Genomic DNA, 1,153,433 nt, shown 5'->3' with positions numbered 1-1,153,433 from the left:
ATAGGGAATTTATGGGTGCGTGCACACAGTTGGGGTGCCATTCGCAATTAGGGGTGTGCGGACGCAGAGTAGCAGGGTGCAGCATACTTAACCACCAGACCAAGTCAAATTGCGATGCACAACAAAAGTGAAGTGTACTCCTACCTTAAATGATGCTCCTGGACTGACTTCATTTGCTCCAACAGGTATTTTATTTCTTACAGGAAATCTTTCTTATATCTGCCATTATGAAAAGACAGCTAAATTGTATTGAGTCCTAGTGGAGAACGCTAGAGAATCCGAAGCATGTCCTCTTCTCTCCATGTCCTCAGTCATTGCATGCTTCCATTGCATGCCGTCATCTTGATATGCGCAACACGCCTGCCGAAAGTGGTGACGGAGTGCGAGAGCGTCTTCTGCTCGCATAAACCTCCTTGGCTACAATAAAGAATATAATAAAGTTCATAGTCAACTTCACTGGTGCTTTTCTGCTCCTTTGAGATCTTCTGTTATCACCACTTTCTTCTACTTGGTTTCCTCTGCCTTTTCACTGTGAGCCTCGAATACCTGCATCGATCGCTGATGCTCAGTGATGTTTTTGTTGGGTAGTTCTTCCTCTAGTTCCTTTGCTGTATGTCCTCATTCACAATCCAGCTGACTATCCCTTTCACTGTTTATTTCTCCCTTATCTTCTTGTGAATACTGCTACTCTTTCGACGTTCCACCGCTTTCCATCTTCTGTGATTACATGGTGAGTGCCCACTTTCTTTATACACAGTCATGCTAAATTTGTAGTGTCCGCTTGTTTTTGGCATTCGACTTGATTGTCAACACATCTCCAGGCTGCATGGATGGTGCGACAGTGGCATTGCGGGGTCATACCTGCTGGTATCTTGTTTGCTCTGTAACTGACCTTCTGGTACAGTCCATGTGGCCTGTGGCTGACATCAGAGAGCAATTTGCCCCTAGTCCATAGTTCATTCTTTTTTCTCTCATTATCTCGACGGGAGACACCACTGTGCTGGAATTAGGGATGCTTCCATGTTCAGCTACAGCTTCCATTAATGTCTTTTTTCCATCCATTCCAGAGGCATCTGTTAGCTACATGCTCTACTTGAAAAATCTGTTCACCCTCTCCACTTGTCCATTACTTCGGTGGTGGTAAAATGCTGCCTATATTGCCTGAAGCTGTTGGCTTTGCCTTTCATCCGGCTCCCGTGGGGTCAAAAAGCTTTTGATCATTTCCATATCCAGATCTTCTTCATCATGATGCATCCACGTGCTCTTACTTGTGTGTGTCCCACTCTTCCCTTAGGTCCTGAAGAGATACCAATATGCATTTGTCATTTAAGAACTCCATTTTGCTTTATGTGGTTGCTACAAGAAGTCACAACATGCAGTCTCCCAGCTTATTTTTCTAACCTGGGATTTATTCCACATCAAAGGAGAGTTCTTGCATTTTGGAGCCAGCCTGGCTAATCTCGGGGTTGGTGGCTTGTGACCACCGGGTTGCAATATGCTTATTGAAGGCTTGTGGTCTTCGAGTCATCAAAATTTCCTTCCCGACAGGTAGGATCTGAAATACTGCGCCACCCACAATTTGGCTAGCATATCCTTCTCAACGAAGGGGAATTGTACTCTGACTCTGGGAGTGATTCCGATGTGTAGGCCATGATGTGTTCTTCTAGGCCCTTCCTCTGGGTTAGATTCGCTCCAGTGCCATATTAGCTGGTGTCCTTGGTGACATCAGTTTTCAGGTCCTTGTCAAATGGCTTGATGCATGGAATGTTTATTATTTCTTCCTTGATTTGTTCGAACAAGTGCTGGCATTCCTCAGACTATTGGAATGGCGCCTCTTTCGTTAGCAATTGCCTCAACGGTTCATCATTCAGGACACATGTTTGTCAAACTTGGAATAGTACTCAGACATACTGGTGTATTTCTTTAGTTGGTCCTTGTCTTTTGGAGCTGGTGACTACCTAATTGCTAATGCAAGGTCTTCTTTCGGTCTGATACCCTTGCTCGAAATGGTGTACACTGTTGATACTCTGAAGTAGCACTTTTCACCAACAGACACACATCGGCTCTGTTTAGTTTGTTCAGAACCTAACATAGTGTTTGGTTGTACTCTTTTATATTGTCTCCAAACAGAAGGACATGTGGCCTCATTCCGAGTTTGGAGGTAGCCATGGCGCTATTAGCTATTAGCGCCATGGCTGCCTCCAAAATCGGCCCGACTCCGGTCTGGTTAAGGGAGTAATTACTGGTCCAGTCCGAGGTCGGCAGGACCGGTAATTCCCCATTCACCAGAGCCATTCCCCATTCCCATTTGAGCCCCCATAGGGCTCAATGGGAAGGTGGCAATAACGGTACTGCAAATTGCGGTACCGTTATTGACCCCGGTATCCCTATGCGGGTCCCATTCATAACACCTGGTAAAACCAGGCGTTAAGGGAGGGACCTGCAAATGGACCTCGGAATAAGGCGCAAAGGGATTACCAGTACCGGTGTCATTACCGGTGCCCGGTATCCCTTTGCGCCCAGGTCGTAATGACGTCCATAATCCTGGAAGTAGACTACTTTCCTGACTTTTTTGAGTATATGGTCTATGATGCACTGAAATACTGATGCCATTGATGATCGTCCAAAGGGTGCACAGTACATTGCCCACTGACCTTATAACTGCTGTGAGGTCCTTGCAGTCCTCAGTGCAATTTTGTGAATACTGTTGCATTTCCTACCGGATGTATGAGGTCTAATATATCAGGGAGCAGGTAATTGTTTTTCCTTTTGTTTTTGTTCAGGATTCTTGGGTCAACACAGAAGCAGAGCTTCCCAGTCTCTTTTTTCATGAGTACCACTGCGCTGAGCCAGCTCTCGAATTCATTCCTGGATATGACCACAACTGGTTGTACCTAGTTTTTAACTGGTATTGCTCCCTATTTGAGCATTATCCTATGGGTGTAGTGTTTCACCCGCCCTAGTCCTTTTTTCAAATATTTCTTCGCACTCCTGTAGAATTTCCATCATGGTTCTAGAAGTCACTGAGTGTACTTAATCTTTCCTGCACAGATTACATTTTACCTTTAAGCTCCCTTGTTCATACCACCCAAATATGAGGTTGCCCACTTCTGTGGCATACACCCTCCTCCTCGTGCGTCACCTTTTGACACTCATGTTACATCTGGTGTATCCTGTGAGTGTGGTCCTGTTCCCCTCATATGCCGCAGGCTCGATTTTGGAGAGCTTGAGATGCAGTTCTTCTGAGCCTAGGCTAGTTATGAGTAGAATGAGAGGCAATATATTGAGGTCAGAACCTTAGTCTGCTAACATGGAAACCATGGTCTTGTTGTCTATGATGTTACAGTATGGAGCTAGATTTCTTATTCTTGTTGTTCCTGGACCATGGGGATCTCTGAGTCCTCCTCCTCTCTGTCACTTGGAGGCTGCAACCATGTTGACTTACCGTCTTTTTCTGAAGGTGCAGCATTTTGTGAAGTGACCAATCTTTTTATAACTCGTGCAGTGTTCACAGGGCACTTGGAGGCATTTGACAAGGGTCAGCCAACACCACATCTATAGCATTTGATGGCCTTGTCTTTTTTGGCTTCTGTCATATCCTGTTTCCTGGCACCCTTGAGTTCCTTATACTGGCTGTACTTGTTCTTCTTTGTCACCATCTTAAGTTCTGCTTGTTCCACTTTCTTAAAGCGTTTGCATCTAACCAACATCTTCTCTGCCGCCTGATCTATCTTTATTGCTTCTCCAATGTAGAGTTTTGGTATTACTAATTTTTCTTGCATTCTGAGATCTCTGCAATAGGTCACTAGCATGTCCCTGATTCTGTCATCACCTGTGTTCCCGAAGCTGCAAGCCATTGCCAATTCCCTTAGGACATCTGCAGTGTCTTTGATGGATTCTGTCACCTATTGCCTCCTTGCCTCCTTGTGCAGAACCTAGTTCTGTGCATTCTGATGTTTGGCGCCAAAAATGTCTGCATGCATAACCTAAATTAAAAAGGGGGGTCATGGGAGTCCCTCTGCCAGACATTAGTCCTGGTTACGAGAGACTTACCCAGAGTCTTTAGCTCCTTATCTTTCACAGAGAAGAAATATCCCAAACATATCAGACTGGAATATTTCTTCTCTGTGAAAGATAGTAAGCTAAATACTCTGGGTAAGTCTCTTGTAACCAGGACTAATGTCTGGCAGAGGGACTCCCAGGACCCCCCTTGTTAATTTGCATATTTAAGTAGCTTTGGGTCTCACCCTAAGTTACTAGAGGAATCCAGACGTGGACCCCTTGCTCACTATTCTTAGAGAGGCACAGATCCACCCTACTGATGAGGTACAACCAGACTGCAACACGTGTCTGGGGTTTCTGTTGGTACTCTTGTTCAGAGGAGAATTGCCTAGCATTTCGGTGCTGGACTGCCCCAGGGCAGGACAAAGACTGATATGTTTGGGATATTTCTTCTCTGTGAAAGATAGTGAGCTAAAGACTCTGGGTAAGTCTCTTGTAACCAGGACTAATGTCTGGCAGAGGGACTCCCAGGACCCCCCTTGTTAATTTGCATATGTAAGTAGCTTTGGGTCTCACCCTAAGTTACTAAGGGAATCCAGACGTGGACCCCTTGCTCACTATTCTTAGAGAGGCACAGATCCACCCTACTGATGAGGTACAACCAGACCGAAACACGTGTCTGGGGTTTCTGTTGGTACTCTTGTTCAGAGGAGAATTGCCTAGCATTTCGGTGCTGGACTGCCCCAGGGCAGCACAAAGACTGATATGTTTGGGATATTTCTTCTCTGTGAAAGATAGTGAGCTAAAGACTCTGGGTAAGTCTCTTGTAACCAGGACTAATGTCTGGCAGAGGGACTCCCAGGACCCCCCTTGTTAATTTGCATATTTAAGTAGCTTTGGGTCTTAACCTAAGTTACTAGGGGAATACAGACGTGGACCCCTTGCTCACTATTCTTAGAGAGGCACAGATCCACCCTACTGATGAGGTACAACCAGACCGAAACACGTGTCTGGGGTTTCTGTTGGTACTCTTGTTCAAAGAAGAATTGCCTAGCATTTCGGAGCTGGACTGCCCCAGGGCAGGACAAAGACTGATATGTTTGGGATATTTCTTCTCTGTGAAAGATAGTGAGCTAAAGACTCTGGGTAAGTCTCTTGTAACCAGGACTAATGTCTGGCAGAGGGACTCCCAGGACCTCCCTTGTTAATTTGCACATTTAAGTAGCTTTGGGTCTCACCCTAAGTTACTAGGGGAATCCAGACGTGGACCCCTTGCTCACTATTCTTAGAGAGGCACAGATCCACCCTACTGATGAGGTACAACCAGACCGAAACACGTGTCTGGGGTTTCTGTTGGTACTCTTGTTCAGAGGAGAATTGCCTAGCATTTCGGTGCTGGACTGCCCCAGGGCAGGACAAAGACTGATATGTTTGGGATATTTCTTCTCTGTGAAAGATAGTGAGCTAAAGAGTCTGGGTAAGTCTCTTGTAACCAGTACTAATGTCTGGCAGAGGGACTCCCAGGACCCCCCTTGTTAATATGCATGCATAACCTGCCTACGGTGAACCAGATGACAATCGCTTGGAGGAGGTGCCTGAAGGATTATGAAAATGAGAGAAAGAGAAATTGGTGACAACAAAAGAGATGCGTGTGACACATTGAGAAGACTGGCTGACAAAGAGAATGCATGGACCTTATAGAAACTGATGTTGAAGTAAAGAATCAAGCAAACATTTGTATGCGAAAAGAGGATTGCATGTGTGAAGAGCACTGCAGAAAATGCAGCTCATTCGATAACTGTACAGATGTTGAAATGCAAGTAGACTAAGTGATCATAGAAGCTGGCTATACGTACTGAATAGACTGCAGGTGAAGCCACCATCATATAGAAGCTGGACATTGATGTTACAACTTTAGTATGTTCAAACCTAGGGAAAGAAGGGCTGAGGGCTGTGTTGTAGCAGAAAAGCAGCTGGGAGCATGGAAGGAACGAGAAGGGCTGTCTTGCCTGATGTCAAGACTGGAGCAGCCAAGAAATGGTTATCCTTGAAGAACAGAAACTGTGGATGCTGAATCATACCTTGTAAAGGTGCAAAGAAAGAATACCATGAGTGCCAAGCTTATTAATTCAAGACAATTAATTGCTGCAAAATGGGCAGAATTGCAGTCTCCTATCACGTGATTCCAGGATGGAAATAGAAGTTGGCATGAAGGCCAGAACTATGATAAGTGTGTGCCCGTACTGCCTTATATTCCCAGAGACGACAATACATTGCAAGGCCAAGTTCAAAGGCAATCTTCATGGCAGAAGGCATGGGTCTTGAGAGATATTGGGCTAATATTGTGGGGAGGTACAGTCCAGTCCACCTCCTGGCACCTGGCATATGAGCTTACGTGCTGCTAGTGAATCAAACGTTCCAGAAGGGCACGAGAGTGCCAAGCAATTGTAGAAGGCCACATCACGAATACCCTTATAGTTTAAGAGTGAATGATATACCGTGTTTCTAATACCTGTTGATGATGACTTGCACTAGGGGTGGCCATGAGTTGTCCACCTGACATTAGAAGTCCAACCACAACCTGACCCCTTATAGAAAGTATATTTAGATGTTCCCGTTGAGCCAACCACAATCCCCCGTAGGTTTTCACTTATTTGCCACGTAGTCTGACATCACGTATGATGAGTTTTTGCTATAAAAATGTTTTTTTTATTGAAATGCTTTGAGAGAATGCTGTGCGACAGCGTTGATGTCCGTTGTAACTCCCTGTTTTAGACAATTGATAACAAAACAGTAAAATAACATTTGCCATCTTCCTGGGTGGTTTGATTATTTGGTGTAAAGAGATAGTCTGCATTACATTCAACTGTATTACACGCTACCCGCTTAAAGGGGCATAAGCTCATGTGGTAGAGTGTGAGGATGGTTCTCAATCTGATAGTGCCAGAGTTTTGGACGACCAGATATCCTCCACCATCTAGCCGGAAGATCAGGGAGTTTCCTGTGGAGAGCGGCCATTAGAAATCTTGCAAGAAAATCGAGATGGTGGGCAGGCTCCCTCCTTGGCAAAATCCCTACCTGGTTTCCACAGGCGCTTTGCAGACAGAAGGTGAAAGTGGTCAGTTCGAGGAGGAGACGACGCAGAAAGCCTTGAATCAAAGAACAACCGCATGGTGAGTAGACTGAGGGAAATGGCAAATTAATGGGACGGGATTGTGGTAATTTAAAGGTAATGGGAAATATTGTGTGGAGAGAGATAAGAAGCGCCTATAAGCCTGACCGAAGGGATCTAGAAGAGATTGTCTCACACTCCAGTCGGAGCCAGTAGGCTATGTATGAACAGGTTCATATAAGGAGACAATTAAAATCCTGTGACAGGATATTGATTAGGGGCGAGGAGAAAAAAAGGTGATCATGGAGTATGTTTACTGTGTCAATGTGTTAAGTTAAGGTGTCGAAGAGTGACACGAATTGCAAAAGAATTGGAACGAAGTTAAGGAGCTAAAAAGCCTATCTGGGGAAGTGGTTAGTACCAATCCGGAGATAGGCAGAGTTAATTGAAAAAGGTAGAGGCTTGAGCAGCGATAGTTGGCGTGTGGTCATATTTGTTGTTTTAAGAATGTAAAGAAGTGGCGGACGTGAATCTGCACCGCTCCGCGAGCCGCCACATAATCCTGAAACATCCTGCCTGATTTCGACAAGATGGACCAAAAATAAGCAAACGTACGGAATGCGGAGGATCTACTCTATATCCTGGTAAATTTTGGGGGCAAAACGCATACACGAGGAAGAGAAACATCGACTCTGGTTTGAGGCCACGTTTTGAAACGCTGCTACAAACAAAATGGCCGCTGCGAATCTCCTAGGCCGTGGCCGGGCCACACAGTGAGCTGCAACCACCCCCCCGCGGGGTATGAGAGGACGGCACTGAAACCGGTGACTCGTACCTGAATGCAATTTGACTTTCCGCCCCTCCGCATGCATCGTCAAGCGTGGGGTTGCGCGTATCGACAGCCAGTGGCCGCATCCCGGGACCGCGAGCCAGCACAGCCCGCTGTGCGGACGAGGGAGACTCACCACAGCATACCGCTGGAGACGCCACTGGAAGATAAAGAACCTGGGAGAATACAGTACGTACCTGAGGTGGAAGCGGTGTGGCAACGGAGCGGACTGCGGCCCCAGCCATAATACGTTCACAGCGGCACTATCTACAGGACCGTGATTCCCCCGAGCCCAGTGCATGGCGCACCCGTAACGCGGAGCCTAATAACTATAAATTACCGTCTCATCCGCCGCTACCTTGTCAGTGCTGCAGGCGGTAGAATCAGTCTCCCAAACGACGAAACTGAGCAGGCGTGGGGCCATACCCCAGTCCGAACATTGCCCACACCAACAGCCTGCCAACAGAAGCAAAGAGGGGGAGAAGAGATCAGCATAAGACTGCCCCGGTTAGCCAGGCAAAACAACCCTGCGCAGCCCGCAAAAACACAGGCACCGAGCGATCATCCTGTGAAGCTGTCGAACCGCCTGGGAGCATCTGTACCCTGGCGCAATTGTGCGACCTAATGAAGTGTGTGCGGCCACAACGCACCTCACTAAACTACTGCAGTGGCCCTGGGACACATCGGAGAAAATGGGGAAAGATAAAGCTAAGAAACTCCCGACACAACAATGGAACAATATACAATCCCTTCGACACAGGTCCCCGACTACCATCCGGTCACCCTGGAAGAAGGACAACCGGATAACGCAATCTCCCTGAGGGACATCATGGCCGCCATTGCAGACTCCCGCACGTCAATGGAGCAAAAAATGGATGGGATAAGCCTGGACGTGTCCCTCCTCAGATACGATCTCCAAAACCTGACGGCGCGAACTGGCGAAGTCGAACAGCGCATCTCGACTACAGAAGTTGGAGTACGTGACATGCAACACCAGCTCAGAAGCGTCACTTCGAAACTCAAATTGCTGGAAAGCCGAGTTGAAGACGGTGAGGGCCGCTCAAGGCGCAATAACGTGCGCATAATTGGCATACCTGAGAAAGCTGAAGGCCCCTGCAAGGAGCTCTTCCTTGAACAATGGCTAACAGACCTATATGACCTGAGCTCCTTCTCCAAGTTTTTCTCTATAGAACGAGCACACAGAGTACCCACGGATAGACCAACACCTGGAGCGCCACCACGCACAGTAATTGCGAGATTCTTAAATTACAGGGACCGAGACGCCCTACTGAAACTGGCACGGACCAAAGGCCCAATCACCTTTAACGGCTCAAGGATCGCCTTCTTTCCGGACTACACGAGAGAGGTGCAGAAAGCGAGGCAGTCTTTCCACCAACTTAAAAAGCACCTGCAAACATTGGGGGTCAAATATGGCCTATTTTTCCCAGCACAGCTTAAGATTTACCATAAAGGCACATCAATCCATTTCAGTGATCCGAAGGAAGCATGGCACTGGGTGGAACAACATATAGAGGGGGACTGGTCAACTCCCCAAACCAGCAGGGGAAGAAATAACAGACCGCCCCCCGACCAACAACATGCACCCCGACCTCCCCCGGAACAAGACCTACCAGTGGACAGCGATGGATGACCCCTGTCACCACTCCTGGCGACGCCCAGCGGTATACCAGTGAGTACACAATACACTACCATAACACAATCCACAAACCGTACCTGCTGACACGAATCAATACACTTCCTAAAATTGCGGCCGCGGGGTCGACTCGCAGCCACACGCTGGAGGGGCCCCCCACCCTCTAAGAGACACATCAGAGAATAGCCCCAGCGGTGCTAGCCCCTGATCGCACACCGCCAGAGACTAACATACGTACACAAGTTGAGTTTATAGCATGTAAGGTGTCCAGTTGACACCTGTGGTTTTCTAGGTTCGGGCGACCGATGCTTCTAGTTGGGAGGAGTATGGGGTGGGGGGTAATGGGTTTGTTAAGTTTCATTACACACGGGACACGTCAGACACAAAACATATCAGGACCAATCAGTACGATCACAACTTATAGGCACAAGCTCGCGAGACGCGACGCATCGTCATCGGCAGCACATGTATCCCCTCCCATAAGCAGACATGGCATCACATAACAACACTGCTCATGCCCTCAGAACACTCCGGCTCATGACGTGGAATGTCAATGGCCTCGGCAACGCTATCAAACGGCGCCTGGTTAGGCAATTCCTTAATAGACGGGCACCAGACATAGTGCTTCTGACTGAGACCCATCTTGCGGGCACGGAATGCACCCTGTTCAAACGCACAAACTACAAGCTGACACTCCACTCAGGCTTTACAATGGGATCAAGGGGAGTCATGGTCCTGATACACAAAAACCTCCCTTTCCAACTCACCACAGTGCGCCTGGACACTGGCGGCAGATACCTATATGCGACGGGCACGTTGTGGGATCAATCCATCGCACTGTTAGCCACCTACGCACCACCAACCCAACTAGGCCCACTGCTCACAGATATTGCCCCGCTGATCACGAACGACACTTCCAACCTGCTGGTTTTGGGTGGAGAGTTCAACGAAGTCATGAACGTAACTTTAGACCGCTCACACTTACGCAACAGGAACCCCAACGCAACTACCCGACCCGCCACATTGGGTCTATGCGACACGTGGAGAGAACTCCACCCAGACACTAGGGAATACTCCTTCAATTCAGGGGCACATGCCTCCTTATCTAGGCTGGACTATTTTTTCGTCCCGGCCTCTGATTTACACAAGGTACAGGAAACAGACCTGCTTCCTAGAGGCATATCTGACCACTCCCCGCTTGAACTGAAAATCACAACATCCAGGCCGATTCCCCCGCCGAGCTGTTGACTAAATAACTACTACTTGGGGGACCCCGAGCTAGTGGATAAACTCCAGGAGAGCACAAACACATACTTTGAGCTTAATACACAGGTTGCCTCTAACCCTGAGACACTGTGGGAGGCCTACAAGTCAGTGCTAAGGGGCGAGCTAATATCATGGACAGGAGACAAAGCTGGGAAGATGCTGGCATTGCTGGAAAGGAAAGAGCAAGGGCGCAGCCATGTCTGGCAGCTGGAGACAGGAGAGCAAAACACTTGTGTAACGGACCAGGACATAACACAAGGCTTCGCAGAGTATTACGCAGAACTCTATGGGGCACCCAGGACTCGAATGGATGCCTCGATCATGGAGGAAATAGCCATCCCTACCTTATATGCGGCGCAGCAGGAACTACTGGAGAGAGACGTCACGGAGGACAAGATTCAAAGCGCCATATCCAGCCTCCAAACCGGCAAATCCCCAGGTCCCAACGGCTTCCCGATCGAGCTATGGCGGAAGGTGGGGACCAATGTGATCGCTCCGCACCTGTTACGGATGTACCAGTATGCACGTGAAAAGGGCATTCTTTCACCCGACCTACGTGAAGCAACGATAATAGCAATACCCAAACCGGACAAACCCCCCGAAACCTGCAGTTCTTACAGGCCTATCTCACTTATCAACAGCGAAACAAAGATACTGGCCAAAATACTAGCAGACCGCCTCCAACAGGTCATTCCCTCTCTGATACACCCGGACCAGTGTGGCTTCATGCCACAGAGATCAACACGCATGAACCTTTACAGAATATATTCAGCCCTGGAAAGAGCCCACAGCATACAAGGCCCCTTGGCCTTACTTGCAATTGACTTTCAAAAGGCCTTCGACTCAGTGAGATGGGAGGCCATCTGGGTCATAATGCACCATATGGGCTTTGGCGAGAACTTTATGAGCTGGGTACGCCTACTGTACAACTGTCCAACCGCCAGAACCAGGATCAATGGATGGCAATCAGATTCCTTTGGATTGGGGAGAGGAACGAGGCAGGGCTGTCCACTGTCAGCCATGATCTTTGCGATCGCAATAGAACCCCTGGCAATTCTCCTGAGAAACACACCTGCCTGGGAAGGCTTCCGCTGGTCAGCAACCTGGGAGGACAGAGTATCACTCTATGCTGATGACCTGCTCATCTACCTGAAGGACCCAGCCAAGTCCTGTCCCAGAGTTACAAGCATACTGGAGCAATATGGGGCATTCAGTGGCTTACGAGTGAACTGGGCCAAATCCATCCTATTCCCTATAGGGGATGCGCCTGCAACCAGTGCAATGAACGGCCCCTACCAGATCGAAATGGAGCAGTTCAAATATCTTGGGATACGCATCACGCAGCAACTTGCAGACTATACATCCCTGAACCTTGGCCCACTCGCAACAAGATTCGCAGAAGACACCCGCAACTGGATCTCATTGCCATTGACATTGTTGGGTAGAGCTGCACTATTCAAAATGATTGCCCTCCCCAAATTCTTGTACATCCTGCAAAATGCCCCTATATATATCCCGCAGCAAGAATTCCATAAGCTCGACTGCATCCTCAGAAAACTGCTATGGGGGGGCGCATCCGCGGATCGCTCTCTCCACGCTCCAAAGGTCCGTATGGGAAGGAGGGATTGGACTACCCAGGCTGCAATCATACTACTGGGCCGGCCAGCTGACGGTGGTCAATGACATGTTGCATGGAGATGGGACACTTCCGCACATCAAGGCAATTAACCCCCACAACACAACAGCACCACTAGAACATCTCTACGGAAGCCTGGGTCGCCCACCGAAACTAGATATGGCGACACACATTGTGAGAATATGGAAAGAGGTACACTGACACCTAGGATGGGATGGGAAACTGACACTGGCCCAACCCCTATGGAACAATTGCTATCTTCCTGAAATACAAAAGCTACCTAGACGGCCCGAATGGGTCCAACGAGGAATCACCACCGCCGGGGCTGTGCTGCGGGAGGACAAACTTGCACCATTTGAAACATTGCAAGAGGAATTTTCCCTCCCAGCCACAGAAAGATACCACCACACGCAATTGCAACATGCCTGGAGCACCCACCAACAAAATATACAGAACATCCCGGAAAGCTCCCCCCTTGAATGCAATATGGTGTCGGACCAGGTGAAACGGAAAGTCACCTCCACCATGTACAATGTGATTACATCCTTTGCGACACCAGAACTGACCAGCCTGAAGACCAAATGGGAACGGGACGTGGGACCGCTCCAGCCGGAAGACTGGGTGGAGGCCCTAATGTACCCACGCGAGGTAACCATTTCTTCAAGACTCAGGCTGGTCCAACTAAAGATCCTGCACCGCGTCTACTACCCAAGAGTTGCCCTTTTCCGCTGGGGGAAGACGACAGACGCACGCTGCCTGCGATGCAAGCGTGAGGAAGGCACATTCTTCCATATCCTATGGGAATGCAATAATATCCAACAACTCTGGCAGAAATGCTGTGACAAACTATCCAGCGTTATAGGCAAGACAATAGAAAGATGCCCAAAACATCTCCTTCTGGGGATCTCTAATGAAACCGACCTGTCCCGGTATGAAAAGATACTCTGCTCCACTGCAACGGCCGTGCTCAGGCGGAATATAGCACAATTGTGGGGCGCAGAACGCACTCCGGACTACGACCAATGGGTCGTGGATGTGGACATCTGCGCTGACATGGAACATCGGGTATATGCTGCAAGGGGCTGCCCGCAAAAAGCGAACAAAATATGGAGCCGCTGGGAAGACGCCAGCTAGAAGGCATGTGTGACACGGCAGACGCTAAGAATGGACAGGGCCGCATGATGCTGAATGAAGCGAGCCAGAAACATACTGATTGTGCCACGAGTAACTCCTGCTTTGGCAAAGTCTGACGGACCACTAGACGGCAGTCCCAGTTACCAAGTTTTTTTTTTCTCTCTTCTTTCCTCTCTTTTGTTGTTTTTAGTTTTTTACCTGCTTCTCTCTCCTCTCCTGACCACCCTCCTGAAAATGTTGATTGTATGATTGCTCCCTTGCTCCCAGCCCTGATACGCAGAGAGATGCATGTACTGTTAAGTCGTTTTCCTATGTTTAAAATCAATAAAGTCTTTGATCAAAAAAAAAAAGAATGTAGAGAAGTGGTGACAGTATTTTATACAAATTGGTAAGTATTGACAATCAATTGAGACTCATCACAATGGGAGATATCACTCCTCTGATGCATTTATAGAGGACCAAAGCACATGCCCAAGCTCAAACAGTATAGTGCGGAATGGGTGAAAGGCACTGCAGATAGGATGTTCATGCTGTGGCCACACAGGGATCACTGTCATGACCATTGCCCCTGGCCCTCACTGGCAAGTCAGCCTTCCAGTTAGGGCCAGGTCAAAGGCCTTAAAACCTCATCCAAGACCCTCTTGGAGTCAGTCCTGGAGCCTTTGGCGCCAAGCTCATAACCATCATGGAGACCAACATTAGAATGGGACTATTTACTTGGAACTATTTAACTTGGGTGGGGTTCAGCCAACATGGAGGCACACACATAGCTCAGTTACAAGGAACTGAGCTACGCAATCTAGTCTTTTGGGTGTGGCAGGCCTGTGACTACTTTACCTGGACTACTTTGGGTGTGACAGACCTGGACTACTTTACCTGAGACTATTTAAACCGTACCCAAACAGCAGAACATGCTTTGCGTTATTCTGCTGTGGGCAGTGTAATGCTCACCGTGTCCAGTTCTTTGATGCCAGTTTACCTGGAACCGAGGACCTGCAGAGAGAGAAAGAACACTACGACACTTACCTGGAACAGTATCCTGTCTTCAATCCATTGCTGTCTTCAGTTCCACTCACCTGAAGGTACGAACTCCATCATCCGGCACCGCATGCATCCTGGAATGCCATAACCTGGAAAGAGGAGAAAGAAAGACAGCATCAGTAAGCGTTTACTCATGTTTCCTCCCGAATGAAGAAAGCCACACAATTCTTACCTGGGTAGTCATTTCCTGGTCAGTATCATTGCTGGAACATTACGGCGCTCTGCGAGGAACATCGCAACCTGCAAGGAGAGAAAAGAAACAGGTTGGCAATATAAAATGCGAAACAGCGCCGCGCATCGCGCATTACTCACCAGACAGCATCGCGCACATTGCGCTTTCGCATACCGGCCCATGCTCACCTTCAAAGTGCATGACAACACCAAAATACCCTTTTATATCTAAAAGGAAAGAAGCAAGACATTATTATTCAAACTAAGAGGAACATAAGAACTGCATTTAAAGACTGTAAAACAGTAAACCTATGGAGTCACAGCAGGCCTGTATTCCCACAGGGGGGCTTGCACCAGTGAAGTAACTTGGTCGCTGCTCACCCCCCACATCTACGCACCCCTGCCACGAGGAGCAGGACGGAGATTCCACCTTTTACAATATTAAGGTGAGGAAAAGGCCCAATGGGGAGGAAGGAGTTGAGGCCAAGGGAGGTGGGAAAACATAAAGACAATCTGGTATTGAATCCAGCTCTCCTATATTGCAGACCCATCTTTAACAAGAGGCCTTACCAAGGGACCAGGAGAGGGTTTGCAAGTGCAAATCATCCAACCAGGGCTGAATGGCATCTCTGTGGATACCAGGTGAGCGTAACAGAACGCAAGCTTCAATAATATTATCCACCTGCGCGTCATGGAGACTTCAGAGACTGACGAGTTAGTTCATTTGTTGGGACAATTACGCGCTAAAGTACATTCAGCCAGGTAAGAAACCAACGCACTTAGGAGGGATTTGATTGTTACTAAGGATCGTACCGACAAATAAGTAGACAATTGCTTCAATCACAGGCAGAACAGACCCCATTGCCTGGTAACATTCCGCCAGCACCTGTACCAACTTCTTCCACCAATCCAGTACTAATAGCCCTTTCTGGGGCAGTTCCTTTAGCTCCACCTGAACGATGTACAGGGGGCCCCAAGAAGTATGCAACGTTCATGAACCAGTGTCGTCTTCATTTCCTTTGCAGACCTGGGGCTTTTCCTAACGACCATGCACAGGTTGCTTTTGTCTTGTCATATCTGAGTGGGAGTGCTGCATATTGGTCGGTACCATTGGTAAGTCAGGATAACCCGTTGTTACATGACTTTGGGGGTTTCCAGATGGAAATGGAAAAACTCTTTGCTCGTCATACCCAGGGCCAATCATTGGACAACAAACTTTTGTCACTCCGTCAAGGAAGTCAAGACTTGCTTACATATATAGCAACATTTAACAGACTAGCCATTGAAGCTGGGTGGTCAGAGGAAAAAAGGACCACACTATTTTATTGGGGTCTGCGAGGGGAACTAAAGGATGTCCTTGCTCAAGTGGTTAACCCACCTAAAGACTGTGGAGAATTCATCAACCTTGTGGTGCAATTAGATCACAGATTACAAGACCGAAAAGCGGATCAGATAAGGTTAGACACTCGAGCTGTGTATGTCCGGTCAACGGATAATGTTCCACGTACATTGGAAAACACAGTAGAACCTATGCAAATCAGAGGTGTACGGCCCCCTTTAACTAAAACTGAAAGAGACAAGAGAAGGCAACAACAATTATGCTTATATTGCGGAAAATCAGGCCACTTCCTCAAAGAATGTCCAGTGAAATCACCAAGGAGAACTCTTGGAGCCACAGAGAAGGAAGATTATAACAAGGAGTCAGAAAACTACAAAGCCCGGCAAGCGTAGAGGTACGCTTGTCGAGCGAGAAGGATGAGCCACAGACCTCACACTTTGCATTACCAGTAATTTTGATCAATCACCAACAACCGTCTCGGATGCATGCTGATGAAGCATACGTAGACAGCAGAGCAGTTGGGAATTATGTAGACCAAGATCTGGCAACAGAGATGGGGCTTCCCCTATGCTCTAAGTTGACTACTGAAAACGTTACCATTGTTGATGGGACAGAAATAGCTTCTGGACCAGTAACCCAATTTACAGCAGCACTAACCCTACTGTGCCAGGATGGACACCGAGAATCTATTGCATTCAACCTCATCAAAGCTCCTCATTTTCGATTAAACATAGGGATGCCATTGTTGGTAGCTCACAACCCTCTAATAGATTGGCATGCCAAGAAGTTGGCCTTTTCCGATGATTGTGCTCGCACCTGTTATTACCAACAAAAGGGGAAAACAGACTTATGTACATCTGCTTCTCCTAGTATGGCGGCGATTATACTAGGTGTGACTAGTACTCTACCAAATGAATACCAAGATTTTCAAGACGTGTTCCAGAAAGAACAAGCCAATACTCTACCACCGCACAGGCCCTACGATTGTCAGATCGACCTCATACTTGGTGCACAAATACCTTGTGGTCGAATGTATGCACTTTCTGAACCAGAAAACCTCCATTTGAAATCTTATCTTGATCAGTACTTGGCTAATGGATTTATCCGCCCATCTAAATCACCGGCAGCCAGTCCCTTATTCTTCGTACCAAAGAAGGAAGGAGATTTGAAGACTTGCATCGACTATCGCGCATTAAACCAGATCACAGCAAAAAAACGTTATCCACTGCTCCTTATTCCCGAATTATTGGATCAAGTCAAAGACGCCCAAATCTATACCAAACTGGACCTTAGGGGGGGCGTACCATCTTGTTCAAGTGAAGAAACGAGACGAATGGAAAACCGCCTTTCGTACCAAATACGGCTTGTATGAATACCAGGTAATGCCTTTTGGACTTTGCAACGCTCCTGCTGCATTCCAGAACTTTATGAATGATGTTTTGCAGGAGTTAATCGACGTTTGCACCCTGGTTTACATTGATGACATCTTAGTGTATTCTGCTACAAAAGAAGACCATGTCAGGCATGTCCACTCCGTCCTTACTAAACTCTGCCAACATAAACTGTATGCTAAACTCCAAAAATGCTCTTTTCATGTCACTATAGTGGAGTTCCTCCATTTTATCCTCGCACCAAAAGGTATCAGAATGGATAGGCACAAGGTAAATGCCATTCTTAACTGGCCGTCACCAACTTCATTTAAAGGAATCCAGATTATGTTGGGCTTCGCAAACTTTTACCGCCGATTCATCCCAGAATTTTCCCAAATAGTGCATCCAATTACATCACTATTGAGAAAAAACAATAAAAAGTTCCATTGGACCGAAGAAGCAGAGAAGGCCTTTCAAGAACTTAAGAAAAAAATCACTTCTGCTCCAGTTCTTCGGCATCTTCGCCCAGACCTCCCTTATACAGTTGAAACAGATGCCTCTAGCATGGCTATGGGAGCTGTTCTCTCACAAAGGGATCCAGGAACTAGCCAGTTACACCATGTGGCCTTCTGGTCACGAAAATTCTCACCTCCCGAACTCAACTATGCTATCACAGACAAAGAACTCTTGGCTATAAAATCAGCTTTCAAGGCATGGTGACACTATCTCCTTGGTGCTAGACATACTGTCACAGTCATAACTGATCATCGAAACCTGCAATACCTAAAAACAGCAAAGGCTCAATCATCCCGTCAACTGCGGTGGGCTCTTTTCTTCGCTGAATATGACTATGTGATCACCTACCGGCCAGGAGTCCGAAACGGAAAGGCTTACGCCTTGTCCCGCATGGGTGTTGATGAAAAGGTATACATAACTCCAGATCCAGTAGCCATCATTCCAGAAGAACAAACTCCTGGGTTTTATGACAACATTGACACAAGGTGAACTCCAAAACAAGATCCAACTCTTAATGGATCCCACTTTCTCACAAGAGTGGTGTACTTGAGTAGAACATTACACCATTAAAGACCAGTTACCATATTTTAGGAACTGTCTATACTTGCCAAGTAAAGATTTACAAGAGCAGGTTATTTCAGGTTACCACGACTCCCTGATTGAAGGTCATCCTGGAATTGCCAAAACTCTAGCTAAAGAAAAAAACAAAACTATTGGTGGCCCACATGGCGTAAAGACATCATACAATTTATCCAATCTTGTGGTGTGTGTGCACAAAACAAGTCCCAAAAGCAGAAACCAGCTGGTCTTCTCCAACTATTGGAAATTGCTCCCGCACCATGGCACACACTGTCCCTTGATTTCATTACAGATCTACCTCCCAGTCAAGGATTCAACACCATTTTAGTAGTTTTAGACTTGTTCTCTAAAATGGCACATTTTATTCCTTTTAAGGGTATGACAAATGCATCCAATTTAGCAAAAGTATTCCTGGAGTAAATCGTACGGCTACATGGCTTTCCATCGGTCTTTATCTCAGATCGAGGTAGTCAGTTCATATCCAACTTCTGAAGGAAATGCTGTTCAATGGCCCAAATTGACATTCGACTATCCACAAGTCACCATCCTCAAACAGATGGCCAAACAGAAAGAAGAAACCAAACCCTCGAGCAATACTTACGTTGCATGTTACATCAAGTGGAAAGAAATTGGAAGGACTTGTTATGGATAGCTGAATATGCCTATAATAATTAATTACACACCAGCACTGGACAAACCGCTTTCTACACTATATATGGTAGACATCCACGTACTTCAAAATTGGATCTCCCAACCCCTTTGGAAATGCCAGCGGTTAAAACCCTACATACAACTATTTCTCAGGCCTTCAAAGAAGCAGCAGCACATTTACTCCAAGCCAAGAACAGACAAAAGAAATTCGCTGACCAACATCGTAGTAAAGCCCCCGACTATCAAATTGGAGACAAGGTCTGGTTAGCATCAAAGAATGTGCCCATAAAAGGGACTCTGACCTTTCGCCCCCCTTTTTTTTGGCACCTTATTCTATTGAATCCATAATAAATCCAGTGGCAGTTAAATTAGCCCTACTAGCCACTATGCATCACTCCTGAAACCGGTACAACCCGGTACTCGGGTTACAACACCACCAAAACAAACCAGTATTAGTTGATGGAGAACCAGAGTTTGAAGTAAAGGATGTCCTAGACTCAAAAAACACCAGATCCAAACTATACTACTTAGTTGATTGGAAGGGTTTGGCCCTCAAGACAGATCATGGGAACCTAGTGAATACATCCATGCACCTCGCTTAATTAAAAAGTTCCATCAGAATTACTCAGCCAAACCAGGACCAGGCAGAAGTGCCACTGTGAGAGGGGCCTTGGGGGGGAGTGCTTTCATGACCCTTGCCCCTCGCCCTCACTGACAAGTCAGCCTTTCAGTTACGGCCAGGTCAAAAGCCTTAAAACCTCATCCAAGACTCCCTTGGAGTCAATCCTGGCGCCTTTGGCGCCAGGCTCATAACCATCATGAAGACCAACATTAGAATGGGACTATTTACTTGGACCTATTTAACTTGGGGGGGTTCAGCCAACATGGAGGCACACACATAGCTCAGTCACAAGGAACTGAGCTATGCGGTCTAGTCTTTGGGGTGTGGCAGGCCTGGGACTACTTTACCTGGACTACTTTGGGTGTGGCAGGCCTGGGACTGTTTTACCTGGACTACTTTACCTGAGACTATTTAAACCGCACCCAAACAGCAGAACATGCTTTGCATTATTATGCTGTGGGCAGCGTAACGCTCACTGTGTCCAGTTCTTTGATGCCATTTACCTGACACCAAGGACCTGCAGAGAGAGAAAGAACACTACAACACTTACCTGGAACAGCATCCTGTCTTCAATCCATCGCTGACTTCAGTTCCACTCACCTGAAGGTACAAACTCCATCATCCGGCACCACATGCATCCTGGAATGCCATAACCTGGAAAGAGGAGAAAGAAAGACAGCATTAGTGAGTGTTAACTCACGTTTCCTCCCGAATGAAGAAAGCCACACAATTCTTACCTGGGTAGTCATCTCCAGGTCAGTATCATTGCTGGAACATTACAGCGCTTGGCGAGGAACATCACAACCCGGCAAGGAGAGAAAAGACACAGGTTAGCAATATAAAATGTGAAACAGCTCCGCGCATCACGCATTATTCACCGGATAGCATCGCGCACACCGCGCTTTCGCCTACCGGCCCATGCTCATCTTCAAACTGCATGACAACACCAAAATACCTTACCATATCTAACGGGAAAGAAGCAAGACATTATTATTCGAACTAAGACGAACATAGAAACTGCTTATAAAGACTGTAAAGCAGCAAGCCTATGGAGTCGCAGCAGGCCTGGAGTCCCACAAGAGGGCTTGCACCAGTTTAGTAACTTGGTCGCTGCTCGCCCCACACATCTACGCGCCCCTGCCACGAGGAGCAGGATGGAGAATCCACCTTTTACAATATTAAGGTGAGGAGAAGGCCCAAGGGGGAGGAAGGAGTTGAGGCCAAGGAAGGTGGGAAAACATAAAGACAATCTGATATCGAATCCAGCTCTCCTACATTGCAGACCAATCTTTAACCAGAGGCCTTACCAAGAGACCGGGAGAGGGTTCGAGAGTGCAAATCATCCAACCAGGGCTGGGTGGCGTTCCCGTGGATACCAGGTGAGCATAACAATCACTGTCAAAAGTGGTATTGCAACAAATGACCACATACTTGCACACTACTTACAAGGGGAATACATTCGAGAAAAGGTTAGCTATTCTAGAGATTTGGAAGATGTACCAGGAAGAAAAGGAAGATCTGCCACCTGAGGAATGAATGCTTAGTCAGTGTAAGGAGGAAGGTGTTGAGCCTTCTGCTCCCCTTACCTCGGCCAAAGTAAAAGGCGCAAGTGCGGAAGAAGTAGGATTGTATCCATTACTACCATCTGCACCTCCTCAGAGGTATTCTTCCTTTCCTCTCCTTCCCCCAGAAGCTCACTGTCTCCAGAGATTTGGTTCTCTCTAGGCTGGACTATTGCAACAGCCTCTTTCTAAATCTGCCTGTTTCTACTCCCCGCCATCTGCAACTCATCCAGCACACGACTGCGAGACTTGTCCTTGGCCTCAAGCCCAGGACTGAAATCTCTGCACTGGCTGTCATGCATGCTTGACGTGGTCCTATCTCCTACGCTCGTAGAACAGCTAGTCCGTTCTATTCCAAATGGCGGTTGTTCGATACGTTGCCGGGAAAACGACGTTTGCACTTTTCACGTCGCTAACTTCACGTGTATTCTGCTTCGTCACGTGAACTACGGCATTACGTATTTAAGCAGCGTGGAAACTTCACTCGCTGCTTCTGATCGAATCATTTGGCGTTGTGTAGCTGAACCTCCGGTCTGCATCCTTGCAGGTTACTACAGCTACTTTTTGGGCCTTCTATAGCGTGTTTTCCGTCACACGCTGATTCCTGGAGCTGTTTGGTTGCGTGTAAATCCACACGCGCACGCTATCTTCAAGCGCTGCTGGCCTGGGCTGCGTGAATCCTGATCGCGTGTAAATCCAGACGCGCACGCTATCTTCAAGCGCTGCTGGCCTGGACTGCGTGAATCCTGTTCGCGTGTAAATCCACACGCGCACGCTATCTTCAAGCGCTGCTGGACTGGACTGCGTGAATCCTGCTCGCGTGTAAATCCACACGCGCACGCTATCTTCAAGCGCTGCTGGTCTGGACTGCGTGAATCCTGCTCGCGTGTAAATCCACACGCGCACGCTATCTTCAAGCGCTGCTGGACTGGACTGCGTGAATCCTGCTCGCGTGAAATCCACACGCGCACGCTATCTTCAAGCGCTGCTGGTCTGGACTGCGTGAATCCTGCTCGCGTGTAAATCCACACGCATATATTGTCTTCGAGCGCTGCTGGCCTGGACTGCGTGAATCCTAATCACGTGTAAATCCACACGCACACGCTCTTTTCTTCGCGGCTGTACAGAACCGCGTGAACTTTGTTTATACCTTAAAAGGAGCGCTATTTCCAACTCCTGCACCTGTGATATTAACAGGGGGATTGATTCATTTCTATACTTTACTCTACGTGGGAAGGAAGCTTTTCAAGGATAATTGGAAGGTGACAGTGAACAGTACTTTGGACGCTATCCTGTGGTGCATCAACCTGGTATCTAGCGTGAGCCTCGTTCCGTTCGGGATAAGTCTCCCTTACTAATCTTCCCTTCCTTGTCGTTTGTTCTACCTTGGATTCCTCAAGAGACTCTGCTGGATTCGTCTGCCCTAGACTCAAGGTCAGTGTGTGCATTCATGACATTTTCTATTCCATCATATCCAGGTTGGGGCAGTTATTCATGATACTTTATTTTGTTCTAGGCTGACTTCCTATACCTTACCCACGCCCTTTCCAGTGATCCATCGCTCTGCCTGTTTTACCGGTCAGAGAGTTGTATCATTTGGAAGGTCTTAACTTGACTTCACAACTATCAAAACGCGTGAACAGGGATCCGGAAGACCCTACCACCTGTATCCTTTTGAGTACCGTATCCTTTTCAGTTAATACCTTGGTGCTTTCTGACAGAATCAGAAGCCATGGAGGGTACGGATCCTTTAGCTGTTTTGACTCAGTTGATCAGCGATTTGAGAAATGAAATGGTTACGGCACAGGATATGTTACGGCACCGTATGGACGTCATGCAAGACGCCATGCACGGTAGTCCTCAGGGAGCACAGGTTCCAATGGCCACTGCATCTGGATCGGGGACTATGACACCCCCACAGGAAACTATTAATGTGGTTATGCCCACTCAGTTTCCCTTGGCCCCTCCGGAACGGTTCACTGGTGATCCCAAAACCTATAGAACCTTCGTTAATCAGTGCCGACTCCATTTTCTTTGCCGTCCTACATCTTTTCCTGACCTAACCACAAAAGCAGCATTCGTACTTTCCCATTTAGGGGGCACAGCTGCTGCTTGGGCTAACCCTTTGTTGGAAACAAATAGCCCTTTGCTGTACGACTGTGACGATCTCTTGGCTGCTATGAGTAAAGTCTTTGACATGCGTTATGCTACTCAAGCCATGGATCTGGAGTTACTTAATCTACAACAAGGCAATCAGCCTCTTTTGCCTTACATTGCCCGGTTCAATCAACTAACAGCCGAAACTCAATGGCCTGACGGCAAGAAAACGGCTGTTTTCTACAAGGGTCTTTCAGAAGAACTGAAAGATGCCTTATCTACAGTTCCGGTGGTTCCAACGGGATTCACAGAGTTGCTCGATTTGGTTTTACAAATTGATGCCCGAAGGAATGCTCGGAAAGGAGAGAAAAAGCCTTTCATGCAAGCCTCGGGGCGTTCAGAGACACCGTCAGTCCTCTCTAACGACCCCGAACCCATGCAGATTGGCATTGTGAGAGGCCGGTTGTCCAATACAGAATGAGAGAACCGAAGAAAGAACCATTTATGTATGTATTGCGGTTCATCTGAGCATTTATTGGCGACATGTCCTAAAAAACCCATCAAGCGTTCGGGAAACGCCAAAACTCGACAATAGCAGGAGTCCCTATGTCGAGTGTTTCATCGGACTCCAGTACCATTCCTAAACACGCACCCGTAATTGTTGAGGTGACGTTACGTTGTGGTGAACGAGAATTGGTTTCCAAGGCCATGGTTGATTCCGGAGCCACCAACAATTACATAGACATCACATATGCCAAGAATTGTTCCATACCCCTTGTAAACAAGAACAAACCTGAAACGGTTAATACCGTGGACGGATCTGTTTTGACTTCTGGTATGGTAACCCAGGAGACGGTATCTGTTCAGATGACATTATCGAATAACCATTCGGAAGAAATCATCTTCGATGTCATAGCTGCTCCGCAGTACGAGATCATACTTGGTCTTGCATGGTTAACTCTTCATAATCCCGCCGTTGACTGGGTTTCGGGATTGCTCCAGTATCCTTCGATTCATTGCAATGAACATTGCTTTACCAGTCAGGAGGTGTCAAACAAGCAACACATATTAGCCTCTATGGTGGGAGCTTCAACTATCAGCGTGGTTCATCAAAGCGACACTACCATACCATGCGAATACTCTGAGTATGCTGATGTCTTTGACAAGGGCCAGGCAGAACAATTGCCTCCCCATCGACAGTACGACTGTCCTATTGAATTGATTCCTGGTGCCAAAATCCCTACAGGTCGTTTATATTCACTGACCCCAAAAGAAGACGTTGTGTTGAAAGAATACATTGACAAAGCTTTAGCGATGGGTTTCATAAGGCCATCACAATCACCTGCTGCGTCTCCTCTATTCTTTGTTCCGAAGAAAGAGGGAGATCTAAGGCCTTGTATTGATTACAGGGCACTTAACGACATCACCATAAAAAACCAATATCCTTTACCACTGATAAACGTTCTATTGGATCAATTAGGTACTTCCAGTTACTTCACCAAATTGTACTTGCGAGGAGCATACAATTTAGTTCGCATTCGTGAAGGCGATGAATGGAAGACCACTTTCAAGACACGGTATGGTCTTTACGAGTATTTGGTGATGCCTTTTGGTCTGTGCAACGCTCCCGCCACTTTTCAATTCTTCATGAATGATATATTCAGGGACATAATGGACCAGTTTGTGGTGATTTATCTGGATGACATTCTGATCTATTCGTCTTCTTTTTCGGAACACGTCAAACACGTTTCTACAGTCCTACAAAGACTCAGGGAGAACCTTCTTTATGTGAAAGCCGAGAAATGCGTCTTTCATTCACAGGAAGTGGAATTCCTGGGCTATGACATTACCAATCTAGGGGCTCGAATGAGCCGTTCCAAGGTGAAGGCCATATTGAATTGGCCGGTTCCGCACAATGTCAAGTCATTACAGTCTTTCTTAGGCTTTGCGAATTTTTATCGCAGATTTATTCATTCCTTCTCCAAAACAGTAGCTCCTTTGACGGCCTTAACTAGTTCTAAAGTTCCTTTCTGTTGGAACCCTAATGCCCAAGCATCATTCGAAAAATTGAAAGAAGCATTTACCACTGCACCCGTGCTTCAACATCCAGATCCAGATCGCCAGTTTATCGTTGAAGCGGATGCATCCAGTGTCGCTACTGGAGGGTTACTCTCACAAGTTTGCACAGAAACCAAGGAAGAGCACCCAGTGGCTTTCTTCTCTCGCAAACTTACCCCATATGAACGAAACTACACCGTCACTGAGCGGGAACTGCTGGCTATCAAGGATGCCTTCCGAGAATGGCGTCATCATCTTCTTGGGGCCAAGCATCAGGTGTTAGTGTACTCTGACCATAGAAATCTTCAAGCATTCAAATCCATGAAATGCCTTACGGCCCGACAGGCCAGATGGCATGTCTTTTTTGCCCAATACGATTTCCAGGTCACATATCGTCCTGCCCGAGAACACGTTAAGTCGGACGCGTTATCCCGTATGAGTGAAGAGGCGAAGGAAGAAGCACAAGTACAGAATCAGTTGTTGGCAGATCATGTAATATGTAGTTGTTCTGTTCAACCATCCTTAAAAACCGAAGTACAAGAGTGGATAAAAGATCATCCACAAGTTATCCAGGACATGAATCTGGACGTACATAAAGGTTTACCATTCACACAAGGAGTGCTCTACCTACCGACGTCTTCAACGCGGAATAAAGCCCTCAAGTGGAATCATGATTCCTTGATCGCAGCCCATCCTGGACGGAAGAAAACACTAGAACTACTCAAAAGATGGTGCTGGTGGCCGTCCATGTCAAAAGATGTCATAGATCACGTATCAACTTGTTCTGTATGCATCCAATGTAAAAGCACTCCTGGTAAACCAGTGGGCTTACTCCAGTCCCTACCTGTCCCTAACAAACCATGGGACATGATATCTATGGACTTTGTGGTAGAACTCCCACCAAACCAGGAATACGATACCATATGGGTTGTAGTGGATTATTTCACTAAATTGGCTCTTTATATTCCCTGTATTGGTTTACCAACCGCTGCTGTTCTGGCTGACCTATTCATCCGACATGTATTTCGTTTCTTTGGTCTACCGTCAGTAATCATTACGGACAGGGGCTCACAGTTTGCGTCACGCTTTTGGAGAGCACTAACCTCTGCATTACTGATTGATGATAGAATGTTCAGTGCTTATCACCCTCAAACTGATGGACAGACCGAAAGAGTCAACTGCACTATGGAACAATATCTGCGGTGTCTGTGTCTGCAGTACCAATGGGATTGGCTCACGGTCCTGCCGGCAGCTGAATTCGCCTATAACAACTCCTATCATAGTGCCATAGGCACTTCACCGTTCTATGCGCTTTATGGACAGCACCCCCGATCAATACCTTTGGATTCCAGCTTGTCTTTGGATACTCCTGCCGCAGGCCGTACCTTTTGTGATCTGAAGATATTACAGAGGAAAGTGAGGCAGCAATTAGAGCAGGCTAAAAAACGCGACAAGTTCTATGCCGATGCTCATAGAATACCCGCACCCGTCTACAAGGCTGGTATGAAAGTGTGGCTGTCCACTAAGAACTTGAGAATTCCAGGCAAAAAGAAATTATTGCCTAAATACATTGGTCCATATGTAGTGCTCCAAGTAATTAATCCGGCTGCTGTCCGTCTGGCTTTGCCACAACGATGGCGAGTGCATCCCGTATTCCACGTGTCACTCATTAAGCCATGTTCTGAAGCTACTCGATTGCCTGTCCGGCCTGTTGCTATTTCTGTGCGGGGTTCGGATGAATACGAAGTACAGGACATACTGGATATGAGGCTACGTTCTGGTAGGCCGTTTTATCTGGTGGACTGGAAGGGCTATGGTCCCGAAGATAGGTCCTGGGAACCTCTTTCTAATATTCATGCTCCTGCTATTTTGAAGCGTTTTCACACGAGAAGGGGAGAGGTTGCCCCTTTGGGGGATGGCACTGTCATGCATGCTGGACGTGGTCCTATCTCCTACGCTCGTAGAACAGCTAGACCGTTCTATTCCAAATGGCGGTTGTTCGATACGTTGCCGGGAAAACGACGTTTGCACTTTTCACGTCGCTAACTTCACGTGTATTCTGCTTCGTCACGTGAACTACGGCATTACGTATTTAAGCAGCGTGAAAACTTCACTCGCTGCTTCTGATCGAATCATTTGGCGTTGTGTAGCTGAACCTCCGGTCTGCATCCTTGCAGGTTACTACAGCTACTTTTTGGGCCTTCTATAGCGTGTTTTCCGTTACACGCTGATTCCTGGAGCTGTTTGGTTGCGTGTAAATCCACACGCGTACGCTATCTTCAAGCGCTGCTGGCCTGGGCTGCGTGAATCCTGTTCGCGTGTAAATCCACACGCGCACGCTATCTTCAAGCGCTGCTGGCCTGGACTGCGTGAATCCTGTTCGCGTGTAAATCCACACGCGCACGCTATCTTCAAGCGCTGCTGGCCTGGACTGCGTGAATCCTGTTCGCGTGTAAATCCACACGTGCACGCTATCTTCAAGCGCTGCTGGCCTGGACTGCGTGAATCCTGCTCGCGTGTAAATCCACACGCGCACGCTATCTTCAAGCGCTGCTGGACTGGACTGCGTGAATCCTGCTCTCGTGAAATCCACACGCGCACGCTATCTTCAAGCGCTGCTGGTCTGGACTGCGTGAATCCTGCTCGCGTGTAAATCCACACGCATATATTATCTTCGAGCGCTGCTGGCCTGGACTGCGTGAATCCTAATCGCGTGTAAATCCACACGCACACGCTCTTTTCTTCGCGGCTGTACAGAACCGCGTGAACTTTGTTTATACCTTAAAAGGAGCGCTATTTCCAACTCCTGCACCTGTGATATTAACAGGGGGATTGATTCATTTCTATACTTTACTCTACGTGGGAAGGAAGCTTTTCAAGGATAATTGGAAGGTGACAGTGAACAGTACTTTGGACGCTATCCTGTGGTGCATCAACCCGGTATCTAGCGTGAGCCTCGTTCCGTTCGGGATAAGTCTCCCTTACTAATCTTCCCTTCCTTGTCGTTTGTTCTACCTTGGATTCCCCAAGAGACTCTGCTGGATTCGTCTGCCCTAGACTCAAGGTCAGTGTGTGCATTCATGACATTTTCTATTCCATCATATCCAGGTTGGGGCAGTTATTCATGATACTTTATTTTGTTCTAGGCTGACTTCCTATACCTTACCCACGCCCTTTCCAGTGATCCATCGCTCTGCCTGTTTCACGGGTCAGAGAGTTGTATCATTTGGAAGGTCTTAACTTGACTTCACAACTATCAAAACGCGTGAACAGGGATCCGGAAGACCCTACCACCTGTATCCTTTTGAGTACCGTATCCTTTTCAGTTAATACCTTGGTGCTTTCTGACACTGGCTCCCAGTGGCTGCAAGGATTAAGTCCATTGTCCACATGGCCTTCTGGGGCTTGGGGCCTCAATACCTTCAACTCTCTCTTCCTAAATACCTTCTTTCTCAAGCTCTTCACTCATCCGCCTCCAACTCCCTCAGGGCCATTCGCTTCTCCAAGCAACGAGTTGGTGGTAGATCTCTGTCTTCACCTGGGGCCTCCCTCTGGAACAGCCTCCCTGCCTCCCTGAAACTTGAGGAGAACCATCTCCGGATTCGGAAGCACCTCAAAACCTTTCTCTTTGCTTCTGCCTTTTCTCCTCCACTCCCCTGCTGACTTCCTGGCTGAAACTGCACCCTCTGATCTCAGGCCCTGGTCCACTCCCCCACCAGTCGCACACCAGCACTACCTTCCTGAAAACCCCTGCACTTGGGGACTGTTTCCAGTATCCCTACAGCCCCATTACCAGCACTTGACTCCTGATGCCTGCACTTACCCTTGCACTTGCCACCTGCTGGCCTTACTTTTACTTATTGTTATTTATTCTATTATCCCATGTACTGCACTGTCCCCTCCCCTTCTCCCCGCACTTTCTCCTTTCCCTCTTCCCATGCACTTTCACAATCTGAATGACACCTGTCCTAGTAGGATCCTGGCCTAGTAGGATTGCTGTCTGTCTTCCCTCTTTTCCCCCTCCCTTGCCTCGTCATGCCTTCAAACACTTGTGTATAGGTGCGCTATAAATTCCATATCATATCATATCATATCATTAAAGGAACTAAAAGAAGCGACGGGGTATAGTAACCCGATATATGAACCATCCGCTTATAGCAGTGACGATGGTCCAGAGGAGAGTAAGTGAAAGAGGAGATCTTTAAGATCATACAGAACAAGAAAGCGAAGAGTGAGCGATCAAACTTATCAACAGAAACTGAAAGAGAGATTAAGAGATGGAAAAGGGAGAAGGATAAAGCTGACGAGGTGTCGCTTGTACAGAATGAATGGATGGGAGGACAAATATTACTCAAGCTGGATGGGAAAAACATCGAAGAAGTATGACAAAGAGAAGATAAGGATGAACAGGATAGAAAAGACAGCGAACGAGAAAAGAGATTGAAGGAAGATGAGCATAGATGAAAGATCAGGGTGCAGCAAAAACAGATGTATCAGGAGGAGCAAGAGAAAAAAGAGGAACGAGCAGAGGAGCAAAGAATATATGACAATAGGCAGAGAGCAATAAAAGAGATAGAAAAGAAAGGAAAATAGAGGAGGAAGAAGCACAGAAATTAAGGGACAAAAGAATACAGCGACGAAGAGAAGAGGAAGAAAGGAGAGCAGGAGTGAGGAGAGAAGATATAAGACAATTGAATCAGAAGGGAGGCGAGAAAGTAAAGAGAAGTAGATGAGGAGTTAGAACGAAGGAGACTGCAGGACTTTGAGATAAGACTTGTTCATGAGGAACCAGTAGACCCAAGCTCAGCAATACGATGGGATTGAATGGAAGAGTTCCTCCCATTAAAGGGAGCAATGTCAGCGGCATCTAGAGTAATGTTAGAAAAAGACTTTGATATAGGAAGTATCGGAGACAGGATTGATAAGGCCTATCAAGAATTAAAGGAAGGTAGTAAATTTGAAAGCCGAGGCAAGGGAGATCAGTCCCTAGTATTTCAATCACAAAGCGAAGAGGAAAATCCATTTAACCTTGAGCACACATCCTTATCCTTAAGCAGACTGACCTTAGATAAGGGTGAAGCGGATGAGATTCACACTAATTTGGGACTAGATATGCCAGATGAGGAAAGAAAATCCTTCCATGGGGGAAGAGGGAGGGAGCGTGTGTGCCCCCGAGGAAAGCATGCAGACAGACAAGGAAATAAGATGGTCCGATCTAGATCAACCTAAGGATAGGACGCCAGATCCCATAGCGCATGCAAAATGTCCCCGAGGATGATTGTAAAGTGAGAAGGGATTATCACTGCAATATGTGAGCATGTTAAGATTGCTGCCAGGGAGAAGACGGTTAGGGACAATTGGCCCTGCCATGGATAGGCAGACAATGGGAGCTGACTGCGGGTTAGGGTTTACACAGTTTCCCTTACTGGAAAAAGGGGGAGCAAGACCAAAGTATATTCCATGGCTGCAGATGGATAAAGATAATTTTACGGTGCAAGCTCCCGAGCTTGACATCGGGCGATGGGAAATGGATATACAAATTGAAAAAAATGGCAGGAGAAAACGTGCTGGCATAGGGGACATTAAGGGTCTCTTGGCAGCTATTCTTGGGGAGAGAGCTGATAACAAATAGAGGAGAGCAAGCTATTCAAGTGTGACAGCATAAAACACAGCCCACAGCAGAGCTCCTTTCAATAATTGCATAGCAGATGTTTGGAGAGCTTTTAGGGTGCAGTATCCTGACACATCATATATGGGTGCAATTATGACACCTAAGATGAATGAAGATGAAGACCCTCTTTCTTACATTCAGGATATTCAAGAGCATTGGCAACTTGAAGTGAGGGAGCCCTGGAGGAAAACAGTGGCATTATTTTACCACATTTCATGTCAGGGGTTGCCTGAGCCAGTACATAAGCAGTTGAAGAAACATGTGGAAATGGAAGCAAAACTGTGGGCTGAAATACAGTTAATGATAGTGTATCACTGTTGGCTATTACAGAAGAAAAACAAGAAGAAAGATAAGGTTAGTGAACTGACATGTCCAGCCCCTTTGATGGCCAGCAATTACCTATGAGATGGATGGGGATGCAGATCTTAGTCATACACCAAATAATAGAGCTGACTCAGTAATTTGAAAAAAGGTAAACTGTTTTAATATCAAGTATCTAAAACAAGAAGCATAACAAACAAAAGAAAAAATGTATTTTTATAAGCAAAATGTGTCATTACTGACGTATATCCAACGTGTTACCAACTTCATCCTATGTGGCAAACTACAGAAACCTAACAGAGGGTATGATTGGGTCTGCGGGAACATCTAAGTATATGATCCATGCTAGTCTAAATAATTGTAACTATGTGATTGGGTATTTAACATCATGTGAACAACTAAGCCCTCCTCTAAAAATGATCACTACGAACATCACTAAATACACAACATTCTATTGGTTTTCACACTATAGGACCCCTAAATACGCAGATCCTCTACAATTGGTTGGCACTCTGTCTATTTTCAGTATTTTTCCACCTATGTTAGCAGGATGCAGGCTGGCCGTCCAGATGCTGGTGAAGTTGCCTTAACTTTAGCTTCCCACCAAACAGTATATCAATCCATCATCACCTCAGTGGTCCACTGTCAATTAGGCCTTTGAACTTCGTCCTTGAGAGTGTTCTTAGCTCTGAGAAAATTAGGGAGTGAGCAGCACAGTCTACCTCCATGAGTAGGTGCGATCATCTTTCTCTTCTACTTCATGCTTCCATGTGACTATAGACCATAAAATAAAGCCTTTTTCATGCATTTAATATTTTATTCCAATAGTCCTCTGATGTCTTCTTTGTTATGTTCACTCTTCTGAACAGGAGGTTTGTTCTTTCACATGATTTATTATCCAAAAGTCAGTTTACTCCAGTTTGATAAGACCTTGGCTTCCTGGGGCTCATCCAACCTCGCCTTTCTGAGTTCTGCTTCTGTAATTCAATGTCTGCTTTTAAAACTGCGACACACTGAACTGAGGCCTTTTTACCAATTTCCAACCTGCGTTAATACGTTTAGTGGAAACATCCATACTCTTCTCATTCCTATGTATGTATACGTTGGCGCTTGCCGCAATCTACTTTACTAGAAGCTTAGAGCTAGCTTCATGATTTCTTTGCTTATTGCATTTCTTCTGCATCTGTACACATGTAAAATGATTTAATATCTTCATCTGTTTCTGTGGCATAAGTTTCCACACCTTGAGCCCAAGATGTCACTTTTCCTTATTGCTTTCTTGATGCCTTATAGAATATCTGCGTTCTCTAATTACTGCATCTTGTTACATACTTCATCTTCATCTTCATATAACATATATTTTGGCAGTGGCTGGCACCCCTACCATTCATCCTTGCCGTTTATTGGTTCTGCTTCTTCAGGGATTTCGTTCACCTGACCATCATATTTCTTTGTATGTAAATATGGTTTTCTCAATGAGTAGTTTGGCTCCTAGATTCTCTTAGGTACTGGTCCTTTCACTGGACTGGACTGAGTCCATATTCTGCTCCTTGTCTATTCAGCTGTTCTGTATATGTTTCATACTTTGGTTTCCAGCATACAGGTAAAAGGGACGGGTCCATTGAGGTGGGGGTACTTGGCTCCGTCTCTACACTCCCCCATCTCGGCGATTCATCAACCATTTGCACATCATCCTTCACATCCAGGCAGCTTGGCCTGAAGAACTGCTTCTTTGGGACTTATATCTTGATGACTCCCTTCAAGCTTCCTGCTGTCTTCACATGTTTATCCTTATTCCATGTCATGAGTTGGCATTGTCCACTTGGACTGCAGTAGATCCATCTTCCCACATATTTCTTATGAATCTTTGGATACAGGAACTTTGTTCCCTCAGGTGCATGGATACTAGCATTCACAATGTCTCTGATCTCTTCATCCATCAGATCTTTGGGCTTCCATCCTGATTCAACATCAAACATAATCTTCATTCCTATGGCTTTCTTTGTTGTCTTCTTGTATTGTGAGATTATTATCTTGATTACACAAAATCCAAGCAATATTATCACTATCAGTGCTCCACGGAACTTGAAGATGTCTGCCATCCATTGTGGGACCCAAGAGAAGAGTGATCTAAACCAACTATCATCAGTAATCTGTCCTACTTCCTCTATCATCTGGCCATGCCGTTTTGTCAGCATATCTATGGCCTCTGTGAGTGTTCCATACTCGTCATCATGAGAAGGTATAAATGTGCAACATGATTCTCCAATTCTGGCACCAACGCCCCCATCCATCACTGTGATCATGTCCAAGACATTACTATTCTGAAGAGTAATCAATCTTATGGCTCTCAGCTCTTCTGTTATTGCATTGAATCATTTTATTGTAGAGTTAATTGTCTGCAGCAATTACCACCTTGTTATCTGTAACCACTTAATGTTTGCTCCAACCTGAACAGCAGGCAGGAAGATCAATGAAAACACAGATGTGGTCTGGCTAAACAGTCTGTGCTTATATGGTATAGCATCAAAGTCTTATATTGATTTAGTTGAAAAGTAGTTCTCTCTCTTCATTTTTTTGATTAGCTCCTCAGACCTTTTCTTCCTCAGGTGAGCATCTATTTTTGGAAAACTTTCAATGTGCACATCACCTTTTGGGATTACTAATGCTGGAACATGGACATTCACCAGTGTGCATATTCCTGCCCAGTCTGCAGGCAATTTGATATAGGCTCTGGCTGCACAAGCTCAATAATGATCCATGATCACTGCTGTACCGTGTACCATTCCTGGAGCATTAAACATTCGACCACAGTTCTTATTCTCTCTAACCTTTCTTGTGCCATTATTTCTGAAGCACATTTTTGAACTTTCCAAGGGTTCAGTCTGCAGAGGTCCTCCTCTGTCTTCAACCCAAGTCAGCTATTTAGCAAGTCTTGGCCACAATGGTTTACAGCCATTCTGCACAATGTCGATAACTGGTTTGTAGCATCCAATGATCACCCAAGCTCTACAAATGACCACTCCTTCTTCGCAGCCATCAGGCGATAACAGATAACCCCAGATCGGCATTTGACCTCTATTCCATCTTTGAGCATCTTTTGCTGATTTTCCTGCAGCCTCCAATTTCTTGTTTACTTCTGTAGTGGGAAGGAAGATGCATTTTCATGGGTGCATTAGCCTGCTGAGCTAACTATATTACATATTAGGCCCTTAGATGGCTGCATTAACAGCTAAGATTAACAGCTTATTTGAAGTGTGTACTAAATGCTGAAACAGACTTATATAGATGGATTAGTAATGATTTAGTAGCACCTACATACTAAGCACAGTGAGCTATATTGAATGTGCAGGCATCAAAGGGGTGGAAGGATACATTCATAGCTTGTAAAGGCAGGGCAGAAGCCCATGTTTAGTAGCTAACAGAGACCTGTATTAGAGTGCTTAAAGCACTATAGCACTTAGATAGTCAGTCTTGTAGTATCAGGACACTAGCTAGCAGAGTGCAGGCCTGGTAAAGCTTGCTCACTAGGGGTTAACTGCAATGCATATTATTTTAGCTTCCCCTGGAATATTCTTTCTTTGCAACCGTGGCACTGCCAGCCTCCCTAATCAGGCCCTCGTTCTCATGAGAAGAAATGGCACGACCTTGCACGCACTGTTAAGAGACATTCCTCAATTTGCAGATGGGCTCTGAGGGGGAGGAAGGAGCGCCTTGGAGAGTTAGCGAGCTGAGGTTTTTTCCATCAGTAAACATGTTTTGCACTGAGAAAGTTCTAGAATATTGCGTCACACTGGCTGACAGCACGAAGGTACAAGAATGCATGAACACATGACCCGGGGGGATTCTCCCGTGGACTTGCATCGAGCAAGTGCCCGGAGCTTGATGTGCCCCTTTGGCTCATTGTGGTGCTGTCATTTAAAGGGCTGGCTGAAGAATAACACAGAAGGGTGATGGGCAGCAGTTCGTTTAAGAGGATCAGGGTCCTCCAGCTCTAATATACAAGGAACGTGAGGCTGTGCTCAAATTATTTATGATTGTTTTAACTTGAATTTTTATTCCCATTTGCTGCTTAAGTTATTGTGTCTTTTTATATTTTGCCTTTCTGTCAAATAAATGCTTAGATTATGCTGAAAGTATCATCTCTCCATTTGTGAGTTCATGGTTGTCGCACAGAGTCGAACCTGTTAGTGGGAGGTGGGAGGTGTGCTATAGTGTGTGGGCCGGTCCCAAAATGGTGCTTGCACCCCTTTTCACTACAACTTCCCATCTAATTCCAGCTCCTTTTACTCCAGGCTTCTCATATCTGATCACATGATTCTTGGTATGAGCTCTGTTTCTTGTTTTAGTATTTTGCATGCAATCATCTTCATCATGATCTGTCCATTCAGTTGCCCATTTGAGGTACGCATCTCGACCCATAAACTGTCCTCTGGTTCTGCAAAGTGCTATGTGCGAAAGACAATGAGCTTTCTGAACATCTATTTTGATAGCTATGAAGATTTTGGACTTCCCCATACTATATGGCATGAGTGCACACACAAAGCACTCTTCTGGATAGATCATAGGTACATCTGCCAACGGACGATGCATACATGTTGATGTTCCCTTGGTGGGAGAAAGTTCAGAAGATTTCCTTTGCTCAGCTGCCCATTTAGGCCTAAAAAGGTTGTACATAAACTCCAGATACATCTGTCTTCTTGGAGTTATCTTGGGGTTCTTTACCAAAGGATCAGATGTATTGGCTTTTATCATTTGTTCAGACACCTTGTCTGGCAACTTTTCATCTCACCCAATTTGCCATATCTGCTTCTTGTGTCCAAACAGAATTTCTACAACCTTTCTTGTATTTGAATGACTGCTAATGGTGTCTATCTCAGACTCAGATAATGGGTCATCTTTCTTTGGAACAGGAATAATTACATAGGGCTTTGGGTGTTTTGGAGTTGCCACAACTGCTACTTCCTTTTGGTCAGGAAGATTCATTGGAGTCTTAGCTCCATGTATATCAAGGTAGAAGGATGTGCGGACTGTGAATGAGAGTAGTATGATTATAAACAGAACACATCCATATATAAGGCAAAGGTACATGGATGTACAACACTTCTTTTGTGGACAATGTGAATGTCTTTCTGTATCCGGGATCACAAAGTTGCTACTAGAACTGCCCATTTTTATAGCCTAAGGATGGAAAAAGCAATTTCTTAAGACACTGGCATTATACACTCTTTCTTGAAGTAGCTGTCTTGCCTCGGCACCTTCGTTCTGGATCCACCAGTCTGCTTGCTGAATAACAGAAATGACCTCTTGATCTGTATTTTCCTGGAATCAGTTCTTAACCATGCGAAATAGAAAGGTCTCCAGCAAGAAGGAAAGCTGCTCTCAATATGTCTAGATTAGTTCCACAATATAGATCAATTTACAGTCCACTGCTCGAACTTGCTTCAACCCAGGTGACATGATGACCTTGTTTCGGCATGAAACAAAATGTCTGTCTTTGTCAGCAACTTTGTCGATCTGTCCCTTGAAGGAAAGTTTCACACCACCGTCCTGTGAGTTCTCTCAGAGTACAGGCTGACCTGTATTATGATTCCTTCCAAGATCACAGTTAAAGTTTCAGTATTTCTGGGGACTCTTAGGAACATGAGTACATCCGTGTCTCTGCCAACAAGTTGTGGATATTCCTCAATTAGCTGAAAAATATCACATTGACAAGTCTGTATGCAGCCTCAGATGACGGGCATTTGTGCTAGCCACACTATACTCATGTAACTGCAACACTTGTTTGATAATTGCTGCAAGTAGCTTCCTTACTATTGGACCATTCTAAGGATCATTCAGAAATGTATGAATATTAGACGTTCTCCCCACAATCACTGGATATGAGCACAGCACATAGAGAAAAACATCAAATATGATCCTTGGAAAATTGTCATTGGATAATACCATGGGCAGACCCGATCAAGAACTCAGTGTAGAATGAATCAGGATACTGCACTCTCTTCCAGTTATCAAAGCCACGATCAGAGTCTGGCATTTCTCTTCTTATCAAGGCTTTAGGATGCCTCAGTCGGTGTCCGCTCAAATGGTCGAAAATAAATGGTTGAATGACCATTTGATCGAATCAAAATGGTCGGAAAAAAAGGTCAATTTTATTTATTTATTTATTTATTTATTTATTTATTTATTTATTTATTTATTGTAAGTTTTGGTTGCTTAAAAAATATTTTTAATAAAGAAAAAGAGGGGTTGGGGGGTACCCCCCCCATAAAATAATAAAAAAATGACTGGTAACCGCCTCAGAGCATAAGTCAATAAGCTCCTCTGTGGCTTTAAAACAAATACTTTTCTTTTTTACTCTGATTTCTCAGCACAGAGTGTTTTGCATCAGCTTCCTTTGACTCTTTCAAAGATGGCTTGAAAGAGTACCTGAGTCAAGCCACAGTCCAACAAAAAGTCTTTATTTCTTTATTTATCAGCTTATGTGTCCTTCTTCCTTGTCATAGATCTTGTCTGCACATGCTGTGGTTCTTCCCTGATGCTTGTACTTGCTTCTCAGTGGGGTGCGGAGGGCAGAGATGTTGTTCCTGAAAAGATATTTGATGATGCCTAGGGCTGAAGGGAGTTGTAGTCCAAAACATGTCATACACAGGATTCTTCACAATGGCTATTTCCAGTATTGCATGGCAGGAGATCCACAACTTCATACAGACACCACATCAAATGTCATCTCCAGAAGTCATTGCTTGAGTCAGTAGAAGGCAGGTCCATTGGCTTTCCATCAAAGAGAGACTCATCTTTAAAATCCTCTCTCTCACGCATAAATGCCTCCATGACTTGGCACCCCCATACCTGGCCGAAACAATAGCTAAGCCAACATCCTCCAGGCCCTCAAGAATGGCCTACACTAACTTGATCTCCATGCCTAAGACCCGGAGAGTGCGTGCAGGCGGTACTAGCTTCCCAGCCATGGCAGCAACACATTGGAATGCTCAACCCACGCACCTCAGGGGGGTTGACTCTCACTCAGCCTTCCGTAAAGACGTTTAAACAAAGCTATTTGTATGACATGTACGACTCCGAAATGTATACTATGTAACACTCCTAGAGTATCATCTGCCACTAAGCAAGATTTTAAATGTCTTCTCGCCACTGTTGTAACTTCATCACTGCTTCTAACTGCATCTGTAACCAAGTACCTCCTATCTGTAACCAAGAAACCTTACATGTTGCCACCACCTTGTAACCATGAATCATGCTACGTAAACCTCCATGTAACAGCGCCTCGATGCCTTCGGGCTGTAGTGCGCTCTACAAATGTAAAAATAAATTAAAATAAATAAATAAATCTTTACATCACCAAGAAAGATCCAAGCACGCCTGCCCTGTACTTTGACAGCAGATAGCGTGACGTCTTCAACCACGAATGGTCCGTTGAACCTAGGTTCGTCCCACCTTTTTCTCGTGTGGTTCCAAATTAGCACCTCATCTCTGGCAAATAATTGGGGAAGTTGTAATTCCTTAGATTGACCTGCTGAAGCATCTCCTTCTGTGTTCTTTACTGCCCTGCACCCTTGTCGCTGCAGCTGTCCTGCAATGATAGAAATACTGGAAGTCATACAGTTCAAATATTCATGCATTTCTTTTCCAAACGCATCTGCAGTTGACTGAGCATCACTTCTAACTCAGGATGGAGGCATTAAGGGTGTTCCCACCCGCCTTCCAGTCACGATTTCGTGAGGCATGAGATGGTGGTCAGAACCTTGTTGGTTCCTTAATGTATATAATGCCAGTGGTAGGCAATGCAACCACCCTTTTTTCAGAGTAAGCTTCAACTTGGATATCCTTTCTTTAAACAAGCCGTTGTGCCTGTCACAAATCTCATTTCCTTGCAGATGATAAGCCGAAGAAAACTAGTGCTTTATACCAAGCAGCAAGCTGATTTGCTCAAATGTTTGGTTCACAAAGTGTGGACTGTTGTCAGACCTTATAACTTCACATACTCCCCATCTAGAAAACACTTCTCGCACCAAAAATGTTGCTACAGAGCTGAAATCTGGATGTGTACAGGGATCTGCCTCAATCCACCTTGAGATGGGACAGACCACAACGATCATGTATCTGTACCCATTATATATTTGTATCATATCAACATAGTCGATATATAAATGTTGGAAGGGACCAATGGGTCTTGGAATGACTCCTCTAACTGTGTGCAGTGTATGCCCAGCCGTGAATTTCTGACAAATTATAAAGTTCATCATAAAGAAGGCAATGTGCTGTAGCAGATTTGGTACAAACCAATCTTCAGCGATCATTGCCGCAAGGTTCTCCCTAGTTGTGTGCGCTTGGTAGTGCAGCTGTTCCAGCGCCACCCTCAATAAGGCTACAGGCATCAACAGTTTACCAGTGCTGTCCTGCCACAACAATGCTTCAGAGGGGTTCAAAGAACACCCTCTTCGTGTCCATAAATCTTTCTCTTCTTGCAGTGCTTCACCCTGAACCTCACTAAGCTGTGTTTTTTCGATAAATCACCATACTTCTCACCCACATTCATTAACACAACAATTTTTTCTTTTACATCAGGTGCTTCAAAGGACATTATATTTTCTGAGCATGCAGGGATTTTTGCTTAATCGTCTGCTCCCTGGTTTCTGAGTGAGATAAAGTCTGTCTTTTTAGTGTGAGCTGCGCATCTAAAGACTGTGATGGCCAATGGGAGTTGTAGTGCCTTAATAAGCCTGTCCAATAAGGCTGTGTGCTGCACTGGCGTGCCACCCATTCAGAGGCAGCCCCTCCTTTTCCAACGTGCTAACCCTGTGTGCACCGTTGACGTCACATAGGTGGAGTCGCTGTACACTGTTACTTCCTGGTCTGCATGGTTCACAAGTGCGACGATCAGAGCCACTAATTCTGCAGCTTGTGCTGAATACTGAGACGGGAGTCGTGCACTTACCAATGTCTGAAACTCTCCTTTGGCTGTGTATTTTACCACAATGGCACCTCTATATCTTTGTCCATCATTTTGATAGGTTCTTGAAGAACCATCAATAAAAACGATTTCTCCACCTGGCAAGGCACTTTTCTTTTACTCTTGGGATTTCATCATAGAACTCTTCATAGTTTGCACAGTCATGTGCATGCTCATTCTCTACCAATGGCTCAGCTACAAACATGGAAGGATTCACTACTCTGCATCAAACTATTTTGATCGCTGGATTTGATATAACTACCTCATAGGCAGACGCCCGTTGAGAAGTCAATGTGCCTTTAGGTTTCTCTAGGATAGCAAATAGTGCATGCTCCACAAATAGTGTCATGGAACTGTTCACGAGGAGAGGAATTCACTGACGGGCCCATTGGTCAGCACTCACCATCTGGAGCTTGTAAGACAAGATAGCTGCACCATGTGAGGACAGGGGTTGCAGGATTCACTTACTCCGACACAACTCAATAACGAGGACTCAGTAGTTTGGCAAAGGGAAGTCCGTTTAATGATACATACATCAAACAGGGAAACAAATGGGAATCAGCTGTAGTGCGATCACTGGTTTCGCTACGACTTCCTCGAACTTCAATTGAACAGAGATTCTTACAGGCAATGTTCGTCATCATTGACGTCTAACTTTACAAAACTCGACATGCAATATAATTGGTAAGGAAAGGTAACTTAAGTATAGGTGTTATATCTGTATATGATAATAGGGCATGCGGATTGGATAACTCTTTTGTGGTGAGTGTCTATGGCCATCCCTCTACATCACGCGTGATAGACGTCACTACAACTACAACGTCCTATTGGTTGCAAGGGGCCTCATTACGACCCGGGCAGTAAGGGATTACAGGTACCGGTAAGGGCACTGGTGCCGGTAATCCCTTACCACCCAATTACGAGGTCCCTTTGCGGGTGGTTTTACCAGCCGTTAAGGAAGGGACCCGCAAAGGGACCTTGGTGGTAATTACTGATCCGCAATTTGCGGTGCTGTAATGACCGCCTTCCCCATTCCCATTGAGCCTGTGGGGGCAAGAATGGGAATGGGGAAGGGCCAATGGTGAATGGGGAATTACCGCCATGCCAACCTTGGAATGGGGTGGTAATTCCGCCATTCGCCATGGCGGAATCCGGCGTCAACCATATCGCTAATAGTGCGATGGTTAACGCCTGGGTCGTAATGAGGCCCAATATCTATAGGACTCCAGATAACTTGGTCCATTGTGATTGGGAAAGTTACACCCCTAAACATAAATTTCCACTTTTAATTAGCAGCATGCAGAATGGACACCCCTGTGCCTGGTGTCCCAAGTTTCACCCTACCTCCCTTCCATCGTTTTAGGGTGACGTGTCAATTAGTTGGCTAAGGATGGCCTCGAAACTGTAGTCTCTTATCGGTTATGGCATCCTCAGGTCCTGGATGACATCAGGCGATGGTACTTCTTCGCGCTTGGCTAGTCACGTGTTACTTCACCAGGAATCTGCTTCAGTTTCCAGCTTTCAGTGCATTTAATTCTGTGTCGGCCTAGCCACCTGCATGGGCCCCCCTTATCTTGACCTTCATGAGGCAGGCTGGTATGCTCTAAAGTTGGAGACTTGTGAGCTGACGCTCTCCTCCCCTTCTCAGGTTGACCTCGATTACCTAGGCATGAGCCTCTCTTTGTTGAGTTTCGATTCCGCCCCTTTTCTTGCCTTTGGCTGGGTTTCGAAACTTGGCCTGTCAGGCCTCTGGCCGCCTGGGTACCTTTCTGCTTTTACAAAATGGAGTCACACTTGTATAATGTGCCTTATTGAGGTAGATATATGATTGGCGCTTGCCGCCCTATCTCCTACTAATCGTTGCAAGCATTCTCGATTTCTTAGCATCTTGCGTTTCAAGCCCATTTGCACACGTTTAACAGGACGGTTGCTTCCATCTTGTCTCGCAGCACCGTTTCCTCATGTTTTAACATTATCTCTTCTCTGTGTCCATTACATTTAATTTCGTAGTTACTCGCACTGGCGTGTTATCTCCGATGTTCATTCTCGGATCTGTTCATGCCCTTGTGTCATTTCTACTGGCCTTCCGTTAAGGCTTCTGGGGTATCTCTGTGGACCGTGTGTAGGTACTCCTCATTTCGTATCAGCGGATGGTATGGCTGTCTGATAGGGTACCGTGCTGCCCAGGGTTGTCTGGTTATGGGTGCTTCAACGAGTATGGATCTGCTGATGTATACTGGGCAGAGTCCCAGTGCAGCTCTTTGTAGGTTAATTTGCTCTTCATATGTCAAATACCTTGGCAAGCGCATTCCTGGTACCTCGAAATGAGGGAAAGGGTGCAGGCCATGTCTGGGACCTCCTCTACACTCCCCACTCTGGTCGGTTCATCGACCACTTGTGCAATCTCCTTTGCATTAATTTCTTTTGCTTCTTCAGTGTCATGCTCATCGTCCTCTGCATTGGTACATGATGGTGTGAATGTATGAGCCTTTGGAGTCCATATTTTTATCACTCCCTTCAAACTCCCTGCTGTCTTCACACGTTTGTCTTTTTTCCACGTCATTACCTTACATTGTCCATTTGGGCTGCAGAAGATCCATTTTCCTTCATACCTTCTTCGTTTCTTAGGGTATGTGACCTTTGTTCCCTCTGGTGCAAATATGCTGGCTTTCACAAAGTCTCTTATTTCTTCATCAGTCAGTTCTCTGGGCTTCCATCCTGGTTCGACATCAATCATTATTTTCATCCCTATGGCTTTCTTTTCAGTTTTCTGGCACTGTGTCATGATTATCTTGATAACACAGAATCCTAGCAATACCATTGCTAGTAGAGCTCCCAGAAACTTGAATATATCTGCCATCCATTGTGAGACCCATGAGAATTGGTCTCCAAACCAGCTGTCATCGTCTACCTCGTCACTTTCATAAATCATCTGGTTTTTCAGGCTTGTCAGCATGTTTATGGCCTCTGTAAGGGTTCCGTTTTCTTCATCGTGTGATGGTACAAATGTGCAACATGATTCTCCGATTTTTTCACAAACACCTCCATCCATTGCTGTGATCATGTCAAGCACATATCTGTTTTGGAGGGTCATCAGTCTGATTGCTCTCAGCTCTTCTTTGATCGCGTTGAATCCTTTTATAGTGGTATTGATGTTCTGCAACAACTCCCATCTGGTTATCTGCAACGATTTAGCATTCACTCCAACTTGGATGTGGGGCAAGAGTAGTGTTGTGAAAACTGTTGAGGTGAGGCTGAACATCCTGTGTTTGTACGGGATTGCATACAATGCCTCTTCTGCTTTGGGAGAAAAGTAATTTTCCCTCTTCATCCTGGATACCAATTCCACAGATCGTCTTCTTCTTAAATGGGCATCTGCTTTTGGGAAACTGTCAAATTTTAGGTCATTCTTAGGAATCACTAGTGCGGGAACGTGGACGTTCACTAGTGTGCACATGCCTCCCCAGTTTTTCGGCAGCCTTATGTATGCCTTGGATCCACACGCCCAGTAATGGTCCATAATAACTGAGGTTCCTTGTGTCATTCCTGGAGCTTCAAAGATTTGTCCGCAGTTTTTATTCTCTCCCATCTTCCTTGTGCCATTGTTTCTGAAGCATAGTTTTGGGCTCTCCAGTGGCACTATCTGCAGGGGTCCCCCTCTATCTTCGACCCATGTTAGTAACTTTACTAGCATTGGCCACAGAGGTTTGCATAACCTCTGTGAATTCTCTATTGCTTCCTTGCAGGCTCCAAGGCCCATCCACGCTCGGCAGATTACTACTCTGTCTTCCCATCCATCTGGGGGGACCACTGACCCCCACATCTGCATTTGGCCTCTGTTCTTCCAGACTTGAGCCTCTTCTGCAGTCTTCCCTCGAACGTTCAGTCTCGGATTGACTTCCCATCTTATCCCTGATCCTTTGACGCCAGGGTTCTCGTACCTGATCACATGATTTCTGGTGTGTGCTCGGTTTCTTGTTTTAATGCCCTGGACATAGCCATCTTCATCCAGGTAATCCTTTTCGTTGGCCCATATCAATGAGGCGTCTCTTCCCATAAATTGGCCTCTGGTGTTGCACATTGCTACATGTGACATACAGTGTGCTGAAGGGACATCAATTTCTACAGCCACAAATATCTTGGATTTTCCCATGCTGTATGGTAGGAGTGCACAGATGAAGCATTCTCCTTCTGACTGCCTTCGTCCTACTTCCTTCATGTGTTGGTACCATATGTTGTTTCCGAGATGGGCTATGCTGTCCAGGTGATCATTAAGTTCATTGTTATCTTCATGCGGGCTTCTCTTGATTCTCAGCGCTCTTCTGTAGTTTGCTATGACTACGTCTCTGAATGCATCTGTGCTGCTTTTCCACTTCGGGTATCTCGATGGAGCAGGCTGCCTCGACTGCATCGCTGTGGTAGGAGGAGGATTTGTGCTTCCTTTCCTTCCCTTTTGCAGTCTGCCATAAACTTCCCGTAACCACCATTGTTTCATCAACCTCCCAACTTGTGGCTGTGTTGTAGGCCTGCGGCTTGTTCCTTGCATTGGATCAGGTGTGCTTGCAGTTATAGTTTCTATAGTTCTGTTTTTCAGCTCCTCGTGTAGTTTCTTTGCTTGGACTATGAATAGGAACAAATACTCTATTAACATGTGTGTCTTCTCTGTGAGTTCTTTCGTGGCCACTTCTGTTCTTTTGAGGGATCTTGCTATTCCCTCCTTCTTTGGCATTCCACTTGGTATTTGTTGGTCACTTCCACTATTCTCTGGACTTGGATGTTCGGTAGGCAGTTTTCCCTTCTCTGCTGCTTTATGTGGAGGCCCTGTAGCCATTGACACTTGCCCTTGTCTATGTGTATCCTGTGTGTGGGTGCATGCAGTGGCCATTGCTACATTTTCATTCATTCCGTGCTGACCCTGTCTCCAGCTTTTCTCTTCATTTATTACCACAGATGTGTTTAAATCATTGCTTATTACATTTAAAATTAGTTTGCTGCTTTTATCATTAGGTTTTCTTGGGACCGGGATGACTATATAGGGTCTGGTGCATTCGTAGGCCCCAGACGTTTGTTATCCAGTGGGTGTACTGATAGGGGGACACTTTGTGCACCAATAAAGAAAGCAGTTCTGATTGTTAATAATAGAAAAACAATTATGATCACTGTACATATGCACATAATCGTTCTGAGTGAAAGTATGCAGCATTTTCTTCCAGGAAAGCGGGGGCGCCCTTCTGTTGGGGGTAAAACCAAGTTACTGTTCTGGGCCCCCATTTCGAATGAGTTCATAGTCAGTTATTTATTCCTTCTTTTACTCTGGTTTCATATTTCGAGAGTTTGTTACTATCAGGGACGAGTGCTTCTCCAATGTCTCCCCTCACGTGAGTGACGTGGGTAGTCACTGGGTCCTTAGTACATTTCCTGTGCTAGACTAAGGAAAAGGGTTAGGCTAGCAGCTCTGATACATCACATTTATTATGCATATCTATAGTTGGTAAGGTCCCAGTGCACTCTTCAAATTTGTTTTGGTCCTGAGGACATGCGTGAACCTGTTTAATGCGAAGGAATGAAAAGATGGAACTGCTAAAAATCACACAAAAATAAAATGTTGTAAAAATAAAAGTAAAAATAAAAACAAAAGCGAACATGAAAAATAAAAATAAAAAATAAAATACAAATAAAAAAAATTTAAAAAATTAAATAAAAATGAATGTGTGGCAAAAATAGGAAAGAATGAGCTAATAGTACAAAAATAAAGTTGTCAAAATAGGAACAAAAATAAAAATAAAAATGAACATGTGGAAAAAATAGAAACCAAGTCAAAATCGCAAACTAAGATGTTGTTCAACAGGAACAAAAATAAAAGCAGAAGTCAATTTATGAAAAAATAGAAAAAAAATTAGAAGGATGCAGAACTGGAAAAATACGATGGCGAAGTTCTTGTGTCTGCTCCTTTCGTTTGGTCTCTCGGCGACAAGTGAGGAACAGTGTCTCTTTTCTCTATCTGCTCCACAGTGAAACAATGATGACAAAGTTCTATTTTGGAGTTTCTCCTTCTAAGCCTCTCCACAGCAGTGGATGTCCATAATTGCTTCTTATTTGCGCTACGATAGCCCTCAGTAGCCTATTTAATTGCGTGTTTTTTGTTGGATCTCGGAGGAATGCGGGTATGTCAGCATTGCTGGGTCTACCCACTAGTTCTGGAAAGTTTTCAATGAGGTGAAAGAAAACACGGTATGCATATTGGCTGTCTTCTGGCGTTAATGACATTTGCTCTGATTTTCTAGCCTCTAGATAACAGGCCTTTCTTGCAGCATGAACAGTCTTTGTCTTCTCGATCTGTCCCTCGGCTAAAGGTCTCACTGGAATCTCCTTAGGAATTCTCGCTGGAAGTTGGACAGCTCCACCTGGAGCATTATTACTTGGAGGAGTGTGCCCATGTGTGGGGTGTTGGCCGGATCTCTAAGGAAGGTGATGACGTCAACATCTGCAGGTCTTCCTACCATTTCTGGATAATCTGTAACTAATCTAAACAGGACATTGTGTGCCAGCCGGGAGTCTCGGGTGATAGGGACATTTGCCCTGTTTGGTTGTGTCCTGATCACAAACTTTTCTTTTGATTCACACAGTTTTTACACTTTCCTGCTGCGTCGATTGCAACCACGTAATTTAATTTGTAACACACTTCGTTATGGAGTTCGTTGTTTCTTGGATCTCTGATGAAGGTTAGGATATCTGTGGTTCTCCTGATGAGTCCTGGGCATTCCTCAATGATGCGGAAAACCAGGGTATATGTAAGTTCATAAATGATCACTTGAGGTGGGAGCATTTGTGTCTCTCTCACTTTGCTCGGGTAACTCTGCGAAGACCTCTGCGATGATGGTTAGCAGTTGCCTGATTACTCTTTTGTTGGCTGGATCTTGAATAAAGTCTGTGACACTGGCTCCTCTCCCTATGAGTGATGGGTATGATAACACCACGAGTTGAAAGTAGGTTAGCACATCCCACTTGAGATTTCTGCTGGAATGTACCATACATTCTGTGATCAAAGTCTCGATACTGGTTGCTTCAGGATACTGTGTTACAGTCGCAAAAATATTTAGTTTGTAGTCTATCAGAGTATTGATTCTTTGTATTACTTGGGCATGACGTGCTTTCAAAAGTTTGTTTAATCAATGTTGTTGTGGCCTTGGATGCGCTTCTCTTTACCCTGCAACTGGGATGCACGGAGTGTTCGTTATGTCCTTATCCCCTTTGCTTGGGGAACCTGTCCAGTTTTATGCCACACTTGCAGTCGGGTTCTTTGTCTTGGTTTTCTGTTCATGAGTCCTTCTTCCTCGCCATGGATCTTGTCTGCACGTGCTGAGGTTCTTCCCTGTTGTCTGTTGCTTCTTTGCAGTTGGATGCAGCAGGAGGGCTCTCTCCTATATAGGGTTTAATGTCATTTAGGAAGATCCATGCCCTTCTGCCCTGATGGCGGAGGGGGTGCAGTCTTCTACAATGAAAGGGCCTTAAATCTTGGCTCGTCCCACCTTTTCCTGGTAAAGTTTTTCACCAAAACGCTGTCACCAGGGAAGATGAGGTGCGCATGTACACCTTGTTCTGTGTCTGCTTCAGCACCTCCTGCTGCGCCCTGTGCTGCGCTGCTCCCTTTTCGCCGCCGCTGCAGTTGGCCTGAAATGACAGAGATACTGGATGTCAAACAGTTCAGGTACTTTTGCATCTCTGTTCCCAGAATCTCCCTAGTCGGCTGGGCATCACAACTAGTTCTATCTCTGGGGGTTAGAGGGGTCCTCATCCTTCTGCCTGTAACTATCTCATGCAGCGTGAGGTGATGGTCGGAGCCTGGTTGGTTCTGAAGTGCATGTAATGCCAGTGGTAGGCAGTGCAGCCATCCCTTTTTTAATGTGAGCTTTAACTTGGCTATCCTCTCTTTAAACAAGCCATTGATCCGTTCACATATCCCATTCCCCTCTGGATGATACGCCGACAAGAACTTGTGCTTTATACCAAGCAATGAACTAATCTGCTCGAACACTGAATTTACAAAGTGGGCCCCATTATCTTATCTCATTACCTCGCACACACCCCATCTAGGGAACACCTCCCTCACCAGGAACTTAGCAGCACAGGCAACGTTGGGGTGTGTACAAGGGCCTGCTTCTTTCCATCTAGAGAAGTGACACACCACCACAATTAAATACCTGTACCCATTGCACACTTGAATCATGTCGACGTAGTCGATATGTAAGTGCTGGAATGGTCCATTTGGTCTGAAAATGATTCCTCTCACTACTTTTAATGTGTGCCCAGCGGTGAATTGCTGGCAGATAATGCAGTTCACCATGAAAAATGCCACATGCTCCCCTAAATTCGACGTGAACCAGTCTTCTGCGAGCATTGCAGCAAGATTTTCTTTTGTCATGTGGATGGGGTAGTGCAGTTGTTCTAATGCTACCTTTAGAAGGGCAACAGGCTATACTGGTTTACCAGTGCTGTCTTGCCTCCACAGCCCGTCAGAGGGGTTTAAAGAACACCCATGACGCTTCCATAAATTCTTCTCCTCTTGTGGTGCCTCCCCCTGCAGCTCCATTAGCTGAGTCTGCCCCATATTGCTATAGGCCTTTGGTATGGCTCGCGCTACCATCATTCGTTCATGGGTACGTGCCACCTCCACGTCCATGATTATTTTAGTTTTGGATGCCATGCGCTTGGCTTCCATGTCCGCTTCATGATTTCTGCGTGACACAAAATCTGTCCCCTTGGTATGAGTGGCGCATTTCATGACCGCTATGCCCACTGGGAGCTGTAGTGCTTTTACCAGTCTGTCCAATAAGGTTGCATGTTGCACTGGTGTGCCATCTGCTCGGGGGTAGCCCCTCCTTTTCCAGCGCGCTAAGCCTGCGTGCACTGTGGATGTCACATAGGCAGAGTCACTGTATACCGTCACTTCCTGGTCTGCATGATTCTCAATGCCAACAGCTCTGCACCTTGTGCCGAATAATGAGATGGTATTCGTGCACTAACGAGTACTTGAAACTCCCCATTCGCTAGGTGTTTTATCACGGCAACGCCTGTATACCTTTGTGCATCTTCTTGATCGCTTCTTGAAGACCCGTCAATAAAGACGATCTCTCCACTCGCCAGGGCATTCTCTTTTACCCTGGGGATCTCATCATAGAATTCCTCATAGTTCGCACAGTCGTGTATAGGTTCTCCCTCTGTGACTGGCTCAGCTATGAATGTAGCAGGGTTCACAGTTTTACATCGCACTATTTTGATCGATGAGTTGGAGATAATCACCTCATAGGCGGATGCTCTTTGAGATGTCAGTGTGCCCTTTGGCTTCTCTAGTATGGTAAACAGTGAGTGCTCAACATACAATGTCATGGAGCACCCCATCACAATAGCGAATGCGGCAGCAGCTAGGTTTTGTTCGCATGGGAAGTGGTCCTTCATGACTGGGTCCAGATTCCCACTGTAATATGCTAGGGGCTTGTACCCCAGCGAGGTTCGCTGCACAAGCACTGCTGTCATAAAATTACCATTGGAGTGTGAGAACAGGTAGAATTCCTCTGCATAATTAGGAATCCCAAGGACTGGGGCTTTACAAATTGCCCCCTTGATTTCTGTAAACCCCTTTTCCATTGCCTAAGTCCATTCAGTCCATTCGATACCTTCCCTCGTTATCTGGGCCTTTTTTTAGGCCTGAAGCAAGGGCTTGGTGTATGAGCTGTAGTCAAAGACCCACGCTTTGACATAATTGCACAGGCCTAAAAAGTTTTGCATCTGTTTTATTGTGCGTGGTTTGGCCGTGTTCATGATGGCTTCAGCCCTTTCTGGGGTTACCTTTTTCCCTTCATGAGAGATCAGTTGGCAATTGTATAACACTTCTGGCTGCAACTTCTCCTTATCAACCTTGTATACCTTCTCAGCCAGTATAGTCAATAGCTGCACAGAGACATGCCTGTATTGCTGTTCAGTGGTGCTGCAGATCAGAATGTCATCTACATACTGCAAAACAACACTGTCCACTGCAATATTGCTTAGGTCCATCTGCAGGACTCTGTTGAAAATGGATGGAGACTCACAGTACCCCTGTGGCAACCTCATACTTTTCAGGCGCATTTGTCTGAGAGTAAATGACGTCAGGTCTTGAGAGTCACGGTGCAACGGGATTGAGAAGAATGCATTTTTCAAATCGATCACTGTGAAATATTTTGCCTCAGTGGGTATGTTGCACAGAATTGTGGATGGATTAGGGACTAGAGGGAATTTGGCTTCAACTTTATCGTTTAATGCTCGTAAATCTTGGATTAAATTCCAAGACCCTCCTTTTGATTTTTTGACAGGGTAAATCACTGTGTTGCAAGGTGATTCTGACGTCACTAGGATACCCTGCTCCATTATGGCGGAGATTGTCTTCGCTATTCCTTCATCTGCCTCTCTGGACAAGGGATATTGTCACACTCATGGTAAAATTGCTCCTGTTTTCAGTTTGATTTTCACTTCACCCGCCCCTTTCAGGAGATCTACATAATAGGGCCCTATAGTCCATACCGTGGCAGGCACTCAGGCCATGTCACCCTCAAAGTATTCTGGGCGTACCAGTGCCAACATAATTCTCTGTGGCACCTCTCGTTTGATAATTTTGACCCAAAATATGAGACTCACTTCCACCTTTGTCTCTTCTAGGTCAGGGTGTTCTTCGAACAGATCGTGATCAGTGACGTCAGTCACTCGATATCCTTCTTCAATGGCAATAATCGCACACCATTGTCTGCCTTCATCGTCATATCCTTCAACCAATACCACTTTTCCTCGCACTGCGGCAGATTGTATTACCAAGGGAAATACTTGGCCCTCCTCTTCGTGCATGGGTATTCTTGGCCTAAATAGAAACTCATCAGGTGTCCTCATAGATTTATCTGCAAGGCCTGGCAGTCCCACCATAAGCACCCGCACGCCATATGCAAAGACATCTGGCTCTAACGGTACAGCTCTCATGGCTGTACGTCCTGAGTATGCTCTGATCATTTCTCACACGTTTGAATAATGCATTCCTGGGGTGGAGCATACTATACCATCCTCGGTAAACGAGATGGTCATGTTTAATTTAGTCATCATGTCCCGACCCAGAATATTTACTGGGGTCTGGCGTGAATATAATAGAGGTACATTCATTCCGCGCTCTCCCACTGAGACTGGGAGTGCATCTGTAAAGGGAACTCCACTATGAGCACCAGTGAAACTCTGGGTATCTATCGCCTCGCCGGACAAAGAAAATTTGCCTTCTCGTATGCACAAACACGTTGCACCCGTGTCAACTAGGAAGGAATATTCTTTACCTCCTATGGTGATATTCACCCTAGGTTCCCTATTAGGGTCTGGCGTCACTGATAGGATAGAACACATCAGGGTCTCCAGTGAGCTGTCCTATTTTATATATAGGTTCGGTCCACTGTACACTTGTGGGTTCCCCCATTTCCAGGGTTAATTCCCCCTCTGGGATTATTGCCCTGAGCCATCTGCGGCGGTGCCTGCTAGGGTTTTCCTGTGGCATATTCCCCATGTTCGGTGGTTGAACCACTTGCTGTGCACCTTGCTGCAAGCCTGCCGCCTGCTGCTGCACTGTGTAATTTTGGGCACCGCCCTGTTGAAGGATGGCAGGTTGATTCGCCATGCCTGCCCCCATCCCTTGGTTATTTTGTCACATGCCATGACTTCTGCACATGCGCGCCACGTGTCCAGTCATTCCACACAGCCAACATACTGGCGGTGGTCGGGCTATCTGTCCATCTGGCATAGTTGGATTGCCCATCTGTGTGTTCTGGAAGCCATCTTGAACATTCTGAAACCCTCCTTGGTTACCTCGAAACCCTCCCTGATTACTCTGCCATCCTCTATTTCCAAAACCTCTTCCCCTCGGGTAAAATCCTGTGCTACCTTGATTATTCTGCGATGGGTTAATCGCTTGCTGTATGCTTGGTTCGGCTGGGCTGGTGAGCATTGCTCCCTCGAGAGCATACTTTGAGAGCTTCCTTTGCACCAGCTTTGCCTCCTCCCCCTCACGCGTTGTCTCCTTTTTCCGATTCTTTTCCTGTAGCAATCTACAATAGTGCTCGATTGTCAATTGGATTTAGGCCCATGGTTTAGCTTCTATTCCTACCAATTTCTTGAGCTGTTTTTGCACCGGTTCTGCTAACCCTTGGCACAATGTTGGTAGAATACAGAGATATATTTCATCCAAGACTCACTCGTTTCGAGTACCCACGCGTCTTGAAATTTTGGATATAAATCAACGGATCCTCAGATTCCTTCATTTTCCGAGTCATTATAGCTCCCATATCAGATGTGCCTGGATATAGTATATGCAGCGCTTTCCACACTGCTGCCCTACAGTTATTAAATGGCGCTCCATCATGGGAGGTGTCAGTTATGGTTACCCTAGGGTAGCCCGCCCTTTTCCACACGTCGTCTGCTCTTTCACCCAGTATAGCAATTAGGAGCCCCTTAATGTCCCCTATGGCTAGGGTGACACCCCCCGTCATTTTCTCGAACTCATATATCCACTTTTCTGCTCCCGATGTCAGCATTGGAAGTTTATTTTTAAGATTTTCTCAGTCCATGTGTGGCCATGGAATATATTGTGGTCTTGCTCCCCCCTTTTCTATTAACGGGAATTGGAATGCACAGTCCACTTTCTCTTTCTGCATAGTTCTCGGGTCTATCGCCGGGGTTGCGTTCCCCCCTTGCCGTCTACCTGGCAATGCCCTTAACCTGTCCACATAGGCAGGCGCCGACGCCCCCCTCTGACCGTGGGGTGTTTCTACATGTAAGCTGGATTGTCCAGCGGACTTCGGTGCCCTACTTGTGGACCCTCTAGCATCCGACCATCATACCTCTCGATCCCTTGGGAGCCATTTTCTGCATCGTCTCCCTTCATCATGTGCCACTTCCTCCGTTTCCTCACCGGAGTCAGACTCTAAATACTCCCTGTTTACACAACTTCTTGCATCTTCTTCGTTCTGCCCAATCTCTAGCCTGTCTAGGGACAGTCCCCTGCTCCCACTAGTTCGGGTGACATCCTCAGTGTCATATAGCTGAGTGCTCTCTAAGCGCTCATCCTTCCTTCCCCCTTGGGAAATTAGTTCCAGCCCCATCTCATCATAGATTTTATCAATCATTTCCCCAATGATTCTGGTGTCGAAGTCATCTTCAATATTACTCCCGCTTGTACCTGGTACCGCATCGCTTGCAGGAAAGAATTCTTCTATGTCTTCCCATTCTACAACAGGACTGTAAATATTCTAGATCTCGTACCCTCTGTCTGTACTTACTTTCTGCTTCCTCATCTATTTCCTTTCGCTTCTTTGCTTCCTCTCTAGCCTTATCTACTTTCCTCACCCTTTTCATTTCCACATTCCTTTGCCCGTCTACTTTCCTCTTCTTCTCGCTTCTTTACTTTCCTTTCTTGCACTCTCCTTTCTTCCTCTATCTTTAGCATGTTCTGCCTGTACTTCTCATAGGCTGCGCATTGTGTGCGACTGAGTGGTATTCCTTGCTCTTCGCGATATAGTGGTTCTCGCCTCAACCTATTCTTCTTTCTTATCCTCTTGTCTCTCATATCCTTTTCTTTCTCTTTTTCCTTTCTCAGCACCTCATCAGACCATTCTCTCGGTCTTATGTCCACGCTCCCTTTACCATCAAGTTTTAGTAATATCTGACCTCCCATCCACTCATCCTTTGCGAAGGCTAACTCGCTACTTCCTTTCTGCTTCTTTCCCTCTCTCTCAAGAGATGCACTACTCTGTGCCTGATCCTTTTCTCTATCACCGCGTCTCTCCTTGTCCCTCGGGACTACGGAGGCAAGATTACTTTCCTGCTCTTTTTCTTTGATGTCGTGACCACTGCATGCAGGCGACTGTCATGATGCCTACCCCCGGGCATCCGGACCAGGCCCATCAGTCCCGGGAGCAGGCATCCAGATGCTTAGAAAAAGCCCAGCAGCCCCAGCTAGGCGCCAGACTCATATGCTTACACTTACCTCATGCAGACCATGCTGCTAAGAATCCAAGCCAACGTGAAGCCTGAAGGGAACTACTTTACTTCAGGGACAATTTTCTTACTCGGGTGTGGTCTTGGGGGAACTTCTTAACTGGGACTACTTTGAAGGCTATTTAAACCACGCCTGAAGAGCAGCACACGCTTCGCGTTATTCTGCATCCAGCAGCGTAACGCTCACCGTGCCTGCAAGTCAGCATCCAGCCTTCTGCCACACCCGACTCGAGTCTGGAGCTCTTAGAAAGAAGGAGGAAAGATTAGAACAAGAACATTACTTCTATTTCTCACCTGATTCCGGATCCATTGCGCCTTCAAACAAGGAAAGAGATGTTAATTCTATACACGTCGCATCGCCCGCTGTAGCTCCGCGCTATTCTCACCAGCCTTCGCAGCACCTCCACGATCCGCCGCAGTCTCCATCACATCTTCGCCAAACTCCAGCACCTAAGGGGGACAAAAGAACAGCAAGGTGAGCCGAGAGAATAAACAAAGGCAATCTCTGTTACCACCATAGACTTACCTGATTTTACCGCCGGAGGCATTTTTCATCTCCACGGTCCGGCGCAGTCTCCATCTCATCTTCGCCGAACTCCGGCACCTAAGGGGATCAAAAGAACAGCAAGGTGAGCCGAGAGAATAAACAAAGACAATCTTTTTACCACCATAGACTTACCTGATTTTACCGCCGAAGGCATTATTCATCAAGACGTCATAATTTCTCACGCCGCACCTGTAAAAGGAGGGAAAGAAACAGATTAAACACAGGTATCATTTACCGGACAGTGTTGGGTAATACAGACTCTTACCTGAATGCTACCAGCTGCCACGAGGCAATCTTCTCTTGGGTCAAGCTGCAAGATAAAAGGAATCGGACAAGATTGAATATCAGACATTTTTGAACTCTTACGAACTATATACTTACGGTTCCTCGCCAGGGACCTCAGAGTCAATATTGGTCTGGAACTCTCCCAACTCCTTCGGACCAGTGAAGTAACTGGTTATCTACGCGCCCCTGCATTCCACGCAGGATGGAGAGCTCATCTTTTATAAACATAAGGTGAGACTATGAAAGGAGATATCGGAGGTGATTAGTGGGAAGAACAGTGGGGTGTTATCACTCAAATCCACGAGTGGCTAATTCCCTTTCTCCACTTTCATGAAAATACTTCTACGGATAAAGCAGACGAAATTAGGCGGGGCAGTTCAATCTGTCATCTCTGCACTACTCGTCACGTTGGTGGAGACCGCTGCTGTCCAGTTCCGATCAACGCTCCTGTGGGAGCCAGGTGAGCGTAACAGAACGCAAAACCTCCCTACAAATTCCCACCCGGGCGTTATGGAGACCTCTGAAACTGACCAACTGGCCCAATTATTAGGGGAACTTAGGGCTGAAGTACATTCCACCCGCCAAGAAACTAATGCCCTCAGTAGAGAACTGATTGTATCAAAGGAGCGCACTGATGACCTTGCTAGACAACTACTGCAAAGCTAGGCTGGGCAAACACCCCTACCTGGACTCAGGGGAAACCCAACTCCTGTTTCATCAAGCAACCCTGTGCAAGTAATTCTACCAGGAACTATTCCTTTAGCTCCACCCGAACGCTTTGCTGGGGACCCCAAAAGGTTCGCCGTGTTTATTAACCAATGCCGCCTGCACTTTTTATGCAGACCTGGAGCCTTTCCAAACGACCAAGCCAAAGTAGCCTTTGTACTATCATACCTCAGTGGCAGCGCAGCTGATTGGTCAATCTCACTAGTCAACCAGGATGAGCCTCTTCTTCGGGATTTTCAGGGTTTTCAAATGAGCATGGAAAGACTATTCGCCCGACATTCACAGGGACCGGCCCTGGATAACAAACTCTTGTCCCTGCGACAGGGTAACCAGGATCTGCCAACCTATATCACTACCTTCAATAGGTTGGTAGTGGAAACTGGATGGCCCGAGGTAAAACGAATTACATTATTCCATCGTGGGCTGCGAGGAGAACTCAAAGATGTTTTGGCTCAAGTTGTGAACCCACCTCAGGATTGCGCTGAATATATAGACTTAGTGGTCCAGATAGATCACCGACTTCAGAATAGAAAGGCTGATCGAGAATCGAGTGTTGGTTAAACCCAACGTTACCCCCAAAAGAACAGATGCACCAGAACTCATGCAGATCGGGGGGGTTAAAGGACCTTTAAATCAGAAGGAAAGAGAAAAAAGACGGCAATTGCACTTGTGTCTGTACTGTGGAACCTCGGGGCATTTTCTACAGGATTGCCTGGTAAAACCACCCAAAAAGGTGGTAGGAGTTGCGGACAAAAGCCATACAGAGTCTGAATCGGGAAACAACCACGCCCGACAATCGTAGAGGTCCGCTTGCCAAGCTTAAAGAAGGACACTCGGATCTCGCCTCTTATCATACCAATGGTCCTTATAGATCCAAGGCAGCCATCACGTATGCACGCAGTAAGAGCATACATTGATAGTGGGGCCATAGGAAACTACATGGACCACGAACTGGCTTCAAGGATGAACCTATCTCTTTGCAAAAGGACCACTACAGACGTCATCACTACCGTTGATGGAACTGAAATTACCTCTGGGCCATTAACTCATTCCACACAGAGATGACACTGTTGGCTCAAGATGGGCATCAAGGAAGTATTGTGTTTGACGTAATCAAGGCTCCGCAATTCCAAATAATTCTGGGAATGCCATGGTAGGAAACACATAATCCTTGTATCGAATGGCGAGAGAAGAGAGTGACCTTCCCAGATTGTGCACACACCTGTTTTCCGGAAAAAACCTTGAACCAAGGCCTGGCCACTGTCCCTAATCCAGTCGTGCAGTTACCTGAGGAATATGAAGAATTCCAGGATGTTTTTCAGAAAGGACAGGCAAACACCTTACCACCTCACAGATCTTACGATTGTCAAATCGATCTCTTACCCTGTGCACAACCCCCCTGCAGCAGGATCTACGCCCTTACAGAGCCCGAAAAACTTCACCTACGGCAATACTTGGACCAATACCTTGCTAATGGCTTCATTCGCCCATCCAAGTCTCCTACATCCTCAGCTCTATTCTTCTTGCCTAAAAAGGATGGTGACCTTAGAACAGAGGTCGCCAAACAGTCGTTCGCGGGTGACTAGTAGCTCGCCTGAGCCTTTTCAGTCGCCCGCGCTGAAGATACCAAAAAATAAACATTTAATCTAAGTTATATTATTTAATAGTGCTTTTTGCAGCCATGTTCCTGTTCAGGATCCGAACCCTAGTCAGCCCAATTGCAGGCAGAGAGCTTGGCTACTGTGCTACTTGGAACTGCTTGTAAATCCACTGACAAATGTCAGTATCACGTTATGCTTCTGCAGGCCGCCTTTAGTACCACAGTTGGCCTTGTGCGCCCCCACGACAGTCTTTCTTAAGCAAGCTGCTCTTGTTTGCCAGAGATGTTGGAGGGGCTGGGGCAGTATCAGGATCATTGTGACCATGCACTGAAAATATCACAGTAGCACTGCCGCTCGCCTGGAAATGTTCAAAATAATATTTAAAAAATGGTGCAATTTCTTTCAGGTGGTTTCTTTCCAAATTCCACACCGTACATTTCCACTTTAAATCACTTCCATGACACAAGTACACCCACTTTTAGTACATTAAGCAATCCATAGACACGCTGTACAGTAGAAGCCTACCAGGGTAGTTCAGCAGGTTGACAGACCGATGCTGAGATGTTATATATTCAAAACTACAGGTTGTTAATCAAATGACTTTTTGCAATGCATTATAAAAGAAGTGCAATACAATGTGTTTGGCCAGGGTATGGGTTGGGCTGGTTGCTTGCTTATATTCAGGGCGGAGGTGGGGATATTTCTGCCCCTGTGAAAATCAAAAGTTGGCACCCATGAACCCACAGTTTAATTTCCTAAAAACTGCTGTCAGCATAACAGAAGCATTTATTTGTGTTTAACCAGTTTGACAAGCATATAACATCTTTATAAATATAACTTGTGCTAAAACTCAGAGGGGCACACAAATAATGATAATGATGTGTTCTTTATATAGCGCCTTAATCCAAAGCGCTTTACAGAGCACATATTTACATGCAATATCACCCAACTGAAATTGGTACTCATGTATCGACCTCAGAGGGATGAAAGGCTGAGTTGGCATTGCCGGGATTTTAACCTGCGACCTGCAGATCACGCTCAGATCGCAGCAGCGAGCGCTCAACCCGCTGAGCTATCTTACTGGCAAATAACAGAGTATGTGTGGTGTCTGACAAAAAAAAAACATTTGAAAGAAAACTTGTGAACGCAAGCAACATTTTTCAATTTGGAAATTACTTTTTTTTTAATGTAAGTGTGAAATGCACATTTGGAAAACAATAGTGTAACTAGCATGTAGAAAACCCTCATAAAACGCAAAGGAAGGGGCACACAAATTACAGGATATTTGTGTGGTAGTCCAACAAATATATGTCTTTTTGATACAGCTAGTAATAAATAAATAATGCAACAAAGAGGTTTCGCCAAACTCCAGCACCTAAGGGGGACAAAAGAACAGCAAGGTGAGCCGAGAGAATAAACAAAGGCAATCTCTGTTACCACCATAGACTTACCTGATTTTACCGCCGGAGGCATTTTTCATCTCCACGGTCCGGCGCAGTCTCCATCTCATCTTCGCCGAACTCCGGCACCTAAGGGGATCAAAAGAACAGCAAGGTGAGCCGAGAGAATAAACAAAGACAATCTTTTTACCACCATAGACTTACCTGATTTTACCGCCGAAGGCATTATTCATCAAGACGTCATAATTTCTCACGCCGCACCTGTAAAAGGAGGGAAAGAAACAGATTAAACACAGGTATCATTTACCGGACAGTGTTGGGTAATACAGACTCTTACCTGAATGCTACCAGCTGCCACGAGGCAATCTTCTCTTGGGTCAAGCTGCAAGATAAAAGGAATCGGACAAGATTGAATATCAGACATTTTTGAACTCTTACGAACTATATACTTACGGTTCCTCGCCAGGGACCTCAGAGTCAATATTGGTCTGGAACTCTCCCAACTCCTTCGGACCAGTGAAGTAACTGGTTATCTACGCGCCCCTGCATTCCACGCAGGATGGAGAGCTCATCTTTTATAAACATAAGGTGAGACTATGAAAGGAGATATCGGAGGTGATTAGTGGGAAGAACAGTGGGGTGTTATCACTCAAATCCACGAGTGGCTAATTCCCTTTCTCCACTTTCATGAAAATACTTCTACGGATAAAGCAGACGAAATTAGGCGGGGCAGTTCAATCTGTCATCTCTGCACTACTCGTCACGTTGGTGGAGACCGCTGCTGTCCAGTTCCGATCAACGCTCCTGTGGGAGCCAGGTGAGCGTAACAGAACGCAAAACCTCCCTACAAATTCCCACCCGGGCGTTATGGAGACCTCTGAAACTGACCAACTGGCCCAATTATTAGGGGAACTTAGGGCTGAAGTACATTCCACCCGCCAAGAAACTAATGCCCTCAGTAGAGAACTGATTGTATCAAAGGAGCGCACTGATGACCTTGCTAGACAACTACTGCAAAGCTAGGCTGGGCAAACACCCCTACCTGGACTCAGGGGAAACCCAACTCCTGTTTCATCAAGCAACCCTGTGCAAGTAATTCTACCAGGAACTATTCCTTTAGCTCCACCCGAACGCTTTGCTGGGGACCCCAAAAGGTTCGCCGTGTTTATTAACCAATGCCGCCTGCACTTTTTATGCAGACCTGGAGCCTTTCCAAACGACCAAGCCAAAGTAGCCTTTGTACTATCATACCTCAGTGGCAGCGCAGCTGATTGGTCAATCTCACTAGTCAACCAGGATGAGCCTCTTCTTCGGGATTTTCAGGGTTTTCAAATGAGCATGGAAAGACTATTCGCCCGACATTCACAGGGACCGGCCCTGGATAACAAACTCTTGTCCCTGCGACAGGGTAACCAGGATCTGCCAACCTATATCACTACCTTCAATAGGTTGGTAGTGGAAACTGGATGGCCCGAGGTAAAACGAATTACATTATTCCATCGTGGGCTGCGAGGAGAACTCAAAGATGTTTTGGCTCAAGTTGTGAACCCACCTCAGGATTGCGCTGAATATATAGACTTAGTGGTCCAGATAGATCACCGACTTCAGAATAGAAAGGCTGATCGAGAATCGAGTGTTGGTTAAACCCAACGTTACCCCCAAAAGAACAGATGCACCAGAACTCATGCAGATCGGGGGGGTTAAAGGACCTTTAAATCAGAAGGAAAGAGAAAAAAGACGGCAATTGCACTAGTGTCTGTACTGTGGAACCTCGGGGCATTTTCTACAGGATTGCCTGGTAAAACCACCCAAAAAGGTGGTAGGAGTTGCGGACAAAAGCCATACAGAGTCTGAATCGGGAAACAACCACGCCCGACAATCGTAGAGGTCCGCTTGCCAAGCTTAAAGAAGGACACTCGGATCTCGCCTCTTATCATACCAATGGTCCTTATAGATCCAAGGCAGCCATCACGTATGCACGCAGTAAGAGCATACATTGATAGTGGGGCCATAGGAAACTACATGGACCACGAACTGGCTTCAAGGATGAACCTATCTCTTTGCAAAAGGACCACTACAGACGTCATCACTACCGTTGATGGAACTGAAATTACCTCTGGGCCATTAACTCATTCCACACAGAGATGACACTGTTGGCTCAAGATGGGCATCAAGGAAGTATTGTGTTTGACGTAATCAAGGCTCCGCAATTCCAAATAATTCTGGGAATGCCATGGTAGGAAACACATAATCCTTGTATCGAATGGCGAGAGAAGAGAGTGACCTTCCCAGATTGTGCACACACCTGTTTTCCGGAAAAAACCTTGAACCAAGGCCTGGCCACTGTCCCTAATCCAGTCGTGCAGTTACCTGAGGAATATGAAGAATTCCAGGATGTTTTTCAGAAAGGACAGGCAAACACCTTACCACCTCACAGATCTTACGATTGTCAAATCGATCTCTTACCCTGTGCACAACCCCCCTGCAGCAGGATCTACGCCCTTACAGAGCCCGAAAAACTTCACCTACGGCAATACTTGGACCAATACCTTGCTAATGGCTTCATTCGCCCATCCAAGTCTCCTACATCCTCAGCTCTATTCTTCTTGCCTAAAAAGGATGGTGACCTTAGAACTGAGGTCGCCAAACAGTCGTTCGCGGGTGACTAGTAGCTCGCCTGAGCCTTTTCAGTCGCCCGCGCTGAAGATACCAAAAAATAAACATTTAATCTAAGTTATATTATTTAATAGTGCTTTTTGCAGCCATGTTCCTGTTCAGGATCCGAACCCTAGTCAGCCCAATTGCAGGCAGAGAGCTTGGCTACTGTGCTACTTGGAACTGCTTGTAAATCCACTGACAAATGTCAGTATCACGTTATGCTTCTGCAGGCCGCCTTTAGTACCACAGTTGGCCTTGCGCGCCCCCACGACAGTCTTTCTTAAGCAAGCTGCTCTTGTTTGCCAGAGATGTTGGAGGGGCTGGGGCAGTATCAGGATCATTGTGACCATGCACTGAAAATATCACAGTAGCACTGCCGCTCGCCTGGAAATGTTCAAAATAATATTTAAAAAATGGTGCAATTTCTTTCAGGTGGTTTCTTTCCAAATTCCACACCGTACATTTCCACTTTAAATCACTTCCATGACACAAGTACACCCACTTTTAGTACATTAAGCAATCCATAGACACGCTGTACAGTAGAAGCCTACCAGGGTAGTTCAGCAGGTTGACAGACCGATGCTGAGATGTTATATATTCAAAACTACAGGTTGTTAATCAAATGACTTTTTGCAATGCATTATAAAAGAAGTGCAATACAATGTGTTTGGCCAGGGTATGGGTTGGGCTGGTTGCTTGCTTATATTCAGGGCGGAGGTGGGGATATTTCTGCCCCTGTGAAAATCAAAAGTTGGCACCCATGAACCCACAGTTTAATTTCCTAAAAACTGCTGTCAGCATAACAGAAGCATTTATTTGTGTTTAACCAGTTTGACAAGCATATAACATCTTTATAAATATAACTTGTGCTAAAACTCAGAGGGGCACACAAATAATGATAATGATGTGTTCTTTATATAGCGCCTTAATCCAAAGCGCTTTACAGAGCACATATTTACATGCAATATCACCCAACTGAAATTGGTACTCATGTATCGACCTCAGAGGGATGAAAGGCTGAGTTGGCATTGCCGGGATTTTAACCTGCGACCTGCAGATCACGCTCAGATCGCAGCAGCGAGCGCTCAACCCGCTGAGCTATCTTACTGGCAAATAACAGAGTATGTGTGGTGTCTGACAAAAAAAAAACATTTGAAAGAAAACTTGTGAACGCAAGCAACATTTTTCAATTTGGAAATTACTTTTTTTTTAATGTAAGTGTGAAATGCACATTTGGAAAACAATAGTGTAACTAGCATGTAGAAAACCCTCATAAAACGCAAAGGAAGGGGCACACAAATTACAGGATATTTGTGTGGTAGTCCAACAAATATATGTCTTTTTGATACAGCTAGTAATAAATAAATAATGCAACAAAGAGGTTTTTGAAGTTCTTAATATATTTGTGAAGGCATATATTATTCCATCTTTTTATAGAGGGGGAAATAATCGAGCCAAAAAAATATTGGTAAAAATTCCGAGGTTTATAAATATCCCCACCCCGATATTGCCCGCTAGTAGCTCTCCACTGTTGGCCTCCACTACAAGTAGCTCTAGCTAACATAAAGGTTGGAGACCCCTGCCTTAGAACGTGTATGGACTACCGCGCATTAAACCAAACTACGGTAAAAAAACGATACCCATTGCCTCTGATCCCCGAATTACTGGACCAAGTTAAGGATGCTTGTATCTACACTAAGTTAGATCTCCAAGGGGCATATCATCTTCTACGTGTGAAGAAAGGCGATGAATGGAAGACTGCCTTTCGCACCAAGTACGGATTATTCGAATATCAGGTGATGCCTTTCGGGTTGTGCAATGCACCTGCAGCCTTCCAGTATTTTATGAACAATGTCTTTCGTGAACTCATTGACTTCTGTGTTGTCGTATACATAGACGATATTCTGGTGTACTCCTCCTCAAAATCAGACCATGTTAAGCACGTTCGTGAAGTCCTTGAGAAATTACGCCAGCACGCACAAGTTATAGGCAAAATTGGAAAAATGTGTCTTTCACTCTACAGAAGTCAAATTTCTTGGATTTATCCTGACCCCAAAAGGAGTCCGAATGGACTCTCGGAAGGTGGACGTCATTCTCAAATGGCCATCACCCAGTTCAGTCAACGGAGTACAAAGCATGCTTGGCTTCGCTAATTTCTACCGAAGATTTATCCCTGAATTCTCACATATTGTACATCCCATCACAGCACTCTTGCAAAAGAACAAGCGCTTCTTGTGGACTGAAGAAGCTGAAAGAGCCTTCCAAGATCTAAAATTGAAATTCACGACTGCACCTGTCTTAAAGCACCCACGCCCCGAGCTTCCATACGTAGTTGAAACGGATGCATCCAGTTTAGCCTTGGGAGCTGTCCTGTCTCAGAAGGATCCTGAAACCGGCCGACTTCATCCAGTAGCATTCTGGTCCAGAAAATTCTCGCCGCCCGAATTAAACTATGCAGTTAATGATAAAGAGTAATTGGCCATCAAATCTGCCTTCAAGATTTGGTGGCATTATCTTCTCGGCGCCAGGCATACCAATACTGTAATCACCAATCACAGGAATTTGCAATATTTGAAGACAGCCAAGGCCCAATCATCACGTCAACTTAGGTGGGCATTATTCTTTGCAGAATTCGATTTTGTGAACACTTATCGACCAGGTTGTAAAAATGGCAAGGCAGATGCCTTATCCCGAATAGGAATGGGAGAAGCATACTCGAACCCAGAACCGGTACCTATCATTTCAGAAGAAAGAATTCTTGGCATAACTACTCTACAGACTCTAGAAGATATTCATCTAAAAAACAAGCAACTTTTCGATCCAAGGACTAGGTAAAGAAAGGCCGAGATTATTCAGTCACCAATAACCTACCTTGCTATCAAGGTCGTCTATTCATACCACACAAGGAACTACAAGAATTGGTTATCTCCAATCATCACGATGCGCTGATTAAAGGACATCCAGGAGTCGCAAAAACTGAAGCCAAAATTACGAGAGGATTTTGGTGATCCACCTGGCGAAAAGATGTAAAGTCATTTGTGCTATCTTGTGGGATCTGTGCCCAAAACAAAAGCCTGAAGAAAAGACCAGCCGGTATTTTACAACCTTTGGATATTCAACCTACACCATGGCACACTTTGTCCCTAGACTTCATTACTGATCTGCCTCCATGTAGTGGATTTAACACCATTCTAGTTGTAGTGGATCTTTTTTCCAAGATGGCCCACTTTATTCCTTTGAAGGGATTACCTTCCGCTTCGATTTTGGCCAACGAATTTCTTGAAAATATTGTTCGACTACATGTATTGGTCTCCGACCGAGATAGTCAATTCATTTCGCAATTTTGGAGGAAATGCTGTCAATTAGCGCAAATCGACATGAGGTTATCCACCAGTCACCATCCCCAGACCGATGGTTAGATGGAGAGAACCAACCAGACTCTTGAGCAATACCTACGTTGCATGCTACACCAAACCGAAGGCAATTTGAAGGATATTTTGTGGATTTTCCGAATACTCATACAACAACTCTGTACATTCAGGAACCGGACAAAGCCCCTTTTATACCATATATGGGCATCATCCTCGAACTTCAGAACTCGATTCGCCCCAACACCTAGAAATGCCTGTGGTGAATCATCTGCACGCTACTATTACACAAGCCTTCAAGGAGGCAACAGAACATTTAAGACAAGCAAAAGAAAAATACAAAAAAAAGCTGACCATCATAGGAGTGATGCTCCACAATACCAGATTGGGGATCAAGTTTGGCTGGCTACAAAACACATACCCCTAAAAGGAACTCGGACCTTTAACCCTATATATTTGGGACCTTACACTATTAAGGCCATTATCAACCCGGTGGCGGTCAAATTGGAATTACCTTCTAACATGTGAATCCATCCCGTCTTTCACGTTTCACTTCTGAAACCAGTTCAACCCGGATCAAGATTAACCAAACCACCTGAATCCCTCCTAATAGATGGGGAACTCGAATTTTAAGTTAAAAATATCTTGGACTCTAAGATGGACCCTAGTGACCACGTTCATGCACCGCGATTGGTGAAAAGATTCCATCGGAACTTCACAGACAAACTAGGGCCAAGAGGAAGAACGACCTTAGGAGGGGCCTTGGGGGGGAGTGCTGTCATGATGCCTACCCCCAGGCATCTGAACCAGGCCCATCAGTCCCGGGAGCAGGCATCCAAATGCTTAGAAACAGCCCAGCAGCCCCGGCTCGGGGCTATCTGGGTACAGTCCTGGGGCCGTAGGCACCAGGCTCATAGAAGGGGTCAGTCCTGGAGGCATAAGCGCCAGGCTCATATGCTTACACTTACCTCATGCAGACCATGCTGCTAAGAATCCAAGCCAACGTGAAGCCTGAAGGGAACTACTTTACTTCAGGGACTATTTTCTTACTTGGGTGTGGTCTTGGGGGAACTTCTTACCTGGGACTACTTTGAAGGCTATTTAAACCATGCCCGAAGAGCAGCACATGCTTCGCGTTATTCTGCATCCAGCAGCGTAACGCTCACCGTGCCTGCAAGTCAGCATCCAGCCTTCTGCCACGCCCGCCTCAAGTCTGGAGCTCCTAGAAAGAAGGAGGAAAGATTAGAACAAGAACATTACTTCTATTTCTCACCTGATTCCGGATCCATCGCGCCTTCAAACAAGGAAAGAAACGTTAATTCTATACTCGTCGCATCGCCCGCTGTAGCGCCGCGCTATTCTCACCAGCCTTCGCAGCACCTCCATGATCCGCCGCAGTCTCCATCACATCTTCGCCAAACTCCGGCACCTAAGGGGGACAAAAGAACAGCAAGGTGAGCCGAGAGAATAAACAAAGGCAATCTATGATACCACCATAGACTTACCTGATTTTACTGCCGTAGGCATTTTTCATCTCCACGGTCCGGCGCAGTCTCCATCTCATCTTCGCCAAACTCCAGCACCTAAGGGGAACAAAAGAACAGCAAGGTGAGCCGAGAGAATAAACAAAGACCATCTGTTTACCACCATAGACTTACCTGATTTTACCGCCGGAGGCATTATTCATCAAGACATCATCATTTCTCACGCCGCACCTGTAAAAGGAGGGAAAGCAACAGATTAAACACAGGTATCATTTACCGGACAGTGTTGGTTAACACAGACTCTTACCTGAACGCTACCAGCTGCCACAAGGCAATCTTCTCTTGGGGCAAGCTGCAAGATAAAAGGAATCGGACAAGAGTGAATAGCAGACATTTTTGAACTCTTACGAACTATCTACTTACGGTTCCTCGCCAGGGACCTCAGAGTCAATATTGGTCTGGAACTCTCCCAACTCCTTCGGACCAGTGAAGTAACTGGTTATCTACGCGCCCCTGCATTCCACGCAGGATGGAGAGCTCATCTTTTATAAACATAAGGTGAGACTATGAAAGGAGATATCGGAGGTGATTAGTGGGAAGAACAGTGGGGTGTTATCACTCAAATCCACAGGTGGCTAATTCCCTTTCTCCACTTTCAGGAAAATACTTCTTTGGATCAAGCAGACGAAATTAGGCGGGCCAGTCCAATCTGTCATCTCTGCACTACACGTCACGTTGGTGGAGACCGCAGCTGTCCAGTTCTGATCAACGCCCCTGTGGGAGCCAGGTGAGCGTAACAGCGACTCATATACTGGGTTGCTGTACCCCGTGGCTGTCTTAAGTTCTCTTAGCGGGTTAAGACCCTCTGACTTACTCCCTTCGATTACTGGTTCAGGTGGGGCAGGTGGCGCAGTAGGCGTCTCACCCCCCTCTGTACATACATTTAATATCCAATCTGCGGGTGGTTCTTCCACCTTCGTTTCTTCAAACATTTTCCACAGTTCCAGCACAGCAAGACGTTTCTCTAGCTTTTTGCCGGTATATGTGGCATGTTGGAAGGTGGTCATGTGCTATAAAACAGCCTTAGAGAGTGACCCGTTCTGGGGCCATGGCATAAACATCTTAATTGCTGTGCCCTTAACCCACTCCTGGCTATATTTCTTCAGCTATGTGCATGCTTGGGCAGTTGCTTGCATAAATGTGCAAGCGGGGTAACTTCCTCCATTCTTAATTTCGTCACCAACAATAATTATACAGTTCTTTTACTCTTTTACTAGTATGAGCGAGCACCAAATACACAAGCTCCAATCCAATCTCTTCCCGCCAAATTTTATATCAACAATTTACTCAAAACTTCATCAATTCAGTGGCGATTCCCTCTCAGTTACAGAATCGAGTAAATCCAAAATGCATTTTAAACAATCACCAATACAATTATTTTGCATTCGACATATAACAGAACACATATGACAGACGTTTGACAGACTAGACAGACACCAGCTGGTCATACATATCCCTGACTTCTAATTAATACCCCGGCATGGGATGTGAACAATCCCCCTTTATGACGTCTTTAAATATCATTGTAGCCTTAATTGTCCCCCCACTGTGGGCTCTGGGTTCACGTTCCTTCTGACCACTCTTTAAAGCGCAGGAACAAGGGAAATCTTTATGTTTTTTGCTCAGGTGCCCCCCTGGTATTCCTTACGTTTTGTTCTTCTTGGGTGACCCCCCGGTATTCCTTACGTTTTTACTTCAGGTGCACCCCTGATATTCTTTACGTTTTTATTTCAGGTGCCCTCCTGATATTCTTTACGTTTTTACTTCAGGTGCCCCCCTGATATTCTTTACGTTTTTACTTCAGGTACCCCCCTGATATTCTTTATGTTTTATTTATTATGCTCGAGTCATTACCCCATATATAAATATACAGTCTTCTCTAGTTCTAACTATTTTGTTGTTTCTCCACCACCCTCCGTTACCTTTCCCTTACTGGCTCTAATGCAGACACAACATTTGCCAAAGTATTGAGTTTTATTGCTTTACTCACCGATCGCATTGTTTCCTCTCTGGAACTTCGGGATCACCACCCCTTCCTCTTGCTGCTTTTAAGGTTTTTGTCCGATCCACTGCCCGTGGGAATTAGAAGGGTTATGCTTGGGAAGACGGGTTCCTTCAGACCCACTGCAGATTTTTTGGCAATTTTTACTCTATCATTGTCCAAGGGAAGCTTCACAGTCTACTCAGCCGGAATGGCGAAAGGACTCGTGATCTTACAGAAGGCCCAGAGTTACTTCGTGCCTTCGGTCTAAGGGTGTCTTACACTATATCAATTGATAATCTATAAATCGATGGCCGGAACCATCCTCACGCTACCAAGTGTTCACGAGGAGAGGAATTAGCTGACGGGCCCATTGGTCTGCACTCACCCTCTAGAACTTGTAAGACAAGATAGCTGCACCATATGAGGACAGGGGGTGCACAATTCACTTACTCCGACACAACTCAATAACGAGGACTCAGTAGTTTGGCAAAGGGAAGTCTGTTTAATGATACATACATCAAACAGGGAAACAAATGGGAATCAGCTGTAGTGCTATCACCGGTCTTGCTCCGACTTCCTCGAACTTCAATTGAACAGAGATTCTTATAGGCAATGTTCGTCATCATTGACGTCTAACTTTACAAAACTCGACATGCAATATAATTGGTTAGGAAAGGTAACTTAAGTATAGGTGTTATATCTGCATATGATAATAGGGCATGCGGATTGGATAGCTCTTATTGGGTGGGTGTCTATGCCCATCCCTCTACATCATGCGTGATAGACGTCACTACAACTACGGTGTCCGATTGGTTACAATATCTATAGGACTCCAGATAACTTGGTCCATTGTGATTGGGCAGGTTACACCCCTAGACATAAATTTCCACTTTTAATTAGCAGCATGCAGAATGGACACCCCTGTGCCTGGTGTCCCAAGTTTCACCCTGCCTCCCTTCCATCAATCAGTGTTTTAGGGCGACGTGTCAATTAGTTGGCTAAGGATGGCCTCGAAACTGTAGTCTCTTATCTGGAAAAGTTATGGCATCCTCAGGTCCTGGATGACATCAGGCGATGGTACTTCTTCACGCCTGGCTGGTCACGTGTTAGTTCACCATGAATCTGCTTCAGTTTCCAGCTTTCAGTGCATTTAATTCTGTGTCGGCCTAGCCACCTGCATGGGCCCCCCTCATCTTGACCTTCATGAGGGAGGCTGGTATGCTCTGAAGTTGGAGTCTTGCGAGCTGATGCTCTCCTCCCCTTCTCAGGTTGACCTCGATTTCCTAGGCATGAGCCACTCTTTGTTGAGTTTCAATTCAGCTCCTTTTCTTGCCTTTGGCTGGGTTTCGAAACTTGGCCTCTCAGGCCTCTGGCCGCCTGGGTATCTTTCTGCTTTTACAAAATGGAGTCGCACTTGTATAATGTGCCTTATTGAGGTAGATATATGGTTGGCACTTGCCGCCCTATCTTCTACTAAGCGTTGCAAGCACTCTTGATTTCTTAGCATCTTGCGTTTCATGCCCATTTGCACACGTTTAACAGGACGGTTGCTTCCATCTTGTCTCGCAGCACCGTTTCCTCATGTTTTTATCTCTTCTCTGTGTCCATTACATTTAATTTCGTAGTTCCTTGCACTGGCGTGTTATCTCCGATAGCTGCTCTTGTTCATTCTCGGATCTGTTCAGGCCCTTGTGTCATTTCTACTGGCCTTCCATTAAGGCTTCTGGGGTCTCTTCGTGGACCGTGTGTAGGTACTCCTCATTTCGTATCAGCGTCTGGTATGGCTGTCTGATAGGTTACCGTGCTGCCCAGGGTTGTCTGGTTATCGGTGCTTCAACCGGTATGGATCTTCTGATGTGTACTGGGCAGAGTCCCAAAGCAGCCCTTTGTAGTTTCATTTGCTCTTCATACGTCACATACCATGGCTAGCGCATTCCTGGTACCTCGAAATGAGGGGAAGGGGGCAGGCCATGTCTGGGACCTCCTCTACAGAACATCCCATCACTATGCTCGCAACTTTCTGTATCGCGAACGTGGGGGCAGCCAAAGACTGTTCGCATGGGAAGTGACCTCTCATCAGTGGGTCTAGAATCCCACTGTAATATGCAAGGGGCTTGTACCCCAACGTGGTTCTCTGTGTGAGGACTGCTGTCATAACAGTGCCATCTGTGTGTGAGAATAGAAAAAAAATCCTCAGCATAATTGGGAATCCCTAAAACTGGAGCTGTGCAAATTGATTTCTTCAGCTCTTCAAATCCTTCCTCCATTTTCTCAGATTGGTTCCTGTGTTGCCTGTGCTTTCTTTAAAGCCTGTATAAAGGACCTATGTATGAACTGTAATCAAAGACCCATGCTCATAATTGCATAGTCCCAAAAACCTCTGCATGTGCTTTATCGTGTATGGTTTTGCAGTTTTCAAAATAGCCTCAGCCCTCTCTAGAGTAACCTTCTTTCCTTCATGTGAAATCAACTGACCAATATAAAACACTTCTTGTTGACAATACTGTAGCTTTTGTTTGTCAACCTTATATCCTTCATCATCAAGTATTATCATCAGCTGGACAGAATTGCATCTGAATTGTTCCTCTTTGGTACTGCAAACTAATAGATCATCTACGTATTGCAGAACAACATTTTTCAAATTGATATTGCCATCTGTAGGACTGTATTAAAAATTGATGGGGATTCATAGTACCCCTGAGGCAAGCAAGTGCTTTTTAATTTTGTTTGTCTAAAGGTAAACAATGTCAGATCCTGCAAGTCTTTGTGCAATGAGATTGAGAAAAACACATTTTTCAAATAATCATAGTGAATTATTGTGCTCCAAAATGTATATTACATATAATCGTAGACGTGTTCGGGATTAGAGGGAACTCATCCTCTACAATTTGGTTTCTCGGCCTAAGAACTTGTATTAGTCTCCAAGACCCCCCCTTACATTTCTTGATAGAATAAACTGACGTATTACATGGTGACTCTAACGTCACTAAGATGCCATGTTCCATCATGGAGGAAATTGTTTTGAAAATACCTTCACCTGCCTCTCGAGACATGGGATATTGTCGTGCTCGAGGTAAAATTGCTCCTGGTTTCAGTTTATTCTTCATTTCTCCAACCCCCTTCAATAGGCCTACGTCATAGGGGCCTGTGGTACATAATGAAGCTGGCACTTTTGTCATATCTTCCTCAAAATATTCGGGATGTTGCTGTGCTATCATAATTTTCTGAGGTACCTCTCGTTTGATTGCTCTCACCCAATAAGTAATACTCATTTCAAATACTACTTCGTCATCAGATAGGTGATCGTCAAATATGTCCTTATCGGTGATGTCAGTTAATCTATAACCCTCTCCGATGGCGATCACTGTACACCATTATATGCCTTTGTCATCATTCCCTTCAAGCAAATCCATTTCACCTCGCACTATGGCTGCTCATAGTTTCAAAGGAAATACTTGTCCTTCCTATTTGCGCATAGATATATTTGGTCTAAACAGAAATTCATCAGGTATCCTCATTGCCCTAACAGCTAGGCCAGGCAAATATGTCAGTAGGACACGCACTCCATAATAAATGACTTCTCGTTCCAAGGGTATCGCTCTCATGGTTACCTGTCCTGCAAATGCTCTAACAATCTCGCAAAGGTTTAAATAATGCATTCCTGGAGTTGAGCAAACTATGCCTTCATCGGTAAAAGAGATCATATTATTGAGCTTCGTCATCAAATCCCAACCAAATATATTGGGCCTCATTACGACCCAGGCGCTAAGTGAAAAACGATGGCGGTAAATGGTTACCGCCATCGTTTTCCGCCAGGTCCGATCATGACCCGTGACCGTTAACTACGATGCCATTAGCGGCATCGTAGTTAACGCTGCCGCTAACTGCGCTAAGGGTGCGCGCACGCGACCGGCCACACCGTACTTAGCGCCATGGCAGAAAGGTACGCAAATGCCGACCCAAGCGGACATGCACCTAACGCCATCACCCAGCCCGTTAAGTACCTTACCGCCATGGTGCTAATTACGCCATTGCGAACCAACCGTAAAGGGCCATGTAAAGTGAATGCAGCTGCCACAGGTGCACAGAAACAGCACAGGTGAAGGCAATACAGACTCAGGAAGTACAAAAAGAGCACACCCCACCCCTTCCCACACCCAGTCACACTCCACAATGATACCAATACGACTAGCAATGTTGGGGCTGGAGGACCTGATAGCAATGCATGTGCTACAACAGCAACAACAACAACAGGCAGCACAGAGGAGACGCAGGAGGAGAAGGAGGGCAAGGCATGCCCAGCAAGCCCCACCAGCACAGCCAGTGCCACCACGCAGGCAGCCCCCAATCCCACGCATCAGAGCCAATCCATTCAACCTCACTGCTGAGCAGATCCACACCCTGTACCGTTTGGACCGGGACACCATCACCGCCATCGTAGACATGATACACAACGACATCGTCAGCATGATAGAAACTCCAACCGCCACCCCCCCCTACTGAAGGGGCACTTGCATGGCCACAGGCACCTACCAGCACACAGTGGGGCACTTGCATGGCATTTCACAACCATTATTCTCACGAACACTCATCCAAGTGCTCGATGCCCTCCTCAAGCACACAGACGACCACATCTCATTACCACGGACTGCCCAGGACATTGCAAACACCAAAGTGGGTTTCCATGCACTAGCCGGCATACCCGGTTGCATTGGTGCCATCGACTGCACCCATGTGGAATTGGTGGTTCCACGTGCCATGGAGGTACCGTACCGCAACCGGAAACAGTTCCACTCAATCAACGTGCAAATGGTCTGTGACTCCAACAAGATCATCACACATTGTTGTGCCCGATTCACCGGATCAACCCATGATTCTATGGTCCTGAGGAACTCCACAATACCACGCTACATGGAGCGACATGCAGGCCCAAGATCCTGGCTACTCGGTGAGTCCAATGTCATGGAAGTGGGCAGGTGAATGACGTACCGATGCATACTCCACCTGGCTGAAAGGGGGGGAATGATGCATACTCCTCCTGACTGATAGGGGGGGGAATGATGCATACTCCACCTGGCTGAAAGGGGGGGGGAATGATGCATACTCCACCTGGCTGAAAGGGGGGGGGATGATGCATACTCCACCTGTCTGATAGGGGGGGGGGAATGATGCATACTCCACCTGGCTGAAAGGGGGGGGGGGAATGATGCATACTCCACCTGGCTGAAAGGGGGGGGAATGATGCATACTCCACCTGGCTGTGAGTAACACAGAGAACGGAGACAGAGGATGGGCACTCACAATGCACTCAACCCCTCTGCATACATTGGGTGATGGCATGCAAAACAGGCCATGGGAGCCATGAGCATATACTGGTTGCATTGTGTGAATCAATTAGTGCATGTAGAGCAAGTAACAGTTGGATGCAAGCCATGTTGGCACATCATGTTCTTGATCAGACGACATGACTGACACATACATTCTCGCCTACATACAGGTGATGCAGGCTATCCCCTGAAGAGGTGGCTCCTTACACCAGTCCGTAACCCGCAGAACCAGCATGAGGAGGACTTCAACCGTGCACATACACGTACTCGTGTGGTCATAGAGCAGACATTCGGCCTATTGAAGGCACGGTTCCGAAGCCTCAGCAGGTCTGGTGGGGCACTCCTGTACCACCATGAGAAGGTGGCAAAGATCGTCATGGCATGTGTCATGCTACACAATATGTGCGTCAGACGGAATGTGCCCCTGCCCCCTGACGCAGAACTACAACCACCTGACGATGAGGATGAGGAGGGTACAGATGGGGCGGCACCCCATGGAGGAGGCGACGCACAGGAGGGGCGTGCAATGCGCAAAAGTATCAACGACCACTGCTTCTAGCACACACGGCTGGTGTGAATCACATGGAGACTGCACTTGGGGCACTGTGTGTCTCTGGGACATGCACACTGTGGACTGTACACCAATAAAGCACACATACGCAATGAAAATGTCCACACATTTCATTTTGGGAATGAAAAAAGTGTATTTAAACTATGAAACGTCGTGACACCTCCCTTCCCCCCTCCCCCCTGCACACCCCAACACACGCCCTCCCCCTCCCCCCTGCACACCCCAACACACCCCATTTAGGTGTCAACAGATGCCTGTGACAGTGGGCACAGCCTGTTACAAGCCCCCTCTCCCGGCCCCCGGGGCACCCCTGGCTGTGGAGCGCAGGTTACGTCCGGAACATCGGACGGGGCTGCTCTGTGCAGAACTGGCAGTGGAGGATGTCCCTGCCTGCCCCCGTGCATGCCCGTCCTGTAGGGTGTGGGTGAGCTCAGTGAGCGCACGACGCAAGCCGGCAAGTTCAGCACAGATGTCCCTGGACATGGCCTGCATGGCATCCCTCAGGGTGGCAGTGCTCTGCGCAACTTCGGCCTTTAGGGTCTCCGTGGCCTTTTCAATGGTTGCCCTAGCCCCCACACATTCCGCGGCATGCTCAGACAGCATCGTGGACAGTTGTTGCTGCCGTTCTGTGATGGTCTCGAGGGACTGCTGCCCCTGCTGGCCCATGGCCAGTGCTGGTGGTGTGATGGAGGGGCTGCTCCCCTCCTGTGGACTGAGGACTGGGCATGGGGTAGAAGGCCACTCCTCTACCTCTGTGTGCCCTTGTGTGTGATCCTCAAGGGGGCTGGCGTCTGACAAACAGGGGGAATGTAGTAGGTCAGTGGGGCTTCGGACTTCGTGCTCCTCAATGTCTGAGTCTAAACATGCAGCTATTGCAGCTGTCTCACCCATGTTGCTGCTGGCCGCTGACCCGGTGCCTTCTGTGGCAGGCAATTTTGGTAGAGGTGGAGCAGCTGCTGCTGGCCTGCTGACTACAGGGGTGCTTGCCGGTGGGACGTCCGGTATGCTTGCAGTGGGTCCTACTTGTTGTGGGGTCTGCCTCACTGCAGCTGAGGTCGAGGGTGCGGGGACGGTATAATTGGCCTTCTTGGCTCTCTTCGTCGCAGGGGTGTCCTGGTCCTCGGGGTGTGAATCTGTGCCTGTGGTGGAGCAAAGGAGGGAGGGCGTTATTGATGGGTCTGCGGACTTTGGAATGACAATGATAGACATTATTCTGGTCAGTAGATGAGGCAGATTTCAGGCAGGGCCATGCAGGTTGTCTCCTTTTAGTGTGGAATGTGGATGCAGGTATGCGGGTGCCAGCAGTGTATACAGGGTGGTGCTCGCATGTGGCTATGGGCAGTGTGGAAATGTGTTGCATTTACACTCTAGGGCAACCTTGTGCTACACATGAATGGACTGCAGTGACTATGGCATGTCTTGTTTGAGGCACTCATCGCCTGATGTCGGAGCTCCCCTTTCCATCCCTCCGACGCCTTCAATGGCTTCCATGCCAATCGTGGTTGCACAAATCTCCTCCCACGGTTGGAGTTTTAGTGGGGATTCCGACCCTCCACCGGTACCCATTGCAAGGTTGCGGTTCGCAGAGATGACCGCTCTGACCCGTATGCGGAGGTCGTCCCAGCGCTTCCTGCACTGCTGTGGGGTGCGGGGTACGGTCCCCACCGCGCTGACGCGCTCGGCCACCAGGGCCCAGATGGCCTTCTTTTTCCCTATCGCTGTCCTGGTCATTTCAGGGGAGAAAACGACAGCTGCGTTGTCTTGCAGGGTCTCCGCAAGCATGCAGAGTTCCTCCCGGCTGACTCTTTCCTGGCGCTGGCGGTCACATGCCTTCTTAACAGCTTTAGGCATTTTTGGGTAGTTGGATGGGTGGGTGATTGGTTGGGACAGGTGTCAGGGTTGGATCTGGTGTTGTTCGGTAGGATGACAATGGATTGTGTTTTTAAAGAAGGCCGACGTGCTGTTTCCCGTTCCGGCGCGATGACGCTATTTCCGGGCCTGCTTTTTACGGCCACCGCAAATTACGGTGGCCGCTAATTACGGTGGCTGCTAATTACGGTGGCCGCTACTTACAGTGGCGGAAGTGCACCTTGCTCGCTTTACGATGCCGGTAGGGGCCTTTTCCGCCATGGCGTTAATTGCATTACCGCCATGGCGTAATGCTCGTGCGCGATGGGTCGTAATGTGGCGCTCCTTACGCCATCGGCCCACGGCGTAAACGCTCATTACGCCATGGCGGTAATGACGGAAGATTACCGCCTGGGTCGTAATGAGGCCCATTGACAGGTGTCTGCCTGGTATATAGCAGAGGCACCTTCATACCGCATTCCCCTATGGAACCTGGTAAAAGGAACTTGACTTGTAGCTCCTGAAAAGCCCTGAGTATTCATGCCGGTGCCAGACATTAAAAAATGTCCCTCACCTATACATGAGCGTGTTGCACCCATGTCTACTAGAATTGAACATTTTTTGCCCCCAGTAGTGACATCAACCCTTGGTTCCTCATGAGGATTTGGCATCATGGATAGGACTGAACACATCAAGTCTCCCAGTGAGCTGTCCTATTGCGGGTACAGACTCATCCCATTGCCTGAAAATGGATTCCCTCCACTAACTGTGACACTCCCTATCCTAGGCGTAGTTAACTGTCCTGTACTTGTACTCTCCTGAATTTGCATGGGTGCATGCTGCGACTGCCCTTGTGGTGGAGCCACTGCTGTCTGTTGTGTCTGTAAGACTTGCTGCACTCTCAGCACTTGCTGCTGTTGCACCGTTTGATTCTGTGCAAACCCATCTTTATACTTCTGCAAATATGTAGGAAGGCTTGACATCCCCGCTCTTGAGAATTGATCCTTCTGCATGAACCCTTGACTTCTACACATGCAAGCAAAATGCCCTTCATCCCGCATGTCCAGCATAGGGGTGGCCTCCTAACCTGCCCATCCTGTATATTCTGACCATCACTCTGCATGTATTGAAACCCTCCTTGGTTTTTCTGAAAACCTCCGCGATTATTCTGGCAATTTCCTTGATTATTCTGCAAACCTCTTCCTCGAAATCCGCCCCCTCCCCACGTTGTAAAGCCATTATTACTCTGGTCAAACTGCCTCTGGTTATTCACCTGTGATGCGCTTGCATTCTGCTGTGGATTTGTTCCATCTACATCCATCAGAATTGCCCCTTCAATGGCATATTTAGACAGTTTTTTCTGCACTAACTTTGCCTCCTCGCCTTTCCGGGCATTATATTTTTTGCGATTCTTCTCCTGCAGGAGCCTACAATAGTGCGCAATGGTCAGCTGAATCTCGGACCATGGTTTGGCTTCAACACCCACTAATTTCTTTAGCTGCTTTTGTACAGGTTCCGGTAACCCTTGACATAATATATGATAGAATACTGGTATAGACTTTGCCCAAGATTTGCGCGTTTCCAAAGCCCAAGATTACTGAACATTTTGAATGTAAAGCAATGGATCATCTTCGTCCTTCATCTTTTTTGTCATTATAGCTCCCACATCGGACGTGTCCAGATATAGTACTCGTAGCACTTTCCAAACTGCCGCCCTACAGATATTGAATGGTGCTCCATCATGAGCAGTATTAACCATAGTTACACCAGGGTACCCTGCCCTCCTCCATACATCATCGGCTCTCTCACCAAGTATGGCGATAAGGAGACCTTTAATGTCCCCTATGGCTAACGTGTTTCCTCCTGTCATTTTCTCTAAATCATGTATCCATTTCCCAGCGCCCAAAGTTAACATGGGGAGTTTACATCTTAAGTCATCTTTGTCCATCTGGGGCCATGGTATATATTGTGGTCAGGCCTCTCCTTTTTCCAATAAGGGAAACTGCAATGGCCCAAACTCATTCTCATCTCTCATCATTTGTCTGTCCAATGCAGGAACGACATTACCACATTGCCTTCTACCAGGTAGCAATCTTAATCTGTTCACATAAGGCGGCGATTCTCCCCTTTCTCTGTGGACATGCCCCTTGGGTTGGTCTGACTGCGTCAGCGACTCTGGTGCACTCTTTACAGGTGCGTTTAAATCTGACCATCTGACTTCTTTCGCCACTGAAAAACATCCCTCAGGGCCACATACGTTCCTTCTTCCTTCCAACTGGGAGATGTCTCTGTCCTCATGTGACATTTCCTGTGCCCAACTTGTGTGACCTCTCTCATCATCCTCCCTGCTCAGAGTCAGTCTATCTAGAGACAGCTCCTTTGGCCTTGCACTACATGAGGCTCCCTCCGTATCATATAACTGAGTACTCTCGAGTCATTTGTTTTTTCCTTTCCCCCTTAACTCTTTCTGGGTCTTCATTTCATGATACACTTTATCGATCACTTCTCCAATGCTCCTTGAGTCAAACTCGTCTTCTAGATTTACTCTAGATGGGCCTGGTAATGACTCTAATTCTGGAAAAAATGTTCCTCTATATCGTCCCATGCTACTTCTGGCTTGGGATCTCTTATTTCTTTCTCTAGGCACTCGAGGTTGCGTGCTCTCTGTCTTCTCTTTCATTCCAAATCATCATCAAATTCTCTTCATTTCCTTGCTTCCTCTCTTACTCTGTCTTTCTCTCTTTTCTTCATATCCCTTCTCTCATTTGCCCTATGTATTTCTTCATCCTTTCGCCTTTGCATTCTTTTATCCCTTAATTTCTGTTCCTCTGCTTCTATTCTTCTTTGTTCTAGCTTTTCCTGCTCATCAATCACTCTCTGTTTATTATCGCGTTTTCTTTGCTCTTCTGCTCTCTCCTGTTTTCTCGACTATTCTTCTTGATATAACTGCTCTCGTCTTTGCCTATCCTTTCTTTCCGCCCCTTCGTCTTTTAAATGTTCTTCGCTTTCCTTATCTCTTTTGTCTTCTTTGTCTTGATCTTCCTCTTGTCTTACATCCTCAATGCTCTTACCATTGAGTTTAAATAAAATCTGACCACCCATCCATTCATTTTGTAAAAGCGGTATCTCATCAGACTTATCTCTTTCTCCTTTCCATCATTTTATTTCTCTTCCTATATCTAGAGATGTACTTGCTCTAACTCTTCATTCCTTATCACTATCTTCTTGTCCCTTGGGACCTTAGAGATTACACCTTTCTCAGTATTTTTCTCTGCACTTTCGCCACTACTTTGCACAGGTGACTCATATGCCGGGTTACTATATCCTGTTGCTGCTTTAAGCTCTCTCAATGAATATAATCCATCGTTTTTCTGGCTTTTGTCTCCTGTTTCAGCCGATGCAGTGGAGCAGAAGGCTCCTCACCCTCCGCTTTGAATATATTAAGTATCAAATCTATAGGGGTTTCTTCCTCCCTTTCTTGTTGGTACATTTTCCAAAGTTCTAAACTAGCTAATCGCTTTTCCAGCTCTTTCCTGTATATGCCGCATGCAGGTATGTCGTAACATGCTGCAAGACAGACTTCGATAGCGAGCCTCCCTGTGGCCACGGCATAAACATTTTATCAGCAGTTCCTTTAACCCATTCTGCACTGTACTGTTTCAGCTTAGGTGCATGTTTTGGTAGCTGCTTACAAATATGCGTAAATGGAGAAATATCCTCCATCTTTAACTCGTTTACCCTTAACTTTTGTGTGGCATTTCGTTTTACTTTTGAATCACAGATTTTTAAAAACGTTTAAAAAAAATAACATAATATGAGCGAGCTCCAATCATTGCAAGCTCCAATTCAACTAATCATAGTTATTTTACTTTAATCCTACTAAAAATACCCACCAGGTTCAATTCTAGTCAAACAATATTTTCCGCCTATGACTTCATCGCTACTTAAAACCACACAAAACAAGCAGACAGACTCAACCTGTTACATGGATGTCTTCTAATTCTCCTCTTAATACTTATTAGCTCTCTAAAAACACTCTGATTGGAGTTCAAGTTACCCCTTTGGTCCCGTCTTAAACGGGGACTGTATCCTATGATTTCACTATGGAACTTTGGGTTCAAACTTCCTCAGTTACGTCATAAAAACGCAGGCCAGAGTGTATTCTCTTATCGTGACCACTCTCATGATCTATCTCATTGCTCGGCCACACTTGAGTCATCATCTCGTTCCCCACATATATTATACACTTACTCTCACGTTATATTTTATCCCGCCTCCCTCCGTTACTCTCTTTTTTCTTCATGACCACTCATGATTTATCTCATTGCTCGGCCACATTCGAGTCATCATCTCGTTCCCCACATATATTATACACTTACTCTCATGTTATATTTAATCCCGCCTCCCTCTGTTACTCTCTTTTTCCTTCACTCTTCACCCGTGCTTTTGTCAGCTTTCTCAGTTTATTTTTTACTCACCAATATCATCTTTTCCGCTTCCGAACCTCGGGATCGTCCACCTTTTTTACTGCCTTTTCAACCTTCCGATCAATGAGCTTCGCATAGACGTGGGAGAGGATTCTATCTTAAAATAGGGGACCAGTCACACCTAGTCTTGCAAACCACTTATTTGGTTTTATTCTAGCCACTATCTACGGGGTGCTTCGCATTCTTTCAGCCGAATGGCAAAGGTCATTCGATATTTCCAGGACTGGAGATGGATGGGGATGCAGATCTTACTCATACACCAAGTAATAGAGCCAACTCAGGAAGTTGACAAAAGGCAAACTGTTTTAATTTCAAGTATCTAAAACAGGGCGCATATCGACCATCAATGCAAACGCTCAATCTTTAAATCTCAACATTTTTAAGAAAAAACTATTTTTATAAGCAACATGTGTCATTGCTGAGGTATATCCTATGTGTTACCAACATCATCCTACGTGGCAAACTACAGAAACCTAATGGAGGGGATGATTGGGTCTGCGGGAACATCTAAGTATATGATCCATACTAGTCTAAAAAAAGTGTATCTATGTGATTGGGTATTTAACATCATGTGGACAACTAAGACCTCCTCTTAAAATGACCACTATGAATGTCACTAAATACACAATGTTCTATTGGTTTTCACACTATAGGACCCCTAAATACGCAGGTGCTCTACAATTGGTTGGCTCTCTGTCTATCTTGAGAATTTTTCCACCTACGTTAGCAGCTTGCAGGCTGGCCGTCCAGATGCTGGTGAAGTTTCCTTAACTTTAGCTTCCCACCCATTAGTATATCAATCCATCATCACCTCAGCGGTCCACTGTCAATTAGGCCTTTGAACTTCATCCTTGAGACTGTTCTTAGCTCTGAGAAAATGAGGGAGTGAGCAGCTTAGGTTTCCAGCATACAGGTAAAAGGGACGGGTAGATTGAAGTGGGGATACTTGTCCCCTTCTCTACACTAAGAAACTTGAGGAAACCACGTTAGTTCAGAAGAAATTGTCAACATTTGCAATAGAAGGGGCTGTATTGACAAGCAGAGAAGGACTGGGGATGGTATCTAGTAATAGCATCGAATGCATTGCAAAAGCATCTAATGCAGTTTTTTTAAGGTAAAGGGTTTATTTTAATTGTATTGGGTTTTTAAAGGTTAAAAAATGGGGGTTGGGAGGGACCCCCATTAAAAAAGATTTTTAAAAAAATGCATGAAATGCTTTTTTTAATGCTTTGTTTTAGATGATAAAGCATTCAACGATTTGGCATTCGCTGCAATGACTATAAACCACTGGGGATGCTGCAAGCAGCGGGTGCATTACAGGCGAATAATCAACGCCCGATGGACCAAGGCGGGAATGGGTTCATGCAACGAGGCAGAAGTATGGGCTTTAGAGAAAGAAGAGGTGGATTTCAAAAGAATCAAGGTGGGTTTCAAAATGCAAAGAATGAGAATGCACAAGGAGGATTCAATCAAGGGGGACTAGTAAGGCAGCCTCCCCCTGTGTGTTGGACACGTGGGATGACAGGGCACATTGCACGAACATGTGGGAGCAAACGGAATGTACAGCATGGCCAATTCTCAAGAGGGGGACAGCTTATCCACCATCATATAGCTCAAGCTAGGGAAGGGTTTGCCCAAGCTCAGTGCATCAGAGACAAGCGCCGCAAATGCAAAAGGCACAGCAACCAGAGCAAGTGCAAATGAATCCGCCACAAGGGCAGTCGCAACATGCACCCATGCAGACACAACAGTATGCAAACACGGGACAATTACTGACACCTAACATAGGAGATGTCAGTGTAGTGGGAGGGAATCCCTTCACAGGTACAGGGGTATGCATGTACCCACAATAGGACAGCTCACAGGACGACTTGCTGCATTCAGTACTATCTGTGACACCAGAACCCTAAGAGGAACCAAGGGTCGATGTGACAATAGGAGGCAAATCTTTTTTGTTTTTAGTAGACAGTGGAGCTACTCACTCATGTGTACAAAAGGAAAACATCCAATGTCGGGAAATGCAATGAATGCTCAAGGGTTCTCTGGAGCTACAAGTCGAGTTCCTTTTACTGATGAATTACCAGTCTCTATAGGAGAGTGTGACATGTCTGTTCCATTGTTGTCTTCTCAGCAGACACCAGTTAACATTTTGGGAAGAGATTTAATGACACAACTTAACATGACAATTTCATTTACTGATGGAGGAATAGTGTGTTCCACTCCTGGAATGCATTATATGAATGTGGACGAATTTATACTCGAGTTCACAGGACAAGTGGCTCTGCAAGGCATTCCAATAGAGACAGGGGTTTTTCTTTATGGGGTGAGAATACTATTAACATGGCTACCTGGCTTAGTGGGAAGAACTATGAGAATACTATACCACAGATGCCTATGGACAAAGAAGGGGCACAGACAATCCCTATAGAATTAGAAGCAGCCAAAGCAAAAACAAAGATGTGATGGCTGGAAGGTTTAGAATAAATCTTAACCACTGGCATTGCTCTGGGCAACCCTCCAGACCACCGTTCTTCGCCTGCCAAGCCATTACAGAAGAGGAAAGACCATATGGAAATCAGGCTTGGCCCCACCCCAAAAGGGGCAGTCCAGCCCGAACTGCTAGGTCACATCCCTTCTGCACGAGACCACAAGCATCCCCAAACATGGTTCGCCCTTGTTGGGGCTCATCAGTGAGGAGTAGCTTGGGTCTCTAGGCCCAGCAATGCTCGAAGGAATGGATGTATGTATGTATGTATGTATATATTTTTATAAAGCGCTGGTAGCCCAAGGTCATCAGGGCGCTTGAACATTACAACATAGAAGAGAAGAAGGCAGGCATAAAGAGACGCAAACCAGTTGGCATGGAAGACCTGACAGCCACTAGCGCTAGAGATCTTATCTGAAGAGGAGTGTCTTCATCCGTTTCCTAAATACAAGGTGGTTTGCTTCTGACCTCAGTGAATCGGGAAGGCTGTTCCACAATTTAGGTGCCAGTACCAGAAAAGATCTACCCAACCCCGATTTCAACTTGAAATTGGGTACGACCAGGAGGCACTTTCCTTCCGATCGTAGTCTTCTCCTGGGTGTGTAGAGGTCTAGGCTGTTTTTCAAATACTCTGGTGCTTTACCATAGAGGCACTTGTGGACCAAAGAAAGAGCCTTAAACTTTATACGTTCCTCTACTCTTAGCCAATGAAGGGAAATCCTATCCGGGCTGACATGATCTTACTTCTTCAGATTTTTTACTAGCCTAACCGCACTGTTCTGGATCACCTGACATCTCGCTAAGTCCTTAGACGAGGCCCCTAACAGCAGTGCATTGCCATAGTCGAGCCGTGATAAAATAATAGCTCTGGCAATGGTCGCCAGGTTACATTAATTTAGGAAGGGCTTGATATATCTCATTAGCCTGAGATAATAAGCCGTGTTTTTTTGGAGATAGCTAGTCTGGGCATGAGAATCTACCGCAGAGTTAACCATCATGCCCAAGGTTTTCACTTTAGGGGCCACCGAAATGATGGCTTTCTTAATTTGGAAGGATTTGTACTCTGCCCCTAGATTAGCCAACTGACGACTGGAACCAAACAGCATCAGTTCGGTTTTTGAATCATTCAGGCACATCCAGTTAGCCTGCATCCAATCGTCTATTGTCTTATAAACCCTTGCAATCACTTCGCTGTCAGCGGCGTGCTGGCTTCCCCCCAGTTCCAAAATAAGTTGAGTGTCATCTGCGTAATTCGTAAACGACACGCCTGCATTCACCAGTATGCTGCACAAAGTACACATGTATATGTTGAACAGCATTGGTGACAAACTGGCCCCTTGGGGCACTCCGAAGAGGATATCGCAGGGATCAGAAAAGTTGCTGCCCCAGTGGACTCTGGCTTGGCGGTTCGATAGAAATGACAATAACCAGTCAATAGCTCCTTCGGAGCAGCCCACGTTCTCAATGAGGGTAGACCATGGAGGACATTGATAGCTATTGAAGAAGGATGTAGATTGACTGACATCACTGAAAATGACATGTTTAGAGATGACTCAACAGATGATGAAGCAGTGTTCTTTATGAGCATCACATACTGGATTAGAATAGAGAAAAGGGAAGTCCCACAGCGAATGGCAATAATGCAGCAGAGTCCATCATTATTTAGGAAGATTTGGACAAGGTGCCACGCGTCCTATGGACTACAGGCCCTTATGACATAGGACTGCTAAAGGGAATAGAGGAAGTCAAAATAAATCTGAAACCAGGAGCGATTTTACCTCGAGCAAAGCAGTACCCCATGTCTCGTGAAGCAGATGACTGTATTTTTAAGACTATTTTAGCACTAATTGAACAAGGTTTTCTGGTGGAGTCAGAATCCTCGTGCAACACCGCAGTGTACCCTACCAAAAAATCAAAGGGAGGGTTGTGGAGATTTATGCAAGATATGAGACCAATTAACCAGATTGTAGATGCAGAGTTTCCTCTAGTTCCTAATCCGGCAACGATACTAGGTAGTATCCCAGTAGAAGAGTGATATTTCAAGGTGATTGATTTGAAAAATGCATTTTTCTCAATCATGTTGCACAAGGACTCACAAGACTTGACTTAATTTACGTTATACCAGGCTTGTCCGAAGCATACTAGGCTTCCCCAAGGGTATTCTGAGTCCCCATCGATCTTTAATAGAGTCCTCCAGATGGACCTAGGCAATGCTGATTTGAAAAGTGCGGTAATACAGTACGTAGGTGACATTTTAATATGTAGCACAACAGAAGATGAGTGCAGACAGGATTCGGTTCAGCTGATGACTGTCCTAACAGACAAAGCATACAAGGTAGACAACTGTAAACTGCAGTATTGTCTGGAGGCGGTGTTATACATAGGACAGTTGATTTCACATGAGGGAAAAAAGGTGACACTTGAAAGAGCTGAGGTGATTATGACAACTGCAAAATCGTACACGGTAAAACAGATGCAACTGTTTTTTTTGGGATTATGCAACCGTTTTTTTTGGGATTATGCAATTATGTTAGAGCCTGAGTGTTTGATTATAGTTCATACACAAGATCCCTTTTGCAGGCTTTAAAGAAAGCACAGGTGAATAAGGTTAAAATAGAATGGACTGAGCAAATGGCGGAAGGGTTTGAAGGATTGAAGAAAGCTATTTGCACAGCTCCTGCTATAGGAATTCCCAATTATGCAGAGGAGTTTTTCTTATTTTCGCACACAAATGGGACAGTCATGACAGCAGTGCTTACACAGAGGAGCATATCGGGGTACAAACCTCTAGCGTATTACAGTGAGATGTTAGACCCAGTTATGAAAGGACACTTTCCTTGCAAACAGTCATTGGTAGCCGCAGCGTTCGCAATTGACAAATCTACAAGCATTGTGATGGGCTGCTCCATGACTCTCTTCATTGAGCATGTCTTTTTTGCCATTTTAGAGAAACCTGAAGGCCCATTGACATCTCAGAGAGCTTCTGCCTATGAATGAAGGTTTTTGAACCGACCGATCACAATTGTCAGATGTAAAATAGTGAATCCTGCCACTTTATAGCCGAGCCAATAATAGAGGGTGACCAAGTGCATGATTGTGTGAATTACATTGAATTTCATGATGATATACCTTGCATAAAGGAAAATGCTTTGCCAGGAGGGGACATTTTCTTTATTGATGGATCTTAAAAAATGTATCAGAATAGTGGGGAAAGGAATTCTGGCGCAGCTGTAATAGACATAGAGTAAATGGCTAGTTTGAGATTGTAGCAAGTGCCAGACTACTGTCTCACTTTACCGCACAAGCAGCAGAATTGGTAGTGCTCATTGTCGCACTCGAGAAACACAAAGGGCAGGAAGTGAGGGTGTAGTGTAGAGAAGGAGCCAAGTACCCCCCCAGCATCTCGCACATATTACCTATATGTTGGGAACCAGAGTGTGAAACACGTGCAGTGCCAGTAAAAATACTGATACAAAGGAGAATCCTGGAAGCAAGGTTCCCATTGAGAAAGCTATACCTGCATACACGACAGTATGATGGCCATTTGAATTAAATCCCAGAAGAAGTATGAAAAGAGAGCAAATGAGCGGTGACATCATGCAAAGTAATATTGACTCAACTAGAAGAGATGCAGGGACAAGAGAATGTAGATATTCTATAAGGCATAAGGAAAGTATCAAAGATTAGTGACATCTCGAGCTCGATATGAAGAGGCTTATGCTACAAGAACGATGAAGATATCAAGGTCATTTTTGTACGTGTACAGATGCAAAGAAATGCAAGCAGACAAAGTATTCTTTAGGCTAGCTATGTAGTGAATAGATTGCGGCTTGTGCCAACGTTTACATATACAGCAGTAAGTAAAGAATGGATGATTCCACTACGTGTTATAGCAGAGCTGGACCAGGAAAGGAAGGCCTTTTTCAGTGTGTCACAGTTGAAAAGCAATTGAATTACAGAAGTGAATCTCAGAGGGCGAGGCTGGACCAGCCCCAAGGAGCCAAGGTCGTGTTAGGCTGAATGATCAAACAGTAGTTACAATCATGTGAAAGAACGCAACTCCTGCTCAGAAGACATCTATGAAAACAAGGAAGATGTCAGAGGTTCATTAACTAATTGTATTTTAAAATGCACCCGAGCTCAAATGTGTGGTCTTAAGTCACGTGGAGTGATGAAACTGGACAAACATGATGAACCACACATACGCAAGGAGACAGAGAGTGCCTGCACTCCCTCATATTCTCCAGAGCAAGGAACATTTCCAAGGCCAAGTTCACAGCCTTAATTGTCGTGCAGACCACTGAGGTGATGAGAGATGATATGCTAATTGGTGGGAAGCTATGATTATGACCAGCTCACCAGCACCTGGAAATCCAGCCTGCGTGCTGCTAACATAGGTGGAAAAGTACTGACGGATGTAAGAGTGCCAACCAATTATAGGGGTCTGTGTAATTAAGGGCCCTATAGTTTGTGTAACCAATGGGACATCGTGTATTTAGTGGCGTTCATAGTGACCTGTTTGGGGGGGCTTAGTTGCTCCTACCTGACATTAAAGACCCTATCACTTTCTTAGGCTAGAATGGAACGTATACCTAGATGTTCCCTCTAAGCCTATCACATTTGCCACTAGGTTTTTGTAGTTTGCCATGTAGGTTGACGTCAGCAATGATGAGTTTTTACTATATAACTCATGCTTTTATGAAATGTTTGAGATCATGCTGTGTGACGTCCGTTGAAGTCCGTTGTACTGCCTCTTATAGATAATTGACATTAAAACAGTCAACTTTGCCAACTTTCTGAGTCATTTTGATTATTGATGTTTGAGTATCTTCTGCATCCCCATTCATCTGAAAGTATTGCTACCTCATCTTAAAAGGCTGGGTCGGCTGTCCCGCTACACATGGTAAAAACAAAGATGTGATGGTTGGAAGGTTTAGAATGAATTTTAACCACTGGCATTGGTCTGGGCAACCCTCCAGACCACCGTTCTTTGCCTGCCAAGCCATTACAGAAGGGGAAAGACCATATGCAAATCAGGCTTGGCCCCACCCCAAAAGGGGCAGACCAGCCCGAACTGCTACGCCACATCCCTTCTGCACGAGACCACAAGCATCCCTAAACATGTTTTTCCCTTGCTGGGGCTCATCAGTGAGGAGTAGTTTGGGTCTCTGGGCCCAGCAGGCACAGGACCCACGTCTGGGCATACCCGTCCCACTTGGGGTGACAAAGCAAAAACAAAGATGTGATGGCTGGAAGGTTTAGAATGAATCTTAACCACTGGCATTGCTCTGGGCAACCCTTCAGACCACCGTTCTTCACCTGCCAAGCCATTACAGAAGGGAAAGACCATATGAAAATCAGGCTTGGCCCCACCCCAAAAGGGACAGTCCAGCCCGAACTGCTAGGCCATATCCCTTATCCCTTCTGCACGAGACCACAAGCATCCCCAAACATGTTTCGCCCTTGTTGGGGCTCATCAGTGAGGTGTAGCTTGGGTCTCTAGGCCCAGCAGGCACGGGACCCACGTCTGGGCATACCCATCCCACTCGGGGTGACAAAGCAAAAACAAAGACGTGATGGCTGGAAGGTTTAGAATGAATCTTAACCACTGGCATTGCTCTGGGCAACCCTCCAGACCACCGTTCTTCGCCTGCCAAGCCATTACAGAAGGGGAAAGACCATATGCAAATCAGGCTTGGCCCTGCCCCAAAAGGGGCAGTCCAGCCCGAACTGCTAGGTCACATCCCTTCTGCACGAGACCACAAGCATCCCCAAACATGGTTCGCCCTTGTTGGGGCTCATCAGTGAGGAGTAGCTTGGGTCTCTAGGCCCAGCAGGCACAGGACCCACGTCTGGGCATACCCGTCCCACTCGGGGTGACAAAGCAAAAGCAAAGATGTGATGGCTGGAAGGTTTAGAATGAATCTTAACCACTGGCATTGCTCTGGGCAACCCTCCAGACCACCATTCTTTGCCTGCCAAGCCATTACAGAAGGGGAAAGACCATATGCAAATCAGGCTTGGTGTAATGAACCGCCGTCTGCGTCCCTTCTGGACTTCGTGGTCCCTAACACATAGGGGATTGAACTCAGTAATTCTTCCAACATGGCCGCTTGATGCGGAACGCTGCTTACCAGTCTTTGCGTTACACGCTCTACGTTCTACAAAACAGCCACCGCGGCTCTGCACGTCTCAACGCTACTGCTCGCCGTAGCTGGATGTGTGCTGCCGGAGTTCGCTCGGGGCTGTTTTCCTGATCTCTATTCCTGGTTCCTTGTTTTCCTCCTCCTTTTCCTTTCATCCCACAACTTACCCAAAACTTTCCTGGTTTTTCGCCCGCGCTCGAGCCACGGGTTCCGTGCCTCCGCGCGTGGACCTTGTTCCTTCCTGGACAATCTGAACGAAGCACGCTGGAATCCAAAAAGACCCGCGCACAGGCTCATACAAATCCTGGACCGTGCGGAAGAAGTCACAAAAGAAGGTCTCAAGCAAACAGGAAAGACAGGTGAGAAGGGGAGAGACTTGTGACAGATTGAGACGCCAACAAAATCGATACGGATACAGGGATGGAAGCCGCGGTTCAAGACTTCATGCGAGGTATGCAGGAACTCACCACAGAAGTTCAAAACCTTAAGGCTGAGAACGCTGCCTTAAAGCAGCTGGTATTGTCTTGTGATTCTGTTACCAAGGAAAGTGTTTTAATGGGAGGAGTGGTGGACAAATATGATGGCTCTCCAAAGACCCTTCGTGCCTTCCTTGACTCTTGCTTGGTGCATTTCACCTTCAAGCCCTACTACTTTTACACCCCTAGAGCAAAGGTGGGTTTTATGATATCACACCTCACTGGCAACGCATTAACGTGGGCAATCCCCTGGGTCAATTTGGGCAACGCCCTCCTGGATGATTACAATGGATTTGTGGAAGCCCTAAAGGCCATGCTTGATCGTCCTGAGCAGGTTTACAGCGCTTAGGAACGTTTATTTGATTTTCGACAAGGATCCCAGGATATGCTTACCTATGTCACCCGTTTCAAACAACTTATGAAGGAAGCTGATTGGTCCCAAGAAGCTAGCTTCACTCTCTTTCGCAGAGGCTTGAATGAAGAAATAATGGACGAGCTAGCCAGGGTAATTCCTTCCAGGCCCTCTTGGACCTTTCCTTGAAAATAGATTTTTGAATCCAGGAAAGAAAGGCAGAGAAAAAGAAGTCGAAATCATCATTCCAAAAAAGCTGTCACAGATCATCCTTCTAGCCCAGAACCCACAGTTTCTCCGACCTCAGATCCAGAACCCATGCAACTGGGGGCATTCCGTGGACCCATTACCCCACAAGAAAGGATGCGCCGTATTCACACTGGACTCTGCATGTATTGCGCATCCTATAAACATCTTGTGAGAGAGTGCCCTATTGCTCCTCCACGGCGTTCGGGAAACGCCAGCTCCCGATCCTAGATGGGGCACAGTTTCGGGAGAATGATGTCTGCTCCACATCAATTCCTTCCTTGAACTCTCATGGACCAAACAAGCTTGTGATTCTTCAGGCATTTCTATCGCCATCCAAGAAAGAATCTTACCCCATTCTGGTATTAGTGGATTGCGGAGCCATGGGTTTATTCATAGATCATGATTGGGTCACTACTCACAACATTCCACATGAAACTCGAGAGACAATGCAACCAGTAGAGGCAATTGATGGAAGACCCCTATCTTCAGGACCCATAACCCTTCAAACCAAAGAGATCCTACTCTCTATAAATCACCATTGAGAGAGGATCAAATTTGACATCATAAGATCTGCCCACTATCCAATGGTTCTAGGCATGCCCTGGTTACAGAAGCATAACCCTTATATCAATTGGGCAGCAGGCTCCTTATTTCTCAGTTCTGAACACTGTATGTCCCACTGCTTATTCCTAGATTCCATACCAAAGTCCTCTGAAAACTTGCAAGAAATCCAACAGAGTTCAGTCACTGTCTCTAACATCATCCAAATTCCCAGGGCCTATCTGGCTTACACAGATGTATTTTCGACTGCCATAGTTCAAGCTCTTCCTCCTCACAGACATGAGGATTGTGCCATCGATACTGAGCCTTCAGCAGTGATCCCTTTCAGAAGAATGTTTATTTGATCAGTACCTGAAAAAAGGGCCCTCTGGGAATACCTGGATACTAACTTGGAAAATGGCACCATATGACCATCCATGTCCCTGGCGGGCGCTTCATTATTTTTCGTTCCCAAGAAAGATACCAAGGAGCTTAGACCATGGCTAGATTACCGTGGTCTTAACCAGTGTACTCTCAAGGATCGCTACCCATTTCCTCTCATTTCGGATATCCTGGAAGCAGTAAGAGGTGCAGTAGTATTCACAAAATTAGATCTCAGGGGTGCCTACCATCTAATTCATATAAAGGAAGGCGACGAATGGAAAACGGCCTTTAGAACACCTTTTGGCCATTTTGAATACCTGGTTATGCCCTTCGGACTTGCTAATGCCCCAGCAGGCTTCCAACGTTTTATGGACCGGGTGTTTTCTGACATGCTGTTCCTCTTTGTCATTGTATATCTCGACGACATACTGATTTACTCCAAGGACCATCTGAAACATGAAGAACACGTAAAAGCAGTTTTACAACGTCTACATGAACATAAGCTCCTGGTCAAACCTGAGAAGTGTCTTTTCCATGAATCAGCTGTTCACTATCTCGGATTCGTTCTTAGCCCTAAGGGGATTGGAATGGAACCCTCAAAGGTAGATTCCATTCTATCCTGGCCTGTTCCAACCACTGTAAAACAAATTCAGTCCTTCCTGGGGCTTGCTAACTTCTATCGGAAATTTATACCAACCTTTTCGGAGATTGTACATCCTATTTTTACATTGCTAAAGAAGGATACCCCCTTTCAGTGGACTTCAGCCCAAGATACGGCTTTCCAATGCTTGAAGTCGGAGTTTACACAAGCTCCCATTTTAGCTCAACCCGACATTGATCGCCCTTTTCTTGTGGAAACTGATGCCTCCAACTACGCCATCGGGGCAGTCTTAAAACAGGAACTTGATGATACATTAGAACACCCCATCGCCTATCTTTCTCGCACTTTGACTCCCAGTGGAACTCATTATTCCGTCCTGGAAAAGGAACTGCTAGCCATCCGCCAGGCTTTCACTGATTGACGTCATCTTCTCCTGGGAGCCAAACACCCGGTACAGGTCTGCACAGACCATCAAAATCTTCAAGTCCTGCAATCCCTAGAATGTAGAAACAGTCGTCAAGCCCGTTGGGCCTTCTTTTTTGCTCAATATCAGTTTCAAATCCTTCATGTCCCTGGAACACACAACATAATAGCCGATGCCTTATCCAGACGTCCTGATTACGAAACCCTTGAAGATCAGACTTTTCCTAAGATGTTTCCGCACACAATATTTGTTGCCCAAGCAATCACACTCCTGGAGGATATTCAAATTCAAACTCAGTCCTCTGAAAACTGGAACGAGTTCAAGAGAAACAATCGATGGAAACTCAAGACAAGGGACGGATATCTGTTCAAGGACAATCGCTTGGTCATCCCCACTCCTGGACTGCGGCAAAAGATCACAAGCCTATGTCATGATACTTTTCATTCAGGACACTGTGGCATCACCAACACCCTCTGTTCAATACAAAGACAAATTTGGTGGCCGAGGATGAAAGAGGATGTCTGGATTCATATCCAGGCATGTGCAGTCTGCAATCAGAACAAACATGATAATAAGAAACCGGCAGGTCTACTGCTTCAACCAGCAATACCAACAAGACCTTGGGAATTCATTGCCACAGATTTTATCGTGGAGCTACCATATTCCAGGGGATACACAACTATCATGGTTACCATTGATTTGTTCACTCATATGGCTCATTTTACACCTTTATGCAAACTGCCATCCTCATCTGAACTCGCCGGAATCTTCCTGGAACACATATTCCGGCTTCATGGGCTACCTTCCAAGATCATTTCTGACCAAGGACCCAATCCATATCCCAGTTCTGGAAACAATTATGTCGTATAATGGGAATCCAACGTGCCTTGTCCTCAGGTTATCACCCACAGACCAATGGAGCCACTGAATGTGTAAACTAAACTCTGGAACAATATCTTCGTTGCTTCGCCACCAAGGTACAGGATGATTGGTCACTCTTAATACCTGTGGCAGAATTTGCCTACAACAATTCGGATCATTCAGCTATCAACACCAGTCCCTTCTTCTGTAGTCAAGGATTTCATCCGTCAGTTCTACCTTGCATTCTCCCACACCCTACCCCAGTTCCTACGGTTGATTCCTGGATTGAAACCTTTATTAATGTACACAAAGAAGCAAAGGAACACTTAGAGTAGGCCCGAAATGACGTTAAACATCATGCCAACTCCAAAAGAAGACCTGGGCCTTCTTACTCAGTAGGCGATAAAGTCTGGTTATCCTCGAAACTCCTTCCTCGACATTTACGACCAAATAAACTGGATCCCAGGTATTACGGCCCCTTTTCTATAAAAAGAAATTATCAACCCAGTGGCCTTTAGACTTCGGATACCAGAATCATGGAAAAGAATCCATCCTGTCTTCAACACCTCTCTATTGAAACTATATGTTCAACCCTCTCGAACTGCTCCAAGATCAAACCCAGTGATTATCAATGACCAACTTGAATATGAAGTTTCCAGAATCTGTGACTCTAGATACCGACGTGGTCAACTACAATATTTGGTCGAATGGAAAGGGTATTCTCCCAGTGAGCGCACCTGGGAACCCGTGTCAAACATGAATGCTCCCAGGCTGATTCGAAAATACCATTTTATACATCCGGGCAAACCCGGGGGAGCTGGACTTCAGAGGAGGCATACTGTCATGAACCGCTGTCTGTGTCCCTTCTGGACTTCATAATCCCTGACACATAGGGGATTGAATTTAGTAATCCTTCCAACATGGTGGCTTGATGCGGAACGCTGCTTACCAGTCGTTGCGTTACACGCTCTACGTTCTACAAAACAGCCACGCCCCCGCGGTTCTGCGCGTCTCAATGCTACTGCTCGCCGTAGCTGGACGTGTGCTGCCGGAGTTCGCTCGGGCTGTTTTCCTGATCTCTATTCCCGGTTCCTTGTTTTCCTCCTCCTTTCATCCCACAACTTACCCAAAACTTTCCTGGATTTTCGCCCACGATCGAGCCACGGGTTCTGTGCCTCCGCGTGCAGACATTGTTCCTTCCTGGTTCCTTCCTGGACAATCTGAACGAAGCACGCTGGAATCCGAAGACCTGCGTGCAGGCTTATACAAATCCCGGACCGTGCGGAAGAAGTCACAAAAGAAGGTTGCAAGCAAACAGGAAAGACAGGTGAGAAGGGGAGAGACTTGTGATACTTGGCCCCACCCCAAAGGGGCAGTCCAGCCTGAACTGCTAGGCCACATCCCTTCTGCACGAGACCACAAGCATCCCTAAACATGTTTTGCCCTTGTTGGGGCTCATCAGTGAGGAGTAGCTTGGGTCTCTAGACCAAGCAGGCACGGGACCCACGTCTGGGCATACCCGTCCCACTCGGGGTGACAAAGCAAAAACAAAGATGTGAAGGGGAAAGACCATATGCAAATGGTAGCAGAGGATGGTTAAAGAACCGTCGGCATAGTAAGCTTTGGGGTCCAGGCAATATCGTCTGAAAGGACTTGAATCTCCCTGTAGATATCGGAAATTAGTTTAAAAAATAAGGCTTGCAAGCGTAGGTGAGACGGTTCCCCTGTTTTCAGGCAGAATCCGCTCCCGATTTCTTCAGGAAGCTGAGCGGACGGAAGGTTTAAGAGGCTGGTAGAAGAGGCGTCAATCCTGAGAGTGAAAAGTTGAAAAAGCAAATGGTGAGTAAAAACTGAGTGAGGTGGCAAACTTGTGAATGGCGAGTGAGTGGAGAGAGTGATAAGAGGAAATAAGTAACAAAGGGAGGTTGGGGTAAAACAACTCAAGATGATGAGCGTCAAGCTATTAAGTAATTGACTTGAGAAAATGTGAGACGAAGAACGTCACAGTAGAGTGAGTCCAGTGTCCTGCATCATAGCACGTATCAGAAGGAGTCATATCCAGAGTCCCAACAGCAGATGACGTAGCCCACGAACACGTTTAAAGACTGTTCAAATGGAATGGGGCATCACGAAGATCGTGAATGAAGATATATTCTCGAGGAACATAGACTGAGATATACGTGGGCCGGCCGAGTTTGTCAGTTGGTCCGTTTGTTTTATGTGTTATATAATATATATGTGGTGAAGAAAAAGTGAATAAGTTAAGAGACGTGAAAAGGAAAAACACGAGACTTGGAAGTTAATTATTTGTTTACTTAATTTAACTAATGGTGTTTAGTGAACAAGTAGATTGAAATTAAACGTGATATAAAAGCCTTGGAGCTGCGACAACTGGTGCATGGTCATATTGTGTTGTTTTTCTGAAACATACTTTTAAAGTGTAACGTGTAAAGGTGAGTACTGACAGTCAAGTGTGACGTGTCAAAATGGAGGATATTACTCCACTTATACATTTATGCAAGCAGCTACCAAAACATGCACCCATGCCTAAACAGTACAGTGCAGAATGGGTTAAAGGCATGGCAGATAAGATCTTCATGCCATGGTCACAAGAGGGATCACTATCAAATGCAGTTTTGCAACACATGACAACATACTTGCACACAGCATACACATGAAAAAAGTTAGATAAAAGGCTAGCAAGCTTAGCACTCTGGAAAAAGTACCAGGAGGAAAGAGAAGAGTCGCCTCCTGAGGACTGTGTACTTAACATATGCAAAGAGGGGGCTGAGGAGCCTTCTGTTCTCCCCGCAGTACCTGAAGTAAACGGTGATAGTATGAAAGATGACGGAGTGTACCCATTAAGAGAACTTAAGGCAGCAACAGGGTACAGCAACCCAGCATATGAGTCGCCTGCTTATAGCAGTGACGAGGGTCCAGAGAAAATTCCTGAAAGAGAGGTAATCTCTAAAGTCCTTATGGACAAAGGGAGAAGGGACAAGGAGAGAAGTGACCGACCGAGTACATCCTTAGAAATAGGACAGGAAATAAAGAGATCAAATGGAGAGAAAGATAAGGCTGATGAGGTAGCGCTCATACAGAACGAATGGATGGGAGTCAAACTTGATGGAAAGAGCATTGAGGAAGTGAGGCAAAGAGAGGATTGAGACAGACAAGTTAAAAATATATAGAGAAAGAGAGGAACAATAGGAAGAAGATGAGGTGAAAATAAAGGAAAGACAAAGTCGGGAACAGATGTATCAAGATGAAGAACTAAAAAAGCAGGAAAGGGCAGAGTAGCAAATAAAATATGACAACAGGCAAAAGCAATCGAAGAACAAGAAAGGCTAGAAAGAAAAAGAAATGAAGAGAAAGAACAGAAATTAAGGGATAAAAGAATGCAAATACATAGAGAAGAAGAAATACATATGTGAAATGAGAGAAGAGAAATGAAAAGAAAGGAAGAAGAAAGGGTGAGAGAAGAAGCAAGGAAGCGAAGAGAGCTTGATGATGAAATAGAACGTAAAAGAAGGCAGAGAGCACAAGACATTATTTCCTGTAGAAAAATAATTAATGGAGTCTAATCAAGTAGTAGCATGGGAGGATATAGAAGAATTCTTCCTGACACAAGAACCAAAGCTAGGTCCGTCTAGAGCAAATCTAGAGGACGAGTCTGACTCTAGAAGCATTGGGGACTCAATGGATAAAGTCTATCATGATATGAGGACTAAGAAAGAACTTAAGGGAAAGGGTAAAAATTATTGACTAGAGTGTACGCAGTTGTACGACAGAGAGAGATGCTCGTGTAGTTTTGGGCCTGAAGAGTTGTCTTTAGATAGACTAACTCTGAATAGAGACAAAGAGGAGGGAGCCACACAAGTTGAGGACAGGAAATGTTAGATGAAGACAGAGAAACCTTCCATGGGGAGGAGGGAGATAACGCATGTGGTCCTGAAGGATGTTCTCTGATGGACAGAGAAGTGCGATGGTTAGATCTAGATCTACCCAATTCATGGGCATCAGAATCACTGGCACAACTAGATCGACCCAGAGGGCTATCCCATAGTGAGAGGGGGGACTAAACACCTTATGTGAGCAGGCTAATATTGCTACCAGGAAGAAGGTGGTGTGGAACAATTGTCCCTGCTATGAACAGACAGACGATGGGGGATGAATGTGAATTTGGGAATTTGCAGTTTCCCTTGTTAGAGAAAGGAGGGGCCAGACCACAGTATATACCTTGGCCACAGATGGAGAAGGATAATTTAAGGTGTAAACTTCAGAGTTTAATTTCCGATGCTGGGAAATGGATACATGAGTTAGAGAAAATGACAGGAGGAAACACGTTAGCTATAGGAGACATTAAAGGTATTTTAGTTGCTATTCTTGTGGAGAGAGCAGACAACATTTGGTCGAGAGCAGGATACTTGAGTGTCACTGCACAGAATATTGCTCATGATGGAGCATTGTTTAATAACTGCAGAGCGGCGGGCTGTAAAGCGCTGCGAGTACAGTATCCAGACATGTCAGTTATGGGAGCTATAATGGCATGAAAGATGCAGGAAGGGAAGGATCCTCTTGTTTACATTCAAAATGTCCAAGAGCAGTGGTCTTTGGAAACTCGTGAGCCGTGGGGGAAATCTATATCTGTATTTTACCATATACTATGCCAAGGGCTGCCAGTCCCAGTGCAGAAGCAGCTCAGGCATGGAAGCAAAACCGTGGTCAGAAATACAACTGACTATTGTGCATTATTGTTGAATACTGCAGAAGAAGAATCGAAAGAAAGATGATGATAGGAAAGGTGAGGAAGTGAAATTAGTGCAGAAAACATTGTCAAAATATGCCATAGAAGGGGCAATGTTGACTAGTGGAGAAGGGTCAGGTTCGTAGCAACCAGCAGGCATGCCACAGGTGAATAACCACATGTAGTTTGATCAAGGTAATAATGGACTTGTACCACGAGCTAGGTGACATTTCAGAGTCAGAGGCTTCCAGAATGATCAAGGAAATGTCCAGAATAACCAGCGTGGGTTTCAAAGCACGCAGATAGTCAAGGCATGCAGGGAGGGCAAGTTAGGAGACCTCCTATATGTTGGACATGCGGGATGACAGGGCACAGTGCACCTATGTGGGACCAATTATCCGCCTGCATACACTCAGCAAAGTGGAGAGGGGTTTGCCCAAAATCAGTTAGTGCAGCAAACAAAAGCGCAGAGAATGCAGCAAGATTTGCAAACACAGCGAATGACAATGAATCTGCCGCAAGGGCAGTCACAGCATTCACCCATGCTGATACAGCAGGGTACAAACACGAGACAGTTAATGACTCCTAGGATAGGGGGTGTCACTGTCAAGGAGGGAATACTTTCACAAGTACAGAGATAAGCATGTACCCACAATAGGACAGCTCACTGGGAGACTTGATGTGTGCAGTGCTATCAGTGACTCCCAATCCTCAATAGGAACCGAGGGTTGACGTTACTATAAGGGGCAAATCTTTTTCTTTTTTAGTAGAAACGGATGCAACACGTGTCATGATCTCTGCTTCCAAAAGATCAGGACTTGCCCGACTCCCTTGGAAGCAGGCCCATAACCCCGGTTGCGAGTGCCAGCCAGTCCCAATTGGGACCTTTTGGACCCTGTCCTGGCGCCAGTGGCACCAGGCTCATAAAGATGCCCAGTCCCAGCGCTGGAAGCGCCGGGCTCATAATGCTTGGGTGGACTTACCTGCAGCAGACCATGCTGCTTACTTACCTGCCAGTTGAACCCCTGATCCTCTTCTGTTTGGGACTACTTTTCCTGTTGGGTGGGGCAGGAGCCACTCCCTAGGTTCAGAACACTGGAACTCTTCTGGAAAGCAGGAACTCTTTTCTTACCTAGGCGTGGCTGTGGAAGGAGACACCTAAGCACTACAGGAGGCTATTTAAACCACACCCGATGGATGAATCTACTTTGTGTTATTCTGCATTCTCTGCAGCAGAACGCTCATCGTGTCTTCTGCTTCTGATCCTGGGCCTAAGGGAACAAAGGCTTACCATCCTGGAATCCAGTCTTCAGCAGCACCTGTAAAGACAAAGAAAGAACAGGTTAGCACTACGGTCTTCAGTGGCAGCTCATCTCTTACCTGGTCCATCGGCTGTCACCAACGCCTCGCGCTGCATTCTGGCATCTGAAAGACAAAGGCTTACCTACTCTTCGCATGCTCCGGAGGTCTTCGCACTGCATTCCGGCATCTGAAAGACAAAAGCTTACCAGCTCTTCGCACGCTCCGGAGGCCTTCGGCGCTGCATCCCGCATCTGAAAGACAAAAGAAGGTGCGTTTAAAGACATTGGGCAACTTTATTACTCACGTGCCATTACTCCTTCCCACGCCGAATCCAGTGGGTATTCCAGCACCCTTCAGCTTCTCTAAAGCTCCGAACTTGTACCTGCAAGATAAAAGGGACAGTTAGTGCGCATCGTGAAGCAGGCTACAAGAGCTTACTTACGTGCTTCCAGGCGCTTCTATTCCTCACGCGGGTTCGATCCTCAACTCTCATCAGCCCGCCATCCGCCATCGCCGGAACCCTGCAAAACAAGAGATATCATTACAAAAGACTTTTAAGACATTTGAAGTGCCCAGAACTTACCGTTCGTGCAGTTAACGACGGACAGCAGTCCTCTGAGGTCAAGAGGCCTGCACCCTTATCCAGTGAAGAAACTGGTTACGGCACCCTGCCCCGAGGCAGATGGAGAGCTCGGCGTTCACTTACCTAAGGTGAGGGCGTTAACCTTTGGGGTTCTACAGGAGAAGAGAAAGGGAAGAGGAGAGAGGCACCCAATAACCCCAGTTCATTAATCCCATATTTCCTATCTGCAGACATCTTACTCTTCGAGTCAGACATACAGTGCACAGAGGTCCAGCCCAAAGAGCCAACCGTGTGTTACACATCACCTTTGAAGATACGGCATTCACCCAGTCAAGACCGGCGCCTCTGCGGGAATCAGGTGAGCGTTACAACACGCTCATGTAAATGAGAGGGGAAATTTACATGATCTGGGAATGCCATGAATGCTCAATGTTTGACAGGAGCTACAAGTAGAGTTCCTTTTACTGAAACATTGCCAGTCTCTATAGGAGAATGCAACATGACATTATTATATTCAAGCCAGACACCTGTTAATATATTAGGTCGAGATTTAATGACAAAGTTGAATATGACAATTTAGTTCACTGATGAAGGCTTAGTGTGTTCAATGCCAGAAATGCATTATTTAAAAGTGAGTTTATTTATTATGGCATTTACAGGCCAAATGGCCATATGAGGAGTACCGTTAGAACGAGAAGTTTTTCTCTATGGGTACGCATTTTGTTAACATGGCTACCAGATTTAATGGGTAAACCGGTGAGAATACCCGATACATTTTTATTCAGGCCAAGTATACCTATGGATGAAGTGGGGGGAACAAGTTTTTCCCTTAGAAATACAAGCAGCTATAGTGCAAGGAGAATTAGCTATGCTTGATGGAGTTGATTGCGAAGGCAACCTATGGTGTACAGTGAGTGCCATTGGGGAAGGTTACAGATTGACTGATGTCACTGACAAGGATATGTTTAGAGACCGTCCGTCAGATGACGAAGTAGTATTTAAAAGTAGTATTACTTATTGGGTAGAGCAATTAAACGTGAGGTTCCTCAGAAAATGATGTTAGCACGGAAGCGTCAATATTTTTTTGATGACGACATGGCAAAAGTACCAGTTTCATTATGGACAACAGGCCCATATGACGTAGGCCTATTGAAGGGGGCTGGAGAAGTTAAGATTAAATTGAACAATTATTATAAATGAGATAGAGCTAGGTGTAACAGGTTGTACTTTCTAAGGTGGCAAATAGCAGCAATCCTTCATAAAAGAACAATTTTATTACATTTCAACAATAGGTAAAAAAATGTTTTAAATCACTGTACATTCAATTGCACATGTGTGCTAATAACAATTTAAATGATATTCTATAGGAATACATCAAAATCAATGAAAGAATTTTGTTTCAAAACAAAGTGGATACTGCAGAATAGACTATCCATGCATACACTTGTCAAATCAGATTCCTATATCAACAAGTCCAACTGGAGTGGAAGTTAAAACAAGTACAATCTGTAGGGTTAAAAGAGAAATAGAGATAGAGTAAGCTATGAATAGCTTAGAGTCTCAATAAAAGTTCAGCAATAGATCTCGGAACCTGGTACCATAGGTTAATTTACCTTAGTAGGTTCTTGTGGGGGAGAACAACTTCCTTATTCAGTTGTAGGAGGGCTTAATAGTAGTCCTACATTGGCAACTGCAAGAAAAACATACAATAGGCCTTTCAATCACATGTATAGTGCTATCGCACTCTATCAGTTAGTAGTAAGAGAAACATAAATCAATGTTTAGAAACAGGAGGAGAACCCACCTGTATAGCTCAGTGTGTAGGGCTTCTCAGTTCGAAGTAGTGTATAGTCTCAATTGAGAATGTTATAGTAAAGCCTCAGGCAAGGTTGAAGAGCACAATCAGGGGCAAGGAGCCTTAATTTCAATCATCTGGTCGTCCAGTTAACTCAAAAGCTGGGTTGCGTATGAAACGAAGAAGCATATAACAATAATATGCATGTGGCCATTTTTTGTCTGAGATGAATTTATGGGGTCACTAATAAAACATATTCTCGAGGAAAAACATAAAGGAAAAGCAGCTTTTACCTCTAGGTTCATAGCGGAAAGAACTGAATTCTTATAGATTGAGTTAATGTCCTTGTGGCTGACTAGTATGTTGGATTCTACTGATGCTGATACCGTGGCGTCAGTGCTGCAAGAAGAGACATCAGAGAGAGCTCTAAGCAAGCGTTCGCTCAGTGTGCCTGACAGTAATACAGTGATCGCACTGTGTGAAAGAAAGGATTTCAATTACCTTCAATGTCATAAACGAGTCATCTCGGGCACGGCGGCGAGTGTAATCCACTAGCAATTCCTTTCATAATTCACAGAGCGAGCCATCCAGGTTGCGTTGGTATGCTGTGGCTAACAGCCTTCTGGTTCCCATGGAGATGTCAGGTGCTAGTCCTTTTTCGATTGTGGTGGCTCATGCCAGTGGCGCCATCTTGGAAGGGAATGTGAACTGGAATGATCCATAGTTCAAAACACAATCTGATCCGGTCGGAAGGTGTTTCCTAAAAAACAGGACTTAGAAAAATATATTTCTATGGCAATTGTAGAATTAGACTTCAGGTGGAGCAGCCCGGAAGTGTGCATACCGAACAAATATATCTAAATATAGAAGATAATATCAGAGCCATCTTGGCAATGAAGAAGGAGAGGTATCCAAAAGCAATGAGAGGTAGCCAGAAACAATGATGGGAGGCAAGTGGGTAAAATAAAAAATTCTGCTAGGGTAAAAAATAATAATTTAGGAGGACAGAATAGAGCAGATAGCCAGGTGGAGGCCAGGATTCAATTAGAATATAATTCTTCATTTTTAATTGTATGCCATTCGATTGATTTGTGATACCATTAACATCACTTTTCATCCTGTATATCATTTCTTGCTCCTTTTTAAACAGTCTGTTTTCCTGTGTATTGACATTGCCTCCCTTAAAGACTTGTAAGACCGTCTACGTAAATTCTTCGTGGCCATGGTTCATAGTGATGAAATGTTTGACCACAGGGGCTTTCTCTGTCTTGTTTCTCAGGCAGCTCTGGTGTTCCATGATGTGTGTTTTAACTTTTCTATCAGTCTTTCCCACCTAGGGAAGACCACAGGGACATCTAATTAGATAAGTAACATGATCAGTGTTACAGTTGGACATCCTCTTCTGTTGCCAGAGTTTTTCAGTGCCGATATCGATTTCTTTTGTCTTTTTAGTGAGTTTACAAACCCCACAGTTTCCGCATGGGTAATGACCAGAGGGGGGTTCCATTTCCCACAAGGTGGTGATGCTGGGCATAGGTACATTCATAGATTTTAACTTGCTGCTACTAACCCTATTGCCTATTGACATACTTTTTTATAGGCAAAAATAGGGGCAGGGATAGGGTTTTTGGCTGTTTTGAAAGTTTTCCAATGCTTATTGATGATGCTTTCAATACTCAGACTTTGATTTGTGAAAGTATTCACACATACTAGTCTATCATCCACTGGTTTTACAGGTCTGTTTTCCAACAAAGCTTCCCTGTTATTATTGAAAGCACGTTTGGCTGCTCGCTTGACAATTTTTTTAGGATATTCCTTTGTCTTAACGTGGTAGTTAACATTTGAGCTTCTGCTTCACAGGTTGCATTGTCTGAAGTATTCTGTTTCAGATGTAAAAATTGTACGACGGGTCAATTATCCCATAGATGTTTAATATGGTGGCTCTTGTAGTCCAGTTGGGAATTTTTGTTGGTAGGTTTGTGATAGGGTTTAACTTTTAGGGTACCATTATGATGAAATATGGCCAAGTCAAGAAAATTGGTGGTTAAGTTGCTGAGGGTCAGAGTGAACTGGAGATGGGGGCTGAGAGTATTGATCCAAGTAAAGAACTTGTTCACACTGTCCATAGAACCTTCCCAGATGACAAGAATGTCATCTATGTATCATGTCCATTTTATGAAGTTCTGTATTAGGGGATTGTCATGGTCATCGGACCAAGAGTGCAAAAATTAAAGGGCCACATACACAGGGGGCCCCGATGGACACAGTCCTGGCAGGCCCATGAATAATAGTAAGCAAGAACATTGACTTGGGTCAAGACTGCTTTTATCATGGACATGGCACCTCATTTTGGGTGCAAATTTAATTTAACATGGGAACTTCCATTCACTAGAGCAGCCCAACGTGTACTCTAGGGTGTGGCTGCTGCTATTGGGTTGCCTTGCACGTGCTGACTCTCTAGGGGTGGCAGGGTGTGGCAGGCAAGCAGGCCTAGGGGGCGGGACCACAATCGAAGGTATATAAGCGTTATTCTGCACTTCCATGCAGCGTAACGCTCACCGCCGCTTGGGATTAGACTTACATTGGAAATCCTGCTTCCTGCCATCATACTTACCATCTGGGGAATCTGCTCTCACCCGTGCGCATCTTCGTTGCTCCTGGCATTCTTCTTCAAATCTTCCGGCACAGTGAAATTTTCATTTTGGCACCACAGCTCATCTTCAAATCTTCCGCCACGCTGAAATCTTCATCTTGGCACCGCAGCTCATCTTCAAATCTTCCGGTACCCTGAAATCTTCATCTTTGCACAGCAACTCATCTTCACATCTTCCGGAACACTGAAATCTTCATCTTGGCACCGCAGCACGATGCACTCCATCCACGACAGCAGCACCTGCAAGTAAAAACAAAAAGCAAGGTTAGACACTTAAAAGACATTCAGTTTAAGGTCGCGCTACGACCGAACCACGCGCTTTTCCTTAAACCATCACTTACCTGCTGTCAGACATTGCGGTTTCACTCATCTTCCACCAGCCGTGTTCTGGGCCCCCACAGCTGCTTTTGGGCCACATTCCGACCTATTGGGAAGAAATCAGAAGAGATACATTATTCAGGAATTAACAACAATATTGAGAGCAATAATATGAAGACATAAAACCAGAAGAGGCAAAGGGAAAACAGAAAGGGAAAGAGAAAAAAAGAGACATTGAGAGACACTTACTACCAACCAGGAGAAGCATAGTCGCAGCTGGACTGGACTATTACTTTCTGGGGATCAGTGAAGGAAATAGACCCCATTGACAAGCGCCCCTGCAAGAAGCAGCAGGATGGAGAGCTTATCATCAATAATTAACAGGTGAGCCTTATGGGCCGGTACATGCCCACAGAAATCACACCTTGGGTAGAAGGGTTGGAGAGGTACAATAGTCAAAGATCAGCACACTCACATTCTTTCATATCCAGCCAGGAGCAGTGTCACCATTTGCCGCCGCTCACAGCTTACCCGGAGAGGGAGAGACTTGACCGGGGTGATCTAACTCCTGGGAGGGCTGCAACCGTGCCCCAACGCCTCCGCAGAGACCAGGTGAGCGTAACAGAACGTGAAGACTATACGACTCTCTGCCTGGGTGTTATGGAAACTTCAGAGACCGACCAACTGGCCCAATTACCCGGGGAATTACGGGCTGAAGTACATGCTTCAAGGCATGAAACCAGTGCATTAAGGAGAGATCTTATTGTAACTCGAGAAAGAACTGTGGACTTGGCAAGGCAGATGCTACAGGCACAAGCAGGACAGGTTCCATTGCCTGGGGTAGCCCATTCTTCCATGCCACAGCAATCATCAACGGTTCAGGTGATTCTTCCAGGGGCCGTGCCTCCAGCTACGCCTGAACGCTTCTTCGGCGACTCAAACAAGTTTGCCATATTCATGAACCAATGTCGCCTTCATTTCTTATGCAGACAAGGAGCCTTTCCTAACGATCAAGCCAAAGTTGCATTCGTACTCTCATATCTAGGGGGCAATGCGGCAGACTGGTCAATACCATTGGTAACTCAAGAAGATCCTTTGCTTCAGAACTTTGGGGATTTTACAGCATGAGATGGAGAAATTGCTTGCCCGACATACTCAAGGACAAGCTCTGGACAACAAATTGTTGTCACTCAGACAGGGGAATGAAGATCTATTAACCTACATTGCAACCTTCAATCACCTCATAGTCCAGACCAACTGACCAGAAGAAAAGGGAGGGTTACATGGAGAACTTAAGGATGTCTTGGCTCAAGTTGTGAACCCTTCTGAGGGGTGTGCGGAATACATAGACCTGACAGTGCAACTCGATCCTAGGTTGCAGAATAGGAAAATGGATCGAGCCAGAACAGAGGGACGGTCAGTTTATGCGCGACCCCGTGAGAGCCAGACCAAACCACATGAACAGTTGCAACCAATGAAAATTGGTGGATTATGAAGTCCTCTTACCAAGGCAGAAAGAGAGAAAAGAAGACAGCAACAGCTCTGCTTATATAGTGGCAAAGCAGGTCACTTCCTCAGTGAATGCCTAGTAAAACCACCCAAGAAAATAGTTGCAGCAACGGACAAAAACTTCAAAGAAGAAGAAGTACAGGACTTGGGAAACTCCAATGCCCGGCAAGCGTAGGGGTCCACTTGTCGAGTGAGAAGAAGTAATTCCTGCAGACATCACATCTAGTCCTTCCTGTACTTTTGGTGAATTACAAGCAACCGTCAAAGATACATTCCTTGGAGGCGTACATTGACAGTGGAGCTGTGGGAAACTACATTGACCAAGATCTGGCTTTCCGAATAGGCCTTTCTCTCCAATAGAAGCATAAATCGGAAAATGTTACTGCAGTGGATGATTCTCCGCTATCATCTGGCCCGGTGACACAATACACAGAGAAAGTCAAGCTTCTGTTGCAGGACGGGCATCAAGAGGACATTACCTTCAATCTCATCGGCGTTCCTCAGTTCCAAATGATTTTGGGAATGCCTTGGCTGGACACCCATTTTCGTCAACCTGAAACCTAAGAAAGGAATCGCGCTGGGCCTCACTGGCTCTTTACCACTTGAATACCTGGATTACCAGGATGTCTTCCAGAAAGAGCAAGCCAACGTTTTGACCCCACACAGACCCTACGATTGCCAAATAGATCTCGTGCCCGGAGACAAATTCCCTGTAGCCGGATTTACGCTTTAACAGAGCAGGAAAACTAACATCTTAGAACTTACCTGGATCAGTATTTGGCAAACAGTTTCATCCGTCCATCCAAGTCCCCTGCTTCTTCGCCCCTCTTCTTCGTGCCTAAAAATGATGGGGATTTAAGAACCTGTAGTGACTATGGAGCAATTAATCAGAGCACAGTAAAAAAAACGATACCCCTTACCACTTATACCAGAGCTCCTGGATCAGGTGAAACACGCTCAGATTTACACAAAGCTGGATTTACGAGGGGCCTATCATCTTGTGAGAGTTAAACAAGGAGACAAGTAGAAGACGGTTTACTGCACGAAGTATGGCCTCTTCGAATACCAGGTCATGCCCTTCGGATTATATAACGCCCCCACAGTGTTCCAATTCTTTATGAATGACATGCTCCGTGAACTATTGGACATTTGCGCACTTGTCTACATAAATGACATTCTCATCTACTCAAATTCCAAGGAAGAACATGTCGGTCATGTCCGGGCAGTCTTAGAAAAGCTTCGACAACACCAGTTATATGCCAAGCTGGAAAAATATTTCTTCCATGTGACCAAGGTCGAATTTCTTGGTTTCATGCTCACACCACAGGGCATACATATGGACACACGAAAGGTGGACGCAACCCCCCAATGGCCCTCACCAACATCCACCAAAGGAGTACAAAGTGTGCTCGGATTTGCTAATTTCTATCATCGATTTATACCTGGGTTCTCACAAATCGCACATCCAATTACCTCCTTGCTAAGAAAGAACAAGAAATTCCATTGGTCCACAGAAGCTGAAGAAGCCTTTCGGAAGCTGAAACTAGCATTTACCACAGCACCAGTTCTTTGACACCCTCGACAAGACCTGCCATACGTGGTTGAAACAGATGCTTCAAACGTAGCAATGGGAGCAGTATTGTCCCAACGGGACCCAGAAACAGGACAGTTACATCCCGTCGCATTCTGGTTCCGCAAATTTTCTGCTCCCAAATTGAACTACGCGATCACAGATAAGGAATTACTGGAGATCAAAGCAGCATTCAAGGCATGGAGTCATTATCTTCTTGCGGCAAGACACACAGTCACCGTCATCACGGACCACCGCAACTTACAATACTTGAAGACCTCCAAAGCACTATCCTCACGTCAACTTTGTTGGGCTTTCTTTTTTGCAGAATGCAACTTTATTATCACCTATAGACCTGGAGTATGGAATGGAAAGGCAGACGCACTACCACGCATGAGTGAAGAAAAAGAGGCTTTTACAACATCCGATCCCATGGCCATCATTCCCGAAGAACTAATCCAAACCAAGATCGCCACCACCACACCACGTGTGTAGATGATTTAAAAACCAGTCTGCAATCCCAGATGAATCAGTCAACACAGCAGGAATGGCTTTTAAAGGGAACCCGATACACCATCGAAAACAATCTACCATATTTTCAAGGACGCTTATATATCCAGGACAAAAAAACTGCAAAATCAAATCATCACAAACTATCATGATCCGTTAGTGGAAGGACATCCAGGAATAGCCAAAACTCAGGCTTAGATAAAGCAAAAGTACTGGTGGCCAACTTGGAGAAAATATATTGCCCAGTTTATTGCAACCACTGGTGTCTGCGCACAACACAAATCTCAGAAGCAAAACGCTGCTGGCTTATTATGCCCCTTGATGGTACCACCAACACCTTGACATACTCTGTCAATGGACTTTATCATGGATCTTCCTCCCTGCAATGGTTACAACACCATCTTAGTCATTGTGGATTTATTCTCCAAAATGGCCCATTTCATCCCTCTGAAGGGACTCCCAACTGGTTTGACTCTCGCTACTGTGTTTTTAGAACAAATTGTCCGGTTGCATGGATTTCCATCAATATTAATATCTGATCGTGGAACTCAATTTGTTCGTGCCTTTTGGAGAAGGTGTTGTACTATTGTCAAAATCGACCTCCGGTTGTCCCCAAGCCATCATCCCCAAACTGATGGGCAAAACGAACACACTAATCAGACGTTAGAGCAGTATTTAAGGAGTATGTTACAACACTCTGAGGACTCCTGGAAAGACATACTTTGGGTAGCCGAGTATGCATACAACAACTCTTTTCACACGAGTACTGTGCAAACTCCATTCTGTACTGTGCACGGAAGACATCTGCGGACATCAGTGTTTGATCCACTCGAGCCTTTGGAAATGCCAGCAATAAAAAGCTTGCATAAAAGCATCACTCAGGTTCTTGAGGAAGCAACCAAACATCTGACTGAGGCCAAAAAAAGACAAAAACTGTTTGCTGATCAGCACCGAAAAGAAGCTCCCGATTACAAGATTGGAGATATAGTTTGGTTAGCATCCGGATACATACCATTGAAAGGACCAAGGGCCTTCCGCCCCAGATACTTGGGCCACCATACTATCAAGGTAATAATCCATCCTGCCGCCATGAAATTGGACTTACCATCTCACATGAAGATTCACCCAGTATTTCATGTCTCTCTTCTCAAGCCAATGAAACCTAATACACGAATTAGCCCTCCACCAGAGCCCAAATTACTAGATGGGGAACCAGAGTATGAAGTCAAATCCAATCTGGACTCCAAGGTGGTTCTGTCCAAACTGTATTACCTTATAGACGGGAAAGGTAACGGACCTCAAGACCGAACATGGGAACCCAGTGAAAACGTCCATGCTCTACGTTTAATCAGGCAGTTCCATCGCAACAATCCCACCAAACTAGGACCGGGAGGAGGACCACCCTTGAGAGGTGCCTTGAGGGGCTGTGCTGTCATGGTCATCGGGCCAAGCGCACAAACATTAAATGGCCACATATACAAGGGGGCTTTGGCGCCCGGCTCATGAAGAACAATAAGCAAGAACATTTACTTGGGTCAAGAATGCTTTTATTATGGATGTGGCACCTCATTTTGGTTGCAAAGTGCATTTAACATGGGAAATTCCATTCACTAAAGCAGCTCCACATGTACTCTTGGGTTTGGCTGCTGCTATTGGGTTGCCTTGCATGTGCTGACTCTCTAGGAGGGGCAGGGTGTGGCAGGCAAGCCAGGCCTAATGGGCATGCCCACGATCGCAGGTATATAAGCTGCTCCGATCCCCAGGGTAGACGCTTCACGTTATTCTGCACTTCCATGCAGTGTAACGCTCACAGCCGCCTGGGATTAGACTTACATTGGAAATCCTGCTTCCTGTCATCATACTTACCATCTGGGGAATATGCTCTCAACCATGTGCATCTTCGTTGCTCCTGGCATTCTTCTTCAAATCTTCCGGCACGCTGAAATCTTCATCTTGGCACTGCAGCTCATCTTCAAATCTTCCGGTACGCTGAAATCTTCATCTTGGCACCGCAGCTCATCTTCAAATCTTCAAGCACGCTGAAATCTTCATCTTGGCACCTCAGCTCATCTTCACATCTCCTGGAACACTGAAATCTTCATCTTGGCACAGGAGCACGATGCACTCCGTCCGTGACAGCAACAACTGCAAGTAAAAACGAAAAGTAAGGTTAGACACGTAAAAGAAATTCAGTTTAAGGTCGCGCTACCACCGAACCTTGCGCTTTTCGTTAATCCATCACTTACCGGCTGTCAGCCATTGCGGTTTCATTCATCTTCCACCCAGACACATTCCGCGCCCCCACAGCTGCTTTTGGGCCGCATTTCAACCTATTGGGAAGAAAACAGAAGAGAAACATTATTCAGGAATTAACAACAATATTGAGAGCAATAAAACAAAGACATAAAACCAGAAGAGGCAAAGGGAAAACAGAAAGGGAAAGAGACAAGAGACATTGAGAGACACTTACTGCCAACCAGGAGAAGCATAGTCGCAGCTGGACTGGACTATCACTTACCGGGGATCAGTGAAGGAACTATATCCCATCGACAAGCGCCCCTGCCAGAAGTAGCAGGACAGGGAGCTTATCAACAATAATTAACAGGTGAGCCTTATGGGCCGGTACATGCCCACAGAAATCACACCTTGGGTAGAAGGGTTTGAGAGGTACAATAGTCACAAAGCAGCGCACTCACGTTCTCTCATATCCACACAGGAGCAGTGTCACCAGTTGCCGCTGCTCACAGCTTATCCACAGAGGAAGAGACTTGACGGGGGTGATCTAACTCCTGGGAGGGCTGCAACCGTGCCCCAACGCCTCCGCAGAGACCAGGTGAGCGTAACAGGGTTGTTATCACTGTAGATATGGGTTGTTTCAAAAGTCTCTACGTAGAGGTTTGCCAGGCTGTGCGCCATGGTAGCACCCAAGGCAGTGCCTTCTATCTGTTGGTAAAAATGTCCATTGAATTCGAAGTAGTTCTCAACCCCCATCTCCAGTTTGCTCTGACCCTGAGCAACTTACCCACCAATTGTCTTGACTTGACAATTTTTCAGCAGAATGGTACCCTAAAAGTTAAACCCTATCACAAACCTACCGACAAAAACTCCCTACTGGACTACAAGAGCCACCATATTAAACATCTACGGAATAATTTACCCTTTGGACAATTTTTACATCTGAAACAGAATAGTTTAGACAATGCAACCTATGAAGCAGAAGCTCAAATATTAACTACCAAGTTAAGACAAAGGGGATATCCTAAAACAATTATCAAGTGAGCGGCCAAACGTGCTTTCAATAACAACAGGGAAGCTTTGTTGGAAAACAGACGTGAAAAACTGGTGGATGATAGACTAGTATGTGTGAATACTTTCACCAATCATACTCTGAGGATTAAACGCATCATCAATAAACATTGGAAAACTTTAAAAACAGCAAAAAAAGATATCCCTGCCCCTATTTTTGCCTCTAAAAAAGTATGTCAATGGGCAATAGGGTTAGTAGCAGCAAGTTAAGATCAATGAATGTACCTACACCCACCATCACCACCTTGTGGGGAATAACACCCCCCACTGGTCATGACACATGAGGAAACTGTGGGGTTTGTAAACTCACTAAAAAAATGAAAGAAATCGATATTGGCACTGAAAGACTAGACTGGCAAGAGAAGCGCATGTCCAACTGTAACACTGACCATGTTATTTATCTAATTAGATGTCCCTGTGGTATTCCATATATGGGAAAGACTAATAGAAAAGTTAAAACAAGTATCCTGGAACACCAGAGCTGCCTGAGAAACAAGACAGAGAAAGCCCCTGTGGTCAAACATTTCACCACTATGAACCATGGCCAAGAAGATTTTACGTGGACGCTCTTACAAGGGAGGCAATGGCAATACACAGGAGAACAGACTGCTTAAAAAGGAGCAAGAAAAGATATGCAGGATGAAAAGAGATGTTATTGTTCTCAACAAATCAATCAAATGGCATAACATTAAAAATTAAGAATTATATTCTAATTGAATACTGGCCTCTACCTGGCTATCTGCTCTGTTCTGTCCTTCTAAATTGGATTGTGTATTATTTTTTACCCTAAGCAGAATTTTTTCTTTTATCCACTTGCCTCCAATCATTGTTTCTGGATACCTCTCATTGCTTTTGGATACCTCTTCTTCTTTAGTGTCAAGATGGCTATGACATTATCCTCTATATTTAAATATATTTGTTTGGTATGCACACTTCCAGGCCGCTCCACCTCATGTCTAATTCTCCAATTGCCATAGAAATATATTTTTCTAATTCCTTTTTTTTTTAGGAAACACCTTCTGACCGGATCAGATTGTATTTTAAACTATGGATCATTCTAGTATACACTCCCCTCCAAGATGGTGCCACTGGCACAAGCCACCACAATTGAAAAAGGACTAGAACCCGATGTCTCCATGGGAACGAGAAGGCTGTTAGCCACATTATAACAACGCAACCCAGACAGCTCGCACTGTGAATTATGAAAGGAATCGCGAGCGGATTCCACTAGTCGCCGCGCCCGAGATGACTCGTTTATGACATTGAAGGTAATTGAAATCCTTCCTTTCGCCTGATGTGATCGCCGTATTACTGTCAGGCGCATTCAGCGAATACATGCTGAGAGCTGCCACTGATATCTCTTCTTACAGCACTGACTCCGATGAATCAGCATCAGTAGACTTCAACATACTAGTCAGCCACAAGGACATTAACTCAATCTATAAGAATTCAGTTCTCTCTGCTACAAACCTAGAGGTAAATGCTGCTTTTCCTTTATGCTTTCCCTCAAGAATATGTTTTCTTAGTGACTCTATAAATTCATCTCAGACAAATAATGGCCACATGCATATTATTGTTATATGCTTCTTTGTTTCATACTTTACCTGGCTTTTGAGTTAACTGGATGACTGGATGATTGAAATTAAGGCTCCTTGCCCCTGATCGCGCTCTTCAACCTCGCCTGAGGCTTTACTATCACATTCTCAATTGAGACTATACACTACTTCGAACTGAGAAGCCCTACAAACTGAGCTATACAGGTGGGTTCTCCTCCTGTTTCTAAACATTGATTTATGTTTCTCTTACTACTAACTGATAGAGTGCGATAGCACTATACATGCAATTGAAATGCCTATTGTATGCTTTTCTTGCAGTTGGTAACGTAGGACTACTATTAAGCCCTCCTACAACTGAATAAGGAAGTTGTTCGCCCTCACAAGAACCTACTAAGGCAAATTAACCTATGGTACCAGGTTCCGAGTTCTATTGCTGAACTGTTATTGAGACCCTAAGCTATTCATAGCGTACTCTATCTCTATTTCTCTTTTAACCCCAAAGGTTGTACTTGTTTTAACTTCTACTCCAGTTGGACTTGTTGATATAGGAATCTGATTTACACACCTCTCCTGAAGAATGTTCAGTACTTAACTCCTTAGAACAGAAACATGTTGAGGCTTTAATCCTCTGGATTTCAACAGAGACTCAAATTAACAATAAATGTCAACGAATGACAAATGTATGCATGGATAGTATATTCTGCACTATCCGCTTTGTTTTGAAACAAAATTCATTAATTGATTTTGACGTATTCCTATAGAATTTCTTTTAACTTGTTACGCATGTGCAATTGAATGTACAGTGATTTAATACTTTTTATTTATTGTTTAAATTTGATGAAATAGTTGTTCTTTTATAAAGGATTGTTGCTATTTGCCACCTTAGAAAGTATAACCTGTTACACCTAGCTCTATCTCATTTATAATAATTGTCTACTCCTTCGCAGAACTAGATAGATTTTACACTTCAAACTGATGCTTGTTTAGTGTTCACCGGGATTCATCTGATATCATTAGTAAGATGTAATTGAAGCCAGGAGCAATTTGGCCTCGAACAATACAATATCCCATATCTCGAGAGGTAGACAAAGGTATTTTCAAGATGATATCCGCCATGATGGAACAAGGTATCTTAGTGACTTCAGAGTCACTGTGTAATATGTTAGTGCATCCTGTGAAAAAAAGTAAAGGGGGTTGTGGCGTTTAGTGCAAGTTTTATGCCCAATTGATAAGATTGTAGAGGCTGAGTTCCCTCTAGTTCCTAATCCAGCGACAATCTTATGAAGTTTCCCTGTTGAGGGGCGATATTTCACAGTGATTGACTAGTAGAATGCGTTTTTCTCAATCCCATTGCATAAAGATTCTCAAGATCTGAGGTCATTTACATTGAGACAGACTAAGTTAAAAAGCACGATTTTCAATAGAGTCCTGAAGATGGACTTAAGCAATATTGATTTGAAAAGCATTGTGTTGCAATATGTAGATGACATATTAGTCTGTAGCACCTCAAAGGGTGCAGATGTAATTCAGTTCAGCTAATGATTATTCTCGCAGAAAAAGGATATAAAGTAGACAAGGAAAAATTGCAGTATTGTCAAGAGGAAGTGTTGTACATAGGACAATTAATTTTGCATAAAGGAAAGAAAGTTACTCCTGAGAGAGCTGAGGCTATTTTCAAAACAGCAAAGCCACACACCATAAAGCACATTGAAAGATTTTTGGGACTATGCAATTATGTAAGAGCATGGGTGTTCAATAACAGTTCATATATAAGGCCCTTGTTGCAGGCTTTGAAAAAAGCACAAGCAACTCAGGAACACATTGTCTGGACTGAGGACATGGAGGAAGGGTTTGATGAGTTGAAATAGGCAATTTGCACAGCTCCATTTTTAGGGATTCCCAATTATGCTGAGGAATTCTTCTTATTTTTGCATACGAATGGCACAGTCATGACAGCAGTACTCACGCAGAGAACCACTTAGGGGTTCAAGCCTCTAGCATATTACAGTAGGATTCTGGACCCAGTAATGAGGGGCCACTTTTCTTGCGAACAATCTTTAGCAGCCACCACGTTTGCCATTGAGAAGGCTGCCAGCAGAGTAATGGGGTGCTCCTTGACTTTATTTGTTGAACATGCTTTGTTTGCCATTTTGGAAAAACCTAAAGGTACGTTGACTTCTCAAAAGGCTTCTGCTTACAAGCTGGTCATATTGAATTGAGCGATTAAAATAGTTTGATGCAGAATAGTGAACCCTGCCATGTTTATAGCAGAACCACTGGCAAATGCGGAGTATGCCCATGACTGCTTGAACTATGAGGAATTCTATGAAGAGATCCCGAGGGTGAAAGAAAATGCTTTGGCAGCTGGGGAGATTCTCTTTATTGACAGTTCTTCTAGAATCAATCAAAATGATGGGCAGAGATATGCAGGTGCTGCTCTGTTGAAGCAAATGGCCAATGGGGAGTTTGAAGTATTGATAAGTGCACGACTACGTCTCACTTTTCAGCACAGGCTGCAGAATTAGTGGCACTGATTGTCACACTCGAGAAAAATGCAGACCAGGAAGTAACCATGTAAAGTGACTCTACCTGCGTGACTTCGACGGTACATGCAGGGCTAGCACGTTGGAAAAGGAGGGGCTATTTCCGTGCTGACGGCACTCCAGTGCAACATGCCACCTTATTGGACAAACTTATTATAGCACTACAACTCCCAATAGCCATCGCAGTAGTTAAATGCTTAGCTCACACTAAAGGGCAGACTTTATCTCACACGGAAACCAAGCTGCAGATGAGGAAGCGAAATGTATTGCATGTTAAGAAATCATTATGAAATTTGATACGCCCGATGTGAATGAAAGTATAATGGTGATGATGAGTGTGCATGAAAGCTTTAATAGCTTGTCTCAGTTGATGGAAATTCAAGGGGAAGCATCGCAGGATGAGAAGGGGTGTTCTTTAACTCCTTCGGAAGCATTATGGTGACAGGAAAGGACTGATAAACCGGTGATGCCTGTAGCCTTATTAAGGGTGCCGTTGGAACAGCTACACTACACTCTGCACATTTCACTAGAGAAAGCCTTGCAGCAGCTATTGCGGAGGACTGGCTCGTACTGAACTTGCTAGAACACATTGCATTTTATGTAGTGAACTGCATTGTATGTCAAATGTGTACTGCTGGGCACACACGGGTGCACAGTTAGAGGAGTTATCCTTAGACCTAATGGTCCTTTTCAGCATGTAAACATTGACTATGTCGATATACTGCGGGTCTGTAATGGATTTAAGTATATGATAGTAGTGGTATGTCGCTTTTAAAGGTGGATTGAAGCTGGTCCGTGTACATTACCACATTCCACCTGTGCAGTGAAATTTTTAGTACGAGAAGTGTTTCCTAGATGGGGAATATGTGATGTATTAAGATCAGATAATGGCCCTCATTTTGTTAATTAAGTCTTTGAGCAAATAAGCTTGTTGTTCAGTATAGAGCACAGGTTTTGATCGGCTTATCACCCCAAGTGAATGGCGTCTGTGGGAGAGTCAACAGCCTGCTTAAAGAGAGGATAGCCAAATTGAAGCTTACATTGAAAAAAGGATGGTTGCATTGCCTAAGACTGCCATTGTTTGCATTGAGAAATCAACCAGGTTCCAACCACCATCTTACGCCCCATGAAATAGTGAATGGGAGGCCAATGAGGACACCCCACACTCCTCCATCTAGAACTAGAAGTGATGCCCAGATGACAGCAGAATTGTTAGGAAAGGAGTTACATGCTTACTTAACATGTATGACTACAAGTATCTCTGTCATGTCAGATCAGCTCAGGCGGAAGGGGTGCAGGGCTCAGAACACAGATGAAGACCATAATACAACCAGATTTGAAGAACTACGTCTTCCCAAACTTTTCCCGGGTGATGAGATCCTGATTAGAAATTTCACGAGGAAGTGGCACGAGCCTTTATTCAACAGACCATTTGTTATGCAAGACGTAATGCCGTCAGCAGTGAAAGTGCTAGGAAGTCGTCCGTGGATATTTCATGGAGACGTTAAGATCTATGCTGGAGAACCTGCTGCCCCCACCCCAGTCGGAAGGAAGCATCGGGGAAGAACCTCATCATATGCAGACTAGGTCAATTATGAAGAAGAAGGACGCAGAGACTGTCCAATAAGACAGACAAAGAGTACACTGGGCTGTGGTTCTTTTGGGACACTCTTTTTAATTGCTAAAACAGGAGTGAAATAAGGTTATTTGTTGTTGAGCCACAGGAGCGTGTTAACATTGGACTGAGACACATTTAAGTCTTGATCGAGAAGGAAATATACCAGATCTGGAGTTCCTTTTCGATGACTGGAAGATGGAACAGTACCCCGATTCCTTTCTCACTGAGTTTCTTTTTGGAGGCACACATGGTAGTGTCTAATGGCCAAATTTGCCGGATCGTTCTTACAGTTTTTCTCTTTATTCTTCGTTCATACCCTGCACTTGTGGGGAGAACTACTAGCTTTCATCTGTTCCTGCAAGATCCTAAGAATGGTCTCATCATGTGGAGATTGCTCGCAGCCATAATAGAGCAAGTACTCCAGCTTCAGAGGTACAGTTCAGACAGTACACATGCCCCTGTCTGATGAAAATGCTCATAGACTAGGTGGAATGGTCTTCTACTATTTTATTGAGGAATGCTCACATCTTGTTGGAAGACAAACTGAAGGTCACACTTTTTTGAGAGATCCGAGGAATACAGTGGCACTTAACAAATTGCTACGTGACATCATTTAACAAGTCAACCTATATTCTGAGAGAACACTGATAACATCCTGAATGAGACTTTCAAGGGAAGAGATCCAGAGTCTACTGTCTGTAGTCTTCTATTTCTTGCTGGATACACACCCGCATATTGTCTGACGAAAGGACAACTCTTTTGTATACATCACGAAGACTGTTAGTCATCCTGAAATCAGCCAGCTGCTTGGAGAGCTTGTGGCACAGATCCAGATACTACCAGAGTATTTTACGATGTTACTCAAATAAAGATTGCTTTTTTCTTCCTTAAAAAAGAATGGGTAACATAGACAGCAACAATAATGTTGCTAACAACAAGAGGGCACCACGACGAGCAAGGAGCTACTGCTGCATTAACTGGGCCTATCTATATGTTATCTATACATGTGTCTTGTTTATTGTGATCCTCATTTCACTTACAGCACATACTGCTTACTATTTGGATCCACATAAAGCAAGTATCCCTGTGTATCTTCCTATGCAGAAGGAGGGTACAGATGTGGCAACTACCAGACAGCCGAGACCTTATGTAATTGTCCCAACATCGGAGCAAGGGTTTATATAATTGAACCTGTTACGATTGCTGCTCAAGAATTTAGCATCAATTAAGTCATATTGATTTGAGAATCAACTAAATATTGCAATTATGATTATGTTCATGTTAATGATGAAATGTTACATTGCACCTGATCTATCCAAAAATTGTGATTTTTTATTGTGACGTAAATATTTTTGTGTTTGAAAATTGTTAAGCTGTTTTATATTTTACTAAATACCTGTAATTTTTCTTTCTGTATATTTGAAAGGATGATTTTATTATCCTTATCAAATAAAAAAAAATAAAAAAAAGTCGCAACTCCAGTAGTCCGTGTAGGAGTGCCTGGTTCTGTGACAAATGTCACTAGACATTCTTACTCAGGAAAGAGTGTTATAAAGATTTTTCTTGAGCACCTGATACAGGTTTGTAAGGAAAGCGACCTTTTGTGAATAAACCTACACAAGTAGCACATATAAAAACACTGAGTTCACTGACAAATGTTTCGATGATTGGCCCAGTAAAAAGGAATTATGCTGAGATACTTCATGAAATGATTATAGAAACGCATAAGAAAAGAATGAGACCTAAGAGAAGTACTAGGGAGGATGATCATGAGTTGAATGATTACCTGGACAGTACAACACACTTGGGGAATAACATATGGTATCAGCATATGAAAGAAGTGGGAAGGAGGACCTCGGAGAAGGAATGCTTTGTATGTGCACTCATGTCTTATAGCATGTGGAAGTCTAAGATCTTCATAGCTATTGAAATAGACGTCCAGACAGCACATTGTCTATCACACATAGCACTCTGCCATACAAGAGGTCAGTTCATGGCCTGAACAGCCTATCTCAAATGGGCAACTGAATGGACAGATCCAGAGGAAGATGATTTTGTTCAAGACACAAAGACAAGGCTAAGGATGCATACTAAGAATCACATGATCAGATACGAAAAAACTGGACTAAAAGGAGCTGGAATCAGATGGGACGTAAATAGAAGACTTAAGAGTCCAAGAAAATCTGCAGAAGAAATTCATAGATGGAAGAATAGAGATCAGATGCAGAATTGGAGATCAGTGCTTTCGCCAGATGGATGGGAAGAAGGAGTGGTCATTTGCAGAGCATGGATGGTAATTATTCATCCTGAATTGACTATTGGCATTGTGGAACATGGATTCAAGCCTCTATGGCTGAAACCTGCTAAGCTACTGACATGGGTCGAGGATAAAGGAGGACCTTTGCAGATAATGCTGTGCTTCAGCACCAATGTCACAGAGAATCAGAACTGTGGTTGAATCTTTGATGCACCAGGGATGGATCTTGGCACAGTAGTGATCATTGATCACTACTGGGCTTGTGGCTCCAAAGCATATATGAAGCTGTCCAAGGATTGGGGAGGACAATGTTCCATATTAAATGTTCATGTTCTAGCGTTGGTGATTCCTAAGGGTGACTTGAACATTGGAAGATTTCCTAAAGCAGATGCTCACCTAAGGAAGAAGAGATCTGTGGAGCTGATACGTAGAATGAAGAGAGAGAATTATTTCTCAGCCAAGTCAATAGAAGCTTTTGACTCTCTTCCATACACAGACTGTTCAGCCAGACTTTGTCGATATTCATGATGATCTTTATGCCAAGGATCCAGACTGCAGCAAATACTAAATGGCTGCACATTACCAGATGGGAGTTGTTACAGACAATCAACACTACCATAAAAGAATTCAATGCTATCAGGGAAGAGCTGAGAGCCATACGACTGATGACTCATCACATCTATGGATGGAGGTGTTTGCACCAAAATCGGAGAATCATGTTGTAAGTTCATACCTTCTCATGATGAAGAGAATGGTACCTTGACAGAAGCCATAGAGATGCATATGTTGCTGTACGTCCAGATGATAGACGAAGTTGAAGACATTGCTGATGATAGCTGGTTTGGAATGCTTTTTTCGTGGGTTCCACAATGGATGGCAGATATGTTCAAGTTCCTTGGAGCCCTGTTGGTGATGATCATGCTTGGATTTTGTATAATCAAGATAATAATCTCACAATGCAAGAGGACTGCAAAGAAAGCCATAGAGATGAAGATCATGATTGATGTTGAATCAGGATGGAAAACTAAAGAGTTGACAGATGAAGAAATCAGAGATTTCATGAAAGCCAGCATCCATGCACCTGAGGGAACGAAGTTCCTGTACCCAAAGAACCATAAGAAGTATGTGGGAAAATGGATCTATTGCAGTCCAAGTGGACAGTGCATGCTCATGACTTGGAACAAGGATGAACATGTGAAATCAGCTGTCTGCCTGAAAGGAGTCATAAAGATATGGGTCCTAAAAAATCATTTCTTCAGACAAGGATGTCTAGACATGAGGAATGATGGGAGAGTGGTCAATGAATCGCCCAGATGGGGGAGTCTAGAGAAGTAGCCAAGTACCCCCCTCAAGTATCTCACCCATATTGCCTATATGTTGGGAATCAGAGTGTGAAACACATGCAGTACCAGTAAAAATACTGATACCAAGGAGAATACTGGAAGCAAGGTTCCCGTTGAGAAAGCAATACCTGCATACATGACAGTATGATGGCCATTTGAATGAAATCCCAGAAGAAGTATGAAAAGAGAGCAAATGAGCACATTGGTGACATCATGCAAAGTAATATTGACGCACCTAGAAGACATGCAGAGACAAGAGGATTTAGCTATTCTATAAGGCATCAAGAAAGTATCAAAGACAAGTGACATCTCGGGCTCGAGATGAAGAGGCTTATGCTACAAGAACGATGAAGATATCAAGTTATTTTATATGTGTACAGATGCAAAGAAACACAAGCAAATTATTCTTGAGGCTAGCTATGTAGTGAATAGATTGTGGCATGCGCCAACGTATACATATATAGGAGTAAGTAAAGAATGGATGATTCCACTACGTGTTATAGCAGAGCTGGACCAGGAAAGGAAGGCCTTTTTCAGTGGGTCGCAGTTGAAAAGCAATTGAATTACAGAAGTGAATCTCAGAAGGGCGAGGCTGGACCAGCCCCAAGAAGCCAAGGTCATGTTAGGTTAGAATGATCAGATAGTAGTTACAATTGTGTGAAAGAACGAAACTCCAGCTCAGAAGACCTGTACGAAAACAAGGAAGATATCAGAGGTTCATTAAATAATGGTATTTTAAAATGCACCAGAGCTCAGATTTGTGGACTCTAGTCACATGAAGGGATTACACTGGTCAAACATGATGAACCACACCTATGCAAGGAGACAGAGCGTGCCTACATTCCCTCGTATTCTCCAGTGCAAGGAACATTTCCAAGGCCAAGTTCAAAGCCTTAATTGACGTGCAGACCACTTAGGTGATGATAGATGATATGCTAATTGGTGGGAAGCTATGGTTATCACCAGCTCACCAGCACCTGGAAGTCCAGCCTGCATGCTGCTAACGTAGGTGGAAAAGTACTGACGGATGTAAGAGTGCCAACCAATTACAGGGAGCTGCGTATGTAAGGGCCCTTTAGTTTGTGTAACCAATGGGATGTCATGAATTTAATGACGTTCATAGAGACCTGTTTGAGGGGAGGCTTAGTTGCCCCACCTGTCGTTAAAGACCCAATCACTTTCTCAGACTAGTATGGCATGTATACCTGTTCCCAATAAGCCTATCACATTTGCCACTAGGTTTTTGTAGTTTGACACGTAAGTTGACGTCAGCAATGATGAGTTTTTACTATATAACTCATGTATTTTATGAAATGTTTGCGATCATGCTGTAAGACCTCCTTTGATGTCCGTTGTACTCCCCGATTTAGATCATTGACATTAAAATAGTCAACTTTGCCAAATTCCTGAGTCGTTTTGATTATTGATGTTTGAGTATCTTGTGCATCCCCATTCATCTCAAAGTATTGCTATCTCATCTTAAAGGGCTGCGTCGGCTGTCCCAGTTCTGTACAGTGACTCCACCTACGTGACATCAATCGTACAAGCATGGCTAGTATGTTGAAAAAGGAGGGGCTACCTCCATACGGAAGGCACTCAAGTGCAGCACGCATCCTTATTGGACAGGCTTATTACAGCACTACAACTCCCAGTAGCCATAGCGGTTGTTAAATGCGCCACTCACACTAAGTGAACAGACTATATTTGTTGCGGAAATGAGGCCGCAGATGCAGAAGCTAAAAAGGTTGCCTATTCCCCAGATATGTCAAGTTTTGATACACCGAATGTCAACGAGAAAGTAGTTACAGTTATGGTGATGCAAGAAGGATTTAAAAAATTACAGATGACCCAATTAATGGAGATTCAGGGAAGTGCACAGCAAGAAGAACAGGAATTATGCAAGTGAAGGGGGTGTTCTTTATCCCCTACAGAAGCATTATGGTGACAGGATAGCACTGGAATGCCAGTCATGCCAGTAGCATTGTTAAAGTTAGCACTTGAACAGCTGCACTACCCTGCACATGTAACTAGAGAAAGTCTTGCTGCAATGATTGTGGAAGACTGGTTTATTCCAAATCTGTTAGAACACGTTGCATTTTATGTAGTAAACTGCATTGTATGCCAAAGGTTTACTGCTGGGCATACACTGCAAATGATTATAGGAGTAATTCCTCAACCAAATGGTTCTTTTCAGCATTTACATATTCACTATGTTGATATGCTGCAGGTGTGTAGTGGATAAAGGTGTCTAATAGTGGTGGTGTGTCCCTTCTCTAGGTGGATTGAGGCAGGTCTGCGTACACACCCTGATGCCACTTGCACAGTGAAGTTTCTAATACTTGAAGTTTTTCCGAGATGGGGTGTGTGTGAAGTGCTGATAATGGGCCACATTTTGTCAATGAAGTATTTGAACAGATAGGACTATTATTGAATGTTAAGCACAAGTTTTCTTCTTCTTATCACCTGCAAGCAAACAAATTATGTGAGAGACTCAACGGCCTCCTTAAAGAAAGGATTGCCAAACTTAAAGAATCAACCTGGTTCACACCAGCACCTCACACCCCATGAACTAGTGACTGGAAGATGAATGAGAACGCCTCTTACACCTCCATCGAGAAGTAGAAGTGATGCCCAGAGTACAGCAAAAATGTTAGGAAATGAGTCACGTGAATATTTGACATGTATGACCTCTATCATCTTTCTAATTTCAGATCAACTCAAGCACCAGGTGGTTCGGTCTAAGAACACTGATGAAAACCATTCAGCAACTGGTTTGCTTGAACTATTATCAGCAACCAAATTATTTGCTGGTGATTGTATGCTAATTAGAAATTTGACCCGTAAGTGGCACCAGCCACGTTTTAATGGCCCATTCTTTGTTATAAATATCTCTCCCTCAGCATTAAAAGTCTAAGACAGATGAGCTTGGATTCATTTAAATGATGTTAAGTTATACACCAGTGAGACCGCACCACCCCGACTGTCGATCCAGAAGCAAGACAAGAAGAAGAATTTCCACATGTCCAGACTCGATCAATGACAAAGAAGAAGGACGATAAATCAACTAGCTGATTAAAAATGCAGATTTCATTTGGACTGTGACTCCCCTTGGACCCTCCTTATAGATATTATAGCAGGCATGCAAATCGTTGCCAAGAGTCACAGGAATCTTTTGAAAATGAACTTTAGAAAAACATTGATGTATCACGAATATGCCTAATCTAGATTTCGAGTCGATAATTGGAATCAAGAGCAGTACCCCGACTTGTTTCTCACTGCATTCCTGTTTGGTTGAATCTATGGTCCCAACAGATGGGGATGCCCATAGACTTATAATGGTTGTTTTTATATTTATCCTTGGAGCTTATTCTGCTCTTGTTAGAAGAGACGTTGATATTCACATTTTCTTTCAGGATCCTAAGAATGGCCCTATGATCAGAAGATTGCTTATAGCAATTATAGAGGAGGTGATGCAACTGCAGGAGTAAAAGTGTTCTCCTTCCTTAAATGATTACAGTAGAAATGAGGAATGTTGAAGCTAGCATGATTTTAAGGAATGAGCAAGCCCAACCATCTCCAGAATGCCACAAATGGTGGGGATTAATACATTGGTTCGTAATATATGTATGTGCAACTATGCTCTGTGTCTTTCTGTTTCTCCTGGTTACCATTCCCTATTATATTGAGGTTCGTAGTAAGCCAGAGACTACCTTGATCCTCCCCACTCCAGGAGCTGCTGTTAATTCGCCCATTACTAGTGAGCCAAAACCCACTGTGTTGTCTCCCCATAGTAAAGCTGCTTTGAGTTGTTTCCATGGCTGCAACCCTTCTGTTAGGGAGACAAAGGAGAAGTGCAGAGGAAGACAATGATGGCATAAACACATATATAAATAGTTCAGCACAGCTGGGTAATAACATGTGGTACTAGCATATGAAAGAGGTGGAAGAGAAAACATCTAAAGAGAGTTGTCACGTATGTGCTCCCATACCCTATGCCATGAATGCCACACAAACTTTCATCTCTAGAGAAATCCCAGAACATGATGCCAGATGTCTCGTGCATCTTGCAGCATGTACAGCCAGAGGACAGTTTCAAGGAAGTTGGGCCACTCTGCGATGGAGATCGAAATGGTAATTTCCATTATAGGATTATTATATTAAGACTACAAAGATGGAAAAGGAGCCTGCATGGAAGAGCAAGATGCTCACGTATCTGGACACATGACAAGAAGATGTAGTTGTTAAAGAAATTGAGAGACTGAACTCTCCTGATAGGACAGAAGTACCCTGGATACCTGGATGCTGGGAACGAACCCGGCTGGACAAGTGAAATCCAAGAAGGGATGGAAAGAAGTACAGAAAGTGAATGATGAATGTTTGAAGTCATGGGAAAAGCATGCCAAACTGCTAACGTGAGTCAAAGATGAATCAGGTCCAATGTTTGTGATCCCATTGGCAAATGCAATGTTATGCTTTAGAAGAGAAGGAAAGAATCATGTGGGACAAAACATAGGCTGGAAGACTACAGTTGATGTTACTAAAATAGGAGCAGGGACAGCTGTCCTGATGGATCGATGTTGGGATTGTGGGCCCGGAGCCTACATGAAGCTGCCCAAGGACTGGGGAGGGACATGTTAGTACTGATCCATGTTCCAGCATTAGTAATTCCTTGAAGTTGTAACGCTCACCTGATTCCCACGGAGGCGCAGGTCTGGCTTCAAGTGCTGATGCTTCTTCAATGGTGAAGCGCAGGACTCTGAAGATGGACAGGAAGGGCCCTCTACTCTGGCTTCTCCGGCTCACAGGAATATTCCCCTGTGCGTGAAAAGGGAGTATTACCTACTGACTGAGTTATGCTCATGCCTCCCACTCTCTTCCAACCCTCCACGATACCCTTCCACGATTCCCCGTGAAGTCTCACCATTGTCTTTTTTCAGGTGATGAATGAAGATTCCTTTGGAGACTTCTTGCAAAAAAGCGCTGATGTTGATGTCTTTTCCCCATAGGGGCCGGGGTTCGGAATGCCGGAGATATGGCGCCGACCCGAAGTGAAACGTGCAGTTCCAGTAAAGATCTGTCCTAGATGAGCGCTCAGGTAATGTTTTTGCATTCGCTCATCTAATGTCTTTGTCTTTTTTCCCCATAGGGGCCGGGGTCCTGCTTGGAAGCAGCAAGACCCGAAATGAAATGGGAATGACCCAACAGGTAAGTCTTAGAAGGAAACTGAGCTTTTCCTATTCCCTTCCTTCTCTCACCTCTTATTCTTGTCTTTTTCTCTAGGCTCTGGGAAGTGGCTGTGTATCCGGATAATCGCTGCTGAATATGGAGGAACCCAGGAAAGGTGAGTGAAATGCAGCGCTGCAGCGATCGTAACGAAATGCTTTTGAAAATGATGTCTTCCCTTTCAGGATCGTCGGTGATGTCTCCGTGGTGCAGATTAGCTGGTAGGTCTCTTGTCTCCCTTTGCAGGTGACCCAGGATGCTGACAGGCGTGGCTGAAGTCCAGATGCAGGAGCTGACACGGTGAGCGTCCAGCTGCGAGGAGCAGAACAACGCGAAGCGTGACTTGCTGATCGGGTGTGGTTTAAATAGCTTTGGAAGAAGTTCCAAGTGTGTATCCTTCCTCCGATCAGGTATGTATCCTTCCCCGACCACACCCGGGTGGAAAGTAGTCCCACAGGTAAAGTAGTTCCTATTCAGGCCTCAAGAGGGCCTGGATGTGGCAGCATGGTCTGCATCAGGTAAGTGCACATTAAAACACTTGAACACATGTCTAGTTTTATGAGCCTGGCGGCTAAGGCGCCAGGACAGAGGTCCAACATGAGCCTGACGCCTAAGGTGCCAGGACTGAGTCCAAAGGGCCCCAGCTTGGGCCCGCTGGCACTCCCCTGGGGAAATGATGCCTGCCTCTCGGGTTGCTGGGTCGGACCTGGCTCCTTGGAGGTAGGCATCATGACAGAAGTAACCTAAACATTAAAGAATTTCCAAAAGAAGATGTCCGTTTCCAAAGGAGAAGAGTACTCGAATTCCTCAATTGAACAAAGAGTGAAAACCATTTCTCAGCAAAATCAATAGAAGCATTTGATGCTATTCCATATGAGCACAGGTTGTTCAGCCAGACTTCAGCAATATTCACGACTATCTTTATGCCTGCAATCCAGACGATGGCCAATGCAAAGTGGTTGCAAATCACTCGCTGGGAACTCTTACAGACAATCAACACCAACATAAAGGGATTCAATGCAATCAGGGAAGAATTGAGGGCCATAAGACTGATGACCCCCCAGAACAGATATGTCCTTGATCTGATCACTGCAATGGAAGGAGGAGTTTGCACCAAAATCAGGCCATCATGTTGCACGTCCATACCTTCTCATGATGATGAAAATGGAACCTTGACAGAGGCCATATCGTTGCTGACAAGTTTGCACAACAAAATGGAAGATGAGATAGAAGACATCGCAGATGATGGTTGGTTTGTGCTATTTTCTCATGGGTTCCACAGTGGATGGTGAACTTCAAGTTTCTTGGAGCAATGTTGATGGCGATAATGTTTGGATTCTTTGTGATCAGGATAATAGTAAAACAGTACAAGATGACAGCAAAGAAGGCAGTAGGAATGAATATCATGATCGATGTTGAATCAGGGATGGGACCGAAGGAGTTGACAGATGAAGATATCAGAAAATATATAGAAGCCAACATCATAGAATCTGAGGGAACACAGTTCCTCCATCCAAACAATCATAAGAGGTATGTAGGATGATGGGTTTATTGCAATCCAAGTGGACAGTGCAGTTACATGACCTGGAGTGTTGCTGAACATGTAAAATCAGCAGGATCCCTGATGAGAGGAATCCAGATCTGGACTACAAAGAAGCACTTCTTCAAGAGAAGATGCCAAGATGTGAAGACTGGTGAAGGTATGGTTTATGGATCAGGGGGGAGTGTAGATGAGCAGCAAAATGCCTCTGCAGGAAGTCCCGCCCCCCTACTACCAGTATGCTGGAAACTTGAAGTTGTGTATTGCTTGACACCAGCAGTTGTGACTATTCCGCAGAGAGTCTTCATGAAAAGATATCCAATAAGAAAACCTTAACTGATGTATCCCTGAAGAGATGATAATCCCTTGGAAGAAATCCCTAAAGGAATATAAAAATGAGAGAAAGAGAAGGTGGTGACATCACAAGAGATGAGCGTGACGCACTGAGAAGATGGGCTGAGGGAAAGAATGTATGGACCTTATAGAAGCTGATGACGAAGTAAAACATTCGAGTAAACCTTCACATGCTAAATAAAGATTGCACAAGTGGGGAAGCACTGCAGAAAATGCAAGCCGTTTAATAATTGTACAGATGCAGCAATCCAAGTAGGCTAAGTGATCATAGAAGCTAGCTATACGTAGTGAATAGACCGCAGGCAAAGCTGCCATTATATAGAAGCTGGACATCGATGTCACAATTTTACTAAGCTGAAATCCATGAAAAAGAAGGCTGAAGCTGTGTCGCAGCAAGAACAATAGCGGAGAATCATGAAAGGGCCGAGAAGGGCTGCCTGGCCTGGTGTCAAAGGCTGGAGCTGCCAATAACGAGTTATCTATCCTTGAAGAACAGTGACCTTGAGATGCTGAATCATCCCTTGTTAGGTTGCGAAGAAAGAACACCATTGCTGCCAAGTTTATTAATTCAAGACAATTAAATGCTAGAAAATGAGTCGAATTGTAGTCTTCTGTCATCTGAGCCAAGGATGGAAATAGAAGTTGGGTATGCAGACCAGAACTGTGATAAGAGTGTGCCCTCACTCCCTTATATTCCCAGAGACAAGAATACAGTGCAAGGCCAAGTTCAAACGCAATCTTCTTGGCAGTAGGCATGAGTGGTGAAGGATGTAGGGCTAATTGGGAGGTGAGACATGATCAAGTGTCTCACCTGGGGTCTGAGCATACATGCTGCTAGTGAATTGAATGTTCCAGAATGGTACAAACGTGCCAACCTATTGTAGAAGGCCATATAATGAATGGTCTTATAGTCTTAGAGCCAATGGTATACTGTGTATCTAATAACTGTCGAAGATGAATGACTTGCACTAGGGTGGGCGTAAGTTGTCCGCCTGACTGTAGAGACCCAATAACAACCATGTCCCTTAAAGAAAGTATACTTAGATGTTCCCCTTAAGCCAACCACTACCCCCTGTAGGTTTCTCTTATTTGTCACCACGTAGAATGAATTTCTAAAATATAAATGTGTGTTTTATGCAAAATGTTGGAGAGCTCAAGCGAACGTCCGTTGATGTCTGTTGTAACTCCCTGTTTTAGACAACTGATACTAAAACAGGCATATTGGACTTTGCCAACTTCCTGAGTCGGTCAGATTATTTGGTGTAAGAGTTACTCTGCATCCCATCCTTTGTATGACGTGTTACTAATTAAGGACCTTGTGTTCAATTGAACAAAAAAGTTCATTTACAAAAACTATATAAATAAGGGATTAAGGGAGGCTTCAGGGGCAATGAGGGAAGGTGGTTGGGAGGAACCCCTGTTAAAAGGTACCTTATAGGTTGGTTACGTGTAGGCCTAATGTATGTTAGTTTAGGGAAATTAAAATAAACGAGCGCAGACTATTTGAAAAGATACAATTGTATTAACAAAAAATCCACTAGATGCAGTGTGAGACCAGAGATACTAAATATAAGTAGATATTAGGCTCAGTGAAAAAGGGCTTTCGCTATTAGTTTAACAGATAATTGCAGTTTCGTTATCCCAGCGATAAAATCACATGTAGGCATCTATTCGTACTTTCTGTGTCTCTTGCGCTGGTATCCACGCTAATGCTTCCCCTCTTCTTCAAGGTGTTCCACAAAGTTCGGCCCTTGATCCTTTTCTTTTATCTCTTCATACTTCTCCTCTGGGGGCTATCATTTCTTCTTTGGGTTATCTCACCATTTGTATGCCGACGATACCCAGCTCTTTTTGTCTCTTCTTTCACGTCTGTTATTCACAGTAATCTTTCGGCTTGCTCCTTCTCGGGCCCTGCAATCACAATCTCAATTTCTAGTAGTAGGTCCCTGTCTGTGCTCAATCACCTTTTCGTTTTCTTTGCTTGTTCCACTTCACTGGAATGCTCTTCCCTTTTTTCTTCCATCTATTGCTTACTATTCTTTATTTCATTATTCCTTGAAAAGTCATCTTCTTGAATCTTAATTGTGCATAGTGCTTACTTTTGTTTCCTATGGTAATATCAATTTCTAATTTTCTTCCCTTTGTTGGATTGTGTCATCCTGTATTCATAACTATTGTACTGTAAGTTGGCACATGTATAGCGCTTTGGCATAAGGCCCTATATAAATATCAAATACAATACAAAATACAAATACCTGATGGTGGAATATGGGGGATCCCCAAGAGCCCCTTCTCTGCACCCAGGCTATCCTTGATGACACCTGCCAAGGCAACTTTGCAGCCACCCTCCCAAGACCTACAACACCCCACACCATACGATCAAGACCTCAGGGCATTAGATTAGTTGTACATGGAAGTGCGTTGTGAGGTTTCCCGCGGGAAGTGTTGGGGAAAGTCATGTGACCGCCCACTCAGGCTCACCATTTGCACCTCTGGGCTGCTCATGGTTTAGAACGGCAAGAACCGCCCCATTTAGAAGAGCTCCACCAAGTCAACCAAAACTAATAGGGAATGTATGTCAAACACAGCCTCTGCAAACGAGAGCTGCTCTCGCCATTATGAGGAAGGAGGATATTGGAGCTGTGGCTGGCGAGAGGGATAGGAAAGACCTTAGCGCATGTAACTCTGTGCTTCCTCAGAAAGTCCAGCAACACCAAACATTGTGCTACCGAGCCATGCTTCAGGTACACTGCTTCCCTGAACATCAAAACAGCAGACCGGTCTTGAAATCCTTGGTCACTGCTGTGATGAATAATCATCAGGGACACCTGGGAAGCATCAGGGAACACCTAAGAAAATAGTAAGAAAATTAGGGAATAGCCAGTTATGACCAGGAAATCACAGGGTATAACCAGTCCAGACAGCTATTGAATGAACATGGCAATCAGCTCTATTTGCAATAAGCATCAGGGAGATGAGAGAATTGGGACAGCTTAGGAAGAACCCAAGTTACTAGCGCCCCCTAAGAAGGCTGACCCTGTGCTAGGCATGGAAAATCAACATTTGCCAGTACTCACCAACCAGCCCAGGAGGGCAACAACTACCATCCATGGATGTCTACAGCTAACCGCTAGTAGCTATAGCCCAAAGGGCTATAGCTACTAGCATAAGAGGGCTATGGCAACTCGCCCGCAAAGGCTACAACTACTACCCAAGGAAGGCTGCAGCAACTGGCCCAGTTACGCTCCTAAGTGATATGTGCGAGGGGTCTCCGAAACCACAATCAGGCAAACTGTTTGCTTTGCTTGTTTCTCTCCCCTTTGATACATTTTTTTAATTGATTTAATATTTATAATGCGCTTGCGGCTCATGGGCTAGGAGGCGCACAAAGAACAAACAATGACAAACAACGAACAAAATAAGTACAAAGACACGTGACAAAATAAAACAACCATAGGATCTACTTAAAGAAGTACCAGTGATGAGGCTTTACGCTAAATGTCAGTCAAATCCTGAGGCCGATCAAGTGAAGAAGGGATCTTGAGAGCCTTCTTAAAAAGTGGCAGTGTGTGCATTTGTCTTAGATCTGGTGTAAGATTATTCCAGAGACAATGGGCAATGGGGTTGACATGTGGGATGACTAACAGATTGATGTTATTAGAATCCAGTGCGTGAGGGCTGGATTTGAAGGTCAGTCCGGCTTTCAGCAAGCAGGGACCACTCCCATACAGACACTTGTGAGTAATAACAGTGACCTGGCAGGCAAGGCCCTCTCTCACTGGAAGTCAGTGGGGAGCACGGCGAGCCTCACAGATGTGGTCACTACGCTAGAGCTGGTAAATGATCCTAACCATACTATTCCGCAGTGTCGGCAGTTTAGATAAATTGCCCTGAGAAGTGGCAGGTAGGAGGCTACCACAATAGTCAATCTTTGCCCCGGCAATGGCATGCGACAGGTGGGCACATTTCTCTTTAGAGAGAAAGGTATGAATATAGCAGGACAACTTCAGATAGTATGACTTGGTAGAAACAATGTAGCTGGATTGAGTTTTCATATTTGAGGTAGCGTCAAAGTAGACCCCTAAAGTCTTAACCTTGGCTGTCCCCGGGATGACACATCGGGCAATGATTTTCCCACTTCTGGGAAAAGCCTACCTAATCTATACTGTGTGCCAACAATGAGAAGCTCTCTTTAGGCATTATTGAACGCCAGTCCATTCATTAAAAGCCATCCAACTTTGGATGATGTTATAAATCTCATTCATGTTGGCGGCATCCTGTTTATAATCCCCAGAAAGATGACACAGTACCTGTGTGCCGTTGGCTTAGCTGGTATAAAGAACACCAAGATCATTGAGAATATAAAAGAGAGGTTTAGTGAACAAGTTGTAGAGCGTAGGGGGCAGACAGGATCCCTGTGGCATGCCGAATTCCAGATTAACTGGAGCAGCTGCGGCAGATATACTGAAGTCTCTTGCAGTACGTTCAGACAAAAAGGAATGAAACCACCTTGCAGCTTCAAGTGAAAAGTTAGCTGAAGAGCAGAACCTGCCTATTAATATATTATAATCGACCGGGTCAAATACCGCAGAGAGATCCAGGAGCATGAGCAAGGCTAACCCACCCTTGTCCAGGATCTGTAGCATGCTGGACCTAAGGTCTATCAATGCAGTCTCCATGCCATGTATGGCCCTGAATCCCCACTGCCTAGAACCAAGTAAATTGTGCCATTCAAGACAAAGCTGAACCTGAAGATAAGCAACCCTATACCCTTCTTTAATAGAAAAAGTCAAATTGGTTATGGGCCGATAATTGGTAGCCAAATTGGAGTACAGAGATGTATTCAATAGCGGGGTGATTCATGTCTGTTTGGGAGATGACAGAATCGTGGGCGAGTTAAACGAGGCATTAATACATTTGGTGATAGCAGCAACCAGAGTATGGATACCTTTTTTTTACAATAGCTGCTGGACAGGGATCCCCTTTACAAACCGTGGGTTTAAGAGAATTAATAATAGATATGAATTGCTGTTCTGTAACCTTGGAGAATGTGGACAATGGAAAAACAGGGAGAAGAGAGTTCTTGCAGAGAGGAGGAGGTGACAAGTGCTTGTTTTTGAAGACTTGTCTGCTTAAGGGTGCAAATCTTATTCATGAGAGCCTCCGGCATAGAGGTACACCATGCCTCACCCTCCAGGATAGATTTGTGTGGTTTCACATCCAGAGATTCAGGTTCTCTAACGACAGAGCTAATACGTGACTCAGAATATTTTTTCTTAGTCATAATTAGCGCACTCTTATATTGTTTAGTTATCAATAAGTGACTTTCCTGTCACTAGCAGATAAAGATCTAAGACAGCTTTTGTGAGATGTGTTTTTTCTGATGGCAATTTGCGTAACTCCGGTGTAAATCAGGATTGTTTACTAGTGGTAATCAGCTGAGTTTCAAAGAATGGTGTATGGTTCAGAGGTCTACAGAGAATATAAAACTGTATGTGACACAAGGGTTAACTAATAGTTTAACCAACAAAAAGTTCGGAGCCTTCTGGAGCTTCGATAGATGCCTCGTGTATATGAAGGTTTTGTCTAAATCATAGCCACCCCTCCTCCCTCGCCAACAATCCTATCTTTAGTGACTGCAGAGTCACCATCTGGAATGGCAAGTGCAAGGCTGGGGCCAGTGGTACCTGAGAGCCAGGTCTCTGTAATGGCAATAATGTCTACATTATTATCCAAAATGTACTCGATATTTCAATCGCATGTTTAGCTAGTGACCATGTATTTACAAGTACGCATGTTAAATTATTGCCACTTACTATGGCATTAGACTGTGTCATTAGTAGATTCAGGCACTTCCAAATTGCAGTCCTTATACAAGGCTACGCTTCATGGTCCAATCGTCCAATGTAACAGTCTTATCAGTAGGCACACCATGAGGCAAGTTATTGACACAAGTTAATATGGAATCAATGTACGGTACCATTGTTACCGAACCGGCAACCTTGTAATGAGACCCATTGTCTCTAAACTTTCCACACTATCTGTGTTCTAGCTAACATTAGCCACACTCACTTTTGAAGTCATCCAGGTGACACAAAACAGTTCTTTTGTAGTAATGCGGGTGACAGGAAATGGTGCATGTCTTTTCAATAGTGTGCGCAATGACATTGTCTGTCACATTGTGGCAAATCTCTCATGATAATTACAGGAACATCATTTCCCACGGAAGTTGAGGAATGCATGCCACCTCAACACTGCGAAGCTTACATGCTTCAGCCATACGCGTACGGGTACGGCACATCAAGCTTACACGCTTCAGCCCTAGGAATTACTTTGCGAAGCACAGATACACCTTCTAGTAAAATATAACTTAAACTGGAGGTTGATCACATTGGATTCTAATCCCAATGATGTCATGCCACGATATGGGAATATGTCATTAGCATTAACCGCAATGTCAATTACTTGATAAACAGAGAACTAAGACCAAAGAATATTTTTTATTTTATTTTTGTACAGATGTTTAGTGGATGGGAAGCAAAAGGAAAGGTCTAGCTAGTGGCAAGTGCAAATGTTGCACCCTGTGCATTTGGATGTGCTGGATACGTTTTAGCACGTTACATGTTTTCTACGATGCATGTCTTTTAGATCATGAACTGCTTTGTGCCAATAAGTCATCCCGTACAGAGTGACTGTTGTTTTGACTACTTTCCTTGTGACAGCTCCCCCCTGTGGTACAGGCAAATACGTCCAAGCTTAGCTCGTGCTAGTCAGCGTCTGTGAAGGTGTAGGAAGTCCTCACGAACCCTTTACCACAGGTATGCCCCGCACACATACAAACTTGGTTGTCTCAAGGACAATGTTGCACAGATGTGCCGTAGAGTCACCTGGCTGCAGTAGTTAACTTCTTCATTGATACTCCCCTTTTCTGAGAAGTTAACGACACACAGACAGGCTGCCATAGTACTAACTTGTCTTCACCAGGTAGGCAGTAGTGGTTATATCCCTATTCAAGGACAAACACTTGAATCGTTCACGTATTTACGTTTTTCGTGAATGAATATTATTGGTGCTTGCAACTTATTGAAAGTTAATGAATGCTTCCCATTCAGCATTAATGTGCACTCTCGTCAAATGGATATTCGTCCTCGATAGCACCTGCGGAAGTGCTGGAGGGGTGCTATAAAAGAAGAGCAGGACTCCACTTAAAGGATGTGAGCACTGGAAGCACCAATGTGGAAACAGATGGCGAGCAGAGCTCTGAACGTTTCATACTAAGAGTCCTGTTTCATTTTAATACTAGTCTTACTTGCGCATTCTTTAGACAGCAACATATTTTGAAGGGTCGGAGTCATTTTTTGAGCTGAAGACCAAGCACTATGAAAAAGAAACGTGCCACTAGAAAGGAGGAGAAGTCTGGACAGGACATGTGAAAAAAGGACTGGTTGGAAGGGGGCAGACTCTGGAACTGGGAAAAGGAGATGGACTCACAGAAGAATCAAGGGGCACAGAGAAGGAAGGTTGTTGAGCATCTGTGGTAGAGAGGCGGGTTGACGGGTCACACAGTAAGAGAAAGAGGGTGGGAATGTGAGAGAAGAGGGCTGAAGGGGTACTATCCAGATGGGATCAGAAGGAAAGAAATGTGAGCATTTCTTTCTGCCTGTCAGTTGTCATGCAGCAACACAGCCATTGATATACCAGCCCAACTTTAACTTAGTCCAAATGATATGGACTGGATGAATAATTTATAGGGCCGCTACATGAAACCAATATACGTTGAGCTAAACAGAGTTAACGAGGCACTAAGCAACCAAGAGGATGCGGTCCCCTGTGCCAGGTAGTTTATGGACCCCATGAGGCCACAGCCACACCAAATGATGTGGGGCCACACAACTTTCATTTCTAACATTTTCTATAAAGTTTTAACTGTATTCACCTGTTGGATAGATGTAATACGTTTTACTCTCTTACGAAGGAGAACACAGTTTTTTAATCTCTTGAATTTGCATTTACTCTCTAATTATAAAAATAGGCAGTTAAATACTCTCACCTCAATTGTTTATGGAGCACTGAACTTTCACTATCTTGTCCCCTCCTCCCTCCTTTGTCCTTCTTGCTCCAAACCTCCTTCTGCGCCACCTCAACATCCTTTCTTTTTCCCTCTGCCTCCATACCTCTGCCTCACTTTGACACAACCATCTTCACTGTTTCATCTCTGACTCGTTTCTCCCACACTACTTCCCAGATGCGTGAGACTTTTATCAGGGATTGGCTCCTCCCACAAGTACATCTGCTTGCGAGTACTTGCTTCCGCATGTAATATGTAGCATAGCACGCAGACTGGTAGTGCGTACTTGGAAATGCGGCACTGTGTGGCTCCGTGGAACGGGACCTGATTATGCTAATCTGCTCACTTGGTTTACATACATTTAACAATGCCTCGGCTGTGTTAATCGTGTCCGCATTGGATTTCCTTGCTGGGCTTCCATAGCAACTGTGCTGTACGGATCAAAGATAGCCCGGTCCTACTCGCATTCAGAGGTTCAGTTCACAGCTACTTTTCCCAGCTCAGGTAGCCTCCACTGGCGTGGGAGACTTTCCTTTTTTCAGGTCAGTTAATTTAGCCTTTATTCGATATAGGTCTTCAGGCTTAGAAAATACAAAACAACTCATCCATACATTATCAATTAAAAAATAAGTAAAACCTTAACATGCCTGTAAAATATGTTTAGTTCAGTAATACATTTTGTTAAAATAGATAACATATACATCCTTAAAACAACTGATTTATCCAAATTGTGCAAAATGTTCTGCAGAATGCCTGCCGAAACTTAAAGAAGTTCCCTTTTGCTAGTTTAGAGGAGCAGCTCAATGCCTCTACAGGAAGTCCCGCCCCCATTCTTCCCATATGTTGGAAACCGGAAATTGCGACATGCACAACACCAGTGATGGTGCCTATATCAGAAAGAGCCTTTGAGACAAGATATCCATTAAGAAAACCCTATGTGATGTATCCCCGGAGAAAGGATGGTCTTCTGAGAGAGGACCCCATATGAAGATGTGAAAGAAAGAGGCTGGTAACGTCACAAGGCATGAGAGTCACGCACTAAGAAGGATGATCAAAGAAAAGAATGCATAAACCGTATATAATCTGATGTTGAAGTAAAGAATCGCATAGCTTCCATGCGCAGAATGAAGATTGCACACATGAAGAACGCCACAGAAAACACAAGTCGTTTTATAACTGTACAGATGCTGTAACGCAAGTAGACAAAGTAATCATAAGGCTGGCTATACTTAGTGAATAGACTTCAGGCAGTGCTGCCAATATATTTAATTCTGGACATTCGAGGTCACAATTTTAGTAAGCTTGACTCCATGAAGAAAGAGTGATTGATAGCTGTACGTGTGCCGAAGCAAAGAATAAGCTAGAATACAAAGCAAGACCAAAAAGGCTATCTGGCTCGGTGTCAAAGGCTAGAAGCAGTGAAGAATTGGTTATCAGTCCTTGAAGAACAGTGAACATGAGAAGTTGAGGTATTCCCTTTTAAGTTGCAAAGAAGGACCACCATGAGTGCAAAGTTTCTTTATTTAGGACAATTAAATTCTATAATATGGGCCGATTCACGGTCTCTAGTCACGTGAGCCAAGGATGAAAATAGACAGAGAGTATGGGCACCAGACTGAAGATAGCGTATGCTCATGCTCCCTTATTTTCCAGGAGCAAGAAGCAATTGCAAGGCTGAGTTCAAAGACAATCTGAATGGCAGACAGTATGAGTGATGAGAGATGATGGGGTGGGGAGGTACGGTAAAGTTCACCCACCAGCATCTCGGGTACCAGATTACGTGCTGCTAGAGAAATTAATGTTCCAGATGGGGACAAGTGTGTCAACTAATTGTAGAAGGCCATATAACAAAGGGCCTTATAGTTTGAGGGCCAATGATATGTCATGTATCTTATAACTATTGAACATGACTTGCACTAAAGGAGGGCGTACGTTGTCCACCTGACTATAGAGACCCAATCACAATCCAATCCCTTAAAGAAAGTATACTTATATGTTCCCCTTGAACCAACCGCAATCCTCCGTAGGTTTTCTTGGTTTGCCACGTATTATGATGTCACGCATGATGTGTTTTTGCTATAAAAGTGTTGTTTTTTATGAAATGCTTTGAGACTATGCTGTGCGACATCCGTTGATGTCCATCGTAACTCCCTGTTTTAGACAATTGAGAATAAAACAGAGACATTTTGCCAACTTCCTGAGTCAGTGTTATTATTGATGAATGAGTTAATCTGCATCCCGTCCATCGTACGATGTCTTACCTTAATTTAAAGGACCATAAGGATTCACTAGCAATAATCTTTTGCAATCACAGCCATGCCCGATGGATATATCTGACCACCCAATATACCACTTCTAAGTTGGTAGCTGATTTACAAAATTTCACGGCGGCCCATATAGTACAAATATTCCAGCAGTTGGGCATGGGTCTTAGATAAATTCTTGTAAAGGCTCTCAATTCTTCACATAGCAATAGGAAATATGGGACAGATTCCTCGAATTTGCAACAGAGTGGGCATATTCCTGTATTGTCCTCATCTCAAGACTTCACAAAAGAGGCAACCTTCAGGATACCCAGTCTGAACTCAAGATAAAAAGTTATTATAAATGGAGGTGATATTGCGTCTAAGTATGTTCATATCCAAAGTCTGATTCATTCTCTAAATAACACATGCCCTGTCATAGCCTAGAGCATAAGCCCGCCAGCTTCCTCCTAGGCACCATCAATGCAGATGGTTTTATTAATACTGGGGTGGCTCTATCAGTAGTGCATTGATTCTCCCACAAACTAGTTAAGTTTAGATCTTCTAAGCTGGTCTTCACATGGGACACCCCATGAGAGACTTTTGCCACCTCCAAGTGATAAGGGAGGCTTCAAAGCCTCTCTATGTTTTGCAAGAGCAGGTGTGCCCCAAGCCGGACCAAAAGAGTACAGGTCTTAACTTAACCTCGTCCTTAATTGGGCAAAGATCAACCTCCACGTGAAGAAGGGCATTCAGAGACCCCATGGGTAGAGATAGTACATTTTACAAAAACGTAGTTTCTGCAGCTTGGAGAGCCTTGGGGTTAATATATCTCCAGATATCTACCCTTAAAGGGCTGAGGCCTTTGCCTTATACAGTTCCAGAGCTGGGGAAATTGCACCCTTCCCGTGCTTTACAATAAATGTTCTAATGCTGCCACCATGCATCTCTAGATTGGACGTCAATTTTTCAATCTGGGAAGACCATACACCAGTATCAGAAAACGGAATGCCCAAATAGTCAAAGACCTGCACTTGTTCTAGCTCGACATCATTAGCCATAATATGCACAAGTGGCTTCTTGTGGTTCCGGGGGCAAAAGCAGAGAGTCTTCGTTTTATTTACATTTTACTCTAGGCCCAGGACTTTGCTTTTAGTCAAAAAGCACTTTAGGGTTTTCTTTAGTCCTACTGGGGTTGTAGAGAGATGAACGGCGCCATCCACATAAAATAAAGTGGGAATGCCCTCAGCACCCAGTTTAGGAGGGTCTTGGCAATGAGCTAACAAGTCCTCATTGATCTCATTAATATATATACAAAAAAGCAATGGGGCCAGGTTGCATCCCTGCCTTACACCTTTATCAACCCCAAAGGAGGATGTAACCTCACCCGCCATCCCAAAGCAGACAGCTGCTTCATTATCTTGGTAAAGGGCCTGGATCGCCCAGAGTAGGTGGCAGGGTTCATTCCTCCTCGCTAGCACTTGCCAGATTGCATCTCGAGGCACAGCATCGAATGCTGTCTTCAAATCTATGAAGACAGCATACAATTTCATCTTCCTCAGGGTTATGTACTTTTGCACGATGAGGAAGAGTCAAAACCCTTGGTCTATGGTACTTAACCCATGACTAAACCCAGCCTGGAGATTGTTAACTATACTGTTACTATCAACCCAATTCTGTAGGTGTCTCAGCAATACCTTAGCGAAAACATTCCCAGCCGCATCTAGAAGAGAAATTGCTCTGTAGTTCTCTGGATGATCCCGGTCGCCTTTTTAAAAAATGGGTAACATTTCTGCCTGGTGCCAGGACTTGGGGATCCGGTCCTGGGGCCTTCACTCTTCTGGGACATAATGGCTTCCTGGACTTGTGACAGACCTATATTAAACCCTCCATCCCTCGGCTGATTCCCAGGGTCAGCTAGCAAATTCAGCAGTGGAACAGCAGAGAACCCTCTAACAGGGCCATTAAAGAGTGGAGAAATGCTCAAGCCATCTATCACAGTTAATGCTACACTGCAGGGCGTTATGGCCATTGCATTCCTTCCGTGCAACCAACTTCCAAAACTTGATCAAATCGCTGGTGGTTACTGCGTCATTCAGCTCTGACCATCTAGCTAGTGAGTAGTTTGCTCTTTTCTGTTCTATCAGGTTTTTATAACTCCTCCTTTCAAGGCAAAGCTGGCTCCTGTCCAATAAGCCAGAATTTCGCAAACATATTGTTAACCTAGCCTTGGTAGAACTACACTCATGGTCGGGTCAGCCCTCCTTCAATACAGTTTTGTTTTTGACCTCTGACAAGGGGCATGTTACATGAGGGTTTAAAGCACACAGCAACTTGTCGAAATCGGCTAGTATCGTGAGGCAATTTTGACCTGGAGAACAGATACTCTATATAATTTAGGGCTGTATTATATAAATCAGCCTTGATGTTTTGGTCCAGTAATTTCTCCCTTTAATGTTCTTACATGCAGGTCCAACCTGGACAATTGGGACAGAGAGACCTTCATGCTGATGAGGGCTCTCTTGTAAGAAATTGATGTTAAATATTAGACTCAGTGATTTGTGGTCACTCTCCCAGCCATCAGTCACCACACAATTTACAATCAAAGGCCAATCTCTAACCTGTAGCATCACATAATCAATACAAGAAGAACAATTGACCCCCACAAATGTCTTTTTGGCCAGGTCATATTACAGCTGCATGGTTTCCAGCACTTTCCTATGGCTTCTTCTGAAGGCTTATTGGCGGCATGACTATCAATGGTAGCTACCAATGGTTTTATCCAATCACCCTCCTGGGGGCACTTAGGAGGTACTACTACACTAGAGTTTCTTCCATCAAGGTTCATATTAGTGGGGCGTCGCTCATTGTGATATTTAGGATCACTACTTATTGTGGACCATTCTCTTTCTACCTGCAATGGCTTAGCCCCACTTAGCCACCTGCCCTGATTACATCAGAGATCATAGAATCGGAGCCCCCAGCCAGTCCACCTTAGACAGCAGGGTTTGCATCAGTGCCTTTAGTATGCCAAGTTCCACACACATATTATTTAACATAGAAACATTTTGTTGGGGGTCAGTCACACTTGAACTGTCAACTTCCCTCAATTGCCAGCCCTTTGTTGTGGGTGCAAGCCCTCCCAATGCTTTCCACCCGGGGAGACCACCTCTAGCAAATGTTTTGGTTCTCTTCTTGGCGATCTTACTATGTTGGTGACCTCCATTAATCGCTTTTGCGGCGACAGAATTCTTAGTAATGTCTCTCGTGGCTTGTCATGATTGTCCTCCAAAGGGAGGAACGTGTTGGCAAGTGGAATGCTGGGGTCTATCACAATGACTTCAACTCTGGAAACCTCTGCCTCAGCTTCACACCCCATGACTCGCCTTCTCCACCCCCTCTTTCGTCTTAGCAAGTGGCCAATGGTCCTGGGTAATTGGCGATGGGGCTGCATTTGGGTGGTTAGTCGGAAACCCCAGGCCACCAGCTCTGTTCAACATGATGGCATGAAATTATATAACATTAAGTGAGTGAGAAACATTAGCACCAACAAGGTCACCCTTCAACAACTTAGATTGGACGCCCCCCACCTCCCCCCATCCAGGTCCTGATAAGGACATTTACCTCATTGATTGGTTTAAACATTTTATAGGGTCTTTTAGCCTCTTTCCCAGGGGAAATAGAAGTGTTAACCTTCCTTTTTGAAATATTCTTAATGCTTAACCAGGAGAAAAATGAGGTAGAGTAGGAAAATATTAGTATACTTCAATGCACGTCTAACTCCCTAATCAAGCACAAAGGTCGAAGCTAAATCATCATAACCTATAACATCATTTAGCAACATATAACCGCAAATAATAAAACAGACGTGCAGAATAAAAATATTTAAAATCGCTCAGTTTGCTTAAATGTACTGATATAAAGACAACGGGTACTGTTTAAGAGTATCCTGCGCAGGCAGAATGTCAACAGAAGTTAGCAATTAGTTTCCTTTTAGCCCACACTCCAGGTGCAGAACCGCAGTACACAGTCCCAAAAATCACAACCGCGTTGAGCAGTGTGCGCTGGGTGACGACTACGTGGATTGGCAAACAGAGTATGTCAGGGTAACAGTAAGGGTTCTAGTGTCCTGGGATTGCGATGATGGGTTTCTCGTGTAGCAGATTGCCTTGTATTTGTTGAGATTGTTTACTGTTACGCACAGTCACACTGCATGTGGCCAAAGCGTTCCCACTGCCTCTTTTCACCCACAGTTTACAAATGACACACTGACGGACTGAATTAATTAGTGGGAACGGCACTCTAAGGACGAGGTTCGGGGAATGCACCCATTGATTGGTTCACTTAAGAAATATGGAGAGAGACGAACAGTAATCACCACGGCTGAGAAAAAGGCCAACGGCTGAAACATGTGTCGCCAACGGACACTACTTACACGAACAATAAACTCAGGCTTACACTGGTGCAAATTGTGGTGTGTCACTTGTAAACTAAGGGTAACAATAAGTGTTGCCGATCGAGAGTTGCCACTTCAGACTATTAGTATGCAGCAAACAGGTGGCTCAGGAGGCTGGCTTAGTCTGCCCCCTCTCTGCCACTCTGCCCTACACAAAGAGTAAGCACACTGCTTAAAAGGAGCCTTCAGACAAGGCTTCCCATCAGTTATGTTTAAGCAATGTGCAATAAAACAGTATGGCACATGGGCGGCTGTTGCAGTAGTTGCAGTAGTGATACTCACACTATCAAGCCAGTTAAGCTGTTTGTTAGTTAGTGGTCCCCTTTAACGTCACCGGAACTTGGAGTCAATAGTTTCTAATGGGTATGCCTGCTCCCTGACTGTTAATGCATGGCACTAGATGTTAAGGTCAGCTGTAGACAACTCCAGCTCCTTCTCCAGGTGTTGCAATATTTCCACTCCCAACAGGCTCTCACAACAGCCTCAAGACAGCTACATCCCTTTCCCTGCAGGTCTTTCACCGCAAGGGCAGCTGGGCTAGGATTTTGTAGCCCCCCCTTCCTTCCTCGACCTGCTCCAGTTCAGGGGGATGAGGCTGCCTGCAGCACGAATCTAGAAAGCAAAAGGATAGGGACAGCCTCAAAACAGCCGCAGGCCTTTCCCTGCAGAGGAGACATTAGTCAACAGCATGACTCTTATTGGCGGCATAGGTAGGAAATACTCTTAAAGGGTGCATATGTCTGATGACAATCCCCTGTTACAGCCCTGGGGCGAAGTGGCGTGGTCCGGTGAATACTCCATGCACCTCGCCTGGGCCCAGCATTCCCGCACAGGTAGCAGGTCCTGGACTCTGCGAACACCCCAGACACAAGGAGGGAACTTCATCAAAACTCCTTTCAGAATCATGGTGTCATTTGTCACCACATACAGGTAGCATTGATGTGGTCCTTTCCTCTTAAGCAAATGCAGTTGAGAAGTGACTATCAGCAAGGGTGCTTGTGCAGCATAACAAGGAACCTCACTATCCAGAGGTTGCGCCATGCAAGAGGATTTGCTGAGGTACATTCCGCTCATGAATGTTAATTAGAGGAAAGGACCTTAGTAAACCATATCATAAGCCAGGGGAGAGAGCAGCAATGCTATGCTACCTCTCACCTCACGTTGAAGAGGAGATCCTCAGAAGCCGCCTCCCCAACGAATAGCAACAAGCAAAACTGCAATGCTTTTTTTCTTCCTCATTTTCAGTTAGATCAGTCATCAATAAATATAGGTTACTGTCTCTTTCTCTCTTTGTTGTGGGGTCCAGCTCCATGAAGCATTGATGAGGGGACCCCATCTCCCAGTGGGCTAGCATCTCCACTCCTACAGATTGCTCTAATTCTATGTGCTTTTTGATGTGTCTCATGACCTATGTGGGACTATGCTACACCCGTCCACCACAAGATGCCCCAGAGAATGTTTTCCCAAAAAGTATATACAAAAAATAATATCATGTGTTAGTGGTATTCCCCGAACCCCGAATATAGCAAATGCCGGAGAATAAAGGGTATTCTCCTCAAAGATACCAGCCAATTCTTTCCACGCCCTACATGTTACCTCTATTCACTGTATCTCCAGCCAATTCCCAGTGGCTGGACCTTACCACAGCAGTCCCCTCAGATGGTCCGGAAGCACAACCACTTTCTCCAAAGAAACATGTGGGAGATCAGCTGAGGTGGACCACCACCAGAAGGAGTACTGAAGTTGTGCTGCCAAGAAGTTTAAGTTTGAGTCTGGATATTCCACCCCCCCCCCTGTTCATAGGGTGCCGTTAGCACAACGTAGGAAATTCTTGCCTGTTTCCCAGCCCAAATCAAACATATCATTAATTTACATACCCTGGAACAAAAACTGGGCGAGGACCAGATTGGGGCATTGTTAAATATGTATAAGAATTTCGGCAGGATAACCATTTTAGCTTAAGACATTTGGGCAGCCTGTGAAATGGGGAGGAGGATACAGGTTTCCACTCTATCTTCCAGTTTTGTTAAGACTGTCAAATAGTTTTTATCAAATAGTTCTTTCGGGGATGTGGTTATATGTATAACCAGATAGCGTATGCCCAGAGTGTTCCATTTAAAATCTATACCAATATCCCCTTGACACACCACAGGGGTCAACGGCAATAGCTCCGATTCAGACCAGTTGATCCTCAGTCCTGAGATGTCCCCAAAATTGTTGGATAGCAGTAAGAACTGGTTGCAGGTTTTCCCTAGGATGTTTTATTTACAGCAACGTATTGTCTGCATACAGTGATGTAATAGAAACAAGAGAGTGGACCCTAACCCCTCGATGAATGTGGTATTCCCTAAGAAAACATGAGAGGGATACTATGGCAAGGGCAAAAAGGATAGGGGGCAAGGAGCATCCCTGTTTTGTACCCCGGGATGGAGTGATATATTCTGATAGAATTATGTTAGTATATTCCGCCACCTGAGGTGCTGTATATAGCAATCACACCCAACAGAGATAGCAAAGGCCCAAGCCAGAGCGCCTCAGGACTTCAAATAGGAAGTGCCACTCCACTAAGTCGAAAGCCTTCTCAGCGTCCAGAGCGGCAACCACTATAGGGATTTCAGGGTTCACATTATTCATGAGAGTGAATAACTGCCTCAGGTTGCTCTGTGTGGATCTACCAGGGATGAAGCCTGCTTGGTCTGGAAGTATTAGCTCGGGCATATATGGGAGGAAACAATCAGCTAAGATTTTGTCAAAAATGTTATTATCCGTATTGGCACTAAGGATAGGGGCCTATATGAAGTACACTTTACAGGGTCTTTACCCTGTTTCAACAGCCCCATCACGATGCCCTTTCTGGTGGATTCTGAGAGCCCTCCCTGGGGAAAGGCTTCATCTTACATGCAGCGCATGTGTGGAACCAGTAAATCTGCATATTCCTTGTATAGTTCTATAATGATCCTGTCTATGCCTGGGGCCTTACCGTTGGGAAGGGAAAGGATAGTTTTGCGAATTTCCGCATCCGAAGGAGGTTCATTAAACGTCTCTCCTTGTGATGGATCAAGCTATCCTAGGGCAACCTGGTCCAAATATTGAAGTATCGAGTCATGCCCCACATGTAGCTGTGATGTATAAAGTTATTTTTAATAGCTAGTAAATATCTCATTGATCTGCAAGGGGTCCCTGCTTGTGCTCCCATCAGGGTATTCAATCTATCCAATATCCTCTGGGAGGCGTTCCTGTTTAATTGTCAAGGCTAAAGTGTGGCTGGGGCGGTGCCCTTCCCCATATGTGGCTGCCCTAACAGGATCTTGCAGGAAACTCTCCTCCCATTCTATAAGAAGGTGCGATTCTTCTCGTTTGATCTTAACCGTCTCCCATGTCACTTGGGGATCCCTCGTGCCCAATTGTATCTCAAGCTCTTTTATTTGCCGCTCTTTACTAGAAATGGATCCATGGCTAGTTTTCAATACTCCACCTTCTCTAGACATGCAGCAGCCCCTAATAAACACTTTGCAGGCTTCCCACATAATCCTAGTATCAGGAACAGATCGCACTTTAGCCTAAAATAGGTATGTATATCCTGCCCAATGTTTTCCCGGAAGAGGGCATCTTCCAGTGCCCGTGCGCTGATGCTCCATTGAGTACATTTCTGGGGCTGTGAGGGACAAGTAAAAAGGACCTTCACTGGAGAGTGATCTGAAAGGGAACGAGACATAATGTGGGCGTCAGTGGCAGCGTGTAGCAAATTTGATGTGACCATGACGTAGTCGATCCTTGAAGAGCTACCATGGACCCTAGAATAAAAAGAGTATTCCCTAGAGGTGGAATATAGCACTCTCCAAACATCATACAATCTGTGGTATTCTGCAATGTCGAACCATGTGGTTGCTGCCTTGGGCAGTATATTATGTTGTGTCGTAGATCTATCTAAGCGCAGTGTTAATGCTATATTAAAATTGCCTGTCCAAATGATGTCATCATCTGGAAATCTATGCAGGTGGTGAGCCCACCTCTGAAAAAAACCTGGAGAGTCCATATTCGGGGTGCATATATTTATTATGAGAACACTAAAACCCAGAACCTCCCCCACCAAAAGCAGAAACTGACTCTCCGGTTTCCCCACATTTTCATGAATTTTAAAAGCCAGCATCCGGTGTATGTATGTTGCGAATCCTTGTGAATGTGTGGAAAAGGTAGAGCCAGATCTGTGCACACCCTACCCTGGCATATTAGGAGGCTTGCAGTCGGGTGCTAAATTTGTCTATTGAAAACACATAACATTTATACTGGGACGTTTTATGGTTCGTGAAATCCTGTATGTTCCAAGATAACAGAGAGATGCTATCTACTACTTTTGCTCCTTGTGGAGACATCAGTGCCCTTCAATTAAACAACAGGATCATTTTATGCACTACCACAGTAACACCTTGCCCCATGGTAGCCCTGGAATTGCACACTGTTTGAAGATGATACAGTAACACATTTGATGCACAATTATTGCCACCCCAAGTCCCTCCCACGCCACTCAAACATTACGGTCCAAACCCCACCAACACAGACCTAACACCACCCCCTGCCCATGCCAGAAACCAAAACACACTGGCCTCAACCCCCCACATAACTAACAAAAAACTAAGAACCTACGACACGAGCAGTAACTGCGGAAACGGGGTGCCGTTGGCATCTGTCCGGCTCCGGGCGGCTCGTGCTCATAACCAAGCCATATGACACATTCCTGAAAGGTACATGTACCTGTATCTGAGAGTGGGTACTCTTAGCTATCAAAATCTGTTGCTCCAAGGGGGTCAAGGAGAATGGGGATGAGTTACTAGGGTTTAGCAACTCCATTGTGAACTGCTCCACTGCCTCCGGAGTTGTAAAGAACATGGCTGTGCCCATTTGGAGCAAACACAGTTAGGCTGGATATATCATTGCATAGCAAACATTCTACTGCCTTAGGATTTTCTTTGCTGATTGGAAGGTTCTCCTCTGCTCCTGAACCTGAGGACTGAAATCCGAGAATAGTCCAACTGTTGCGGAACCCCAATGAAACTCACCCTCCTCCCTGGCCACTTTGAGAAGAACATCCCTGTCGTAGTAATTAAAAATGTGTGCATTAATGGGTTGCTCAGGGGCATAAGGTGGAGGTCGGGCCTCCAGGGAGCGGTAATCCCTCTCATGAGAAACATCTTGGACACGGGGGGGGGGGGTCAGCCAACATCTCCATTAGTGTTTTTTCAACAAATTGTTACATATTTATGATGGGGGGGAATCCAGTACTCCTAGGATGCACACGTTATTGTGCTGTGACCTACCCTCCAGGTCGTCAATTTTGGCAGTTATTAGTTTGACAGGTTGTTGTAGAAGGGAGACCTCCCTCTGCAAGCCCGAGACCTTGTCCTTCCCTTCACGGATTCTATTCTCCGCTACAGTAATTCGCCGACATAAATTGTCAGTTTGCACTGCACACTCTACTTTGGAGGTCAGCACATTTATTTTTGTACCAAGGGTGTCAGTACTATTTTTTAGGGACAAGAGAGTATGCTTAAGAGCTACTACATCCAGCTGGGAGGGGCCAAGAGTGGATGGCTGAGGAGGCACTGGCGTGTCCATATTGGTATATTGGTCCAACTTGGATTATCTCTTGGGGTTCACCATGGCACACCACACAGCAAGATGTCAAAGGTATTGAACGTTCAACTAAAGCATCTACTTATGTTTGCACATGTACCTCATGTTGTCTACAGTCCATGCAACATGCCACTCATGCAATGATCAGACAGCACAGCAGGGTATTAGAACTCTCCATGCTCCATCTCCACATATATCCTCAACGTGCGGAGACCCGCCAATATCTGGGGACCAGGATGACTCACCAGCGACTCCTGCACCCAGAGCAGCCACTATTCAGGGTGAAGGGGAGCAGTTTGTTCCATGCATGGCCCGCTTTAATAGCTTAAAATACAATGCTCACCAAGCCACAGCTCCCCAGTAGACCGTCAGGCACAGCGGGATGCAGGAGGCTGTGGTGTGAAAACATAGGAGTGCTTGTCCCTCAGCCGGGCGATCCACAGGCGTTATTACAGTGGGAGAGGAGAGCCTGGTTAAAGTTGTGGCTCCGTAGGACCCTCCCGTGGGGGCTGGCATTCCACAATCACAGCACACAGGCAGATCTGGTAGGGGCTCCACCCGCACAGGTGAGCCTCGCCTAGTGAACCCAGCCGCACCACGCTCCAGCAGTGCTGCAGAATAGGGGGGACCAGGGTACACCAGCGCCTGCTTGATTCCTCACAATGGCAGGGATGCTGCAGTCAGCACATGGTCATCAAGCCATCCACTCCCCACCTCCTCTGGTAGAATAAGCTTGCCACCAGTTCCAGCGATCAGGGAACCCTGCCGCGCCACATACATACAGGCCAGGCACCAGGACTCCGTTCCCCCCCAACAGCTTCACCCAAAATTGCGGGTATGTCTTTGCTTCAGAATTAGTGACCCCTCTTAGAGCACTTCACTGAATATTTAAGCGCAGGAAGGCGAGGATAGTTGAGCCCCTGCATGAGCTCATTCAGACAGCGGCCATCTTTGATGTTGCGCAACAGTGCCCCCCCAATTCCCAAAGTTAAGGGCTTCTCATAAATGTTATGCAGATGCACAATAATGCAAAACAAAAACTAGATGGTGACAAGTCTTCCTAGAAATTGACACTAAAATTGAGCTTCCTGGATGACTAAGAAACCGTCAGATCCTTTACAAGTCTCTTTGAGTTGTCTTTGTGATGTCATTGCAACGATTCCCCTTTAACAGTCAAATTATGCTCAGTCACTGGCATATAAAAAATATTTCAGAGCTCTTCACTAGATTTGACAAAATAGTAATACAAATATCAGTCAATAACTTGGCTGTTGGAATCCAGCAATGAATGAAGTCCATGTTATTGACCCGTCCAGAATATGGTTTGTAGATAAGAGTGATGAATTTCCATTAAGATTGCCATATAGGAGATCCAGAAGTGTCAAATAGTGAATGGAGCAACAGGAAAAACAGTGTAACACCAACTGCATATTCACTTTACTTTACTTTAATATATTTAGAAAGCGTGCATGGGGCCTGGAGGCATATGGGCACAGCAAAACAACACAAAGGCCAATAAAGACCCAAACGGGTGCCTACAGGGAAATTAATTAAATAGCAGTCTTCTTAAACAAATCTGGTGATTTTATTTCTCTTAGATCGGGGGGGGGGGGGGGGAGGGGGAAATGAATTCCAGGCATTAGGCATGAATGCAAAGAAGGCACACCTACTAACGTGGGTGAGTTTGCATCTAGGAATGATCAGCTGATTGGTGTTATTACATCGTAATGGTCTCACAATCGATTTTCTCTGCAAAGCCTCATCCAAATAAGCAGTGCTAGTACCTACCAAACATGTGTGGGTAATCAGGAGTATGCAATAATCATTCCTAGCCTTTATGGGTAGCCAATGTAATTCTCGCCTTGCCTCCGAGCTATGGTCTCTCTTTTTTATGCCTGCTATGACCCTCACAGCACTATTTTGTACTACTTACAGTCTAGCATAGTCACTTTTGCAAATCCCGGTTAACACACTACTGCAATAGACAATATTCAAGCCAATAATGGCCCTAGCCACGTCTCATTGTTTGCTTTCATACGATATGGGGGGTCATTCCGAGTATTGCAAATTGCGGCATGGCTACCCCCATACCGGGTACCGGGTCTGGATTCCCTGAATGGGGAAATATCGGGCCATTCCGACCTTGGAGGGTCCGGTATTTCCCCATTCAGGGAATCCAGACCCTGTGCATCCCTATTCCCATTCGAGCCCCCATTAATAACAGGCCTGTTGTTAGCATGCTGTACCGCTCGCGGGACCCGCTAAGGACGCCCGGTTTTGCCAGGCGTCCTTACCGGGTCCCGTGAGCGGACCTCGTAATGAGGTTGTAGGGGGTTAACTGGGCCGGCAGCTCTACCGGCCCTGTTAACTCCCTACCGCCATGGTTGTAATGACCCCCATGATCTTATCTTCGCTAGTAACTAGATGTAGTAGCTGGATGACAACACCAGACTATTCACATGAGTGTGCATGCTAAGGCTCTGGTTTAGATAAATCCCTAGAGGTTTTTTTACTTTAGTTGCAGTTTTGCAGCCAGCAACCTGTAGGTGCAAGTATTCTGAACCATGCTTAGATAATTTGTTGTCTGTGCCGACGACCATCAGCTGAGTTTTTTCATTGTTCAATGCTAATCCGCTTTTGAACATCCAGGCCTTTATCAGTCCATACACATTAATGTTCTTAACATCTTTCTCGTAGAATCCGGACAAGGGGATGACATATTGAGTGCCATCTGTGTAGTTTGTGAACCAAATGCCGTTATCTTCCAGCATATTAAACAGAGGGACTGTAAAAATATGATGTAGCGAGGGCGAGAGGCACGTGCCTTGTGGCACGCAGAAATGCAACGAGGCAGGCGTGGCGTCTGCCCCATCACTGCAGAACCTGATTGTTCTATTGCTGAGAAATACATCTATCTAGTCTGCTGCTTTTGTCAGAGAAGGTAGCAACTTCTTTTAACCCAGCGATTAATAGTGGGTGGTCAACCAAGTCAAAAGCTGCAGACAGATCCAACAGCATGAGCAAGGCTGTTTGACCTTTATCCAAGGCTTTCAAAAGTCTGGATTTTAAATACAGCAGCACTCTTTCTGTGCTCTGACCTTGCCTAAATCCTGACTGCCAGTTGTTCAGAATATTGTGATTCATCAAATGCTCTGATATGTGCATATATGCAACACAATCTAATATTTTTAATAAGAAAGGTGTGTTGGTGATAGGCCTATAATTAGTTAGTACCAGGGGGCTCAGGCCTGTTTTCTTTAAGAGTGGAGTAATCCAGGCACCTGGAACATGAAAAGAAGCATTTACAAATTTGGTCGAAATCCCAATCAGGCAGGAAGGACAGGCTTTAATTGTTATTGCTGGACACGTAACACCTTTGCGATGCGTCGGTTTCTGTTTATTTTATCTGCCATTTCAGATTCCAAGACAAATCTGAAGCTAAACGGATGTTCTCCGATTCACTGTGTATGTACACTAGATATGTCCTCTCCTTGACCTAACGATTTCCTCCTGATATCAATGTTCTGTTTAATCAGGTTCAATTTACCCAACATAGCCTCTTGTATCGACATGCACCATGCTTTGTCTTTTTTGAGTTCATCCTGTTTGTTGGGGCCAGTATCTTCTAACTCCTTTAAGATCTTAAATAAGTTCTTTAGAATCGTGATGAGCATTAAGTATCCTAGTGTCATACATTGTTTTTTTTAGCAGAGATGATTGCTAGTTTATAATCCTTAGAAGCACTATATGCATCTTTGTTTAGGGCCTCTGTAGAGTGTTTCCACAGGTAGAAACACTTGTTTTTCTTTGCTTTAAGCTTTTGAAGTACCAGAGAGAACCATACGTTCATTCTTTTTTGTGGCATTGGGCTTGTTTTTAAAGGTGCAACAGACTTAGTGGCTCTCGAAGTAGTCTCATGAAATACGCCACATTTTCTTGTGATAATTTTTGAGTGTTCCTGGTTGTAGTCCATATTTTTTGGGTTATCCTGGTCTTTATCCTTTTTTCACCTAGTATGTCCACTCGGACAAGAAAATGATCGACCAAGGACATGGGCCTATAGACAGATCATTAGTTGTATTACTGTGATTATGAACCCAATCCAGGGTATTCCCTTTTATTTGAATTGCATGATTAACTAGATGTGTAAAACCTTGGTTACTGAGTGAATCTTCTGACCCTTTGGCCATATGATCAATGTAATTTCCCAGCCAAAGATTAAAGTCACCAAGTAACATAACTTTGTTTGTGGGTTTGACGATGGGTAACAACATATTACATACTTGCGATTCAAAATCCGGCATAGATATGGGGGGTCTATCTACTAAAATTACATTAACTGTACATTCCGGGGGGCGTGGCTAGAGAGCCATGTAGGTGGACGTGTCCTTGCCGAGGCTCCTGCTGATCCGTACATCATCCTGGCTAAAACCGTGTGTTGACTGATGCTTTGGTCCCACACTTGAAGGATCATGCAGCGGATACTTCAGGGCACATGAAGAATCATTACCGCGGTGAACTCAAGATAGTTCCAACACTAGAAGCTTGGAAAGTTTTGTGGAATCGACCGCTGCAGGCAGAAAGATGGCCGCCGGCTGACAAACAAAGGAAAGTGACGAGCGAGGGCAGTTCGGGTGCCCGACTATAAATCTTCATCATATCTCACGGCAGTGCTTCCTGGAAAAAGGTGCGGCGTCGGCCCGCAGACACATTGCTTGCCTGATACATTCACGAAGGGTATGAGGATTATAGGGCAAGCTGAGGCAGAGACACAGTGAGCCAGGAACTGAGACGGGACCCAAACGATGAATGGAGTGGCAACGTGAGCGGTGAGGAAACGGAGCTCCGAGCCCTGAAACTGACATAGGATTTGAGTCGGCGGGCTACAATGTATCAAGTGCTCCTTGCATAGAGCGCGACCGCGGACACATTGTAAATCCAACGCTGATGCCCCTTATGACGAATGGGTACGGTGTTTAGGAAGACGCTCAACGAGGGCTGAGGTGAAAGGCCTGGAGCCGACGTGGGACGGAGGTGAAGGAAACAGCTAGCGAAATAGCTGAAGCGGCCGCCCACTGTGCGGCATGGAACGGCAAGTTGCAATTAAGGAGGTGAGCGGCAGGGGGGAGAGCGGCATAGACGGGCATACGTGCGGTATTGCCCTCACGACACTGCTGGTGCGGCGAGTTTGGGACGTTCCCCTCCTCCCCCACCTGCATACAGAAGGGGGAGATTGGCAGTATAACAATACGGGTTGCCTGACCAGGATAGAAAGGAGCAGCTGGAAGGAGGCATCGAGCAGCCCTGAATTGGGGAATAGGGGAGCAAGAACACACCTGCAGACACAGCAAAGGGAGGAAATGCGGATTGGGTGCAATCCACACCCATAGCAGTGACGGCTCAAGCGGGAAGGAAGCACTGGAAGCGCCTACGCACACGACACAAAGTAGCATCACTGAGAACCTATGCTACAGCAGTGAAATTACATGGGGATACTGCATGTCGCATGGGATACAACAAGCAGTACATTCGTACGGGACATCCCACAGAGCAGTGTTAGTAGGCAGCCCTGACAGAGTGCAAGCGAGGGCGCACACCCTCCGGATATTACGCCGGAACGCACCGCCGATTGCAGAGCAATCCACAATCATACAGAGACAACCCAGTGTAGGATGATAGTACTGGAGGAGTCGGAGTACACAGAAATTTGCAACAAGGTTGATTGCCTCAACCAAATAACTGACAATATGTAATGATAATGTACCCCTCGAGGTGCTTGGCGGGCAGCAAATCACCTGAAAAGGGTGCTTACCGTGGGACACAACAAACTAAGGCAAAGCTCACTGCAGTGAAATCCACACCTATATAGGCCTTGAAGCAGGACGAACGCTGGAGGCACCTGAGTGTATGGATCATTGCTTCAAATTAAAGAACCTGCGCCAACCAAGCAACAAGAACATACAAGACGGGTGGAATTGGGACCTCCCACAGGGTGAACACAGACACAAAGCACACAAATGCGGCCCGCCCGGAGGAGGCTGACCGCGAGTTACAGTGGTGCCGCATAGGTGGGAAAGAGTGCGGCAACTGTGACACAGAAAAGTAACTAGGTAGCGAGTGATACTGGAACTAAGGGGGTGCCGCTCACCCGGAGGTGGAGCTGAAGTGGGAATTTATGCCGGTACGTGGGAGGGCACAGTCCATTGAGGCTAACAAAGGACATCTTGGAACATCCTGAGGTGGCCTCCTTGAGCGTGAGACACCAAACGACCTGGAAAATGGTAATGCGGATGCTTTGCATGGAACCCTGATGACATTCTGCACCGCAGCGTAGCACCTCTGAGCGCAATCACTAGCGCGCTCATAATACAAAGGTGTTGACCATTGCGAGTGTCCTGGCGCTGCCCAAATAGCAGAGAAGGAGGGTGTAAGTGGACGCATAAGAGGTGGGCTGCCCCACAGCATACGGCTGCTGCGTCATGTCTAACAAGCCACCAAGACTAAAAGGGAAGCAACCTACGCTGGACGAATTCGCCAGGACACCGCCGCGCCCGGAAAGCGCTAGAAGCAAAGACAAGCCCCCCGCGGGTGGCATGGCCCCCGCAGGTACACATCAGGAGGTCCTGGCTGCGATTGCTGACTTGAAAGCGGACTTGAAAGCGGCCTGGGAGGCCAAGCTTGAAATAGTTGTGTCTGAACTGAAAACAGCGTTGGACCTTAAGGTTGGTGATGTGCGGGAAGAGGTGAATCTACTCCGACAGGACGTAAGGTCCCTGTCGGAGCGCACAGAGAGCCTTGAGAAGGAAGTGAGCTCGAATACAGCGGACTGTGCCTCACACAAATCGGAACTGCATGCCTTGGTGCAAAGAGTAGGCAACCTGGAGAATAGGGCGGAGGAAGCGGAAGGGCGCGCCCGAAGGAACAACATCCGCATTGTGGGCTTGCCAGAGGGAACTGAGGGCCAAGACCCCACGGAGTTTGTCGAAAACATGTTGCTGCAGGAGATATCTGGAGGAGTTCTATCTCAGGGATTCGCTGTGGAACGAGCGCATAGGGCTCTAACGAGGAGGCCACCGCCAGGCAACCCACCCAGGCCAGTTATCGCCAAGATCCTTAACTACCGAGACCGAGAGAGGATACTGGAACACTTCCGCAAAGGTGGAACAATCAAGCGAGGGGAGGCAAACATAACGGCCTACCCGGACTATACCCTGATGGTGCAGCGGAGCCGGATGAACTTCGGGGCTGTTAAAAGGTGACTGAGGGAAGCGGGCCATAAGTACATGCTACTTTACCCGGCGAAATTGAAAGTTTTTCATAGAAACAGAACTTTGTTTTTTGACACTCCGGAGGATGCCATGGGATGGCTTGACATGCAGGGTTGCCCTCAGGAGCCCGACATCCAGACGAGAGAAGGAGACGGACGAGATAAGTAATAAGTAATGGGAGTACTGGAAGATGGTTCGGTTTAAGACTATGGGACTTGACTATAGTCATTGATGTGGCCTGTTAGTAGATGAGACCAGATTAGAATAGATAATGTATTGTGAGCACTGTGACTGGTGCTTTACTAAGGAGCCTTGCAGAGCTAGCCTTCACACCCCCGTGTAGTATTAATAGTTAAGTAGCCATTAGGGCGACTTCACCCTACTGAGCTCTGAGCACATTGGACAGGGCTAGATGTGGGGGTGCCTGAGATCCAGGGATGGAGCTGGGCAACAGTTGGGGAGGGAGTTGTTGGGGAAGGGACGGGTGGGGGGAGGGGAGGGAGGTGGGGAGTTTGATGTGTATATAGTTTTGGGGAGTTTGAGTTTAAACACGAGCCTACATGGAATAGTCCAGGAATTGTGTCTGTATTGCGCGGGCGGGAGGGAGTGGCTGGGAGGAAGGGAGATGGGTACTAACGAGCTATGGTGGATCTTAAGATAGTGACGTGGAATGTCAGGGGACTTAACAGTTATTTAAAAAGGAATAAGGTCATGCTGTATTTGAAAAGACAAAAGATAGATATTGCATTGTTACAAGAGACGCATTTGACACGAGAAAGGTTGGAGCTGGTGGGGAGAAAATGGAAGGGTACTGTAGTGGGGTCCTTGTACTCGGCCTATGCTAGGGGAGTACTGGTCTGGGTGGCGCCGCACGTCCCGTTCCAGCTAAAACAAGAAATAGTGGAAACTGAGGGGCGTTTGGTCATAGTGAGAGGGTTGGTGGAAAATAAAGAGGTGTGCATTGTTAACACGTACGCCCCCAATCAAAACACGGCGGCGTACTTCAGGACCATGTGCACCAACCTGGGTTTGTGTGTGGGTAGCGCTGTGATCTGGAGAGGGGATTTTAATTGTGTGCTACACCCCGAGGTAGACAGATCGGATAACAAGATTGACAGGCCCGCCCCAGCAGCCAGGGAATTGCAGACGTTGCTAGATGACTTCGAATTGGTAGATGTGTGGAGAACAAAGCATCCTAACGAGAGGCAATATTCGCATTATTCAGTCCCGCAGCAGCTGCACACAAGATTTGATTATATTTTTGCCACGCCAGATGTAATGATAGAGATCGTTCACATAGAATATAAAGCGAGGGTCCTGTCAGATCACTCGCCCCTGGTCTTGGGGTGGCAATACTGCCGCCCTAGGGTGCGGATTCTGACATGGCGCCTCCGTGCGGAGGCGCTCAAAGATCCAGTATTTAGAGAGGATATAAGAGATGAAATTATTAACTACTTTGAGGTGAACACAGGCAGTGTTGACTCGGCGGGTACGCTATGGGAGGCCTTCAAGGTGGTGATGCGGGGCGTGACCATCGCTAAATCGAAAGGCCTGCAGGGCGGGGTCCTGGCTGATTTACAAAGAGTGGAAGATGAATTAGAAAGAGAACTAAAAAGTGGAAGTGTAGACACTGCGTTAGTACTAAAACTACAGCAGCAGTGTGCGGAACACTGGGCAAGGCTCTGCAACTTCAATTATAAAAAGTACGTTGAGAGACAACATGCGGGTGGGGATAAAACAGGCCCCCTCTTGACGTGGCTATACAAGAGTGAAACCCCTAGGCCCCCGATTCGGACAATAACCAGAGAAGATGGTGAGGTAGTGGACACCCAAGAGGAAGTTAATAGGGAATTTGCGGATTATTATAGGGAACTATACGAGGACAGAGGAGGAGGCAGCCAGGATGAGATACTTGAAACTTTGAAGGATATAGGATTGCCCAAGATCAGTGCAGAAGAAATAGAAGAACTAGACGCACCAATTACTTTGGAGGAGTCGGAGGAGGTTGTTAGGCAGCTGCCTACCAGTAAGACCCCAGGAGCAGATGGGTTCCCTAGTGAATTTTATAAAGCATATAGTGCAGAAGTACTCCCCCCAATGCTAGAAATGCTCAACGAGGCGTTTGAAGTGGGACTGTTGCCGGAGTCGCTCAGAGAAGCGATCATAATACCGCTCCCCAAACCTAATAAACCTGGGCACAGCTGTGGATCATACAGGCCGTTGTCGATGCTGAACCAGGACGGCAAGATATTGACGGCTGTCCTGGCGAATAGACTGCAGAAAGTAATTAGCAAATTGATACATCCAGACCAAACGGGCTATGTTCCAAACAGGAATATAACTCATAACCACAGGCGACTCCATCGAGTGATCGAATGGGGTTGCGACAATGAAGGAGAAATGGCAATCGTGTCTTTAGACGCAGTAAAATCTTTCGTCTTGGTTAGATGGCCGTGGCTGCTGGCGGCTTTGGGAGAGTATGGGATGGGGCCGGGGTACATCAGGTGGGCGGAGATGCTGTATAGTGCGCCTCTAGCCAGGGTCCTTACTGGAACAGTGATATCTGAGAGATGGCAACTTAGCAGGGGCACTAGACAGGGGTGCCCCTGGTCCCCGATGTTGTACATTCTGGCCCTGGAGCCCCTGGCACTATACCTACGGCAACAATATGACACGATAGGTATTGAGGTAGGAGAGGAACGACACCTGATATCCCTATATGCAGACGATTTGTTATTATATTTGAGATACCCGGAAGAAAATCTTCAGTATATTCTGGAGGTGATGGACAGGTATGCGGGGCTGTCCGGCATAGCGGTGAATCCCCAAAAATCTAGCATTTTCCCGTTGGGCAGTTACAAGGGAACCTCTGTTGAAAGGTTGCCAGTGTTACCGGTGCCATGGACTGTTGGTTCCTTCCGCTACCTTGGAATAGATGTGTATCATACGGCGGAAGAGGAACATAGGCATAATACCGAGATAGCCATTGGAAAAATCTGCAAATGTATGAGGTTTTGGGAGAAGTTGCCCTTAGCAATGATGGGACGAGGGGCGATGCTTAAGATGGTGGTTCTGCCTAGGCTCCTACATTATTTTAGTAACATTCCATATATGATTCCCAAGAGGTTTTTTGCTCAACTGAATGGTATGTGTAGAGATTTCCTGTGGCATGGTACCCGGAATAGAGTAGCGCTATGGAAGTTGCAGAATTTTCATAAGAAAGGGGGTATTAAACTACCTAATTTTGAGGTTTATTATGTAGCGGGTCAACTACAATATGTGGCCAAATGGCTCTCTGAAGAAGCGACCCCTGATTTTAGATTGTTTGGGCGGGACTGTACCCCGTTTTACCTGAAGGAAATTATCTGGTTGCCTGAGTCAGAAATGAAGGAGCGCCCGGGGATGATGATGCTGGGATGGAAAATGTGGCGTCGAGCATTTATGATGATGGGCAACCCGCTCCCATGTTCCCCGCAGGTACCGTTGGTTGCTTTGGCAGAAGGAGATAAGCAACTGAGGGCGATTATCAGAACCTACTGGGAGTCGGTAGGGCTGGTAACGCTAGGGGATATTTGGCAGGAGGGGACCATCAAGGATTTTGAAGGACTTGGGGAGGAGGCGGGATTACATGGGGGCCAATATGTTACGCATCACAGGTTGGTGCGGAAAATTCGAAAAACGTGGCCTGAGACAGTATTGGCGGAGGAACCAGACGCCACTATGGAGATGATGTATGACATAGCTCAAGGGGGGCATGAGATCTCTAGATTGTATGAGATGGTAATGACTAAGGTTGGGAAGGAATTGACACACTTGAGTTTGGATTGGGAAGCAGAGGTGGGAGCCCAAATGGAGGATGGGATATGGGAGCGCGCCCTGGGATACCACAAGAAGGTATCTAGGAATGCCAGACTGAAGCAAATACAGCTGTATGTAACAGCTGTACATACAGCATAGAGCGTATATGACCCCTCTGAGGATATCTAAGTTTAGAAGCGCTGGGAGACAGGCGTGCCCTAAGTGCGATGAGGAGAACGCTGATATGACACACATGTTTTGGTCATGCCCAGTAATCGAGTGTTTCTGGAGAGAAGTGGCACAAAAGCTAGCAGAGAAAGGGGTCACGCTCATCATAGACACAGCCTGGGCCTGCCTGTTGGGAGGGTTTCCCAGGCCACGAAAACTGAAGCATGTTGGGAAACTGAAAGACTTGGCATACGTGCTTGCAAAGTGGAGGATAGCTATGGGATGGAAAAAGTGTCACAAGCCACGGGTGGAGGTATAGTGGAAGGAATTACAATGGGCGGAGGCTGAAACAGTGGTATGGCAGGAGGCAAGTAGCATGACTTGGGAAGAAGAAGTGGGTATCCTGATGGCATGGAAATCATTAATATCTGGACTATTTGGAACAATATTAGATCCAGAGAAATCCGATGAAAGTGACGCCCTGCCGCGTGTAGCAGATACTGAGTGTGATGGACAAATAGGCTCGTAAAGGGAGGTGGGATTAGGGGGGCAGTGGGCAAAGACTAATTGATGTTACTGTAATGGTTGGGAATTGCACTGCGTGTTTGGTTTGTATTGTTGGTTGTGTTGAAAAATTAATAACATTCTTTAAAAAAAAAAAACTACTTTCCGCATCTGTTCCGATTTTAATATGTAATCCGAGACCTCCAGGTCCGATTTATGGATAATAGCTACTCCTCCCTTTCTCCCCTCTAATCTATCCTTACATACCAGGCTATACCCTACAGCCAAAGCCAAGGCTATAGTGGGCTCAGCAGCGTATGTAGCCGTGTTTCAGTAAGAGATCAAGGGGCCAATTCATGGAACAAATGTGCACAGAAAATCTTGGCGGAAGCTGGCGCAAGCGTGAAAAAGCAAGCGCACGCGCACACATACGATTCATGGAAGGCCCTGCACGTGTTTCCCCCGGGATGTGCGCCAAATCTGCGTGCGGCGCACATGGGCCTACACGTCATTGCAACATCCAGAACGCGATGCGCACAGCCAAAGCACACAAAGTCAGCGCACACACCAAAAAGGGGGCGGAACACGGGGTGGAACACGCGGAATGGGGAACAACGTGTGAAAAAGAAGGCATAACTGTGGAAGTACTGCAGGGAAATACACGGAGCGCCCACACGCACGCAAACTACACGTATTCATGGAATCGAATAGGGGAAACCCATGCACAGACAAAGACACGCACAGGCCTAAACACGTCCGCCACACGAAGGCAGGTGTTAGCGTCCCTGCGCATTACAAAAGTGTGCGCAAACAACAAACACGTATATACAGCTACGATGAATGTTCCATTCTGTGGCCCCCTAGGAGAAATTACGTGTCACGCAATGCTCAGGCATCCCAAAAAAGCAAGAAAAAGAGATATGTGACCCCTGGAGCCCACGTGCGTGTGAAAAAACACACGCAGTACGCTGTGGCAGCCAGGAACACAAAAAATGCGTGCATGATCAACACGCAGGGTAGTATGCCCGAAAAATTGGGGTACGCGACTAACAGGGACATCCGCAGTAGGAAAAATAGCATGTGCAACTCACCGTCTGCCTTGCATATAGAAGAAGAACACGTAGCCAACACCCATGCCAAAAGAAGAAGTACGCACTGCAGCCACTGTGAAGTAATCACGTGTGAACCCTAACATCTGGAAAACACACGCACCGCTTTCCACAAAAAGCACATACAGAGCGATGGAAACCCACATGGGACTTCAACCCGTGCCAGGGAAATGCCCGTGCGCACGTTACGTCACAGACACGCTTACGCGCTAAGGGCCTTTCCTCAAATTACACGCTGACGTGCTGTTTTTTCACGTGCCAAATCACTCCGTATCAAGCTGGCCACTTGACAACACACGGAAGACCACGCTCCTGCCCAGAAGGCCATTTTCCTGCCCCCAGGGCCCCGAGCAGACGCCCACCTGCCATCTGCTGCTGCCTGCCTGCCTGCTGGCCACATGCCCTGCCATTTGGTGCCTGCACGTCAGCCATCTGCAGGGGTCCAGTTGCTGTGACCACCCCTGCTGGAACAGAAGACTACCGACTGAAGTTCCATCACTCCACAGCCCAGCCCCAGGACCCAGTTGCCCACCCACACCTGCCTCGGGGGTTAGCATGTCGGGGGAAACACCATCAGACACCACTGGAAACCCCCATTCAGAGAGGCAGAGGGCTACCAGCTTCAGTGCCGCAGAAGTTGGTATCCTGGTGGAGCAAGTCCTGGGGCATTATGATGCCCTCTACGGAAGAAGACGCGCCGACAAGGATGGATGTGAGGGGATCTGGAAGGACATCGTGGCTGCCATCGGCGTGGAGGGGGTGGCAGTCCGTGACATACAACACGTCCGGAAGCACTGGGAGGACTTCAGGTCCAGGACCCTCAGGAAGGCCCGGTGCCTCTTGGCAGCAGCGGGTGCAGTGAGGCGCCGGGTCCACCTTACCATCGACAACATGAGGGTCCTGGAACGGATTAACCCAGCGCTTCACCGCCAGATCCTCGAGAGGCAGAGCAGTCCAGAGTTGAGCGGTAAGTGTCCATGCGTACTTATTGGACGCAGTGCATGTTGAGGTGTCCCAGGAGTGTGCAGCTTGGACATATGTCTGAAAAGGCCCATCTATGGATGTGTATGTGCAGGGACATGACTGTGCTGCATGTGAGTCCTGCCATGTGTGATGCACATCAATGGTGTATGTGTTTGAAAACATGATGTACAACTGCATGTGGAGATGCACACATGTTTGCATTTCTGTGTATGTACCATGGCATGGTTGGGGTGTGACACATGGATGCTGGTTCCACCTTCATGTACGTGCATGGCATACATGTGCATGTGTGTGTTTGACATGTGTGTGACTGTGAAACACCATTGATGCATGTGGCACAGATATGTAGGAACACAATTAGCAGATGTGACGTTTTGCTGATGATTGCACTGTGATAGGTGGTGGACATGTACAGATGCATGTCTGTCTGTTGGCGTGTGTGCTCGGCACTCCCCATGTTGCTTGTGACATCATGCCAACCTTCGGATGTTCATGCTGTTGTGTGTGTATGGATGCTGCTGCCTGCTGCACGATTCCTGTCAAATTCTGCATGTGTGTGGGTTCAAATGATATGAGTGTTGGGGAGTGTGATGGTATCTGTGAAGTTTGACACTGCCACTCATGTGCAACTTTGACATGTGTATCCGACCATTGTACAGTGCCCTGATGCCTGTGTTCTATCTCTCCCTGTCTGCAGCGTTGACTGATGAAGAGGGCAGAGATGGTGCTGTGGAGCACAGAGGCAGGGATCCCACCGCCAGCCGGTGACGCCAGGCCCAGCTCTCAACCCACGTTGTCATCTCTTCCGGGAGTGAGGAGTCTGGTGCTGCATCACTGTCCGCAGCTGCCGAGAGAAGGTCCAAGAGGCAGAGGTTGGAGGTGGGCTCCTCAGCAGCAGTAGGGGCAGCTGAGCTCCCACAGGGGCCTATGGAGGAAGATGGCACGGAGTCATCCAGAATGGTGGGGAGTTTGGTTGAGGAGGAGGCCGTGGAAGGCCCACGCACGGGACCTGGAGGGGGGCATTCCACTGGCGCTAGTGGTGCAGTCCAGGGGCAGGGACAGGAGGCAGCACAGGCTGCCACAGAGGTGCCTGTGTGTAATCCTGTCCCCGATCCTGTGACTGCATCATCCTGCACCAGCAGGGATGCCTTCGTCCAGACCCGTCTTCAGGGAGGGGATGCGCGAACAACAACTGTCCTTCCTCTCCCTGCCGACGTGGCAATCCATCACTGGGTTGAGCCTGTCCTAGCTGGGTTGGCGTTGCGTCAACGTGGTATTCGGGATGATGTGCAGGGTTCTCGTGAGGACAATGCATGTCTTTTCGAATACCTCATTGACCGCGTCAGCCTACCAGGATGGGTCACCCAGGCTGGGTTCCTCCGTGTGCTGGATCTTCTAGCGACCCCCTCCTCAACTGAAGCCCCTGTGCGCCAGTCGTCCTCCGTGACATCTTTCTGCCCAAGTATCACCTGGGCACCCTGTGGAGCTGCCCCTGAACCAGCGGCCATGCTGATGTAGGACAGATCCCTGCCACAGTCGGGAGTCGGAGGTCCAGCAGGGGTGGCCATCCCAATAACTGGACCCCAGCAAGAGGAGGACGTGCAGGCATCAACCAGCAGGGCACATGCACGGCAGCAGCAGGCTCAGGGTGGAAGCCATGATGGCTCAGGGCCTTCAACATCACAGGGGCAGGCATCGGCCGGAGGGCAGGAGGACCCTGGATTGGGAGTGTCTTCTGTGTGGCAGCGGCTGGTCCAGTGGATAGATGCGGACCGGCAGCGGGCGGACGAGGCACGGCTCACTATGGTCAGGGTGGAGAATTCCATGAGCAGGGCATTGAGGCGGGCTGAGTGCCTCGAGGCAACTCGCAGGGAGTTGGAACAGGCCATGACTGCATCCCTGCGAGACCTCGAGGCCAGGAAAGAGGCCCGCCTCCGGGACATCGACATGGAGTTAGATGATGCCCTGGCCACATCAACATGTGAGCCGTTGGACTTGCCCGACGCCATTGTACATAGTTCATTAGTGTTAGGTTTCCTTTCTTTCTTCTTTTCTTTTGGAATTCATAGACATTGCTCCACTTCGTGTATATAGTTTTTTATTCATAGAACTTTTTGTAGGTTTCCTTTTGTTTGTGGATCATGGACCATTTGGACTTCCATTGTATATAGTTGCAGACTTGTACATGCTTTCTTTTTCAATTTTCCCATGGATCAATGTTTTTCTTTTATTTGGATTATTTTTTTCTTATTGACATTGGCAATGGACCACTTTTTTATTCAACATGACGTTTATATTTGTTTCATTGGATTACCATTTTTTTGGGTTAAATCTGTCATTGTACATTGATTTTCAAGTTTCAATTCCTCTATGTTACTTCATTATGTTTTTAATACATTTTTTCTAACTTCGTGATTGGTGTTGTGTTCTATTATTGTTTTTGTGCATGTTGCGATGAACATTGCCTCAGTCATGTGTTGCCACTGTGTGGCTCTGTTGTGAATTCATGCATGGGCATGGTGGTACTTTTAAGACTGTCATGGCATGGGCAATTTGGGAGTGGGTGATGTGGATGGTTGCATGCTTGTACTGGGGGGTAAGAGGGATTTGGGTTGGCATTAGGGCCATGGGTCTGTTTTGTTAGGACATGTTGTTTGGTGGGCCATGTGTCGGGGCCTGCTGGCAGGTACCCGTCATTCCTGGGTGGGTGGGTGGTTGGGGGACATGAATTGGGGCCTGTTGGCAGGTGCCCGTCAATGGGGGTGGGTGGGGGTGCAGGGGGACATGTGTCGGGGCCTACTGGCAGGTGCCCATCAATGGGGGTGGGTGGGGGTGCAGGGGGACATGTGTCGGGCCTGCTGGCAGGTGCCCGTCACTGCTGGGTGGCTGGGTGGGTGGGGGACAGCCTGCTGGCAGGTGCCCGTCAATGGGGGTGGGTGAGGGTGCAGGGGGACATGTATCAGGGCCTGCAGGCAGGTGCCCATCAATGGGGATGGGTGAGGGTACAGCGGGACACGTGTCGGGGCCTGCTGGCAGGTGCCCATCAATGGGGGTGGGTGGGGGTGCAGGGGGATATGTGTCGGTGCTCCCGAGTGCATGGTGCCATGTGGGCTGCCCGGGGGGCATGCCCAGGGGTGTAGGCTAATCCCCTGTGGTGTGGGCTGCCTGTGGGGCATGCCCAGGGGAGTAGGCTAGTCCCCTGTGGTGTGGGCTGCCTGCGGGGCATGCCCAGGGGTGTAGCATAGTCCCCTGTGGTGTGGACTTCCTGCAGGGCATGGGTAGGGGGGAAAGGGCACACCCGGCAGGGCCCACACTGCCAAATCGCATGTAAAAGTCCATGCGCACCCCTTGGAATACGTGTACCCCGCTCGCGCTATCGAAAACGCGTGTAGAAGTCCATGCGCACCCTCGAAATATGTGTACCCGGCTCGCGCTATTGAAAACACATGTAAAAGTCCACACGCACCCCTCGGAATACGCGTACCCCTCTCACGCTATCGAAAACGTGTGTAAAAGTCAACACGCACCCCTAGAAATATGCATACCCCGCTTGCGCTATCGAAAACGCGTGTAAAAGTCCACACACACCCCTGGAATACTCGTACCCGCTCGCACATGTGGTGTGGGCTGCCTGTGGGACATGGGGAGGGTGGATTGGCTGCCTGTGGGGGATGGGGAGGGTTGATGGGCGGCCTGCATGTATTCCGGGGGTGCGTGTGGAGTTTTACATGCGTTTTTGCTAGCGCAGGTAGGGTACGTGTATTCCGGGAGTGTGCGTGGACTTTTACATGTGTTTTCGCTAGCGTAAGCTGAGTACATGTATTCCGAGGGGTGCGTGTGGACTTTTACACGCATTTCGATAGCACGAGCGGGGTATGCGTATTCCGATGGGTGCACGTGGACTCTTACATGCATTTTCGCTAGCTTGAGCGGGGTACGTGTATTCCGAGGGGTGCGCATTGACTTTTACATGCATTTTCGATAGCGCGAGCGGGGTACGCGTATTCCGAAGGGTGCACGTGGACTTTTACATGCGTTTTCACTAGCGTGAGCGGGGTACGCATATTCTGAGGGATGCGCGGGGAGTATTACATGTGTTTTCGTGGTTGGGGGGCTGTATGCTTGTCCACTGGCCTTTGCACCAGGTAGGGGATTTGTGCAATGTTTTTGGTGCATGGGGCGGGGTTGGGGGCGTTACTGGCGCTGCTGCAGGGTCGCTGCGCCGCTCTGCGCCACGGCTGGTTATGGGTGTTGAAATTCATGAATATGCTGTGCGCTGAAATGGGTTTTGATGCACGTGGCTGGCGCAGACTTCCGCACACGCACTCTGTGTGCCAGCCGTGTGCGTCACTTGTGCTCCGAATTCTATGAATTACCCCCCACATATCTACCTAATATATAGGATGCTACATCAGTGGCATGTTTCAGCAAAGAACTTGTGTTCAGGCCCTAATTTAACGGAAGTTTTATTTCCCATTTTTAAATTGTCATTAATATTAACTATGGCATCATTCCAAGGCCCTGAATGTTCCTCCTCATGCTTTATAAAACCAGGGGAAGAATGCTATTCATGCAGTCTAACAAATTTGGTACTGCACTTTGTTTTTCCTGCTCAACCTAAATTTCCATATTCAAGATTGGCTGTGGTATGCTTTCTGCAGCTATAGCCTCTGGGCTCCCCTCTAAACTGGTAGCCACTAGCACTGCTGAAAGACCAAGTCTGGAACTTTCCAGCCCAGATTCCCCAAGGCCATGATCACCTGATCATTGCGAGTAGTGAGGTCTGAACCATCCGCCATGTAGCAAGCTACAATCTTGGCTTGGCGGCGTGTAGCAGCGAGAAGTTGTTCCCTCTGACAGTTTACCTATTGATAGTTTAGCCCTAGCCATCCAAAGGGCTACTAATGGGTGCATTATAGCACAAATCAATGTAGGGAATTTACCACTTAGACAGGATGCAAGTACGGGTGTACGGGCGGCACGGACTGGCTGATGCGCATGAAAAGCAAGAAATAGCACATAAGGACTACACGAATGCTGGGAAATGTAGTTCCCACGCGTTCGGGTCCAGAGGATCAGGAACAGATCTAGCAGGCAAGTAAGTGAACTACTTGCTTCAAATCTAGGTGGTTTTAACAAAAAATCCACCAGTAAAGTGCATCCAAATGGACAACAAGCCTAAAATCAATTTAAAAAGCACATAAAACCAATCCCCCAAATAACTCAAAAAACAAACTAAAATGCAGTATAACACACAATGTTGAGGCGAGAATGCACTAAGAGACCAGGCACAGTAATAAAAGTGTGATCAACAGTCTAAATAAAAAATATAAACTAAATTCACAGTAACAGTGTAACTAAAGCAATGAGCACATCGGGGCAAAGATGGGCTTCACTTCTGGAAGACCTTCTGTAATGGAGGGGTTCTATCTGATAATAAAGATGTATCACCTCTGAAGGAACTCATGCCCTTACCCATTCCTTGGCCATTGTGCATTTAACATGATTACACAGATACCAAAGAGATGTAGGCTCAGGGTTAACAAGATCCACTACGGAATTCTCTTGGTTTGCTGATTTGGAGTGTGGGTAAACCTGAAAATCCTGCTTGCATCCATATTCCTCTCTCCTAACAGAAGTACATTGGCATGGGCGGTGCTGTGAAGGCAGGGGCGGCTTTCACGGGGATCATTAGCTTCCCTGATAGTAGATGGAAGTGGTATCACCATGCGTGTTCAGTTACTACACAATATGGCTTTGAAGATAAGAATGACTTGGCACTGAGGGCCAAATACCTTCTCTTGACACCCTTGATAGTGGAACAGCATGGATTCTCAAACTCTCTGTACCTGATAGCAGATCCACCATATCCAGCCAGCTGGTCGGTGGACTGATGAATCCACTGCATGTGTTAGTAACCTTAAGTAGCCTCAATGTCAAAGATTCAAATGGCAGAAGGTCCTCTGAGCTTCATATCATACTTGAAAGAAGAAGATATGGAGGAGGGTAATGAAACAACCACTTTTTTTACCAGTGCTTTACAACAATCATTTAGTTTCCTATGCTATATACGTATGCATAGGGGAATGAAGTGAAATGAGAACTCTAAGCCAAGGGTAAAAATTATTCGCTGGAGAGCTTTTCATAGAATTGCCTTGAACTAGTGTGAGACAAGGGTCTGGGATATTACGATAGCTGCTTTAAGACAGAGTCATCTTTATCTACGGGAGAAGTCAAAAAGAAGGACGAGATGTTCCTGCAGCTACGGGCTACCAGAGGCCTGAGTTGTATCAACTCTAGCGTGCCCCCGATCTCTGTCCCCACATGATCTCACTACTGACCTGTCTGGATGCTTATGGTTTGTTACAGCACCTAGATAAAATAGCAGCAGAAATCTTACACTGAGCAAAGACCTGGATGAGTCAAAATATTGAGGAATAGTTTATCTGACAGGGTTCTGGTGTAATATCTTGAGCTTGCGATATTGTCATTTTGGGCAGCCATCATTGTGGCCGCCTGCTCAAGATGCATTTCATGGGGAGCTGAAGGGAAATAATTTGCAGGAGGAAGTTCCTTTTTTCTTTGCATGCAGCAAACATTAAGCATCCCGCAATGAGAGGTAGAGTAGTTAATAGTTACCCATTGCCCTGTTCCAATGGCTGGAATACCGACAGACCAGCTTCCTTACTACACTTCTCAGTCTGCAGCTACATATGTCCTCCATTGCTTTCTTCCATTAGGCAGAACTAAATGTTCAGTCCCGCCATCTCCAGTGCCAGAGTAACACTACAACATCTGTTTGAAGTCTTTCAACTATGTGTTCTACACCAACAAGGTTGTGATGCTATTGCTTAGGTCTTTCTTCTAACCCTGTGTTCGCTAGCTTGTCCAATCTAACCGGTTTTGGGTTACTGCTTTTTTCAAAAGCCCACAATGCAAACAGACATGGTCCTGCCTTATTGTTTGTGAAGCTCCACCCAGGAGACTTGGCATATTGTGAAGAGACTTTCTTAGACAAAAAGGTAAAACAGTGCCTGGCTTGAGAGGTACACCTAGATTTAGCCGTGCATTCGTTTTCCAGGACAGGTCATTTCCATAAGGGAGCAGGCCTCTTTGTTCTCCTTTATACCTCAAAATATGTCCTCCTTTGCAGTCGCCATTTTGTGTGTGGGCATTTCAAGAATGAACATTTTTACTGCTCATTTTCAAAATGAATCCCATTGCTCATAAATCCACCTGGATTACTAACTCTCTGCTGTGGAAATGAAACAACCACAAGCTTTGATCTTTTAACATGGAATCAGGAAGTCCAAGGGTCATGCTACAGTAACTACGCCAAGCTAAACCTACAGCGCTGCTACAACTGCCTGGAAGGAGTCCAACCCAGTATTAAATGATGCCAGGCCCCATTAAGTGGCTTATTGAAGGGCTTGGGGAACCTAGAAGACACACTCCTGTGAGTTAGGGCATGTGCTGAATCCCCAGTTTGGTGCATTCAAAAGCATCAGCGATTTAAAAGGCAGGTGCAATCCATATTCTGGGCCCGGGGTACAGTACATGAGGCAAAGGTCGGGTGGTGGTCATAATCAGACCTTTAGCCTCGACCTATAGCATAGCACTTTGAAGCCTCAGAACTGTAACCGATTTTTCAGAGAAAATATATTTGAAATAGTAATTAGCTAAAGATAATGGAAAACAACATATCAGAAACGTGGTAACTTAGCAATGGAACTTGTGGGGTGGCACACACTTGCATCGTGTGCCTTTATTCACTGAAAATGTTTTACTTGAAGAAGCCCCTGTGCTGAACACATACTGTGATGTGCGTGCTCGAGTCATGCAACTGAGACTAGGGGCCTGATTCATGGAATGTTTAGCGTCGTGCAAATTTACTTTGCACTGCCAACAGACACCTTGATTCAGAGAGCAGAGCAAAGTGCATTTTTAGAGTGCAAAGTGACTTTTCTCTAGTGCAAAGTCAGTGCAAAGTGACTTTGCACTGCCAAAATACACTTTGCACCGCTCTGTGAATCTTGGTGTTTGTTGGCTGTGCAAAGTGATTTTGCACCAGTGCAAAGTCACTTTGCACTACGCTAAATATTCCATGAATCAGGCTGCAAGATTCATCTGCGAAACGCTAAAAATGACGAAAAGAGGAGGCTTTAAAATTTCACCTAAAAATACAAATATGTACGATTGTCTTGGCACAGTGCCAAGCTCAACCAGGCTCCTGGGGTTTTCAGAGTCAGCGTGGCGTTTTGGGTGTCAGGACGAGGTCCTTTCTGGGGCCATCAAAGACAGTGGGCCTCATTACGAGTTTGGAGGCAGCCATGGCCTTAATAAGGGCATGGCTGCCTCCAAACTCGGGTCCGGGTTCCCTGAATGGGGAAATACCAGGCCATTCCGACCTTGGAGGGCCCGGTATTTCCCCATTCAGGGAACCCGGGCTTGGACCATCCTCATTCCCATTTGAGCACCCATAGGGCTCAATGGGAATGGGGAGCATGCTCGCGGAACCCGCTAAGGACGCCTGGTCCGACGAGCAGGAATCGTGATAGGGCGATAAGGGGTTAACGGCTCCGGTGTCTTTACCAGCGCCGTTAACCCCTTACCGCCCACCTCATAATGAGGCCCAGTGTATTGCTCATTATGGAGGTAGAGCACCACAAGGGAGCCAAGGGGTGCTGCAACCAGCATTGCAGCCAGGAGTCATGGTGTCGATATACTGTTAGTCCACATGGCGATTGGGACCCTGCTTCAGGTTGCACTCATTGAGGTCTTGTTGAATGTTTCAAGATGTCTGCCGATATTGGTTATCTTTGTAAGATTGCTGTGTGTGTGAACTACAGTTCACATCATCTATTACAGCAATGCCGCTGTATGGAGCCGCCCTCCACCCGTCGTAGGCCAGTGTTTACTACGTAGGTGGCAGATAACAGCATGGAGTATTGTCTCAACTCTTTTGCTCCCCAGTGTGAAGCTGTGCTGATACCAGTCAGAATACTGCTGATCTCGCTGCTTAAATCTAGTTTGACTCCACAGATTCTCAGGTATTTATTTTACCTTGTTGGAGCTTTTAACCTGTGGCAATCCTGCCCTCTTCTGAATGCCAACCAGGGCTATTCTTTTCTTCAGAGACCCAATGAAGAGGGGAAACTGGGTGTCTAAATCCTGAAAGGCTTACCCTCTGTTTGGGGTTTACCCTGTTGAGCAAATCTTCGGCAATTGCCTGCTAATGACAAATGAGCCCCTTGAACAGGCGTGATCATCTCCTAGCTTCTAGTATGGAAAATCATCACAAATCTGGGAATAGTTTTGGGTGTGGCTTGATGGATTGCAAATTTTTTTAATGACGGATTAGAACGTTTTTATGGGTATGGGGGAGACGGCTCATGGTGTGGTTCTTCCTCTACAATAGGGTGGGTGCTGGGACACACAGTTTCAACTCTGCGGTGGAGTTTTGTGTTTTGGTTGTTATTATGTTTTGGTTTCTCTTTATTTTGGATTATTTCATTTTGGTTGGGGGGTTCTGTAGATGAGCAGCCATCTGCCTCTGCAGGAGGGCCCATCCTCCCAGGGCCCGGCCCTCCCACTGCCTGTATATAGGAATCCTGAAATAGTGCCATGTTTGACACTAGCAGTTGTGACTATTGCGCTGGACCCACTGAGAAAACCCTAATGTATTCCAGAAGAGATGCTAATCTCTTGGAGGAGATCCTGAAGGAACATGAAAAAGAGAGAAAGAGGAGTTGGTGACGTCACAAGAAATGAGCATGACGCACAGAGAAGACTGGCTGATGAAGAGAAGACATGGACATTATAGAAACTGATACGAAGTAAAGACTCAAGTAAACTTTCGTGTGCGAAATGAAGATTGCACGTGTGAAAAGCACTGAAGAAAATGCAAGCTGTTTAACAATTGTACAGATGCAGCAACACAAGTAGACTAAGTGATCATAGAAGCTGGCTATACATAGTGAATAGACTGCAGGCAAAGCCGCCATTATATAGAAGCTGGACATCTGTGTCACAATTTTAGTAAGTTCAGACCATGAAGAAAAGGACTGAAGAATGTGTTGCAGCAAAGAATTAGCTAGGAGCATGGAAGAGCAGGAAAGGCTGTTTGGCCTGGTGTCATTACTGAACGCAGCCAATACCTGGGTATCTATCCTCAAAGAACAGTGAAGGTGAGAAACTGAATTATTCCTCGTTAAGGTGCAAGGAAAGAACACCATGAATGTCAAGTTTATTAATTCAAGACAATTAAATGCTATAAACGGGCCGAATTGTGGTCTCCTGTCACGTGAGATGAGATGAGAATAGAGTTGGGCGCGCTGTCCGGAACTTTGATAAGAGTGTGCCCATACCCCCTTTTATTCCCAGAGACAAGAATACATTGCAAGGCCAAGTTCAAAGATAATCTACATGGCAGAAGGCATGGGTGATGAGAGATGATGGGCTAATTGGTTGGGGAGGTACAGTCTGACACCTGGGTCTGTGATCACATGCTGCTAAGTGAACAGAATATTCCAGAAGGGCACGAGCATGCCAACCAATTGAAGAGGGCCATATAACAAAGAGCCTTATAGTTTGACAGCCAATAGAGTACCGTGTTTCTAATAACTGATGAAGATGACTTGCACTTGGGCAGGGCATGAGTTGTCCACCTGACTGTTGAGTTCCAATCACAGTCCCAGGGCCAATCCCTATAGAAAGTATATTTATATGTTCCCCTTGGGCCAACCACAATCCCTCAAAGGTTTTTTTCTATTTGCCATGTAGCTTAACCTCATATATGATGAGTTTTACTATATAACTACTGTTTTTTATTAAATGCTTTGAGAGAGAGAACACTGTGCGACATCAGTTGATGTGCATTGTAACTCCCTGTTTTAGATAATTGATATTAAAACAGTAAAAAGACTTTGCCTTCTTCCTGAGTCGGTCTGATTATTGGAGTACAGAGTTTTTCTGTTCCCATCCACCTGCATGACACACTACCTAAATTAAGGCCCCTATGGAAGGTTCCCTTCTCCAGGTTCTTCTAGATATGTAGAGATGTCTTCAGTTTGGAAGGGTACAGATGTATGGCAATTCCTTCCACAGTGGTCAGGGATACCTTGAATGTTTTTTTTCCTGGAATGTGAATGGTATTAATGGTCCAATTAAGAAAAAACAGGTGCTGTCACATTTGTGCCATTGGGAGGCAAACATTGCTCTCCTACAGGAGACACATCTGGTCAAGGCAGAAGTGGAAAGGTGTGCAGAGGTTGGGTAGGACAAGTGTTTCATTCATCATACTCATCGAGTTAGAAGGTTGTCTTGTCTCAGTGACCTTGAGGATTCGGTTCCATGTAATAATGTCCCCACAAGAATATCGCCATGCAAAAATATCGCTGAAAAATGGCCGTTTTTATATGCAAAAATATCGCCACAACCTTTTCCCGGTGATATTATGTACGGCGACCATATATATGGGGATAATATTACCTGATACCGAGGATTCAGGATTTGATTGTATTGTTGCGCAGTATTTATGCTCCGGTCATGAATAGTAGTGCCTTTTTTGGTGATGTGGGGGCACCATCTACAAAAAGTAGGCAAGAAAAATATCTTGGTGGGAGGTGTGGTCCTGGATCTGTTCCTACATCACCTACATCATAAGGATGATTCCCCCTTCCACCACGAAAATTTATGGTGAGGAAACTGGACAGTATGATTGCATTTTTTCTTTGGGAGCTCAAGCTGCCGAGGTTAAATGAAATGAAATGAAAATGAAATGAAATGAAATTGATTTGATATTTTATTAATATCGTGCTCATGCACAAGTCTTTCAGAGCGTGAGCAAGCAAAGGGAGGGGAAAGGGGAGAACAAGAACAACAATCTTACTAGCCCCAGTGACATTTAGAATGTGAAAGAGCATGAGAGAGGGAAAAAGGGGAAAGTGCATGTAAGGGGGGAGAGGTGGAAGGTGCGGAACAGAGGAGAGAACAGAATAAATAAATAATTAAAATAAATAAATAAAGGCTATAAACAGTGGTAGTGCAGCCAGCAAGTGGCAAGTGCTAGGTTTAAGCAGAAAGGGTATATCTGATAATTGCAGAAGAGAAGTGGGTGGGGGACTGTATGGACACAGATACAGACCCTAGTGCAAGGGGTGGCCCAGAGGCAGTGCATGGGGGGTGGCAGGGTGATCAGGTACCTGGGCCTGAAGGACAGATGTTGGCCAGGTGCACAGTGCTGAGAGAGAAAGCAGATCAGCAGGGGAGAAGAGGGGCAAAGGCAGAAGCGAAGAGGGCAGTCTTTAGGTGCTTCCGGAACCGGAGATGATTCTCCTCAAAGTTAAAACTTTGGAAACTTCAGCTTCTGTGCGAAAATGGGGGATTGATTATTGCTGATTTTGCGATGCCTCGCCTGGCATTCATGACAAGACATTTTCAATTGCTGAGGCGAGTGCAGCAGGTCCACTGGAACCCTCTGCTCAACCGTCTACTAGGAATGAGGGAAGGGGTGAGAAGTCTATTCTGAATGAATTTCTGAGGTCCTGTTGGGGAGAATTAGTGAGATCTTTGAATGTGGATCCTTATCAGGCAGGTTCAGCATCGATCAGGATGAATCCTTCGATAGGACTCAACAACAAAGTACTGTTCTGGCCCAATTGGTATTTGGGTGGAGTTAGAAAGATCAGAGATATTTTTGAAAGGGTATCTTGGCTCTCCTTCCGTGACTTGATGGTTAAGTACGATCTAGTAGGATACACGTATGGAGAGTAGAGATCCCTTAAATCAGCTGTACTAGTGGGGGTCCTCTTAAAGTCTGGTTTATTGGATTCCATGGTTCATTTGGGAGATCAGGATCACATGGCCTCAGCGATGTATAAACTCCTGAGTGGTGGTACAGTGGGAAATACAAAACTCCTGGAATGCTGGTCGGCGCACCTTCCAGATGAGAGGACAATAGCAAGATGGGAGGCTATTTATAGGAATATTCCCCAGATGTCAATTAACATGGGGGATAGGGCTCGCCAGGTGAAATAATTGAATAGGGTTTTTTGGACTCTTGAACTGATGTGCAAACAAGGTTTTAGCCTTTCGGACGCCTGCTGGGGATGTGGCCGATCAGCAGGAAAGTTTGAGCATATGTTATGGAATTGCTATAGAGTGAAATCGTTCTGGAGCAAAGTGACGAATATGATGAACACAGTCCTTGGAGTGGACAGGGAGTATGGCTTTGGGGCTTTGATTTTGGCCGCGAACACAGACCTGGAGGAGCTGCCATACCAAAAGGTGAATTGGATCTTGAGGGCTTCAATGGTTTCCAAAATAATCATATCACGGCAATGGAAATCCCCAGTCTTCATAAAATAGGACATGAGGTTACAGGAAATATTGAGAGGGTTGTATTGCGACAGCAGAGGAAAGGCAAACTTTTTGACGACATATGGGAAGTTTTTCTTGATTCAGATTTGGAGTAATTTGCTGTTTGGAGAGCTCTGGTGGAACATGGAAGATAAGTAATTTGTTGATGCTTTTAGAAGGAGGGTTTTTATAATCTTTTTTTTGGTTTACCTATTTCTTCTTTTTATTGCATTGCTATGTCTGCTTATTGCCATTGTTTATGTGAAATGTTGATGTAATTGTTTATACTAAGACCACACATTGTTAATTAAAAAAATAAATTGGATTGAGCATGCTATAAACACACACAGATAGCAATGGCTGCAGCAGCATTTGAAGTATAAAGTTCCAAATAATGGTCTTCTTTTGAATATATGGGTGACGGTAAAAACATGTGATATTTTAAATAACACAAAATTACCCCATGCAGTACCTACAATATATTCAATATATTCAAGGCAGTAAATACTCCAAGTTATCCTAACACATATTTAGGTGGCACTTTAGAGTTAGCTATTTAAAATACATATTTTTTGAGGGTTTAACTATGGTAAAAAAAATGTTTTACTGTATGTTTGAAATGATCAACTTTGCAATTTCTCTTTATTTATTGTACATTTTTAAGGCAGCAATTGCAATTCGCTGATTGCTTTGCGGCACTCCAAGAAGAACACAAAGGCATGGGAGGTGGAAACAAACAGCCATTCATATTCTGGGCACATCCAGACGAGTATAAATGCACGGTTACAGGAATAGGAGAGAAGAGCTGACATGTTAGGGACTCACACGTCAGGTAAGTGCAAAAAACTAAACAAGGTCGGTAAGTGCAGAGCAGGTGAACAGTGAGGTGGCTGGAAGTGCGTCAGACTGGGAAGTTCAGTGCAACACCATTCAGCTAGCCAGGGTCCAAAAATGCTCAGACTGGTACAGAGACACAGTGAGTGTGGGGAGGGGGGCAGTGCAGGTTTCAACAGATTTCAGAAGTTACCGGGTTTGTTCTCAGTTTTGAGGTTCAGTTCCACATAGGGTTGACCGTCCAGCTAATCGAGCGCTCACCAAGTTTGCTGGAGATAGCCATCTAGCCATGCTTAACAATACATTTATTTATTGTATTTATTTGTTTGTAGCGCGCTGCAGCCCGCAGGCATCAAAGCGCGAATATAAAGACAATGGACGAACATGCGAGACAGGACAGATGATGGGCAGCCGTTCCTAGGTCAGAGTTCTGGATTGACTACGTAAAGAGTAGTGTTTTCAATTTCTTTTTGAACACCGAAAATGTGGGTTGTAGCCTGAGTGTGGCCGGGAGGTTGTTCACTTTAGGGAAGCTTTACTGGGAAAGATCGTCCCAGTCCGCGTGCTTTTTTGACACGGGTGGTCTTCATCCAGGTTCGTATAATGATATTCGCTCTTTTAAGTATGTTGGGGAGCCCCAACTAAGGCAATGGTGAACTATCGAGACTGTCCTGAAGGGAATGCGATCGTCTATAGCTAGCCAGTTTACATGCAATGAAAGAGGGAAGCGCACAGTAACATTTTGCAAATATATTACATATAATATCATGTTGTACATATCCGATTCTTACCTTTTAAAAGAGCTGTAATGATGAGTGTTATTACTGATAGTAATGGCAGTTAAGTCGTACAATTAGCTGAAGATTTAAGTGTGTACAAATCTGCGATGAGGGAGATTAAACAACAGCATTTACTATAACCTATATGAGACACGTCTGTAAAAATGTTAAGCTGGATAATGATCATGGCACAGTTAAGATAGTATTAATGAACTTTCCTGTTTCGCTTATTTGTTGACAATTCGGGCAAAGAGATAAATGTGTGCGTTCCGTTACAGTTGTGCCAGTATGTACCTTTACCTGTTCATGCCAGCCTCTTCCTGACACCTTTTGTAGTTTCTGGAGAGCCGTGCATGCACATGACCACAGCACCACTCACCTTCATCCTTCCCGGCAGGGACATCATTTAGAGGTCGCCAGAGGTCGCAACTGTGACCTCTGAGGTCTCCCTTGCGACCTCTGTGGTCTCCCTTGCAACCTCTAAAAAAAATTAAAACTTTTTTTTTGTTAAATGCAACCTCCTGGGCTGGGCTGGCCAGCACCAGGTGGCTCTTTACTTCTAGATTGGCTGGCTTTCTTGTTCAGGCCTCTTAAAAAAAAAAAAGAATAAAAATAAGAACAGGAGTGCCACAAGTCTAACACTTTCAGCACTGACCCTAAATAAGAAAAAAATAGGAATACCAAATAATGTGTCTTTCTGGAATTCTATACAATAATTGCTACACTCATTAAAGGTTTTTTCAGGGACACTTCAGCGGGTGAGTCACTGATTTAGTCTGTTCTTAAACATCTCAACTCAGCCTTTCATTCTACTGAGGTCAATAAATGAGTCAAAATATACAGAGACAGAGCTCAGTAAATCAGGTTGCACAAAAATGTGATGTTCATAAAATACTGTATATAAACTTTAATTTATAAACTTTAATTAAATACACATCAAAAATGTATGACTCAAACATCTATTATTGATCCTTCCTATACACAGTATCTGTTGTGATTAACATATAAAAAAATGAACATCTAAAAAACACAAGGATTTCCTCAATTCCAAACAAATGCTGAGTTAACATAAGTTATAAAGTACATTCAACAAATTACTAGCGATGTATCTGTTTGTAATCATTATTCGATAACACTAGTTGTTGTATTCCTGTATACATCCAGGAAGCTGTCTCGACATGTTTCTGTTCTTAGGAAGTTTACTCAGAGAACATTGATCAGGAGGGTTGTCAACATCACGAAAATCCAGTTTAAAATCATGGACTGTTTTATAAATGGAGCAATCATGCTTGAGTATCTGAAAAATAAAGCACTCCCCCAAGGTTTGACTGTCATGAACGAACCAAGACTCTTTCTCGATAACAAGAAATTTAGAGTCCAGTGGAGTTACATAGCGAATCAGTGCAGCCGAGATTGGCTCATACTGATCATAGATATTGCCAAAGAAACAGCATTAAAAATCGAGATCGAATTGTTGAAAATCGAAGATAATATTTAAAAACAACTACCACTCGAAGCCTACAAGAAAAGGCTAGAAGAGATTGAAAAAGAAATGAAAGATTTCAAAGTGAACAACACCAATGAAAGAATACAACGACTAAAAAAGGATCTGTCTCGCTTTACACATGAGAAAGCATTCCCCTATGTAAAAGCGGGATATATAAAGAAGAATTTACAACAAAATGGAACCAACAGAAACAACAGTCGAGTAAGATTTAGAAATACATCTTACAGTACCAGTAATGATAGCACTGATAAAGACGAGAGTGGGGAAGGAACATCTACCAGGAAGAAACAACAGACTAATAGAGGGCGAGCAAAACCAACAAGAGGATCGGCAATATGAATAGAAGAGACAATCAGGGCCATTTTTTATACCAGGCCCAGAACCGCAGCAACTGGGATGAAGGAGCAAAACAAACTCAGAGCGGGAATCACTTCTGATTAATCTCTCTAATTACCAACCCTCAGAGGCAGAATTAAAAGTGATGAATAAAGGACTAGGCTCCGTAATGACAAAAGAACACAATCCCTTCGAGTTCCGGATGGAATTCAATAAGCTACTTAGAAAGATTAATTTACGAGAATTCTTTGCACAAGAACCAAACATAGATAGCGATAGAATGATGAACCACACGGGACTCCGGAATCCGTCCACGTTCTGTCCACCGACCAGCAGTTTCTCACCGGAATCCCTTATTTTCGAGAAAAGAGTTATTGCCGAAGTTGCCCTTCTAGAAACTAATCATCAAATGCCTTTTCAATATCTAACGAAAGCAGAACAAGAAGCACTCAACTCACTGGCCAACAATCCCGCCATTATCATTAAAAGGGCAGATAAAGGTGGAGGCATTGTAATGCTTGACCGGACTGATTATATCACCCAGTGTGAAATTCAACTGAGTAATAGTCACTACTATAAAAAACTCAGAGAAGATCCCACCAAAGACCTTCAAAGGCTGATTACTGAAAAAGGCACGAAAGCTAAAGATCGGGAATGGATTTCCAGACAAGAGGCTGACTTCCTTATTAACACCAAACCCACCACCCCTATCTTTTATACACTTCCGAAGGTGCACAAGACCCTGATAAAACCGCTGGGAAGACTGATAGTGGCAGGGATTAATTCGGTTTTGGAACCCCTCTCCACCTTCGCTGATCATTACCTGAAAGGTTACGTTCAAAAAATGATTTCATATCTAAAAGACACCAGGGACGTGATTAAAATCTACGAAAACCTTAACTTTAACCCCGAGACCTCGCTCCTATTGGGTTTTGATATTGTGTCACTTTATACTAACATTCTGCAACAAGCTACTCTGGAGACGGTGGAAGAAATTCTGCATAACAGACAAGACCACGACCCGGTACCCACCTCTTTCATATTATGGTGTGTGGAACTTGCCCTAAAAAGAAACTATTTTGAGTTTAATGGATCATACTACCAACAAGTTGAAGGTACAGCAATGGGGGCCACAATGGCCCCTAGCCTTGCCAATCGATATGTAGAAACCTTCGAGAAGATCAATATATATAGCAGCACTAATCTGTTTACATTGAACATCCAAAAATGGAATCGCTATATAGATGACATCCTGGTAATATGGGAAGGAACAAGTGAACAAGCTATTAATTTTCTGGCATGGTCGAATAATTTGAACCCCCACCTTCAATTTACGATGACCATTGGAAGAGAAACTATCGATTTCTTAGACCTGACTATCTTTCATTCAAACGGGACTTTAAAATAAAAACCCTACCATAAACCCGCTGAGAAGAACTCATTGCTTCAATATACTAGCCATCATATTAAACATCTTAGGGACAATTTGCCGTTTGGCCAATTTTTACGTTTGAAAAGGAACAGTTCAAACAACAGTACCTACGAAACCAAAGCAGCAGTGCTGAGTAAGAAGCTGAAAGAAAGGGGTTATCCTAAAAAATTGATTACGAGATCGGCAAAGCGGGCGTTCAATAATAACAGAGACGCACTGCTAGAAGAGAAACCCAAGAAACCCAAGGATGACAGAATCGTATGTGTGAATACATTCACGGATCTAAGCCTTAAAATCAAAAACGTGATTACTAAACAATGGAAAATCTTCAAGACTTCCAAAACATCTCTACCTACACCAATGTTTGCTTATAGAAAAAGCACCACTATTGGCAACAGAATAAGTGGAAGTAGACTAAAAGCACAAATTCAGAATACCACAAACCTAACTACCCTTTGGGTCTTGCCACCCGCAAGCAGCCACTACCCCTGTGGAGCCTGTGGAGTTTGAAAACTCACCTCCAAAAGTAAAGAGATCAATGTAGGGTTGCCTAAAACATGGATGCAGAAAAGTATAACAAATTGTAATACCGACCATGCGGTATACCTAATAAAATGCAGATGTGGCCTAATGTATGTGGGAAAAACTATTTGCAAAGTTAAGATACGGATCATGGAAAACAGAAGCTGCCTTAAAAATATAACTGAGAATGCCCCATGGTTAAACACTTCATCCAGACAAAGCAGGAATGTGAAGACTTTACCTGGACCGTACTATTGACACTCACAGGGGGCAATCCACATACATTAGAAAATAGACTCCTAAGGAAGGAACAAGAATTGATTTATAGATTACAGAGCGATACAAAAGGCATGAATGACTCTGTTGAATGGCACAACATCTGCCAATAACCCGTCCTCTATCCTATTTCAGTTAAGATCAAAACACTAGCCAGCAGAGATAATTCCTCTATTTCGAGTTAATACAAGTACACAAGTACTTTCTCAGCGCATGTTAGAAAACATGTAAGGCAAAGATATGCTACAAGATCTTGAGACACTATCCATGAGAATGAGAACTTGCACCAGTTATTGAAAGTTCCTCTATTTTAATGTATGGGACAATTTATTCTAAAACATTGAATATATGCAATAGACACTCTGACAATGTTCCTTCATTATATACGAGTTAAGTGTCACAACACTATGAGAAATGTATGTGAATGCCAACGTAGTTCTAATTCATACTTTTTTGATAACTGTTTTGACCTGTCAAGAGCCATGTGCTAATTAAATAACAAAAATGTACCTCCGCTGCAACGTATAATAACTCCTTCGATATATTCCTAAGGCATAGAATATTATGAATCCCGTCTAAACTTGGAAGACGTACTAGCCTTTAAATGTAACATATTACATCATTCATAGATCCATGTGGGATCTCCCAAGCGACCTATTCTCATGGTTGGCGAGAGGTGTATATTTCACGTTCCTTATAAATGTACTAACAGGAACGACATATACGTGATATACATTAATAGATAGCCAGCTCCAACCCGTTCCAACATGGCCGAAAGATACTCCAACTACACTGAGCAACCTCCAGAGTACAGACGTATTCACGTACGATTACCATAGTAACAGCTATTCACATAGCCCAACGTGACTCGCCCCTGAACGAGATGGTGATGGAGAGAGCGAAGACATTGATTGCTTCTGTTTTTCCTAATTACGAGCGTATCCTACCAGCCGACCTTCCAACATTCGAGGTACGTGTACTATACCGGAATGTTGAAACAGTTTCGACATGACGAATTAGTCACTAATAGAAGGCCGCCAGCTGAGAAGTACCTTCACGCGTTCTGATATCTGTTTACTTACAGACAGTGAAGAGAGCTGCAGTTATAATTGGATTACCCCAGCCCGTTAGGCACCATTGCGAGATAGAAACACCACTAGATACTACCTGCCTACAAATTGGTAAGCCCCCATTTTAATAAAAACAATTTTTATACACATGGGTGCCGGCCATCTGTAAAGACATTTGCTCAAACAAACTATCCTTAAAAGCTGTATCGACCTGGTATAGTGTTCCTAAGGGCTATAACATTCTGTTTAGCTAATGGGAACCCCTGGCGAACCGAGGGTCTGAACAAGATGATACTCTGTACTCCACTACCTATGATTTTCTAGAGGTATACTTGAATTTGGCACCCACTCTAATCTAGATGCTTAAGCACTAACGTTTTCTGCTTATGCACACGATCCCGGATATTCCGCTCTACACCAGACTAATAACGTAGAAGGGAACATAGCGATTGCCCACCTGTACTGGTGAAACAAAGACTCGGGGCAATTTCTCTACATATAGAAGATAAATTATCACTGATAAGTGAGAGTCACTCACTCGCGTTGCTTTATTTCATCCCTTTCTTTCTTATAGAGAGGATATTGGCCTACCCTTTACGAATTACCAACCAATACTAGCGGCTTGCATCCAAATAGAAGAGCCACATTAAAGGACATACACCAGTTCTTCTCCTCTTCGAACTGATTACCGACTAGTTCATACTCAGGTGATCCAATACTATCTTTCCACCCATCGTATCAGGCCTCTCTGTTACTATGGAACCTCTCGAACTAAGGTTTTTGAGCTCTTTTGAAAAACACTGATACAGGTTTTTCATGTATTTATTACAGGTCAACAGCTCTTTTGTAGCTGACCACAACCAGATCTACTTAAGTTGTGAGCCCCCACGAGTACCACGAAAGGTAACTTTAAACCAATCGCCTGGTTCTCTTATTCACCCCTCGGGGAATATGACAGATGCACCTTAGCTATAAAACAAGCTTCTTATCTGTCCATTTTTCTTTTAACCTACAGGTTGCACGTGTATACTAGACTGTTCTATTTATAAAACAGTCCATGATTTTAAACTGGATTTTCGTGATTTTGACAAACCTCCTGATGAATGTTCTCTGAGTAAACTTCCTAAGAACAGAAACATGTCGAGACAACTTCCTGGATGTATACAGGAATACAACTAGTTTTATCGAATAATGATTAGAAACAGATACATTGCTAGTCATTTGTTGAATGTACTTTATAACTTATGTTAACACACCATTTGTTTGGAATTGACGAAATCCTTGTGTTATTTATATGTACATTTTTTTATATGTTAATCACAACAGATACTTTGTATAGGAATTATTAATAATAGATGTTTGAGTCATACATTTTTGATGTGTATTTAATTAAAGTTTATATACAGTATTTTATGAACCACACAATTTTGTGCAACCTGATTTACTGAGCTCTGTCTGTATATTTTGACGTGTTTTCCCCTCCCGGGTATAGACAGAGTAGTCATTTGGTTCCACTCAGAAGTGGACAAATAACTACCGGGTTGCCTCTCTTATTAATAGTGTCAATAAATGAGTACCAACACAGGTTGGGTGATATTGGGTGTATATTTTATCTATATAATGTGCTTAAGCATAAGTGCTATATAATAACACATCATTACCATTTGGTCATGGATGTCTGCTTGCATTCACAGTAATTTGGTAATATGGGCCTATACAAACTGATCTTAACGGTGCATATGGCGATCCATTCTTGTATGAAATGTACATCACATTATAGTGATATCGTAACCATATTTTTCAGAGTGTACAATGCTATGTGATGCCACTTCCTGTTTTGTCAGGGGTGAAAGGTCGTGTTCCATCGCTTCCCGCGATATCACTTCGGGGTGGGGTCAAATGTCATCACTTCCTGTAATGTCATCAGGGGTCAAGGGTCATTTGATGTCACTTCTGCTAGCCATGGCATTTTGGTGAAATGACGTCCCTGCTTCCCGCACTATATGGGGTTATTGAGGTTGTTTGAAAAACCTCACGTTACTTCAATGTGGTGTTGAGCATGCACACTTGGAACTTACGCTACCACGTGCCTCTTCTTAGATTATGCTGAACGGGCGTGACTGCCTGGCGAATTTGTAATGTATGGCATTCTGAGGTAACTTAATCAGCTTTAAATGCGAATGCAGTGCTTGCTTGACTGGACCTGTGCACTCAGGGAAAGTTACACTTCATAAAATAAGATGCAGAGTAAAATTAAAACACACTGTGGATGAAGTCATTCTCGTTTACTTTAATACAGGTGACAATAGTTCTTATGAAACAATCTCATACAAAAAGAAGTACGTATATTCGTAAATTGATCCTGTTGTCTTCATGTGAAAATTGTGCAATAGAACCCATGTTATTGATGCTGGCAGACAAGTGGGGGAACACACAGATGTAGCCATGTGGCATGTGGTGCAGCTTTAAAACAGCCCCCCCCGCACCCCCCCTTTGTTTGCTCACAGCCGGAATGTACCAGGAACAGTACAAGCACGTCTTACTTTGTTAATAGTCATACCAGGAGTGACATTTGAAATGTTACATTTTGTACACGCTTTACTAAAATGTGTGGTGATTTGCACAAACATAGGTAGCATCAACTGGATAAACAAAGTGACGTAGTAAAAATAAACATAATGCCATTGTACCATGTGATTTTTTAAGTGCTAGCATTAGCTATTACTCGTCCCTGGGGTTATTTTGGAAGAATCCAATACAGTGCGAAATGCAAAGTGGACAGTCCCTATTTATTTACAATAATGACAACTTCTAAACTCGAAGCAGGAACCTACATTATGACTCGAGTGACTCCTGTCTCACTAGATCCCTGCATACACAGATGTGAGCACGCATATACACATACACAAGACACACATATAAAGTGATGTATTGTGAAAAGGCGTGGCAATATATCACACCACCACATTTTTTACCATTTGGAATGATCTGGCATAAACAATGTGCGTATTAGATAATAGGATATCGCATTTTATGTTACTGATCTTAACGCAAAGGAGATTCATGATTCGCGTTTGGCTATGCCACTTAGGCGTCAACTATGGCCCGCGTCTCTATGCGCAGCACATTGAATGTGGTAATACACAGCAAATGGATGCATTTGCATGTGACATTGATCTCCAGATGGAAACTTTTTTCCCTACATTTTATTATGCCCCAAAAACATAACGTGCTCCTACAGCTAAGTATAATATTGTTGGGATAGAACTGTTCACTGTGTGTGCGGTTATGTATAAATAAATAAATATATGCAGTATTAACAAACTTTGAACACAGAAATCCATACGAGTAAAATAATTCTGAATTTGGTTTGTCCTTCTACACCATGAGTGGAATATGCTACTGTTCGTTTTGCCTGTGCACTAGCGCACACACACACACACACACGCACACACACACACACACACGCACACATGGACACATGCACACACATATATGGAGGTGAAGGTAAAACCAAGCAATGGAAATATCTGCTACTGACAGATATTTTATGTCATTAAACAAACAACATTTGCATAAATAATTACAAAAATATAATAACATAACTTTAAAAAATCCATGTGTAGTAAAACATAAGAAAAGATACATAAGTGTTTGGACTCTAACCCCTAGCCCCTTACGAGTAATATTATAGTTGCGTTCTTATGGTTAGACCAACTCCATTTACCTCATTGACATTTACTTTGCCTCTTGTTGGCTATATGTAAACAACATATATATATATATGGATTTCCATGTATTTCCCTGCACTTTGTAATGTGATTTTTTGTTGGTTCTGGAAGAAAGAGTGGACTGTGGTGATGGGCATACCTCTACGTTGTGCCACAGACATCAACATATATATATACATATATATATTCTAGATGCCTATTCTATTTGATAGTTAAATGTTTGGGATTGCACATGCTCTGTATGTACATTGTGGAGTGTGAGCATGTATGTGCAACAAGGTGCCTAGCAAGCCAGCATGCCTGGATCCAGAGCACCATACGTTATGCAATCCCTCTGCTTTACCCTTCCCCTATTCACCAAACTCAAGCTCATGGCACATTGTCCCTAATCTGTGGCACTACCCTACAGTGGCAACAATATAATGAATGGCATAAATACCCTGTTATGGAAATAGAAAAACCTTTGTAGCCACAGACTCAAAGCTAGTGTTTCAGAACTGTACCAAGCATGTCCACCTCCTTTTCAAATGACTTCCATTCTTTCCCTGCCCGCAGCATCCCAACTCCCTGCACTTCTTTGCACCCACCACCTGGGCCTCTTCTTAAAACCCAATCTCAGACTGTCTCCTGTCTCTGGTCTGCCTTCATGTATTGCCTTTTGCGTGAGAAGGTAAGATTTCCATGCATTTCTCTGCAGTTTGTAGTGAGATTTTTTGATTTTAGTTGGGTTGTTAAACAGGATATCATATTGTACCTCCTTTATTGTGTATATTGGCCTAAGCCCAGTCGCTCTGCGATGAAATCCCCGTTGCAAGGTTCCGACCTGAGATCGACCTAGCCGATTTTTTAGGTCCATCCGCCATTTTGATTTTCGTTTCAAAGTCACTCTGTGTTCTAAAATGGTGGACAGTGTTTCCCGCTTGTAACCAAGCCGTCCTGAGCTTCGCGCAAAGCTAATGTCTAAACTTCCCGTAGGCCAAATGTTAGGACCGTGTAATGGGACCTTGTCCTACGTTTGACCTGTAGATCGAGGATTACCTGCGCCACCAAGTCCGATCCACAGACATACATCAAATACAATGTTGTTTAACTACTAAACGTGAACACTTGTTGACCTACATTGTATAGGACGTGTACTAAGGCTTAATGTTAAATTCGAAGATACACTGTCGCCATTGTGACTTGTTGTACAAACTGGAAATAATCCACATGCATATAGTTGGATAAACTAGAGGTGAACTTGGCACAAACCCTAGACCGAGAATTATTAACCTGCAGAGGGGTTGGACATTACAATTGGAAAATGTATAAAAGATGCAAATGTTTAAACGTCCAGCACCTCTCACTTCTCACACCGAAAGGTCTGATATTCTCTGTGATGTACTAAGGGGCAGATAGCTATCTAATACTTTGTTTCTTTGTAAACTGTACAGTTGTTTGAATAAAGATCTGAGAATCTTTATAAACCCGTGTTTGGTGTATTTCCTTTTGGGGTACTCAGCCTTGATATTTTCTTTTGCTTTTACAGGGTGCGGAGGAATGAATGGACTGTAGTGCGAGGCATATCTCTCTCTCTCAAATATATATATATATATATATATATACATACATGTGTATGTGTGTTTGCGTAGAAGGTTATGGAAGGTGGGGGTGAGGAACGAGGGAGAAAGGGTGTACATGGGAGACCCCCAATTAAAAGAAAAATAAAAAGCCCCACAACCAACAAGAGACAAACCGAAAGTCAATAAGGTAAGGTAGTTGATGAAACCACATAGAATCATATATTTTGCTTCCTAAATCATCATTACATTGATTTGTAAAAATGTTTAATCTCACTAGAGAATATATATACAATACATTTTCATTGTGCACATCGACACCAAAACACCATATGCCCATGAGCAATGTCTTATGCACACAACTTTTAAAGGTCCTGTAGAGGTGATAAGTGTTCCATCCTTGAATTTTCGCACATCTACTGTGGTCAACACATTGTACAAAGGGTCTGCTCTAGCACAGGTGGAGGCCAATTTTATGTGTGTGATGTGATCCCTGGTGACAGTTCTAGCAGACCAGTGGCAAATGGTTTCAACTGTAGTCACTTATGGATGTATGCATTTTTGAACATCGCTTAAAAGGATGAGAAGAACATACCAGTTGATTCCAGTTCAATCTAGTTGGTAGTTTTATGTGAGCCATCAAATCTTCCTCATTGTTTTCATTGGACCTATGTAATTCAGGCACCCCTACGTACCACAACATATTCTAGTAGAAGCCATTTGCACTTGGTCAACTCGAATTTCCATCCAGGACAACTTTGAGCTGCGCGGCCCCATGCTCTGAATACGTTCAGTTGTCTTTGGTAGAATAACTATGGAAAAAAGCTCTGTAGCAATTTCATAAAACTAGAAAAGAAAGCAGTCACCAGATCGTTTTGGGAGCAGAAACGTGTCATGGCTGCTCTGTAATCACTTCTAACTATACAATTTGGCTCTATGCTTGGTAAGCCAATATGTTCTTCACAGTTCAGACCTTTGGCTTGTGCATTTATAGTCTTAGGGTCTGATTCACAGAAGTGTTTTATAAAGGTGAAATCCCATAGGAAAACGTTCTGTGAATCAGGCCCTTAATTGGACATTTGTAAAGCGCCAAGCAGTCAATAACAATTCACTTCAGGGCGCAATACATACAGGATGCAACCTGCGCTCACCATTTATAATAAATATGCCATTGCCTTACAGTTGCAGGTGATGAAAAAGTCATGTGCTTTGGTGCAAGCAGTATGATTCTAAAGAAGGCTGCCTGGTGTGCATCCTCACGCTCATACATAAAGTGATGATAGGAAAAGCACTTCAAGAACAAAGGTGCACGAGAACCCCTGCCTCCAGAAACCATGCAATCAAATTGCAAAGTGAGAGACCGGCACAGTCGTCAGGCACCTTGCTTATTCTACATTGTGAACATAGCCATAATCTTGCAGTGTTTGTTAACGAGAGGCAGTGTTTAAGAGTCTTTTTTTTATAACTATTAATTCAGAAAATGTGGCAGCCCCTGTTTTATCAAACGTGCTTCTTTAACAAAACACATAACTTGGGCTGGTAGTCGTAGACAGAAAGAGAAGACATTCTCTGGCAGATCTCTTGAACAAGACTATTTCTTTGTCTGGTGTGAATCATGCTGAAAATCACTGTTATTTGGGCAGCCATTTTGTAGAAGCAAAATTTAAAGTTCGGGAGCGAGTTCTTCAATGTTGCTTTTGAGAGCTTATTTTGTTCCCGTGCTTCTTTGTACACAGAAGTGTTTCCACTTTTGCTGCATTATCCTTGGGATCAATATTTGTCTTGCTAAATTCTATATCTGCCGCTGTTTGCATGGTTAAAGAATGTGGCCATGATGGATCGAGAGGCTGGTATATAAATCAGTATGATGCTCCCATTCTATCGTGACAACCCAGATCAAAAAATTCCTACAAAACATGGTGGGACTCTGGCATACAGTGAGAAGTGACAGCACTGGAACTGAACATATCCTGAAGTGAAATATGCACATTTAGTTCAATGTATCTCTCCCAACAGAAGAAAGTGCACAAGACAAATAAGCAGTTGCCAAGAGAATAGGTTTTCTTATAAGTTTGCTAGTTAAGTGTAAAAGGTAGCACCTTTTTTTAATCAAAGAATCTGTAACAGAATATGTCCTATACAGCAGAATATCAATATGAGACTTTTGAGAGTTGGCTGATGTCTTGTGGCTAAGTGTCTGAATTTACAGCCACACGAATTGGATTTGAATCCCGGCTGTGGCACAGTTTCTACAAGTGGCTGCAGCAAGGTTTTTTTTAAAAACATTTTATTCCTTGAAAGCCCTACGAGAGATGACATCCTCCAGCTTAAAAAAGTGGGCATCGCCGTCCACCCGCGTGTTACCTGGTATAATACGCATTTGCCAGGCCAAAATTGTCAGGCTTTCCAACTGCGGATAGACTTGAAAATCACAACTTTTACATTTGTATAGCTAGATCTATAGGTTTTGAAAATGCTTGTTGTAACCCAGCATTCCTTTTAGTAGCCTGTGGTGCACTGCAAAGGCTCAACCTTTTTATCTCATGCATAAAGTGTGAACACTTTTCTGAGCGGCTGCCGACTTAAGACATCCCTGTTGACGTTTTCCAAGGCACGCTGGACTGCAAAAAGAGGGCTTGATAAACTAGCTTCCGGAATTGCATGCAAATAGGAGTGTTTATCAACTTGCTATGCTCAGTAGAATCGCAGATTCAAATGACTTATTTATAGCTGCACCCCGCCCCCACCCTGCTGCCTCATACATGACAAGGGAAAGGAGGGTTGCACCTGCTCGCAATACTGGATCTGAATTTCCAATGGCATCTCGTGGTTGGATCTCTCTGCACACCCATCTAATGACAGCAACAGCTGCAAGAGTCTTAGGAATCGTGGTGTCATTTGAATTAACATAGCAATGTACTCTCTAAAAGTTAAACATATTTAAATGCAGCACAGGGCATGGAAATGCAAGAGTCCTTAGCCTAACTGTTCTGTACTCCTCACTTGCTTACCTTCCCTTCCAGCTCTCAGTGGTTTTCTACTTCATCTTGGATCATTTTTGATTTCTAATTCAAGTCAGGAATTTCCCCAAAATGTTCACAGTGTTCCTGGAAATTAATGTGGTTTATTTTGAACCTTCCTTGGGAAGGATGCAAGCTTCCACCACTTTTTGAAGTGACCAGTTTTGTCATGGTTTGCACGGAGGAATGTGCTTTAGTTGTGGGAATAGCACTTCGCAAAATGTGCAAAGGTATCCACGCAATTAGGCACTCATTAGCAATCAGACAATCCTTTTTTATTTAAACAGCCCGGATTACGAGATGCCTGTTTACACAGGAGCTTCAGGAATACTCCCTGTTGTTGATATAACAGACTATTTAACAATTATTGCATATCTGATGATTCCAGGGCACATTACTGGGAAAATAATTAAAGTGGTCAATCTACAAACAAGGCCATTGGAAATCGACTGTACGCTCTCACTGGCTGGGTGACCAATGACAAATCATGAATGGGGGAGGAGTCGCTGTCATTATCATGGCCAACGGGCAGGAGGTTTTGATGCAGTCGCTATGGATTTGTACTAATTCTGTTGTGTTTTTATGCCGGGGTGTCTTGGAAAGCTTTATTATGGATTGTCTCCTGCAGGACAATACACTTTACTTTACTTTAGTTTATTTATAATGCGCAACCATGAGCCCTTTAGCATGAGGGCACCGACAAAAACAACAAAGCAGGAAAAAAAAGGAGACTACAGCTGCGAGGTACGATGAATCTAGGAAAAGCAGGCTAAGCCCCGCGCACGAATCAGTGGAACATTAAAGGCTTCAGCTCTTTCTTAAAGATTGCTAAAGATGTCTGGCCTTGCTGAGCCAGAGGCAGCACATTCCATGTCTATGGGGCAGCCGTGAAGAAGGCTCCTGTCTGTACCTTCTTCGTTCTGCATCTAGGCAAGAACAAAACGTCCTGGTTGCTGGACCTGAGATTTCTGCAGTTAGCCTTCTCCCTAATGTGTTCTTGCAGGTAGGTAAGCATGATCCCCAATCTGCATTTAAAAGTAATGACCAGGAGTCTAAACGTAATCCGTGCCTCAACTGGGAGCTAGTGTAGGGATCGTCTGGCCTCAGAGATGTGGGCACGGTGGGACAGACCCACGACTACTCCATTTTTTCAGAAGACCACAGAGAGTTTACACATCGACACTCATATGGGTAGCCTGCTTATGCTGCCACCACAAGATCAATATACACAAAGATGACATCAATGAATGGCATTATCATATTCAATTATATAAACATTCCTCTGCTTGTTGCCGATGTCTGATGAGGCAGTATTTAATCAATCAGGCTCTAGGAGTGTAACAAGCTAAAATGGACTCTTTGAACCCACCAAATCAGGCATATCTTTGAGGTTATGATTTGTCAGAGCAGTTCCCGCGGTGACCTGCAGCTGGAAGACCCTGGCGTGGGCAAGCCCTTTGTGCACACAATGGTTTGCCAAGATTGATCTATATCATCCGACCTTTCAGCATCCCAGCTGAAATGGACCACCTTACTTTGTAAATGCTAGCCAAGAGGGTCCTTATGTTCTACTTTGAGTAATGGTTGTCAGGCTGAACCCTTTGTCTGCCTCCCAAGTGGAGCCTTTCTTGCGTAAACCGTTCAAGCAGAAATAAGGACATTGTGTTTGGGACTAGTTCACGTGGTCTTTGTTAACTGTTTCATTTCCCTCCAGCATTTCATTTCTTTTCAATACTCCTGATTTCCTGAGTCATGGCCATTAAATGTGTTCATCTCACCTCATTGTCATGCCACCAAACGTGGAATTACGCTCGCCCATTCTACGTTCCTCTATAGGTGAGTTCAGTTGCGGTATCTTTATACAGTATCTATAGTCTTTTATTTCTATTCTTGAAATCCCGCCTCCTGGACAGGTTGAGGGTGCTGCCTCACCAGTCCATACAGCCAAGGACATTCGGATTAATTTTGGGAAATTCCTTAGGATGGCAACGTCTGCTCAGACTCAGAATCCTGATAAGAGTGTAGCACAATTGAACCCCCATGAGTTCTCAAATGCTTGAAGAAAGATTGCATGTCACCAGCGGTGGACGATTGCAGTGTGCAAGACCGGTTACTGTTAGGGTTTTTCTAGGAGAAATCAACAACTGTTTGTGTCCTGGTTGTGAGTAGGGAGGAGTAAGAAATATGCCAACTCTTTGGTAAGGCACCAGTCCCTCATGGCAGTAATAAAAACTATGTACACCTTCATGCAAACACAGCCTAGTCAACAGACCCCGCCCTTTCTATGGAACTAATTGAGACAAATAGAATTATTAACATACCTGCAACCCTGAGATTAAATTCCAGGGCCATCTTTAGGGCCTACTCTACTAAAAGGCACTTGGGGGGAAAAACATTGGGCTCTGTACAGTATGTGTGCTGACTGTGATATCCGTGTGTGCTTCACCATGAAACTTGCCCTTTTGGCCACGCAGAAACGGGCCATATTCGGCTTTCTGTACCACGAGAAACCTAAGGCTAGAACATAGGGGGGTAGGGGCACTAAAACAGCGTCAGTGAGGTAAGCAAATCACTTCCGCCATAGTGCGGTCAAAGAGGTGTACCTGAAAGCCCTGCGGCATGTCTCGTACCTCTGTACGAACCCACTCAGGGACATGGGGAAATGCCCAAATCGCGCACCAATTTTTACACGACCTGCGAGCTACCGACATGATTGGTCCCTACCTGGAAAAACGTATATCCTTCGCACGACCGCCTCTTCAATAGTACAAGACAACTTAAAAACTATATACAGCACTCAGATAACATCTTTAGCTCGTGTCCTTAAAAAGAAGTGCAAGAAATACAAAAAGAACAATTAAATTAGATGCTGCAGTGGCAAAGTGTTACAGCAACCCAAACAGTGTATAGTGCTTCCGTACCACAAAAATATATTCCATAAAAAAAAAGAAAATGGGGTGCTAGTCCACATCAGAGTTCAGTTTCTCCCGACTGCTTCCTCCGTTCATCAGATTGTTCTGCTGCTCTGCCAAGGTCTGCCATTTTTGTTTATTTCTCCTACAGCCATCCAGCAAAGGAAAGCAGGCCTCAGATACTTCTGTCAGAACCTAGTGAAATAAAATGTACAAACGCAAGAAAGAAGATTAGTATGACAACACGTATTTTAAACAAGTACATTTGGGGCACAAACAGATCTTCTAGGCCGTCTCTCGCATGGTAACATGATTACTGCATTTAAACGGGTCCGTGCTCCCCTGTGAAAGGGGCAAGGTGGTCCGTAGGCATCAGGCAAGGGGTTAGAGTGGAGTTTACATGAACAAGCACTGGCCAAGCCAACAGTTTGGGCTTCAGTGTAGGTATGAGGGAGGCATTTGCCAGGCTCTGCCATAATGGTACTAGCTGTCCAGGAAGTGGCCATTGGTGGAAAGTGGTATGATGACCTCGACATAATAGCTGTGCCTGACAAATGTCTACCTAATGTACACAAGCCAAAGCTGGTGGATTTGTTAGTGCTTGTTTTTAACAAGGTGCCAGTGCAAAGAAAGTATATAAATCAAGTTGCTTAAGGCACACTTGGTTATGACATGTTTGCGGCACAAATACTGCATTTACAGCTGCAGTTGAGCCGTTAACTCTTTTGGCAGACTCCTTGGAAATAACACTGCCAGGCCGAAGTCAAACGGTACTGTTTAATAGAGCTAGCCTAGCTCGAAGAGATCCCAGGAGGATGTGATATGGGAGTGCGGGGGACAAGCACTGGGTGTGAATGGCCATAGGGATTAGTGTGGCCCTGGGCAGTCGATGGGGCGGTAAATAACCAAGCAACACCCACAAGCTGTGTGTCCCTCCTCACATGTCATCTCTCCCGTCTAACTGTACCCCAATGAAATAGTTTGCCATATAAGCACAACCTAATAAACAGAACGAAAAATATTTACAAGGTGGAGCTTTGGGAGACAAGAATTGTTTGAGGGGCAACGCCGATAATCAGCTGGCTGGAAACGCCGGTGAGACCAGCCAGCGTTCCGCCTGTGCTTTTCTCATCGCTCAAGGTCGTTCCCTAGGTGCCTCCATCTTCTTATCGGGGCACCAAGCTGCGCCCGCAAGTTTCTCGTGTCACCCGCTCGCCCCAAGTCATCCCCAACAGCAGCCCCGGGATGCATATAGATATCATCCCCTTGTTGGGTGGGCGTCCCAGGGCCGGTAATGACCTTGAGCCCTCTCTGAGCGAGCGGCTGCCTTTGCTGGTATGCCCCCTTGGTGGGGGGTAATTGCCATTGTAATGCTTTTTTCCGAGCATCCTTAGCCCCTACTGCCGATCTTTGAGACCAGAAAGCATTCCCAAAGTACTGGAGCACCGCTCTGCTACCAAGCACTATGCGAGAGAGTGGGACCCAGTTCCACTTACACCCCTCTGCTTCTAACCCTTTCAGATACTGTTAATGTGAGGATGGGGTTTGCAGGATGGCTGAATAGTTCATCCGGAATAATCCTCAACACAACCGTCTGAAGGGATGGGCGTAGAGGAGTGGCTTGTTACTGGAAATCTGAGGTAAATCGCAGCAGACCTGCAAGGCATATTTCTATGCATTGAGGCAGTCGGATGTGCGGATTCATTGGGAAAAAGAAACAAATGTGTGAGACTATTGACGAAATGTCTACTTCCCTATAGGAGTACAGGGCTGAGTAGTGGCTAAACTGCCTTCTCAGCCTTACACTAGTACTAGACCAGTGTTGATCCCAATCATAAAGGTAAAGCAGGCAAAGCCTGAAAGGTATATCTACTTTGGCTCTTTCGGTAGCCCAGGCAGAGGGCAGGCCATACCTTCAGGAGGAGAGTGAGACGATAACAGTTACAACCCAAGATACTTAAGCACAATGGTCCAAAATAAAATAATGCCCAATCACGGTTCACTAAATGGCCTTTTAATTAAATAATACAATGCAAACAAATAAGTGAAAAAAAAAACACCCCAGTAAAAGAAATACAGAGAATGTTGAACTTTATGTCAAAGGGTATTCTGGGTTGATCAGCTGGGGTGTTCAGGCAAGGATAATGGTACAGTCGGTGACATTACTTCCTGTCGGTGACATCACTTCCTGGGGCCATATTAATTCACCACAAACTCCAGCTAAGGGCCACAAGGGACTGCTCTGGGAACACCAAACAAGAAAAAATCAGTGTGAGCACCCACTGATTGACTAACCATCAGGTGATGAGAGCATGCGACTTCTTATCTGAACTTCCTAGTGGCACCCAGCCCGAGGCTTCCCCGTTAAGGGCAGAACAGTTAAGGGTGAACACCAGCGGTTGACCAGCCTCTTTGCCTCTTCGTCTATGAGCCTTTGCTTTTGCCTTCCTACCTGCTGCACATGTGAGTACCCATACCTTGATAATTACTGTACTATCTCCCCACATTGCAGTACTCGCCTAAAATACATTCGCTCCTGCTGCTTCTCCTATTCACCTCTCCATATGCTTTCACCAATCACGCTACAACTTTTGCATTCGCTAATCCTATAATAAAACTCATGTCTCAAAACTTCCACTACTATTTCTCTGTTGCAGCTTCTACTTCTAACAAACAAAACCAAGCCACACTCCCCTAACACCTATCCACCTCAACTCTCTTCCTCTGAGACTCAACTTCTCTACTCTACAACTGTACATTGCACTCTGAAATGCTCAGTCTGTATGCAACAGAACCTCCTTTTTAAGTGGTTACATTCATGCTAGCTCCCCTCCTAGATCTCCTTGCTATAACTGTAACCTCGATTTCTCCTTCTGACACTGCCACCTTGGCTGCCCTACATGAATCAATGTTATTATTAATTCACTCTCCTCATCTAAATGGCAAAGGTGGAGGCTTTGGGCATCTACTCTCTTCCTGCCTCATCGCCTCACAAATCTCCAATGTAACATCCACTCCTACCTCTTTTGAATTTACCCTCGCTATTATTGCTCAACCTCACTCGGTTCACATCATCTCCATCTATTGGCCTCCTAGTCCCACTGGACCATTACTTGATTCTCTTTCTGTCAGGAACTGGAGATTGTGGAAGCGCTGGAGGCTATGATCAGCGCGCGCTCCAGTCCTCACCCAAGATGGCCACCGTACCTTTAAGAGGCTGCCTCCTCCCACAAACCGATGCGTTGTATCTGTTAGTCAACGCTCGGTTTGTGTGGTGGAGTTTCTTCCGTGGAGCCCTCCGTGCCTACTGTGAACTTGCTAACCGCCTTGTATCCTACCTTTGATCTCTCCCTCCTTCCCACCCGTTGCCTCGTTTGTCTGTTTTTTCCGTCTTACTCTCCGCCTGATCTGTTTTTTTCCCTCTACTCACGGTGCTCGGCGCCGTCTGGTTCCGTGCCATAACCTCTTGTTAGACTTTCCTATCTCCCCTTCCTCTCGCTAACTTGAGCCCTTCCATTTTTGCACTTGTGTCACTCTGGTGTAGCATCTTTCTCTGAGCAGCCTTTCCTTTCGTATTTCGTTTTATTTGTTGGCGCCGGTATTCCATTACTTCAACCGGCGCTGCCTTGCCTTTCGCTTGCAGAGTCCCTGTTGCTCTGACTACACCCTTGGAGCCTTTTTCTCTTGCATTATTGGACTATATCTGTATTCCTTTCCATTCCCTTTCAGTCCGCCTTTCACGGTCAGCTCAGGATTATTATTTTCATCCTAACCCATTTCTTTTCCTTCTTCTGTTTTTTTTCACGTGGTGGTGCATTTTCTTCTTATTATCTTTTGCTCTTTTCCAGAATTCTATTTGGAGAACTCCTAGTGTTCTCTCCTATTTTATACTCCATAAAGGCTGGACAGCTCATTGATCCACTGAGCTGTACCTGACAGTTGTGGAATCAGACATCTATACAACAGACTTTCCTTTTTGTTGTGGAGCAAACATCGCCTTCATTGACTATTGAGAGGAACCGACTGTCCCCCTTCTGAACCCATTCGGAATCAGGGTTTTTTCTGCATTCGTGCTTTTTCCCTGGAATTAGGACTGGCCCCCTGGGGATTCCCGATGTCAGGGTTACATCTCTGCCCAGGTGGCCTCCGGAGGGGCCAGACCCTACCTACACGATAAGAAGGTCCGAACTCCAAAGGACAGAACTCCCTCAAGGAGAAGGGATCAGAAGAAGACGGAGGCCAATCCTAAAGAATCCTTCCCTGAAGAATCAGGTTAGGAGTTGGGGGAGGAAGCCGCGGTTCTTGACAGCATACAACGCCCAATAACCATCATGGCCTCACTAGAGCAGTATCAGGAGTTGGTAGCTGCTTTACAGAACCTTACTTTGGAGGTGCAGGCTTTGCGGACAGAGAACATAGCCCTCCGACAGCAGGTAGTGTTACATCGGGATGATCGTGGAGACCTGCCTACTATGCCCCTTTCCTTTGGCAAATATGATGGTCACCCGGGAGGTCTGAAGGAATATCTGGACGCCTGCAGGGTGTATTTCGCCTTCCGACCTCACGCCTATGAGACTGCCAGATACAAGGTGGGGTTCATCATAGCCAATCTCATCGGAAACACCCTCTCATGGGCCACACCCTTTGTTCATTTAAAGGGAGACAAAGTTCAAAATCAGGTACTAGAGGTGCCTTGCATTTACACTTTCAGCAAAACAATAGGAGGGACCAGATGTAATTAAAACATAGTATCAAATTTTAATAATAACGAAGAAATCGACAAGTATAAAACATCCAATTAAATAAATTGGTCCATGACAGTACATATATATAACTTCCAATGTGTAAACAACAATAGGGAATACGTAACAGGCTTATATGACCATTTTACAGAAATGTTACCAGAAAATACGACCACTGTGGGTACTCGTCTAGCACAAAGTGTGGTACCCATCCACATATGGATCAATATGTCATATAATATAATCCCTGTTTAAAGTCCAGATATGTGTCTCGACATGTTTCTGTTCCGTAGGAAAAAGTGTGGAACATTCATCAGGAGGTAAGTATTAAACAGTATAGCCTATTTTACAAATGGGGTGGTACACAAATTAATTCGAGCCTCATAGTACCTGAGAGGGATAAAAACAACAGTAGACATCCAAGAGTTAGTTAATGAATCACTATGTACTTAGGTAAGTTCAAACAATGAACTTGGCAACAAAATAGGGGAAAAAATTACCTATGGTGGTGCCAGTGGGGGCTCTCTACTTAAATTAGTAGGTGTAGGGTGGCAGCCAACGCAACCCTACAAAAAATGTAGAAGATATAGCGGTAAATGATACAAAATTCAGCCTACTAGCACATACAACATAACAGCAAATTACAAGAGTCTGACACCCAGGTGAGTATCAGTAAGTATCAGCACCTCTTAGTAGGTGAAGGGGCCGATAGCGGTGTGTTACAACTAAGTGTGGGGTAGACCGTGGGGGTGGGGATCTATAATGCACTGTTACCTATACAAGCAGATAGCCCGAACTAGAAGGATACCAGGAGGGTCCCTGGGTCTGTGTGCGGTGAGAGGTAGATCGAAAAGTGTGATTGTGCATATCCGCGGTGACTGATATCGAGAACAACAATGCAAAGCACTTTACCTACAGACTTCCTCGGGTTCGTGAGCGGGAACGGATCTTCGCAGTCCGTACTAAAAAAAGGGAACAGAAATGGAACGGACAACGTTACATAGTGCGCATTGCCTCTAGAGGACCTCGTAAAACGAAGGGAAGCGTTATATTAGGCATCTGGCGAGTGTTTTACCCTGTGCGGAGGAGTGTACGGGATGCAGGTATTCCGTGTTCGACCAGCCGAAAGGGACTAGTGATTGTGCGAAGCTGCCGATGCTGACAGGTAGTCAAGGCAACCCCAATGGTCCTATTACTAAGTCGGTGATAACAAAACTAGGTGCCTAGTACGGCAGGAGAACGGCGGCCATTTTGGAGTGAACTATCGGGTAACGTTAGTATCTGCCCTAAAGGGACTACTCAGGTGCGGGCGATCACTAGCCCTTAATACAAGCAAAGCACTAACGATGTGCAAGGGAAAACTCAAGACCTTATCCGTAGAGATATAACAAATGGAAACTCAATGTTAAACGGTTGACTCATTGAGCCCCTTCACATCATACCACATCCGTAGAAATATAGCAAATGAAAACTAAATATTATGGCAATCGATTGACTCATTGAGCCCCGTCACATCACTGTGAAGGGTGAAGATCATCTTTTGTTCCATTTTCAACAGTTTCTTTTCACGTGATGTGTTGTTCGTTCCTTTCAAGGCCAAGAGGTCCGTCCATGTGAAGTCCTCGTATTTGTGTTTCAGGAGGTTGAAGTGTTTCACAAGGGGAGCATTCTCCGTTCTGTTCTTCAAACTACTCCGATGTTCCATTATGCGTGTTTTTACTTTTCTGACAGTTTTTCCAACATAATGCAGTCCACATATACATGTAATCATATATACCACATAATCAGTATTACAATTGGTTAGATTCTTTTGGGTCCAGAGTTATGAGACTTGTGGCCACTTGGTCACAGGAAACTTTCTTCAGTGGGTTTTCTCTAGCACATATATACAGCAGATTTTTAGACCTTGCACACCACCCTCATCTCTGACATGGCCGAAGAGAGAACATTAGCTTATAGTGATGACTATGCAGCGGCCCTCATGCAAGCCATGATTAATCAAGATGACATTGCTGATATCTCACAAGATAAAGACGAATGGAATGAACTAATCCAACTAAGAAAAAGATTCACACGTACCGAACTTCATGGGGCAATAATGCTTGAATATCTCAAAAATAAAGCATTACCCCAAGGACTGACTGTCCTCAGCGAACCAAGACTCTTCCTTGACAATGAAAAATTTCGAGTACAATGGAGTTACATAGCCAATCGCTGTGGACATGATTGGCTGATCCTGATCATCGACACCGCCAAAGAAACATCTACCAAAATCGAAATTGAGTTACACAAAATTGAAGAAAATCTAAAAAACCAGTTACCTCTCGAAAAATACAAAAAAAGATTAGAAGAAATTGAAAAAGAAATGAAGGAATTTAAATCTATTAACACCAACGAACGGATCCAACGCATGAGAAAAGACCTAGCACGCTTTGCACATGAAAAAGCCTTCCCATATGTGAAAGATGATTATGTTAATAAATCATTACAAACGAATGGACCGAATAGACAGAACAGACGGGTGAGGTTCCGCAACACGTCCTATAGCACAAGCCACGACAGCAGCGACCCGGATGATGCAGGAGAAGGTACATCTTCAGGCAACAAAACTGCTAACAGAAGGGGCCGTGGTCAATCAACAAGACGACAAACCAACGCAGGCAGAAGACAAAACCAAGGTCGTTTTTTATATCAGGCCCAGAACAGAAGCAATTGGGACGACGGTTCGAAACAAACCCAGAGCGTGAATCGCTTCTGATCAATCTATCGAATTACATATCGACTGAAACGGAACAACAAGTCCTTAATAAAGGGCTGGGTTTTGTCATGACGAAGGAACATGATTTCTTTGAATTCCAAATTGAATTCAAAAAGTTGATGAGAAAAATTCACCTTAAGGAATTCTTCACTCCCTTCAATAACACCATCAATGAAGGACCTATTAACTGTACAGGTCTACGCAATCCTTCTACGTTCTACCCTCCTTCTCAGAGTTTTTCCCCAGAATCACTCGTGTTTGAAAGGAAAGTAATTTCGGATATTACCGCTATGGAAAAGAAACATCAGAGAGCATTTCACAACCTATCCAATTCGGAACGTAAAGCCCTCGATTCATTGTCCAACAATCCCACGATCATCATAAAAAAGGCGGATAAAGGGGGAGGAATTGTTATCCTGAACCGTACCGATTACATTAATGAAAGCGACAGACAACTGAGCAATACCTCATACTACCACCCGCTTACACAAGACCCTACACCAGAACTTTTACGACTTATAGCTGATAAAGTGGGTAAGGCTAAAGATCGTGAATGGATTTCAAAACAAGAAGCAGACTTTCTTGTCAACAAAAAACCGAGCATTCCTACGTTCTACACCCTTCCCAAGGTACACAAAACCCTTCAGAACCCGCCAGGACGACCCATAGTAGCGGGTATAGACTCTGTCCTCGAACCACTTTCAATTTTTGCTGACCATTACTTGAAAGTATATGTACAAAAAATGCAATCCTACCTCAAAGATTCCAGAGACGTTATTAACAGCTATGAGAATCTGCCTTTTGACCCGACGACCGATCTACTCATGGGCTTAGATGTTGTCTCATTATATACCAACATCCCCCAACAAGCCTCAGTTGACACCATAGAAGAAACACTCCTTACTCGAACAGATAATGATCCTGTACCCACCTCATTCATCCTATGGTGCGTGGAACTCGCACTAAAACGGAACTACTTCGAGTTCAACAGGAAATTTTACCAACAAATCGAGGGCACAGCCATGGGTGCCACCATGGCACCTAGTGTAGCCAATCTCTACGTCGAAACTTTTGAAAAAAGACATATTTATGACAACGGCAACCCTTTCAGCAGCAACATCACTATATGGAGTCGTTATATTGATGATATTCTGGTACTGTGGAAAGGTACACAGGATGAAGCCAATAACTTCCTCACCTGGCTTAATGGTCTCAACCCCAACCTGAAATTTACGATGACTTCCAGCAATGAGTTTACTAATTTTTTGGACCTCACCATCTACCATCAAAATGGCGTTCTGAAAGTAAAACCTTACCACAAACCCACAGACAGGAATTCCCTTCTGGATTATTCCAGCCATCACATTAAACATTTACGTGATAACCTCCCATTTGGCCAGTTTCTACGTCTTAAAAGGAATAGTTCTGATAAAGAAACTTATGAAGTTGAAGCATCCACACTCAGTAAAAAACTCAGACAAAGAGGTTACCCTAAAAAGTTAATAAAGAAATCAGCCAAAAGAGCATTCAATAATAACTGGGAAGCTCTACTTGAACCCAAGCCAACTAAACCTAAAGATGATCGTATTGTCTGTGTGACTACCTTTACGGACCGGAGTTTTGAAATCACCAACATCATAAAGAAAAACTGGAAAATTTTTAGAACTCTGACTCAACCTCTAGCTCTGCCTATCTTTGCTTATAAAAGAAGTACCACCATTGGCAATCTAGTTAGTAATAGCAGACTCAAATCGGTCAACACTCCGGAACCTAAACTCACCACCCTTTGGGGTCTCCCTGAAGCCACCGGCCACTATCCCTGTGGAACTTGTGGCGTTTGTAAATTAACCACCAGATCCAAAGAAGTTGATGTTGGTCTCTCAAAACTCTGGACCCAAAAGAATCTAACCAATTGTAATACTGATTATGTGGTGTATATGATTACATGTATATGTGGACTGCATTATGTTGGAAAAACTGTCAGAAAAGTAAAAACACGCATAATGGAACATCAGAGTTGTTTGAGGAACAGAACGGAGAATGCTCCCCTTGTGAAACACTTCAACCTCCTGAAAAACAAATACGAGGACTTCACATGGACGGTCCTCTTGGCCTTGAAAGGAACGAACAACACATCACGTGAAAAGAAACTGTTGAAAATAAAACAAAAGATGATCTTCACCCTTCACAGTGATGTGACGGGGCTCAATGAGTCAATCGATTGGCATAATATTTAGTTTTCATTTGCTATATTTCTACGGATGTGGTATGATGTGAAGGGGCTCAATGAGTCAATCGTTTAACATTGAGTTTCCATTTGTTATATCTCTACGGATAAGGTCTTGAGTTTTCCCTTGCACATCGTTAGTGCTTTGCTTGTATTAAGGGCTAGTGATCGCCCGCACCTGAGTAGTCCCTTTAGGGCAGACACTAACGTTACCCAAAAGTTCACTCCAAAATGGCCACCGTTCTCCTGCCGTACTAGGCACCTAGTTTTGTTATCACCGACATAGTAATAGGACCATTGGGGTTGCCTTGACTACCTGTCAGCATCGGCAGCTTGGCGCAATCACTAGTCCCTTTCGGCTGGTCGAACATGGAATACCTGCATCCCGTACACTCCTCCGCACAGGGTAAGACACTCACCAGACGCCTAATATAACGCTTCCCTTCGTTTTACGAGGTCCTCTAGAGGCAACGCGAACTATGTAACGTTGTCCGTTCCATTTCTGTTCCCTTTTTTTAGCACGGACTGTGGAGATCCGTTCCTGCTCACGAACCCGAGGAAGTCTGTAGGTAAAGTGCTTTGCATTGTTGTTCTCGATATCAGTCACCGCGGATATGCACAATCACACTTTTCGATCTACCTCTCACCACACACAGACCCAGGGACCCTCCTGGTATCCTTCTAGTTCGGGCTATCTGCTTGTATAGGTAACAGTGCATTATAGATCCCCGCCCCCACGGTCTACCCCACACTTAGTTGTAACACACCGCTATCGGCCCCTTCACCTACTAAGAGGTGCTTATACTTACTGATACTCACCTGGGCGTCAGACTCTTGTAATTTGCTGTTATGTTGTATGCGCAAGTAGGCTGGATTTTGTATCATTTACCGCTATATCTTCTACATTTTTTGTAGGGTTGCGTTGGCTGCCTCCCTACACCTACTAATTTAAGTAGAGAGCCCCCACTGGCACCACCATAGGTAATTTTTTCCCCTATTTTGTTGCCAAGTTCATTGTTTGAACTTACCTAAGTACATAGTGATTCATTAACTAACTCTTGGATGTCTATTGTTGTTTTTATTCCTCTCAGGTACTATGAGGCTCAAATTAATTTGTGTACCACCCCATTTGTAAAATAGGCTATACTGTTTAATACTTACCTCCTGATGAATGTTCCACACTTTCTCCTACGGAACAGAAACATGTCGAGACACATCTCTGGACTTTAAACAGGGATTATAGTATATGACATATTGATCCATATGTGGATGGGTACCACACTTTGTGCTAGACGAGTACCCACAGTGGTCGTATTTTTCTGGTAACATTTCTGTAAAATGGCCATATAAGCCTGTTACGTATTCCCTATTGTTGTTTGTACATTGGAAGTTATATATATATGTACTGTCATGGACCAATTTATTTAATTGGATGTTTTATACTTGTTGATTTCTTCGTTATTATTAAAATCTGTTACTATGTTTTAATTACATCTGGTCCCTTCTATTGTTTTGCTGAAAGTGTAAATGCAAGGCACCTCTAGTACCTGATTTTGAACTTTGTCTCCCTTTAAATTGACTATTATCCTCCCGGATATAGACAAAGCATACACTGCTAATTTAGTATTAGACAGTATTATACCGGGTTTCCTCCCTTTGTAAGTACCCCACCCTTTGTTACCAGAAACGATCCCGTTTTGAGCGACTATGATCGTTTTACAGAAGTATTCAGTGAAAGATTTGATAGACCAAAAGTGTTCTATTCTTCTCTGGAAGCTATCCTTGATGTCCAACAGGGAAACACGGATGTACAGACCTATCTCTCCCGTTTCCAGAGGCTGGCAGCCAAGGCAGATTGGCCTGATTCCGCTCAGCAAACAATCTACAGACAGGGTCTTCATGAAGAAATCAAGGACGAGCTAGCTAGAGTGGCTCGTCCGGCGTCCTTTCAGGAATTGGTGACTTTATCTCTTCAGATCGAGTTCTGTCTCCAAGAAAGAAGATCCGAAAGAAGAAGAACCAGAGGCTTCCCGCAACTGTCCAGTCAACCATCCCCTGCTCCTCCACCTCGAGCTAACCCTGGTACGGATGAACCTATGCAGATCAGGGGTGCTCGCGGTCCCTTGACGCAAGAAGAAAGAAAAAGAAGGAGAAAGGCAGGATTATGTATGTACTGTGGCTCCTCAAAGCATTTATTGAGAGACTGTCCTGAAGTCCCACCTCGACGACAGGGAAACTTTCACCCCCGATCTGTAGCAAGGGAGGTTTCGGGGGAGGTAACAAGCACCCTTGCTACTACACAAGAGCAGTGAACACCCCGGAAGACAATAGCCTAATGGTGTTTCGGGTCAACCTGTGGTTAACCGAGGATTCACCCACAGAGGTGTTCGCCATGCTAGATTGCGGAGCTGCTGGAAATTTCATTGACTCTAAGTGGGCGACAGAGCATCTAATCTCCACTATACCCAAGGCCTCCCCGATTGCAGTAGAAGGGGTCGATGGTAGGCCCCTGTCGTCTGGACCCATAACGCTGGAGACCATTCCATTAAGGATGAGGCTAGGCCAACACGAAGAGTTCTTGGTGTTTGACCAGATCCGTGCTGCTCATTTTCCGTTGGTTATAGGGATTCCTTGGTTAAGGAGACACAACCCTCACATCGATTGGACTGCCAACAGGGTCTCATTCAATTCGACCTTCTGTGAGTCCCACTGTATGAACCTGTCTCCGGCTCCCAACACCCTAGAACACAGCCGGTGGGGTGTTCAGGAACCAGTCACAGTGGCCTCGGTTCCCGTACATTACCAAGACTTCTCAGAGGTGTTTATGGACACCATTCCCAGACAACTACCGCCCCATAGAACTGAGGATTGCTGTATTGATCTAATACCAGAGGCGGTAGTACCCTTTGGAAGGATGTACCCCTTGTCGCTACCAGAGAGGAAGGCTTTAAGAGAGTACCTCGATGCTAATTTGCAGAACAGCTTAATCCAAGAGTCCAAGTCCGCCTGTGGTGCTTCCTTATTCTTCATTCCAAAGAAGGACTCGACAGAGCTTCGCCCTTGTATCGACTATAGGGGTCTTAACAAGGTTACCATCCGGGATAGATATCCCATGCCCTTGATCCGGGATATCTTGGAGGCTGTACAGGGGGCGGTGTACTTTACAAAGCTTGACCTAAGCGGTGCCTATCACCTCTTGAGAATCAGGCAAGGCGACGAGTGGAAGACGGCTTTCCGTACCCCCTTCGGACTCTTTGAATACTGTGTGATGCCCTTTGGTCTCGTAAACGCACCAGCCATCTTCCAGAGGTACATGGACAAGGTTTTTGCCGACATGTTATTTTTGTCGGTAGTAGTGTACCTGGACGACATCCTAATCTTTTCCAAGTCTTTATCTGAGCACAGATCATTGGTCAGGCTAGTTCTACAGCGTCTGCAGTCCCATCATTTGCTGGTAAAGCCAGAGAAGTGTTCATTTGAATCCACAACTGTGTCCTACTTGGGTTTCATACTGTCCAAGGAGGGTATTGAGATGGATGCTAATAAGGTAAAGGCCATCAGAGATTGGAAGGAACCTACCAACATCAAGTAACTGCAAGGTTTTCTAGGATTGGCTAACTTTTACAGGAGGTTTATTCCCAACTTCTCCAAAAAGGTACTCCCTCTGACCTCCTTATTGAAGAAGGGCGTTAAGTTCATATTCGGAGAAGAACCCCAAAGAGCTTTCAGTTTCCTAAAAGAATGCTTTTCTACAGAACCCATCCTGGTCCAACCGGATCAGGCCAAGCCTTTCATTTTGGAAACGGATGCTTCTGCAGGGGCTGTAGGGGCGGTCTTACTCCAAAGGACTGAAGACGGCTATGAACATCCCGTTGCTTACTACTCCAAGACACTGACTGGTAGTGAGTGCAACTACTCTGTAATTGAAAAGGAGCTGTTGGCCATAAAGTTGGCCTGCCAAGAATGGAGACATCTCCTGCAGGGAGCCACATATCAATTCACCATTAGAACAGACCACCGTAACTTTTGGGTCTTGCAACAGTTGGAATGTTCTAACGGTAGACACGCCAGATGGGCGTATTTTTTCCTACAATACGACTTCATGATTACCTACATACCTGGCACAGAAAACAGGAAGGCGGACGCCTTGTCCAGAAGCCTAGGAGAGACATCTAGTTCCTATAAGGAACACAAACTGGTTTTTCCGCGTCTCACAGTTCTAGCATCTACAGTTTCGTTCCTTCAAGACCTAATCCCACAGTATCAGAGTTGTTCCGAACTTCCGTTATCCGTTAACCAGGATAAGGATGGATTGTTCTATCATGAAGGAGCCCTCTACATTCCTACTAAGAAGTTGCAAAGGCTGATACTTTCTTGGTGTCATGACACCCCCCTAACCGGACATTCCGGTATTAGGAAGACCTTTGATCTTATCCAGGGAGGGTTCTGGTGGCCTACCTTAAGAAGAGATGTAGACCAGTATGTGTCTGCTTGTTCGGTATGCGCTTCCAACAAACACCGAACAGGAAGGCCTCTGGGGTTGTTACAACAACACTCCCCATCGGACCGCCCTTGGGAATATATATCCACTGATTTTATCGTGGATCTCCCTCCGTCATATGGTATGACCACAATCATGGTGACCATCGACTCTTTTAGCAAGCTAGCACATTTCTCTGCCTTCAAGCAAGTCCCTTCAGCCTCCGAGATGGCCGCAACTTTTCTCCAGGACATAGTTCGTCTACATGGTTTACCTAGACCATTGTTTCGGAAAGGGGACCCCAATTCACCTCGAAGTTTTGGTCTTCCCTCTGCCAAGTTCTCGGGATTCACAAGGCTCTTTCCTCAGGATATCATCCGCAGAGCAATGGCCAAACGGAAAGACTTAATGCCAACCTGAAACAATACCTTAGGTGTTTTTGCAGTCCACAACAGGAAGAGTGGTATCGTTTCCTCCCACAAGCGGAATTCGCTTACAACAATTCCCTTCATACCTCGATCCAGATGAGCCCTTTCTATTGTACGTACGGATACCATCCTCAACACCTACCCTGGCTCAGTCCTCCTTCTACCAAGATCCCGGCTCTAGATACGATTCTACAGGACCTACAGAAGGTGCACCAGCTCGCTAAGGAAGCACACCAAGCGAGTCAACTAGCGCAGAAGAGGTGGGCTGACAAGGGTCTTCGTGCCCATCCCAGCTGGAAGGTCGGACAATTGGTCTGGTTATCCACCAGATTTCTACCTAGATGGGTTCATAGGGGGAAGTTCTCCTCTCGTTTTCTTGGACCTTTTTCCATTTTGCAACAGATCAATCGGGTTGCATATAAGCTCCAGTTACCAGACTATCTCAGGAAGGTGCATCCGGTCTTCCACGTATCCCTTCTCAAAGAATAGAAGGAGGATCCCTTCAAGAGACCTGTGAACCGCTCACGTGCCCGAGTTCCCCCCGGCACCCGAAGAATATGAGGTGTCTCATCTGGTGGATTCCTGTTACCGCAAAGGGCGGTTATACTACTTGGTTCATTGGAAGAACTATCCGGTAGAAGAGAGGACATGGGAACCTATGAGCCATATAACGCCCCACGTCTGGTGCTGAAGTTCCATCGACTTCATCCGGGCAAACCTGGGGGTGCCCCGAGAAAGAAGGGGTATACTGTCAGGAACTGGAGATTCTGGAAGCGCTGGAGGCTATGATCAGCGCGCGCTCCAGTCCTCACCCAAGATGGCCGCCGTACCTTTAAGAGGCTGGCTCCTCCCACAAACCAATGCGTTGTATCTGTTTTATTTGTTGGCGCCGGTATTCCATTACTTCAACCGGCGCTGCCTTGCCTTTCGCTTGCATTATTGGACTATATCTGTATTCCTTTCCATTCCCTTTCAGTCCGCCTTTCACGGTCAGCTCAGGATTCTTCTTTTCATCCTAACCCATTTCTTTTCCTTCTTCTGTTTTTTTCACGTGGTGATGCATTTTCTTCTTATTATCTTTTGCTCTTTTCCAGCATTCTATTTGAAGAACTCCTAGTGTTCTCTCCTATTTTATACTCCATAAAGGCTGGACAGCTCATTGATCCTCTGAGCTGTACTGGACAGTTGTGGAATCAGACATCTATACAACAGACTTTCCTTTTTGTTGTGGAGCAAACATCGCCTTCATTGACTATTGAGAGGAACCGACTGTCCCCCTTCTGAACCCATTCGGAATCAGGGTTTTTTCTGCATTCGTGCTTTTTCCCTGGAATTAGGACTGGCCCCCTGGGGATCCCCGAGGTCAGGGTTACATCTCTGCCAAGGTGGCCTCCGGAGGGGCCAGACCCTACCTACACGATAAGAAGGTCCGAACTCCAAAGGACATAACTCCCTCAAGGAGAAGGGATCAGAAGAAGACGGAGGCCAATCCTAAAGAATCCTTCCCTGAAGAATCAGGTGAGGAGTTGGGGGAGGAAGCCTCGGTTCTTGACACTTTCCACTAAACGTAACCTCATTCTCTTAGGTGACTTTAACCTTCCCTCTCCAACCACTTCTCAGAAATCTGAACTTTGGTCTTTTCTTAGTGGCCACACTCTCCACTCTATCCAAAACCTATCAACCCACACCGGGGGTAATTCATTGAATCTCGTGTTCATTGCCTCCTCTCTCTCAGGCCCTAATACTACTATCACACCTGCCCTATATGATCACCCCATTGTTTGCACCGCCATCTATTTTCCATCCTCTGACCTCTCCTCGCCACTTGCCGAAGCTATTACAAAAAGGAAATGTAAACCTTCTGCCATTCTTCCGTTTACTTACTCTCTGACCTACAGTTTCACTCTCCTCCTTCACACCTGATGCCTCTTCCACTATCACTGCATTCTCCTGCTTCCAATCGCTACTATATGACTCATTCTCCTCTCACTTGCCACTGCTAACTTTCACCTCTAAGTCTTAGCATCATTAACCGTGGTTCACCCCATTCATACGCTGTCACAGCACAGACTTGCATCGGCTGCTGCACAAATGGAGGCAACCCACTCGCATGAGGACCTGCAACTCTACCTCTATACTCACTCAAGCCCTCTCTTGATCGAGCAAAAAAGGAATTCTACCTCGCCCTCATCGACTCTCCAGCCATCCTCGCCAGCTGCAGGACACTCTAAGCTCACGCCTTCTAAACCTATGACTATTAATTCTAGTCTCAGAGCTAATGACCCAGCTGAATACTTTGCGGCAAACATTTCCAAAATTAGAAACTATCTCTTCACAATGCCTCCTCCTACCTTTTACACTCTGCCTACTCTACCATCATCCTCTGCTTCCATCTCACACTAATACTGAGGAAGTCCTATCCCTACTGATGAAGGCTAACTCCTCTTGTGCCCCATCAGACCCTCAGCTAGTCAAACCTATTGCCTCTTTTTAGTGGTCTCTCACCTCGCTGAACTCTTTAGCCTGTCCTTTGACTTAGCTTGCTTTCCTTCTATTTTCAGAATGGTCACAATCATCTCTCTCCTAAAAAAGCAAGGGTCTGACAAAACCCGCTGGCAAACATTCACTGTGTGTCTCTCCATGTGCAATACTATAAAGTAATGGAACGGATTCTGTTCAACAATATTACCAATTTCTTCCAGCCACAACCTTTCAAACACCCTTCAATCAGGTTTCCTCTCCTGTCACTCCAATGAAAATGCTCTCAGGGATATCTCCAACTTCTTTGTCTCTGCTAAGCACTCCAACCTATCCTCTATCCTAATTCTCCTTGACCTGTCTCCTGACTTTGACACTGTCAATCACTCTGATATCCTTAATACTCTCTCTGTCTCTCTTCTTGAGATCCTACCTTGCAGCTTGGAAATTCTCTGTCTCCTGGAACAACAACACCTCTCAACTCAATCCTGTAACTGTTGGCGTTCCACAAGGCTCTGTCTTGGGTCCTCTCCTCTTTGCCCTCTACACCTCTGCTCTTGGGGCACTAATCTCCCCCTTTGGGTTGTTTTACCAACTCTACCCGGATGACACGCAAATCATCTTCTCTTTGATCTCTCTATCAAAATTTCTAACTGTTTTCTGCCATTAAATATTTGATGGCTTTGCACACTCTGATGTTAAACTCTCCCAAAAAGGAGATGCTTTTCTTCCAAGCAAATACTCTCCCTCATCTCTTCCTGCGACAATCCAGTTCCCACCTGACACTCTCCCCTACTACTATTCACCTTGGCATCATCTATGGCTCTTCTCTCACCTTCTCTACTTTCATCTCAAAAACTGCCATGGCAGCTCACCTCAACCTCCTAAATATTACCTCCTTTCTATCAACAACACCAAGCATTTCTTAACCACTCTCTTCTCTAAAATGTCCTGCTACGCCAGAATCCTCTTTGGTCTCCCCAACTATGCTTTCTGTCCTCTCAACAAGATCATTAACTTTGTTACCAGTACTCTCTTTGAACACTCTAACTTCACACCTACTTTCTCTTACCGTCACCAGGCTGGATAGCTGACAATGCAGTATAGGGCCAGATTTAAATGTCTTCTCCTGTTTCACAAATCTATCCATGGTAAGGTACCACAAAATCTATCATCCACTATCTAACTCTACATGCCTCTTAATGTCTGCTCTGCCTCCTCGACTACCTGTGTGCCACCTTGCCCTCCCTATGCTTCCTCTCACTTCTGCTCTTTCTCTCTTCTTGCTCCACTTGCATGGAATTCTCTTCCCACGGACATCTCAGAAACAGTCCATGCCGACTAGATCAAAACCAAATTGAAAGCCTACCTCCTTGCCTCCGAGTTATCCTCTTAACCTACCTCTCATGTGTCTTTGCACTAACATTTTTCCCTCGCCTCTAACCTGCCTCTCCCTGTAAGGTTATTTAGCGTGTTACAACACAGAGTACAGCACAGAGTACAGCACTACTGCACAGGATCAATGTGTAGCATGTTTTTTTATGCAGTACCACTGCATGGGTTTGGTGCATTGCTATGATGCAATTGTTTCAAGCTATGTGTTGCCAGTGTAACATGGACATATAAGTGAGGGCAGGTTATTCAGTCAAAAACGATCTTTACATATAAAATGCAAATCATTTTTTTTCACAGTTAAAAGCACACATTTGTACATTCAAAATGCGCACTATTTTTACCTGAAATTCCTTTGTTGCAGGAGACACATTTGAGGATTAATGAACTAACCTCATTAACAAAAAACTAACACGCTAACTCATTAATAACATAATGTGTTCTCCAGTGCAAAATGAATGGAAAATGACAGGCTCTGAAAGTCATTTAAATGCACATTCAGATCTTTTTTTTTTTGCTTCTATCTGCGCTCTGTCCACAGTATTTTCAGGAAGCAAAGATCTCGAATAAGCAGGAAATCAGTTTGGTTACAGTTGCAACTATATAAGCCAAGCCATTGTGTGCAGAGGGTGGTTAGGGCATGATAGAATTTTATTGGTTAGGATCCTTTGGTAGGAGGTAACCAGAGTTTTCTTGTATAATCTCGAGGAAGAAGCTGGAGAGAGACATCTTGACACAGCTCGGAGAAGGACTGAGTTGATAGCTGGGGATGCCTGATTCCTAAAACAGATTCAACTTGGTTGCAGAGACTGGGATTCCCAGTCAACAAATCCCAGTTTGAGTGACAGCAAATGCTTGTCCTTGCTGGGTGAACCCCTCCAGAAGGCGACCAGCCAAAGAAGTTACATGCTGAACAAGCCTGGTAATTATCTCGCTGAAGTGTGGGGGCTGAGTGTGTGTGAAAATATTCAGTCAGTGTAGGAAAGGAGATTCCTGTGCTTTACCCACGTGTTTAATGTTGCAAATTGAATTCTTGTTCCCCGCCACTCTCTTCTCAGTGTATCACAAATAATGCTGTTACTGTGCTATTTCATTTATTTCTGTAAAAAGAGTGAGATCGTGTTTAAATGCAACTTTTATAATACACAAAAATATCTGAAAGCAGACGGGTGGTGTGTTTTATTTTCTCTTTCCTCTGTGCATTTACCAATACAGTGCTGATGATGTGGGGAGATGTTTAGACAGTGCAATTGTCATTTTTAAGATAGCTAAAAATAAGATTTGGCTGCAGTTGTGTGCATGATTCCATTCAGTATATAAGTGGTGTTTTCTGGACAGAACATAATAAGTAACTGGGTGTGAAATAGCCTTTTGCGGAAGGTACATGAGTCAGCAAAAATAGAGACCCAGGACATAGTTCACTACCGTATATAAGTTAGTGAAAAATACCACATGCTAGCTCGCTGCCGTAGATAAGACAGCGAGAAATCGCCCATGGTGGCACACTAAAAATTAAAATGTGGTGTTCCTGAAATGCAAGCCTGAGGTCTCTCTAGTGATTACACGAAAAATCTAAACAAAAATAAGGGGTTCTGGATATTGGGGCCACAAATAAAACAAAGGAATTATGCTCACCAAAAATACCACCAACCACGCATACCAACCACGCATGTCTGTGTACTGAAATAATGCATATCCACTGTATTATTATTATTATACATAACCCAATCTGAATACAAGGAGTGATTGTTGCTAAATTATTTATGGCCCCTAATCTACACAAAATACCCAACATGCCCCTCTTATTCTCTGCCTCCACTCTTACACGTTTTCCATCATTGGCACATCCCTAACATAGCTGGCTGTACCACCTACCTGCACTTAAACATGTCTAATGTTTATTTTCCTTAATCTATGCAAGTCTTCCCATGTATTGTCCCCGGTGACTGTTGCATGTACTCCCCACTACAACCTGTTCAGAATGTCACTCAAACTCACCTCATTGTATGTAGCTCACTGCTACCCATCAAATCTGATATCATATCTATTGTATGTTTTTTTGCGATCAAAAGAGCATTATTCATCCCGGTATAAATCACCCCCCAAAAAAAAAAAAAAATCAATGTTCAAAGACTAACAGGGTCATTACATGTTTGCCAGTCTGGAATTAGCCTATACACTAAGTGAATAGGATCACACCTGTAGTTTCTATAAACTCTTAAAGACTTTTGGAGAGTAGTGGGGTGCAAGGAAGATAAATCAACCTTGACACTAGATGGTGCATACAATGAAAGAGCAGCAGTGGCCTCACTTTTGCGGAACCGTCCCGTCCCTTGAACACCTTATGTGTGTTGTAAATACAACCAAATTATTAGTAATAGTAATATTATTTCCAAAAAATACCATTAGAAATTAGATTTGTAAGAGATTGTGAATTTTACTATTTAGATACATTCCATTTCTTGTGCACAATAATAACACATGTTACTACATTTTCAAATCAATTACTTGCTCAAAAAGAAAGAAAACTTGAAAGTAAAGTTAATCAAATTCTGTTTTTTCACCAGAATCTATTGACAACTACCAATCTATTTAATCATGAATAAGTTCTAAACAATCTTTCATATTGTCAGATTCATAATGAAGGTAGTCAACTTAAGTACCCATCTTTAAGAGAACACTACGATATGGTACACAACATTGGTAAGCCTTTGTGATTTGGTTATGAGAGAGATATAATAAAGCTAATCTAGATTATAATTTAATACACTGTTATCATATGGACCCTTATTGATGCAATGTATCCTTATTTTTAGCTACATGAGAAAGAATTACACCATGAGGCATTAAGAGATGATAGTGACCAAGTGGAGGATTACTCTGCATTTAACAGCACCATACAGGAGACCCCCGCCTGACAGGTATAATTGCCCAGTTTGATCACGTTAGATTACTCGTAAATCCTGTGGAAATATTGCTCTCTTTAGACCTATTGGGATAAAGGGCCTTACATTAAGTTTTTTCTAAAAAGTGTTTTTTATAAAATGTTTGCTACTTTTAAACACATAGCCCTGACTTTGACTCACCACACTTCCCCTATTCTTAGGAGGAACTTAGCCACACCTAAGCTATCTGAACATTAGAGATTTTGAGCAGAATCTACACATGACATTATCATCCAGGTGATTATCTGATCAGGATACATGACAGATATTATTCTGCATAAATATCTTTGTTACTTGATTGATAACAAAATTGAATCTGATAGATGCTTATTATATGTTATAGAAAAGAAAGGGATTGCAAACATACAGAACAAAAAGCTCCTGATGAAGGGGATCAATCCCGAAACGTGCTGAGGAAATAGCTAAGAATTTGGAAAACGCTACCTACATTATGAAACTGACCACATGAAAAATTGTGTAGGACTTATTAATGATTAATTAGATTGGTAGTTGTGCAATAGATTCTGGTGAAAAAACTAATGTTGACACAGAATTTGATTAACTTTACTTTCAGGTTTTCTTTCTTTTTGACCAAGTAATTGATTTGAATATGTATTAATATGTGTGATTATTGTTCACAAGAAATTTAATGTATTGAAATGGTAAAATCCACAATCTTTTATAAATCTAATTTCTAATGGCATTTTTTGGAAATAATATTACTATTACTAATAAATTGGTTGTATTTACAACACACATAGGGTGTGCAAGGGACAGGAGTGTTCCGCAAAAGCCTGGGCCACTGCTGTTCTTTCATTGCCAGTCTGGAATTAACATGCCAGTTATACCAGTTATACCATTTACCAGCACTTTTTCAAACTACAAATATGCTGCTGGGGTGGCCTGATTTACATCGAGCCAAAAGCTGGAGGAAAATTAGGCACTCCACCGGCAAAAAATAGCCAGTATTACCTACACCGTTATTTCTGGTGCCGGTAATAATGGAAATCCCCCTTTTTGGAGTCTGACGGGACTATATGGATTGGGGATTTACCTACCCCTACTGGCACTCAGAATCTGCTGGTAATTCCAGCACAACGAGTGCAAGTAACAGTAATTCCGTTTGGTGGTATCCCGCCGGCTTTACTGGCAGCATACCACCAAACATGTCATGAATGCCTATGTTTTTGATGAAAAAGGTAGAAAATTGGGCCTTAAAAACAACTATGGTCCAGATAAGTGGAGAAGGGTGACAGGGCATCGTTACAGTACCTATAGGTGTTGTCTCTGGTGTTCAACAGTATTCAGCAGCATGTCAAACTGGAGTTTGGGCACTTTTAGTGCTGGGCCTGGGTGAAGTCATGGAGTGGTGACAGGTCTGAACAATGTGGTGCTGTTTGGCAGCTCCGTTAGCTTGCAGTTCAGAGACTCTGGGAATAGCCGACAGTGTCAGATCAGCAGCATTGGACCACTCGGTGACCTCAGGAACAGAGAAGGAGAGACTTGCCTTTGGTGGCGAGTGGGGCCAGCTGGCTCATCAGGGTCAGTGTACTGCAGCAGCATCAGCTGGAGGAGCTTGAGGACCAGGCAGCAGCGTTGAGTTGGGGATGCTAGAAGACTCAGAGACGCTCAGATGCAAAGACGGCAAAGATTAGTCATCAGTGTTGAGCGAACTTGGATATGCAGTGGCAGTTCAGTGTCAACATCAACACTGATTCCAGATGTTCCCTTTAAGAAGCTTGAATGGTGTCAAAAGGGCCCAAACTAGCGTTGCAGTGGTTGAGGGATGCAGGCAGTTCCAGGGGCAGCTTCCTTGGTTCTGTGGTTGCTGGTAGACCTAGTCCAGGGCTTCCAGGGACAAGGTAAGTCCTTCTCTTCTGCACTCCAACTCCAGAGAACCTATCTGGCACCTGCATGGGGATTCCTCTGCTCTGGTGAAGAATAAGGTTCTGATTTCAGTGCAGCCAGCAGAGAGGTCTTGGTCCAGCAGGAGTTCAGCCCCACTATTCCCAGGGAATTATATGGATTTCTTGTGCCTTCACCTGTTTTGCAGATGAATTTGGGACATGCTCTCCTCCCAAAAGAGGTCCAGTGCATCCAACTTGTCCTAAGATGAATGCAAGAATGTTGGAAGAGGGCTCCTCTTAAAGGCAAAGTACCACAGGGATAGGTTCAAAGTAAGCCTGCTGTTAGTGGGCCAAGCCTTGTTTTTTAAACAAGTGCCCTTTCCGTTATGACCTCACACCCAAAGACCATTGCCTGCAGGAAATGGAGGGGACAGGAAACGGAAAAGAACCCAAGATGATGTGACTCTTCTCCAGCCCTTTCTTCCTTCTATGGCTACTCTAACTCTGCCCTTTCCAATGCCTGCTGACTTTAAAAGGAGTCCAGTGGTCTGCACTGTCTTTGTTGTGTCCGTGCTGCGTTTGAAGCACTGACTCCCAGTAGATCTCCTGGTGGGAGTTCCTGTGCCCTGAGGAGAGATGTTATCCTTCCTGCAGGAGAATCAAAGGGGCAGCATACTGCAATTGTTTCACATGGTTGTAGTGGAGACAGTCAGATTAGACACTAATACTTAACAGTCCTTTCATAGCAGGGCCCTTCTCACAGAGCTGACACTAGCTTGATACCAAATTGCTGTTGCTGTATAATTACATGCTCTTAATATTCACTATGACACAACCAGGCATGACTTATATTTATAGATGTATGTGCCTGACTAAGGCATATCATTATTAAGTTTAAAAGTGGCAGAAGATTAAAAGTCACCTCTGCCTGTAGCAACGATGTGTTCCAGCAGCTGTCAGGAATGTGGATGTGACCTTTGAACCTGCTATGTGCTACTACAGGGCTGGTGCTGAGGGTGCCAGGAGCATGGCTCAGCAAAGGTACAAGGGTGCACTACAAAGTTGCCATGCAGCATTTATGAAAGGGGGTCTGATTAGCAGACATCCCTTTCAGAAATATAATTACCTGAATTATTTAATTTTAATAAAAGTCAACCTACCTTTTTACAAAGTAACTCTGATTGGGAGAACCTTGGAAGGGAGTTGATCTTATCCAAGGGGCACAGCAGATGGTTAATTTGTCCTAACAGAGGTTCTGGTAGGGTCGGATAGAATAGGATAGGATCAGTCATTCTAAAATTAAATAAAATGGGAAATGTATTTGTATCTTAAATAGTGTGAAGTCAGTTAAAGAGGTCACAAGTTACTTGGTCAATATTCTCAAGTGCCTTGTCGCTGCACATTCAAACAATGAAGGATGAATATACATAGGGCCTCATTAGGAGTTTGGCGGTACGGTAGCAACGGTGCCAGTAAGACACCGGCAGCGTTGCTACTGAATCGCCAAACTACGAGTTGTGCTCGCGGGTGCCTTCCATTCCACCAGGGCTTAACGGTGCGTTCACACCGGCAGCCGCAAATGGGCATTTACCGGTCCACCGAACTCAGAATGACCGGTAATTGCCCATTCGTGGGTGCCGGTGTCGGAATCGAGTTTGGCAGTAGCCGTGCCTTTCTTAGAGGTACGGCTACCGCCATACTCCTAATGAAGCCCATAGTCTTCAAGGGGCAGGTCACATCTAAACACGGTGCTGCAATTCTGCTACGCTCTTATTAACCGTGGTGCCTTAAGGTGATTTAGAAATTGTAGCCAAATGACAACGAAAGTAACCACATCATTCTATATATGAGTACAATACATAAATGAATACATGTGATGTATGGAGGGGTTCTGTAGGCAAGCTTTTTAAATGTCTGTTTAGGGTTTCAGTTCCCCACTCGCTGCCTTTTTTGTTCTGCAGTTCCGAGGTAAATAAACCTGCACTGTGATAATCTACACCTACACTCACACCATCCATTGCTTTATTTGCACATTATGTGGCCATCAGATGAGGGATATGGTATACACATATTCCCTAAGAAAGCATCAGTCTAAACAAAGCAAAGACTGTGCCACTTTAAATGTGGACTTGCTGGCCAAAGACAGACCACTTTAAAAGATGTTTACTCATCACAGATCTGCTTATCCTTGCTTTCAGATCTTTGGTTTGTGGCAGAGAACCTTCTCAGAGATTAATGAAATCCAAGGTGGGGCTTGTGTTATATAACCTCAAATGATAAAAGCAGGGAACTCACACATTGCAACTTAAATTAGGAAACATATTCTCTATTACAATCTATGCACCACACAACAGCCCCGCCCAACCTATGTTCCACTGGATTTATGCTTCTCATTCCTCATAATAAATTGTGTGCTCAGACTTGTACTCCAGGGATACAATTGTGCACAAACTGGAACTAGAGAGAGAGAGAGAGGAGGGATGGAGGGACAGAGAGCTGCATTGCATCGGATGTGGGGGGTGGGCAGCAAGGGGCGGGCAAAGGGACAGAGGGAAAAAGGAGGAAGTGTGTGTGAGAGAGAGAGAGAGAGAGAAAGAGAGAGAGAGAGAGAGAGAGAGAGAGAGAGAAAGAGAGAGAGAATGAGAGAGAGAGATAGAGAGAGAGAGAGAGAGAGAGAGAGAGAGAGAGAGAGAGAGGTGATGGAAATGGACACAGAGTGGATGGAAAACTATTACTTATATTTGTATGTATGTGTTTTGCTGGAGCGCATACCTTGCCCCAAGGTGTACAGAGGTCTGTACAGAGTGTTGGTGATATTTATGCAGCAACAATCGATACAGGGAATTCTTTCCTTCCCTGATCAAAAGCACCAGACCAATATTCCTTCTGCGTTCAATCTAGCCCTGTCTGTGATTCAACTAGAACCATGTAGATTTCACGCCCTTTAGCAATAGGTAAGCCAAGAACCAGACCAGCATATAGAAAGAATATATATTTATTAATGAATTGGAAATTAAGATTTGTATAACAACACAAATCATGCCACCTCACTCCGTGGTCCAAATGCTTTTTCTTTCCTAACAATCATCAGCATCAAAAAACTTTATAAGGCCATAGGGCATCAAAGTGCAGCCTAACAAAACATTTCTAAATGTTCTACATAACAATACAACAACATAGAGAAGTTAAAGTAAATTGGGGACAACAAGCGCCATATGCAAATGTAGGTACCCAAAACCCATCAGCTCCCAACCATCCTTGTCGCATAAGTGGCTGGAAGCTCAAAATAAATCTGCTGTTGACCACTGTGCCGTGGTGCCTGAGTCTTCCCAGGACATCATTAGACATTTGCTTGTTCCTAAAGAACTGTTTAACAGAGTCAGCATGCGAATCTCCCACACTGGGCATTCTAAGGCAACCCACCAAATCTTCCCTGGTCACAAAAGGACATTTCCCCACAGTACGAAGCAAGTGAAGGCATTTATTAGAGAGGGCATCGCTTGTTTCTTTCCTGCAAGGTGGCAGTTTCGGTACACTGTGCAGACAGATGGTGGTTTCTCTTTGCACCCCCTTGGTTGATGACTACGTTCACTGGGTCTCCTCCTCCTACGACTGTTTGACTTTAGTGCATGGGGTGTACAAGCCTCCATCGGGGTTGGTTTGATGCATTTGGTGTGCAGCTCTCTGGTGCCAGCGACAAGTGAGGGGCTGCTCCACCATTCTAATTCTTTGCTGTGACACAGTCTTCAGTCCTTCTCTTCGTGGTCTGAACTTACTAAAATTTTGCCACCGATGTCCAGCTTCTATATAATGGCGGCTACGCCTGCAGTCTATTCACTAGGTAAAGCCAGCCTCTATGATCATTTCTTGCTCCTTTTTAAGCAGTCTGTTCTCCTGTGTATTGCCATTGCCTCCCTTGTAAGAGCGTCCACATAAAATCTTCTTGGCCATGGTTCATAGTGGTGAATGTCTTTTCTTCATGCACAGAAAACGGGTGTTTTTAAAGGTTACAATTTCTTCACACATGATGCCTTTTTTAATATCTTGCATCGACCATCAACGTTCATCTTTGCATCCTGATATATCTTCACATTACACTGGCAATGGAGATTTGTTTTCCATGTGTTTGTTGTTCTAAGCTGCAAATGCACACCTTCCATGGTAACTGTTTCTATTTTTGCAAAGTTACCCTTTATTCTTTTCTCTCTGTGCCAGCATGGCTGCACATTAGGAATCATTAATTGAAAGTAGTTTCAGATCTTTGGCCTAGTTACTCAATGCAAGGCCCAAGTCCATGTTCGTATTTCTCTTTGGCAGTTGCAAGTGAAATACTGCCTTTTTTTCCAAACTGAAGAAGGCCCACATTTCCATGGTCTCTCTGCTTTATCCAAGGAAACAGCATTTTCTTTTTTGCAGTTTGAAAAGTAATTGCTGGCCACTTCTCTGCTAGTCCACAATGTGTTCAATGTTCTGCACTTTTAGGCTCATTGTGGCCTAGGCAGTTCACTTTTGTAAAGAAGTAAGTTCAGAAGTCAATGTAAACAATAATACCGTAGCTAAAGACATAGAGGGTGGAGAGAAAGAGGGGAAGTTCTGTATTACAAACGCATGGGGAAGACCAAGTGATTAAGTCAAATCTGAACAAAGAGAAAAAGATGACAGGAAGAACAGAAAAGAACGTAGACAGCAGTGAGGCTAGCAATGCAGAGCAAAAAAGGACAAGGACAGCGAGCTTTGGAATATCTGAGATAGAAACACATTTTTTTCATTTGTGAAATTTAGACTGAAGAAAGAGAAAGACAGGGCACCAATTAGGAATGCAGAAAAGTAGAGAGGAACGAATGCATCTGGGAATGGCTGAAGTGACAGTGCTAGCCTCAGAATGCACAGAGTAATGAAGTAATGATGGATATCGACTGGCAATACAGAGAGAGGGCAGTTATATTTATCGGCTGGGAAGTAAGTAAGAGGTGCAGAACATTAGATAAAACCATACTCGAAACAACAAAGAAAAGCAAATGGGGCAGGAGATGGCCTGATTAGATGACCATGGACAAAGAAGGTGGACCAATAGAGCAAGAAAAGGAATTTAAGTACCAGATAGATGATACATGAGTGATTGAAAATTCAGGACGTGAAAAAGACACAAGTGCAGGACAAAATGGCAATGCAGAGAGGGATTAATCCAAATGGGCATTGACAATGGCACATGTGGCTGGGTATATCATATGAGGCTATACAGGCCTAGGCTGGAGGTAGTACATCAGTTAACTCCTACTGTTGGCCATCTTAAGTGCTGAGCTAGGGTCAGAAATTCTAAAGGTATCCAACCCTCTTTCTCTATGTGCCCTGGCTTTGTTGTCCCTGGGGTGACCTTCTGAAATGGAGCATGTAGCATTCACTCTGCTCTTGCAAGGTTTTGTTTCAGTGAACCTCACATGCCATGGGCTACAGAAGAGATTCACAAGCACGCCTTTCACTACAGTGACTTACACAAGAAACAACAATTTTGGTAATTATGGAAAATTGCTTCTTAGTAATTTACCACAAGACTTGCATGCACATTGCAGTGCAAGTAGCACTGAAACATGTACTCTTTCGAGCTAGAAGGCAAGCTCCGGGGCAACTCATTTATCTTGGAAACAAGACAATGTTATGTTATGTTAATTAGACTTGTAAAGCGCACGGTCGCCCAAGGGCATTATGGCGCTGAGAAGAGAGAGCTGATCACAGAGGATGGCCTAGGAGCGAAAGAGTTAGAACAAAAAGGTCTTAAGGGCTCTTCTAAAACCGAGATGGTTAGAAGCACTTCTTAATGCCGGAGGAAGGTTGTTCCAGAGTCTAGCTGCCGTGATGGAGAAAGCTCTACCGCCAACCCTTTCACGATTGAATTTGGGAACGACAAGAAGATTGCTGGTCGAGGAGCACAGAGCCCGTGTAGGGATATAGTGAGTAAATTTTGCTTGCAGAAACTCTGTTCCTTGGCCGTGGACCGCTCGGTGTACAATACATAGAGACTTAAAGAGGACCCGCTGGCCCACCGGAAGCCAGTGCAGTTGGCAAAGTACTGGAGAGATGTGGGCACCATAAGGAGTGCCAGAGGCTAGCCTAGCCGCCAAATTTTCCATGCGTTGCAACCGCTGTATTAAACCAATTGGCTGCGACAGATACAGGGAGTTGCAATAGTCTAATCGTGAGAGCACTAGCGCAGCCACCACAGGGGGTAGAAGGCTTCCGGTATCATGGGTAAAGCCCTCTTGAGAAGCCTGATCTGATGGTGGGCGGTTTGGCATACAGCCGTCACTTGGTTGGACATGGAAAGGGTGGCAGAAAGAATAACGCCCAAGTTTCTCACTTTACTGACTGGGCTAGGAAGAGGGCCCAGAGAGGTGAGCCAGAAGGCTGAGGTCCACAGAGAGGAATCTGGAGGGCAGCCTACTACGAGTACCTCTGTTTTGTCGTCATTAAGCTTGAGCCAGTTCTGGTCCATCCAGTCCCCTACGGCTCTCAGGCAGTCGTGAAGGCACGACGACACCCCATCCTGGTCTTGATCTAAGCGGATCAGGATTTGGGTATCGTCTGCATAAGAATAGCAGTTGAGGCCGTAGGAGCGGAAGAGGCAGACCAGTGCCCAGATGTATATATTGAACAAAATGCACAGCGTTTAGAAGCTGGTCTCTGGCATTAAGTGCGCTATCGAAGATGCATTTTTTAAATCTTTAATTGAAACATTTAGAAAGAAAATGTTGCAAAATTAAGTGATTTATTTAAAAATTAAACGTTTTTCCACTTTTGAAAGTGCAGTTAAAACGGGGTTGCCAGTCTTGTGAGTGATAAAGGAAGCAGTCAGCACCGGCCTAAACATAACTCAACGAAGTACAGAACAGTTAGACAGGGGCATGATAAAGGTAGTGTTGTATGGACTCCAGTTTGAGCTCAATAGTAGGGAAGCCGTACTCTCTGGGTTTCACTCCAGCATACACAACATATCAACTGCAAAATACTACAACAAAACGACATATACAAGAAATATTTATGTTAAGGTTTCTGAACATATGCTATCAATTGAATTCTCCACAGGTCTACGCACTCACATTCTTGTTATTTTAACAATTATTGATTTGAATAAACATGTCAAGGAAAGGTTTCATGTGCAAGATTTATCCCACAATGCATTCAAGGGTGTTTATTTATATTCTCTTCAGTCCACTGTTTAGTATCTGCTTTAATTATCACTGTCTCCAGAGCCCTGGTTCTCTCTAGGCTGGACTACTGCAACAGCCTCTACCTCAACCTTCATGCTTCTGCCCTGCGCACTCTGCAACTCATCCAGAACAGAACCCCAAGACTTATCCTTGGCCTCAAGGCCAGGGACTGCATTTCTCCTACCACTGAAATCTCTTCACTGGCTCCCCGTGGCTGCAAGGACCCTCTGAATTGTCCACAAGGCTTTCTGGGGCCTGGGACCTACTTACCTTCAGCGTTCCCTTCCTAAATACTGTCCCTCTCGAGCCCTCGGCTGATCTACCTCCAACCTTCTGTGAGTGTGCCGGTTCTACAAACTGAGATTTGAAGGGAGATCCCTTTCCTCAGCAGGCGCCTCCCTCTGGAACAGCCTCCCTGCCACCTTCCACCTTGGGCCTGATATTCTCAATTTCCGGAAACTCCTCAAGACCTTCCTCTTCTCCTCTTCCTTCTCTCTCATCCTACCCTACTAACCTAGCACTCCGCTCCTCCTTCTCTCCCTCCTTTCCATACAGCTTACTGACTGGCCGTCTGGTGTACCTCAGAGTCTCACAGGACCCAGGCACCCCTGCCAGTCCTTCTGCACTTGCACCAGGGCCCTGCACCCCACCTCCTCACTGCACTTGTAATAAATCTTTCAGAGTTTCTCTCGCTGCACTTCACTTGTCTCTACCAACTGGGTGCACTTGGTCCCCTGCCCCTCACTTACCCTCCCACACTTTCACAATCTGTATACAGCCCTACCTGAAAATTGTTCTGTCTGTTCTCCCTTGTCTTCACCCCTTAATATGCGCTTGGAAAAACCGCAGAATCGCCACCAGGCCCATTTGCTGTTTCCAAACTGTTAAATGTATCATACCCACTTAATCTGCCTTTGTAGACCATTATTGTTTCCGAAATTCAAGGGCTCTGAGCGACTGTTGTTTTTTCCTCCCGTGTTCCCACCCCCCTTGAGCGCTTTGAAACTCTTGCCTGTGTATAGGCGCTTTATAAATAATCATTACCATTACCATTACCAATGCTGAAAATATCCCAAAACCTTGCCCCCGGCGATGAAAAGGTAACCCATTCAACCCATCAGTTGGTTCCAAAGTTTAGGCATCAGCACTTCACCTACCTCATACAGCTGTAAGCAGATGCCATCAATAAATCCGACCTGCATGCTGGGGATTTTATCCCTTTTCTCTCTGTTCATCAAATCCTGAAATACAACAGGATGGAGTAAATATGTGTTGACTAAACAGAAAGTGAAAAAACACAGCAGAAAATGTGGAAAATGAGGATCCGCAATGGTACTTTGCTGCAGTGTACACCACCCAGCCAACAACCTCAGAGGCGAAAATGTGCTGCAACCTAACGTGCAAAGTCAGGGCTTAATTTGTGTAAGATGTGCCAAAGCCCATCACTTTTAGTCTGGAGCGGCATTTTATCACCACGCGACAGAATGTGCAACAGTGGTCCTGAAATCTGAATTGCAGAACACTACATTTCCTTTTGGCTTGGGATCACGTGGCTCACACATAGTATGTAGTCACCTCTGCCTCCGAATCCCCTTGATGTCTCTTACTTACCTCTACTTTTTGCTGCCTCATCTTTCTCCCTATTAGTGTTGACCTACAACTTTCACTGTGTCTCCTCCTTTCACTTTGTCCCTCTGTCAATGCATCCAACCCCAAGCTTCCCTCATATCTCAGCAATTCTCGTTTTCCTCGTCAGCCTGTTCCTATTCATCAAGACTACTTCTCCCCAAACTTGCAGCTATGAGAACCTCTCATGAACCATTTAATCAATAGGATCATTTGGGACACAGCCTCATTTATCAAAGACATTCATTTTGGGGGCACTTAGGGACATGCATACATTTGAAATTTGTATTCCACTTTCGAAAAGTCTTAACAGCAACTGTAAGATACACAAATGTTTTAAACATGTTTTGTCTGTACACAGCCCAACTGAGTGTGGCTTATAGGGTAGTTTATCAGGGTACAATGCATATATGGGAGATCATCACACCAGTACAGCTGCGAGTTGTATTTTAGATGAACATAGTCCAAATCTTAGAGGAGTACATTTTTTAAGCAAATGTAAAATGAAGTAGAAAAAAAAGTACTATTATCACATTCATTTTCTTAATGTTACTTTTTGTATAGTTTGTGATTATCTCAAAAGTGGAGATGTAAAAAAATGTGTGCATTTACAAATAATGACATTGTACCTTGTGTTATGGTTGTGTGCGCACACCAATCAATCCCATACAATTACAGCCATTGGTATTCAAATTTAGGAATCAGGTTTGTCAAAGCAAGCGCCCGGGGGAGTCTATATGTTAAATGCAAGTTCATGGAACACTACCATGATCAGTTATAGCTACTACATGTCTGAGAGGCTACTCTACTGGATTGAAGTTTACGTTAGTGTGAAAAGATTTGCAGCCAACCAAATGACTAAAAACACACACAAAATACCATATGAGTGGCACACACCAGAAACATGTGGTGTATATTGCTCCTAAATAGCCAGAGCTACATGTGGGTCTGTGCAGTGCAGTTTACTTGTATCAGCACACCACGAAACACCATGCGACAGTGTAGTGGAGTGAGGGCGCCAGTGTCTCCGCTGGAATGTCTGCTAATCAGTGTAAAGCTGCCTTTTGGAAGCTTATATTTTGGTTATGGAATGATTCAGGAGATTTTCAGATATTTGTCTTTTTCAATTTTTATGACATTTTCAACAACTTCCTGATTGTCGATATACATGACATTTTGTTTGGTCTGTATAAACATGGGAGGACGGATTAAAGAAAAAGCAGTCAATTAGTGTTACATTACTTGTAAACAGACTGTAACTCCAGACCCTATTTATGCTAGCTGAGAAACCTTTTTAAAGAAAACCTTCAAAGTTCCAAGGGTATTAGAATATTAGTAACACTGGTCCTCGTGTCCTTTGGGTGTGGTCTCATCATGAAACTTTCTGGGAAGGTCTCAGTATTCCATTGTTCTGGGAAAATTAAATGGCCCATTTTAAGCCAAATCTTTCCTTAGGTGGGTTCTGCCATTTTCACATAGAATTCTAAGATGTTATAAACTTTTTTCAGCACAACAACAGCCAGAATTTGCCATTGATCAAATTTGACATTATTCTACAAGGGTTGTGGCTATGCCACAGGGCAGAGGTGGGTCCTCTAGCAATGTGAGATGACACCCTATAGGCGTTGCTTCATCTGTAGGTGGGCGACGTTTCTGCTCCTCTTTTGATCATTTACATCTGCCCTTTAACGACGGTCTGATACCAAATCTACTTCAGCGATACTTAGCTATAAATTCATATCTTGTTGATGTCCATTGGACCAACATTACAACATTCAAGACTACATGCCTTGCTTCCGTTAAGTATGGTGAAACCTTATTTACATGTTATTTGTAGAGAAGAGTGGGCAACAGAAGTTAAGACTTGGGGAACTCTCGGTTTGACTATGGCCACTCCCTCTGATAAGGGCCTTTGTATTTTCTCTCAAACCGCAGCAGTGTCAGAATGCAGCTGCCAAATTGATATCTGTTTTTCCAAGAGGCCTATATGTCATCAGCCTGAGCTTCCCCGAACTGGTTGCCGATCAAAGAATGAGTAATATTTAAAATTCTATTTTCAATACATACATACATTTGTGGTACTTCCCAAGAGTACCTTAGAGAAATAATTCAGTGGCAATAGTATTTCTGGATACTAAGAGAGTTTTCCTTGAAGAGTGTTCATCAGCAGAATAGACTATTAACTCCACAGCAGGCGCCTTATACACTCACCCTCTTCTCCTAATGTCTCACCACTATCCACACATTCGTTAGTAGGATTATGGCCATCAATGGCTGGGGTATAACCTTTTGGTTCTATCATGTAAAATGCCCAACCAAATTATTTTATGATGGACTAAGTTTGGTTAGTATCACAGATCCAGCGATATATAAAGTGCATTTATTACAGTGCTATGTACTGTTTGTAAGAGTTGAATCACGTATTTCCGTGTTAATATTTCCACTATGAATGCCTTGCAAGACACATATGTGTTACCTTTGTTGCAATTGATTATGGAAGAAAGCCCAATACTGATTATTTAGGGGTTGCACGTTGTTGTTCCTTAGGAGACACTGTTGTTTTGAAAAGAATACTTAATTTTAATTACATTTTAGACCTTATCCTCTAACGTTAAAATGCTCAAAGTAGGGATTCTGCACACAAAGCACTTAATACATGTATACATTGACACATATTGTCAAAACACAAGATATATTGTTCACGGCCTATGTTTAATAGCAGGCAGAATAATGGGCGACTTACTATCGGCTCTATGTTCAGTTCCCTTCTCTCCTTATCTCCTTGGTCATAGAACTCTGCAGCAATGAGCTCAGCTATCTGCAAGAGAAGTGTGTATTAATTCCAACAGACCAGGTACTGTGCAGCACAGGTTCCCACCACTCCATTTACAAACATGAAAGAATATTTCACTTTTCAGCTTTAATGTTAGTATTCAAGAGTGTCTTGTGTACCACATGTATATGTAGAAAGAGACAGGGGACTAATCCTCTGATCGATGAGACCAATCCCAACGGGTACTACACCCTTACCATCTGCTTCATTTTATTCTTCTGTTTTGAATGATTTGGCATAATTTTGCCACAATTTCACCATATCAATGCGGGTTGAAATGGAGCTACAAAATTATTGTTATACGATTTTGTGCTAAATAAAAAGTATGCAAAATCATGAATAAACAGAAAAGCATATGGTGACATTGTGGCAAAATTATAAAAAAAACAGAAGTGTGTAGTACCCGTTGGCACTGGTCTCATCGATAAATGGATTAGTCCACAGTCTCTTTCTACTTGTTCATCCCTAACAAGGATGTATGATTTAGACCTATACACAAGATGTCTAAAAATAGGAGTGCTTCTGTAACTCTGGTTTGATATCAAATGTATAGGGAAGGAGATCCAGCTGCGTAAGGGATTTTATTTATTTAAATGTATAAAGCGGCTAGCGGCCCATAGGCATCGTGGCAGAGGAATCTGGGAGGGTCATGAAACATCTACAAGGTCCTGACCAATGGCTGTCTCATTACTTTTTGGACACCTGTTTATACACAGGTCAATGATTTCAGGGCAGCTACAGCTTGGAATTGATTCCTTCCATTGCAGCCTGCTCAGCAGCTTATAGGGGCATGCATGGAGCATGTCAGAGGCAAATAGATCAGATCCAGAGTGCAGGTACTCCTGGCTCCAAATAGCAAATGTTCAAGAGGTACATTTGAAAGAAAGCACCCAGATTCCAGCCTGGAGAGATCAAACATTATTCATCGATTATACTGAAACCTAGGCTGAGCTAGCATTCTGTGAAGCTCATTCCTGTGTTATCACAAAGGCCTAAATCCTAAATAATGCTGATGCCATAAAGACCAAATATGAAGCTACGGAAGCGACTGAGCCACCTCAGATATTTTGAGGAAACACATCACATTCTGAGTACATTACTGGCTATCTTTCCCCCAAGCTAAGGGATTGAGTCAGTGGTATGGATGATACTTAATGACTGCAGGCTGACGCTGTATAAAGGTGGGTGGGAGTCTTTGTCCTTGTGAAAATCTCTATGGCATTATTATTTTTGCCATGTTTAATAGAGGAAAGAATTCAAGCGTCTGCTCTAGCTTGGTGGCTGTCCGTCATGACCTTATGGCTTAATCTCTAGCCCTCAATCCATGATCCTATGACCCACAGCCTAGGACTTATAGGTTCACCACAAGAAGCGGGCAGGTCTCCACACATTCCTGACATCTACATTGAACTGATGGCTTAAATCAATCAATCTTCCACTCTGGCATAGCATAATTACGCAGATGATGCCCTGTTCTTGCTGAGCAGACCACCCCAACTAACAATACCTGGTGTCTACCAGACATTGATCACCGACCAAGAACCCTCCTAATGTGAACTCAAGCAAGACTGCAGTGAAACCCATGTGCAATTGGTGGTCGAAACATATGACTCATATTACAACAGTATCCAGAGCAGTTCGTTTTGTCTGAACATTGAGATATTTGCACATTTTTGGATTTTAGTTAAAGCGTCACTTTTAGCCAGGCTTTCGTTATATGTAGACAGTTGTGCCAATGTAGTCTACTTTGACCTCTCAAAAGCTGGGCCGACTTAAGTCCAGCTGGATTTTGAGATTTTAAGTCTCTAGTTTTAAAACAAAATTTGAAAAAACAAACCTAAAATTACATCTCAAAATGGTAAGTCTTTGCACATTTTGTATACTTTGCACTGATATGCATTTATGTTAGAAAATGTTCCAACTTCTTCCCACTCCGGTACCATCTTTCCTCCTCGTGTATATTTCCTTGTCTGTGCACTCTTCCTATTATTATAGACTTGCCACCACCCGACTGTCCTACTGGACCCTGCTCCTTTTCACTGAAACCACGTGGTCTTGTGCCCTTTTTTAAAAAAAAACGTGTACCTGTTATTATTATAATGAGAGCACACCCACAGCTTCTCCCTCTTTAACTTGGTTACTTTTTAAAGTGGTTCTTAGTTGTTGCTCTGTTTTTTCTTTCAAAATTGTGCGTTGTCGAGTTTCTTTGTTCTTCTAGGGTGGCAGTGGGTGCAGATTCTGCTAGAACACCACACAAGACCACTCTGCTCAAGGTGCCCTACTCTATCTTCCCTCAACTGACTCCCTGTGGCCAAAATGGTCCAGTTTGAGACCCTCATATTGGTCCAGAAATGTTTCATGGTCAGTCATTACTTTCTCAAAAGTTTCAACTTATCTAGTCCAGTCACTGCCTGCATTCTTCAGAGGACCCTGGCACAGAACCCCCAAACTGAAGGAGCACATTCTCAGGATACTCTCAATCATACCCAGTTACGTGTTTGTTGAGCGTGTCCTCTGTCCATTAAATTTACCAGCCATACTCCTAGTTTTATAATGCAACACACCCGTTGCTTCTCTTTGCAGCCCAGTACGTCTCACAGATGCTCACAAATCGTAGCCATATCTTGTGATAAGGCCAAGCAAGCCAGCATAGTAGGTGTTAATGCTAATCATGTTAAGGAGCAGCGTTACCCCACACCTCACAGATGGTCACATTGAGATGTCCATGATACCTTTAGCTACTGGACCCCAAATGTAATTAACCCATATCACCCTGAACAACTTTTTACCTGCTCTTTGGTGAGATGGTCCAGTCAAAGGATTTACTAGCGGATGGGCAGCATTGTCGTGGCTGTCCCATGGAACCTTCCTTTTGTTTAAAGTACATGAACCATACAATTTGTATTTGAAAGGTGAATAGGAGTACTATAAAACCTGCTCAACTACACTACAAACAGGAATTCATGCATTCCCACAAGTTAAAGTGGGTTGTAGCATTATTAATAAACAGCCAGGCCATTGATTGCAAATAATCAAGACTAAAATCTCTTCGATTGCAAATAATCAAGACTAAAATCTCTTAGCAAATTGGTCAGTTTTGATTACACATTGGGAAATTGGGTTAAAACTCTATTTTCCTGGATTTCTGGGTGACCCAGGCACATGTTGCACGAGTCTAACACTTCTGTATGATCAGAATCAACAACATGCAGCTTTTGCAACATCCTGGAAAACTCTTATAGCCAATAAATAAATACCCGCTGCTGGACTGGCCAGGGCTTTGTTATTGCAGACACGTCACAGGCAGTCATCAGCATTGCTCTGTGGAAAAAGAAGCAGAACGTTAATCGGACAATTCTCTGTTCCCCCTGTACTGCTTGGAGACAAACCATATGCGGCAAATTCTAACCATGTGCAAGGCAACGATAACGCCTGCACAACTAGGGGATACAAGCCACAACTCCCCCATTAACTGACATTGCATGCACATCATGTCATTACAACTTTCTTCAGCACTCTTGCCACAAAGTGTTAACATGCAGTGAGGCAGATTTTAAAATACACTTGCCCGTCCTTCATAAAAAATCAAATTCATCCAAGAGTTAAATCAACATTATGTTTTTAGTGAAGCACCACAGATCACTTAATAAGTTGATGACCCTGGAATGGGGATGTCCTTTTGCCGGAGTGTCTGGTGGCATTTTCGTCAAGTACTCAGGCTGTGTTCAGGTGCAAGATAAGACTAGCCTTGCATCCAAGCGGGAGTCTGAGGTCAACTGTGGGCTATGGGGCTCCTAAATAGAAGATTCTAATTGGTTTCTTTGTACCCTTATTAGCCCAACTGTCCCACATAGTCCCTGTGTCGAAACTATACCTCTTGTAGGTAATAGAATGAAGGAACTAATCGATTAAAAGGCGTATAGATATAGTGTAGACTTGAAAACAAAGTCACTTTGAGGTACCTGGTTTGGTGTGGTGACGGCACATAGATTTCAGGAAAGTTGGTTGTTAAGTTATTTCTGCAGGCAAGGTGGTGTCTTTGAAACTAATATTCCCAGGGAGCAGGCTTCAAAGTCAGTCCTCAGAGTCCAAATTCTATGCCAAGAATGGAGGCGAGCTTTATACTTCAACTCCTTTAATCTTAACCCTTCAGCAGTTTCGACAATTTAACTTTGAAAAATCCAACTTCACTTGTTCCCCATTTTAGAACTACAGTCCCCAACAGTTCCTCTCCAGTCAAGAAGTTGTTTCACGACTTCCTGTCCTGGGAGCCCTCAAACTGCTTCCTGCCTGGGTCCCTTCCTCTTCTTTTTCTGATCTTCAGCCAGATACGTTCTATCTCGTCTGCAGAGGGCATTCTTAGCATTTATTTGTTAATTTTGCCTGTATATGATGTGTGATATTTACTTGGAGACAAGCATTCACATGTAGAGCATATGATAAACGTTGAGAACTATCTGTCTCAGAGCTAGGATATTTAGGTATTGGAACGAATGTACCAAATATCATTTCCGAACAGCGTGAGCACTTCGTTATACAAAGCTGGTTCGCTGAGCGCGTTAAGCACGACTCTGCATTCTGAACACCCGCCACATTGGGTTACCGAAAGCAGACACTGTGAGGGCTTCTGCCGGCTCGGAGCTCAGAGCGGGACCCATGCTCACATCGGAGCATGACCAGGGGCCCGCTCACTAGCATCTGAGGGCAGACCCGGCTCCCTCCCTTGGAGAGGCAGAGCCTAAGACCTGATCAGCGTGACATTGCACAAACTCACAGGAGAGTCACGCAGCGATTAAGAAGCCAGCACGAGCAGAAGACGGTCGCTTGGTCGAAGCGGGCAGATTTCACCTCTGTAGTACACAACAGGAATAAGCTGTGAAGAAAATCCCCACCCAGCAAATTGCCAGCAATACTATATTGCAAGGGCAATTTTCACCTGGCATAAAGTAAGCCAGATTGTTGGCAATACCTACAATGCCAGTGCCAGCCCAGTCACATGCAAGATTTGTCAAAGATACCACGGACGTGCAACTCGCCCTGGCGGTTCAGGCACAGGCACAAAGCACCAAAAATCACTCTTCTTTTGAATATTTCATCAATCATGTCTGACTGCAATTGGAGTGAAGAGGAATGTACAGAGAGCGACCTGGCACTCAGTTTTAAAAAGGTGCTGGGTAACTCATTGGTTGAAGCCATGGCAGAAGGGGTCAGACCCCTCCAAGAGAGATTATCCACCCTAGAGAGAATTCTAAGGAAGAAGACTACGGGCACACAGAGTAAATCTTTTCAGAGAACATCCACAAAGGCTACCACTGCAGTGGGTACCCTACAGGGTAGGACCAAAGGCCGTAAGACACTTGTCTACTCCCCCGGCTCAGAATCTTGGGGACCAAGCCCCAGAGGCTGCTGACACCTTTGGGAAGCTAACAGAAGCATTCCTTCAGCGATCAGCGGTGCCGAGCCTCCATACCCCCATCCCTCGGGACGATAATATGGGCAACACTGCAGAAGACGCAGACGAGCACGCCCCAGATACTGATACATCCTCCCAAGCAGAGGATGCCATTCCTAAACAGGAACGGCATCCACTGGGGGGCTCAAAAAAGCCAGGAAGAAGAAGAACATAGAGACCCCAAATGCAAAAGTCTCAGACATGTTTGACCCTGCCAATATTAGGAACCCCAGATCCTCAGATTGGCAGTCATCACCCAGAGTGGCATTGTACATGTCCCAGAGAATAAGGAAACCCCTGGACAAGGACATCAGAATGCGCATGAGTGGAATACCTTCGACTGGATGATAACGTTTATTATTAAGGCGTCAAAAGATTTAAGAAAAGAGATGGACAGGTCCTGGAAGAGCTGCCAGGAGAAACTGCTAGACCTCACAGGACCAATAGCAAACATTATGGATCTAGTGGAACGTGCCAGAGATACAGGTGAAGCAGTCAATTAGGTCACCCTAAGGCTTTATGTTCCTATGGACTATGGAACGCTAATTGTGTGATTTCTTCAGAGAGACGCAGAGGTCTACTCATAAAAATTGATTCTAAGTTGAATGACCTCACCTCGAACGAAGCAAATACAAATCCCAGTAGTATATCTGCCAGTAGCTGGAGAATGATACCATTTTTGATACAATTTTTGCTAAACTGGCATGAGCTACGCAGCAATGCATGGGTGTTACAGACAGTGCAGGGTTTCCACTTAGAGCTCATTCAAACACCTACACAAATGTTGTAGCCAGGCCCAATTCAAATGTCCCAGATAGAACAGGTGCTCCTGGAGAGGGAGTTTTCCCAGCTCAACCTCAAAGGGGTGACCAGACCGCAACCCCAAATTCGTAAGCAATATGTTCCTGGTTCAAAGAAGAAAGTCCGACCAGTCATAAACCTGAGAAACCTAAATGGGTGGGTTACCTTCAGGCTCTTCAAGATGGATGGTATTCCCCTCCTGAGAGACATTATAAGGAAGGACGACTGGTTGGCAAGTTCAGACCTCAAAGACACACACCTGACGATCCCAGTGGTGCAGGAACACCAATCCTTCATGTCTTTCAGTTGGGCGGGATGACTCTGGTGATTCAGGACACTGCCACTTGGACTCTCGGTGGCCCTGTGGGCATTTACAAAACTCATGAGACTGGTAGCAGCAGCCAACAGACAAAAGGGCATCAGGATAATAATTTAACTGGACAATATCCTGTAGCATCAACAAAGACACACTCAAGTCTCACACCCAGTGGGTGAAAGGTCTCCTGACGTTGTTAGGGTTCCACATCAATCTCGAAAAAACACATATGTCCCAGAGCAGAAGGATAGACTTCCTCGGTTTCATGCTAGACACAAAGAAGGCCGCGCTGGAGCTTCAAGGGAGGAATCAATGGAAACCTTTTCAATAGTCTCGACCGATGAAGCTGATTTACCTGTTTCATGTTTTCAAAACCAATTACCAACTGGCATATCAACTGTGCTCCTTGGGTCTGACCTCTTTGCTTTGTCTTGATCATCTCGTGGGAAGTCATTGATGCGTTAGTCATATTAACTTGGACCTAACGGAGCACTTCCTGCTTCCAAAGATTGCTGGATTGTAAGTATTCTTGTGGATGGAAGGGATTACGATTCCAGAATCTTATTCCTGCCTGAAGACTCCAACATTTAACTTAGAACACTTGGAGCAATGAGACACATTGTAATTCTGACCCATTTCTTGAGTTATCAGTTTGCCCGCTTTTATCTGAAGAACCTCAATCAACGTCTGGCTTTGATCTCCATGCTGTTGGTGGGTCCATTTGGAGACTACTTGATGCATGACACAACATTTTGTGTCATTTGATGGATACAAGCTGTCAGTGGCTGGTAAAGTCATCCAGTTAGGGGTTAGAGCGAAGTTGAGCTGGTCACCCTGTGCTGAGGAGGCACCAGGTCTAGAGCTTCATGGACAGAGTACACTTGCGCTCACTTGAAGTACATTTCATTTTCGGAGTCATGCCTTTTCAGTAGTTTCCGAAAAAGTCGATTGGTTGAGCTTTACTTTTATTTACAGGCCAGGAGCTAGTAAATAAGAACCAGGCTAGCGGGCTGATCTAGTTGGTAATGGCCAAAGTGTAGGGATTGCGCCTAACTTGGTCTTGGCAGTTCAGTTACCATCCTTATTGCCATCAGCACCTACAAGAAAAAAACTTGACTGCTAAAGCAGTTTTAAACAAATAAAAAAGTACCAGTATCTATGTGAAGTTTTCCCTCCCTGCATCCAAACGCAGGCCATCAGTCTGTTTTCAGTGCTTATTACGAAGCTATGAGCCATACTGAAAAGGAAGAACTAGAGAACCGATACAGTGAGGGAAAAGCAGACATGAAACAACATTTTTTTTCCTATAATTTTTCTTCATATGGCAATGTACCCCATTTTTACCCTCATGGGTGCTAACAGAGTTTCTGGTTGGTTGGGAGCAGGTGGTCAGAGGTAGTGGTGATGGGCACACATTCCTCAGGCTGCTGGGAATGCAGAACATTACTAGTCAATAAAGCCTGCATTCCGCACAGCCTGATTGGCTGAATACTCTTCCTCAGGTGTAACATTCATTCAAGCACTGACACTGATAAATATCTGACTTTGCGTAAATCATCTTGCCATATCCCCATCGCTATAGACGAGGTTGCTGTAGGTGTGTAGTTAGCCTCATATGACACACGCCTGGCCCTTGGCTCATACGTGTGTTAAGCATAGTGCACATGGGTTACCATCGGGGATCCAGACTGGATGCTTCTAACGTGGGTTTAGTGCATTTATGCAGCCTTATCATGAAGGCTCTTTCGTCTGCCCTGTTTTGGATCCACTATAGAGTACGCAGGAGTATTAACAAGCAAGCCGTGCAGATTGTATGGTACAATCGGTTGTTTCATCCCCAATATATTTTTCTATGTTTTTTCTTCAGAGAATGTGTCACCGTAAAACTCATCGAAAAATATAGGGGGCATTAGGGGTTTAAGGGGAAATAAGAGGTACGGGGGAATAGAGAGTAAATAATAGGGAAGAGAGTGTGCTTGGAGGGAAATCCCCCCAAATATATATATAAAAAAGTAAATTCGTTTTTTCGGTAAAAAGGTTTCACCAAAAAACTTGTTGAAAAAAAACTGGGAATGAAACAACATAGAACGGGTAAAATCTAATGTGGGCTACGATATCGACAACTTTACTAGTTGGTCTAACTGTAATAAGGGATGTCGCTCCGGGAGCACAAAGACAGGGAAATGCTTTCCATTCACTATATATGCACGTATTGGGTGAAGGAGAATCCGGCACCACCACCGAGTTTAAGTACCACATCCTGCACTATTGGCAGCCCTACTCCTTCCATTTGGAACCGGATGCCTGTACTCAATGCTCAGACCCTTTCCAAATAGAGAGCAATCTCCAAATGTCCTGCTTTCCTGGCAAAGACTCCTGATTAGCATGTTCCTGCATCCAGCGCTCATTGCAGACATAGGGCCTCATCACGAGTCTGGCGGTAACCCTTAAAGGCTGCGGTAGCTCTATTACCGCCGCATTTAAGGGTCCGCCAGATCATGGCCTTGGCGGATCTCCCCCCAGCTCTAAGTTGGGGGGAAATCCACAGCAAATTTGCTGATTTCCAGCGCTATTACCGCCGGCGGGAAATCCGCCGGTGGGAATAGTGCGAATTTTCCCCATTGGGCCCAATGGGGTATGAGGAATTCCCGAATGGGCCCAGTGGGGAATGGGCACTAACCGTTCACTAACTGATAGCGCCAGGGGTTTGGCGGTAGGGCTAATAGCGCCAGCGCTAATAGCGCCGGCGTTACCACCCAACTTGTGATGAGGCCCATAGAGTTGTTGTGCATGCACAGAACGTCTTTGATTGCGGCTCTGGCACGGGAAGGGTACTGGCTTACTTGCTTTGATGGCATATGATCATGGTGCCCAGGTCCACAACTGATTCCTTAGTTACAGGTTTTGAGGAATGTGGGCTTGATGTTCTTACATCTATGAATGTGGCAGACTGTGGCGTCTTTCTGGCTTCATGCAGACAAGGTAAGAAGGGGCTTCCTGCCCGACATCATGCAAACCTACACACTGTGAAGAACTGGGGGGGGGGGTGCTGTAAAGCTGGGTCCAAAGGAATGGCAAGAACACTGAGGTGATGTTGGTAGGGGTCCCAGATATATGACTTGATATGTTTTGCCCAGCCAGTTCCTCCCCTCAGCGTAGTATAATACTTCACAGCCATTGCCACCCATTTCCATGTTCAGAAAAGCGGACCATAGTCGCTTCTCCCAGCTCCGACAGCTGCCACCTGTCATACCCTTTCAGCTTTCACTCATAAAGTTCCAGTAATCGGTGTCAACCGTTAATTTAAATTAAGAGATCTCTTAGATGGAGTATAGAGCAAGCGCTGGAAGCTGTACCTATTATAGCGAACAACATGGTGCACTCATGCCTATTTTTGTCATTCATGTTTGCTTACATACCTGAAGCCGCCCCCTGTACCATGAGTCAAGGCTTTACCGGAGTGTGTTTTCAAGATATGCCCTTATGTTTGTGACCCTTTTTGTGGTCTTGCACCTTGTGGACCATGCTATTGCACTTTCTGTAACTAGTGCCTAGATGCCTCTGGGCTTTGTGCGCCGCTATAGATGTAAACATAAATGAATAAACAAACACATGGCACGTATTACATTCCACAGTTTCAAGAAGCTCACCCTGGTTGTCTCCTATTTAAAGTCACATCCATGATTAGAGGTGCTAAGTGTTGCCCGCTGATCCATGTTATTTTGAGAAAAGCCCAACCCCATAGTCAAGAAGCTTCAAATGTGAAGGCCAAAGAGGAGAAGTTGCTGAGACATCCAGTGTCTGCTCTTTTTAGGAGCTCAGAAACAGTCTGAATAGCCTCTCACTGAAGAGGACAAGTGACAACCCAGAAACAAGCTCGGCATTGAGTTGAATGGAGATTTCACAGAAGGAGGTGCTTAGGACAAACTATATCATTGGCCAATACCCTTCAATCCGGGTATATGCTATATTGACAAGAGTTCATTGCCACTGTGCAAGCAGGGATAATAAAAAAAAGACCAGACGCTCCAAAACCTGGACGTCTGAACTTCAGCGGACACTCTAAAGAGTACTTCCTAGTATTGGTGCGAGTAAACGAGCAGGGACCTTGTGGAGAGGCTTTTCTAACACTCTTTCAGCTGCATGACCATTATTGAAATCGTTGGCTCTTTCATAGCTGGCATCAGGGGACCGTACTCAGGTTAACCTGAGATTTTAGGAGGGAAAGTTTAAATGTAATTGATCATCCCAGATTACGATTGTGGCCAATCAATATTCACCTCTTTTCCAATGTGAACAGACATATCTTACCTTGGACATTTTGAGAATGTGATGGCTGACTCTATGCTGGATGGCAAGGAGTCATAAGAAGCATAAACTAAACAGATTATCATTTAGAAAAAGAGTCTATTTTCCAGAAAGTTATTAATGTTCTTCCACCTCCCTCTCCTCCTCTTTCTATTCTCTTTACTCCCTCAAATCTGTTGATCTCTCCTACTGCCCGTAATCTCGGTTTTTACTTTGACTCTAATCTCTCTTTCACCCATCATATCTCACTCACCTCACGTGCCTCTCGCTTTCACCTCTACAATATTTGTAAAATTCGCCCTTTTCTCACTTTGCATGCCACTAAGCTCCTGGTTTCTTCACTAGTCTTTTCTCGACGTTTCTACTGCTCTGTTCTACTTTTTGGTTTTCCTTGCTCTCGTCTAGCCCCTCTTAAATCAATCTATCACTCTTCTATTCGCTCACTTTGTTCACTTTCCCATCATGACTCAATCTCTTCTTCTCGACTCTCTTGGATGGCTTCCTTTTCATTCTCAGCTCAAATTCAACTTGCTCTGTTTAGTATGCAAATCTCTCTGTGACCTTGCCCCCAATTGCCTTGCTTCTCTTCTCTCATTCTATTCTCCTCCTAGGCCTCTCCTCTCTGCCGGACTCTTCCTACTTACTGTTCCTCGTGCCTCGTGTCCACAATCTCGCTTTCGATCATTCCAACTGCTTGCTCCTCTCCACTGGAATCTCCTTCCTCGATCTCTCCGTTCTATAACCTCCTATTCTCTGTTTTGCTCCTCCTTAAAAAGTCACTTACATCAGTAACCTGTCTGATTGTTACTGGTTGATCTTGAACACAATTGTTTACGCTGATTTTACTGTACACTTGATTGTTCTTTTGTGAAGCGCTTTGGTAAAAAGCGCTATATAAAATATAATAAAATACAAAAATATTTAAAGAGTTGTTCTCCATTACATTCCTTGTTTCTCCGACCTCAGTGGTCATTGAAAAACCGAACTCCATGCACGATTATTTACAAAATCTGCCTGAAGTTAACTTATGTATGTGTGCTGTTAAAATGTGTGCAATGTTTTACCTTCGTGCTCGATTAAAGTCACTCGCCGTGTTTTTTGTGAGCAAATCCAACGTACGCATCATCTTTAAAGCATGAACATTTAACTTGTTATTCTAAAATTCAGTCTTTAATTGGCTTTAATTCAGAAGGATGTGCGGCTTTTACACTGTTAGTTTAACTGATGTTACAAAGCGGGCACTGTAAAATATTTCAGCTTGCATCGGGCCTCATATAAGGAAAACATTACAGTGCGGGTGAATACCACAAAATGTAGATTATGGGTGGTCAAACCGCCCTGATCCTGCAAAAGACATGGCTGGCAGCCCTCGCTGGGTACACTGGACGCAATGCTGCTGTTGTCTCCCAAAACAGAGTCTGGGGCATTCGCCGAGCTTGCGGTCACATCCGAGTTACCGGATGGTTTGTGTGGCACACATGCAGGGTATACCAGGCAGTCCAAATGTGTAGTATGGCTCCACTGGGAACAAGATAAAACATACCATGGTAGGCAGGGTCGGACCGGGGCATAAAATTGTCTCGGGCACCAATGAAAAAGTGGCCCAGAGTTGCAAATGGCAATTCATTCCTTTTGTGACAATGTTTGAATAGTACCCAAGGGGGAGTTTATTGATAAATGTGATGCAAATTGTGCATTTTATGAATAAGTATTCAGCAACACTGGTGAAAAGTACTAGCCGCAAAGTGAAGTAACTCATCACACTGGCCCACACTGCCCAAAAAACCGGCCCACACCAGCATTTATTTTGGGTTCCTACATCGCCTTGTAGGCCAGTCCGAGCCTGATGGTTGCCAGTCTGTAACAGGGGTGGAGGGCGATGGAGAATCGACGTATATTCTGCGTGTCATTTAAAGGTTCATGTTGTGTACCCTTTTTTTGCACTGCTGAAAAGTGACTTTGCACTGCTGAAAAGTGACATTGCAACCAATACAAACCCTGATTCATGAAACTGTGCAAAGTGTATTTTTGCAGTGCAGAGTTCATTTTCTACTGCAAAAATGACTTTGCACTGACTTTGCACTGTACAAAATGAACTTTGCACTGCAAAAGTACACTTTGCGTAGTTCAATGAATCAGCGTTTGTGTCGGCAGTGCCAAGTCGCTTTGAACCAGTCAAAACATTCCATGAATCGGTCCCCAAGTGTTCACCTGACTTCCAGGTGGGCTGCGGGTTGGTTTCTACCTAGCAGAGCTTGAGCACAAGGGAATGCAGTTGTACAGTTAGTGAGATTAGATAGCTTTGCACAAAATACCTACACCCAAGCAATATACATTAACGTAAGAGGCCAGCTTTTGACACTTGTGTTCCGAGTCTAGCAGGATCCTTCCCTATTGACTGAAGCCCTTTCTTGCATTTGTTCAAGACAAATGCATTTCCCGTCTCCTTAAGGAGTGAAAAATCCCAGTGGCAAGGGTTTTGTGGCCCAAGTGACAAAAATATGCTTCTTGCCTCCACATGGGCTCCATGCCACGCTGCATGCCCTTCTTCTTGTAAACAGCAGCCACTGTGCAAGAAGTGCAGTACTGGGAACATACAACTACTGCAAGGCTTAGCAAACAGATCCCCTGAAATCATTCATGACCACATTGAGCAAAAGACAATGCACGGCACAGTCCAAGCTGGACCATTCAAGCAAGCGTCTGCCAAGATAACAATGAGCAACCCTGTAGCAGAATAGCATGCGCTGGCGGCCCTCAGAGCAGAAAGGGCAGGGCGGGCTAAGCAACCAAAGCCAGAGGACTGAAACAGAGCAGCAGCTTTGCTTGATTTTCCAATAAATGAGGGCTTCACACAAACAGGTCTTACTCACTGAAACAGCTCCTTGTGGCACCGATCATCCCAGCTGAACTGCTTCTTTTTCACAAGTTCAAAGAATTCCCCACGCCTCCTTAAAAACAAACAGTGTTTTTAGCAGCATTGCAAGAGCAACAAGTGTGGAAATATTTCTCAAGTCTTGGGATTTGGTCCAATAGGGGATGCAGGCTTTACTTAATCTGGTGGGGGGGATTGGAGGGGGTTGGAGCAGGGGAAAGGACTAAAGACACTTCCAGGGTCACCTTGACGCTAGTGTGTGAAGTAGCAAATATGTAGCACAGATAACATTCCTATGGCGGGGTATCCTATGCTTTGCACAACTTCTCTTTTTTTCTTTGTTGCTGTATGATAGTTTGTATACTTTTTAAAATGACTACAAGGAATCCATCAAACAAATGATCAATTTCATTAACCAATTCTTCATTATTTTTCTACTAATTGTATCTTAGTCAAAAGCAAACTCATGCCACTTAACACACATTCTCACCATCTATGGACAAATGACTGAAGACAGTATATCGCTTTCTTGACAGTACCCGGCGACTCCATATTCTACACTCTTTTCACATGAACCGTATCATGAATCCGAGTGCCAAGCCCTCAGCTGCCTCCACTCAGCATGCCCCTGTTGCCCCTGGGCACCTTTCACTGCCTTTTCTCAGGATGGCAGATCACCATAATGGTGGCACCCTCATCTACCATCTGACAGCATGGGTTGAACTTTGATGCCCACCTTAGGGCCAGTCACTACCCGCCTGTCAGGGCGCCCCTCTGGCACACACAGTAGGCACTCCTCACTTACCTTACCATCTTCTCGTTAGGTGACACCACGGTCGGTATTAGCATAATTGACCTAAAAACATTTGACTTAAATATTTGATCAAATTATTTTGACCTGTTTTTGGTCAAATCTAATTAAATATATATATGGGGTTGGGTAAGGGTGTAGATTAGGATGAAGGGAAGTGGGGGGATTTGCGGTGGTAATCCCCCTGTATTTTAGACCGAAAAAATGTTAAATTAATTCAATCAAATGTTTTAGGTCAAAGAGGCCCAAACCAAAACCACCCCCTCTTAGCCCACCCTTACCTCATGCCCACGCTGTCGCCCCCTGCACCCTTCACCTACCTACTCACCCCTTTGTTCAGTTCAGTACAGCTTTATTTCAGTTACAAATGCCATAAAAGCAACACAACAATGACATAGATAAAAACCGCTACTTGCATCCACTCCTAAGTATGAAATCATCTGAATAAAATCCAATCCATAGTTCACTGTAAAATACATGAAAATATCACCCAGGTACAAGTTCCACAGGAGAATCAATATTCAATTCAATTTACATACACAATATTATACAACTACTAAAACCATCTTGGAGCGCGGCCAATCAAGAACAATCAAATAATTGGCATCTCCATTTATAAATAGACTTGTTTAGAAGCCAGGCTCAGTATTAGGCAGGATATACTGTAAGCTTTAACGTGGCAGTGTTTATTTTCTAAACTGCCTTCTTTGCCAGGCCTGAATCCCATAATTTGAGGTGGAGCGTATGGCCAGGCTATCAGTAGAGAGGCTAGAAAGAAGCATTGCCTCCGCCCGTAGTCCTGGACCTCCTCTCTCTAAAAAGGGGTCTGAGGAGCCTCTTCGTAAGCTCCAGGTATCATGGACATATTAAAACAAAGTAGATGGCACTTTCAACTGCGACCGGTCAAAAGGGGCACGTTGCTGCAACGCTACTACTCCACTTGGTGCAAAAAAAGGTGTATTTGGGAGCGTCCCCAACCACAGCTTTATATAAAGTACCCGATTGTTTCAAGCCCCGGCATCTTATCAGATGGTTAGATCGAACTATTTTATTGAGTGCGTCTTGCTCATACTTGGCAGCAAAAGCATCCTTCCATGCCAGTTTGGTCCTCCTATTTATAATACTAGGCCTGTTGCAGTACTCGGTCAGTCCACTATCAGGTAGCGGGTTTTTATTTTATTTTTTTATTTATATATTTATAACACGCCGCAGCTCGCAAGCATCAGGGCGCGACAAGAACACGAATAGACAGAGGTCACAGGACTACGTAAAAAGAAAAGAGGAGGGCTCAGAGGAGTCCAGGCTGAAAAATTAACGAGTTACCGGACTTGTAACGTTTTCAGCTGCTTCCTGAATAAGGAGTGACTGCTTTCCAGTCTGAGGTTATCTGGAAGCTCGATCCAGAGTGCAATAGCTTTGGTGGGAAAAGCTCTCCTAAGTCCAGTAGCTTTGATTCTGGTGTGGCTAACCTTAAGTAGCCCTTTTTTGGCTGATCTTAGGCAACGGCTTGGTTCATACCAGTGAAATTCCCTTTTGAGGTAGGAAGGGGCCATGCCGAATAGACAGCGGTGGACAAGAGTCAACGATTTGAACTTAATACGCTCCTCTATGGCGAGCCAGTGGAGACCTATTCGGTCATGGGTGATGTGCTCGCGCTTGGATTTCCCGGTGATAGTTCTAACGGCGTTGTTCTGGATTATCTGGCATTGTTTGATGCAGAAGTTGCTTGAACCAAGCATCAACGCATTTCCATAATCCAGTCGGGACAAAATCGTGGCTCTAGCGATGGTGGCGCTGTTTTTGGCATTGAGATATGGCCTAATACGGCGTAGTAATCTCTAGTAGTATTGGCAGTTCTTTTTAAGGTATGAGACCTGTGCGTCTGCTCCTAGTGAGGATTGCAGATATATGCCAAGTGTTTTCACTTTACTTGAGACCACAATGTTGGAGTCCTTTATAATGAATGACAAATAGACTGGGCCTAGATTGGATAAGGCTTTTGTAGATCCAATGTCATGAGTTCTGTTTTTGAACCATTCAGACACATCCAGTGGGCCTTCATCCAGCATTCTATAGTATTATAGATTGCTGACAGCCTGTTGTTGTCTGTAGTGTGGTCTCCGCTGAGTTCTATAATCAGTTGTGTATCATCTGCGAAGTTGGTAAAGTAAATTCCCAACTGCGAGAGAAGGGCGCAGAGGCAACGAATGTATAGATTAAACAGAAGAGGGGAGAAGCTGGCGCCTTGTGGGACGCCGCAGTCCACAGGGTTCGTACTGGAGGAATAACCACCCCAGGTGATTTTAGATTTTCTGTCCTCCAAGAAGGAGGATATCCACTCGATATTCTTTATATGGTTCTTTATATGTATGAGCCAGGGGAGCGACTTACCCTCCTGCATCATGAGGTCAAGAAGAGCCTCTCTATATTTACGCAAATGTTCAATCAACCTGATTCTCACCCAATAATATGCTGGCCTAGCTTTGAAAAGTTTATCAATACATTGTAGGTTGGTCTCTGGGAACACTGGGTGGTTGGGAGTGCTGGGCGGTAAGCCAAGGATATTCTTCAGGAACTTCTTTTCAACCATTGCAAGATTTGGGCTCCCAGTGTTCTCCCAGAGGTCAGCCCCATACAGGGCTGCTTGCCTTGCTTAGGCCTTACACACTTCCCGGGATGCAGTGATTGCCCCATTCCCATGTTCCCCGGTAAAGCTTGCTAAGGCCCCAGTATACCTAGCCAGTGTTACTCCTGCTTTGGCTACTTGCCCATCCCAACTACAATTCCCCTTCAGCCTCAGATCCAGGTAATCATAGTGATCATCTTGCTCAACTGCCTCCCCAAGCCCTCTCAACTCTAGCCTCAATGTTGTCCTGGCCTTCTGGCCTGGCGTTTCCGAAAACTAAAGATCTCTTTTTGTCGAAATGTTGACAACTAGCCCTTTTCGATGACCAAATTCAGTAAAAGCATTGACCTGCTTCCTGAGCCCTAGCGGGTAAGTGAGAGAAGAAGAGCGTCATCGGCAAATATAAGTACCGGAAATCTATCTTTGCCCAACACCAGGGAGTCTGCCTGCAGACTCAGCAATTTATCAATCACGCGATTTATAAACGCGCAAAATAGTTTTGGGGCTACCATGCACCCCTGGGTACTCGCATCTCTATTTTAATCAACGTAGTACCTGCCATCTAAGCCCCATTTTACTACTGCCTCATTCCAGGTTTAGAGGCTTTGGATGGCACTCAGTTAAGGGTTGGGGTTCTTGAGGTGGAGGAGGGTATCCCAAATCCAGCATGGTGGACAGTGTCGAAGGCTGTTCGAAAATTGAAAAAGAACAACATATATCCGCATTTTCGTAAGGGTAACATATTTGTCACACAACAGCCGTAGTCTCAAACTATGGTCAAAGGTACTTATTCCCCTACGGAACTCTGCCTGGAGATTACTTAAAACCCATTGCTCCGATATTCAGGCTTCCAGATGCTTTGAAATGGCCTTTGCAAAGATTTTCCCACCTGTATCCAGTAAGAATATAGGCCAGTAGTTACTCGGAAGAACTCTCCTACCCTTCTTAAATATGAGCACAATATCCGCCTGCGTCCATGTAGGCGGTACTGTGGTATGCTCAAGCAGAACATGAAATAGCTTTGTTAGGTATGGGACCCATATCTCAGGCTTCAGGACATCGAGATCCACACTGGGACATTGCCAGGCCCTGTGCTTTACCCAATGTTTGACTCTGCAATGCAGACCTAATTTATTCTGTATCCAAAACTAACTGTGTATAATTGTGCACTTGGACTTCCTGGTCGCATTTGTGCCTAAAGTTTCTTCAGTCCCGAAGATCTCGGTATAACTCCGCAAAGTTCTCTAGCCACGTTGCTTCCGGAATACTCGCCCATTTGTAGGATTAATCTGGTTACCTACATTAGCCACTTCACACTACCTCTGTACAGGGTGATCCCACGTGCCCCCCCTGAGTGAACATGACAGACCTCCTCGCGAGTGGCCTCATACTGCCCACCTTTTGTCCCTTTCACTGATCACCTGGAATGGCGGCCTCCTCTATGCATCCTTCCAGATGCTCACTAACATCCTTGCAGTATGGCTAGAAGCGGCCCACTGTGGGCAGCCTTCACAAAACTTCTCAAAGCATGCCTTATGTGACCCTCTCAGGGAATCCGTCTCCTACGTGCACAGGCCTTTGCTGCTGACTCTTCACCTGACGCCTCGCACACACAATGCTCCTCTGCCACCCACCCCAAACTCTCATCGCTTTTCTTTTGCATGATGGTCCCCACCGCCTGCTGCCCGCCTGTCTGAGCACCTCTCACCTGCTGTCTCCCGCCGTGGCCACCTCTATCACGCAACTCAAGCCTATTGGATTTAAATGCCCAACAGCTGCACCCCACCCTGCACTGGGATGCAATGATTTATGCTCTGCCAATCACTGTGCACTGCATCAACATCTGTGACCCCCTCAGACCTAGTGATTGACAAACCAGCTGAATCATCAACCTGGACCATGCAATGGGGGTACTGTGTGAATGGGCAAATGAACGGGTGAAATCACCCTGCACTCTACTTCCTAGCTAGCTTCACTAGTGATTTGACACTGGTTCTCCTATATATATGCATTTCAGAACTTAGAGCACACACAACCTACAATGTGCAGAGTTATCGTACACTAGTGATGGTGGAACTGCTCCGGTCAATGCTCCCATAGATGTGATGACCATGAAGGGAAGCATGCCTGTTAAGTTTGCTGCTCAGGCCTTTAGATACATAGATTTATGTTTTTAGCAGTGGTAGGTTCTAACTGTATCATTATTACTATATTAATGAAGTGTGACGTGCCATCCCACCTCTCTATGATAGACAATGCTGCTGCTGCTTCAGTGAATAAAATATGTATAAAAAGATAGCAGTTCTCCAAAGTATTGACCCAAATTGGCACCATCATTGACATTGTGCAGCGCATCAAAGTGGCGGAGCATGGCAGTAATCCCCCCAGAAAACGAATGCAGAAAAACTGAGGTGTAAAACAACGAATTTATTTGGTCGAATTTTTCGGTATTTGTATAGACTAGTTTAAAATAAATAGATAGGGGCAGGCTCGGACTGGCTTATAGGGCAATGGGCCCATGGCCGAACCCAAAAGACAGAATGCTGGCATGGGACCGTTTTTTTGGTCAAAGTGGCCACTTTGTTTGACAATTGGGGCCAGTTTGATGAGTTAATTCACTCTGCAGCTAGTTGTTTTGACCAGTGTTGCAGATAAATATTCTTTAAAATGCACAATTTGCATCACACTTTATCAAAAATGTCCTAATTGGTTACTATTCAAACAGTGTCACAAAAGTATTGAATAGCCATTTGCAACTGTGGGCCACTTTTTCATTGGTGCCCGAGACAATTGTATGGCTCAGTCCGACCCTGGATAGGGGGATGGGTAAGGTTATATAAAGAGGGTGGGGGATGTAAGGAGGGCTATGGGGGTCTCCCCAGCATTGTTAAACCCCAAAGAATGCAGAAAATCAAAAAACCATGTTCGAAATTCGACCATTAAAAGTTCGTTGTTTAGGGCCTCTGTTTTATTTCTTCATTATTTTAATGTAGAACCGAGCATGGCAGTCTGTGCCAGCTTCTAGTCCATTGAAAATGCATATTTTATAAGGTGAGTTCCGTGCTGCCCACCTTCAGCCTCATTTAGTGGCATTGGAAGTAGAAAGATACAAATATGAGGTTGACTAAGGAAAGTGACCGGCAAGGTTGATTCTAGAGCGAGCACGACTTGGGGGCCACCTGGAGGCTCACCTATGTGGCTCCGCTACGGTTCCATGTCGTTTCGTCGTGGGATTTTTTTTGTGGGCTTTTTTACCACAGATTTTTTTACGAAAAAACTCATCTCATTTTTATTTTTTTATTTTTGAGGGGGTTCCCCCCAAGTCTCTTATCCCCCTTAATTTTGTATGTATCCCCGAACACCCACACCCAATATATATATTTTTCTAACGCCCCCGGAAAATTCGGCAAACAAATCACGGTAAAAACGCAGCGAAAAAACATCCCACGATGAAAGGACGTCGTACTGTCCGCTACATTGCTCTTACAAGCTAAAAATGTGCCTTTGTGATAGGGTAAGCTGCAACATAGTGCCATGCCACCTTTACTAAGGCGGCTGAAACTGCTGCACCTTGATGGGGCAGGGCTACACTGGCAGATAAGTGGATCTTGTCAGGCAGAGAGGCGGGCACAAAAGCTCTGCTACTGGAGGAACGAGCAACCAATACCAATTTCTGAAAACAATTTTCTCCAAATACTTCCCATTTCAGGGTGTGCTTTCACTTTATCCCCCACTCGATTGGAGAAGTCAACAAACATCAAACAGATGTATGCAAATAAAAGAGACTCCTACAGTTGCTTCACTCTCTCCAATAACCTAGTCCACATGTTTTAAAGATGTCCTCTGGATATGATTTATTGCCAATAAATGTTAAAACAACTGCTTGCTTATTTTCATGAATCCATAATGCACGCTTCCATTTCCTTCTTGAGTTCAGAGGGGATCCTCAGGAACTGCTCCCTCCCTAAGGTGCCAAGAGACGCGTAGCGTGGTGTCAATCGAGGCCGCTAATCAGAAGCCAAAAGATACTTGTGTTGTGAATTAATGAGCATACAGCACCACTGTATGATTTGAGGAAAACCAACATTATTTGGCAAAAGTCTTTAAAAGAGTTGCCTCCATCACTGGGTGAGGATGGAGCTGGCCACTGTTTCCCCTATTGTGCCACAGGAGTGTGTGGACGACCTTTTCTACTACATGTGTTTACTGTTAATCCCAAGGGCTGCAACCAAGATGCGACTATCTAGTCCCATATGCAACACCTCAAGAGAATACATGCCCGACCCCTGCCCCCAGATTCTGGCACAATATCTGCTCAGGATTAACCCTTTACCAGTATCAGGTAATAATGCCCCCATACATAATGTTGCCGGGAAAAGCCATTGGCGACATTGTATATGGTGACATTATGCATGGGGACAGGTTGTGGGGAAGTCCCCTGGTTCCCTTGTTAAAATAAATAATAAAATCTAAGGTTGAGGGGGTGTCCCCTGCATGTTCAATGTAATAATGTCTCTGGAAAAAACGGCGACTTTTTTGTCAGGACATATTTTTGCAGGGACATTAACCGGGGTTCTCTTGAAGAATTCTAGAGACCCTTATTTCCTCTGTCCCCCTTTTTAGCCATACATTATCTGGGGCTTTCTCATTATCCTATGCACTGAAAGTAGTGCTAGCATAGAGCATTTACACACTTCTACTTACTACTGGTGGCAGTATGGGGTTCATTTTCTAAGTCCCCGGAGTGCTAAAAGTGGTTCAAAATCCTTGCATATATGTGTTACGCTTGCACCACTTTCTTGCGCCTCATAGTCTTTTCATGGATTTCGAGGCGGAATGGGGACACAGAATGGACGTCGCATTTCTGCTGTGCATATCCAATCTGCCTTCAAAAACCACATGGTTTTACACCAGCATATTTTCACTATTAGCATCCTGTATTGCAAATGTGAAACCGGCATGCACCCCACCAATTGCCCCGGCGAACTACTCCCGTCCAAATTCATCCTGGAATATAAGGAGCTTTTTGCTCCTTTTCTTTGTAGATTCGCAAATGCCTCCTTTAGAACAGGCGTAATTCCCAAAACCATAAAAAACGTAGCAGTCTCACCTCTGCTGAAGAAAGCAGGCCTTGACCCCACGGATGCGGCCAACTTAAGGCCTATCACAAATACCCTGTTTTTTTTTAAATTTATCGATAAGATAGCTACTATCCAGCTTCAAGCCCACGTCCAGATGGCTGGCATCTTGCACCCTAAGCAATCTGGATTCAGAAGCAACCACGGCACTGAAAGTGCGCTCCTGGACTTGCAGACGCATATGCTCTCAAGACTGGATAGTAGCAAGTCAGGGCTGCTGATGTTGTTAGACCTATCGGCAGCCTTTGACTTGCTTGACCACAACATTTTACTTAACAGAATGAAGTCTGTTGGGGGCCTTTCTGAGAATGCTACCACTTGGTTGAGAGCATTTCTTGAGGGTCGTCAGTCACGGGTACATTGGGGAGACAGCTCTTCTGGGCCACAAACCATTACTTGTGGCGTGCCCCAGGGGGCTTGTCTATCTCCATTGCTGTTTAATATATACATCTTCCCTCTCTGCTACGACTTAGGTCTCTTACAGACCTTCTTTTGTAACTACGCAGATGATTTCCAACTGTTTCTTAACATCACTGGAGATTATGACTTAGATCAAGGCGCAATAAACATAGTCTACCAATCGATAAAACAATGGATGTCCACCAATTGGTTATGCCTGAACGCTATGAAGACAGAGCTTATGATTTTTGGCTCACGACAGGCACAAACTAAGCTGGGACAAGAGTACGTGGGTTTCACTATCGATGGTAGTTTTATCAATACGGTTCGGAAAGTGAAAACTTTGGGTACATATATGAATAGCGAAGTCGACTGCCAAGCCCATGTCGCAGCTATTACTATCAGTACCAATTATTACCTTAAAGTGCTTAGGCAAATCGCTCCTCTAGTCTCGGTCGAGAATCGCACGAAACTTGTGAGAGCCGTTATTTTGCCTCGCATTGATTATTGCAATGCACTCTTGGGTGGAGCAAGCAATGCAGACATCCAAGAGTTACAAAAAATCCAAAATAAGGCCATTCGCGTCATTTTTAAAATGAAGTACTCCGAACCCACATCGATAGCCAGAAAAAAATTACACTGGCTCCCGGTAAAAAATAGAATCCAATTTAAATTGATGACCACATGCCACAAATGTATCTTTGGCAGCGCTCCGGCATACCTTAAAGATATCATTGGCATTTACCAGCCGAAGAGAAATCTCAGGTCAGCAGACGCCAATCTCCTTATACAACATCGAGTGAAACGCACCCGAGGTACGGGTAGAGCCTTCCACCTCCAAGGAGCTAAAGCATGGAATGCTCTGCCAACATTCTTGCGTAAAACTTCAGACCTCCTTACTTTCCGCAAACAACTAAAAACCTATCTCTTTCTTTTAGAGTAATCCCGTGGTAGTTCTTGCTACAGTATTCTGCTCTCGGCGTCTGGATGCCTACGGGCTTTGACGCGGTACAAATATATTAACATAACATAACATAACATGCAGAGCAATATTTTGCATTGAAATACAAACTAAGGCAGTCCCCACTTCACAATGTACCCTTTTTGTAAAATGGGGCCCGATGTGTTTCTGAAATATTCTCTTCTTCAGGCCTATGTCTACACAATAACAATTCCAAAGTATACTTAAAGCTCTGTCGTTCAGAGCAGTTTACTTAGCCTGAGTAGAAAGTGCTCGATATCCACATACTCATCTACTAAAAAACACACACATTTACTGTAAACATATGTACCTCATCCTTCCCAACCTCATAGAATGATACACTAAGGTTCCCGGATGTCAGGTGTCCTTGATTGAATAGTCCCAAGCCTAGCGTCCTGTACCGCACTGAACTGCGTAGCACCGGTGACCACGTGACTAAAGTAGGTGGCGTGACACACACGCCCCCCCAAATCTCAATCGCTCAGAGCAAGCGCTGATTCCGAAGGATGCAACTTACTTGATGTACAGGGCCAAATCTGTGGCAAGGATAGCCCGCTTTATCATCTTCAGTACAACCTTGTATTCTTCCACGGATAGGCTGCTCAAGATCTGGTTTCCCTGGATCAAATATGGGAGAAAGGAAGGGCCATCATTGACACCTGCATGCCACGCCCACCACTCCCACAGCACCAGTTTGTACCTTTGAGTATGTCATAACAGCACACCCACCATGTATCCGACAGAGAGTTTGTGAAGGATGCCTGAGGAGGCAACAATGTTATTTTCATTGTCATAGCCCTAAAAACAGAGTGAACTGTCTAGCCGGATGCGAGGCTTCAAGCAAGAAAGCAGCGAGAACTTAGGTGAGCAAATCAGACCATGCTCGTGGGTAGCCGTGTAGCATGCAACCCTGTAGCCTATGCATGCCACGGTCATTCAGTATCCCTCAACATATATACAATTCTCCAAGGGTGCCTGTGAATGGGGGACTGGGCATGAGCACACGACCCATTTGCACAGACATTCTCATTCTGAGACCCAGTTCTTGCTCATCTAAAATCCTACAAGGCTTCCAAATGCAGCGAGGCCCGCCTCATATGGGAGAGGAAACATTATTTTCAACATTGTTCTGGGACCCCAATGGAGTGACTGATTTCACTGGCAATGTATCCTGCAGTTGTCCGAATCACTAAAAATGTCTCATAGTTACAGAGTTAATGTGAGTGTTGTGGACAATGAATGAGCACCTAGCCCAGTATGCATTAGCTACTTTGTGATTTAAGCATACTCTCCTTCATCACAGACATATTTGTCAAATATAAACAACTGTGGTCATTCTTATGTTCTCAATGCGCTCTTTGAATGTATGAAAAGTAGCCCTGAACCCTCATCAGTGCTATTTATCCCCTTCTGCTTTCCCATTGGCGTATTTGGAAAGAGTACAATAGGAGTGTACAAGACTTTTGATCTTGGATTGATAACCTTCTATCAGAAAGTAACGTGTATGGTTATGAAGGGTTTTGTTAATGTGCCTTACTCATTAATACAAACATAATGTTATTATTAGGATTACAATATATACTGGAAATGATCATTACAAATTAACATGTTACAATTATCAATGTTAGTATAATCAAACAATGTTGGCAGTTCCTGTAGAGCATTTCCATGCACCCTTCACTTATCCCCATATCGACAGTTCACCATCAGTGCAATGGTGACATGACTGTAGGATACACACGATGTCAAGGTATGTTGCCAAGTACCTGCCCGAGCCATAACTTGTGGAATGCCTCGGTCGCTGCTGCTCTCTTTCTACTCTAAACCATATAAAACACAGCATGCAACTGGCAACACAACACTTGTCCAGGGAGAGAGAGTGGAAGTGAGAGAAACAGGTACAGCAAGGTTCCATTTTTTTAAATCTAAAATATACCTCAGAACAAATTCATGTTAAAAATAGAAAAATTACTGCACCTAAATAACAATAACCTGTGTAGGAACATCTTGCATAAATATTACCTCATATAATTAAAAAAACACCACATGAATGTATGACAGCCTGTAAATAGAATATTGTACCTCACAGCTCACTAACTAAAACAGCACTCCCTCAAATAGTTATGGGGCATCTGTTACAATAACCTAGTCTGTGGGATTACGAATAAAGGGACGGTATGCCTACTGGGGATGCATTGATAATAAGCATACAATCATGTACTACCAAGAGTTTTGTCTGAATTTGTGGCAGAGGGCCTGTGGTACGTCATTAATCCAAGATGGGCGCTGTTTTGGATACTAATTTCGTTTTTGTGCTATAGCTGCTTTTAGGGAGGTTCTATAAAAAAATGCTAATTAGGTTTCTTTTTAAACATTATCAAAGGAATAGAACATTTCCTATAAGCACTTTATTGATATCTTTTACTGCTTCTGGGATCTAACCTCGTAAATTATTGCTACTTCATTGCAAACCTTTGACTGCTCACTAAATTAGAAAGTTTGAAACAATTTGCAACTTTCTCATTGAAATATACTCTTTATTAAAACTACAACAGCTATTTACATTTGAAGAGAGAAATTATAATTTTACAGGTTATCTTCTGAGTGCCAGATTTCATTTTCATCAGCTACAAAACCATTTTTATCACAACTCTTCATCGCCACTACGCTTAAACAGTTCTGTGCACCTTAGTGACTGAGCTCGGCATTTGCAATGTACAGCACACTGTCGTTTGACGCATGCACACTGTATCAGCTGTGTAATTTATTGTAGTACACATGGAAGCCTACACATAGTAGAATAATATTGATTATCTGCCTTCTCTCACCCGAATTGCAATGGCTGTGGGAGATTAGGGTGTTGTTGATCAGCGCGCCGCCACTCCATCACCTGGTAATGAGTCCTTAAAATGTATGGTATTAGAGAGGATCTTGCTGGCGGCAGATTATTTTGAACATCCACCAATGCAGTTGACTACTGTCTGAAATCATTGTTCCTGGTGAGTAGACTTTACAAATGATTTGCTCTATCAATCGTTCACCTTCCTTCTCAAATTCGTCTAGACATCCAAGTCTTCCCAAAGCTTCAAGGATTTCTTTTTCTGAAGTCTTGAGAACTTTCCAGAAAGGTAGTTTTCCTTTCTTTGTAAAGCACTCAGTAACATCACCCCCTGAAAGAGCATGAAGGCCTAGTAATGTCTGCACATTTGAAGGCCCTAAGCCTGAGCACACAAGTTTGAGGTCTATATTTATTAGTTCCAACTCCTGTCACAAACATGCTGTCAGATGGTAAAAACAGTGACCACCACAGTGAAAGGACAAAAACATTGGTATTAGGTAAAAAAAAAGTGGATGGTAGTAGCATGACGACGTGATACATAAAGGGATGAAGAATAATATTTGTGCCTGCATCCTCATGTGTTTTCAATGTCTCCAACATCATTTCCATCTGATGACTTGCTTCATTTCTCCAACTGGCTACCAGGCTTCTTTTTATCCTCTGTACATGCAGAATTAATTATTTAAGAGGTAAGCTGTTAACTCTTCTTTAGCTTTGGAATGCAATGGAAACATTTTCAATATTTGTAGAATCTGTGATTTTGTACTCAACAGGTGTTGCTTTTCCTGCTCTTTTCCTTTGCATGGAGTTCTTGAGTGAATGCTCTAGGTAGGGATCAAATACTAAATGAGTTTAATCATATTTAGGCGTATAATGTTCTATTTTCTCATTAAATTCAATTCCTAAGTCATGGCATGTCCTCAAATATGTCGGTTTCTGCAGTGCTTGCAATTCTGCCATTCGATCATGGACAGCTGCTGAATATGTTTGCTGTTGTACAGATGTTCTCTCAGTAACAAATGAAGAGACCTCTGTCATGTTGTAAGAAACCTCTGTATGCTGTTCCTCTATCAGTATCTTCTTCAGCTTGCTTTTGTTTGCAGCTAAAATCATTGTACCGTTTAAGTTCAACAGTGAAAGAGGTACTGCAGAGTATGTGTAATTACTCAAGCATTCCTGTAGATCAATGTCAGTTGAACTTCGTGAAGCGATCAGCAAATGTATGAACCAAGAACAATGACCGTACAATTGCACAATGGTGTCTGATACTTTTATCTTAGCATCTTTTGTGTGCACTTTTACATAACTGAAGTTCTCTTTCTTCACTGGTGCCCACAGGGTACAACTGTCAGATTAAATCCCGTCTTCTTTAAAGCTGTTGTATGTTTGGCAACCTTTTTCTGTCATTCTTGATGTGTCCCTCTGAATTTGTTCATCAAAAACTGCCTTTGTCAAGATTTTGATGCATTCTTTTCCATCATAATTCTCAGGGTTAGTCACTGTTATGATCAAGTTGTAGATCTGTTAAACATTTTCCTTTTGGCATGCTGCTTTGGATGCTTTTATGTGGTGATATTTTGACTGTTCATAATGTGTGATTCCTACAATCTTTTTACTTTTGTAGACAGCCTTGACAGCTCAGGAGAGGCTGAAAAGAATTGTGCAAGAGCCTGTTTCTTTTGAGTAATGTTAACCACACCACAAAGCACTTTCATTGTCCTGTTTTGATGTGCTAGAGCTTCATCCTACCCTAAAGTACAAAAAGGTACTCCCGTCTTGCTTACTACCCAATTGCCTTTCTGAAACTTACTCCACAAGTCCAGGTGTTTGCTTTCAAGCTGTTTCATTTCCGCTAAGTACCAAGCTATCATACTTGCGTAGTTTATCAAATCAATGGTGAAAAATAACTTAAACTCTTCAAGTGATGCAAGGTGTAAACCCCAGTTTGCAGTTTGGACAGAGCTAATCAATAAAAGCATTGTGCCCACAGTATAAATGTACTGAACAGCCACTCTGATTGTTGGTTTTTCTTGAGATTTTTTAGCCTCAAATGTTTCCATTTTTCGCATTCACATTTTCCAGAACTGTCACAACGTAAATATGGACAGATTTTGTTTCTTGGGAATCATCAACTTGAAAACATTGAAGCAACTTCTCAGCTCAGGTAACATCCTTTCCTTGATTTCAACATGCTCTTGGTACAATTCTTTGATGATGCATTTGAAAACTGCAACCCTTAGTGATGTGTGTGCTTCACTGCTCCCCTTAAGCACTTCCCTGAAAGAATCTTCTACACAACATTTGGATCATAAAGTACAGTTATGGTGGCCTCAATGCCTGTACCATCCAAGAAAGAACAAATAGCTTGAAGCATCACCATTATCATATGCAGCTCACCTGGTCTAGGCATCCAGTTCTTTGACAAGTCTTTTAGCCATAGCAAATTTTAAAATAGGCTTGTAAAGGCAATGATCAAATGTTACAATTGTTTTTGATTCTGGGTTGACAACAGATGTTATTTTCTCCAACTACTTCATGAATGTGAGCTGTGCTTGTGTGCTGGTTGGGCTGGCATCTATAAGTGGGAGTACAAAGACAGTATTTTCTTTAGTTGGAGGATCACTTATAATGGAATTGTAAACTGACCAAGTCAGAGCTGTAGTGAGAGCTTCTGGTGATGTCTCACATTAGTCAGCCATGGTTTTATCTGTGAGATTACAAGGCGCATCCAGCAACTCAACTTCCTTGAAACATTCCTCAAAATCACTCAACTGCAAGACTTCCGCCAACATGACCTCAGACAGGGACTGAGGAATCATCTGCAGTCATCAAAGTGATGATGGTCCTGATATTTCAATTGGGCTTAGGACATCTGACTCCTCCTTCTCCCGACAAACCATCATAATTGTACCATGCAGAGTTCCTTGACCATACAGGGTATCCCTGAGGAAGACAATATTGTCAGCAGCACAATAGACAAATCTGCCTCTGACCAACTTTGGGGGAACGTAAGCTCATCCATGAATTTTATTACCTCTGAGGCTATCTGTGTCTAAAACCAAAGGACTGTTGTGTAATCTATAGAAGCTCCCATGCTATGCAGAAATTGAATGATGAATTAGCTGTGTGCATTGTAAATGCAAGGGCATTTCGCGAGCGTACCGTGTGGTAGAAGTGCTCACATAGGAAGCTTGTCATGGTGATAGAATTTCATATGTGACAATTTATGAGCCATGTTCATTAAAGCGGTATTCCTCTTTTCTGAATTACTTTTCATATCCATTTATCCTTTACAGCACCACTTGTAAAAAAATAACAACTTCATTTGGAACAACATCTGCCAACTTCACTTCTTCAAAACTTGAAGTGAATTTCCATTTTTCACAGCTTAGTATGGCTCTCCATAAAATCAGAGCAGCTTCATGAAGTGTTCTCATATTTTTCTCAGTATCCTCAAATTCTTCTTCTGCATGAGATGCAACATCTACAGTTACTTTCAGTGAGACTCGTGCTTCATTTACCGTTTTGGAATTACTAAAAATAATTCCAATACATTAAACATTTGATTTGTTTACTTGTTTTCATCTAGCCTCCTTCCAAGTCATTGTTAGATGCAATTTTCCTGTAAAGCTTTTCAATGTCCCCCACTGTTGTTATGTTGCTGTAGAGGAGTCAACGAGTATGTCCCTGATACACTCCGCCCCCTCACCTCTGTCATATTGGAACAACAGTAGAAGAGCCCTATGTGTGATACCAGGTATTGGCTCAATACCACACAGCGTGTATGAGCGATGTTATGCACTCAGACAACCGTATAAAATGTGCCCTCGCACTGAGATGGTAGAAGGATGTCGCCATATAATGTTGGATATAGAAGAGCTCTAAGTGCTGACTGACAGCTGCAGAGTGACGTCATGAAGGAAAGACACAAGGACACACTGAAACAATATGCGAATACTTAAAGAATAAAGTTGTAACTGAAGTAAAAAGAGAAACATGTAATGGAATATGAAGAAATCATGCACCATAGAAATAAATGAAAAGAGAGTAAATAAATGTATATATGCAGAAACGCAAGGCAGCTGAGACGCTTGCAGCAGAAGGAAACATACTGTGACTAAAGGTGCCATGAAAAAAAAAGATGGACGCCAGACTTGTGTTGAAATCAACCAAGCTACCTCTGAGACAAGACCAGGATTGCATAGTCAGGAGATATTGGAAAAACAGCTTTGTGTGAGGAACAAAGAGGAGTCTGGTGGTCTGGGATAAAGGATGCCACATCAAGGAATAATTGCAAGGCAAGAAGGCAGTCAAGAGGATAAGCCATGTACATAAGACATATTTCTCTTAGATTAAGCAACAAAGAAAACATCTGCAAGTGCCAAGTATTGGACAATCAAGGATGAAAAAAGCATATGTAAGGTGGATTGATCAAGTCTCCAGAGGCCAAGAGGAATAATAGCACCCAGCACAATCAAATAAAATAGCAGTAAATAAAAAGTTGAAATTGACAAAATCATGGTCTCCTCACAAGTGACTCAGAAGTTGAAAACAAGGGCTATTCATTAAGCTCCAGATGAAGATAATGGTGTACCTGCACTCGCTGAAAGGTCTCAGAGCAGAGAACAGGATGCTAGGTCAACGATAAAGAAGAAGCCTTGGCTTGGGGCCTGACCGAAGAGAGATGATGGGCATGTGGGTAGGAGTCTAGCGTTGTTCTCTGCACCTGGGATTCATTTTGCTTATGTGCTACTAATGAGCCAAAAGTCAAAGGCTGGGAGATAATGCAAACCAGTCATAAGGGTCCATGTAGCAATATGCTATACAGTGTTGCACAGGCCACACCGCTGGTGTTATTCTGCTTTAATCTGTGTTATAACTACTTCGAGGTGTGCCTACCAGATAAGAAGGAAGCCAGTTATTTTACTAACACCTAAACAAAGTATAGGTAGATATGTTCCCCTAACCAATCCCTCCCTTCAATATGTTTTTAGTTTGCCACGTAGGATGACATCATAGAAAATGCACATCGATGCATAGAACCTTTGTGTAACTGAAACTTATTGTGTGGACTATGACTTGATGTTCGCCAGATTGCACTACTTTATTTGAGCTGATAATAAAGTAGTACTTTGCTAAATTGAGTCTGTCTGGTTATTTGGGTCTGAGATCATTACTGGTAATTCCATCTAGCACATGAGATGCTTCAAGGTGCTAGAGCACACTGCCTTCAAGGAGAAAATCGCTAAGTGAAGATACAAATTCAACATGTGTTGCTTCATAAGAAAGTGAATTTGGCAGCATCTTTCCACTTAGTGCAGGCTTGGCAAGTAAGACATTGGGCCTCATTACAACCCAGGCGTTAAGGGTTTAACGGCGCCGTCGGCGCCGTTAACCCTTAACGCCTGATTACCATTTTAACGCCTGCTTTTAGCAGCCGTTAAAATGTAAGGCGCTAACCCGCCTTACGGTGCCGTAATTAGCGCCTTCCCCACTCCCATTATGCCCTATGGGGCAAAAATGGGAATGGGGAAGGGTAAATGGGGAATGGGGATTTACCGCCCCACTCACCTTGGAATGGGGCGGTAATTCCGCCATCACGGAATGGGGCGGTAAATCCGCCATCCACCATGTAAACGGAGTTTACACCATGGTGGTAAAGTAGGGAACTTACCGCCTGGGTTATAATGAGGCCCATTCACTACATGTGTTCCAACATAGCTTGTGAAATGCAATTTCCCTTGCGTGAGGGTCTCCGGGATCTGTACAATCGCTAAGGCGACTCTTCAATGTGTCATTGTTAGACAATTCTACGGCTCTCTTCAAACGGATGCCTGCTGAGTCAGTTGCTATCAAACATAACTGATTTCTTCTTTTTCCTTCTGTATTGCAAAAGAAGCATTTATTACTGCCGTACATAGGTAATTTTGTTCTTGTAGTGTAGCTTTGTTATACTTCTTCCCTTTCTTCATGGCTGGAGATAAATGGCTTTGGCTCAAATAATAGCTATCCATACAATCGTTTGCTTTGATCCATGTTTTCCTTCTGAGTACATTGCTTGTAGCATTCCGAATGCCATGATGCTTATTCATTTTTCAATTCTTCAGGTGTTACGTTGCCTAATCGTAGACTTATGTTCAAGTATTTGTCATTGTTGCACTCTGCTCTTTTCTTTATGCACCCTAAGACATTTTCATAAGATTTTGGATTAACCAGGGGAGATTTCATTATTACTTGACATAAGATACACAAGGAAAAGTCTGCTATCCATTTTCTTTTTTTGGCTGATGGTGGAAGTTCTACTTCTAAATGAGAAAAAGAGGTACGGGCGCCTCTCTGTGAGAACGAACACGGCTTAATAACCTGTTCTATGGGAAGGTGCCCGCTCGAGAGTCTGTAGCCAGATTTTAGCTCACTGTACCTTTCACAAAGGAGGAATATCCCGCCTACATGAGCAGTCCAGCACTGAAATGCTAGGCCATTCCTCCTTTGAACAAGAGTACCAACAGCAACCCCAGACACATGTTTCAGCCGAGCCAGGCCTCATCAGCGTGGTGGAGCTGTGCCTCTCAGAGCACAGTGAGCAAGGGGTCCACGTCCGGATAACCCTAGGTAACATAAGTGGACCAACCCAAGTTCCTTAAACATAGAAAAAGAGGTACGGGTGCCCCTCTACGAGAATGAACACAGTCTAATGATGGTGGCGTCAGACGGGAATCATCTATCCGAAAACCTGCCAGCGGTTACTGGATGGATGGATCTGTGAGGATGCTGGGCGAGAAGAAGAGCTCCCGCGTAGCTAAACGTTCGGAACAGGTGAGGATGCGCCCCGACTCCGATGACAATGGGAATCAGGTAAGATGCGCTGCCGGCGATGGGATTGCAGGGGACAGGTAAGATGCGCATCCGGCGATGGTGTTGCTGGAGTCAGGTAGGATGCGCGTCGAGTGATGGTATTGCTGGAAGCAGGTAAGGTGCGCGCTAAAATGAAGTGTTGGAGTCAGGTAAGCTGTGCTTCAAGCGGTGGTGTGGCTGGGGTTAGGTAAGGTTCACACTGAAGATGATGTACTGGAACCTGGCGAGATGCGTGTTGAGAAGATGAGCTGGAAACAGGTAAGAGCGCTTAAGGCGGCGGTAAGCGTTATGCTGCAGAAAGCAGACTAACGCAAAGCACTTCCATGCAGGTGGGGCTGGCTTAAATAGCCTGGTCCCACCCACTCCCCTTTGGCCCTGTCTTGTGGCTCCACCTTGCCACTCCCAGAGACTGCTGCACATGCTCCCCAATGTTTCCTAATGGCAACGCCCAGCCTGGATGCACGTGTCTCAGACACACAGGTCCATTTGGACACAAAGGTCCATTTGGACCCTTTAGATGATAAAGATAGTGGCCCTTGTCCTGTGGCCATGACAGTATGGATGTCTCTAAGCTTGCTGCAGACTAGTACTGCTCTCAGAGAGGACATAGCCTAACAGGTCTTATGTTTATGTGTGTGGAGATCTTGCCAGGTGACTGGTTCACTGCTAGTTTCCTGTTTTAGTTTGGACCCTGCTCTTTACCCCTGTGGCTTTGGAAATGTATTCTGCGCCTGTGCTAGTAGCAGAGTCATGTGTTCAGCCACTACAAGTCCTGTGGGACTGCCCCTCATCTATTTCCATGAAGGGGCAGCTGGCAATATAGCAAGCCCCTGCCTCCTTGTATATAGCATGGTGAGGGTTGCCTGATCAACCTCTCCACGCCAACTTCGGGTTTAACCTCACCCGGCTTGTGGTGACACCCAGCCACCTTCGGCACACTCACTATCCACCAGTAAAATCAGCAAAGAGATTTCATCACAGCATTGCTCTCTCCCAATTTGTGTAGAAGGCTCCACTATGGAGCGCTTGGTAGAACCTTTGGAATAATTTGGGGAACTTTTGTTTAACCTTGTCAACATTACCCTTCATTAAGCTGCCATTTCACCCAAATACCTCCCAGCCCCTGTGTGGAGTCTTTTGCTGATTTGTGCTCTCTCAAATTACTTTTCTCTGAGTTCAGGCTCTGTTTGAAGTCTGCATGCCCTAAACCTGCACTCCCCTCATGGAAACAGTAACAATACCAATGTGCATGCGTCTGGTTGACTTCTGTAAAAGCACATATGGGGTGAAAAATGATGAATTCGAAGCTGCCCAGACCTTTTCCAATGGTTATCATTAATTCAAGGGTTTCTATTCATCACTTTTTTTGTCCTCTGGAGTTGAATGGAATGGGCTTGGCCTTTGTTTCTAAGGCACTCAGGCACATAAAGGACTAAATAATGGCCTTGAAACATCATAAGATTTGCTTCTGGATGTGGCAGGTTGTTTGATCAAAGAGTTGACCTCAGCAAGCCGGCCTATCAGACTGCGGTGTTGCTGGCCTGACTACAGGGCCCCTGGGCTATTCGAGTAATGCTATCAAGACATGAAAATCCATGTTAAGTTGGCTGAGCTGACAGAAACTAAGTCTGGCCCCAATGCTCGTAGAATGCACTTTGCCAACCCTTTATAAAAGTGATGTCTAAGTATGTGGGGGTGTAGAGGAGGTCCCAGACATGGCCTGCACCCCGGCCCCCCATTTTGAGGTGCCAGGAGTGCACTCGCCAAGGTATGTGACGTACGAGGAGCAAATGAACCAACAGAGAGCTGCGCTGGGACTCTGCCCAGTGTACACCAGAAGAGCCATACTTGTTGAAGCGCCCATAACGAGACAGCCATAGGCTGCACAATACCCTCTTAGACAACCATACCAGCAGCTGAGACAAAATTAAGAGTACCTACAGACAGTCCACAAAGAGACCCAAAAAGCCTTAATGGAAGGCCAGTGGAAATGACACAAGGGCCTGGACAGACTCGCGGATGAACAAAAACAGCTATCAAGGATAGCACGCCAGTGCGAGCAGCTATGAAAAATAGATGTAATGGACACTGGAAAAGAGACGATGTTGAAACGTAAGGAAACGTTGCTATGAGGCAAGATGGAAGTAGCTAACCAGTTAACGCATGTAACTATGCTTGGAACGCAAGAAGCTAAGAAAATGATACTGCCTACAATGCTTAGTAGAAGAATAGAGCGGCAAGTGCCAACCATATATCTACCGCCATAAGGCACGCTATACAAGTGCGACTACATTTTGTAAAGCAGAAATATGCCCAGGCAGCGAGAGGCCTAACAGGCCAGGTTTCATATTCCAGCCAAAGCCAGGAGAAAGAGCGGAATCGAAACTCAACAAAGGGAAGCTCATGCCTGGGAAATCGAGATCAACTAGAGAAGGGAGGAGAGCGTCAGCTAAGAAGAATCGAAACTTCAGAGCATACCAGCCTGCCCCGTGAAGGTCAAAATAAGGAGGCCCAGGCAGGTGGTGAGGCCGAAGGAGAATTAAATACACTAAAAGCTGGAAACCGAAGCAGATTGATGGTGAACCAACACGTGATCAGCCAGGTGCGAAGAGGGACCGCCACCTGATGTCATCTAGGACCCGAGGATGCCATAACTTCTCCAGATAAGAGGCTACAGTTTCGAGGCCATACCCAGCCAACTAATTGACACATAGCCCAAAAGCACTGATTGATGGAAGGGAGGCAGGGTGAATCCTGGGGCACTAGGCACCTGGGTGTCCATTCTGCATGCTGCTAATTAAAGTGGAGATTCATGTCTAGCGGTGTAACCCACCCAATCACAATGGACCATGTAATCTAGGATCCTATAGACGGTTTATAGTCATAATGTCGAAATACATAATCTCGAAAGTAAAAACGTTGAAAACATAATGCAGAAAAAAAACATTTCGAATGTCTTTTTTTCTTTTTTTTTTGTTCAAAATGGGGGGGTTCCCCCCTAACCCTCCTTTTTAAAATTTTTATTTTCTGTTTTAACCTTTTTTTTTCCCCGGAACCCCAAAAAAAATGTAAATAAAAAAATAAAGCATTCAAAAAAATTTTTTTCTGCATTAAGTTTTCGACATTTTTGTAATTCAAATTTTTTTGTTGTTGACATTATGACTGCACACCCCTATAGACACTATAACCAATAGGACGTTGTACTTGTAGTGAAGTGTATCACGCGTGTTGTAGAGGGATGGGCGTAGATGCCCACCCGATAAGAGTTATCCAATCCGCATGCTCAATTGTCATATACAGATATAGCACCTATACTTAAATTACCTTTTCCAACCAATTATATTGCATGACAAACTTGTAGAGTTAGACGTCATTGATGACGAGTTTAGACTATAACTGTTGCTCTTTGAATGAAGATCGAGGGAGTTGAAGCGAGACAGGTGATCACAACCCTGCTGATTTCCAATTGTTTCCCTGTTTGATTAAACAGACTTCTCTTTGCCAAACTACTGAGTCCTCATTATTGAGTCGTGTTGGAGTAAGTGAATCCTGCACCCCCATTCCTCACATGGTGCAGCTATCTTGTACACTTGGTAGCAGAGGATGGTTTTAGCCATCGATTATTGATTATATAATTCTAAGACACCTATAGACGATGGCACAAAGTAACTCTAGGCCTTCGGCAATATCACAAGCCCTTTCGCCATTCCGGCTGAGTAGACTGAGAAGCTTCCCGTGGACAATGATAGAATAATTTTGAAAAATGTGAGGTGGGTCTGAAGGAACCTGCTTTCCAAGCATAACCCTTCTCATTCCCACGGGCAGCTAATCGGACGAAAAGACCGCAAGAGGCTGAAGAGGAAGGGGCGGTGATCCCGGGGTTCCAGAGAGGAAAAGATGCGAGCAGTGAGTGAAACAATAAACTCGTTACTTTGGCAAATGTCTTGTAGGCATTAGAACAAGTAAGGGAAAGGTAACAGAGGGTGGCCGAGAAAAAAAATAAAATAGTCAGAAGTAGAGAAGACTGTATATATATAAGAGGTTAATGACTCAAGTATAAGAGATAAAAAGTGGTTACCGGGATAGACACCCGAGATAAAAAGTGGTTACCGGAATAGACACCCGAGATAAAAAGTAGTTACCGGGGGGACACTCGAGAGAAAACAAGTGGTTACCGGGGGGACACCCGAGAGAAAACGAGTGGTTACCATGGGGGGCACCGAGAGAAAACAAGAGGATACCAGGGGGACACCTGAGATAAAAACGAAAGGATTCGCCTTGTTCCTGCACTTTAATACAGCGGTCAGAAGAAACATGAACCCAGAGCCCACATAATGGGGGACAATTAGACTACGGTGACGTTTAAAGACGGCATCAAAGGGGTTCATTTAAACTCCATGGTGGGGTATTGATTAGAAGACAGGTATATGTATGACTAGCTGGTGTCTGTCTAGTCTGTCAAGTATCTGTCATATGTGTTCTGTTGTATGTCAAATGTAAAAAGAACTGTATCATTGATTGTTTGAAATGAAATTTGGTTTTACGGATTCTGTAACTGAGAGAGAATCGCTAATGAATTGATGTTCTTGAGTAAATTGATAGTATACAATTCTGGCGGGAAAAGATTGGGTTGGAGCTTGCGTATTTGGTGCCGAAATTGAAAATGTAGGAGGTTACCCCACTTGCACATTTGTGCAAGCAGTTACCCAAGCATGCACCTAAGCTTAAAAAGTACAGTACTGAGTGGGTTAAGGGTACCGCCCACAAGATGTTTATGCCATGGCCACAAAATGGGTCCTTATCTAAAGCCGTCTTACAACACATGGCGACTTACCTACGTGCCACATACACAGGCACAAAATTAGAGAAACGCCTCGCTGTTCTAGAACTTTGGAAGATGTTCGAACAGGCGAAGGAGGAAGAACCACCCGCAGACTGGATATTAAACTTATGCACGGAGGGGGGTGAGACGCCTACCACGCCACCAGCCCCGCCTGAGCCAGTCATCAAGGGAAGTAAGTCAGAGGGACACTACCCGCTAAGAGAACTAAAGGCAGCCAAGGGGTATAGCAAACCCGCATATGAGTCGCCTACGTACAGTAGTGACGACAATAAAGGGAAGGACCAGGAAATTGATCTGCAGTCCCGAAGGACAAGGAGGGACGCGATGATGAAAGGAAGGACCAGGCACAGAGTTGTGCATCTCTCATTAAGGAGAGAGAGGGAAAGAAATGGACGGAAAGCGAAGGTAGAACAGTTGAAATAGCATTCGCAAAAGACGAATGGATGGGAGGACAGATATTATTGAAACTCGATGGAAAAGGAAGTGATGATGTGAGACCGAGAGAGAAGTCTGATGAGACACAAAGAAGGGAGAGAGAAAAGGAGAAGGAAATGAGGGACAAAAGGATAAGAAGGAAGGATAGGCTGAAGCGAGAACAACTATATCGCGAAGAGCAAGAGAAACAGCTCAATCGCAAACATAACCAGTACAGACAGAATAAGTAAAGGTTGAAAGAAAATCAAAGAGTACGTGAGAAGAGAGTGAAGAGAAGAGGAGGAAGTTAGAAGGGCAAAGGAACGTAGAAACAAAAGGATGAGGGAAGAAGATAAGACTAGAGAAGAAGCGAGGAAGTGCAAGGAAATAGATGAGGAAATAGAACCTAAGCACAGACAGAGGGCACAGGATCTTGATTATTTGGAGCGGGAAGTTAAAAACCCCAATCCTATTGTAGAATGGGAAGACATTGAAGAATTCTTTCCTGTGAATGACTCAGTACCCGGTACAAGTGGGGCAAATATTGAGGATGACTTTGACGCCAGAAGCATCGGCGAAACGATTGATAAAATATATGAGATGGGGCTGGAACAAATTTCCCAAGGCGGAAGCCAAGACGAGCGCTTGGAGAGCACTCAGCTATATGACACTGAGGATGTCACCCGAAGTAATGGGAGCAAGGGACTGTCCATAGACAGGCTGGAGAGTGGTCAGGACGAAGAAATGCAAGGAGTTGCGTGAACTGGGAGCAATCAGCATCCGACTCTGGTGAAGAGACGGAGGATGAGGCACACGGAGACGGCGCGGAAAGCGGCTCCCAAGGGACCAAGGGGTATGATGGTCAGACGCTAGCGAGTCCGCAACTAGGAGACCGAAGTCTGCCGCTCAGTCCGGCCGACATGAGGGAACACCCCACGGTCAGAGGGGGGTATCAGCACTTGCCTATGTAGACAGATTGAGGACATTGCCAGGTAGACGGCGATGCGGGAATGCTACCCCAGTGATAGACAGGAGAGCTATGGGGAAAGAGAAGGAAGACTGTGCATTCCAATTCCCGCTGCTAGAAAAGGGGGGAGCAAGAGCACAATATATTCCATGGCCACACATGGACCGAGAGAACCTGAAAAATAAGCTTACAATGGGAGCTGGGAAGTGGATACATGAGTTAGAGAAAATGACAGGGGGTGTCACCTTAGCTATAGGGAACATTAAGGGCCTCCTGATTGCCATACTTAGTGAAAGGGCAGACGATGTATGGAAACGAGCCGGGTACCCTAGGGTAACCATAATTAACACTTCCCATGATAGAGCGCCATTTAATAATTGTAGAGCAGCAGTTTGGAAAGCGCTACGAACGCTATACCCAGACACTTCCGATATGGGAGGTGCAATGACCCGGAAAATGAAAGAGTCAGAGGATCCGTTGATTTATATCCAGAATTCAAGATGCGTGGGTGCTCGAAACGCATGAGTCTTGAACGAAATCTATCCCTGTATTCTCCCATATATTGTGCCAAGGGTTGCCTGAACCGGTGCAAAAACAGCTCAGGAAGTTGGTAGGAATAGAAGCCAAACCATGGGCCGAGATACAGTTGACAATTGCACACTACTGTAGATTGTTGTAAGAAAAGAACCGAAAAAGGAGGCAACTCGTAAGGGTGAGGAGGCGAAGCTGGTGCAAAAGAAACTCTCAAAGTATGCTCTCGAGGGAGCCATGCTGACAAGCCCAGCTGAACCAAGCGCACAACAAGCAACTAACCCATCGCAGAATAACCAGGGTAGCGTGGGATTTTACCCGAGGGGTAGCGGATTTAGAGGAAGAGGATCGTGCAGACCAGGAAGTAACGGTGTACAGTGACTCCGCCTATGTGACATCTACTGTGCACGCAGGCTTTGCACGCTGGAAAAGGAGGGGCTACCTCCGGGCGGACGGCATGCCTGTGCAACATGCAGCTTTTTTGGACAGGTTGATAAAAGCACTACAGTTCCCAGTGGGCATAGGGGTCGTGAAATGCGCCGCCCACACCAAAGGGACGGATTTCGTGTCACATGGAAATCATGAAGCGGACACGGAAGCCAAGCGTATGGCATCCAAGAGTAAAACAATCATGGACGTGGAGGTGGCACGTACCCATGAGAGGATGATGGTAGCATGAGCCACACCTGAGGCCTATAGCAGCATGGGGCAGACTCAGCTAATGGAGCTCCAAGGGGAGGCACCTCAGGAGGAGAAGAATTTGTGGAAGCGTCGAGGGTGCTACTTAAGCCCCTCTGACGGATTGTGGAGGCAAGACAGCACTGGTAAACCAGTATTGCCTGTCGTCCTACTAAAGGTAGCATTGCAGCAATTACATTACCCTACTCATATGCCAAAAGAAAGTCTTGCTGCAACGCTTGCAGAAGACTGGTTTACACCGAATTTGGCAGAGCATGTTGCATTCTTCATGGTGAAATGCATAATATGCCAGCAATTTACAGCTGCACACACATTGAAAGTAGTGAGAGGAGTTATCCCCCGGCTCAATGGGCCATTCCAGCTCTTGCATATTGATTATGTCGACATGATTCAAGTGTGCAATGGGTACAGGTATTTAATTGTGGTGGTGTGTCCATTCTCTAGCTGGATAGAAGCAGGTCGCTGTACACACTAAGACTCTACCTGTGCTGCCAAATTTCTGGTGATGGAAGTGTTCCCTAGATGGGGGGTGTGTGAGGTAATGAGGTCAGATAGTGGGGCTCACTTTGTCAACGCAGTCTTTGAACAAATCAGCTTGTTGCTTGGTATAAAGCACAAGTTCTCATTGGCGTATCATCTGGATGGAAATGGCATATGTGAGAGGCTCAATGGCTTGTTAAAGGAGAGGATACCCAAGTTGAAACTCACATTAAAAAAGGAATGGCTGCACTGTCTACCACTGGCATTGTATGCACTTCGGAACCAACCAGGCTCCGACCATCATCTCACGCTGCACGAGATAGTCACGGGCAGAAGGATGAGGACCCCTCTTACCCCCCCGAGATAGAGCTAGATGTGATGCCCAGACAACTAGAGAGGTCTTGGGGGCCGAGATACAGGAGTATTTGAACTGCATGACATCCAGCATCTCTCTCATTACAGGCCAACTGCAGCGGCGGCGAAAAGGGTGCAGCGCAGCACAAAACACAGCAGGAGGTGCTGAAACAGACCCAATTCAAAGTCTATGCGCATCTCTCGTCTTCCCTGGTGATGCTGTTATCAAAAATTATACAAGGAAAAGGTGGGACGAACCAAGATTTAATGGCCCTTTCATCGTGGAGGACTGCACTCCTTCTGCTGTCAAAGTCCAGGACAGAAGGGCATGGCTCTTCCTAAATGACATTAAACAATATATAGGAGAGAGCCCTCCGGCTGCATATACCCACGAAGAAACCACAGACAACGGGGAAGAACCTCAGCACGTGCAGACAGGATCCATGGCGAGAAGGAAGGACGCATGAGCAGCAAAATCAAGGCAAATTCACTCTGTATTAAAAGTGGGGACATTTCCGCTGGAAAAAAGAGAGAAAGGTGATAAAGGACAATAAAATGAACACTCTGTGCATCACAAGTTGCAGGGTAAAGAGAAGCGCATCTGAAGCCACAACAACGTTGATAACACAAACTTTCGAATCAAGTCACCCAAGCAGTGTGAAAAACTAAGACTCTGATAAAGTACAGACAAGACTTTTCTGAGAGCTTAACATAGTATCCTGAAGCAACCAGTGTCAAGACTTTGTTTACAGAACTTATGGTATCTCCCAGCAGAAATCTCATGTGAGATGTACTCACTTATTACCAGTTAGTGGTAATCATATCCGTCACTCGTAGGGAGAGTAACCAGTGTCACAGACTTTATTCGAGATCATGCTAACAAGAAAGTAATCTAGCAACTGCTGACTGTCATCGCGGAAGCCTTCGTCGAAGTTACCCGAGCACAATGAAAAGGAAACAAATGCTTCCACCACAGGCAGACATTGATGAACTCACCTTCACGCTGTTCTTTCGAATAATCGAGAAGTGCCTGGCGCTTGTCCGAAGAACCACAGACACACGCACTTTTATCAGAGACCCAAGAAACCTAGAACAATTGAACCAGCTGTGGACTAAGCTAAATTACCTAGTGGCAATCCACGCAACAGGAAACTGCAGAGACTGTTCGAGTCAAAAGAAAAGCTTGTGATCAGGACCCAGCAAAACGGGACAAATGTCCCTGTCACCCGAGGACACCCAGTTGGCACATAATGTCCTGTTCAGACTAGTCACAGAATATCCAGAAATGGTGGGAAGGCCTGCAGATGTTGACGTCATCACCTTCCTCAGAGATCCAGCCAATATCTCACACATGGGTACACTCCTCCATGGCATCATGCTCCAGGTAGAGCTATCTAACTTCCAGCAAGAGTACCTAAGGAGGTTCCAGTGAGACTTTCCGCCGTGGGACAGATCGAGGAGACAGACAGACAGTGCTTTATCTTTCCACCGTGGGACAGATCGAGAAGAGCGGAAACGAGAACTCCACCATCTTGTTTTTCATTTTACTTTTCTTTTTCTTCTATTTTTTCATATTTTTATTTTTATTTTTTCATGTTTACTTTTATTTTTATTTTTACAACATTTTATTTTTGTGCGATTTTTAGCAGTTCCATCTTTTCATTCCTTCGCAGTGAACAGGTTCCAGCATGTCCTCAGGACCAAAGCAAATTCGAGGAGTACACTGGGATCTTACCTATTGTAGAGATGCATAATGAATGTGACTTATCAAAGATGTTAGCCTAACCTTTTTCCATGGTCTAGCAAGGGAACCGTACTCCGTACCCAGAGACTGCCATCATCACCCACAAGAGGGGGACACTTGAGAAGCACTTGTCACTTTAGTAATTCACGAACTCTTGAGCAACGAAATCGGAGTACGAAAAATAATTAAACCCTGACAATAGACTTAGGTTCGAAATGGGGACCCAGAACAGTAACCGGTTTTACCGCCAACAGAAGGGCGCCCCCGCTTCCCTGGAAGGAAATGCTGCCAAATGTCTTATAAGTGCATAATGTGTATATGGATAGTAATTATCATTGTCTTTCTGTCATTGACTATCAGAACTGCATTTTTTATCAGTGCACGAAGGGCCCCAATTTCAGTGCACCCACCAGATAATGAACTCCTGGGTCCCACGAAAGCAGCCAGACCCTATATAGTTATCCCAGTTCCAAGAAAAGCTGATGGTAAAGCAAACAAGCTAAAATTGAATGTAATTAGCAGTGGCACATACACACTTGAAGTAATGAATGAAGAGAAAAGCTGGAGACAGGGTCAGCACAGAGTGAATGAAAATGTAGCACTGACCACTGCACGCACCACACACTGGGCCTCATTACGACCCAGGCGGTAAGTTACCGCCTGGGCCGTGACTTTACCACCATGGCGTAAACTACGTTTACGCCATGGTGGTTGGCGGACTTACCGCCCCATTCCGACCTTGGCGGGGCGGTAAGTCCCCAATCCCCATTTACCCTTCCCCACTCCCATTTTTGCCCCATAGGGCATAATGGGAGTAGGGAAGGCGTTAATTACGCCACCGTAAATTACGGTGGCGTAATTAACTCCATGGTCCCTTAGCGCCATGGATTTTAACACCTGCTAAAAGCAGGTGTTAAAAGCGCCATGGCGCTAAGGGACCTCGTACTCAGGCGGTAAGGGTCGGCGCTGTTAACGCTGCCGTAAACCCCTTACCGCCTGGGTCGTAATGAGGCCCACTGAATGTACACAAACAAGGGCAAGTGACAATGGCTACAGGGCCACAAACGAAGGCAACAGAAAAAACAGGACTGCCTACCGAACAACCAGCCCCAGAAAATAGTGGAAGTAACCAAGAAGAACCAAGTTAGAAACCAAAGAGAGAGGGCATAATAAAATCCCTCAAAAGAACAGAAGTAGCCACAAAGGAACTCACAGAGAAAACACAAATGCTGATAGATCATTTGTTCCCATTCATAATTAGAGCAAAGACACTGCACGAGGATCTGAAAAATAGAACTACAGAGACTATGGCCCTCATTAGGACCCAGGCGTTAAGGGGTTTACGGCGCCGTAAACGGCGCCGACCCTTAACGCCTGATTCCAAGGTCCCTTTGCGGGATGGTGATTTTAACGCCTGCTTTTTGCAGGCGTTAAAACCCATGCCGCAAAGGGACCTTGGTGCTAATTACGGCACCGTAATTTACGGTGCCGTAATTAGCGCCTTTCCCCATTCCCATTATGCCCTATGGGGCAAAAATGGGAATGGGGAAGGGGCCATTGGTGAATGGGGAATTACCGCCCCATTAACCTTGGAATGGGGCGGTAATTCCGCTATCCACCATGGCGGAATCCTGACCTTAGCGGCATGGACCATGGTGCTATTAGCACCATGGTCCTCTGCCAAGGTCGTAATGAGGGCCTATAGCAACAAGCACGCCAGCTCCAACGCAAGGAACAAGCACCAGGCCCACGACACAGCCATGCGTTGGGAAGTTGGTGAGCCAATGGTGGGAAGAGGATATCTATGAAAGATTACAAAAGGAAAGGAAAAGAAACATAAAACCTTCTCCTACCACACCGATACAGCCAAAGAAACCTGCTCCACCGAGACGCCCAGAGTGGGAAAGGAGCACAGATGCATTCAAGGACTAAGTTATAGCAAACTACAGAAGAACGTTGAGAATCAAGAGAAGCCCACACAAAGATAACAATGAACTCAATGATTACCTGGACAGCACAGCCCATCTTGGAAACAACATATGGTACTAACACATGAAGGAAGTAGGACAAAGGCAATCAGAAGGAGAATGCTTCGTCTGTGCACTTCTACAGTACAGCATGGGAAAATCCAAGATCTTTGTAGCTGTAGGAATTGATGTCCCTACAGCACACTGTATGTCACACGTAGCAATGTGCAATACCAGAGAACAATTTATGAGGAGAGACTCATCATTGATATGGGCCAATGAGAAGGACTTCCCAGATGAAGACGGCTACGTCCAGGACATTAAAACAAGAAACAGGGTGCATACCAGGAATCACGTGATCAGATACGAGAACTCTGAAGTTAAAGGATCAGGAACAAGATGGGAAATAAACCTGAGACTGAACGTTCAAGGAAAAACTGCAGAAGAGGCTCAAATCTGGAAGAACATAGGCCAAATGCAGATCTGGGGAACAGTAGTTTCCCCAAATGGATGGGAAGAAGGAGTAGTCATCTGCCGAGCTTGGATGGTCCTTGGAGCCTGCCAAGAAGCAATAGAGAATTCACAGAGGTTATGCAAACCTCTATGGCTGAAATTGGTAAAGCTGCTGACATGGGTCGAAGACAGAGGAGGACCCCTGCAAATAGTGCCACTGGAAAGCCCGAAACTATGCTTCAGAATTAATGGCACGAGGAAGATAGGAGAGAATGTAAACTGCGGACGAATATTTGAAGCCCCAGAAATGACATAAGGAACCACAGTCATTATGGACCATTACTGGGCGTGTGGATCCAAGGCATATATAAGACTACCGAAGAACTGGGGAGGCATATGCACACTGGTGAACGTCCACGTTCCCGCACTAGTGATCCCTAAAAATTACCTGAATTTGGACAGTTTGCCGAAAGCAGATGCTCATCTAAGAAAAAGGAGATCTGTGGATCTGGTATCCAGGATGAAGACAGAAAATTACTTTTCTGCCAAATCAGAAGAGGCATTCCATGCGATCCCGTACGAACACAGGCTGTTCAGCCTCATTTCACCACAATGCTCCTGCCTCACCTCCAAATTGGAGTGAATGCTAAATGGCTGCAGATAACCAGATGGGAGTTATTGCAGACCATCAACACCACTATAAAAGGATTTAACGTGATCAAAGAAGAACTGAGAGCGATCAGACTAATGACCCTCCAAAACAGATATGTGCTTGACATGATCACAGCGATGGATGGAGGTGTTTGTGCAAAAATCTGAGAATCGTGTTGCACATTTAGACCATCGCACAACGAAGAAAATGGAACCCTAACAGAAGCCATAAATATGTTGACAACCCTAAAGAACCAGATGATCGATGAAGGTGATGAAGTGGACGATGACAGCTGGTTTGGAGCCCTGTTCTCGTGGGTCCCACAATGGATGGGGGATATATTCAAGTTTCTGGGAGTCTTACTAGCAATGATACTGCTAGGATTCTGTGTTATCAAGATAATCATCACACAGTGCCAGAAAACTGCGAAGAAAGCCATTGGGATGAAAATCATGGTCGATGTTGAACCAGGATGGAAGCCCAGAGACCTGACTGATGAAGAAATAAGAGGCTTTGTGAAAACCAGTGAATTTGCGCCAGAAGGAACACATTTTACATATCCCAGGAAACGAAGAACGTACGAAGGAAAATTGATCTATTGCAGCCCAAATGGACAATGCCAGCTAATGGCCTGGAACAAAGACGAACATGTAAAAACAGCACACATTCACACCATTGTGTACAAACCCTGAAGATGACGAACAAGACACAGATGAACCAAAAAAGATTAATATGAAGGAGGACGGAGAAGTGGTCGATGAACTGACCAGACGGGGGAGTGTAGAGGAGGTCCCAGACATGGCCTGCATCCCTGCCCCCCATTTCGAGGTACCAGGAGCGTACTCGCCAAGGCATGTGAAGTATGAGGAGTAAATGAACCAACAGAGAGCTGCGCTGGGACGCTGCCCATTGCACATCAGAAGAGCCATACCTGTTGAAGCACCCAAAACCAGACAGCCATGGGCTGCACAATACCCTCTTAGACAACCATACCAGCAGCTGAGATGAAATGAAGAGTACCTACAGACGGTCCACATAGAGACCCAAAAAGCCTTAATGGAAGGCCAGTAGAAATGACACAAGGGCCTGGACAGACTGGCGGATGAACAAAAACAGCTATCAAGGATAGCACGCCAGTGCGAGGAGCTATGAAAAATAGATGTAATGGACACAGGAAAGGAGACGATGTTGAAACGTAAGGAAACGTTGCTATGAGGCAAGATGGAAGTAGCTAACCAGTTAACGCGTGCAAATAGGCTTGGAACGCAAGAAGCTAAGAAAACGATACTGCTTGCAATGCTTAGTAGAAGAATAGAGCGGCAAGCGCCAACCATATATCTACCTCAATAAGGCACGCTATACAAGTGCGACTCCATTTTGTAAAGCAGAATTATGCCCAGGTGGCCAGGGGCCTAACAGGCCAGGTTTCATATCCCAGCCAAAGCCAGGAGAAAGAGCGGAGTTGAAACTCAACAAAGAGCAGCTCATGCCTGGGAAATCGAGGTCAACCAGAGAAAGGGAGGAGAGCGTCAGCTAAGAAGAATTGAAACTTCAGAGCATACCAGCCTGCCCCGTGAAGGTCAAGATAAGGAGGCCCAGGCAGGTGGTGAGGCCGAAGGAGAATTAAATACACTAAAAGCTGGAAACTGAAGCAGATTCATGGTGAACCAACACATGACCAGCCAGGTGCGAAGAGGTACCACCACCTGATGTCATCCAGGACCCGAGGATGCCATAACTTCTCCAGATAAGAGGCTACAGTTTCGAGGCCATACCCAGCCAACTAATTGACACATAGCCCAAAAGCACTGATTGATTGAAGGGAGGCAGGGTGAATCCTGGGGCACTAGGCACCTGGGTGTCCATGCTGCATGCTGCTAATTAAAGTGGAGGTTTATGTCTAGGAGTGTAACCCACCCAATCACAATGGACCATGTAATCTAGGATCCTATAGACACTATAACCAATAGGACGTCGTACTTGTAGTGACGTCTATCACGTGTGTTGTAGAGGGATGGGCGTAGACGCCCACACGATAAGAGTTCTTTAATCCGCATGCTAAATTGTCATATACAGATATAGCACCTATACTTAAGTTACCTTTTCCAATTATGTTGCATGACAAACTTGTAGAGTTAGACATCATTGATCATGAGTTTAGACTATAACTGTTGCTGTTTGAATGAAGATCGAGGGAGTTGAAGCGAAACAGGTGATCGCAACGCTGCTGATCTCCAATTGTTTCCCTGTTTGATGTACTTGTCATTAAGCAGACTTCCCTTTGCCAAACTACTGAGTCCTCATTATTGAGTCGTGTTGGAGTAAGTGAATCCTGCACCCCCATTCCTCACATGGTGCAGCTATCTTGTACAGGGGGCTATACATCAACCAAGAAGGCTCAGCTGGGGTTAGAAAGGTCTTCAGCAATAGAGACAGTGTTTATGTAAAGGCAGGGTCAACCTGAAGCTGTTTCTCTGCTGATGGTGGTCAGAGGCAGGTCACACATTTGTTGGTCATCCCTATACCTCCTACAGGCCTCATTAAGCCTCAGACTTTCCCATCTCCCACCACAGTCATAAATACTAAGCTGAAAAGAGTGGGTGTCACTTGTTTAGATATGCCCCATATGGAGATCCTATCTTTGTTTAGTGAAAAGCTTTCTTCTATTCAGGTGGCACCAAGTTGGCTTTACTTGCCGCACTGTGGTCCAAAGTTACCTTAAATTAAATATATGGATGATGGCAGCAGTCAGAGAATAAAAGAGAGAAATCAGAGATCACTAGGTGGCACGGATCAAGATGGTTGCATGATCTCTAGCTCCTGTTCTCCCTGCCGAATTGTGCTTGCAGAGCAAAGCTTTTCCCCTAATGAGGTGATACCAGAGCGGTGAGAGTTTCCCAAGTACAATGTAACTGCAAAGAAGCAGTCAAGGGGAACTATCTATATGCTGCGAGTTAGCAATCCTTGGTGTGCGAAAGGACCTTTCCGGCCGAGAGCATCACCGCGGACCGCCGACACACGCTCAGCCTTGAGTCATATCCAGCGGCAGCTATGAGTCTCAAAACTCCATGCTGGGGCTCTGGGGGTTGGAAGAGAGGACCTCGAGCAACCAGAACAGGGAGCAAGAACTGGGTGAGCTGAGGGGTGCAGAGTCCCCACAGGGATGCTCAGTGGATAGGAAGAGTCTCTCTGGGCTCTAAGAAATGCCCAGGCTCCTTACCGGTGTACAGAAGTGTTTGTAGCACTGGCAGACAGAGGGTCACTGAAATATAGAGGAGGTTGGCTCCTGAGGGAGGCTGGCTGTGGCGTACTTTGGTTGAACAGGTGACGGGGTAAGGAGTGTGAATCCCTGCATGACCGCAGGATCCCTCATGCTGTGTGCGGACTGTAGGACAGAGGGGGCTATGGGAAAGGTCTGCAGTGAGGTTTTTCGTACAGAGAGAGTGTGGTGGGTCTCTGGGCATGATTAGGTGTCCAAGCAGAGTGGCTCCAGGGGGTCGGGATGGCCTGCTAAGTACTTCCACTAATTAAGGATCAAGATTGCAGGCATGCGGGTGATCGTCCACCAAGCTGGAGACATACAGAGCAGTTGGGCCTGAGCATGGAATTATTACAGAGATTTCAGAGGGAGCAAGTGATGGCAATTGGAGGTATGGAGTCATCCTTGAATGGGGTGGAAAGTGGAGAAAGAACCCACCCGGCCACAAAGGAGGCCATTGCTGGAATGCTTCAAGAGATAAAGGCGCTGCTTGGCGACATCCAGCCCTCCATAACGGACTTGCACAGAAGAGTGGACTCTCTTGAGAACAAGGTGGAAGGCATGGAGAACAATCAAGTTAATGCAGATTTATTGGAAATGAGGTATGAAGCCAGGCTGTTGGACATGGAAACCAAAGAAGCTGAAGCCCACCTGAAAATTGATGACCTGGAAAACAGGGAGAGGAGGAAGAACTCACAGGTCTTGGGCTTGAAGGAACAGCAGGTTGAAAAGCCATGTGATGTGGAGAGGAGGTTTAAAGCATTGGGCATTCCCTATTTAAAGATGATGGTGGAACAGACATTAAGATAGATAGAGCACATAAGGGTGCTCCGAGATCAGTGGTGATGAGGATTCACCATTACAGAGAGAAGGCGGAGGCACTGGCCAAGGGCAAATAACACAAAGAAGTCCAATTTGCGGATGATAAAATATGGATATACCAGGATTTGTCAAAGTTCATGCTATCTAGAAGAAGGAACTGCTGCCAACTTGCTCTCTGGTTGACAGACAGAGGGATTCAGCACCAGTGGGCCTACCTCATTGCATTGATTTGTGAGTACAAGGAGAAAGAATTCAGGATAATGACAGGGGCACAGCTGACAGAACACTGCACCACCGTTCCTGTGAGGATGAAGATAAAGGTAGCCAAGCCTCTGGGGAGGGCTTGACGAGAACATGTGACCCCCCCCCCCCCGAGAGGTCCCACACCGCGGAAAAGAGTGCCTGGCAGCAGAAAATTCAGGTGGGTCGGAACTCCTTCACTCGTGACATGAAGAGTGGTTACAAACTGGTGAGCTAATTGAGGGGTTATGGGAAGGAGGTGGTGAAAGTGAGAGGACAGCATGACATTCTAGCGCAGAGTTGAAGGGGATACAGAGTTAAATATGGAGCTTGGCGAGGAGGGACGAGTTATACCTTGTGGCCCATCTCAAAATGGGTGTCTCCTTTTGTGGGGGGTTGTTGTTTCTATTGAAACGCTTTGGTTATTTGGGAATGAGGTTGGTTTGGATTGGGATGAAGTGATTCTTACTGTTTGCACATCCTGGAAGGGATTCCAGACTCTACTGTGGCATTTATGCACAAGGGGACTGAACTAGAACTATGTTTTCAGGCTTGATGCTGGTGTGAACTAAGGGACACCTGAAAGTTGGGACGTTGAATGTTAAGGGCCTGGATTCCCCCACCAAGATGGCTCTTGTGGCTAGGGAATTTCAGAAGATGAGGTTGGGCATTTAAATGTCGCAGCAAACACGGTTTAGCACAGGGGAGGTATGCTGTATCCTGAGTGCGCACGTAGGGAAATCTCTCTGGGCATTGGGGGACTTTAAGAGGGTAGATATGGGTATTCTGTTTCATACGAGGATAAGGCTTAAGGAACCCAAAATACTCAAGCTCGGGAAGGTCATATCCTCGTGGTGTGGGGCACTATGGGGAAGTTAGGGATGGCTATGACAGCAATGTACTGTCCTAATCAGGACAGCTCATGTATGGATACATGAAACCCCAAAGACAAAGAGCTTCAACTTTTCATTCCATAGAATGTAAACACTAGAATAGATTCTTTTTTTTCTGTAAAAGGTTATGGTAGGTAGAGCAAGGTCATGTGAAATAGTCTCGATAGTTTGGATGGATCATGACTTGGTCGTTATGTTAGTTGAAATGGCTGACCTGAAGATATGCAGAAGTATTATTACCCTACCTTACTAAATTCTTTAATTTCATCCTCGATTCTGGACAGGGCCCCCTTTCGTTTAGTTAAGCATTAATATCAGTGATACACAAAGTGTGGAAGGATACCACGGCATGCACGTCTTATAGGCCAACCTCGCTCTTAAATGCTGATGCAAAGATATTCACTAGGACATTGGCCTCTAGATTCAAACAGCTCATGCCAAAGCTGGTACATTCCGACCAAGCAGGGTTTATCCCGGGGAGGTAAAACATTGAACTTGATGACAATGGCGAAGGGTCGGGCGGAACCCGGTGCTGTTGCACTGGATGCGGGACCTTTGATAGGGTTCATGGGGGTTCCTCTGTTGGAAGAAAATGTGGATTCAGTAAGAGGCTCCTGAATGGACGTTAGAGGCTCCTGAATGGAATTCGTGCAGTGTACACGGAACACCCGGCTCTTCCAACACTACCTTGATGTGACCTAGATCCTGACTATCTCGTGCACACCTGCATCCACATATTGTACGGTAATAATAATTATAATGTTTACTTGATGGCTTGTTTAATTCTTGCTAACAATATTTTGCTGTGAGCTGTACAGCGCTCTGTTGCTCCCGAGCTAGGTTTGCGCTATAATAATTCTAATCATAATAATATTACTAATAATAATATGGTGCAGATCTTGAGGACCGTGAAAGATGTTGTCCTAATTCTCTACGCATTCCAGTGGAGAATCCACAGCATACTTGCTAAACAAGAGATGGCTGAACCAACATGCAAGTCAAACTCTGGACTGAACATGAAAGCAATAATGCAGGCTTTGCAGTGAGCACCGTGGTCTCGAGCAGGCAATCAAACTACTTACAGGAGTGTTTAAGATCATCAGACACTGGTCAAAATGGTGATTCTCCATTATGGAATGGCAGTAGAGTTGAGCAAGTGGGTGTTCACTTCTGAGGACATAAAAAAAGAAAAATGGAGCTATTAATCTGAAAACTTGAACTACTACTTGCGTTTAATGCACTATCGAGCTGTACAGAGTCAGCAAATGGCCACCGGTTCCCAGCGTCAACTTTATACAGTCTTGACTTTCAGGGAATATCACTTTGCATGATGCAACTGCAAGATACACATCTATAATATTAGTGATACATTCCAGCATGCAGAGTGATGTTGACAACTGGATAAAGGTGATCCTTCTGGCAGGGTTATTGCATTCACAGAGGTTGCAGCGCTGTGGGAGCCAGCCTGGAGCCAGGTAAGTAGGAAAGGTGAGTACGTTATGCTACTTGAATCAAGATACAATGCATAGACATGGACCACCAAGACCAGCCTTCAGCCACCCTAATTTATTTACTCACGTGTCGCAGGGTACATTCTATATTCCACTGTGTGTCAGACAGAGGCTCCACGGGGGTAGGGTGCGGGGGCTAGAGCCCCAGGTCTTTTGGCTGTAGCCCCAGATAGAAGCTCAGGGGCTACAACCAACAGGCTAGCTAGCCCCGAGTCCCGACAGTCCCGACATTAGCCTAGCCCGGATCTTTTACAAACCTAGCAACGGCCCTGGTGTCAGATAGATTTCCGATACAACCCACCGGCTTCTTAATAATAACAGGGTATAATGTGCGACACAGCATACACACTTACATACAATACACATTCACTGAGGAGGAGATAGTTGCTTTCCTAACAAGATAAAAGAGCATACTCAGCACACCGTCGGAGTCTGACAGAGGATCAGACCCACTGACCTTCAGCTAGGCAAGCAAGGACACCCATGGTCATTTGACAAGTAAATTGAGGGCCATAGCTCAGCATATTCTTATGCGCTTGGTCACTACCACCACTTTTACACTTAAACTGCGCCTAGGTTGACTACACAACCGTACCACAATACACCATGTGTTATACCCTTACTGTGAAACTCACGGCATGACTAGCTGCTACATCGAAGTGACGGGAATGATATGACACAGACCTCATTGGATGCAGACACCCCCTTGGCATAACCAGAACCAGGAATTGCTTCCCTTACAGACTGCTTTACTTCACTACTGCATGGAATAATGTCATCCCCATGGAAACAACATCCATGCAACATTTAATCCATATAGGAACACCATGTAACAATACATTGCCCTTGGCATAGAATGAATTTCCCCTAAAGAAGCACCCTGCAATCCTTCTTGACACGCTCACACAGAACATGGAATTATTTTGACACACAGAAACACCATGAAGTCACGTTAGCATACTCCACACAGCACACAGAACTACTCTCTCTCCGAAACGCCATGCTTTCACACATGCACCCACACACACACACACATCCATTTGCTCTATCATAGGATTATTTTCCTCCACAGACACGCCATGCAAGTGAATTTATGAAATCCACAATGGTCCCACATTGTGGTACGTTGAAGTATGCCCCTGCTCATACCATGCACTTGGCCTCAGGCTACTATCGCCTGTATCATGCAACCGAATACATGGGCTAGGCATCTACTCATGGTCCTTATTCTGTGAAATTCCCACTAACGAGTCTCAGATAATTCTACTAACTCGAGCATCCATAACATCCCCAACCACACCACAACCTAGTGGAACTTAAGGAAGATGGTTCACATAATGCCAGCAATCATTGTGCTGACTAACATGTGCCTGGGATATGAAATGAGTAAGAACTTGTGAAAAATCGAGGAATAACTCTTAAGGAAATGGCTCAATCCTACACGGTGCCCTGGACTAAGTGGGCAACTATAGGTTTGCATGCATCTAAAGCTGGGTTTAACATACATGTAACAAGAGCACATGGCAGCACGGTGATGATGGCCATAGGCCTTGAGGGATACAAAGTGTTAACTCTGGATTATAATAATGTACTGACATTGAATTAAACCTCGCTCGAGCGCTAACCTTTCTTACTGGGCGGAGTTAAAATCTTATTCGCCAAGCATCCGTGAATTGTCTTGCTGCTGATTGGCTGCCTGCGCAGCAACTACATTAGAGCACCTTAGTTTCAATAGAAGGAGGATCTCAAGAACCCAATAAGAAAGAGCAGTAAAGAGGACACCCCCTGCGACGTCAAAGTTCTCCCTATTTCCATGTCCAGTAAAGATTTTTAAGGTTTGTCTTTCCCTCATTTTTAACGTTCTGCTCCCTGTAATTAATGCACCTTTATCGATGGGGTGTGTTCTGCAACCTTTCAAAAGAGTTGCGTCCCCCCCCCCATCTTATAGAAATAAACATGTCTTGAACAGACTGTTCTCAATACATTTCACCCCCATTTCACTGCTCCCTTTCCCTGCTAAACTCTTGCGGACTACTGTCACGGTTCAACCACAGTCTATTGTGGGGAGCTTAGGGATTTGTGACCCTGTATAGACTGATTTTTGGCCTTGTCAGGGAATGGAGTCTGCTCTCCTTGCCACACGCAGCAACATCACAAGGGCTACTGACGTAGGAGGTGTCATTTATCTTGTTATGCTTCATTTATCTGCGGCGTTGGCACCATTGACCATGGAATCCCCATTAGCAGGCTCACTCCCCGGGCATTGATGGTGCAGGGTATCTGGTAATTGCATCTAATGCCATTCCATCAAATTTTTTCCATCTAAAAAATGTGCACCGAATGCATGTTTTAGGGGGTAAAGGGTTAATTTTTATTCAGTTAAAAAACGGCAGTTAGTGGGGCTCTCCCCCCAAAAAAATAAGAAAATAATGCATTTAGATGCAATGAATTTGATGCAATGACCATAAACCATGGTTCAGTGAGTTGCTATATCTCTTCTTTTCTCTCTGGTCGATCTCATTCTGTTTCTCTGAATCCGTTTCTTCTTCTTTTCAAGATCTTACCTGTTAAGTGCCCCAGGTGTCAGCCCTCTCCCTGCTCTTGTTGAACCTTTATGTTAATCCCCTTCTTTCTCTTATTTCCTCATTTAACCTTTTATATATACGTTGATGATACCATGCTTCTTGTTCCGGTGGACAGTGACCTGGGTCCTGAATGTGTGCAATTTCAGTCCTATATGCCAAACATAAACAGGACTGATATTGTTTTTTGAATGGTCCAGCCACTTCCTGTTCCTCCTTAGTTTTGGCCTTCTGCTTTAGAGACCTGCCCTGTTCCTGAAACCTTGTTGAGAAGCCTTGGTTTTAAATGTGATGTCTCTCGCCCTCCTCTCTAAAGTTGGCCAGTTCTTTTCTTCAGGCTGGTTTTACTTGCACCTTTTGTGACAGAGCGCTCCCTTTTTGTCTGCATCTGCTCAAGCAGCTGAATGTTGAGCCTTAATTCCTTCCCGCTTTGATTACTCTGGTTTCCCTCTCACTGTGCAGGAGGGAGATAGCATATGCGGAGGAACACAGAGCGTGCAGGTACTCTTTGATATATATCCACCCATTGATTACCCATTGTCTCGGAAGGATAGCTCAGGGGCAACACGCTCATCTGGCAATCAAGACAACGCGGCGCAATACAGATTCGATCCCCGGGTCTGCGCTTAGAAACGTCTGGGTAGTAAGCGCGTTATAAATAACCAGTTATAATTATAATTATGGCCAAACAAATGGCCATGGTCATTTTGCAAAGTACATGCCCCTCCCCGCCCAGAACACATTCTCCTGGGATCTCTTTGAACTATCTTTGTCAAGCAGTAACATTACATTTTGTCCTGCTAGTATTATACCTAAGCTGTCTGCTGAGAGCTAAGGGCTTAAGTACTGGTGTATTAAAATGTCTCAACAAAGTGTGCATTAACCCCCCTGATATATATCTGTTCCTTGCACTGAAGTCCTGTTAGAAACAAGCACTGACAAAGCCAACAGTTTTATCTGATTTTCTAAGACTACTCACTTCTGACATGGGACAGTAATATGGTGTGTGATCATCTGATAGGAAGCAGATTATTGACTGTCTTTTCGCTACAAATATCTTAATCTTGCAGAAACTGCACCCATTACTAACATCACCTATTATGAACATTGTTATATGCTAAGAAGTAACAGATTTATCTACGTTGAGAGCCCTGACGAAGAGAACTTTTTCTTGAAACATGTGTTGGCTCAGTATGTATTAAATTAATGACATTTGGGCGTAACAGGCCTTGCTTTTCTAATTGATGTAATTTTAGGTGTACTAGCTATATTTTGTGACTATTAAACAGGATTTCAGTGCATTTGCAATTAATGACATTTGGGCGTATCAGGCCCTGCTTTTCTAATTGATGTACTATTTTGTGAATATTAAACAGGATTAGTGCCTGTACCATCAATACTTTTTCAGGTTCATTATTTATACTTTGTGAACATTAAACATTGACCGGGCGCATTTGAAACCTGAACTTTCAATGTGCACATTCAGATGTAGTTTGAGAATGTGGTGTATCTCACCTCTTGCCCCAACATTTATTTGAGAGTCTGCTCCACAGTGTGCAAATGTATAAAGCAGAGAAAAGAGCTGGTTCAATAAAAGGCTTGGACTATCTACAGAGCATTAGAACATATTCTCTTTGAGGCTGGTAGCCAGCTCTAGGTAACCAATGCAGAGCAGGTGGGCCCTCTACATTATGGCCAGAGCCCATAACGTGCTTCAATGGGGTGGAGACAGTGGATCTGCATGTAGGTAAAGCCAGACAAATAATATCAGTGCATTGAACGTGAGATTTCACAAGTGCAGGTAGAGCCTGGATACTCGAGAAAGAGTAGCTAATGAAAAATATTACAGAACATCTTTAGATGGAAAACCCATGCATGGACCACAGCAGACATCAGTTCTAGGGTCAGTTCAGCACCCATCAGCACGCCTGGGCTCTTGATTAGTGTAGGGCAGCTTTCTAGAGGCCTGCAGGAGGGTAGCACTCTTTTCCCCATGAATACGTGTCTGCATGTGTTCATTAGTTTAGGGCTTACACGACACCCAATGTGACACAAAGGCATGAGAGCGTAGATAGAGGGGAGATGGATATAAGGAGTGATGGGGAGCCTATATGTGTTGTTTGGAGATAGGCAAATGAGCGGCCATGTTGGAATGGGGAGCTTTCCAGACAAACCCTATGAGGCTTCTTTATTGTGAAAAATCCCACACGAAACGTTATTTGTCTTGTCATGATCTATCTAAATTATGCTATATCATCATAGCATGAGGTGCAGTTGCAACACCTATTGTTGCTTTGGTGCCAGTGTCTTTCCTATAATGCTCACATGAATGCAAGGCGTTCAAAGGCAGGAAATAGTTCCAGGCAGTGCAGCCATTTCATGCTCCCTTGGCACAGCATCCACAGAGGGTTTAGTCTGAAGGAACGGCTTCAGGAACAAGGATTGGCAAAGCCAACAGTTTGGGCTGTTCTCTAAGCATTGATTAGGCACTGACATTGTATGCCCAGGTTGGCACAGCATTTGACAGATGTTGCACATATGATTTCTATAAATGTGGTATTACAATGGTGTGAGTGCATGGACCTTTGATGGACGATACCTAGGAGCTACGTGGGCGTGGGTGTACGTGGGCAAATGAGGCCAATGCTAGCAATACCTCCCAAGTCATGTTTTAACATCTGGGCAAATCATTTCGTATCTGGATAGATTTGTACATTTCCATCTTATTTGGATAAGAGATTCTGTTTCCAAGAATGGGGCGATGAGTGCCAAATTAAAGAAAATCATACTGGTGCATGGTCTGCGTGTTTTTTAATTGGTTTTATCATGTGTGGCTCTGTTTTAATCCTTCATCTCTTTTTAGCCTTGATGTTTTTCGATTTCCAAGCAAGTGTGTCTGAAGTGCTACCTGAACAATGTCCATCTTTTTTATTGTGGTTATTTTTACTGTGATGAAGATACTTGTATGCTAATGTTTCTACTGTGGTTTAGTTTTACAATCTCGATGTATAATATTACCCTAAATGTGATCAATGTTTTGTATATCGTTTTTGTTGTAAATACAAAGCTATTCGCTGTTATAATATGCAATAAAATAAATAAATAGAATAAATGAAGGCTACATGATAATAGACCAGCTATGAAAGTATGACATGCACACATTGTAAATGGGGTATCAGTACACATGTCTAAAAGGGATCCTGATCGCTTGCTTTAACATATCAGCTGCGAAAATGATATTTCTGCAGCAATCGGGAATAGTAATGTACTAGCATCAATTTGGAACATTCTGAAGAGTAGATGGCCTTGTACCAGGTTTTAATTGGTCGATCTTGTAAGTTACACTGGGACATGTTAAAGAAGATAATCACAGAAGTCTAGGAGACAACAAGCACAGTTTGAAGTCCTTGTTTCATTAATGGTCAAAAACATATTAGTGCTGTAGGTAACTAGTCATTCTCTTTTCCCACATTGTGCAATGGATGTTGGGATATTTAAATATAACCATGGGAATTCAATTTGGAAAATGTTTTGTCACCAACGAGGGTATACTCTCTGACTGTGCCAAGACTTAAATCAGTTCCCCATGTTTTCCCCGCGACTATTTTCACTGCAGCTATTTTAAGCGTGGTGTTTTCACTGAAGCCAGTTTGGTGGATTTTATTTTTTAATGGGGGTTCCCGCCAACCCCCATCTAACCCACCAGAACCACCTCACCCTACCACCCACCACCACGAAAACTCCTGGCATTGCCCGAAAATATCGAGAAAAAAAGCTGAATGTGCATTTACTGCGCATTCGGCTTGCACAAAAAATCGAATTCCATAATGCCGAACATGGGGTTCAGGGGTGTCCCCGGACTCCCCATGTTCGGCATTATGGGCTTCGGGGGCGGGGGGGGTGTGGTGTGTCCCCCACTTCCATGCCATTGGAAGCGGGGGACAATAAATTAAAAAAAATAAAAATAAAACAGAAAAAGGGACCCTGCAGCGCGAGCTACGACCCACGTTAGTGACGTTCCATGGATAGAGGAGAGTCGGCGACACACTCCTGCGTGTGCTGCTGAAAAGGTAAGTAGGGGGAGGGGTAGGGTATGCAGGATGTTGGCAACAGTGATCTACGATATCAATCCGCAGCAGGATTTTGCAATTCAATATTTTCGGATGCGCAATTTCCCGCTGCGCGGTAATGACGTTGATTGAAATCTCCTAGCCCAAACATACAGCACATATTTATTATAAAATAAATCGGCAAAAACTGCTGCGGTGAAAGCACCACAGTCAAAACAGCCACAGTGAAAATATCCATGGTGAAAACATGGTAACCGTATAATTCATATGCTCCATTTTGCTTTCAAAATGTTTTTTCTATTTCGGCACTATATTAGAGCAGATTAGGAATTGAAATATTTCAAGTTACAAAGGGGGAACTGATTGCTTTGTTTGGAAGCTTGATGACTATAAAATGACCCTTTCTTATGCAAACATGTTAGTTCACGGATGACTTTTGGGGTCACATGTGGTTAGATTTACCACAAAAGGCGTTTTCCAGATTAAAGATCAGAGCGCCCTATTTTTAAAAAAAACAAAAAAAACAAATGCAAATATTTTTCGGCCCATAAAACAGTTTCATCCTGCAGTGCTGTGCCGGTTAAATATTAGTGTCCTGGGCAGAGTTTGTGTTGGACAGACAATAGTCAGCCGAGTTGGAAGCAAGTGAAAAGTGGGGTGCTGGAGGTCTGTATAATAACAGAAAATATTCCGCAGAAATAGCAAGATGGCATACAATGAACAAGCAGCCGTGTGGTCTTCGCTTCAGACCTATCCAGCAAAAGACAGCAAACATTTTAGTTGGAATCACTCTTGTACCCTGAGCAAAACTCACTGTGCGCCACACCTTCTAATAGGCCGCATTTTGCAATACAAAAATAAACATATGTATTAAGAGAAATACAATTTTGGTACAAAAAAACTAGGATGGTTGAATTCGTTTTTTGTGCTTTCTTTCCTAGTTATGTTGATTGCTTCCAAGGAATATTTCAACTCTAAGGGCTGGCTACCTAAGACTTCTTTCCTTCAACACAGGGGTCTGCAACTTGTGGATCCCTAGATGTTTTGGACTACAACTCCAATCAGCCCTACGCAGCATAGTCAAAGGTAAGGGATCATGGGAGTTATAGTCCAAAATATCTGCAGAGCAACAGGTCGCAGACCCCTGCTCTAACATATGTGCGCAGTACATGAGTATAGGATGGCTTGACTTGAACCTAAGCAATGATGCGTAACATACGACTCGGATCAACACTGCCTCATAATCCAACTAGCGTCATCCCGTGACCGCAGCCACGCAGAATCTCACCGCTTGCCGGAAGTTCGACTTCCATCTCCAGTCAGCCTATTGGCCAGCTTTGCTTCTTCTGGCATTAGCCGGATGAACAGGCCGAATCTGCGACTGGGGGCATCTTTGCTGGGTAATGACCAGTGCCCACGTGGGGTGGTCAATAGAATGGGAATCTGGGCAGTCTCTCGGTTCACGTGCCGCCTACCGCCCCAAACACGGAAGGCACCTTTGGCACCATTGTGCATGCACACATAGAGACTGATTCATGGAACTTTTAGTGCGGTGCAAAGTGACTTTGCACCAGTGCTAAGTGACCTTGCACTGCCAACAAACACCCTGATTTACAGAACAGTCCAAAGTGTATTTTTGCAGTGCACTGCAAAAATGCACTTTGAACTGTTCTGTAAATCACTGTGCAATGAAAAAGTACTCTTTGCTCTGGAGTAAATGGGCCCAATTTACAGTGCAAAGAGTACATTTTCAGTGCAAAGTGGTTTACAGAACAGTGCAAAGTGCATTTTTGCAGTGCACTACAAACATACACTTTGCACTGTTCTGTGAATCATGGCGCTAAACATTCCATAAGGCAGGCCCTTAGTGCAGTGATCAGTAATAGCAGCCACCATCTGCAAATATGGTGGCTACCATAAAAAGGTATGCCTATGGATCCCTCCTGCTTTTATAAGGCATAAACCAGATCTATATGGCCGCAAAAAATCAGATCTAGCAAAAAGGTGCTGCTGTTTTCTGTTGTGATGTGTTGTGAGTGTACGCAGAAGTCTGTGATGTCATGTGGAATGTTATGGTGTGGATGAGAGAATGTTGTGGTGAGGGTTCCAAGCTCAGGCAGTTAGAGAGTCCCAGTCTGGGAAATGGGTGCCAGTGTATTGTTCTATGTAACTTATATGTGTAAATGTAACGTAAGAAGATGTAAATAAACTTGAAGCAACCTACAAGAAGTCTAAGAAGGTCACTTCATTACATTTTCCCTGAATGGAGTGGGGAAGCACGGGGAGTGAGTTAGGATGCGATCAAAATGGCCCAGAGGCCTTCAAACATGTGCGCAGATCAGCTCTGCCCATGGCACTGGCTTTCGACCATTTTACATCCAGACCAAAATTAGAGGTTTGTGGACAATGGTATAAACAGACGCTGTTTCAAATGAAAAAGGTTAGCATCCGCAGTATTATGAGTAAGTCCCACCTGCAATAATTACCCCATGCCGTATATATGAAACACTTTATGTGGTGATTACTGCATGATTAAGGATTTGAAAACGTCCAGAACTTGCTAGAAAATACCTCCCAGTTTTTCCAACATTCAAAAGTTAGAGATAATTACTGGCAGGTGAAGCCAATTGAAGCAAAGGTGCACCCAATCACATTCAAAGGGTGCAGCAAAAATAGGAAAGAAATAGGTTGCAAGGGCGGGGGAGGGTATTTTGGATATGCAATATAATCTAAGCTCTGAGGCAAATCCGTAGATATTTACATGTACCAGCCTAATGAATAATAGGCCAAGTGATACGCTGGCTTATTATTTGCATTTAATATTTGCTGTTCACATCAGTAAATTACACATATACACGTATAATCCCAGAGAAGTAATAGCAGTACACTATGGTAAGTTCATACATGGACATACCATACAAAAAAATCAGAAATCTACTTTACAGAAGGAAAAAAACATTATGCACATTACATGGCCCAATGGGTACAAATCTATTGGTGATTGGGTGAAAGTAATATTCCGTACTGATAGTTTTGCGGGCCGTCCGTAGGGCATATATACATTAATCAATGGATAAACCATGCATCTCATTTTTGGATGGTTGAAAGATCAACAATGTCTTAAATTTGCTATTCACTGTGGCTGGGAGTACTGGACTCTGATATGTCACTGATATGTTTCAGATAATGGGAAACAGGGCGAGACTCATACACTTATTGGCTTATCCTATGAGCATATCTTAACTTAAACACACCTTTAGAGCCAAATGACCATTCTCACAGTGCTACATAGCAAATGACACTTGGCAAATCTGACACCCTTCTCTCCTCTAAGTATGAATAGTTCAAGCCATCCTTTTATGCAACCTAACAGCTCTCCCCACCCAGCTGGCTGTCAATTGTTCAACTTCCTTCCTTCTTGATTCCCCCGCCCATCTCTTTATAATAATTGTGCCGCACAGGCACACATCTTTGCAGTGTCTCTGCCATATTCTCCCCAGTCACCTCTTTCCACTGTGCCCAACCCTTTCATGCTTACCCTGCTCCTGGGTCAACCCCAAGGGCAGAGGAAGAAGTCAGACCCAAAAACGATGAGTCTGGAGCAGAGAGAGTGTGTGCGTGTGCATTGCTGTGTGTGACTGTGTGCGTGTGCGTTTGTGTGTGTGACACGCTACGCTTGCAGTGTTGTTTCTGCTGGGTTGCATCATTGTTTGTTTTGGATGTCTAACAAAGGCATGTTTTGCAATAGGCCTGCACTGAGTTACATTATTTATGTAATGCACAGTTTTGAAGTGCTACACTCAGCTAAGTTTGGTGTGCTACACTGTGTTATGTTATGATATGCCATGTCATGTACTAAGCTTAGAAACATGTTGTGTAATGTCTTGTCCTGTTGGGATCAATGTGTTCTTTTCCAAAAGCTAAATGTACGTTAACTACAATCTACCTGAGTGCTACTGTATGTACCCATTCACTCCTTTGGGAGAGTGGGTGGGAGAGGAGGGGGAGATATATGATGTTGGTTTCCTTTTATTCTAGCTGGATAGGTCATGTTATATCATTTTCAGGTTTCATTATAATGTTTTGCTTTAAATGTCTAATTTTCAAGCACCTTTGAAGCTGCCATAAGGCAGCTGGGAGCAACCGGCTAAACACACCACCCAAAAAAGATAGAAATAACCAGAAGGGTAGACTAGGACATCTAATCTGTTTACTAGATCATAAACCCCTGAACTCAGTTTTGGCCTACCTTTTGCATAGTGCCCTCTATTAACAGGACCCAGTAACTGCAGCCCAGGGTGATAAGGCTAGTCAAAGGCAGGGTTATGTAAATTAACTCCCATAAGTGCCCGGTTTCAACCTAAGAGAATTCCTGCCTCACACACCAATAGAACCTTTACTTTAAAGGCCTTTACCCTAGGAACCTCTAGGGACTCCGGACTGGGGCTCCTGCTCCCAAGAAGCCATGGTTGAAATCCCGCCCTCAGGTAAATGTGGCCATATTTCCTTCCAGCTTTCCTATTGATAGAACATGGCTGTTTGTGGCTCAGGGGAATAAACAGAAGGGCTTTGTATACTCTGTATTCTTGGCCATGGTTTCTACATGCCTTGGCTCACCATGGCACTGTGGAAGGCTCAGAACTCTGACCATGACTAAGCCATAGACAGCCTTGGTGTTTTTAAGCACTTTGCACACAAGCCTAGGGGTTTGGTAAACCACAAAATGTGAGGGACTTTGCTCGCTTTTCAGGGACCTGTTGCCAAATTGGCAAATTCATATTTCAGTCTTACAAACCCTGCCAAATGTTGTTGCGGTCCCTAGGGAACTAAGTATAAAGGCGTTGCCATTTGTGTTTTTTCTTAGGCATGGCTTCAACATGCCCTTGCCCACCATGCAGTGAGTAGATTCCAGACATACCCCCTGGTGCAGCGAACATCTCTTATCCAGCTATCTCTCCTTCGGCGCTGCGCCCCATAGAATACAGTTGAGTCCCATGATCAATGTGGTCCAATTGTGCACATATCTTTTCCACCTTTCGCTTTTCATGCATTCCAGAGCACCTTATCTATCCCTCACCCTCACCCTCATCCCAACTATCTACTTTATTTTGCTCCTCCCTACCACTGTTGAATTGTCCATCATACTCATCCTTTGCCTCTCTGACAGGCAAAAGTACTTTGATGCCATGAACTATGGGAGTAGGTACTGAACCCGGACAACAGGTCCTTTAAAACAAGGGAACAGTATCTTAGATGGATGAGGTTGCAGATCTTACTCAAACATCAATAATCAGACCGACTCAAGAAGTTGGCAAAAGTCAAAGCTGTTTTAATAACAAGTCTTTAAAAGCGGGAGTAAAATAGACATCAACGGATGACACACAGCTCGCTCAACGAGTTCTCGAAAATATTTAATAAAAAACACAACTTTATACAAAAAATTTGTCATAAGTGACATCATACTATGTGGAAAATAAGAAAAACATTCAGGGGGTTGAGGTTGGTGAACGGGGAATATCTACATATACTTTCTAAGGGCTACAGGAACGTGATTGGATCTCTAAGGTCAGATGGGCAGCTAAGCCTATCCCAAGTGCTAGTCATCTTCTGTGTCATGAAAATATATGACATACTATTGGCTTCTCAAACTTTGATCTTGGCCTTGCAGAGGCTCATTGCACCTGAGAATAAAAGGGAGTGAAGCATTGTCTTATCTTCTGGTCTTGGTGTAGCTCGCCCCAAAGTTTATTCATATCAGACCATGTGACTGGAGACCACATTTTCAAGCTCTTTGTTGTATTTTAATACCATTAAATGAAGGAATATTGGCACCCTCGATGGTTTTCATTACACCTCAAACAGGAGCAGAGCATACTTCTCACGTACATGGCAATGCTGTCAGCGGGCCCGATTCTTGACACTGGGTCGGGCACGCCTGTCTTGAATCTTTCTTCTCCGCCAGCTATTATTTTGCTGCGCCACACTTCCAACCCTTTCATTAACGGGGCCCAAGTTTGCTAAAATGCGTTGTGGAACATCCAGATTCTATACATTCCTATGTATATACATTGGTGCATCGCTGCAATCTAGGCACTACATAGCCAGCCTTATGATTATTTTGTCTACTGGCGTTACTGCGTCTGTACAATTGTAGAAGAATGCTTTTGCATTTTCTCTGGTGTTTCTCTGCACGTGCAATCTTCATTTTGCTCCTGAAATGTTGCATACTTCATTACTTCGTCATAAGGTTCTATACAGTCTATATTCTTACTTCACTTATATCTCTTCTGTGTGTGTCACCTCTACTTCATGTGACGTCACCAGTTCTTTCTTTATTAATTTTCCCACTTCTTCCGGGACTTCCTTTAAAAGGTCTTAATTTCTTTGTGGATACATATAGGGTTTTCTCAATGGATACCTTGCTTCAAGGACTTTTCGTGGTTTTGGCATTCCCACTGGTATTGCTCATGTCGCAATCTCCAGCTGCCAACATATAGGCAAAATAGTGGCAGAACATCTGGTAGAGGTACTTGACTCCTTCTCTACAGCACTATACAAATGGAAGATAACATAACTTAAGACCCCAGTCTAGGAACCATGCATACCATTCCTACCCCACCTAATCCAGTATCAAATTCCCTGCCTAAAAGGATCACTCAACTGTAGGACTGTCATCAAACAAGCTATTGATGATTTCAACAGTGATGTCCTAGCCAAAATGTTGTTCTCTGATAATTACACAACCACCATTCACAAACTACACCCTTGCCAGTTCATGATCCTAGTCACAACTGTGCTGTTAATAATGGTGGAGGAGTGTCTCTGGAGTTCTACTCCAGCCTCCATATGACTGCTTCTCAAGCTGGTCACTCCCGTTCCTTTAGGATATAATTTGCTGAATTCTTTCTCAATGTTAATACCTTCCTCACTTGCAGAACAAGGTGAATTTATCACTAACCTCCAAAAACCAAGCAAATGTTTATTATGGGCTACTTAAAAGTCTTCCTCGACCACTGAGAAATCAAGTTGCCTGCAGACTTTTCTCAGACGTAGACTCGGTGGTCACTAGTTCCACTCATGAGATGTGCATTGCCTGATGGTATCTTCACCTTCATTTTCTTGCTCAGGTCCACATTTCATGTTTCTGCTTCCCTGGTTTGAATCACACCTCAGGCTGAATGAATGAGGTGGGCAAACTCACGTTCCAATGCGCCAAGCTTCCAAAAACAGAATCAACATGTTCTCCATGCCTCGCAACCTCAGACCAAAATCCATCTTCCTGGAGAACCTCATAGCCCTCTTGCGCAATGACATCCCCTGCCAACGACCCCTCCCTGCTTCTGTGCAACCTTTCCATTGAGATCCCAATAATGCTCAACGGCCTCACCCCTTTCAAACTGAAGTTTGTGAAACCTTTCAATAAAAAAGGGGTGCAACGAAACCCTCAATGGCAATAGCAACAAAAAATCAGGAATGCCAGTGATGTCAGACCCAGTCACCTGATGACAAATCATGAGGCCAAATCGGCAACTGAGGTTACCATTATAAAGATAAAGTTGAGAGGAAAAAGCGCAGCAAATCCAGAACGACATCATTAATGCACAAAACAAAACAGCTGGGGTTTATTAAATGTATGCTGAACTTAGCAACCTACCTCTGATCAGTACCACCCCCATAACCCCTTCATCAAAACTGGCCTCTGCCTTTAGTGAAAAGGTTAAACAAGTGAATGTCATTTCAAGGAACACCTTTGCCTTCTCCTCCACCTCCATTTACACTCTGACAAGCAGCACCTTCTCTAGCTTCGTGCCTCCACCTGCAGCGAATATCTTCTCCATCCCTGGAAATCTCAAGGCTACATTTGAGCAGCGCTATCCCTGCCCTGGATCCCGCCTGAGAGTTCATGCACAGACTGACAGAAGCCATTGCTGTTCGCTCGCCGGGGTGTACTGCCCACTTCCTCATATGACCCACCACCATGCCACTGCTAAAAAAACATCCCCATCCTTCCTGCCCAACGTGGACAATAATCCCACTCCCCCAGCGTCCAGTCATGCACCGTTACCATGGTTGGCACCTGACTGGACCACCAGAGGTTCTTTAGCCACCGGGCTATCTAATCACATTACTCCACATCCCGAGCCCCCTGTTGGCCTCTTCCCCTCATTTGCTTGCGAATAACTACCCCATTTGGTCCTCTCCGACCCCCCCAATAAGCCGCAGAGCCCCCCTAAACTGCACTGTACAAAACTCAAGGTCCCCACACCACAACTCGACCTCCCTTTATCTCATCCCTCAAAAATGTTAAAAGATACAGCTAGACCATTGTAATCTCTAGACCCCCGGCTACGTGACATTATCATTATTTCTGGGAGGGAGTGGGGGTGTTTAGTTTCTTGAATTTCCTAGTTACTTGGATTTGTCTCCTGTCTCACGACCTTTCTCTCCTGGAGTCCTCTCTGGCAATACCCTTTGGATCTTCCTCATAGTAATTCGTCGGATCCATTAGTTCACCTGTGACCCTCCTGATATCTCTTCAGTCACCAGATTGTACTTGTATGCCTCTTAGTCAAAAGCCACCGAAAAGGGAAACCCCAAACAGTATAACACCCCTTTCCCTTTGAGCCACTGTGTAAGAGGAACGAGGAACACACAATAGGGATCTTGCCAAAGTAAACGAGGCGAGGTCTTGGACTATTGTGTTTGTCACATTGTTGTAAGTGACAGGAGCCTCCTTCCAAGTTTTCTCCAGGATTATAGCCTTCGCAGCATAGTAGTGGAAGCAGACAAGGATCGAACTTGGACCCCTGGGGCCACTACCAGCTCCTTTGCACCCTGCCAATGGTAGGCTTGTTAGTGACGACATCCCCAAACAGTAACTTGACTACATCATGAACTGCTCTAAAAATATCTCTTTCTGTTTTCATCATCTTTCTCAGGACAGCCAACAGAATCTGAGATTAATTCTCCTCTCCCTATTTTCGAAATCGTCCATTTTAGGGGCCATTTCCTCTTCATGTCACTCCAGCTCCAACAGTCTCATGTCCATTTGAGTCTCCAGGGTGCCACTGAAGTCTGATTAGCCTCCAGGTCTTCTATCCTGTCAACTATCATATCCACTCAACTGTCCAGTTTGTCTAATCTGTGGCCAAAATCTGATTGGATCAACCTGATTTCCTCAAGCAGTGCCACAATGTCTTTCTTAGTGAACATAGAGTCCTCTGCCCTTTCTGCCATTGCCGGGAGGTTATCTCTGTTCACCTGCAGGGGCACTTCCAAATATCTGAATTTCTGAAAATACCACTTCCAACTCCAATTAATTGAGGCTCAGAGTAGCCCCCTCACCTCCAGAACATATCATCTAAGCCTCTGGTCAAACCTCGTAGTCTAAATCCCCAAAGCGTTGGGCGTAGGGAGATAGAAAGAAAGTCCAGTGGGGTGTTGTAGCCAAACTACTCCTGGATGTTGGGGGAAGGATGAGGAGAAAAAGCAACCACATTGGGGGAATCTCGGGTGCGTCCGCTTCTGCGTGGTCCCCAGACCCTGTGAGGAGGAGAAGCCACTTACAGAATGCTAGTGAGTGTATGGGGAAACCCACTGCACTCTATCAGCCTACAATAGGATTTCAATTGGTACACTGTAAAATAAAGGAAAATAAATTGTTAGTCCACTGTTACTGATCAGGTGCTATTCTCTGTACTCTTGTCTTGCGTTAGCCTGTAAGCATTGGGGCTGTTTAAAAACCTGGAGCACTACTTGCGGCTCTCGTCATCTCCTAGGTTGTTCCCTTATGACGGGGGACCGCTGGTCTAGTCCACCTCTCCATTGCTCCGTGCATACCCCTCCTATAGGTGTTTGGGGCAATCACCGCTATATGCTCTCCAAACCTTCTTCAACTTCAACCATGGGGGCCTATGTACGTGTCTCAGGCTTGATCCAGCTCCCCAACCACTGCCCCAAGGTCACTTTGCCAGTGGGCACCCTTTTGAGAAGAGATGGGACGTCTTGGGACGTGTATTCCCTGCTCAAGGCGGTGTGCTCCTCACCTCCTTCAGACCATGTATGCAGGGCCAACTCATAATCCGGATCTGCAATGGCAAGTTCAGGCCCTCTTCAGGTGCCTGAACTTCCTGAGCGCCACATACAAGAACAGTGGTTTGCCCCTTGCCTGCCTTTATTGTGTGATCTGCTCTGGCTTCAGGGGGTAGGGAACCACCTGTTCTCCCTTGGGGAGTGTGTTCGGTGTTGGGGGCCCCTTTCCAATGTGGAGAACCTAGCTGAGTCTGTTCCCCCTGCAGCAGGTCTGAGGTGTATTCCCAACTGCTGGGTCCTCTCCATGTCTCATGGGGGGGCCCGTTCCCATCAGCTATAGGCAGCGAGGCTGTGGCATCAACCTGGGATGTAGCTGCTGCTCCTCCCACAAAACCTGTGTTGCCGGCACCCTTGCCTAGTCTGGCTTGGCACTCAGAGTTGTTCCCTGTCCACGGGAGGCCCGCTATGCATCAGTTTGTGGCTGTGAGAATGCCACGCTCTTGCCTGGTATCCACACTGGTTTGGCAGTGTCCGCCACACTGCTGGGAAGTCACACAGTTGTAACTTCTGCATTGCTGGCACAATCGACTCCAAAATTCACTACACCATGCAGGGGGGCTATCTGAGTGATTCAGCATCCTCTCCAACACTATCTTGGAAGCATAAGCGGGGGCCCAAGACCCTGGACTGCCCAGTGGAGCTAGAGCAACCCGGTTATGCTGCCTGTATCCTTGTGCCTCCTGGTGGCCTCCCTCCTCCATATTGTAAATGTTTTACTCTCTCACTCTGTCTCAATCCTCTACTATCACATTTTGCCATCAAGAATTGTACTACTGCATTGTGATTTGATGTAAATGTACCCCTCTGCTATTCCCTCTCCCTCCCATCTCCTCAAAGAGGTTGACCTGTAATGTTGACATTTTATAACATTTCAAATTAAAATAAATAAGATAAGATGTAAGGGATGGCCTTATCCCCACCAGGTGCAGGGGTGTTACAGACTAAGAAAGAAATAGGTTCCAGCGGGAGGCTCACAACATAAAAAGTGTCAAAATTCATGGGCTTTTATTCACTAAATGATTAAACCATGTCTTTGAACCAAGTTTTGGTAGATAGTGGAGGCACACCAGGCATCAACATGCTGGGAGTTGGAGCCAGATAGCCACATGTTTAAAAACTACTGATTATGTATAATGGAACTGGGTAGCCTGAGCCACAGTACGGGAGGAGATAGGCAGAATGGAGTATACCCACTGTAAAGAGGACCATGAATGGTCCTCAGTGAGCAACCCCTTAGTCTTCATCAGACCGAGTGAGTCACTGCCACCTTCATACTCAAGATGATAGACAGCAAGATACTTTCAATCTGGGATGATCTAAAGGTGAATGCGGAATCTGACAAATGCACAGCTCTAATACTTTTGGATCTGTCCGGAGCATTAACTGAGTCGGAGATTGGAAGAAATAGTAGAGCTAGGTTGGTGATTCCCATTGATTAAATCCTTCCTAACAAACAGAACAGAAACCGTATCGATCAAACCTTTCAAATCCACCCCAAGAGAATCCACATGCAGAGTACTGCAAGGATCATCTTTCTCGCCATTGCTCTTCAACATATAATTGCTTCTCTAATCAAGCTCATTAAAAGATATGGCCTCACATGCTATAACTACACTGACGACACACAAATAGTCTTCAAAATACAAGACACACAGGAAGAAAACACATCACTGCAGGGCTGCCTCAAAATAGAGACATCTATGACTGGATGAATGAACTCAAACAACCTCAAACTCAACCCAGGTAAAACAGAAATAATGATCATATCCAAAAATGGAGAAAACAACTACTACATCCCTTGGCCATTTGAACTTGGTAGAGCGCCAGCTTCATTGACGATAGTAAAGAACCTGGGAGTTTTGATGGACAACAAACTAACGCTAGAGCCACAAGTAAACGCTATAATCAAGAAATGGTTCTTCCTCCTACGCGCAGTAAAAAGGATCCTAACATTCCTCTCTTTCACCCACAAAACACTCACCATCATCGCTCTCATCATGTCTAGAGTAGACTACACCAACAGTCTATACCTAGGAATGCCAGTACTACTCCTAAAAAATCTGCAACACATCCAAAACACTGCGGCCAGACCCCTGCCCAAAAAACCATGAGAAGAACACATTGCACCGGCACTGAAAATGCTACACTGCCTACCAATAAAACAACTAATTCAGTTCAAATCAATGTGCATAACGCCTAGAGCAGTCCACGTACAAGGAGCAGAGTTCCTAAGGGAGAAAATAAACATCTACCACCCAACAAGACCTCTCAGATCAAGCAACGACATCTGCATAGAACCAAAATCACACAACAAAAGAACATTTGGAGGATCGCCATTCTCTCACCTGGCACAAAAAACCTGGAATGAGTTACCAAGAAACATACGTAACACAAGAGAACATTGTCAATTCAGATAACTACTCAAAACTTGTCTCTTTACCCCAGAACAAGAAGTAAATGACTAGAAAGTGCATACACACCGTGAAACAAGAACCTCAGAGAGGGAACCCATCACTCTTAACTTCCTACCTTGTCTTCCCTAACTGGAAGGCGGGGGAAGGATGATATGATATGGCATTTATAACGCGCCTATACACAAGTGTTTCAAGGTGCGACGCGGCAAGGGAGGGGAACAAAGGGAGGACAGACGGCGATCCTACTAGGCCAGGTGTCATTCAGATCGCGCAAGTGCATCGGAGGGGGGCAGGGACAGTACAGTATATGGGAATAGGTAAAACAATTAGTAAAGTAATGGCCATCATGTGGCAGTGCATGGGTAAGTGCAGACATCAGGTGTCAAGGGCTGGTAGGGGGGCTGTAGGGATACAGAAACAGTCGAAGTGCAGGGGTTGCCAGGTGTGCAGTGCAGGTGTGTGACACTGGCGGGAGAGGGACCTGGATCCGAGATCAGAGGGTGTCCAGGTAACCGGTGCAGTTCCGGTAACACCCAGGTGGTCAGCAGAGGAGAGGAGGAGAAAAAGCAGAAGCAAAGAGAAAGGTTTTGAGGTGCTTCCGGAACCGGAGATGGTTATCCTCAAGTTTAAGGGAGGCAGGGAGGCTATTCCAGAGGGAGGACCCAGCCGAAGAAAGAGATCTACCACCAACTCGTTGCTTAGAGAAGCGACTGACTCTGAGGGAGTTGGAGGCGGATGAGCAGAGAGCTCGAGAAGCAAGATATTCAGGGTGAGAGAGTTGAAGGTATTGTGGCCCCAGGCCCCAGAAGACGTTGTGGACGATGCAGAGGGTTTTGAACTTAATCCTCGCAGCCACAGGGAGCCAGTGCAGAGATTTCAGTCCTGGAGAGATACGATCCCTGGGCTTGAGGCCAAGGACAAGTCTCGCAGTCCTGTTCTGGATAAGTTGCAGAGGGTGGAGAGTAGAGGCATGCAGATTTACAAAGAGGCTGTTGCAGTAGTCCAGCCTAGAAAGAACCAGAGCTCTGGAGACATTGAGCTTCTGCGGGAAGGAGAGGAAAGGAAGAATACCTCTGTGGAGGTGCAGCTGATAGTGTGACTTCTTAGAGGGGTCAGAGATGTGAGGGGAGAAGGAGAGTGTTGAGTTGAAGATGACCCTCAGGTTTTTAGCCTTGCAGGTGGGAGCAGGAAGAGGGTCAAAAGATGTCGGCCAGAGAGCTACAGGAAAGGAGGGAGTGTGTGTTGCGATTAGGAGAATCTCAGTCTTACTGGCATTAAGGCAGAGGTCATTGGCAGCACACCACTCCTGGATAGCAGACAGACAGTCAGAGATGAGCGAAGGAGAGGAGGAGGCCATTATGCCAAAGTGGAAATGTAAGAAAACTAGGATTTCACTTCAGAACAGTCATGGAGGGACATTGAAGGCAGAGGGAGTATGGAATACCCACATACCACTAGTCTACAGTGGAATCATAGGTATGTAAGGACCACCAACACCAGAGTGGGGGAACGCGCATGCTTCATCCAGGTACACAAATTAATAAAGTAACACAAAGGAAAACTGCCTCCCCATCATACCTTCCAATGAGATGGGCAAACTACAATACCAAACTCACAGGATAATCGCAGATGTGATACAAAGAACATAAACACAATGACTACTGAGATATACATTTTATTTTAAAAATACAAACTCATCCGAAATTAGTAAAATCTCAACTTTCCCCATACACTTCTCACACCTGAAACCCACACAACCACTTCTCCTCACAGCAACCCACACGTACTTCACCACACCGCAACAACAAACACATAACCCTATCTCAACAGCACATGGGAACTCTCACAGATCCGATAACCACACTCAAGCTCATCACACAGTGAAAACCGAACTGAAGCTGCCAACAGGACATCACAGCTCTCACTATCCCAATCCAGCTACACCTTACTAACCCCTCACCTCCCTTTTCAGATCCGCTAGAAGGTCTGGGGACCACTTCAGGTGGTAACGGTGAGCGGTACAAATACCTTTAACATAACATAAATATCAGAACTGCCATGCCTTCCAGCACACAGTTGAAATGCTGCATGCCCCAACGCACATTTCTTGGTCATCTTGAGCTTGGCGTTGAAGCTCTGTAGCGCTATGCACATTGGCGCATCTCCCCCCAACATCTCCAACCTAATCCAAAGGGAATCACATTTCACTGCACTGCTGGCTTCTCTAAACATGGTAGATGCCGTGAATTGTAACCGCATCACAGTGATCACCCCTCAGGTAAGGGAGCAAGTCCTAAAGGGTTGGAATTAGCAGCTGTGTTGTGAATGGCCAGATGACCCATAATGCAAACCTCTGCATCACCATAGAATGCTTGTATCCCGACATGTATGGTGACACACATGGGCATGCTGACCTGGCTGCTATTTACATATGTGACATACCTTTCTCCATTTGTCTCAGAACACATTTGAACGCTTCTCCTCCTGCCCCAAATTCTTGGGATAGGTGAGTCACTTAACTTAATAGACATTTTCCTAAGGAAGAGATCCCTTTTTCATGAAATGCAACACCCAATATCTTTCTTTAAAAAAAAAGACACACAAGATACAATGGCCCTCATTACGACCCTTGCGGAAAGCGACTGACCGGAGCGCCACAGCGTAAATAGCGTTTCCGCCATTGCACGAAGGAGCAAAGTGCGGCCCATTCCGACCCATCGGGCACGAGCACCACGCCACGGCGGAAGTGCAAAGTCCGCGATGGCGGAAATGACCCCAAAACGGCCCACACCGCCGCCGTGCGGCGCCCTAGGTGCAATACCGCCACCCCTCTTAGCGGTCACCGCAGTGTGCGCCTACCGGAAAGTACGGTGACCGGAAATATACGGAAACGGAAGTTAAAACATGGGCCCGGAACGGGAAACATCCCGGCGTACACCTATAAAACCACTAAAACCACACAACCACCAAAATCACTACCCTGAAACACACCCCAACCCGTCACCCACCCTAGCGAAACCAAGACAAATGGGAAAAGTAGCGAAGAAAGCGTGCGACCGGAAGCGGCAGGTCCACTTCTCCCGCGAGGAACTCACCGTGCTAACAGAGACCCTCCAGGAGAATGCTGCCGTCGTCTTCTCCACGCAAATGACCAGAACGGCACTTGCAAACAAGAAGACCATATGGGCTCTGGTGGCACAGCGGGTAAGTGCGGTGGGGACCGCACCCCGCACCCCACAGCAATGCCGCAAGCGATGGGACGACCTGCGGATACGCGTCCGCAGCATACTCTCTGCCAACCGCAACATTGCCACAGCCACCGGGGGAGGTCCTGAATCACCCATCAAGTTGACCCCCTGGGAAGAAATCTGTGCCTCCACCATCGGAATGGAGAGCATAGAGGGAGTCGGAGGGATGGAGAAAGGAGTGCAGACATCCGAAGATTCAGGTAGGTGTACCAGATAAAACAATGCCAAATCCACACAGTCCATCCATGTGAAGTACCATGCGTCCACATAGTGCAACAGAAACACATGTCCAGGAGAACGGCCACACACATCGGCCTGATAGCGCACGTTAAAACCCACAATAAATACATAAATAATTAAAAACCCCTAATACACGCACTACACGTGCAGCAGGCACACCCTAACTGCAGGCTGCCAAACAACTGCACCCTCACTCCACACACAAATCAAAGCACCTCCAAGGACCCGACCCAAATCACCCTCAGGTACCACCCCAGAGCATGTGATACAATGCCATTCCAATTCCCACAGACCCATCATTAACCCTCGCCCTCCTTTACTCCACCACAGGGTCCGATCCAAACGACGAGCTACAGGACACCCCTACCAGCACACCTGCAAAGAGGGCCAAGACCAACGGCCAGAGACCCTCCACCTCAGCTGCACGCATCAAGACACGGCAGCAGCACAAATCAGGTGGCAGCACAGAGGAGGGAACATCAACAGGCACCCCAGCAGCCAGCATGCCCACAACACCACCACCACAGGTCCCCCCAATGGATGCCACAGAAGGCACTGCCTCTGGTGGCAGCAGCACCATAGGTGACACCCCATTGATGGCAGCATGCTCCGACACAGAAAACGGGGATGTCGAAGTCAGATCCATCCATGACCTGTCCCAATCCCCCTGTCTGTCCCATCCCGTACAACATGAGGATACCACGCAGGGGCACCCACAAGACAACGACTGGCCATCCCCCACAAGCCCTGTGGCAAGGCAACATGAGGACAACAGCCCCTCTGTGACACCCCCGCAAATGGGCATGGCCCAGCAGAGGCAACAGTCCCTCGACAAGTTAATCGTGCAACAGCAGCAAATGGCCACGCTCCTCAAGGACCATGCCGATGAATGTGGGGGCACTAAGGCAGACATAGAAACATCAACTGAGACACTTAGGGCAGAAATGGAGAGAGGCACAGAGACGCTAAGGGCACAAATGGAGAGAAGCACCGAGAGCCTGAGGGGGGAACTGCATGCGACGTCCAAAGACGTATGTGCCGAACTTGCCGCAGTGCGCCGTGTGCTCACTGAGCTCTCGCAAACCCTTAGGGACATGCATGGACGTGAGCAGGCAGACACATCATCCGTTGCAAGTTCCGTCCAGGGCAGCCCCCAACGTAGATCTGGAAGGAACCTGCGCTCCACAGGCAGGGGTGCCCCTGATACCCGCAGAGGGGGCTTGCAATAGCGACAGCCCACTGACAATGAGCATCTTTGGACACTGGGGTTCGGGGGGGAGGTAGGAGGGTGGAGGGGGTGTGTTGGGCTCACTTGGGTGGCGGGTCGATAGGGTGTTCAACATGACATCACATATGCCATATAAAGTGCACGATCAACCAATGAGATGTGTGGACATTGATTTTTGTGTACTAGGCCATCATAGGCGTACAGTCCATATTGTGCATGTCCCAGACACGCACAGTGCCACGAGTCCCGTGTCCATGTATCAGCCACCAGGCGTGAGTGCTAGAAGCATACATCAATGAGATGCTGACGAATGTCACGGGCCTCCGGTGCCTCGCAGACTCCATGAGGTGCTGCCACATCCCCACCCTCATCATGACCATCATCAGGTGCTTGCAGTTCTGCGTCAGGGGGCATGGGCACATTTCTACGTACGCACATGTTGTGGAGCATGACACATGCCATCACCATCTTTGCAACCTTCTCATGGCGGTACAGGAGTGCCCCGCCAGACCTGCTGAGGCAGCGGAAACGAGTCTTCAGTAGGCCGAATGCCTGTTCAATGACTACACGGGTACGTGAGTGGGCATGGTTGTAGTCCTCCTCATGCTGGTCCCGTGGGTTCCGGACTGGTGTGAGGAGCCATCTCTTCAGTGGATATCCAGCATCACCTGTATGTGGACGAGAAACCTATGATGTGGAATGCCATTGATACGTACGCACACCCCCCCCCCTTCCTGCCAGGTCATTGCCAAATCACATTCCCCACATAATCATGCATGTAATGAGACTCACCGAGTAGCCAGGATCTGTTCCCTGCGTGTCGCTCCATGTAGCGTGGTATTGTAGAGTTCCTCAAGACCATAGAATCATGGGTAGATCCAGGGAATCGGGCACAACAATGTGTAATGATCCTGTTGGAGTCACACACCATTTGTACATTCAGGGAATGAAATTGTTTTCTGTTGCGGTACTGGGCCTCCTTTGCATGTGGGACGACCAATTCCACATGGGTGCAGTCGATGGCACCAATGCAACCCGGTATGCCGGCAAGTGCATGGAATCCCACTTTTGTGTTGGTAATTTCCTGCTCCGAGCGTGGTAGAGAGATGTAGTCGTCTGCGTGCTGCAGGAGGGCATCGAGCACTTGCAATAGTGTCCGTGAGAACAGTGGCTGAGAAATGCCATGCAACTGTCCGACTGTGTGCTGGTAGGTGCCTGTGGCCAGGAAGTGGAGTACAGACACCACCTTCAGTAGGGGTGGGATGGCGGTTGGGCTATCTATCATGCTGACAAGGTCAGCCTGTGTCATGTCCACAATGGCGGCTATGGTGTCCCGGTCCAGACGGTAGAGGGTGTGGATCTGCTCATCAGTGAGGTCGAACGGATGTGCTCGGAGGCGTGGGATTGCGGGCTGCCTGCGTGGTGGTAGTGGCTGTGCTGGCGGCCCTTGCTGGCCCTGCCTTGCCCTCCTCCTCCTCCTGCGTCTCCTTCGTGCGGCCGGTTGCAGTTGGTGTTCGTCTTCTTCTTGGAGTTGGAGTAGTTGCAGTGCTATCATGTCCCCCAGGGCCAACATCGCGAGTCCTGCCGGTAGCATTTCGGTGTGGTTGTGGGAGGAGACTGGCTGTGCAATTTATGTGTTTTCAGGCTGTATGGCCTCCACCTGTGGTGATTAATTCCACCTGTGCAAGCTGCTCTCCCCTTTGGCCGAGCACGTCCCGCGCACAACGCTGCAAATCTGGGAATGGCATCTTGCTATTGCAATCATGTATTTGTACCCGATGGCCGTGTAACATTGGTTGACATGTTCATTCTGCTGTGGTCCCATTGTTGCACATACTATCTGTGCAGTCGCGAACAGACTTGTGAAGGGTCAGTGGAACGTAGTACTCGAGTAACGGTGGGCCCTCATGCATCACTTTACCGAGTTGCAATGACGGGCGGGGCGTCCCATTTGTGGGTGAAGGCAGTTGACATTTTCACACACAGCCGCACTCGATGGAATAATTAGTGATTTCAAACGGCCACAGATGCCTTTTCGGCGTGATGTTGCAAATGTGGAATTCCAAGGGCGGCGCTTTCGGTTTCCAGCTAGCGGCGAGGAGATGCCCACAGGTCTGACTGCAAATATAACGTTCTGTTGTTCAATGTCCTTGAGACAGGGCCCATGGCGAGGGAGCAATGATTGATATGAATAGTTTGGGATGCGCAATTGCTACGTGGGCGATGAGGCCGGCCGTTCCCAGATACATGTTACTTCACAACACCGGAATTACGGGCTGGGGCACTGTGGATTTTGCAGGCTGCATAACGCACAGACTCAATGGATGTTTCTAATGTTATGTGAGTAATTATTCAGGCGTTTTGAATCCGGGATGAGGGAATGATGAATGGATGCATGGGCAGGTGATTTGATACAGAGTTTGCCATGTACAGGGCTTCTTGGGATCTATCCGCCTCCCCTACGCTATGTGATGCAGGGCTGCCATGGTGGGACCATCGTCTATCTGGCCTTGTTGAGCCCTCCCTGTCTCGACACGCCCTCAGACACTTGTGTCCATGCACATTAACATTCCCATCTGATGGATTCTGTTTTGACAGACGCATGCACAGGTACACTCGTTTGTGATGGTGTTTGCACCTCGATATAGATGGTTAGGAGTCGCAAGTGGTTTTGGGGTGGTGATGATCCTTTGGAGTGGGCTAGCATGCATATGGCTGTGGATTTCGTGTGATCATTGAAGTGAGTTGTTGGAATGTAGTTCTGATGGCCATTCTGTTCTTTTTCTTTTCTTTTGGTTGACAGGTATCTCCTCCCCTTTTGCCACTGCCATCTGTATGCCACTCCTGCAGATGGGTTTTACTCCCGACACCTGCTGCTTCGTGTTAATCAGTGGAGCAGCATTACGATCTTATGGGACGATCGCCAATGGCCCACATGCCCTTACGCTGTACTGGTGGCTCGGAGCAACATTTCGGCCTTTCGGCTGGACTAGTGCCTCCCCATTGGGACGGCCCTGCGGTTCTGTGCGCTTCCATGTTGCCTTTTCGTACGTGAATGTGGCTCTGTGTACCATGAGGGAACAGGACGACACACAAGTAGTGGCTGGTCATTTCTTGCGGATGCAGCCCACAATGGTGATTGGTGTTTAGGAGTTCATGGCCTGATGGCTGTATGGGCTTGGTGACTTTGATGTGCATTAAATTTCTATTCTGATTTGGCCCGTGTAGCGTTTTTCTTTGCAAGTGATGTGGCATATGCCTATTTGGGGGGCGATGTATTGTGAGGAGATCTGCATTGGGTTCCAGCTTCGGAGTTTAGTTGCGTGGTACTGTACTGGGCGCGTTTGCCTACTAAGCCCGTGAGGTCAGGGATGGGGGCTGCCAATATGACAGTTTGAATGTTGTCATGCTCAGGGGCGGGGGATTGGGTTTTGTGTAACAGATGCCGGTCAGCCAGGTGGACTGGTGGAATGATGTGATTCTCGGAATATGACTGGTCACAGGTGCCTGTGTTTGCGTGCGTTTCTTGGTGGGGGACTGTGGTCATGTCCATTGGGATGGCTTCTGTGTTCGTGCCATCTGTGCCCTGCAGCTCCCATTGGCCCCTCTTGTGTTTCTTTTGTTCGTTGCCATGCATGGGTGACTTGTACATTTCAATGGTTGCATTGTGGCTTCATTGCACCTACGGGGAGTTGTACTTTGTGGGCAGGGAGCGGTGTACAGGCACTCAGTGGGGCCGTTTACGGTTGATTCGCGATGCCGTACTTCTCACCATGGCGGAATGGTACATTACGCCATGCCTGATGGCGTTAGGTACATGTCCGCTAGGGTCGGAATTGGCGTACCGTTGCGCCATGGTGGTGTTTGCGGTTTGGCATGGCGCGCGCGCGCGTGCTTGGTGCAGTTAGCGTTGGCGTTCACTACGGTGTCGCTAATGGCTTCGTACTTTGCGGTGACGGGTCATAGTCGCACCGAGCGCTATTCGATGGCGGTATTGCATTTCCGCCATCGTTTTCCGATTTCCGCAAGGGTCGTAATGAGGGCCAATATCATTATCCTTTTTATAATAAGTATTCATTAAATGCCTGTCATTTCTTCCACTCCCTAATCCAACAACCCAATACACTTTATCCGCCCATGTCGACATCTCCTACCCTAATCCAAGACTACCAACATACCCACACACTCACTGCACTTACACTCTCTACCCCACCCTCTCTAACAAACCACACATGTAACCCCATCCAGTAACTCTAAAACACTACTTACACCCATGCCCCCTGCCCCTCCTAGCCCAGAACACACGAAAACACACCCCACACACAAACACAACCCACATAACCATGCCCCAATCCTGTCTCTAAACCCCCATTATATCATACATGCCACAACTCAAACCTAACCCAACAGCATTAACACACGCACACACACACAATCACACAATTATCCAGTGAACCCATAACCACTTTGGTGGTGGAGGGTTCAAGGCACGCAAATGCATGTGATATAATTGAGAAGGCCTTACTGGTCTCCACAGTCAACTCCTGCACGTGCTGACTATGTAGGGTACTGGAAGCAGCCATCAGGTTCATTGCCCTGTGCAGGGCCTGGTTTCGACTCCCAGTTTTCCTCTGTAACTCCCAGGGTGGGTTTGAGAAGTTGCACATGCCATGAGAGACATGTTTCATAGCTGCCGCTTTTTGCCTAGTCTTGTCATATGTGGCAGTCTCCATAGTCTGGATTGGAGGCATAATGGCATGGTATTGGGTAGATATTGTGCCACATCACCCTAGCTAACCCTATCCCCCTTCCCCGGCCTGCCCCCTTGCGTGCCAGTGTCATCCTCTGTGACAATGCCAATATTTACATAATCAGGATCACATCATGGCGATAACCTTGTTCCAAGCCCTCAGGATCATGATTCCCAATGGGCACCTGGTGTGGAGTCCTTACTTGTCATCCCACATGAAAATCTTCTTCATGCTCGAAGAGAGCGACAATTTACCTTCTCTTGTGGCTCCAAGGGCAACTTGGGGCTGGACGTTATCCTGGGATCTAATAAGAGATGGCTGCTTGAGAGCCATGGAATGTAGGTGGCTGTGCCTTGCCTTATGGCCATCTGCAGAGGATGGTGCAGTGAAGGTGGTGGTCATTGCAGCAGTGGTGACAATGCAGGCAATGGTAGCCGATTGGGCGAATTTCTCCATCTTCTGGGTTTCTGTCATAACCATATTCCTCCACATTACCCTCAGAGGTCACAGCACTTGTGCAGGATCCAGTGAAAAGACTGTCAGTGGCTCTATAGTAGTACATAGGATGTGACATGAGCATGTCATTTGTTGAGCCCCCACTGAGCCCTGGCTATTGCTTCTCATGCCATACACAGGTGGTGTAATGTTGCCAGTGCTGGGCGACATGCAATGTAAACGTGAAGTACATTTTAACATTAAACTGGCATGTTAGTTTCTGGTCCCAATTGCTGTAAAATCAGGTGGCCACCCTTTAAGCTGTCATGCAAGACCTATGCAACAGGCATATTGTGTAATGCCATAGCCCAATGTTGGCCTGAAGCGGATAGGTTGATCTCCATGTGGCATGGGTACACTGGAGGACAAACACATTTGTCATGCATGTTCAATGTAATTTGACATGCTAATTTCACATCCTATGTACTACTATAGAGCCACTGACAATGTAATTTGCTGTAAGTATATTTTCTTCCAGCTGTGGTGCATCCTGTACCAACATCCTGGCTCTAAATGCACTCTGGGCTGTCAAGATCAAGGATTGAGGCCATCTTTTCCTCCACCACCCTAATCACCGGGGAGGCGCCCGCCCCACTTCCAGTGGCGTTGCCTGGTGCCCATGCTCTGCCAGCTAAAGCCACACTTTGTTCTTCAGGTCAGTGTACCTTATCCTAATTTCTTCTACTGTCCTGCAGTGGGCGAGACAGCAGTGCCAGATTCTGCCCATTTGGGCAAAGAGGTTTCGACTAAACTAGGCATCTCCTTTGACAACTCTTCCATGAGCACCACACACTCTTAGTTGGTGAGTTACTTATAGTGCCATCGGCAACCCTTCAAACTCCCAACTGCACCTGTCACCGTGTGTCAATGCCTACTGGGATTGGTGGATTGTGAATGGGTTGTGTTTTTGTTTTTTTATTGGCTGTCATCTTGTTTCCTGTATTGGGACACATGGTAATGGAATACCTAAATGCACTCTTTCTGGTTCACTCAATTTTCTCACTTTTTTCCTTACTTGTGGTGGAATCCTTGTAATTGTTTGATTGACCTCAGACTACCGCATGTGGTAACAGGAAACACTGTATGCGATATATATTACAGAGAAATGAAGCCAATGTCAAAATGACCCCCTTACTGTGTTATCTATCAAGTAATCATTCATTGAATTAGTAATTAAATTGAAAGAATATATTGCGTCTTCGTCAATAAAGACCAAGATCTATAGAAATGCACGTGTCAAAGTTCAATAAAAGCACCTGGCAGGGAGATACATTTCCTATCTTCTCACATTACCCACCTTACTCTCAGAAACTTCATGCCCACCAATACCATAGTGGTAGAGCAAAACTGACAGACACGCACGCACGCGCGCACACAATGCCAAGCCAGAATCTACCCTCATCTTGGAGTGTGCACGCACACACACACACACAGACACTCACTCTCTCTCTCTGCCAAGGCAGAAACTACCCTCATCTTGGAGTGCTGTGATTTTATTAGGTCTTGGGCTCTCACTTCCAGACAATGTACACCCCAGTGTCACCACCAAACCCCAAAGAACAATTCCAAGCGCTCACGACGCAGCTATTTCCAGCCTGCGCTCATCCACGCCTCAGATTTGCACCTGCCTTCCCCACTAGTCCCCTGACGATCTCTACCCTACCGGTGTCTTGCAGAGCCTCGAGCAACAAGGACAATAAAGTAGCAGAGGTGTGCCATGCAAGACCGCTTTGAAATGCATTATATACATTAAACCATGTAATAATGCTTCTCTTTCCTGCACAGAGATGTTTTCCAACGTTCTGCCAACTTTGGCATATTTAAAAAATATCTGTGGGAATTTATTTGAGAAAACACTTTGTCACCAACAAGGGCGTCCTCTTTTCCTTTGACAAGCCTTATACATCATATCCTCTGCAACGCTATCAACATATTTTTCAAATTTAACAAATGAATAGCTTCTTTCTATATCTTCTGAACTAGATTATGAATGATATTTACTATTATATTTAATAATACTATAACATTTGAAGTTAAAAATGGCAGAACGATTGCTTTCTTCAGATGCCTGATGGCTTAAAAGTGACCCTCTCCGAACACGTTGGGTTACAGTTCACGGAAGCTGTCTAGGGCCAACTGTGATAAGATCCACCTGCCAGGTGTTTCCCAGGGTAAACATGGCAGCGCCCTGTTTTTTTAAATAAATGCACATATTTTCTTGCACATGAAGGAGTATAACCCTGGAGTGCTGCGACTGTTCCATATTATTTTTCTTACTTAATGTTGACTCGGCTTGCTGTGCGCTGATTGTTCTTGGAGCTACCATTTAGCAATTCTGCTTCATTTCAGCAGCATCTTTTCGGATGCCCATTCGCTGTTTCTGTTTGGATTCTTTACCCAAAGCACACAGCAGAGTGACAGTAGCTGTCCAAATCGTGACCCACCCAATACTGTAGCAAAAAGCAACACATTCTTGCCTTTTAAGATGCTGCTCTGCTAAATGCATAGCTGCCGTGTATGGTCTTATTTTGAGTTTGTCTAATATTCAAATAAACATCTGGCCAACACGTTTTCCCTACTTAAGCAGCCCTCCAGCCTCTTTTCCTTTGCAGTTGGTGAGCAAGTGGATCTAAGTCACGTGACCCAAGCCCCACCCACCTGTCAATCAGTGTTAATCTGTTGGTGACTTCTTGTTTTGCTGCCCCTTTCCCCCTACTTAAGCAGACCTCCAACCTCTTGTCCTTTGCAGTTGGTGAGCAAATGCAAGCGGATCTATATCATGTGACTTAAGAACCACCCACATCCTTAGCCCTGCCTCTAACTTTCTGTTCGTAACTCTTAGATCAAGGATATCTCTTACCCGGGCATCCAAAGTGAAGGGCAGACAAAAAAAAGGCAATTCCTGTTTGGACCTGTTCAAAATGGGAGGACCCAGGAACATAATCCCTGCCCCTCTTAACATCAGGTGACCTCCCTTGAATATGTGTTTCACCCCTCTCTCTCGCAACAGCCCATCCCTGCTAACACCACTGCCAACCACACTGCTCACCAGCAACATCTTGAATACTGCATCGCAACAACCTCACCCATGTCACTGTACACACCATCCCTACTCCAGAATCCATCACTGCATGAAAACTGATGCTTGCCATTGTCCGCTCAGCAATTAACCATGCAGCTTACATCACTGACCTCATCACGACACATGACTTAGATGCCATTTTCATTAGAGAGACCTGGATGACATCCACTTCCACCCACATCCTAGATTTCTTCACCCCCAATGGCTACAGAACTCTTTAAGACCAGTCAAACAAGATTGGGGGAGGCTTTGCCACCATTCACAAGACATCATAGCCATGCACCCAAATCAATGCCACCACCATTGGCTCATTCGAAAAACCTATCCTGCCACTTCCTGCTCTCCTCAATGGACTCAGTCTCTTTTCACCTCATCTACAGACCAATCCAGCACAACACCTCCTTCATTGAAGACTTTGCGGACCTGGTCACCACCATGTCTCTCATGCATGACAACATCTTCCTCAAGGCCATAACATAGATGGACAACATCTTCCCTGCCTCCGTACTCAAGACCCTTCCGACTGAAGCACTCTTGCCTTACCTGACAATCATCAACTCTCACTTCTTAAGAAACAAACACTGGAGGTGTTCGGTCAAATGTTCGAATCAAAAGGATCAAAATGACCTTTTGATCGACAGTAAAAGGACCGAAAAAAAGGATTGATTTTTTAAATGTATTTATTCATTTATATATTCTTTTAGTTTAACATATATAAATAACTTTTTATAAAAGGAAAACGGGGGCTGGGGGGAACACCCCCTTAAACCCCCCCATAAAAAAAAATTCAATCCTTTTTTTCGGTCCTTTTACTGTCAAAGAATAGGCATTCGAACCTTTTGTTTTCGAACATTTGACCTATAACCAACACTGGACCCTTACAATCTCAGCAACCACCGCCACATCACCCATCTTCCTTTCCTAGGTAAGATCCTTGAGAAAGCAGTAGCCAAGCAACTCCTCCAACACATTGAAGCCAATAACCTCCTTCAGTCCCAGATGCAGCACAGAATTGGCTACCATCAACGTGACTGATAATGCCCTTCAAACCCTTGATGATTGCCATCCTTGCCATTCTCCTTGACCTCTCAGCACCATTTGACATAGCAGAACATCAGACACTCACTGACAATCTACAACGTTGCTGGTTCAAATCTTACCTTTTTAATCGCCAGCAGCTCATACAAGTGGATTTTTCCAGATCACCAACTCTACCTATCACTTGTGGAGTCCTGCAAGGATCCATCCTGTCCCCTATGATCGTCAATCTTTACATGGAACTGCTCTGAACCCTCCTCGCTCCATGCAACATACACATACCTCAATACGCAGATGACATGCATATCTACCTCAAGATATTCTCCATTGAAGACATCCAGAGGTTCATGGCCTGCATCACATTAATCCAGTCCTGGATGTTCAGTGTTTACCTGAAGCTCAACCCCTCCAAGACTGAATGCCTATTGCTGGCAAACTGCACTGAACACACTGACATCCAGACCCTGCTATAAACCTCGAGGGCTTCACACTTCAGCTAACCATCTGCGCCAATTCCATTAGTTTCAACATTAACAGACACTTCATGTACAAACAGCACATAGCAAGGAAGACACAAACGGCTTGGTACCGACTTTCTCTCCTGCGGAAAATCAAGCCCTTCATCCCAGAAAACAACTTAATATCCTCTTCTGTCCAAGCCTTGGTCCTCTCCGACCTGAATGGTGGCAGTGCCCTTTTGGAAGGCCTTTGGGTAACTACCCTGGCACCCTTTGAGATGTGTACTGCATTCAGCAGCAAGACTTAGAAAACCGCTCAGCAAATTCGACCATTTCCCCCCAACCCTCATCGAACTGCGCTGCTCCCAGCTGCAATTCCATATCATCTTCAAATCCTGTTTCATCATTTACAAGGCTGTCATGCTGATGTCCCCAAGCTACCTCACTGAGAAACTCAGCATCTCTGGAGGCCTGCGATATGCCAGAAGTAGGGAAATGTGCAAACTTGAACTCTGAAGGTGCAGGAAGGAATAGCCTTTCTCTGTCTATGCTCCAAGACTCTGGAATCTCCTCCCCATCACCATAAGACTTGCACCTTCACTGTCTACAGTTCTGGAAAGAGCTGAAGTCCTTCCTCTTGATGGAATGGCTCCCCCTAACACCATGCACTCCTCGCCCTACCTGAGACTCTGTGATCTGCTCCCTACTATCTCCTCCCCTTGTTGCATGTAGATCCCTTGCTGCCAGTTGTCCACTCTTGCCTTTCCCTGTTAGCTCCCTATTCAATTTTGCTTCCCTCACTGTGTTCTTCCCAAATATAATTGTAAAGTGCTCAGTTGCTTCCCAAAGCCAGGTACATGCTCAGTAAGTACCCTAATAATAATACATTGGTTATACAATCTAACTCTATAACCATAAGGGAGCCAGCTAAGTTTTTTAAAAAAATGGCCGAAAGCCAAGAGTGTCATCTTCAATAAGATTCTAATTGGAAACAAGAAGCAGGAGAAGGTGGCAGTGACATAGCAGGAAGGAAGGGTTGAGAGGGTCCATGGATTTTGGGGCATTAAGTGGGGGAACAGTACCTGATGTAAGGGGGCATTAACAGAAAGCCTCACAGTCCACGGTGAGGCCCAAACCACACGACACCCACCAACCAGGTGGTCCAGTGCTTTAAGAGGCTGTGATGGAGAAGCCTAAGTCACTGTGGTGGAGGTGCCTGACCGTGCCCAGCCCCGGGAATCCCTGGCAATGCTTCACACACACCATGGATATTGGACCGACAAGCCCAGAGCCCATGCCGAAGGAGAAGGTGGCCTATGGACATCCTAACCCAGGTGACAACAAAGAGAATCCACAACCAAGAGAAAATGAAGTGCTGGGGAGACTTCAACCCCTCTGATACTCATTTAGACTTGAGTAGGTGAGTCCAAGGGTAGTGAGGCACTGACTGTGGGCATCTGTCCCAAAACAAGCTGGAATTGCTCTTCTTTGATTCACACACATTTAATTGTACTGTGCATCCCAAATCCTTCCCCATTTTGTGTTGTAAAATACACTTTTTTGTACTGATCATTATGAATCTTGACTAGTCTGTTGGCACCTCCACCATGAAAGAGGGATTACTGATGTTGAAGCAAAAAGGTAAACAGTGGGGTGAGTGTAGAAGCAGCGGACTGCTTGCTCTAAATACTGTTTACTGTCTGATACTGTTAGGTTAAGCCCATGTTCCTAGCAACTTCATTGGCTGCTCACCAGATCCACGGGGCCAATGAGTAGAACTGACCACTGATGTTCTAGACTTCCCATTGGTTGCACAACATATTTCATGTAAATGATGCCACTTTGTTGAATTATACTAAATAATTTACTGGCATCGCATCATCCGAGTGAAATGTGGGATTGGGAACCACTGTTGTTTTTACAATTAGCATGGTCAAACGTGAAATATATTCTAAAAGAATGATGCTTAGCAAAGAGTATTTGCATCCAGGGAAGGGCGCTCAGACAATCAGGTGGCTTGAACAGCGAGTGAGAATACACATTAACCTCCCCCAAACCCAAGGAGGCGCCATTTTATTTTTTAAATGTGGGGAGGCAACAGGAAGCCTCTTCTTGTTGCCCCCATACGACCACCCCCCCAAAACCAGCCAAACTCCTTCCCCGCCCCCTCCCTCCTCACTCACCTGCTTGACCGAATGGATTCATTCTCCTGGTCGAGAACATGGAGTTGTGGAAAGATTGTGTGGAACCCAAAAGCCAGGGCAAGGGAACCATTCCCTCCGGCACTCTTTGTGCGAGAGAACATTTCTTTGAATACTACCCAAATATCATGAGAAGGGAGACATTATCCTGGAGAAGTAACTTTCTGTTGGAGTATTCTTCAGTTGAAGTGTAAGGGATAGAAGTAAATGGAGTTTGAGTTTGACGAAACCCCTCTTAGAAGATAGGGATATTGAAGGCCTTTTATTTTCCTAAATGCACTTTTAGAACCACCACCATGTCATTTTGTCTCTGCTTCCTTCTTCGACACACATATGGCAGTGGGGGGCGGACATAGCCTTTAATGACACTCAGCCCGAGCCTAGGCCCTCTCTTTGCTCAGGCCGACCTTGCCTCGGGCTGGGACCATTAAAGGCCATGTCTGCCCCCCACAGCGGGGGTGAAAGCTATATGATTGTAACTCTGCTTCTGCCAGAAGAGCACAAACAAAATCTTTTCTTGGTTTTGCAATGATACTTTCAAAACTTCAAGGCATGCAAAAGGAAACCTGTCTGAGAGGGTCACATGCTTGTAGGTATTGTTTAAAAAAATGAATGCAGCAAACAAGCAGAAATCATTACAATAAACTAGACAATTTAAAATGGGGTTATTCTGTGGCATAGTATAATTGTGTTGGCACTAACCGTCTTACACCATGATAATACCCTAAGAACACTGCTGACTGTACACTATAATGCAGGCCCTTACTTACTGCCCACCTTAAAAAAATGAGGGAGATCTCACTTCCCACCTCACACCGTGACAAAGACCTAGAGATCAATGCTGTTTTCACTGCTATGCAGATATTTATTACCTGCTCATCTTACAGCAGGAAGCAAACCCTCGTCTACTCTCACACCAGGATTTTAGGCCCTCATCTCACTGGGCATCTTGCACAGTGACACAGACCCTTAGTTTACTTGTCATCTTGCACTGTAATGCAGACCCTCAGCTTACTCGTCATCTTGCACATTGATGCAGACCCTCAGTTTACTCGTCATCTTTAACTTTTAGGCTGACCTTCATCTCATCTTATGCTTTGATGTAGACCCTGAGCTCACTATTCATCTTGCAACGTGAGACTGGCCTTCATCTCATCTTGCACAGTGATGCAGACCCTCAGCTCATTGCTCACCTTACACAGTGAATCAAAAACTCAGTTCATTGCTTCTCGTTTATCATCAGTAAAGCCCTGCTCATTACACACCATGGTGCAGTCCCTCTGGTCAATGCCCACTTGCACCATGATGCAGATCCCCAGCACTGATCCCATGTTGGACTGTCTTTCAGACTCTCAACTCACTGCTCACCTTACACCCATTTCACTTTTCAACTCTGCAGGCCATCTGCTCATTGTTCATCTTGCACTTTCATAAAGACCCACATTTCCATGCTAATCTTGTCCTCTGATGCATAGCCTTAGCTCAATACTTAGCTTGCACCTTGATGAAGACTCACAGCTCTCTGTTCATCTTACAGCCTGATCAATTATAATTGTTTTTTAATAGCGCGCTTAATACCAGATATTGGTCTCTAAGTGCGGGATCGGGATTCAAACCTGTGTTGTGCTGTGTTTTCTTGTTTCTAAGATGAACCTGTTGCCCCTGAGCTATCCCCCCCTCACCTCTCCCTCATGATGTATACGTTGAGATCACTGCTTATTTTGCACCAAGATGTAGGCCAACAGTTTACAGCACCTCTCACACCGTCTATGGTTAACCATTGGCTTGCTAAGTGGAGTTGTGTTGGAACTTAACTAGCAACGTGGGAAAGCAAGGGCTTGAAGAATTGTCGGCATTGCTGCACAGGGTGGGAGGGTAGGGGACGGAAAGTCAGGCTGACTCCTCCCTATGGTACTGGCCAGGCAAGAAATAATTTTACTACTTTTATTGTTTACAGACAGCTCATGTTTTTGCCAGGCAGTGGGTATACATTGGAGATAAGCCATGAATTTTGGCCAAAGGTGGTCCGATCACTGATGGTCTATCGCGCCTCTAGTCCATGGTGTCCAACTGGTGGTGCTACATACCCTAGATGCGCCTTCCAATCATTTATTTGAGTACGTGGACAGATTAGCTAACATTTGCACCAATGCTAAAAACAGAGAAAAAACACTAGCACCGATTTTGCTGCTTGGGTACTGTAAACAGCTATTTCCCCAATCCATGTTACATGAAGATTTTTTTTAACTGAGTGGAATGGATGTGCACAGTTTGTCTGGAAGGTTCAAAAGGGATAGAGCAACTAGGGTGTACTTTACATTGAGCCGGGGCCATACTACATACCATTTTTTAACCAAGGCAAGACAACTAAACACAACTGATGTTGAATTGTTTTTGTTTATTCAATGTTGCAATCCTTTTCCATTGTGAGCGATGAGACTTGGGGCAACATCTGTTTTTCATTATGGCACCCATCATAATACAACACGCAAGACTTCTAAAAGCCAATCGTTTTGGTTGATATATAAGCTGTTGATATATATGTCTCCAGGTCCTCACTCCATTCTTCAGTTCATGCCATTGTAAACTCAGAAAATACCACCATTATTCAGGTAGTGACATATGCCCAAGTTCTCTTACTCCAGGTACTGCATTGATATACCAGGCAAAGCCATCAAAGGTGTAGGTGTTCAAATTATTCCACGATTTTGGTATGAAAATCTCAACGACTCAAATTATTGAGCAGTATTGTCATAAATTCCTCATTACAAGTTTGCCGGTCCGGAAACAATGGTGCCGGTAAGCTTACTGTCACCGTTGTTTCTGGACCGGCAAACTACAAGTTCTGCGGGTGGGTGCAGTCCCGACCGCCAGGTCTGCCCTGGCGGGCGGAACTGCACCCGCTCGCAGACTTTCACTGAAACACCGGCACCGTCAATGACCCATAGAGTCCTATAGGACTCTATGGGACTCTATGGAAATGGGGAACAACATAGTTACCGGCGCCTGACTTACTTGTAAAACAAGTTTTGGTGGAATTACCACCATGGGATTACGAGTGGTAATTCCACTGATTTCTGGTGGGAAAGTGGAGGATGTACCTCCAGTATGATGCCGGAGGTGAATCCTCAACTTTCCTTAAAAAAAAAAACGGCAGAATTACCACTTGTAATTCCACCAGTGGTAATTCGGGCAAAAATCCCCAATGGAATCCTATGGACTACAGAACATGTGGATTTACACCGCCTACCACCACCTGTAATCCCGTAGTAAATGCACAGGATCAAGTGGTGGTAACTGTAAATCTGTTTGGTGGTATCTATGGGGATTTGCCTCTGAAATACCTCCAATGCCTCTGAAATACCTCCAAACTCGTAATGAGACCTACATGCATCCAATTTCGAAGTAGCCAGATTCCAATATGCCCAATTAGCATAGCAGTGTAATATTTGTTATATGAAGTTAGCTAAGAACAGTCGTGTGTTGGGCTGGTACAGTGCATATGCAATGCTAAGGACAATCCGCCTCATTACGAGTTAGGCAGTGAGTGTTCAGATTGGCGGTAACTGAGGTACCACCAATTTTACCACTATGCTAAACCATGAGTTGTGGTTTTGAGTGGAGGATTTACCTCCAGCAAAACCCTTGGGGCAAATCTTCCCAATCAATGCCGAAAAATCGGCAGAATTGGTTGAATTACCAAAGAGGTTCTGCGGCGGTAATTCCCCCAAAAATGCCCCATTTGGTCCAATGGGCCCAAAATAAATGGGTAATTACACTGCCACCACCTCTTGTAATCAGGCGGAAATTCTGCCAGACCAAGTGGCGGTAACAGTAATTCCTCAGGGCTATTTCTTGCCTCCGAATGTTCCACCTAACTCATAATGAGGCCCACGTGTGTGGAGCACGCGGAGCGGTATGTACAGTGCCGTGCAAATTTTGTTTATGTTCCGTGATGCATTTTTGTAACACAGAGACCCAAGGGTATCACAGTGTTTGGTACAGTGAATAAGCAAAACGAACAGTACATTTAGTGGCAAGCATTGGTAGTGATAGCAACAGAGAACACATCTTACTAGTATTTATCAAACAATCAGGTTTTTACTAGCTTTTTGAACGTAGTGTAGGATGGTTTGTTTTGCATGGGTGTGGGCAAAGAGTTCCAGAGAGAGGGAGCCGTGACGCAGCAACCGACACCGGCTCTTTTGTCCTTGAAGTGGGGGGGTGATCAGCAAAGTGCTGGAGCTGGATCTTGGCACACACACAGGGACATTTTGAGTAATACTGGTATTGGGGTAGAGGGACCCATCATTACAGATGCACCAATGCGCGATAGGTAACGTTTTAAAGTCCACCCGAGCTTTGACGGGGAACCAGTGATTCTCACGTCAGGTTGCTGTGTTGCAGTCCGAGCGTTTTAGTCCGAGGGCAGCACTGTGTATGCAGTGCTGAGCTGGTGTGTGTGTGTGTGTGTGTGTGTGTCTGCACACTATGTGTGTGTGTGCATAGAGCTGAGCGTAGGTCTGTATGTGTCTGTGTGTCTGTCTGCGGTGCGGGGGTGGTGTGTGTTACAGTGTGTTGCCGAAGTCAGGTTTTGTTTATGTGTGCGCTTGTGGGCATGCAGTGCTGGGGTTTTGTGCGCACGTAGAGTGGTGCCAGGGGCAGGGGCAGTATGTTGTGCAGTGCGAGGAGCAGTGTGTGTGTGCATTGCTGGAGGTTGTGTGTGAGGTGAGTGCAGTATTTTTGTCTTTTTGTGCACACAACAATGCTGTAAGCAGTGTGTGTAGGTGTGTGTGTGTATAGATGCTGTAATTTCACTTTGCATTAGGATAACTAAAGAGGGCGTTCACGGTAGCTGTGTCTTTCTATACTGGCCATAGGATACTTGAAGTTTCAGGGATAAAAAGGGATGTTCTGCAAGCAGTGGGCCTTTCCCCGCAGTCTGGCGATTTGCTGCTGCGCACATTTAGCGAGCCATGTTCGGCATGTGCACTGTGTACTGGTAACCTTGCTATGGACTTAATCCTTCCTTATCAAGGCCCTTCAGATCCCTTCTCTGCCCTTGCGGTGTGAGCGGGGAGCGAGGAGGGTGATTCTGCAGTCCTGCTAGTTTCCTTATCTTCCACTCTGGTGAGCGTTACCACATCCGTGCCAAGAGCCAACCCCCTCCCATCGTTCACTTCCTTTCCCCCTTTGTAAGCATCGGCCCTTGTGGACATCTTCCCTGTTAAGTTGCTATCCAGCTGTGCAAGGGATTTGAAAAGAAATACCCAGGCTCCGAGCTGCTTTTCAGTCCAAGCAAATGTTATGATTCCATCCTTAGGCCTGGAGCTGGACTAGCTTGAGTTCTGCTGCACGCTGAGTTCCCAGGATGTGCTTGTGGAGAGGATGACACATCTCCAGATGTTTTCATGAACATGGACTTGAAAATAAACAACACAGTTGCACGTTTCTGTTCACTTGCTGTTGGCAGGCGAGGGACATTTTGTTGGGGTTAAAGCACTCTCTTGTGTGATTTGACATTGTGCAGAAGTATTTTGTGTCGTGTTTCCGAACATATGCATTAAATAGATGTTCTGGCAAAGGACGGGCCTGCTTGGAAAGGCTGCGGCCTTAACTTATGTGCCTTCGTCCCTCTTTATATCGCCTTTGGCAGTATTGAGTAACAACACACCCACTAAAAGAGACAGATTAACTGAAATCTCGTCATCCAAAAGCAAACCTTCTCTAATGCATGCAGAGGGAACAGAACATCAGAAAGATAGCATTTGATTTCCAGCAAATTCGCTCGTTTCTCATTATCTAACGTTTCCCTGGTTTACTACCTTAGGAACAGAATATATGGTGGGAATGTGCTGTCCTGGTCAGCCAGAGAATTGGGATAGGTGATGCTGAGGATAAAATGCAATGGGAGGAAATTCCGCCAAAGGGCCTTATATTATAAGCCGGAGAGATCGCTCAATAGACTATACTTTGCCTGCATCTTTGTGAGGCTTGCAGGCCACAGGGCTCACCCTCAACTCAGCCTCTCATCCCTCGAAGGTTGGTAAAATGAGTACCATTGAGTTGGATAATAATGACACCTGGGATCAGTGCCTCGGGACAGTTCACATACTTAACCTTGTTGATATGTGGGTTGTTTCCCCACAACACATCTGCTCTAAAGTCTGTGGCTGATGCTCCTTGGCAAGGAGGAAACCTGTTGGACTGATATGTGGTCTAGGAGGTGATAAAATAACATGCACTCGGTACTGAGTGGACATACTCAGGTTTGCCGAGTACTGGACCTTGTCTGGGATATGCTGCATTGCTCAGTCTGTGTAGCATGGCGGTTTCATTGGTTCAAATGAGCATATTACTGTGGCAAAATCTTGTTCTTTTTGCCAGGAGAACTCATGTGGGGCCGCGTGTGCAGCAGAACTCTGTGCTTATTGACGGGTGTGGTAGGTATGATATGATATGATTTGGTATGTATAACGCGCCTGTACACAAGTGTTTCTAGGTAACACAAGACAAAGAAGGGGGAGCAGAGGGAAGACAGGACAAATAATCCTACTAGGCCCTGTGTCATTCGGATCGTGCAAGTGCGACAACAAAAGTGCAGGCGGAAAGAGAAGGCGACAGTGCAGTCAGGGCACCAAGGCTCTGAATAAGAATAGCCAAGGCAGCGTGGCTCTGGCTAAGTGCATGGAAGCCAGAGGGCAGTAGGAGTTACAGTTATAGCCCCTAAGTGCGCAGTAGGCCTGCCAGAGGCAATGCAGGAAAACTGGTCATGGAGTGGCCTGGTAGCCTGTGGGACAGGATAGCAGGTTAGCAAGGAAGAGGGAGAGAGAAGGCTGGAGAAAAGGAAGGTCTTGAGAAGATTCCAGAACTTCAGATGGTCCGGCTCAGGTTTGAGAGGGGCACGGTCTAGCTGGCGCATCACCCCCCCAACCATGCATGTAGATGTAGCAGCAGGGCTAGATCGCGTGAGTTGTTTTGTGAAGGTAACTAGCTGAGGTGTATATAGTGGCATGTGCTGCTGCCTACTGATGCTGCATCGACATTAGTGCTATTTCTAGCATCCAAGAGGAAAAACGAGTGTGTGCATTTAAGTAGTTTTTTCCTGTGCAGCTGAGCTGGATTGTTGTCTCACTAGGCGGAAATGACCTAATTTTGTCATTATTGTCATTAAGCACAACATACAATTCTAGTTATTTTGAAATCTGTTGCATTGTGTTGTGAATTATTTGTTGCAACACTTAAGCTCATTGGACAATGGGCAGACTTTGTTTGGAATGACAATGTTCCAAGCCATTTCTTATCATTGTATTACTTTGTATTGGTGTCTTTGTTTTTGTTTTGTTTTTTGCGCTTGCAGTGTTGTAGGACCTGGAAGTTAATTGTGTAATTCTGTTTTCTTTGGACTGTGTATTAGTGCAGGGCCATCCTAAGCACTTTTGGGAACCTGGGCACAGACATCTTTGGGGCACCTCCTCCACCAAACCAAAGAAATTGCATGATCAATAATATCTGGTCACACTCCAGGACTCCCCCCACCCCAGTCATAATCACAACACATAGGTTGATATGCTGCCTCACAGCATTCTAAATAAGCATGTGTATTCCCTTTAAGTCCCCTTACCCTCTTCATTCTTGCTCTAATAAAAATGATAAACAAGTAGCCTTTGACGGCTAACATTAGCAGTCTACGAAGATGTTACTTCTGTTCTATTATAGATACAGGGGACCTGTTATCAATAGCATCCAGGAAGGCAGAGGCGTTGCTGGGGGGGGGGCTAAGTGGGCTATAGCCCCTAGTCTTTTGGTTGTAGCCCCGGATAGAATCTCAGGAGCTACAGCCAAAAGGCTAGCTAGCCCCCAGTCCCAACAATTCCGACATTAGCGTAGCCCCGGGTCTTTTCCAGACCTAGCAACACCCCTGCAGGAAGGTCTGCATCTTGCAGTAATAATGCAGGACGTGTGTAAAAGGTATGTGTAACCCAGAATAGAGAACTCACATCACATTAGCTGCCTTGCAGAGTGCAAAAGTGCTCAAGCATGGATAGGGGAGACCAATCGGATGGAAGGAGAAAGTTATACATACCATAGCATGGAGAGTGGATGCAGATTAGAAGCTACCAGGAAGGTGTCTGTATTCAGACAGACTGAGATTTTAAGTGGGACATAGTTTTCAAATAGTGTTGCCATTAGAGACCAAAGGAATAAGTGCATCTGGTGTGCAATATATCAATGCTCATTGTTATAGTGGAAGCAACACTATAGCCAGTGAAACCCTGAGTGAGGTTTTTTCGAAGATCATACCCTGAGAAGGAAATCACCCTGAAGGGCTGAATATTTTGAAATGTTTAGGGACTGGCAATTATGAGAGCTTAGGCAATAAAAGATTACATTAAATCCCCAGGGTCACACATTGGTTAAGGGGTGAAGCTGGGATGTGTGCAAACTCTGCAATTTCTGCATTTGAACAGTTTATTTTCCAGTTTTTACTATGAACTATAATAATCTCATTTTATAATACTGACTTGTAAAGTACACAAATCGCATTACCAAACATGACCATTTTTAAAAACCAAATATGATTGCAGGTTGTTACGCAAAATGTGAATGATTCTAGCTTCATTCTCTCCATCATCAAGGAAAGTATATAAGTACGGGCATACCAATCAATGTGATTTCACAGATTGAATCTGGGTTTGTATTTTGCTTGTGAAATTGCCATTCATTAAAGTGCAGAAAAACCTTTGACTTTTACAAAAAAGCAAACCGTTTTTTTGTGTCAAACGAGAAGACCTTAAAATATGCTTGCTCGAGGCCTGCAATATTTGGTCTGCTCCATTCTGTGTACACTTCTTCCACTCAATTGGATTACATAAGAAGACAGATCAAGTCATGGGATAAACGATGCCACCAGCATGTGAGAAGACAAAAACTCACAGAAGACAGCACAGTAATGTAAGAGATATTAGATGATTTGACTGTATCGTCTGCTGGCAAAGCCCGGATACAAGCATGAATGCTTTAGTTCCACAGTCTTGAATTTGAATACTTACTCACCTCTTGGACTAACAGTTTATGCTCATCATTGGAGGCGATTGCTCAGTTTTACAACACTTCATATGTGCAAACCAATTTCAAGACCTTCACCATATGGATGAGATGTTAGTTTTTATAGCAACCCCTATCTGGTGCAGGTACATTGCTTATAACAACACCTTTTGTGCTGCAAAACAAAGAACATATGCAGGCAGGTTTATAAACTTCAGACATAGGAAAGGCTCAGCCAGCCTTGTTGGAATGTGCCATTCCAATCTTGGACGTGAATAAATATTTCTGCAATCAGTGCTTAACACACTGAGCTAAATTCCGAACCATTGTGGCACTCAATTTATCAATATGCATTTCAACTTTGGCTACTGCACATGATCAGCATAATTCCCACAGTAAGGAAAGAATGCTACAGGAGTTGTGCTGTAAGGAACACACAAACTATGTATACCACAGTGAACACAGAAAGCATTACACGATGAATAGATCATGGCAGAATGGACTTGTCAAAACAGACAGGCAATAGGTTTAGAGTCTTAGCAGCGAGTCATAAAATATCCTGACGTGTGCTATTTAAGTTTGGCAAACAATTAAATCTTACTTCTTTAGATCAGGCAGCCTTGTGGGGCCCATTTTGCCTTCCCATAAAAATGTCTCTGGATTAGTGCAACCTAGATCTGAAAGGAAGAACTGGCAAAACCGCCATATTTGCTTCTTTTTTCTGTGGTTTAAACATTTTCAGGTGATTTTTCTTTTGGCAACAGTTGAAGAACATTGTTCGGGTGAAAGCACTGAGGCTGCCTTTCTGCCTCATTGGAGGACAGAAGATTTTAGGATGTCCAGGCATTTATTTAATGAAAGCAATGGTGGGGGTTATGTTTAAATGAATTATAGGTTTGAGAGGACGTTGTTGAAATTATGGTTTCCTTTTGGGAGGAACAAACAGATGTAGTCTTTCAGTGTTAAATTAGCTAGGACTATTACATTCTAAGAAAATAATGTATGCTGACCACTTTGAACATAATGTTTCTCGACACTCAAAACAGTCATCAAGATGGAATGAGACCCAATACGAATGTCTTAAATACAAGATCTGTGAGCATCTCATACATCCATTGATGATTATTGAGAAGCTGACAGCATCGTCAGTCTGATGGAATGCATTATATAATAAAAAGCAAGGAATGGCCATGGGTGCATACTATACTCCTTTGTCTGCACATATATTTTTGGAATGGTGGGAACAAATATGGTCCCACACAGGCACTTGCAGAACTTGAGAGAGTGTGGCTTTGCTATATTGATGTTGTTCTGATTCTATGGGATGGTACAACACAACAGCTGAAGGATGATATAGGAACACTGATTCAGAATGGCATCACTGAACATTGCAAACATGAATTCAGCAACGCACCCATCATCTAACTCAGGGGGCTGCAACCTTTAGCTCTGTAAATCTGCTGGGTTACAACTACTATCACCCCTATTCGGCATAATCAATGGTGTAGGATCATGGGAGCCAGAATCCAAAACAAAATGAAGAGGCACAGGTTTCAGACTGCTGATTTACCTGGACTTAGAGATGGAAGTGGTTGGTGATCAATAGAAACACATATTTATCATAAATCTGCAATGCGTAGTTCAGTCGTAGACAGAAACAGGCACCACCTTCTACAGTTAAACATAAGAAACTGCAGTTATGAACTCTGATTTGTTAATGGAAAAGTAAAATAATATGTTTAAGATTAACAACGGATACCCAGAATGGGCTTTGGATCAAGCACTTAAGAAGGTGGATGAATGAAAAGAGATGATCTACTAAGCAGAGCTGTGCTTAAAAAAGCAAACAAAACAATAGAGAACTGACAAAGAAACAATTGATGGTGAGGTTGCTAGAGCCAGAATGGTCTACTTGTTGCAATTCTAAATACTGAGGCACCTAGCAATGGGGATCGATATCCTATTTAGCTTAGATTCAATACTGTGACAAATGTACACCTAATCTTGCTTGTATTGTTGCCATACAGTGCCCGATGAAGAAGGATGTGCAGAGTCTTTGGCCCGATGACTTCAGGTGATAAGGCCAATGTTGAAGTGAAAAAGAGTTTCTGAGACACAAACACAGTGAATGGCTTTAAACAATGTTTATTAATGTATATGTGCTTTGACTATGTTTACTGGACTTACGTGACAGTACAAAAGTTTCCCCAACACGGACAGTTGAAATATCCAGTCTGATGACAATAAGCATGACACAGAGGAGAGAAAGAGAGAAGTAACATGGCCAGACCCGGCTGGCCCAATGACTGAGGACAAGTCCTGAGCCGTGTGCCAAATCGGGTGAAATATGAGCCCCGATTTAAGGCCAGATGCACGGTGCTGCCTCAGACTTGAGGTCATGGCCTGAGTCCATAGGCTTACATGGGGACGATATTGGGTAGGCTAGAGAAGATTGAAGCCCTAACCTCATGCAGCACGGGTGAAGATGTGGCCAGCCGAAGAACAGGTGATCGGGCAACCCTGTGTGAACGGTGTGGCCTGAGAACCATACCGTCCACCCGGGGGCCAAACTGGGTAGACCGGAGAAGATCAAAGTCCAGGATGCATGCATGTGTCAATCAGGGTGAAGATAGCATAGCCTTGGGTCAGATGGGGCAAGTAGTGAAGATTCACCTACCTTGTCGGCTAGGTGGCATGTGCGTGCGATGCCCACAGTGACGAGGGGTCTGCAAGGTGTTGCCCACCCCGGGGTGAAATGCAGAGGGCCGCAAAGTGACTTACATGGAGCCTTGGCTGCTGCGTCCTATGTGGCCGAGGCCTAGCGGAGTGGTCAGACAGCTCGTATTAGGATCCGCTCATGTAGGCAGGTATCTGGGCAGAGCCAAGCAGAGGACTCGCTTGCTCTGACCTACCCATGGTGGCGGACCCAAACCTTAATGCCATGGAGGGAATCTGCGCTGCCGTAGCCCATTGCAACCGTCAAAGCACCACCACAGAGGACATCTGGGCTGCTTTAGCCCTTAATATAAATCAAGCATCACCATTGAAGAAAATAAGCTGTTTTAGCCCCAAATATAAATCAGGCACTGCCAAAGAGGAACATGAGTTTCCTGGATCAGCTATAATCTGCCCCTGAAGGGCATTTTAATTAGCCCGTGTAAGCCACACATTGCACAGTGCGGTTTTGCAGGAAGTGTAAAAGTGGATGACAGCAGCAGAAGCCATTAAAGCTACTGTACTATGAACAGTTAAAATTAGACCGGGACTAAGACTTAGACTAATACTTAGGGTAGACTGCACCTGCCTCTGTTATTTCTTATTCAAGAAAGAATGTATTGTGGGTTGAAAAATTGAATTATCGAAAGGAAGCAGGTGAGCTCAGGGGAAGGGGTGATTAGGAACCTTCCCAAGATTCATTTGGTATGGGGTAGTCTAAAATGGGTATCCAATAGTCTCATTAATAAAGTGGCAAACAGTGAGTGGGGGCAGTGAAGGGGGTGGGCTGCACTATAAAGAATGTTCTATATAATCCTGTTGTGTTTTTAAAATATAAGTGCCCGCAAAGGTTAAAACACCCCTGTGTACTGTGCCTTATTTATTTATTGGGTAGTCACAATGCACCTATAAAACAAATGGTGTTTCAAGGCGCAACAAGACAAAGAGGAGAAGGGGAACAGGGATGAAGAAAACAAAACAATCCTACTACTCCTTGCGTCATTTGGTTCGTGCAAGTGCGTTGTCTTCCGTTGTCAACCGTTAATCAGCTTTGTGGCACTTCCCCTGTCCCAATATCTTTTACGTGTATCTTCGACTCCAGCTGGTCTGGGGGAATGGAGTAGTTCCAGTGTGGTCCATCTCTGGCACGAGGAAAATGAATGCACATCCTTGCCTGGGCCCGAAATCCTACAGGCTACACCTGGTTGCAAGTTGTGGAAGGGTATGAGTATTTAATTTTATTTTATTGTGCATTTGTAAGATGCTTATACATCAAGTAAATTGTGTTTCAAAGCGCCCACAGGGCAGCAGGGCGGGAACATGGGAACGAAAGGCCAATATACTAACAATGAAGAGAAAGAAAGAGGTGTTCCTGCTTGGCCTTGTGAGCATTCAGAACGTGCATGTATTGGACGAGCGATCACAAGCAGATGTGTGTATTTTAAGAGGTGTCAATTGACCTACACTTGTTTTAGAGTCCAATTCCAGTGACCCAAATAGAATGCGTGGAAGAGTTAGCTGTGAGAGACTGCCAAGCATGTCGAAATACTGATAAAAGATAGAAAATATTTCTATGGGAATTCCCGGCAAAAGATGGGGAAAATAAGCTCTGGATATCATGTATCTTTTTAGCATACTGCGTGTTGGTCAGAGATATTTTACAATCCCTATGGACTATTGCGCCAAATGTTTTGCAGTGTGAGGTATTTCGAAATTTACAATTTTTTACGAGGCTAGTAATGTTTTTAACAGATTTAGATCATGAAGGAGTGTCATGGGCTATTTTATTATTCACATGGAGATAAATGGCTGGGCGTTTTCAATGAGCACCACTGTGGCGCATTATGCAATCCCAGTGGACAGTGTCTTTTTGAAGGTGCGATCAGATGTTTGAGTACCTGTGTGCAACTTGTAAAAGTGAAAGAGGAATAAGGATGTATAAACCAAAAGCACTGTCCGCCACTGCACAAAACCAGAATTTACCAAGAGGAAGGATCGTTCAGGGGCAATGCGTTCATCTTGGAAGTAAGACAATGCATCACAACACAGGTTCAAATGATAATCCCGTGCTTAGAAACCACTTGCTCATATTAAGCGCGTCATAAAAGAACAATTCGAATTGTAAGATAACAGGTTGCATGTTAAAGCTAGTGTACAATGCTGGGATTCTTAGATGGGAAGAACTGGAGTGATAATGCTGCATTTGTGTGGTGTTCTTCTGGGGCTAGCCCTCAAAATCTATAACTTGCGTCATGACCAGTTGGAAAAATTAAGCAATTGCAAGCAGTTGTGTAAGATAGTTTAAAAGTTCAAAATAAGAGAATTGGCAGAACACAGGATGCACGGCCTCACGCCCACACACACATCTGGTTTCACATACAACCGAAACCCTGTTGCACAACCCCCATACCATAAGAATGAAGTTACCTTCCACGAAAAAAATGTCGAACTGTAGCTACACACATAACTGTCTATCCTCTCACACACACCCTCCCACTTAGCTCCTAGTTTACCTCGTTCCACCCATCCTCATACCATTCTGACATGGGTGGCTAGCAGGGTCTTGGCCACCCTCTCATGATTTAATGTCAGACATGCACACACACACACACGCATAATAGCACATCCCAATCTTCTCATATCTGGAATTTGGTCCCTCTGAGGGCGTTCAACCAACAGCATGTTGGGACCATAATTATGGTGAATGACGAGCATGTATGAATGAATATGGCTCCTAAGGTTGTGATCAAAGTTAGTAAAGAATACATGCTGTTGGATGGTGGTGGTAGGCTGTCATGAAGCAGTTTTCCACTGTGGCCATCGCCAGTTTCATTGATAGTGTACCTGTAAGTCAAGGTTGGGTTTGTGGCACGTGGCTGTCCGATGGCAGGACAGAGCTTGCCCGCAGGCTGCAGGATCCCATGTGGGCCTGTGAGGATGCAGTGTGTGAGAGTTTTTAAAAGGAATGACCTTCTCGCATTCGCAATTTGCTATTGATTTTCAGATATTATTTGATGATTTATGTGATGGCTACGAGGCAGTCTTCGAACCAGATCACGAAACATAATTTAGGTACTTAGTTGATACATTTTTCACACTACTAATAATACTCAGAGAATAATTGGGAAAAGGAAGTCTATAAAGGGAGTACTACAGAGATTGGGTGCTCATTGCTTTTGCCCCACTGTGCTTTATCGCCTGCCATGTTCACACGCATGCATTCAGATCACCTGGGGAATGTCTACCATGCACCTTGCCACACAGGTGTAATCAGTCACTCGTCATCAGCAGCACTGCACTTTTGTCATGATCAGAGACTTCTGGGCTGCCCTATGCTGCAAGTGGAATATACAGAGTTGTAGATTGGCAGGTATCAACAAAGGAAAGATTTTCCGTCAAGTGATTATGAGTGACATCATCGAAATGAGAGCAAAGCTCAAGTTTTCCAAAATGCCATTGGAAACACTGAGATGGAAAACAAACCCTTCCTGATACCTACTAAAATTAACTTTCGTGCTGTGCACTGTGTTTCATTGTCAATAAAATGTGCTCTCCCTGCTGCTGGGCCGACAGCAGCTAGCTCTTTTAATGGGAAGCATCAACATTATTAAAGTGCAGAGAAAGTGTAGAGGTGGCGTGGTCGCTTTGATGAAGATGTGCTTTAATGAGCCACTGGATATAGCTCTTTTTCTATCACTAGCACCCACAGCAGGTGTCTGGCCCAATCAGCTTGCTCCAAATGCATACTGAAACCATTGATCACAGACTGCATGTGGTGCAAGTTGTGAGCTCCGTACTCCCACACGCCATCTTCACTGGCTCACTTCTCCCCTGCCCCAAACTCTGCTTACTCTTACCCTCCCCCCACCTGACCCCTACCCTCTCACTCCCCACTCCCATCAAAGCAAACACCCAGAAGGTCCCCTGTCCCCCCAGCATAGATACCTTCTTCCCTTGTCCACATTCCCTCATCATTCAGTAATCCGCAAAATGGCAGCAAGAGAAATAGAAAAGGGGCAACAAGTATCTCCTCCTACTTTTTTTCCCCTTCTGGCATTTTCTGTTATAGTTCTTCTTTCTAACTAGTGAAAAAGTCACAATACTATTTAATAACTTCAAAAACATGTATTATTTAATTTCCAAAATGCTAATAGCAATGATACACAGTTGTAGAAAGGCAGTATTGGGTCGTAATGGTCTTTGGCTTGTTAACCTTGAAATTGTATATTATTGTTCAATTAGCCCCCGGGGTGGGGGAGCCAGCCAATCAGGTTGCTCGGATCGTGGGCTGAATCCCACGGTCCAAGCCCACTTTCCAAGCAACCTCAAGGCTGCTCTCCCACCATGCCACCCCCCCCCCCCCCACCCTCCCCTTCTGTCCGGTCAACATTCCCTTCACACCCCAATAACACATTTACATAAATCCTTCGGCAGTGACGCAACAACGGCTGCCGCTCCGCGCCCCTGCCGGCTGCCATGGAAATAGAAGAGGGTCTCTACATGGAAGCTCTGCCTTCCATCTCCACAACGGCAATCTTAGGTAAGTATTTCATTTGAATGAAAGGGACAGTGAGAAAATGTCAGGTTTATTCACACAAAATGACATTGGTGTCAGCAGCCCTGGTTTCTAGATTGAAAACCTGGGGTGCTTCTTGCAAGCATGTAACTTGGGTCTCTGGCTGCCCCACCCAATCCAGCCCACCGACAGTTGTGCAATACTGCGACTATGACTTCACAGCACTGCACATTCCTTTGAGTGGCCACTGCTTTGTTGTCACAGTAGCGAACAGGCATGCTAAGATTTAGCTGCTGGGCCTAATAACGCTTTTGAAAGGAAGCTATACACAACACGAGGTAGACTCCGGTGGAGAAAACATTTGCTGCAGAGCTGAAATTGCAGTTCTTTACACTCGAAACCTACATCTGCGAAGGAATGCTTACCTTTGTATGTATGAGTTGTTCACACCTCTGTGGTCCAAATCGTGGCTTAGTGCGGCAATGAGCAGAGAGAGGACCTCCAGGTCAGACAATTTGCTCTGTAATGAAAGGAGGAAATGGAATATAGGTCTCATAACTTATTTACATGAATACTGAACTCTCTGAATCCAAGTCTTAAACTAGGCTTTGCCAAACCAAGATCTTTACTATGCAGAACGTAAAGGCACATTTTAGTACAATAATCACCACAAGCGTGTCAATCAGACGCTATCTAATTACTTTAGCATGAATGTCGTTTTCTTCATGCTACGCAGCAAAAAAGATCACATCTGGTTTATTTTGCATACAATTTAAGTTGGTTTTGAAGTTTCAAGGTGTTTAAAGTGCTTCCTTGTTTTTATGTAGCGGTAAACATCAAAATATTGTATATATTCTTATTTTGGAGCCTCTGTCTGGCTCAATGGCGTGCACATGTCAGAGTTTGCTTCTGCAAATAATCACGCCACCCAACATTTGATCGACTGACAGGCCATCCTCAGAACATCAAGTTCTTGCTACACTAAGTGCCTGCTTTTCCTTGCTGTCTGAAAGTGGTGCAATTCTCCAAATCTGGCGGGAGATAGCTTTACGCCTTTTTTTTTACCTGCCCTCTATTTGGTGAACTTGGAATTGTTTAATGGCGTGTCAGGACTTTATGGTATTTGAACCGTGGTGGAGGTTTCGGTCTTTGCTTACCGTCGAATTGGCAAAGACACATTCTTGCTGGCCGAAGGAATAGAAATTGTTGATAGCTTAGAAAATGTTGTGGTGTAAAAGGAGGAGTTAACAACAGATGGTTGACGTTGTTGTGTCTGTGAAGTGTACATTGTTCTTATTTTCCCTGCTTGAGGAGCTACTGCCTTATCAGGAAGTGATGTTAATGGTTGATGGACTTCCTCTGCACCGTCAGTGGACATTCCGAAGACTAAATAATAATAATTCTGGCATTTTCTATCTCCAAGTATCCTGTTTCAGAGAGCATGGCAACTTGGTAACTGATCTTACTTTTTTCCACCATTTTTAGCCATAATATGGTACTCAGTGTATGATCTGATATGATAGGTTATTTATAATGGGCTTAATACCCAGAGAATTCTAAGTGCGGACCCAGGGATCGAACCTGTGTTGCGCCGTGTCGTCTTGCTTTCAAGCTGAGCACGTTGCCCCCAAGCTATCCTCCCGAGACCTGCTGGTTTGGGGGGTGAACCCATGATGCACTGCATCGTTCCTTCCCAAGGCAAACTTGTTGCTCTTGAGAGATCCTGCCAGCTCTGAGTGAGCAGACAGGTGTGGCCGTGCAGGAATAGTTGGTCATCTCAGCAGACCAAACACTGATGTCCCCTATGAAAGCAGTTTCACATTCTGGAGGAATTCAGTAGAACAGTGCTCAGCTCCGTGCATGCACGTATCTCCATGAGAGATATTTCCATTTTAACACATATTTTGCAAAGAATGAAATCCACCCCAAACATTGCAGTTATTCCTCAACTGGTCAAATGGCATCCAATAATTTCAATGCTTCAAAATGACTTGCACTACTTGACTATGACATACATATAAAATCTTAGCAAAGAAAAAAGTTGCACGCTTTAACGTCACTACCAGTATCTAAATCAGGCCCTTAGTGGTGTCAAATAAATGTATTATAAATATTCCATTACGAATAAAAGTATGAAAATAGTATTGGTTATTGAGACGGCAGCGACTAGATTGGGAATCGGTTTTGCATTATGCCGTTTAAACTCTTTGAGGTCGTTTCAAGCAAAACACTTCATAAAAAAATGCATAAAACGTGTATGCATGTTCTTTATAAACCACATCATTTTCGACGTTTTGTTTCGTGCATTTGTTGCACGGATCCGAATGATTGGTTCCACCCCTCACACCCCATCCGCTGCTTAATACAAAATGGACAGCATCCCCACCAGCATGTGATGCTGCTGCTGACAGAGATGCTATGGATTTGTATGGAATCCGTCAGCCTTCAGCACCAGATAAAAGCTTGTTGATTCCATAGGAATCCGTGTAAATTCCAGATGACATGCACATACTTACCAGGAGGATTTTTTGGATTCGATTCTGATAAGTTGTAAAGTGACATATAAACCCAGGCCGATGGGCTACAAAAAGATGGTGTGGAAGGTTGCCCAGAGCAATACCAGTGCTTAAGATGAACACATATTCTTCCACCAATCACATTTGTTTCATTCTAGTTTATCTCCCTAAGTGAGATAGGGTATGTCCAGTCATGTGTTCCTTGCTTTCTGTGTCAAAGCTGACAAAGACAGACCAAGCTGCACCTTGCCGATGAAGCCCAAGAAGCCAGAAACAATGTCTGGGGTTGCTTGTGCTTCTGTGCCGAGGGATTTGGCCTACTGTTTTGGGTTGGATTGTTGGCAATGGTGGTAGGACAAAGGCAGATTTGCATATGGCTGGTCCCCTTTTGTAATGGGGCAGACAAGCTAAATAAAACAATGATGTGGAGTCCCTGTTTGAGATTAAGCTTCCACCCATCACATGTTCTATGATACATTTGCACCCATGTCATCTAGGGCAGACAGAGGATCCGAGAAAATGTGATTTGTTTCAGATAACCTGATCTGAGAAAAAGGAGGTCACCAGACTGTCACATATGAAGTGGGCCTGCGCTGGCAGCGACACATTTGTGCGGTTGACGTGGATGGTCTTAATTTATGACGGTTAACACCTTTCCCCTTCTCTGTGCACCATGGGAAATTGGGAACAGTAGGTGGTTGGCAGGTATTTTGGAAACTCAGAAATGTATCAAAGCACTCTCCACAGCCATGGAGGAGTGGTGCCCAAATATAGCCCGGATGCTAAGGTGGTCCTCAGGATCCGAATCAGGGATTGCATGGGTCCGAGAACCATCAGGTTGCTGTGTATGGGCTTTTGGATTGGGCTGGTGCAATCAACCACATGCTTACTTTTGAATTTGCAATCCCAGTAACATAGGGGTGGAGAGGACATTTCTATTGCACGATCTCTCCACTCAGTCCAGCTTTTCAATTAGTAATAATGATCATGAAATTCTGATTGTACATCAATAATATTCTTTCTCCTCTTTGTATGATATACAGTGGTGCTTTAAAGATGACGAATACTTCTTAACAACAAGAAAAGAACTCTTCAAACTGTCCAAAGGATACTTAGGCAAGAGAAGTCAACGGCCTTAAGACGCCAACAGCGGGACGTGCCTCGTTCCCCCTACAGCTACCAAAATGTTGCTTCAAGGGGAACTGATGGGAAAGGAGGCAGTATTTTACTTTGCCTAAAGTGGAAAGAAGCCTAACGGGGGCACAACATACACTATGCACCAACCATTGAACTTACCTGAATTTTGCCAGTTCTTAAAGCAGCAAACATACACTGGGCCGTATTGAAGGCATGTCTCCAATTGTGATATGCAATATTTTTCCGATAATTCTTTTTTACGCTTAGGATCCACCTCCAAAGAACCTTTTAAAAAGAATATAGAAAATCAATTGAGAGTTTCGAAGGACATCAATAAACAGTAGTCTCAAGTGTAAGCATTGCTTCAGCCAAACCAGACATCCTTGAATGGGTTGACCTAATGAATGAACTCTACTTGAACCTAACCAGGTGCAACCCATCTGTTAACCCCAATGAAATGATTATAGGTTATTTTTTAAATGATTTGATTGTAGGCAGAGCATGCGCATTAGAGAGACTTTGCAGAGTGGAAGCCTAATTTCAAGGAACTGAACGTTGAATGATGCACTAACCCCATTTCTTAAAATTGACAGCAGTAATGCATACAGCTCTGCGGTGGACCTTACTGCACTGCAATGATGGAGAGGGACCGGGAATTGATAACTTGCAACACTGCCCACAGCAAGGAAGCGCCACCGCAATATAGCAGAAACAAAAAGACTGTGGTTTTCAGGTGGCCTGCCGCGTTCTGCTCCTCCATTGTCACTGGCATAGGATGACTGATCTTGGACTCCACGGAACGGAGGATTGTGCGCCAACTCCAACACTGACTGAAGAGGAGGTTTTCAAGATGGGGCTTTGAAGATACATCTGGAATCTAATGTGCCCATACAAGCACTGCATTACCCAGGGACAGACTGAGCAGTGGGCCGCAGAGCCTGCCCAAGCTGATGCCCTGGCAGTATGGGCATATGCAGTCACACACACACAATACTCCAACTGTGGACATGACGTATAACAGATGCATGCACATGGCCAACACACCCATGAGCTACATGTCTCTACAACACACGGGTACAGAGATGTCTTACTTCCTGAATGCCTCAGTAACATCACATGCAGTCTTGTGACTTGAGGTTATGAAACCTTTTTGGCACCTATTAATGGAAGTCAGCAAGTTCACCCATCTGGTCGGCATCCAACCCTGTCAGTCCCACCGCCTGAGGTATCACAAAGTCACAAGTTGTGCCTCCTACTCTGCAAGGCCCACACAATTGCCAAACTGCCCACCCGTGTGTGTGTGTGTGGGGGGGTACCATTGGCAGCTAGTGCACACAGCCTCATATCCTATACAAATAAAACAGGTGTTACTGGTGGATAATCCCCACCCTTTCCCTATAACAAAGCCCACTGCCTAGCTAATACTTTGCTGACCCGACTGGCATTTTGTGTTCCATCTCCGCTTACTTTAATAGCAGACGCAACCTTTCTCTAAAGGCTTGACTATGGATAATAACACAGGAGAGGCAATTGGGACTATTCAGCATATTGTCAAGGACTATCCACTGAGTGATCCGTGCAGAGCAGCGGGGTCCATGCTACATGGATGCTGCCTGCTTCTACCAAGGCCCTCACCATGGAATGTGTCTCATACCTTTATGAGGGTCTACCCTTAAACCGGTGGGCAGACACTGCTGTGCCATTGGGGTGGACTGACATATTCTGGAGATGCTGTAGCTGTAACGATGACACATCCATTTCCGCTCTCACAGACCCTGTGACCTAGCCGATAGATAACATTTACATACTGAAGCAATCCGTATAGAACATATAGCATACATACAAGCTTGTTTTGGTCAATAGGGCGGTTCCTGCATATACTGCAGTTTACAAGGCCTCCAAATTTGTGTTACCAGGTGGAAGGAGGAATGTTCAGCGCCATGAGGTCCACCAGCTGGAGGCAACAAGTTTTCACCATGCCTCAACTTTGTAGCAATCTTTCTAAAAAGGCAGCAGGTATATGGTGGAATGCCTTCACTTCTTGAATTTCGTAGAATAATGACCCTTAAGTTCAGGAAACTGTTGAAGGCTTAGCTTTTTGGACATAGTATTTTAATATTAGTTATTCATATGTTTATGTGTCCGAGTTTTCAATGTTTTTTTTATTTTAGTCAGGTTTGCGAGGGACTGTACAGTTATTTATTTGGCTGTTTTTTAACATATCTCTTGTATTGTGATGCAAATCTTATGAAATGTGTACATATTTTGTACATCACTCTGGTGCACCTCAGTTCTTGTACGTTTTGAAAGAATCAGTTAACAAATAAACTAGACAATACTACACTGACAGAAGCCAGAGAAAGACTTAAGTAGCAGCAATCATGGATCGCTCATAAGGGGAAACACTATTGCAAGGCTGCAACAAGGCCCACACTAGGGAGACTATAGAAATGGCATTGAAATAATAGAGAGACTGCATAGGAGAAAAAATAAGGGTTACAGAAAATCCAGAACTCTATGAAGAGATCCACATTCTTAGGCAGAGTCCTTCTAATCTTGAAATATAACTACAAACTGGCAGAGTGTTTGCCTTACGGATAACTAAGAGTAAATAACAAAAATAAAATCCAAACTAATTCTACTCCTCTTTAGATTATGACATTCCTTCTCAAAGTTAGTAAGGATACATTCTAGAAGATAGATAGAATGTATTAGTATGCCTCACCCGTCCTGTTCTCTGTCCAAGATGATATGGCCAGGTTGGTTGATGCTGGCGGGGTTGGGGCCCTGATTTTATTAGATCTTTCAGCGGCGTTCAACACTGTTAAACACCCCATCCTGTTCACCAGCCTGGCTCAAGCGGGGATCTCAGGCCAGGTTCTCACTTGGTTCTCCTCGTTCCTGTCAAACAGAACCCAAACTCTCGCTCTCACCCCTTTTCTTTCTGCTCTGTTCTCTCTCTTCTGTGGTGTCTCTCCGGGATCTGCTTTGTCTCCTATTCTCTTCAATATTTACATTTGGCCTCTTGTGTGTCTCATCCGCTCCTTCGGCATCAGGTGCTATTCATATGACGACGACACTCACCTCCTGATCCATTTAATCATGAGCAGGCTGAAGTGTCGTTGTGCTTGTCTCAGTGCCTGACTGCCGTGGGGGCATGGATGAACCACAATTCACTGAAGTTGAATGGAGACAAGGCAGAGGTGCTGCTAGTGGGTTCTCCCCATGATCCTTCACTTTGGGTGTCTTCCTTTTGGCCATAATCTTTTGGCCCTCTTCCAGTTCCTATTGTTAAAGTGAAGAACCTAGGTATAGTGGTATCTGCATCACTTTCGACGGAGACACAGGTTGCGGCAGTCTGCCAGTCGGCCCACTTCCACCTTTAAATCTTAAAGAAGGTTCTTCTGTTTATTCCTTCTCATCTTTGCGCCTGGTAGTTACAGCCCAAGTATTAAGTCGTCTGGATTGTTGTAATTTTTAATTCCTGGCCCAACCTAAGGGTCTAGTCCAGCGGCTTCAGTGACTCCAGAACATGGCTGCCCTGGTGTCTAGAGGCTCCCCTTATGGAGCTCACATTTCCCCGGTTCTATGTCTGCTTCATTGGCTGCCTGTCAAACAGTGCTTTGCTTTCAAGGCACTATGCTTAGTGCATCGTGCCTTGCATGATCAAGGGGCAGAGTATTTACATGTCAAGTTTACTTGCTATCTTCCCTTGTGGCCACTAAGATCGGCGGCCGCAGGTCTACTTGTAGTCCCGCATTTCCGTAGCACTCGCATCGGAGGTCGGGCCTTTTCAGTCACAGCGGCGCAATTGTGGAATAGACTCCCACTGGCCATAAAGGCCATAAAAAACCTTCTAAATTACTGGGCTTTTAGAAAAGCGCTGAAAACATATCTGTTTGAATATTTTTCCTATTGGATTCTGCATTTCATCTCCAGCAGCGCCATGATACTTTCAGGTGACTGTGCGCTATACAAGTTCACATAAAATAACATAACTCAATCCAATTAACTGAGTATTGGCCTTCCTGCCAACCCTTAGATTGACTGAAAGTTATTGATAATTGTCTTTCCCCTAGTCCCTCCTCAATCATCAGTTGCCCAATACCAAAGGTTGAGCTCACCTGCACCCGATTTCCTGCTGTATATATACAGCTCCCTGAATATTGGGATCTAACTCCAATATCTCTCACCTTGTGAAGCTTTAACTGAAATATGTGAAGACCTTCTGACCCAAAATACTTAATCAAATCCAAGAATGCAAAGAAAAAGTACAAAAGTACAGTATACTCGACCTTTGAGTGTGTCAAGGATCTAACATGTTCCATGATTTATTTGACAACTCGAAGGGACTAGCAAGTGCTAGCACTCTCTTCCTGGCCTGGTTCCACCTCTGACCACATAGGGACAAGTAGTAGAAGACAACCCCAAGACCCTTGTCCAATTAAAGAATGAGCACTACACAACTCTAACTCTGTTTCTTCATCTTGCCACTTGATGTCTCAGTTAATACAGTCACACAAATGGTTGATAAAAGTTAAAAAGTGAAGTATTTTGTTCTCATTAAAATCAGTCTCTGTTTAAAAAATTCTCCACATCAGCAAATTCACAAATTGATATCACATACTCTTTCCAACACCAATTGGATACAATCCCACGTAACAATACATAATTGAATTATTAAAGGACTCAGTGGTCTCTGATTGGGCAGTAATCCACACTTGCATATGATATGATAGAGTAAAAAGATCCAGTTGGTGTCATGAAACATAGACTATTAGTCATCGCTTGTGATCGTGGAGAAGATATTCCGCCCTGGATATAATTATGCTGAACTGTAACCTCCACCTGTGGGTGAATGTGACAAGCAATGCACAAATGCGTATACATATTTCAATAGCATGTTAATGCACCCACACTTACATCTGTTCAAAACCGAGACCTTATGTTTACATACTCCACCGAATACGTTCATCTCAGGCTACCACTTCTACTAGGTGTGGACTACTTCTTGCTCTCACTTTACAGAATACTTCCACAAAGTAACAGGCAAAGGGATCTGTACCAACTCAGACTTATCAAATGAAGTTCCACGCCTGGCATCCACAGGACATTGTTTATCCATGCAGCTATAACAGTGATGGGCAAACTGCAGCCCTGCAGATGTTTTGGCCTACCACTCCTATCAGCCCTAGCCGGCATCATCAAAGGTAACATCTAGAGGTCAACATGTTGCTCGTCACTGAGATGTATCCACTCAATTGAACCAGTGTGGCCTTCTGGAGGCACTGCACGGAAATATAATCTAGGTCTTAGATTAAACTGAACACATTTAAACCAGAAGAAATAAATATCAACCCAGTGAACAAACAACTAACCAGCGAGGAACTGGAAAGCCCCATACCAATGGTTCACAGGTTAGAAAGAGGCTTGGGAAAACCCATGCACAAGAACAGCTAAATCCTCTACCAGATTGATATGACGGAATGCAACAACGGCTTCATGAAGGTAACAAAGCTCCTCTTATCGAGCTGTTTCAACAAGGCCTTGAACAAGTTCAGAGAAATGTTCTCAACCTATTACCAGATGGCAAATCATGTGGCCTTCGCACCACAGCTGCTTCGAACAAAGCATGCATTTATGTAGAGTACTGCGAGAATCTCCTGGACTAAAATGCCTACAATAGTGACCTGATCAGATCTTTCATTACCAATGACTACAGGCCATCTATATTGCTACGTATCACTTTTCCTATGCCACAATCACCCTCCCCATCATTTCAAACCATCAGTACTTAGCAGATCCCGGATTAAGTTCTGAAAACCTGGTCTTCCAACGGTAGGCTGACCAGCCACCATCGATATGTTTGCAACACTCGCCTCAGACACCAGTAATCTGATTGACTCACTCATGCATGGACATGAGCTCACCCTTCAGGAATGTTGCTATAGCGGCATGCCTGATAAAGACCAATGCTGAATCTGAAGTCAGATTGAGCGTCCACCTGGTTGCCAATATACTTGGCATAACTAAGATCCTGAGCATTACTTGATGAAATAAAAGGAGGATGTAAATATGTTTTCGGGATTCACACCTGCCAGATTAATAGAAGCAGCATTGGCACATACCAGGGGAGATCTTTTGGTGCCGTCTTGATGAAGAGACACCTGCAGCCCTCATCCCCCAGGCTCTGTTCATGGCCTACACTACAGACGAATACTATAATCCTCTACCGAACATCCAAAACGACAGGGATTTTAAGCACGTGAATGGAATGATCTGTATGATTTCCATCATAAGGCACAAATCAGTTTCATCTAGTGCCCCTCACAGGAAATAGGTTGTGTTGGACCCCGTGGTATCCGATTTATGGCATTGAATATTTTCCATCAAGGGTCTTTTCCATCTTAATTTTTGCATCAAAAAAATGTGCATCGAATGCATTTTTTAATTTTTTTTAAACCCCCCGTTTTTTACCTTTTAACACACACCAACAAAAATTAACCATTTACCCTTTAAAAACATGCATTCGGTGCATATTTTTTCGATGCAAATCCCTCGATGGAAGTTAATTCAATGGAAAGTCCATCAATGGATTCACCAGATACCATGGTATCCAGTCTTTTTAGCGCATTTTCTTTCACTGCAGCTCTTTTCTACAGCTGATGTGTTACCAATGTTTTTGTCGCATAAAGCGGGGGGAATGTTTGGTTAAGGAACTATGGGCCTAGGGATGGGTGGGTGTTGGTTGGGGAGAAGTGTTTGGCAGAAGGGTGGATGCGGCCGTTCCCCCACGGTAAATAAACAGTGGGAAAAATTGGTAGGAGAAAAAGCTGACATGACACAACTTGCCATAAAAAGACATAGAACCCGGAACCCATGAGTCATTCCATGCCCCTCCATTTGTTTAACATGTGCATGCACCCATTGTGGATTATGTATTTTATCCAAATTGCTTTAATAACATATTCATAATAACATCCAAGATACATGAAATTACCATGCTTTAAAAGCACCCGAGGAGGATGCACGGCTTACCATAGACTTACTAATTTACTTTTTGGAGACCAAGTAAACCTTATTTTGGCATTTTTGAAAATGGAAATAACTATTGAAGCATAACTAATTATATGGGACCAATATATGAGCTCCTGATTAAGGACACCAAACTAAATAAATCATATGCAACCGGTCATACCAAGTGGAGACCAATACTATTTACCTTTTTCTCCTGAGGAACCATTGCAACTAGCAATGGGGAAACACTTGTTGAGAATTGATTTCTGAAAATAAGATATGAGAATTGATTTCTGAGAATTGATTTCTGAAAATAAGATATGAGAATTTATTTCTGAAAACAAGATATGAGAATCCAATGAGACCAGTGTGAAGCTAACACTGAGAATTGATTTCTGCAAATCAGACATGAGAATTGAACACTATGTCAATAAACTTGATTTGACTCACTAAACGGAAACTATTTGATTAAGGAGCTGGCGCATTTGAGTAACTTTTTTCTCATATACCAATCATTTTATGCATTTAGCTTGTGTAGTAGCCACACACATCTATGGGAAAACTCATGCTGACAACTTTGCAACTTTAATATTCATCTTTATTACTTAATTTATGTCGCCAAGGTAGACCTTAGGTTGGCTACAAACCAGAGTTTTCATGCTTTCAAACTGTCACACCAAATTGAAAATATGTTGACAAAAACGTGACAGATGTTGAGGATGAAACCTGTATAATGTGCTCCCTTTCTGCACTGTGCTGAGGTGCCATGAGCCCAGATGGTCCTGTGACAGGAAGGCATAATGTGACACTGTTCATAGCAGAAAAGTGAAATGGAAGACACATGCAGTGATGTTGCTGATCATTTAAGTTAACAGTAGGAAAAAGGTAAGTGGGCGTTGCAGGTAGAAGTAGTAGAGCGTTAACTTGAGAAGTGGGGCACGAGGTGGAGTGGGGCACGAGGTGGAGTGTGGCACGAGGTGGAGTGGGGCACGAGGTGGAGTGGGAGGCTTTTTCTTTGATGTGCTACGAACCAGAAAAAAGGCCTATGTAAATTTGGAACAAAAGTATATTTCTAAGAAAAAGAAGGACGCTTGCAGGAGGAAGAAGCACACAGAAGGTTCAGTATGTTCTTGCCTGCAAGACAAAGGGTCAGGCTTCAATGCACCAAAAGACCCAAGAGTGCCATACCATGTTTGAGGCACTGGATTAAAATAGGGTTTTGTGGCACTGACCTTTCTTGCATAAAATGGATCCCCATTGCAACAGTGCAAGTGTTAGTGATATGATAAGTCATTTATAACGCGCCTGTACACAGGTGTTTCTAGGTGCGACAAGACAACGGAGGGCAGACAGAGGGAGGACAAGACAAACAATCTTACTAGGCCTTGTGTCATTCAGATCATGCAAGTGAAAGAACGAGAAGTGCAAGTGGAAATAGTGGGGGAGGGTGCAAGGGAGAGAAGAGGAGAAAACAAGACAGCAATGCTCTGAGTAAGTGCAGCCAGGGCAGCGCAGCTCTGGGTAGTGCAAGGAGAACAAGGGACTGCAGTGTTAGAGTTACAACCCCTAAGTACGTGGTGGGACCGGACGCAGTGCAAGGGTGGCTGATCAAGAAAGAGCCTGGTACACAGTGAAATGTGGTGACCACAGCATTGTTGCATTTTTCACTGGATTCGTATTTGGTGGAAGACTTATGCATAGAGCCTGTGGTGCATGCCTTCAAAATATGTTGGGTTCCCAATGCACATGGGTGACTTCTCTGTTTAGGGATGAGCCTAGATCCCATAGAAATGGGGACCACATCATCTCGAGCCTCATTCTCACCTTCTGCTGCATGAAGGTAATCTTTCTCTTTCTGAAGGGGTTGCATAAGAAGCTTTTATGGAGGGTCATTAAGAATGGAACTCTTCACTTTGGCCTGTCCCTCTGCACTTAGGGCAGCACCCAGTGCAGGAGACAAAAGTGAACAAATATAGGTATCTTGTTCAACAAATACCTCTTGTTTAGCCCCCAAGTCAGTACTGTCAATACTGTCAAAAGGGGCTTCTGTTATTATGTGAACATTATGCAGTAATCAACACATTAGTGGTGCAGTCAAGGCAAGATAGTGCCTTGTGACATCTTGCACTCATGTCTGGTTAAGAAACATCTTCAAAAACTCCACAGAGTCTGAACCTTGCAGGAAAGTTATGCCTGTGCTTAATCAAAGCAACCAGATAGCCCCAGTCTTGAGATCATCACAATGGGGTTTCTGCAACCTTCACTTAGATTTCTGGGGCGTTGGGCCAAATTGCATCCATTGCCTAGCTCCTGAAATAGACTCATGAGAAATCTCAAACCTAGTCACTCCCACATTGTCTAATAATATAGATCAAATAAGCAAAATCACTCAGAATACAAGGTCTAAAGAATTGGATCTGATGACCATGAAGGGGCTACTGAAGAATATCGAAAATAGAATGACCGAAACTGATAAAGCACAAGGTTGCTTAGTCTGACCTCTTGGTGCCTGATGCAGCTTCACACTAAGAAGGACATGACATTGTGTAGGACACAGATGGGTTTTGAACAGCTTCTCAAATATCCTAAGTTAATATTGGTGCAACACATTCCTTGGATGGCATTTCACAGCTTGGGGAAAACATGTAAGGATCATACACACAACATATGCAGAATCTTATCATAAATACATGGTCTATTGATACCATGCATTGCCTAACGAGCTAGGCAGAGTGTCTTAAACATGTCTCACCTATACATGGAAAGCCAGTGGAGGCTCCTGCATAGAGCAGGAATTATGTTGTCTCAAAGACGCAGCCAATGCAGGAGGCGAGTCGATGAGTTATGCATCCACGAAAAGCCAGTTAGCAGTAACTAACGTCAGTGGCCCAAATAAACCAAGTTGGCATTATCTAAGCTTGGGCGGACCATTTATGTGAGGCCAATAACTCTGTGGAAAATTAAGACAAGGAAATAATCTCTTCAAGATCCTGTGGTAATTAACCATTGCCTTGCAAGTAGCATTCACTTGGTACTCAAAAGAAAGATTGGTGTAGGTCGGAAAGCCCACGGTTTTCACACTGCCTGATGTTGCTGGACCTTGTCTGTGGTCAACAGGCTTGCGGGACAGACTCCAGTAGTGTATGGCATTCTGAAGTGATACTAACAGGACACACCGAGGCTGACATTGGGGGGGAAGAGGGTTAGAGAGAAGCTGTAGATAGGTAAGGGGAAATTAGGGAAACCGAAGCGAGGGTTAGGGAACTTGATTGGATAGGAAGGGGGGGTTATAGGGAAAAACAACATACAATACACACTGCGAGCCTATGGAAATTACTCAAACCTGAATCTACTTGCTAGAACACTTCACCTAACTGTCTTCATGGGCACCACTAAATGGTGACATGACCGTTAAAGGAACATGCGGCACAGGACACATATAATGATGGCATGACAGACAAACCACAGTTAGAACACTTAATGACTGCATGAACTGCTGAAAACTCAGCCAGAAACAGTAAGCACATGAGCAACAAAAACAGTAGGAACTCCTCAAAGAATCATGTTCTCTAGTGCAAGGATAACTCAGTCATAGTGACTCTAGACCTCCAGTTCCTTGCTGTTGCACAGAGAGAACACATGAGTCTTAACATACAAACATAAATTCATCAAGTTTTGCGAAGAGTGCCTCAATTCTCCTGAGTACCTGTTACCTCACAGGATTGATAATGCCCACACTCTAATTGACCTTAAATTATTCCAAACAAGCACACAGAAGACTTATCTCAGACTTAGGGTGCTTCCTTGGGTGCGTCTCTAATTGTTAGAGACTTAGGGTGCGTCTCTAATTGTTATTCTCTGTCTTACTGTCACATAGCACCCAGATGACAGCGGACTGGCTGCGCTTCTAAAAATGCCAAAATCAAATAAATAAAATAAGTCGAAAATGCAAAGCCCTATGGTACATTGCGCACGAGAGAAGAGAATGTACTGGCACTTTTGAACCTCAATTCCCTTGATGCCTAGCTGGCCAAGCGATCAGCCAGAACTGACAGGTAGACCATACCAAGTGATGCAGATATATCGAGCAAGATCAAGGCAGTAGTATTGTCCTGATCAGCAAAGATCATGCAATAATGATCTTACAGCTGAGTCAGTTCCTCTTTCTGAAACCTGCCTGGAGCTGATGTGGAACAAATGTCAGCTCAGTCTGTTGGGTTGCAATTTTGTTTTTGAAAAGTAACTATAAACGTTTTAGCATGAAAAGTACAGTGTCCTCTGTCAAGCAATGATTAATCATGTCCTTCACTGGGTTTGTGACAATCAGATTATTAGTTTCTCAAATGTGGCAGGTTAGGGTGAATACCTCAGGGGCAATGTACTTGCCCTTGGAACAAGACCTCTTAGAAGCTGGATGAGCCCGAATAAATGGGGAGCACTTGAGAGCCCATAGAAGATGGCTGAATTCTAGTGAAGATCCTGACTAAACGAGAAGGCTGGCCCATGTAGTTTTTTTTTTTTCGCTCCTCAGGATGACTGCCTGAGGGATCGAAGAGCAGTTTAACCTTCCAGGCAGCGGTGGTGTGGATCCTGGTGCAAGCGATCCCGTCAGGATTGAGATATTTGGAGGTTTGGACCGTGGATTGGCCAGCGGCCGTATCGCCTGCACAATAGGTGCGTGTCTTGCAAGTCAGTGCTTTTGGAGAGCTGAGGGATGACAGAGGCTGTGACAGATAAATACGGGACTGGGACTCGTACTTGAGGGCGCATCAGTTGCAGTAATGCACACTCGCGGCAGCGCTGGCAGATCCTGGTCTGTGGGCCTTACATTGGTTGCATTTTGCTTCCTTGATCCGTGCACGCCATATGGTGAGGCAGCAGGACAGCTGGAGATTTGCACGGGCTGCTATATAGGACACACTACACAAAACGTAGATACCTTGGGTATATACAAACTCTCATGGCATTTAACAATTGTTCTCTCTTTAGCAATCTCTTTACAATGGAACACGCCTTCAATTGTTATCACAATAATCTTTATTGTATTTATATATAGAAAAAAGAGGGAGCACAATGTATAAAAACATTAATTCATTTAAAATACATAGCTAAATCTATAGTTCTACAGTTATTTCAAATTGAACACACACAACCACCTGCAACCAAAAATGAAATGCATACGGTCAAAACCACACTCATTCCCATACCTTATTCATTCATGTAGTGCACAAAGCACAAAATAGAGAATTTATAAAGATGGTAGGTCTTAAAGATTTACCCAAAGTGCGACGTGCTGTTTTACCATTAAATGCACCATGATATGAAAATGCTGGCATGTATCAAATGTCTTGTTCTGATACAGTAATTCTCCAACTAATTCGTATGGGCTATCCAGCTTTTGTTGTCCAGTGGAGCTTGTACAAATGGTCTCTACTCGAGTTTCGGCTCGATAATCTGTGTTTCATACCCAAGCCATCTTCATGACACTTTAAATAATTTGTAATCGCATTGGTGTGTGCTACCAACTTGACATAGTAAATGTTTAGACTGGTAAATAATGATGTGACAGTCGAAGCATAAAGTCATCCATCCCTGATGTGCAGAACCGTCGCAGGGCTTAATGCGGGCAAAGTCCTTTAATTTCCCATGTGGCGTGCAGGTATCTCGGCGTCTAGATCTCAAAGGAGTCTTCCTTCCTCCATGATTCCCTTCCTAAGCAGTAGACCACTAACACACTAACGTTCCGTTCAATGAATGAAAATACTGTGCTAAGATGGCCACCATGGAAAGGGAAGGCTGGGCTCCATACAGAACCGCTGTTCCCTTTCCATAGTCGCTGGAGAAGTCGGGATGCTGCAGCAGTAGCCTGCGCCGCCGCCGCAACAAATACGTAATTGAGGTTGGGGTAAACGAAAAAATAACTAAAAAATAAGGCAACAGAGGGTGGGGAAATGATGGTGGCCAGAGGAACTAGCCGCCAGGCAGCTTAAAACACAGGCTGAAATTGTAGGTTTCAGCCTGCCTTTCTAGCCACCTGATTGGCTGGATCACAGTGCCGGCTCCTAGTTGCTGGTATTGCATCGCTGTTCCAAAGAACGGTTTAGCTTACTCACTCTGCCAACGGCCGCTACTGTTGTATGTTGGGTCCTCTTTACCCTTTACTGTCAGGCCATAAGAATCCTGCAATTCTGAGTCCACTGGCTGGTTACCTGTATGTGCTCTTCGGTCAGGCTCCCTCTTCTCGTTGCAGCTAACCCCCACTCTACACGTCATTTTGTTACCTGTAGGCCACACTTTTCTGCTGCACTGGTTTGCTGCAGAACAGTATCCTGCATGCTTGATCCCCGTCCATAGAAAGGAGACTGCACTGGCTCTTGGCACAGAGGCAGTTTATTTGACAGGCATCTTTTTCCCCCCTCAAGATTGATCACCAGCGTTCATGTTCGGACACAGTGACGTTCCTGAACATGAATAGCAGTATCGTAACAGGACAACTGAACTTGTACCTGAGTTTTAATAGCATTAAGGCTCATGTGTGAGGGGTCTAACAACAGTTAATTGCCCTTGTGCCTTGTTAACGGCCCTTGATTTCCACTGAAACATTAATTTAGGTTGTAAGCTATTAAGTGGCATTAGTGCCCACCCTCCAAGGCCCTAAGGCCCTGACAACTGGCAAATAGACCAACAGGGTCGAGAGTCATACATCATCCTCGTCATTAGGTACTTGCATGTACGAAAAAAGAGAAATGTTTGTGATTCTTCCTGGGTTAAAAACAAAAACAGGGTTTCCGTCACCCAACTGCTTCACTGTAGCTTTGACGTGAGCTAGATTACCATCTACTTTTCAAACATTATTGTCTGGAAATGAGGTGTGAGAGATTGTGGCTATCTGGGTAGATCACCATAGGTAAGGTTTTTTAAACGAATGACAATCCAGGAATAATTGTGGGGGACTCTTGGTTTTTGGAAGAAAGAGCATTTGATGGTTGCAGAGATGATATCTGCTGCAGAATAAGCAACAATCAATACCTCCCCTAGGCACCACACAATAACGGGCATCATCTGGGTGCAACATGCATTAGGTGTTTGGTGGGAAAGATTAGTAAACATACCCATCAGTCCTGTAACTGCCAAGTTTATGTAAACTGCAATGACAGCCTTGTGTACTTTACTGGAGGAGATCATCCTTTGTTTTACAATCACACTGGGGCAAAATGCCAGCACAATGCAAACATAATTGTTTATCACTAGCTGCTCCATGTTTCAATAGAGTTCACCCACGCAATACCTATGCAACACAAAACGGAGCAGGAGTCCAATGTTATTAAAACAGAGTGCAATATAAATGTTCCCCCATTTTGTTTTAATCCATTTCATTTTCCTTAGTTTTCTGGTCTTCACTATTTAAGGGAAATGTATTGCTGGCAAATTTAAACTGAGGAGCTCATTTTGCTTCGTTGAGTTATTTGGCGGCAGTGACCTGGTATGTTTGCACTCAGGCATAGCTAGGTCGCCACCACCAAATGTTCGTCATTTGCACGGCAGAGTGTACAGGTGTGTATGCTGCTATTTGCCCTGCACATTTGCACTCCGCCGTGTAAAGCGAGTAAATGCTGGCTGGCAGCGTTTTCATTACATTGTGAGCACCGCTTGCTATGTGCATTGTAAGCAGCGATCACAGTTACAAGTAAACAATGCGAGCAACATGCAAACATGTCGGGCAGCATTTATTTGTAAATGTACACACTGGTGCATAGATCCGGTGGACCCCATAGAGATGTCCAGCATTTGCTCCAGCATGAAAATCAATGGCAGTGCAAATGCTGGAGCATTCATTTACTTTACTTGCTCATCTAATTTGTGCTCCAGAGAAAATACACATAAATGTAAATATGTATTGGTGTTTTGTACTGCACTTCACTTCCACATTTACAGTTAATTGTTGGAATGTCATTCTAAGTGTGTCAGAGGGCTTTGACATCAAATAGATCCTGCAAACAAACATTGGGCCTCATTACAAGGTAGGCGGTAAGGGTTTACCGGTACCGGTAAGGGCACCGGTACCGGTAAACCCTTACCGCCTTACCACGAGTTCCCTTTGCGGGACCCGACCTTAACGGCTGGTCTTACCAGCCGTTAAAGTAGGGTGCCGCAAAGGGACCTAAGTGCTAATTACGGTACCGCAATTTGCGGTACCGTAATTACCACCTTCCCCATTCCCATTATGCCCTATGGGGGCAAACATGGGAATGGGGAAGGGCCTTGGTGAATGGGGAATTACCGGCCCTGCTCACCTTGGAGTAGGCCGGTAATTCTGCCATCTACCAAGACGGACACGTTAAAATACCGGCAGCAACCATGGCGCTAATAGCGCCATGGTTACCGCACAACGTGTAATGAGGCCTATTGTCTGTGTCTGCCTTCTAATATGAGGGGCATCTTAACCATGCATTAGCTCTAACAGATAACAGTATGAGAAGTGAATGACACTAGACTCTGATATGTGCATCATCACGTCAACACTTCAAATCTCCCTCAACGATGTACGTTGTAAACTCTCTTTCTATCCACAGACATATTTATGGCCCTACTGATCTTGCCAATGTACAAGTGGAGACACTGTAAAATAGTTTGAATATATTTGCACTTGAACAGAGTACACAGTGGGATGAGTGGCAGGTCACACCAAAGCCCCAAAAAAGGCTGATTGCAAATAAACTCGGTAAGCAGGTCAAACAGAAATGCGAGCAGAATTAGGCAAACGGACCTCTGCAGCACACAAGCATCACACATTATCATAACCAAGACCGCCAATCCAACAACATACATGATCAGTAGTGCCAAACAGTAGCAACCTCCTCCCTGCACCCATATCAAGACAACAATCACACAGACACACAGCAGATAGCTAGGCCATGCTGTGTGCACTGCATTGGGTGGAGATGATGTACCAACCCACTGCAATGCACTGCACACAAACCTATATGACAAGTGAAGTCAATACCAAATGTATTCTACTTTATTCCAAACAAGTAACCCAGGAATAAATAGAATGCATTGAAGAAAATCCTTCTTAAATTTCACCATACATATCACACATTCATGATTTCTTCCAAATAATGTTTGTATGAAAATATTCCAGAAGTTCGCAAAGTAGACCTATCATTAAAGCATACACACCGGAACGGATCATATAATGTGTAATGGATTGTGGTGAGGATGCTTATTCTGGGACATGTAGATTTGTACCGATGTTGGCGTTATGCGTAACGTAGGGGAATTCTGAGTCATCAGTCCAAGGGCTCCAGTACTACCACACAGTTTTGGAGAGAGTTCCTAGATAGGATGCACTTGTTTACAGGTGCATGCATGGAAAAGATGGATCTACTATTGTTCTTTATGTTTTTGGTGCTGTTCCGGTTACGGAGCTGGGGCAATGTGTGGGGCACGCAGAGCTCTAATTATATCAAAAGACAAGTCTCGAAGGTACAGTAACCAAGGACAAAAACTATGCTGGAGGATTCTATGATTAAGACAGCTGCCAGGTTTTGGAAAGTTATTGGACGGCTGTATCCAATGTGTGAACTATCACAATAGGACATAATTAGAGGAAGTCATATTTACCTACTCTGTTCCCCTTGTGAGCATGCACACTGTTCCCCCTCTGAGCCCGTGTGTACTACCCACATTCTGGGCCTTGACCCAGTCACCTAAGCTTCTGTGCTTCCCCCTTTGTGATTGTGTGTGATGCCCCATATGCTCATCTTGTGTGCTGCCCTGTTGAGATCCTGCACCATGCCCCCTGATCCATGCCTGCGTGTTGCCACTTTCCTAAGCATGTGTGCCGACTCATACCTGGTCGTGTGTAAAGCCCCTCTTTTGGTCCTGTGAGCTACTGCCCCCACAGACGCCAAATCACTTTGTGTGTCAGCAGGTGACAGAATCCTCCGGAGCAACATGCAAAGCTTCCTGCACCCTCCCTACTTCTCTGTATTGTGGTTGGTCCTCATCATTTGCCATCTAGAGCAGATAAGTTGTCATTAGCCTGCATGCTTAATTTATCTACTGTACGCTCCAAATCAGTGAAAGTTCTTACCACATTCTGTATTCAGCAAGGGACAAGGCAGTTCCTGACATTGACATTTTCAGCTCTTTGCTCAAATACGGCTATGCCTGCCCTTATTTTATTTAATTGTTTTGTTATAATATGCCTAATACAGTACCCGAGTTCGGTTTGTAAGCGCGGTTCCAGGATTTGAACATCTGTTGCGCTGCATGGTCTTGCATCGAAGACCAGTGCATTGCCCCTGTGCTATCCTCTGTGCTATTACATCCGGTTTATAGTGACTTTTCCGACAGTCACTATTTCGAAATACCAAAATGTCGAACCAAAAGTGCCGGGAAAATTTTATTTGAATGCCTTTTTTTTAACATTTGTTTTTTTTTGGGGGGGGGAACCCCCTGCTCAATCCCCCCCTTTTTTAAAAACATCTTTTTTTGCTAACTAAACAAAACTAAACCCTATGAAATAAAAAACAATACATTCGAAGAAATAAAATTCGGCACTTTTGGTTCGACATTTTGGTATTTCGAAAAAAAAATTCGACATATTGACTGGATACCATTACATCCCACTTGAAGGAGGATTGGCCAACCGCATTGTATTTGATTTACTTTGTGTTGTTTTTTCTTTGTGTTCCTGCTCTCCCCACTTCCTCCTTCTGTAATTGTTTGTCTGTTGCTGGGCACCAAAGGTCTCCAGTCTAAAGTGTGCATGGATAAATCTAATCTAATCTTATCGCAATATATTAGAAGATTGTGTTTAACAGGAAACAAATGAATGATAAATTGATGTTCTAGAGGTAATTTGATGACTCATACAGTGGATCTTTCTTTGTTGCGTGTAATTGGTGTGCTTTTTTCCTTTCGCCCTTCTCCTTTTGGCCCTGTCTTTTGTGTCGTTATTTTACTTTTCCCTTTGCTTCCTAGGCCGATGGTAAAGTACATGTGTCTGTTTATAAAGCACATGCATATGCTGAGTACCGTTTTGCTTTCCAATAGCCATTATGTGATACAAAACGAATCTTTTTTGGACTATTTGGCTTACTGATGCACTCTGATATCTGATGTTTATGGGAATTTAGTAAATTGGAACATGTATATTTTCTCAATACATTTTAAAAAAAAAAGAAATGTGCAAAGTGTGATACACATCTTGTGGTGGGGAGTCTGCATAAAAGGAAAGTGTGTCTTTTCACCCAACACAATTTTTGTTTCCCTGGAAAGCCAAAGATCATTAGGGCGTTTCCCACATTACTGACAAAAACAATTAGGTTTTTACAGGTACTTTGAGCAGCGATTCAATGATAACATTAGGAAGCAAATCATTGGCCAATTACATTGTAACAAGCAATGCTAACATGTTTGGGTTTTTGTCAAATTTGAAGTACAATAGTAACGCCTTTATGGAATTTCTCAAAGCCAAAGCTTCCATTGCACCTTCTGCAAGACTTGCTCCTAAATTCTATTTTAAGTATAGGATTTCATAAAGATAAAATTATTAAAACCCACTGAAACTTTATAAGTGCTGCAGTCCAACACATGCTGCGTTTACATTTTGTAAAGGAGTTAGAAGGGCATTTCACACATTCATATATTTGGGATTTAAACAAAACCTGTAGGGAGGGCTATAATTCAATTTAAATTGAAATAGTCACTTACGATTAAATTGCATGGATTTACAAGAGGTATTTGCCATACTCACAGTGCATCACTACAAGTTTTCCTACTGCAAATCAAAAGAAAAAGTGGCTTTGGGACCTCAGATTCTAGCCCCAAACCATAACCGTGCAGATGGCTTTCACAGGGACATCTTTTCACTAGCGCTATAAGAAGTGACTTCAGATGCCCAATGACATCACATGACCCTTGACTGAGATTACAATCCAGGAAATGGCATTACTGTACCTTTGGCTTTGATGATAACACAAAGTGCTTTCTTGATATGAAAAAAGGTACAATCATATTACATCATGAATACATCCAGCATAACCAGCATATACCAGAGGAACTGTCCTCTTATGCTAGTACAGCCTCACAAAACTAGTTAATTCCATGTTAGCCAGTTGTAGCCTCACAGGCCACATATTATCATGTTATGCTAGTTAGAAATGGACATATCCTGGTGCCTACATAATATGTCGGTTATAGCCTCACTTTGCAGGCACAGACATAATAACTAAAGTTCAAATGTCCATGTGCTGCATCATGTGCCTAGTGCAATCTCAAATGCCCCACTACTGCCATGTTATGCAGGTTAATGTGGCATATTATAATACAGAGCTACTGCACTTTCATATAAGGGTACTATGTTGTCGAAAATATTACAAGGACAGATGTCCTCAATACTGCATTTAGTTCCTTCACATTAGATAAACACAATATTCCACACCCAACGTAACAGCTGTTAAAGGTAATACGTCAACCCAATTAAATTCTGGTTTTGCTTGGAATGTTTCCATAAATGTACACTAGATGGAAAGAAGACAATGGGCCTCATTACAAGTATGGAGGTAGCCATACCGCTGAAAGCAGTATGGCTACCCACACACAGGGTACCAGGTCCGGGTCCCACAAAAGGGGATTTACCGGCCCATTGCGTCCTTGGAGGGCCCGGTAAATCCCTTTCGCGGGACCCGGTACATCCCCATTCCCATTTGAGCCCCGATAGGGCAAAAATGGGAATGGGGAGGATGCTAACAACAGGCTCGTTAATAACGGGTCCGTTGTTAGCATCCTGGACTGCTGCGGGTCCCGCTAAGGACGCTTGGTCTGACCAGGCGTTCCTTAGCGTGACCCGCAGCAGTCCTCGTAATAGGGCGGCCCGTAATGACATGGCCGCCAGGGTCCTAATGAGGCCCAATATTAGCAAAAAATACAGTATTGAAATGCAAAGCCCTATCCCCGCCCTAAGGTTTAACAATCTTAATACCAATCACAGGTTATAGACAAGTAATATCTAAGATTGAAGGTCATTCAGAAATACAGTAACAGGGGAAAAGGTCAGGATTAAATGATCCAAGAAATCCTGAACCGTAACAGTCCTAACAGCACTATCAATCATACTACACAGTGCATAATAGCCAATGCACTTCTTACCTTCCAGACAAAATTCGCAAGCCTGGTCACTCCAGGCATATTGTGCTGGACAATCATACCAACGCTTCATCAACATGTCTTACACTGGCCTCTTTAAATCGTGCCTTAAGCCATTTTGCTCTCAGGGCATGGCAGGCCGGCTCTCAGGGCATGGCATGCTGGCAGAATAACCAAAAATAGGCTACTGTCTCATGAATGCAGTATCCAAATAGGCATGAACATTCATGCGGCCTGATGCCAGACCATCAACCAACAAAAGCTAAGCAAGGACCAGCATCCAGTTTGAATTCAGAGTAAAGAGGCCTCACATCTCGTGTCCAATAAAAATAGGAGTGCAAGGTCTTGAAGATGGAATAAGCCTGAAGCTTGGGCTTCGTGCTGACCATCACCAGAATCTCTTTTTTTTTATCCAGCAGCAGTCCTATAACTTCTTAGTATTTTCTGTCCAAATCAGATAGAAGTGTTTTTTCCCATCCATTTTGTAACCCACCATAACATTAATGGAGTTAGCTAAACATACCCCACTACTCTAATCGATAGGAGGCTTGAATGTATCACACCGACGATCCCTAATGAGGGAGAAATTAATATATTGTTGTCTGCAGAAAAGTCTGCTTTGCGATGATAAATGTGTGTATAAAACAACACTGCCCTATAATACCAAGACAATTTTCTGGAGCACAATGCATACTTTTAAGCTAATATGCATACCCACAATGCATTGATCAGTGGCTTTGAAGTGGAGGTGTACTTCCAGGGATGCCTGCTCGGTGGCCGGTGTGGCTTCTTGGTCGACATGGCTTATTTCACTCTCACACTTCAGGTCAAATAGTTTTCCATGCATTGTTAGCCCCACCATAAAATTAAATTCACTGTCTTGCTAACCATACCCCAATGCCCCACAAAAAAGGATGTCTGAATACCCCACACTGATGATTCCTTACAAGTGTAAAATGTGTTTGTGGTTTGCCACCTTGAAAGTTGTATTGGGTTGTTAAAGTTATGTTTATATTAGCACTGCCCTATAAGACAACATTTTCTTGGAGAAAGAAGCATGCTTTTGAGGTAATATACACAGTCATAATGAATGTCTCTGTTGTTCAAAATTGAAGGTAAGCTAAACAAAAATGATTTTGTGTGGATACCATTACTACAACCAATAACTTCTGTAAAAAAAGTAGGAAATAACAGGCACTGGTAAAGCCAACACCTTTGCTATTTGTATGTGTTGACTAACACATGGTTTAGCTTCAATTGCTATGAACAATTGTTCGTGTAAAAATTCATGAAAGTACAGGCACTGACAAAGCCAATGGTTTCACTGATTGCAATTGCTCAATGACAAATGGCAATAGCTTCAATTACTATGAAAAATCACACATATAAAAACTATGAAATAACAATTTCATTTTGGGATTTTACATTGACAAACAAATGGCCACAGCTTAAATTACTATGAGCAAGCACATGTCTAAAAATATAATAAATAACAAGCATTGGCAAATCCAAAGCCAATAGTTTTGCTGATTGCAGTTGTCCATTGACAACAAACTGGTTGTACCTACAATTACTACGACCAATCACATGCATAACAGTGTACAAAATAATAAGCATTGTCAAAACCCAATAGTTTGGGAATTTGCACTTGTTCTTTGACAAATGATTGTAATTTCAATTACCTTGACCAATCACTGTCTACAAATGTACTAAATAACAAGTATTGACAAAACCACTACTTTATGACAAATCACTTTCACAAATCACGTAAAAATGTATGAAATGATCAGCATTGGCAAAGACAATTGTTCCGGTGTTGGAAGTTATTCACTGACAAAGACATGGTAATTCCTTCAACTACTGTGACCAATTACACATGTACAAATGTAAGAAATAACAAGCATTTCCCAAACCAATAGTTTTGGTGTTTGCAGTTGTTCACTGAAAAATAAACGGTTGTAGTTTCAATTTCTAGGACCAGCCATAAAAATGTATGAAATAACAAGAATTAGCAAAGAAAATAGTTTCAGAGTTTGCAATTGTTCATTGACAAACAAATGGTTGTAGCTTCACGGCTACTTATGCACGCCATGCAATACCCTCCTCAAAATATGGTAACATGAAAATCAGTGGAAAAAGATGTTCCTAAAATTTTTCAAGGTTAATATCTATACAACGTAAAGTCTACAAACATTGGCGATACCAGTATTAATGTTAATATAAACACTTAGACACTCAAGAGTCACTATGAAAGGATAGCTAACCAGGATTAACCAAAAAATATAAATACAATTGAGATTTGTTTTAAAATAAATGTAGGGTTACTAACTCAAAGTTCATATCGGCAAATGTTGGTAATATTAAGGTTAAGGTTTAACATACTGTTAAATATAAAAGCAACATTAACTGTAAACATAACATAAAATCTACATTAAAGGCAATATTGTTGGAACCATAACATCACAAATATCAACTAAAAAAGTAACATTGACACAACTATATTTCTAAACACAGAAAAAATGCATAACAAACATACCAGACATTTGAAAAATACACCACATTGTCACATAATAAATGAAAATAATGTATACGTTTTATTGAATTACCTCAAAACAGGCACCTGCAATCACACCTTAAAATAAATGAGTCAAAAATACATAGGGCCCAATTCACGGAACGTTTTCCTATGGGATTGCCCCATTATAAAACACTTCCATGAATCAGACCCATACACTTGCAATCACAACTTTTATTACTTTACTTCAACACATACACCCATGTTTACCAAACTCACGCTCAGAACAATATATAATCTTACGTCTATATTCATACCACTGTTCACACCAAACCAAATCTAACATTCACAAATGAACAAGCATACATACAATAGCAATATCCAACCAAAGCACAAAACTCTGTTACTCATAAACACCTTTACACAGTAAAACCAATTCACAAACAAAGTGAGAGTTAAGGCTCTTTTTCTTGTAGATTCTATTTTATGGTATGCATAATTGTAATTATACTTTAATGTTTAATAAAATTCTCTACATCTTAAAATACATATATTCAATGTGTATAGATTTTCCCTTTTAGTTAGATAGAAACTTTAACTTTAAAAAATAAATTATCACATATACATCCTTTGGCGAACCTGAATACTGTGTTATTTTCTTCTTTACCATGGACAGCATTCTAAACAATTGGAGTGGGGCTGATCCCTAAAGTGTGTGGAGGGGAAGCTGAGATGGTTGGGCCAGTGGGGGCAATCATTAGGAAAAACCAGGGCCTACGGTCGTGTCCCCTCAGGAATACCTTATTTTCTAAAGATGTTGATTGCAGAGGTGTGCGCCTTGAAAGGACACCCCCAACAGGAGAGAATGAATGGCAGGACTGGGTGCATGCAGTGGCAACAACAAACAGCGAGCATTTGGACAAAAACAATCTACAGTGCATCCACCTTTCAAAATAACTTATTTCAGCGTACCACACTTGATTGGGGATCACACCTCTTGGCTTCTCCTGGCCAGGTAAGACCTCAAGGCCAGTCCCTCTGGCTCTCTTCACCATCATTTAACTGGTATATTTGTGTTCATATATGTACATATCAAGAGTGTATTTTCTTTCCCACCAAGTGGCTCTCCAATATATACTATATGCACCATATATATGCATATATATATTACACAGCAAAGGTAGTGGCTGTGTAGTTATGGTTAAGTTGCTAATCCCATAGGAAGAGCACGTTTTGGGCGGCTTATAACTTCGATCCCCCTGGACGAATCCTCACCAAACTTTGCAAAAAAAGGTATATGGCCCACTTTGAATTCTTTTGCAAAGTTTGGTGAGGTTTGGTCCAGGGGGGCAAAGTTATAAGGGGGGTCCCAAAATGTCTTTTTTTCTCATAGACTGAATGGGGAAAAATCTTTGCTCACGCCTACAGCCCAAAGCGCTGGACGGATTTTCACCAAATTTGGGCAGGCGCAACGGCTTGGTCCCGAAAGCGTGCTTACGAAAATTTGGTGAAAATCCATCCAGTAATTTTTAAAAAAAAGACCAGAAAGTAGGTCACAAAAAAATTAGTGATATATATGTCCGCTCCACGGACAGGACAACAATTGGCTAATCGGCCTGCGTCATGTCCGCGGACATGTGACGTGTTCGCTGATTGGCTGGAATGAAGCGTGAGGTGCGTCATGCTGTTTTGATGCGCCCGCCATCTTGGATCCATGGACATCCGCGGACAGCGCGGCGATGACCGGGGGAGAAATACACCTTTAGCAAGTGTGTTGTGTACAGGAGTGCTTGGGGATAGTGGGGGAGTAAGAGATGGGTGAAATGTTGTATTTGTTTAGGTGGCGGGCACCCCTGGTGTGTTCGCCATGTCCGCGGACAGTGCGGTTGTCCGCGGACATTAAAAAGTGCCCATCTGGCTATTTCACTTTAGTATGATATTGGTTTTGGGTTGTTAGTACAGTGTTGATTTTAATTAATATCCTGTATAAGTAGCCCATATAGCTCAGTTAACATGTTTGATTCTATATAAGTAGCCCATATAGCAGAGTTGAAATTTTTGATTCTATGGGTGTGATATATGGGTGAGATATGCTGCGGTGGTTGGGGCCAGGGCCTAGAGTCTTGGGTGCATGGACATAGGTCACACCCATAGAATCAAACATCTATCAAATATTTGCAAATATACAGTTTGTGTTGTGTTTGATTTGTATAGTTTGTATGTGATGCTTTGGCTACGTCATGTCATTAAGATTGTAGAGTTTGGTAACAAGCACTGCATTACAACATATCTTTGGAAGTAAACATTTTGTATTGTGCTGTATGGTCAGATGTTTGCTCCAATGGTTGTGTTATGGAGCAGTATTTATGAGTTGTATTTATTACAATATACTTACTGTTGATTTTTTATGATTGGATACATTTTTTTCATGACGTGGGTAATTGGAGCAGATATTCTTTTTCAATTTCTGTGACAAAAGAAAAGATCATGTTAGTGTAGGTAGTTTATAAAGACTTATCACATTGCATAATAGACAGTTCAGCATTATTTCGACCCTCATATTTAGTAGTTTAAAAACTGGTGTACTGTGCAATTTGCTCAGTGTCTGTGTTTGTTGCTTTAATCATTGGGTCTGTGGGAAAAAGAAAATCCATGTTGGATTAAAAAAAAACTTTTCATGTTATGGTGCGGTACATTTTTTTGTTTGTTTTTAGTGTTTACTTGTTGTTTCTGGCTAATGTTCTATCTGTTGGTTGTTGCAGATTGTTAAATACGTGATATCGAATTGTAACTGATTATAGTTTTGTATTTATATTATTAACTTTGCTAATATACCTGGTGGGTTGTTGAAGATTCTTGGAGCAGTTAGATACCTATTGGCGCATTCTAACTTTTTTTTTTGTTTTGTTATATTTTAGTGGTGTTGATTTATTTGTTTGGATGTTGTAAAATCTTGGGGCAGTTAGATACCTGTTGGCATATTCTAACTGTTTATTTTTTCTTTTATTTTAGTGGTATTGATTTATCTGTTCATTTGTTGCAAAATCATGGGGCAGTTAGATACCTGTTGGCGTATTCTAACTGTGTATTTCTTTTTGGTGTTGATTTATCTGTTTGGTTGTTGCACAATTTTGAGGCATTTAGATTCCTGTTGGCCTATTGTAACTGTTTATAGTTTTCTAATTGAAGTTTTATTCATGTTTATGCACAGATTAGTTATTCATTTTTGGTTTTAAAAAATATTAAATAAAGCGTTTATAAGATTTGCTGGTAACCTTTGCTTTAGAGTAATGGTGTTATCATTACATTCAAACCATCCAGAATTCTTTTTTCTATATGCAGTGTAGTGACCTGCATTGGTTGTGGCTCCTGCATAGTAGATTATACCTACTGTTGTGAAGGTTTTCTTACCAAGTGATACTTGACCATGTGTGAATCAGGGATGTCATTTCACCAGAATGCCAGGGGTAGTGGAAGTGACAACACACAACCCTTGATCCCCTGATGACATCACATGAAGTGATGTCATTTCACCCCACCCTAAAGTGATATCGCAGGAAGCGAAGGAACACGACCTTTCACCCGTTGACAACAGGAAGTGGCATCACATAACATTGTACACTACGAAAAATATGGTTACGATATAACTATAATATGATGTATATTTCATACAAGAATGGATCACCATATGCATCGTTAAGATCAGTGCGTATAGGCCCATATTACCAACTTACTGTGCATGCAAGCAGACGTCCATGACCAAATGATAATGATGTGTTATTATATAGCACTTACGCTTAAGCGCTTTATGTACAAAAAATATACATACAATATCACTCAACCTGTGTTGGTACTCATTTGTAGACCTGTAGACCTCCGATGGATGAAAGGCTGGGGTGTTTAAGAACAGACTAAATCAGTGACTCTCCCTCTGAAATAAACTTTTAATGAGTCTGGCAATTATTGTATAGAATTCCAGAAAGACACATTATCTGGTATTTCTATTCTTTCTTATTTATTGTTAGACTTGTGACACTTCTGTTCTTTTTTGTCTTCTTTTTTTAAGGGGCCTTAACAAGGAAGCCAACCACTCAAGAAGTAAAGAGCAACATGGTGCTGGCCACAGCCCATGAGCTTGCATTACAAAAAAAAAACTAAAAAAGAAAAGTGTTTTTTCTTCTTTTTTTTAAGAGGTCGCAAGGGAGACCTCAGAGGTCGCAGTTACGACCCCTGGCGACCCCTAAGTGACGTCCCTGGTGTGAATCCAGTCAGTTTGCAGTTGTTTTTGGTACCATCTCCATTATAACATAGAAGCATTAGTATTAAGTATTTACTATGTGTTTGTATTTGTAAGGTGGAGCGATTATCTGAATTGCAGGTAGTCCATAATCTGCCATGGTTTGCATTTTGCTGAAATGGAACGGATTCACAGTTAGGTATGGATACATACAAGAAGCGTTCATTAGGGATTTGTTCCTGTGCCACATTGTTGCAGAGAGTGCATGTATGTTTCCACATGTATGAAATCTGGAAGAGTTCATTTATAGGTATATTTTTGTTTTCCAGTACTTGTAGTAAGTACATTAGAAATTCTTGTGGATCTTCTTGTGAGTTTATAGTTAATTACACCATTCCAGCAGAGTAGTCCAATTCTTGTCTTATTCCATGAACACTTTAAGTGTTGTCAGGATTGTTGGTTGTATTTCTATGAAGGACTAACATTTGCAAACACAATTGGTCAGAATTGTGTAAGTAAATGTTATTAATAATTGGTGGCAATTGTAATAGAATATTTATTGCTACATTTGTGTAGCAATTTACACCAGTTACATTTGAACATTTGAATGGACCAGATAGTTCTGTGCCCAAGTCATTTCTTCGGAGTGTGTGTTGCTTCTTTGAAGAAGTATCTGAGTTACTTTGAATAGTAGATTCTTCTTTAGTTGTAGTTATTGATGAAGTATTAGGTTTGTTTACTTTCTTTGGAATATTTGCAGTGAGATCCTGTTGCATTGCTGTTTGAAGTAGTTTTCTTTTACAACGTTTTGCTTTTTGTGGAACAGGATAGGTTTTTAGATGGGGTGTATAGTGAACGCAGTCTATTGTATTCTAAAATGCAAGGAATATCAGCGTTTACTTTACTTGCATCAAAGTTGATTAGAAATAGACTGTCAAGTGTACGTAAGCGTTATAGTGCTACGTAGCTCATGCTTCTTTAAAGACTGTGTTCCCAATATCTATCAATGCTTTATCTAGGGTAAAACCTTGTGATTTTTGAATGGTGACTGTGTATGCTAGAGTTAGAGAAAATTGCTCTCTGCGTACACACATGTCTTTGAAAAGAAGGAATCGAGCTGTTGAGCGTCCTATTCTTTTTACTTCTGATAGTTTGTCAAAGAGACTATTGACAAACTGAATGTTTTTGTTACGTGGGTATGTTTGAAAGCCAACAACTGTACCAAGTGCTCCATTAACTAGTCTTTGCTCCACGTCAACGTTACGTTTCAGCATTACTCTACAGTTTAAAGATGATTTTAATATTTTCTCCAAACCAGCTGTGTTGGAGATAGAGTTTTCTAAGGCATTGAATCTTGTTGTGGCTTGTTGACACACGGGTAGTGTCATACAATGTACGTCCAGTTTGTCTGTGGAGCAAATTTCAATTATTGGTTGCCTTTTTTTTCAACATTGTTTCATTGAACTTGGAACATCTTGCAAGAGTTGGCATCAAGGACATACAAGTGACATTTTTGTGTGCTAATTGTTCCATGACCTCAGTAGCACATGAGTCAGGCCATAAAGTGCATGGATGTGCAGGGTTTTTAATATTGCTTGTGCTTCTTCAGATAGTACACCAACTCTAATACTTTTTTAAATGTTGGCATAGGTGAGGTCTGCAGACTGTCGGATGTTTTCTGATAATTCTCTGTATTGAAAATTTTGCAAAGGTTAACATTTCCTATGCTGCCAACAGCTTAACGGCAGAGTTTGTGTCCTAAGGTTTTAAAAATAGGTTCACCTTTCACTGGTGTCAATTGAAGAAGATCTCCGAAAACAATAATATGTTTTCCTCAAAAGAGCGCTTCGTAATTTGTTTTGAGTACTTCTTGTAATCTGAGGTGAATCAAAGCCAACATTAGATTGGAGAACATGCTCACCTCATCTATTAGCAGCATTTTCATTTGTTTTAACACTCTGCATAATTCCATTGTAACTTCTGTATAAAGTTTGTTATATTCTACTTTGTATTGGTGTTCTACTGGAAGGAGTTGTAATCAGTGTAAAGTGACACCACCTATGTTGCATGCAGCTAAACCTGTGGGGGCAGTTACAACAGCTCACAGTTTGTTGTTTGTCAATTGTTGAAGGAATTTTCTGATGATTTCGATTAAGAATGTTTAGCCTGAACCAGCTTCACCACTGACATATAGTAGTATAGGTTTGTAATTTTGGCAGCTACATTCTTTATTTTCATGTTGTACACCATGTGTAATTTCTTTTGTTACTTCTTGAAAAATTGTATGCTGCTCTTTGTTTAGTTTTGATTGTAGTACAGTTAAGTCTTCTGCATCTTCTTCATAGTGACACCTGGTGTTTTCTCCTTCTGTCATAGCTAATTCTGCTTCATTTGCTATTAGTGGCTGTCCCAGTGGTTCTTGGCTTCCTGTTTCAGAAGGTTGACTACTGTCGGGAGTGTCTTTATCTAATTGAGCCTGGAGTTCTTTGTGTTGCTGTTCATTGTGTAACATTTTGTACTGTGTAAAGTTTACATCGTTATAGTGCTTTCATTTGCTTTGAAAGCATCTTCATAAGAGTCATAGATACCTAGTATCTCTTCTTCTTTTCTCCATGGTTTAAAAAGTTGTAGCAGGGATATGTAATATAGTTCTTTATGTTGAGGAGTTTTTAATGACAATTTTATATGATTAACTAAGTTTCCTTTGGTAAGTTTCACTAAGCTGCCTTTGCAATTTGTCACTCTGTATCTATCTACTGTTTTCATCGGGTTTTATATTATTTTTGTATGTGAAGTTTTGGGTTATGTGGTATAGACACATGATTTCCAAAGTGGTACTTCTGTTTGGGTTGTACGTGTCTAGTAAATTATTTTTCAAAATGCCTTTGCTGTTGGGATCATTTTTTGCTATTGTTTCTATGTCGTCATATTATTTGAGAACTCTTTTTCTAGATTTAGCAGGACCAAGACTTAGCCGTACTATATTTTCAGATTTTCCATACAAAGCAGTACAGGTTAAATGATCTGCAGCTTCATAGCAGCCACATTCTCTATGTGAAAGAATTGTAATGTCTAATCTGTACAATTTCTGAGACAGTGTTTTGTCCTATGATAGGTCATTCCAGAGGTCTTGCAGCTCTGTTTTTTCTGCTTTGGTTAAGTAGGCTGTAACATATCGTGCAAATGCAGTGGAATTGTCTGCAATGTACTGCACATCTATGTTTGCATTCCATAAGAGGGCAATGATTGCATTGTAATCATTGATATATTTTGCTTCTTCTGTTCTTTTTATGTAATATGTGTTCTTTATTTATGTGTTCTTTATGATATTGTTAGTACCTGGCCCATATATTTCTGGGTCTGGAAGAGTTAAACACCGAGTCTATATATAGTTCCTCTCTATCATTTGTCAATAGCATATCCCTGTCCCAATCTGCCTTAGTTGGCAGGTTTACATTTTTCCACTTCATGAGAATCACTCTTTTAGCTATTAACAGGTCAAGATTTAGCAATTTCCGGCAGGTCGGATTCATTTTACCAGTCGCACCCAACAAACACAATCTTGGTGACCACTCCACAGGTTGGTCCGCCATCTCATCCAGAGCTGCACAAACCTCTGTCCAGTAATCTCCCAACCTTATGCATGCCCAGAGCATATGCTATATATTGGCGCCCCTCAGTACTACACCTCGGGCACGTTCCCGATAAGGCGGGATAGATTAATTTAAGCCTAACTGGGGTGTAATGTGTCCGGTGTACTATTTTATAATGTATTATTTTGTATCTGGCGTTGCATGATATTTGTTTGGCCAATTCATAGATCTGGGACCATTCGTGGTCTTCTATTTGTTGCCCCAGATCCTGTTCCCACCTGCTCCTGGCCATGTGGTTTCCTACTGGGCGCGTTTGCATTATAACCTTATACAGTGCGGAGGCTGTTATTTTCTGTGACCCCCCTGTGAACATGTAGCCAAGCCCCATGTTTATATCAGGTTCATTAGGGAAGGTGGGACATACATTTTGTATTGCAGTTTTTACACGCATATATTGTAATTGTAGCTTATATTTGTTAGTGTCTCCCACTATATCTTTAATGTGTTCCCATTGCACAAAGAGCTTCTCAGGGAATAACTGACCCCACTGGGCAATACCTCTGGAACTCCAATGCATAGCCACCTCCCCATCTAGGTTGAACAGTGTTTGGGGGTCTCCCCAGAGCGGCATACTCGGGTGGTATAACCTGTCTGTCCCATAAATGTCTGCTATTTTGGTCCGAGCCGTGGTTATTAACTTTGTAGGGTCTATGGAGTTGTGGTGCTTGGGGCAGGTCTAGTCATCTTATGTAAGGTTATGGTTGCCTCTTGCTCCCTCATATCTGGTGGGGGGATCCCGGGACTATTGAAGATTGTGGCCCATTGGGCAGCGTAATGTGCCTGTGCCGTCAAGTAGTAAAGTTCGAAGTCAGGTACCATCAGGCCTCCCCTTGCATATGTTTTAGTCAATGTCCTCCACCTCAGTCTAGGATGCTCACCCCACACAAATGATACACATGTGCTGTTTATTTTGGCAAACAGAGCGCGACCTAGCCACACCGGGACTGTGCTGAACAGGTAGAACAGTTTTTGTAATATTATCATTTTGACTAGGGCTATCCTTCCATCATGGAGATGGGGAGAGCATTCCAGCATTTCATCTTAGTGCACAGAGTGTCAGCTAATGCGCTATAGTTTAGGGCCCAGGATAGTTGAGCTGTTCTAGCAATATATGCCCCAGGTATTGTATATGCATCGGGCACCAGATGAGACCATGTAGGTCTTGTGGTGCTACAGTATTTTTTGTGAGGGGGAAAATGTCGGACTTGTTATGGTTAAGCCTTAGGCCAGAGTATTCGCCACATTTTTTTACTTTTGCTAGTACCTTTCCCAACGTACGATCTGGATTCCGTAGATATAGGAAAAATATCATCAGCATAGAGTGTAATAATTTGTAGTCTGCCCTCAATCCATAACCCATATGAACTGTATCGTGACCTCAGGATATCGTCTAGGGGCTCTATCACTAGAGCAAATAACAGAGGTGATAATGGGCAGCCCTGCCTAGTACCTCCGAGTAACTGTAATATATCAGACAAGGTGCCGTTGACTCTTATCTTGGCATAAGGGCACGCATATAATACTTGTATCCATTTTATAATATTGGGGCGAAACCCATAATTTCTTATTACGCCAAATAGAAAGGTCCAGAAGACTGTATTGAATGTTTTTTGCATATCAAGAGATACCGGTATACCTTGGGTTTCGGGGGGTATTATAGCTTAGGTGTTACCTCCTTATGTTTGTGGCTGTGGAACTGCCCATAATAAATCTAGCTTGATCTTCATGTGCCATATGGGGCATCAGCGGCGTTAATCGAGTTGCTAGTATTTTTGCAAAGATCTTTGCATCCGTACTTATTATTAGTGACAGCAGTCTATACGAGCCGCACTCCTCTGAGGGTTTCCCCGGTTTAAGCAACAGTGTAATCACCACTTCTCTGGTTGTTTCAGGCAGTTCCCCTTTGTCTAAGGCTTCCACCCAGACGGCATGCAATATGGGTACCAAAAGGTGGCTAAATTCCTTATAGAATTCTGCCCCCATGCCGTCTGTCCCCGGGGCTTTCCCATTGGGTAAAGTTTTTATGGCCTCTGTTATCTCTGCCTCAGTTATTGGGCTTTTTTAGTGACTCTTAAGTGGCATCTGCTATTAGCGTCGTAGGTATTTGGGAGAGATATTGGTCTATGTCTTCCTCCGTGATGTGGCATTGAGGGGAGTACAGTTTCTTATAGAATTCATAGAACGTCTCTTTAACTTTATTGTTGTCAGTGTGCCATCTGCCAATTTCATACATGGTATGTTTGTAGGGCCTCTTTCTCCTCTTACTGTTCTGGCCAATATCCACCCTGGTCGCTCACTTTCCCTGTATCTACGTGCCGCCCCTGGCTTATCGAAGTATCAGATTTCTTTGTCTGCGGCTTTTTTATATTCATCTAGTTTAAGCTTAATCTCTGGGCTCAGCTGAGATGATGTGGTGTTTGCGTGTAGGGATTGTAGGGAGGATATTTGTGTTTCTAAACGCACTAGTCTACCCCGGATATCTTTCAGAACTCTACTTTCTGTGGATATTGAGCTGCCTCGTAAGCAGACTTTAAATGCCTGCCACAATATTGCCTGACTGGAAACCGAGTTCTCATTTATATCAAAATATTCCTGTATTTGTTTGGTCATTGCAGTTTTGTAAACCAGGTCTTGTAGAGCCGCAGGTTTAAATGTCCATGGTGGTCTGTTTTTCTTGGTGTCGGGGATACGCAGTGTTAGCTGTATTGGTAAGTGATCAGAGTACGTCCTGGGATAAATGTGCGCACTATCAATCCATGCCAATGCTCCGTTAGCCACCAGCCATAAATCTATTCAGAGACACTGTGGAGTAATATGTATATTACCTTTTGGAGGGATTTAGTGCTCTCCACGCATCTTTTATATTTAGATCAGCCATATGTGTGAGTATCTGTTGCGCTACCTTAGACAGTGCTCTTGGTTGTGTCGAGGTGCGGTCTAGATTAGTATCAAGGTAGTGTTAAAATCTCCTCCAATTATCAAACAGGACGTGGGGTAGGATGCCAGGTTTTCAAATAGTGTGGAATAAAACTGTGGGTCGTCAATATTTGGGCCATATACATTAAGTAGGACTATCTTCTTGTCGTAAAGGGTGCCATGGAGTAGTACATATCTACCTTCGGGGTCACATTCAGAGGTAATACAGGAGAATGGTAGGGTTTTATGAATTAGAGTCACTGCCCCTCTAGCCCGTTTGGACTACTTTGTGTAGTATTGGTGAGTCCCCCAATTCGGCAGCAGTTGCCCTTCATGGTGAGGCCCTATCTGCGTTTCTTGCAGGAAAATTATTTTAGGGCTCTGCCTGTTGATATGTGCTAGTATGCGTCTTTTCTTAACTCGGGACCCTAGGCCTCGTACGTTCCAGCTCAGAATTTTTATATTATCCGTGTCTTGTTCAGCCATTATCTATGACGTGGTTATGATCATATGCATGATGGTTTATTTCCAGTGTGTGCTCAAGAACCTTAGCGCTCAGTACCTTTGTGCTTTTTGATTTAAGTTTTCCCGTTCCATCACTAAATCCCAACAACCCCCGTCTGGTCCCTCCCCCCTACCTCATAGTTCCCCAAACTTCAACTATGGTCTTTAAGCTCCCCCCCTCCCCTCCCATCAACATTTCATGCACTTGCTACAGGGGGAACTGTGGCGAATTCAAGTGCCCATGCCATATTCACTTCTTTACAGTATTCCTAGTTCAACGTGTTGCTCTCACTAATATTAACACATACGGGGCTATGCCCAACATCATGATTTGTAGGGTAAGTCATGGTTTCCTCTTTTGCGGGCTCCTGAAGGGGACCCTGTTTTCATGTGTCTTTTCTTTATCGTGTCCGTGCTTGCTATTGTACGCCTTCGATTTTTCAAGAGTCTCTTTCACTTATAGGTTGTATGGGAGGAGCCGGGATATGCATTTCCACGAAGTTCGCCGCCTCTTCTGGTAATGTGAAAAAGTATACTTTGTTCTGATGCTGTATTTTCAGTCTCGCCGGGTAGAGCATTGCATATTGTACCTGACGTTCCCAAAGCAGTTTCTTGACTCTTGAAAATAATTTCCTTTGTTGTTGTACAGCTAATGTGAAGTCCGGAAAGATGCATATTATGTTGGCTTCCCATCTTAATTCTTGTTTTTCTCTCGCAGTTATCAAAATAAGATCTCTGTCTCTGTAGTTTATCATTCGCGCTATTATAGGTCTAGGGTATGCACCGGGTTTGGGTTTGGGGGCAAGTGACCTATGAGTCTGTTCCACTCGAACATTGTCGACCATCCAAGGTCTCCCAGGAGATTACGCAGGAGCTCTTCCATAGATCCTTTCAGTGCTTCCTCTGGAACTCCGACAAAGTAGACGTTGATACGCCGGGATGTATCCTCCAAATCTTCACATTTGGCTTTCACTGTTCCAAGCTCTATTGCCATTGTGGACACTGTATTTTTCAGAGCCTCCAGTGCATCCTCCGTGCCAGCTATTCTCGTCTCCACTTCTGCCATCCGTGATGTTGTTTTGTCCAGTTGTACTTTAATGGAGGCAACATTCGCTGTTATTCCGTCAAGCTTATCGTTGAGGGAAGAGAAGCCCTGCTGCATAGCCTGAAAGACAGCCTGAGGGTCCATCATTGGTGTTGGGGCAGCCGGCAGCCCCCGCGGTGGCGACTCCTCAGCCATTGCTAGTTCAGTTTCTTTTCTTACCACTGTTGTGAATTTTTCAATGGCTCCTTTTCCCTTCTTATGGCCGAAGCCTTTGGGCATCGTCTACTCCTTCTCCCTTCCCTGGAAGGGGGCAGGCCCTGGGGAGGTGCTCAGCAGTCTTCTTTCATGTTACCTATGCCTTGTGGGTGAGAGTGTGGATGGAGCGGTCTTGCTGGGGCTCCAATTGCTGTCTGGACTGGTATTATGCACCTTCATTTGTCTGCCGAACCCGTGGTTCGAAAATTGTATACCCACTGTGCTTTCCTGAGGGAGGCCTCTAGCTTGTGTACTGGCTTCCTGTACTTATTGTAGGGTCTTGGGGATAGGCTTATTGTTGGTAAGGTGTGTTTCCCCTGTAGTCATTGCTGGCGAGCGCCTGTGCCAATATGTTTTGGTGCTGCCTCTCATGCACCGTTTCCCCCACGACCAGCCCTCTTGCCTGCCAAGGTGAGTCAAATGCAAGTGTGATCTGCTAAATTTGGCACCTGGGGTCCCTGGGATCTCCTATTTTGGGGTTGCATGGTCAGGGGATTCTCTGTAATGCCTGCACGCTTCCCCCCAGCTTGCTATGTTCAGTATTATGGGCGGCTTTGATACTTTCCAGCTTGTGTCATAGTTGAAGTGTGCTGCATAGAATACTGATTGGGCGGAGGGCCCTGGCACAGTGCAGAAAGAAAGGGGGTGCTGCCCAGCAGGGAGGCTCCAATAGCTGGTTTCGAGGGGGGGGGTTGCAGTGTGTCCTTCCACGCTTCCCCCAATGCCACTTGCCTCCGATCATGTCCGGGGGGCCAGCCCCTGCCCCAGGGTGGAGTAAAGTCTCGCGCCCCTCCGCCTGTTGCCTTCGAGTGTCCACTGAGGAACGCCAAGTATCCGTAATGTCGGGCGCTGCCCCCCGGAGTTTACAGTGGACTGTGGTTATGGGCCTACCTTAACGGCGCACGTTTCTGTCCTCGGGGAAGCCGCTCCCCGCAGGCAACAGTGGTGGTGGCTCTGGGGGGTCCACAGGCGCTCAACAGCCTCCGGAGCACCCGCGATCCTCCCAGACGCTGCTGGGCCCCACGTCTCTCATCGGCGCTCGTGCTGGTCAGCGCCTGGCTCCTCCTCTCCGCTTGCGGTGTGACTCAAGCCTGTCTCCCTCGCAGCGTGCAGGATTTTGTATTCGCCACTGGAACAGTGTCTCGGGGGTTCCACTCCCAAACTCCGCCCGGCAGTCCTACGGGTATCACTGCAAGTTTCCAGTTGATTTTGAGCAGAACCTGAATCTGGCTACGAATATATTGGCATTACCGCCCTTGTCCTCGCCGGAGCCTACACGAGAGCGGCCATTTTCTCTCGTGCGCAACAGAGCCCCCCCCGTGTTGATATCATTTTGATATGATGGAATGTGCTTTCGCAAATAGGTCCGGAAATGCAGGCTAATGAATGTCCTTGTAGTCCTGTGTGTTTGCGCGCTGGACAGGTATCCATATTTTGTAGTAGTTTCATTTTGATTTTGTCTTTGCCTTTCACATACTGTTTAAGGAACTGGCATGAACATTTGAAAGATTTTTTAGCAATGTTACACATTGGCGTGCACGGCCATTTGTATATGGACGTTCTGGTTCAGTTGAATGGAGAGGTGATACTGAATTTTCTGGGGACATGCTTGTAAGCAGTATTTGTTGTTCCATAATGGTATTCTTAAGTTTTTCATAGCCTCTTCCACTGCTATCTATAGCAATTATGTTTGTTTGCTTTTGTTTGTATGCTTCTTCATTGTAATATGGTTCTGTGCTGGTGGTGTGACTCCATTCATCTCCACAGATATTTAAGAAGTAATTTTTGTTGACATTCCATTTATTTAGAAGTCTTTTTTGTAATTTAGTAGTTAGTTTTGTTAGTGGTTTCATTCTGTTTAACACTAAAATAAATAACTTCCTTTTAAGAAGGATTGCACTGTCTATCAAAGCTACTAAAATTAATTTTCTCCGGTAGGTTTTGAGGGTTGTGCATGATGTATCTCATGTTTTTATACGATTTTGAAGGACTCTGTGGCGGAACATTTTCTCAAATATACTTTTTTTGGTATGGTTACTTGCCACTACATCAAGATTTATAGGAGCAGTGTTACCAGTAGTGGTAGCTGAATTGTTGTAAATCACTTTTTGTTTTGTTTTACGTTTTGAAAGAGGAGGGAACGTTTTTGTACTGGAAGCTTGTTTCGTTTCGCTTAATGACTTTATTAGATCTTTTGTTTTAACTTTTTGTACACATTCTGCTACAGATGGATGCTTATTTTGGACACTTTTATTTTCATTTGCTCTACTTCTGCGTTGCCTTCTACGGACTTGGTTCTTGGTAGGCATTCTTTGTGGTCTGTTGAAAAAAAGGAGGTATGAGTTGGGCTGTTGTGCAATGTATGTGTGCTGTGGGCATGAGTGTGTCGGTATGATGGTAAAGATGTATGTTGTGGGGTGTGAGTGTGCATTGAGCAGCTATAACTAGTTTGGAAGTCTATTCTTGTACTTGTGTGTTACTATACTTGGGTTCACATGACAGTACAAAGTAAGCTAGTGGTGAGCAGAAGTACTAATACTAAATCTAACGGTATAGAATTAAAACAGTTCTTTGATCTGTAATACTAACATTCTAGGGGCTGAGTTATGTCATTTGTGCATCGAAAACTGGGGATTTGTGTGCTTTTCTGCCTGTTAATCGCTGTTTAACAAATGGGGATTTGTGGGCAGAATGGTGTACAAATCTCTGTTTTTTGGCGCACAAATTCCATGAAGCCCGCGGGGAAAGGGCGCGGGGTGTTTGCGTCCCACAGGGGGACTTTGTCTAGCCCAGGAGGGCCTTCGTTCTTTGGCCACGCCCCCCCCACCTTAAAGGCACGGACACTCAAGCCCGCCGGGTGAAGCCCGCGGGGAAAGGGCGCGGGGTGTTTGCGTCCCGCAGGGGTGTTCGCGGACCGCTGAGGGGGAGCGTTGCATTCCATGTTTGCTTGTTGAGATATTACTCCAATACTGAACAGAGGGAGGTTGGAGTTTGAAGCTGCTGCTCACCGCCGCTCATCGTATGGAAGCTGTTGCCGTCTGCTGTTTGTAAAGGAGGTAACCTAGGTGTCAATTCCTTACTGGCGCCTTTTTTGCCCTATTTCTGAATCAATTGTCTGGGCCCTTATGCCGGATCACCTTGCCCAACCCACTGGGGGGACCCCAACCCTTGCACCCCTTGTGTTTTTTGGACCTGAGCTCGGCCCGGGCCCCCCTACCGGAGCCAAGAGGAAATTCAGACAGCTAAAGAGGTCTCGGATAGCGGGTCCCTTAGCTGCCTCGATGACACATTGCGCACCAGGAACCACCCATGAGGCCACAGCACCCGCAATCCTTGGGGATACCCACTTCCTGCTCAATGAGATCCGTCATCTTCTGGATAGTCCAAGGGTAGAGCCCTCCCTCTTACCTGTACGGAATCGGGTTGTTTTACCCTCTGGGCCCCGGCTGGACTCTCCTATTTCATCTGTTTTGGCTGCGGGGGACAGACTGACATTAACTGCCCAAACTGTCCAAAGGGGCAATTCCTCCTCAAGCTCCCACAATAGCTCCCACAATAGTTCGTGGAGCGATATACTTTCATCTACTAGTCTAGGGGGTAGCTCCGCCCTTGGTGTGTCCCCTTCACGGTCGGTTGAGGTCCCCATCCAAAACAATACATTTGCTGAGAGTAACCATGAGCCCAAATTGACCTCTGACCAACCTACCGAGGAAGCGCCCTTGCAAAGGGGGTGTGGGTGTACCCAAGTACTGGTGGAATTGGCCATCATTAAGGATCTGTTATACACTTTGCTAGAGGCTCAAAAGAAGGGAGATGGAACTGTTCAAGTGGAGGAGTCCAGGATCAACACTCCAGCTGACGAAAGGCACACGCCCCCACTCCTGGAATGTCCCCCAGTTTATCTTCCTGTAGAGGTCCCCTTGGTTTTGTCCACCCCCAACGGGTCTGCCATTGACCGAATACAGGCACAGGGCTCTGCCCCCATGGTCTCCGAATGTATCGAACCCAAAGTCCAGGGTCCAAGGAAATCGGGGGCTCAATTAAAGTTGCTGGAATTAGGAAGTTCCAATCATAAAATAGTCTTTCTTCAGGGGGTGCCCAAACTGGCAGCAGACAAGCCAGAGCCAAGGGACGCCTTACTTAACAAATGCCTGTTCTGGCTAAATACCACTGGAGGCTGCCCGTTTGTACGAAGAGAGGCTTTGGCAGGGTGCAGCAGAATTACCAGCATGGGCAAAAACTCCCTGGACAGCATTAAATTGACTTTTTGGGACCATCGTATAGCATATAGGGTTTGGGGAGGTCGTGGTCGGGCTGGCAAGTTATTGAAGAGTGGGATTTCAATTAGTATGCCCCCTTTCCTCAGCCCTGTCACCCCTGTTAGATCTGCCATAGTAAAGACCGGGGTCTTCCCTAGTAACAGCTTCCTTTCAGGTGCTAATTTGACTGTCTTGGGCCCGAGGCGCTATGGGTGTTGGAGGAGGCATGGGGATGGTGGGACCTGATTTTGGCCCTAAAGATCTGCTTATGGTTTCCATTGGAGGGGGTGGATTGCTCGTACTGCCCTGTTCTTTTCTCTGTGGCTGATTCTATGCAACGCTGTATCAGAACTGCATTTTTTATTTTTTTAGTAATGTTTTTGAAGGATGTACTTTGATGGTCATTTTTCTTTGGCCGAATAAAGTTGTTTGACTTGACTTGACTTGACTTGACTTGAATTCCATGAATCAACTGCACAGTGAGTAAGAATATTATGGTAGTATTGTACTTACTTTTTTAGTTTGGAATGAGCAGGTTTCTTCTGAGTTGTTGTTTGTACTTCAGATGTTGCTGCTTTTCAGGAGAGTGGTCTTCACTGCAATTGTAAAAGAAAGAAGTTAGTAATTTTGTATGTGTATAGCACTGATGTTAATTTAGACGTTTATTTTTATGTTTTTGTAGTATTCTTGTATGATAAGTGAACATAGTGTGTGACTGCAGTTTCCTTTGACTATGTGTAGGCTTTATATTTTACTTACAATATGTTAGTTCAATATCCTTTGCAAATGAGTAGAATACTAAGTGTATGAAACTCACTTGGTTTTTTAAGGCTGTGTTATTGAATGTTAGGAGATAGAAGAAATAATGATATACTTATTTTGCAATTTGTATAAGGTAAATGGCAGAAACTGTATAGAAACACATGGAATGCATGCATTTGTGAAGGTATGGATAATAAAGCAGAAGAATGTGATTTATAGGCAGTGGTGTTATTTCAGCTGGGAGCTTTTCAATGATACTGTCTATCTGTGTGAGTGTATGAAGATGCATAATCTTATCCTGACTGTGTGTAATTTTATAATACACTACTAAGTGTTTTTCTATAATTATACTGTTATTTCTCCCATCTTTAAATATTATAATTTTTAGATAGCTGTTTGTGTAAAAAATATAGATGGCAGACAGGTTTGAAAGTGAGAGTTGATTATAGCAAATGGGAAAAATGACAGTAAGTTTTTTTTATAGGATATAAAGGTTAAGTGGCAGTTACTCTGTTTATATGCATTCATAAGAGTTGTTCATGTACTGTGCAGAAAATATTCATACCTGTAGTTTGTATTCTTGCAGGTGGATAGGCCTGTAGCTGTAAGTAGAAATCTTGGAGACTTGTACAGTAGTTTTTGTAGTAGGTGCTTTTGAATGATATGAGACTTGTACTCATAGTGATCAACAGTACAGTTGAAGTGTGGAACTCTGATGATGGGGTTAGATGTAGAGATTTTGAATGTGATTGGTGGATGGTTGTGTGACTGCTTAGCTGTATCCAATGAGGGAATGTCACAGAGAGTGAAGTGGAAAAGGTAGAAGGACTGTGTAGAGTTACGCTGTCTGCGGACACCGTGGCTGTTCGCGGACAGGGCATGCCACATCCAGAGTTTTCCTGCAAATCCAGCATGGAAAGCAGACTGTAGGGATCAGCCAATCAGATGTTGAGGTTGTGGATTTGGGTTGAAAGAGACTGTGTGTAGTGAAGATGGCAGAGGTGGAGAAAGTCAGGGTGTTGGTGCTTGGGGATATGTTTGTGCATGGTTTACAGCAGTATGCTCAATCTAGGCATGTGGCAAACAATTTTGATGTTAATGGAGTGGGGGTCTTGTGGAGCACTGTGCCTGATTGCAATGCACAGGTAATTGTACATGTTTGTGAAGATACGGGTAGGATGAACAGTCCCCATGTGGTAGTTTTGCACTATGGTGCTTTCCATTTGGGCTATGTCAGAGCCCCTACTTTGTTGGCAGATTTGGAACACTAGGTTCAAGCAGTAATGAACATCCTTCCAAATGCCAAACTAATTTTTTCTGGATTAGTACCTAGGGCAATATGGGTCAATAGTTCTGTTTTTTGTCCTCAGCAAAACATTGCTAGGTGTGCAATCGACCGAGGCATGTGTGCTTTCATGCTTAGAGCTGGTATGTCCTTCTGTAATAATGATAATATTGATTCCAGTAATGCTGTTTATTTAAAGAAGATGGTATTTCTTTATCTTTTATGGGAAATGCCATGCTGTTCTGGAATGTAAGGGTTGCTTTGGAAAAGGTAATGTGAAGATTTTGGGAGTAAAGTAAGAAAATAAAAGAAAAAAATACAAAATAACAGGTGTCTGTCAAGCATCTGCAATAAAAAACCCACCCCCCCCAAAATATGGCTCTTTTCAGAGCCAACCTCAAAGGGGAAATGGGGCACACTATTTAAATGCACCACGCTCATATTTTTCGATATGTCCGCGGACATGGTGGTATTCCGTGAACATCGCATATTACATACAGAGATTTTAGGGTGGAAAGGCATGCAAATGAGAATGAGAAAAGCAGGGGATTGGTCAGTAAAGTTTACTGGGTGTGTTGTGTAAGGAGAGTTTGTCAGAAAGTCTTTTTTCTGAGAGAAGAACAGATAGCTATGGCTGTGTGTTTCAGAAAACAGATTATATGGATTTTGGGAGACTCATGGATACATTGGTTGGATGTGCATGCAGAACACTGTGGAGTAGCGTCAGATCTTGGATTCCCTCATGTGGAAGTGCACTGGCATGGAGTGCGTGGAATGAAGTGGCTGGACTTGGTACCTCTCTGTGTTAGTTTGGAGACAGAGCATCATCCAGACATAATTATAATTCATTGTGGAGGGAACAGTTTAGGACATGTGTCTAGAATTTCTTTGCAACTTGCAATGAAAGAAGGACTTGGGAAATTCATGGACATGTTTCCAAATTCCCAAGTAATTTTTTCTCGTATTGCGCAGAGACAAATGTGGCTGCATTCTTCTTCATTTGGTCCACAAATGGAGAAAGTGAGGCACAATGTAAATAAGGCTGTTTGTGCCTTTCTAAGAGATGTTGGCATGTCCTCTTTTCACAATGAAAATGTTATGTTTCGTAGCACATACATTTTCCACAAAGATGGAGTTCATCTTACTTATGCTGGCAATCAGATTTTTCTGAGAAATGTGCATATGCATTACAACCTTTTTTGGAATTACAGCCATCCATTTTGCAGTAGATGACCATTTGAAGTTTTTCAAACATAAACACCACCAAATGGCTCTTTTCAAATCTATCACTTCCTCCCAGATAAAAGTGCAATGGTTATGATATGGGAGCACCCCAAAATTATAGATATCTGCGAACTGTCCGCAGACTTCTGAAAAATGCACAGGGCCCTGCACCATTTATTTGTCACTTCTATTTTTAGACTGTAAAAGAGCCTTTTTTATTTTTGTTTTATATTTTTTGGGTTTTTTACACACAACACACTAGGAGAGGAGGGGAAAGGAGGGTAAGGAAGGGACACCAACCACGGGGATAAGAAAGGGCAGGTGGAGAGAGGAAGATGACCGTAGTCTCGAAAGCACGCCGAAGACTCTCCCCCCTGAAGAGTACTGCGTCGCAATACATACACAATATTGTGACCCTCGAAAGGTAAGGGTCAACAGCATCGTGAATGGCCTGTGAGGCAGCTGGAGGGATCCGCTGTCCACAGGAGTGTCTCTTGTGGTGACAGGAGCGGAAACAGAGGATGTGGTAGAGGAACTCAACGTACTATGTTGATCACAAGGTACAACCTTGCAAACTGCCCCACCGTGGAACGACCTTAGGTGTTGCTTCATAGATGTCGTACCAAAGCTGTACGAACCAGGCCTCCCACGACTCAGCACCATGTGGCACTGATTGCAGGTGACCTTGTTCGCACATGCTTTTTGTACTCCACCCTGAATGGTAAACAACCACCACACACAAGACTCACGGCGGGTGCTGGTAGTAGGGACTTCCACGACCTCATCCTCTTCATCCTCTTCATCCTCCTGTACATCCTCATGCTTGTTCCCCTCTTCAGGCCCTTGGGGAGGTGGTGGTGGTGGAGGGGGTGGGGATGGTGCTGAGGCAGATGTAGCACCAGCTGGAGCAGCAAGCATAGATGCCATCAGGTCTTATCGAAAGCAGCAAGAGCAGCAAAATCTGGAAGATTACCAGCCAAAGTAGACAATGCTCAGTCAGATAGCCAGAAGCACAATGAGGATGAGCTCTGGGGTGTGGCCTTTTATAGGGGTGCAGGTGCGTGTTCTGTGGACAGCCGCGCTGCCCGCAGACAGATCGAACACGCCAAAAAGGATTAAAAAGTTCCAAAAGGTATGTAGAAAGTTAGGGTCATTGTCTGGGACATGTGCAATGGTGAATAATTACTGTAAAATACTTTGGATTGCCCAAAAAAAGTACTTTTAAAATGTTCGCAGTTCAGAACAGTGTCCACAATTCAGGACACCCAGTCAGCGTGGGTGCGGTCACATGATGACGTCGCGAACACGTCCGCGAAGGAAACCCGTTTCTGCAGGACACCAAATGCGCATGAACGGTCGTGCGCATGCGTGCGAATGTTCTACGGACAGTGTCCAGGTCCTCAAACTAATTAAAAGTTCGACACAAGTAATATGAACAGTTACGGACAGGCGCAATGTTCGTAGGACTTATGGGTGTGGTGCGCATGTGCGTAGATGTTCTAAAGACAGTACAAAAAGATATATTGTCCTAAGAATACCTCCATTTCAGTTAATTACGGACATCCCGGACACCACGCGTGTTCTAAGAACAGTTCCATCTTGCTTGCGAACAGCACAGACAGGTATAGTGTTCTTAGGACACCTCTATTTTGGATAATTACAGATATCCCGAACACTGCGTGTGTTCTAAGAACAGTTCCATCTTGCTTGCGAACAGTACGGATGGGTATAGTGTTCTTAGGACACCTCCATTTTGGTTAATTACGGACATCCCGGACACCGCATGTGCTCTAAGAACAGTTCATTCTTGCTTGCGAACACTACGGACGGGAATCGTGTTCTTAGGACACCTCCATTTTGGTTAATTACGGATATCACGAACACCGCACGTGTTCTAAGAACAGTTCCATCTTGCTTGCAGACAGTACGGACGGGTATAGTGTTCTTAGGACACCTCCATTTTGGCTAATTTCGGACATCCCGAACACTGCACGTGTTCTAAGAACAGTTCCATCTTGCCTGCGGACAGCACGGACAGGCATAGTGTTCTAAGGACACCCCCATTTTGGTTAATTATGGACATTCCGGACACCCGCGCTGTCCACGGACACCCCAACTGCCTTTTTTTTAAAAAAAAGACACAAAGGACTAAATAAAAACACACATATTATTTTTTTTATTATATACATATATAACATTTATGAAAGAGACGGGGAAGCAGAAACTGACACAAACACAGGGGAATTTGGGGTTTGGAGAGGATGGATGGGAGAGGATGAAGGGATGGATGTTTCATCAAAATGTTTTTCTTGGTGTTGAGGGTTTGGGTATAGTTGACTGGGACATGGAAAGGAGGAACAGGTGCATGTGGGACAATGATACTTATTTTTTTCTTTTATGTGGTCCTCCACAAAATGTTCAAAACATTGAAATTTTCCATAAGCATGTCCATTTTTTGTTCCATTCACTGTAGAGAATTTTCTAAAGTTGCTTTTGGTGTATTATTTTCAATGTTTGTATGGTCTGTTAAATAAAAATCTATATGTTAAGTACACATAATGTAATGGTTATTAATTTGCTTATATAGAGAAGTGTCTCCCATTAGTACACTGTCTTCAGACATTTCCTCACGTGGGACCTTTTCCTCATGCCATTCCAAAGTACTGCACATTTCTGTGTAAACGTTGTTTAGGTCTGCTGTTGCTCTTAGCTGTGCAGTTTCTGTGAGGTTGGAGGCATGTCTTTTTTGTTCTGGTATATTCCATTTTAGTACATATGGTAGTTAAATGTATGGTTGATGTGTTACATATATAGGTTCCATTTTTTATTTAATATTACATATAATGTGTTTATGTGCTGCTTTTTGAACTTTTTTAGTGTTTATATAGCATGATAGAACAATCTAAGATAGAGTTGATGTTGTCCGCGCACAGTCCGCGGACACCAAAATTATAAGCTGAGGTTCGACATGTTCTGTGTTACATGTATATAAAGTAAGGGAATCCTAGTAAACATCTATCAAATTCACACTATGTATATGTGTATTTAGGAAAAAAAACTTTGATAGAGGGAGGTTATGGTTAAGTTGCGTTTCTAAAAACCTATGAAATTCAGTAAAAAAAACTTTGTTAAAGGGACGTTATGGTTCCAAGTTAAACTGAAAAACCCCTGAAATTCGCCAGTTATGGTAAGCTATGCAACCATAACTCGCGCCACCACTGTCAATTGCTAAGACTAACACCCAGGACATCAAAGATGACATCACAAATGTCATTGATGACATCACTGATGACACCACATGAGTATTTACTTTTTATAAAAACCCTGTACAGGGGATTTTTATTATAATGTTGACAGAAAAAGTGTTAACGATCATTGGAATAGATATCTTGAGCTATGTAGTGCATTAGACAATGTATTGATATAAATAGCATTCTATTATGAAGTTCTTAAGAATATACTAAGGTATTCATGTATAAATATAAGGATTGTGGGCAGCATACATGCTGGAAGTGCAATATTCATAATTTTCCAGTGTTGAATAGTGAAATAATAAATGCTTTCTTATTAAAGTTTTCTGTACTGTGCAACATGTAATAAGTAGCTAATAAAACCCCTGACTACATAATTTCATTACTACATCCAAAACAGAATGATACAACAACACATACAAATATAAATATATATAGAGAAAGTAAAGTATGCAAAAAAGCAGCACTAGAAGCAGAAATAGTTTACAATCTAACTGATTATCTTTATCCACAGAAAAGATTGCTCTGCTTCAAACCTAGTACTCCCCTGTGTACAAATATCACATGATGTGACTGCACCCTAAAAAAGTTGTACAAATACAAATATGAACACATCCAGAGAAAGTACAGTAATAAAAAAAACAACAGAACAATCAGAAAGTGTTGATAACCATACCAATTCTCTTCATAAACAGATTAAGTGTGTATTTTTCTTATGTATATATTTCATATGTTCTGAGTGGACCCTATGTGAATTATTATAAGGACACATTTGAAATATAAGTCTACAAATATACTACTTTTGATTTATTTGTTCCTAACTATTACTGTCTGTCTAACATATATCACTAAAAGAAAAAACAGTGAGTTAGACATGTGATGTCATCAGTGACATTTGTGATGTCATCTTTGATGTCCTGGGTGTTAGTCTTAGCAATACACGGTGATGGCGCGAGTTATGGTTGCATGGTGAATTTCAGGGGTTTTTCAGTTTTACTTGAAACCATAATGTCCCTTTAACAAAGATTTTTCACTGAATTTCACAGGTTTTTATTAGTGCAACTTAACCATAACGTCCCCTTAACTATGTTTTTTTCATTGAATTTCATAGGTTTTCATTAGTGCCACTTAACCATAACGTCCCTTTAACAAAGTTTTTTCATTGAATTTCATAGGTTTTTAGTAGTGCAACATAATCATACCGTCCGTTTAAACAAGTTTTTTCAGTGAATTTCATGGGTTTTTTACCAGTGCATGCTATTTTCCTACAATTTACTAATATCATACTTAGCCAATAAGCATTATTTTTGTCCAATTTACAAAGTTTCACCTTAAAACTCTGCCATTTCCCACATTGTAGCATCATTTTTAATATGCATATATACACTTTTTGCAAATTTTGAAATCATTTTGCATCCGTAAATGTCCGGGAAAATCTGACTGCATCGCAGACCTTCTGGACAGTGCCACGTGACCATACGCTTGCGCGCGGCATGGTGACGTGTTCGCAAAGGCATCTGCACTTCATGATCATATCCGTGCTTCGTATACAGTTTGGAACTGCATTTTCTACTGATCTAGGGACTTTCAACTTCAAAATTTCCCTTGCACACCCCTCCACCTTTTCATACTCATTATCCATTACCAATATAGTACACAGTACATACTTGGAATCATTTTATCAAAACTGTTATTTATCTTAAAAATGGCATCAGTTATCGCCATTTATCCTCCCCAAGAGCCACTATAACCACCAGCTGGAGGACCTTCACAACAAAAAAAAAACACAGTACTTTCGAAGACAATGAAGACAATGAGGTAGAGGAAGTGCCTACTTCAAGCACCAAGATCGAAATCATGGGTGTGCCAGTTCTTTGCTGCTATTGGGAGTGTACCAAAGGCTAAAGCTAAAGCTACCAAGGTGAAATGCACTGAGTGCAATTTTGTACTCAGTCGCAGACTACCTGGACAGTACTCCTAAGGGACCACCACCATGCGCCACCACCCCAAATCCAATGACTGCAATGCTCTCAGAAAGGTTGTTCCTTTCTCAGCAAGTAGTAAGCTGTCTTCCTCCACATCATCTTCCTCAAAAAACACTGTAACCCCACAGCCTGATGTTTGCGGGCATTGTTGCGTCATAAATAAATAAATAAGGAGGGCTTTTGCCACAAACCCTTTAGGGTGGCAGTGGTTGCCGCGGATACGGCTTCGCCACCATTAGACGGTTCCACCACATTTCCTACTTCCTGAGCTAGCGGTCTAGTGTTTTTTCCCTTTCACTGCTGGCAGGTGTACTTCCTCTCAGTCCACCCAGCGTTCCGAGCGTTGCAACCGTCCAGCTCGGCTTTACATGGTGAAACGCTTACAGTTTTCCCTTTCCGCTTCACTTCTGAAGCCTGTGTTTTTCTCGCTCTGTTTTGCTTGTTCTCCGCTTCCTTTTTTCAGAAGTTTTCCGAGACCGCTTGCTCCTTCTCACTGCTGCGCTCTCTACTCTTTTCTTCCTTCCGGAGTTTTTGCCCTTCCAGCCGGCTTCCCTCTCTCTCCCTGACGGAGCTTAGAGTTTTCGTCCCTCCTCTTTTTTTTCGGCTTTTCCCTTTGTTCCTGGTCTTTTCAGTTGTGTTTTCCTCCTTCGCTTACTTTACGTTTACATTGGCAAGAGTACTCAGTCTGTTCACTACAAATACTACTGCTTCTACTACCGGCCAGCAGCCTCAGGACTACTGCAGGGGTTTTTTCTGCCTCCAGGTTTTTTCCCCTAGCACCGCCTGCACCCGGGGCTGGAGCCGAGGTGTGGTCCAGTCTGGGATCCACCACGGCTTCCCTCCGTGGCAGAGCATCAACTTCAAAACCCAAGAAGGATTATCTGGCCCATCGACAAGGGATTGAGAAGTCGGAGGAGGAGAGTGGTGTCTTGAGTGAGGAAGCGGGAATCTTGGAGTGTGGCCCCACAATAATCCCAGAATCAGTCCAGGACACTGACAGCTTTATTGTCCATTGCAGCCCCTGAAATGGATGATAAAGGCCATTAGCACCCTGGTTCCCAAAGCGGGAACCCAAGGTGTTAAAACAAAGATTTTACTTCCTATAGCGGGCCGCCACAGCGTAAGAAGGAAGTAAAATCCTTTTCCAAGACAGCCAACATGGAAAGAGAAGGCGGGGCTCCGTACACAGCCCCTCTTCCCTTGCCATGGCAGCCTGCAAAACCCCATGAACATATTACCACAAACACTTTTTTCCCTTTCAAACCTATCCTACTTTCGTCCCTAGTGGTCATGGCCAGTAGCCAGATTGTCTGTGTCATAACCTTATGCCATGACCCAGACAATCTGGCTACTGCCCACGGCCACAGGCTATTCCTCAGTCACCAAAGGTATATGACTATTTTTTGTACCTACATTATTACACTTGTCAAAAAATAAAACATGGGCACATTTGCAAAACCATGCTTTACTGTCCTTGTCAATGCTCCTCACGAGTTTGCTCGAAATCTGCCCATGTTTTATTTTTTTTAAAGTGTAAACTGTATGTACATACAATAGTCATAACTTAGCCCCCACTTGACAAAATCCATTCAGTCTTTACACAAACATTGAAGGTTGGGTCTATAATTTCTCTCAAATCTTTTGTCCACATTCGTCAAATAGCAACAAAGTTATCAGCCATCTAAAAATGTTGAGACCCCCCTCTAATTTTGCCCCCTCTTGAGAAAATCCCACCAAACTTTAGAAAACCATTTATATCTATATCCAAATGTTATGCAGATTAGTCAAATGACACCACATTTATATGCCTTTACAATATTTTGGGACCCCCCCTCTAATTTTGCCCCCTCTTGACAGAATCCCAGACAATTTTGGAAAACCATTCAGGATTAGTTATAGAATAAAATTGCAAAATTACATCCAGTTTCATTGAGTGGTGCAAAAGTTATAAGCCACCCAAAAACTGCTTTTCCCCAAACCTGTAATGCAGAAATAGATAGAGATGTCCTAGGACATCTGAAGTGTCCGCAAACACCACAGGACTGCCCCAGGATATCCAGAGTGTTCGCAGAATTTTGTGGGGTGAAACAACCCATTTTGTGGCTTCTTATGGCCAATCCAATCCAATCCTAATCCCCCCCCACATCCCCAGAGATTGTTTGTTGAGTTGACAGGTGCAATGCTGCTTTTTTTAAAAATATTTTCGCTGCGCTGTCCGCGGACTCCAAAACAGTCTGCGAATCCAAGATGACGGGTGTTTCGGGAAAACCGTCGCATTTGGTCATCAATGGTCATCACTTCCCACATCTGCTGAATTTCAAAGGTTTATTTGCGTTAAATCTGATCACCTTAACTCTCTCTTAACTAAGGTTTTTTCACTGATATTGACCAGCACTCGGTCGCTACCCAGCTAGGTTTGCACTATAGAAATATTTCTTGTGTACATTAATATAGAGAAGTGAATGACACAGGTAGTATCGCTCAGTGGCAATGCGCTCGACTTGGAAGCAAGACGACGCAGAGCAACAAAAGGTTGAAATCCCAGGTATGCGCTTAGAAACCTCTTTGGTATGAAGCACATTATAAATAACCCATTATACAATGCATCTGCTTAATTATTTGCTTTGCAAACTGTTTAGCCCAGCATCTCACACAGCGTTCATTCGCATGAAGACGACAGTGACACTGAGGCATCCCAAGAGTGTAATCCACACCCTGTCAACAAGAGCTTAAGTGTAAGCAGTGAGTAGAGTATATTGGACAGTAAGGGCCAACCATTGGCTAGAATAGGCTTAATAGTGAACTTATATTGAAGTAGTTGAAAGCTGGCAAAAAGAAGAGAACCAGCAACCAGTGCCTTCACAACTCCCCGTTATCGTGCAGCTATCAGACTTATGCTGCTCCTTTCCACATCAAGCGATTTTTACAGATAAATGAGCTGGCAAATCTGACTAGAATATATGCAATAATATAAAACAGAATGGCGTTCCAGGTGAACAATTATTCTCAGGTGTCTGTTCTGAGCCGCTCCGACCCATTTTCAGCACTGGTGATTTGTAAATGACACCCACCAGATATGCCCCCCCCCCCCACACAACATCATGACTTGTGATGCCTACCTCATATTTCATTTGAAAGTTCTGCACCAGGTTGAGGTCTGTGAACATCCGACTGGTGGCCAGTGTTGTTTCCATGTCAGAGAGCTCAAAGTCACTGAAGTAGAAGTCGGTCAGTTTCAACGACTGCGCAGATGGCACAATGGCAGCCTTGGGGAGGGGAGAGAACCCAAGTTACAGGACACTCTTCAGCAAACTGATCACAATATACAGGATCACACAGGACATATTTTTACAGCTGGGCAATCATTATCCTTATCTGGCCAATGGTCAGCTAGCCATTTCTACCAAAGCCTACAGGACTGTTCCCTGTCAGATCAAGGTCTCTATCATTGCTATGATATGGGGTTAGCTTACTGAGAAGGCTATCGCCTATACCTCCCTACATTGATCCACAAATACAGGCAAACAAACAGCTAGCTGGGCACTCCTTTGCACAAAGTAATTTATGCATGGTGTGTTTGCGTGCATGCTGAGGGGCTAATGGTTTGAGGTTCTTAACTGCTCAATGCCCTGGAGCGTTGCCATTCCGAACATGGCACTGCAGTCTACATATACGCATGTGTATGTGTGTGCGAGACTGTGTGTTTGCATGCACATGTATGTGTATAGACCATATATTTATATTTAGCAACCAGCGTGTGGGAGGCACCCAATTGCAAGGCAAGGAACACAGGCTGAATTTCCTGATGTAAGCCAACGTTCCAAGTTGACGGCTGGCTGCTTCCCCCGCATACCATCTTCCCCCCACCGACCCTCCCACACTTACATATGTGTGCCAGTTTTGTATTGAGCCTTGCCTTCCAGATCCTTGGCGGCCATTTTACTGAAGTATTTTCAATCAATGTACGGGACGCCATAAGACGTCCCGTTCTTTGAATGAAAATACAATGCTCTCAACACCACAGGTTACCATATTGTCAACCCAGGGGACAAATAGACGCTCTCTGGCATGCCAGATTGCGTGTTATCAGCCTGTGGACCCTCGCTAAACACCCTTGCTTCACTCAGGCCTTTAACTCGGGCACTGGGCCAATAAAACCCGATCCAAACTCTTAATTGTCTAATACTGTGCAAACAACAAATTAAATGATCTCCAATTGTATTCAGAATGAATACAATCTTTACTGAAATAATTGCTTAACTCTGGACAGAGACAGTACATTTGTATTGGTAAGCTTAGCAAACAAAAATGATCTTACACCCAGCCTTCTGTGTTGACATCTAACCACCCAAACAAGGCTATTCCAGAGCCTAAGGTCTGGCAGAAACATTATTTTGTTTCGCTGTCGCACAACCCTAGAAAGTGAAGCCTGTTCTAGTGCTGATCTGCCCAAACTGTAAACAGGAAGTCTTTCCTTACAATGTTTGCCAAATTTTCCTAATAAAGGTTAATTGCAGAAAAAAAACAGCAGAAAAATAATAGGACAGAACTGCTGTAGATGATGAGTACCCTTATAGAGATGCAAATCATTCCCCTTTCTGACTCTCATCCTTGTTCTGTGATAAAGCACGCCAACCATCATGCACTCCTAGGAGGATCGTGGGTTCAAGTGCGCCTGAAGCAAAGCATATAATATAGCTACAGCCCATTCATTGTGTGGAAGAAAACCTGGAGACGGCAAAATATTTGACTAAAAATGAGAAACCGGCTCCAAATTACAAGGTAAGAGATTGAAGTATGGTCCAGTGCAAAGACATTCCACACTCCTGGCGCTCATAAAATGTTACATCCAAAATGTGCTTGGTGGTCCTTTAAAGCTTTTGAAAGTGATTAACCCTTTGGGTGTGGGCATCCTTAGACACGCAAAGCCTGATCATACTTTGAATGCATCTCTTCTGGAAAATGCAAATGCCAGCATTGATGTTACTCCTGGGTCTAGCAATGGTCTAAGAGTTCTTCAAGATTTGAGCATCTATAGATTTTGAATTAAAAAATGTGCTCGTGTTTATTATGTAACCTATATGAGAGGGTATAGATATGAGGATCCATTATAGCAAACTAGAGGATTATAAAAATGTTTCAGTTTCTAGTATGCTGATAAACTGATATCCGACACTATTTGGATCGTGAGGGGACTCTTGAGTAAGGCAGCTGGACTCTCGGAAAAAGTGACCGGAGAAAATCTGATGGTCAAATCCCTAAGAATTGAGTAACCCACTAATGTTTGCAAGCACAATTTAGGCTCCCTAGTGTCACATCAAAACTAATCTCTAATAACTGTGAACTGTTTTTTTTCTCTATTTCTTTTACAAGCTCTATCTGTTTCTTCGGATTGGAAAAAACCTTTTCGCTCAAAAGACAGTCATTAAGGGCTTGTATTTGAAATCATATTTTTTTCGATTATACTGGAAATAGAAAAACGTATTGTGAGTGAAGAGAAAGAATATATTGCTGGTACCAATCTCGCTGGAATACATGATAAAATAGTTCTCGCCCAGAAATAGAAAAATATTGGAAACAGTATTTTCAGCACTTCTATCACACATCAGGTAGGGATCCTCAAATTGAGCTAGAAATAGAGACCATTATATTTCTATTTCTTGCGCAGAAGGTGGGGCTATGAAATGCATCCCACTATTCTGCAGGGACTGACCAGCCTTCCACAGTACAGTGTACATGTTAGGGCTGTGCGGGGGATGGTTGGATAGCCTCCCCTTTAAATGCAATGCCTGCAGAAACATTCTCTGCCGAACATGTTTGAAGCTTTTAGGAACTTCTAGCCACCTTAAATTTGGGAATTAGAAGTTTGATTCAAGTGGTTAGGGGCAGGTCTGTTTCTAGGGGCTAGCAGGCAAATCGGGCAATGGCCTGAAGAACAGTTGGGGCAAGGGGTGCAGCAGGCACATCCTGATTAATCTCCCACCTGGGAGAGCGTCTTGAGCCTTTGCATTTTAACATAATTAACGCTGTAATTTAACAGGCAGCAGCCCAATACGCACAGAGGCGGGGGCCGAAGCACATATCCATCGACCACCTTGGTTCAGCTGAAGTCTTAACACTCTGTTCAGAAGTTTTTAGGAATGCCCCACCTCCCAAATTAGCATCTCTTTGTGAATCTGAACTTTCTTACATTTTCCCCCCAAACTTGGACAGTTTGATCATGTCTTTGTTTACATTTCTTTTATTTGTGGTATGGTTAATACAAACCTTTCACCAATCATCAATGTCCACTAAATAAAATAATTCGACGTACATAATTGAACAACGTGCTATCATATAACATATGAAAATGTTTTGCTTATATCCTAAAAAATAGTCATTAAGAAGGTGCTAGATTCTATCAATATTTCGACAGAAGATTGCCATTAAAAACTGTTTGCTTCTAGATAATTAGCGCCATATCTTTGTATAAGTATTATAGTACAGCCGAATTTGTGTCATGAACACGGGTTTGTAGTTCTACTGACATTTTGCATATCTATAATTAAACTGCTCTGACTCCCTTGTAAAAATCGATTCCATAAGAATTCTAAGGATAAAATGGATAATTCCTATGAAATTGGAGAAGTATTTTTGCTACATTGTGTGTTATCATTTCTGTGTAGACCTGGCATGGCAGAATGTAAGCTTGGGGGGTTGTGGTGGGCTAAAAGGGCTCTTTACTGCTTAGTCAAAAGGGCCAGTGACTGCTTGCAGACATTGGTGGTTATGGTGCAGGGGTGGGAGTCCGATGTAAATGGCCAAAGGATAGCACGATATTAAGAGGGGAGGAATTGGCATTTATGTACGGGTATTGTTGCAGGGGACACAGGCTCATTTTCTTGTTTGTGGGATGTTTTGAGGTGATGGAATGAGTGACTCCATGGCATTTGAGCACCACTGGGGATTGGAAGAGGGAGGCTCGCCAAAAAGCAGTACAGAGGCAGTCCTTGCCATGAGGGGGGAAAGCAATGGAGGGGAGGGGCATAACTCTTACCCCTTTCCCTGGTGCCAGTTTATATGCTGGCAGGAAACCTTTGTCTCATGCCGTACTTCGTTGCCAATATGCTCACCATTATTTTCTTTCATTTGCAGAGATCACCAAGATGGAAGAGAACGGAGAAGAGAAACGCTAAACAGCAAGATCAACTGCCTACCAGACTTGCCAGCAGTGCAGGACAGCAGATGCAGCTCTAGCGTCGAATAGACCCGAGCACAGCAGAGTCCACGCCGAGCCACCCGATAAGGGAGAGAGAGAGCTGCCGGAGAGAGCCACCACCCTATGTGATGTTCAGGGAAACAGAGAAGGGCCGCCCAGAAGCATCGGCACACTCCTGCATACACAAGCTGACCCCCTAGGCTACCAAGGAATGTTAGGACAGACCCAGGCCACCCCATGGAGAACATGCCTGACTGGGAAACCCCAGAACCCATACTTGAACATTGCCCATACCAGACCGCCATTACCTTTGTTACGCGGCCATGACCCAGGCCACCCCATGGAGAACATGCCTGAATGGGGGAACCCCAAAACCCATACTTGAACATTGCCCATACCAGACCGCCATTACCTTTGTTACGCGGCCAGCCTGCACAGAGAAAATGGGTGGGGTTTAGCCCCCTATTAAATGCCTTCTTCAAATGTAACGCATTAAGGGTGGGGCTTAGGTGGGTCGGACCTGGTGGGCAGAGCGGCACCCGTGAGCACGGCATGTCGGTGCCGGTGCATCCAACCTCCCCATTCCCATTCAGCCCTATGGGGCCGAATGGGAATGGAGAGCATCTTTTTCCGGCGCCCACAAATGGGCAATTACCAGTCCGGCAGGACCGTAATGACCTGGTAATTGCCCATTTGCGGGCGCAGGAAAAAGAGACACCTGCGGCAGCTGTGCCTGTATTACAGGCACGGCTACCGCCGATGTCATAATGAGGCCCAATGTCTGCTTGCTCCTACAGCGCGAAACAGGACTATGGCAGCCGCCATGCCCTTACTTCTATACTTCTAGGCCTGTATATCATGGCTGGACGCTAGGGTCTAGGCACAGGAATTGTACATACTTCTAGAAGAGTTGCTTTTTACATAGTAGACATGTTCAGTCTCTGTACAATCAGACAGAGCTATGTGTGTGCACATGCGCACAAACTGGAGACTAGAGCTAAGCGTGATAGGAGCACTGACATGGCGTAGTGAAGCCTTGCGGAAGGTGGGGGGAGGCGGCGGGCAGAGCATCGTTTATAAATGCAGAGCAAGGAGGCCGTTTGTGGGCATTTAGGCATGCTCAATTGACTCTTGAGAGCGCCAGCACCTGATGACGCACTTCCTGTTCCAATCCTCTGTGTAAGGGCATGCGTCTAGTAGATGTTTCCTTTACTGTCCTTCTGTATTAGAGGAGTCCTGCTGGATGTAAGTGTGCTGCAGTTGGTGGAAGCTGTAAGTTTACATTGAGCTATTTGAGGTACTTTGTGTAGCCGGGCCAGCTCAGCTGCTTTACTAGCTGGCAATTAACAATCACTTCCCTACAGTAAATCCAGGGTCAGTGTAGCCTGCTGATAACGTGCCTGTCTGATTTGTGTGTATCCGTGTGTATTTATTTCGGGCATTATGCCAAGTTAGTAACTTCCCTGGTGTGTCTTTGCAGGAAGTGCCCTCGGGAAGGGTCTGGGTATGCACCTTATGCACCAGGGCCCCTGCCCCGTCCCCACAAAAACACACACCCTTAGCAGTGCCCAGCCAGGCCTATCTTATGGTGGTTTGTGCTGCTTGGCTTTTCAGGACAACTCCAATGCTTTTGAGTTCCTTTTCCTTTCAAGCACTCATGTCTTTCAACCTACCCAAAGGTCTTTGCATTTGGCTACAGGCCTGTGTTACCTGGGTACAAAGACAGATATTGGCTATTCATAAAACAATTGTGTATTGTTTAGTTTAAAATCTGAATTCCATACCATTGTTAACTATACCTGATCAAAAGAACATTTTCATTCTGATGGTCATACATCCAATATGCTAATAATTTACATTGACAGCAATTAACCATAAACACGTGTTTTCTCCGCTACTTGAATTTTGGAGATATACATTAATTCGTATTTCACCTGCAGATATATAGCCATACAATATGGCTCTCACACATGCAATGGCAAAGACAATGGTTCTCCTCTTGGCCTTTAAACACATGCAGGCCGAGACAAACCTGCAGGGATATCAATCACAGAGTCTAATAACATCACACAAACACGCAAAATCCCTCCCTATGTGTAGTTCTGGGCTCCTCTCTATCCATGACTGAGCATTGTCGTGGTCGGGGGGTCAACCGACAACTCAAAATTAAAGGATCTTTATTAAACAATAGAAATATTAAGGGATTAGGAAGAACAAAGCACGATTGTAACTCAAAATAATGTTAGCAATTAAGGCTTTCTGGAGGGCAGTCATATATCCCCTCTCTACCTTAGATTTTGAAAACCAGCGATCAAAATATCACATCAACTCTTTTTGGTATTTAAGTCTTGGGGGGTTAGCTCAGAGGCAATGCGCTCGCATTGGAAGCAAGAAGACGCAGTGCAACACAGGTTCGATCCCCGGGTCCGCGCTTAGAAACCTCTGGGTATTAAGCATGTTATAAATAACCAATTGCAATTAGTGCCCCAACACTTCTTTCTTGAAACTTTTGGTTGGATGCTTGACTTTTGTAGAGCTTGATGTGCAGTTGCAGCGTGAAACAGGTGTGGGGCTGGCACCAACGGTCCTTGTGCGCTGGACTTCCTAATGTGCGCCAGGCATAAAACGCCTTCAGATCTTGGCAAACATTGTGGGGGGTCCTGAGGTTATCGGCAGCATTGTTGCTGGTCACTGACCCTACCTCAGTCTCACCCAGCAATTGGGTAACAATCACTTGGCTAGCTTTCTGCCCCTTGTCTTTGGCAGCCATCCTCCTTGGATAACCCTTCTTTCATATCTACAGTCTCCTCCTTAGCTTACTGGGTGCCTTTCCTACTTTCCACCTTGATGGACTTTAAGGATGTGTCCTCTCATGGGTTAAATATTTTCTGTTTGACCGAAGTCAATCTCTTTCCCTCTCTCCCTTTGGTTCTCAATCTGTTGAACTCTCCTGTCGGGTTCCAGAGGATTCTGCCTTATCTCCTACCTTATTTAACATCTACATGCAACCTCTAATTGACCTCACCCACTCCCATGGCCTCCATTGTTACTGGTATGCGGATGATACCCAGATCATTGCACGACTCAATCTCTGTGCACCTGATACCCCTGCCCAGTTTAGGGGTTGTTTGGAGGCTGTGGGTCGGAGTATGAGCGATAACTGGCTCAAATTGAATGGAGATAAGACGGAGGTGCTGGTGGCTGGTCCTCCTTCGGCCTCATCCCTGTGGACTCCAGTGTTTTGGGCCTCCGCACTGTGCCCTTTTCCAAAATCTGTATCAGTTGTCAAAGACCTAGGCATCAAAGTTTCTTCTTCTCTTTCTTCTGAAGCCTAGGTCAGTGCCAATTGACAAGCTGGCCATTTCCAGCTGAGGGTCCTCCTTCCCTTTCTCCCTCCTGGCTTTCATGCCCCTGTGGTCACCTGGCTTGTATTTAGTCGCTTGGAATACTGTAATTCTCTTCTTCTAGCCTAGCCTTTGTACCTTATTCAATGTCTTCAACTCCTCCAGAATCTGGCTACTAGAGTGGCCAACGGCACCCCTTATGGGGCCCATATATCGCTCGTACTGCACTCTCTGCACTGGCTCCCTGTCTCTGAACGGATCATGTTCAAGTCCCTTTGCATAGTTCATCGGGCTTTTTATGGACAGGGAGCCGAATATCTGCAACAAAAGTTTTGGCCATATTCTCCTGAACGCGCTTTCTGCTCCCAGTTAGTCTGCCTTATTTCCATCCATTGCGTCAAACTATCTAGTACTGGGGGTCTGGGCGTTCTTTGTGGATGCAGTCAAACTTTGGAACTCATTGCCGTTCTGTTTTAGGGCTACTGAGAACCATTCTCTGTTTAGGTGTCTCTAAAAACTCTTCTCTTTTAGTCAGTTTTTTCATTTCTGGCTGTATTTGTTATGTTCCTAGCACCAAGATGCCTTAGGGTGAACGTGCGCTCTATAAATACTATTGACAAAACATCACATGCCCTCTATGCTCTGCTCCTCTCCACATCCCCCTCTGGATTCATTCTTCTTCAGCTCTCTGCAACTCTCCTTGTCACCACTATGGGTTCTCCTCCTCTTCTCTTCAGTTTACTAGCCTCAACCTCCATGTTGTTCTCTCCACGAGCTCCTTAATTGTAATCCCAGCCTGCTCCTTTTGTCCCTTTTCACTCTCCTTCACCTCTTTCCTCTCTTGTTCTTGCCACCTCCTCCTGGTAACTGTTCTTATACTTCACCACCTCCCCTGTTATTCGCTTCACTTTTTTAGCTACTCTTGCCCACATTCTCCTTCACTCCACATCTCTTCTCCCTTATTTCCCTGATGTTGTTTTCTCCTCTTCTTCTCCCTTACAGCTCACCTCTCCCTCCTTTTCTTTTGCATCTCTTACACTCCACCACTTCATTCTCCGTCTGTGCAACCTCCTTTCTTTCTCTAGCCTCCTCACTGCACCGCCATGGACTCTCCAACTCTCCATGCAAGCCTCTAAGTCTGGACTGCCCAATTTTCCAATACTCCTTCCACCTTTTGTTATCCATCAGGTCTTCCTGCTGACTTGATAATTGCATAATTACTGTCATTTTGGTTTTATTGTGAGCAAGCCTTGTGATTGGGTGACTCGCAGCCAGCCTACGAAATTCCCAGCAAATGCTACTTTAGTTTCCATATGTACTTCGGCATGGCCCTGCGGTCCGAGGTGTCAATATGCATACCACCCTCTATGGCACAATTGTTTGTTGTCAATGGTTCACACCATGCCACTGCCCCTCACGTTACTTCTCCCCAGTCCTGGGCGTCCTGGATGTGCTCAGAGAGCTTTCGCTGATCAGGCTTCCAACAGGGGAGAGGACAAGCAGGTGGAATACAGGCTGCCTTCTTACAAACCAAATCTTGGATACCTTGTCTAACACATAGGGCCTCATTACACGAACGGCGGTAACCATGGCGCCTCTAGCACCATGGTTGCTGCCTGTATTTTACAGAGTCAGCCTTGGTGAATGGGGGAATTACCACCCCATTCCAAGGTTGGCGGGGCGGTAATTCCCCATTCACCAAGGCCCTTCCCCATTCCCATTTGAGCCCCCATAGGGCTCAATGGGAATGGGGAAGGAGCAAATAACGGTACCGCTACTAGCGGTACCGTTATTTGCCCTGAAGTCCCTCAGCGGGTCCCTTCCTTAACCTGTGGTCTGGCCACACGTTAAGGACGGGACCCGCTGAGGGACCTCGTAGTGTGGCGCTAAGGGATTACCGGCACCGGTGCCCTTACCGGTGCCGGTAATCCCTTAGCGCCATCCGTGTAATGAGGCCCATAGAGTCCCGTTGCAGCTGCCCCATGAACAAATGGCAGATGGAAGTCTCGCCTTTGCCCACAAGCACTTTCCTCCCTACTAAAGTCACTCTATGGCTGAGGTGATGTGTCAACTGGACTTTTAAGGAGGGCTGGCCTTACACTCCTAACATCAGGCTTTTCAGAAGAGATCATGATGACACCCTAATCAGTGCTGTGAGTTCTCATATGCATGTTTACAGAGTTCCCTCTAGCTACAGAACTATTCAGACATATTTGGCTAGGAATGGGCTGTGGAGACACAATTTACGTTGTCCTACTCTCTCAAAGCAAGTATAGGAATGGCATTTGCCATATGGTTTTCCTACAAGCACAATCAGTGATGCCCAATGAGTTCATGAGGGTATCAGTCTTCTTCGGGTCCAACATTTCTGGACCTTTTCCTGTAACACCGATCAGCGTGCTTCAGCCCTTTCCTGTAACACCGGTTTGCGTGCTTCAGATGAGCGTTATGGGCAAAGACAAACTGACTTCCCTGGGAGCATGTGGATATGATGGTAAAATACTTTTACTGTCCATGGCTTCTTGGAAAGGATGTAAAATGATCATGGCAATTTTGGAGATCCTGGCACTGATAAGGTTTAAGTTTCTCTAGTTTCTTCTGAGTCGAGTATTGAAGAGACTCGATATATTAGTCCAATGTTCATATGTGCTGCAATGACAGCAGGGCCTTCTGCATCCCTCCAGGCCTTCTTCCAGTTCATGTATTACATTACTAAAATCTGCTTCCAATATCTGTTGTACTGTGTAGTTGTGGTCACTCGGGACAGCTGTAAAGAGATGAGGTCTGTGCCTCTGAACCAAATGTTTTCTGTGGATGTCAGCAGTAATACTAAGACCTGATCCACCACTTGAAACATTTGTAGATGGGTCTGGTGGTCTGATTTGCACTTTTATTTTATTTTGGGCTTCCTGCTAGTGTTTATTCACTAGTTCTTGCTCCAATGCCATTCTTTATCAGGTCTTCAGCAGAAACTTAGCAGTGTTCTTATGTGTCCTCCTGAATCTCCCAGCTCTCCCCTAAGCATGTTCAAAACATCACACGGTACCCTTCCATATACCAGTTAAGGCGTGGAGAAACCAGTAGATCTTTGTGTGGTCTTGCGGAAAGCAACAGGACCCAGCAAAGTAGGTCATCCAAATATGTTTGCATCTACATCTTCCATCTTCCTCAGGAGAACTTTCAGGGTTTGGTTACATTGATCCACTGGGACAGCTGTTTGTGGGCTATAGATGGAGGGTTGGAGAGTTTCAAGATGAGGATGGTTTTGACTCAAACAATTACATGGGACATAAAGGTTCATTAGAATTTGTGAGGGGAACCCCACTCAGGAATAATTTGGAACTTTGTTTTTAAGAATTTGTGGTGTCAACATATTCTTCATAGTGAGGGCCTTAAGGTAATGGGTGGCATAGTCAAACACTGCCAATATATTATCAGTTTCTGGCCTTGGGGGGCTTAAGGGCCCCATCATGTTCATACCTAGATGGAAAATGGGTACCTCAATAATTGGCAGGTATTGTAGAGGTGTCCATCCTACATCTAACCTTGAAGTGTCTGGCACATGCAACAGATTTCATAGAACCGTGTGGTGTGTTGAACATTTCCAGGCTCATGGAACTCTAGCACATGCAGCTAGGATTTTGCAGGAACCTGATGACCGGAAGTGTGAACGGGTCAAGCCTTAGACTGTCTGCCTTGTGGTCAGAACAATAATTGATAGCTGGTGGCTTCAACCTCTGCCTCTTATTTACTGGTTAAGCTTCATTGGCTTCTGTTGAAAAGTCATATAAAATTGAAGGTACTCTGCTTTGCACGTCGTGCTTTTTTTCTCCGCCGGGCCAATTTTTCACCAGTCCAACCTGACTCGTTATGATCCCTGATGCTCTTTGTGTTCAGCCTCTGCTAATCTGCTGCAAGTTCAGAACTTTTGTAAAATGTGAGCAGGAGGGCCCTCTTTTTCGGTCTTAGACTACCATGTTGTGGAACTCGCTCCCTCGCTGCCTGCAGGAGATTCCGGATCAGATTTCCGTAGAGCTCTTAAGACTCTGTTCTGAGAAGGGACATTTTTTGGGGTATGCTTACTATTGCTTCGAGTGCCCACATGCCTTTTGGCCTTGGCATGCGCTTAATACATTTATTTACATTACATCCTCTTTGGCCTTCTTCCAACGCAGTAAGACTATTGTGTGTGACATCTAACAGTGCCGGCTTTATGGTTTCATCTTCTCTGGTCTGTACTTTAGTTAAAGCATTCAGGAGTGACAGGTCATTGTGTTCTGGGGACAGGGTGAATTCTTTGGCCACTCTGGGGAAGGTGCTTGGCTGTCTGCAGCCAAATCATTTCTTCCCTCTCCGCCATTCCCTGAAAATGCTTGGCGTCGGGGAGAAAAGATTAGTTGCTTGCTAGCTGAGCTATTGGGTCTCCCACCTTAACTGGAAATGGGGCAGACACATGGTTTACTAGCAGCACCAAATCCAATATATCTACCTTATTGTAGATGGCTAGACTGGTTTTTGGGGCTCTCTCAGCCTATCCTATAGCCCAAGGGCCTGCAACCTGGGGCTCGCCTGATGGTCTGGTCTATGGAACCCATGATATCTCACTGTTGGCGATGTTGGCTAGGGCTGTGGAGAGATGCAGCCCAAAACATCTGGAGAGCCAAAGGTTGCAGACCCCTGCTCTAGCCTGAACCCTGGGACTTTGTTACACCGTGGCAGCACCACCTCAGTTCAACTAACTACCCCCTTATTAGTCTCCTACCTGATATGCAGGCTTATCTGCCCCAAGCTGATCGTGCCACAATAGCCTGTGCTGTTCCTGGAAGCAAACACCTGGTGCTATTTGCTATTCAGAAATCATAAACCCATTTGCAGCCTGGATTTCCAGTTGTACATTGGGCCCAGTAGACAGAGGCTATTTGCTTTGCCTTCCTGCCCAACTCACAGGGGAGTACTCTCTCATTACACACAGTGGGTCACGCTGACTGGCAACTGCATGGAGTGAACTGCAGTGCAGTGATCTGCTCACCCACCCCACTGTGTTCCTGCGAGCTACCCATCGGTGCTGGACTGGCCAGCTGCACTGAAACACGCATATAATCCCACATGGCAGCACTTGTTATGGTCTGTTTACACACGTGCTTTCACTTTCCTCTCCCTATTAGTATATTATCCGGTGGTTTGCCTTTTTCTCCGTGTAGAATTCGAGCGTGGAAGGAGGCCTCGTTCAGTTAATAGCAAGGCCACAGCTGGAGGAAGGCGAACTTGCCTGCCAAATCCTCTTTAGGCCCGCGGTGTGTGCCAGTGACGCAGTTGAGGCTGTCGCACGTTTAAGAAGATAACCTTATACGAGAGTTTGGGGTAAAACACATATTTTTCCACAGCACTGTTCATTCAGATAAACACCCACATTGAAAGCAACAACAGCTAGAACGTACTTCAGGTGAAGAGGCCCACACTTAAAAAACAAACAGACAAGATCAAAAAGGGCCATGCCACCATCAAACTCAAAAGCAAAACAACCATTTGGGAAAATTGAAACTAGACATTGGTTAACAATTCAAGATTGTAACTGAATATTTTGTATATAAATAAATATATTTTACCGCTGTTACCTGCAGCTCCCTCGTCTCCTCTTCTGCTGCAGAAGCGTGATACGAGAGAACCTGTGGGAGAGATATCATTTTAAGAAAAGGGGTTTAAGAAGCCATAGGAAAAAGGACAGCGGAAACTCAAATGTGCGCATGTATCAAACATTCAGAAATAAAATACTTCTCTTTGTGTGGCTTATACTGGCTTACGCGCTTTGTGTCCGCTATGGTGGTGAACTGGCGCAGTATAAAAACTATTCTTGAATGATTGCACACCAGCTCCAAAAATAAAAATGCCCTTTCACATTCTTTCAAGGGTCTCATCTTAGCCCAGACTGCCTATAATTCGGCCTGATCAATTCTTTCACCCTCTCACTGCTCATACCCTAAGGGTGCCTTCCCCATTCCATCTCTTTTCACTGTTCATCTTTTCATGCATTTTTCTCTCATGTCCCATGGTCACTCTCCCCTGTGGTCCTGAATATATTTATTTATTTTATTTATTTACATTTGTAAAGCGCACATCGTGGCGCTGTTGCAGTAATCTTACTTAGTTGCAAGAGTAGTACAGAAAAATGACATTGAAGACAATCATTTACAGTGATGATACAAACACACAGTAGAGTTACAGGTTGAAAGAAAGGGTTGGCAGTATGTTCCTTGGTTACATTGGAGCAATGTTACAGTATAAATCAGCTAGTGACATTTACAGATTAATTAAACAGTTTAGTTTTAAGAGCTTTACGGAAGATTGCGTATGAAGCTTCATTTCTGAGTGCTGTGGGCAAGGCATTCCAGTGTTTGGGCACTAGATGTTGGAAGCTGGAGCCTCCAGCTTTCGTTCTTTTGAAGGTGGGGATGTTCTCTTTCTCCTCACTCCATGATGTGGACCTGACTGCCCCCCTCCACCTTTCTCTCTCGACACGTGTTAATTATTCTGTATTAGCGGGCTTGCATGATGCTCAACCTGCAACAAGAGACTGGGCTTTCTTCTCTTATCTTCTCCCTGCTCACCTCCCACCCCCGCCCTGCAACCCCGCTGCCCGCTTTGATTCATTTTACTGCAAACTCACACTGAGGTAGCCCCCCCTCTGCGTTCTGTGCTTTGTAATGTCCTTGTACCTTCTTTATGCATGTACGTACTGCGCCATCATACGTGAACAGGTGGACTGTTGAAAGCTGGCAGAGCTTCATCATGATAAAGTACCAATTGCGCAGACGATTTTCACAGGAAAGCAAGATATGCAAAACAATCAATTTAGTTTAACGGTTTTATGTGTATTTTTACTATGCCACTGATGGCTGAGAAAGGCACAAAGATGGTTGATCTTTAGGTATATGTTCCAACTTTCCCACATTTATTTTTCTCGCTAGACCGGCGTGCGAGGCGTCTGCTACATGAAATGCCTGACTGTGAATCTAGAGCGACATTGGACGAAACAAAGAATAAACATATGCATAAAAGAATATAAACCCTTGAGTGATTGATCCGCAGAGAGTAGTAACAAAAAAAAAGAAATTTGAAAACAAAAACATGGTGGCACTCTTGAAACAAAGCAGCCTCATTGGACACTCAAGTAGGTTCCTTCAGTTAAGCTTTATTATAAGTCTCTTCAAGATGTTACAGAGCATACCACTGGGTCCCATCACCCAGGCTGACTTCTCCCAACTGACTCAGGGTGGAACCTTGACACAACACTCACACCCAAACATTACTCTGCAGCACACCAACATTCTCTCTGCTCATCCTGAACATACATACATTGTAAGCACATCACAACACATCTCCCTTTCTTCCAAAGACACCACATACACATAAAGCACATCACAAAACATCTCCATCTCTACCCACACTCACAGGATCACAAAAGGGTATGCATGGGGAACACAACAACCATGCATCTTTTTAAGGATAGATGCAACTCTCATGATATGATGGGTTATTTATATCGCGCTTAATACCCAGAGGTTTCTAAGCACGGACCTGGGAATCGAACTTGTGTTGCTCTGTGTTGTTTTGGTTCCAAGGCGAGCATGTTGCCGCTGAGCTATCTTCCCGAGACCCGTTAAACATCATAAACAATGTTAGGAAGCACTCCCCCAAAATACTCCTCATCCGTGCTCGGAGGGCGTCCCCCCTTCCGTTCGGTTGCTGCCTACCATTCAGCACTCTTCAAAAGCTTGGCAAACTCATCCCTAACATGTACAGATACATTCTGCACACTCACTTCTCCGACTGGAGGCGTGACCATCCAGTCCATGTGACATCACATAGCCACACTCACACAATCAGAAAGCGCAGCCCTCTAATTGTTATGTAGGACACCTTACCCACATACTTCACTCACTTCTTTGTAGGAAGGCGCGATCCTCCAACATTGTAGGACACCATACCCACACTTAGACTCTCAGAAGGCGCAACCCCCCCCCCCCGACTCTGTGGAACGCATGTGCCCACTCTCACATGGAAGGCGCTACCCTCCATTCTTGTGGAACAATAGGCACCCATTACCACATGGAAGGCGCGACCCCCCCAAAACTTTTTGGGTAAACATCTCTTTCCACACACACTATGCCTACATACCTCTCAGGAGACATTGTTAATTACATTAATTCTTCACTTCAAAACTTCAAAATTGCACAACTAAAAGTCCATGTTGATTACTCGCTCTAACTCTGGAAATCCTCAAAAGGTTAAAACTAGATCTTCTTCTCAGCTTCACACAGACTTTGGCACATTCCTCACCTCTCATTTTTTCAACTAATGACTCTAATTCCTAGAAGTCCTCAGGTGTCTTGCACCTGTAATCCGAAAATCCTTGAGAAATTGACAGATTTTAACACACCAAAATAGTGTCTTCGTTTGCACTTCACTTGCACTGTGCATCATCCACATTAAAGCATTCGCAATCAACTCATGAACATTTTACATGTCTCATTGCAGCAAACATTTTCCTTGACTGCACAAAGGATACTGGCCATGTCTGTAAATCAGGTACACAGCACTTCACTGCTCTTCCCTGCATTCCATGCATGTTTATCTCGATGCCGGTACGGCATATTCCTTCCATTTCTAACTTCTTGCAGGCTGCTCACCTTCTTCAGAACAAATGCAGACTGCGCTCGTTCTGCGCTGTGCTTCTTCACACATGGCCTCTCCATTCCGACACGGCCTACTCTTCTGTGTCAGACTGCTTTCCCCCTTGGCTACATTACAGGGTCCAAATGTTCAGTGCGCGCATCTTTACTGCACCACATATAATTACCACCAGTATTTATATGCTGTCGGCACCCTATAACCCGTGGCTTCTTTGCTGTGAGGTAATGCATGAAGAAACCAATGTCCGTCCCTCATCTTCCCCCTTTTTTTTATCGCATTACAGTACCTCCAGATACCGTAGCCCTGAGCGGGGCGGCAAGTTGTGCAGGCTCCCATTTCCTGCGAAACGCCTCCTTCCTCAGGCTCACCTTCACGACCTTCCGGTATCCATGTACTCTTAATTTCCTTGTCGAAACCCGACTTCCTGCTCACGTTGGAGCAATGTTGTAGGGTACTTTACTCGACAGTCTCTTCTTCTTATCACATTACGCCATTCTGCCAGCACAATGAAACAACTCTGGGATATGAACTCCGCTTGAACATTCCATTTGATCGCCATCTCCCAGATGCAGCCTCTGACGTGACCACTCCAACAGTGGACGCTGGGTCATGCAGAGCTCTGCAGCTCCAAACGCCATCTCTGCTGAAGGTAACCATCTTCACCACGACTGTCTCTGCCATCGTAGCCGTCAGCAGTCTCGTACAACTTCCCACTGTTTCTTTTTCTTTGCATTAGGTTCTCCATAACCTCTCAGAACAAATCCTCCTCGCCAGTGAAACAAAGTGACCTCCTTAGTCTTCATGGTAAATTGCTCTAAGTTTTATTAGCATCTTCTTAAGTTGCATTAGCTTAGCTTCTCAGGAACATTTACATAGGACAGATAGAACAGACACTGACACGCATCACTGTCTGGTCTTGGAACCCTCACCACAAACATTCTCTCATCCACACCATAACAACTCTATTTAGGCTTGCATTTTGGGGTGCATGTAAACATTTCTTTTCAACAATTGGAGCGGGCAAGCAAGCATTTGTAATTGAGTAGCGAACAAAAATAACATTGGTTTCTCCACCTGCGTATGCTTCACTTATTGTAAAAGTTGACCGTGCTCGCAGATGTGCACCAGGAAAGAATGTGTACTGTTTAATTTTATCAAAGATATTACCGGACACGTCTTTAACCAAACTGTACCGCGAAAGGTTAATCTGAGTTCATGGTCTCCAGATAGCTTATCCTGATGTTTTGTTTATGTTTTAGCATACCGGCACCGTTGTGTCCGGACCGGCACACTATATCTCTGCTGTTCGGGTGCCCTACCGCCCGACAGGTCAGAACTGCTGGGCGGGACGGCATCTGCCCGCAGAATTTTCACGGGAGCACCAGCACCATTATTAACAGTGCCGGTGCTCCCATGTCCCCATTCTCATAGAATCCTATGGGACACTCTGGGAATGGGGACTAACGAAATTACCGGCGCCTGATTTCTCGGCCCTTGGACTTGGAATAGCCTAGTGGCACAGGGAAGTCAGGCTTCAGTAATTTGTCATGCATCCGGCGGCCCCGTAATGAGGCCCAATCTGTTCTTTAAGAAATGGATGCTGGGACTTGTAGTTTACACAGTCTCAATTTCTTTATTAGCAGTACTGCACTGAAAATTATCACTAACGCCATGGGAGGCAGCAAGGAACCTCAGAGTATCGCCTCTTACACCTTCTGGGGGGGGTACATCGGGACAACAGCCAGCCCACCCCGACTCCTGTGACTCGGCTTTCCCTTCCGATATAAAGGATGGTAATCATCTCTCGCTCGCCACACAGCCCTAAGATCTATTAAGTGGAACAACTTGAGCTATAGCTTCAGAAATTAGATTAATGACAAGCGAGTCAAGAAACTGCCCAAAGCTGGCCTTTACTCTCAGGCCCCCAGAATTAACTTTATGTCTCTTCCCTGTCCACCTCAGACAAATATTCCCTAACTTTTTTGGTCTCCTTCTGTAGCTGCTCCATGATGCAATTGGTAACCTGGAATGTTTGCTTTTACACTTACTTTGATTGAGTTTGTCTAGTCCCCTACATTCCAACAATCCTTTCCCAACCCCTACCCATCCCTTCTCCTGTCCTCAGTGCAGTGCCTTGAAGCAGCTTTTGTTCTGAATGTGTGCAAATATACAAATCATCAATAAAAACAGAATACAGAATTAAATCTCATTTACAGACCAAACAGGCTCCCGTACGACGGATCCAGGCACTGACTTAACGATAAATTAAAACATTACTATTTTCTTGTATTTCAGCTCAAAACCAATTCATACACCAATGCAACACTAAACTCTATGCCAGTGTTCTTCAAACTGAGGGGTTGCTGCCCCCCCCCCCTGGGGTGGCCCTGAAGAATGTCATGTCAAGGAGGGGCCGGGGATCTTCAAAAAGGGAGTAAGGCTATGGTATCTAGGGAGAGCTTTGGAACAAAGTGTGTACTCTAGGTAGGTCTTGGCACCAATCATTTTAATCCTGGTGGGGTTTGGCAAAGATAGTTTTACTCGAGGGCAGGGCTCGGCATTAAAAAGTTTGACTACCAGTGCTCCATGCTAATGCAGCAAAAATGGATCATTATTATTAAAAGGTTTTTGTAGAGCGCAGCACGCCCAGAGGCTTCAGTGCACACAAATAACAGGAGACAGAACGCTCACAATATAATGGAGAGGAATCAGGGTCACAGAAAAGTAATCAGCAGATAATCTTGGTTATTCAGAAGATCCAAGAGAAGGAATCTAATCTTTGGAGTTAAAAAAGAAAGGTCTTAATAGCTGTTTTTAAAACTAAAAAGGTTTGGAATGGTTCTCAATTCCAGTGGAATAGAGTTCGGAATGCTTGGGGCAGAGGTGCCGAAGCTAGTGCCTCCGAAGTTGTTAAATTTGTGTCTTGAATAATGTAATTTATCAAGGCCATTTGAGCAAAGAGAACGTTTGGCCGCATCCTTCTGCTGCCTTTTCATCAGGTATATAGGTTCTTTCCCTGCCAGACATTTGTGTGTTAATGTTAGCATTTTGTAAGAGATGCAATGGTGGACCGGCAACCAGTGTAAATATCTCTGGGCTGACTAACATAGTTGAAGACGGAAGTCCAAGTGTGACCCTCGTGACCCCCACCTGACTGGCACCCTGAAGGCAGAGAAATGAGAGATGTACATTACTCCTGGGCCCATCGTCATCGTCGCCGATGTATCACAGATGTGAGACACGTTATTCACTCAGAGAGCCATTCAAACCATACCTGAATGACAATATAGAGGGGATAGAGTTGTCATCGATCGAACAAGTCAACTGACATCATGATGTAGATGCATTTAGACATGAAGCATATAGGCATCTGTGCACGAAGCTACACAAACACTTTTAATGTATTGCTGCTAGACACGAAACAAATGCTTATGACTCACGCAGATAGAGGACTGACACACACCTATATATATATATATATACTTATATATATATATATCCTTTGCTAAGCGGAAACAGCAAGACACCAAGAATACGTGCAATCATCTTGCACCCGCTTAATTGCGAGTTACATGGACGGTCATACGAACAAAGATGGAAGACATAGCTGCATTGAAGTGAATGGAGAAGCAAGGCAAATCTCAGACCACAGGGAAAGGCAGACAGCCGGATTCAGCTAAAGGCAGAAGATAGAGCTTCCAGCACAGGCACTGTGTGCAGCCTTAGGAAGGACAAGCAGCGACAGAAGGTTTCCAGTTTACCAAGGCAATAAGGCACTTGCAAGTAATATAGCTTAACATCCTCATATTTATAGACAGGAGAACTCCATTTCGTGGTCCCTGCAGACGTGACCTGGAAGAGCAGGACAATTCCTATTCACTCGAAGTCGATGGAGGAAAGCTGTCCCCTTTGAACCAGAGTCATAAAGATATCATTATTATACAGATTCAAAAGCTGGATGTTTGGTCTCGGGGCTTAGGCGATTAGAGATGGCAACATGATGATGAACAATTATTGGCAGATAGACCCAGCTATAAAATAGCCTCCCTCCCCCACATTTTCAGCATGGGACAATGCGGTTAACTGGTTAACTCCAGCATAGCACACACTTGGGCTTCTTCGGCATGAGGACACAGTTCCATTACCAACATCAGGGCCTTCTGTGCCCCAGTCTCTTAAATTATCAAAGTCTCTTAATTCAGAGGGCTAGATGTACCAAAACAAACCAATAGTTCCTTTAAAAATATTCAAGTCAACAATTCCCTCTTCACCCTGGATCCCCCTCAGCCGGGCTCAGATCCCTTTTCTACGACAATCTTTAGTTTTAATCCCCTTCTTCTGGGCTCAGATCCTCTTCTCAAATGCTTATAGAATATCTTTTCTCGGGTGACTCACGGTTCACCCCGGATCCCACTCAGCGGGGCTCAGATCCCTTTTACACAAGTAGTTTCCCTCAGCCAGGCTTGGACCAATTGCAGTTCGTATTAGCTATCGAAGACTTTAGAATGTGTACAAGGTTTAGCTTGACCCGTTGCAGGACCACATCAATTTCACAGTTCACAATATTCACTCTCCATCGAATACCTAACAGAGACCTTTGAATGAGCACCCACAATATATAACAGATGGCCCGCAGAAAGGAGAGACGAAAACAATAACACTAAAGAAACTACCATGCCAGAAGATGGTGGTGAAAGAAATAGGAGGAGAACCAGGATGTTGGGAAAGACAACAGATTTTCGTGTATGGCCAAGTATATACAAGAGGAAGGATGGAAGGCACACACCCTACTACAATCACCAGTGAACACAGTGCAAAGAGAAAATGACAAGTGCCTGAAAGAAATCGATGCAAGTGCCAAATTGCTCAATTGGGTAGACAATGAAGCTGGGCCGATGCCCATAATGCTACATTGTCTGTGTCTGTCTCAGCACTGAGCTTACCTCTCCTTACCGTGCTTACAGTGCTCTCCTGTTTACCTGACATGGTCATTCCAGTTGCTGGGGTTGTGGTAATGTTCGTAGAAGATATAGCGGCTTCACTAGACACAAGAGATATTCGCCAAAAGAGAAATGCAAAGACCCCACTTGGGAATAAAAGACACGACAAGATAAGCTTATTTTTTATTATTTATCCCATTTACCTGTACTGCTGGATCCTTGTGCAGCTTGAAGCTATCAGTTGCCTGCCTGAAATGCGCAAAAACTGCGTGTTAATAATTAATGTTGTATTAGTTTTAAGCCCCGTGGATCATGTAGTCCGTCATGGTGAATATAAATAGCTGTTCCCACATAGTTCTAATTCTGGGGTCTCTAAGTACTGCAAGGACAGATGGGTTTCCTTGTTCGAGTTGTGGGTAAGCTTGGGCCAAATATGCTATGAAAACATGATAGTACACACTAGGAGGACGTGCTAGGAATATGTTGGACCTTCGTATGAAGTGGACAATTTGGCTCTGAAAAGTATCAGGTTGTGAACCATTGGGAAGCATGAAAAACTATCCATTAGAACAGTCACACTTTTACGGCGAATGTATATAGAGAGAAAAATAACAGACAGTGTTCCCTCACTCTGGATGGGTAGGAAGTCCTTGCCCTAGCTCTGCTGCCTGTGAGCGAGGAACCATTGTGTGTCCTCTGCTCGACAGTGCTGGTTCCAAATGATCTCCTTGTTCTTCTTGCTGATGATCGTTGGTCCTGTCGATCTTGTTGCCAGGTGAGGCCACAGCTCTATAGGGCTTGACGTTGTTCATATGATTCCAAACTGATCGCTCTTTCAGTTACTGCTTCTACAGTGGGAGGACCCATGAATCTGGGTGTGTCCCAGCGCTGAGTAAAGTTTCAGAGGAGGACACTGTCCCCAGGAAATACAGGCAGCTGCTTAATAAATAAAGCTGGGTGGGAAGCAAGCTGGGTACGGGGCACTATCCTTGACTCCAGAGATCAGGGAAGCCAATGGGTTCAGCACAGCCGGTGAGTCGGTAGGAGCTAATAGAAAACAGTACTGTGTTGAGCCCAAAATTGCGAGTAGCAACATTTTTAACGCGAGAAAAATAACTTGTGTGTATGTTTGAACTTTAAAGAAAGCCCAGTTGAGGTCCAGGAGCAGGGGGGTCCGGGCACACGTGGGCACCCATTCAAAAGACTCTGACCGGTTTTGAAACTACAAGAACCAGAAGGCCCTAAGAAGGGGTGGCGATCCTACAAGGGTCACGCTAAATCCCTTGTACAATCGAAAGTCTCTGACCCGTTGCCAGAGGAAAGCTAGAGGAAGGGAACCCTGCTTTCCGATAAGATTGTGAAGTGTGGAATAAGGCAAGTGTGAACCCGACAGAGGGATGCCGAATGAAAACTAGGAAAAGGAAAACCCTGCTTTCTGATGAAAATGAGCAATACATGAACTGTGTTAAAGAAAGGTCATAGTCAACCAGACAGAGAGGCCCCAAACTGCAAGGAGGATATGAGCCCGGCGGAGGGAGATCCTGGGGTGAATAGCAATCACCCAAGGTGCAGGATTACGGAGATAACTTTGTTTGTTTGTCGTTGTGAATCAGCAGGCCTTCTAAGGCTGGAGACTTTGTCAGGAAAGATATTTTTTGATATCATTAAACTGTAACTGTGAACCTCGTGCTGATGAGGCCCAGAAGTGTGCCGTGCTCAGAAGTTAAACCTTGAACTGTGCTTAAAACGCGGGGAAGGGAGACCCAGCCATACTATCCTGACTTTTCATTTTGTGAACACTTCTTTCTTCTCTGGTGAACATTATCCCTCACTCTTTTTGTAATTTAGCAGTAAGGATTGCCAAAAGTTTTTTTTTTTTAGTATAGTCCCTTTTTATTTGACAAGATGCCCCTAGAACTGCCTTATTATTATTATTTGATGGTCGTAGCTTGCTTCATTCTTAGATTTAGGTTTAGTTTAGGAGTTTATCTCATCCATTAAAAAGTTCAATAAACACCCTTGAACTGCGATCACTTGTGTCTGTCTTTACTGTTGCCACCATGATTCCTTACAAATCATACACGACAATCAAAGTTCTCCAGTACTTCTCCACTCCCCAAGAGGCAATCCACAGCTTTGCGTCCCTCCCCGAAAAACCTACTGATTGGGTGTTTAGAGTGGTATCACCTATGGCTAGCCCAGATAGAGGTTATTCTATGAGCGCTTGCATGTCAGGTGGCTGACCTGCCCCATCCCCAAGAAACTATCTATTACATTGTTGCAGGGTCATAGACATACTATTGGCCCTTGCCCTCTGCCATCCACCCTTGGATTTCTGTCTCTTGATTGGTTAGATCTGGTCTCCCCAGGCCTGGAACCCAGTAGGTTCTCAGCCCTCTGTGCACGTCTTCAAGGTGATGTGAAATGACTATGTGTCCCAATTGTATCTGGGAGTAGCACCACCTTGGCCTATGAGAGTGCGATCCACGTTGCAACATTTGTTTCCCATCTCGTCTGGGTTGCTGAGAACGACTCGTTTTCCCACCATGGGTGAATGCCCATTGTCTAGTTCGGCTGCTGCATCACGTGGTTGTGGACTACAAAATCGAGCTCTTTGGGTTTGCATTTATGAGGATTTATTCTTTTTCCTGTAGCTGGCCCCCTTTTGCTTGGAGCTTGGAACGCACCTGTTTACCTCTGACCTTGGCTGTGAGCTTGATCTTCGCTTTGTGCAGCCTGAGCCTTGTTACCTTGTCTGGTGTCCTGTGACTTTAGGCCTTCTGTAATTTTCCTTAAACTTATAATGTGATTTCTACATGCTCATACGGTGCTATGTTACCTATAAGTTAGTAGTACGTGGTCCTACCGGTCTACATATATACTCCTGTAGTTCCATAGGGTAAGTTGCCATAAGCATTTGCAAGCTTGCTCAGGATCTCTTGTTGCCCTGCGTTTCAGTGTTAATGCATTTGGCTAATAACAAAAATAATAAAACCTTTGACTGTATATAAATGTATCTGTCCTCTGTCTTCAGAACTGTGTAAGCATGCTCTTTATGTATATGAGTGTGTGTTTGTGTACTGCTGTGCAGGCCTGCAAGTGTTCTTCATGACTAACGCTGCTACATTGTGGTCTCACTAGTCATGTCGGCCCAGCATTTTCTTGACATTTAATGAATGCAGTCCATTATAGTGTTTGCATCCAAGATCACTGTCGAGCCACCTGCATCTGAAAGGACATGCACTGGATATGGTTGGAATGGCTGTCTGAGGGGACACCTCTCTGCATACGTGCCAGTAAGTGGTGTACTTGGGGATTGTCCAAAAAAGAGTGATTTCATGAATTCTTGGCTCTTCAGGCCATCATGTTCATGGGGGTGAGGAGGAGCATTCGTGGGACCCTCTCTTCAGTGCCTACAGGGAGACTGTTACAATAGTTGGCAGGTGATAGGTAAGGTTTGATCTGCTTAGTTAATTTTGTCGTGCAGGCACAAGAGACTTTAATTTGCATCACATGTTTTTTCATGTTTAGGCTTGAGTCTAAATGGACTTGTGAGTGTTTTCACCTAAGGGCTCACTTGAACGACAGACATGAATTTGGTCTTGCTGCTATTTAACACCAGGATGTTGGTGTCATCCACACCTGAATCATGTTGTATGTTTGATTAATTAAATGTGTGTCCCTCTCATAGTCACCCATCAGCTCAAAGACCACCTAGTTGTCATCAGCATAGTTGGTGTATTTAATGCCGGCACTGTCCAGGAGATCAAAGAGCAGGCAGGTGTACAGATTGAACAAGGACATAGAAAGACATGCCCCTTGTTGATGTCCACAAGTCAACAATTCTGAAAACCCTTGGAGGACCATCTAGCCATCTTTGACCCCAAGAAAGATGCCATCCAGAATAGAGCAGGTTCGGAAAACATGTACTATTTTTTCCAACCTTTCGAGCAGCAAGGCATGATCAACAAGATCAAATGCTACCGAGAGGTTTGTTCTGAAGTCAAGTATGGCGGTTTCTGTACCATGCACAGCATGGAAACCGGATTGCAGCTTACCTAACAGGCCATATTTGTCCATATGGTTCTGAAGCTATCGGTAGGCCGCCTTGTCCAAAGTTTTTAATAGAAAAGGGACATTGGTAATGGGGTGCTAGTTGCCTGCTAACCCAGGGTCTAGTGTTTCCTTTTTCAGGATGGGTGTCATACAAGCATCTTATTTGTTTGTTTTGTTTGTTTATTTTATTTGTATGGCGCTCCAAACCCGGAGGTAGAAGGGCGCTTAAGAATATGGTTACAGTGTGCATACTTCGTACAGGTTTATAATATATACATATATATACAGTGGTTAATAAACAGAACATATGCAGTGCGTACAATGTACAATTTTCAGAATAAATACAGTGTCTAAGCCAGTATCCGCACAGGTGTAGAGTTAGTGGTGTTATTCTTTGTTTAACAGCCATCTGATGACCTGCTTCCTAAAGATCTGGAAGGATTCGACAGTTTTGATGTTAAGCGGTAGGGAGTTCCAGAGTTGGGGGGCCAGCACTGTGAAGCTTACCCCTCCCGCTCTTTTTAGGTGGAACCTGGGCACTAGTAGGCAAAGAGTGTTGGAGGATCTGGTGAGTCTGGTGGCAGGTTTCAGGGTGAGTTTATGAGCTAGATAAGGTGGTGCTAGGTGATTGAGGGCTTTGTACGTGAGGCAGATGATTTTTAGATCAATTTTTTGGCGTATGGAAAGCCATTTGCAGGCTTTCCTAGTGGCAGAGATATGCTCTTGTCTGGGTATGTTGAGGGCTGCGCGTAAGGCGTTATTTTGTATTACCTGCAATTTATTGAGTACGGATTGATTAGTGCCTAGGTACAGGCTGTTACAGTAATCCAGTTTGGATTGTATTAGGGCCCTGGCAAGGGTGAGGCAGCTGTTGGGTGATAGGAAGGGTCTGCTGGCCCTAATGAGCTTGCCGGTATAGGCAGCGGCTGAGGCGAACATATTGCTGTGTTTGCTGAAGTTGGAGTTGGCATCTAGATAGAAACCCAGGGTTTTTACGCTTTTGGCTATGGGAATGGGATGACCATCGATGGTGATGTTATTATAGCAAGGGTCAAGTTTAGTTAGAGTGTTGGGGGAGCCGACAATTAGGAGCTCTGTTTTCTCATCATTCAGGCAGAGACCATGGGAGGCCATCCATGCCTGAATGATGGAGAATATTTTGTTGATCCGGGCGGAGTCTTCTTGGTAATTACCGGAGATAGTGAGGAGTATCTGGGTGTCATCTGCGTAGTTTGTGTAGGTGACACCCAGATGATCCAGTTGGTCAAATAGGGGCTTTGTAAATATGTTATACAAAGTGGGGGATACACAGGAACCTTGTGGGACCCCGCATGTGATGGGGGTGGGGTCTGCTGCAGCTGTGGTGGAAAAGACTTGTATGGTTCTGTTAGCCAGGAAGGATTGTATCCATGTGATGGCAGGGGAGGAGAAGTGGGTGCAGTGGCAAGGTGATTACAGAGGACCTCATGGCTGACCAGGTCAAAGGCCGCTGAGAGGTCGAGGAGGAGTAGGATAGCAGCATTGCCTTTGTCTTTAATTTCATCAATCTGGCTTTTGAGATCAACAATGGCGGTTTCAGTTCCGTGTTGAGGTCTGAAGCCAGATTGACGTATTCCTAGCAGTTGGTTGGATTCTAGGTATTCCTGAATTTGGATGTAGGCGACTCTGTCCAGGATTTTCAGTAGGAAGGGGACTGTGGTGATGGGCCTGTAGTTTGTGGGTGTGGCCGGGTCGAGGGATTGTTTTTTCAGGAGGGGGAGAACCCATGATTGTTTTAAGTTGCTGGGGATGGAGCTACTGGTGAAGGATAGGTTGATGAGTTTGGTGATGAAGGGGGAGAGCTCTCTGGCTGCATCTTTTATGATTTGAGCCGGGCAGCTGTCACCTTTACAGTTAGAGGGTTTCAGGGATGTGATGATTTTTTGAACTTCCGGTATGGTGACTTTTTTGAACGAGAAGCCTGCGCTAGTGTAGATAGGTGTGGGTGGGCTAAGGTTGGTGACATTGTTGTTGAGTTGTTGCCGTTTGTTTTCGATTTTAGTTTGGAGTCCTAAAATTTTATTGATGAGGGCGTTCTGGATGTTGGTGCACCAGGGTTTGTCTTTCAGGCAGGTTTCCGGGGGCGAAATAGGGTTTTCTAGTTCCTTCAGAATTTTGAATAATTCTTTAGTGGAGGATCCTGCCTGAGTGATCCTGGTGTTGTAATTATCTTTTTTGGTCCGGATTATCTCGCTTTTGTAAAGTGAGGATAAGTTAGTGAGGTTGGCTTTGTTTACTGCAGTGGGGTTAGTCTTCCAGGTGAAGTGAGCCTTAGCTTTCTTTTTTCTAAGTAGTTTGAGCTCAGGGGTGTACCATGAGTTCAGATGAGCTTTGGGTTTAGCTTTGCGTATTTTCAAGGGGGCAACGGAGTCCATTGCTTTGGCCATGGAATCATTGAAGGTGTCAATCAGCAGGTTTAAGTCAGCGTTAGCTGGGAGGGCATTGAGGGTAGGTAAGACCAGTGGTAGTAGGGCTTCAGCAGTGATGTTGCGTTTATTTCTGGTGGGGTATGCTGGTGCCATGGGGTGCTTATTGGGCAGCACCTGCTTGGTGTTAACCTCAAGGGGGATCATGTAGTGATCGGTCCATGCCAGAGGTTGGGGGTCTTTGCAGGTTGTGTTGCAATTGTGGGTTGCTACCCAATCAAGGGTTCTGCCTTTTTGGTGGGTAGGGAGTACAATGAGTTGAGTGAGACCGTGATCGGTTAGGGCATTGGCCAGGGATGCAGCAGGTGCGTCGTTTGGGTCTTGGTAGCTGAGGTTGAAGTCTCCGAGGATCATGAATTGTGCTGTTGGTTTGGAAATTTTGGAGATGAGGGATGTGATGTCTTCTTCGAAGGTCCCAGGGTGACCTGGGGGTCTGTATATGAGGTGGATAGTTATTGTGGCTGTGGGGGAGGTTTGTAGTTTGGTTGTGAGTAACTCGTAGGAAGTGAATGCGACTGTGTCGGTTAGTCTGAGGCCTAGAGCGGATTTGGAAATTATTGCTACGCCTCCACCTCTGGCGTTAGGTCTGTCCGCTCTGAGGATAGTGTATTTGTCTGGGATGGCTAGCGATAAATGAGGTCCGGACGCCTCATGAAGCCAAGTTTCTGTTAGGGCTAAGAAGTCAAGGTCATTGGTAAGGATGATGTCTGCAATTTCTGTGGGGTGGGCAGCCAGGGATCTGACGTTGAGAAGGGCGCCTTTTAGTGGGGGAGGAGTGGGTTTGCTTGGTGCAAAGTGCTTTGTATTAGTTTTGGTGTAAGGTCTGGAGTAAGGTTTAGAGTTTGTGGTGGGGAGCCTGGAGCCTAATCTTTCGTTGCGGGTTGTGATGTTGGGAGTAAGGGAGAGGGGGGTTGATCCGGGCGGCTTAAAGCGGGTGAGAGGTTTGGTGGTCGATTTGGTTTTGTTAGACTTAGCAGTGGGACTGTGGTGGCTGTTGGTGGGTAGGCGATGGATGGCGATGGATGTGGAGGTGAGGGGGTGGTGGTAAGTGGAGGGGAAAGGGGGTGTGGAGGGTAGGAACGGAGTGGGGCAGGGGATGGGGTGGTGTCTGGGGCACCCTAGTTTAGCCAGGCCGTCCTGATGGGCTATGTAGCTATTGTTGCTACAGGGTACATTGTCCTGTATTAAGCAGAAAGGGAACATGGTTAGGGCGAGCCAGAAGATCATGGTCTGTGGATAGCGGTGGAGTCTGGAGGCGCTGGAGGGGAGCAGGTCAGACTAAGATAGATGGTGGCTGGTTGGAATCGGGTAGAATCGGTCAGGTACAGCCTGTGCACTATAGTATCTAGGTTGGATACAACTAGTTGTAAGGTTGGGGCATACAACAGGGCACCTAGATGTGACAATTCCTGACATTGACCAAAATGCATATATCAGAGGGTCTGTTAGCGACCATAGGGCACAACTCAGTTCTGGTGGTCTATGTATGTCTGCATTGCATCACAGTATGGTTTGAGAGAGGTGTGCAGTTGTGAGCAGTGTGTGCGGAGGATTAGTTCTGAGTACAATTGTCATAGTGGTTGGGCAGCTGCAGTGACTAAGGCAGTGACCATAAGGCACAACACATTCTAAACGTGGTCTGCAATTGACCATAAGGCACAACACAGTCTAAAAGTGGTCTGCAAATGACCATAAGGCACAACACAGTCTAAAAGTGGTCTGCAATTGACCATAAGGCACAACACAGTCTAAAAGTGGTCTGCTATTGACCATATGGCACAACACAGTCTAAAAGTGGTCAGTTATTGACCATAAGGCACAACACAGTCTGAATGTGGTATGGGGACAGGGTCAGGCAGGCCCTGTTCCGAGTTGCTCGCTCGGAGCCTGGATCCTCTGCTGGGCTGGGGGGGCTCCTGCCCTCACCCCTCGATGAAGAAGGATGGAATGGGGGGACCTGGGGCGCAGGAACAGGCCTTTGTATGGCCTTTGGACTGGCCGCCGGCGATTCCGGCATGGGCGAGTCAGGCGCCGTATGGGGACAGGGTCAGGCAGGCCGGGGGCACTACTGATGAGGCAAATGAGGTTTTTATAGTCTTACTAATACGAGGAGCCAAACAGCAAGTAGCATCCTGAATGATGTAGGCTGGGCACACATCACCAATACAAACAGAAGGCTTCAAACATTTGACGATATTTATCAGGTTGTCCTTTGATATTTGTTTGAAGCAGAATTTAGGATGTAAATTAGTATGTGCAAATGGGCACTTTAAATTATTGAACACGTTGATACACGTATGAGATGAGTTCATGAGTTGTGCTTCATTAGGGGTTCGATCAGAATTATTTTTACTCATGAAGCCATGCTGAATTTCAGTACACCCTATGTCGCTTTTTTCTATAGCAGGGTGGGTGCTAATTTTCCCATCAATATCTTTGAGAACAGAAAACAGTTCTCTTTGGCTAGATAACGTGGTAAGGATCCGATTTTCAAAGTGATTTCTTTTGGCTGTAACAACTGAGTTTTTATATTTTGCTACAGCGACACAATATAAAGTAAGATTCTCCTGACAAAGTAATTTGAGCCATGTCCTCTCACACTGTCTTTTTTTCCTTCTGCATTCTGTTATGTCCTCAGAGAACCAAGTTTTGCCAAAGGTCCCTGTTTTTTATTTTTTGTAGTTGTCGGTGCCAGAGTATCTATAACTGAGGAAGTTATTTTTAGAAATTGTTCTATGAGGGTACACGTGTCATTGGTCAGGACAAGATTTTTTTTATCAAGGTCGGCAAAGGCTTCAAGGGAGACCCTGCAAGCGTTTCTTACTTTATATTCTGTCCTTGGCTGGCTATTAGCTTTTTTCAATTTTATCAGAAGTAAAAGTGAAAAAGTGATCAGGAAGGGATCCGTCCAAGGACAAGTGGAGATAAGCAGGGGAACAGTAAAAGGATTCCAGGTTAGCACCTACTGTAGAACATGTCCCTCTTTATGTTTAGGGATCATGACCAACTGAGAAATCCTGATTGCTTGGAGACCAGCAAGAAGGGAGTCAGCTTCTGGATCATCCTTATGATGGGCCCAAAGGTTAAAATTAATGCATGTGACAACGTCTTAATAAAATCTCCTAATAAGATAAGGGGTTGATCTTCAAATAATGGTGGTCAATGCTAAGTTTAATTAGAGTATATTCACTATTGTCTATGGTAACATTAAACAAATAAGTAGATTATTTAAAAAGGCAGCACATCCACAAATTAATGATTATCCCTGGTGGTCCTGTCATTTGTGTACCCAACAGTTAATGTAAACTTTTACGGTCTCTTCATTTTAAGATTTGCAGAGTCTGACAAACTGTATAAACCAAACCATTTCTTTGTATTTTATCAATGTGTGCGCCCAGTTCCACCTACAGAGCATGCCAGAGGCAGAACTACAGGCACCACCAGAGACAGCAGTACCAGTTTTAAAATTGTAAACAAAAGACCACAGAGATGCCGGATCAGGAAGGAATGCGTCAATAGGGCATATCTTAAAACGGGGTGCACTGGCTGTCGCACTCAGTATTTCCTTTCTCATTTGCACCTCTAAATTAAGTAAAGGTATGATGTTCTGGCACCTCCAAGTGGCTTCCAATCCCTGAGTATAATCCCCCCTCATCCAGGCCTCTACAAAGTCTCTGGCGACTGCATTGTGCATATTTATGGTTACAAATATGTTCCAAACCCCACATTTAGCCTTTTCAGCTGAGCAGAGCATTTTCTGTAGAAAGATAAAGTCAACAATTTCAAAAAGCAAAAATATAAAAAGAGTACTTTGAAGAACTATACTTAAAGATGCAATTTTGCTACATTGGGGTTTGAGTTAGACTGAAGACTAAGGAACAATGGAATTTAATTAGCCTGAAAATCCAACCTAAATTATCTAACAATCATACGTTAATATAATTCCTTTTTAATTTACAATATGCATTTGTCACTGTCTTCTCTCTTTTTTTTAAGACAACATTTACAACTTTTTGAACATGTTTCACCAGACACGCAGCAAAGACTGCAAAAGATGCCAGTGGTTCTCGTTGTGTTGGTTTTTGGCTAAGTAAGATATTTGGGGCAGCAAACCACAGGTAGGTGGTGGGAGGATGTGGCAAAACGAATGGGCACTACAAGGAAGGGGTAGGTTGTCACCCAATTTAAAAACACTTGTAAATGCTTACGTGCACAAGGGTACATTTAACACGCGTTGACAAAAGTAATAGTTTGGGCTGTTATATGCTGGAATGATTATGACCCTGATTCAGAAAGATTTCAAATGGAGCAAATCAGAGTTGCCTCTGAACGTCTCCGATTTGCTCCTGCAACGTTATACCTGATTCACAAAGTCTAAAACAGGGGCAGATCAGGACCTTCCCACAGCATCTATGAGATGTCCTTGGGCGAAGCTTTATTTGTTTGTTTGTTTATTGACTTATATAGCGCACCAAACCCGCGGGTATCTGGGCACGTTTCAAGTAGTTTTGGTTTTGGTTTGAGCAACAGTGAAGGTTACAGTCACTATCTACAACAGATACAGCAAGGAACATAAGTAAATTACAAAATGAGGGTGCAAAATAACAATGTGACTCACATTTGCACATGAGCAGCTCAGAGATTCTCCAGGCACCTCTAGATTTTCTCCAGTTTGAGCGCTTGTGAAGCAGATGTGAGGCAGGAGGAGCAAATCATAGAGGCTCACGTTTCCGATATGCTACAGTGCAGATATTTTAGAATCAATTCCTTTACAAGTTCATGCACAGTGACAAACTTAGAAAGGATAGGGGATATGTCAAGGGGAAATCAGACAGAGTGGAGGGAGGATGTAGGAGGAGTGGTTAAGTCAATAAGAATGTGAGGACTGATGAATGAACGGGAGCATAGGAGGCTGAGTGAACAAATGATTATGAGGAAAGATGAAAGTGGAAGTATATGGTCATGTAGGAATGAAGGAAATAGTTTTAAGATGGGTGAATGGAGGAACGTTTTAGAGAATACGATAGTCTGAGGATGCATTGACAGATAACTGCAAAAATGTGACTTGGAAGAGTGGATTATAATATGAGCATGTAAGGATGGGCAAATGAGCGCGAGGATGGGCAAATCAATGAGAATGTGAGGACTAGGTCATGTGACCTGATTTTTCACTATTCAGTGGCCGGTTTGAACATGCATGGCACAGCATGCCATAGTAAGGGGATAGCATGTGGATTCATTTACCGGAAGACCAGAAGGCTAGAGGATGCTGAAGGTCTTTAAGCAGCAGCCAGCCGCCCCCGTTTCTGCAGGGTGAATTTGTGGGGGGGAGTGAAGGGAGCACTTCAGCTGCTCATTCTATCAGTAGCCCTGTCCTAGGATGTACACAGTTGACACTGTTGTGTCCTAGCACGCAGTGGCTGAGGCACATTTGGTGCTAAACAGTGCAGGGGACTCATTATGGGGCATGGCGTTCTAAATGATGAAAGGTCAGTGAGAAACCCTAATAATTCGTGGATTCGGGGCAGTTACCTCCCAAGAATATTTTAAACTAGTGGGCTGAAATGGTGCATTTTACACCAACATCTTCGTGTAAGATGAGATAACAAAACATACCATTCATAGTCCATTCAGCAGAGTGACACATAAAAAGATCCAATGGGTGGCAGGTCACCAACAGTGCACAGGAGTGTCTTATAACCTTTTAATGATGCATGCGCCCGCAATCCACGCCAACATGCTCAGTGCAAAACTCACAAACATTTGTTCAGTCACACACACACACACAAACATACGTACACTAATTCAAATGCGTGTGCACACACATTCAAAATTCGTATGCACATACACACACTACATACATTTGAGAATACACCTGCATGCATTCAAATAGTTTTTATTACAAAAAAAAAGAAAAAAAAGGTCCATAGAATTCAGGAATTATGGAACAAGTGGAGTGACAGCAGAAGTCAAAATGCATGTGCAGGCCTGGCTGGTCTCTAAACTTGCTTACCCAGCTGCAGCAAGCAGAGTCTGCGTGGCACTGCTCAGCTAACAGAGGGGTCTCCAGAACCAATTAAATGTTATATGTATCTTTCTGAAGTCAGGCTGGGAAAGAAGATATACTGGGGCACGCCGGGAGGCAAAGGAAGGGTCACTGAGGCGGAAAACCCCCTCTGACACTCTATTTACATCAAGGGTGAGGCACAATATGCCAACTTCCAGACAAGCCTCCGTGCTTTTGGACCCTTGGCTGGTGATTCAGCACAGTATAAAATATTTCTAACACAACATGACATAATTTAACTTACCTCTAATGTCACCATCTGCTTGGCCATTGCTCGCTCAACAACTTCATACATCTGGGTGTTCTGTATCCCCAATCCACAAAAGATGGCAAACGCTTCCAGAAACTGCTCGTCATTTCTATTGAAAGCCTTGATGGCCCCGGAATTCTCTTCCCTCTTGTTAACAAGCTGGCAAACCCCTAATGTAAACAAGAATTTAAAGAAGTCATCTTCGTAGTTGAACGTTTTAATGTTACAACATATACATATTTGAGGTTTGCTTGAGTTTCATGTACCTATCAAGCATTACATCTCTCATGCCTTCCAGGAACATGCCATCTGCCACCAGAAATTTGAATCTTAAACATTTGACGGTAGATCTCTAGGGGCGCAGAACCTCAAGTGGTGGAATGTCTACAAGCCAGCACTGAGAAACCAACCGAGCCATCTCACCTTCTCAGAGTTGATGAACAGTAAACTGTTCGGGGCGGACCTTGACTAAGTACCGCCTAGCATAGTGAGCGAAGAAGGGTGTCCTTGGTTGCGCTCAAACCTTGACAATATGGACCGAAAAAACGAGCACCCAATATCTACATCTCTTTCACCCTCTTCTCCCCCACTCAGCCCGATACCGATCCTTTGCACCCATTTAAATTGTTCACTGATATATCCCTTCATTACCTCTCTCCATGATCTCCTCAGTCCTTTGATGTACTGCAAGCAGGCGTCAGTCGAACAGTTATCAGTAGCAAATACTCCACCAATGCTTCACTTGACATTATCTATCTTTCTGGTTTAATGTCCATTCTGCAGAAAGGTCCACCCAAGTGGCCCGAGGTTTTACTGAGGTTCTGTATGAAACTCTGTCAATGATGGCACATCTCCATATAGGAAGGAGGATGGTTTCCAAAATGTCTGAGTGGGGAGCGTTAAGTGGATGGACACTCTTGTGAGAATAAACACGGCCAGAGTAACTTGGGCATTTTACAGAAATACTGCAATGTTTACACTCTTTTGATCTAATTTAGAACAAATTAATCAGTACACTACACTGACAAGAAATATCACATGCTGCTTTAACAAAAGTTATGCACACCTCAAATTCCACATGTCTGAGCTGCTTTGTAAAACTTCATGAAAAGTGTTACACAAAAGGGACAAGTGATTTCTTTCTGGAGGGTGGGAGAGAGGCGCAAATGAACCTTACAAGCCTTCAATAGTTGGCCGGACCCAAAACCCGTGGCTGGGTTAATCTCTGATGTCATATGTGACATTATGTACAGCGCCTGGTGTTGGCGAGTTATGCCTGTGATTTTCTGATTTATCTGGGAACATACTTGTATGTATTGTGGTAAAGTCCCCTCCCTGACTCTCGGGACCACCAACGAAATTACTCAGAAGACCAGGCGCCTCCCTGACCCAGTGGATGATGAGCCAGGTGGTGGGAGGGAGTACGGTGAGGCCCCCCTCCCTTGATCCCCATTGCTTTGAAGGGGCAGTCACAGAAACCCCTGCTGTGGACTCTTGCCCCAACAGAGTCTGAGGTTCTCCCTAGGCAGACCCAAATTCATAGAAAGAAAAACGAAACGCTTCTCTTTTTTTTACAGTCAAATTCATTCACATGCTGGGGGTAATATTTGTCCTATTACTGCTGGACCCCTTTTGAAATGACACAGACAGGCTAAAAAATGGTGGTTTAGAAGGTTGCCCAGAACAATGCCAGTGGTTCAGATTAATTCAAAACCTTCCACCCATCACTTTTTTGGTTATAGTTTGTTTCCCTACGTGAGAGGAGGTAAAGCCAGACATGGGTCCATTGCTCGCTGCGTCATAGGGAACCAAGCTGCACCTCATGGAGGAGGCCCAACAAGGCCAAAACATGCCTGGGGTTGCTTGTGTTTCCGTGCAGAGCGGACCTGGAATAGCGGTTCGGACAGGGCTGCTCTCATTGGTGGCAGTACTTGCCTGATTTGCATATGTCTGGAGCCCTTTTGCAATGACGCAGCTGGGCTAAAAAACTATGGAGTGGAAGGTTGCCCAGAGCAATGCCAGTGGTTCAGATTAATTCAAAACCTTCCACCCATCACTTTTTTGGTTATAGTTTGTTTCCCTACGTGAGAGGAGGTAATGCCAGACATGTGCTCCTTGCTTGCTGCGCCACAGGGAATCAAACTGCACCTCATTGAGGAGGCCCAACAAGGCCGAAACATGCCGGGGGTTGCTTGTGTTTCTGTGCAGAGGGGAACTAGCCTAGCAGTTCGGGCAGGACTGCTCCCATTGGTGGCAGTACATGACTCATTTGCATATGGCTGATCCCTTTTGAAACGGAGCAGATGGGCTAAAAACGGTGGTGTGGAAGGTTGCCCAGAGCAATGCCAGTGGTTCAGATTAATTCAAGAACTTCAGTTTCTTCCTCATCTCAGTACTAGAGTGCTGAGAGTGTATGGTGCACATTGCTCCCAGTTGCCTCTTCCTGGTCTCAGTACAGTCAAGTGTCCCATATGGTGAATTAGGGGAGGTGACTTAAAATAACCCATAAAGGTTGGGGGAGGGTTAGGTTGTTTGTCACTAGGAAAAGGGGGATACTATGAGCCTCATTACGAGTCCGGCGGTAACCGAGCTGGAAAAACCGTCAGGTTACCGCTGGACTCGTATTACCATTTCGCCTCTGTGATTCCTGGAATTACCGGGGCATTACAACCCTGGTGACCCGGCAATTCCGGAGGCAGAATTCTGTAAATTCCCATGGAGTTCCATAGGACTCCATGGGAGTGGGGAAGTGGAAACACCGGCACCATGTTGTAATGTTGCAGTGTTTCCATGTCTGCCTGCAGGCGGGTGGTGTTAAACCCGCCAGGTCAGACTGGCGGGAGTGACACCTCCCGCCTGCAGAACTTGAGATCAGCCAGTCCGGAAAGAAAGGTGGTGGCGGATTTACCACCACCGTTCTTTCCAGACCGGCTGACTCGTAAGGAGGCCCCATGTCTCACCAAAGGTCATCCCACTCACAATCCTTAAGATCCCTTCACCCAGGTGATCCTACCTCACTTCTCTGTCCCCAGGGTTAGGATCCAAAAGCGATGGCCTTTCCCTGGCCACCTGCGCAGAGGATCCAAAGGGTTTAGGAGTGAGAACACCCACAGGTTTCTCACACTGTATATAATGATGTCATCAATGTAAGCCCCACAGAAAGATGACAAAGGTTTTAGAACATGATGCATAAATCTCTGGAAAGTGACAGGGCACCCATGTAATCCCAAAGGTAACACTTTAAATTAAAATAACCCAAAAGGAGTATAAAAAGGCAGTTTTGGGTTTATTAGTTGGATTAACAGGTACTTGCCAATAACCTTTAGTTAAATCAATAGTGGACAGATACTTGGCATCACCTAATTTATCAATGACATCTCTTGGCATAGGGTAGCTGTCAAACTGAAATACATCGATCACATTTCTGAAATCTATAGATAATCTCCTGGAGGTATCTGGTTTGGCAACTAAGACAATCAGTGAGAACCATGGGCTTTGTGATGGTTCAATAATATCAGCCTTCAACATAGCTTCTACTTCTTCCTGAATAACTTGTTTTCTACTTTCAGGGATCTGGTAAGGCTTTTGATGTACTACCTGTCCCAGAGCAGTGTGTATATAATGGTATAATCCTTTCACTCTCCCTGGTTCAGGTTTATACACAACAGAAAATTGTAGCAAATCCAATAAATCCTGTTTGTGATTTTGGGGTAGCTCAGGAGAGATTAATTGGTTATCCTGGTTTTCTTCTGAAAGAAGACTGGTTAGCATGATGGAGGCATATTTACCTATAGGTTCTTTCAACTCTTTCAATAAATTGATATGATATATATGGGTTTTAAAGTTTCAATCAGGCTGGGATATTTTGTAATTACTTCATAAGGTCCATGCCATCTAGATAGCATCTTATTATCAGAGGAGGAAAGAAGAACCAACACATTTTGCCCTATGGAAAAATATCTCATCAATGCTTTCCTGTCATGAAATTCTTTCTGCTGTTCCTGAGCTTTTACCATATTTAGATGCACTATTTTCCTTACTGCATCAATTTGTTCTTTCAGTTTTTGAGCAGTTTGTAATAAAGGAATAGTGTCTCTCTCTCTCTCTCTCTCTCTCTCTCTCTCTATGTCTCTCTCTCTCTCTCTCTCTTTCTCTCTCTCTTCCCAGGTTTATTGTAACATGTCTAACACATCTTGAGGTTCCCTTCCATACAACAATTCAAAGGGAGATACTCCAGTAGATTATTGGGGAATTTTTCTAATGGCAAATAAGGACACAGGTATCATAAAATCCCAGTTCTTCAAATCTGCTTTAACACATTTTTTAAAGATATGCTTTAAGGTTTGGTTGAAACTTTCAACTGATCTGTCAGTCTAAGGATTATACATTCAGGTCCTTAGGGTTTTAATATGCAGATTGTCTTTCACCTCAGCCATAAATTTACTCATGAAAGTGGAACTTTGGCCAGTCAAGATTTCCTTTGGGAAACCAGTTCGATTACAAATGGTTATACATTCTTCAGGATTTGCTGGGAACTATTATTCCTTAAGGGGAAGGCTTCAGGATGTCTGGTGGGTAATCTAAAATAACCAGGATGTTTACTTCCGGTTGAGCAGCTTGCAAAATGGCTGCTTAGCTCTTAAGCTTGCGCCACACTGACACAAAACTGGATGAGGCGGCGGACCGAGCAACCTTTTGAAGTCCAATATTGGGGCGTCCAACTGCTGACAACATAGTGCACCGCCAGTCCGTGTACCTGCAATATTGTCCAACCGCCTGTTCCACTGGTGACCTGGCATGTGTGCACCCGTGGCACGCCGTGGCATAGAGCTGCAGGGGCCGCAGGCTGAGGGGTGCTGGGTGAATCCGCCTCCCAGGCAGTGGAACTCCCGGAGTGAAGCCTGACCGGAGCTGCTGCCTGCCCCTGATCGTGGCACTGGACTGGGGTCCGCATCACTGGGCCGCCCCGGACACGTGGGCGGTATATGGTCGCCGTTGCTGGGGCCTGGGACTAGCGTGCAGACTGACCTGCAGAGCCGAGGTGCACCCGCTCAGCCAGAGCTGTGGGCAGCTGCTGTAACGTGCCTACCTCCTGATCACTGCGGCGAGGGGGCCGTGGCTTCATGGCCTGGACTGCCCCATCGGCGTGCAGGCTGCAGGCCTCAGTGGTGTGACACGAGGGTCCAGGGGGTCCGCAGAGCGCCACTGCGGGACTTGCTTCTTATTGTTAACTGCCTGGGCCCTAAACACTGTGGGTGCGGACCGGCCAGCCCAACACCACCACCGCCAGTGCTAGCCCTCCTCCTGAGTATCCCCCTTGGACTCTCACAGCAACAAGGCCAATATGTGGATGGGGGATTGAGACGTAAGCCAGCCTCCCCTATCTCCCTGGCAGCCCACGAAACCTGTTACACACACCCCAGCCCACCCCAGAAGACCTTCCTGAGTGTTCAACACGAGCTCCAGACCCCTTCACGGAGCAGCTCACCAGCTAGAGATCCAGATACTACGGCTTACATAAAGGCTGCAACGAGAACAGTGCACGACATATGAGGCTTTGATCGATGCTGGAGTCTGCAGCCCATACCTTGCGCTGTGATACTCTGGTGAAACCGCCTCCTCTACGTGACCTACTGGGCCACTACAAACTACCTGTCACTACTTCATCAACATCCTGCTTCAACAAGACCAAGTAAGTGCTGAGGTGAACAAGCCACTGCGGCTTGCTCAACCACTGCTGGTGGCCTTTACCTCCCTTGAACACGGCCTGACACGCACAGTTCCTCCCACGCCTACAGAAAGCACTGCTAAAACCCACAGAAAGGGCCTGGGGCTTCACCTGCGCACACGATTCTACCCTTCTAGGGCTGCTTATTAACTTGCCCAAACTACCTATAACCCCGCCAACGTGTCTCAAGAGAATGAGGCAGCCTAGACCACAACGGTACTGCTCTGGAACCGTAGATCTCAGGCCCCGAAGACCACCGAAGTGACTTAGCTGCTGGCTCGCCTCTGAGTTCCGTGATCCTCTATTCTGGCCTCCACACACCCAGAGATGGCTTTCAACATAATAAGACAACCAAATCACCAACTGGAGCCTATACCTGACTTGTACCCGCAAGATTATACTCTACCCCACCGGGAGAAGCTATCGGCCTATAGCATTGGCAGTCAATCCTGATGAGTACTCCGACTCCGAGCTGACACAGCTACCTGGTAAAGAGACTCACTTTCTATCATGACAAGGGGAACCCGGGGGGTAAGCACTCGAAGCACCTCTCACACCGCTCACCCCCCATCATCCCTCCCAAGGCCGAGCCATACCCACCGCAACTCTGTCAGTGAGGCACACGCACGTAGTGGACTGTGACAGAGAGCACAACCCGGCACTACGTAGTGAGGGAGAAGGGAGGCTCTCATAACCCGCGGCTTCTGAAATAGACCCCCCTGAACCCAGGAAAGGTAAATTCGGAACGCTGTAACAAGGGCACAGCCCGTAACTCACCGGGGGAGCGACCACTAACATCCGTCGGTATTCCCGGAGTGAAAGGACCATAAAAACACCATTGGAACTAGTCGAATTCATCAAAGCTGTGCGGTGAGGTCTAGAAAATTTTAATCAGCAACGAGACACGGCTGTGAGGCGTGATCACAAGCCTCCAACGACCCTGCAGCCACAGAGCCCAGTCTCCTGCACACGAGGCATCTCAATAGGGAAGGTACAAACTAAGAAGGCCACTAAGCACACACTGAGCCCGGAGGCACCCCCACCCCTCTCACAATAACAGGAGGAGTGGTGACCAGAAGCAGACAGCTAGTCCCTAGCCTCTGGGAGGCAAAAACAGAATAAAGCATTAAAACAGAAGATCTCAACCACTCCACACCCTGGGGGATAGGGCAGTGAATTGTGGCTGGAGAAAAAAGAGGGAGAGGTGCTGGCTCATCCCAACACAGTCCAAAGCAGAGACAAGCGACCTATCAACGTGCTGGGGTGGACCAGGCTGTTGGAGCTGGTGCCCGAATGCGGCCCCTGAAGAAGAGGACGAAACAAAAGCAGGGAAAGGAGTAGAAGCACAAAGGAACAAGTTCCCTCTTGTTCTGACACCAAGAGGGTAGCCCCTCGGACTCCGAGTGGCACTGACTGCCCCCAACAGAAACAATTCAGATGCCTGGGGCTAAAGCAAGATCGAAAACGAGAACCACGGCCAAAGCCCAAGTAGGCCAAACGGAAAAGCGCTGGAGACAGGGACGGCGAACGGACAGCAAATCACCCCCCAACCCGGAACGGCCCAACCACGCAGTCGTCAGACAAGGAGGAACTCCTAAATTGTTTGAAGGGGATGGAAGCCTGACTCACAAATACGTTTCACAATCAGTTGGAACAGATGAAGGAGGAACTGAAATCCTCCCTCCAGGAGGTAAGCAGAGAAATGGCAGACCTGGAAGGCAAAATAGATATCGTCAAAAATGATCTGTCAAATGTAGCAGAACAAACTAACCAGAACAGCGTCCTACTAGTCCAGCTAGCTAACGCAACAACCAATCTGGAACTACAGGTGGAAGACCTTGAGAACCGCTCAAGTAGGTCTAACATCAGGGTCAAAGGCCTGGCCGAAACGATCCAGGATAAAGACCTCAAAGACACCATGCAACAATGTTTCAGCAGCATGCTCCCCGACACACAGCCAGACCAAATTGGGTTTGACCGGATACACAGAGTTGGCCCAAAATCGGAACGACCCCGGAGCAAGGCCTAGAGATGTCCTGATGGCAGTAACGTCCTACTGCCTGAAAGAAGACATTCTGAGAGCAGCAAGGTCCCACAATGATCTCATAATCAATGGCTCTTGCATTCAATTATACCAAGACATAGCTTTGGTCCCCCTCCACAAGAGAAGAATGATGCAGCCAATTACAAAAGCACTCCAAGCAAAGCAGATACAATACAGGTGGATGCATCTGTTTGGCCTATCCTTTACATAGGAGGTCAAGCAGCCAGAAAATTAACACCTGTGAGGAGGGCAGTTCAATCCTACAGCTGGAGGAAGGCCAAGGTCGTCCGGACGACCGACCACGACCCAACCCTCCAGGCACAGCGAGTAAACCTTGGGAATGATCAACTGAGAAAAGGCAAAAGTCAAGGAAAGCAGAAAAGTCCAAGGTTCTGCAACAGAGCCAGGAATAACTGGCGGTGGAAGAACAGCAGGAGAAGCAACCAACAAGAGAGTGAATAACCTTAGAACAATGGTCGCGGACTACAATACACTGAGTTGTACAGCATCTGCACGGAGGAAGAAGAATAACACATCTTGGATGCTGCATCAGGATAAGGTTAGACCCTGGCAGATCAAAGACTGGGGACAAGTTAAGGCCCAACACCCAGTGAGGAGAGACAGGAGGATTCCCTCGAATCTGGACCACATGTATCCTCAGCTAGGGGGTGGGCAGTGGGGAGGGGGGGCGGAAGAGGGACAGGTGGAAGGTTGGGGGAAGGGTGAGGGAACCAAAAGACACAGCAAAATAACAGGCTAGAGGCCCAGGGGATGGAAAAGAAAGGTGAGGGAGACACCAGAGAGCCCCACTCTCATCCCAAAATAGCGCAACTTCCTCTTCACAAAAATGGAAGAGTCAAAGATAATATCCCTGAATGTACACGGCCTGAACTCGCCAATAAAAGGTTGGGTGGTTCTGGGAAGGCTGAAAGCAATGCAGACGGCGATAGGGCTCGTACAGGAGATGCACCTCCTCCCTAAGTACGATCTGAGAATGGCCAATTGAGCCTTTCCACAGCAATTTTTTGCCTCAAGTGGTGGGAAGAAAAAGGGGGTAGCCATACTAATTGGCAGGGCTCTAGACTTTACAGACCGTAGAGACAAAGAGGGACGGTACTTGGGGCTGAAGGGGTTGATAAAGGGGAAAATGTACCCAGTCTGGGCCATTTACGCACCTAAAAGTCACTCGGATGTGTTCAAAATGGATTTGCTGGGCAAATTGGGCAGCTGGTGCGAGGGCCAACTGATTATAGGTGGGGATTTTAACTGTGTCATGACCCATTGTTGGATAAAACATTCCCCCCACAAAAACTGACCAGAAAAATAGACAAGCACTGGGTCGCTTCTTCAGAGAATTAGGGGTTATTGAAACTTGGCGATTCTTCCAAGGGGACAACAGAGAGTACACCCACTATTCAGCCGTCCACATTGGATGCTCTAGAATATACATGATCTTAGTATCCGCAACATTAGTCCCGCAAATAACAGAGGTAGAAATAGAAGTGGAATGTCACTCGGATCATGCGCCAGTGTCGTGGGTATAGACTTGGGGGTGGAATGGAGCAGGGCAAAACTGACTTGGAGGTTAAATTAAATCCTCCTGAAGGACTTAGTACTAAGAGCTCATATGGAGGCCACCATCAACAACTACTTTAAAGAAAATGACAATGGGGAAACAGACTAAGGGGTAATATGGGATGCCGGAAAGGCAGTGATCAGGGGAGAATTTATGTCACAGGCAGCGGCATACTACAGGGAAAGAGCATTGGTGACAAAGCAGTTGGAAAAGGAGGTGAAAGCTGCCGAAGGCCAACACAAAGCCCACTGTTCGAGAAAATGACTAAGCGCTCAGAGCAATCCTATTATATCCATGGGGGCAAGGCGAATCGTTTCCTTGCTGTGAAATTGAGAAAACGGAAAACCCGGAACTATATAGCATAACTGAACGACATCTATGGAAAACCCCACATAGCGGATCTCAACAAAAAATAAATAATGAACCGTTTTCATGAGGAACTCCAAAGTAGCCAGAACCTTGACCTAGGATGGCAACTCTGCTACATCAGCACGCTCCCGCTGCCCCAGGTCGCGGAACAAGACAGAACCAATCTTGGGAGTCCGTTCTTGGCACAAGAGGTCAGTGATGCCATTTCAGCACTACCAACAAATAAGACACCGGTCCAGATGGTCTTGGCAACGGTTATTACAAGACGTTCCGCGCTCAATTGCTCGGCCCGCTGACAAGGCTATATAATTCAATCAGAGAAGAGGAGAAGGTCATGCTCGATATGGGGAGGTCTATAACTATACTGCCATTGAAGCCGGGAAAAGATCCCCACAATTGTGCAAGCTATCGTCCTAAGGCGTTGCTGAACACTGATGCAAAAAATCGATGCGAAAATCCTAGCTACTCTCCTAAAGAAAATCCTCCCGAACATAATACACAATGACCAAGCGGGGTTCATCACCGACTGGAACACACACAATAATGTAAGGAGGTCAGTAGACGTCATAGATGCGGGGCGACAAACACAACAGATGTTTGCAGTGGCTGCCCTGGACGCCACGCGGGCATTTGATAGCATGGACTGGTGCTATCTGAGACTGATCTTGGAGCATTTCGGCTGTGGCCCAGAATTCAACAAGATGGTGCTTGCCAATTACCATATCCATCGACAGGTTTAAGGATCAATGGACAAAGTACAGAGTTCGTGAAGATTAGAAGAGGCACGCGACAGGGGTGTCCACTCTCCCCCCTGATCTTCGTGATGGCGATGGAACCATGCACAATGCAGTTCCGACATCAAGGGAGTGATGATCAGTCAGGAGACCCACAAAATAGCGCTGTATGCTGACGGCATCATGCTCTTCATGGGAGACCTGGAAAATACGATGCCCAGATCAATGGCCCAGCTGGAGGAATTCAGGCAGGTCTCGGGATTCTCTGTAAACTTCTCCAAATCAAAAGCTATGAACATTACGGCAAGGAGAGAAGTGACTGAGACATTGGAGAGGACATTCCCGATGAGCTGGGTGGGGGAAACAGTGGAGTACTTAGGGAGCCAACTTACTAGAGAACCACACATGCTTTATCAGGCAAACATAACCCCTCTCTGGAAACAGTTACAGGAAGACATGCTCAGATGGGAATCTCAGGAGCTGTCATGGTTTGCCCGCATCACAGCTGTCAACATGACTATCCTTCCTCGTCTTCTCGATGCAATAGGTTCAATACTGGTGCCTATACTGGCAGCTAAGATCTGAGAGTTGCAAAACGTGATATTTCAATTTATATGGCAAGGCAAGAAACCCAGGATTCAGAAACAAATCCTAATGCGCACCCAGCTCCTGGGCAGCCTGGAAGTTCCAGAAATGGACAGATACATCTTAGCAGCACAGGTAGCGCCAATGTTGAGGTGGACAAAACCTGAGAATCACAAGGGATGGTGTAGAATAGAACAATCAGCTTTGTCAACTCCCCTAATAACTCTGTTGAGCCTGAGAGAATAAAATCGAGAGAGCAGGGGTGCACGTTTGGAAATGACGAAATGGTCACTGCAAAGCTGGGACAAAGCCCGGAAGAAGAAATGCATCCCGAGCGGATTGAGCCCATAAACGCGATTGATGCACAACCCAGATTTCACAGCGGGTCTCCAATGAAAGTATTGGGCGGGATGGACAGGTGCCGAGACCCTTCACTTGAGAGACATGTACAAAGGCGGTTCTCCATTACTCTTCACAGACGGTCAGCAGAAATTCAACATAGGAGAAAAAGAGCAATATAGATACGCACAAATAAGGCACTGGATAACCCACCCAATGGTGAAGAGGGCGGACACAAGAACGCTGTCAGGCCTAGAACTGACCCTGCAGGAGGGCCACGCTGCAAAGGGGGTCACCAGACTCTACAGACTGCTCTCCAACGATCAAGCGACTGACAGACTCCCATACAAAGTGAATTGGGAAAGAGACATGCAAGATTCGCTAGCGGAGGAGGAATGGAACCAAATATGGACAGGTGCACACGGCACCTCCAGATGCACTACGATTAAGGAATCAGCTTACAAACTATGCCTTAGATAGTATATGTCCCCGAACCGCATTCATAAAATCACAAAGTTATACTCACCAAACTGCTCGAGGAACTGCAGTGAGAAGGGAGACCTATTCCACATGTGGTGGACATGTCCTAAAGCTGTGGCTTACTAGACGGAAATATTAAGCCACATAAAAGACATATCTGGAATTGAACTGCCGAAGTCCCTGAAAACAGTTCTCTGAGGAGTCCCCATAGAAGGAAAATACGCAATGTCAGGAGCGACAGCTACCCTCATCACTCACCTGTTATCAGCAGCACGAATGATCCTTGCACAAAACTGGACAATCAAAGAGGGCCCGACTTCAGCATGGTGGTGGATCAAGGTTTGGGGAGTAATGGCCATGGAGAAGATATGTGCATTTAGTACTGGAAAATATCTAAAATTCTCATCTGTCTGGAACCCATTCCATGAACTGGTGTGGGCTAGAGAAGCCCAATTCTTCAAACCCCGCCTTCTCTGGAACACACATGTCATCTGAGGCCTACCAGACGTAAAGAATCTGGGACTCAACCGTCAGGGAAAGAACTTACATCCGTTGAACTCTGTATTGCAAAGTAGTGGTTAAAGCTGAGGGGGGGAGGGGCGAGAAAGGGGAGGGGAGTTGGGGGGGAAGGGGAGAAGGGAACATTTGAAAACCCTCAAAGGCAAAGGAAATTTCAACGAACTGAATGGTATGAACACAAGAAAGATACAGAACTTAATCAATAACTGATTGAAAGTGTTATGTCGTATTCACTTGTATGCCTTTGATCCAAAAATAAAGTTGGTTTAAAAAATAACCAGGATGTATTTATTACTCAGTTTCAAGATTTCTAATAGTCCTACTATGTCCAACCCAATTCTAGAAAAAGGATTATCAATAATAGGAAAGGGTCGTAAAGGAGCAGGAGGAGGCATTTTGGTACTGGTCTTCTGACTAAGCTCACAGGTATTTATGAACTTTTTAATATTAGCATAAATACAGGTCCAATAAAATGTGTTCACAATTTAGGCTTGGGTCTTACTAATTACCAAATTTCCCCCAGTCAAATGAGCATGCGCCATCTCCACTACAATATGTTTATGTATTCTAGGTTTTATAATCCAAAGGTTTACCAGAGAGGTCCACATCTCTCCTATAAAGCAACCCATTCTGTAGGAGAAAAGAAATTGGCAACTTTTTTTCCTCCCTTCCTCTTCACTTACCTGATTAAAAGGTTATGTTAGCGAAGGATCATTATGCTGGGCAAAAGCTAAGCAAGAAATAACTCCTTCTTCCTTGTCTATAGGTACTGAAACTGGTGGTTCAAAGTCTGCCTTCACAAACCCTTGAGTTCCTCTTCCAGTCGGTTCACAATTTTTAACTTCCTTAAGCTTTGGGAACATAGCGCATTCCAAGAAAGCTTGTTCTTCCCTTTCCTCAGCATTGATTTGGTATGCCTGTTTCCATTATTATGCATTAAGACTTTTATATTTCCTCTACATTCCAGCTCAATCACCCCTTCCAGTAGGTCTAGGCCATGCCGCCAGGCCAGGACTGACAGAGGCAAGACGAATATAAGTACCCATAGGGGTAATAAGAATCAAATCTGTGGGGATCAAAGCTCTTTCCCCAGGTTGAATTAATTCTCTCTACTTTTATAAATGTCAAATCCAATAGATTATTCATATCGATAGTGGGATTCTCAAAATAAAGGATTCACTGATTTGTATCAATTAACTCCAATCACACCTCTAACACCACAAGTAAGGGGTCAGTAATGAGCTGTGGACAACTGTTTGTTGATTTACCAGCTAACACATGATAACTGGCCCTGGCACTAAAAACAAATACACAGAGAAAATATATGGAAACATCATAAGTACAATATTCACAGTCTCTGGACAACCTTATAATCTCCTGGTCAGATCTGCTAGTGTTAGTGTTCAACCAACAAAATACATTTCTTAAAACAGTTCAATGGAAATGTTTGTCAACCAAAGTTCCGCTAGCAAATCTCTTCTTCTTGGTGAAATATCCACTTTCTATATCTTCCGAATAGCATCAATGGTAATCCCAGCCACAATGCTTTGTCACCTTCCTCAATAAGAGATACCTCAGTTCAAACAGAAATACAATATCCCCTAACACCAGTGTTATATAGTTGTTGGTTAACAGTTTGTATTCTCTTGATTACAGTTTGAGCTTCACAATGGTATAGTAGGATGACTTAATAGTGTTGCTGCTTTAACTTTTACCAACTTCACTTCTACTCCTTTTACTATGAGAACAGTCACTTTTGTCCCACAGTATTCCTCTTGACTTGGACTTCTACACAATACTGCATCCACTGACCAACAGGTATACCACGACTGCTTCAGTATTTTGGACTACTCCCATAACTTCAGGGATTTGTACTGTTAGACTGGCTTCGACAAGATGTTAAAAAAAACTTAAAATAGGCAAGGCACTCTTCCTGTGAGTAACTCTCTTCAAAAGGGGGCAGCCTCTTTGCCTCTCTTGTCTGTCTGCCACACTAATAACAAACCAGGCTTGCCTTGGAGACTCACTTTGCTATGCTTTCCACAGTTGCTGGCACTACAGGTTGTGTTAACTTCAAAATAATCTTTAAAGGCAGCCAGTTTCCCTTCTCCAACTTTACCTGCACCTTTCTGCTAGTTATCAGCCCAAGAAATTACCGAAAAGCCTTTGTGCCACTCTCTTAGCTACAGGTAATGGTTGCACACTAGTATCTTAAGCCAATTAACTTTTATCAACTTGGTTAGATTGCTTCAAAATATTTAGAAAAGGAGGGTTTCCGTATGAATATGGGAGTTTCTTGGCTTGGACAATGCTTGTCTCCTTCTCCTATGGTTATACACTTTAAACTTCTTACAATAACTTGTCTGCTGTGTTAGAATGAAGAATATAATTCAGACTTTCTTTGAAATTCAGAATTAGGCACACACAACCACTTCTTAGTATAATTTTCGGGGTTTAAAGATTGGTATTTAATTGTATTTCTATGTGAAAGTGGAGTGTAGAGTTCAGGTCTCCTTTGGGAATCACAATTGGGCATATGCGACCAATCTCTGATGACTTTTTCAAAGGTTTAAGATTCTAACTATTTGACTGTTAACCTTAGGTGTTTGGTATTCACCCCAGCAGCATTCCTACTCCTTAACTAGATCCACACAACAGTGTCCGGTCAAAGGATTGAAAAAAAAGGATCGAAAGCCCTTTTTTCAAAACCAAAAGAACCAAAAAAAAAAGTTTTGAATGCTTTTATATTTATTTATTTATGTATTTTTTAGTTTAGTGTGCAAAAAAAAGTTTTTAAAAAAAGGAAAACGGGGGTTGGGGTGGGAACCCCCGTGGCAACCCCCTCCACGCCCCCCCAAAAAGAAAGCATTTGAAACTTTTTTTTCCGCAACTTTTGGTGTCGAAAAAAAAAGGCATTTGATCCTTTTGTTTTAGATACTTTAACCTATAACCACCCTCTTTGGGGCATTAACAGTCTTAGACAGGCAGAACAATGGATTTAAGTCACTTTAGCTTCTCACGTGAATAAGGAATTTTACCGTTATATGCAGGTCCAACATTTCCATTGTTCAATGTATTTTGAAAAGAATCAAACAACTTCTACTCACTTAAAGTTTTACACAAGTTGACAGGGAGCTGTATACTGTTACCGCAAGGCTTGAGCAATGTGTTAGATGCCATGCTTCACTAACAGGCTTCTTAGACACTTGCTCTGTGCGTTGCACTGCTGGTCCCAGACCAGGTTTCTGGGAGGAATCATCACTGATTCATCACCCGCCCCCACTCCTGCAGAAAGCCTTCCTTTTTCCATTTTCTCACAATGTGCCTCAGCTTGCAGGCCAGGTCCATCCCTTTCTGTAGCAAACATTACACTTAGATTGCAGGTTAATGTTTTCTGGAAAGTGGTAGTATTGTGTACTGTTATGACAGCTTTTGGGCAGTCTAGAGAAAAAAGAGGGAAACCCTTTCAAATTGTCAATGTCAATTGTCAGCCTTCATATTAAATATGTATAATAAAAGTGTTGTTTAGATGAATCATAGAAAAAAACAAAACAAAAATAAAAATACATTTTGCTGCTGTGAAATTGTGCAAAACGTTGCTACTCCAAAAAGGAACCTTCTTCCAAAAAATGAAATATATCATTTACAACCAGTCACAATTCTAGAACACAAACCTGCAACTTAACCGGCGAGTACGGGTGTACTTACAGATACATTTACTTTGCTTTTGCAAAAACGATAGAAATGTGCTCCTGCAGCATATTGCCCCTGTTCTAACATGCGGCAGACCAAATCCACAGGAACAAATATTATTACCTTGTTCCCTGAAAGTGGGTCACGTTCTCCCAAAGATTGACACCAGCAATTTCTGTGAATTGGCCCTAAAACATTAACATTTTTTGGAAGATCCTGACCTGAATGCTGGGTTCGAATCTTACCTCCTGCATTGCCTTTTGGAATTAGCCTGTGTTTTACATTTTATTTTGTTACATGCGTTTACTGTTTCACAAGTAGTACAAGATCATAGGTAGACAATAAAGGTTGAAGCGAATGTACGCATGGGGCAGAAATTAGCCTGACAGCCAAATGTATCTGCCATTAACCGTTCAATGATTTGTGACAGCTGGAGGTAGTCTGTCCATAGAACAAAGTGTCCAGGTTCAGAGTCTATTGACACTGAATATTGCTTTATCATGTTTTTAACAAACAAAATACTATTAACAGTACTGTATTTTAAATTGCTTTCCTGGGAGGAATTACGGCACAGGGTTCTACATTTTTAAAATATATTTCATTTGAATCTTTTAGGATGCAAGTCCAACATTGGAATGCTCTGCCACCACCCATGCGAGCTGAAAACTCTCACCTAGCATTCAGAAAAACTCTAAAAACGCTGATCTTCACCTGATCACCTTTCAACACACTCCTTTACTCCTGTCACAACGCTCTGATAACCTGGAACTACAGCTGTACCAAAATGTATATTGTATGATATGTAGCTGCTATGTATACCCTGATTAAAAAAACAATTATTTTGTAGTATATGTAATTCAATGGCATTTCTCCAATATCATGTAACCATGCAACCATTCCCTGTAACTAAGCTCTTCACAAGTAACAGTGCTGCGAAGCAAACTGGCTGCCTGTGCGCTATACAAATGTAAAAATAAATAAATAAATGAAATATTGCATTTAGAGAAGAAAATTGGGGGCGTACCAATGCCAGGAAAACGAACATTATATAACCACGATATAACCACGATATTAACCACATGGCCTGTGTCTGAGGTATTAGGTTAAAAAGTCGACGTAGAAACACCGCTCCGTGACCGCACGGAGCAGACTTTCTAAATTGAACTGTCACGCCACTGCCACACATGGGTGCACACAGGGGCTGACAGTGCTGGGTAAGTGTCTGTGTGTGTGTGTGTGTGTGTGTATAACTGTGTGTGAATACGTGTGTGTATGCAGGGCTGGGGTACAGAGGGGTTGGGCAGCGAGGAGCAAAGGGGAGCTTGGGAGTTGAAACCCCCTGAACTTACAAACAAACACCCTAGGTGCCCTTTTCCAGCTTTCTCGGGCTGCACAAAATCGACCAAAATAAATCAGTCTTTCTTTATGTGCGACCTTCAGAGAGCAGAAAAATGACAGAACCATGCCTAATCCTCTCTGCCCGCCCTGTGCCAGACACCATGCTTGCTTGTTGCCTCAGCATGTGAGTTCTCCTATTTATGTGCATAGTAATACCGGCTTGGGGGCCCGTCTGTTATGCAAGCATATGTTAAGCTCCTGAAGAGCACCTAATACTTGAGGTCTTTGAATGCAGACATCATGCCTCACCCGGCCATCCCAAATAGTCTGGTGTCCAGCTCTGCCACCGTCTCTGTCAGCACTAAATTGTCAAGTGCCTCTTCCATAGGATACGTCTACACCTGTCCTCTGCCACCTCGGTTTGTCTATTCTCTCTTCTTGTTCCCCCTCTCATGCCTCCCCTTACTTACTCCTTGATGCCCGTCAACAATCAGACCCTCTGCAGCCCTCATTTTAGCATTAGGTCTTTTTTCTTGTCTCATTGTGATTTTCACATTCTCCCTTTCCTTCTACACTTCTCTTCTAGTCTCTTCCACTTCAGAACCCTCTGGCTGTTCCTCTTTTGACTTTCACTTTCACTTTTTATCCTTCCTCCTTTCACTTTGTATCCTCTCTCCTCGTATGCACCTTCCCAGACCCTCTTTGTCTATCGCCCTCCTGAGCTGCTGCTTCCTCTCCTTTCACTGTTCTTTCTTTGAATGCCCTATCTTTCTGCTCCTCCAAATGACAAGCACCCCTGGGTAGTGAGTGGCCACTGCAATTCTTAGTAGACCCTGTACATGTTCATTTACAGAACACTGAAATCCCACTCGATGTTGGTGGGGATAGGTGTTTCGGCCCGGCTTGCTGTCTCTCTGTGCCCCGTTCCCTTGTGCCTACTGAGAGGCCTCTTTAGAGGCCGTCGCCTATGGTGGCAGTGTGAAGGGTAAGAGGCAACGAGAAGTAAGGAGCCACATCGTGGTGGGGGGCGGGGAGGGCATGCTGCACCACAACATAATCTATTCTGGGGATATTTCCTTTTTGGATGCTTAATCGTCCTTAGGGCCAGATCTGTTAGTTTGGTTACTTTAGACAAACTAGCTGTCCTTTCCCTTGTTGGGCTATAAACTGAGTATTTTTCCTTATCCAATGATGCTGAAATTGGAGTCTCCCCTATGTGTTTAGTTAAGGGCAGTAACCGTGTGCTGGAGGTCATGGCAAGGAGTGCCCGGAGAAGACAGCGTCTTCACAAAGAGAGTTGGGATTCAGTGGATGAAGAGGGAGGTGTTGCTGTGGATGTCTCAGTGACAAACCTAGCAGCAGAGTTGGAAGAAGTTACTGTTCAGAAGCATCTTGTTGGTCTGTTTGATGTAGTTGCTGGTCGTAGTCAATCTGGAAATTCTGTCCAAACGCCATCAGTTGTGAGGGAGGCGTTACGATATCCGCTGAAAAGCAGGGACGTTGTGATTGCTGAAGCTTGTCACAGTCCTGACCTGAAAATAAGCAGTGACTTGCTGGTTCTAGTGGAGCTGTAAACTGGCAATATATTAAGGATAAGATCATTTATGACTTGAATCAGTCCACAACTAATCGAGATGTATGCGCCTGGGTGGATTTCTTAGATGAGATCACTTCACACACCCCACCCAGATAGGTTGGATAAAGCATGTCAATGTGACTTGAGGTAATTACATTCCTATTGGAGGGATATAGCATGCCAAACTAAAATGACTATAAATACCAGTGCGGCAACCATTGCGAATGAGATCAGTGTTTCACAGTCTGACACCATGTGCGCTGACACTGGTAGTGGCATTGGGAGGAGTTTTTGTACACCCATAAAAACCGAGAAAGTTGGCTGATCGCTCACCCAGACTGACTATGTCTCCTTGTGGCAGAGATATTCGTATCAAGAAGTTGAGGATGCCGGTACTAACTGATATCTCTCAAAGAGAGCTTACTATGGATCGTGGGAACATTTCTATCACCAATGTAGACAAGCTGGAGAGGGTGGAAACCAGAGAGGCACTCAGAAATAAGGTATTGCCTTGGCTACACACTAATGTGGGTCATGGCTGTTTTAGAGGACGGGACTTCAGACATTTGCGAAGGATGCATATTAAGGAATGGTGCACCATGGACAATACAAAATGTATTGTCATAGGCTGTGGTCAGAGCAGTCTTCCTTCAATTTTAAGTTTTTGGCAAAATCTGACAAACAAGTCGTCTGCCTCTAATTTGAGGATTGTGCTTAATTAATCTCTTTAATTGCTGTATTGTATTCCTTTTGGTTCCTTATCGAAAATGTATTTAATTTGGTGTTATGCATGTTCGTTTATTGTGTGAATTGTTTTGTGCAGCACCCCAATGCACACTGCCCATATCGGCCCTATATAAATAAAACAAATACTAAACTAAGACGGGGTTTGTAGTGTTGGTTCACACCTATGGACTGTGGGTGCGGAGGAGGATGACGGGATAAACACCATAGGTTAGAGATGGACTTGAGAGTCTAGAGGAGCCTCAATTTTCTTCCTTTAGTCCCTATATCACTTAGCAGAGGATGAGGGATGCCACCAGGCCTCCACGTTCTCATTTACTAACCCAAAACATGCTACCTCAACATGAAATGGTTCAATATAAAGTGCTGTCACATTGTACACAACCCTAATGCATGTTTTCCCCCTTTGTATCGTAGATACGCCACTCTGTTAATGTTGTGGTATTATTATGCCAGTGATACCACTATGCTTACCTGTGCAGTTGACTATCGGGCACACCCTAGTCCAGCTGATCCTTTTTTTTTATTTTTACCGTATAGTAGATTAAAGGGCAAGGGGAGCAGGGTGCAGTGCAAGGGAAATGGTCCTGACAGCATTATACTGCACACTGATTTTAGTGTTGGGAGTGATTTGCGCTGTACAGCCTTTGACTCACCAAACAAATGTTTTTGACTACAACATCCATCAGCCCTACAGTTCAGTGGAGTGCAGTAACTCACCCAGGTTGGCGATCAAGAGCTTTTTCTCTGCTGAAGATGCTTTGATGTTCTTGGTCTTTCGAGCGCATTCTCCTTTGCCTTCTGTGGTCTCTTCCATTTCATGGCCAGCTCCCCACACCCCAACCTTGTTCTTTCCTTTGCATAGTCTGCTTCTTGTCGAAACCTTTGGTCTTCATTTATGGTCTTCATTTAGAGAACAGTGCTGTTGAATCAGGTCGTTCTTAGCAAGTACTGTTTTTAGAATTGAACCAGCAGCATTAAAGGTGCACTTGGAAATCACTCTGTCAGTTTTAAGTGTGGTGTGCGTCATTTTCACATAAGCAGAATATCTATCAGGCATATTTCTATGGGTGTGGGGTAACCTGAAGGGCACTGGTTCACACTCTCCATGGAAGGCTTGGCAGTGTACTTGAGCGAAGCGGAGCAGGCTACTCTTGAAAGGTCAAAACCTGAAGCTCCAGGGAGCCAGTCCCTCAGGCATGAATGGGGAGGGGAGCAGAGGGCAGTTTTAGGTGAGGAGCGATTATAAAGTAGCTGGTGCTGTCACCCATTCAGTTGTAGGAATTCCTTGAAAAGGCCCGATTCTTTCTGTGTTATGATGACTTTCCAACCATCTTCAAAAGTTTTAAGTGGTAAAGAAAGTGTTCCATTCTAAACCACACATTGTAATGGCACAACTCATGGGGCAGAGCTCACACAAGCTCAGAAAAAAACATCTTTTCCTTTGCCTGAAAATACAGTGTGTTCTAGGACCCTGTACCTGCAATGTTAGTGGGATGCCCCTTGATATGCAGGGGCAGCAGAGGTTTCTGTTGTACAGAAGCCAGGTGAATAGTACAGGATTCACATGCTGTGTGTACAGTTCTGATAATAGACTTTTGTAATATCAGCTAATCCACAACGCACACTGTGCTGCGATAGAAGACACTTTCTGCCTCATTATGATTTGGGAAGTAAATCCTATGATTTACTGAACAGATTGGAGAGTTCAGGAGGTAGAGGAGGAGTAGACAGGTACACCACGTCAAGCAAGCAGGGATGGGGTGATAGTAAATGGGACTGTGGGTGTTACACAGAGATGCAGGAGAGGCCTGGGAAAATAGCCAGGGGGACATAGTGTGATGATTAGTATTTTTGCTACTCCTATTGCACAATAGTCACAATGCAATGGGAGTTGTATGTAATCATTTTTAAATTAGCACATAGCTCTCTTTACACTGTGCAGTATCTGTTAACACAGCATTTAGAACAGGGGCCTCCATAACTTACACTGTATCATCTAAAAAAGTGCATATATAAATGGCAATAAATAAAAAAAGATCATGCAAAGTAGTGTCTTTGGTACACTGTGACAGAAAACCACAGGTGCATCGAATCCTGGTGCCTGGTTGATTGAGGAGCCCATTGACATTGACTGAAGGGATCACAAGGATCAAATCCTGGTACCCAATCAGTATCAGACAGGCACTCAACCTCTGGTCCACCAGTATTACAGTGAAAGAAGGGTACTTGAACACCTATATTTTTTGCATTTTTTCTGTGGCAACACAAGTTCATTCCTATATATATATATATATATATATATATATATATATATATATATATATATATATATATATATGTATATATATATGTATATATATATATATATATAACATGCAGGTATTGTTAGGTTGCCCTCTGCTGTCCAAATGGCAAAGTGCACCTCTCTGTGCCCTTCCACTTCTACAACAGCTATCATTTTAACAAACAGAATGAACACAGTTCTATGCGGACACCTTCACCTTCCACTATTGCAAACATTCTGAATAATTTCAAGTTACTTCTTTCCACCCTACCTCTCTTCACAGAAAGCATGGCGGTTCCATTGTCAATGAACAGTTAATTATTGGGTCAAGGATCAAAATGCTGTAGGACGAATGCCTCCTCACAAGTTAAAACTGAAAGTAGGTGCTGTAATTATGCAACTACACAATCTTATGCCATCACAGGGAATCTGCAATGGAACAAGGTTGACGATTAGATGTCTACAAAGACACATCATAAAGGCCTGTGTAATCGATGGATAAACTTAGATACTGTTCTTATACCATGCATACCTCTCATTCCATCTAATACAAATATGCTTTTCAAATTCAAAAGAAGACAGTTTCCTTTATGTTTAGCCTTTTCAATGACCGTTAATAAGTCACAGGGACCAACGCCTCCTTCCCAATCAGTGGTAATTCTGATATTTAAGAAGGGGGACAGAAGTGACCCTATTAAATACTGACCGATATTGACCTTTGAGATGTGCTAGAATGGTGTATGTTACGCCGGGAACAGCAAGTGCAATGAAAAAATGCATACGCCAAAACATTGGCTTAAAAAGGATGTTTGTCCTAACAGGCAACAGTGCCCGAGCACCCAAGTGGACCCCCTGAGTGGACCCCCATTGAGTAGAATAAAGAATCAGACAAATGGGTTTAATGAATTTGGGACATTTCTTATCAAAGCCCCCACTTTGTCACTTCCTAGGAAGGACAACTAGAGAGGGTTAATTAGAAAGTGAGAAGGTATGTGACAAAGTCACTGTTCAATTGCAGGAAAGGGGGTACCATTAGGCCCTGGGAACTAGAGCACCTGCTAAGCATTGGGACCCCAGGAGGAGGTATATGGGGGATCTGCATAGCCTCGTCCCCAACCTTCTCTATAAAGGAGTTGTACTAAAAGCCATAGGTTTGGGCAAAGTCCTGAGTGAGAACATCACATAAACAGGCAGGCGGTTCTCAGTCCACAACACAAGCAGATCATATAACTCAGACAGCAGACATTCGGAAGCCATGCAACGATCATTAGCGTGTGCCCACAACCACAATACCCTAAAGAGGGCCAACAGCCCATCAACCTACCTGCACCAGAGTATTCACATACACCATAGATAATATAGGTGGGAAAAAAGGGTGATCACTTCACACATTTCGAGGGCCTGTTCTCAGGCCACCAAACAATAGGGAGGCAGACACAAGAAACCAAATGCAGAGACCTTAATCAAACTGGATTTGTTCATGGGCTGGGGACATCAATCAATCTCATGATCCTCAATTCTTTAAAAGCCCAAGCACAGCACTCCAAAACCTCCCTATTTTTCGCCTTTGTCGAACTAAATGCTGCATTCGATTCTGTCTCCTGCGTGAAATTCTTCCAAAAACTAACCAGAGCTAATTGTCCACATGATATATTGGACATAATATGTGCCTTACACTCAGGCACGTCCATCCGGGTACGACTATCTACTATCGGTCTGTTATCGACAATAATAGAAACATCTAGAGGACTGAAACAGGGCTGTATTTTGGCTTCGGCACTAATTAATTTCTTTATTCATGATGTCCAAGAAGTTTTTTCCTCCATCTTAACAGACTCACCCAAAATGAATGGCACAGTGATACAAGCGCTGTGGTACGCGGACTATTTAGTTCTAATATCCAAAACACCTATAGGCCTCCAGAAATTAATATCTGCCCTCTCAATTTATTTTGAAGAGAATGCGCTTTCTATGAACATCAAAAAATCTCAGATATTAGTTGATACCCCAAAGCGCTCATTAAGATCAAAGTTTGTATGGATGGTCAAAGACATTGCTTTAGATATTGTAACCAACTATAAATATTTGGGAACTCAGTTTGAATCAAATCTTATGACTATTGAACATCTGCAGTCACAGCAAAACAAACTGATGGTTGCAATTTCCCAATCAAAAGTAATTCTTCATAAATACGGTAAATTCTCCATCAAGCCGGCATTATATTATTGGTTACAAAAAGTAACTCCAACCCTTCTCTATGGACTTGAAGCTCGAGATATCACTGATGTTAAACATCTAGACAGACTGGAAGCTAAATACTGGAAAAGCCTATTGCATTTACCTCAATCAACCCCGATTTTGTGCATTAGATATGAATTGGGTCTCACGTCACTCAACGCCAGATACCAATGGCAACTTTGTGCTCTATTTAGAAAATGCTTGGTAAATATAGCTGCTGATACTGGTATAGCCATCTTGTCTGACTATCTGTTCTCATCTAATCACTGTTTTGTTGTAAAATGGACCACCTATGTGTATCGAATTCTGGCTACAGCAGATGTAGATGTTGAGACTTTAATTCAAAATCCTGAACGAGCTAAGAAAAAGATCTTTCTTCAAGATTGGCTGCTTAATCGCGATCTTTGTTTAGGTTATAAAAACTTTAACAGCCATATATTCCCAGACAAAAAAATGGGAACTGTTGCAAATTATTTGATTAAATCGCCCTCACCACATATCCGTATAGCGATTATGAGATTGTGCTTTAATTTGTGGCCTACACGAGATATCTTAGCACAACGAAGGCAAATTGTTGTTTCAGATAACTTTTGCAGATTTTGTAACAATATGTTACAAAAAGAAACCTTAGAACATTTAATTGTTGAATGTTCCGCACTAAGTTCAATAAGAAATAACATGTATAAAAAACATCTATCTACTGTTGCTAATGTCCATCCTAGTTTGAGATGGTCTTGTTTACTAAACTCAACTAATATGAGTTTACTCATTGCCTCTGCAAATTTTGTGAATAATCTTTGCTTACCTATGATAGCAGACGATTAACTAAATACCCTGAATGGGCACTTGATGAATTTATTCGTTAACATGAAGAAATTGTAAAAATCTTTTTTTATCTAATTCTGTGTAAAATAGTGTATCCTGAATCAATGTGTAAAGAGCTTTTGTATAAACAACCTTGTAAAAATCATAAATGATTAAAAACAAGAATAAATAAAAAATAAAAAAAAAATAGGGAGGCAGAGGAAAGACTGGCAGAATTGCACACATGTCATGACAGAAATGCATGTCTTCAAGATAGTGCACAGTGGTTTTAAGCCCTTGTTTGAGTATCCGGAGGCCATAGTTGAACACAATAACAGGTCGGGGTGACAACATTTAAATGCAATACGGAAACAGGAGTTAATACATGGCAAGAGAAAATGGGAAGGAGCAACCCAATTACAGACCACAATCGGATAATTATGACATGGGAAGCAGTGTGAAAGGAGCCCAGCAAAATGATGTGGGAGTTCAGAAGGAATGTTAAAAGGAGAGAAGGGGAGAACAGGAGAGGAGAGACATTTGCTGAGCTGGCCAGCTTAGTTATGAAGCACTTTTCCATGAGGCTCCTAGGAGCTACAGCCCAGAGCCTGGCTAAAGCCAGAAAACTGAAGGAGAAAGGAGCTGATTGATCTATTTGCCTAGCTTGGGTTGGATAGACACTGAGAGATGCTGATGGCAGCCTGTTGGAGCTTCTGGATAATAATAATGTATTTCTTATATAGTGCTAGACACCCATAGGTCTCAGAGTGCTGAAATAAAGGAAGACATTATTATCCCACAGAGTGGTAACCAAATGTATCAACCTCAGAAGGATGAAAGGCTGAGTTCACCATGCCGGGATTCGAACCTGGCACAGCACGCTTGCGTTCAGATATCAGTAGTGAGCTCTTAGCTCACTCTGTTCTCTGACCAGCTATAACATCCAGATTACTGGATGAAGCCAGTGAGCCCAAAAGGAGCACAACCGTATCCTGTTTTGAGTTTACCAATGAAGGAGACCATTGTCTGGTGGTTGAAAATTAACTTCGGTCTAAAAGACATCCAAGTGGATGGTCTCAGGGTGTGATAACCACTTTGGGTATACCCTAGGGCAAGAGGGGATCACACGATCTTTCCTGAAAGGCATATGTTGAGTCTACACTTCAGGAGCCCAAGAGAGGATGACCAAAGGCTGCCATTCAATCTAGGATCGACCATCAAAACAGCCAAGAAAGTGTGCTGAGGTGATACAAACATTGTCACTGTGACTTGTCACTTGCCAGCAAGGGGATACATCCCAAAACTTTGTTTGTAGAATTTGGAACAGGAATTGGACTAGGATATTCGGTCCTCTTAGATTATTACAAAACACTTATTTTTAGACCTCCACTATGACACTGTTAAACTCAAATTGTGTTTTAATCATAGCCCATGGGACCACAAGAATTCACCAACCATTACCTTCAACCGCAGGCTAAAGGTTTGCGAGTAACCCAGAAGACAAAACTTTGAATACCGACAGGGGTGGACCTGGTTGGGACCCGCATCTCTAGCAATCCTTTGCCAACCACACTATGCTTTTCTTCTGAACCTATTAACTGTTTCTCTAAGGCAGGCACATGGCCATTTTGATGTGTTGTTGTTTCCTTACTTTCCATAGGCATTTGTGCAACCCACCCCTGAGATGTATGAAATAAAGGTGGTGAACCTTACTCTGTTAACAAGTGTTCTGTTCTTCCCCTGTGTGGCCCACCTTCTTCTAGATGTACAAGTTACTCTCTCTGACACCATTACCAGCTTGTGTGCAATGTCTGCCACCCCTGCCATAAGTCGTCCTATACACTTACAGTGCTGTCTGTCAACAGAAACAGCCACAATGCCTCAGTGGAAGCTTAAACACACGCATAAGCACACAGGGACATGATCACATACCTATCACTTTATTCTTCTTTCCGTTTTTGATTGGTGTACAAAGCAAGCTTTGAATATTCTTGTTTTTGTTTTCCATGTTGTCACTCTGTAGAGGAAGGATGACACAAGTTAGGAGCAACTCATATTTTGATAGCGTGTAATTTCACTGTTCACTCCAAGAGTCATCATATTGCTATTGCGGAGTATATAGGGCCATTATATTGCATATCATTCTTTGTGGTTACACCCCACACTCCATAAACTAAAATTACTTTTTGTAGAACAGATTCTGGAATTTAGATACACAACAAGAATTAAAGGCACAGCACACCAAGACGCACTCTAGAGCAGAAGGTAAGGGCCAGATTCACAGAGGTGAATCTTCATTGCGGGTAAATGCATACAGCAATATAGACACCCCACAGGTGCATCGATCCCACCGTAATCCACCTTTCAAAAGGCTTCCTCATTGAGGTTTCGTGCACCTCCCCCACTCAGCACTGCACTCATCAGCACCAGACACAGAATGGATGTTTTATCTAGATACATTTTGGCAAGCAGTGCCTATGGGACTCAACACTTATTATGGCCAACAACAAGATATGGGTGTCATTCCATCAGATGGTGTAGAGCGTCTCTCACTGGTTTATAGATCCTTAATAGATTTCAATGAAAGCCAGCCCTATGTGGGCAAATCGATGTTCATGTTCTTATCTGACAATTATAATGTGTTTACCAATATTGGAGTACCTAAGATGATAGTAAGACAATCAGCTAACACACGCCCTAGCCCAGATGCTATTCCATTTGGTCGATTTAAATCTAATGTGGATCTGTGGGCACATTTTCTTACCAGAGTTTGTAAAGCAATTTGGGTTAGTGGCCAAATGCCGACTAACGAGGAAATCACTGATTGATTTCAGCAATATTTAAAAAAGGAGATTGCACACGCCCTAAATGATACTGGCCCATCTCAATATTAGACTCTGCGAGCAACATATTTGGTAAACTTCTTTAATGTAGAATTTTTAATTGGGGTGATGCAGAACACATCTTAGTTTATTTGGAAGGTGTTTTTTGGAGCAGGTATTGCATTAGTGAACACGCATTCGACGGCGACGACTTATCTCTCACACAGGTCGGGCCATGCAGGCGTTGAGCCCATGGAGGATTTTCTTTTTTTAATCTCAACATCTACACATGTGGGTGTTGAGGTGCACCCTGTACCTCCCCCCTCCTGGGTGTCCTCCCAGCCCTCGGGTCATATGTGGCCATTTTTATTTTGTTTTCTATTATTGTTTGTCTATTGTGCATTCATGTGACAGTGTGGTGCTTTGTGGCATTTGAAAGCATCCACTGTGTGTTCCAGCTGGGCCCATACAGGCTTGTCTCGCGTATTTGTTTGTGGCTTGGGGTCCTGACACATATGCCACTCCTGCTTCCCCTTTCCATGGGCTCGCAAGGATGGCTCGGTGTGACAGCATCTTACACAGGGGCATTGGGTTTCCGTCATATCTGTGGCAAGTCTGCAGTCCTACTTGTTTATACACCCCTGGATGTTTCTGGATGGTTTCTCCAATGCATGTCTGCACTTCATTTTGGTGAGTATTTTGTTGACTATGCATTTCATCATGTTGCTTGTGATGTTTTTTCTGACTTGCCTGTCTATGTTGTTGATGCACTTCCTGCTGTAGGCGGTACTAAGCACCTTTTGGCTGTGCAACACACACTGGTGATGGGAGGGTTCTGTGTGGTGACAATGTCACATTGGGGCACTTTGGCTAAAGTGATTGGTCACTGTCTGACATTGTCGATGTGGGGTACTCTGTACATGATGTGTTCTGCTGGTCAATGGATGATCCAGTGTTGGGTTTGCTTTTGAAGTGTCAGGGGATTGGTGTGGTTTAACACACTGGGCGGTCCAGGAGAGCAATGTTCACATGTGCTGTGTACAGAACACTGAGGATCACTTCATTTCACATGCATATATTCAGTGCATGTCCCTACTGACACAAACACTTAGACAACGTACCCCCACACCAACAACGACAACAACTTGCACACACGCACACCCCGATTGCCTTCTCAGGCATGCAGTCTCCCTGCAGTGCATGATCACTTTCAATTCCTTGATCGTGTACATGTATCGCAGGGTACTTTTGATTGTACTTATTTTTCATGATGCTGAAGGGCTTTTCACCAACACACAGCACACTCACTGTGCTGTCTGTGAGCAGTGTGTTGCAGGGGACACACACGCAGCACACAGTGTTTCTATTGGCAAATTTCTCTTGCCCGATGTGCATGGCAACAGGCATTTTGACTTTTGTTGCTCGTTCCGCTGGTGGCATGCATTTGTGCCACACTTTTTATGGGTGGGAGGTTTTGGTCAGTCATTTCATCAGAGTCCATGTCAGGTGTAATTGTCTAGTGCCTGTTTACATTTCTCACGTGCCACTTCATGACAATTGTGTCATGTGTTGTGCATTTAGTTTGCTGTTTTGCCGTTGCATGCCATGGCATGGCGGACGGGAGTCATGGGGGTTGGCAGGGTTTAGGTGACATACCAGTATTTCCATGCTCTATTTTGCAGGGGGATGGTGGGATATGCACCATGCATGTGTTCCTTTTGGTCACACAGGATTGGTTATGTTTAAGTAGCTAGGGATGCACACAATGTAGCACTTCCGTGGACACATTCTCAGGGTGGTAAGGTTGTGACAGTTGACTGTCCCTTTGTCATCATCGATTGTCACCTGGTATGTGCCAGGCCTGTGTGCACTCCGCTGGGGTGGGAGTTTAGGTGAAGAATGTGGCCAAAAGCTGGGTACGGGCTGCCTCACCACGTGCCCTTCCCCTCCCATGCACAGCACCTGTGCATGTGGATGGGGATGTGGGGGCACAACCATGTCCACCGGTATGCCCGCCGTGTTGCAACGTTGTGCAGGACACATGCTGCCACAATGATCCTGCACACTACTGGGGGTTCATATAGTAGCTGCCTGCCAGAGCGGTCAAGGGAGCGGAAGCGTGACTTGAGCACTCTGAATGTGCGCTCCACTATGGCCCTGGTTGCAATATGGGCTGTGTAGTATCTTACCTGGGGTGGTGTGGTGGGGTTCCTTATTGGCATCATAATTTAGGTGCTCAGAGGGTAGGCACTGTCCCCTGGGGGGGTGATAATGGTTGTCATTAGTTGGGCTGGTGTATTTGTCTGTGTGTGACATGCATGCATGTGCAAAGGCATTTGTACTCACCAATGGGCCATGTGTTGCCATGCTTCCCAGCTTCCAGGTCCCGGCTCAGGGCAGACATTCTGTATATGAAACTGTCATGGGTGGACCCTGGATAGTTTGCATAGACAGAGGTGATGATTCCCTTGGCATCGCGTACAACCTGCACGTTGATGGAATGCCAGTGCTTGTGGTTGCAGTAGATGTTCTCAGTGGCCCTAGGTGGACGTAGGGCCACATGGGTGCAAACTATGGCACCGAGAACTTTGGGGAAGTGTGCCACCCTGTAGATGTCCTGGACCATGGCCTGCCTTTCTGCGGGTGTTCTGGGCATGTATATGTGCCTGCGGACTGATGGTTGCACAGTCATGATTGCCAACACCTGGTGTAGGCAGCGTGACTGTGTGGGCTATGGGACGCCCCCGACTATGGCAGTTGTCCGCTGAAATGTCCTGAGGGCCAAAAAATGCAGGACATTGAGCACCTTTTCCAAGGGGCTCAGTGCTTGGGAGCACAAGGTGGGTGATGTGAGGTCATCCTGCCACTCAGTGACCAGGTCTAGGATAATATGAGGCGGAAACCTATACCTGCCATAGACCTGGTCATCAGGCATCCCAAAAAGGCTGGTCCTGGGCAAATAAATGCGGGGCCTGGCTATTCTCCTCCTCCTGCGGTGTCCCACGATCACTGCTGCGAGAAATGGGACATTCATTGTAGCTGAATATGCTTGTTTGTTGTTTGCGCACATTTTTATACTGCACGGGGGCACTTCCGCCTGCTTTCGTGTGGCAGACTTATTTGTGCGTGTGCGTATCTTTTGGTGTGCGCAGGTTTTCCCTATTCGGTTCCATGAATACATGTTGTTTGCGAGCATGTAGGCGTTGCGTGTATTTCCGAGTGGTACTTCCCCGTTACGCCCACATTTTTATGCGTTGTTCCCCATTCCGTGTGTCCCGCCCCCTTTTTAGGTGTGTGCCCTAGAAGTTATGCGCTTTCGCTGTGCGTGTTGCGCACAGCGTTTGGAAAGTCGCAGTGACGTGTAAGGTTAGCGCGCAGAGCCTTCCATGAATCACTTGCGTGCGAATCGTACGCGTGCGCTGGCTTTTTCACACTTGCGCCACACATTTCAGAGTCATAGTGAGACGGAGGGGTAGGGCGGGGAGGTCCAAGAGTTGATATGAAGTCAAAATGCAGGATCACTCATGTGGGGGTGCTAAGAGTGTGGAATGCTGGAAGCAGAAGTTCTGCGTTTCTTTCGGTTCCGAATAGAGCCAAACAGAAGTTGCCCATGTCTTTGAAGCCCTTACTGACCCCAGAAAAATACACCTAATGGACATGGCTTTGCAGCATTAATCATGTGACTATAGAGGCCAAACCAAGTCCTGCCTGACCCTGAGATAGAGAGCTGGCAGACACTCCCAAACTGGTGATTCATCTTGCAGCTCGATCCCCAGCTGGAGCAAGGGGAAGGTAGATGGAAGGGCCACGCGAGGCTTCCTTCGTTGGGCAACATGGTTGATGCAATCCACACATTGTTGGATAGACACTTGCTGGCTCTGCAGTGTATAATACAGAACACCTTGCATATCAGCAGCCAGGGACTCAATTGATGAGCTCCTGCTGCCGCTAGCAATTTCTGGGTAGCACGGACAGGCAAAGGCATGTTGTGGAACACACACAAGTAGCACTCTTGTGAGTGCCAGGAGGCAGGCAGGTAGCGACAATGGATAATCGGTTCACCTTCTCTCCGATTCCGAAAACAAGTGCAGGCAGCATGAGGATACATAAACTCAAGAGTATTCTGCACAGGCGCGGTACTGGACCCTGACCTCAGCTCCACACCATGGGTCCCTGTGAGAGTGATTTTTGGCACACAGGTGGGGGTTGGGCCTGCCCTGATGTACTGCACCGGCAGCTCAGGTGCACCAGTCTGTGCCTGTACAGGCCTGAGGTTGACCAACCATGGCTTGCTCTGACCATGACGCTAATTATTTTCTTTTTTGAGTGGTCTGGGCGGTCTACTCCCTGTGGCCCATTGCAAACTGTCAAATGAGGCACGCATGCTACCTGCATGCAAATGCAAATCATTATTTGGTGAAGCATTATTCTTCTCTAGTCTGCATTTCTTAATATGGCAATAACGACCCAGGCTCAATTTAACTTAATGATGGGCCCCTGCACCGCTACCGAGGTCTGATTGGGTGTTATTGCCATTAGCGCACAGGGTTTCCAGAAATCCAGGGTGCTGATAGTAATGTATTTTCTTTTAATAAAAGGGACACCTCATGGTGTCCAGTTCATTCAAAGAAAATACTAACTTAAAATGGCTATCATGGAGACGGAAGGCAGGCTCCATGTAGAGCCCCTCTTCCCTTTCCATGGCAGCCCAGAATGGAGGCTGGAGCAGCAGTGGCAGCATTTGCGCTGCCACCAAAAGAATAAGGTGAGTGGGGTAATGGGGCGGGGAGGGGAGGAAGAATGTGGGGAAGGTGGCGGGCTGAGAAGCAGTCATCAGACTACTCAGAGCACAGGTGATTTCGCTGGATTCAGCCCGTGATCAAAGCAACCTGAAAGGATGACTCCCCCGCGCCAACTGCTAATCAGACATACATACTCGAGAGCTACACTGACAAGTGCTATTTTAAATGCCTCCTCTCCCCCAAACACAGCAAGACTTTGGCAACAGACAGAACAGCAGTAGTTTAGGCATAATAAATCCATCAAAGAGAAAAGGTGCTTTCTTGTCACAATTCTGCCCCATTATTGTGCCTCCTCTAGAGAATATCTAACTGACCAAGGTATTGCGACAGCCCAGCCCAGAGATTGACTAGAATGATCTAGAGAATATCTAACTGACCAAGGTATTGCGACAGCCCAGCCCAAAGATTGACTAGAATGATCTAGAGAATATCTAACTGACCAAGGTATTGCGACAGCCCAGCCCAAAGATTGACTAGAATGATCTAGACCAGGCTTGTCCAACCTTTTTGAATGTGGGGCCGAAGCATTAACTTTTTGTCACCCGGTGGGCCGGTGGGCCGGCGAACCAAAAGTCAACACCCTTACCCAAAGCAGTATATTCAAAATCGATGGTGTGTGACCTTTGACACAATAGCATCACAGGCAGTGATAGCCATGCAGTCCCAAAGATAGCTTTGGGTGTCAGGGGCAGTGATCAAAGGTTAGTTTCTTGTGATTTCTTCCACCAGTGTGTATGTGTTGATATGTTTCTGAAACAGTGGGGGCGACCGAGCGTAGCGAGGGAGCTATAATGATCTAGGGAGGGTTTGGGGGGGTCCCCCCCCCAAGATTTTATTTCCAAATATGAGGCTGAAATGGTGCATTTTACAGCAGGAAAACTGGCCAAAAAGCCATAAGTTTACAATCCGTTCTAAAGGGGAACATGTACATTCCAGGTCACCAACAGCAGACAAGAACATTGTAGAACACAACACATTTTAATGATCAATGTGTCCACAGTGTTGTAAAACAGCATTATCACTGATGTAACACATTGGCATGCTGGCTGTGCCCAAAATATGCCCCTGTAGCAACATGTCTATGCTGGTTGTTCCCAATTTAGGCAGCATTGTCCTGTACAAAGCATGATTGATGCTGCCTGAGCATACCATGGCACTGGTGATTAGGTACTTCACTATGCAGATAATAGTTTTGACCAGTGTTGCCAAGTAAATATTCTGTATCTATGTTGACCATGTCCCCTACTTTTGCCTTTGGCCCCCTCTGTGCCCCTCCTAAATTTGATTCCTGATGACACCACTAGATTGACCAACTATGGGGGTTCATGAGGAGCAGGGGGCGCAATTAGTGAGCTGCAACTAGATCCATTGCAGCCTGTATGTCTGCTACCATAGGTGATTGGTCCAGGGGGCACCAGAGGCAGCAACAGTCCTCCGCCATGGCCCAGAAATAAAATTACTCCGGTCAACGGACCCGACAAACATTGAACACATTTCATACAAGAATGGATCACCATATGTTTCATTAATATCTGTGTGTATAGATCCCTATTGTCAAATTACTATGAGTGGCAGCAGACGTCCAAGGCCAAATGATAATATGTTATATTATAGCACTTTCACTAAAGCTCTTTTTTATAGAACAAATATGCATACAATATCACCCAACCTGTGTTGGTACTCATTTATCAACCTAAGAAGGATGAAAGGCTGAGATGGCCTTGCGGGGATTCGAATATGCAGATCACAAAGACATCCCAGCAGTGAGCGCTCATCCCACTGAGCTATCATATTGGCTATAGTAAAATGAGCAATTATTCTGTAGTGTAGTGGATATCATTAAACTGGTAACTGAGATTTAACAGCAGACCAGTTAAGTTCATCTGCAGGTCTGGTGCAAAGTTGGCAAAGTCTAAAAATGCACCGGGCCTGTAACTGCCTCTGGCGCCCCCTTCCAGGGGGCGCCAGAGGCTGTAACTCTGACATGGCCTGGTTTATTTATTAATTTGTTCATTGTTTGTCAGGTCCGTGGACCCGATTAATTTATTTCTTTCCACAATGTTGGTCGAGCCTAACATTGCAGAAATAAATTAATCGGGTCCACGGACCCGACAAACATCAAACAAATAAATAAACCAGGCCGTGGCCTGTTACTACCTCTGATGCCCCCTGCAAGGGGGCACCAGAGGCAGTAACAGTCCCCCGCCATGGCCCAGAATTCGGGTCTACGGACCCGACAAACATTCTTTAAAAAAAGAAAATGCATCGGGCCTGTAACTGCCTCTGGTGCCCCTTTAGAGGGGGCACCAGAGGCAGTAACAGTCTCCCGCCACGGCCCAGAATTCGGGTCTACGGACCCGACAAACATTCTTTAAAAAACAAAAAATGCACCCGGCCTGTAACTGCCTCTGGTGCCCCGTTCCAGGGGGCACCAGAGGCAGTAACAGTGCTCTGCCATGCACGGCCCGGTTTATTTATTTATTTGTTCAATGTTTTTCGGGTCCGTGGACCCGATTAATTTATTTATATCCGCAATGTTGGTCAGGCCCAACATTGCAGAAATAAATAAATTAATCGGGTGCACGGACCCGACAAACATCAAACAAATGAATAAATAAACCTGGCCATGGCCTGTTACTGCCTCTGATGCCCCCTGCAAGGGGGCACCAGATGCAGTAACAGACCCCCTGCCATGGCCCAGAATTCGGGTTTACAGACCCGACAAACATTCATAAAAAAAGAAAAATGCACCGGGCCTGTAACTGCCTCTGGTGCCCCCTTCCAGGGGGCACCAGAGGCAGTAACAGTGCTCCGCCACACAGGGCCGGGTTTATTTATTTATTTGTTCGATGTTTGTCAGGTCCACGGACCCGACAAACATCGAACAAATAAATAAATAAACCGGGCCGTGGCCTGCAAATAAATAAAAAAAAAGAAAAACTTACCAGGCCTCGGTCACAGGCGTGATGCTGGGGGGCTGGGCTGGTGATTCACACGAAGCTGACTGGAACAGGAGTGTGAAGGTGGTGCGCTCGCCGTACCTTGCATGGCAACAGTATTTCCATTGGCTGTTTCTCAGCCAATGGAAATCACAACCCAGGCAGCTTGTTCTTTTGGATTTCCTTTGTTTGTCTGTTCGGCCTCGCGGGCCACATGAAATGGCTCGGAGGGCCGCATTGTGGCCCGCGGCCCGTATGTTGGACAACCTTGATCTAGAGAATATCTAACTGGCCAAGGTATTGCGACATCCCAGCCCAAAGATTGACTAGAATGATCTAGAGAATATCTAACTGACCGAGGTATTGCGACAGCCCAGCCCAAAGATTGACTAGAATGATCTAGAGAATATCTAACTGACCAAGGTATTGCGACAGCCCAGCCCAGAGATTGACTAGAATGATCGCTATATCTGATTTTCCATTCAAATTCCAGTTAGGTTTCGGGAATACATTTGAACTTTTTCACTATTATTTCGGGTTATTGGAAACATTTTGTGAGAACGTTGCAACATCTTCTCAGAGATTTGTCTTTTTTGGGTATGTGAGTACTGTGGCACAGTAATATTTGGAACCCAAAGGTATCATCACTTTGGTTCAAACTGCTGTTCTTTGTTGTTTTATAAGACAGAGGTTGCCGCATATAGTTGGGGCGCTCCTTGCTCTGACAGGATTTCTTAGACACTGGAGTCTGCTCTTTCACCATAGACTCCTGTCTCAATATTGCCAGTCTCTAGCCTCAACACCTAGACCATCACATCGCACCTCTCACCACCTGACTCTCTAGACGACGCCTGTCTCCACCCCACCACCCTGTACAGCTGTACCCCTCCTCTCTGCCCCTCTGTATCCCACCCCCCGCTGTTTATCTGTTCTGTTTTAACCTCTGAAAAGCACTCTGTTATGTATTTGTATTGTTGTATACCTCGGTAAAAGCGCTCTGTTGCTCTGTTGGGGTTAGTCCCCATTTTCTGAGTCCATTGGAATACCTGGGGATGTTTTGCATATTTACCATGAGCTGTAATAAATACATTGGGCCTCATTACGAGTTTGGAGGTAGCCATGCCGTTCTTAGCGACATGGCTGCCTCCAAACTCGTGTCTGGGTCCTGAAAAGAGGGAATTACCAGTCCATTCCGACTATTGCGGGCCCGGTAATTCCCTTTTTTCGGGACCCGGTACATCCCCATTCCCATTCGAGCCCCCATAGGGCTCAATGGGGGCTCGAATGGGAGTGAGGAGGATGCCAACAATGGACCCGTTAATGACAGGTCCGTTGTTAGCATCCTGGTCTGCTTGCGCGTGGCGATATGCACGTCTGGTCTGGCAACAGTGCCGGTCCCTTACCGCCACCGTTCATTCCGTGGCCGCCAGCCTCGTAATGAGGCCCAGTAAATCGATAAAGCACAGCTCCGATGATATTTGGTGAGAAGATCGAAGATTTAGCTCCAGCTTTTTGAGGGAGGTCAGTCTTCCAAATTACTGCCAAACTCATAGTGCAGCGGTGCAGTAACGCGTATTAAAGCAGCGGTAACGGAATTAATGTCACTATTTTTACAACACCTGCGCACTTGCAATAAGGCCCCATGGTGTGCAAAACTGTGCCTGTCACTTTCCTCAGTCTGAATACAATAATGTGAAGATTAATTGGGGTTAAGGGCGAGTCAATTTAATGTGGCTCCAAAGACGGCCCCTCCTATCTCCTGTTCACAGATCTGTGGTAATTGGCAGGACAGCAGATGCTGCATTTCAAAGGCTGCATGCCTAGTAAAACCCTGCTGGTTTAACTGTGACGCAGCAATGGAGAACGCTTATATAAGCAAAGGTCTGAGTCAACCGCATCCTTGCTCAGGAAATAAATAAACCATCTCGTACCCTCCCTTCACCCCCTCAGAAAAATGCAATGTATAAAAACCTCTATGCTCCCCAGCTCCTACGCCCCTGAAGGCACGCTAATGCCTAGGCTCACATATTGGTGCATAATATTTTCCAGGTGCGACATGCCCAAACGCGTTTGCCGAGTAGCTAGCTGTTTTACACAGCAATGTTTTAATTGGAACTAACTCCCAAGGTGTTCTTTTCGTAAAGTTTGGGGAATTCGTGCCACCTACGTCACTCTGCTCTCAGGGCATAGTAGTAAAGAAGCCTCGACACGTGCCACCTTGAAAGTAGCTGCGAAGGGACAGCACGCGGTGTCGGACTGGGGCATACAATTCATCCAGGCACCAATAACAAAGTGGCCTCCAGGGTTTAGTACATTTCAAAACATACTATTGAGTACTATTCCGATGGTGTTTCTGGCAAATATGTTGCACGTAGTACATTTGAAAGCATGTTTGGTTAGTTTTATTGGCTGAAACTAGTGTAGTACCTTATGACAGCCTGGCTAAAAAAAGTGGCCCAAACTGTCCCAAAAAACGATCCCATACTAGAATCATGGCCTGGCAATTCGGGCATTGGCCTACTGCTCTATGGGCCATTCTAAGCCTGGCAGCATCGCAGCATTAGCAGAAATAACTCCAAGCTCAGGAGCTCAGTAAAACAGGCATAGTTCAGTCCACTTAACGAATAAAAAGGCTCCGGAACACGCAACAACTTTTTAAGAGTTTAAATTGGAATATTAGTCTTGCATCTGGCACGCTGCACAAAGTGAACACTATCGCTTTAGTTCCCATTCAGCTTCCGCCCACATCCGTTTTGGCGGAGAAATACGCCGCCATTTCTTTATACTATCAACGCATTCACCAGCAGCTTCCCGCCCTGAATCATTTCCCCTCTTTTAAACCACCTCACGAGGGTGTCCACGCAGATAAGGACCTTTTCGCCTACAGACATTTCCTAACTACGTCACATCATTGCTTTCGGTTTTCCTCCATTTTACTTTGCTTACCTCATCTGTCATTGGAATTTGAATGTGGTTGTATCCTCGCTGCAGTCATCTCTCGTTGTCGCCTTGAACATGTTGTTCACCTCCTTCCCTGTCTACACTTCTAATGGTCTTGCCTATTATCACCTTTGCTAGAATGTTTGAATTCATCACTCGCTTGCAACAGAATGCTCTAACTGACCATCATTGTCACTTTCTCTCCTTTAACACAATTAGGCCTGATTCATGGAAGTGTTTTATAATGGCGCAATCACATAGGAAAACGTTACATGAATCAGGCCTATATTTGGTCCACTCCACCAAGAAACCGTCTTTCCGTAGGGGTGCGCCACTTTTTAATTCCCATCATTGGACACTTCAGCCACTTTCACTGTCGATTCTCCTTTCACAACTTAATTTCGACGACTGCAGTAACTCCTTTTCCTCATGAATCAATCTGCTGTTTCTTGTCTTCTGAATTTTCTAAAAATGTTCTTTCGCCTGCTTTTGGCTCATCTAAGCCAAGGCCACATCGCAAGTAATTTACTCAACACTTCATTTTAAAGTTCTGTTAGTGCATCATTTGATTTCATATACAATTACACTGCTTTTCCCCCAAGATTTTGTTCATTTTTATCTTGAATGTGTTTTATGGGGTCCACCCGGGCTCAGCACCAGTGATTTTTCTAGCAATCAGCATAACTCTCCCCAGATGGTGTTCTCCTGCCACCTCTCCACCCCGACTACCACGGTACCCTCATGAACTTTTAAATATGTTCCGTCCCCAGGAGGGACAGATGCATGCCATTGTGGCAATCGAAGGCCGTTCTGTCTACTGTGATGACCTCTTGATGACAACGCCCACCACATCACCTTGCAGAAACTGGAACTTGCCTGTTAACCTCCTTCCGGCTATGTCAATCGACGCCGGCTTCCTTGCCCCAATCCTGATTGCGAGTGGACGTAGATGGTTCCACCACAACACTGTATCTGGACACAAACGTCTTATGAGACCCACCTCCTTCTTGATCAATATTAATGTATTCAGACTTGTGGAAGCAGATCCTTCTCATCCTGGAGGATGATCATAATGTGCACCCCTTTCCATTTTCCACTCAATTAAAAAAGCATCAGAAACAGCTCAGTCCCACAATCCCGCACCATACCAGTTCCACTTTGCCATACGAGTGTCCCGGCTGTTTCCCATACATCCTATGGGGTGGGGTTAATGGGCAATGCATCGGAGGAGCCTGCTGGGATCATAACAGAAGGCCCTTTCTGTGCCTACTAGTTCCTCTTTTATAGCTTCCTTTTGCACTAACTTCACCTTACCCGAAGACCTGCTTGATACGTTATACCAGCCCCCAAAGAAGTGGGCCCTGATTCTGTAGAACATCCAAGCACTCTCTCCTTTGTCCTGGGCTTCCCTATCCCCACAACTTCTCCAATACTTCTGTTCCTCTTTGCAGATGGAGACCCCCCTTTTCATCGCTTCTATTGCCTTTCATGCACTTTTGCCCCTTTGCCACTTAGGAGATCCACAGGTCAAAACAGCGACCAGCACACCAGCAAATGCAGCCCTTTTTCTTTGCCTCTCTCCCAAGCTGCCTTTCTGGGTACACATAGTCTTTCTCATCACCTTGAGAAGATACAAGGAGCACTGAGAACAGAACTGGGTCCCAGGCCAGGGGAGACCCGCTACCACCAATCGGGGAACACAAATCTAGGGGTGGATGGCAAAGGGCAAGAGCCAATGTTAATCCTGCAACAATGTAATAGATAGTTTCTGGGGAAGGCTCAGGCAAAGCCACCTGACATGAGAGGGCCAGCCTGCTAATTTCTATAGGTGCCGTCTATAGGCAATACCACCCCAACCACCCAATTGTGTGAGCCCGTAGGTTTTTGGGGAAGAGCCCTAACTTGTGACGACACGCTGCAGCAAAAGCCCCCGACACAGGCCAAGGAGCTATTATTCCTGGAGATTTTCTTATTTCCTGTATGATCCCTGTCTGTTATGGAAAATAAAGGACAGTTCTAACTTGCCCTTTGCCTGAGTCCTCCATCTGTGTACCTGGGGAGGGTTCCTTGGGCCCTGGGTGCTCTGAACAGTGTTTGTGTAGTGTGAACCCCGGTCCTCTGGGATACCTAAACAATTGGTAGCAGAGGGATGGTTCACTATGTTAGTTCTGCATAGAGCCGCCTCTTCCATCACACCCTATGAAGGACTGTGAGCAGAGACATGTTTATGGGAGGGCAAAAGGGGCACTTGCCCAGGGCCCCCACCTTGGAGGGGACCCACAAGGCAAGCTGATCTGCAGAAGTAAGATTCCATTGTTCACCAGTCTTAAATAGCACACGTCAGGATATTTTATGGGGTGCTGCTGAGGCTCTAAACCCATTGCCTTTCTGTTTCGGCAGGTGCATTGTTCCATGATCAATTCATCATTTATTGCTTTCTGTGTTCACTGTGGTATACATAGTTTGTGTGTTCCTTATGGCACAACTCTGTAGTATTCATTCCTTCCTGTGGAAATTATGTTGATCATGTGCAATAGGCAATGGTGAAATGCATATCGATAAATTGAGTGCTACAATGGTTCAGAAGTTAGCTCAGTGTGTGAAGCACCCATTGCAGAAATATGTGTTCATATGCAAAATTAGAATATCAAATTCCAGCAAGGCTGGCTGAGCCTTTCCTATGTCTTAAGTTTATAAACCTGCCTGCATATGTACTTGGTTTTGCAGAACAACATCTACTATTATCCGCAATGTCCCTGCACCAGATAGGGGTTGTTATAAAAACAAACATATCATCCGTATGGTGAAGGTCTAGAGATTGGTTTGTTCAGATGGGGTGTTGTAAAACCTAGGCAATTGCCTCCAACAATGGCATAAACTGTTAGTCCAAGAGTTGAATAAGTATCTAAATTCAATACTATGGAACAACAGCATTCATATTTGTATCCTGGATTTGCCAGCAGACGATACCGTGATCCTGGTCAAATCATCTAATATATCTTACATCACTGTGCTTTCTTTTGCCTTCTTGCATGCTGCTGGTATCGTTTAGCCCATTACTTGATCTTACTTCTTATGTAGGCCATTTGGGTGGAAGGGATGGTAGATAGAAGAGAGCAGACCATATGTTGCAGGCCTCAGGCAAGCATATTTTAAGGTCTGCTTGTTTGACACACAAAACGGTTTGCTTTTTGATATAAGGCAAAGGTTTTTATGTACGTTTATGAAATACATAAGACAAACACAGATTAAATTTGTTAAATCACATCAATTGGTATGCTGGTTCTTATATACTTCCCTTGATGATGGAGAGAATGAAGCTAGAATCATTCCCATTTTGCATAACACTCTTCTATAATATTTTGTTTAAAAATGGTCATGTTTGGTAATGTGATTTGTGTACTTTCCAAGCCCGATTTATTTATAAAATGAGATTATTTTAGTTCATGGTAAGAACTGGAAAAGAAAGTGTTTAAATGCAGAAATTGTAGAGTTGGCACAAATCCCGTTTTTACCCTGTAAACCAATGTGTGATCCTGGGCATCTCATTTAATCTTATATTGCTCAACCTCTCAATATTGCCAGTCCCTAAACCTTTTAAAATTGTCAGCCCTTTCGAGTGATTTCCTTCTCATGTTATGAACTTCATAAAAGCTGTATTCATCGTTTCACTGTGTTAATAGTGAGCACATTTTTTCATTGCATACCACAGGCATTTGTTCCTTTGATATCTAATGACAACACTATTTGAAAACCATATCCCACTTCTAATCTCAGTCTGTCTGGATAATGACACCTTCCTGGGAGCTTCTAATCTGCCTCCACTATCCATGCTACAGTATGTTTAGCGTTCTCCTTCCTTTTCGATTGGTGGTCTCTATCCATGAATCAGCACTTTTGCATTCTGTGAGGCAGCTAAGGTGAGTTCTCTGTCTATTATGGGTTACATGTACCTTTTAGGTACGGTCCTGCATTATTACTACATCTACCTTCCTGGATTATATCGATAAAAAGTCTCCTGTATCTATGCTAAAACAGAAGTAACCTCTTCATAGACTGCTAATGTTGGTCTTCAAATGCTACTTGGTTATCGTTCTGATTAGAGCAAGAATGAAGATGGCAAGGGGAGCACAGAAGGTAAATTGCCCAAAAGGCGGGAGCTTCTCCAAATTTGTGCAGCAACCATTACAAACACACACATACAAGAGGTTTATAAAGGGACATGGTTGAGCAATACATGGTTGAGCAATTGTATGTGGATATTTGAGTTCTGGAAAATGTTTCAGGGTGACGGAGGGGATGTGGCGAAGCTTCAATGGAGGCTGAGCCAACAGGAGTCCGGGGCGAAAATCCCTTGCCCCCCGCTTTCCCACCTCCTCCTGAACATGGGAAAGAAGGGGGTGCACCAGAAGCCCAAGAACTATACCCTATACAAGAATTTAGAGCAGCGGAGGAGTACACAAACCCAAAATTCACACCTCTACCATACACCAAGGGGGAGGGGCATACATGGGTAGCACCAGCAGGAGGTGGAAGGGGTGCACAGTGAGACCCAGTCAAACACAAGGGAGTGACTGGAGAATATAGTATCGAATGAGTAGGTAGGAGGACAAATGCTCCTGAAATTAAATGGGCATACAGTGGGAGAAACGGGGGGGTGAGTAAGGTAGAAGCTGGTTGCGGTGAACAGTGAAGCAAGAGCTTGAGGAGATAGAGAGTACAAGGGAGGAAGACGAAAAGGAAAAGCAGGTTTTGGTAAATAGGGAAAGGAGGAAGTGGGAAATAGAGTGGCTTGTTGGAGAGCGCAAATGCAAGGAGGAGGAGGATCGCGCAGTGAGAGACGTAAGGCGGAGAGTGGGATTAGCACGTTTTGACAATGACGAAGGAAGAGATGGACAAGCAGAGCAAGAGCACAGGAAGAAATATGATGGGCAGCTACACTGCCAGACACAACCAATGCAGGGTCCTCCATGAGGTGGACTGCAAGAACTTGATTAACCTAGAAGCAGAACCACAGGGAGCAAAGGTATTGAGGAGACTGAGCTTCCATGACGATTTCGGCAGTGACTTGGAAGACACAGAATCAGAAGATGACTTGGTAGGGAGTGAGAACGAGGGAGTAGGGCAACCTGTTTATCGATCCACAGGGAAAAACAGTGATCGGAGCTCCACATGGGGAGCAGACAAGGATACAGGGGGATTGTGGGGCGACTAGGACAGGAGACCACGAGGGTACAGGGCTACATCGTGCAGCATAGATGACATAACCCTGTATGCGAAGAGACTGAGAGACCTTCCAGCAAGAAGGAGGGGTGAAGTGGCTCAGGCATTCGCTGCCACCAAAGACACCGGGAGACTGGATGAGGAGGTTGGGCTGACACAGTTCCCCTTAGTGGAAAAGTGACGGGGGTGACTTCAATACATACCATGGAAACATATCGACATGGAAAATTTGAGGTGTAGGTTTCCCCTGTTGTTTGTGGGTGTGGGGAAATGGATATACGAAATGGAGAGGATGACAGCAAGACAAACATTTGAAGTAGGGGACATAAAACATTTAATAGTTGCAAATGTTCCCTCTAAGCAGTGTGCATGTGTGCTTGCACAGCTTACTACTGGGTGTCGCTCAGAGGAATTTTAGCAACGCACACAGACAATTACCACCTTCCAGAGAATTGCTAAGGCACAAGTCACATAATTTACCTGGTATTTGCTTTCTCTCTTAATGAAGCTAAATTATATTAACTAGTGTTGGTATTCTGGTGTAGCCTATTTGCATTATCCAACTATGCCAGCATAACTTTAACAACCCTAAAAAACAGAATGCACGCTCAAGAGGTTAAAACTAATATGAACATCTGTAGCTCTGTGAACAGAAGATCTAACTAAGATATGCCTCTACACATAACCCACATAATGTTCTCTCTCCACCCATGAATCCTTTACTGGACTCTACAAGACTTATACCTTATGACCCTAACTTCGGCCACAAGCAACATTTAGATGTTACTGGGCAACCTTGAAACTGCCTACCTTGCGTCTGTGAAAGATGACTATGTCCACTTCTTTTATGTTTGTTGTAATATGAATACTGTTCAAGCACCAGAATTTCTGTTACTTATGAGGTTTTAGCAAAATCGACTATGTGACTATTTGTCAGCTCAAATATCAGCTACATACTATTAGGAAGCAGGCTACTTGGTTGTGTAACCTCATTCCTATACTTTGTACAAATGTCACACAAGCAATTTGAAGCGGAACCCTTGCAACTTTAATCTATATTAATAAAAGTCAGAATTTGTTTGTGGAGTTTTGGCTTGGCGAAGCGTTGTTCTTTATACAATTCCACACCGTTTCCCCAATAAGCACCACATTTTGCATAGTTACCTTTTAGGCCCCTCCGGATATTACTAGCTACATGACATTTGGACACCCCACCCCTTTCCCTGTATTACAGCATATTCACACATGAGACTGTTGCCTGAAATCGGCAAAACATCAATGTAGTCGTAGAAGGACCGGTCCCGACACAAGGAACAAAACTCACAGTTTCAAGGTCCTAGGATGCACGGTTTCCGAGATATTTTCACCGCAATGAACTGCACCAATCCACAGTGAGGCAACAGGTGGGGAGAGAGCACAGAAGGTATCAGAATGCAGCAGCACACCAACTGTCTCCTGCCCCCTAGTAGGCAAATGTCATGCTTAGCGCCTCTTACTTTAGCATTGCTTACATTACCCTAGAGGTGGAGAACAACATTGCAATATCATTTACTTGGCCTGCAAGGGATTATGGCTATTGTGATGAATCTGGACTATTCGTCCCTTCTCCCCAGAGGGGTGACACCCGCTTTGAGGCTAGGGAGGTGAGCCAACTCAGCAAGACCTTTCCTAGGGTCCCAGGCAAGAAGGACCTCACTAGGAGTGACTCCCCTCTTGCGAACAAGAACTCCCATTCCGGTAAGGCCCCTGAATCCCTTTATTAAAGTGGCACAAAATCTTACTGGCGTGTCTTCCGGCACAATCCTTTTAGTTGCCATTATTCCCTCTGCAAAGAATGTATCCTGTCTGATTTTTTGCCAGTCTCATCAGTTATGATAATATATACTTGTTTTTTTGTAATATAGTGCTTTTACCAACGGCATTAAACCATTTTCTGCATTTTCTCTGAGCAGTGCCGGCAAATGAATAGCTACAATTAAACCAATTGTTTATACTGAGAATACAATGCTGTTTGTTCATACACATATTTATTTTTGCACAGGAGTACTTTTGCTAGGCACTGTGGCAGATCTTAAAGTCTTGGACTGGTTAATGAGCTCTCATTGTAATCGCATATACAATATTTGTTTTTCAGCCTTGATTGTAGGTAAAGGTGCTTTAAGATGCACCTTTTACACTCATTTGCAAAGAATTTCAGTGGTTAGGAAGGGGAAATTCCCTTCCAAACAGGCTAGCTCACTAAATACGCATGCTCACAAAGTGGCTTACCTCATTTAGTCAGTTGTGCACATGGAAATGAGTGTGCGCACAAACTCCTACCATTCCTGCACTTAGTGAAAAATAATTCAAAGGAACTTTGGTGGCAACCCTCAGAGAGGCTGCTGATGGAAAAGGGTGGGGTACCCAGGAGTAACCACCCAGAACACGGCGCATGATGGTTCCGCGGTTGACAACTGCCGAGAGGCCATATGGCAAGCTCTACGGGCGCAATACCCCGACACGTCAGATATTAGTGTGTTTAAGGCACAGAGAATGAGGAAAGAGGAAGACCCCCTACAGTATATTCAGGCTATTTAAGAGTTATGGTGCCTTGAAACGCGAGAACCGTGGGACAAAACAGTGGCATTATTTTATCATATATCATGCCAAGGGTTACCAGAGCAAGTGCAAAGGCAACTAAGGAAGCTGGTGGTGATGGAGGCAAAACTATTGTTAGAAATACAACTTGCAATAGTACATTACTGCAGGTTAATGCAGGAAAGTGCGAGGAAAAAGTGTGAGGAAAGAAAGCAGGAGGAGGTAAAGTTAGTGCAGAAGAAACTGTCTAAATATACCATGGAATGGGCAGTGTTAACTAGGATGGGAGGACAGAGCATACCACAGACACAGTATGCACTGCTGCCCGTGGGAGGAGGGTTCATGGGGCAGCCTGGGTTTTGAGGAAGAGGGGGGCCACCAAGCGGATGCGGGTATGGGCATCAAATGCTACAAAGCCAAGGGCCATTTTCAGGAGTGTATCCCAGATACGGGCAACAAATGCAGCAGGGACCATTAGGGTTCTCTGGGGGGTATCAGAGGAAAATAAGAGAACCAACCCAGTGCTGAGTGTGTGGACAGATAGGGCAGATGTATAGGGTATGCAGATACAGAGGGGGATGCCACAGAATGGGGGAATGCCATACCAGCCAGCATTTCGAGGGGAACAGAAGGAGTTCTATGTCCTGGACCAGCCACAACAAGGACAGGCACCAAATGTATACCCGCAGACACACCAGCCCATGACACAGACACCACAATTGCAGGAGCCAGCGCAATAGTATTCAAAGGTACCACAGATACTGCAGAAACAGAATAACACTCAGCCATAATACACAGTACAGCCAAACGACAGGACACCGGCATGCACAGACTCCATGGCAATGACTCCCATTAGGAAACTAGGGCTTACCATAGTGGGGGGCAACCTTTTCCCGGGAAAAGGAATGTCATTATACCCTAAATAGGGCAGCCCAAAGACAGACCTGATGTGTTTCATCCTATTGATGACACCCAGCCCGGCGGAGGAACCATGCATAGGGGTGAAGATAGGTGACATAACGTTCTCCATTCTTATAGACACATGGGCGACTAGATCCCGTAATCCAGGAGGGGAAGTATAGTATGTCAGGCAATGCCATGAATTCTCAGGAATTTCTAGGGCAAAGGACTTGGTTCCATTTACAGATGATGGGCCTCATTACGACCCTGGCGCTAAGGGGTCTGCGCCAGCGTTAGCTGCGCCGACCCCTTACCGCCAACTACGAGTTCCCATAGCGCCATGGTCATTTTTCCGCCCGCTTTTTGCGGGCGTAAAAATCCATGGCGCTATGGGACCTCGGTGTTAATTACGCCACCGTAGTGTACGGTGGCGTAATTAACACCTTCCCCACTCCCATTGAGCCCTATGGGGCCAAAATGGGAATGGGGAAGGGTAAATGGGTCAATGGGGACTTACCGCCCCGCCGACCTCGGAATGGGGCGGTAAGTCCGCCATCCGCCATGGCGTAAAGGGACTTTGCGCCATGGCGGAAAAGTCCGCCGATGGCGGAAAAAATCCGCCAGGGTCGTAATGAGGGCCGATATTGCACTTTCTATGGGAGAACACAATGTAGCTTTACCTTAACTGCATGCCCGACACTCACCGGTAAACATAATGGGGAGAGACATCATGAGCAAACTTAACATGAACATCTCATTCACTGACAAGGGGATAATGTGTTCCACACCTGTGCTACACCTTCTAAACATGAGGGAAATTATTCAAGCTTATTGTGGACGCAAGGTACAGAGTGGGTGTCAGCAGATGAGGAACTACTTCAGTATGGGACTGAAATAATAATAGCATGGCTCCCAGGGATTCAGTGAAAAATGTGGTGTCTTCCAAATCAGTACACGTTCAGGCCATACTTACCATTAGATGAGAAGGAAGGGACAATGGTGCCACTAGAATTAGATATCAGCACATGGGACAGATAACACAGGGCAAGCCTGGCATGGCAGAAAGGTACAGATTGACTACAGTTACAGATGAAGAACTGTTCAAAGACAATTGATCAGACCAAGAGGTAGTGTTTGAAATTAGCATCACATACCGGGTGAAAATACAATACAGAGAGGTACCACAGAAAATGGCGATGCTCCAAGCACCGCCGACATTTCTCGAGCAAGACTTTGCAACGGTCCCCAGCATCTTATGGACCACAAGTCCCTATGATGTGGGGCTTCTGAAAGGTATAGGAGCAGTGAAAATAAACTGAAGCCAGGGGCCATTTTACCAGGAGCTAGGCAATATCCACTTACCAGGGAGGAAGACAAGGGTATTTATGTGACAATTGCAGCACTAATGAAGCAGGGTATCCTGGGTATCATTAGAATCACGTGCAACACAGCAGTGTACCCTGTGAAAAGGGCAACAAGGGGGGGGTCATGGCGTTTTTAACAGCACTTGCGCCCTCTGAACCACATTGTCAAGGCAGAGTTTCCTTTAGTTCCGTGTCCACCAACAATTTTGTGTAGCATTCCCACGGAAGCTACCTACTTCAGTCATAAGGCCTCATTACGAATATGGAGGTAATGAAAAAAGGAAGGCGGAATGGCATTACCGGCATCGTTAACGGGTCTGGGCCATTACGAGCCGACAACCCGCCAATACTGCCATCACCCATACCGTGCCACTTTTTACCGGGATGCGCGCGTACACGCGCCCCTTTGCGGCACCAATACCGGGATGCCGCTAACAGGAGGACATCACAAGTTACGTGGGCATGCACTTACTGACATCCCAAAGGCAGTAATTAGGGCCTGCACGACAGCAGCAATACAGGCATGGCGGACCCCACGTAAATAGCAACCTGCAGCGCAGGCAACTGCCACAGGTGCACACAATCACCTCAGGTGGAGTCAATAGAGCCTGTCCCAGTACAAAAGGAGTACACCCACACACCACACCCCTTCCTACACCAAAATAATCCCACTAGCTGTTGCAATCATGGGGCTGGAGGACATGCCTGTACTGCTACAAAAAACAGCAGCAACAACAACAACTACAACAAAAGGCAGCACAGAGGAGACACAGGAGGAGAAGGAGGGTGAGACAGGCCCAGCAAGTTCCACCAGTGCTGCCAGTGGTACCACGTAGGCAGCCACCAATCCCTCACATCAGACCCATTCCATTCAATCCAACCCCTGAGCAGATCCACACCCTATACCGGTTGGACTGGGACACCATCACCACCATTGTTGACATGTTACACGACGACATCGTCAGCACTGCCACTCCCCCTCTACTAAAGGTGGTGTATGTGCTCCACTTCCTGGCCACTGGCACCTACCAGCACACAGTGGGGCAGCTGCATGGCATATCACAACCACTCTTGTCCCGCATGCTGACCCAAGTGCTTGATGGCCACCTGAAGCATGCAAGCATCCACAATTCCCTACCACGGACTGGCCAGGAGCTCGCTGACACCAAAGTAGGTGTCCATGCACTGGCAGGCATGCCAGATTGCGTCGGTGGCCTGGACTGCACCCATGTAGAATTGGTGGCCCCTCGTGCCAATGAGGTGGTGTTTCGCAATCACAAGCAATACCACTCCATCAATGGGCAGATTGTATGTGACTCCAGCAAGATCATCACACATTGTTGCGCACAATGTTGCAGACGATTTGCCTGGCTGCTCGGTAAGTTACCTGACTAGGCCATGGCAGTGCATTGGGGTTGTGAGGTGGGGTGAAGCATACTCCAACTGGGTGGGATTGGGGGGGATGCACACTCCACCTGGGTGGGATTGGGCGGTGAGTGGACAATGCACTCAGAGCTAAACACTGTTATCCTGAACATCCCAAAGTAAAAATGACACATCAATGCCATATATAAGACCAATGCCGCATATCAATGACAACATGCCAGATGCACAAGCAGGCCACCATGGGTATGTCAAGCGATGCATGACTAAACATGATTACAACTGTGCCAATGCCGCTAGTGTGATTAGGGTCAGAGTAGCATACACTGCAGTAATGGCTGGCAAGACATCATTCCGCATCCACAGTACATCCGCATCAGCATGCAAGTGAACACCCTGCATCATCTGTACTACGCAATCCACACTAGAAGACCATTGTGCAGAACACAATGCATCAAATGAACCTGTGTGCATACATCCAGGAACATGCGCATGCCAACACCAAATAGCTGCAGCCATGGCCGTTAATCCTAAAGGTGTCAGCTCAGATTGACTCACACATACCTCTTTGTGCTCCCATGCAGGTGCTGGAGGCTATCCCTTGAAGCCGTGGCTACTTACCCATGTACGGAACCCGCATAACAGGCACGAAGAGGAGTACAATTGGGTTCATACCCGTACCTGTGTTGTGATTGAACAGACCTTTGGCCTGTTAAAGGCACGGTTCCGCTGCCTAAGCAGGTCTGGTGGAACACTCCTTTATGGTCCTGAGAAGGTGGCAAAGATCACCATGGTCTGTGTCATGCTGCACAACATGTGCTTCCAGAGAAACGTACCACTGCCACCTGACATTGACATGCATGCACCGGGTGAGGATGATGATGATGATGGAGGAGAAGCAGCACCCCTGGCAGTACGTGATGCACAAGATGGCCGTGCTGTACGCCAATCACTGATTGACGATTACTCCTGAACCACAGGGACGTTGATGGTTATGTGTCAGTACTACACTGAGCACTGGGACCGTGTGGACATGGACACAGGGTGTGTGGGGAGTTGGCCACTGTGCGCTGTCATGAATAGAATGAACACACACAAAATGAACAATGTCCAGGCATGAAATGATTTTGAACACAACGGGCGTATTAAGAAAAATGACAATATAGTGCTTCCTCCCTCCACCACTCATATGCCCTCCCTCCTCCCCCAAAACACCCAAACACCCCATACCCCCCAAACACCCCATACCCCCCAAACACCCCATGCCCCCCATACAACCCATACCCCCAATAAACACCCCCTTAAACCCCTCAACACCTCCAACAACACCCCCCCCTCACCTATTGTCATCCCACACACAATTTGGTTGGATCGGCTATTTCCGGACTTTTTTGTGTGTCGGGGGCAGCATTTCTGTGTGCCTTGCACTGCGCCTCGTCATCAGCACAGGGCTTGAGGGAGTCGAGCTTGCAGGTGTGGTCAATGGGGTGGAGGAGGATGGGTTTTGCATCGCAGTGCAGGTTGTTGGTGCTGCATGTGTTGCAGCACCCTGTTTAGGACCTGTGTGATCGCCCACAAATTGGCACGTATGATTATGGCACTCGAATTGATGGCAGCAATGGTTCCAGCATTCGCCTCCCGGATCTCACGGCGTGTTTGCTCACCCTCGGCCACATACTGTCGCACCAGTTCGATCATTGGGTTCTGGTGGGCCTCTACCCTCGACAGGCGTGCCTCCATGTCAGTGGGGGCTGTGGTGGTGGAGGGTGATGTGTCTTGGTGGGCCATTGCAGGGCTGGCCTCTGAGGTGCTTGTCAGATGTGGACTCCGCAGTTGAACCGCTGGTTCCTGCATGGGGATGGATGGTGTGCCCCGTGTGGAGTGGTGGAGGGTGGACAGGGGGCTTGGTGTGTGGAGACATTCAACATGGATGGTGCCATCAATGTCCTCGTATTCCTCCGCGTGCACATCCACATCGCAGAGGGGGGCTGTGGCTGCTGCCTCACCAACTGAACTGGTGGCAGTGGACTGCATGCCAGCAGCCTCGCCTTCAGCAGTTGTTGCCAGCTCAGTATTTGCAGTCTTGTCCGCTGCTGTTATCGCCTCCTCAGACGGCCTAGCCTGTACAGGTGCTGTGGGTTGCACTTGGTCCGCGGTGCTGCCCTGGAGGTGGTAGGCCCAGTGCCCTGTGGTCTGGCCCTGGATGTTGATGCCCTTGGGATAGGGTCCTGCCCTTAACCTTCTGCATCAGTGCCTGTGGGGGTACAAGAGATGCAGGGCATCAGTGATGGTGTTACATGCAAGATGCATGAGTTGGTGCTGTACAGTATTTGATTTCTCATGCATTGCATTCTTATATGTGTGTCACACATGGTACTTTCAAGGGGGGCGGGGCATATTGGTATAAGCTGTGGCCTCTCCATTCGGCACTGATGTGTACCAGATGGCATACCGTTGTATTGTGGTTTGTGTGATGTGTGACATGCGAATGGTCCCTGTGTGTTGGGTGTCTGTTGGTAATGTGATTGGCACGCAGCATGCATTTCATTGTGCCAGGGTTTGGGCCTCCATCTGGACATGGATTTGTATATGTGTGTATGATGCGCCATGCATTGGCTTAGCTCACTTTCACATCTGTTGTACTACATCATGGTTGGCCTACTGGGGTTTGCCGGGTCACTCACCTCCATCTCCCGATGTCGCCGCACCCGTCTCCATTTCACCAAAGCCCTCTATGGACTCCATATGTATGGTCGCGCTGCAGGTCTCTTCCTAGCGCATCAGTTTTACTGGTGAATGGGCATCCCCGCCTGTGGCCATGGCCTCCCCGCAATTGGATGCCAGGAAGTTAAGGACCCGGAGACGTAGGTCATCCCATCGTTTTTTACAGTCTTTGACTGTACGGGGGGTGGTGCCAACCGCTGACACCTTACACACAACCTCCTCCCATATTTCCTTTTTTCTTAGTTGGACTTCCCTTTTGCATGGGCTGCAAGAGTATCAGCCACCATGTTGAGCTCCTCATCGGAGAAACGCTTCTTGCGCAGGCAGCGGTTAGACTTGCGGGTAGCCTTGGACGTGCTTGATGCGATGGCCCTGCTCTCTCCTCTATAGCACTGCTGGATTGTGAGGATTGCAATGGATTGTGTTTTTAAAGATGGCCGCCGGCGCATTTCCTGTTCCGACGCAATGACGTTACTTCCGGGTCCGGTATTACAAGCCCGGTATTAGCATGATGTTATTACTGGGTCGTTATTAAGGGGTTGCTCCTTGGCGGAGGCGGCATCAGTGGGTCTCGTGATGGCGCTATCGGGGTGTTGGAGCGCCTTTAGTGGCATGGCAGTGCAGGCATTACCGGCATGGGGGTTTGCGCATGCTTGTGCACTCGTAATCAGCCGCTATTAGCAGCGTCAAGGATGCATGGATGCGCTATTACCTCCATGCCGGTAATGACTCCATTTTTAGCGGGATTCTCATAATGAGGCCCATAGATTTGAAGAATGCTGTCTTCTCTATATCAATACAATAAGACTCACATGACTTAACTTCATTTCTATATAGAAATAAGAAATGGAAACATACTAGACTACCTCAAGGGTACTGCAAATCACCTTCCATATTCAACAGGGTCCTTCAAATGTACAGTTAGAAAGCGGTGTTATACAGTACATAGACGACATATTGATTTGCAGCAAGACAGAGACACAGTGTAGAGATGACTCTGTGCATATGCTGACTGTACTTGCAGAAAAGGCGTACAAGGTATAAAAGGCCAAATTGCAATATTCACAGAAAGAAGTGTTGTACATTGGCCAACTGATATCACAAGACTGGTGAAAAGTAACACCAGAAAGATCAGAAGTGATATGCAAGACAGCAAAGCCCAAAACCATAAGACAAATGCAGCAGTTTTTACAACTATGTAATTATTGCAGATCATGGGTATTTGACTACAGCACTTACACTACGCCCTTATTGAGTGCAGGAAGCACAAAGAGGGGAGGTACATTACAATGGACAAAAGAAATGACTGAGGCATTTGATGAGCTGAAAGAAGCAATATGCACAGCTCCAGTGTAAGGGTTCCCAGACTATCAAAATGAATATGTCTTATTCTTGCACTCCAATGGAGTGGTCATGACTTCCAATACTGACACAGAAGACAAGCATGGGGCACAAACCTCTAACATATTACAATGGGAAATGAGACCCAGTAATGAGAAGGTAGTACGCATGCAAACAGGCATTGGCTGCTGCCGCATTCGCACTAGACAAATCAGTGAGTATTACCATGGGATGCAGCACCACTCTTAATGTGGAGCATGCTCTCTTCGCAATACAGTATTTATGCGACTTTCATTGCTGAACCCGTAGGTTAGAGCAACTATGTGCACGACTGCACAACCAACATAGAAGAATTCAATGACATCCCTAAGGCACAGGAGAACACACGTAGGGGGAGATGTGCTTTATATTGACGGGTCGTCAACGATTGACCAAATGACTGGGGAAAGACATACTGAGACAGCAGTAATGTGATTAAAGGAGAATGGGATGAGCCAGGTGGTGACAAGCGCATGTCTACCGTCACATTTATCAGCACAAGCAGCAGAATTATTAGCTTTAATATTGGCACTAGAGCACAGCAAAGGCAGGGAAGTAACAGAGTATTCAGATTCAGTCTACTTAACATCCACAGTGCATTCTGGTCTGACACGTTGGCTGAGGAGGAGACGTGCTGATGGGTCATCTGTGCTGCATGCAGTACTATTGGGCAGACTGAAATAGGCACTCCAGTACCCACTGCGCATGGCAGTGGCATAAGTGCCAAGTCCACACGTGCGGAGAGGACCCCATCTCTAGGGGCAACAAGCCGATTTTGGGGGCATTTTAGAAATCAATGTTTCGTCTCCCTGTGCAATCATACACCAACAATAGTACTAAATGAAGGATATAACACATTAACAGTGACAGAGGTCATGGAATTGCAGGGAGCTGCACCCAGAAAAGAAAAGGAGTTATGGATAAAGAGGGGATGTACAGTGTCTCTGACAGACGCCTTATGGCATCAAAATAACATAGGAAAAGTGTTAATGCCATTCTCATTATTGCACACTGCACTGACACAATTACACCATCCTACCCATACAGGGAAGGTGGTGATTGCTGCTCATATTGGCGAAGATTGGTTTTGTCATAATTTGCCAGAACACATGGCTGAATTCATGACTTATTGGCCCTCATTACGACCCTGGCGGAGGTCCATGGTGCAATTTGCACCATGGACCATGGCGCAGAGCTGCCAACTCCGCCATGGGGGTTGGCGGACTTACCGCCCCATTCCGACCTTGGCGGGGCGGTAAGTCCCCAATCCCCATTTACCCTTCCCCATTCCCATTTTTGCCCCATAGGGTATAATGGGAGTGGGGAAGTATGCCAGGGTTTACTGTCAGGAATTGGGTATGGGTCAAGAGAAGGCACCCAAAATGCCGAAAATAGGCCTGGAACTACATTTCCCAGAAGCATATGGGCCAATGTGTAGTTCAGGGCGTGCACGTGTGGAGTCAGCTGAAAGTAATTAAGTGCGTTCTTAACCACCGGCCCCCGTGCTCTGGTGTGGATAATTAAGAATGTGCAGAATGGGCAGCACGGCGTTGGATGTGAGCAGAGCTGATCAAACTTGGAATGCCGAATATATCATCTTATTTGAGCAATTTGGGCCGTGGCGGTGAGCAGGGACAGCCATGCAGCAATTTTGCTGTGTTCTACACAATTTTGCTCGAGAGGCACCCGGACAAACAGATAAGTGACAGCACATTGTATTTTCTCTGTGGTGATGCATGCAAGTACAGAATGTACATAATTGTTGTCAGCATGAAAGGAGCAGTACGAGGGACGTAAAGAGACACGTGCTCCTGCATATAATGCGTGTATCTGGTGCTCGCGGCACTCATGCCAATTAAGTTACAAAACAAGTCTCCGAGGTGCAAGAGTAAGGTTAAGGACACGTTTGTATTTGGTTATTGCTGGTGAAAATTCCCATGAGGTTAAAGTACTCCAGTAGCACTACTAAAGAACATTTAGAAAACGTTATTCAGAATATTACATGTCTGATATGGGTAGCTCAGTAAGACAAGTTATGAGGAGCACTGCTAAATGTGATATTTGTTTGTTGCTTTTGCTGGCCAAATGGGCCATGAGTCTTGTTTTTCATCAAAGGGAAATCCCCTTGCTTGTGCCATACTGCTTGCACTCCGAAAACATATCTTGCATTTTTGATGTCATCAGTGCTGTGTCTATTGCTATGTAACATCATGTGTCATGTTAGCTAAAACCTTGTTCTTTGTGTATTTATGTTGTGTTTGGGCACATTAAGCATATGCCATAGGTGCATTAGTTCAGGAGTAAGTATAGGTAGAAATATCAGGCTTGGGAGGGTAGGCTAGGAGAATAGGTTTTCATTAGAAATTGATTGTTATGTTTATGCATTGTTACCTCTCCCCCACCTTTCCTTTATCAGTCCACCCCATTTCCCTAACTCCGTATTCCCCCTATTGGCTGCCATGTGGCTATCTGTGGTATCACTATCGAGGCACCTGTGTCAACCACGGTGGGAGGGTTGATCTGCTCGGCTTCTGTGGTTCGGGAGAGGGGGTCGACACCCTTTCCTCCCTTCAAGTTTTGACACTACCGCTACATGATAGTGGTTGTGTGCCGTTTTTCCGATGGATCAAAGCCAGTCCCTATTTCCATCCTGATGCCTTTAGAGCAGGGAAATTCCTGTTTGAGAAATGTTTCCATAATGGGGCGTGTGTGAGGTCCTGCAGTCTGATAATGGTCATCACTTCGCCAATGAGATGTTCCAACACATCCCAACCTTGTTGGGAATACAATACTAATTCTCTTGTGCCTATCACCTGCAAGCAAACGGACTGCATGAGCGCCTAAACCGGCTGCTCAAAGAAGGCATCGGCAAAATGAAAAAATACCCTTAATAAAAGCTGTCTGCTCTATCTTCCATTAGCATTATTTGCATTGTGCAATAAACCAGGGCTTGACCACCATTTAACCCCACATGAGGTGGTGACAGGATGAAGCATGAGGCTTCCCCTGGCTCCACCCACTAGGGCTTTAAAAGAAGTAGAAAAAATGCCTGGTGTATTGGGTCAGGAAATGTATGAGTACACCACTTCCTTGATGGTTCGTGCCTCTTTTATTTCCCATCAAGGGTGAGGGACAACGGGAGAGACCTGAAACAAGAGAAGAGAACAACAACCCAGAACCAAATACAGACCTTTTGAAGCAACCACAGTTGTATCCTGGGGTTCGGGTTTTGTTAAGCGACATCATTGAGTGATGATTTAGACTGCATTTTAAAGGACTTTATACAGCGGAGCAGGTCACTGATCGAGCAGTAAAACTAGAAGGGAAGAAGACCTGGAGCTACATGGGGGACATCAAGCCCTGCAAAGCGTTAGCCTCTCCTAGCACCCATAACGAAAGGGCCAACGATCCACAAGCAAAGAACAAAACTATTGCCCCAAAGCATCACAAGCCAGCAGAGGCCAACCTATGATCACTCGCTTGAGAGCAAGAGAGATAGGGAAAGAAGTTCCTACACATCCAGAGTGAGGGCACACTATCTGTTAATTATTTTTCTTTCTGCACACGGACAGCATTCATCGTGAAAATGTGACTGTTATAATTGCATTGTCTCATGCTTCCCCTTGACCCTCATCCCAAAATCTTCCAAGGCCAATTTGTCCTATTTTTTAGGAGACCCAACAGAGCAAGAAGGCACCATCCTAATGTGTTTTTCTGTGTTTTATAGCTTATATGGCCCAGGTATATGCACACCTAGAGATAGGAAACCTGTCTGTGCTTGCACTACTTTGTGATCATAATATACACAGTTTGGGAAAAAGCTATTCCTTCTTGCAATGACCGAACACTGTCTTCACAGTGGTTTAATTAATAAAATACTATTACAATAATGCTTTTTTAGCGCATTTCAGGTGGGCAACAAACATCTTCAAGACTACACAGGAATTCAAGGAAGTGTAATGATGGGGGACATTATTAAAATAATGCTTATTGTGTCCTGTGTCTTATTTTTATGTGTTTATTTCACCCTCATCTTTTGGCAAATGTCATATATTGCAAGTGATACCGCTGTAACCTCTACTAATACAGCCCCAACTCCAGCAGGTGGAATGACCATGTCAGGTGCAAAGGTAAGCACTGTGAGTAGAGTGAAGAGAGGTAGATGCAGTGCTGATGCAGACATGGGAGGGGTGGATCTCTATCTCACTGATACTGCTTGAGTATCTAATAACAAGTGGTACAAGCACATGACTAAAGTAGGCAAAGAAACCGCAGGAGAGAGCTGCTATGTCTGCTCACTAATACCCTATGCCATGAGTGCCTCCAGAATGTTTGTAGCAGCTGAAATAGCAGCAGCAAGAGCACAATGCCTTATGTACCTGTCAATGTTTCCAACCCAAGGGAGATTCCAAGGGAGAACAGCAACGTTGAGGTGCATGTCATAGACAACATTCCCCTGTGACGATAGATATATAAAACTATTGACATGATGGACAATTATTGAAAACAAGACCAAGCTATACAATACATAACTGACGTCCCACAGAAAGGAGAGACAATAACACTGAAAGAATTGCCATGTCCTAAGAAGGGACCCAAAGAAATAGATGGAGTACCAGGATGTTGGGAACTACCACAGATGCTTGTGTATGGCCAAGTGTACACAGATGAAGGATGGAAGAAGGGAGTAGTAGGCAGCAAAGCACATACGCTCCTACAAGTTTCAGTAAACCCAGTACAAGAAAAAAATGATAAATTCCTGATAGAACGGGCTGCAAGTGCAAAGTTACTGGCCTGAATGGACAATGAAGCTGGACCAATGCCCATAATACCACTGAAGAAAGCAGCATTGTGTTTTCAGAATGATGGTGCCGTAAAGCATGGGCGTAGGACATGGAGGGGCAGGGTGGCCAAATCACCCCCACAATTTTAAGTGGGGGGATGTAATATCATTTATCCCCCCCAGAATATGTGTTTGGTTTGTCATGCAGGGATCTGTTTTTGAAGTGGGGGGAGGGGCTGCTTACTATGTAAGCTGCCCTCTCCCCCCGACCCCCAAAGCATAGGGGCAATACCCTGGGGGCAGATGGGTGATCATCTGCCCCCAGGGAAGGGGGGCTAACAAAAACAAATATATTTTTTTTAAAACGTAGTTTTGGGTGGGGTGGGTGCGGGTGGGACCACTAGCCACCAGGGGTTTTTGCAAGGGGGTGGCCCTCTCCCCCCCCACCCTAAGTGGATGGGGGGCACCTTATGTAGCCCTCCCTGGGGGCAGATTTCTGCCCCTAGGAAGGGGTACGTGAGATGCCCCCATCCATTTGGGGTGAGGGGAGAGGCCACTGCAAATATTGGTAGAGCCCCCCACCCCCAGGCTTGGGGCAGTACATTTTGCCACCCCCCCCCCCGGGGCCAGATGGTCACACACATGTGCCCATCTGCCCCTAGATAAGGGCAAAACAAATATATATATATTATAACTTGTTTTGGGTGGGGGGATCCCTAGACCACCAGGATTTTTTGTGTTTGAAATGGGGGGTGGCCCTCTCCCTCCACCCTAAGTGGATGGGGGCACCTTGTGTAGCCTTCCCTGGGGGCAGATTTCTGCCCCTAGGAAGGTGTACATGAGATGCCCCCATCCATTTGGGGTGGGGGGAGGACACTGCAAATATTGGCAGAGCCACCCTCTAAGCCTGGGGCAGTACACCCCCGGGGGGCAGATGGCCACACACATGTTCCCATCTGCCCCTAGGAAAGGGACAAAACAAAAATAAAAAAAATATAACTTGTTTTGGGTGGGTGTGGGGGTTCCACTGAACCACCATGGATGTTTTTAGTGGAAAGGGGGTGACCCTCTCCCCCCACCCCAAATGGATGGGGGGCGTCTCATGTAGCCCTCTCTCGGGCAGATTGTTATCACAAACTGCCCCTAGGAAAGAGGCAAAACAAAAACAAACAAAAAATATAACTTGTTTTGGGTGGGTGTGGGGGTCACTAAACCACCATGGATGTTTTTAGTGGAAAGGGGGGTGCCCACGGGTGTCTTATTTTCAGAAATACATTGGCTTCTCTGTTTTCCTTGGTGGCTTCGACACCCTAGGCCCAAATCTGTAGATTGTCCAGATGAGCAAAATCTGCGTTTGCCGAAAGGCTTGGGGTTATTAGTGGGTTAGTCTTTCCCTTTTCACCGAGGTTGGTGCATCCACACATGTGAGGTACGGTTTTCGTCTGGACACCTGTGGGAACGCAGGAAGGCAGGACATCTGTTGTTGGTGGCGTGTTTCGGTGGGTGAGCAGAGGGAAATGTCTCTGAAATTTGGTGGAAAAAAAACACAATTTTCAGACATTTCACTCTGGCCACCCAATGAAATACGCCACCAACAACACATGTCCTACCATCTTGCGTTCCCACAGGTGTCCCGACGAAAACGGTACCTCACATGTGTGGGTGCACCTACCTGGGTGCAAATGAAAAAGGCTAACCCACTGGTAACCCCAAGCCTTTCGGCAGAGCAGATTTTGCTCATGTGGACAACATACAGATTTGGGCCTAGGGTGTGGAAGCCACCAAGGAAAACAGGGAACCCCATGCATTTCCAAAAAGAGGACACCCATGGAAATCCACAGAGATCTGACTTGCGCGAATCGCCCAGAATGTATTACCCACAATCCCTGGCAAAGTCTGTAATTTGGTGAAAAAACTACAATTTTCAGACATTTCCCTCTTGCCTCCCACTGGAACATGCCGCCAACACCACATGTCCTACCTTCCCACGTTCCCACAGGTGTCCCGATGTAAACGGTACCTCACATGTGTGGGTGCACCTATCTGGGCGCAAAGGGAAAAGTCTAAACCACTGGTAACCCCCAAAGGGTTTGGGGAGACAACCTACAGATTTGGGCCTAGGGTGTCGAAGCCACAAAGGAAAACAGGGTACCCCATGCATTTCCAAAAAGAAGACATCCGTGGGAAGCCACATAGGTCTGACTTGCATGAATTGCCCCAGAATTTATAACCCACAATCCCAGAAAAAGTGAAAATTGTGTTTTGTCCACCAAATTTCATACTTTGTTAGGGATTGTGGGTCATAAATTATGGGGCGAATCGTACAAGTCAAACCTCTGTGGATTCCCACGGGTGTCTTCTTTTCGGAAATGCATGGGGTTCCCTGATTTCCTCTGTGGTTTCAACACCCTAGGCCCAAATCTGTAGGTTGTCCACATGAGCAAAATTCCTGAAAATCTGCTGTGTGAAAAGACTTGGGGTTACCAGTGTTTTAGGCTTTTCCCTTTGCACCCAGGTAGGTGCACCCACACATGTAAGGTACCGTTTTGTCGGGAAACCTATGGGAACGCAGGAAGGTAGGCCATATGTTGTTGGCTTTGTGTTTCGGTGGGTGACCAGAGTGAAATGTGTGGAAATTGTGTTTTTTTTCAGTCATTTTCCCGATTTCCCCCAAAACTATGGAATCTTTCCCTACATAGTTGTTGCCTGACCTTCGCAAATCACCCCTTCCTAAACTTGGAATATTGTCTACTTTTCAGAAATGTATGTAACAACATATGTTATTTTGGTTTCCACTCAATCTATTCTTGAAAGCCTGGAAAAAGGTGAATCCAGCACAGCAAACCATTTGTCCCTAGCACTTACAAGGAAAACACAACAGGCTTCTTTGTACAACATGTTATTGGCATTTTCTGGAAAAAAAAACAAATGTTCTCCTTTTTAGTTATTTTCTCTCACCCCTCCTACAGCAAACTAGGATTCCAGGGTGGCGTTCCATGTGGGGAAAAAAGGGGCCAACTTTGGCCGAGATATCTCATGTAACATACCGAAATCACCGAAAAAGGCCTTGGCACTGGGGGGGGAAATACCCATGGCAGTTAAGGGGTTAAGACGGTAAAGCCTCAGAGGAGATATCATTTGTAAGGTAGCTCAATTAGTTAATGCTCCAAATGCAGATTGTGCAAAGGAATATGTAACACCTGTGTTCAGCACCTGGCTTAATCTTGCGGTGGGATAATAGGCAAAGTGAATGCTTTCAGCTCCCGATGCAACACAGCATTTTCCAGGTCAATTGGTTCAGAAAAAGTGGTGGAAAACACTATTACTGTCGCTTGTTCTAATTGGACGAATTTTCATGCTTTTTCTGGGTGGAGTTCGGGAGCCGAGTGGACACACCAGGACCCCCTGTATTTCCCGCCCCACCAGACAAATGCAGCCTTACTGCCAGCATGGATTCTCATGCTGGAAACAAGGAAAGTGATTCCTCTGGGATCTGCGTGGAAATGAAACCTGGTAAAAGTGGGTGGAGTCCAGAGGAAGCCATTGTCAATTCCGCCAGCAATCGCAAATTGCGCGAGGTATTTACGCTCTTCCAAAGTGGAAGAGCAATATGATTTCACTTGCCTTTTATGCAAAAATCTTCCATTTTGTGGCGGAAAAGTAAAAACGTGCCACAATGGAAGTGGTCCACTCCATGCAGTTTACTTTTACGCCTTGATGCTTGGGGGTTTTGCGTGATGCTACACATGTAATAAATAAATAAATACATTTAACATGACCCCAGATAAATGGCAATTCGTTATCAGAATGAGTGAGCATGGCATGTCGCTGGTAAGAGGGTGTCCTGTGCTTCTTGAGTGTGTTAGCAAATGCCCTTAATTGCCATCTTGCGTTAATCAGTCGACAGTGGTATTTCAAATGGCCAACTTCGCTCTTTGGGTGACATTGTCAAAGTGGGAGAATGTTGGCCAGCATGTGCCACTTTCTCTGCGGAGTGAATTGTGCCCACCCGAAGGAAGAAGTGTGAAAAACCCACAACGGAACTGTTCCCTGCTCTTTTTGTGTGTGTCTTCCCCACAGGGCGACAGATGCCGACTCAGACATAGGTAAGTCTCAGGTGGCAAGCCTGTACCCTAGTTGATGTGGCAAAGGATTCCAGACTTCTGATGCTGATAACATTAGTAGCATTAAGTTACATGCCACCTGACAGGTATGTGTGATAAAGTTGCAAAGCAGAGCTGTTAGTAGGCTCAGGCAGGAGGCAATGTCTGCCCACCCTCAAAGGTACGTACAACCAAAGGTATTAGGCCCCTCCCCCCATCATGGCTGTAGGGGTCAGGCTCCAAACTAGGGCAAGAATGCCCTCCAATCATCCATGCCCACGAGTAGAGTACCCCTTGTGCTCCAGGAACCCTGTTGAGCAACCTCTGTGCTTTCCAGGTGATACTAACGTTATTTAAAGCCAGAAGCCTAAAAGGTAATCGCTTAATTGCAGCTGGAAATTAGCTCCTGGCGTGATCAAAATGTCTTAACCAAGTGTGACATCATCCCCTTCATTTATAAGCAATACGTGTGTTCTCGCGTTTCTTGATCCACTGAATTACTGTTAGAAACAAAAGCAAGAGTTGTGTCTTTTGTGTAGGCATTAGTAAGGCAGTTGCCAGCCTCTGGCATAATATGCCCATGTTCTTCCAATATTGGCTAGCTGTTGCCCTCTTATGACCAGGTAGAACCATCATGGCAGTGACTGGCAAATGCCTTTCCCCTTCAGACAGAAAAGCGGAAATAAGAGGCCAATTCAAGACACAGAACAAATAGAAGTTAAGACAGACTGCAGCTGCCATTGCTGTGTTAGGGAGAATATGTTGAGTGTTCAATCAAGGAGGTATGTATTAAGCAAGCAAGCAGTGAGACAAGGGAGAGAAAAAGAAAGGCCAGAGGGGCTCTTTGAATAATGTAACAGGGCAGAGGACCCATGCTCTACCGTCCTAGTAACATATGAGAGAATCAAATAGATCAGGCTTTGCAGTAAATGTTAAACGAGAAAGGAACAGAGTCCAGCTCTGCATTCAGAATAACAAAGGCAAAGAAAGGCTAGGCTCTGAAGCCAGCATGAGATGGAATAAGAGGGACCAGACTCATCGTGAGAGGCTGGCCCGGCCCTCGCAGGGGCGCTAGAGGGGCAGCCCACATGGCTGGCTGCCCCTCTGGCCACTCCCCTGGGTCCACATACACCCCACCTACTAGACATCCCACGGGTCCGACACATCTGGCCATGGTCCAGGGGAGTGCTTATAAGGGGGTGGGCTTGCGATCGCTCATCCTCCTTGTTTGCTGCACCCCCTCACCCCCGAGGACAGTGAAAGCAGCAACATCACACACCTGGTCCCTCTACTCCCATTACAGGGCTTACTCAGAGGCTAAACAAGATATCCTCTTTCTTTGAAACCCCCATCCTTCCATTCCAAGAGACACACACGTCCCCTTGCCCCACACAAAAATGTAGCAACTTGCAGTTGGTAGAAAACGCTCCAACTACTTTAATTGGCAGGAGTCCACTTACAGGTGATCTGCCTCTTAACAAGCTGACATCCTAGCCGTGGCCCACTGGAAGTAATTGTTATTTCCTCTGTTTTACCATGAGCGCATAGTCAGATGAAAAATCCAGAAATGCAACATGCAAAGACACGTTCTTTGCTGCTGCATCCTTTAATTTCCTTCTGTTTTCTTTTCTTCTTTTCTCTTGTTTTATACAGTGATATTTGTAATTTAATACGTACTGCTATTTTAATTCTAATTTTGTGAAAAGTCGAGTCCTTTGACTAAAACACAATAAATAAATAAATAAATCAAAGTCCCCAAGGTGTCCCCTGGCCCCCTCAGATTTTATGTGTCTCCTACACCTCTGCCGTAAAGGTTGTAGAAAACAAAGATGGGAGGTACACAGAAAAGCATCAAAGCATGGCAGTTGGGACAGCAGTGTTAGTAGATCATTATTGGGTGTGCATATAAGAGGTGTATGAGAATCTGCCACCCAACTGGGCAGGAGTATGTTCGTTGGTGCACATTAATACACCACCACGAGTAGTACCACAAAAAGACATAAAAACAGAAGATTTCCCTAAAATGGACAATGCGAGAAGAAAGAAGCAGTCAGTAGAAGTGAGTAGAGTGAAAAGAAAGAACTACTTCTCATCATCATCTGAAGCTTCTGTGGATGATGTACCACCTGAACGTCGATTGTTCAGTGGGACAGATATGTTATTTGCGTCAGTAGTTCCATCTGTACAGACACACAAATGCAAAATGGCTCTAGATTACGAGATAGGAGCTGACACAGACAAACTCCACTGTAAATGGTTTCAACGCGATTAAAGAAGAGCTCTGAGCAGTAATGCTGATGGCCTTCCAGTACAGATATGTTGTAGACCTTCTCACAGCAATGGAAGGAGCAGTTTGCACCAAGATTGGGTCTTCTTGCTTACATTTGTAACTGCAAATGATGAAGCAAATGGCACACTCACAGAAGCAGTTACAAGTCTGTCGACCATGCATGCCAAAATGGAGGAGGAAGCAAAAGGTACTAGAAAAGATAAAAGCTGGCTGTCGTATATATTTTCATGGATGCCAATATCGATGGAAGACGGACTAAAAGTATTACTAGGAGCACTAATATTGGTACTAGTAGCACTATGTGTGATTAAGATCTGCATCACATAATGCTGCAAAACAACAGAGAAAACAATATGGATGAAAGTACTACTAGATATAAATAGAAATGGTGAAGAAGATAAGATAGTAGAAGAAATAAATAAAATAAGGACACAGACAAAGGAGTGCCCATTGTTCCCAACTAAGATGATAACATTCAGTGATCCCGCGGACAACAAGAGGTACTGTCCAAAATGGGTATGGTGTAACCCAGAAAGAGAATGCAGTTACATGACATGGAGTCTTGATGACCATGCAAATTACTATGGACATCTTGGAGGAATAACACAAATATGTCTACCAAAAGCAACAGAGAATTTGTTTGGTGGAGTGGTCGATAAGTTGACCAGAGGGGGGACTGAAGAGAGGGCCCCGGGAATGCCCCTCTGGAGCCCCATAAGCATGACAGCCCAAAGAACCAGAAATGCAAGATGCCAGTCACTGTTTGGCCAGGCCCCAGGAGAGCCAGTGACATCTACATATGCAAACAAATATTATCTCAGACAACCATTCAAACCTTATCCAGCTGATCTCTTCCTGGATACAAGTGCCTCAAGACTGGTCATGGACTCAGGTTCCTCGCTGGACCTGATTGGATAATGATACATTTCCAGTTGTGCTGACTTCATTAGAGACACCACGACATGATAACGTTAGCCATGAAGAAAACTTGCATCCCTGCACAAAGTTACATGGATACACACATGCACACACGAAGAACACGCTCACACAGTTCTGTAGATAGAGGACAGATACATAGATATACTGTCAGAAGTCTTTCCTTTTCACTAACAAATGCAGAAACATAGAAATGCAAGAAAAGCAAAAGATGCAGAGCAAGCTTGCAGCCGCTTATTGCAACTAACCATATGGAACTACAGGCTCGTATAAGGAACCTGGAAGGACCAAGTACCACTAACCCATAAGGAAAATAATACAATATACTCATATAGAAATCAGAGCATAACTATAGTAGAATAAACCTTAGAATATGGGACGAAGGAAAACAGATTTTACAGCATGCTGCTCAGAACTGGTGCTTGCAGCCGAGGTCAGAGGTGAGCAGAACATTCCTGCCCCAGAGACAAGGAGTCACCTGCAGAATAACAGAATACATCCTCAATAATTGCAGACACCCTAAATTGATACTCTTTGTTTTATATCAATGACATTCACTTATTTGAATTGTGCCCTTAATCTTGTTCAGCCAACTAAAGTTCAGTTAAAACGTGGCTGCTTAATTTGACAACTAGCCCTTCTCGAAAAATCAAACCAAAAATGCCTATTTTGCGCTATTAATTTTTTGTCGTATTTTGGTCTACAAGATTTATTTTAATATAAAATGGGATTGGGCAGATTTGCAACTGACCTAGGGCAAGTGGGAAGGCACATGTCTCAAAGCTGTCAATGCTGATGTTTTGTGGGAAGTGAGCAGAAGATCATGTGGGTACACACTGATTGCTTCTGAAGAGGCCCACTCCTGCCACGACCAACAGTGGCACCAGTTGCAGCTGCTGTTGTAAGACAGTGTCAGATGTGTGCTGGGACAGCAAACCCCACCTTTGTAGGGGGAGCCCTGCCAGGTGAGGGTGCAGTCCTAGAGGCTCAGAAATATTTACAATGATTTGGTGTTTGACGGCATACAGATTAGCCCTCTCGTATGTACCGGGCATGCCAAGTATGCAAGTGCACTGGGTATTGCAGTCATTTAAATTAGGAACATATTGCAGGCACTTAAAATCAAAAACAAAATGGAGGCGTTGGTGGAACCCAGAACACTACTATCATGGTCATAACGCAACTACAAATCCAATCTTTTTATAATTTCATACATTAAAACAGCCAATTAGAATTCTTCTTATCTTAACAGTACTTTCTATGAAGGGCAATCTGTTGTTCCACCAAAAGTGAACACATTATAAATTGTAGTAACCCACCTCTGTCATTATTTAAAATATCTTAACAACTGGACCCACACTTTCTTAATTTTACTATTTTTACTAAAACATCCTTATTTCACAATTGTTTTGTAAATGTTTTGTTGAGTTTAATTTGTACCCAAACACTTTGGATAAAAGCAATTTAGATAGTAACAATGAACAATGTGTGCACTGACACACCATGCAGTGAGGACTACTCTCTCACAATAGATGAACGATACAGGTTGATACATCTGAGTAGCACAAACATGTTAGAGGGCTCCAAATGATTTGGGCAATGATGAAAAAATACAAAGAACTGTAGACAAGACACAACAGAAAGATTTGCAGACTAGGAGATACCCATGAGTAAACTTTGATGAGCTTCTAAAAACGGACCTGCAAATCCTTTTGGCGTGTTTTGTCCTATACCAAGAGTGAAGGATGTGTTTTTGACATGGTCGAATCTTGGTTTGAATTCGCAGTGAGGTTCCATGTCTCTTGCAATGATTGGCGCTGCAGTCAGGTGCCTTGATTCTTGGATTGAATTTCGGGCATATTTGTCACGTTGTGGTATTAAGAATAACCTGTAAACAATGTCCTTGCATTGTTCGAGTCAAGAGCTCAGTTTGCCTCTGAGAGTCTCTCTGACCATGAGGCAAAACAGCACAGCTAAGCACATAGATTGGTACACTAAACAGAGCAGGGGCGCTGAGTACGGAGGTGCTCCGGGGACCGCCTCCCCACCCCGCCAGTAAAGGCAAATTGCGTGAAAGTCCGCATGTGTTAAAATTGGACTTTTTTTTTCTGCCGTGCTCCCAGCCCCCACAGGGAAAACTAAAATTCTACGCTACTGACACAGGGTACCCCTCTAACTCCCTTTGATGGCTGATGTGGGCCATATTTTTTATCAGAGCCCTTCACCTGAGGAAATCTGACAAGAGTGCAGCCTAACATGGAGTAAGGGGACACAGGATTACCTGTAGCTAAATCGTTTCCCAGCCCAAGTGGGTATGAGAGCTGTCGAGAGGGCAGTTTATTTGGTATATTTCTCTGATTGCTATTATTTATGTTAATTCAAAAATAATAATGTATAGATATTTTTACAGCGCAGATACATAGAACGTTTATATTTAGAATCCCTACATACAGCCACAGTAATTAGCAGGTAAGTTTATTGTGAACCAATTATAATTGTATTCCAAGAGAATGTGCTGATTTTTGCAGCAACATATTGAGTGGCAAGGAGGGAGGGAGAGAGAGAGAAACAGAGAGCGAGACGGAGGGGGAAGAGAGAGAGATAGAGAGAGAGAGAGAGAGGGAGAGAGAGAGAGAGAGAGAGAGGGAGAGAGAGAGAGAGAGAGAGAGAGAGAGAATGAATATGTTGGAAGAGTTATAACAGAGGTAGGACAATGCAAGCCAGAAAGGGTTTAACATAAAGAACAAATTGGGCAGAATTTAGTAGCACATTTGGCGCCTATGAAATTCCAGGTACCCACGCGTGATGACACATTGATGAAAGAATGTCTCTAACACCAGGATAGAATTAAATTCTGTTCTGTGTTCTCTGCCACAAAGATTCTAATAAAGTATCAGGACAAAATGTAAATGGACGCCAGATAATTTTGAAAAGTTTTACAAAGCACTTTTTCACTACTGAGCAGGGTCTGCAATTGTAAAAAAAAAAAAAAAAAGCCTACAGTACAATTTCCAAATGAATTAAAAAATCCAAAATCACTTGCCTCTCACACTTTGAATCAAGGGAGTGCTTTCGACATGATTTTGCCTTGTGATTTACAAATACGTTTTATTACTAAATGTGTTAAGATCTTTTCTCAATACCCAATAAACCTTTCTCACAAGATGATGGACTTTACCATTTTCTTGGGACCATTGTTAGGGCTCAAACAAGGTAAGTCACACTTCAGGACAAATACCGCCAACATGAGGATATATCTTCATTTAAATAAATAATATTGATCGAGTGGCAAGCCTATTTGAAATTGAATAATAGGTCATTGAAGGAACACTCTCAGAACTGGGGTAGACAGACGACAGAATGTCTGACATAAAAGCAAAAACATCTAAAATCTATAAATGATTACAAAACATAACAATTATTACAATTATTCAAAGAAATAAAAACAGTGATCAAATTAGATATAGTATGTTCTGCACTTCGCACATGTTTGACATTACCTTTGAATTTGTAAGGTCTCATTTTTGGCATAAGAAAGCACTTGTTCCAGAGGCCAGTGAAGAGGGGATGGACGTTCTAGGAAGTCAAAAAAGGGGTAGGAAAATCACTTTGAATGTAAAGGACATCATGAAAATGTAGCACACGTTCCCCTGAAAGGTTACACCACCCAGGATTCAGAAGGTGACAGGTTTGGGGATAATAGTGAAAACAAGCGGTATGCTGGGTGGGCTGCAAGTGCAGTTTGTGCTATGAGCCACAGTTGCTGGGAGGACCTGTTTTGGAGTTCACTGTGATGGATCGCATTGCCATACCACCAGTGTGATAGTGGTCAGCGTGGAAGTGCTGGGGTTCAAGTGCAGTTTGTGCTACATGTGATGGTTGTATAAGCCTGGGACCCCCATGAGAAGTCCTTGCCCCCAGTACCTGAAAATGAGGGATACAGACACAGAACTCTTTGTCTCGTGCTCCTGGCATGCACTGCCGTGTCGCGGGACCGCCCCCTTTATTCCAATACATGCACGACGGCAGAACGTTGCCGTCACGCCACGTAACAGTATCAAATTCCTCCTTTTTCATAACAAAGAATAAACATAACTTTTCAGACATTAGTCGATGCCAACATGACCGACTTCAAACAAACCGGTCAAGTGGCACAGCGAGTAGAGCGCTCGCTTTGACATTAGTGCAGAGCCTGCTGCTGACGCATGTTCGAATCCCGGCAGGGCCAAACTCAGCTTTTCATCCTTCCGAGGTCGATAAATGAGCACCAAACACCGTGGGTAATAATAAGCAGTGCTCAGATACCTGAGGGTTTGTAGCGCTATATAAATGCCAAATTATTATTATGGTAACATACCAAACTGTGATGGGCCCAACGAGGGCAATACTGGGTGACTTGGTCCTTTCAGGCCTGGTCGCCCATTATGTAGTCTTGAAATCGTGCTGGGCATTTCCTGCCCTCTCGGCGGGGGTACCTTTCTCCTGCCGGCACCTCTCTGGCCTCTTCTTCAGCTCTGCTTGGTGTGGGTTCTGCATCTTCACACTCTCTTCAGATGTTCGCTCCACGCTGGTGGTTCGGGTTGGCAGAATTTCTCCCGCTTGTTCTCTCAGCCCCTCTCTCCCTCCCAACTTTCGAAAGAAACTTGAGTTCCGAGTCGCTGTCCCCCTCTGGTCGGCAGCAGTCACCATAGAGCCTTTCCTTGGACCACTCCCATGGGAGAGGGCTCATACGTGAGGGACAACTTCCCTTCGGGATGACAGTTTCGTACTAGTACAGTGTCACCTACTCCTATGTCCAGTGGTTTAAGGTGTTGTTGAATATTTTTCTCCTCATTGTGAGTTCTTTGGTCTTCTGACGTCTTATCATCATCAATGATAGCTGTAGGCCGATCTTCCGCCGCCTGGGAGAAGACCTTGTGAGCGTCTCCGGAAGAGTGCTTCCGCTGGGGGCACCCCCATAGACTGGTGAAGGGTGGCTCTGTACTCTCTTCAGAACTGATAAAGAGTTCTCCTCAGCTCGTTTCCCTTGCCTTGGGCTATGTGGAATACCTTATTTAGTGTTCGCATAAGGCGTTCAGCCTCCCCATTGGCCCAAGGCCATCCTGTGTGCGATTCCACAGTCTACCATGAACTCTGCAAAGTTTCCCCCATGAAATGGCGGTCCATTGTCCAAGCAGATAACTGTGGGGAAGCCATGTGTAGCAAATATTTTCTCCATGACCTGTATGATCTGAACACATGAGGTGGACTCCACCAGCTCGACCTCTGGGTATCTGGACCATTGGTCTATCATTACAAGGAAGTACATCCATGTTCCTGTGGATCTGAAGTCAACATGGACAACTTACCATGGTTGGTCACTCCGGGGCATGGACTCAATCCTCAGCTCTCTGTTGGCTGGGGCGGTCGCTTGACACCAGACACAGTTGGCCATCTACTTTTGCTTCTAAACCCGGGAACTAGAACTTTGGCTGTAGTAGTGCTTTTGTTTTTGCAGTTGCCTCGTAGCCACAGTGTTCCAACTCGAGTACTATTTCCACAAGTGCACATGGAATCACTATCTGGTGGCCTTGTAGTTACAATCTGTCGTCTGTTGCCGACAGTTCATGCCTGACTTGCCACAGCTGCTCCAAATCTTGCTGCATCTCTCGCCTTCTGCGAGCGGTATTAGATAGAACAGTTCTCCACTCACCACTGACCATGGCCACCTGGATTACCTAAAAGTACTCATGCTCTCTCAAGGCGTCTGCCACTTCATGAATAGTAAGAGCCACAGGTTTTGCTGCTTCCACCACCAGATGAACATGCTCTTTGACATCCACAGGTGCCGTTTCCTCTTGTACCGCACCACTTCTCGGCATTGCGAAAAGTAGTGTGCAGGATTGTGTGCTCCTGGTCTGTAGGTCAGCCCACGAGTGCGATAATGTTGAGCGCAGAAGTGCTGGGCTGCAAGTGCAGTTTGTGCTATGGGCCCCAGCTGCTGGGAGGACCTGTTTTGGAGTGAAATGAGGAGGAGCCTACTACCATACCAGCAGTGCGATAGCAGTAAGCACGGAGGTGCTGGGCTGCAAGTGGGGTTTTGCAGCGGCTCAGTAGCAAAGAGGCAGCAGGGTAAGTTGAACTAGTTCGACTGCTGTTTAGTTGTGGAATTTTGTTTTCCCTATGATGTTACAACCCGACTCGCCTTGTTACAATCTTTGCAGTGTGCCACTAAATCAGGGAAGTTGAACATACATTTTAAGCCCTCTGCCCAGTGCCTCTCCAAAATCCCCTTATCATCCCAAGAGATGCCTAAAACTGCCAAAGGCTTTGGGAAAAGGTATACATTATTTTTAATGGGTAACCAGCAGCACAGACATTGAATTACTTTGAATTACTCACGGAGGAGGTGCCTGTGAGTTGTATAGTCGTCAATCCCCAGGAATGCATTCAGATGACAATCTCCATGGTGGAACGCCCAATAGAAGAAATGTAATCCTCCTTTTAACAACTTTTCCATATCCTCAAAACAGAAGCAATTCACGTCACAATATACTTTTTATTGCAAACTCCTTTAATAGTTGATGCTTTGTCACCAAAAACATAAAATCAGGAGAATTTGGAGCTCCATGAGGCTACAGTGCCAAAGCCCAATAAAGAGCTTCTTTAACTCTCTATCAAATGGCCAAGGTTCTACACAAGTACCATTATTGGAAGCCTTCCCTCTTGAAACCCACTTGACAATGGTCCCTAATCTAGTGTTATAATCACTAGTTAGATTATACAACATTAGAAGTGTTGAGAATAAAGAACATTCTCGACTTTTATCGAAAATCCTACCAATCTTTTTTTCAACATCATCTTTTTATTTAACTGTTGCAGTTTTACATAGCAGGCACAAGACATAACAATATTAAGGTTACTATCAGCCCACATCAAAATGCTTGCACACAGTTACTGTCTTTTAACGTAAAGAACCTAACACTTCCAGGTATTACCTTCCCCGCACACACATCACATACCTTTCCCTCTCTTGTTAAACCTGAATGGTCAGTGACATCACAATAAGGAGTATCTTCAGGTCAGAGGTGGTTTTGCAGTAACACTTGGTCTTACTTCAGAGTAATGAATGAATGGCCCCCATATATATCTATATTGTTCGTATTTCCGTTGTTTAAAGCTGTGATCTTCTCTGCGATCAAGATATCCCAGATCTTTAACCACTACATCTGCCGTATTGGATCCTCTGGGTTTTTCCAGTTGCGAGCAATCGTTGCTTTAGCTGTTAGCAGGAGATGTGATATTAGTGTGGCACGATGGCCAGACATGGGCAGGATCCTGTCCCCTGTATCTCCCAATAGTATCACCCACGGAGCCATTGGCAATTGTATTCACTTGATATCTTTAATTTGTGCCAAAACAGCTTTCCAAAAATGATGTACCTTTCCACATGTCCACAGTGTGTGCAGTAGCAAGCCCACCTCTCTGCACCCTCTTCAGCTGTAGGGGGAATATGTCCCACTCATTTTATTAAGCCTCTGTAAGGTCAGATACTATCTGTAACAAATCTGAACCACACATTCTCTGCCCGTCATGCATCTAGATGCCCTATATGTACAAGCCCAGATCCTGCTTCAGGCCCCCTCATCGTCCACCTCTGCAAAGTGCCATTCTCACTTAACCATGTTGGGCAACCTCTCATGCAGGTCTAATCTATCTAGTAGCCTACATAACGTTGAGATCTTAGCACTCTGTATCGCTGCCTTATAGGTGAGCTCCAATGCCGACATATTCGTGTGACCTGAGGCTGAGAAGTCCAATGACATTGTCGATGGACAAGCCTAAATTGATACCTTGGATAGTAGGTTTCACGGATAAAAATCTACCATATTTGAACTTCCTTCTGATCATTTCGCTGAAATGCCAGTAGGGAACACTGTAAATTCCAAAGAAACAATGCTAGAAACATCAGAGCTATACCCTTCTAACAATTTGCAAATGCTACCATGGGACCTTGAGAGCTCCCATGACATTGTAGAAATGACAAATAAGAAATAAAGCAATCTAAACAAAGTGAATAAGTAATCTCAAATCCAACAACATAAGAGGAACAGCTCAAGAAAGTCCCTACACTCTCTAAATGTTAACTCAAATTTGGTAATAATCCTGCCAGGTGAAGATATGCATGAGGACCTTCTTAAAAAGGAGAAATCCAGGAAAACAATAAAGATGTCCAAGCTAAATAACAAGAAAATAGGGTCAAAATCAGATCAGCAAGAGCATATGACAAACTCAATGACCATAGACCCACATATGGGTGCAAGAAATCAGATTCCCGCATTTGGAGGAATTGCCTTTAAGCGGTCTGACACCACAATCACAGTGCCAAATCCAAAGTTAAAGAACTTGGAACAGGCAAAAAAACCACTTTGAGCAGCAACAGTGTTTGCCCAATACAATCAGCCATTCCATGGTACATTCTTTAGGATTTGAATATCTATTCAATGGCTCTGACGAGGCACCATTAAATCAAACAACTTTACTTTCCTTGTTTCATATGATTCCATCTCTTTGTGTGATTGGATCAGCTGACTTGGCTCAAGTAGAATTTATCCACGCCTGTAGGACTGACCTAGAAATAGTTCACCTATATTCCAAACTTGTTTTCAATTTAATCTTAAATGAACTTGAAGATTTTCTAAGCCTGGGTATCTAAATATTTGAATATCAGACAAAAGTGAGATGCTGGACCAGGAGGAAGCATCTAGGCTGAAACAATTAAGTCTGTTTAAACAGGCCCAAGCAGTATAAAAGAAAGAATTTGCTGAACAATTGGAACGGTGGGCTACATGAAAGAGCAGTTCCATGACGAGTGCACTCAATCCATAAAAGAAACCACTAATTGGTGCTGGTTGCCCATCTTGCTTGTGAAAACTCAGAACCATTGTGCAAAGCAAGTTAATCTTTAGTACAACTCTACTAAAAATACTCTCATGTGGGGACATTCTAGTTTCATGAAATGTAATGGAAAATTTAAAGTTATCCCAATAGTCAATTTTTACATTGCAGGAAGTTTGGCTCCTAAATCCCCTGTTTTTAGATGGCTACTCCATCTTTTTAAAAAAAGGAGCAAAAAAGGGCTTGAAGGTCGCCCTTCTGTTTGGCCTAATGATAAGGATAAAAAACACTACATGTCCAATTACAAGGGAACGGGAGATGGCCACTGACAGTATTTTAGCCATAGGAATGAGTTGGCAGAATGAAGAAATTAGCCAGATGTTAAATACCATATTGATTGCAGTGTATTGGAACCATCTTCGTACACACACGGAAGGCTTTTTCCATTTAATGGGGGGCTTCATTAGATTCTTGCCACAATCATACAGAATTCTCATAGTGGGAGATCTAATTTGTTATTGCCCTGATGTATCCATTATCTAGGTTAGAAACACCCAGATTTATGAAGTGAGCTCCGTTCATGAAAACAGAATTCGATGGGCTGAGTTCATGCTTATGTGGATTATGCTGAAAATGTATGGAATTATTGAGGGAGATATCCCAAGTTGACCGACATGGAGTGAGGACATGGCCTCATTCAGGATAGACTATCTGGCCATGGTTACGCTTCCTGTCAGTCAGAGAATCTCAACTGAGTGATCCTTCATGTTTCATAAAACTAATGAATTTGCAAGTTAAGCTTCCTGAGTGGAAAGCAGGGATTTGTCTTGATAAATGTCATGGCCTCCTAGGATAATTATGAAATATAATGAAACAATTCGTATGGTATTATAGGAGATAAGAATGTCCCCAAATTCGATTCAATTACTGTAAAGAAATGTGAATGCTTATGCCATAGGGATTATAACAACTTAATTAAATTAATAAAGAAGCCTATAAGAGAAAATGTCCTGTCTCGTTACATTTATGAGGAGAAATTAGTCGAGCAGAAGAAGAAATACAGAGAAGCAATTAGAATATTGCACCAGGAGAAGGGACTTTCTTACCAGCAAGTACATTATAGTTTGAATCCCAAAAAAAGTTACAAAAAGGAGATTAACTCTCATAGGATAATAATGTATAGAACAGACTGTGAATATCTGCTATGTACTGTCAATTGCAGATCATCATACTCCTTTTGGAAAACAATCAATAGATTGCAATCTCCATTGCATAATTCAACTTAATTTTTTTTAATTTTTTTTTAAATGATACAGTTTACAATAAACTTTTCATTTTGTCTTATCAAAACATCTTTCATTTCAGTTATACATATCAATCAATTCTCATTGTCGATTTTATCCATAATCTTCTTCCAAAAATGAAAAATTATATAAATCTTCCGTTTCTCAGTCCCTAACGTTATCCATGCCCATCTTTCCTCCGCGTTCATTGTCTCATGTGCAATCTCAAAGTAGGATTGGCATACATTTCTCTCTTGCTCGAGAGCAGGACAGGACATGATCAGATGATACAAGCTTTCAGTTTCCATCTGGTTTTTACATATCCGACAAAAGATTTCTTTATTTACTTGCTGTTTAATTCTTACTATTTTTTCCCTGGTAGGTAATATGTTCAACCTAAATTTCACAAAGAACATTCTTATTTCTTTATCAGGGAATATAAACAGATACGATGGCAATTCATTGATAGCTCTACTCTCTTTTTTACTTGTCTGATTTTCTTTATACCGGGTTATAATTCAACTGTTAATGTAATCCAGAAATCAAGTTGTTGCAGTCATTTTGAAAAAAAGGTTTGATGCTCTCCAAAAGACTCCTTTAGCCTTTAACATCGAGTATGAACACAATGTGGTGTATTTTTGATCTTGGCAATTGAAGCAAAAGTGATCAAGAGCAGAAGCTTGAGAGGAAGGGGACGCGATGGCTTGCCAAATTTGGTGCTAAAAGCAAATTCCGACATGTGGGCACATATATTATACAAATTATTCATCAGTATCCAAATCCATGGAATCTTTTCCTCGATGTGTGAAAGAGCCACATTGTGTCAATCTTTTAGATAGGGGATACGATGGACCCTAACAATTATCGCCCAATAGCTTAATTGGATTTGTCATCAAAAGTGTTTGCTTCAATTATTTTGGACATTTTAAACTGGGCCATTAAGATAAACAAACCCTCAAAATGTCTAAATTCTTTTCAACTTCATATTGGAATGGCTCTAAAAGGGTTTATTTTGAATTTACTACAACATCAGGCTATCAAAATGAATGAGTATCCTCTGTACTTAGACTGTGTCATTCTATCCCTGCCATTTGACTGTGTAGATTGACAACGCATATGGAATAAACGTTGGCCATGGGGTATCCCATAAGGATTGATGATCATAGGTTTATATTTTGATACATCAATTCATATGTGAATTACTTACAATGGGGTATTAAGTACAGAGATTCAAACAGCTGTTGGTCTGCACAAGAGTTGTGTCTTGGCACCCAGTTTAATTTATATCTAACAGATCTCAAAGAAGAGTTAAATAAGTTGCTCACCTTTCCCCCCAAACTTGGACAGATGCACATTTCAATTCTTATTGACTGATGATCTAATACTATTTGACAAAGCCCAAATTGGACTAAAACATGCCCTCACTAGTCTAAATCACTATATGAAACTAAATAATCTAAAACACCCATTTATATAAATCATTAATTTTAATAAACAAGTTTTGGAACATGACCTTGAAAAAATGTAACTTTTCTATAGATGAAAAGAACCTATATATATTGTGTCCCATTTGATTTATTTAGTATTTCCCGTATATGACAGCTGGTGACCTAAAACTATTATAACAAGACTAATGGGTAAAATATTCCCCCTTCTTGTGCAAATGAGTAAAATTAAAGCAAAATATTATGGCTTTACCCTTCTACCTTTGATTACATTTTATAAAGGGAAAGTAATTCCATCCATAATTTGTGGTTTGGAATAATTTAATCCGCCTGAGGATCGATCTCTAGAGCCTTATGGAGGATAATTCTAGGGCGCTGTTTCACTATCGCTAATCCGTTATGAATTAGGAATACAATCCTGGCAATCATTAACTGAGTGGAATAAATTAAGTATCTTTATATATGGATTTGAACCAGATATTAATAAATAACTCTTCGAGATCCTTAGCTACATTTATACATAAATGTTGCTCAATTTTATCTGACTTTCAACAATAGTCAGAGTTTTTGTTGATGAATTGAATTCCAGTTAAAAATAGATTTTAAAAAACATGATTGGTGTCACCAACATTCACATATTTCAAATGATAAACTCTTAACAGAATATGTCAAATGCTACAGAGCTACGGGCTCCCTTCCTAAATATTTACTTCATTTCAATATATTCATATGAGGTTTCGCTTTAACCTTCAAGGGTCAGTGGACAGATGGGGACCTATTAGGGGAATTGAACAAGAGAAGCGCTTGTATCCATTATGTACATTTGTTTATGATCAAGATTCAATAGATGTTGAAGCATTTTGGGCACTTCTAATGGAGGGTTCTCTAAACGTTATGATCAGAGCATTATCTAGATTCCTCACACTAATTGATGGGGGAAACATGCTATGACAGTAATAATGTTATGTACGGAAAACTGCAGAAGTTCATTAGCAAAAGCATATAACTATGTTGTATATGTTGAATGATTCAATACTTTATGTCTTTTTTACTATCTGTATGAGGATTTTTGAGAAATAACTGTATAATTGTGAAATGTTTTAATAAACTATAACACAAAAAACAAGTGGTATTTTAAAAACCTCTATTTTTTTAAATACTACCTAATTGTACAGGTTGGGTTGCATGGCATAGTTACAGCATTGGGTACAAAGAGAATAGCATGAAAGAAATTACCCATAAATACTCCTTGCAGTACTTTGAGTACCCCATGCTGTAAATACTCCATGGGATCCTGACTTGTAATTTAGGATGTATTTTAAAAACAGGAGGTATTAAAAATACCACTTGCTTTTACCATTACTACAAGACAGCTAATGGGCCCGTAGGTGTAGTATGCTCATGCTGATATATTTCTAGACATTAATCCTCAATTGATTTAAGGGTTCTATGTCATTTCAATGAAAGCCATTTTACCCCAAGCCTAACTCAATGCAGTCATTCTAATGACATTTATTTTTACGTAATTTCACCTCAGACCATATCACTGTATTGTTGGGTTTGTTTTTCTTTTTTTCAATTTATATGCAACAAGTCTTTATTGAGGAATGGGGGAATCCCTATTACACCCCCTTTTCCCCCTTTTCTCCCTCTTCATAAAATCCGTACACAGAAGACTTTATGCTGCCCTTGCCTCCCTCTGGACTCCCTGAAGAAAAAAGGTGTTTTTAAATATGTTGCTGCTGGTAAAATGCTGAGTCTGGATGGGGGGTTGGTTTTGATGCAAATGAATGTCTGTTTTCTTTGGTTTTAATGCAATATCACCTAGGTTTTCAAATGGTTTGTGAAGGATTTCTAGCCTAGCCACAACTCCTATCCATATTTATGCTACTGCTGGCAAAGTGCCTGGGTGTGGAAGCCAGCTTTAGGGCAAATTAATTTGTTTTTTTCACTGGTTTTAATGCAATCCACCTGTTGCTGTGTAAAGGTTTTCCAAATTGATATACTGTGCAGATCATCATTTCTCTTGCCTTTGTGTCCATTTTGGAGCACATGCATTTGTGCTTCAAGCCCATTATCTCCACTGTGGCCTTGAAGTCTGTTCAGTGCTGTACAAAAAGTTCATTGTACAGTAAATAGATGCTTTCCAAAGCAATTTGGGCTCACCCTACTGATATGATATGTCATCTATAATGCCCCTATACACAAGTGTTTCTAGGCACGACAAGACAAGGGATGGAAAACAGAGGGAGAACAAGACAAACGTTCTTACTCGGCCATGTGTCATTCAGATCGTGCAAGTGCGACAACGCAAAGTGCAAGGGGAAGGGCAGAGGGAGTGCCACAAAGGGAAAGGGGCAGGGCAGCAATGCTCTGAGTAAGTAAATGCCACTTGTTGACCTAACCGGGCAACTGCAAATAAAGGAATTGATTGGAAAGGGGTCTGTGGTTTATTTAAGATTACTCCCAGAGCACAGTAATGAACGAAGAGAAGCATTGTCTCTACAACACTTCAGGAATCCTCAAAGGGTTTCTGGTAAGGCCCAATCCCTGTTCACACAGCAGCCTTAGATCTGTATCCACAGCAGTGAACTTTCATACTGAATGTCACCCTAACCTAGAAGCATTTTCAAGGTCACCCACCTATCTCTACTATTTAACTCGATGTTTGTGGCCATTCAGGGCAGAGGGGACCTTCGGTGCTTATGTTGTTGGCTTGCCACCTGAATGATTCCAACCCTACGCCTCAGTTCTGAAAGGTGGCCTTAATGTGGTAACAGTCATGTAACATACCAGATCACTGCTCAGAAACCCTGGGATGTCTGGCAACTGCACTCACATACATTATAGTCTGTGCATATCACATTGTATCATCACTCAATGTGAGATCCAGGCTTGCAAAATATCCTAGACTGTGTGTCAGTATTGTCAGAGGACTGGCTTACCTGGCACTTCTTACAAGAAGACTTGACTGTTGATGATCCCTTGTGAAGCCTTTGTCGGTCCGGGTGTCGTCAAGAAAAGGGCGTGACTCTCCAGACACCACCCTGCCCGATAGACTGAGACCTTAGGAGGGGTGGAGTCCGGAGTGGAAAGCCAAAGAACAGGAAAAAAAAACTTCCAAAAAGTAAAGGGAAGAACCTGTGATCAGTGCCGGCTTCTGCTGCACACAGAGATGGAAGAATGGGTCCACAACCAGAGAAGAGCAAGACCAATCTTCAATTGGGAAGGACAAGGTTCCAGCAACACGGCCACAACAGGAAGGTAAGTCGACAGAAATTCACAAAAGGGCACATAGAAGGCAAGGCAGGAAAAGGAGGCAGGATATGGACCAAGGAATAACAGACAGAGACAAGGGAATTAGGCACAGAACAAGGAAGACGGAAATACTAGAAAACAAATGAAGATAACCATGAACAAGGAGCGCTGAGCAAGGTAGGGCATCCGTGATACCAATCGTTAAGATGCGAGGTCCAGGACTCAGTGTATGGCTTATATGTGAGAGCAAGTGGAAACTGCTACATTCCGTGTCCGTGTCCAAGAAACACTAGCGTGAGGCGCCGGAATGCCAGTGGCAATGCTGTCGGCCATCTTGGAAGTAAAGATGGGGCTTGTGATCCCAGCGGCATATTGGGAGTAAAAATGGCACCCGCAAGCCGTGGGCACATCCTCCAGGACGACCAGAGGGACCAGGGCTGGTAAGTCTTGACACTGTGTCCATAAATGCTTAGTAGCCTGTACGAGAAAGTTGTTTTCAAACTGCCTTTCCTTTTTACTTTTCTAGAGTGGGCCACATCTGACCTCAAGACTTGCAGTCCTGAATTTCTATTTCAGGGAGTGTTCTGTGGGACCATATCAAAGGTAATCCTGGGTATAAGAGCCACCACAATTTAATTGGGCAGCTTGAGCACATCTCAAGTCCATCACGTAACCAAACTATGATTTAGTATTTACCTATTGCTTCTCTGAACTGCTGAACACAGACAATCTGTGTGGTTCCAAACACGCTTAGACTATGCTATGTATTCTGCACTTGTATGGATCCACGTGCACCCAAGCTGTCACAAAACATTAATTTCCCCCTCTTCATTACCCCATCCTTATGTCTGTGGCATTTCACTCACTTTCCCATCCTCTTATCTAATCCCTACTCCTTTTCTTCGAAAGACTAAGGTCTGTATGCCTTGGGTGGATACTTATGGTTATGATTAATTCAAAACCTACCAGCCATCACCTTTCTGCTTTGCCAACGTCACCCTGAGTGGGACGGGTATGCCCAGACGTGGGTCCCGAGTCTGCCGGGCCTAGAGACGCAAGCTACTCCTCACTGATGATGCCCAACAAGGCTGAAACATGTCTGGGGATGCTTGTGGTCTCGTGCAGAAGGAATGTGACCTAGCAGTTTGGGCTGGACTGCCCCTTTTGGGGTAGGACCAAGCCTGATTTGCATATCGTTTTTCCCCTTTTGTAATGGCTTGGCAGGCTGAAAAACGATAGTCTGCAGGGTTGCCCAGAGCTTTGCCCGTGGTTATGATTAATTAAAAACCTTCCAGCCATCACCTTTCTGTTTTGCCAAAGTCACCCCGAGTGGGACGGGTATGCCCAGTAGTGGGTCCCGAGTCTGCCGGGCCTAGAGACCCAAGCTACTCCTCACTGATGATGCCCAACAAGGCTGAAACATGTCTGGGGATACTTGTGTGGTCTCGTGCAGAAGGGATGTGACCTAGCAGTTTGGGCTGGACTGCCCCTTTTGGGGTAGGACCAAGCCTGATTTGCATATCGTTTTTTCCCTTTTGTAATGGCTTGGCAGGCTGAAAAACGATAGTCTGCAGGGTTGCCCAGAGCTTTGCCCGTGGTTATGATTAATTAAAAACCTTCCAGCCATCACCTTTCTGTTTTGCCAAAGTCACCCCGAGTGGGACGGGTATGCCCAGTAGTGGGTCCCGAGTCTGCCGGGCCTAGAGACCCAAGCTACTCCTCACTGATGATGCCCAACAAGGCTGAAACATGTCTGGGGATGCTTGTGGTCTCGTGCAGAAGGGATGTGACCTAGCAGTTCGGGCTGAAAATGCCCCTTTTGGGGTAGGACCAAGCCTGATTTGCATATAGTTTTTCCCCTTCTGTAATGGCTTGGCAGGCTGAAAAACAATGGTCTGGAGGGTTGCCCAGAGCTTTGCCCGTGGTTATGATTAATTGAAAACCTTCCAGCCATCACCTTTCTGTTTTGCCAAAGTCACCCCGAGTGGGACGGGTATGCCCAGACGTGGGTCCCGAGTCTGCCGGGCCTAGAGACCCAAGCTACTCCTCACTGATGATGCCCAACAAGGCAGAAACATGTCTGGGGATGCTTGTGGTCTCGTGCAGAAGGGATGTGACCTAGCAGTTCGGGCTGGACTGGCCCTTTTGGGGTAGGACCAAGCCTGATTTGCATATGGTTTTTCCCCTTCTGTAATGGCTTGGCAGGCTGAAAAACAATGGTCTGGAGGGTTGCCCAGAGCTTTGCCCGTGGTTATGATTAATTGAAAACCTTCCAGCCATCACCTTTCTGTTTTTCCAAAGTCAACCCGAGTGGGACGGGTATGCCCAGACGTGGGTCCCGAGTCTGCCGGGCCTAGAGACCCAAGCTACTCCTCACTGATGACGCCCAACAAGGCAGAAACATGTCTGGGGATGCTTGTGGTCTCGTGCAGAAGGGATGTGACCTAGCAGTTCGGGCTGGACTGCCCCTTTTGGGGTAGGACCAGGCCTGATTTGCATATGGTTTTTCCCCTTCTGTAATGGCTTGGCAGGCTGAAAAACGATGGTCTGGAGTGTTGCCCAGAGCTTTGCCCGTGGTTATGATTAATTCAAAACCTTCCAGCCATCACCTTTCTGTTTTGCCTGGATCCTTGATATGCCAAACTCCAGACATGCCAGGCACTCCGGGACCACTTTATTGGTGAACTGCCACAGCATGAAAGCCTTGCAACATAACATAACTAGTATTTATTGCAGTCTCTTTTTATTCCTTCTTCCACTTTTTCATATTACCTATTTTCTTGTAATGCCTGTTATTTAGATATTTACACAGTATTCTTAATTTTCAGTCAGATGCTTCTTTTTCTAAGTTATTTTCTTCTTCACATTTCAGTGGGTTTATCATTTAAGTCAGTGTGTTTGTTGCCTCTGAAGTGGCCTTGCCTCGAAGTGGGTTCAATTGCCTTTTATGGAGTTAGATAAAGTGAGATGATAGGATACCAGCATAAATATTATATCCTCGTTCATCAAATTTCTATTGATTTTGTGTGTCCATTGTCAGCATCTTTTCTGAAAAACAAGAACTCCAAAATACAATTTGGGCGCCTATAACCCTTCTTGGAATGTATTCATGCACCCGCCTAGCCTCCTACCTGTCCATTCATTTCAATTGGCTCTCATCCACCCAAAACATAATTCTCCTTTTTCAGCCGCCCTGTGCAAAAAGGCATGGCTTTAGATTCTTCATTCCAACTATGCACAACAATGTATTGTCTTCACCATAACTCGTCTGCTGTTCTGATCAGTTCTTCTTTGTTTTCACTGCCAGACAGATTATGCTTTCACACAGGATACACTGTAACTGGTTAATTTGGATAAACTGTGTAAATCTGGCACAGTGGTCGTGAACCGCAACCACATCCATGTCCGGGTCTGATGCACTGAACTTTCCTCATTTTCTGCATGGAGTGGATAACTCAAGGGAATCCGGTCTATCCCTGGATTCTTATGCCTTTATTTGCTCTGTGCACAACATTCACGAGGCTCACAGCAGTGCACACATGCGTGCACAGCACTGATCACTTCCAATGGCTGCTGTGAGAAACCTGAAGGCGTCTGACCTGCTAGTCCCCGGGGATTTGTTATCCAGGTGACCAGGACATGGCCATCGCTATTGGAAACAGTTCCTGGGGATGGACCAGTATGGGAGGACCACCTGGATGAGGGGTCCTCATGGAGTAGAAGTGGGGCACCGGAGGGTGAGACGCAGTATCCCCTTCCTTTTAACACCTTTTCCCCATCCTACCAGGTAGGACACCTAGAATTTCAAACCCCATCTCATTCCTGACACAAACACTTTTTCACAGACAGCTCACTGTGAGAGAAAACGGGCTAACACCGAGCCGTATCCCTGACATGTCCCAACAAAAGGGTCAGGAAGAGTCAGGCAATTACTGAGAATTCCATGCACCTGACTTCCATTACATTTCCCCACACGGATAAAAGGCAGAGCACGAAAGCACACTAGGAGCAAGGCAAAACACAAAAGGAAGCAGCGGTTCTGAGACAGCAGTTTAACATGAGGAGAAAAATGGCAAGACCAGGAAGGGTTTCAAGGAGGGAATTGCCCTTGGCCTTTTCAGAGGAAGAAAAATGATATTTTCACGAGCCCTCGAGAATAAGAAACCTAGGACCGGGAATAAAAGCTGAAGAAAGGTGCATTGTGTGTCAAAGGTATACAGGGCTCTCATGCATCAACAACCGAGGCGGAGAGTTGTGATCGCCGCCGTGGTACTGTGCTTAGCTCCTACAACAAAGTCGCTCCAGTAAAGTCAGCACAGCCGGTGAGTCTGGGAGAATGATAGCAGACCCGGGCTGTGGTAGACCCATGGTTGTAATCGTCAGCATTGTATGAAGAAATGTGCCAAGAACAGAGAATAAGGTGTATGTGATGAGCTACACAAATATAATTGAACTGTGATTATAAAGGCAAGCCTGAAACAGACGGAGGGATGCCGAGAGAAAGCTAGGGAAGGGAACCCCCGCTTTCTGATAAGAGTGTAAAATTGTGAACTGTGAAATCAAAGGTCCTGCAACGGGTCACGACAAACCATGTGCATATTCAAAAGTCTTCGATAGCTAATACAAACTGTAATTGGTCCGAGCCCGGCTGAGGGAGAATAATTGTGGAAAAAGGGATCTGAGCCCAACTGAGGGGGATCCGGGGTGAACCGTGATTCACCCGAGACAAGATTGTGATAGAAAAGGGATCTGAGCCCGGCCGAGGAGGATCCATGTTGAAGAGTGAATTGCCCTACTTGAATACTTGAAAGGAACTTTTCGTTTGTTTGATACATCAGGTCCTCTCAGTCGAGAGACTTTTGATAACTTAAGAGACTTGGGCATAGAAGTCCCTGATGCTTGTAATAGAACTGTGTCCTCGTGCTGAAGAAGCCCAAGAGTGTGCTATGTTTGAGTGAACGGCATTGTCCCGTGCTGAAAACGTGGGGAAGGAAGAGCAGACATCATTTTGCGAACACTTCTTTTTTTTTATGAACATTTCCCTACACTATTTGTACATTAGTGGTAAGGATTGGCAATAGGTTTTTTTAGTATAGGCCCTTTTATTTTGACGCGACTCCAATAGGACTTCCTTGTTATTATTTAATAGTCTTAGCTTGCTCCCATCTTAGATTGAAGTTTAGATAGGTGTTTATCACACCCTTGATACAGTTCAATAGACACCCTTGAACTGTGGTCACTTGTGTCTGTCTTACTTTGATACCATGCCTTCCTTACACTGCCTTGTGCCAATATAGTACACATCATTTCACTGGATTCCTTTTAACTCTGCCTACTCTTTTGTAAGGTACAGTCAAAAGTGATGCCCTCCTCTCTGCTCACATCAAAATGTGATGTAGGCGGAAATCTAGGTGTTTTCTCTGCATGGAGCTGACTAACACAAGGAGCAGATGTCCTGCTCCGCGGTCTCCTCTGTCCATGAAATCCTAATCAAAAGATCCCAGATGCACAAAAACATGCAGAGTTTGTATCTGCTCGTTTGACCTCATTCAGAATGTGGTAATAAGAAATGCCATCTTGTTTGGTGGATCGCTCGCCTTACACCCACCATTGCAGCCTCTCTCTTTTCCACCCTGTGCCTCACCTGTCCACAATGGAGATGTAGAGAACGTTCACAGACCAAAGGTTTTCCTGGGTTCCTGCAGCTTTCAGAGGACCTAAGAACCTCCAACATAGACCCTCAAGTCACTTTTACTCAGTTTCAGGTATGCAATCTCATCAACTAAAATGCCTTAGTCGCAACGTATGCTAGAACTTTGTCTCTGCGAAGCTACATATATCAGACCTATTCACCGGCAAGGTTTATTTATTAAGGGTGGTGTTTTGTTTGCATTCCCTCTGCACAATCTCAATTAACTTTTTAATCTAGAAAACAATTGATCAGAAAATGAAACATGATTATACTCCAGGCCCACAATGTGTTTACTTACTGTCCATGGAAATCGCCTATCCTTGCAGACGTCGGGGATATTAAGCGGCTCCATGGTGGTGGCCACATACTGCGCGTACATGTAATTGATTTCATTCACATTATAGTCCCTGTTGGGGAACAAAAGGGCAAAGGTCTTTAACGTGCATAACGCTGTGATCAGGGCATTCAGAACAACAATCACACACTGCAGTTCAGTGACACTAGCTGTTGCAAAAGCAAACCACCAGGCAATTTCCCATTCCCACATTATTATTGCGTGGCGGGGCAGTGCACCCGACCTTCAGGCACGGCTGTAATTTCAGCTGTACCCAGTGGGCTAGAGAAAATGTGTTTTGAGCGATAACTTTGTTGCATGAAAAAGTACACTTCCTGTTTCCGTCTCTTTCCAGTCTCTTGCAAATGGATTCGTGCTGCTCGCACTTCTTGGTAAAAGGGGGGTGGTGGAGGCACGCTCCTTGGCACGGAGTTCTCCCTGTTTTTGGACTCCCTCTCGTTAAACCCTACTGCTTCTGAATTTAATTGTGTCACAAGATCTTTGGGTTGTGTAGTCCTGGGATGTGCATACACACTCACAAATTGTACCTGTTGTCACAGTACTTTTTAATTGAAATTTTAGAATCACAAACACACCTAAAGTGAAAGTTAAAATACATTTGCAACAGCATTTCCTGTTTACAATTTACTCAGCTACAGACGTGGGCTTGTACTATGGGCTGTGGAAGACACCAGGACATTGTTCCTGGAACGTGTAGGCCCTGACGAGCACAATGTAATGGGCCACCCCTCCTGGGTGTCTGCTGGGTGTCCCCAGCCTGGATGTCATGTCGGGTGCTCCTGACATCTGTAGTGTGATCCCTGCCTGAGGTCCTGCTGTGTGACCGCAGCCTATTGTCCGCTGGGTGCCCCCAGCATCTGGGTGCCCCCAGACCATGACATAACACACAAGACGAATCACTTCATTGCCAGCAGTTTTTCCTGACACATGTACCAGGGGGGGTCATGATCTGCAACCCTGCTCCTTGGAACACTCCTCCCTATGCTTTCCTTTCATGTGTGTTTTCCACCCCCAACTCTATCTGGGCAACCTGGCACAGGGTAGTGCCTTCCCTTTTGGCCACCACCAAATAGTATAGGATGCCATCTTCTGGCATGACTATTGATCCCAGAAAAGAAGTATTAAAGAATCCATACTCTTCAGGGGCAGAGCCAGACTCAAACTTTGGGAGGGGTACTAGGGGGGATGGGTGCTGGGTGACATTTTTGATCCTTGCTCCTTCCGCTTCCTCTGAGCCCAGGGCGTTATTGAGCTATTATGTCATCCTTTGGCCCAAAATGCATCTTTCACCCTAGTTCGGAGACCATTTACTTCCAAAAGGGGTGCTAATCATTGGAGATATGGCCCATCTAAACACTAAGCCCAGTAGTTAAGCTATTGGCCTCATCACAGGGAGTATGTTGATATCGCCTGGGCATACCTTTGTCCTCTGCCTCTCTACATTTGCTGTTGCGACATAAATGGTTGTTTAAATGTAAATCTGCTCCTTCAGGTGAGAAATGTAACAGGCTCTTTTTGTTGCACCCCTTTGCCATGGAAGCCCAGACTGGGACTCACAGCAGAGTGTTACCTTCTGACTCAAAGTGGGAGGGCTTGAGCCCTCCCAAACCACGTGCTGGCACTGCCCATGGAACTCTTGCTTCCCAGAACACTGGGTATGTGTATGAAGTATGGAGGCCCAGTATGGTTGGATTTTGTGACAGTACCATTGTAAAAGCAAGATATCGCCGTCACACCTCCAAGTCCTCACTCCCAGGCTGTGTCCCTGCTTTGTCAAATTGAAGGTGTGACCAATTTTGTCCATGCACTATTTTATACTAGGGAAATGCAGCTGTTTATTGAGCCTTTCGGGTGTTCTTTATCCGATGTCTGTATACTGATATGAATTGCAATATACCCTCGACCCCATCTTGTTGAAAGATGTTTGAACACAGGTTCATTAGTTAATTGCTTTATCATGGCCTGCTACATCATGGGCCACAGCAGGGCAAGCATGACTTACACAGGGACAGGACTTCAGACAGTAGTGGGATCCTACTCAATTGCACATAGTGCACTTCAAAGAATGAGGCTTTAGAGAGTGGAGCTATCCTCCCTAAATTCCCCATAATGGAGACATTGAAGTCAAGGTAGGTCACATGAAGGCAATACGTGCCCAGAAAAAAAGGGTAAATAGTACTGAAAAGACATGGGCAATGATGGAGACAATGATGGGCACGGGTGTTACTAGAAAGCAGAGCATGTTCAGACAAAATGGGAAAAGGTACAGAAGAGGTGAGGGTAAACGGGGAGAGCATGTCAGGCCTTTGTGTCAAAGAAGGACAGGAAACATGAAGATGGGATCAGCCAGCAGAAGTATGGCAAGGCTCAACCTGGTACACATGAAGGGCCCATGCGTAATAAGGCAGAGAATAACCAGGTAACCGAAATAAGCCCACATATGCAACACATTCACCTTTTTGTGTTTTTTGACCTAGCTTCAAAAGTATGCAAGTTAAATTTTTGACACTCATCCCAGAGATAATACCAGATTGAGAAACAGTGTAAATATTAGGATACAAATCAGTCAATTGCACCTTGCTCCGAAAGGTCTGCCCACTCTTGCTTCATCCCCCTTTTGTAGTGCAAATAGCTGTTGATTGTTAAGGCGGTTCCTTTCCAGCTCCAGGACAACCCCTGTGAGAGGGATCACACATTTACGTATGATAATCCCTGACAGCATCGCCCTATCCCTGGAACAACAGCTGCTAAAGATACTGCATACCTATTCTGTCTATGGTATCATTAGTTTGTTCTGTCTGGCAAAAGACTTGCTTTTTATTTATGTTTTTAATGGGCATTACATGCGGGCTGCTTTTGTTAGTATTTACAGTTTGCATTATTTACTACTTTTAATGTAGCACACATATTAAATGTTTGCATTGTTTATGCCTAGTGTAATGACGTTAATATTGTGTATATGTTAATGTTATATGTAGAAGTAAGTGTTACTAAGCTTTTACTGTATGATATTTTAATAATGTTCTATTGGTTTTGTGTATGTTTTATTTTTTATAATGTTATGTTTAGTAAATTATACGTATTTGCAATGATGAAATGCACATTTGTATTTTTATTAAGGTATAAAGTTATTTGTTAATTGGCATTGTTGTACATGTAAAGTATACAACTTGAATGCTAATGTATATTTTGTTATTGTAGATTTGTTTTAGAACATATTCTATGTATTCATTTTAATTGCAATATTTTGGAGGAATTATGCCTTTGTAGTAATTTTGCATTTCAAAAATATTTCATACTTTCTTTTAACATTTATTATAGTTGTACATTTAATGTACCTTTGAATGATTTAACATTATATCCAAATACTTTATATGTGAAATTGTTATAATTTGTTGGTAATATTGTATGTTTTTAAGTGTTTGGATCAGTTAAGGTTACCATGATATTTGATTTAAATATTTATTTTTTATTCACTAATGAAGTTTTTTTGTACTGTAACCATAACTTTATTATTTCTGATGTCTGGACATTTTAAGTTTGTGTTGGTGTAAACTTAACTCTTGTAAAATAAATATTTTTTCAAATAATTTAAACTTTTACGGTTACATTGATTCTGAGTTTTTGTTGTAATTCTAACCCGTGTTAGAGCATGTACAATAATTGTGTGTATGGCATAAGAGCATTTACAGTGTGTGTCGTAAGGGGGTGTGTGTGTGTGTGTGTGTCAGGAGCATGTGTCGTATAAGTATGTGTCATGGGAGCATGTGTCATAGGAGAATGTGTTGTATGTGCATGTGCCCTAAGCACATCTGAGAGCATGTGTCGTATGTCCACATGTTATGTGTAGTAGGCACATGTGTAGTAGGCGTATGTGTTGTAAGAGTGGGTGTTGTAGTGCCATATGTTATAGGATCAGATGTCGTTGAAGTGCATGTCATAGTATCATGTGTTGTCGGTGCATGTGAGAGCACATGCCGTATGCCCAAATGCTATGTGGAGTAGGCACATGTGTAGTAGGTGTGAATGTCATTGTAACATGTATGATAGAAGTGTGTGCTGTAGTATCACTTGTGTTGGAGCAGCACGTGTTGTAGGAACATGTGTATTAGGATTGTGTTTCATTAGAGTGTGTGTTGTAAGAGAGTGCAGTAAGTGCGTGCCATAAAGGTTTGTGCGGTAGGCTTTTGCTGTAGCAGCATGTGTCGTAGGAGCATGCGCTGTAGGTGCATGTTCCATAGGTGCATACTCTGTGTACAGTTTCTATGAAAAGTGGACATTTATTCCATCACCTTAAAACTGACATCAAAGTCAATTCAGACGCTCGGTAGACAGTTCGTTTTGAAATTGTACAGTTCTTCCATAACCTTGAACTATTAATTGTTTATTGTACGTACTGTAAAACTCATATGCTCTGTGGACAGTTCACATTGAAAGTGTACATTTAGTCCATCAGCTTAAAACTGACATCAATGTCAACTGTGACCTGTCTCTGATGTGAATTTCCAGGCAATGTTAATTTTGTAATGTGCCACCTGTAAAACACATACTTTGTGGAATTCGACCATCCACATGGGGAGAGTGCACTCGCCTGGGCATTTTTGATTCTTTTTACTAATGAAAATGAATGATGGGAGATCAGCCTCTGAGAATCATGCAAGGTCATTCCACGCACATTTCATCTGCTTCCTGCACAAAATGCATAGCCACGTGTACTCCGGGAAGACACAGCCTGCAGGCACCATCTTCCTCTGTGACATTCAGCTGGAATGTGACAGCCCTGGCTACATCACATCAAAGCATCTCAAGAAGGGGGAAAAGCTCACCTTCCTGCAGCCATGGGCAACCTAATTTAAATATTAAAGGCTCTGCATTCCTTTTGTCTAATCCGGCTGGTGGCAGTGCATACTAATAAGATAATTGAAGCAAGCCTGGTGAGGGGGACTTGGTTCCCAGACAAACAACAGGAAAGGTGGGGCTAACACCCCTTTGGTATGCAATGTGTCAACTTTAAGCAAGTTCCCACCTCTCTGTATGAAAGGCAGTGAATGGCTTGTCTGGGTCCAGCAGTTACTGCAGGTGTCCCTCCAGAGCAGACCCCTTTCAGAGCAACAATGGATGTGATTTGGGAGAGACAGGAAGTCTACTCCCATCACAAACTTCAAGGGAGACTTGCACTTTAATCAAGAGTCACAGAGTGCTCAGTTAACCAGAGAGACACTTTGATCTATAACAGACAGGAGCATGGGTCGGCATTTAGATATGTGCTGTCACCCCTTCTCTGTCCTGTTGCAGAGCACTCTGGTTCTGACCTCATGCATAACAGAAGATTGTTGGTGGGGACCCAGGATTGATTCATTAAGGTAGGCTTAGCCTGCATCAATCACTGGGGCCCATTTGTCTTTAAGAGAGGGCTGAACTACTCGCTTTCCGATCATCCAATTACTTCGAAAGGAGTAAGAAGATGGACTCATTTGGACACGGGCTGAAGGTCCAGTCTACCTTACATCTTTTGCCCATGAAGGAAGGCCAGGAGTTCCAAGAGGGAAGCAAAATCCCTCCCCTAAACATCCCCTAGGGAATGGAGGGAGATACCGGACTCGGATGACCCATCCAGCAGCTCCAGAACCGGTACCCAGCCAGCACACAGTGTGCTCTGCTAGGTTCTGCCAGCAAGCTTCCTAGGTGGAAAGTGCCAGAGAGCGTCTGGACAAAGGACAAGGCTGTTGCCTGCAATCACTCTCCTGAGCTTTGGACCATCTCCCTTGAAAGGACATGAGCCCTGCAAAGAAGTTAGGAGCAGTGCCACACAAGCATCATCCAGCGTCCATCTTTTAAGGACATTTTCGAGACAGTCGAGTCATCGAACCGCATGTGTTCCTTTACAGGGTGGGTCGTATTTGTAGTGTGCAAGAACTGTCTGCTATAGTAATAATAATGTAGATATTTTTATACATCCTTAACTGGACAGTCCCTTTTATCAAAGGGTAATAATTGTATTTTTGCTGTGTTGCAACTAACCAACAATCAACGACCTTGCAGCGATAAGCCTGCCGTTCCGTCCATGTTACCACAATTGGACAAGGAAGTCTTATAATTCACTTGTATTCCAATCTTTTCAGATCAGAGTGTGTATCCTACAAGTGTGTCTGGTATGTGCATGTGCAGTAGGGCCATGTGTGGTAGGACCGCGTGTGGTAGGAATGTGCACTGGTCTTGGAAGCAAGAAACTTAGAAACCAAAGTCAGGTACGGTATTACTCGCATTAACTCGGTCCATTGGCTCCCCGTGAAGGAACGCGTCCTCTTTAAAACTCTCGCACTTACCCACAAATGTCTCAGTGCCCCCCGCGAACAGACTCACCAGAGCCAGCTATACCAACCGGCTCACCATTCCCAAAAGCTACAAAGCTCGGGCAGGCGGCTCAAGCTTCCAGGTGCTAGCAGCCACCAACTGGAACCTGCTCCCTCCCACAATCAGAAATATGGAATCCCACACTGCCTTCAGAAAAGCAATCAAAAGAAGACTATTTGTATAACTCTTACCCTTGATCTCATGCTGAGCACCTGATACATGCAAACCATGCATTTCCATGTACCTGTCGTAACTAAGAGACCTTCTTGAAACAGTGCCTCTGGGCTGCTAGGAGCTTTACAAATACAAAAATAAATAAATAAATTATGAAAAAAACAATTACATAAATAAATTAAAATAAACATGTCTTGTAGGTGCATGTGTCTTAGGTGCATGTAACAGCACATGCCATACATCCACATGTTATGTAGGTGCATGCATAGTAGCTGTGTGTGTCATTTGAACATGTATGATAGGAGTGTGTGATGTGGGAGCATAGCAGCACATGTCGTAGGAGCATGTGTTATAGGAGTGTGTGTTGAAAGTGTGTTTCATAAGGGTGTGTGGGATAAGAGCATGTGTCATAGGAGCATGTCATAGGACAATGTGTTGTAGAAGTGAATGTCGTAGGATTGTGTCATAAGAGTGCATAATAAGAGTGTCTGCGGTAGGAGCTTGTGTGGTAGGAACATGTGCAGTAGCAGCAACGTGTTGTAGGCACATGTATGATAGGAGGGTGTGTTGTACGAGTGTTTGTTATAGCAGCACATGTTGTAGGAGCAAGTGTTATTGGAGTGTGTGTCGTTAGAGTGTGTATCATAGGACCATGTGTTGTAGGAGCATGTGTCATAAGTGACCCTCTGTATCCAGTTCGTATTGAAAGTGTACATTTATACCTTCACCTTAAAACTCAAATTAAAAACTTGCCTTTAAGGCGGGTTTCTAGGAGCTGTTAATTGTGTAATGTAGACATTGTAAAAACGCATATGCTATGTGGACAGTTTGTATTGAAAGTGTACCTTTGTTCCATACTGTCTGTGTACAGTTTGTATGAAAAGGTGCATTCATTCTGTGAATGCTCCATACATAGATAGATGTCAAACGTTATTATCCCAAAATTGGCCAAGTCCATTTTCTAAATTTGTCTTGAGTGCACAAATTCCAGATAAAATCTAGGTGCCTGCACAATATTAGGAAAATCTACATTTTAAGATATTTGGGCTGCAGTGGGGTAGTTTTGTATGCTGTGTGTGGTTATGGTAATGCCATGAATATTGCTACTGCAATTGTGTTTCGTAGTCTCAGTGTATGGTGGAATGTGTATGCTATGGTCGATCAGTGTATGTTTTTTAAAATACAAAGAGTGTTTTCAGGTGCCACAAGGCAAAAGGGGAGGGGACAAGGGAAAAAAACAGCAAATAGCAATAAACAACAATTACGGTCCTACTAGGCCTTGTAACATTCGTATTGTGCAAGTGTAGTACCGAGAAGTGCAAGAAAGGCATAGGGTTGGCCCTGGGTCTAGGAAGTGCTAAGGGTGGGCCAGAGGTGAGGGCCACCAACGAAGTGCTGGGATGGGGGTGAGAGAGACTCAGGGGGGTGCTAATAGGAAGGGGGGGCATTATGGCAATGCTGATAGGGGGGAATGCAGGTTTGGACTGTTCAGGGAAGGCTTGGTAGCCTGTTAGGTTCGTAAGGGACCAGGCCGCCAGTCTCAGTGGCAGCGGAGGAGTCAGCAGGGAGGAAGAGTGGGAAAGAGGTAGAGAAAACTAGGGTCTTGAAAAGTTTACAAAACTTAAGGTGGTCCGGCTCTAGTCTGAGAGAGGTAAGGAGGCTATTCCAGATGGAGTTGTGTTGTGTGTGAGCGTGGGTGGGAGGATGCACATGTTGTATATGAAATACAGGTGCTGGGGAATCAATGTCAATCTTCCCAACTACAAGCAAGAAGAACTGGGCCGAGGAAATCCCCTGCACCTAAAAATGGAAGACCCAGCCACAGGACAAAGTTTTTCTGTCTTTATTACAATTTCATCGACAGGGATTGAAGCATGAACAATTTAGCATTCTCCACACTTGTTCTCGCCTCCTTTGAGCCTGTCCTCCACCTTTTATTAACAAGTGATTTCACAAAATGAAGTTACATCATACAAAACCTAACAGGACTTGGGGTTGGTTAGTAAGGTGAACTACATATACATTCTATAATGGGTTAGAGTGACCATTGGGTAAACATGTGTCTGGTGGCTCCTCCTGTGACCACCTCTAAGTGGCGTGCATACAATTGTTACAGGCTACTGTGTAATGATGGGAGGATGCAACACTGTATGTACTTAATGTGGAAGTTTATAAGGATTGGGCAAAGAGGGTCTTCTCAGCCTTGGAACTTTGGAAATATACCAGGCCAAATGCAACTACCCAAGGTGGTGAGAACAGCCTCGGAGGTGCTGCGTGTTCCCAATAAATTGCCATCTCCGATCTCCCTGGCTTTGAGGCTGCACATTTCGCTTTGAGTACCAATTCAAGCTAAAATCTAGACACCTGCAAAATATTAGGAAAATCAAAGCGGAACATTTTGAGCTATTTGGGCTGAACATTTTTTTTTCCTAAGGGAAAACCCCATGCTAAAAGCTGTTCAAGACGCAAACCAAGTAAACATTTTCTAAACTATGAAGGCCTTAATGTGAAATCTGAAATTGAAAGATCCATGCACAAGTGGCTGCCTCGAAATATTACTCTGGGAATTTTTAAATTTTTTCCTTCAAATGACGTGGCCACCAGCCATAGCCGAAGGACATGGCTAGTGGCCCGATAAAAAACATGCCAAGTTAAGCTGGCCAAGACTTCCCACATTTACGTTAAGGTGGCTTTAGCGGAATAGCAGGGGTTTTGTTGCATTACGTTCTCACCTTAATGTCCCTGCAACTAAAGTGTTTTCCTTGAATTTCAAAGGTTTTGTTGCAATGTATTGCTCACCTTAACATCAATACAACTAACGTTTTTACCTTGAATTTCAAGGGTTTTGTTATTCCATAGATTTTTTCCGCACCACTTTGCCATGCCCTATGGCTGTGCCCACTTTATACTTTAGAACACTGCCAGACCACTAGCCATGGCCTTTGACCAAGGCCCAAGGGTACAGCCTTTGGCCATGCCTACAATCCATTTAAAACACTACCAGACCACTAGCCATGGCATTTGGCAATGGCCACTCGAAATTTTAGAACACTAACAGACCACTAGCTATGGATGCCGGCCATGCACACTGCCCATTTTAGAACACTACTAGACCACTAGCCATGGCCTTCGGTCGGTCCCACCGTCCATTTTAAAACACTCCCAGGCCACTCTAAATTTGAAAACACTTGCAAACCATTGCACAAAAGACGCTCATGAACCACAGACTGACTTTGACCTGTATTGACAGTGGTATTGTTATTTATGAAAGATGGCAGACTTTGAGAACTCACAATGTTTTTAGGCATTGTGCACTGAAATTAAATTATTTGTCAAGGATCATACACTTTGGTTGAGCAGCATGATACCCTTGTTTTATGGCCGGTCTCTTGGTGACTGGCAGCACGGAAAAGGGAAAAACATTTTTTTGAAACAATATTTGTACAGCTACAGTGACGTCAGGGGTGAACAATCACATGATAGACATCCGGGTCTCCGATCAATGCAGTAACCAGACCAACCCTGCTTCCCAGTTTAGCTTCAAAGCAAGGAAAAGGCCGCCATCCCCAAGCCATGTTTGCTTATAAATGAGTCCAAGTTCCAAGACAACTTAGAGCAGCATGGCCCGAGGAGGGTGGGCCCTTCCTCACTTTGAAGCTAAGCAGGGTAAGTCCCGGTTACCGCATCGATGTGAGACAGTCCACAGTCCCGGATGCTGTGTGTTTATTAGTTTTAAATATCTCATAACACTGTAAGGATGTAAGGATATTTGGCGTGTTACAGCACAGAGTACAGCACTACTGCACAGGTAGCAATTTTTTGATGCAGCACCACCACATATATAAATATATATATAGTGAGAGAGAGAGAGAGAGAGACCGAGAGAGAGAGAGTATGATAGTGGCAATGTAAGAAAGTGAAATGGGAACTGTATCCAAAAGGCCACTGGTATCAGAACCAAAGGTTGTACGGCCTTTTCATGTATTTCTGTGGCTTCTAATTGCTTATGACTTGCATGCGTTTTTATGCTTTGCTATGGCATGTTATGATTTTCAATCTTCTACATGTTTAGGGTTTGTTTGCCTATTGTGGTCTCTCATTGACCTGGATTAAAGCTCAGAACCACACTAACACACACACATTCTATGTTACAACCCACAATACGCACATCGACTATGCAACCCAATTTAACACCTTACCCGACATACATCAAACATCAGAACACTGCACCTCTATAACTTACATCTCATACCTCGGACCAATGCATTCTAGCACGGTTAGCACACAAGCCTCCCTTTCCAGCACAGATGCCTCTATGCTCTTGACACAGAACTCCTGGAAATAGACCCACATGCAGATGATTCTGTAAATGCTTGACAAATAGGTTTGCCTGGCCTACTCTTTCAGCGTTTTATTTTACTGATTTGTTTCACTTTTTTTACTGCAAAATATTTGGGGAGACCTGTCAAAGCCCCCTTCCCACCCCTACCCCCACCTCAACCCCAACCCCATAAATACCTTTCCCCAACGTACCATATGCTTTTGTGGCAAAAAGGTGGGAAAACAATTCGGTGAAAATTCATTCAGAGAAAGTGTAGGTCAGCAAAAAGGGGCTAGACCACAGGATAATTGTGGTCTGCATGTATCAACACAACAGCAAAACTATCTTGCATTTCTCCTTTCCACCAACCACAACCACACTAGAGCATCTGGAGGACATGCAAATGGCAGCTGAGCATGGTTCAAAACCCACTAGCACCTGGCTGAAGGTGCTCAGAAAATCTGGTGGCTGGGAACGTGGGAAGAATCTGCCAGTGACTGCCCACATTCACAAAGCCAACCGTACACCCGTGGGTATCAACATTTTTTTTTCTTTGGGTGCCCCCTCGCTCCCACCCCTCTCCATCCTCTACGCAGGTCCCAAATATTTCCTGCAACCCACCTCCCTCCACAACCAACCTCACTTACCTGCTCTTCGTCTACGTCCCGGCGTTGGCTCGGCTGCCAGCCACCATGGACATAAAAAATTGACTATTTCCATGGAGATCATCTTTGTATTTTTCCATGGAGGTTTTGCAAGTGCCATTCATGTTCAGTCCCTCTCCAATGGAAAAAAATACTTATCAACTATTAGCACCCCAGAGTGAGTCCTGGGTTGATAATAGTGATAACATCTTCTATGGGGGATGGCGTTAGGTAGTGTCAGTGATGGCACTGTGCCCTCTTAATAGGGCTTCACCTGGCTCGGGCCTACCAGGCTCGGTTGGTGTATTGCTCATAGCTGCTGTTACTGCTATAAGGAAATAGCATTACATAATTCAGAGACAGGTCCTTATATACCCTATATCATTTCATCTTTAGCTGATTGTTTCAATGTCTGGCCTCACTGCACGTGACTTCTTGGCAGCTTCAGGTTGCACCATTATAATGATGATTGACACCTATGGCTATCCATTGCAACCCCATGGTTCGTCTGTGGTATACACAATGTTTTTTTTTCCATGGGCCCTGAAGCAGTGCCGTACTAAAGGGGCTTCAGGGTATTTCTGTAAGATGTCTCCAATGAAATGTGAACACTCCTCCCAATGGATTTGTTACCGCATTGTCGCACTCAAGTGTTTTCCGTGCAGCGATGCTTCCTTAGGTATCCAGGGCTTTCCCTTAATCCGCCATGTGTCTGTTTAACTTCACAGCCTAGAGGGCAGTAGAATTAGTTACCCTAGGTTCACATTCAGTAGTGCAAAATATTGCCCACCTCCACTGCATTAGTCAATTCTTGATACACAGCCGCTAACCAGTGGACCCATATGCGGGCAGAGTGGTAACATGAGCTGGGTGACTATGCACCCCATGCTTTGCCCTCCCACCCCCAGGTAGTATGCGAGACATTGGGTAAGTGTTGGCAATAAAAGGAATGACCCACCTCCATTGCATTAGTCAATTCTTGATACACAGCCACATTGGCTCAGATCTAGGCCATCTCCCTCAGAACATATGGCAACAATGTGCCAAATAGAACGTGCCCACATTTCGCAGGTGCCATCCTCTCAACTTGGGGTCTGCATGCAGTTTTGCCAACAAATTCTTGGCCTTCTTTGATCCCAACACTACGTTCGATGGCAACATCGATAGTCTGGAAAATAATTGATTTGTGGCATGTCAATGCCATCATTTTGATCTGTATTTAACCGTTCGGGGGTTTGCAGCAATATCAAACAAATACGGCTCTGTCTTCGTAAACAAAGGACTTACTTTTTGGGATTTATATTTACTATTTCTCTGTTTATTGCTGGAATGGGAGGTTTTACTGCAATACATTTCATCAAAGGATCATTTGCTGCGTTTTTTGCAAAGGATTTAGCCGCATATATATGTGGGGGGTGTAGGGAAATAATGTAGGAGGTTTAAAAGGTGCAAAATCAACTTGTCAAAAAAAAAAATCGATGAATTCTCTTTCGACGAAATGTACTCGAGCAAATCACCCTAAACCTTTATTTCCATAAAGTCATTTAAGTTCTCAAGCACACTATTAACTGAAATATACCTGTGTTTAAGATGTTTTTGTAAGTGTACTTCTTTGAATTCCTCCTGTCCTTCTTTGCACCTAGTGCTGTGCCGCTGCGCCATGTTTGCCGTCCTCATCTCACCCGCTAGCTCTGTCTTGCTTGAGCTGCCTACGGTGAGAACCAAAGCCGGCTCTTATGCCAGGCTGGGCCAAGTGCTCAGTTATCCTGCCTTCTCTCCATCTGAGCTTTACTTTGCATTGACAGGCAAAAGGAGAAGAAAATGGTGAGGTTTTCATTGTTGTGGGTGGAATCAGCTTATTGTTGCCTGTAGATTTTTTTTTCTGGATCTAAGGAGGTCGATGGCCGGCTGAGTTTGGGACGCAAGGGTTCTCGAATATTTGAAATGTACAGCAAATAAAATACGTCAAAATTCTGTTTTAGCACTTTTGCCAGGTTTTGTTAGTACCCTGACTTTTCCCCAGGTATTTGGTCTACAGTTTCTTTATGAATTTACTTTCGTACAAATGTAGCCCAGTTACCTGAATACATTCCCAATAAACTTGGCACACATTAACTATATTTCAATGTTACTTAAACATTAACTCAGCAAATTGACTGCAGAGGGGAAGCACTAGTAAGCAAGGAAACCAATCGTAGTACAATCTACCCCTCTCCTTTAAACAAGTAAACCACATCGGGTCTTTAAAGACAATAACACTTGTAATGTGTTTTTCCTTATGCTTTTGGTCAGACTTTTAAGTCTGGTGCTTTCAGCCAGCAATTGATCGCTCTGTTAATGAGTATTGCATATAGAATTCCAGAAGAACCCATACCATACATATATGTATACCCTATTCCAATCGAGAGTTACTAGTCCAGTTGGGGTTTTAACTTTGCATTCTGGGACTTTTAGTCTCGGATATAAACCCAGTATGATATGATATGATATGATATGATATGATAGTTTATGTATATAGTGCCTATACGCAATTTGTTTCAAAGCGCTTCAAGGCAAGGGATGGAACAAGGGAAAATACAATGACATTCTTACAGGCCATGAACAATAAGAATGTGAAATGAACTATCGTACTCGGCCTGGCGACATTTCAGATAGTGCAAGAGCTAAGACACAGATAAGCAAGGGAGGGGAGAGTGGGAAGGAAATGGAAACAGACAGGCGACTACTGTACTAGGCCTGACTACATTTCTGGTAGAGCCGGAGATTAGCAAAAGGTGAGGGAGAGGGGTGCAGAAAGGGAGGGGAGGAACAAAACAAGTGACTAACGTACTAGGTCTGACGACATTTCAGATAGTGCTGGAGGAGGGGGGAGACAATAAGTAGGGGGGGAGAGACAATAGGGTTGCTATCATACTAGGTCAAGGACAATTCTGATAGAGTAAGTGCATAGAAGAAAGTACGGGGAGGAGGGGAGGAGATAGGGAAAGGGTGAAAGGGAGAGGAGGAGAGAACAGTGAGTGAGCAGTCAAAAAGAGTGGAGAAGCAAGAGTGGAGAGCGAATACAATTGCAGAAGTCAGTAGTCACACATAATGTTGCAAGCCAGGATTCAAGATGAAAATGGGAACAGCATGATTCAGGGCCACCATGAGTACAAGATGCAGGGGAAGTCCAGCATGAGAGTTGAGATAGGGTGATGCACGTGAGTCAATGAAGCCCATAAAAGTCAAATCCAAGCATTGGCAAAAGGCGTTGATGGTGAAACCAGAATTTATCAGGACAGACTCCTGCAGAGGTAGGATGCAGAGGGCGGGGGGAGGAGAGAATTAATTGGGGGGAGGGGAAGCAAGGTAGAAGAATCATGTAAAACAGGCAACTCCTTTATGTGAGAAGGGGGGGCACAACGGAACATCACGGGGGACCACTGGTGGTGAAGGCATGTGGGGACAGAGGGAGTAAACACATGTTGGTGCATGCTTAACTTCTGCCTGGGCAGGGGTTCAGCTACTACAAGTCCAGGTATGCAATTTTAAAATAGGGACTGGACTACAAAATAACTGGAATGTTAAAAGAGGGCTCCATGAACCCTGCATCAGCCTCATCAAATGAATGCATATGTACAGAGTTACCCACATGCATTTATATTTGCCACAGGAACACACAACTCCCCATCGATTCGTCAAAGTAATTGCCATAACACACCTGTGGGTAGAGAGAGTTTGAGGAAAACAGTGAGGGGAAGAGCAAAGGATAAGTGAAATGCCAGAGTTCAAAATCCAGACCTAGGAATGCAGAAGACCATGAGCGTTCCTATGGCCAAGAAGAGTCAATGCACACACAGAGGGGCTATTATGCTGAACTAGATGCCAGAAAAACAGCCAATGTGTATCAGGGGGTGTATATATTGTACATATGAGATTATCAGGGCAAGCACAGCAGACACCTCTCCAAAATAACATTTTTAGGAAAGAAAGAGAAGTTATCATACAATACACACTTTCGTCATAGTGCAAAACAACAAGATAATCCAAAAAAATAAATGAGAGCAGCCTTGTGTTCAGACTGGCCTTGCCAAAACCTGAGGACTGATCGGGGCGGGGTCTGCCTTCAACAAATGAGACATACAATGACTGCTGCAAGTAAGACACGCCTTTGATGCATGCTGTCATACAGATAACTGAACGTCCCTTCCTTTCCCCGACCCCTTCCCAGCCCAACATCACTTCCCATAGTCCTGGCCCAAACGTGGGCCATCCCCTCATAACGATGAGGGGGGGGGGGCATTGCGCTTCCATTACAACGTGACATCTCTCCCTTTTTTACATCACTGATCAACTTACAGTATACCCCATTTCTTCTATTAGTCTCTGAGGTTTTATGCAGCATCGTGAGGTTGCGTCGTCAGACTAGGCACCTTCACCAGGTGTGGACCATCCGATTCTCCACTGCTGTCCTCTTCCTATGACTGCTTTTCGTCCCTCAGATACGAGTCATCCGAGAACAGGTCACTTTGACTGCTTCGAGAGGATTACCAGGTAGGGGGTGCTGTGCCCAGAAGTTTCTTGAAGTGGGAGTAGTTTCCTGTTATGGAATGGTGCTGCTCCCGACTTGCGGTTACCATGGTTCCCTTCCATCGTTCTGGTGCAAAAGGGAAGTCTTCCTTTCTCACTTTTCACTGATGCACTAATACTTGGTCTCCTACATCTATATCACACTCTTTCGCTCCTCGCCGGGAGCCTGCTCGGTCTTTCATCTTTCTTTTCTCTGGGCATCTGAAAACCGTGATTGCTCGTCAATTAGTAATAGTACATATGCTCCATTTCATTGTGGGCCAAAGGTCCTCCCAGACTGCTTCCTAAAATGGAGATATCTGCAAGGGGTTGGGATGAGGGGGCTGGGCCACTTGAGAGGAGATGGTGCATTGGCCTATGATGTCTTCTACTATTGGTGTCTAGTTTGGGGAACCATACTTTCTGTCTTAGGAGATGTTTTGTGTAAACAATCCCGCTATGGCCTTTCGTGCACCAGCATGACCGTCCTTTCTCTAAGTGCTTCTGGTATTACCATTTTGCAGCCCTTCATGATGATGTGGTCATCCATGATGGTTATCTCGTCCGTAACTAGATACAGACATCTTCTGTCACTCACTGTTTCTTGTTCTCCTTTGGCCTGATTTTTCAGGTGGTCTGTCTTTCCTGCTTTGATGCAGTGTAGCACTATTGTGAGGGCAGGGTCTTGCTCTGATTCTTTCACCAGGGCAGCCCAGTCTACTGGTAGGGGCTGCAGGTGATGGATCACATAGTTGATATATGCATCCGCGATGGAGGGGCCCGCTTGCTCCGGTCCTGTAGGGTGTCTTGACAGGTAGTTAGCTGGGTTGTCTTCCTTGCCCGGACGGTGTATGATGTCGAATTTGTACTCATTTAACCTCAAGCTCCACCGTGCTATTCTCTGTGGCATTCTTGCTTTTGGGTCACCATAGATTGTCAGGAGAGCCTGGTGGTCTGTGACGACGGTGAAAGCCTTGCCATATAGGAAGAGATGGAAATATACGCAGGCCCAGACCACTTCCGGGCTTTCCTTTTCTGCCTTGGAGTATGCCTGTTAAGTGTGTGGGAGGCTCCTGCTTGCGTATTTCACAATGAATATGTTGTTAGAGTCTGTGACGTCATGCTGCATTTAAATGTCCCCCAGACTAACAGGGCTGGCATCAACTATTACTTCAGTGTTTCTTTCTACATTGAAGTATGCCATGTCCTCGACCTTGGAGATGATATCCCGGGTGGTCTCAAAAGCTGGTTAGCAGTGTGCCGTCCACTCAAAGAGTTGGTCCTTCCACGTGAGTAGGCGGAGGGCATTGCGGATCACTACATAATCCTGGAGGTAACTTGAGCAGTGACTCGCCAGCCCTAGGAATGAGTGGAGCTCCAAAACTTTCTGTGGTTGGTTGGGCGGTACTCAGTGCTGGTGCTTTTTTAGGGTCGGATATGTGCCGAAGAACATGAGCGAACCCTTCTGGAATTAGCATTTGTTTTTGTTAGGGGTCGATCCAGCTGCTTTGAGTGCTTCAGATACCCGGTGAAGATCTACATCATGTTCTTCCTTAGTCTTTCCAAATACAAGGACATCATCCAAATAGTTGAGGCAGTTGGGGACATGGAAAATAACTTTGTGGATCTTGTCTTGGAAGGTTTCAATGGCAGACAGATGCCAAAACTGAGCGACTTGTATTGAAATAGTCCCATGCGGGTTATGAAGGTTGTAATGTAGCCTGATTCAGGGGAAATCTCAAGTTGATGATATCCTTTTGTGAGGTCCAGTTTGGAGAAAAATGTGGCACCATGTAGTAGATGGATAATATCTGTTATCCTGGGTGCTTCGTGTCTTTCCCACTCAATAGCTTTGTTTGCTCTCCTCCTGTTCACTGTGAGAAACCTGAAGGTGTCTCCCTGATTAGTCCCCAGGAGTCTGTCATCCAGGTGGCCAGGGTATGGCCATCGTTATTGTATACAGTTCCTGGGGGTGGACCAGTGAGGAAGGTTCACCTGGATTCAGGGCCCTCAGGGAGTGGAAGTGGGACACCGACGGATGAGACGCGGTATCTACCTTCTTAAGACAACTTTTCCCCAACCTTCCACATAGGATACACAAACACTTCCCCCCCTTTTCTAATGTGAACACTTTTGCAAATTACGAAGGATGATGGACTAACACTCGACCAGAACCGCACACACCTGACGGCCCTTTCACTTCCCCACAGTGATAAAAGGTGAAGCACAAGAACGCAATATGAGCAAGGCAGACCAGATGACGAGAGAGCTTGAACGGTAGTTCAAGAGGAGGAATAGAACGGTGCAAGGAAATAAGCGACCTTGCCCTTTCCGACCAAAGCCTGTGAAATCTGTGCAGAAGGAATCGTACGACCGCAAACAATAGCCGGCATCTGTTGCAGCAGATGTCATTGGTACACTATATCCTCGTTTGCTGATAACTAAGCAGGGGAGAGATGCATGTCGCCGAAGTACCAACCTTGGCTACAAAGAGAAAGAAAGCCAAGCGGTGCATCACAGCCGGCGAGTCGAGGAGAGAGTCGATAAGAAACAAAACTGTGTTCAACGAAAAGTAGTAAACGGCTAATTGAACTGTAAAAGGTTAAAAGAACTATTGATGAGAAAAGGGGGAAAACCAGCAACAGAGGAGTCCGGCACCAGGTGGCTGCTCACTCAGGAAACTCTGGCCGATTACCCAATTGTTGAAAGTACCATAACCAGAAGGCCTTGGAAAAGGCAAGAAGGGGATCAAAGTGGTCATACAGGGGTCTTGTAAAATCCTCTGTAAAGTCAAAAGTCTTTGACCGACAGATGATTGTGAAGTTAAGGGAGTTGAATCCCACATCGTAAGAGTTGAATGAGAAAGTTACGATGACAAGATTGGCAAGAGTGAACCCAAAAGAAGGATGCCGATAAAAGGGGCAAAGTCTAAAGTTCTGAAATACAGTGTGTTGACAAGAGTGTACCCGGCCGAGGGGTGTCCATAGTGAACTGTTTAAAGAGACATTAAGATTCATGAATGAAACACAGAAGATTGTGTTGAAATCCATAGTGAACCCAGCGTAGGGAGGTTAAAAATTGAAAAGGGATCTGTGCCTGGAAGAGGGGTGTCCAAGGGGGATAGGCATCACCTATCGTGCAAGCATAAAGGAACTCTTTGTTTATTATTTTGTTACATCATTTTGTAGAAAATAGTCTTAACCACCGACGGCCCTGATTGCTGAGAGTGCAAATGTTAGCTTGTGCTGGGAAAGCTTGAGCGTGTGGTGTGCTCCAAATTCCTACCTTGTCCTGTGCTAAATAAGTGGGGAAGGGAGACCCCAAGTACCGCATCCTGACTTATTATCTGTGAACACTTCCTTCTTTCTTATGAACATTATCCCACACTTCTTTTTGTATTTAGCGTAAGGATTGGCAATAGGTTTTTCTTAGTAGAGGGCCTTTTATTTGACAAGACACCACTAGCACTTCCTTTTTATTGTTTGATTGTCGAAGCTTGCTCCCATTTTAGATTTAGGTATGGATTAGGTGTTTATCCAACCTACCCATGCAGTTTAATAAACACCCTTGAACTTTGATCGCTTGTCCCTGTCTTTACTGTTGCCACCATGAGTTCCGCACACCACGCAGAGCCTAATGGAGCCGTAAAGTGATTTTTCTGGGACAGTGTCTATGGGTGACACCCAGGGGATTGGGTCCCGTCGTGGTTCGATGACCTGTTGCTTCATTAGTTTGTCAATCTCTTCTTCAACTGGCCGTTATATATTAACGGGTTGTAGTGTTGGGTGACAGGTTTGATATCTGGGTTAATATGCAATTGAATTGTTCGGTTTTTGAGCTTTCCTAATCCCCGGAATAACTTTAGGAACATGGTCTCAATGTCTTCTGGCCTTGCAAAGTATTTGTGAGCCATTAGTTGGTATAGGATGTGTACGAGGACCATTTCCACAGCTGTTTTAAAGCTCAGAATGCATCTGCTGTTCACTTTGTTCTTGAGTACATGCATTGGGATTTCCATGGTGTGAGATTGGTGTGTACACATGGCGGTGATGGCTCCATTGCATGGCAGTGGCGAGGTCGATCCGTTCGGATAGACATCAACGCTGGATCTCTTGAGCTTCGGGGGTCGGTGAAGCGACTTGTAGGCTTCTTTGCTTATGATGTTGACGGTCGCCACCGTATCTATGAGGAATTCCAGGGGGGTGTCATTGACTTGGAGCGTGAGGAACGGGATATGTTGTTTATCTGTGTTGTTGTTCTGCGCCCACACATATCCCTTTTTGTGTTGGTCATCACCCAACGAGGACAAGTCGCTACAGTAGGGTGACCGCAAGTCAATGTATCATACGTATCGTCTGCGCCCCCCGTGTCTGGAACCTTTGGACAGCTTGTGGTCTTCTTGTGCATAGGATCTGCTGTATTCATGCTCATCCCGCTTAGGTCTTCTGGATTCGCTGTCTAGCCAGCCTCATGTGGGCCCAACAGTATCGTCTTCCATTGGTCTCTGAGTGATCTTCTGCTGGCCGGATGTAGAGGTGCGTTTTTTAATTTGGCACAGAAGTGGTTGTCGCCACCGCAAGCGGAGCATTTATGTCCCAATGCCGGGCATTCCATGGGAGGGTATTCATATCCGCATCTGAAGCATGTGGCATCTGAACGTCTGGCCAGGCTGCTTGGGATGGTGTGTAATTTGTTGACAGTGTCAGATTCAGTTGCTTTGGGCTGTATCGTGACTTTGCCCAAATTGTCCAGCTGGGATTCCACTGCCGCTTCCATGCTTGCCAAAGCTTGGATCTCTGCCAGTAACCTTTACTTCTGCAAAAGTGTCTTCCAGAATTCTTACGAATCACAACCGGCGATGACATGGGATCTCATAGCCACCTTGTTGGAGATTCTATGGAATTGACAGTGCTTCATAATCGACATTGGTATGGGGAGCAAAGTATTCTGACAGTTTTGTATGTTGGTCCTAGAATGATGTTGTCTCGAGGTTGAGTAGTTCTCCTGCAATGTCCCTGACCGCTGGTCCGACTGCCATGGACAAGGTATTTTTTAGCCTTTCATCATCGTTGAGCCCTACGGCTCCTATATAGAATTTGAAGTCTCTTAGCCATATTGTCCATCGTGGCCCCAGGTTGCTCATGTCATGCAGATCAAATGCATGTAGTAGATGCAGTATTTGAGTTCCTCCACCTGAGGAAAGAATGGGTCCTGTGGCGCTGCCTCCTATTGTGGAGGCCACTTGATCTCTTGACATGATGTGAGTGCTATAGTGCTATGGGAGCACTGTTCTGCTTATTCAGCTGAGGGGGATCTTCCTCCCCACTTGTCTGCCCATTGATGCCCCTCATGCTGTCTTGGGGTGGCAGGGTCCATGTGTGCATGCGTCCCTTTTGACTCTGGGGTGTGCTCGGGTTTCATGTGAATGTGTTGGAGTGGGGGTCCCCTTTGGTCTGTGCCCTTTGTTGTCTGTTTCCTCTCACACCACGTTTCACTGGTGTCTTATTCCCCCCCCCATACCTTGTAACGGCTCTGACACGGGCCGCCGATGCATACAGTCTGTGCCCAATGGTACTCTCATGTGCCTCACTGTGACTGGAGCAACGGCTTGTCGGTTGGTACCACGGGAGCGTGTGGGCCGCAACTCCACAGACTTTCTCTGGTGAGCGTCATCTGCTGATGAGTGGAACCTAGACTGGACTCGCTTGGTGCCAGTGTTCTGTCTGGCCTTGCCCAAACCTGAAGACTGCTCGGGGGCGAGGCCTGCCTTCAACAAATGAGTCGTATAATGATCAGCGCAAGTAGGACATGTCTTTTTGCATGCAATCGTACAGATAACTGAACTTCCCTTCCTTTACCCTCCCCCTCCCTAGCCCAACGTCACTTCCCGTAGTCCTGTCCCAAATGTGGGCCTTTGCATCATAACAATGGGGGTAGGGGGTTTGCGCTTCCGTCACAACGTGACATGTTTGAGAGACAGTCTTGTGTTTGGGACCAACCAACGTAATGGCTGGTCAACCTCACGGAAAACCGGGACTAAGCAAGGAAGCACATTATATAAATAAACGGTCATTTTACAAGCGAGGTTACATCCAAGAGCTGAGCTGTCTTGCCAGGAACCCATGCGTCACTGCCATGAGAACTCTCTGCCCAAAATGACATAAAAGGTGGCTGAAAGAATGTTCATATGCAACCTGGCCTAGCAGAGTTACATAGAGCAAACTGACGTGCAGTCAACAACAAACAGCCCCTGCAGATGGAGGGCACTGCGAATAGTAACGGTTATGCAGAAGCAACGTCAAGAAAAGAGTGCGGAAAGCAGGTCAAAGAAAGGATGGTAGCTCCACCTGCAATAAATAAGAGTTCCCCACTGGTGCAACACCACTCCAATGCATAGTTAGGACTTCTGATAGCAACCAAGCATTGAGATTGGGGGAAGGACATAACCAGTGCTTCAAATTCCAGACAATCCTCTCCCTTGCAGAACAAAACCCATCAGGAAGAAAGTGTCAACGGACTAACAATGCCGCCAAGATAATTGAACGCCGAATCCACAACAGATGCCATGTTCAAATGAAACCAGAAACAACTTTACAATTGAAGAAAGAGATCTAGGAAAGGGCAAGATTTCAAGTTGCAATCTGTTAGCCCCCGATAGAAAAGTCACTCACCCCTGCAATTGTACACATACATACACACAAGTACACCATATCTTACTAGCCAATAGTAAAATATCACTAGCCAATGGCAGAGTTTGCACCTTGGATCTAGTACCTAGACATCTTGCATACTATAAACATCAACTGGTGAAAAACACAAAGAGGCTTCACAAGAAAGCACCCAACATTACCGTTACCCAAAAGATTTGACACCAACACACCTGCCTTGAAAGCATGAAGGATTGCACGCATAACTTCACTGCACACCTGGACATCCCGTGGAAGGAATCTAGTCAATTCATACAGACATGTTTTAAGACAAAAACTTAACTAAATACAGCCATCAGAGAGTCCGAACTCATATAGTTAGGCCCCCTGGAAGGAAAGTTAGAGCATGTTGCTTCAGAAATTTGCTGACGGATCAGATGACCGCAGTTGGAATGACCTACATTGAGACCCGACACATATCATTGTCGAGCTCCATCAGCAGAAGGAAAGGGGAGGAAGGCTGGAATAGACAACATCACTTTGTGTATTCTGCAAGTGTAGAGCCTAACCATAAGTAGGGAAATCGCTTTCCAGGTATACCCCAAGTGATGAACCTGTGACCAGTTTAGGACATCCAATCAGAAGAGGACATGGACTGCAGTGGCTCTTGATTGCGCAGCAATTGAACATTAATACCAATGGGCACTCAGATATTTGATTAAATGCCATCCAATCTATATCATTTGGGAAGATGGCGGTACTACTGATGCATTCCACCCTGTACAGCATGGCGGCATCGGCTCTTAGATTGGGAGAACTGGTTATGGGATTACGGAGGCTGGGATTCAGATGCACAGTGAACTTGGATATTTATGGATAGGATTCCACTTTTGTTTGAGAGATAGATGTTTCTTGAACCCATGGTATGGCAATGGCTCAATTCTGAAAGAATAGCCAATTTTCAGGGAACCCTAAAAGGCAAGCATTTAGAGTGAGGCTAGCAGCAGTATGGGTTCCAAGGCAAGCAGACAATAGACAGGCAGAGGTTGCCAAGAGAGGGTCCTGTGTCAGATGCAAGTTGCAAATCACTGGAGAATCATGGAAAAGGGATGTGAAAGCAATCATAACACTGGCAACGAATTTACACTTGGTACAAGATTCCTCATGTACCAGAAAGCATTGTTTTCCACATGAATAGATCACATTTTTCTGTAGTTGGCTCTTTCAGGATTCAGAAAAGAAAATCCATATGTGCAGAAAATAAAGCTTGCTGGTGCATAACAGAGCATTGAATGCAGCTTCTTTTTCAGTGGTTTTGATGTTTGGGGTCAAGGTCCCAGAAACTGATGGCAGCTCACTGAGGACAGTGATACTCTGGACATAAGACAGCACAGAGGAAACCCACATGTTTAATGTGAAAGCAATCAACAATTCATCAGGCAAGGTTAGCAGACCAGGATTTGCAACATTTTCCACACATAAAAGCTACTATCAGCAAACATTAGTTTGAGCCATGCAAAAAGGCGGTCACCCTCTCAAAGGCTCTGGGCAGGTATAACGCATGATGCTGAAGCCAGTGTTAAGGCAGGAGTGCTCACTCAACAGAACACATGCAACCCATGGTATATAATTCACTACAATTGGGTTTGCTTTGCCAATTGGACAATGTGTGGACTGTATGAACTGGGATCTGCAGATTGTTCTGAGGTTCACCTAGCCCGCACACTGCCTCACCATGCTGTCATTTCAGGCAGTGCATGGCTTTGCTGGCAAGTCACCAATTTAGCACACCTCACGACTGTTACAGCATCGCCCACTGGAGTCCCTGTGTTCCTCCCTGAGTACAGGAATGCTTGCTCGGTTTTCAAAGCACATGCCACGAAGATGCATCTTCCATGTCCGCCACCTATGTTTTGGCCAGGTCACATGAAGGAGACTCAGAAACCTCCGACCAGACCAACATGAAGCATTCAATGTCTTCAGCAAAGCAAACCCCGAGGGGTTGCTTGCTTCAAATGATTAAATGAAAGCTAATAATGGTGACACAACACCCCTAATGATCAATGTTCTTCAAAAAGACACAATACACTCTGTAATCGATTTCACCCAATCACAAAATGGTCTTCTGTTATTTTTGTCTCTTCTCTAAGGGCACGGGTGTGTTATAATAGCCTTATAGACCAGGACCTCTGTCTGTAGGGGCATTATGAGCCCTTACACCTCATTTAACACCCTTGCTGTGCTCTGGCCTTTAAAAGAGCCTTTGGGGCCCATAATGCCTGGCACAGCCCTCGGGTCCATAAGATTTATCTAGAGCATTGGAATGTTTGCTGGTACATTGCAGACAACACAGTGGCAGAGAGCAATACTGACTTGTGTAAGTTTGTCCCATCATTCCGATGTTTCTCTTGTGTATTCCTTGTTTTAATGCAACACTCTACGCTCAATGTGTGGTATGATTTAATAGCAATAATGCCTCACCCATGGGGCCATTAGCAGGTAGTATGATCCCTTGGTCCTTGATAAGCACTCTCACTTTGCTATGGTCTATTAGGTCTGAGGGCCATTGCTATGAGTGGAATAGGGCATTATTGTTTGAACATCTCACCATCCGACAATAACAAGCATTGGCATTGCCAATACTTTGGATGCTTTCAGTTTTTATTTTCATGTTCTTGAAACAACCGTCTTTATATACAGTTTGTCTAAAGGGATGTTGAGAGGTCAGTGAGTTAAGTCTGTGTGGATTCCACGAGTTCCTTTTATATCCTGCAATACATTTCAATTCCAAGAGATGACTCAGACATACATCAGTACAATGCTGATACACTGTACACTATTATTATGAGAGCATTTATATCTGTTAATTGCAGTACTAAAAAATGAAAACATTAAGTTAACAAGCACTGCAAAGAAGGAGAATCAATCAGTCTTGAATTACCCAATATGTATTGCTAAGCATTTCCTTTTTCTGATTTCAGTTTATTTAGCATATTTATGCTGCTTTGCAATCTGCTTTATGAAAAACAATCAACTGATTCTTCTCATGAAAGAAAACAATCCAGAACTATTATTATGTTGATGTAAAGCGAGGATAGCAGAACAAGTGGCCAACTTCTAAATTGGATACTTGGAAACAAGAACAACTTTGCTCAAATGGATTGCTTGTAGAAGGCACTGCTTTTGTGGTATAGTCATTTCTTTGTGACTGACCTTTCCCCCTTCTCCTCCCATCTTCATAGCAATTGGCAGAGGCCGTCATGTGTGCTTTGCTCTACTTTTGGTTTCTTTTGTTATAGGGTTGCGCTGCCTTCTGTCAGGGTGGTCAAAGGGGGTCCCTTCTATTTTGAGGAATTCATATTGCGAGCGCCATAGTGATGACTGGGAGTGCAGCAAATTGAGCACCGTTCCATTAATCTCAATATAAGCACTCTTTTACAGTGAATCAGAACATAGTGGTTTGGACTCTCTTGCAAAATGCACATTTGACTTCTAAACAGGTAGAAGGCAGGTACATGATTAATCCATATATTCTTCTGATGTTTGAGAGCGTGACCAAAAGAGTTTGCTGTTTATTCTAGTCAGGATTAAACCACAGGATATGCTTAATGCCCAAAGCTATTTAGGAGTTTCAATGTGTGTGATAAAGTGGGAGCCTTGTTAAATTGGAAAAGTTGCAAGGGAACAGATGTTATCTTGCCCTTTGTATTAAAATCTTTATAGAGGATTAGTCATGAGTTTGGTTAAATATTTTTCAAGGTCATCAGAGGTTGTATGTAGCCACACAAACTTAGCATGTCTTTTAAAGGCACCAGAAGTCTGTGGAATGGAGATGGCTATCTATACTTCAAGTGAAATAATGGTTAAGCAGACCTTCCTCCATTTGCAAAAATAAGTCCGCGAGACCATGTTCAATCATACTTAAAGCTTAAAGGTTTTAGTCCAGTTATTACTAGCAATTAATTATGTTTTCAATAGTAATGTCTAAACCATGCACCAACATCAGGACCCAAGAAGAGGTGCATTTTAAAATATGATCGAAGATAATAATGAAGATAAGTCTGACCAACGAAAATGGAAGAACTGGTGTAAGATGAGATTTCTTTGAAGAGGTTTTGTCCAATCATATTTGGTGGTTGGAGGGTAGTAAAATGTATCTGGGAGTGTTTTTGTTGCAAACAAGTATATAAACTGCCAACTGATTGTTGAGACATTGGTTAGGTTGGTCCTGCAGCAGAATCTAACCACTCCCCGGACCTTTTGTACAATAAACTTGCTTTATGTACAACTGTATACTCACTTCTTAGGTGGTGGCCTATTTCTGGTTTAGGTGATTAAAGGTACGCCAACACACTTCTGTTAGTAATCCTTAGCCATCCTATGCAGCCCGCACCTGGTAAGAGGTTTACAGTCTCTTTGGGGTTCTTTCGGCTGGGTTTTACCTGTGTTTTAGTGTGATTTCCAATCTGTTTATGTGCTGGATTGCTTGTAGAAGGCACTGCCTTTGTCGTGTAGTCCTGTGTTTGTTTCTGCCATTTTATCTCCTCTCCTCCCATCTTCTTAGCTCCCTCTGCCTCCTCCACCCATGATTTCCTGCCCATCTTCAGGTTCCACTTCCTCCCCATCCCTGATAGGGCCATCCATCTGCAGGAAGTACTCTTAGAAGTGAGCTCCAGCCTTCCCATGGCAGCCGGCAAAGAGCCAGAGGCAAAGGACAGCGTCCCTCTGGGAAGCTCACATCCCCTGTTTCCTCCTGTTTGCCCACAGATGCCTGACGGGACACTCTACAGATACACCCTGTCATAAAGCACGCTATAAAACCTGGGCTGTGCAGGGTGGTGGCAGGAGTGGTGGGGGCTCTTACATTTAGCAGATGCCATCTCTGCCCTTATTGTAGGTGCATTAGGTGTGGCAGGATGACATCTGCGGGAGGAGACCACAAGAAGCACACAGGGAGCAAACCACGTACCACAGTCAGCCTTGAACTACAAGTAATACAGCCCCAGCAGCCCGGATGCAACATAAAGGAATTGGCAAGCACACAGGGCCTGCAAACTCGCGGGCCAACACCCACAACAGCACGCATCCGCGGGAAGACTATCGCGCATGCGCAAACCTTCAATCTTCATTCGCGCTCATCTTCCTATCCGAGCGGTCACAGAAAAGAAGAGCTCTGGCAACAAAAAAAACCTCACGGGGCCTGCACTCGCCAGAAGCTACTCCTTCGGCAAAAGATAAGTGCATATCATATTTGGGAGTGCAGCAAATCCTCCGAAAACGCATGATACTAGGCTAGAAGGGACCTCAGTTCCCGCAGTGACACTCGAGTGTATTCCTGGGGAATAGACAATGCATGGGGGTTTAACAGCCACTAAGACATTAGGAGCTGGGATACTAACTGAATTTGAACTGGCACCCAGTCTCGTAACAAACAAACTCAGCATTCTGAAGACGAGTTGTGGGGATGCTAACAAGTGATAGAGCATGCACTAATTGCTTTTCCCTTTTGATAGTCACAACGCCACACTGAGGCCCGCGATCACCGGGGCTTTGGAATACGGAGCCATGCCGCTCAAGCACACACAGAAAAACCAGAGCTAAGTGCTGCTAATTTGTATTTTAATTTATGTTCTGAACATACAGATGTAAGCAACCGATAATGTGCAGAGGGAAGGTTCCTTCGAATGTGTTTTAGTTACAATTGTGGAGGCAGTAGAAGCACCATTGGTGCCATGTATTATTTGGTAAAAGTACTAAGTGCTGAGGGGTAATCAGCCTTTAATCCAGACACAGTTGCTGCTGGGACACAACTCAGTGCTGAAGCATACTGAGTGCTTCGTCTCAGCAATAGCATTGGCGCACTCTTGTGTGTAATGTGAATGAGGTGTTGTGGTAAGTGTGAGGTGATGTTAAAACCTAAAGCAGTACTGAAAAGCACATTGGCCTAATACAGTAAGGCTCTCAGCGTAGGAAAGAACCGAGGAGCATACCTTCATTTGTCATTCTCTTCCCTACCCAATTACCCTACTCTAACCCTCTACCCGGTTTCCCTAAACTGCCCCTACCTATGCAACCCGTGGACTCTAACCCTCTTTCCCCGTGGTGGTCATGGTGGCCTGTGTTCTACACAATCCAGGTGCTAAGGCTAACAAGGGGAGTCAGGAGTCTGTGCTGCTTCTACGTTGGAGGATTGCCCGTGACACACCCTGGTAAGGTGGCCTGGTGGGGAGTGCATCCTTTACTGTGCTCTGCTAAAACTTTACCACTCCTACATTACTACCACTTACTCTTAACATTATGCTGTCCTGCACTGTGGTCTTGGATTGGCCTATGTATTGCATTTAGAGTACATTTGAAGGTTAGCCAATATATTGCATTTTAGAAGAAATGTGAAGGCTAGCCCTTGCCTAGCACACAATAGATTTAGGAGAATATCGCATGCACCACACTTAGATGAAAATATGAAGATAGCCAATGTACTGCACTCAGAGGATTCTTTGAGTGTCACTAATGTGTAGCACCTAGAAGAGCAGTGAAACTAACCCATGTATTGCACCCAAGAGAACCTGCAAGGATAGTCAAGGTATTGGGGTCATTACGACCTGGGTGTAAAGGGATACCGGGCACCCGTAATGACACCGGTGCCGGTAATCCCTTTGCGCCTATTCCGAGGTCCCTTTGCGAGTCCCTCCCTTAATGCCTGGTAAAAACAGGCATTATGGACGGGACCCGCAAAGGGATACTGGGGTCAATAACGGTACCGCAATTTGCGGTACCGTTATTGACGCCTTCCCCCTTCCCATTGTGCCCTATGGGGGCTCAAATGGGAATGGGGAATGGCTTTTCAAATGGGGATTAACCTGTCTGGCTAAGGTTGGAATAGACCGGTAAATCCCCATACCACCAAGTCGGTGGCGGTACCGGTATTGGTGCTAGTCATGGCGCTAATAGCGCCATGACTAGCACCAACCTCGGAATGAGGGCCATTGTTATTAGAACTGTGAAGATTAGCCAATGTATTGCCCTTAGACAAATCATATGGTTAGCCTAGATATAACAACTCAGAAGTATTGTAAAGGTAGCCGAGGTACACACCTTAGAAACATTGACAGTAGCCATTGTACTAACCACCACCTGCTCCTAGTCCTACTCCTCTCTCGCATACCCCCAAGTCCCACACATGCCCAGGGACCAGCCAAATTCCACGTAGAACACACATCCAACATAAACGACATTCATAAACAACAATCAATCCCTGGCACTGGGTCTCACCCCTCTAGATACAACAAGGCAGGGTACACAATCAAAACACACCTAGAAAACCAACTTGCACAGGACGCCAGTTCCTCCGGGTTCCTCAAGCATCAACAGAAGAGCAACAAAAGAGTACAACTTCTATCCTATCCCTCTTCCCTCACTAACCCAACCCGCCCTTCTTCTTACTGAGCCACATGAGCACCTGAAGACTAAGCCAACGGTAACTGTGCATGGTTTAAGACAACTTAACATAACGAATCATGGCTTCTCTACTTGAATACATTGTGTGATCCTTGGCAAATCACTTTTCCTTGTAGCATCGTATTTTCCCTAAGTGTTCAAATTGGAGATAACGTAACAGTGATTCAGTTCAGTTTTCCAACCAAAAATCTGAATGATTTACCCCTAAATGTGCCCACATCACACATACAATCCACCCCTCAGCAGCCCACCTCCACTCCCTATACATTCTGGCCTCCCTTTCAAATTGTCAATTAAAGGCCATGTGTCCTAAATCTGCCAGTGCTGGGTAGTGGGAGGATCAGGGGGCATGGATGGCCCAGTGGCGCAAGGTACTTGGGAAATTGAGGCTGCTCTTGGCTTTTGCTAACAGCACTTGGGCTTCTGAGGCTGCACCGTGCATGCGATTATTATACACGGCATATGAGCCTTTGCGTGGCATAGAACGCCACTACGTGGGTATTCATTATATTATAACAGTCCCTGGGTATGGGAGGCTGCATTCAGCATGTTATGGCCCTGCCTGGCACGTGAGGTTGCAAATGGTCTGATATGGAAGTGAATAGGTCATCTGAGGCTGTACTGCATATAAGAATGAACTGCCACCGGGATTTGATAGTTCTACTGGCTATGCCGCTGTTGTATCATGCAGCACCCATGGCATATTGAGGCAATGTTACACTTATTATAGTGATTTATTGTAAGAATGTGTGATGTCACTGAAGCCAAAGATCATATTATGTAAATGGTTGTGATGGCATCCGGGTCAAAGGTCAAGTGACGACACTTCCTGTGATGTCATCAGGAATACAATGAAACTTCCGTTACCTCAAGCGTTTTGGTGAACTGGGGTTCCTGAATAAACCTGTGCAGAAACAGTGTTTGGATTCCTACTTTCTGCTTAAAAAATCCAGTAAAAACAAATATGATTAAAAAGGTGTATTGATAGCTCAGGTACATAACGGGATTTCATGTGAAGAGTCATCATTTCATTAGCAGCAAAAGGAAGCTCTATGGGTCCTAAATTAGTTGTCAATCATTTAAAAAAAATACATAAACCTGGCCATACCATATACGTTAGGCAACATGCACTCAAAACGCGGGGTGATGTGAAAATGAAAAAAGAAAAAAATAGAACTCACGTTCCTTCCCCGGCGAGCAATAAGGGTTCCCCTTCCCCATCGCCTACAAAGGAAAACAGAAAGACAGGAAAGAGTAGCAGCAGTCGGAGAGGCGGAAACAAAAGGTGGGAAAGAACAGATATACGTTGTTCCCTTTCAAATCTATGATAGAAATTCAAAGTCAGCAAATTTGTTTTAGTAAGCTAAGAAGTGATATTCCAGAGGTGTGAATGATTTTCTACAGAATAAGTCCATGAGGTCTGACATTTCAAGAAAGGACTGCAGTGCTTCACTCCATATCCTAAACCTCCCATCTCTGGCCAGGAAATGCACCTCTGGGGCCAGCAAGGCATTTTGAGGACACTTGAGCTATCCATTGCTGGGCCTGCCACACCATCAAAGGTGCCGCCTTTCAGGCCACTACTAGTGTGAAGCGCAGGGAATGCGATCCCAGTTGCGATCAGGGCTGCTGCAATGCTCCTGCAGTTCAGAAAAGATCGTAAGACCCTGCTTTTTAAGGAATTCCTAGGTGTGATTTAGGATCCACTGTCCCTGGGTTACCACCGTTCCCAGATTGTCTTGTAAATTATTTATCTCCAATGCATGTACAATACATGTACAACACAGGGATGAAATCAGAATCTCTCTGTGCCAGAGTAACTTTCTGATGGCCAATTTGGTTCAAAATTGGATTCTTTCTGTCAAAAATGTCTGCCAATATCCTTACTATAGTTTTTTCACGATGGAAATCATGATATTGTTCAATATATCTACTGCATGATGAGCTCAACTGGGCCAGTCATCATTACACAGTTAAAAGCTGACCTACTTGCCATGTGCCATGAGAGAGAAGTACTGTCATTGGTGTTGGCCTCATGCTGTGCTGGAAGCTTGTGCTATGTTATCCATAAGGAAGTGCCCAAGATCTGATGGACTACAGTGCTTTAGGATTGGTTAGCCGCTGATTTTGTAGAGTGTGATTTGGGCTAAAGAGGAGAGCTTAGTTGTGTTTAAGATTAGTGTTGATGTGCTAATGGCTGGGCATCTGGTGGCCATTTGTGGGTGGTTTATATGTGTATTCTAAGGTGCTAGGAGATCTTAGTGGCGAGTCTGTTAGGTGGGAATGGGGGAAGTAAGCCTTACAAGGCAAAACTACCTGCACCCCTAAACTCCTATCCCTGACAATTTGCATACAGCTCCCATTTCTCTAGCTTACAATGCCACTTTTCAGTCACCCTCTCTTGCTTCCATTCTCTGGGCCTCATTATAAGGCACCGGCACCGTTCATACCGGAGCGCCGCATCACGAGTTCTGCTTGCGGATTCCTGACAGCCCTCCAGGTTTTACCTGGCGGGCTGTGCGGCACCAGCGAGCAGAACTCGTGATTGCACTGGCACCGCTATCAACGGTGCCGGTGCAACCATGCTCCCCACCCCCATTCTGCCCTATTGGGCAGAATGAGGATCGGGAGCCCTGCATTATCGGCACCCGCGAATGGGCAATTACCGGCCCATTCAACTCGTAATGGGCCGGTTATTGCCCAATCGCGGGTGCCGGTAGCGAGCATGGCGGTAGCTGTGCCTGCCGTACAGGCATGGCTACCGCCATGCTTGTAATGAGGCTCTCTGTTTCTCTGTCTCAAATATGTACATTGTATCCGATAAGAACAAAAATATGCATGAGAGAAAGGGGCAGTCTGGAAACTCAGACTTTACCATCAGATATCTGCTAAGGACTATGGGGGGCAAGAAGATTTGGTTCAGAGAAAGGACTGTTTGAAATTTGAGGGCTGCAGTCACCCAATTCACCTTCCTTAGTATGTTGGTTGGCAGGCTGAGAACATTCTCAAACATCACTCTAACATGTTCAGGAGCAGTGCTGTGTTCAGTGGCCTACTGGGACACGTGGAGTTTGAGTGAGGACCCATTGGGTTAGGGAATATGTTTGTCAGGAGTTCATGAGGCACTGGCCAGAGCAAAAGGTAGAAATCCTCCCACTTTCTCCCATAGGTATACCCTGTTGTCTCCCACATTCCTCAAACTCTTCTCATACAGTGCAAAATGCAAATTCCTCCCCTCCTGGCCCCCAATGGCTACAGGTCACCAGGCGCCAGGACGTAGGTATCAGAGTGATACTCCAAACCTGCAGTGGGGTTTTCACGATGAAAACAAGGACCACAAAAGATAAAAGATGGCGTGTTGATTCCTCAAAAATATACAGCCCCTTGGTGGCTGTAGGATAGGGAAGAGCAGTATGCTGACTGTGAAAGAAAGGGGGTTTGGGCAGGTGGATAGGATGAACTTTCCAAAAGCAGTGCAATCTAGAGTTTGCGGTCTCTCCTGCCCCTTGCTAGGTAAGGGTCTCAGGAGGATGTTATGACAAAGCTATGTTCCACACCTAAATGATGTAACCAAGGCAACACAGCTATGCTTTATTCATCCCGATTTTAATGGCTTTCTGCCAAGGCAAGGGCAGGACTGTCAAAGATTAGCATATGTACACAGTGTGTGCTGTTCCCCACAGGGGGTCACCTGGAGCCTAGGAAGGTACTAGATCACCCATTAAATGTTCGTTTCACAACAAAAGTGAAGAAGGGAGAGAGAAGATGCCTCTCTGAAATAAGTTATAAATAAAGGGCTAAGCAACAAAGGGTAGACCTCGAGTAATACACATTAAACACATTATTCACATATACATTTTATTTGAACATTCTAAAATAATTAAGAGTCACAATTAAAATGCAGCTCTTATGTTCTACAATTCGTGTTTTTCCCTTGCATTCGGTTTTACCAATGTATAGCCGATTGCATGGACACCAAATTCCATAGATCAGCATCATGGAGTTACAATTACTAAATTGTAGTTGTCGCCACAGCGTTTTCAAATCCAGATTCACTTCAGTGCTCCTAGAGGTGGAACTACAGCACGTACAATACCCACAGGCAGAGTGGCCCATCAATTTGGGGAGGCCCCATTTTTCAGAGATGGTGTTTTATTTAGTAGATTTCAAACTCAATTCATTGCGCGTTATGAGTTCTTTTAAATTGCGTCTCTCTTTAAACGCCATTTACAGTATCAACACCTCCCTCAAGCAATTTGGAGCACACGCTCACATTTGTTTCAAGAACAACAATGCAGCACAGTTACAAGAATTCCTCTTTTATTTAACTCAACAAGACTACTAGTGCCACTATAATATTTCAGGGGAACACATTTACTTATTTCAGGAATCACCTTGACTTAAGGCCTCCTCAAAGATTTCAGAAAATGCTCAAATCCCCTCTTGTACGAGGCAAGAAAAGCCAACCTGCGAACTAAGTCCCCAGGGAAAGGACACACCAAATCCTTTAAAGCAAACGGTTTCTCATTGTTTGAGTCCAGTTTGTCTCTGCTTACTACATGAATACGGTTATCTCCAGCAAAGTATATCTTAATTGAGCTACATCATGTTTATCTGTCAGGAAATGGTTTGCACCTGGGAATTGTTCAGTATCCTACACACTTTCCATTACCCACTGTGAGTAATGCAAAACTCTTGGATAGTATGTGTGTTGTGCACATTTGGACAAATGACATCAATGCAAGGTGGCGAATGGCTTTTATGCCTGGTGTAAGAAACCAAAGGGTGTCTCACCGACCAATCCCTTGGGATCTGTCATCCAGGTGACCGGGGCACAGCCATCGCTATTGGATCCAGACCCCATGGGTGGACCAGTGCGGGAGGATCACCTGGATGAGGGTTCCCTGGGGAGTGTGAATGGGACATGATATCTCTGTTCCCATTTTCCTATAGAACACCCTAATTCCATTTTCTATCTAAGAACTTTACCCCCACCCCCTTTTCCTGCACACACTCTGCTACACGGACTAATCCCTGGAAGGGAAGACAGACATACACACAGCCAGTCTGGTTGACATGTCCGAGTATCAGAGTCAGGCAGAGTCAGGCACTTGATGCACTGGGATAAAAGACGGAGCATGAGAGCACCCATAGAGCAAGGCAAGCAAGGCGAGAAGAGCAATCGAAGCAAGAAGGACCAGCAGAACAGAAGGGCAGGAAATCCTCGGAAGGTGACGTGACCATGGAAGCAGAGCAAACGGGACCAGGAGGCAAATGAAAGGCAGAGGTCCTACCAGCTGATGGGTGAAATTTGCTGCAGAATCCCAAAGGGGCAACTCCCTGATACTGCAGAAGGTCACAGTGGTGTGAGGACTTGAAAGTAGGCGAGCCACACTGGGCCAAAAGCCTTGATTAGAGAGAAGGCCTTGATGAAGTGTATCAGCTGCTGCTGGTCAGTGAAATGGGAGACTGGCGTGTGTTGATAAATGAAAAGAATATTAACGTTTGAAGTGCTGATTGGGTTGTTGAGAAACCACGAGCGAAAGCACATTGTAGCAAGAATAAAAAATGCCAAGATTCTGCATGAGAGAGAAGCCGTGGAAGGTATCTGAAGCAATTGAGAGTGTAACCGAGAAAGGAGGTGAATAGTCAAAGTGGTCTTTCGAGGGTAAAGTCGGTACAAACCCCCCCTTGTATAGTCAAAAGTCTTTGTCAAAAGGTGAAACAAAGTAGAAAGCTAACCTAAGGAAGTATTAGCCCTGTGATGCTAACTTAGAACTGCAGATACCAGAAGGCCTCGGGGGAGGAGGCCGGTATAAACCTTTGAACTGTATCCATTATTGTGGGTTGCACGTAGGACGGCAGCTGTGAGAAAGTGAAGCATGATTGTTGAAAGTAAACACACTGGCTACAATATAACAGAGTGACCCGTGAAGACGCAATCGCCTATCGGAAGTCTGTATATTGAACTGGCAAGTACTTTGAAGTGAAAGCGTAGTAACAAGAGTGATGCTAGCAGTTTAAAGGCTTGCGCCTGATCAAGGGAAGCCAGAACTGCCTACTGAGGAAGGTCTGAGCCCGGAGGAGGAGGACCTGAGTGAATCGGTGAAATTGAACTAAATAGTTGTTTAAAAAGACATTACGAGCTCCTGAGTGTTATAAGCTAGTAGAACTGGTAAAGTTAACTGAACTGTGATTTGAAGGCTACAGTAAACCCGACAGAGGGATGCCAAGAAAAAGACATTGGACCTCATTCCGAGTATGGTGGTAGTCATGGCGCTATTTGCGCCATGACTACCTCCCCTACCGGTACCGACTCCGACCTGGTTCAATGGGGACTTACCAGTGTAGTCCGACCTTTGCAAGACCGGTAAGTCCCTATTGAAAAATCCATTCCCCATTCCCATTTGAGCCCCAATAGGGCTCAATGGGGAAGTAGCTAATAACGGTACCACAATTTGCGGTACCGTTATTAGCTCTGAAGTCCCTTAACGGGTCCCGTCCATAACACCTGGTCAGACCAGGCGTTAAAGGCATGGTCGAGTAAACATTTTTATTGTCCCTACGGGTCGGCCATGTTTTTTTAATCCTAAGTGGTTCGATTTTAGAAAACTTTCCTATGGACCTTACCCGAGTTTTCATCCATTAAACGCACGCGAAAACAAGCACCAGGGAGCCGCCATTTTCTGATAATCCTATCTTTTCCCCCATCGCCCTGGCTGACCTGCTTTTGCGCACTAAATCAAATCCCCCGCCCCAGAGCCTGTCATCAGCAGACTCTTACCGCCCATTTCCCAATGCCAAAGCACGTCTTGTGTCAACATTTGCTGTGCTTCAGCTAATGACGTGTCGCCATGGAAATGGCAGGACGCCTCTTTCCTCAATAAGTATAAACAGACCGTTTCACAACACACAGCAGCAGATTTTCGATTCCATTCCTCTCTCTGTGTTACTTTGAGTATTCTGTGACTCGTTTCAGTGCTCTGGTCAGCTACCTTTGCCGCTTGTAGCCCGTGTGAACAGATACCAGTACCACCGCTATAATTTATTTTAGTTTGTTTAACACACAATGGCTACAATAATGCCCTACATGTACGAGCCCGAGTATACCGAGGAGGAACTACTGGAAAGGGAAGCACGCGAAAACGATGGGGATTCGGACGAGAGTTGGCAGGACGAATCAACAGATGAAGAGCCTGGGCCTAGTCGAATGGACGGCATCTCCACCTGGTGCACATGCAATCGGTGCGAGCTAATGCCAACTGAGGACGAGAACTGCTGCTGCCGAGAAAACTCGGAATGCCTGGCCTACATTTCGGAAGGCGAGCCACGACCGCAATGCATCACCGAGCTGCCAGACTTCAGGGCAGCCTGCCTCACACGGGCCGTGTTGAGAATAAGGATGGTGCTTATGCACTAACTTCGCGCAACTGTTCGTCCTCGTAATCCGAGTAACGAGTAAGTATACTCTGCTTGTCATGCCACTCCTATTTCATGTTCTTCTACTATATCCAAAATTACATCTACATTTCAGTGTAACGCATGTAAGTCGTTCAATAGTGTGCATTGTTTAGATAGCATTTGTCCATGCAGAATGCCATTAGTTACAAAAATTGTCATTGACAACAAACGTTTATTAAACTTATCTTGGTCATTTAAAAACAGTTTGTTTCATTCCTTTTCACAAGTGGTACAGGCTGGTGGCCTGTCGTTCCTTTACATGGTGGCTCCAGGGGAGGCTTGGACACCGCGTTCGAAGAGTGATACCCGCCTGTGCCGTTCGTGCCATTAGAGAAACGTTCCCAAGTGACAGCGGTCAGTACAGGGGATTTTCTCTCGCTGTGCTGCAACCTGACCTATATAATCTTTAAAGTCTTGTATTTTTGTGTCATGAAAATAAGATACAAAATAAAACACCACATATATTTTAACAACGGTTGTTTCGATTTTTTAAATGAATCAAGTGTGTCTCCATTCAAGGATGGACGTCAGACATATGTGCTCCGAATGGGTGAAGGTCTGGTCGCTGTGAAGCAGGGTGGTCACTATCTATCTAAGCTAACATAACATATTCTCGATAATGCATGCACTAAATAACACTTGTTCAAAGTCTTTCAGTAAGTTATGTGTCTATAAAAGTCACACATATATCTATACTAACAATTACCATTGGATTATACAGGCCTTAGGGTCTTGACCACTATAATACACCGGTTGAAGTGTGGGTCTGTGCTCACAAGAATCTCCGGTATGTGGCATTTGTTATTGATAAGCAACGATATACTATCATTGATATAAAGGCGATATACTATATATTGATATAAAGGCGGTTCGTGCCAGTGGATGCGCGCTGGCATGGGGGGCTGTCAGGGGCGCGAAAGGCCAAGTTGCCAAACTACATGTACACTTCAAAAGGTATCCCATGCCAAGGGGCCATCGGTCACATGGCCTCCTCAGACCACGTGTCTCCAGCCAGACCTCCCCTTCAAGCAGGCTGCCCCCCCTGCAATCCACATAAGTGTGTCTCCATTCACCAGTCTTCCTGTGCTTATCTGCACGCCCCAGGCCCATCCATCCCACCCACCCTCTATCAAAGGCGGTTCGCGCCTGTGGATGCGCGCTGGCATAGGGGGCTGTCAGGGGCGCGAAAGGCCAAGGTGCCAAACTACCTGTACACTTCAAAAGGTATCCCACGCCCAGGGGCCATCGCTCACATGGCCTCCTCAGACCCCGTGTCTCCAGCCAGGCCTCCCCTTCAAGCAGGCCGCCCCCCTGCAATCCACATAAGTGTGTCTCCATTCAGCAGTCTTCCTGTGCCTTATCTGCACGCCCCACGCCCATCCATCCCACCCACCCTCTATCAAAGGCGGTTCGCGCCAGTGGATGCGCGCTGGCATGGGGGGCTGTCAGGGGCGCGAAAGGCCAAGGTGCCAAACTACATGTACACTTCAAAAGGTATCCCACTCCAAGGGGCCATCGGTCACATGGCCTCCTCAGACCCCGTGTCTCCAGCCAGGCCTCCCCTTCAAGCAGGCCGCCCCCCTGCAATCCACATAAGTGTGTCTCCATTCACCAGTCTTCCTGTGCTTATCTGCACGCCCCAGGCCCATCCATCCCACCCACCCTCTATCAAAGGCGGTTCGCGCCTGTGGATGCGCGCTGGCATGGGGGGCTGTCAGGGGCGCGAAAGGCCAAGGTGCCAAACTACCTGTACACTTCAAAAGGTATCCCACGCCAAGGGGCCATCGCTCACATGGCCTCCTCAGACCCCGTGTCTCCAGCCAGGCCTCCCCTTCAAGCAGGCCGCCCCCCTGCAATCCACATAAGTGTGTCTCCATTCAGCAGTCTTCCTGTGCCTTATCTGCACGCCCCAGGCCCATCCATCCCACCCCCCTCTATCAAAGGCGGTTCGCACCCGGGGATGAGCGCTGGCATGGGGGGCTGTGACGGGCGCAAACGGCCAAAGTGCCAAACAGCATGTACACTTCAAAAGGTATCCCACGCCCATGGGCCATCGCTCACATGGCCTCCTCAGACCCCGTGTCTCCAGCCAGGCCTCCCCTTCAAGCAGGCCGCCCCCCTAAGACCACGACATACATACGTCATTCATTCACAAACACACCCCTGTTTCTAATACTTTTTAAACCACTTGATATGTCTCATGAGAACATCTTTGTGCTTTGCAAGTCAACTCCTGAATGTGCTACCTGGCAACCACTGAGATCTACGCTAATCTGCTTGTCGTCGTGCTATCCGTGAACTTCTGTGACCGCTTAGAGCAAACCCATCAGTGTGCTACCTGTGGCCACCCACCTATTCTCCTGCAACATACTGCTCGGCTTGCTGAATCCAACTGTTTGTTGGTCAAGGTAAGGCCATGTATCCTAGTCATATTTCGCAGATTTTAAATTTCTATCTATTTACGAGTAGAGTACACAATAGTGCTATGTTCATTGGTCTCATTGCTATTGACTTGAGTTTCCATTGCTATGCTATTTCATCTGTGTCTATTGTCATCGAATTGCATCCTTCGGGGGTCCAGTCTATAATGTAAGCATGTTTCCTTTTCGTGCAAGACAGAACATCCAAGGGACGAGTCACATGTTCAGATTTTAGACACATCATTTATAAATTTCTGCAACTTATGCAAATACTAAGCCACACACGATGAACTGGTATAGTTCCTGCGACCAAAACAAACCTTGCATTGAACATTGTATGGTTCATTTACTTTTGTATCACATTTTTATTAATCAAGATTGTATAATAATGTCGATATTTACTTTTCAGAATTTTCAACAATGCCTGCCTGTTCGATTAGCGGTTGCCCTTCGAAGACCCATGCTAAATCTGAAGGCACTACAATGCATGTATTCCCGAAAACTGTTGATCGAATAAGAGAATGGGTCAGACATTGCGGATATCCACTGGATGAGCTGGAAAGTAGAGTCCAACAAGTCTTACAGGACAAGAGGGGTGATCGATACCGCATCTGCAGCCGGCACTTTTCCTTGGACATGTACACAACATCTTGGGTAACAAAGAAGAATAAACGGCGAACGACACGGAAATTGCTCGAAAACGCTATTCCCACTCTATTCGTCCACATTCCACCACTGGTGAGTCAAGTGTCCGGATTTAGCTTTAGGCCTTGCGGTAGTGTGTAGGTAGCCGAACGGATTAATTGATATTGTAGGTGTTCTATCCCTTGTAATAATTTCGATATTGATATGAGTGTATAGTTTTTTGAATAATGACATTTATCAATATATTCTTTTTCGATTTCATAACCCACAAACGCAATGTATATATATGGGAACAGGGAACTGTGCTGTATTGAGCATTTTTCAAGTATTCTGTCGCCTTACATGGCTATTTTTAATATTGGCATTTCATTATCAATCATTAATTTACCTTTACAACTTCTTGACTATCCCTTGAATCTGAAGCAAGAACATTCTACATCCTTGACGTGGTCGCAGTTATCAACCACTTCTAGCGCGTATCAGGTAATCTTACTAGGCTAATCCGCTACAGACTTGTTTTATGCATGTCAAGTAATAGTTTTATTTTATCGTGTAATTATTTTACCGAATGTTTGGTTAGTGCTTTCCAATTGATATACACCTTAGTTATCGTCCACTGGTGTTTGTTTTCAGTTATAATTAGTGTAATCCATACTAATGCAAGTACTGTCTTTCAGGGAGATGCTGAAGCGTCTGCCACACCTACAACATTTCTAGATGTTCTTCACCAGCAGGAGGTATGGATACTGACAGCTCCATCGAGCGTCATCATCAGAGCTGGAATTCTTGTCGTTTGATTGTTCTACACAATGTTTCATTCGTGGTTAGCCGTTGATATGTACCTGTGCTGTCGACCCCAGGTGTGTGTTATGTTTTCACTATTGTAATCCTCACTAATGCAAGTACTATGTTTCAGGCAGTTGATGGAGCGTCAACCCCTGCACTTGATGCAGAGCCTGACATTCAAGTAATTCCAGGGGAAGTGGAAGCGGGACCATGCGTATACGAATCGGCGCAACAGCTTTCGGAAGTGCGCACTACATTTGCAACATCCATAGATATTCTTCAGCAGCACGAGGTATGGATAATGACAGCTCCATCATGCGTGATCATATAACGTGATTCCATTTGCTATACTTTCTTCCCTATTAACGCAAGTGCTGTGTTTCAGGGAGACGACAAAGCTTCCACTACAATCACAACATCCAATTTAGATGATGCAGATGTAAATAAATCGGAGAAATAAGTCGATGAAATGTGATCATATTTAGATTTTCCTTGATTCTTTTGGACAATGCATCATTTGAGGTTATCTCTTTATATGTACCTGTGCGTTCGACCCAAGTGTGTGTTATGTTTCCAATATTGAAAACCATACTAATCCAAGTACTGTGTTTCAGGGAGACGACGGAGCTTCCACCACAATCACAACATCTCATTTAGATGATGCAGATGTAAAGGAATCGGAGAAATAAGTCGATGAAATGTGATCATATTTAGATTTTCCTTGATTCTTTTGGACAATGCATCATTTGTGGTTATCTCTTTATATGTACCTGTGCCGTCGACCCCAAGAGTGTGTTGTGTTTCCAATATTGAAAATCATACTAATGCAAGTACTGTGTTTCAGGGAGATGCGGATGCCTCCTCTCCAATACAACCATTCATGGCAGTCCATGCAGAGCCAGAGGTATGGATACTGACAGTTCCATCAAAATAGATCATCACTGATAGAATACTTGTCGTTTGATTGTTGCACGCAATGTTTAAATCATGTTTGGCTATTGAGATGTACCTGTGTGTTCGTCCTCACGTGTGTTTTATGCTAACAATATTTTGATACATAGTAATGAAAGTACTATGTTTCAGGGAGACGATGGAGCCTCATTCCGTGCTGTCTATGCGGATACAGAAAATATAGTCGTTGCAGCGCAAGCGGAAGGGAGGACATGCGGAAACGAATCGGAGCTACAGCGTGCAGATGTTGAAGGTCGAGTCAAAAAAGTTGCAAAGAAAAAAAAACAAAAAAAGGTTAGTTACAAACAGTTCATAACTTTAAAAAAAATGTTTGTGCTGGGGACTATTTTATGTTTTTTTCCAGTCAATTCTACTACACTCCATCTTGTGTTTAAACTGAACATCCCTTTTCCAATCTCTCCTCCAGTTACCCGTGGGTGTCAGAACTATACATACACAGACAGTGAAGCAAATGAGAGATGTGGCTTGCCAGACCGTGTACACTATGGAGGAACTATTAATTGAGGCGAGGCGTGTTCAGGCTCGAGATGCTCATGTCCAATGGCCAGAACATGAATTAACTGTGTTTGGAGACTACAGCAAAGTTGCATTGGATCATAGCTACAGTGCGACCGCACCACCACAAGAAGATGTTATTGAATGTATTGAAGATAGCTCTGAAGTAGTTGCAGATCAATTCACACAATCTACACCCGCCAAAAATTTGCCACCAAAAAACCTGTCGAAATTGTTGTGTTCTCCCATCAATGTTGAAGTAATAGATGTCGAAATGACAGAGAATGAACCAGCCGCAGCATCCATAGACGCATCAGAACTTGATATCAGCGATATTACTTTCCAATTTGTTGAAATCTCCACAACGTCACAGGCCGAAACAACGTTGACGCAGGATGACAGTCTAATGAAAGAGAGCAAATACATTGTATTCGACAGTTGTTTGATGGAAATTATAAGTATGCTGAAATGTGTGCATTCCATTAGAGGGAAAGTATGTGGGAAGCCATTGATTAATGTGACTCGTCAAATAAAAGGCAGTAACGTCAAAATAAATGCCGCCTGTAGATTAAATCATAGGTTCTCATGGTCTGCACAACCGATGCTGGGGAAACTGCCAGCAGGCAATCTACTGTGTGCAGCTGCATCACTTTTTAGTGGCTCCAGTTTTAGAAAGTTAGAGGCTTTCTTTCAGTTTGTGGGACTCCATTTCATTTCTAAAGCGCTGTACTACATATACCAACGTGATTATCTGTTTCTGGCCATTAGTGATGCTTGGAAAATTGAACAATTGTCTCTAGCAAGTACATTCGATGGCAAACGATTCAGGCTAGCCGGCGAGGGACAGTGCGACAGCCCTGGATTTTCTGGCAAGTACTGCACCTACCACTTTCAGGACATGGATAGTAAGAAAATTGTGAGTTCGGTGGTCGTGCAGGTAACACAATGTACATCGTCAGTGGCCATGGACAAACTAGGATTTATAAAATCAGTGGAATATCTACAATCAAGGGGAATGCACATCGACCTCATAGCCACGGATAGACACGTTTCGATTGCCAAGACAATGAGAGAGCAGTTCCCACAGATTAAACATCAATTTGACGTATGGCATCTTGCTAAATGAATCAATAAGAAAATCTCGGCTGCAGGGAAAAAAAAAAAGGTTTTGAAAGTATTTTGCAGTGGTCACATTCTATCACCAACCATCTTTGATGGAGCTCAAAAACTTGTGAAGGGTCAGTGGAAATACTACTTGAAAAATGGCGGTCACTGATGCACCACTGTACCAACGTTCACCGCTGGACAGAAAATCAACATTTCCACCAATGTGAACATGGCCCTTTGTCCCCAGAGGAGGCACGGAAGAAGAAGTGGTTGATTCCATCTTCACCGACACACAAAGCCATTGAGAAGATTGTTTTCGACAAAACTCTATCAAGAGATTTGAGAGGACTGACAGAATTCTGTCACACAGGAGATTTGGAGGTGTTCCACAATATGTGCCTAAAGTACAGGCCAAAGCGCTTGCATTTTAGCTTTCGGGGCATGAAACATCGCACTCTACTAGCAGTCTTGGCCCATAACAGCAATGTCGGACGTGAACAATCTAGGACTAGGGGTAAAGTAAGGATGCCTCGCTACACTAAGGTGTTTTCAAAACGAAGTAAGCAATGGGTGATCAAACCAGTCTATGATGAAATGCAGTTCGACTTTGTGAAAGGCCTTATTGTTGCTGTGTTAGAGAAGCACAGATATGGAATTTTGGACGTTTCTGTGCAGAGCAGTGATCCATTGCCACCGAACATTGCGACTGTGCCATGCCCAACCGAAGCACAGCTGATTGTGAAGTACAAATCCCGGTTTAAATAATTGCAATACGATTGTCTTTTTGTAAATAAATGTTATTGTACAGTGTACCTGTAAACCTAACCCCTACCTTCACCATCATGGGTGGCGAACAAGCTGGGTGTCATCTTTGAATTCTCTCTATTCACCTCATATATGTGTATGTATATATTTTTCTCATGTCTCATCTCATGTAAATGTAAATGCTGCGCACTGTTAACGGAGGGGAGGCTTGCGTATTGCAAATAATAAAACAAACAAACAAACAATAAATCTCACTTTTAACTCAACTCCTGTGGTACTTTATACTTTCCCTGACCTTCCGCCAAAAATTAAATGTCTCAATTTGGGCTGCAAAGCTCGTAGACAACGGGGACAAAATTGGGGCACTTAGAACGCGCCAGCCAAGCGGGCCGTGGCATTTGGGAGAGAAGCCAGTTCGCATTTGCACATTGAGGCGCACTACATAGACGGATTCTAAACTTCATGTTCTCACAGATGCCTATACTACGTGATGTTGCAAATAAAGAATGACACAGGGACCATGCCGAAAGAACTACATTTGAAGGGGGTGCGCAATAACGGAAGAGACGATAAGGCAGAAAATTCAGAAACTAGACCCAGTTTCATTTTAGTTCAGTATACAAAAAATTGTTGTCAAGAGCACGGTCCGTTTTACAGACTGCATTACGAAGAGACACAATGGAAATTTCACATATAATGTAAGTAAATCTTTACACGCTTTTATACCGGAATGAAGATTTAATGAATGGATGCATGAATAAATGAATGAATGAAGAGCTAGGAAAAGCAAGTAAAACGTGTTCGTAGTGGGCACATGGGCATGCAGGTCCACTGGTCTCACCGATCTCGGCCCTTGGCCCAGCCACTTTTCCCTGCACTGCCTACAGGACTGTCTCTGTATCCTTCAGCCCCTTCTCCCGGCATTTACCTTGCACTTGCAACCAGCTGGCCCTATTATTTAATTTGTATTCAACTAACCATGTACAGCCCTTCCCCATGGGCGATCAGAAAGACACCTGGCCTAGTAGGATCGTTGTCTGTCTGCCCTTGTTCCCCACCTGCCTCGTCACGCCTAGAAACACTTGAGTATAGGCGCGTTACAAATGCCATATCATATATCATATCATTCCTCACGCATGTAGACTAACTGTCGTTTATCATTGTGTGTTGGCCTTGATTTATTTCGTTACTTTTCGCATTGATTTTCGAGCCGAACATACTCCATTGAACTATCCTTGCAAGCAAATAGTTTCTGATCGGCTGTAATAAATAAAATAAGTAATATTAATGAAGATCGGCTGGCGAGACTAATTATAATTTTTTTCTTTTCATAACAGGTATTTGCTCCCCTTCTGCTACTGCCATCGGTTTGAGACACCAGCAGATGGCTTTTACAGTAGACACCTGCAGCTTCGTGTGAACAACTGGAGCACACTGACAATTTTATGGGACGATCGCCAAGGGCCCACATGCCCTTACGCTGTACTAGTGGCTAGAAGCAACATATCAACCTTTACGATGGATTAGTGCCTAGTTGATGGAACAGCCTTGCGGTTCACCGTGCTTCCAAAGTGCTTCTTTTAACGAAAAGCAACACCCTGTGTACCATGGCGGATACAGATAAAATAAAATAAATGGCTTTCGGAGTTCATATGGCAATTGCTGAATATTCTCTAAACATTTAATGTAAAATAAATGTACTTTACCAAATGTACCGTGTTGCTGTTTGATTTTAAAGTACAGTTTCATATTCCGAATTTTGGCGCGCTGTGTTGTGAGATGGTCTGTGTTGGTTTCCGGGTTCTGTGTGGAGTCGCGTAGAAGACGACTGGGCGCGTTTGCCTACGCAGCACAGTAACCTCATGGAGAGAGGCGGGGAATATGAATGTTTTGATAATGTCAGGCTCAGGGGCGGGGGAATTGATTTAGTGCCGCAAAAGCAGGTCAGCCAGGGCGATGGGGGAAAAGATAGGATTATCAGAAAATGGCGGCTCCCTGGTGCTTGTTTTCGCGTGCGTTTAATGGACGAAAACTCAGGTAAGGTCCATAGGAAAGTTTTCTAAAATCGAGCCACTTAGGCTTAAAAAAACATGGCCGACCCGTAGGGACAATAAACATTTTTCCAGACCATGCCTTTAAAGGAGGGACCCGCTAAGGGACCTCGTAGTAGGGCAGTAAGGGATTACCAGCACTGGTCTCCTTAACGGTGCCCGGTATCCCTTACCGCCCTACTCGGAATGAGGCCCATTGATTCGAGGGATGCTGCCTTTTCTGAAGAAACTGCATCATGGAGCCAATGTATATTACCTTTGGGTAAATAATTAACTTTAGATGTCATCAATAACTTCCGTACACAGTTTTATCACTTACACAATACGCATGTACACTTTCAATATAGTGCCTTTTAATCCACATGCATACAAATGTAACCCATATTTAGCATTTGTGTATATTGATTTCCATGTAGAACTAATATATGAACATTAAACATAGTATATTCAAATAAACAGTCTTTAATATTAGTAGTATTATAGTAGAAAATAATCCTAGAATCCTACTCTTCTCCAAGTCACTTTTATGAATCAAAAACCCTACATTCAATCAGCAACGTGCATAACCACCCACAGTTTGTCAGAGTAAAAGTTAAAGGTATACCCGCAGCAGTGCTGGCAGGATTGGGAGCTAGTAGGCAGGAGATTAACCCTAACCACTGTAGCCCATTAAAAGAAATGGGCTAATAGACACAGTCAAAAGTCCCTGGTTTTCAAGGGCAATAACCTCAAAACAATCTAATGCCACCAGGTAGAAATACAAGTAAAACAACTGAAATCCCACACTTGGAATCCCCTCTTCCATCAAGTAGTGGGTCCACTTATCCTGACTGGGGAACTGTATGGACATGCAGAGGTTTTTAAATGTGCTTTGCTCGGACGCACTCAAAACCAAAGCTCAGTGTTCCTCCACACACACCAGGCAATAGTTGGAAGCTAACCCAACAAAAACATACCATGGCATACCATGGTCCCTACTGGCTATCTGCGATTACGGCAAAGAAACATATGTGAAAAATAGGTTAAAAAGCTGTCAAAATATAGAGGCAGGCAACAAAATAAGACAAATGTTAGGTGCATAAAGCAGATTTACTGTACTCTGGTAAATATATTAGATTGGCTGCTACTTCCTGGGAATGTTAGTCATGAGTCTATCGAGCTCTGTGAGAATGGTCTGAGATTGTGCGACCCATGTATTCTGCGCTAGCAAATTCCGCCAGTTGCTCGGCACTGACAAAGAAATCATCTATCCTGGTGTGCAGTTTGTGGGGGGAGGAGCAAAAGGAGTAGCCCCTAGTGTTGGGGTGCAGTTCTCTCCACACATCTATCAGATTTAGTTCAGACACTACTTCATTCAGGGCGTCAGTGGGAGGTGAAGGGCCAGAGCGACTAGAGAAGGTTCTATCAAGCACATGGTCTCTCACACAATTAAAATGTCCATCCCATATATGATGAATGTCCAGTCTGGACGCAAGATGACCACAGAGCGTACGTATATGGTCTGGTATTTTCTGGTTTGGGAAGTAAGATACTTCTCTGTGCTCAAGCTGACCCCACAGAATCAAGTATCTTCCTTCCTTGTCCCTCAACATCTACAACAACTGAAATGGAAACTTCAGGTCTATCCATATGAAAACACCTCAGGCAAACTTGGAGTACAAGACATCATAACCAGAACGCCCCCAACCATCTATAATAGCATCCTGATCTTCGGCCAGCGAGTGGGTCTCCTGGAGTAGGGCTATATTAATCTTCCTGTGGGTCAGATAGGATTTTACCCTATTCCTTCGCATGTATGACCCTAAGCCTCTCATATTCCAAGTAAATACCTTAATTTGTGTCATGGTCAGGGTACCCTCGCAGTCACCCTCTCTGTTCCTACGTGGCCCACTCCATGGAGGCCACAGACCCGTTGGAAACATCAGTCTACCCACACAGCCATTGAAGACAGTGCAAGCGCGATTAATGTACAGCTCCATCCCAAGAACATGCATCCCTTTGTAACCATAATGCATCATAAACCTCTCAACAGTAACCAAAGCACAACCAAACAACAATGTCCTGCATTGGGGGACAGAAACGTAGCCATCGGCAACATAACGTTAACCTGTAGCCCAACAACCATTAGTCGTTTGGGCTGTCCTGTACCTCCGAGGTCATGGGCAAACATTGTGTACTGGGGGGGCAGCAACAGGCCAGTGCCCAGTGTCATCTGTGAGTGGGCAAATGAGACTAGGGGTGGGCAACTGGTTCTCAACCCCCCTGTTCTTGGAAGGACATTGTCTGCAGCAGTTATTTCCTTATCCGGATAGAACTGAGAAGAGAGCCCAGGGATTCTAGGTCTTCCCCCGCTGTTAGTTTAGTGGTAGTGTCTGCGTTTCTCCCAGTACAATTCCTAGGTGGCAAAAGGCAGTTGCCCATAATCCGGGCTCAGACTTTATGGCAAGGAGAAGTAAGCATGACCAGACTCATTAGTCAGAATCACTCTTGCTAGACAGATTGTTGTGGTCAATCCACGTGGATGCGGCCTATGGGCTGTCAAGGAACTGCATTCTTCCATTATGTATGATCTTTAATCTCACAGGGTACATAAGCATATAATTGGCTCCCACTTTTCAGAGTCACGCTCTTATAGGCACAACTGTATCCTCGCTCTTTGAACTGCTGGGGTGTAATGCGGGTATATGGTGATCTTGCAGCTTCCCCGCAGTATCTCCCCTCCCTGTATCATCTCCCAATCGTGGAAGTTGAGGATCTTGGCGTGTCTGGGGTGCAACCCCGGTGGAGGTTTTCATCTGTAAGGACTAGTGAGGCCTTTCAACCGCAAATCTCTGTGACCGTTTTTCAGGGCCAATCTCCTGTAATAGCAATTTCTCACTGTAAGAGGTCAGATCATGATCCTTGGCACCTTCGGGTAAGCCTAGCACACTCACGTTGTTTCTAAGCGACCTGCCTTCAGCTTCTTCAGATCGCTACTCCAGTGATGTGTTCCACTGTTCCAGTATCTTGACTCTTGCCTCCAGATCTTTGGTGGTAGTCGCAGTCTCTTTTAGTAGGCGGTGGTGAACTGCTCTGCTAATTGTCTGTGTTCCTGCCGGAGCAGCTGCACGTCCACTTTGACCTTGTCGATCCTAGTTTCAAGGGAGGATCGCAGGGATGCAATCGCTGCTAGAACTTGATCTTCATGAGGGTCTTGTGTCAACCCTGTCGGTTGCTTCACACTTTCAGCTTGTGAAGTGTTGCCTTGCCTGCCCTTTCCAACAAACGAGTCCATGGTTGTGGGCTTCCTCTTGTTTTTAGTGGGTGAAATGGCATAGGATTACGGTCAGGTCCAGGCGAGTTGCACAATCCCACCCCAACAAACAGGCTCAGTTGCAGCTGTTAATGCCCCTCAGCTTACCTGCCGTGCTCAAGTCTGCATTAGGCAGTTCTGCTTGCAAACTGCAGGAGCAAAAGTGTAGGACGGGGTTACTCCCTGCGGATGTCAGCACCTGGTGAACGATTGCACGTGTCTTGTAATTGTTGGCAGATTCCATGCATTGGTGTTGCCCTGGGAAGATGTCCAGGTGTAGTCAGACTCCCTCATGCAGCCACTTCATATTCAGGCCCAGTGCTAAAGGGGGAGGGAAAAGCGATGGCCTCTAGCGGGTGAATTATGCATCCCCAGGGCACAGAAGATCTCCCCCAGGTCGTCTGGATGGACCAATGGGTATGCACACTCCACAGCAAACCAACACCGAATTCTAGGGAGCCAGTTCCCTCAGAGTGCCACAGCAGGCATACCTTAGGCACTGTGGGAGTCAGCAGAGCCGGAGTGAGTTCCTCAGCAAGTACGCTGTAGCTGAACACCCAAAGCTGCAGCAAAATCCTTCATTCAGGGCAACAGCCCAGTCGGTAAGGCGTCCTCTGATGTAGGCTTTTGTTCTTGACAACTCCAACAAGTGGAGCGCTTCTCTGGGTCGACCAACACAAAGAACACAGCGGGATGCTGCTGATGTTTCTCCCCAGCATTGGCAGCCGTCAGTCATGTCGGACAGCACAGCGGTCGTCCCGTAGCCCACAGCACGCCAGCACCATGCAGTTCAATATCAGGCCGCCAAAGAGAGTCGCCGGGTCATTGAGGCGCCCATCAATGGGTGCCGTTGGTCCGTGTTCCAAACAAAATCCTCCCTGCACAGGGACCAGATTATGTTCTGGGTAAGGTCCGGTGGATGGGCAGTGGCTTCATCTGCCGAAAAAGGCTGCAGGCGTGTGATGTTGTGCGGTATTTGCCGCTGCAGAAAGCATCTAGGAAGGATCGTAGTGGGACCGCCTCTCAGCCGTGACCTTACCACATGAGCTCAGGCCACGCCCTTGTCATAGCTGCACCATAGCTATTATCCTGGGGGCATCAGTGTCTTAACCTTAAACTGATATTTGTTTACCAGCTAGATTGATACTTTTCTTCTGCGCAAACCAGTGATACCAGCCGGTTGCCACCAGACCGTAAATGTTTACCGGTGCCTCACTTGCCGGTAACACCGGGGAGGTTACGACCCCGTGGCCGGGAAATCAGTTGCCGGTAAAATGTTGTTCCCCATTCTCAGATGGTGGTTGTGGTAGTCACTGCTAGTGCTATCGCATCCACAAAAGAGGTCTTAAAAATGTGTACGAAGTAAGGCTTATTGTGAAGCCAAAGTGAATCTGCAGCATACTTACTTTAGAAAAAGGTAGCTCCATTTCTTTTCATGAAGTGATCACATGGAAATGATGCATGTATGGTGCCCACACCTGTTGCAGGTAGCTCCTCCCTTCCTTCTTCGACATCTGCACCAATTATAAATGAAGCACTGCAAGCCCCAGAATGCAATACAAAAACCAAAACTGAATAAGCCAATCAACCTCACATGAAACAATGTGAAAACTCTGTACATGTACAATCCTCTCTAGAGGCGAGAAGTGTTTGCATGTGTCCAATGCTTTATTCCCACTTTGTGAAACAGAGCACACTCCAGCATCAGCATGAAATCTATTTAGAAATATATTCCCCTTCACTCTCCCAACTGTGAATGCATCCCCACTCAGAAGCACTACCCCAAAAAGAAAACTTCAACACCTATTCATAAAATGTGTACTTTTAAACACATTACTCGGGACAAAATTGAACCTCTCCTGGACCCAGCGATTAACTTCACTGAGCATACCTCTATACATACCATGTCCTCCATTCTCACTAATAATCTCGGCAGCATCTCCTCCTGCCTGCCTCCTGCCAAATCTAAAAAATCACTAGGCCCCAATAGAAGTAATCCGTGGTTCTCAAAAGAACTACAAAAATCTAAATCTCTAACCACAAAGTTATTTCATTCTTGGAAAGCCAACCCTAACACAACGCCCCGCGATTCTTATAAATCTGCAGCAAAGTCCTATTAAATGGAGCTAGTGGATGCAAAACAGACCTACCATAACCTCCAGATTCTTAATGCTAAATTGGACACAAAGGAACTTTTTAGGATCTTAAAGGAATCAGAATCCACCCCCCAGCCGCTTGGAGTGACGCCGCCTTCTGACGCCAACTGGTGCCAACAAGTCCAAAATGGAATGCATAATAAAATTTTCGGCATTAGAGCCGACATTGTCCAAAAACAGTCCACCATTTTCAACATCTCCCATAATAAACCATATGTCAAATATCCATCGGTTTCTGAATTTAATTTACATCCCATTTCCGAGGAAGATCTGCGGATCACCATCGGAAAACTCAACGAAATGCAAGGGTGACCCCTGCTCTTCCTTGATCATTAAGTCTTGTCCCCCACTTCTCACAAAAGCAATCTGTACATTTGTGAATGCCTCCCTATTAGAGGGTTGCATTCTTGATAATCTGAAACAAGCCTGGGTCACCCCCATCCTGGAGAAGCTAGGGCTTACTATTGACAACCCACTCAACTACAGACCAATTACCAACACCCCTTTTTTATGAAAGATCCTCGATCATGTTGCGTACTCACAAATTGTACTTCATTTGACCTAGCATCCCATTCTTAACGTTTATCAGTCAGGGTTCAGACAGGGTTATGGTACTGAGATCTCCCTGCTGGACTTAAAGTCAAAACTCTTAGGAAGCGTGGACAAAGGTCTAGCCTCCCTTTTAGTTTCTTTGTATATGTCCGCAGCGTTCGACCAGTCTATCATGGTGGAAGTTGCTAACTTCTCCCCCTTTGCAGCATCCTGGATTCAGTTCTTCTTGGCTAATAGACAGAGTAGAGTCTGCCTTGGGGAAGCCAAAGCCTCTCCAATTGCAGTGCTCTTTGGGGTTCCTCAGGGAGCCAGCACGTCTCCATGTCTCTATAACATCTACACAGCCCCCTTCTTCAAAATGCTAGAGGAGGAAGGTATTACCTTTTCGAATTATACTGACGACACACCAGTTCTGGTCCAACTTTCTGGCATGCACTCCCAGGATGAACAAGAGCTCAACAGAATCTTCACACTAATTGAAAACTGGATGATGTGCAATAAAATTGCTCTGAACAAAAGCAAAACAAAGTTGATGATAGTGGGAAACTCAAAGTATCTCGCCAAACAGGACCCTGTATACAAATCATTCAGGCTAGGTTCAGTCGAAATTTTTCCTCAATCTAAACAAAAAATATTAGGTGTGGTATTAGACCAGTCGCTAAACATGAGAGCCCACGTGAGTAACATTGTCGCTTCCGTCTATTATGTGAAACTACCTGAGACCTTTCATCTCGCAACCTAATGCAGAATCCTTCGCTAGAGCTATAGTTGGGGCAAAGATTGACTATTGCAACAGCCTCCTGGTCGGTCTCAGCAAAGTTGACTCCAACAGACTCCAGGTATTCCAGAATGGAGCCGTTCGAGTAATCGCAGGCATAGCCCGATAGGGATCATGTTTCTGAGGGTAGGTGTGCCCTAGTCTAGTTCCCTGTCGAGGCCTGATCCAAAATACGATTACTGGCGATTGTCTTTAAATGTAGACCGGGCATAATGCCCACGTACCTGCAAGACCATATTTTAGAGAAGGTTAGTAGCAGGTCATTAAGATCATGTAACCAGAGCCTGTTGGTACTTCCGCGATGCAAACTTAAGAAGGTTGAGAACGGGGCCTTCTTCATTGCCGCATCCAAACTCTGGAACTCATTACTGCAGACCCTCAGACAACATGCCACCCTCACGACCTTCAAAAGAAGCCCTTAAGACTTGGCTCTTCTACTGACCATTGAAATGACATTCATCAAAGGCTTTCACCAACCCGCCGGGGCTCTGTCCTCTCTTGTTCTCTGTATTTGTTTGTTTTTGTCTGCGCCCTCACGCCTTAGGATTCACGGCAGCGCGATACAAATTGATGTAAAATGGCTCTGTCATGAGGTGATGATCCCAGGCAGCCCCACACCAACAAGAGAACAGCCCTGAAAGCTATAATGCTGCAGTGAGCATGCTCTGCTTGATGGCCCATATGCCTACTCCACCCTTTTCCACTGAAACTCTCCCATTAGTGCACATTCATTGCATGCCTTTAACCATCTTGCACCTCCACAGCAGAGTAATTGTGGAAATTTGCTCTACAAATAGATGCAAGATGAAACGTTACCAGAAATATCTGACACCCCGGCAAACCTCCACATGCACGACTTAGTCTGACACAGCAGGGCCGTGGGGGCTGAAGGAAGAGAGGGGGTCAAAAGTAGTGTTACGAATTGAGTGACAGGTTTATTCATGCAATCAGAGTCTCCCTGACACTATGATGTAAGCGTCAGGAAAAATCCTGATTGGGCCAATGCTCTACAGGAAGAAAACAGTAAACTAAAGAACTGTGCACCCTGACTTATATCCAAAAGTCCACAAAACACAGTAGTCATTCTTTGGCCAAGTTGTCTACACCAACTTCCAGACAAAATCATCTGGCCTTGTGCAATTCTATAATTAAGGAATCCTGTCTACAATAAAAAAAAAAATCTTTAAGACTTCACAACCCTGTGTAAAACTAAATATCTCACCTTTGTTTGCATCTTTCTACAGACACATGATCTTAATTTTAAGATGGTGACAACATCATACCAATGTATGTGTATCTTAAAATATGAACCGTTCTTAATTTTAATACATTCCCATCTGCAAAGTTTTCATTAATAGTTCAGTATAAGCCCAAATAAGGCCAAATAAACTTCAAAAAGAGAAGAGAATTGCAATCCAGTTCCGGCGCTGCTGAAGTGATGGTCCCAGCTATGGAGCAGCGGGTGGGCCGTGGGTGGCTAAGATGTGCAAGACCGCAGAACAAGGGCTGAAGTTCAGAGATCCTTCAAATGCTAACAAGTTCTCACAGTAAAACTTCTGCATTGTGGCTGTTGCTTCCTACTTGCTCTCAAGCCACCAATCAGGGGAAGCTCCGGGGCGCCATTCGTTATCGTAACACACTCACATGAGCTGCTGCATCCCAGAAGAGCAAAGAAAAAAACTCTCATTAGCATTCGGAAAAAAGTCATGCAATGCCCCAGTGTGGCAGCTTGTTCATAAATATAAATTGCTTTTGCGACTGGATGAAAGCGAGGCTGTTTACCTTGACCCAGTATCAACCTTTCTACACACCATAGAATTGCTGCTGCAAAGGGAAGCGCAAAGGACTGGCTGCCACTTCTTTCAGCATTGCCCCCTGTGTCCTCTCCAGACACTGACAAAATTGGGCCTATAATCACTATCTCATTTTCTAGTTCTAAAACTGAAGATAGCAAAAAGCTCTTGCTGTGTGAACGCCAGTCCAATCCTAATTATTTGCATATAGCATTCATTCGCGCCGCGAGTCCCCCTGGTCCTAGAAAGCATGTGATACATATTACGAAAGGTACGTGGGACAGCAAGGAAGATACAAAATGAAAGCAGAAGCCAAGATGGAAAGAGTGGAAGAAGAACCAGCCGCAGCACATGATACTGTCTACTACATTGATATAACAGCATACTGCCTAGGTCCGGACAGCCGCTGTTACATTCAACAGCCATCAGAGAAAGGGGAAGAAGGGAGGTTGAGCGGGAAACTTTACATGGCCATAGCATTAATAATCCAGTGGAGTCCACAACAGGTGACACCTCAAAAACGCTCTACGTGGTCCCTGTCTAATGGAAGGAGGACAGCGTGGAGCGATACGCCATCTTTGGGCGGAGCAGGTTTGGCACTTACCTTTTCGGTGCAGGCCCCATTAAGGCACACCCTGTTGAATGTGGCCAACAAGGTGCAGGGACATGCCCACGCTGGAAAGTTACTGTTTGCTTAAATATATCCTCAGCCTAAGCACGACTAAATGCATTGTTTCTGTGACAATATATTTAAGCCAAGCACTAGATGCTCAGTGCATGGAGCTGTCGGTCCCAGCTACCGGGCACGTAGTGTTTGGCTGAAATATACTAAATAAAGAGCAGTGAGTGTGCACAGCTATTGTTTTATGTTCTTGTATTTCTTGTATAGAAAAAAGTTCAATCTCTGAGTGGGGTACAAACCCAATGTAAGGTGCCTCTGCGAAGAGCACTCGAAATTAGGACAAACAAAGAAGAAGAACCTTGACTGATCAGCCAGGGGTCTGGGCTGCACACCCAAATGTCCACTTGGTGGTTTCCAATATTTGTAATTGAAATAGACATTAGTACAACTCGAGAATAAGCACCACCATTGATTTATTCACTGATAAAGACAATTTGAGTCAATACATTGGGCCTCATTACGACCCTGGCGGAGTGGGTTTACGCCAGCGTTATTCGCGGCGGACCCGTCCGCCCTACTACGAGTTCCCGTAGCGCCATGGAGCGTTTTCCGCCTGGTTTTTCCGGGCGGAGAAATCCATGGCGCTACGGGACCTTGTTGTTAATTACGCCACCGTATTTTACGGTGGCGCAATTAACGCCTTCCCCACTCCCATTATACCCTATGGGGCAAAAATGGGAATGGGGAAGGGTAAAATGGGGAATGGGGATTTACCGCCCCGCCAAGGTCGGAATGGGGCGGTAAATCCGCCAACCCCCATGGCGCTATCGGCAGCTTTCCGCCGTGCTCCATGGTGCATATTGCGCCACGATTTCCGCCAGGGTCGTAATGAGGGCCATTGTAATTTGGATGCAGATGTACATTGGGCCTATGCATTTCAGACCGTAAAATTCCTTTGAAATATACTGTCATCCAAAGCACTGCATTTATTAGTGCTTAGGATAACAATATAGTTGAGCAAATAGTAACATTGTGGCGCAACCGGTCCTGCAGTGCGAAATTATAGTCTGCAGTTATATCCTGGCGCAGATATGACCCTATGCCATGTTGGCCGAGTTTAACAAGCATGCTTAAATGCGACCTGCACCGAAGATGCACCAGTGAGACAGCCGACCATTTCCTCTTAGCCCTCTTTCCGTGCCTCCTTGAAATCTTTCCTTCTTCACCCCTGCCCTAACTCCCCTCCTTCTCCTATGATCTCCCTCCTTTATCTCTACCCTCCTTCCTACTTCTCCTCTTCTTCCCTTTCTTTCTTATCCCTCCTTCCCTCCTCCTGTTTTCTCTGTATACTTCCCCCGCTCTGACCTGCCTTTCTACTTCCCTTTTTTCTTCCTCTTATCTAATCCTCCTTTACAACTGGTCAATTGATCTACATACTGTTTTTGATGGTTTGTTCCAGGTCTTTGTAACTTTATGCTTCTTGTTTACTATGTATTCTTGTTGTTGTATTGTAAAGCGCGTTGGCGTGAAGCGCTATATAAACCTAATAAATACAAATACAAATACAAAACGACTGCACAGGAATTTCCAACTCCAGCGTGGGGTTCCACCAATCGAATGGTGGTAGTGGGAAGCGATTACAAAAAGCCCTGGGTGGTATTTGACCAGTTTTACTGACTTAATTGTTTTGACAAATTTAACAAAACAGTGTTACCACCTCACCTACCTCAAGTGAGATGGACCAAACCTCCCAAATAGAAAACTGCCACATCTCCAGCACTGAACACACAGAGACCTAATTTGAATGTAATATTTCGAGTCATTGGTTGTCAAATGGCCCCCATTTTGCATTGAGTGAATCACAAATGTCCCTCAACATTACATAAAACTCCCCATGAAACTGCGTTAAGCTTTATCCAAAAGTGTCCCAGTATGGACAGAAGAAGTGTTAATCTTGGCCACAAAGGTTGTGCATCTGGACCTCAAAAGCAGACAGTGTGGATAGCAAAGTTCACAATCTAGGTAAAATCCCCAAATGATGTAAACCTGGCATAACTAATGTCTACAGTAGGTCTTTCAAATACTGCAGCTCTTGCCTAAAAATCAGACAGTTTAGCCCAAAATGCTGGACCTGCAACAGCAGAGAAAGCCTAAAGTTGGCTAAAGAAATATGACAGTACCTTTAAAAATGGTATCCAGCCAGAATGTTGCCAGAAAAAAACATCACTGGGAAGTGAAGAAAAACTTCGAGCTTTGTCAAATTTGGGTAAACAAATGATCTATCTGCGGCAGACAATATGTGAATCTGATCAAAAGCACCCAGGTGGCTATTAGAGAATGCAAGGTTCCACTGATGCGGAAGGGTGCATGCTTTTATTGGTGTCATGCGAGGTGGAGAGGGGTTACAAGAACCCATTCCTCTGTGAACTGGGACTTTTTTGGGGGACTTTTATTAACACACTCAGGGGCACATGAGTATTGATGGACGAGTGCAGCAGTGGTATTCCTACCACCAGTCATAACTAGTTGATGTTGCACGGTACCTGGATGTGGCAATTCCCAGAAGGAACACCTGGATTTACTAGGCTGGTTGGTATCCAGTAGTAGTGGATAGCTCCTGGCGCATGTTTCTTCATTTATGCGCTCGTGGGTTCCTCTACCCTCTCAGACACAAAAGCATTGTGTGCTGTCACAACCCAGTTGGAAAACCCCAGAAATGGGATATTAATAAAGCTGCAGCCACCGGCTGCACTGCGGTTTGTGAAGTGCACAGAGAGTGTTCCAGGCACAGCCTGGGGTGTGTGCTACATTGACAAAATAAAAGCAGTGTTTGGGGGTGTGGCAGCATGCTTTGTATGTTGCAGTTTTTCATTGGTGCTTATGTGGTCAGTGCAGCGCTGCATATGACCGCAGGTTGAAACGTGGCCAGAGCTTCACCCCTGGGAGGAGACGGAGGGCAGCGTGTACCGGGTGCCATGCATTGGTCCACAGGAAGATCCTTGGGAGTCTTCTGTTCCCTAGCACTGGGTATTTGCACCACCTATAGGGCGGTACACATGCAAAGGGCCTGACTTTCTTTGTTCTTGCTTTGGTAAAACAAAACATGCACACAGGCAATAGGAATTATTTAATTTGCATAGCCACTCCCTGTGCACATGGAACAACACCTACATAACAATGCCTGTAGACAAAGATAGCAGGCATGCAGCCATCACTCCATCTATAAATCAACAATTAGGTGAGTGCTGGCCAACTCTGAGCACTCAAGGACTGATTCTGAACTCCCTGTGAAATAAGAAATGTAGCACTCTGCGACTGAAAAAGACTGTTCTTATTTGCTCCATATTATCTGCTAATATGGATATAGAAACAGAATGTGGAGCAAATAAGGAATGACAATTTTCTTATTTTACATGGAGCATAGAATATGTCCCCCAGGTCCCAATTCTGAAGCAAGGAAACAATGAGTGTAAAGTTGACAATGTGCCCACAATTATTTATCACCCTCATTCTGGGCAATGCTGCATGGGCATCCCACAAGCGAGGCAGGGTAACTGCTGTTACCATCGGCTGCTGGGAGAGGCGCAGCCCCAACCCCCCGCGCCTGCTCCTCTCCTTCCCCCCAGCTACGGAGACACGTAGTCTCGGCAGCACAAAAACCACAGAAGGGTAAGGTGCGAACAGTCATCGCACCCTTCCTCCAAACAGCAAGGTGCTAAAGCGCCACAAGGAAACAACCATCAGGCAGGGCCCAGGTTCAAAGATCTGCCCCCACCAGGGGGTCAGACAGTCGGCTATCCGGCCGGGGGCTGCGACAACAGCGGCCCCCATCACATACACAACAAAGACCCAGGGCCTCCCTAGGTCCTATAAATGAGAGCAGCATGCTCAGAGTAAACACAATCTGTTTGTGTACCCTGAACGGGGACCCAAGCAAACAGGAGGTTCACTGTTTACTCAGTGTCTTCCAAATCTTCTTGCTTCTTTACCACAGAACCCACCCACCCTACAAAAGGGGAGAAGAACAAAAAGAAGTACAAGGCACTGTACGGTGCCCACAACAAGTTGTGGGACACAAGAAGGCGGCACGGGTCCGAGGGGGTAACCTCAGGACCTGGTGCCCAAAAGTATGATACCATCATGATATGTGATATTGTTATTGTCATAACCCATATCTGTACAATAAAATCCTACGGCCTTTTTATTGCCAACACTTGAAACAAGTTGTGAGCCTATCATTATGGGTGAGGGTTTGGGGTTCGGCCATTACTAATGCATGCATCTGGGTTCAGCAGTTATAAGGTGGGAGTAGAAATGGTTGGCAGTCGTGATTTCCATGGCTTAAAATTGCAGCCACGGGTCGCAACCAGTGGTCGAAGTGTACGAGAAGAAGTAGTGGAACTATGTTCCCTGCTGGCCTGCCCCAGCTGCCCACAAACCCCTTCGCTGTGCCCCCTCCCACACACAATCCAGACACCCAAACCTACACACCTGCTATTTAAGGGAATGTTCAGTGCAGTGCACTGAAGTACAAGCTTCAACTTCTTCCTACACTTTTATTTTAAAACAAAACCATTCCAGAATGGTTTCTTTTCAGAATCAAAGTATAGGAGCAGTGAAACTTAAAAATAAAAAGTATGGGAGCACCGCTCCTGGCCGGTCCCGCCCACTTCGACCTCTGGTCGTATAGGGTGAAGTGGGAGGAGGAGCATCCCTGACGCCACTTCCGTGTAAACCGCAGCACTTGTTCATGCTCAGCAACATTTCCGGGAAATACGAAGAGTGCTGCAGCTTACATATCGCCGAGAAGGATTTTGTGGCACACAAAATGTTTGCTTAGATGTTTACTTACATGTTACTTGTGGTCGGCAAACACATAGGAGCTCTTGCTCGTTGGGGACGTAACATGAAAGAAAGGTGTAAAAAGGTTTTAATGCCTTTCATTCACATCACGCCCCATTTTCAAGCATTTGTATGGCAGGGAGGAGAGGCCCGAACGCAACTTGCGTTTCCACCACCTCCTTCCTGTCCGTCAAACAAATGCTACAGCATTTGCACCGGCATGGATTTGCATGTTGGGGAGGGTTTCATTTCAATTGGGAGCACCGCTTGCCATGCTCCCAATGAGCCCGGCATGCCAGTGTGACAGGCATTGATTACTCACTTTGCACTGTGGAGGGGAACAGGTGGCGTACATGCTTGTATGCTGCCTTTTCCCCTTTACATTTGCACCCCGCAGTGCAAAGGATGAACGCTTGGGGGCAGGGAGTCATTTACGTTACGGTGTAAATGAAACAATTCCATGCAGTCAAATTACTAATTTCTAGAAAATGAGCACCACGGTGGCTCTGTTCTCAGTTCTCCTATCTGCCGACTTGCAAAGCTACCCACATTCAGCTGCATTTGTATGTGCCCAGTGCCTATTTCTTCATGAGGTTTTTCATAACTGTCCTTTGAAATTGCCAAAGGTTTGCACAAGCATATATCTGGCATGTTAATACCGAATGCCATTTTTCATTGCAAAATCAGTATAAAAAAGATTAGTTGTATTGATTTTTTGCTGCTCGGACGAGCTCCATCTGTGAATTGATTTGGTGGTTATCGACCCAGGCTCTGATAAAGGTATTGATCTGAAGTCTAAAAACTCTATCTCCTATCACTGACGCCTAGGTGTCCATCAACGGTGCACCAAAAAGCGTATCGCAAAGCAGTCATGCCAGTGCCCCGCCCACACGTTTACTCACATAAATAAGGCATCCGACCGCTGGGAGATTTTGCCACCACCAAACTCTTGTATATGATAGAGACAAATTGCACAGAATCCCGGCTAGCGGATACCCCAGCCCTTATTCCCTTTGTAAATGTCAATGCTGAGTTCACTTGCAAGAGAAAAACACTACTGTGAACTTGCCATGACCGAGCCACAGAGGGAGGGCATGACTGAACTCTTGCCACCACCAAGTACTCTGATGGGTGGGTTGGTGACCGCATATGTTCATTTGATATATTAAAGCAGATCCCAAACATGCTCTTGATGTATGCCATTATTCCCACTCTCAACCACACCTGTAGCCTCGATGTAATCAGGCCGTGCAACTTGAAATCACTGCTACGACTTGAGTTCTCCCAACATAGGTCATCCATGTCACTTTAATCCTCATGCCCTCAATATATGCCAGTCTTGCAACTTGTAATCATCCTGGTGCCCCAAATGTATGCCATCCTTCACCCTTGAAATCCCTCTTAGAACACAGATGCCCTCAATGTATATCATTACTGTCACTTTTAATCATGCTTTGTGCATGTCGAGGTATGACTTATTGATGATGCTGTCGCCCCAGTATATATCGTCTTCATCTCTTGAAATGGCACTGGTGTTCTCAATATAGGTCAGCAGTGACACATTTAAACGCATGTATGTCATTCTTGTCCCTCTGAATCATGCTGGTGCCCCAATGTATGCCAGAATTGTCACTTTAAATCACTTCTAGAATGCTGGGGCTGGCAACATGTCATCCTTTCACTTTAAATTACTCTGGTGCCCTTGGTAAAGCTGAGCATTGCCACGTAGAATCACGCTGGTGTCCCCAATATAGGAAATCGTGTTCACATGAAATCACACTGGTGTCAACAATACAACTCCTCTTTTAAAAAATGGAACATATGTCATTCTTGACGCTTTAAATCAAGCTGGTGACACTAATACGTGCCAGAACTTACTTGAAACTTTGAATCACTACTAAGACAATGGTGCCCCAATATATGTCATCCTTGTCACTTCAAATCATGTTGGTGCCAATATTAGCTGCCACCCTTGCCACACGCATCACACGCATACAAATGCTTACACACACACACACACACACAGACACACACACACATACATACACACACACGTGAGCCGAATTTCTGCCACTCTGCCTGCAGCATACTCAGTCACTCGCCTACATCTCAATCACTCATGCTCACCCACCCAGTCATTCAAACTATCTTGGATGCAAACTCACCTTCACACAATGAAACACACAAGCAAACTCTCTCTCACACATGCACACACTTGTTCTGCAGCTCTTGTACACACAAACACAAACACATACATACAATGTGTCTACCTCATGCAAGGGTATTACCCAAATTGATCATTTACAAATGATCGTATGGTAAATCTGGCCGAATTCGGCCAGTACCATTTGATCGTTTGTAAACGATCAATGTGGGTAATCACTACCAAACATGGGGAGCAGGGGTTGTGGGGGTGTCCCCCGCTCCCCATGTATGGTACTGATGGCTTTTGGGGGGTAGCAGGGGTTTCCCCTGCTTCTGCAGGTTGGGAGGTGGGGGATGGAAAAAATAAATAAATAAAAAAGCAGACCCTGCGACGTTGGATCTGACCTGCGTAGGAGGGATGGATCTGACACAGCAGGGTTACAAGATGAGCGGGCGGCTAAAAGGTAAGTAGGGGGTGGGTGGGGGTGTATGGGTTGGTGAGGGGTTTTAATTTGGGCAGATTTGTCCACAGCAAAATTGGCTTCAATTTGGTCGGGAGACTCGCGAACAATTGTGCCACAGCCAAACCATATACATCCCATCCATGCAAGCACAAACAACAGAAAAGGAAGGACAATCTTCTCTTGCACCTCAGGCAAGTGGGCAATGGTGCCATGCTGAATACCTGCAGGCATCTTTCCTTTGGCTCCCATCCGCAAATGTAGAGACGGCCATGCCCTGCCCGCATTGGCACTTCTGCGTCTCATGTGCGAGCAGCAAAGCTGCTTAAAGAATAGAAATCGTTGCCTGCTGCTACTATTTGTTTAATAAAACAAATTAAGTCAAAATATTCCCTTTTCAGGGTTATTCACTATTTTCAAAAGAAAACTTCACTAGTCACAAGGGCAAACATTTGCTTTTGAAAAGTCTCATCTCCTGCAAAGCATCATGGTAGACATATACAAGTTTTCTGTCACAGAGGGAACCCACTATATGATTAACCCATAAAACATACTGCTGGAATACCACCAAACCAACAAAAGCACCTCTTCACTCGCTTTCCCACACCCTCAAAATAAAATTGGTGATTGGGCTGTGAGCGTTAGAAAAAGAGTGTTTTTCCCTCTGCCAAAACAAATGCAAAAAGTGGAAAGCACATTTTTTGGAGCCTTATAACTATTGAACCATTTAACGTATTTGCACCGAAATGTCCTGCTCTTTTTACTTCTACGCTAAACAATTTTGACAGCCATGTCACTTTAAATCGCACGGGTGCCTACAATATATCTTATCCTTCCCACTTTAATTCAGACAGTGGTGCACCGGAAATGTCATTCTTAACACTAAAATATGCTGGCTCCTAAATATATGCCTGCGCGGCAAATGTGTTTCACTTCCATGATGCTGATGACTGCGTTACATGTCATACTCGTCACTTCAAACCACCGTATTGCCCCCATTATATGTCATCCTTGCCACATGCACCACATGCACACAGATGCTCACACACACACACACACAGACTTGCTGATATGCAGGCCTCACACACACACACACACACACACACCCGTGCACATGCGTACAGACTCTCTGCCACTCTGCCGCAGTATACTCAATCACTCACTCACACAGGATCAGTCATTCAGACAAACCCACCTAGTCATTCTCTCTCTCTCTCTCTCTCTCTCTCTCTCTCTCTCTCTCTCTCTCTCTCTCATCTCTGATGTGGAGGCCGCTAAGCAGTTGAAATGTGCCCCCCTCCGATACGTTTTTCATTTTCTGCATCACTTTATTTTGATATGTTGTTGCGCGGCCCCTAAAAGGAGTGGGGCCCATAGGCCGGTCCCTACTTGGCTTAATGGATAATCCGGCACTGCTTACAAGTCTGATCGGCGAGCAGTACACCTTTCCTCACCAGTGAGAGAGTAGCCTCCTGCTCCTCACTCAGCACCGGCCAAGATTTCCTCTCACTGCAGTTTGGGATTGAGCCTTTCCTCTCATCACCTTCCCTTTGATCAGCCTCTTAGTACTTCTGCCATGGTCTTAGCCCATTTACTGGCCAAAGGCAATGCCTTTTCCTCAGTGAACAAGGTGCTTCACCCCATTCTCCTCCTCTTGGGTTAAGCTTCCCTGCACATCCTGTCCTCCTCCTCTAAGGAGTTCTCATCTTTCACTTTTTTCTTTGTCTCTTTCTTCCTCTGTTCTTGAAGTTTTCTCTTTCTCTTCAATTTCTTGCACATCCAGGGTGTTCTCGTTCACTTCCTCTTCTTCCACTATCTGAACTTTGCTTTTAATTCGACCTTCCTCCAGTCTCTGTGTTTTCTTTTTCACCTTGCCTTTCTCTGATCTTAGATTGTTTCCTTTGTTCTGACTTTCCCTGTTTGCAGGGTTTTCCCTTTCACCGCTCCTTCCTCTGGTCTTTGGGTTTTCTCTTTCAGGCCACCTTTCTTGGTCTCCAGGTTTTCTCTTTTACTGCTCCTTCCTTTGTCTCCAGGTTTTCTCTTTTGCTGCTGCTTCCTCTGGTCTTTGGGTTTTCTCTTTCACTGCTCCTTCCTTTGTCTCCAGGTTTTCTCTTTTGCTGCTGCTTCCTCTGGTCTTTGGGTTTTCTCTTTCACTGCTCCTTCCTTTGTCTCCAGGTTTTCTCTTTTGCTGCTGCTTCCTCTGGTCTTTGGGTTTTCTCTTTCACTGCTCCTTCCTTTGTCTCCAGGTTTTCTCTTTTGCTGCTGCTTCCTCTGGCCTTTGGGTTTTCTCTTTCACTGCTCCTTCCTTTGTCTCCAGGTTTTCTCTTTTGCTGCTGCTTCCTCTGGTCTTTGGGTTTTCTCTTTCACTGCTCCTTCCTTTGTCTCCAGGTTTTCTCTTTTGCTGCTGCTTCCTCTGGTCTTTGGGTTTTCTCTTTCACTGCTCCTTCCTTTGTCTCCAGGTTTTCTCTTTCACTGCTCCTTCCTCTAGTCTTTGGGTTTTCTCTTTCAGGCCACCTTTCTTCGTCTCCAGGTTTTCTCTTTCACTGCTCCTTCCTCTGGTCTTTGGGCTTTCTCTTTCACTGCTCCTTCCTTTGTCTCCAGGTTTTCTCTTGTGCTGCTGCTTCCTCTGGTCTTTGGGTTTTCTCTTTCACTGCTCCTTCCTTTGTCTCCAGGTTTTCTCTTTTGCTGCTGCTTCCTCTGCTCTTTGGGGTTTCTCTTTCACTGCTCCTTCCTTCATCTCCAGGTTTTCTCTTTTACTGCACCTTCCTCCAGTCTTCAGGTTTACTTTTTCCATGGACCTCTGGTCTTTGAGCTTTCTCTTTCAGTTCAGCATCTTCCACCCCCAGGTCTTAAAGGCTGCTGCCTCCTCAGTCCTCTGATGGTCCACTTCTCCACCCCAAAGTCCTTGCCTTGTCATCAAGCAGTTCTCGAGCTCTTCAGCTTTGCACTCCAAAACTCCCATTCACTGAAGTAATGGGAATTGACCTTGCAATACTACTTGGCGATTGAAGTCTGTAAATCACGTTCCCTGGAGGCCAACATACAGAAGGCCATGGCGAGATAGACATACCCAGGGATCTGTGTGTTCTGGTCAAAGTTCAATTCTATACATTCACCAATGTGTGATTTCCAGTCTTGGAATACTATATATTCGAACACTGTTCTTACATATATGGCCAAATCCCTCTGTCTGGCAGAGCCCCCGTTCACCTTACTCAATTTGTGTGTATCACCCACTGAGCCCCCCCTCTCCAGCAGCACAAATTACCTCCCTTGCTCTCCTCCCCAATCCCGGGCACGTGTGCTACAGTTTATATTGTATTCTTGATGCCGAGTCTCCAGCCCCCGCCGTGTCCTGCGGCAGGAGTTAGGGCATGGTGTTCATGCTTGCATGTTGATGGGTAGTGCATAAATAAACACCCAAAAAGCATAATTTATTCAACTTGTTGATGGTGTTATTTATTCGAGAACATGGCATGTTTGTGGGAGTGAAAGGGAAGATTGGAAAGCCCTGAGTGTGTAATGTATTAACTAAAGTAAAACCATGAACAGTTAATGTGTCCTATCGGAGAGGATATCACTGAAATTGACATCATGTTTCATTCAGTTTCAAAAAATATCCTAAGCCATATGACATTTTATCAATTTGCATTTTGAAAAATGTGTAATTTTCAGGAAAGAAAATTAAAATTGTGGGATGAGGGGGGTATACAGAAAACATCCAGCTCAAAGACTGCAAAACTATACTGAAAGTATATGTATCCAAAAATGGTAGAATGCTTTTACTATTCTGGGCGCCTCAAAAATGGTAAGAGATGAAAAAGGATCTTATCCTGGTCTCCCCCATAAAAAGGCAAGGATTCTTTAAGGTGCCTTACAGCTCATTTAGTCCATTGAGTTACACCAATGGTGAAGACCCCTTAGGCACATGCAGTAACAACATTCCCTGCCTTTGAACTGACCTATCTCTTGCACCCTCAAGATGTGCGTGCTACAGCACTGGTCTCTCATACTACGCGCAATCACAAAAGCCAGGCAAAGGCTAGCAGGGGTATCTTCGCATCAGTATGTTTACTTACAGTGGATTCCTTAAATATATTTACCCAATCAGGATATTTGACCTTCCATATGATATTGGTCCTTTCACCAAGCTTATTAAATATAATTTCGCACCACTTCGTTTGCAGGAAAAACAACACAAGTTGTGGCTCACTGTGCGCGCTTGGACATGCCTACATATTGGTTTTCTAGAAACATTTGTGTACAGACGCGTTATTTGTTTATTTATTTACATTATATGAATGAATTATCATATCATATTATAGCACCATTGTATGGACCCTGTTTGTTTGAAATTTCGTTATTCTAGCCTCTGTCTTCTTCTTTTGACCCCTCTGTACTCCTAACAGATATTCCCTGCCATGTGTCTTCTGTTGCCCGCCTTCTAGACCCACAGTGTTGCTATTAATACCCACTGCAATTTCTTCACATGTTCCACCTAATTTTGACTATACTATCCATCACTAAACACAGAGGAGTACATTGTGTATGTGCCCTAACGTTAATGGAAGGCGTCAAAACCGTGGGTAAGGCTTTTACGCCTTCCATTAATGTCACGGCGCATTTTCATTCATTTGTATGGCAGAGAGGAGGGCGGAATGCAACTTGTGTTTCCGCTGCTCCCTTCCTCTCTGCCATACAAATCATCTAGCATTTGCGCTGGCATGCAATTTCATGTACTAACCTTTTGGTTGCAGCCCCGGATAGAAACTCATGGGCTACAACCAAAAGGCTATAGCTAGCCCCGAATCCTGCTTGTCCCCGGATCTTTTCCAGACCTAGCAACACCCCTGTCAACAGGCAACACATACCAGATGGATATTACTGTGTAGGCTATTTTGCATGCAGATTGAAGATCCTTCCAAAAAGGAACGCACTTCTGCTTAGAAGTGGGCAAGCCACAAGATTCATACTGCAGGCTGAGCTGGCGCTGAGCAAGTGATCTGGCTTGGTCCTAAAAGCCAAAGCACAAGGTGAGCCATTGAAAGATGTTACATGCACATTTTATCACATATACAGAGTAAAATAAGATGATATAGTTAACATCATTATAATATACATTAGCACCCGACAGGGGCAAGCCAGCCAATCAGGTGGCTAGGAATGCGTGCTTGAATCGCCCGTGTAAGCCCGCAATCCAAGCCGCCTGACAGCCGGCTCCTCCGCCGCCATTTTCACCCCACCCTGTCACCTTTTTTTAATGTTTAATCCCCCTATCCCCCCAAACTTACCTTAGTGCCGTTGCAGCCACACCTTCCTCTCTGCTCACAGTGGCTGTCATGGAAAAGGAAGAGGGACTCCGTATGGAGCCCTGCCTTCCCTTTTCATGGTGGTCATGTTGGTAAAGGTTTTTTCTTCCTACAACGTGAAGCCACGCGTTTCCCGTTTTAGGAAGGGAAAACCTTTTTTTAGCAAGTCGGGTTGCCGATTTGGTAACCCGGGGTGGTAATGGCCTTAACGCACGATCCGGCAGGCTAGATCAGGCGTTAGCGGCACAATAGATACAACCCAAAATGTATTCCATAGTAATCTTCATAATATATTGCATGACAAGATATGCACATTTAAGCAGTTTTCATTCACGATTTCAAACGCTTAAGAACTGTAAGCATCATTAGACATGTAATGTTAATATGTGTTACCTGGCAATTATAAAATCAGTCAGCGGACACTATAATCGTGCATATATTCGAAGATAAAATGTTGTGTAATCCTTGCATATTATCTTTTTTCAAATCTTTTTAAAAGCAGAGAGTTAGAGTGACAGCATACCGGGTGCTTGGGTTGGCTCTGATTTGGCTCTTCATTCAGACACAGACACACCCTAGAGTCGAGCCAGAGCCAGACATTTGGCGGGAGCCAGTCTCTAGCCTTCACTGGCTTTCCCACCATTCGTTTCCATTTCAATGACAAATCTGTATTTGCTGCTGTAACTTGAAAAAATGTGTACAGGTTGGATGTCAGCCCTTGATGATCATGAACAAACTTTCAAAGGGTGCTGTTGATTTTGTTGCTCCTTGCCTAATGTAAGGTTCCAAGGCTCAATACCATATTTGCTTCTTTCTCAGTCCCTCAGTTTACAGTGTTAAAAAGACATGATTGATCCTTGGTTTGACAGGCCAACTATTATTATTTCTTAGCCAAATTTGTCTCATTAGCCAACCCTCAGCAAGGACAAGCTCACCTTTAGTCTAGCGAAATAAGCAATTCAGTTGGCAGCTGGTGAATTAGAAGGGCTTAAATGTTTCCCACAGTTATGCTGGAGCCTGAAATAACCAAGAGTGGTGTCGGGGAATGTTCTCCTCCGGAGAACCTTTTAAAATAATGGGTAAACATGTGTTAACATGGTGCATTTTAAAGCAAACTTTCTATGAACAATTGAATAAAAAGCACAGTTTCCAATCGGTTTTTCAGGGTAACTCATGAAAAAATCCAATAGATGCAACTCATCAACAATGAACAGGAGCATTTCCCAATGCATTTTCATGATTCAGTTTCCCACAATATATGCCAGTATAAAAACGTTGTTATACTGGCTGTGCCCATATAAATCGATTCTGGTTGCACCAATATATTCCAGTCTTCCCATACAAAAACATACTAGGTTCTAAATTGTTTTAAAAGTTATTTAGCTGCTGCTTGTACCCTAGCAGATTAACGTGACACCAAGAAGTACCAGAAGCTGCATTTGACCAACTGGTGCTGTACATACATACATGTGACATTTTTACTCCGGGTGTTTGGGAATGTGTCCCAAAGAGCTTACGGGCATGTGGAGAAGACATTTAGACCTTAATGGGTAGCATGTAATCGAGACAAGGTTAAAGTCTGCTTCTCAAGTTGTAGTTAGACTTGTAACTCACAAGTTACTAGCTCCTCATTCCACAAAGGTAGCTCCTGCCTGGGTGATGCGAGATACCCAGGAATTGCTTTTAGCTCCTGCTCATTAAATCTTATTTCGGTCCCTGCATACTTATGTTTGATTTGTGCATAATACCAGTAATAACACTGTTAGAAAACATGTCCATGCTTGCATAGTCAATGCATTGCAGTATTCCCCTAAGTAATTACAAATGTCCAGACTGGCTGCACCAATGTAGGTCAAGAGTATAGAAAGTAGTGTATCCTGCTGCTGGTTAGATGTTCTTATAAGACGGTGCCCTTTCTTCTTAGGGAGGTTTAGAGTAGATTTTGGGTAAGAACCGGAATTAACCAGGCACTGGATCAGAGATGTTGCTAATATCTTTATGATGTTCAAATCCACGCTTAAGCAATCAATGAGGAGCCTTGTCACTTTGTATATTTAGGCTGCCCATCTCGTTGCACTGGCCTCGCTTGCCCATCAGGTTGTTAATCAACAGAGCCTCTACGCCAGGCCTCATTATCAACACACAGTTTTCTTTTCTCGCAACACATGCCTTGAAAAAGACGCTTGTTGGGTCAAAACACGTGTCGTCTTATGTGTTTTTAATTACATCACCCTAAATATAGGAAATGACAAGACTCCTCATTGATTGCTTAAGAGTTGATTTGAACATAAGGATATTAGCAACATCTCTGACCCAGCACGTGGTTGACACCAATGTAGGCCAGGATAGCCACATAATAACACTGATCATGATTGCTTTACGCTTGATGGCCAGTCAAAAATACCATGCCACAGTAAGAAAATAAAGCTATAATGGCAAGCCAAAGTAGGTTAGTGCAGTCACGTAATAACAGTTATCAAGTTTGATATGGCATTGATGCCCAGTAAGAAAATGCTCTTATGCCACATACTATTATGCCACACATTCATATACCAGGCACACATATAACACACTATTACACTATGCACCCAAACAACATACTCTCTTACACCATACACTCACAGGTTAGGCAGTCACATATCAAACACTCATACGCTATAAAATAAAAAACGGAACATATGCCACACCTGATGCACATTACATATTCAAACATCATAGCCAGACACATGCACATACAGATACATGTCCACAGAAACCATTGGTCATACTTAGCTACATGCACACACTGACATACAGGCACAAAACAAAAATGGTCACACATCATAACTACATGCACTTTGAAAATACACACCAAAGTGCATGCCCCAATGCACACACACAGTACACATTAATGCACACAAACCACAAATATGTACACACCACTACACACAAACACTGAATACCCAATGCACACAAACACACAGACACACACAGAAACACATACACACACACAAAACCAGACATTTACTCGTCATAGTTGCACCCACATATGCACAGGAAGGTATACATGCACACAGCAGCACTGTTACGCCAGGGTACACAGACACACATACACACACAAACACACACAATGGTAATGCCTAATACTTACAGGCACATTTACAGTACACAAATAACTGCCACCAATGGACATGGATAAAACATGACTACACACATATGCAACATATTTACAAAACAGTGCAGGCAAACACATGCAGATTAAAACATACTACACATTTTAAACCCAGTTTGCACACATAATAGCTGCAGGCACACACATAGGCTGTCACACCTACCCACAGGATTATACACACGCCCACACAAACACATGCACACACTGCAATGGTCATGACTTATGTATACACACACACATTCAAAGTACACGGAAGAGTAGACATAAATAATGAGCACGCCTCAATACACAAAAACAGCAAACATTTACACGAGTACATGCAAACACATCCAGAGTAAAACGTCAAACACATTCCACATCCAATGGGCACACATTCACTCACAAATGCCACAATATACACACATTACACATGCACGAACAGACACACGACAAACTAAACCTAATACAACAAAAAAAAAAAACAGATAATATTATTGTAATTAATTTCAGGTTTAAACCTTAAAAACATGAAATCCGTGGAGGATATTTATTTTTAAAAGGTTAATTTAAACCAACAAAAACATCGTGTCAATGCACAATCACCATGACGTTTTATTTATATTGAATATTCTTCACATTTTCCATCGGCAGTAAATTGTGTTAACACGTTAACATTGTTATTTCTAATGTTTGTTGACTTTACGTTTTTTTTGGTTTACCCTTAAACTGTTTCAGCTGATAGAATTATAAATAGGCAGCTATTGACTAAGGGGATATATTACACCCAGGGATTCTGGGTGTCTTCTGATAGACAACAAGAGAGGTATATAATTGAGCTGCAATTTCCAAGTTGTGAAAGTGTCAGTGTCCTCAGGATTCGGTCTAAACATATTTCAGAAACACTGGAAAAAAGCTTGCTGCACTTGTCCACCATGAAATCCCATTTTGCCAAGAACGTCATCTGTTTCCTGCAGGGGTGTGCAACCGCCGGCTCTCCAGATGTGTTTGACTACAATGCCCATGATCCCTTGCCATTCACTATACTAGCCAGGGTTGATCAGAGTTGTAGTTCAACACATCTGAAGAGCCAAACATTGCAGACCCTCAGCGCACAATTTTGTGGAATCAAATTAATTGAATACAAGCCAAAAGAGGGAATCACTAGTTTGATTTGACCCAACAATGAAACAAAATAGCTTAAGAAATGCTTTGTGCAAGACAATTTGAGATCCACTTGAAAAGAGGAACATACTGTGAATTTAGGGTAGTTTGCTTCTTTGGCACAGTATACACAGAATGCAACACAGATAAAGCCCTTTAATCATACCCAGACCTTCAGAAAGGATGTTGATGTTAAAACATATGTTTTGATGAAGTTATTTTTATCAAGGCCTTGGGAATTGCACAGTTCGACCACAGTGCCACTGTCATAGTGTGCTCGGGAACCGCTCTCTTGAGGGCATTCCTGTTTAAAGAAATCTTTACTGCAGCACTTTATGACATAATTTCCTTTCAGTTCAAGATAAAGGAGGAACCCTTGTGTTCTTCTCATTTTTGTTGTGGAATGACACATATGCAAGGGTGGTGCTGATTTACCTCTTGGCAGCATTGGCCGGGTCTTCCAATTCGTCAGATTCCATGTGAAACACGCTGGAAAAAGAATCCTGAAAAAGGCAGTACAGGCGTGTGTTAGATGAAGGAAGATATCCCTGCAAAAGGCAGAATGTACGTTGTGCAAAAAGACGTGTGATGCCACAAGACAAGATAGTTAACAAACACGAGCATAACAAATGGACACCTCCTAACATTTAGTTTACGCACATGCACAAGTACAGAACGTGAGCTTTGCATTGTGCATTTCCACAATATTTATATGCAGTTTTTGAGGAACGTGGAGTAATGCTGTTTATTATATATTGTAGTACTAGATACGCCTCACCGTTAACATTTGATAAATAGGGCCTTTTTAGGTATGCAGAGAGAGAGAGTTTGACCTCTGCCAGCCTATTGCAGGTACAAGCTAACTGCCCAGTCAAGCAGGGAGTCTGCTTCTTGCTGAAAGCTCAATTCCACCAGAAGCCATTTTGTAAGAGCCATTTGAATTATCTGAACAGGACCGAGTTTTGTGAAGTAAGATTTTAAAGTCATGTTTAAATTCACTGCAGCTTGGTACATTGATATGTGAGTCAATTCAGTACTGCACTACATTGTCCTCTTGTTATTATTTATGTCATTACTTATGGCTGTCTCTGTTCGTGTTGTTAAACAACACAGGATATACGTTCCCAAGCCGTAATGCCCAAGCAAATTCCGCAATCCTTCCTTCATCTCCAAACAGTAGCAGCCATTTTGTAAATGCCAGTGCTGCTGTTGTTGCATGATGCTTTTAAGTGCATTTTGTGTTTCCATAATGCGTTTGCAGTCCAGTACCACATGTGGTTAATAGGTGACACTATTCCGTCTGTCGCAAGTAATGCATGGCTAAAAACACACATTTTGTGTGCATGTAAAAATGATGGTACATCACCCACCCTCCCTCAATCACAGGCTAAATCAGCGGAGAAAGTTAAAGAGGGAGCTATGCAACACAAATAAGAGGCCTGCCACTCCCTGCAAATGGCTTTTAACTAAATAGGACTAGCTGCTTTGTAAAAGCTTGGGCTACTGTATAAGTTAGGGCTATAGTTGTAGACTGTTACCTGTAAGAGCTCTGTTGATCTGACCTGGCTAGTGTATTGATATGTTCCCACCTATGTATTGTTATTCTTTTCTACAGGTCCTGAATGTTGCTTAAAAGGGGTTAGGTTTTCTTTTCATGCTGCCTGATAGAGTGATGTTTCTTTCACTTTTGTGCTGACAATGGAACTGTCTATATTGGGGAGAAATGTGTTGAATTATGCATTTAAGTGCATTTATTTTTTAGATGCTGCTTGTTCTGGCCAGTACCACATGTAGTTGATATATGGTTCTATGCATTCTGGGTAGGGTGATCAGATGCTCCAGTGTTGCCGTGAATATCCTGGGATTGTGTGCTCTGTCCACAAGTCCCAAGAGCTTTTTTAATTAAAAAAAATCGTGTCCCGGTTTTGGATAAAGGGATGCTGACATCTTAACTAAATCATAATCTCCAACAATTATAAAGTAAATATACATCATAACCTTTTCAGAATTTTGATATGGCAGTTTGGGCTCGAACACCCCAACTTTCAGGTATCACCCACATGCATTAACTGGTTGTGCCACAGAAACATGTTGAGAAGCTGATAAACAACCGTGCCTGTCATATCAATCAGAGCAAGAGCTCCTTTTGTATTAACATGCATACATCCTGATTCAAATCACTGCTGGAAATGCTGTGGGATCGGAGACATGGTGGGATTGGGGGCAGGCAGGAATTTAGGGGCAAAATGCGGGGGGATGATTTATAAGGGCGATAGGCCTTCATTTATGTTGTTGGCTGTCCTGGTTTTTACTCTTGAAAATCATGTCACTCTAAGTCTGGGACAATTAATGCATGGCTAAACACTGACAAAGATGTTTTGTCACAACAAAAACAATGCAACACTGCCCTTTCTCGATCCTATAGTAAAACTGATGATAAAGTTAAAGAGGGAGATGTGCAATACGAAGAGGAAGCTTTCAACTTCCCAAAAAAAATAGCAAAATGGCTTCTGTGTGCATTGGATCAGCCATTTTGTAAAATCCTGACTACAATGCAAGTTGGGGCTAGAGTTGTAGAATTCGCCATACGAGCTCCTTTAGTCTACTTTGCCCAGTGCATTAATATTTGTTCCAACTTCGTGCTGCATTTCATAAGTATTGCTATTCTTTTTTAAAGGGATTAGGCTGCTCCATGATGAATGACTAAACAATGACCGATTTTTGGCGAGGGGGCCATTCTGATGTGCATCGGTATGCCACCATTTTAATCTTTGTACCGTGGGATTATCATATGCTTTAAACATTGGATGTACATAGTTACTGTATTGCAGGCAATCGATTGATGTATTAAGCATCATGGCACCAACATGTTCTTGCAGCGGTCTGCTACCACACACAATACATATAGGGTACTGCACAGGCTGGTGGAAGTAATGTAACTGCCGCTATGCTATGACGGTGTTACTGTTGTTCTGGTGAAACCCAGAGCTATGAATCTGTGCATTCATATTTTACCACCAATGTGCTGCAATCATATTTGTTCTACATATTGTTTGTAAAGGGCACAGGCAATCCATGATGCATGGCTAAACTCTGACAAACAATTGGTGATAGGGTCATTCCAATGTCCGTGTGGGCCTCCATTTTCATCTATGTACCATGGCACTGTGCAGTACTATGGAGCAAGGCCACCAGCAATTGATGAACATGAGTGATCTATAACAAGCTCCAATAAGCAGCAGTGTTCAGTTGGACAACACTGGATGTGCAAGATTGCAGTGCTGTAGGTGGTTCATTGGAAGCACAGCACTATCTGGCACTAACACGTGACTACAGCAGTCAAGTACCACACATTGTAGATAGGTTATGCTTTGCAGTCATGCACAAGTAATGTACTCATGGTGAAGCTACCATTGGGCCACTTTTTTTTTTTGATAAAACATTTTTATTGAATTTTGACATAACCAAAACGGCCACCAAATTGGGGGCCAAGAAAAACAAAACAACGAAAAAAAGGGGACAACACATTAAGAGCACTCCAGTACAGCTTCTTCAGTCATGTGTTTACATGGTATTTTGGTATCTCACATCGCCATGGGTCGCGGGCCACCCATCCCACCCACCTTCTGTTCATGTGGAGGCCACCACTGCTTCAGGACATCAAGGCCCAGTCTCTTCCCATTTCCCCCATATCTTGGATGCTTTATTCGGGCATCCTCTTGCGTGATAGACTCGGTGCTCCATCATGGCACATGAGTCCATGTCGAGTATCCATTGTTCCAGTGTCGGAGGGTTGGGCGCTCCCCATTTTTGGGCAATGTTGCGTTTCACTAGGGCCATGCCAGTGTTCAATAGCAGTTTCTCCCCTTTATTGGATTCAGACATGTCCAGAACCCCAATATTAAAACCTTCAGATCTAGTTCAACAGGACAAGTAAGGGCTCTGGACAATTCCGCACAGCATGCAATCCAATAGTCAGGGGCATGCTCAGAGGATATGATAGAAGGTGCCTTCCTCCTCTCCACAGCGAAGACAGTTCGGACTCACTACTCTCCTCCAGCCATATAAAAGAGTTCGAGGGTAGTACACCCTATGCAGGATTTTAAGTTGCACCAGTCTAAGTCTGGAGGAGATGGCTACCTCCCGTGGGTGCATTAGGACCTGGATCCAGTCCTCAGGGTCTATTTCCCCCACCTCCCTTTCCCATTTGGCCTTTAATCCCAATAGCTCGGGAGTCGCGAAGGAGGTGATAGCGTTATAGAGAGTGGATGTACATTTGCTGGGGATATACTCGGGTAACATATTGCGTTCGATCGGAGTGTAGTAAGGGATTGAATCACCTGGGGGCATATGGGTTCGGAGGGCGTGGGTCAGTTGTGTAAAGTGGTACCGCTCGGTGTTGGGCAGTTGGAATCTACCCTGGATGTCTTCAAATGAGGTTAGTTTCCCATCTTTTAGGATATCTTTAATTCTAAGGATTCCCGCTCTTACCCAGCGTGGCCATGGTTCAAATTTCTCGATTTCCTTCAGATTGATGTTGTGCAATAGGGGTTGTGCTGCTGTTATTTTGTCTTCCCACCCAACAAACACGTGTGCCTGCCTCCAGACCGTAGTAATGTGAGCTTAATTGTGAGCGGGGGGGGGGGCCTACCATGAGATTGGTACAGTTCCTGCAACAAGTCCGTACCATGTATGGGTTCCACTTCTGCCCTAATGTGAGGTAGCGCCCGATCCCCATGAAGCAGGTCGTTGACCACCGAGAGTTGTGAAGCCCAATAGTAAGTCTGGAGACGGGGTACGCCAATCCCACCCTCCCAGACTGTCCTCTGCAAGGTACTTAGTGCAAGGTACTTAGAGCGGCCTACCCCCCAAATGAGTTCCCTAAGAAGGGTTTCTATACGATTGAATTCGGGGGCAGGGATCGCAAGCGGGGCATTCTGCAAAACGTAGAGGAATCTTGGTAGTGACATCATTTTAAAGTGCGCGGATCTCCCCATGAGGGTCAGAGGGAGGAGTTTCCAATGATGGACGTCGTTGACCAACCTATCCATGATCGGCTGGAGGTTGTGTCTTGTGTATCTAGTGAGGTCAGGTGTTACCCAAATCCCCAAATATTTAAAGCCCTGCTGTTCCAGCCGGTATGGACAACTTGGTAACTCGGCCTGCTCCCCCCCTTCACCGGGAACATTACGGATTTCTTCCAGTTAATTTTCAACCCACTGAATTCCCCGTAAGTGACTAGCATTTGGGTTACTATGGGGCAGCTCCGAGCTGGGTCAGCCAGGTATATAGTAGAAGATCGTCAGCATAAAGAGATATGCGGTCTTCATACTCTTCGGGCCATTTGAATCCCTTCCACGATCTGCTTTGACGAAGCCACAGTGCCAGTGGTTCAATGGCGAGGGCGAAGAGGAGAGGGGAGAGGGGGCAGCCCTGCCACGTGCCTCAACCTAGGGGAAAGGCTCTGGAGGTCCATCCGTTCACTTTGACTTCTGGCCGGATGTTTGTATAGAGCAATTTCACCCAACCTAGGAAGCTTTTTCCAAATCCCAGATGGGCCATGATTTCCCAAAGGCAATCCCAACGGACAGAATCAAATGCCTTCTCAAAATCTATTGCCAGAAGTGCCAATGAGGTGTCAAGGATGGGGGCCCGTTCTAGCGCCAGGTGGAGTCGGTGCAGATTCATCCTGGTTGACTTATGAGGCATAAAGCCACATTGGTCTGGATGTATAAGTGTGTCCGCTACCCGTTGTAGTCGGTTAGCCAAGAGCTTGGCCAGGACCTTGGCTTCGCCGTTGATTAGCGAGATCGGCCTATAAGACGCGCATTGCTATTGGGGTTTATCAGGCTTGGGGATGACCACTATGGTGGCCTTACATAGGTCGTCCGGGAGGGAGCCCCGCTCTAACGCGGCCAGCAGCATCTGGTGCAGGGGAGGTGATACCTTATTGCCTCCCAGTTTCTGCCATATCTCTATGGGGAATCCGTTTGGGCCCGGGGTCTTCATCGGTTGCAGCTGTCCCAGGGCTCCTACCAGTTCGGCCTCAGTGAGATCAGAGTCCAGCATTTCGCGTTGCTGAGCCGATAGGGCGGGGTGCACCACCTCATCGAGGAGGGTCCGGTCCAGCGGTAGCTCCGAGGCCTGGTATAGTTCAGCACAAAATTGGGCGAAGGCTTCTGCTATATCGGCGTCTGACCGACAGATCTCGCCCTGCGGGGTGATGATCTCACGGACCGAGCGCCGACCCTCATCCCTCCTTTCAAGCCAAGCCAGCAGCTTACCGGCTTTATCCCCAAGCTCGTATATCTGGGCTCTGGATTCCCAGTGGGCCTCTTTGGCATTGGCTAGCGTAAGGACATGTGGGTCTGCGGGGTAGGGTCTAGGGTATGCTCATTTTCCCTGTGGATTACCTCCTCCTCTGCCTCAGTTATCTTCCGCAGCCTCTCCTTTCTTTTGTTCGCTGTCCAAGAGATTATCTCTCCCCGCAGCACGGCCTTATAGGCCTCCCACAGCACAATCGGGTCGGTTTCGTCAGAACCGTTAATCTCAAAGTATTCAATTGAGGCCTCTGTAAGGCGGTCTACCAAATCCGAGCTGCCTAAATAGTAAGTGTTCCATCGCAACGTTCTAGGGGGGGCCGTTTCTTGCAGTCGCCTCTCCACCAGGAGAGGCGAGTGGTCCGAAACCCCCCGGGGGAGCAAGTCTGCTGAGAGCATATTAGACAGGTCTGTTTGTGGAACAAATAGGTAGTCAAGCCTGGAAAGGGAGCCATGTGCCCCGGAGTGGAACGAATAGCCTCTGGTTCCCGGGTGCAGTTCCCGCCATACATCACCAAAACCCAGGGCAGACACAAAGTTAAACAGCTTCGTGGGGAGGTTCGGGTTGCATTGTCTAAGGTGCGAACGATCTAAGGTGTTGCACATGATGTCATTGAAATCCCCTCTCAGGAACCACTTGTCTGATTGGTGCCTACCCAACAAGGAGGTCAGGTCATCAAGAAGTTCTTGCCCCAGCCCAAGTGGAGAGTAAATGGAAACAAGTCTCAGTGTTTCTTCCCAGAGTGTCCCAAGCGCCATCACGTAGCGTCTGCGAGGGTCCTGCTCTAGTGCATGTAGAACAAACGGGACCCGTTTATGTATAAGAATAAGGGTGCCCTAGGATCCCATGGTGTATCCCGCATGGAAGGCGGTCTTGTAATTGGTGCGTAGAAAAAATGTACAGTGTGCAACGCAAGGTGTGTTTCAGTGAGCAAAGCCACGTCGGGGGAGTATCTGGAAAGTAGCTGTTTGACCAGATGTCTTTTGATCGTGGAACCCATCCCGTTCCCGTTCCAGGTGAGAAACTTGTTGAGAGCTGGGGCGCGTGGACATGGTTGGGTGAGACTGGTCAAGTGACATCTAGTAGAGGTATAAGATGGATAGGCAGGCTGCCCCCGAGGGTGGAGCCCCGGCGTGTGAACATGCAGTGCGAGAAAGATAAAGATTGAGGTCTGAAGCACTGATCCTGTGTTGTGTGGTCCCAACCGGCCAGGAGCTCCACCATCCCTGGAGAACTACCAGGGAGGGTCGGTCCTGAAATAACAAACAAAGTTCCCCAACTAACTCCTCCCTCCCCCTCCCTATACTCCACCCCAACTTGAAGTACCTGTCGACCCAACATTGCTGACAATCACAAAGAGTAGATTGTCAGCTTTAACTGCCCTTATTAAAGTTTAACTAGAAAGTCAGGGGGGGGGGGGCTGTGATGGTGTTGTACCCCCTCTTAAACACCCAAGTGGGAGGGTGGCGATCCCCCGCTTACCGCATTACAAACGTGTGAAATCGCCTTTAGTAGTCCCATGGCTTCGTACTGTCAGTGACCACAAGGTAGATACCCCATGGGCAAGGCCCTCAGCGGGTTCAGGGCTTTGACTCATTACCCCCATCTTCTGGCGGATCTGGTAGTGGTGGCTGGTCCGGCCTGGCATGTTGCTCCGGTGATGGTCTGGGGTTCCTGTTTCTGTTGTTGTTACCCCGGGTTGCGGACCAGTCTCCTTCAAAGTGCTGCTCCGCCCAGCGCCACGCTTCTCCAGGATCATCGAAATGGACCGTCGTGCCTCTGTGATAAATTTTCAATTGTGCGGGAAACAGGAGGTGTACTTGACTCCCAATGTCTGTAGTTGCTTCTTAAGCTTCCCAAAGGACTGTCTCGCTTTCTGTACTTCCCTGGTGTAGTCGGGGAAGAAGGCCAGTCTGGATCCGTTGAATGTAATTGTACCTTTGGATCTTGCAAGTTGTAAGAGCGCATCCCGGTCTCGATAATTTAAGAATCTCGTGATCACGGTGCGTGGGGGAGTGCCGGGCAGTGGTCTGCCTGCGGGCATTCGGTGCGCTCTCTCGATGGAGAAGAACTTTGAAAAGGATTGCAAGTCAAACAGATCTGTTAGCAATTGTTCCAAAAAGAGTTCCATGCAGGGCCCTTCCTCTTTCTCGGGGATACCAAGGATGCGAACGTTATTGCATCTGGACCTTCCCTCGCTCTCCTCCACCCTGGCCCCCAGCGTCTTGAGTGTGGCCGAGATTCCATGGATCTGTTGCTGCACATTGTGTAGGCTGTTTTCTGTCGTCGCGATCCGTTGTTCTGCCTCTCCAGTGCGCGCAGACAGCTTCTGGAGGTCGTGTCTAAGGAGGGAGACGTCGAGGCTTATGCGATCTATCTTCTGCTCCATAGACGAGCGGGAGTCCGCGATGGCCGCCATAACGTCTTTAAGCGAGAGCGCGTGTTCAGTTTCCATCCCGTTGGGATGAAGCGATTGGGAATCCGTCTGTTGTGATGAGGGCACAGTATATTGTTCAATTCTGTTCTGCATGTTGGGCTTCCTCGTTCTTTCTTTACCCATGGTCGCACCCCAATCCTGGGGCAGTAGGCCGATAACAGTTTTCTTACCAAGGGCCTTCGGTAGCGTCTGCTGGGTCGGTCCCGTCTCAGTCGGGCCGAAGCAAGGCCGAGAAGCGATTGTGTTGAATTTGAGGTGTGAGGTCAACCTCCCACCTTTGCGGCCCCCTGCCGGGAGAGGGGTGGTTTGGTTGGGCACAGAGCCCACCGCCTGCCCAGGTGATGTCACCCCTCAGTGGGCATCCGCAGCTTTGTGGCCCTTAACGTGTGTCAGGGTGTGTACCGTGACTTGGGCCCCCTGGTGTACTGCTGCCAGGATTCGGAATGTAAAACGTTCTTGCTCTCCAACCACGGCGCCGCTGGGTTCTTCCCGATGGTGTACCACTCCCACTTTGTGTGCTCCGTGTCTCGGGGCTGTGGTCTCAGTGCGGGAGGCGTCTAACGTCTAGGCCGGTGTTGCCGGTTCTTCTCCTTCTCAGGGGGCCCCCTCTGCGAGCACTGATTCTGCAGTGCAAGGCACGACGTGCCAGATGCTTCGGCCCAAATAATATATAGGTTGGTGTCTCGGCCCAGTGTGTTCTTCAGGATCTGTACTCCGGACCTTCCTGCTCGTCGAGGCCCCCCTGGTCCTCCAGTGGCCGATTCGCCGGATCTGCTGCGCAATTGAGTGGTTGATGGGGGAGGCCTGGGAGCCACTCTTGACGAGGCCCGGCTCTTCTTCACAGATATGACGGGTGGGGAAACCAGTTTGTGTCCCGGGGGGAGGGGACGGGGGGTGCCCGAGGCACACGTTGCAGGGTCCTGCCTCGGTCGTCTTGACCCGGGGCGAGGCCCGGGCCCGAATCCTTAGGGCCGGGGTGAGTCGTCCGCCTCCCCCGTCGTTCCGCTCAGCTCCGAGTCTGGTTTGTCGTGAGGTCGCCTCTTAAGGTTCGCAGAGGAGCACACCAGCTCCCTCCGCCGTCTTTTCCTCGGCCATAATCGTTGCAGCACCTCTTCACCCAGTGTGTACCGTTCGTTAAGCTTCTTCACTCAGGCGGCCATTTTGGGAGAGCGCCGGGCGATTCTCCATCCACCTTCACCTCGACGTATCTTCGTGCCCGGCTTTCGAATGTTTTCACTGCCTGGACCGAGTGAGCACCACGGTTCCCTCTAAGCATAGAGGTAATTTTTAAGTTTTATAATTAGCGATATCAGGCGATTTATCAGGATTCATGCGGCGATCGCGGGAGCGACGCAAGGCTACGTCCTCCTCATCGCGCTGCTAGCCACGCCCCCCCATTGTGCTACTTTTATCTATTTGAAAGCTAGGGCTATGATTCTGGGCTTGTTTAAATTTCACAGGCTTTTGGATCCGCTGAGCTATGCCACTGCTGCAGGCCTCTAATAGGAAGTTTTGTGTACATGGACACCAACCTTGGGTATGTGGGAATGGGCTATCACTAGCTTTTATTAGGTGGTTCTGTGCAGCCTGGCATACGTGTTGGGATTACAGCCAAACTGAACGTGTGCCCCTTTTTCTGTTTGACACCCTGTAACATTGGGTTGTGAATCAGTGGTTTCCTATTCGTCAAAGGCTTTTGCACCTAGTTGTAGTTTGTATTAATTGACCAGTTGTATAATTGATGCCCTCTTTGTGTTGCTGTATGAATCAGATTTGGGAAGCACATACACAGAAGCATGCTTGCCAACATTCTGTGACCAAAAAGATGTAGGATTTTTCAAGTTTCAAAAATAATAATTCCCATAATGATGACATCACAGGGAAATACAAAACATACATTGTTGGCACCATTGAAGCATTCACAAAAACACACAGCCCATCAAACAGCACAACATGGAAAGATGTCGAAATGTTGAAAATGTATAATTCTGAATGGTAACTTAATACCAAATTCAATTACCTAACTTCACAGAAGGTAATCACACAGAGCTGGTAGGCAACGTTTGCCACTGCTATGTAGCAGCAGCCCAGGCAGTACATATTTATTGCAAGTTGAACATTGAATGGCAATATGATGACTGTACCCCCCTCAGTGTGATAGGCAGATGCTGTGTGATGGTGTTACACTCTGCCACTTGCCTTCACTGGTGGTTCACCTAAGGGTTGTCTCGGCCAGAGTGCAGGACAGTCACGTAGCTGTCAGGTCAGTGGATTGGTCTGAGCCCAATCAAAGTAATCACCTACCAGTCCACTGCATAGACAGACTAATTCATGTGTTGCAGGCTTTGTCCTGGAGCCTGCCTTAGAATCACATAAATTACTTGCCACTATAAAAAGCAATAGGATCTGTCACTGAAATCTGTAGGCGGTAGGACTGCTTAAAAAGCAGTAGCCTACTGCCTAAATCTGTATGGTTGGCAAGTTTGCAGAAGCATATGTTCCTATATGTGTATTTGCTAATGCACACATACTTCCCTTTCTATGTGTTACTATTTCCACAACTAAAATGGCACTCCAGTGTTTCTGCTGATACAATGATTATGGCACACATAATTGTATCATAGAACACAAAGGTCAACTCCCTAAACCGGTCAAGTGGCACAGCGAGTAGAGCTTGCTTTGACATCTGTGCAGAGCCTGCTGATGCAGGTTCGAATCCCGGCAGGGCCAAACTCAGCATTTCATCCTTCCAAGATCAATAAATGAGCACCACACACTGTGGGTAGTAATAAGCAGCGCTCAGATACCTGAGGGTTCCTAATGCTATATAAATGCTGAATTATTGTTAAACACTTGTGTTCCTGTACACATGTGTCCAATGGACTCTAACAATAATAGTCACAAAGCAGGAGCGGAGGAGACAGACACATTCTGGGGAGGAGGGAAGGCAAGCAAAAGACAGAGATTTGCTTCTGACACATCCCTTCTTAAAGCAGACCACACTCTAGTTTTTATATTTGCCTTCAAGGCCAGTGTGTATTACTATATTTATTGGGGAAAAACGCAGCATACCAATATTACACACCTAATTACTCTCTGAATTGCCAGTTAGTCGCATATTGAGCAACGTGCAATGACAATTATAAACAAATGTTTCTGCTGGTATTTTTCCTGTTTCTCATGACAATCCAGCCACTGATCTAGGACATTGCTACAAATTATGGATACTGACACTATCCACACCCAAGCAGACATTCAGCAGCATGCAAGTGACTATAGAGAGATGTTGTCCTGCTCAGTTTTAATAGAGCAACTTAACAGGATATTGTGGGCACATCTATTTGCAAATGCCAAAGACCCCCTTGCCCTCCCGTTCCCTAATAATTAGGTATCTTCAGAATGGTAGGACATTAGGTGGGCAGCCTTTGCATGTCAATAGCTGAATGACAGAAGCTTAGCTAGAATTGTCCAACAAGGGCAGCCAAAAGCAATTGTAGTTGGGCCCACCAAAGTCACATTAACATCTGTAAAATGTCCACACAGTGCTGCTGAGTGGGCATTTATAGATTTTGGGTGGGCCTTGCCCGCTCACGCCCTCTCCTGTCTACACCACTGCTGAAGTTGGTGATTTCAACTCAGCATTAATTGATGAAAAACCTCTGAGCCCTTTGCCCTACATCCTCTGATCTACCCCACCCCACCACTCCGGTTCCTATGCCCCCAATGTCCTTTGAGAATGTAAGAAGGTAAATAGAGTGAAACATAAGATGTATGTTGCATTGAAATTAAATTCTTATTAGTGGGGTACAATATTGGATGATCCATCCATAAGGACCCTTTAGATGCAGGGAGTCCTGGAAGCAATGGTTGGGTAGGAATGTATGCCAATATTTAAAACCAAGAATTTGCAAAGCCAATTTGACCTATTGGCTTTGGCTATTAGTGTTTCTTTTTGTACTACTAACATGCGAACATGTCGCTTCAAAGGACAACATGAAGCAGACAGAGGTACAAAAGGCCCTGACAACCATCCTCTCCACTAATAAAGCATGTGTGTTAATCCACTTTCTCAGATGGAGTGTCACAAATACAGTTCAATAAAAAAACATACAGAAAAAAGTGGATCCTCATGAACCCCACTAGAAGTGTGAATTTGAATAGGCTATTACAAAAAGCCTACACCTTTTGCGATAAATTGAACACAACTATTCATTACCATAATTCAGTTTAGGAAATCTATCATATCTTGGCTTCCAGCTCAAATTTCTGCACAGCAAACCGCACGCACTCCACCACACTACAACAACAAACAAACAACACATAAGCTGCACCAAAAGCACACGAGGACTGACATCGATCCGATACTCGCACCCAAGCTCAGCACACAGTTAAAAACTGAACAGAAGCTTCCAACGGGACACCACTTCTCTCACTTTCCTACTCCCTCTTCACCCTACTAACCCACCCGCCTTCTCGTTTACAGATCCGCCTGAGCCATTGGTGACGGTGCACAGTACAAATACATTTAATATTTAACATTTAACATTAACATATCGAATTTCACTTGATTGGGGAAATTAAAACATGCATGGACCAACTGAACAAACAATGTATCAATAAATGACAGAAAATAAAGAAAAGACAAACAGGTCCATTGAGTTTTATAGGCACACAGACACCAAACAGCCACAAACAATCGGGCACACGGGTAAACAGAATGGGCGATGCCATTAAACACTAGATGAAAACACATTTATTCAATAAACACACAACAAGTGGCTATAATTTAAGATTATGGGGGTCATTAAGAGATGGGAGGTAGCCATGGTGCTATTAGCACCATGGCTGCCTCTCATACCGTGTCCGAGTCCGCTCTTATTCAATGGGGACTTACCGGTGCATTTCGACCCTGGAGGGACCGGTAAGTCCCCATTGAACAAACCATTCCGCATTCCCATTTGAGCCCCCATAGGGCTCAATGGGAATGGGGAGGTGCTAATAACGGCTCGCGACTAGCAAGCCCGTTATTAGCGCCCTGGTCCCTTAGCGGGACCCATAAGGGACGTGTGGTCAGACCACACGTTCCTTACGGTTCCCGCTAAAGGACCTCGGAATTGGGCGGTAAGGGATTACCAGCACTGGTCTCCTTACCGGTGCCCAGTATCCCTTACCGCCCAACTTGGAATGAGGCCCTATGTCTCATTAAAAAAAGCAAATTAATGAATTAAGAGTTTTTGGGGTGATATATGTCCATGTTTAATTTGACTGTTTATTTGTTTTTTTTGTATCCGTGCCTACAGAATCAACAATCGAGAATGCATAAGACCCATTTGTTGGCAGCTAGGCCATTCTCTGGAAGAACAGGAGCCTGGTGGCACTGCAATACCCTGCGCTGCAGATAGCCGAAAGAAACCCCTATACAGGAGCATCAGGGAACATAATTTACCTGCACAACAGGGCACAATTCAGCACCATCAGGGATATAATTTACCATCACCAATGGCATAAGTGAGGAGCACCATGGAGTATCACTGAGCAGCATAGTAGTACATAATCAACTGACACCAGATGACATAATTCCATGACATAATTCCATAGAATAGTGGTCAGTATCCTCACTTTTCAAGTGCTTTGTAGAGACTCCACTTGTGGTCAAATACTTTTAGAACCCCTTAAGAGGGTAAACGAACATTGTACAGAATATAATTCTTACATACTGAAATTGAGACTTAACATTACACAGGAAAAAATCCAGACAGAAATGAATGGGTCGAGCTGTATGTCTAAAATAGCAACTGCATATCTGCACACCTGGGCAAAGGGGGCAGAGTATTTCAAAGTTCAGATTTTTTAAAATTGAAATATTAAAAAAAATCACCCAATCTTTTTTCTTACCACCCCCAGAGTTATGCAACCTGTCACGAAGGATGTTGAACAAAGGATCATCAAACCCTGTAGGAAGCAATATTTCTGTGATGAAGTCCGGATGGGGTTGACCCAAAACAATTGTGTAATATAGTAAAGGAGCAGTGCACATTTCACCTAGAATCTGTTAGAATCATTATCAGGGTGGTTCAGCCGGTAAACTAGGGGACAAACTCTGTAGAACAGACTAATACTGCAGAGGTAGTCAGTATTGGACTTTAGGACAATGGGCTATATCACCTGGCAAGTGTGACATGCGCCAACATTGTAGGTGACTCACAGCATGGATGTTTGAATAAGGCCAGAGGAGGCTTTCCCACAATCCTCCACTGAGATGCATACCTTCATAAAAACCCTCTGGGTTACGTCGGAACAAGAAAACAATGCTAGGTTGGACAGAGAGTATCCCATTTCACACACAACTCGACACCCACAATCACGCAGACAACAGCGATTATGCACCTCTAAGAAAAAAGGGATGAATGACATCCTGAAACTGGCTTTAGCCCTGCTTATTACATACACTAGAGTTCAGGCACTGGAGAGTAGATATGCCAGGGTCCAACTAGCCTGTTCATCTTAAATCCTCAGAGAAACGATACAGATGCAGCTATCACACATCCATTCTAAAAAATAAGTGCTAGGGTCTATCTAGTTCTAAACACAATAAATAACAATGGGCTTATGTAGCCCAGTACAATGTTGCCCTGGCCTGCTGGTGGTCCCTTTACCAACAGGCCAGGAAGGGGGACCACTTCATCCCTGCTTTTTCTAAACCGGCTGAAAGAGAAAGCACATTGGGCAACCAGCATCAAACATTGTTAAGAGGGGATGGACCACAATCCTGAGTCCTACTACAGAATTGAACACATGACAACCGAAAGAAACATTTTAGCCCAGAACCTGCTTATATTGAAACGCCAGCAAACACCACTGATAGGGACTGAGCACCCATGAAACACTGCACCATTTGTATACAACATTCCCTGGTTGACCCCTGAACCTTTAGCTATGCGTTAGATCCCAATGGAAACCAACCCACCTAGTCAGCATAGAGCAGGTATCAACCGACAGTTTCAGGAGGCACATGAGTTTTGCAAATGTTATGGGAATTCTACCAAAGGAACTGTACCAGTTGTGTAGAAAGTTCGGAATGTTCTGCTGTCAATAATGGGAGCACCATGGGAGATGCATAGATGTTTTCCCTTTGGACCTTAAATCAGCATATCACCAAATAAAGTTGCATTAATCATCAACGACTTCTTTCATAATGCCAGAAGGATTATTTCAATGTACAAGGAGGCCGCAGGTGTTCATTCAAAAGGCATCCTTTTACATTGAAATAATCCTTCTGGCATTATGAAAGAATGTACAAGTATGCCCTTTGGATTAACACATGCAGCCTCCTTTTTCCAAAGAATCATGTATCAGTTATTCCAAGGAGAAGAAGGAATGCTGTGCTTTCAAGACAATGTTCTGGTCTACGGTAAATCACATGAAAAACATAAACAAAATGTCTGCAGAAAGCATTCCAAATATTAGGTGAAGCAGGTCTGACTTTGAGCAGAGATAAGTGCAGACTACACAAAAAAAAGATACAATATATGGGCGACGAGATATGAAAAGAAGGCATTAGACCAAAAAGAGTGTACTTTAAAATATTGAAAACACGCCATGTCCAAAGAACAAAGATCAAGTTATGTAATGTTTTTGGTATGGCTGAATGTTATACAAGGTTCATATTGAACATGGCCACGGCCACTACACTAATTAGGAAATTGACAAAGAAGGGAGCATCGCTAAGTGGAATGAAGAATGTGAGAGAGAATACAAAAACATCAAAGAAGAGGTCAAAGGTCCATCGTTGGAAAGTTTCAATCCTTTTAGAGAAACTATTCTCACCATACATACGAGGAATGATGGGCTGGGAGCAGTGTTGAATCAAAACAAGTGGGTAACGACAAAAACACAACTGCATTCGAGACTAATTACTCAACTATAGAAAAAGAATTACTGGCCAAAAGATGGGTAGTAACTACATTCTGTCCTTTCCTCTGGGGCACACGTTTTTAGTTGAGATCTGATAATGAACCGCTTAAGGACATTTTGAAATCAAAAGGCCTTGACAACGTATCTTTCCGAATTAGGAAATAGGTGTCCTGTTTACAAGAATACATCTGAGGCTTTGAGTATGTCCCTTGATGCAAGAACAACTAGGCTGATAATCTGTCAAGATTAATGCAGAACACAACAGAGGAGAAATGGCAGGATGAAGAGGAGAATGAAGAACAGTTTTAGGTATAACAAAAAGCTATGTCTAAAGCAGAATGGCAAAAGCGATGGAGGAAGATAGGGCTCTAAGTGGATTGAAAGAGACTTTAGACACTTGAATGATATCCCCAAGTCCTAGAAAAAAGGAAGGATGCTAGCAAGTATATCTAAAGACCAGGAAACCCACACTAATGTTAATGACAGAAGGACAATAATGGCATTTCCCAAAAATCCCACCTTTCACAGATGGAAAATCTGGAAGGAGCTGCTGAGAAGTGCAACCATAGATTTAAATGCAGGAAACCAGGTGTTGCCTGTTTTGCTTGATTCATCTACCCTGCTCACCCTCAACCTCCTCCGGCCTACTTCTGCAGGAGTCTGTCCTGATACATTCTTGTTTCACCATCACTGTCTTGTGGCCAATGCTGGATTTGACTTTTATGGACTTCATTCATTCATGGTGCGTCACTCTTTCTCAACTCTCATGCTGGACTTCCGTTGCGTCTTGTACTCATGGTGGCACTGAATCATGCTGTTCCCATCTCCATCTTGTATCCTGGCTTGCAACATTATGTGTTAGTACTGACTTCTGCAATTGTATTCGCTCTCCACTCTTGCTTCTCCACTCTTTTTGACTGCGTACTCTCTGTTCTCTCCTCCTTTCCCTCCTTTCCCTTCTCTCTTTTCCTATCTCCTCCCCTTACTTTCTTCTATGCACTTACTCTATCAGAATTGTCCCTGGACCTAATATGATAGCAACCTTGTGTGTTTCCTCCACTCTCCCATTACTGTTTTTTTCCTCCCCACGCCCCCTCCAGCACTATTTGAAATGTCGTCAGGCTTAGTATGATAGTCCCTTGTTTTGTTCCTCCACTCCCTTTCTGCACCCCTCTCGCTCACCTTTTGTTTTTCTCTGGCTCTACCAGAAATGTCTTCAGGCCGAGTACGGTAGTCGCCGATCTATTTCCATTTCCTTCCCACTCTCCTCCTCCCTTCCTTATCTAGGTCTTAGCTCTTGCACTATCTGATATGTCGTCAGGCCGAGTACGATAGTTAATTTCACATCCTTACTGTTCATGTCCTGTAAGAATGTCATTGTTTTTTCCCTTGTTCCCTCCCTTGCCTTGAAGCGCTTTGAAACACATTGTGTATAGGCACTATATAAATAAACTATCATATCATATCATATCATATCAAACCGTAAGTAGCCCACTAAAATTCCTTCCATAGCCAAAAGAGGGCACATAGTAGAGATCATATTCCCTTGTCCATTTAATACCCAGGGTCCCATGTGCAGTACCTACACATAAAGGCGGGGCTCTAGTCCTTTACAACATTAGAGGGAGGCCTGGGTGGAGGAAAGCTTATGGTCTATCTGCAGCTCCACCCCTTATATGAGGATTGTCTCCTGCAGCCAACATTCCCATTAATACCAATCAGATACAGCATCATATCAAACCCAGACGTTTTTCTAGACCTTCCAAAGGAATTACAAAACAAACACTGACCTGCTATGTATAGAGGCCACCCAAACCAAAACCAGGAATGGGGGGCTCCAGCAAGAGGCAGAGAGAGACAGCAGCAGCACCAATTTAGCAGCCAACAAATATTCACACGAAGCACATCCAAAATGGGGGCTGTCCTAGTTTAAGATTTTCTTTAGAGGTTTAGAACTACAAAGCCCAATACTACAGTCAGCGCCCAGGAAGTAGGGATAGGATGCTTGGGAGTGAACAGCTGTTGAGTTGCAGTATTGGAGAGTTGAAAACCTGGAGAAGGAGACAAGTCATGGACTGTAGAAAGAAGAGCTGGTCAGCAGGGGAAGCAGCTTATAAGATCAGGAAGAGACAAGGACTGTGGAGAGGAAGAAGTAGACAATCTGTAAGAACTGGAGAAGAAGGTGATGACTGTGGAGCAGTGGCAAAGACAAATGGAGGTTTAAGAAAATGGTTGCCTGCAAAACCCAGTGGATGCCAAAATCTGGAAGTGAAGGCCAAGAAAGAAGGCAAACCTGGAGACTGGAAAAAGTTGAAATTTGAAGATTGGAGGGTGTTGGCAAGAGAGGCAAAACCCAAAGAGCAACAGAACGAGGGAGAGGAGGAGACATATGAGGAGAAGAACAAGGCAGAAATGAGATGAGACTACTTGAAGAGTAGAAGCTGGTGAACAAGGCACCTTATCTCCCAGAGGAAGAGACTAAGGCACAACTGCTTGCGACACAGTAGACAACCATGCGCTCACGGACACCCTACATCACAGCTGGGGATCAGTGACCTTTTCCTACGCTGGTTCAAGTCCTACCTCGCCAACCGCCAGCAGTTTGTTTAGAAGGACTCCTCTATATCGCCAATTCTGCCCATCACCTGAGGAGTCCCGCAGCGCAGGAATTCATCCTCTCCCCAATGATCTTCAATCTATACAAGGACAGGCTAGGAGCCCCCCTAGCCACACACAAAATCCACATCCACGAATATGCCAACAACACACAGCTATACCTCAAAATCAACTCCATCAAGGACATCCACAGGCTCTGAACCTGCCCCTTGCTGATCCAGTCTTGGATGTCCAGTGCATACTTGAAGCTCAACACCTACAAGACCTAATTCCTACTCCTCACTAACAACACAACACCAAACACCCAGACATACAGATCAACAATGAACCCTGAGGCCTTCACACCCAAGCTTACCTCTGGTGCCAAGTCCCTCTGGTTCCACATCGACAAACACCTCTCCTTCAAGACACACATAGCTAAGAAAACTCAGATAACTTGGTATCGGCTCTCCTTCCTGCAGAAAGTCAAGCTTTTCCTCCCCCTGGACAGCTTTAAATCAACTGTTTAAGCAATGGTTATATCCCACCTGGATGAGGACAATGCCCTCCTTGAAGGCCTTCTGCTGTCCTCCCACGTCCCCCTGTGAAGTGTCCTATACGTAGCTGCACACCTCAGCAAGGGACTATGCAGATACAACCACATCACCCCAGCCCTCATCGACCTTCACTGGCTCCCACTGCATGCACAAATCACCTTCAAGTCTTACTGCATCTTCTATAATGCTACCACCCGCAAGTCACCCAGCTACCTCACAGAGACACTCAGCATCAACGGGGGAAAGCACCACACCAGAAGCCAGGACACGCGAAGACTTGAAATCTGTCGCTGCAGAAAGGGAAGGACAAGAAAACAAGCCTTCTCTGCCTACGCCCCAAGACTATGGAACTTCCTCCCCGTCAGCATCAGACTCGCCCCCACACTCCTGCAATTCAGAAAAGAACTCAAGACCAACCTCTTCAAGGAGTCTCTCCTACTCAACACCTAGGCCATCACATTGTCTCCTGCGCCGCCGACTCACTAGGCGATGTCTGCCCCTCTCCTTCCCGCCACCCTGTACAACTGTACCCCTCCTCTGTGCTCCTCTGTATCCTACCCTTCGCTGTATATCTGTGCTGTTGCTACCTCTGACAAGCGTTCCGTTATGCATCTGTACTGTTGTATACATCTTTAAAGCCCTCCATTGTGTATCTGTATTGTTGTATACCTCTGTAAAGTGCTCCATTGCTTCTCGAAGCTAGGTCCGCGCTCAATAAAACCATAATAATAATAAAAATAATAATAACTAAGGCAATGGCCTACGAACAGGCAGCACTTGTGGCTCCAGGAAAGACCACAGAAGTTAAGACAGAAGCGATGGTCCAGGGGACGGGTGCGGGTGAGAAAGGGAACACAGAAGCCCTGGCAAAGAATGGGTCTGAGACAGAGAAAACAGAAGGGTGGGTTCATGAGAGGATTGAGAAAGAGGAGGCAAAAACCCTGACCCAGGAATAGGCCAGTTGAGAAGAAAGCAAGGAAAAGATGGAGAAGACCCAGTCCTGATAGAGGGAAAGGTGAGCAAGGATATGGCTGAGGCCCAGACCAAGGACAAAGCAGAGCAAAGAAGGGTGTAAGCACTGACCAAGGAAGAGGGGAAATCCAAGGTGAAGGGTCATCTGGAGACTAATCCAGGGGAAAGAGCCACCTACGGACTAACATAGGAGTAGTATAGGAACCACCGTACTGTGTGAGGAACACTTTCAGAAGCCCTATCCATACAGAAAAAGGAAATAAAGTAACTTAAATTACTCCTCAGACTCATATGTAGCAATGCTCGACAGTGATAAGGTCATCAAAGTCTCTCCGGAAACAGCAAATGCATTCCCATTCTAGCTGAGGGGGTGGTGGGATCAAAGAGGCGTTTGCCTGAGGCAACATGCAACAGCCCTGTGTATTAAGTCTATTTGGACGGCCATTTGGAGGCAGGTTCTAATCCAACAAATGCGACATAAGATAGTGCCACTGGCATACTTCCCTTGCCGGAGCAAAGTGCGTCATAGCTCAAATATCTTCGGATCCTTGTGGCAAGAAAGATTGGATGGAGGCAAGTTCTGTCACACTAACGCGGTCTCTTTGGTGTTGGCCACATGTCCCCTCCATGTGTCAAGAACCACAGGCCTTTGTTTTATATTTTGAGAAATGAATACACTTGGTTAACCATGCATTTCTTGTTGCTAGGGCCGCACGACACAAAACATAAAATAGTGACATGGCAAGCAAATATTAGCCCACTTCAAATCTATTTATAACTTATGTGACTGAATAAAAAGCGCAGGTCCACCTCTAATGAAATATGGGATGCAAAAGCAGAGACAGGGTTCCACTGTTGATCCGATGCGATAATAGTTTGGCATCAGCACCAGTCTCCAGGCGTCCCTTTGTTTGCTGCGTCAGGATGAAACAAAGGCCATGTTGTTAGGCGCCCAGACTTGAGAAGATCATCTTTTCCAAGACTGCAGAGATTAGCCTGGAGTTGCAAAGTGTAGTGTTGCTGAAGTGTAAGATTATTCCACAGTGAAGCAGTGCACACCTAAACTTGCCAGGAAGTAGTGTTCGAAACCAAGAGAGCCACCAAACGATATGAACTCCATGCCAGGTTTCTGTAAAATGTGGTGTATTTCGGCACACCCAAGCAATGTGGTATACCTTCCCACGCGCAGAGAGGTTTGGTTCGTGGTTTTGGGAGATGGCAAGAATCCAAAAGAAAACATACAAGACACCTATGGTCTTCATTCAGGCCTATTTGCAGGATTGACACTGTGGACTATATCTGTTATGATACGCAGTTGATAATTCGCGATAGTGTTAATGTTATCAGTGCAACTGCTCTTCCATCCCTGTGGAGATTGCGCCTTCTGCAAATACGTATCCAATGGCAATAGGGCGCTGATCTTTTGCTCTGAGCCTGAATAGGCACCTTTTTGCAATTTCTAAATAAAGGGGGTTATTACGACCCAGGCAGTAACCATCCCGCTAGTAGCGCCATGGTTGCCGCCGGTATTTTACCGATTATGACATGGTGAATGGCGGAATTACCGGCCCATTCCAAGGATGGCGGGGTGGTAATTCCCCATTTACCATTGGCCCTTCCCCAGTCCCATTTTTGCCCCCATAGGGCTCAATGGAAATGGGGAAGGCGGCAGTTACGTTACCGCAAATTGCGGTACCATAAATACCTCCAAGGTCCCTTTGCGGTTAAAACCAGCCATTAAGGTCGGGACCCGCAAAAGGACCTCGTAAATAGGCGAGAAGGGGTTAACGGCGCCGCCACCTTTTACGGCGCCGTTAACCCCTTACCACCTGGGTCGTAATGAGGCCCAAAGAGTCATGCAAGGTATTTTGACACTCTACACAAAGTGGTATTGTGCTGCCAGTCTTTGCCAGTTTGATTGGGGTACATGGCAGCATCTTCACCTTCCCTTGCTCTAGAAAGAACCAGCTTGCCTTGCATGGCCCATCAGTACCCATTAGAAATGCATTCAAGTACAAACCTACATTCAAAACAAGCTCAACGCCCCAACTTCCTGCTCTTCCTATGCCACCCTACAACTGCCCACTCCCCGCCCCCACATCAAAATCCACCCTGCTCACAATGAAAAAAAGAGGACCCACCAGAGATTCTGCTGCAAATGACAAAGCCTCCTCACTGGTCCCCTCAGCTTCCGACAGCCACCGCATCCATCATGGAAAAGGAAGACAGGATCCTTATGGAGCCATGGCTGCCATTTTAGTGGCGGTGATGCTTTTTCTGTGAACAAACATCATTGGCGTGGTTGGCTCTATCCGTATTTCCTTAAAAAGTAGTACTTAGCACCTGGCTGTTTGGTTCAGGGTGCTATTGGTATTAATGGCCGCAGACTGGGGCTTTTCTGGCCACTGTTGTCTTTAATGACTTGGAAAGGTACATGCCTTGCCCCGGGCCCAAACCTAAGATGAACAGGCCATTACTGGCCAGGAAGGCCCATCCACGGATGTTAAGGCCTCAGTAGAACAGTCCTGATCAGAGTTTCCACATCAGCAGGATGTGCCCCAAACATGGACTTTGAAGAGGCACGCTTAGTGCCCCAAACATACAAGATACTTCCTGCTATGCTTCCGCCCACCCACGACATCTCCAGACCGCACGCAGTAGTCACCACTAGACTGGAGATTAAAAGCAAATGTCTGTGTTTGTCATTGTGGGTTTGCAGATGACATTTTTCAAGAACGGCCTTTTACTCAGGGCTTCCTTGCAACTCAATGCACAGCTTCTATTGAAAAGCTCAGGGACAGTATTAGGTCCGTCCTAAGTTAGCATTGTGCGAGGTTTGTAGAGATAGAATTGCAACCGCATAGTTTGCCTACTGCGGCTTGGCCTCTCTGTGCACACACTAAGCAATATCCTAATAATCTTGAAGTTCTATTGAAATTACTCATGCGCCAGTTTTGAGGAAAGTTGTGTTATAGTATGTTATTTATCTTTTATAGTACGTATTTCACCACTATAGTGACCATAAAGCACACAGCTTTGTCCGTGTAGAGGCGGATTGCGACCCCCACCCAGAGTAAAAGCTAGATTGTGGTCTGTGGGGTTAAAAGGAAACAAGGCCAAGAAGAGTGGGAAAAGTCAGAGAGACATACATTTATATAATTAACTCACAACATGAAGGGAAATTAAAGCACAATTGTGAGTGATAGTGATCTTTGGGATGAGTGTCTAGTATTCAGTGGTTTGACTGGAAGAAAATGAAGTTAAAATCAGGAGCTTCCTTTATTGGCTGGGACAACTTTCATGGAGGCCATCACTTGAGAGGTGGTGCATTACGCTAAGTCGTGTTGTGGATGGCTGATGGCCTTCAGATGTGCTCAAGAGTTCCTGGGAGTTGTGGGGGGCTACTTATTTATTCCTATGGTGCCATAGCCTGTAGGCACCAGGGTGCACATTGACACACAGACATTTCTGTTCAAGACAGGACATGCAAAAAGACGGTCTTAGGTTGGGCTAAACTATTTACCAGATAATCATACTGGATGCCCATATACTGATGGCCAGAGTGGGATCTGGTAAAGGTGAACCTGCTGTTGGATGTGATAGAAGCAGGACTTGTATGTGTGCAGAATGCCGACTGGGGACAGAAAAGGAAAGTTTGACTAAAAAGATTTTCCCAACCACAAGCTATATACTACGTGCTATATACCATGAGCTTATACCTCATGGGAGCTTGGTCACGGGAGGGTAGCTCAGGGGAAACCTCTCGGTATTAAGCGCGTTATAAATAACCTATCATATATCATATGCCACAAGATATTGGGCAGAGAAAAGACAAAGGGCCTCATTACGAGTTAGATAGTATTCCGTTGGTAAATCCTCCGGAATGCCATCCAATGGAATTGCTGTTACCACCACTTGGTCCGGCGGATTGCAAGTGGTGGTGGCAGTGTTAGTGCCTATTAATTCAGATTCCATATGATTCCATGGGGGATTTGGGCAGAATTACTGCAGCGGTAATACGGCTGATTTTGCCGATTTTTCAGCGGAAAGTTGGAGGATTTACAACATGATGCTGGAGGTAAATCACCCACTCCAGGGTCAAACTCTTAGTTCGGCCGAGCGGGAAAAGTGGCAATAATTTGGTTACCGCCACTCTTATTCTCACACCATCATACTCGTAAGGAGCCCCAATGAGTATTGCCATTTTATGGTATGTTACTTGATATTTGTATAGGACCTACTGAAATTACGATGGCCTTCAGGCACTGTGGGGTAATAGCCCTTCGGCAGAGTATAGTCTGAAGAAACATGACAATAAAAGCACTTTAAATTGCATGCAAATAGTAGGTAGAATTGAGACAACTTTTTATCTAGTAGCAGAGATGACTAATTTAAAGACATTATGCCTGCCATTCAATGTAGAATGTTCAGACATTGAGATGATTTGTGTATCAGTGGCTACGTGACAGCTGGACTGAATTTGTCATGTTGTGTCATATTCTGTCGGTCACCGTCCCAAAGGGGGAACAGGCTATAATATATTTGTGCAGTAGGACCCCAGCCGGCCCATAGGACTGGGGGTTTCCCAACAGCACTTTAAGATGAGCAGCAGCACTCTTGGGATGGATGGGGATGCAAATGAATACTCTCGTATCAAATCAATAATGACAACTCAATAGTTTGGCAAAGGGAGTCTGTTTAATGACAAGTACAAAAAACGGGGAGTTCATGAATATCAGCAAACGCTCGATCTTCCTTCTTGCTTCAACTCCAATTAATTTCAGAAAAAACATAATTTATACCAAAAACTCATCATCCCTGACGTGTAACGCTTAAAACTTAGCATGCAACTCTATTGGTTCTAGGAAGGTAACTTTAATATAGGTACTATATCTGTATATGGTAACGGGGAGAGGGGATTGGATAAACAATGTCAGATGGGGCAACTAAGCCCTTCCTTAAAAATGGCTATTGTAAACGTCACTAAAAGTAGTAGCCTACTAACTATAGGACCCTATATTACATGGCCCACTATGATTGGGTTGTCATCGACCCCACTCATATTTTTCCACTTGCTTAGCAGCATGCAGAATAGCCAGCCAGGTGCTGGGAGTTCGTTTGCACCCCCAACTTCCCTACAATTAGTGCTACAATCAATCATCACTTCAGTGGACATGTGTCAATAATTTCTTTGTGGTTGGCCTCGAGACTGCTTCTTGGTCTGGAAAAGTTAAGGCGTCTGTGCATGGCACAGGTCCATGCGTAGGTGTGAAAGTTTCATCCCTTCTTGCTCGTCTGGTCACGTGATTCCGACACCGTGAGAGCGTTTTATTCTTCATGCAATTTCGTGTATTTGATTTAATTCTGCCAGACATCTACCATCTGTGGCGTATCTTGACCTTTCTGAACAGGATACACTGTTCTTCTTTTCATTAATTGTATCCACTGTGGGTCTATTTCAGCCGATACGACCTTGACTTCTTGGCACGATTTGCCTTTGTCTGAGTTTCTCTCCGTCTTTAATTCTCGATTTGTTTGCTACAAGCTCTCCTCTTGAGACCCTTAGTAACCTTTGGTTGATTCTGCTTTTGTGCATAGTGGAAGTATACTTATATAAAGTGCTCCTTTTGAGGTAGATATGTATAGGTTGTGCATGCCGCACTCTATCTAACTACTAAGCATAAGCAAGCCACACAAATTCTTGCGTCTTGCGGTTCCTTGCATATGTACACGTTTAAACTAACTGAATGTCTTCATTGCGCATGTGGCATACTTCCTGCCATTTTGACATTAATTATTTCACTTTAGACTCAGGATGTCACTTATCCATGGGGTTTCATTTCTTTCCATCATTCACAGGTCGTCATATCTTCTATGTGTGAGTCAGTCCGGGTTCTTGTGACGTCACCATTCGTCTTCCTTCAGTATCTTTTTAGCTTCTTCAGGGATTGCATTCTGACAATCATCATTTTGTCTCATGTGTTGATATGGTTTCCTCGGATGGGTACCTTACTGTCCAGGTTTTCTTAGATGTTGGTACTTCAACAGGTGCTGTTCTTCTGATAGGTACTGGACAGAGCCCAAAAGCGGCTCTTTCCTGGTTTATTTGCTCATCATATGTCACATATTTTGGCGGGAACGTTCCTGGTACTTCAAAATGGGCAGTTGGAGTGTGAATCGAGCTTGGCACCTCCTCTACACATTAGTCCATCAACCCCAAGGGAAACTGTCCACAGTTGACTGCTCTGCTATACTTCACATGCAGAACCAACGCACACTGAGAAACATGCAGTCATATGCACATTTGTCATATATGTTGAAGATAGATTCAACACATGTCCACTTGTCTGTAATATTGGGTTAATGCAGTAGAAATGTTTTATAGTGCATACCATGTTGTCCTCTTGAACAATTTAATGTAGCAGACATGTATTATATTGAAAGAAAATATTGTGTTTCCTGTTGAATGGAGTTATACAAAACGCGTCTTTATTGTTAGGAGAAATGCTTATTTAGCAGTAGGGAGAAAATATAGCATGGGCTACCTATGCAGGCTGAGTTCATTAGATTGTATTAAAGGCTGAGTTGCAGAGTCGGAATGGAGCATAACATTGTCTCGTGCACCAATGAAAAAGTGGGCCACAGTTGCAAATGGCAATTCATTCCTTTTGTGACAGACTGTTTGAATAGTGCCCAAGGGGGAGTTTTTTGACAAAATGCGATGCAAATTGTGCATTTTAAAGATGTTTATTCAGCAGCACTGGTCGAAACTAATAGCTGCATAGTGAAGTAACTCATCATACTCGCCCACATTGGCCAAAAAAGTGACCCACTTAGACCCAAAAAATTGTCACACACCAGCCTTTTGTGTTTTTGGTTCAGGCGTTCCCCTATAGGCCAGTCCGAGCCTGCTGAGGTAGATGTGGGAGAAATATGGTAGGTTACGCGACAAGAGCCAGATATATGTTGTTCTGTATGCAATTACAGTTTGGCACCCTTCTATTATGTTATGTTATGTTGTGTTACTATGCTTTTACTTTTGCCTTAAGGTTATGACACTCTTTGTTGCTTGTACAGCGCTTTAAGCCACAATAAGGCCATCTCACAGGGCTGAGGAGGAGGCAGGGAATTCTACAGGTTGCAAGCCAACAGCATGAATACCAGTTCACCCAGAGATCAGCACTGAGGTGCTGTTCATCCAGCCGACAAGCCAAAGAGGAGCGAATGGGCCTGAGTCACTATGAATCATGTGCTGTCTCTTTACGATAATTGTGTGCAGTGCAGGTAACATTGGCGTGCCTTGCTCTGCCTAATTGTCAGAAGTTCACTTAGAGAGTAGGTAAAGAATAAGTTCTGTGTCTGGACGATGGAAGCCACCAAATACAAGATGGCATCCAAGCCCAAAGTAGTCAAGGCTACGGCACGGTCCTAAGTGAAGAGGTCGTTTTTAAAAAAACAACCTCATAAAAATCAATTTATAAAGACCATTACATGACTGCACAGAGCGCTCTTTCTAAATTGAACTGTCAGCCTCTGCGATGCACACGAGTGCACGCAGGGGCTGACAGGCACACCAGGACCCGGAAGCGGTGTCGAGGCAGAACAGGCATGTGTATGTCCATATGTGTGCGTGTGTGCTTCTGTGTGTGTGTGTGCTGGGTGTTTGTGTATGTTTTAAAATTGGGGGAGGCTAAGCTGGGGAGGGGGGCAGGGGCTGAGGGAGGGGGGGTTCAGGGGTGTACCCCCCAATTTTGAGTTAATCCCACAAATCAGTCTTTTTGTTAGGCAACCTACAAAAGTAGAACAAATCACACAGAACCCACGGCACAGCTTATTGCAGCAGAGTAACATTATATACAAATGAGAAGATGCATACAATCCCATTGAGCCAATCCCAAAAAAAGACCAAAGAATCACATGCGTTTGAAAGGTCTATCGGGGGGGCTAGACTCCTATATTATTGCTTATATGTTCTATAGAGTGTTGGACTCTGGAGAATGAGTGGATTTGAAGAATGCTGAAGGAGAGTACAGAAAGAGATAGAGTAGGAGACAAGAGACTGGAGCGAGGTGATGAAGGTAGAGGCAATATGGAGAACTGGAAAATCAGTTTTAGAGAGCAAGAGGATGAAAGGAGAAAAGAGGAGGAACATCAGTTGTAAAGAGGAAGAGAGTGAAAGGATAGAAGTGGAGGACCATCGCTTGAAGCAAGTAAGAGGGTGAAAGGAATAGAGAGGTAACAAGGAAGATTAAGATGTAGAGGAAGGAGATGAAATACAGTGAAGTGGTTGAAGGTGGTGTTGAGAAGTGAAGAGCGGAGAGACCTGAGCAGGACATTGGAGAACGGGGCATGTTAGTCTCAGTGAACAATAAGGAGTTCGAGTTTGGTAGAGCTAGTCTTGAGCCTGTGATGGGTGACACTGTGAGGGTAGGCGGAACAAGCATTTGGCGAAACATTGAGGATGTGCAGGCGAAGCACAAGTATAGCTTGGCGGAGAAGGGGGGACTAGGATAGGTTTCTTATATTAAGTTATGTTAAATTGTCTTATACCGTGCTCCATTACCATTGGCATTGTCTCCGGGTGCTCATTTGGATCTGTAAGAGAGTGGGTTGGGTAGGTTAGTAGGTGAAAAGGGAGTAGAAGGGAGGTTGTGCCTTTCTGTTGGTGCTTGTAGAGCCAGGAGGAACTGGTGTCTAGTGTGGATCTGATTTCTAGGTGTTTTTTTATTGTGCACACTGGGGCTTTTGTGTCCAGCTGGGCAGCGTACATTGATTGGGTGTTTGTTTGAGGCAGTTAGTTTCTTGGTGGATGTATGGGTTGTGTGTTTCTGTGTGAATGAGACTGATCCGAGCATCGTGTGAGGTAGGTGTGGGTATCCTGGAGAGGAGTTGGAAATAGAGGGTTAGTAGTTGGTGGCTTTTCTTTGGTCCCCATTGGCATTGCTGGCAGTGTCCATTTTGTGCTGGTCATTGGGAGTTGAATAGCCATGTTTTCAGTCATTTTCTGAAGGTGAGGTGGTCTTCTGTCATCCTAATTTACTTTGGTAGTGTACCATAGATTAGCAATTAGACGTGAAAAGGCGTCTCCTCCGAATTTCATTTTTTCATATCATTTCATTTTGATTTGGAAGTCATCGCTTGATCTTAGACCTCTGGTTGGTAGCGGTTGACCTTGTCCAGGAAGAATTGCGCTTCTTGTCAGTGTAATTATTTGTGTGCAATGCAGATGGCTTTTAATTTAATGCATTTTTTTTACTGGGGTCCAATGCAGGCTTCTCAGAGCTGGTGTGATGTGGTCTCTTCTGTTTAGTTTCAGGAGAAATCCTTGCTGCAGTCTTTTGGATGACTTGAAGTTGTTGGTGAGCTATTCTGGTATTCCAAGGAAGGTTTGCATGGGCGATTCTTGGTAATACCAGGGAGATGAATATGAGGGTTCTATGTGGAAAGAGGAGTTAGGGGAGCACCCCTCTAAGCAGTCTCAGGAGGTACAAGCATTTCTTTTTAATAGTTTTTTGACATTGAGGAACTTTTTTGGAACAGATATCCTATACTTGTACCTTCGCAACCTATTATTGTGTGTTCCTTGTAGTTTTGAGTCTTGCCTTGTGTATTATATTCCTTTGTCTATTATTTTGAGACTTGTCGCATGAGTGTAGGCTCCTTCTGCAAGTTTTGAGAAAAAGCTCAAAAATGCCTGCACTTCTTTGCGCCAAAATGAATAAATGAAAGATTCCAAAAAATCTGTTGTTTCTGATAAAAATAATTCTTTGTTTATTTTTATTTTTTGCTTTGATAGCAAATAGCCAGACTTAAATGTAAATACCATCTTTCAGTATATGCTTAATAATACCAGAGGTAGCAACAGCCTGATATGTAGATGTTATAGATATAGATATAGATATATAAATAATGCATTAAGAAGTAGAAAAAGAGTGATGGTATATGATAGTACCCCCAATTAACTTTATTGGATGCCTTGTACTGGTATTCTTAAACTATGGAACATGGAGGTTATAAGACACATAGGTCTTTCCAGAATAGTCTATTTGTCAATGTAGTAGTTGGCGGTCTGCAAGGTGATCCTTGTATTTCACTGGCACTTTAAATAATTGATCCTGCATGTTGATTTGGCACTTGACCAGGCATGTAGCACTCTTTGGAATGTTTATTTGAATGTATGGTGCAGACTGCTATGAGTATGTGACTCTTGCCATTAATGTTTACGATGGAGCCTATTCATGGAAAAGAGTGCATAAATCATGCAAGGGCCATGCGCCGAGAACGACACTGTGTGAGCCTGCACGCAGAATAAAAAATGCATGCCCGGGGTATTCATGGTATTCATGGTATTTTCAGCAAAACAAAAAACAGCCAGTATAGCTCCTGTGGGTGCAAACACACACACGCTTTAAACAGTGCGTGGGGTCCCGCAAGCAGGCCTGCATGTTGAGGACCCTGTGCAGGGTCCCCCGTAACTGTTACTGGCATCCTGACAACATGCGTATGGTGTATCTTAACTCGGGTAAAACTCTGAAAATCAGTGTTTGAACCCCTGTAAACTATTCCTACTCCACACTACACTGCGTACACAGTCCCATTAGATCCCCGGCTGCATACACGCACCCCTAAATCTGACATGCAAACCCACCTCTGCACTGCGAGTGCTATGTGCAAGTGTACTTATGCCTGCCTTTGGGTGGCGGAGACATGGAGGGATTTGCGTGGGCCTTTTGAAGGCGGGAGGTTGCGCAGTCACATCATGAATATGCTTTGTCATGCACATTTGTGGGCCTGCTATTGACCGCCTGCAGCCCGTCCCTTGTAACGGCCACTTTTTCCCTTGTTCTTCCTCATTTTTTTAGTTCCGCCCCCTACTCCACCCTCTGCGCCGGCCTCGCCCATACTCTGCGTGGTGTCTCGCGTAAGGCACTCGACCGCTCACAGAGTCATGCCGAGCCTGCGCGAAGTCTACGCAAGTCAGGAAAAGTGCTGCGCATTCATGAATCGATGAATGGGGTTTCGCACGCAAAATGGGATTCAAATGCCCAATTTTCCATGCAAATAATTCCATGAATCATCCCCTTTATTGTTAGCCATTACATGCAGTGTTTTTGCTTAGCATTGGGTGACTTTGTATTATGTGGTAGGTTGTTATATATGTAAATGGTTAAATGTCATACATTATTATGAAGGAATTGTTTTTCAGGTTTTTATGAATCTTGGGTCATCTGAATAAACTACTTTGATGTGACCTAACCTGATAAATGCCATGTCAGCCGTAACAAACATCAGGGGATATCCATGATTTAGTTTTCCGTACTATGTCTTGGCTGTTGGAAAGTTTCTAATACCAAGCTAGCTGATTTAGTCCCTACGGGGATTTAGATGCCCATGAATAAAAAAGGTGGAGAAGTCCCAATACTCTCGAGGGACTCAATTAGTACCACATCCCTACCATAGCCAAATATTGGTAATTTTGAAATGCTTTTTGTTACACGTGTCTCCTCTCCCAATATACTGGAAAACATTTACTTAGTGTACCGTTCACCATCCTTTGATTTGTCGCATGTTGGTGTAGATGAAGACATGTAGCGGACCTTTTGGGGCAGGGCCAAGCCTGATTTGCATATGGTATGTTCCCTTCTGTAATGGATTGGAAGGCTGAAGAACAATGGTCTGGAGGGTTGTCCAGAGCTTTTCCCGTGGTTATGATTAATTCAAAACCTTCCAGCCACCATCTTTTTGTTTTGCTACAGTAACAAGAGTACCACCGCGCTAACACCCAGAGTTCATAAAAGTGCCCTTTCTCAAAAGTGTACAGCATGGTCGGGATACTATGGATGGTGAAATGCAGCCTAGATGCTCTTATAGAGAATCTGGAGGAATGGTTACAGTTGGGACTGAATAAATGCCTACCTTATAAAAGGCTAGAGCATTTTAGCAAACTTCCCAAAGCCAAAAGTGGCTCAATGCTGAACTAACTCTTTGGAAATGTCAAATTACCACAATTGAAAAACAATAGAGGCACACACGCAGCACAGCTATGTAAAGGAACAGGGCTTTCAGTAGCAACTCAGAAGCTACCCCTCAAGAGCTATTCTTTGATTTGTGACAAGACATTTTCTGTAAAGAAACATTGAAAACAATAAGGCAAAGTGCAAAAAACTTCCACAATCAGTGCAGAGGACAAGGTTCCCAATATATTTGACCTTTATGTATCAAATTCCCTACAATAAATGTCTAAGTGTTGTATACCAGAGCATTTGATTCAACACTAAACCCGTGTCAGATTATTTGTTCTAACCCCGAATCACCAGAACTTACTGTATGCAGTGATTCAATTCAGTCCAAACTTTTAATATATTTGCATGACAGATTTGGATCAAGGGCATGACAATTTAATGCTGAGGAAAAGTTGATGTAAACATTGGGCTGAAAAGGTCTGACCTTCTCCTGCCATCGCATGTTCAAAGCAAACACATTATAAAGTTATTGGAATAGGTCCGAGCCTTTCCTGCCCGGGAGGACACAGTGTCCAAATGATGAATGGCTCAAACCTAGTTGTATCTTTAACATATTTATCAAAACTAAGTCTTCGTTTCCTGCTGACCAATAATTGTAATCTTAACAGAAAGACTTAGTAACACATTCACAAAAGTAATGCAAACAGGAAATGTGCAAAGCATGTATCTTTTGCATGCATTTGATAAATGCACAGGTCATCTTATTCAGAAGCCTTGTGAATAGGACACAGCTTTTTTGGGTGCAAGTGATGTGATGCACTAGGTCATCTCATCCGTTTGGCAACAAATGCTTTAATAATAGGCTTTTTACTATAGATATGCTATGTGTGTTTCCCAGGTGCAGAGCTCATTACATTGCAATCCTATATAACTAAATGGCTTTCATTTAAGGAATGTCAGATTCTACATCATGAACGCTTGACATGTGATTGACTCTGCCTAAGCCCTAGTGACCTTTCTGAGGACATTGACACGTAGCCATGAACCCTCCACATTATTATATAAATAACCTCCGTAGTCCTCATGTAAGCAAACTCGGCAGGATGAAACGTCATGCAGACCTAATGCATGACTGACTGTTTCTCAGCCTTATCAGCTTTTCAAAGGTCTGTGTCAACTATGAATTCCTTAAATTCTAATATTATTAATCTCTACAATGCTCAATATGTTGACCTTTGAATGATGAAAACTGGAGCAAGACATGCCTGACTTGTGACTGACTCTGCTGGTCTAACATGCAATCTTACACTCCAAGTTTATTAATTTCATCAACTTCTTAGATCATCAGCGCCCCTTGCCCAGGCGTCTGAAGTAAAGGGCAGATGAAGAAAAGGGAAATTCCTGTTTGGACCTGTTCAGACCGGGAGGACCAATGGCCTGAACCCCTGCTCAGACAACAAGTAAGCACGCACCGACATGTGTTTTCTCTCTCCATCCCCACAGAACATCCCCACCATCATCAGGCAACACCAATGTCAACGACATTGCCCCTCCTCTAAGGCATGGACTCTGCAATGCAGAAACCTCACCCACATCAGCCTCAAGCCCATCAACACCCCCTCACCATCCACAACACGGAAGTTGATGCCGGCCAACGTCTGCTCAGCTATCACCCATGCAGCCAACCTCATCACTACACATAACCATGACGCCATCTTCACGCCATCTTCATCGCTGAGACCGGCTGACACCCACCTCCACCCACATACTAGATGTCAATTGTCCCCGACGGCTACAGTATCCAACACAGAGACCGGCCGAACAAGACAGTGAGAGGTCTTGCAGTCATACACAAGACCTCATGGCCCTGCACCAGACTGTACCAGGCTTGTCGTCAACAACTATCGCTCCTTCGAAATTCTCTCCTGCCACTTCCCATTCTGCCCCGACAGACACAGTCACGTTCCATCTCATCTACAGACCACCTAAACCCAACACTGCCTTCATCAGAGACTTCCCCCCCGACCTGCTCACTACCATGTCCCTCACGCCTGCAAACAACAGTTTCCTAAGTGACTTCAATCTCCCAGGCAACAAGGCCACCAAACTAATGAAGGAAGCTCTCCACAGCCTTCTCGACACCCTCAGCCTTACACAGCACACGAAAAAGACCCAACACACGAGAAAGGTAACACTCTTGACCTGTCTTCCCTCCACTGCAGCTCTTCTCTCCCGCTTGACTGGTCTGACCACCTAGCCATGCCTTTCAACATCCTGCACAACACCCAAGTCAAGCACTCCCAGCAGAAACCCAGCAGACAAACATTCAGGTCCTTCAAAAACTTCAGAAGCCCTCAAAGAAGACCACGCCAACCTACACCTTACATGCACTGAACACCCCCAAGCGAAGTGCGACTCTCTACTGGAAGCACTCAACTCCACCCTCTCAGCCTCCATTGACCAACACGCACCTGTGAAACAATGGACCTGCAAACCGAAACCGTCAGCACCCTGGTACACGCAAGAACTAAACCTCGGCAAAACAGTCCTCAGGAAACAAGAGAAACCCTGATGTCGCTCCAGCACTTCATCTGGTCTGGCAATCGTCAAGGAACTCTGAGCAACCTACTGACAACTAATCAACACAGCCAAGGCCTCCTACTATCAGAATACCATAGCAGAAGCTGACAACAAAAGTAGTGCCCTTTTCAAAGTAGTGAAGCAGTGCGTCAACCCGCTACCCAACCCTGCCATGCCACACTCCATTGAAAAATCCACTGGTATCAACACCTTCTTCATCGACAAAATCTGAAGATTTGCCAGCATATTCCTCAGACCTTCCTCATGTCGCTCCTCGAAAAATCTTCACACCCTGGACAACATTCAAGACACTCTCGATGGAGAACCTGGCAGAAACCATGGCTGCCATCAAGGCCACTTGGTATACAAATGACATCCTCCTGGCATCCATCCTCAAGACCCTCCCCACAGAAACTCTCCTTCCCTACCTGGAGATCATCAACAGCCCCCTAATTTAAGGCACCTTCACATTGACCTGAAAGACAGAACAAATCCTCCTTCTACTAAACAAACCCACTCTAAATTCGGACAACCGAGTTAACTATCACCCCATCACCCATTTTCCCTTCCTAGGTAAGATCATTGAGAAAGCGGTGGCTGCACAACTGCAGCAACAAATCGACACCAACAATCTTTTCCAAACCTACCAATCCGGGTTCAGACCTAGATTTTTAACATTTTTTTTATTTATGCAGCACGGAAACAGCAACCATACAGGTGGTCGACAACGTCCTCAACATCCTTGACGACGGCACCCAAGGAGGTAGTTCTATTCAACCACTCGACCGCTTTCGACACAGTAGACCACCAGGCATTTACGGGCACCCTACATCAGCGCATGGGGATCAGCAACCTTGTTTTATGCTGGTTCAAGTGCTACCTCGCCAACCGCAAGCAGTTTGTTCATATGGACTCCTCTAGATAGACAATGCTGCATGCCACCTGTGGAGTCCCGCAGGGGTCCATCCTCTCCCCAGTGATCTTCAATCTATACATGGAGCCACTGGGAGGCCTCCTAGCCATACACAACATCCACATCGACCAATACGCCGATGATCAACTCCATAAAGGACATCCATAGCCTGCCTCCTGTTGATCCAGTCTTGGAAATCTAGTGCATACTTGAAGCTCAACCCCTCAAAGACCAAATTCCTACTCCTCACCAACAACACCGAACAGCCACACATACAGACCTGGCTATCAACCATGAACTCTGAGGGCTTTACACCCAAGCTCATACCCTGCACGAGTCCCTCAGGTTCCACATCGACAAACACCTCTCCTCAAGGCACACATTTTTATTTTTATTTATTGTGTATTTGTAATGTGCAACATACAGCAAAATTGTGATTCGAGGCACACCAAGACAAGGGCCTAGGGAGGATAGGGAAGTGGAATGAAGGGATAAAATAAAAACAACAATGTTCTTAAACGGTCTTGAAACATTCCGAAGGTGCAAGTGGTGTTGCATGAGTGGGGAGCGGGGGAGGAGGGGAAGTGCAAGAGAGGGTACGAGGGGGGAAACAAACAAAACATTCTGACTAGGTCGTGAGACGATTTGAAATGTGCAAGTGCTGGAACATAAAAAGGGGTTTAAAGGGAGGGATGGTGGTGCGTGAGGGGAAGAGGAGAGAGGTACGATAAATGCAACACAAGTTAAAGGAAGTGCAGGAACAAACAGGTCGACTGCATTAGGGAAAGCCCAAAGATGCAAATATGACAAGCAGGTACAAATGAATTCAGACTGGAAAAGTCTCACCTCATGGGAGAGGGGCTACATCAGGCATGCAGACAAGCAATTGAGACAAGCAGATAAGTAAATGCAGACTGGAAACACCACGTCTCATGGAATGAGGGGCTACATCAGGCACACAATTAAGAGTAGGCAAGTAATTGACTGAAAACTGGGACAGCCTTGTCTCAGGCAGGATGGGATGCAACATGCATAGAGAAGACAGTAAAAAAAACACAAAGGTCAGGGTAAATAAAATAAAAACAGAGGGCCAGGTGAAGAGTGGAGAAAGGAGGCTGCAAGCACATAGTAAGCAATGCAGTATAGACAGAAAAATAGAAGAGTCAAGAGATTGCAGAAGGTAGGGATGCAGGAGCAACCATGCATATTATGATTGGTGTATAAGGGAAAGCCTCACCCACGTGTACAGGGGGGTACATCAAACATGCAAGGCAACAGGGTGAGATCAGGAACAAAACTGGAAAGCAACAACAGGCAGGTATACAAATCAGGAAGTAACAAGAACATAGGAGTACAGATTATTGTCCAAGCCTCAGAGAGCAAAAGGCAGTTAGTGTCTCAGAGGAAAAGTCAGGCAGGGGTCCAGGTGCAGAAGAACTGTAGTTTCCTAAGTAGAGATAGTGTCAAATGCTGTAAAGGATCACAAATCAGGAAGTAGAGCATTCCAGGAGTAGCAGTGCTGCAGCAGTGTCAGAGGGTGAAAACCAGAGATGTAAACCACTTAGCTAACACAGCTTGGTATTAGCTCTATCTCATGTTGAAAATCAAGCCCTTAGTCCATCTAGAGAGCTTTAGATCCACTGTTCAAGCACTGGTCCTATTCCACCTGGATTGGGGCAATGCAATCCTCTTAGACCTCCGGTCATCCTCCCTTGTGCCCCTGAGAAGTGTCCTACACGCGGCTGCATGCCTCATCAAGGGTCTACGCAGATACAACCACATCACCCCAGCCCCCAACAACCTTCATTGGCTCCCCTTGCACGTACAAATCACCTTCAAGTCTTGCTGCATCATCTATAAGGCAGTCGCCCTCAAGTAACCAAGCTACCTTGCGGAGAAACTCTGCATCTCTGGTAGACAGTGCACCACCAGAAGCCAGGAAACTTGCAGACTTGAAATCCACTGCTGCAAAAAGGAAAGGACCAGAAAACAAGCCTTCTCTGCCTACGCCCCAAGACTATGGAACCTCCTCCCGTCAGCATCAGACTCACCCCCATGCTCCTACAATTCAGAAAAGAACTCAAGACCTACCTCTTCAAGGAATCTGTCCTCCTCAACACCTTGGCCATCATGTCGCCCCTCAAGCCACCTGGTTCGCTAGATGCAGCCTGCCCCTCTTCTCCCCGCCAACTAGTACAGCTGTACCTCTCCTCTGTCCCCCTCTGTATCCTACCTCTGCTGTATATTGGTTCTGTTGTTACCACTGAAAAGTGCTGCGTTATGTATCTGTAATGTTGTACACCTTTGTAAAGTGCTCTGTTATGTATCTGTATTGGTGAATAACTCTGTAAAGCGCTCTGTTGCTTCTCGAAGCTAGGTCCACGCTCAATAAATACAATAATAATAATAATACTAATAATAATATACTCCATTAATAATCCTTTTCATCAATCAATTACAGCCACAAGTTAGAAACATGTGATTTAGTGTACACATTTGAAGATCGGTGCAGTACTAGCTCTTTCTGGTTATCAGCGCTTTAGTGTTGCCTGCACTTGTGCTTCGCTCTGGAGTAAGATGGCAACCACGAGGAAGTGAGGCACATCGGAGGAGCAGAAAGGAGAAAGGACACGATAGCGCTGATCTTTCTTCTCAACTAAAGGACAATGTGCAAAAATTGGCTTTTGATTTGGAGGGGGTCAGGAACTGGCAGGGGGATTGTGGTGAGCCATTGAGGAATGAAAATCAAACGAAATGCTTTAGGTACTTTTGGTGACACGTAGTCAGGTGTTAGAGCAACTTGGAATTTGATTAGGCTCCCTCTCTCTTTTACACATACAGTTTAAGAGCAGATAACACATGTTACTTTCTTCACAAAGAGAGCTGTGAATTGGGAGATATACCTATGCAGCATGATGGCCAATTGACACAACCAATCTTTATACAAATCCTACTCCAGTCAAGAGTTAAACAGACATGGAGGTCAATTCATGTTTTTGGAAGCTGTCAGAACTAGAGCAGAGGGTTCAAAAATACAAATGGAAATGTGAAAAACAAGAGGAACAGAGCTAATATTATGACATTAAAAATATATTACTGCTTCCTTTTGAGTATATTAGGGCCATGTTCAAGTTTTACTAGGTTGTTTTTATGTCTTTATTTTGATTGAACACCACGTTGCCCCCAGTCAGACAACTGTGTTCCCCCCATTTTGTTCAGAGGGGATGCATAGTCACTGCCATTTTACGCCTCTTTATAGGGGTCAGTTTGCATTCAAGAAATGTGACAGTCTCCTGCCTGGTTCTGGGATACAGCGAGGTGGAGTCTCAAGGGGCCGGATGTCACCCCAACCCAGTGTATGTTGTAGTTGGGGGGTGGTATGGAAAGAATCCCCCAGTCACTCTGCATTGGTCACTGTCACGTAGCAGGGGACGATGACAGTCATGCATCTCTGGGAAGCCACACCTTCCTCAAAACCCTAGATCAGTAGGGTAGACTTGTCCTGATCGCCCTACCCGTATCCAAACTCAGTAGGGGGCTCTGCAGGGTAGTATAAGTGCATCCCATCCCCACTGAGGAAACCTAAATTCATAACATTGATAAACAAAGCGTTCCCTTTAAGGAAGAATGTTTCCCCATACTCTTCAATAACAATGAGTGTTCACACACCCTCCACATCAAAGGAATCTCCCCATATAATGTGCAGAATGTGGGGCAAAGCCAGTGGAACTGCAGGTATGTTGTCCGAGTCATGAATTCCCAAATTGATGAATATTCAGAGTGGGAAGAACAGATTCATTTCTGGCTAGGGAAAATCTGTTACTAGTTCCCCCACATGCCCATTACCATTCCTCAACCTCGCCCAGTGTGTACCTGACCAAAAAAACAGTTATACGCTATAAGATCGAAATAAATTACAGTGTAGTCATTTACTTCATCTTCATTTTCCTGGTCGCTTTTTTCATTGAATGTGTGGTCACCCCATACCTCCGTACCACTTCTCTACCCACCCACTACCCAACACTTTCCCAACTCTCCACACTCCCTACCCCTCTGGAGCTTGTGAATCTGCTTGGATTCATATGCTGTGCATACATTAGCAAGCAGTAGTTGAAGCAGGTGGTGGGTGAGAGGCAGGAACAGAAGAAAATAAATGTTTAAGAATTGCTTGTCCCACTTGGGAATCTGCTCTTGCCTTATATCTACACATTAGTGTTGTGTAAAAGTATGTTCTGAGCTCCATGTTGCAGATTTGAAAATCTATTGTAGAGGGACATTAGCAATAAAGGCTAAGGTTGCCTTAGTGCTGCATGTTGCGTGAGCTCTGGGAGTAAATGGCAGAGTGTCATGAGCTGGTGAGTAACAAAATTGAATACATTTGACAATCCATCTTGATATTGGGGCCTTAGTAATGGGATCCTCCTCTCAGCATGTTGCGAGTGAAACAAAGAATTGGCTTGTCTTCCTTAATTGTTTTGTCTTGTTAAGGTAGAACATCACTGCGTTGAGCACTTCTAGTGCGTGTAATGCTTTAGCTCCCCCACTTTGAGGGTTGGGGAAGAAACCATGTACTTCGATGGATTGGATGTCATGTAATTTAGATATAATCTTAGGTGAAAATCATGGATGTGTTCTTATGTTTGTGAATGGATACGAACGGTTCTTGCTTACTCTTCTAATAGTTGTTCCACCTATTAGGAAAGTCACTTCATAGGTATCGACTGTTGGGAAGCCTTATGCACTTGTTCAAAAGGTGCTCCCATGAGTCTTTGAAGATCTGTATTAAGGTCCCATCCTGGTAGAGGATGAGCCACTGCAGGGTGAATGCATTTAACCTCTTCCATGAATGCATAATGACTAGCACCTCCACCAACATGTTTTGTGTTGAGAGGTAAAATAGGCAGTTAAAGCTGCCAGATGTACCTTGATAAAATTGTGGACCGACCCGGAACCCAAAGTGCAAACCCGTCATTTGGCTCAGTGTCTTACCATTCAGAAACAGCTGAACTTGTTACAATTGTAACGGTGCTTTACATGTTCTGTACTAATATGGCTTGAGTGCAAAAATAAGTAACCCATGTGGTGAGCCGAATCTTAGAGAGCAGCTACTTTGAATGTGGTCCTGATGGCAAAGCGGCTGTTGTTGAGAGCATTGAGCACATTGAAGTTGTGGGTTTGGGAGAAATATCTCACTCTAGTCAAGGTGTAAGAGATTGTAATGAGGTGCTATTGGGGACCTGTCCTGCTCTAGCATCATCTGACCAGGTTTCTTTCGCTTTGCCGGAGGATGACTTGGTTTCGTCTGAAACGCGGAATGCAAAGCGCACTAGAAAGATACTTAACAGGAGACAAAGGAAAAAAAATGCAGAGGCTGGCAAGTAATGCAGAGAAGCGTCCTCTGCATGCTAGCTTTGGTCAACCGAGAGCAAATTCGGGTTCCGTGGCAGAAACGGTTTCTGTCAAAGAATCGTATGCTCACCCCTCAGGGAGATGTCAATTGGTACAAACCACTGAAAATGATGATCCAGTAATGCGTGATGCTCTGACAGGCCCACAGGATAATTGGGTTAAGAAAACTAGGAGGCAAAGAAGTGTCACGGATGAGCAACTGGATATAACATTTGGGTCTATAGATTCCTCAGTTAGCCATTAGTTCATCGCCTCAGGAGGGGGAGAAGACTGAGTGCCATCTTAGGCTACAAGAAGAGGCCATTAAGTTATTGATGCACACATGCACCTTAAAACAGTACGACTGAATACAAGATGGTTGCTAAATAGCAGTGGTGAAAGAAAAGTACAAATAATTGAGTTATTCCCCACTAACGATGGCCCATTTCTGAACAGAAACATGGTATTGCAATTGCTGCAGTTTGTTACCCAATTGAAAATGATAACCACTAATGACATTGCTCTGGTGAAATTTACTGGTGGACTTTTGCGCAACAAATTGGCCAGTGATACATGTTGTGTCTCCAGCGTTGGTGGAATTTCTATTGACTTTCTCGGCTTACTTTTTAAGAATGGGATTTGAGTTTACTTTAAATGTGGACATTTATTGTGAATATGCATCAATCCTCCCAGCTTGCAAATGCTGTCTCATAAAGCTGGTAGAAGTATCCATCAGCTAACAACAAAGTTAGAGCACTTTAAGTTGTCCGATGGAAATACAAATTGGGCCTGGCTACCTGCAGCATTGTGCTCGGAGAAAGATTTAAGTTATGTTGAGAAGGGTGTTCTTAGGTCTGTTCATGATGTGGGGTGAATTTTGGATCTTGGAATTCACAGGGATTTCAAGCATTTTTGGCTTAACAAGAGGTGGTTGATGCTATGTTGAGTACTGATGTATTTATCCTACACACGACCTGGTTGACTTATGACATATATATTAATGGCTTCAATATAGTTCAGAGATTTTCTACATGGAAAAGATTGGGCCGCCCAAAGAGAGGGTTGGTAATTAAAGTAAGAACTAATATGCTAGTAAAGGAATGCCTGCCTACATTATTTAACTTGAATGCTTTGGCTGTTGTGGTGACTATCAAATCTGCAAAACCTCAATTGAAAATACTGATCATTAATGTATATGTATCTGCGGGAAAGGGAATCTCTCGGCCTATTCGAGAATATATCGAACAAATATTGGCTGCTTGGAACCTAGAAATAAATATGTTCCCCATTATGGTTTTGGGTGTTTTTAACACTCAGTGCGTAACCATGGAGGATAGTTATATGGTGACTAACGCACAGGAGATGAGTGATGAGTTCTTTTGATCATCTTTTATGGGTTCATATGGCTTGGGAATATTAGAACAGAGGGATCTAGATAGGGGTGGTTGTCTGATGTATAGATGGAAAAATTGACATAGTGATCCTGAATAGATTATATCTTTATGTCAGAAGCCCTGAGGAGGTACTTGTCTGCTTATACCCCTGTTAGTACAATGGTGAGGGATCACATTATTTTGAAATGCTGGTTAAATGTAGATAAGAAGATAATTAGTCAAACAATACTGGCTGGGGCGGATAGTAACGTTGAGGAGAATAGGCTGCAATGGTCAGTGCGTAATGTAGGAACATGAAAAAGGATTACACGAATTGAGCTCCCTTTGGATGAAATGAGTTTAAATAAGTGGACAAGCTATGGATATGAGTTATCGTTGGATGTAGGCAAGGTAATTGGTAACCTGATTTCGAGTATTGGTAACACAAAGAATAGGATATTCCAAAGTAAGGCAAAGATGGCCCCAATATATGAAGCAGTGATTGCTGCAAGAAAGAGAGAGTATACATCTGATGTGAGATATTTTAAAAGGTGGATATTTTACCCAGTTTTGAGAAAGCAGGAGATTAGTAAGGTTACGAATAAATATGAAAACTGGCTTTGGGGGCATAAAATGTCAATAAATATAAAGCTGATTATTTTAAAGTATGCTGGATTCCGACATCTGACTATAAAGAAGAAGCATTATGTCATGGTTGCAGCACAAAGATACTGCTAAATGATGCCACTGCTATCTATTGCTAAGCCACAGACAGCCTGACAACCCTCCCTTGTTGGTTTCTGTGGGCGAGTTATGGCACATCTGAAAGCTGGGTCTTCGGGGTGATATTACTCACTAGGGAAATTTAAAGGGGTCCCAATGGCGAACCCTGTAATCCCAACAGTGCATCCATTGCAGGCAATCTTTCTGCATGAGGCTCCTCCAGAGCCTTTTCTCTTCCAAAGGCTGAAGCGCTGCAACAGCTGTACTGTTTGTGTGGCACGACGGTTTCAGCAAGTAGTTTTCATCTACTCCCTCTAGCCTACCATATTTATAGAAGAGGTTGAGTGAGATGTTCGATGCTGCAGGCATACGCATACAGAACATCTTGAAGCTGAAAAAGGAATTCAGAAGGTCCAATAATGTTGAGGATTCTATGAGTCACGGTCGACCATTTATTTTAGACGCTATTGTACATTTCCCAAACGCACTGTCAAACCATAGGACACAACGGTACAGTCTCAAGGCGATATCAAGGCGAGATCTTAGGCAACACTCACAGAGCAATCCTCGTCCGCGATGAAGATAGTGCACCTTTCAGTCTGCATAAAGGAGATAATGGTTGCAGCGATTTTCTTCAAGATTACTTCCAAGGACTGCTGCTCTTCAAATATCAAGCTAGCGAGGTCAAGGAGCACCTGTGAGGACAAGGCAAAATTCAACTAGTTAGTGATGGCAGCGACAAAAGGCAGATTATGGCATGGGCAAAACTGAGATGATGAAATAGACCGTAAGAGCGGGATTCACGCCACAAATGGCCTTAACACTATGATTTGTTATTTATAACGTGCCTGTACACAAGTGTTTCTGGGTGCCAGAAGACAAGGAAGGGGGGACAGAGGGAAGGACAAACGATCCTACTATGCTTTGTGCCATTTGGATCATGCAAGTGCGGCAACAAATGTGCAGGGGGAAAGGGAGAGGGGAAGTGCAGAGGAGATGGAAGGGGCCAGTGCAGTCATGGCACCAAGGCTCTGAGTAAGTGCAGCCAGGGCAGCGCGGCTCTGGGTAAGTGCATGGAAGCTAAGGGGCAGTAGGAGTTACAGTTACAGTCCCTAAGTGCTCAGTAGGACCAGAGGCAGTGCAGGAAGACTGGTCATGGAGAGGCCTGGTACCCAGTGAGACCCAGAGTACCCGACAGCCAGTCAGGGTAGGCAGACAGGATAGCAGATTAGTAAGGAAGAGGGAGAGAGTAGGCAGAGGAGAAAAGGAAGGTCTTGAGCAGCTTCTGGAACCTCAGGTGGTCCGGAGCAAGTTTCAGAGGGACGGGAAGGCCGTTCCAGGGGAAGGCACCTGCAGAGGAGAAAGGTCTACCCCCCACTCCTAGCTTGGAGAAACGTCTGACCCTCAGAGAGTTAGAGAGAGCATTGTAGCATATGTAAATACAATGCAAATACAATAGGAAACACTCATATGTGCAAATATGAATAATACACTTGCTATGTCATTTCATATGACAACTGTAGGGGTCTCTTTAATTATCCCAAAATATCACCGGATTAGATCTCTCTATGTTTCTCAGGAATGATTGTTAGAAATTTCAAGAAACATTGGCAAAGCCAATCATTTTTGCTTTTGCAGTTGCTCATTGCATTTTAGATGTGAAGGCATGAACTTGTGTCTATCTTAGAATGGACTAGTCCAGCACAAAGAACATGCAAGCAGAAGACCCAGTAATGATGTAACTATTATTACAAGAGCTTTTAGCATCTGCTGGCTGATTACATATTTCATAATCATAAATAATTTTTCAAAAAACACACCTGAAAGCTCCATTTACCAAGGGATTTAAACAATGCCCAAAAGAATAGTGTAACCCGTAAGCACTGAGACTAAGGAGAAAGAGAGGGATGAAGAAGAAGGACAGATAATGAAGTAGTTGGAGAAGGTCTGAGATGAAGGAGTAGTAGAAAACAATGGGACAAAGAAGGATAAGAAGGACTGTGATGAAGATGGAGGAAAAGAACAGGGTGTAAAAGAACTGGGATAAAGGAGGAGCAGACCTGGAATGAAAAAGAAGAATTGGCAGAAAATGACAAGGACCAGAGCAGGACTTGGGGGGAACAGAAGGAGAAACAGTAGGACAAAGACTGGGCTGGAGGAAAGTGAACAGAAAGACTGGGATGACAGCGAAGGACTGGAACAAAGAAAAAGGAGAAGAAGTACTTGAACATTAGAGAAGAAGGAATTGGATGAAGGAGAAGAAATACCAAGACAAAGGAGAAGGACTAGGCTGAAGGACTAGGCTGAAGGACTGGGCTAGAAGAGAAGGAATTGGATAAATGAGTAGTAGGGGAAGGACATGGATGAAGGTGGACTGAGATAAAGGAGAAGTAGAAAGATTAGGACAAAGGAGAAAGAAGGGCTGGTATTAAGGAGGAGCAAGAGAATGATTAGGATGAAGGAGAAGACGTTTGGGACAAAGTTAGAAGGAGAAGGAGAGACGGAGAAGGGTGGAGGAGGACAACTGAAACAAGGAAAAATTACTGAGATGAAGGAAAAGGACTGGGATGAAGAACGATTTGGATGATAGAGAAGGAAAGGGACAAAGTAAAGAGAAGGGATGGGATGAAGAAGGAATACATTTTGGCACAAAGGAAAGGTAGATGAACAGGGACGAATGAGTCAACCTGGGTTGAAGAACAAGTTCTGGAAAGAAAGATAAGGACTGAGGTGAAGGTAAGAAGTAGGACTGAAATGAAGGAGAAGGGAAGTACCTGGCTGAAGGAGACAAAGAAGGGACCAAAAGAATGAACAGGAGAAGGATTGGAGAAGAACTGAGGAGAGATAGAAGGACAGAGATGATGGAGAAGGAAAGGGACAGGAAGAAACAAAGAGAATGACTGGAAAGAAGAAAAAGGAGGGCTGTAACAAAGGAGAAGGAGAAGGACTGGGAAAAGGAGGACTGACAGAAAAACTGGTGAGTGGAATAACACAGGAAGTAAAACTCTGTGGTGTGGCCAATGTGTGCCTATAGCTCTACCAGTTGTCATGCCAACCACACATTCTGCTTCTCAACACCCCTTCATTCCTCTCTCTCTCTCTCTCTCTCTCTCTCTCTCTCTCTCTCTCTCTCTCTCTTTGTCTGTCTGTCTCTCTCTCTCTCTCTCTCTAGAAATGTTTTGGTCACAAGGTGGTGCTAAAATACCACCAAATGTGCCAAAAACTAAAAAAGCTATCAACCAGTCTGGATAGATGTGCACAAATAAGAGACTCACTTCCACGTTGTCCAAGCAAGTTACATTGTATAGCTTGAAAGAGAATTAAGGCATTTTTCAGATTTGCCATAAAAAATAAATATTGTTTAGTCTGCCATATCAGTTTACAGATAGAGAACAGGTTGTAATATGTTTGCCTCCTTCGAGGTGTGTATGATTAACAAAGGGTCACAAACAGAAAATCAATGTTTTCTACCACACATAGCTTTCTATAGTCGGGTTTTCCTGCCAAGATTGATACCTGCATCTTGCCGGTCATTTGAAGGATGAGAAAAATACTCAATCTAGGATGGTAGCCCTTAATGGTGCAACTGGGCAGTCTAGACATGAACTACAGTAGCAGTGCACCTCCATCAGTAGTAGTTGTATGAATAGACATGTTCTGTTTACATTTTTCAACTGCAATAGAGCAACTAACTCTGAAGCATAACACCAATACTTATTATAATAGTAAATATTGCACCCTAAATGTCTCCTTTCCAACTAATGAATGGTCAGATAAAGAAAGCTCAGAAGAGACAAAAGACAGCCGTCCTTTTCATTAATTACATCCATCTAGTTGTGGTTACTCATCATGTGGTCCTCCTGATGTTTTGGACTTCCACTCCTATCATCCCTAGCCAACATCATCAGTGGTGAAGGATAATGTGAGGTATAGGTCAACATGTCTACGCATAATTGGCAAACAATCTCTCCCTTTCCCAATGTGTGCTGGGATATTTATATTTTTAAGGAGCAGCAACATCATCCATCTATTATGAATGAGACAAAATCAGACCAGTGAAAAGACTGAATGCTCCTTCAGCTGCGGCAAGTAGCTGAGGACGAGCTCCAGGTTTGACTTTAACCCCTAAAATGAAACGCTGTGTCTTTTTGACAGTTTTGGTTCCCAAGCAGGCTTTCCCAAAGAGCCATGCAAGGCTGGAGTCATTTTGCTTTCTCAGCCTTGCACGGCACTTTGACGATGCAGTCTGGAGAGCGGCAAGTCTAAATGGGCGTAGGGTTGCTCCTGAACCTCTACACATGTTTAGGTCTCCATTGGTGGAATAATGGAGGCACTCTGGCTCCACTGCACATGGCCAGGAACCAGGAAGATCTCCCTGTTTTCTGGTTACTGCTGCATGCTGTGCTGGAGCAGGAAAGCCTTCATGCAGGCATTATCTGATGTTCAGACCGGGGCAGCAGTATGAAAAAAAATGTATTCATGCCTGTATGTATGTATATATAGTCAATGAAAAAACGTGGTTAAGGGGACTTTATGGTTAGGTTGCTCTAATAAAAACCTATGAAATTCAATGGAAAAACGTTGTTAGAGGGACGTCATGGTTACAGGTAAAACTGAAAAACCTCAGAAATTCGACAGTTATGATAAGCTAAGCAACCATAAATCGCGCCACCACTGTGCACTGCTAAGACTAACACCCAGGACATCAAAGATGCCTTCACACATGAAACAGAATTGACTTACTGTATAAGCGCCTAACAAATGCACAGTAAATAAAAATAAATAAATAAATAAAGACTCACTGAATACTAACAGTCATGCTATCGACAATGAATACATATGAGAAAAGATGAGTCATGATGAATCTCAGTGGAGAGCACTAGCAGATTGTTTTGGCATTCCTGGAAATAATCCCAATCAGATTTTAGTAGTCAGTGCTAGAACAAATCCACCTCCAACCTCCTCGAGGCGCATGTAATAAGTGGACGATGGTTCAAGTTAATTTAGGGAGGTCAAAAAGTGTCTGTATGTCTTTGGTGTACTGGTGAAGTAACAAGACAATGCCACAGAAATGTCTGAGTGACTTTAAAGTCTGAATATAAAGGTTGGTAAATTGAAACTCTCAGGAAACCTACCGGAAAAGGTAGTAACCAAAGCTGATGTGAGTGCGCCCATCATAATCTCCAGCATCCCAGTGCATAGGAACGATCAATGGATGGGTCCCTTTGCTCTCTACTGGTAAAGAAACAAGAATGTACTGCATATCAACAAACGTAAAAGTGATCTCTTTTAAGGATATATTGGCATACTTGATGATTTGGAATTTGTAGCGGGCAGTGAAGGTTTTAATTGGCCTATATTTTTTTCCTATTTATTTAGTCCCTCCAGGGTGTGTGTGTGTGTTTGTGTATTCCAAGTGTTTGACATATATATGATCTTGATGTTAAATTGGAATGCTAGTGACTGGTATTGAAACCAACAGTATTTTGTTTCTGATGGTGATGCAGTGATTGTAACCATGTCGTGGGTGTAGCATGGTGAGAGATTTGATTAGTTGGCATGCACATGAGAGCCCATAAGACCATGCAGGCATGATGCAAGCCTCTGTTCGCGGCACAGGTACAATCAACAGCACACCCCATGTCATCACATGGTGGCACGTTTGGCCACATGAGAACTGGAACAGGTGTCATTTGGGAACTAGGTGCATGATTTGGTTTTGTTACATGTAATGAAAAGATCTGTTGGAGGAGGTGGTATGTATCGCGTGGGTAGGGCAAGTGGAATCGTACAGGTCTCCAACTGTGTGGGAGGATGCTCTGTTAGGAAGCACATTGCTAATGTAACCAAGACATCATACTGACTCTTCTGTGAAAGACTCCTTGTATGAAACCCTATAAAATCCCATAGATTTGTGCATTTGGTGGCAACAGTTTTGGGACGGGGCTACTGTGCTAGGTACCCTTTCCATTGCTGCATACCTTTACGGAAAGAAATCCTGATTCTACCTTTGCTGCCTGACGTCACTTATTGAAGGATTTGGTGATGGAATTTCGCTTCTGCACTGTCAAACATTTTCCTGTCTCTATTATTTTATCTGTCTGGTCTCCCTACCTCTATGCGTTTATAGATATAAAGAAATGGTTGATAATGCTTGCTGGCTTCCTTTGCAGGTGTGGCCAACACTAAGATTGCTTAGACAGCATGCTGAATCTACTGGGATTAGTCCGTATTTTGAGCAAGGTATTGGCTGCTCCCTCCATCACTCTCTGCTTTCCCCTACATTCTCATAGTAAATTAAATCACTGAATGCCTGACCATCCTCCGCAACTCAATGGGCACCAGGTTCCCTCACGACCAGCAGCCCCTGCACTGCCTCTAGGGTCAACCGCACACTTAGGGGTTGTATCTGTAACCCTACAGTCCCCTGCCACCTTGCAATTCCCAGAGCCGGCTTCCCCAGCTGCACTTACTCTGAACAATGTTGCCCTGACGGCACTTCCCTCCCAGTGGCACTTCTCCTCTCCCTCTCCCCAATGCACTTGCACGATCTGAATGACACAAGACCTAGTAAGATCGCTTGTTTTGTCCTCCCTTTGTCTTCCCTACCTTGTCTTGCTGCGCCTAGATACACCTGGGTTCATGCGCATTAGAAATGAATTGTCATATCATATCAATGTACACTTATTTGACATCGAGTGTCCCTTGATTTTACTGGCAACAAGGAGACCTGAGCTGCTGGATCTCAAGTGCTGCAGTGATGGGTGCTAATTGACCATACCCCGCAGGTTGCTGGGCACCATTACCTGGTCCATTTCATGGACAATAAACCGCAGCTTCAATATCCTGCACGAAATAAGTGGAAACAAATACAACTGGTCCACCATGAGGAAGTTGGGTTCTAATAGTTTCCTGCAACAAACGAACCTGGTATCTCTTGATAATTTTTTAAAAAAAACAATAGATTTATTTGCAATCGCTTGCTATGGTTAATCTTTTTCTACAAAAACAAAGTTTTGCAGAAAAGAGTGAACTGGCCCTGCCTCGTTCGAATACTCACTGTGTAGTAATTATTTGAGCTCCTGCAGTTACCTGGTTGCGTCTGTTCTCCAGCAGTGACGTCTCATACATTTGTGCGTTGTGAAGAACAATTCCACAGAATGCCAGGTAAGCGGCAAAGTCCTGCAAAAGAAATCATTATATATAATTGGCAACCACAAGAAGTATGCCAAGTCTTCTGGGCATTATGCCGATCATCTTAAGAGGCTTACATATACGCAACACTGCAAAGGCAGGAGAAATCTCGCCCATAAAATCCCTGGCGGCCATTTTAGTTATGTCACTTACACATGAGTAAAATGCTGCTGATTCACAAAGCGAAATGTAAGTGCAAATGAAGCAAGTATTAATTGTGCATGTGCGTCATACACTTCAATTGTAAACATGTTGGTGCACCTCGAGGAGTGTCCAAGGAGTGCTTAAAGACAGGCAAATGCAAATTACGATGTCCAACAAAAAGGAGCACATTCTAAGGCAGATTTGATTATTCGCAAACCAGAAGCCCAAGAAATGGGAATGTTTTTCCTGGAGTCAAACGCTCCCTTTTCAACAAGGCATCAGACATTTTTTCTAGGCACATGTGAGAATATCATCAATTTTATTTGATAGTTTTTTCCTAAAAGAACCCCTTTTCTGCCATTTCAAGAATACACTTTAATAAGTTAAGAAATCAAATAAACGTTTTAATTTTGCTTGTGTGGTAACTTTGCAAGGTTTGTGACTGAAATGTTTCTGTCATGTGCATACACTTCCCGGAGCTATTTGCACCATGTGGATTTTAATCACCCACCTCAAGAACTGCTTGTTAAATAGCCAAAGCGAGTAAAATCGAGCCTCAAGAAATGTACACACATGTCTTGGGGACAGAGCTGTCCTCATAACGTTTACATGTGGAAATGCTGGCTATGTTCAAGTTGAGCTCAACTACATTTCACAAACAGTGGTGGGAATGGGCTGGATGTTGCTGGATTTGAAATTTGGGTAACAAGCAGTGGCAAAGCAACATTGTTGGCTTTTGTGCTCTGCCCTGACGCTCAGGATGGCTCATCCCTGCGCTCTGGGGTTTCAAGTGCAAATCGATAGGGCTGCAAGTGACTATAAGAACAGAGTATTTATGTATAAACAATGATTAACTTGGCACTGTTTTATGGTTGGGCCAACGGGGCAAGTGTCCCGGGCCCCCACCCTTTAGAGGTCCCCACCTGCTGCCCAACTTGGTGGGTTGTGGGGTGGCACTGCTTCGGGGAGGGTGGTCGGCACTTCATGGTGTACGAGGCCGGAAAACACTTTGCATTTTTTCTTTCTTTCTCTCATTTACATAATCATTTAGACACTGAAAAGAAAATATGCTTTGTGGGTGCATGCCTGCAGGCATATTTGACACACACAAAAAACAAGCATAGGCAATGCCAACAGTTTGGGCTTTTGTGCATGCATGGGAAAGGCACTTGCCAGCCACTGCTGCAGTGGTACTAACTGGCCATTGATGGTAGCAGGTGAAAAATGGTGCGAGTATCTGGGCATCTAATAGCAGTGCCTGGCAAATGCCTAATACTTATGCACAAGCCAAAGCTGTTGGCTTTGCCAATGCTTGTTTTTAACAGGACTTCAGTAAAGGACATGCATAGTGGTTATAAATCGAGTGGCTCAAAGCAGACCTGGTTGACATTTGTATTACACCAGTAGCGTGTTTACAATTCAAATTAAGTCATTAACTCTTAGAAGACTGCTTTGAAAAACAGCCTGGCAGGCACTTTAGAGAAAAGTTTGATGGTAAGGCATGATTAAAGCGAGCTGAAAGAGTCCCCACGAGGAGGTGTTGCGGGTGGGATGGGGCAGGAACTGGGAGGGAATGGCCATAGGGATTATCATAGCCATGGTCAGTCAATGGGTGGGCAAATAGCTAAACACCTTCAAGCTTTGTGTCCCTCCTCAAATTCCATGTACTCCAATGCAATAGTTTTGACTTATAGGTGGCTCTGCCACCTAATAGCCCAAATTAAATGAGATGACTCATTACACCCCCTGGACCGTGCAGCCCCCACCACATGATAACCAATCAGTTTGCTGATTGCACATGTGCTTCTCACTGCTGGTGTCTGAGCGTGGACCACAGCCAGGAACTATGAAGTTATCAAAAACAAGCATTGGCAATGCCAACTGTTTGGGCTTTTGTGGAGGCATAGGAAAGGCACTTGCCAGGCACTGCTGCAGTGGTATTGACTGGCTATTGATGGTAGCAGGTGCAAAATGGTGTGTGGACCTGGGCGTCTAATAGCAGTGCCTGCAAATGCCTAATACATATACTTATACACAAGACAAAACGGTTGGCATTGCCAATACTTTCATTTAACAGGCCTTCAGTGAAGGATATGCATAGCGCTTATAAATCGAGTGGATGAAGACAGACCTGATTAAGACATTTCTATTACACAAATAGCACATTTATTACTCCAATTACAGGTGCTTCAGGTGCAAAGTTTGACGATGAGGCTTGATTAAAGCAAGTTGAATGAGTTCCGATGAGAAAGTGATTTGGGCACACAGAGACAGGAACTGGGTAGGAATGGACATAGGGATTAGCATGACCATGGGCAGTCAATTGGTGGGCAAATAACCAAACAACACCTTCAACCTTTGATACCCTCCCTATATGCCATTTCTCCCTATCTGTACTCTAATGCAATAGTTTCAGCTTATAGGTGGTGCTAAAGTGCCACCTAATCACCCAAACTAAAAAACAGTAATGATGACTGACATGGAGGTGCTCGTGTTGTCTGATGGCTCCACCCCTCCTTGCAGTGAGATAATCATCTATTTCTCTCTGCCTTTCTTGACTGCTGGGTGTGGCTGTGGGTGTGAAAGCAAGTGAGTGCAACTGTGCGAGCCTGAGAGTCAAGCAGCACGAGGTCCCATGCTTTGAGAGTCAGCAGGCCCTGGCTTCTATCCTGATTTGTGCCTGTGTTAGATCAGATGCTCCCCTTCCTCCTGTGCATTGGCACACTGCAGCAGCTTGCCTGAGGCGGCTGCTCTGCCTCTGCCCTCACTTGGTGTGTGGTATACCAGGTCGGCACCACTCTTACTGTTTTCTGCCCCACACAATCAGCACTTTCATGTTGCTGCCTACAGCCAGCCTACTACCGAAGGACAGCCAGTCAGGAGCCTGAGGATCTCTTCCTTGAGTCACTCCTCCTCGAGGCTTGAGCCGAGGGAGAAGAAGGGTCATCGAACTGTGGAAGGTACGTACTTTCATCTTCCATACAGGGCTGTCACAAGAGGGGTTGCCAGTTGAAGGGGCAAACTGCCCCGGGCCTGGCAGGGCAGGGCTGCCCCACAGGTTGGTGGCTCATGTATTGTAGGTTATCCTTTGCATAGCGCTTCTGGCATCTGTGGCCAAGTCTCAGTGACGCCGAATTGGGATGTGTGGCCTATTGTCCACATTACTTAGCTTAGCATGCAAACACTTCAATTTAAATCCAAGCTTCAGTACCTGATCAGCACAGTGTTATTCTGGACCAATATCTACATCTTCTCATGTCTAAAAATGCAATTATGTGGATTTTGATGTGAAACTGTAGCTTCCAGCTGCTGTGCTACTGTGTCCTTCTATCGTCCCATCACTTTTAGGATTCTCTAATTTGGCCTCCACAGCCCCAAGGCCTGATTTGTATGCCTGCGGTAGCACATGTTTGAGGGGCCCCTGGCACCATCTATCTCACATATTAGCTTTTATCCAGAAGGATACGGGAGATGGGCAGTAACAGTTTACCTTTTACATTACATTGCATTTGCTCAGAGTAGAAGACATATACACAAAATTAAAGGAAAAGGAAATGGTGTGCTGAGCGCTGTAACCTGCAGGACACAGTTTCTGAACCCCATCAGGGCTGACTCGGCCTTTCATCCTTTCAGTGGCAAATAAAGTGTGAACCGTTTAGCTGAGCATTGAAACCCATGATTACTTAGGCGTCAGGATAGTTTAAAGTGTCCAAAATAACATGACTCATAGATTTTTTTAAAATGCTTGTCTGAGGAAGAATTGTGGTCAATAGATTGGGAGAGGGAGCCTAAGGAGAGAATTGGCAGGTTTTTACTTTAATGGAAAGTATTTCTGGTGTGGCAGCCCCCACTGAGCCCTTGATTTTGCAAGGCACACAGTGAGTTCGCTCCTCACCCATGGTGTCCATAAATACGTGTATGGTTTCAGAAAGAAGGGATGAATGTCATATTTTAGAATGTACACAGTGTGAGATTGCCATCTGGCAATGGTGCAAAGCCCTGACTTTCTTGATTTTTGTTAATGCATGAATACAGGTAATTCCATCTCCAAAAGTGTAATATGCCAACTAGATTCCCATTTTCATCAACTCCATGCCAACAGCATAGTGTACTTGTGCCCTGCTGCATCATCAGCCTGATCTGCAACACCTGCTCTGCTAGTGGCATGGAGCAGATTGAAAGGTCACAAGATGCCTACTGGACAGCCACAGCGACAGCCAAGTTTCTGCCATACAGGTGTGGCATTTAAGATATACCCCCATACCAAAACTACAATGTAACCCATGCTGGTGGCAGCGTGAACTCTAAAAAAAACAATGCCTGAGTTTAGGCTTGGCATATGGTACTACTTATGATAATGGCCACCACATCCCAATTGATATTGCACATGTATCAGCTCCTGTGAGTCACCTCTGCTGTGAACGATGATGTGTATTTTGGCCAGCTGGGTGGAGACTGGCAAATTGCAGGACAGGAACCCAGAGAACCAGGTCTCTTCTTTGATCTTTTTGTGAGGGCTGTTAACACCCTCTGCCAGAGGCAGCTGTCCTGGGCATGGCCATCAAAGGAGCACACACATTCAAAAGGAGAAGACTCACACCAGGGTGCTACATTTCTAGGGGACTGGGTTCTTACCGCAAAAGGACGGGTGCAGGATTAGAGTAGGCTGGAGGCCCGGGTCAATGATAGGAGACTTCCACAATCTTGTTTTTCTCTGTCTTCCTTTCTCTTTCCTGTCTCCTCCACTTTCTCTGGAGTGAAGCATTTTTTAGGTGTGACATCAGAAGGGCGAAGTCCACTCTGTTCAATAGGGATTGTACCACTAACTCAGGCTATCTTTATTCCAATCACTTGGGGACTGTTGCCTTTAAAAGAAGGGGTCTCTTTAGATTCTCTCAGATCCTTGTAGATTCTCTAAAGACACAATGATACACCTCAGAAGAGCTCACTGGACTTCCTTTGGGAATGGTGTGTTTTCCAAAGCCCTCAGCCCGAGGTGAAGAAGGTGCCATCCAAGGTGGAAGGAAGGTCTGCCCCTTACCCATTCCCAGGGCACATCAGGAGTGACCTTTGCTGTGGATCAGGACCTGCGACTCTGTGCCAGAATCTCTTGAAGCTGGCAGAGCAGATCCTGAATAGAACCATCCTGTCCTTGAGTCCCCCAGAGCAGGCTTCACAGCAGCTGGAGGGACAGACGAGTCGAAGCTCTCTGTTCTACCGAACCGGTCGCTGCGTGTTTATTGCACCATGAATGGGATGGACGGTGCCAGCGCTGGCTTTTGCGCTCCTCCACCAAGTTGAACTATTGCTTGCACTTCGAATCAGCTTGAAGCTGCCTTGTGCCCTAGCTAAGCACGTCACCTGCTAGGCCTGAATCTGGTGAGTCACACACCGACTCCGACCAGTGGTTACAAAAATTGCTCAGCCCATCTAGCCCTTAAACGGCGACCTCATTGACCGGCACATCAACTCCTCCAAAGTTACCACTTCGACGAGTGTTTCCTGCTGACTTGAACCACTGAAACATCACTCATCGACCCCTCCAAACAGCTAAAGAGAGACTCGGCTGAGCTCAACTGCAAAGCAATCCTTCATCGGCACTTCAACACACTTTTCACCTTGTAGCTCTTTACATTTGGTAAGCTCTTTGAAAATGCTCGCAGGTTTTCCCCATCCTCCAAAAACACTTAATTACAAGAAATGACATTGCTCAATTACTTGATGCTGTGATTTAAAAAAAAAGACAAAGAAGCACCCATTTCCTCTGAATTCATCACTTTTTGACCAGCTGTTGGAGAGAACTATGGATACGGAAGAAGCTCTTGAACAGTTCATGGAGCTGGACAATGGCACGTAAAATATTTAGAGGAGAATGGGGCTCCACTGACAAAAGGCTGAATAGTGCATCAGCAAAATTGAGGACATGTGCCCAAAAGTGGCAACAGAGGAGAAGGCGATTGAGCGGATGAAGGGCCATAATGTGCAAGTAGAGAACAGGAACCTGGGACTATATGGCAACGCTGAGAATTCAGAAGACACTAATACTGCTTCATTCCTAGCTTGACAGATAGCACAGCATCCGGTTTTGAGTGCTACTTCACTTCAAATTGATGAGCACCTTATCTTTTTTGGAGTGACTAGTGAAAAAATATGAGTTGAGTGTGCAGTATTTATGTTATCGTATATGATTGCTTGTGGTAAATGTGGAGTTGTCAACTGCCCCCCCCCACATCTCCAGAAGAACCTTTATTGAACCTTGGTTTGTTACCCTAGACTCTCGGGCCTAGAGCCCAAAACCAGCAGTGCATTTTTTCATTAGTAGTAGGGATTTACACATCCCAGTAAGTAATTGACTGTTCGCTAAACTTCTAGCACTGGGAACATACTCCTGGTGACCTGTGGTCACTTGAGAACTTGGCAAAGGTTAGCAACCCCATACCATGCAACACCACCTATAAACTGATTTCTCTGTTGGGTGTGTAAGAGGGCACGACACGAAGATTCAAGGATTTGACTCAACGTATCATCAACTACATCTATTTTGTGTATGGTCCCAAGATCAATTCCTAGTCAATTAGGCAGCTATCATGAGCCAGACAAGCCCTCTACATCTACCCCCTTCACTGAGACCAACCCTTCACGGTGTAATGACTTTCTCTAAGTCAGCTAGCTTCAGTGCTAGCAATAGAAGAGAGACAAGCATTGACAAAAACAATAGGTTTTGGCCTCCATGCTTCAAGAGCATCATCACCTTCCCTGAGAAACTTCAAGCTATGACTAACGCAATAAAGGTCATGACATTACATGTGATGAAAAGAAAGATGGGCACTAGATCTCAGTCTCCGCTTGCGCTTCATTCAGTTGGTTTTATACTTGTGTATGAGTTAGTTGTACACAACGGCAGCACACTGCCTTCTAGCAAATAGCCCTACCGGGCCAACAGGAAAACCCTGATTCATGATCCAAAGACGTGGCATAAAACAATAAAACCTAGCCTTGAAAAGGACCCTGAGGGCTGACCACTTGTAAACACAAAATAAACTACACTGAAGTCAAATCTTATGGGTAGATACCAATCAATCTAATAACCAGCACAAGGTAACCCGATGCAAACTAGCTTAATTACATGTGATAATCATTACATTATTTACAACAAAATAGGCACATTCTTCAACAGTAGAGCTAAACAAGCACTACTGTCAAGCAGCTGCCATCTCTCCATTGAACTGACAGCAAATGGAAACAATTTGTAAGTAAGTCAAACACAAAATGATCAACTTTAAGCAAGTCACAATTTCTGAAAAATGCAACTGTTCACTGTGTGTTGTAACCATGTTATTTATTGAAAACAAGGAGGGTATAATGACATCACTAAAGCAGGTTTGCATTCAAACACATTTGCCATTGATGAGTCAAAAGGCCTCCAAACTGTCAGAAGTTGTGCTATATGTGATCCAACACTACTTCTACCACAATACATTTAAATAGTTTTTGCTCCACTATGTGTCAGTAAAGTGACACTCATGAGCCAAAAGGTAAAGTTAATGGAGCACAGGAAAATACTAAAGATCATAGCATATATCCCGTCATTGTACAAAAACGTTTGATCGTGTGCAAGGTACTGCCAACATTAGCACTTACATGCTGCTCGGTCACTTATGTGTCATTTTTGGTTCTATGTGATATTTCTGCATATTGAAGACCAAACACAAAAAGACCGTTTTTTTCAGTCGATTTTGTGAGGCCCTCAATATGCTGAAATATCATATTACATGATCCCCAACCCACGCCTCTTCCCTCTCCCAACCCACTTCCCTTCACCCCCCCTCCCACAGGCCACACTGGCAAGTTTTCTGTCATTCGGGGGTTTCACCCCCGAGCTGCCCTTAGCTCCACCTCACATACAAATACACCAAGACACACACCTTTTCCTAGTCCCCAGCCTGACATACAAATACACTCAAACAAACACACACATGCAGACACACAGACACACTCCGGGCCTCATTACGACCCAGGCGGTAAGTTACCGCCTGGGCCGTGACTTTACCACCATGGTGTAAACTACGTTTACACCATGGTGGTTGGCGGACTTACCGCCCCATTCCGACCTTGGCGGGGCGGTAAGTCCCCAATCCCCATTTACCCTTCCCCATTCCCATTTTTGCCCCATAGGGCATAATGGGAGTGGGGAAGGCGTTAATTACGCCACCGTAAATTACGGTGGCGTAATTAACTCCATGGTCCCTTAGCGCCATGGATTTTAACACCCGCTAAAATCGGGTGTTAAAAGCACCATGGCGCTAGGGGAACTCGGAATTGGCGGTAAGGGGTCGGCGCAGCTAACGCTGGCGTTAACCCCTTACCGCCAGGGTCGTAATGAGGCCCTCCTTCTCCCCAGCCACCTCCCCACTTAAACCCGTTTTCTCCTGCCCGTCTCATTCAGCCTGTCAGCCCCTGTATGCACTTGTGTGGGACAGGGGTGTGACAGTCACGATTTAGAAAGAGCATTCTCACAGTGATCTTTCTAAATTGGGAAAATGAAAAATACATTTTCACTCAATACTGAAGACTCGTATATGCCCAAGTATTCATGAAACACACAATATATTATATAAAAGATACTACATCAATTTTGGATGTAAACCGGCAGCATTTTATTACAGAAAAAGTCTCACAGATCTTGACGAGGACCGCGCTTGTCTTTTGCATCAACCATAATCGGTTACCGTTACCATGATCTTGACACTAGCAGCCCTGCCAACCCGCCAGCTGCCGGTTTGGCCTATTAGCTCGTTGAGCTGTCCCATGGTTAATTGCAGAATCCAATTGTTAGGAAAGATTTCGTAATTGTAGGGAATTTTCCTTCCATGTGGCAACCCCTAAACTTTTTGCTATTGTTTTTAACCTTGTTGTTGACTTTGCCAGAGAAGTACAGCCTTCTGCCGCACTTCTCTGGGCTTTCGCTCCTTTCTTACGGGGAAACTGACATGCCCTTAAGACAGTCAGTACCGGGGAACGTGGTTTCCCGTAGTTTCTTCTCTCGTGTCGCAGCTTTAGTGCAACACGACACAAGAGGGCACTGTAAGCTAAGTTACAGCTCTCTTGGGTCTCTAGCCTTCTACAGACCCTAGATACTCTTTTAGGATGGTATTTGATCGGTGCAAGTCATTCAGGGACTCGAATGGTGGCAGCGATCGTTTTGTTTATTTTGAGCTCCTTTTGGCGTTCTGAGCACGTTTTTGCTCTGAACCCAAAATGGTGGCCTGGCTCCCAAAATGGCCAGACCACGAGGCTCCTTTGTCTTGTCCACTGACCGTCTTGCTCCCTTCACCTTCCCCAGGTCGGGCGACCCGGGGCCTTCCTTATTTGGGCATGTACTTTCCCGCGAAACGTGGTTGCTTTCGCGGGCTTCTACATGTCGTTTGTGTGCCTCCAGGGTGTGGGCTGGGATGTCTGGTCCCAATACACATCCTGGGTGCCAGAGAGTCTAGGGTGGTGTGAATGCCTGGGACCACCGTGGTCCGTGATTGGTCCACGTATGGTATGTGTGTTGATGAGCGGATCTCCCATTGGCTCCCCTCTGTTTTGGCGCGAAGGGAACCGTGGATAAGAGGAGGCTGGAAACACCACTACCATGTCGATCTCCTGAGTTCTCACGAACGAAGGAATACAGGAGCCAAGTATCCTGCAACCCAGAGGCTGGACCGAGGAATCGCTGGTGACCCGCTGAAGGAATCCTCCTTTGCACTGCTGTCGTCCTGTGAAGCCCTTTCCTCCTTGGATCGAACCAGAAGGCCTGTACTGGTGCTTCGACCTTTGGAATAGCAGGAACAGCTATTCCCGGCGACTTCATCATCTCCTGCCAAGTAAGCCTTCGGAAGTGTCTCTGGGCCATCCAGTTGACTGACCAGCTTACAAGGGAGTCCTGCTCTGTAACTGCCGCCAGGTTGTGTTGTATTTCGAGTCCTTGTCACTCTCCCACGCTTCGTACGCTTGGCGTCCCCAGGTCTGAAGGGAGGAGTGTACATTTGGCTTGAATACACACAGCCGCTCCGTTGTCCTGCTGCGGCAACAAAACTGTGCTGGTTTCGTCGATTGGGACGTCTTTTTGCTCTACACGACTACGAGGCGTTCCCTGCTCTTCTGAACCTGCCAGCTGCTGAAACTAACGTGGAGAAGCCTGGGTCTGCTTGCTTCGGGGACCGGTGAGTAGTTTAGCTAGGATCTGGTCGCCCTCCTGCAGTATCCCATTGCTTTTCCCTGCTGTGTAAAAACAGCACCCTTTTGCCGTACTCGCGCTCTGCTTCTGCTCGCTGTGGAGGCTGCGCTTGAGTTGCGGAACCTGTTCTCCTTCTGCTGTGCACTAACCCGAACTGCCTGACTTCCTCCGAAGAGCTTCCCCTTTTGCCCGTTGGCACCGGCGTGGCAGGTACTTTGAGCACAAGGCTCCACTCTTCGCAGGGCTCGGACTTCCATCTAGTTAGGTGCCTCTGAAGGCGAACTGAGTCTAAAGCGTTATCGCACTGCCTGTTTTCCTTTCCTTTCAGGTGGACTACATATTTCGTGCTTTAAACGCTTGCGACTGTGTATTTGTATATATATTGTGTTGATATGGTATGTGTTGGTTTAATATTGTGATATTGTGATTTTCTCGCTACGGTCGTTGTTTTAAAGGCCTTAAAATAAATGTGTTTATATTTTTGATATAACACCTGTTTGGAGTAGTTTGTAAGCGCTCTTGCTTTGTGTGCTCATTGCGGGCTTTCAGTCACCCTCACCCCTCTTGAGACCTAGTCTTGACCGCCGCGATCGCTACCTTGATTGGTCTGGCTTGTCCAGAGGTTACCCTGTTCCAAGTAATTAGGTTGGCCTTCTGAACTTCTGCGCCACCAGGACAGAGTTCAGAAATCCGTCTTAACAAATTAGTGTACAGCGGTGGGATACGACTGAAGGTATCCAGTGTTGCGCTCGAACTAAGGCATTTCAGGTTATTCCAAACAGTACACGTAGTGAATTGTTGTAATATAACTTTAAAAAGGCCATAGTCCTATCAAACAGTATGGAAGCAAATACCTTGTTAACTTTAAATGCTTCCAAATCAGAAACGCTGAAAAAGATGTGTGCGGAGAGAGGTGTTTCCTCTCAAGGCACAAAATTGGAAATGATCCAGAGAATCGTGGCGTGGCAAGAAGCGCAGCTTGACGCTATAACTTCCGAGGACAGTGCAGAAGGTGGTGGGGCTGCTCTCACTGGCAGAACCGACGGTTCTGCCGCTGCACTGATCCATCGCGACCACGAGGACAGGGAGGATGTAATGTCTAATGTTTCCTCTGCCAGTGTTGATGGGGAGGCTATGCTTGAATTCAAGAAGCAAGAGCTGCGGTTTAGGCAGCAGGAGCTTGAATTCAGCATAGCCAAACTAAAAATCGAACAGGCAGAAAAACAGAAAGACAGGGATCACCAGTTGGAACTGGCCAAGCTTCAGGTTGCAAATGGATCCAAGGGTCCTGGACATGGTTCTGGGGCTTCCTCTCATCCACGGTTTCCAAAAGATCTGCTCAGTGTGTATGAAGAGAGGAATGACATTATGGACTGGCTGAATGCGTTTGAGTATGCATGCGAGGTCCAGGAAGTTGACAATGCTGATAAGATTGCGTGGTTGCTCAGTAGACTGCCCCATTCTGGCTGTAGTGCCATTATGGAAATGTCGAAGGCTGAGCGGGCTGATTTCGCAATGTTAAAGCAGACTCTCATTTTAAAGTTTGGGAAGACTCCGGCCCAATATTTAAAGCGTTTTCGAGAGTATAAGAAAAAGGAAGGTGGTACTTGGGTATCTTATGTCGCTGAATCTTTGAAAAACTTAACTGGCTGGGTTGAAGGTTATAAGGTTTCTACCTTCGAAGGCATGATCAATCTGGTCATGCTGGAACACATTTTTGCTTCTTCTTCCCCGGAGCTTAAGCAGCATTTGGCCGATTCGAAGGAGATAGATCCTAAGAAGCTGGCCATTGCAGCAGACTTATGGGTGTCACATCGAGTGTCCCATAAGGACAAAACTCATCCTGGTAAGCAGGAGGAAGGGAAAAAGTCCAAAGATATGGAGGGTGGGGAATCTGCTAAATCTTCTTCCCATAAGGGCCACAAAAAGAAAAACAAGGGTAAGACACAAGAGAACTCACAGGGTAGTGGAGGTTCGCCTCCGAAACAGAACTCTGGTTACAATAAGCCTCCCTACGTAAACAGACCCAATGGGGCTTGTTTTTCTTGTGGAGCAACTGACCATGTGAAGGGGGATCCCCGTTGTAAGGTTAGACCTTTGGGGGTCCACTCCGCTAATCTGGCCTTCTCCTCCTACGAGGAAGAAGAGATTACAGGAGCATCCTTCTCCTCAGACTCATTTCCCAGCGGAATAGAGGCTGAGGTAGTTTTAGTGTCCCTGGGTTCCTGGGAGCCTAAAGTCGCAGAGGCGTATGCTAGGATTCCGGATAATACCAAGCACTACTTTAAAGACAGTGTGCTGATCAATGGAGTGGATACTCCAGCTCTTAGGGATAGTGGGTGCAGTCGAACTGTAGTGGATTCTACCTTGGTAGACTCAGAGGAAGTTGCCAGAGCTACTCTGATGCCCACTAAGTTGGCTGACGGCCCCCTCCGTATGTTTCCCGTGATCCCTGTAAATCTTACTTTAAATGGTACAGCAGTCAGGATTCCAGTGAGCATTCAGAGAAACGTCCCGGGAAAGGTCTTGTTGGGCAATGATCTCAGAGCTTTAGGGCTCGTAGGAGACACTGCCGAAAGACCCTACACACGGTCTCAAGCACGGGCAGCATTGGCCAAGTCCAATACGCCGCCCCAGCCGAAGGGGAAACCCAAGGCGAAAGGAGTCTACAAGTCAAGACGAGGGAAAGAGAATATTCCCCCGAGCTCGCCTACCACTGCGGTGGAGGAAGTTGGTCAATCGCCCGGGCCTGACGAGGAGGTGGCGATGCCTGAAGTATTCGACCCCAACGATCATCCTGAACTAAAAGACTTGTTAGTTGAAGGAGGTCCTGATAGGGACGAATTCAGTAAAGGCCAACATGAGTGCCCATCTCTGGAAGGCCTAAGGAGACAGGCCTGCTCCCAGCTTGAGGGTGAACCTCCTGGGAAGCATAGGATTTACTGGGAAGGTGGACTCCTGTATAGTGAGCCCACAGAGTCTACAGAAGGAGACCATAGGAGGTTGGTGGTTCCCCTTGCTGTTAGGCCCTTCCTCCTGCAGTTGGCGCATGAAGTTCCCCTTGCTGGTCACCTTGGTATGAAGAGGACCAAGCAAAGGTTATCCATGCACTTCTACTGGCCCAAGATGGGGGTGCAAGTAGAAAGTCACTGCAGGAGTTGCGCCTCCTGCCAGTTGTCTGGTAAGGTTGGCGCGACAATCCAAGCTCCGTTGGTACCGCTCCCAGTTGTGGGGGTACCATTTGAAAGGGTAGGGATCGACATCGTTGGTCCCCTTGACCCGCAAACATCCTCGGGCAATAGGTTTATCCTGGTGCTGGTCGACCATGCAACCAGGTATCCTGAGGCCATCCCATTGAAGACTGTAACTGCCAAGTCAGTTGCAAAAGCTTTACTCGGCATATTTACTAGGGTTGGCTTCCCTAAAGAAGTTGTGTCAGATCGTGGCAGCAACTTTATGTCGAAGTATATGCAGGCTATGTGGAAAGAATGTGGGGTCACCTACAAGTTCTCTTCTGCATATCACCCCCAGACCAATGGTCTGGTGGAACGTTTCAACAGAACGTTAAAGAGCATGATTGGGGCTCTGGAGGAGCCCCAGAGAAGAAAATGGGATCTTCTTTTACCATGCTTACTGTTTGCCTACCGAGAGGTACCACAGGAGGGTGTTGGCTTCAGCCCCTTCGAACTTCTGTTCGGTCATCCCGTACGGGGACCCTTAGCCATCGTCAAAGAGGGATGGGAGATGCCCACTCCCCCTGTTACTACCAATGTAGTTGACTATGTGCTAGGGCTCAGAAAACGGATGGTACTTCTGATGGGCTTGGCCAGTGATAAATTGAAGGCAGGGCAAGCGCTGGTGAAACATTGGTACGACCAGAAAGCTTCCCTCATCAACTTTACACCTGGTCAGCAAGTCCTGATCATGAATCCAATAAGGCCTCGAGCTTTACAGGACAAATGGTCAGGCCCTTACACAGTGGTGGAGCCCCTGGGTGAGGTGAACTATTTAGTGGACCTTGGAAGGCCTGGACAGGCTCCAAAAGTGTTCCACGTGAATAGGCTGAAGGCTTTCGTCCCAAGAGTCGAAATCGCAGCACTGCTACTGGCTTCAGATGTTGAGGAAGAGGAGTCAGAACCTCTCCCCGACCTGTTCCAAAGCGGTCCTTCAGATAGCTCCGTTGAGGGTGTCCGAGTGGCCCCTCACCTGACTTCTGATCAGCAGGCTGAGGTGAAAAGTTTGCTTAGGCAGTTTTCCCCCCTGTTTTCACAGTCCCCTGGTTTGACACCTTGGTGCAAACATAACATTGACACAGGAGACAGTGTACCTACCAAAAGTAGGGGATACAGGATGTCAGATAAAGTACGGTCTTATATTAAGACCGAGGTCAACAAGATGTTAGATCTTGGGGTGATTGAACCCTCTAGTAGTCCTTGGTCCAGTCCTGTGGTGTTGGTTCCAAAGGCAGGCACTTCTGAATTGAGGTTCTGCGTGGATTACAGGGCTCTGAATGCTGTCACCAAGACAAATGCACACCCCTTGCCTCGAACAGATGAGCTGGTGGATACTTTGGGTGCCTCCAAGTACCTCAGCACGTTTGACCTCACTGCTGGCTATTGGCAAATAGCTTTAGCAGAACATGCCAAGGAGAAGACAGCATTTTCTACTCCAGACGGCCTTTACCAATTCCGGGTAATGCCGTTCGGGTTGAAGAATGCACCTGCCACTTTCCAGAGGCTTGTGAATCATGTGTTGAATGGGTTGGACGAATTCTGTCTTGCATATCTGGACGATATAGCAGTTTTCAGTGCCACCTGGGAAGACCATGTGAAACACCTCAGGATTGTGCTCCAGGCTCTTCAGAAAGCCCACTTGACCATAAAGGCTAGTAAATGCCAGATTGGACAAGGCTCAGTGGTTTACCTTGGACATGAAGTAGGTGGAGGGAGGATACAGCCTCTACCCAGTAAAGTACAAGCAGTACAAGACTGGCCTACCCCCACTACGCAAACCCAAGTGAGAGCCTTCTTAGGACTCACGGGGTATTATCGCAATTTTGTGGCAGACTATGGTACCATAGCTGCTCCTCTGACTGCCCTCACAACTCCGAAGAAACCCAAGAAGGTAACTTGGACCGACGAGTGTGAGAAGGCCTTCAATGGCTTAAAAGACTCCTTGTGCCAGGCCCCTGTGCTCAGGGCCCCTCATTATCAAAGACCTTTTATCGTGCAGACGGATGCCTCTGACACTGGGATAGGAGCTGTACTATCACAAGTAGATGAGAAGGGTAAGGAACACCCTATCGGTTTTATTAGTCGCCAGCTTAAGGACAGAGAGCTCAGATGGTCCACGGTAGAGAAAGAATGTTTCTCTGTTGTGTGGGCCCTAAGGAAGCTGAGGCCCTACCTCTATGGGACCCACTTCACTGTGCAGACTGACCATAAGCCGTTAAAGTGGCTAATGAACATGAAGGGGGAGAATCCAAAGTTGCTTAGGTGGTCCATAAGTCTTCAAGGCTTCGACTTCACTATTGAGCATAGGCCAGGTGTCCAACATAGCAATGCTGATGGGTTGTCCAGAATGTTTAACCGACCTGAACAAGAGACTCATCCAGGGGTGGATTAGTTCCCCCTGTCCATAGTCTGGGAGGGGCGAGTGTTAGGAAAGATTTCATAATTGTAGGGAATTTTCCTTCCATGTGGCAACCCCTAAACTTTTTGCTATTGTTTTTAACCTTGTTGTTGACTTTGCCAGAGAAGTACAGCCTTCTGCCGCACTTCTCTGGGCTTTCGCTCCTTTCTTACTGGGAAACTGACATGCCCTTAAGACAGTCAGTACCGGGGAACGTGGTTTCCCGTAGTTTCTTCTCTCGTGTCGCAGCTTTAGTGCAACACGACACAAGAGGGCACTGTAAGCTAAGTTACAGCTCTCTTGGGTCTCTAGCCTTCTACAGACCCTAGATACTCTTTTAGGATGGTATTTGATCGGTGCAAGTCATTCAGGGACTCGAATGGTGGCAGCGATCGTTTTGTTTATTTTGAGCTCCTTTTGGCGTTCTGAGCACGTTTTTGCTCTGAACCCAAAATGGTGGCCTGGCTCCCAAAATGGCCAGACCACGAGGCTCCTTTGTCTTGTCCACTGACCGTCTTGCTCCCTTCACCTTCCCCAGGTCGGGCGACCCGGGGCCTTCCTTATTTGGGCATGTACTTTCCCGCGAAACGTGGTTGCTTTCGCGAGCTTCTACATGTCGTTTGTGTGCCTCCAGGGTGTGGGCTGGGATGTCTGGTCCCAATACACATCCTGGGTGCCAGAGAGTCTAGGGTGGTGTGAATGCCTGGGACCACCGTGGTCCGTGATTGGTCCACGTATGGTATGTGTGTTGATGAGCGGATCTCCCATTGGCTCCCCTCCGTTTTGGCGCGAAGGGAACCGTGGATAAGAGGAGGCTGGAAACACCACTACCATGTCGATCTCCTGAGTTCTCACGAACGAAGGAATACAGGAGCCAAGTATCCTGCAACCCAGAGGCTGGACCGAGGAATCGCTGGTGACCCGCTGAAGGAATCCTCCTTTGCACTGCTGTCGTCCTGTGAAGCCCTTTCCTCCTTGGATCGAACCAGAAGGCCTGTACTGGTGCTTCGACCTTTGGAATAGCAGGAACAGCTATTCCCGGCGACTTCATCATCTCCTGCCAAGTAAGCCTTCGGAAGTGTCTCTGGGCCATCCAGTTGACTGACCAGCTTACAAGGGAGTCCTGCTCTGTAACTGCCGCCAGGTTGTGTTGTATTTCGAGTCCTTGTCACTCTCCCACGCTTCGTACGCTTGGCGTCCCCAGGTCTGAAGGGAGGAGTGTACATTTGGCTTGAATACACACAGCCGCTCCGTTGTCCTGCTGCGGCAACAAAACTGTGCTGGTTTCGTCGATTGGGACGTCTTTTTGCTCTACACGACTATGAGGCGTTCCCTGCTCTTCTGAACCTGCCAGCTGCTGAAACTAACGTGGAGAAGCCTGGGTCTGCTTGCTTCGGGGACCGGTGAGTAGCTTAGCTAGGATCTGGTCGCCCTCCTGCAGTATCCCATTGCTTTTCCCTGCTGTGTAAAAACAGCACCCTTTTGCCGTACTCGCGCTCTGCTTCTGCTCGCTGTGGAGGCTGCGCTTGAGTTGCGGAACCTGTTCTCCTTCTGCTGTGCACTAACCCGAACTGCCTGACTTCCTCCGAAGAGCTTCCCCTTTTGCCCGTTGGCACCGGCGTGGCAGGTACTTTGAGCACAAGGCTCCACTCTTCGCAGGGCTCGGACTTCCATCTAGTTAGGTGCCTCTGAAGGCGAACTGAGTCTAAAGCGTTATCGCACTGCCTGTTTTCCTTTCCTTTCAGGTGGACTACATATTTCGTGCTTTAAACGCTTGCGACTGTGTATTTGTATATATATTGTGTTGATATGGTATGTGTTGGTTTAATATTGTGATATTGTGATTTTCTCGCTACGGTCGTTGTTTTAAAGGCCTTAAAATAAATGTGTTTATATTTTTGATATAACACCTGTTTGGAGTAGTTTGTAAGCGCTCTTGCTTTGTGTGCTCATTGCGGGCTTTCAGTCACCCTCACCCCTCTTGAGACCTAGTCTTGACCGCCGCGATCGCTACCTTGATTGGTCTGGCTTGTCCAGAGGTTACCCTGTTCCAAGTAATTAGGTTGGCCTTCTGAACTTCTGCGCCACCAGGACAGAGTTCAGAAATCCGTCTTAACACCAATGTCCAGCGGAACAGTCCAACGCACAAGCCTGGGCAACATTTTCACCCAATGGGCAACCAGAGGGGCGACCCCCACGGTCAATGCCGGCTTGGCTTTTTGGACACGAGTGGACCCCTCAACCCACAACCCGGTTAGCAAGATCATTGTTCATCTTAGTTCAACAGTTTGGTCATGGTCCGAACATTTTCATAATTCATTGTGTAGGTCCCCCTCATCAGCGCCAACAAAATGTGACACTCAAATAAACACACGGTATAATTACACACTCTGATCTTCATGACACAATTGTAAATGATCAATAACCCAGTTCATAGCTAACAATAAACACTGCCAGTTTAAGGGGGTGGGAGGGTGGGTCTTCTTCTGAGGCATGGGCGGTGGCGGGAAAAAGGATGAAGACGGAGCTTGCTACCCTTTTATATCCAATGGCTCCATCGGATGCAGGTAAGGCAGAACCTCACCTTCCAGCACCGCTCCCTTCCCCATTATCCCCCCCTGGAAGCCACAGCAGCAGTGACAACAAAGGCCCCTGCCATGGCCCACGAGGTAGCCCCTAATGACGCTGCTCTTGTAGGGCCATGGCGGCACCGCCATACTGTTTGCTCTGACAGTCAATCTGTTTTGTAAAAGATGTAAATGATGCCTCAAATAACGCTTTGCAGACGACTTTTGCTATGTATTTCCATGGAATCGCCTGCATTCAGCAGGTGTTAAATGGAGGGGTGTTCCATAGGAATTCATTTGTCAAATGCCTGCATGCAAATCTCATGCAGGCTTCCGGTTTTGCAGTTGTACTGGGAAGGAGGAGGAAGAAACAGAGTCCTCGTCCTCTCTCCCAGTTCATGTTAATGTTAATGTTAATGTTATGTTAATGTTGATGTTAAAGGATATTTGTACCACGCACTCTCACCACCGGATTGGCCTCTTGGTGCTCTGGCGGCTCTATAAGAGATGGGGAGGCTGAGTTAGTGGGACGAAGCAGGAAAAGTGCAAGGGAGCAGTGATGTGCTGTTGGCGGCCTCAGCCCGGTGGGTCCATTGGCTGGGCCTGGGGTGTTTGCAGCCGTTAGTCGTCGTTGACTGTTGTTCGAGTCTATGTGTGAATTTTGTTTTGTTGTTGCAATGTAGTGAAGTTTGTGCGGTTTGTTGTGCTGTAGGTTTTTGGTTGCGTTTGGTTTGGAGTTTGAGAGGTGTATGCAGAGGGTGAAATTGTTAGTGGAGTTGGTTAGTTGGCATTTCTATCCTGAATTGAGGCGCTGGGCTTGCGTAGTCTCCACTGATGTGCCTCTCTCCTGATCTGGGCCCGTCTGGCATTCAAGGAACCTTTCTCATCTGGCCACACCTCTATCAGGCTCTCTCATAGCCCCACCTGTCCTGCCATCATATTCCTGTGGCCAGTGCACCTGCCAGTGTCAACAACTCAGATAGTGTGGTGGTTGTCAATTTCTCGACAATTCCACAACACTGTGGTACCTGGTGGTAACTGAGGGGCATTTGAAGATGTTGATTGGGGTTGGCTGGGGTAGTTGACTTGGTCTCCATGCGTGTCGCCTGTGTTACAGTCTGTCCAGAGTCACCCGTCCGGGTGCCGTGGGATCTTCCCTGTCAGTTCTGGGTTGTCCGTGTCCTTTCCCGTTTAGTCATCCTTTTTCTTTGTTTCCGTTTTCAGTTTGAGTCTATGGTGTTGAAGAGCCAGGTTTTTAGTGATTTTCTGAATTTAAGGTGATCATCTGTGTTTCTTATTTCTTTTGGGATGTTGTTCCAGGTTTTTGCGGCTAAGTGGTAGAAGGAGGTGCCTCCAAGTTTTTTCTTAAGATATGGTTTAATTTCCAGTCAGATTTTGTTGCTTGATCTGAGGGGTCTCGTTGGTTTGTAGATTGTTATTTTCTTTTGTGGGCATTCTGCTTCTTGTCCGTTGATTGCCCTGTGTGTTATGCACATTGTTTTCAAGGTGATGCAATGTTTTACTGGGAGCCAGTGTTGTGTATTTAGGGCAGGAGTGATGTGGTCTCTTCTGGATAGTTTGAGGAGTAGTCTTCCTGCTGCATTTTGGATCCGTTGTAGTTTCTTCAGGAGGTATTCTGGTATTCCAAGGTAGAGGCTGTTTGCATAGTCAATTTTTGACATGATGAGGGCAATGATAGTAAGTGTTTTGTGTGTGAAGGAGAATAAAGGATAGAATTCTTCTTGCCGTGTGGAGGAGGAAAAAACATTTCTTCACTGTTGCATTTATTTGTGGTTCTAGGGTGAGGGTGTTGTCCATTAGGACTCCCAGAATTTTTACTACCTTAGATGGTGTCGGTGTATTTCCCATTTCTGTAGGCCACGGGATGGTGGTTTCATTCTCATCAGCAAAATGCTTTCAAAATGACTCAGCGCGGCAAACCAAGGTAACCACTCCAGCAGGGATGTCATTTAGGGTCCATCAGGGGGTCGCAACTGCGATCCCTGAGGTCTCTCTTGCTACCAGTAAAAAACTTTTTTTTCAACTTTTTTTTTTAATGGAGGCTCCTGGGCTGTGGCCAGCAGCATGTGGCTCTTTGTGACAGCCGCATGTGGCTCTTTGTTTCAGGAGTGGCTGGTTTTCTGATAGCTATAGCCATCAAGATAGCTCAGTGGGTTGAGCACTCTTCACTGCAATGTGCGTGTGATCGGCAGGTTCGGCTCCCAGCAAGGTCAACTCAGCTTTTCATCCTGCTGCGGTTGATAAATGAGTACCAGCACAGGTTGGGTGATATTGTATGTATATTTGTTCTATATAAAGCGCTTAAGCGTAAGTGTTATAAAATAACACTTCATTATCGTTTAGCTTTGGACGTCTGCTTGCATTCACAGTAATTTGGTAAATGGGCAAATAAGCGCTGATATTAACAATACATATAGTGATACATTCTTGTAGGAAATGTATATCACTTTACAGTGATATGGTAACCATATGTTTCGTAGTGTACTTGGAAACAATGCTATGTGGTGCCACTTCCTGTTTTGTCAAGGGTCCAAATGTTGTGTTCCATTGCTTCCAGTGGTGTCACTTTGGGTTGGGGTGGAAGGACATCACTTTCTGTGATGTCATGAGAGGACAAGGGTCCCTGCACTTTCACTTTCTGTGATGTCATGAGAGGACAAGGGTCCCTGCACTCCAGGCCAAAAATTGAGTATATTCTCATTTGTAGTCCTCTTTTTTGAGGTTGTCCTGCAGTCATGATAAAATACAGTGCAAACCTTAAAATACTCTTGAGTCACCAGATACACTGAATTAGGGGAATATTAACTTACTTTGCAAAACAGCACGCACCCTCACTCGGTCAAAAAAACTCCAGAGTGGGCTTCCACTCAATGGAAAAGGGCATTGTCTTTCCATAAATATAAAAGTAAACATCTGTACGATGTAACAAGTAATGTCCCTGTGGACAGTGAATTGCGCTTGGAACCAAATGGCCCAGACCGCTCTGAAGATCTGAATTTAATATCTTATTTCCAACGTGAGGTGGAGGCAGAGGAACAGTACATACACACCAAGCGATACAACTGAGAAGCGTTAAAATATAGCTAATTACATTATGAAAGATTTTCCCTGATCAATTGAACAGCGTCGGGCAGTGGAGTCTGCTTTCCTCAGACATCTCTGAATAACGCTCAGCAACAGAAGGCGGCATGCATTTCACATAAGCACACTGGAGCACCGCGTGCCGCAGAATCTTTAATGACGCAGCAGAGGAACCCGGGCGCACCTGCGCGATTCAGAGGGAGTTCTATTCAGCGGTGATAATAGCTGAATTTGAGAGGCCCATTCATGCTACTGCATCTAGCAGCCGGCGTCGTTCCCACCAACACAGCGATCCCCTCTTGAATGAAAGATATTCGGTCTGCTACTCAGTGCTCATTTAAAGAGATGGAGCTTAAAAGAAGGGCAAACTCGACAGGCATATTGTCATTGTCCTGAAGTTGCATTGCACAACTTTGATTAGAGCACGATCTTTTCACGTCAGACAATCAGAGGTTTGGCATGTATGGACAAAGAACTGGTAGAATCCAAGCTTGCCTTTGTGCTGTGTACATTCTGGGTACTAAGCACTGGGTACTGGGGACTGATCAAGGAGAAATGGAGGCGCTCCATCACAGGATGCCTCTGGTGTGGCTTACCCCTATACCCCTCCCCCCGCATTAGCTATAATACCGTGGGAGTCCTTAAAATTGGATTTAATTATTTGCTCAGTGACGGTCAAATTTGTTAGAGGTCTTTGTCTTTGGCTTGGGATCATGAATTTAGGAAGCAGCCACCTACCAAAAAATAGAGCCCTTGGGTGAAGACTGTAATGCTTCCATTATACACAGATACAGAAATTGTGATTCAAACTAAAACTTTGACTGACTCCCTACACAAAAGTTACAACAGTCACTCCCAGAGCTTGTCTCTGTGCGTCTTCCCTGATTGTGAATTGGTGCTGCACTGGAACCTTCCTCTTCCCTTTTCCCCTCCCTTTCCTGTGAGGGGACAAGTGTTTCTACTGGGAGGGTCATCCGGAGAAGCTCCCTGGCTTAGAGTTGCACACCTTTCTTGGGTTTGTAGAAAGTTTGGCCACTGCAACTCTTTAAATACCCTTTTAGGCCACTGGGTGAAATGTTGCCCCTATCTCCATTCAGACAAAGTTTGGGGTGCATCTGGTTCACTCACACTCTGGACATTCCAGCAGCTACGGTCATTGTCCATTTAAATCAGCAGCGTCAGGTCTTTCTTAATGTGAGAATAGTTCTCAGTGATAGTTCTCTCATCAATACTATCTATGATCCTCAAACCCCTTGCTGTTAGTGGAATGGTTAAAAAAACTGTATCCTATATTGTGGTGTGATTTAACTGTACTAATACGGCATCTCACCTCTCAGTGTGAGATGATCAGGCCATCTCTTGCGGCCAGGGTACATATTCATATTTTCCTTGTGGCAGAGGTGGCTTTGGGAGTTGCGGTAGTCTCGTGAGTTGTTTTCTTCCCTGCATGAATTTTGATGGACATCGCCACATGGATGAGCAGGGTGACCTTTGGTAGACCCATGGCTTAGCCAATAGGTCTTAAGACGAAGACATTCCTCTTCACTTTTTCCACTATGTTGAACTCTTTGCCTGAGATTCCCCAGGAATGATTTCGTGTTGGCTTTGGTCTAGAAAGGCAGTATTTATTTGAGAGTTACACCCATGACTTTCATGAATCTTGAAAACCTGTGTCCATTGGAAAGATGACCATTCAAGGAGATACAGGGATGCCCTATTCAGAGAAAATAATAGCACAAGCTTCCATTGAAGGACTATACCCTTATCTGGTATCTGATACCGGTTGTCTTTGAGTTGATTAAAAAAGTCAGCTGCAACATCGGGTCAGGCTGTTTCAGGGAGCATTTGCAATTTGCAGTGGTTCAGGTCTCTCTTTTTTGATGGGACACTGGCAAAGGTGGCATGATCCCGCCATCTCTTTGAGCATGATGTCAAACGTGGGAAACCATAACATATCACACACTTGCCTCGTCGTCACCACGATATCCCAGCGACCCTCATGAGCAAGGTCCACAATCGGCTGCGTGTCTTTCTCTGGTTTTATGATGCAGCAGCGACAGAAGATAATCCCATTTATTTGATTCAGATGGTTCATTTTGCACATGCTTAAAAGCCCAGAGCTTTTGGCGATAAATGGAATTTGAAAATATTCAAATTTAGTGTGAGTTACTGCTTCTTTCAAGTGTGGGGCATTTTATTCGACTGTGAGGAGAAATATAGCACAGATAAAGTGAGCAGATGAATGTGAACTCATGTGTTGGATAGCACCCATTATATGGGGCGGATTTGACACATTCCAGGAGCATTCACTTGAACTACAGAGGCAAGAAAATACTTTCAAGTCCGAAGGACTGGGTTTTGATTAACTTTAAGTTTCTGTTTCCTATTACACATGAAGAAAAAATGCATTTTCGAACATTGCCACTTTTATTGTCAAAATAAATATGTGTGATATGTTGATAGGGACAAAAGAGGACTCAGTATGAATTATTGAAAGGCACTACAAATGTAACTGCAAAGGTAAAAGCAAACTCTCTTGTCATTTTATAAGCTTAAATGATGTGTTTGGGAGCCCACCAGGCGGCACGTGAATGATGTCCGCCTGATTAACGTGCTCCCCACCCGCCAGAGGATAATAGAGTCCTGAGACCTCTTGCAGACCTCCAGAGAAGGCACACCCGAGTCCTGACAAACACCCTTATAGTGGAGAAGCAGAAGTTCGAATCCAGGGTCTCGAAGTGCCCCTGTTCGGGAAGAGATGACCGCTGCTGAGAAAGGTCAGATAGCAGCCTTGATGAGTATAAGGCCCGGCGTCCCCACATGATGTAGACAGGCCTCTCTGAACCCTGCAGAGCTACAGGGTGGGATCAGAAACCAGCGAGCCCCAGGCCCAACACTCCTGAGTGGATCGTTCGGCATTGATTCCCAACGAAGCAAGGCAAGCTCCTCCCCACCCAACAGTCGCTCACAACATGGAGCGCTGCTGCATTGACCGGGCGGGGTCTGGTAGGGAGCAGGCCTTGTGTGACATGGGACAACATACTCCTCACACAGATTTCGGAAGTGGTGGCGGCGCGACTGGACCTGTTGGCTTTACAGTGGAGTTAGGAGTCCCGCCGTCCTCCGGAAATCCCCTCAGGAGCAAATTGAAGCCGCAGGCATAGACCACCCACCACAGAGAGTAGATGGATGAGGGCAGGGAAAGGAAGAAGCCCACTGAGTAACTCCAGAGGAAACCAGGAAGCTCCTCCAAGAAAGGGGCTCAGACATCACCTAGATCGCAATTCATGGCGTGACAATTTTGGCAGCAGGGGCCTAGGGGAGAGGCAGCGATGGCCCACTAGCCTTAGAGAAGAGGTACATGAAGGGGGAACACTAGGAAACATGTGAAAAAAGGCCCCAACGAACAGGCAGAACAACAGTAGCTGGAATGTGCTCGAAATTAAGGGCCAAACTCCCCTGAGGTCCACCTGATTAAGGTCACCGGGACACCATGTTAATTCAATGAGGCCTAAACTCCAAGTACAACAATTAATTAGAGGGCTCCATGTCACCTAAGGAACCCTCTGACACTTTGCTCTTGAAGCCCAACACCAGCGGGAATAAGACTAAGGAATTCACGATAGAGACAGAGAGCTGTGGCTTCTGTAGGTGTCTTGAGGACTCAGGGGCAAACTACAATTACTGACTCGGATTCAATGGAGGGTCCCCATTAGAGGGTTAACCCTGAGTGTACTACTCTGGACCCCAGTTTGTGACACACAAGGTTTCACACAAGAATATCAGCCACATCTCTATCTTTGAACTTCTGGTCACATCGATGAGTTGGAAGGAGTCCCTGTAAAAATTCAAAAACTCTTCAACATCTGCGTAGGTGCAAGGGGAAGTAAAATCACAGCAGTCAACACAAATGGATGAGCAAATGGCTACAAAGAAAGACGTTGCAGAGATCCACGAGAAGATCAGAGGGATAAGATCGGACATTGGCCACAGACTAGACGGCCCGGATTAAAACAAGTGGACTCTCTCGACAATAGAGTACAATGATGGAAACCAAACCAAACCTTTGTTGATATCCTAGAAACCCACTTGAGCATGAGGATCTCGAACTAGCGAGACAGGAAGAAGCACTGAAATTAAAGATGGATTACTGCTAGAACCCAGGAGAGACATAACAACCTTTGATACTTCAGTTTTCCAGATAAGGAGGGGGAAATGAGAAAGACATCAGGAAGGCCAAACAAGATGTTCTCAAAGTCCTGTTTGTCAATGAAGAAATTAGAAATCTGACCATAGAAAGAGCCCACTGAGTAGGGGGTAAAGACGGAGGCCCTGATCGGTCCTAGCGAGTTTTAATTACTATTCAGAGAGGACTAGAATCTTGGACAATGTCAGGAGAGCTTGCCCAGCCAGAATGTCGATTTTACTCTTTCCAGGAGACACCGTTGCACCCACTCACGTGTTGGCTAAGGGACATAGGAGTGAGATATCATTGGGGATTACCCTTCCCCAACTCATTTGAATATTGAGGTATGACGTGCAATCTGATCTCAGAGGACAATATTCAGACAGTCGCCGGTGAGCTCATGGGAGATGATGGGTAATCCCCAGCCACTGCAATAACACCATGCAGAACAATACATCAGAAGACAGGAAACCCAAAGTTAACAGAGGAATTAAAAAAATTAACACAGCATTGCCAGAAAAGAGGTAAGAGACAATCAAGTTTACGCTGTATAGGATTATGGGATGATGTTGTAAGAATCAACATAATATTCCGGGTCGACAAGGTCCAACAATCGGGTGATGTAGGGTCTTTAGCCCAACGGTTCACAGTCCAGATATTTAAATGGCTTGGTGGGGTGTAGAGGGAGCACAGGGGTTTAGGAGGAAAATGTATTAAGAAATGGGAAGGTGTGGTCAGCGGGATAAAAAGGAAAGGGGTGTGTGTACATTGATAAAGTGTTATTTCTCAGTTATCTGAAAGGGCCTCAGATAGGTGTTTTAGGAAGGAATAGTGGGCAAGGGTTGTCCTGGTGGTCCAGCCTGGGAGCAGAGAGCATGTGTGTGCCAGGTTGTATGCAAAGTTGTGGAGGAGGGTGGAGTGGGAAATGTTTATGTTAGATTTTTTGGGTGAAAGTTGAAATCTAAAAGGTTACAGATGGGAGCTACAGGCTATAGACACAGATTGCAGAAAAGGAAAATGAAGTTTATAAAGGATTCAGGAGATTTAAGAGATTTGTAGTCTAACAACAAACATGGCCAATCCCAACATTGCACTCACCATGGGGTCTCTAAATGTTAGAGATTTAAACTAGACTTCATATAAGGCGAAAACAAGCCCCTCTTCAAAACGTTCTCACACGGTCAGGGGATGACCTAAATATGTTAATATTTAAAGGAGATCATTACAACATATAACATTTTACTGATCTAGTACATATGTGTTGGTGTGTACCCCACAATACAGGTACCTTCAGTCCTGACAAAATAGACCCGGTACTTGTTGCTTCTGTTGTAAAAAAAGTTTTTTAGTTTTTAATCATTTTTTAATCATTAATTCACAAATATAAAAACACTTATAAAAGTGTTTGGTGTGAGTCAAACCCAACCTCACACAGCATGGTAATAAAAAACAATACAAATTACAAATTACACATCCATATATCTACATAAAACGATAAAAAGAATTACACAAACAGACAATAAATGGATTTAACAATTTTCCAAACCCTGAGTGTAATGACTCAGGTACAAACAACTCCCGACATGTTTCAGTTCTTGGTTGCTTAGATGCATGAACTTTCTTCAGGGGAATATTTCAATTTCAAATTTTCCACCATGCAATCCAAGGTCACAATTATGGGTTCTCACGCATTTCCTCTTCAATTGGTACCGGTAGCGCCAGTGTAACAACACCACAATTGTGACACGTGTAGCGAAAGATATATTCACGGCAGACACGGCTGCTCCGGAATATATCTTTCGCTACGCGTGTCACAGGTCCTTAGCCTTGGATACCTAAATACAGCGATTTTTGATCCATTTCTAAGAGGAACAGGATAGATATTGACATTGCACATATTGGAAAAGGAGCTTTTAAGTTGGCCCTCAGCTACTAGGAGCTATCGAATAATCAAGACTCGACTTGTTGGAGTCTACGGCCAAATTGTGGTGTTGTTACACTGGCGCTACCGGTACCAATTGAAGAGGAAATGCGTGAGAACCCATAATTGTGACCTTGGATTGCATGGTGGAAAATTTGAAAGTGTTTTTATATTTGTGAATTAATGATTAAAAAATGATTAAAAACTAAAAAACTTTTTTACAACAGAAACAACAAGTACCGGGTCTATTTTTTCAGGACTGAAGGTACCAGTATTGTGGGGTACACACCAACACATATGCACTAGATCAGTAAAATGTTATATGTTGTAATGATCTCCTTTAAATATTAACACAGAGATTTAAACTCCCCATACAAGAGATAAATGACCTACAGGGAATTTAAAATGTAATGTCTGGACATTCTATATGTCCAAGAGATCCATTGGGTGAAAGGTGGGGAGGGGGTTTACATCACGCCTCGGGACCTTCTAAATAGAAAGAAGTAGCGATAATAGTGAGGGATACACGTGTAGGATGATAGTTGATAGGGAGCTCAAAGACTCAGATGGGCACTAGCTATTCCTTAGGGGAACATGCCAGGGAACTAAGAACACTGCAAGATCCCCTTTTGGGAATCCTTGGCTGAGAAGATACAACTCTTTGTGGTGGGGACTCTTTTTGTGGGAGGATACTTTAACATGGTCCTGACCCAATCAGAGACAAGAAAAGGATGAAAAACACAGGCTCTCCCCAAGCATCAAGGTGAGAATCCACACGTTTTAGAAATATTAAGCCCGCTCTCAGAATTGAAGATGCATTAACAGCAACTGTTACTGGGTTACTTGGGGGATGCAAAAGAGTCATTCCACGCCTTATTGACCACAAATAGAATATTTTGAAAATTGTCCAGCCTTAAGATTAACACTACTAAATCCAAAATACTGCCAGTACGCACCTCAGGCTCATCCCCAGAACATGCAAATGATGTGCTTAGTATGAAAGTAGAATGGGAAGAAATGACATACTTAGGTTTTAGAGCACCACATGATCTATTGAGAATTCAAACCTTAAATTACAACCCTTTACTGGCAATCCTTCAAACAGATCTAAGGAGATGGAGCACACTTATTCTCTTATGGTTTGAGAAGATGACTTAATGTTAAAATGATCATCCTTCCACGCCAGTTCTACTTGTTCACTGCAATCCCTTCCACTCGGCCGGTCAGTTTCTTTAGATACATTGACCATATGATATACAAGTTAATTTGGCAAGGAAAAAAAAACAGAATAAAGAGAACAATGTTGACCCTTGTGAAAGATCTTGTGGGATTTGGGTTCCCTGACTTTTATAACTATTATAACGCGTCACAACTCAGAATCCTGATGGAACATACGCAAGACAACCTCGGTACGTATTGGACATATCTGGAAGATTGGGCAGTACACCCCAAAAAAGTTAGGCACTTTTTATGGACCCCAGTAAAGGGCATCCCCACTAAAATCCAAACTCACCCAACTTTGGAAGTATTATGGTCCCTATGGAAAAAATGGGACAGAACGAGAACCTAACTTCTTGACCATCCCCAATGAGTTTGCCATGGGGGGCTCCCACTAACTTGAACTACCTTAGATTCCGTAAACCCCAAGATTGGTCGGCCAGAGATTTGGAAAAGGTAGGTCAACACTTCCAAGAGGATAAATTTAAGGGGTAGATAGAAGTGGTGGATATGCTAGGCCGAACAGCCATAAGTGTCTTCTAGTACCTGCAGTTGAATTGGCACATTACATATCCTAGATGGCTCAGTCAATTAGAAAGGACCTTAACCACATTCAAAAATGTTATTGATGAATCAGACTCAAGGAAAGGAATTGTCTTAAAAAAGTACAAAGTATTTATCAATGGGGACACCGGGGGTAGGCAGAACTTAAAATGAAATCCTAGACTCTGTATGGAATACGATTACAAAGTCACTTTCCATGGTAACCTGCCGACAGCAGCGATGGAACACAATTTTAAACGGTTACATGGTTGTCATACATACCCCCCAAGACTCTCTAAAATGTATATGGGAGCATCACCTGTATGTCGTCAGGTATATCGACAAGTAGGCTCACTAAGTCACATCTGGTGGTCATGTCCTAGTATACAAATATTCTGGTATGAACTCCTAAATTGGATCAAGGAGATTACGGGGGTACTTCTGAATTTGGACCCCAAAAACAATCTCCTAGGCATTCCCCCTATGGACAGAGACGATTACTGGTTTCCGGGGATATGGGAAGCCTTATTGAGAGCTAGTAGACTAGCAGTAGCCCAACAATGGAAGAATCAATCTGTTCCCGAAAAAGAGGATTGGCTGTCCAAGGTATGGGCCACATACACTATGGAAAAATGTACACATTTAGTCCATGATAACCTGGGCACCATTCACAAAGAATGGGGGGCATCTATTAGTAAATGGAGCACCAATAGGAGTTAATAGGAAGTTGACAACCCCTGGAGGGTTCAAGCAACACAAAGGGGGTGGGAGGAAGGACATCTAGAAGTACCCTGATTCAAGCAAAAACCATAAGGGTAGGGGAGATGAAACGAATATGGTCTCATGAGATGGTGGGAACAAGGGGTATCCCAACGTGGGCAGTCAGCGTATAGGAGCACGACTCTGATGGTGAAAGTGGATGGTTATTATAATTTTGATGCAATCACATTTTGCTACAGAAAGATTCAATGGGTTTTGGGCAGGCGGTACGAGAGGGGGGGTTATGGTTTAATTTGATAGTGTAATGCTTATCCAAAAAATTCCAAAAAAACCAGTTTAAAATTACAGAATAAAGAATGGTGTGTTTTATATGAAGCACCTCTATATCTAAATATGAATACATGAAAACAGTGATAGAGTTTAAACTGCAACATATTTTTTATTGATGATATGTTAAGCACAAAGGCGAGAAATCACTGTAGTTTATTGATAACGATTATTTTTGCAGCATCAATACAAAATAAGTAAATAAGCCTTTAATGTACAGGAAATAAGGTGATATTGTGAGTTGTCTTGGCCAATGCTGGTTTTGTTAGCTCTCCAGTGTAACCTGACAACAAGCTGAACTGCTCAACTCTGCCTTGTAATGGGGGGGTGGTTGAAATACCAGAGATTAGCTCAGATAATGAGAAAATAGAGCCATATGATTAGAAGCCATCACGAAAACGCAGAAGAGCCACCGGTGCCATGAATAATGGGATGCATCCCACCCACAGGGCCCTATAGCAAGTGGATATTTCTAAAAAAAACATACATTTAAATGCATTCCATCAAAAAAGCTAAACAAAATGGTGTCCTCGGTTGATTGGAATCGGGACTGATCTCATGGTGGAAGCCCTGTGAAAGCCAGACAAAGCTTCAAACGAAATTTGATTGCAAGTAAGGTCTGAACTTTGAAGTGGGCCTTCCGCTAAAATTCACCAGATGGAGCCATGAAACGCTTTACAAACAAAGGAGGCACGTAAGCAAATTCATCAAATGCAAATTGTTCCACATGCTGTTTTTCTGGTTTGATTCATGTATATTATTATTGCTTGTATGTTCTATGTTTGATGCTTTCTTGTTGTTAAACTTAAAAGTGCTTTGGATTAAAGCACTATATAAACAATCAAATACAAAATACAAATCATCATCATCTGGCCTTTCTTCGCCATTTCCGTCATTTCGTAATATTACATTCAAAGCACAGTACTAAAACATCAGATACAACCAGCAGAAATGTGACCAGAGACAGTCCTTTTGGTTTCAGACAGTTCAAATTACATTAACAAATTCGTAGATGGGTAGGATTCCTAGATATCCGTAAAAGATAGAATGACAGCGTCCAGGGGAAGGGCATTTAAAAGCACCAACACGAGATAGACGTGCAATACACAATGACGTCACCATAATAATATATATGGTTGTTATATGCATATTAATTGTACCAAGTGGGTTAGAATGTAATTCCCCGCACGTCAGCAAATTCTATTAAGTACTTGTATTGATATCGGATAAAATAAAATAAAATGTTGCCGATAAGCACCGTGCACGGAAAGGTGTATTGTAGTATGTTGCTTTCAAAGGTGGCATTTATTACTTTCAATTAGATATAGAAATACAATCGATCGATTGTTTTCAGTGGTGGCCTGCCAGTCGGAGGCACCAAGGGGCCACCCCAACAATTCTCAGGACCCTTTGGGACCCAAAAAGCATGGCACATAAAAAATATTTTTTCTTTGCATTTTGGAGCGAGTGCCTTTGACTCACTCCATAATGATAATGTATAGTCTTTGCATTTGCAAATAATCTAAACATATTTACATTCTCTGCAAATACAAAGGCTGGTGGGTGGGGGTCATAAGGCTCTTCACAGTGCTCAAGCACAGCCTGAAAGGCATTAGGGAGACTGAAATGATGTCACGCCATTCGTTTTTCCCCAGTGGTCGCTCGCAAATCTGGCCTCAGCCTGCTGGTGAAAATGAATAGCGCATCATCTCTCTCCCTCCCCGCCTGTCACAGGCTGGGGGGGGGGGGCGGGAGGAGGGTAGGGAGGGTCAGAGCAATGACGCCGCCCACGGCCCATGACAGCTAGGGAGTGGGAGGCTGAAGAGGAAGCCTCGTCACCCCTGACCAGCTGTGTGCTGCCCTCATCTGAAGAGTGGAGCGGTCCATCCAAGGTACATGTTTGCATGTTTAGGTACGACTGCATGCATTTCTCTGGGGATGCATATATGTGTGTGTGTGTTTGCTTGACTGTGGACACAAGCGTTTGTTAGCGAGTGAATGGTGAATGTAGGGGTATGTGTGTGTGTGATAGAGAGAATGAATGCTGCATAGGGGCAGGGTAAAAGTGCGAGCAAACAATGGCCGGTCTTATCCCACCCAATTTTCCATCCGAGTGACTGTTTTATTTATGCCCCCCAATTTTTTAGTGTGTGGACTGCTACAGAGAATGCAGAAACCAAGATTTGAACACTGGTTGAATGAGTGGCGAGACACTTGACCACAAAACCATATAAAGGTCAGCCGCCATCATGTGTCCCCATCTCTGAGCTGACATCAAGAAGCGAACTTCACCGAGGCAGGATCATTGTTGGCGTGCTCACTCACCTGAGATGCCAATTTGGCAATGCTTTCAGGGTTAGGTGGCATACCCTTGATGGTATACAAGCAGCCAAAGAGGGTCAGTTCTTGCTTGTTGAAGTCACGCGTATCCTTGTTAAGGGCTGTTAAGTGCAAATCCTGCCTGTTGAAGGGTCATGCGTAAAATCTCCAGTGTCGAACCATGCTGCTTCTGCGTGAGGCCTGTTGAACCGTGCTGCTTCTGCGCGAGGCCTGTTCAACCGTGCTGCTTCTGCGCGAGGCCTGTTGAACCGTGCTGCTTCTGCGTGAGGCCTGTTGAACCGAGCTGCTTCTGCGTGAGGCCAAACACCGGGATGAATTCCCTGTGGTAGAAACAGTTCTTCTTCTTCTTCTTGTTAGGATGACTCCAGAAACCCGAAGCCTGCGATTTCTATTAAGATGATGTTTGCCAAATTAAGCACCCATCAGCCATCCGCCTCCACTATATCTCATCCCACTTCCCTGTCTCCCGCACAAACTGAAGCAGGAACCTACACTGTTCATCCACCACCCTTGTTTTCCAACTGAACAAACAGTTGCCAGTGCGCCTACTCACATCAAAACCACGCCCTTGAATATGTCAGCCACGAAAGAGATATCAAAACAGAGCCCTAAGTGCATGCAGCAACAGGCCAGAATCACTGATACCCTTCCAGCTGATAGTAGCCTTGTTGAGATACCTCAGGTCTACTGATTTAGCTTCAAGTCATCAATGTATAAAAGCTTGGATTCCATTCTCTTGATAATTACTGTTTTAAAAAAAAGCGCTGTGAAAGAAATAGAATTCAGAGAATGTTATTTAAAAAAAAGTAAAACCCCACATGCCTGTCAAAAGGCATTTAGTCCCCCATTCCAAAAGAATATCATAATATGTTTTTTAAAAAGATTTTTGACAAAAGCTAGGTCTTTTAAATACTTGGCAAAGTCCAAGGAAATCACTGGGTTTCCTAATAGATGCAGGCAGAGCTTTCAAGCATGCAATAGCAGCTCCTGAGGAAGACCGCTCCGTGGCTGAGAAACAACAAAACCACTGCACCTCCAAACGAAAGAGCTTCTGGTTTCGCAGATCCTCCTCCCCTCCTCAATTTACCAGTAGATGCCAGGAGTCTTGGTGTTGGCAAAGATTTTTTTTTTAAAACTTTCCCACCTGTTTCAAGAGGACTCTCAGCATAGATTGTGTGATTTTTATTAATGAGTGAGGTCATTGCAGCCTCCATCACTTGCATAACTAATATTGTTTTTGTACTCTTCTAGGCTACCATTGAGAGGGAAACCACTCCCTCATAGAAGTCTATTGTCTAGCGCTACTACCTCCCTTATGAACAGTAGCACAGGAGAGCATTGTTTCCCAATTGTTTTTAGTTTATGGACATTTTTCCCATACTCTGTGTATCCCAGACAGGCTGGTGACAGTGGTACCTTACTTGTGCACTTTGTGGGTCCACTCCGGTGCGCCTTTACCTTTTTACTATTCTGTATCCATATTGCCAATGCAATGATCAAAATGGCTGATCTTGTTGTTTAAGCCATTTCGTTTTGGCCCAATGTCTTTGTTAGCCATGGGTAGGAAATGGCCATGTATTGTGCTCTTTGCTGGCTCTGGCCAGAGTCCGAGAAGTAGCCTTTTTGTGCCAAGAACTGGTTTGAGCTCGGAAGGGAGTACTAGACATTCAAATCCACATCTATCCATGTGTGAGGCTAGGACTGTGGGTTAGCTGGCTATCTGTGATTTTATAGCCACTCAGAGTTTCAGGTACTTTGATAAGTGCATTGTGGTCACCTCCTGCGTAGGTTCTTGTACATCAGGAGGGGATCTGGAGCCACTCCAAAGGTGAACCCCTGTAACTGAAGGGAAGAATAAGCGCACAGGAGGCGGCATTGGGATGTCACAAACCTGCTGCTGTGACGAGTGCTTCTGAAGCTGGAATGCAAGACTTTGCTCTTTCCCTCAGGGGAAGATATCACTGTTATGTTTATCCCCCGTTCCAAAGGCTGGAATGGGGGGTGAAGGCCATTAGTACCTCTGGTTACCGAATTGGCGTCCCTCTGTAGGAAGGAAAATCCTTTTCCAAGATGGCCATGGAAAGGGAAGGAGGGACTGGTATGCAGTCTTTATAACGAACATGTTATGAAGAATGAATATATATCGAATCTTTTATAACAAAAAATGTTATGAAGAATGCACTTAGGGGTGGGGTAAAGGGTTAAATCTTGTGGGGAAACGGTTGAGGTGGGTTTTTAGAGTTGGGAAACAGGGGTTCAGGGGAGGCCCCCCAAAACAAATGCATTATATTTTTTGTTATAAAAGTTTTGATATAAGTGCATTCTTCCTGAAAGGTTTTGTTATAAAGATATGTAACCCGCGGGGCTCCGTACGGAGCCACCTTTCCCTTTCCATGGTGGCCTGTGTTAGGCGAACCTGCCGCCGGAAAAAGGAAACTCGGGTGTGGGGGGATAAAAAAATGGGAGGGAGGGTGGGGGGAAGGTGGCAGTTGGGGGAGTTAGACGTCTGGGCACCTTGGAATGTGGGCTAGTACCACCGGTTGAAGCCCGCGTTCCTAGCCATCTGATTGCCTGGCTCTCCCCGCCCGGGTGCTAATGCATCTCCCTCCCTTGAGCCATTGGTAATAACTAGTTGCTAATGGTCCTCCCCAAGCTCAAGGAATACATAGGTCTTTTGCTGGCTTGTACCATACAGTGTAGGGACACTTCTGTTCTAGGAAATGTGTGCAACCTCCATTGCTGTGCAACCTGCCAGGTTAACTCAGGAAGAGGGTCTATGCTGAAGCTGAAGACCTTGGTTTGACCTCAGAGTCACCTTGAAGCCCATGCTGGATCACAAAGAAAACTCCTCTCGCCCACTCCATTCCTGGGGTCCATCTTCATCATGTGTATTGAAGGGGGGGGTCCATCTTCACTGAAAGTCTGAGATCCAAACTAGCAGAATCCTAAAGTGGAGGTCAAGACTGCAATTGCCAACTAGTCATACCCAACAGTGAGTCGAAGCATCTCCGCACTTGCCATCCATGGACCCCCAAAGCCATAACTAATATTAAGCAAAAAACTGTAGACTTAATTAAAGGGTTTGGTCTTTTTTGTTGGGTTCGAGGAGCCAGGCTGCATACACGTTTTACTGCCTCCCCTGGACTCCATTGAAATCTATACGACTCAAAGTCCTACTCTGCAGCAACCTTTGCCTCGCCTTTTGAGGTGTAAACTGGGTATGTGAATTCTGTTTGGGGACCCCCTAAGCATGCAGAATGGTAGCTGCATTTTCCCCCACAGAAAACCTACAATTTCTGTATTACGAATTGTCAATAACAACTGCACGTGACTATTCAATTGAGTCCCATTGACTCCTTTGAGAGAACACTGGTAAGTATGCTGACTCACCCAAACTTGTTACTTACCTTGAACTCTTGTTGAACCTTTGTTCTTAGCTTGGACTGCTTAAGTTTATTTTCAAACTGTTGGCGTGCCTTATAATTTATAAGGCTGATGACATAACCTACTTCCCATCTCTTTTTTACTGCACTTAAGTCTGGTAACTATAATAGTGTATTACTTAATAACTGACATCTCAAAGAACCATAAAAGAATAGAACCTTGTAGATTAGCCTGTGCCAACAATAAAAATGGAGCGCCATCGGATATGTGGGGTTGACATTTTTGATTGCCCCTATGTGTTGTAGAACTCTCAATTTCCATTTACCAATTGTGCTTCCCACATACCATTTATCACATGGGAAACTTAACACATACACCACAAACTCAGTTTCACACGTTATCCTTGACCTAATCTTAATGTTCTGACCCAATATTGGGTGTTGGTAACAAGAAGTATTAACCCCATACCTGCAGGCTTTACATTTTGAACATATTTGGAAGCCAAGCACTTAATATTCAGCCAGCTGCCACCCAATAGGTTACTTAAAGGGCTCATGAAACTAGGTACCAAAATGTCTTTGAGCGAAGTTGACCTACGGAATGTAATATGCATTTTATTGCCCAATATTTTGCTCAAATGTTCATCTAGTTTTAGAACATGCCAGTGTCTCTGCATGACCTGCCAAATGTTTTGTGCCCCATTTCCATAGGTCAAGATTAAACGTGTTTCACTCATGTCTGTGGTGTCCTCTCGAACAGTGTTGGATATCAGAAGTGAAGAGTGATCTGTATCTCTAGCTTTCAAAAAGGCTCTCTCAAGTACTTTTTTTGGATAGCCACAATGTTTAAACTTATGCGCCTCAGGGCACATTTGTTCTCAAAAGTGTCAATTTTCAAACAGTTTCTACATATGCAAATGAATTCCCCATATGGGATACTCCACTTGAGGGCTGTGGGATGATTAATCTTCGCATGAAGTGGTATGTTGGAACTTGTGGGCTTTCTAGATAGACTGGTTACCATTCACCTTGAACCACAGTAACAAGACTATCCAAGAATATGATAGCAGTCTTGCTGTGACTCTCTGTGAATTTGAAATTAAGCTTGTTAACATTTAGTATCCTAACAAATTCCAACCATTCCAAACTTGTCCCAATCCAGATTATAAATAAATCATCAATATACCGTAGCCAAAGGGTGTCTGGTCAAAGTTTCGACTCAAAAGGGTCGAATGACAAAAGGGTCGAGTCAATTCGACCGAAAACAAAAGGATCGAATTTTTTGGGCAAAATGTATTTTTTTTTGTTGCTTCAGTATAGGTAAAAAAAGGTGTTTTTACATCAAAATCAGGTGTTTCGCGGGGGAACCCCCAAAAAAAAAATCGACCCTTTTTTTGGGTCGGATTGACTTGGCCCTTTTGTCATTCAACCCTTTTGAGTCGAAACTTTTACCTATAACCTAGCCAAATAGCTATTTTAGCTGTGTATTGGCTATTTCTGGGATGCCAAACCACAAACTTCTCCCACCAGCCCATTGTCAAATTATCATACGAAGGAGCGAAGATAGTGCCCATGGCAGTGCCCTGGAGTTGAATAAAAAACTCTTTATTGAATAGGAAGCAATTATTGGTCAGGCAAAGATTAATCTCTCCAGTATCATCCGTCCATGTTGCAGATAGTTCATCGATCTGGTGTAAAAAAATGCTCACATGCTTTGAGGCCATCAGAGTGTTTAATTGATGTGTAGAGAGAAACTACATCCAATGTAGTTAACAAGTAAGTAGATTCCCATGGTAAACCTTCGATTCGACTCAGGAAATATTTGGTGTCTTTTAGATATGAGGGTAGTGTAGTAACAAAAGATACCAATGTTTCATCCACATATCTTAAAATATTTTCCAGCAGAGCCCCACATAGTGTTACAATTTGTCTACCTGGGGGCCTTGTCAGGCTCTTATGCACTTTAGGCCGACAATAAATCACTGGCATTACTGGGAATTTGGTATGTAGGAATTTGCATATGTCTTCATCTAACAAATCACTCTCTTTCCATGTTTGTAAAAGTTCACATAACTTGTCACTCATAGCCTGCGAAGGATCATCCATTAATTTAGCATAGCAGTTTTTGTCCATTAGTTGTCTTTGGGCCTCTTTTATGTAGTCATAACGATTCATGATGACTATATTGGTTCCTTTGTCTGATGGTTTGATGATACAATCCGTCAGAGCACCTAGCTGTGTAACTGTGCGTTGTTGTGAAAGGGTCAAGTTATTCTGAATAGGAGCCTGTTTTTTCCTAATCTTTTTCAGATCGTTAATCCCCAGGTCTTGAAAGGATTCAACATGTCTGCCCGGATTGAACATTGGATTAAATCTGGATTTCACTTTTTATTCTGTCTTTCCGGGCCAATTTATGTCAGTATTCATTGAGCCCTTTCTTGGGCTAGAATATTAACCATGTCTTCATTTTCAAATTCCATGTGCTCGAGGTTACTTAATGTTGGCATGTCTCAAATAGAAACATACGTAGATGCCTGAAGGCAAGACTTGGGTTTTGGTTTTTGTGGGTTCATGGCAAATAATTTTTTTGTCTAACTTTATGCATGTACTTATCAAAATCGATGCAGGTTTCAGCATAATTGTACAATGATGTGGGGCAGAAGTTGAGACCCAAATTCAATACTTGTACTTCATCTGGGGTGAGGGAATGGGTTGAAAGATTTATAATGGACATGCCCAACGGCTACAACGTGGTATCATTTCTTTGTCCCAGTGCGTGTTTGCCGCTCCAATTTGTCCACATTTGATGTTGATGCAACGCCTTGTTTTTTCTTGCTCTTTGCCCTGATGACTTTCCTCGTCCTCTGTCTCTTTTTATCTTGCCATTGTTGAGTCTTTCATCCATGCCCAACAGGCTCATTTCCTCTAAATAATTAAATTTTCTAGAGGGCTGTTCACTCTCACTTTCGGTAGTGTTTACGTCTGATGATGATGGATCAGTAGAGCTAGCATTCGTGAGATTTGGTTGTTAAATAGGGAGCTTTTGTCATAGGGTGTCAAAACGTTTGGCAAAAGTCAAAACCCTTCCTTGTTCATATAATTTGTTCATATAATTTATCACGGATGAATTTTCTTTGTTTTCTCAATTTTATGTCCTCCTCAAACATTTAATATCCTGTCACACCGCTTCCTACTAAGTCAAGGACACGCCCCTCCGCGTCTACCTCTATCTGCGCTCCCCGGCACACACGCTCAGATTCATGTACTTCGTTTCCCACTCACGTTTCACACAACAGGGCACGGCATGGCATGTTTGGCGGAGCTGGCGTTTATCGCCCTTCACGGCTCTGGCAAACCAAGAGGAGACTCCTTCACTCCAGGAACTCACATCCTTCGCGGAGACCGGCGCTGCCCGGCGCGTCACAGATCACGTGACTCTTAGTTGCCTAGCAACGCTACAACGCTTTCGGTTCACTTCTCACGTGATACTGTCACGTGCGTCCCTTCCAGGGATAAAAGGAGTTCGAAAACCGAAGGCGTTGCTTCACAGCTGTTTCAACTAGGATCACGTGACGCTCTCTCTTCGTTCAAGGACCTGTTCTATTCTGACCTACGCTTGCTCCACGGATCGTCTTTGCTTAACCCTTCACTGACTCTGGAACTTTGGATTGCCTATTGCCGACTTACGCTTGCTCCACGGATCGTTTTTGCTTAACCCTTCACTGACTCTGGAACTTGGATTGCCTATTGCCGACTTACGCTTGTTACACGGATTGTCCTTGCTTAACCCTTCATTGGCTCTGGAACATTGAATCATCTGTTTTCTGACCTCGGACTGCCTGGAGTTCTCTATGGATCACGTGTTTCATTAGGACCTTGGTCCTACAATAGGTGGTTACCTGCTCTACCTTACAGCCTTGTCCAGCCACAGTCTGGAGGTTCACGCCTCTTTCAGCCTTGGGAAAGACACAAGTCCTCACAGGTATTCCAGTGTTTTGGTATTTGCATTTGGGAAGATTCTGTCCTGTTTTCCTACTTACATAACCATTGTACCTTGCCTTACAGCGCTCAAGGGGTTCTTCCGACTGTCCCGCGTCCTGGCTTGGGGACTTCCACCTGTGGCCTTAATAATCAGGCTGACAGTATTTCTGGTGTTGTCAGGGTGTTTCTTGGGGACAGAGCGGTTGTTCATACTCTACACGATCAACGAACTTCGTAACAGACTGTGAAGCCTTTTTGGTCGTCCAGAGTATGAATCCCTCCGCCGGGGATCCAGTGACCGCTTTGTTGCAGGCAGTGGCGGCCCTCAGGACTGACATGGCTACCGCCACGACAGCCATACATCACCGTCTGGACGCCCTACAAAGCACACGTTTCCCATTACACACGGATGCCGATTTCGGGGACCCAGTTCCCCCAGCCCAACCAGCACCTGTCACGGCCCCTGCACCCACTCCTGTATTGCTTCCTACACCTGTCCCTCTTGCTGCGCCAGAACGCTACCAGGGGGACCCTCGGAAGTATCGTACTTTCGTTAATCAATGCAAATTACATTTCTTGTGCAGGCCCTTAGCGTTTCCCGATTCTGTTACAAAGACCGCGTTTCTTCTTTCCCATTTGTCTGGGGTGGCGGCCAACTGGGCGAACCCAATGCTGGAGAACGATCATCCCGCTCTATATGATTTTGATCTTCTTGTATCAGAAATGGCCACAGTCTTCGATACACGGTATAAGGCCCAATCAAGGGATCTCGAACTCCTGGATCTAACACAAGGTAAACAATCATTGATAGAATACATTACTAGGTATAACCAACTCGCTGCTGAAACATCCTGGCCAGAGGAGAAAAAGGCAATCGTATTCCATTGTGGCCTATGCAACGCCATGAAGGATGCACTCTCAGTGGTTCCTGCCCTTCCCTCGGTATTTTCGGATCTGGTGGATCTTGCTTTGCAAGTTGACGCAAGGAGATCCGAGAGAAGGGCTGAAACAACGTTCACTAGTCAATCTGGACATTCCGTTTCTACCACCCCTGCTGAACCCATGCAAGTAGGCGGTATCCGTAGTCCGATAACACCATCCGAACGAGAATGTCGGAGAAACGATAATGCCTGTTTTTATTGCGGGTTAAACGGACACTTTGTAAGGGAATGCCCCTGATGCCCCAAGAACAAAACCTCGGGTTTTCAGAAGGCTCGCCCATGATACAGGGGGCACCGGCGAGCCTGTCTATGACCCCCTGTGAACCCACCTTTGGGCCTGTCAGACCAGTGGTAGTTCATGCCCTACTGAAGCCCACTAGGGAGATCGCACACATAGTTCGTATTGTAGTTGATTCTGGGGCCACTGGTTGTTTCATCGATATTCCCTTGGCCCATCGTCTCAATCTGCCCCTGGTCAGGAAAGAACACCCAGAACCTGTACACGCCGTGGACGGCACTTCCCTGTCTTCCGGCCCAATCAGGTTCCAGACTGCTCCGATGGAAGTGGTGATACAAAACATCCATAGGGAAACCATGTCGTTTGATCTTATCAATACACCACAGTTCGGCATCATATTGGGAATACCCTGGTTACGGCAACATAACCCGTTGATCAATTGGGGAAACGGACAAGTCACGTTCGAATCCGAGGTGTGTCAACAGTTTTGTCTCATCAAAGCTGACCCGCTGTCCACTCCTGCCACGATCCTTGATGCCATGGCTGCCACCCATATCGATGACATTGTTCCAGACCCTGTGCTTTCGCACGCCGTGGGGGCCGTTACAGCTAACATACCCGTTGCCTACCACGATTTCCATATGGTTTTTGATAAAGCCAATGCTGAGGGTCTACCCCCACATAGACCATACGATTGTCCGATTGACCTGGTTCCGGAGGCTCCCATTCCCAGGGGTAGGGTCTATTCGTTGTCACAGTCAGAGGAGCAAGCCCTTAAGGAATACATACATCGGGCTTTGAAGTCGGGTCACATACGGCCTTCTTGTTCTCCAGCTGCCAGTCCGATCTTCTTTGTGCCAAAGAAGGAGGGCGATCTTCGTCCATGTGTGGACTACAGACGGTTAAATTCCATCACCGTAAAAAACAGGTACCCGCTTCCGCTCATATCCACGCTGCTGGACAGGTTGACTAAGGCTTCTATCTTCACCAAGCTGGACCTAAGAGGAGCGTACAACCTGATTCATATGCGGCTTGGGGATGAGTAGAAGACGGCGTTCTGCTCCCGACAGGGTTTATTCGAATATACGGTAATGCCCTTTGGGCTTTGTAATGCTCCCGCGACGTTCCAACGATTCATCAACGACGTATTCTCGGACATCCTGGATACGTTCGTGGTGGTATATCTGGATGATATTTTGATCTACTCATCCTCCCTGGAGGAACACGTCGGTCATGTTAGAGAGGTACTCTCTCGCCTCAAGGCAGACGCCTTGTTCGCCAAACCTGAAAAATGTTTATTCCATTCAAAGGAAGTGGAGTTTCTGGGTTTTCACATCTCCCCTGGGGGCTTGTCCATGAACCTGTCTAAGGTTCGTGCTGTCACTGAATGGCCAACTCCCGTTAACATCAAACAACTCCAGTCCTTTCTCGGCTTTGCTAATTTTTACCAGCGATTCATCGCCGGCTTCACTTCTATCGTTTCTCCTCTGACTGCTTTGACCAGCCCTCTTGTCCCGTTCTCTTGGACCCCTACGCATCAGAAGGCTTTCGAGGCACTCAAGGCCAGGTTCGTTTCTGCCCCTGTTTTGCAACACCCCGATCCTGACCTCCCCTACATTCTGGAGGCAGATGCCTCCTCGTTTGCTCTAGGTGCGGTACTGTCTCAGCCTTGCCCAACCACGGGTTGTTTGCATCCGGTTGCCTATCACTCACGAACATTCTCGGCAGCCGAATCACACTATACTGTAACCGAGAAAGAGTTATTGGCCATCAAGGATGCTCTACAAGCGTGGCAACATCATCTCATGGGGGCAAAGTATCAGACGGTGGTATATACAGACCACAAAAACTTACAAGACTTGGCCTCCCTGAAATGTGCAAACAGCAGGCAGGTGCGTTGGCATTTGTTCTTTGCCGCCTTTGATTTTGTAGTCAAACACAGACCAGGTCGCATCCATGGCAAGGCTGATGCTTTATCCCGTTCTCCTGGCGGGGAGTCATTGTCTCTGTTCCCCGACACACTACTAGGAAAAGGCCATATTATCTGTATGTGTACGCCATCTCCCACCATGCTTACCGACATTAGACAATGGGTTTCCCAAAATCCTCATGCACTCACCGAATGGGACGTTGCCCTTCACGAAGGGTTACCATTCATCCAAGGCAAATTGTTCCTCCCTACATGCGATGTAAGCAACCAGGCACTAGCCTGGTCACATGATGCTGCTATAAACGGCCATCCAGGGCAACAACGCACTTTAGACTTGTTACAACGTTGGTGCTGGTGGCCCTCCATGAGGAAAGACATTGAACATTATGTTAACACGTGCTCCATATGTGCTCAATGTAAACCACGCAGGGGACGGCCTTTAGGGCTACTCTTACCGTTACCGGTACCTCCCAGGCCTTGGCACACCATGTCTATGGATCTCATCACCGACCTGCCCCGCAGACAAGGCTACGATACCATATGGGTTATCGTCGATTCGTACACCAAAATGGCCCGCTTTATCCCCTGCACAGGCATACCGTCTGCCCCAACCCTGGCTCGCTTGTTCTTTAGAACTATCTTCTGTCTCTTTGGTTTACCGCAGGTCATCATCTCAGACCGTGGATCGCAGTTCACGTCCTGTTTCTGGCGCGCTCTCACCAAACTCCTGGGTATAGATGCTCGCTTCTCTTCGGCTTATCACCCTGAAAGCGACGGGCAGACCGAGAGGGTGAATCAGGCTCTAGAGCAGTACTTGCGGTGCCTGTCCCTTCAGTACCAAGACTCCTGGTCCAAACTGTTATACCTCGCTGAATTTGCGTATAACAACTCCCGTCATTCGACCACTGGTTTCTCCCCCTTTTATGCTCTGTATGGACAAATTCCGCGCACCCTGCCGCTCCCTGATTTCCCCTCTGCCACTCCTGCTGCTAATGCCTGTGTGCGCGATCTGGCCGGTGTGCATGCCCAGACACTGGTCCATCTCCGTGAAGCCCAAGCGGTGATGAAGACTAAGGCTGACCGCAAGCGGGCGAAGGCTCCGGAGTATCAGGTGGGCGACCGGGTGTGGCTGTCGACCAGACATTTGCGGATCCCTGGTTGTCGCAAACTGTTGCCCCGTTTTGTGGGCCCTTACCGGATTACCAAGGTCTTGAATCCCGTGGCTCTCAAACTCTCTGTTCCCCTTTCCTGGCGGATCCACCCGGTGTTCCATACCTCTCTCCTCAAACCGTACCTTGCTCCCACTCGTGTCCTTGTCCCGCCTGCCCCTGTCTCTGTGTCTTCCCAGGACGTTTTTGAGGTTAGTGCTATCCTTGGTTCCCGTTACCATCGGGGTCGCCTTCAATATCTGGTGGACTGGCTGGGCTATGGTCCCGAGGATCGTTCCTGGGTTCCCTCCCGGGATGTCCGGGCTCCGCTTCTGGTGTCGCGGTTTCATAGGGACAACCCTGCTAGCCCACGTGGTCATGGGCCTTTGAGGGGGGATTCTGTCACACCGCTTCCTACTAAGTCAAGGACACGCCCCTCCGCGTCTACCTCTATCCGCGCTCCCCGGCACACACGCTCAGATTCATGTACTTCGTTTCCCACTCACGTTTCACACAACAGGGCACGGCATGGCATGTTTGGCGGAGCTGGCGGTTATCGCCCTTCACGGCTGTGGCAAACCAAGTGGAGACTCCTTCACTCCAGGAACTCACATCCTTCGCGGAGACCGGCGCTGCCCGGCGCGTCACGGATCACGTGACTCTTAGTTGCCTAGCAACGCTACAACGCTTTCGGTTCACTTCTCACGTGATACTGTCACGTGCGTCCCTTCCAGGGATAAAAGGAGTTCGAAAACCGAAGGCGTTGCTTCACAGCTGTTTCAACTAGGATCACGTGGCGGCGTTCGAATGAATGGCATACGCATAGGAAAAAGTAATGTAAATGCGGCATGTATTCAATTTCAATGTTCGCTAACAGCACGCGTGTCCTTAGAACAGTTTCAAGTTCCCTGTACACAGCACGGACTGAAATACTACCCTTATTAGACCCCTCATTCTCTGTATCTACAAACATCCTGAACAAGGCGCCCATATAAAGTATATCAGGAACACCTACCGCCAGAACATAAGCAGTTTTTCACTCATCTCTTACTGTCTAAAACTCCCCAAGCACTTAGACACAGCAAAATAGGTTTCAAAATAGCTTGTCAGATCCGAGATGTCAGCCGCATCCAAACAATCTGATGCTGAACACGTCTCGCTGCAGCCAATCGGCAGAGATGTCGCGTGTCCTCTGTCATGATGCCAGCTCCTTAGCCAATCGGTGTCTTGTCCGTGGAGCGAACAGGGAAGTGTGACCACGGAGCGGACATAGATATCACACATTTTTAATACCTACTTTTTGGTCATTTTTTTTAAAAAGTACTACACGGAAAGTCACCATTTACAAAAGCACGCTTTCGGGACCAAGCCGCTCCTCCTGCCGCAAATTTTGTGAAAATCCATCCAGCGGTTTGGCCTCTAGCCGTGCGCAAAGTTTTTCCTCCATTCCGTCTATGGGAAAAACAGACGTTTTGGGACCCCCCCTATAACTTTGCCCCCCCTGGACGAATCCTCACCAAACTTTGCAGAACAATTCAGAGTGGTCCATATACTTTTTTTTGCAAAGTTTGGTGAGGATTCGTCCAGGGGAAGCAAAGTTATAAGCCGCTCACAAAGTGCTCTTCCTATGGAAACAGCAACTTAACCATAACTACATGGCCACTACCGTGCCCGTGTAATTACATGGCCAGCGGTAGCGGCTGTGTATTTATGGTTAAGTTGCTAAACCCATAAGAAGAGCACTTTTTGGGCGGCTTATAACTTTGCTCTCCCTGGATGAATCCTCACCAACCTTTGCAAAAAAGGTATATGGCCCACTCTAAACTTTTCTGACAGGTTTGGTGAGGTTTCGTCAAGGGGGAGCAAAGTTATAGGGGGGTGCCAACATTTTTTTTTCTCCATAGACTGAATGGAAAACACTTTGCTCACGCCTACAGCCCAAACCGCTAGATGGATTTTCACCAGATTTTCAGCAGGAGCGGCGACCTGGTCCCAAAAGCGTGCTTATGTAAATTTTGTGGAAATCCATCGAGTTGTTTTTTTTAAACAGGCAACATGTAGGTCAAAAGAATTAGTGATATCTGGGTTCAGTCCGGGTTCAGTCCGTGGATCCATTTCCCTGTTTGGTCTGCGGACAGACATCCGATTGGCTTAGAGGGTGAAATGATGTCCGCAGACATCGGACGCGTACACTGATTGGATGGTGAAAAGTGTGAAGTGCATCAGATTTTTGGAAACGCCCGCCATGTTAGATTCGTGGACTTTGGCCGATGTCCCCGGACATCGTGGAAAAAACATACAAAAAAACACAACATTACACTTGTGAAACTTATCCAACAATCTCTGGGGAGTTGAGGGGTGATGTGGATGGGATGGGATATATGAAGCCAAAAAATTGGTGTTTTTCACTGTAAAAGTCCACGAACGGTCCAGATGTTCGCGAACAGTCCTATGAAGTTCTGGGACACTTCAAATGTTTGGGAGCAGTTCTTGGATGGCTTATAGCTTTGACACCAATAAACTATACTTCCTTGGCTTGACGTGCTACTTGCTCCAACTTTCCCCACATTGATATCTCATATATGCAGACTTGTTCAAGTTCGGACTTTTAACTTCTTCAGTAGTGTTCATTGCTTTTGGTAAGACTTGCTCCAACTTTCCCCATATTGACATCACATGTATGGAGACTTGGGCAAATTTTGTCTTTGTATTCTACGTGGTTGGTATTGAAAATAATGTCTTAATGTCTCACGTGCCTGTTGTTATGCCGCAGGGTCCCCAACATCTCTGGGCAGAGTCAGAGCGTTACCGACCCATGGCCTGTTGCTGCAGTGAAGCTTTCACTCTGGAATGGTGTTTCCCACTCTGCAGACCGTCTCCCAGCGTTCCTGTCTGTTACGCGTTTACCTGCCGGTGAGCCTGCTGCTTCTGGACAAGATTGCACTCCCGGCAGCAATAAAACTGCATGACATTTTGGAGATCTATTCTAGACCTGGTACTGAAAGGCTCTGCAAAGTTTGGTGGGATTCTGTAAAGTGGGGATGAAGTTATGTAAAGGCTTATAGATGTGGTGCCATTTGACGAATCTGCACAGAAGTTTGCAAAACGATTTTAAATCTAGATATGAATGTTTTTGTAAAGTTTTGTTGGATCTTCTCAAGCGGGGGCAAATTAAAGGGGGTCTCAATATTTTTAGATGGCTTATAACTTTGTTGCCATTTGACAAATGTGGACACGACTTTTCAGAAAGATTATAGAACCAATCTTGAATGTTTGTGTAAAGTCTGAATGGATTTTGTCAAGTTGAGTGGGAATCTGTAAAGTGGGGGCGAAATTAGAGGGGGGTCCCAAAATAATGTAAAGGCTTATAGATGTGGTGCCATTTGACAAATCTGCATAGATGTTTGCAAGACAATTCTAAATCTAGTTATGCATGTTCTTGCAAAGTTTGGTGGTGGGATTTTGTCAAGAGGGGGCAAAATTAGAGGGGGATCCCAAAATATTGTAAAGGCTTATAAATGTGATGCCAAAGTTGGGGTTGTGCGATGTATCACAACAGTCACCAAGAGACCGGCCATAAAACAAGGGGCTTGGAGCACGCTGCTTAACCAAAGTATGTGGTCCATAGCAAATAATGTAATCTCACTGCGCATTGCCTAAAACATTGTGTGTTCTTAAAGCCAGCAATCTTTTATACATAACAATACCACTGTCAAAACAGGACACAATCAGTTTGTGATGGATGAACATCTTTGAGCGATGGGTTGAAAGTGTTTTAAAATATAGAGTGGCCATGGCTAGTGGTCTGGTAGTGTTTTAAAATGGAAAGTGGGCACGGCCAAAGGCTATGCCCACTGACCATGGCCGAAGACCAGGCTTGCGGTCTGGAAGCATTATAAAAATCTATGGAATAACAAAACCCTTGAAATTCAAGGAAAGCACTTTAGTTGCAGTGACGTTAAGGTGAACAATACATTGTAACAAAACCTTTGAAATTCAAGGAAAAAACTTTAGTTGCAGAGAGGTTAAGATGAGAACTTAATGCAACAAAACCCCTGAAATTCAGCTGAAGCAATGTTAACTTTGCACTCCCTGTTGCGCAGCCTATGACCACGTTGATGACATCACAGATCACATCACTGATGACATCACTAATTCCATGTTGTCTGAGCACACTAATGACATTACAAATCACATCACTGGTGCCATCACTGGTGACAACACAAATGAAGTTGTATATAACTGATAACATCAATAATGGAATTAGACATAACATCATTTATAAGTTAGCTCATGAAAACTTTGATTGCCTTAATAACAATTTAGGTCGTGGACTTGACCATGACAAAGGCTGTGGTCACTGGCCAGCACCAGAGGCCATAGCTGGGGGTAGGTCAGTGTTCAAAAATACCAATGTGCATGTTTAGAATCCATGCCTAGAAGCCCATCACTGTTTTAAAATGTACAGTGGGCTGCGTTGAAAGCTGTAGTCAGTGGCCATGGATAAAGGCCATAGCTAGAGCCTTTAATATGTTAGAATATACACTCGTCACAGCCAAAGACTGTGGCCACTGGCCAGTATTGTGTTGAAGACCATGGCTTGTGGCTGGTTAGTGTATATAAAATACAGTGGGCACAGCCGAAGGCTATAGCTAGTGGCTGGTTGGTGTTGTATAATCACAGTGGATACAGCCGAAAACCTTTGCTTATTGCATTTTATTATTTAAAAATATACGGCGGACATGGCCAAAAGATGTACAATCTGTTCAAGGTCAAAGGCCATGGCTAGTGGCCCATTTATATGTTAGAATATATAGTGGGCACAGCCATAGATTGTGGCCGCTGGCTAGTATTGTACTTAAGTCTGTGGCTAGTGCCTGCTCAGTGTATATAATATACAGAGGACATGGTTGAAAGTTGTATCCACTTGTAAAGACCAACATCTAGTGTTGGTAGCCTGTTAGTGATTTTAAAATATTCAGTGCACATGGGTGAAGGTTGTGACCACTGTCCATAACAGAAGGCCATGACTAGTACCCATCTACATGTTAAAATATATTATGCCATGCACACTGACCATGGCTGAAGGCTATGCTTAATGCCAGTTCCTGTTGTAATGTAATTGGTGGAAGTTATCAGTGATGTGATGTGATCATGATGGTCATAGGATGCGCAAAAGGGGGCTCAAAGTTAAGGTGGCTTTAGCTGAATTTCAGGGGTTTTGTTGCGTTAAGTTCTCACCTTAACGTCCCTGCAACTAAGGTTTTTTTTACCTTGAATATATAAAAGCATAAACTGTTAAAGTTAAAGAACGTATGCCTTGAAAGGTGTTCTCAGCAAAAGTCTTCCACACAACAGACACATTGTAGACAAAGAAGTATACATAGTTAATAGTAATTTTTGAAAGCAACAATACCATTTATTTATTTTATTGTTTGCTTGTTATGTGCTTATACAATAAGAAAATACTGTTTCAAAGCTGTTTCTAAAGTAAAGAAGGGTAGTAGAAAGTGGATATGACACATAATTCCACTTTACAAAACAACAGTGTGTGCTAATCTAAGAAGTGACATTTAAAGGAAGCCAACTTCTGGATCAAATCACACAGATGCCGGAGGCCATCCTAAGTGGCCTCTTTAACCAGGGCATAGCCTCTGACCATGTGCCAAGTCACTCAATATGGACACTGGGAATATGTTGATGGACTGTGCAGTGGCCAGCTTGACCAGGCTATGTATGTCCTTTGGCCATGCCTCTGGCTTCGCAAACTGCCCAAAATAGTCACTAGGCAGCCCAGTGGCTACTTTGGTCGGTACATGACCTTTAGCAATACTCCGTATACTGACAGGGGCTACAGGGGGGGGGGTGTTATGGGCTACCACAATCTCTGCTGACCCTGTCACTCACCCAACGCACCCACTCAAAATTGCCTGTTGCCATGCTCATTGGGCGCTACCAGTGGCAAGGGCATGACCTTGGGATACTACTAGCCCTGCTGCCCTGGACTTCAGAGTGAAGCCAGACCTGTGGGATTGAGCTTGTTCGAGCAGGAGTCTAACTGTCTGGGGCGTGGGGGAATATGGCAGAAAAAAGTGAAAAAAGCACTAGAGTAGTGGTCCCTAAGAGGAAAAATAATTAGCAGGTATGTTTCCAATTGTTTGGCCATATTCCACTCCTCTGGGGGTCCCCTTCATGCTCCTGGTGTTGGGCAGAACCCCTGTAGCAACCCTAAAAAGCTCAAATATGTCTCTTAGACAAATATTTGCAGTGCAGGGGTTGACATCTATGCAGGGGTTCAGGCTACAGGTGATACAAAACCTTTGTCTATGAGAAATGAATTAGAAACATATGTTTCTGGGCATTCTCCATTATAATTGTGCCCTCCGCCTATGTTTATATGGTATTTCATGCCATGCACTAGTCATGGTACACATGCCAACCATTTAAGTCATGTACATTTTGACAGCACTGCAGCTGATCCCCTACTGAAAAATTTGCCTTCAGTTGTGGGAGAGTTACACAAATTGTCATTTAGTCGAAAATGTGCAACTACTTTCCACGGCGCTTGAAAATGATCACTTTTTCAGATTCCTGTGTCTATGAATTGTGTTGAGTATAAACCAAATACAAGATATATATTCTCTGTCAAGTCAGGGAAGCAGAAACGATTGTGCAATTACTCAGGATACAATAATCAATAGGGAATTAAATATTATCCAGTCATCCAAATGATGTGCACTAAAGCTCGAAATTCAGTGCTGGAAAAAAATAAATCAATGTCATCTAAGAGAAGCTCCAGCAATAGCATTCACTATTCAATCTCAAGCTTGTACATATACATTGAGCACTAAACTGTTCCTAGTTGAATGCAAAATTATTATGGATGGCAAAGTGACTCTTTCTTGGACATTTCTATACTGATGTAGTTTTAATGATATTGCACAGAGTCAGTACTTTTCTGCTGCACCTCTAGCTTCCCGTTCTACCCCACATGCCTTGTCCACTATGCACTTTTCAACACTGGCCAGGATGGAACATGACACTTACAAGGGTCTTGTTCTCCAGACTATGAATCAAAGTTCCAGTCCAAAGATCTGAAAGCCACATTGGTCTCCTGAAGCTAGATGACAGCGTCTCTCTTAAAAAGAATCAAAATGAAAAGAGGTCCCACACAAAGAATTTGAAAAACAATGTTCACGTCTTATGATACGTCTCCTGGGGTACACAACAAGTTGTCTCATCTTACTTGTGTTTAGTTCCTCCACTTCCTCCAAATATACTCTTCCTTTTATTGATGTACCTTCCCTCCTCCTCCTCTTCCATACTACTCACCTTAACTCGACCCAACTCTCTACTTCCTGCACCTTACCTTTTCCCTGACTGGTCTTAAGTTGTCTCCACGTTCGTCTTGCTTCACTTCGCCTCAGTCATACCCAGACCTCTCCACCTCTTTTCCAATCTCCTCCACTTCTCAGCGCTTTCCCATAACCTCCTTTTCCCCACTCTTCTCCACTTTCCAAATCCTTCTCAACTGCTCCCCTTTTCTACTCCCCTCCCCATCTAAGATCTCTCCCACATTCTCCTTCCTATCCTCTCCTTCTCCACCACTGTCCTTCCTCCTCCTAAAACAACTCCTTCCTCCAACTGGCTACACTGTCCGCTCCTCTCACACACATTGTCCCCAGCACCTTGTGTAATGGCCTTCGACTCACATGGCATAGATAGTTCTAGAACCCCTCTGCCGTGTTGGGCTGTTTTGAAGGGCTTTTACATGGATGTCATTATTGTTAGTGGAATAGTCTTGACTAAATGGAATTCGGGGCACTGGTGTTCCTGTTGCCAAGTGGGCAATGCTCATGCGGACCAAACATACTAAAGGTTGTTCTGCCATCTTGGAAACGTATCGTGACATCAATGTATGTACACCTCTTTGCGATAGCGTGAGTGGAGCTCTCACCTGCCAAACAATCTCCCAATCCTGGCCAGTTGGGTGTAGCACAGCCGCATTCCCCGGGTACTGTTTTGCACTCACAGTGCTCTGCATTGTTTTTTCGGGCATTCTGACTGGTATTTTGGTCTTTGGGAAAGCATGTAAATGGCTGCAGAGCAGGTAGAAACATGGCTGCATGTTTGCCTTCAGTAGCATGGCCTTTCCCTTCACTCTGCACCAAGCCCCTTAAAACGACAGATATCCTCTTGCGCAACTTGTGGCTACCCCAACCCTGATAAACGTGTGAGAAGGCAGGCAGCCAGGGGATACTCCCAAAACCACACCAGGGTTCAGCATCACACTGTAAGCGTTGGCCCCGGTTCCCTCGGATATCCCCTCATGCATAGCAAGAGACCGACTCGGGACTTTTGTCCCAATTCTGCAGCCTGTCATTTTCTGGGCTGAGGGCCTGCCAGTTTTGATGAAGTGTCTTTCAGAAACCATGCTGAACTCTCAGGAGTCTGTTTTCCAAGGCATTGCCACTGAAGAACAAGGGCATAGTGTGCAGTATGGGCATAGTGTGGCGCCTTCCCTAGACGTACCTTTAGCAAGAAGAAGGGCAAATCCAAGAAATGTTGTTCCGGGGGTGGAAGAAGCAATGACAATCTAAGAAGGAAGGCCACGGCCTGAAGGGCCGGCAGATGTCTGACATCGCGCAATAAGCACTAGTGGGAATGCCATGAGAACCCCTGCCAAAGCACTGACCGGGGTGATACCAAGTTGTGACTAGAGTTTAAAGCAAGGGAGAGACATGAACTGGTGGCATCGAGCAAAGCTGCTCGGAGGAGCTTTGAAGTGTGCACCCAACGATGAGTGCGGTGGAGAAGACGTAGAGCAACAAATAGTCCACACCGGGGCAAAAGCTTGAGTCCGTGGACATGCACCTGAAATCGTAGTGAGAAGATGGAGTGCAGAGGAGGGAAGTGATAGTAAGTAATCAGAACCACACATAGAGTGCTCTGAGAAAGACAAACCAATAAGTTACGCTATATGCTGAGACTTACACGTTCCTAGAGCACACTGAGAATGATAAGACACGCTGGGCCAGCAGTTATATCCACCATCCTCATGACCTCCAGCAACAGGTAGGCCCTGATGGGTTTCTGCAGCATTTTCGGAGCAAACCGCTCTTTTCCATCATGGCGGCCGTGGCCCACAAGCATTACATTGTACCTTTGATTGGGAAAAGCCTGCCTCCGCAGTCGGTGGATTCGTTTGACCTTTTCCTGTCCAGAGAGACTGTAGACCATGCCAGCCCCCTCAAAGGGCCTCCTTTAAGGACCAGGCACGACCCATGCCTGGGCCTGTCTGGGCACGAACGCGGTCCGGCACTAATCTTCATGACTACTCGCCCTTGAATATTTATAACTCATCTGTCATCTACATGAGAACCCTTCCTGATGTGACGTCTTCTGTCATACCAACCTCTGTAAAGCAAGGTAGGGTAGACCTTGCCTCCTACTCGACCATCTGCTGCCTGCTCTTGCGTACCTTAAAACTTTCCGCCATTCTCTACACCTCACATCGGTGACTGCTGCTTTACGCCACTTTACCACAGTCATAATTTTTTATACCATTGTGTCGTGGTTACCTACTCCCACCTCGTTTACCTAGTAACTGCCTTCGCTTTTCACCCCACTGTACACTACAGTAAACACGTCATGCCCATCATCCTTATAATCACGTTACTTCACTGTACTTTACCGCTCATGTCCGTTGCTACCGCTGTAGCCCCTTGCTTGTCAGGGTGATGCTTTCCCAGTTGTGCACAGCTATCCACGGACCCACCATCCCCTTTCCTGGCTGCATCAACCTGGACCCAGGAAGCAGGGCTTACAATTGTATTTACACATCTGATGACATTTTTCCTGTGCATTCTCTCTCTATAATGTCAGATTACCTCCCTTGTGCTGGGCTTTTGGTCAGTGCATTATGTTAACTTGCATCCACACAACATCTACTCTGTCTCCCTCAGCAGGAGGCAAGACCTTCCCAGACCATGTACTCACACCTATTTTGTCTCATATGCTTGTTTGCACGCCTGAAGTAGTCCTGTGCACCATGAGGTGAAGCTGGACAGTCTATGTATTCACACCTAGTTTGTCCCATATCCTTGGTTGCACACCTGAAGTAGCCCCCCTCACCATGAGGTGAGACTGGACATTCTATGTATTCACACCTATTTTGTCTCATATCCTTTTTTGCACGCCTGAAGTAGCCCCCCTTACCATGAGGTGAGGATGGACACTCTGTGTATCTCACCTATTTTGTCTCATATCCTTGTTTGCATGCCTGAGGTAGTCCTGTGCACCATGAGGTGAGGCTGGACAGTCTGTGTATTCACACCTAGTTTGTCTCATATCCTTGTTTGCACGCCTGAAGTAGTCCTGTGCACCATGAGATGAGGCCGGACAGTCTGTGTATTCACACCTAGTTTGTCTCATATCCTTTTTTGCACGCCTGAAGTAGCCCCCCTTACCATGAGGTGAGGCTGGACAGTCTGTGTATTCACACCTGTTTGCATGCCTGAAGTCGCCTCCCTCACCACGAGGTGAGGCTGGACAGTCTGTGTATTCACACCTATTTCATCTCATGTCCTTGTTTGCACACCTATAGTAGCCCCATGCACCATGAGGTGAGGCTGGACACTGTGTATTCTCACCTATTTTGTCTCATGTCCTTGTTTGCATGCCTGACGTAGCCCCCCCTCACCATGAGGTGAGGCTGGACAGTCTGTGTATTCACACCTATTTTGTCTCATATCCTTGTTTGCATGCCTGAAGTAGTCCTGTGCACCATGAGGTGAGGCTGGACAGTCTGTGTATTCACACCTAGTTTGTCTCATATCCTTGTTTGCACTCCTGAAGTAGTCCTGTGCACCATGAGGTGAGGCTGGACAGTCTGTGTATTCACACCTAGTTTGTCTCATATCCTTTTTTGCACGCCTGAAGTAGCCCCCCTTACCATGAGGTGAGGCTGGACAGTCTGTGTATTCACACCTGTTTGCATGCCTGAAGTCGCCTCCCTCACCACGAGGTGAGGCTGGACAGTCTGTGTATTCACACCTATTTCATCTCATGTCCTTGCTTGCACACCTATAGTAGCCCCATGCACCATGAGGTGAGGCTGGACACTGTGTATTCTCACCTATTTTGGCTCATGTCCTTGTTTGCATGCCTGATGTAGCCCCCCCTCACCATGAGGTGAGGCTGGACAGTCTGTGTATTCACACCTATTTTGTCTCATATCCTTGTTTGCACGCCTGACGTAGCCCCCCTCACCATGAGGTGAGGCTGGACAGTCTGTGTATTCACACCTATTTTGTCTCATGTCTTTGTTTGCACGCTTGAAGTAGCCCCCCCCAACAGGAGGTGAGGCTGCACAGTCTGTGTATTCACACCTATTTTGTCTCATATCCTTGTTTGCACACCTATAGTAGCCCCACGCACCATGAGGTGAGGATGGACACTCTGTGTATCTCACCTATTTTGTCTCATGTCCTTGTTTGCACGCCTGACGTAGCCCCCCTCACCATGAGGTGAGGCTGGACAGTCTGTGTATTCACACCTATTTTGTCTCATGTCTTTATTTGCATGCCTGAAGTAACACCCCACCAGGAAGTGAGGCTGAACAGTCTGTGTATTCACACCTATTTTGTCTCATATCCTTGTTTGCATGTCTGAAGTAGTCCTGTGCACCATGAGGTGAGGCTGGACAGTCTGTGTATTCACACCTAGTTTGTCTCATATCCTTGTTTGCACGCCTGAAGTAGTCCTGTGCACCATGAGGTGAGGCTGGACAGTCTGTGTATTCACACCTAGTTTGTCTCATATCCTTTTTTGCACGCCTGAAGTAGCCCCCCCTTACCATGAGGTGAGGCTGGACAGTCTGTGTATTCACACCTGTTTGCATGCCTGAAGTCGCCTCCCTCACCACGAGGTGAGGCTGGACAGTCTGTGTATTCACACCTATTTCATCTCATGTCCTTGTATGCACACCTATAGTAGCCCCGTGCACCATGAGGTGAGGCTGGACACTGTGTATTCTCACCTATTTTGTCTCATGTCCTTGTTTGCATGCCTGACGTAGCCCCCCCTCACCATGAGGTGAGGCTGGACAGTCTGTGTATTCACACCTATTTTGTCTCATATCCTTGTTTGCACGCCTGACGTAGCCCCCCTCACCATGAGGTGAGGCTGGACAGTCTGTGTATTCACACCTATTTTGTCTCATGTCTTTGTTTGCACGCCTGAAGTAGCCCCCCCCCCCAACAGGAGGTGAGGCTGCACAGTCTGTGTATTCACACCTATTTTGTCTCATATCCTTGTTTGCACACCTGAAGTAGCCCCCTCACCATGAGGTGAGGCTGGACAGTCTGCGTATTCACACCTATTTTGTCTCATATCCTTATTTGCAAACCTGTAGTAGCCCCATGCACCATGAGGTGTGGCTTGACAAAGCATGCTTTGTACCACCTCCCATTATGCTGTAACCCATATGCTGTCTTGCACTTTATGAACTGTACTCTGCACTGTAACCAGCGTCTAGATGCCTCAGGGCTGTGTGCGCAGAAATAAATGCAAAATAAAAATAAATAAATAAGAAAAGACTAGACACCTACTCCAGAAGCAAGTTCCCCTGTTCTAACCTGGAGTAAATCAGATTTGGGACATGGCGTAATCTTCCAGAGCTGTTCTTACATATTGACACTGGTATCAAGTAAACATTCACATTTATGGCCAATTATTTGACCAATAAGGACACCCCAGTGCAGAACCTGCAACTCAGAGCCATCGGGTAACCATGCGCTCCACAAGTACAAAGTTTAAGGTTAAACAGAGAAATTATAACACCTCTTTTGTTCCTCACTGCATGGAATTGGTTATAACAGTGCCCTGTTGCCTAAGGGTTTAGGTGCTTTAACTGCAAAACTAAATAAACAATAACATGTTAAACATGTATTGTTTTCACTTTTCTCTGTCCCAGGTTAAACTAAACCCCTACGTGACTAGAGCCTGGATATTCGTTCTTTTGGTGTGTGACTCAGGTCTACTTGCATGTGCAAAGTGTGGCAGGTGCCAATTGCTCCTGCCGCACATGGGACTCCCTGATGAATGGTTCAAAACATGTTTTTATGTGTAGACAGATAGAATTTTTTGAGAGGCTAGTCTGTCAGGCGACACTTTAGCTTGTTGTCCTTGCGGTTTGATATATTGATTATATATTTAGTTTAGGATGTCGTTATTCTGTTTGTTCTGTTGCGTCTTATCTGAGTTTGGTGGTTTAAAAGTCTGTTAAACCACCTCGCAATTAATAGTTTCTCCACACAGTCAGAATATAAGAGATGTGCCAGACTAATTTGTGCATTATCCAGTTTTTTAATATTTGCCCTTAGTGATGACACATGTTTTGGCTGTAAAGGCCTTCTTCAAATCAGGGCTAGTGGTACATTTGTTATTTCATAACCCAATAGTATACATGTCATTATTGATCAGATAACAAATGGTATCAAATAAACAAACACACAGAGATTAGGGTTGGAGAAAGGGAGGATTGTAAAGTAATCAATAGAAGACAAACATTGGAGAAAAAAATAATATAATGAGACTAAAGTAAGTTATAGTGCACATAATGTTGTATTCATTACATATTCACATCATGTGGATAAGCTTGCATCATCTATTCTGTATTACCTTTAAGGTGTAGTTGTATTGTCAATCTTGTTGAATGGTTATAACATTGTAAGGGTTCAATCCCTGTGGATAAATGTCATAGTATTCCTTTTAGTTTGCATTTCAAATTTTATGATGTCATTTTACTAACATGGTTTTATCCTGCGCAAGGTATTCTATTCGGCCTGCTTATTGTGTCCCCACAACACCGTTCAGAATTGTTGGATATACAAATGGCTGGATTATCATCATTTGTATATAAAATGAAATTCCGCTCTATTAACTTTCTGCCATAGTCATTCTGATCGTTTCCATTATTAGTCTCCGTTGTATTGTTAGCAGAGAGGCCCCCTAACTGTCAAGGAGTTCCCCCCTTCTTACCTGAGTTCGATCTTTGCTGAATTTCTTGGTCGATGCCTTCTTGCGGACGGATCGGGTCTTGAATAAGGCTGCACGTGTCTCTTCTGACTCCAGCGTGCGTTCAAAGTTCCGGGATGCAATGATCCAGGAATCCGGGAAATTAAGAAAGTGCACTACACAGCACACAAGTCCAGGAAGTAAGAAAGAAAGGAGAGGGACTAGGAAAGGAGTTAGTAGGGACAGAATCAATACCGCGAGCTACGGAGCACACGTCTGGTCGCAACTTCGCAATAGCATTGAGATGCGCGGAGCCGCGGGGGGCGTGGTCTATTAGTAGAACATGCTACGTCCAACGTGTAGAGCGAGGAAGGTGTTTCAGGCTGGACGGCCATGTTGGGAGTACCAGGGAGTGTAAGCCCCGTTGAGACAAGGACCAGGAAGCCCAAGAGTGGCGCGTTCTGTAGGTCATGACACTAACACAACATTAATTTCTGAATGTGCTTAGTGGTTCATCTAATTAAAAGAGTTCGATTGTGCCCAATTTGTATAGTAACTAGTACCATCTTTTGTTATGCTCATGTGATGTTAGTAACTAGTACCGTTTTTTGTTGTGCTCGCATAATGTTACTTGAAAGGTAACCTCATCACGCATATATTTGAAAAATCATGTTCGGACTTTCAAGAATACGATTGCAACACTTGCGCTCAGATGTTAGATGTGATTCTAACTTTGCACGTATTTTAGTGCGTGTTTGAAAACATCGATGGTCTCTTACCTGGTTTCATGGCTTGCGGCGTCCCTCGCGTTGGCTATAAGCCTAATGAGCAAGTCTCTTGCTACTATAGCCTCTTCTGCGTGATGTTGCCAGCGCAACGGTTAATGACTGAGTCCTTTCTTTGTGTTTACAGTGGACAATTTGCACTCAATGGGCGGCATCTTTTGGGAAGAAGGCGCCCGTATTCTCACAGCTTTCTAATTCAAACATTCCCCTTCTTAAATGTGGAAGTCTGTGTAACAAATAAAATTAATTGTACATTTATGTCTGAATCTTTCTTTATGTTTGCCTCCATGTCCATACTTACAATATGCCTTTCATTATGGTTTTTTATATTATAATAGTGAACAGTGTCGAAATAATTATAGAGAATATTGAAACCCTCATTTTTTGCTCTCTATTACAAGCGTTTAGGCTAATTGATGAGTTTTGAATTAGTACTATTACATCTGTTCAAATACATAATTCATCGTAGGAATTAGAAGCAATATAGATACAGAGTTTAAAGAAAGGACACCATCTCGTTGTCTGAGTTTTAAGTTTACAAATGATTCTTGCTTCTGCCTGGCAGAGCACCTTTTCTCCAACTCTTTTACCTAATTGTACATGTTGCAGTCCAATGAATTTAAGGTCAGCCTTCTTTTCCATTTGGTGCATTTTCCTGCAGTGCGCGGGTAGGGCTAATTGTGGGTCCTGGCTCCCTATCTTGGCAAAGTGTTCCCTTACTCGAATTCACAGTTCTCGAATTGTGCTGCCTATGTATATCTTATTGCATACACATAGTAGACCATACACTTCATACTTTGTCCGGCAGTTGATTACTTGTTTGATTTGGATCTCTTTACCATTTTGGTCTTTATAGAAGTTGGTTAGTTCACTAGCAAATTTGCACACGGTGCAATTGCCACATTTTTGGAAGCCTTTATTGTGTGGTAATGACCATGTTATGATTTTACAATCTTTCTAATCTGGTAAAAGTGATGGGCTTAGTTTATTCTTCAGTGTTTCTGCTTTTTCGTGATTTTTTGAATATATGCACGATGAGGTTACCTTTCAAGTAACATCACTCTACAAATAAGGCACTAAAATACGTGTAAAGTCTGAATCACATCTAATATTTGAGCGCAAATGTTGCGATCGTTTTGTAGAAAGTCCAACTATAATTTTGCGATTATATGCGCTGCAAGGTTACCTCTCAACTAACATCACGCAAGCACAACAAAAGATGGTACTAGTTACCATACAAATTGGGCACAATCAAACTCTTTTAATTAGATGAACCACCAAGCACATTTAGAAATGAGTATTGTGTTAGGGGGCACCTGCGCTAACAATACAACAGAGACTAAGAATGTAAATGATCAGAATGACTATGGCAGAAAGTTAATAGAGCGGAATTTCATTATATATACAAATGATGCTAATCCAGCCATTTGTGTATCCAACAATTCCGAACGGTTTTGTGGGGACACATTAAGCAAGCCAAATAGAATACCTTGTGCAGGATGTAAAACCATGTTAGTAAAATGACATCATAAAATTCGAAATGCAAACTAAATGGAATACTATGACATCTATCCACAGGGATTGAACCCTTACAATGTTATAACCATTCAACAAGATTGACAATGCAACTACGCCTTAAAGGTAATACAGAATAGATGATGCAAGCTTATCCACATGATGTGAATATGTAATGAATACAACATTATGTGCACTATAGCTTACTTTAGTCTCATTATATTATTTTTTTCTCCAATGTTTGTCTTCTCTTGATTACTTTACAATCCTCCCTTTCTCCAACCCCTAATCTCTGTGTGTTTGTTTATTTGATACCATTTGTTATCTGATCAATAATGACATGTATACTATTGGGTTATGAAATAACAAATGTACCACTAGCCCTGATTTGAAGAAGGCATTTACAGCCGAAACACGTGTCATCACTAAGGGCATATATTAAAAAACTTTGGAAAATGCACAAATTAGTCTGGCGCAACTCTTATATTCTGAGTGTGTGGAGAAACTATCTTTTTATGTGTGTTCATTTATCTAGAATGAGGAAAAGGTTAATTCCTATTAGAACGAGTAAGGCTATTGTATATAACATACGCCTAGCATAGCTTCAGGGCTTCATGACTTCATGCCCTCTTCAGTGGGCAGCGCTGGGCATGCTCACAGGTGCATGACGCAGAACTTAGTTGAGGCCTGAGTGACGCAATGCACCAGATTGCTCCATCCAGAAGATTTGCAGGTTTCCATCAGTAACTTTTAGTTGTGGAAGAAGCAAACCCAGCCAATTACTTTATTGGGCTAGCTGTAGACATCGCTAATATGGAAGACACGTTGACATCTGGAGAGAGCCAGGCCACAAACATTCTCCTTGCTGTGTCTGATGAAGAGGATTTTGGCGCGGAAAGCCTCTCTGAACTAAATCAGAAACTTGACAACGTACACCAACCTGTGTTCACTTGACACAGCAGTGCATCTCTGTTAGTAAATATGCGCAGTGCGCGACATTTCCCTAGAGGGCCTAGGGCGAACAGCCAACTCACAATTGCCCATGAAAACATTACATTTGGCTGACTTTAGCTTACTCCTGAGTAGTCGTCCATTGGACCTAATTATAGATCCTGGAAGTAATCGAAGCATGGGAGAAGTTGGGGAATGATTTAAACTGGAAAATACAGGTTCTGGACATTACATTACAAGACATTAAGGAACTGGACGTCTGTAAAAGAAGTATTGATAAAATAATGAAAACCATGCATGAGCAACTTAACTACAAGTGATAGAAAAATATATATATATTAAAACGATTACAGTGAAAGTAACATCAGCCTCTAACTCAGCAACTGAGGTCGTAGAGCATATGGCTATTGAACATTGGGCTATTTCAGAGGGACAGCTACCTACGCCAACTCATCCGCAGACTTTGGGTTGCTTTGTGGGTATGACAAATAAAAGTTTTAGAAACAGGGCTGCCATGTCAGCGTTTTGAAAGAGTTGGTGTGCAGACCTCAGATGACTTGTGTTGGGGTTTCTATCCTGTTTACCACACTGGTGTGCCACATCTTCCCTTGATCCTGAGCGATCAGTTATACATCACCAAGGGGATGCAAGCATTCTTAGCTATTTGACCATCTCTCCCATTGGCACATACCGCCTGCCTTTCCAGCTTTCCTCAGCATTGTGGTTCTGGAACCAACACAGTGAGCATCGTTCTAGTGACATGGTTATGTATGAAAGCCATTGAAGTCGCGCCAGTGCCGCTGTTTCCAGTGGCAACTTAGGCCGGCAGTAATTCAAGTCGCTACATTAGGATGGATCCGCTGAAGCACGATGGCCAGCACGCTGTGAACACAAATCACTTCCTACTTTTGACTGCCTTGACTTTGGCAATGAGCTAGGATGTGCAAAATGTAGGGTGTGATTTCATCCAACGTGATGTCCCTTTCTTGCATAAACCTTTCTCCTCTTTTTTTAATGGTTATCATCTGCTGCTAATTCTGGCTGAGGGGTCACTCCCGCAATTATTCTCTGCCCTTCTGCTCTCCTGGCATTGAGAAGCTTTCATTGTGATCTTGCTGGCACGTAATATACCCCACCGAAGGCCTCTACTTATAGTGAAAAGGGGCAGCCATTGCACCCATGTAGTCACTGGCCTACCCAGTGTTAGTAGAAAGCGGGAAGGCAGCGTTGCACCTCACATGGTGCAGTTGTCATCGCTGACTAGGGTGACCAGATTTTAAAACTAGAAAATCCGGAACAGGGCAATTAACATAAAGGTAGGACTAACTCTTGAAAGTGGCTGTCAAGGCACTACACCTTAGTAGCGTTTGGAGGAGAAGGGGGTTTAAGTGTTACTGTTCAAATAAACACATATTATAATTAATGTATCACAAAGTAACACTATCTTAAGTTGTGAAATGCAGCATTTCTTGTGTGCGAGATTCTGCATTCCTGCCTGCCAGCTATGAAGACCTACTTCAAAAAACGAGACCACTGCAGTTTCCAATGGGAACATAATCTTGAGAAAGGTGGACCGAGCACCAAATACCGGGACAGTCTGGCAAAACCGGGACGTCTGGACACCCTATTGCTGTCTCCTATTTGATCGGTACCCTGACTTGTTGCCAATTATGCAGCAGCATGGTAGGTGTGAACGTTATTAAAGTCTTAAAAGGAAAGTTTGTCCGAATCAAGGCGCTATGTGTTTCTGGTGCACATTAATTATTTTTCTTCACATGCACGAGCTGCTCTCTGTCCATTCCCTTGTGCATGCACTCCTCCTGCTCACACGTCCAGGCCCCGAGATGATTTGCATAGTCGCGTGGAACCTAAGGTCCACAATTGCCTAATAGTCTGCTGATGACAAGCAGCACAGCACCCGCAGAAATGCAAGCCTGCATGGCACCAATGCCAGCCATCTAGAAAGAATGACTGCATCTCACTTTCAAAGAAGAAAGGGTGCAACCTGCGGGAAAGCGAGTGAGAGGTTGTGAGCACCTTCATCACTGGGATGAAGGCGGCGAGTACACAAGCAATAAAGCTTCAGCCGCCCTGATTTCAGAAAGTTGCACTCAGCTTGAAGCACTCTTTCATAATAAGGAAGTGAATACAAAACCTGGGAGCCCTGGACAATTCATCACTTGACGCTTCCTGCATCAACATGAACTGAACATGCGCAGTGCCATCACATCCGGTCCTGTACGTCGGGCCTACGGCTGAGCCTACGATACTTAGTTTACAGCCCTGCTTTTGTTTTTTTTACAACTATCAACTTCTGTCTTTTCATAACGATTATCTTTTTATTCTGCTAGTTTGCTAGTTTGTGAAGCTGTCAAATTGCTACATTTCAAGCAAAGCCTCACTTTGGCAGGAATGTGCTTTTAGCAAGAAAGAAAAACCTTTTGCCTCATTACAAGTTTGGCGGTATTTAGCTGGTAAATCTGCCAAACGGCATTACTGTTACTGTCACATGGTCGTGTAGATTTACCTCGGAATTAAAAGTGGTGGTAGGTGGTCTAAGTCCCCATGGGGATTTTAGCAGAATTGGCACCGGCGGGAAACCTGCTGATTTTATTGTTTTTTGGCAGTTAGGTGGAATTTTGTTGGTGGGAAATCTCACCTATCACCAAAGCTGTAGTACGGCAGTGCATTAATGCAGCAGTAATGCCACTGCATTACCACCATTTTTCCCCTACCACCGTACTCGAGGCCCCTTAACTTTACGTTTTTCCCGCAGTACCCACATTCTGCATTTCAAATTGACTTACACGAATCTATACATAAACAGCTTATTTTGGCACTGTTGATAACCTTTGGCCATGTGACCAGTGAATATGGCAAAGTCTTTTTCAATGCTCTTTGCAGTCACGATCGTGTTCATTGTAGTTTCTGATGCACTAGAAATAGATACTGGTACATGACGACATAACCACATTTAAATAAGGCAGCTCCTTCCCACTGGCTGGTACTTACAGTCCAATGTGCATAGAACTGAATATTGCAGTGGTTCATGCAGCCCTACAGATAAGCGGTGAATCAGTCACTTTTACTCCCCAAAAATACTTTTACTCCCTAAAAATAGGCAAATAATCCCAAAAAATAAAACTAAGGGGTACAAATACTCCCAACAAAAAATAGTAAACTGACACGTAGAAAATGGTGCCTTTTTTTTCACCCACACAGCCCGATGGATATGTTTAGACCACTAGTGCGTGTAGTACCACAGGAAGAAGCTACTATTATTACTGCCTGATTGGAAGAATAAAACATGTAACTTTTAATGTGCATGAATAACTAGGTGTACGGAAATCATTGTTATAAAAATATTTCAGTTTTTCAGTTAAAACATATTTTTACTCGCTTATAAAATAATCCCCTTGGGAATTGAAATAACATGTTTACTCCTTAAAAAAAATATTTTTTACTTCCAGCTTTAAAAAACATGGTGTAAAATACTCCCACTTCCAAATCTCATCTGGAGCACTGGGCCGAGGCCCAAATTAGCTCAGGTGAAGCAGCTGTGAGCATCGGACACCACGGTCAGGACAATACCTGGGCTGCGCCTTAGACACCCATTTGCCACACTCAGCATGTCTTGCATTAGAAGCCCCTGAGCTGCCTACGCTAACGGCTTCTTCATTAAATGCATTGACTCCTCACCCACATGGGGGCCGTCTTGCTATGTTTCTACCATTGCATTGTCATGGCTATTTCTGGAATAGTTAAAACAGGCCAACAAATGTGGGTCTTGCAAAATAATATAGAGAAAATGGACGTGTTAAAATCGGTTCTATGTGATTTAAAAAAAATATTTTTCAGAGAATCGATTTTTAACGAAACATTTATAAGGCAAAAATATCAAACATTTTTAATGTGTTTATTTGGAGGGGCCTTCCAAACTCCCTGTTTCCCCATGATTTTAATCCCACTCGAGCCCCATCCCGACCCATTTTAACCCCTGACCCCACTCCCACATATTTATATATTTTTTTTATTTGAGGTTTTTTTCTATGAATTGTTTCGTTATAAAGTCATTCTGTGAAATGTTTCGTTTAAATCACTGGATACCGTTAAAACAAGTATGTGCTTTTAAGGCAGAGGGCAGCACGCTTTGGCAAGTGTTTTTTTATTGCACAACCCTACCAGGCCCAGAGAGCATAGTCATCGGGGAGGGGTCATGGGTGTCATAGTACATAAACCTGTCAGCTGCAAAAGAACAGTGTGAATTCTATTTTATTAGGTGTTGTTTAGCCACCGGTGGTTTCTATGACATCATAATAAATGATGTCCTCTTCTCTCGCCTCCTCCGCTGACAATGAAACACTGCGGAGTAGAGAGGACACACTGTACCTTTTCATCTTGTTCCGTGAAGGTTCCGCTGCTTCCCGACTTCTTATTGATGGCTTGTGCCACACCAACAACCTGTTGGAATAGAAAGAAAAGAAGAGTCAGCCTGTTTCCTATCCATCAGGGCCACTGTCCTGACCAGCCGCTAGTAGGCCACATTTTAGAGGGTTCTCTACTCTAAAAAGCACAGTAAAGGTCAATGTGCTGCCTGGATGAGCTACCTGATTTAGGTTTTACGAGCAACGCGGCAGGCCACACCATGTACTTTGTAAGATTTAACTTACAAAGCACATGTGGCAGAACAAGGGGTAACCCCGTGATAAACAGGAGCACACATGTATATACTACAACATTTCCAGTGAAGAATAAGGAATACACAGCACAATATAACAGTACATTACATATGGGCTAAAGTATTCTCTAATATACGGACTAAGGATGTTGCAAGTCACTGAGGAGTTCTGTGATCAAATGAAAGCAAGAGGCCACAGATGAAGTGCGTGCATAAGGTCATCCGCATCGAGGTGGCTTCCAAGGTTCTTCTTTCATACGGTAGGGAATAGTCTATTCCTTATCATGCATGGTCACACCATCCCCCCTTTAATACTTCTTATCTGGCCTGCTCTGATGCAAGGATATCCCAGTTGGTGCAAAATCAATGTAGAACCTGTTTGGTTGGACAAAACACACCGATATACAGATGGTAATGTTTTGGAAAGATTTTCTTAAGGGGTTTAACAAAATGCATGTATAAAGCTGGTTTGAAATAAGTTGACACATTCAGATAAATTCCTGATCTCATGTTATAAATCACTGTGAGGCACTCTCCTGCCTTGGGGTAAAGGTTGAATAACGGAAGGGACTGCTCAAGGGAAGTGGGAGGACTTAAGAGCTATTAACTATGGAAACAAAGAGGTGGCGTCCTACCACAAACATTTCAGTTTCTTTACTAACACAATTACTGTAAAGATTGCAACATTTTTCATGCTAAGTATATGTAGAGCTTTATGGTTTGGCTCACTTGCATTAAGAGGGATGGGGTAAAGGTTGAAGCGGCCAGGGTGGCTGGTTAGCCACACCCGGTCTAGGACTACTTGGTCGAAAATATTTGACCTTTTCCAATTTCACCTCTTTTGTTTTGGTTGTTTTTTTGGTGAAAACCCCCCGCAACCTCCCCCACACCCCACCTCAAACTATTCCCTTACCCCTCCTCGTATATTCATTTAATTTAATTTGACCGAAAAAACGATCACAAAAATGTGGTCAAATAGAAAAGGTCAAATGTTTTTCTATCGAGTATGCTAATACCTCCACACCCCCTAGATGATGCCGGGCCCGGGAATAGTGGAAGGCGGATTCTCGCTCCTACACCGGCCATGCCTCAGTAAGTTGGCAGGAGCTCGCCACCACGAGCAAGAAAATGGCCCTATCTCTTCAAAGGAAAAGACAAAGAGAATACATATTTTAACACCACTTCGGTGTAACTGTCCGTGTATCAAAACCCACCTCTCCACCCGGGAAGTTCGGGTGTGACAAACGCAACTCCTGGCCTGGTACCATTAGGGATACTGGAGATGGATAAGCCTCAAATTCCTGACCGAGTGATCCGAGTGGTGCTAGTGTCAGGGAAAGGCGTGAACAGCTTTAGAACAGTGTTGGCCCCAGGTCTACCAGCGCCCTGTGTGCGTTTTTTCCACTAGCTCACACAATGTAAAGTGTCATGTAACTTACATGACACTTTACATTGTGTGAACTGGCGGCGCCCTTTTATCTGCAGCGCCCCTGTGCCTCTGCACCACTTGATCGGCCCTTGAGCCGGCTCTGCGGTGGAAATACTGAATCACACAGACAGCACACGCGAGAGATCTTACATTGAAAAAGCTACAGCCTTCCGAACCACATTAGTGGTCGGGACTCGCTGGGTGTAGCAACTGAGATGAGCAGAGCTCTGCTATGCCTGTCACGCTCTGCACATGCATGTGGTTGCTCTAAAAGATGGCGGTTGGTATTTATGAAGACTCTTACTAGTTAAAGGCAGGGACCAAGGGAGAACAACTTCCATTTTCAAACACAACAATCCCTTTGCACAACGAACAAACAGGTGATCCAAAATACGGTGAAACCTGGGCGGCCTCAAGGGGGCGTGGCTAGGTACCCAAATGGACCACTGTAGTTTAGGCAGTGGTGGGGGTTTGGAGTCAGATGAGGAGTGGCTTTAGAGCAGGTTGGAGACAAGAGCAGCAGGAGAGTCATTTGGAGCCGAAGGAAGGAGTCTGGAGAGGGAGAACACAAGAAAGAAGAGGAGAGGAAGGAGGTGATGAAAAGTAAGGGTGAGATGGAGAGTAAGGGGGAAAGCTGGAAAGATGAAGAATAATTCTACACAGAGTAAGGTGGCTGGCAAGAGAGAAACTGAAGGAGGGGAAGGAGGAAGATGAAGAAAAGAGAATGGAGATAACAGACGGGAGGAGAAGAGTGTATTTTTCAGGAGTTTTGGAGATATATCATGGGAGCAGAGCAAGCAAACTAGAAGGAAGAGGTTAGATATGGAAAGGAGGAGGGGCGAGAAAAGACAAGGAGAAGGCGCATTGTTGGTCACAGGGTAGAGATGAGCAGGATGGAGTGTCAGCAAGGTGCAAAAAGGAGCAGAAAGAGTAGTGTAGCAGAGAGAGGAGGAGGAGATGTTGGTTAGTAAAGTAGCGATGAAGCTTTAATGCAAACTTTTTTTTGGCTGTTAGAGTGGAGAGTGTTATTAATGAGACATGGAGTTCTGACCTTAACTTGCTGGCTGAAAGGAGGCCAAAGCAGAGAGTGAATAGCAAGGAAAGCATGATAACTTCAGACCCAGTAGGAGTCCGGCAGAAGTATTCTGAAAATGTTGTAGAGGATTGGAAGATGACTTAGGGAGGCTGAAAAAAGGAAATTACAATAGTCAGGTCTATTGGATATGGCAAATAAAGACGCAGTTAGCGAATGTGGTCATGTGATCTATGCTGACATCAAGATGGAGAATGTCAAATCCAAGGGTTCTGGCGTTGTTAAATATGAGTGCCTAGAAGTTGCTGAGCGAGCATGTCAACCGATGAATGGAATAAAATTTGGTGGCTGTGAAATTGATGTTTGCATGGATAGAAATACTTAAACTATTTTTTGATGCATTGTTTTGATTGTTGGGTGGATGTAAAATGTGAAATCAATGTTCTTTCATAGATATATTTTACTTTCTCTTTTAAACTCTACATATTTTACTACTTCGCATTGAGTAACGTTCATACTTTGCAGCTGTGATTATTAATTCCATGTGCAAACGGTAGCTGATGATCTTATTCTGAAGTCTTCATCTGTAACCAAGAATATATTTACTTGAGGTGATGTATCAGACAATTCATTACAATGTTTTAATCTATAAAAACAAAAGTATGCTGGTTTTAAGGTTGTTGATTAGTGGAATCTTAGCTGACAAGGAAAACAAGTTTTGTTTCGGCTTAAGTGTAGGCATGGGAAAGGCACCTGCCAGGCACTGCCGTAGTGGTATTAACTGGGCATTGATGGTAGTAGGTGCAGAAACATGCGAGTATCTGGGCATCCAATAGCAGTGCTTGGAAAATAACTAAAACGTATACACAAGACAAAACTGTTGTCTTTGCCAATGCTTGTTTTTAGCAGTACTTCAGTGAAGGACACACATAGTGCTTATAAATCAAGTGGCTGAAAACAGACCTCGTAAGACATTTTAATTACACATGTGGTACATTTACAAATCGAATTAAGCTATTAACTCTCTGAAGACTGCTTTGAAAAGAACACTGACAGGCATGTCAAGTGCAAGGTTTGATAGTAAGGCGTGAGTAAAGGGAGCTCAAAGAATTCCCATGAGGAGGTGTGTTGGGTGGGGTGGGGCAGCAACTGGTTGGAAATTGCCATAGGGATTAGCAGGGTCATGGGCACTCCATAAGTGGGCAAATAACCAAACAACACCTACAAGCTTTTTGTCCCACCTCATATTCCGTTTCTCCATATCTGTACTCTACTGCAATAGTTGTGGCCTATAGGTGGCGCAAGCGGTACCTAATAGCTAAAACTAAAAAGGAAGTAGAGCTCTCCAAAGACATGGGAGATGAAAAAGCATGCTTGAATGACAGAAGAAATATGAGAGGACTACTTACACCTGGCCACTTGCTCAGTGGACAACTGCATCCCTGAAAACATCTGTGTTTGATCTTAGCATCACAGGTTTGAATCCAAGTTGGTTCACTCTGCCCCTCCACTTTCCAATGTTGATAACATGAGTACCACTGAGTTTGGTAACAATAAACATCTATCTACAGTGCCTTGATGTTCCCTGGTGGAAAAGGGACAGTGTACAAACACACCTGTTTTACTATGCATGCTTCCTTGTCAACCAATAACTGAGAAAAGTCATAGAAAATGAATTTTGAGGAAAACAAAATGAAATCAGAAAAGCCAGGCACAGCTTTAATTGTTTTAGTGGCAAATGAAAACACGCTAAGAGAGCTTCCTTTCACACTGGCATCAGAACTCAATTGTAATTACTATTTACAGTTGTACAGTGATGTTTTTTTTTTCTTATTATAGATGAACAGTGATGCCACAGCTGGATAGTAATGAAGATATTTGGTACAGGCATTCAAATAGATAGCCCTAACCATTTGCATAAGGATACTGCTAGTCACTGAGGAGTTCCTAATTAGGTTATATGTTGTGTGTTTTTGCAGGAACTCTGAGGTCGCTTGCAATATTCTGTTTGGTTTTCTCTCACTTTGTGGTGCTCGTCCCACCCCCTTGCCAAAATAATGCTGGATAGTAAGAGGAGAAAAGAGAAGTGGAAAAAAGAAGCTGTGGTTGGAATAGCAATATGGCATGCATTGCTAGGTGTGGAAATTATGTTTATTCTTTCCCCCTGTAAACCAGTAAGGAGTTGCTTAAGGCAATGTTTGCTAATCGACAGTAAGAAGGTGCTGGATACATTAATAAATGGCCTGTGATAATATGGGCTGTTTTAGAATACATGCTTGCAATTACCCAATGAAAATGTGTTAAACAGGGAGGATTAGCATGAGACTGAATATTTTAGTGACTTCAATTGGTGTGCATAACCGTACGCTTGTATAATCGATAGTGTGGTGAAGGGGTGAGGCTTGAAGAGTAGTGTTTGTTTGGGCAGCAAGTCTTTCTAATCTATTTTGTATGTGACATCTGAGAGGTATGTTTTGTGTGGGTCTTGGGGATTGGTGTTTTGGGCATTAATGGATCACAAAAACACTAGATGATGTTGCACTGGAAATACTGTTCACCCCTTCGCTAAAGAAAACAATGGCAAGATGTGTCACACCCCACCTCAGAGCCCTGAAGAAAACTAACAGAAAACTGGAATACGAATGGAGGAAGAACTACGATCAACAGAAAACAAATCACATTCCAAAGACAGGTACCACTATACCAAGCCAAAATACTCAAAGCAAATAAATATGACAACAAACGTATCACACATACAACTAACACCCAAAAAGAGATGTTCAACATAATCAATGACCTAAGAAATCCAACTGCATACAACAGCACGACCTCACAAACACTTTGTGATGACCTTGCAGACCACTTCAAAAACCAAATCACAAACATCCAGCAGGTCAACAAGTGCATGCCCAAAAACACCAATAGCTCCCTTAACCAGCCAATGCTGGGACCAACTACAAGACTAAACATGTACTCACCAATTTCACAGAAAAATGTGGGAGCCTAGTGAACAAAGGCCGCAGAGTTGGCTTGCCTGCAGATCCTTGCCCACCAGACACGTACAAAACCATCCAGACCCATAAAAAACACGGGCAGAATGCTGCTGCAACCTCTTAAGCCATTCACTAGCAACAGAAAATGTGCCACGAGCCTTCAAATCGGCACACATCAAGCCACTCCTTAGAGACCCATCGGGAAACAGGGAAGAACTAATCAACTACCGACCAATTGTAAACATTTCACACCCAGTAAAACTCCTAGAAAGCTACATTTATGAACACATTCTGGAACATGCAGAAAACAATGGTATACTAGACCAGGCACAAGTCTACTTCAGACCCATGCGAGGAACAGAACCAGCATTACTATCTAAATGGGATGATCTAAAGACCAATGCAGGCTCCAACGTCACATTGGCACTAATACTACTAAACCTATCAGCAGCCTTACACACAGTCCACCACGAAACACTCATAAAAGATTAGAAGAAATAGGAATCAGCAACAAAGCGTTACTATGGTTAAAATCCTTCCTAGCAGAAAGAATAGAACTATCGTGGCTGAACTCCTTCAACTCAGCACCTAGCACAACAACCTGCAGAGTTCCACGAAGCTCCTTCATATAAACCACGTTTTTTCAACATTTACATGACCCCTGCCACCAACCTCATCAAAGGACATGGCCTCACTTGCTACACTTATGCAGATGACACACACATAATCTACAAAAGCAACTCTAGCGGAGAACAATACCCAACCCTTACCAACTGCCTCACAGAAATCAACCATTGGATGAGTACCAACAGCCTTAAACTCAACCAGGACAAAACAGAAATGATGATCATGCTGAATGTCCCGGCCAACCAACATCACAATCCATGGCCTATGAAACAGAGAAATCTACCAGAACCATCCAAAGTGGTTATAAACCTCCGAACATTAACGGACAGCGACTTAACACTCGAACCACAATTGAACACAGTAGTGTAGTGCTTCTTCCACCTGCACACAATCAAACTGATAGTACCTTTCACATTCCCACGTAGAACACTCACCATCATCTCCCTTGTCATGTCAGCATAGACAACGCCAAGAGCATCTATCTCGGATTGCCGGACCACCTTATCAAAAAACTACAGTGAATGCAGAAGGTAGCAGCAAGACTACTCCTCAAACTCGCTAAGAGAGAACATATTCCATGAGCTCTGAGGATGCTACATTGGCTAACAGAGAACAAAATAATGTTCTTCAAATCTCGCTGCATAACCCACAGAGCAATCCATGGCCAAAGAGCGGAATTCATACAGGGAAAAATCTCCATCTACAGACCAAACCGAACACTAAGATCCACAATACTTAAAGCAGACATTTGGTGGATCAGCATTCTCCTACATCTTGGCAAATCTTTGGAACTTGCTGGAGAAAGAATATGAACAGAAGACCAGCTAAAATTCAGAAAAGTGCTAAAAACATGTATTTTTAAAACATCCAACATATTGGAATAGACCTCCCCAAGAGAACCTCCCCAAAACAACTGAAATCTAACAAACCGACACCTGGATGTCCCAATGAAATAAAGCATTTTAACACAAACCAGCATAGAAAAATATGAACACTGCCAGACCAACATAAAACCACTGCACAGAAGGGCACAGACTACTAACATCACTAACCAACCCTACTAAAAATATCCTCCATAGTCAGCATCAAACATCAAACAAAACACACACATACCTCTACCACAGCAGAAGCCTACAACCATCACAAAATGCACACTCAGCAACAACCAACTAAACATAACACACTATAGAAAACTTAACCAATTACACTTATCATCCCACACACTCCTACAACAGACACATCTAACCCGTATCAACTGAAAACAAACCCAGCACACAATGACCGTTTTTTCCCAACTGATGTTACCAAGAGCACACCAAAGCTCTCTAGTGATTTTCCTCTCTATCCCACTAACTAAGCCCCTCTGCCCTCCTTCCTTTTCAGATCTGCCAGCGCACCTGGAGACCATAAAACTGGCAGCGGTGTGCGGCATAAATCACAATAACATAACATTAGGTATGCTTGACCTCTTTCATGCTTGTGTGATTCCTCCTGCATTGACACATGTGCTATTACAGTACATGTGGCAAGGACATGGTCACCTAAATCTTTGGCAACCCATAGTGCTAGCACAGTATGTGGTCAGCCATGTCCTTGGCATATAAGTGGATAGTGTTATTTTTGTACATGTTTTCAGATAATTTCAAATCTTTGTAAGGTAATCCCTACACTTCGACCATTGTGTACTTCTGTACCCCCTATTGTTGTCTTTAACCATCCCCTGTCTTCAACCATGCCTCGCAAGTCTTTGACCACGTGCTCTGGCCTCGACCAAACCTCTCGTCTTTAACCATGCCCTCTCTGGGCTTTACCATGCGTCCTCTGGTCTGACAAACCGCTGTCTTCAACCATGTGGCACATATCCTTGCCTACAGGCCTTATGGCTGGCTGGGTAAAACATGTGATAAAGTTAATTAAAAGACAGTGTAAAACACCTCAGCACACTGTTTCTATTAGTGATGTTATCTGTCTGAAAATACTAAATTGAAGACATTTTATGAACATATAAACTAATTGCTAGGTATGTGGGGCCATTGTAACTGCACGCTTAATAACTACTCATTACTTTTATAAGGGTCAACATGTGTACATTAATTTTTGCACATATATTATAATTAGTAGACATACTAAAAAGACTTCTACACACCCCCGGAAACAGAAATGTGTTCACTATGTCTACTAGTAATGCCTCCTTCATCCTGGTAGCAACCCACTCCCACCTTTTTACAATGCAACACCCATCCTGTCTTCAAGAATGCAGTCTCCAACCCTGCTCACAATCTGAAGGGTAGAAAGGCACCGCTGTACATCTTTGAGGCACAGAGGGACTCTGCAGATAAATCTGGCCACCCCTTCATGATGGAGAGACAGTGCACAAACATTTAAATTTACCATCTGAGGCAAGAGACTGGCTGTTGCCACAGGCTGAGGGATCAACAGATAAGCTCCATGTTACAAGGGTCTTTACCATAACAACAGGAAAAAAGGGCTTAGGCTTTACTGGGGTAAACAAGTGAAGGTTCAGAACAACAGAACAAGCTCTGACGTCCTGCTGGGAAACAAATAGTTGCTCACAGGCTTTGGATGTGTAAGTGATGTGTTATTCTTTCTTGATTGAGATGTCCTTCTTGTTTTGATGTCACTCATCAGTTTCTTGTCATAGATTCCATTGACACTAGTAATGCTGGACCTTGCATTGCAGGAAGTAGGTCAGTCATCTGGCCCTTTAAGATCCTTTGCAGGATCGGGATGGGCCTATTAGCTGTTGAGCGTACCCCTTTCACAGGCTGCCGAGGACCTTCTTGGTTTATCCTCATTCAACAACGAAGGAGCCTCCCTAGAAATGTGCACCAGGCCAACCCTCTTATCTCCTTTTTTCTTATCACTGATAAACTCAGTGGACCCCTCGGTCGTGGTCCAAAACAATGCGGGATGATGACGTCCTTCATGGACGTCCCTCGTCTTTCTAAAATCAGCCAGTCATTTTTTTCTGTTGTTTATAAGAGACACTTTCTGCAGGGATATTAGTAGGGTCTGTTCTATCTCCATAAGTACTTTGTCTCTCATCATGGGCAACAGCAACCTTCGCTCCGAGGGTAGGGGTCTTATCCAATACTGGCCAGGTTGATACTGGGGCTGTAAGGTTGGTGAGGTAAAAAAGGGTAGGGAAGGTCTGGGGAGTTGCGGCGATCCAACATTTACCTCTTTTACAACCTACTTCACAGGGTGGCAGGGATTCCTGGCCCCCATGTTCTTTGAAGACCCATACTCTAGCCTGACACATGAAAATTCAACACACTGGGCCTCATTACGAGTTTTGTGGTAATTCAGCAGTAACTCCACAAAATGCTCTGCCAAACGCATTTACTGTTAGGGCCACTTGGTCCTGTGGGTTTACAATGGGATTACAAGTGGTGGAAGGATGTGTTAATCCCCACTTTTGGAGTCCATGGGACTCCATGGGAATTTTTGGCAAAATTGCCATGCACTGTAATTTCGTTGTGTTAATTCCACCAATTGTTTACCTTAAAGTGGAGTATTTACTGAATGTATTCCTATTCACAAGACAAACCCATTGGCTTTGTTAATGACATTGTCAGTTCTCATTTTCTGAAAGCATTACGCTGCACATACACCCACACACTACACTCACAAACTGTACATGTAATCACTTACACTACACGTTGCACATACACCCACACATTGCATGCACACCTTTTCACTGCACACATCTAGCCACATGTTCCATACCCCCAAACGTATGCTTTCACATCGCACACAGTACATACATGTTCAAACCCACAAAATGCATACAAACGTACACTACACATACAGCCATAATGCACGCATGCCCACACACTGTGCATATGCCCATACACAACCCTATCACCCACACAATGCTTATGCAATGCCTATACAAATGCCAGCATTACTGGCTTTATAAATTCATATTTTGTGGAGTTGGGGGGGCCATTCAATTCTCTACATTTCAGAGATGTTACCCTAACATTCTCAAACCTCTTGACATTTTTCTTTGCTCAATGTTTTATATTTTCCAGTCTTTTCCTCTATCTTTATTGCTTTCATCTTTCCTTTTTATCTCTTTGCATAACTTGTTCCTTTCCCTACATTCTTTCTGCCATGCAGTTTTTTGTTTTCCTTGTAACTCACCTTCTCACTCTTCTTATTCCATGTTGATTTTATGCATTTGTATTCAATTAATTTAATTTCCGCTTCATTTGACTTTTAATACAGTTATATTTCCTTTGAATGACTTTCTTTGTTTCCCATTTTCTAGCCCTCACCTTGATCCATTCAATTTTCTTTCATTGCTATCCACTGTTCGTATTCCATCCTCAAGATCTGCACCCCTCCCCTACTTCAAAGAAATTCAACTCCACTAAAGTGCAGGGCTCTACTTTTTACTCCATGGGACCTCAAACTTTCCCAGATGAACAAATAACACCACAATGTCAGGCGATTCAGCAAATCACCACCATTGTTACTACTCAACAGCTTACATCAGAAGGACCCCGGTGCTTCACCCCTGGTTGTGCTTTGGCATCCGAGAAATAATGCTTTGGATATCTCTGTTCATACGCAGTAGGGACTGTACCACAGCATCACAGCCCCCTGCAGCATGTCACCTTGAAGGGGCATTCAACAAGAAGTGGAAACGCCCATATTCTCCACTGATCCAATCAGCTGCCACTATAAGCAACTCTCTTCCTGTGACGTATGGTCTTGTGAAAATGGCAGATTTTTCCAATCACAATTTTGCAGAAATCAACGCTGGATGCAGTGATTGGGGAGAACCACCTGCTTTTAGAACTCCTGGTACGCAACAACCGCATACACTTTTCAGAGTGTTGCAACTGCAGGTGCACCCCTAACCTCTAAGTCAGATCTTCCTGCCTCCCACGAAATAACAAGAACACAGGTGAAGATCACGCATAAGCACTTCTTTCAAGCCCCAAAGCTCCTATTTAAAAGAAGGGGTTGGAGAACCTAGGATAGATTAGAGGATACGGCCAGCAGGACAGAGCAAGACCCTGACGCCTAGTTAGTGACATAGGGCCTCATTAGGGGTTGGGCATAGCAGTACAAATGCGGCGGTAATGGTATTACTGCCGCATTACCGCTCTACCCAATCCTGAGTTTGAGCGGAAAGTGGGAGGTTTTGCTCGAGGTAAAAACCTCCCCTTTCCGCCCATTTTCGGTGCTATTAGTACAACGCTAATTGACCGGCGCTAATAGCACCGTTAATTCCCCATAGAGTCCTATGGACTCTACTAAAAATAGGGAGTACCGCCTTACCACAACTCGGGATCTGGCGCTAATAGTGGACCAAGTTGTGGTAACGCTATTTGCCTTGGCGCTAATCCGGCACAATTACTGCCGGGATACCGCCAAAGCCGTGATGAGGCCCTTAATGTCTAACCCTCGAGTGGAGGATTGAAAGGAGACAAGACACATCAAATGAGGACCTTCGTAGAAGGCTATGGAGATTATTAGGACATCCAAGAAGAGGCAAAATCTGGCACACATCTGTAAGATTTAGACCTATCATGCCAACCAAAGCAACATTGGTCGAAAACGGTGGACAATGCAACTCCAAGCCACATTAGCAGTTGAAGTGCCAGGAGAATAACTCATCTCTGAAAAGTGAAACAAAAAGAAGGGTCAATGCCCTACGTTCGCCATATATCCTGGCAAGGGATTGCAAGTTCTCAAAGAAACGGAACAAAGAATACAGAATCTAAAATCTGAGAGCACGACAGAAACTATTAAGTGTGGAAACAACAATGGGGACAGCTCCAAAAAAAGCAGAATGGGGGCAGATGAAAGAAATCGTCAAATCTCAAGCGTTAATACAGACCTATACTGAGCTATACTGAGCGATACTGACCTATACGGGCCATATCTGGAAACCAGAAGCTGAATTGCAAAGATATCCCTGTCTCAAAAAATAAAGTAAACGCCAAAGGAGTGAGGCAGAATGTGGAGGAGTGAGGTGAATTTGCAGCCATTTAACAAGCTAAAGGGACATCTTTCCAACAGTGAAGGCCCACTTAGAAAGGGACTGTCTATGAACCGAATCAAAGGGAGCCAAAGGAGAATACTTATACAAAAATGTTTTGCAACACTGACAAAAGAAGGTATAATGGAGTCCTAGGGAGCGAGGAGAGCAGTGTGTCAACTCATTTGGATATGCTCAATATTCGCAACCACGAAGAGATACTCGGGAGATCAGTTGCGCAAGCAGTGTGGATCTCCCGATGAAAAATTGGGAAAGCCATTCACACCCTGGACGAACCCCAGGTTACGAATGACTTTCATTCCCTGCCAGTCGGGTGGACATTAAGTTTGGGCTGTCATGTGTCAAGGGCGGCCTCAAAAGAAACAATGAGGCCTTCATATAACGAGAATACTCACCATGTGTAAGCTATAGGCTTGCAGGTTCTTCCATCATACCGCAAATGCTGCCTCAAATGACCCAATAATTCAATAATAAACCCGGCATCTTCACTATATGTAAGGCAAAGTCGCACTCTTTGAGATGCCACCATCATATGCCAGGTGAAGCAACAAATGCCTCAATAATCCCATTATAATTATAGTTCTGTTATGTTACTTGCCATTTATATAGCGCCTTATGTATCATTGGTATGACCTCAAAGCACTGGTAGGTTGAACACCCTCGGGAACTGCAGTTCAAGTCAGTAGAGAGAGAGAATGTGGTATGGTGCGTGGGCGCACCGGATATGTGTGCAGCTGGCGTGGTTGTTGCATGATAGCTGCTTCATAGCGGTAGGTGTGGTGCTGAGGAAATCAGTTGGATGTGTTCAGTCTGGAGGGTGGACACTCAGACTGAGTTCTGGCTGCGTTAGGCCTGAGGAGACGCCTAAGCTAGCCGAAATGTGCTCAGCTAGCTGTGTTTTATTAGGATGATGAGGTGTTTGTGGGGTCATGTTAGTATGAGAACAGCTAGGCCGAATGTGTCATAGCATAGCTGTGTATTAGTTGAATGATGGTGTATAGGAGAGAGTAAGCTTAGTAGTGTGATATGGTGGTTTATCAGTGAAGCGCTTGCAGCCAGGCATGAGAGCAGGACAGGGGGCGTACATAGCGGCATACGTATATAAAGCGACAGGATGGATAGGGTGACATGGGTATACAGGTACATAGCAGTTGTATAATAGTCACAATATTTAAGATGGTTTTTATATCTAGTGATTTACTAATTAGATTGTTTAAGGATAATTGCAGCAAGGGTAAGATATTCCCTTGTTTTCTAAACCGAAAAGCATTACAATTATAATAATAATTATAAAACCTTGGGAGGATAGCTCAGGGGCAACGTCCTTGCCTTGGAAACAAGACAACACAGAACAACACAGGTTCCATCCCCGAATCATTGCCTAGAAACCTCTGGGTATTAAGCGCATTATAAATAACCTATCATATCAATAAAAGGGACCCTTTGATGCACTATTTTTATTAGTGTACTCATGTTTTGTTTTCATTAAGCACTATCAAAGCCTAGGGATCAAGGGGAAGCTCGGACCTCCATAAATACGGACCAAACAGGTGCATTATTGCAACACAGCTGGGGCCCATGCCTTGGGATGGATGGTTAAATGAAAGAGCCATTCTCAGAAGAAATCAAAATAGAGCAATTCCAGCATTTTTGAGGATCACAGCTCGTCCGCCCACCCCTCGCTTCCCTGGGGCAGTGCCTCCTGGCAGTCAAACAGAAGCCACTCACTAAAGTCACTCACAGTCAATGGGGGTTGAATTGTCCCTTGCACTTCTTTCTTGGCTTGGTTGGTCTACTCTGCTGAAATATCTCTAGACGGGCCTCAACAACTGCTGGACTCAAGGGGGCCGGGCTTGCATCAGGTCTGGTCACAACTGGGCCATGCCTTGTGCAATCTTACTGGGCCCAGAGAGCCTGGAAGAGCTCCACTACTGACTCTTTCACAGCAGTTTTCTTTCAGTACCGGATTGATAAGTGCTTCTTTCTCAGGTCCTCGTTTACTCTCATTTTCCTGACCGAGCCCACTTTCTGCTTTATCGTCTCTCTCCACCATCTCCTCTTCGACACCCTACAATGAGCAGGCCCTCTTCACCTGCCCTCCTAGTTTCTCTTCTTCTAGCATGGTGATTCTGGCGTTTCAGTCCCCTGGCTTCCCTCCTTATACTTCTTTCATTACTTCTCTCACTGGTTCTAACCTTTCTCTTGAGATTTCTCTGCTCTTGTATGCCTTTTCCGGTCTCTGATCCCCATTACACGTTTCTATGCATGCTCTCAGTCTGTGACACCACTCTCTGCTCTCCCCGTCATTCTATTCTCTGCAATCGATGCTGCCTCCTCTCCTTTCTACGTCTGTCCACTCTGTACCACCTTCTCAGTGCTCTATTCTGCCCAGCAGGTCTTTCCACTCTGCAGCTCTTTCTCTTCTCTCTAATTTCCATTCAAGGTCCTTGGTTCTCTTTCTCTTCCACAGATGCTCTCTCATGTTTCCAACTTCTGCCACTTCACACACTACTTTCTTCTGCTCCCACCACTCTTCACTCCTCTCTCTGCTTGTTCACTCGCTCTGTCTCTCACTGATGCCACTGCCCTCTTTCCAGCGCTCACTATACCGGTACCTCAAATGGGTATCTCCTGATGATATGTACCTCTAAAGCATAGCCGTGCCTGTTGATGAATTCTATCTACACCCTGAACATCTTTCTTGACGTTATTAGGACTGTCCGCTGTTGTAAATACCCTCCATTGATGTGTACAGTCCACTCACAGACCAGCTGCAGAGTTAAGATGGATTCCAGGTGACTTTATTGTACATAAGTACATATATACACAACTTCACCGGTCATCTTCATCCATCCTGCTCAGGCCCCCAACTGACATTCCTGTAACACTCATGCATCACACTCATTCAACATTCCCCTGAGCTGTTATCCTCCATACACCAACATTCTGTAAGCATACATTCATGGCCAGTGAGACAACCAGGACCAGCTCAAAACATAACACCAGCCCTCTCCATTTTGTGGCCCCTTCCTGGGCATGGAGCAGTGCCAGGTCCTTTTTTTCAAAGACTTTCTGGGAGGGGACCATTCAGGCGGTCGTGTCATTCAACACGTTAAGCACTTCCTCGGTGGAATCTTGGGGCTGGGTTACCAACATTTTCCAAGGCTGCTCTTGATGCACACCTCAGCCCCCCAGAATCCCCATGCTTCCATGGTTTCTGGCTTATATATTTTCCTACCTCTGATAATTGCCTCAAATGGCCTTGTCAGGAACACAGAGCCAGTGTTTCTCAAAGTCCAGCACAGGATGTTTGGCGACATTTTTTACAATGTGAGTATTCACTAGGCGTGCTGGCGCTGAACCGGAGTGTGTTTTTATTTGTTTTGACATTACCTTTCCTTTTTTGGTAGACATCGCTTGTTAGATGTGACTTTTGTTTGCCAAGGAAAATAAGTATAATGCGCAAGAGCTGGAAGTGTACAGCCCTTTTGGGGTTGCCATGGACAACTAAGCTATTACACTGCAGGACAGCACGTAAGGGAGGGCTTGGCTCTGCAATACACTAATCCTTGTTCCTCTCTCTAAAGAATGTTTATATAACCACATGTCAAAAACGATATCCCTCATAAATACCTGCCATTAGAAGGTTGGGTTTGATAGAAAATTTCAAATGGGAAGTTTTTTTGCCCGAAAAAAAAAGACCTAATAACTGCACCAATCATTGAAGGTATTACCATGTGTCAATGCATATGTCTAGACACCCAGCTGACCATATTATGGTGTAATTACCACGCACCAAGAGGGTGAGTGACATGAGCCTGGGTGTTCGCTTTTGAGAATGGGCTGCCATTGCCTCGCCGTCTGCTGGTGTTGCGCGTGGAGACTTACGGCAGTGGTAGCCCCTGCCCAACACTGCCAGTCTTGCGCAATGGACAGTATTGTACAACGCGGTGCCACCAGTCACTAGGTCAAGGTTTTTAAGCAGCCCCTTACTTTGTAATCCTCCTAAGTGATCTCTGTACCTGAAGACATCTCACCTGGACATTTGGCATGTTTGACATCATGATGTACAAGCGCGGTGGGAAAACCACAGATGATACCTTATTTACTATCGTCGGTAAACTACCATCCCTGGCAGACGCTATCACGCTGTGGTAAAACACACAAAGTCAGGTGATTTCATTTTACTGAGTAAAATCACAACTGATAGGAAATGCTTTAACGTTAATGGTAATTGCTTTGTGCTGCAGGAGCCCCCACTGCCCCTGCACCCACCCCCCCTCCCCTCACCCCCTGACTCTGACAGTTCAAATATTTTCTGGACAGCACACAATTTAACAGGAAGCGTGGATATTCAGTAGCTTGAAAGGCGGGAAAAGTAATGTCGGCCGGTGGTATTTGTACCAATAGCAGTAATGTCATACTGACAGTGCGGATACGTCATTTCTATACCGCCATCATTACCACCAGAAAACCCAGCAGTATTTAACATGCAATTCTCTTTTTAAATGCATTGAGAATCATTAGGAGTTTCAAAAATAAAGCTAACAATGGACAATATTTATATATTTTACGGAACATAAATGACTTCTTTGCCGTTCCTTTCTAAATAGTCATCATTTGTATGAATTATTGTATAGATTATTTTTAAGTGAGGACAATACACCACTGTGTGTATGAGCACGGTACAAATATAACATGCACACATTTCAAGAAATGTACAATTGCAGTTAAATATTAGAATAAAAAACAACGTGAAAATAGTCCCTATCTAGCAAAGTGAACACTGTGCCCTAAATGAAAACAATATTTTCCAGGCGCAAGCCTTCACTAGGTTCTGTCCTGCCAAATCATTGCAGCAAACCATTCCAGCTTGCAACCGCTGCCCCAGAACCATATTGTCAAGGTTGAAGAATGGAAACGCCTCTGCACTTCCAGCGGAGGGACCTCTTGACACTGCATACCACTGGTCTCCACAAAATCACCAATTTAGAGGGCACTTAACCAGGAGCTAACCAGGAGCTTGCACACAGACAGCTCCTTGGGCCAGACAATCGACTTAAAATGGCGTCCTGCCTTCCAAAGCAAGCCATTGAGGCTTCTCTTAGAATTGGAGTTACATGATGTCACTTCCTGGCCACAGCCACCGACCTGCTTGCATCCCGGAAGACTGCCTTCAGGGAAGCAAGAGTAGACTGAGGGAGACCAACACAACTCCCAGTAACAAGGCAATAAATAACAAAAGCCTGTCCCGAAAAGAAGAATAGGAGAGGAGGATGAGAGGTCGAATGCCTTCCAGAGAATCTAAGTGAAAGTTGGCAGCCCTCAGCTGTGCATTAAAGAAACTGAAAAAAAGATAGAACAATTCAACTGAAGGGTTTAGCGCGCTGGGCAAATGAAGACGGCTCGCCAGGAGCCAAAGCCACTGTAAACCATTGAATAATATAATCTTTAGGATTGGTGTGTGATGACTAAAGAAGCTCTTTCTTTGCAGTTTTGTAAAATATGAAGCTATGCAAGATATAATGTGTAGGTACAGCTGGGTGTCACCCCACTCTGATGTATGAGGACGCCCAAGCCAGCAAGCAGATCCCATAGCGGCTTTGTGTAATGAGTAAACAACCTGGGTGATGGGAGCAACCCTGAAAGTCTTGGAAAAGGCACTGGGAGTGGATCCAAACAGGCCCGCTCCACAGTGATCAGCTAGGAATGGCTAGCATAGAAATAACGGAAAGAACAGTCCAGGACCTTGCCTCCGATGGCCATCCAATGCAGCCGCTTCACTATGAGCAACCATCAAAAGCACCCGAGAAAACAAGCGACCCCATAAGGCAGGCACCCCCACCATCAAGCACATGATAGACGTCTTCCAAGCCCTGCAGAGTGGGGGTCTCAGTGCTACAGCCAGGTCGGAAGCCAGATTGAAATGGGGCTGAGAGGTGACCCCAAACCCCTTTGTTTAACTAGGGAGAGACCACCTTCTAAAGAAACCTCCCCAAAAAAGGGGTTGAAGTTACTGGAAGACGGTTTTACAGGCCATTTGAATTTAAGGGGGTGTTTCTTTAAAATCGGAGTCAGATGCCTTCCAGATGATTCTTTAGGTAGTCGGGAAAACCTCCGGGAGAAAGATAAAGGTTCAGCATCAGTGACCTTAAATGAGCAGAACTAAAATATATTCTTGAACCTAAAAATAATCATGCATAATATGTCCCCGATTAATATATTCCAATGAAGAAATGGCCCAGGAGTTGGGATTTTTTTTTTAAATATGTTTATTTTGAGCAAGGCAGGAAACAAATACAGTTGTACATTACTGTGACCTTCCGAACACGTTTAATTAGATTATGAACACATTACCCCCCCTTTCCTTCCCCCATCCCGCATGTCCATCTGAGTCATGATCCCGGAGGCTGACGCTCCCTCTCTCTCCCCCTAAATCTCACATCCCCTCTCGGAGGTGTCTCCGCTATCCAGAATCTGCTTAGCTTGTTAGGGCTTATATGTGAGAGCCGGGAAGTTTTGGTCATAGTCAAGGAATGGGCCCCACACATTCTGGAAGCGATGGAGAGTTCCTGCCTTCGCCGCCAGCACCTTTTCTGCGATGAGGATATGCCACATTTTGGTCCACCATAGGGGCAGGAGAGGTCCCTCACTGGCTTTCCAGGAGCGGGCAATTTTTATTCTTCCTGCTAGAAGGCATTGGGACAGGAGCTTGGCTTTGGGCCCTGACATTGGGTATATTCCCGGGATTGGAGTGCCCAGTAAAATGGGTTCAGGCTCTAGGGGGAGCGTCGTTTGGGTAATATCTTTAATGATGTTCAGGCATTGTTTCCGAAATTGCTGGGCTTGTGGGCATGTCCACCACATATGAAAGAAAGACCCCGCATGTCCACATTGTCTCCAGCATGTCGGGTTCATGGAACTGTTTATGTGGTGGAGCCTCAGGGGGAAGTAGTACCAGCGCAACAATATTTTATATGCACACTCTCTGTTGGTTATGCAGGCTGAGGAGGAGTGCGCCCGGGACCATATATCTGTCCAGGCCTGGTCCTCTATAGGATGACCCAGGTCCGCCTCCCTCTGTGCCATGGCGCGGGTTTTAGATGTGAGGAAGTCCGGAAGTCCCCCTGGAAGCGTTTATATAGGGACGAGATATTACCTCAGGCCGGAAGGTCCATCAGGGTTAGTTCCAGTACTATAGGCGGGCGGACTGCTTAAAGGCGAGTCTGCGATGGGAGCACCAGTGGCAAAGCTGTATGTAGGAGAACCTGTCGGTCTCGTGCAGGTGAAAGGTCTCCTTGCATTGTGTAAACGTGCGCGGTTCCCCTCCTTGATATAGTTGCCCCAGTGATTCCAAGCCCCCTGCGATCCAGTTTTTAAAGTTCCGGGGGTTCATACCCAGCATAAAAGTTGGGTTGAGAAAGATTGGCGATGAAGGACTCAGGCCTCTGGGGACCACTTTTTTCTTTAGCGCTTCATCCCATGCATCCACGGTGTGTTTGGTGGCCAAGCCGTGTGCAAACACTGTATGATGGACGGCGCAATGAAATCTGCCAAATGCGTATTATAAAAGTGGACACTCTTATGTCTATCTATGCACTGACAGGTGGGCAGGAGATTTGCAAATCACCTCTTGGAATGTTGGTAATTGATATGATATATAACGCTCACCTGATTCTCGCAGAGGCGCCGGTCTTGACTGGGCGACTACCGTATCTTCAAAGGTGATGTGTAGCACCCGGTTGGCTCTTTGGGCTGGACCTCTGTGCACTGTATGCCTGACATGTAGAGTAAGATGTCTTAGGTAAGTGAATGCCGAGCTCTCCATCTGCCTCGGGGCAGGGTGCTGTAGCCAGTTTCTTCACTGGATAGGTAGCGCAGGCCTCTTGACTTCAGAGGACTGCTGTCCGTCGTTTACTGCACGAACGGTAAGTTTCGAGTCATTCAAGTGTCTTTTTAAAGTCTTTAGTAATGATGTCTCTTGTTTTGCAGGGTTCCGGCGATGGCGGATGACGGGCTGAAGTGAGTTGAAGATGGAGCCCGTGTGATGAATAGAAGCGCCTGGAAGCACTAGAGTAAGCGCTTGTTGCCTGCTTCACGATGCGCTCTAACTGTCTTTTTATTTTGCAGGTACGAGTTTGGAGCGGCTGCAGGGTGCCGGAATACCCACTGGATTAGATGTGGAAAGGAGTAATGGCACGTGAGTATTAAAGTTCCCCAATGTCTTTAAACGCACCTTGTTTTGTCTTTCAGATGCGGATGCAGCGCCGAAGGCCTCCGGAGCGTGCGAAGAGTTGGTAAGCTTTTGTCTTTCAGATGCCGGAATGCAGTATGAAGACCTCCGGAGCGCACGAAGAGTAGGTAAGCCTTTGCCTTTCCGATGCCGGAATGCTAACCTGTTCTTTCTTGTCTTTATAGGTGTTGCTGAAGACTGGATTCAGGATGGTAAGCCTTTGCCTTTCAGATGCCGGAATGCTAACCTGTTCTTTCTTGTCTTTATAGGTGTTGCTGAAGACTGGATTCAGGATGGTGAGCCTTTTTCCTTAGGCCCAGGACTGGATGCAGAAGACACGATGAGCGTCCTGCTGCAGAGGGTGCAGAATAACGCAAAGCAAGATTCATCCACCGGGTGTGGTTTAAATAGCCTCCTGTAGTGCTTAGGTGTCTCCTTCCACAGCCACGCCTAAGTAAGAAAAGAGTTCCTGGTAAGAAAAGAGTTCCTGCCTTCCAGAAGAGTTCCAGTGTTCCAAATCTAGGGAGTGGCTCCAGCCCCACCCAACAGGAAAAGTAGTTCCAAACAGAAGAGGATCAGAGGCTCAACTGGCAGGCAAGTAAGCAGCATGGTCTGCTGCAGGTAAGTCCACCCAAGCATTATGAGCCCGGCGCTTCCAGCGCTGGGACTGGGCATATTTATGAGCCTGGTGCCACTGGCGCCAGGACTGGGTCCAAAAGGTCCCAATTGGCACTGGTTGGCACTCGGAACCTGGGTTATGGATCTGCTTCCTAGGGAGTTGGGAAAACCCTGACCTTTTGGAAGCAGAGATCATGACAGTACCCCCCCTCAAGGCCCCTCCCAAACCGGGCTTCTCCGGGGGTTTTGGCTTGTCAGGAAATGTTCGGTGAAATCTTTTGATTAGGCGAGGAGCGTGGACATATTCAGCAGGTTCCCAGGATCTCTCTTGGGGGCCGTAGCCTTTCCAGTCAATTAGGTAGGATAGTTTAGATTTGGAGATCTTGGAGTCCAGAATGCTTTTGACTTCAAACTCGAGTTCTCCATCCACTAGGATAGGTTTTGGAGATTTGGTTAGTCGGGTTTGAGGTTGCACGGGTTTTAATAGAGAGACGTGGAAGACCGGATGTATCTTCATGTGCGGGGGCAAGTCCAACTTGACCGCTACTGGGTTTACTATGGTAGTGATGGAATAGGGACCAAGGTATCTTGGGTTGAATGTGCGTGGCCCTTTTAGAGATAGATATTTGGTGGATAACCACACTTGATCCCCTACTTGATAGTGAGGGGTTTCCTTCCGATGTTGATCTGCTCCTTTCTTGTATTGTTCTTTAGCCCTTTGAAGGTGAGAAACAGCTTCCTTAAAGGCTTGGGTGATTGTAGAATGCAGGTAGTCTACTGCTGGTGTTTCAAGATCTTGGAGGGGATCCAACTCCGAGGTTCGAGGGTGACTGCCGTACAAAAGAAAAAACAGGGTTTTCCCAGTTCCCGAGTGGACAGAGTTATTGTAGGCATACTCGGCTATCCAAAGGATATCTTTCCAAGTTTTTTCAGTTTGTTGCAGCATGCAGCGTAAATACTGTTCCAGAGTTTGATTGGTCCTCTCGGTTTGTCCGTCGGTCTGAGGGTGGTGACTGGTCGATAGTCTCACAACAATTTGAGCCGACCGACAGCAACTTCGCCAAAAATGAGAAATAAATTGACTACCTCGATCCGAAATTAGAACCGAAGGAAAACCGTGCAGTCGGACGATGTTTTCGAGAAATTCTCGGGCCAGAGTTGCTGCTGTTGGCAAGCCTTTGAGCGGAATGAAATGCGCCATCTTGGAGAATAAGTCCACGATTACTAGAATCGTATTGTATCCGGAGCATGGAGGTAGATCGGTGATGAAGTCCATAGAAAGCGTATGCCAAGGGCGAGGTGGGATGTCAATAGGGCGTAAGAGGCCTGCTGGTCTTTCCTTTTGACTCTTGTTTTGGGCGCATACTCCACAGGACATTATAAAGTCTCTGATATCTTTTTTCCAAGACGGCCACCAGAAGTAGCGCTTGATCTTTTCTGAGGTCTTGGCTATACCGGGATGACCTTCCATTAAAGAGTCGTGATAACAAGAGATTACTTTTTTCTGTAAATCTGTGCTGGGTAGGTATAATCGTTCTTGGAAATACAATAAGTTGTCCTTTACTGCAAAGTCCTTTCCCTGCAGATGCCAATTCTGTATATCTGCTGGAGTTACAAGTTGCCTGGCTTTATCCTTAACTTCCTCTATGGATTCTGTGGCGATTACACCCAGAATTCTTTGTTCGGGAATGATTGGTACAGGTTTAGGGTTGATCAAGTGTTCTTCCACTCCCATCCGAGAAAGGGCATCAGCTTTACCGTTCTTTGTACCTGGTCGATAGGTAATTATGAAGTCAAACTCGGCAAAGAATAATGCCCAACGGAGTTGTCTAGAGGATTGGGCTTTTGCGGTTTTCAAATATTGCAGGTTTCGGTGATCCGTAATCACAGTAACGGTGTGTCGGGCCCCCAGCAGATAATGCCGCCAAGCCTTAAAGGCAGACTTGATAGCCAGAAGTTCCTTGTCAGTAATCGTGTAATTGACTTCAGGAGGCGAGAATTTGCGGGACCAAAATGCCACGGGATGCAACTGATTGGTTACCGGGTCCTTTTGTGATAGAACTGCCCCCATGGCAAGGCTTGAAGCATCAGTTTCCACGATGTAGGGGAGTTCGGGGCGAGGGTGTTTTAAGATTGGTGCAGAGATAAATTTAGTCTTCAAATCCTGGAAAGCTTGTTCCGCCTCGGTAGACCATTCAAAACGTTTGTTTTTCTTTAACAAGGCAGTGATGGGCTGGACTATTCGAGAGAACTCGGGGATAAACCTGCGGTAAAAGTTAGCGAAGCCTAACATGCTTTGCACACCTTTTACGGAGGATGGTGATGGCCTTTTGAGAACTGCATCGACCTTCTTTGAATCCATACGCACCCCGCCAGGTGATAATATGAATCCCAAGAATTCAACTTCAGTCACGTTGAAAACACATTTTTCCAATTTAGCGAAAAGTTTGTGTTGACGCAATCTTTCGAGGACCATTTTCACGTGTTTCCGATGTTCAGATTCCGATGAAGAATAAACGAGGATGTCGTCAATGTAAACAACAACACATACATCTATGAGCTCTCTGAGGACATCGTTCATAAAATATTGAAAGGCGGCCGGGGCATTGCAAAGTCCGAAGGGCATGACCTGATATTCAAATAGCCCATACTTGGTGCGGAAGGCCGTCTTCCATTCATCGCACTCTTTTACTCGTACCAAGTGGTAAGCTCCTCTAAGATCCAGCTTTGTATATATGCATGCTTTTCTGACTTGGTCTAGGAGTTCAGGGATCAAAGGTAACGGATATCTATTCTTAACGGTGATCTGGTTCAGGGAGCGATAATCGATACAAGTTCTAAGGTCTCCTTCCTTTTTTGGAACGAAGAACAAAGCTGAAGAAGCAGGGGACTTGGAAGGACGAATAAACCCATTTGCCAGGTATTGATCCAGGTATTGTCGAAGGTGAAGGTTCTCAGGCTCGGTGAGGGCATAAATTCTACTACAAGGAGGAGTAGATCCAGGTATCAGGTCTATCTGGCAGTCATAAGACCTATGAGGAGGTAGAGAGTTAGCCTGATCCTTCCGGAAAACATCTTGGTATTCTAGGTATTCGGGAGGTAACTGGGGAGTCTCTGAAGAAATTGCGGCCAGTGCAACACCAGGTGGAGGGTGACAAGTAGAGACACATTCTGGAAACTGGACCGTTCTTGCTCGCCAATCGATCAGAGGATTGTGTTTCTCTAACCAAGGTATTCCTAGAATAATCTGAAACTGAGGGGCCTTGATCACATCGAACACGATCTTCTCATGGTGTCCATCTTGACTTACTAGCGTCACTTCTTGAGTGGTATGCGTTACTGGCCCGGAGGCTATCTCCGTACCATCCACCGTAGTAATGACGTCCTTTACAGCCTTGGGACAAAGAGTTAGATTCATCCTCAAAACCATTTCATGATCCACATAATTGCCGATGGCACCGCTGTCGACGTAAGCTTCAATTGCATGTAATCGATCCGGATTATCAGGGCTAATGAGGACCATAGGTATCACGAAATGCGAGGTCACGGAACTGGTTTTTACGCTCGGCAAGAGGACCTCTATTCTTGTCGGGCGAGGTCGTTTCCCTGCTCAGAGTTTGTAACTTTGGTAACTGCAGCTCCTACTGCCTTCTTGGCAGGTTTCACCGGACAGTCTCGAAGAAAGTGCCCTGAGTTTCCGCAATATAGGCATAATTGCAACTGTTTCCTCCTTTCCCGCTCCCGTTGTGTTAGAGGACCTTTCAGACCCCCTATTTGCATGGATTCCCCGGAGTCTACTCCTTTGGAAGGAGTTGGCGGTTTGGAAAATACTCGAGCATCAAACTTGGAACGATGGGCCTTCCTGTTCTGCAGCCTGTGATCTATTTGAACGACCAAGTCTATGTAATCCGAACAGTCTTGTGGGGGATTCACTACTTTGGCTAGAACGTCTTTGAGCTCTCCACGTAGACCTCTATAAAACAGCGTAATCCTTTTGTCCTCAGGCCATTGAGTTTCCACTATTAGTCTACTGAAAGATGCAATATAAGCCAAAAGGTCTTGATTACCCTGTCGCAACGAAAGAAGCTCATTGTCCAAGGCCTGTCCCTGTGAATGTCTTGCAAACAGTTTTTCCATACTAAGCTGAAAGGCTTGAAAATCATGGAGAACCGGATCATCTTGATGAACTAGAGGGATCGACCAGTCTGCCGCATTGCCACTAAGGTACGAAAGTACAAAAGCTACTTTAGCGTGATCAGTTGGAAAGGCTGCTGGCCGGCATAAGAAGTGCAACCGGCACTGATTGATAAATACTGCAAACCTCTTTGGGTCACCAGAAAATCGCTCGGGCGGAGCCAGAGGTACATTCCCAGGTAGGTTGATCTGCACTGGATTCATAGAGGATGTTGAAGGAAGATTTGCCCCTGATGCGGGTAACGGGGTCTGTCCGGCTTGTGACTGTAGCACTTGTCTAGCAAGATTGTCTGTTCTCTCCTTGGAAATAATTAGTTCCCTTCTTAGAGCATTCGTTTCCTGACGAGTTGCATGCACTTCTGCCCTTAGTTCCCCAAGTAACCGGGCTAGGGGGTCAGTATCCGAGGTTTCCATAGCGCCTGGGCGAGAGTTTTGCGGTAGGCTTTGCGTTCTGTAACGCTCACCTGATTCTCGCAGAGGCGCCGGTCTTGACTGGGCGACTACCGTATCTTCAAAGGTGATGTGTAGCACCCGGTTGGCTCTTTGGGCTGGACCTCTGTGCACTGTATGCCTGACGTGTAGAGTAAGATGTCTTAGGTAAGTGAATGCCGAGCTCTCCATCTGCCTCGGGGCAGGGTGCTGTAGCCAGTTTCTTCACTGGATAGGTAGCGCAGTCCTCTTGACTTCAGAGGACTGCTGTCCGTCGTTTACTGCACGAACGGTAAGTTTCGAGTCATTCAAGTGTCTTTTTAAAGTCTTTAGTAATGATGTCTCTTGTTTTGCAGGGTTCCGGCGATGGCGGATGACGGGCTGAAGTGAGTTGAAGATGGAGCCCGTGTGATGAATAGAAGCGCCTGGAAGCACTAGAGTAAGCGCTTGTTGCCTGCTTCACGATGCGCTCTAACTGTCTTTTTATTTTGCAGGTACGAGTTTGGAGCGGCTGCAGGGTGCTGGAATACCCACTGGATTAGATGTGGAAAGGAGTAATGGCACGTGAGTATTAAAGTTCCCCAATGTCTTTAAACGCACCTTGTTTTGTCTTTCAGATGCGGATGCAGCGCCGAAGGCCTCCGGAGCGTGCGAAGAGTTGGTAAGCTTTTGTCTTTCAGATGCCGGAATGCAGTATGAAGACCTCCGGAGCGCACAAAGAGTAGGTAAGCCTTTGCCTTTCCGATGCCGGAATGCTAACCTGTTCTTTCTTGTCTTTATAGGTGTTGCTGAAGACTGGATTCAGGATGGTAAGCCTTTGCCTTTCAGATGCCGGAATGCTAACCTGTTCTTTCTTGTCTTTATAGGTGTTGCTGAAGACTGGATTCAGGATGGTGAGCCTTTTTCCTTAGGCCCAGGACTGGATGCAGAAGACACGATGAGCGTCCTGCTGCAGAGGGTGCAGAATAACGCAAAGCAAGATTCATCCACCGGGTGTGGTTTAAATAGCCTCCTGTAGTGCTTAGGTGTCTCCTTCCACAGCCACGCCTAAGTAAGAAAAGAGTTCCTGGTAAGAAAAGAGTTCCTGCCTTCCAGAAGAGTTCCAGTGTTCCAAATCTAGGGAGTGGCTCCAGCCCCACCCAACAGGAAAAGTAGTTCCAAACAGAAGAGGATCAGAGGCTCAACTGGCAGGCAAGTAAGCAGCATGGTCTGCTGCAGGTAAGTCCACCCAAGCATGATGAGCCCGGCGCTTCCAGCGCTGGGACTGGGCATATTTATGAGCCTGGTGCCACTGGCGCCAGGACTGGGTCCAAAAGGTCCCAATTGGGACTGGTTGGCACTCGGAACCTGGGTTATGGATCTGCTTCCTAGGGAGTTGGGAAAACCCTGACCTTTTGGAAGCAGAGATCATGACATGATAGGATTGGTTATGTATAACGCGCTTATACCCAGAGGATACTAAGCGCGGACCTGGGGATCCGTTGTCTTGCTTCCAAGGCGAGCACGTTGCCCCTGAGCTATACTCCCGAGGATAGCTCAGGGTCAATGACGGGTCTGAAAGAACACAAAAGACTGTCCAAATCACCATTGGGGATTCAGGCAAGATAGGGTCACGTGTTGGAGTCCCAAACCTCTGAGGAAAGATTAGAGGTGGCCAGAGGTCTATAATTTATTAATTAGTCTTTTAATACATGTAAAAATACCAGAGACCAGATTCTAAGCGCAGAACCAGGATTCAAACCTGAGTTGCTTTGCTTCCAAGACAAACCTGTTGCCCCTGAGCTATCCTCCCGGCCTGATAGAAGGGAAATATTCAAGAGAAGGTATAAAAAGTAGATGGAGTCCCAAGAGGCAGGCCAGCAGGAGAAATCGAGAGTGCTGTGACATTTGCAAATGTTATTCAGAGTAGGGAGTGCTCGGCTGCACTATAGCTTGGTTCGTTTATGCACATGCAGCACGGATCTGTGGGAGACATGAAGGTCAAATGCTTGAATCTGGAAAGGGACAACTCAACATTTCATCATTATGAAGTCATTAAAATAACTATCAATATGCAGGGTAACTATGGCACCTATTATTTAAAATGGCTAGAAATTATTGAGTTTGTTTGAGCTCATTTACTATCAATTCCCTTTCTTCCAAAAAATGGTAACACCCGTTTGTTCAAGTGTCCCTGGTGTTTTCTCCAGCTTTCTTAATTTCTTTTCAAGTGCAGGCTAAATAGCTCATGCTGGTAGTATATCATCACATAATGCCCTTTCTCCAAGTGATTTGCAGGTGTTGTTCTCTGTGGCTGTTTTTTTTTTTTTTAACATGAGTTGTCGATGATAATTGCCTTGGGACATTCTACCAAGTAGTGGGGTCAATAACGGAATTGAAGTCGACTCCCAAAATAACTTGTTCATTATTAATGTCTAAAACATTAGATGAACAAACAGGATTATCACTCGCATGTAAATAAAAACATACGAAATCCAACAAGGTTTCATTAATCTCAAACTTGCCGTTTACATATCTAGATGGTGCATCACGCCATAGATGATATGATATGGCATTTATAACACACCTGTACACAAGTGTTTCTAGGCGCCATGAACGCATAATCTGAACAACGAGAGAATGTTTCAAACATATAAAGGGACCACTTTACTGTGAAATTCACTATGAAATCCGCCACCAGAACTACCAGATCATCCAACTCCTTAGGCCTGTTAGTGCCTAGATTTGCCTTAGAAAGAGCAGGAGGCGCTAGCTTCACAGTGCTTGCCTCCCAACTTTGGAAAACCCTACCACTCAACATTAAAACCATTGAGTCCTTGCCGATCTTTAGGAAACATGTTATCGGATGGTTACTGAACAAAGAGTAGCATTTACCTCCTCTCGCTGATGCCTTAACTGTGCTTGAAATTCATGTAAATTGTTGTACAATGTAAATGTATATTTCATTCTTGTAACTGCTTTCTTAAGCGCCCTTCTACCTACGGGTCTGGAGTGCTATACAAATAAACAAAACAAACAAACAAACAAGCTTCTTCTGCCCACTGTAGGTGAAGATAAGAGCTGGCTAATAAAGGCATTTTTCATTTTGCATTTTTTCAACCAGCATATGTCTCTTGAAGAAAGATAATTTCGGATTTTTGTTTTTTTTAAATATTCCACAACTTTCCCTCTTTTCACAGATAACAAAGCCCAGTAATATTTAAAGATAATAGTTTAACGTTATTGGACAACACTGTAAAAGATCAACATTTCATAAAGTTGTGCTAATACAATACAGATAACTACCAATGTACAAGCAATGATGGGGGACACCAATAGCATTGTAAAAAAAAAAAAACATTGGAAGATATAGATACAAGCGGACACTTAACATAACATTATTGCACAATTAGAGGGCCGCACGGTAGCAAAAGCGACGAGACAATGTGGTAGCATAATGACACACATTGGTTCTTCTCTCTCTCAGCCATATCAGCACACAGATGACTGCTGTGCTTGAATTCCCTCCAGAGTCTGCATATCCGCACCAATTTTGCATTCTCCTACAAACCAATGTTCATATGTATGTATTGTATTCTATAATAATTATTTTTCTGTATCTCATAACATTTTTCATAGTTAAAAATCCTACTACTGAGCCCATCAACATCTCTGATCATGCTACTATTGCATTGGAATCCAGCATCCTATTTCAATGGCTACAGCAGCGGATGAAGAATGAATATTGACATTTTTCTTAGTCTGGACCACCTTCCCTGAGTTCCAAAAGATATGTGACCTTTTTCATAATCATGGCCACCATGTTGTTACTCTAAATAATACAGATCACTAATAATACAAATAGCTAATAAATAAACATTTTTGTAACCTCTAAACCAAAAGTATATCAGTTAGAACTTCACAAATTAAGATAAGCATACAATTATATTCTGAGTTACGAGGCTCATCCTTATGTTGGTGATGAGAAAGCCAGAAAGCACAATGATATCAACTGAGCTGGAAGGGACCTATTTGATCACCATAAGACTTGAGCTTCCAGAAACCAAGCAGTAGCCATTTATAAACATGATGGTTAATTGGCAGTATCTAATGGAGTTGTGATAAATGAATTCCCAAAAATGTTATAGTGGTATATACTCTACTCTGAAAAATGAAGTTCCAAAATTGAATTATATTGAGTCATTTCTCACAAAATGCAACTTAACACAAATTTCTCCTGAATCTAAATGTAAACTTGCAAACACACAAGGTAGGCAAGCCCATAAACCCTAATTCCATGGCCCAAATATATATCAATACAACAAGAAGGGAGGAACGAAGGTCAAATGAAATCAAACAAAATTATTGATATGTATCATTTTTAATCATTTAAATGTAGCCGCATGCAAGTTGAAAAAACAAAAGAAATACATAAACCAATGTATCTAAATGTAAACTTGACAGCATATTTTGTGCCAAGGGACTACTAGTAGAATTTCTAAAACAGCAAACAGTAAAAAAAAGTCCATCAATGGTGTTACTTGTGAATTACATTAAACTTTTTAAAGTGTTTTATTGCAGCGTCTTTATAACTATTCAATAGTTTTGTGACTTCTTACATACTCATACACTCAGACTATAAAAGATGCACAGATTTCAGTTGTACCCAACCTAGATTAAAATCCCACCATGGTTTATAACTAGAGAACAAGATCTTTAATTAATAATGATTACACTCAAGAATGTTGGAGTTAAGATTTCAGAAATTATTTGTGGTTTAATTCCATGTGATTCATCTGGTTTTCCTGCAGCTCGTTTGCGCTCAATCAATACTGGAGTGTTATGCCACATTATCACTGAGTCTTCTTCTAGCCTTGCCCCATAGGTTCTTTTGCCATCAGATGCTGAGAAGACATTTCACTGTGTGTCTTGGGATTTTATTTTTAAGACTTTAGCTTTTCATTTTGCTCATCAATTAGTGCATTGATTCAAATTTTGTATTCTGACTCTTGACCATCTTTGTTCATGAATGGACACAACTCATCCTCTGTCAACTTAACTAGAGGTAATAGAAGCGACTTCTCCATATACTCCCCCTTCCACTTCAATTTGTGATATCTTTACAGAGCTAAGTTTGCTCCCTTAGATCAAATGAGAAATGACAAGGTGTCCCCTGCCCGGCTCTTGTGCGATCTCAATGTCACTGGCCTAGTAATATCGATGCCTTGTCCCCGCCGCCCCCCCCGCATGCCCCGTCGCACTTTGAAACACTTGTGTTTGGGCTCGTTATAAATAAAATATCAAATAATATCATATTATATCCAAGTTACATTTATGGAATATTTTGCTGATGTTTTACCATACATATCCAAAGCAGGCGTGACATAGAACTACATTTAGCCTGCTGAGGTTGGTGATTATCGAAATATACTTTGAAGGACATGGCTCCTCAGAGAACAATACATTTTAAAAGGAAAAACACCTTTTTTATTCAGATTCTATATTGAGAAGTAGGCACAGCCTATTCACGTCAAATCTCTGTGTTAATTCTACCCTGGCCCCATATCAGTGGCTTAAGTATAAAACTGGATATACATCAACAATTTGTGCGTGAGTGGTTCCATCTTCTGACAGTAATCTGTGGGCCCATTCCCAGGAGTGTGAGGTCAGGCCCGTGAAGAGATCATGTGACGGGGTGTTGCTAGGTCTGGAAAAGACCTGGGGCTATGCTAATGTCGGAACTGTCGGGACTGGGTGCTAGTTAGCCTTTTTGTCATGAATCGCAGGGTGCGCCCCTTTTGGGCTTCATGGTCCCTGTCACAACAGGCTTGTACACATTAATACTTCCAATATGACCATCAAGCGTATTCCCTTCTCGCTCCATGCGTTGGACGTAGCCCTTCTCTATTTATAGACCACGCCTTCCGTGGCTCCGCGCGTCTCAATGCTATTGCGAAGTAGCGACCAGACATGTGCTCCGTAGCTCGCGGTTCTTCTCCTTTTCCACACCCACTTTCCATTCTTTGTCCTACCCCTCCATCTTACCTCCTGCATTCGAGTTCTAGCGAACTTGCATTGCCTTTTGGATTCCTGGATTCGGCCTCCTGGAAAACTGAACGCATTCTGGATTCGGCAGAGACACGGGCCGCCTTCTTCAAAACCCGCTCCATCCGTAAGAAGGCATCAACCAAGGACGCCGGTAAAGAAAGGACTCAGGTGAGAAGGAGGGAACTCCTTGACAGTTTGAGACGCCACCCAATCGAAAGCGATACCGACATGGAGGCTGCCGTGCAGGACCTGATGCGTCGTATGCAGGAACTATCAACCGAGGTACAGAATCTGAACGCGGAGAACGCTGCTCTCAAACAATTGGTCCTATCCCGGGATTCTGCTACAAAAGAAAGTGTTATACTGGGCGGCATCGTGGATAAATACGACGGCTCAGCAAAAACCCTTCGTGCATTCCTGGATTCGTGTTTGGTTCACTTTACCTTCAAGACTTACTACTTTGCGACCCCCAGGGCCAAGGTGGGTTTTATAATCTCTCACCTTTCCGGGAATGCCTTAACTTGGGACACTCCCCTCGTTAACTCTAGTGATGCCCTCTTGGACGATTATGATGGGTTTATACGGGCCCTTAAAGGCATGTTTGACCACCCTGAGCAGGTCTACAGCGCACAAGAACGCTTGTTAGATTTTCAGCAAGGGACCCAGGATATGCTCACGTATGTGACCCGATTTAATCAACTGGCAAAGGAAGCTGACTGGTCCACTCAGGCGAGTTTTACCCTGTTCAGGAGAGGATTCAACGAAGAAATTAAGGATGAGCTGGCCAGAGTGGCACGACCAAGCTCGTTCCAGGCACTAATGGATCTTGCCATGCAGATTGACTTCCGTATCCAGGAAAGGAAGTCAGAAAAGAAAAAATCCAGGGGAACTCCTTCCAAGGTATCATTTGAGGGTACCCCCAGACCAGACATCAACCCAAGCCCAGTCACGGAATCCGAGCCCATGCAGATTCGGGCCTTTCGTGGACCCATATCTCCACAAGAGAGAATGAGGAGAATTCATACGGGCTTGTGCATGTACTGTGCCTCAGATATGCATTTGGTTAGGGAATGTCCTTTAGCACCCCCTCGGCATTCGGGAAACGCCAGCTCCCGATCCTAGATGGAGCAAAGCTTCGGGAGAGAGATGTTTGCTCCACCTCCATTCCATCCTTGAACTCTCCTGGACAAAACAATTTGGTGGTACTACAGGCCTTTTTATCACAATCCAAGAATACGAACGATTCCATTTTGGCCCTGGTAGACTGCGGAGCTATGGGAATACTCATCGATCATGAGTGGGTTGCTAAACATCGGATTCCCTACGAAACACGAAGCACCATGCAACCTGTGGAAGCTATCGACAGAAGACCCCTCACATCAGGGCCCATAAGCCTGCAGACCAAGGAGATCCGGCTTTCAATAAATCACCATCAGGAGCTGATCAGGTTTGACATTATTAAGTCAGCTCATTACCCCTTGGTATTGGGCATGCCCTGGCTACAGAAACACAACCCATATATCAACTGCTCTGCGGGTTCTCTATTCCTAGGCTCGGAGTTTTGCATGTCTCACTGTCTATCCCTAGAACCTCCATTAACACACCCAAAGTTACCAACAAAGGAACAACAGACACCACTAATGGTATCCATTGTCATGCAAGTTCCTGATGCCTACCAAGACTATGCTGATGTGTTTTCGACTGCCATTGTCCAGGCATTACCCCACACAGACCTGAAGACTGCGCAATAGATACGGAACCCTCTGCAGTGATTCCCTTCGGCAGGATGTTCATTCTTTCCGAACCCGAGAAGAAGGCCCTAAGAGAATACCTGGATACCAACCTTGAAAATGGCACCATAAGACCTTCAAGATCTCCTGCTGGTGCTTCTCTATTCTTTGTTCCCAAGAAGGATACCAAGGAACTCAGACCCTGCCTTGATTATCGCGGGCTAAATCAATGCACCCTCAAGGACCGGTACCCGTTACCCCTGATTTCGGATATCCTGGAAGCCATGAGAGGCGCAGTAATATTCACCAAGTTGGATCTCAGGGGCGCCTATCATTTGATCCGTGTCAGGGAAGGGGACGAATGGAAAACCGCCTTCAGAACACCCGTTGGCCATTATGAGTATCTAGTCATGCCCTTCGGACTGACTAACGCCCCAGCAATTTTCCAACGCTTTATGGACAGGGTGTTTTCTGACATGCTGGTTCTCTTTGTTATTGTATATCTGGATGACATACTGATCTTCTCCAAGGACCCTATACAACATGAAGAGCACGTGAAGGCAGTGTTGCAGAGACTCCGAGATCATAAACTCCTGGCCAAACCTGAAAAATGCTTGTTTCATGTAACCTCCGTTCATTACCTAGGGTTTATTCTTAGCCCAGAAGGAATTGGTATGGATCCTTCAAAGGTAAAAGCCATATTGACCTGGCCTGCTCCTACTTCCGTGAAACAAGTTCAATCTTTCCTGGGACTTGCCAATTTCTACCAGAAATTCATATCTAATTTCTCTTAGATAGTACAACCGATTGTTGCTCTCCTGAAGAAAGACACTCCTTTCCTCTAGTCAACACCACAAGATATGGCGTTCCAGCGTTTAAAGGCAGAGTTTACACAAGCTCCTATCTATTCTTAACCCGATACTAGCCGTCCCTTCCTGGTAGAAACGGACGCTTCAAATTACTCCATTGGCGCAGTCCTGAAACAAGAATTAGGAGATAAACTGGAACACCCAATTGCTTACCTCTCACGAACCCTGACACCCAGTGAAACACATTATTCAGTCCTGGAAAAAGAATTGTTAGCCATTCGCCAAGCCTTCACTGAGTGGCGACATTTACTTCTGGGAGCTAAACATCCAGTTCAGGTCCGTACGGACCACCGGAACCTCCAGATACTGCAGTCTTTGGAGTGTAGGAACAGTCGCCAGGCGCGTTGGGCATATTTCTTCACCCAGTACCAGTTCCATATCACTCATGTTCCAGGATCGCAAAACCTAATTGCTGACGCCTTATCTCGATGACCTGACTACGAGCCCACTGAAGACAAGACATATCCTCAGATGTTTTCCCCCACGATCTTTGTGGGCCAGGCAGTCAACCTCCTTGAAGAAATCCAAGCCCAAACCCAATCTTCTGATCTGTGGAAGGACACATCCAAAAGCAATCAATGGAATATAAAGGTCCAGGAAGGTTATTTGTTCAAGGACAATGTATTGGTCATCCCTACAAAAAAACTACAACAGAGAATAATGAATCTCTGTCATGATACCCTACACTCCGGACATCGTGGTGTCACCAATACCCTCCGTCTGATAAAAAGGCAATTCTGGTGGCCTAGGTTGAGACCTGACGTACGGCAGTACATTCAATCCTGTGAAACCAGTGGGCCTTCTACTACAACCTACACTGCCAACAAGGCCTAGGGAGATTATCGCTACGGACTTCATTGTGGAACTGCCACCTTCCCGTGGGTACACCACCATCATGGTTACCATAGACTTGTTCACTCATATGGCTCATTTTACGCCCCTGCGTAAATTACCATCCTCTTCTGAACTAGCAGGAATCTTCCTGGAACACATATTCCGTTTGCATGGACTCCCTTCCAAGATTATATCGGATCGCGGACCTCAATACATCTCACAATTCTGGAAACATCTCTGTCAATGCTTAGGGATCCAACGTGCTCTTTCGTCAGGTTATCACCCTCAAACCAACGGAATCACAGAACGTGTCAATCAAACCCTGGAACAGTATCTTCGATGCTTCGCCACCAAGGTCCAGGATGACTGGTCACTCCTGATACCCGTGGCTGAATTCGCCTACAACAATTCTGACCATTCGGCACTTATGATCAGCCCCTTTTATTGCAGTCAAGGATTTCATCCATCGGTCCTGCCTTCTGTTCTTCCTCAATCTACACCAGTACCTACAGTTGACTTCCTGGATCGAAACCCTTGTCAGCATACATAAGGAAGCCAAGGAATTCTTGGAGAAGGCCAGGAAACAGACCAATAAATATGCAGATTCCAGAAGAAGACCTGGCCCTTCTTATGCAGTCTGTGATCATATCTGGTTATCCTCAAAATTACTACCCCGACATCTACGGCCTAGTAAACTGGCCCCTCGGTACTATGGTCCATTTTCCATTAAAGAAATTATAAATCCTGTTTCTTATCGGATCAAATTGCCAGAATCCTGGAAGAAGATACACCCAGTTTTTCACACATCTTTACTGAAACCCTGCTATCCATCCTCCCGAAAATCCTCCAGACCTCCTCCTATACTGGTCGATGACCAATTGGAATATGAGGTATCTCGGATTTGTGATTCCAGGTATAGAAGGGGCCAGCTTCAATACCTGGTTGAATGGAAAGGATATCCTCCTAGCGAAAGAACCTGGGAGCCTGTCTCAAACATCAAGGCCCCACGGCTGCTCAGAAGGTTCCACCTCATCCACCCGGGCAAACCAGGAGGGAAGGGTCTTCGGAGGAGGCATGCTGTCATGAATCGCAGGGTGCAGGGTTGTAGCTCCTCAAATTCTATCCAGGGCTACGACCAAAAGACCAGGGGCTATAGCACCTCTAGCCCCACCTAGCAACGCCTCTGCATGTGCATAAGTGATCCGCAAATGTACTGCTTTTGACATACCAGCCTTTTATTCTTATGGTTTATGTCATTCTCATTACCTTGTGCCTTGCCAAGCGTGATGTGGAATATCTACTATCTCTGACATTTGCTGGGTATCAGAAGTGCCAAACTACAGAAAACTCACCAGCCTTTCAAATATCATCTGACCCCTGTGCTGGACTATCAAAAGGGCCCAATGACTGGGGCAGGCATGCTAAATGGCTCCAACAAGTGGGTGTGCATGATAGTTCAGAAAGGAGTATGTTGGCATCAAGAGGGCTTGTCAGTCACCTGTGGATTGGCACTTGTGCATGCTGAGGACAACATATGCACTGTAATGTAGATACCTTTGCTTTGTCACATATGATTTTTAATTTAAAATCCTTTCTGTTCATAGATAAACATGAGTGAGGGATGAGTGATATGTCATGACCATCTATACCAACAATACAGCATATATCTCAGCTTTTTTAAGGGAGGATATGTATCAGTTTGCTCTGCAGTGTGACTCTCATTGGTTATCAGTAACCTATATTTTTTTTAGTTATTTTGTTTATAAGAAATATCTGACCTAAGCATTAGTTGCCTATAATCATAAGGCACACCTGGAGGTTGATATACCAATGTTTTAATGTTTCAAGCCCCCAGGTTGGTTCAAATCAGTGTTCAATGTCTCTTGCAGTAGATGTGCTCCCCTGTTTGAGTGGGACGGCCAACCAGAGTGCTTGTCGAGTTTGAGTGATTTGGTTATTACAAGCCTGGATTAATTAGTTTAGAAGAGTCTTTATTATTGATTGTGCATAATTGATTTCAGGAATAGTTTAGGTGGTGTTCTTTCCTATTTTCTTATCACCCATACCAGAGGCCCCCGATGCCTGTTATTTGAACATCTTAACACTACCCTTTAGTTACTTGTTGCTTTGGAGCTGCAATAGCTAGTAATTTCGTGCAGCAAAAAAGTGGTAGGAATTCCGTCACTGCCACTTTTTTTGGTGGTAACAGGATTGCAGTGATTGTTACTGTACTGCTGAATTCCGGGTTTGGAGGAAGAGTGGAGGATTCACCTCTAGCAAAAAAAGCTGGTGGTAAATCCTTCATTCTTCCTACAAAAATCGGCAGATTTTGAGTAACGGTATTACTACTCATGGTAAATCTGCAGAAATCCCCACCGACTCTAGAAATGGGGAATTACACCATCCTACTGCCACTCGTAATCCAATGGTAAGAACACGGGACAGAGCAATGGTAACAGTAAACTAATTGCATGGATTTACTGCTGAATTACCGCCAAACTCATAATAAGGCCCACATTTTCATCATTGATCTTTTCAATGGGAAACTAAAGAAATCACTTACTTAAGTATCACAAACTGCATGCGTATAAGAGAATGCATTAAAGCAGAACGTCTACTGATACCCAAAGCAGAACTATTTATTTGGCTCACAGGTAAATATTCGGCCACAGTTCAAAAACATTGTGCATCCTTCCAATTCAGAAGTTATAAAAGACAAGAGAAGGTATTGTTTGGGACCCAGCAAGAAAGGCTATGTTTTCAGATGAACAGCGGAGAATAGTGCCTTATAAAAGGTTAATTTAGAAGTGGAACTATTTACATTTGAAACATGATATGGAAACATTACTTACCCTGCTGTCAAATTCGCTGGCCATTCTTTGGAAATATGTAGGGCTCATTGCCAGAACACCTAGCTCTGTGCCAACAACTTCATAATATAGAAATAGCTAACAACCTTGACTCTTTGCAGAAGCCCAGGAATGTATGGGGAAAAGGGCACACGGTATTGTAATCAGCAAACATTTGGAAAGCTGGTGCAAATATGTAAACCATTCAACTTGCAGAAGAGAACTCTGTTTGCATCTCTTAGCCGCCGGATACAATGAGGAGGCTGAATCCGCAAACTACCAATAGTTTCTGGGGGTGCCATCCACATAAGGCCGATTGCACACAGAGGCGTAGTACTTATCGATGAGTTTCCATACAGTGGAAGGACATTGGTGCGCACATATATAACCAACCACAACTGCAGAAAGCTAATTAACTAGAGAGTTGTTGCTAATGGGTTTCAGTCAGTCCATACGTTTATTCGCAATACACAGATTCCATAAAACAAACAAATATACATCAACATCAACATCTATAAAAAAACATTCTAAATGCAGTTTAAAAAAGGGATGCAACCCATGTAAAACCAGTCATGGATAAATTCATCTCGTACAATTCAATAATTCAATTGTACGATTGTACAATTCAATAAATCATTAAATCAATAAATCACTACGATGGCATTGAATTCTTCAGGCTTGGAGCAAGTAGGATACTATAGTCCCAGGCTATGACCTGGGTGTATGCCTTCAGTAAACAAAGTGTAGCAAAGGACGGCACTATAAAAAAACCTGCATCTCTTAAAATCAGTCAGTGCTCTGTGTCAAATATGTGTAATCTTCCAAGTCAGCAGCGGACATTATACATTTTCTTCAGATTCTGATCCAGACCACGTTGCTAACACAGCACCCAACTGGATGCAGTTGAAACGTGCCCTCGTAATCAGGGATCTGTCTGATTTAGTTACTGCATAGTGTTAGAAGTAATGATCGAAGGTTTATGGTTTGCAATTTTTACCAATTCCATCAATCCCCCCTCGATCATGAATCAGAAACGTCATACATCAGGACTGATCTTTGCATAAGAAGGAGGATAGAAGCAGGGACGTAATTTCACCAAAATGCCAGGGCTGGCAGAAGTGGCATCACACGTCCCTTGACCCCCTGATGACATCACAGGAAGTGATGTCATTTGACCCTGCCTCCAAGTGACATCACGGGAAGTGATGGCAAACAACCTTCAGATTTTTCCGATGCGTCTAGCACCCGTGTTTCCAGGCGCTCTCCTTCCAGGCAGATATAAGAACCGAGGCACAGATGGAGGAGGCGTGATTTGTCCACAATCATACATTTGGGGAATGTCCTTTTCCAGATTCGACGTGCGGTCTATATGTAAAACATACATAATGCAACACTTGTAACCAGTGGTCGAAGTGTAGTGGAACTATTTTCCCTGCTGGCCTGCCCCACTCTTCACAAACCCCATCACCAGGCCCCCTCTCACACACAATCCAAACCCACAAACAAATGCATCTGAGGTTTGAGGGAACGTTCAGTGCAGTGCACTGAAAAGCAAGTTTCAACTGCTTCCTACACTTTTATTTTAAAACAAAACCATTCCATAATGTTTCCTTTTAAAATAAAAGTATAGGAACAGTAAAACGTATTTAAAAAAGTAGAGGAGCACCGCTCATAATCGCTCCTGCTCTCTTCGACCACTGCTTGTAACAGGGTAACCTAAATCTCTAACGCAGGCTACAGCTAGTGTATGAAACATCTATAGATCAATGAACACAGAAGTACTTGTTATCTGTGGTGTTGCTGTGTTCAACAAGCAAAAAAAACACTGACCTGGAGAGGTGTGCGCTGCTGTTTACCCAGGAGCAAAATGCTGCACGAGCAAGGCCAGAATATTAAATCATTGACCAGGATTTAGTGTCAACAAAATACCCTGGTTATAAATGTATCTATGGGTCAGCTACCACCACGAAAGAAGAAACCTATTAGACTGGTCTGCATGCCCACAGGGGAGTGCACATGATAATGTTATCTTTGCTGGACTATAATACTTCTGAAAGGTTCTTTCAATTAAGCCAAGACCGCCCATAGTTTTTATTATCTAGGCATAATACTGGGTGCCAGAGGACTTAAAAAGCCCCCACCATTCAAGGTAATATCATTGCTGCACATATAAATCCATGGCACCACACAGTTATTTTAAATAGAAAACACCCCTGAGTTGCTCCTCACCCGGGGACTCACTGGCAGACTTCAAGGTGCGCACTGCACACTACCCCTTTGTCAGACCCAGTGGTGAGGGCATAGCACAACATTTGGGTGCCCCCGTGTGAGCCATGCTGTGCCCCACCCCCCAACTCCTTAATAAAGCACAGGGCATGTCACACCCTAGGGCGGCCCAGAATACCACGTGTGCGCAATGTCCATGATGATTATGCCGCTGCAGTGGCATGTAGGTCAATTGGCCTCATTACAACTCTGGCGGTAGCCGTGCCAGCTGACGTCGGAGTTGCATTTTTTCCGGCGGCCAGAAATGGGGAATTACTGGATCATTACAGCCTTGCTGGACCCGGTATTTGCCCATTCTTGAGCGCCGGAAAAAATTCTTCCCCATTCCCATTGAGCCCTAAGGGGCACAGGCACCGTTATCAATGGGGCCCTATGTATCCGAAATGCTGTGTTTGTGAGTGCCTTTCATCCTGACAGGTCAGACCTGCTGGAATGAAAGGCACCCGCGAGCACAACTCATAGTTTGTCGTTCCGGATACAATGGTACCGGCAAGTTTACCGGTACAGTTGTATCCGGGCCGGCAAGCTCATAATAAGGCCCAATATGTTTTTTAATCAAAACTTAAAAGTTTCACGTAGCATAAAAAGAAGGGGGCGGTGCCTGGTACACACATATACCGGCCACCAGTGGTTTTTTGGAGGGTGTACATATTTGCCACAAGTATGAGATTGCGAGTGAGTGTAGCGAGGGAGTGTAACCAGGAAGCTGCGAGAACTTCCTGGTTCCTATATGTGAGCAGCGAGGAAGCCGAGGGAGAAGGGGTTGGAGCTGAATGTGGCATGTGATATGTGCCACATGTCACAGTCAGCTCCAGCGCCAACCCCTACTGAGCGCCTCGCCAGCCCATTCTTCACCCTGATGGGTGAGGACTGGGCCGGGGACCCACCAGACCTGGTGTGGCAGGGGGGCACACACCACAGGGGTTCTAAGGCCCTGCGCTACACCAGGAGCTTCTGTTATGTTTTTTTTAAAACAAATACATTTTTTTGGGTTGGGTTTTGCACATTCCTGTGAATCAAAAGATCCCACCAAGCGAATGCCTCATTCTGACGGTCTGTTTTTCAAGATGGGAATTAGCCTTTAGACCACCAGAACAGCAAATACCTAGGTAATCAAACTCCTTTACAAACCAGTATTGCTGATTGCTCATGGATTTCATATATAGCCACAAACAATTGTTTCATTTTTTGAATACTGTAGCCTCCTTCTGTGACTTTATGGCACATGATATATGACACAACAAAGGCATTCAGCATGTCCACTGTCTTGTATTTTGTTGCATTTTTGGGTTGGTGTAGGATATGGAAAGGTCAAACCTGTTGTATATAGTTCCCTCATGTCTCCACTCTATCCCACTGCAATCCCGTCCCATCATGCACAGCACAGGGGCTGGAAAAGGGACTCTGATTTGTCATACACAACATAAATGTGTAGATCGGTAGCTGCCAACCTCTGCACATATTCAGCCTCAGAGTTCTGAGTGGTATCATAGAAATCTTAAGCTTTGCTCTCGTTGTCTGTCAGATGTCACTCGGAAGCTACACTTCGATAATTCTAAATGTTTTTGCTTGCTGACACCTCAATTCCCTGATGATCATGTAAAAACCTGGATTCTAGACATGTGTACATTAGTGCAAAATAATTTGTAAACATTGGGAATTCTCTAAAAACCTTAAAATTAAAACTCAGTGTGAGTGTACAGCCTCACACAGACCAAGAGGATTATCTTCAGAATGTGCAGAGATTGCCATGATGTATACAATATCTGTGTCATGAGAGGACAAAGGCAGTGGATATGGCAAGGGAAATGTGCACCCGAATGCGGATCCGGGTGAGGATTGCAAGGCAATCGTACCTTGCAGCAGTTGGACAGATGCAGTAGGATAGATTAAAAGAGATATTTGCCACAATAGGCAACCATTCTTTTGAATCATTACAAAACCACGATTGAGAGATATTAGGAAAAATATCCTCCATCACTTAAAAGAGGATTTTGGAATATATGTATCTCTCCTGATGAACCACAGACAACACTGTGGGGAAACACATGTTGGGAGATAATGGGAGATAATGGGAGACAATGTATTTATTAAACTTGCCTGTATGAAATGAATACATGGGAGACAATTAGAGATGATAAATGATTGTATGAAATTAATACATCAGTTGATAAAAGCACCAGTGTACAATAAACTGGAGTCCTAATACACTAAAGAAAACATGTGTCATTCTGCTCTGGGAGCACACAGTTCACAAGCACCACCCCAAGAAAAATACACAGTGAATAGCCTTACGTCAAACAAAAGGCACTCTTGAACCAAGACACATGTACACTAAAACCCAGGATGTGCAAATAGAGCATGACAAGAATACAAATATATGAAAAGGGATGTGGGGTAAGCACCTAGAAGCTACTTATGAGTACAAAGAAAGTCGGCAGTCACCTCACCCACCATGGCTTTTAAAGGCACTGTCAGCACTAAACCCACATACAGGACAAGCAATGACAGGCTCAGTGAGCTAAGGTAACTTAAAGACAATACTCTCGAGGACGAGAAACACCACATGGAATGTCAACTAAACAGGGTTCCAGGAAAGCTATAACAGCAATGGGAGGATAACTTCATACATAAGACTTCGGGCAAGGGACAAGTAGGAATAGTGCTTACAGAATAGCGAGGAAAACATAGGCATGCACAGAGGAGCTGGATGCAATAGCACAGTACAGCTAAACATCAATAGGGAACGAAGAGAGAACTTCCAGGGAAACCCAGGCACAGACTCCAAGAAAAAGCAAAGGAACAGGAGCAAGGAAAACAAAGTTACAAGTGTAAAACATCCCTCCTCCCCATCCAAGGAAGGAAGGGACATGGTACAAACAAGTGAATCTATAAACGAGGGGTGTCTAAAGGGTCAAGGTTACAATGCAGAATAGGGCAAAGTGAAAGGAATAAAGAACACAGACACACTACGCTGCTCAGGAAAAGGAAAGTGCTTACTGCAAAACAGAGGAAGACAGAAAGGGAATCCAGGAAGCAGAAACTACTAATGAGCACACTAAATATGAAATTCAGGAACAAGTAATAAGAAACTAGGAACTATAAACTATGCATAAGAACCAGGAACAAGGGACCCCTCACAAACACGAACTCTGCAACAATGACCAGTGCTGGACTGAAAAAGACTGAGGCTTTTAAAGCTCACTAACAATCACACACCTGAGGTGTGATGCTTTCTAGCCCCTGCCACCACACCTGTTCCTTATTTTCCACCCATCCTTGTCCCAGAGATGAAGCAGTGAGCCAGGAATATTGTTTAAAAAAAAAAGAAATTACATTCTTTTTATTAACATTTTGCAACAAAACCGGCACATATGCCAACAACAATGCCCCCCCACCCCCTACAAACAGTGGTTCTTTTACAATTACATAGAGTTGATCTATGTATTTTAGTTCCTTAGAGCATCACATTTGCCATGTACTAGAATTGCCAGTTTCATTTACAGTCATTTCAGCACGTCGATAACGTGCCTGTATTATGTTATTCATACAGCCTTAATTCATTATAACGCGGTTCAGTAATCGTGTTCTCACAGCTTGCGGGTAATAGTTAGGCCCTCATCTGACTCTCTCGATTGTTCTATTAGGTAATGTATGTATGTGCGCCACATATCACTGGGTCTAGCTTGGTGGTAATTTAGTTTACTATATTCTGCTCCCATATTGTTGCAATACAGGATGTCGGCCTGCCATTGGTTTAGTGTTGGGGTCTGCATTCTCCGCCCTGTCATCGCCATTCGCTTCTTGGCTAGGAGTAAGAGCAGTCCGGCTAGTTTCCTTATACCCCCCGGGATTGATTTTGTTTAGCCCAGTACCACCATTAATGGTTTTGGATCTAATGTCTCTCTCACAATCTCGCTGAGTACTTCAAACACCCGCCCCCAAAAATCAGAGATCTGTGGGCACCGCCACGCCAGGTGAAGGAAGTCAGCTGGTGTGCAGTGGCATCTTGCGCAACTATCTGGGGCGTTGGGGAAAAAACTGTGCACGGATGTTGGTGTATGATACAATTGGTGCAGGTATTTAAAATTGATCCGTTTATATCTGGCTTTGAAGGCCACTTTCCTTGTTCCCTCGCAGCAATATCCTAATTAACTCTCCCAATTTTCTCAGGGGGCGGTGCCTGTCCCAAATCTGGCATCAGGGCACACAGCATGTAAGGATGAGACCACTCTTCTAGTACAGCCTCCTGGGAGCATTTCATCAAGTATAGGAGCTACATCAGGTTGGCTGGGGAAAGTCAGGAACAGCTGCCTTATAGAGATTCATAGCCAGAAGTACAAAAACACATCCAGGGCCAAGAGCTCCGCCCTTGCACACATTTCGACCAATGTTATAAATGGCTCACTTGGGAATAAGTCCCGGAAGCAAGCCAAATGCAGACGCTTCGTCAGGGCGACATAGCTTATCCCACTTGTGATGGGAATCCCGGGGTTGTAAATGATCATCAAGTCTGGGGTATAGATGGTCTCGCCTTTGAATCTATGCTCTATGCGGGTCGATGCCCTACAGGTCAGTTCCACCATATTGTTTACTCTAGTCGCCCTGTCAGGTGCCGTCAGGATAATGGATCTTAAAAGGAATGGCGCGGCTCATGTTCTCTGTCTCCCCAGTCCCCAAACCAGTGTAGGAGGAACCCTGCCTGAGCCACGTTATAGTAAGTCTCGAAGTCAGGCAATGCCAACCCTCTGCTCTGCTTAGTCTTAGCTCAGGGGCAACAGGCACGCTTTGGAAGCAAGATTACGCAGAGCAACACAGGTTCGATCCCCAGTGTACGCTTAGAAACATGTGGGTATTAAGCACGTTATAAATAACCAATTTTAATTATAAGTGGCTTGAGTTCCTTAGGTTAGGACATTCTAGCACATCAGACCAGGATTAAGCTATCTTTAGATATATAGGGCATATACTCATACATCCCTTATCCTTATTGAGACTCAACACAGGGAAGAGTCATAAAGATGCAGGTCGTACATTTTTGCCACAGTCAATTATAGCCCAAATACAATCCTCTTGTGTGAGTGGCTGTCACATTAGCCTATTTCTCACCCGTGTCTAGGAAATGTCACTCCAAATTCCAGGACGCAGCCCTCCTCAGGTTTTTCTCTTTCGCAAGTGGTGGAAATTATAAATCCAATTTTCAGTATTTATCGAGTCTCTGATTTAAGTCTTTCTTATATTGCATTTTGTGTTTTGGCTGCAAGTTCAAGGACTCAGCATTGTCCTGACCATTCTCTTTCTCAAGTGGCGCTCTGAGGTTTGCAGCCAAATTCCAGGATTTGATATGCCACACATCAATGCCATTTGCACATGGTGCTATAAACTTTGCCACCACCTTCCAATTGTTAGTGCTTCTGAGGTGAGCCTCTTTCTAAAATGCCACTAGCGGCTTTACCCTTAAGTTGCAGGATTCACTGCTTTGCACTTTAATCTGCCCCCTGGGCTGCTTATAGGACTCCCTCCTTTATGCGTTCTTGATGGTGAGATGGCCCTCGCCTAGGCTGCGACACAGTGTCTCCTTCCAGGAACCATTTCCTTGGGTGTCCTCTCCAGCAGCTATTGTCGGTGACCTTCTCTCCACTCATAGGTCTGCTATCATCAATCTCTCTCCATCTGGATACTCGGATAAACCTCTGAGTCGGTGAGCGTCCTGGATGCTCTGCATCCTCCTTGCATTAGGGGGTTCCACCTTCACCCAATCCTCTGAACTTCCAATTGCTGTACATATCTCATCCTCCTCGCGGTCCGTTGGCTCTGTGTCTGACATCTGTTGTTGCTGCCGGCCGTGCCCTCACTACCCCATATTCCCATTGGCTATCCAGGTTCTCCAACACTGTAGCTTGTTGAGTACTCCCCCTTCCATTCCCTAGATCCATATATGTACATGCATGGATTCAGAATATCAGTCTTTGTGGCAGAATTAGGGATGGCCTTTCATGATCCAATCCTAAACCAACTTTCCATAGTGCCCAAAAGGGGGGAGTGGTTGGTGTTCCGCATCCATTGCTCCTGGCATATTAGAGAAATGTGGGCTGAGTCTGCATCCCCACCATCCCATGTTGGTCTAACTATCTAACCTCATCAAAAAACACGCAGGCTTTGAGAACACGTATAGGTCAACTAAAATCAACCACCAATCACAAAACATGGAATGGTTTGAACTTCGTGGTCTTCTACGCACCGTTCAAACTCATCTTTAAACAGAAACATCGACACAACTACACAGAATCACGTTACAGGTCCCACCCACACAATCTTAGTCCCAAAAGCTGACTGAATCTGAAGAACCCGAGGAATACGTGTTTTCTTTTTTTATAACTATACTAAAAAAACACTGTAGCCACAAAACGCATCTGAAGTGACGTCATGTTCTACAATCTCCTTAAAGACAGAGCTTCAAGAACTGCGTAGGAAATCCCAGCACCGAGAAACCAGCAATTACAGGCAGTTCATGGACACCTTCAATATGCATGCGACTTTAGGGAAAGAGGTTTCCACATTTTCTCAGAACACATTAAACACATTCCTCACTCCAACCGCCTTACACACAAAGCTGTTATCAGATGTGAGTTCCTTACTAGACACCACAGTCACAGGCAAAAATGCAGCCATGGAGACAACCCTTTTCTAGCACCGTTTAGATCCGCATTGATAGTGCTGCACGCCCCATGCACAACTTCTCACACAGTCCAGCAACAGAGGCTCTTCTAGAGAATAGAGCAAATGCCCTGATAGGCTTGAGGGGTACGAATACAACGCTGTGGGCATACACATACAACCCACACTCAGTGCGACCGAAGGATTTGTGAAACCTTTGGAGTGGTGCCATTCCCCCTCCTTTGGACACATCTGGTGTTTGAATGGGCAAACTGGGAGCGCCTTATATGGGGAACCCCAGGAACCCACTTTGAATTTTCTTGCTCTGTCCAAGCTGTCTATAAACAATGGAATGGAAATATTACAATAGAAAGAGACACCTAGGCCATATTACATGTTAACGCATAGAGAGATTTACTAAGGACGGTAAGGGATTTAGACAAGAAAAGTATGTCATAATAAAACAAATGCGAGTATAGTAGGCCTCGCACTCTACTGTAGAATTGCATCAGAAATATAGGAACAGGGAAGCCAGCCTTCACAGAGGGCATCCTAAAGTTGCAATCTAATCTCGATGTTAAACTGACACATGGCAAACTAGTAGGCTGGCATGAGCGTGTCACACCAACAGACACTCAACACAAATCCAATGGCATGAATGCATTGCTTATGCCAACAAAGAAAAAGTTGTCCCAATTCCCATTGTACAGATTGTTAAAGTCCCTCCTAACATTAGTGGGGGCATAAACTTGTTCCTAGCTTGTCCCTGTCTGAATCTTCACTAAGTATTGGACAAGGGGACTACTGAGGAACTCGCACCGTTTCTCTGCGTTGGTCAAGGTCTGTGTCTGCTTCTGCAGTTTGTACCACACCTCTATTAATTCAGGCCCTGTATGTACCAAACTGGAGACAAATGACCATATACAACCAAGTGTATTGAAAAAAGAATAAAAAAAAAATAGAAAATTATGTTACAAGTGTGTGGTGTAATAACGTCAAGTTCACAGTGACACATATACAGTGTGCAACACGAATCAAACAAAATATAACCATGTTTCACTTTACATTCTCAGTGCCAAAATGTAGTACACAAAGTAGAAAAAAAGCATAAGTTCAGCTTCAATGGTTCCTAAAAACATATATTCCTCGTGACATACAGTCAAACTAAACAATTATAAAGCATGTCCGGGATAACATATGTGTTTCGAGGGACAGTTTCCTCTAGGATTAGTCATTTGAGAGGGATTTTATTGACAGGTCTCTCAACTCAAATGTTTAGGTTGACTTTTTAAGGTCTAGGTCTTTGGACTTTAGGGATATCTCGAAATGTAGCCTTGGCACTGTCGGGACTGGTAACGTGCATCCAGAGAATATTTTAAATTGAAAAAATGAAATCTGTTTCGGTTGAATTTACATTGCCTTACCACAAACTCCAGAATTCAATCTCGGTCCAAAATCTGTGGTTTAAAGTCTTTAGAATTGTTCTCTTCTAGAATGCAGCGGATCATACCACTACGCTTTGGGGAAAGGACCCACAGTGTTTGGGTTTTAACATCTAAAAGAAAAGGCCAAAGGGGATGTGATTCAGCATTGAAGAATGAATCTAATACAAAACCCAAGACAGCAAGTGAACTGACACTACGCAGTGTTCACTTGACGTGCGATGCACCCCCAAGCGATTACCAAGACAGCCAACAAAACCCCTGCAGGACACTTAGAGAAGAGTCATGCATGTGGATGGACAAGGAGCTGAGCAGAAGCGTTCAGCCACCTAGCATTTGAAAGCTGAGCTGAAGGCGCCCCCCCTGTTCTTAAAAAGAAGTGCATTTGCGCCACAAATGGAACAGCAGCTTCGCACATGCTTTGCTTGTTCGTCTCAAATGGAAACTGTGGTCCATTTTATTAATACGTCCCACAAACTTAGATCTATATATATATATATATATATACACACATATACGCCCTCTCTGAGTTTCACTGTGACACGTGACTTGTTTGGCTTGACTACACTTTGTACAGGAATGAGTTCTAAACGCCAAAATGTCTGATCAGCTATTTTGCTGATTTTAACTGAGACGTGTCGGCTCCAACCTTGTGTGTAATCGTTTTTATTGGGACTTGTTTTTAAGAGTTACATTTATTTTTTTATTAATCATATTGATTTTGATTTAAATGTCAATCTTTTCATTAATGGAAAATGATCATACAGTATATACAAGAGCAGAACACATGTGTTGTGTCTTGTGTTCCCTGCTTTGGTCCTGCATGAATGCTTGCGTGAGAGAATGCCTTTTGGAATGTTATGCCTGTGGAATGTTGTGGTGTGAGTGCCCCTGTAATCTCCATGAAGATCAGTTGGAGTGAAACGGCCTGTGAGAGAGGAGGCAGGTGGATGTCTCCTGTGTACCTTCCTATTTACCCTTGGACTTACTTGAAGTACATACCTTGCCACTGAAACTTAGTAAAGAAGTTCACTTCCCTTACATGAGTATCAGACCAGTTCATTTCACCCCACAACAACATGCAAATCGGGAGGAACGAAAACATTCATTTTATCGTGATGTACTGACTGCAATGTATTTGTTTGCGCTTGTATGGCTCTGCCGTAACAAAGCTCAAGAAAGAAAAGTTGTGCCTTGGAAGAGAAGAATTATTTGTCTGAGAAGAAAGACCTGTGGAGTGAGGCAGGCATAGAAGCGTCCCCTCTACACCTGGCATGGGGGGTGTGCGCAGTGACAAGATGAGCACTCCTTATTGGAGAAGGACAAGACAATTGCTGACAACAGAAAACGCCCAGAGAGACACTGCGGCAGTCGAGCAATTTCAGCAGACCGAGTAATGAGGAAGACCTCAGAAAGGAGGCACCAAACACCAATAGAGTGAGTGTTCACAAATAGAAACCTAAACCCAGCTGAGGAGGGTGGGGCCACAAGATTTCAAAGAGAAAAGCAGAGCTGAGATAAGAGGCATACAGGACATAAAGGAGTAAAGCAGAGGTGGAGATAAGAGGCCTATAGGACATAAAGGAGTAAAGCAGAGGTTGAGATAAGAGGCCTACAGGACATATAGGAGTAAGCACTGCCTCAAATAAGAGGCCTACGGGACATAAAGGAGTAAAGCAGATGTGGAGATAAGAGACCTACATGGCATGAAGGAGTAAAGCAGAGCCTGAAATAAGAGTCCCACATGACATAAAGGAGTATGGCAGAGCCTGAGATAAGAGGCCTACAGGACATAAAAGAGTAAAGCAGGGCCTGAGATAAGTGGCCTACAGGACATAAAGAAGTAAGGCAGAGCCTGAGATAAGAGGCCTACAGGACATAAAGGAGTAAAGCAGAAGTGGAGATAAGAGGCCTACATGACATAAATGAGTAAAGCAGAACCTGAGATAAGAGGCCTACAGGACATAAAGGAGTAAAGCAGAGGTTGAGGTAAGAGGAATACAGGATATAAAGGAGTAAAACAAAGCCTCAGATAAGAGGCCTACAGGACATAAAGGAGTAAAGCAGAGCCTGAGATAAGAGGGCTACAGGACATAAAGAAGTAAAGCAGAGGTGGAGGTAAGCAACCTACAGGATATAAAGGAGTAAAACAGAGCCTCAGATAAGAGGCCTAGAGGACATACAGGAGTAAAGCAGAGCCTGAGATAAGAGGGCTACAGGACATAAAGAAGTAAAGCAGAGGTGGAGGTAAGCAACCTACAGGATATAAAGGAGTAAAACAGCCTCAGATAAGAGGCCTACAGGACATAAAGGAGTAAAGCAGAAGTGGAGATAAGAGGGCTACAGGACATAAAGAAGTAAAGCAGAGGTGGAGGTAAGCAACCTACAGGATATAAAGGAGTAAAACAGAGCCTCAGATAAGAGGCCTACAGGACATAAAGGAGTAAAGCAGAAGTGGAGATAAGAGGCCTACATGACATAAATGAGTAAAGCAGAACCTGAGATAAGAGGCCTACAGGACATAAAGGAGTAAAGCAGAGGTGGAGGTAAGAGGAATACAGGATATAAAGGAGTAAAACAAAGCCTCAGATAAGAGGCCTACAGGACATAAAGGAGTAAAGCAGAGCCTGAGATAAGAGGGCTACAGGACATAAAGAAGTAAAGCAGAGGTGGAGGTAAGCAACCTACAGGATATAAAGGAGTAAAACAGAGCCTCAGTTAAGAGGCCTACAGGACATACAGGAGTAAAGCAGAGCCTGAGATAAGAGGGCTACAGGACATAAAGGAGCAAAGCAGGGGTGGAGATAAGAGGCCCACAGGACATAAAAGAGTAAAGCAGAGCTGGTGATAAGAAGCCTACAGGACATAAGGGAGTAAAGCAAAGCCTGAGATAAGAGGCCACTGGCCATAAAGGAGTAAAGCAGAGGTGGAGATAAGAGTCCTACAGGACATAAGGAGTAAAGCAGAGGTGGAGATAAGAGGCCTACAGGACATAACAGATTAAAACAGAGCCTGAGATGAGAGGTCTACAGGGCATAAAGGAGTAAAGCAGAGCCTGAGACAAGAGGCCTACAGGACATAAAGGAGTAAAGCAGAGCCTGAGATAAGAGGCCTACAGGACATAAAGGAGTAAAGCAGAGTTGGAGATAGGAGGCCTCCAGGACATAAAGGAGTAAAGCAGAGCCTGAGATAAGAGGCCTACAGGGCATAAAGGAGTAAAGCAGAGTTGGAGATAAGAGGCCTCCTGGACATAAAGGAGTAAAGCAGAGCCTGATATAAGAGGCCTACAGGACATAAATGAGTAAAGCAGAGCCTTAGGTAAGAGGCCTACAGGACAAATGTGGTCTAGCTACAGACATAATGTCTTTCTCGCATACTCTCCAGAGCACCTTTCTGCACCCATCTACATACCTGCTCGGCATGGGCGACTAGCAGGGACTTGGCCACACCTATCTACCTACTTATTGGCTTATATGCACAGATGCATTCTATAACTCTTTGACAAATTTCCCATACCTGGACTTCTGTCCCCCAAGGTCGTTCATAATAATAATAATAATAACTTTAATGTGGTATAGAATGAAAATAAATTCAGACTTTACACATATTACAGTTTACAAGAATTACAAAGCATTGAACTTAAATCATAAATATATGCAGATATATAAAAAAAAAAAAAAACATAAGTAAATCTCAAATATAAAAGCGGCAGTTAAAAGGAACAGTTACGCATTACCTTTCCTTATAGGATTTACAAATGATCATGTCGGGGTAATGACTAATAACTAAGTTGGAGTTGGAATGAGTATATTTAGGAATAATGATCAGATCAATTTCTGTCTCAAATAGGGTACTCTATGCATTCCTAAATCTCCTCAGTATTGGGGCGATTCCAATCCACACTTCATAGCAAGTTCAACATGTTGCCAGATATTGTAGAATGCTATAAATAGATGCATATTGCTACAGTTAGTGCAATAGCACCAGAAAGACGTTTTGCGTATGGTTGCAACATCATGTACAAATTCTCCCAGATAACGTAAAATTGTGTCCTTCAATATCCGGCATTCAGTGAGAAGATGTCTAGCTGTCTCTAGGCATTCTGAGGATTTACAGAGACGGCAAGTATGCTTATCAACCGGGATGTTCTCCCATGCACCTCTAATGTACAAAGTAGGCAATTGCTCTAATCTAAACCGGATGATGAAGCGTCTGAGTTTTCTGGAGGGGCAGAGGTATAGGTAGGCTTGAGGTTTCATGAAATTATATAGTCTGTATTTCACAAAATGATAGGTCTTAAGGCTACTTATATGTGCGAAATTCTATAGCCAATCCCACCGGTCTACTTTTTTTCCTAGTGCATAAAGGGTTTCCTTGGTGACAATTGCCCCTTGATGTATCCATCCAATGTCTAAGAGAAATTCAGTCATATCTTTATGTAGGGGCGAAGTAGTATATTTTTTAGTCACCTCCTGATGGATCACAGTTAATAAGGGGTTATTGGTGCCACCTATCATCTTAAGGTGGAACCCTGCTCTTTTCCTCAGTACCATTGCTTTCAAAGAAGGGAGGCCCAATTCCAATCTGATCAGGGCCATTGGTGCCCCGGGGGGTAGTCCTAATATCCGTCTCCAGAACTTGCCCTCCAGCACTTGCAGCCACGCAAGATTCATTGTGTGCAGTGACTCAAGGCCATAGATGATCATGGGGGCAAACACTTGGATGTAAAGATGGCGCGTACCCCAAAGGGTAAAGCCACCCTGCTTATTTGTAAAAGAGGAAATAAGTGAGGTGACTTGCATGGCCCTAGTGATTCGACCCTGTCTACAGAGTGAGTAATCGCCCATGGGCTCAATTTCGACTCCTAAATAGCGATATGATGGAGCATAGAGTATGTGATTTCCATGTACTATCAGATTCACACGCGATACTCTTCTCCTAGTAAATCTTAGCACAACATTCAACCTAAGGCGCATTGGGACCACACAATGGAGAAATACACTATACAAATGACAATTACATTAAAATTACATTACATTAGATTTTGCCTGCATGTCTTCCGCGGTCCAGAATGTCTCAGACAGGGCAGCAGGCAGATCCAAGATCTCTGAGAGACAGGTTTATAGGATCTCAGGACATCTATTTGGGTCACCTGGATGTCTACAGGGATCTCAAGGTAGCCTATACATTTCATTCAATTCCAAAGTCTTTGAGAGTCTAACTTTCATATTGCATCACGTTCAGTTTTAGTAGGTTTTTGACACTTCTAATCCAAACAAAATTGACTTTATAAAGGAAAACCAGCAGATCATGTTATACCTTACACTATGCTTACCTCTTTAACCCTTATTAGGGATCATCAGTGTGGTATAGACATGCCCTAATGCACCAACCACAAGGATTCAGACTATACTGCACTGATGATCCCTAATAAGGGTGAAACATGTGTGCAGTTTTCTACATGCTTGAGAGCTGTCTGTTTTAGGTCGAAAAAATGCTATGCAAAACGCGGCACTGCTCTAGAAACAAAGTCATTATCCTCGAGCAAAGGCTTGCCCTTTGAGATAATTTGCAAACCCACAATGCATTACCCATCTGGCTCTGAACTGAAAGTGAGCACCCATTGATGGCTACTGGATGGCACTCTGATGTGTGTGACTTCACTGAAACAGTGAATTGTAATGTTATGACTGGGGCTGGAGTATTTCTAAAGAATTTTGAACCCACCATAGCTTTGCTGGTATGTGATTTCTATTTAGTTAGGCTAATGCAGTCTTCAAATTACTTCATCAGGCAAAGGAAAAATGAAATGTTTGGAAAAACAGAAAAGCTTAAGTATTCTCCTCTGGAAATTCATAACTGTTGTGTTTCTGATGTGTGGTTCCTTCACAACACAGAGCCATGCACTTCAGAAGTTACCCCCACGCATTCCAGTCTGAAAGATTTAAGTGGGCCCCTGCAAACGATATGGGGCTTGGGAAAGAATCACTGCTGGGCTGCTCTCAGAGAGGCGTGAAGGGCTGGGGGATTGTAATCCATGACATGCAAATCTACCAGTATGTTTTAGGCGGAGCTAGTTTCATGTTCCTCTCAACTGGGCCTGTTGCCCACCAGGTCCATGTATGGTTAAGCCTCTGAAATGGAGCATGGTCAGTCACATATTGGACAATTGTGTTTCAAAAATGTATCAAGCTGTTGGCCACATTTTCAGGTTTGCCTCTAAAAGGCTGGACAGGGCGAAATAGAGCAACTCTTTTTGTCAGGATAATTGGCGGTGGCACAGTCAGCCACTTGTTGAGCTTGTGTGTGAAAAGGATGATGCCATATAGAGAGTATGCTTCTCTATATCTCAGTGAAAAAGGGGGGGTGGGGTAACTGACATGGAGCACAGGCCTATAGGAAGCCTGTCGGTCATGGCTTTTAAATCACCAGGAAGGCTTTAGTTGGAGTTTGTCTGACAACACCATTGTCTCAGAGAGGCAGGTGGGGCTGTGAATGAGTCTGTCAGGTTTCATTGAAGAGCTATTTTAAAGACTGGTGTGTGGTATCTGTACATTTGCCCATTATATGGTTGTGGTAGAGGCACAGAGCACCCCAGCCACGGTTCTCTAATGGTAGCTATGGGCGAGCAATCAAAGCTGAGACTCAAGGGAGGTGATGCAGGCTGGTTCTTAGGTACAGTGAATCTCCAAGCTCCCCACAATGGAATGTCCACACAGTATGTTAGGTGATAACACAGACCGTTTATTAAAGGATACAAAGTCATGTAGATATACACAAATAAACAAGATTCACGTTGTACTAGAAATCTTGTCGTGTAATTTAACGTAATATATATAGTTCAATGTGGTACCACAGTTACCTTTAAATTCAGTTACAATGCACCAACTCTTGACAGTTATTAAAAAGTATTTAAACGGTTAGTCAAGAGTTAACCTCATAAGCATTACTGTATAAAGGCAAGTTGTACTTAAGAGAATAGGCAGAATGCTTTCTTTAGTGTAAAAAGCAATATTGTGTGAGGAAGCCCCCACCTGGGCAACCTGTAAGGAAAACTTAAGGTGTACTTTATGTGGAATATTACAGCCCAGTTCAAATATGTTAATTAATCGCCTGCTTCTGTTTCTACAGGTTCCCCTGCCCAAAAGTTAATGGGAAGCATCCAAGATGAATCTAGGACCCTTGGATGAATCCTGAGGATGGAAGATGGTCTTCCTCATCACAGTTCCTTGGGTGCCTTGAAAGGCCAGTGACAGAGTTTCTCTGATTTACTCATTGATGCCGCTCAAGTATGGACTCCTGTTGGAAGAAGGAGTCACTGGGACATCAGTGTCGAGCAGGAGAAGGAAACCAGGCAGTATTGAAAGGCAGGAATGCAGGTCTGTCTCAATGGTCTCCGTTGCTGGGGTTACTACGCCGGCTGTGGACGTCCCACGTAGATGAAGCTTGTTGTGGATCTCAACAAGGCTTGGATGAATAAGATAAGTCCATTAGTGGTAATCAATGACTTTTGGGGGTAACAGTGCTTTGCCAGTAGTAGGTGTCAGGTTTAGGTATTTCGCAGTTGGTTGCCTTTTGGTTGCTCAGTGCTGCAGATGCAGCACAGAGGACAGGGTGGCTTCTGGTGACTTGGACTCAAGCAATGGACTACACTGTGGACCCTCACCAAGTCTGGACCTTTGGAATGCTTTCTTCAGTGTTTCATGGTGGGAAACCCACCGACAGGCACTCCTCTGCAGGCAGCAACCCTGAATGTTCTCTGGCACGGAAAAAGTGGAGAGATGGTGTGACTGCAGTGCCACTTGAAGATTTCTGGTGTTACTTGGTACTTTGGCAGCTCTAGGCATCGAACAGCACTATACTGGGGTACCCCCTCTTTTGGGCTATACATGACAACTTAGCTTCCAGTGGTCACAAACCCTCCTCTGGACCCTGGGCAACACAGACAAACTTCTTGCCTTCAAGATGTCCAGGCACTCCTCTTCTGGACCAATGCAAGCACCTCTTCGGGACAGCAGGCACACAGGACTGGCTTTCAGGACACTTTGGGTGAAGAGAAGCAGTTTCACAAGGTCCCCACGTAGCTAGAGAAAGAGGTTGCCAATCCAGGTCCTCTCTGAATTAGTCCTTCAATCAGCAAAGCATATTTTGGATTTGATGAACAGTTGCAGCAGCAGACGTCTTCCTCCAGCTGGATTCAGGATACAGCTTTTTTAGACTTCAGCTTCTGCTTTGCTTTCAACATTCATCTTCTCACAAGGAGTCAAGTGAGGGGTCCCTATTTATACACAAATGTCCCCCATTCACTCAGGCTGAGTAAGGCTCAGTCAGCCAATCACACAAAATGCATTCTTGCAACTACCAATCATGCTCACAGGCATTCAGGCCATTCCCCCAAAACCAGACACATATAAGAAACAATGTGGATTGGAGGCAACTCACAGCCTTTCAGAGTATTCACTGCATTCTCTCAATTTCAGTCAGGGCAGGCTCAGACAGGAAAACAGGCATTGTGACACATTCTCAAAACCAGACACTCACAACACAGAATGTGATTTCACTACTCTCTCCATTCAGGCAGGTTCCACCCCTGGGGTGTACCCACATCAGCAATCTGTGGGAAGGCTCCTGTTAGTCTAGCAGGGGCAGTGCCATTCCCATATATGGTCCTTCCACCCAGCATCCAGTCAGCAGAAGGGAACAGAGACATGGTGTCTCAGATACTTTGAGAAACAAAGGGGAAAAGCAAAGGAAACCAAGAGGCCACCAGTGGCCATCTTGCCTTTGTCCAGGAATCCATCCAATCCTATGGCATGGCCTGGGTGTTGCAAAAAGGGAGGACACCCAGAGCCATTGCAAAGTCAGCATGTAGCTGCCACCAGTCAATACTCTGCTTTGCGGGCAACACACATGTACCTAAAAACACCCACTAGGGGTTCACTAAAATGAAGAGCTGCACTGTCAGGGGTCCAAACTGGACTCCGTTGCAGAAAATAAGCAGAAAACACAGTCTAAGGAGGCAGTGGGACAAGGATGCCCTCTCACTCCAAGGCAGTGCCAATGTCAGAGCCATAGAACTATTAAAGGAAATAATAGGTTTCTCTGTCGTGAGGTCTGGTTCTTTACGTGTGCAAAAAGTGGACATTTCTTAATTGGCATATTGACTCATGAAACTTCGATTTTACAGTCATCAACTGTGTGATCTGGTCCCATAAAGCACTGACCCAATGGTCGTGTCCTTACTCTTGTCTTCTAACGCTGTGACTATGTAGATTCATCTGTGTATGGAACTGCTGGGCTGTTTCCGCAACATAGTAGCCCCCCGGGGCATTTCATACAAATGATAAATGTTAAATGTTAAAGGTATTTATACCGTGCACCATCACCAACGGAATTGGTCCCCAGGCGCTCAGGCGGATCTGTAAACAAGAAGGTGGGTTAGGTTAGTCGGGTGAAGAGGGAGTAGGAAAGTGAGAGAAGTGGTGTTCTGTTGGCGGCTTCAGTTCGGTTTTCACTGTGCACTGAGCTTTGGTGTGAGTATCGGACCGATGCAAGGCCTTGTGTGCTGTAGGTGCGGTTTAAGTGTTGTTTGTTTGTTGTTGCGGGTGCAGTTTGTGAGCGAGAAGATGGTTATGTGGATTTTCGGGTGGATTAGGTATGCAGAGATTTGAGTTTAGGGTTATTGGGTTATATATCGTAGTCCTTATAGATAGTGTTCTATGTATCCAGATGTCCTATATCTAGGCTTAATTTCCACTTTCTTTCTTGTCTATCTAATTGTTATGAGTGATACCCAAATTGCTGGATGCACATGTGAATCTTCCCATTTGTGTGTAACCCTGACCCCTGTGAGGTATCAGTGTATCTGAAACTGTAGATATTTGGACAGATTTGACATCTTTTGTTTTTACCTTGCATGGTTCCATTTTCATTCCGTTTGCAAAGGAAAGAAAACAAGCTGTACTTGACCTTGCTTAATGAAGTCATCTGTTTGAGTGTTTTGCGTGTTAGGTGGAGGAGTGTGTTAGGGTAAAGTGCATGGGTGTGTGAGGAGGGGGGTTGAGGGGTGTATTAAGAAGGGGTGCGTGAGGTGGGGTGGAAGGTGCATATTAAAGCATATATGACTGTCTTTCTGCACTATTTTCCATTAGTGGCATCCTGTGGATGTGTGCACCATTGTGAGCTCTTCCGGGAGGCGGTTTCCCAGGGAACCAAAGTTGGTACAGGACATGTTAAGCATAGCTTCGACTTCTCTGTTGGCCATACAGTTTGGACTTTGCTGGATAGATCAGGGCATCCTGGAGGGAGAAGGATTTGTTAAGATTAGATTCAAGACTTTTGTATTTACTGAAAGCATCAGACCATGGTGTTGGCAACTCCTAAAGCACATCAGTTTCTGTTGTGCCAATCTTGGCGCTGTTTGGCAGAGGACGCCATCTTCTTAGAATGTGTGGCATTACTCCACAGGTTTTTTTTATCCACAAAGGTATGCAACAATCTGTGGACAGGAAGACCCCACTACATGCGGTTATACATTTTAAGTGCCCTGTGCTTAGGTCCGAGTCTGGGTGCCAGCTCATACATCCTAAAGTTGTTCTAACCAGTCTCTTTTTTTATGGGCACTCTATGAATACTTAGAGAGCATAAACTCCTCGGTAAACATGTGGCCTGTGGCCAGTTTGTACCATTTATACTTAAGATGGCTTTGAATACAGAAGTGGATTGCAGTCCATGTTCATTAGGAATTATGGTTTGTTAATCTATATTCCTGCTCAAATAACTTTTAGTGTAGAAAGGGGAATTTTAGAAGCAGACTGCAGCAGAGGCAGACTGTATTAATTCTAAAAAGGAATACCCCAAGACCGATGCGTGTCACAAAGATGAATGCAGATGCTGAAACGCTTCCAAATGTATTGGGTAGTAGGTCATTAAGCAGCTCACACACCCAGATCAATGTAGGTTTAATCCCTAAATTATCAATATCTGCAACCAGCATAGCCTCCATTGTGCTTTGGTTCCTGCAGGCAACATGGAAGGGCTTTGCTCTGGAAGCAGAGCCTTTGGCCCTGTGGCATGGACCTACATGGTTGCTGCATTGGAAAATATGGGTCGGGGCCTGAAGTTTATGTATTGAGTTAAATTACTTTATTAGGACCTCACTTCTACGCAAATGGCAAATGGGGTTCTGTACTGTGCAATGACGCTGGACAGGGAAGTGCGACAGAGCTGTCTGCTCTCTTTGCTCTTGTTCGCCTTGGAGGACCAGGCAGCGTGAGCTAGTAGGACACTGGTGATAAGATGGCTGCATGAACCAGAGGACTGCATTTCACTATATGCGGATGATGCCCTTGTCTCGCTAAAAAAACCCACGACTTGTGGATATGTTGTAGGAATCCAGGTTGCCATTTGAGCTCAGAATAATTGGGAATAAACTCAATAATATAACCAGTGGGCAACACAAAATGTGAGATGCCCCCAAGTTGCTCTTCAAAGTTGTGAGGGAAGTAATTATGGACCTAAAGTTGGCGCTAGAAGGAACTGATGAGGACTTTATAGCAAACTATATTGAAACGTTGCCTAGGCATTTAAGGGTATCAGGTAATAATGTCCCCATAAATAATGTCCCCATACATAATATCGCTGGGAAAATCCATTGGCAACATTATATATGGTGACATTATGTATGGGGACGGGTTGGGGGGGTGTCCTCTGCTCCCCTTGTAAAAAAACAAATAATACATTCAGGGGTTGCTGGGGCTTCCTCCGCATGTTCAATGTAATAATATCTCCACAAAAAAGGCCACTTTTTTGTCAGGAGACATTTTTGCAAAGACTTTATTACATGGAACAACCCATTTAAGGGAGGACTTGAAGAAGGCAGCAATGTTGTTAATTATTGGCCTGCTTACACTACTTTATATTTCCAAGAACAGCTGGTGAGAGATCCTCGACACCTGGAAGGTGACACAAAAACCTTTCTTTGGAAAGGAGTGGCGCCTTGAGTGGCTTTGGGTCCGTTCTGTAAATCTAGTATCACAGAGGTCTGGGGCTACTGAATATTAAGGTATCCAGTCATTTTACCGAAAACAATTCAGACAATTTTAAATAAATATATATATATGGTAGTGGGGTAAGGGGGTAAAATGGGTGCGGATGGAGTTAAAAGGGTAGTAAAATGGTAGACTTGGGGGTTATCCCACCAAATAAAACAAAAGAAAATCAGTATTTTTTCTGTATGTTTTGCCTCAGTAAAACTTACCACTCTGAATTTGAATTCGGTAAAAGAGTATATAACCAATATTAATTGTTATGATCAGGGAACTCACTTGAGGGTGGACAATGGCTTTTGAGCACCAGCATGTCTCTGCGTCTAGGTTGCATGTGGTGGTATAGGGGAGACAGATTGGTGAATCATTCTTATTATGCAATAATTATTGAGTAAATACCAACAGTTGCAAAAGCAGTGATCCTAACCTGGAGGATGGTAACAGAACAAGGAGATGGAACGGACCTCTGACCAGAGAGACCCCAATGTGGCTGGGAAATGACATGGAAGCAGTGGCAGCTTAATAGGAGCTTAAACAATGTAAGGCAAAGGAGGGCATAGACAAAGTAGCACACATATGGAATGGAGGAGCAATATATTAGATGGATGCGCTGTAACAGGGCCTTGCAAGACTTTTATAATCACTTACATGGTGACACACCACATAGGTATATTTTTCACACCGTAGCGACTATGCCTCGAACTGCAAATGCTACAGAATAGGACAGAGAGCAAAGTTATTTAGCACTTTTTTGGGACCGATAGTCTCCTCAGAAATGCTGGGTGGGGGCGCGGGGAAGTTGGCAGTAGAAATGATATGATTGGTTATTTATAACGTGCTTTATATCCAGAGGTTTCTAAGTGCGGACCCAGGAATCAAACCTGTGTTGCTCTGTGTCATCTTGCTTCCAAGGCGAACACGTTGCCCCTGAGCTATCCTCCCGAGACTAACCTTGAGTAAAGATGAGAATTAAAGGGAGGCATTGGCGCACACGACAGAGGGTCTGATAATGCGTGGCATAGACTGGCACAGTTTAAGTATCTGCATATGGTCTACCAAACCTCAGACTGGTTCTTCAGAGCAGGGAGAAGGCCCATGACCGGTGCCTTACATGCAGATATGAGGCTGGGAACCTGATGCATATGGCTGGGCCCTGACCAAGACTAAGATTTCTGGGCGAATTTGACCAGGTTCCTTGGCTGGCCAATGGACATGGAGAACACAAACATATTGTGGGGTATACCTGCAGAGGTGGGGGTGAAGGGGTACATAAGGACTCACCTTCACTGCAGCCATTGTTTCCAAGCGGGACATTGATTTGTAGCTTGTTGGCAGTACCTCAATCCAGCAGAGCTACAAAAATACTTGCGAGGAGGCTGATAAATCTGGCATAAGTGGATTGATTATGTAGACGACAATGGAAGAGCATCATAAAAAGAAGGGACTGGGAGGGGACAAGTTGGCATGCACTGTCCTCAGGGAGGATACCTGCTGCGATACCCCTGGATGAACCCGCGATCTGTGACGGGGAAACAGGTTAGGTCAGGAGTCAGAAAGGGTTGTCTAGTGGGTTAATGTGGAGGGGAAGACCGAAAATGGATTCCCCGTATGAAGAGCACTCTCTTGCTTGCTGAAACAAGGGGTGTGTCACGCCCCTATGTACTGCAACTATTTGATTGTGTTGTAATTAAAAGTACACAGACGTATTATAAAAACATATTTCGTTGAAAAGTGTCTGGCTGTGGCACTGCTCAGTACTGCTCTGTTTTGGTTAATTAAAAGTAGCTCTTTCACCAGCATAAAAGGATTATCAAGGATGATATAATCCCATAAAGTGAGAGGAGGGGATACAAGAAGGATAAGAGCGCATGGTGTTAGTTTCTGTGGTACTGCATCTGTAGTCGTTCTATAATAGCCCATGACCATTGTGTCGCTACTAAAAGCTGATACCATGCTATGATATGATATGATAGGCTATTTATACTGTGTTTAATACCCAGAGGTTTCTAAGCGTGGATCCGGGGATCGAACCTGTGCTGCTCAGCAAGCACGTTGCCCCTGAGCTATCCTTTTGGTGGAGTAGGCTGCTGAAGAGGCGATTGCGTTGACTTATCTGGAAAGTGACAGTGAGACATCCGGATAGACTCCCAGGGTTTTGTCAGCAGGTGAGACTGGGATTGATATGCCGAGTATTCAGGCAGAGGGTACTTGAGCTTGATAGGATGCTCAAAGTCTCTTAACTCTCCTAATTCCTGCATAAACACTTCGGGGTATTCACTCGGCCACTTATCCTTGACTTCTACTACATTGACTGGTTCTCTTGCACCTGCTACTATGACAATTCCTAATTCTGCTTGTTCCTGCCACAATAGAAGAGCCTTTGTTGGCCACATATACCCATGTTTTACATTGCCTTCCTGTGCATGTTATTTTTGCTTTAAATATCCCTAGTAAATAAATATGACTTTGCCATGGGCATAGGGTATAATATAATGTCGTAACAAGTCTCTTGGTTCTCTTTTCGACACGTCTGTGTACGTTCTTTCTGAAATGATCATCCAGGGTGAACCACTGTCAACCTTCAGGTTGATATTCCTTCCATCCATTTGAAAGTTGTCCATGGGACCCTTTTTCTCCCCGCTTATGGCCTTTATTTTAAAGACATGTCTTCCATCGATTGCTACATTATTGAGTCTTCTAGGTCAGTCATGTCATTCTTGGCAGTCTTCTCAATATTGTTAACCTTGTTGTCCTTGCACATTCGTGTAAAATGGCCTTGCCTCTTGCACTTTAAACCTGCCACATTTTTGTAGGGAAAAAAACGGATTAATAGCCACATGTATGACGCTCCCACATCGTAAACATTTAATTTCCTTCCCACTTTCAAAGTTGCACATGATATTTCCCTTAAGGGCACATATGCCAGTACTTCATTTTCTGGTTTATCATTCTTCATGTGTTCATTGTATTTAGCCTTCTGCTCAATGATGCAAGCTATTTCCATAGCCTCCTCGTGGGTGGTATCCTCAACCAGTAGGCTTCCCTGTTCCCTTGGGGTGTTAGTACATGTGACCAACTGATCCTGTATTAGTGAGGTGGTCAAAGTTCCGAACGCACATGCATGGCATAACATCCTGAGGGCAGCGATATCGTTTTCCACAGGTACATACACTTTTTGTGTTCTTTGAAAAAAAAAATCTTTCAATTGTTGTGGATTCTTTAGGTTCAAAATTGCTCTGTAGCTTTAATAGCGACTTGTTGAACTCATCCAATTCACCATAACCTTCATCCTCTATCTCTGATAGCCCATGATAAAAGCTTCGTCCATCTGGTCCTAGATTGTGTAGCAATATGCCATCTTTCCTCATTGGGGAGAACTCACACTCCTCCCCAATTGCCACAAGATATGTGTCTAGCATTTTTTTTCATCGGTTCCATTAAATTGGCGGGGCTCCTATCATCGGTTCCATTAAATTGGTGGGGCTCCTGTCTGAGCTACAAATTGTGGTGGTTGTTTTTCTTCCTAAAGTTATTTCTAATTTGTTTAGGTCAGGTATTCCTTGGGGTGTGCAGACATTTATTCAAATTGCCTAAGCTGGGCCGCACTACCGTATGTCCTTGAGGTAACAGGAACATAACTGCGCTTATGAGTTCTGTGAGCATACATGCATCACAGTGTTACCAACAGTCATGTGACATTCAGGCTGCCTGTGTAAGTCTCCCAGGCCACACGGCTGACAGCGAGTGGGAAGCTCACCAAGGCTCTGGGTGCACTTGTGCATTAGCGCAATTATTTTTCCTCAAATGGTTAAGCCTTCCTTATGCCCAACTGGAGCACTCACCATTTCGGTGGCCTTGGATCTGAGCTGCTTGGTCACTTTTCATCAGATATCCACCATTTGGGCCACAATGGCCCAATTACCAAATTGAGTTCCAGGCAGTCCTGGGGGTGCAGATGCTGACTGTCTCCTTTAAGGCTGGTCCTCGTCCAGGGTAAGTACAGTTATTATTTACCATCTGTATGCGGCATCTCCACACATTATTTTACAGTAGGCAGGTCCACTCCTCCAAACCAGCAACTCCCTCCCATTCCACTTCTAGAACCTTTAGAACATTCCCCAGTGAAAGACGCATGTCATAACACTGGGGCACTTGGATGCTGGGTGTCAAGAGCCTCACACATCTGTTTCTCGTCCCATTTAGTGGCGATCTACGTGTCCACCGTGGGCCACATCAGCGTTTTCATTTGTGTGCCATATGTGAAAAGTCAAGCCCTTCCTCCCATCAGAGAGCTTTAGATCCACTGTTCAAGCACTGGTCCTATCCCACCTGGATGAGGTTAATGCACTCCTCGAAGGCCACCCATTATCATCTCTTGTGCCCCTGAGAAGTGTCCTAAACGCTGCTGCACACCTCATAAGGGTTTACACAGATAGAACCACATCACCCTGGCCCTCATCAACCTTCACTGGCTGCCTCTGCACGCACAAATCACCTTCAAGTATTGGTGCATCATATATAAGGCAGTTGCCATCAAGTCACCCAGCTACCTCGCTGAGAAACTCTGCATCTCCCGCGGACAACGCACCACCAGAGGCCAGGACATGTACAGACTTGAAATGTGCTGCTGCAAAACAGAAAGGACCAGAAAACAAGCCTTCTCTGACTAAGCCCCAAGACTATGGAACCTCCTCCCTGTCGGCATCAGACTCGCTCCCACGCTCCTCCAATTCAGAAAAGAACTCAAGACCCACCTGTTTAAGGAGTCTCTCCTCCTCAACACCTAGGCCATCATGTCGCCCCTCACGCCACCTGACTCACTAGATGCCGCCCACCATAGCCCTCCACACCACCACATACAGCTGTACCCTTCCTCATGTACCCCTCTGTATCCTACCCCCGCTGTATATCTGTTCTGTTGTTACCACTGAAAAGCGCTCTGTTATGCATCTTCTGTATTGCTGTACACCTCTGTAAAGCTCTCTGTTATGTATCTGTATTGGTGTATACTTCTGTAAAGTGCTCCATTGCTTCTCAAAGCCAGGTCTGCGCTCAATAAATAACATGATAATAATAATAATAATAATAATAATAATAATAATAATAATAATAATAATAATAATAATAATAATAATAATCATTTGTACTTTGTGTGTGTTCTGATTACTGCAAGAGTTTTGGGCTGTGTAAGGAGGCCATTGCAATGCATTCCTCCACATGCACTTTTAGCCTGTTGTCCAACTCTTGACGGCGACAATTGCTCTTCTTCTGCAACTCTATTGTTCTAGCAAGCAGCCTCTCTCATAAAAGAGATCTGGAGACACCATGCTTTGTGTCTCAATGCATCTGATTGTTCCCTTTTGCACATCATCTCCCTTGTTTCTGTGCATGATTGAGTGTTGTCCTGTGTGGCTCTTTGTTATTCACTTTTTGTGAGAGTACTTGACCTGCTTCTTTTATCAGGTTGTTGGGTATTTTCTCTATTGCTGCTTCTGGACTACCTTTGTGCCAAAGTTGTTTTTGCTCATTCCGGCTTTTCCTCTCAAGAACCTGACACTCATAGTGGCATGTGTGACCTTGTCTGCAAAGACCTATGCCCTAACACAGATCACAGCAAAGTTATAGCTCTCTGCCAATAACAGCATCAAGATGAATCCACCCAACCCTTGACTCATGCCACCCGGGATTGAGTATTTTCCAATCTCTAGATGTCTCTTGGACGGTTGGAGGACATACTAAGACACTCCCTATGAAAAACTATGACACTGTCTGGTACAGAGGTTGATAGGATGGCTCGCTGCTGTAAACAACAGTAGTTATGGCTCTTGATCAAAATTGCAGAACTAAATTAAACTATCCTTCAATTTGCTATGGCTCGCAGTAGGAACGTAGAGGCAATGCAGCTTTTTGGGCCAAAGAACAAATACCACAATCCTTAAATCACTCAGGCCTATCACACCAGAAACCGATATAGCAGCTAGAAAACAAATGTGCAGAGCAAGATAGGCCAGGCTCAACAGAGGTATCAAAATCCAACCCGAGGAATCTAAACCCACTGATGCAGGGAAAAGCAATGTCTTGGATAACCAGACATGTCTCGTACAGTTGGACAGAGGGAGAGTCGGCTCCAGATCTGACTTGACTTATCAAGCATTACAGACCATTCTCCAACAAGTCATAGCTCATCAGTGCTGTGGTGTCTGGAGTTTTAGTTAGTAGAATTAAGTAAAAGATGTACATCAATTGTGTGACAAGCTTAATCCTAATACCATGTTCACACGGCATAAGAAATTGAAGCATACCTTGAGTGGGCCTATCTGAGGAGTCTGAACTAGGTGGCTTGCCAGTCTCTTAATGTCCTTTTACAGGTCGAAGAAGCCAAGACCACTATGGTGGTGATTGGCATAACACAAAACCTTCATAACATACTATGACATGAGGCCTTACCAAATTGAAGATGATTAAGTTAGAGTGTGCGTGTGTGCGCGCACTAGCGCATGCATGCAATAAGCTTACTTAACTCTATTATGGAACCAATTATTAATCTCCTGAACTCTAATAAGGACCTGGCTAAATAATGGTAATATAGACCACTTTCTCTAATAGAATCCACTCTGTCTACATTTCAGAGCCCCAGATGATTACACAAGACCAGGCAGGCCCACCATTCAACCTTGATGGTTGTATGTGTCCGCCCAACCCCTCATGCCCCTCGTGATGGTTATGTGTCCCCCACCCCCAATGCCCCTCTTGATGGTTGTATGTGTCCCTGCACCCCTATTCCCCTTGTGATGGGTGTATGTGTCCCCCTTGCCCCCCATACCCCTCTTGATGGATGTATGTGTCCCCGTACCCCCCATGCCCCTCGTAATGATTGTATGTGTCCCCCCAGACCCACCTTGCCCCCGTGATAGTTGTATGTGTCCCCCCAGCACCCTTGCCCCTCATGATGGTTGTATGTTTCCCCCCCACCCCCAGCCCACCCCCCCATCCCCCTCGTAATGGTTGTATGTGTCTCCCCAACCCCCCATGACCCTCATAATGGTTGCATGTGTCCTCCCATGCCCCTTGTGATGGTTGCATGTGTCCCCCACCCCCCATGCCCCTCGTGATGGTTGTATGTGACCCCCCATATCCACATGCCCCTCGTGAAGGTTGTATATGTCCTCCCACCCCCACATGCCCCTCGTGATGGTCGTATGTGTCCCCCACACCACTTTTTCCCTTGTGCTGTTTTTCTGTGCCCGCTGTTCCTCCCTTGATGGTTGTTTGTGCCCCTCACCCCTTTTGCCCCCAGGATGGTTTTGTTTGCACCCCTCCCCCTGTGCTCGCAATTTTCGTGTGTGCCCCTGTCCCCCGCTTGATGGTTGTGTGTGCCCCCCTGGCCCCCATTGCCCCCTTGTGACATTTGTGTGTGCCCTCCCCCCTACCCCCCTCCATCAGGCCCCCCGTGATGGGGTATATGCCCCCCCTGAAGCATGCCTCATGCCCCTCCTGTCCCCCATGATGGCGTTGTGTTCCCCTACCTCCCCGTTACTGTACCCTAGAACTTTGCTATTTCAGACATGTCACCTGACTTATTTGATAGCTGCCTGTTTTGTCCCCCCCCTTTTTTTGGTTCTTCTCCTACCCCCCCACCCAGCAGTACTCTGAAAGGCCGTCTGACATATAACGTTAGTGTCTTGTTTTGTTCTTCTCCTTCTCTCTCACTCCTTACCGCCTTCCCCCACCCCCTCCTTTTGCTAATTCTGACCTTACCTCAATTGCCGTCAGGCATAGTAATATAGCCACCTGTCTGTCTCATTCTCTTGCCCTCCCCATCTCCGCTCCCTTTCACTGTTCAATAGCACTTGCTCTATCATTTGTCTTGTGACCTTTGTGATAGCAGCTTGTTTGTCTCCCCACTCCCTCCCACTCCCCCTCCAGCACTATCTGAAATATCTTGATAGTAGTTACTTTTTTTCTTCTCCTCCTCTCTTAATCCAACCCCTTCCAACCTTCCCTCCTCTTGTTATATTCCGACACTACAACAATTGTAGTCAGGCATAGTAATGTAGCCGCTTGTTCTGTCTCATTCTCCCTCCCACCCTCTTCCCTTCATCTTCAGTGTACCTGAACTTGCACTATCTGAAATGTCGCTAGGCTGATTACGATAGTTATTTCTCACATTCTGAATGTACCAAGGAAGTGTAAGAATGTCAGTATTCTCCCTTGTTCCCTTCCTGCCTTGAAGCACTTCGAAAAACATTGTGTATAGGCGCTATACAAATAAACAAACACTCAATCAAAACAATCAATCAATTCTCACCCTCAGCCTCTGATAAGGTACAACATTCCAGATTGAACCAGCATCCCCCTCAATGGTCACCTCATTACACTTTGCAAAGGCTTTCCACTTTGTGCCTGGCAATCCCAATTTGCAATTGTATGCAGTATAAAGTTCAAACCATCATCTGCCATCATTCAACACTTGAAGACACTTCGCACAACACCTCTGCCACAAGAATGCAGCTACCATTCACAACAAAGCTTTCGATAGGTAGCTGCACACATTTCTCTCCCGCTGTCGCATACCCGTCTAGACCACTTATCACCACCCATCCACATGCCAGCTCGACACAGGTGGCTAGCAGGGTCTTGGTCACCCCCTATATCATACTGGCCAATCTGCGCGCGCGCACTCTAACACCTCCTCAAATTTCTTCCTATACCCAGACTCTGACCCCCCCGGAGGATTTTGAACCTACAGCGTGTTGTGGCCATACTAATGGTGAAAGGCGCTATACAAATGATGCATTACATTACATGAAGCTATTGTTTTCTTTTTATATTGACTACTAGAATGGAAGCCACATTCAGAATGTCGGCAGAGTAACACCCTGGCAAGTTCACCAAGCTCACTCACACCTCTAGTTCTCTTTCTGCTGGTTGAACCACTGGCAGAAATTATCAGAATTAAACATTGCATTTGAGATTTGAGTAGGCCCAAGAGGCCATCTTTCCATATGTAACGTCTTCCTGTACAACTGATGGCTGGGGTTACACCTGAACCCCCAATTAAACATGATGAGGGTGAACGATAGCAGTGGAACAGGCTTCTCCCTCTGCACGCGCTGCTTCTCTCCAACTGTTTTGATGACAAACATTTGAATCTGCAACAAGTATTCAGTTATTCTAGAAGAGGTCACACAAGTTGTTGAAATCTAAGGCCCCATGTTCTCCAGACTTCTGCTTACAGTGTAAGGTAGTATTAAATGACCTCTGTTTCCAGATGAACCTGAGCCCGAGGGGTTGGTCCTTGAGTATGTGCTACACTGTAGATGGTGCAGATGGATGGTCACGCTACTACACAATTCAGCACTGAGTAACATAACAAGGGATGTCTGTGCCCTACTTACCTCTGGAGATAGATGGGAAAGCATTATGGAGAATTTGCTTATTGAAGGGTAAATAACCATATGGCTTGAGCTTTCATGGAACCTATCAAACAAATCTAGGGTGAAGCTCATACACATCAAGGTTCATAATAGATCTCCTTGCACCCCTTGAAGATCACAAAGCTATGATCTTGAGGCACGCCTAGAGGGCCCATGATGCAGTTTCACCCCTGTGGGGTTCTCAAACAGTATATTTGCCTGTCCCTAAATATCCTTGAATGTTGCCATTTAGGGAAGAGGTGCTAGTTCACAAACTCACCAAGCTAAGGGTAGGCAGCTGCTCTGTAGGATGATTATTGGCCCCTAAAGGAGAACCCGGGTCTGTTTTCAATGCGATGACGACAACCTGGAAATGAATCTCAGCAAAAGGATGTCAAGTGGCCACACCATACAGGACTACTGGCATAAAGAGAACGATGCAACAAGCGTGTGGAGAATTTCCACAACACAATGGGCCTCAATACGACCCTGCCGGCCTGGTTTCAACAATGCCGTTAGGCTCACCGGCACCATTGTTACCGGACCAGCAGAGTACAAGTCTGCAAGCCGGATGCCTTTCCGTCCGCCAGGTCGGCCCAGGCGGGCGGAACGGCACCCGCTCGCAGACTTTGATGGCACTCAATGAGAATGGGGAGTTACTTTTTCCGGCGCCTGTCTTCCGGGACCGCCAGGGCTGTAATGTCACGGTAATTCCCCAAAGCCAGGCGCCATAAAAAAACACAACTCTGGCAGCAGCCGTGCCGTTTTTACCGGCACCGCTACCGCCGGGGTCGTAATGAGGCCCAATATCTTCATATTAAACCAAGAGGCATTCGGGTGAACTTCCATTTTCAACTTGTCAAAAATGCACAATGGTGGGGGATGAGAGTATGCAGACTGCTAAATGAAATAGGTTCACATGCGTGCACTTTGAAAAAAGGTCTCCTAGTGCCAGGCTTCATATGCGTTAAGAAGTTTGAAGCCTCTTTTGGGTAGACATCAGCGTTGTGCATTTCGATTTCTAAAGATTATTTCAGTAGCCATGTTACAGGAGGAACCCTAAATAGTGCAATAGACGTGTTTACATTTCTTGAATAAGACAGGCCACAGAATGGAATGTTCACAGGATGAGTTGGCAACATGAGGCCCTCGTTAAATAGTATGCACAATACTGTGTACTTGTGCGACGCCGTATCCTGAATAATGTGTGAGCCAGTTAGAAGAAACACTGTACTTGAATGGCTAGACAGCCTGACCACTGCATTCACGAGGCAAGCCGCTACTCTTACTTCAGAAATGGCATCCTACGAAAAGCTCCAAGCAAAGCCTGGGGGACAGGGCAACTGGAGAGACTCCTATCATTTACTGTCCATAGCGTTTATTGAAGGTCTTTCTAACCAGGTTAAGCCGTTTTTCTAAACACTTACACAGTTTGGTCATGTAAGTGGCTAAGGGGATCTTATGCCTACTGGCAGAGAGGTTGCTGTGGATCACAAGCATTGTCTGCAGCTGTAACAGGAGTTGCTACAGTCTAGACTCAACCTGTCATTGGCACCTGGTTAATTTTTAATTGGAGGGGTGTAAATACTTGCCACAAATATGGGAGAGAAATCGAACCAAACAAGGTGGTTTTGGGGGTCTCTGCCCTGAGAAATTCTTTTTTTAATAATGGGTTCAAATGTTGCATTATACAGCTCGGTGTCTGTGAAAAACTGGGTAAAAGGCCAGAGAGTTTGCAATCGGTTTTGTAGGTGATGCCTTTCTCCATAATATATGCCAGTATACAAAGAGTTTTGTGCTGTCTATGCCCATACATTTGTATGCTGGCTTCACCTGTATACATCAGTATCCCCATGAAAGTGCATGTGCGTGATTGCTTTGCACATAGCGCCAGTAATGATGCTATATGATGCATGTCCAATCTGGCTATGTCAATATATACCAGTAACCACAGGTAATAACATACTCCTGTTGGCTATGGTAATAAAAATGCCACACCTTAATAAGAAAACATGTCCAAACTGGCTGCTCCCATGCAGGCAAGTTTAGACATGTTATAACACTTATCATGTTAGATTTATTATCGATGCCCAGTAATAAAAAGTCATGCCACTGTAAGTTATTATAGCTTGACTGGCTGCATCAAAATGCAGTCTAGCCACGTAATACACTTATGCTAAAGTAAGAAATCAGTATAATGGCTGCATCAAAATGGCAGTCTAGCCAATTAATAACTCTTATCATGCTTGCTTTATCATAGATGCACAGTAAAAAATGTCATGACACAGAAAGAAAACACCGGACTGACTGCAGCAAAACAGCTGTCTAGCTACCTAATAACGTTTATCATGCTTGCTTTATCATAGATTGGCAGTAAAAAATGTCATGACACAGTAAGAAATTACTAGAATGACTACACCAAAATATCAGTCTAGCAAAGTAATTACACATATCATGCTTACTTTATCATAGATGGGCAGTAAAAAATGTAATGCCACAGGCCCGCATCACAGGTTGGGCAGAGCAGTAAAAATGCAGCAGTACTGCTATTACTGCCTCATTACTGCTCCGCCCAATCCGAAGTTTGGAGATTTACGGCGCTATTACCCTGGCCCTTTTAGCACTACAGTAATAGAGCCCAAAATGCCCCATTGGGTCCAATGCACCCAATGGGAATGGGGACTTACTGCCCCCACTGCAACTTGGGATCAGATCAGGCGCTAATAGCGTCAGACCAAGTTGTGGTAACTCTGTTTGCATTTTGTGGTGTCCCTGTGGATTTACCACCAGGATACTGCCCAACTTGTGATGAGGTACAAAGTAGGAAATGGCTAGAATGGTTGCACCAAAATGCCAGTCTAGCCAAGTAATTACACTTTTCATGCTTGCTTTATCATAGATACCCAGCAATAAATGGCATGCCACAGTACAAAATGTCTAGACTAGCTACACCAAAATGCCAGACTAGCCAAATAATAACACTTATCGTGCTTGCTTTATCATAGATACCCAGCAAAAAATGGCATGCCACAGTACAAAATGTCTGGACTGGCTACACCAAAATGCCAGACTAGCCAAATGATAACACTTATCGTGCTTGCTTTATCATAGATAGATGCCCATAAAAAAATCTAATGCCATAGTAACAGTAAAACATCTATGAACTTAATTAGTCATGTGTCTTCCTTATGTTCTTGATTATGCACTACATGCATAATTCTACATCTTCTTTGTTTTTCTTAAGGCATGCACTATGCACTATAATATTCATTTTTTATATCATGCTAGCCATTTTTACAGTCTAGGAATTGCATTTTGGACTTTTCAGATATAGAGTGAAAATCACTCTCTATAGAGTTTTTTTCTGTTTATTCTTTACTGCCTATGAAAAACTGAATTGAGATATTCACTTTCTTGTCCTGTCTAATACATATGGATAGTTTGAAGCAATTGTCAATATATATTGTAGGTTTCCTAAAAATATTCATAATTCAAAGTGCCTTTGTATTTTTGTGCACTGCATCCCAGGAACCACTAGCAATACATTTCATTCATGACTATTTTGTATTTTCAATACAACCCTCAATTTCCATTTTAATCCCATGCCATAACATGAATGCTACACTAGTTTTCTTTTATTACACACCGAGTTTGCTTACAGTCCTGTTTCTATGTCTGTTGCATATTAGTGTCCCTCTTTGACTATCATTACTGGGTGTTAAGCTACACTATCAACTAAGAAAGCTTTCCATGGTCGGAAGCTTTCCTCGAGTGGATCACATGTGCACCTCTAATTGTGCCGTTCTACGAAAATCGCAAGTGAGTATTTTTGTTGTTTAACAAACTTTAATGAATAGTTTTACCATCGAATACGGAACGGTGTTCCGTTATTCGTACAAACTATTTAGAGACTTGTCTCTCCTCTTTCAGCACACGTATCAATGCGGCTGCCAGTTATCTGCATCTCCTGAAACTTACACGCGTTGATTAACGGTGGACCCGTTCCAGCTACATTTTTACGAATTACGTACCTTTTAAAAATGGTAAATATTCATTCATTCCATTTTTGTTTTAAACACATTACTCGTTTCGATACATAGAAGCTCATTACTTAGTGTACATCTACCTACACAGTATTTTGCCTTTACACACAGGCTCTACCAGGAGTGTTCCTCCTTTTTCTACCTTCCGTTGATGAGCCTCTTCGCATTTCTCTGGGATATTGGGTTTTCAAGGTAATACTTATTACATTCTGGTTCATTTGACATTTTCCAATAGATATGTTTTTGCAAATCCCCTGGTGGCTCATACAACTGTACTTCTCTAGTTATAAATCTTCGCATTCAACCACGTTTACTTTTGTATTCCCATTGTCATGAACTTACCTATTGGCTCTTACAACATTTATTGGCATTTATTGCCATATAGTGACATTTAAAAAAATTGCTCCATTTGAAAATACATAGCATGAGCTTTCTCATTTATCCAAGTGTTTAGTCACTAGGTTGTTGAATTAGAATACGACTCTTTCGTTTAAAAAACATGGATTAATTGTTTAATATGTTGTATTATAGATTTACTGCACTTGATGAAGGGAAATGTTGTTCCCGAAATGCGTTCTGCCTACGTTTTTGCATTTGTGATATTATTTACCTGCTGATTTTCAGCAGAAAAGTGTGCAGGGGACAGGAGTGTCCGAGAAAATTTAGACACCATCTTGTATTTTTTTTTTATTGTATCCTACTCCGTGTCAGGGTAGTGCTACCTCCCCCACACCCAAGTTCATATCAAAATAATATGAATTTCACAGAGTGTTGCCTTTACCACAACAGCTGGTTTGTGCCCTACTAGATTAATTCAAACCTCAGTCTCAATATGCTGTCCAGTGGAACACCTAGAACATAACCACAGTCTCGTTCTTAGACTGCTGTCAGACCTCGTCCTTGGAAGCTCTGGCAGACGTGGAAAGATTAGAACGCTCTCACGGTAACGTTTCTGCGTTCTAGTGTTCCTCCAACATGGCCGCCATTGTTTTATCTTGTTGCCACGCCCCCAGAACAGTGCGTTGTATCCGTCTTACTGACTACCCGACACTGCTGTGTCTCTTACTGTTCTTACCTTCGTTTGGAATTCCTTGCTAGCCTTTCTGAGTTTTTCCCATCCTTTTGCCCACTGTTCACCGCTTACTGTATTTGCTTTCCTTTCCTTATCTGGTGTTGGCAACCTTTTGTGCACCAGTGGACGCTCGCGATGGTGGTTCAGCTCTTGTTTGTCATCCCGGTGAGCCAGCCATCGTTCATTTCTTTTGTTTAAGGTGCCTCGGTATCTTTTCTGTACTTCCTGGTTGCAGAGCTGGGGCAGCTGACACTACTGGTTATTTTCTATCATCTACTTTCTGTCGTCTTTCTTGTGGTTTCTACCAAACCCTCCTTTAACTACAATCATATCTCTATATCCGTTTGCTCTCTTATCTACTTCTGGTCTATTCCTGTCATGATCTCTGCTTCCAAAAGATCAGGACTTGCCCGTCTCCCTTGGAAACAGACCCATAACCCCGGATCCGAGTGCCAGCCAGTCCCAATTGGGACCTTTTGGACCCTGTCCTGGCGCCAGTTGCACCAGGCTCATAAAGATGCCCAGTCCCAGCGCTGGAAGCGCCGGGCTCATAATGCTTGGGTGGACATACCTGCAGCAGACCATGCTGCTTACTTACCTGCCAGTTGAACCCCTGATCCTCTTCTGTTTGGGACTACGTTTCCTGTTGGGTGGGGCAGGACACTGGAACTCTTCTGGAAAGCAGGAACTCTTTTCTTAGGCGTGGCTGTGGAAGGAGACATCTAAGCACTACAGGAGGCTATTTAAACCACACCCGATGGATGAATCTTGCTTTGCGTTATTCTGCATTCTCTGCAGCAGAACGCTCATCGTGTCTTCTGCTTCTGATCCTGGGCCCAAGGGAACAAAGGCTTACCATCCTGGAATCCAGTCTTCAGCAGCACCTGTAAAGACAAAGAAAGAACAGGTTAGCACTACGGTCTTCAGTCGCAGCGCATCTCTTACCTGGTCCATCGGCTGTCACCAACGCCTCGCGCTGCATTCCGGCATCTGAAAGACAAAGGCTTACCTACTCTTCGCATGCTCCGGAGGTCTTCGCACTGCATTCCGGCATCTGAAAGACAAAAGCTTACCAGCTCTTCGCACGCTCCGGAGGCCTTCGGCGCTGCATCCCGCATCTGAAAGACAAAAGAAGGTGCGTTTAAAGACATTGGGCAACTTTATTACTCACGTGCCATTACTCCTTCCCACGCCGAATCCAGTGGGTATTCCAGCACCCTTCAGCTTCTCTAAAGCTCCGAACTTATACCTGCAAGATAAAAGGGACAGTTAGTGGATGGCGCTTCTATTCCTCACGCGGGTTCGATCCTCAACTCTCATCAGCCCGCCATCCGCCATCGCCGGAACCCTGCAAAACAAGAGATATCATTACAAAAGACTTTTAAGACATTTGAAGTGCCCAGAACTTACCGTTCGTGCAGTTAACGACGGACAGCAGTCCTCTGAGGTCAAGAGGCCTGCACCTTTATCCAGTGAAGAAACTGGTTACGGCACCCTGCCCCGAGGCAGATGGAGAGCTCGGCGTTCACTTACCTAAGACATCTTACTCTTCGAGTCAGACATACAGTGCACACAGGTCCAGCCCAAAGAGCCAACCGTGTGTTACACATCACCTTTGAAGATACGGCATTCACCCAGTCAAGACCGGCGCCTCTGCGGGAATCAGGTGAGCGTTACAGATACAGAACGCAAAGCCTATCGCAAAACTCCCACCCAGGCGCTATGGAAACCTCGGATACCGACCAGCTAGCCCAGTTACTTGGGGAACTAAGAGCAGAAGTGCATGCAGCCCGTCAGGAAACGAATGCTCTAAGAAGGGAACTGATTATTTCCAAGGAGCGAACAGACGATCTCGCTAGACAATTGCTACAGTCACAAGCCGGACAAACTCCGTTACCCGCATCAGGGGCAAATCTTCCTTCAACATCCTCTACGAACCCAGTGCAGATCAACCTACCTGGGAATGTACCTCTGGCTCCGCCCGAACGATATTCTGGTGACCCAAAGAGGTTTGCAGTATTTATTAATCAGTGCCGGTTGCACTTCTTATGCCGGCCAGCAGCCTTTGCAACTGATCAAGCTAAGGTAGCTTTCGTGCTTTCGTACCTTAGTGGCAATGCGGCAGACTGGTCGATCCCTCTAGTTAATCAAGATGATCCGGTTCTCCATGATTTTCAAGCTTTTCAGCTCAGTATGGAAAAACTGTTTGCAAGACATTCACAGGGGCAGGCCTTGGAGAATGAGCTCCTTTCATTGCGACAGGGTAATCAAGACCTTTTGGCTTATATTGCGTCTTTCAACAGACTGATAGTGGAAACTCGATGGCCTGAGGACAAAAGGATTACGCTGTTTTATAGAGGTCTACGTGGAGAGCTCAAAGATGTGTTAGCCCAAGTAGTGAATCCCCCGCAAGACTGTTCGGACTATATTGACTTAGTCGTTCAAATTGACCACAGACTGCAGAACAGGAAGGCCGATCGTTCCAAGTTTGATGCTCGAGTATTTTCCAAACCACCAACTCCTACCAAAGGAGTAGACTTCGGGGAACCCATGCAAATAGGGGGCCTGAAAGGACCACTAACACAAAAGGAGCGGGAAAGGAGAAAACAGCTGCAATTATGCCTCTATTGCGGAATCTCGGGGCACTTTCTTCGAGACTGTCCGGTGAAACCAGCCAAGAAGGCAGTAGGAGCTGCAGTTACCAGGGTCACAAACTCTGAGCAGGGAAACGACCTCGCCCGACAAGAATAGAGGTCCTCTTGCCGAGCGTTAAAACCAGTTCCGTGACCTCGCATTTCGTGATACCTATGGTCCTCATTAGCCCATAACATCCGGATCGATTACATGCGATTGAAGCTTACATCGACAGCGGTGCCATTGGCAATTATGTGGATCATGAAATGGTTTTGAGGATGAATCTGACTCTTTGTCCAAAGGCTGTAAAGGACGTCATTACTACGGTGGATGGTACGGAGATAGCCTCCGGACCAGTAACGCATACCACCCAAGAAGTGACGCTAGTAAGTCAAGATGGACACCATGAGAAGATCGTGTTCGATGTGATCAAGGCCCCCCAGTTCCAGATTATTCTAGGAATTCCTTGGTTAGAGAAGCACAATCGTCAGATCGATTGGCGAGCAAGAACGGTTCAGTTTCCAGAATGTGTCTCCACTTGTCACCCTCGACCTGGTGTTGCACTGGCAGCAATTTCCTCGGAGGCTCCTCAGTTACCTCCTGAATACCTAGAATTCCAAGATGTTTTCCGGAAGGATCAGGCTAACTCTCTACTTCCTCATAGGTCTTATGACTGCCAGATAGACCTGATACCTGGATCTACTCCTCCTTGTAGTAGAATTTATGCCCTCACCGAGCCTGAGAATCTTCACCTCCGACAATACCTGGATCAATACCTAGCGAATGGGTTTATTCGTCCTTCCAAGTCCCCTGCTTCCTCAGCTTTGTTCTTCGTTCCAAAAAAAGAAGGGGACCTTAGAACTTCTATAGATTATCGCGCCCTGAACCAGATCACCGTTAAGAATAGATATCCGTTACCTTTGATCCCTGAACTCCTGGACCAAGTCAGAAAAGCATGCATATATACAAAGCTGGATCTTAGAGGAGCCTACCACTTGGTACGAGTAAAAGAGGGCAATGAATGGAAGACGGCCTTCCGCACCAAGTATGGGCTATTTGAATATCAGGTCATGCCCTTCGGACTTTGCAATGCCCCGGCCGCCTTTCAATATTTTATGAACGATGTCCTCAGAGAGCTCATAGATATGTGTGTTGTTGTTTACATTGACGACATCCTCGTTTATTCTTCATCGGAAACTGAACATCGGAAACACTTGAAAATGGTCCTCGAGAGATTGCGTCAACACAAACTTTTCGCTAAGTTGGAAAAATGTGTTTTCAACGTGACTGAAGTTGAATTCTTGGGATTCATATTATCACCTAGCGGAGTGCGTATGGATTCAAAGAAGGTCGATGCAATTCTCAAATGGCCATCGCCATCCTCCGTAAAAGGTGTTCAAAGCATGTTAGGCTTCGCTAACTTTTACCGCAGGTTTATCCCCGAATTCTCTCGAATAGTCCAGCCCATCACCGCCTTGTTAAAGAAAAACAAACGTTTTGAATGGTCTACCGAGGCGGAACAAGCTTTCCAGAATTTGAAGGCTAGATTTATCTCTGCACCGATCTTAAAACATCCTCGCCCAGAACTCCCCTACATCGTTGAAACTGATGCTTCGAGCCTTGCCATAGGGGCAGTTCTATCACAAAAGGACCCAGTAACCAATCAGTTGCATCCCGTGGCATTTTGGTCCCGCAAATTCTCGCCTCCTGAAATCAATTACACTATTACTGATAAGGAACTTCTAGCTATCAAGTCCGCCTTTAAGGCTTGGCGGCATTATCTTCTGGGGGCCCGACACACCGTTACTGTGATTACAGATCACCGAAACCTGCAATATTTGAAAACCACAAAAGCTCAATCCTCTAGGCAACTCCGTTGGGCACTATTCTTTGCCGAGTTTGACTTCATAATTACCTATCGACCTGGTACAAAAAACGGTAAAGCTGAGGCCCTTTCTCGGATGGGAGTGGAAGAACATTTGATCAATCCTAAACCTGTACCTATCATTCCCGAACAAAGAATTCTAGGTGTAATCGCCACACAATCCATAGAGGAAGTTAAGGATAAAGCCAGGCTACTGGTAACTCCAGCAGACATACAGAATTGGCATCTGCAGGGAAAGGACTTTACGGTGAAGGACAACCTATTATATTTCCAAGAACGGTTATACCTGCCCAGCACAGATTTACAGAAAAAGGTAATCTCTTGTTATCACGATTCTTTAATGGAAGGACATCCCGGTATGACCAAGACCTCGGAAAAGATCAAGCGCTACTTCTGGTGGCCGTCTTGGAAAAAAGATATCAGAGACTTTATAATGTCCTGTGGAGTATGCGCCCAAAACAAGAGTCAAAAGGAAAAACCAGCCGGCCTCTTACGCCCTATTGACATCCCGCCTCGCCCTTGGCATACGCTTTCTATGGACTTCATCACCGATCTACCTCCATGCTCCGGATACAATACGATCCTAGTAATCGTGGACCTATTCTCCAAGATGGCGCATTTCATTCCACTCAAAGGCTTACCAACAGCAGCAACTCTGGCCCGAGAATTTCTCGAAAACATCGTCCGACTGCACGGTTTTCCTTCAGTTCTAATTTCGGATCGAGGTAGTCAATTTATTTCTCATTTTTGGCGAAGTTGCTGTCGGTCGGCTCAAATTGATGTGAGACTTTCGACCAGCCACCACCCTCAAACCGACGGACAAACCGAGAGGACCAATCAAACTCTGGAACAGTATTTGCGCTGCATGCTACAACAAACTGAAAAAACTTGGAAAGATATCCTTTGGATAGCCGAATATGCCTACAATAACTCTGTCCACTCGGGAACTGGGAAGACCCCGTTTTTTCTTTTATACGGTAGTCACCCTCGAACCCCGGAGTTGGATCCACTCCAAGATCTTGGAACACCAGCAGTAGACCACCTGCATTCTACAATCACCCAAGCCTTTAAGGAAGCCGTTTCTCACCTTCAAAGGGCTAAAGAACAATACAAGAAAGGAGCAGACCAACATCGGAAGGAAGCCCCCCAATATCAAGCAGGAGATCAAGTCTGGTTATCCACCAAATATCTACCTCTAAAAGGACCACGCACATTCAACCCAAGATACCTTGGTCCCTATTCCATCACTACCATAGTAAATCCAGTAGCGGTCAAGTTGGACTTGCCCCCTCACATGAAGATACATCCGGTCTTCCACGTCTCTCTATTAAAACCCGTGCAACCTCAAACCCGACTAACTACATCTCCAAAACCTATTCTAGTTGATGGAGAACTCGAGTTTGAAGTCAAAAGCATCCTGGATTCCAAGATCTCCAAATCTAAACTATTTTACCTGATTGACTGGAAAGGCTACGGTCCCCAAGAAAGATCCTGGGAACCTGCAGAATATGTCCACGCGCCTCGTCTAATCAAAAGATTTCATCGAACATTTCCTAACAAGTCCAAACCCCCGGAGAAGCCCGGTTTGGGAGGGGCCTTGAGGGGGGGTGCTGTCATGATCTCTGCTTCCAAAAGATCAGGACTTGCCCGACTCCCTTGGAAGTAGACCCATAACCCCGGTTCCGAGTGCCAGCCAGTCCCAATTGGGACCTTTTGGACCCTGTCCTGGCGCCAGTGGCACCAGGCTCATAAAGATGCCCAGTCCCAGCGCTGGAAGCTCCGGGCTCATAATGCTTGGGTGGACTTACCTGCAGCAGACCATGCTGCTTACTTACCTGCCAGTTGAACCCCTGATCCTCTTCTGTTTGGGACTACTTTTCCTGTTGGGTGGGGCAGGAGCCACTCCCTAGGTTCAGAACACTGGAACTCTTCTGGAAAGCAGGAACTCTTTTCTTAGGCGTGGCTGTGGAAGGAGACATCTAAGCACTACAGGAGGCTATTTAAACCACACCCGATGGATGAATCTTGCTTTGCGTTATTCTGCATTCTCTGCAGCAGAACGCTCATCGTGTCTTCTGCTTCTGATCCTGGGCCTAAGGGAACAAAGGCTTACCATCCTGGAATCCAGTCTTCAGCAGCACCTGTAAAGACAAAGAAAGAACAGGTTAGCACTACGGTCTTCAGTGGCAGCGCATCTCTTACCTGGTCCATCGGCTGTCACCAACGCCTCGCGCTGCATTCCGGCATCTGAAAGACAAAGGCTTACCTACTCTTCGCATGCTCCAGAGGTCTTCGCACTGCATTCCGGCATCTGAAAGACAAAAGCTTACCAGCTCTTCGCACGCTCCAGAGGCCTTCAGCGCTGCATCCCGCATCTGAAAGACAAAAGAAGGTGCGTTTAAAGACATTGGGCAACTTTATTACTCACGTGCCATTACTCCTTCCCACGCCGAATCCAGTGGGTATTCCAGCACCCTTCAGCTTCTCGAAAGCTCCGAACTTGTACCTGCAAGATAAAAGGGACAGTTAGTGCGCATCGTGAAGCAGGCTACAAGCGCTTACTTACGTGCTTCCAGGCGCTTCTATTCCTCACGCGGGTTCGATCCTCAACTCTCATCAGCCCGCCATCCGCCATCGCCGGAACCCTGCAAAACAAGAGATATCATTACAAAAGACTTTTAAGACATTTGAAGTGCCCAGAACTTACCGTTCGTGCAGTTAACGACGGACAGCAGTCCTCTGAGGTCAAGAGGCCTGCACCCTTATCCAGTGAAGAAACTGGTTACGGCACCCTGCCCCGAGGCAGATGGAGAGCTCGGCGTTCACTTACCTAAGACATCTTACTCTTCGAGTCAGACATACAGTGCACAGAGGTCCAGCCCAAAGAACCAACCGTGTGTTACACATCACCTTTGAAGATACGGCATTCACCCAGTCAAGACCGGCGCCTCTGCGGGAATCAGGTGAGCGTTACAATTCCTTCCTCGGAACACAAATAGTCCTCTTACCTGTATCTTACACTCACCTCTATCTGAGCCGCTGCTCTCTTCCTTCCGTTGCTCTCCATCTTTGTCTCCTCTGTGTACCGCCCGTTCTTACCTACTGGGTTCTCGCACTCCTCTTATTCCGCTTCTGGCCATCTCCAGGAAAACTACTGAGAGCCTTCCCTGCTCATGCTCCCCTTGGAAGGCAGTCTTGTTTCACTGCACAAGGACTGGGAACTACATTTCCCAGAAACCACAGCTTTTCCTGTATTACCTACCAGTGAGGATTTCTACTGTACTTCTTGCGAGACAAGGGGCGATCCACTTATCAAGAACAGATCTTCAGCATAGCCAGGGTTTTTTGTGCCGCTGGCTTTTTCCCTAGTTTGGGGTTTAGCTCCTCGGGGTCCACCGAGGACAGGTTCCTATCCTGCCAAGGTGGCCTCTGAAGGAGCCTGACCTTATTTGCACAACAAGAAAGAAAAGAAGCCCAAGGAAAGGAAGCTCCTGGATCCTAAGAAGACTCGCTCCAGGAGAACACCAGACACAGATATAGCTCTTCAGAATCCTCAGGTGAGGAGAAGGTTCGGGAGGGTAGGCATTGCCTTGACCGAACTGACAACTGCACATAATAAATGTCTCCACAAAAAAATGAAATCTGCTTTTAAGCAACATTTGGAGAATGTTTTCACATGACCAATAGCATGTCGGTCCTGATGAAGGGATAGCAGACCCTATAAAACACTGAAACGTTCATGTCCTGCTTACATGCACTTAAATGATCTTAAATGGCTCCTTATGTATATGAGGAACTAATGGTACAATAATTGAAAAACTGTATAGGAATACAACCCGCCCGGGTAAATTTTATTTATTTTGTCATTTGTATAGCACGCTAAACCCGTTGGCTTCAAGGCGCTGGCAACAGTAAGAGGTTACAGCAAGAAGGCACACCAAAACTTAAGATTTTGCTATTTAAAGGAGAATTTCTCAAAGACATTTAGCAAAAGTCATTCAATGAGCTATCTCAGTTTCAATCCTTTGAGAAGAGCCACGTTTTAAGATGCTTGCAAAAGGCCCAGTAAGAGGGTTCAGATCTTAATGTTAGTGGGAGGACATTCCAATTCTTCATTACAATAACCGGGAAGCTGAATCCTCCTGATCTGTGAAGCTTGAATCTCAGGGTGCTGAAGTGCTGCATGTAGGTAGATCGGGTAGGTCTAGTAGACTGAGCCTTATTAAACTTTGAGACATGCATCTTGGGGCAGTGTATGCATTTGTGGGTAATGGCTAATGTTTTGGACAGTATACGCTTGCGAATAGGCAGCCAGTGCACATTTCTTCTAGCTTCGGATATGTGATCTTTTTTAGGGATGTTCAAGGCTGCTCTCAGCACATTGTTTTGAATGATTTGCGACTTATTGTTGCAGGTACTAGTGACAGCAAATAGGGAGTTGCAATATTCAAGTTTGGACCCGATGAGCGCTCTTGCAATTGTGATGCAGCTGTCAGAAGAGAGGAACAGCCTACAGGCGTTAATTAGCTTGGTGGTGTAGGCTGCCGAAGAGCCAATCGCGTTTACTTGCTTTGTTAGTGACAGATTGGAGTCCAAGCAGACCCTGAGTGTTCTTACCTCCCGTGAGACTGGAATGAGGATGCTATTGATGATTAAGTATTTGTAAAGCCCCTTCAAGGCTGTTTAGCTGGGAATGCTAGCCGACCAAGAGCAGCTTGGTCTTATCACCGTTCAGACGCAGCAAGTGTCGTGCCATCCAGGCCATCTATGCCTGGATGGTTTGATAGACCGTACATAAAGTGTTAGTGTCAGTAGTGTAGTGTAGTCTCCAGTGATAGGTAAGAGGTCATCTACATAGTTAGTGTAGGAGATACCGTGAGTGTCAAGAAGGTCAAAGAGTGGTTTTGTGAAGACCTTGTAAAGGGTAGGTGAAACACAGGAGCCCTGGGGATGCCACATGTAACAGAGTCTGATACTTTAAATCAAGTAGCACCGATTCCGTGCCATGTCTGGGCCACAACAGTGATTGGCTCAAGCCCAAGAGGTTATTGGATTCCAAGTGTGTTTGCATCTGTAGGTACGCTGCTCTACCCAAGATTTTGAGAATGGATGGCATTGTAATAGGGCAGTTAATAGGTATGTTACAGTCTAAAGTAGGTTTTTGTTAATAAAGATAGGACCCAAACATCTTTTAGGTTAGCTGGAACTGAGCTGGTGGAGAATGAGGAATTGATGACTAAAGAAATTAATGGTGCAAGTGCTTCTGCACAGTCTTTGATGACTGAGGTAGGACAGATGCCCCCTTATCATTTGGAAGGTTTGAGGCCTTTGATAACTTTGATTACATCCGTTTCTGATACAGGTTTGGAGTCGAAAAGGTGGAAGTTGTGTTGAAAGGGTAAGGGTTTTATATCAGATGAGGCATCCAATGTGATCAGTTCGTTTTCCTTTGTCAAGATCTTTTTTTGGAGAGATGACATTTTGTGAAGTACGGCAGTTTGTATATTTGTGGACCAGATTATGTCTTTTGAACAGTTATAAGGAGGGAGAACTGGATGTTCTAGTTCCGAAGTATGGCAAAGAGCTCTCGGGTGGATGAGCTAGCTTTATCAATTCGGCCATTGTACGTGGAGCTTTTGGTTTTGAATATGGCGAGTTTGGAGTCTTTCGCTAAAGTAGTGAAGTATGCTTTGTTGGCAGCTGTTGGATCGTTCCTCCATGCAGTTTGTGCTGCCTGTGTATTTGTACAGAGTACTTTAAGGGCAGGGGTAAACCAGGTGTTGAGGTGGGCCAATGGTTTAGCTTTGCCATTCCCCAAGGGTGCTAAGGTAGCAATAGTGCGCAGTAGAGATAGATTGTAGGTATCCACCATCCTAGATGGGTCGCTCAGGCCCATTTTAAGCACTTTTGGGGCCCTGGGCACGGACATCTTGGGGGCCGCCTCCACCAAACCAAAGAAATGAAGTGATTCAAAATAAGCATGTTTACTCCCTTTAAGTCCCCTTGCCCTCTTCATTCTTGCTCTAATCAGAATGATAAACAAGTAGCATTTGAAGGCCAACATTAGCAGCCTAAGAAGAGGTTACTTCTGTTCTAGAATAGATACAGGAGACTTTTTATCAATAACATCCAGGAAGGTATGGAGCCTGTAGTATGAATGCAGGACTGTATGTCAAATGTACATGTAACACAGAATACAGAACTCTCATTATCTGCCTTACAGAATGCAAAAGTGCTCAAGCATTGATAGAGGAGACCAACTGGAAGGAAGGAGAAAGCTACACATACCATAGCATGGATAGTGGATGCAGATTAGAAGCTACCAGGATGGTGTCCGTATCAAGACAGAATGAGATTAGAAGTGGGACATTGTTTTCAAATAGTGTTGTCATTAGAGATCAAAGGAACGTATGCCTGTAGTGTGCAAATTATCGGTGCTCACTATTATAGTGTAAGCAACACTGTAGCCAGTGAAACCATGAGTGAGGCTCTTTTGAAGATCATATCCTGAAAAGGAAATCACTCTGCAGGGCTCACAATTTTGAAAGGTTTAGGGACTGGCAATTTTGAGAGGTTAGGCAATACAAGATTAAATGAGATGCCCAGGATCACACTTTGGTTAAGGGGTGAAGCTGTGATGTGCGCCAACTCTACAATTTCTGCATTTGAACACTTTCTTTTGCAGTTCTTACCATGAACTAAAATAATCGCATTTTATAAAACTGGCTCGGAAAGTACACACATCACATTACCAATCATGACCATTTTTAAAAACTAAATATTCTAAAAGAGTGTTACGCAAAATGGGAATGATTCTAGCTTCATTCTCTCCATCATCAAGGTAAGTTTATAAGTACCAGCATATCAATTGATGTGATTTAATCTGGGGTTGTCTTTTGTATTTTAAAGCTTTAAATAAATCTGAAACACTGATTTGTGAAATTGTAATTTATAAATGTGCAGAAAATCTTATACTTTTACAAAAAAGCAAACCGTTTTTTGTGTCAAACGAGCAGACCTTAAAATATGCTTGCCCGAGGCCTCTAACATCTGCTCTGCTCTCTTCTGTCTACCACCCTTTACCCTCAAATGGCCTACATAAGAAAAAAAAATTGCCAATGGATGAAGTGGGCAGGAGCAGTTGGGAGCGATGTTCCTCTACGTTTTTTTAAATTAAGATTTACTGTTCCTATACTTTTATTTTAAAAAGAAACCATTCCGGAATGGAAGTGTAGGAAGTAGTGGAAGCTTGCACTGCAGTGCACTGAACGTTCCCTTAAACTAAACAGCAGGTGCATTTGTTCGGGGGGTTATTTTGTGCGTGGGACAGAGCTTGGCGATGGGGTTAGTGGGTGTGGGGGCAGGCCAGCATGGAACATAGTTCCACTATTTCTTTTTATACACTTCGACCACTGGTAATGGGCTAAGTGATGCCACCAGCATGCGAGAAGGCAAACATCACAAAAGACAGCACATTAATGTAAGAGCTTTTACATGATTTGACCAGGATCACTGTATCGTCTGCTGACAAAGCCAGGATACAATAATGAACACTTTGGTTCCAAAGTCTTCAATTTGGATATTTTTTCACCACTTGGTCTAAAAGTTTATGCTCATAATTGGAGGTGATTGCCTAGGTTTTACAACATCCCATCTGAATAAACCAATTTCTAGACCTTCATCACACAGATGACATGTTAGTTTGTATAGCAACTCCTATCTGGTACAGGTACATTGCTGATAATAGCACCTGTTGTGTTGCAAAACCGAGTACATATGCTGGCAGGTTTATAAATCTCAAACATAGGAAAGGCTCAGCCAGCCTTGCTGGGATGTGCTATTCTAATCTTGCATATGAACACATATCTCTGCAATGAGTGCTTGCCACACTGAGCTAACCTCTGAACCATTGTGGCACTCAATTTATTAATATTCATTTCAACTTTGCCTATTGCACATGATAAGCATAATTCCCTCAGGAAGGAAAGAATGCTCCAGGAGTTTTGCCATAAGGAACACACATACTATATATACCACAGTGAACACAGAAAGCATTACATAATGAATTGATCAAGGCAGAATGCACTTGTGACAACAGAAAGGCAATAGGTTTAGAGCCTCAGCAGCATGCCATAAAATATCCCGAGTGTGCTATTTAAGGCTGGTGAACAATGGAATCTTACTTCTTTAGATCAGGAAGCCTTGTGGGCCAACCTCCAATGTGGGGACCCTGGGCAAGTGCCCCTTTTGCCCTCCCATAAAAACGTCTCTGGGGTCGCTGGGTGAGTCTTGATGGCCGGTGAGCGCTTTCAACAGGGGCAAGATACATGCTGGAGTGGTGTTCCTGGAGTTTCTAGTTAGAGTAGCAGGCGACTGTGTTGGAGTAGCAAGTGGATGGTTGCCGGTAGAAATGTTAAAGCAAATTATAGTGTGATCTGACCAGCGCAAGGCATGTTGGATATGATCACAATGTTACAGTTTAGTTCAGCCGGACAATCTAGTATACATCCTTTATCATGCATAGGGCTCGAGATACATTGAGTGAAGCCTAGAGCCTCAATGGCGTTTGCTAAGGCAAGGGCATTGGAGTCAATACTGTCATTGTAGCCTAGGTTTACGTCGCCCAAGAGGACGTTTCTGGAGAAAAGCTTAGCTTCGGCAGAGAGGAGGTGTTTGATTTCATCTTCAAAAGAGAGTATAGGGCCTGGTGGTCGATAGATCAAGTGAAAGGTTATGGGGGCGGTGTAGGATAGAGTAAATTGTATAGACAGTAATTCCCCTGATTGGATGGCTAGATTATTAGGTTTTCTAATGCCTAGGGAGTCTTTGGGGATAATGGCCGTTCTTTATTCATTCATCTTTCAACAATTGTTTGTCTTATCTACATTGTTTATATTGGTCCATCATTTTGGTCTCTATGCTTTGTATGTGTGTCTTTCACATTTGTCATCTAGATAGATGTTCACTAACCGTAATTGTTGAAATCTACAATAAGGATTTTTGCAATAGAAACCCGTACATTTGAGTTAAAGTGTTTTTTAGATGGACTAGAGCTTGAATGAGCAGAGGAATATTGTTACCAGGAATCTGAGTAATTTCCATTCCAATGGAGTGCATTTTGTGGGATCCTGATTGGAAGGGTTTAGAGAGGCCACTTGTAAAATGATAGTGTGTCAGTCCTTAGACGGCCGGCCGTCAAAGTTCTCCTGAAAACCGGTGCATCACAGCTAGAAGCCTTTGGAATGGCCTCCTCCTCAAACATGAGTGTATTTTTCTGCTCTCAACTGTCCTTTGAAGCAGCCGTGGGCATGCAATGTTCTGACCTTATTTGGCATCAGTTCTTTGTTAGTCTCTTCACTTTGCTCCAAATCCCTTTCTCCCAACAAATGCCATCATTTTAAGTCTTGAAACAACTACCGCATGTGGTAATTACCACGACCTCATGCGATTATTATTAAAAAATAACATGATTACAAGACATCCCTTGCGTTGACAGTAAAAGACACCATTTTCCAGAAATACTGCTTGTGATATATCTGAAACTCTGTAAACGTTACATTACAGTTTTTCAAATCTATTTTCGCCCTTGATTTCAGCATGGAAATGCATTGTGTACAGCTGCGGATCCTATCGCTAATGTGCATGTTTGTTTATATGCAGACTAGAGTCCCTTTGAACCCTTTCTACATCACATTGAAAAGAAGCAGCGTCTATTCCTCCCCTCTGGCTGCCCCATGCGGATTCCTTTTCCAGGCAGTGAAGGAATGTTCTTGAGCTACCCTTCATTACAACTTCAAGAGACGTCACAACAATTTTAACTGCCACTTTTTTATGGGGATGAACAATTAGAGGATGTTCTTGGCGGTATTCCACCTCATAGTTAGGGAGCAGGTACTGCATGCCGTGTTCACTGGGAGTAAATACCTTCAAACCTATGATTTGGTGGGCAGGTAACACTTCATTTTTACATTTACCTCCTCACTGATAAACGCCACGTGCCATTCATGCCCATTGCATTTCAAAATCTCAGTATTCTGTATCTGTGGCCTGGGGCCTCATTACGGGTACGGCATTGTGGGTAAAAATTGCAGCAATGCAGCGGGAATACTGTTACCGCCGGAGTACAGCCACATTACAGCACCGCCATACTACAAGTTTTGTGGTGAGGTGCAAGATTTACCTCCTGCAAAAAGCTGGAAGTTGATCCTCGCCGTTACCTCCAAAAATCTGCAAATTTATCGGCATTAGGACTGGTGGAATTACCGCTGGTGGTAATTCCTTCAAAATGCCGATGGACTCGTATGGACACCAACAATGGAGATTAACACCCCCCTGCCATCTCTTCTAATCCCGCGGTACCAAGTGGCATTAATGGTGTTCAAGTTTGGCGGTAAATCAGTGGATTTTCTGCCGAATTACGGCCGAACTTGAAATAAGGACATTTGTCAGCACACTGCTACCTTTCTCTGTGTAACGCTTCCCAATAATTAGCTGTCTTTCTAACCAAATGAAGTGGGTCTCCTGCCGCTGAGAACTGGCTGAGGTGGGTGAGGGCGCAACCCAGAAAAACAATGGGGGCACTGCAGGGGGGCGACGACGAGCAGGCAGCGGAACCAGAATTAGGGTTTAAAAGGGGAAAGAGGGGCCCAGAAGATCATCAGCTCATCTGCTCCTCTGGCTGACCTCTAACGCCGCTATCGCCTGGACCGCCGCCACCCCTTGCACCAAAGGGACACGCCTGCTGCTCTTCTCAGCAGTTCCAGTTTCCTTTCCTGCATTGCTTGGCAGAGCAATGGGCCATAGTGCTGTGAGATTGGGCATAGGGTGAGGATCCTGGGCCAGTCGGCAGAGGACTCGTGGGACGGCAGGGGTTTTGGGCTTAACAGTACAGGCATCCCAGTGCAAGGGTTAGTCGTCCCAGCAGTGCCCAAGAATTAGTTCTCGGCCACAAGCAACATTAGGGTGTTGATGGGGGAAAAAAAAGGGGAAAAGAAAAAAAGATTTGAAGTATAGGCGGCCCATTTGGGCAGCCACCATTCATAGCCTTTGTATGCTTCCCAATGGGCATTGTTCCCAAGAAAGATAAGGATGACACACAATTTGAATTTCCTTAAGGGGGCATCGGTGAATGATGCAATCAGTGAGGAGGATTGCTCGGTGAGATATGCGTCCTTTGAGAATTCCCTCGGGCTAAGAAAGGGGGCACTACTGGCCAAAGCGGCTATTGAGTCGGCTTTCTGACTCCTGCCAGTGCACACAGAGGATTGTCTGCTAGGTTGTCAAGCAGCGGACAAATTCTTCTTTGATGAATGCATGCCCAGGGGGAGTTCCACATCTTGCAGCTACGTTGAGGCCTTCAGTACCTTTTTAGAATGGGTCACAAAGCAGCAGTTGCGTTAGGCCAGGGTGGTGCATTATTTGGAAGATTTTTATTTCTGGGTCCACCAAAATCAGAAAAATGCCTGAGCACACTGAGGGCATTCCAGGAGGTGGCAAGACAGTTGGGGGTTCCTTTGTCACAGAACAAGACACAGGGCCCCATCACAATTATCACTTTCTTTGGGATCGAGATTGATTCAATACAGGGTGTGTGCCGGCTTCCAGCTGTCATGGTGGAGGAATTCAGGCAACCTTTGTCAGTCTGCTTGCGGGCTAAGAAAGTTAAGTTGGGGCAGCTGCAACGTCTAGTGAGCCGGTTAAACTTTGCACTCACAATCATCCCAATGCGGCGCCCATTCTTGCGTGCAATAGCAGGGGCAATATCGGGGATGAAGGAGAGAAACACGATCACACAAGGCTGTCTGCATCCATTAAAGAGGACATAAGGGTCTGAGACAGCTTTTGAATTCAATGGGGTACAGGTTTGGCCAGACAAGGCCCATCCAATTGCAAAGGTGGGGCTGAACACGGATGCAGCAGGAAACGTGGGGTTCGGGGAGAACAAGTGGTGTGGACAGCAATGACTGGTCCAGCAGAGGATTGACTAGGAATGCTACATTTCTGGAGCTTTTTCCCAACATGGTGGCCCTGCCTATATGGGGGGAGGGGTTGCAAGGGAAGCATCTGGTATTTTGGTCAGACAGCATGTCGGTGGTGATGGTGATTAACAATCAGAGGGCATCGTGCCCCATGGTACTTAGGTTTCTGATGCATAAAGGGGGGGGGCACTTTCAGGCAAAAGACATCCCAGGGGGTGCTCAATAACCCAGCTGATGCTTTGTCTTATTTTAAGATGCAGGAATTTCAGAGCTGGTTACTTCAGGCAGATGTGGCAATGACCCTTTTTCCCGATACTCTTTGGAGGCTTGGTGACCCGTTATAGCACCTCTCTTTGCAGGCTCATTGACCAAGAAGACAAAGCAGCCTACAAGAGAGCGTTTAAGGAGTACAGGGAATTTTGCCAGGACCTATTACATCAGGATACTTTGATCATGTTCATGGTTCATTTGCGTAACAGTTGGTATCTGCTGGGACTGCTAAGAGGAAGGTGGCAGCAGTTAGGTTTGTGGCAGGCATCCTCAGGGTGGCGAGCCCTTCCAATGGCTTTGCGGTTAAGAAGGCATTGACATGGTGGCGAAGACTGGGTGATGGAAAGAAGAACTCCAGGAGGCCCCTTGACCTGCAGAAACTAAAAAGATTGGTTTCAGCACTAGGAAGAATATGCAGGGATGCATACAAGGTTGCGCTGGTCTGGGCCACATTTGTCACGGCTTTCTTAAGGCGTTCAGGCTAGCGGAAATAGTAGGGGCTTCCAAAATGGACATGATTTGGCATTCTCAGACGTCCAGTTCAGAGGAGAAGGCTTGGTAAGACTGACCAAGAAGGAAAGTGGGACAAACTCGACCTAACAAGTCATGTGGATGGGACGATTTGCCCGGTGTCAGTATTATGGGAGTACATTGCGCAGCAGCGTTGGGACGAGGGGCCTTTATTCATACATCTGGACGGGTCGGATGCTCCTAGGTTTCAGTTCAGAATGATTTTTCAGAAGGCCATTGAAGGAGCGGGCCTGAGGTGTTTGGGGTTCAAACCACATTCCTTCCTAATCGGTGCAGCAACTGCAGCAGCCGGGTGGGGCCTGCTGAGGGACGAGAACATGAGATAAGGGAGATGGAAGTCAGGGGCCTACAAGGGTAACATTAGACCTCAATTGGCCTGCTAAGGAGAGTGGAGCAGGGGCTAGGGGAGAAAGGTAAGGTTTCTGCAGGGTGTTGGGTGGATATTTGGTGACTGATGGATGTGCTCCTCCTTCATAAGGCGGATGGAGAAAAGAGCAATGTAATGCCCGAGTTTTCTCAGATGTCCGGGGTAATGGTGCACTGGATCAATAGAGGGGGAATGCGCATTGGTGATGTGCGTGACACAGTGACCAGATGCAACGCCGCGCATCAGCTGCCAGACCCGGATTTGATGATCCTCTATGTGGGAGGAAATTATTTGGTACCCATGGGGTGGAAGGAACTACGAGCAGCACTGGTATAACTCTTTGGTTGGATGGGCAGGTTTTGCCCACAGGCGGTGATCACTTGGTCACAGATCATCCTGAGGACAAGATGGGGAGTGCCAGGCCCCACCAGGCCCCTGAATATATCAGCTAGAAAACGAAACAATGAACTGGCCTGGTTGGTGGGGGCTGGGAGGCAACTCCAAGTGGTGGCCAATGGCTTGGTGAGAGGATCGGAGAACTTGCACCAGGATGGCGTTCACTTGTTGATTAAAGGGACTGATTTTTTACTAGAGAACATTTGGCGCTAATACGCTCGACACAGATTGGGGGGGGGGCTGCCCCAGACGAGTTGATTGTGAGCCCTGTGGCAGGTGGGGGAGCACCATGTGGTCATTGATGTGCCCCCTCCTGGGGGACCCTGAGGGCGGTATGGTGCAGTGGCCAGGGCATGGTCTACCTCTCACTGGGTGATTTTGGACTGGTGGGGGTCCAATGGGGAGGGACCAGCGGGGGCGGGTCAGGTGGCAGACGGTGTTGGACAAGAAGGGGTGCCTCCTGGAATCGCCCCCCAACATAGGGTATGGTGGGGAGGTTTGCACTGATACAGGGGGACATCACCGGTATACAGCACCCATGGGGACGTAGTTTGCGATTCCACCTGGACCACCTGTCACACCTGTCACATGGGGAACCACTGATAATGTGTGCATGCAAGTTGATAAGTGTTTTGTGATAATTATGCTTTTGGTTTCTTAGGGTCACACTTATACCTTTGAGTGTGATAAGGATTTTTGATATGGTAAAATAAATGTAGCCGTATCAAATTAATGTGTTTGCTAGCTTCTTCTGCCGCATGGTGCCATCTCCCTGCTGAGCCCACAACAGTGCCCACCTCTTTCTGCTCTTTCAACCATTAACCTAAGACGCGCAGAAGAGGGCTAACACAGCATCACAGATGCGTTAAGTTTGTTTTTCAAGTGATTTTACCCCCAAAAATAGTAATGACACTTTATTTTATTTTAGGGAATCTGTGAATAAAAACACCAGACTTTCACGAGGTTATTTATGCCAGTAGATATTTTGCACTTCTGAAGGTGTTTGAAATGCGTGTAAAAGTGGGAAAGTGAGGTTTGCTATTCGCTCTAATTTAAGTCACCGCTATACCAGCAACTTCACCTTGGCAGTGTTCTGTAAATTGCCAGTGCCCACCATACAACCAGTGGCACTAATGCAAACATGTATTTTTTTTATTTAAAAAAAAAGAAAAACGATTCATACAAATCACTAGTGTTCTGACAAAAACATTGCTTAGTTTCGGAGAAGGAAACCTGTCTGATGACTGAAACCCATCACTGTTTACTGAGGGGCTGGTATTGAAGAGTACATGGCTATCGTTAATGCGCCATTCATTCAAACAAGCGCTTCTACGGATCAGCTCACACATATATGGTCTGTTTTGCTAATGGATATAAGAGGTTTAATCCCTACATCATAGATATGGCTTCAGCTGCTCTGGCTTACATTGGCCTAGCCAGGGGTCTGCGCATTTTTGTTTATCCAGATGTTTTGTGCTGCAACTCCCACTACCCCTGGCCAGCTAAGCCACTGGTGGGGGGATCATAGGCGTGGCAGACCCCTGGCTAGGCAAGCAGGACAAGAAAAAAGATAGCATACAAATCATGATCTGCTATGTCGTTACCAGCCAATGACCTCCCCGTGCCCTATTCACTGGGCCTCATTACGAGTTTGGAGGTCCGGGTCCTGCAAAAGGGGACTTACCGGGCCATTCCGACCTTGCAGGGCCCGGTAAATACCCCTTCGCTGGACCCCAATCCGGTAAATCCCCAGTCCCATTTGAGCCCCCCGAGGGCTTCGATCCTTAATTGGGGGCTGCCTGGTACACTTTATGAGTACACAGCGCTTGCTGTGAGAACCCTATAATAGCAACAGTATATTTTTGCTCTATGCCTTACAGGTCCATGTAAGGACATGCACAAAGCCTGTTTGTTTAGTGATGTAAAATAACTAGTCAGTTATCAACAACACACGCAACCAGATTGGGGTTAAAGGCCATGTACGGTTATAGCAGGCTCCCAGGTCAAATAGGTTTAAGAATAATACATTGAAAGGGGTGTAAGTGCACATCCAATACTTTCTCCATATTTATTGTTCCAGCTGCTCCTGCACTTTTTGACTTTTTAGGTAATGCAGTTTCAGGAAGGCCTGGTGTTATTGAATAAGAATGCCTGTCTAATAAGGCATGAAAAACTGAAGACACAATGGAAAGCATTGCACTTTCTCTCCTGATTCTTAGTGCTGACATGTGGGCAGAACTGGCAGACTGAGATTGATAGTCTCATTACAGGTTTGCCGGTATTCTGGTGGTAAATCTGCCAGAATACTGGCAACTGTATTACCGTTACCGCCACTTGTTCCGGTGGAATGTCCACCGGATTTTGAGTGGTGGTAGGCAGTGTTAATCCCCATTCTATGGAGTCTCATTGGACCCCATGGGGGATTCTGACAGTATTACAGGCGCTGGCATTACTGGCATCTGCAATGCCGTCAATTTTTGCGGGTCAGGTAGTGGAATGACCTCCAGCTAAGAAGTCCTTGTAGTTGGCCCATGCGGTAACGTGCCAGTATATGCTAATACCAGCATGTTATTACCGCACAGGCCAAACTGTAATGAGCCATTTTGCAGTGAATTGAAATGTACTTTAGACATTCCTGCTTTAACCATTGGTGTGAAGGTTTTGAAAATGTGATAGCCTGTTGTGTTTATACGGTACATGCCAGCAACATTTACATATATGGCTTTTCTTTACCAGGTGAAGCGCCCACATCATTTACATCTGTCAACACTATTTTGGCCCTAATGTTCCTTCGATACACCTTGTACAACCTTTGGAGATGCTGGTTACTTTCACCAGCAAATGGGTCCTTTCAACTCAACACTTTGTGCAGTGGCTCTGGGGCACAGGCCCACTAAGAAGGAGAGGAGAGGCTGACAAGGGCATCCTCTCAAGCAGACAGGCATATAGGTGCCTGTCATTCTCTGTAGCAGAAGCCGCTGCAGGCGCTGCAGGGGTGAAAGCCTACATGTCGGGGATCAGGTTTCTAATCTGGTGTGAGCGTCATCAACAAGGCGACACCTAATAAGGTTTTTGGTACATATTGCTTTATTCTCATTAATGTGTTTATTATTTTGTGTTTTAATGAGATATGCGATTATTGCGTATGTAGTTCTGTTTCTACCATTGTTTTATCATTACTACACATAGTGTACCTTTTGTATTCATACCAGGTCAGGGACATCAGGGTTGTGAGATCATTAAAATGTCAACTCCCTTCAGCCCTCCCTGATTAATTCCGTTTCTAGAGCTGATGGCGTTGTAGTCTGAAACATTTGACAAGTGGTCAGAAGAAAGAGACATTCGGGGGCAATGCTTTTTGGAAGTTGTGTTTTTTTCCCCCTACAGTCCATTTGCCCTATAGTCCACTTTTAAACAGATGTGTGTCATGCTCCTGGGCTGTTGCTTGCGGGCATCATATTATGGCGCATCCCCACACCTTCCACTGGGAACATATTCGGCAGCATTCCTCTGAGTTATTACCTAAACCTTCACTCATATTTTGTTCAAAGCATGACAGGATGGATATTTTGAAAAATGTAAAAAAAGTTTTTTGATATAAAACTATATTTTACAATAAAAAAAATACCTAAGTAGAGTGTCGCTGAGGCAGTAGTGCACACTTTTTTCTCTCCCTTCTTCTCTTTCAGCAAAGCAGTGCTTCCACACTAGACTTTCATCTGCGTTCTTCGGAACAATATTAGCAATAGCCATTGAATGGGCCCTCACTGTAGTTACTGGAGGATTGTGGGTCAGGAATCACAGGCATTATGCATCCCCTCTGGCAGCCATTGCATCATTCAGATCAGCATCTTGTATTTTGTATTTGTATATTTTTATATTTTATATAGCGCTTTTTATACCGAAGCGCATCACAGAGAACAGTCGACAGTACATTAAGATCAGCCATAGATGGACGTGTTAAACATCTCCACTAGATTATCATTACTCCCCCCAGGCTAAAAGACAGTGCAGTTAGCACGGTTGCCAATGGAGGCCAGTTGTTTCCAATACCTTCCAAATGGAAATCTCACTCAGCGTCTGTGGTCATGGATGGTGGGGGGAGGGGCTGATAGCAGGAGGTCGGCGCGTGGCTGAAGCAGAAGGAAGCTTCTGTCAGAAAAACAGTACGCATGACTCATTGATAACAAATTACAATGGTTTCTCTGAATGGGTGCTGGAGGTGAGGCATGGTATCACAAGTATGACACAGACACAATAGGTACAATTTGTAAAACCTATATTGAAGTTTCTGAGGTTGGAAAACTGCTACTCTGCCCTCTAACTAAGATGGGCGTAGTCTCGACCATCAAACGATAAACAAAACAGTCTTAGTAGAGTCTGTCAAATCAAAATGGCCTATGCTAACAAAACCTAATGCCTGCCATATCTGCTGTATAAAAAAGTGTATGAAGAAGAAATGTATGCAAAGGAAAAATTCAGTGTTCAAAATAATAAATGTGGCTGAATCAGCTCTCCTCCCCACGTTAGACCACACAGAGTAAGGCAGTCCTTGTAGCTGGTTGCTGGAACTTCACTTGTCATCGACCATGGGAACGACCACTTTCTACAAGACATGCGCCCTGCCACAGAAACTCTCATTTAATCACCCACCACTTGGCTGGCCACCTTCACATTTGAGGAGGAAAATAGAGCTGATGCTCCCTGAAAAGATGCCCCCTAAGGCATAGAAGGAGACACAGAAGAACAAGGTGCTCATATTAAATCTGATAGGTACTGCACTGTCCAGGAAATGAACTATGGCATTTAATGGTAATGGGATTTATACCATGTAACGCTGCGAGATGCATGGTCCCAGGTACTCTGGGTCATTTCTCTCTCTCTCCTTTCCATTCTTTCTCTCTTTCTTTATCTCTCGCTTCTCTCTCTCTCTCTCTCTCCCTCTCTCTCTCTCTCTCTCTCTCTCTCTCTCTCTCTCACTGTGGTCTTCATCACAGCTATGACTCTGTAACTCTGTCTATCTGGCTAAACTCTCTCCCTTTGTTCTTTCACCTGCAATACTCAATTCATGCTACTCACTGCTGAGATTGGCATGATGTCGGCATGTGCACTCTATATCTTTCTATATCTCAGTCTCAGCTCGCTGTGTCTTTGTTGCCATCTCTGTGTGTCATTCTTTCATTGTGGCTAACTGTCTCCTAATTTCTTCTTCAACTTACGGGAGTCAAATGCTATGTTCTGTTTTGGTAGTAGGATTTATACTGCTCACATTTGCATGGTGTCCAGACATTTTGGTGATCCAGAAAGTGGTGGTGTTATATTTATATTTCTATACAGTCACTTACCCTCCACCAAGACCTGGCCTTCCCCTCTCTCCAGGAGGACACTGTCTGCATCATTCAGCTCCGGATTTCATATGGTTTGAGGTTTTTCTTTCCAGGCACTAAGCTATCTCTATATATATCTCTGCTGCTCCTCTAGTTCTCTCTCTATGTCTTTCTTTCTCTCTCTCTCTCTCTCTCTCTCTCCCTCTTTCTCCCAGTCTTTTTCCCTCTCTATGTCTCTCTCCGTCTCCCAGTCGTTTTTGCTCTCTCTATCTGTCGCTTTTGCTCTCTCTCTATCTCTTTCCCATTCTCTTTCTCTCCCTGTCTCCCTATGTCTCTCTCCTCCTCTCTCCAAGTCTCTCTTTCTCAAAGTCTCTCTCTCTCTCTCTCTCTCTCTCTCTCTCTATATATATATATATATATATATATAGAAAAAGAACATTTACATAGATGGAATTCAGCAAAAAGACAAGATATGAAAAACATATACAAATACAGACAAACTTATAAGCAAATATATATAAATATAAATTTCAGAAATATCAAGTCTACACATTTTATAAAAATGTTATAAAATGAAACATATGTTTAAATGTAGATGTATACAATTTGTGACATCAATTAAAAATTAAAAGTTCAGCGTTATTTAGGTTAATTCTATATAACAAAGACACAATCTCAATTCAGTCAATCTACAGATTAAAACAACACAAAATATGTGCTCAATTACAGTACTATTTTCCCCGTAGCCATAATAGCTTTCCATATGTTGTAAAGTGCAATTTGCATAGATTTGTTGGAAGTATTCAGGCAGGATAACCAAAAACTATCACTCTTAATAGTATCGACATTATGCCCATACGGGCCCAGGAATCTCATATATACTTCGCCGTATTCACAGCATACTGTTAGAACGTGTTGAGCAGATTCCTCTATAGCAGCCAATCCACATTGCCGCATAGCCTATCAACTTTGTCGGTTGCCAATTTGGGGCCGATGGCTGCAAGTACGGGTAGTTTGTTCATACGAATAAGAAGGTGAAATCTTCGTATAAATATAGATCTCTCTCTCTCTCTATCTCTATCTCTCTTTCTCTCTCTCTCTCTCTCTACCTTCTCTCTCTCTCTCTCTCTCTTTCGCTCTCTACATATGTATGCCAGAAGCCCCAGAGTTGGTCACCCTGCACACGGTTCGACAAAATCGCCTAAATGGGCAGTGTATTTTCTGTCCATTTTGCTCGGCCAAATACATGGAGGGTCTATCTGCAACCGGGACACCATTATAATAATGCAATGTACTAAGCAAATGTTAAGTAGTTGTTGACACCATTATAGTATTAAAAGGTGTAACACACATTTTAATATAGGTTATATATTTTAGGAGTTTTATAATAAATACAATTTTATATAAAATTGCCAATTTCATGCAATCTCAATGTCATAAGATCGTTGTCTCTGTCTTCCCTCTGTTCCCCCTCCCTTGCCTCGTGGCACCTTGAAACACTTGTGTATAGACGCATTATAAATGCCATATCATATATCAAATAAAAAAGGCACTGGATATTTTGGTATTCAAACACAGCTCTCATGACTGCTCCTTGTTAAGAGACCTGTGTCGCAACCACTTCCCAGTACAACAGTTTACACATGAAGCCTGCAGAAGAACACCTCCCTCATGTGTCACCGTGCACGCAGCTCTGACAAAACCTTGCACATGGGCAGTACAGTTTCCATCTTGCATCACACTGTGGAGAGAGTGGAGAGGTGCGGTTACTTTCTCATTAGGCGGTAGGAAAAAAGAAATCATTTAGCAAGAGGTCACTCGAGCCGCCAAATCTTGCTTTTAGCAAAGGCTGTATGTGCGTCAGGCGATATTACAAATGTCCATGTCAAGTATTGTATGCGTGCTTGTTTCATGTTCTATCTACTCTGATTTCTGAATTGAGTTTACGAGCTTGCAGCACAGAAATAAAGCCATCACTGCTTATCAAGGTTTATACAGCAAGAATAGTCTGGTTGGTTCGATGTTCTAATGTGAGCAAAGACCATGCACTCCAAATGGTTGCTCCTCGTCATGGTACCCCTGGAATATGACTCTCTTGCTGGGATGCCTTTTATTGGTTTTAATTCAGCAAAACAAGATACACGGATTGTGTTAATAATAACACCATCAATTAATGTATTTAATTATTTTAGATAGCACAAATGAGAAAAACTGAGGAATATGCACAGAGGAACAAGCAATGCAACAAACATGCACCTGTGTTTTGCAATTATTTATTTATGTATGTATTCATTTATTTATTCGGAATATATATTTTACAAAGGAAACATGTTGCACATACAAGTTTGTAAAACAAAGTTCATACATTCCAATGTAATCTTAAATTAAACATTCCTAATATTTATCTTATTAAACATAGTCAAATCCATTCAAACCAATTCCTAAATAATAACACAATTTTCAAACTAACATACATATTTACAAGACCACTTCTGTTAGAAGAAAGCAGGATATATTTCAATAAATACCTTCATTAAAGTCATTGAAACCCTCTCCTGGTACCAATAGGTCAACTTCCCTTAACTTATCCCAGAACCGTAAAGAATTGAGAATCAGCTAGATCTGACTGCCATTCGTTATTCAGTTCCAGAGATTGCCTGTCTCTGAGCAGCTCAACACTACTGCAAAATTCCCTGAAAACAAAATTGTCTGGGTACTTAACTTTTGACATTCCATTAAAAGATATTTTACTGATTGAATGCACTGTGTATTCTTACATATTAGACAGAACTGTACACCATTCTTCATCCTGGTCCAACACCCAATTACTTCTTTTGTTTTCAGTCCATTTAGAAAAACTTATTTGGAAATTGGATTATATATTTTTGTACTACCCCATATGAGGAGAATACCTTACATTATTCCTTTGCTAAGCTGATGCTTTCAGCGTGAAGCATATTCATATACCTGTCATGCAAGAATGCCTTTTTTCATTCCTTCATTATGCATGCACTTGGGTTTGACCAATCCCCTTCACCAATCTGTCTGCTGCAACCAACAAAAGAGATACATTCCTAATTAATAGGGAGCAGAATAAAACTAGTTTCTTTCAATAAAACATTCAACGAGGAATTAATTTGCTGGATTCCTATATTCTGTAGGAGCTTCAATGTTCTTCTTCATAATTTCCCCTAAAATACCTTTTTGTGAGACTGTTTCGAAGTGTAACCCATACAAGACCATCACCTGGATCTTTGCCCATAGGCATTAATATTGGAGATAAGAGAAAAACAGCCTGCCTCTTTATCAGAGTGATTTAGTGCCTCCATTGTTCACTTAAACGTGTTCTCTTTTATCAGATGCATACTGGGATTTGCTACTCTTGAGGGGATTAGGAGCAGTTTAAAATATTTGTAACATAGGATCATCATCTTCATTAGCTTCTCCAACGGTAATCATCTCTGCTTCATTGGGAACTAATTTGATTTCTCTCTGCCTGATATCGATGACCACAACATACCCTGGACAACTAAGCCAAGCCTGAGCATCACTGATGCCATACTCACCTTTATCTCCTTGTAGCTTGAATTGTAATTGTAATTGGTTATTTATAATGCACTTAATAACCAGGGGGTTTCTAAGCGCGTACCCGGGGATCGAACCTGCATTGCTCCACGTCGTCTTGCTTCCAAGGTGAGCACGTTGCCCCTGAGCTATCCTCCCGAGACTGACCTTACAGTGAGCTTGTGCTCCTCCAACTCCATGTCCATCTCACTGTTGATGGGCATCTGCTGAGGCACCACAGTCCCTTGCGTCCATTCCCCTCTGCTTTTATAAAAGATATCTGTGAACATTTTTAATCCACATTCAAGTTACTCCAAGATCATGCTGCTACCTACCCAAATCTACCTACGTGTCTGCCTAGGTCCATCTAACTCTCTGCCATATGACATTTGATGACTATAATAATGTAAATGCTCAACCCTAAAGAAAGAGAAATATGTATTTTCGCAGATGCAGTATGTGACAGAATTCCATCTATGAGGGCAGACTAGCTTGAGCATTTATTTTGTTAATGATTCAGGTAAATCTGTCTCTGGAATTGACATCTGCTGACCAGATATCACTTTCATAATGATTCATGCTGAAGGTATTGTGCAAACATGTCCGTCTGCAGAGCCTGTCCACTGACACCTCTTAGAAGCTGACTTGTAGTTTGCCAACATGACCGTTACAGGGTGAAATGTCCATTCCTGCAGACAGCCTGATGGAATCCGAAACTCCAACAGCCAGGGACTGTCTTTAACTGAGGGCGGCTCTGATCCAAATTCTATAATTTTCAGCTTCCAGTGCCTGGTGGCCGATTACAATATAAATATAAGGCATGTCTAGGTTTGACCTGGTGGCCTATGAAAATCTACAATTACATTGATCACAACATTCAGTGTCATTTTATCGTCAGCTTGGTTGCAAGTGGCACATTTCACTGACAGTGCCTTATGTGTGTATGAAACTTGGATTCACTCAAAACAACCGTTTAGGCCCGACCCAGAAAACCTCTCTTGATCCCTCTAAGAAGGCTTGTTACCTTACCCAGAGGACAGAAAATCTCCCTGGGGGGATAGCTGGGAACCGCTGATTCAAAGGCAAGCCCTACCACGAAGCATGAGAGCTCACACCAAGGAAGTAGTTACTAGCGACTATTTGATGCAGTGCAAATAGAAGAGAGGGCAGAGTTAAGAATAGTCAGGAGAGGAGTACCAGTACACAGAAGTGCTCAACCATGTTGTAATCTTTCAAGGATCTCACACTTCCTGTACCTCTGACCCACTTCATGCAGGCAAAGCACTCTGGGTCTGACATCACAAGGCAAAATACTCTGAACACAGCAGCCAAGATAGAAGGCTGGAGGGGGACCTTTCTACTGTGGAGATCTCCTATTTAAGGGGTGACACCAGCCCCTTGGACTACAAAAGAAGAAGGATTTCACCCGCCATTTGGGGGGGTATAGTCTTCCCCAAAGTTCTCCTCCATAGAGGAGAAGGAAAAGGGTCTACGAAGGGAGGAAGACCCTTTTGACACTCATCACAGAGTAACATAGGGGGTAATCTGTCTGGAAAGGCTTCCTGCAAGCAGAGCACAGACCTCTAGGGCTGAGCAACCTGATCACTGGAGGTGACAGACCCTGCAAGTGATCTCTGGCAACTTTCCTGGTTTTGAGGTCCAGAACAAGGATGCACCCACCTTGCCCCCGGAGACCCTGAACATGGTCCCCCAAGAACCAAAGGTCAAGAACCAGCTTTAGGCACTGTTTGCCCACATTGATCTGTTTCAGCCAGTACGGCCTCATCAAGTAGCTTTTTGGGCAGCCGTTGCTGTCACTCTGAGCAGCTTTTGACACTCACAACTTTTTCAATCCAATTTCAAGCTATCAATCCACTCACTCTGTAATCTGCTGCATGTGCTCTAGCAATTTTGAGCGAATCACCTCTGAAGTCCCACATTGCATTTTTTGACCTTTCAAGCCGATACAACCGGTTCAAGGAATGACTCCACCATTGCATGTCTGTTCCCCATCCGATTTGAGACGATCAACACTACTGGACCTTTACTGCATCACTGAACTGTCTCGAACGGACTCAACTTTGTCGACTCCCATGGTCCATTGGTAACAATTGACTGGAAACATCTTGACACCCTTTAAAACCATTGCATAGCACCTATGAGCCTGTCTGGACATTGTTGCTCGCCAAAAACAAGACAACAAGGTATTTGAAGTGCTTCTGAACTCCTGGCATGCCCGAATAGGCCATTGTAACATTTTCAGACCACACACATTACCTTTTTAAGACTTTCTTCATTGAACTTGACTCTGCTGCTAACAATACTTCCCATGCACTCCTGTCTTCAGACACAGAATGGCGCCTTTCCTTACAAAGTCTGAATATTCTGTGTCTTCCCTTACGGGGATGGGTTATAGTATTTGTTATTCGTGTTTTTGCATTTTACTTTAATTAAAATCTCCTATTGTTATAGAACCTTGGTGAGACATTATTTTATTTTTGTACTGCAGTACTGTTGCTGTTTGGATGCTTCTCAGTTAGATCATATCCCTCCAGAAGAGTATCACAAGGGGCGAAGGTGGTATACCCGTCATCATGTGCCTGCTTTATCTCTATGATTGGGATCACTTCAGATTTAGTAATAGTGTTGGGATGGGTACGTGTTTTGTCCATTAATGTGTCCCTGTACTCCTGCAAAGCAGTAGTCATTTTGTCACTCAACGCTTCCTGACTCCATCACCCAGTCTTCGTCAACTCAGTGTTTAATGTAATTGTCAATATAGGTTACTTACCCCTGCTGTAGGATACCGCTCAGCAGCCACGAAGTCTGCACCAGATCACCTGACAACCTCTGTTTCCACTCTGCCAAGATCCTCCATAAAAAAACATTTAAAAATGTTCCACCTGCATGGTTGTGCAAAATGTACAGTGGGTGATGTTACTGGTTTCTTCCATGGTTTAGCGCTGTCCTGTACCCTGCCTGCTTCTTTGAATCCTACCAATTCCCGCACTTCTAAAAACAATATACCTCCTCTCTAGCCAAGAAGAATGTGCGTAGTGTATGCCATTAACTGCTTCATGGGGTGGCTTCTACCCTTTCTGAGACAAAACACTCTTAAATGGAGCCCATCTATTGATACTGCACAGGTGGCATAACGTTGTAATCTGGAGACAGCACAGGCCGTGAAGGAGGAACACGATATATTTCAGAGGAAGGGAGGGCTGAGAAAACAGCTATGCAGGGTTCTGGCGGATAGAAATTAATGAAAATCATGCCTTTCCTTATGGCAAGAACGGTTATATGTGATTTTATTACTGGGAACAAACACTGAGGGAAGCTCGATACTTTTTAACCCACTAAACACCCTTGCCAACATATTTTAGCAGTGGTGTAATTATATAAACACACTCCAGTCCTAGAATATTTGGGGAAAGTGTTGGATAGTGGGTTAAATAAACATATGAAGTGCCCCTCAATGTTTTTTTCAGCAATTAAATCACTGGGTACCATCAAGAGCTTTTTTCAGTTTGCCCTAATCCCTGACACGGGCGACAAGCAGTTTCTCCAGTCGGGCCCACTGTCTGCGCAATCATTTGCTGCAGTGCTTCATCCGGTAGTTGGTTCTGCGAGCCAGTCACCTGCTCTCCTCCTTCTGGCACGCAATCTTTCTTACAACACACAATCGTAGTGCTGGTACATGAGGGTCAGCAATGCATAGTATCTACTAAGCTATTGCTAAGGCAGAAAGTTTGGTTTCCGAAGATGGACCTACTATTAGAAAACGAAATGTCATGTCTGTCAGAGCATGCCTCCTCGTGCCTTTCCTGTGCTGGTGCAGATGACACCCTTACCTCTTGCTGTCTGGGAGGAATTCGTTGTTGACCTATTTTGGACCCATTCATACAGGTACCTGGAATTACAAGTCATGCTATCTACTGTTGCAATGTCTGCCATAGCATCACTGGACAACATATTTGCTGCCTCTGACGTTCTAAAGGTAATTTAAATCTGACAATGGTCTACCATTCAATGGACAAGCCTTCACGTCGTTGAATGAAGGCCTGGGATTTTAACATCGCCGAGTAAGAGACAATGTTCCGTCAGGAGTATGGGACGGTAGAACATTTCATGGGTAACTTGAACACTCCAGATTTCCCACATAACTAAAGGGTCAATAGCACAAGCCCTCTGCCAGATGTTGCCAGATGACTAAGACATGTACTTCAAACTAATGTTTAGAAAAAGTGAGAGAACATGCATTTCACAAAGTTCTTGTGAAAGAGAGGAGACAAACGACACTTATGATCGGAGAGAGAAGAATGTTGCACGAAAAAGGACTATGAAAGACTATGCAGGCAACAGCTGAGGAGGCTATAACCTGCACTGCAACAGTGATGATCTGGTACTTGTCAAGGAGACTGTAGCACTCCCCATGCCTCAATTTCATCCTTGACCGTGGTGATCACTGAAATTAATGGAACCATGATAACAGCATAGAGGGAAGGCATGTGCGTCACTCGAAAATCTCCCTTCTTCAAAAAGGTGGATGAACCTCTGGTTGTGTCTCTTGGAAGCTCGACTGATGAGAGGACCTCCTCCGAGGATAGTGAAGTGCCACACAATGACTAGATCCCCGAAAATCACTTATAGCCAAAGGAACCCACCTACAGGTTGATCGTAGAGAATGGTCAAATGACCATTAGGTCTTTGGGAGATGTCACGTCCTAGGTCGTTCCATGTCATTATGTGGAAGAGGACAAGGACAGGAAGGAGGAACAGGATATATCCACATCTGGGAAAGGGAGGGGCTGACAAAAGTTATTTGCAGTATACTCAGTCTTAGGAATAAAGGTAATGCCGTTGTTTCTGTGTACCAGGACCTTTCCCCATATTTCCTTATTCCCAGAAATGTGGAATAAAAATGCTCCTTTTTCTTTAAAGCCCCTATAAGGACTGTAGCAACGTCTCCCTACCTGGTAGAGGGAAATACATGAAAAAACAATCATAGATTAATGCGTCATTGAGAGGCGAGACTTCACTGACAGTGTAAGAGGATAAGGGCGTGGGAAGATAAATGCTGTCTCCCACTGGTGATGTAGACACGGATTACAAGGTGGCACATAGTCAGAGACCTTTTATGTGAGGTCAAAAGGGGCACTTGCCCAGGGCCTCCACCTGGGAGGGGGGCACCAAAAGGCTGACCATGCTACTGAGAAGATATACCTATTATCTATCTGTTGTTGACAAGTACATTCTGCTCAGATCACTGTGTATGAACAGGAGTGCAAGATTACAATACCAATTTCCAGCAAGTTTGACTCAGCCTTTGCTATATCTGAAGTTGATAAACCTGCACTTATATGTACTTTCTTTTTTAACACAACAGATACCATTATCAGTAATGTATCTGCACCAGATAGTGGTTGCTATACAAATTATCATAGCATAGCATCTGGTTTGTTGTAAAACTGCAGCCACCTCCAATGATGAGCATTAAGTGTCATCACGAGAGGTGTTGAGGTATCTAAATTCAAGACTGTGGAGCCAAAGCAATCATGCTTGTATCCTGGCATTGACAGCAGATGATACAGTGATCCTGAATAAATCCTCTTATTTCACTGGCAATACTCTGCTATTTTCTGTGATAAGATTTGCCTTCTCACATGCTGGTGACATTGTTTAATCCATTTCCTGATTTCTTTTTATGCAGGCCATTTGAGTGGAAGGGGTTTTAGAGAGAAGAGAGTGGACCAGATATTGCTGGCCTCTGGCAAGCATTGTTTAAGGTCTACTCATTTGACACAAAAACGGTTTGCTTTTTTTGTACAATTGAAAGGTTTTCTGCACGTTTATAAATAACAATTTCACAAGCCTGTGTTTTTGACATATTTAAAACTTTAAAATACAAAAGAGAAAACCAGATGGAATCTTTTAAGATCACATCAATTTGTATTCTGGCACTTATTTACTACCCATGATGATGGAGACCATGATGCTAGTATCATTCCCATATTGCATAAGGCACTTATATAACATTTTGTTAGGTTATGTGATTTTGTGTACTTTCCAAATCAATTCTCTAAAATGGGATTATTTTTGTTAATGCTAAGAACCGGAAAAGAAAGTGGTAAATTGTGTAAATTAAAGAGTTGTCGGAAATCCCATCTTCACTGCTTAACCAATGTGTTATCCTGGGCATCTCATTTAATCTTGTAATACCTAACCTGTCAAAATTCCCAGTCTCTAACCCCTTCAAAATTGTCACCATCTAGAGTGATTTTGTTCTCATGGTATGATCTTCAAAAAAGCATCACATATGGTTTCACTGGCTATGGTGTTGCTTCCTCTATAATAAGAGTGAGCATGGATACATTGCACATAAGAGTCACTTGTTTCTTTGCTCTCTAACAGCAACGCCACTTGAAAACCATGGCCCTCTTCTAATCGTTGTCCATCTGCATACAGACACCTTCCTGGTAGCTTCTAATCTGCATCCACTATCCATGCTATGGTATGTGTAACTTCCTGCTTGTTTCGAAGTGGTCTCCTCTATCCATGCTTGAACTCTTTTGCATTCTTCGAGGCATCTAATCTGAGTCAGTTTTCTATTCTGGATTATGAGCACTTTTTTCATACGATCTATGTGCTACATTTATATGATGGCCAGTATACATTCTTAGTGCCTGCTATTGATGATGTGTCCTGCACCTGTGCTAGAACAGAAGTGGCCTGGTCGCGGACTGCTTCTGTTGGCATTGACATGCTACTTGTTCATCATTCTGATTGCAGCAAGAATGAAGAAGGTAACGGAACTGGAAGGGAGTACCCATCTTTCAGTTGAGCATTGCGATAAAGCATATCAATCTTTGGGTTGTGATCATGAAAAGGGGGGTGAGACCAGATATTGTGGATCCCTTAATTCGTTGGGTTCGATGGAGGGGGGGCACACAGGTATCTGTGCCCCAGGCCCCAAAAGTGCTTAAAATGGCCCTCCCCATAGTGCCTGTCATGCGTCAGAGTAGTTTTTAGGGTAGTGAACTGCTGCACTCATGAACTAGCATATCAACAGCAAACTGAATGCACAGTTTGTTGGGAAAATACTTTGATTAATTTGATCCCTTTCTGATTAGTTTGTCATCTTTATTGAGCCAGAAGGGATCACCGTCTCCCTAAAGCTCCTCCTCAAAGTTCAACTCGCCATGAGCAAAACTACTTAGAGCAACGGCAGGTGTCTGGACCATTCCATGCACCAAGGGATGTTGGTAAAGCGCAGGGTTTAATTAATGAACTTCAGCTTCTGCCAATGGCACAGACTTCTAATAATGATCAATTACTTGGCAAGGCCAGTGCTGGAAAAACGAATTCATAGACATAAAAGCTTTGTGGTTTAGGGATTCTATACTTGACATAGTAATCGATTATTTTCAGCATGTTTTATCTTGCTACAATGACAGCACGGCAGTGAAATTTGAAATCAATATTCTACTGCTGTGACGTCACGACAGAGGAATACAGCATGTTCTCTTCCTCAACCAAGTCTCTTTAGACCAGAGACAAACAGAGAATGCCATGCCCTCTGTATCATGGCCTGCGACGCAGTTGACAGTGGGCAGCTGATATAGAGAGGCCAATTGCTAAGTGCAGCAGTGCTCTCGGGCAGTGCTGTGGGTCTGACATAGAAGCAGGCTCACTCTGGACTCCAGCTCCACAACGGGCAGTTGGCCTCTCTTTATCAGAGGCCCACTAATGCGTGTGGCCTTCTTTATGGCCAACACTGACGACAGACCTGCGTCAGGACTCTGGCTCCAGCGCTGCCAGTTACAAAGGTGGTAAGAGGAAATTACACATCAAAGTGGGAACGTTGCGAGTCGAGGGTGGTGGTGGTGCGGGCAGGATGCCAAACTTTCTTTTGTTTCTTGCCTGGAAAGGAGCGAAAACATAGGACACATGGGGAGATTGGCAGGTCGTCAGAGATGTCTCTGCTTTGGTGGTGGGCAGGGAAAATATATGGGGACATGGGGAAGGTAGGACACCAGAAATGTACGTCTTTTGAGAAGCAGAACAAGAAGGCAAGGGAGGATGGCAGGAGACCAGATACCCTTTGTTGTTGCAGCAGTTAAGGGGACGACGTACCTATATACATCTGTGGTGCCCTCATTCCTCCCCTTTCCATCCCCTGCACTGGAGACAGAACAGTGGGTGGGAAAGAGATACTGCGGTCTGAGGGCATTTACAACACACAATTGTAGGTGGATTACTATCAACAGTAGGGTGCATGCAACATCATGGTTCATTATGGCATCATAGTCAACCTGAGCTTCACCCTCTCTCCTAGCAGATTTCACATGGAAACACTAGGGAATGTGTCCATGTTGTTAGTTACCTATCTACAGGTTTATATAGAATACATTACAGCAACACTTTCTGCTCAGTACTTCCACCAGCTCTCAAGGACAGACTCTAGACGTCTCACATATTCCGCTTTGCCAAGGTAGGTCTTCTATCGGGTCATATCACTACCGCATTTGCTTCACATCAGCACTAAGCTTGGCTTTCATGATCGACAAAGCACCCAACAATGATGCTCCAGCTTACCAAAGAGCAGAATTATCTGTATACTTTCATTAATCGTCATTGGTCCAGAAGGCCTGGTACACTGCTCTAGAAGTATTGCTTTGCAGCATGGATTGTGCTCAATTTCAGGATTCCTAATGATAATGGTTTTTACATGGTGCCATTTTTGTTTTTATGGGTTTGTAGTGCTATAAGTAAGGCACAAACCAATAGCTCTCAATTTAGGGGCCCCTGACGAATGAAAGCCTGAGTCTGCCGCACTGGAATTTGAAAGCATGACTGCTGGCTGCAGGCTCTTATCAAACAGCAGAACATTTACTGAGCTATATTACCTGCTCGCACTACAGACATTTTCTGACTAGCAACATCATATGGAGCGACAAACACATATGGGCCTCATTCTAAGTTTGCCGGTTCAGAATTTACACAACAGTAATTCCGTTTACCGACACATTTCCTGACTGGCAAACTACATGTTTGCCAGTGGGGTGGCCTGATTTACCTCTGGCCAAGAGCTTGAGGTAAGTCAGACACCCCACCAACAAAAAACAGACAGAATTAATGGCACTGGTATTACTGGTGCCGGTAATACAGGCAATCCGCGCTTGAACTCCTATAGTTTATTTTGTCTATGATGGAGGCAAGCTATATGCAATGTTAATGGTAGTTTATCAATAGCCAGATTCTATCATGGCTTAAGTCCGTTGCCAAATAGTGTTTAGTATTGTTACATCAGTGTGAAGAAGGAAATCGGAAGCGTTCATGATGTCATCGATACATATAATACCCAACCCTTTTAATATGTTTGACTAAAGCAAACCTGATGTACGTAACAAATCCTGACTATTTTTAAACATACATTTGTTTCTCTGCAGGTTGTGGCATCACCAGTCAAAATTTTTATCAAGATTGATTGAAATATTCCATATAGCATTATTTCCCTGAAGAAGTCCCTGTTATTCATGTCAATTAACAAGAAGGAATTAAACATGTCGGGCAGTTTTTCAACACGCATCTGATATAATTTATCTATACTGAGAGAAGTGTTGCACTCAGATAGTTAAACTGAGTGATAAGAGGCATATTACAAGACTCTGTACTATTATTTTTTATTTATTTTTATTTGTAAAGCGCCTAAGCACGAGTAATAACTTCAGATAGGCTGTGCCTATCGGAGCCCATTAAACAAACATGAAACAGACATTTTAGTAGGTTACTTAGCATATAAAAAGGTTCTTCTTTGAGCCCCAGAGTAGTTGTAATGCTAGGTAACAGTGTCCTTTAAGACTGGTGAGTCAGATATTGAAAAATGAAACACCCAAGCGGACGGAGCGAGATTTAAAGTGATTCCCATTGCAGCGCGTAAGATGCGAAGAATAAAAGACAGCAAAAGAAAAGAATAAACACTGTGGACAAGAATAGGCACGAACAGAAAATCTGTGTAGAATACAACCCGCGACATCAGATAATATTAAGAAGATATCTGCACAGTCAAGATAGAAGAAATCAGCCTTGCCACACATGCCTGAGTCCGAATATATTTGCAAATCAGTGTAAAAGACACAGAGATTCTAAGGGGGTCCAGTGATTGAGTCACAAACATAAAGAAATCTGTTCCTCCTGAAGAAGGTCCAACAAAAATACAGAGAAAAGGTGTTATAGATAACACTCAATAAAAAGAACGGCGGAAACATATGTAGACTATCTATGATGCCTAAATCAAAGAGCATCATTCATTTTGGAGACCAGAGTTGAGGGTTCTCCATACATATACAAATTGTTTTTGTGACTTATATATGACTTTTTTTTCCCAAAATTACTATTAAACAAACAAGTGTGTTGTGAAGCATACGACTGTTCAGTCAGTTGTTGGTTGTTCTATATGATGATTTTTAGAAATGTACCGTAAATGTTATATAAGGACCACAGTCACATACTAACCCCACCTTGATAAATTCTCATTCGGTGAAGAAAACAGAAAAAGTTGAAAATCTAATATTTTATAAAATCATAAATTATTATTTTTATTTGTGTTTCAAAGTATTGAATAAACTATTTTGTTGTAAGGAAGTTGTATGTTGCTATATAGGGAAAACCTAAATGTATAATGGTTAATCAGTGGTGAATAGACCTAATCAAATGGGGTAATCAGTCTTCCCTTTTTGCACATACCCCACATTCTTCCCGCAATTGGACTGATCCCCCGTAAACAAAAAACAGGGAAACACCCAATTATACACTGCTTTTTGGCAAACAGCCATGTTCTTAGGGCCTTTCGGAAGGGCCAGTATGATTCCTCTTCTCTAAGCGTGAGATGAAGGGCGCTCCAGTGGTTAGCTGCCATCTTGGGGACGTGACACTGGATCCTCCTCCTCTTGCTCTTTTTACTTTGGGTAGCGAAAGGCGATAAGCGTGGATAGACCTTACTGGTCTGATAGTCTTGCTTCTGGCAATTCTTAGGGATAAGTATTCCGGGGCAGTGTTAGAGAGGCATTTGTGAGTGATGGAGAGTGTCTTGAAGATAATCCTTTGGCAAATTGGAAGCCAGTGAGCCTCCTTTCTTGCTGTTGAGATGGGCTCTCTTTTTGTAATGTTAAGCACTGATCAAAGGGCATTATTTTCGATTACCTACCTGCATTGTGTTGATGTTCTGTTTGGACGACCCTCTGAAGAGGGCATTGCAGTAATCCAATCTAGCCCCAATCACGGCTCAGGCGATGTTTAGGCAGCTGGCAGGTGTAAGAAATTGTCCCGATGCATTGATGAGTTTTTATGTGTATGCATCTGAACAGGTGGTCGCATTCACTTGTTTGGTGATGGAGAGGGAGGCATCCAAGTGGACTCCAAACATTTTTACTGAAGCTGAGACGGGAATCTGTATTCCATCTATCATGAAGGATGTGAATTGGGCGTTGAGCTTCTTCAGCATAGCAGGGGAACCCACCAGCAGGATATCCGTCTTGTTTTCATTAAGGCAAAGGTAGTTTCTAGTCATCCACACTTGGATTGTTGATCATGTTTTGCTGATGGTAATCGTCATAGATGCCTGACAGGGGGAGGAAAATGTGGGTGTTATCAGCATAGTTAGTGTAGGATATGCCAATGGCGTCCCGGAGGTCAAACAGGGGTTTGGTGAAAATATTGTGGAGCGAGGGAGAGACACAGGAGCCTTGGTGAACACCACACGTGATGGGGAAGGGTGGGGCGCTGGCCATGTCTGAGAAAACCCTCCTGGATCTTCCTTCTATGAAGGAGGCTACCCATGACAAGGCTTCCTGGGAAAAGTTGGCTGCTGCCGTGTTTGATGGTGGTGATGTTTCCCCTTTTTATATTATTTTACACATTTTGTACTTATCAATTTTTAAATGCTTATTTAAATTAAAGATGTATACATTTTCATTAATATTGAGCATTTCTTTTGTGACACTCTTCTACAGATTTACATCAGTAGGTCCATATTTGTATAATGTTTTCAGTTCTAGGAGTGACTTTCCTCATATTCTTTTCCCTAGAGTCCCTACTGGTTGTACTACAAGTGAGAAGGTTCTCCCTCTATGCACCTGAAGCGAGCTTGCCTGGGTGATCGGTGCCAGTGCGCTCCTATGAGACATCTTAATGTATCTTGGTGTAACTAAAATAAGGCAACTTACTGGTAACTAACCTGAAGGGCCTGCTGACCTGATTTACATCAATGGCGACGAGCTGGTCTCTCTTAAGGGACTTTAAAATGGAACTGCGTGGCAAGAAAAGAAGTAAAGCTGAGAAGCCTGCTCTAGGGGGTGCAGAAAAGAAGAGAGAGGACCCACTGCCCTTTAGACATAAGTCTGATCGCCCAGGGTGAAGAAAGTGGTTTAGGTACCACCCAAAAGAAGACCCAGGGCGAGAAGGCAGCCAGCACAGGCAGCCGGTGCAAGTGAGAAGGCCCGGGGCAAGGGGTGTGAATCACCAAGTAAGAAGACCCAGGGTGGCCCAGAGCAAAGAAGAAGCTTGCAAGTGAAGAGGCTCCAGAGTGTGGGAGGAGACCCTGGGCAGACAAGCAGGGTCTCACCTTGGCCAACGGGAGAAGACTGAAGCTGCAGATGGGTCGCCTCAGGGCATGCAGAAGAAACAAGGGCCAGCAAAGTCCTGTGCTGCGTACGGATGGCAATGCAGAGCACATGAGATTAAACGGGTCTGATCGGTAATGGTAACAGTTGGAAAAGGTACCTCTGACCGAAGCCAGTGAGATATGTTTAAGTGAAAGTGTAAAAAGCACTGTGGCTTTATTCTCATCGCCATCTACTGCGTGGAGGGAGGCAGATGCAATAAGAGTATGACATGGGTCTTGAGTGGCTGTACCTCTGTGCGGCATCCGTGCCCCTGCTTTGACGTTTAGAGGCAGGAGCTCCGAAGACCTCGCCAGCTGAGGACGGAATGGTGACATCACACAGAAGACCCGGGGGCCGGTGATCGTGTAAAGTGTGGTGTTTGGCGTTCTGCGAAGTGAGTAACGGTGAAGTTGGTGAATGCTGGGAGTATTTCACTATCTTAGTGTTAGAGTAAAGGACTGCATCACGTCTCACCTCTAGCCCTGCGAGGGTACAGCGTTTGAGATCAGCATGGGGTGGAAGTAAGCGGCGGCAGAGCGTGTGGGGCAATGGCATCTGCCAGCAATGTAATGATGCCGTTGGAGTGTCAGCATGGTGAAGACTCTCTGTGAATTTGCAGCAGCTTTTGTGGTTGCGGAGAGCCAGTGCTGGTCATTGGGCCGGCTTGCGGCAGATCGGAGATCCGGCACCAGATGTGTCGCCGGATCTCGGGATTCGGCCAGAGTCAGCGCCCAAGCCCATGAACCGCGCTGGAAAAAAGAAAAAGAAAAAAAAAAAGCGTCCGCAAAGGCAGCGTTTGCCGTTTACTGCGGCTTTGGCACTGATGTGTAATGCACAATGCTCACTACATGTACAACTGAAAGGAATCAGTTGTACATGTAGCGAACATTGTGCATTACACACAGCGAGCATTGTGCATTACACACCAGTGCCAAAGCCGCGTAAAAGTCAATGCTACCCTCGCAGGCGTTTTTTTTTCTTTTCCTTTTTTTCGCACAACAAAATGAGCCAGGGCTCATCAAGGGGGTCTGGCCTAACTGCAGGGGTCCTGCGGGCCGTTAGGCCACGCCCCCCTGACGAGCCCCGGCGCAATGGGCTAATGGCACCCCTGCCAGGCAACCTTTTGTAGTGATCAACACCCTCTCCCCAGGGGGCAGAGGGTGTTGATCTCTGCATTTATATTCTATAGGCTTGCCTGGCAGGGGACAGGGCCTCGCCTATTCAGCCTTAATGGTGGCGCTGCCCCTTGCCAGCTGGGTAGGGGCAGCATCACCATTAAGGCTGAAAGGGTGAGGCCGCTGGAAGCTGAGGCCGTTTTCCTGAAGACTGAAACTCTCCAGGAAAACGGCCTCCGCTTCCAGCGGCCTCGCGTTTTCTCCATAATGGTGGCGCCGGCCCACGGGCATCTCCTGCTTAAAGGGATGCCTCGCAGGTGCGGCGCCACCATTATGGCTGAAAGGCATTTTTTTCTGGAGCCTGAAGCTTTCGCACACGAGCGAGAGCTTCAAGCTTCAGAAAAAAATAATTTTCGTGTAGTGCCCGGGGCTGGCAGGGGAGATTAGTGGGCCCCGCAGGGCCCCACCTCAAAGGAAATTTCGGAGCCTGCTGGGGCTGAGCCCCGGCAGGCCCCATCCCACGTAAAGCCCTGGCCGGTGGTAAAAGGCAATATTACTGTTGTGGGCGCTTATTTTTCTTTCTTTTTTTAAAAGTATTTATTTGATCGGATGGCCACTACAAACCCCGCCCCCTCCAGACCACGCCCCCTGTGTCCCCCCAACTCCTCCCCCACCCCAGCACTCGTGGGATCCCCCACCACATTTTTTCCATTTCCACCACTGCGGAGAGCAACGGACCAGAGACCGCGTCATGCAGAGCGAGGTGCTGTGCAGGCAAGAGAAATGTGCATCACATGTGACAGTTCAACAGAAGATGGATCCGCAAGAAGATGGGCATCAAAGGTCTCTTTTACGTTTTGATGCAGCGGTAAGACTGTGTAATGTCTTCCGATGGAAAATAGCAAAGAGAACACGGTTTAACAAACTTATCAGTTTACAGCTAAGCATTGAGTGTGCAATGTGCAAAATGGGTTATTTGTTGTGTGCCGGCAAGAGCTGGTAAGTAGATCATTTGGTATTAGCCTACTGCTGAGTGTGTGCTAGTGCATGTAATTACCTATTTGTTGTAGCAGCAAAGTGAACATGCAAGTGTGTGTGTTGGTGTGGTTGTGTGGTTTGCTATAAAAATGGATTGTATCATTGTTTGTAGCATTAATATTTTGAGAATGTTCTGGTTAGAGCTGCAATTGCAGCATTGAAATGTAGGCAATGATAGTAATTCAGAGCTTTAAATCAGTAGTGGACATTTAGGCCAAAGTCATGCAGAGCTTTAAATGTGCTTGTGTTTGAGAACCTGTGAATGTGTGGAATCTTCAAGAAGAGATAACTTGTTTGAAGTGTTGCGGATGTAGAGCTGCATTAACTGCTATTAGGCATGTTTGTGATGTTAACTGTCATAATGTGGATATTATAGAGTATATTATATTTAATATTATTGTGGGATGAATATTGAATATTGAAAATGTGTACTAGTACTGATATGTTTTTGTAGACTTAGGGCCTCATTACACGGATGGCGGTAGACCAAGGTGCTATTAGCACCTTGGTCCATGCCGGTAAAATACCGGCACCGCCTTGGTGCAAAGGGGAATTACCGCCCTATTCCAAGGTTGGTGGGGCGGTAATTCCCCCTTCCCCCATTGCCCTTCCCCATTCCCATTTTTGCCCCATAGGGCATAATGGGAATGGGGAAGGTGCTAATTACGGCACCGCAAATTGCGGTACCGTAATTAGCTCCCTGGTCCCTTTGCGGGTTGGTTTTTAACGCCTGCAAAAAGCAGGCGTTAAATTCTCCAACCCGCAAAGGGACCTCGTAGTAAGGTGGTAAGGGTTTACCGGTACCGGTATAAACCCTTACCGCCTACCGTGTATTGAGGCCCTTTGTGTGACTGCACCAGGCATCTGTGTGTGGTATGGTTGAGTGGCCTTGCGCTCTTTGAATCCACAAGTGTATGTGGTGTAGGTATGGGACTACATATTCTGATGTGTGTGTGGCATAGTCAAGAGTAAGCGGATATACTGTGAGAGTCTGGGTGCAACATCCGCTCTGTAAAAAGGTGTGCATGCTTAGTAGAATTATGGCCTCATTACAAGTATGGCCTTAAGTGGTAAAATTGGCAGTAAATCCGTTACCACCAACTTTACCACTATGCCTAATTATGAGGTCAGGCCTGGAGTGGAGGATTTACTTCCAGAAAAATCCTGAAGGTGAAGGGGAGCAATCCATAAACTTATGATGTAAGAGAGAATGCTGTGAGAATGTTGTGGTATGAGTGAGGGAATGTTATGTTAAAAGGCTCTACACCTAGGCAGTGAAGAGAGCTTGCCTGGATGATGGGTGCCAGTGGGCTCCTATGAGACATCTTAATGTATCTTGGTGTGACTATAATAATGCAAGTTACTGGTAACTAACCTGAAGTGCCTGCGGACCTGCTTTACATGAGTGGCATTGCAGGATTCCTGGCCAATCAGTACCCTTCACATACCATGGATTCCTATGGTGCTGGTGTGTATCTCCGGCCATGATTCCCAACCTTGCAGAGTACAAGCTTTTGGCTCGAGTGATAAAAATGTCCATCTTTAAACTATATTCACTGAGTTAAAAATAAATAACCCTTCCAAGTGGATATTTTTAAACAGGAAATCTCTTATTCTTTGTATACAGAAGAATACGTTTCCCATACGATGCTTCAAAATAGTTTAGTTAAGTGATAAATACATACGAAAGACACAAATTGCATTTTATAGATCTTTATAGGACCTGGCAGACTTGCAGAATAAACACTGAATATAAATAGTTTTTGTTAGGCTTCGTTTTCATTCTTTACATCCGTGACTTCTTGGCAATCTTTCCTTTTGCTCCTGCTTCCTGCTTGCCAGGTCCCTGAAGGTCAGATGGTTCACAGTAGCTTCCGAGGACCTTCTGCGTGGTCTTCTGAACTCCATGCTCTCTGAAGTAATTGGACCATTGTATATGCCTTGGGCTGTTTTCCTTTCCCAGGGAGAATCGTGATTTCATTTTTTTCCCTCATACTACAAATCGCACACTTTTTTTTCTGTTCACTTGTAAGCGCTCTGGCACACACCATCTTTCATGCCCTGATTGCATTTGGAGACCAGGAAAAGACTTTGGGCACTTTGGGGAATGAGTGATCTGCAAGATGGGGGCTCAGTCCCTACTGAGGTCCATGTCTGCACAGAAATTTCTGGAAACGGTTCCTTGCATACAAGAAACCAAAAATACGCTGTTGCGCAGACTATCAGAGTTAAGTCCTGGCAGATGATTTGAATACTGGGCCTCATTCCGAGCATGCCGGGATCCTGGCAGTAGAGTTGCCACAATACCGGCATTGTGGGATGGTGTAAATCCCCATTCATGGAGTCCCATAGGACTCCAAGAAGGATTTTACATCATTAGCACCACCGGCAATGCCGGTGGCGTTATTGAGGGCTTTTTTGGCCGTTAGGGTGCCTGCCTTACCTCCAACATTTATCTGGAGGTAACCCAGTTGCCCCACCGGCAAACCCGTAGTCGGGCGGTTTGGTAAAGTGCCGATATCCACGGATACCAGCACTTTTTTAGCAGACCGCCCGACACGGAATGAGGCCTATTGTCTTTTAGCTAATAAGGAAGACTTATTGACAGCATGAGATAAGGAAAATGATGATGTCCAAAACCTTCTGGATCTGCAGTTTATGACATTAAAACAAAATGTCCATCAAGATAGAAACTCACCCGGGACGGCGGAAGCATTCCTTTCTCACCAGACCCAACAAATCGCCTTTAAGAAAAGGGGCTGAAACTATCTGTGAATGTGTAGTACACATACCAAACAACCTCCCTCACACCCTGGTATGGATGCTGGCAAACCGACTATGGGCACTGCATGCATATATTGTTGCATTCATAATTTCATTAATTATTAATTGCACCTTGAAGACCAGCATCAGACGTGTTGCAATATTTAGCCACACGCATTACTTCTGATGTTGGCTTCTGAAAGAAGCTATTTTACACTTAAACTTGTACATATATTGTTTAGCCTTCCATAAAAGGCTCAGAGTCGCAGGTATCCTGATAGCAAGTATCACAAATTATTTCCAGCTGAATTGCAATCAAAGGAGAACAGGTGTGATCAACCGTTAGAAACCGGAAGAGAATCCTTTATAATAATGTTCGTATGTGTTCTCCCCTTGTTGGTGTCTTGCTGAGGCGGGTGGTGCTGAGGGATAACTTTGCATGCTGCAGAAGTAAGCAACCAGCCTACACCCTAGTTGCCACTTAACATTAGGTATGCCCTCAACATACCAAAAACAGAACAGATCTCTGCAGCCAGAAGCTCAGATCACTGGCTCTCCGTCAAAGAACGAATACAATTCAAAACTCTTGCCATCACGCATAAGGGACTCCCTCAAACAGCCCCCAATACATTCCAGCACAAATAGTTAGAGCCGGCTCTTCCAGGCCCACCAGAACACCCTACTCCCACCAACTCACGATCCCCATTGTTTAAACGAGCCAAAGCGGGCGGTGCCAGCTTCCCTTTCATTGCTGCTAAACAATGGAATGCTCTGCGCCCACCCTGAAAATGAACCGTCACACCTTGAATTCCGGAAAGCCCTCAAAACCAGGCTGTTTAACTAACCTGCGCGCCCGCCTCTGCTTTTGTCTGATATGTATGCTCGCTCTCCGTAACCTGAGGACCGTCATTTACCTTTTTGTTCTATGTTTTGCTCATGATGTACCAGGTTCTTCTGAAGCCCCACGAACCTCGTACAGCGTTGTATGTCTCACCTCGGTAACTAAGTAACTTTCATACCTGTGTAACAGTGCCACGATACCCACAGGCTGTTTGTGCACTATAAAAATGAAAAAATAAATAAAATAAAAATAAGTATAATAAAGAATGCCTACATCTGGGTGCTCTGCGTTCAAGCACAAAATGACATATTATTGTCGGGTACAAAATATAGCCCGACTGTGTAACCCGTAGACTGATGTGAGTTCAGATAAAGATCTATTGACTGAAACATACAAGGTCATGTGTAAAGGTGGATATCAGTAAAAGGACTATAGAAGTAGAGTTGATGGCCTAAGACGATAAACACGTTGGAAGTAGCTAGTAATCACCATTGGCCAATCGGGCACCCTGTGCTGTAGTCTTAATTCATCTCTGATATATGAGCATTGATTTAACAATGAATATACTGTTGTATTGTCAGTATGCTAACGTGAGAAAATCAAATATAAAAAGTATATGGTCAATAACATGTACTTTAATACGAAGATAACGAGTTCAGGAGGTTATTTATCATACTGAGATGCTCACTCATTCATAAAAAAAAGGTTGTTACTGGTAATTGGGTGTTTTAACACAAGCAGGTGGTATTGATATTTATAGTTTTGTGACTTAATGGTAATTTGAGTTTCTGACCGAGTCCCGTCTAGGTCATTCACAATGAACACCCAAGTTTCTTTGTTACAGGAGGCATATCCTTCACATATAGATGGGCCTCATTACGAGGTAGGTGGTTAGGGATTACCGGCACCGGTAAGGACACCGGTGCCGGTAATCCCTTACCACCCTTTTCCGAGGTCCCTAAGTGGGTCCCTTCCTTAACCCCTGGTTTTACCAGGCGTTATGGAAGGGAACAGTTAAGGGACTTCAGAGCTAATAACGGTACCGCAAATTGCGGTACCGTTATTAGCTCCATCCCCATTGAGCCCTATGGGGGCTCGAATGGGAATGGAGAATGGTTCCCGGAATGGGGACTTACTGGGCCCTCCAAGGTTGGAATGACCTGGTAAGTCCCTATTTCGGGAACCCGGACCCGGAATGTGGTAAGGGGGTAGCCATGGTGCTGTTAGCACCATGGCTACCTCCTACCTCGTAATGAGGCCCAATGTGTCATTACAGCCGAGTCGAGAGGGCTGTAACAGATATTATGAGCCTGCACCTGAGTTATGGGCACAGGGCAAGGGTAAAGGATAAATAGCACGTGGTGAAGACCCCCCTCTTGTGTTGTAGTGCCATTATGATATTAAACATGACAAAAAACGTGAAGAAAACAAAGCAAAATCGTTCGAGAAGTGCTTGGAACTTTTGAGCATTCTCAATGTAGAATGTTGGCCAGGGGAAACATTGAGCACTGAGGCAGAATATTGGGAGAGGCATAGCAGGTCTTCTTTTTTTTTTTTTTTTAATGTTATAGTTTCATTTTTTTTTTTTACACTTTTCATTTGTCTCCAGTTTTCCAAAGTTTCCTATTAGGTTATCACAGGTTTGCCAAGACTTATGATTTCTTGTAGAAATTGGCATATTGTCAATATGAGTTTTTGCGATCTGCCGTTAAGCATCTCCGTCCATCTCTCTTCTGTCTCCATCGTTTGTTCTCCAATCTTATAGTAGCTGCCGAATTTGGATCTTTGTTCTGACAGAACGCTGCACTCCATTAGTAGGTGAAAGAGTGTTTCAGATTTTCGGGTGTCTAAGCAGAAGCAGCAAAAGTGTTCTGTTGGAGCAATTTGTCTGGTTTTGGCTAGATAGAAGCGTGTTGGTATGGTGTTCGTTCGGACTTTCAGATATATTGCACGCATTTTGGCATCAAGAAAGATGGTCAGGTAGGCTGGTAATTCGTTAATGGATCTAATGTCTATCTCACATTGTAAATTGAGGGTGTATTTTGTTTTTTCCTCGAGGGTTTTTATCCAGTCGATTTCCATTATTTTTATTTTTGCGTGTTGAGGGCGCAGCATGAGCATTTCATGTGAGATTTCTTCTGTTTGCATGAGTTGGTTCAGATTGTCTTTCCATTTAGCGAGGATAGTGTTGTTCATTGCTCCGTCATGGGACTTCAAGATTTGTATTGATGGTGTTTTCTCATCGGTGAGGAGCTTGCGATATAGGTCTAGTTGTTTCCATAAGACAATTGAGCTGATGGACTGTAATGCTATTTCGTGTCTGATCCTAGGCATGGTGAAAGAGGGTGGCAGCTGCAGAATTTTACGCCAGAAGAGGGCTTCTAGTTTTGTCCAATCGTAGTCTGTTGCGTTTATCATGGCTTCTGTTCCATATACTATTGTCAGAATCACCTTTTGCTTGTAATATGTGGTTATTGGTTTGAAAGAGCATTTGCCAAATTTGCACTGGATCACACATTCTTGTCTTGCCAGAGATTGAATCTGTTGTTCCAGTTTCAGAATCCACTCTTTTTCGGATTTGCATTGATTTATATGAATGCCCAAGTATTTGAATATTGTTACTTCTTCAAGCTGGTTGTCATTTAGATAGATTTTTAGTTGTTTGCCATTGTTGTTGGTCGGTCTGGACAGTTGCATGATTTTTGTCTTATTTGTATTGATGGTCAGTTCGTTGAGATTCATGTAGAGGCTTAGTTGACTGAGACTGTTTTGTAGACCTGATGGTGTCTTGTCCAGGAGGATGATGTTGTCCGCATATGACATGATTTTTACCAGTGTTGAGTTGGTCTTTGGGGGGTTGAGGGCATCAGACTGTAGCAGGTCTTTTAACTGTGGTTAAGGTCCTCTGCGAAACCTTTTTTTTTAAAAATGGCCCACCAACATTCCAATGTTATAATATTGCAATAATCAACCGTTCCACAGGCTGGAATGAGTGATAACAGCCTAAGGCCTGATTAATAGGCATAAGGGCCTTTAATGCAGGCCCTCAGTGCTATTATCACCTGTTCCATCCTGTGGAATGGGTGATTATTGCTATTAGCACCAGGGGTTGACAATCGGGTAGCCCACGGTGTTAAGAGCAATGTATTTTCTTTGAATGAACCGTGATGGCTTGCAGATTCCCGTTCATTGAAAGAAAATACTCACTAATCATGGCCACCATGCATCAGGAAGGGGGGCTGCGCACGGAACCCCTCTTCCATTTCCATGGTGGCCACAACAGAGTGGAAGCAGATGATTAACTAGTGGCTCTATTGAGGAAAACACACTGGGACATTGACCCAATGCGACTATCCACTGGTTACAGGAGATACCGAACAGCAAACAAGCATTGGCAATGTCAACAGTTTTGGCTTTTGTGTAGGAATGGGAAAGGCATTTGACAGGCACTGCTCTAGTGGCATTAACTGGCCATCGATGATGAAGCTGAAAAATGGTGTGAGTACCTGGGCATATATTAGCAATGCCTGGCAAATGCCTAATATTTATAAAAAAAGCCAAAACTGTTGGTTTTGTCAATGCTTTTTTTTAACAGGATTATATTGAAGGACACGCCTAGTGCTGATAAATCGAGTGGCTGAATGCAGACCGGGTTAAGACATTTTTATTACACCAGTAGCATGTTAACAGATTCAATTAAGTCACTGTCAGGCACTTCAAGCAAAAAGTTTGAGGTAAGGCTTCATAGAGATAGCTCATTAATTCCAGGAGGATGTGTTTTGGGTGGTGAGGGGCAGGAAGTAGATGGTAATGGCAATAGGGATGAGCATGGCCATGGGCAGGCAATGAGTGCGTACATAACCAAACAGCACCTACACGTTTTGTGTCCCTCACCATATGCCATTTATCCCTAGCTGTATTCTAATGCAACAGTTTTGACTTATAGGTGTCGCTTTAGTAAAGCGAACTACAGATTTTGGTAGAACTTGAAGTCAGAACAGTGCAGACATGATGACCAATGCAAAAAGCAGCCCTGGCCATCATAGTCCTCTCGAAATAAGGCTCTGCTTACATTTTATCTATCAGTCCATCGTCTATTTAGTCAAGGTCCATCATAGTGAAGTTGTTTTTTGTTTAGTTTTTTTTGTTAACATCCTACTTGCAAGGGGTCTGTAACGCTCACCTGATTCTCGCAGAGGCGCCGGTCTTGACTGGGCGACTACCGTATCTTCAAAGGTGATGTGTAGCACCCGGTTGGCTCTTTGGGCTGGACCTCTGTGCACTGTATGCCTGACGTGTAGAGTAAGATGTCTGCAGATAGAAAATGTGGGGTTAATGAACTGGGGTTATTGGGGTGTCCCTATCTCTTTCCTCTTCTCCTCTCCTGTAGACCCCCAAAGGTTAACGCTCTCACCTTAGGTAAGTGAATGCCGAGCTCTCCATCTGCCTCGGGGCAGGGTGCTGTAACCAGTTTCTTCACTGGATAGGTAGCGCAGGCCTCTTGACTTCAGGGGACTGCTGTCCGTCGTTTACTGCACGAACGGTAAGTTTCGAGTCATTCAAATGTCTTTAAAGTCTTTAGTAAAGATGTCTCTTGTTTTGCAGGGTTCCGGCGATGGCGGATGACGGGCTGAAGTGAGTTGAAGATGGAGCCCGTGTGATGAATAGAAGCGCCTGGAAGCACGTAAGTAAGCGCTTGTTGCCTGCTTCACTATGCGCTATAACTGTCTTTTTATTTTGCAGGTACGAGTTCGGAGCGGCTGCAGGGTGCCGGAATACCCACTGGATTAGATGTGGAAAGGAGTAATGGCACGTGAGTATTAAAGTTCCCCAATGTCTTTAAACGCACCTTGTTTTGTCTTTCAGATGCGGGATGCAGCGCCGAAGGCCTCCGGAGCGTGCGAAGAGTTGGTAAACTTTTGTCTTTCAGATGCCGGAATGCAGTGTGAAGACCTCCGGAGCGCACGAAGAGTAGGTAAGCCTTTGCCTTTCAGATACCGGAATGCTAACCTGTTCTTTCTTGTCTTTATAGGTGTTGCTGAAGACTGGATTCAGGATGGTAAGCCTTTGCCTTTCAGATGCCGGAATGCTAACCTGTTCTTTCTTGTCTTTATAGGTGTTGCTGAAGACTGGATTCAGGATGGTAAGCCTTTTTCCTTAGGCCCAGGACCGGATGCAGAAGACACGATGAGCGTTCTGCTGCAGAGGTTGCAGAATAACGCAAAGCAAGATTCATCCACCGGGTGTGGTTTAAATAGCCTCCTGTAGTGCTTAGGTGTCTCCTTCCACAGCCACGCCTAAGTAAGAAAAGAGTTCCTGGTAAGAAAAGAGTTCCTGCCTTCCAGAAGAGTTCCAGTGTTCTGAATCTAGGGAGTGGCTCCAGCCCCACCCAACAGGAAAAGTAGTTCCAAACAGAAGAGGATCAGAGGCTCAACTGGCAGGCAAGTAAGCAGCATGGTCTGCTGAAGGTAAGTCCACCCAAGCATTATGAGCCCGGCGCTTCCAGCGCTGGGACTGGGCATATTTATGAGCCTGGTGTCACTGGCGCCAGGACTGGGTCCAAAAGGTCCCCATTGGGACTGGTTGGCACTCGGAACCTGGGTTATGGATCTGCTTCCAAGGGAGTTGGGAAAACCCTGACCTTTTGGAAGCAGAGATCATGACAGGGTCGCTACAGAGCATCAGAGGAAAATGTCTGAAAATTAAAGGTTTTTTCAGTATCTACCTGACATTGAGATGGGGATGTGATGAAGTCCCCTGCCTAACTCTCGAGGTGAATGGTGGGGGAGCCAATGGATCCTAGTGCCATAGGCTGCTAAGCAATGCTGGGCCGAGGGCAGCACAGGGTGGGATCCCATGGTTCCCCCAATGCACCAGGCTCATTTTGCCACGTCATGTCATGTCACATAGAACATGATAGGGGTTCGGTCTTTTAAGGGACCCTTATGTGGTGTCATTCTCTATTTACAATAACTCCCTTGCTGTGGGCCCCTAAATCCCAGCTCAAACTTGATTATACAACCAGGCTTGTGAGCAGGGGCACTCAAGCGAGTCTCAGGAGCACATTACTCCACTGTCCTCAGTTCTCACCATGCAAGTGTGAGATACAGATTCAGCATCACGTAGGGTCCATTTAACGACTCAGCCCACGGAGGCACGCACAAGATAGACAGGCCCAAGAACACAATGGGAGGATAGTAAAATAGTAACGCTTATCCAATCGAGAAAAGAACAGTGAGCACACCTGAGTCCTGTTAGTCAAGGATTTTCACTGGAGGCAGAATACCACCCATGTATAATGCATGGATTCTGGAAGAAAGGTGTGGAACATGGGAGAGAATGGAAGCACAGTGTATTAGGCTGGAGGAAGGAGACTAAAGAAGAATAGTCTGATCTGGAATGAATTTCAGGAGGCTGGAGGGAAAAGGAGAGAGTGCAGTAGGTTAAGTTGGAGACTAAAAGGAGGAGGTCAGAAAGGATGTAGGGAGGATGAGAGGAGGCTGGAGAGAGGAAAAGAGGAAGAAGAAGCGGGTTGTTGAGCAACCAGAAAAGAACAGCGTGCACAACTGAGTCCCGTTAGTCAAGAAAGCTTACTGGAGGCAGAATTTGACCCCTGTTTAATGCATGGATTCTGGAAGAAAGGTGTGGAACATTGGAGAGGCTAGAGGTAGAAGGATAGAGTGTAATAGGTTAGGTTGAAGACTCAAGGAGAAAGTTAGAAAGGATGTAGGGAGGATAAGAGAAGGATGGAGAGAGGAAAAGATGAAGAAGAAGCAGGTAGTTGAGCAGCCTGAAAGGAACAGCCAGCACACCTGAGTCCTGTTAGTAGTCAAGGAAGTTCACTGGAGGCAGAATGAAACCCCTGTATAATGCATGGATTCTGGAAGAAAGGTGTGGAACATTGGAGAGAATGGAAGCACAGTGTAGTAGGCTGGAGGAAGGAGACTAAAGAGGAATAGCCTGACCTGGAATGAGGTTCAGAAGGCTGGAGGGAGGAGGACAGATTGGAGTAGGTTAGGTTGGAGACTCAAAGGAGGAGGTCAGAATGGAAATAGGGAGGATAAGAGGAGGATGGGGAGAGGAAGAGAGGAAACGAGGAAGAAGAAGCGGGTAGTTGAGCAAGGAGTGAAAAACAGCCAGAAGGAGGGAACTAATAAGGGGACGCAGAAGGAGAAAGAGAAATACCTGGAGGAAATGGCAAGTAAAGAGATCAAATAAGAGCTGAACAACAAGGAGGGGTGAGGGAAAAGGGCCGTGGCTGAGGAGGACAAAAGGTTGATGAGAAGCCCAGAGGAAGTAGAGGTTAGGCCCTCAGCCCGGGAAAAACCAGAAAATGGAGGAAGGAGAATCAGACACCCAACAAGCCTGAGAGAGACATAAGATGGAGAGGAGAATGAGCATGTGGTAAAGCATTGATTAGTTCATAGGAGTGAGAAACCATAGAAATGGAGATGACTTTGTGTCAACAAGATAACTTTTTATTGGCCTAGAGACATTTACTTAAGTTCAGCCATGCAGCCTGAATTCATGCTGCTTTATCTTTCTGTAAACCAGAGTACCAGAAGACTGTTAGTTCTCTCCTAGAGAAATGTTCCTTTAGCTATTAAAAGTCTCGAGCAGGCAGTTTGCGTTATAAAACAAGATGCTGTGGGCAGTATTTATGCAGTATTAGAACAGAGCTAATGAACATTTTAAATAGAACATATACACAATTTGAATAACTGGTGTGGGTGTTGTTGATCCCACTCAGCTTCATTACAAGGGGTAGTGAGGTCCTGAGCATAATGTAAACAAACCCTACTTCCCTTTATTGTCTTCCTGATTTTGATGATGCACAGATGGGTATCATAAACTGGAAGCCCCAACCTGCAAATTCTGGCATCAGGAATGTAGGGTCTCTCAATTAATTTAGAGATGTGTGGATGTTGCAAGCTGCTTTAAGTAGGGTACTTAAGGCAATGGGCAACCAGTGAAGACCAGTCAAGTCTTCATTGAATGTATTTGCTGTAGCCAACATGTATTCTCAGCCTTTCTGCTGCATTATGGACAGGCTGGAGACGTAGTTGACCACTTTTCACTCCCAAGTAGAGGACGCATTACTCTAGAGCACTCAAACAAAAGGGGGTGCCAGGGTGGGGCAAATGGTTCTGAGGAATTTGTTTTCGATAATGCCACCTGGACCCCCACAGCCAGCCAGTACAGCTGCATAGCATGTGAATCCAAAGAGATTTGCCAGCCTGGGAAGACAAATATTACTATTTGTTAATTTATTAAAAATCACAGGAAAAGCAAAGTATTTTTGGGACACTTACAGAAATTTCCATTGATAACAGAGAGAAGGACATTGGTCCTTTACAATGGGGTGGGAGAATGTGACTTGAAGACCAGATGTTGCAGAGGAACGTGTAAACATAAACCAGAGACGAGGACAGGACACAATGGCATAGGAACAGGATGTGGAGACTGGAAAATAGGGTGATGCAGTAGCCTAGAGCGCTAGGAAACAGGTTCTTCAGCAAGAAGGAGAGCTTGGAGGTTAGATTTAAATAGTAGTAGCGTTTGAGTAGTACAGAGGGGGGAGCAAGAGCATTTCATAGCAGGGGAGCGAGGAGAGAGAGAGAGAGAGACGGAAACCAGAGGGAGCACAGGGGGCTCGAGTGGTGGCAAGGTGGTGAGCTGAGGATGATGGTAACGAGCTAGGAGGAGAGTAGGGAATGAGTTGAGCAGATAGGTAGAGTGAAGTGATTCCATGGATACTTTTGAAGATGATGGTAAGTTGTTTATACTTAGGATAGGGATAGGGTTTTTCTATGTAGACCTCAGCGCATTCATCGTCTAGTTCAGTTTTTGCAATAACTTGCTACTACACACTGTTTAGTGAAAAAAGGATAGTAGGTTTTAATTCAAGTATTGAAAAGTGTTTACAAATTAGTGGGAAAAGCAAATTGTTTGTTTCAATGAGCTCATTGAATACAGCGATATTTTTGGTGGGGTTAATATTACCTGATACCACATAGAGTGGGAGATCAGAGAAGTGTCTTGAGCTTTGCCAAGTGTGAAGCTTTTTCTGCATTACTGTTTTCAGGGTGTCTATGAGCGGTATAATCCAGGGCCGCAGAGAGGAGGATTTAGGAGTGAGTGTACTAAGAGGGTATGGGGAGGAGACAGGAGTATAAAGAACAGTATTAAAGTTACTGAAGTCTTCTTCAGTGGATGAAAAGGTGAGTTCAGCATAGGAGGAGAGAGTGGTGTAGGTCAAAGAGGTAGTCAAGGAGTTGTAGTACATGGCAAGAGTGAGGAAGAATCAAGAATGGAGATTGAGGCAAAGACAATAGAGTGATTGGAGGGAGATGGACCGGTGGAGATATTAGAGGCGGAGAGTTGAGAGGACATGAGAAGAAGGTCCATTTGAATGGGTGGGCAGAGAGTGGACAGAAGAGGGTGAGTGGTTAAATAGAAGAGAGTAAGCATCAAAGGATAGAGCAGCATAGAGAGAGGGGAGGATGAAGTCACCATTGACAATGAGGTGGTGATCGGGAGGGAGAAATTAAATTAGCTGGGAGATTTCTTTGAAAAATTCACCTACCGGACCAGGTGGCCAGTAGAGAGAGATAATATGAAACCAGAGGGGGAAATTATTGTAGAGATGGTGTTGTCGAATGAGGGAGAATTAGAGGCAGATAGGGGAGTAGGAGAGATAGGAAGTGTGGACGATAAAAACCGCCATACACCACCAGCCCTGCCAGTGGGGTGGGTAAGATTGAGTGAGGGTCATGAAGAGCTTTAAGGGTTGCAGAGTCAGAGGGAGTGATCCAGGTCAAGAGAATGAGAACGAGAAAGTAAAAAGTCAGAGGTAAAGAAGGATTTATTGAAAACAGACTGTGTATTACAAAGAACAATAGAAATAGAGTCAGATGTAGAAGCATAGCAAGGTTAAATCTGAGAAATAGAGAGGCGCTGGAGATTGATGTGAGAAGATGAAGTGTAATGGAAGTTAAGGTTGGAGTCATTTTTGGGAATAGAGAGAGTAATAGAGCCAGATGTGAGGGGGAATTGAGGAGAAAAGATAATAGGGATGGGAAGAGAGTTGAGATGGTTCTGAGTGGAGGAGACCAAAGAGAGAAGAGGTAAAGGAAGAGATAGCATGAGAAGTCCATGGTGCGAGTGAATCTCAGAAGAAGCAGTAATGGGTACTTACAGACAAGTAGCAGGACACAGCAAAGACTCATGGGTGGAGAGGCAAAGGGGCTGGGAAATGGCTGGATTTAATCCTTCTCTGTTCCAACCTTCACTGGGATGCTTCTGGCTGGAAGCCCTTAGTGAGTTCAGAATGGATGACAGAAGCTTGTGTCACCTGATTGCGTAGTCCATCAGTGGTTGGTCTCTCTGATTTTGTCCCTCGAGTTGCCAGAATGAGGTGATTTCTTCCCCATTGGTATTCCCAGAGCCATCTCTAGTGGTCTTCAGCTGGATCTGAGATGGCCACAGGAAGTGATGTGACTGATCCAAGATGGCCACCGGAAGTGATGTCACCACCCAAGATGGCCACTGGAAATGAAGTTCGAAACAGAAAGTGAAGCCAAAAACCAGAAGTGATAACACACACTCTGGTCACCTGATCATCTAGTCCATCAATGGTTGGTCTGTCTGATCGTGTCCCTGGTGTTGCTGGGATGAGGTGATTTATTCTTTGGTGTTCCCAGAGGAGTCTCTTGTGGCCTTCGACTAGTGATTGGGCTGATCCAAGATGGCCACAGGAAGTGATGTTACAATACAAGATGGCTGCTGAAAATGATGTCACCAGTCCACGATGGCTGTTGAAAGGGAGTTTCTGAACAGGAAAGTTTCTAAATGCTCTTCCATTTCGGTCTGTGATGAGGTGCTTCGTGACAATAGTGTTTCTGATGCATGTATCTTTTTAGAGTCACATGACACCACACACACTAACAAACATTCTGATGTTTGTTAATCTGCTTAGAATCACATGCTGTGCATAGGTCCGACATCCAGTGGTCACTGCGGAGTATTGCATTTTGTTTTTCGTAGTCGAAAAGGGGACGTCGACAAGGCGTGTCTGTAACACTATCCCTATAGTGACGTGCGTTGTACCCATAATCCCTCGCGCGTCGAGGTCCCTCTGTTTGTATTTTTCTGCCCTGAGGGAGCCTTCTAGACGTGAGTGAGTACAGAAAAGAGCGATATAGAAAAGGATGTCTATGTTCCTTCCATCCGAGCGGGGAGGAAGGGTGGGCGCATGTGAATCTAAGCAGATACAACCATCAGAAATGCTTTTACGGTAAGTAATGCATTGTCTTCTGATGTTTGTTAATCTGCTTAGAATCGCATGCTGTGCATAGACTAGCGAGCAGTACCCGGAGTTGGAGGTGGGTTGTGAGAAGGAACAGTAGAGAAAAGATGTCTTAATACTGCTTGTCCCACCTGGGAATCAGATCTAGAGTGGGCATCTAGACAGTAGTGTTTTGTAAAGGTGTGTACAGAACTCCAGGTTGCCGCTTTGCAGATGGACTCAAGGGGAACATTTGCAATGAATGCTATGGATGCCCCAGTGCCTCGAGTAGAGTGTGCTCTTGGCTTGAAGGGTAGTTCTCTCTTAGCAAGAGTGTAACAGAGAGTGATGCATTGTACAATCCATCTAGATATAGTGGATTTTGAAACTGCATCTCCTTCTCTTCCTGCTGCCACCGAGACAAAGAACTGATTAGTCTTTCTCAGTGGACTAGTTCTTTCCATGTAAAACATGACAGCTCTGCGCACATCAAGTGTATGCAGGCTTTTTTCTCCTAGATTTGAAGGATTTTGAAAGAACGTTGGTAGTTCTATAGACTGGTTGACATGGAATTTGGAGATGAATTTCGGTGCGAACCTTGGGTGTGTGCGTAGAACCACTTTATCCTTGTTGCCTTGTGCATGGGTTCAAAGGGTGACCCCATGAGCCTGGTGAGTACCACATTAAGATCCCAGCCGGGAGCTGGGTTTGCTATTGGAGGGTGTATTCTCTTTACCCCTTCCATGAAGGCTTTGATTACTGGGATCTTCCACCACGATACTTTGAGTTGTGAAGTGGTGTAAGCAGAAAGCTCTGCCAGGTGTACTTTAATAGAATTGAATACTAGACCAGAGTCCAGTAAATGGGTCAGGTACAGAATAATTTGTGTGGGAGAGCAGTCAACGGGGTTGATACTCTTCCCTCTACACCAGATGACAAATCTTTTCCATTTGCTAGAATAGCAGTGACGAGTGTTAGGCTTTCTGGCCTCTCTGAGGATTTCCATGCACCTCTGTGGAAGTTGTAAATGTCCAAATTCTATGACCTCAGGAGCCAGGCTGCTAAGTTCATGGTCTGAGGGCATGGGTGCAATGTCCTGCCCCTGTCTTGTGACAGCATGTTGTACGGGAGGAGATAGAGACATCTCCAACAAGTGAGCGAACCATGGCTGTCGGGCCCACATAGGGGCCACCAGTATCATGGTATCTTGTCCCTGGTGCATCTTGTGCACTATCTTGTTGAGAAGGGGAGTCGGGGGGAAAAGCGTAAACAAATTTCCCTGACCATGGAATCGATAGACCGTTCCCCTTGGACTGGTTCTGGGGGTACCTGGAGGCGTAATCTTGGCATTGAGAGTTTTCCAGAGTTGCGAACAGGTCTATTTCTGGGAAATCCCACTGTGTGAAGACGTTGAAGACGATGTCTTCTTGTAACCGCCATTCGTACTCTACGGGCAGGGGGAAGCCTCTGCTGAGTTTGTCTGCTAGCAGATTGAGTTCCCCTGGTACATGTTGTGATAGTAGGAACATGTTGTGTTTGAGAGCCCACTTCCAGATGTTCTGGGACAGCTTGGACAGTCCTGGAGAGTGAGTGCCGCCTTGCTTGTTGAGGTAGTACATGGCTGTGGTGCTGTCTGTGAGGACCATCACTGTCTTTCCTTGTAGGTGTTCCTGAAAGGCTTTCAGTGCTTTGAACACCGCTAGTAGTTCCAGCAGGTTTATATGCTTGGATGCTAAGCTCAGAGTCCACGCTCCGTGAGCAGTGTGATGGGATAGGTGAGCCCCCCATCCTGTAAGGGATGCGTCTGTGGTTAGAGTGGCTTCCACTGAGGGTGTGGCAAAAGTTTTCCCTAATAACAGGTTTTCTTTTGTCCACCACCATAGCGAGAGAAACAAGGCCTGCGAGACCACCACTAGATCGTCCCATTGTCCGCTGGCCTGACACCACTGGCTGTTGAGCCACTCTTGCATTGGGCGCATGCGCAGGCGCGCGTGAGGTACCAAATAAATACATGACGCCATCATTCCTAGCAAGCGCATTGCTTTGCGTACCGTCACCTCTCGAACTGCCACATTATGGGGGATCTGAAACAGCATGTTTTGGACCCTCTCGTTGGAGGGGAAGACGAGGCCGTCCTTTGTTCGAATTAGAGCCCCTAGGAATTGTTTGATTTGGCTGGGGTCTAAGCTGGACTTCTTTTCGTTGATGGAGAAGCCCAGTTGGAACAAAAAGTCTACAGTCTTTTGGGTATTGGAGAAGCATGTTTCGTAAGGATCCCCTGTTATGAGCCTTTTTGGGTACAAGGAAGTACACTGAATAAATACCTTCTGTTATCTGAGATAGGGGGACAGCCTCTATAGCTTCTTTTTTCAGTAGCTCTTCTACTTCTTGTAGAAGAATGGTGAGGTGTTCCGGTGTCATGCGCCGGTTCCGTGGGGGTCTGTACTTCGGGGGAACTGTTGAATTCAATGCAGTATCCGTGGGCTATGGTGGATAATACCCAGCGGTCTGACGATATTCCCTCCCATGCTGAAAGGAATGATGTTAGCCGGCCCCCGACCGGTGATGCATGGGAGGGGACCCGAATCTTCGGGTCATTTGTTGGTATTGGGCGTGGAACCTTTGGGGCTGGAGCTGTGACCTCTTCCCCTTCCACGGCGTTGGCCTCTTTGACTGAACTGGGTGTTGTTACCCTGGTTAGAGGGCCAGTTGGTAGCAGAGTAAAATTGCTGTTGGTTTGCTGCTGGCTTTGGCCACGAAAGGAGCGTCTATTGCCATAGCCGCGTCTGTTAGGGGGCCTAAAAATTTGGTCAAGAGTTTTGATGGTATCAAACTCTTTCTTCGCATGTTCTATGGCCTCATCAACTGCTTTCCCAAACAGATGTGTTTCTTCTATGGGCTTATTTATCAGGGAAGTCTGGGTTTCCGGCTTAAACCCCGAATTGCGCAGCCAGACCTGGCGTTTGAGAAGTGTTCCAGGGAATGGCCAGCCGTCTCTGCGGCATCTAAGGAGTTCTTTACGATGCCCTGGTTTACAAGAGTTCCCTCTGAGATTGTAGCTAACAGGCGTGAACGCAGGGGTTCTGGTGCGTCCTCTGCTTCGCTGCGCAGCTTGCTCCACTGTGCATCTGCGCAGCTAGCTAGTAGGGAATTGTTATTTGCAATCCTAGTTGAAAAGGCGGCGGACGTCGTGATTCTCTTCCCAAGTGCGTAGAGCTTTTTGCCCTCTTTGTCAGGTGGTGCCTCACTAGTGGATAGTGGTACCCCTGCTCTTTTCCTTGTATTAGTAACTACGAGGGAGTCCGGAATATAATGGCCTCTGATGTACAACGGGTCAGAGGGCGAAGGGCTGAAGAGCTTTTCTATCCGAGGGTTGAACCCTCTGAATAAGGCAGGATTGGAAAGGGAAGGAGTTATTCTTCTCTTTATAGAAGACAGGAGCGGAATAGACTGACTAACAGGGGCTTTTTCTTTAATAACTTTCTCTACAAAGTCTATGTCAGGAAGAGTCTCCCCTGTGTCTATTTCAAAATGCGCTGCTGCCTTGCGCAATAGTGCATTAAGTGAAGGTTGATCATCTATGGGAGAGGTGTTTCCACTAGGTGAATCCTTGGGTGGAGAAGGGTGAAAGACATCAGGGTCTGAGTGCACTGATGGGGATTGCCAAGGCTGCGAGGTAGCTGTATCTTCTTCGAAAGATCCTGCACTAGTGTAAGGATCTTCTTCAAACCCCTCTTCCTCATGTTCTTCCTCTCCACCCAAACACTCATCATCTTCCTGGAGGTATTGCTCCTCTTCCGTGAGGTCTTATACGTCTGTAGAAGGGGGAAACAGCCTAGGAATTTTGACCCTAGGGTCATCCTGGGGCCATTCTCTTAGTCTTTTGGGTGTGGGTGGGTTTTGGTTTCCCAAAAACCTTTCCATTTTCTCCATACAAGAATGGAGTCTTTCAAGGGCCTCATGGGGGACCCCTGAATAGTCTAAAGGGGGGAAATCAGTGTTTTCACCTTCAAAACGCTTAGAACGCTCCCACAACGTCGAAGAAAGGTTTCCGTCGCCATCTGAAAAGCCCTCCGGTAGTTCCGAAGTGCCCTTAGATGAAAGGGGCAGTTCCTGGCTACTCTTATGCTTTTTCGGCGTTTCTATAGCTTTTTGTGCGGTATTCGACGTTTGTTTCGTCGTCCGCTTACGTGTGTCTTTGGAAACAATTCTCGCCAGGCTCTCGACAACGAGTTTGTCAGTAGAGGACTCTGGTGTCGACGTTGCCTGCGTTACGCGTTGTTCCTCGACGGCCGCTCTATGGAGCGTTACGTCGGATGATTTTGGGGTAGCGCCCGTGTTTGATGAAAGCCCAATCGCTGGTTGCGACTGCATTTGCGGGTGGGGCTTGAGACCCTTACGGTCTGAGGTAGACGCCGGAGTGCCCTGCGTCCCCTTCGGCGCTGATGGATCCTTCGTCTTCGACGAAGAAGAGCCGTGGGTTGTGTGCTTAGGTCTATGGGGTCTGTGTGCGTCCCTGTCGCCGGAGTGTTCATCCCCATACGCAGGGCGTGAGCCGAGCCCGTTGGGGCCGGGGACGGACGTCGAGGAGCGTGAGCGCTCCTTCTGGGGGTTAATGACTTCCGTAACGGACGTCGAGTTACCACCCTCCTCGTCACTTTTTGTAACAGTGGCAGCGGGTGAGGAAACTGACTTCGACATAGCGTAGTCCGCCCACCTCTTAACTTTGCGTTCTTTAAGAGTTCTCGGTTTCAAGAGCTTACAGGCCGCACAGCTGTCCTCCTTATGAACGAGGGGCAAGCAACGATTACAGAGCTTGTGTTTGTCCTTCCAAGTGTATTTGCCCCTACAGCGTGGGCAAAACTTAAAAGGTGTCCTCTCCATAGCTGAGGCAATAATAACTGGTGATAACAACCCCAAGGGAAAGATAGGGGAGAAAGAAAGTCATTCTCAAAGAGAAGATAAAAGTTCGAACCCCCACTCTCCCTACTGTATGTTGGCCGGCGAGGCCAGGCCACGTGTTCGGCAGCGCCGAAGGATCTCCTCCGTCTCTTCCCCTCCGTCGAAAACTTGCTCGGCGGGGAAACAGCTTCACAGCTAACGTCGAGGGGAGGGATCTTTAACAATATAATAAGTATAATTAAGGACCGAGGTCCGATAGTAAGTATTTGCAATGTCTCTCTAGGAGCTCCGCGTAAGGTGACCAGAAGCTGGGCGGAAAAAAACAAGGGAAGGGTTAAACCATTTCATAGAAAGACGTTGTGGCCAGATCTGATGGTCTGAGATGGTAGGGGCCTATCAAAGCTGTAACTCATGCGGGCATAAAGAAATCCAAAATAAGTATATTGCCTAGCTTTACTGGAGACTGGGGATGTGTTAATGAGGTGATCGATCATGTTTTGGGTGATTAGATGCTGTAACAACTTTGACATAATGAGAAGGGGCCTGTCTGTTTGTTTGAAACAGGATATATGAGTGGAATGTTCCGTGGGAATAAATGGTGGTCAAAGGAGGTGACTGGTTTGAAGATGCAGATATCCATCCATCCATCCTGAGCGACACAGGAGGCTTGGGATAAGGGCAGGATGATGATAGTGTACATGTTGTGTCAGGTTGAGTTTTGCTTTGAGGGCAGCTGTTCTACTAGAAAGGTTCCACCATGGAGTCACATTTCTAGTAGTATTCTGCTGCTTGATAGCAAGGCCAGTTGAACCATTTGGTCACCAGGTGGCTGGCAAAGAAGACATTGAACGAGAAAGATTGGCTGATTAGAAGAACATTGCGCTTACCTTTACCGATGAAAAGGCATTGGACATAGAGTTAATTGAAAGATATATCAGTGTTGAAGTTAGGATTATTCAGGGCAGTGTGGATAGATGGATACACTCAACATCGCTGCCTAGGGATTTGGTTCTGTCAGTACATAGGATGCTGAAGCTATGTGCACACAGGCCAGAAAGGACTGGACTGCAGTTGGCAGTGAGGCCGGTTTTTCAATGGCAATGCACTTTGAATTTTTGAAGATCACATTATTTACTGCAGAAATATTGTTTAAATGTTGGCAGTTTAGCTCAAGTTTGTGTTTCAAAGTGGGAGTAGGAGTAGGAGATGAGATCATGAGGCAGGCAGTGTGGAGAGAATGTTGCAGTTGTGCACAAAAGGAGAACGTTTTGTTGACAGTTTAAGTTGCAGCCAGGTGATGGCAATTAGAGTATCAGGAGAGTAACTGCTGAGATTTACAGTTTTGGGGTAAAGGTGAATGTTAGGCCTTGAGACGTTGTACTTGATGTTCTCAGGGGCTGATGTGAAAGAGGGTGCTGACTGTCCCCGCAGTGAGATTCTGACAAGATGTATGTTCATTCACAGTCTTATAATCTCTATGGGTTGTGGGAGCTGCTGTTCCATTTATGATGTTTAAACTGCATTTGCTGTGATCTCAACCAGCACGTTGCACCTGATTTCTGTTTCAGTTAATATTTGTCTTTTCTTCTGGTCTTCATTTCCCCAGGCCCTGTTAAACTTTATACTACGTCGTCTCCTCCCATCCCTTCGTTCTGGTGTCCTTTGTGATCGCTATTGTGCCAGAGGGGGCTAGTTCCACTCACAGCTGAAGATTCCTGTGCTCCGTCCAGCAGGCCATATCTGTGTCGAGTTGGGCAATACCGGACATGTCTTCTGATGGAGAACAATGGTGACTGATGTACCACTGCATAGGTGAACGCAAATGGTGACAGGACCACACCACTGTCAATGTGCATGCAGCCATATGCCACTGCATTTGCAACCCAGATAAGGTTGCGGAAGAGCCGATTGTAAGAGCTGTTGTAGATGGTATTAAAGAATAGCCATACTGTTCTATGGCAATAGGGCCTTGTCTACGTCCATTCAGAAACTGATTCCAAAAAAACAGAATGTTTTGAGGAGTCAGATGAGGTTTACTTAAATGTATTCCATACTTGATCCATGTGAGAGAATATCTCTTCTATGGGGGCACTTGCATCATCCGGTCCCAAAATATGAGTGGGCTCATTAATCAATGGATTACATTATTCATGATTGTGATTTTGCAGTTTTTGAATCTGTGTGTTTTTGTTAATGATTAATTGTCTCTTTCTTGGTTTTGTTTATGCTTTTGGTCATTCTTTTTACTGTTGGTTTGGTGTTCCCAGTCAGTGAAGGTAACTGACAAAATATACTCTGGGATGCCCCCCTTCCTTTGTGTGGAGGTGGAAGGAGCAGGGGGAGGGGACAGAATGGTGTGGGCGGGGCTGAGGGGCGGAGCTAGCTATGAATTCATGGCAGGCTATTATGTGCTGAGCAAAGTATATTTGCCTTTTTTTCTAGGCAAAACTCTGCCCTCTGTAAGGGGGCAGAGTTATGCCTAAGAAAAGTATATATTTTTTTACATAGGTTAATCGTTCATAATATAAGAAAAGACTGAGGTTTTCTTGTTAGACAAGTTCAAGACAGTCTGTAGAATTTTGGTAGCGGGACCCGCAAGTAGGATCCACAACAGCCTCAGTGTAGCAGTTGGTCCATCACCTCAGAACCCCAACTACATCCCCAAACCCAAGGTCGGCCAGGAGCATAAGTGTAGGGCCGCACGCATGCCTGACCCGATGTAAGCAGCAGGTCCAGGCCATTTCCTCATTCTCATCTTCAGTGGGGGCAAGGGTCGCAGCAGCATCTGAACCAACCGTTGCCGATGTCATCTTGTTAGCAAGCACAGGCCAACACACTGCCTAGTCGCCATCTTTTACAGAGGTTCAGAGTCCATGCTCAGGCACGTGAACCCAGTCAAGTGCCTTTGGGGCAGGGTGGAGGGATTCCTGCCGGTACAACATGTCGACTCATGATATCGAGTACAGGGTTAGAGCAGGATGGCACGACTCCCTTCAGGAATCAATCCGCCTGGCTTCACAAGACAACATGTGGAGATTGGTCTACTCTCTTCCATGGAACAGCGACCCAGCAAGACACATTTTGCTAGAGCTATGTCTCACTCTAGCCGAAATCCTCCGCTGCTGGCAGCGCTTTTGTACTTTTTGCTGTTTTCTTTGTCTTTTGTATTCATTACATAAAAAAAAGCCTTCTGGAATGAGCCATTACCTTTTGTGTAATGTTTTATAAAGGCATTTTCCGTCCTGCCACTGCTTTCAGTTTTCAGTGTCAAGGTGTCCGCAGTCTTGTCTTGCCGCCACATCATTCTGTAGGGCCACCCAATCCCTACACTCTCCCGAACCTCCCCCTCACTTGAGATTTGGAATTCTGGCCAATCCTTTGATCTTCACTAGCAAAACCTAATCGTGATCTGCTAAGTGCGTGGGAAACTCAGTACACGCAGTACTTCCTGTGTCTTAATGAAGCCAAGCCTGCTCAGTCAGATATGGAGAGAGGTGAAATCCTCTGCCCTGCCAAGGCTGGTGGTGTGTCGAGCAGTGATTTCTTTATTGATCAGACACCTTATTGCATTACCCACAACCAGTTGTCGAAGTGAGCGGGAACAGTCAGGAGCGGTGTTCCACTACTTTTATTTTTTACTGTTAACGACTCCACTACTTTTTGCAATAATTTTTATCATACTGGAACGGTTCTTTGTGAAGTTTAAGCACACTTCTCCACTTTAACACTGGATATCAGTTACAGCTAAACTGAAATCTGTTTCAACTCAATTGGCTGTCAAGCAGCATGACTGCAACCCTTGAAAAATGTGCTGCATGTTGCTCCCCTCCTTCCTACTGTGTCCCCCGCCTTTTTTTGGTACACTTCTATCACTGCCCACAACATCCCACTTCTCTGGTTCTCTCACCTCTCTGACCTGAACTGAACACCCCTCGCCCCCATCCTCCACACTCCCATGATTGACTTCTGCCACCACTGTATGCAGTAACAGCTTTCACAATGGAGTTACTGATAACATCCGCTTCATGACAAGGCTTGAAATTAAGTGCGGTAACAAGGGAGTGTGCAGCATTTTGATATGCTTGCCCTCTTTTAGCCAATGTAAAGGAGAGGGGCATTAAGGCAAGGATACATACCAGGGGGAGAGAGCATCTGAAGGCGTGGCTGCCTCACTGCTCCTGCCACCTTGTGTGTCTCACATGCCACTATTTGTCATCATACGCACTTTTTTTGGCAGTACTCATTTTTTTTTGACTGGGCAAACAAATGCACTTCATGTGCAGAAACAAAGCAGGCAGTGGATGCTGAGGTGTCATGGTGCAGATAGGCATATCATGAAAGACCTCCCCACGCCTCTTCACAGCCCAGTCTGAGGCAACCTCCACAGGTCTCAGTCTTAAGGGTGTTTCAAGGCCGCGCGCGTAAGCAACCCTGGAACTTGTCTGTTCACTCCTCTGTTACGTTGTTGGCTTTTAATATAGGACTGGCTGGCTATCTACATGTTCCAAACTTACCCCAGCGACTCCATTCTGACGGCAATTAAAACAAACAACAATCCAAAACAGACCGAGCGTGCTCTGCCAGCAGGAAACGGCGCCATGCAGCTTCCAAATATTTATCACCAGGTGACTCAGCGTCAGAGTGAAAGTCCAGCAGCACCTTCGCCTGGAAATAGCTGCGCAGCACCCAACCGGGCCTGCCTTTACACAGCACCGCATAGAGGTTGACCACAACTTCTCACGCTCTGGTTTATGGTCCAGAGATGCATATTTGTGTAGGGAAGTGAGCTTAGAGGAGTTGAATTCCGTTCCAACAATGCGTCAGCAGAGCTGAACGGCAGAATGATGAAACGGTCTGCTCAAAAAAACGTCCCTTCGCACTAGTGCGCGCTGTATTCGTTCTCACGCAGTGGTTGTTTAACCCCAAGTGTCTATTCGCAAGGAGGAAAGGTAAACAGTGCAGCATTTCTGCTATCTACCATTGAAACATTTCTACCAGGACCCCCAGAAGCAGCCGTGAGAGGGCATTACAGGGGAGCATGTCACCAGTACCCATTGTCCTTGCAAATAGAGCAAACGTGCAACCAAGTACCAGGTTGAGTACTAAATCGTGCAGAATCGCCTACTCTATACCAGCACGATGACTAACAACTGCACGGGTAGGACCGTTCACCAGACACACGTAATGAAGAATGTCGCTCGTTCATCAGAAAGAAGGATACACGCTGCAAATTCTCTACTATTTTCGAGGACCCATGGGGAGAATGTAGGAGAGGAGCAAGCCAGACAACACTACCGACTTTCCTTGCAAACAGTGCAGTTCTGATACATTTTACCAAGGTGGGGACTAAATAGTGCAGAATCTGTTTTGGGGAACCCGTGGGTAGCAATCATTTTCTCCATCACCAGTATTACTTCTTGTAGACCCAGGGATGGGAAAAACTCTACTTCGGGGTACCAGGACCATTGGTCTAGCATGACCAGGATGTGTGTGTCTCTGTGTGGAGCCAAAGTCCATGTGAATGGTTTCCCCAGGCTCTTCGCTTTGATGCATGGACTAGATGGATGGTTCTCTGTTCCTTGGAGAAGCTGCTTGGCACCACTTGCAGGCACCAATGAATTCCTCTACTTTCGATTCAAGTGTCTGGAACCAGACTTTGAGCCTGAGGTGGCTTTTCATTGTGGCAGCGCCTTAGTGACTGTGATGAGCAAGGGCAATCTCTCTGTCGGTTAGTTCAATAGAGATGACTATGTGTGGCCATCTCAGGAGGAGGCCATCATCTGTAAATGTTAATTCGCTTTTCACTTTCCATAGTTGTTCTACGGTATTTTTCGCTTCCTGTGTTCTGGAGCCAAGGTCCTGAAGAGCTGATTTCCACTGTCTCAACTCCATGCCGTCGCACAGGATTTGGAAACACCCATCGTGCCTCGATGCTGCCTTGAGTTCGGCGATGTTCACCAAGTTGGGGATTGAGCTTGGTATGATATGATGAACCATAGGTGTTCTTTGGCTGCAGCGACCTCCTCGGGGGGGAAGGGGGCTGTGTTTGTTGCTTTGGGGTGGCAGAATAGCTAATCCGCAATGTTGTTCCGTCTGGGCCTGTATTTGAGGTCAACATTGTACTCTTGGAGTGTGAGCAACCATTTTTCAGTATGTGACAGGGTTGACTGACCCACCCATCATAATAGGTATAAGGGTTGTGTGGTTCGTGACCACTTTCACAGGATTCCCATAGATATATACATGGAAATGGCGGCATCCTCACAGCACGGGCAGAGCTTCACGCTCAATCTGGAAATACCTTTGCTCAGTTGGAGAGAGTGCTCGGCTGGCATATGCCAGAGTGCTTGGTGAACCAACTGTATTAGTCAGGTGAGGATGGCACCAAGTCCAAAAGGGCTCGCACCAACAATGATCTCTGTGTCTTTTTGGGTGTCGAAAAATGCTAATATGCATTCCTCTGACAGTGCCTTCTTGATGTTCTCAAACGAGGTTTGTTCCAGGCCTATCCACCTCCATGCTGTGGATTGCTTTGTGAGGTTTCTTAGGGGTTCAGACAGGGTGGCCAGGTTTTCGATAAAGTGGCCACAGTAGGTGACCATCCACAGGAAACTCCTTACCTCTGAGACGTATTCTGGGGTTTTGGCTTCCTGGATGTCTCTGACGTTCGCTGGGCCGGCGGAAAGTCCTGCTTCTTGGAAGATGAGCCTGAAAAACTTGATTTTGTTCTTGAGAAACTCACACTTTCGTGATGAGTTAGGCCTAGGGACTGGATCCTTGACAGAACTTTCTTTAGCCGCTCCAGGTGTTCACTTTCTGACTTCACTAGAATGTCATCGCTCACATTCAAGGCTACCGGATGCCCCGCTCTGCGTATGGCGTTCGGAAACACCTTCAGCAGCTGGCGAAGTACCAAGGTTCAGCCTTTCATACCTGTAGAGGCCGATATGGGTTATGAATGTCGTGATGTATCGACTGTCCTGGTGGAGGAGAAGCTGGTGGTAACCTGAGCGGAGGTCAAGTTTGGAAAAGACCGTTGCGCCTCCTAGTTCTGTGATAATGTTGTCCAGTGTTGGAGTCAAGTGTCTTTCTCTTCTAACTGCCTCGTTGGGCAGTCGCATGTCCACGCAAATCCAAACTTTGTCTGGTTGTTTAGGGTTGTGGGCAATGACGATTGGGGACACCTAGGGTGTGGGCCCCTCAACTTGCTAGATGATATTGAGGTCCACTAGGTTGTGTATCTCCTTCTCAACTTTATCGCAAAGGTAGAAGGGCACTCTTCTGTGTTTCAATGCCACCGGCTGAACTGTATGTCAATGTGGAGTCAGGTTGTTTTGCCTTCTATCTGCCCTATTCCTGTGAATATGTTTTGTAATTTCTGTAGCATCATCCGTATATCTTTGACAAATACGCTAAGGGCGAAATTAATGAGTCCCAGGGCTTCCGCGGCAGCACAGCCAAGTAGTGTTTGGCTTGCTACCATAGTCACGTAGAATCTGGCTCGTATGGAGACACCATGGTGTTGAACGGCGACAATGAATGTGCCTTTTAGTGGCAGTGGGGTCTTGCCCCCAAAAGTGAATTTGCGCACTCTCGTTTCTTGAAGTGATGGAGACCCAGGTAGCTATGATCAATGTGTAGAGGAGCAGCTGCATACCTCTGCAGAAAACCCCACCCCTCTACCTCCCATATGTTGGAAGCCTGAGATCGTGCCGTGTTTGACACCAGCAGTTGTGCCAATACCGCAACGTATGTTTGAAAGAAGATACTCATTGAGACAACCATATCGAATTAATCCCCGAATGGACGACAATTTGAGAGAGGACCTCCCTGAAGGAATTATGAGAATAGAGCTGAGAAAGAAGTCTGTGGCATCATAAGAGAGTATGAACGATGTCTCAGGATCCTGGTTGAAGAGAATGTATGGATCCTACAGAAACTAATGACGGAGTAAAGAATCAAGAGAACTTTTAAATATGAAAAAGAAGATTACACGTGCACAAGAGTTATCACAGATGCTGGCTATATGTAATGAATAGAAAGCAGGCAAAGCCATTATTGTAAAGGGGCTGGACATCGGTATCATGAATTTTAGTAAACCAAGACCCAGCAAGAGGAAAGGGAAAATTGTGTAGCAGTAAGAATAAGCTGAATTGTGCTGCTGCATGGTTAGTTTGTTTGGCCCAGAGTCAAGACTGAAACAGCCATGGTCGGCTATCTATTCTGGAAAGGAGTAGACATGCAAGGATGAATCTTCTCTTGTTAAGGTGCAAAGAAAGAACACCAAGAGTGCCAAGGTTAATTCATTTAAGACATTTAAAACCTGCAAAATGGACCAAATCGTGGTCTCCTGTCACGCGAGCCAAGGATGAAAATAGGGTTTGAATTGGAGTCCTAGAACGCAATAGTGAGTGCCTGCACTCCCATGTATTCTCAGAGACAAGCATACTTTACAAGACAAGTTTTGAAGATAATATTCATAGCAGAAGTCTTGGGTGATGAGAGATGCTCGGCTAATTAGGTGCGGAGGTAGAGTGAAGCCCATCTCCTTGCACCTGGTTTGGCCTTACGTGCTGCTACGTGAACCGAATGTTCCAGATATGGCACAAGCATGCCAACCAATTGTAGTGGTCCATATAACGAAGGACCTTATAGTTTGAAAACCAATGAGAAACTGTATATCTAATGTTTCTGAAGATGACATGTTTTAGAAGTAGCCATATGTTGTCCACCTGACAGTGGCCAGACAATCACAATTCTGGTCCCTATAGATAGTATACTTAGATGTTCCCCTTAAGCCAATCCCAACCCTTAGTAAGTTTTCATTATTTGCCAGGTAGTATGACATCACCTCTGATGTATTTTTTCTACATAAACATGTTTTCATGAAAAGATTGTTTAGAGAAATTGAGCATACCTCTGTTGATGTTCGTTGTAACTCCCTGTTTTAGATCATTGTTAATAAAACAGTACTTTGCCATCTTCCTGAGTTGGTTCAGTTATTTAGACTCTGAGTTATTCTGTGTGAACCCATCCATTATATGCACGTTCCTAAAGGGCCCTAAGTTCAAATGCCCTCCTTTTTGGTCTCCGGACCACAAGGTTAGGAGGTCCGGGTCTTCTGGCTTCATGCCTTCAGGTTTGTAACACAATTGGTAAACTCAAAAATAAGAGACTATCACCAAATGTAATAACATTTTCGTAGAGTTTGCATGGGCTCTCCATTGTGTCACTCACAATCTCCAAAACTTCTCAAGTATCCTTCATTTTTTGGGATAGGTTTTTTGCTTACATTGACTTAGTCCATAGTCGGAAGGTCCTGGTCATAAGCTTTGCAATGAGCCTGGGCTCCTGTCCCCCATCAGTCCTGTGTGACTCCCTGGCTTGTTGCTGCATTGTGTGTGTGTTCCTCAGTGGCCTTCTCTTCTCCTGTTTCCTATTCTACCTGCATGCTCATTGGGGAATCTTTGATGCTTTGTCCCATGCTTGTTCCACCTCTAAACCTGCTCACCCACCTCACAGGCTTGAAGTGTGTAGTCCCTCTCAATTGCCCTTAACTCCTGTCGCCACCACCTCAGCTTATATCTTCTCTTCTTCCTTAAGTATTTTCCCCTTCTCCTCTGACAACTTCCTCTTTATATCCTCTGACCACTTCCACCTTAGTTCCTCATACCAGCTTACTCTGTTTTTCCTGCTCATTCTTCTCCTGAGCTCTTCCGACAGCCTCCTCCTAAGCTCCACTCACCTCCTACTCCTCAGAACGTCTCACCGCCTCCTTAGCATCCCTTGTCACCACCTTCTTAACTCTTCTTACCACTTCCTCAGACCTTCTGACCACCTCTTCCTTAGCTTCTCTTACCATCTCCTCTTTGGTTTCTTTCTCGTCCTCATCCTCCTCCGCTCTCGTCACCCTCCTCCTGGTCTCCTCTCACCACCTTCTCCTTAGCTCTCTTCTCCTCCACCTCAACCTCAGATTCTTTCTCTCACTCCTCCTTCAAATGTCAACCTTCTGCCTCCTCTCATTTTCAGCATCTCACCACCAACCACCTCTGAAACCTTGCCATCTGCAAACACTGCTGCCTATCCTTTTGCCCCCCTGGTTAATATGGGCCCTTGCATCCTCCCACTGGGCCAAGGTTGTGTGTTTGAGGGACCCTAGATTCCCAGGTTATTTTGGTAGGCTATTTTCAGATTGTGGTAAAATCATTAGTCTGCGGTATGAGACATTATTTTTTTCCAATGGCTAACAGCCTAAAATGGGCAATTTAATGAGCATTCCCATTTAATGAGTAGCCATTTCAACTACAGCAATATAACCAGGCAACCCCTAATCAATTACATTTTTATCAATGTTGAGTCATGGAACACTATTAAATTATTTGGAATCACCCCTTAATAACAGACTTCACTTTAAAAAGGAAATCAGGGAGGATGAAGCTGGGCATCACTATCCTCCTAACCTCGAGGCTTCCAATATTGTTAGGGCATTTAGTTGGCCACTAATTAACAAACCTCATAGCCTACCTTCACTTTTTCGAAATGATCTACTGCTGGTTGAAGAATATAACAAATATACCGCCATTAAGTTCTCTTTCCAATTGAATGATAATTTGGTAAGTCTAGCATGCCCATCTGTGTCAAAACCTGTATCTACTACACAACTCCTAATGAATCCAAAATGTGACAGTGATTATCAAAGTAAGATCCTCCTGACAAAATAAAAAAAACACACGGGAGTGGACTCTAATTCTGTATCTCAAAAAAAAAATAAAGTATAAAGGTCTAATTTCAAGAAAAAGGCAGGTTATTCCCTAGAATTAAGGTAAACACTCAACATTGTAGCTAAGAAGTAAAACTCTAGCAAGATCTGGCAATTTGTTAGAAGAGTTAATAGCACAGACAGGGAGACCACAGCCAATAACATTACTGGCCAGGCTAGGCCCGAATATATTCGGACATTGTACTAATTGGCTAGTCAAGCGGAACTGAACCAAGGAATATTGGTATCTGATGCAATGTTCTTACATGAACAGCTGCCCCATTTGGCCAACAAACCTTTGGAGTTCACATATGCAGAGGTCCAGAAAGCCTTCTGGTCTGAAAATAGAAACAATGCCCCAGGACTTGATTATCTCTCGGTAGATCTAATCAAGAATATCCCTGTCATTTAGATTCCTTTTCTGACTACATTTCTCAATCAAATTAATAGTATGTTTAGTATAACGAACATCTGGGGAGGAGCTAAATGTCTGCAATTCATAAGAAAGGCTATCGTCAACTGCCCTCTATCATTCTTCGATAGCCTGTGTAAAATCTACTTCAAACTATATTATATAGACTACAAAATGGGTAGCAGAGCAGAATGTAATAACCAAGGCTCGGGCAGGTTTCAGAAAAGGTGTCTCAACTATCGATCAATTATTTAGACTGTTACTGATCCTGAACAAAATGTGTGCTATTAAAAAGACAGATCATATATCTAGCTTTCAACGATCTTCAAACAGCGTTCGATACGGTTTCCGCGTTCTCTCCTTTGACATTGTCTTAATAGTTTGCAGAGCCCCACCAACCCAGCACATTCCCTAACTCTTATAACTATACTGTGATTCTATGGGGAGCAGGAGGCGATTATACTGTTGATATATTGTTTCTCTCATACATCAATGATCTGGTGGTGGCTATTAATCAATCAGAATTGGAAACCCTATTACTAGGTGGAAAGAAATGGGTTTTACTGCTCTTTGTGGACGATGCCGTTCTCAATTCTAAGAGCCCATTGGGTTTGCAGCTGCAACTTAATTTGTTTGCTGAGAAATGTAGTGAAAGGTGTCTGGTAAGAAATCTTGCAAAAACAAAAATCATGGTCTGTTTTCCAGCCGATCAATCACGTACTAATCCCCCACGTTCACAGTAAGGAATATGACACTGCAAGAAGTGGAGATACCTAGCAAGAAAGGGAGCAGCAGTTGAATGCTTTTCTGGACGACTTGCAGGTAAAGTCTTTTGTGTGCTCTGGAAATATACAAGACACAAGCCAATCATGCGGCTAGGTTCAGAGTAGACATCTGGGGCTATTGCAACAATTCTAGCCTTCATGCTAAAGAGAATAAGATATTGAAAAGTCTTATGGGACTCCCCTATAGCGCCCCTTCAACCCCAATGAACTTGGAACTGGGAATTCCAGTTATTAAATACAATGTTATATTAAAACCGTTGTTTTACTGGGGAAATTGTGCAATAAGCACTATTTACTAAATTATGGTACGGAGATTAGTGACATACTACAAATTCAAGGTGGTAAATCTTTACCATAGTTCAAAAATGTTCAATATATTGGGCATTACTTCCTTTTTCCCTTGTAAATATTGAAATCATTCTAAAGCTGTCTTAATTTTCTCTTTCAAAGACTGGTTTTTAAAAGATAAAATGGACAGTTGTTCTCGTCAGCACCGAGCATTGAATTACCCTTCACTATTGTTTTTGTTAAAAACACACAGATCCGACCAATTGTGATCTAAATGGAATAAACCAAATATGAAGTCACTGGGCGCCAGGCACAGGAGTGACGCCAACATGCTTTCCAAGACAAGTGATGTTATTTATGGTTTTTCTGCGGTTACTACATTCTTAATTGAAGCATTTGCTCACAGGCTTATACACTTGCAATTTGATATAATATGTATCATCTGTAAAAAGACATTATTCAATAAGCTTCTATGGATCATCGTGCTTTACTGTTCATAATATTTTTACAGAAACGCGATTTTAAATGTATTCACAAAGCACATTCTAATGTGAAAAATTGTTTTATTTTTTATTTAATTTTAATTGCTTTCGTATGCTTTGATGGCATCAGCGGAAATAAACTATTTGACTGATTGGTGGATTGATTGGTCTATTTAGCTGAATGCACAGATGCTGGACTGTGCCGGGATGGACAGAGCCTACAAGAGATTGGTCCGCCATCTTGGATTCTATTTCTGATGCATACCTTTATGAAAATTGATGTTCCACACTCCATGATCCATTGCTACTCACTGCCAAGCTTGTCCGACAGGAACCTTTTCCGGAAAGAAGTGGTGTCATTAAGGATATGAGGCGGAACAATCTGTGATACACCATGAATTGATACAGAGAAAACTACGATATAGCGGGTGTCTTCTCTGACTGGGCAGAGCCCTTCAAGGTGCAGTCTGTATATCTGATATCATGGCAGTGTTGTTACTAGCACTACTGCCACGGTCCATATACAGGAACTATTCATTACACCATGGGACCTACGGGCGAGCCACTAGCCCCGGACTATGACATGGAGGGTGGTCACCAGAGGATCCTCCACAGGTCACCCCAGTACAAGGTATCAACATGCAGGATTAGGAAGGGGCTTTGCCACAAATAAGGCACCAAGGCAAAACAACCAAACCCTGAGATGCTTATAGCACACCGGATTAGGCTATTCTCAGAGTTAAGCCTGGTTAGGAAACAATTAACCAGCACACCACGTGCAAAACAAACATATGTATTACAATTGGGAACGGAAAGCAAACATATTCTAGAAGCAAGAGAACAAATGAAGGCACGGAGATGTCAGACTCAATGGAAATATAGGCACGCATCAGTAATTCATGAGAGAAGGTCAGAGTGAGCTCAGAGACCAGTTAATCCAGCATAGAGGATTATTCAGCACGCCGATACAAGCCAAAAGCTCACATAGAGTGCCAGCATGAACCAAAAAACATGCCCTGCCATGTTCTGCCCTTGTGCAAATCCCACGCAAACTGGCATTGTACAAGTGCAAGGTTTCTGTAATGCAGACCCAGTCATTTCCTCACAAAAAGACTGTACTATGTTTTGAGGCAAACAATGTTGCCACTGAAATCTATTTTAATTTTGGCGAGCATGGTTTTAGACACAGAGGTTTAAATTGTGTTCTGTAGTCATGGAACTAAGGCAGAAAGAACCTCATTATATAAACATGGACAAGTATGACGGAATAAAACACAGAAAAATGCAAAGGCTAAATAAACAATCAAACGGAAAGGGTGAAGTAGTAGGTGGAACTAAAAGGTACAATGTTCCCTCACTTTTCTGAGAAATCACTCATTGTTATTTTGGCTTTTTCCTTCCAGAGCGCCATGTCTGAATGATGAGAAAAGGGCACTTTTGCATTTTGAAGTACTGTAGAGTTCCCGCGGGCGGGAACAGATTAGAAAGTGGGCCCCACTCTTGTAGAGAGACACAGGAAACTGAGCGTCTGTTTAACACCAAACCTTATTTCGGACTGGGGATCTTCCTGTCCCCTTCATCACTTCCTTCCACTCGAGCCCCAAACTAGGCTCCGCCCACACAACCAGGTCAACTGCATGTACAACATGACATCTTCCCCCTTCTTAAATAATGAGTCATAGTTTTACACCATCTCTGTGATTAGTCTCAGTGGTTTCAGTCATGTCCTTAGCGTTCTTCCATTTCAGCAGTGTTCGGGGATTGGTAGCGTGGGCGCAGGGGATTCCATGTACCACTTCACTAGATTCTTCACCATCTCCAAGATATGATTTGTCTGAATCATACTCACTCCCTTCACATTTCGACCTTGCCCCTAGCAGTCCTTCTCTGCTGGGAGATCTTTTAAAGTGAGATGCATTTCTGGTGATTGATTACCGGTTTCATCACAGGCAGTGATCAAGGTGCCTTGTTTGTTGGACACCATCAGAGTTCCAGGCCTGAAGGATGACTCTTCCTTCCTCTGTCTCTGTTGCTGTACTACTTCTTGATCACCCACCTGCAAATCGGTTTCTTTTGCCCATCTCCTAACATCTGACTGCTTCTTCATCTTCTGTTTGTTCTCATCATTGTTTCGAGCTTTCAGTTCCAGTTCACTCATCTAGGTCCCGCGTGTTCCTTGCGGCAATCGAGTCCTTATGCTCTGCCCGAAAGTGTGGCCTGTTGGACATACACCTGTGGTGCTGTGTGGGCTGTGTCTGTGTACCTTAACAGATGATATAGCAGTTGTTCAAATGGCTGCTTGGTGACATGGACAATCTGCAGCGCCCATTTGATATTGGGCATAAAGCTTTCCACGACACCGTTAGCGTGAGTCCATAGAGGTGTGATTTTCCTGTGCTTGAAGCCCATGTATTGTGCAAAGTTCGCAAAGTCCTGCTTTATCAATGGCGGACCATTGTCTGATTTGAGGATCTTGGGGATTACATATGCAGTGAGGATTCGATTTAGGAAAGGTATGACACACATGGCTGTGGTCAAATGAATAATTTGGACTTCTGGAAATCTAGAGTGTTGGTCAGTTGCCACCAGTACATTGGTGCCATCTCTTATCGGTCCAAAAAAATAAACAGTAATGTTTTCCCAAATTCCCTCTGGGAGTGCCATCATATGCAATGGCTGATGGGGGCACTGAGCATCAGTTTCATGACATTCTCTGTACCCTTGTGAGGTGTCTGTAGCTATAAGCTTCCCATTTTTTCCATTTGGTGTTTGATTGACAACTCTGTGCGGGCCACCGCCAGGATTTCATCTAGTGATCGTCATTTTTGTAACAGCGTTTTCCTGAATGCTGGAAACTAGCACCCAGCAATCACCTGCGATTGAAGAGCCTCATCAGTGGAGTACCTTTGAAAATCGCAGTGTCTGTTGCAGATGTCCAACCTCATCATGAAGTTATCCAGTGTCTCACATTTGTCTTGCCTGGTAGTATGGAATACGTGCCTCTCATAGTCCACCTTAGTATGTGGTGCGAAATAGGTCTATAGTGTGTCCCGTAGGTCTTCAAACCATGTTGCGTTGTTGTCTAATAGCTCGTCTAGGATATCTCTCACCTCTGGTCCTGCTGCTAGGTACAAATGTATTTTTCTTCCTCTCGTCAACCAGCAGCCCCATGGCTCCAATATATACTTTGAAGTCGCATATCTATCTCAACCAGCGCGGTCCTAGGTTGCTGGTATCTTTCAGGTCAAACGCAGCTGATAATTGTAGTGAAAATAATTTGCTCGCCATTAGCAGGAAGGTTGTAGACGGTCTGGCTGATACAATTGCTGGTATATCCCCCTCAGATATGAGGCAATGATATGATGTCCTTTGGAATTGGCTTTTGCGATGATTCTAGTGTTGCTCCTGTGTTGAGATTCTTCACTATCTGCTTAGGCTTCCATCCCCTTTGTGCCAGATCCGGGGAGCAAGTTCACTTGGCTCCCTCCATGCACCGAACTTCTTGTTCATTATTTATTGTTATTATTTTCTTTGTCCATTATTGGGTGCAACTGCAAAGAGCAGGCTTTGTACTCTCCTCTGCTTGCAATCACTCTATGGGCCTCATTACACAGATGGCTGTAAGGGTTTACCGGTACCGGTAAGGGCACCAGTGCCGGTAAACCCTTACCACCTTACTATGAGGTCCCTTGGTGGGACCCTACCTTAATGGCTGGTTTTACCAGCCGTTAAGGACGGGACCCACAAAGGGACCTTGGAGGTAATTACAGTACCGCAATTTGCGGTACCGTAATTACCGCCTTCCCCATTCCCATTGAGCCCTATGGGGGCAAAAATGGGAATGGGGAAGTGCTATGGTGAATGGGGAATTACTGCCCCCACACACCTTGGAATAGGTCGGTAATTCCACCATTCACCATGGCGGACTCGGTAAAATACCGGCGGCAACCATGGCGCTAATAGCGCCATGGTTACCGCCGTCCATGTAATGAGACCCTATGAGTGCTAAGCTCTGTGCCCGTGCTTTTTCTTACTGTCATGTGCGGCACCCTCTGCCACGTCGGCACCCCTGCTGGGGATCAATCTACCAATCTTCCAGCTCTTTGTTACTCCCTCGAAGAGACGGCGAGCCACGTGCACCACGGTCCTCGTGGCGAGTGGCTGCATGGCAGCCTTGGTGCTGTTTCAACAAAGCTGGTAGCAAAGCTGACTGCCAGTGTGTCGTGCCCCGCAGTCCATGTGGTGCAATGGGAAGTGAGCTGGCTTCAGCTGGATATGCTAGCCCAGCACCCCGAGGTTGCACGCCTTCCACTTTCCCTCCCGCGCCAGTGAAGAGTTCCTGCAGGGCAGGAAAAGATTAGAAAGTGGACCTCACTCTTGTATAGTGACACGGGACCCCGGGCGTGTGTTTAACACCAAACTTGATTCCGGACTATGGATCTCCCTTTCCCTTTTGTCACTTCCCTCCACTCGAGCCCCAAACCAGGCTCCACCCACACAATGAGGTTAACTGCATGTACAACATGACAATTACCCCTAAGGTCCTTTGAAACTATTGTGCAAATAATATATGTGTGGCATAGTCACTGAGTTGTTGTCATAGTTTGCTGAGGTACCTTGTTGAGACATCTTTGCTAAACTTTATTTGAATTGCCTACTTGGGACATGAAGCCCATTTCCAAACCACCACCCAAACGGCACACGCATGGAAGCATCTTCTGCAATGGAACATGATTGACGTTAGACTGCTGCAGGCAAAGCTGTGTTAGGGCATTTTTGCAGGCTATGGGGTTTGGCATATCCATTTGAGGTGCGAATGATGGAGGGTTGAAAAAGGAACCTGCCCGAAACATCATGCTGTGATGAACAGCGGCTAAAAGTAATGTTGATCTGTAGATTAATTTTCTTTCACTGTGCTTCTTCTTTCAAGCTTGATTGTTCAGTTGAAATACACAGTTTTGGGGGTGGACTGGTGGAGAGGCAGGGTACAAGGTTGTATTAGGAGAGAATGGTATACATGCTACGTCCCCATTCCAGTCAGGAGATGGTAGTCCAGTCCTGGTTTTAACATTGCGTGCAGTCCTGGGTTCATAATGGGGAAATCCGAGACTCCTAGTCTCAGAGTGCTAAATTAAAACCTGGACCGAACTAACATCTTCTGAACGGAATGGGGCATGTTGGTATGCATAGGGGCAATTGCTTTGAAGAAATGTTACTCTCCTCCCTCACAAGCAATGATTGAGACATCCGAAGTAAAGTGAAATGCTCCATAGGACTTGTAGTCTACTGCCACACAAGCGTCTACACAGACATTTCAAGTAAACCAAATTGCATTGTGGGAATTGTAGCTTGCTGCCTCACTAGGTGATACAGATAACATTTCAAGTAAAGTAAATTGCAGTGTGGGAATTTATTCTTATGCCATACAAGTGACTAGAAAGACAATGAGCCTCATTACAAATCAGGCGGTCCGGAAATAACGGTGGCGGTAAACCCGCCGCCACCGTTGTTTCCGGACCGCCTGATCCCGACTCCTGCAGGCGGGAGGTGATGTTCCCGCCAGGTTTGACCTGGCGGGTTTAACACCGCCCGCCTGCAGGCGGACGAGGAAACACCGGCAGCATTACGCGATGCTGCCGGTGTTTCCATGATCCCCATTCCCAGTGAGTCCCGTAGGACTCAATGGGAATGGGGATTAACACCATTCTGCTTCCGTGATTCCCGGAAAACCGGGGTTGTAATGCCCCGGTAATTCCGGGAATCACGGAGGCGGAATGGTAATACAAGTCCGGCGGTAACCAGGTGGTTTTACCGCCTTGGTTACCGCCGGACTCGTAATGAGGCCCAATGTTATGTAAAATGAATCGTATTGTAGGAACTGTTGTTCGCTGCCGCATGAGCAGCTAACGAGATGGTTGAAATTAGGCGAGGCGGAGGATGTACGGTATACCACATGGAGGAGACCAGCGGGGGCTAACTGGTTCCTTTGCTCCTCTGTGGTGAAGCCTTGGAAATAAAGAGAATATGCGAAGGGCAGTATCAGAAACAAACAAGCGCAGGGAGGCCAGTGTGTCCCTCCACATCCTGGCCACTTGATTGAGAAGGAAAGTATAAAACGAACATTGTGTGCGTCTGACTACATCATGTTTGTGCCATCCTGACACAGCTGACTCAGGAAGCAAGCGAGCATGGGAACAGGCTAATTGGAAGTGGGCTACACAATCACAACACAGATGCTTCTTTCATAAGCTGAGACATGTCACAGCATGCAGTCTCTACAAAACCAACAATATTCAGAAGTGAGAGATTCCGATGCTTTTGGAGGGCCAGGACGGCAATTTGGATAAATACGAAGGATTGGAGAGTGAGGGGTGTGGCGAAGGGTGTACTGAATTCGCACGCGGAGCATATTGCATATAACAGCGCTAATCCATGGTGTGCAAGATCGCTGTCGCTGCTAATGGATGGCGTTCCTGTCAGATGACCATACCGAAAGTACGAACATCACATTTACTGGGTGGTAACGGCACGTGGCGGATTAAACACAAGCGTACATTGTGTACGGTGGAGGAACACGACCATTATAAAAGCCATTGCGTCTCCTACTAAACTGTAAACAACTGAAAACTTTGACCAAAAAAAGTCAAAGCGTACTTGGCCTTCCAGAATCGTATGTCATTCATCAGATGGTTGTGGTTACTATTCATCACGAAAAGGTCATTTTTTCTCCTTTTCAGGTTCTGCTAACAGCCGAGGGTTTCAAAGATCTTCTGACTGGTGACGAGGAGTCAAGGCCAACTCCACGCGATAACCTTGCTGGATTCCCAGTGGAAACAGTCTGCCCTTCATTGTACTGCGGAGGTCTCGACCACCAAAAGGCAGAAGATGTGGAATAATTTAAATCCAAAGTAGTGGCTTTTCCCTTTCAGTTGTAAACTCTCCCATATAAAATAAGTCATGATTTCAGACCGAGTGCTATGGAGCCTTTACCTTTCCCTATGGAGGGAACAGTAACCATGGCCCATATTCTAAATACGGTATTGCATGGGGTCTTCATAGAAGCACACTACATGCATAAACAATGACTACCACCAAATACAACGGTACCAAACCAGTCCATGTCATAGGTCATTTTCTTCTCAAGTCTTGTGTACAGTCTGTATTGCTTAATACAGGTCAGTTGCTTGGCCCAGAGCTACATTTAACATTACAGTTAACCAACCACTGCCCATTCTCCAGCTAAACCATTCTACTCTTTGGCTCAGTGGACTCAGTTATTAACAGCTAATCCCAACAACTTTGCACAGCTCTCTTGATTCAGACATCAGGCTGAGACCGTTCTACCTTAAGAGGAGTCAGCCATCATTGCTTATGAAAGAAAATAGCAGACACGCTGTACATCTCTGTGGTGGCCTAATTGCCAATGTGGCTGCAATACTTGTTGCAGACACAGCCCAATATGGTTACTCATTTTGAATCATAGAGTGGCTGGCCTTGAGAATAGTACAGAAACAGGCTAAACTGACAGATACAGACCTCACCGTCTGTCCAGGACCAGGTCAGAGAAAGCATGAAACTGAGCTTTCCATTATTTGAAGACTACAGCAAACTGGCCTCAGGAAATGAACACTAAGGGTTATCGCTCTCTGCCTCCTACTTTCCATCCTACATGCCATTCCTTCTTCTGTCTTCTGTCTTCTGTCATCAGTCCTATTTTATAGTGCCTGGATAGTCATGATGTCCCAGCAACCTCCAGTGGCTCACACAGGTAGTGGACTCTTCGGTCATTTTATGGGTGGGTTCTCTAGGAGGGATCAGGCGATGATTTGCTACACAGAGACATGCAAGGGGGGACCCCTTCTGTGCTAAAAGCTAGGTGGTAGTTAGACTTCAAAATGGAGGGCCCACAGTCGCAGTACCTTCTATCTCTCTCTCTCTATCTCTCCTTTTCTTTTCTGCTCCTAGGTGGGGGCTATTCGTATCTTTATTTGGATATATTTGTATTGCTTACAGAGCAAACATAGCTAGAGAGCAGTAGAGCACTTTACAACAAGAAGGGGGTAGTACTGGGCTTGGCATTGTATACAGTTACACAGTGCTGGAGGCAGAGGAGGAGGTGCCTTTTTATTGGTCAGGTAGGTATTGTTGAAGGATCTACGTCTTTAGTGTTTTATGGAACTGGAGGATGGTGACTGCATTTCGAACTTCAGCCGGGATTTAGTTCCAGTTGGTTGGGGTGTGGAATGAGGACTGCTTGTGAGTCTTCTCTTTGCGGGCTAACTGATACTCCAACCGTTTGATAGTTTTGCAATGTGAGGTGCGAGAGCCTTCACAGGTGTGGAGTTTATCCTTTAGGTATGTTGGTGTTTCGTTTGAGACAGCTGTGTATTTGATACATGCCGTTTTGAAAATGATCCTGGCGGGTGGGAGAGCAAGTGGGGATTGTGCGTTGTTGGAGAGATACAGTGGAGTTAGCAAGGGCCTGTAAAGAGGCGGGGTGCAGCTTGTAGTGGTGCCTTGAGGGGGGCAGATGCATAGCTGGAAGGTCACTACAGAGGGCATTTCCCCCATTGATGTGTGAGATCATGAGGGTTTGCACTTCTATTTGAAAGTAATGCGAGGGATGAAGGGTTTGATTTTGTGGAGTGTGGAGATCTGTAGCCATGTATTTGCACCTTTGTGGCTGTTTGCTTTGGGAGCAAAGGCTACTGACTGTCAACAATGGCATCCAAGGATTCGGTTGAGTTTGACAGCTGAGGTGTGAGTCCTTCCAGATGCTTGTCATCAAGCGATTATTTTGTTGGAGAGATTGATGAGGACGAATTTGGTCTTGGTAGGCTTCACTTTGAGGTGGGTTTTTGACATCCACATTTGGATGGTAGCCAGGCATTCATGGAGCAGCATGATGCCCTGGGGGCTATTAGTCCTTATCTGAAAATCTGAGTCTCATCAGTGTGCTGATGGATGGCTATGTTGGGGCCATTTAGGAGAGTTTGAAATGATTCCATGTATAGATTAAAGATGGTTGGGGAGAATATGCAACCTTGAGGGATGCCACATGTGATTGGCAGTTGGATGGATCTGAATGAGCCTAACTGTACGGCCTGTTGTCTGACAGATAGGTAGGAAGTGAACCACTTTCGGATGGTCCCAGGGGGGGGCTCATCCTTTTGACAAGAAGGGAGAGGAGTCTAGGTGGTCAACTGTGTGGAAGGCAGCCAATTGGTCTACGAGGAGTAGGAGGCACAAGTACCCTGTGTCTCTGATTCACAGTATATCTCCAACACTTGGATAGCTGCAGTGTTGGTGCTGCATTTTGAGTGGAAGTCAGACTGGTAATCATGGATCTTCTTCCTACAATCCACCCCAAGGGTCACATCGCCACTCCCTGTTTCTCAAATTATCCCCAAGTGGCACTTTTAGTCTGCTGGCTGTTACCAAGGAACTGTATGAAAAGTTGAGATAACAAACAGGAAACCTTATGGACAACTGGATGCATTCTAAACAGAACATCCTAATGGGCTGTGACATTCAGTAACACAATAATACAAGAATATAGAAAGACCCTAACAGTGGTGTTATATTTAGCATTGGGAGAACATAGGTGCTTCAGTATGGACACAAGATGCATTAGTTCAAGATTAATGCAGTGCATAGAAGAAAAAATCAATTCCAGTTATGGGGCTGTGGCTATGGGAGTGCAAACCATGACACTTATTGATAATGCCACAATAATAACAATTAAAAATAAAGAAAACACGTTTTTGGGGCATGCTCTGTAGTTGTAGGGGAATCCAGGGGTGGGAAACGAGCCATGATCAGATGACTGCTGGTCCTGGAGGCGGTCAAAGCAGTTTTCTACTGGTGCAAAAATCCTTCGGTGGTCCAAATTGGCAGTGGGTATCCACATATATGTGTAAGGGGCAGTTGTGCGTACTGAGAGAAAATAGTTTTGTCACTTACTGACAAGTTTATTAAAGCTCTTAGAGATTGCTCCAGAGCCTTAATATATTATTCACTCTAATCGTATTGTTGACATGTCCTTGTCGGAGGGTTATACTATGGTAATGCTGATATTTTTTCTAAAAGAAAGAATATTTTACACAATTAAAGGGGTAACCTATGACACTGAATTTGGATCTAATTTGCTTGGTGAGCATTTTTCACATGCATGATTTGTCAAGAAATATCTCTCAACAAGGTATGCAGTGCAATTCAAAACGTTGGAGGTTGTATGTGCAGCTTTGGAATTGAAGGCACTCTGCCTACTTGTTACCAACCACAGACCAATATTGAACTTGAATTCTGCCCCTTGACTGATGCCTTTAGTGTATGGCTTATATCGCTGTGTTCATCCCAAAGTTATTCCATCACAAAGAATGGTTACATTAAATAAGGTATATTTTAAGAGAAGTGCAAATGATCTGTGACATACTGACAGCTCAAAATGAATGTGTCTTAGAGGGCTATGAGGGCTATTGCTGATGGGTCTCAGAGAAATGCTGCAGTTTACATAGCTAAGATTGGGTTGTCAGACAGGTTTCTTAGCAAAGACAGGGCAGTTAAAAACCTATGTAAACAATCATCTGCTGTAATGATACGCTAGCCATTAGAGAATGCAAAGAATGGAATGGTTTCATGCTGAAATATTATGCAAGATAATTCTGAACATAACAAAAACAAATGTTTATTAACAAACAAAATGGGCCAATGCAAAGTTAATGTTGTATTTATGCTTACATGTGAAAATAGAATATGCTGAACTGTGCACTTGTATTTTAGTATTCTGCAAGAAAACGATAGAATTTAAATTGCAAATCACATGAGAGGTTTAGTATAAATGAAGAAAGCAATTAATTATTTGAGTGTAATTGCAAATAAAGCCTAGATAAATAGCACATTTCTGTAACATGAGACAGAATATCTCATGTGGCTTTTGTGTACTATCAACCTAATGCTGTGAACTCTGGTTCACCTAAATTGTATGTTCATCCAGCGCTCAGCCTTTTAGTGATAAGGGATGTGCAGGACCCATTACCCATCACTGTGACACCCACATTAAAGAAGATAATGGACACATCTCTTTGGTCCCTCTCTTCTTTACCTGCTTTACGCTCACGCCTTAAAGCTCACTTGCTTGCCTGTTAATTTGTGTTTTTCAGATTGTTTCTCATGAATTATACCATTTATTTTATTCCTGTAAAGTGCTTTGGCATATAGCGCTATATAAATAACTATCAAATCAAATTAAATCATATCTGTGCTCACTCAGAACATAGACCTGTGAGTAAAATACAAAAACAAGTAAAAATTCATTCCAACCTCTAGAGTTTAATAGTGCTATATGTTTTAGCTTTAGCTAAATGGCCACATTAATGAATGCGTGGTCTCGCACTAATGGCTACTTCAAAGAGCAAATTACTTGAACTGTGATCGCTGACCATGGCAGAAATGTTTGCTCCACTAACGTAGCCTATTAGAATGATACATTTACTTCACAGAAAATGTGCATTAGCAGATGGATGCAGCTGATAAAAATGGGTCAACACACACAGGCACACAATCATTACATTCAAGCTGGTTTGCACAGTAATGTGCTCCACAAAAACAATGTGTTTTACATGACAAATGGGAAAATATTGTTGGCTCTACTTTTTCAACCCTTTGTCCGATTTGAAAATCTTAGATAGGTCTGAATTCAGTGGAGTTGGGAGAAACACCAGCATGAATATGAAAGGATATATTAAATTGTATGAATTATACATATGTTGGCATACTCTAATAATTGTTATGCATGTGGTCGATAACACGTAAAAGATGTTGTTAAAGTCGGAATATTCTTATTAACCTGAATGTGTACGTTCATACAGGTCATTATAAGGGAAATACATATTTCAGTCCAATTTTATAATAATTCCTAAGGGGGAGCGCTAGCTCACAGCTAATACATCCCATCATGACATAGAGGATTTAGTGGACCAATTAAAGCAAAGAGGAGGATCCTAGTGGGTGTAAGTGAAGATGGCCTATTACAGGCACTGCCCAATCCAATATTGCAATATCAAAGGATGCTGCATGGTTGAAGTTTGATGGCTTTTTAAGCTCAAACATATAAGAAGAGAGGGGAGGTGTTGGGAAAGCAGCATAGGGAGTGAGCCTGTCTGACAGGAGAAAAGAAAATTGGGGTTTCAAGTAGTTGATGCAAAGTCTCCTTTAGAAGGCATTTTTCAGAGGGAACTGAATGCAGAGGCCTTTCCCAAGACAGAACCAGATTACATGAGAGGGATATTTGGAGCCCGTGGACAGACTAAAAGGAAATGCTTGCCTAGGGGGCATCTTGACATGATTGATGTCCCTACGTATGCAGGGCCTTTGAAAGACAAAGCATAAGTGAGTGCAACAATACCAGAGCATTTAACAAATGTCCCAAGGGTTCAATAAATTCCAGATAGTAAATAAAAGTAGGTCGGGGAACCCTCCTTACAAACTATGTCAAAGAAAGGAGACTGTTGTAAAAGGTGAATGTGGTTTGTGATTGATAATTAAAATTGAATCCCTGGGTAGGTTCACTTAAGTAATGCATTTCTCCAGCAATTTGAGATGTCTGGAGACCTTAGACATGCCTAATTGAAATGTTGAATGGCAAACCTTTGTGATTGATGACTGCCGTAGTCAATAAATTAATTGAAATCAATTCCTTAAATAACATATTGAACTAGGGTGTTGCAAGGGTGGACCTAAATCCTAGAACATACTGGGGGAGTTAGATATTATTGTCCCAGCATTCTGAAAAGAAACATAATTTCTGAACCTAATTCTTTAGAATAATTATAACCAAGTCAACCCAATAAACCATTCTTGTATCTATGCCCAAGCTGAAAGCCAGTGGTGTGCCATAGATAGTTTCCAACATTTTAGAACTGAATCAGTCAGAAAACAAGAAAGTCACATGTTAAGCTTATATTTGTTTGTCGGATGCCAACATTTGTCAATGGTTTCAGTGAATTGTTTTGTTTCACAAAGAATGTTTTTTGATCAAATAGCCGATGTCAATTTGTAGGTTTATGTTGGAGAGTTTGCCTAGCAGCATACTTGCCAACATGACCTGTTTCAATATGTAGGTGTTTATCCAGACCTGTTTTTTTTCTTTACATTCTGAGACTTGTAGTCTGTATTTCATAATGGGAAAATTGTAACTGCAAGTCCCAGAATGCAAAGAAAACACCCAGTACTGAATAAGCACCTACAGATTGTAATGGGTCACGTTGGCAAGAATGGAATAGTCATTCATATTAGGTTTTATATGTATGGAGGTATGTTTGTATTGTAAATTTACATATAAGTGAGACAACAGCAGGAAAGTTACGTTTTCTCATCTGTAGACACGCTGCCTGTATTTATTCAAACCAATGTGGATGATAGCCCCAGCACTGAAAGTTAGTGGACCATGTTTACTTTCTTGATTTATTATTTTAACTAAAACACAATATTCATATTAATAATAGCCTGCTTTTTGTCTGAGATTGTGAGGTATGGATGTCGTGGTGGGGTCGTTAGACCAGGGATATGTTCCTGTAAAAATAATAGCTTATTAAAAAGTATGTATATTCTATAAATAAAAGTAATATCGATCAGCTTGTTTTTATTTGGGTGGACTACATCTTTATTTCTATGAATTTTCATGTGGAGATGTCTAGGGCCTCGGAGAGCCATCTTTTCTTTAAATCTCCGAAGAGAGTTGGATTTCTTTGTTCATACTTTGGATGGAAAGCCTCTGCGATTGTAGCTGCTTTCTCACCCCAAAAGGTCTACTGTGTCTTATGATGTTGCTTCCTTCTAGGTAGATGTTCAGATTGGTGATTAGATCATCATGGCTGACAGGAATTTCCTTCCTGTCATGTGATGCCCTGCAAATGTAAAAGTGATCCTAGTTGGGAAGAAGCAGCATAATGACTCTTCCTTTTCTTTTCCTCTGCTATGGTACTGTGCTTGGTATCTACTGGAACAGCCCTAGGAGTTTCTACTGATAGATATATACACATTGAAAGTTGTTTTCTGTCTAGTACATTTCCTGCCTTTTAGCCGTTTCGAGGCAGGGTTAATTCACAAAGTCTACGTTTGGTCCAAGGAAGCTGCTAGCTTCAGAGAGCGGTGGTAGTTTTTGCTCACCGAGAAGAAAGGAGGAACGATGGAACACGTAATTCCCTCAAGCCTGACACCCTCAGCATTCTGCCGGAGTGGGCACAAGACTCTCCAGCCTTTTCCTGTCAGCAGAGGTAGTGTTTTGTAAGTGGCTGGAATTAGCTCACAAAATACTTCAGCACTTGGTGCCTGAGGGTTTCACACATTGGCACCAGCTCTCTCCAGACCCATTTGTTTGTGCTTTCTGTGCAGTTACAGCATTTGTTAAGGGTAGTGATGGATGTGAGGAAATGGAAGTGGTGTGAAAGGAGAGAGAAAGAAATACAGAATTAGGCTGATGGAGGGTTGAAGAGTGTGATGGATGGAAGAGAGAGGCAGCAGCATAGGTAGGCTGTGGAGTGGTGCAGAGTGCAAAGTCAGTACAGGGCTGATGACAGAGGCAAAGGCCTGCAGGAGAACAGATTGAGACTATATTATTTCACATTCACTCTGATGGGGACACACAAATCCCTAAGCAGCGTGTCATGGGAAGTGATGTTCCACTTTAAGGTGCATACATTACTGTTGGCGTTGCCAGTTCACCCTGGTCCTGTGTAGTTGTAGGGGTTGGTGTATAGTCGTTTTCATTAACGTGTCAAAACATCAACTTCCTTTGTTCATATAAAACTACATAAAAAGGTGTGTGTTTTGTGTGCCTCTGTGCATTGTTTTTATTTTTGGGAGAGACCATCGTAGCTGAGATAACCCCTTGCACCTTGTCAGTGGTCCGCTAGTACCCCAATTGTCTGTGCAATGACAGTTCAAAAACGCACAGCACGCAGCACAGAACTCGTATGCATCTGCAGAGTTTACGACCTCGTTTCCCTTTTTCGCTCAGCACATTTTGGCAGGATAAACATGACTTTATATTTCTCACGAAGAATTCGACAAGAATTTGAGCTTCTGAACTTCGCTGAACTGCATCACAGAAATATGTATCCTTTTTTGTCAGTGATTTGGTTGTGCATGAAGTTCAAACAATGGGGCACCGTTGTTGTGTACTGTTATCCTGTAGTAGTAGAATGACTAGCGAGGTTGTTTCCTGGGCCACTCTCCTTTGAGTTCTATGGAATGAATATAGGTCATTTTGCATGGTAGAAATCTTTTGAGTTACTACCAATTTTACTGTAGTTTACTACGACCCAGGCGGTAAGTTACCGCCTGGGTCGTACCCTTACCACCATGGTGTAAACTACATTTACAACATGGTGGATGGCGGATTTACCGCTCCTTTCCAAGGTGAGTGGGGCGGTAAATCCCCATTTCCCATTTTACCCTTCCCCATTCCCATTTTTGCCCCATAGGGCATAATGGGAGTGGGGAAGGCGCTAATTACGCCACCGTAAATTACGGTGCCGTAATTAGCACCAAGGCGGGTTAGCGCCTTGCATTTTAACGCCTGCTAAAAGCAGGCGTTAAAATCACCATGGCGCTAAGGGACCTTGTAATCAGGCGTTAAGGGTCGGCGCCGTTTACGGCGCCGTTAACCCCTTAACGCCTGATTCGTAATGAGGCCCAATACATTTTCGGTTTTGACTGCTTTGGATGACACTGAAAGCACATACGTAGGGAGGAAAGGCCATTGCTGTAGAAACAGGGGGGTGGGGGAGCAGGGAATCAAAAGAGGTCCTGGAAATAATTTTCAAAGTGGCCCCATGTTACACATTTTCAGCAGGCCCAACCCGTTTCCTAAGGGAACATTTGGAAATAAAATAGGTTACCACACAAAAGAAACACAGGATGCAGAGGCATGCCAGGAAATCACCAGAGTTCCCTCGAGGCCAGTCCACACCTGTGCAAAAAGGGATGCGCTGCAGGATGCCTTGAACAGTACACCCCTTGTGGTTTTATTAGCCCAGCTGCAGCATGCCACATCCACATTCATGTCTCTCAGCAGCATAAACACTATAACGCTGACCTAGTGTTGTACTATAACAAATAAGACTTGTAGTCTGTCTTCTATTTCCATGATGACATTAAAGAAGAAGCCGATAGCAATTCACTGTGAGGCAGTGCTGTAGAGTGTTTTCTCCCACTGCCCACAAACTAACAAGACATGGGCAGCCGGAGAAAGCTCTGGCTCCATTCACCACCCCCAATCGAGCTTGCAATTCCAGCAGGAGCACGGGGGCAAATGGGGCAGAGAGATTGATGCTATTCTGCACTGTTGTCCCACATCGGGTTACATCTTAATGTTAGTGCTCGGGAGAAGAGCTAGTAGAGGATTAATGCAAGTCTAATTTTTTTTTTTTAACTTTTATTTTTTGCTGGCAGTGGTAGTTGACATACACACACAACAGGTCGAGACTATATTCTTCAAGCATAACAAGGTACATTGCACAGGAATGTTCACAAACAACAATATACATTGTCAGACAGAGATCGGCTGAGTAACGTATTAGGGAGCACAATATACAGAAGTGGGGCCTAGGGCGAGCTGTCTGCCAAAGGGGCAGCGTCGAGGCCGTTAAGGTAGCTGTTGAAGGCAGTCCAAATGTTTTTGGGCCGGGACCGGCCTGGAAGGGTAGTGATGTAGTCCTCCTCACAGTTACGGGACCAGGTCACTAGATTTAGCCATTTCTGGAAGGTAGGAGGGGCCGAACAGTTCCAGTTTTGAAGGATACATTTTTTAGCAATTGCGCAACATACGTTTAGCAGTTTGGCCTCCCCTCTGGCGCCCTTATCAACCCATAGACCAAACAACACCCCCAACGGATCAGGCTCGAGCACTGCATCGCAGAGACCGGACATGGTCTTAATAATCTCGTCCCAGAATGGGGCCAGGTTAGGGCAATCCCAGAACATGTGGAGATGACCTGCATCCTCCGCCCCGCAACGGGGGCAAAGTCGCGTGTCGGAGTGGGCGAATTTGGAAAGTCTGCGTGGGGTAAAGTATAGCCTATTCAGCAATTGGTACTGTATAGTGCGATGTCGAAAATTAAGGGAGACCCTAGTGGTGTGGGAGCACATTTTACCCCACAATTGTTCTGAAATGACAACCCCCAGTTCAGAGGCCCAGTCCTCTCTCGCCTTGGAGGGCGGTGGTGCTGAAGCGGTGAGCAGGAGTTTGTACAATGATGAGACCACTCCACGCGCCCCCCCGGAGTTGGCAATATAGGAGATGGCAGGGTGGTCTGGGGGTTCGCTGGGGAACACGGGCCAAGCCGCCCGGAACGCTGCACGGAGTCGATAATACTGTAGTAGCTCAAGTGGTGAGCCCGAGTGGGCTGGCTTCCACGTCTGTGGCGTTATGAATACCCCATCCGGGTAGAAGTCAGTAAGGGCCAGATAACCCAGGTCCCGCCAGTGCCATGCCAGGGCTGTGTCATTCGTGGGTTCCAATCCGGGGACCTGCCATGCTGGGAGCCATTTGTAGTAAGGGTGAGCTTCGGAGCCTGCAGCGAATATCCGCCTCCAGGCCAGTAAGGTGGCCTGGACAGGGTCTATGGGAGAGTCAGGCTCATATCTCCGATGTAAGAGTAGGGACATAATATTAGCACCGGAGGCAGCAAGGGTTTCAACCTTGACATGCGGGCGAGAAGGAGGACCAGGGTACCAATACGTGGCAAATTGTGCCTGCGCTGCGGTCCAATAGCTCATCAAGTCAGGGGCCGTGAACCCGCCCCTGTCGTAGGGAAGAGTCATAGCGCCCCACTTTTTCCGCACAGCGCCAGAGTGCCACAAGAACTGAGCACACAGCTTGTGTAGATCAGTGAAGTACCTCCTTCCAGGCCAGATGGGAACATTAGTAAACGTGTACAAAAACTTAGGGAGCAGTATCATCTTGACCAGTGACAGCCGCCCGGCTAGTGATAAGGGAAGAGAGCGCCAGCGCTCCAGTTTGGCTTCGGCCAGTGCAGCCACTGCCACATAGTTGTTAGTCAAAAGAGCCTCCCTAGTCAAGGACATATGAACCCCCAGATATTTGATCCCGTTGGGAGACCACCGGAGCGGGTACTCAGTGGCCGGCTGATGTGTGGAGTGCGTGAGGGGGAAAAGTTCGGACTTGGTGTAATTTATAGTGAAGCCTGAGAATGTCCCGATGCGAGTGATGTCCCGGAGGAGAGGGTCAAGGTGGGAATCTGGGTCCCTGACGAACAGCAGGACGTCGTCAGCGTACAGGGAGACAATTTCGTGGGTGCCCTGAAGACGTATCCCTCTGCGCATGTGCCGTTCCCTGATGAAGTCTGCCATAGGCTCAATGGCAAGAGCAAACAGAATTGGGGAGAATGGGCAGCCCTGACGGGTGCCCCGAAAGAGAGGAAACAGAGCAGAAGTTTGAGAATTAACGCAAACTCTGGCAACCGGGGAGGTGTATAATAATCTGATTTACGAGATCATCCCAGGACCAATGCCCATGGTCTCCAGGACCAGCCACATGTATTTCCAGGAAACCATGTCAAAAGCCTTCTGGGCATCCAAGGTAACCGCCACCGCACTCACATTCTGGTCAATGCGGGCTATCACGTTGAGAAGCCGTCGAATATTGTGTGATGTGGATCTGCCAGGGACAAAACCGGATTGGTCCTCATGTACCATGTAAGGCATAACCGGGAGAAAGCGATTGGCAATCACCCTGGCGAAGATCTTCGTATCCAGGTTCATAAGTGAGAGGGGGCGATATGAACCACATTCATCAGGCGGCTTGCCAGGCTTAAGGGGAACCGTGATGACAGCCTCGCGTAGAGATGGGGGAAGAGAGCCCAGGCGCAGGGATTCGTTCCAAACCTCGAGCAGTTCAGGGCCCAGTATGGCTACATGCTCCTGAAAGAATTCAGCCGTAAGCCCGTCGGGGCCCGGTGCTTTCCCCTTCGGGAGGCTGGAGATGGCCTCTACTATTTCATTCAGGGTAAAGGGGGAGTCCAACTGTTCCCTTGTAGCATGGGAGACGATAGTGGTGGGGATCTGGGCGAGAAGCTCGCGCATCTGGGATTCGCCATGTTCGGGGGGTTGCGAGTACAGTTCAGAGTAAAAGTCTGTAAAGATCTCCACAATGTGCTGGTCAGACCACTGGGTCAACCCGTTGTTATCTTTGACGCAAGTGATTTGGGCTAGGCCCCACTCCCCCCTGGCCAAGGCGGCCAGTGTTTTGCCAGGTCTGTCCCCCTCACTGTATTTCCGCGCCGCCTGAGGTCGGCTAAAGTACTGCACCTCCCTGATGGCCTGCTCGTTGAAAAACTTGAGTTCCTCACTTATCTGGGAAAGGATGACAGGGTCAACAGAGGCAGGGTGGGCCCGCTCAAGATCTCGCAGTTTGGCTTCGGAGCACGACAGGGAGGCCCTTATGGACTTGAGGACCCCGGACTCCCTAGAAATGGCTGCCCCCCTAATGAAAACCTTGAAGGCGTCCCAACGGATCCCCCGGGTGGTGTCCTGTGGTGAGTTGAATTCAAAGTAGGACTGGATATCTGACAGAATGTCAGCCCTGAAGACAATGTCCTGCATGGCGGCCGATTTAAAGCACCAAGTATTAATGGTGGGAGCTAGAATACCCATATTGACAGTCAGTAGGACCGGTGAATGATCAGACAGAGTACGTGCAAGTATACGAATATCTGAAACCCCGCCAATCAGTTGGCCCGACAATAGGATCAGGTCAATTCTAGAAGAGCTGTTGTGCACCGATGAATAATATGTGTATTCCCGCGTTAGCGGATGAAGAGCTCTCCAACTGTCCAGGATGTCAAGTGACTTGCAGTGTGACAAGAGCCTGCGCGCTGCGCTCGCTAAGGGTCTGGGGGCAGAGCCGGTCCTGTCCACGGCGGGGTCCAAAATAAAGTTCATATCACCACCCCAAATGATCTGTACACCCACGTATCCCAGGAGTATGGACACTACTTGGTCAATAAATTCAGGGGAGTCTACATTGGGGCCATAGGTGTTCACGAGTAGATAATCTCTATTGGCGATGGCGCAGTGCAGGATAATGTATCTCCCCCCCCCCCGGGTCAATATAGCTCCTGTGAAGAACGAATTTAAGAGACTTGTGGATTAGTGTCAGCACTCCACGGGCCCTTGTAGAATATGTCGTGAAGTACCTGAGGGTTCCCCAGGTGGGCGCTATGCTTCTGGCCAACGGACCAGTGGAATGTGTTTCCTGCAGGAGTAACACCTTGCAGTGGTGCCTATTGGCGTAAGCCATGATCCTGCGACCCTTAGTGTAATTACTGAGGCCGCGGACATTCCATGTCATTATAGTCACAGCCATATTAGTGCCCTAGTCAATAAAGTCCCTGGACAAGGAACCCAGGGAAAATGGTCCAACGTCAAAGGACGCTGGGTCCCCCGTCCCCCAGTACCGGACCCCAGTACCAGGGTCACCAGATCTCCCAATCTCAGAGTGACTATGACTGAAGCGGACACATGCATCTCGACAGACTTAGTGAACATCCCACCACAGTTGTTGAAATACAGAAACAGGATGATGCATAATTAGACAAAAGCGACCTGATGTGTAGCCGGCTGCCAGCACGCCACTGCCATTTTCAAAAACATGTCCCCAATCCCCACCCATGCCACCTCCCACCCTCACTGCCCACCCCCAACTTGCAGTGTGAATCCCCCACCCTCCCCCGCAGGTGTCTCCAGCTAGCCCGACTCTCCCAAAAACGTGGAGGTCAGGGGGCGAAATCCAACAGGGATGACGTCCTTCCCGTGCCCAACAGGGGCACCAAAGCAGTGACAACCAACAAACCAAGAACATTGCAATTGCAGCGAGGTGTGCTGTAGCCGTGTGGGCGGCTTTGTGGACTGATATGTAGGACAGCAACGCCGTCAGTAGCAGGTTCTGCGGTAAACGGATCACCAGACAGGCCTCCATAGCCAGCCGAGCACCGCGCCCGGTTAGGCGCTTAGGGGGCCTGAAACCATAGGACTGTTGTGCGTCGTTTCAATGATCACGTTCCGATTGATGGATAACCTGGACGAAAAAGAGGTGTCCGATCGGTGTGTAGCATCAGCTCAGTCATCTTCAGCCGGAGCTCCCGCCGGATTGGGAAGCGGCAGGTGCGCCTCGATGAATTTCACCGCCTCCTCTGGTACAGTAAAGAAGTACAATTTCCCATTATGTGTAATTTTGAGGCGAGCTGGAAACAGGATAGCATAGGGGACATTCTGCTCTCTAAGTAGTCTCTTGACTCCAATGAATTGGCGCCTCTCTTGCTGGACCGCTACAGAGAAGTCCGGGAAGATTCTCACTGTGTGTGACTCGAAGCGCAGGTCTCCCTTCTCCCGCGCCAGGCGGAGGATAAGATCTCTGTCTCTATAGTTGAGAATCCTGGCTATGATGGGTCTAGGGATGTCACCCGGTCTGGGCCTGGGAGACAGAGCCCGATGGGCGCGCTCAACAGTGAAATATGGGGACATGGCAGGGTCGCCCAGGAGGGCCTTCAACAAAAACTCGACCGCGTCTTCCATGCGACCCTTCAGGGCACTTTCAGGGACTCCGATAATACGCAGATTATTCCTGCCGGAGCGCGACTCAAGGTCATCACACTTCGCTTTCACATTTCGCATGTCTCGAGACAGTGACGCCACAGTGTCCTGTAGCACATGTATAGCATCCTCGTTAGTTGATATACGGTTTTCAGCGTCCGTGATTCTAGTCCCCGCCTGATCCACCCGTGTTTTTAAAGAGGCAACATTGGCATTGATGTCGTCAAGTTTCTCGTGAAAGGAAGCAAAGTTTTTTGCCATGGCTTCCATGACCATGGTCAGGTCCGGGACCGCAGGAGAAGGGCGAATGTTGACCTCCAGCTCCTCAGAAATAGGCAAGTCCTGGTCAGCCTCCCCCCTCGGGACAGCTTTAGTAAATCTATCCATGGCACCCCCTTTGGAGGACCCCTTGATCTTGCTAGGCATCGTGGGTTGGTGCTCGGGAGTGGAACAGGTAGTGGTCCCAAGAACAGATACAAGAGTGCGGAGCCTATGCCAGGGGGGAGAACTGCGGTCGCTGAGGCTTCCCGGGGTGAAAGAGATCAGGGCTCAGCGGTAGCTGATTGGGGTGTGTTGGTGTTGGGCAGCTCCCAAAGCCCACAGAGTGGAGAAGCCCGGGCCACAGAGGCAGCCGACCCGGGACACGGATCCAAGGGGGGAGCGCCGCAAAGCCCCCCCGCCACACCCCCAGCACCACAGGCAAGTCACTAGCGGGGACGTAGTGAGCAATGTCCACTTTGAGGCTGCAGCGAATACCCAAGGAGGGGCACCCAGTCCAGCCCCTCCAAGCGGCCCAAAAAGTGGAGAGACTAGCAGCAGGGTCAGCGGGAAGGACGCGGGTGTCCAGTCCAACCCGCCAGGAAAGGAGCCGCACTCAGCAGGAAGCCGACCGAAGGAGTGGCAGCCCACCAACAGGGGAGAGCCGGGGCCAGATCCCCCGCAGTTAAGGGCCCCAGCCGCAGCCCCCAGCCGCAGCAGGCAGCGGTGTAGCGATGGGTCCCCCAACGGGCCGCAGTCCGCCCAGGACGGGGGGGAGGGGCCAGGCCGGCGCCGCAGCTCCAACTATGGCGGCGAACACAGCCGCAGCAGGGATGTAGGGCACTCAGCTAGCCGCCTCTCACCTCCCGGGGGCGCAGCCCCGCACTCCCCTGATCCCCCGCAGCCCCGCCGCCCAGCAGGGGACCGCGACGGAGACTCGCCCGCAGCCGGATGGATGGGCCGGGGCGCGCTCCGCGTCGGTCCCGGCTACGAGATCACAGTCGGGCCGCACCCCGGGGGGGCCGGGCACAGGACCCCTGGAAGCTGCTGGGGCTCCGATCGGGCCGCAGTCCGCCCGATCGAGCGCCCGGGAGAAGTGCCCAGGCCCTGGGAAGGGGGAGGGCCTCGGGACGACGCCGCGTACGCCGCGGGGGAGAGGGCCGGAGTCTGGCCGCCGGATCAGAGGCCTCGCACCGGAACACCTGGGGTCGCAGAGGAGCCGGAATTTCGCCAGGCAAAGGTGCTAAGATGCGAGGCAAAAGTATTGAAGAAATGAGCGTAAAACGCACAGTGTAGCCGCAGATGTCCCAGGATATCACCCAGTCCCACACGGAGCCCAAAAGCTAGGCAGCCATCTTGGGCTGCTCCACAGCGCCACCCTAATGCAAGTCTAATTATTGTTAGGTTGGGCCGGGGGTGCCGACCAGTCTTGTATAGGGCTCTGCGGGGCAGGCCCTCTGTGCCACGTGGTGTGTGCCACGTATCCATAACACGTGGTGGTGCACGAGCCCAGGAGGGGCTTAAGTCAAAAGATCCCATGCCAAGGGTAAAACATTAAAGCAATTACAGAATGCGACATGAGTACAGTGTCAGAGACATGCAATACCCTTACATACACCCTTTGGGTCAGGTAGCTGCTTAATCCATAGTGTGGTGGCGGCCGCATCATCTCTCTTGATTGTAGAGACGCTCGGGCTCTCCGGCAGCGCCAGCCCATCTGCCATGGGACCTCGCAAGCATGGCTGACAGTCGTCGGAGTGGATCCGACGTCTTCTTTTTTTTATTAACATCTTCTCGCATCACGCTATGGGGACTCCGGGAGCGTGAGCCTACCTGCTGCGGGATCTCACCAGCGGTGCCGATGGTTGTTAGGCAAGACCCGACCAGCATAGCGCATCACCAGGTGGGCGCATTCAGGGGTGTGCTCCAGCACGCCTGGTTCAAATTCCTCTTTGCGAGTTGTTAGTTTGGTCCAGGGGTGCTGGGTAACTCTTGTACAGGGCTGTGCTGGGCAGGCCCTCTGCACCAGTGTTCACGCTGGCGCAGCGCGCAGGGAGACATGGAGGAAGGGTCATTGGTGGTATTGACTGGTGAGCGTAAGCATCAGTCGGCTCTTTATTAGCATGTCTTTGCCAGTTGTTAGTTTGGTCCAGGGGTGCCAGGTACCTCTTGTACAGGGCTCTGCTGGGCAGGCCCTCTGCCCCAGTGTTCACGCTGGTGCAGCGCGCAAGGAAACATGGAGGAAGGGTCATTGGTGGTATTGACTGGTGAGCGTAAGCATCAGTTGCCTCTTTATTAGCATGGACACGTGGGGTGTGCCACGTGTCCATAACACAAGGCAGTGCACGGGCCCAGGAGGGGCTTAAGTCACAACATCTATCAGCATCATTTATCTTCATATATTGTAGAGCATTATACGTTGTGTCCTGTGTGCCTCGGATTCCTGTTTGTATTGATACAGTTCTTTCTTAGGATGTGGTACAATGGTTTGGAGCACCTCCACAACAATGGGCCTCATTACGAGGTTGGAGGTAGCCATGCCCTTAATAAGGGTATGGCTACCCCAAACTCGGGTCCGGCTCCGGGTCCCACAAAAGGGGAATTACTGGGCCATTCCGACCTTGGCGGGCCCGGTAATTCCCCTTGCGCAGGACCCGGAGCCGGTACGTCCCCATTCTCATTTGAGCCCCCATAGGGCTCAATGGGAATGGGGAGGATGGTAGCAGCGGTACCGTTGATAACGGTACTGTTGCTACCATCCTGTTCTGCTCGCGGGTACCGTTCTGCACGCCTGGTCTGACCAGGCGTGCAGAGCGGCACCCGCGAGTAAAACTCGAAATGCGGCGGCCCTGTATGAATGGTGCCGGTGCCTTATCGGCACCGTTCATACCGTGGCCGCCACTATGGTAATGAGGCCCAATCTGTATTTGCAGATACGCCAACGTTCATGAAAATTTACTTTTGCATGCTCTGGAGCACAATGGGCCTCATTACCAGCATACCGGGTACCGGGTCCAGGTTCCTGGAATGGGGAAATACCGGACCATTCCGACCTTGCAGGGCCCGGTATTTCCCCATTCAAGGAACCTGGACCCGGTACATCTCTATTCCCATTTGAGCCCCCATAGGGCTCAATGGGAATGGGGAGGATGCTAACAACGGGCACGTTAATGCTCTGTGTTTACTATCCATAGTGTACTTCAATGTGTTTTCTATACACACTAAGCATATTTTGCCCCTGAAGTACACCATTCATGTCAATGGGCCTCATTACAAGTATGGCGGTAAGGCAACAATGGCACCAATATCGCTACCGGCACTGTTGCTACCGTACCGCCATACTACGAGTTCTGCTCGCAGGTGCCCTTGCAGCCACCAGGTCTGACCTGATGGCTGTACCGGCACTCAGGAGCAGAACATGATGGTAGCACCAGTACCGTTAATAACTATAGGGCCGAATGGGGATGGGGAGTCCCTTATTACCGGCACCCGCGAATGTGCAATTACCGGGTCTGCCAAACTCAGCATGACCCGGTAATTGCCAATTCGCGGGTGCAGGATTTTTTCGCAGGTTTGGAGGTAGCCTGCCTGTATTACAGGCATGGCTACCTCCAAACTTGTAATGAGTAATGAGGCCCAACTTGTGATGAGGCCCAATGTTTCTTAGTTTCTTAGGAACAGTATGTTTGTGCTCATCCTTAAACACAATCCCTTTAGTACATCATCCTTTTTCCAGATTCTTGAGCACAGTGTGCTTATCCATGCCCATGTAGTTATGCAGAGTATTTTGTTAAAGCACCACGCCTGTCCTGTTCCTTTGGTGCAGCATGATTAGCAATGGTTCTTAAGCACCCTATCCTTCGGGTCATTAAGAAACGTGGAATGGAACTATGTCCTTGGGGATGTGGACAATGTTACTGAGCTTAAAGAATATCAACCTTCACAAATGTTATTTAATGATACCGACTCACTGTAGGCTGAATGAAATGTATACAATCTCACTGATTAACCCAAGCTGTCTGGGACAGATGGGACATCAGAGTAACTAGCATAAGTGCTATCGGCTGCTGTATAGCCAGAGAAGCAACGTCAGATACTGCTTAAGCACACAGGAAAGGATCCCAAATTTCACACAATGGAGAAAGTAACAAATACCTTACAGATTGATGTTCAGAGTCAGATTCCATTGACCAGTAGTAACCTTTAAGTCATCAATGATTCTTAAGTGAAGAACTTGCCCAGCCACTGACACATTTGTGCACTCACTTGAACAGTTTCAGAATGTAATTCAAATAAGCATATTGTTGTAAATCTACTAATGATTTCTTTCCCATATACTTTATACACGTACCATTGAGGTATTTACATGTTTGCATTTAGACGGGTGTACACTATGTTCTAGAAGATTCTACATCTATCACACCCTTGCCCCATGGGTGCCTTTGATAGAGGTGTGATCCACGAGATACTGTAATTTACCTCAAGACCCCAAAAACGCAAACTGGTCTAACGTGTTTACTTCATTTATGAATGCATACATTCAGTTTGAGTGCTTCATATCCAACAACAGACGGGAGCAAATTCTGCCATTTTAGATCCAGATAACTGTTGGTTAGCTTTAAGCCAATCTAATTGGAGGTTAACCTGAAATGAGGAAAGTCTTTGACAGGTGGGAGTTTAGGGTCCTCTGGCAGGCGGCTAAAGTGGGTAAGTCTCCTATATTCTTTCAGTAACTTCCCAAGACTTGGTGATTGACAGGTCTAGGCCTGGTTGACAGTTTTTGATTTTGTCCCTTGTGTCATTTCTGATTGAAGTCTTCTTTGTGCGTGTGCCTCCAACATGCTACAATTATTGTTACGCATTTTTAAGCAGCTTGGTGACAGTGGCCAGTTGCATGTGCTGCATCAAATCTTGAGTTGACTTCATGCTTCCCACATGTGCCACTGTAAGTTGAATAGGCCTCCGGGCCCGCTTCACTTGTCGAGCTGCTGCACATGAACAGTTTTCTAGACTGCAACTTGTGAAAGATCCCAGGCTTGGAGAATTAGTAACTTGAAGTATGCTGGGCAGATAAGCTCATTGGAGAATCAGCAGTGGATCCCATTGCCGCTCCTCTACGTGTACCCCAAGGCTTTTGACTATCACAGACACACTAAAATATGTACACACAACCCCTATTCGACCTTGTAGACACCCTCCTCATCAGCTATACCAACTTTGCCGAAGATATGCAGATCCTCATTCCCATCAAAGGCTGCTACACTGAGGATACTGACACTATCAATAAAACTTACAGTATCATTCAGAACAGCATGGGCACCCACAATCTCTGTCTTAAGGACAACAAAACCAAGTTGCTCCTTGGGGGAACACCTTGCGCTCTGAAGAACCTCCACTTGGCATTTGCCTCTCTCTCCATTGATGGCACTATCATGCGTACTTCAAAACATTTCAAGACCCTTGGTTTTCATCTGCATGCTGCACTCAATATGTCCAAACATGTCAATGCACTGTTATCCTCCACGGCCTATACTGCCAAATTGATCTCTTTAAGCAGACAATTCCTGTCCCTGGCCAACTGTCTGACCCATGCACGAGACATCATCAACAGCAAGCTGGACAACAGCAACACTCTCTTCACAAGTACCCCTGCTAAACATCTTGCCAAACTCCAACTCCTTCAAAACAAAGCGTTGCATGCGGCTTTAGGACTCAAACGCTCAGATCACATCTCATCTATAAGGCGTGACACTCACTGGCTCCCCATAAAAGCCTGCATTGAATTCAAAACACTATCCCTCAATGGTGTGTGTACAAAGAAGCCCCTATGCCTCATTAGCAGTATCACCACCAAACTAGTTGTGCACCCCCTAAGATCAACGGCCATCCTCATCTGCTCCACTCACAAATCCAAAAGCAGAAGAGCCGGTGTCGAGTTTTTGCATTACAGCACCGACCCTTTGGAACTCTCTCCCACCTAACATCAGAAATTAGCGTAAATATTGTTCATTCAGAAAACTACTGAAAACTTGGCTGTTTAACAAATATGACTAATGCCACTCTCACTTGCTTGTGTGCCTCCTCTGACTGCTTCCTCCCTAGTTGTGTTTACCTCACACGACTAATGCCGTTCATACTTATGTATGTTTTGTCCGATTACTTTTACTTCTGCTTCTGTTCAAACACTGTGATACCCCCGGGTCTGGGCATTATACAAATGCAATAAATAAATAAATAAATGGCACCAGAGCTTAGATTGCAGGCTTTATTCTCATTAGAAGGTGAAGCTGGAAGAGGATGGTTTCAGATAACTTGCTGATTTGACAGGCGTGAATCAGTGGTGATGCCAAATTGATGCAATGTTTGGAGAGATTTCTGGGGGTTTCAATTGCATTAGCCAGCATGACTGGGGTTGCCTGGAGGAATCGGAGGAGGAATTCCGTTTTGAATGATTCAGTTCCTGTGAAAATTACATCATTCCATTTTCAAGACTCCTACTTATGATATTTGGAGACGAAACTGTGACCTAAACCTACGATTCATCTACATAGGAACAGTTGAACCGTCCATCCACTGGCACCAACGTTGCCAGTGTTCCATGTTCAGGTTGAACCGGCTCATAGATAGAGATGAACATTGAGGCTTTCCATAGGCCAGCGGAAGAGTGGAGGGATCTGTAGGATTCTCTATTAAAGGAAGACAGGAGAATTCTGCCAATGCTTTGTGATTGGACAGCACAGTGGACAATGCCTTATTGTCTAAAATATCAAATGCTAGGAAAGATGAAGGCCTGCCAGAAGACAAGTGTCGCCTTCATGCACAGTTTGCTAAGATGTATGCGGCATCATGAGCTGGCAGGAGATGGTGCGAGTATCTGGGCAAGTGATGGCGATGTACTGCAATTGATTAAGTGATTTTGTTTTTCAGGGTGAGGTCTCTGAAACAACTCCAGCTCTTAATCCCACTGGCATTGTATTTTTTACACTAATGTTTTTCTTTAGGAAGAAAGTACAGGATTTCAGGATTACAGAAACCCTGGATCCATTCTTTTATAGAATATGCAGAGTTTGAAATTGGCAGAGGCTTGGAGCTATTTAGCTTCTGCTTGTAGCCCAGCAGAGTGGCAAGTTTGATGTCAACAGCTACCGGGAGCTACTTTTTAATTCCCAAACAATTGGTGCCATACAAACATACCTACATGCCATTAACTTTGTGCGCCCAGGAATGTGTTTAAAGGAGAATTAGTGAACATTTAAGATCATCTCTTGGAATTTAGATTTGCTGCCCTGAGTGTATTACTGTGTACTGGCTCCTAGTTCCTTACAGGTAGCTGCTGCTTACTGAGTGATGCCTGATACCCAGGAGCTGCTTTTAGCTCCTGCTCATCAAATTCTTATTTCGATTCCTGAATATGTGCACTATTCTACTGCTTGTACACTTACTGAGTGAGTGCAGTAGCAGCACAGCATTTCTGCTGGCACCACCTCAGAGTGGTGACCTTATACAACCCCCACAAGTCTGGAAGAGGTTCCTGGAGGTCCGGCGCTTCAGGGAAATGTGGGGTCAGAGTGCGGTTGGTACTGGGCTAACCACACGCTAAGAAGGGCAGAGTTTGCCCATGATTTTGCCACAACGCACCATTTTGCCCTTTGGACGCGTTGTGTTTTTTGTGTCATGTGTTTGGAAATGTTTTAATGTGCTTCACTTGAGCAACAAGTTGATAATTTAGGTTGAACACACTACAGAGCAAATATGCGTGGTCCCAGGAATCTGAGGGAGAATATTATTCATGGAAACCCACAGCAGTGAACTCTAAAGCATTCCTGGTAACTTGAATTGCTGACACCAAATAGAAGAGAGTGATGCTGTTGTGCACTGCCTCTTTACCTCGGCCTCGGCCACCTTAATGCAACGAGAAGCCCATCTGCACTTTCTTATTTCATTTGCTTCATATAGATCCCAGGAATCATACAGCAACAATGCAGTGTATAAATGGGCCCCCGACATTGCACGTACCTCATCCCGGTGGTTCTTTATCGGCATGCACAGGATACTGTGAGTCCTGTAGCCTGTGACCTGGTCCACTTCTGCATTGAATCTGGGATCCTGAATTGAAATAAAGATGTTATAATCCCAGTAGATGCCCAGAGGTTCACAGACAGGTCGGGTTTCATCCCTGGTTAATAAGGCCATAGGGATTATTTCAACATTTTATTTAGCTTATTTTCAGAAGAGCGCTGAAGAGGAGACATTCACAACGAAAGAGGCTAATCAAGCTCACATTTTAAACAGATTTAAAAAAAATAACTCTTGCCATATTTTATTACAAATACATGCATCTGACCCACCTCAAAAACCCAAGAGATGGTCCCATGGATATTCAAGATAAGACTCCCATGCAAGAACCTGCGGCCATCTCAGATAAGGATGGTCGCTAAATTCTTCAGTACCGCACATGAGCTCGAGGCAGAGGGCGTTAAGCTAAATGTTTCATCGTCTTCAGAAGATTCCACATCACGGATGACGTCAGGTATTCAGAAATTGAGCGCTTATTTGCGTTTCTAGACGCCAAGAAGGCAAGGCGTTTGACTCCATGCAGTTAATTCTTTGTTCAGGTACACCACCATCACGTGCAAGGAACTCAGCCGGCCCAATCACCCTACTTTACAAACCTCCACTTGAGATGCAAAGAAATTAAGCTCGTCCGTACACAACTGGCGGCGACACAACTTGACAATTGCTGTTCCGCATCTTTTTGTTGTTGACAAATAGTTCAAGGAATGTGGTTGATGTCCTTCTATGAAAAGTATTTTCTTATGGACCGCCTACCCCTTTCTCTGCTCCATTCCCATTCTCCTCTCCCTGGCTCCTTGAAGTGACTGGCATGTGCATATGACGCTATATAGAACACAATTGGATTAAAGTAAAATAAAGCGGTGGGGAGTTATAACAGAACTGAAATAAAGCCAACATAACTCTTATAAGATCCAGCCAGGAAGTTATTACTAAATGCAATCTGGCACAGAAAAAAGGAAAACCACTGTAATTCAACCAATGAAGTGTCCAACAAAACCCTTGTGCTGTTCATAATTTGCAAAGAATCATCCAACCCGTCTCAGGCAAAGAAATATGTTAGGGGCTCCCAAAACATTCAGTGACAAAATAAACACCATCAAACACAGAGTTAGTAGCCTACACACATGGAAACCCCCTGCTCGCTAGACCAAACAACCTTATCCTTCTGATTGTCTTGCAACCTAACCTCCGAGCTGGATCACCCCGGAATAATGAACTGCTAGAAAGCCTCTTTTGCACAAAGAACCACTGGTAGCCCAGCTTAATACAAGAGAAAATAGCTATGCGGTACTCCAGACATATGCACAATCAGCAGCTGATCCCTATTAATAAGAATGATGCATAGAGACTGCTGACCCAAACTCCTTCGCCCTTATCTTGATCATTCCTTTTACAGCCAAAATATTGCAGAGGTTAGTAACTCCACAACTGCAGACATTCAGTAAAGACAACTCATGTTCTGTAATCACCAGTCAGGATTTACACCTACTAAGTGGGTTTATCGTGTTTTGTTAACATAAGACAAGAACAACAAAAAACGTTAGACAACAACTAACAAGCTCACTTATCCTAGTGGACCTGTTCACTACCTGTCATACAATGGAGTGCAACATTCTTGAATACCCTCACCACTACCCTCACCACCACACTTTAGGAGCGATGACAAAGGCATATTTAAGCAATTACCGCTTCAGGTGATGCTCCGGTGCCCATAGTTACAAACCCGAATGGCTGTTGTAAATAGTGAATAAAAAGTAAAAAAACAAAATGGCTGCCATGGAAAAGGAGAAGGGACTACAAGTAGTCCCTTCTCCTTTTCCATGGCGGCCATTAAAAACATAGGAATAAAGTCAACAAAACAAATGGCCACCATGGAAAAGATAGAAGGGACTAGACCTAGACCCTTCCTTTCCATGGCGGCGTGTCACAGATCGGGAGCGGACACGCTTGGGACAGAAGTGATCCCAGCGTGTCCGCACCCGAAAACGAACCAAAACAAAGGTAAATTGGGTAAATCTATGGATGGGGTGGAGGGAGGGCACTTACCTCGCTCTCCGGCAGGGGAAGATGGTGGCCTCCATTACCATCTGATAATCCCCCTGTTCCGAGCCTCCATATTGGCTGGGAGGCTGTCACACACCCTCGCACTCCCGGCCAGGTACTAATCAAATTTATAACATCCCATCTACAAAACCACCCACCCTAGGTGATAATAGGCCACTATAGGAATTCTCTCACTCATGTGTGGTTCTGCAAGTTTCGGCGCTGCGATCTTGGTGGTTTAACTTCTACACAAGACAACTGACATAATTCATCAGAAAGTTCTCAGTGTCATTCCAACTGCCCGATAATGACTCAAAAACCATGGTCCAGCTGGTAAAAACAGGGGAAACCCTCAATATATTATCTTGCTAAGTGAACATTTAGGAACTGGACAGTTGACAGCAACTTGCTCATACGTGGTTCTAAAATAGGATTCTTTCTATGAGGTGCTGTACATTTTAACAATCAACCTTTCTTGTCCAAAGTGAGCATGGGTGAATCAGTTCACAAAAAGCTCAAACCTCTGGAATTTCAACTGGTTCAGCCAGGTCGAAACTTTCAAGGTTCGAGCTATAAGGTTCGACTGAGTTTGATCTCAGTTTGGCCTATATAAAGGCAGGTAAGTAGAAAGTTGCAACACTCTGTGGTTGGCATCTCAAAAATGCAGGGCAGAAACCTGGAGTTCTGCATAGGAAGGGAAGGGAATTTGTGTAGCTAGAGGGTGTTTAGTATTAGTACTGGTGTGGGTTAGAGTAGTATTACATCCAATGCATGATAAGGCCTGGTATATATATCAGGCAGAATTTGGAAGGGCATGGGTGCACAGGATTTGTGGATAAAGAGGCAGTACTGCAAACCCATAAGTGTCAAGCAGTGCGAGGCAACGTGTATTTTGTCATTGGGTCAAGGCCAAAGTAGAGAGAATTTAGTAGGTGCAGGAGGAGGTCCAAGCAGTGATGAGCACACACGCATATTGTAGGTGAAGGCAAATGCTGAGGCAGTTAAAGGCCCACTTGCATTTTGTAGGCAGAAAGTAACACAGTAGTGTTAGGCACACATCCCTTTTGTAGCAGTAGAGAAAACCACATCATTATGTAGATGGGGAGAATACTTAGGCACTCATGAATTTTGTAGGCAGCGTAAAACACCATGCCAGTGTTAGGGACATGTGCATGTTGTTGCAGGGGGAATGACAAACCAGTGAGATCTACACATGTATTTTGCAGCTGGAAAAAGAAGGCTGAAGCAGCATTAGGGTAGGTGGTGAGACCCCAAAGCAGTGAGAAACAGAAGGGAACACTAAAGCAATGAGAACATCACTTGAATTTTGTAGGCTGGGGTTAAGGGCAAAGAAGTGCGAACCCCAGCCAAAGCATTATAAGGCACACATGCATTTTGTGACAGGTAAGAACGGTATGGCACTGTGAAGCTAATGAGTGTTTTATACGAGAAGGCCAAATCAGTGAGAAGTTCATTTGTATTTTGTAGGTGGCAGGACACCAAAAAGTGAGAACCACAAGTGTGTTTTGTGAGGCAGAGGAGAATGGCATGGTAGTGGACAGAAGAGAGTGCCAGGGCAGTGTTAGGCATATATTTTATAAGTGCGAGAGAACGCCAAGACAGTGAGAACCCCACATGTATTTTGTAGGTAGAGGAAACATCAAAGCCGTTTTTGGATTCATGTTAATTGTGTTCACTGAGGAGGCCAAACAGCGAGAACCCCATGAATGTTTTGAATTTGAAGAACAACAGGCAGTATGGTAGGCCAAGTAATGACACACTTCGCATACAATGTATAGTGTTTCAACAAAATTGACTTTATTCTCAGTTTCTTAAAGCAAAGGTTGGATCAAACCTCTACATGGACTACAGGATTTCCTCTAGAACAAATGTGTATTCTCCAAGGTAAACAGTGTAATGGATGTGTCAACGAAAAAAGTGAAGTTTCACTCGTTGTCCATCACCTGAATGTGCTACACCTTTAAATCATGAAGTCCAGACCTAGTCTTATAAGTCCTTGCAACATTTGGCGACCGTACTCTTTAAATAATGCTCCACACGCACTGACCACAAATCTCAAATATAGCTTTGATTAGTCTTTTAGCCTCCAGGCTAGCATCATCTACAAGATTAAAATGTTCCAAAGTGTGGACAACCAAAAGACTTCTCAGTGTTCATTCTAAGCCAACCACAACAAAAACAAACACACTCTCTGGGATTGCTCCTTCTGGAGTTACTCGCAGTCTAGCCTTTCCTGAACCTCTCTGCTTTCACCAAGTCTTCCAGGACCTCTTCCAGGTCTTCTGCAGCTTTCTTTCTTTAGGCTTTTTCATGCCTAATATTCTTCGATGGAGAGCTTCGGATGGCCTAAAGGTTTCTGAGATTCCCGGAGAATCTTGCCTTGATCCCATGTGCTCAATTCTCACAGCAGGTTTTCTCAGGGTTCACAGCAGTTCCTTTCTGGAATCATATCAGGTAGCTCCTGGATCTTAGGTTATCCTTCAGGATTGAAAGATGAGCACTCCTGTACATTGTGTTCTCTTCAGGATTGCAACAGATCCCTCCTGGACCTTTGGGATCTCTTCAGGATCACAACAGATCCATGGATAGGTATCCCCCTCACAGTCAGGGGCTTTATAGGCAGTTGATATGCTGTCACGCTCCTGCCACTGGTTAGGCTTCCCTCTATCTCTTATGACTTTCCCAGGGGTCGCTTGTGGAAAGCCTTAGAGTGTGGATCACTAATTACCTGAGCATTGTCGGAGGCTCTTTGGCACCTATGTCAAGCCCACCTCTTGAGGGCTTACAGTGCTTTGCAACTTCCACTCTTCTCCGCCAAATCTCCAGGGTTTTGACTGCTTTATTTTAGTAAAGGTTTCTTCACCAGTCTGCCTTTCGCAAGGGAGTCGACTTCTCAGACTTCTCCTTGTGTCAAGAGAGTAGTATCTGACATGTCTAATTTCTTCTGGAGCTTCTGCACCTTACCGGTTCCTTCCCAACCCTTTTTAGACATTCAGGTTTGGGGAGCATTCCCTGATCATTCAACAGATATATCAGTCCCCTTTCCTATTTGAACTCTGTTTGGAGATTGGTTATTTCATTCATAACTCTATTATTAACCTTCTGTTGCCATTATTGAATTACTTCAGTGTCTAGTTGAGGAGTGGTGCCATGAGTTTTTAGAAGCATCCGTGGTGTGCAATGCCATCTTGGATTCTGTTCCACTGCTGAAAGTGGCTCTGTTGTGTACTTCGGTCTCTACCTTTGGCAATCGGCTCTATCACAGTATTTGCAAATGCACACATCTTTTTGGACAGCTCCAAAAGGTAAGTCAGGAGTGTTCTTTCTTTGGTATGCACAAACTCTGCAGATTCACGTCCTGAGGCTCTTGTCCTGTGGCAGACTAACTGTTCCATTCCAGGAGCTGCTATGATCTTGCATTCTGCTAAATTGAGTCTTCGGGAAGCACCAATAGGCTTGATAATGTATTTGACTGAACTAAATCCTCAGAAGCTGGCTTGAAGGGTTATCTCTAGGAAGGCATATCACGTCTCTGGGTGTGGGGGGCGACAGCAGTGGGTTTCCCTCCTCAACCACCCTTTGAGAGGCAGACTAGGTAATGGAAAGATCAGCACAGTCCCTGGTGGCTCTCCTCACCCACATATCAGGATGGGGAGTTTGGGTGTATTCCGATGGCGGTGAGAATACCAAATCAGCTTTAAGGAAATTTGCATTTTGTAGGCTGGTGGAATGCCAAAATGTTGAGAATCACACATGCATTTTGTAGGTGGAGATTGCCATGGCGGCAGGAAACCCGCATGCTTTTTGTAGACAGAGTGGAATGCCAAGCAGCAATAACAAAGCATGCATTTTGTAGGCAGAGGAGAACATGAAAGCATTGTTGTGCAGTTTGCTTATTATATGACAGCGGTTAAGAAATAAACATGTCTGAATCTGATGCAGTACCCAACCATGATAGATGATGGGGGGAAGAGCAAAGTGGGGGATTTGTATATGTTGGGTGCTTTTTATTTCCTACTTTTGATCTCCTACTGCAGCGGCTGTATACCAAATCCCAGATAGTACATGGGCCACAAAGAGCAATAAATAGCCAGTGATCGGTCCCTCTACTAGAACCGGGGCATCTAAGTGAAGTGAAAGTGGTGCATTGGGAAGAAATATAATTATCCATGCACCGCTGCTGGACTCATAGCAGTGACAGCAGATGCATTTCAGGAGGATAAGGAGGAGCAGGAGATCGTTGAGCGCCAATCATCTGAGTCAGAGGAGGAGAAGACATGACATCAATTCAGAAACAAAGCGGTGCAATCCACAGATGATGAACAAAGGTGATTCTGAAAATTCCCCCATGTCTTTGGAAACAGACGACAATGAAGAACTTGACAAAGCTTATGCTCCATCCCCTGCTTCAAGATTGCGACCCAGAGACATCTTTCATGATGACACCGCAGACAGCAAAGGAGTGGGAACAGATCTTTAGAAACCCAAACAATTGTTAAGTGCAAGAATTATGCACAGCATGCAACCTTCAAACATTCCATGTGTGTCGGTATAGCCTTTTCCTAAAACAGAAAAAAAATATATGCTAGTGGCAGTACAACTTTGCAGTCAGCCACATCAATACCACCAGCTTCTCTGTCGACAGTACCCATACAGCGTCCACAGCAGGGTACACTGAGCAGCGCCCAATGAGGAGGAGAGCTCTGGACCCACCTCAGCCCTTAAAAGAAGTTGGCCATGTGGATTTATTTCACATTAGAAAAGCTACAATCACATCTTGTTGTCCTCCGAGGGAAGCCTGGACCCAATTTCGGTACCTCTTCCCTCTGGACCCACATGAGATGGCATCAACTACATGTTTAGAAAAAGGTGACGGGTCAGCCTCCAGCTCAGCTGTAGGTAATAGATATATTTCCACCACAATCATGCACTATTAAACCAGAGAGCCTTGCTGATTCAGAGATTTTAACAACTTCTTCCAGAACCCATCTTTGCCTACAGATCACAAGACACAAAGTATATGTCCTTCAATGTACCAGTCCTATGTTTATGAAGCTTTTTAGTATGTCGCAAAATATCACAAGTGACACGAAAAGCAACTTGCTGTCATTTATTTATGGATTTATTTATTTATTTATTACTTCTTTGATGAAAAACGTGTCTTCCTTGCCTCTTTCATCCCTGTTAGGAAATTCAAGTTGCCATGATCCCAGACAAACGTCTCCGCCAGGCATCTTAGACCATGCGCTTGAAGCAGAGGAAATAGTACCAGCCCACTGTGTGGGCACGAAAGTCCAACTGACAATGGACATGTGGACAAGTGCTCCAGGCACGGATTTCATGGACATCAGTGGCATATCCAGACCCTTTTGACTGGGGTGGCTCAAGTGGGCACTGATTTATGCAGGATGGCATGAAATATGAGCACACACATAAGCATCATAGTTTAGAATAATGGGGTGGCACCTGGGGTGGCCAATCAGATTCCAGGGGTAGCACGTCCCAACCCAGGCCACTCCCTGGCCATGCCACTGATGGACATCAGCAAACAATGGGCCACCATTCCCATACCTGCCGTCTGGGAAGTCCAGGCAGGAGCTGCAGAATGCTATTCATCAGCAGGTCACCATGTGCATGAAAAGGTTTGGCAGCAAATCCCACAGGGGATTTGATCTCTGGGAAAAGCTAAAGTGGCCTGTGCCACATTGGCTATGTCTCTATGGATTACAAGTGGGCTTTGGTGCAGCTAACAACAGGGCTAATGTAGTATCTGCCCTGAGAACCTGTGATCCCATATGTTCTCTTGTCCTGGTAACTCACTTCATAAACCAATACCCGCCACTTGATGAGATGGTAAGTGTGGCCCTTAATATCTCTGCCCACTGTAGTCACTCCTACAGTGCTCAAAAAGAGTTAGGAGAGCTGCAGTCATATCACACACCCCTTTCAACCAGCTGAAATATGCAATGATGACAGAGTGGAATTCATTCGTTCACATGCTGGAGTGACCATTATGACAAAGGAGTGCAATGACTACTGCAATAGCCAGAGAACGCAACCAGTTTACTACCTAAATAGTGCCAAATGTTGAACAATATTATATTTGTCTTTACTTTAGGATTTTCAAGAGGCAACTCAAGGTGTTAGCCTGTATCCTACTACACTCAGTGAGATGCTGACATTGGTGGAGCTGTTGGAACTAGAACTACCCAACGTAATAAATGAACCTGACATGTCTGGCTATGCAGAGTAATGGGCCATGAAACTGCTCTCAAACATCTGATAGGGTCCAGGCTTTGTTGAAAAAAAGGGAAATATTTCCTGTCTTGTTTTCATGGCCCACGGTTTAAATACAAGGTGGCAACCTTCAAGCAGAATGTGTGTGAGTATGTTGAAAAGTAAGGAGCTTGTAATTTGGAAGAGGATAGATATGCTTTCCATGTGTAAGGAGGAACTAGATAGATTTTAAAAGCCAGGATGGAACAGGACAAGTGTCCAAAGGTTAAGAGATCAACAAGATAGTGGGGGACTCCACTGCTGCAAAGGAGTTCATAAGACTGTGTGCACTCAGTCTCCTGAACTTCTGACACTAGTTTTGGGGTCACCGCTATGACCATTTCTACAGTAGAAAAAAGGGAGAGGCTGTGCTAGAGGCACCTCCCTCAGTCTGGCATGCTGTATGCATCGTCGTCCCCAAAAGAACTCAGGGGGCTTACTTCAGACCAGGTGGTTGATATCTATGCTCTAGACACATGCTTACTCTGAATAGTAATATTGATGCATGGAAATTCTGGCTTGAAAAGCGGTCTATGTGGCCTTATGCACTAGCTCAGTTAGGTGTGCAATCTCCAAACTTCCCCCCAGCGAGCATGCATATTGAATGGGAATTTAGTGCTGCTGAGCCTATTGTTTCTGGCCGCAAGAGTCACGATTCAATGGCACACATGTGAGAGAGCTTACTTGCACATGAGAGAGCTTACTTGCACAAAAATGAGAAAATGATATTGCCAGGAACTTCGCTAGGAGGCCACACTAGGACAATCAGTTGGCTGACCACACAACTGATTCTTCAGATCAGAAAGATGTGGGTGCAAGACAGCTACTGTCACGCAGAGGGTGGCCAATGGAGAAAGATGATGGTGACTTTGTCTCTGACACATAGGGGTTTAGTGGATTGCAAATGTTTAAGTAACATTTTTCCTTCATCCTTAGTCTATTTGGTTCTCTAAATTCCAGTACCTTGCTGACAAACTGGTAGTTCTTCCTCCATTTGTTTGGCTCTACAAATCAGCGCTGCCTCTCTCTAACTCCTAAGACCATGCTGACAAGCTGGAGGTTGTGCCACAATTTATTTGCCTCTATCAACTGTCAGAGGCACTTTCTAACCACTCTGCCTTAATTTATTTGGCTCCACCTACCAGGGTCGGACTGAGACAAGAAATAGGCCCGTCACCCAAAAGAAAGTGGCACACCCCTCTCTTCAAAAGTGGGCCACTTCTTGCCTCACGACCTTTGGCCTATGATGACATCACCAGAAGTGATGTCTTTTGACCTCACCCCAAAGTGTCATCCCGGGAAGTGATGAAACACGACCTTTCACCCCTTGACAAAACAGGAAGTGGCATCAAATGGCATTGTTCCTAAGTACACTACGAAAAATATTGTTATGATTTCACTAATGTGATATAGATTTCATACAAGAATGGATCACCATATGTATCATTAATATCTGTGTATATAGATCAATATTGTCAAATTACTGTGAATTCAAGCAGACGTCCAAGGCCAAATGATAATGTGTTATTGTATAGCACTTACGCATAAGCTCTTTTTTATAGAACAAATATGCATACAATATCACCCAACCTGTGTTGGTACTCATTTATCGACCTAAGAAGGATGAAAGGCTTTTGGAAAAGAAAAAAAAAAGTAGGAAAAAAAAGTTATATATTTTTGTAATATTTTTTTTCCAAAACCAGCCCAGGCGTGGCCAGAAACTGGCCCCCACTGCCCAGGGACGATTTTGGGGCCAATCCTACCCTGCCGCCTACCAGTGGAACTACACCTGCATGTGTGTCTGGACTCTCCCTATTTTCCAGGACTCCACTTGTCCTAACCTCTTTCCTAGTCATGCACAAGAGAGTATTGTGGTCCTTGAGCATGTGCCTCTCCATGTCATCAAGCTGCCAATGACTGACTGATCACAGGCAAAGCTGGAAGTCTGTGCCTAAATGTATCATTGCTCACTATCTACTCTTCAACACAAATGGTATCACACATATGGCTCTACTAGCGCTACTGTGAAGCTGCATTGCAAGAGGTGGTAAAGCGGCCATGCTAGTTGATCTTCCCACCGGGACAGTCTGTGTTGGCGCAGACATAGGGACTCATTACAAGTATACCGGTCTGGAAATAGCGTTGCCAGTATTTCCGTTCCAGCACCTTTTTCCAGACCGGCATAGTCTGAGTTGCAATGCCAGAAAAACGGGCATTGCAAGTGATCTGCCACATCTGGCTACACCGTTGCTGGTAAATGCAGAGAGACACTACAGCTGTGCTTTAGATACCGGCCAGCAGTCAGTAAGTGCACATTCCAAGGTGCACGGATACGCAATCACTGGCATGTACATGCCGGTAACAATGCAAAAACGATGCCGGAAACAATGGCATCGCGGACCAGGTGTTAAGTGGATTCTGGTGTGTAGAAATATTACACAGGTGCACAAAATCAGCACAGGTGGTCCCAATGGGCTGTGCAACAGCACAAAAGGACCACTCCCACACCCCACACCCCTTCCAACACCACAATGCTAACAGTAGCTGTAGCTGTCCTGGAGCTGGAGGCCATGCCTGCAGAGCTACTACTTGATGAGGCATGGAGGCAGATGATGCAGGGCTGGCGCTTGAGAAGGAGGGCTATAATGGTCCAGCAAATACCCAATGTCCAGCACGAGGCAGCCCGCAGGCAGCCACCAATCCCTCACTTAAGGGTCACACCATTCAACCTCAGCAAAGGTCAGATGCACACCCTGTACCGGCTAGACAGGGACACCAACCCCTCAAAAGTGGACCTGATCCATGACGACCTGGTCAGCATCATCAATATCGACACAGCCATCCCCCCTTGCTGAAGGTAGTGTCCATGCTACACTTTCTCGCCACAGGCACATACCAGCACACTGTTGGTGAGCTGCATGGCATCTCGCAACCCTGTTTTTCCTGTGTTATTTTCCAGGTGATTGATGCACTACTGTGTCACGTACGAGACCACATCAGCCTACCCAAGACAGCAAACCAGGTAAATGTCAAAAACATAGTCTTCCATGCCCTTGCAGGCATGCCTCACGTCATTGGTGCCTTGGATTGCACACATGTGGAGCTGGTGGCCAGGCAAGCTGTGGATGCAGTGCACCGCAACAGGTAGCTGTTCCATTCACTGAATGTGCAGATGGTGCATGACGCCCGCCACCTCATTACCCATTGCTGTACAAGATTCCCAGGCTCGTCACACGACTCCATGGTGCTGCGCAACTCCACGCTGCCTCAATACATGGCACGACACAGTGGACAGCGAACCTGGCTGCTGGGTGAGTCTGAATACAAGGCCATATGTGTCAGGAGTGGCACTCTATTAAGAGTGGCACAGGACACCCAGAAAGGGTTTGGGTGGTTGTGCCAAATAAAGTGGACAGATAAGAACACACAAAGCGGAAAGGAAAGAGAACGAAGAGTAAGCAAGAGTAGCAAGGGAAAAGATACAGAATGAATACCCTCTTGGGGTGTATGCAGATATAGGAAAAGAGTATTCCACGAACCTTGGAAATACTCTAGCCTTCTGCACAGTTTGCTATAACAGAGGCCCACGCTGTTTGCTCATGACTTGGAACAGCAGCTCTGGGTGTCTGTAATGTAGAAACAGGACAAGGGAAGGGGCAGAGGTTGACTGATGGGAACCAACAGACAAGCTCTGTACAAAAGGGTCTACAAACAGTACAAGAGAAGATACTACAGACAAATCCAGGAAAGGAGGTGATAGCAAACTAGCAGAAGGAAATGAAAGGAAAGTCGTGTAACAGGATAGGATAGCAGAGGACAGTAAGGAACAAGGTTGAGAGCTCAGAGGAGCAGGAAAGCAATGAGTAAGCCCACAGGAGTAGGACTGTAAGGTAGAACGCCCAGAGGAAAAGGGCTTAGGGCAGCAGAGTAAAGCAGACTGCACGGCAAGGATCCCGTAAGGGCCGGGCAGTAAGGAGTGAACCCTGAGGGACAGGGCCGCTGAACGTAGAAGGTAGCAGAGGACTGTAGAGGGCTGCTAGGCCGAGAACCCAGCGGAAAAGGTAGGTAGTAGGCAGCGGAGCGTGATAAGCTGCAAAGTAGGAAGGCCCAGAGGACAAGGGCTGTAGGTAGCCAGAGTGAGGTAGGCTGCAGAGCAGGGAGCCCCAGAGGACAAGGGCTAAGGCAGCCGGAGTGAGGCAGGCTGCAGAGCAGGGAGTCCAGAAGACAAGGGCTGAAGGCAGCCGGAGTGAGGCAGGCTGCAGGGCAGGGAGCCCAGAGGACAAGGGCTGAGCCTGGAAAGCAGCAGAGCGTGATCAGCTGCAATGTAGAGGGTCCGCAGGGCAAGGGCGGAGGCTGGAAGGCAGCAGAGCATGATCGGCTGCAATGTGGAGAGCCCGGCAGGGCAAGGGCGGAGGCTGGAAAGCAGCAGAGCGTGATCGGCTGCAATGTGGAGAGCCCGGCAGGGCAAGGGCGGAGGCTGGAAGGCAGCAGAGCATGATCGGCTGCAATGTGGAGAGCCCGGCAGGGCAAGGGCGGAGGCTGGAGGGCAGCAGAGCGTGATCGGCTGCAATGTGGAGAGCCCGGCAGGGCAAGGGCAGAGACTGGAAGGCAGCAGTGCGTGATCGGCTGCAATGTGGAGAGCCCGGCAGGGCAAGGGCGGAGGCTGGAAGGCAGCAGAGCGTGATCGGCTGCAATGTGGAGAGCCCGGCAGGGCAAGGGCGGAGGCTGGAAGGCAGCAGAGCGTGATCAGCTGCAGTGTGGAGAGCCCAGAGGAGCAGGGCTGTGAGGCAGGGAGCCTTGAAGGCTATGACTGGAGGCAGCAGGGTGGAGCAAGCAACAAGGCAGGGTCCAAGCAGGAGTGAAGGTAAGCAGCATACAAGATCCGTAGGAAGATGCAAAAGGTGGAGGAAGGACTCTCAGATGCAAGAGGCTGAGCCACTGCAGGCAGCAGCCTTTATACTGCCTAGCCCAGCACAGGGGCAGGCTAATTGGTTGCACCTGGCGAAGCACACCTGCAGGCAATCGGCCACCTTCCTTTCTGTTCCTGGGCTGGTGGAAGCAGGGCAAGTCCCTAGGGCTTCTGGGGGGTGTAGTTCCTTTGATAACCAATAGGAACAGCCAGGAATCGATGCTTGTAGCCAGGTGCATTATGGTATGCGTAATTTGTAGGAAATAATAATAAAGCACCAAAGTCTCGCAATTGGGAAATAAAGTTCCCAAAGTAAATATAGATGGATCCAAGAGTCTGTTGTAAATAAATGATAAACATATAGTCCAAATTGAGCGTAAATGGATGCGCCCATGGCGCAGGCATGACAATATGCATTGTTGAACTGGGGGGGGGACAGTAGAGAGCATAGCATAACTTGCTGCTGGGTGAGTCTACCTATAAGGCCATGTGCATTGTTGAATTGGGGGGAAGTAGACAGCATAGCATACCTTGCTGCTGGGTGAGGCCTACTACAAGACCATGTGCATTGTTGAATTGGGAGGGGCAGTAGACAGCATAGCATACCTTGCTGCTGGGTGAGGATATCTACAAGGCCATGTGCATTGTTGAATTGGATGGGGGGCAGTAGACAGCATAGCATACCTTACTGCTGGATGGGGCTAACTACAAGATCATGTGCATTGTTGAATTAGGGGGGTGCAGTAGACCGGATAGCATACCTTGCTGCTGGGTGAGGCCTACTACAAGGCCATGTGCATTGTTGAATTGGGTGGAGGGGGCAGTAGACAGCATAGCATATCTTGCTGCTGGGTGAGGTTAACCACAAGGCCATGTGCATTGTTGAACAATGGCCCAGTTTGACACCCATGACCAGTGGATGTGCACACTGCATGCATAATTCCATCATTACGTCTACTGAAAGTCCGAGGAGCAATTACAAAACCTCCATGTAAGTGCACAGAGGCCAAATAGGGCACCAAAAGGGTAAGGCAGATCAAGACTGAGAGCAAGGAACATCATTGCTGACAAATGTAAAACAAGTAAACCTCAGAGATTGAGGGGGAGATGACCCTACTCAGTGTCGTGAGTGCATGAGATGTGCAAATGTGTGGTGTTACTGAAGGTGCAACACAGTCATAGCTTGCTATAGTGCAACTCCTTGACAGATGTGTCACCATGTATAATTAACAAGGGGGGTCCTGGGAGTCCCTCTGCCAGACATTAGTCCTGGTTACGAGAGACTTACCCAGCGTCTTTAGCTCACTATCTTTCACAGAGCAGAAATATCCCAAACATATCAGTCTTTGTCCTGCCCTGGGGCAGTCCAGCACCGAAATGCTCGGCAATTCTCCTCTGAACAAGAGTACCGACAGCAACCCCAGACACGTGTTTCGGTCTGGTTGGACCTCATCAGTAGGGTAATACCAGGACTCATGTCTGGCAGAGAGTCTCCCAGGAACCCCCTTGTTATCTGCATATTTCAAGTAACTTTGGGTCTCACCCTAAGTTACTAGGGGAATCCAGACGTGGACCCCTTATTCACTATTCTTAGAGAGGCACAGCTACACCCTACTGATGAGGTTCAACCTGACTGAAACACGTGTCTGGGGTTGCTGTTGGTACTCTTGTTCAGAAGAGAATTGCCTAGTATTTCGGTGCTGGACTGCCCCAGGGCAGGACAAAGACTGATATGTTTGGGATATTTCTCCTCTGTGAAAGATAGTGAGCTAAAGACTCTGGGTAAGGCTCTTGTAACCAGGACTCATGTCTGGCAGAGAGTCTCCCAGGACCCCCCTTGTTATCTGCACATTTCAAGTAACTTTGGGTCTCACCCTAAGTTACTAGGGGAATACAGATGTAAACCCCTTGCTCACTATTCTTAGAGAGGCACAGCTACACCCTACTGATGAGGTTCAACCTGACCAAAACACGTTTCTGGGGTTGATGTTGCTACTCTTGTTCAGAGGAGAAGTGCCTAGCATTTTGGTGCTGGCCTGCCCCAGGGCAGGACAAAGACTGATATGTTTGGGATATTTCTCCTTTGTGAAAGATAGAGAGCTAAAGACTCTGGGTAAGGCTCTTGTAACCAGGACTCATGTCTGGCAGAGAGTCTCCCAGGACCCCCCTTGTTATCTGCATATTTCAAGTAACTTTGGGTCTCACCCTAAGTTACTAGGGGAATCCAGACGTGGACCCCTTGCTCACTATTCTTAGAGAGGCACAGCTACACCCTGCTGATGAGGTTCAACCTGACCGAAACACGTGTCTGGGGTTGCTGTTGGTACTCTTGTTCAGAGGAGACTTGCCTAGCATTTCAGTGCTGAACTGCCCCAGGGCAGGACAAAGACTGATATGTTTGGGATATTTCTCCTCTGTGAAAGTTAGTGAGTTAAAGACTCTGGGTAAGGCTCTTGTAACCAGGACTCATGTCTGGCAGAGAGTCTCCGAGGACCCCCCTTGTTATCTGCGTGTCACCATGTATGCAAAATATCCATTGCATACATGACTACAGCCATCCCATACAGTGATGAAAGAAATAACTACATGTACCAGAATGCACTACACCAGAGTGACAACGACAAGCAGGAACTTAGTCAAGCAAACCCACAACTCGTGCTGCACAGCCAGAGAATACTGAATCTCCCACCGACAATGCACATTTTGGCTGCACACAAATTGGACATGTACACTACAACCACACAATTAGACATGCATATCATTGAAAAGAAAAATGTACCGTCATACGTGGTCATATAGCTGGAATTCCTTTGTAACACATAATTTACATCGATTACATGTGTGTCAGTTGTAGAAGAAGAGTCTGAGGTCATGTTGGCTGTGAATGGTCCATGTGAATGTCACTGCACAGCACCCCCCTCTGCCCCCAACACGCATTATGACAAAGTACCATTCTGGTACCCGGAAATGGACATATGCTAGCTAAACTCAATATTGATTGTGCATGTATGTCCCCTAAAATGCTAAAATGAACACTGGACAGCCTGTGCCAGCATGAAATGACCAGGCAATTGAAATGCACACTTTCTGTTGCTTCCGTGCAGGTGATGCTGGGTATCCACTGATGCCATGGTTGATGACCCCCATCAGATAACCCCACAACATCCACGAGCAAGCATACAATCGTGCCCATGTATGTACTTACTTCACCATAGAACAGGCATTTGGCCTGTTGAAGGCCAGGTTCGCTGCCTCAGCAGATCGGCGGGGGGAGCGGTGCACTGACGTACAGCCCTGAAAACGTTGGGAAAATAGTGCTTGCCTGTGCCATGTTGCACAAAATGTGTATCAGGTGCAACCTTCCCCAGCCCCAAGACATGGACATGCAACCATCAGAGGCTGAGAAAGACAATGACGATGAGCTGGCAATTGCACAACGCTGCAATGGCATGGACGGACATGTTGCACGTGAAGACCTCATACACCACTACTTCTGATCACCTGTCACACACGGCACAGGACATCTAGCACACTGGGCACTGCACATGAATAAATGCACTCACACTGAAAGATCAATGTCCAGTCATTTCTATTGCAACACCAAATATATTGTTTGAGAGGAAACTATGTACATTTGTGGAAAGGCTAAACACACTATACTATCGCACCCATCTGTCCCTCTCCACCCCCACCCCCAACTATCCCCATACACCCACCCCTCCCCAACTTTCCCTCCCCACACCCACCCCCAAGCTATCCACACACCCCGTCACCAAAGAGTCCATGTGCATGTCATGTCCTGCACAACTATATACATGGACAGAGTACCCAGACAGGGCAGCCATGTTGCAATGTCCTATTTACGGACCCTTTTGGGTTCTGGGCTGTTGCCTGCTGCATGCCGAGACAGCTGCTCAGAGCGACACCTTCGCTTCCCTGTAGTGAACTCCCTGTTGTAGAGCTGGTGGAGGGAACCGGTGGGATGGCCAGGTGGCTTTGGTCCACTATGGTCTGGACCAACATGGACATTGTCTCTGCCATGCTGGACATGACACTATAGCCCTCCCTCACACGGTGTGACATCTGCAGGATGACACTGGTGCATCTGCCCACTGACTATGCACTCTTCCTCGAGATGGTCTGTAGACTCTCACACATGAGTTGGGCCTCATGCAGGAGCTGCTGGACAAGGGTAGTCAGGGATTTCTGCCTTTGTTCCATTCTTGAAAGGCACCCTTCAATGTCCCTGACACTGCGTAGCGGAAGGGTTGGGGGCTCATATGGCCCACGGGACTAAAGGCTGTGGCCTCCTCATAGCTGTGCTCAGATTCCATGCTTTTAGCTCCACCTTTCTCCCCAGTGTTATCATATGAGCCCCCTTGTGGAAGTCCCTGCGGAAGTGGTGCAGGTGCCTCCTGGATGGGGGTGGCTGGGGTGCAGGTGCCTCCTGGTTGGGGGGTGGCTGGGGTGCAGATGCCTCTTGGTTGGGGGTTGGCAGGGGTGAGGGTGCCTCCAGGATGGTGGGTGGCAGATGTTGTTGTCCTTTCACGTCTGCCGGGGGATGCTGTTGAGTCCTGTGTGGACATGGTGGTTGTCCTTCGGCAGCGTGGCCTGGTGCACCGGGATATACTCGCTGTTCAGCCTCATTGCCAGGTGATGTGCCTGAGAGGGGCAGAAAGGCAGGGCAGCAGTGATGGGTGTGGATTGATGAGACAGACATAAATGCTAGTACTTTCTGGTGACAATGCTGTGCCATGGACATGGTGGTGGCCATGACATGGTGCACACATGCCTGTGTCGGGGATGCTGTTTGGGTGCATGTGTGGTGTGCCAACATGGTGTGTGCAGTGGCTGTTGCATGGTGTACTGGTGTTTCCCTGTTAGGGTGTTATGGGTATGCCACACAAGCTGTGTGCTGTGGTGTTGTGGCTGGTTGTGACATGGATGTGTTGCACATGTGACTGCTCCCTATGGTACTTAGTGTGTTGGTGATGATTTTGCGGGATAGGCCATGGTGGATGGGACGAGTGGGCCACATGTATCATTGATGTGTGTGGCACGTATTTTCCTGGTGGTGTAGGTACTTGACACTGACGTAACTTTGGGCATGTGCTAGCATGGCGGTGGCAACAGGAGTTGGGCTGTGTCAGGGGGGTGCGTGTCTGAGTGCTGGCAAGTGCATCTTGTAAGGGTGATGCAGGGGGCCTGTGTGATGGTCTATGTGTGAGTGGTGTATGAAAGTGGTTTGGGTGCAAGGTCTATGTGGATGTGTGCAACCAGGTTGTATGGGCACCGCCAGCAGGGCTGTACTGGCATTGGGCACAACATGCTTGACATGTTTGCCTACTCTATTGTTTACAGGGTACAAGGTGTATGGTCTGACATTGGCCACCAACTCCCTCAATGGACTCCATGTGCAGTACGCTACTGCATGTCTCCTCCCATGGCTGCAGGTGGATGGGAGATGCAGGGCCACCTCCTGTGCTCATGGCCTGGGAGCACTGTGCCGAAAGGAGGTTCTGCACCCTGAGACGTAGATCGTCCCACCTTTTGTAGCAGTCACGGACTGTTCAGGGTGTTGTCCCGACGGCCGTGACTTTCTGGGCCACCTCCACCCAGATTGCCTTCTTGCACACTTGTGCCTGCCTTCATAGGTCACTGCTGAAGACTTCATCGGCATGCTCAACTAAGGTGTCAGCCTGCAGATTCAGTTCAGCCCCTCTGAGCCGCGGCTTGTACCTCTGTGTAGCAGGTACCCTGGCAGACATGTCTCCTGTAAATTATCTGTGCTCGGGATGTGGCTGCCATTCCTGTGCACAGAGGATTGCAATGGATTTTTTGTTTTGTTAATGGCTGCCGGTCGATTTCCTGTTCTGGCGATCACATTATTTCCGGTCACGGTAATAACGGCACTGCTGTTATCGGTGCCGGTGAGTCTGGTAGCGAGGAGCCGGAATCGGAGTCACCAGCACCGAGGGTGCCAGTGAGGGGTTTTTGGGGGGGTTTGGTGGTATTACCAGCATGCCGGTGCTACCGTTTCCAGCATGCCGGAATGCGCGTGCACGATAACACAGAATCAACCATTGATTCCGGCAGCAGTACTTCACGGACACGGTAGCACCGGCATGTCAGTAATTGCGATTTTTTTTACCAGCAGACTTGTAATGAGGCCCATAGAGTCTGTTTGGGGTCACCCAGAGTGATCGTGGGAAGAGGGTCTCTAGCCAGAGCATGACCGGCAATACATTTGTGCGTTAGCTGAAACTTACTTTTGGCTGTCACAACAGTAATGTGCTGCAGTAGCAGATCCTATTGAACCAGATATGTGCTTCCTTACACATTGTTGTGCCACTCTTTATAGTGGGCATTCATTTTATTTATTTATTATTGTTTTTTAGCTGACTTGCAGCTTTTAACAAAAAGACACATTCGAGAAGAATAAAAATATAGGCCACACTCAAGAAGAAGCACATGTACTGTAAAATTGACACAGTTAATAAAATTTGTGAAACTTAAAACCATTCACTGTTCTTGGGGGGAAAAGAAGAGAAAGAAAATTGATACAAATTCTAAAAACAACTAATATTCCAAACTTAACCAAGTCAATGGCTAGGAAGAAACCAACCACTGCAATTATATCAGAAGTTACGTGACCACACAAATTCCACCCCTCCAGTTCATCAGAGATAACACCATTGACGAATTGTCTACTGAAATACTTATGTCGAACTGTGTTCAGAAGAGGGAATTCCATTGATAAATGTCTTGATGTTTCAATCAAAACACCATCACAGAACTTACATTTTGAATCCCCTCTTTTGATCATTTTATATCTCAACAGTGTCTCCCTAGTATGCAAGAGATTCCACTGAAATCTGCAATATTCATTCCTTGCAGACCTTGACGGATAAACAGATTAAAAAGGGTGCCACAACACCAGGTCTATTGTGATCTGCACTCAAGTGGGCGAGAGATGGAAGAGAGTGCAAAAAATCAACCGTTTGGGCCCAATCCCAAAATTTCAGCCTGTGTTTAGTATGTTGTGGTCTGTTAATTCATTCTTCATGAGAGGAGCCCATCAATGAGTGATATTCTCTGCATTATTTCTGAAACAAAAATGGCCATATAACGGGGTGTCGAGACAAAGAGGCCCGAACATCTCCATAGAGTGTGGAAACTTCTGCAGTAAGAATCTTATGATACAGATTTATCAAACTCTGTATTCCCTTTGATCCGAGTGACTGGATTCCCAGGTCATATGTTAGTATAACCCCTGGTAGAGAGTTAGAGGTTTGAAACACTTTGCTCCATAAGGATGCCTCGATCTTATGGAGAACATCCAACATGGCAATATCCTGTATTTTGATTCCATGGAGAAGTTTAGACACTATTTTCCCAAGATAGAATTTGAGTGCTGGAAGCACAGAAAACATTCCATACTTCCTATCAATTTTTTTCAATTGGGAGCCGAGGGCAAGGATCTTATTTGCAAGATGTTCTACAAGCAAGTAACTTGTGCTTGCCGCTCACTTCCTGTCTGCTTGCTCTCGTTTCGTCCGTCTCCCCCCCTCCCACTCCTTGCCCACCGCATCGCCGCTCTCTGCCCTAATTTCCAGTGCTATGCGGACGATACCCAGCTCATTTTCAGGCTACCCTCAGCCTCCCCCTCTCCTTCCCTCATCTCTGACTGTCTGTCTGCTATCCAAGAATGGTGTGCCGCCAATGACCTCTGCCTTAATGCCAGTAAGACTGAGATTCTACTCATCGGTACTCCCACTCCCTCCTTCCCTGCAGCTCTCTGGCCTGCCTCCCTTGGCCCCCTCCCTGCTCCTACCTGCAAGGCAAAAAACCTTGGGGTCATCTTCGACTCCACACTCTCCTTCTCTCCTCATATTTCTGACGTCGCCAAGAGGTCACACTACCAGCTGCACCTCCTCAGAGGTATTCTTCCCTTCCTCTCCTTCCCCCAGAAGCTCACTGTCTCCCGAGCCCTGGTTCTCTCTAAGCTGGATTACTGTAACAGCCTCTATCTTAATCTGCCTGCCTCCACTCTCCGCCCTCTGCAACTCATCCAGAACAGAACTGCGAGACTTGTCCTTGGCCTCAAGCCCAGGGACCGTATCTCTCCAGGACTGAAATCCCTACACTGGCTCCCAGTGGCTGCGAGGATAAAGTTCAAAACCCTCTGCATTGTCCACAAGGCCTTCTGGGGCCTGGGTCCTAAATACCTTCAACTCTCTCTTCCCAAATATCTTCCTTCCCGAGCCCTTCGCTCATCCGCCTCCAACTCCCTCACGGTCAGCCGCTTCTCGAAGCAACGAGCTGGGGGTAGATCTCTCTCCGCGGCAGGGGCCTCCCTCTGGAACAGCCTTCCTGCCTCCCTGAAACTTGAGGAGAACCACCTCCGGTTCCGGAAGCACCTCAAAACCTTCCTCTTTGCTTCTGCTTTCTCTCTCCCTCTCCCCTGCTGAACAGCTAATAATATTCTTCACTAAACTGCACTGATCCTGCAACTGGACCACTCTAAACGGCCTCGGTCCTGGGCCCAGCCACTGTTGCCCTGGAACCCCTCTGCACTTCGGGACTGACTCTGTATCCCTACAGCCTCCTCCCTTCCCCAGCACTTGTTCTGCACTTACCTTGTACTTGCCACAAGCTGGCCCTTTCTATTTATTACCTTACGCCACTTACCTTTACTGCACTTCCCCCCCTCCCCTTCCCTTTGCACTTTTCCCCCTCCCCCACCCCTGCACTTGCGCGATCTGAATGACACCGGGCCTAGTAGGATCGCTGTATGTCTCCCCTTTGTTCCTCCCCTCCCTGCCTGGTCGCGCCTTGAAACACCTGTGTATAGGCGCGTTACAAATAACATATCATATCATATCATATCATAAGCAGTTGCTTGGTGGGTTTATACTCAAACCGGAACCCTAGATACATCAGAGAATTCACTACTTCCAATTTATGTCCCTCCATCCATCATTGTTAATCACAGTGGCCCGCATTACGACCCTGGCGGAAATCGAAAAACGATGGCGGAAATGCAATACCGCCATCGAATAGCGCTCGGTGCGATTATGACCCGTCACCGTAAAGTACGATGCCATTAGCGACACCGTAGTGAACGCCAACGCTAACTGCACCAAGTACGCGCACGCGCGCCATGCCAAACCGTAATTACCACCATGGCGCAACGGTACGCGAATTCTGACCCTAGCGGACATGTACCTAACGCCATCAAGCATGGCGGAAAGTACCATTCCGCCATGGTGAGAAGTACGGCATCGCGAACCAACCGTAAACGGCCCTACTGAGTGCCTGTACACCACTCCCTGGCCACATTGCACAACTCCTCGTAGGTGCAATGAAGTCACACAATGCAACCAGTGAAATGTACAAGTCACCCATGCATGCCAACGAACAAATGAATCCAGGGGCTCCAAGTGCCTTGTGAGTGGGCATCCATATTTGCCATGGCACCATTGCCGCACTGATGCAGCACAGGCATGTGAAGGTTCAAGTACAGCAACATGAGCAGAAAAATGAGACAAACAAAAACAGGCCCCCCCATCGACTGACACCAGTGTAAGGCAACATTCAAAGCAGTATCCTGAGTGAGACTGCACCAGCCCTGTACTCCTGCCAGTAAACAAACCAACCATCAGCATAAGCATGTACCACACAAGTTGGCAGAGTGACAGAGCAGCCAGGCTCATCTCAAGAGGGGCCAATGGGAGCTGCAGGGCACAGATGGCACGAATACAGAAGCTATTCCAATGGACATGACCTCAGTCTCCATCCAAGAAACGCACGCAAACACAGGCACCTGTGACCAGCCATAGTCTGATAATCACATCATTCCACCAATCCACCTGGCTGACCGGCATCTGTTACACAAAAGCTAATCCCCCGCCCCTGAGCATGACATCATTAAAACAGTCATAATGGCAGGCCCCATCCCTGACCTTACTGGGCTTCGTAGGCAAACGCGGCCAGTACAGTACCACGCAACTATACTCAGAAGCCGGAACCCAATGCAGATCTCCTCACAATACACCGCTCCACAAATAGGAATATGCTACATTACTTGCAAAGAATAACGCTACACGGTTAATATCAGAATAGAAATTTAATGCACCACAAAATCACCAAGCCCATACAGCCATTAGGTCATGAACTCCAAAATACATTCCAGTATTGTGGGCTGCATCCGCAATAAATGACCAGCTTCTGCTTGTGTGACGCCCTGTTCCTTCATGGTACACAGGGGCTACATTCACGTTCAAAAAGGCAACTTGGAAGCGCCTAGAACCGCACGGCCGTCCCATTAGGTAGGCACTAGTCCAGCTGAAAGGTCGATATGTTGCTCCTAGCCACTAGTACTGCGTAAGGGCATGTGGCCCATTGGCGATCGTCCCATAAGATCGTAATGGTGCTCCACTGATTAACACGAAGCAGCAGGTGTCGGGAGTAAAAGCCATCTGCAGGAGTGGCATACAGATGGCAGCGGCAAAAGGGGAGGAGATACCTGTCACCCAAATGAAATGAAAAAGAATAGTATGGCCATCAGAACTTGATTTGTATTACTCACTTCAATGATCACACTAAATCTACAGCCATATGCATGCTAGCCCACTCAACAGGATTATTCCCACCCAAAAATCACTTGCGAATCACAACCATAAAAATCGAGGTGAAAACACTATTACAAACGAGTGTTTGTGTGCATGCGTCTGTTAAGACAGAATCCATTAGATGGGATTAGTAACGTGCATAGACACAAGTGTTTGAAGGCGCGTCGAGACAGGGAGGGTTCAACAAGGGCAGAAAGACGATGGTCCCACTATGGCAGCTCTGCATCACATAGCGCAGGGGAGGTGGATAGATTCCAAAAAGCCCTGTACATGGCAAACTCTCCATCAAATCATCTGTCCATGCATCCATACATCATTCCCTCATCCCGGTATGAAAACGTCTGATTATTTACTCACATAACATGTGAAATTTCCATTGAGTCTGTGCGTAATGCAGTCTGCAAAATCCACTGTGCTCCAGGCCGGAATTCTAGTGTTGTGAAGTAACATGTATTTGGGAACGTCCTGCCTTATCGTCCACTACGCTATTGCGCATCCCATACTATTCATATCAATCATAGCATTCTCGCCATGGCCCCTGTCCCAAGGACATTAAACAATAGAACTTTATATCTGCAGTCAGACCTGTGGGCGTCTCCTCGCCGCTAGCTGAAAACCGAAAACGCTGTCCTTCGAATTCCTCATTTGCAACATCACGTCGAAAAGGCATCTGTGACCGCTTGAAATCACAAATCCATCCATGTAGTGCGGCAATGTGCGAAAATGCAAACTGGCTTCACTCACAAATGGGACGCCCCGCCCGTCGGTGAACCGCGGTACAGTGCTGCATGAGGGTCCACCGTTAATCGAGTACTACATTCCACTGACCTTTCACAAGTTTGTTCGCGATTGCAAAGATAGTATGTGAAACAATGAGACCATAGCAGAATGAACATATAAACCAATATTTCACTGCCATCGGGATTAAATACATGATTGTAATAGCAAGATGCCATGCGTCACATTGCAGCGTTGTGTGCGGGACGTGCTCGCCCAAAGGGGATTGCAGCTTGCACAGGTGGAATGAATCACCACAGGTGGAGGCAATACAGCTTGAAAACACATAAATTGCACACCCAACCCCCTCCCACAACCACACCCACTCCAAAATGCTACCGGCAGGACTAGCGATGTTGGCCCTGGGGGACCTGATAGCACTGCAAGTACTCCAACTTCAAGAAGAAGACGAACATCAACTACTACAACAACCGGCCGCACAGAGGAGACGCAGGAGGAGGAGGAGGGCAAGGCAGGGCCAGCAAGGCCCGCAAGCACAGCCACTACCACCACGCAGGCAGCCCGCAATCCCACGCCTCCGAGCACATCCGTTCAACCTCACTGCTGAGCAGATCCACACCCTCTACCGTTTGGACCGGGACACCATAACCGCCATTGTGGACATGACACAGGCTGACCTTGTCTGCATGATAGATAGCCCAACCGCCATCCCACCCCTACTGAAGGTGGTGTCTGTACTCCACTTCCTGGCCACAGGCACCTACCAGCACACAGTCGGACAGTTGCATGGCATTTCACAGCCAGTGTTCTCACGGACACTATTGCAAGTGCTCGATGCCCTCCTGAAGCACGCAGACGACTACATCTCTCTACCACGCTCGGAGCAGGAAATTACGAACACAAAAGTGGGATTCCATGCACTTGGCGGCATACCGGGTTGCATTGGTGCCATCGACTGCACCCATGTGGAACTGGTCGTCCCACATGCCATGGAGGCCCAGTACCGCAACCGAAAACAATTTCATTCTCTTAATGTACAAATGGTGTGTGACTCCAACAGGATCATTACACATTGTTGTGCCCGATTTCCTGGATCAACCCATGATTCTATGGTCTTGAGGAACTCTACAATACCACGCTACATGGAGCGACACGCAGGGAACAGATCCTGGCTACTCGGTGAGTCTCATTTCATGCATGATAATGTGGGGTATGTGATGCGGCAATGACCTGGCAGGAAGGGGGGGGTGCGTACGTAGCAATGTCATTCCACAAACATCCTTTATTGTCCACATACAGGTGATGCCGGGTATCCACTGAAGAGATGGCTCCTTACACCACTCCGGAACCCACAGAACCAGCATGAGGAGGACTACAACCATGCCCACTCACGTACCCGTGTAGTCATAGAACAGGCATTCGGCCTACTGAAGACTCGTTTCCGCTGCCTCAGCAGGTCTGGCGGGGCACTCCTGTACCGCCATGAGAAGGTTGCAAAGATGGTCATGGCATGTGTCATGCTACACAACATGTGCGTACGTAGAAATGTGCCCATGCCCCCTGACGCAGAACTGCAAGCACCTGAAGATGGTCATGATGAGGGTGGGGATGTGGCAGCACCTCAAGGAGTCTGCGAGGCACAGGAGGGCCGTGACATTCGTCAGATTCTCATTGATTCATGCTTCTAGCACTCACGCCTGGTGGCTGATACATGGACACGGGACTTGTGGCACTGTGTGTGTCTGGAACATGCACAATATGGACTGTACGCCTATAAAGGCCTCGTACACAAAGATCAATGTCCACACATCTCATTGGATGATCGTGCATTGTTTATAGCATATGTGAAATTATGTTACACACCCCATCGACCCGCCACCCAAGTGAGCCCAACACACCCCCTCCACCCGCCTACCTCCCCCCCGAACACCAGTGTCCGAAGATGCTCATTGTCAGTGGGCAGACGCTATTGCAAGCCCCCTCTCCGGGTATCAGGGGCACCCCTGCCTGTGGAGCGCAGGTTCCTCCCAGATCTACGTTGGGGGCTGCCCTGGACGGAACTTGCAACGGATGATGTCTCTGCCTGCTCACGTCCATGCATGTCCCTAAGGGTTTGTGAGAGCTCAGTGAGCACACGGCGCACAGCGGCAAGTTCAGCACATACGTCTTTGGACGTCGCATGCAGTTCCCCCCTCAGGCTCTCGGTGCTTCTCTCCATTTGTACTCTCAGGCTCTCGGTGCTTCTCTCCATTTGTACTCTCAGGCTCTCGGTGCTTCTCTCCATTTCTGCCCTAAGTGTCTCAGTTGATGTTTCTATGGCTGCCTTAGTACCCGCACATTCATCAGCATGGTCCTTGAGGAGCGTGGCCAGTTGCTGCTGTTGCACGATCACCTGGTCGAGGGACTGTTGCCTCTGCTGTGCCATGGCCATTTGCGGTGGTGTCACAGAGGGGCTGGTCACCTCATGTTGCCTTGCCACAGGGCTTGTGGGGGATGGCCAGTCGTCGTCTTGTGGGTGCCCCTGCGTGGTATCCTCATGGTGTACGGGATGAAACAAACAGGGGGATTGAGACAGGTCATGGATGGATCTTACTTCGACATCCCCGTTTTCTGTGTCGGAGCATGCTGCCATTAATGCAGTGTCACCTATGGTGCTGCTGCCACCAGAAGCAGTGCCTTCTGTGGCATCCATTGGGGGGACCTGTGGTGGTGCTGTTGTGGGCATGCTGCCTGCTGGGGTGCCTGTTGAAGTTCCCTCCTGTGTGCTGCCACTTGATTTGTGCTGCTGCCGTGTCTTGATGCGTGCAGCTGAGGTGGAGGGTCTTTGGCCGTTGGTCTTGGCCCTCTTTGCAGGTGTGCTGGTAGGGGTGTCCTGGAGCTCGTCGTTTGAATCGGACCCTGTGGTGGAGTAAAGGAGGGCGAGCGTTATTAATGGGTCTGTTGAAATTGGAATGGCAATGTATCACATGCATTGGGGTGGTACCTGAGGGTGATTTGGGTCGGGGCCTTGGAGGTGGTTTCATTTTTGTGTGGATTGAGGATGCAGTTGTTTTGCAGCCTGCAGTTAGGGTGTGCCTGCTGCACGTGTAGAGGGTGTTTTTAGGATTTTTAATTATTTATGTATTTAATGTGAGTTTTAAAGTGCGCTATCAGGCCAATGTATGTGGACGTTCTCCTGGACATGTGTTACTGTTGCACTATGTGGACACATGGTACTTCACATGATTGGACATTGTGGATTTAGCATTGTTTTATTTGGCCCACCTACCGGATTCTTCGGATGTCTGCACTCCTTTCTCCATCCCTCCGACTCCCTCTATACTCTCCATTCCAATGGTGGAGGCACAGATTTCTTCCCAGGGGGTCAACTTGATGGGTGATTCCGATCCTCCCCCGGTAGCTGTGGCAATGTTACGGTTGGCGGATAGTATGCTCCGTACGCGTATCCGCAGGTCGTCCCATCGCTTTCTGCATTGCTGTGGGTAGCGGGGTGCGGTCCCCACCGCACTTACCCGCTGTGCCACCAGGGCCCATGTCGCCTTCTTGTTCGCAAGTGCCGTCCTGGTCATTTGCGTCGAGAAGACGACGGCAGCATTCTACTGGAGGGTCTCTGTGAGCACGGTGAGTTCCTCACGGGAGAAGTGGACGGGCCGCTTGCGGTCGCACGCTTTTTTCGCTACTTTTCCCATTTCTATTGCTTTCACTAGGGTGGATGACGGGTTGGGATGTGTCTCAGGGTAGTATTTTTAATGGTTGTGTGGGAATTCTGATTTTATGGGTGTACGGCGTGCTGTTTCCCGTTCCGGGACCATGTTTTTACTTCCGTTTCCGTATATTTACGGTCACCGTACTTTCCGATTGCCTTTCATTACGGTGACCGCTAAAATGGGTGGTGGAATTGCACCTAGGGCGCCGTACGACGGCGGTGAGGGGCGTTTTGGGGACATTTCCGCCATCGCGGACTTTGCACTTCCGCCATGGCGTTGTGCTCGTGCCCGATGGGTCCCAATTAGCCGCACTTTGCTCCGTCGTGCAATGGCGGAAACGCTATTTACGCTATGGCGGTCAGGTCAGTCACTTTCCGCCAGGGTCGTAATGAGGGCCAGTGTTCCTTTTTATAGAGAATGTCAGAATCGTAGTCTTGGTGCAATTGATTTATAAGTCGTTTGACTTTTTGTAGTTGGCAAAAGCATCAATCAGTTTCTGCAGGCCACGCGGGGTAAGGCGCAACAAAAGGAAGTCAACCGCGTAGGACACCCAGATCAACCGCTGGTTATTCAAACTAGGCAACGCAAAAGCGTCCTTCTCAACACTATCCCCTGCAGTGTATAAATTAAGTAGGCATGGCGCACCATACACCCCTGTCTGACTCCAGAAATGGTATCGATAGGTGAGGATATGTCCCCCTTCTGTTTTGTCTGATCCTAATTTTGGACTGATCATGGAGGGCAATAGTCTGAGAAGGCCCATTGGTAGGTTCCACCCTGCCAACTTCTTCCATAGGAGACCCCTGTTCACTGAGTCAACTGCTGAGCTGAGATCAAAACTAACGACATAAGAAGCCTTAGCGTGTTCCTTCAAAGCCAAGCCTTAGACATATTTTAATAGTAGGCCGTTAAGGGTTGTACTGTTTTTTACAGAGGTCAATCTGCCATTGTTTTATGTGGCCTGATTCAACTGACCAAGCTTCTAGATGTTTGAGCAGCACTGAGGCAATGATTTTACTGTCAGCATCCAGCAATGAGATGGGTCGATAGTTACATAGGTTGTTCCGACGCTGCGCTTGTAGATCGGGATTAAGTAGGCTATTTGCCAACCCGTTGGCAATATTTGATCTTTTAAGATCTGTCTGAAATAAAGAGTCAGGATGGTGGACCACGTAGCTGGGTTGTTCTTGAATAGCAAGTTCGAAAGCTTGTTAGTCCGCAGGCCCTGCAATTACTGCAGCCCTTTATAATTTCGGCTATTTCATCAAATTTAATAGGAATTTTACACTTGTCGGCACTAAGCACCTGAGGAAGGAGCAAACGGGAATCAAGAGTCTGAATGGACCCAAATTTAGATTGATAATATGAGACCCAATGCTGTTCACCAATGGAATTTAACTGCAGATCACTCTGAGTTCTGCCTAAATGATTTATAGGACGTAAAAAAGAGGAAGAGGATGTATGACATAAGGCGTCCATCATTCATTTTGCATCATTCTGGTGGAGCATACATTTATGTTTTCTTCACCATTGGCAATAGTGTTGTTTTTCTTTTTTGATCAGCCCTAACTGTGAATGTAAATCAGCAAGGGGATTACTCTTGATTACCCTTATTTTAGCCCTCATCTCCCTCTTACGCGTGTACATGCCCTGGTCGAATTGATGGAGATGTTTTCGAGGGGTGACCTTATTTCTCTCATGGACGTTACTCAGAAGATTTGACAAAAAAGAATCAAAGTTGTTTACATTAAAGGGGTGGATTTTCCTGTCCAATGTACTGGACACCAATTGTATCTCTTCTCTTTAATTCACCAATGAGGCCTTGTGTGGATGCCATGAAATTCGATTGGACCCTTGGTTAATAAATAATATGCGTAGGAGGTTGGGGCCCTTTTCCCTCTCCACTGGTCAATCGGATTCTGCGATAATCATCTTGTGATCGCTGAGCTCTGTGGATTTGACCCTAAGACTTCGGCACTTATGAAACAGATGGTCGTCCACATATAGGTAATATAGAATTGCTTGTTTCGACCCCTTGGCCCACCTGCTCTGGCACTGTAAGTCTCCCTGCACCGAGCCGTTTAGACGGATAAGACCCAACAGTTTCAGGGATTGAAGCCATCATTTTCTGCGCTTGATTTTTCCGGGGGGTGGGATACCAGGCTGTACCGGGACATGGGTTTGACTCAGAAAAACAGAAAGAATTTAGATAACCTCCCAAGATAATACAGCACCCCACCCCCGAAACTATGAAGCCAATTTAAAGTGAGGTCGACAACCTCCTCCACGATAGCTTGGATAGTAGTCATTTGATAATGTCAATAAATATTCAACAATAGCACCTTTTGGTTTTCTTTCGTCCAGCAACATAGTCATTTGTATTCCTAGTACACATTTATTTGTCATTTCCACATTGTCAATACTCAACCCTGCCATCTTTTTAATGAGGGTTATTCAACCCCCAGATGGCCTACTCCTAAGGCCTTTATTGGCAGAGGAAACAGAAGTAACATATCCGTTAATTACAAGTGTTTCTGTTAACCAATTTTCCTGGATGTAAATGATAGTGTGTTCATGAAGTAATGATCCCAATGCTGTGTTTGGGAATAAGTGAGTATGCCCACAACTGTTCCAGGCGAGAACGTTACATTTTTCAGTATTCGTAGCTGTACCTTGAGTTATTTGAATCGTAATCTTCTTTTGAATGCCAATTTCGATCCCTAGGATCTGGTTCAAACATTCCCCCTCCCACTCTCTGTCTGGTTGACGCTAGGCCCATTTGTCCATAAGCATGTCCGGAGAGAGTCTGCTGATTTACCCCTCATTTTACCAGTTGTTGTTCAGGAAGAACCACCCTCCTACCACTAACATCAATAGAACATTCAAATCCTAGGTCAAGCAATGATTCAATTTCCCCAAATACCAAGTCATATACCATTTGTGAAACTAATGTTAGCACAACTGCATCAGTTCTTCCTTTATGGGGGAATAAAATGCTCTCTCTGTCTCTTGATGAAATAGCTTTCAGACTTGGAACTAGGCAGAGGAACTTTAGGATATCACTACAATTCAAAATTAAAAATCTATTTTTGTATGCTGCACAAGAGACCCTCAACTTAAGGTTGGTTGGCTTACTGGGACCCTTATCCACATGGAATACTTTTGACCTGTTGCCTTGTGTGGGATAGGAAGAATAGGAGGGCAATTAGTTGGACCCTCCTGTGTAATCCTGGTCTCCTCCACCCTTGCTTGCCACCACTGATATAAACGGGGAGGGGGCTCCTTGCATGATGCCTCCCCTCCTCTCTCAATGCAGAGAACTGTGCGGGAAACTTGGTCTATGTTGAGCAGTTATACAACCCCCACACCTCCTGAATGATCACCAGAACTGATTTCCCTGAGCCTAAGTGGGCAAGAGTGGACACCTGAGTTTGGAAGTAAGCCGAGATGGCCAAATAGCAATCTGTGTTCTTGAGACCACCCCCCACGCCCTCTATGAGGAACATCTAGAGATGGCAGGGGTAGGTTGCACTGTGATTGTCTGTCTATTAAGCCTGGTGCAGGCAATCCTGCTTTAGCAGGCACAGATGTCTTGATGGGTACAAGTGGGGTGCTCTGCACGAGGATCCACTAGTGGATTAGACCAATACCAAACAAAGAGGTAGTAGTCCACTTGGATCGCAGTGTTCACAGAGTTTGAGGGATGTTTGATAATTGAGGGTCTCCCCACAGGGAGAGACACTGACTTGATATTTGAGTCAGAAGCCCCTTCAACAGGGGGGTCAAGAGTTTTTATTGCTTGTGACAACCTCCTTTGCTGTGCAGGAGCAAACACAGACTCATAGGAGGTAATGGAGGAGTCTGGATCAGAGTCTGAATCATAGTCTTGTGCTTCAGAGAAAATTGGTGGGGTATTGAGGAAAAAAGTATTTATCTTGGCCTAGATTTGGGGCTTCCATTTCATCTGAGGATGTCAAATCAATGCCAATTGTAGGCACCAATTGTTGAGTGTGAGTCATGGTTGGCCCTAATAACACCTTTGTTCACCCCGAGGTGGATGGGTCATAGGAATCAAACAAATTCCGTTTTGCAAGCTTTAAAAAGTATGAGCTTATCAGCTCAGTTGCCTTCAGGTTATCTTTCATCTTCCCACCCGTCCCCCCCCTGGAGAATTGTTAGTGATAGCCACATTATTGTCAACAACGAGAGATGAAGGATCTTTGACAGGTGAGGGAGGGAGCAGGAAGTTTATTGCATACTGGAGTGCTGCCGAGGCATCCAACTCCTCTAATTGCCGTGTCAGGAGGGTTTTCACGTCGCTCCTCAGATCCATTCAATCCAGTATGAAAAAGATAAACATGCACCTTAAAGGGGTTCAAAGGCTCACTTTCCAACAGTCACCCCTATTTAGTAAACGCTGTAACGGCTACATTAATGGAAAAGGGATTTCTTTAACAATCGGGAGACTGGTCAAAACATCAAACATGAGACGTGATAGTGATAATGCACCAACCTTCGTTTACTCAGAGCTCCTGAAACCGACTCCTGAAATCAGCTGTACGCAGCACACAGTATCGCACTGCTCATTCCACAATGCACGTGTGTTTGAAGTTGGAGACACATTGTGACATGAAAGTGTAGAGATATTCAGGCTCCTTTCTTCCAGCATGGTGAAAAAAGGAAACTTCCAACAACAGCAATCACAGCACAGTAACACAGTGTGCAAACTGCACGCTCCGCGCTGTGCGGGTGTTTTAAGCAAGAGACATGTTGTTAGGTGAAAGTGTAGAGAGACCCAGCTCTTCCTTCCAGCACATCGAAAAAAAGGAAACCTCCAAAAAAGGAAACCTCCAGCAACAGCAACCACAGCACAGTAACACAGTGAGCACACATTAATGTGATGACCAATGCACTCTTCTTTGGGTTACCTCCCCAAACTTTCTTTTGACAGATATCATATACTACTATGAATTCCCCTCCCCTGACCGTCATTCCCTCCAGTAAGCTGAAATATTCACAGATATGCAACCAGATGAGTGTTGACATGGTTGAGGGCTTCTGGTCTGTCTTAAACTTTGCAAGGAAAGCCTCACCCTGCCCTGACCACGCTTCAAGGGAAGTCAATGTGCACTGGCCTAAGTCACCTCTTCTTGAGCCATCTCTGGGGAGACCATCTCTGGCTCCTCTGTCTGGTGCAATTTAGTCTTCTGCAGCAACACCATCCCCTGCTGTTGCCTTGTCCCCTCATCCCCTGCACATCTATGACTGCCTAGCCCTGTACATAGCATACCACCACCTCCTCAACAATTCAAAGGTCCATATACTGGTCAATGTTCTACAGAAATTATTAGAGTGTCTCTAAGGCTTCCACAACCTTTTCCTGATTTCTAGCCAGACCCTCACCCTCCACCTCACCAGCACCTTCAACTACCAAATTTCCCCCTAGATATCCATGCCCCTGCAGCACCCTCCTCAAAAGGACCAGCTTCTTGCAGCTCTCCCTCCTTATTCTACACCTGTGCCTCCTCAAGCCGCATCTGCCACTCTTCAAGCCACATCTTCCCCTCCTTAGCACTGCCTGCCTCCACCTCCCTTGACTGCTACTCCCACTCCTCAAGTTTCATCTCAACCTCCTGGTGCTCCATCAGCCCCCTTCAAGCTCAGGTTATCCCTCCTGGCTGACTTCCTGGAAGTCTGACAAATAGAGTGAGGAGTCACCCAGCTGCTCTTCTTCCAACTCCAGTTGCCAGAAAGGCCAAACACAAAACAAGATAAGTGACAAAGACAAGCAAATGAATTTAAACACAAACAGTAGCGAAGGCGATCAACTAATACAAAGCACAGGAAGATTCCTTTGGTTCATGGAAAAGTTTCAACAAATATAAGTATGGTCAAAAAGAAAGGTGTTGTGAACGTTCTATCTTTGTTGTGTGACACAAAGTTAAAAGGGCGCAGGGGAAGTACAAGGGTACCTTTTTTGGTTTGTGTGCATATTTTAAAGGAAGTATGACTAAAAAAAGTGAATATACCTTCGGATCTAAACACCACACACTCAAAAAACACCTGAGCCTGTCTTGTCCACTCCTCTCTAAAGCCACAGCAAAACCATAAGAGGCAAGAGGACGTGATCTGGGCAGTTCCAAGGCCCTCACAACATGTTTAAATGATTCAAGTCCTCCAACTGGCAGATTAATGAACCTTTCTGATTCTCGAGCCTCCCGATTGGATGGTGGGACTTAAACCCACCTCAAAATCCAGTAAGGCCAGAGCCTCTAGTGGGAACCACTAAAGAAGGTTCAAGCTCCCCAAGTTTAGAAGCAACTGGTGGTACCAAGTCCTCTAACAAAAAGCTGTAATTCTGGGGGTTATCCTTGTTTCTGAGTTATTGTTCTGTCCTCAGATAAATGCAGTTACGAGAAATACCCAACAGCAATTCCATTCACTAGAGAAACTCCTACCACTATTAGAATTTGTTATGAGGTAGATGTAAACAGGGGTCTAGCAAGAAAAAGTAAAATCAACTATAATTGCTTCAAATCAGGCAAACTGAATGATTTTCATGAGTCAAACCAAAAACACACCACCCCTGCACTACAATCTCTGTACTGGCTCACAATCAAGCAAGCAAATGGTGAGTTTCATAACTGTCTCTGTCTCCCACTGGGCATACTGGGCTGGGCCAAAGTTTCCATATACTAGGAATAACTCATTGAACCTTATCCAGTGACTAGTAATCAAAGTTCCACATCCACGAGAATGCTTTGCTAGACAAGGTTCACAAAAATATGTTCCAGTGAAAATCAGATTTTGAAATTGATTCAAAAAATCTAAAGCAACTTGCTGGTGGACTCGAGGTTATAGGGAAACCACCGAAAGTCCAGGAAGACACTAAAGACCACTCTAGCATTTATTACCTAAAGACAGGGGCATCGTACCCAGGATCCTTTGAGCTTTCAAAGTTGAGAAACATCCACGGTTATGCTTTGCCCTCACACAGCTACTCCTACACTGGTAACTGGAATGTTTTGAATGAATCATAACCACTGGCAATGCTCAGGCTAACCCACCAGACCATAATTATTTAGCCAGCCAAATATTACAGAAAATAAATATTTGTAGGCAAATCATGTTTGGTCCCACCCTAAAAAGGGAAGTTCAGCTCAAACTGCTAGGTCACATCACTTCTGCATGAGACCAAAAGACAACATGCTAGCCTATCCCATGTTCCCCTATTTGCTCACCTGCTCTCCAAAACCACCCAGATTTGCTCTACTGCACCTGGATCCTTTCCAATAAAGTGTTGGCACTCGGAAGCAACACCAATAAATAACTACATAAATAAAGTTATCTATCGTATGAACTTTGGTCTGCATCTCGCAGACTATCTCTGCCTGGTTTACATCTCGAATGAGACCAGCAAATGCAATATCATAGAGGAGATGTAGAGTGGGTACCCATGCCATTCTACCCTTTAACCTCTCTACTGATCATGTTGGGGATTGTAAAACTGGCACACTCCGATAGATTTAACGACATCCTACTAGAGTTATGCGGACCTGGTGTTACAGATCGGTGTTATTTTCTTATGTGTTGATGGTCTTTTCTTCTATATAAATGCACTTTCACTTTCATTTTATGTTCATGTTCTTTTCCAACATGTTATTGCTCATTTGAACTTTCTCTTCCAAATATCTTCCTTCTCGAGCTCTCCGCTCATCCACCTCCATCTCTCTGAGGGTCAGATGCTTCTCCAAGCAGAGAGTTGGGGGCAGATCTCTCACCTCGGCTGGGGCCTCCCTTTGGAACAGCCTCCCTGCCTCCCTCGAGCTTGAGCAGAACCTCCACCGGTTCCGGAAGCAACTCAAGACCTTCCTTTTCGCTTCCTCTTTCTCTTCTTCTCCTCTGCTGATGTACCTGACTGCTCCGCGCACTAGTCACCTGTACACCCTCTGAACCCTGGCCCAGGCTCCTGCTTGTCCAGTTGCCCTTGCAATGCCTCCGGGCTCTCCCATCACTTAAGGGTCTGTTCCTGCAACCCTGCAGTCCCATCTCACTGCACTTTGAGTCTCCTGCTGGCTGCACTTAATGAGTTACCCGCACTTCTCCCCTCCAATCCCCCTGGCTTTTCTCCCCTTTCCTCTTACTCCCACTTGCACAATCTGAATTAGACAAGGCCTAGTAAGGTTGTTGTTTTGTCCTCCCTTTGTGTCCCCCTCCCTTTCTTTCACGCTTAGAAACTCTAGTGTGCAGCCATGTTATAAATGTCATATCATATCATATCAATTGTTGAAAAGTTGACTTTAAGATTCAAATGAAGTGGTGTGGTCTTTAAAAAACTTCTTTTTCAAATTGTATCTACAAATTATTTTAAATATCTTTTTTAATGCATTTTTCTTCTCCCCTGCTGATGTACCTGACTGCTCCGCGCACTGTTCACCTAGCTACCCTCTTAACTTGGTCCCAGGCTCCTGCTTGTCCAGTTGCCCTTGCAATGCCTCCGGGCTCTCCCATCACTTAAGGGTCTATTTCTGCAACACTGCAGTCCCATCTCACTTCACTTTGAGTCACCTGCTGGCTGCACGTCTTGAGCTACCTGTACGTCTCCCCTCCCCTCCCCCTGTAATAAACTTCGACGTGGTGTGCAAAAAGTTGCACATACACATTTTGAAAAAGTAGAAGCTAATCCTGTGGCAGCAGGGGTGAGGATTTGCTGGTAACAGGGATCTTTCATTACAAACACTACCTCAAAGAGTCCGATTCTTCAGGAGAGGTGGTCCTACAGAGGCCTGCCTGGCTGCACACATTCCTCACCTGTGCCCACAGCAGGTGATATTCTGGATTCAATCAGAAGATGCTCAGTCCCTCTTTGATGCAGCATGCACAGCTCCCACTGCGGATATATCAATCTTGCTATGAGACAATGACCCTCTCCACTAGGATCCATGTGTTGGTACTATCTATCTTTATGAACCATAGGCCTAGATCTGGCAGGAGGTCTTAGCGAGTGCTAACTATGACTATGGTGTCAGCTCAGGGGCCTATGCTGAAGTGTACAGGGCCTGCATCTTTTGAGAACATTAAAGAACGGTGGAGCTCTGTGGCTTAATGTTTGATCTATTAAGGAACAGCATCTCCTTCAGCAGTGTTTGTGTGTATTGCCTGTGCCCTCCTGGTTCACCTGAACATTAACAAAATGGGAAGATGGACCCCAGTCAATAACTTCAGTCCTGGGGCTTAATAATCCAATCTACTCATTTTGCACATTCTTGAGACAGACATCCCCTAGTGTTTGCACTTTTCACCGTTTCTAGGATTAGTCATGTGTTTCTTGGAATTCCCCAGGAATTCAGTCCCTGCAGGTAGCCTGTCAGATAGCACAGCGAGTAGAGCTCTCATTGTGACATCTGTGCAGAGCCGGAGAGTTCTATGTGCATTGTTCACAATATGACACTGGAGGTGATGAGGATTAGCCACTGGGGAGCTGAAACACCATATACTGCATGATCAGGATAGGGATGTGTTAGGGTTTAATCTAGTCTGTACATAGACAATCATAAACTGGTAAACATACCTATTGTGTTTTTCATGCATTTTGTGTGGAAAAAACAACAATGGTACACTTAAACCTCCAAGACATCCAGGCCAGGCTTTTGTCTGTTGCAACACACAAGTGGTCTGTCTCACCTCATTTGAGCCCACAATGTCCCTTGTCTCTGCCAACAGACAGTTCTTCTATTATGGGATACATAGGAGGTGCTGGTGCTGCCATGGCTCATAAGGTATCTGGATCTTCTTTACTGGTAGGTGGTTCCCGGTTATAAGGTATTCCCTGGTTGGACTCTCTTCTGGATCCCCCACAGATGACAGCTCTTCCATTTCATTGCTTCAAAGGTCAGGCACACAAATCGACACAGGCATAACAGGGACTTAAAGGGGCGGTGTCGAGATGGATTTCTATTAGAAATGCCATAGGGCTAGTCTGAATTCTATTGTCTTGAAAGAACTCTAAAAGATGGTTCCATTTTACAAGCTATAGACTCAAGGAATGCCCATCCCTTAAATGCAGACTGCTGACATTGGTTGTGGAGAAGACAGCCAGTCCTCAAAGAAAAGAAAACATTACACCATTCCTTACGTGCACAATGAGCAAGAGAACCCCGGAGGCCAGCGACGAATTTCATAACAAGGATGGAAGGCTTTAAAGGGATAGTGGGTGAATTCCTCTATAAAACCTATAGAAAAATATACATTAACATGATATACATATTTAGATATGGGGGACAATCTTCTAAATGGTAAGGGTCATAGTCCAAATTCCATCACCAAACAACACAGCCTCAGGCAACAAAGATAGAGTCAGGATGTATTTCCATACAGCGGGTCAGAAATGAACAGGGAAGTGGGCTTAGTATCTCTGTCCAAAAATTGCAGCCCCTGAATAGAGACATCTCTGGGGTTTTATAGGGTTTTACACAATGGCCTTATACAGAAGAGTCAGTCTGATATGTTTAGTCAGTTACAATACCAATTAACTTCCTAATGGAGCATCCTCCGACTTCGGGCGTGGATTTACAGCACCATTTAGGACCTGTTCAATTCTGCTCAGCCTCTCCATGTGATACAGACCATCGACAGTATCCAAGACCTGATCATGCACCCATTGCCTATGTGACCCCCATTTTGGTTCTGAGGTTGATAAACATGCCCTCATGTGATGATGTAGCGTGTGTTATTGAGAGTACCTTGGACGGAGGTTTACGCCATACCCGCATGGCCTTGAGTGTGCCAATCAATCAAATCCCCTACCGCACCACCTCCCAAAACATGGCTGTGGTCACACCATCATCTCCCAGTTAAGGCTGCTGTTTTGCTCTTTCCATGGCTCATATACGTCCACGGCTCGTGCAGAAATAAAATGCTGCCAGTTTCGACAAAAGGTCACTGAATGGTTTACTTGCCCTGCACCTTCTCCCTCCTTGCCCCACACCACTTGAGCTCCCGTCCTCTTGGCATCAAAAACTTCACCAACATTTACTAATTCAAATCAGCCTTTCTCCACCTCCTAAACCTTGAAGGAGCACTCACCCCAGGCAAAGAAACGTACCCAAAAAACCACACTCCTGACTAACCTTGATCTTAATATCATCCACCTATAATTGACCAAGCCCATTCCCCATGTATATCACCCATCAGTGTATTGCCTCAGTTTGATCACCTATATTACCAACACCACCATCTGGTCAGGTTGCAAGAATTCAATTCTTGAACATCTATCGAAAGGCACCTGCTTGCAGGAATGCCCCTTATAATGTATGCTGCTCTGTTAGGGTTTCTGAATGAAACGGCATTTTCTCAATAAATGAAAGCACAGAGCCCTATTTGGAACCTGCAGACAAGAGGTCCCAAACCCAGTCCGGCGGACATGGCCTTTCGTCCTTCTAAGATTGCTGGAATAAGTATCACTGGGTTGGACGTATAAGATATTACCAAAAAGAGAGGGCAACACAGAGAATGGCCTTGTTTCGTTGTATGATCCCAAGCTGGCACATTCCTCTGGTTTCTTAATTCCTGGGAGGTGCAGTTAGATTGGATTGAAATTCCAGTTGTAAGTTTTGCACTGGACAAGAAAGTGACAACTAGAGCAGCTCTGGGGAAATGGAAGGGTGACTGGAAATCCTCCACTTCCATAGCCACACTGTTGCCGAAAGAGATGTCAAGATCTCTTCCACGCATTTTTCTCCCAGCATGGCTGGGTTCATCCTGCGTGATGACTGCGCTACCAGAACTGCTCAGCAAGCATCCTCAACTAGCACATGACAAACCAGGAGGGACAAATCATCTGGACCAGGAAATGATATGCTGGCCACTAGAGCCCGGTCTTTAAATCCATAGGTCCTCAAAAAAACAAAATCCAGTTGGTGAGAGTGATATTCCATCTATTGAGAAGACCAAGGCCCAGCATGCTGTCAGTGTGAAGCAACTTTTCTATAAAAAAGGTATATCCGCTGAGAGCACAAAGAGCACTTTGAAATCTTTGCGTGTCGTCTGAGTTCATATAGCAAACATTATATGACGCTCTAAACAATAACAGAGTGCATCAAAAAAGATCACTTTTTCCAATGACTGGGAAAGACAAGTTGGTTGGAATATGAATCATATTCTCGTTTTATAAAGCATGTCTCAACCTTTGTGAGAATTAGGTGATTAGGCACTGTTCGGGAAGGTACTCATTAAATCTTCTGCAGAATCCATACGGGTGCTATATTAATGATTTGACATGTCTAGTTTTAAGTGGAAGGTTCGGTGTATAGTGAGGTGGCTTATGGTTTTCATTTCCGAGCACATTATCATGCCGACAAAACATACTCCAGGCAAGCAAGCCAGTATTTATATATGTTACTTGCGTAGGCGTAGACAGGATTGTCTAAAAAGTGAGGGTCTGAAGCTAATGTTGTTGGCCCAGCTAAAGGGACATTAGTATCTGTAAATGCCCACACACCACTGCAGAGTGGGCATTTACAGATACTTGCCTTGCCGTCGCATGTACACAGAGGAAGGGTAAATACACTGAGCAGGGACATCTCTCCTACTAACTCCCGCCTTGCTCTAACTTTCACCTTTAACACTTTAAGAAGGTCTCACACGGACCAAACGTTCAATGCACGCAACCGATAAGGAGATCTCTTTGTCCAAGGAATTGGAGACGGAGAGAGATAACGAGTTGAAATTACAATGAGCGGGTATATGATTGTTGATGTTTTGGTGCTGGTTTGATGTTGGTGTAAGTTGACTAGCAAGGTCTTCAGTTGTTGTCAGAAAGTCAGTTTGGTCTTCTATATGGAGGGATTTAGGTTGGGGAGGTCCATAGTTTGGTTGAGGGAAAGGTTAAGGAAGAGCATCCATGCCATTTCAGGGCAAAGCTTGGGCACCATTGTTTTGTAGTGAGTGAATACCTTTGTGATGGATTCAGGGCCCCTGTCAATGAAAGTACCAGGTTTGATGCACACACCCTTAAAGAGGATCCTCTTTTGGCTTGAGAGCCAGTTAAGTGTTTGGATGGCTAGGGTGATGTGTTTGGATGTTTTACATCTAAAGAACAGTCTGGCTTGCGCATTTTGAACTCTTTGTTGCCTATTGAGTAGGTATTCTGGGAGCTCGAGGTAAAGACTATTAGCACATGGAGATCATTATTGACCTCTTATTAGCCAATAGGAATCTTCATAATGCACTCAATGACTGCTGGTATTGAATATATTTTGAACATTTTGACTTCAAAAGCAGACAGGGAAACCACAATGCAATTTCCAGTCAAGGTATCTTTGAACAAGACACTTTCTGGTACATCTTGTTTTGTGGCAACATCATATTTAATACACCGAAGAGAAAGCTAAAACAGCAAAATATGCTTTCACTTTCTTATAAATAAACTGTTTACTTTTATATCACATCTAAGGCATGCTTATTTTAAACCCACTACACTTTAACTACGTTTGCAGCTAAAGGTCTTAACTTATGAAGGCAAACTTGCAATTCAAACACTATAAAAAAAACATATTTAATTTACAATTACTTTTCTCACTATTAAAGTAAAATGTTTACTTCACCAAACTCCAAAACGTGTATTGCTACTACCACCAATATTCCCTCTAAGCTGTGCGCTTGCCCAGCTTCCTTCTGGTTGCCGCTCAGAAGAATTTTAGCAGCGCACACAGACAATTCCCACCTATTCAAATAAGGCACAAGTCACAGCAGGTACCCAATATTTGTTTTCTCTCAAAATGAAGCTAAATTATACTAACTAGTCTTGATTTTCTGGTGTAACCTATTGACATTGTCCTACTATGCAACCTTGACATTAAAAACCTAAAAAAATCTAAAAATAGAATACACCCACACAAGGTTAAAAATTAATATGAAAAAGTGGCTCCATGAACAGAACACATAACTAAGATAAACCTGGACAAATTAACTACATTTTCTTCCCTCCCCATCCAGGATTCTATTTTTGACTCTACCACACATATACCGTATGACTCAAACTTCACCTCAAGCCACATTCAGATATTACCAGACAACCTTGACTCTCCCTACCTTAGCAAAGCAAAAGGTTACCAGACTTAGATACAAGTCTTGGTTTATGTTATAATATGAATGATGTTCGAGCACAAGAATTTCTGTTACTCATGGTGCCTTAGTAAAAGCATTACCCACATTAGGTAACCCGAGTGCCAGCTCAAATATCGGGTACTGACTGAGTAAGCAGGCTACTAGGATATTTAACCCCATCCCATGCTTCCTATTATTTGTACATATGTCACACAAGCACTTTGAAGAGCCCCCCCCCTGCAAGGTAATGCATTATAAAACTCAAATATTAATTTGCCCTCTACGGATTTTGAGTAGGCAAAATTCATGCTCAGCGTCTCCTACTTTAGCATTGCTAATATTACCCTATGAGTGGAGAGCAACATTGCAATATCATTTACATCATTGGTAGGGATTCTGCCTGGCATTATTCATAAATAACATTAGGGCAACAATATTTAGATAACTAGAATGCTTTTCACACAATCTGCAACCTTTCAAAGTGTTCAAAGTTCCATGGGGCATAGACCTTAACAAATTATATGTTAACTCTCTGCTATACACAAATGGTTTCACTGAGCACTTGTCGAAAACTACTGAACAATTGAAAGGAGGTGGGGTACTTAGCAAACAATCTTGTATGCACTTCATAGTAATTGTGCACATGCAGATGTATGACATTTTCTTAAATTGCACATATCATCATGAGGCTTTAAATTGGATTTGCTTGCAAAGTATTGTGGGTATGCAAATATCCCAGTTAGAGTTTTACTTCTACAACCCCTCACTTTCTACAGAGCCCTGTCAACTAATATTGGAGGCTAGCACAGAAGCCCGGGAGGGGAACGGGTGGAAGGGAACAGGAGAATACTTCTTCGGTGTGAAGAACAAATCAGCAACTTTTAAAAAACAAATCAGATGGCAGTACCGTACAGTGAAGGAAAAAAGTCTTTGTTTGCTCAAGGCTAGGAAACTATAGTAATAGCCTAGGAAACGGCACCTTCTAGTTCTTTGTATGCTCAGCTGCTGAGGGATTTTCAATATATTCATGGGTTTGCATTTATTGCTTCTAGCATCCTCCTGGATATTGTTCAACTGATTGTATTGTATTGTATTTTGGTTTTGTATAGCGCCGGTAGCCCGCGGGCATCAGGGCGCTTTAAGACAAAAACACACAATGAACATAACACAAACGCAGCCTAGCCTATCCCATGTGTAAAATGCGCCCTTAGCATCCTTACATGCTGTAAGAGAGGAAGTCCGAGAATTCCTACTGGAAGATAAGTGTCTTAAGACGTTTCCTAAAAGCCAAGTGATTTTCCTCCATTCCCAAGGTCTCAGGAAGTCTGTTCCACATTTGAGGAGCCAGAACCACGAAGGCTCTGCCCAGCCCTGATTTTCGTCTGTGTTTTTGAATGACCAGCAGTCCTGTACCCATTGATATCAGACTTATTTGTGGCGCGTATGGAACTATACAGTCTTTAGATAACCTGGGGCCTTACCGTATATGCACTTATGAACGAGCGTAAGAGGTTTAAAGCTTATCCTCTTGTCCATTTTTAGACAATGCAGTGACCTTCTCTGGTCTGTAATATGGTCCCTTCTTTTCAAATTTTTGATCAGTCTGACCGCGTCATTCTGAATCACTTGGCATCTCGCCAGATCTTTTGCGGTAGCACCAATCATCAGAGCATTCCCGTAGTCCAGCCTGGACAGAATGATGGCTCTGGCTATGGTGGCCAGGTTTGTTTCATTCAGGAATGGTTTAACTGCTCTTATTAACTTGAGGTAGTAGGCTGTGTTTTTTAAGAGGTAATTGGTCTGTGCTTCAGAGTTAACCTCTGCATTGACCATCATTCCCAAAGTTTTGACCTGTGCCGAAACTTTTATAATGGCGTCCTTTATCTTAAAAAACATATATTCGCCTCCTAGATTGGATAGCTGGCGATTTGAGCCGAAAGTCATCAATTCAGTTTTTGCGTTATTCAGGCACATCCAATTGGATTGCATCCATTCATCAATCATGCCATATATTTTCCCTATTGATGCACTTCCTCATGGTTTCCACTCAACTCAACAATGAGCTGTGTGTCGTCTGCGTAGTTTGTAAAAAACACCCCGGCCTTGACCAGGATGCTACACAGTGCCCGCATGTATATATTGAAGAGCATGGGGGACAAGCTTGCCCCCTGTGGAACCCCGAAGAGTATGGGCAGGAGTCTAAGCACGTATTACCCCAGTGAATCCACGCCTGGTGGTCTGAGAGAAAAGAAATCAGCCACCTTATTGCTTCTTCTGAGCAACCAACGTTTTCTTTAAGGGCTTTGATGAGAAGCTGGTGATCCACTAGATCAAAAGCTGCGCTCAAGTCGAGCAGCATTAGCATCCCTATTTTGTTGCCGTCGACCAGACCCAGCATGTGGTTTTGGTGATCTTACATCGCCGTTTCGGTGCTGTGTGATGCTCTGAAACCCGATTGCTGTTGGTGAAGAGCATTTTGTTCTTCCACATACAATTGCAGTTGTTGTGTGGCTAATTTATCTAGAACTTTGAGTACAAAGTTTGAGTTAGTTATAGGGCGAAGATTGGCCGGATCTTTAGGGTCTAAGCCTGCCTTCTTTATTAATGGGATGATGGTGACCTTTTTTAAATCCTTCGGTACAGCGCCTTCACTGAAAGAGGCATTAACCAGTTCTAGTAGGATTGGGGCGAAGAGTTCTTTGTGTTGCAGGATAATACTAGAGGGCAGAATATTTTCTTCGCACAGAGTGGGGTTCATTTGAGAGAGAGCTTCTAGCAATTTGGCTTCAGACACTTTCTCAAAAGTGAAGAGAGCCCCACTCGGCCTGGAGATGTCCTCCATTGGCGTAGTTGACCGCGGTGCCGCTTCTCTGGCTTTCATTATGTTGCACCTAGCTTTGTCAATTTTGGCTGTGAAAGCCTTTAGTACCAGGTTACAGTCCTCCTCAGTAGGTTGAAAAGTCGGTGTAAGGTTTTCTGGTTTTTCAATATTCTTCAGGATGTTAAAAAGTTTGTTTGTTTTGTTAGCGGCTTTTTCAATTTCTTCATTGAAGAATTTTCTTTTTATTTTTGGCCATCCTTATCCTATCTCTATATATTTTATCCTTATGTTTCCAGTTGTTTTTGTTTTCCTCACTTTTTTCCCCTTGCCACTTCCTTTCCAGGGTCCTTTTCTCTCTTTTCAGAGTTGCCAACTCAGCCGAGAACCATTTTTGGTTGTTATTATTTTTCCTCACAAGCCGAGTCTTCAGCGGAGCCTAGCGCTCTACCATATCTGCAATACACGTAGTGTATTTTTCTAGGAGTGTAGTGCAGTTATCTTGTTCCTGAAAGGATAGACTGATTTTCTCAAGTCATCCCTGAATTTGTTCTTTACAAAAATTCTTAAAGTTCCTGCTGCTCAGTTGAACATGAGGATTCTGTTGTGGAGCTTGCGTGTGAAGTGTCACTGTTGATGACACCAAATGGTGGTCGCTCCAGACATACGGCGTGGTTTTACAATCCATGGTCTGGGTATTAAAAGCACACAGCCAATCCAGCTGGTTCCCCTGTGGGGTGGTCGCCTCGTCATTGATGACTAGGAAATCAAGATTGTTGAGGTTTTTTTCTAGGGTAATGGCACCCTTATCATTTTTATTGCCCCGCCAGAAGTTGAAATCACCGACTGCCATGGTTGATGCATTCTTTGTTCTCGGGGTGGCTAGCTGAGAGCATAGTTCACTCCCAAAGTCCGAGACCAAAGCCGGTGGTCTGTAGACTACCACTAGGTTGAAACAATAATTATGGGCAAATATTAGTTTCAGGTGAATGGATTCGCACCCACTACAACTGAAATTGGCTTTGAACATTTTTAAATTGTCTTTGGCAATTATTGCAACCCCACCGCCCCGTCCTTCCTGTCTGTTTTCATTATAAATTATGTATCCATCAGGGATTGCCTGCTCACAGGTAGGCCCAATAGGGTCTTTCATCCAGGTTTCAGTGATGCGTAGAATATCGAAGTCATTGTCCGTGATCAGGTCTCTAGTATTAGATGCATGTTTGGTCATGGATTGGGAGTTCAGGAGTCCCACTTTTAGGCTAATACCTTTGTCCTGAGGGCTACCTTGCCGACTTATATTTATCTGGCTTGTTAGTGGGTGCGCCGGGTCTATTGGGCCCTCCATACCTTGTATCCCTAAAATAGTGCCAGTAAATGCAACTAAATTGGAGGTAGTTGGCCTCTTACCTGTTGTCTCGAGATGCTCCTGACAGAAGGGTGGCCGAGCAGAGCACCCCGGAGATAACCGGCCCCTACGCGCCAGCGCTTACGCGCCTGACGTAATATTAAATAGTTGCTAGGACTACAAACATGCTAGGAAATGTAGTCCTTCCACACCCGGTCTCCACAGTGACAAAAAACAGCTGCCAAGCGGGTCGAGCGTGTGCATACAGCACGAAAGAGGAAGCAAACTTTAAAAATTTCAAATTTCACCTAAGCTACAGGCAAAATCACTAAAGTTAAGCCCTTAACTAACAATTTTCTTAAAATTGAAAACGGAAGATTTTCAAAGCTGACTGAAACGACAAGTCACTGAAATAACCTAAACAGCAACCTAAGTTGTTTAAAAGCAAAATAAAATACAATTTCAATTACAACACAGAGCTAAAATACAAAACTTTAACAACAAGGACACTAGCTGCCCAAGTGAAAACGAGTGTTTTATACCGGAGATAACCGGCCCCTACGCGCCGGCGCTTATGCGCCTGACGTGATATTAAATAGTTGCTAGGACTACAAAAATGCTAGGAAATGTAGTCCTTCCACACCCGGTCTCCACAGTGGCAAAAAACAGCTGTCAAGCTGGTCGAGCGTGTGCATACAGCACGAAAGAGGAAGCAAACTTTAAAAATTTCGAATTTTGCCTAAGCTACAGGCAAAATCACGAAAGTTAAGCCCTTAACTAACAATTTTCTTAAAATTGAAAACGGAAGATTTTCAAAGCTGACTGAAACGACAAGTCACTGAAATAACCTAAACAGCAACCTAAGTTGTTTAAAAGCAAAATAAAATACAATTTCAATTACAACACAGAGCTAAAATACAAAACTTTAACAACAAGGACACTAGCTGCCCAAGTGAAAACAAGTGTTTTATAGCGGAGATAACCGGCCCCTACGCGCCGGCGCTTACGCGCCTGACATCATATTAAATAGTTGCTAGGACTACAAAAATGCTAGGAAATGTAGTCCTTCCACACCCGGTCTCCACAGTGACAAAAAACAGCTGTCAAGCGGGTCGAGCGTGTGCATACAGCACGAAAGAGGAAGCAAACTTTAAAAATTTCGAATTTTGCCTAAGCTACAGGCAAAATCACGAAAGTTAAGCCCTTAACTAACAATTTTCTTAAAATTGAAAACGGAAGATTTTCAAAGCTGACTGAAACGACAAGTCACTGAAATAACCTAAACAGCAACCTAAGTTGTTTAAAAGCAAAATAAAATACAATTTCAATTACAACACAGAGCTAAAATACAAAACTTTAACAACAAGGACACTAGCTGCCCAAGTGAAAACGAGTGTTTTATAGCGGAGATAACCGGCCCCTACGCGCCGGCGCTTACGCGCCTTACATCATATTAAATAGTTGCTAGGACTACAAAAATGCTAGGAAATGTAGTCCTTCCACACCCGGTCTCCACAGTGACAAAAAACAGCTGTCAAGCGGGTCGAGCGTGTGCATACAGCACGAAAGAGGAAGCAAACTTTAAAAATTTCGAATTTTGCCTAAGCTACAGGCAAAATCACGAAAGTTAAGCCCTTAACTAACAATTTTCTTAAAATTAAAAACGGAAGATTTTCAAAGCTGACTAAAACGACAAGTCACTGAAATAACCTAAACAGCAACCTAAGTTGTTTAAAAGCAAAATAAAATACAATTTCAATTACAACACAGAGCTAAAATACAAAACTTTAACACCAAGGACAACTGATAACAGTGAATTTCAGAAGAGGGGTCCCTAGTTAAAGAAGAAGGTATTCAATGGGCCTCCTTACGAGTTTGGAGGCAGCCATGCCCTTAAAAAGGGCATGGCTGCCTCCAAACTCAGGTCCAGGTTCCCTAAATGGGGAAATACCGGGCCATTCCGACTTTGGAGGGCCCGGTATTTCCTCCTTCAGGGAACCTGGACCTTCCCCATTCCCATTTGAGCCCCCATAGGGCTCAATGGGAATGGGGAGGGAGCTAACAAGCTCCCTGGTCTCCTCGCGGAACTCGCAATGGACATCTGGTCTGACCAGACATCCAGAGCGGGTCCCACAAGGGGACCTCATGATAGGGCAGAAAGGGATTAACCGCGCCGGCACCATTACTGGCGCCATTAAACCCATTCTGCCTGCCTCATAATGAGGCCCAATATGTTGTAACTGTGAGCATTGCTGCTATTGACTTAAAGGGCAAATATATGTGATTTTCTTCAACAGGGCGCCAGAAGAAACCTGGTTGATTTTTGTCTAGGCTGTGGTGATCAAGGGTGGGCAATACTCTAGGCTGAATTATGTGCCCTGTTATTTCACTTCCTATGTAAGGGTTACAATCAGGGCTCCGATATGATTTTACTCCATACTTGAAATCAAAAGATTTTTCAGGGAGTAAGAAAGCAATTGGCTATTCCAGTAGCGATATTTCATGCTTATTAAAATATGTTTGTTTCCCCCTTCAAATTCCTCTTGAGATCGGCCAGTAATATTATTTGAGTTCCTACCAATGACCCTGCTGTGCTGGTCACAGATTCGAAAAGCTATCAGTGGAACTTTGTTGGTAGAAGCAGGGGGTAGATTCCATTGTTTTCATGGTTTCCCGTTTGTGTTGGGTACATTGCCCTGTTTTTAGTAAAAATAGTGTATGCCTCCTAGTTGTAAGCCTGTTTTTGAGTAACAACTTGCAGAACAGCAAAATGTGGATAGCAAGCAGAGGTCCAGGAATTCAGATCATTATATTCTGTGGTGCAGTTATTCTGATGCAATTATCACCCTTACATAAATTATGAGAGCCATTTTCTCCTGGCTATTGAATTACTCCATTAAAGTGGCACATGAACTCCTATTGCCATGTTTTCTGACAACATTCCTTTCAGTTGCAATTATTCCATTTGCAAAAATTGCATAATGTCTGAATTATTTGACAACCACATCAGTGATAGGTGATACATGGTATTTGTAATACACAATGGCATTAAACAATTCCTACATTGTCTCTGAGCAGTGTTGACAAATAAATATCCACAACTTAACCTATTGTTTATCCTGAGCATGCAAAGCTTTTTTGTGAATACACATTTTTCTCTCTGCGCAGGAGTACATTTGTAGGTACTATGGCATATTTTGAAGTCTCGGACTGGTCGATGAGCTCTCCTTATAATCACATATAAAATATATGATTTGTTTACCGATATGTTTGGAAAAAGAGTTGTAAAATGCTCATTTTACACTGATTTGTAAAGAATTGCAGTGGTTGGGAAGAGGACATTTCCTTCGGAGATGGCATCCCACTAACTACGCTACGCATGCTCACAAAGAGGCTAACATCGTTATTCAGTTGCACACATGGAAAATGTACGCACAAAGGCTAATCATTTCCGCACTTAGGGAAAAATAATTAGAGGGAACATTGACTACCACTATATGCTAATCGCCTTATAGACCTCAAAAGGTGTAATTATCACATTGCCAGTAATGGACTTTCCCAAAGGGGTGGGTCATTACCTCACAATAATGACCCCTCCCTCGGTCTATAAGGCTATAGTGGCATAGTATAGTCTTCAGAGTATGAGTCCAATAATTGCTATAATTATAATTGTTCTTTTATAACACACTTAATACCAGTGAGTGGTTTCTAAACGTGGGATGCAGATTAAAACCTGTGTTGCGCTGCATTGTCGTGCTATCAAGACAAACACATTGCCCTTGAGCCACCCTTCCTCACCTGCTATGGTCTTGGGAGCAAAGAACATGTAGATCATTATGCTTCAGATCATTTGGACCTGTAGGAAGTAGCTTCTTACAATGGCTTTAACCTGTGGTTTCATTTTAAGATGTCGATCATGAGTCTGTGGATCTTAGCAGTTGTCTTAGGCAGAGGGCATGTTCCTATTTATTTTCTCAAGGAATTAGTGTTGAGTTTGGTTGTGGTTTGTGATTTACCATACATCATTAGCTTGGTTTTGGTTGGGTTGAGTTTCAATCTGTTTCTAGTCATCCATGAGAGTGTGTTGATGATGTGAGTGTCCTCTGCATAGGTGAAGAATGTGAGGCCTAAATTGTTAGTAAGTTCTGCGGCGCGTGGGCTCAAGTGCGGGCTAAAGTGCAGTCACCACGTGGATCACTTTGTCCTCTTTACTTGTGGAATTGCTTTATTAGTGCTGCTAAGAACTGAGGGGCTTGCCCTTCTCACCTACTCACCAACGCGTTAAAAGTGAGGGCGGCGGCGAAAAATGCTTATGCAGACACAAATGCGGACTAAAGTGCAGTTAGCACTTGGATCACTTTGTCCTCCTTACTTATGGAATTGCTTTAAAACTGCTGCTACGAACGGAGAGGCTTGCCCCTCCCACCAACCCGTTAAAAGCAAGGGCAGCACACAGATGGCGTTTGCATACACAAATGCAGGCTAATATGCAGTCAGCAGTCTGCAGGAGGTGGAAGACAGTGAGAGTTTTTTTTTTAACTAAACATCTATTAAGGGCTGACTTAAACATCAACACTAATTTTGGTAAAATCAGGTTTTGCTTTCTTTAATAGCCAAGCAAAACGAAATAGTACAACTTGCGTAGTGTGGTTTGCTCAGCATATGCTACATGTCAACGCCAATCATTAAATGGGGGCCAGAACTCTATGCAAGTCCCTTCTGTCAATGCTTCTAATTATAATAAGGATTTGCAGCAAATTGACATGGGGCAAGGAAAAATGACTGCTTTTTGTACTATTATGAGTAACCCTGCTCGCCAGCCCTCCACTCAGAATGCCGATAGAAGCCTTGTGGCTGCACCTGAGGTTCAGTCAGCCAACTGTTCCACTACACCACTGCCCATTGATAACAATTCGTTATTGAACCTTTGCTACTGTCTTCCACGTGAATCTTATGGGGTGTGCCTGTTAACTCTCCTACACCCAATGCCTTTGCTAGGTCTAATATTATTGGCTTTGAGCTATCTAAAAGCCCAGACCTGGATAAAATTGCAGAAGACCTTCCTGATGCTCTTGATAACTCTATTACCCTGCGCACGATTGGCTCTTACTCATCATCAACGGAACATCAAAGCATCCTAGTCTTGTTCAAATCAGTGCTTTCTATTTACACTAGTTTTCTTAACTTCCAAACAGTTCGTAAAATTGCAATTTTGTTACAGTTTCTGTATTAGATGTATAAAAGTACTGTTCAAGGCCGTTTGTCAGCTCTGATCAACCAGTTATGTTCCACTGTGCTGTTTGATTTGCCCAGCTGTAATAAAGGTTGTATACGAATTGTTTGTTTCCGAATTTCTCGTGGGAGAATTGGCCGCGGGAGAATTGAACGAATTTAAAAGGTCAATACAACCCCCCACCCAGTCCAAAACCCCCGGAACCACCTACCCAATAACATTATACTAATTTAATAACCCAAACCAACTATATATATATATATATATATATATATATATATATATATATATATATATATATATATATATATATATATATATATATATATATATATGTGTATATATGGTCAATTGTGTAAAAGGTCAATTAGGACCTTTCAAATTCGGTCAATTCGGGTAATACCGTAATAAACAGAGTTACTTCTTGCCTGGTGTACTCTCATTCTTGGACTACTACTGGCAACTTGTTAATTGTGAGCGCTAGTGGACCCCTTATACAAATACATAAATGTGTTGGACCGGCAGTCAAACACATTTAGAAAGTCTTTGCTTTCTTGACATGCCGTGAGGCAAGGATCACTCACATTTGCCACAGTGGCACACATTCAGTACATGCAGCCCTTTTACTAATCTGCAGAGCCAAGCACCCAAAACAGGAAACCATTGGTCAGCGATGCGGTGACAGTTTTGGTGATGGACTCGGCCAGCATGATCAGGTGCTGAGAGCCTGCAGAGGGAAGGAAGGACAGAGGAGCTGAGCCTCAGAGGTGGGGAATCAAAAAAAAAAAACACTGCACTTCAGAGATTGTGGGGGTGGCGGGGTCCTAGAGGTTGATGTCATAGTCCAACTGTCATAGTACGAGGGCCGATTTGATGGAAATATTTCCTTTAATTAATGTAGAAAGAAGAAGCAGGTTTTAACGTGGTTGGCTTGGGAGGCAAGGCAAGGGTTGTCAACAACCTTACATAAATGCACTCACTGCCTTTTCTTTTAAGCTTTCCAGCAGCAACAACCCAGTCCTGGAAATAAATGGAGCAATGATTTTTCATGTAGGTTTACATTTGCCTACTGACCCATGATATTGCCCTTTCTTTTAAAAATACGAAACAAATGATTTCGAAGTCTGTTAGCCTGGTGTGCGAAGGTTTTCCATGAATGCATCGATTTGTTTCTAGTGATGAAGGTAAACATGTGTCAGAAAGAATTACTTTTGAATGCAGGGAATAACCACCAGTTTTTCCTCCTGTTTTCTGTCTGCCATTTCTCCACATGCATGACTTTTTCACCCATTCCAATTTCTTCGCATTGCTTGCCACATCATCGTGCCCATTTGGCACGTGCCCAAATTACAGACCCTCACAACGAGGTCAAGGAAGTAAGCCACGGGCCCATGACGCACCTGCATGTCTGGAAGGTACAGGGCGCAGGAAATAAGCGCCGGGGGCTGGGCCATGCATACTGGGGGGGGAGGATGATGGGGCAGCAGGTTGGCATCCCTTACCCAACCAAAGACAGGAAAAGGGGGCGGAGCCTAGGCTGAGCGACATGAAAGGAAGCACCAACCCAAGGTGCGAAATAGCAGCACGGGTCAGGTGGAGAATCCAGTAACAAACTGGTTTGGACACACAAGAACTCCCCCATAAAAAGGTTTGTTGTTTAAAACACATACACCCATTGCTACAAGACCAATCAGATATTTTCACAAATGCAGGATTTCCAAAACAAACTGTGATCTGCACGGCAGGAAACTCCGCCCATCTAGCTGCTAAAACGAGAACCTGCATTTATCGTTGTTAAGTAGTTAAAACTATTGCTATGACCATGCAGCGTTGAACCTTGTTGCCTCTCAAATCATTAAATGCTACACCAGGGCGGTATATTGTTTTTTCCAATATCTAATCATGATTACATGTTCACAGGCAATGCAACTATCCCAACAAGTAACACCATTTCTGTGAGTTCATTTTCATTTACCTCGTAAGCATCTTTGATATTCAGGGGCTTGCCATATTCTGCCACATGCCCCACAATTCCCTTGTTCCACTCCAAACGAATGCAGTTGTTGGACGCTTCCTCCAAGGTTGACCCCTCCGCAACGTCAAAGAGCCTGCTGACCAGAAACTTCTCATTGGAGCTGTCCTCGCAGACCAGGAAAAGTGAGTAGCGGTCGGCGGCTATGAGTTCGTGTATGTGCAGGAAAATTTTGTGACAGAGCGCCGCAACGTCTAGGTGGCTGGAAATGTCCTTCACAAGCTCCAGGAGTCGCGAGCACTGATCGCCTGTGTCGGTAATCCTAGGGTATTGAAGAGTCATCTGCTCCTTCTTTTCAGAATCCGACAGAAACGTCACAGTGCCGACGGCGTCCTTGACAATTATGGGCCTCAGAGGCCTGTCGAATTCCGAAGCAGAGATCTTGCGGACGGGAGTCCCCGGGGTGGTGTTCTCGCAACGGGAAGCCTGTTGGCTTTGACAGGTGTCAGGGTGATTCTTTACTCCCTCCTTGTTGGTTGGAATTGTGTGAACTCTCTCAGCAAACCATGCATTGACCATTTCTCTGTAAAAGGAAGAGAAAAAATGATAGTGATCAATATTTAGGAAGAAGGAGAAGTAAATAGATGGCAGTGTCAACTAAATTGTTTCAATTTCCCAAAGATCCTAAATATTTAAAGAGCCAGGTTTGGAATGGGCTGCTTCTAGTCCCTGTTGCCCTATCTCCAGCTCGCACTAAGGCCGAGGGACTCTAGATTTGAATTCCATGGCTGCTCATGGGCCGTGACTCCCTCATACAGGGCTCCCCTGGCAGCAGTTGTTCTGGACTTGTCAATTGGGGTGTGCAGTTAGCATCTGTAAACCAGCACCCAAACTATGCAACCCTTACATCATATTTTCTTTTCTGAAGTAACAAAATGAAAAAAAGGAGAAATGCCTCCAGACAGAAAGCAATCTGGAAACTCTCCGAAATAAATCTGCTTTTAATTGTGGATTCTTAAATATGGCCTATTAATGATATAATATGTAGCATTGCTTCTGCTAACAATTTGAACAAAACTCCTTCAAAATTCTACGAAAGAATCGTGTTGAAAGAACATTGGGGTTCCAATTCAAAACCTGACAAAAAAATAAATGTTACCAGTTATGGTTAGAGAAGGAACAATTTTTCTACTGCCACCATGATCTTCTCATGAACTGACATGTGACATCACAGACAACATTATCAATAGCATTACTAATGACATCACAACATAAAAGCATAAGCACAGGGCATGGATGACTGCTACACGCCAAGTCGGTACCCCTGCACATATTACCCACCGCCTCCAGTCGCAAGAGCACATGGTCACATGAGGAGTGACGATGGTAGGGAAAAGGAGTAAAGAATTGGCACCACACTGATTCATCAATGCCCATCAGTACCTCAAAGATGGCCGACTCCTTTCCTTCTATTGGCCACTATTGCCAAATGCACAATCAAGGAGAGGCTGATCTCAGTGCCTCCTCTGCTAATACAAAAGGATCTCTACTCAACAGTGGACATGATTCAGTGGCACAAAGGAACCCCTGGACCAAAGGGTGAACCAGCAAAGCAGAATCCCTAAGTGTGACCCTTGTACCCCTCAGTAGGCCTTTGCCTTGGGCGACTATTTCCTGTGGGACAATATGTGATATTTTTTTTTAGAATTGGTGTGCACAGTACCGTGTGGAAGCCCGATAACATATGGCGGGGAAGCACCGGGAAATACACACTTTGGGACCCTTGACAAGCCTCATTGGGAGACTGTTGAATGAGAGAATGCCCAGGCACGTTACACAGGACCTTCCCTATGCAACTAAAGCATAGATTATTGCTCCCAACTTAACATTTTAATCAACAAGCATGAAAGAGGGTTGGGTTATTTTTAAGAACAATTGTTCCCATTTACACCCACCTTGCAATATTACAAAATCAGAACACACTAGCGGGTGTTTCTCAATCTTGATTGGTCAATCTGCGGGCTATACGAACGAGTATAGCCAGCAGATTGATTACAGGCCGAAAATCGGGTGTTCGCAAAGCAAGCAGCTTCAACGTTGTATTCTGCAACGTTGAAGCTGCTTGCTTTGGTGTGTATGAAAGTGTTCATATACACCATTGTATATGAACACGTTGTATATGAAAGTGTTCATATACACCCGCGGTGCATATGAGCACTTTCATACACGCCAAAGTAAGCAGCTTCAACATGCAGAATACAACGTGGAAGCTGCTTGCTTTGGTGCATATGAAGGTGTTCATATACACCACTGTATATGAACACGTTGTATATGAAAGTGTTCATATACACCCACGGTGCATATGAACACTTTCATGCACACCAAAGTAAGCAGCTTCAACGTTGCAGAATACAATGTGGAAGCTGCTTGCTTTGGTGTATATGAAGGTGTTCATATACACCACTGTATATGAACACGTTGTATATGAAAGTGGTCATATACACACCAAAGTAAGCAGCTTCAACGTTCCAGAATACAACGCGGAAGCTGCTTGTTTTGGTGTATATGAAGGTGTTCATATGCACCACTGTATATGAACACGTTGTATATGAAAGTGTTCATATACACCCACGGTGCATATGAACACTTTCATACACACCAAAGTAAGCAGCTTCAACGTTGCAGAATACTATGTGGAAGCTGCTTGCTTTGGTGTATATGAAGGTGTTCATATACACCACTGTATATGAACACGTTGTATATGAAAGTGGTCATATACACACCAAAGTAAGCAGCTTCAACGTTCCAGAATACAACGCGGAAGCTGCTTGTTTTGGTGTATATGAAGGTGTTCATATGCACCACTGTATATGAACACGTTGTATATGAAAGTGGTCATATACGCCCGCGGTGCATATGAACACTTTCATACACACCAATGTAAGCAGCTTCAACGTTGCAGAATACAATGTGGAAGCTGCTTGCTTTGGTGTATATGAAGGTGTTCATATACACCACTGTATATGAACAGGTTGTATATGAAAGTGTTCATATACACCCACGGTGCATATGAACACTTTCATACACACCAAAGTAAGCTGCTTCAACGTTGCAGAATACAATGTGGAAGCTGCTTGCTTTGGTGTATATGAAAGTGTTCATATACACCACTGTATATGAACACGTTGTATATGAAAGTGGTCATATACGCCCGCGGTGCATATGAACACTTTCATGCACACCAAAGTAAGCAGCTTCAACGTTGCAGAATACAATGTGGAAGCTGCTTGCTTTGGTGTATATGAAGGTGTTCATATACACCACTGTATATGAACACGTTGTATATGAAAGTGGTCATATACGCCCGCGGTGCATATGAACACTTTCATACACACCAAAGTAAGCAGCTTCAACGTTGCAGAATACAATGTGGAAGCTGCTTGCTTTGGTGTATATGAAGGTGTTCATATACACCACTGTATATGAACACGTTGTATATGAAAGTGGTCATATACGCCCGCGGTGCATATGAACACTTTCATACACACCAAAGTAAGCAGCTTCAACGTTGCAGAATACAATGTGGAAGCTGCTTGCTTTGGTGTATATGAAAGTGTTTATATACACCCGTGTTCTCAGCAGCAGTTTTGTAAAATAACGAATATGTCGATATTTTACAGAAATGCTGCTGCGATTTCAGGATTGCACCCGTTAACCCTCACGGTGCACTGTTGTGCACTGCGAGCATGCCCAGGCCCACTTTAAAATACTGGTGAAGCCTGGGCATACTGATTTGGCGCACTGAATAAAATAATAATAATAATAATAATAATAATAATAATAATAATAATAATAATAATAATAATAATCATGCTCTTTAGCATATTCACTGCGCCAAGTTCAGAATCGGCCCTGAGGTTGTTCTAATAGCTTTATAGACCTGCAGCGAGGGCCTTACCGGGCATTATGGTCCTTCATACCTCATTAACTCGGTCTTTCAGGGCCCATAACGCCTGGTACCGCCCTCGCTGCAGGTCTATAAAGCTATAATAGTGCCCTTGATGGCACAGAGCATAGATAAAACCATAGCACTTTGATAATAAAAGGAGGGTGAATAAATGTATTAACATCAGAAAGATTGATCTGGTGAAGTCGTTATAAAAACCAAATACATTTTCAAATGCAGTAACAATTGACCATAATTGTGGCAGATACAGAATAGAAATTATGGTTTTGAACTTTTATTTCAAAATCATACGTTTTCCTGTCAGTGAGGGAAATTAAATAATGGAATTTGCCATCAGTGATAAATGGATAAAAGGTCAATCCATGTAATCATGGAGAATAAATAAAATCTTCAATGCCACATTCCGTGACTACACTGTCATTACCAATAACAATTTCTTTAGTCAGATAAGGCTTATGTGGTCAAGCCGTCAAATTGATGCCCAGACCAAAGCAGCGGTTAGTGCATCGTATCCCTTCCTCCACCTTCTCCGGCAACGGTCACTGTAATCCACCCCGAAGCTAAATAGGTATTAGTCGGATGCACTATTGAATCTAGTTATGACTCTGGAAGCTCCCTCTAACGCTTTGCTCCATGATACAAATGTGCCGATATTCATGTCCTGCAGAATCCCAATGCCAATGGCCAAGGAGATCTCCCTGCAAATCTGAATGTGGATGGTACTTCTCACTTCTGGGACAAAGACTATGGAACACCCCGCTCCCTGATCTGACATCTGCCACTATGTGAAGGAAAGTGAAAGCACACTGCTTCTGACTTTCCGATCAACACTGACCTTTTTTTCAGTCTAAAATGTGGGGGGACAGCCCCGCAACCTCCCCCCACTTCCCCTCATCCTATTCTATACATTTACCCACCACCATATGTATATTTAATAAAATGTTACCAAAAAAAGGTCAAAAGAATTCCATCAAATGTTTTAGGTCAAATGTTTTTATGTCAATTGTGCTAATAGCGTTAAAGCACAGCTTGCCACATTCACAATTGTCTGGATACAACAAAAGGGACAGAGCAACAGACCCATGATGATGTGGCAATGGAAATATCCCTCACAAAGGAGGCAGGTGACAACAAGGTCAAACTCTCTATGAAACACAGACAAACGAATTCCAGTTATGTTTTTAAAAAAATGTAAATGTTGAAATGGAATGGAGTGGAACTAAATGTATACAGCGCAAGCTATGGTCCGGAGGCATCTAGGCACTAGGAGGCAAGAGCAACCAGGAAAGGCCAAAAAAACAGCAGAGGCTGCAGAAAATCCCTAAGCTCACAACAGATGTGTCTTTGAGCAATTTACGAAAACTTTGGTGGTCACTGGTCACCCACAAATGGAGTGGGAGTGTACTCCATAAACAAGGGACAAGAACAGAGAAAGACCAATCCCCGGGCCTAGTCCTACAATATCTAGGGACCAATCAACAAATTAAGGGAAGCGGGGCAAAGCTGTCTGGCAGGAAATTACCTATTCAACTTTGTTTGCAAGTAATCTGCTCCGATATCATGGACTGCACGGTGCACAATGCAAAGAACTTTCAAATGTTATCATTTTTCGAAGGCCAACCCTGCATGCTATGAGCTTGTCTTCAAAGAGGAAAGAAGTGCCTCTTACACCGGCGCATTCACACAGTGTGCAATAACAATCTTATCAAAGTCCCATAATCACACACTCGGTGATATAGTACCACTGGCTTCAAGCTGAAATGCTGTGTCACACATCTTTATATTTTGCGGCTTTTATGGCTAATGTATAGAGCTAGATAATTCTGCAAGCTAAAAGAGAATGGAATCAGGATCCCTCTTCACCTGTAGAACAGTAGAAGTGTCTGAGGCAGTACTCACACACTGGCTGACACAGAGCAGAGGCATACCTAAAGAGTAGAGCTGGCCATTTCAGTTCACAAGCCACACATGCTCTCCTGGGAGGTTCACTGCCAACTCAGAGCAACATAGCAATGCATTGTGGGTAATCAAATTAGCTGAACACTTTGCATTGTAAGCTCCAGCTGAGATAATTGTCATTATTTCATGGGGCAGTACGGTATTATAAATGGATTCATCATCCCAAAACAGACACCTCTCAGGGATGTAGACACACACATACACGTGTTTCACCCTCTTTGGGGATCATCATTTTGGCACCATCTGACATCTTTGTGATTAGGGTGTGCTTACCAAACAAAATCAATGCCATGGTAAGTTTAAAAAGACTCGAGAAATAAAACGCTTCTACCTGTGATGTGAAAGTACAATCAAACATGTCAGTTAGCAAGTCACATATGCCACAGCCCCACCTAGTAGCTATCACTGGACGTTCACCTCCACTTCAGAGCCCCAAAGCAATTCAGTATTTGAATGCAAATTAGCTAAAAAGCTTGCATTTTTAGCTCCGTGTAAAATAATAGTCGTTATCTTTTAGGGTGGCACTATTTTACAAGTACATCCCTCAGCAGACATTTCCCACCCTCTGAATGCCCATGCACAGGCTCCATCAATGTTCTTGCCCTTTTGTCGTGCTCAATTATTCTCCCTCTGTGAAGGGAAATCATCTCAAAGGGATTACAGGTCCTGGACATGATCGATGTCTCATTTGCACCAAACAAAAGATCCCTTAGAGGATTTGGAACAGAGTTGTTTGATGTTGTTCCCTGTGGTGAAAGGTCGCTGCACATCCTTCCAGTGGTCTGATGTTTACATAAGTAAACAGTATCAGCACATTCAGTCCATGTGACGGGCGGGGCATCACTTGTTCGTACTCTCTTCCTTAGGTACGCAGTAGGCCCGTGTACTAGGGATGTTAATCATCCCAAGGGACAGTGCTTAAAGTGGGCCGGGGCCTAACGGGGCTGGGCCCCGGCAGTCTCCAAAAAGTGGGACTGAGCCGGGGCCCTGCCGGGGCCTCCCATCCCACACAACATTGGCGGGATGCATTATCCCGCCGCGGCCGCAGCTGCGACGGGAGATGCGCCCGCCAGTTTAATTTCAGGCGAGCTGACAGCAGTGCCAGCCAGGCACAGCGTCGCTGAGGCTGGCTGGCACTTCTGTCAGTCACTGTAACTTCCCTGATGACCCCTCAGTTGCAGATGAAGTTACAGTTCCTTTGTTTGCCCTCCCCAGGTCACTGACCCTCAGCGAACCTGCGGCTCCATGATCTAATATGCAGATTAGATCACGGAGCCCGCGGGTTCGCAGAGGGTGAAAGGCGCCTCGGGCTCAGTGATCTATCTGCTCAGAGCAGATAGATCACTGAGCCCGAGGCGTCTATCTCCGTTGGCAAAGGTTTATAAAAGATGCCTTGAATTGTATACGTTTCAAGCCATCTTTTATAAACGTAGAAATATTTCTATGTTTATGAAAGACCGCTTGAAACGTGCACAATTCAAGGCATCTTTTATAAAGCTTTGTCGATGGACAAAGCCACCTCGGGTTTTGTCCGTCCTCAACGCTTTATAAAAGATGCCTTGAATTGTTTACATTTCAAGCCGTCTTTTATAAACATAGAAATATGTTATAAATGTCTATGCTTATAAAAGGTGGCTTGAAAAGTGCACAAACCATAGTAAGGTAAGCACACAAGTGTGCGTAAATTACTATGGTTTGTGCACTTTTCAAGCCACCTTTTTATAAACCTAGAAATACGTAACATTGGTATGTTTATAAGGCTTGAAAGGTACACAAACCATAGTAGTGCGCATACAAATATATAAATAATCACATACATTTATATATTTGTGTGCGCACCTTACAATGATTTGTGCACGTTTTAGGCCATGCCCACAATGGAAGCCACGCCCCCAAACGAGGGCCCCCCCTCAATTTCTTACCCCACTTAAAGCACTGCCAAGGGAACAAATGATCCCCTCAACGACCGCCCCAACATTTCAGGCATCGCGAGAGCGCTAATGCTAAAAATGGAGTTGATATTTTCGGTCAGGGTGGTGCATATGCATGCAATTAAAACCATGCCTGACTAAAAGTCTGGCGTTATCATGTGTTAATTGTTCTGTGCGGCATGTTTATATCCACATGGCCAGTGTTGCAAATGGATACGCCTGCAGCGTATTCTTTTTATGCTTGCTTAAAAGGCTGACATTCAATTGGTAGTTCATTAAAAACCTTAATGCAAACCTGTTTGTTATTAACTGATTAGCCTAAGAAAACACAAAACATTACAAAACTAGATGCAAAATGTGGATAACATCCGCTCTACTAATTTGGTTTCTTCTTAACAATAGTGTGCCGCTAAAGTCCAGACAATCACAGAAAATTAGAACGTTTCATAATAATGCAAAACAGTTCAAATGAGTCACAAAAAATCCTTGTCACATGTGCAAAATAAGCAAACAGTACATAGTCATCTGTGCAAAGACAAAGTCCTACATTAACCTCTGAACTAGAGGCTGAACTGCGTTTTCATTCTTTTAGCGCTTCCTTACAATGCCCAGGCAACGTAGGGAGTTTCTGCCTTCAGAAGAAAAACAGGGTTGACTAAAATTGTGCAAAGTTCTTCTGTTTTAAAATTGCAAGACTGTACCCCATGGGGGTGGCAGATTACTAAACTAACAGCTCCCAAATTGCTCCCACATTTAACTATACCAATGTTTACCAGCTTCTTTCAAGTTCATTTTTCGGTATTTCTCTCCAGGTTTTCACACTCCTGAATATAGGTGCTTGCTTCGAATTTCAAGTGCAAGTTGTTTTTTTTTTTAAAGTAAAATCAACAGAGGATCTTCCAGAGATGACACTTTTGTTCGGCTAGCTCAATTTTTGTATTTTGTATTTTTATTGGATTTTTATAGCGCTTTACACCAAAGCGCTTTACATAAGGAACAATACGGTACATATTAAGCCAAATAAAACCTACACAATCAAATAGATAGAAGATAGGATTTAAGACAGGATTCAAAAAGAGGACAAGAGGATGAAGAGCGCAGCAGTAGAGGAAGGAGATTTGGAGTACTCAGGCACAAGTAGTGAGAATGAGGGAAAACGAGCGGAAGCATAGGGAGGAGAAGGGAGAAGGAACACATAACAGAAAAAGAGACTGAGAGCTGAAGAGCAGAGTAAACATGAAATCAAGAAGAAGGATAGGATGGTCCTATGGAAGACATTGGAAAACAAGACAAGGAAAATTGAAGAGCAAGCGGGATTCAGAAGGAAGACAGTGTAACAAACTCCATATTTTTGTCTGCTGGCCTCAAGGCCAAATGCTCTCTTCCTCAAGTAGAGACAGTACATCTGAAGTGGTACTCCTTACTCTCTTTGAATTTCAGTACATTTAAGTTGGATATAATCAGGAGATAATCTTCACTAGGGAAAAAAGGACTTGTGGAGGTTGGGGGCACTGTATGAATAGATAGGTGCCCAGCTGTTATGGTAAAATGGTAAGTAGCGGCCTGACAGTGGTAGATGGGTGATCTTAACACTAAACTGAAAAGATCATTACTGGTGCAGAGAAGGTAAAAGTGCTCAATTCGATGATTTAGGGGTGGCCGGTTGAAGGCGCAGACTCTCTCCGAGACAGGAAAGAAAACAGGCCCTGACATCTCATGACAGGGCCCCAACCATTTCTGATTGCAGACAGGCCTCACGACATTAGGAGAGGCCCCCTAGATCAGGATAGGCCACGGAAGCAGCAGTGCAGGCTTCACAGATGAGTTTGTGTGCATGAAATACAGTTCAAAGCAAATGAAAATACAGGTGGAGTTTCCCCCATAGGAAAGGCATCACAAGGAGAGGGCAGAGGCCTAAGATCTGGACAAAGACCCACACCTTCCGAACTGGCATCAGGGGTTTAGAGCAGGGATGCCTCTCCGGGCAATCAGAGAACCCACCAGCAGCAGGATGCATCCAATGGTCCCTCCCCAGAGGGACTTCGGAGTTCTCTTCTGAACTATTATCCAACCCTCACAGGTCTATCGGATCTCTCCCTTTAAGACTGAACGTGTTTGCTACGAACTTCACACTCGTGAAGACACCTAGGTGTTGGTTGGGGTTCGAGAATAATTTGATAATCAGAGAATCAAGGTTCAGACATCACAAACACTCACAGACGTAGGAGGATATTGCAAGCATCATACACATTTGCAAACAACTCATGGAATATTACAATACAGCATGGCAGGCAAAGGTGAAGCAGATCAATGCACAATGGATGACAGAGAGTGGGAGTGAAGTCCGGCCTGTATGTGCACTCATTCTCTATTTCTCACCTTCTCTTCTTTGCTTGCTGTCTCTCTCTCTCTCTCTCTCTCTCTCTCTCTCTCTCTCTTTCTCACTCTCTCTCTGTCTCTCTTGTCTCCCCTCCCTTCCTCAAGTAGATACATTGTACATCTTTTGCAAGAAGAATGTGGGACTGGGAGGAGAGGGGCAGGGTGGCTCTCCGGGAATTAGACACCAAGTATGAACAATGAGAACATATGGGATTTGGACCACCAGGCACGAACATATGCACACAAAAGCATTCAGGATACATCATCCATTCTATTACATAAAGCATCAGTGTAAGCTCCCTCTGGAATACGCTCCCACCACAGCTTCCGAAAGAGACTGATTGACATTGCGGAGATGTGTGCTGTGCAGGCTTTACTCTTTGCCAAATTATACAGTGCTGACAGGGGTAGAAATTACAGTTTGCAAGCAGTAGCAGTAGGCCAGCCACTCACCATCTCAATTCTGCAAATCCACATATCACGTCATTTCCTTCCCGCCAAGAGTCGATTATCACTAGTCAATGAGTCCTGGTGATAATATACCAATCCGTCAAGCATGCCTCCTTCAAACCTGCGACAGCTCTCGTCTCCGAGGGTCGTGCTGCTAACCAGTCAGAAGCAGAAAGACCGACTCTGACACTGTTGCCCGTCCTCTGGGATCCTCCCACCTTAAGCCAGAATTACCGCTCCATGTTCCCTGTGAGAACGCCCTATCCCAGCACATCCCGGCCCCCAACTCTCCGGCAAATGTGGCAAGCATTGCGGCCTAGAATGTCCTCCTCCGTCCTCTGGATCCCTCCCCTATGAGGCTGACCGCAGGCAGCGTTCAGCCCTGACCTAATCCCAAGAAATACATTGGAGCACTTTGGAGTGGACTCTGATTCTCTATACAGGACTATTTATAAAAAAATCAACTGCAGATGAGAAAGTCCCTAGCTCAGGCACCTAGGTCCAAACAAACAGCGTGTCCTCGTGGTTTTATTGTGGAGACAGCCTGTGATGATACAGATTGGGATCCTGCACTATTTATTTTACGGTTTTATTGGGGATCTGGAAAATATCCTCAAAAGGGCATAAGTAAGCCCATAAAATCATGCCAAGATAAAACACTTTACCCTTGGATCGAGCAGCAGAAATGTCTACCAACTCAAGCCACTTCTTAACACAGTCGCACTCACGCAAACTGCCTTATCAAGGCACGGGGCGGATCCAACATTCAGGGTGCACAATGAGGTGTGTAAATGTGTCGCACACAACTTTAAGCCCGATAGCATTACTATGAGTGCGGCCGACATATCTGACGCATAAACACTGGCACAATCTAAATGTGGCATTATAGGCAGCACCACTTAGTGTGCCAACATTTGGGTATAGAGTGTGCAGAGAAAAGGGTGGAATTCTGGAGCCAGATAAACCATGCAGCTTGCCTCAGAATATTTAGTTTTGGCTCAGGTAGCACTTGTGTGCCGCTATTAGTTTTTGCCTGTGTGTGGCACTTTAGTAGCATTATTAGGTTTGGGTCAAGTGGTGCTTTAGGAGCACTGTTACTGTTAGCTCAGAGCTGATGCTTTGGTTCCACTGTTAGTCTTGTGGCTCATTGTTGGTGTGTATAGAACTGTAGGCAATCACCACTAGCTACACACCTCAACCACACAATAGGTGTAGGATTAACTACTCAACCTGAGGTATACAATATCATCAAGTTATATGTTCAACCAAGGCCATAGCATCAACAAAACATATTTTAATTTATATATCTCAAACAATTTGTTTTCATCAGGTATTAAAAACATATATAAAAAACCAATAAATGCGCAAGTTGTTAACAAATTGGCACAAAAGGCACGAAAAATGGAGTAAGATCCACACTTTTAGCTGTTTCTCTAACAGATGCAGATTCTATCCATGTGCATTAATTGGTTACGTGATGTTAATAACAGTGAATAAGACGATGTCAAGATTTTAAAAAACATGGAGTAACAGCGTCTACAATCTAGTGTATTGCTGGGACAAGAGACAGCACTATCGTAGTCTAAATTTCACTAGTGGTGTCCCAGGGCTCGTCTTCAGGACGCAGGTGGCTTAGAAGGATGGTCGATTACACTGAATGCATGGAGCCTGTGCATCAGTGTTAAGACCTAAAAACAGATAAGATGAGTTTGAGAAACTCTTTTTTTAAAAAAGCCTTGTAAGTAGTAACGTGAATATTGTGAATAAAAGAGTAGAAGTTCTACTAGCCTTGTGTAAATTTCTTTTAAGGTGTGGAGGCCAAGATAAAGTTTTCAATGGAACCTAAGAATGGGTTCGGACAGCTGGGTTTATCAGCAACTGTGAACCGACAAATGAATGAAAATGGTGGATCATTCTGTGTCCACAAGCACACAGTTACTACATTTGTGTGTGTGACGACGGGTAAAAAATGAATTGTTACCGTCTCTGATTGATGAAAAACAATGAAGTGTCTTCCAACTGCAGGTTTGAAAATCAAGTTCTCATGGAAATAGCGGGGTAGGGACTACATTTCCCACAGTGCACTGCAATATCCTATAGGAGACATAATACAAAAATATATTGTATCTGGGCACCGTAGTTACTAATACTATGTGTGTCCATATATTTCTTGAGTGTCTTAGAATAAAGCACTTACTTTAATCCATGTATAATAAATGTGAACTTAGTCCGGGGACAAGAACCTCTCGCGTAGTGTACGCACGCGGATGCTGCGGTCGATAATTTCAACGTGTTATACCAAACAAATATAATGGGGCCAGTTAGTGGATTGTGTCTGCGTGCAGCGCAATCTCCAATTTTAAGGATACAGAGATGGGAGAGCTCCAGAAAATCATGCGCTTACCTCCAACTACCAGTATTCAATCTTGTGTTGCAGGCGAGATGTAGAAACGAAAGATGGACTGCGGCCATCCAATATATCTGATTGGAATGGTCATTTCCTTCCTCTATATCTATAAGTCACTGGACAGCGAGGACAGGACTAGTGTAATGCAGTGTGACAACTATCACAAGCAGAATAGATCCGCCATCTTGGAATGCATGCCTATGTCCCCTCATCGCACACTTTCACCATCCTTTCCCCTCACTCTCTGGCCGGCCTCCCTTGGCCCTCCTCCTGGGTCATCTTTGACTCCACCCTTTCCTTCTCCGCCCACATCTCTGAGGTCTCTAAAAAGTCAAATTTCTGACTTCACCTCCTCAGAAGTACTTTGCCTTTCCTCTCCTTCCCCCAGAGGTTTATGGTATCCCAAGCTCTGGTTCTCTCTAGTTTGGACTATTGTAAAAGCTTCTTTCTAAATCTTCCTGCCTCTACTCTCCGCCCTCTGCAACTAATCCAGAACAGGACTGCAAGACTTGTCCTTGGCCTCAAGCCCTGGGATCGTACCTCTCCAGCTCTGAAATCTCTCCACTGGCTCCCAGTGAATGCAAGGATTAAATTCGAAACCCTCTGCATTGTCCACAAGGCTTTCTGGGGCCTGGGACCAAAATACCTTCAGCTATCCCTCCGCAAATACCTCCCCTCTTGAGCTATTCGCTCCTCTACCTCCAACTCCCTCAGGGTCAGTCGTTTTTCAAAGAAACGAGCTGGGGGTAGATCTCTGTCTTCAGCTGGGGCTTCCCTCCGGAACAGCCTCCCTGCCACTCTAAAACTTCAGGAGAACCATCTCCGGTTCCGGAAGCACCTCAAGACCTTCCTCTTTTCTTCTGCCTTCGCTCCCCCTCTCTCCTGCTGATCTGTTCTCTCATGGCACTGTGCACCTGGCAACCCTCTGTCCTTCGGGCCCAGGTACCTGCTCACCCTGCCACCCTCTCGCACTGCCTCCGGGCCACCCCTTGCACTGGGGTCTGTATCTGTACCCGTAAAGCCCCCCACCCTTTTTTTTCTTGCACTTATCAGACCTACCCTGTCTGCCGCCTTAAACCTAGCACTTGCAAATTGCTGGCTGCATTACCACTGTTTGTTGCATTTATTATTTATTTATTGTTATTCATCTGTTTCTCCTCTGCTTCACACTTTCCACTTCTCCCTCCTTCCATGCACTTTCCCCCTATACCTCTCCCATGCAATTACACATTCTCAATGTCACTGGGCCTAGTAAGATCGCTGTTTTGTTCTCCCCTTTTCCCCTCCGTTGCCTTGTCGCGCCCTGAAACACTTGTGTACGACCGCGATAGAAATAAAATATCAGTAAATCAATCAATATTTCGCAGATAGAATGAAACATGGGGCAGGCATGTGATCTAGACAGCAACAATAATTGCACACTAAATGGCTGAAGGGGCGCATATATATCATTGCATAAGATATATAGCTCTTCATAGGTAATGAAGGTGAACCCCATAGGGTAACTCTCCTATATATTTAGATGAGTTTTTTCGGTAACTCATAAAAACACATTTAAATTGCTTCCATGGATGAAAGAACGTTTTACCGTAGTGCACATCCCTGTGGAAGTTGGATTTGCAGTAGACCATGCTCGGCTGCATACTGCTCCTCATTCCATTGCGGGAGCTCCTGCTTACTGGGCGATACCAGACACCTAAGAGCTGTGTTTACCTCCTGCTCATCCGATGATTATTTCTAATTCTATAAAAGACATGGGCAGCTTTGCTAAGTCCCTTTCTCTTTGAGGGAGCACGCAGAGTACCAATGAATGCGTGTGATGAACCGCCATCAGCGTGTGGCCAAGAAAGCATCTCTTGGAAGTCTTTACCTCTGGCTGCAGACAGGCGATGCAACCTGAGGCTCTGCAACCACTTGAAGCACCCAGCAGAGAGGAGACGGCACCTGAGGTAAAAGCACCAGGTGCACCATCAGTGGCAGGAGTTAGAATCCAACAAACATTGTCTCACTGTCTTGACATGCAAAAGAAGACAAGATGAGTGAGGAAACACCTGAGTTCCCTCAAAAGGAAAATGAGGAGAGCGCCCCCTGCTGAATGGAAAGAGACCAGAACAACGCTAAGAGTTAGTGAACGTGGGCCCGAAGAGAAAGAGGAGGACTATGGGAGCTCAGCGAAGTACTACAAAGAGGTGAGCTGTGACCGGAAGAGCCTGGGGACTGGGGAGACAGAAAAGTATGGGAGAAGAAGGTTCAAACAAATCGTACTTGGGCGAGACGGCGATCCCAAAGAGGAGCAGCTCAAGCACGGTGAGACAAGGGGGTTAACCCATAGTTCAAGGAATAAGACTGCACTGCAGGACCTGAAGAGGGAGGCCAAAGCTCAGAAGCAGGCTATGGTGACATGGAGCAGCGTGCATAAAGTAGAATGCATGGAGCACTATATAGGAAGTAGTGTGCATGGAGCAATATACACAAAGCCGTATGCACTGAGCAAGAGGCATGCAGCAGTATGCACAAAGCAGTATCTACAGAGCAGTATGCACAAAGCAATATGCCACGAGCAGTATGCTTGCAGCAGTATGCACAAAGCAGTGTGCACTGGGCAGCATGCACAAAGCAGTATACCCGGAGCACTATGCAAGAGCGGTATGCACAAAGCAGTATGCATAGAGCAGTATAAAGGAAGCAATGTGAACAAAGCAGTATGCATAAGGCACTATGCACAAAGCAGCATGCATAAAGTAGGATGCACAAGGCAGTATGCAAGGAGCAGTGTGCATGCAGCAGTATGCACAAAACATTGTGCACTGAGTAGCATGCACAAAGCAGTATACACGAAGCACTATGCAAGAGCAGTATGCACGAAGCAGTATGCATCGAGCAGTATAAAGGAAGCAATGTGAAAAAAGAAGTATGCACAAAGTTGTAGGCAAGGAGCAGTATGTATGCAGCATTATGCACAAAGCAGTTTGCATGAAACGCTATGCATGGAGCAGTAAGCATGGAGCAGTATATAGGAAGTAGTGTGCATGGGGCAGTATACACAAAGCCATATGCATTGAGCAAGAGGCATGCAGCAGTATGCACAAAGCAGTATACACGGAGCACTATGCAAGAGCAGTACACACAAAGAAGCATGCATGAAACGCTATGCATGGAGCAGTATTGTACAGTGCTACCTGTGTCTGAAAGCTGCTTGATTCCAAAATCCTGTACACATTGTTAAGGAATGCACACTCTGCTGCAGCAGATTCAATGGTCACAGTTAATTGAAACAAGAGGAGACATTTGCCATAATTTAACACAAGCCTATCAAGAGCTTCCTTATATTGCAATGGCCTTGGTGTGACACACACGTGTTCTCTGATTAGAGATCTCCACTCACTCAGTCTGACGAGTAGACTTCTGTCCTGCAGGAGTACTAGGATGAGTGGAGGCTCAGTCGACCACTCTGCCCTCACACTTCGACAAACAAAGAGCCAACACACTCAAACAGGTAAAACAGGCACTGTCAATAGATATACCTCTGTCGCCTTTTGTGGTAACGTGGGCTATACTCTTGAGAGGGGTGTAAATGTGCTTCAATAGTGACGCAAACAGCAAAGTATCACAGCTGAAAATAAAGGGAATGTCCACTCAAGGATCTCTAAAAAATATATATACTTTAATTAAACAGGCCACCTGCAAGAAAACCAAATGGAAAAACTGTATAAAAACACACCTCAGTGTAAAGAACAGATGAGATGCAAAAATAGAGATAATGCAACACTCTGGACGAGAACACAAGGATGAGAAGGCTATTTCAGCGTCCACCATGTTCTTCGTAAAAGGATATGTCTTGGGAACTAAAGGTGCACAGGTGACCTAACCAGTCTCTAGCACCCAAAATAGACCATGGGGCAGTTATAGGTCAATGGTACCTTCTTGGCAGTTTGACTATTGAGAACCAGGCTGTTCAGTGCTGTTTGTATGGTTTGAGACTGTTCAAGCACAGCGGTCATGGTGTTCTAGACACAGAGTGGTATCACGCAGGTTTTGAGGTTCAAAGGCAATGTAGGGAGACAAGTGGATCATGAGAGCCACCAGAGTCTGTGTGAAGGTTAGTCTTCAGTCTGAAGAAGCTGATGACCGCAAACCCTATTCAGCCAGATGGGTTTGATGAAGCACTCTGGGCAATGAGGATTGTGACGGCCACCAGGGTTGGATTGATAGTCAAGTAGACAGCGAAGGTGCTGCCAACTGGATGTGCAGGTTCAGATCCAGATGTTCGATGCATCATCTGATGGCCAGGGCTCGAAGATCCACCAGAGTCAGTGCGACTGGTAATGACTATCGGCAGTGAAGATGCTGGTGGTACGAGCAGTGGCTCGGTGGCAGCAGATTCAACAAAGGAGTTTGCAGTTTGATCCGAGACAATGAGAGGCTCAGCTAGAAAAGCTTGGTGAGTGTCAAAGGCAGCTCCAGAGAGTTCTGCTGGTTTGGAATGCAGTGAACCCAGCACAACGACAGTTCGACCGGTTTGATGCGAGGAAGCAGAGAGCTCTGTGCTGTCTTGGTTCTCTGATCCCCAGCAAGGGACGCTTGTGCACACCTTCAGGCGTTCTTCACCAAGGTGAGGTCCTGGCAGCAGTGTGGCTGGCAGAGAGGCAGGTCTTGTTCTTGCAGCAGGTACACCCCAATGTGCCCTGGGGATGGGTAGGGAATGGAGCTCACCCCTGCCTTGGATGCTTAGTCTTCACCTCACTGGTGGAGGTATTTGGAAAGTCAACTCTACTAAAAGAGGTCCAATGAAATCTTCTTCCAGGATTTGAGTCCAAAGGATGATCAGCAGAATGGTGGTAGGACCCTTCTATTAAAGGCACACGTCCATAGGTGATTGGACTAAAGCTACCCTGCTTTAGGTGTTCAACCCCTGCCCTTGAAAGAAGTAGACTTGATCCTTCTGACATCACACCCAAAAGGCTTTGCTCTAGAGTAAGTGGGGTGGGGAGGCAGGAAGGAGAGAGAGATAGAAAGAAACAAGATGGTGGAAGTATTGCTCCTCTAAACAGAGCTGCTCTGTCTACACTAACCTCTCTCCCTTCCCTTCTGACAAGGAACAAATGCCTGTAGAAATTCAGCACTTGGTGTGAGGCTACTCCAACTGAATGAGTATGCTGCTTTGAGACCGGGGCCCAGGACAGCTTACTCTAGAGTGGCTGTCTCTGGCACAAGGCATTACCTACCCTCACAAAGAGATCAGAGAAGAGCCCTCACCATTCAGGTTGCTGTCCTGCCATTTGTCAGTCTACACCCAGCTGACTGTTATAAATATCGCCTTCCACAGCAGCACTGACTCACAGGAGCGGACACATGTGTGATATCAATTTGGATGTGGCTGCAATGATCATGAGTAGGGCATATACCATACCTTTACTTAGGCATAGCTTATATTTGGAGTTTACCCAGCCACCATCATGGGTTATCTATGATCGTCATATTTTTGGTACAGGGGTGCATATCTTAAATGCAGCCCCTGCGCTGCAGAGACTTGTTACTGCAGCTGCCAGATGGGCAGCTCTGAACCTGCCGTGTGCCACTGATAGAGCAGGCACTGCAGATCAGGAGACTGATGCAGCAGGGCACAGGTACACACCATGCCTTGGGCATGGAGCTTTATGAAAGGGGAATCTGATCAGCAGATTACCCTTTCAGAAATGGAAATACCGGCATCATTTTAATAATCAATAAAAATTGAAAAAAGAGGGCTTTCATGCTCTTGCCAGATGATGCTCTGTCTTGCCACTTATGAAGGAGATACTCAGGCAGAATATTAGTAAAGTAAGCTGAGACCTTACCCTTAGCACTTATTCCAGACTTACTTCACCAGAGTCAGGATTGCAGATATGCATTTGAAGTCAAACCTCTTGTGAGGACTTTTTACTCCTGTTATACATACGACGGTAATTGGAAGCTCTTTATATTTTCATTGAAAAAGTGATAATTATATGTTGTCATTAGACAAGGTGTCAAATGGGTTGACCTGAGCCCTCCTCTAATTGTCAATAAGGTGAACTCCAGAGAGTATGGCAAATTGAGGTATAGCCAATGTTCTCTGTCTGGTAAGTGAAAATGTCATATTGTAGAATGGCTGTTAGCATCAGTCTGGTCTTGTATGTGTTTACCGCCACATTTAACCCATAGTGTTCAGTGGAGAATTTTATTCTGGATTCTAAGTGAGTTGTTCAGCCAGAGGTGGGCCTCCACAGGCATGTACGGGTAGATGTCTGATAATTTATGGGTTGTTTTCCAAATCAGTAAATTAGTTTATCCATAGCTTACGCAATCCATGGTCAAGGAGAAGAGTTCCTAAATGAGAAAACATCCATCTACTATCTGAAAAGACCACTCATATCAAGCAACAACATTCACCTAGAACCAAAACCATACAATAAAAGAAAATTCAGAGTATCATCTTTCTCTCAACTGGCAGCAAAAACCTGGAATGGCCTACTAGAAAACGTATGCAATACAAGGGTTCACCTGAAATTCAGAAAACTACTCAAAACTTGGCTCTTTGCTCCAGAGCCATAAGGAAACAACTAGGAAGCATGGACCCAGCTGGAAACAAGAAGCCCAGGGAGGAACCCATGATCCCTAACCTGATCTCGCTAACCGGAGGGTGGTGGGAGTACATCCCTACCACCCATGTCTACACACTGCTAATCCACAGAGGAAACCAAGGTAGGTAAGGAACCCCCACGGGATGGGCAGGAAGGGACCATAATCCTCTAACCTAACCATTGCCAACTCCAGGGCGGGTGGAACAGGCATCCATCAACTATGAGCACATACCATTAGAGTACTACCGAGGAAAACTGCCACCCTGCAATGTGCCTGCCAACTAGTCGGCCAAACAACAATTCCAATCACAGAGGATACTCATAGATGTTGATTGCAGAAACACAAAGCGAAGAGGTAAGAAATAACCTGCTAACCCAACTCTAAAACCTCAATTTCTGCATGCACCCCTCATGCAAAACCTCACACAACCACTTCTCTGCACAGCAATCTGCACGTACTTCACCACACTGCAACAACATACAAGCAACACATACTCTGGCACAACAGCACATGGGAGTTCGCACCGACCCGAAAACCGCAATTAAGCTCAGCGAACGGTGCAAACCGAACTGAAGCTGCCAACAGGACATCAAAACCCTTCATTTCCTATTCCTGCTACTCCCTACTAACCCCACCACACACACTTTTTTTTTCACACCCTCCTTTTCAGATCTGCCAGTCGCCTGGGGACCACTCTGGTGGTGACAGTGTGCAGTACAAGTACCTTTAACATTAACATAACATTAACATAGTGTGAAGACCACTTTTCTTAGGATCAGCCCAGAGGGACAGTTTAAATCCTTTAGCGTGTGTTGACCACCAGGCCTTCTTGAGAGTAATTGGAAGCATTCTGAATTTAAGTTAGGATCAATAACCATTTATGTATGCTGCATCCTTCCCCTTAGGGAGATATTTAGTGAGGAACACGGGTTCCCCTTTCTCAGCCTGCAGATTCACGGTCTCTCTGGTGTGCACTCCCCTAGTGTGAGGCACACCTTTGATATGTAAATGCCTCTTTGAAGCCATACTCCCAGAAGATCTCCTGTTGTGAGCTACTGGGCATGGCAGAGTTGAGTTACTCATCCTCGCAGATTGGCAACAGAGGCAAGCATCTTGATTTTTGTCCCAGTCAATGGAATGCCTATTGTCAGGTGACTAGGTTCCACATCACCTCTCACAGCTGGTCTGAGCTCACAGGGTTGACACTGTTATGCTACAAATCAGATGCACCTTTATTAATTATGTGAACTATCAGCCACCATACCAAATCCTACATAGGGCTTATATTTCTAGATGATCCTTCCACCGGGTGATACTTTAGCATAATTATTATGGTTTTGGAGCAGAGGTGTAGGCTTAAATGCAGCATCTGCACTGCAGTGACTTTGCTGTCACAGCAGCTGTCAATCATGGCACATGTGGACTGTGAACCTGGTCTGCACAACTGGGGAGCAGATCAGAATACTGATGCAACAGGGCACAGGTATAGACTATACTTTTGGTATTGTTTTCTCTGAAATGAGGGTTTGATTAGTAGGCCACCCTTTCTGAGATGGAATTATCTGCATAATTTCATTATTTAACAAAAAACACAAAACCCAGGGCGTTTACATCCTTGACCGATGACAATTCCTCACACTTCCCTCAAACCAAAAGCATTTGAATCCCATTTAAGAGAAGATGGTCACCCATCAGCACCTAACTTTAGCCAGCCACACTTTCAAATCAACACAGTTGTATCCCTTCCATGGTAGCTAAAATGGGCCATGCTAAAATGGGCCATTCCATATCCCCAGGTTATTGCGATTTGCAAGGCTCAGATAGAGCAGAGACAACACAAAGTGTGAAAACTCAATTTTCTTTTTTGTTGTGATTCTCCAAAAATGGGCGATCTGTTAGAAGCACCTCCTCACAGCACCTCTAATGTAACAAAAACATATGATTCAAGAAATAGCCTAGTATGTCTTGAACTGTAAAGCATAACATAGACGGCAAACAGTAAACAGCTTTTCATATTTTTACCAGAAACAAAAGGCAGACTCACTCAATATGGTATGAGATCCCTCATCTTTCATGATACAAGGATAATCATTGGTCAATAACTTGTAGACACTGTAGCCTGATTCATAAAGTATTTTTCAATAGCATTTACCCATTGAAACACGCTTTGTGAATCAGGCCCAATGTAACTGAAACAAAGTTGGTACCATCCCCACAAGAGTGAAAAAACTACGTCATACTTATACAAACAACCACAGAGATAACCATACGGCAGGAGCAACGATTTCACAAAAAAGCAAAGCTCTTAACATTAATCTATCTATATATGTGAAATGCTTAGTTATGTTTCTGTACTCAGCTGATGCAATTTCTCAGTGTTAGGTTGCCCTCTGCTGTCCAAATGTCAAAGTGCACCTCTGTGTGCTCTTCCAATTCAACAACAGCCATCATAACAAACAGAATGAGCACAGTTCTATGCGGTCACCTTCACCTTCCACTATCGCAAACATTCTGAATATTTTCAAGTTACTTCTTTCCACCCCCACTTCTCTTCACACAGGATATGGCGATTCCATTATCAATGAACAGTAAATTACTGGCTCAACATTTCAGTCTCTAAAGAGCGAAATGCTGTAGGATGAATGCCTCCTCATAAGCTAAAACTGAAAGTAGGTGCTGTAATTATGCTACTTCGCAATCTTATGTAATCATGGGGACTCTGCAATGGAACAAGGTTGACAATTACGCATCTACAAAGACACATCATAGAGGCCTGTGTAATAGATGGAACTCAGATACTGTTCTTATACCGTGCATACCTCTCATTCCATCTGATACAAATATGCATTTTCCAATTAAAAAGAAGACAATTACTTATAAGTTTAGCCTTTTCAATGACCGTTAATAAGTCACAGGGACCTATGCCCCCTTCCTGGAAGTGATCGTTGGTGACGATTAATAAGTCTTAAGGACCTTCCTCGAAACAATCAGTGGTAATTACAATATTTACGAAGGGGGACAGACGTGACCCTATGAATTACCGACTGATATTGATGTTTAAGATATACTAGAATGGTGTATGTTATGCCAGGAACGGCTAGTTGTTATGTATAATTCTTGTATTTGGTAGCAGATTTTTTGGGATCTGTGTGCTGCCAAAATGTGACTCCCCGGATCATGGAAAAACCATTTACACGCTTCAAGATTATAAACATTTTCATCTTACTTTTGTTGCCAAAGACGTGATTTGAATAAAAGTCCTCAGGATGATATAAACTACTAGACCACTTTAACATGTGGTCAGGATACATGTGAATATGCTTTTTAGGATTGTTCTCTGCAGAAAATATTAAAGCAAGATTTGTAGGTTTAAAAGGGAATCACCATTTTTTTTATTTACTTGCAACATGACAGGCAACACTTGTTGAGAGACAGGTGAATCTATAGCTTCTGCCCCTCCCCCATCTCAATAATGCACAGGTGAGAAACGTTAGTCATTAAGCAACAGTACTGTCCTTATTCCGGGCAGGTACAGCAGGATATCTACAATCTGAGCTAAAAATGGTAAGAGTAATAAAATTAAATGTTGCAACAATACATGTGCATACATTGTACACAGAGACAATGTGCACTCAACATGAAGAACCCACACTACTGGGTAATAAATGCATTTTTATATAAAGGATATTATCAAGGCACCCATAAGACATGAAGAAAACTAACATACACAATGTATAAGCTGAATGCAAGATGAATGGCATGCAACTATAGCTCACTAATATAAAAACGTAACAGTGATGGTGTCATGATCACTGCTTCCAAGGAGCTAGGACCAGCCCAACGTCCTTGGAAGCAGGCCCCTAACCTTCATCCTAGGCACCAGCCGGTCCCCACTGGGACCTTTTGGACCTTGTCCTGGCGCCGGTGGCACCAGGCTCATCAAAGTCAGTGGTCCCGGCACTGGAAGCGCCGGGCTCATAATTTGTATGAAGATGCTTGGGTGGACTTACCTGCAGCAGACCATGCTGCTTACTTACCAGCCACATAGGAATCCTCTGTGAGCCGGGACTACTTTCTTACCTGGATGGGGCAAGCTCCACTCCCTGGATACAACACTGGAACTCTTCTGGAACAGGAACTCTTTTCTTACCTAGGCGAGGCCGTGGAGGAAGACGCCTCATCACTCCAAGGCTATTTAAACCACACCCGATTGATGAAACGTGCTTCGCGTTATTCTGCATCTGCAGCAGAACGCTCACCGTGTCTGTTCCAGTTTTCTTCTTTCCGATCCTGAACCTGCAAGAACAAACACTTACCATTCCTGTATCCAGCATTCAGTAGCACCTGCAAAGACAAGAAACAACAGGTTAGCACGGCAACCTTCACGCGCAGCGCTTTCCTCACCTGATCCATCGGCAGCTACCATCTCTTCACGCTGCTCCTCCGCCTGTGAAGACAAAAGCATAGTTATTCCTCTGTGGAATTACTTACCGGCACTCTGCGAATCCGGTTTTCTTCAACGCTGCAATCCTCCACCTGAAAGACAAAAGAAGAGACATTAGACAGGTATTTTACTTACGCGCCATCGCGCCCGCCACAATAGGGCACCTGCAAATATTCCGGCGTTTCCAGCGTCTCTTCAACACCCGAACTCACAACTGCAAGGGAAAAGAGACAGTTAGAGAGCTTTTGAAAAGCAGGCAACCGGCATTTACTTACGCATTTCCAAGCGCTTCATTCCAAGACTCTGGCTCGAACTTCGGCTTTCTTCACACCATCTTCTACCTCAAGAGCCCTGCAAGACAAATAGAAAAAGCATTATACAGAGCCCTGTTCCACATTAACGTGCCCACGCACCTAAAGACTGTAAGGACTTAAAAGGTGTCCGGTAACTCACCGTTCGTGCAGTTAACGACGGTAGCAATCCTCTGATGTCAAGAGGCCTACGTTTCATCCAGTGAAGGAACTGGCAACGGCACCCTGCACCAGACGCAGATGGAGAGTCCAGCATTCACCTATCTAAGGTGAGCACGTTGACCTTGGGGCTCCACGGAAAAGCGAGGAAGGGGAAGGGAGAGAGATACCCGACAACCCCAGATCATTAACCCCATATTCTTTCACCTGCAGATCTCTCACTCTTCGAGTTAGACACACAGTGCGAAGAGGCTCAGCCCCGGAAGCCAATCGAGTCCTGCACTTCACTTTTCGAGTCACAGACACCATCCTGCCAAGACCGGCGCCTCCGTGGGAATCAGGTGAGCGCTACAGAACGCGAAGACCACCGCAAAACTCCTACCCAGGCGCAATGGAAACCTCGGATACTGATCAATTGGCCTAGTTGCTTGGGGAACTAAGAGCAGAAGTACATGCAGCTCGTCAGGAAACAAACGCTCTAAGAAGAGAGCTGATAATATCCAAGGAGCGAACAGAGGACCTCGCTAGGCAATTGCTACAAACGCAGGCAGGACAAACACCTTTGCCCGCTCCAGGAGGAAATTATCCTTCAGCATCCTCCTCAAATCCAGTGCAAATCAATCTACCCGGTAATGTGCCCTTGGCTCCGCCCAAACGCTTTTCTGGTGACCCAAAGAGATTTGCAGTGTTCATTAACCAGTGCCGCCTACACTTCTTATGTAGACCAGCTGCCTTCCCAACAGATCAGGCCAAGGTGGCTTTTGTGCTTTCTTATCTCAGTGGCAGTGTCACAGATTGGTCGATCCCTTTAGTCACTCAGGATGATCCGGTTCTTCATGATTTCCAGGCCTTGCAGTCCAGCATGGAGAAACTGTTCGCAAGACATGCACAAGGGCAGGCCTTGGACAATGAACTCCTTTCGTTACGACAGGGAAATCAAGACCTCTTGACTTACATTGCCTCATTCAACAGACTTATAGTGGAAACTCAATGGCCTGAGGATAAAAGAATAATGCTTTTCTACAGAGGCCTGCGTGGAGAGCTCAAGGATGTGTTAGCTCAAGTTGTGAATCCTCCACAAGAATGCTCAGACTATATTGACTTAGTTGTTCAATTGGACCACAGATTACAGAACAGAAAGGCTGATCGTTCCAAATTTGATACCCGAGTGTTTTCTAAACCGCAGACCTCTACTAGGGGAGCTGACACCGTGGAGCCCATGCAAATAGGGGGCATGAAAGGACCTTTAACCCAAAAAGAGCGAGAAAGGAGAAGACAGCTGCAATTATGCCTCTATTGCGGAAACTCAGGGCACTTTCTTCGAGACTGTCCGGTGAAACCAGCTAAGAAGGCTGTAGGAGCCGCAGATACCTGTACCACAAATTTTGAGCAGGGAAACGACCTAGCCCGACAAGTGTAGAGGTCCTCTTGCCGAGCGTTAAAATCTGTTCCATGACCACGCATTTCGTGGTGCCTATGGTCCTCATTAGCCCTGAACGTCCGGATCGTTTGCATGCAATTGAAGCTTACATCGACAGCGGAGCAATCGGTAATTATGTGGACCGTGAAATGGTATCAAGGATGAATCTACCTCTTGTCCCTAAGGCAGTAAAAGACGTCATTACTACAGTGGATGGCACGGAGATAGCCTCCGGACCAGTAACTCACGCCACCCAAGAAGTGATGTTAGTGAGCCAAGAGGGACACCGGGAGAAAATCGTGTTCGATGTGATCAAGGCCCCTCAGTTCCAGATCATTATGGGAATTCCTTGGTTAGAGAAGCACAATCCTCAGATCGATTGGCGAGCAAAGACGGTTCAGTTTCCAGAATGTATCTCCACTTGTTATCCTCGGCCTGATGTTTCACTGGCGGCAATCTCTTCTGAGGTTCCCAAACTACCTCCCGAATACCAGGAATTCCAAGACGTCTTTCGGAAGGACCAAGCTAACACCCTGCCTCCTCATAGGTCTTACGACTGTCAAATAGATCTGATACCCAGAACAACTCCTCCTTGCAGTAGGATTTATGCCCTCACCGAGCCAGAGAATCTTCACCTCAGACAATATCTGGACCAATACCTAGCTAACGGATTTATCCGTCCTTCAAAATCTCCAGCTTCCTCGGCTTTGTTCTTCGTTCCGAAAAAGGAAGGAGACCTTAGGACTTGTATAGATTACCGCGCCCTGAATCAAATCACTGTTAAAAACAGATACCCGTTACCTTTGATCCCTGAACTCCTGGACCAAGTCAAAGACGCATGTATATATACAAAGTTGGATCTCAGAGGAGCCTACCACTTGGTACGAATAAAAGAGGGCGATGAATGGAAGACGGCCTTCCGCACCAAGTATGGGCTGTTTGAATATCAAGTTATGCCCTTTGGACTATGCAACGCTCCTGCCGCCTTCCAGTATTTTATGAATGATGTCCTTAGAGAACTCATAGATGTGTGCGTTGTTGTCTACATTGATGACATCCTCGTCTATTCATCATCTGAAGAGGAACATCAGAAACACGTTAAAGAGGTCCTCGAGAGATTACGTCAACATAACCTTTTTGCTAAGCTTGAAAAATGCGTTTTCAACGTAACTGAAGTTGAGTTCCTGGGATTCATATTGTCACCAAACGGAGTCCATATGGATTCAAAGAAAGTCGATGCAATCATCAAGTGGCCTTCACCAACCTCTGTAAAAGGAGTTCAAAGCATGTTAGGCTTCGCTAACTTTTACCGCAGGTTCATTCCTGAATTCTCTCGAATAGTCCAGCCCATCACCGCTCTATTAAAGAAAAACAAACGTTTTAAGTGGTCTACCGAGGCGGAACAAGCTTTTCAGGACTTAAAAGCTAAATTCATCTCTGCACCTGTTCTAAAACACCCTCGCCCAGAACTCCCCTACATCGTAGAAACAGATGCTTCTAGTCTTGTTATGGGGGCAGTTTTATCACAAAGAGATCCGGTCACACACCAATTACATCCTGTAGCCTTTTGGTCCCGCAAATTCTCGGCTCCCGAGATCAACTATTCAATTACAGACAAGGAACTTTTAGCTATCAGATCAGCCTTTAAAGCCTGGCGGCATTATATTTTGGTAGCCAGACACACAGTCACCGTAATGACAGATCACCGCAACTTACAATATCTGAAGACGGCCAAAGCTCAGTCTTCCAGGCAGCTCCGCTGGGCTCTGTTTTTGGCTTAGTTTGACTTTATAATTACTTATCGACCAGGCAGTAAAAACGGAAAAGCAGATGCCCTCTCCCGGATGGGAATAGATGAACACTTGACCAATCCTGAACCAATACCCATAATCCCAGAACAAAGGATTTTGGGCTTGGTCAGCGCTCAATCCTTTGAAGACATCGAGACTACAGTCAAATCACTCCTAACTCCGGCAGAATTACAGGACTGGCAATTCAAGGGGAAGGATTTCTCAGTGGACCAAGACCTACCATATTTCCGAGGACGATTGTACTTGCCCTGTGAGAAAATACAAAAACAGGTAATCTCCTGTTATCACGACTCATTAATGGAGGGTCCCCCTGGCATTACCAAAACCATGAAAAAGGTCAAAAGACATTTCTGGTGGCCATCATGGAAGAAGGATATTAGAGACTTTGTAATCTCCTGCGGTGTGTGTGCTCAGAATAAAAGTCAGAAGGAGAAAACAGCCGGCCTCTTACACCCACTGGACATCCCTCCCTGTCCATGGCATACCCTGTCCATGGATTTCATCACGGACTTACCTCCATGCTCAGGGTATAATACCATTTTAGTAGTCGTGGATCTATTCTCCAAGATGGCTCACTTCATTCCCCTGAAGGGCCTACCTTCAGCTTCAGTATTAGCCCGAGAATTCTTAGAAAACATTGTTCGGTTACACGGTTTTCCCTCGGTTTTGGTCTCTGATAGGGGAAGTCAATTCATCTCCCACTTTTGGCGAAGTTGCTGTCGCTTAGCCCAAATTGATGTGAGACTTTCAACCAGTCACCATCCCCAAACTGACGGACAAACCGAGAGGACAAATCAAACTCTGGAGCAATATTTACGTTGCATGCTCCAACAAACTGAAAACCCTTGGAAGGATATCCTTTGGATCGCTGAATACGCTTATAACAATTTGACCCATTCTGGAACCGGGAAGACTCCCTTCTTCCTATTATACGGAAACCATCCTAGGACCTCTAACCTGGATCCTCCCCAAGAATTCGAAACACCTGCTGTGGATCACCTGCACTCGGTGATCACTCGTACTTTTAAAGAAGCCACTGCCCATCTGCAAAGAGCTAAAGCTCTATAGAAGAAAGGAGCGGATCAACACCGTAAAGAGGCCCCTCACTATGCAGTGGGAGATCAGGTCGGGTTATCCACTAAGCACCTGCCTCTAAAAGGAATCTGCACCTTCATCCCGAGATACTTATGACCCTATCTCATCTCTGCCATAATTAATCCGGTGGCTGTCAAATTGGAATTGCCTTCGCATATGAAAATACATCCAGTATTCCATGTCTCCTTACTAAAACCAGTACAACCAGAAACCCGATTGACCGAACTCCCAGAACCTGTTCTAGTGGATGGAGAACTTGAGTTCGAAGTAAAGAACATCCTAGACTCCAAAATCTCCAAATCTAAATTATATTACCTGGTTGATTGGAAAGGATACGGCCCCCAGGAAAGGTCTTGGGAACCCTCAGAACATGTCCACGCACCTCGTCTGGTCAAGAAATTCCATCTGAATCACCCCGACAAGCCAAAACCCCCGGAGAAGACACGCTTAGGAGGGGCCTTGAGGGGGGGAGCTGTTATGATCACTGCTTCCAAGGAGCTAGGACCAGCCCAACGTCCTTGGAAGCAGGCCCCTAACCTTCATCCTAGGCACCAGCCGGTCCCCACTGGGACCTTTTGGACCTTGTCCTGGTGCCGGTGGCACCAGGCTCATCAAAGTCACTGGTCCCGGCACTGGAAGCGCCGGGCTCATAATTTGTATGAAGATGCTTGGGGGGACTTACCTGCAGCAGACCATGCTGCTTACTTACCAGCCACATAGGAATCCTCTGTGAGCCGGGACTACTTTCTTACCTGGGTGGGGCAAGCTCCACTCCCTGGATACAACACTGGAACTCTTCTGGAACAGGAACTCTTTTCTTACCTAGGCGAGGCCGTGGAGGAAGACGCCTCATCACTCCAAGGCTATTTAAACCACACCCGATTGATGAAACGTGCTTCGCGTTATTCTGCATCTGCAGCAGAACGCTCACCGTGTCTGTTCCAGTTTTCTTCTTTCCGATCCTGAACCTGCAAGAACAAACACTTACCATTCCTGTATCCAGCATTCAGTAGCACCTGCAAAGACAAGAAACAACAGGTTAGCACGGCAACCTTCACGCGCAGCGCTTTCCTCACCTGATCCATCGGCAGCTACCATCTCTTCACGCTGCTCCTCCGCCTGTGAAGACAAAAGCATAGTTATTCCTGTGTGGAATTACTTACCGGCACTCCGCGAATTCCGGTTTTATTCAACGCTGCAATCCTGCACCTGAAAGACAAAAGAAGAGACATTAGACAGGTATTTTACTTACGCGCCATCGCGCCCGCCACAATAGGGCGCCTGCAAATATTCCGGCGTTTCTCTTCAACACCCGAACTCACAACTGCAAGGGAAAAGAGACAGTTAGAGAGCTTTTGAAAAGCAGGTAACCGGCATTTACTTACGCATTTCCAAGCGCTTCATTCCAAGACTCTGGCTCAAACTTCGGCTTTCTTCACACCATCTTCTACCTCAAGAGCCCTGCAAGACAAATAGAAAAAGCATTATACAGAGCCCTGTTCCACATTAAGTGCCCACGCACCTAAAGACTGTAAGGACTTAAAAGGTGTCCGGAAACTCACCGTTCGTGCAGTTAACGACGGTAGCAATCCTCTGATGTCAAGAGGCCTACGTTTCACCCAGTGAAGGAACTGGCAACGGCACCCTGCACCAGACGCAGATGGAGAGTCCAGCATTCACCTATCTAAGGTGAGCACGTTGACCTTGGGGCTCCATGGAAAAGCGAGGAAGGGAAAGGGAGAGAGATACCCGACAACCCCAGATCATTAACCCCATATTCTTTCACCTGCAGATATCTCACTCTTCGAGTTAGACACACAGTGCGAAGAGGCTCAGCCCCGGAAGCCAATCGAGTCCTGCACTTCACTTTTCGAGTCACAGACACCATCCTGCCAAGACCGGCGCCTCCGTGGGAATCAGGTGAGCGTTACAGATGGGCAGCCATCTTTTCCTAAATGGAAGCTGCAGCACACTTCTAAATAAATAAAGGCCTCAAGGCTTCGAAAGAATGCAAAATGCTGAAACTGAAACTACAGAAATACAGATCCATGCAGAGCTCAAACAGTAGCTAGCAAATGAAACCTAGGCTACCATGAATAAGGGAGGATAGCAATGGAAGAGAGAAAGCACAAGATACCAATTCCTAGGATGCAGGACAGATACTCCCAGATTAAAGTTTTATAAGAGTACCACCAAGCTTTGTTTGCCAGGTGCAGGACAACTATCAGCCAAAAGACTCCATGAAGAATAATTCAAGAGTGTCCTCAGTAGTAAAAGAAACCATAACACTCACGTTAATATTAGCTAAACTACTACTAAATGCAGGGTGAAATAATTTCAAACACAGTTCCATCACACATGACCCATAATTGAAGAACACTGTCTATTCATTAGTAACAAACACAGATAGGACACCTGCCTTACTCCCTACTTGTATCCCCAGACACGAGATGCCACACAATGCCAAATATAAAGAGATCACTCTGGCTCATGGCCTAGAAATGAGGGATGGTATCTTCTTTAATTGAAAAGAAAACGGTCTGTGGACCTATCTTCCCCTACCCCTGTCTGACTGTCTTGAGGACCTGTCAGTTGTCCCTGGTTCATCAGCAGAAAACCAACCAATCAAAACCCCTGATGTTAGGACCCTCGGTACGTAGTATGCCAACCAATAGCTTATTGTAGAGATGATGTCTTTTTACTTTTATCAATTTAGAGGTGGTTTTGTAAGGAGCCATCAGACAATGTTAACCAATTAAAAATGTAACCCCTACAGAATGTACATGTAGTCCCCACTATTAACCAATCCCTGTACCCCATAGGAATTGGTCATTAAGATGACAGAATGATGTCTATGGCAAATGTTGAATATATAAACCATTGTTTTTGATAAGTATGTTGAGAACGCCAATAACGTTATGCTTCTATGCTGTCCCTGCTTTATTTTGATGATAATAAAGCTGGGTTTTGCCATGCCCTTCGTCTATTTCCGTTATTACGTTTGGTTTAAATTGGCTCCAGAACTCTGGTTAATTTGAGACTTCCCAGGCCGTCTTAACACACTGCTCCTTTCGTGAGTAATTTTTCAGTTGGTAATGAATTCATCTCCTTAATTTGGAAATGTTTATTTATTGAGCGGGCTTAGAAAATCTCCTGCGTTGAAGCCTCTAGCTTCAACGGGTCTGTGCAAATGCACATGATAATGACGTCATCACAAGCCTTCCATGCTCTGAAAATGACTGCATGAGGGATGCTTGCTTTAAGCACGCAGTTACTTTCAGGGTCGTCTCGAGGCGCTGGCTGTGTCAGCCAAAGGTGCCCATCTATCAAGAATGTTAACCTATCACAGACACGCCTCGGCCTGTTTTCCACTATTTTAGTGCAATTTGGATCGCAATCGCTGAGAATAGGTCAATTCAAGAGATCAATCAGACCAAATCATTATAAGGGGTTGACAGCTATGATAGAATAAATAAGATACATTTTAAAAAACTCAAATATGTCAAATACTTTTGGATTTATTTGCAGTATTTATCATCGGAGTTAATGGAATGCAGCTGCAATGACATCACTATTTAAAAAGTGGTTTGAAAAGAAATGAGCATATCTCTCATATTAGGAGAGAGGTACATTGGCTCCCAATCAAAGCCAAAATTCTATTTAAGACTCTCACTACCGCTCACACATGTATTTCCAATGCAGCCCCACTATATCTGAACAACACTGTTTCTCAAAGAAAGACTACTAGATCACTCAGATCAGGTTCTAGCACTCAACTCTACATCCCTAGGTTGAAGAACACTAGAGCAGGGGGTGTTAGCTTTCCAGTAGTTGCTCCTAAAATATGGAACTCCCTTCCAAATACATATCAGAAATGAGCACTCCCATCAACGCTTGAAGAGTCTGGTCAAAACTTGTCTCTTTAACAAATTCTAACCATGTGATTACCTCTAGCCCCCTAGCTCCTCACCACCCTGGACACCCGTCCCGCCACCCCAGCCTCATTGACTTCTGAAGCTCAACACCTATGCTCTGCCTGATATGAGACTCCCAACCCCCTACTGTAATCATGTTTGTAATTTTGTAATGCAGTAAATTTACCAACACTCTACTGTAATAATGTTTGTAATATATGTGATGTTATATATGTCCTTGTAACCAGTTAAGCCTTCCTAATGTAACCTATGATGTGATACCTAAGGGTTTGGGCGTGCAATAAAGGCAATAAATAAATAAATCACTCTTATCGTCTCTGCATGCGCGTGTCATGATGAAAATTAAATTAGCATAACAGTTGTTATGTAATCCAGAACAGAAATGTCACAGATCCACCCTCTTTATATGAATTTGATATCTCTGATCACTATTAGAGTCTGATGTATTTTTTCACATAATGTTTATTGAATATGCAAAGCTGTGACACTCTAGCAAACAGTGAATACACAAACACCACGATACCAAAACAAGTTAAAGCTGCAGTAAGAAGAAACTTGATTTCAATTAATTCTTTTCCAGATTTGTTAAATCACAGTGCATCCAAATCATCCCAGGAGGGTTGAAAGCAGTCAAAGAGGCAGGATGTCATTTCACCAAAATACCAGGGTTAGCAGAAGTGACATCACATGATCCCTGACCTCTGATGACATCACAGGAAAAGATGCCATTTCACCCCACCGTGAAGTAACATGACAGGAAGCGATGAAACACAAACTTCCGCCCCTTGACAAAACAGGAAGTGGCATCACATAGTATTGTTCCTAAGTACACTACGAAAAATATGGTTAGGCTATCACAAATGTGATATACATTTAATACAAGAATGGACCACCATATGTATCATTAATATCAGTGTGCATAGGCCCAAATTACCAAATTACTGTGAACGCAAGCAGACGTCGAAGGCCAAATGATAATGATGTGTTACTATATAGCACTTCCTCTTAAGCTCTTTAAATAGAACAAATATATATACAATATCACACAACCTCTGTTGGTACTCATTTATCAACGTCAGAAGGATGGAAGGCTGAGTTGGTCTTGGCTGGATTTGAATCTGCAAATCACATAGACACGTAGCAGGAACGAGCACTTAGCCCACTTAGCTATCTTACCGGCTATAGTAAAATGAGCAATTACATGTCAGAATGTTCTCAAAGTCAGAAAGCAATTGCACTCTGCAGTGGATACCATTAAACTGGTAACTGAGATTTAACAGAAGGCCAGTTCATCTGCAGGTCTGGTGCAAAGTTGTCTGCATGTCAAGCCTGCGTGGATATACTTTTCAGGCTTCAGAGGTTGGCAAAATGGGGAAAGCAGTGCACTTACATGACATCCCATACTCTGGGCACTCATTACCTCATACATGCAAACAAAACATCCTGAACAGCATGCCCGGGAGATGGGAAAGAGAGACACATTACAACAAAGCATTCATTGTGACACAGTGAAATCAATGGCCACTTGATGTGCTATGGTCAAATATTTCTGCAATGTACACAGGCTTTTAGCCACAAGGATTTTGTCAAGTGACCGAGGACATCGATTTGGAATGTCTTGATGATCGTAACATTGACAAAAGCAGAAAACATGCTATAACTGCAATTTGCGAAAAGCAAAATACATAGTCCAAATTGGATACTTATTCTACTCTAAATGCTTGGAAGTTTTTGTCTGCACTGTGAGTTTGAGGTGTTTAAGAACCGACTAAAATCAGTGACTCACCCCCTGAAGTATGCCTGAAATAAACCTGTAATGAGTATAGGAATTATTGTATAGAATTCCAGAAAGACACACTATATGTTATTCATATTCTTTCTTATTTAGGGTCACTGCTCAAAGTGTTACACTTGTGGAACACCCTGTTTTTTTTAAGAGGCCTAAACAAGAATGCCAGCCACTCCTGAAACAAAGAAGCAAGTGGCGCTGGTCACAGCCCAGGCACTTCCATTAAAAAAAAATAACATATTTTTTTAGGGGTAGCAAGGGAGATCAAAGGAGTAGCAAGGGAGACCTCAGGGGTCGCATGTACAACCCCTGGTGGCCCTCAAATGATGTCCCTGCAAAGAGCGGTAGATGCCTTCACCCTACCCAGTTCAATGCCCAAGGGCAGGAGTGAACGATTGCACACACACTCAGGGGAGTATCTGACATTGCGCAGTGTGGGGTGAGTGGTGGGGGGCGAGCCACGAAAAACATCCTGCTACTTTTCCCGCAAATGCAGTGTGCGTGATTCCCTACGACACCCGCCCAATCAACTTTTTTGGTAACATTAGTGACAGATGGCATTTTAACACAGACACATGACAAACAAACAAAAAACTGCATAGCCGTTACGGATGCATAAAACTCATCGATTTGAGCTCTGTGGAGCAAAATATATGCAAACCTCCTAATTTGCATATGGATTGCACCACCAGAAGTGACTTCACAGAAAAGGACCTTGCAAGGAGCATCATCAGTCTTTGATACTTGGAGGCAACATGGAAGTGACTTTAAAATAAGTTGCCTTAAGGAAGCCAAATGACAAAAAACTTTGTGGTGCAAAATACTGAAATTGCACTATTGCTATATAGGGAGCAACTCTATAGTTATTAGGCTTTTTTTATGATAGCACGATGTATTAACATAAGCTATGAAGTGAATCACTTACAGAGATGTAGATAAGACACAGTTCAATTAAATTATTTGCCCAGGATCACACACTTTGGTTAAATGGTGAAACCAGGATGTCAATAATTTAAGCAACTGAACACATCTTCCACAGCCAGAAAGCTCTGACACCATGAGACTATTCCTAACCCTGGAGCCCAACATCCCGTAAACATGTGATTTTGATCAGGAGTAGCAAAAACAAATACTGTGCCTTCTTTCCGATATTTTCGCAGACACCACCCAACAGGCCCAAACATGCACAGAATGCTGATGGCATGTAGGCACCACGGCCACCAAAAATGAAAACATAGCTGCAGACCGTTTGCATGCCCAGGCCCCATTCCTTGTCTTTGGGATAGATGCACAGGGCGGCATGGCTCACAGGGAAGCATTACTGTATTTGCTTGTACATGAGTGCATGGCCACATTGAATCGTGGGGGTGGCTCCAGCATTTGGGGCAGAAACAGCAGCTTGAACGAACGTGTTTGCAGCAGGTGTGTTGCGCCCACACACCTTGGGCCTGGCATTAAAGGGGGACAGTAACAGGGGCGGCTCGTTCATAATGGGCGAGGAGACATCAACCCACCGGGTATTGGCCCCTATCATGCATTATGGAGCAGCCAGCCCAGTGAAATCCGAGCACTCCCTCAGCTGTTTTTTTCAGCAGAGGGAACTTTTTTCAGTTAAAGTTCCCTAGCTCTGCAAACTCAATGAGCCATGCAAGGTTGGGGGCGTTTTCTTCCCAGCCTCGCATGGCTCATTGGAAATGCTGGCTGGGGAACTACATGTGTGTATGTGCAAGGGGGCACTCCTACAGACAGAGCAGGCTGGAGTGGGGCATCACGTCACCCACTATGAGGCCCCTCTACGCATGAGCAGAAACCAGGAAGCTACCTGATTCCTGTTCATGCTAGCAGGGTCCTGAGCACTGGAGAGGAAAGACCTGCAGCAGAAGGTAAATTTGTTTATGTTCTGTTTTTTCTCATTTAAATTGTGTGTATGGATGTGTGCATGCTTGTGATGTTAGATGAATGAATGTATGATGATAGATGCTGGTGCGCATGAGAACGTGATTATGATATGATATGATATGGCATTTGTAACGCGCCTATACACAAGTGTTTCAAGGCGCGACGAGGCAGGGGGGGGGAACAAGGGGAAGACAGACAACGATCCTACTAGGCCAGGTGTCATTCAGATCGCGCAAGTGCAGGGGTGGGGGGAAGGGAAAAGTGCAAGGGGGGGGAGTGCAGTACAAGGTAAGTAGCATAAAAAATAATAAATAAGGACAGCTGGTGGCAAGTGCAAGGTAGATGAAGAACAAGTGCTGGGAAGGGGGGCTGTAAGGATACAGTGACAGTCCCGCAGTGCAGGGGGGTGCCAGGGAGGCAGTGCAAGTGGAGAGTGGCTGGGCCCTGGACCGAGGTCACTGAGAGTGGCCCAGTTGCAGATTCAGAGCAGATTCAGTGAAGAATTAAAGCTGTTCAGCAGGGGAGAGGGAGAGAGAAAGCAGAAGCAAAGAGGAAGGTTTTGAGGTGCTTCCGGAACCGGAGGTGGTTCTCCTCAAGTTGCTATGTGCATGTTGTGTAAATGTGTGTGTTTGTATGTTCATTTATTAATTATCTAAATATGTGTAGGATGCGTGTATGCTTGTGTTATGAGTTAGTGCATGATGGAGGTTTGTGTGAATGAAACAGAGAGTGTGTGTTGTGTTTATGGTGTGTAAATATGATTTGTTGTATGCTTATTCATTATTAGAAATATGTGTATGGATGCGTGTATGCCTGTGTTATGAGTGAGTGCATGATGGATGTCCGTGTGAATGAGACAGAGAGTGCTTGCTGTGTGTATGTTGTGTAAGTGTGTGTGTTTGTGCTGGTTGGGATGTTTTTGGTGAGTGGGGGTAGAAGGTTTGTACACAGAGGCTTTTTAAAAATGTCTTTGTTGCACAACCCTGCTCCCCACTGGCCTAAATCATCTCTGTGCCTTAGGTGTTGTGGAACGCAGGGGACAGGTATGGTATTTTTTTTACTGGACATCTATAATAGATGTCCAGTAAGAAATACCATCCCCACCCCCTGGACCGGCAGTGCCTGGCATGCACACATAAGCACATTGATTGTGTGCGTGTGTGAGGAGCTCGGGACCCAGAGGACAGGTGTGTCATTTTTTTAATGGGCTCTTATGATAGATGTCCAGTAAAAAAAAGCATGCCTTCCCCCAGTGCCCCCCAGCGCCTTGCATACACACAATCACATTAATTGTGTGTGTGTGTGAGGCACTGGGGCCCAGGGGGCAGGCATGGCATGTTTTACTGGGTATACCCAGTTAAGAATGCAAGCCGAGCCCGCTGGGATTCCTAGCACCTCACATACAATGTCAAGCCTGACCCTAAGCCCCTACCGCCTCGTTTGTAAAAATGATTTATTATCTGTGCATGTGAGACGAGGACGGCAATGTCGGAAGGAATGACATTTATTAATAGGCATTTGATAAATGGCCAGTAATAAATACCATACCATGATTGGACAAACCCAGCACCTTGCATGCACACAACGTGTGCCTGTGAGTAGCTCAGGGCCTCAGGGGGCGGGCATGGCAGTTTTTCCTTGGCAACTATGTCCAATAAAAAATGCCATGACTGTACCCTGGGACCCCAGCACCTGACACTCATATGCCCCCTGTGCTACCCAGCGCCTCACTATCACACATAATCACATTCATCATTAATGTGATTATGTCTGACTGCAAGGTGCTGGTACACCATGGAGCAGGCATGGCATTGTTTTCTGCGCATGGGCGATAAAGCAAGCATGATAAGTGTTATAATGTAGCTAGAGTTGCATTTTAATGCAGCCAGTCTAGCCATATTTTTATTGTGGTATGACATTTTATATTGGGAAGCTTTGATAAGGCAAGCATGATCAGTGGAATTATTCTTTCTGTGGGATACACTTTTGGTAAAGCAAGCATGATAAGTGCTATTACAAAACAAGACTGGCCTTTTGTATGCAACCAGTCTAGCCATTTCTTGATGAGTCATGGCATTTTGTACTGGGCATCTTTGATAAAGCAAGCAGGATCAGTGGTGTTATCCTTACTGTCGCATGACATTTTGTAATAGACATCTTTGGTAAAGCAAGCATGATAAGTGTTATTATGTAGCTCGACTGCCATTTTAGTACAGCTAGTTTAGACATGTTTTTTTAATGGTAAAGCCAACTGGAGTATGTTCTTACGTGGGGATACTGGCATATATTGGCAGAACAAACATGGACATGTTTTCTTATAGTATCATTACTGGCATTATGCATAAAGCAAACATAAGTATGTTCTTCTATGGGAATTATAGGGTATAAAGTGCAGTCAGCTTGGAAATGTATGGGCACAGTCAGCGTGAAAATGTTTTTTACACTGGCATATATTGTGTGGAAAGAAATCATGAAAATACATTGGGAAATGCTCCTGTGCACTGTTGGTGACTTGCATCTATTGGATTTTTTGCATGAGTTACCCTACAAAACCCAATTGCAAACTGTTTGGCTTTTTACCCAATTTTTCTAAAAAGTGTGCTCTAAAATGCAGCATTTTCATCGATTATTTAAAATAATTTCTCGGGGGGAGAACCCCCACTATCCCACCTTGAGTGGTGCGGGCTCCCTCACTACGCTCAGTCGCTGTAGCATATCTGGGACAAATATTTACGCCGCTCCAGTTAAAAAAAATCAGCAGCCGCCTCTGGACAGCATCAAATGCACCAGGGCCCAGTGAAGATCTGATCCGGCAGGGTACCACAAAAGGACACTTGAATTTCTTCATGTGGATTTGGACGTGTACTGTGCAAATGGTGGCCAATTACACAGCATACATCGGAGAAAGAGCATAGCTGTGTGGTGTACAGATTGTATGGTGGGGTTGCCACTGCCAAGGGCTTCTGGAAAAGGGTCAGGGGAGACCCACAGACATTTCAGGGGCTCCTGGAAAAGCCTGACGCAGCCTCAGCACAGCAGTGCTCATGAAGAAAGCTGCGGATTGGCCGTGCGGTCTGCCGTTCCCACCCAGGCGTCTGTTTGTGTCTGGGTGGGTGGCCACGCGCAAGGCTGAAGTTACAGCCTGTAAACACCTTTGCGTGAGTGAACCTGTGCAACCCCACCACCACCTTCAAAGGACAGGTGGGAGCCAGCAGGCAGAGTAACAGGGAGGCCGCTAATTGCCCATCTATTTGTGGCAGGCCACAGCAGGGGAAATTGCGCTTTGCGCCAGTAAACGGCCCCCCGTCCCTCCGAACAAGAGTGCATGGTATGTAACGTTATGCAAGAGTGTGCCTGGGTACTCTGCCCTGGCCCTGGAGTAAACATGCCCATTTGCCGTTTCATTGCCCGTCAGTTTCTTGGCCAAACACTTGGTCGATAGCAAAAGGAGCTACTTGTTGGCTGTTCAAAACTTGCCAGATGGGCTTGTGCATATCAATGCGCCCGCTCGCCTTTCTGAGGTTATGATGAAATGCTCGCTCTCCTTAGGCTGAGTTTAAGCACAGGATGCAGCTGATGCAATCATGCCACGGCATTTACCATTACACAGCACGGCAAAGGGAAGCGTGTGCTATTTATAACTGGACCCGTTACTCAGCCATAGTTACCGTAAATATTCCAGCGGGGAGATACAATGAGAAGGCAACATAGCAACAATTGCATGATTAAAGCACAATGGAAGTCAATGCGAAGGAGAGAAGATGCAGGGACGTCATTTCACCAAAAGGCCAGGGGTAGCGAAAGTGACATCACAGAACCCTTGACCACTGGTGACATCACAGGAAGTGATGTCATTTAACCCCACCCCGAAGTGACATCACGGGACGGCATGGAACACGACCTTTCACTACTCGACAAAATGGGAAGTGGCATCATATAGCATTGTTTCTAAGTACACTATGAACAATATGGTTCTGATAGCACTGTAAAGTGATATACATTTCATACAGGAATGGATCACCATATGTATCGTTAATATCAGTGCATATAGGCCCATATTACCAAATCACTGTGAATACAAACAGACGTCCAAGGCCAGACGATAATGATGTGTTATTATATAGCACTTACCCTTAAGCGCTTCACATATAACAAATATACATAGGATATCACCCAACTTGTGTTGGTACTCATTTATCAACCTCAGTAGGATGAAAGGCGGAGTTGACCTTGCTGGGAGTTGAACCTGCAACCTGCAGATCCCACACACATTACAGCAGCCAGCGCTCAACCCACTGAGCTATCTCCCCGACTATCGCTATCAGAAAAACAGCCACTCCAGAAACAAAGAGCCACATGCTACTTGCCACAGCTCAGGAGCCTCAATCAAAAAAAAAAAAAGAAAAAGTTTATTTTTCTTTTTTTTTAGGGGTAGCAAGCGAGACGACTGGGGTAGCAAGGGAGACCTGGCGACCCCTAAATGACGTCCATGGGAAGATGTGTCGTGTGGGTCTGTGGGAAGAGCTTGACGGTGCCTCAGTGGAGGTCAGAGCCGCACTAAAGGTGTGGCTTACACTGTAGGGGCACACGTAATAGGGGGGTCGGAAAGATGTCATACCAGAGATAAGCACTGAGGGTCAGACACATAGCCCTCTCCGTCACATACTTTGATACAGGACTTTAACGGGAAGGAAGAATCGAGGGGGGTCTCCTGTGGCCTAAGTACGAGTGGGTGGCATACCTGCCTAACCTCCGAAATTTTTCCGGAGACTCCGGAATTGTAAGCATTTTTCCGGGTCTCCGGAAAAATCCCTTGAATCTCAGGAATTTTGAGATTCTTTCCGGGTCCCGTCATATTCTCCACCTGATTGGCTGCCTCTGGTAGCCAATCAGGTGGAGAATATGACGGGCCCGGAAACGGCGCGAAATGTTCGTGCCCACTGCCTGCAACACTATAATAATAGCGCTTTCTATCCATGCCATTGGATTGAAAGCACTATTATTACTGCGGCGGAGCTACGTTCATGTTGCTTACTATAGCCCTGAATGAATGATTTTCAGTGCTATAGTAAGCAAAATGAACACGGCACCTCCGATGTAATAATAGTGCTTTCCATCCAATGACATGGATTGAAAGCACTATTATTTCGGCGGCGCCGCCGCCTTCATTTTGCTTATTATGCATGAATTATTGTCAATGCTATAAGAAGCAAACTGAAGGTTACAATAGAGTTTACCTTTTTGACAGGTGGGCGGGGCGTGTGGGCGGAGCCGTGTGCAAATGGGCGGAGTCTTGTGTGGCTGTAGGCGGGACATAAATCTCAGGAATTTTGATTTTGAAATGTAGGCAGGTATGGTGGGTGGAGTGGCGGTGGTGGAGGATGGGGAGGGCTGCAGGCAGTGGAAGCCAATCAGGACAGTCGGGGCGCGCTGCCTCTCCTTTTTCATTTTTAATCACATGCTGCGACCCCTATTGGAGCCTGTGATAAAGAAAGGTTGAGGTGGGCGCACTTAATGGAGTGATAGTTAACCTATAATAAACAAAAATAATCAGGATGGGGAGATCCAAAACAGAGACACAGAGGTGCTAAGCGTGTGTGTTTATTCTATAATCACACAGGAAGAGGTAAGTATCTGTACAATTTATTTTACATTACTTCCGATAAGCACGAAAGGTGGTATAGAGAAGACGGACAGGGTTGGTTATGCAGTAGAGACACAGGTGGGTGCAAACCTCTGAAGTGTAGAGGTCAGCATTACATTGAGATGCATATTGCCTCGTATATCGAGGGGGTATAAGGACCCGCTGTTGAACAAAAACACAAGGAGCATACAATAATCTTGAAAGTGAACAGGTACAAGTAGTGATGCTGTTGTGATGAGTAGTTCGACACAGGGAGTGACACAGGGTGTGTTTCGGCCAAAGAAAGTGGCTTTGGAAGTAGCCGTCTTTATGCTGGCCTTCGTCAGGAAAAGGGCACCAGTGGTGGTGCTGTCCGTGGTGTCTGTGGGTGAAACAAAGCTATTAGGATCTCGGGTAGTTGTTCAATAAGTACTCAGAGTATTAAATACGGGCCAAATTAATGCCCAAGAGATACCCCATAAGGAGTATCTTAAAAACAGCTTACCTGCCGCCGGAGGGGAGCAGGTGGGTGCTGTCGGGTAAGCCGCGAAGAGTGCGGGCGGACCGGTGCTGGGTATGGCACCAGGTGGAGGGCTGTGATTGCCTACGAGCCTACGTGGTCATGAGTATCACGAAGCAGGAGTGGGGCATAACTCGACCCAAGTCTGGAAAGAAAATTAAAAGGTATAGGTAACCTGAGGGAGTCAAGTGTTCCAGGAAAACAGGGCTATCCCGCGTGAGAGTAGGGGGACTTACTGTAGTCTGGGTGGTACGCTGCCGTGCTGGACGTAGACTGGTGGGAGCCGGATGAGTCGGACACCAGGGTGTCGTGGTTGATTGTATAAATGGCCGCCCGTGGCTAGGGACAAACGAATGGGATCCCGCGGTCCAGGAGCGGCAGTCTGCTTGGGCCAATCAAACGGCAGTGCGCCGTGTTCCAATGGAAAGGCGGTACTACGTGTGTGGTGTTGGGTAATGTAGTCCGGTAGGGGCAGAAGGGACTTCTGTTAAACGGAGCTCGCACTATAAGGCGGGCAGGTCACATGGAGGCCGATATCGGTACTCCAAGACGGTCATGAGGATGGATAGTTTTCGCTACCCACTGTGGGTGGTTCAATACAATGGGTTCTGGTGTGTAATAATCATCAAATCATCATAAGGTGAGAAAACAACGATGTCTCGAGTGTGCACAGAAAGATGGTGACAGTGCACAAAGCATTTTCACGGTAGAAAAACATAGGTGTCTAATGTACATATTAAGATCAATCTAGTGGAGTGGACACTGGTACTTTACCAGAGAGAGGATGTTGGTGACTCATAGCTGGTGGCAATTTTGTTCTAAAAATGTTTCCATTCAACGGTTATATTGAGGCCGTCTTGGACGGAGTTCAATTTGTGGACCCATCTTTGCTCGAGTCTGGTAAGGGCAATGTTGATGTCGCCTCCTCGTCTCTGAGGCTGAAGTTGTTGAATCACGGTCCACGTGAATTGTTCATGGGTATGTTTTTTCTGGCTGAAGTGTTCGACCAGAGGTTTGTCCTCTACTTTGTTTTTGATGCAGGATCTGTGTTCGTTGATCCTTTGTTTGACTGGTCTAATGGTTTTGCCGACGTAGATCAGGTCACAGGGACACTTGATAGCGTAGATCACGTGTTTGCTTTCGCAGTTGGTATGGCTGTTCTGTTTCCATATTAGGTTCTTATGGATGAACGTTTTGCTGTTCGTGGTGAAGCGGCAGGCGACGCAATGTCCACAGCTAAAGTGCCCCACCACTGGTGGGAGATTCCACAGCGTGGTGACTGGTTTGGTAGGTTCTAGGAAGGTGTGGACCAGGGAGTCTCTAAGGTTTCTGTTTTTCTTGAAGGCGAACAGAGGTTTCTTCGCCAGGGTCCCTTCATTTTTTACCAGATGCCAGTGTTTCTTGATGATATTTTTGATGAGGTTACTGACTGGGTTGTACGTAGTGACGCAGACAGTTCTATCATTAGATTGTCTTTCTTTGGTAGTTAGGCAGACGGAGCGGTCGGTGTTGGCCGCTCTTTTCTTGGCCGTCTTAATGGACTTCCTGGGATATCCCCTCTCTCCAAGACGTGTTTGCAGTTGTTGTGCATGGTAGTTGAATTTTTCTTTGTCAGAACAATTTCTCCGGATGCGTAGAAACTGACCGTAGGGGAGATTGTATTTTAAACCTTGTGGATGGTAACTGGTGAAGTGGAGAAGGGTGTTCCTGTCGGTAGGTTTTCTGAAAACGGGGCCGCCCGAGAAGGCGCACTCAACAAACCGGACAATACATGAGGACACGCCAGTGGTACTCGAACCAGCCCTAGAGACTATTCCCATCTTCAACTTGTCCTCCAGGCCATTAGCTCAAGCTGAACAGTCGCTCCTCGAGAGGGGCCTTTCCTTTGTTCCAGCTACCAAAGCAGACCCCTTTAATACGGAAGCAGAACTTAGAAGGTTTTTCCGGACCCTCAGGTTGAAATATTTTTTCGAGATACACGTACCCCATAAACAAGATTCCATCAACCAGAGACCAGAGAGGAATAAAGACAATATCACGGGTTTCAAACCCAAATCCACCTTTTCACCACCTCCACACACGATCCCTTGTGAATTTGAGACGTTTGAGAAAATCGTCATGAAAACAATCACCGACGGGATAAAACAAAAAAGCTTCTATCAAGACAACCTGCTACCAACGGAGCGACAGTCCTTGAAGGACCTCCACCTGGATAACACTATCACTATAAAACCAGCAGACAAAGGAGGCGGCATTGTGATCATGAACACCGCAGACTACAATCAGGAATGCTTGCGACTCCTCAGCGACAGAACCTCATACAAAATGCTCAACAGGGACCCCACACCACGGCTGCAAGAAGAGATCGTCAACCTTACGAAGCATGCCGAAGATCAGGGGTGGATCTGTCAAGAAGAAAGGATCTTTCTCAATAAAACCCACCCGAGGACTCCGGCCTTCTATATTCTACCCAAAATTCACAAGCACCCCACCAAACCACCGGGCAGACCCATTGTCTCCGCCTGTGGTTCATTGCTGGAACCTCTCTCTTTATACACAGACTTTTTTATGAAGCCTTTCGTAGGTAAGATGGCTTCTTACCTAAAAGACAGCACTGAAACCATCAAGATTTTGGACTCCATACATTTGACCGCCAGTCCATTTTGGTCACCATGGACGTTGAGGCATTATATACCTCCATCCCACAAACTGAGGGCCTACAAGTTTTGGCAACTTGCCTTGAAAAACGAGCGAACACCTCAACCATACCAACTAACTTCTTGGTGGAGTGCATCCGGATCGCCATGGGTGAGAATTTCTTTCTATTCGGCCATCAAATGTACCAGCAAATAAAAGGAGTGAGTATGGGCGCCACTTTTGCCCCGGACGTCGCCAATCTTTACATGGCTCAATACGAAGAAGATCATGTCTACTCTGACAACAATCCGCACAGACCTAACATCAAGGTCTGGCGTCGATACATCGATGACATTTTACTCATTTGGGAAGGAAGCTCTGAGGAATTACTTGCTTTCCACCAATGGCTCAATGCACGGAACGAGTACATCAAGTTCACCATTGAATGGGACCACCAAGAGATCAACTTTCTCGACCTACACATCTATCGGTCCGGAGATGCGCTAAAGACGGAACTTTTCAGAAAACCTACCGACAGGAACACCCTTCTCCACTTCACCAGTTACCATCCACAAGGTTTAAAATACAATCTCCCCTACGGTCAGTTTCTACGCATCCGGAGAAATTGTTCTGACAAAGAAAAATTCAACTACCATGCACAACAACTGCAAACACGTCTTGGAGAGAGGGGATATCCCAGGAAGTCCATTAAGACGGCCAAGAAAAGAGCGGCCAACACCGACCGCTCCGTCTGCCTAACTACCAAAGAAAGACAATCTAATGATAGAACTGTCTGCGTCACTACGTACAACCCAGTCAGTAACCTCATCAAAAATACCATCAAGAAACACTGGCATCTGGTAAAAAATGAAGGGACCCTGGCGAAGAAACTTCTGTTCGCCTTCAAGAAAAACAGAAACCTTAGAGACTCCCTGGTCCACACCTTCCTAGAACCTACCAAACCAGTCACCACGCTGTGGAATCTCCCACCAGTGGTGGGGCACTTTAGCTGTGGACATTGCGTCGCCTGCCGCTTCACCACGAACAGCAAAACGTTCATCCATAAGAACCTAATATGGAAACAGAACAGCCATACCAACTGCGAAAGCAAACACGTGATCTACGCTATCAAGTGTCCCTGTGACCTGATCTACGTCGGCAAAACCATTAGACCAGTCAAACAAAGGATCAACGAACACAGATCCTGCATCAAAAACAAAGTAGAGGACAAACCTCTGGTCGAACACTTCAGCCAGAAAAAACATACCCATGAACAATTCACGTGGACCGTGATTCAACAACTTCAGCCTCAGAGACGAGGAGGCGACATCAACATTGCCCTTACCAGACTCGAGCAAAGATGGGTCCACAAATTGAACTCCGTCCAAGACGGCCTCAATATAACCGTTGAATGGAAACATTTTTAGAACAAAATTGCCACCAGCTATGAGTCACCAACATCCTCTCTCTGGTAAAGTACCAGTGTCCACTCCACTAGATTGATCTTAATATGTACATTAGACACCTATGTTTTTCTACCGTGAAAATGCTTTGTGCACTGTCACCATCTTTCTGTGCACACTCGAGACATCGTTGTTTTCTCACCTTATGATGATTTGATGATTATTACACACCAGAACCCATTGTATTGAACCACCCACAGTGGGTAGCGAAAACTATCCATCCTCATGACCGTCTTGGAGTACCGATATCGGCCTCCATGTGACCTGCCCGCCTTATAGTGCGAGCTCCCTTTAACAGAAGTCCCTTCTGCCCCTACCGGACTACATTACCCAACACCACACACGTAGTACCGCCTTTCCATTGGAACACGGCGCACTGCCGTTTGATTGGCCCAAGCAGACTGCCGCTCCTGGACCGCGGGATCCCATTCGTTTGTCCCTAGCCACGGGCGGCCATTTATACAATCAACCACGACACCCTGGTGTCCGACTCATCCGGCTCCCACCAGTCTACGTCCAGCACGGCAGCGTACCACCCAGACTACAGTAAGTCCCCCTACTCTCACGCGGGATAGCCCTGTTTTCCTGGAACACTTGACTCCCTCAGGTTACCTATACCTTTTAATTTTCTTTCCAGACTTGGGTCGAGTTATGCCCCACTCCTGCTTCGTGATACTCATGACCACGTAGGCTCGTAGGCAATCACAGCCCTCCACCTGGTGCCATACCCAGCACCGGTCCGCCCGCACTCTTCGCGGCTTACCCGACAGCACCCACCTGCTCCCCTCCGGCGGCAGGTAAGCTGTTTTTAAGATACTCCTTATGGGGTATCTCTTGGGCATTAATTTAGCCCGTATTTAATACTCTGAGTACTTATTGAACAACTACCCGAGATCCTAATAGCTTTGTTTCACCCACAGACACCACGGACAGCACCACCACTGGTGCCCTTTTCCTGACGAAGGCCAGCATAAAGACGGCTACTTCCAAAGCCACTTTCTTTGGCCGAAACACACCCTGTGTCACTCCCTGTGTCGAACTACTCATCACAACAGCATCACTACTTGTACCTGTTCACTTTCAAGATTATTGTATGCTCCTTGTGTTTTTGTTCAACAGCGGGTCCTTATACCCCCTCGATATACGAGGCAATATGCATCTCAATGTAATGCTGACCTCTACACTTCAGAGGTTTGCACCCACCTGTGTCTCTACTGCATAACCAACCCTGTCCGTCTTCTCTATACCACCTTTCGTGCTTATCGGAAGTAATGTAAAATAAATTGTACAGATACTTACCTCTTCCTGTGTGATTATAGAATAAACACACACGCTTAGCACCTCTGTGTCTCTGTTTTGGATCTCCCCATCCTGATTATTTTTGTTTATTATACGTATACCCACCTGGGTTAATCGGGACCTAGCCAGGTGCCCTAAAGATTTAAAAAAAAAAAGTGATAGTTAACCTTACTGAACAGATATTTTGACTTTAATTTATGAGGTACCTCAGTTGATTGATGCACCTGTTGCAGCAATCTTGGGGGCAAGCTGTGTTGACAAATTTGCATCCTGGAGGTGCCTCCAAATCATGTAATCTTTCTGAGGTTGATCCAAAGAGTGACATTGCGTTGGCTCGCACCCTTCTGTTTAATGTATAAGGTACCCCAGTTGATTGATGCACCTGCTGCAGAGAACTTGGGGGCAAGCTGCGGCCACACGTTTGCACCCTGGATGTGCCGCTAAATCATGTAATCTTTCTGAGGTTGATCTAATGAGTGACATTGAGCTGGCTCGCACCCTTCTGTCTGGGGGAGGGTCAGACAAGCAGCAAGCAGAGGTGCTTTTGGGCTTAGGTCCCACAGCAGGCAAACGTGGGAGCACCAGAAGGCACCCACGTGTCCTGGCAGGTGGGAGAGAGGGTAGAAAAAGTAAAGCGATGTGTGGAAGGTAGCAAGCCTCAGGGTTAGTCAAGCAGCCCCCATCAAAGCACATGTTTCTTCCACGCCACCACGCTACTGCCGCATCATATAGCAGATGCTGACCCTAGACTAATGGGGGAGTGTTTCCTTGTGCAGTCAAGGCTCAGGCAAGCGCTCTTCACCGACCAAGCATTGCAGTACTTAATTCATTTCCCTTTCCTGGTAGGGGGGGGGTGCAATTTCTCAGGCGTTATGGGGCCATGAGTAATGATCAAGCTAAGGGGCAATTCAGCATATGATGTGCACTGTTGGGGGGGGCTGCTCCGGATCACCGGGCAGCCCCATACACATGTCGGGATCACCCGACGGTTACTCAGGGCGGCGATCACGCCGCGGGTAAGGCAGTGGGGATCACCCCACTGTGCTCCAGGTCGCTGGAGCCCACAAGTGACTGGGGCACCCAGCACACGACGGCCCTCGCTCTGAAGGGACCCCAGGCCGGGGTTGCCTCAACCAGCCATGGTCACATGGAAAAGGGATCACCCTGGGACGGCGTTGCCCGGCAGCGGCGCCGTCCTCGTGCTGGGCCCCGTCCTTGGGCCCAGCTACCACGGTGCAGCACCAGCATGGGGCAAACAAAGAACGACACCAGAGCCTCTTGATGGTGTGACTGACGAGCCGGAAGCGGCCCGTTGCTTTTATTATGTTGGTCACATGACTGCTGTCACGTGACCCATGACAACATCCTGGGAGTTACCATGCTCCCAGGAAGGTTACTATGCAACATGCACTACGTAAATGACAAATATTATTATTACAATACATGGCACAAACAAGATAATCTAGTGAATCATGTAGGAGAGGCTTTTTGTGTACTTTCAACTTCACAGAATCACTTTCGGGTGATCCCAATTTTGAAGAAAGTAAGTTCCATTTAGGTAGATTGATTTGCCCAGGGTCACACAGATTGGTCATGTGGGGTAGCCAAGATGTGAGCCCAGGTTTTCTGGTTGCACAGATGGCACATTTGGGCCTTCACACTTCACATTTTCCTATTGCATCTTTAGTTGTCCTTCGTAAAAGATGGATGTTTGTCAAGTCGGTCTTATAGCTCAGTGCATGACAGGAAGGAAGGCGAACGGGGGAGGAGATGGAGAAGACATACAATCCATAGACTACAATACAAGGCCAGCGACGTTTCAGATAGTGCAAGTGGATTACAAAAAGGGAGGTAATGGGGGGGGGGGGGAGAAGAACATACAGAAACAACACTACCGTACTAGGCCAGGCGAACTAGGCCTAGTGCATTCTAGGTAATGTAAGTGCATAGACAGGGAGTGAAAGGGAGAGGTGGGGTACAAGTGCACACAGTCAAGCTGTGCCCTGGGTGAACTGCAGAGAGGTTACCCTTCTCATTGAATGAATTTCAGAAGTGCAGTAGTGGTGAGCAGAGTGCAGAGGCCTGAGGGCAAGTGCAAGGACTGGCAGGGGAGCCTGGGACCTGTGAAGTTCTGTAGGTGCACAAGGCGACTAGTCAGCAAAAACCAAGCCGAGTTAGGGAAGAGAAGGAGGAGGGAATGGAGGGGAGGTTAGCAAGGGAGAGGGTGAAAAAGAGGAAGAAAAAAGGAAGCCCTTACAGAGTTTCTGGAACTTAAGGAAGTCCGGCTCAAGATGGAGAGAGGCTGGCAGGTTGTTCCAGAGGGACGCACCTGCAGTGGATAAAGATCTATCCCCAAATCTCTGTTTGGAAAAATGGCTCTCCCGCAGAGAGTTGCAAGAGGCCGAGTGGAGGGCTCTAGAAGGAGAGTATTTAGGGAGAGAGAGTTGTAAATAGTGCAGGCCCCGGCCCCAGAGGCCTTGTGGACTATGCAGAGGGTCTTGAACTTGATCATTGCAGCCACAGGGAGCCAGTGAAGAGATTTCAGCGCCAGAGAGATGCAGTACCTGGGCTTGAGGTCAAGGCTAAGTCTTGCAGTTATGTTCTGAATGAGGTGTAAAGGTCGGAGGGTAGAAGTAGGCTGCTTGAGAAAGACTGTTGCAGTAGTCCAATCTAGAGAGGACCAGGGCTCTGGAGACTGTAAGGCTCTGGGGGAAAGTGACAAAAGGTAGTATACCTATAAGGAGGTTCAGCTGGTAGTGGAACTTTTTAGAGATGCCCAAGATGTGAGAGGAAAAGGAGAGAGTGGATTGGAAGATGACCCCCAGATTTTCCTCACGAGTGGGTGAGGGTGCAGGGCCAAGGGAGGTCTGCCAGAGTGAGAGTGGGAAGGCGGGAGCAGGGGTCCCAATGAGGATGATCTCTGTCTTGCTGGCATTAAGAGAAAAGATCGTTCGCAGCACACCAAGAGTGAATTGCGGACAGACAGTCAGGAATGAACAAGGAGTTGGAGGAGGCCAAAGGTACTCTGAAAGAGAGCTGTATGTCATCTGCATTATGCTGAAAGTTGGAGACAAAGGTAGAGATCCTGCGGGCCAGGGGTGCCATGTAAACATTGAAGAACCAAAGGAATAGGTTAGAACCCTGGGGAACACCACAAGTAGAGAGAGTGATAGCGGAGAGAAAAGACGAAAGTTCCACCTGGGAAGGATGGTCACAGAGAAAGGAGGCAAGTTACACCAGGACCTAATCTGTGATGCCCAAGGTATCAGAGAGACGGGAGATCAGGATGTTGTGGTTTACTATATTGAAAGCAGAAGATAGGTCAAGAAGAATGAGGATAGAGGGAGAGTTAGGTCTGCACGGGTGTTCAGAAGAAGTTTCCGTGCCTCTTCATGCTCTAAAGCCAGACTGATGGTCATGGAGATAACTAACAGATTCAGCGTGGAGGGTAAGCTGAGAGATAGCCAACTTCTCCAGGAGTTTTCCCAGGAAAGGAGTGATAGAGATTGGGCAGTAGTTTGCCAGAATAGAAGGGTTGGTGGAAGATTTCTTGAGCAGCGGGTGCACAAGAGAGTGCTTGAGAGAAGTGCAGAAAACACCAGTGGTGAAGGAGGGGTCACTTAGGTCTGCCAAGGCTGGGGCAAGAGTGTCAATGTTGTCCTTGATGGTTTTTGAGGGGCATGGGACCTCCTGTTTGGAAAAGGTTTTCATAGACCAGACCTCTCTAGAGACCTCCTCAGGTGTGACAGGGGAGAGGGAGATGCAAAGAGGGTGAGTAGGGGGGGCAGAGGGGGCCCAGGAAATGTTGGTGCATGAGAGGGTGCAGAAGGCAGGAGGGGTCAGGATGTCCTGTGTTTTGGCAATGAAGTGTGCAGCCAAGGCCAAACAAAGGGCCTGGGTGGGTGCAATGGAGGATGCAGCTGCAGTAGGGTTGTCCAGTTCCTTGCAGACTTTGAAAAGTTTGGTTGTGTTGTAAGATTCAGCAGCAATGCAGGCTTGAATTTGGACTCTCTTTTTGGACCGGATGAGGAGTCTGTATAGCCTTTGAAGAAGGCGACAGGCAAGCTTGTCAGAGAGTGCACCTGAGGATCCCCATTTCTGTTCTGCTTCTCTGCACTTGCGTTTAAGGGCCACCAGATCAGAGTCGTAACAAGACTTGCACTTTTTGGCAGGTTTCAGTTGGACCCTCATGACATGGGCAAGAATGTGGAGAGTGTTGGCGATGGAAAGGTGAAATTTAGAGAGGGCTTGGCAGGGTGGGAGTCAGCCACAGGAGTCGGAGGAAGAGAGTATGTTGAGGCAAAGGCAGCAACTGACACTCTTTTCATGGGTCAGAAGACCTTGGAGGCGGACAGCGATGCAGGGTGAGCCAGTGTTAAAGGAGGAGAGAGCTTCAAGTGTGAAGAGAGAAGTGAGTGATCAGTCCAAGAGAGTGAGGTAGTGAGAGTGATAGAGAGAGGGATGCCTGTGGAGATGAGAGCATCCAAGATATGGCCTGCTGTGTGCGTAGGGCCAGAAGGTAGAATGGAGAGAGAAAGACAGTCACATAGGTTGTGGAAAGGCCCTGAACAGTTGGGAGAGTCAAGGTGTATGTTAAGATCCCCAAGCAGGAGGATTTGGGGAGAGGAGGTACGGAGAGCAGAGGCCAGGTCCACCCATTCAGGAGGACGTGGGTAGACTGGCCAGGCAGTCAATAGAAGGTGGCCAAAGTAAGAGAGAAGACAGAAGAGAGCGAGAGCCTGCAGACCAGGCTTTCAAAGGAGGAGTAGGCCTGAGTGAGAATAACGGAACAGGGTTCCACTCAGGGAAGATGAGGGCTACTCCACCTCCTGTCCTGTTGGGCCTGGGCTTGGAGAGGATCTTGTAGCCTTCAGGGAGAAGTGTGTCAAAACCTGTGACAGAGCTGTCCTTAAACCATGTCTCAGTGAGAGCAAGACAATCAAGATCAAGGAGTTCAAGGAGGTGGCACATGTCAAAGAAGTGCTTGACAGCAGAGCGAGAGTTAAGCATGGCAACATGGAGCAGGTTGCCATTTTTGAGAGACTTACAGGGGCAGGGGGTACGGGGAGCAAAGGTCCCCCCGTAAGTGGCGAGAATGCTGAGGGATAAAGGTAGTCGGAGGTGGAGGAACAGAAGATGACAAGGATGTCAGTGAGGTGAGTTCAGGCAAGGGAGCCAGGTGTGTTTCAGGCAGCAAGGGAGCCATGGTGGGAGAGGGACATGGTCAGGAGGAGGTGAGTTAGCCAGGGAGGCTGTGTAAGCAGATGGCAAGGGAGCATGTGAGGAGGAAGGTGGGAAGTTGATAAGGCGAGAGAGGAGCCTATCCAAAAGTAGGTACAGGAAGAAAACACACCTAAATTCGATTTTAAACTAAACGGTCACAGACAGTGCAATGCAGGATGAAAACACACCTAAGTTCTGGAACTGCATGTAGCAGAATGCAATCCAATTGGATCTTAAGAGCCAGGACTTCCAAAAAATCTTGGATGGCCCATTTAGAGATGTCTTCAATATGCTTGTGCAACAGCATCACTTGTTCTTTGCCTTATTTCAAACGCTGTGTTTTATTGCCCTGGATGTTGTGAATGTAAGTTTCATTCCCACAAAAAAATAAACATACAATTAGTTACACAACTACTGTATTTCTGTTTTAGAAAATGGTTTTACTTGGTGCCTTAGACTTTTTCTTTACAGGAGTTACAGTAGGGGCTTCAGAAATTACTGGTGGTTATAGTGTGTGAAAGCAGGTGTGGATGTCACACTGACATGTTATTGACCCTCCATCACATAGTTGACAGCCCTGCCTTATCTGCTCCTATCCAATGTGCGTAGGACAAACAAAGAAAAGGTTAAGACATACGCTTGGCCTGTTAATCAGCTTCTGTGATCAGTAATACCTAGGTTGCCATCCCCAGAGGGGGTTCTGCTAACTTGAGATTCTCCTGGTGTGGGCTAAAGTCAACACCACTGTCTGGAGACCCTAATCTTCAAAAAAACATCTCACTAGTCACTGATTGCTCCACCCAAAACATCTTTTCTTCTTCCTGTATATTATTATTATTATTATGATTGTTATTATTGTATTTATTGAGTGCGCAGAAGGATCGGAGCGCTTTAGAGAGGTATAGAGCTCATGCATGCTCTGCGCCCAATGCAGGCCACCAGCCACTGTTACACTCCCCCCACCCCCACACACACACCATAGTGTTCCATTGTCTTTCCAGCTAGGTTTGCCTTTTATAAATCCTATAGAGACATATATATACAGTATTCCATGTTTTTCCCAGCAGTAATTACTTTGAATCTGCTGGATTTGTCACCGGCTTTTGATCTTGTTGACCATGATCAACTCCTGCTTGACTTAGAGAAACATGGTTGCTGCTCTCGTGACTCAATTCTATGTGTGAGATCTTTTCTTCAGAATCGTACCTCTCGAGTAGGTTGGGGTGAGGCCACTTCTGCCTTTTCCCCCATTTCCTGAAGGTTCCCTCAGGGAGAATCCATGCCCCCCCCCACTTTTCAACCTTTATATTCAACCTTTTTGTTACATGTTGGATGAGCTTGGAGTGTACTTCTCGAACTATGCTGATGACACCGAGCTAGTTCTTGGGTTATCAGGGGACTATGCCAAATACGCCATCCTTCTTCAGACCATCTATTCTCGCATTGAGACCTGGATGAGCAACAACTGGATGTGTCTGAATGTGGATAAAACTGAGCTGCTGGTTTTTGGCACCAAGCATGCTCAAGCAAAATTGCACCCAGCTACCAATCATTCTCCATCCACGGCTGTCCAATCCCGATCTATCAAAGTATTAAAACTGGGCTTCTAACTCGACCATGTACTTAGTGCAGATGCCCATATCAACCAGACAGTAAAAAATGGCTCTTACTACCTTATGTTGGTGAGAAACATGTGTCCATTTCTGTCTAGCTGCTCCTCACTGGCCCGTGCGGTTGTGATGTCCAGATTGGACTATGTCAATGCATTATTAATTGGGGGCAACAAGAAAAATCCATGCCCTCCTGACTCTTCAATATGATGCCTTTCGCATTATCACAAAGAAAACTAGAAGAGATCATATGTCTGATAGCCGGCAAGATCTCCATTGGCTCCCTGTGGCCTCTGGTTGGAATTTAAGGCTGCCTCTCTCACCCATGGAACTTTATATGGCACTGTGCCAATCTATATTAAAGATTTGGTGTCCTTTTATGAGTCACAGAGGAAGCACCACTCCTTGGCCTTGGCGCTGGTCTCCAGTGCTAAATTTCCTCTATCCAGTTGTCTAATCAGGTCCTTTCCCATAAAGGCCGCAAAAATCTGGAATGCCTTGCCGTTGGAGATCAGGCTGGTAAAGGGATACAATCCCCTTCACCGGAGATTGAAAACTATCCTCTTTAATTTATGCTCTTTACAACCATGCCTCTCTGAAAAAGAACATGCCCCGCTTCTATTCCACGTGCCCACGCTGGTCACCTGTCCTGTTTTTGTATGTTGTTTCCTGTGTTTGTGTTTCCTGATGCCTGCGGGCGTTGGTGCCCTACAAATAAATAAATATAAATAAATAAAATAATTTACTTCAAAGCAATTACTTCAAAAACACGTTGAATGACATAGGGGGGTGTGTTTTAGGGGTGAAAGGGGTGAGGAGAGGTTTGGAGTAGGGTTACTAGTGTAGGGGAAGGAGTGCTTGGGTGGGGGCCCAAAAAAGAAAATGTGCAGTGATCTTTCAAAGTAATTACGTCAAAGTAAATTACTTCAAAGTAATTACCGTTGGAAAAAATACATGGACCCATATACACACATTCATAGTGGGGATGTTGTCCCTGGCATATATTTATTTATTATTTATTTCAGTTCCATGGAAGCATCACTTTCCCATAGAGAGCTGGGAAAAGAATGAAGATATATACTGATTAGACAATGACCTATCAAGGCCCCCAGTCACTATTTATTGAGAGTCTCTACCACAGTTCACATGAGGGTGTTACACTCATTAGCCTTGGAAGAAGAAAGGTTCATGATTTTACTCCAGGCTTAAACCAACAATGAGGCAGCAGAGCAAGGAGCATATGTTTCAGGAGAAGTGAAACCTCCAACAAGAACTAAAACTTAGTATGATGTTGATGGCCAGAATAATATCTATGTAAATATGTGGCCATAGCTTTATATTAGGAATTAAGCCATTAACTTTTGAACCATGAATCACGCCGCTGCAGCTGTGACCGGTAGCCTGAGCCTCATGAATCTCACAGGATTACAGGCCTTTTTCCCAGTCGATACCAGCATCCAAACAGGCCACTGCACTTCCGTGGCATGCCCTGCTTAGTGGCTCTGCATCCCACCCTGGGAGTCGCCTGCACTAGCGCTTAGCCTGCAGCTCTCCTCCTAGGCCCTGCTTAGCACTTCCCTCCCAGGACCTCCACCAGCACTTGTCCACTCCTCTGACCCCATTCCCCCCTCTATCTCCTGCACTTCTCCTGAATGCCACAAGGCCGAGTAGGACCACAACTGTATTTTACTGTTTTGCCATTGTTATTTTTCCCCTGTTCCCTTTCAGTTTAGCCTTGTGGCACTTTGAAACACAATTCTGATGTACAAGTGCCTAACAAATGCTAAATACAATAAAAATAAATAAATAAAATACTTTCATAAATTGGAACAAACATGATTTTAAAGCTTATTACGAGCCCATGATGTTGATTCAATTTCATAATCCGACATTTGGTAGCCCTGTCACAATACAAAATGCATTTATAGCTCCCCATAAAATGTTATGAAGCTGAACATTGGGGAGCTGGTGGCTTATTAATTTAGTTATTGGCATTGGAAATGTAGTGCTGATAACTGTTATACTTGATGTGTAAAGTGTGAAAAAGTAGCATTTGAACTTGAGTCATCTTAATAAGTCCAGCATGGGTAGATGAAACCACAAATATATATGTTGTTATGTTTATTTGTAAAACATTTCTGGTCTCATGTAGGACTTTTTCAGTGCAAAACAACATGTGTAAAAAAAACAGTCAATTAAAAATTCTGGTGGGTGGGTTCATCCTTCCCATCAATCCAACTTCACAACTCCAAAGAGTTTATCAATATTGGGGGGCTGGCCCTTGGGGGGAGGAGAGGAATGAATGCTCAATGAACAGTTAGAACCAGTAAACTAGGACCTTCTAATTGTAATATTTCCAAGGTGTGTTTTAGAAGGTAACACAGCCTTGCACAATGAGAGAGCTCACAGTTGAAATCATCTGGGAAGACTGTTTGATATTACCTGGTTTGGAATTATTGAAGATTGCTGAAAGATTAACTTTGCCTGGGAGATACCATTGGAAAAGTCTAAAAGCTGACTTTGCTCTGTGACCAAAGGGAAGCCAAATAGAAGATGAATCGTGGTGGCTGTCTTTGACTGAAGAACCTGACCAGATCCCTGTGCTTCCACAAAAGAGGGTCCTGAAGTACTGCTGTCGTTCCTGAGCACAGAAACAAAGATTTTCAGTCTAAGGGCCAGATTCATGGAAGTGTTTATAATGGCGCAATCCCATAGGAAAACATTCCATGCATCAGGCCCTAAGTAGCTTGTCCAACAGAACAAAGTGCGAGGGGAATCTGCTTGACTTCATTTCTTCCTCTTAATAGTGGCAAACTAAGTAGACTATTAGCTTATTTTACTGAATAATGATTAACTGCCATATAGATTGATGCAGTTGGAGCTTGGGGTAGTTTGAAACCTCTGCCCTCGTTCAAAGTGCTAATTCAAGTTAGAGTCATTTAAAGTAATTGGGTACATCCATTGTCCTTGTCGACTCCAGAATTCCCTAAAGGGAGGAGGTGTCCTTGTCTAAAAGATAAACTCCTGCCACCACTGCTCAGACCTGGCCTTTAGGCTAAAGGGCGCCGAATGTAACTGAAGTTTGGGTTTTTGGTGCAAGGTAGACAAGCGATGTGTTAAATGAAACCAGGTGTAATTCCTAATCAAAAAAATGCACTCTTTCCCGAAAGTGAGGAAGTGACCCTAATAGAAGAAACATTTTGTATTGCGTTGAGGTGAAGAAGGGTTCTATCAATCCAAGTAGTATTAAAAGTCTGTTGTGATTTCAAAACTGCAAGCATTTTTGAGTGTGCAGGGAATCTAAATATACAAAGTGCTGCATGTGTGAATTTGCTTTTGAACACAGAAAAATGTTGCAGTTGTTTTAAATATCAACCATATCAAGGAATTCTAATGCTCAGGATCTTGTAATGTTCCAAGGTATGGTTTAATTTTGACATTTATGGGATTCTGTGGGACAGGAGGGTTAACTGTTTATTTGGCCTGTAGTCAAAGAAAATGTAAGTTTTTGTATTGAAGCTTTGGTGCCACAGAAAAGGTGGCGTGTGTAATCATTTAGTGCAAATGTTAAAGGAGCATATTATTTAATAAATATGTATTCTTTATGTTCCGTGGCCAGGTTTCTGGCTCATTGGTGGGACGGCGGGAGGAATTCACGTGGCTCTATATGTGTCATAGACATAGCTAGCTGAATATAAATAACTGTGTTGTGTGGCACCTAAATTGTGGGGGTACTCCACATGTTAGGGGTGGTCTCTCAATATATCGCAACACTACCATATATTACCCAATGTTCGAATGATAATGCCAGAGCCAGACCTGTCATCCTATTGGAGAAAGCTTTTCCTAGAAATGATATTGGCATGGTGTGCCTGGGGCCAATATCCAAGAATGTCACTCGTCCTTTTAAGGAAAAAGGTTAGTTTGACTGGCCACGGCCACCCACACACTGGAGTCACAGGGGGCAGCCATTAAGATGAAAGCCTGCTTCCTCCCTGATGCTTCAGGGTCCATTAATCTTTCTATCAATGCAGTCTGATGACATTCTGCATATGGTGTGTCCTCGTGCTGCAGCTCCTGCTGAAGTAAAGCACAGTTGGGAGCTGTGCTTCAAAGCACGCACAGCATCTTGATTCCATTCAGGTGTTTCGAAGCCGCACGTTATAACACACATGTGCTATTATGTTACCTTAACCCCGGGCCATACCAGTCTAACATTTGCTAGAGGAGAAATACAGGTATACTACAGCACGATATCTTTACGCCTTGGCAACAGAGGCTTTGGATTGTTGTGTGTAACAATATGGAACGTGTGTACTGCGACTCCCCACAGGAAATGTTGAGGCCTGTTTCTATCTCTAATCGAGTGATGGTTCCTAGATGTGCACTATCCACCCTCGAAAATGTAGCTATACTAGCTTAATTTCACGATTGCCTAATGTGGTCATGTGAGCGTTCTTTTCACAGACCAACTTTTCGGTTGTGGTTTGGGACTGAACATTTCGGTTGTTGTTTGGGACTGCAGCCATCGATACAATCTCTCTTGGGTCCCCAGTTGCAGATGTCATCTGGGACACTGAGAAATTGGCGCTTTTGGATCTAAAGTGGTCCAGATGAGTGCATTATTTTGCCATCGTCGATGATAAACGAGCTCAAGCTGTTCTGCCATTAGAGGCCACTCTACTGTGCACGCACAGCTCTCCTACTTAGTCTGCACATTCTGACAGAAGTAAAAAAAAAACACGGATTGGGGTCCTTTCTTGTGGAACTCCGACAAAGCGTGCGTAAAAGCAACGTTCCATATGCGCGTTGCTTTAATGCTTTAATGTCACGTGAAAGCGGCTCATATAACGCGGGAAACTGCTTTTACTTGTTGTGTGGCTGGCTTGTGGTCACACCAGCCAGCCAGATCCTTGCTGGGGGCACCCAGCACATCAGGATACTGCTGTGATCACACCACTGATACTTGCATTGCCTTGGTCATACAGACTTACTCGGTTGCTGGGGCACCCGGATTACTCAGTGTGGCTGTGGTCACATGGTCGGAGAGCGGCCTGGTTGCAACCAGTTTACACACCAAGATCTGGGATCACCCAGATCAGCAGGGGGAGGCTGCGGTACCGTGATCACATGGCGTCAACCTGCATGCCAGGGCTGCAGTACAGTGATAACACGGCGTCGGCCTGCTGGCCCAAATGAGACATGGACACCCGAGTTCCCAGGCATGGAGTCTGCCGTCCTCAATCGAGACAGACACAGACACCCGAGTTCCCAGGCATGGAGTAAGCCGGGATACTAGCTCACGCGCAGGCTGAGGCTCCTTTTACTGGGAGCCTGTGATGATGGAGCCACGACACACATTCTTAAAGGGGACAATACTCATGGCCTGCCCCAGGGCTTACACTTGTCATATCCCATGGAATCATTCATGTCCATTGCGTCAGACATAGGTCGGCATGGATTTAACGCTTTTTATATGTTTTTCATATAGCGTTTTGGCATAAAGCGCTATATAAAATTTTATAAATACAATTACAAACTTAATGGTGCACAGTTATTTTGGTGCCGGGCTACATTTTCTTTCTTTGAATGGTTTTACCTAGTTTTAGACACAACACTCGCTCTTCAGGTGTTGCTGCTTGAAACTGTGGCAAAAGGGCACTTTAAAAAACAAACTATGCTGTATGTTTCAAGAGAACTCGAGATAAATAGGCAGCATGGAGCCTCATAGGAGCAAGGGACGTCGGAGATCTGCGCATGGACCGCAGCACAAGGTCTACTCATAGAATGTAACTGACAAGTGTAGCACAAAGTCTGCATCACTTTTTGAACACAGTCTTGGGCTCTACTTCTTCAGGGGAAGGCTGCATGGTGCTTATTTCATTATTTCATGTGAAATATTGTCTTGAAATCTTACCTCGCACAGTGATGGCTTTGCTCAGCACCACAGACACATGGCCCATGGCGGCTTCAATGACTTAGCACCCCCGCCCCCCCACACCCCCGCCCATACTGTTTACTATGCACCCTGTTTAGTTTCTGTATATGAAAGTCACAATTCCAACATGTGCACAACTGTCTGCAGTGGCGAACCCAGGATTTTAAAAAAGGGTCTTGAGGCATTTTAAAATGGGAGCTGCAGATGAGCTGCTGGGGCAAAAGAAACCGGTGGATCGGGGAGAAGGGCTAGAGATTTTTATTTTAAACAAATGTGTTTTTGCCGTGTTGTAACAGTACCTTCTGTCAATCAAGAAGACCGTTTCAAGTGGTACTTTTGGCGGCAGTGCTTATGTACCAGTAAAAAACCGTTATGTGAATAAGCTACACTTTCTGGCACCATTTTAGGGTCATGCAAAGCCCTTCAATCGGTTGTTGGCTAACTTGACCCCAATCCAACATGTCTACCTGCCTGTGAGGTATTCCCACGACAGCAGCAGGCCAGAGTGGCTCTGGCAGGATTCCACGAGCGCCTGCGCATCATTATCACTGCACAGTTAGGCGGAGCATTACATGCCAACAAGTAAAGGTCTTTTCCCCTCCCCGCCAACATCCCTCACTCTGCCACCGAGCACACAACTAATCTCTTCAGAACGCTGGAAGGCCATGCTGGTGCCTCAGTAAAGCCAGTAGGCACAGCGCTGCTTCAGTCACATGCCATGACCTTGGCATGCCAATGGCCCTGGCCCAGCCCGGTGGGCCTCCAGAGGCATGGGAGCAAGGCCATGTTCGTAAGGGACTGGCTCGAGTTTAAATCTGTTTTTTTTGCGCCATCTTTCACCGACAACAGTTGATTTGCTCCACCTGCTCAGGCAGAAATAAGGGGGAAACAAAGCCTGGCCTGGCTGTTGGTGAGTGGTGTCTATCTGCCCTATCCTGCCCCCAGCACAGAGCCTTGGTGAACTGCTTTGTATCTCGCTTCGCTGCCTTTTGGGTCATTCTGGAACGGGTCAGAGTGGGGCTGCTTTCTGGAGTAATGTTTACTGTAAACATGGAAAGCGGAACCCTGCAAATCCTTACACAGTTCGTGTGTTACCAGCAGCCGATTTCAACGGAGATCAGGGTGTGCTTGCCAGGAGTTTATTTCTGTGTTGTCAGCTGGTTGCACATGAACAAAACACGTTTTGTGTGCTTTGTGCATCACAGACAATAGAGCTGTAAGTCCTTGTCCAATTATGATTGCCACGCAGTTGTTTTTGTTGTTGTTGTGCTTCTAAACACCGAGAGCACAGCTGCAATACCCACAGGTGATTGTTTTAAGAGAGCATTCATTTGCAATCTTACACTTGCAGGTTTCTATTCAGGAGGGTAAAATAAAGCTTCAGTTGCACTCTTTTAGTTAACCCAAGGATTTATATATTATCAAGATGGGTTTATAATGTGATTTGGTACTTTTCATGTCACGACTATGAAATAAAACACATGTGGAATAGCAATATGTTAGAAGATGTGTGGTCACATGTCTAAAGACTGGGCTTAAATCTGGTCTTCAACTGTTGCATGATGTGTATAATACTCCGTTAATTATGTTTCGTCACTCTGCTTTGTCAGACAAAACACGGATGTCTGGTACTTGCTTTGCGTTATGGGGGCAACGAGGAAAGACATTCAGAAAGCTGTTCAAATCCATCTTTTGATACTGGACTAACCCTCAGACTGCCCCTCCCTTTAAAGGGCTTTATGAGCTACTGTAACTCCACCAGAAGAGTCACACCATGTACCATTGGACTTTCTAAACTTTGATACCTTTGGAAGAGTGCTCCCCTTTTACATGTCAGATGCTGGGGTTGCAGTGTTGCACCCCATGAAGTTGTTTACTGTTGTATCTTTGCACCTATATGATGCCAGGTTGCCCAAGTTTTGTACCTCAATCCCTCCCCCACTTGCATCTAACCTGGTCTGAATGCCCAAAGAACTTTAATGACCTTTGTGTACCTCTTCCTCTTCTTTGTCACTGTATACCACAATCACCCCTTCTTTTCGGTGTGCCATGAAGCCATGCGTTACTGACTGTGGGTTGGCACATTATCAATAAATACATTCCATTGGGGAGATGACAGCAGGTTCCTTTTCTTAATCCCAGTTCCGGATTGCCCATTATAATCCAGTTATGCAAGGGCCAGAGTGCAATGAAAAGACTCAGAACTGGACTACCGCCCCAAACCCCCTCCACCCCCCTATCTGCAAAGTGCTGGTGTGGGTTTTGTGTTGTACGGAGACAAGACGGAATGCATGGATTTGTGTTTTGATGGGTGTGGAAGCAGGAGGTAAGGTATGGATCTCTCGCCAGCTCAGCGTGTTGGGCTCTTAATGCCCATCCAGGCATCTGGGTCAGCGCTCCAATAATCCTGCTCCCCAACAGCACGTTGCTAATCCCCCATCTCTGCCCCCTCATGGCTGCTTGCCCCAACTCCCAGTGACGTTTCTCTAACAATGTGGGGAGTCGAAGTGGAGTGTCCGTTAGTATAGGTACTTAGCCTAATTGAAAACTCTTACATTGCAATAGAAATATCTTTGGGGTGAGGGCCAGTTCCTTATTATCGCCCAAAAGTTAAACCAGTCAATGGGGCAAGAGGATTACCTTCAATGTAAAGTAACTGCCAATGAAGGACATGTGAAAGCCCAGAAAAGACTGTAACACTGACAGACACATGGCCACTTGTATTACTGACTCTTTTCTAACACACACCTAGCCAGACACACAGCTGTCAAGGCGCCCCCGCCAGGCCAGAGATTCCCCAGAAGTCCTGTTCTTTTTAGCTGGTTTCAATTTGCATTCATTTTATTTATTTACCCATATAGATTCAGGAGTATTATAAACAAAATGCACAGTGCTTGATGTTTCATGGTTCTAAGTGGGAAGGAACGACACAAGACCTCTGTAAACGTTCCCCTTGTATAGAGTTTTAACACCAGACTCTAACTAGACCCCTGTGATAAAGCTAGGGGCTTTAGGGTTTGGGGTTTGGGGCATTTTGTGGTGCTGGCACCACCTATGTGGCAAAGCATTGCTAACACAAAAGGGAGATGCAGGGATGATGAGAATCAGGATATCTGGTTGTCATGGCAATAAGCAATGCTCAGGGATGCTTTTGCTGTCTCACAAAATGTTCATGTGTGTCTCCTGCGGACACGTAAACCAATGGGTGTATGCATTTCATGATTGTGGCCATCAGGAGTCCCTCTGGAAAGCTCATGCTTTCATCCCGTTCAGCAGCGGAAGCGATCCTTTCTTTTCCAGCAACTCAGCCCTAAACCCACGTGTGAAAACTCCCTCCCATCATGCACATAAAACTCAAAGGAAAGGACCTTTATCATCCTTGTGTAAATGTGAAAGATTATGAAGGTACTTTCATTTTTGTAAAAAGGGGACTTTTGGTTACACGCATCTATGATGGAGCTACGCTTTAGGTTGACGCCTCGCAGCAAGGCAGGGACTTCTGAAGGGTCCTGCCCTGGGCTATAAGGCATTGTGTGCACGTGTTGACATGCTTCTCAAAGGAGCTGCTCTCTCTCGCTCCCCATCTGGCTCTCCGCCTTACATTCTCGCTCGCAGTTGTTTCCCTCTCTCTCCCCCGAGCCGATCTCACTTTTCGTCTTGTTCCCTTTCACTGACTCTTTCGAGCCCATCTCTTGCTCTTGCTGCCCTCTGAAACCCGCGACCCTCTTTTGTGCTCCCACGCCCTTGTCTGTGCTCTATCCACCACACAAACCCTGTTTTGTGCTCATACAGACCCAGCCATGGTATATGCTTCTCCTGATCACCCGACCCTCTTTTGGGTTCACCCCCAATCCTCATCCATTTGGTGTGCTTCCCATCAGCAACCCCCCACATCAGGACCCCCCCCACCGCTTTTGTCCTCACCCTGACCCTTTGTTGTGCTCCCCCAGCACTGATCCTTGTTTGTACTCCCCCACCACCTGACCCTCAACCTGACACTATTTTGTGCTCCCTCCAGCACCCTGACCGCCTTCAGCTTACCCCTACTCTCTTTTGTTCTTCCCCAAGCACCCCAACACTCTTTTGCACACTCCCAGCACTCCAACTCACGTTTGAGCTTATCCACAGCACCCAACCCTCTTTTGTGCTTACCCCAACACCCAACCATTTTTTGTTCATTCCAAGCCTCATTCCTTGTTTGTGAAACCCACTACCCTCACCTTTTTCTGATTCACCCAACCCCGAACCCTCTTTTCTGCTCCCCCACCACCCACCCTTCTTTTCTGCTTACCCCAACCCACTTTTTTGCTCCCCAGGCCCCTGTTACTCTATTGTGTTCCCCAGCCCCAGAACCTTGTTTTCCTCCGCCAACACCCATTCGTCGTTTGTGCGTACCCTCAGCCATGGCCGCACAAGACCACAGATAGCTCTCTCTTTCAGGCCAGTGACTTGGCCAAGTAAGTGTGCATTTTGGCACCTTTTCCGCTTGGTTTTCTTGACCTATTTGCTGTATCTAATTTCCTTCCAGATATTTGTGTATTACCATTATCATCATGCCTGACACCCCAGCTACTGCTGGTAATTGCTAGCTCACACGTTCAAAGTACCAACATATTGTAGCAAAATATATGTCTATGGCACTTGAGGATATGCTAGTCATCAGTGAGTGTTGTTCTGTTTAGAGCACTTTCAATGAACTGGATGATCCAACTTACAGCCTCTATGGAAAACCTATTTCATGTGTGATCATGATACACCTATGTGTCCATCTTTGGATGTAGCCAGTCCAATACAGAATGGGATGCATAAGGAATTAGTTATCAGTGGAATCTCAGAGATGATGGCAGAATGTTCTGATACACTAGAAGAGACGACTAATCGCCCTGTTGGCAGTTGCAGTGAGGCAGTGGGTCATCATGATGAGTCTGCTGTTAGCCTGCCTAGCGGTGCTACTAGCTTGCTGAATTATGACCTCACTGCTTTAAGTAGGCGTCTTGATAGCCCAGCCGATATGCACCCACTTGATAGTATGGTACCCAGTCAATTTACTGAAAACATTACAGAGTGGTACATTTCACCTAAGACTATAATACTGAAAAACACTGAAAACATTAAATAAATATATAAAGTGTAGTGGGGTAAGGGGTTAAAATGAGTTGGGGTGGGGTTGGGGTGGCGTTATAAGGTTAAAAATCGGAGGACTTGGGAGGGGACACCGAAGATAATTATTATTTTTTGGTCGCAATGAAATGTACCACTCTTAACTTCCGTCAGTAAAACCTTATTATGACACCTGATATGGGTCCTCCCTTTTATAGGCAAAGCAAGAGAGATGTTATTAAAATCACACATTGCCCTGAATCTCACAAAGTGAACAATGACTTGCAAGATCTTTATTTCATCATGCCTCAGTATTAACCTCAGCACTTCAGTTGCTTTTCTTGTTGTATATAGATGACGTCAAAACACGTCTCATTTTCAGGAACAACTTTTATCTGTTTTGAATGACTCTCTGAAGCCTTTAACTCACATGTTGGTTTTGGGTGACTTTAACCTATAAGCACATAAGGATCTTGAGCCAGAGGCAATTGCATTGATTTCTCCCCTATTGGCCATTGGCTTCTTCCAGCATGTTGATGTCCCCATGTATAAAGATAGCAACACGCCAGACTGCGTACTTACACACAATCTTGGCATTTATATTCCCAATTGTACTGCCTGTACCTGGTCAGACCATCAGCTGATATCCTTCGATTTATTTCACCTTAGCGCCCCAATCAGGCTGATAGCCATCCTAGGTAATTTAAAGAATTACAGAATGTAAGAAAGGCCACTCCTGAGGCTTTACTGACCTTGTGACCACACTGATTAGGGACCTGCCCCCCTCATCTTAAGTTGAGATATTGGTGAAACAATATCAGTGTAGAGGAGCAGCTGCATGCCTCTGCAGGAAATCCCACCCTCTACCTCCTAAATGTTGGAGGCCTGAGATCGGGCCATGTTTAACACCAGCAGTTGTGCCAATACCGCAGGGAATATTCGTAAAAAAGGTATCCTCTGAGAAAACCCTATTGAATGTATCTCTGAAGAGACCCCAATCTGAGGGAGGAACTCCTTAAAAGAATATGAAAAGGAACAAAAGGGAGAAGTTAGTGACGTCACAAGAGACGAGTGTGGCGCCCTGAGAATACTGGCTGAAGAGAATGCATGGATCTCACAGAAACTGATGATGAAGATAAAAATCAAGTAAACTTTCGTATGCAGAAAAAAGATGGCATGTGTGCGAAGTGCTACAGAAAATCAACCGTTCAATAACTGTACAGATGCTGAAATGCAAGTAGACCAAGTCATCATACAAGCTGGCTATATGTAGTGAATAGACTGCAGGCGTAGCCGCCATTGTATAGGAGCTGGACATCCGTGTCATGAATTTAGTAAGTCCGGACCCATGGAGAAGGAAGGCCGAAACCTGCGTCACAGCAAGAATAAGCTGAAATTGTGGAAGCACCTGGTGAGGCTGTCTGGTCTGGTATCAAAACTGAAGCAAAGGGAATGGTATCTCCAGAAAAACTCAAGATACAAACAGGGGCACAGACTTAAGCAGATAAATAACTGCAAAGTATTTTAACAAAAGTGGTTCCATTTATTACTGAAGAGATAGTAACTTAAAGAAAACAAATATCTGACAAAAATATTCTAATTGGTGTAGTCAATTATTCTGGAGATACCATTCCCTTTCCTTCATTGTTTGGATCTAGTAGCATAGATCTCAACAGGGAGCACCATAGAGTTTTCAGACCTTTAATAATATATTTGAACTATCATTAATTTTATTTACAACCCACAAGTGCACCTCTACAACCAAATCTTATCAAAACGGAAGCAGCCAAGGACGGTTATCTATTCTTGAAAGCAGTGAATGTGCAAAGGATGAATCATCCCTTATTAAGGGGAAAAGAAAGAACACCAAGAGTGCCAAGTTTTATTCATTTAAGAAATGTGAATGCTGCAAAATGGACCAAATTGTGGTCTCCTGTCAAGTGACCCAAGGATAGAAATGGAGTCAAGCTTGGAGTCCTAGAACACCGATAGTGAGAGCATGTACTCCCATATATTCCCACAGACAAGAATACTTTGCAAGGCCAAGTTCAAAGACAATCTTCACAGCCGAATGCATGGGTGATGAGAGATGTTGGGCTAATTGGGTGGGGAGGTAAAGGCCAGTCCACCTCCTGGTACCTGAGTTTGAGCTTACGTGGTGTTCAGTGAACCGAATGTTGCAGACATGGCACGAGCATGCCAACAAATTGTATACGGCATATAACGAAGGGCCTTATAGTTTGACAACCAATAATAAACCGTGTACTTAATGGTGTTGGAGATTACATGTTTTAGAGGTAGGCATAAGTTGTCCAACTGACAGTAGGGTAGCCAATCACAATCCTAGTCCCTATAGAAAGTATACTTAGATGTTCTCCTTGAACCAATTATAATCGCTTGGAGGTTTATTTCATTTGCCATGTAGTATTACAACACTTGTGACATATTTTTAGTATAAAGAAAGAGGTTGGGTTACAACTTTACTCAAAAAAGCCATGCAGGATCCTGAGGTTGCTGGGAATTACTGCCCAATCATAAATGTCCCTTTTTAATACAAATGTTAGACAGGACGGTATACCTGTGACTCCAGAATAATATTGAAGATGACTATTTGCTGGGCCAGAGTCAATCAGGTTTTAGGAAACATCATGGAACAGAAACTGCTTTGATCGACTTAAGAGCCGATCTTACTGAAATCATAGATGGAGGCCATACTGGCCTGCTCATGCTGCTTGATTTGGTGGCGGCTTTTGATCTTGTGGACCATTCACTACTGCTAAAGAGACTTACTGAGCTTATCAACTGCTCTGACTCAGCCGCAGCATAGATCGGGTCTTTCCTTGGTCCTAGACTCACGAGGGTTCAATCCACAGATTTTAAAGCATTTCCTGTCCCCCTATAATGTGAAGTACCACAGTTATCGTGCGTATCCCCCATACTGTTTAGTATATGTACTTGTCCACTATTCTACCTTTTGGCTGAAGTTGGGATGTAATACACTAATTATGCTGAAGATACCCAGCTTGTCTTTGAGTTGACTAGAAATTATGTCTCTGATTCTTCTACCATCAATCATGCCTATTCATTGGTGCAATCATGGATGGCCACTAACTCGCTGGCTCGTAATGACAGCAAGACAGAGCTGCTGATAGTGGGTTCGGCCCAACGTCTAAAAAAGTTAAGCAGCCAGTACCATCAATTCAAAATTGCAGGCTTTGACATTCCAGTGGTGTTATCAATAAAAACGTTAGGGGCCATTTTTTACTCTAAGCTGACCATGAAAAATTATGTTGCGCATCTACGATCTGTCTGTGCTTATTCCACAAAACTAATTAGGTAGGTTCAAAGTTACCTCTCATGAAATAATCTGGTGTATCTTGCACGCACCCTTATTAACACCACAAATGATTAATGCTATGGCCTGTTAGAGGGTACCTCAAAGACCAACTGCAGGGCATTCAAAATTTGTGTGTCAGAGCAGTGAAAGGTCTGAAGAAAATTGCACATGTGTCTGAGGCCAGAAAATCGCTTCATTAGAATGACCCATAAAGTCCTAACACTAGTACACAAATGCAGAACATGTTTATAGACGCAATATAAGATTAAGAATTTTGGTGGAACAAGCTTTGTTTTTTTGTGCCCCGGAACTTTGGAGTAATCTTCCTTGTGCTCTATGGGAGGTATCAAAACTCTCCAGCTTGAGGAAAGTTATAAAGATGCACTTTTTTAAAACTCTAATGATTAAGTTAGCACATTAGATGTGCTCCCTGATTCAGTGATTCATCGGCTATTTCTTTCTACTTGTCTGCTCATGTTGTTTTGCTGCTGTCTCGGTCTATGTCCGCACTGAGAATGATTGACCAGTTGCATGTTATATGTAATAAAAATAATCATAATAATCATCATAATAATAATGTTGTGCTCCCCAGCACCCTCACCCTCTTGTGCTTACTCTATCCATCTCTCTCTCTCTTTCTCTCTCGCTGTCTCTCTTTCCCTCTGACTAACCCTCACAAGCCCCTCTCTCTGTCACTGTCCTCCCTTAGCAAATTTCTCTCAGTTGTCCCAACCCTCTTTTGTGATCCCCTAGCCCTTGTACATCTGGCCCTCTTTTTTGCTCTCCCAGCACTTGCCCCTATTGTACTTCCCCAACCCCATTGCCCCTTTTGCACTCCCCAACCTTTCTTGTGCTCCCTCCACCACTGACCCTCTTTTGTGCTTACTCCTGACCCTCTTTGTGCCCTCCAGCCCCAATCCTGATTTGTACTTCTCCCACGACCATTTCCCTTTTTGTGCTTAATTTCAACCCCTACCCTCTTTTGTGCTAACTTCGGACCCTCTTTTATGCTCCCCGCCCCCAATTTGCATTTGTGATCCCCCACAACCGTCACCATTTTTTGTGCTTACCCCTTATCCTGTTTTGGGCAGTGCAGAAATCAACCCTCTTTAGAGCTGCCCCCCAGAACCCCAACCCACTTTGTGCATCATTCCTTGCTCTCCTACCCCACCTCCAACCTTCTTTTGTGCTTCCCCCAGCCCCATGACTCTCTACACTCAACCAACTCCTGAAATGCTACACTAGCTATCTGCCCCACCCACTTCCTCTCTGCCATCTCCACACCCTCTGCCCCCTCAGCCACCCACTCTCTGCCCATCCACCCAGCATCTGCCCCTTTGTGACCCCATCCACGACCTCTCTGCCTTCCCACATACCCCGCCTCCAACCCCCTGAGTGTGGGGTAAAATATAGCCCCCGAATGCCATAAATAAAGTGGACAGAGTGATTTGAAGGAAACTGGCTGAGGTGGAGTCCCACTGAAGTTTAAAGCCAGCACAGAAATGGTGATGTCAGACATGAGGCCTATTGAACTAAAGACAGGCCTAAATCTCAAATGAAGGAGACACATGCTGGGAAGTTCAAAAGTACAAAGATATGAGCAAATGCTGTTTTACTAAATCCATGGAAAGCTTCACTTTTACTTAAAGACACAGACAGCTGCGTGTACGTTATCATCAATGTAATACCAGATTGTGATCCGGAAATCTCAAGTGTAATCAAGCATATTGCAATTACAAGAAATAAAATAACTTCCTTTTTCCTCACCCCAATGGAAGTATGCAAAGAGAAGTGCCCACTTGGTTTCAAGGTGAACATGTGTTCTCATATAACAGCCCTGTGTATGGACAATCCAGAAGTGATACTCATGTCTTTGGTAACTGTGAGATTAAAGGAAAGACATTACACTTGGATATAAGGCCCGTATGCTTTATAAAGTGCTTCATGTAAAATGCATTGTGTGTGAGTTTAAAAGCCATTTCTTGCAGAATTGTACATGCAGCTGGGCATTTCTACTGAAATGACATTTTAACTTCAAACCCCTTTCCTCTGCTTGTCCCGGAGAGGGAGGTCTGGTTGTCCACAATCAATCAGGTCCATTGCTTAAAAACACAAAGAAATATACTGCCATTGATGAAAACTATGGTGGAATTAGATAAAAATATGCCTGTTTTTCAGCAGAAGTGACCTTGAGGTCACAACTCCCATAACAAGTGCATTAAAGCTATAGCCAGAACCATTGGGAGGCCAAGAAGTGATATGCTTAGATAAATGTGAGCCAGCATCTGACTGGTCACATGTTTAAGAGTAAATGAAACTTAGAAAGACAAAACTGGGGGCTAGAGTGATCGAGGCCTGTGAAGCTGGGGTTTGATTAATAGAAAAATACATTTTATTTCAGAAAAAAGGCAGCGTATGTGCCACAACGCTCATTCCAGACTTGTATTAAAGGTGACAGTAATCCCCTGTGTACCATGCCAATTTTTTTTTTTTTGTGATATACAGAACAGAAGTTATTAAGGACATTTTGATGTGGGCCTTGCCATAATTCAGAGAGATTTGAATGTTGGTGTGAGAGGCCAAAACGGTATCTCTGCACAGGAAGGACGTGCCGACTTCAGATTAACATCATCTGATTTGCCTTAAAATGCAGTTCTTAAAAATATATCCATACATGTAAAGATTTGACAAATTAGGGTACTTGCCATGTTGATAGATTTTCAGAGTTTAAACATGCCAAACCCACATGTCAGTTTGGGATGACAAAGCTTTCTCCTCCCCCAGTTTTCCTAACTCACACCCCTCAACTCCTTGTCCTATTAGCACACAGGTGTGGGTGGGGGGAGAACCAACCAATCACTTCTGCGGGAATCATGACAAGTTTGTGATCTCATTTTCCCTATAAGTAGACCAGTTTGCATCAGAACTGGGCTTTTCTACTTATTCCGGGAGGTAACCTGCTGCTGAACTCTTGCGCGAAACACCAAAGCCTAGACGCCCCGAATCTTGCATTGGAGACATGGACAAGGAGATATAGAAGCTAACTGGGACCCCTTGGGTTAGCAAGAGGGTACTATCCTTGACTGACAACCTTGCTGTCCCAGAGGTGCCCTGCTGTTCCCTGATGCCTATTACAAGGCCTCTCCTGTAAGTATTATCCCACACTCTCCGGGTTTTTTCTGACATGGTTTCTAGAGACTGAATGATGCATGTTTTCACACACTGCAGGAGTAGGAGGCAGTTTGTGTTCCCCATGTCTCCTCACAGTATTAACCCAAAGCCATAGATTGTGAAGGGACTGCATTTTTCAAGTATTGTATTAGTTATTTCCCCATAGCAAAATACCCTGTTTGTCTGTGTAGATCCTTAGCAAATCAATTAATTCCCCTATAGAAATCACAGGATGTGTTTTGTTAGCATTCAGAACTAACAAGCTCTTCCCAGTGTGTTTTGAGCCGGTATAGACATAAATATTTGATTGACTATTTGTAAGAAAGCCCTGACTTCGGTACAGAAAAGGAGGCTCCTGAATCCAAAAGAATTAATCCCCAAACCCTGTTTCCAAGGGAGTGTGCAGAGTGCAAAACAAAATTCCCCATTGATATCCTGCATTGTAGATCAGAAGTGTGAAGCCTTGTATTTCCTTTGTATGTGTGGTAGTAAATCAAAACTGCCCCTTTGTCCCAATTGTGCTCTGACTCAAACCACAAAGCCCTGCCTGATCTCTTTATGTGTGGCAAAACAACATTTCCAATTGTTTTTTTCCCCTCATGTTACATCTGTAGTAATACATGAAAAACGATGTTCCCCTTGAATCTCTGTTCCAAGGAGGGCATTTTGCTATCAGAACCCAAAATGATTTTGCCATTGTCTTCCCACTCTCTGCCACTTGCCCCAATTCAGAGGGGTCAATTCTAGTTGATGTTTGGAGGGTGGGGGTTGCTGGGGGAAAAAGTATTATAACCAAATCAGCAATCAGTGTGTGCCTTGAAGTGTTCTTTTTCTGTATTGGTGGGTGATTTGAAAAGAAAGCTGTGGGAAATTGTGACTGCATATCTCAGTATTATCTCTGTGTCGGTGCCATTATGGAAGAACTTTTTGTCCTTGTGTTGCCACAGCATTAGTGGCTGATATTAGTCTGTCAAATTTGATTTAAATAAATGAATAAATCTACATTCTTACTACACGCTGGCCTGGTTCCTAGTCCATTGTGGCACCGGGTATCTGTTGGGATTATGTGCGAGACAGGTTGGAGGCCTTACCAAACTGAACCTTTACAAAATAATAGTGCTTTGTTGTGCACCACCTTGATAAGGGGGAAAGGAACTCCCTGAGTTGAGTGTGACCACATAATAAACCATGAGCACTAACCCACTCAGCTATGAACCCATTCCCTCTCTGCTCCCCATTCACCTAGCCCTTCCCTTCCCACCTGCCCACACCTCCCCTCTTTGCAGACCCGTGCTGCTCTGCCCCCCAAATGTACCCCTCTGTGCCCTCCCACCCACACTCACCTAGTCTGTCTGCCACCACCCACAGCCACCTCTCCATACCCCACCCACCCAGACTGTCTCTCTGCATGCACCCCTTTCTCCCCCACCCATGCCCTAACACACTCTCCCCCCCACTACCCATTCCACCTCTCTACCTACACCCTCTATGCCCCAATCTAGCCACCCACCTCCACCCTCCTTGGCCATCACAAATACACCTGCCCCTTCTTTGCCTGAATACTACTTCAGCCCTCTCTCTGCCCACACTCTATCTAGCCTTTAAAATTTTAAATGTAGAGAGTACAAATCCCAGAATTTCAAGAAAAAAAACAGGTCTCGCATGGCTTTCTCGTGCATGGAACCGCAAAATCTTAGAGCTCTGGTATAAACTGTTTGGTCAGTCCTCCCCTTTTGAGGTCATGTCATGCTGCATTCTGATACTTGCACTATTAAATTTATCAAGCGAATATAGCGCTACAAGTAGATTACAGGAATACAAAAATGCATGAGTAAACAGTGAGGATACGCAGGCAACTGCTTGAATGTTCGTCAAAGTGAGTGGCCATAGATATTGGCGTAGTGGAAGCCCCCACAGTCCCTGCCATGCAGGGGTGGGGGCTCGTAGCCATATGTCCTGGTGGGGGTGGTGGACTCGGACTTCAAAATGCCTTCTCCCTTCATAAAGAAACTATTTATGTTACATTCACGGAAATCATTTATTTATGAAGTCAGAGTGACTTCAAAAAGAAACTACTTATTTTTGAAGTGATAGGCGCTCCCCCACCCTATGACATAGAGGCTTCCAGGTTAGATGGCTCCATGTCAAAGGGTGAGGGGGCTCTATGGCTTCAAAAAGAAATAGTTTCTTTTTGAAGTACTTAATCCTTCATAAAGAAATTATTTCCGTAAAAAGGAAATAATTTCTTTATTAAGGCAGAGTGACTTAAAAAATGTACTATTTCTTTTTTAAGTCACAGGGCTCCCCCACACACCATGAGATGGAGATCTCCAGTTTATGACAGGAACAAACGTTGCTGCTGCATGGAGCTGGAGGTCTCTTCCTTGTCCTGGATCAACGGATTGAAAGGTAAGAAAATGTATTTTGTGTAAATGTGTCTGCCTGCAGGTAAGTGTATATATGTATATCAGTAAAACAACTTTGTTAAAGGGACGTTATGGTTAAGTTGCGCTACTAAAAACCTATGAAATTCAATAAAACAAACTTTGTTAACGGGACGTTATGGTTCGAAGTAAAACTGAAAAACCCTTGAAATTCACCAGTTATGGTAAGCTAAGCAACCATAACTCACGCCACCACCGTGCACTGGTATCACTAACATCCAGGACATCAAAGATGACATCACAAATACCATTGATGACATCACTGATGACATCACATGTCTAGCCCCTTCTTTTTTGTTCACTGCCATATCTAGAACATGTGGTTCTATTTACCGACAGTCAGAAATGTAACTTTCAAAAGGTATTACATTTCTAGATATTGCTATTCACACATGTTCTTACACTACTTTCATTACAATTTAATTGCATCTATGATGTACATATATAGGGGAAGAAGTAGCCCTGAAACACAGCAATCATTTTTGGGCTTCAATGCAATCATGTAGATTATACACAGTTGCTAATGATACTGCCTCTTGTTTCCTTACTTTACTCTCCATATATAAGGCCCGAATTTGTATGCATTGTAGTCTATTCATGTTTTGTGTGTAGTAATAGAAATATGTACTAAGTGATGGATTATTAGCTACTTAATACAGTTTTCACAGTACGGAAAAGTCTGATACAGAAGCATTCAACGTTTCTTTATATAACTTTGGAAAAGTACAAATATAGCACCTCTGTGGTGTATGCTGCAGGCAATACCTACATTTCTGTATGAGTAGATTCCTGTACTAGAAAGAATACTGCAATGGAATGTTCTTTAGAACACTACATTGCATAATGAAGTATGTAGTTTATGACACATCTCTCGATAATCCCTGATACTTTTTCACAACATTACATTCACAACCCCTTGTATGAAAAGTAAATGCACATGTGATGTCATCAGTGATGTCATCAATGATATTTGTGATGTCATCTTTGATGTCCTGGGTGTTAGTGTTACCAGTGCACTGTGGTGGCGCGTGTTATGGTTGCTTGGCTTACCATAACTGGCGAATTTCAAGGGTTTTTTCGGTTTTACTTCGAACCATACGTCCCGTTAACAACATTTTTCTAGTGAATTGCATAGTTTTTTAGTAGCACAACTTAATCATAACATTCCTTTAAAAAAGTTTTTTTGCTAAAGTTGATCGGTTTGTATTAGTAGCACGTAACCATAATGTAAAGTAACATCTGACTTCATTGCACACCTTGCGGAGAATGCCACATGACCATATGCTGGCGCACAGCACGGTGACGTGTCCAAGAATCTGTACACACTTAACAATAAGATGTATGCCTCGTGAACAGTGTGGAAATACATTTTTTACTGATGTAGGAACTTCCACCTTCAACATTTCGCTTGCACAGCTCGAACACTTATTCGTAGGCAACCATTAACAATTTAGGACACAGTACATAATTTTAGCAAAAATACTAGTTATCTGAGAACAACATGAGCTAAGGCCATCCCTCCTACCTAAGAAACAGCACCACTGCTGTAATGAAGGAGCATGAGAAACACTGCCCCTACCTTACAAACAACACACACGCAACATTTTCCCCCGTCCAACTACCCCCCCCAATATTACTGTTTGGTGCCTCTTTGCTCATTTCTGTCTGCAACTTTCCTTCTTACCTGTCCTTCCCAAAAAAAAAATCCGTAAACAAAGTAAATGTTCCTTTAAGAACCACCTTTCACAATTTAAAAATATTTTTTTTTAAATGGCATACTCTCCTTCTACTTTATATTTGTCAGTAAAGTACATAGACGCAATCACATTTGCCATTAACAATCTAGGGATGCAAAGCAGTAACGTGTGCTACTGAAAAAGAGGATTTCTTTTCCAAGATGGCCACCATAGAAAGGGAAGGTGGTTGTTCCATACATGGCCCCTCTTCGCTTTCCATGGGAGCCTGCAGACAGTAAAAAGTAAACGCTGTTAACATATTACCACCAGCACTTTTTTCCTCCCTTTCAAATGTATCGTAATGTCGAACAACTTTATCACAAAGCCAGTCCCAGGTGGACATGGCTACTGTAATCCTATCTTTTCTCCCTTCTGGTCATGACCAGTAGCCACATTGTGCGTATCATGACCTTATAACATGACCCCAACATTCTGCCCAGTCCCCATGTCTGCAGCCTACCCCTCAGTCAATAAATGTATACCGCAATGTTTTTTAACTACATTACGACACTTGTGTAATACGAAAACACTCCCACATCTCGTCACATAACCAACCCTAGTGATATTCAACACCTTTCTGGAAGACGTACCTCTCCAGCATAGCCAAATGCGCCCATTAGCACCTACATGCCGTGACACAGAACCTGCAAATGAACACACAGCGTCGTACAACGTAGCACGTTACATTTTGAAATAATAAACTATTTTTTAAAGGAAAACATTAACAATTTTAGAATTTGTAAAGTACTTTAATTTCACAATAAACTGTCCGAGACCATCAGACTATTGTCATGATCTCTGCTTCCAAAAGGTCAGGGTTTTCCCAACTCCCTTGGAAGCAGATCCATAACCCAGGTTCCGAGTGCCAACCAGTCCCAATTGGGACCTTTTGGACCCAGTCCTGGCGCCAGTGGCACCAGGCTCATAAATATGCCCAGTCCCAGCGCTGGAAGTGCCGGGCTCATAATGCTTGGGTGGACTTACCTGCAGCAGACCATGCTGCTTACTTGCCTGCCAGTTGAGCCTCTGATCCTCTTCTGTTTGGAACTACTTTTCCTGTTGGGTTGGGCAGGAGCCACTCCCTAGGTTCAGAACACTGGAACTCTTCTGGAAAGCAGGAACTCTTTTCTTACCTAGGCATGGCTGTGGAAGGAGACACCTAAGCACTACAGGAGGCTATTTAAACCACACCCGATGGATGAATCTTGCTTTGCGTTATTCTGCATCCTCTGCAGCAGAACGCTCATCGTGTCTTCTGCATCTGATCCTGGGCCTAAGGAAAAAGGCTTACCATCCTGAATCCAGTCTTCAGCAACACCTATAAAGACAAGAAAGAACAGGTTAGCATTACGGTCTTCAGTGACAGCGCTTCACTTACCTGGTCCATCGGCTGTCACCAACGCCTCGCGCTGCATTCCGGCATCTGAAAGACAAAGGCTTACCTACTCTTCGTGCGCTCCGGAGGTCTTCGCACTGCATTCCGGCATCTGAAAGACAAAAGCTTACCAACTCTTCGCACGCTCCGGAGGCCTTCGGCGCTGCATCCCGCATCTGAAAGACAAAACAAGGTGCGTTTAAAGACATTGGGGAACTTTAATACTCACATGCCATTACTCCTTTCCACATCTAACCCAGTGGGTATTTCGGCACCCTGCAGCCGCTCCGAACTTGTACCTGCAAAATAAAAAGACAGTTAGAGCGCATCGTGAAGCAGGCAACAAGCGCTTACTTACGTGCTTCCAGGCGCTTCTATTCATCACACGGGCTCCATCTTCAACTCACTTCAGCCCGTCATCCGCCATCGCCGGAACCCTGCAAAACAAGAGACATCATTACTAAAGACTTTTAAAGACATTAGAATTACTCGAAACTTACCGTTCGTGCAGTAAACGACGGACAGCAGTCCTCTGAAGTCAAGAGGCCTGCTCCCCTTATCCAGTGAAGAAACTGGTTACAGCACCCTGCCCCAAGGCAGATGGAGAGTACGGTGTTCACTTACCTAAGACATCTTACCCTTCGAGTCGGACATACAGTGCACAGAGGTCCAGCCCAAAGAGCCAGCCGTGTGTTACACATCACCTTTGAAGATACGGTATACGCCCAGTCAAGACCGGCGCCTCTACGGGAATCAGGTGAGCATTACACTATTCCCATTTGCAATCAAATAGTAACTTTGTTTGTTCAGTCGTGATCGAAAATGTTAATCGTGAGCCACACGTTGATCTTTTCACATACACAAAGTATTCGCTTTCGATAAAGCAACCGCTTCGGTCGCACAGTGATTTCCAAGACGTCGGCATGAACTTTGGACTACACACCATAAAAGATGCTATGTTACTCCTAATGGCCACTCCAGTGTATGGACAAATGGGGCCGGGCCAGTCGTCCCACAAAACAGTCACGGTTAGACAGCCGGTCACGAGTACGTGCATCTGGCGTCCAAAGAACCCATCACTTGGCATCTGGAATCCATGGCAATCACAGTACGGCAGAATGTAGCTGTTTGGAAAACGTAACAAAAAATACGTATCAATACCCAACCTTTACCAAAGAATTGCAAAAAAGACAAAAAGAACTTGGAAACTGCTAAACAAATCGATGTGGTCATAGATGACATTTTAAAGAAATAATAGCGTTGCACATGGGTGAACCTAATAATAGCCTACAAACAGTGAGAATCTGCACTCTCCATAACTTAAAAAAAAAAAATGACAACGACACAGAAACATAGTACCAAATTAAAACTCGTTCCGGTGTAGAGTCGTCAAAAGTAAACTTACACGATATTTACCGTCTCCATTGTCTTCGTTAAACCCAGCCAGCGAGGTACTTGCAGCAAAGAATCTTCTTCAACTGAAATTACATGTGTTTTACAAATGTTTTGAATACATAACCTTATCAAATGGTATTTTTCCTAAACTTGCACTCTCTGCATTCTTACTGAATTTTCCCTTTGCCTCAAGGTCAGAAAACAATAGACCCGTATGGGTTCAATCAGATGCGTGCACCTACTGAGCTCTCAACCACAAAAGCAAAGCAAGTGACCTTCGCACAGAATGCAAATACATTTTGACTTTTCAACAATGCATTCATGAGAAGTGGTACTCCCATACACTTGCAGACCCGCTGTTTCCATCAAACACTGCAGGTGGCTGCCTCAGATTTCAAACTCTACAACGCTATTTACCGTACGACTTAGATGACAAGAAAACACCACTTTTTGGCTTCCTGCTGCCACATCGCATCCCAGCCTCATTAACCCTCACCTTCCGATAGAATATTTCATAAGTTTAACAAGTGCAATGTTGTGTTGTTTTATATGTGTTAACGGCGATGTCCACGTACACCAAAACACAAATGAAAGATCGCGGGTGCGGTGACAGAATCTGACGCACTTCGCGCCGTTCAACACCCAATCAGTGAATGCGCAACATGTCCGCGAATATGATGCTATGGATTAGCCAATCGGTATCTTGTCCGCGGAGCGAACAGGGAAGTGTGTCCGCGAAGCGGACATAGATATCACTTATTTTTTCAGACATACTTTTTGGTCGTTTTAAAGAAAAGTACTGGACGGATTGGCACCAAATTTACAAAAGCACTCTTTCGGGACCAAGCTCATGCTCCAGCCGCAAATTTGGTGAAAATCCATCCAGCCGTTTGGGCTGTAAACGTGCACACATTTTCCCCCATTCAGTCTATGGCGAAAAAAGACGTTTTGGTACCCCCCCTATGACTTTTCCCCCCCTGGACCAAACATAACCAAAATGTGCACACAAAAAATAATTCACAGTGGCCCTTACACTTTTTTTGCAAAGTTTGGTGTGCATTCGTCCAGGGGGAGCAGAGTTATAAGCCGCCCAAAAAGTGCTCTTCCTATGGAAACAGCAACTTAACCGTGTAATAATGTAATGTGTGTGAATGAGTGAGTGCATGAGGTATGGGTGGCTGCCTGGGTGTGCATGCGTGAGTGTATATTAAAAGAATGCACATGTAAATGCATGGTTGACTGCATGTGTGAGTGTATGGTGAATGCTCTGATTACTTACCGTAATCTTCATTTCTTATAGTCATACTCTTCCTCGTCACAGTACATGTGTATGAGGCATGTTGCCTCATACACAATACTGGGATGAGGTAGAGAGACGTAGATGTAATGCCTGATTTAGTAACCTGTAATCTTCATTATTCCTAATCCCACTCTTCCTCATCCCAGTTCTTACCTATGAGGCAAGGTGCCTCATAGGTTAGTACTGGCACGGGGAAGAGGGACATGGTGGTAATGGTGTGTGCTTGTGATTAATTCCTGGTATACTTATTGGCAATATTCATTACTCCTAGCCCTACCCTTCCTCGTACTAGTACTTGTGTATGAGGCAAATTGCCTCATACACAGGTACCGGGATGAGGTAGAAGGATGTGGATGTGATGCCTGGTTTAGCTACCTGTAGTCTTCATTACGCCTAATCCAACTCTTCCTCGTCCCAGTACTTACCTATCAGGCAATGTGACTCATACGTAAGTACTGGGATGATGAAGAGGGACATGGAGGTAATGGTGTGTGCTTGTGTTTAATGCCTGAGTTACTTATTGGTAATCGTCATTACTCATAGCTCTAATCTTCCTCATCCCAGTAATTGTGTATAAAGCAGTACTGGGACGAGGTAGAGGGATGTGCATGAAATGCATGGCTTAGTTACATGTAATCTTCATTGCTTCTAATCCAACGTTTCCTCGTCCCAGTACTTACCTATGTTTCATAGGTAAGTACTGGGACGAGGAAGAGGGGCATGGAGGTCATTCTGGGTTGAGGTGCTGATTTTGGCAGTTGGGGTGGTAGTCTAGGCCAGCCTAGAGGTTGGTGTGACCCATGATTTATTGCCAGGGACATGGGGGTAGGCCCCCTCAGCAAGGCTCGGGGGCCCCCACCCACATTTTTTACCACGCCACTGGCCATAGAGTTTGTTGTAGCAGCTAATTCTCATCCCACGGAGGATGAGAATTAGCAAGGTGACCCTCAAGGACAAATGTGGAAACTTCATTTCAAGGATGGTAACCTTTTGTAGCTGTAGGAATACGGATTCTGAAAGAGGATTAATAGTAAAAGGTAGACTATGATGTGACCATATTGCAGTCACAGGGGGAGAAGCACAGGCTAATTGACCACCATAGCAAAGGACAAAGCCAAGTACATGGACGTGTAGACGAGTGGGCCCTATAACTATGTCTTTGAATCTCAGAATAGTAAGATATTCATTAAAGATTTGTACTAGAGGAAGGGGAGTTTGTTGCCACCAAGGCTACACATTGTTGAATATTAACAATTTCGTATGAATGATAGCACTGCTATCAGGTTTGTAGGACTTTCTCTAAAGTCGTTGCCCTGGCCTGGAGGGCAGTAAACAGCCAAACCAGTACGTGTTTCATTGCATGGCAATGAGCCTTTCCAAGTAGTAGCTCAGGTGTGAGTGGCAACAGAGAAAGTCTTTAGACATTAAAGTTACTCCACTGTCTGTTTGTTGGGAATGGTCAACATGCAAGGTTTTAGATCCTGAGGCCGGGCAGACCAACGAATTTCAAGTATCCTTTGGAAATGTGAAATACAGACCCATTAATTTGGTAGCTTTGTGAAAGTGTCTTTTCAAAACATCTGTCTTATCATGCATGACTGAGTTCCGCAGGGGGTTGCAGGCAGCCGTTTCAGGTTTCGATTACTTCTGTCTGACCCCAAAACTCAGCGCTTTTCTTTATGCTGCTGCACCGCACGGGTGGCTCCATCTGCCCAGAGTTGGGTTTCCAGGGAGGTCAATAAGGGCCTTTTAACGTTACCATTAATTGCTGCGCCATCTGGGAGGCGATCGGGGGTGTGAATGCACACATTGATAACCACGTGCACATTCACTGATGGTCTTTTCCGTGGGCACGCTTCCCAATGTCCTCTTCTGCACCGTGTGTGGTGTTTGCCGAACTTATGTACAGCTCGCTCTTCCTGATGAACTTAGCAGTAAATAGACGTTCACTGTCCACGGGTCAGTACATCCAAGTCTGTTTTCGGCGGGTTAGAGCCTAATGATGTGTAGGGTGTGTAGGGTGCTTGGCGGCGAGCCAGCTGATTTCAAGGTAGGTGACACTCGTCAAAAGCACTTGAGATGAGAGGTATGGGGTCGTCTTTGTGGGAGTGCAAAAGGGACATGGGCCCCACGCCACACTCTGAACCCCCCCCCCCTACCATGGCTGCCTGATGGAAAGGAGCCCATTCAGATTGTTGGCAAAACATAACATGTCATGGTATTGTCTAGTGCGCTGCTAAGGCTCCGAGCCTGTTGCCTGACTGATCAATTAATCCTGTTCTGTGTTCTATGTTCACTGTAGTACATACCTTTGCGTGTTTCCTATAGCCCAACTCGTCGAGCATATTCATCTTTCTTTGGGGAAATTATTAATTACGCGTAATAATCAAACTTGAAATGCATATTGCACGTTGGAGACCCACATCGGTTTAGAAGATAGATTAATGTGGTACGCCATGTTACAGAGCTCTGTGCTCATATGCTATATCACATTGCCAAATCTCTTAAACTCTCCTCTCTTTGTGGTTGATAAACTTGAGTATATACACTTTAGGGAAAGTAAAACCTACTGTGCTACAAAAACAGCATACTATCCCAGAAAGCACTAGTTATAAAAATGAACACAGGATTAGTAGTGTGATGTCTAGATCTCACTGCCTCCAAATGAGTTTTGTCAAATCTGAGCACCCACCAACAATGAAGAAGATGAAACATTATTCATGGGAGGTGACTACGTAGCTAAACTAGAGACTGTGCAACCAGAGTGCTGAGACTCAGATCCCGGCTTCGCCACTGGACGATACTGTGATCTTGGACTAATCATCTTATCTCACTACTATATAGTACTATGTTGTTTTCTGTAAACATGTGCCATTATTGAACCCATGGTGTGCGCTTTCTGTTCATGTGGGTGTTAGGAAAGATTTCATAATTGTATGTAATTTTCCCTCCATGTGTACACCCCCAAACTTTTTGCTGCTGTTTAGACACCATTGACTGACTTTGCCAGAGAAGCACAGCCTTCAGCTGCACTTCTCTGGCCTTTCGATCATTTTTTTATGGGTAAACTGACATGCCCTGAAGAAAGTCAGTACTCGGAGACTTTGTTTCCCTTAGTCCTTTTCCCGTGTTGCAACCTTTGTGCAACATGTAACAAGTGTGCAATGTATATTACCATACAGCACACTTGGGTCTATAGCCATTTCCAAAGGCCATAGATACTCTCGCTGGACTTTTTATGAACTGTACAGATGTGTCATGGACAGGACTGGTGACAGCTATTTTTTCGCATTATTTTTAACCCTTTCCTGCCATGTTAACCATGTTAATCGCGTTTGGCACGAATAGTTGGCATGGCTCCAAAATGGCCATGCCACGAGTTTCTTTGACCTGTCCTCTGGCCATCTTGCCCCTTCACCTTCCCCAGGTCAAGCCGACCCGGGTCAGTCATTATTTGGTCATGCACTTTCCTGCGAATCCCAATGCTTTCGCTGGCTTCTGCATGCCTTGTGTGTGCGCCTCCAGGATGTGGGCTGGAACGTCTGGTTCCAATACACATCCTGGGTGCCATAGAGTCTGGAGTGCCATGAATGACTGGGACCACCGTGGACTGTGATTGGTCCATGTATGGAGTGTGTGTTTGTGAGCAGACCTCCCATTGGGTCCTCTCTGTTTTGGCGCGAAGGGAACTTTGGATAAGAGGAGGCCGAAAACACCCATACCATGTCGATCTCCGGAGTTCTCACTGAACAAAGGATAGGATCCAAGTATCTTATCCTGCAACACGAAGCCGAGTCGAGGAGCCACTGGTGACCCGCTGGAAGGTTTGGCACCCTGAGCCCGCTGTCGTCTCGTGGGACCCCTCTGCATCTGGTCGTCCTAGAAGGTCTGCAAAGACGCTTCGACCCATTTGAATAGTGAGACCAACTACTCTCGGCACCTTCATCAAACCCTGCAAGTAAGCTTTCTTGGAAGTGTCCCTGGGCCAACCAGTGGACAGACCAGCTTACTCAGTTGCTTTGCTCTGTCACCACTGCCGTTTCGAGGAGGTCCTCGAAACTTGGTGTACTGCTAGCGCTCTGTCCCCGGCACCCTCACACCCAATTTCGTACACTTGGCATTCCCAGGTCTGAAGTAAGACGAGTGCGACAGGACCGGAGTGAACGTGGTTACCCTGTTGCCCTGCCGCTGCATTGTCCTTTGCAAGTCCACTGCATTTGTGACCCACTTGCCCCTGAAGCCTGCTGCAGTGAAACTGGGTCGATTCATCCATCCGAAGCAGAGAAATCGCCGCTGTCCCGTTTGGGAATCATTGCTGTATCTCTGGAACTGAAAGGTGCCGATACGTCCTTTTTGCCGCATTCGAACCTGCAAGCGAAGTGGACTGAACTGGCGAAGTTCGGGTCCACTTGCATTGGGGACCGGTGAGTACTCCATACCCAATCTGGTGGCCCCTAGCACAAGGGCCCATTTTTACACATGAGTGTCCCCTGGGGGCCCTCTCATTTCCACTGCTATTGCGAAATACTGACTCCATCCCGAACTCTCGAACTGCCTCTGCATTCAAGTGGAGGTCCTTCTTGAATAGTGGGAACTTGTTCTGCATCGCCTCATCCACCTTCCCGAGCTGCTAGAGACCCCTGAAGAGACCCTCCTTTGTCCATTGGAACAACCGTGTGCGCTTGCATTGCATGTACTATTGAACACAAGGCTCCTCTCTTCTTAAGGCTTGGACTGCCTCTTTAATTAGGTGTATTGTTGATTTCGAACTGGGCCTAAAGACTATCTGCACTGCCTGTTTCCTTCCCCTCTAAATTGTCGACATATTTCGTGCATTTAACCCTTTAGACCCCAATGGTCTTGTATATACATTGTATTGATAGAGATGTGTTGGTTTACATAGTGTTACTGGGATTCTTCTGCTATGGCCTATGTTACAAAGGCCTTGTAATAAATGTGTATATATTTTTGATATAACACCTGTCTGGAGTAATTTGTAAATGTCTTTGCTCTGTGTGCTCATTGAGGTTCTTCAGTCACCCTCACCCCTTCTGAGACTTAGTCTTGACCGCCTGCCATAGCTACCCTGATTGGTCTGACTTGTCCAGAGGTTACCCTGTTCCAAGAATCTAGGCTGGCCTTCTGAACCTTTGCCCCTCCAGGTCAGAGTTCAGAAATCCATCTTAACAGTGGGCTATTTGAGTAAAGAAGGTCTAGACAAGAGAGAGTCCACCAGAAATGACAGGCCCCAGGTAAGCGTATTTTCAGGGCTGCTAATTTGTCACAAAATTTGGTTTGCTTTTTTACTACAAGTTTGAATGTTCTCCTTCACATCACAAATAATAATTGGCATTTCTGTTTCAAACAGAAACTGAGCAGGTGAACGTATCAGGCAGTTTTGTTTGCTCTGTGTGTTTCAAGCTTTAAAAAAACACTAGTAATCCCAGGTGAGATATTTTAGGGTCACATCAATTAGTATTCTGATACTTGGAGACATGCATTTACAATGGAACAATTACATCTACAATCATTTCTTTTTGCATAACATGTTTCTAAGAGTTTTTTTTCATTAAAAACAAATGTTGTTTAGGTTTTCAATGTGATTTGTGCACTTTCCAACTCAGGTCTGCAAATCGGGGTATTACTTTAGTTCTTAAAAGTCCAACATCCTGAAAACATGGCATCTTGCTATTCAACAAAAACTGTGGAAAAATGCATGTATGTATGCATGTGATTCATATAGTGTGAACCTAAGTTGTCCATGATTAGATCATATTAGAAATGTCAGAGGGAGAAAAACCCAAAAGTCATTTAAACAAAAATGATTTTTGTTTTTTACTCCACCGACATTTCTGGTAGCCGGCCCCCGCCCCAGCCCCCTTACATACCTTACAGCAGCACACTTCACTGTGTGCCATAGACTCCTCCATTCATTTGCAATGCAGGTTCCCTTCACTTACATGCATGGGAACTGAACTGGCGCAGCAGGGTCCTTTTTAAAAAACCTTTAATGTTTAGGTTGTGGGGAACACGCTCACAACCCTCGATGCTATTATAGGAAACAAAGGTGCGGGGGACAGCCCCGCAACCCCTTGATCACTATAATAGCACCGAATGGGATATCTATTCAAAATGTTCGAATGTTCGTAATTTTTGTGTCATTGAAATTTGAAAAAATATCCCATTTGTTTTTTTCCATTCATTTAAACAGATTCTGTGACTAGCTAGAGAGCAACACAATGCTGTACAGTAAATATAGTGGGACATAGTGGGGGATTGTCCTGATTTGTTGAGTAATTGTCCCTTGAAAAGCAGGGTCCTTTTTAAAAAACCTTTAATGTTTAGGTTGTGGGGAACACGCTCACAACCCTCGATGCTATTATAGGAAACAAAGGTGCGGGGGACAGCCCCGCAACCCCTTGATCACTATAATAGCACCGAATGGGATATCTATTCAAAATGTTCAAATGTTCGTAATTTTTGAATCATTGAAATTTGAAAAAATATCCCATTTGTTTTTTTCCATTCATTTAAACAGATTCTGTGACTAGTTAGAGAGCAACACAATGCTGTACAGTAAATATAGTGGGACATAGTGGGGGATTGTCCTGATTTGTTGAGTAATTGTCCCTTGAAAAGCAGGGTCAGGTCTTCAGATCTTTCCTTAATCTCAGGTGGAGAGCCTTATGTTAGCAGGGGGGTTGTCCCAGAGTGTCAGAGCCCAGCAGAAGAATGCATGTTTTCTGGTCTTCTGGTGATATCTTGGCTATTGGTGCAGCAATGACACCCAGAGATGTTGATTTTTTAGACTAATGCTGTTGTGGGTATTAGAGCTTTGTAACTGATGTAGATGATCATGTAAGTGTTCTAAGCTTGGAGAGGTAGCCAGTGTATTTTTCTGAAGAGTGAGGTAAATGTGGTTGAATTTCTTCAGTTCTGTGATGAGGTGTGCTATTGTATGCTGCACAGCTTCCAGTTAGGCAAAAGTAGTAGTTGGGACACACTGCCAGGAGAGCATCACCACCATCCAGGTGGGAAAGCACCAGAGCCTGGACGATGGATCTGTAGACTAATTAATGCGGTGATAAAGGGTTTGATTCAGCACAGGAGCTTGAGCTGTTACCATCCTGTTTGTATCTTCCTAGCAGTGTGTGTTTTGATGGCGAGGTCAGGGTCAATGGTGAAGCAAAGGGGCTTTTCAGTGGGGGTGAGTCGAGGGCAGAAGATACCAAGAACCGTCTGTGTCAGCCAGTTTTGAATTTGGGTGCATTTGGTGGTGCCCTCAAAGAGGATTCACTCTGTTTTGATAGGGTTAGGTTTCACAAAGGCACTTGACAACCAGTCCGCGTATATGGCAGATCTTCATGTTGAATTTGGCCTAGAGTGCCACCACTGGCTCTATGCAGAGGTTGATGACAGGGATGAGGATGGACCATTGTGGGACTTCAAATGTCAACAGGTGTTGATGAGAACTGCAGGGTGTCATCTGGATCAGCTAGCATCTGTAGGTGAGGGAGAAGTCAAACCATTGAAGGACTGTGGCATTGAATCTTTGAGCAGCATTTTGTGGTCTAATTTGTCGAATGCAGCAGAGAGATCGAGTAAGACCAGGAGGCATGGGCCACAGTGAATCTAAGATGAGGTGTGCCTTGTTGCTGACTGGGATGATGGCAGTCTCAGCGCTGCACCTTAGTGTAGTTATGATATGATATGATAGGTTATTTATAATATGCTTAATACCCAGAGGTTTCTAAGCGCAGATCTGGGGATCGAACCAGTGTTGCTCTGTGTCGTCTTGCTCCCAAGGCGAGCATGTTGCCACTGAGCTATCCTCCTGAGACCGTTTGAGCGTGATGGTCATTGCAGTGATCTTTGGAATGGAGGGAGGATGGAGTTTTAATTTGCTTGGTCATCCAAGCCAAGTGTGGGCTTCTTAAATCGGGATAGGACCTGGCCAGTTTTCGATGCATTGTGGAAGATGCCTGGCATGAGTGAGTCATTGATAATATGGAGGAGAGGCGTAAGAGTTTTTCCCTGAGACTCCTCAGTAAGGGTACTGAAATGACGTGGCCGTACTACTTGGCCTTAAGTAATGCAAGGATGTTCGTGAGTTCATCCAGTTTTAGGGTCTTGGATTCTGCCCACCTTGGGACATGGCACAGTGCTATGGCAGGGGTGGCTATGGTGGGAAGGGTGTTGTGAATCTGGCAACAGACCTTGTTAGTTTTGATTAAGTGCTGATAATGTTGACCAGGCTTTAATTCCATCTTTACCACATAAAGTGTGTTATTCTGGTTAACTCATAGTGCCTAACCTGTAAAAATTCCCAGTCCCTTAATATTTCAAAATAGCCAATTCCTCAGAGTGATTTATTTCTCAGGATAAGTTCTTCAAAAAGCACCACTCTTAGTTTAGTTTCATATATAATACAAGTGACCATTGATAAACTGCACACCACAAAATCCTTTGTTTCTTTGCTCACTGATACGACAACTACCTGAAAATCACAGCACTTCTCTAATCCTGCTCTAAGTTTGGATACATGCACCTTCCTGGTTACTTGTTTTCTGTACTCTCTATCTATGGTATGATATGTGTAGCTTCCCCATTGCTTCCAGTCTTTCTTCTGTGTCTATGATGGAGCATTTGTATATTCTGTGGGGCTGCCCGTCTGATTGCTGTGTCTATGCTGGAGATTGTGTGCCATTTTCATATGGCTTCTGATCTGTGTTCTGCATCTATAGTACGGCCTGTATTATTGACTCGTGGCTTTGATTGTTAAAATGTGCTTGAACATATGCCTGAGTACTGTCATTATGGGCTGTTATTTTTGCCCTGGAAATGCCACTTATTTATTCTTCTGATTAGCAGCGATAAAGTGGGTAAAGGGACTTCAGGGAGTTCCTAGGCTTATTTTGAGGGTCAAGGCTGCATATCAAGCTATGGGTTGTGATCTCGATGAAGGGTGGGTGGGGTGATCTGAGATTCATGGATCCATCAATTGTTTTGGTTTGGAGTGGGGGGCGCCTCGAAAGGTCCTGAACCCCAAAATCCCTTAAAATAACCCTGTGCTCAGCTCTCTGCATCTCTAATATCTAGTGATAATTGCCTACAGGTTTTGTGCGTGTTGCTTTTCCCCTAATTTATAACCATGCTTCTTTGTGCAGCGAGCAATGTAGTCAGGGTTTGCTGTGTTTAGCTCTTGGAAATTTTCCTGAGAAAATGAACTCGCCGGTTCGCTGTGTACTGGGCATCTTTCATGGATGCCAGAGAGATTACTTAATAAGAGCCTGTTATATTTAATTTGCCCTCTAAACTACGTCAGTTTGGATGCCAGGAAGCTGGCAATTTAGTCTGCGGCAGCAGGCATGTCTGTGATTGTGGGGCTCCAGGATGTAACCTTATTGCGGTGAATGCTGGCAGTTCTCGACATAAAACTCGAGTTTCATGTCTTTCTGTTGTTGCCCATGATAGCCCACAGTCTAGGACAAGGTCTTCCATAATAAACTGACCATGTGACTTCGTTATCCGCCAGTGGAGGCAGATGTTGCGGATCAGCAATGCAGAGATCTGCGTGTGGAATCTAGATCGGCATTTGTGGTCGGCAGAACGACGCTTTCCATTTTTCGCAGGCTAAATAAACAGTCCCTTTTAATAATTACATTAAAAGAAGCAAACCCTCTCACATTACATTTGGGGGGAAACTCAACAGAGTTGCCATGTTCAAGGTGCCAAAGAAAGGGAGGACGTGCATTTGAGGGACGGTCGCAAACATGCTGGTTGCACCACGCAGGAACATGGTGAGGAAAACACAGAAAGATATGAAATGCAACAAGTTGAGAATCACATTGTCATGTGTATAACAAAAACGCCACTTTCTGGATAAATTAGATCAGGAGCTGCTCTGGTTAACCCTTCAAGCACACATCATGTTCAAGACAGCCTTCATCACCTAATGTTAGGTAACGGCAAGGTATGATTCATGAATATGTGTCTATTATTACATGTGAATTTGTCACAGCATGAGAGCAGTAGGTGACATTCAATGTGCCACGGCCAACACCCAAACAAGAACACGTCGCTTAAAATAAAACTAAGGGAAATGTAAGGGAAACGTTATGTTGTCCAAAAAATCTTTGGATTTTATTTATTTTTAATTTTATTGTTCATTTATACCCACTTAATACCAGCAAGTGGTTTCTGAGTACGAGATAGGGATTCGAACTGGCCCTGAACTGCTCAGGGCTTAAACATTACTGTGGTTACATGTATTGTATGTTGCAGGTGGCAGGGAAACCCTTCCTCCTAGAATTCATTGTCAGTGATAATACTGATATTTTTGGCAATGTCCTCCGTAATGTCGCCGCAGATGCTAACTGCAATGTCATGTGTGATTTCATGAGCAGTGCATGCCAGTGGGCATGCTATGATCGAGCTGCTAATCATGACTGGACATTTTTAATGGTTTCTTGATTTCATTTTGCACTGTAGACATAATATGCCTCATTACGAGTTTGGTGGTAAGGTGGCGGGAAATCAGCTGAATTACCTCCAAACTCATTTATTGTTACCACCATTCAGACCTGTGCACTTACTACAGGTTTACGAGTACTGGAAATGCATTGTTCATCCCCATTTATGGAGTCCATAGGCCTCCATGGGGAATTTGGCAGAATTACCGCGAGTGGTAAATTCGCCATGGTAATTCTACTGTTTTTGTCATTAAAGGGGAAGATTTACCTCCAGCTGATGCTGGAAGTAAATCCTCCACTTCAACATCAAACTCGGAATTTGAAGGTGTGATAAAAAACGATGTAATTCTGTCACCGCCAGAAAAGTGGATTTTTTTTTACCACCCCGTCATACTTGTGATGACACCCATGCCCCTTCAACTTACATTTTTTCATTGTCCACTTTTGTCATCCAGGGTGCAGAAAACATGATTTCTAGACTAGACTATTGACAAATAGGGGCAGATGTGTTTGAGTGAATGAGTTCATGCTTGCATATCACAACAACAAACCGAATTTCCTCTTCCATGTGCTGGATGCAGCAGCGAGCTGGGCTGATAATCTGATATGGGTTGGAGAAGTATACTATGAGTTCTATACTAACCCGTCAACAATAGTGCAAAGTGAGGGTGCTGTTTCAAGGAGCTATTGCGGGCAAACTTCCTGGGCACCGAATTTACGATTCACAGTGAATCCCATATTTGGGGTTTAGCAGATGTTTCAGCAGTCCAAAATCACCCCTAAACTTGCATGCAAATTTGCCGAGCGGGCTCGAGTTTGGCAGGCTACTTTTAACTACTGAACCTATTGGAGATATTTGGTAGCTCAATCATAGCCTTGAATCACTAGAGAGCTTTGGCAGTTATATAAAAAGACCAGGTCCCTCCCCAGTTCTCTGTGGCTTGTGCTTGGCTGTTACAGGGTTGATTGGCCCACACTCGGAGAGAGCAGCAGAGCTTGTGTTGCAGTGATTCAGACCAAGGCTATTAGCACCATGGCTGCCTCCAAAGTCGTGTCCGGGTCTGGGTAGTCGGAATGGGGACTTACCGGGTCATTCCAACCTTGGAGGACCCGGTAAGTCCCCATTCTGAAAACCATTCCCCTTTCCCATTCGAGCCCACATGGGGCTCAATGGGAATGGGGAAGGAGCTAATAACGGCCTGCAAATTGCAGGCCCGTTATTAGCTCCCTGGTCCCTTAATGGCTCCCGCTAAGGGCGGCTGGTAAAACCAGCCGGCCTTACTGGGACCTGCTAAGGGACCTCGGAATGCGGCGGAAGGGGTTCACGGCACCGGCATCCTTCCCGGTGCCGTTAACCCCCTGCCACCGTACTCGTAATGAGGCCCCCATGTCTGTGTCTTTCACATTTCATTCATATTGCAACATGTTCTTTTTTATAGTTCTTTGGTTGTGGAGTTCCTTACATTCTTAATCCACTTTGAAACATCTTTTGTGATGATTGTTCTTTAGTCTCTCCCCCCTTCACCTCTTTACTCACAGAAAAGAAACAAATAAACCCTTTGTTAGTAAAGATTCTGGAAATCGTACTGTGACACCCTCTTTGCGGTTTCTTTTTTTTTTAGCCATTTCCCTTTAAACTTGCTGGTTCCATAAAAAAGAAAAAAAGAAACCTGTTGGGAACTTTTTTTTAGAAACCCACGCGAGGACTTTTGTTTGACAGTGCTTGGCATGTGATCAGAAACGTTCTTACGCATTGTTTAAAGAACTAAGACGGAAGAATAGAAAAGAGGATCATTGCCACCCTATATTAGGCAATGTCCGGATGGTAGGGCTCTGAGAACATTCTTATTCATACGTGTGAACTGCTATCTGGTCACTTCATGTAAAACCATTGCATCTAATGCCATTCCATCACATTTTTTCCATCTAAAAAATGTCCATCTAATGCATATTTTTTTGGGGGGGGGGAGTAAAGGGTTAACTTTTTGTTCTGGTGCATTTTAAAGGGTAAACAACAGGGGTTTGGTGGGGGGTCCCCATCGCCCCCCCCAAAAAATGCATTAGATGGAAATTAATTAGATGGAAACATTTAGATGGAATGGCATTAGATGCAATGGTTTTAGATTAAATTACCATAAACCGTGTGAACTTTTATTTATCAGCAGATTAAATGTAAATGGCAGCTGTAGATTGTGTCAGCAGACCATTGAAACCTTTAAACATCTGATGGTTTTTTGTACCCACGTGCAAAATAAAAGTTTTTTTTGCGATTGTGTATATGATTTGGTATTTTTGAATGCTAATTCCCTTTGACAACGAATTTTATGGGGGCAACTCATGCATTTGTAAAAACTTTGAAATGGGATGATGCATTGTAACTTATTGAAGTATTAACTGTGTGTCATGAATTTTTGAATTGATGAACTGAGGAATTGTTTTTTTTTCTTTTTTCTGTTGTTAACCTAAGCACTTTTATTAAGTTATTATGGAAACTGTGATTTGTAATTCTGAATGATGTTTGCATGTGGTTTTCAATAAACCACACACTAAATGAAACAGAAAAAATAAATGCTTTGTTAATATTCTAAACCCTTTGCTCATGCTACAAGTATTCTAGCCCTTCAGGAAAAGATTGCACACTCAGTTGCAGCCATTGCATGTCATTGCCTGCCGCAAAATAATTCCATGACTTTCTCTTTGCTACTAATATTCTGTCTCATTACCATACAAAGATGGAACACTCAGTTACAGACGCTGAGTGCAAGCTATGGCCACTAAACAATATTGGGATTATTCCCTCTCAGCTAGTCAATATCAAGACATGCTATGTGGGTGTATGTCATGCAAGATTGTCACTGTGATTCTCTCTTCCCTAGCAGTCAAAACAAGATGGCCATTCCAATTTCAATGTCCGACTTCTCCCTATTTAACTATTTTCTCCCTCTACTGCCCTGGGAACCATTTGCTGCTGAACCTGTGCAAGGCTAACGACAAACCCCATCTTCACATGCCGTATTCATAACTGTTGGGGCTGCACTTGTCCAAAGCACTTTACCAGAGCTCCAAAGTAAGATCGGGATAGGTTTGGTCTGTCGAACCGCCTGTACAATCAGGTGACTAGGAATGTGGCGGAATACGTTTTTCCAGGATTAACTATAAATAATGTTTTAATGTGAAAAAACGAATTGGGACTTTTTTTTACATAGAAAACAACTTATACGTGGGGGCATTGGTGATGATGCAGACTTCTTCACTCTTTTGGGGTCATTACGACCCAGGCGGTAAGTACACCAACTTTACCACCATGGTGTAAACTATGTTTACACCATGGTGGATGGCGGATTTACCGCCCCATTCCAAGGTGAGTGGGGCGGTAAATCCCCATTTCCCATTTACCCTCCCCATTCCCATTTTTGCCCCATAGGGCATAATGGGAGTGGGGAAGGCGCTAATTACGGCACCGTAAATTACGGTGCTGTAATTAGCACCAAGGCGGTTTAGCGCCATGGATTTTAACGCCTGCTAAAAGCAGCCGTTAAAATTGGAATCAGGCGTTAAGGGTTAACGACGGCGTTAACCCTTAACGCCTGAGTTGTAATGAGGCCCTTTGTGTAAAGATTTCCTCTGATGTAATGAAGTGCATGGTGGTTTGGTGACAGCTATAATTTTATTCAAATCAATTCCAACATGGATTGTGGATCTGCATCATGTCCTTTTTTGGTTTTATTTCTCTATAATAATACTTTAGCATTTATATAGCGCTACGAACCCTCAGGCATCTGAGCACTGATTATTATTACACACAGTGGGTGGTGCTCATATATCACCCATGGAAGGATGAAAGGCTGAGTTTGGCCCTGCTGGGATACGAACCTGCGTCTGCACGAATATGAAAGCGAGCGCTCTACTCGCTGTGCTATCTGACCTCTATAAATGAGAGGATGCATTAGGCTATTTTTTCAGGGATTGCATCGGGTGGGTAGGGCTCCTGCCTCTTTTTCTTGCTTTAGCGCCTCCTTATATTTTACCTTTTCCTGTTGTGCAGATCCAGGGTAAGGCAGGATATCTGGATTTCGTATATTTGAGCTTGCGGCGGCTGGGCTGCTGTGGGCAGAACTTTTGCATAGATGGCTGCCTCCTTCTTCTCACACATTTTGTTCTATGCCATGCTGGCACTCTTGAGCTGGAGAAAACAAGTGAAGCGCTGCTTATAGCTATGAATCTCTACCTGGTGTCTTGTCCCAGTGGAAAAGTGAATTAATGCTTGTGCATAGAGAGGTTTAGGGAATGCACCAATTACCAACTTGCTTTTGGCCTCTAATGAAGGTGATTAGTGCAAATACAAACTGAGCCGATTGAACCTTTCCACTGCGAAACCTATCCCTGGCAATGGGCTGACTAGTTCTCATGGCTACAGAAGACTTAGGGCCTCATTACACCTATTAGCACCTTGGTCCATGCCTTTAAAATACCGGCACCGCCTTGGTGGAAAGGGGAATTACCGCCCTATTCCAAGGTTGGCGGGGCGTTAATTCCCCTTTCCCCCATTGCCCTTCCCCATTCCCATTTTTGCCCCTTAGGGCTCTATGGGAATGAGGAAGGCGCTAATTATGGTGCCGCAAATTGCGGTACCGTAAATGGCTCCCTGGTCCCTTTCCGGGTTGCTTTTTAACGCCTGCAAAAAGCAGGCGTTAAAGTCTCCAACCCGCAAAGGGACCTTGTAGTAAGGCGGTAAGGGTTAACGATCACCGGAACCATTAACGGTGACCGTTAACCCTTACCGTCGTCTGTGTAATGAGGCCCTTAGACTTATGTCAAGCAGAGCTCTGAATTTAGGTTTGCTCATGCTTAGATACTTTACCACTGGGGCTATTTCTTCACTATTTTTAGTTTGGGCTTTTAGGTGGCACTTTAGCACTACCTATAAGCCAATACAATTGCATCAGAGAACAGATAGGGAGACGTGGCATTTGAAGAGGGACACAAAAGCTTGTAGGTGTTGTTTGGCTATTTTCCTACCCACTGACTGTCTATGATAATGCTAATCCATATGGCCATTCCCACAGACTTCCTGCCCCTTCCCACCCAAAACGCCTCCTCATGGGAACTCTCTGAGCTTGCTGTACGCACTCAAAGTGCCTGGCAGTGTTTTCTCAAAGCAGTCTTCTGAGAGTTAATGACTTAACTGGAGTTGTAAACGCACTATTGGTGTAATAAAAATGTCTTAACCAGGACTTTCTTCAGTCACTCGATTTATAAGCACTATGTGTGTCCTTCACTCAAGTTCTGTTAAATACAAGCATTGGCAAAGCCAACAGTTTTGGCTTGTGTATAAGTAGTAGGCATTGACAGACACTGTTATTAGATGTCCAGGCCAGTTAATACCACTACGGCAGTGTCTGGCAAGTGCCTTTCCCATGCCTACGCAAAAGCCTAAACTGTTGGCATTGCCAGTGCTTGTTCAACCTTGGCTGCATGCTGCTTTGCAGTTTTTTCAGTATTTTCTCTGCATTATTCTTGTTTTCTTTATTATAGGCAATTCCGAGCTCTGGTTATAGTATTTCTTATGCACATATCAATTTAGATGGATGCATTCCTGTTATTGTTGAATGTTTTTTTTTAAAAAAATTACTGTTGAGTCGTTTTGTCTTTTTCACTTAGCCAGACCTTCACTCCTGACAGTAAGCTCCATTGCCAGGTGAAAAAGAGTCTTTGCTTAATTGAGAGGACACCGTTCTCACCTCGTGTATGACCTCTGAACCTTATTTGTGTCCTTACTTAGGCAGCCTTCCATAACTCTAGCCACCCTCAGTCGAGGTGCCACCTTTCTCTGACTGTGGGCCATTTTGTGGCAGTGATTTTTCATGCCGCAAACATGGTACAGTTTCACACGTACCGTTTCGCCCATCTTCCCTGACACTGATCTCAGGGTGACCTGCTGCAGTTCGGTTTTCACTCTTCTATTTTTTTGTGCGTATGTTCTTCTTTTTTGTTAGTTTAATTTGACTCCAGGCTGACCCAGTCCTCTTGCCCGTAATGTATACAGAGCCGGAGTCTCCCTGGAGACGAGCTTTGCCATCAGAAATTAGAGAAACCGTCCTCGGTATGAATGGGGCACTGTGATGCCGGCCAACGGTTCAAGGTATGACTAATATGCAAGATGTCACCAGTGCTAATACTTCCCCCGCTGAAGGGAGACATATACGCGTTGCTACGCAGTGCTGCTTCCCAGGCGGTACTTTTATTTGTGTTGTTATTGAACGATTTCACTCTGAGGTAGATTTTTTTACAAAATGGGTGTTTATCTATTTTAACAGGACACCGCTTGTATCAGAAATGCTGTACAATAGTGGTGCGAGCAGTCCCTTTTCACGGTGGTACACAGTGGGCATCGCGACTCTTTAAGGAAATCATGGGCCCTCATTAGGACTCCGGCGGAAAACCATGGTCTAGACCAGCCGTTAAGGTCGGGTCCCGCAAAAGGACCGCGTAGTAAGGCGTTAAGGGTTTAACGGCGCCGACAGCTTTTACGGCGCCGTTAAGCCCTTAACGCCAGGGTCATGGTCTGGCCGATGAAGGGGCACACATGGTGATAACTAAAATTAGGGCCATTGCAGAGTAATTCACAATGGTGGTATTTACGTGTCACTAGAAAGGGCACAGTATACATCATGGCTCCCCCAGCCTTGTGTAGGCGATGAGTACAGTTAGCAAATCAAACAAAATAGCTCACAGCAGCCAAGTTTCCCACTGCCTTGCGTGACACCTCGAGCCAGTCCTGTTCCCCCCACCCCCACTGTATGCTGGTGCTTGTACGCATTGTGCGGAACTCATGGTGGGAACAGTAAAGACAGACACACGGGATCACAGTTCAACGGTGTTTATTAAACTGTATAATGGGTAGGATGGGGAAAGGGTGTTGAAAGAAGGGGGATACAGTGTGTCACCCGTTGGTGTCCCAGTTCCACTCCCCGAAGATCCCCCATCCAGGTAATCCTCCCACACTGATCACCCCTATGAACTGGATCCAATAGAGATGGCCGTGTCCTGGCTACCTGGATGACAGATTCCCGGGGACTAGCTAGGGAGACACCTTCAGGTTTGTCACAGCAGAAAAGAAAATCCGGACTGGCTCAAGGTGCCACCCATGGAACTAGGAAAGTTGGCAGCTATGTAAGCTGCAACCAAAGTTTGACAGAACATATCGACTGGCAAAATGACTGCAGGACCAAGTATAATTTTAATGAACTTAATATTTCAAATACAGCATGGTGACTTTGCAAATGTGTTTACTTCTTTAGAAATAATGTTACTATTTGCAAGGTTTGGGGGTGTGAACAAAGGAGCAATTAGAATGAATATATATATATATATATATATATATATATATATATATATATATATATATATATATATATATATATACGTATATATCAGTGGCCGCCGCATTATATTTAAGTTGTGTAGCATGTTCTATAGGAAACCCGGATTTTGAAATGCTAATAACATTTGACTTGCATGACGGATTTGGCTGATATTTTGCAAACAAAAAGGTTGTCAAGGGCCCTCCCAAAAAACGCTGCTTTTGTCCTACTCCAATTCATTTTCTCAGCGAGAAAAAGTCCAAATGTTTGCGCAGGCAGGGAATAAACCACTGGACGGAATCAAAATCAGCTTCAAAACAGGTCCGGCACAAAGCGTTGACTCGATTTCTGGGAGAGGTCTGGGGTTATTTCATTCGGTAGTTGTTAAAATATGCAATGGAGAAGGGGGCACCCTTACCTTTTGTATGTCATTATGAATCCCTTCTCTCATAATATATATGTATGTGTTCATGGGCTTTACAATGGGAATGCGCTAAGTTAAGCTGGTCATGACTTCCAACATCCGCTGAATTTCAAGGGTTTTGTGGGGTTAAATCAGCGCAACTTAACTGCACCTTAACTAAGGATCTTTCAGTGAAAATATACTATAAAACTAAACAGTCCGTGCAAAACACGTTGCAAATGCACTCCTCCACCTCCAGATATATAAAAGAATACAGGAACAAATCCATCACTTGGCATGCAGTCCTTTATTTATGGATCCCTAAGCAGGGATATGAAGCTTGAATTACGTGTTTCGCAACCGACCTGTTGCTTGATCACATAAAATACAAACAATGTGGATAGCGCTCTATATACATTAGGGTGGTCTCTATGGTCATAGTGAGATACATGGTCCCTTCTTTGTGTTTACAGCATGTCAATCGTACTCTATCAGGTGTATTGACCCACGTTTGAGTCATTAAGCTGCAACATTTGGTGCTGTGGGCTTAGAAAATCCAAGATGGCCAAAAAGCCCACATGTGCGCCAGAATCCAGGAGAACCGCGCAGTTTGTGCGCACACCAAAATGGTCGCCTAACCTTCCACCCACCGATGCGAGCGTGATGGGCCAGGGGTGCCATGAGTGGAATATGTGCCAAAGGAAAAACAGCAGTGCCTGTTAGCTTAAAAAACCCTTTGAAATCACCTTGGTTTCTCTGAATGCAAGCTCAAAATGCCTATTTCAAACATTGCAGGCTATTCAAAATCTCACTGAACACCAGCAGACATTTGGCAGAATGAAGTTTTGTGTGCATACAAAATCTGGAAAGAAAAAGAGCCCAAAACAATGTTCATAACAAAACTGGCTGAGCTATGGAGGTCAGCAGCTTAAATTAAACTGAACTAAAAACCACTAAAATCGAAATGTTTAAATTAAATGAGGGACCTACTTTTGAGTGTCACATAGTTTGTAACTGTTGAAATGTCATAGTTTTGAACTTAGAATCAGCATTCTAGCTGCATGTGTAAAAATTGTCAGTTTGATTTGAATGCAGAAAACTGGGAACAAAAAGTGAAATTTAGCTGAAACCTGGCTTAATGAAACTGGATTCTGCCTGACAACTACCCCCAACAGGAGTTGAAACTGGATCAACAGCTGTGTTCCCAGACCTGGCTGCATTCTGCTGCCCTACAAAAAGGAGGTGACACCTCTCTGATTGAATTACCTGGGGACTGCAGGAAACTGAACAATGGACTCAGGCAAATGTTATATTGGGGGGGCCGTAAAGTGGCTTCCTCTTGGGAGAAGTGGGAGGAGAAGTGCCTGTGAGAGCCAGCTGAGCTTGGGGGAAGTGGATAAACCAGTCTTCCACCATGTGATGTGGGAAGCCACACCCCTTTTTGCCCAGGGCATAAGTTAAAAAGATAGATAACTCATAGTTCAGACTGGTCAAAATTATATAAGTAATATCATTATTCTTGTGATTTTTCTGTGCACGTTTTAAGAGGCGTTGGGACCCTGTGGTGTATTCTGGGGGGTTGCTAGCGGAAAATAGGGTCTCACTCCAAATGTCTGCATGTTAAAAATCTGACACTTCATCAATTAATGTCCATACTCCTTGCGCACATGTGTGTAATTTTTGGTAAATGTCCGATATTGGTAAACCAGTCAAAAAGCCCAAAATGTTGTCATTTTTGAATGCAAGCCCCCAGGAAGATCAGAGGCGGACAAGCATGGACCATAAGGAATATATAATGTGTACATGTAATTTCAACAAATTGTGTATATGGGAAATATGTATTTGAATCAAATATAGATTTGTGGGCAAATTGACCAGGGGAGGATCCTCTGACCCATAAACAGACCTCATCATGATGACAATCCATTTCCTTCCCCCAATCATGGAAGAGGGGAGAATTCGGCCAATGACAAGTAGAGAGGGGCAGGCTCAGTTATGCCACACACACACCCACTTCCAAAACACATAAAAGAGACTGCTGGGACAGGTAGAGAGATTGAATTCCATTTGCTGCTGAGCGTGCTGACCGATGACTTCACATCCAGAGATCCAACACTTAGACTTCCAAGCTAAACAGAGACTACAGAACTTTGAACCAAGAAGGCCCACTGCAAGCAAAAGTATTCTCAGCAGGCCTTCAGAATCCAGCAAACCTAACCAAACTATTCAACAGCCGGGCAAGCTGTTTGAATCCTTTGCCAAGAACTTGTGCCAGAACCCCAGACCAGACCCAGACCGCTGTGAGCAGAACCAGAGATCCGGATCGCTGTGAGCAGAACCGGTGCCTGATTGACCCGCCGAGCAGAGAGAACCGAAGTCCAGTCCAGTTGACCAGATCCGTGACGAGGCCCATTCATTTCAAAATTAGGAGTGAGTATCCTCCAGAACTGTGCAGAACCCAATCTCTTAGGTAAAATAATCTAATCCAAACTATTTTAACCTAATTAGAACAGCCTCCTAGAAATCGTGTCATCTGTCATTTGTAAAGCAGCACAACTGTCACCTGTCAATTCTGCAGCTGCAAGCTGTCACCTGTCATTTTGAGTTTTACTTTAAATCCGAAAATCTACCTTTATTAAATCGTCTGTATCTCCGGAACCGTTTGTCCTAGGAACGTGGTTTATCTTTCATTTTAAAGCTGTGATTCTAGGCTTTCCAACGAACCTAGGACCGACTTCTCTTTACTTTTTCCGCAATCGCGATTTACGCACTCGCGAAATTTACCGCGATTTGCGATTCTGGCTCAATTTCTCCACTTGTCAAAATAGCAGCTCCATTCCTTCCTTTGTTAAAATCCGTTTGCAACCTGGTAATAACTCATATACCATTGTTAAAGTGAGCCTGAACTAATACCAACAAGCATCTCTCACTCACCCTGAATCTCTAGAGGGAATTAAAATCAGTTAGCACATTTTCCCATCCGTTGCCATCACATTTAAAAGCATTTTGGGCCTGTGTTTCAAACTTCTACCTGTTTCCTCTAAGCTTGTTGGGGGGGAACTGAATTTCGTATTGTATTTGATTGCATTCCTGAGAACTGTGTGCTCCTCTTTCCATCTCCTTCCATTTCTTACATTGCATAGGGGGGGGGAATAGCCAGAGAAAAAGTGATTACATTGTTGTTGGCTGAAATCATATCAAGTTTATTTGCTGTACTGCACTTTATTCCACCTTGCATTTCCTTGAAACCATAAAGCATTTTCAGCTACCTCATCCTCTATACTACTCCTAAGTAATCAAGTGTACCACTGTAACATTACCCATTGTGGATCCACATCATATGTCTCAGTGTACTATCAGATGTTAATTTATTATAAAAGTGTGATATATATATATTGTTTAATTTTTCAAATAAACCTTTTAATTTGCAAAACAAACCTACTTATTGGCTCAGTGGGGTCAGGGGGATTCTAAGAGAGGGGTGTTATATAAGGGTTTTCATCCAGAGTACATGAACTGGACCTAAAAATATATCAATAAGGGTTTCCCTCAGCATCCCAGACTAGGCATTGACTTAGCTGTAGTGTTGAAGTGAAGCCGCTTAACACAGTGGGGGCTCGTAGCTGGAGATTCTGGGTTAGATCTATCACTTGTGCAGATTAATACAGTGTGCTAACTGACAGGAGACATACATCCGGTCGGATCACCAGTCTGTGAACCACTCCTCAAAGGAACGCTCTAAGGAAACAGTCTGTTTTGCAAAAATAAAATACAAACCTCTGTAAGTCAGGAAAGAACTCAAATTCCAGAATGATGACACTGGTAGACATCAAAATAGCCAGAGAACACTTCTTACATAAGCTATTTGTGAGAGGTGAGTGGACTCATCAGGACCAAACGGTCTGGTTGCAGGCAATCGCGCAACAGGTCACTGAAACAGGGTCAGATACATGGAGAGATCAGGGTCCCCTACATGTGGCCCTGAGTGAACTATATATGGCCCCTAAAGCCAAAGATGAACATAAAAAGATTGCCAGGATAGCAGCATATTTGTACCTATATATGGGAGCCATGCAGGACAAATGTGCTGAAGGCCAAGATCTGGCAAATAGGCAACAGATGGCGTTAGAGAAGGCCCAATCTGATCTGGACTCTTCTGAGCAGAGGCTGCTCAGGAGCCAGGAGTCAGAAAATGACAGCAGACAGTATATCACTAAAATAAAAGAGGATATGGATGTGCTGCAACAGGAAAAGGCTGACCACGATACCAGATTTCTGGCCTTACAGAGGGAGTACCAAGAAGGTTGAAAAAGCTGGAGCAACAATTAGATTTCAATAGGGCATGTGCTGAGCAGGTAGTCACCCTGCAAAGCCACCTAGATAGGGAAAAAGAGGAAAGCAATAAACTGATTTTGAAAGACCTGGATACCCAGGCAGAGTTTGACCAGGAGCGCCAGAAAGCTGGTGCCTTCCAAAGGCAAAGGGACGACATGGCGGCACAGATGCAGGCTCTTAGTCAGGAAAGGGATACCTTAGGCCAGGAAGTCTGCCACTTAAAAAGGAAAATGGAAGAAAATCACCTGGCCCTCCAGGGACTGGGTGACCTCCAAAAAGAACACCAGAACTTGTTAGAGCACACCAGGAGGGTGGAGGATGCTCTGGCAAGAAAGGAGCAGACCAATAGGGACACAGCTCAGAGGTAACTCTCCTGCAGCATAGCCTGGCCCAGTACTCCAGGACCAATCAGGAGGCACAGAGAGAGAATGAGGCTCTCTGCCAGCACAATGATAGGCTCCAGCAACAGGTAGCGATGCAGGAGAGACTGATAGAGTCTAGCAAGGCCTTAACTGAGGAACTGAAAGCGCAGGCTCTTGCATTGCAACAGGGAACAGAGGCGGATAGAGATGAGGTTCGCTGGGAAAGAGAAACTCCTGAGCATAACCTCAGGAGCCCTAGTACCAGAGGCCTTCATCTCTCCCAGTCCCTGGACTCTGCCACCCCCATGTCCCCTCGCGCACATGAGACAAGGGCCACGGGGATGGCAGATTACTATCCAGCTAGAAGTATGGGGTTCATAGGCCAGTACCTCCCAGGAATGGATGGGCGGGCATCCGGGTATGGGCATCCAAGCACCGTGCAATTTAGTGGGGAACCCCAGGAGAGTAGGCCCATTAAGGGCATCCTGAAAACCTCTGCCCAGTTAGGTCAGTGGGGGGGGTACCCATCAAATCCTGGCAGCAAGGAGGGACCTGAAGACTCCTCTGAGCGTTACAGGACACAGGAGACCAGGTCCCCACATTATGCCAGCCATTCCCAGGCTCGCAGAATCCGGGAAAACCTGGAAGATCAGACGGGCACCTCTGGGAGCAGTGCTTCGGAGTCAGAGGATGAATGGACCAGGGTGACCCGAACCAAAAAGGCCAATAAGGCAAAAAGGGCCTTGCTTAAGGACCCATTGAAACAAATAAAGGCAATAAGGAGTGTCATCACGCCTTATCATAAGAACGCCAAGTATTCTGTTTGGGAACACTTGGAGCTCTATGAGCAAATGATGGAGACTTTCCATTTGAAGGACAGCAGTAGCTGCATCCAGTACGTCAAATGGACCTTCTCAGCAGAATACTCTAGTTTCTTCGCAGGGCTGGAGGATCAAAACCATTCAAGGTGGTCCACATACAGGGCGGCCATCTTGAAACATTTTTCTGTGCACAGAAATCCTCAAGAGGCTCGCAAGGCAGCCTACAATCTGCAATGTGGGGAGGATCAGGCCCCACAAGAGTTTGTGCAAGAATTAAAGCGTGCTTTTGCGCAGACCACCAGAAGGGTGCGCACGGATAGCAGAGAATTTATCAATACGTTTTTCCATGCCTTACCCAAATACATAATGACCCAGCTCGTGAGAGATTTTCATGAGAAAAGATCTTTAGACTGGGTCATTGAACAGGCTACCCGATCTATGAAATAAAAATAACGTGCAGAAAAACCCCAAAACCAACAGCACCCCTGCTGCTGCCAAGGTGGCAGACGTAAAGGTCACCCCCGTTTTCGATTTGGAGATGGGGGGGGCCTAAAAACCTACCTGCACCTAATAATGCCAAGCCCAGAAGGCCCTCGGGCCAGTCACAGACAGGGAGCCAAGGAGGTAGTCCCACAAATGGGGTCACTCACTCCCCTGATTATGTCAGTCCCCGCTACAAGGGAAACCGACCCATCCTGGGTTATGTGTGGACTCCTCCAGCCCAAGGGGGGGGATCCAGCCAAGCACCTAACCCAGGGAACTTCCCTCCCAACTTCCCACAGGAGGGCAGAAATTCTCCAAATCCTGGCCAGAACTTTTTCCCCAGGTATCCACCCAATTTCCAGCCCCAAAATCATCCATCCTTCTTTCCCCAATTCCCTGAGCCCAGACAACCTAATCCGGGAGAGGGGAGGCCAAGGGTGGAGGCGTACCAAAATCTTCCCAACCATGGGTACTACCAGAGAAGGGATAGCTACCCTTCCCGGGATCAGCCCAGGGGAGAAAATAGAGCCCCGTATCAGCCTGAGCGGGTTTCACAACTTGAGCGCCAGGTCCAAAATATGGCACGGGATCTGGGTCACATACTGAGGGCTCAACAGAGCCCTCAGATGAGCATGCTACCGCAGAATGCCCCAAACTCTGGACCTGGTGCTCCAGAACAATGATGGGGGCAGCACCCCGATAACCCACCGGTTCCCAGGGAGGAGGCACAAGGGGAAGGGGGGTGGAAAGCCTTGGAGGAAGCTTCCTTCCCAACTTGCAAACAGCCCCTGGAAAACCAGGAACCGGAAACAAAATCTCCTGCCCCTGAAAGCCTGCCTCCCAAGGAGCAGAGGGGGGGTAGGAGAAAAAAAGGACCCAAACAGGCCCAGTTTGTGGAGGAGGTACAGATCTTCCAATTTGAGGGAGAGGGATCCTCAGAGCATCCTGGGAAAAGGATCTTCTCCTTTAGAGATGGGTGAACTCCTCCCAAAGAAAAATGGGTCCCAAGGGATTCCAATCCAGACTGGGGAGACATGGAGACTGAGCTACCGCCGCCCATCATCTCATCCCAGAACCAACAATAGCAAAATCCCATGGGTCCAACCCATCCTGATGACTGCCTCCAAAAAGGGGGGGGCGGCCCAGAACCCGAAACCATTTCCAGTTGCCAACTTTTTCTTTCAGATTCCCCAGGCTCTCCACAGAATTCTGCCCAAATCTCTTCGCTAGCAATGTCCAAAACCAGAAAGTTAGCCCACCAGTTGTCCCAAAATGTGCATTATCTGTGCCCCCTTGAGGAGAAGGAGGGAAGATATTATGCCCCGGTACAAGTACAGGGGCAGGGTACAATTGTGGCACTGGTGGACACTGGATCCCAAGCTACCCTTCTGTCCAAAAGGGCCTTTGATGAACTAAATGCAGGAGAATTACCGTATTTCTCTCACCTCTCTTCCTGGACAACTGCAGAACTTTGACGGGAAGGAAATTCCTGTCGAGGGGACTGCAGATTTGGACATCAAAATTGGGCGACACAAGGTGAAACACCCGGTCATAGTAGTGACTCCAGAGGGCACCCCTTGTTTACTAGGGAATGACCTCCTGAGAAGGTTGTCACCCCTAATAGATTTGTGTAAACAAGGTCCTCTGGACCCAGATTAGCCGACCAATAAAATTAAAACAGAGTGTCAACCATGTTAGTTTAAATGGCACCTGCCACATGGTTGGACAAAAATCTGACCAAGTAGAATTTCACTTCCAGAACAACCAAATTCCAGACGTGACAGTAATAGCAGTAGGACAACAGACTGGTGATGGGGGGTCCTCTCTATTTCTGAAAATCAACCTTCCTTCCAGTTTAAGGTGGTATTCCACACTGGAAGGAAACACTCTGAAATTCTTTACCAATCCACAATCAGACACTCCCACTCCTATAGTCCAGAAAGAGGTGAAATCAGCTCAGAGCCTGGCTGATATTCAGCAAATTGGAGAGCAGTTGTTCATCCCTGTTCAGTTAAATGATGGGAAGGACTCTGTTCTCGCCCGAGTGTGTGTGAACAACGGTAAGTGCTTCATCAGCGAAGCCATGTTCCGCCAACTCCCAAAAGATCCAGCCATTCCCACATTCAAACTGATAGACAAATGGGAAATGGACCTGGAAGCACCCAATTCGAAACATCTGCTGCCAAGCAGGTGTATGCTCAAAATCTCCATTGGCAACAAGAGCATAGTCCATAATTGTTGGGTCGTGCGAAACGTCACTGCCGCCTTTTACTTAGGCAGTGACATTCTCAATCGCTTTGCCATTAGTTTGGACCTAATAAACTTCAAAGCTTGGTCCCGATTAGCGGATAATCCCTTGGGCTTTGATGATTCAGAAAAAGCATTTAGGTCAGCTCAATTGCTACCTTATGCAGTTGAAATTCAGATTAAAGAGGAAGTCACCATCCCAGAAAGGACCCGACAATTCTCCCTGGAATTGAAAGTTAAAAGAGGACAAAAATTGAAAAACCCTGATGCTTACATACATCTAAATGCTTCTCTCCAACAGCAAGGGTTGGGGGTAAACCCAACTCCATTAGTCAACATAGAACATGTCACCATTCCAATAGAGGTGGATAACAGCGACTTAAAGAGTATTACTCTAGCCGCAGGCACCATTATTGGAATGGCGGTTGATGACCGACATTTTTCCATTGATCTAGGAAATGAACTGTTAGGACCAAGGACTGTTTTGACAGTGACAGTGATGACAACACAACGCCAGACAGGATTTTCACCCGGCATGGGGGGAACTTCCTGGTGTACACTTCTTGCCCTTATGGTAAGGAAGATGTGACTTGTGACTTCAGAGGGGATGAGGTGATTTTCCAGGTCCATGAGGGCTGCCTTTCCCACCTGAAGCCTCCAGTCCAAATCAGCACTCTGACCAGGGACTTCTCCACCCAGCTGGAGGAGGCCGCTGAGATAGCCAAACCAGAAGTCTTTCCAGGCTTCAGGCAGATGGTGGAAGAGAGAGTCAACCTAGCTGATGCCTGTGTAACTCTGGAACAGAAGCAAAAGTTGAACCAAGTTTTCTTGGATTTCCAAGATCTCTTTGCGGTAGACTCATATGACTGTGGTCGTACCGACATCCACACCACAACAATTCCCACAGACCCTGGAATGACTCCAATGTTTGTGAAGCAATATCGTTTGCCTCTCGCATCCATGGAGTCCCTTACTGAAATAATTAAGAACCTTGAGTCCTGGGGAATAATCCGTCCAGTACACAGCACCTTCAATAATCCGGTGCTGGGAATAGTGAAGCCAAACGGCCAGTGGAGACTCTGTGCCGACCTTAGGGAGCTCAACAAACGGGTCCATACTTCCCGATGGCCTCTGCCCTACATCGACCAAGGGCTGGCCCAGATCCAGGGGTCACAGGTATTCACAGCAATAGACCTGACCAATGGATACTGGACCGTGCCTGTCAGTAGGGAGGACCAATACAAACTGGCTTTTACCTTTGGGGGCCAGCAGTACACATGGACCCAGACTCCCTTCCGATACCTCAGCTCCGGCAGTGAATTCAACATTTTCCTACATAAGGCCATGCCCGACCTGGGTGCGAGGGGTAACCTGGCTTATGTAGATGATGTCCTCATCAAAAGTTCATCTGTGGAAGAACACATAGCGTAGATCCGTTATGTTCTGACACAGTTGAGGGCCGCCGGAGCGAAACTTTCCTTTCAGAATGCACAGTGGTGTAGAACCCGTGTTGATTTCTTGGGGCATTAGATTACTCCTCAGGGTCGCTGTCCCCAAGAAAAGAAAGTGGAAGCACTTCAGAAACTGAAGGATCCCACAACTCTGCGGGAACTAAGGAGCCTCCTTGGACTGACTAATTACAGCAGAAAGTTCATTGAGGGCTACGCAGAGATCACCAGACCCCTGATTCATCTCCTGAAGGGGGGGTCAAGTGGGAATGGGGTCCAGACCAATCCGAGGCAGTAAGACAACTCAAGAGAAGCCTCTCACAAGCGCCTTGCCTAGCTTACCCTGTCAGAAACAAGGAGTTCTTCCTGGAGACAGGGTTCTCTAATACGTGCTTGACGGCAGTATTATACCAAAAGCATTACAAGGTCAGTAAAGTAATCTCCTATGCGAGCAAAATTTTATCCTCTGTGGAGGAAAAATTCAACGATTGTGAGAAGGCACTCCTGGCAACGGTGTGGGCATTGAAGAATTACCACCCGTTTATCCTGGGGGAACACATCATAGTGGAGACTCCACACCAGCCTCTGCAATATCTCCAAAGTGACAGAATCCGGGCCGGAAATGTGAGTAATTCCCGAATTACTTCCTGGATTCTGTCAATGCAAGGCTTTCCTGTAGAGGTCAGATATGGCCAAAACAAGAAGAGTCCCCTCGCGCAAGGTCTGGCTGACTTGCATGATTGTGCCAGAGAAAACTGTCTCGAGGACGGAAGTCTAAAAATCAAGGACAACATGGAGGCATACCTTAATTCCCCACACAAAGTCTTTGAAGAAGACAAGTGTGAGGGAATGCCCACTGTCTATGTGGATGGATGCTCGTACCATGTTGACAACAACGGGGAGAAAGAACTGGTGGCCGGCGTAGGGAATGCATAGGTGAATGAAACCCCAGAACCCTCCGCTGGATACAAAATTGGTCCCCGAAGTAGTCAGGTGGCAGAATTGATGGCTGTGCATCAGGCCATCCTCACTGCTGTCCAGCATCAACTCCACAAACTGGTCATAATCACAGATTCGGATTATGTACGGAACAGGTTCGTGGAGCACCTGGTCAATTGGAAAACCAGAGGCATGTTATGTGCTAATAACAAACCCTTGAAACATGGGAAGTTAATCCAAAATATTGATGATCTGGTCACATCGAATGGGATGACCATCTACTGGAAGTAGATCAAGGGTCATTCCAAAGTAGAGGGACCAGACAAAACTGGAAATGACTTAGCTGATCAGCTGGCCAAAACCGGGGCCATCCAAGGGGATCTAATCGAAATAGAGTCCCTGTTGGGGGAAATCCAGGTCACTGCTATCACTAGGTCCCAGACAAATGCTCACAATGATCTTTCAACTGCACAATGGAGTAAGGAGACCCCTGATGCTGATTTGAATACAGCTCAGAAGGGGGATCCAATAATTGGTAAGATTTACCAACACATTGAGGACCCTGAGAACTTTCCCCTGACAGATACCAATTACATTGGGAAAGAGGACCTAAGAGTGTTGATGAAATGTCCAAAAAGGTTCCGAATCCAAGACGGTTTGTTGGTAAGGAAATCCCAAGCTGGCCATGATCAGTGGGTGGTCCCTACCTCATTCCAAAGCCTGATGTTAAGTCACGCCCATGATGCGGCCACCGCCGGTCATAGGGGGTTTCACACAATACTGGAAATCATAAGAGAGGTTGCATACTGGCCACACATGGGGCAGGACCTCGACCAATACTTGAAGGGGTGTCTTGTGTGTGCACAATTTCAGCCATCATCCCTCACACACCGTGCGCCTCTCCGAAAGAGGGGGATGACACTGCCATGGTCAGATTTGCAAATCGACTTTGTAGGCCCTGTGATTCGCTCGTCTAGAGGAAACAAGTACATGTTGACCGTTACATGCTTGTTTACCAAGTGGGTGGAATGTCTCCCAGCCCCAAACTGCAAGGCAGAAACAGCAGCTGCCCTGATGATTAACCACATCTTTTCCCGTTTTGGTCTACCTCAAAGGATTGAGTCAAACAGAGGTAGCCACTTCACCAGTGAAGTAATGACAAAGATGTGGGAGATACTGGGGGTCAAAAGGAAGCTACATATTGCTTACAGGCCAGCTTCTTCTGGAGCAGTGGAGAGATACAACCGAACCATTGTGAGCATCTTAAAAAAGTTTGTGGCAGATTCTGGGCCAAGTTGGGATATCCGACTACCTCTGGTCCTAATGGCCATCAGATCTACCCCTTCATCTGCAACTAAAATGTCACCATTTGATTTGATGACCGGACGCAAGATGGTGCTTCCCCAGCATCTGCTCTACAGGACCCAAGAGCAGACACTGATAAATGCCTCCACAACTCATGAGTATGTGGAGAATTTAAGGAAACACCTTCAGCATGCTTTTGCCTATGCTCAGCGGAATCTAGAAAGATCAGCTGATAGCATGAAAATCCACTACGACCTGAAGACCACCAGGAAGGAATATACTGTGGGGGACCGGGTCTATCTATACAATTTCAAAAGGAACCAGGCCAAACAGCGAAAATTTTTGCCTACATGGAAGGGACCGTTTGAAATTATAGACAAGATCTCCCTTGTAGCGTACAGTATCCGCATCCCCAAAGGTAGATGGAAGGGGAAGACAAGTGGGTACATATAAATCAGTTAAAGTGTTGCCATCCCAGGCAAACCCTGCAGAAACTGGAGGAGTCCTCTGCAATACCAGAGGGGGCCGCTCCAGATAATTAAAATCCAACCCTAAAATATCCAACATATAAGGCCTCATTACGACCCTGGCGGTAAGGGGTTAGCGCCAGCGTTAGCTGCGCCGACCCCTTACCGCCAATTACGAGTTCCCTTTCCGCCATGGCGGTTTTTACACCTGCTTTTAGCGGGTGTAAAAAACCATGGCGGTAAGGGAACTTGGTGTTAATTACGCCACCGTAATTTACGGTGGCGTAATTAACGCCTTCCCCACTCCCATTATGCCCTATGGGGCAAAAATGGGAATGGGGAAGGGTAAATGGGGATTGGGGATTTACCGCCCCGCCAAGGTCGGAATGGGGCGGTAAATCCCCTTACCGCCATGGCGTTAACGTAGTTAGCACCATGGCGGTAAAGTCACGGCCCTGGCGGTAACTTACCGCCAGGGTCGTAATGAGGCCCATAGTCTCTAAAATATTATGATTTGGGAAAAAAAAATTCTTATAATTGTAACTTGTTTTTTGTTAAAATAAGAACGCAAATGTTTTGACTATAAAATGTATATGCCACCCCACTATATCAATGGTGGGGAAGAAATGTCTACGAATAGGTATTGCCGCTTTCCTTTGTCGTCCTAGGAGAAAGAAAACCTGGAGACTGGCCAAGGAGGACGATCCGGAGACCGGGGGCAAAGATCCGAGGGGCCCAGGGTACCACCCAATATTCCCATCAGGACCGGCGAGGAGAACCGATCGATCCAACCGGATGGAGGAAAAGATGCTGAACTGTGCCATTTGCGGAATTGGAAGAAGATGATGCGGACATACCAGTGCGTGTGTCAAAACATTCTTCGCACCCGACTCCCCCTCGACTCAAATTCAAAGTGCAGTCAGGTGGGGGGGCTTTGTCAGGTGTATTGACCCACGTTTGAGTCATTAAGCTGCAACATTTGGTGCTGTGGGCTTAGAAAATCCAAGATGGCCAAAAAGCCCACATGTGCGCCAGAATCCAGGAGAACCGCGCAGTTTGTGCACACACCAAAATGGTTGCATAACCTTCCACCCACCGGTGCGAGCGTGATGGGCCAGGGGTGCCATGAGTGGAATATGTGCCAAAGGAAAAACAGCAGTGCCTGTTAGCTTAAAAAACCCTTTGAAATCACCTTGGGTTCTCTGAATGCAAGCTCAAAATGCCTATTTCAAACATTGCAGGATATTCAAAATCTCACTGAACACCAGCAGACATTTGGCAGAATGAAGTTTTGTGTGCATACAAAATCTGGAAAGAAAAAGAGCCCAAAACAATGTTCATAACAAAACTGGCTGAGCTATGGAGGTCAGCAGCTTAAGTTAAACTGAACTGAAAACCACTAAAATCAAAATGTTTAAATTAAATGAGGGACCTACTTTTGAGTGTCACATAGTTTGTAACTGTTGAAATGTCATAGTTTTGAACTTAGAATCAGCATTCTAGCTGCATGTGTAAAAATTGTTAGTTTGATTTGAATGTAGAAAACTGGGAACAAAAAGTGACATTTAGCTGAAACCTGGCTTAATGAAACTGGATTCTGCCTGACAACTACCCCCAACAGGAGTTGAAACTGGATCAACAGCTGTGTTCCCAGGCCTGGCTGCATTCTGCTGCCCCCACAAAAAGGAGGTGACACCTCTCTGATTGAATTACCTGGGGACTGCAGGAAACTGAACAATGGACTCAGGCAAATGTTATATTGGGGGGGCCGTAAAGTGGCTTCCTCTTGGGAGAAGTGGGAGGAGAAGTGCCTGTGAGAGCCAGCTGAGCTTGGGGGAAGTGGATAAACCAGTTCTTCCACCATGTGATGTGGGAAGCCACACCCCTTTTTGACCAGGGCATAAGTTAAAAAGATAGATAACTCATAGTTCGGACTGGTCAAAATTATATAAGTAATATCATTATTCTTGTGATTTTTCTGTGCACGTTTTAAGAGGCGTTGGGACCCTGTGGTGTATTCTGGGGGGTTGCTAGCGGAAAATAGGGTCTCACTCCAAATGTCTGCATGTTAAAAATCTGACACTTCATCAATTAATGTCCATACTCCTTACGCACATGTGTGTAATTTTTGGTAAATGTCCGATATTGGTAAACCAGTCAAAAAGCGCAAAATGTTGTCATTTTTTAATGCAAGCCCCCAGGAAGATCAGAGGCGGACAAGCATGGACAATAAGGAATATATAATGTGTGCATGTAATTTCAACAAATTGTGTATCTGGGAAATATGTATTTGAATCAAATATAGATTTGTGGGCAAATTGACATGGGGAGGATCCTCTGACCCATAAAGAGACCTCATCATGATGACAATCCATTTCCTTCCCCCAATCATGAGAGAGGGGAGAATTGGGCCAATGACAAGTAGAGAGGGGCAGGCTCAGTTATGCACGCACACACACAGTTCCAAAACACATAAAAAGAGACTGCTGGGACAGGTAGAGAGATTGAATTCCATTTGCTGCGGAGCATGCTGACCGACGACTTCACATCCAGAGATCCAACACTTAGACTTCCAAGCTAAACAGAGACTACAGAACTTTGAACCAAGAAGGCCCACTGCAAGCAAAAGTATTCTCAGCAGGCCTTCAGAATCCAGCATACCTAACCAAACTATTCAACAGCCGGGCAAGCTGTTTGAATTCTTTGCCAAGAACTTGTGCCGGAACCGCAGACCAGACCCAGACCGCTGTGAGCAGAACCAGAGATCCGGATCGCTGTGAGCAGAACCGGTGCCTGATTGACCCGCCGAGCAGAGAGAACCGAAGTCCAGTCCAGTTGACCAGATCCGTGACGAGGCCCATTCATTTCAAAATTAGGAGTGAGTATCCGCCAGAACTGTGCAGAACCCAATCTCTTAGTTAACATAATCTAATCCAAACTATTTTAACCTAATTAGAACAGCCTCCTAGAAATCGTGTCATCTGTCATTTGTAAAGCTGCACAACTGTCACGTGTCAATTCTGCAGCTGCAAGCTGTCACCTGTCATTTTGAGTTTTACTTTAAATCCGAAAATCTACCTTTATTAAATCGTCTGTATCTCCGGAACCGTTTGTCCTAGGAACGTGGTTTAACTTTCATTTTAAACCTGTGATTCTAGGCTTTCCAACGAACCTAGAACCGACTTCCCTTAACTTTTTCCACAATCGCGATTTACGCACTCGCGAAATTTACCGCGATTTGCGATTTTGGCTCAATTTCTCCACTTGTCAAAATAGCAGCTCCATTCCTTCCTTTGTTAAAATCCGTTTGCAACCTGGTAATAACTCATAGAGCATTGCTAAAGTGAGCCTGAACTAATACCAACAAGCATCTCTCACTCACCCTGAATCTCTAGAGGGAATTAAAATCAGTTAGCACATTTTCCCATCCGTTGCCATCACATTTAAAAGCATTTTGGGCCTGTGTTTCAAACTTCTACCTGTTTCCTCTAAGCTTGTTGGGGGGGGAACTGAATGTCATATTGTATTTGATTGCATTCCTGAGAACTGTGTGCTCCTCTTTCCATCTCCTTCCATTTCTTACATTGCATGGGGGGGTGTTGAATTGCCAGAGAAAAAGTGATTACATTGTTGTTGGTTGAAATCATATCAAGTTTATTTGCTGTACTGCACTTTATTCCACCTTGCATTTCCTTGAAACCATAAAGCATTTTCAGCTACCTCATCTTCTATACTACTCCTAAGTAATCAAGTGTACCACTGTAACATTACCCATTGTGGATCCACATCATATATCTCAGTGTACTATAAGATGTTAATTTATTATAAAAGTGTGATATATATATATATTGTTTAATTTTTCAAATAAACCTTTTAATTTGCAAAACAAACCTACTTCTTGGCTCAGTGGGGTCAGGGGGATTCTAAGAGAGGGGTGTTATATAAGGGTTGTCATCCAGAGTACATGAACTGGACCTAAAAATCTATCAATAAGGGTTTCCCTCAGCATCCCAGACTAGGCATTGACTTAGCTGTAGTGTTGAAGTGAAGCCACTTAACAACTCGCAGAATGTGCAAAAGCAGTCGGCCATGTTTGCACATTAAGTTAACAATGACCCTCTAACCAAGTATTCCACAGTTGCAAAAAACAGTCAATGCAATCTTGCAATATATACATATAAACGCATGCATAAAGTGCTCAGTCCATACTTATCACAGGGATATGGTTAAACTCACAGTTACAACCTAAAACATGCCCAAATGGAAATAAGTCATTAGACCTCCATGAATGGATAAAGGTGCATATAGACAAATGGACCATTAATGTATCTTACTAGCATTAAATGTGGTTTCTAAAGTGCATATATGGAATGTGTCACATGGTTCCACTTAAAATATCAAAAGAAAACATAAAAATCAGTGCGCAACTGTGGAGGGGATAAAGTGCATAGTGTTTACCTCTGGGTAAAAAAAAGCATTTTAAAGTGTATAGTGCTTAACCTGAGGTTTCACAATAAGGTGCATAGTGCGCTTTAGTGGCATGTGCATTGAATCACCCACCGGATAACTCTTTTAAGGTGCCCACTGCTTAGACCTGAGCATCTCCCATGAGAGCTATGATGTTACCAATATGCAAATATACAAATTAAAACCCCTAATTTAATACCTGATCAGAGGGCTATTCAGTATGCAATATACATATCCCAGAGCAAAACCCTGATTATATTCAACTAAAAGTGGGATCATACAATTCTAGAATTTCAGACACATGGAAAACACATTTAAAACACATTTAAAAGAAAGAAGAAAACCTCTATTCTTTAAATAACCAAGGCTCAAACTATCAACCACTTAACATATCCACATTGTACAAATAACAGGAAATCACCATGTCACAGTGACCTGTTGAAAAAATATAAAGCTTGACACAATTGAAATCAACCAATGAAACAGTGCATACTTCACTTAATTGTAGGCTCATTATACGTCGATTGTAATTTAGCCCTACAAATACTTTAGAAAGTATGAAATGTGTAAATCGATACATCGATAAAACAACAGAACACCAAACAACACCTCAGAGCAAAAACAGTGACAGAGAGGACATGTAGAGAATATCAAAGACTCTTATTTAAATACGCAATAAGATCAAAAGAAATAAAATGAAGAAAATGTGAAAAAATGTGAAGAAATGTGAAAAAATGACACAGGAACGAAACAAGCAGAACTAAGAGGAAGAGAGAGGGAAAAACACCTAAAAACAGAATGAGAGACCAAAAGGAAATGCAAGAAGGGAAGAGAGGAGAAAAATGTTTATTCCTCTAACTTGGCATTGCATGTTTTCAACATTCTCACCTTGCATATGCATAACAAGAAAAACATCACCTAATAAAATCGGTACATGTTCATGGACATATCACAAAAAAGTGTACAATTCTTCGTCTATATTGGCCCTCATTACAACCCCGGCACTAAACCATGGCGCTATTAGCACCATGGTTGGTGCCGGTGTTGTAACGAGTCCGCCATGGTGGAATGGGGAAATACCGCCCCATTCCAAGGTTGGCGGGGCGGTATTCCCCATTTCACCATGGCCCTTCCCCATTCCCATTTTCGCCCCATAGGGCTCAATGCGACTGGGGAAGGTGCTAAGTACGGTACCGCAAATTGCGGTATAGTACTTAGCACCAAGGTCCCTTTGCGGCACCCTACTTTAACGGCTGGTAAAACCAGCCGTTAAGGTCGGGTCCCGCAAAGGGACCTCGTAATCAGGCGTTAAGGGTTTAACGGCACCAATACCTTTTACGGCGCCGTTAAACCCTTAACGCCAGGGTCGTAATGACCCCCATTGTGTCCAAATGGGAATTGAGTTTCGAAATCTAGTATTGTCTCAGTCTCTAACTGTCACAGTATCAGTTCTCGGTTGCCACCTCTGGGAGGTGGGGGTATGGTTGCTTATCCAAAAAACGTAAAACCTTTAAAATCATTTTGATGTGTTTCTTTAAAATGAATGAGAAACACACTCTGGGTGTTGTCAACCGGTAGCCCTGCACTGCACTACTAAAGGGATATAAAATCCCCAAAGCATTCAAGATTCTAGAGAGATAAGAAACCTCCTGTCAGGGGTGGCTTTCTCAAAAGAAACAAGTTATGAATAATCTCAGATAAAGCATTAACGCTTATTACTTAGCATCCATTCATTGTAAAGAAAAGCAGCAAATCCATGCATCTAAGCTCGGCCTTAGTAACGATAAAGCAACCAAGAATAACAGAACTATTGTTTCAATAGCAACAAGTAAATACATTTTATCTACAGGTTAAAGCAAAAAGCAAAAAACAGTAAGCTGTATATCAGCAATATAAAATAATAGAACTTCTAAGAAATGTGTGAATAGTTGTAGGGACAACATTCTGCCAGAGGCAATCAGTGGCTCAGAAAGTCCAATAACACACCTTATTCATTCGTGGTATATACAACAGTACAAACATAAACATTGCAGATATGAACAATTCAGATATTTCTCTTTGGTGAATCATCCAAAACACTCCTCTCTAAATCAAAAGTGCCAACGCGTTTCGGAAACCGCAGAATCCATCTTCAGGGCTGGAAGTGTTAAGTTCCATGTCATGTTCAAAGGGATTCTTAATTGCTATCCAAAAAAGATAAGGGTAAACTAATTAGATCCCATGGGGTTTCGCATGTAAAAATTGAAATTCTCAATTACTAACCTTGGGTTCATCTGGAGAAAGTGGAGACAGGACTCGTACCTGCGTGCCAAACACATAATATTAGTATTACTATGTGCAAGCAAGAGGTGTCTATACTGCAGTTATCTGGTACACATCTTGACATATACTGGGTACGATCTGTCAACACTTACCCGGCCGGAAAGGCAACTACAAAAGACTGGGGGCCTCATTACGACCCAGGCGGACTTCGCGGTGCTAAATGCACCGCGAAGCATGGCGGAAAGCCGCCGATAGCGCCATGGGGGTTGGCGGATTTACCGCCCCATTCCGACCTCGGCGGAGCGGTAAATCCCCAATCCCCATTCTGCCCTTCCCCATTCCCATTTTTGCCCCATAGGGTATAATGGGAGTGGGGAAGGAGTTAATTACGCCACCGTAAAATACGGTGGCGTAATTAACAACGAGGTCCCGTAGCGCCATGGTTTTCTCCGGCTGGTAAAACCAGGCGGAGAAAACCTCCATGGCGCTACGGGAACTCGTAGTATGGCGGAGAGGTACGCCATGCACTACGCTGGCGTAATACCCTCTCCGCCAGGGTCCTAATGAGGCCCTGGGTATTGACGTGATGCAGAGCGGTGGCTCTCCCGCTGCAAAAACGGAACGGTGGAAAAATAGTATTTAGGAGAGTGAGATGTATTCCCACGCGTCTTGGGCAGACTCTGACTATTTTCATATGTATGTGTCCTAAAACAGAAATGGTATGTATCCCTTAGTATGCTGGCACCTTGCAGTGATACTGTCCATAGACAGTGCATACAAAGAAAACGCAAGCGTTAATAATTCATGCCGACTTCTTCACCAACGTTATCTTAAAGAGTAAAGCTCTACGTGCAGCGTTTAAGGTCACTGAAGAATGTCATTTATTACACAAGCGAGCCACAGCGTGGCCACTATTGACATGTGAGAATGAATACGTGTCGTTGTGGACTCCGTCACTCCCATGCACAGCAGCGGAATGCTGAAATCCAGACAGACACAAGCCCTGTGTCTCGCTGCCCTACTCACCTCGAATACTTCACTCAGTGTGTGAATCGAGCTGCCCGCTAGCAAGACGCGCCGCTCGGCTCCGCACCGTGTTTATGGTTTCCATGGGAGCAACCCGCACGCACTTCGCGCCCATGGTCAGCATCTTGGTGTGGGACTCGTCCCACTAATGCAGTTCATTTGTGCATTACAACTCAGAATAGAGGCTTGTAGATTCAGCGCGACACGCTGTATTGTGTAAACTTTGATCCTAGCTGGGCTGCCTATATCCCTAATTTCATAACCCAAACAGGATTATGTCGGGAGGTGGACAAAGCCATATGTTAAAATGAATTTGAGGGATGCGAGCAACGGGCCACGACCACAGCTAAAGACTGCGGGGTGCCCCATTGCTTGCATTGATAAGTGAGAGTTTACAGGTGAGTTTAGGGGTATCAATACAATGGTTGCAGACAATGAGATCTCGCATGAGACACAATAATTAGGGTACACAGTAATTGCAAATATTTCCGCACACACAATAGGCAACATGTGGAAGAGAAAATGTACTGCCGATTGATGGCCATACGGTAAGATGGATCATTGTTCTTAATGACTCGTACATGTTGTAATATTCGCAGTTTCAGTGTACACATAGTACTTCCAATTTACTACTTTTGGCATGGGCACATCAGTACATAACCAACAGATTTTGTACCACATGAGAGTGTGTCCTTGATTTTCACTATCTGTTTCAGTACAGGGTGTTCGAAGGAGGTCGGGGCTCTTTATGCATGAAACTGGACACTAGGAGATCTGTCCCTGAGGTGGAATGTCTGAAAGAGGTACTGGGCTTCATAGCAAGTGCTTGACCCAAATTCTTATGTAACCTCAACACGTGCCAATGACGATTGATGATAGTCCTAATGTTGCTGGATGCTAAGTCAAAAGTGATGATAAATCTTGACTCGTCTACTTCTTTTTCTTTCATGGTAGGGAATTTGATGTTGGTCAGTAAACTCTAGGCATATTTCTGACTTTCACTCACTCGTTTGGCATAACCCTGATTTCTGAAGCCCTGTGCAGTAACTCTACTTTGCTTGTGAACATAAACCATTGTTGAGCAATTTCTAATGAATCTTAGGAATTCCCAATAAGGTATACTCCATATTAAGCTCTTGGGATGGTTACTAGTAGCATGCAGGGTGTATTGGAACCAGTTGGTTTCCTATACAAATTGGTTTCTATTTTACCCAATTTCTATTCAACAAGGACATCCAGAAATATGACTTCATGGCGACTATGAGACTCAGTGAATTTCAGATTCAATATGTTCTCATTAAGAACCTTAACAAAAACACCCATTATTTTTTTGTGCCATTCCAAATGACAAACAGGTCATCTATGAACCTAAGCTATAAAACAATTTTATCTGTATATTTCACATTGCCCTCAGACCACACGATACGTTTCTCAAACCATCCCACTTTGAGGTTGGCGTAGGTTGGCGGAAATGTTGAACCGATAGCGGCTCACTGTAATTGTCTGTAAACATTTCCATCGAATAAAAAATACTTTGTTGGTCAGACACAGTTCTATCATCCCTAAAATCATTTAATTAAATAATATGGCAAGCTTTTAGGCCTATTCCATGATGTATCGAGTTATAAAGTGATACAACATCCATGGTGGCAACCAAGAACTCATTCTCCCATGGGATCTCATTGATCCTACCCAGAAACTCTTTGTTGTCTCTCAGAAATGAAGGAATAGAGGACGCACAAGGTAACAGTACCTCATCAATTAATTTGGACATGCTTATATATATATTCACATAAGATCAGGAACATTGTTCAAGCTTGGTGGGACTCAACATTTTACAGTAGGGTTTGGAGGTTATCACCCTCCCCCGCTGAAAGGAATTTTGATAAATGTGGTTGCAAATGATTTATGGTTACGCACACATAGCCAACATCAGTCCCCTTAAAGTCCATGTTACGTTGTAGGGAATCTCACACAGGGAATCCCTTGCACATTTAGTGTCCTACAGGGAATTGTATGGCATCTGGCAACTAGAAGGTTTGTTGAAACTTAAAGCTGCTTGTAAAGGAATGGATTCTTCATCTCGAATGTCACTGTTGGTAAATTTAGTGGCAAATTGTACATTGATAAGCACGTGAGGTCAGTAACCTTGGTCACAAATTGATAGGAGTTTTAAACACCACTTTACAAGGGGTTTGGTGTTTCTCTTCCAAGGAATTATTAGGAAAAGTTGTTTCTTTTTTTAACACGTGTTATAGTTACCCAGTGTAACGGTACTCATTGGGGCCACCTTTTAAGGATGAAGGCGTGCCACGAGGAAAGCTTTTGGGGAAGATGTAGAGTGGCCATAATACAACCCTTGAAATTCACAGAAAAAAAACTTAGTTAAGGTGCAGTTAAATTGCGCAGATTTAAGCCAACAAGTGCGGGCTGGCCTCATGTTAGATGCAGGAGCTTTAATCACAGTTCTCTACTCGATGCTGTAACAATAGCACCTAACAGCAATCACTCTAGCACAAGACATCCATATGGTGCCCTGGCACACCTAGGGCCTGATTCACAGAAGCGTTTTATAATGGTGCAATCCCATAGGAAAACGCTCTGTGAATCAGGCCCTTAATCTCATCAATTTAACAAATCAGAAAATGTGCATTTTATTTTGGTGGCAACTAAATGCCCCAGCTTCCATTTCTCCAAGACTCCAATGGGAAAACAACCAGAGAGGCCTTACACCTGTAGATAGCATCCGGACGCACAAATAAAATGGCCCTCATTACAAGTCCGGCGCTGGACCATGGTGCTATTAGCACCATGGTCCCTGCCGGACTACGGCATGGTGGATGGCGGAATTACCGCCCCATTCCAAGGTGAGTGGGGCGGTAATTCCCCATTCACCATTTGCCCTTCCCCATTCCCATTTTTGCCCCATAGGGCATAATGGGAATTGGGAAAGGTGCTAAGTACGGTGCCGCAAATTGCAGCACCGTACTTAGCACCAAGGTCACTTTGCGGCATGGGTTTTAACGCCTGCAAAAAGCAGGCGTTAAAACCCGGGACCTCTTAATTAGGCATTAAGGGTTAACGGCGCCGACGGCGCCTTTAAACCCTTAATGCCTGACTTGTAATGAGGGCCAATGTCTGTCAGATAGCTATGCGCCGTGCAATTGTACGTGGCTGGGGTGAGGTGAAGGTAGGGTGACAAGACACCATTCAGAAAAAAAGGAGGTAGAACCTCTGGAAATGGGGGAAAGTGTAAAGAACGTGTATGCGTGTCTGACAGTGACCACAGTCAAACAGTGTCAGTTCACAAACATGATTTGGCAGCAAAAGGGAAATTACAGTTCTCTGACCCCTGCCCCCCCCCACGACGAGAATCACTGACGTGTTTCCAAAGGACCTTTGACCCCCATTAAGGGGCCTTTACAATGTTTTAAACAATCTTTATGGAAAACTCCAGCCTGCAAAACGGTGATAAATAGTGACTGGTAGCAGCCACAAGCATATTCACTTTCATGAGCTGAGCTGTCAGAATGATTTCATTACTGTCTTTGCAAAGATTGCCAGAGGGGTGTCAAGCAGCAACACTGGTAGCAGTTGGTACCCCATTTAGCCCCAAAAGAGTGCCACGTGATAGCCGGCGAGTCAAGAGTCAAGTTACTTTATTTCACTTTTCCAGTTTCCTCATTTTAATACTGTAGAATTCAATGGCATATTACCGGCCCATCATGTTTGGTTGCACATATTTCCTTAATAAAACAATGGGAGCGGAGAACAGATTTGACAACGTTTCGCGTATGTCCAGCCAGAAAACCTTTGCTCTAGAAAATAAACATTTCCCATACGCAGGGAACATTACTAGGAACCGTCAGCCAAGAATGTATGCCTTCGGTCTTAATCTGTCGAAAATTGTTAGCAAATTAAAGTCTAATTATAGCTTCTTTTATTCACACTGCTCCTGTCAATCACTCTAAGGAAAGTGTAGCACTTGCCCTGTGACATGTGATCTACGCAGGGATGTGTACCTATTACTTTCTAGGCTTAGGGGATTGGACAGCCACAGGCAGCATCTGACCTCTCAGAATCAAAAGCAAATGAATTCCTAAACTGAGACTTAGAAGAAATCTGGTAACCATACCGAATCTGAATGGAAGCATCATTCATGGTTCCTAGTGAGTATTTCGAATGACATTTTTTCGAATGCCATAATGTCGAAAACATGTCAGCGAAGAAAAAAAAATGTGAATGTCTTTTTTTTAATTTTTTGTTTGCATTGGGGGGGTTCCCCCTCTAACCCCCCCTTTTTTAACCCTTTTTTTTTTACTTGCGAAACAAAAAAAACATGTAAATTAAAAAAAACTAATACATTCGATTTTTTTTTATCGGTAAAATGTTTTCGACATATTTGTAATTCGAAAAAATGATTTCGACATATTAACTGGATACCATCATTGATGGAGATTTTGCTGGCAAGGAGGGGCTTTTCTTACAGGTGGCCTGGAGGCTGTGATATGATACGTTATTTATAAGGCACTTAATACCCAGGGGGTGCTAAGCATGGACCCGGGGATCGAACCTGTGTTGCTCTGGGTCGTCTTGCTTCGAAGATGCCCCTTAGCTATCCTCCCGAGACTGTGGCATGCCTCATGCCTATAAAACATTTAAAAAACGTAATATCAATCAGTTTAAACTCTGATAGGCTGTGTAGTATGTGGCTTAGAGGGCCCCCATAGTTGATCACCCCTTATTTTAAGAGGGCAACCAACCAAAAATAAGTTGTAGAGTAGAGTTAATTCAGAGCACCATATTATTCTCTTTGCGGTAGCGGGAGGTGATCACTGCTGGTTCAGGCAGAACAACGTAGTGGTGTTGACACTGAAAGCGAATACCTATTACCCAAGGAGGTTCTTCAGAATGCCTTCAAGTGTGATGCAGACCTACCTATTCTTCAGCAAGCTGGTGAGAAACCAAACTAACTGCAAGCACGAGAGCACAAAGGAAAGGCACTCCAGTTTGAAAATAGAACACAGATTGACATTTTCAGGAAATGTAGTTGCAAGAAATGAAAAAATTGCATTTCCCGTTCAGGTAGGATTATGCAACTTAAATGTAAAAAGTGAATATTTACATTATTATTGTCCAAATCTAACACATGTGCAAGCGCAGATAATTAAAATGCAAAAATGCATTCAGTGCTTAAGATTCACTGCAAGAACAAAAACCTTAATGTGCCGATTATCCTTAGTGTTCTTAATATCCATGATGTATGGAGGCTATAATTACTATGTAACACTCAACATGTATCAGGCAAAAGCCCATCCTCAGATAATGCTGCACGCCTAATTCTTTCAGACATAAAGGAAAGATGGAGGTCCACGCCTCAATGAAGGAAGGACTCCTCCTTTCACCCAAACACAAGAAGGGAAACCATACCTGCCATCTTAAAGTGGAAACTTGAAATGTATGCATAGTAAACAATGTTTACTAGTTGATAGTAAAATATTAAATATGCGAGTCGTTTTTTCATTTAACATGAGATATTTCAAAATACACACCAATAAAAACAGAAAAGGAGGATACAATTGTTGGGGATCAAAACAATACAAAACATGAAAAAGACGAGGGGCTAAGAGAAACAAACAAAATACATCAAGTCTTAAAAAGGGAGTCAATGCTATATGGGTTACACAAATACATAAGTATCATTACCTAGCCCCTAAGGGCCAATGCTTTGAGGCAGTGTATCCATTTAGTTTTGTCCGTCTCAATATACATTCCAAATCACAACCTCTCACAGGTAACCATACTTCCTGAATAGAAACAAAGGCCACTGTCTGGGAAGTGATGAATGCATTTCTTGACAACAAATTGCTGCTGGGTGATTAGGATCTACATTACAAATTGCTGAATGTCTTAACTGTAGACACGATTGTAGACCCAATGTAGACTGGCACACAGCCACATATAAACATGTAAACTACATACCTGGATAAACAGCTGATCATACCCTTCATAGTAAAACTTTGAAAGCTTATATCTAAGTGGATTCAGAGATAGATTCACAGATTGGCAGACAGAGCAAATGCCACACTTATGAAAACCAGTTGGCTTCGATATTAGCCACATTGAATCTTCATGTACTACGCCATTTGTGACCGAGAAAATTGGAGCAAACGAATTACGAAGAGTTGAAAGCTTTGGAAAAGACATTGGATTAGGTGTCAGGCATGTAGCTAAGCCAGGATCTGATTTAAAAATAAGCAAGTGCTTTCATAATATTCCAGAGACTTCCTGATGTCGGTTAATAAAGCGGGTTATGCTTCTATTTTTAGAACCAGAGAGTGAAAGGAAAGAAGAGGTCTTCATCCCATTTTGTTCAGGAGTATTCTCATTATCAAAAGGGAAATTTCCTCTTTATCGTCCACCTTAAATAAAGCATTGTCTAATATTTCTATCAAGTAACCTCGCTGTTCAAATCTTAAAATACATTTCTGGCCTGCATATTCTTCCTTCCTGCTACAATTGCATGATCATCGCAATCATTTGCCACAGGGCATACTCCATATCATAGAGCATGGATGTGCACGTGTGCTCTGTAAAATGGCAGTTCTTTAAGTAGGTTTTCTAAAGATGGTCGCCTCTAGGTGGTGATCTTTAACAAAGATTTTGAGATAAAACCATTCTAGGGAATCCTCACTATATGGTACACTTAACATCACATTTGCAGCGTTGCCATTTAAGTATGCCTGATAATATTTCAGCCCTTCAAATGTGCCATCTCAAATGAACAGAAAAACAGCAACGGAAGGATAGGTCAGGGGCAACGCGCTTGTCTTGGAAGAAAGACAGCGCAGCACAACACAGGTTCCAATCCCGATCCCGTGCTTGGAAACAACTGGCGGGTATAAAGTGCATTATAAAAGAACAATTATAATTACCTGAACTAGAGAACTGCATGGGAGCCAAGGTGGGGAAATGGCATTGTATTGTATTTTGTTTATACAGCGCGCCGAGCCCTGAGGCAACTGGGCACATTTCTTGGGTACATATAAGGTGCATATTTACAATTACAGGCATAGTACATAACATATTTTAGAAGCATAGATTAACAGGTAATCAGATAGTACACACAGTTTGCAGGCATAGATAGTACACAGCAATAAGTATACACAGTATAGAGAATTAGAAACCAGAGTATTTATAGCTACACAGTGTTTGGAGATTGGTGATGAGGTGGGTTAGTGTTCATTCAGACAGAGCCAGGATTTGGCCTCACGGCGGAATTTGTGGATGGAGTGTTCTAACCTGATTTTAGGAGGTAGTGCATTCTAAGTTTTGGCTGCTAGAACTGGGAAGCTTTTGCCCACTGCCTTTTGCAGTTTGAACTTTGGTATGATGAGATAGTTGGAGTTGGACAATCTCGTTTGTCTTTGAAAAGGTTGGAGTCTGAATTTGTTGCAGAGGTATTTGGGTGCTTGATTATGTATACATTTGTGTATGAGGGAAAGAGTTTTGAATTTGATTCTTTGGTTGATTGAGAGCCAATGAACACTGCGTCTCAACTCTGAGATGTGTAGCTTTCTAGGGAAGTTGGTGGCTGCTCTTAGCGCGTTGTTTTGGTAGATCTGTAATTTATGTAGATTATGCTGACTAGTGCCTAGGTAAAGAGCATTGAAGAAGTCTAGCTTGGTTAGTACGAGCGCTCTGGCCAGGGTGATGCAATTTGCCTGTGTCAGGAAAGGTCTGCATGCGTTGATGAGCTTACATGTGTAAGCAGTCGTAGAGGCGGTAGCGTTAATTTGCTTGCCGAGAGAGATGGAGGAGTCAATGTACAAACCTAGAGTTTTGACGTCTTTGGATACTTTGATGTTATTGCCGTCAATATTGAAGGTGTCAAATTTGTTGTCAAGTTTGTTAAGTCTGGCTTGGTTCCCACAAGGAGAAGCTCAGTCTTGTCATCGTTGAGGCAGAGCCTGTGTTGTGCCATCCAGGCTTGGATGATAAGGTAAATGTCGTTGAGTCGTTGTGAGTCTGTGTTGTGGTTGCTGTGATGTGTATGAGGATCTGCGTGCCGTCAGCGTAATTAGTGTAAGGGATGCCCAGTTGGGCGAGTTTGTCAAAAAGAGGTTTTGTGAATATGTTGTAGAGTGTGGGGAGACACAGGAGACTTGTGGAATGCTGCATGTGACAGTCGAAGGGGGCATTAGACCAGACATATGTTTTCACCCACCAACCCATAAAAAGGTTGATGGAAGATGGCATACATCTGGTCACCATTGCAGTTCCCTGTAGCAGAAGGTAAATGTCTACATCAAACATAAAATAATTATGCCACGAGTTGAAATCCATCATCAGCCACGTGGTTAATACCAAGCACATGCAATATTGAGGCATGAACAGAGAAGATATATCTATTATCAACATAATATTCCTTCCAAAGAACAACCTCTAATCTTCACAATGCATTCTTTGTGTTCCAAAAAAAAAAGGCTTGGTTTGCACTAGAGGTTGTAAAATGTTGTCAACAAAAAAATGACAAGTTTTCAGTTAAAGTTCCAATTCCTGATATGATCAGATGTCCCTGGGTTGTCTACATGACTCATGGATCTTGAAGAGTGTATACAGAATTGCAATGACATGATGTTATTATTAAAGAAACCAAGTTCCTCTTTTGCCAAAAGCCCTTGAGAAAGCCAAACTGATACAAGGCCGAAAGGCCAGAAAAGATAGATTAAATGTCCCTGTAAGATCACAGACAGCTTATGGTAACAGGTGTGGTGTTAAAGCTGTCTATGTATCTCAAACACATCATCATTGGTGTCAAGAACAACCACTGCTCCATCTGAATCAGCCTCTTCAATATTAATATTTCTATTGGCTGCAAGCTTGTGCAATACTTCTCTGTGTTAAAATAAATAACTCATTATGCATACTCTGGCTCTCCATTATAACAATTTTCACTTTCTCTAAATCATCATTAGCACAGCAACTTTCAGATTGTGAAGTAGAGCAACAGCAATTCTTCTCGTCCAGCAGGGCTCAAGGTTAAGCTTCAGTTACTCCAGTTACTCGGCATAGTGGACTTCAGCTTCCGAACACGATTCCTAGTAGTGAGAGGTCCCCAGATATACTGTTGATCTCCCATTAATTCCACTGGGTCACACTCAAGCATCCAATCACGACTACGGGCATTCAGGCAGGCAGGCAGCCAATCAGGCACACAGTGCATTCAGGCTGTTCACTTCTCTCCAGACACTCACAACAAGTTATGTGTATTGGGACAAGTACAGAGCCATTCAACACTCCAAGCTGCATTCATACCGGTTTCGGGCAGGGCTGTCTCAACCATTGTGTCAAACACCAGATACTAGACAGCCACAACATAGAATGCATATTCGTCACACACTCCATTCACCCAGGTCCCACCCACAGGCGTACCCACAACATACGGTCGTTGAGAAGGCTCCAGCCAATCTGGTCGGCACTTCCCCACACTACCATATACAGAACTTCCACCCAACAGCCAGTCAGGGGGAAGGGACAGAGGCAGGGCTTCCCGGGACTCCGGGAAGATCAAGGTAACAGGTGATGGAAGGCAAGAGGCCATGGGGGCCATTTTGTCTCCATCAGGAATCTACTGATTCCAATGACAGGGCCTGGGCATCCCAAAATGGAGGACGCTCAGGGCACCAGTCATTTCAGCACGGAGCTGCCACCAGCCCGTACCCTGCTCTGAGGGTCACACACAGGTGCCCATAAACATACACTAGGGGCACAGGGTTGTACTCCTACCCATGGGTGCCATAAGGGTATCCCACGGGTCTGTTCACCAAACCAAAAGAGAGAGCTGCACCGCCAGGAGTCTCACATGAACTCCTGCGCGGAAAACATGACAGAACACACGATAAAAAGCAGTAAAGGACAAGGATACAGAGGCCCTGTCCCTCCAATGTATTTCCAGCATCATAGTTTCCCCCCCCAGACTGAGGTTAGGGTGCCTAATCTCCCACGAGATAGACACCCTCATCCAGATGGTCAACATACCTTCTGGAAAGGCCATCTGCATTATCGTAGCTCTTCCCTGGTCTGTGCTCAATGGTAAAGTCTAGCCCTTGCAGACGAATGAACCAACTGAGCAGCTTCGGGTTTTCACCCTTCATCTGCATAAGCCACTTAAGGGGCTTATGATCGGTTTGGACCTTGAAGGTAGACCCGGTAAGGTAGGGTCTAAAACGCCTAAGGCTCCAAACTATACTAAAACACACCTTTTCAACAGTAGCCCACCTAAATTCCCTACCCCTGAGTTGTCTACTGATGAATATGATCGGGTGTTCTATTCCTTTGTCATCTAACTGGGACAAGATAGCTCCAATTCCGGTGTCGCAGGCGTCACTTTGAATGATAAAGGGCTTGCTGTAATCATGCGCACACAACACGGGTGCCATACACAGACTTCCTTTCAAGCCATCAAAGACCCTCTGACAGTCTTCCGTCCAATTAACTTTCCTCGGTTGTTTGGGCGAAGTCAGAGCTGTCAGGGGTGCAGCTATGGTTCCATAGTCTGCCATGAAATTGCGATAATACCCACTGAGGCCAAAAAAGGCTCTCACCTGGGTTTGAGTAGTGGGAGTCTCCCAGTCATGTACGTCCTGTACTTTATTGGGGAGAGGTTGGATTTGACCCCCTCCTACCTCATGACCAAGATACGTGACTTTCCCCTGAGCTATCTGGCACTTGGTGGCCTTGATAGTGAGGTTAGCCCTTTTTAACGCCTGCAACATTTGATCCAGATGTGTCAAATGCTCTCCCCAAGTGGAATGTAGACGGCAATGTCGTCTAGGTAAGCCACACAGAAGGCTTCCAGCCCACTGAGCGCATGGTTGACTAATCTCTGGAAAGTGGCAGGGGCGTTCTTCAACCCGAATGGCATGACTCTAAACTGGTAGAGTCCCTCTGGTGTTGAGAACGCTGTCTTTTCATTGGCATGGTCAGTCAGAGCTATCTGCCAATAGCCTGAGGTAAGGTCGAAGGTGCTCACAAATTTGGCAGCACCTATCGTGTCCACGAGCTCATCAGCCCGGGGCAATGGGTGCGCGTCAGTTTTGGTGACGGCATTGACTCCTTGGTAGTCCACACAGAACCTCCAATACTTGATACCCACCTGGGAACTTTCCTTGGGGACAAGGACCACGGGACTGGACCAGGGACTGGTTGAGGGTTCAATAACACCCAGATCCAACATCTTGGCGACCTCAGTCTGGATGTGGTTCTTGACGGTATGTGACATACGGTAGCACCTGCTTTTGACAGGCACACTGTCACCAGTGTCAATCTCGTCCCTACACCACAGTGTAAGGCCTGGTGTCAGTGAAAACAGGGAGACGTAATGCCGGAGCAAAGCCTGGCAGGCCCTCTGTTGCTTTGCTGTTAGATCGGGAGAGAGATGTACTTCCTCCACGGAGCCATCCTGAGGGTTGCTATGCAGCAAATCAGGAAGGGGCTCATTCTCATCCTCTTCTTGCCCTGAAGCTAGCAAGAGACATGAGACCTCGGCTCGCCTGTGGAAAGGCTTGAGCCTGTTGACATGGAATACCTGAGGGGCGACCCCCGAGGTTCCCATGTCAAGCAGATAATTGACTTCGCCCATCTTGGAGATTATCCTGAAGGGTCCAGTCCATTTATCTGCCAAAGCCCGAGGCTTGGTAGGATCCATCACAAGGACCTCCTGTCCCGGAGTCCAATCCACTTGCAATGCTTTAAGGTCATGCCAGTACTTATTCAATTCCTGGCTGGCCTTAAGAATCACTGTTGCCTGACCCATCATCTGTGTCATCCTCCGTCTGAGGCCTAACACATAGTCCCCCACTTACTTGGCAGGACTAGGAGGGGTGGCCTCCCAACCTTCTCGGATCAAGACAAGGGGCAACCTCACGGGATGTCCAAAGAGTAACTCAAAGGGGCTGAAACCAACACCCTCTTGAGGTACCTCTCTGTAGGCAAACACCTGGCATGGTAGGAGAAGATCCCACTTCTTCCTGAGGTGCTCTTCCAAAGCGCCCAACATATCCTTGAGAGTTTTGTTAAATCTCTCAACCAAACCATTGGTCTGGGGGTGGTAAGAGGTGGAGAACTCGTACGTTACTCCGCACTCTTTCCACATGGTTTTCATGTAACTCGACATGAAGTTGGATCCTCTATCAGAGACACCTCTTTAGGGAATCCAACACGGGTGAAAATTCCCAGGAGAGCCCTGGAAACCACATTGGCCGTAACCGTCCGAAGGGGTATAGCCTCAGGGTACCTGGTGGCATGATCTACCAAGACCAGGATGAACCGATGTCCACCTGACGTGGGAGGGTCAAGGGGACCGATGATGTTGATGCCCACCCTCTCAAACGGTGTGCCAACCACTGGCAATGGTTGCAGTGGAGCAATGACTCTGCCTCCAGCCTTACCAGACAACTGACAAGTTGGGCAGGTCCTGCAGTGGGACTCCATTTCTTCTCCCATCCGGGGCCAGTAGAAATGGGCAGAGAGCATCTGCTTAGTCTTCCTCGTACCAAGATGACCAGCCAAGGGCACCTCATGCTCCAACTGCAGCAGGAAGGGCCTGTAAACCTGGGGTACCACCAACCTCTTGAGGGCACCAGGTTCAGGCTTAGTGGGCTCACTAACAAGGAGCTCACCCTTCCAATAAATCCGAAACGTCCTAGGCACTTCTCCTTGTGCCTGGGACAGGGCCTGTGTCCACAGAGCCTCGAGAGAGTGGCACTCACTCTGTCCCTTATAGAAGTCCGCCCGGGAGGGTCCCCCTTCAGCTAACCAGCATTGAAGCTCGGGATGATCCTCCGGGTTGAGAGCCTCTCCCACAGGAAAGTCTTCTGGCTCGTCTCCCACAGGAGTCGAGACAGGATTCGCCACTGGACCCAGCCCGTCCGGAGCATGGATCCCAATGGGTACTGTCGGAACAGCGGGAAGAGCAGGGGCTCCCTCCACAGAGGCGGCCTTCTTACTCCTCTGTTTCTTTCGTGCCTTGGGTTTCCCCATCGGCAAGGATACCGGGCTAGCAGCCGGACCCTGTGTGACCTGCAATCGGGTGACCGCCACAGCAGCCATGGGTAGACCATCCGTGATCATCCCCAACTCGACCAATTCGTTTCATAGCAAGATGTTCGCAGGTACGCTGTCCTGAACCAGCACCGGAAGCTTTGCTGTCTTTTCTCCAATTGTAATGTTGACTAAGGCTACAGGCGATAATTTGGGAGGCCCACCAGCTAACCTAGTGGTTCTCAGAGGAACACCTACATAGTCCTCTGGCTTGAGCAGGGTCCTGTCCACCACTGTCATGCTTGCCCCAGTGTCTCTCAAACAAGTAGAAGGCTGGCCATTCAAGAGGACACTTCTCAAAAACCTACGAATGTTTTGTGGGATAGTCGCCAGTACTTCTGCGTACTGATCCCAGGCCCCAAGGGACACTTAGGAAATCTCTACGGGAGCACCGAAGGTGATCCCGTTAGAGGAGGGGAGGACAGTGGCCTCCACCTCAGGTATGGAGTAGGGGTAGGTCAGGCTGGCAGCCTGGACTCCAAGTGCCTTACCCTTACACTTGAGGTCACCCGTTCGGTGGTCCAGAGCCCCACAATCCCAACAAGGGCCAGGAGTGCGGGGTACAGTACTGGAGCCACTGGGACCCTGCTTTGCAGCAGGCGGACCCATACTCTTACTCCCACCCACAACAGACGTATCCCCACTAGGTTTTTGGGTCTTCGGAGAGGAAGGTTCTGGTTTACCCGACTGTGACTGCCTTTGAGACTCCTCAGCTTTCTGAGAGGCCCCCTTTTCTTTGTCCTTGTCCTTCCCACTTGACTCCTTAGGGGACACCCGGTCGGAGACCCACTTGTAAGCCAACCTAGACAGCGTAAAGGGATCCAAAATGTTCTGGTCAGCAACATACTGACGCAGCTCTGGTGAACAGGCTTCCGAAAAATGCTCAAAAAACAAGAGGTGAGATCATTCCACAAACTTTTTCACTTTGTGTCCATCAATCCACCCCATCATGTTCATGTGCGCAGCACTCACCCAGTCAATCCAAGCAACATTCTCTTGCTTCTTAAAATCCCTGAACCGTTTAAGATATTGGGTCGGCAGTTTGCCCAAACTTGGCAATTAAAGCAGACTTCATGCACTCATGCTGACCCCTTTCTTCCACACTCAGTTTCATAATATAGTCATATCCAGTTTGAGGCACTCTGCTTAACAAACACTTAGCCCAATCTCTCTTGTCAACATCTTGAATTGCACAAGCCATTTCAAACGCTTCACTCCATTGGAGGATATCAGAACCCTCCGCATACACACCAACCAAATCTTTCATGAACTTGGTTGCTGGGGACCTGACACTCTCAACTGGTTTCGCTGAAGTCTCCACTGGAGCTTTCTCTAGCTGGATTTGCTGACATTCAGTGTCCTTGTTTTTGAGTTCAAGGTCCTTATCTTTGAGTTCAAGATCTCTATCTCTGAGTTTTAGATCTCGATTCGTGAGCTCTTCTTGCTGGGCCAACTCCTCTTTCTTCAGCTCAGCATCGAGTTCCAACTTGCGATATTCAAAGGCCAATTTCATCCTTAATAACTCAAGCTCTAAAGAACTGCTGGGGTTTGGAACAAAGGCAGCAGGAATGGTGGCATTCCCAGAATAGGATTCCGCAACAACCCCCGGGGTAGAGTCTTCATTGGTTGCACCCCCTCCTTCAAGAGTTTCACAATCGGTCTGGTAGTCCACCAGGGCAGCTATCAGCTCAGCCCTAGACTTACCCACAAAGTCTAATTCCCTGGCTTCACAAGCACTCTGGAGAGCCTCTAAGCTCATCTGAGTCAATTTACCATTTGCAATAGATTCCATTGCTTGTAATGTAGTTATCTTGTACACGACTAAACCTTAATTTAACAAAGTGCAGATATCCTTCGTAAGTGGCACGGTTATACACTGAGTCTTAAAACCATAAGCATCCCACTGCTGCCACCAGCTGTAAAGACCAGAGGGGGGGTCTGTACTTCCGCTCTCTATATGGTAGAGGAGAGACACAGAGACCCCTGCCATGATTCTCTAGCATTGGTAGACGTAGTTGAGCAATCATGGTCTAGCTTCTCAAGAGGTGATGCAAGCTGGTTCTTAAGTACAGTGTGATCCCCAAGCACCCACAAAGGAAGGTCCACACACACTGTATCGATCAAAACATTGTCTTTATATAATTAATATTCGAAGTGGTGTACACTATCATGATAACTCACTTTGTACGCAGAAATCAACAATGGTAAATATATACAATTCTAAAGTGGTACCACTAACGTTATTAGACCTCATTAAAGTGCATACGGTCAGAATGACACACAGATCAAAATAAAGAGGAAACCAGCGGTAGAGAGAGGCAGGAAAGCAAGATGGTTGAGCAAATAGGCAAAATACTGGTAACTACCGTTAAACACAGTTCTGTGTGGAGATCCCCCCACCTGGGCAACATGTAGAAGAAAGATACAAGCCCAGTCCATATATTGTTCCCACTAGACTTTCCAACGATTCAGAAACTCCAAAGTACCTTGGCGTTGTAGCGTTCTGCGTTGGGGAATCAACGGCACTTCTTGAGTGTCCTCCCTTTCAGGCAGGAGTCACGGGTCGTTGAACGTCCGACGGAGACCAGGTCGAGCTATGACGGGGAGGTGGCAGCTTCGTTCCTGGTGGTGCTCGTTGACGGGGAAGCGTAAACGTCCTGCAAGGAAGAGGCGTGCGGGGTACCTCGGTGTCGATAGTTCTGGACCACAAAGAGTTGAAGAACTGTGGCCCAGCAAGGGCGTTGAGTCGTCGGGGTCTCTGTGGTCCTTGGGTGGCGGGAAACCCACCGTTGGAGGCTTCTCGGCACGTTGACGGTCAGGCCTTCTCCGGCAGGATACAGCGGCGATGATGCGGATGAGAGCGTCCTTGGATCAATGAAGTTCTTAGGCAACAGGAGCACGGCGGCTCCAGTCGGCGACGGCGGTCGGCAACAGTGGTGGACAACAGTCCAGGCGCTTCTCCTTGGAGTTCCGCAGCAATCCCCATATCGGGTCGGCAGCCTGTTGAAGGTCTGTCTACCAGGGAGCTTAGGCAAAGAGCAGCTGTGCACGATGGTCACTCGTTTCTCAGGAAGAGGGCGCCTTACCAGGTTCTCTCTGGGTCAGCCCTTAAAGGCACAGCAGCTTTCAGATTGTGAAGTAGAGCATGAACAATTCTTCTCGTCCAGCAGGGCTCAAGGTTAAGCTTCAGTTACTCCAGTTACTCGGCATAGAGGACTTGAGCTTCCGAACACGATTCCTAACAGTGAGAGGTCCCCAGATATACTGTTGATCTCCCATTCATTCTGCTGGGTCACACTCAAGCATCCAATCACGACTACGGGCATTCAGGCAGGCAGGCAGCCAATCAGGCACACGGTGCATTCAGGCCGTTCACTTCTCTCCAGACACTCACAACAAGTTATGTGTATTGGGACAAGTACCGAGCCATTCAACACTCCAAGCTGCATTCATACTGGTTTCGGGCAGGGCTGTCTCAACCATTGTGTCAAACACCAGATAGCCACAACATAGAATGCATATTCGTCACACACTCCATTCACCCAAGTCCTACCCAGAGGCGTACCCATAACATACAGTCGTTGAGAAGGCTCCAGCCAGTCTGGTCGGCACTTCCCCACACTACCATATACGGAACTTCCACCCAACAGCCAGTCAGGAGGAAGGGACAGAGGCAGGGCTTCCCGGGACTCCGGGAAGATCAAGGTAACAGGTGGAAGGCAAGAGGCCATGGGGGCCATTTTGTCTCCATCAGGAATCTACTGATTCCAATGACAGGGCCTGGGCATCCCAAAATGGAGGTCGCTCAAGGTACCAGTCATTTCAGCACGGAGCTGCCACCAGCACATACCCTGCTCTGTGGGTCACACACAGGTGCCCAAAACATACACTAGGGGCACCAAGTTGTACCCCTACCCATGGGTTCCATAAGGGTATCCCACAGGTCTGTTCACCAAACCAAAAGAGAGAGAGCTGCACTGCCAGGAGTCCCACATGAACTTCTGTGCAGAAACCACAACAGAACACATGATAAGAAGCAGTAAAGGACAAGGATACGGAGTACCTGTCCCTCCGATGCATTTCCAGCATCACACTGAGTCTCTGGGGGTGGATTCAATGAGCGTTTTGAGTACCTTCACCGCAAGGGTATCCCGTCTGACCGGAGGTGGCTCCCCAAGATATCTAGACACTCTCACTCCCTTTGAGAAACTCATTAACGAAGCCACATCACGAAAGGGCATCCTGTCCAAAATTCAAAATGTAATGATTTTGTCTGACTTGGAAGGGAGACAGAATTGCAAGCAGTTTTGGGCCGAACAGGCAGGGCGGGAAATACCAGAAGAATCCTGGGGTACAATTTACAAGCTGTTTTCTGGCGAAACCTTTACACTTCAGCAATGGAGCACAACTTTAAAATGCTACACTGTTGGCACCTGCCCGCGCATTAGACTCTCCAAGTAGTTCCTGGGATCCTCCCCCTTCTGCCCCAGACTTTGTTGTCAGACTGGTTCATGGTTCCACATGTTGTGGTCCTGCCCAAAGGTAAGGCTTTACTGGTCGGAAGTCCTCAGTTGGATCAAAGACACAGTGGGAATAACCCCAGATCTGGAACCTCTCCAACTGCTCCTGGGTGCTCGGGACAAGGATAGGAACTAGCTAAGGTTCCCAAAACTCATTGTAGCTATGCTGAGAGCAGGGAGAGTGCCCTTAGCCCAGAAATGGAAGTGTGCTTCCCTACCCTCCTGAAACGATTGGTTGAACAAACTATGGGACATATTTACGTATGTGAAACGTTCTGCTGTGGTGAACAACTGTTTGGAATCGTTTCATATTGAATGGGGGACCTTTATGTTGAAATGGAGTAGTGATAAACCATAACTCTGACCGCCATGGAGTGATCGCGATTGCCAACCTCCATGTCAAAGCCAGAAGCGCCTCCTGTAACTGGATACTGTTTGTTCTGCTAGAAAGGTCACTGTGTCTAACTCAACTGAGGGGGGAGAGGGGAGGGATGGGGGGTCTGTTCAAGGAATTTCGACATGTTTCTGTGCCTTAATTTTGTGAATTTTATTTCCAACAAAATTGTCAATAAACATGCAAGTTAAAAAAATGTCTATATATATTTAATTGTCCCTGGAAAATATTAAATGCAGCCTTTAATGTCAATCAAATTGCACCAAATCCCTAAGCAGAGGGTGGAGTAAAATACAAAATTCAAATAAAAGTGTTTGTGAAATTTGGAACCGATCATTTCACCCCAATTAACAATATTCTATTTTTACCCAGCAACATTTTTTTTTAATTTCCTTGTGTTTCACTGCAAAATGAATCCAGATCATGGATACGGATCCTTTTGCCATTTTTTACCTAGTTTCCTGGAATGAGAAAGTCATTGGAAAGGATAATGTAAACCTATTGTAGATCTATAGCACCATGCCAGAACATGAAATAGCAAACATTTTACCGGATCACCAGCAACTGTCAGAAGCACAGTTGCAAATGAACATTATGTTATGGGAAAATTGTATGTATAATAGGATATCAGCAGGTTGGCTGTGCCATACAAGATCTCGGTAAAGGGCAGCATTCTCAGTCTAGCACAGGGTCGTACTTATACCCGATTCCATGTGAGTACCATTACATTGGTAATAGTCCATTTGCAAAAAAAGGCTCAGGACGTCTGTGGGGAAGGGTTGCAATCACAGACTTTTACCACTAGATGGCACTCAGAATGCCCATCTTTATTTTGGGGTACGCAGTAGTAAGTACATAGATCCATTGTTCTGAGGGCTACATTTAATACCAAATTGCACTGTGAAACAAGGTGCACACGCTGTGTTTGTTGCGCGGCATTTGGGAAGCGGATATCCTTGCCTCTATACAGAGTTGATCATGTTCTCTAGTCGTCCTAGTCATCCACCATTTAGCCTCCTTCCCCATTCAGGCCTACTCCCAACTCGATCTCACACGTCACATCCTGTTTCAGAAATGATAAACGTACAGGAAGATTCTTGTTTATATTCCTCTGACCAGCACGGTCATGCTCGAGATACACCTGCGCGAATGCAAACCTATAGAAACTTCCTCTTAAAGAGTAACTTATTAATCTGAAGCAAATTCCATCTGGGAAAGTGAGAGGAAGGTATGCAGGTGATACACGTGAGCAAACACCAAAATAAAGCGAGGATTTGAAAGTGCAGCAGCAAAACTGGGATGGCGTGACTAGAGCTTCCTTTCATTGTTAATACCCGGTCTACATACTTCAGAGACATTTTTTCCACCTCGGTCAGGAGAAACTTAGTTTTGGGGCATCTATAACATGCACAGTCGTTTTACTAAACTGTTGAAAAGAATCAGCAAAAAATATGTTTGTCGAAAGAAGACTTGTGTTGGCCAAGATGACGTAAGTTGAAAAAAAATGTGAATCTGAAACTCATCAGATGGTGTGTCCATCAGCGGTCTAAGTGGCCGTGGGCAGTTCGGAGCGGTGCTCCTCTACATTTCAAAATTAAGTTTTACTGTTCCTATACTTAAAAAAAAAAAAAGAAACAGTTCCAGAATGGATTCCTTTAAAATAAAAGTATAGGAATAAATTGAAACTTGCACCTCAGTGCTCTGCGCTGAACGTCCCCTTAAATAGCAGGCTCGCTTGCTTAGGGGTTTGTATTGCGCATCGGAGGGGTTGTGGTGATGGGGTTTGTGGGGATCGGGTACAGGCCAGCAGGGAACATAGTACCACTACTTCTTTTCGTACACTTCGACCACTGGTTTAAATAACTGACCCAATCACTTGGATCAGAGTCAACTTATTCCCAGAGTAATTGATGGAGTCAACGTCACCCACCTTCGTCTATTGTCAACGAAGATACTTAATATTTTTTTATATGATTCTTCGCGAATAACAACGTATTATATTTGTACACAAAACCCATGGCTTCCAAGCGTCAAGAAGAAGTAATGTTTATAGGATCTGTAACGAAAATGCAAATTTTAGCCAAATAGTACTAGCAAAGAAATCATATTAATAAGGGTGACGATACTAACAGGTCCAAAATCTGAAAGCACACAAACCACAAGCAAATGATGTACACTTTTTAAATTAGGAAACACATAAGAAGTGTCAGATGATCTTAATAAAATCTCAGTAAAAGACAAATTAATCATCCGTTTCCAGTACATATGTCATTGTTAAGCGCCTCCACCAGCATTCAAATATCAAACCACAATAGCTACTTGTGATGGCTAAACAACCGAGTGTAGAAAATGCATCTTCATACTTTGACTAGAAGTGGGAGGTGTCTCTGTCTTAGTTTGCCATTATAAACATTGGCATGTGGGAGAGACTACAGGTGACCCTCAGTCCAAGGGACTCAATACTGAACTTCCGCCAGAGGGTCTAATCGCTGAATGGCCTCTTGGCACCTCACGATGGGACCTCCACTATAGAATTCCCTACCATTGCTGGAACAGGGGACTCTACAAGAAGACTCTACACTGCTCTTTTAAGAGGGGGTTCATCATGAGAGGAATCACTTCTCAGCCTCCGACAGGGAACTCACCATGGAGCCTTCACAAGGGGGATTCACTACTGGATTTCAAACCGTGGCTTACTACTAAACTTCCATTAGGTGACCCCCTTGTGAACAGTCAGCAGGAGACTCAAGAGGAGCCATCCATCATGGCACTCACTAACTAACATCCACCAATGGATTTGCTACAGTACCTTCCTCAGGGGTCTCAATGCAGAACCTCTGTTAGGAGGGGTCTCACTATCGGAAATAGTTAAGGGGGCTCACTACAGAATACTCATTGCGGGACTCGCCTCCCTAATCTCTAAAGGTCTCGAAAAGTCTTTAAAGTGCTGCTAGACCTGCGGATTGAGTAACTTGGTTCATCTACCCGACCTAAGAAATGAACTCGGACCATAAACTTGTTGGCATCATTTTTTGTATGGAAAATTCCTGGTGAAGCATGAAGAACAATTAGCAGCAATGTTAAGGTGTCTCCTCAATAGCCTTCTCCTCCTCGACACAGTGGAATACAATGTCTTACAGACTGCAGAAAGTTCAAGGAAATACCATTAGGCGAGGGTAATAAGTGTTATAGCATTTGCAATATCTTGTTGGTTCCAGTTAGTGTTTGAATAACTCTCAAAGTTAGGATTTGAGTAGCATTAAGATAAATGGTTCCATAAACGATGGACCATGAGCCGAGGTCCGGGATAGGCTTACAGTGTGAATTAGTGTCTGGATTTATTAAACAAACGGAGCACCAAATGAGCACCAAATAGTGCAGGTTACCCGAAAGAATATCCTTGGGTACAAATGATGCAGGATTATACCAACATAACAGTGCATGTGTTTATTAAAAGGGTCAATTGTTTGTACTCCACAATGCAGCTGCTCACTAATGGTATGATATATGATAGGTTATTTATAACGCGCTTAATACACAGAGGTTTCGAAGCGGGGACCCGGGGATCCAACCTGTGGTGCTCTGTGTCATCTTGCTTCCAAGACGAGCACGTTGCCCCTGAGCTATCCTCCCGAGACTGGTCTAAGTCTTATTGCACAAAAGTGGTGGCAGAGGCGTGCAGACAGGCTAGAGGCTGCTGCCTAATTTTTTTTTTTTAAACTTTCTTTATTGGCATTTTCAAACAGAACAAACAAACAAACAGTAAGGCCGGGCGCCAGCCGCAATGTGAGATCTTCACCCCCAGCCACCCTCCACCCCACCCGTTGTACTAAACAGTGTCATTACGCCAAAGCAATTATCCGCGCAGCGCAGCCCCCGAGGTTTCGGCGTTGTGTGTCAAACTGGCATTTGAGTCCTGTGATGGAGATAGATGTTGCGAGTCTAAGACGTCTGTTGTTGAGAGCAAATATGCGATGCACGGACCCCAGATGTCCGGAGGGCATGCGTGGAGTGGTAAGGTCTTGATGAAGTCGGTTTCTACATCTTGACAGTATGTTATGTCTTTCAGCCAGAGCTGCGAGCTGGGAGGGGGTCCCCTGTCCCAATTGTATGCGCCTATTCTTCATGCTAGGACCAGCAGTAGGTCCGTTAGTTTTCTAACTGAGTTCGGCAGCGGTTGGGTCAGACCCAGCATTGCCATTTGTGGCCCAGGAACGAGGTCTGTTCCTATTATTGCTGAAGTTTTTTCGAGTACTGCTTTCCAGAAGGTGGCCACTGGGGGGCAGGACCACACCAGGTGAAGAAAGTCCGCTGCAGGCGCCCCGCATCTGCCGCACTCTGCTGGTATGGAGTCTCTTTGTGCATGTAGTTTTGCTGGTGTATGGTATGTTTGATGGAGGAAGTTAAAGTGAATCAGCTTAAACATCAAGTTGATCTCTACCTTTTGCGTATGTTTTAGCATCTAGGCCCATTCCTCATCTGGGATTGTGCTTTCTAGTGCTTTTTCCCATCTCCTTTTGGCACTTGAGCAGGGCGGGTTCGGTTCACTGAGGAGGGCCTTGTAGATGTTTGTTACTAGGCGCCCTTCTCCTTGGGCTTGGATTGTGTTATGGAGTAGTGGCCAAACTGGTGGTTGTTGCGGGAAGGACGGGATTGCCGCCTGCATCGAGTGTCGTAGTCTGAAGTAGATGAAGGTATCGAGGGCATTGTTGCTTCCTCTTTCTCTGGCTTGTTGCGGAGTCAGGAATGTCCCTTCCGGGAAGAGGTCGTTCATGGAGTGTAACTGTGGTTTTTCTGACCAGAGCAGGAATATTTTTTCGGGTGTGATTTGGATTCCAGGGATGTGTATAATCGGGAGAAGAGGAGAGAATCTGGACGTGACATTGCTTTCCTTAGCAATCTTTCTCCAAATTGAGTACGTGGTGGCGACAGGGTTCATCAATGATTGGGTGACTCGGAATTGGCCGAAGATTATGGAGCGGAGGAGATGCGGTGTTGCTGGCGCCATCTCTATCTGGACATGGGGTCTTATGAACTGTGTCGCGTACCATTGACTGAGATATTGAGCTTGGGCTGCCCAATAGTAGCGTTCCAGGTCTGGGAGGGCCAGTCCTCCTTGTCGTGTCGGTAGAGTTAGTGTGGTGTAAGTGACTCTCGCTACCTTGCCAGCCCAGATGAGGTCGAGGACCATGCTTTTAATGCGTTGAAGGAACCTTTGTGTAAGGAGCAAAGGGATATTTGAGAATAGGTACAGTAGATTTGGTAGAATGATCATTTTCACTATTGATACTCTGCCCCAGAAAGTAAGTGGCAGGGATTTCCACCTGTCGATTTTGGATTGAATGGTGTCCACCGTGGCTTCACAGTTGTCGCGTATGATCTCCTCTTTCAGCCTGGACATGTAGATGCCAAGGTACCTCACGTGCGAGTGTTGCCACTGGAAGCCAAAGTCATCAGCGAATTCGGTGGTAGCGGCGGTAAATGGGAAAATTGCTGATTTGCTGTTGTTGATTCTCAGTCACGAGAATTGCCCAAACTGTATTACTGCTCTCATTGCCGGGTTCAGATTCTCGCTTGCATTCCGTAGGAACAGGGCTACGTCGTCTGCGTATAGGGAAATGACCATCTTGTGTGGGCCGAATGAGAGTCCTCTGTGGAGGTGATGCATGCACATGTCGGAGGCTAGGGGTTCCATTACTAAAGCAAACAAGAGTGCAGAGAGTGGACAGCCCTGTCTGGTTCCCCTTCTCAAGTGGATGTCAGCTGAGAGGAGACCACCCAATATGATGTTAGATGTTGGCTTTTTGTAGAGTAGTGAGATCAGGTGTATAAAGCGTTTGCCTAGGTCCATCCTTTCCAGGACTGTGAAAAGGAAGGGCCATTCGACCGAGTCGAAAGCCTTTTCGGCGTCTAGTAGTACTGCCACGGCCTGACAATCTGGCTCAAGGGCCTCCATTGCTCCAAACATTCTTCTTATCCCATATGAGGTGTTCCTCCCAGGAAGGAAACCAGCTTGGTCAGCCAGCACCATGGCAGGCATGAGGGGTAACAGCCTCTTGGTTAGGATTTTTGAGAACATTTTATTGTCAAGATTTAACAGTCATATTGGTCTATACGAGCCGTATTCTTTTGGATCTTTGCCGGGCTTATGCAGGAGGATTATATTGTTATGTAGAGTGTCGGCGGTAATTGGTCATTATTCAAGGCCTCGTCGTAAACATGCAGGAGCAGTGGGGTAAGGAGGTCTGCATAGTGTTTGTAGAATTCGCAGGACAGACCATCCGGTCCAAGTGCTTTTGTATTAGGCAGTTCCTTAATGACCTCAAGGATCTCTTCGGTTGTAATGGGGGCATTCAGTGGTTCTCTGAACTCTGAGTCGACCCAGTATAATTCCACTGTGTCTAAATATTGTGCCAGCTCCGCAGGGTCAACTGAGTAGTTTGAGTCGTACAGACCTTGGTAAAAGCTGCAAAATGTTTCGACAATGTTGATTGCTGAGTGGACGGTATTGCCTGTGTGGTCTATCACTGAATCGATCGATGTGGGTTTGTCAGCAGCTATGAGCCTAGTGAGGAGAGCTCCGGGTTCCTGTCCCTCGCCATACTGACGGATTTTGCGGTGCCTGTCCAGAAATTTCACTTCTCTTTCGGCTGCATTTCGGAACAATTCCATTTCCTTCTTTATTGCCGCTAAAGACTGTGGATTATCGTTTGTTAGGAGAACACCCTCGAGGTCTTTGAGTCGGGATTCACTGGCATTCAGTTCCGTTCGTAATAGTTTTAGGATTCCGCATTCTTTCGTTATGCAGACCCCCCTGATGAAGCACTTCAGGGTCTCCCACAGTGTCCCGGCTGAGGACACCGACCCTTGGTTGGTGTCAAGGAAAGATTCTATTTCTTTTTGGAGTTCTTCCGCAAAGACAATGTCTTGCAACGCTCTGGGTTTAAATCTCCAGTGAGGCATAGTTTTGATTGCTTGTGTAGTGTTACATTCTAGGGACACCATGGAGTGGTCCGACAGAGATCTCGGTAGAATGCGGCAATCACCCCACTGCGGGCGACTATGGGTGGACACAAGAAGATAGTCTATTCTTGAGCTGGTTTTGTGAACCCAGGAGTGAAAAGTGTAGTCTCGGGTGTTTGGGTTTTTGTGCCTCCAGATATCAACGAGGGCATAGGCCTTGCAGATTTCAATGATTTGTAGGCTCGCTTTGGATGGGGCCGCTGTCGTATTGTGCGATTTATCTTTGGCTGAGTTGAGGGTTGTGTTGAGGTCTCCACCCCATATGATCGTGGACCGCCTGGTCGTGCTTAGTTGTGTCATTACCCATTTGAAGTTACTGGGGCTGTCGGTATTTGGACTGTATGATTTCACTAGGGTGATTTCTTCTCCATCGATTGTTCCGTGTATCAGGAGCAATCTGCCCTCTGTGTCTTTTTTTTCGGAGATCAGTCTGAAGTTAGTTGTTTTATTGATTAGGATAGCTACTCCTCTGGCGTATGACGAAAAAGAAGCGAAGTAGAGGTGGCAACCCCAGTCTTTTGCCCAGGGGTGTTCGGTTGTCAGACGCAAGTGGGTTTCCTGAATAAGAGCTACATCAATATTGTGTCTGCGTAGGTACAGTGTCATTTTTCTCACTTTCGCTGGCTGGTTTCCACCTTTAATATTCCACGTGGTTACGGTGAAGGCGCTGTCTTTTTATTTCTTTGTGCAAGCGATTTCTTGCAGTTAGCTGCTGGAGGGCAGAGGTGCTGGGCCTTGGTGTGGTGGCATTGGGCGAGGTGTGGTCTTCTCGTGGGCGGCACATGTAGGATGCCTCGGGCTCGGTAAAACGTGTTAACCCCCAACTTGTGTGGAATCCCCTCCCATTTCTCGTGAGCAACCCCCAACTTGCTCGTCATGTTTCCCCTTTCTTCTAACGTGTAACTTATAAACTTGAACATTGCTGTGCTAGGGGCGCTTGGATCTTCTCAAGTCGCACGACCTTTGGGTGTTTTAACCGCTGAGTTGTGTTCCGGTGGTGTTTTCTTTCATGCTGAGCTGCGTTCTGTTGACTCTGTTTGCCTATGGTGGGTTCCTCTGGGCCCTTTCTCTTTGAGCGCGTGCTTGGTTATTCTCGGGTGGGCCACAACCTGCTTGATCAAGGAATGCGCTTGCTTCTTCGGGGGACTGGAAAAACTGGGTCTTTCCGTGGTGTTGTACTCTCAGTCGGGCAGGGAACAACATCGAGTAAGGAATCTGGTTTATGTGGAGTCTTTGTTTAATATTTGTGAAGGACCTTCTTTGCGCCTGAAGGGGCGGCGAGAAGTCAGGGTAAAAGTGAACAGTGTCGCCATCATGTTGTAGCTCGCCTTTCTCTCTAGCCATTCGAAGTATCGCATCTCTGTCTTTGTAATTAAGTAATTTTGCAATTATTGGTCGGTGTGGTGCTCCGGGAACGGGCTTTGATGTCGGTATTCTGTGGGCTCTCTCGATGACGAATAAATGCGAAAGCGTTTCTGGTCCAAAGAGGGATTTACACAGTTCTTCCAAGTGGTCTTCCATTTTGCCCTGTAATTGCTTCTCTCTTACCACCACTATCCGGATGTTATTCCTTCTAGAGTGCCCCTCAAGGTCCTCATTTCGCGCATTGGCTGTTTTCATTTGGGCCTCGAGAGACGACACCGTGGTGGTTAAGGATGCCACTCCGTCTTCGAGATTGGAAATTCGTTGCTTTGCCTCGTACAGGCGCTCATTGTGGGTATCCAGCCGGTGTTGCACTTGATCTACTTTGGAAGAGAGGTCATCTAATTTGCTATCTAGGTTGCTGATTCCGGTTTTCAATTCCAGGAGAAGTGCTCTGATGTCTTGCGATTGGGGGTTGCTGTCTTCTTGGCCTGACGTGCGTAACAGGGATTCTGGTTTGCTGTTGTGTCTAGGTGTCTTAGCTGAGGTGCCGGCTTCAAAGTTCAGTTTATGCTGTAATTTGTCAGATTTCCCCATTGTGGAATCGTGTGACCAGTGTTGTTGGTTGCTCAGTTGGGAGGTCTGGATGGTGGTTGGTGCAGGGTGTTGGTTTTGGGGGTCTGTGCTGTCTATTGGAGTCCCTGCGCCCCTGGGGGTGTTTGCAAGTTACTTTATTACCTTGTAATACTGGTTCGCGCTAGGCTCTCAGTTCTTAACAGGTAGTACGATTAATGCCAGGAGCACAGGGGTGCTATCAACCAGTTTGTTTTCTGGTGTGTCTCTGTTTTGAGTGTGGGCTGTTGTTCTGCTTTGCGTTGTCTCTGGCTGTTTGTTACAGGGGTGTGTTTTAACTTCTTGTGGAAGCTAGCTTAGCTTGTGCTGGCTGTGGTGTATTCAGGATATTTTTGTTGATGGCCCTGTGTTGCCGAGGCAGGGCCCTTTGCCAGGTGGTCATGAGCTGTTTATTGGGGTCAGCTAGAAAGGGCGTAGTCTCTCAATTTGGGGGGACCAGTGGGGCGTGCACTTGGGCTGTGGGCAGAAATGCTCTTGGACTTTCGCTGTATGTGCTCTGCGAGTTCTGCCCCCCCTGCAAGCGCTGTACCTGGAGGCTCTGCCCGAGTCTTGCTCAGTCTCGTGTATTCAGCTGCTGGCTGCCGCTGTGATCTCAGGGTGTTGCAAACTGTTGAACTGGAGGGGTTTATGCGGTCTCTCCGTGGGGCTGCTGGTTACTTCACCCGGACCCTGTGGAGTCGCGTGCCTTCAGCCGCCGGGTGCCGCTGTAGTGCTGAAGTGCTGTGGGGCAGGTCTATGCTGAGACATCAGGATGGTCAGCCCGGCTGCTGTATTTCAATGGCCCCCCTTCCCCTCCGGGCGCTCAGGCGAGCGTCGCTTTGCTGGTTTTCAGAGGGGGAACCGCGGGGCTGCGCGGCCCGCTCTGTTTTGTCTCATGAGCTTCCGGGATCGATCGGACCCCCCGGAGGGAGGGCCTGCGGAGCTGGCCCGGGGTGCGTGCCACGCTCGGGCACTGGCCGCACTGCCCTGAACCAGCTCCCGTTGTTGCCGGGGGCGGGGCTGGGGCAGGGCTGGGGCACGTCCGCTGTTCCGGAGGCTGGTGAGGACTCTTTCAGCCCTCCCTTGTTCGAGGGCCCGACGGAGCTGCGCGTCTGCTGCGGGAGCTCCACCGCAGGGCCAAGGAGGGCAGGAGAGTGTCGATGGGCCTTCGGGTCCCCACTGCCACTCAAGGGCTCCGCGGTGCACCGAGCGGGATATAAGCAGCCCAGGACTCTGGGCTCAGCTGGTACTCGGGCAATTTTCTTCTCAGCACTCTTGCAGGAGTGTTGGTGGTTGTTTTAGGGAGTTGGACCACCGGAACATACAGGATTGGTAAGGATTTTTAATAGGCCGCGTGGGAGCTCACAGAGGAGCAGCCATCTTGTTCAGGTCTCTAGCGCCCTATGCCGCTGCCTAATTTTGACTCAATATGCACTCCAAAGAATGAATGAATGAATGAATGAATGAATGAATGAATAGGCCCATTCATGAATATATATAGGCCAAGAATATCCTGCATCCGAGATAACCTTACTTGAAGGGCAACCTTTTCCATATCTAAGTGTGTTAAAGCCGCAACAGTCCGGGATACCACCGGCACAGTGCTCCAATGCAGATGCTGGTACTCCATCATCAGCCTCTCACTTCTGACGTCAAATGGGGCTACCTAAGGTTGCTAGCTGCTGTCCCTGGAAATCTCGTTGGTACCCCTGGCCTACTGGCACTCACACGTGGATGTGAAAGACTGATCTATTGCTCAGTAAAAAAACACTGTTGGCCTGACATAAAGCACTTTGGTTTCAGCACTCTAAGTGTGCTTAGTCCCAAACACCTTTTCAAAATAATGCCTGCTAGCACAGGGAGAGCCAGCACAAGCCATTCCTGAGAAGCGTTTCATGTATAATGTGTCGCGCAGCATTGTAAACTGTGCAAACCAGTTATTTCTATGCAATTTTCACACTTCACAAATGAACTATTGTATCTGTATCATCACTAGGGCAAGCTTGAGCAACTCTCAAGTCCATCACGAAACCACACACCCAACCATATTTAGTCCCAGGTATCGTCTGGTCAAGATATTGCCATCACAGTGAAGTCTTCCTTGTAAAACAGACTGCATATTCCTTAAACTTTCTCTCATACCTACCAATTATTTATCGCAGCTAAGAAACACTCATCCCAGCTAACACAACCATGATCCCTCTTCATAATCTCATGTGTTTTTCCCCTCTTAACTAATCCCCTTTCCTATCACCTCCTATACCATTACCCTCCAACGTTCTTTTATATCCAGAGACCACAGTCGGACGACACCCTGGTGCGGTCGCAATACACTGCTTCTCGGACAAGGTTATGTGCCGTAAGATCACTACGGTTCTGATGTGCGCAGTATAAATACTAAAGAACATAGCATAAGATTCATATGTAGAAATGGATGGGGATAGCTCAGTGAATTAAGTAATTAAGTGATTACAACTAGTTATTGCGTTCTTCCTGCATTCCATTACAATAAATCATACATGGTTTCCACAAGAGCTTTCGATAGAGATTTCTTTTATATTTTCAGATTCATTTAGAATATGGCTTGGTGCGTCAACTATCCGCTATATTAAGAAAAAACAACTGTGTTTACTCATGAAAGAACACATTGCAAAAATCGCAGTGTGCTGGTGTAAATTAAAGATGGGATGATGGGAAATGAAATTTACAGGTTACATTGGAGACAGTGCAAGTCCCGGCTTCTCCAGTACACCAACTTGTGTGATCCAGGACAGATCACTTGACCTTTCAGGGCCTCATTTTCCCTAACTTTTCAAATTGAGATTACCAAAAGGAATTCAGTTATATTTTCACTATTAAAAAACAAAACAAAAAAAAATCAGGATGAATCATGTGTCTAGTGGTACGACGTCCTTTCATCGCTGTACATTTCAAAGCCTGACATTTAAACGTGAACATTATAATGGAAATGTTCATTTCATTTTTAGGGGGCGTGGGAAAGGACAGAAAAGGGTTTTGGTGGGTACGGAACAAGTAAGAATCGGTGGGGGAAGGGAAGATTGGGTGGGACCCCCAGAAAAAGAAAATCGATTAACATTTTCGTTCAAGGCGTTGAAATATACGGCGATGAAATGACATAGAATCGTGTCTAGTATTGCAGACTTAGCCTGACATAAGATGAGAGCACTTGGACAGGTGAAGCTGTAGCTTCTTTTTGATAACTATACATGGCTTATGAGGCTTACCCTGGCATAAGACGCCACTATCGGGCATATTATCTTACACTTAGCATTCTATAGCAGTGCCTAGCATGCCAGGAGGCCTTTAGCCTTAGTATGGCTATACTCGTCATGTGATGCTTTAATTGACATGGATTGCAATGACTGGCCATGTGAAGCAATACTGGCATAAGGAGGCAGTACTGGTGTAAGAAAGCAGTGCTTCTGGACTATGATGTCTCTGCTTGGTGTGCTCCGTCATATAACTGCACCCATTATATATCGGGACAACACATAGCTAATATGTGGTTAAAAATAAACACAGCCTCAGTGTCTCTTGTTATTGTATTAATAATACACTTATTGTCGTTTTTTGTACTGTTGCAATGTCACTTCCTGTGATGTCACCAGAGCAAAAGGTCATAAGGCATCACTTTTTGAAACATTGTCAGGTTCAAGGCTCATGTTATGGCCCTCCCTGTGATGTCACTAAGTATGGGATGTCACTTCTGCTACCCGTGGTGTTTTAGTGAATTGATGTCACTGGATCTGTTCTGTCAGGAAAATACAAACAAGAGCCAATATGTCTGAGGTTTGTGTCAATGTTAACACTTCCTCAGTTTTCTTATATTCTCTCTGTGGCACAGTACTTCCAATGGCAGCTAAGATAGCCTCCGCTCCGAGGCCTCACTCCCTACAATGAGCCTGTAGTGCTTGGTCATGTGCTTGAAGCTGAAGCAGTTGAGCTCTGGTCCTAAAAAATTGAGATCCTCACTCTCTTTCTCATTCAGGGTCTGGCGGGTGACACCTAGACTGCTGCCCATGGCTGTATCCATCAAGCCTTTGCCATCCATACACACATCCAGCCTCCCTGCCCAGGCCCTATGCTGAGCTGTGGCCTCTCCCAACTGCATGTCCCACCATCAGAAGGCTTTTAAACAACTCTGTTACAGAAAAGAAAACATTAAATCCCTAATAATGCTTCTCTTGCTCCAAACCGGTGCTTGGGCTCCCAAGCGTGCAACATTCTGGGGTGCAAGCTGAGTGTGAGAAGGAAGGTCTATCACCCTCTCCAGAAGACAGTACATATCTACAGAGGGTTATGTAGGAACCACTGCTTCAACGGCAAGCCCTGTCAGGACAATTGAGAGCTCTCACTAGCGTGGTAATTAACAAACATTATTTGATGTAGGCAGACAGGCGCAAGGGCAGAGCTAGAAGACAGGAGAGAAGCAGAATGGTCCCACCATCTTGGATTTTCCATTTCTTGTGCTCCCTCCCCACTTTCTGCAGACAAAGTATTCTGGGTATGACAGCAACAGGCAGAAGGCTCTGAGACAGAAACCAGGATTGAACCCCTTACAAAACACTAAAAGTGAACCTTTCCATAGAAGTAGATTTCCGATTGAAACATTTTTGGACTACTGAAGAAGGGTTTTACCCGATACTTTGTTGGGAGTACAGTCTGTTGCAATATCCTCTTTTGTAGAGGGGAAGATAAAGACTTCCAAGAGAAAGGCATACTTTTTCCTTCAACCATCCCAGAGGAACATTTGGGAGGACTTGCTGGCTACATAAGGCCTACTGCTAGCTGAGATCACTGGTACCTAGGAAATTGCCTTCTGGCTGTGGCAAACCCTGCAAGTGCTCTCGACAAAACGTCCAGGCTGGGAGGTGCAGAAGAAAGGATCCATCTTGCCGCTCAAGACCATGCATGGGTCCCCCCAGCAACCAGAAGTCAAGAACCAGCTCTGGGTAATGTTTGCCCACCTCAATCCACTTGCGAGCTTACTTAACGGCTGCAAGTCACTTTTTCGAGCAACTGCAAGCAACCGGAGCTGCTTTTAACAAGCACTCCTTTCCATCCATCTTTGATCCTGGGGAAGTCATCAACTTGCCCATCTCGATGTGACATTACTCTCTGGGCACAATCGTCTTGATGCCGGCTCGATCCAGTGGGCGCCATTGACTTGCCTGTCTCATCGTTGACTCGATCATCGGAAATGAGCCTAGAAGCCTGACTTGATGTTGTCGAGGGCTGATGGCAAGCATAGAACCCCTGGCCCACTTAAGAGGGCCCTAATGATTAGTAAGACCCACTCTCTACTTGTGTAAAAGACATCTTCAGTGATTTTGACTTTGCTGCTGAAATTATTGCCTGTGCACCTATGTCTTCAGACCCAGAGGGCCCCCTTTCATTATAAAGTCAGCATATTCTGTGCATTCCCTTCTGTGTACTTCCGCCTGACATGCAAGTTTGCCTGGAATCAGGTATCTCATATACAGCTGACACTGACTCAGCGTAGATCCTGGTGTACTCCTTTTCAACTACCTTTGTGGATATGTTAGACAGAGCAGCTCTGCTCCAGTTAAAGTCAGTTAGGGCTAACATTGGCTACCAAAAATGGTTCAAGCCGGAGCTTAGCTCTCTAAAAAGGGCCAAAAGAAAATTAGAAGCTCAGTGGCTAAGATGCCCATCTGACGAGAATAAAAATGCTTGTAAAGTGGAGGACACACTATATAAACTCAACATAGAGGAAACTAAGAAGAACTTTTTTAATACCCAGATCAGTGAGGCCACATACAGCCCAGGAAAACTCTTTGAGACCCTAAAGTCATTGGAGAAACCTCAAGGGCAATCCATATCCCTCTCGCCCACAGCTCAGGACTGCGCAGATCTACAGGCTGCCTTTGAAGCTAAAATAACAAAGGCTATAGGCCAAAGATAAAATAAAAAATGGCTTGGCCTTCACTACTCTGATTGGAGACCCACTGGTTTCAACAGTTACGATCCAAGAACACCCTAAATTCACACAACCCAATGTTATCACTGACATAGGGAGTATGCTTTCCACTTTGCGACCTACCACATTTGCAGGAAACATTCTTCCCGCCAAATTGATTCTGGACCATAAAGAGCTATTTGCACCTTTTCTTACATGACTGGTTAATTTGTCCTTTCGGGACAATCATGTCCCTGACTCAATTAAGGCAGTTCCGGTTACCCGTCTGCTAAAAATACCTGGACCCCAAAGACCCAAATAACCTTAGGCCTATCACACATTGCAACTTCCTCTAAAACATACTTGACAAAATAGCTACATCTCAGCTTCAAGCTTTTGTGGAAGTGAATGGTGTCCTTCACAACAGACAATTGGGTTTCAGACCAGCACACAGCACGGAGACGGCTCTTGTCGATCTCCAAACACATATGCTGAGTATCATGGATAGTGGAAGAGCTGGTCTTCTGGTTCTACTTGATCTGTCCGCAGCATTCGACCTGCCTAATTATGATCGCCTCCTTCACACTCTTGGACATCTGGGCAATTCCTCAAAGGAAGCTATCAAATTGATTCAGTCCTTCCTGTTCCACCGTGTGTCCAGAATTCATTGGGGAGAGGCTTTTTCATCTTCAGCCCCCATTCAGTGCGGCGTGCACCTGGCAGCGTGCATGTCACCAGTGTTATTCAACTTGTACATAAGACCTCTCTGCTCGCTCCTCAAGGAATCAGGCATATTCTTTACAAACTACGTGGATGACACACAGTTAGTCCTGAAAATCAGTGTGATTACGCACTAGACTCTTCCAATCTTCTCTGAACCTATAATCTAATCGAGTCATGGATGAACAGTAGCTGGATGCGCCTCAACGGAAGTAAAACCGAGCTTCTAATATTCGGCTTCCCGCAGGCACGATCCAAACTGAATCTGGACTATGAAAGTTTCAAAATTGAGAACTGTACAATCTCAGAGCAGAGTAAAGTAAAAACTCTGGGCACTCGTTTGGAGTCCTCCCTGAGTGCTGAAGCCTACTTCAACCAGGTCAGCAGGAATTGCAACTACTACCTCTGCTTGCTAAGAAAACATCTGGCCTTTCCTCACCGAAAAGAAAAGCGCCACTATTGCTCGAGCAAATATACTATAGAGGCTATTGGAATGCCCTGCTGACTGGTGCAAACAAACCTGCTTGCAGAAATGCCAAATCATCCAGAATGATGCTGTACACATCATTGAGAAAATTCCAAGAAGAGATCACATCTCCAATCATAGAAGAGACCTCCATTGACTACAGGTGACGGATCACATCAACTTTAAAGTAGGCACCCTTGTACCTCGTTGCCTCTTTGGGACTGTCCCGCCTACTTAAAGTCTATAGTTTCCCGCTAAACCCCCACAAGATCACTGCGCTTCTCCAACCTGGCGCAGGTCAACTGGCCTGGACATAAATGTCCAAACGGCCTAGGAGGATCATTTCCAGTTTGCGCTGATAAGTTCTGCAATGCACTCCCACCAAAAACTAAGACATAAATAGAATACAAGGGCTCTCTGCAACGCATTAAAAACCTTTCTCTTCAAGTAATTGATTGCCCAAAAACCTGTTGGGTACCCCTAGGATCTTCATTGCGCTGTCTGTCTGTTTGTTTAACTTGTGTAACTATGCTCCCTGATGCCTGCGGGCCTTTGGTGCGTTATAAAAAAAATAAAAACAATGTGGGTTATAGGGTTTTTGATTTGTCTGTTCGTATTTTTAGTTTAATTCAAGTATCCTGTTTTTATAGACCCTGGGTTGGATATTCTTTTGTTTCGGTACCACAGCAATATTGTTGTTTGTACTGCTTCTGTGCTAGCTCGCATCACTCCTGAAGTGTAGAGCCTGCCCTCAGCCCATGTTACTAAAAGAAGTGAAGGAGGTACGGCTTTCAGGCTATGCCTGTTTCACCTTCATGACTGGGATCACGCTGCCGGTCTAATAGTAGTGTAGGGTTGAGTAATGGTGTTTCTACTTCTATTTATCCCTGTACTTCTGCTGTTCATCATTGTGTCACATTATTTTAATATAATCCACAAAATAAATTTGGAGATTTAATATTTGTGTTCATGTTTTTATGTAGATTTGAATGTATCCATCACATCTTTGCCAGTTTATATTATACCTATTTATCACATCATTGCTGGTCTCCTGTGAACACAGTTGACACATTATTATCAGTTTGCTCGGTTACCAAGTTATCTCATACTCACTTAGCAGAACGTTGCCAGGTTCAGTTTTACCCTGATGGCACATCACTATCGATGTCCGGAAGGATTTCCAGAAAACCGACTTTGCATATCATTGCGAGTTTACATTATTCCCACTAAGCACATCATGTCCAGTTCCCGTGAGGGCCCCATATCATGCTCAGTTCCCAATATGTTCATTACACCCATCATTATCAAGCCTTACTGATCTCTCTCTCTTCTAGTGGGTCTGAGCTTCTGTCCTCAATGTCGGAAAGAAGGAAGGATTTTGCTTCCCATGGTGGTGTAGGGCCTCGAAGGATAGGGTAGCCGCAAGCATACATACATACCTCAGTAAAGGCCCTGTTTTGGCACTGTACAATCAGTTCTCGCAAAACCTTCGAAAGAAATATACCGCCGAAGCTGAGTTTTGGGAATGGTGTCATGAAGTTCCATCTAGGTTGGAAAGGTTATGAGGGGGTCTCAGAACTTGCTTTCCCATGAGAACCTTGCTCGCACCTACTGTGTTGCAAAAGGGGGAGACAGATTTCCACCAAACTTTCAAAATATGCTGGCACCTGCTCCCAAAGGCCTTCTTGCACTTGTTAGAAAAATAAATCTGTCTACAAGTGGGCAATATACTATTATTTATTCCAGGATGGCCGCACGACAGATTTTGGGTTCCAAGTTGGCCATTTTGTGCTCAAAGACCATGGTCCACAAGTAAGGTGCAATTGGATTGGCTAGCTGAAAAGCAGCCAATCTGAGCAGTCAAGCAACGCCATTGTGGCCAGGGATTGATGTGGTTCCCTGTGGACCCAGATGTGGCTAATAATTTCATATGTATAAATTGACATATTGCAGCCCATAGAGCACAAAGGCAAGACCAGAGTCGGTCATGGCAAGACGTACTATGCTCTAATAAGGCAATGAAATGTTTCTTCAGAGGGACCTGCAGGGATGAGTGGTGTCCTGTGGGTTTCGAGACGGGTCTAGGACCCAGTTCAAATAGACAGACACGGCCAGAACGTATGGACCAGGTCTGCACAAAATGGCCATTATTAGTGCTCAGTTGTTTGCCTTTCAGTGTCACCACAGCCTATTGCCACAAGTAGTAATGTATACTTTCTGGAGATGTTGAAGTCAAGGAAAAACACAATTATTTTCCTGAAAAAAATACATTTCTCACAAAATTGTAATATATACAATATTCATTTTATAAGCATCCTTTAGAGATGTCAATTCATGTTGCAACCTTCAGAACATTCACTTTATTATGTGCATCATTTTTGCTCATAAAAATGCAATGTTTCGTATATTCCAGAACTTTCAAGGACATCATTGGCTCCCTTGCTCCAGTCTAGGCCGATTTCTGCAATCACTCCTTTGCCACTGGATCCTTCCCCTCACACCTCAAGCACTCCTGTGTGCACCCTCTCCTCAAAAAACGTTCTGCCGACCCTTCCTGTTCAGCAGATTTCCACCCTATCTCCACTACCCCCTTCCTGGGCAATCTCTTGGAGAAGCTGGCCATCTCCCAGCTTGTCTACCACACTGAATCTGTGGGTTGCCTCCACGACCACCAGTCTGGCTATAGGGCTGCCAGAGGCATGGAAAGTGCTCTACTGAACACTTGTGAAGACTTGCTCACTAATCTCGATTCCAGCTCTCCTTCTGTTCTCATCCTTCTTGACCTTTCCTCTGCCTTTGATACAGTCAATCCTGCCACACCGATAAAACAGCTCTGTGACAACCTTGGCATCACAGATCTGGCTCTGGACTTCTTGACCTCCTTCCTCTCTGACCGACCTTCCCAGGTTCAACTGGGCCCTGTTCTCTCCACCATCTTGCTCGCCGCATGTCGTGTCCCTCAGGGCTCTAACCTCTCACCCTGGCTTTTCAATATCTACCTGGACCCTCCAGCCTATTTCATCTCCACCTTCTCTCTTCATTTACAGTGTTATGCTGATGAGACACATCTCTCTTTCAAGCTACCCTCCTCTTCTTCCTCTCTTTCTCTCTCATTCCTGACTTTCTGTCTGCTATTCAGACATGGAGCGGTACTAATGATCTCTGCCTTAATGCCAGTAAGACAGAGATCCTTCTCATCGGGACCCCTGCTCCGTCTTTCCCTCCTACACTCTGGCCACCCTCCTTGGGCCCCATCCCCTCACCCTCCTCTGAAGCAAAAAAAACATTGGCATCATCATCGACTCCTCTCTCACCTTCTCTCCTCACATCACAGACCTGGCCAAGAAGGCAGTCTTTCAGCTGCACCTCCTCAGAGTCATTCTCCCTTTTCGGGAGGGAGGAATTCAATTGTCTAATTGGTAAGGTGTCCTTTGCGATCAGTGCCACTCTCCCACCTTTGGCATTTATTCTATCTGCGCGGTAGATGGTATAACTGGGTGGAGGGGCAATAGATAAGGCCGGGCCGGAGGCTGCATGTAGCCATGTTTTGGTAATAGCTAGGATTTCTAAGTTACTGATGGTGATGTGGTCGTGGATATCTGTTGCATGTGCCGGAATGGTTCTCTCATTGATTGAAGCACATTGTAAGGGAAGGGAGGGAGTAGATTTGTTTAGAAGATTGGATGTAGTCTTCTTTGTGACATTTCGTTTTTTGTTGGTGGTGGTGGTAAAATCCCTTGGGTGGGGCTTCGTTAGAGAGGTATTTGGTGGAATAGTGGTAGGGTTAAGGTTGGTGGTAGTTAGACTTGCAAGGCAATGCTCTCCTGAGCGAATGTTCCTTGTGGAGTTCTTTTGTGTGCATGTTTTACTGCCAGTAGGGGCAACGCCTTGGTTAGTGGTGTGGCGATGGTGGGTCCAGTCTGCTAGAGTTAGGAAGCAGGGCATGTTAATGTCTGAGCTGGGTGAGGTCATGGTACTATTGCGCTTGCAGATGGTGGATGTCTGGTTACACATGTAGCGAGTTGTTCGAGGGCTTCAGGGATGGTAAGAACCAAGTGGGTTTGGGCAGCAGCACGGGTGTCTGCGTGTGTGCAGGTGTGGATTGCTCTGCAAATAAAATACTAAGACACTCAGACATTCTTGCATAAACATAAAGACAATAATAGAGGAAGGAAGTCCAGAAGCAACCCAGGTACTGAATCCATCTTCCTCCATTTGTGAAAATGATAATGAGGCCCGGAGGCGGAAATGATGTGCTACGTGCACTTGAGGTACATGAATGTTAATGATATGATGGTTACATGAACGTGTTTCTATTAGACAGAAAACATTTTGGGGAGTAAATGGTAGCAGGACCATTTTATTACTAATTGTAAAATAAAATATTTTTTTAGACTTTGAAATTCACGGGGGGTGAGTGTTATTTCACTCCTAGTGCACAACCTATCACTTGCAGGCCTGTTTCCCAGCTATTTGCAGGAGCTAGGTTTTGCACCAGCACAGCCTTAACTGTTAAACATCAGATAAGGGCAATAGAAATAATGACATAGACATATTGCTTCCTCCTACACCTGTGAGCATTTGCTATGTAAATGATTATTTTCTTTGGGGTATTCTTGAAAACTAGGATAAATGGTGCATTTAAAGGAAACATAATAGAATTTTGTTTCATGACAAAAGTAAACGTCGAATGTAAAAATAATGCAATATTATGACCAAACACATTAGGGATGAAGGACGCTCTGGGGAGCAAAACTAGTGCAGCGGGGTTCCTGACATGTGCTTGCCAACTTTGTGCCCGAGCGTGGAGATATGAAATAGAGTAACCTATGAGAGGACCTTTCCCACAGTGTCCAAGCCAAGCAGCTCCTAGAGAGTGGAACATGAATAAAACATGGATGGGCCCACACATGACTGAACGTAGGCCATGTCTTTGGCATCTTCAGCCCATTCATTCGGCTCATTGGGATAGTTGTAGCTCATGGTTCTGCTGCGGCAGTAGGGGGACCTGGGCATGCCGAAGGGCTATGGTGCGGGCAAAGTGGGCACTGACATGTTTTACAAAGTTTTATGAAATGTCCATCCAGTGAGATAAAGTTAATTGGGTGGTCACACAACGTGCCTTTCGTATGCAATTTCTCAAAAGCCAAACTTTGCCTTAGCCACTATGCAGCAAACATCGCCGGATTAATCCACACCAAACATTCACGAGAAGATGGTATCTGCTCCCCAAAAGCACGCTTTTACTGTTTCGGTGAAAACTCAACCAGTGTTCTTTTTTACATTTACCCAAAAGTGGTCAACAGCTTGTTATTTTTTTTATTTTTTTTATTTTTATAGCTGAATAAATCAACTTTTCAAAAAAACAAGTATTACACTTTTCAGATACACTCAAAATTACATGATAAAAACTTGTTCAGATAAGCAGTAAAAAATAAAAATCAAATCAGGTACGAAATTTGCACAACAGTTCAAAAGCATAAATATCTGTGAAATAGTTGCAAGCAAAATTCACATTTTTTTTTTTTACAGAATGATTTCAGATGGCAAAATAGTTTCAAGAAAGTGCACTAAAGCCTTCATCACTGAGAATTTCGTACTAGAAAATAAAATACTCCATATCTGATTTTCATGCCTTTCCATTTGGAAATTCCACAAGTTTGTAAAAAATGTAACTCGTTGTTCATTCAAATTAACACAAGTTACAATCAAGTGCTGTAATGTTTCCCTTGCAGAAGGGGTTCACAAAAACAACAAAAATCCATATTGTTTGGTAGGCAGTTACGCCTAACTAAAACTTCCCTGGTAAGCCATAAATTTAGTCTAAGACGAAGAAATGTATTACATTTGCTCCCTGAAGGACATTTCAGCAGGTATCCTGCCGCCTGCCCCAGCCTCTTACTGCCAAAATTATGGCTATTAAAATCTTTGTATTTTAAGCAAGCTTCACGATTTTGTATCCAATCCCAACCGTAATACTTTGTTTTAGCACGGCCAGGATTTTCAATTAGGAGCTGCAAAGATATGTCAGCTTCTACCAGCTTGTTATGTCTTTTTCAGGATAGAAGGCCTAATCTCAGGGCTAAAGAACCGTTCTTTGGTTCTCGTGTTAACCATTTTGTGTTCTAAGATTTTATTCCAATTTGCAGACTCTACTAAGAGGCAACAAGAGTGGTTTGTTGAAAATAATGTAATCAAATTGCTCTGGGGTACAGGATAATGTTCTGATGGCTACCATTGGGTCTTGTGGATTTCAGCCCAGCTAATATTTTAAAAGGGTACCTTTCCAGGAGCTTTCCTTGATCCCAGGTAAGGCCATAAGGGTCACGGAAGACTGCAATAAACCCCCAAAAAAGAAAAAAAGAAAAATGTCTATTTCTTTGCGGACGCCAAAAGTCCGGTCCGCGATCCCCAGAGCAGGTCTGTGAGGCTACTGGTGGTGGGCAGCCTTCAAGCCTTGAACCTATATGTACAGGACGAACATCAAGCAATCTACAGCCTGATCGCATCACCTAGGCTACCACCCAAAAAACAGATCAAACACCACAGAATCTGGAGCCATCACATCGCCCAATGTGGTCTCCAATATCGAGCCCACAGCATCTGGCAAATGCACACCATCCCGCAATAAAAACACCCACAAATAATACAACTTTAGTCCAGTGGGCTGGGAGGATAGCTCAGGAGCAATGTTTTTGCCTTGGAAGCAGGACAAATAGCAACACAGGTTCGAATTCCCGATCCCGCACTTAGAATTTGATCTACGCTATTAAGCACGTAATAAAAGGTTCATTAATTAATGTGCACCAATCAAACTATACAGAATCATTCATTAATAAGAAGGGCTGTAAATGTTTTTCATGAAAAGACAAAAATGTACCAACATGCAACAAACGCTTAGCTTTTTATGGTTCCATGTGTTATTAACAAAATAGGAAATAAAAACTTCAATGAAAAATAAATAACGAACAAATACCACGTTTTTATGTTTTTTTTATTTTGGGGGGTCACCTCCCCAAGCCCCCCATTTCCCTATGATTCATAACCCACCCCAACCATCCCACTACCCATTTTAACCCCTTACTCCACCCCCCCATATATACTTACCTTTAATTTTCAGTATTTTTTCATTATTTATGTTTCGTTGAAAAAGTTCTTAGTTATTTTCTATTTGTTAATTTCACTGGGTCTCATCACAACCCTTCCGGTCTGGTCACAACGGTGCCGGTAGGCTTACGCGCACAGTTGTTAGCGGACCGGCAGATTACAAGTCAAGTACAAGCTGCGGAACAGCACCCGCTCGCAGACTTTGACGGAAGCACCGGCACCATTATTATCAGTGCCAGTGCTTCCGTCCTCTCCATTCCCATTGAGTCGTATGGGACTCGAATGGGAATGGGGAGTAATTCTTTCCAGCGCCTGGCTTTCGGGACCACCTGGCCTGTAATGCCCTGGTAATTCCCCAAAGCAAGGCGCCAGAAAAAAACATGACTCTGGCAGCAGCCGTGCCATTTCTACTGGCACAGCTACCGCCAGGGTCGTAATGAGGCCCACTGTATACCCTTTATCGGCAATTCTTCCATACATTTTGCACATCGCGTTGAAATATTAAGTTTAACCTGGAAAGGTATTTCCATTGGCTCCAATTAGCTCTTTGACTAACAGAGAGCAACGTGAAGCTCTGCCTCGGATGTAGGGCGCGATGGGAAATGTGCTGTTATCAGGGATCAAGTCCTAAAAAAAGAAGTGGGGGGACTCATTAACAAACACAGATGCAACGTCACCAGAAATTATCATATCAAGGTGAAATATGCACAATTCATTGAATTGGCTTTGCATAGCAACCCAAATTGTACAGGACGAACGACATTTGACTTTCATAAAATCAACACACACACAAACCCAAGAGAGGATATTTTCTTCTAATAGTATTTTTGAAAACGTTCACAGGTGTGCATGTTTTAAACTCCAAGAAACAATACCAATGTTTTCCCTGGAACGGGCAGTACTGAAATGGGACACATCACCTTTAGTTGTTTGCTATTTTGCATCAGGTTATATAGTGCAATGGTGAAGTATCTGCCCTGCGAACCCAAAGACAATGGTTGATGTTAATTCATACATTCAAAGAAGACACTCAATGTTTCTCATTTTTGCTGGGGTGGTCTGAGTCCACCCTCTGATAAAAGTGGGTGGACTCCGTCCACCGGTGTGTACCCTCGACTTGAGCCCTGGCTGTTATAGGCTCTGAGTTCATGGGGGTAGTGGGGGCACTTGTGTTCTCCTTGAACATCAGGGGCAGCCGTGCCATTTTGGCCCCATCGAGATCCTGCAACCAACAACCAAGAAAAACAAATCCGAATTCTGCTAAGCCACTTGCCATGCAGGGCTTTTGGCTACTCAGCTGCCCGCCTCAGGCTTCTTGAGGCGTAACTGCTGGACCCATATGCAGGCAAGCTTACTTTTGTTGTCATGTGTTGTGGCCCTTGCCCTATCTCATGAAGTATTAGACCACAACATTCAGTCAAGTGTTGGCAATAAAAGGCCGTAGGTTTTTTATTCGTACAGATATAGTTATGGAACATAAACAAATATCACATATTGTAATAATATAGTACTTTTGGGCAACAGGTCCTGAGGTTACCCCCTCTGACCCGTGTCGCCTTCTTTGTCCCACGAATTGTTGTGGCCACCGTACAGTGTCCTGTCTTTCCTTCCGTTGCTCTTCTCCCTTTTTCTGGGGTGGGAGGGATTGTGGGGAAAAAAAGCGAGAGAGGAAAACCCTAAGTGCACAGCGAACTTCCTAGATGTTTAGGCCCCGTGCAGGGTCCACAAACAGTTTGTATTCTTCTGAGCTGTGAGCAGCTCCTTATATAGAATGCAGGGTAGCCCCTGGGTCCTTGTGTATCTGTGAGGGCTGTGAATCCAACTCCCAGGCCAACCATGGAGCCACTGTCTGTGCCTCTGGGAGGGAGGGCTTCTTTGTTGTTCCCTTGTTGGTTGCCCTTACTTCCCTTGGGTGCTTAGCACCCTTTTGCTATTGTGAAAGGGTGTGGTGTTCTTTCACACCTCACCCTTCCTGCACTTTGTAGCGCGGAGACTGCGTGTCTCCTATGTTGCTGGGAGAGGGGAGCTGAGCCTTGGGGGAGGGCTGCTGCCCGTCTCCTGGGCCTGCTGCCATGGGGCAGCAGTTACCCTGCCTCGCCTGGGGCGGCCCGTTGGTGTTGCCCATTACCAGGCTTTTGCTAGGTCTGGAAAAGATCTGGGGCTACGCTAATGTCTAGACTGTCGGGTCTCGGGCTAGCTAGCCTTTTCGGTTGTTGCCCCTGAGCTTCTATCCAGGGCTATAGACAAAGGACCCAGACTATAGCCTCCTCAGCCCCTCCCTAGCAGTGCCTCTGGGCTTTAGCATGCATTTTGCAAAATGAGCACGTGCTGTCACTTTAAAGCGGCAGGGCTGCATCACTGTCCCCTCAGCCTTCTTTGATGGGGACGTGAGGCAGAGGCCAGAGCTGTTGGCAGGTGTGGAAGAAGCAGGGAAGCCTAAAGCATAATGCAGCAAAAACAGCTCAGAAGGTTAGGTGGCTGTTGCCGAGGTATAGGTTTAGGCCTGCCTGTAAATGCGATGGATTTTTGCTACTAAAAGTGCTTCTACTTTAGGAGGGATGTGGCTCCCTCGCTTAGCTTGGTGTAGAAATGTCTGCCCCCATAGCGAAAATCTAAATTTGGTTCTGCAACCGTAGCGAAAAATCTAAAGTTGGCCCCCATATAATGAGCAACCAAAAAATCAGATGGAACCCCCCTGGCAGAGGTGTTGCTAGGGGGAGCTGGGGTGGGGGGGTATAGCCCCGGATCTTTTGGTTGTAGCCCTGGATAGAAGCTCAGGGGTTACAACCAAACAAGCTAGCTAGCCCCGAGTCCCGACAGTCCCAAAATGAGCGTAGCCCCAGATCTTTTCCAGACCCAGCAACACCCCTGGCCTGAGGGAACGGTAAGCGCACACATGCACCATGCAATGAAGGCTGGCGTTGAGGTGCAGACAAACAAGAATGCAAACATGATTCTCTCTCACAGTGCCCGAAATGCAAAGCCTGCTAAATGCACGCATTGCATCACAAAGCTGGCCCAGCAGGGGTGCCGCTGCAACAGTAGCCTAACTGCACACAGTGTATGAAAAATGCCAGGGAATGGTATGAGCGCGAATCAGCCACCGAGCACATGAAGACAAGCAACAGAAAAATAGCATATCATCAACTTTAAAACCATTCCAGCAACAGCTAATTACAATACAGGAGGTTGCATTGCGGCAACGAAAACTGGATTAAGCAATTTAAGACCATATGCACGTGGGAAGCTCTCAACAGTTAAGGAAGACTGCTCGCCCGACGCAAGCCCCACCCCTCTGAACTTTGATGTATCCTTAGGCCTTTCCCCCAGCTCTCGAGAAGGAGGAGCTTCGGCACTGGTGTGGCACACGCTAAAAGGGAAAAGTAAAAAAAAAAAAACGCCCCACACTCGGTTAGTCCACTGGTGGGCAATGCCTGCAAAAATCCATCTGCAAGAACTACATGTCCTGCCAATGCTGGCCACGACCAAAAACAATAATACAGACCAAGAAGAAGGGCTGAGAAGGCGCGACACTGATGTCTGACCTTACATGCTACGCCACAATATCCCAGCCAAGGGGAACTGGGGACAACAGCAGTGAATGAGTCAGCAAAGCTCGGTGCTGCAAATCATTGGGCAATTTATAAACTACTAGCAAAAGTACCCGTTCTCCGAATGGGTTCTGTGGACTGACATGACAACACTCTCATAAATTGTTGAAAATCAATGATCCCTGTAGGTCGCTAAGGTTTCCCGATTAGCTAATCGCTTGATGTGCTTTGCACTCTGAAGTAAATGGGAGTGTGTGGCTGGCTGACATACCCCAGGAGCAGACGTTGTGGGGTGGCGAGAGTTGGTGTGCTGCTGCATACTTAGACCTAGTGTTTCTCCCTTCCAACCTGTTGCCTCATCCTGGCATGGTGCAGTTTGTTGCAGTGCATTGTGGTGCAAATGTCCCAGAAACCGTGCATTATAGGGTTGAGGACCGGTCCTTCAACAACCAAATTGATGTTTCTCTGATTTCAGGCAACCGTCTCATGTGTGAAGGTGCTGAAATATGGGGGAAGTGGTGGCTTGTCGAAATGTTATATAGCCAGTAATGTCTGGAGGGTTCTAACAGGTGGCAATGCAAAATTTGGTGCATATTGGTGAAACAGTGTGGAATTGCATAAAAAAAATGCTTCACCAAGCCACAAAGCCACAAATTAATTTTGACTTTTGCTGAAATCTGGGGAACGGGGAGGGCTATCCAAATGTCATGTAGCCAGTATTTCCCAGAGGGTCCTAACAGATAACTATGCAAAAATTGGTGCAGAGTGGTGAAACGGTGTGGAATTGTATACGGAACAGCGATTCGTCAAGCCACAAACCCACAAACAAATTTAGACTTTTGCTGAAATTTGGGTAGGGTGTCCAAATGTCATGTATTCAGTTATGTCCAGAGGGTCCTAACGGGTAATCATGCACAATCTGGTGCAGATTGGTGAAATGGTGTGGAATTGGATAAGGAAAAACGCTTCGCCATTCCACAAACAAACCCACACTTATTCACTTTTATAAATATAGATATATATCATATCTGACATCATGCATTCTGTATTTATTCTGTATTAGTGTGAAATACATTTTGCTTATGTTTGTTTAAGACCCTCTTCCATTTCCCTTTTCTATAACAAGATTCAATGGGCCTGATTCTTGGCCCTTGGCCCACCAGCTCTTGGCACCTGATGTCTGCACTTACCTATGCACTTGCCACTAGCTAGCCACACTTTTGCCTATTACTTTATTTGTTCTATTTATTTATTACTGTTGATCCTATATATTGCACTTTCCCTTCCCCCCTCCCCTGCACTTGCACGATCTCAATGTCACCTGGCCTAGTAAGATCGTTGTCTCGGTCTTCCCTCTGTTTGCCCCTCCCTTGCCTCGTTGCGCCTTGAAACACTTGTGTATAAGCGCGTTATAAATGCCATATCATATCATCTATATCATTCATGGAATTTTTAGCACAGTGCGAAGTGACTTTGCACTGGTGTAAAGTCACTTTGCACTGCCAACAAACACCCTAATTCACGAGGCGGAGCAAAGTGTACACAAAGTCACTTTGCACTGCAAAAGTACTCCCATTTTCCTTTAACAGGAGATTTGAGTTGTGTATCAATACATGATCTTTTATCAGTAGTATATTTGTCAATTCTTTTGTGTTTTCCATGTACCTTTCTCTTGCCACACTCATTGCGTGCTTGCAGTGGCCAGATAGTAGGCAAGATCTGAGTATTTCAATTGTGTCATTCAGTTCTGATTTGAGTCTGATGTCATCAATTGATACACACACTGGCTATGCATAATGTATAACATAGTTGGTTTAATGATCTGCGATGGAGATATTAGCATCAGACGTTGGGAGTGAGTGATTAAAAGTTAGCCAGATTTGCATGCATTCCAGGCTTGTGAATGGTCTTGAATTTGCGGTCTTGTAACCACAAACCCCATTGTGCAATCTTGGGTGGCATGCATACTTTGTGGGTGCCATAACATGTGATAATGGCTTGGTGGTCTGTTAGTATCGTACATTCTTTACCACAAAGGAAGCGATGAAAATGCTCACATGTCCACATGACTGCCATACTCTTTTTTTCAGCCAGAAAGTAGGTTTGTTCTGTGACAGTCACAATTGATCTGGCATATGATACTATGTGACCGCTATGCCCAAAGCAATGGTCTCTGTGTGCCAGTGCATAGTCCTACTGGACTGGCATGTAATGTTAGCTCTGTGTTGAGATTGGCATCGAAAGAAGATGTTAGATGGATGCTGCGATTCTCCATCTTATGGTATAAAAAGCCTCTTGACATTCAGGTGTCCATATGAATCCTTGGTTTTGTTTGATGAGGGATCTCAGTGGGAAACTGACGGATGAAAAGTCAGTTAAAAATTGGTAGAGTAACTTACTTAACCCAGAAAAGATCGAAGTGTCGTTTGGTTTTGTGGTCTAGTTGCTGGTCTTAGTGCCAACACTTTGTCAGGGTCAGGCTAAATGCCATTTTCTGAGGAGATGTGCCTGAGAAATGTTAGTGCCCTTTTGTTGATTTCACATTTCTCCTTATTCAAGGTGAGGTGGGCATAGTCTAGCTGCATGCAAACACAATGCAGTGCATTATCAGATTGCTCCTGATTGGTGTGAAATAGTAGAATGTAACCACTGTAGTGCAAATATTGTGCAATGAGACAGATTATTCTGCATATTTCCTCTTTTAAGTTTTTCATCCGCTGATGAGACTCCAAATATGAGCTGTTTCATGGTATAGTCACAGATGTGGGGCACATGTGTTAATGCAATGGCTTTTCGTCTGCCAGCTCAATTCTGTGGTAGTCTTTATTTAGGTCCAATTTTGAATAGTCAGTTGCTCTGTTGAGTAAATGAATCATGCCTGTAATATTTGGAGCATGGTGTCTTTCCTGCTGTATGGCTAGGTTGGGTTGTCTCATGTCAATGCGTGTGCGTATTGGCAGCTCAGTTCCTTTCTTGTCAACTGGAACAATTGGAGACACCCATGGAGAGGGGCCTGTGACTGGCGCAATTGTGCCCTGTTTGAGTGAAGGTTGAAGTTCATTTTCTACTGGAGGGTCAGTATTGAACTATATGTCTCTGTATGCATGAGCTGAAGGCTGAATGGAGGTGTCGATGTGTAGTTTAACTTCTGTTGTTTTAATTTTCCTAAACAGTGGCATAAATATGAGAACAGTTTGTCATCATGCAATATAGGATGTGAATTAATCCCATGTTGACCGCTGTCTTAAAACTCAATACACATCCATTTTGTGTGCGAGTGAGTGTTGGTCATGACATTCGGGTGAATGGTGGATTGGTTAGCTATGTATGAGCACAGTGCGGAGAATACTCCTGTGCATTCTAATGGGGCATTAGACCCATATTGATATATGCCCACATCAGCCTTTTGAGTTTTCATTGTTGTGGAATTTTGTTATATTCATGTTCACCAATTACATTTAGGTTCGCCCCCGTATCTATGAGGAATTCTAAAGAGTGGACATTAATTTTAAGCAGGATGTGGCTATGTTGCCTCAAGCAAATACATGATTTGTATTCGTTTTCTGATTGCTTGTGAGTGGTCTCACTGATCTCTGAGATCTCTTGTTCTGTCTGTGATCAGGTGCGGAGAGAAAATGACGGCACTGTCCCTAAGAAAGGTTCAGTGGCATACCTAGCAGAGGGGTCGAGGGGTGGCAGGCAGCGTGTCCCCTCTGGCTCTTTTAATAGCCAGACCAGGACATTTTGCATCGGGACACCGCTCACATTCAGCATGCAAAGGGTGCCGAACGGGAAAGGTGCCCCGTTGGCAGGACAATGAGCAGCACCCTCATTGTCATGGCAGCAGGACACCTTTACCATTTTGCCCCTTAATTGTCTGAGGGTGCCGAAAGGGAGAGGTGTCCCTCTGCCAGGACAATGTCCCGAGGAGCTCTGGTCAGCAGAGCGGCTGTCCGCGGACCTAACACTTTGATCTGTGTCAACAGAGCACTACAAAGGGAGCCATTAGGCATTGATGGGAGGGAGGAGGACTATTAGAAGGGACTTTTGTCCCTTAGGAAATGTAAATGCGGGTGATCAGAAGTGAGAAGGGTGCATAATGCGGCATGCTTTATGAAATAATTACTATGGATTTAGATGGGCTACATTAACCTGCACGATGATATTTTGACTTTGCATGCAGGATCGGGAGAATATAACTACAGCCATACTCGTATTGCTCAACATATTTCTTTGACAATGACATGGTGCAAAGTTAGTTCATTATGAAGGGCTGGTTTATTATGTAATGTGGTTTGCTTCCAAGTTTTTGCAATAATTAAAGTGTTATTTAAGTACATTAAATGCAAAGTAAAACCTTAATAAATATCTGTATCAGCTAAACCTGGGAATATGTGTTCTGTTTTTTCAAACAGTCCACACCAGCATTTAACCAAAGTGTATGATCCTGGGAAAATCATTTAATCAGACTGTGTTTTATCTGCAGCTCCGTGAGCGATTTACTTCACAGCTTATGTTAATATATCATGCTCTCATAAAACAAGCCGAATGACTATAGAGTTGCTCCATATATAATACCAATACAATTTAGGTATTTTGCACCACGAAGTTATTTGCCACTGGCTGACTTCTGGCAACGTATTCTAAAGTCACTTTCACGCTGCTTCTCAGTATCAAAGACTGATGATGCTTCCTGCAATGTCCTTTTCTGTGAAGTCGCTTCTGTTGGTGCAAACCATATAAAAATTAGAAGGTTTGCATATGCTTTGCCCCACAGAGCTCTAATAGATGTGTTTCCTACATCTGCAATGGTCCTGCAGTTTTATTTTGTATTGTTATGTGTATGTGTTAAAATGCCATCTGCCACTAATGCTACCAGAAAAGTTGATTGCGCGGGTGCGAATGAGACCGTATGGAATGGCACGCACTGCATGGGAGATGTGGGGGGGTATCAGGACTTTGTTCTTGGCTCGCACCCCCACTCCTGCAACGCCGGATACTCCCCTGGAAAGGTTGTGTTCTTCTTGATGGCAATGCCTGTACTCAGTTTCCTGCCAGCGTGTCACTGTGCGTGGATACATTTGTCTAGTGTTGTGAACTCCTTGTGGAAGTTGCGTGGCTCTGCAGTCCGCTCTGAAATGCTTTACTCTGCCACATCCGGTGCACTTTAAGCCCAACGTTGGACATGAGCCATCATGAGGAAAAGCAGATCCGCATGGGGAAAATCTTCTCGCTGTCAGATGTTCTGCTGTAGGCTGGCTCTGTGTATACGGGTTGAAGGTGCGATGCAGATGCGGATGCCATTTTGATTTTGTCCAAATTGATGTTCAATGGCAGTGGTTGTTCTGGCCACCATGAAGATTTCCTTGAGGGTGTGTGTCTCTTGTAATAGCGTTCTACTAAAATTCGAGGATCAACATCCTGCTATAATTTGTGATTTCATGGCCTCTTCCTTAGAGTAGGGGCGGAATTTGCAATGTTTCACTCATGATCCGAGTCTCTCGAGAAATGTTTCCATTGATGCTGCCTTTTCTTGTTTGGCCATGCGAAACATGTGTCGGGTCATTGTACACATTAGTGTGTGTCGCAAAATATGCATGGGCAGTAACTGTGACCCTACAGTCCTTTGTTCTCCTTGCACTACCCAGAGCCGCACTGCCCTGGCGGCACTTACTCAGAGCATTTCTGCCTAGTTTTCCCCTCCCCTCTCCCCTGCACTTCCCGCCCTCCCTTTCCCCTTGCACTTCTCGTTCTTGCACTTGCACGATCTGAATGAAACAAGGCCTAGTAGGATTGTTTGTCTTGTCCTCCCCCTTTCTTCCCTCCTTTGTCGCGCCGAGAAACACTTGTGTACAGGCGCGTTGTAAATGACTTATCATATCATTCCATGTTCAGCTGAGATTGTCACAGGTGTTGATTTTATCTTCTTTCATTTCATAAATAATATTGCCTACTTGTGGGGCTGACAGTTGGCATTAGGGTACTGTTCATGTGCTTGTCCTCTGGCATCAATGTGCACTGTAAATTCCTTCATACAGCTGCGCGACCTAATGCTTAGGTTACTGGTGTCTGCCATGTCACAAAGGGGAGGAGCTTGACATGACAGTGTTTCAGGGGCTGGGGGAACGGATGGGCTCCTCCTGGGCAGGCCCTGACTTGTAGAAGATATGTTCTCATCAGACTCGATTTTTGCTCTCAGGTACGGCTGTGCGGGACAGGGGCTGGATAATGTTGTAAGACGCTCAATGAAGTCTTGGCTGAGGAGTTCTGTATAGTGTTATTGTATGGCGCTGGCTCTTATGTGTTGGTGCACTGTCCTGTTTATGTGAGGGAAAAAAAAGACTTTGGAGAAAGTAATTACCCGTGCCTGCTTTCAAATAAATGGCGTTGGGGCTCACCTAACTGCTGGTCAAAGGGCAATATTGCCAGAGTAAGCCGTCCCAAACTGGAGCTGTCCTGGCGCCAACTACGTTTAGTGGCAACTCACGAAATGGCTTCGGGGAGCTGGCAAAAAGGCCTTCTCATGATAGCCCTTGACTTGTGATGTATACTCACAACGCCCCTTAATTAAAGGGGCCAATGTACTGAGGGGAGAGCTAGCCAGGGTGACGGCACTCACAACGATGCTCTCACGCACCAACTCGAGTACGTTGGATCGGTTTGTTCGCCTTTGCACTGGCCCTCGAAGGCAAATAGCTCTTGTTGGCAAGGTGGTTCTAAAAAGGACCCAGCTACTGGGTGCAGAAGCAGCTCGAATAATGAGAGGTCATTATGCATCTTTTAATGTGACCGTGGCGCCTTCATCCTGATGTCCTGTTGGGAGATCTGTGATCTAGTAAAGTGGCACTTGAAATTGGCACGCATTCTGCCCCTCCTCCCATCTCGAGTGAAAAGAAATCTACTCTCTCCAATGAAAATGACACCCGCTTCGGGTAGCAGGGCTGGCCTCCAAGAACACCCAAACGAGTGTTGTGGGATCAGCTTTCTAAATGCAATTCACTGGGTGGACATCGGGAAGGGTCCAGGGTCCCTGGCACGAGGTAGGGAAGCACTTTAGCAGCCAAGAGAGGCTGGGAGGCTCGCTCTGTTTCACTGAGCATAACCCAAATACGCGATGCTCAGCGTCAACTGGCTACATTGGGGTGCGTGCCATGCACTGCAGTGTCATTTATAAAATTAAAGGTTTGGACCAAATGTGGGTGACATGAGGGTTGCTGCTCCCATGTCCGCTCCTGCGGCGGGTTGCAGCTCAGTGTGTCGGGTTGCAGCTCAGTGTGACGGGTTGCAGCTCAGTGTGTTGCGTTGCAGGTGCGGTCAGATTACTTCATGCACCTGCAATGCTGTAGAAAGGCATTGGCCGCCTGCTGCTGGCAGTTTCAGGGCACCGGCTGACATGCGCAACAAAGGCCTCTATCGAGGCAGCCTGCTCCCCAACGAAAGCGCCAGACCGCGAAACCGCTAGCAGCTGCCTACACCAAAACTCACACTCGACCTTTACTCCCTGCGGCCGTAAAACAAGCCGCTGCCAGGGGCACGCGGTGTGTGAAACAGGTGCACTTTCATCCAGCGCAACACCAAAGCACCAGGGCGAGGAAGCACGTGCACTCGTAGCTACTGTTGAGTCCCAGAAAATGGACAGGGGTGACTTCCTGTAACGGCAGCAACAGACGCATGAATGTCCATCTGTGCGCGCGGGAAGATTTTACACGGGGTGCAAGCAACTATGGGCTTTATGCGTATGAAGGCAACCGCGTATCAACTGGTGGCAGGCCAGGGCCTGCACAATAGAATGCACGTGCACACCGGTGCTGTTTTGTCACCGTCCAGGTGCGTGAGCACATACCAGGATGCTGCCTTGCCACTAGCCCTATCAGGGCACCTGCATATTGCGTCAGTCAAGTATCAAGTGTCATATTGAGCAGAGCAGCTCATCTTTCGTGCCAGCTTTAGGCTGTGCTACGGTTCTGCCATATTCTCCAGTAAAAAGGGGAAACGGTACCAGGGGAGTGCCCTGGTTGCAGTCAACTCAACCAGCGGCAGGGTGCTAGCAGGATGGTAAAAGTTAAAAAGATAAAAGGTCTGTCTTCCTGCTAAGCGGTGGAAAAAGTGACTGGGGGCCCGATTCTGAGGTGCAAAGATAGGAAAGTGTTCTTCCATGAAGGTTGAACACTTACATTAAACGCACCATATTCTGTCAAAGTGAAAATGGGGCTTCCAGGCAGCCAAACGACGACTTTTGCATGTGCCTGATTTACGACTTCGCTACAGTCTTAGCAACAATGAGGATTGCAGGCACTGCGAAGGGAGAGCTGCTTTAGTACCTCAACACTCTACACATGTTGATTTTCTAAACATAGCATTTCCTAAAGTGCAGCACCACTTTTGTAGTTTGCTGAAAGATTAAGAAAACTTAAATTAGAAAAGTGGCATTCAGTTAAGAAATGCTCGCAGTGCCACTGGTGCGCCACATGTTTCTATCAAAAGGAGAGATTTTAGGGTTATATGTGATTTTACCGCCCACAATCACAGAGTGGTAATTTTCATTGTGGAAAACATACAGAAAAACAGTATTTTTTTTGTTTGTTTTTTAATTTGGGGGGTCCCCCTCCAAGCCCCCAGTTTGTTTTACCCTTACACCGCCACGCCATCACCTACCCAGTTTAACCCCTTTGCACCACTACCCTTTATTTATTAAATTAATGTTTGCAGTGTTTTTCGGTATTATGGTCCACTCTGAAATATACCACTCTGTAATGTTTTAGATATATTGACTGGATACCGATTTTAGCTGCTTTTGCTGCTTGAAAGCACAACATCTCCCCTTCCAATTCTTCCACCCACCTCCTATGCACTTTTCCATGCACTTGCGCTTTCTTAAATGTCACTTGGCCTAGTAAGATCGCTGTTTTTCTGTTTTTTCACCCTTGTTCCCCTCCCTTTTTGCCTGGTTGCGCTTTGAAACACTTGTGTACAAGCGCGATATAAATAAAATATAATTTAATTTCATTTAATTTCTAATGGCAGTGCTGTAAACTGGAGGAGAGAATGTCTGCTTGCTTCACTACTTTTATGACAAGCTCAGAATAGGGCCCTCAGTACGCGGCGAGGCCAGCCCCTGATTGAGTGCGTGCACATAGCGATGACCTCACTGAGTCAGCAGAGTATGGTGGGACTACCAGGGACTAAAGCCCCAGCAAGTTTGTGGCAATCAGGTGCGCTTTATATAAGGAGCTTCTGAACAGTGAATTCATTCATTTCCTCCTAATTCTGAATGTCGGACCAGCAACTTGACCCCTTTATCAAGCTAAACTCAATTATAGAACCTCAATCGTCTCGGAGTCATTGATTTGGGGTGTGTGGATTATTTTGTGGTTCGTAATGTATAGGTTGTAGTTTTACTGCAGCCTGATTGCAGGACACCCACGATGGGCATCAGGGTCGGATTGCCCCCCCTCCCCTTTTTTAAAACACCTGAATACATATGGTGATCTATTCTTGTATGAAATCTATATCACATTAGTGAAATCATAACCATATTTTTCATAGTGTACTTAGGAACAATGCCATTTGATGCCACTTCCTGTTTTATCAAGGGGGTGAAAGGTCATATTTCACCGCTTCCCGGGATGTCACTTTGTGGTGGAATCAAATGACATCACTTCTGGTGATGTCATCAGAGGTCATCAGAGGTCAAAGGTCATAAGGCGAGGAGTGTGCCACTTTTTTTTGGGTGTCTGGGCCTATTTCTTGTCCCAGTCCGACCTTGATGGGCATCCTGTCAACGCTGATTTCCGGAATCTGTGTGCAACCTGCCGTCAGTCCGAAGTCGGTGCGTTTAGAAAATGGCGCTATCTTATATGAAATGTTATATGAAACTGTGAGATGACTGAACTGCCGTGCAGAATTTTGCGGCTAGCATTTTCCCTTCGGTCGTGAAAGAGAAAAAGTGTGATAAATATCACATCAACACATCCCAAGTCACCTGGGAACATTGTAGAATTACAGCAACAAAAACTGCCACGGAGCGTTTCAGGGAACATGTTTTATTTGAGCTGCGTAATGAAGTCAGCAATTTAATTGTATTGCCTGGGTTAAATTGTCAAGAAATGCGCAAGTGGCACTTATGAAAAGTGGCGGTGAGAAGTGCTGTGTGTTATTATGCTGTATTATGCACTGGAAATTACTGTTATTTTCATTCGCAAAACTGCTTTGTATGGAATGGGGGAGTATTTTCCAAAGCGCAGAACAGAACGTTTTCTTAAATTCTCAAAATTGGGGTTGCATCGCCCGCGAACTGTTCAGTACCTAGCGCCACCACCTTGTGGGATATTCCATGACTGGAACTGCATATGGTTCCTCCAAGAGTTGGTGGTAAACCGTACTCTGCTGAGTTACCACCGGTGGTAACGACGCTACTGTCCCTCAGTGTACAGTACCAGGCTGCACACTTTGGCTCTAACGCTGCTTTAGACTACAGCTACCATCAGCCGTAGCCAGCAACCTCAACGGCGAGGGATAATTGGAGTCGTAGCGAAACATATCTGCAGAGAGGCAGGCTACAGGCTCCTGCTGTACCCCATGTTCAGTAACATCCAAACTCGTCTTCCTGCAATGTCCCGGGGTCTTCCTATTGCTCTTGCTTCTATTCCTAGGAATTCCCCACTCTGGAGTCCCTCCTCTCCTGCCCCGTCTGCCCATCCCAGCTCCTCTGGTACCCATGCACCCTACTTGTGAGTTGTAGCTCCCTGTTTACGCCCCTCCCCCCTTTTGTACAGTGCTGCGTTGCTTCCCATCTGGGTATGTGCTTTATTAAAATCCCATATATATATATATATATGTATATATATATATATATATATATATATATATATATATATATATACATACCACAGCACTGCCACCTAGAAACAGTAAGGGCCTCATTCACAGACCGTTTAGCACGGAGCAAAGTGACTTTGCACTACAAAAGTACTCTTTTTTCACATGGAATTAGGCCCATTTAGCACGGTGCAAAGGGTACTGTTAGGCCCGGTGCATAGTGTATTTTTGCAGTGCAAAGTCACTTTTAACCGGTCTGTGAATTAGGCCCGGTGCATAGTGTATTTTTGAAGTGCAAAGTCACTTTTCTCCACTCTGTGAATTAGGCCCAGTGCATACTGTATTTTTGCAGTGCAAAGTGACTTTGCTCCGCTGTGTGAATTAGGCCCAGTGCATACTGTATTTTTGCAGTGCAAAGTGACTTTGCTCCGCTGTGTGAATTAGGCCTGGTGCATAGTGTATTTTTGCAGTGCAAAGTGATTTTGCTCTGCTGTGTGAATTAGGCTCGGTGGATAGTGTATTTTTGCAGTGCAAAGTGTCTTTGTTCTGTGTTAATCATTGTGTGAATTAGGCCCGATGGGCTGAATTCATGGAATTTTTAGCGCGGTGCAAAGTGACTTTGCACCACGCTAAATGTCCCATGAACCAGGCCCTATATCTTCTATCACCACCTGCCCATGTTTGACTACTGGAAATCACCCTACCTCTGTGCTGGACACACACAGCTGCCCAGGCACCCTATAAATGTGTGACTACCCGATTTGCCTTTGTCTCCATGGTACACACTACTGCATTTGTCTGCTTTAAAAAACTGCACTGCTCTTATTGGCCCTGTTCCCCTTGCCATGGTCCAGTTTACTCTCTTCTTCTGCATGACATTTTTCTACCAATGGCAGTTACCCTCCGGGCAATGCAATGGGGGATTTTCCACCTTTGTGCCCTTCCCTACACCTTTCCCTGTGCTTCACAGCGGTTGTTCAAAAATGTGGCTCTTTACAGCAGTTGAAAGTTTACTAAATAAAACAAAATGCAATGCCACCAGACGTATATGGCAGCTGGCAAGTCCCACGACAGTAAGAAAAGTGTATTAACAGAAGATCAGCTCTCTGGTGGTCTTCCAAAAAATGTAAAGAAACAGCAGACCATTCCTGAAGTGTAGGTTAGTTGTGGTCCCTGCAGACTCCGGTAGTGGCCGAGTAGTGCTTTTTACAGGGTCCCTGTTGCTTCATCAGCCATTCACACATGTTTGTTGGCTGTATTTTTTGTTTGTTTTTTTTTACCACTTTTATGATTTCTTTGTACCACTGGGGGTATTTTGATAGCAGGTGGGAATGATGCCAGTGTCAAGAGATTGTGTGCTTTGCTGGTGGTAGTTTTACTTGGCAGTATATTCACTACTGGTGATAAATACCACTATCAGTGTTTAGCATTAGCCATAAGAGGTTACAGCCGTCAGTAACACATATTTCTACCGAAATTACTGTCACGTGGCACACATTTCTGTAAGAGTTAATGGTGTTTTGTTTGCATATGTCATTCCAATACTGTAACCCAACATTCATAATAACCCCAGAGGGTCTCAATGCATTAGGGACATAGGTTTAAAAAGTATCGGAGAACAACTCAGTAATATCAATGTGAATACATTCCAAAGTTACACAATGGAAAAGAAATCACATGACATGAATGTAAAAAGGCACTGCCTCCTTTAATGATAGGACATTGTGCCAGAGTGATTGCAAGGCCCACTGGACACGCCTTTCCCCCCCAAAAACGGAACATTCTACACTCCAGTTTGTTGCTCTAAAATAAATAAATAAATAAATACATGCAGGCTTACCTGGACTATCCATGCCCACTACTGACAATCAGCAGCCTCCTTGCTTCCCCTTCTGGCCTTCACTCCCGAGGTCTTCTCTCTTCTCCCTGCACCTCACGGAGATTTCACTGCTTTCCACTACCTACACTACATTGTAGACACCGATTCTAAAATGGTGATGCCAAGGATCTCTGCCCATGCCAGCCCATTCAAAGATCTATCTAACAATGGAAACTGTAAAGTGACAGGACAAGACGGTCTCCTCCTTTATGATAGAATATGTTTGGGCCTTACAGCATTTGAACTGGCATGAAAGGCCCATCGTCTCATTATGATAATCCCCTCAGAAAGGGGGCAACCACCAAAGATGATCTGATCTGCTATCAGTGGTGGCCATCGTGCATCACTAACGTTAAGGCATCTATTTCTTCATGATCTCAGGTAAAGGTACCCAGGACAGGGCTGGTGGGTCTTTTGTCTCCTCTACTTCCAGGCAAATGAGATCTACCTCTTTCCAATAGAAACGCACCCATCTGGGTTCTTTCTCATCGACTCTTGACAATGGTTTATTTTACACCTAGAAACAAAATGACCCATAGGTCCTGCCGTTGCTCAGGCAACCCCCCCCCCCACACCCGACACCTGACAAAGTTAATATACCTGGTTCACACCTATGCCGGTTTCTGACATAGCTTACCTGTTTATCACAAGGTTTCTGTCTGTTCTCTGCAAGATCCTGAGTATATAAAGAGCCCTATCTACTAGGCACCATCCCCATTCTAATGGACAGAAGGAAAGCCTAAATCAAATGCTCATATATTAACTCTGTTGCTTAATCAGTGCTCCGACATCTGCTTGGACACCTTGCTGCCCAACACAGAATCTGTCTCTAGTACCACCACAAATTCCTCCTCTGGTACCTCGACCATTTTTGTAAGTACAATGTACATCCACACCCCCATTTCATTGGCTATTTCACAGTCCTCTGAATCAGCAATGGATGACACTCTCCATGCCAATCCGTGTCAGCTGCTGCAAAAGAGATGGCTCTTCACGCATTCCGCAACGTGGTCTGGTTAGCAACTAGGTCACGTTATATTTATGTATACCCTTATCTCATCCTCTAGGTGCCAAACCCTCTTGCCATGCCATTGAAACTGCTAAAGTCATGCAAGATGCATCTGGCTATCAATATATCATAAATTACACCTGCTTTCCTTAATCCTTTCCCAGCCTGTACACCCCGCGCCCCCCCGCCCTGCCCCTTTCCTACGCTGCGAACAGCCATCCGGAAAAAGGAGTTGACACAGCGTGTGATTCTCTGTAAATTCTTGGCTGCCTACAATTTTTGGTTTCCTGAAAAGGCTACATTCTGTAAAATCGTCCTTGCAAACTGACTTCTCGTCTCCGTGCCCCAAAGCTTCTCTGTGAAAATGTCCATCATTTTTCCGGGAAGCCAGAGATGCCTAGTGAAGCCATATTGTTGCTGGCAGCTTACCTGGTTTATTTATGCGCCCTGGCAGCAGGCAGCATCCTCCTTGCTTCCCCATCGGATCTGTCTTACAGGAGTCATGTCTCCAGTGACTCGGCCCTCCTGATGGCCCAGCTCTACCCAGCGTGGCATTGCTGATCTCTTGCTGATCTGTGCAGCTCCAAACCTTCCCCATCCCTTGCTCTCATGGGGATGGCCCAACCTCCAGACACCTGCACTATGTTGTGGATGCCCATTACGACATGGCGTCCAATGAGGACCTCTACCGATGCTGACCCATCCAAAAATGGTGGCTATCACTTTAGGGTTGCTGGGCGTAGCCATAGTCGGAAAACAACATAAAGGGCACACAGTGACTGGTTGCAATGTGCTTTATTGACTCGTAACCATACTGCTTTTCTCAGTACTTCTATGTGTTTTGAAGCCGTTGCTGGCCCTAGGACTTCGTGCATTCCTTCCCTCTCGTGTTCTGACCTGTTTTTCTCAATGTTTCCTCTTATTTCAATGTTTCTTGTCATCTTGTAATAAATAGATCTTTCCCCACCTGGTGTTAAGATGGATTTCTAAACTCTGACCTGGTGGGCAGAAGTTTAGCAGGCCACCGTAGTTTAGTGGAACAGGGGAACCTTCTGGACAAACCAAACCAATCTACGGTAGCTTGGCAGGCGGTCAAGACTATGGTCCTCATCACGATTTTGGTGGTCTGCCAAATCAGGGACTTGGTGGATTTACCCCCAGCTCTGAGCTCGGGGCAAATCCACAGCGATTTTGCTGATTTTCAGTGCTATTACCACTGGCAGTAATACCGCTGGCGGTAATAATGCTGAACATTTCCCATTGGGCCCAATGGGGAATTCCTGAATGGGCCCAATGGGAAATGGGGATTTACCGTTCCGCCAAACCCACGATCTGGCACTAATAGCTCCAGGGGGTTTGGCGGTAGGGCTAATAGCCCCAGCGGTAATACCGCCGGGGTTAGCGCCCAACTCGTGATGAGGCCTAACATCTCAGGAGGGGTGAGAGTGATAGGAAGCCCACAATTAACACACACAATAAAACTCCACAGATAACTCTTGGATAGATGTATATCAAAAATACATTTATTATAGGGCTTTATATCAAAACATGATTAAACCACAGTAAAAATACAACAGTTACCACACACGCTATTTCACTATGTAACATATATACAAAATGCATTTAGCCTAATGCTGATAAAAGGGGAGAAAATAACCACCACAGCCTGCAACAGGAATGGGTAAGTTCAATACAGATATCGCATTAGGCAGTTCATCAAAGTCAATCTCTATCTTATGCAGTCCAGACCTAAGTAGTGAGGAGCCTTATGCCCAAAGTACAGTAATGCATTAACAACACACGGTCCTGCGTAAAGCGATAAGCAGTTCTCTTCATGGAGCTGTAGCTGCTCAGGAAGGAGTTTGAGGCGATGAAGAATAAAGTCCTACTCCTTGAGGAGGGTCTACCCTTGCAGATAGAGTGACTTTCTGAAATCGGGAATAGCTGGGGAGCACAGACTAGCCCAGCCAAGGTGAGTATCTTTTAAGTGTTTCTCGTGTGTTAAAATAGATGGATGTGCCCGGGGTCGCCGGTGAGAGAGGAAAGTACTCACCGACCCTCAATACAGTCCAGACCAAACTTTGCCTGTCTAGTCCACTACACTAGTAGGTTTTACCCCTGCAGTTACACGACGCTCTGGCTCTCAGCGGATACGGGACGGAACAACCGTCTACGGCGTGACAGTAGCCTTTTCTCAGCTATAGGAGAAAGGAGAAGGACAGTTCTGGTGCAGCACTCCTCTGGACAGGTGGGGCAGGTCTTCAGACACTTATAGTGACAGTCACCACAGCAGGGCGACATATGGACCGCAAAGCCTTCAGCATGGTGTACTCTCATAAATCGCGACACAGAGGTGCTAGGACAATGAGTTTTGCAGGAAAGGGACCAGGACCACAAGCAAGTGCTGGCCAAAGTCTCGAGTCTCAACTCAGGATGGCGGCACTCCTGTGTGGTACCCCGGGTTCGAGCTGGTCAGTTCACTGGATGGCCCAAGAACTCTTCCTAAAATGTTCTTTGCGAGGGTAAGCAAGAGATGCCGAGAGTAGTTGGTCCTACTACTCCAAAGGGTTGAAGCGCCCTTGCAGGCTTCCTTGGAACGATGCAAAAGCAGGCGTCAGACAGGAGAGCGGGGTCAGGTTGTCAAACCTTGAAGCATGTCTCCGGCCGTTCCATGAGTCTGCTCTTGCGTAGAGGATACTTGGCTCCTGCTGTAGTTCGGTGTGAACTTCAGGTGATTGACCCGGAATGGATGCAGTGCCCCTTCTCTTATCCAAGATTTGTTTCACGCCAGAATCTCAGATATTCAATGGAAGTCCTGTTCTCTTACATGCATGCCAGGCAGTTCCAGTCATTCAGGGCTACCAGACATACTGGCACCAGTAGTGTGGATTGAGACCAGACAGTCCCATTCCTCTTCCTGGGCACTAGCACACGTGACATGCAGGAGCCCGCGAAAGATGCGGTTTTCGTGGGCGGTTGCATGCCCAAATAAGGAATACCTGAGGGAAGGCAAAGGGACAAAATGGCCAGAGGATAGAAAAGACTTCATGGCACGGCCATTTTTGGCACTGGCCACAGTCTTGGGCCAAACCCGGTAAACGAGGTATGGTCCATAAAAATGAAGTAAAAATACTTTAAAAGTAAACTGCAGTACCTGTTCATCCTAGACACATTTGTTAAAACACCAAAACATCCTTAGAGGGTGGCTAGGGCCATAAAACAAAAAGGACTCCTATGAGGGGTAAGGGACTTGGCACATAGATAAAAAGTTACAAAGAAATGGCAACACAGTCGAAGACTAAGGGAAACATAGTTTCCCAGTACTGACAGCCTAAAGGATGTGTCAGTTTCCCCATAACAAATGAGCGAAAGTCCAGGGGAGTGTAGCTGAAGGCTGTGCTCCACTGGAAAGAGTCATGTTAGGTAAGCCAAACAAAAGCAAAAGGTTTGGGGGGTTCAAAATCAAATGGAGGGAAAATAGCACCTAAGGGAAATCTTTAATAACATCTGGGATTTGCCATTTTTGCCTGAGACTCTATCTTGTTCCCCACAGTTGTGCTGAAATAAACAATAGTAGGCATCCACCAGTGGCCTGGTTGTCAATGTTGGCAGATAGCATGCCGTGCCCATTTCTTGATTACAAATCTCTATGTCAGGGATATGCAAAATTTGGCTCTCCAGGTTTTCTTGACTACAGCTCCCATCAGCCCAAACAGCATAGTGAGGGAATATGGGAATTCTAGTCCATAACATCAGTTGAGCCACAGGTTGCTGATCCCCGCGTTAGGTGGATAGCAGGACTGTAGCTTGTTTTTTTGGTGAAAAGTAGTCCCCTTGGTTATGTTATCTTATGTTTTTTTTGTATAGCGCAACATACGCGCAGAAGCCTCTTGGCGCTGAGATAATTTTGGTAGAAGGATAGAAAAGAAAGGCTGCTGCAGCTAAAACATATATGTCTCAAGAGAACACCTGAATAACAGATGATTCTCTGTAGCACAGGGCACGCGAGGAAGAGAATTCCATAGTTGGGTGGAAAACACATGGCCACCAATGCGGGAGTATTTGAAATGAGGGACCGGCACTAAACAGACATCAGCAGAATGGAGAGTCTGGGTCGGGATGTATGGCCGAAATCTGTCCTGTAGATATTCTGCCCGGGAGCTATAAAAGGTCTGATGGGCCCGAAAAAGAGACAAACTAAATGCGCTTTGCTACAGGTAGCCAGTACAAATGGGGAAGTACAGGTGAAGTAGGCATACCTCTAGGTGTAGAAGCCGCGGCACAAGCTGCAGCCCTTGATGCAGCCGAATGTAATACACCGGTTGTCCCAGAAAGAGGAAGTCACAATAATCCCATAGGGACAGAACCAATGAAGACACCACTGGTGCCCTAAACTGGGCAGAAATAAAAGGGAGAACCATGCGCACGAGTTTTAGATGGAAATGACCTCTCTGGCACACTGCACTAACCTGCTTCTCTGCTGATAGTGAAGCTATGTCCTTCACAATTGGTACAGGGAAAGGAAAAGGGTGAAGGGATGGTGGCCAAAAGAAATATGGGTCCAGAGAGCCGCAGCAGAGGGAGGGTCACCACTAACACCTTGGTTTTTTCATCAATCAGCTTGAGCAAATGATTGCCGATCCATACCCCCACAGCCTCAACGCAGGTTCTCAGCCTGGACGCAGTCTCAGAAAGAGAGAGGAACAGGTGCACAACATTTTGTGTATCGTCTGCATGCAAAAGGAAGCCACCGGACCCCTGAACAGACAATCATATCATAGCTATTTATATTCTGTTCTCCATTTCACAGCTGGCCATTGCAACTGCTGCAGTATAGGTAGGACACCTTTCTACTGCAACTTCCTTCCTCCACCTCACCTCATCTCACCCTGACACCTTTAACTTGCCTCCACCATGCCACACTCCCTAAATAACTTTGCTTTGCATTTCATAGGTTACGAGAAAAGAAATATCAATCAGTTTGTCTTTTGGTATGATAAGTATTTTCTAACGCGCCTGTAAACAAGTGTTTCTAGGCGTGACAAGACAAGGGGGAGAAGACAGAGGGAGGGAAAAATAAACGATCTTACTGGGACTTGTGTCATTCAGATTGTGCACGTGCGAGGCTCAAAGTGCAGAGGGGAGGGAGAGGGGAATTGCCACAGGGAGGGAAGGAGGAAGTGCAATCAGGGCAGCAACGCTCTGAGTAAGTGCAGCCAGGGCAGCGCGGTCTCGATAAGCGCAAGGAGGCAGAGGACAGTAGAGTTCAAGATACAGCCCCCAAGTGCGAGGTAGGCCTGGAGGCAGTGCAGGGGCGACTCGTCCAAGGGGAGCCTGGTACCCAAGAGACTCTGAAGGTAGCCAGGCAGCCAGTCAGTCAGAGGAGAGAGAGAGAGAAAGAAGTGAAGAGGAAGGTCTTGAGCTGGTTCCGGAACTTCAGGTTGTCTGGCTCAAGTTTCAGAGGGACAGGTAGGCCATTCCAGAGGGAGGGACCTAAAGAGGAGAGAGATCTATCCCCCACTCTCTGCCTGGAGAAGCGTCTGACCCTCATAGAGTTGGAGATGGCTGAGCAAAGGGCTCGAGAAGGAAGGTGTTTAGGAAGAGAGGGTTGGATGTAGTGTGGGCCGGTGTCCAGTCAAATGGTCGAAAATAAAAGATCGAATGACCATTTGATCGACAGTCAAATGGTCGGAAAAAAAAGGTCACATTTTTTATTTATTTATTTATATATATATTTTTTAGTTTTGGTTGGTTAAAAAATACTTTTAATAAAGAAAACAGGGGGTTGGGGGAAGAACCCCCCCATAACAAAATAATAATAAAAAAAATCGACCATTTTTTTCCACCATTTGACAGTCGATCAAATGGCATTCGATCCTTTGGTTTTCGACCAAATGATTGGTAACCGTGTGGTCCCAGGCCCCAGAAAGCCTTGTGGGCGATGCAGAAGGTCTTGAGCATGATCCTTGCAGCCACTGGGAGCCAGTGGAGAGATTTCAGGGCTGGAGAGATATGGTCCCTGTGCTTGAGGTCAAGGACAAGTCTCGCAGTCCTGTTCTGGATTAGTTGCAGAGGGCAGAGAGTAGAGGAAGGCAGATTGAGAAAGAGGCTGTTGCAGTACTCCACCCTAGAGAGAACACCAGGGGTCTGGAGACAGTGAGCTTCTGGGGGAAAGTGAGGAAAGGAAGAATACCTCAGAGGAGGTGCATCTGGCAGTGCACTTTCTTGGCAAGGTCCGTGATGTGAGGAGAGAAGGAGAGAGTGGAGAAAGTGCTTGCTTTTTTTCACACAGGGTATAGACCGCATTTGCCAAGCACGCATATAATACATGCTTCCTGCCATAAGATGACAGCAGATGGAAAATGGTGAGACTACCTTGGCATATGCCTATGTAATAGTTATATACAAGCCTAAACTGCTAGCTTTGTCATTACTTGTTTATAACAGGACATAGGTGCAAGGAATAGGTATAAATCAAGTGGCTAAAGGCACACCTGGTTACATTTTCATTACACCAGTACCACACTATTGTCATTTAAATCAGAGCTTTAACAGAAGTGATTCATATAGGGGCTTTGAACGAGGGTCTGTGATGATTTTCAATGGAGATGATATTTGAGGAGGGATACCCAGTGTATTTGGTGTTGTCTGGTTATGGATCCCTCTCATTCCCTGCCCCTAGCCATACTACTCCCTATGGCTAATCCCTCCCAAGCCTGCCTTTCCCCCGCCTCCACACTGCCTCCACAGCAGAGGAACTCTTTGATCTCTGAGCTCTTCAGCCATCTTGGATGATTGTCTCTAAGGCCATCTTTGAATGGTAAATATACCATGCATCTTCCAAATAAAATGATACGTTTTCATAAGGGCTATCACAATTTCAAATATATGTAAAATACGATTTCTAAATAACACTAATTAATGTTAAAAAGTGGATTAACCCTCTTTTTGCCTTATATAAATATGTCTTCAGTTTCTTTTCTTTTTACATGCATTATCCTCTGATAATTCCCTTTTTCCTTCTTTAATATCCCTTTCACTGTGCCCTGATGCTGCTGACCGTAGAAACACGAGGACCGACTGCAACTCTTTTCCGTGGCTATTCTCCAAATATTTCTCCTTTATTTTCTGTAAAGACTTCCGCCCGGGATTCATTTCAGCCAGGAACTGGACCTCCGCTAGGAATGCCTTTTCTGTCACATGTATTGTCCACATGTGGGTAGTTCCTGCACATGAGCCCTGCTTCATGTCCCTTGTATTGGTGCAAGGTTGCTGTATAACGTGCCGAAGTGTGACAGCAGCAATTGTATGCCGTAATTGGCTTAGCACTGGTCACAATATGGAAAGTTGTAGGGCTTTCTCCTCATTGACAGGACAGGACCAGCGGATGGAGCTTTAACGTCCTCGCCTCCACACTACTGCACAGCATCTAGTGATGCATCACGTGGCAATGTGCAAGGTCTTGCCCGAAGGCCGGCTGCTTTTAATTTCATTACTGCCCACCGTAATATGGCTCCAGTATAAATCATTGCTGTTTAATACTTGCTTTCACAGCAGTCTGCCAGAGATCTTTTTTTGTTGGCAAATGCTATTGTTTCGTGTCCTCTTTATTGGACGTCGCAGATCTGTCCGTGCTATTTAAATGGATGTCATATTACTGAGGGGCCTTGTTGAGCTTTGCTGGGTTAAACTTAGAAAATGAACTTCTTCATATGGCATACTGAAGCTCTGCTTTCTTGCTATTGCTGAGGCTGAGCTACTCGCATTAAAAATAAAAACATGCATGCGGAAATTAAATCAACGTAGATGCATATACCAAACAACCTTTTCAAACCTAAAATGGAGCTGAGCCTTGGCCACATGCTCTTATGTTTATACACTGGAAATTATCTACAGGGTTGGTTCCTAACATGAAGGTGCGGAAAGTAGCCGTGCCCAGGGGCAAATCTCAATATCTGAAAATCCTGGCAAGACACCAGGCTCTGCCTAAGTGATTAACAAGAGACTTAGGGCCTGATTCATGACATTTTTCACACAGTGCAAAGTGACTTTTCACTGGTGCAAAGTGACTCTGCACTGCCAACAAACACCCTGATTCATGGAGCAGTGCAAAGTGTATTTTTGCACTGTTCCATGAATCGAATCAGGTGGCACTGCAAAGTCCCTTTGCACCAGTGAAAAGTCCTGTTGCACTGTGCAAAGAATTCCATGAATCAGGCCCTTAATGTGATTGATGATTTTTAAAATTGCTTTCTCTTACAGTTTAGATGTGTTAAATTAAATTGCCATATTTGGAAGTCAGAAAATAGTTTACAAATTGGGAATTTGGGATCTTGGAGGCCAGTTAGGAACTCTTTGAGTTTTTAAATTGGACTCTGTTTGTTGTGCATTTGCTGTCATGGCATTCCCACCAACTTCAGGTCCCTCCCCACCTAAAACACACCCTGTTGTGAACTTTGAGCTAGCTTTATCAAGCATCACCACCAAACGTTGTGCTTGACGGGCGTGGCAGTGTTCTTTTAAGCAGCGTACTGAGGGTTTGTGTACTTGTGTGATAAAGCTGTGTTTTGTATTAGGCATTTGTCAGACAATGCTATTAGATGGCCATGTGCTCACACCATTTTGCTTTTGTTTTCATGGCATTCCCACCCACTTCATGTCCCTCCCCGCCCAAAACACATCATGTTGGGATCTCTGAGCTAGCTTTAGCAAGCCTCACCATCAAATGTTGTGGTTGAAGTGTGTGACAGTGTTTTCGGAAAGCAGTGTAATGAGAGTTACAGTTTACTGATGTGATAAAAATGTGTCTGTCTTCAACAACTATATTTATAAGCATTATGTACGGCCTTCTCTGAAGTCCTGTTAAAAACACACATTGTGAAAGTCAACTGCTTTTGGCTTGTGTCTCTGTATTAGGCATTTGCCAAGTACTGCTATTAGATGGCCACATACTTACAGCATTTTACATCTGCTATTATGAACAGACAGTTAATATTACTATGGCAATGGTAGGCAAGTCCCTTTTCTATGCCTACACAAAAGGCCAAACTGTTGCTATTGCTAATGCTTGTTAAGTATACATGCTGTGACTTATAGTTATTAACTGGACTATATCTGTTAACTGGCCTCTGAAAGCTTCATTGCGCTCTACTGGACTTTACTTAATATATGACAGCCGTTTCGCCATTAATAATAAATGGGCAAAACAAACATTTCAAGATTTCACAACATCATGCATTCCAATAAATATCTTGAAGTACATTTTTATGCACCAAACGTAAAAGCAACACCAAGTGTTTGGAAAACACATGATACATTTCTTTTTATTAAAAAAGAACATTTTTTACATATTTAAACAATTAAAGAAAATACCAAAAAGCCACAAGTATTGGCATTGGCAATGCTTGTTATTTAAATGTGAGCGTTGACACAAAGAGGGTCTATGAACCTGCACATTTATAAAAGTGCCTAACAAAAGTAATACATTGGGCTTAATTACAAGTTTGCCGGTCCGGTAGTAAAGGCACCGGTAAGATACCGGGGCCGTTACTACCAGACCGGCTAACTACAAGTTGTGCTCGTGGGTGCCTGTGTGCCCGCCAGGTTTTGACCTGGTGGGCGGACCGGCACCCGCGAGTACAGCATGTCAGATGCAACGGCACCATTCAGGAATGGTGCCGGTGCATCCGGCTTCCCCATTCCCGTTGAGCCCTATGGGGCTCAAGTGGGAATGGGGAAGAATATTATATGGTGCCCGGGAATGGCCGATTACCGGGTCCGCCAAGGCCGTAATGACCCAGTAATTGTCCATTCCTGGGCGCCGGAAAAATTCACAAGTTTGGCAGCAGCCTGCCAGTTTTACCGGCTGGGCTACCGCCAAACTTGTAATGAGGCCCATTGTGTACGGGCTATACTGAAAATTAAACGTTCAAAACAAGCGTGCGTGTGTGTGTGTGCTGTTGCCCATTCACAATATTAATTAAATAGTGTATGCATGAAGTTCTCACGGTCTACACAAATATTGTATTTATGCCAACATTAGTAATGCGATTAAATAAATAAAGCTGTCGAGAGCACCAGGCCGGATGGTCTCTAAAAGCTAAACGTGTAGGCAACAGGGATAGACATGGGCTAGTCAATACCATTGTATACTACCTGGCCATATACCTGGAAAATGGTGTGATTACCTCAGCATATGATACCAGTGCATCAAAATGCCTATGTAATGCCTATACACAAGCCCAAACTGTTGAATTTGTCAGTGCCTGTTTTTAACAGGACTTCAGTGCAAGGAACCAATACAAATCTCGTATTACATGCGAAATCAAGTGGCAAAAGCAGATTCCCCCCTTATGGGTGTGTATTTTATCAGCTTTATTTATGGCTATTACGAATACCCTTTGGGCCTGCTTCACACAGCTTTTTTCCATGGGATTTTATCACTGAAATACGTTTTGCATAAACCAGGCCCCTGTTTTCCCACCACTTGCCTTTATCATATATCATTCTGATCCACAAATAAGGCTGCAGGAAGTCTCCCAGGAACGTCGTCCCGTTGCGTTATTACATGGAACAAGTAAGGTAGTCTGCTCTCTTTTACATTTTGGAACTGTGGATACAAAGGGAAAGATTTTTCCACTTTATCAAACAATTTTTACAAGTTCCCATCGCATCAGTTAATTACTTTCTCCTGAATCTGATCAAATATAGTAGGCCTTATCTGAAACAAATCAATCTGCTTATTTTTATTTCTTCGATTTTCATTCTGCTTTTGATAAAGTTCCTCTGAGCAGATGATGGCAAAAACGCTGGAACTGGATGTGAGAATGTTGATTTGTTACCATGGTTGCATCTTCGTACATGATTCCAGAATGTTGATGGAATCATATACGAAGATGTGATCTGGCTGAAAAGGCTGTGTCGGGGGCTCCTCCGATTAAACTTATAAATAACCGAATAACACATGCGTTACCTGTGTCAACATCATTAACAAATTCACTACAATTGGCGACGAGGATGCTGATCGGTGGAGGGAGCCCCCGGACAGGAGAAAGAGAGGAAATGAAAAGGTTATATGGTGTAACGGTCGGTTTGTGTGAGCTGCCGTGCCGGAGGAGACATTAAGGACGAATAACGGGTGAGCGGCATCAGGAAGCAGTAACATTATATCAATGATGTTAAGAAATGAGTTCACCAAGGATATCGAGGGCAGCGCGAGGGTGTGCGCATCAACCGTCGTGTTAGGCTAGAGTAAAGGACCCTCGTACGTGAGTTGCGTGCCGCCATTTTGGAAAAAAAAAAAAACTTGTTTTGGTACGATCGCGCTTACGGCGATCAGCTGTTTTACAGTAACTACGTATCGAAGGAGATAAACAAACCGAGATGGATACAACGTTGAGAGGTGCACGGCATTACTGACTTTAGTTGGTGTTTTTGTTGCCGTATGACAGGAAGTTCGGGCAAATTAAATTAAGAAAAAAAAATGTCGTAAAGAGCAAGTGATAATAAGCAAAGAAGTATACTGACAACTCAGAAGATACTACATATGAGTAGGGCATTACATAATAATCATAATCAAGCTTTAGCCATGCAAAACACGGCTGCTCCTATAAAATTCTTGTCGGCTCCTGGTAATCCAACCTGTCCTTGGGAGCAGTGGCAAGACAATTTTCATGTTTATTTGAGAGCAATTGGAGGGGCTAAATTCAATGATGATCAAAAAGAAGCGACTTTGTTACACTGCATTGGTACTGAAGCTTTGAGGATATTTAGGTCATTACCTGATCTAGAACAGGATGAAGAAACATGGGGTGAAGCGTCAAGTGGGTCAAGGAAGTATGATATAGCAGTTGCTAAATTGAACAAACATTTTGGTAATAAGTCCAACATTGTTTTGGAAAGATACAGATTTTTCACAAGAAAACAAGGCAAAGAAGAAAGTATTGATTCATATGTAGCTGCATTGAGAGGACTAATGACCACATGTGCTTTCACAGGGGTCATGGATGAATATTTGAGGGATCAGATAGTGTTTCATGTGTCTGACCCGCGCATTCAGCAACGACTGTGGCAGGCGAAAAATCCCACATTAGAAAAGACTATGGAGATAGCCAGGTCAATGGAAATGGGTGAAAAGTGTATGAGAGAGGTTCAAAGTAAACCAGAGTTCACTGGAATTAAGTCAGTCCAAGGGACAGATGATGAACAGCAAAACAACCAAGAAGAAAAACTGATTGCCATGGTCAAGAGAATGGTCAGGTCAGAGACATCTGGTGGTTACAGACAAGATGGAGGAGGTGCATTCAAGCAAAGTAATAGGTGTACATATTGTGGATGGAGCAAACATGAGAACATGGAAAAGGAGTGTCCAGCATTCTCAGCAGAGTGTTTTAGGTGTGGACATACAGGACATTTTGGAAAGATGTGTCGCACCAACAGAGGAAGAAGCAGATTTAACAGTAGATTTGGTAGGATTACTGGTCGATTTTATAGAAGCAGAAATGCAACTACTGTGGGCGTGAGAGCTGTCGAGGAGAATGCTGATTCCAGTAATTTGGTAGCAATAACAGATCGGGCAGAGGATAGAGTCCAGATACTGACTGTCACACCAAGAGATGATGGAGTCGGATCTTGGGTTCCTATGAATATTGATGGTGTAACGTTACAAGTGATGGTGGATACAGGTTCCCCTTATACTATGGTTGATGTACAAACGTATGTAAATGTTTTGAAGAAGAAGATGGAAGATTTACAGATGACAAACACCAGAGCAACGGGTTATGGAAAGACACCTATCAATATTAAAGGTTGTGTTTGGGTGAAATTGGAATTTGAAGGACGCAAGACATACTGCAGATTGTATGTGGCGGAGTATGGTTTTTCAATAGTAGGATGGTGGGAGCAAGCTGCATTGAATATCAAAATTCATCCAGGAGAAAGAGTACCCATTCTGTGCATTTCTGAAAAGGTGTGCGACACTGCAGAGAGTTTGACAAAAACTTTTCCAAATGTCTTCAATGACAAGATTGGTTTGCTTAAAGGATTTGAGCATCGCATTATTCTCAAACGAGGTGTGACACCAGTGGTACATAAAGTGAGAAGTATACCCATTGGTACCAGAGATGCATTAAAGGCCGAGTTAGAGAAACTATGCAAGCAAGATGTCATCGAACCAATTGAAAGTTCGGAATGGTTATCGCCTATTGTATTGGTTAAAAAAACAGATGGATCCATCAGGATGTGTGTCGATTTAAGAGATTTAAATGCCAACATATGGATTGATCGACATCCCTTACCGAATATTGGAGAGATGTTATCCACTATGAGTCCAGCAAAATTTTTCACGACCTTAGATCTGTCGTCGGCCTACCATCAGGTGGTACTTCAGGAAGGATCAAGACATTTGACATCTTTTGTGACGCCATTGGGAGCTTTTAGGTACAAGAGAATGCCGTTTGGGTTAGCCTCGGCTGCTGCAGTGTTCCAGAGGTTAATGCATCATCTGTTTGAAGGTCTACAAGGAGTATATTACTTCCAGGACGATATTTTGGTGTCGGGAAATTCTCAAGAGGAGCATGATGCCAAATTGTTAGCTGTGCTGCAAATGTTACAGCAGAAGGGAATGACACTTAAGATTGAAAAGTGTAAAATAAAACAAAATGAAGTGACATATTTGGGTCACCGAATTAGTGATAAAGGCATTATGCCTAAAGAATCTTTGGTGGACACCATTCTTAAGATTGCGGAACCAAATAATAAAGACCAGTTGAGGAGTTTTTTGGGTCTCACAGAATATTATTCCAAATTTATTGATCATTACTCTGATAACACTGAAAGCATGAGGAAGTTAATGGGCAAAGGAGTGAAATATGTTTGGTCAGAAGAATGTAAAAAGGAGTTTGAAAAGATAAAGACTATGATTAATAAAGCACCAGCTTTGAAATTGTTTGATTCAAGTGCCAGAACAAGAATAGCAGTGGATGCAAGCAATGTAGGTTTAGGTGGTATTTTGGAACAAGTTCAAAATGGAGAAGTAGTTCCCATAGCGTTTGCATCAAGGACATTAAGAGGAGCTGAGCAAAGTTATTCGACGATAGAAAAAGAAGCACTGGGAGTAAAGTGGATATTAGAACATTTTAAGAGTCTAATTTGGAGAATTCCTGTAGATGTAAGAACGGATCATAAGCCTCTTGTTCATGTGTTGAACGCAAAAAATTCCCACATGATGTCTCCACGTATAAGGAGATGGACTCTGATTATTATGCAATTCAATGTGATCATAAAGTACACACCGGGAAAGAATAATGTTGTTGCGGACCGTTTCTCTAGATTGCCATGTGAAAATAATCTATATAACGGTGAGGATGAACAAGTGTTTAGAGAGGAACAGAACATGGATTGTATTATAGCTCAAGTGCATCCTAGTTTTTCAAAAAATGATTGGATGGAAGCAACAGACAATGATATTGAACAAGAGATGCTGAGGAAGGCTATTGAAGCTGGTTGGAGAAAAACCGATGACAAGTTGAGCCAATGGGAAAGATTTAAGGATGAATTGTCCAGTGATGAGGTATGTGTGTATAGAGGAGATCGTATAATACCACCTACAGTTTTAAGAAAAAGAATCATGGACATTGCGCATGAGGGCCATGTGGGTAGAATGTTGACGAAAAGAAGAGTAAGAGAGGCTTACTGGTGGCCCAACATGTGGAGTGATATGGAAGCCTTGGTTAAAAATTGTACTGCTTGTGCTGTAAGTGACAAAAGCAAATCTGTACGAGTGACTCCATTACAACCTGTGGACATTCCTGTTACTGTTTGGACTAAATTGGCTATTGATATAGCTGGTCCATATGAATCTTTGGAGTGTCAGAAGATCTATCTAATAGTATTGGTTGATTATACATCCAAGTGGGTGGAATGTGGCATAGCAGAGGAGTCAGTGACAGCTGTGAAAGTAGTGAAGTTTTTGGATGAGATTTTTAGTAGAGAAGGAGACCCGCAAGAAATTGTATCAGATAATGGAGCCCAGTTCATGTCGTCAGAGATTCAAGGATTTTTAAGGGACAGATCTATCAAACACACTACTACAGCGTTATACCACCCAATGGGTAATGGTCTGGTGGAAAGAATGAATCGTTTCATTAAAGGTATATTACAGTTAGCGTGTGCAAATGGGTTACCATGGAAGGAGACACTTAAAGAAGCTCTCACTACATATAAGGTCACACCACATTCAATTACCGAGGAGGTGCCATTTACATTGATGAGAGGGAGACTTTTCACCAATAGATTGAGGCCTGCTTGGATGAGGAGCAATGAGAGTAAAGGAAAAATTAACATGGATGACATTGTTGACAAAGTGAAAAGGAAACAAGAGAAATATAAAAGTTATTATGACAAGCAGAGAAACGTTCAAGAGAGTAAAATCAGGAAAGGTGATATGGTGAGAGTGAGGGAACCAACACGTGTGATGAAAGGAGAGTCTAAGTTTCGTGCTCCACAGAAAGTTATGGAGTGCTCAAGAAAGTCTGTGATACTGGAAGATGGCAAGAAATGGTCATGTGATGATATTATGGTGGCAAAGGAGAATGAAGTGAGGAGATATGGAGAAGATGATTTTGTTGCAGGAAAAGGAATGTTGCAAGGAAAGGAAGTACAGAAAGGTTTAATGGAAGAGAAAAATGACAGTGTTCAGTCAGGATCAGAAAGAAGGAAAATAATATGGAATTACAGACAAGACTATGTATATTATTGAAGAGTTCAACATGGTGATATTTTCAAGACTGGCTGATAAGTAAAAAAAAAAACAAGGAAGAAATTGTATCCTTTTTATTGGTTATTAAGATACAGTGTGATGTTCAATATTTATATTGGTTAGTGTTTTAGTTAAATTTAACAGAAAAGTTTTGTTTTAATACAATACGTATTTTTATTGTTTAGAAAGGGAGATGTGAGAATGTTGATTTGTTACCATGGTTGCATCTTCGTACATGATTCCAGAATGTTGATGGAATCATATACGAAGATGTGATCTGGCTGAAAAGGCTGTGTCGGGGGCTCCTCCGATTAAACTTATAAATAACCGAATAACACATGCGTTACCTGTGTCAACATCATTAACGAATTCACTACACTGGAGAGCACGTTCTACCCTTTCGGAGCTCCTCATACAGTTTCACGATCCAGGAAAGATTGACTGCCCTGGGGTCCTTACCTCTGCCGATACCTACTACAGTTGATCTTAAGCAGGGTTGTGTGTTTGTACCCCCTCGCTTCACTTTTTGTGCCTGAAATTGGTGTTTCTCTGGCCTCGGTTTGAAACATCCCAGTGAAGAAAGGCCAGGTTGACCATTTTTGGTTGGCATATGTCGACGATTTCACTCTTTTAGATAAAACTCAAACTGGCCTTCAGCAGAGTCTTGGTTCTACTTGGAAATACTCTGTTGAGACTGTTCTGCAGATTACCCTATCAAAATCTTACATTCGCACCTGGGGAAGGGCGCTAATCAGGTGGCTATAACTAAGGGCGAGAATACACATTGGCCCTCATTCCCAGATTGGTGGTAGCCATGGTGCTATTTGTGCCATGACCGCCACCAATAACGGTACTGTGTCCGGTTTGGTGCAATGGGGACTTACTGGTCTAGTCAGAACTTGGCAGCACCGGTAAGTCCCCAATCACCAAACCATTCCCCATTCCCATTTGAGCCCCCATAGGACTCAATGGGAATGAGGAGGGCGCAAATAATGGGCCGGCGTATGTCAAGCCCGTTATTTGCGCCCAGGTCCCTTAATGGGTCCCGTCCATAACACCTGGTCAGACCAGGCGTTAACGAAGGGACCCGCTAAGGGACCTCATAGTAGGGCGGTAAGGGATTACCGGCACCGGTCTCCTTACAGGTGCCCGGTATCACTTACCTCCCTACTCGGAATGAGGGCCATTGTCTGTCTGCTGTTCCTAGCAACCTGAAGCCCTTGTCTGGGTTGCACAATCTTCTTTTTTTTCAACTGTAGGGAGGCAACAGGGAGTCTCACGCTGTTGACCTCCCATCTCCCCACACCTCAATAAAAAACAAACCCCTTCTCCAGCCCCTCTGCCCCGCCCCACTTACCTGCTGGACCGGAGCTTTGTGCTCTGGTCCCGGGGCTCTTCCCTGTCCCGGCCACAAAAGAAATGGAAAAGGGGCTTAGTCCCTTTTCCCTATGGCGGCGGCCCTATTTTTTTCTTTTTCTTGCAAGATTGGTGTCGCTTGCGTAGCCAATCTCCCGAGAAAAAGAAAAAAAACATTTGCAGACCGGATAAACCCCGGCCGACCTAGGCTCGGGCTGGCAGGCCATTAAAGCCATGTCCGCCCCCCCCCCACAGTGGGGCTGAAAGCCATATATTATACACATTAAATGGAAATGGACATCTAAGTACAACTTTGAGTGGTATTCAAATAGTGATCCCCTTGTAGAACATAAGACATGGAAAAACCTGAGCTTCATCATTAATAACTCCAATTCGGAAGAATCCTACATTGGAGTAAAAGAAAGAACAATGCCCCCTCTGGGCACAATGATAAAAAAAGATTTTATTTTCAACATGGTGGCTTTCATTTTGGTTCACTTTCCACTTTGTAGTTGAAACAAAACAAATCATACCATCTCTTTTGTTTGGTATTGAACTATTGCTCAAGTTCATCCAAATACATGTGAGCATGTTCGAGGGTCAGACCAGGAGGGTCTTTTTGGGCCTACCTAGAAGTTTTCCTCTCCAGGTGATCAGAGCAGAGATAAGGTTGTCATCTATGTACTCTGCGGCAATCCTCAGAAGAGGCCTTTTTCTTGCTAAACTATGGTCTGCTGCCGATGACGCACCGCTTGGACAGATCAAGACACTCAGGAACGAAAGCCGTTATTCACTAATTGCCAAACTCCTAAGAAATTGTAAGAACTGTAAGGAATATACGTGATTGATTGAATAGCCTCCTCTGCTGAGGGAACTTCCCTTCAAGGGGTTAAAAAGGAAGGCTCTTTGGTGAGATTGCAGTTCTAATGCCATTCATTTTGAAAAGAACCACTTGGTGGTGGAATATTTCAACCACTTTACTAAATTCCGGTCAGTTCAGTTATATATTTAAAAAAGATTCCTTTTTGTTATTATTCGAGATAGTTTCTGTGCTTCATTTTAAACTTTTACTAACACACAAAATACAAGGATCTCACACTGGTATTTTAAGAAATATGTGTAGATATCGTTTTTGCAAAGATTCAAATACCATTTTTTTTATTGTGATATAGTTTATAAAAAAAACGTTTAGCGAATTAAAACACAACTTCTACACATACTACAAATACAGTTATGTACAAAGGCCATTGTAGCATTGCAACATTTGTGTATTCTTTGTCCTATTTAGGCCGACCTGGAAGTTTGTGGTGTATACTTTTTGTTCATAATGCTTCTACTAGTGAAACTGAGGCCTTCTGGACTCCTTTATTGGTGGGATTGCATGCTTTTTGGTATAAGCTTTCGTGAAGTTTTTTAAACACTTTTTAAGACTGCAAATTTGGTATCTGATTTGGTATTATTTGACAATTGTATTCAACATTTATATTTGTACGAGTTTCTACAAACAACATGTATGCCATGTTTGTACAAATATCAAGAGGACAACAAATATGCTTTTTGGCAAATACACATTATTAACCACACAATCTTCACAAATATTGTAACAGCGCAAAGTTTAATGTACAGATGAATAGACTTGCGCGGCTTAAAGTCATGAAATGCAGTCCCAAATCCCTTTAAAGTTCCATCATACTGTACTAAACACTAGGTAACATAGTTTGCAGGCATATGATTGACACGTTAATCCACCAATGGAAAGGATGCACACCTGCGAAGCATTATACTAATAATGATGTCATATCATAACCTGAGCTAAAACCAGCCACTACAAACTCAACATAAAAGCATAAAAGACAGGGGGCCCTTGAGAATGGGCTTTTTTTGGCCGGATGTGACCAAGAATCTGCCTCCCAGCAGCAGAAAACAAGTTCAGATAACTGCAGCAATGCAAGGGGCATTTCAAATGTTCCCCAAATCGCCTCGCTGCTAAATGCTGCTGATGCAATCCAAAAAGAAAAGTGCCAACGGTGATCCCGTAGTGTTGACGCACTTAAGAACTGTGTCAACAAACGGAAATGCTGCTGAGAACCTGAGTTCCTTGGGCCTGTAGGGACTAGGAGCTAGCTAGCCTTTTAGTTGTCGCCTCTGAGCTTCTATCCACGGCAACAAACAAAAGACCATAGCTCCCTCAGTCCCCCCAAAACCTGCAAGGACCCACACCTCCTCCTAACGTGATCCACAGAAGGCATTAAGAGCTGCACAAGCTATCGCACTGCTTCACAACGCTCTTGCAAAAACAGCGTAAAATGCCACATTTTGAAAGCAAAAGCAGTAACAAAGGTTGCCCAAGGGGTCTTTAAAACTCTCACTGGGCATGGGCTGCATCTCTCAATACAAAGCCCAACATCAAGTTAATGCCACGTTCAAGTTATTCTTCGCTTGCAATAATATATATCTTTTTTCTGGGTTGTCGAGCTGTGCCCTTCTAGTGAAGTCATCCGCACTTGTACAGGTTGGCATATGACACATTGCAACTTCACCTGGTGGAAGTGGTATCCCCAGTGGTAGATGTGTAAAATAAAAATAAAAGTAATGGAACCATGTCCCCCCTGCCCCACACCTTCTACTCCCGCTCCCCACCTACCATATTCTGAACCCGCGCACAATTCAAACATCATGCCTTCCTTTTACAAAAACACAAGGAAAGAAAATGCATTTAAATGACAACTATTATGACATTGTCCCCCACAGCATGCAGCTTTAAGCAGCCTCCCCCTTCCAATCACCCTTCATTACCACCTCTTAATGGACTCTCCTAGAGCTATATCCCCCCACCCCTTACCTGTACATCCACTCAGTGCCATAGCACAAAATGTGAGGGCCCCCTTGCATGAGATGCGGAGTGCCCCCCCCGCCCCTCTCCACCCAAGCTCGGCAACAATTCACAGGCCACGCCACAGCCGCAAGCCTAAACTACCACGCTTCCGCAATACACACGATGATCATGCTGCAGCAGGGGCACGTCACACACTGCATTAGGAGAATGATATAAATAGGTGATTTAATGCATTATACCCTTCTGAGAAAAATAGGGCAAAACGCCAGAGTGGTTGCTATTGTTTTGTAGAGTAACACCAATCCAAAAATCCAATACATGCAAGTCACCAACAGGGCACAGGAGCATTAATGCTTTAATGAATGTAATGTTTTGCTATTAAAAATGCCATGCCACAATTAAATCATGTCCAGCTGGCTGCACAATGTAGACCAGTCTAGACACGTAATAAACATATTACAGTAAAAAATGCCATGCCACAACATTAAATGCACAAGAAAGAAACCCTCTTAGCTTTTTACACAAATTTATCCTCAAAAAGGACGTTCTTCCAATTCATTTATTACATAGTTTATTTATAATATTGATCATACATTTTTAATTCATCTCTTCAATATACAATTCATCAATGTTTTTAAACTAACAACACAATACTAAAGTGCAGATGCAATACCCTGTCAACCTCACATCACACAATAATACCATTTCAAACATTCCTACTACACTACATACATACTAATCCATTAACACAACAATAGAGGGTCAATAAATAAAACTCAAGTGCAAAATACAATTAAACAAACATTGCACCATTGCTTTCTTGATGGCATGCATCACATATATTTTAGATACATATTAGGCTTTTCCAATTTGAAGATACTGTGCAAACAGTTACATTCAATTAAGATGTCTTTGTCTGCAACTCGTGTTTTGGCTATATCATCTGTTTGGATTACATACACCAGCCATCATCAGGACAGTACAAATTCGATCAACAGTTATGCATCCCAGTCTTAATTAGTTCCAAGTTGGGTGCATGTTAGGGTCGCCTGAAAAGGCTGAGGTCAACTCATGTCTGGGATGTCAAAAATGCCCTTGTCGCACCATCATGAATACCACAGCGGTAAGAAAAGCTTCCTTCTGTGCCCGGTCATGGCCCGCCTACTATGTTTGGCGTCTCGTCTCTTTCCTGTTTCCAGAAATGGATGCCACAATTGGTTGCATCAAAATGCCAGTCGAAGCAATAACATTTATCATGGTTATTTTATCACAGATGTCAAGAAAAATATACACTGCCACATTACGAAACGGCAGTGGTGGTTGGTGAATTTCTTTTAGTGGAGGGGCATGAATATTTCCCACAAATATGTCTTAGTGACCCAGCATAGCGAGGGCACCCAAACCAATTAAATAGTGTGTGGGGGTCCTCCCCTGTGCTTTAAACAATAATGGTTAAAATGGTGCATTTTACAGCACAGCTTTTTGAAAAATTGGGTAAAAGGGTAAACAGTTTCCAATTGGTTTTGTAGGGTAACTCAAGATAAAAAGTCAATAGATTCAAGTTACCAACGTGCACAGGAGCATTTCTGCAACATATTTGCATGATGTCTTTGGCCACAATATGTGCAAGTATAAAAACATGTTCAAGCTGGCTGTGCCCACACATTTCCATACTGACTGCACGGATATATGCCAGTATTCCCAAATAAGAACATGCTCAAGTTTGCTTTGCACTTAATGCCAGTAATGATACTATAAGAAAATATGTCCACGCTGGTTCTGCCAATATATGCCAGTATCCGAGAACATACTCCTGTTGGCATTACCAAAATGCATGCCACAGTGTGAAAATATATCCAAACTCACTGCACCATAATGCCAGTCTAGCTACATAATAACATTTATCATGCTTGCTTTATGAAAGATGCCCAATATAAAATGTCATACCAAAATAATAAATGGCTAGACTGGCTACAAGAAAAAGCCAGCCTTGCTACCAAACACGTATTATGCTTGCTTCATTGAAGATGCCAATACAAAATGTCAGATATATGTTTGGGATACCAGACACATTGATATTGAACACTTTTTAAATTGGATGAATAGTCTTAATTCTAATTTAAGATTTACTATGGCCCAAAATAATGTATGCATTCCTTTCTTGGACTTGGTCATTAAAGTCATTGATGGGTATCTAAGCACCAGTCTTTACAGGAAACCTACAGACCGGAGTACACCACCAAAGCTACCATCCAAGAGCCCTCAGAGATAACATACCATTCGGACAAATTCTCTGTATCAGGAGAAACTGCACCTTTGTGCAGGACTTTAAAAAGGAAGCAGATATTGCATTTAACGGGTTCCTTGACAGGTGCTATCCCAGACATGTCCCAAAAAAACTCCTGTTGACTTTACGCAAAAATGAATGATGATGGCTGCAAGGATTTGAACATATCATAACAAGGGGTTTTCCTCTGGGCAATCTTCCAGACCATCGTCTCACAGATAATGGACCATGAATCAGAAAGATGTCTGGGTTTGCTTGTGGTCCCATGCAGAAGGACTATGACATAGCAGTTTGGGCCGGTCTACCCCTTTTGGCCTGGGGCAAAAGCCTGATTTGCATATGGTCTTTCCCAATTTGCACTGTCATGGCAGGCTGGAAAATGATGGCCTGGGGGGTTGCCATGAACAATGGCCGTGGTTATGATTAATTTGAAGTCTTCCTGCCATCACCCTTCAGTTCTTCTTAATAGCACACTTGGTTATTAATGGCACACTTGGTTAAAACATTTTTATTAGCCCAGAATTTGTTTGACAGCTGCAATTAAGCCATTCCTTGACTGTTTAGAAATAACACTGCCTGCACTTAAAAGCACAGAGCTACAGGGGCGGCTCCTCTGTTTGCGTGGGGAGAGTCATCCCCTTGCTTGAGTGGCAGGCAGCACAGTCCATTATTTGCAGGGGGACTGTGTTGCCTGCATCTGAGCAGGAACACGTCTCCACAGCTATGTTTATTAGGTTGGAATGCAGAGCCTTTGAGCTCAACAAGGTACATAGGAAGTATGGCCTTGCAGTGTCTCATTATTGCGCTAACAGAGTAGACAATCGGACTGACGGGAGAGCAGACCTCTCCCGTCAGTCAGCATGCTCACGCGATGGAGTAGAGGGGTGGGCCATCCGGTTTGGTTTGGCCACAGCAGCATTGCGTGGATTGCAGCGGTTTCGAGCAGGTAAGTTAAGTATGATTCAGGTGTATGTAACTTGTTGGTATGTATGTGTGCTTGTAAGCTTCTTTTTTGTGTGTAGGAGTTGTCTGAATGCTGTATGATTGCACTGGTGAATGAGATAGTGTATGTTGTATGACTGCTTCTGAATGAAACTGTGTGGGCTGGTGCATGTGAATGGTGAGCGGGATGCTAAATGTAGGGGGGTGGGGGCCTGCTGGTGGGATGGTTTGCTTTACCCTGGATGCTGTGTAAAGAATCCCAGGTGGCATGGCATGGTGTTGTGGATATACTTTCTTACGTTTGGAGTGGCATTTTTTTAGTGATTAGCGGAGTCAACAGGATAAAGTTCTTAAATGGTAATACTGGCGCATATTGGTACAGCCTTCATGGACATGTGCGGGTACAGCCAGCATGAAAAGGTGTTTTATATTGGCATATGTTGTGGGTAAAGGCATCATGAAAATACCTCTGTGCACTGTTGGGAACTTGGCAATTAATTAATTTTTTCATGTGATGCCCTACAAAACGGATTGCAAACTGTTTGGCTTTCAATCCAATTGTTCACAGAAGGTATGCTGTAAAACACAGCATTTTAACCCATCATTTTAAAAAATGTTTTTGGGGGTAAACTCCCCTGAATCCCTCTTGGTTGGTTTGGGCTCCCTCTCTATGCTCGTTCACTCCCACATATTCGGGGCAAACACTTTTTATTTACGTTCCTTTTCTATTAAAACATTCGCCAGCCTCCACTATAGAGCTCGTCCAAAGAGGTTTCTGGAGAGGATTTGGGCAGGAAGGGAAATCGAGAGGGTGAGAATGGCCACAGGGATCATCAAGGGCCGCCAATGGGTGGGTGAAAGTCAAACAGCTATGGGCCTCATTACGACCCTGGCGGAAGACCATGGTGCTAATAGCACCATGGTCCATGCCGGTAACTTACCGACTCCGCCATGGAGAAAGGGGGAATTACCACCCCATTACAAGGTTGGCGGGGCGGTAATTCCCCCTTCCTCCATGGCCCTTCCCCATTCCCATTTTTGCCCCATAGGGCTCAATGGGAATGGGAAAGGCGCTAAGTACGGTACCGCAAATTGCGGTACCGTACTTAGCACCAAGGTCCCTTTGCGGGTCCCTACTTTAGCGGCTGGTGTAGACCAGCCGTTAAGGTTGGGTCCCGCAAAGGGACCTCGTAATCAGGCGCTAATGGGTTAACGGCGCCGCAGCCTTTTACGGCGCCGTTAACCCATTAGCACCAGGGTCGTAATGAGGCCCTATATGTCCTTTATCACATCACATCTCTCTCCTACCTTCACTTTGCTTGGCAAAAGTTGTGGCTTTTGGGCGGCGCTTACAGAGGCACCTAATATCCAAAACTAAAAAAAAGAAAAGGCGTGCAGTGTTTAAAGTTGCCAATGGGGTGTTTCTGATTGATGTGCAATGTGTTACATACACAGGTCGAGGGGCCCCAGTGCCCCAGCACGTGGGAAATAAGGACTGGTGAGAGCTTTCGGGAATTTGGGAGGACTAGAACATGGCTTCATTGTAAACAAAAAGTGTGGGATATATTTCCAGTAGAATATTTGGTACCAGGGTTGTAACAGCAGTGGGTGCATAGCTCATGGCTTTCATGCTCCCCCCTGGCATGAGCCAGGCTGCACTTCACAGGTTCGAATCCCTGGCAGAGCAGGCTTGCTTCATCCATTTGAGGCTGATAAATTGTGTACCATTAAATGGGGTTATAATACCAGATAGGAACAGCTAACATGGGAGGTTGCAGTTCATTGTCCTTGTACATTATTGTTAAAATCTGGCATTGACTTCACTACTGACTTATAATGAGAAGATGTCTTGCCAGCTGTAATAAGGGATTACAGACGTAATGTGACATCAGAATGCTGAGACCTGAGTCCGCACAGAGGAACATTCCAGTAGTCACCAGAGGTTTAGTTAAAGGCATGCTCAGCTTTCACAGGTCCTTTCCTCTGGACAGTCGTAACAATCCAGGGCCATTAGTTGATAAGCAGACATGCATGGTAGCATGTTAATTTAGTGCACCGCTAAATCTTATACTGGAGAGCTGTCATTTACAAGTTGCGTCTTATTTATAGCCAAATCTTCTTGCGATATTTGTCAACTGTACGTGGCAAACTGTGCTTTGGTTAGGGGGTTTTGCCAACCTTAACAGATTTTAACATTCATTATACAAATAGACAGTCGTAAGAAATCTTGTATCTGGTTAAGTATGATGCCAAATACTGTCGGCGATTTCAGTGGGGCTGTCTTTTACAAGGAACAAAATACCCCTACCATATGTAAACTGTGGCCTTAGAAAGCAGTGACTTGCAATTACCTTATACATTATACTGTATTTTGTATTATGATGCTTGGTTTATTTCAAACCTTTCACCGTTCCACCAAAATTAGGTTTATTTCAAACCTTTCACCTTTCCACCAAAATTACATAAGAACAATTTAATTTGCCAATCTCATCATTTGGAATTCCATTACAACACAGCTGGTAAAAATGGATAACAATTTCAAAAATTATCTATCCACAAAAAAGACATCATTTAGATGATAACAAGCTCAATAGTTATCTAACCCCCAAAAAGCCATATCATTTAAATGTCATAAGATCATCTCCAACTTCATTTAAGATAAATTATCTTAACATATCAATATGTCATACAGTTAAAAAGGGTCTCCATTGACCTTCTACTTAAAAACTAAATCTAAAAATGATATCTTAGCAAAAATCATTGAAAATGTCTCCCCCAATAAGAATAAAGACTGACATTCCTCTGCATTAAGACTCTCCGGCAATACATTTTCCTAAATAAATTGTTGTCAAAATCGTCAAACCAGAACAATACAACATGATGTGCTTTATAGTTTCAACCCTGCACCTTTTTTAGCAGAACATACAGCTGGGTCTACTTCACCTTGATTTGGGGTGGTTGGGCCTTCCTCTGTCAGATATAAATTCATGCGAACACGCATGCACTGATAGCGGTAGTGAGAGCTAGGCAATTTGATTACATATTTCTGTACCACATATACATTTATTGTTTAGATATGAAAACAACTTACAGCTGTTCCTTGCTTCCTGGGTTTCTATCCAATCCTGGTGCCAGAGCTTCCATTTTCCTGCCACGGATTTGCCTCCAGCAATTCTTTGTGGTTTTCAAATGATGCCAACATTTACATTGCTCAAGTGGCAGGACACTACCCTTGCCATCAACCTTTTTCAGTAGTTCAAACAGAGGGGCAACATTGGCCATTACACGTTTCAGAAACAAGGAAAGAAACTTCCAGACCACTACTGAATACATCATTATTAAGCCCCATTTGTGTGTTATGTTCGACAATGGAACTCCTTTTGGGAGACATAAGACTGTCCTCCAAAGGGTTCGCTCTAGTGAAGCCCAAATTTGCCATGGGAGATTTAAAGAAGCCTGCACCCCATATGTGAGTATCAACCCTACTTTCAATTTTATAGGAAGTCAAAACCAGTAAGATGGTAAAAGGTCCATATCTCTTGTGTGCCACCATACCGTGGGCAGCTAGACGTTTTGCTTTCACTCTTAACTCTATAGCCCAGTGATTGTCATTTACAATCGCATTTATTCAGGTTCCCAGGTAGATACTAGATTCCACCCGTTTTAACTCGTCCTGCCCCAGGTGTCATTTAAAGGAGGCCTTTTGCCTACCAATCAGGGACTGGAGGATCAATATTCTTGTTTTACTTGCATTTGTCACTAGACCATTTTCCGCCGCAAATTCCCGCGATACTTTTAACCTACGCTGAAGGCTTATTGGCGTTTGGTCAATAAGAACCAAATCGTCAGCGTAAAGCATCCAAGCTAGGTCATTACCAATGATTATAGGAGGGGGGGGGGCAGATTGTAGTAGGAGCACCTTGCTTGTATTTTATAACAGTGCTAAGAAGCTGGATAAACCAGGCATTAAGCACTGCATAAAAAAAACTGATATTATTTTTAAGTTCAATTATTAGTTCCCAAACATTAAGTGGATGGTTCTGCTGTACGACACAGAGCATGTATCAGTCACCCATTTCTTGAAGTAAGGTTGGAAAGATTTGACCATGGTGCAGTGGCCAGCAACCTTTGGCTTTCCAGATGTTCAGGACTACAACTCCCATCAACCTGGACAGAGTACTCGGGGAGAAATCATGGGAACCATAGTCCAAAACATGCCTGGAGAGCCACGCGTATCGTTAAATCATGGTGGCTGCATAGAGCAGTGTGAAATAGCAGACAGGGCCTAATTCACAGAAGCATTTCATAAGGGCGCGTTCCCATAGGAAAACGCTCTGTGAGTCAGGCCCTAACAATGTTTAAAAGATTGTAAAAATGCACAGTTAGTTTGGTTAATGGGCAGTGCTATGGTTGTCTCTAGCTGAAACGACTGCTGCGGGGCATTTTTGCAGGGACGTCAATTCACCAAAATGCTAGGTGTAGTGGAAGTTACATCACACAACCCTTGACCTCTGGTGACATCACAGGAAGTGATGTAATTTGACCCCACCCTGAAGTGACATCACAGGAGGCGCTGGAACACAACCTTTCACCCCTTGATGAAACAGGGAGTGGCATCATTTAGCATTGTTCCTAAGCACACTACGAAAAATAGGGTTAGGATATTACTGTGATGTGATATACATTTAATAGAAGAATGGATCACCATGTGTATCAATAATATTAGTGTGTGTAGGCCCATATTACCAAATTACTGTTAATGCAGGCAGACATCCAAGGCCAAGATACCCTGGGTTTGGAGTGCTTTATAAATAAATAAACAAACAAATGATAATAATGTGTTATTATATAGAACTTAGGCTTAAGCGCTTTATATAGAACAAATATACATACAATAGCACCCAACTTGTGCTGGTAGTCAGAAAGTCAGAAAGAAAATTACACTCTGTAGTGGATACCATTAAACTGGTAATTGAGATCTATCAGCAGGCCATTTCATCTGCAGGGCTGGTGCAAAGTTGGCCACATGTCAAGCCCATGTGGATCTACTTTTCAGGCTTCAGAGGATGGAAAAATACATACCATTGGAAGAGTTCATAACTGTGTATTAAAGAATTTAGAGTAGTGCAGGGAGAGCAGGGTACTCCCACAGCATCCCCTACTCTCTGCACTCGTTACCAATTACTGCCTTGAGAAAGAACAGAGGTCGAAACACGTGTTGGCTGGATTGTGCTTATGTCAATTAAACATTACATTTTGAAGATAAACCAACTACACTGTACTAATTGCATTCATTCAGTTGCTAAATGTACTTATAAAACATTTGATGAGCACAGAACGCATAATCCTTTCTATATTAAATAAGACTTTCTTTTTTGCGTATCAGACTGGCAGACTCGCAGACTGGCAGACTGGCAGACTGGCAGATATCATAGCTGGAAACTAAGATTTAGAAGGGGGGTTTTATTATTGTTCGCTTTCATTGTCTAATAAGAAATTTGGTAGGTAACTGGAGTTGTTTGCGAGTTTTCAGTAAAAAGTGTTACATCACAACTCCAATTACTTACACATTTACATATTAGAATAGGAACTGCTAGTAACTAAGAAACATCGTTTAAAAGTAATTGCCCTGGCTTTCCAAATCCATCCCTGCTCCATCAAAGGACAACAGTGGTAACAGGTGAAGACAACTTAGCGAAACAGTGTTCCACTCCTGGCATGCTGTGAGCACAGTAGCAGCATATTTGTCCCTCCTTTTGTCCTGCAGGCTGGGCCCTGGAGGAGACAATATAGGCACTGCGGGCAGTGGAGAGGAGGCGGGAGAAGTCAGTGCTTTCCCCAGAAAAGGCTGCAGAAGCTTAGTCCGTTATGTTGCGAAAAAGTAAAATGAAAAGAATTAATTTTCACCTAGCAACTAGTTGAGTACTTGTACTCTCTTTCAGGCGTTGAGAAGTGCATGTACTCAAATGCTCAAAAACAAGAATCGCGGGTACTGTGGGCCGGGTAGGATCTGAGTAAGGCCTGTGGGCTGCACGGGACCCGGCGTGCAGACAGTCAAGTGCTGTGCAGAAGGCAGGGATACAACAGGGGACACGTCCTGGGCCCTATGCGAGCATAGCAAAGTTATCACAACTGAAGACAAAGTTCCGAACTCAACGTTTGGGCGGACAGTTTGGGCCTGATTCATGGAATTTTGAGTGCGCTGCAAAGTGACTATGTACTGCAAAAATACACTTTACACCCCTCTGTGAATCAGGGTGTTTGTTGGCAGTGAAAGTCACTTTGCACTGTGTGAATTTGGCCCTTTGTCTTTTGAGCACCAGGTGCCGGATTACAGAAACTTTGAATTGATGCAAGTGTAAAGTTGCACAGTATTAGCACTGCGGCAACGTTTGCCCTATTTATTACAATTCTGAGACATGTTAGAAAACCATAGCAGCAAGTCAAAGTGCAGTTTGACATTATTTAAGCATTGGAGCAAAAAATAGGCCTGGGGCAAAAAAGATATATTTTCACTGCATTTCTGTATCAGGGCAAAGTTTGCCCTGGGACTGATACGGAATAGCATTAGTCCCAGGACACACATTGGCCTAGTGCAAAAATGTATCTTTTTTGCACTAGGCCAATGTTTGCCCTGGTGCTTATTTCATGCCAAACTGCACTTGTCACAGTGCAATTGTTTACTAATATGTCTCAGTGCTTTTAAAAATGGTGCCAACTTTGCCCTAGTGCTAATACGTTGCACTTGCACTGGTGCAAAGGTTCTGTGATCTGGCTCCTGGTGTGCGCGTCCACCGGGAAGGGGGAGAAGGCCCTGTAGCATGACAGACATCTACCAAATGCCTCCGGTTAAAGGGAGCGTTGTGAAAAGTGCACACCGGGTCACAGGACTATTGGTGATCCACCGGATGAAACGAGGAGGAGACATGGCTGAACCAGGCCGGGCAATTTTGTCTGCAACAATGTGGTCGATTTTAGACAAGCCATCTCCGTTTACCCCATTCCTAGTGATGTGTTAGAGATGCACTTATGGTGCCATGGCCATGGATGGGAGCATATGGAACGCGAGAGCTCTGGGTATAAAGCCCTAGGCTCTCGCGCATCCGCACCAGGGAGAACCTGTGGGGCCGCTGCGTCTGGACGCAAGCGGGGAAGAGTCCTAGAAAGCGCTGCGTCACTCGCCACGCGCGCCACCTCTGGCGGGAACCCACGCACGGCTATCGCGGGAGCTCCAGCACATTGGGCCGAGTATAATATCCGAGGGCGTTCTGATTTGTTTGTTTATTTCAAATAACTCAATGAACAAAAAATATGTGCATCCACCTAATTAAAGTGCCAGTTCCTAATGGCAGGAGGGGCTGGCCTTTGCACCCTTTTGCAAAGAACGCATTATCCCTCCCCCCCCCCACCCCCACACACACACTTTGCCCAAATGACCAATTGAGCATAGTGCTGGGTGGGACATTTTAAACTGTGCGCGCGCTGCTAGGGAGGGCTGTGAGTGTCGATGCCCCACCACGTGAATGTTCCGGAGAGGAACGAGCACCCCCATAGTTACGGGCATGGCAGCGTCCTTTTGACTCGTAATGGGGTTTTAAAGAAAGATGTAGTGCAGGTCAAAGGCTGCCAAGGTTCCTGGCAGGATCGGTGTGTGTGGTAAATGCATGGGCTTGGGTTGGTGAGTGTGGGGGATTGGAGGCCGAGCCTGGTGGCTGGGCGGGGGCACGGAACTCCGCACATCACTTTTAGAGAGCATCCTGGCCAGATCCCCGTCTACGGGGTAGCAATCCGATCCCGCCGGGCACACAGATGGTGGCACGGGAGGCAGGTGGTCGCCGCAGCCTGATGACCCCATCCAGTCAATCATTTATCCCCAGAGGCCCCACGGCGCTCACATCACGACCCGCCCACACCCACAGAGGCCGTGCCCCCATCCTTCCTCCCGTCAGCAGCCAAGACTGAGGCGCTCGGGGAGACATCTTCACAAGTAGGCTGGGGGGAGAACAGCACAGCGGATCCAAAACCCGCGCACATGTTAAACGACGTCACGAGCCGATAGGTCTCATATGACCCCCCCCTCCAACCATAAGACTCTCAAACATCCATTTCACCATGTACACTTCAATGACAATTTGCCAGTGAAATCATGTCAGAGCGCTTTCCATACAGCTTGGGAAGTCGAAAACGTGTGCAATATTTGCCTCAACTCGCCCCCTCCCACAAAATGCAGGTCACACCCCCCCCCCCCCAAAAAAAAAAAACGGGCACCCACTTTACCCAAGAAGGCGGCCGTTCGTAGGAGTCCGGGCTGCAGCCTGTGTCCCCCACGCTCCGCTTCCGCCCGCCGTCTGTCTCCCACCCTGGGAGGGGTCCCATCATGTTTATCAGGAACCATCAAAGCCCCAGTGTGGCCGGTGGCGCCCCCCGCCTCCCCGGCCCACTTTCTCCTTATGTGGAACAGCGTGAGCTGCGAGCAAAGGAGGGGGCCCACTGCCATGCCCAAGCCCGAACCGCTCGTGTTTCCCTGACACAACCCTTGTTCTCTGCTTTCTTCACCGCGCACACCTTACAACTCTGTTCTGAACCCCATAACATCCTTTGATAGGGTCACCAAGGTCCGTGCACCGGCGTGGGAAAGGCGAGAGAAGTTGGACAAGGAAGTTTCAGTCAAGAGAGCAGAGGCAGGCTCCAGCCGCTCAACGGAATGCACAAAAGCCCGTGCGATTCGGAGTTCCTCCACCCACACACACACAATCTGCACACACTCTGCACACGCACACACAGTGGCCATTTCAGTTCCTCACACAGGTACGGGTGACAGCTGCTGGAAGGGCAACCGGAGAGAGGAACGAGATGGCCAGGGTCACCCCTCCCAATTCGCCCCCTTCGGATAACCCACTGGTATATATGTTTCTGACTCCTTGAATCGATACCTTAGGGAACACATCGTAAGTGTGCCCAGTTCGCGCCAGTGAGACATCCCGTTCACTCCCTGGCAGGGCGTGGATAGAAACTGGGGTTCCTCATTGCAAGTATGAAATGTGGTGTGCGGCGGTGACCAGTAACCTCTCAGGTTGCTAGTGATCATCTGCGATGAGAACTGGCTGTGGCGAACCAAACCCCAGATGTTTCGCTTTCTCTGTCTCGCAGCCCCGCACCCCCCCTCCCCCTCTTTTCTGAAGGGCTCAGTTTAAACTTACTGTAGAGTGTAGCAGGCGGCCTCCTCCATGGTGTGCTCGGCACCGCCTCCTAACGGCGGAGCGGCCTTGCCCGGCTCCGGGGGCTCAGCATCAGGAGGAGCCCCCATGGCAGGCGCGCCGTCCTCCCTGCACACCGCCCTCCGCCTCGGCCACATACCGCCGCCCCGCTCGGATCGCTTAGGGGCCCGGGGACCTGGCAGGAAGCGCACCGGGCAGCAGCAAGGCGACGGGGGGGAAGCAGACGACGAGGGCCCGCCGAGTTTGCGGGAGGCCCCCCGCGCGGCCCCTGCTGCGGCGGCCTGGAGCGGGGTGGAGGCCGGGCGCGGCCGCATCTATGTCACGGCCGCAGCCGGGGAGCAGCCGTTCCGCCTGGAGACGTGTCCAACTCCGGTCAGAGACACAGTCAGAGCTTCACTGTTATCGGGGCTCAAAAGTCGCAGCACCGTGGCAAAGTCACAACCAAGCCACATTATAAACCAAATGAAAACATAAACACCCGGTCATCTTTCCGTCCCTTCTTTTTTAGAGTAAAAAAAAGTCTATAGTATTGACAACAACTGGAGTGGAGGTTTTCTCTCCCACCCCCCCCCCCCTTCTTTGGGAACGCCAAGGCTGGGTCTGGAATGAGCGCAATAAATCTATTGCTGGAAGATTGGGAAAGTTCCCGTCCGGCTCTCTGCTGCTTCCTAGAAAGGCAAAGGCAGCGGCGGGAGGGAGAGCAGCGCTGCCAGCAGCCCGGGGAGGACGCTCCCCAGCCCGCTTCTTCGGTGGCTCCAGCTGCAACGGAACCACAACACAGTGGGGGACTGTGTGTCTGTGTGTGTGTGTGCGTGCGTGCTGCTGGGGTGTGCGTGCTCCTTACAAGGTCAACTATCGGAGCCCTGCCGAAGGAAGGGGGTACCCAGATCCCTCCCCAGAAGACGAAACTCGGGGACATCCCCGCCCTCCCCTCCGCGGACAAGCTTCTCTGCAGCGCTCCTCTTACCTGGTGGCCTTCCTAACAAAGTAAGAGTTTGCAAAATCCAAGTGGTCGTCCAGCCAGGCTTCCACGTCCTCGTGCGCCTGGTGCTCCATGGTGCCGGGCCCGCCCGTGCGGGGAGGGAGGGAGGGAGCGCCCCTGGGAGAGGGGACAGCTCTGCAGAGAGAGAGGATCCCTCCAGGAGAGGATGAGGCGGGCTGCTTTTGTTTGCTTGTTTGCTGTCCTCCTCCCGGTTGTCTGCGTTAAACGGGGAGCTGAAGTGGGTCCGGGCGCTGGACTCCCTTCATGGTCAAAGGTAGCCCTGTGGATGGCTGATGGCGGTGCCAGCCTTTTCTCCCCCCCCCCCCACACCCCCGCGTCTTCCCACCCTCTCCCCGTGTTGCCTGGTGCTGGAGATGCTGTCCATGTGCCTCAGGTGAGCTTTGCCGGCTGTGGCCGAGCCTCGCTCTCTGCTGCCCTCGACTGGCAGCCGCGCGACCGCAGATGGTGTGCCCGCGGGCAAGGGACAGGCGGCTTCAGGTCCGGAGGTGTGTGGGTACCTACAGACATATTGCGGGTTAGAAAAGAAAGGGACACGCCGACCTCGGAGCAGGTGCAGAAGCCAGGGCACTTTTAACTTCTTGTCAAGCAATATCACGCACACTTGAACTACTTTTGCAATGCACAATATGGTAATAGAACAAATATTGATTACACAAAATATCCCACCTTAATGTTCAGTCACAAATGGAACCCGTATTAATGGAGAATGACGTACCAGGCAGGGCTAGGAGTGGTTAATAAACAGCGCTCAGATGCCAGAGGGTTCGTAGCGCTATATAAATGCAAATTATTATATACATGCAAATATTGTGCCATCACCCCAGCGCATGTGCTTAGTTAAGGTTGAGATGACTTAACTATGGAGTTTCAGAAAATGAGTTTCCATAGGAACTATGAAACCCTTCTGTGAAAAAAATCAGAAAACATTCCCCAGTAAAATTTGGAGCACTCCCTGCTCGGAACCTCGCAGATTTGTTTCAGAGAATGCTTGATATAATATATATATATATATATATATATTGTTTACAAACAATTGCTTTGAAGGTGTTCAAAATACCTTTTTATATGGGGTTTTCTCAAGGAAAAAAAACAATTCGGCTCAAATATCTAAAAATCGGTCACTTCGATTTTCAAGATTTTTGTCATATTACCCCGAATTGGTGCCCTGAAAAGAAATGAAAATCAAGTAGGCCCAGCGCGAGATGTTTCATCTGTATAATGCACGCTCAGAACGAATGTACATCGTTTATATGAACTATGCAGGTAGAAGAGGGACATTTCAGACAAGTGTGCTACTATACATGTGCAAACACATCATCAAAGTTATTTATTTATTGTGCATTTGTAATGCCCTTATATATCAAGTAAATTGTGTTTCAAAGCGCCCGCAGGGCAGCAGGGTGGGAACACGTGAATGAAAACCAAATATAACAATGAAAGGTAGAGGCAGACCTACTAGTCCTTGTGAGCATTCAGAACGTGCAAGTGCAGAGAGAGATGAGGGAGTGGGGGTAAGTGTTCGGTGTGCCAGGGCCCTTATGTGCCATGAGGGAAGTGCTATTGAGGGAGGGAGTTGGCAGCTGTAAGTGCCTCGGTGTGGGGTCAGCCACCAAAAATAAGTAAGTACAGATCTATGGTGGCACAGGCCAGTGGGTGCCAATGCACGTGCTGGGAGTGGGGGGATGCTGAAGGCGATTGGGTGTGGGAGGCCTGGGCCAAAGAGGACACATAAGGGCCCTGGTCACCAATCTCAGAAACTGTGGGTTTTAACAGACGGAGGAAGGGAAGGAGGATTTGAAAAGGAAAGTCATGAGGAGCTTCCGGAATTTGAGGCGATCTGGCTCAAGACGAAGAGGAAGAGGGAGGCTGTTCGATAGTAAGGCGCCTGCTGAGGCCACCAGCTCTCTGTTTAGCAAAGAGCTTGACACACAGAGAATTGGTGCCGGAGTAACGTAGTGATCTGGAGGGAGAGTAGTTAGTGAGAGCCAGTTGTAGAAAGCGTGATCCCCGGTCCCAGACAGCCCTATGGATGATACAGAGGGATATGAACTTGATCCTTGCAGCAACCGGGAGCCAGTGTAGAGTTTTAAGGGCTGGAGAGATGGCGTTCCTGGGCTTGAGGCCAAGGATAACTCTTGCAGTCGTTTCCAGGATTAGCTGGAGGGTTTGTAGAAAAGAAGAGGGTAGATTAAGGAAAAGGCTTTTGCAGGAGTCTAGCCTAGAGAGAACCAGAGCTCTAGAGACATTGAGCTTTTCAGGGAAGGTGAGGAAAGGGAGAATTCCTTTGAGGAGGTAGAGTTGAAAGTGGGCCTTCTTGAAGGACAAGGGGGAGAACCCATAGAAGAATGCCAGAGGGAGGGGAAAATGAGGGAGAAGGAGTCCCAATAGGAAGGATCTCAGTCTTGGTGGCATTGAGGTAGAGATCATTGGAAGTGCACCAGTTCTGGATTTCTGAAAGGCAGTCAGGAATGATGGAAGAAGTAAGGAGAGGGTTAGAGGGAAGTCCACAAAGCACTGGAAGTTAGGGGAGAAGGTGGAAATGAGGTGTGCAAGTGGAGCAACGTAGGTTTTAAAGAGCCAGGGAGAGAGGTTGGAGCCCTCGGGGACACCGCAAGTGGAAATAGAGGTGCAGGAGGAGAATGAGCCCAGAATAGCCTGGGATGGACGGTCACTGATGAAGGAGGGCAGCCAGTCCAGTGACCCCTCCGAGATACCCAGGGTATTATGGAGCCGTTTCATGAGGATGGAGTGGTTGACTGTATCAAAAGCAGAGGAGAGATCAAGTAGAATGAGAAGTGTTGGAGTCAAGAGATGCAAGCAGTTCCTCATGGGTGTTCCATGCCTCTGGATGCTCAGAATCCAGATTGGTTGTTGTGAAGGCCACCAAGTTCAGCGTGCTGGGTAAGTTGCGGGAAGACCAGTTTCTCCAAAAGATTCCCAAGGAAGGGGTTGATAGATATGGGGCAATAGTTGGCTGGAAAAAAGGGGTCTGCAGAAGGTTTTTTCAGGAGGGGGGACACAAGGGAGTGCTTTAGGGAGGAGTGGAAAGATCCAGTGGCAATAGAGTGGTTGCAGAAGTCAGCAAGTGCAGCCGCTAGAGAACCAATATTGTCCTTAATGGTTCTGGAAGAGCAGCGGAATCCTGTTTGGAGGAGACCTTCATGGAGTGGATAACTCTGGTAACCTCATCAGGTATGATAGGAGAGAAGGAGGAGAGAGAGGCAGAGTGAGGGTGGGCAGTAGGAGGCAGAGAGGCGGGTGAAGGGGAGAGTGAGGGGGAGGCGGTGGAAGGGGTGGCTAGTTCCCTGTGATTTGAGTTCAGCCATGTTGTTGGATGCAGCAGAGATGCAAGCCTAGATGTGGGACCTTTTCTTGGTGCGGATGGAGAGTCTGTATTGCCTTTGGAGCAGGAGACAGGCCGGTTTGTCGGAGGGTGAGCCTGAGGTCTGCCACTTCCATTCCGCAGCTCTGCACTTGTGTTTCAAGGCTGTACGCTTGGAGTCGTACCAGGTGTTACACTTGGAGCCATGTTTCAATTGGATCCTCTTGACTGGGGCAAGAATGTCAAGGGTATTATTAATGGCCAGATGGAGGTTGCTGAGTCAGAGGTCGAGTCTGTAGTGGAGGGAGAGGTGGGGTGAAGGAGGAAGTGAAGGCAGCAGCTGGCACTCACTTCATCGGACGGATGTTCATGAACAAGTTTGGCAGAGCTGGTGGGGGTGCGGTCAGATGGCCGAGAGGCCCTAGGTGAGAGGAGAGAGAGCGTTTTCTGACCAGGAGAGAGGGGTGATCAGTGGGGATGAGAGTGAAAGATCAGAGTGGATGAAAGCATCCGAGTGGGCTGGACCAGAAGGGAGAATGGAAGGGGGAGAGCGAAGTGCAAAGGATGCTGAAATTTCCCACAAGAAGGAGTTTGGAGGTGGCTTTGAGGAGAGAGGAGGAAACATCAGTACGTTCAGAGAGGAATAGGGTGGTGGAGCCAGGCAGCCTGTAGATAGTGGCAATGGTCAGAGAGGAGGTGGGAGAAATGACCACCTTGCAAACCAGGCTCTTGAAGGAAGAGTAAGGCTGGGTGAGTATGAGGGAGAAAGGGTCCCACTCAGGGAATACAGAGCAACCCCACCACCAGGACGGTTGGGGCATGGCTTGGAGATGATCTTACAACCATCAGAGAGAAGGGAGTCAAAAGCAGTGACTGAGCTGGCATTGAACCGTTTCTCAGTAAGAGCAAGGATATCGAGGTCAATGTCTTCAAGGAGGAGGCAGATGTTGGCAGAGTGTTCTGATGGCAGAACAAGCATTAAGAGTGGCTAGATGCAGGAGGTCTCTGTCTTTGATGGTTTTTGAGGAAGGGATAAAGGGGTGTAGTACACCAGTCAGAGGGGGGGCAGCAAGCATGGAAGAGGGAGTGGCAGATGTGGGAAGGAAGTTAATGAGGGATGGCAGGCATTGGTCAAAGAGGAGGACGTTAGGTTGAGGACCCTGAAACAAGATAGTGCAAGTGTGATAGACATTAATGATACACCTGGATGATGTGAAGCCCGCCAAGAGGACTTCCCTTTTGGTGTCGCCATTAGTGGGAGAGGATGTGAGAGGAGAGAAAGTAGAGATGAGGTGGGGAGGCCATAGATCAGGAGAGGAAAAGAAAAGAGGATATTCATGAAGATCTGACTGGAATTTGTGCTGACCTGGGTGTCTGCGATAGCTAGGCCAGGGTTAGTGTTTAGGATGTATTTTTTAAACATTTGTCTTCCAGACATCATGAGAGAGGGAGGATAGGTGATTGTGTAGCAGTTGGAGAAGATAGGGGACATGTTAAGTGCCACAGGAGCGGCAGAGGATAGTTGATGGAAAGAGGAGGGCTGCACAGCACAGTTTGAGCACAAACTCACTAGGCGGCCTAGTAGCAAAGGCAGACAAGAGAAGCAGATGCCCTTGGAATACTTTATTACTGCAGATGGGTGCAAGATGTTACAAAACACACACCAGGCTTCAAATCTGCAAAAGAGACACAAAAATGCAGTGCAAAAAGGGATGCAAGATGTTATAAAACACACACCAGGCTTCACATTTGCAAAGAAGACACAGGAATGTTATGAAAGAAGAAAGAGTGATAAATAAGCAAGGCAAGGAGGGCAAAAAGGTGTAGGCCAATCTTGGTTCAACACATTTTATGATTGGTGGTGAGGCAATGACAAAGTACAGCCTTCACTCACAGTCACTCTGGAGTTGCAGGGGCATCAGTTCATGGGGTAAAGGGCTGCATGCCAGAAGACTGCTCCATGGTTTGCTGCAGGGTGAAATGGAGGGGCCCTCAAAGCCCTCCTAGACCTGGACAGGCTCAGACATGGGCCTACTTGTGGGCCTTGAGTGGGGGCCGGCTTCCTTGCTGGCCTTCAACCATGATTGGCCCTTTCAGAGTGGCGCTGGCTGTCAGGAATCATAGGGAACGAAAATATCCCGGGAAGCATGTTAAGAAAAAGCATACGCATATTACCTTGCCTACCTCACGCTATCATTCCCCTGACATTCAAGGGAAGCGGAGCCCCAACACACGTACATTTAAACACCCAATACCTTTCTACTCGTTCAGGAAGCACTGGGGGTTACCTTGGAAACACGGACGCTCCGTGTATCTAGGGTAACGTGTTTTTGCACAGTGATTTTGGTTACAGTCACGTGATGTGCTTGCACGTATTTAGGCCCTGCCTTTTCAGTTTCACTTTGCTTCTGAATTTGTTTCTTTGGCTACGTACCTTGTGTAACTCTTGGAATACTCACGACCCGGCTTGTTTTTTGTATTCACTTCTTCTTTCCCTCTGTTTTGGTTGCTGGTTTGCTACGACCCTTGGAACGTTTTTACGGATTGGTTTACGTATTATGGCTTTCTCTGTTTGTTCTTGCCCGCATCGTTAAAGACCCACGGACCTGTTCTATGGACCTGCTTTCTCATCGCTTCTACTGCTACATTGCTCTGCAGATATTTGGACCTGACTTTCTTCACGTTGTGTAAATCTTTGGACTTTGGAATACGTCAAGTTTTGTTTCCTTTGTTGAACTAGAGACGCTCCAGTGTTCTAGGCATTCACGTGCGTCGGTTGAGGTGGACCTTACCTCCTTGTTGGATTATTGTTATTAGGTGTCCTCGTGCTGTCGGTAAGTAGGTAGATCGTTACTGCAAGTTCCACGTTAATTCCTATGGACATTCTTTATTGTACTCCACATCAACGCACATGTGGTAAAACCGTTCTAATCTTTACATTATATAGAATTCTGCTCCTCGCTCTGGTGATTGATTATATTCATTGTTTTGGAATCTAGATGCCAATTAATACCTCTGGAATATCCACCTTTCTGCATTTCAAGATTTCATTCAGGTACTATTCTGAAGTATCTATTGATTGCTGGCTATTTGTCTTTTGCTGTTGCTAATTTGTTGTTCCTTTGCAGGCTGGCTGGTTCCAGTGGCGTCCACACATCTTTAGGTTAATTGATCTTTCAGGGAGTGTTTCTTTGATTTCCCCTGATAGGTACATTAACCAAAATAACTTGTCATCTACACGACGAGTTCAAATATCAAGCCAGAGCTCTTCCGGTTTGGCCAAGAAAGGGCTCTGTTGTTACACTGGGAAATCACTGCATTGGCTGGAGGGAGAAGGCAGTCACACTGTTGATTTATCGGAAGGCGGCCATGCTGGAGGCTACCACACCCACACAGCCCAAATGTGCTTACCGGCCAGAAGCACACAAAAGTACAGATAACGTGTTAAGTGAGTGCTGCCTGTACAAAAGGCCAATTTAGCAGGCAGATGCTAGTATTATCACAGCTACCGCAGTTTGATAGCGCAATGCAAGCTCATTGACCTCTTGAAGCCCAGCTGGACTTGATGTCATTTTGCGATGTGAGCACGGCTCCTGCATCTTCCTGGGGAATCAAGTGGCGCTGTGATGGAAATGGAGGCAGATCAGCTGACCGACATGGCCTAGTTGTGGGCCTTGAGTGGGGGCCAGCTTCCTCACCAGCCGGCTTCTGTGATTGGCCCTTTTAGGGTGACGCTGGACAAACACTACATCAGTTGGAAGGGGAAGGCAGTCACGCTGATAATTTATCAGATGGCAGCCATGCTGGAGGATGCACACACCCACACATCCCAAATGATCTTACCAGTCAGAAGGACGCAAAAGTACACAAAAAGTATGAAATGAGCACTGCCTGTACAAAAGGCCAATTTAGCCAGCAGGTGCTACTATTTTCACAGCTACTGCACTTTGACAGCACAATGCAAGCTCATTCACCTCGTGAAGCCAAGCTGAGCTTGAAGTCATTGCGCAATATGAGCGCTGCTCCAGCAGCCTTGTGGGGAGGTCGGGGGCCACTGGTGTGGATCGAGTGGTGCCATGATGGAAATGGAGCCAGATCAGCTGGCAGACAGAGCTTAGTTGTGGGTCTTCCGTGATTGGCCATTTCGGGTATCGCTGGCCAATCACTGCATTGGCTGGAGGGGGAAGGCAGTCACACTGTTGATTTATTGGATGGCGGCCATGCTGTAGGATGCACACACCCACACAGCCCAAATGTGCATACCGCTCAGAAGGAAGCAAAAGTACACAAAAAGTATGAAATGAGCGTTCTCTGTACAAAGGACCAATTTAGCAGGCAGATGGTAGTATTATCACAGCTACCACACTTTAATAGCACGATGCAAGCTCATTCACCTCGTGGCATCCAGCTGGGCTCGAATTTGTTGCACGATGCGAGCGCTGCTCCTGCTCGAGTGGTGCCGTGATGGAAAAAGAGCTTTGATACCAGTTTTCATATGTATATAAGATCTGCTCTCTAATTTTGATTCCAGCTCTTCCTCTGTCCTCATCCTTCTGACCTTTCCTGTGCTTTTGATATGGTCTATCAGGCCACCCTGATCAATAGACTCTGGTCACTGGGCTCTCCTGGATGGGATTAGCTGGGCAAGGGATGTGGTCACTGGGCTCTCCTGGATAGGATCAGCTGCCTTTCCTCCTTTTTCCCTGGATTCTTATGTATGACTGGATCTGGATGGATGGTTCTGCCTGCATGGATGGATCTTCAATGGATTGTCAGTGGAGTGTGTCTCGTTTTCCTGTCTCCCCCTTAAATAGCCAAAATGACTTCATCAGTTTTACAACCAAGGTGTGGGTGGTACTCTGAACGTACCCCTCTGCTGCGATGGGCCAGTCTCCCAGTGTCCCCTTCTTTTCCCCAAGCTGATTGATTCAGGGGAAATTACATAATTTATGTGTCTGTATTTATGACTTTGCTTTGTTTCCCAAATCTACTTCTTAACAAAAAGGAGTCATGGATCAAAACATCAGATTTGATCCATAACTTCATGAAAAGTAGATATGCTGATTCAATGGGTCAAAGGGAATTGGGCAAGCCGATTGCCGACTATGTGTGATGTTGCATCGCCCTTTGGCACAATTCCACCCTTTTTTTGCACAGCATAATACTTTAAATTCTGCAAATAGCTACACATATGCCCATTAATATTGTGCATCTTTTCCCCAAGTTTTATGTCTGTGCCATTTATAATTCACATCGAAATGTGTTTTTCCTGTCATTCCAGTTCAGCATGGGCTAGAAGGATGCACATGGTCTCTTACTATTCACCAAACATTTACTTAGAAAACTAGCATAACATAATAATTCTTATTCATTCAGAGTGCTGAGAAAAATGTCTTAAACTGCAGCAGCCTTCTAGTGTCAATGGGGAAAGTTGGTCACGTGGGAGGGCAGTGCTGGAAAATCCCCACAGCCAAATAGTCTGCTCTTGGCTCAGCTTGCACAAAGGACTTCCCGGGAAGGAGTGCAGAAGGAAATGACAACTCTGGGTCAACCACAGGGCCCAGTCACTTCCTTTATATTTTCTGGCAGTCCTGCCAGCCAGTCTAGTAGAAGCAGT

General features: G+C 45.1%; 1 protein-coding gene across 5 annotated transcripts; it reads right to left on the bottom strand.

Annotated features, from left to right (window-relative positions):
• Positions 1–184,862: 184,862 nt before the first annotated feature.
• PDE5A (phosphodiesterase 5A) lies at positions 184,863–1,144,780 on the bottom strand. Of its 5 annotated transcripts, none has more exons than XM_069630677.1 (21): positions 1,144,459–1,144,780; positions 933,462–934,041; positions 879,594–879,683; positions 700,262–700,333; positions 633,959–634,048; positions 627,424–627,561; positions 583,566–583,633; positions 509,985–510,093; positions 449,898–449,982; positions 422,906–423,081; positions 402,049–402,108; positions 389,020–389,166; positions 337,997–338,122; positions 334,610–334,704; positions 281,578–281,665; positions 253,001–253,101; positions 242,526–242,603; positions 232,033–232,096; positions 228,686–228,760; positions 225,474–225,557; positions 184,863–194,009 (listed from the first exon to the last, which is right to left on the bottom strand). In XM_069630677.1, the coding sequence occupies exons 1-21, from the start codon at positions 1,144,545–1,144,547 to the stop codon at positions 193,863–193,865; spliced, it is 2,562 nt and encodes an 853-aa protein (XP_069486778.1). In that variant the 5' UTR covers positions 1,144,548–1,144,780; the 3' UTR covers positions 184,863–193,862. The 5 variants fall into 5 exon arrangements, with proteins under 5 accessions (XP_069486778.1, XP_069486779.1, XP_069486776.1 ...); XM_069630678.1 differs by having other exon boundaries at positions 402,058–402,108; XM_069630675.1 differs by lacking the exon at positions 1,144,459–1,144,780 and adding an exon at positions 1,143,474–1,144,045.
• Between the last annotated feature and the right edge of the window lie 8,653 nt (positions 1,144,781–1,153,433).

The sequence above is a fragment of the Ambystoma mexicanum genome, chromosome 6q (genome assembly GCF_040938575.1).
Source record: "Ambystoma mexicanum isolate Mex_15411 chromosome 6q, UKY_AmexF1_1, whole genome shotgun sequence".
Lineage (NCBI taxonomy): Eukaryota > Metazoa > Chordata > Amphibia > Caudata > Ambystomatidae > Ambystoma > Ambystoma mexicanum.
This window is presented reverse-complemented; position numbering and strand designations above follow the sequence as displayed.

Excerpts from the sequence above, each read along its gene's own strand:
- PDE5A (XM_069630675.1), bottom strand. The coding sequence starts at position 1,143,805 with ATGCGGCCGCGCCCGGCCTCCACCCCGCTCCAGGCCGCCGCAGCAGGG. Across the intron at positions 879,684-933,461 it reads ATATCAAAGATGCTTACGAG|GATCCCAGATTCAATGCAGA; the intron begins GTAAATGAAAAT and ends ATTTCAATTCAG. Across the intron at positions 402,109-422,905 it reads AGCAGATGGTGACATTAGAG|GTTCTCTCGTATCACGCTTC; the intron begins GTAAGTTAAATT and ends TCTCTCCCACAG.